Below are 1,153,433 nucleotides of genomic sequence, written 5' to 3'. Positions count from 1 at the left end.
AGGGCACCCTCCACCAGGCCCCCACACATGTCTCTCAGCACCCCCACCCCCACCAGTCAGGGGCACCTGCCAGCAGGCCCCCACACATGTCCCCCAGCCAACATGTCATCACAACTAGATCCCTGGGCCTTATGGGCAGCCTCCAAATGCCAAACACCCCCCGAGTATTGCATCCACCCACTTAGAAATGGCAATTACATGATACAACCCCAATGGCAAGTTTGTAAATGAACACATGTCCCTCACATACACACAATGGGTGTCAGTGAATGTCAAAACCCATATCATGATATGCATGAAACCAATGAGATGATACTACACATTGAAGTTTGAAGAAAAAATATGTATTAAAAGCAACATAAATTGAATCAAAAATAAACAAACGAAAATGGGAATTAAAAAAAAGAAAGCAGCATGTCCGTAAAATAATGTAAAACCACAAATCATAATCCAAAGGAAAGGTGTCCAAAGTCACAGTTCACAAAAGTAAATCCAATGGAAAATTAAAATCGAAAACCATTGCTCCATGGGTAAATCATAAAAAAAAATGTGAAAATCCAACAGTCAACTATATACAGATAAACAATCCAGGGTCCATGATCCCAACATAAGAAATGAAACCTATCTAATAACACTACCTAATAAAAAAAACTATATACAAAAATGTGGCCCATTGTCCAAAAGGTCCCAAAAAAATACAAAACCAAAGGAAACCTAACACTAACTACAGAACTATTTACAAGGGCAGCGGGCCAGTCTGACGGCTCACTTCGGGATGTTCCTGGCCAGGGCATCATCGAACTCCTGCTCAATGTCCCGGAGGCAGTCCTCCTCCATGGCCCCGAGGGTCCGCAGGGCTGTCAACATGTTCACCTCCAACTCCCTGCGGATTGCCTCGAGGCACTCGGCCCGCCTCAGGGCCCTCCGCATGGAGTTCTCTGCCCTGACCATCGTGAGCCGTGCCTCTTCCGCTCGCTGCCGCTCCGCATCTATGGCGTGGCCCAACCGCTGCCACACGGAAGACGCTTCCCGTCCTGGGTCCTCCTGCCCTCCGGCCGATGCCTGCCCCTCTGATGTCGAAGGCCCCGAGCCATCATGGCTCCCACCTCGTTGCTGCTGCTGCTGTGCATGTGCCCGTGCCCTGGCTCCTGCTGCCTGCACATCCTCCACCGGCTGGGGTGCAGTCGTTGATGTGGCCACCCCTGCTGGACGTCCGACTCCCGACTGTGGCAGGGATGCCTCCTCCACCAGCCTGGCCGCACCGTCAGAGGCAGCTCCACAGGGCACCCAGGTGACTAGTGGGTGGGAAGATGGCACGGAGGATGACTGGCGCATAGGGGGTTCAGTTGAGGAGGGGGTCTGAGCAAGCCCCATCAAACGGAGGAATCCGGCCTGGGTGACCTGTCCCAGTAGGCCGATGCGGTCAACGAGCCATTCGAGATGACGTGCAGTCTCCTCATGAAAAGACTGCAGGTCACCTCGCATGGCCCGTTGACGCAACACCACACCAGTCAGGACAGGCTCAACCCGGACCCGGATAGCCACGTCCGCAGGCAGAGGAAGGCCCATTGTTGTGAGCTCATCCCCTGCCTGAAAACGGGTCTGGACGTAGGCATCCCTGCTGGTGCAAGATGATGCAGTGACAGAATCAGGGACAGGATTGCACACAGGCACCTCCGTGGCGGCCTGTGCTGCCTCCTGTCCCTGGTCCTACACTGCACCACTAGCACCAGTGGAATCCCCACCTCCAGACCCCGTCTCTGTTGCTTGCACGGCCTCCTCCTCCACCAAACCCCCCACCAACCTGGATGACTCCGTGCCATCTTCCCCCGTTGGGCCCTGTGGGGTCCCAGCTGCCCCTTCTGCTGCCGAGGAGTCCAACTCTGACCTCCGCCTCTTGGATCACCCTCTAGCAGCTGCGGCCTGGGACGCGGCACCTGACTCCTCACTCCCCGACGAGATCACAACCTGGGAGGGGAGCAGGGCCTTGCGTCTCCGGCTGGCGGTGCGATCCCCGCCGCTGTGCTCCACAGCACCTTCTCCGCCCTCTTCATGAGTTGACGCAGCAGACAGGGAGAAATAAAACACAGGCATCAGGGCACTGTACAATGGACACATACACACATGACAGTTGTACATGAGTGGCATTGGCAAACCTCAGACATGGCATCACAATCGCCAACACACATGTCATTTCAACTTGCACACATGAGCCATACCACAGCCATATCACAACTGCCAGCACCATCCATACACATACAACAGCATGAGCAGGCAAAGGTGAGCCAGACATCACATGCAACACAGGGAGTGCACTACACATGTACACACACCACCACACTTGCATGCATGTGTACACATCTGCCAACTGTCGCAGTGTTCAGGTCGGCATCCATGTCACATCTGCCAATCAGGCTTCCACATCTCGCTGTCACATGCATCCATGTTGCATCACTGTTGCACCCTTGTCAAATACACACACATGCACATGTACACAGTGCTGATACATGCAGCTGAAAACAACATCCATGTGTGACATCACGAACATGCCTATTTACATACACATTCATCCAAACATGTGTGCCCACACAACTGCATTTGGCATTCAAGCCTACACACACAAGCACCATCCATGTCTCACACATGACAGCCCTCGCATGTGTTAGCCTCACGGCCCTGTACACCCCCACCCATACTTGGCCCCATACAAACACATGTGCAACCTGCACACTACTGGCACATCACCACACGCACAGCTTACAATCATGATGCATGTACACTTACTGCTCGACTCCAGACGGGTCTGCCTCTCAAGGACCTGGACGTGGAGCGCTGGGGATATGTGTTCCAGGACCCTCATCTGATCGTCCGACAAGTGGCCCCGGCGCCCCTTAGCATCCGCTGCCTTCAAGAGGCGCCGGGCCTTGTTGAGGGTCCTGGACCTGAAGTCCTCCCAGCGCTTCTTGACATGTTGGAAGTCGCGGACTGCCACCCCCTCCGCGTTGATGGCAGTCACGATGTCCGTCCAGATCCGAGTCCGTTCTTCCTTGTCGGCGCGCAAACTTCCGAAGAGGGGATCATACTGCCCCAGGACTTGCTCCACCAGGACACCAACTTAGGTGGCAGTGAAGCTGGTGCCCCTCTGCCTCTCTGGCTGGGGGTTGTCAGTGGTGCCAGATGTTGCAGTGCCCGACATGACAACCCCAGAGGCAGGAGTGGGTGGGCAACTGGGTCCTGGGGCTGGGCTGTGGAGCGATGGAATCCCAGTCGGGAGTCTTCGGTTCCAGCAGTGGTGGTCACAGCAACAGCACCCCTGGCTGATGTGCAGGCAGCAAATGGCAGGGCACGTGGGCAGCAGGCAATCAGGCAGCAGCAGATGGCAGGCGGGAGCGTGCTCGGGGATCTGGGGGGCAGTAATTCGGCCTTCTGGGCAGGAGCGTGGTCTTCCGTGTGCTTATGCGTGGCCAGCTTGATACAGAGTGATTTGGCATGTGAAAATCCAGCACGTCTGCGTGTAATTCGAGGAAAGGGCCTTAGCGCATAAGCGCATCAGCACACGTATGCAAATTCATTGGCCCAAAGGCCACCAGCGCGTATGCGCGTCTGTGACGTGCGTGCGCGGGCGTTTCCCTGTACATGGGTGCATGTTACACGTCCAATGACTGCACGTCAGAGTGTCAGCTCGTGTGATTGGAGGATGGGGCCTTAGCGCGTACACGCGGAAGTGACGCTGGACGTGTGGGCATCTTTAAAAGGTACGTGTAGAACGCCATTTCCTTGTACGTGCTTTTCGTGGAGAGTGAGTGGGTGAAATCTGTACTTCTTGTCGGTTGACACGCGATTTACTTCACGGCGTTCCAAGTTCGTACTCCCTGTTACCTCTGACAGCTTTTTCTCTTCTTGTCTTTTTCCTGGGCCTGTTTCCTCAAACAGCGTTCACTTCTCCTGTTGTCCTGTCTCCTTAGACAGCGTACAATTCTTCTTTTGGCGGGGGTGTTGCCAACGTGCACACGCGCATATTTTTCACGTGATATTTCCTGGCAGACGGTGAGTCGCGCACGTATTTGACATCTGTGCTTGCCCCGTGTGTTGCCTACCCCGTCAGAGGTCAGTCTAGGCGGCGTGTGACACGCATACGTTCATTTTTGTGTTTCTGGGTGCCACAGCCTAGTGCAGGTTTTTTTTTTCCACGCACGTGGTCTAGGAGGGGTTGCGTGCACATTATCTCCCTTTTTCGGGGTGCCTGTGCGTTGCGTGACCCGTCATCTTCCCCCAGGGGTCACATACAGTCTTGCTAGAGCCCTAGGGTACGAATTCCATCTAGTACCCTACCCCTTTGACCCCCAGTTGCCCAGGACAATAGTTTACTGCAACTCCCATGCGCACAACAACATCAGTGCCATGGTTGGGAGGTGAGCACGCGGTAAGGGTGGCAAAGGTGGGCGAGCCACAAGAGGTGGCCGTGGTGGATACGGTAGGGGACGTGGCCAGGACTTGCAGGGTGCCCCTAGCCCCCCATGTGTGGGTGACCAGTCAGGGACACCCATGCCCTCCTCCCCCCTGGTTGAGGGTAACGTGGCTGACACCATACCTCCTCAGCCCTTGTTGGACCAGACCATTGTGGCACCAGACCTTTTCCGGGGTGCCTGTGCGTTGCGTGACCCGTCATCTTCCCCCAGGGGTCACATACAGTCTTGCTAGAGCCCTAGGGTACGAATTCCATCTAGCACCCTACCCCTTTGACCCCCAATTGCCCAGGACAATAGTTTACTGCAACTCCCATACGCACAACAACATCAGTGCCATGGTTGGGAGGTGAGCACGCGGTAAGGGTGGCAAAGGTGGGCGAGCCACAAGAGGTGGCCGTGGTGGATACGGTAGGGGACGTGGCCAGGACTTGCAGGGTGCCCCTAGCCCCCATGTGTGGGTGACCAGTCAGGGACACCCATGCCCTCCTCCCCCCTGGTTGAGGGTAACGTGGCTGACACCATCCCTCCTCAGCCCTTGTTGGACCAGCCCATTGTGGCACCAGACCTGGCACAGGGTGACTCCATGGATGACTTCCAGATCAGCAGGTCTAGGCCATGTGGATCAGGGGCAGCTATGTCATCTGCTGCCCCGAGTAGGCAGGGTGGGGAGGCTGCAGGGGCAGCTGCGGCTCCATCCACTCCAGCTCTGAGTCTCCCAGCCAGGACAGTGTCAGTCCTAGTCCATCCTGCTGACGTTCCCCCTGACTACATCACACTTCCGCTAATGCCTGCACCAAGTCCCATGGTGAGTGTTCATTCCCACACTCCTAGTCCACAGTCCACCGGGGCTCCTGCCCCTAGTGTCCAGAGCGGCGTAGGACACTCAATATCACCACCACCTTCCAAGCGGAAGAGGAAGAGTGCTCTTCCAGTACAGGCTGATGCCCCATACACGGCTACACAGTCCGGCCCACCAAGGAAGCCCAGCTTCAATCAGGCCGAACTTACTGCACTTGTGGAGTATGTGTCCGCACATGACAGCGAAATGGTGATTACTGCAGGATGCAAGACCACACCTGCACAACGTCAGGCACACTGGCAGACCATTGCGGACATCATAAGTGCCCTTGGATTCGTGAGGCGCACAGCTAATGATTGCTACAAGCGCTGGAATGACCTTAAGCGCAGGGCAAAGAAAAAGCTGGCCTCAAGTCATGTCGCAACTCTAGTGACTGGAGGTGGGTCCCCGGCAGAGGACATAGAACTCACTCCACATAAGTATGTTGCTGGTACCTACGTCACAGAGGAACAGATCCAAGGCGTGGGAGACCTGCCAGATTACGAGGCATTGTCCGGTGAGTGCACATGCATGTGTGTGTCATCCATGTGCATGGTGTGTGTGTGAGGGCTTCTGATTAAGTGCCAGGTGAGAGGGTGTGTGCCTGAGTGGTTTGGGTCACCCATGTGCTTCATCCAATACATTCTGCGCACCAGGATTTGGGTGTTGCAGTATCCCTTCTGACAACAGTAGACATTCAGCCCAACCTCACGCCAGTTGCCCTTGAAGTGTCATCTTGCCACAACATAGTTGCATGTTATTCTGTGTCCATTCAGGCTGATTGTCTGCATTCCACCACTTTCACTAGGCATTTCTCAGTCCTATTGTCACATGTGTGACATGGCTAGGGTGCATGCCATCTGTGTGATGGCATGTGTCATGTATGTGTATTGGACATGCCAATCACAGGCCAATGTGTGATGGCACTGCTAGGCAGCATGCAGCAAATTTGTTGGTCTTCCATCTTGGTGTCATCAATGTGTGCCATTTGCCTCCCCTTCATACGCAGTGACAGTGCATGCATGGGAGGGTTATAGTCATGTGGGACATGTGTCAATGAAGTACTGTTTCTGTTGCTTCTCAGCCCGAATTGTGTTCCATGGTGCTAATGCCTGTTCCCATTTCCTTTCTTTCATGTCTTTGCATGGGATGACGCACTTGATACTGCTGGGGTTGTGGAGATGGTGCAGACCCAGGAGGGGTCTCAGGCCCGACCGGGCACCAGTGAGGGATGTGGTGTGGTTGGGTGAGAACCCACACTTGCTGCAGGCCGTCATCTCAAGGTGTGTCTCTGGGTGCACCTCCCCCGAGCTCTATTCAGGTGTCGATTCGGCTGATGAGACCTATGTGCCGTCGCAGGTAAGTGTTTCGGGGAGGGATTCTGTACTGTCCAACCCACCTGCACCACCCTCAATGGGGATGTCAGTGTTGGTAGGTCCGCCTTTGGTGGTTACGGATGCAGGGTCACACTCCGCTACATCTGATCCTGTTCCTGGGCCAGCAGATCAGAGGGGGAATGCAGTCCTGCAGCTTCAGGCAGTGCCGGCACAGCAAGGCGCAGTTCGCCTTGCCCCAGACAGGTGTGGTGCCCACCGATGCAGTGGCCGTACGCCACCTGGCAATACCGCATGGGAGCAATCCATATACGGTATGGCAAACCAACAGGCAGCATCAACTGAGATGATGGCTTAGGCCATGGATAGGGTGGCCACTTCCATTGTCCCCCAAGAAAGGCTAATTGAACAACTACAGCAGGCAACAGACTCCATTAGCCAGACACACAGGGAGGACATGTTGGCGTCCAACAGGGACAGGCGGGCGGCACTGGAGACTCTGCGGGAAGCCATTTCTATTGAGTCCCAGGGCCACAGGGAAGCCCTGAGGGTGGAACTCCGTTAGCTCAGGGCAACTCTGGTTGAGCTTGAGGCTTCAGCTAACACGAGGACAGAACAGCAGCTGGAGTGGCTCACACATACGCTCTCAGCTGAGATGCAGGCAACTAGGGAGGAGGTCCGGGCATCCCGTGAGTTGTTGCATGGGGACCTCCGCACAATTCTCCTCCAGAACCAGACCTTCCACACCCGCATGCTTGCTGCCATGGAGGACCAGACTAGGGCTTTGCGTGGGCTGCCTCCCATAGTGCCACCACCTCCTGATGCAGCTACAGAGGGTGAGGAGAGCAACAGCAGCGATTCTCCCACAATAGGGTAGCCGTGCAGGCCATGAGCTCATGGAGGTGTTTTTTCTTTCGCAAGATCCACACAGGTGGGTTTTGGTGTGCACCACGGACCTCCTGGGTGGCACAGTGTGTTGCCTTGTGTGGCTCCCATGGGCATACGCTGTATTGTGGCTGGGCACATGCAGACTTGTCCTGAATTTGGGTCAGATGCTTGGGTTTGTGTGACACACACCCCTCCTGCTTCCCGTTTCCATGGGCTTGCAAAGGGTGTGCCCAAGTGACATTGACTTACACGTTGGACTCCCATTTGATGTGTGGGCAGTCTGTAGTCAATACTGTGTATACATTCCTAGTGCATATTGTTGTTGTATTGTACACTGCATGGTGTATTGATATGTGCCTCTGCATCCATCTCATCCTTCGAATTTGCAGGTCCATTTCTCATGTCTTCACAAGGTGGTCTACTTTGGAACTGGAGTCCATGTTGTAAGCAGTGCACCTACACTTTTGCGTGGCGCTAACACTGTATAGTTGGAAGTGTTCGAAGTGCTGGCATTATCAGGTAGTGAGGCTACCAATTATTTAAGTCTGTACTGTCATGTTTATGGTAGGTTGGAGGTTGTGTAGGTGATTGGTATTATTGGTAAGTATTTGGTAATGTGTGTTGTTGGTCCTGCATTACTGTGAGCATTTCATGTGTGGCCAGTTTCCATTAGGGACACTATAGTTGGTGACACTTGGGTCATGTTGTGGGGATTAATTTGTTTGCTCTCACATTGCATGACATGCCATGGTGTGTTGTGTGGCCGTGCCGGGGAGGGGTTGGGTGACATGGCACTGTTCTCATGTTGTATTTTGCAAGTGGGTATTCATTTTTGCTGCATGGAAGTGTGCCTTTTGATGACACTGCATTGGTGGTGTTTGTGTAGGTAGGGATGCACACATTGTGACACTTCCAGATGAACAATCTCAGGCTGCTATGGTTCTGACAGTTGACTGTCCCTTAATTCATCAGAATTGTCAGATTGAGTCATCATTGATTGTCAGATGGTATGTGCCAGGGCTGTGTGCACTCTACAGGGGTGTGCTTTCTATGTGAAGTAATTAGCCACCAGCTGCGTACGGGCTGCCTCACCCCGTGCCCTTTCCCCTCCCATGCGCAGCGGGCGTGCATGTGGTTCGGGATGTGGGGGCACCACCATGTCCACAGCCAGGCCCCGGCGTGTTGCAACATTGTGCAGGACACATGCTGCCACTATGATCCTGCACACTACTGGGGGAGCGTATAACAGCTGCCCACCAGAACGGTCAAGGGAGCGAAAGAGTGACTTGAGCACTCTGAATGTGCGCTCCACTATGCCCCGTGTTGCAATATGGGCTGTGTTGTATCTTACCTCGGGAGGCGTGATGGGGTTCCGAATTGGCGTCATCATGTGTGTGCTCAGAGGGTAGGTACTGTCCCCTGGGGAGGTGGTGATGGGGATCATTAGTGGGGTATTGGCATTACTCTGTATCTGTCATGCATGCTTGTGCTGTGGCATTTCTACTCACCAAGCAGCCATGCATCGCCATGCCGCCCAGCTTCCATGTCCCGGTTTAGGGTTGACATCCTGTAAATGAAGCTGTCGTGGGTGGACCCTTGATAGTTGGCATATATTGAGGTGATGATTCCCTTGGCATCACATGCTACCTGGACGTTGATGGAATGCCAGTGCTTGCGGTTTCTATAGATGTGCTCAGATGCCCTGGGGGGACGTATAGCTACATGGGTGCAATCAATGGCACCTAGCACTTTGGGGAATTGTGCCACCCTGTAGAAATCCTGGCTGACAGCCAGCCTTTCTGCAGGTGTTCTGGGCAGGTATATGTGCCTGCGGATTGATGGGCGTGCAGTGATGATGTCCAACACCTGGTGTAGGCACCGTGACTGCGTGGCCTGTGACACCCCCCCCACTATGGCACTTGTCCGCTGAAATGATCCGGTAGCCAAGAAGTGCAGTACATTGAGGACCTTCTCCAGGGGGCTGAGTGCTTGGGAGCACAGGGTGGGTGATGTGAGGTCATCCTCCCACTCACTGACCAGGTCGAGTATTATGTGTGGTGGGAACCTGTACCTCCCATACATCTGGTCATCAGGCATACCAAATAGGCTGGTTCTGGGTGTGAAGATTCTGGCCCTGACTATCCTTCTCCTCCTCCTGCGGTATCCCACGGCCACTGCTGCTAGGAACGGTATATTCATCCTGGCGTCTGAGCTTGTTTGTTGTTTGCGCACTCTTTTATGCTGTGCGGGACGTGCGCCTGCTTCATGCTGGCGTACGTGTTTCAGGATTGGACCATTTATTTTTTGGCGCGTTGTAGGCGACCGTGTAAATCTTCCCGCCCACCCCAGGAATACACCTAACACGCTCTCACAGGCCCAGTCGCGTGTGGAACTTCACGCGCACACCGAAATACACGTACCCTGCAAATTTGCGTGTGAAACTTCACGCGCACCCCGAAATACACGTACCCAGGGCAATCGCGTGCGGAACTTCCCACGAACCCCGTAATACACGTAGCCTGCTGGCATCGTGTGTGGAAGTTCACGCAGACCCATAATACACGTACCCTGATGGTATCGCGTGTGAGACTACCCGCGCACCCCTGGAATACATGTACCCAGGCAAATCACACGGCTGGGGGGTGGGGGTGCTGGGAGACAGGAGTGGGGGCCTGCTGGCAGGTGCCTCTGACTGGTGGGGGGTGGGGGTGGGTGTGCAGGGAGACAGGAGTGGGGGCCTGGTGGAGGGTGCCCTGCACTGCTGGGGGGTGGGGGTGCAGGGAGACAGGAGTGGGGGCCTGCTGGCAGGTGCCCCTGAATAGTGGGGGGTGGGGGTGCAGGGAGACAGGAGTGGGGGCCTGGTGGAGGGTGCCCTGCACTGGTGGGGGGTGGGGGTGCAGGGAGACAGGAGTGGGGGCCTGCTGGCAGGTGCCCCTGACTTGTGGGGGGTGGTGGTGCAGGGAGACCGGAGTGGGGGCCTGCTGGCAGGTGCCCCTGACTGGTGGGGGGTGGGGGTGCAGGGAGACAGGAGTGGGGGCCTGCTGGTAGGTGCCCCTGACTGGTGGGGGGTGGGGGTGCAGGGAGACAGGAGTGGGGGCCTGGTGGAGGGTGCCCTGCACTGCTGGGGGGTGGGGGTGCAGGGAGACAGGAGTGGGGGCCTGCTGGCAGGTGCCCCTGACTGGTGGGGGGTGGGCGTGCAGGGAGACAGGAGTGGGGGCCTGCTGGCAGGTGCCACTGACTGGTGGGGGGGTCGGGGTGCAGGGAGACAGGAGTGGGGGCCTGCTGGCAGGTGCCCCTGACTGGTGGGGGGTGGGGGTGCAGGGAGACAGGAGTGGGGTGCCCTGCACTGCTGGGGGGTGGGGGTGCAGGGAGACAGGAGTGGGGGCCTGCTGGCAGGTGCCCCTGACTGGTGGGGGGTGGGGGTGCAGGGAGACAGGAGTGGGGGCCTGGTGGAGGGTGCCCTGCACTGGTGGGGGGTGGGGGTGCAGGGAGACAGGAGTGGGGGCCTGCTGGTAGGTGCCCCTGACTGGTGGGGGGTGGGGGTGGGGGTGCAGGGAGACAGGAGTGTGGGCCTGCTGGCAGGTGCCCCTGACTGGTGGGGGGTGGGGGTTCAGGGAGACAGGAGTGGGGGCCTGCTGGCAGGTGCCCCTGACTGGTGGGGGGTGGGGGTGCAGGGAGACAGGAGCGGGGGCCTGGCGGAGGGTACCCTGCACTGCTGAGGGGGTGGGGGTGCAGGGAGACAGGAGTGGGGGCATGGTGGGGGGTGCCCTGCACTGCTGGGGGGTGGGGGTGCAGGGAGACAGGAGTAGGGGCCTGCTGGCAGGTGCCCCTGACTGGTGGGGGTGGGGGTGCAGGTAGACAGGAGTGGGGGCCTGCTGGCAGGTGCCCCTGACTGGTGGGGGGTGGGGGTGCAGGGAGACAGGAGTGGGGGCCTGCTGGCAGGGGCCCTGCACTGCTGGGGGGTGGGGGTGCAGGGAGACAGGAGTGGGGGCATGCTGGCAGGTGCCCCTGACTGGTGGGGGTTGGGGGTGCAGGGAGACAGGAGTGGGGGCCTGGTGGAGGGTGCCCTGCACTGCTGGGGGGTGGGGGTGCAGGGAGACAGGAGTGGGGGCCTGCTGGCAGGTGCCCCTGACTAGTGGGGGGTAGGGGTGCAGGGAGACAGGAGTGGGGGCCTGCTGGAGGGTGCCCTGCACTGGTGGGGGGTGGGGGTGGGGGTGCAGAGAGACAGGAGTGGGGGCCTGCTGGCAGGCGCCCCTGACTGGTAGGTGTTGGGGGTGCAGGGAGACAGGAGTGGGGGCCTGCTGGCAGGTGCCCCTGACTGGTGGGGGGTGGGGGTGCAGGGAGACAGGAGTGGGGGCCTGGTGGAGGGTGCCCTGCACTGCTGGGGGGTGGGGGTGCAGGGAGACAGGAGTGGGGGCCTGGTGGAGGGTGCCCTGCACTGCTGGGGGGTGGGGGTGCAGGGAGACAGGAGTGGGGGCCTGCTGGCAGGTGCCCCTGACTGGTGTGGGGTGGGGGTGCAGGGAGACAAGAGTGGGGGGCCTGCTGGCAGGTGCCCCTAACTGGTGGGGGTGCTGGGAGACAGGAGTGGGGGCCTACTGGCAGGTGCTCCTGACTGGTGGGGGGTGGGGGAGCATGGAGGCAGGAGTGGGGGCCTGGTGGAGGGTGCCGTGCACTGGTGGGGGGTGGGGGTGCAGGGAGACAGGAGTGGGGGCCTGCTGGCAGGTGCCCCTGACTGGTGGGGGTGGGGGTGCAGGGAGACAGGAGTGGGCGCCTGCTGGCAGGTGCCCCTGACTGGTGGGGGGTGGGGGTGCAGGGAGACAGGAGTGGGGGCCTGCTGGCAGGTGCCCCTGACTGGTGGGGGGTGGGGGTGCAGGGAGACAGGAGTGGGGGCCTGCTGGCAGGTGCCCCTGACTGGTGGGGGGTGGGGGTGCAGGGAGACAGGAGTGGGGGCCTGGTGGAGGGTGCCCTGCACTATGGGGGGTGGGAGTGCAGGGAGACAGGAGTGGGGGCCTGGTGGAGGGTGCCCCTGACTGATGGGGGGTGCAGGGAGACAGGAGTGGGGGCCTGCTGGCAGGTGCCCCTGACTGGTGGGGGGTGGGGGTGCAGGGAGACAGGAGTGGGGGCCTGCTGGAAGGTGCCCCTGACTGGTGGGGGGTGGGGGTGCAGGGGGACATGGGTTGGACATGAGTGGGGCCTGGTGGAGGGTGCCCTGGACTGCTGGGGGGTGGGGGTGCAGGGAGACATGAGTTGGACATGAGTGGGGGCCTGGTGGAGGGTGCCCCTGGATGCTGGGGGGTGGGGGTGCTGGGAGACATGCGTTGGTGGGCAGTAGTGCAAGGTGACATGTGGGTTGGCTGGGGGGCATGGCCATGGTGGATGGGCTGCCTGCGGGACATGTGCAGGGGTGCAGGGTAGTCCCCTGTGGTGTGGGCCGCCTGCAGGGTCCGTGGAGGGTGTAGAGGGAACAGCTGGGAGGACCCACATGGCCAATTCACGTGTGGGACTCCCCGGCACCCCCGAAATACACGTAGGCTGCTGGATTCGCGTGTGGAATTTGCCGCGCACCCGGAGTACACGTACCCTGCTGAAATTGCGTGTGGAACTTCACGCGCACACCGAAATACACGTACCCTGCTAATTCGCGTGTGCAACTTCCCGCGCACACCGAAATACACGTACCCTGCTAATTCGCGTGTGAAACTTCCCGCGCACCCCGAAATACACGTACCCAGGGCAATCGCGTGTGGAACTTCCCGCGAACCCCGTAATACACGTACCCTGCTGGTATCGCATGTGAGACTAACAGCGCACCCCTGGAATAAACGTACCCAGGCAAATCGCATGGCTGGGGGGTGGGGGTGCTGGGAGACAGGAGTGGGGGCCTGGTGGAGGCTGCCCCTGACTGGTGGGGGGTGGGGGTGCAGGGGGACAGGAGTGGGGGCCTGGTGGAGGGTGCCCCTGGATGCAGGGGTGTGAGGGTGCAGGGGGACAGGAGTGGGGGCCTGGTGGAGGGTGCCCCTGGATGCAGGGGTTGGGGGTGCAGGGGGACAGGAGTGGGGGCCTGGTGGAGGGTGCCCCTGGATGCTGGGGGGTGGGGGTGCTGGGAGACATACGTTGGTGGGCAGTAGTGCAAGGTGACATGTGGGTTGGCTGCGGGGCATGGCCATGGTGGATGGGCTGCCTGCGGGACATGTGCAGGGGTGCAGGGTAGTCCCCTGTGGTGTGGGCCGCCTGCAGGGGCCGTGGAGGGTGTAGAGGGAACAGCTGGGAGGACTCACACGGCCAATTCACGTGTGGGACTCCCCGGCACCCCCGAAATACACGTAGGCTGCTGGATTCACGTGTGGAATTTGCCACGCAGCCGGAGTACACGTACTCTGCTGAAATTGCGTGTGGAACTTCATGCGCACACCGAAATACACGTACCCTGGTAATTCGCGTGGGAAACTTCACGCGCACCCCGGAATACACATGCCCAGGCCAATCGCGTGTGGAACTTCCCGCGAACCCCATAATACACGCACACGCTATTTTTCACACAGCGGGTGTCAGTGCTTGTCGGTACCCGTTTTGTCCTAGAGGGCCACTGTATGGACCATTCATCATAGCTGTATATGGGTGCTTTTAGTTAGCGCACATTTTGGCGCACATTTATTTCAGGTGCAGGGACGCTACCGCCTGCTTTCTTGTGGCATACTTTTTTGGCCCTGTGCGCGTCTTTCACTGTGCGCTGGTTTGCCCTATTCGATTCCAGGAATATGAGTTGTAGGCGAGCGTGTGGGCGTTCCACGCACTTGCCTCCTGTACTTCCCCCGTGACACCCATATTTCCCCATTCCGAGTGTTACACCCCGTGTTCCGCCTACTTTTGTGATGTGCCCCGCGCTATTTGTGATTTCGCAGCGGCCGTGGTGCACGCCGTTGGATGAACTGTGCGCCGGCGTGCGCCGCGCACTTTTTCAGCGCACATCCAAAATTTTTCTCGCGCACGGACTTCCATGAATCGATGTGCGCTGGTTTCCCTGCGATTTTCGCAGTTGCACTGCGAATTTCGCACTTTTACTGCGAATCGCACGTTTTGGCACCTCTGCGCCGGAATTTTCGGCGCACATTAATTCCATGAATCGGCCTGTGAATCGCCATCTGTTACTGATTAAAATTGTGTGTGCTGTACATGACCTTTAAAATGGAACATTACTGACATTAGTCATGGGACAATTTTAGCAACTACATCCTGGTTTCCTGTCCCAGAGGCCCAAATATGGGCATTTGCTGTATCCTCTCTGCTAACTGAACCAGCTGAATGCGTCATCCACATTCCTCCCTTGACTGTTACCTTGCTCCCACATAGTACACTGTCAAGATTACAGATATGGACTCCAGACACCATGTCCTTGATTACTGAACTCTTACTGAGCTACCATGAGGTAATTCTTTCTTCATTTCAACATGGGTTAACAGAAATACACTTATTTAAATGCCCAGCACCCCCCTGACCTACGCAAATTTACCTAAAACTTGGAACATGCGCTACTTTGGATTTAGAATCTTTGATAATATATCATAACATTTACTACTTGACACATTCTCTACTACACATAACTTTCTGACTCCATAAACATGAATCGGTTTTAAAGCGCTTTGCTGCAAAGCACTATAATTCTTATGTCTACAACATATAGAATAAATGATCACCCCACCAATTATCTACGTTTGTTTTGAGGGGGAGTGGGTCTATCTCCACTATATTGAGTTTGAGGGGATGAGAATAGTCATTCCTTTATAGACTTGTGCAATGACAACATGCCATTAGGTATCAGGAATTTATAGGACTCTCATGCTCACAAGAAGATGAATACTGCATACCTCCCATAGGGGTCATCAGCTCCCCTTGATATCCATCTACTCCCATGTGAGCCTCCCTCATGTTACCACCCCCAGGGTTAGGATCAGGTAGCGGCTGCCTTTCCCTGGCCACATGGGAGGCGATCCTATGCTGGGATTCAGTGACGATGAGCTGGGGTTCAGTGATGAGTCTGCAAGATTCATCACATACCCTTCCCTAAAGACTGAGCCTGCCATTGCAGGTTCTTTCTATTGACCTGTTCAAGTAGCTTCCCCCATATATAAAGGATTTTTTAGGGTTTCCCAGTCCCAAACAGGGTCTCTTGAGGAAAGTCCTCCCTTTTCCCCCCATGAATTGACTGGGCTTTCTGCTTCTTTTTAAAAAAAAATGTATTTGTGTTTGATTTAAAAAAAACTTTTACAAAATTAGTATTTTTACAGCATCGCATAATACATCATATAACTATTATTTTACATTGCCACATCATACATCATAAAAAATGTTATTTACAGTTAAAACTATTTACATTTAATCTAAGAAAACAAGTACTTGTCCTGAAAATGAATTTCCTCAAGAGGCTTTGATCAAGCAGCCTTCAGGTAAGTATTACTTTATACAGAATTTCTACCAATGTTCTCAACAGTGCTCATATCTTTCCAACTCCTCTTCAATTACCGTCAGAAAACTTACAAGTTCAAATATCAAGGGAGTGTACGTTCCCACTATCATCCTGTTCCATAGGAATTCAAGTGCTTCAGCAAAATCCACGTTTACAAATTTCATCAAATAATTTGTTCTAGCATCGATAAAGTGAGTGCGTTCAAGTACCAGATGTTTAAGTGTCTCTTTCGATGCGACACACCCAGGAAATCGTCATTAGATGGGTTATCCCAATACTTAGTACGTTCCCTGGTGTGGTATTGATTTAATCTGAATCGCATTTATGATATGCGTGCCCAGTTGTAGGGAAACATTGCTATGTATGTGCCCCACAAGTCCCGCTTTTGTGTGAACATTGCATACTCCGTATATGTTGAATAACACTTCATAGCATCCAATGTGCGACTCCAATCGAGTTCAAATAATTTTTTCTTCACATACACTGGTCTTTGACATAAATCATAGGTAGTCATTTGAATTTCAGCCAAAACATTCTTCATTCTTTTTTCGAAATTGTGTACAAGAGCATTTAGTACCCCCATTTATAATTATGTAGAGATCATGATAGAGGGAATTTCTCGGGGGAACAAGCATCTTTGCATAATTAGTTAGTTCACACCATTCTTTTCTGCATGAAAGTGATATTAACTTAAATGTGTGTCTAATTATGCAGTTTGGGATGGCCAAGGAGAGTCACAGTGCAGATTTCAATAGGAAGCCTTGTATCACATCCAGGTTTTTTCGTAATTCATAGAGGCATATATTGAGGGCATACAATATCACTGGCTCAACTTTCAAATTTAAGAACAGAAGCAATGGTTGCAGAGAGAATTTACAGGACTTATTGTTAATAAATTTAATTTTACTCAGAAGAGGCCTGGTTTTAATCTTGAGTCTTTTAGTCCAGAGCTCGATAGATGACAGCTTTGAAACAGTATACCCTACATATATCATCTCATTTCCTGGAGCAATATGGATTTCATTTAGTTTCCAGCTATACCGCTTATTTCTCTTTGTTGTACTAAATACCATCATTACAGTTTTTGCTGGATTTGGTCTCAAAACAATTCAAGTTTTGCTTAAAGACCTGATGATGTAGAGTCAAACAAGATGATATCATCAGCGAAGGCCAACCAAGGTAGCCTTAGCTGACTATATCTTACTGCAATTACCCTTGGATCCAACCACAGTTCGTCGATGCCACTTAAATACAAGTTAAACAGCAGCCTGGCTAGGTTGCATCCTTGCTTGACCCCCAAATGGGTGAGCCCTGGTTTAGTGAGTGCACCTTCCATTGTGAGTCTGACAATATATGAAGTGTCAATGTGCAATTGTATTACCCAATATATCAGATGTCGAGGAATACCAAGAGCAAGCATTTTCCTCCACAACAAATTGCGTATAACAGAATCAAATGCATTGGTCATGTTGATACTGGCGATGTATACTGGGCATACTCCTTTTATTTTTGATCCCACTAATATATGTGCTACAATAGTGGCATTCAATGTGGTACTGGTGTGCCCTTTCTGAAACCTATTTGATGTTTAGAATAGATTTCATGTATGGAGATATATTTCTCTAGCTCAAACAACAATAAGATTGCAAAAATGTTTGCAGCACTATCAATTAGTGAAATTGGACGGTAGTTCTCAGGTTTTCCTGTATCACCCTTTTTAAAAATGTGCACTATGATAGAAGTCACCCAAGAGTTTGGTATTTTTGATGTACGCATGATGTGATCAAATTTTATTTTTAGTATGGTGGCCCATAATTCTGGATTAGCCTTGTAGGCGGGCGGAATCCCATCAGGTCCAGCTGCCTTGAGTTGTTCAATTGTCCAATTGCCCATTCAATGTCTTGTAATGACCAGTGGATTATTTTTTCTCCCATATCTATCTTAATGTCAAAGGTACAATTCAGAAAGCGTGCAGGCATACAACATTTGTTTGTTATATGAAGTTCCTAATCTTCAGCAGAGATTATGTTTAAAATAGTTTTATTAGGCATCAGATTAGATTGTTTTAGGGTTGCCCGTATACCTCTTGAATCATGTTGACAAAGTGCTCTTATAAGATCATGATTTTCTTGATTATACATCATCATTTTTATGCCTTTCATTTTGTTCTTGAAGTCCTGCATAATAGTATGTTTTTTTTTACCAAGAATGATGATATTATTAAATTCTCAATTTCAAAAGACAGAGTGCGCGATTTCTTAGTCATTTTGCGAGCATAACTTTACAGTCAAAGCGCTTGTTCGGCAATATTTGATGTTTCTTCTGATTCACGATTCATTCTTGTAATGAACTGTTTACAATAGTAGGCATGTTCATTTCTTTATGAGCGTAACTTAATCCTAAAACCGATATCAAGTCCTGAAATTTCGTGAATTTACCCTCAACTAATTTTGCTAATTTATTAGTAACATCCTTGTTCCACCTAAGGGATATATTTGGACGATCACTTTCAGTTAACTGCAGCAACTCATCAACAATATAAAGGGAATACTGCATATCAATACACAATTCAATTGGCGCATGATCACTATGTGTGATCGTGTGTATAATCACTGGGTTGATGAGTTGTGTCATTGAATATGACGCACAAAAGTAATCAATCTATAACGTCAATGTTCCTCTAGACCAAGTATGTTTTGGGCCTATGTCAGCGAACTTGATAAAACACATACCCAAGTCTTCCATGAATTGTACCCTTTGCTGCCCTGTCGTGCAAAGTATACTTGATACATCATCATCACATCCCATTGTACAATCTAAGCAGTTCGAATGAAAGTCTCCTTCTAGGATAATGTCAGCATAATACTCACTTGCAAGTGCAGTTTCGAGACAGTGGTCAACTTCTTCATACATTTCACCTATGTTCAATTTTTGTGGATTGCAATAGAGGTTAACCAACAGGAGGGGGTTATTTTTGCTAGCTTCAAGGGTAATACCAACTGCAATTACATAGTTTGATACATATACGAGCTTTGAAGTGCATTCAATACTATTGTTAATTGCAATTGCAATTCCTCCTGTTGGTCTTCCCCCTTAGCTTTAAGTGCATGCAATGAGTATGTACAGTATCTGTGAATTGCAAGCTCATCAACCTTCATGGTTTCCTGGAGTAAAAGTACTCTTGGCTGTTCTAGAGGCATGAACTGTGATAGCCATTTTGGGATATTGTTAAAACCACAGGAGTTCCAGCTTATAACTCAATTGCTGCTAATTTGAAGATTTAACGCTCTTATTATTGAATATTGCTTTCAACATTGGTTCAATCCATGTTAACTCATTATTTTTTGATGCAATAGACATCAGCTGTGATATACACAATTTCTCATCAAGCGAGTGTCATGATGCCTACCCCCGGACTTCCGGATCAAGTCCATCAGTCCAGAGGGCAGACATCCAGCCCCTTATTGGAACCCACAAAGCCTCGGTTAGGGGCTCTATGGATTCAGTCCTGGCGCCGTAGGCGCCAGGCTCATACAGTTAAACTTACCTCATGCACACCATGCTGCAAGGAACTCAAGCATTGGCCTTTGTGAGGCCAGGGAAGGACTACTTTTCTTCAGGGACTATTTTTTACTTGGGTGTGGTGCTTGGAAGCTATTCAAACCACGCCCGAATAGCAGAACACGCTTTGCGTTATTCTGCATTCAGCAGCGTAACGCTCACCGTGCCTACAGCCAGCATCCTGTTACCTGCCACACCCGCTCCACATCCGGACCGCATCCTGGGAAGAAGGGAAGAAGAAGAAAAGGTTAGAGCAAGAACCTACCTTCTAATCTTCATCGGCTCCTGAATCCACCACATCCCTGCACAAGGAAAAAGACTTTGAAAAAATAAACGCGTTGCACCGCTAGCAGCTGTGCCGCGCCATACGTACCAGTCTTCACAGCATCTACACGATCCGGCGCAGCTTACATCTCTTCGTAGCTGCATTCTCGGCACCTGGAGGAAGACAAGAAAAAACAAGGTGAGCCGAGAGCCAACATAGACAATCTTGGTTACCGCCAGGCACTTACTTGATTTGCCGCCCAAGGGATAATTCTTCGGCATCCAGCATCTTCTTACGCCGCACCTGTAAAAGGACAAAAGGACTTGGTTAGAGACATTTAGCATCATTATTTTCTACCGGACAGTGCTGGGTAATGCAGACTCTTACCTTAGCGCGACCTGCTGCCAATTAGGATAATTCCTTTTGGACCGAGCTGCAAGATAAATAAAGGAAAAGGGAAATGAGTGAATAGCAGACATTGGAACTCTAAACACTATGGGCCTCATTATGACCCTGGCCGTATGGAGTGAACGACGCCGTAAAAGGTCCCGGCGCCGTTCACTCCGTACCGCCGCATTACGAGGTCCCCTTGCGGGACCCAGGAAGCAACGCATGGGAAAACCAGGCGTGCTTACCGGGTCCCGCGAGGGGAAGAGGGAGCAAACAACGGACCATCTCCTAATGGCCCGTTGTTTGCTCCCTCTCCCATTCCCATTCAGCCCCATGGGGGCTGAAATGGGAATGGGGAAGGACCGTGTCCGGGTCCTTGGAGGGAGGAATTACCGGGCCTTCCGAACTCGGAATGGCGCGGTAAGTCCTCATTCCGAGGACCCGGACCCCGACGCGATTTCGGCGGCAGCCATGCCGCCAATTGCAGCATGGTTACCGTCGAACTCGTAATGAGGGCCTATATAATTACGGCTCCACGCCACATTCCCCAGAACCGAACCCTATTTTGTCTGGAACTCACCCTATTCCTTCGATCCAGTAGAGTAACTGGCATTCTACGCGCCCCTGCAATCAGCGCAGGAGGGAGAGCTCATCATTTCAAGCACTAAGGAGAGGACATAAAGAGAATATCGGAGATGTTCAGTGGGAACAAATTGGGTGCAGGTATCCTCGCAATCCATGGATGGCTAACTCCCTTCTATTGTTTTCAGGAAACTACTCTTACGGGTCAAGCAAACAAAACTAGGAGGGCCAGTCCAGTCAGCCATCTCCGCCGTACGGGTCACGCTGGTGGAGACCACTGCTGTTCAGTCCCGTTCTACGCCCCTGCGGGAACCAGGTGAGCGTAACAGAACGTGAATCCTTAATACAAATTCCCACCTGGGCGTTATGGAGACCTCAGAAACTGACCAACTAGCCCAGTTACTGGGAGAACTCAGGGCTGAAGTGCATTCCGCCCGCCAAGAAACCAATGCTCTCCGGAGAGAGCTGATTGTGTCTAAGGAACGCACTGACGATCTTGCTAGGCAACTATTGCAAAACCAAGCTGGGCAAACATCCCTACCTGGACTCGGGCGTACCCCAACTCACGCTCAAACAAGTAACCCTGTGCAAGTACTTTTACCAGGAAATATTCCCTTAGCACCACCTGAACGCTTTGCAGGGGACCCAAAAAGGTTTGCTGTGTTTATGAACCAGTGCCGCTTGCATTTTCTATGTAAACCTGGAGCCTTTCCGAATCACCAAGCAAAGGTAGCCTTTGTTTTATCTTATCTCAGCGGTAGTGCAGCAGATTGGTGAATTCCACTAGTCAATCAGGATAACCCTCTTCTTCGGGATTTCCAGGGTTTTCAATTAAGCATGGAAAGACTGTTTGCCCGACACTCACAAGGACAAGCCCTGGATAACGAACCGTTGTCTCTACATCAGGGCAATCAGGATCTGTTGACCTACATCGCAACCTTCAATAGGTTGGTGGTGGAAACCGGATGGCCAGAGGCAAAGCGGATTACGTTATTTCATCGAGGACTTTGAGGTGAGCTCAAAGACGTTTTAGCACAAGTGGTGAATCCACCTCAGGAGTGCTCTGAATATATAGATATGGTGGTCCAGTTAGATCACAGACTTCAGAATAGAAAGAATGATCGAGCTAAATTCGATTATCGGGTATTTGTTAAGCCCAAGGATAATGTTACCCCCAAGGGAACAGATGCATCAGAACCTATGCAGATCGGGGGGTTAAGGGACCTCTGACTCAAAAGGAAAGAGAAAGGAGACGGCAATTACAACTGTGCCTGTACTGTGGGTCTTCGGGACACTTCCTACGGGATTGCCCAGTAAAACCACCCAAGAAGGTGGTAGGAGCTGCTGACAAAAGCCTCATGGAGTCTGACTCGGGAAACGACCACGCCGACAAGCGTAGAGGTCCGCTTGCCGAGCATGAAGAAGGACGCTCAGACCTTGCATCTCATCATACCAATGGTCCTTATTGATCCTAGGCAGCCATCTCGTATGCACGCAGTAAGAGCATACATTGATAGCGGAGCCATAGGAAACTATATGGACCACGAATTGGCCTCAAGGATGAACCTACCTCTTTGCAAAAAGATCGCAACAGAGGTCATCACAACTGTCGATAGAACTGAAATTGCCTCTGGACCAGTAACTCATTCCACTACAGAGATGACGCTGTTGGGTCAAGATGGGCATCGAGAAAGTATTGTGTTTGACTTAATCAAGGCTCCATAGTTCCAAATAATTCTGGGAATGCCATGGTTGGAAACGCATAATCCTTGAATTGAATGGCGAGAAAAGAGAATGACCTTCCCGGATTGTGTGGACACTTGTTATCCAAAAAAAACTTTGAACAAAAGCCTGGCCTCAGTCACGGATTCAACTACTCAGTTACCTCAGGAATACCTAGACTTTCAGGATCTTTTTCAGAAGGATCAAGCAAATACGCTACCACCTCACAGATCATACGATTGTCAGATCGATCTCATACCCGGTGCCCAAGTTCCATGCAGTAGAATTTACGCGCTTACAGAACCCGAAAACCTTCACCTTTGACAATATTTGGATCAATATCTTGCCAATGGTTTTATTCGCCCATCCAAGTCCCCAGCAGCCTCAGCATTATTCTTCGTGCCAAAAAAAGAAGGTGACCTTAGAACATGTATAGATTTTCGCGCTTTAAACCAAATTACGGTAAAAACCGATACCCGCTGCCTCTTATCCCGGAACTACTGGACCAAGTAAAGGATGCTGGTATCTATACTAAGTTAGACCTCTGAGGGGCATATCACCTGGTACGTGTAAGAAAAGGCGATGAATGGAAGACCACCTTTCGCACCAAGTACGGATTGTTCGAGTATCAAGTGATGCCTTTCGGGCTGTGCAATGCACTGGCAGCCTTCCAGTATTTTATGAACGATGTCCTTCGAGAACACATTGACGTCTGCGTCGTTGTTTATATAGATGACATCCTAGTGTACTCTTCCTCTGAATCAGACCATGTTAAGCACGTTCGTGCAGTCCTTGAAAAACGACACCAGCAAAAGCTATATGCGAAATTAGAAAAATGCACTTTTCACTCTACAGAAGTGGAATTCCTTGGATTTATCCTGACCCCAAATGGAGTTCAAATGGACTCTCGAAAAGTGGACGCCATTCTTAAGTGACCTTCACCCACCTCGGTTAAAGAAGTACAAAGCATGCTTGGATTTGCTAATTTCTACCACAGATTTATCCCTGACTTCTCACATATTGTACATCCCATCACAGCACTCTTGCGAAAGAACAAACGCTTTTCATGGAGAGAAGAAGCAGAAAGGGCCTTCCAGGATCTAAAACAAAAATTCACGTCTGCACCTGTCTTAAGGCACCCACGTCCCGAGCTTCCATACGTTGTTGAAACAGATGCGTCCAGTTTAGCCATGGGGGCTGTTCTTTCCCAGAGGGATCCTGAAACTGGCCAACTTCATCCAGTAGCATTCTGGTCAAGAAAATTTTCGGCACCCGGATTAAACTATGTAGTTACCGACAAGAACTATTGGCTATCAAGTCTGCATTCAAGGCCTGGCGGCATTATCTTCTCGGTGCTAGGCATGGAAAGACTGTTTGACCGACACTCACAAGGACAAGCCCTGGATAACAAACGTTTGTCCCTACGTCAGGGCAATCAGGATCTGTTGACCTACATCGCAACCTTCAATAGGTTGGTGGTGGAAACCGGATGGCCAGAGGCAAAGCGGATTACGTTATTTCATCGAGGACTTCGAGGTGAGCTCAAAGGTTTTTAGCACAAGTGGTGAATCCACCTCAGGAGTGCTCTGAATATATAGATCTGGTGGTCCAGGTAGATCACAGACTTCAGAATAAAAAGACTGATCGTGCTAAATCCGAGAATCGGGTATTTGTTAAGCCCAAGGATAATGTTACCCCCAACGGAACAGATGCATCAGAACCTATGCAGATCGGGGGGGTTAAGGGACCTCTGACTCAAAAGGAAAGAGAAAGGAGACGGCAATTACAACTGTGCCTGTACTGTGGATCTTCGGGACACTTCCTACGGGATTGCCCAGTAAAACCACCCAAGAAGGTGGTAGGAGCTGCTGACAAAAGCCTCATGGAGTCTGACTCGGGAAACAACCACGCCCGACAAGCATAGAGGTCCGCTTGCCGAGCATGAAAAAGGACGCTCAGACCTTGCATCTCATCATACCAATGGTCCTTATTGATCCTAGGCAGCCATCTCGTATGCACGCAGTAAGAGCATACATTGATAGCGGAGCCATAGGAAACTATATCGACCACGAATTGGCCTCAAGGATGAACCTACCTCTTTGGAAAAAGATCGCAACAGAGGTCATCACAACTGTCGATAGAACTGAAATTGCCTCTGGACCAGTAACTCATTCCACTACAGAGATGACGCTGTTGGGTCAAGATGGGCATCGAGAAAGTATTGTGTTTGACTTAATCAAGGCCCCACAGTTCCAAATAATTCTGGGAATGCCATGGTTGGAAACGCATAATCCTTGTATTGAATGGCGAGAAAAGAGAATTACCTTCCCGGATTGTGTGCACACTTGTTATCCAAAAAAAACTTTGAACAAAAGCCTGGCCTCAGTCACGGATTCAACTACTCAGTTACCTCAGGAATACCTAGACTTTCAGGATGTTTTTCAGAAGGATCAAGCAAATACGCTACCACCTCACAGATCATACGATTGTCAAATCGATCTCATACCCGGTGCCCAAGTTCCATGCAGTAGAATTTACGCCCTTACAGAACCCGAAAACCTTCACCTTCGACAATATTTGGATCAATATCTTGCCAATGGTTTTATTCGCCCATCCAAGTCCCCAGCAGCCTCAGCATTATTCTTTGTGCCAAAAAAAGAAGGTGACCTTAGAACGTGTATAGATTATCGCGCTTTAAACCAAATTACGGTAAAAAAACGATACCCGCTGCCTCTTATCCCGGAACTACTTGACCAAGTAAAGGATACTCGTATCTATACTAAGTTAGACCTCCGAGGGGCATATCACCTGGTACGTGTAAGAAAAGGCGATGAATGGAAGACCGCCTTTTGCACCAAGTACGATTGTTCGAGTATCAAGTGATGCCTTTCGGGCTGTGCAATGCACCGGCAGCCTTCCAGTATTTTATGAACGATGTCCTTCGAGAACTCATTGACGTCTGCGTCGTTGTTTATATAGATGACATCCTAGTGTACTCTTCCTCTGAATCAGACCATGTTAAGCACATTCGTGCAGTCCTTGAAAAATGACGCCAGCATAAGCTATATGCGAAATTGGAAAAATGCACTTTTCACTCTACAGAAGTGGAATTCCTTGGATTTATCCTGACCCCAAATGGAGTTCGAATGGACTCTCGAAAAGTGGACGCCATCCTTAAGTGGCCTTCACCCACCTCGGTTAAAGAAGTACAAAGCATGCTTGGATTTGATAATTTCTACCGCAGATTTATCCCTGACTTCTCATATATTGTACATCCCATCACAGCACTCTTGCGAAAGAACAAATGCTTTTCATGGACAGAAGAAGCAGAAAGGGCCTTCCAGGATCTAAAACAAAAATTCACGTCTGCACCTGTCTTAAGGTACCCACGTCCTGAGCTTCCATACGTTGTTGAAACAGATGCGTCCAGTTTAGCCATGGGGGCTGTTCTTTCCCAGAGGGATCCTGAAACTGGCCAACTTCATCAAGAACATTTTCGGCACCCAAATTAAACTATGCAGTTACCGACAAAGAACTATTGGCTATCAAGTCTGCATTCAAGGCCTGGCGGCATTATCTTCTCAGTGCTAGGCATACCATCACTGTAATCACCGATCACAGAAATTTGCAATATTTAAAGACAGCCAGAGCCCAATCTTCACGTCAACTTAGATAGGCCTTATTCTTTGCGGAATTTGACTTTGTGATTACTTATCGACCAGGTTGTAAAAATGGTAAAACAGATGCCTTATCTCGTATTGGAATGGGAGAAGCATATTCCATCCCTGAACCAGTGCCTATCATTTCGGAGAAAAGAATCCTGGGCATAACAACTCTACAAACCTTGGAAGACATCCATTTAAAGGTCCAACAACTTTTCGATCAGGCAGTCTTACAGGACTGGTCAAACAAAGGCCAGGATTATTCAGTTAACGATCATCTACCGTACTATCAAGGTCGTCTATTTCTACCAAACAAAGAATTACAAGAATTAGTTATTTCCAATTACCATGATGCTCTAATTGAAGGACACCTTGGAATCGCAAAGACAGAAGCCAAGATTAAAAGACAATTTTGGTGACCAACTTGGTGAAAAGACGTGAAAACATTTGTGATGTCCTGTGGTATTTGCGCCCAAAACAAGACCTTGAAGAAGAAACCAGCTGGCCTGTTACAACCTTTGGACATTCTACCCACACCATGGCACACCTTATCTTTAGACTTTATCACTGATCTCCCTTTGTGTAACGGATTTAACACCATCCTCGTCATAGTGGACCTTTTTTCCAAGATGGCTCATTTTATTCCTCTGAAAGGGCTACCTACAGCCTCGACCTTGGCCAAGGAATTTCTTGAAAATATAGTTCGAATACACGGATTTCCTTCTGTATTGGTCTCCGACTGAGGTAGCCAGTTTATTTCACAGTTCTGGAGAAAATGCTGTCAATTGGCCCAAATCGACGTGAAGCTGTCAACCAGCCATCATCCCCAGACCGATGGTCAGACGGAGAGGACCAATCAAACTCTTGAACAATACCTACGTTGTATGTTACATCAAACCGAAAACAACTGGAAGGAAATCTTATGGCTAGCTGAATATGCATATAACAACTCTTTGCATTCAGGAACCGGACAAAGTCCCTTTTATATCATATATGGGCGTCACCCTCAGACCTCCGAACTTGACTCACCTCAACACTTAGAAATGCCTGCAGTGAATCATCTACACGCTGCTATTACACAAGCCTTTGAAAGAGCAACAGAACATTTGAGACAAGCTAAAGAAAGATACAAGAAAACTGCAGATCAACATAGAAGTGAAGCCGCGCATTATCAGATTGGAGACCAAGTTTGGTTGGCTACGAAACACATACCTTTAAAGGGAACTCGGACCTTTAACCCTAGATACTTGGGACCTTATACTATTAAAGCCATTATCAACCCAGTGGCCGTTAAGTTGAACTTACCTCCAACTATGCGTATTCACCCCGTCTTTCATGTTTCACTCCTGAAACCAGTACAACCTGGAACACGACTTTCTGGACTATAAAATGGTCAAATCAAGACTTTTTTACTTAGTCGACTGGAAGGGTTACGAGCCACAAGAAAGGTCATGGGAGCCTAGCGATCACGTTCATGCACCCCGGTTGGTGAAGAAATTCCATCGGAGTTTCCCAGATAAGCCAGGACCAGAGAGAAGGACAACCTTAGGAGGAGCCTTGGGGGGGGAGTGCTGTCATGATGCCTACCGCCGGACTTCCGGATCAAGTCCATCAGTTCAGAGGGCAGACATCCAGCCCCTTATTGGAACCCACAAAGCCCCGGTTAGGGGCTCTATGGATTCAGTCCTGGCGCCATAGGCGCCAGGCTCATACAGTTAAACTTACCTCATGCAGACCATGCCGCAAGGAACTCAAGCATTGGCCTTTGTGAGGCCAGGGAAGGACTACTTTTCTTCTGGGACTATTTTTTACTTGGGTCTGGTGCTTGGAACTATTTACTTGGGACTACTTTGGAAGATATTTAAACCACGCACGAAGAGCAGAACACGCTTTGCGTTATACTGCATTCAGCAGCGTAACGCTCACCGTGTCTACAGCCAGTATCCTGTTACCTGCCACGCCCGCTCCGAATCTGGACCGCATCCTGGGAAGAAGGGAAGAAGAAGAAAAGGTTAGAGCAAGAACCTATCTTCTAATCTTCATCGGCTCCTGAATCCACCGCATCCCTGCACAAGGAAAAAGACTTTGAAAAAATAAACGTGTTGCACCGCTAGCAGTTGCGCCGCGCCATACTTACCAGTCTTCACACCATCTACACGATCCGGTGCAGCTTACATCTCTTCGTAGCTGCATTCTCGGCCCCTAGAGGAAGACAAGAAAAAACAAGGTGAGCCGAGAGCCAACAAAGACAATCTTGGTTACCGCCAGGCACTTACTTGATTTGCCGCCCGAGGTATAATTCTTCGGCATCCAGCATCTTCTTACGCCACACCTGTAAAAAGGACAAAAGCACTTGGTTAGAGACATTTAGCATCATTGTTTTCTACTGGACAGTGCTGGGTAATACAGACTCTTACCTTAGAGCGACCTGCTGCCAATCAGGAGAATTCCTTTTCGACCAAGCTGAAAGATAAATAAAGGAAAAGGGAAATGAGTGAATAGCAGACATTGGAACTCTAAAGACTATATAATTACGGCTCCACGCCACATTCCCCAGAGCCCTATTTCGTCTGGAACTCACCCTATTCCTTCGATCCAATGGAGTAACTGGCATTCTACGCGCCCCTGCAATCAGTGCAGGATGGAGAGCTCATAATTTCAAGCACTAAGGTGAGGACATAAAGAGAATATCGGAGGTGTTCAGTGGGAACGAATTGGGTGCAGGTATCCTCGCAATCCATGGATGGCTAACTCTCTACTATTGTTTTCAGGAAACTACTCTTACGGGTCAAGCAAACAAAACTAGGATGGCCTGTCAAGTCAGCCATCACCGCCCTACGAGTCATGCTGGTGGAGACCACTGCTGTTGAGTCCCGTTCGACGCCCCTGCGGGAACCAGGTGAGCGTAACAGCGAGTTACCTTGAGATCCCCTATTAGGCTCAGAATCAGTACCACTGCCTGGTAGGGTATAATTCAAAAACACTTGTGCATTAGATGCGTCATTAAAAGTATGTAATTTGAAACCCAAATCAAGCAGTTCGGATCGATAAGCCCAAATAAATTTCAGAATGCTCACACGAGCACCAGCCAGAGTTTCTGTGTTACCCTCAAGACCAATCATGTTAGTTGAGCTACGTTTACTGTCACCTTGATCATCAAGATGACTGTAAGTGTAGCTATTACCTCCGGAGGCATTCGTAGACTGAGGATCAGGACCCGATACTACTATTTGGGTCGTAGTCTTAGATGGTAGTACATGACTACTTTTCACACCAATAGGAATAAATTGCCTTTTCTCATTGTTAATTATATTCCCTTTTTAACTCGAGTTCTTTAATCAGTACTTTACTTGTGATCAAACCATTTTCAAAAGAGTAAATCGGAGATCCTATCTGGTCGGAAGACTGACCACTCATAAAAGATATACATATCTGAGCCCGCTGAGCTTGCTGGCAATAGCGAGGTACGTGATTATCAATAGAAAGCCCCATTTGATCACTCCAGTCAGCTGTATCTTCCTCATCGGTGGGTTTATTTGGGATAAATAAACCATTCACTATTAAGTTTTTGGTAAGCATATGAGATCCATTTGTCTGGATACTCTTACGTGGATCTTCATTACATTCTAGTTCAGACATTTCACAGCACTCGAATTTCATGAATTTTCCAAAACCAGTCATTGTAGTAATCTCTGATATAACTCCTTCAGAGCAAACCATGCCATTGCCCTTTACAATGCCTATGGTTTGTGGTACAGTTAATACTGTAGTATTTTGCTAAGGTGGGAAATTGTAACAAGTTTGTTGCTGGGGCTGCACACCAGTTCTCTGAGCCACACACATTGCAGCGGTACCAGGATTGAGTTCCGAGGTTTTACCTGAACCACTTACAATAATAAAGTTATTCGGAGCTATGGATGTACTATTAGGATTTTTAAATACCTCTCCAGAACACTTTTGCGCATATGTGCACTCTTTTTTGTTTAATATGGCTGTACTTCCATTAGCCTGATTACTAGGCTTATTACATGATTGGGAAGAAAGTTGCACAATACAGGACTTCGGTGCAATGGACGTGCGCTTTCTTCCTTGCTGAAGTAGTTATTCAAATGCATCTGTTTCTTCTCTATTTCTATAGGAGATTTCTTTTCGGGGATTGGAACAGTTGTTTTATTAGAACTGTGGTTATACCCTGCTTCACTCCAAGTACTTACCTTTTCTGAGGTGAAAGTTAGTATATCACTGTCCAAATTGTGCCTCAAGACATCCTGACTTTCTACACAAAGGTGGTCTACATCTATTAAGTCATCATCGAGAGTTCTGGTAGAGTTATTTTTTTCTTTACTCTTTTGCATTTCTCTGTTAGTCTCTTCATTTATTTGTGTAGGTTTTTTTTTGATAGTTCATTGGCTGCTTTACATTTTTTTTTCTGCTTTTTTAATCGCATGACTTTGAAGTTTCTTCGTGCGACGTGACATAAATACTGCCTTCTCAGAGTTTAGATTTTCAACTTCCTCTACTGCCTCCATCTGTTCTATTATTTTTATCAGGACAGTTGGACTATCTAATGAACCATTTGCATCGTGCGTGTTTATAGGTGTATATTCTACCTTGTTGTGGTGCATGGTAGTGCGAATATCTTGCAGCATGTGTTTCATTTCTGCCATGTCACTTGCTATAGTAAGCTAAGCACAATCACTGGGTCCAGAGTACTGTGTGGTTTTATCTTCACGAGTAGAGGTTTGCATTAGTATTGGAGTGATTGTTTCCTTTCCCATGATATTACATGTCTCCCTTCCAATAACAAATCCTTCAAGCCTATGTATTTTCGCAAGGATCTCATTCATGGATGCTTTGATCATCCTGATCTCATAGTGCGTATAGACCTTTATATAACAGGTCTAGAATGCGTATTATGACCGGAAATGTCTGAGGAGTATCAGATGTAACTGGTGATGACATATTTGTATTTACATCCACACCTTCAAATGTAATTCCCCTTTCATTCCAAGTACCTGTAAGTGGATTTGACAGATTCAAATTGGAGTTCCCCAAACCAAAACCACTCTTCTCAATTGATAGTTGGAGTTCCTCATTGAAATTATCAGGAGGGAGTATATTATCACGACCAAAGCATTCTTTGCCAATTACAAAGGTTGGTGGAGCGCTTATCCTAGGGTATTTGGAAGAATCAGTGCAGTTTACTCGTGAGACTAAAGGCGTAGGCATACCTATAGAAAGCCTCACACGTTTATTCAGTTCCATCATTTTATCAACACCATTCATTGATAGTTCTTTTATGGAATCCTTAACTCGAGTAGACGTATTGGTTGTGTTTACTGAAACGTCCTGAAGTGGCTCATAGCAGTGGGCGGCATCTGCATTCATGATAGCTGCTCCCTGTTGTGAGCGTGAGTGGGAATTCTCTTCCCATTCCCCACATAACGCATACGACATTTCATGAGATTTACTTATATTAAGTTCAGACTGATATACCTGCACAGAGTGAGCAGTCACCTCTGATTCAGACCCCTCTCCCTTGTTGTTATTAGTAAGCACAGGTATAGCAGAGGGAGAGTCTTGCACATCACCCACCTCTCCTTCTATACTCTCAATGGCTATGCAAGTATCTAAAGCAACTATTTCCTCAGTACTTATTTCAGGATATGTGCTCTTCCCAGCACACACTGTTTCATCAACATTACAATTGCTACTAGGATAGGAAGACGCAGGTGTCCCAACACATTTACCACTTCGAAGCCCACTTGCCATTTTAATGGGAGTGGGCACACGTAGTGATAATTTTGTAGGTATTTTGGAGTGGAGGAACACTATATGCTTACCAGATTAAAAGGAAGTAAGGACATACACAATACACAGTCTCCAGCCTCCAGCCCTCCGCCCTAACAGCCAAACAGTCACTTGCTGTCACTTCCTCGGTGTGCGCGTGGGTGCGTGTGCTCCAGGTGTTTTATGGGAGCTGGCACGCGTCACAAACAATGAAGGGGGCGTGGCCAATAATTAAAATCTGGGGAAACAAATCAAAACAGTGCCTCAGTGAATGTCTAGACACGCATTAGTGCAAAACAAATTATTAAATGAGTGCGAGTCCGCTCAGCGCGATTCCGCTCTGCGCAAGTCCGCTCAGCCGCAAGGAGAAGAAAAAATAAATTACTTAATTTCCTCCAAATTCACTCGCGGCGGGTTTCGTCCCGTGAGTGCAGCACGCCCTGCCTCTTGCCGACATAACAATCCTCCAGACCCAGTCCCAGGGCAGACGCTGTATCACCACAACTTCCAGTTCTCACAAGTCCCACAGCACGGACAGCCAAACAGTCACTTGCTGTCACTTCCTGGGTGCGCTCTAAAGATTACTTGGGCCACTTGAAGGACCCATTGATAAAAATTGGGAACTTCACTACCCAAAATGAATTGAGTCGGTAGATCAGATACTACTGTTACTAATAACAATACCTTCTTTCCCAATATGGTAACATGACGCTGGGTTAATCGGTGTCCTTTTGTTAGACCATGAACACAATCTACAGTTCTCTGTCCCGTGGGTTTCCAATCTTGAGGAAGAAGATCTGCTGTTATGGCATATTCTCTACTTCCTGTATTCAATTGGGCCCAAACTGTTTTCCCCTGTATTATCACCGGAATTCGATACTGACTCTTCTCCCCTGTACAAAGCATAACACCAGGGTTTTCAAATGCATTGCTTTTCTGGAGGATCTGTTCACAATGCATGGGGCACTGATGGGAAACATGTTTGATACTCCCACAAATAAAACATCCAATATCTTTTGGAGGGAGATTCCCAAAGAATCTAGGTTCCGCCCAAGAAGAATCTAATTTCTCAAGATATTAGGCTTCAGAGTTTTGGTCTTTTGGTTTTAGGGATTGTTGGAATGTTCCCTCTAAATGATTTGCCGTGTTGAGAGATCTATCCCTTTGTCTCAAAAGATGACGTTGGTATATGTGGTACTCAGTTTCTTTAGCCAGCAACCATTTTTTCCCGAGACATTATTCTTTTAATAACATCACGGTATAGCTGATTTCCAAGATGTCTTTAAGTCATCAAAGTCTAAATCATTAGCATCTTGATGGCCACACCCTCTGGAATTTGATAAGGCCTTTTTAAAACATGTTAACATATTGGAAGATGTATCTCCCTTTTCACTAGGAAATTTCAAATTAGCTTCCTCTTCCATATGATTAGAGTAAACATGTTCTGCACATAATTCTTAGGTTTATCATTGCTCCATGTCTCCCACACAACATCATATACCAATATTCATACCCTATCATCCTTATGCATTTTACAAGGGTCTTGGGAAGTGTTTAGGAATATAAGCTTACATTCTTTTCCAAGAGATAAGAGGGCATATTTTCAGTCTTTTCTCTTTAGATGGCATACTGTAGGTGGATACATTAACATGGTATTCTGTCTTTAATTGTAGGAAAATTAGGGGTTTGTTCTTTCCTGGGATTACATAATCCTGAGGACAGAAAAGATTATATAAATTGCCCTCTACAGACTTCCTAACGGAACAAATGGCTCGTATAGGCAGTTTTTGAAAAATCACACCTAAATTAATGCGGGAAGACCAATAATTCCAATAATCTTCCCTCAATATTCCCATTCCCCTGATGGCAAAAGGGTCTGAGGTTACTTCTTCCCCAGTTATAGAAGTGATAGAGCCATGGTCTAGTGTTTGAGCATATGATCTGTCAAAGGAGAGAGTATGCCCCTACCATTCTTCCTCTGACCTAACATATTTGGGGTTAGTGTCAACCATATTCATGTGGGATCCCCAGTTTGTTTCAGCTGACTCCAATACCACTCTGGACACCATATTTGAGGGGTCAGAAATGCGATACGGACACAAAGGTATAGTTTTCACAATGTTTGCCATTTGTTAAATGAAAAGGGGTGAGATAAACACCTATCTTGCCCTATCCTAACAAGAATTTCCCTACCTAGCAAACTAAAACTAAAGAAGGATGACCAAGTGCCCAAAGGGTCTCTGACACTGACACCAATAATGCAACAAAAATATACAAGGAATACAAAACAGTGCACACTTTCACTGGATCAATTCAAGAATACCTTAGAAATGTTCTGATTCAATGAAGTTCTGTTCAATTCAACACAAAACATATTTTCCCTCCACTGCGTCCTTCCACTTGATAACGTAAATGTCTCTTTCACAAACACTTATTCAAAACTCATAGCAATTGCTGTCTTCCACAATACCCTTCAGAGTAAGGCAAATGTCTTTCTCATAAAACACAAGTTCATAAACCAAGGCAATTGTTCTCCTCAGGATGTAAAGCAATTACAAGCATATCACACTTCTTCCAATAGAATAATTTTGTCAGGAGAGCACAGCAACTACCTTTGGTGATTCAACAGTTTGTCAAAATGATAATAGAGTTAACAAGTTCTTTCCACTACACCTTCTTGCCACATTCACACTTCTTTCAAACATCTTCTTTCCTGGTATAGTCACCTGCCAGGATTAACTACTACTGATACCTTTCCTGGTCTATACTTCTGTCATGAAGAAAACTCCTACACTACAATTGTTCTTAGTGGCAATATTTGTTCCACGATTCTCCACACAAGTATCCTGTGTGAGGAGGGGTGAATAATGGCTGCCTCTTTTTATATTCTCTTGACTCTTGGTAATGTGGGTTACAGGTTTCCCCAAACTGGAAACTCAAGAAAGGAGAATTGTGCCAAGGTTGCCTCTTGACTGCTTCTTGATAGCCCTTTGGCTGTTGGAAATGCGGGTTACAGGTTTCCCCAAGTTGGTATTCCATAAAACTGCAATTGTGCCCTTGTTGCATTTGCACTGCTTCTTTACAGCCTCTTGGCTGTTGGCAATGCGGTTTACAGGTTTCCCCAAGTTGGTATCCCATAAAAGGGCAATTCCACCCTTGTTGCCTTTGTGCTGCGTCTTTACAGCCTCTTGGCTGTTGGAAATGCGGGTTACATGTTTCCCCAAGTTGGCATCCCATAAAAGGGGAATTGCGCCCCATGTCGCCTCTTTATTTTATTTAATCGGTATTCAAAAATATTGGTTCCTGCCAAATGTCCTTTGATGACGTTCTTCCTTCTGCAGCAATCGCAGAGCTCCAGACTGCTTCTGCCTCTGATACTCCTTCTGCATCTTTCCTCAGCTGTAGCTCATTCTTGAGTTTAAATGTCCCACTCAGGTGCTTTGGTCTATAACAATTAAACCGCACATTCTGTTGAATAGCACTTCTGATCTTTACTTAAACTCTGAGTCCCTCTTCCTCGTCCCAGTACCACGTGCATTATGGATACTGAAGTCCATAATGGTTTTGGTCCTTTGATATTTAGTTAGTTTTGATTGTTTTATGAACTGAGATTTGTCAGAGTTAGGGGATGTTATGTAAAAGGTTTGTTAATTAACATTGGGGTTAGGACCTCTACCTAAGACAGAATCAAGGCAATTAGGGGATGTCATATTTAGGGTTTCCTGTTTTAGCGGTGTCACTACTTGGGTTTCGTTACATAAAGTATGCTGAGACTAAAGAAAAGTTGCAGGCGGTTCTTTATTTTATTACTTAATGGTTATTTATAAGTAGTCCAACATTCTGATATCCGAGCAGTGGTTACCTAACCCCCTGCCCAGTGCTTGTCACTATTTTCAAAGTTCTGGCACAGACTGCACTGGTTATGAACAAAACCCACGGTGGCGGCGTTCCGCTTAAGAGTTCACTGCTTTTCTCTACCCACAACCCACCTTTCTCTTCAGCAGGCTCACCTGCTCTCTCAGTGGCGGCGTTCCGCGTGGTACTTACCCCTGGCTCCCCAGCATCCCTGGGTCTTCCGCTGTCACCTCTTCTGGCCATTAGTTGCGAGTTGCGCGTCGTTACCTGGCTCGTACTGCACTGCGTCTTCCGCACTGTGACCTGCAGTCGCCTCCATCCCTCGTGGTATGACTTCCCCCTCCTGGCGGGCCTCTTCCTCCTTTTAAAGACAAAGACAGAGCAAACTCATTCACCCAACTGTGCCTCTCTCGACATCCGCATCCAGGCTCACTCCTGACAGTCCGTCATTCTTGTAACGGTCTCACACACCCTGATTAACCCCTTCCTGCCCTTCGTGCCGCAGATTGTGCTCCCTCGGTTTTCACCATCAATTCCTCACAAGTGGTTCTTTTTTACTTCCTGGGCTAATTTTCCAATGTTTTAAAAAAAATTGCAGAATCTGTGTTTATCAGTGATTTTCCATGTGCCCCCTTGAAATGAAAAAAATTGCAGCGAACAGTTTTTTCCAGTGTAAACACACAAATATTCTTTGATTAGTTAATTGCGTGCATAAGTAGGATATCGGAGTGAGGCGGAGTGTTTCATGTGTTGGGAGTGCTGTGGAAATTTGCTTGCAGTCTATCCTCCCCTTCTACTGCTTTGCTGTGACGTTCCCAAAATTGTTAAAACACTGTCTCAGACACGGAGCGTTGCGGAGTGAGACAGAGTGTTTTGTGTGTTGCGTGTGGACGGTGAGGATGGTTAGGAGAGCGACTACCGCCACTTTTGCAAGATCTCGGAGTGGTATGGTAAGTCTGCAAGAGTAAAATAAAAAATGTTTTAAAACTGTTTACATAGAATAACCATGCTGAAGACAGTGAAGGCACCTAATGTGATCTCCATCCCCTGCATAAGGCACATTTACTCATCCCAAGACTCAACTTTAGATTTTAGCCAGCAATTTTTGCGGGGAGAGGGAGGTCCAATAGCCCCAAACCCCACATACCCGAAGGCAGACCAAACGTTCTGCCGAAGGAAAGGATAACATTAAAAATACACAAAAAGATTTTCCGGAGGCCACCAGGGGGCGCGCAGGCAATGGCTGCCTGAACGTGCTGCTCTCCCGGAAGCCAGGCGTCTAGAGGGAATTGAGCCCCCCCCCGAAACCCCCCCAGCGGGCCCAACATGGCGAACGGGACGAGTGAACCCTCGGGGCGCCCCGCGGGAGAAAGAGCGCAGCCCGACGACCCCGGGGTTCCCGAGAAAGGCCCCAGCGGAAGAAGACGCGGCCTGAACACGTGAACGCGTCCGAACGGGCTCCGCACCAGAGGCCCCCTCGCCGCGACGAGAAGCCGGAGGTTCAGCGAGCCCGGCAGCGGCTCGGGAGACGGGCTCCCCCCCTCCCCCCCAACGCCCGGACCAGAGAAGCGGCGGAACAGCGCCCCGGCCTGGGAGACCGTCCCGGAGCGCTCGCGGCTGGATCCGCTCGAGCGGAGCGGACCGGCGCTTGGACGCCTCCGCCCTCACCGGGAGTCCCCTGGGCGGGCTGCCGCGGCCCTCGGGGTCCCGAAGGAGGGGGGTGAGGAGAACGAGCGGTAGCGACGCAGGGAGACCCGGGCCGGCCCCCCCCACTGGCACGGGTGGGGATATCTCTCTGCACTCCCGGATAATCGCGGGGAGGACCCCCGGAACACATCGACTCCACCCAGGGGGGTCCAGTCTTGGGCACCCTGCCCCCCCTACGGACAGAAGAACTCGGGGTAGTCGGGGTGTGAGGCCCCCACCCGCTGTTGGTGGGGCGTGTGCCCGCCCCCCCCAAATCACAAGAGCCCTCGGGCTGAGCGCCGGGGCCGTGGTGCCCTCCACTCCCGCCGGCCCAGGCCACACGCGACACCCTTCTACGGGGCGGCCAGAAGAAACCCCGGATCACTGCGGCAGACATCGAGCGGGGTGTGAGGCCCCCACCCAGGAACAGGTGGGGCGTGTGCCCGCCCCCCCCCAGAAAAGACTAACCCCCAGGAAACAGCCAAGACCCATCTGTGTCACGGAGGGAGATCGAGTACTGACCCGGAGCGGGCGGGGGTCGATACTGCTAGGTGCAGGTAACTAACAGATGAACTGGCGAGAAGCCCTACAGGAATACCGTTTCCTGGAGACCCCCAGAGGCAACATGAGCACAAACCCCAGGGAAACTATGGCCCAACAGGAAGATGTCGTTGGCAGCAATGGAATGAGGCTTCGCCTCGATTTTGCAGGAAATCAGGGACATGCGTTCCGATATAGCCCAGAAGTTTGAAAAAAATGGACCAGAGGGTGGACAAGGTCGAAGATAGACTATTACAAGTGGAGGCCAACCAATCATCAACAGCAGCCCAGGACATACAACTATGTATGAGGCTGGAGGCCCTGGAGAAGAGAGACGAGGAAAGGGCCCGACAGATGGACGACTTTGAAAACAGAGAGAGGCGGAACAACCTCAGAATTTTCGGAGTGCCTGAAGCGGAGGGGGAAACGGAGAGGGACGTCATTCGAATAGTGAAGGACATCATCACCCTCCTATTCGCAGAGGAGATGACAACCGAGCCCACATTCGACAGGGTGCATAGGGCAGGGGGCAGAGCGGGGGCCCCCCGGTCAATCTTGGTCTGGTTCCACTATTACTCGGAGAAGACAAAGGTGCTGGAGGAGGCCCGAAAGACCAGAGAAATCACCTACAACAATGCTCAGGTCTCAATATACCAGGATCTTTCCTCCTACACGCTGGCCAAGCGCAGACTGTGCCGACCCCTCACGCTACTATTCAAAGAAAAGGGCGTGCGTTATAGATGGGGCTACCCCTTCTCCCTGAACTTTGAATACATGGGCCAACGCTCAACCCTGATCACGGAAGAAGACATCCGGAGAGCTATTCAAGAGTACACAGTGGATCCGCATCCCCGGAGGGGTCCAGTGGGACCAGAGAACCTCAGAACGAACAGCCCCGGCCCGTCCGGAGAGAGGAGAAGGCGCACCGGCGCAAGGAAATTTCGGAAAATGAACACCCCATCTCCAGCAAAAGCGGGAGGACGAAATTACTCCGAGGACTGAGAACGGGGGTGACCCACCGAATCCGGGACGGATATGCGCAGATTCAGAGAGTCTACCACTACTACCGTCCCCATGAACAGCAAGTACAGGGGACACATGGTCGGGTTACGGCCGGGGGGGAATATTGGGGGCTCGAGGGGATGAGCTTTATGTGTGAAATGCCTGGCCGAGGTGGGCAGGCTGGTGGTTCGGCCAAAAGCCAGCAATGGCAGAACTAATTGGCTGGACGCCGGGGAGGGGGGTGGGGGTGTATTCGGGAGTTGGGGTTGTTCAGACATGGTTTGGACACGGGGGGCAGTTGGGGTGTTTTAGGCTCACCGGGGGGGAGGGGAAGGGAACAAAGGGGACCACAAAGTAGAACCAAGGGAGCACGCGAAGAAAAGAGATACGAGGGTAATGACCGAGAGGGAGGGAATCTGGGACTATGGCTGATAGTCTACCTGCCCTGGGAGTGGGCTCCCTCAATGTACGGGGCTTAAACATGCCCACAAAGAGATCCCTGGTGTGTAGAGAGTTCAGAAGGGCCAACCTCGACATCCTCTTCTTGCAGGAAACCCACTGGCCACGGGGGAAGGAACCCAAAATCCGGGGAGGAGGTATTGGGGAGGTCTTCAGTGCATCCCACAAAAATAAAAAGAGAGTGGTGGCCATCTTGGTAGCGAGGAACGTGGGGCTCGAGAAAGAGGCCGTGCTGAAGGACCCAGGGGGTCGCTACCGATGGTGCGGGGATCCCTGCAGGGCGCCCCACTTACCCTAGCCGTTGTCTACGGCCCAAATGAAGGCCAAATCCAGTTCTGGGAGGAGGTGAGGGACAAACTCAAAGGCTTTGTCCATGGGACGGTGGTGGTGGGGGGGACTTTAACATGGTCCTGGACCCAACCCGGGACAGGAAACGAGCTGGTCCCCAGGCCCCCAGGGCACCCGATGAGATCATGGCACGGGGCTTCCAGAGGGTAAACTCGGAGCTGGGCCTGGTGGACACGGTCCCGACCCCTAGAACGGACACCCCCTTATTCACTTACTACTCATCCGTGCACACATAATTTTCCCGGATAGATTATGTCCTGGTGGACGAGACCTTGTACCCATTTGTCACTGGCCATAGGGTTGACCCAGTCCCCTGGTCTGATCACGACCTGGTCCAAGTCACCATAGCAAGAGGGGGCCTTAATGAACACAGGGGAAGATGGAAGTGTAACGATTCCCTCCTGAAGGACGAGGTCCTAGCCCAGGAGGTCCTTGACGCCATTACAGAATTCTTTGAACTTAATGACAACGGTGAGGTGCGAACACACACCCTGTGGGACGCTTTTAAGGCAACCCTGCGGGGAGTCCTGATCCAATTGGGAGCCCGGAGGAAAAGAGAAAGGGAAGCCCAGGAGCGGCATCTGAGGGGAAAAAGCGCCCAACTCCAACCGGGAGGCCCCCCTACGGAGCCCCTAAACCAGGACCGGGTGGCCGCCCTGGACGACTACAGGCTCCAACTAAAAGACCTCCTCCTCCACAAAACAGAGAGAAACCTCCACCTGGTTAAACAAAAGTATTACGAAAAAGGGGACAGGGCGGACAGGATCCTAGCTTGGAGGCTGAGGGAGGTACAGAGGAGTAGAATGGTGAAGGCAGTGAAGAACGAGGTGGGAGAGCTGGGACATGAGACTGCTCACATTGGAGAAGCCTTCCGCCGATACTACGAAAGGCTATACTCGTCCGAATACAGGGGAGACGGGGGGGAGATCGAGGAATTCCTAAACTCCATACAGGTCCCGTCTTTGTCTAGGGAGATGGCGGAGGGGTTGGAGGGTCCGGTGACCGAGGAGGAGGTGGAACAATCGATCAGTGGCATGAAGGTGGGCACTTCCCCGGGCGAAGATGGCTACTCAGTCTACTTTTACAAAAGGTTTCGGTCGGCCCTCGCCCCCCACCTGGTCAGGGTGTTCAATGCGGTTCTGGAGGGGGGCCCTCTCCCGGACTCCATGATGGAGGCAATCATCGTAGTGCTCCCCAAGGACGGTGGAGACCCCTTGGAGTGCTCCTCCTACCGCCCGATCTCCCTGCTGAATATTGATGTTAAGATCCTGGCCAAGGTCATCGGGAGCCGGGTGGAGGGGGTCCTACCGAAGCTGGTCCACGGTGACCAGGTGGGGTTTGTTAGGGGGAGACAGGGCTCAGATAATATTCGCAAGACCATAGACTTGTTTCACTACGCTCAGGTGTCGGACCTAGACGCAAGCGTCCTTTCCCTGGACTCAGAAAAGGCATTCGACAGGGTCGAGTGGAGGTTCATGGAACTCACCCTTCAGAAGATGGGCTTCGGGACACACATCAGGGACTGGGTGGCCGCATTATACAGGGCCCCAAAGGCCAGAGTCCAAGTGAATGGTAGATTGTCGGACCCACTCCCCCTATCACGAGGAACAAGACAGGGATGCCCACTCTCCCCGTTGATCTATGTCCTAACTATGGAACCCCTGGCAATAGCAATCAGATCACACCCAGACATCAGGGGGATCAGGAGAGGCGATGTAGAATTCAAGCTCACCCTGTTTGCAGACGACATCCTGGCCTATCTGGTGGACCCAAAATCCTCACTCCCCCCCCTCCTGTCCCTGTTGTCCGCATTTGGGCGCTTCTCAGGCCTAAAGATCAACACATCTAAATCAGTCCTCCTCCCCATGAGAACTCGGGACCCAGGCCTAGACTCCCGGGACAGCCTGGGGGGAATAGCGGTGGGGAAGACCTCAATCCGATACCTGGGGATCTTTCTGACCAGGGACCTGTCCAATCTCGCCCCCGCCAACTATGACCCCGTTATGTCACAGGTCACCTCCGATTTAAGGAGATGGGGCTCCATGATCCTGTCCTGGTACGGCCGCATGACGGCAGTGAAAATGAATATACTCCCGCGCTTACTATACCTCTTCACCGCTCTCCCTACCAGCGTCCCCGACCAAACATTCAGGGTCCTCCAGAACACGGTGCGCGAGTTTGTATGGCAGGGCAGGACCACGAGAACCGCGAAGGCCATTCTTATCTTACCTAGAGAGGAGGGGGGGTTCGGCTGCCTGACTTCCACCTTTACTTCCGCGCCGCCCAATAGCGCGTCCTCCTGGAACACATGAGGGAAGGGATGGGCACATACTGGTTGTACCTGGAGGACATGGATGCGCACCCACTCAAGGTACGCGACCTCCTATGGGCCCCACCCAAATTCATCCCGAACAGGCTCAAATCCCACCCAACACTGGGAGTTCTCTGGGCAATCTGGAGGGAGGGCCCCCAAACGGCACATCTGACATCATGGCCGTCTCCGATGTCATCCCTTTGGGGTCACCCACTTAGACTGGGAAACAGGGGGTTCCGTAATGGACAGTCCTGGTCAGATTCAGGGATGGAATGGGCAGGCCAACTGTTTAAAGAGGGCGAATTCCTACCATACGAAGACTTGAGGGTCGCCCTCGGCCCGGAGTCAATCTCCATATTCGAGTACCTCCGCCTGAAGGGTATCCTGTGCGATCAATCATGGGACCAGAGTCTAAAGAGACAGATGACCCCCTTTGAGAAACTACTCGATACTGCAACCTCCAGGAAGGGGGCGGTTTCTGCAATGTACAAAATCCTTAACACGGTTGACCTGGGGAGAAGGAGGGGGTTCCGCACTTTTTGGAACGACCTGGCCGGGGAAGAAATTTCGGAGGACTCCTGGTCGAGGATATTTAAAATAGCATTTCACGGGAACCTGTTCACAGCGGACATGGAGCACAACTTCAAAATCCTACAGGGGTGGCATAGAGACCCCGTCAAACTGTCAAAAATGTTCACGGGAACATCTCCCGCCTTCCCGAGGGGATGTGACCAGGCAGGCACGAGGGGCCACATGTGGTGGCACTGTCCGAAAGCGCAAACATACTGGGAGAGGGTAAGGGGTTGGATCGCTGAAGTCACGGAGGAACTGCTTCCCCATAATCCCCTGACAGTGCTGCTGGGCCTTCCCCCAGAGGACACGGAGGTATACAGATACCCGAGAATGTGGGAAACAATGCTGAGTGCCGGGAGGGTGGCCTTGGCCCAGAAATGGAAGAGCAGGGAGACGCCCGCAAAGGCGGACTGGCTACACAAGGTGAAAAACATGTTCTTGATGGACAAATTAACAGCGATGATGAACAATGACATGAACTCTTTCCAGACTAACTGGTACGGGGGACAGCAGATCTGGGGATGGGAGGTCCACTGATGCTCGGGGAGGGAACGTGGATGGAAAAGGGCGCCCAGGGCCCTGGGGACAGCGGATGACATGCAGCCAAACACGCAGTTGAAATTCTTGCTCTTTCCCGAACTCCGGTCACACAAAGTTTGCAACGCGTCTCCCTGTGAAGGGGGTTCTACTGGATCCAAGTTAATGGGGGGGAGGGTTTGTCTTTTTGGGAGGATGTGGGGGGGAGGGGCTCTTTTTCTTTCCTTTTTTTTTTGGCTGGTGACATGTTTATTCCATGGTAAAGCTTCCAGCCTGTTTGTTGTATTACGAAAATGTTAATAAAATAAAGTCTAAAAAAAAAAAATACACAAAAAAAAACCTATTGACGTGTGCGGCCCCAGCGTCAAGAAGTCATGGGACACAGTCAGACTTGCATATGGATATAAAAGATCTACAAGACGTGCTGATGTGGAAAGAGGACACAAACAAAGGTCTGGAATGTGGTGGCCATGTTTGATCACGGAAAAACTCTTTAAAGCCAACAAGGGAGGAACAGGAAATCTAACACTACAGCTTAAGGAAATAAAAGAGAAAAAGAACGTCCAAGATGAACTTAACTGATGCTGACATTTTAGAAGTTAAAAATCCTGAGTTCATTGAGACACAAGTATTGGATAATCCTACTCCCTTAGGCGACATTCTGTCCACTCCCTTCAACAAGTTGACGAATCTAAGCCTGGTACCCGCAGATAACTCTTTACTCCAGCCAGAACAGAAGAGGCATCTTTCCCTACGAGCAATACAGGAATCCAGCCAGAAGGCAAACCATCGCCTGCAGCACACAGAATGGCATGATACATACATGAAAGACTTGCTGGGAAAGAAACTATACTGATCAAATGACAAAGATCCTAAGCATCCTTAAATGGTTGGAAGAGAAGATTCGCTGACAAGGCACAGTCCAGTACAAGGAGAGAATAACTCGGGTGGAGACAAATCATTGAGTAAGGGCTTGTTTAACAACGAATACCTAGGAAAGGCCCAGATGTCTTCCACAACTTTAAATCGAAAATCAACCTACAGAGATTCCACAGGCATGGAAGAAATTAGATCTGCTCCTTCTTCTAGAACCTTGGATGATTCAGTCTTCTCACCTAAGAAACATCAGGATTGTTTAAATCCATTAACAGCATCAACCTTAAATACTCAAAACAGTTTGATGTCAGCCTTAATGATATCTCTTGCACATTTTCTAAAATTATATGTGGCAATGCAGGAGAGTTTTAAAGATTAGGCTACGCTTCTGGCAAAGGTCAATTCGAAGGTAATTTATATTGCGGCCTTTATTACCTCACTTTAGACAAGGGTTTGTCAAGTGGCTGCAGCGCAAACCAAGTACAAAGGAACATGCAGCTGGCATTGGAGGCGGAACGCCAAGACAAAAAATGTACCCTAACATTGTTGATGAAAATGGCACAGGAAAAAAAAGTCCATCACTTCAACCACCACATACCTTAACCACACAGGCTTCGCTGAGCGAATCGCAACCAACAAATATGAAAGGGAAGAAGATGGTGGAGGGTGAAACGTACCTAAAAGCCAATAGTCAGATCGCGATAGCAGAAAATATGCAGATAAGGCCCATGAGTGAAGGAATTGAAGAAACATCCCAAGATAAAAGCTTGCAAAAGGAGTCACTAACGAAAGGGCCAATGGGGGGGATACAGGAAGTGCCATCCTCAACAACAAGGACAAACCTGAAGAAGACACAAGGCTCGCCTCTGCCACCGGCAGTCCTGTCGTTCTCAATTTTTAAGAAAATTAACCTGGTTAATGAGAAAAAGCCTAACTTCACAGAGCCCAAAAATACAAAAAACCTCCTGTCGACTAAAAAAAGGAAGTCAAATGCGGCAAAGCACTTTGTAAGAAACATTACAACACTACCAGCCCTGAATGTAAGGCACTCGAGAGAGAGCTCCCGTGAACAAGACTGAAATCAGAGGAAAGTAAGGACTGCCTACAAGAATCGTACCCCCATGACATCAGCTGTTATCAGGAGTAAAACAGTTTGGGAGACGAGGATGTAGAGTTACTGGATCTTTTAACATACACAAATGATGACAAGGAGGAGGAGGCAAATATACACTGGCCTTCTAACTCTGGAACAGAAAAGAGCTTGTATCCATCAGAACAAGAATTAGGAGCATGACAGCCTGGAGACGAATAAAACAATATGTGAGGAACTCTGTGGGTCTCCCTTCCCCATGTTTCGACACAGGATAAGATGGGAGCTTGGAGCACAGTACGGTCTTGGGCCTCTCCAGCAGGAGACAACAGTTTCAATGACAGTTCTTAGGACACACTCTCGGGTTTGTCTAGCATAAGATAACAGTTTGGCTTTAACCCGTAAGCTTTCCGTAATCAGGGCCATCGACGGCCAAGTCTCATTTCACTTAAAAAGTCTCTTGTCTTGGAGGACCTGACATGTTCAAACAACAAAAACAAAAGTTCCTCTAAAATATGAAAGCGTGTTTCCAAAGTTCAACATGGGTGATGGTTTCACCCCTGGGTCACCCTCTTCTGGGCTGACCCTTTTTCGTATCGTATTTTACAATTCCGATAGGGTGATGGCTTCAACCCTGGTTCCCCCTCTTCTGGGCTGACCCTTCTCAATTACAATCCACAGTATAGATAGGGTGATGGTTTCACCCTTGGGTCACCCTCCTCCGGGCTGACCTTAATCCACAGATTTATATATCAGTTTTCTTCTTGTCTTGGATGACAGCTTCACCCCTGGATCTCCCTTCGCCAGGCTCGGACCGCTCTTGATTGTCAGTACTTGGGTGTTATCTTCACCCCTGGATCTCCCTCTGCCGGGCTCAGACCCCTCTTGACTGCTAGTACTTGGGCGATACCTTAATCTCTGGCATCCTTCAGTTGGGTTCACACTTGCCATTTCTTCAATTTCTACTTCTTTTATTGGGTTTTTAATAACTTTTCACCCATGGTTCCCCATCCTCCGGGCTTCAACCCCTCTCGATTCTTAGACTCCCTTCACACCTTCGGGTTTACTGTGGCTCTCTATCAGGATGATAGTAGTTCACCCCGCTTCATCTTCATTGTTCACTTTATGTATCTTTTATACGGTTCAAAGGTTTCGGAATTCACTTCCCCTTCTTTCACAGTGCTTGTAGATCAAAGTCTTTTGATTGTACAAGGATTTTGCTTGGTCCTCTGTATGACCACTCTGACCTATTTCGCTAGCCTTTCCACAGCCTTCTGGTTCTTGAAATTTTTCTCATATGGGGCTCTACCAGAGTCTCTCGAGTTAGCACCCACATGGTGCCGCTTTCCCTCTATAACTAGTCTCCCCTTGACACTTCATTTTAGACAGTTCATTCAAAGTTCAATAGCTTTGTTTCGAAGCTTGCCACTGCTGCGATTGTCACTGAACACAGCCCGGTTATTATCGGTTCTCCCCTTGACTCACCGGCTGTGATGAACCTCTTGGCTTTTGGGCTTCTCTGGAGTCAAGGCCGGAACCACGGGCGCGTGAGCTTCCCTCGCACCTGCTTATCGGTATAAGCTTGCCTCATGTACCGTTCACATCTGCTGCAGGACACTTGTGATATTTTTCACGATCTTAGGCTTTCCTCTACAAATTTTTCGCAGGTCTGGAACAAAAAGGGCAAGGTCACTTCTCTCCTCGCCACCCTCTCGATTCCTGCCGCCTTTCTCCTTCTATTGAACTGCCGCGTGGTAGCTATCTCGTCGTGCTGTCTGCTGTACTCGCCTCGCTCGTAGTGTGCTTTCTTGCTCCACCTTTTATCCCTGTGGGGAAAGGGAAGGGCTGTCAGGTGTGTGCGGTTGTCGCCAGTAATTAACGGACTCTGCGTGACCCCTGAGTTGGGACATTGTCAGGTAAACAGTTTCCTCATTAGTCAGTATTCGTATTGGAAAAAGAGGGTTTTAGAGCTTTCGAATGTCTTACGGGATAGGATGGGGAAGGTTTGTGAAATGGACGAAAATTACCTGGATGTACAACAGAACATAGGGGCTGATGGGAAGTGTAATCATGGGTCACATTTGACTAGGAGTTTAGAAAGGGGCAATCAGAGGGACAGGATTGGTAGGGTTTGCGGGATAAACAGGAATAAGTGGGATTTTGTGAATTGTAGTATTCTTTCTGAACTGGTTGAGAGTGCAGGGAATAATAATCAGAGGGACAGGAAGAAGAATGATTGGGAGTATTCTGATAGGGAACAGGAAAGGGAGGATTCACAGAAAGATCATTTCTGAATACAACGGGGTGTGTAATATATTTAGCAGAGGTGGAGGGGATGGTGTACTCAAGAAAGGGAAGTTTATCAGCTGGAAGAGAGGTTGATTTACTATAACCTATAAAAGCCTCTGGGATCTTGTCCTCCTCGTCCGTTTCTCTGGTACAACACTGCGTCTCACCTCGGGTATTCCCCCGAAAATAACCCCGGGTTCCCCTATCCAAGTGATCCTCTGCCACTGTTCCACCCCGAGGAACTGGATCCAGCAGCGATGGCAGTGTCATGGCCACCTGAATAAGAGATTCCCAAGTTCTTACTGGGAGAATACCCTCAGGTTTCTCACAAATAGCAATATGGAATTTTAAATGTGATACCAGTGAAAACACTTTTGAGAGAGAGGAAAAAGTATGAAAGAGAAAGAGCGATAAAGAGAGGAAGAATACCGGTGACCATGCAGTACAACTCTAACGCCGCTTCCCTCGGGAGGATCGATTGATCCTCAACCGCTTGAATGTGATGAACTTCTTCCAACATATCCCCCTACTAAGGTTCATTAAATCAGAAGATAGAAAAATAGTTGAATTCCCAAGGGAATCAGTCAAGGATTGAATAATTCTACATCTTAGAATGCAAATGGTAAAGGCGTCCTTACTAGATCTTGCATATTTACTGCTGCCAATTAACAGACTGGTTCAAGGACGAAAAGCCTAGAGACCGGGATGACACTTATCGGAGGAAAGAACCTATGGACCATTATTTGGCGGAAATGATATTATCGGGCCCGCCAGCAGGAAGGAACACAGTTAATAAGAGAACAGAAAAAACGGACAATGTAGCGGAAAAGACGAGAGAGCCACATAATACCATAAAGTGGAGCCAAAAGGGCTTGCTTAACGTATCCTTTAAAACTAACGGGAAGAAGATTGAATGTGAAGTCAGAGAAACAGATGGCAAACCCTATATAGAATCACAGAAAATCACAAATGAGTTACGAACACCATTTCCATGCATAGTCATTAACAACGAAAGAAGGCATCGATCCTAGGTTGCTGGAATACCAGGGGGTATAGACACTAACCATCTGACAAGGATATCTGTATAGGGAATATGGACATTATATGCCTTCCAGAGATGGGGCTGAGAAAATCCCCTAGTCTAGACGGCTGTATCTCTTACCTAAACCCAGCCTATAGTAGTGGGAAGGGTAGACCTGCAGCAGGCCTCCTAACACTAATAAAGAACAGAACTGGTATGGAGGTAGTTAAGGTCAGAAATCCCAACCCCATTTTGCAGATGGTATACGTGACGATAAAGGATGGTGAAGACAAACAACTTAAATGGGGGCTATTAATTAACATTTATTGGAACCCCTTGGTGATTAAAGCAGATGCCCTGATGAGGGAGATAACTGAAACCCTAGACTTTTTTGACAGAGTACATAAGGACACATTTGTGATATTGGGAGGGGATTTAAATATTCCATGTATTGATGAATTAGGGGGAATAATTAATGAAGAAGTACATCCTAGTAGATGAACACAACGAGCTGCAACATGGCTTACGACAATGTATTCTAAAAACCTTAATTTGCTTATTGGGCAAATCAAGGGAGATAAGCCGTCCAGGCGACCTGGTCAAACGGAACTCAATCCTTGATCCTAAATCATATGTTTGTCTCTTTAAATATATCAGGTGAGACCCATCTAATGGAGCTTATACCAAAACAAAGTAGCGATCATGCCCTTTTGAGGCTATCATGGGGGGAAAAACCACAGGAGTGAGAAAAGATGGGAAAGCAGGGTGGAAGTCACCACCACAAGAACCCGATTAAGATTGAGACCTCAAGATATTACCATCTTGCTGGAATATTTTGACAAACAGTGGGAGCAACTAGCGGACATAAATTATGCTCCCTTGTTGTTGGAATTTTCCAGACCGGTAAAAGTAGGAAGAGCTCAGCAGCCACCCCATAATCCCGTAAGTGATGGAAAGATTAAAGAGGGGAAAAAAACTCCTTAATAAAGTCCTGAAACTGATAGGGAAGTTGGCAACAATGAACTGCTTCAATCTACTGAAAAAAAGAATATCTAGATATAGGAACTGGAAGTGAGGCTATAAAGCGGAACTAATTCAAAAATATGCAGAAGCGATGCTTAGGGCCTAGCGAAGAAAGATATTAAACAGATCTGGCAATGGCTAAATAGACTCACCACCTCAAATCCATCTGTTTTAATTAATTTGGTGACAGAAGAGGCATGCTACAACTTCTATGAAGAACTTTATGGACTGGAATCTTGCCTTCTGATGGAAGTCAAGATCGATGTGAACTTGCCTTGGACGCTTCCTATGGACATACTCGATCTAGAAATCTTAATAAAGAAAGCTAATGCAATGGATGCACCGGGTCAGGATCGACTGACAAATTCGATGATAAAGAAGCTTAGAGAGGCGTGGATGCCATTCATTTTTTAATTCTTTCCTCAGGTTATGAGATCAGGAAAAATCCTGAACTCATGGAGACTGGCTATTATTGTCCTTATCTTTAAGAAGTGCGATAGGACCGATCCTTCGTACTACCGGCCTATCGCTCTTCTGGACGTTTTGGGAAAACTCTTTGCGGCTCTGCTGCTAAAACCATTAAGGAAATGGGTAGAAGAGACTAAAAGCTCAGACCCATGTCAATCTGGGTTTATCCCAGGAGGTGGAACAGAGCTAAACCTATTTTTGATAAATATCATGAAAGGCAAGCTCTAACAAAACAACGAAAATCTATCTCACTTTCATAGATGTGAGAAAAGCATTTGACATGATAAATAGGACATTATTATGGGCACAAATGGGGCCTGGAATTGCCAGAAGGAGATACTGGAACACATAAGAGCCCTCTATTCCACACCTTGAGTTCAAAGTAGAGTGAATGATCCAGAAACGTTAACAAAAGAAATACCCCAGAGGGCGCTAGTGACCCAAGAAAGTTGGTGGCTCCCCTGTGAGCTCCCGCACGGCCCAACACAATCCTAATTAATCCTGTCATCTCCCGTGGAATACCGCTTCTAAACTGCAGCATACGTTGCCACAAAAGCCTTAGGCATCAATCAGGCAGACATTCGGCAGTCCTTGGAGCCCCGCGCAGCCGAAATCCCGACCGACACACCCGGGTGGTGAGGGAGACCCAGAGGCCCGCTGGCGCCCGTCTGCCTGCGCCGGACCTGTCGGCGAGGTGTCAGCGGCCGCGGCAAAGAACAGCAGTGGGAGCGACTCCGAACGGCCCCTGGCAGGTCGAGAACACCCGGGCACCATCGCCGACTACAGCGAGAGCCGGCTCTGAAGTGCGCTGCCTGGCTGAAGGAGGAGAGTGGGGATTGGATAGGTCCCGCAAACACAGTCTCCTGAAGCTCCGCGGCAGACTGAGGCCCGTGAGAGGAGCTGAAGCCGGCGAAACAACACTGTTGCCCCCTCCTGATTAGGAGCAGTGCGGCGCCGCCTGGGAGGATCCCGACTGACACACCCAGGTGGTGAGGGAGACCCGGAGGCCACCCCCGACGCGGCCTGTCACTGTTGGCCGCGCTGCGCCCCATTCCAGTGGCGGCTCACGACAGGCCTGCCTGGTTCAAGGGAGAGAAATCGGCAGAGCCCCCTCGCCCGCGCCCTGCATCACACCGAAGGCGCAGTCCCGCCCAGATACCGGGGCCTCGGCCGAGCACAACAGAGGTGGGGGAGGCCCACGAGTAGCTGCGGGAGAGTGATGGATCATTCAGGTACGGTGCCTGCAGCGCGGGGGGGGCGAGTCCAGCACCCCAGGGACACTGACCGTCAGGCTGAGGGGTCGGGCCCACCCGGGTGTCCCCCCTCCCGTGGTTCGCCGCAAGAGACACTGCATTTGCGGCAGGAAGTCTGTGGCAGACGGCACTAGCACATACAGCGGCTGGCCCAGCCTTCTTCAGCCACCACAAACCAGCACAGTATGCCTGTTCCCACGCAATTTTGAACAACTCAAAACCCCGAGAGGTGCATCACACAGCCACGCCAGGCTAGTCATCAACACCGAAAACCCCATAGTGGCACACGCCCCTCGACCAAACAGCAAGGTTACCTAGAACCGACGCCCGGCGCCACTACCTCAGTCCACCAGTCTGTCGAACCAGCAGAACAACATCCACAAAACGCACGCAAGCACGCAATGGGGAAATCCGACAAGTCGCAACACAAATTGAACTTTGAAGAGGGCACTTCGTCCAAACAACCAAGATATAATTGCGTACCAGAATCCCCACCGCAGATATCTGGCCAAGAAGAGTGCGAATCACACACGCTCGACATTAGAGCACTGCTCCTAGAATTGAAAAATGGAATCAGCAGCCTGGATAGCAAATTGGACGACCTCCCATCCAAGGTAGACCAGGTGCAACATAGGCTAGACAACCACAGCGAGCGATTGGATGGAGCAGAGCAAAGAATATCCAACCTCGACGACAGAATGACATCCCTCACCACTAGAGTGGCAACTCTTGAAGCCCAGATGAAAACAGCCAATGCATGGAATGAAGACCTCGAAGGGTGCTCGAGGAGGAACAACATCAGGATAGTCGGGGTAAGGGAGAAACAACTTCAAGTCAAAATGGAGGACCACGTCGAGGAGATGTGCAAGTCCCTCTTCGGTCCAGAAGCATTCTCGCATTTATTTGTCATCGAAAGGGCCCATAGAATACCGGCATCAAAATCCATCGTCGGTACGCCCCCTCGACCAATAATTGCAAAACTCCTCAACTATAAGGACAGAGATGCGATCCTACGAATGGCCAGGGAGAAAGGCGAGCTACAACACGACGGCGACACGGTTCACTTCTACCCCGACTTCTCGACAGCCGTCCAGGCCCAAAGAAGGTCCTTCACCAACATCAAAAAAAGACTCTGATCCAATCAAATCCCTTATTCAATGCTTTTTCCCGCTCGCCTAAGAATACAACACCACAGAAGGACACCGTTTTTTCAAACACCAGAAGAAGCACACACATATCTGGATCAATGCGGCTGCGGTCCACCAGAGAACAACCAACCGCATACACAGAGAGAACGGGCCCAACGGAATCCACCATAGGCAACTACAGTCAACAGAACACCGTATTTACTGAAAGAATATTCCACCGGTACACCCCACAAGGGTTTACACACCCCATGCCCGTGCGACTTGGGAGGATCCTAGCGCCCCCCAGCACAGCAATGTTCAAGACCACCAGTTTCACGTTATTAAGTTGGGTCTACATGACAAGCGAGTTGGGGTTTGCTCGTGAAGAAAGGGAGGGGGATTACACCAGTTGGGAGTTAACAAGTTGCATCAAGTTCGAGGCTACCCACATGCTTTGCCTACGAGGAGACCATGCAACACTCTGCACCCCCCCGCCACCAAACACCGCCTCCACCTTTTGATGGCAAATCACCCAAAACTGCTGGTGCAAAAAAATCAAAAGAGAGCACCTTTACCGTAGCCACGTGGAATATCAAAGGAGGTAACCAGCCGGCCAAAGTGAGAAAATTAATGACTCAATACCTACGTTGTCACAAGATCGACATAACTCTTATTCAGGAGACCCACCTATCCCCGACCACCGAACGTCCTTGGGCAAAGGACTGGGGCTGCCACCGATACTTCGCTTCATTCTCGTCGTATGCTAGAGGGGTGGCTATCCTGACCAATAAAATGATTAACTTCAAATTAATCTCAGAAAGGAGAGACACAGAGGGCAGATCGCTACTGATACACGGAACAATAGATGGTGAAGACACCACCCTGGTAAATTCCTACGGACCAAACACCGAAAGCCCCAACAACTTCGAATGGGTAATGACCCAACTAAACTCTGTGGGGCTCTCCACGATCCTATGGGGTGGAGACCTCAACACTACGCTCAATTCCTCTAAAGATAAATCGCATACATCATCAGCAACCCCTTCCAAAGCAAGCATGCAAATTAGGGAAATCTGCAGAGCCTACCACCTCGTCGACATCTGGAGAAACAAACACCCCGACACCAGAGACTTCACCTTCCACTTCTGGGTACATAAAACCAGCTCAAGAATAGACTACCTCTTGGTGTCCGCACATAGCCGTCTGCAATGGGGGGAGTGCAACATCCAACCACGTGCACTATCGGATCACTCCATGGTGTCTCTGGAGTGTACCAACGCACAGGCAAGCAAACCTACTCTGCATTGGAGATTCAAACCCAGAGCGCTACAGGACACCGTCTTTGCAGACGAGCTCCGATCAGAATTAACATCCTTCTTAGACGTCAACCAAGGTTAAGTGACTTCGGCCAGGACTCTGTGGGAGTCCATGAAGTGCTTCACCAGGGGAGTCTGTATGGCAAAAGAATACAGAATTTTAAAACTGATACTAAGAGAACTGTATAATAGCGAAACTCGCCTCAAAGACATCGAAAGCTCCCTCTTGGTGAGCAACAACCCACAGGTCCTCGCTGAAATCAAAAAGGAGCTGGAGACATTCAGGAGACATTCAGGAACACAGCCGAGAGGGAGGTGAAATTCCTCGACCGCCACTGAAAAATCCGCCAATACAGTGAAGGGCAACAACCCGCAGCCCTCCTGGCGAGACTCATAGCAGCTGACAGAAAACCTACGTCAATTGAGTCAGTGACTGATAACTCTGGCAACACCGTCCACTCCGCAACCGAAATTGTCGAGACATTCTGCCATTTTTATCAGGACCTGTATGACTCAAGCTACTCCGTAAGCCCGGACGAGCTAACACAATACCTAAACACAGTGTAGCTCTTCTGGGTCGACTCGGAGCCCAGAGAACTTTTGAACGCCCCCATCACCACCTACGAGATCCTCGAGGCCATCAAGGAGCTACCCCACACAAAAGCATCTGGTCCAGACGGCTTGACCGGCAAATTTTATAAATTCTTCGCTGAGCTGCTCGCCCCGCTACTCCTCCAAGTGTATGAGGAAGCCCTGACCAACGACCAACTGCCACCAACCCTGTACATGGCCAACATTATACTCTTGCACAAATCTGGCAAGGACCCAACCCACTGCGGCTCCTTCAGGCCCATATCTTTGATAAATCTTGACAACAAAATCTACGCAAACATTCTAACAAAGCGACTATTGCCCCTCATGCCCGCCATTGTACTGGTCAATCACGCAGGCTTCATCCCTGGAAGAAACACCTCGTTCGGGATAAGACGAATGTTTGGAGCAATGGAAGCACTCGACGCGGAGAGCCAAGCGGTGGCGGTTCTACTTGATGCCGAAAAGGCATTCGACTCGGTCCAATGGCCCTTTCTCTTTACGGTTCTCGAGAGGATGGGCCTAGGCAAACGTTTCATACACCTGATCTCACTACTTTACAAAAAGACAACATCCAACATCACACTAGGAGGCCTGCGATCAGCTGACATTCACCTCCGAAGGGGGACCAGACAAGGCTGTCATCTCTCCGCACTGCTATTCGCTCTCATAATGGAACCATTGGCTTCTGACCTGCGCCTACACCTCCTCCACAGAGGCCTCTCATTCGGGCCCCACAGGATGATCATCTCCTTGTACGCAGACGACGTCGCCCTGTTCCTCCAGAATGCTGAGGAGAACCTGAACCCCGTGATGAGAGCAGTTATTCAATTCGGACACTTTTCAGGACTAAGAATTAACAACACAAAAATCTGTCATCTTCCCACTCACGCCGCGAGCATCGAATTCACAGACGACTTTGGCTTCCAATGGCAACGCTCAAATGTGAGACATCTAGGCATTCACATGTCCAGACTGAACGAAGACACTGTACGTGATAATTACGAGGCCACACGCGCCTCTATCCAACTCCGGATCGACAGGTGGAAGTCGCTGCCGCTGACCCTCTGGGGCAGAGTTTCACTGGTAAAAATGATCATTCTGCCAAAGCTACTGTACCTATTTGTGAATATCCCTTTGCTGCTCCCCCAGAAGCTCCTGCAACGCATTAAAATCATGGTCCTTGACCTCAACTGGGTTGGCAAGGTGGCGAGAGTTGCATACACCACATTGACTCTACCAACGCGGCAGGGGGGTGTGGCCCTTCCGGACCTGGAACGCTACTACTGGGCCACCCAAGCACAATTTTTGAGCCACTGGTACGCAACACAGTTTATAAGGCCTCATGTACAAATCGAGAGGGCACTCGCATCTCCACACCTCCTTCGTGCCATAATTTTCATTCACTTCTGAACCGGCCAACGTTCAATGAACCCCGTCACCACCACCTACTCAATATGGAGAAAGATAGCTAAGAAACAATGTCACAATAGGAACACACCTCGATATAGACCCTAAAACGGTGATGCTGGGCTTGACTCCATCGCTGCCGGATACGGTCAGGAAACTGACAGAGGTATTACTCATCCTAGCGCGGGGAAGAGTCGCATGCACCTGGGGCAGAGGCCCCCCCCCCCCAAGCTCCCAACTCTGGCTTAAAGACATCACATACTGTCAACACGTAGAGACAGACTTCTTAAAGACTCTACTGCTACACTCACGCCCCCCAGACATTTGGGGGCCATAAATTGCGTTCCTGTTGTCAATGATAGACACATCCGACTCACAGCCACCATCCTCGTCACGGAGTCCAGTCACCAGCTTACTACACGACGACACGGCCACCAAGGCGGCACCCCACAAATAACTGTCCAAGTTTAAAGACTATGCTAATTCAAGGGGTGAGGGAGGGTGGGGGGGGGAGGGAACGGGTTTCAAGTTTTGGTCAGCTCATGGTCTCACTGTTTGTTATGTTGAAAATACCAATAAAGAAAGTTTTTTTAAAAAATTTTTAAAAAATACCCACATATCTAGGATTAAAACAGGGATGCCCCCTTGCCCCCACCTTATTTGACCTGGCTCTAGCATATCTAAGAGCAAACAGGGAGCAGACTAATATCTTCTCCCCCTCAGACAAATGGCCTTAAATGATCGCGAATTGTATATCCACACAATTTAGTCCTGATGGACCAAACTCTCATAGGCCTGCAGAAAGCACTAACTGAGCTAAACAAAATATATGGAATGGAATGGCTTAGAAATACACGTGGCCAAAACGAACAACCTAGTCTACTCCTCAAGGAAGAGTAGACAGAAACAAACCTTTAAATGTTACCTAGGCAACCAGGTCTTATCCCAGGTCACTTCCGTAATGTACCTTGGTGTACGAATACATTCGAGCTTGGCAGATATTCTGCGCCAGAAAGACCTGAAAACAAAAGTAAACGCCCTCAAGGCCCATTGCTGATTGATTTATAAGAAATACTGCAGATTTTCCATTTTACCGATATTGTCCTTTTATAAAAACAAAGGTTGTGGCATGCCTGACCTATGGAGCAGAGGCTTGCATATTTACTCCATGGAAAATCTGGGGTAAACTAGAGGCATTCTTTTGGAGAAAGATACTGAGACTACCTCAAAACGTTCCAATACCTGTGATCAGATACAAACTTGATATCGATCTACGCCAACTCGGTCCGGAAATTGCTATAATTATTTAGAAAATGTATTTTGGAACCAAAGCCTGTGCCTTACCTAATTTTAACACCAAACAAAACTTGGGATATAACAAGCTCCTAGATCAATAGGTGAAAACATGTCTAGCCCTAGTGGACTCCTTGGGCACATGTCTGGACACTCTTCTAACAAATCCGTGATAAGTCAAAAGACTTTCAAAAGAAGCTGACTGGATCAGGACTATGAAGGTCAGAGGATCATACCTTCGTTAAATCCATTTGAAGAATAAAATGAAGGCTTATGACTCCTTGCCTAAATACCTGAAACAATTTCCATTTGAATGGCATAGACAGCAATTCATGAGATTTTGTTTCAACATCTTACCGACAAGACAAATGTGAAACTATTTGGACAAGTCCCGGATTCTAAATGTAGATTCTGTGCCTTGGAGAAAAACCTTGAAACATTGAAACACATTTTGTTCTGTTTTGCCCGTGATTAACTGAGATGCGCACTACATACATTGGCACGTTCATTAAAGATAGAAGTGTGGGGAAGCAGAAGCTATTTGATCTTGGATTGTAGCGGGAGAAACCCATCCGTTGGTATTTGCAATTATTCACTTTCTGAAAGAAAGTTTAGGATTGACAAAGAAGAGATCATACTAAATTGGAGAAGGGGGGGACGGTGGAAAAGAGTGTTTTAATTGTCACTGATGATGTGGTTGCCTCTTTGAGACATTTTAAGACGTTATTGGAATTTAGGAGGGTTCTTGTTATTTTTTTCTGGCTAAAACGTAGAGGTTATTAATAAACCATGCATTTTAATGAAAACAAAACAATAAAAACAAGTAGGATATCTCTCATGGCAGGCTGCAAGAATAACATTTGCCCAGGTTTGAGAGGTTAACTTTAAAATGTGTGCTTTGCAGCGCCCGCCTTACACTCTGTGTTTGCTGGAGCCCTTCCCACACTCACTTCCTGTGGGGTATACAGAAGTGTTATCACCTTATTGCCTTTAACACCAGTTCCACTGCACCAGAATCTGGGTCTCAGGTCAGTGTTCTTCTTTCCCTCTGTAGGCATTCTTGGAGACCAGCAACTATATAGTCGCTACTTCTGGGACTGGTTCTTTCAATCGCTTTAATATGGGCAAGTTGGAGTTTGAAAAAAGACACTACTGCCCAAGAAAATAGGCGCACACATTGTGAGGTCCTTCTTTGTATCGAGAACCCTTTATACCGCTGTTGTAAACTTAGATGCTGTAGATTCAAATCATTTCACTATGGTGCAGAAGTTAGAAAAGGTATTATGTTCTCCCTGCACTCCACAAAGCAACAAGAAGGATGAACATGACACATACCCGATATAAGATTTTTTTGTAATTTATTATGAGCAGCTCAATCTGCTCTGGTCCATGATGGCAATAATGAAGGCTACAGGGTTACCATTACACTTACCTATAAACTTATAATAATAATAAAGGTCTTTAATGTACCACTGTACATGGTTCACCTGAGCATAAAGGTGACTTTATATCATGCTTCTATTTTACAATTACACATGCATTAGTCTGGGTACACCCTACGTTGTTGACAACATGCCTAAAAAGAAATGTTTTCTCAATTTGTTGGACTCCAGACTGCCCCAATGAATAAGCCCCCAAGACCAGCAATCCTAAATAATCGTTAGCAACTGACCTAAAAGAAGTAAATCTGCTGTTATATCGCTAATGAATACAATTCAAAATGAGGTTATTTGGTATTGCTCCTTATTCTGATCCATCTAAAAGACTAACTGCACCTCCCATCTCCCTTGTCTGTAATGTAGTTACCGGTCCTCCAGCATCGGCTCTTCCTCCGGCATCTTCTCTGGGCCTCATGTTGCTAGCCCCTCTCTGCAGGCACAGGTATTGGCACTGCTTTAAGTGGGATAAGAAATTGAGGGGGAGCTGTAACAAGAGTGTGTGGCATAAGTGGTACGCATGGCATGAAGGGTGCTGGGTGAGACCTAAAGGGGGGTAGGTGGTTTTGGCTCCAAAAAGACATAATGGGAACCCGAAGACTGTATTTTGTATAGTGTATATACGTGTGTGCAAGAGACTGCGAACAAGGCATCAGTGTGCTGTTTAAAACCCAATAACACAGATTAGCAAAATGAAACCCAGTACTTCTGAACCTGCAAGAGCATGAGACTGGCATATCACTATCATCAAACTTATCACAGGGGCCTCTGCTCTATAATGCTGAGGAAGGCTATCAGACCTGATCACGGCAGGACCCTCCCATCCCACCACAGCTTTGAATACAGAACACATTAATGTACTACCTACATATGTACACACAGGTGCTGTGGAAATTCTGCATCCAAACCCCTAACGGGTTCCCTCTGCAGTAAAACCCACAACTTACAGACAGCCCCATGGGTAAAGGATAGAGCGCACAAGACCCTACTACATAAATGGGTGTGGCAAAAATCACGAAACACAACATCCCCATGGACTCCTTCTTTCGGAAGCACACAATAAATCAAACAATCAGTAGATGACACTCAAATAAACGCAAGGTTTTGTGTGAGCAATCAAAGCCTGGATTGTTCACTGCTGCTTTCTCTGGTACTAAAATATGTCTATCACTGCTATTGGTAGTTACCTGTGGCAGAGGGGGCTTAAAGTACACTTAGTTTCTCCAGAGCAGGCTCTCAGCTTCACTTCATCAGCGGCCAGGGGCTCATTTTGCCATGAAAGACACAAGCCACCAGCACTCTCTGTTTACAGGTGCTATATGCCAAGCACCTAGAGGTCCCACTTAATGGTGGACACTATATACAAAAATAGCATTAGGATAATTGTAGCATCCATTCACACCCAACAGTCAGATGATTCTAAAAGTCACAATAGTGCAGTAAACTAATAAAATACTCTGACCCTGGTGCCTGGTGTGCTGCAATGGCTAAAATACTTGATTGTGTGACTAAAAGAGCAGGTTCCTATACTGCCCACCTTACCAAAAAACTCTGTCTCTTCCCTCTCTCCCTTCGCTCTTGAAATGTGGAGTCATTTCAAATCAGGATTAACATTAAAGTTTAGCTCTGAAGGCATCAATATAACTTAGTGCGCATTGTGAGAAACCAGAAGGTGTCTCACCCACTAGCCCCTGAGGATCTGTCATCCAGGTGGACAGGACACGGCCATCACTTTTGGATCCAGTTCCTGGGGGTGGACCAGTGCCGGAGGACCACCAGGATGAGGGGTCTTCGGGAGTGAGACGCCGGATGGTGAGATGCGGTATCTCCTTCCCTGTAACACCTTTACCCAATCCTACTAGGTAGGATATTTAGGAACTCTAACCCCCCACCCCCTTTTACAACACAAACACTATCTCACAGACAGCCCGCTATGAGAGAAAACAGACTAACACCCGAGCAGTATACCTGACGTGTCCCAATACAATGGTCAGGCAATTACTGACCATCACACACACCTGACTTCCATTAAGCTTCCCCACGCAGATAAAAGGCGAAGCATGAGAGCACACTATGAGCGATGCAAAGCACACTTGGAAACACCAGTTTCAGGACAGAAGCTGAATGAGAGAGGAAAGACGGCAAAACAGAAGGGGATCGCAAGGAGGGAAGTTCCCTTGACCTTTCGACAAGGAAACTTTACTTCCCCAACACCTTGAGAATAGAAAGCGTAAGACCAGGAAACCAGGCGAAAGAATCCTGCATTGTGTGTCGGAGGTACCCAGAGCCCTCCTGCATCAATACTCAAGGCATGGAGAAGCGCCAGCCGCTGTAGTACTGTCCTTGGCTCCAATGGCACAGAGAATTTGGCACAGAAGGCCCTTACGTGGAGGTTTTTGAATCTGAAACAGGATCCTCGTGCTAGAGAAGCCAGAGACTGTGCTAAGTTTGAGTGTGCCGCCTTGTCCTGTGCAGAAAATGTGGGGAAGGAAAGCCAATGGCTTGAATATCCTGACATATCATTTCTTGAACACTTTTCTTTTGCATAACATTGTTTCCCACACTATTTGTATTTAGAAGTAAGGATTGGCAATAGGTGTATTAGTATAGGCCCTTTTATTTTGACAGACTCGACTAGGACTGTGTCATTATTATTTGATGGTCGTAGCTTGTTCCCATGTTTAGATTTAGGATTAGATAGGCATTTTTCAATCCCAATTGAAGTTCAATAAACACCTTTGAACTGTGATCACTTGTGTCTGCCTTACTGTTTGATGCCATGCTTTCCTTACAGCATCTTGGCTGTCTGAACAAATGACAACAGTGTCCTATTACCCACATAAATTACAGGGCAGCTTTTTGTTTGATGACAGCAAAAGAAAGTGCACCACGCTTTAAAGCTACTTTTTACAATGTAAAACAACATGGAGGCTACGAATTCAGTCTTGCAGTCTACAAATATTCAAATTCCACATTACTCCCATCAAGAAAGAGTTCTGCGAAACCAGAACAGGAATTAAATAGCAAGCTACCTTTATTCTCCTTCAGTGATTTGACAACTAAGGGGAAAGCAATCCTGATCGCTTGCCTGTTTTCCTCACACACTTTAAATCACTACACAAACCATACAACACCACAACATAAAAGCGCTTCATGCATCTGAAAACCCTTGGCAATCTGCAAACAGAAAGCCCACTAGTTCACCTTATATGAGCTTTGCACTGGGGGTCCTTCTCCCTGCAGGAGCAATAGTCATCACACACACTGTATCTCGAGCAGACCCAGAGCATCTCTTAGGCAGATAGTGCTGTAGTACACGAGACCCGAGAATGCTATAACAAGGCACAGATCTGGCTACCAGAATGCTAAAACAATGAAAGGTGCATAGTCTGGAAAAGAGCGACAAAGGTGGGTGGGGTCTCTAGGACCATCCTAAAGAAACCAAAAGACTCAAAGCAACAGAAAAAACATAGGTTTATTGTTCAACACAGCATGTTGCTTGCACCCCTCCTATTGCGGTCACACAGCATTCACATATCAATTTCAATGCTGTGTTCCCATCCATTAATAACTGCCTGTTTTAAATGCTTTCAATGTAAACAGAGCCTATCCTTCTTTGCTCTAGAAACACAAAAGGCACAAAACAGGCCATTAGCAGCACCCGCTGTGAGCACCGAATTCAGTGCTGTTTCCAGCCGCCTGCTGCATTCATGACAGAAGGGGTTCAGAGGAGGTGGTAGGTGGGGTGGCAATTACTCTGCTGTTCGTTGCTAAAGTGCAGGCGCCGTATCTGCTGTTTAAGGACTGCTTGAGCACCCACTTATGTTGAGCAAGTGTCCAATTTTTCTTTAAGTGGTGTGGGACAGCCAAGCTCTGCCCAGTAAGTCCTACTCTACTGCCACCAGGCTGCCCTCCCACACATGTTCTGTAACCAGGTTTCTTAATCCGAGCTTCAAGGGGGAACGGATGTTGTAAACTGATTTACCTGATCTGAGAGGTTGAAAGGATATTTTTTCCATGGCTGAAAGAATAGCTCATCAACAATGCAGTCTGCCTTGGATGCACAATGCAGAGCAACACAACACTGTTTTGAATCCCACTACAGAACTTTGGGGATTAATTCATTAAAAAAAATATCTGGTGTTTTTCAGAGTGTCCTGAAGAAGAAAAATACAATTTCGGGGGACTTTTTGCAGAGTTTCCCATTATTTACCAAAAATCAGAAACCCTACTCATATTTAATTTGTGAACTCCCAAGGTACAAACCTTAGTCTGTTTAGATGACTTTTCACAGCATGTTCTTTGTGTTGTTTCATGGGAGGGACTTGTGCAATGACAGCATGCTATTAGGTATTTGGGAATTATAGGACCCTCATCCTCACAAGAAGATGAATATTGTGTCCCTCCCAAAGGAGTCACCACTTCTCCTTGACAGCCATCTCCTCCCATGTGATCCTCCCTCATGTTACCACCTCTAGAGTGAGGATCAAGTAGGGTTGCCTTCCCCTGGCCACATGGGTGAAGATCCTAGGCAGTGGTTCAGTGATGGCTTCGCAGGATTCGTCACAATTATCAACCTATGTAAGAGTCAATCACTTAGAAATAAAAAGAAACTAAATTCTTGCCCTTCAGCAATATAAAAATAACTTTAGATGGTCTTTTGGAGAGGCCTATGTTGATGACATTTTTCCCAATATACTTATAGGGTGGTGTGTTAGTTGATATTAAGGTAAGATGGGGACCTCACACCTCTGTGTATTGTAGAAAGGTCTGAAATTGAGGTATTTAATCAGATTGCTGAGTAAAATACATAAAGTGTGACTTAATTGATTTAGGCTATCCCAGGACGAGGCTGTAAAGATATAGAGAAAAGTATTACATTCAATTACCTTTTTTTGTAAATTGGTCTTTTTAGGATTAGCCAGTGCTTGGTCCCATGGACAAACTGGGAGGGACATACTCATGTAACCCCTGCACCAAGGTCTATACAGCACAAGCAAGACAAGCTTTTCTATATGGGGCTGAGATATGGGGTTACAGTAATTGCACAGATGTATGCATTATTGAGAATTCATTTTTAAAGAGACTTTTGGGCCTTGTTACATCTCATTATGGCTGCTGGTCATGGTGGCAATGTGGCCACATTCGATACGCTGGTGTGTTAGGGTATTCCAACTTGGCTGCCGGGAAGCACCGGTCCTGTACAGCGAGCCTGCCCGCTCCTGCTAATGGGTGGACTCCTCCCACCAGTGATCATGTGACTACTTATATTCTGCCTGTTCCTGTTTCCCGGCGCGTTGCTACTCTTGTACTAGATGCTCCGTAGGTTTTGCTTCCTAGGGAAACTAACCTACCTATGATATGATATGATATGGCATTTATAATGCTCCAATATACAAGTGTTTCAAGGCGCGATGAGGCAAGGGAGGGGAAACAGAGGGAAGACAGAGACAGCGATCGTACTAGGCCTGGTGACATTGAGATAGTGCAAGTGCAGGGGAGGGGGAAGGGGAACAGTGCGGGGAAAGGGGAGGGGGATCAGTGCAATGCATAGGATAACAGTAAAAATAAAGACAATAATACAATAAATCAGACAATGAGTAAAAGTGCGGCGGCAATTGCGAGGGTAAGTGCAGACATCAGGGGTCAAGTACTAGTAGGGGCTGTAGGGATACAGGAACAGTCCCCGAGTGCAAGGGTTGCCAGGGAGGCAGTGCAGGTGTGAAACTGGCGGGGAGGGGACTTGGGCCCGAGATCAGAGGGTAGCCATGCAACCAGTGCAGTTTAGATACAGCCAAGAGATCAACACGGAAGAGAAGGCGAGCAAGCAGAAGCAAAGAGGAAGGTCTTGAGGTGCTTCCGGAACCGGAGATGGTTCTCCTCAAGTTTCAGAGAGGCAGGGAGGCTGTTCCAGAGGGAGGGCCCTGAGGGGGTTGGAGACGGAGGAACGAAGAGCTTGAGACGGGAGATATTTAGGAAGAGAGAGTTGAAGGTATTGAGGTCCCAGGCCCCAGAAGGCCTTGTGGACAATGCAGAGGGTTTTGAACTTAATCCTCACTGCAACTGGGAGCCAATGCAGAGATTTCATTCCTGGAAAGATACGATCCCTGGGCTTGAGGCCGAGGACAAATCTTGCAGTCCTGTTTTGGATGAGTTGCAGAGAGCAGAGAGTAGAGGCAGGCAGATTTAGAAAGAGGCTGTTGCAGTAGTCCAGCCTAGAGAGAACCAGAGCTCTGGAGACAATGAGCTTCTGGGATAAGGTGAGCTGTTAATGTGACTTCTTAGAGACGTCAGAGATGTGAGGAGAGAAGGAAAGCATGGAGTCGAAGATGACCCTAAGGTTTTTAGCCTCACGGTTGGGAGCAGGAAGAGGGTAAGGTGAGTCGATGAGGAGAATCTCGGTCTTACTGGCATTAAGGCAGGGATCATTGGCGGCACACCACTCCTGGATGGCGGACAGACAGTCAGAGATGAGAGAAGGAGAAGAGGTGGCGGAAGGGAGCCTGAAAATGAGTTGAGTGTCATCCACATAGCACTGAAAGTTGGGGCAGAGAGCGGCAATGCAGTGGGCAAAAAGGGCCAGGTATTGGTTGAACAGCCAGGGACAGAGGTTAGACCCCTGGGGAACAAACACCACATGTAGAAATAGAGATAGAGGAGAGGAAGGACCCAGGTTGGACCTGGGAGGGTCGATCGGAGAGGAAAGAAGTCAGCCAAGCCAGAGCCTGATCGGTGATACCCAGGTTATCACGCAGACGGTTGAGCAGGATGGCATGGTTGACCGTGTCAAAGGCAGAGGAGATATCAAGTAAGATGAGGACACAGAGGGTGTTGGAATCAAGGCTGGAGAGCAGGTCTTCATGGATGTTGAGGAGAGCACTTCTGTTCCTTTTATGCTTACATTTCTCTCCTGTTACAGATCAGCCAACTCTGCGGTTACGTAGCTCCTGGTTCTCAGGCTTACCCACTGTCCCATCAGGTCTGCCCGTACCGCATCTCCAACACGAAGTCCAATTCAGCTTTCCGTCATTCTTGAAATGCAGGAAATTAAGAACACAGTAGGGATAAGCTCAGAGTTCAAATGTATCTCGGCCTTGACCATACAGAAGAGCTAACCCCTCTGTCTCTACAGGGATTTCACGAAAGGAGCTTTGCCCCTTCCGCCGATGACTACGCAGTCAGTGTAGAAATGCCAATCTTCTGCGACACATGTAGTCCAGTAAGTCTACCGGGGGGTGGGGGGACAAGTAATTGATCGGATTCAAGAAACTTCCTCTTTCCTACTTATCATGTGCCTCTCTATAACACACCATTCTTTGGGAAAGATGTCCAGGTCCACCTATGCCTCAGCTACAGACTGAATAAGGACTTGCATATACAGTCTCAGGTGCAATCCACTTCCTCTTTTCATATTCTGTCCCATTTCTTCTCCACATCCCTACTTACCCTCTCCCTTGTTTTCGACAGAAGATAGCAGCATATCTACCTTTGGAAGGGTCCAGCCCAGTAATCTCCAGTCCGTGGGTCTGAAAATCGAAGAGCTACCACAACCTTCGCTCTCAAATCCGGCACAGGGTTTTTTCCCCCAAGAGGGCTTCCTTGGGGATTTTGCTCCTCTCCGATTCCTGTCTGAATCAGGCGGAGGGTTGTAAAGTTCACAGGGGGTTTTCCTGTCATCAAGGAATTGCCATCTGCTCAGGTTAGTGGCAAACTGCATATTCCAACCTAATTTGTCACAGATAGCGACGCCTAAGCAAACGCCTTGGAACAGCAGCTGCAGCAGCTCATGGCTGCCATGCAATCCTTGTCTCATGAGGTATACAACCTCAAACAGGATAATACACATCTTAGAAAACAGATAGCATGGGCCAAACCCGAGTTACCTCCCTCCTCATTACCCACCGGCAAAAATGACGGTAGTCCACACAAGCTCAAAGAGTTTTTGGACAATTGTACTGTGCAGTTCACATTTAAGGCTAAATACTTCCCTACAGACAAAGACATGGTCGGGTTTCTGGTTTCCCATCTTACAGGTGCTGCCCTGGCATGGGCCACCCCTTTAGTGATTACCGGTAATACTATCCTTGACTCTGATCCAGCATTCGTCAACAGTCTCAAATCGATGTTTAGTCGACAGAAGATCTCTATCTCATCTCAGGAAAGGCTCCTAGATCTAAGACAAGGCAACCAAGATCTCATGACTTATGTCACGAGATTGAAGCAACTGTCTTCTGAAACTGTGTGGCCCAACGATACCTTGTTAACCTTGTTCCGCAAAGGATTAACTGAGGAATTAAAAGACGAGATTTCTGGAGTTCTTCCCAGACCGGCTAACTTAGTCGGCATGATCACTGTAACGATGCAAATGGATTATCGTCTTCAGGAACGTTAGATGGAACGGAGAAAGGGACGATCATCTAGAACCCGCTCCGAAACCCCTTACATTCCACCAAAACTGGTCCTTACAGAACAACCAATGCAGCTGGGAACGGATAGGGGACCACTCATATCCGAAGAGCGAGACTGTAGATGTATGCAAGGTATATGAATGTACTGCGGTTCATCCACCCATATTGTCAGAGACTGTCCTGGGGCCCCCCCAAGACGATCTGAAAGAAGGAAGTCGGGAAACTCTCCAGCCGAGCCGTAAGGGGAACCGCGGCTTTGGTGTGTCAAGAGGGTTCCTCAGACTTGCCTATTGTCACAAGTCTCTCCCCTTTTCACCTGTTTTTGTTGTTTGCTTGAGACCTTCTTTGGTGACTTCTTTCGCACGGTCCGGGATTTGTATAGACCCGTGCGCTGATCTTCGGATTCCAGCGTGAAGATGGCAATCCAACTCCAGGATACGTTCAGATGTCCAGGACGGAGACCAGGAAGACGCAATGTCCGAGCTCGGAGACACGGAACGATGTGACCCGAGCGTGGGTGAAAATCCAGGAAGTTCAAAGGTAAGTTTTGAGGAAGGAAAGGAAGGAAGGTGGATTCAAGGAACCGGGAAACAGGATGCAGATGAAAGCCCCCAGCGAACTCCAGCAACACACGTCCAACTACAGCAAGCGGTAGCGTTGAGACACGCAGAGCCGCAGGGGCGTGTCTGTTTAGTAGAGCACAGAACGAGGAGCGCAAAGACTGGCAAACAGCGTTCCGTGTCCGGCGGCCATGTTGGAAGGATTACTGTATTCAATCCGCTATGTAAAAAAAGAGAGGGGTACCTGTATTTAACATCCCTAGTTCTACAGGTCATTCAATCAGAAAACAACAGAGAGAATGAACTAGTGCACAAAGCAAGGATGACGGGATACACACCCAATTTTTAAGCTTGGTTTAAATTCCCAAGACTTTTTATTTTATTCAAAAAAGTATAAATCTAAAACAAGTATTAAACATTCAGTAAAACATTGTGGCTCGTTCTGGAATGATCTGGCGGGAGAGGAGATTTCAGAGAACTCCTGGTCCAGAATATTCAAAATTGCTTTCCATGGGAACCTATTCACCGCTGATATGGAACACAACTTCAAGGTACTGCAGGGGTGGAATAGGGACCCAGTGAAATTATCTAAGATGTTCGCGGCGGTGTCCCCATTATGCCCGAGGGGATGTGGTCAAGCAGGCTCCAAGAGCCATATGTGGTGGCACTGTCCAAAGGCTCAAGTGTACTGGGGGTTAGTGAGGGACTGGATGGCGGAAGTGATAGAGGAACTCTTACCTCTAAATCCCCTGATGATGCTACTGGGCCTCCTCCCGGAGGAAACGGAAGTTCACCGATACCCAAGGATGTGGGAGACAATGTTGCGGGCGGGTAGAGTAGCCCTCGCACAAAAATGGAAAAGCCTGGAGCCCCCTTCCAAGGAAGATTGGATGAAAAAGGTAAAAAACATGTTTGTGATCGACAAACTGACTGCCATGGTGAACAATGACACTGGCTCATTCCTCACGAACTGGTACGGAGTACAACAATCCTGGGGATGGGAGGTCCATTGAATCCTGGGTGGGGAACTCAGACTCAACGGGGCGAATCAGACTGAGAGCTGTGCTACAAAGGACAGGGATGCCCGGTACCCGGGGCAAGGCGGCTTCAGGCCTATCGGAGTTACGGGCACTAGCTGCATCACATCCGAAGAGAGGGAGAGTACGTTAAGAGTCTCCCGGAACAACAGACTTGGTTTGGACACGGGGTCGGGGGGTTGGCACAAGTTGGGGTGGTGGGGGAGGGGGGTTTGGGAACGTTTAAATACTGTTTTGTAAACCTGAATAAAAATGGAAGTTTAAAAAAAAAACATTGTGGCTCAATCTTTTTACTCATTCACATTCATACTGTCATCATCAACCTCTCAAACACAATTCATGCTTTGAAAACTGGTCTATACATAAAAGAACAGTCATATAGCTGTTGCATTTTTGTACAATTACAATTCATAAGGAGAAATCCCCATCACTTGGGGGTACCAAAAAAGTCTGTGTTATGTTGTTCCCACAGATTCTCACGTCGACAGGTGTTTCAGTTGCTCTCAGCGAGCATCATTAATAGTGCTGTCTTTGTATGGCAACCTTCTTCAGGACAAACAACCAATTTTCTGACACATGTATTAGCTTGAGCCACACCATCTATAAAAAATACATAAAGAACTAAATCAATATTTTGTGTTCCCATCACCCCTGTTAGAGTTATTCAGTAGCATATTAATATGGTGGATGGTATGCTCCATAAATTGAGAGCCATCTAACTCACCTCCTATCCAATGGACACAGGAGGTGCAAAATGAGGTGTTTCCAATTCAGCACATCTCAATTGAAATCTCGTGGATTAATGTCCTCTGATCTGTTGGGTTCAAGGCAATTATGTGTTACCAACTAAATCACCCATTATACTTGAACGCAAAACTTTAAAAAATTTGCAATAATGCATGTGCCTATAAGAAAATGGGGACCAAATTTTAAAAAACAACAAAATGGCATTTATCACTTACTCAGAGCAGGAATAGCCACGTATCCCAATGTCAATCTGATTTTTTCAATACGGAAGATACAGTCAGGTTGGAGTTCTGTATCAAAGGACAACTTCCTTCCTTGATCACCTTTCTGTGGTATAAGATGAGGTTAAATCTAGCTTGTGCATCAATCTGCAAGAGTATACAAATTGGATGGTTTAGTTATTTGTGTGCACTCAGTATATCTAACAACCGTGAAAGTTTTCCTTTCACTTAAAATTCTTTTATTTGGCAAGAAGTCCCTCTCTCTTTTTTAGCTTATACAGATTCCCCATTGTTCGGGATAATATCGCAACACTCAATTGACGTTGTTTCACTCAAATTTCACTGCCCATATATATTGAGCAGAGTAATTCCTGTTCTCTCCTGCCTATTGCTTCCCCATGATTATATATGCGACAGTCATATTGTTCACTGTAGCAGAAAATCAAAATGCTGCATTCAGCAGTGCTCACCTCTCATCTTCCGTCTGTGGTCTCCTTCACTCGATACACCACGGCGTCTGTAGTGTCAACACACAGCGTTGCGGTCACTTTGTATCTTATACGCAACTCCTCGCGTTAATGATACTAGAAAGAGGACTATTGAGTTCCATCATATGCTGGCGCTCATATAGCTACTCACATAGTGATAAGGCTCCCTTATTTCAACAGGGTATTAAATACACTCACCTTTACTTCTCTTTAATGCGCCCTGCCCAATATCGATCAGAACCTGGTTTTCCAATGGTTCTTTAATTATTCGTCAGACATAAAAATATATCAGAGTCTGATGTTAACCATGGAAAAAGAAAGAGGACTGTTTGATGAGTCTGCCGGAGGTATACATGGCGACTTACTCAATTCACTCCAAATGGACAGGCCAAATGTTTTAAAGCACAGCCCAAGGTATCAGTGCAAAAACCATTTATAAGTTGCCAAAATACCTCCCCAATGGGCATGTTTCTAGCCGCATTACGAATAAGGTATGGCTCTGCTCAAAATCGCAGCATACAGTGATACATCCACAAATGGTGAAGATGTGATACTTGTCACCTATTCGGTGAAATTGAGATAGACTGTTCTTCTATACTAGTGAAACAGCTCTACACTTGTCTCACATGTCTTTGATTGTTGTCACATATTGGCAACCAAATGGTTCCATTCGACAGCAGGTTAAGCCCTCGTTTAACACTGTCGAGGGTATGTATCCAACGTTGTTCTTTCTGGTGTAGAAGGGTAGCCATGTCTCCACCTCTCTTAGAGGGCCTTAGTGCTTGTAGTATAAACCATGTTAGGTCTGTGTCTTTATGCCCGTATTTGCTAAAATGCTCTAAAAGGGGTTTGTCTCCTACCCTTGTCTACTACCCTATTTCGTATGCAAGACCTATGTTCTGAAATTCGCTGTCGTGCTTCCCTGATAGTTTTCCCTACATATAGTAGGTCACACGGACATCTGATTATGTAAATGACATTCTTAGTTTTACAATTAGTATGTGTTTTAAGTTGCCATTTAACTTGTCTGTATTCAAACTTAGTTCTCACTTCTGCTAAAGAGCAGGCGACACATCCTCCACATTTTTGGTGGCCAATCACAGGCGGCAACCCCCATTGGTTTAATACTGTTTGGGTATTTTTTGGCTCCACATATGTGTGTACTAGCTTTTGTCCAAGGTTTTGGTGTCTTTTAAAAGCAAACATAGGTCTCTTGTATAGGGTCCCATATTGTTTAACTAGGTGCCAGTTGTGATTCACTATGTTTTTGATCTCGTTACTTACAGGATTGTAGGTTGTGACACAGACCAATCGCTCTTCTTTTTCTTTAGGCTGGTGGGTGAGACACAAATCTCGGCTGGTGTTTTTTGCCCTTTTGAGGTTGTTCTTTACCAGTCGTGTTGGATAACCTCTCTCCAGAAGTCTTTCTTGCAATTGCTTTGAGTGTTTCATGAATTCTTGATTAGTACTGCAATTACGGCGCACCCGTAAAAATTATCCATATGGCAAATTGTACCGTAGACCTGCAGGATGAAAGCTGGAATAGTGCAACAAAGTGTTGCGGTCAGTTGGCTTTCTGTATAGTGTAGTCTCAAGCTTAATGCCAACTTTATTGATGATTAAATCCAAAAAACTCACCTCCACCAGACTTGATTCCATAGTGAACTTGATGTGAGTATCCTGCCTATTTAGCCACTGATGGAACATTTGTAAGGATTCAGCGGTTCCTGTCCATGTGATAAAAATGTTATCGATATACCGAAGCCAACCCGTCAAATGTTGACATAGTTCTGGGATGGCTTGTAGTGCGTTTAGATGTACTGATATGAATTTATCTTGGTAATCTGCCATATATAAGTTCGCCACATCCGGGGCAAAGGTAGCCCCCATGCTAACACCTCTGCATTGCTTGTATAGCTGTTGTTTATATAAGAAGAAATTCTCAGTCATCGCCAGTCTAGCGCATTCTAGTATGAATGCTGTTGGTGGTTCCTGTGGTGTGGCCCGAGTATTCAGATATTTCCCCAAAACCCCCAAGCATTCAAGCTGGGGTATCGCTGTATACAGTGATTCAACATCCATTGTGGTGAGAATCATTCCAGGAGGACAATTGATTTCTTGTGTAATTGTTATCATTTCCGTTGAATCCTTGACGTAGCTTAACATCCGTTCAACAGTGGTTTGAGAAAAAATTCTACATACACCGATAGTGGCTCAAGTAGAGAATTTATTGGCGAAACAATCGCCCGTCCGGGTGGGTTCGTTTTGTCTTAATGAATTTTAGGCAGGATGTAAAATGCTGCCGTTCTTGGATGAGTTTTATTCAAAAAGCGTCTCTCTCTCCTTCGCTAATCCATTCTTCAAGGATAGCATGATCAGTTAGGCTTTTTATTTCTTCTTTTAATCTTATAGTGGGATCTTGACTTAAAATTTTGTAAGAATTTGTGTCTCCCAAGAGTCTCAGACATTCTTGGTCGTAATTGGTGGTTTGCATAATCACTATCCCACTCCCCTTATCTGCAGACTTGATGGTAATACCGTCTGTCTCAGACAATTTTTTAGACTGTTTCTGTCTGCTCTGGTCAAATTGTCTGGTTTGAAGTTTTTCTTTTTTATGGCTGCCTTGACTTCTTTAGTAACTTTGTTTTTGAAAGCCAAAATCTCTGGAGGGTAGGCATATGGGGGAGGATTAAATGTAGATTTATTTTTGAGACCCGTCCTGTTTGGTATATCCACATTGGTACTTACTGTTCCTCGTTCGGCCCTATCTTGATTTGGCAAGAAAATCTCGAAATAATGTTTCAATTGTATATTTAGAAAGAAGCGATGTAGCTCTAATTCGATGGTAAAGGGATCTGCTTTTGTAGTGGGAACAAAGGATAAGTTTTGACAGGATTTTTAATTTCTTTGTGCCTGAGAACCATGGTGGATAAGTTGATGATAGGTATTTGATCTTGGTTACCTACTGATTTTGATACCACTGTCGTGTCTCATTCCGCGTCCCCGATTGTATCGTCCCTGATTTTGTCTTGGGCGGCCTCTCTGATTGCCTCGGTGAAAACCCCTCTGCTGCTGTCCTCTTCCTCCTGGGTTAGTTATTCCCAGATAGTTCAACGGCGGGTCTGAGCCGCTTGATGAACCAGAAGTAGTAGAGAAAGAGACAAACCTGTTGTTTCTTTTGTAGTTGGTTGTTCCTACCTGAGTAGTGAAAAAACCTTCCTTAAGATATGGGTAGGTTCTCTCTTCCCAGTAGTTTGCCACATCTTTCTGAAATTTAAAGATTTTGCGATCAAGATTAATTTTCTTGAATTTTAAAATTTCTTGTTCTAAATCTTCTAGTTGTTTTTTTGCGTCCTGGATGGTTTGGCTTTCCAAGAAAGCTTTCTCCAAAACAGCCAGTTCATCTCCTTGTTTCTTAGCTTCCTCTTCTGCCGTTTCGATTATGAGAATAATCCAGTCCTGAGAACATTTGTTGCCAACCCCACTGAAGTTCTTTCAATCCCCTATGTGTCAGGGACCACGAAGTCCAGAAAGGACGTAGGCGACAGTTCATGACGCCTATACTCTCACAGAACGCTGGTGTCCCAGATCACTCTATGGTTAGCATCCTCCTACATCCAGAACGTTCCAGCCCTTGTTGATTGCGGGGCGGCGGCAATGTTTTAGATGATCAATGGGCCACAAGCAAAGAATTCAGAAGAATACCAAAGACCGTGTCCATACCCATTCAGGGTGTGGACATTAGCCCTTTAGTTTCTGGGCCTATCAAAGAACAAACTTTGCCTCCTGTTTGTTGAATATCCCCCCATTCAGAGGTGATATGTTTTGGTTTGATCAAGGCGGCTCACTTTCCCATCATTCTTGGCTTACCATGGTTGCGTTTACACAATCCGTACATTAATTGTACAGCAGGAACTTTATTTCTGGGATCCGAGTATTGTGTTACTAAGTGTCTGGTCAACCATTCAGTTGGTGTCCATACCTCTCTTTCAGACCCTCCTACAGAAGGAGTTACTATGGTCAGCTATGTGAGCAACATTCCAGATTGTTACAACCAGTTTGCACAGGTATTTTCCCCTCCACAATATTCTTTGCTTGCTCCACATTGCTGGGACGATTGTCATATTAAACTTCTTCCCGATCAACCCATTCCGTTTGGACGGATGTATATGTTATCCCAGAAAGAAAAATCAGTTCTTAAGGAATATTTGCAGACTAACCTATGGAATGGGCTAATAGCAGAATCTACCTCACCAGCAAGGGCATCTTTATTCTTTATCCCTAGAAAGGATACTGAGGAACTTCGCCCCTGCATCGACTACAGGGGATTGAACAAAATTACTTTTGCAGATAAATATCCCATCCCATTAATCCCAGACATCCTTGAAGCTGTCTCCGGTGCAACCATTTATACAAAATTATACCTAAGAGGAGCTTACCACCTCATTCGTATAGCCCCAGGAGACAAATGGAAAACAGCTTTTCAAACACCCTTTGGCCATTATGAGTACCATGTGATGCCCTTCAGCCTTTCTAATGCCCCAGCAATATTCCAATGCTTTATGGACCATGTGTTTGCAAATGTGTTACTGCATTTTGTAGTGATCTACCTGGATGACATTCTGATTTTCTCTGCGAATCAAAGCGAACACATACAACATGTCAAATTACTCCTGGAACATTCACAAACTAATCAATTGTACTGCAAGGCAGAGAAATGTGAACTCTATTGTTCCCATATTACTTATTTAGGGTTTGTATTGTCCCGATAAGGTATCTTGATGGATCCGTGAAAGCTATCTGCTGTGGTAGATTGGCCATCTCCTTCCAACATCAAGGAAATCCAGAGGTTTGTTGGGTTTGCAAACTTTTATAGGAAGTTTATAACTAATTTCTCTGAAGTCATTCTCCCTCTGACCCGACTCCTTAAAAAGGGGATACCCATTGTTTGGGATTCTCAAGTTCAGAAAGCATTTGATCACTTGAAGAGCTTATTCACATCTGCCCCCATCCTAGTTACCCCTCACCAACAAAGACAATTCATCTTGGAAACTGATGCATTGCACTATGCCTTAGGTGATGTGTTATTGCAAGAAACCACATATGGTACCGAATCTCCTGTGGGTTACCTGTTCAAGACTTTTGCTCCTTCAGAGATCAACTATTCCGTCCTTGAGAAGGAGTTGCTGGCGATCAAAAGTTCATTCGAAGAATGGAGACATCTGTTGCTCGGTTCCCAGTATCCAATCGAAGTCCGAACCGATCATCAAAACCTCAAGGTTCTTCAGTTCGCACAAACCACGAACAGCCGTCAAGCCCGTTGGGCCAATTTCTTCTCTCCCTACAACATTCTGTTCACCTTTTTACCTGGTCGACAGAACCTTCGAACTGATGCCCTTTCATGCAAAGACCATCTCACTACCAGATTTCGCACGGAACCTATCTTTCCAAATGCCGTATTCATTCATGTAGTTACAGACTTTCTGCAACAAATCAAATAGGCCAGGTTGGAGCATCAGGACTTTTGCATGAAACATACTCAAATGCACAAACTCTCCCGGGAACGAGGCATCTACTTCTATGACCAAAGGGTACTGATTCCGTCAAGAGAACTACAGAAAGCTGTCATGCACATGTGTCATGATTCACGTGCAGCTGGTCATCGAGGAGTAGACACCATCCTTGATCTAGGCCAGATACACTTCTGGTGGCCATCCTTGCCGACAGATGCCCGGGATTATGTTTTGGCTTGTTCCACATGTCTGCAGTCCAAGACTTCACATCAATTTCCCCTTGACTTACTCACATGCATGCCCATCCCCAAGAGGCCTTGGCAGGTTATATCAACTGATTTCATTGTGGACTTACCCCCTTCAAACGGCCGCACAGCCATTATGGTCACTATAGATTACTTCTCCAAAATGGCCAATTTTTCTTCTATCTCTGGGGTTCAATCTGCAGCTCAAATGTCCCAGGTTTTAATTTCAGAAATCTTTTCCCATCATGGGTTGCCGGACACAATTGTGTCTGACAAACGTCCACAGTACTAACCTCTGGAAACAATTGGGCGCCCTTCTTCACATCCAACGTGCTTTAAGTTCTAGGTTCCAGCCGCAGACCAATGGTCAGGCTGAGCGGTTGAACCTAACTTTAGAAGGTTATCTGCAGTGTTTTGTCTCAGCTTCCCAAGATGACTGGGTTGAACTGTTGCCCCTTGCTGAGTTTGCTTATAATAATGCTACCCACTATGCTCTGCGGACCAGCCCTTTCTTCTGTACCATCCTTCTTTCCTCCCTACTGTTGTTCCTTCTTCCACTCGTTTCCTGGGAGTAGATGCCCTGGTCGCAGACATCCATCATGGACATCAAGGGGATCTTCGGGTCTTGCAGGATGCCCAAGACTGTGTCAAACTCTACGCCAACAGGAGAAGGAGACCTGGACATGCTCTAGCAGTGGGAGATTTGGTTTGGTTGTGTTCCAATACTTACCTCGTCATCTAGTTCCTTTCAAATTGTCTCTGAGATTTTTTGGTCCCTTTCCGATTCCGCAATTATTTGGTGAGGCAGCTGTTCGCCTTCAACTCTGTCCGTCTTGGTGGAGAATCCATCCGGTTTTTCACCTGTCTCAGATCAAGTTGGATGTTTCAGATCGGTTTTTGAGGCGTCCTTCTGTCCACCCTCCTCCAGTGGTCACTCCCTTGGGGGATGAATTCGAGGTCTCAGGGATCTGTGATTCCCGGTACTTTAGGGGTTGGTTGCAGTTCCTTGTGGACTGGAAGGGTTACACACCGGCCGATCATTCTTGGGAGCCTGCTTCTGGGGTAAATGCACGCGCTTGATCAGGCGCTTCCATCGTCACCACCCTGGTAAACCAGGTTGCCTGCCTCTGAGGGGGTGCATACTGTTACATCTCATTATGGCTGCTGGTCATAGTGGCGACGTGGCTGAATTCGATACGCTGGTGCGTTATGGTATTCCAACATGGCTGCCAGGAAGCACCGGTCCTGTACAGCGAGCCTGCCCGCTCCTGCCAATGGGTGGACTACACCCACCAGTGATCATGTGGTGACTTATATTCTGCCTGTTCCTGTTTCCTGGCGCATCGCTACTCTTGTACTAGACGCTCCGTAAATTTCGCTTCCTAGGGAAACTAACCTACCTATCACTTGTGTTCCTTCTACGCTTACCTTTCTCTACTGTTATAGATCAGCCAACTCTGCGGTTAGGTCCGCTCCTAGTTCTCAGACATACCCACTCTCCCTTCACATCTGCCAGTTCCGCGTCTTCAACACGGAAGTCCAATTCAGCTTTCCGTCATTCTTGACTCGCGGGAAATTAAGAAAACGGTAGGGATAAGTCTCAGAGTTCAAATCTATCTCGACCTTGACCATACAGATGAGCTAACCCCTCTGTCTCTACTGGGATTTCCCGAAAGGAGCTTTGCCCCTTCCGCCGACGAGCATGCAGTAAGTGCGGAAACGGCAATCTTCCACGACACGTGTAATCCACTAAGTCTACTAGGGGGAGGGAGGAGCAGGTATTTAATCAGATTCAGGAAACTTCCTCTTTCCTACTTGTTATCTGCCTCTCTAGAACACACCATTCTTTGGGAAAGATGACCAGGTTCACATACGCCTCAGCTACAGATTGAATAAGGACTCACATATACAGTCTCAGGTGCAATCTACTTCCTCTCTTCATATTCTGTCCCATGTCTTCTCCACATCCCTACTTACCCTCTCCCTTGTTTCCGACAGAAGATAGTAGCATCTCTACCTTTGGAAGAGTCCAGTCCAGTAATCTCCAGTCCGTGGGTCCGGATCGAAGAGCTACCACAACATTCACTCTCAAATCCGGCACAGGTATTTTTCCCCCAGAGGGTTTCCCTGGGGATTTTGCTCCTCTCCGATTCCTGTCTGAATCAGGCGGAGGGTTGTAAAGTTCACAGGCGGGTTTTCCTGTCATCATGGAATTGCCATCTGCTCAGGTTAGTGGCAAACTGCATATTCCAACCTAATTTTTCACAGGCCTACCCTTTAGTACATCAGCAATCCTATTACATGAGGAGCTTGGCCTCCAGTACCTGAAATATATTGTGGCATTTAGACCACTAGAATATTGGTCTAGACTCGGCAGTACCCCTGAATTGCATATGTTTAGAGACTCAGCCCTTGATGTGCTTAATCAAAAGGTGGTTCGTCATTACCCTGGCTCTCATATGTAAAAACATGCAATGTATTATAGGGTGTGCTGACCTTTGGGCCTATCCTAGTAATATGGATAAAGCCTTAATAAAAAGGCTCAGAAATCGTTACTGGGACAAATGTAAAACCGACACGATTGTTCAAATCACTGTCTCAGAGAATCTAAGTATCTATTGGGCTCATAAACTAAATCCAGGATATGAAAAGTACTTTGATGAAATGAAACCAAGATTGATGCGTTCTCTTTATGTCAAACTAATGTTGGGGACATTACCAGTCGCCAAGTTACTCAACAAATGCAACAGTAATAAATCAAACCAATGTCCTTTCTGTCAAACCAGAATTGAGTCACTGGAACACTTTCTTCTGGCTTGTCCACTCCATGATGTTTATCGTAGATTGTATTCGAAGCATAGGCTTCTATTATATGACATAAGATCAACAGCAGATGCTTTTTCCTTTTGTAAAATGACTGATAATGTTGTCTCACTTTATGCTGTTACAAGGTTTGGTTAAACTGCTTGGCTTAGGAGGAATACAATTGTAAACAAAGCCTCTTGAAAGGAAACAGTAAGGATGCATTACCTGCCAGTAGAGCATTGTTTAATATTCACATTCTATTGCTGATGGAAAATATGTAGTCTTTTTTATGTTTGAAATGTTACTTTTAATCTATCAATTGTATGATGATGGTTCTATACATTGTAGTTGTGCCTTTTGTATTCTCTGTATGCCCAATGACACTTGTCGAATAAAGGCAATGATGATACTCTTATAATAGTCTTATTATAGACTAGTGCTCCTGGGGCCTGTCTAAATCATGAAAAGAATAGATGTATTTGTGAAAATGAATAAAAGCACAGCTGGGGAAACATTAGTTTTGTGCACCTAAATATTGATGGTGTAAATGTTCAAGAAACAAAGTTTCTGCACATCTATAATAATTATATTGACAAAACTGTTCCAGCAAACTATCTGGAAAACCCTCTTTCCATCCTTAAGAGATGCATGAAATTAAGGTTTGGTCAAACTGAATTGACAGGAAATAAGCATGGCACTGGATTTCAATGGAAAACAAGTTATGTGTCTGCAGCAGTGCTGCAATACAAACATTAAATCTCTATGAATTTGGTTGTTTAGGGGCAAATGCAAGAAGAATGATGCAATGTGCAGAATATCTCAAATGACTGAAATAAAAGACCATTGTAATGCTTTAAAACTGTTATTACAGTGAGAGGGCATTGGAAATATTCAAGATTTTATAGACTTTTTGGGCAACAGGATAAAATGTTTCACTACCTTTTTATTAATGATTTAAATAATAGTGCGTGATCAGTGGGAGGAACCTGAGGGCGTCCTCACTTATTTTCCCTCAGAATCCTCCTCTCAGGTGGCGAGGGAAAGGACATCAATTTTGGACCCCGACCCAGGGGGTGTATATGTCAGGGAGGATCATCAGGGAGGGAACTTGGTAAGTGGGGAAGAGGACGTCCTTAGGTGAGACATGGTATCCCCCATTCCCTTTTCAAAATCAATCTTCTGTCCCAACCGCCTTTGTAGGATACAATCAGCCTTTCCCCCTTTCTCCCCTACAAAATGTCCCCCAGAAATACTACTTTAACACTGAGATGAGGAAGAGACCAACTACGAGGACAATACCTCATTTATATATTGCAAAACTACCCAAACACCACTTTGGTACCGAGACGAAGAAGAGGGCTATGGAAGAGTTCGGATGGAACAGCCAGGTATGACCCTTTAACTATGGCCAGTCAATTGAACTAAATGACCCTCACCTGTGGTCACTTATAAAGCCCAACGGGTATAAAAACGGGGGCTGTGCACAAGAGGCGGAGAGAAACAGCAGGCTGGAGTTGGAGCTGGTGCGGGACAGAGGCGGAACAGAGAGACAAGAGCAGGAGACATGGGTGCTGGAAGCCGTGTCGAGCAGGGACAAGAGACGCCGGGGCGGGCTCAGAGAAGGTCTGGAAGGCATGCACACGCTCTGTGTCGGGCACAAGCAGCAGGAGCTGTGGGGCGCCGAAGACTGGTCCCCGTGAACCTCCAGGAGAGCAAGCAGTGCTCTCTCCGTTCTCTGTGAGGAAAGAGTGGAGCAAGCAGAAGCTGAGCGCTGAACGAGGAAAGACACAAAACCGACGGGAGCTGCCGCATGAAGCCGGTGAGTGTAAACGGGGAACACTCATACCAGGGCGCTCCGAGAACATGAAGAAAGCATTTCTTGAATATTAAATAAACTGGACATTCTCGTAAGCTCTTTTGAATGTTGAAACAAATGCCTTTGAAGCTTGAACAAACTGGAAATAGTTTCCATGCTGAAACAGATGAATTTTGAATACAGAACGAACTGAAAGACCTTACAAGCATTTCTAAATGCCATACAGAACCAGATCAAGTTCTGAACATTTCTGAATATAATGAAGCAATTCTGAATGCCCCGCAGAGTCAAAGCAAGTCATAAACATATTTGAATGGAATGAAAGCTAGGTGGTACAAGTGACAAATACCACAAAGTGAATTGGTTGAATACAAGTGTTAGCAAAGCCAATAGAGTCCCAAGAAGGGTATGAGAGGAGAAACAAGTATTGACACAAGTAAAGTGTTCCAGGAATTGCAGGTTAAGAAGAAACCTGTGTTGGCAAGAGCCACAACAGTGCAGAAAGTGTAAGAAAGTGAATGGTGGCTATTCGAGCCACAGTAAATTGTTGGAAATGTATAATACTGATGAAAGGAACAATCTTCACTGCCAAGGGAAAGCAGTGGACATTTGTTGATTAAAGGTAGATGAGAAAGGGTTGCGTGACCTGTAACGGGTGGCATTTGTGTTTCGACAGCTGTGCCTAGAAGGAGTGGCTATTTTGGAAAAAGCCAACAAAAGTAACTATAAGGGAGATTGTGTGTTGCCACGGTTACTCAAGTGATTTTGGAGTTAAGAGACATACATTTGTTGGCAAACTAGTATAAAGTACTGATAACAAGAGAGTTGGGAAGTGTTCCAAAGAACTGTGTTGGTTTTGAAGAGCTGGAAGATTTGAACTCTTGGGGCGGGAAACCCGATACTTTGTGTACTGTATTGAACCTGGGGAAGGGGAAGTTGATTACAAGCCAAGAGCTAGAAGAAGTCCAGAACTTTATTTTGAACAGTTTTTATTTTGCTGCTGACATCCTTACACATTATATGCAGTTAATTGTGAGGGCAAGTATACGTTTTGGACACAGACTGACTTTTTATTTCGACTTCCTGATGCAGACTATCCTTAGTTTTCTCTAGGTAGTGTGAGAAACCTGAAGGTGTCTCCCTAACTAGTCCCCTGGGATCTGCCATCCAGGTGGCTAGGACATGGCCACTGCTATTGGATCCAGTTCTTGGGGGTGGACCAGTGAGGGAGGATCACCTGTATGGGGGTTCCTTGGGGAGTGGAAGCGAGACACCGAAGGGTGAGATGCAGTATCCCCCTCCTTATAATCCCTTTTCCCAAGCCTACCACGTAGGATACTCAAACACTCTACCCCTCCCCTTTTCTGATACAAATACTTTCATACACCACCAAAGACAACAGACTTACATTAAAGCCGTTTACCTGACATGTCTCAACACAAGGGTCAGGCAGAGTCAGGCAATTGACCCAAACCACACACACTTAACTGCCCTTTCCCTTCACCACAAGGATAAAAGGTGGAGCACGAGAGCACAGGACGAGCAAGGCAGATTGCACAACGACTCAGCTATCCAAGGGCTATACCTAACCATTTAGCTTTCAGAAAATCTTTGAAGACCCTGCGATTCTAACCTTGCATCCTTTAATTGGTATTCCTCCCTCTCTCCTTCCTAGCGCCAAGATACCTCTGGTGACCATGCGCTTTAAACGTTTACATAAAATAACATAACAAGTACGACAGTTCAAGAAGAGTAGAAAGACCACTAGAGACCTGAAAGGGTGACAAGGAGAGAAGCGACCTTGGCCTTTCCAACCCAAGTCCGCGAAACCTCCAGAGAAGGAATCGTAAGTGGTCAAAGTGGTCATACAGGGGTCTAGTAAAATCCTCTGTACTGTCGAAAGTCTTTGACCGGCAGAACATTGTAAAGTTAAGGGAAGTGAATCCTGCATCGTGACAAAGCAGAAGAGATTGTGTGTTGAGCAGAAATTGGCAAGAGTGAACCCGACGGAGGGATGCCGATTGAAAGGGACAAACCCTAAAATCCTGATGAACAGTGTGTTGACAAAGGTGAACCTGACACAGGGATGTCCACAGTGAACTGTTATGTTTAAAAAGACAGTAAGATTCCTGTAAGTAACAGGTGAACGCATTTGTGAAAAGCCGTAGTGAACCCGACGGAGGGAGGCAAACAGTAGTGCAAGAGGGATCTGTGCCCAGAAGAGGGGGATCCAAGGGTGAAAAGCTGTCACCCAACGTGCATTGGAAAGGAACTTTTGTTTGTTAAATTGAATAGATCAAGTCCCTGAAGGCAGGAGACATTTTACAGAAAAGAGACTTGACCATTGACGGTCCTGATAGCTGAAAATGGAACTGTTGTCTTGTGCTGGGAAAGCTCGAGAGTGTGCTGTGCTCAGAAGTCCCATCTTGTCCTGTGCTCAAAACATGGGGAAGGGAGACTCTGGCTATTATATCCTGACTTATTATTTGTGAACACTTCTTTCTTTCTTTTGAACCATATCCCACACTCTTTTGTATTTAGCGTAAGGATTGGCAATAGGTTTTTCTTCGTATAGGACCCTTTTTTGACAAGACACCACTAGGACTGCCTTATTATTATTTGATGGTCATAGCTTGCTCCCATCTTAGATTAAGGTTTAGATTAGGCGTTTTCCAACCTACCTATACAGACTAATAAACACCCTTGAACTGTGATCACTTGTGTATGTCTATTCTTAATTACACACCTTCCTTACAGTAGGGAAATCACACCTTAGCATAGGGCAAGTTAGGCCTTAATCCATCCTGACATTTGAGTTAATAAAACTCTGGGTTGAAACTAGAACATGTTGTCTGTGTTTGTCTCATGATGCCTTCACTTCAGCTGCATGTTATATCTATTCTACTGTAAAGATGTTGAGAGAAAATGTAATAAATCAATCATTTTTTTAAAGTAAGTAATTCCTTATCCTTTGAGAGTCTGCTGCGTGTGCTAAAAACAAAAATGTAAACTCTGAGACATTTATTGACAATGTGTCCAATGCTTAGATCTATGTATGGCAAAAGCTATGGCAAATATGTATCACATCTGGATAATATGCAAACTGATCAATTTTGGGCATTTTTGTATTCAGGGGATGTGAGTGTTCTTAATGTTGTTGCATATCATATATGGCAAATATTGGTCGACAGGTATCTTAAGTAATTTTAACTGAAGCTTTTACTGTATTATGGCAATTTTGGATTATTTCTTCAATGTAATTATGGGTGGTCAGTGATAATGTCGAATGCAATAATGTCGACAGTCAAAATGTCGAAAAAAAATGTCGAAAAAAAATGTCGAAAGAAATAATGTAGAAAAGCAATAATGTCGAATTTTTCTCTACATTTTTTCTAATTTTTAGAAAAAAAATATATATATATATAATTTAAAAGTGTTGAATATGAGGGGTGAGAGGGTGGTGAGGAGGTGGCAGGGGGGTGTTTGGTGAGGGGGGTTGGGGGGAACCCCCCTATTAAATGATATTTTCCTTGTTTATTTATTTATCGAATAAATATATAATTAAAATGTGTTGAGTATGAGGGGTGAGAGGGTGGTGGGGGGGTGGAGGGTGGCAGGGCGTGTTGGGTGAGGGGGGTTGGGGGGACTCTTCTTGTTTATGTATTTATTGATAGTGCTAAATAACATTTTTTTTCGACATTTTTTTTTCTAAAAATTGACTCTTGTCATTATAAGTATAGGTTTTCGACATTATTGTTTTCGACATTTTTTTTCGACATTTTTGTAAATCGACATTTTTTTTCTCGAAATTATCACTATAAACCGTAATTATGTGGCTTATTGTATATATTCTCTATGAAATGTTGCTATCAGGTTATCTTTTTTATATTCTCACATTTATTGTATTTTCTAGTTTTAATTATTGATGCAATTCAAGTGTAAAGGTTTTTCTATAACCAACACACTTAATTAAAAAAAGAAGTATGGAAATAAGGGAGGGGAAGATATGAGAATCTAGCAGGGGGATTGGAGAAACAAGATGAGTTGGTGAGGGTGCTATGAGTGGGTGGTAACACCAGATGGAGTTAGGGATGTGTGTGTGTGGATGGGGCATGGAAAGGGAGGTGCAAGTATGGATGGATGATGTGTTGTACTTGGGACCAAAGATGGAAAGGGGATGAGGAAGAGACCAACGATTGGCCTGAAGATAAAGCTTGAGTGGTATTGATATGGAGAATTTGTTTTGAAGATTTAAGTGAATACATGAAGCCGTACAATAATTGGTGAAATGAGATTAGGCAGATTTTCACTTCAGTTTGTTTCAGTTCGTTTTCACTCACCTTCTTTCATTTACCCACGAGCCGCGAACATCTTCTGTTCAAGGCTAAGGGTGGTGTGGGGGGTACTATAGACATGCAGCTTATGGAACCTCAGGCTTGCAAGCACTAGCCTCCAGAAGTGGTCATATCCAGCCCATGTCTTGGTCTACAATGCTGCAGTTTCCAGGTGGCAAGGCATTTATACCTGTAACGTGTCACAATGGAGATTAGCTCACACATAATTATGACATCACTTCAGTGTAAAAGTCACTATGCTGAATCAGTGGAAAGAAGTCATAGTTTCAGGGGGCTTGTCCTATGTAAATTACAAAATCGCCTACCCATGAACCGGACTAAAATACTGTGTGATGTAAAACATGTATCAGAAATTCCCGTTTATGTTTTGGCTGGTATATGGACCAGTCAACAATTAGTAACAATTTTTAATACATGTCTAGAGGGGCTCAAGGATCAATTGGACCAAGAACCGTATTCCAAGGATTGCTTGCTGTGTGTATCCTGCCGCATGGCATCCAGTTATGCCTGCCATGTAAGAACACACACATCAATCAATGCTGTAGAATGCAGAGAGCAGAAACACTCAATTCCTTGAGTGTGTGTGTTTGCTCGGACATGCTTTCACAGTGTGGGGAAAACAACAGATGACTTGAGACATATGATTGTTTAACATACAAGGCAAGGCCCTAGGGTTGGAGTAAGAGCGAAAGACAAGGTTGAGGATGCAGGGTGCACAGAATATGTGCAGGGAATGCGCATAGCACTTAATATCTGTCTTTGTAAGACATGTGCTGCAAGTCCAAATGTTCCACAACAGTTCATGATCAGGATGTATTCCCCCTGGAAGTTTAAGAAAGCCTCCCACAGTTCTAATGGGTATTGGTTCTTCCACCTTTGTACATGTTGTTCGTGAACCCCAGGCCACAGGGCAGTTTGCTGTTTCTGGCAAAGGCTGGCCTTTCTGGGGTGTGGTCGATGGCTTGTCAATGTCTGTCCTTGGGGTTGATTTTCAGGATGACTTATTGCTCCCCTGCAAAGGCAATGTCACCATGTGCTAGTCGCTGGCCCATATCAATCACAAGACTCTTTTGCGGGGGATAGTCACATCTGAACCCATCACAGGCTCTGCTCTCTCCAGAGCTCCTCTACCACAGGCTCCGTTTCCCAGGAAATCCTCTTGGATTGGGTCCACAGTGAGCAGTCGGGTACACAGTCACATGGAGCCTTCCAAAGTTGAGCCTTTTCTTTTTTTTAAATTGTTTTTATTGGCATTTCAAAAATTATAATAACAAACATCCCCGCCCCCCCATGCTGACCCCCTGCTGTGCAGCTGGAACATATGTTCGGTGTAGCACAATCCATCTGTCATACTTGGCCATTTATGTCTATAACCAAAATGCGCAGTTTCTGGGGGCAATACATTACATTCAAGTTTTCATGTAGAAAATTTAGCACCACATCCCAGACTTTGGTAAACGCAGTACGATCTCCTTGCAAGGAGTATGTCATCCATTCTAAAGCTACAAAGTTCCATATTTTAGCAAACCAGTCAGAGATATGAGGTGGGTCCCTTTTCTTCCAGTTCTGAGCAATTACTGACAGTGCAGCTAGTTGCATTATTACATCCGCCTTCTGATTTGCTTTCAGACTTCGTCGTCTGAAATTCTCTCCCATCGTAACCAACAGACATGATTGCATGGAGGGCAGTGTTTGAATAGAGAATATTTCACACGTGCTTGTTCACTTCTCCCCAATACCATGCCAATCTCAGACAATGAAACCAAACATGATCCCAATTCCCACTGATCCGCATTCCCTCCAGCATTTATCGGAAATGGTAGGTTGTGACCAAGACGGGCTCGAGTGTAATGCCATTGCACCATAAGTTTATACCACAATTCTCTGATTTGGATTGACCTTGTGAGTTTAGGTACTGTTCTCCACAGGGTTCCCCATTCCTGGTCCGGACCAGCCCACCCCCCCCCCGGGCCGAATGTTACTTGCCAGTGTTTTTTATAACTGATCACCTCGTTAGGAGTCCCAACCCCCAACAACTTATGAAATGGAGTTAGCTACCTTACAGCCGCTGCCTTTATAGAGGGTCCAGAATCCAGTGTCTCACCTGAAAGTATTGAAACGTAGCCAACACCTTAGTGAATATTTTGGAGTCAATATTGATTAACGCAATTGGGCGATAGGACCCACAGATAGTTGGGTCATTGCATGGTTTGGAGAATAAGAATATTTTCGCCTCTGCAATAGTAGGGAAAATGTTACTTGTGTATGTAAAGGAGTTATACAGTTTAGCTGATATGGGGGCCAAAATACTGCAATATGTCTTGTAAAACCTTGTCGGATTTCCATCTGGATGGGGCGACCTCTTAAGCGGGAGTTCCCGAATAATCCTGATCACTTCATCCTGAGCAACTAGTTCTTCAAGGTCCTGGCTGTCTTCTAACGTAAGCCAGGGGAGAGAGATCGATTCTAATTATTCTATTTGAAGATGGGAACCCGGTATATCGGATTTGTATAGGTTGGCATAAAACGATTGAAATCGCTTATGCATACCACTAGTTTACGAAGCTCCCTTGCCCGAGGGCAGCCTTATCTGTTGTATGATCCTGGATGCCGCCTTTTGACGAAGCTTGGATGCCAGGAGGCGATCCATTTTATTGGCCTTTATAAAGTACTTCTGTTTAAGAAATCATAGGGTTTTCTCTGCTTTCTTGACAAGATAAAGATTTAGTCTGGCGGCCGCTGATCTGTATGCCTTCTGCTTCTCGGGGCCCATTTTAGTTCCTATCTTTTTCAGTATTTGGGATAATTCCTCCTACGGGTCTACTTCCAAAGCCATATGCTGTTTTTGCCTGTTGGCTTCAACAGTTATAAGGAAGCCCCTCATAGTGGCTTTAAACGCATCCCAGGTTGTATTCAGCAAGGTCTCCCCCTCCAAAATTTAGATCAAAATATTCTCTAAAATGTTCTTCGATCTCCTCCCTAACCGCTTGGTCTTGCAGTAGTGTTAACATAAATCTCCAAGACCAAAGCCTTGGTTTATCCTTTGCAATCGTCATCGCTATTGTTATTGGGGCATGGTCTGACAAGGTGATTGCGTGTGTTGTGACTTGCGCGATTGCTTCCAGGAGTGGGGTGGAAATCCAAGCGTAGTCTATGTGGAAAAAGGACTGGTGCACATGAGAATCGAAGGTATATCCCCTTTCGTCCCCCTTAACAGTAAGCCATATATCTACTAAATACAAATCAGCTAATGTCTGTTGTAGCCCCCTCGAGGGAGTGGGTTGGGACCCACTGAATCACTCTGCTTCGATCCCTCGCAGGATCCAATGGCAGATTAAAGTCCCCCCATATCAATAGTTCCCCATCCCTAAATGACCCTAGCAGACCCATTACATGTTTCAGGAAACCTTCCTGGCCTGTGTTCAGGGCGTATATTGAAGCCACTGTTAGTTTTATAGTTGACCGTTTTAAAACTGCAAACACATATCTACCTTCCTTATGAAGTTTAGTGTGAATGATTTGGGCATCACACCCCTCCCTGATTGCAATCAATACTCCAGCGGCTTTACCTTCTTCACATGCCTGTATTATTTTCAGGCATTGGTGCCACAAAATCCGGTTGGTGACGCCTCAAGAAGGTCTCCAACTTCCTACACTTCTGCAGCATATTAAGCCCCCTTACATTCCATGTCAAACACTTGAACTTCCCTGTACGCCTTAGGGTTGATAAATACTGGCACAGTTCTAATAACAAACATTAATATTCTGCTGCACAACAGGGATACCCCCCTCCTCTAACTATGTTTCCCACTCTCTTCCCCAACTAACCTTTAACTTGCCCACCAACATCTCCCCTATCCTACCACCCCCTGTCCCCCAAAGAGTTCCCTGGTGTAATCACAATTCCTAAGAAGTTCCGGGAAAGACTCACCCGGCTGCGATTCATCTTTTATCCCAGGGCAAAGTGCGGGAAGTCCTAGCTCCCCCATCTGTTACTGAAAACAGTTAGATTCCAGGATGTCGCGCTCCATCTTGCTGCCAGATGGAGATGCTCCTGTCAGTTCTTGCGTCGTCCACAGACAGTTTCTCGGCTGACTCAATCTTTTGTCACCTTTATGGTTATGGTTTGGGGTTCGGGCCTCAGTCGAGTTCGCCAATCATCTTTTTGAGGACCCCTTTGATTCCTTTTGTGCTGGATGCCAGTTAACCATTCCCCAACCCTGGGTTTCAAATTGCACGTCGCTGCGTTCAGTAGGGCTTCTTCTCTAGGGTTCCCCATGGTATCTTCTTTGATATGTGGCATAGCCATTCCTGACTCCCTACATGTTATGCTTTGTTGCCTGCCGTTCAGGGTGAAAAGTAGTCCAAAAGAAAATGTCCATCTGTATTTTATACCCCGGGACTGGAGGGTTCTTACAACTTCATGCATGTCACGTTGTTTTTGAGGAGTCACATTGGAGAAGTACTGGATAGCGGAATTTCCGCCCCATTATATGTGATTGTCGGTAAAGCTCCTTGAGTATTAGTTATTTTTGTGAGTACAGTGCGCATGCTGCTAAAACGGTCACGGCGTTGTGCCTGGTTCCAGTCTCTTTGGTCTGACCCTATGAACTCTATCCAGCAGAATATCTATAGATTACTCTCCTGCAGTAAGATAAGTAAATATCCTGATGACCACTTCTTTCAACTCTGAGTCTCGGACAGATTCCGGAAGGTTTCTGATCCGAAAATTGGATTGTCGAGATCGGTTTTCAAGGTCCTCATATTGTATTTCTATATTGTGCGTTATTCTGGAAAGTTCTTCTAATGCTGTATCCGATAGCTTACTGACCTCTGTGAGGAGTTGAATTGCATGTTAATTCGAGTCCACCCTTTCTGCTAAGGAAGCAATTTCTTTGGTAACCTCACCAAGTGACTCTCTGATGTCAGTAGTAAATGCTGAAAACTGTGACTGGAAATTAGAGGTGAACCGCTCTGGAAAATCTTTAAACCATTTGGTGAAATCTTCCTTGGATGCTGCCATGTCGGGCGTTGCGTGCTGCTGTACAGGAGAGGATTGCAATTTTGACATAGTCGTGGTCTCTGGGGAGCTTTTTTTTTTTGCCCAAAGCTTCTCCAGGGACTTGTGTTGTTTCTGCTAAAACTGAGGTTTTGCAGTTTGACTTTGCTTCCCTCTGTTGCCAGACATATGCCACGTGAATTGCACCAGGGCTCCGTCTTGAAACCAATCCCCGCCTAGGAAAATATAAAGTGACAAAATGTGCACATGGAGTAATGCAGCCTGAAGTCTACCTTTGATGCACTATAGTATTTGTGCCCCTGCTCCTGTAGATATTGTGTGTAGTTGTCCGCGTGAACACCACCCTTTCTTGTTCCTTATCGAGAGTTGCACAGCCTCCTGCTCATCAGTGCTTTATGCCTTATGTAATAGGAACCGGCCAGTGGAGGATGTCCAATTGGTAGTGTTTATCTCCACCCGCTCACCAGAGGGGATACTGAGTGATTTCAGCTCTGGGCTGCCCTAAACAATTAAAGGCATGGTCCAGTAAAAAATGTTATTGTCCCTACGGGTCGGCCATGTTTTTTTAAGCCTAAGTGGCTCGATTTTAGAAAACTTTCCTATGGACCTTACCCGAGTTTTCGTCCATTAAACGCACGCGAAAACAGGCACCAGGGAGCTGCCATTTTGTGATAATCCTATCACTTGCCGCATCGCCCTGGCTGACCTGCTTCTGCGGCACTAAATCAAATCCCCCACCCCTGAGCCTGTCATCAGCAGACTCGTGCTGCCCATTTCCCAACGCCAAACCACGTCTCGTGTCAACAATCGCTGCGCCTCAGCTAATGACGTGTTGCCATGGAAATGGCAGGACGCCTCTTTCCTCAATAAGTATAAACAGACCATTTCCCAACACACAGCAGCAGATTTTCGATTCCATTCCTCTCTCTGTGTTACTTTGAGTATTTTGTGACTCGTTTCTGTGCTCTGGTCAGCTACCTTCGCCGCTTGTAACCCGTGTGAACACCTGTACCATCTCTGTAAATTATTTTACTTTGTTTACGACACAATGGCTACAATAATGCCCTACATGTACGAGCCCGAGTATACCGAGGAGGAACTACTGGAAAGGGGAGCACGTGAAAACGATGGGGATTCAGACGGCAGTTGGGAGGACGATTCAACAGATGAAGAGCCTGGGCCTAGTCGCATGGACGGCGTCTCCACCTGGTGCACATGCAATCGGTGCGCGCTAATGCCAACCGAGGACGAGAACTGCTGCTGCCGAGAAAACTTGGGATGCCTGGCCTACATTTCGGAAGGCGAGCCACGACCGTAATGCATCACCGAGCTGCCAGACTTCAGGGCAGCCTGCCTCACACGGGCCGTGTTGAGAATAATGATGGTGTTTATGCACGAACTTCGCACAACTGTTCGTCCTCGTAATCCGAGTAACGAGTAAGTATACTCTGCTTGTCATGCCACTCCTATTTCATGTTCTTCCACTACTGAAACTTGAGGAGAACCACCTCCGGTTCCAGAAGCACCTCAAAACCTTCCTCTTTGCCTCCGCTTACTCTCCCCCTCTCCCCTGCTAATACTACTGGAACTGCACTGAATCTGCAACTGGGCCACTCACCGTTCTCGGCCCAGCCACTCTACCCTGCACTGCCTCCACGGCAACCCCTGCACTACGGGACTGTGTCTGTATCCATACAGCCCCCCTTCCCAGCATTTGTCTGCACTTACCTCGCACTTGCCACCAGCTGGCCCTTGTTATTTATCCTGTATGCTGTATGCTAATAACCCTGTACTGCACTTTCCCCTCTCCCTTTCCCCCATGCACTTTTCCCTTCCCCTTTACTCTTGCACTTGCGCGATCTGAATGACACCTGGCCTAGTAAGATCGTTGTCTGTCTCCCCTTGTTCCCCCCCTGCCTCGTCGCGCCTTGAAACACCTGTGTATAGGCGCGTTACAAATGCCTTATCATATCATATCATATCCAAAATTATATATTCATATCATAGTAACGCATGAAAGTCGTTCAATGGTGTGCATTGTCTAGATAGCATTTGTCCGTGCAGAATGCCATTAGTTACAAGAATTGTCATTGACAACAAACGTTTATTAAACTTATCTTGGTCATTTAAAAACAGTTTGTTTCATTCCTTTTCACAGGTGGTACAGGCTGGTGGCCTATCGTTCCTTTACATGGTGGCTCCACGGGAGGCTTGGACACCGCGTTCGAAGAGTGATACCCGCCTGTGCCGTTCGTGCCATAAGAGAAACGTTCCTGAGTGACAGCGGTCAGTACAGGGGATTTTCTCTCGCTGTGCTGCAACCTGACCTGTATAATCTTTAAAGTCTTGTATTTTTGTGTCATGAAAATAAGATAAAAAATAAAACACCATATATATTTTAACAACGGTTGTTTCGATTTTTTAAATGAATCAAGTGTGTCTCCATTCAAGGATGGACGTCAGACATCTGTGCTCCGAATGGGTGAAGGTCTGGTCGCTGTGAAGCAGGGTGGTCACTATCTATCTAAGCTAACATAACATATTCTCGATAATGCATGCACTAAATAACACTTGTTCAAAGTCTTTCAGTAGGTTATGTCTCTATAAAGGTCACACATATATCTATACTAACAATTACCATTGGATTATACAGGCCTTAGGTTAAGGGTCTTGACCACTATAATACACCGGATGAAGTGTGGGTCTGTGCTCACAAGAATCTCCGGTATGTGGCATTTGTTATTGATAAGCAACAATATACTATCAAAGGCAGTTCGCACCCGTGGATGAGCGCTGGCATGTGGGGCTGTCTGGGGCGCGAACGGCCAAGGTGCCAAACAACATGTACACTTCAAAAGGTATCCCACGCCAAGGGGCCATCGCTCACATGGCCTCCTCAGACCCCGTGTCTCCAGCCAGGCCTCCCCTCGAAGCAGGCCGCCCCCCTGCAATCCACAATAGTGTGTCTCCATTCAGCAGTCTTCCTGTGCCTTATCTGCATGCCCCAGACCCCTCCATCCCACCCACCCTCTATCAAAGGAGGTTCGCGCCAGTGGATGCGCGCTGTCAGGGGCGCGAAAGGCCAAGGTGCCAAACTACATGTACACTTCAAAAGCTATCCCACGCCAAGGGGCCATCGGTCACATGGCCTCCTCAGACCCCGTGTCTCCAGCCAGGCCTCCCCTTGAAGCAGGCCGCCCCCCTGCAATCCACATAAGTGTGTCTCCATTCAACAGTCTTCCTGTGCCTTATCTGCACGCCCCAGGCCCATCCATCCCACCCCCTCTATCAAAGGCGGTTCGCACCTGGGGATGAGCGCTGGCATGGGGGCTGTCACGGGTGCAAACGGCCAAGGTGCCAAACAGCATGTACACTACAAAAGGTATCCCACACCCAGGGGCCATTGCTCACATGGCCTCCTCAGACCCCGTGTCTCCAGCCAGGCCTCCCCTTTAAGCAGGTCACCCCCCTGCAATCCACACAAGTGTGTCTCCATACAGCAGTCTTCCTGTGCCTTATCTGCGTGCCCCAGGCCCCTCCATCCCACCAACCCTCTATCAAAGGCGGTCCGCACCAGTGGATGCGCGCTGTCAGGGGCGCGAAAGGCCAAGGTGCCAAACTACATGTACACTTCAAAAGGTATCCCACGCCAAGGGGCCATCGGTCACATGGCCTCCTCAGACCCTGTGTCTCCAGCCAGGCCTCCCCTTGAAGCAGGCCGCCCCCCTGCAATCCACATAAGTGTGTCTCCATTCAGCAGTCTTCCTGTGCCTTATCTGCACGCCGCAGGCCCATCCATCCCACCCCCTCTATCAAAGGCGGTTCGCACCCGGGGATGAGCACTGGCATGGGGGGCTGTCACGGGGCAAACGGCCAAGGTGCCAAACAGCATGTACACTTCAAAAGGTATCCCACGCCCAGGGGGCATCGGTCACATGGCCTCCGCAGACCCCGTGTCTCCAGCCAGGCCTCCCCTTGAAGCAGGCCGCCCCCCTGCAATCCACATAAGTGTGTCTCCATTCAGCAGTCTTCCTGTGCCTTATCTGCACGCCCCAGGCCCATCCATCCCACCCCCTCTATCAAAGGCGGTTCGCACCCGGGGATGAGCGCTGGCATGGGGGGCTGTCACGGGCGCAAACGGCCAAGGTGCCAAACAGCATGTACACTTCAAAAGGTATCCCACGCCCAGGGGCCATCGCTCACATGGCCTCCTCAGACCCCGTGTCTCCAGCCAGGCCTCCCCTTCAAGCAGGCCGCACCCCTAAGACCACGACATACATACGTCATTCATTCACAAACACACCCCTGTTTCTAATACTTTATAAACCACTTGATATGTCTCATGAGAACATCTTTGTGCTTTGAAAGTCAACTCCCGAACGTGCTACCTGGCAACCACTGAGATCTACGCTAATCTGCTCGTCGTGGTGCTATCCGTGAACTTCTGTGACCGCTTAGAGCAAACCCATCAGTGTGCTACCCGTGGCCACCCACCTATTCTCCTGCAACATACTGCTCTGCTTGCTGAATCCAACTGTTTGTTGGTCAAGGTAAGGCCATGTATCCTAGTCATATTTCGCAGATTTTTAAATTTCTATCTATTTGCAAGTAGAGTACACAATAGTGCTGTGTTCATTGCTCTCATTGCTATTGACTTGAGTTTCCATTGCTATGCTATCAATAGATCTATTTATTTTCATCTTTGTCTATTGTCATCGAATTGCATCCTTCGGGGGTCCAGTCTATAATGTAAGCATGTTTCCTTCTCGTGCAAGACAGAACATCCAAGGGACGAGTCACATGTTCAGATTTTAGTCACATCTTTTATACATTTCTGCAACTTATGCAAATACTAAGCCACACATAATGAACTGGTATAGTTCCTGCGACCAAAACAAACCTTGCATTGATCATTGTATGATTAATTTACTTTTGTATCAAATCTTTATTCATGAAGATTGTATAATAATGTCGATATTTACTTTTCAGATTTAACAACAATGCCTGCCTGTTCGATTAGCGGTTGCCCTTCGAAGACTCATGCGAAATCTGAAGGCACTACAATGCATGTATTCCCGAAAACTGTTGTTCGAATAAGAGAATGGGTCAGACATTGCGGATATCCACTGGATGAGCTGGAAAGTAGAGTCCAACAAGTCTTACAGGACAAGAGGGGTGATCGATACCGCATCTGCAGCCGGCACTTTTCCTTGGACATGTACACAACATCTTGGGTAACAAAGAAGAATAAATGGCGAACGACACGGAAATTGCTCTAAAACGCTATTCCCACTCTATTCGTCCACATTCCGCCACCGATGAGTCAAGTGTCCGGATTTAGCTTTATGCCTTGCGGTAGTGTGTAGGTAGCCGAATGGATTAATTGATATTGTAGGTGTTCTATCCCTTGTAATAATTTCGATATTGATATGAGTGTATAGCTTTTTGAATAATGACATTTATCAATATATTCTTTTTCGATTTCATAACCCACAAACGAAATGTATATATATGGGAACAGGGAACTGTATTGAGCATTTTTCAAGTATTTTGTCGCCTTACATGGCTATTTTTAATATTGGCATTTCATTATCAATCATTAATTTACCTTTACAACTTCTTGACTATCCCTTGAATCTGAAGCAAGAACATTGTACATCCTTGACGTGGTCGCAGTTATCAACCACTTCTACCGCGTATCAAGTAATCTTACTAGGCTAATCCGCTACAGACTTGTTTTATGCATGTCAAGTAATAGTTTTATTCTATCGTGTAATTATTTTACCGAATGTTTGGTTAGTGCTTTCCAATTGATATACACCTTAGTTATCGTCCACTGGTGTTTGTTTTCAGTTATAATTAGTGTTATCCATACTAATGCAAGTACTGTCTTTCAGGGAGATGCTGAAGCGTCTGCCACATCTACAACATTTCTAGATGTTCTTCACCAGCAGGAGGTATGGATACTGACAGCTCCATCGAGCGTCATCATCAGAGCTGGAATTCTTGTCATTTGATTGTTCTACACAATGTTTCATTCATGGTTAGCCATTGATATGTACCTGTGCTGTCGACCCCAGGTGTGTGTTATGTTTTCACTATTGTAATCCTCACTAATACAAGTACTATGTTTCAGGCAGTTGATGGAGCGTCAACCCCTGCAATTGATGCAGAGCCTGACATTCAAGTAATTCCAGGGGAAGTGGAAGCGGGACCATGCATATACGAATCTGCGCAACAGCTTTCGGAAGTGTGCACTACATTTGCAACATCCATAGATATTCTTCAGCAGCACGAGGTATGGATACTGACAGCTACATCATGCGTGATCATATAACGTGATTCCATTTGCTATACTTTCTTCCCTATTAACGCAAGTGCTGTGTTTCAGGGAGACGACGGAGCTTCCACTACAATCACAACATCCCATTTTAGATGCTGCAGATGTAAATAAATCGGAGAAATAACTCGATGAAATGTGATCATATTTAGATTTTCCTTGATTCTTTTAGACAATGCATAATTTGCGGTTATCTCTTTATTTGTACCTGTGCGTTCGACCCCAAGTGTGTGTTATGTTTCCAATATTGAAAAACGTACTAATGCAAGTACTGTGTTTCAGGGAGACGACGGAGCTTCCACTACAATCACAAAATCCCATTTTGATGATGCCGATGTAAAGGAATCGGAGAAATAAGTCGATGAAATCTGCATATTTATATTTTCCTTGATTGTTTTAGACAATGCATCATTTGTGGTTATCTCTTTATATGTACCTGTGCCGTCGACCCCAAGTGTGTGTTATGTTTCCAATATTGAAAACCATACTAATGCAAGTACTGTATTTCAGGGAGATGCTGATGCCTCCTCTCCAATACAACCATTCATGGCAGTCCATGCAGAGCCAGAGGTATGGATACTGACAGTTCCATCAAAATAGATCATCACAGGTCGAATACTTGTCGTTTGATTGTTGCACACAATGTTTAAATCGTGTTTGGCTATTGAGATGTACCTGTGTGTTCGTCCTCACGTGTGTTTTATGCTAACAATATTTTGATACATAGTAATGAAAGTACTATGTTTCAGGGAGACGATGGAGCCTCATTCCGTGCTGTCTATGCGGATACAGAAAATATAGCCGTTGCAGCGCAAGAGGAAGGTAGGACATGCAGAAACGAATCGGAGCTACAGCGTGCAGATGTTGAAGGTCGAGTCAAAAAAGTTGCAAAGAAAAAAAAACAAAAAAAGGTTAGTTACAAAGAGTTCATAACTTTAAAAAAATGTTTGTGCTGGGGACTATTTTATATTTTTTTCCAGTCAATTGGACTACACTTTATCTTGTGTTTAAACTGAACATCCCTTTTCCAATCTCTCCTCTAGTTACCCGTGGGTGTCAGAACTATACATACACAGACAGTGAAGCGAATGAGAGATGTTGCTTGCCAGACCATGTACACTATGGAGGAACTATTAATTGAGACGAGGCGTGTTCAGGCTCGAGATGCTCAAATCCAATGGCCAGAACATGAATTAACTGTGTTTGGAGAATACAGCAAAGTTGCATTGGACCATTGCTACAGTGCGACCGCACCACCACAAGAAGATGATATTGAATGTATTGAAGATAGCTCTGAAGTAGTTGCAGATCAATTCACACAATCTACACCCGCCAAAAAATTGCCACCCAAAAACATGTCGACATTGTTGTGTTCTCCCATCAATGTTGAAGTAGCAGATGTCGAAATGACAGAGAATGAACCAGCCACAGCATCCATAGACGCATCAGAACTTGATAGCAGCGATATTACTTTCCAATGTGTTGAAATCTCCGCAACGTCACAGGCCGAAACAACGTTGACGCAGGATGACAGTCTAATGAAAGAGAGCAAATACATTGTATTCGACAGTTGTTTGATGGAAATTATAAGTATGCTGAAATGTGGGCATTCAGTTAGAGGGAAAGTATGTGGGAAGCCATTGATTAATGTAACTCGTCAAATAAAAGGCAGTAACGTCAAAATAAATGCCGCCTGTCGATTAAATCATGGTCTGCACAAACAATGCTGGGGAAAATGCCAGCAGGCAATCTACTGTGTGCAGCTGCATCATTTTTTAGTGGCTCCAGTTTTAGAAAGTTAGAGGCTTTCTTTCAGTTTGTGGGACTCCATTTCATTTCTAAATCGCTGTACTACATATACCAACGTGATTATCTGTTTACGGCCATTAGTGATGCTTGGAAAATTGAACAATTGTCTCTAGCAAGTACATTCGAAAGGAAACGTTTCAGGCTAGCCGACGATGGACAGTGCGACAGCCCTGGATTTTCTGCCAAGTACTGAACCTACCACTTTCTGGACATGGATAGTAAGAAAATTGTGAGTCGGTGGTCGTGCAGGTAACACAATGTACATCCTCAGTGGCCATGGAGAAACTAGGATTTATAAAATCAGTGGAATATCTACAATTAAGGGGCATGCACATCGACCTCATAGCACAGACAGACATGTTTCAATTGCCAAGACAATGAGAGAGCAGTTCCCGCTTATTAATCATCAATTTGACGTATGGCATCTTGCTAAATCAATCAGTAAGAAAATCTCGGCTGCAGGGAAAAAAAAGGTTTTGAAAGTATTTTGCAGTGGTCCCAGTCTATCACCAACCATCTTTGGTGGAGCTCAAAAAATTGTGAAGGGTCAGTGGAAATACTACTTGAAAAATGGCGGTCACTGATGCACCACTGTACCAACGTTCACCGCTGGTCAGAAAACCTACATTTCCACCAATGTGAACATGACCCTTTGTCCCCAGAGGAGGCAAGGAAGAAGAAGTGGTTGATTCCATCTTCACCGACACACAAAGCCATTGAGAAGATTGTTTTCGACAAAACTCTATCAAGAGATTTGAGAGGACTGACAGAATTCTGTCGCACAGGAGATTTGGAGGTGTTCCACAATATGTGCCTAAATTACAGGCCAAAGCGCTTGCATTTTAGCTTTCGGGGCATGAAACATCGCACTCTACTAGCGGTCTTGGCCCATAACAGCAATGTCGGACGTGAACAATCTAGGACTAGGGGTAAAGTAAGGATGCCTCGCTACAATAAGGTGTTTTCAAACAAAGTAAGCAATGGGTGATCAAACCAGTCTATGAGGAAATGCAGTTCGACTTTGTGAAAGGCCTTATTGTTGCTGTGTTAGAGAAGCACAGATATGGAATTTTGGACGTTTCTGTGCAGAGCAGTGATCCATTGCCACCGAACATTGCAACTGTGCCATGTCCACCCGAAGCACAGCTGGTTGTGAAGTACAAATCCCGGTTTAAATAATTGCAATACGATTGTCTTTTTGTAAATAAATGTTATTGTACAGTGTACCTGTAACCCTAACCCCTACCTTCACCATCATGGGTGGCGAACAAGCTGGGTGTCATCTTTGAATTCTCTCTATTCACCTCATATATGTGTATGTATATATTTTTCTCATGTCTCATCTCATGTAAATGTAAATTCTGCGCACTGTTGCGCACTGTTAACGGAGGGGAGGCTTGCGTATTGCAAATAATAAACAAACAATAAATCTCACTTTTAACTGAACTCCTCTGGTACTTTATACTTTCCCTGACCTTCTGCCAAAGATTAAATGTCTCCATAGTTATGATTCTTTGGGTGTGCAAAGCTCGCAGACAACGGGGACAAACTTGGGGGCCTTAGAACGCGCCAAGCGGGCCATGGCATTTGGGAGAGAAGCCAGTTCGTATTTGCACATTGTGACGCACTACATAGAGGGATTCTAAACTTCAAGTTCTCACAGATGCCTTTACTACGGGATGTTGCAAATAAAGAATGCGAAGGACAGCGGCTTTGATTTTCAGTTCGCGCCCAGAAGAGGCCCACAAGTCGCACTGGAAGTATAAGGGTCTATTGTTTTTTTACCTTGAGACAGGGACCATGCCGAAAGAACTTCATTTGAAGGGGGTGCGCAATAACGTAAGAGACGATAAGGCAGAAAATTCAGAAACTAGACCGAGTTTCATTTTAGTTCAGTATTCGAACAATCGTTGTCAAGAACACGGTCGGATTTACAAACTGCATTACGCAGAGACACAATGGAAATTTCAAATATAATGTGAGTAAATCTTTAGACGCTTTTATACCGGAATGAAGAATTAATTAATGGATGCATGAATAAATGAATTAATGAAGCGCTAGGAAAAGCAAGGAAAACATGTTCGTAGTGGGCACATGGGCATGCAGGTCCACAGGTCTCACCGATCTCGGTCCTTGGCCCAGCCACTTTTCCCTGCACTGCCTACCTGCACTACGGGACTGTCTCTGTATCCTTCAGCCCCTTCTCCCGGCATTTACCTTGCACTTGCCACCAGCTGGCCCTATTATTTATCATGTATTCTACTAACCATGTACAGCACTTTTACCCCCATCTCCCCTTCCCCTTGTGTGATCTGAAAGACACCTGGCCTAGTAGGATCGTTGTCTGTCTGCCCTTGTTCCTCCCCTGCCTCGTCGCGCCTTGAAACACTTGTGTATAGGCGCGTTACAAATGCCATATCATATATCATATCTTTCCACACGCATGTAGACAAACTGTCGTTTCTCATTGTGTGTTGGCCTCGATTTATTTCGTTACTTTTCGCATTGATTTTAGAGCCGAACATACTCCATTGAACTATCCTTGCAAGCAAATAGTTTCTGATCGGCCGTAATTAATAAAATAATTTTTTTGTTTTCATAACAGGTATTTGATCCCGTTCTGCTACTGTGATCGGTTTCAGACACTGGCAGATGGTTTTTTCAACAGACACCTGCAGCTTCGTGTGAACAACTGGAGCACACTGACAATTTTATGGGACGATCGCCAAGGGCCCACATGCCCTTAGGCTGTACTAGTGGCTAGAAGCAACATATCAACCTTTACGATGGACTAGTGCCTAGTTGATGGAACAGCCTTGCGGTTCACCGTGCTTCCAAAGTGCTTCTTTTAACGAAAATCAACACCCTGTGTACCATAAAGGAACAACGCGTGACTCAATATAAACTTATCCGGATTTGCGGATACAGATAAAAGAAAATAAATGGCTTTCGGAGTTCATATGGCAATTGCTGAATATTCTCTAAACATTTAATGTCAAATAAATGTACTTTACCAAATGTACTGTGTTGCTGTTTGATTTTAAAGTACAGTTTCATATTCCGAATTGTGGCGCGCTGTGTTGTGAGATGGTCTGTGTTGGTTTCCGGGTTCTGTGTGGAGTCGCATAGAAGACGACTGGGCACGTTTGCCTACGCAGCACAGTAACGTCACGGAGAGAGGCGGGGAATATGAATGTTTTGATAATGTCAGGCTCAGGGGCGGGGGATTTGAGTTAGTGCCACAGAAGCAGGTCAGCCAGGGCGATGCGGCAAGTGATAGGATTATCACAAAATGGCGGCTCCCTGGTGCCTGTTTTCGCGTGCTTTTAATGGACGAAAACTTGGGTAAGGTCCATAGGAAAGTTTTCTAAAATCGAGCCACTTAGGCTTAAAAAAACATGGCCGACCCGTAGGGACAATAAAAAATTTGACTGGACCATGTCTTTAAATGCAAGTTATCTGCGCCTCGTGCAGTGTAGGGCGTTTCCCTATTGATTTACAGCTACCAGCGCCTGTGTTTAAATGTACAACGCAGACCGCTGACGCATGCCTTTTTTATGCTTTCCTACCACTGGATAGCTGCAGCAAAGCTCATCTCCTTTTTGAGCATTGTTATCTATGTGCCCCCATGCGCTCCAAACTCCTTTTGTTTTCAACTCGCTTCCAAAGGGGGAATCCACTTCTTCCAAACTTTGAGTGCCACTTGTGCAAGGTTTCACAGACTCCATCAAAACACCTGCTCTGAATTGCAGCCCTACGGCATTACTACATAATCCGCTTCCTAGGGTGTGGTCAAGTCCTTGAATGTCCATGCAATCGTTCAGCAGCCGGCAGCACCACACTGGTGGAAGGCTGCAGACACCTCCCACCGTTGTCTCACAGGGCCGAGGAAGTCCTGCTGCTATTTGCTTCTGGACGAGCTGAGAAAGTGAAGGACAGAGTGCAAGCTCACACGTCCTCTCTATACAGTGGCCATCTTGGAATGTCAAATTTGAGCTTTTTAACATCCCCCGACTCCTCTTCCCCCCTGGTATTCTTCCCTCCTACCGCTGCTCAATGTTTTTCACCTCTTCCTTTGCCTTCCTGGTATCTTTCTCCCACATCCTCCCGATGATCACTCCCTCTTCCTTCTACTGACTCCTTTTTCTTCACTGCTTACGTGACTCTTCCCACTGCCACCACATCCTTTTCGCCTTTTGCAACCTCCTTATACACTCCTTACTTCTGAGCATCTCCTGGATCTCAGTTCTTCTTAAGTCCCCCTCCATCTTAATTCCTCTCTGCACCTCCTTCTTCTTAACTCCTTTCTCTGCATTCTCTTACTTCCTCAAAGCACCAACCTCCTGCTTCCTCTTGCTCTCCAGTCTTCAACCCCCTCTAAACATCTGGCTTCTCCAAACACCTGCACTACATCTTTGATTTCACCAGCTTATATGGGCCCATGTGCCCTCCCTCTGGACCAGATTTATTATAATTGTGTGCCGCTGGAACCCACAATTGTTTCTGGCATGCGATTGGCAGATTACAAGCCGAGCCTACAAGATGTTTGCTTTTGCACTCCGACCCAGGCGTCCAACATCCAGTTGTGCATATATGCAGCTCAACCGTACCTGGTGCTGGTAACTTCACTTACACTTGCCCTGGTTTGCAGCAGGTGGCTCTCGCTCCACGGCTAGCGTGCCCCGGTGTCCGCACTGCATTAATCTTGGCATCACCCTCTACCAGCAGAGAATGCGCAGGGACCATCAGTCATGGCTGGTCCGTCATGGGGCATGCTCCATTCATGGCATCCTCGTGTTGCTCACATGAGCCACATTTTCACCCATTCTCAGCAAGTATCAGGGACGCCCGGCCTATGAATGTCTCAACCCTCCCATTATGTTCGCTCTTGTTTGCGCCTGCTCCCAGTTTAAGGTTCCAAGTAGTTCTACTCGTCCTCCTCCCCTGCCGGCTTCCTGCTGATCCTTCTATTCTCCCTTAATTTTCCACCCATTGGTTTGTTCCTCTCTTAGCGAGTTGTCTTATGCCTGCCTTACCTGTGTTATGGCGCTGGTCACTCCCTGCTGCACTGGCCCCTCGCATTCTGGCTGCATCGTGTCAGCTGTTCAGCCAATCACTTACCAGTACAGACTCCAGCACCATGTGTCAGCGCTCTACACTGTCTCTGCATCACGTAAAGCTGGGGTGCCGCCCCTTTCTACAGAGAGACTGAACCATATCCCCTCTGCATACTCCGGTCTCGGGAGGATTGCTCAGCACGACATGCTCGCCTTGGAAGCAAGACAACATGGAGCAACATGGGTTCGATCCCCGGGTCCGCACTTAGATACCTCTGGGTATTAAGCGTGTTATAAATAACCAATCATATCATACATTTGCTTCTGTGATCGGAGTGCCGAGTTGGACTTCTGCATCACCGGTCATCCTGTTTGGGCACTAAATGCCGACATTGTGTACTTACCCAGATCACCTCCCAGCGGGATCTCAGTTACACATCCACATGCCATGTTCCCCGCCATATCCATGACACAGCACTGTCTTCAAAAAGCCAAAGCATTGTCTACCTCATCAATCTACACTCTTCACTGACGCTCTGACTCCCTCAGGCACATCATCTGGCAATGAGGATGCCAATCACAGCACATCATGGGTCACCAGGCGGCAACGCTGAAGGATCACCACCACCTCAACCCAGGACTCCACCATCAAAGTTGCCAAGGAGGTTAAAACCCTAGGCGTCTACCTCGACTCCACTCTGTCACTTAAGAAACAAGTAAATGCCACTGCCTCAACAACAGCTTATACCAATAAACTGATTAATGTCTGCAAACCATATTTGTCCTCCAACAGTTGCATCACGTTAGCCAGGGCACTGGTCTTATCGAAGATGGACTATTTTAATACTCTTTTCCTAGGCTCCACAGAACGGAATCTCAATAGACTTCAGGTCCTTCAAAATAATGCCCTGAGATCAGCATTAAACATGCCCCGGACTAACCACATCTCAACTATCACCCATTGGCTCCCCGTGCGTGACAGAATCTCGCTCCACACTCTAGTTATTACTCATTAGTGTTTGTCAAACACTGCCCCTAAATATCTGGCAGACAAATTCTCTAGAAACCAACCCACCAGACCTACTAGATCCTTCTATTCGCACTGCCTCAATATCCCGAACTACAAACTAAGAAATGCTGGAGGATTAAGCTTCCCAGTTCTGGCCGCCAAATATTGGAACTCTCTCCCTCTTACTATCAGAGCTGAACCATCTGTCTGGTCTTTCAGAGCTAAAGTAAAAAATAAAATGGCTCTTTAACAAAAAAAACTCTAAAAGGCCTCAGGTTATTCACCCTAACACCTGTCACAATGTATTATTGTATTCTTTGGTGCTGTCAACAAAGATGTAACCGCCAGTGACAATTCTATGCTCTTATATGTATTATTATATAACTCGACTAACCTGCAACCTTTTGTCAACAAGCCTGCCTTTCCTATGTATTCTATTTGTATGTTTCTGTAACTCCTTCATAAACTCACGCACTCAGTTACCTCAGGGTTAGGTGCCCTCTATGAATAATAAACTAAACAGCAGATGAGGGTGGTCTGGAAACTGGAGGCACGACAGACCAGAGCACTGAGGAGCCCCTGCTCTTCAACCCCATGGGCCCAATCAGCCTCTAAAATCCCCCCTTCCCCAGTGTGAGGGATATTGAAAGGCGCCTCACCAGGATGAGCAATGGCAGGATGCACTCGCATCGCTGGTGCAGCAGCACCTTCAGGAGGCCCAGCTCATGCAGGAGAGTGTGCAGGCCAGTGACAGACGTAATGCATGTGGACTTGGTCAATGCACATATTCCACTGTCCAGATGTCATGGAGGGTAAGGGAGGGCAACAACGTGATGTCTTCCATTGCGGAAACAATGCCCATGTTGCTCCAAGCCTTCCTTTCCTGGACCGAGGGCCCATGGCATTACCACCCGCTCCATCTACAAGCACAACAATAGGTAGTTCTGTGCAGAGCAGCCCAAGGTGGCGTTCCATGCAGCTGTCCCACCATGCACACAGCCGCCCACCAGAGTCTAAAAGGGGACGCAAGTAGGCCATGAACGCATACGTGCCCTGTCTGTGACTCATGCTAATGTAGATAGCAAAACATGACAGGAGTTGGCCAGAGAAAGTTGGGGAGTGGGAGTAGGGAGGGATAGTTGGGGAGGGGGAGTGGGGAGGTATAGTTGGGGAGGGGAAGTGGGGAGGGATAGTTTGGGAGGGGCAGTGGGGAGGGATAGGTGGGGTGTATAGTATTGGGAGTTAAGTCATTTCACATTTGTATATATTTTCTTATCACAAAATATAGTTGGTTTTGAAAAAAAATAATGAATGGACATTTACTTTTCATTGTGAATGATTTGATTTATGTGCAGTGCCCAGTGCACATTGGCCTAGCTGGCCTGTGCCGCGTGTGTGACAGGTGATTAGAAGTAATGCTGTATAAGTTCATCTTGTGCGACACGTCTATCCATGCCATCACAGCGCTGTGCAATTCCCAGCTCATCATCACTGTTGTCCTCAGCCTCTGATGGGTGCATGTCCATGTCGGGGGACATGGGGACGTTGCGCCTGATACACATGTTCTACAACATGGCACAGGCAAGCACTATGTTGCCCACCTTTTGCAGGGCTGTACATTAGTGCTCCCCCCGATCTGTACGTACATGTGCATGGTTGTATGCCTGCTCGTGGATGTTGTGTGGATGCCTCACGGGCGTCACAAACCATGGCATCAGGGGATAACCAGCATCACCTGCACGGGAGCAACATAAAGTGTACAATGTCATACTTCTGTCTATATCATGTTGGCACAGGCTGTATAGTGTGCATTTGAGTAGACAAGAATGCACATGCAAAAAACAGTTTAGCTAGCATATGCCTTATTTCGGATACCAGAAATGAACTTTGTCAGTATGCGTGTTGGGTGTCTGGCGTGCATTGGCATTCACATGGTCCATTCACAGACAACATGACCTCCCACCATTTTAGTACAACTGACACAAATGGAAGTGCTGTCAATGTCATTTGTATGTTACCAACAAATTATAAATATGTCCATGTACTAGGGTACATTTTGATTTCTAATGAGATGCATGTGTGATTGTGTGGTTCTAACAGGCAGGGACATGCCCCATTGGTGTGCAGACAAATGGTGTTATGGTCTTCCGTGTCTGTGCATCAGGAGTTGTGAGTTTTCTTGACTGTATTTGTGCTTCTTGCTGCCACTTTGGTGTGGTGCATTCTGGTACATGTAGTTTTTTTGTTCATTGCTGTACGGAATTGATGTTATCATGCATGCATTTTTAAATAATAATAAATAATTGAGACACGCCTGTCAAGGCCTTACACTCAGGCATGCTATTACTGTGTTGCACCTTGAGTAACACCTGTACACTTCCACGTTTGATGCACTCACAACACAAAGTAGGTTTGTCTCCCCTTACCTTTTGTTACTTTACTTGTAGTATTGTTGCAATTGCTGATCCTTGCTCTTATTAATGGTCTACCTTCCCCTTTCACCTTCCTATCCACACACTGTGCACTTTCATGGTGTTTTAGTAATTGTATGAGCACATAGAAGTAGGAGGAATAATGGATTGATGCATACACTGTGCACAGCCACTGGTGATGGGTGGTATACATGCCCATAATGCAACAGTGCGCATGCCCTTGTAGTTAGACTCACCCAGCAGCCAGGTGAGCTATGGTCTTTTCTGCCCCCTGACTCCAATTTAACAGTGCACATACCCTTCTAGTTAGACTCACCCAGCAGCCAGGTACACTGTCCACCGTGACGTGCCATGTACCGATGCAGCGCAGAGTCGTGGGTAGAACCGGGAAATCTTGCACGGCAATAAGTGGCGGGCATCACACACCATCTGCACGTTCAGTGAATGATAACATTTTCAAGTTGCGGTACACTGCCTCCACAGCATGCCTGGCCACCAGCTCCACATGTGTGCAGTCCAAAGCACTGATGACGTTAGGCATGCCTGCAAGGCTATTTTTGTGCCATTAACCTGGTCAGCAGTCCTGGGTAGGCTGATGTGGTCTTGAACGTGACACAGGAGTGTATCAATGACCTGGACACAGGACACGTGAAAAAACAGGGTTGTGAGATGCCATTCAGCTCATCAACAGTGTTATGGAATGTGCCTGTGGCTAGGAAATGTAGCACTGACACTACCTTCAGCAAGGGGGGGATGGCTATGTGGATATTTATGAGGCTGATCAGGTCGTCATGGATCATGTCCACTATTGTAGTGATGGTGTCCTTGTCTAGCCAGTACAGGGTGTGGATCTGGCCTTGGCTCAGGTTAAAAGGTGTGGCCCTTAAGCATGGAATTGGTGGCTGTCTGCGTGGTGCAACCTGCTGGACATTGGGGTTTTGCTGACCCATGATGGCCCTCCTTCTCCTCAAGTGCCTCCGCTGCATCCTCTGCCTCCCTGCATCTTCAAGTAATAGGCCTGCAGGCATAGCCTTCAGCTCCAGTACTGCTACTGCTAGCATTGTGGTGTTATAAGGCGTGTAGGAGTGGTCCTTTTGTCCTGTAGCACTGCTCAGTGGGACCACATGTGCTGATTGTGTGCACCTGTGGCATGTTCCTACACACCTAAATCTACTTAACGCCTGGGCCGCAATTGCTAGTGTTTCTGGCATCGTTGTCACGTTGCTACTGGCAGCTCCATGATGGTAATTGCGTATCTGTGCAGCTCGGAATGTGCATTTACTAACGCCATGCTGGTATCTCAGGCACGGCTGCCGCATCTCTCTACAGATTCCAGCAACAGTGTTGCCGGACACAGTGGGTCACTTGCGGTGCCCGTGTTACCGGCATCGCTACTCAGACTAAGCCGGTCCGGAAAAAAGTTCCGGTACGGAACTAACAGCAACGCTATTTCTGGAACGGCATACTTGTAATGAGGCCCAATGTCTTATGTACTGAATGCAGGTCATCCACCGTAGGGTGTGAAGCAGCACGTAAGGGTTCTTTGCTTTGCCAGGAAAGAGCAGAAGAAGTTGGATAAGGTATACATGCAGGTGAGCATAAAGTGAATTGAAATAGTGGCACATGTGTGTTTTTGCGAAAAGAGGGACGAAATTAAGGGGTCATTAGGAAGCCGCAGCCCACGTCAAAGGCTGCGCTTAGCGTATTAATTTTCATTTTGGTGCCCATTGTCACAGGTTGGATGTCTGTTGAAGGTTCACAGGACATGTTCTATAGTATTGAGGTGGTTCCTAACAACCCCGTCGAGCGAGGATGAAGATGAACTTTGGCCACTTTGCCAGGAAAAAATGCGCAGTCAGGTGAAGGGGTGGGCAAAGAAGTTGCTGCGGGTTGAGCAGGCACCACCCACCCAGCCCTTGGTCATCCAAGCACAGATTTGCCCCCCCGCCCATGACCGATAACCCCCATGCCAAGCATGGCACCCCCAAGGCACAACCAGTGAAAAGGAAGCACCAACCCAGGGATAAGAAATTGGCTTTACCACAAGCAGGTAACGAGCTGGTACGACTAGCACCGTTACAGATGGCAGAGATACCCGCCACACGTGGCAGTACTTTGAATGGGACAGGTGCGGCTGCTTTGGCAACAGCACCGCAACCAGCGCAAGGGGCTGCAGGGTGCGCAGCTCTTGTACTCCCTACTGGCACTGTGTTAGAAACTGGAAGATCTGGTATAGCATTAGAAGAAATGCTGAGGAGGATCAGGAGTGGTGCGGCACGTCCCCCACAGTTGACCCCGACCTGGTGGCAAGAAGAGTTTAGGAGGGTCCATCGGGACTGTCTGTGAACAAGGGAGTGGTAATGGCACCAGCTGCCCCGATTTATAGTGCCTTCCCCACACCTAGCCAAGGGGCAAAGGAGGTGCCTGGCACACCTGATCTGGGCCTGCATAGCAAAATCTGATGGAAGAAGGGGGTGCAAGAGTAGGGGTCACAATACACCAAAGAAAGCAATACTTTGTATCGAAAGGCAGCCAAGCACTGGGACATCCTAAAATGAGACAAAGACTTGAATCCTGTTTTTACTGACAAGCCCAAGTTTAGATTCACGCAAGCACCAACCATTAGAAAAAAACTATGTCCGTCCTTTTTAAACACTAAAACACTAAAACACTAAAACAGAAATGCAGATACAAAGCTGGCTAAAAAGCAAAGGTGGCTTTTATAAATGTGGGCATTGTAATCAATGCAAATATGCTTGGGACAAATGTAAAATCTTTAGAGATCAGTTCGGTAACGAAATCAATATCCGAGATCACATTCATTGTAAAACATCCTATGTTGTTTATATAATTCAATGTGTTTGTGGGAAGAATTCTGTTGGCAGTACTATCAGACAGTTGTGCATACGCATCAGGGAGCATTTGTTAAGTTTGAAGAACACAGAGCCAAAGACACCACTGGCCATACATTGCCAAAGCCAACACCAGATGGATAATATGGAAGATTTAAGATTTTTGGGTCTCATGAAAGCTAAATAAGGAAAGAGAGGTGGTCATTTAGAATTGTTACTACGGAAAATGGAAGCCAAACTAATTTGTCTTTTACGGTCTACAGAACATGGACTCAATTCAGACCATGAGATGTATGTATTTCTATGATTGCAATATACTGAATACATACTATGGTGTTTTATGAAATCATTGGGGGCAACATGTCGTTTACAACATAACACCAACGGTGTGACCTAAGGGTCACACTCTCTTTAATAGCTGTAGGCTTTCTTTTCACCCGTCAATAATTGTACTATAGTTCAGCAAGAATTATTATCACAATTACTTAAAATTGAGCCTCATATAAATTAGATTGGCCCTCAAAGAGTGTATCACAAAAGCTAAGTCTAATTTGTATTCATACTTTCAGATAGTCTTATTACATTATCAAACTAGGTACTTGTACCAGGGCTTTTAGACTGCAGCTGTATACAACAATAATTACAATGCAGACACGAGATTCGACTTGGTTAAGAGTCAGATTCAAAATGAACTATAAGTGATGCCGCTAGTATCAAAACAGAGAAGAAACGGAATGGACGGTTTAATCGATGCTGATGTGAGGCTACTCTAGGGATTGACCATTACTTAATGGGTGAGTTGAATTAATCTCTACATTACACTTTTTGTAGCCTGACAATAGAAAATGGCAGTGAATGTACATTTTTGATATGTTTAGGATACTGGGATCTAACCCTAAAAACATTCCTGACTGCAATAGAAGAGATGTCGTGCCACAACTGAAATAATGAGCAGAATTCGAGGTGGGTGAAATGTATTATTATTGATACGACCTCATATACAGAGAAGTACACACTTAATACTACAATTAATAATAATACATTCTTGAATACAGATATTGAAGATTAAGACATAGGATAAGGGTAAGAAAAGCAACAATGTTGTGGCCAATATACAGGGGAGCACATTTTGGGTGCCTCGCACAATTTGGATTCTAGCATGCCTTTTTCTTTACCAAACCAACACCAATAGGTTATGATGATTTAGGAATTAGTAACAACCGAATATTGGTAGAAGGTTGCACCAAACGCATGTACCCCAATGATGGCTTATGGACCACGTCATTTAACAATTAATCACAATAAGGTATAGAATAAGATAACGAATTTTAAGAACTGTGTGAGAATATATGTCAATTCCATATGCATAGTTAATTGGAAATGCTTTTTCTCTTGCCCGGCGCCGTCATTGCCGTGGATGCTTACACTTCCCAACCTTCAACAACCTGTGTGGTAGGTTTTGGAAAATGTGCTTTCTCTCTATATGATGCTAATCATGATTTGTTTTCATTGTATCTTCCATGTTGATATTATTTATAATGATAATGATCATCAATGTGCTTATGGTTTAATATGGTTTCTATGGATACAAATAGCCTTGAGAACGACCGCAGAGGTCGAAACACGTGTCGGCTATACCATTGTTGTTCTGCACGACAAGAATATAAAGAAAACAACACTTTGATTCCAATGTGTGGACTTTAATTGTTACTAAATAGAATATTATGGATGTGGATTATTAGTTCCAAGCGCGGTGATAGCCTTGCAACATACAAATAATTATTTCCAAATTTAGATTCTTGGCAAGTGGAGGAATCCAGACTACAGTATCTTGTAAAGGTTTGTGCAGACACCCATGTGGCAGCTGCACAAATATCCCTTATTGGAACTTCCCTTTGAAGACCTGACTAAGCTGCGACACCCCTGGTTGAATGAGCCCTTATATGTTCAGGAGAGTCTTTACCGGCCAATTTGTAACATTCTGCAATTGTTAAAATAATCCACCTAGAGATGGTTTGTTTGGTGATGGCTAGGCCCAATTTATGACCTGTGTAACCCACAAACAATTGATCAGTTTGTCTCAGTTTAGCAAATCTGCTAATGTAAAAACTCAAAGCACGCTTTGGGTCTATTCTGTGCAGCCTTTCTTCCTCTTACCCCAGATGTGGGGGAGGGTAAAAGGGTGGCAAGGTTATTTTCTGAGTGATGTGAAATTCAGAAACAACCTTGGGGAGGAAGTTAGGCTTCACCTTTAATACCCCTCTGTCCTTGTGGAAGACAGTATGAGGAGGCTTGCAGGATAAAGCCTTTAACTCACTCACCCTTCAGGCAGATGTTATTGCCACTAAAAAGGCTGTTTTGAGGGTAAGAAGTCTTAATTGGCACAAATGAAGAGGCTCAAAGGGAGTACCCATTAAAAAGTTTAAAACTAAATGTAGATCCCACAGGGGGACTTTGAAAGGAGTTGGGGGATAAACATTAGTTAACCCCTTCAAGAATTGTACTACCAGAGGTATTTTAAAGTAGGAGACTTCCTTAGCAGTGTGCTTGAAGATGGAAAGTGCTGCTATGTAACCTTTGATGGTACCAATCTAGAGCCCCAGATTTTCTAAATGCAACAGAAAAGATAACATCATCAGTGTATTGCATGAAAAAGGGTCAACATTCTTATCTCTACACCAGCTGCCAAATGTATTGCAATGGCAGGGGTATAAGGATTTAGTTGCTGGCCTTCTGGCCAAAAGCAAAACCCCCATTACGTCGTCCGGGAGGTCCCAATCTTTGTATTTCAGCCTCTCAGAAACCATTCGTGAAGGCTCAGAGTCCTGACATCCGGATGGAGAACCCGACCGTCCTCTCACGAGAGAAAACCCTCTCTTTGTGGAAGACGAATCGGAGGGCAGAATGACATGTCCAGAAAGTCACATTATCACGTTCTCTAGGCCCAAACCCGGGCAATTAGGATCGTAGTTTTCCTGAACTTCTTCATTACGTGAGGAATGATGGGGACTGGAGGAAATGCGTATAGGAGAGGAAATTCCCAGTCTACCACAAACGCGTCTCCCAGAGCTCCTCTCGGGGGAAATTCCCTTGAGCAGTATAGTTTGCACTTCCGGTTGGCATTGGTCGCGAACAGATCCACTTGGGGTATTCCCTAAAGGGTGAAGAACTCTTCAAGCACTTCCTGAGCTAGTTCCCACTCGTGAGAGACTCTGCTCTGCCTGCTCAGAGTGTCCGCCGTCGTGTCCTTCTCTGCGGCTAGGTGAAATGCTGACAGAGAGATTCCTTCTTGTATTGCCCAGAACCAGAGCTGCATTGCCTCTCTGCACAGTGGTAGGGACCCTACACCTCCTTTCTTGTTGAGGTAGTACATGGCCACTGTGTTGTCTGTCATTATCAGGACATTCTTTCCCCGTACAGATGGCAGGAAGGCTTCAGCGCTAGTCTGATTGCCGTCAGATCTCAAAGTTTGATATGTAGTTTGGACTCTGATGGAGACCAACGACCGCTTATGGTCAAATCGTTGGTATTGGCTCCCCACCCCATGAGTGAGGCGTCCGTCACTACTGTTATCTCCGGCCATGGTTGCCAAAAGGTTCTCCTATCAAGAGGTTTTCCCGACAGGCCGACCACTGAAGGTCCAGTGAGACTCTGTTTGGGATTTGTAGGAGATCTGACATCTTTACCGAGAACTGTGACCACTGGATCCTGAGAGCCCATTGAAGAGATCTCATTCTCAGGCGAGCCTCTGGCACCAGAAAAATCCAGGATGCCATCAGGCCGAGCAACCTCAGAAAATCGATGGTCGGAAGATGTTGGGCATTTTAGAATTTTGTCACCATCTGCAGAATGTCTTGAGCCCTCACCTCTGGTGGCGAGGCTTTTCCCAGGGATGCACCCAGGACTGCTCCAATAAATTGGAGTCTTTGTGATGGTATCATATGGGACTTCTTGAAGTTGAGGGAGAAGCCCAGCCTGTGGAAGGAGTGGCAAGCATAACTTAGATGATCTAGGGCTTGTTCTAGGAAATTTGCCCAGATCAACCAATCGTTTAGGTAGAACTAGACGTGAATCCCCCTCTCCTGAGACTCGCTGCCACAACCGCCATTAACTTGGTGAAAACCCTTGTGCAAAGGTTAGCCCAAATGGCTGAACCCGAAACTGAGAGTTGCCAATGGTGAACCTCAGGTACTTTCTGTGCAGCTTGTGATGGATTGGCACATGAAAGCAAGCATCCTGAAGTTCCAATGATACCAACCAATCCTGAAGCTGGAGGGCCTGAAGGATCTGAGAAAGGGTTACCATCTTGAACTTGTCCTTCCTGAGGAACTTGTTCAAGTCTCTTAATTCCAAGATGGGTCTCATTCCTCTGCCTTTTTTCGGAATTAGAAGATATGGGGAGTACCAACCCTTGTTCCTCTCTGCTACAGGTACTGGTTCTATAGCACCTTTATCTAGCAGGGTTACAATCTCCTACGTAAGGAACCTGTAACCTTGAAAGAGTTGTCCCCCGGTAGATGACTCTGAGGTGTTTGTAGGAAAGGCAGGCAGTAACCTTGGGCAGCTGTCTCCAATGCCCAAGCATCTTAAGTAATAGCCTGCCATTCTGTCAGATGCTGTGTTAACCTTCTGTCGTGGCTGCAAATGTCTATGGAACTCTCCCGTGACCCCTCCTCAACTGACTCTCCAGATGAAGTGTTCCGTGTCTGTCTCCTTCGTGAAGTCGTCTTCTTGGTCTTCTTTACCTTCACCCTCTTGTTGTGTAGGTAAGGTCGGGCTCCGCTGGAGGCCACCTTGGCAGGATACAAGTTCCTAACCAAAGGGGACCCCCAGAAAGCCCGCCTCAGATTCAGGGAAAAAGCTTCTTCAGCACCAAAAAACCCTGATTGACTCTGGCAGCTCTGGAGGACAACACCACGTTAACCCAGGTAAGACGTGAGGCAGGCGGAGACTTGTGACAGTAACTTTGAAATCGGATAATGTCCCAGATGGAATCCGCTGTGAGTATAATGTTGGTAAGTAGAATAGAAGGCAATGAAAGAATTAAAAGGGTAGGAACAGCAAGCATGAAAATGCCAGAATGGCTACAGAGCGTGCAGGAGCACAGTAACAGGAGGAAGTACACGGTACACTCGGAAGACCACCGTGAGGATTGTGGAGACTTAAGTTGGGATAGCTGATTCAAACCCCAGTAAACCGGAGAGAGAGAGAGGGCAGCTAGGAGAATGGTTGGAAGAGAGCGGAAGCAGCACTCCGAGCGGTGGGCGAGGAGCACCGAGAGGGAGCTGTGGCGAAAGAGAGCAGCCGCGCGGAAGGAAGGCGAAAAACTCTTGCTACTGGAAGGACGGCGAACGGTAAGAAACACTGAACGGCAACACAAGCGGAGGAGCGATACAACGCACAGGACGCCAGCTTCTGTGTGTTGTTATAGAAAGGCCATGAGGCGGCGGCCATCTTGGTGGAAGGCTAGAACGCGCCTGACGCTTCTAAAAGGCTATCAAGCCTTACGATAAGCAAAAGCCCATCAATGCCATACCTTCCAGTGCCGGGACATGACAGTATGACCCTTCCCCCCCGGTTTGCCGGGATGTCTTCTATGGAAGATCTGCAAAAGTCGGGTGCATGAAGGTGGTGTCTTGGTTCCCATGTCCGTTCAGACACGGAATACCCTTTCCAATGTACCAGGTATTGTAAAGTACCTCGGTGGTATCTGGAATCCACGATATGAGATACCTCATATTCAGCCGGTCCCGATGGTGATGGAATCTTCTGTCGAACTCTGGCCCTGTAATATGGATCTGGAACAAATGGTTTCAGCAGAGAGGTATGGAAATCCAGATGAAAGAGCCCTCTGTATAACCAGTTGATTGCACAAGGAGGCCCAGAACCGAGAGGTAAATTGTGACCCTCTATCCGAGAGCACGGTTCTGGGTAGTCCGTGGAGTCGAACTATCTCTCGAAGAAAGACAGCTGCCATTTCTGGAGCAGTGGGAACACCGGTGAGAGCTGTGAAATGAGCATTCCTACTAAAGGAGTCCACTGTAACCATGATGGCACAGTGACCTTCCGACAGGGGGAGATCCACAATAAAATCAGTAGAAACGTGCTCCCAGGGCTGTGAGGGAATTGAAGGTTGCTGCAACTGACCCAAAGGTTTGCCTGACTGAGACTTGCTGGCAGCACAAACCGGACAGGAGGAAATGTATCGTCGTACATCTTGTGACAGAGTCGGCCACCATAAAAGTCTCTTTACCAATTCCACCATGTTCCTTAAGCCCTTATGACCTGTCAGAGGTGACTCATGGCACCACATAAGTACCTATGTCCGTAGATTGGAAGATCTCCCGTGAGAATCCTGCCCCCGCTCTCCCTGTGAGCGAACGCCAGGGAGGAGGAAGGCACAACCCCCAGGGAAACCCTCCTGGGGAAAGAAAACCTGGGTAGCAGCAAAGCTTCAGGCTAATCGGTAGGAAGTGGATGCAGTTCCTTAGAAGAGCTGGTATTCAAGGAGGATGAGCATTCTTTCTACGAAGGAGAGACAGAACAGATAAGTGCAAGGGATAGAAGGGTTAAGAAGTACAGGGTAAGCAGACTACCGGGAGGGTAACTTACAATGAATCCTAAATGGAACCCACTGGATTGCGTGGTTATTCTCTGAAACTCGATGGAGACAGAGAAATGATTCCTGCACAGCTTGATCGGTAGCGGTGCTAAATTTAAAGGAAAGAATATCCAAGAAATAAATGCTTGCTGAGAAACAGATGAATGGAGGATAGAGGGAGATAAATACAACACTCACTGTAAGGGACGGAACTTCTCTCAAAGAAACAACTGGAGGAGCGGTAGTCTCGGAATCCAGAATTGGCCAAAGTGTAAGTGGAGCGCCGATAAAGGCAGTAGCGACGCATTTGCTTGAAGCTCTTCCTTCCTTATCAGGTATCACGTAATCTGCCACGGACGTTGCTGGCGAACGTGAAACAACTAGACTGCTGCTTCCAGTAGGAGATGCTCTCGCGTCGGCAGTCTTAACAGTAATGTTTCCCACTGTACTTCCTAATCTTTTCCTTTGCCACCATGACCAACGGTGGTAATTTGTAACAGTATGTCCCCTCCTCAGGGGAGGTGAACCCGGCTTTCCCGGGTGAAGTCGGAAAAACCTTCTCACCAATTTGGGGGCATGAACCCCCAAAGCTGCTTCCCACGTCCTTTCAGGCGGCGAATAACCTTTCCAGTCAATTAGGAATTGAAGACGGCCTTGCCAATATCTTGAGTCACAGATATTGGCTACTTCATATTCAGGTCCGGCTTCTGTGCTCACCGGCGGAGGGCGAGTGTTAGTTGTCCGTAAAAAGCGGTCTTCAACAGATAACTTGATCTGGGAGACATGAAACACAGGATGAATTTGAGACGAGGATGGAGATAATTCTAGCCGAACCGCTGATGATCCCACTAGAGTCATAATCTTAAATGGGCTAAAATATTTGGGAGATAACTTGGAAGGAACCAAATGTCTGGGAAGGAACCGAGAAGCCAGCCAGACCAGCTCCCCCTCTTTAAGTGCAGGCATTTCCCGGCGAGGATGGTCTGTGTACCGTTTAGCTCGGTCCTGGGCTGACTTAAGAGATAGACGAGCAAGCTGATGACATTTTTGAATGCCATTGTCCAGTTTTGCCTCCCTCTCTTCCCCACTCTCCTCACCAGATCGGTAATCCTCCAATTCTTCCGTATTGAGATGCCGACGTGAGCAGAAATCTCTCTTCGTGGTTGAAGATACTTGTCTACCACGAGAGGAAGCCACAGTGAATGCTTGAAATAAGCAGTCCTGGGACTCCTCTCCCATAGTAGGCGACAAGGGAAAAAGCCTTGATGGCAGAAAAAACCCTTGAAAGGAACGAAGCCAAACCGGAGTCTTCCAAGGAGATAGAATGGAACGTCGTCTGTGGTTGCAGGAGAGTAGGTATCCGGCTACTGCGGATTGGAGGAGGTAGGCGGCGGCTGATGATGGCAGAAACAAGGCAGAAAGCGCCTCGCAAGAATGAGTAGTGAGAGAGACTCAAGCCGGCGGCGAGAGAGAGAGAGCCGCGAAAGCTGAAAGAAAGTGAAGCAAAGGAGAGAAGAGAGAGAGAGAGAGAGAGAGAGAGGAAGAAGCCTCGCTCGGAACTAGGAGAGGCGAAGGGAAAAGCACGGACCAAGCCGCGATAAGGGAAATACTAGCGTTCTCACCCAAAGCAGGAAACAAAACCCTATGGGGTTGCAACGCCGCGATCGCCGGGAGTGAGAGACTGAAATACCTCCCGGCGACCGCCATGTTGCCGGAGAACTAGACCGCGGCTGCACGTAAGTGAAAGCAACGTGCTGGAACTACGGTCTGCGCCGGAGCCTCCAATGCGGAAGTACCCGCCAATCGGCCCGGCTGCGTACGACAGTATGCCCCCTCACAAAGCGAACCCCCCCAGGCTTACCCGGAAAACACTGATGAAACCCAGTCAACAACCGGGGGGCATGAATGTGGGAGACTGGTTCCCAAGAGTCCTCTGACTCCGGGTAACCCTTCCACGAGACCAAGTATTCCAATCGTCCCCTGTAGTATCTGGAGTCACGAATGGCCGAAACTTCGTATTCCTTCGTACTTCCAGAACCTTGGACTTGCAAACGGGGAAGAGATCTTAGGTGAGGATCCGGAACAAAAGGTTTGAGAAGGGAGGAGTGAAAAAGAGGATGAATGCGACTGAGAGCGGGAGGCAATTTCAATCTGAAAGCGACAGGGTTGAACTTAGATAGGATAGAAAAAGGTCCCAAAAAGCGAGGAGAAAGTTTGGAAGGGTGAACCCATCGAGGCAGAAATTTAGTAGAGAGCCACACCTTGTCTCCCTCCTTCCAATCGGGACAGTCCTGCCTACGTTTATCCGCCTGTTCCTTGTTCCAGCTTCTGCTCCTTTCGAGACTGAACTCTGCAATCCTATGCGCCTCCGCAATGGACTGAAGCACTGCTTCCGCAGTGGGAGAGTTCGTAGGAGCTTAAATCACGGGAAAAATGGTTCGAGGATGCACTCCATATGTGCAAAAAAAAGGAGTAAAACCTATCGCGGAATGTGTAGAATTGTTATACGTAAATTCTGCGGTGGGTAACAACGACACCCAGTTGTCTTGGTGTCGGTTGGTATAACATCTCAGATATTGCTCCAAGGTGGCATTCAGTCGTTCTGTCTGGCCATTCGACTGAGGGTGGAAACCAGATGATAGTGCTCTCTCCATGCCCACTCTAGTACACAAAGCCTTCCAGAAGTTTGAGATGAACGGACTACCTCGATCGGAAATGATCTTGTCAGGCAAGCCATGTAGTCGAAAAACGTCTCGTTGAAGGTCTCCGCCATCTGAGTGGCGGTAGGTAAGCCAGGTAGCGGGGAAAAATGTGCCAATTTCGTGAAAGTATCTATCGTCACCATAATGCAAGTGCAGGATTCGGACTTTGGTAGATCCACAATGAAATCGGTAGAGATGAGACCCCAACGGAGTGTAGGCATCTCGGGTTGGGTCAGCAGACCTAAGGGCTTTCCCGATGAATATTTAGCTCTGGCACATATTGGACAGGCCTTGATGTAATCCTTACCTCTCCTTTCAATTCAGGCCAGAAGAACCTTCTTGCGATAAGTTCAGAAGTGTTCTGCACTCCTCTATGACCCGAGGTAAGTGGATCATGGCCCAAATGAATGATCTTCTTACGCCAAGGGCCTTCTGGAATGTATAGTCAGTTCTCGTAAAACACTAAACCTTCCTTCTCGGTATATTTTCCTCCTCGTAGCTTAGAAAGTTTCATCCTTTCGGAAGCCAACGCGGTCTTCACTTCTTGAAAGAAAACGTTGACCAGTCCCAGGATCTTGTTTCTTCTGAACATAGTTTCTCGAGAATGAGGGGTATAGTCTCCAGGAACCTCCTTCCTTGATAAGGCATCTGTGACTTTATTCGAGGAACCGGGTAGATAGGTAATATGAAAGTCGTATTGGGCGAAAAAATAAGCCCATCGGACTTGCCTTGAATTAACACACTCCATGTTTTGTAATGCCTTGAGATTCTTATGGTCTGTCCTAATGAGAAAAGGATGACGCGCACCCATCAGTAAATGTCGCCAATCCTCACAGGCCAGCTTCATGGCGAGTAGTTCCTTCTCTAAAACCGAATAGTTAAGTTGGCTGGGAGACAAAGTCTTTGAGAGATAGGCTACTGGATGTTCCATACCATCGTAGGTTTGTAAAAGAACTGCCCCTATAGCCAAGGCAGAGGCATCAGTCTCCACGATGAACTGTCGGTTTTGATCCGGATGTCGAAGAATCGGAGCGGAACAGAACAATCTTTTTAAGTCCCTAAAACCCTGTTCAGCTTCGGGTAACCATAGGAAAGGCCCTGAATCTTTCCTTAAGAGTCGCGTAATGGGAAGTACTATCTCTGAGAAGTTTGGAATGAACCTCCTGTAGAAATTTGCGAGACCCAGAAATCTTTGTACCTCCTTTACACTGTCCAGGGAGGACCAATCGAGTAATGCAGCGACCTTGCCTGAATCCATGGAAATTCCTTCTTCCGAGAGAACGTATCCGAGGTAGTGAACAGAGAGGACTGCAAAAACGCACTTCTCGGGTTTGACCAGAATTTTATAACGTTGTAGACGCTCCAGCACTTGAGTCACATGAATGATATGGGATTCCAAATCGGATGAGTAAATCAAAATATCGTCCAAGTAGATGATGACAGTAACCAGTAACAGATCGGAAAATAAACGATCCATGAATCGCTGAAAAATGGCCGGGGCATTCACTAATCCGAACGGCATTACTTTGTATTCGTATAATCCGAACGGGGTGCGAAAGGCTGTCTTCCATTCATCTCCCTTGGCAATGCGGAGCAAATGGTATGCGTTCCGAAGGTCCAGTTTAGTAAAAATACGGGCCCCCTGTACGGCCTCTATGATCTCAGATATGAGCGGCATGGGATAGCGGTCTCTGATTGTAACCTTATTTAGTCCTCTGTAATCAATGCAAGGACGCAAATCGGTGGAGTCCCTCTTTCTTATGAAAAACAATGACGCTCCTGCCGGAGACTTGGAAGGTTGAATAAGGCTGTTTTGCAAATTGGTATCCAAGTAGTTCCTTAATACCTGTCTCTCGGTCTGGGTTAAGGAAAACATCCTGCCGAAAGGAACTAAAGCATTAGGTTCCAGCTCTAAAGAGCAATTTTCAGGCCTATGTGGGGGTAGATCCGCAGGTATAGTCTCCTTGAAGACCTCCTGGTAGGGTAAACAATAATGCGGTAATATGTGAACCCCCACATGATCACTTGTTAACACCGTCGAAGTAAGGGACTCCCCATGGAATGGTCCTGAGAGGCAATGTTGTCTGCAGTACAGAGATGAAAAACTCAACTGGTTGCTAGTCCAGTTTACCTGAGGGTTGCGTTTGCGAAGCCAGGTAACTCCTAAAATTATAAGAAAGTGCGCTGCTCGAATGATGTCGAATTTGAGCACTTCTCTATGTTGGAAGATGGTAACTCCTAGTTCTTCCGTGGTATGGGTTATCAGACCCAACGAGAGGGGAGATCCGTCCACACCCTCTACCTTTTGATCCTCTTTGTGGGCTACTCTGTGAAGGCCCACCTTCTCTGCCCAAAGAGTGTCCACAAAGTTTCCGGCCGCCCCACAATCCAGGAGGGCTAGTGCATCTATAGACCTTCCCCGGGATTCAATTCGTACAGGAATAACCATCAACCTGGAATCCTCCAAAGTGTTGGGAGCTGAAATGGAGAGAGAAACATAGGGACTAAATGGGTTGCAAGTTGATCCTCGGAACCAAGTCCCCACTGGCACCGAGGAAGTTCGTTTCCCTGTGACCTGGTTGGAACCACCTGACAATCTTTGAGCTGGTGCTGCTCAGACCCACAATAGGCACACAGTCCCCTTTCCTTTCTCCTTCTTCGCTCAGCAAATGAAAGTGGACCCCTGGTAGCTCTGATCTGCATTGGCTCTTCGAGGGAGTGGGAGGAGGCGTGAGAAGAGGACGTAGAAGTATTGGATGTATGAGGGCTTGTTGATACACAATGTTTGCGGAGTTCTGCTCGGCGTTCTTGAAGACGATATTCAATGTGCAATGTGGAGGATAGCAGATCAGCAAAAGTCGGTGGGCGAGAGGACCGGGCAAGCTCGTCCTTAATCTCTTCTCTTAGGCCCCTCCTGAAGATGGTGTACTGGGCTTGTTCCGGCCAACCTGCTCCTGTCGCCAGAGTCTTGAATCGGGTTATATAGGTTAGAACATCTGAGGACCCTTGCCGCACTTCCAACAAATCCTCACATGCAGTGAAGGTTAGTTCCGGTCTCTCAAATGTCTGTTGCAGCAAGGCTTGAAACCCGGCAAAGTCATGTAATATGGGGTTAGCACTGATCACCAATGGCGTGGCCCAAGAAAGGGCGTTACCAGTCATATTTGAGATCAAAAAGCCTACCTTGGATTGATCGGTGGCAAAGGAACGAGGCCGAAATGTAAAGTACACTACACAAGCCTCCATGAATTCTTTTATCTTCTTTGGTGAACCATCAAACTTCCCCGAAGGAAGCGACATTATCGGTAGTTCAGCAGGCGAAACCTCCCGAGTCGTGGCAAGTTGGCGTAGAACCACGTTTTCAGCTTTAACCGTCTGTAATTCTTGTGACAGGCCCTGAACCGCCTTCCAGAGTTCCTGGATCTGTTCTTCGGCTGACATTGTGTTCTCTTGGCGTTGCAAACTGTCCAGTTTTGTCTCCCTCTCTTCCCCACTCTCCTCACCAGATCGGTAATCCTCCAATTCTTCCGTATTGAGATGCCGACGTGAGCAGAAATCTCTCTTCGTGGTTGAAGATACTTGTCTACCACGAGAGGAAGCCACAGTGAATGCTTGAAACAAGCAGTCCTGGGACTCCTTGTCATGATGCCTACCTCCAAGGAGCCAGGTCTGACCCAGCAACCCCAGAGGCAGGCATAATTTCCCCCAGGGGAGTGCCAGCGGGCCCAAGCTGGGGCCCTTTGGACGCAGTCCTGGCGCCTTAGGCGCCAGGCTCATGTTGGACCCCTGTCCTGGCGCCTTAGGCGCCAGGCTCATAAAGCTAGACATGTGTTCAAGTGTTTTAATGTGCACTTACCTGATGCAGACCATGCTGCTACATCCAGGCCCTCTTGAGGCCTGAATGGAACTACTTTACCTGTGGGACTACTTTCCACCCGGGTGTGGTCGGGGAAGGATACATACCTGATCAGTGGAAGGATACACACTTGGAACTTCTTCCAAAGCTATTTAAACCACACCCGATCAGCAACTCACGCTTCGCGTTGTTCTGCTCCTCGCAGCTGGACGCTCACCGTGTCAGCTCCTGCATCGGGACCTCAGCCACGCCTGTCAGTATCCTGGGTCACCTGCAAAGGGAGACAAAAGACCTTACCTGCTAAATCAGCACCACAGAGACATCACACCGACGATCCTGAAAAGGAAGACATCATTTTTAAAAGCATTTCGCTACGATCGCTGCAGCGCTGCATTTCACTCACCTATCCTGGACGCCTCCATCTTCAGCAGCGATCATCCGGATCCACAGCCACTTCCCAGAGCCTAGAGAGAAAAGACAAGAACAAGGTGAGAGAAGGAAAGGAATAGGAAAAGCTCAGTTTCCTTCTAAGACTTAGCTGTTGGGTCATTCCCATTTCATTTCGGGTCTTGCCGCTTCCAGGCATTTTCCGGACCCCGGCCCCTATGGGGAAAAAAGACAAAGACATTGAATGAGCGAATGCAAAGACATTACCCGAGCGCTCATCCAGAACTTACCTGTCATTTACTGGAACTGCACGTTTCACTTCGGGTCGGCGCCATATCTCCGGCATTCCGAACCCCGGCCCCTAAGGGGAAAAAGACATAAGCATTAGCGCTTGCTGCAACAAGACTATGAACATTATTATAAAGCTTGGACTTTTGAACTTGCAGCAGAACTTTTACAGCGCCTTACCTGAATAGTCAAGCTTACCTGAACTCCCATCAATCCTCAATCCAGTGAAGTAACTGGGTTTCAACACACCCCTGCATCAGAAGCAGGATGGAGAGCCCATCCTTCATGACCCTAAGGTGAGACTTCACGGGGAATCGTGGAAGGGTATCGTGGAGGGTTGGAAGAGAGTGGGAGGCTTGAGCATAACTCAGTCAGGAGGTAATACTCCCTTTTCACGCACAGGGGAATATTCCTGCGAGCCAGAGAAGCCAGAGTAGAGGGGCCCTTCTTGTCCATCTTCAGAGTCCTGCGCTTCACCATTGAAGAAGCACCAGCACTCGAAGCCAGACCTGCGCCTCCGTGGGAATCAGGTGAGCGTTACACTCCTCTCCCATAATAGGCGACAAGGGAAAAAGCCTTGATGGCAGAAAAAACCCTTGAAAGGAACAAAGCCAAACCGGAGTCTTCCAAGGAGATAGAATGGAATGTCGTCTGTGGTTGCAGGAGAGTAGGTATCAGGCTACTGCGGATTGTAGGAGGTAGGCGGCGGCTGATGATGGCAGAAACAAGGCAGAAAGCGCCTCGCAAGAATGAGTAGTGAGAGAGACTCGAGCCGGCGGCGAGAGAGAGAGAGCTGCAAAAGCTGAAAGAAAGTGAAGCAAAGGAGAGAAGAGAGAGAGAGAGAGAGAGAGAGAGAGAGAGAGAGGAAGAAGCCTCGCTCGGAACTAGGAAAGGCGAAGGGAAAAGCACGGACCAAGCCGCGATAAGGGAAATACTAGCGTTCTCACCCAAAGCAGGAAACAAAACCCTATGGGGGTTGCAACGCAGCGATCGCCGGGAGTGAGAGACTGAAATACCTCCCGGCGACCGCCATGTTGCCGGAGAACTAGACCGCGGCTGCACGTAAGTGAAAGCAACGTGCTGGAACTACGGTCTGCGCCGGAGCCTCCAATGTGGAAGTACCCGCCAATCGGCCCGGCTGCGTACGACAGCCATAGATGAGACTGTCCACTCCCGGACATTGAGAAGAAGGGGGAGTGATTGAGGGTAGGAAAGATGGGTGATATCCACAGGAGCAATAAAAGGGGGTAGTCTTTAATGCTGAGTGATGGGCATTATTATATGCAAATTCTGCCAGCGAGAGCAACTCCAACCAATCATCTTGGGCTGCAGATACAAAACACCGTAGATACCCCTCCAGAGTTTGATTCAGGCGCTCTGTCTCTCCGTTGGTCTGCGGGTGATAGCCTGAACTGAGTGACCTCTTAATTCCCAACTCGAGACACATTTCTTTCCAGAATGGAGAGGTGTATTGAGGACCTCTATCTGACACAATAGTGTCGGGAAGGCCATGTCGGGAAAAGATCTCAGCCAGAAACACCTTAGACATTTGCGCGGCCCCAGGAAGCTTGGTTAGCGTTGTAAAGTGAGCCAATTTGGTAAAGTAATCCATAGTCACCATAATAGTGGTATATTGAGAAGAAGCAGGAAGATCGACTATAAAATCTGTAGAAATCACCTTCCAAGGTTTGTCAGGGATAGGCATACGGGATAATAGACCGTAAGGTGGAACCCAAGGGTTTTTGGACTACTGACATACTACACATGCAGGTACATAGTCACGCACATCAGTCTTTAGTGTTGGCCACCAAAAATGATGTGTGATCAATTCTAATGTGTTTTAATACCCCCAATGTCCCGCAGCTCTAGAGTCATGACACATATGTAGAACCTCTTTTTGAAGAGGAGCGGTAGGGATTAAGACTTGTTACTTGTGGAAATAGCAACCCTGAGTCAAGGTAAGTGGGTGAGAGACTGCGAGGTCTTCACGTAACTGTATATTCTGAGACGTTTCTTGCTTCAGAGCATGGAGAAAGTCAGTCACCATGGCCACAAACGTAGCTCTTGGGAATAAAGGTTCTGGGGTGAATCTGTGGGAATCCTTGCGAGAGAGCAGATCTGCCCTTAGATTTTGATTCCCCGGTAGCAAGGTAAATTCAATTCTGAAAGGCAGGAAAAAATGGGCCCATCGTGCTTGTCGACTGTTAGTAGTGTAGGCTTGCTGTAGAACTTTGAGATTTTGGTGATCCGTTCGGACCTCCACCGGAAAGGTTGTACCCAATAAGAGATGTCTCCACTCCTCAAAGGCTCTTTTTATAGCTAACAGTTCTTTTTCGAGGACTGAATAATTCTCTTCAGAAGGGCTAAAAGTCTTCGACAGGTAAGCCACTGGTTTTTCGTCTCCTTGATCGTTCTTTTCGAGTAGTACAGCACCCAAAGCATGATGTGAGGCATCAGTCTCTACCACAAAAGGTCGGGCTTGGTCTGGAGTGGACAGGAGCTCCGCAGAAGTGAAAATAAGTTTTAATTTATCAAATGCCTCTTGTGCCCTTTCATCCCAACTAAATGAGACTCCCTTTTTTAGCAATCTGGTAAATAGTAGAACAGTTTCTGAAAAACAGGGAATGAATTTGCGATAGAAATTTGTGGAGCCCAAAAATCGCTGGATCTCTTTAACTGATGTTGGAGGTGGCCAGTCTAAAATGGATGATACCTTCCTTGGATCCATGGATATTCCTTGAGTTGGCAATATGAACCCCAAATAAGTGACTTGCTCTTAATGGAATTCACACTTTTCAGCCTTGCAATACAATTGGTTTTCCTGAAGACGAGCCAGAACTAGATTGACATGTCGGATGTGCTCTTCCTTGTTCTTGGAGAAAACCAAAATATCATCAAGATAAACTATAACAAAATGGAGGAGGATGTCGGAAAATAAATGGTCCATAAATCGTTGAAAAATAGCCAGTGCATTAACCAGGCCGAATGGCATGACATGATATTCGTAGTGTCCGAATGGGGTTCGGAATGCAGTCTTCCATTCATCTCCTGGAGCAATTCTGATGAGGTGATAACCACCTTGTAGATCCAGCTTAGTATAGAAGGAAGCTCCCTGAACCGCTTCTAAAATGTCAGGGAACAATGGCATTGGGTATTTGTCAGGAATGGTAATTCTATTAAGGCCCCGGTAGTCAATACACGGTCTTAGTTCCTCTGAGTCCTTCTTCGGAATAGAAAATAGTGAGGCTCCTGCTGGAGAGTTAGATTCGGTGATCAGACCGTTCTGATTATTTTTTTGAAGGTATTCCTTAAGGGGGGTCTTTTCTCTCTGAGACAGCACATACATACGACCAAATGGGATTGGCTGATCAGGAAGAATGTTAATGTGACAGTCATCTCTTCGATGCGGAGGCAGAGTAGGGAATTTCGGGAGTCGAAAACACTGCTAGATATGGGTGATGGCAATCAGGAATTTTCTTAATATGACGGATAGATGGAATTTTCTGAAATTGTTTTGTCTCCGAAGGAATATGTACTCCCACAGAAGCCTGAGACAGACAATGGGTGACACAGTATTCAGAACCTAAAAAGAGAGTTCCGGCGGTCCAATTGATAAACGGATTATGAGTCCTTAACCAGGGAGAGCTGAAATTACAGGAAATGGGCGGTTCTAATTAGGTCAAACTCTAGAATTTCCTTGTGTGCCACGATTAAACATGTTAAAGGACGAGTTTGTTCTCGAATTGGTCCTGAGCTTAAAGGAGTTCCATCAACCCCCTGAATAGGAGTGGTTATTGGCTTGGTTACCCTGGCAATACCCTTCTTTGATGCCCACTCATCATCCAGAAAGTTTCCCGCAGCCCTTCAATCAATAAGCGCAGGAATGCCCTTTAAGACCAAATTTTGGGAGGACTATTGTCAAAGAAATCACCACCATGGGCTGTTCAACAAGTTCAGTGTCTAGAGAAGATTCATTCATAGTTGGGGAACTCTGTCTGAATACGCCTACCGTGGTTCCCCCTATGGTAGGGACTTGGTGTTTCCCAATACCTGGGAAAGTGCCCAACGAGGTGGAAACACTGGACAGTCTCTTAGAATGTACAAGGAAGAACCACAATACATACATAGTCCTAAAGTCTACCGCCTCTCTCTCTCGCTGCTGGATAGCGGGCCCCTCATGGAACCTATTTGCATGGGCTCTTCTGTAGATACCGGCTTAGTATTTTTGGGGAGAAATTCTGTATGAGACCGGAGTCCCTTCCCCTTCTTCCTTTCATAATGCCGTTCCTGTAGCCGGTAATCGATCTGCATAGTAAGGGTGATCATGTCTGCCAGGTTGGCTGGTCGAGGAACCTTCGAGACCTCATCTTTGAGTTCTTCAGAAAGGCCTTGTCGAAATAAAGTAATAAGTCCACCATCGGCCCATCCGGTTTCAGAGGACAATTGTTTGAAAAGGGTAATATATGCCATAAGATCCTTCGAACCCTGTTTTAAATCAAGTAGCTTCTCTTGGATGGTTACATATATCTCTTTTAGGCTAAACATGGATTTGGTAAAGGCTGGGTAAGAGTCAAGGACAGCATTACCCCGAGGTAACTAAAGGGGTAGCCCATGCTAACGCTCGACCGGATAAATGCGAAATCAGAAATCCTACCTTATCTTTATCTGTTGGAAAGAATCAGGGCTTGAAAGTAAATTGGATCATGCAGCTATCAAGAAACTCCTTCAATTTGTGGGGGTCACCATCAAATTTACCAGTCTGTAACGTTGATGGGGGAGATTCTGTAAAAGCACGGGCTACCTGTTGTTTTAACTGTGCGTTGTCTTGTTTTAAGGTTTGCATTTCTAAGGACATAGACTGCATAGCAGCCATGAGTTGTTGCATCTGTTGCTCCATTGTAAATTGCTGTCCGCCCTGGCAAATTCCACGAGCAATGGCGTCGCTATCTGTTATCTGGTTTAGAATAAAACTGTATCACTAACCTGGGCAGACTGCAGTTCCCAATGAAGACAGCCAGCAAGAGATTGGAAGATCTCCCGTGAGAATCCTGCACCCCCCTCACCCATGAGCGAACATCAGGGAGGAGGAAGGCACAACCCCCAGGGAAACCCTCCTGGGGAAAAAAAAACCTGGGTAGCAGCAAAGCTTCGGGCTGGTCGGTAGGAAGTAGATGCAGTTCCTTAAAAGAGCTAGTATTCAAGGAGGACGAGCGTTCTTTCTACGAACGAACAGGTAAGTGCAAGGATAGAAGGGTAAAGAAGTACAGGGTAAGCAGACTACCGGGAGGGTAACTTACAATGAATCCTAAATGGAACCCAATGGATTGCGTGGTTATTCTCTGAAACTCGATGGAGACAGAGAAATGATTCCTGCACAGCTTGATCGGTAGCGGTGCTAAATTTAAAGGAAAGAATATCCAAGAAATAAATGCTTGCTGAGAAACAGATGAATGGAGGATAGAGGGAGATAAATACAACACTCACTGTCAGGGACGGAACTTCTCTCAAAGAAACAAATGGAGGAGCGGAAGTCTTGGAACCCAGAATTGGCCAAAGTGTAAGTGGAGCACTGATAAAGGCAGTAGCAACGCATTTGCTTGAAGCTCTTCCTTCCTTATCAGGTATCACGTGATCTGCCACGGACGTTGCTGGCGAACGTGAAACAACTAGACCGCTGCTTCCAGTAGGAGATGCTCTCGCGTCGGCAGTCTTAACAGTAACGTTTCCCACTGTACTTCCTAATCTTTTCCTTTGCCACCATGACCAACGGTGGTAATGTCTAACAACACCCACCTGGCGTGGCGAGCGTTGACACATTCCATCTGTTGGAGTACCCAAAGGTTTCTATGGTCAGTTCTGATGGTAAAAGGCTCTAGAGATCCTTGAAGTAGATGCCTCCATTCCTCACAGGCTTTTTTAATGGCCAATAGTTCTTTTCCAAAACCGAGTAATTCCTTTCACTGGGTGTCAGTGACCTGGAATAGTAGGCAATTGGATTTTCTGTGTTTTGGAGCAGGGCGGCCCCTATTGCACCATCAGAGGCGTCCGTCTCCAAAATAAAAGGACGCATCTGATCCGGTTGGACCAAAATGGGAGCTGACGTAAATAACTTCTTGAGATGTTGGAAGGCTTGGATCGTCGAAGAATCCATGTGAAACTTGACACCTTTCTTCAGTAAGGCAGACCCAAAAACCTCTGGACCTCCTTGACACTCTTAGCTTCAGGCCATCGCAAGATTGCTTCTACCTTCCCAGGATCCATCCGGATACCTTCGCTGGACAAAATAAATCCTAGATATGAAACAGATTCAGCATGGAATTGACACTTTTCAGGCTTCACAAAGAGTTGGTTCTCTTGAAGGCGTCTCAGTACCTCTTTCACAACCTGAGTCTGTTCTGTAGGATCCGCAGAAAATATAAGGATGTCATCGAGGTATACAACGACAGACGGAAATAAAAGGTCTGAGAAGATCTTGTCCATATACCTCTGAAAGATTGCTGGTGCATTGACCAGGCTGAATGGCATCACTCGGTATTCGAAGAGACCTAGGGGGGTCCTAAAGGCGGTCTTCCATTCATCACCCTCCTTAATACTAAGGAGGTGGTAAGCCCCCCTAAGGTCCAGCTTCGTGAATATAGTAGAACCTTGTACTGCCTGTAGGATATCTCTGATCAACGGCATGGGATACCTGCCCCGGAGGGTAATTCTATTGAGACCTCTATAGTCGATGCAAGGTCTCAGTTCCGAGGTTCCCCTCTTTGGATGAAGAATAGTGAGGCTCCACCGGATGATCGGGATTCACAAATGAGGCCATTTTCAAGGTTTTCCTCGAGGTACTCCTTGAGAGCCTTCCTTTCAGGAAGGGATAGAGGAAACATCCTTCCGAAGGGTACTACTGCTCCCTCCTGCAACTCAATAGTGCAATCTTCGGGTCTGTGGGGTGGTAACAAGCCAGGAACCTTATCCTCAAACACTGCTGCAAAGGATTGATAGATTAGAGGAATACTCGATACCACCTTGGACGTTCGCGTGCTGCCCTGTCCCACCTGTTCTTCTTGTGAAGATTGACTGAAGCAATTCTCCTGACAAAACCCAGATACAAAGCTTAAAGTGTTGAGGGACCAGTCTATGCGAGGATTGTGTCTCCTAAGCCAGGGTATTCCCAGGATTATGGGAAAGTGAGCAGCTCTTATGACATCTTTCTTCGGGAGTGAGGGAGCCACGAGTACAAGCATGGGGTCCTCAGATGTAAGTTCTGTCTTGACTACTTTCTTAGATGAAGGAGGGGGGTCATGCAGGGGAGAGTATCCTCTTTGCCGCTTCTTCTCCATGCGTCTCTCATTTAGGCGGAATTCAATTTGCAGAGTCAGGGTTATCAGTTCCTGGAATGAACCAGGTCTGGGTACTCGTGCAAGGTCATCCTTGAGATCCTCATGAAGTCCCCTTCTAAAGATGGTCTGTTGTGCCGAATCTGGCCAACCAGAATTGGTAGCCAACTTCTAGAATTTGGAGACATAAGTTTGGACGTCAGAACCCCCTTGTCTGACATTGAGCATGGCTTCGTAAGAAGCAAAAACCACCTCAGGTCGGTCAAATCTTGCTTGGAATTGCTGTGAGAACTGGTCGAAATTCAGTAATGCTGGGTCGTTATTGGTGACCAACGGAGTGGCCCAGGCCAACGCATTCCCAACCATATTGGAAATGAGGAATCCCACCTTAGTCTTATCAGTCTCAAAGGCCTTCAGTCTGAATGTGAAATATACCTTACAGGCATCCATAAATTCCTTCCAAGACCTGGGATTCCCATCATACTTGCCAAATGACAACGGCATGGGAGGTAGATCACTTCTCTCCTCACTACGCGCGGCCACTTGCTGTCTCAAAGTAGTGTTCTCAGCCTGCATGTTCTGCATCTGTACTGTTAGACCTTGAATGGCTGCCACCAGTTCCTGATATTGTTCCAGGGAAGCCATAGAGGATTGTGGTTATTGTATACTGTAGTGGCTGCAAATGTCTATGGAACTCTCCCGTGACCCCTCCTCACCTGACTCTCCAGATGAAGTGTTCCGTGTCTGTCTCCTTCGTGAAGTCGTCTTCTTGGTCTTCTTCTTTACCTTGACCCTCTTGTCGTGTAGGTAAGGTCGGGCTCAGCTGGAGGCCACCTTGGCAGGATACAAGTTCCTAACCAAAGGGGACCCCCAGAAAGGCTGCCTCAGATTCAGGGAAAAAGCTTCTTCGGCACCAAAAAACCCTGATTGACTCTGGCAGCTCCGGAGGACAACACCACGTTGAGTCAGGTAAAACGTGAGGCAGGCGGAGATTTGTCACAGTAACTTTGAAATCGGATAATGTCCCAGATGCAATCAGCCGTGAGTATAATGTTGGTAAGTAGAATAGAAGGCAATGAAAGAATGAAAAGGGTAGGAACAGCAAGCGTGAAAATGCCAGAATAGCTACAGACCATGCAGGAGCACAGTAACAGGAGGAAGTACACGGTACACTCGGAAGAGCACCGTGAGGAGTGTGGAGACTTAAGTTGGGATAGCTGATCCAAACCCCAGTAAACCGGAGAGAGAGAGAGAGAGAGAGAGAGAGAGAGAGAGAGGGCATCTAAGAGAATGGTTGGAAGAGAGCGGAAGCAGCACTCCGAGCGGCGGGCGAGGAGCACCGAGAGGGAGCTGCGGCGAAAGAGAGCAGACGAGCGGAAGGAAGGCCGAAAAACTCTCGCTACTGGAAGGACGGCGAATGGTAAGAAACACAGAACGCCAACAGTAGTGAAGGAGCGATACAAAGCACAGGACGCCAGCTTCTGTGCGTTGTTATAGAAACGCTGTGAGGCGGCGGCCATCTTGGTGGAAGGCTAGAACTCGCCCGACACTTCTAAAAGGCCATCAAGCCTTACGATAAGCAAAAGCCCATCGATGCCGTACCTTCCAGGGCCAATTAACAAGGGGGGGTCCTGGGAGTCCCTCTGCCAGACATTAGTCCTGGTTACGGGAGACTTACCCAGAGTCTTTAGCTCACTATCTTTCACAGAGAAGAAATATCCCAAACATATCAGTCCTTGTCGTCCTGCCCTGGGGCAGTCCAGCACTGAAATGCTAGGCAATTCTCCTCTGAACAAGAGTACCAACAGAAACCCCAGACACGTGTTTCAGTCTGGTTGGACCTCATCAGTAGGGTGGATCTGTGCCTCTCTAAGAATAGTGAGCAAGGGGTCCACGTCTGGATTCCCCTAGTAACTTAGGGTGAGACCCAAAGTTACTTAAATATGCAAATTAACAAGGGGGGGTCCTGGGAGTCCCTCTGCCAGACATTAGTCCTGGTTACGGGAGACTTACCCAGAGTTTTTAGCTCACTATCTTTCACAGAGAAGAAATATCCCAAACATATCAGTCCTTGTCCTGCCCTGGGGCAGTCCAGCACTGAAATGCTAGGCAATTCTCCTCTGAACAAGAGTACCAACAGAAACCCCAGACACGTGTTTCGGTCTGGTTGGACCTCATCAGTAGGGTGGATCTGTGCCTCTCTAAGAATAGTGAGCAAGGGGTCCACGTCTGGATTCCCCTAGTAACTTAGGGTGAGACCCAAAGTTACTTAAATATGCAAATTAACAAGGGGGGGTCCTGGGAGTCCCTCTGCCAGACATTAGTCCTGGTTACGGGAGACTTACCCAGAGTCTTTAGCTCACTATCTTTCACAGAGAAGAAATATCCCAAACATATCAGTCCTTGTCCTGCCCTGGGGCAGTCCAGCACTGAAATGCTAGGCAATTCTCCTCTGAACAAGAGTACCAACAGAAACCCCAGACACGTGTTTCGGTCTGGTTGGACCTCATCAGTAGGGTGGATCTGTGCCTCTCTAAGAATAGTGAGCAAGGGGTCCACGTCTGGATTCCCCTAGTAACTTAGGGTGAGACCCAAAGTTACTTAAATATGCAAATTAACAAGGGGGGGTCCTGGGAGTCCCTCTGCCAGACATTAGTCCTGGTTACGGGAGACTTACCCAGAGTCTTTAGCTCACTATCTTTCACAGAGAAGAAATATCCCAAACATATCAGTCCTTGTCCTGCCCTGGGGCAGTCCAGCACTGAAATGCTAGGCAATTCTCCTCTGAACAAGAGTACCAACAGAAACCCCAGACACGTGTTTCCAGGGGCCGGCACATGACACCTGCTTCCTACTGCTGTATTATGATGTAAGACCTCAGAAAGGTTTTGGGGCGGCTGACGCAGAGGCTGAGGGTAAAGCAGCCCCTGCTGTTGCGGTCTTAGTACCTCCACCCTGTCCACCATGGGGGAATCATCTTTGACCTCTTTGAGCTGGCTGTCCTCTGCCTTTTCTGAATGTGGAATAATAGCGAAAGTACCTACCCCTCCACGGCGTATCTTTGAGGCGGTTTGGAGTTTGTCTTATTGCAGCTCCAAGGGATTTGGCTGCCACCTTGGAAGTTTGCACCTGCTCTAAATTCTCCTCAGCTTTACTCCCAAATAGATGTGTGCCATCAAAGAGCAAGTTGAGAAATCTGGACTGTACGTCTGGGGCAAATCCTGACTTCCGCAACCATGCAAATCTGCAGATTACCATACTAGCCGCCATGGCTCTGCTGATGCTGTCAACAGCGTCGAGACCGGTCTGGAGGGATTCTCACATAAAGTCCTTTCCATCCTTGATAAGGTTCAAGAAACCGCCCCGTTCCTCCCCTTTGGGGATGTGGTCAGCCGCCATTGAAACGCAGTCCCAAAGGGTATGGGGAAACCTTGCCATTGTGCATGTCGTGCATGTGGCATTAGCAGATTTTAACACCATATTACCGGCCGAGAAAACCTTCTTGGCCATAGCATCATATTTTTTGTCATCCCTATCTTGTGGGATTGTGGGATATGCATTTTGTCTGCCAGAAGAGGTTGCAGCCTGTAGCACCAGGCTTTCTGGTGTTGGATGCTTTGAAATGTATAGAGGGTCGGAAGCTGATGGTCTATATTTATCTGTTAACTTTTTGTTAACTGCTGGGACAACCTCAGGTGTTTCCCAGTTGGAAGATACCCTCTTGTGTAGTGCTTTATGAAATGGGACAATAAGGTATTCCTGTGGTCCTTTGTCGAGTATGTCTGTTAAATCATCCTTCTTGAAAACAGGTGTGGGTCTAGACCATCCCATGTACTCCATCACTCTAGTCATAAGCTGTCTATAATTGCCTTCAGAATGATCTCCTGGATCAGCTCTACCGAATTCAACTTCAGGGGAAGTGTCAATGCCACATGCCACATGCAGAGAGTCCTGCAGATTTTGTATCCAGGATTCTTCTGACACAAGTTCTTCTGGAACAGAAGGTGTCCCATATTCAAGTCCAAAAGGTCTTTCCTCATCAAATGAATGTTCTGCATCCTCATAGATTGAGGAGAGGGTTTTGAAATAGTCTGAACAAGGTTGAGGTGTGTAAATCCTCTCAAAGGTGGAAGAAGGCGCTATAGACGTCATAATTGGAGCCGAAATTGACAAAATCGTCAATGATGACGTCAACGGCTTTGACAAAATTGGCAACGGCCTCGACTTCTCTGAAGTCGTTGATGGCATTGACACCAATGTCGACGTCTTCGATGAAAGCAGCGAAGATACTGTTGTGTACGGCGTCGAGGAGGTCGACACACATGAGGCGTCGATGGTTCCTCCTTGGATGAGGGCACCAAGGGCATCGACAACACACTCTTCAGCTTTGCCGTATGGGTCGATAGTGATGACTTCTTGTGCGTCACAGAGGCTTTCTCTCGACTCGAGGGATTATCACGCTCTTGAGGAGTTTCCACAGCCGAGGTCAAGGACTCACAGCTCCTCCACTTCCCTGGTGTTTCGTCTGGGGTATCGCCGCTAGGTGTCTTTGAGGGGGGCAAGGCCCCCTTCGCAAACACCTTTAACATACTCTTTCTGAATTCTTCCCACTGTGCCGGTGTACTGCGTTTCGAGGGGCAAATGACCCTCTCGGGTGAACTAGACTAAGAAGTGGACAGCGACCTATGGCACCTTTTCTTATCATGCCTCGAAGACGAGGAATGATGCGATCCACTTCGAGAACGTAATCAGGAGTGTTTGGGTTTCTTATGAGGAGACAAAGACCTCGATTCATCTGATGATTTGCGTTTGGACGGGGTAATGGATTTCTGAGGCTTACCTCTCTTCAGCTTCCTTCTGCGCTCCCTCAAGGCCTTAGCTGTCAACAACATGCAGTCGCATTCAGAACACGGGTGCTCTGCCTCTAGGCACCACAGACAGACCCTGTGTGGGTCCATCATGGACATCTTAACCCCGCAGTCGCAGCAATTTTTAAAACCGGACAGAGGAGTAGATGGCTCAGATGAGGAGGCCATCTCGTCGAGTACTTGAAGGAATTTCACAGAAAATTCGAAGAAATTCAATGAATACACGGAACCGAGCGTTACGTTAACGAAGCTGAGAAGTGCGGAAAAACGGAACTGAGCAACGGACTGGGATTTTTCCGAGGCAGCACGCTGGATATTAGAAAATATCAAAGATAAGGAATACGTGGGAGGACACAATCATTTGAAATATGGCTCGACAGGTTGGATTGATTATGATGGCTTTGGTTCCCGAAATGACTTGGGACCAGAAGGACATGAAGGGTTGGGCTTCCTTCATGGGGTTAGAGAATGGGCCAGCAGGTTATCGAGTGATGCCCACAAAGGTTATAGAAAGTCTTGGTATGGTAAGTATGAGTACAACCAGAAGTCAAATGGGCCGCCCTTTCACCATGGCCACCAGGGACAGGGGCGGGGAGACAAGAGCAGGGACACAACAATGCTAGCATGGGACAGGGGGCAAGACCATCTGAAGGTCAAAAAGCAGGGGGCTACCAATGCCATTCTTTTAACAAAGGTAACTGCACATGGGGGACGAAGTGCAGGCATCCCCATGAGTGCACAAAATGCGGCGGTAGCCACCCAGTGACGAAATGCATCAAATCTGAAGGTGGCAGAGGGGCTGGGGCCAGCGCAAGGAAACTCAGTAGTGGTCTACAGGACAAGGATCCGTCTCCTGTGGGCCTACAGGTTTTACAGGAGCACTTGAATGATTATCCCAAGCGGTACGAGAGGGATTTACTGTTTGGGGGATTTATGGAGGGGTTTCAAATCCGCTACAAGGGGCACTTGACTGTCCATGGGGCAAAATACCTACGTTCCACTATGGAGCAGCCCTTGGTTGTGGGAAATAACATTTTGAAATAGATGGAGTCTGGGAGGGTTGCTGGTCCCTTTCCCCACCACCCCCTGCACAATTTCATAGTATCGCCTCTAGGTAGCGTACCCAAAAAGGAACCAGGAAAGTTTAGGTTAATTCATCATTTGTCATATCCCAGAGGCGAGTCAGTGAATGACTGGCTCAGTCCAGAGCACTGCTCGGTACACTCTGCTTCTTTTGATCAGGCCATGGTTTTGGTAGCCGGCATGCGCAGGAAGGCACTTCTGGCCAAAGTAGACATTGAGTCGGCCTTCCGCTTATTGCCAGTACACCCAGACAGTTTTCATTTACTGGATTTCCAATGGGAGGGCAGCTTTTACGTGGATAAATGTATGCCGATGGGTTGCTCGGTGTCTTGTGCACTATTCAAGGCTTTTAGCACCTTTCTGGAATGGGCAGCCCGCAGGGAGGAACATAGGGGTGCCATCATCCACTACTTAGATGAGTTTATGTTTGCTGGCAGGGATGGTTCCGATGACGGCACCCACACGCTGTCTTCCTTTCAAAACTTGATTAACGGAATGGGCATACCATTGGCTCCAGAGAAGACTTAGGGCCTGTGCAAGGTTTTAACCTTCTTGGGCATAGAAATTGATACCGGCAAGGGCACCTGCAGGTTGCCAAAGGAGAAAATCAAGGGGCTGGTAGCAGAAATTGTGAACAATTTGGCTAAGGAAAGAACCACCCTAGAGAAAATTCAGCAACTTTTGAGAAAGCTTAACTTTTCCGCCAAGGTAATCCCATCCGACAGGGTGTCTGCACGCAAGTTGGCTAGGGCAACTGCAGGGGTCTCCCATAAACATCACCACATTCGCCTCAGCGCAGGTCTAAAAGATTACTTGAAAATGTGGCTCTCATTCCTAGAAAGATTCAATGGGGTTCAGATTTGGAGGACGCCCTTGGAGACGAGTGTTGAGTTGCAAATGCATTCAGACGCATCGGACAGTGAAGGATTTGGCGTTATCTTTGGACAGGAGTGGTGTGCTCAGAGGTGGCCGTAGCAATGGCACAAAAGGAGTAGGACAAGGAATATCATGGTGTTGGAGTTGTTTCCCATTGTGGTGGCACTCATGTTATGGCCAAAGGAATTAAGTAATAAAAGGGTGCGTTTCTGGTCTGGCAACAAAGCCGTGGTGCAAGCCATTTATCTACAGTCTGCCTCTTGCGCTGCTGTGCTCAGCCTGCTGAGAAAATTGGTTGAGGTTTGCTTTTACAGTAATATTGAGTTTAGGCCCCACATGTGCAGGTCACTGTGGATGTTGCTGCTGACACTCTTTCTCGATTTCAGTGGACAAAGTTTCGGAAGGCCCATCCGGCAGCCAAGCTGAGAGGAGCACAGTTTCAGAAAGAGTGGTGGCAGTTGGTAGGGGGACAGGGTGCTCTGCGAATTGGGGGAGCGATTGCTCACACCAGGCATCAGGACCAGGTATCAGCAGAGCTACGGTAAGTTCCTGACGGTAACAGTGACATTGCAGTGCAATAATTGCACTTTGGAGGAACAGGTCAGCACATTTGTGGTGTGTGCCCATAATGTAGGAAAGACTAAATGCTGGGCAACAGCTCACCTAGCGGCAAAGCCGACCCCACAAAAGGATTTTTGGTACACACAGCATTGAAGGGCTGGTGCAGGATGGAGCCTCCCAAACTGGACATGTGCAAACCCATTGAATTCGAATTACTTGTGAAGTTGCTGGCCGCCTTGCCCCTAGTGGGTTTCAATGCATACAAACTGGCCTATTAAGACTAGCTTTTGCATGCACGTTTTTTGGTGCTTTTAGGATTAGTGAGTTGGTCTCGGCCGCAAGAAATGACACGTCAGGTAGGGCCATTGCTTTGGGGGACGTTTTCTTCTTCAGCGGGAGCAGGAGTGAAGGGGTCATGATTAAGTTGAGGAAATGCAAAACGGATCAGTTGTGTAAGGGTACAAGTATAGAGATGCATGGGTCCCCGCTGAGACAGCTGCCCGGTACACCACTTGAGGATCTTCTTAACAAATAGGAGCAAAAGGGGGGGGCCCACTTCTAATGGATGCAGATGCCACCCCCTCACCGCGTTTCAATTCAGGAAGGCCCTGTCTGCAACCCTGGGAGCACTGGGCATCCACGGCACAGGTTGGTCCCTGCACAGTATCAGGATTGGAGCAGCCACCATAGCGTTTCTACAAGGGATGTTGACACCGGCTATCATGAGGGTGGGCAGATGATAATCTGGCCGGTATAGACTGTATGTACGGCCCCAAGCGGGCCCCGCGCCGTTTGGAAATTGGATGGGGACCGCGAGAGCAAGCACCCACCTTAGGGCACGCAGGTCTGAAGTTTGTCAGGGGGTGCGTGGGGGAATAAGGTGCAGGAAGAAAGCATTTTGATGACACTTATGATTTGTACCAACAGATGATGCGGTTTGGATGATTGGTCATTCCTTTATAGCACGGGCAGAGAAGAAGGCCCAGCTGTGGAGTGGGCCTCAATTTGGGATTTCAAGGGACAAAGGTGATATGGTTGTGTACCCCTGGCATGAGGTGGCACTCCTTGTTACCCGCAATACATTGGCAGCTGCAATGGAGGCCCGCACCTAGAATGCTGGTCTTCCATCTGGGCAGTAATGACCTTGCCAAGTTGGGTCAGGGTCGCTTGCTGACCCAGATACAGGTGGCCCTGCATATCATGGCTCAGGAGCAACCGGGCACTGACATATTTTGGTCTGAGATTGCCCCGGGGCAGCTCTGGCATGGCGCCCTTTGCCAGGAAGGGATGGACAAATCTAGCAGCTGCTTGAATAGGAGCATAGAGAAATTTGCTAAAGCTGACGGTCTTGGTTTCATTGGACATTGCTGTTTGAATTGGCTTCCATCGCCTTTTGCTGCAGACAGAGTACATCTGTCTGACAAGGGAATGGGTGTCTTCCTCACGGCAATACAAGTGTCATTAAGGCGAGCTGGCAGCAGATAGAGGTATTGGCGAGTATGTCCTAAAGGTTTGGGGGCATTGAGGGCAGCGGGGAAACCATCCCCAAAGCATGGCGGAGTGTCGGGCGGTCCTAGCCAGAGATGAGTTTTGACGCTGCAGCTTCAGTCGTGAGCGTTTCAGGATTGGCCGGGCTCAAGCCAAATCCAAGTGACCGGCACTGACTCCCCTCCAGGGCAGTTGAGGCTACAGCATGTGATGTCAGTGGTACCAAGAATGTTTACTGACTGGCAGTACAGAACCAGAAGCGTATGCCCGCTTATGGCCAAATGCAAACAGGGAAAGACACGGGTCATCCTGGATATGTATATGACTTTATTATGTGGCTGGGTCCCCCCTATTTTGAGTTGCTACAAATAAACTGTGACCTTGTGTTTCCAAATACTTTACAATGGTTTCTGTGGTTTATTATAAATGAAATAATATGCTGTTATGCTATGTCCACAAAGAGGGGAAGGGGTGGTAAATGGGTGAATCGCCCCGCTATGTGGCGGGCAGCTTTTCAACAGTTAGCATACCTGATGGGCATATTCTGTAAATACAGTGGTGCAACGCTTCTGAGGTGTGCCATGGACTATGGGATTCTTTCTTTGTTTACCGCTCACAGCAATCTTTGTTTTCAAGCCCTCAAAGGCGTGGTGTTGTAGGGCGACTGCGGGCAACGAGCCTTTGAGCCCTACAGTCGTTTTGATCACCTTGTTTACCAACAGGTGCTGTTTTTTGTATTTTACTACCGGCTGCGTGTTGCCGCTTAGGTTTGGCCCTGTGTGAGTCTCTAAATGTTGAGCCTTGCTAATTCCTGCCTGTGCATTTAGGCGAACTGAAGTTATGCTGACGCACAACTCACATAAAGTTAAAGATATGGGGGCTTTACTAAGAAGTAAAACAAACCAAGAACAAGGGGAACCTGATTCCATTCAAATTGTTGATTTGGTATTGGATTTGTGTGAGGCGGTTGATGAAGCAACAATCTGCGCTCGCTAGCTTATGCTGTTCACAAAGCTGAAGAGGCAATTGCGGGGTTGTGGGGGTAGTGGGTTACACACAACAGTGCCCAATATCAGGTTCTGTGGCATGGAGGAAGGTTCCCCCTGTGTAGTAAAGAAGACTTTGGTCTTGTTCGCAGTGGTAGACTTGAATGGCAAGGATACTTGTAAAGTACAACTACCCTTGGCAGTTTTACCTTCCGGTGTGTCCTCTTAAAGTATAGTGGATCTTTCAAGCTCTACCCCCAACCATTTTTGCAGCACTCATGTGGAAATTAACGAAGCAGTCTTGGTGTCCGATGTTTCGATATTAGCCCCAGTTCTTTCACATGAATTGAGGAAGCAAGTTTGCCTCTTCTTGGATTTTAAATTGAACCAGTGGACAATCCCAGGTTCTCTTACCGAGGCTGAAGATCTGACTGAAATTCTTCTGCATCGGCCTATCCAACCTGTATTACAACATGACCCACTGCACCTTTTGTCAGGTCAATTTATTGTTGATCCCTTGGTCTGTGAAGATCGGAGTGGTTTAATCAAGGGTAAAATGCATGATGTACCTGCTATTGAAGAGAAAGTGGGCCAGCCAGAGTTGGGTGCCTCGCACAAGAGGAGTTTTATGGAAAATGGCTAGGAGGCCACATCAAGAGATTAATTGGCGTTTCTAGTGTTGTCTCCTTTATTGGACACAATGAACAGAAGGTATGACATCTTAAATGTTTAAATGAGGGCGGTACCTTTGAAATTGAAAGAATTATGTGCCAAGATCCATTTTATTGAACGTTGTAGTACAGTATCAAATATGGCTCAGAAAAATATTGAACCGAGGGACAGGGCAACTACACCAGTTGTTGAACTGCAGAGAAAGTTTGAAAACAAGTCTTGCTGAGTGTGGAGAGCGTAAATGTCCCTTGGAAGTTATTGACTGGTTGTCTGCCCCTGGGCCAGGTGACAGTATTCTGTCTATTGAGAGTACTTCCTTTTTAAATTAGAGAGTACTGTGGCACAAGTTCCTGTATGTATAGACTTGCTCCCATCAGTTTCTTTGCTGGGCACAATGTCTCCAACAGCAAAGGGAGCCGTTGACGTACCACTGGTAAATAGCAGTATGATAGTGTTACCAGCTGTAGTAAAATCATCAGTATTAATCCTGACAAAGGGTACAAAATTAGAAAAAAATCAAAAGAAATCGAAAAATTGTAAAGCCCCACGTAAACAAAAGAACAATGGGTCTAGGCAGTTTTTGCGCAAACTAAGGCTAAAGGTTGACGAAACAGTCGGGAATCAGGTTGCCCTGATGGAAACTGTAAAATCCTCCTTGACTTCAAATTAAACCCAGCAAATTATGGAGAATGCTAAGTTGGCTAGCCGGCCGAAATCCCATGGTACATTTGGACAATATATGGTTCCTGTAGGGGGAAAGGTGATCTCCTGGACTAGAGTAACATCTCAGTACATCCAAGTTCTGGCACTCTTGGCAGAGATGGGGTGACTGATGCCAAAGAAGATGTAAACTGGGTAAGAGTCAGCACTGGTAAGTGCCGGAGCCTGAACAATGTTCACCTTATCTCAAAGCCAATGAGTGTGTTATTCCCCACTACCCCTTGCTTTAAACAGAGGGAAGTCCCTGCAAAGGTTTACCCTATGTTTAGAACATTGGAGGAAAAGAGAATGGTAACCAAAGAGTCCCCACAGCACAGGGGTAACCCTGTTGTTAAAACTATTTTGCACGCTCAGGACAGAAACAGAGAACCTAGAAGTCCTCAGTTGAATAAGGGAAAGAGGGAGTAAAAAATATGGGATTGAAGGGGAAAGCAAGGAGGGAGGAGGACCCAAACTGTTTATACTTGGGACGTCTCTTTGAAAAACGATGTAAAAGCCCCCTGAATCGCAAATATATCCTCCATCCTGTTTGAAGTCCCAAGTTTGCGGCTAGTGAATTCCAGCGATATTCAACAGGTTGATTTTGTTTACGATGATTATGTTGATCTAGTTAAAATCAGTCTGCGTACACAGATAATTAAGAATGTAATTGTAGCAGAATCTGAAGCACTACTCTCTTTGGGTTATATAGTGTTTCAACATCTGGACCTAGAGCCCCCAAATTCTCCAATTCTGCGTTCGAGAGTAAAATTTGCTGAGAAGGAACCTGTTACACAGCTTATGATAAGGTTGCCAAATGGCAGAGTCTTTAAATGAAGGGAACAAAGTAAAATGTTCTGAGTTAAAAAGAGAGATCATCTATGACTAGCCTAGCATCGTAGACTCCTTACATAGAACAACAAAGGATTCTGAGCAGAACGCATGAGCCCTTATTGTGCATATACTATCTTGGAATTCTAGGGGATTTGTTAACATTTTTAAAAATAAGGATGTATTACAATCATTTAACATTATATGTTTACAGGAAACCCTCATGTTGAAAATACCTATAATGGAGGGTTATGAAGTGTACGCTATCCGAGCCAAGTGTAGTTCAAAGGGCAGGCCTTATGGTGAGCCGTTAACAGCCGTGAAGTGTAACCATGGGTTTTTCGGGAGACATTTCGAAACCCCAAGGTCTGGCATTTTGGTTACACTTCTGACGTGGAAAGATTAGGCATCAAATATGAGCCAAAAATGTTTATTGTTTAACATGCATTTTAAACCAGGTAGTGTTTCCACACACAAGTTCTTAGCTGAATTTTCATTTCTTATGCTTGGCAAACCCCGGAAGGACGAGCCTACACTATAGTCGCACGGGACTTTAACTCTGAATGTCTGAATGATGAATGGTATCATAAGGCAGACAGGCTGGGTGCTTCAAGTAAAAATAGAGCTAACGGCCACCTGATCAGGTATGAAATGGCAGCATGGGACTTGGTTCCCCTGACTGGTGCAACCCAGGGCGATATACCCACGAATTTTTCATGGCATAAAAATAGGTGGAGATCGATCCTGGATTGCATATTCGTATCAACTTAAAGGAGGCGTCTTGGAGATCAAACGATCTGCCTACAGTGAACGTTCTATGGTAATATATGTGCCCCCAATAATGTATCCTTGAATTTTAATGTTACGGTTAACCCAGGGATTCCAGTGTGAGATGGGGCCACAAAATTGCATCATCATTTAATAGAGTAATTGAGTTTCAGTTTAATAGTACCGGAAAGGCTTTATGTGAGCCCTTGAATTTTGAGCCTATGATTCGTTCTACGTTAGGCTTGCTAACATCTTCAAGATCTCTGTTAAAAGGGATTTCTACCACTTCACATAGGCATACTTTTGAGTCCTAAAAATGAACTACCCTCGAAAATAAGTGCTTTACAAAAAATAAGCCCATTGGCAACGGTTATGATATGCAATCTGAAATCCAGGTTTAAGAATTGGCTTTAAGGACGTAAATTAATAATGCTGATAAATGATGCTGAAAGGATGCTGTGCTGCATCTCTGGGACTGCTTTGGATAGATTCTGGAGCTTGATTAAGTAAGCAGGAACTGATTCTTATATGCAAACGCATTCATTATCAGAATACATCTGGATGACCCACTTCAATTAACTGTATACCGTTGAAGAAGTGGGTCAAGTTACTGCCTTTAGTAGTCATACTTGGCACAGAGCCATGAATTGGGAATTGGACGATATAACTAAATTAATCAAGGGTAGTAAAAAAATCAAACATGTCAGGGCCTGACAGGCTCTCAGCAATGACTCAATGGGCCTCATTACGAGTATGGCGGTAGCCATGCCGGTAAAAGCCGCATGGCTACCTCCATACCGGGTACCAGGTCCGGGTCCCACAAAAGGGGACTTACCGGGCCATTCCGACCTTGGAGGGCCCGGTAAATCCCTTTTGCGGGACCCGGTACATCCCCAATCCCATTTGAGCCCCGATAGGGCTCAATGGGAATAGGAAGGATGCTAACAACAGGCCTGTTAATGACGGGCCTGCACGTTGTTAGTATTCTGGACTGCTTGAGAGACCCGCTAAGGACGTCTGGCCTAACCAGGCGTTCCTTAGCGGGTCCCGCTGCAGTCCCCGTAATAGGGCAGCCCGTAATGAACGGTGCCGGTCCCGTACCGGCACCATTGATTACAGGACCGCCAGGGTCCTAATGAGGCCCAATGACTTTGAAATCTGATGTGCCCCTTTGGGCAAAAATCCTTTCAGCTCTGTTCAGTAACATTCTGCTAACTCAACTGATTCCACCCTCATGCAAGCTGTCAGTAGTGATTTTGGTATTTAAGGGAGGGGATAGATTCTCCCCTCTGAATTACAGATCAATTTCACTACTGGACGCCTCAAATAAAAGCTTCGCTAAAATGTTATTGCACGATCTCCAAATTTGGGATACAAATACTGATAATCTTGACCCATACCAGGCAGGGTTCATGAAGGGAGTGGGGACAGGTCTAAAAAGCTTTGTAGTTTCCCTCTTAGATACATAAGTGAGGGGCCAGAAGAGCCCTTGTTATCTTGTTTTCTTATGGACAAGTAAAACATTTGATTGTGTTAATCGTGCAATCTTATGGAAGGAGATGCTTGTGTGTGGATGTCCAGCCCCCCTAATTGGTATTCTTGCAGCTCTTCATAGGGAGACAAAAATAATGGTGAGGTTTGAATCCAAGGGAAATTGCTTGCAGTGGATCGACACAAATAGGGGACTCTGCCAAGTTTGTGTCCTAGCCCCATTCTTATTTAATTTTTACATCAAGGATATGGGTTCCTGCTGGGACTCATTTTGCACCAATCCCCATATTTAGGCCATATTAAAATTCAGAATTTGAACTACACGGACAGTACTATAATTTTGGATAGGACCCCGATTACGATGGGCTCCAGGGGATATATACGTGCTTATCTGTTGGAACTAGAGCTCAACTTAAATATCCCAAAATCGAAAATTCAGATTTTAAATGCACAACATTCCAAATGGAAACATTTTAAATGCAGTATTGCAAATCAAATATTTGCGGTCGTCAACAGGTTCAAATATCTGGGGAGTTTATTTATTCTTGTAAATCAAGATTAGCAGCATATAATGAAAAAAGAGCAATATTTGTAGCATCTGGAGCACAATTTATTAAATTTGATCATAAGTTTGGTAGATTTTCAGCTGTGCTAATGATCAAATTATACAGACAAAAAAGACTGCCTAAATAAATTTTTGGCGCCAAGCATGCCATTGGGGAAATTCTGTGGTCTAGTTGGAGGCACTGCTATGGAGAAAGGTGGTGAGCCTCCCAAATTCAGTGTCAATGGCTGGAATTAGGCATGAACTTGGTCTGGTACCACTGGGGATGTTTGTATACTGGAGGCCACTGAAAACATACAAATCAATTTTGCTGCCTCCTCAGGCTTCGTTAATCTGGGAAAGGATTTGGTCAAGGGGTCACGTAAGCCTCTTTTAAAGTGGAAAAGCAAGTGTGAAGATCTGTTGAACATGATAGAGTTCTCTTCTGAGGAGCTTAGCATGAACCCAAATAAAGTCAAACAAACTGTATAGACACAAATGGAACAAGTTGAGGGACATCCTAATGGAGTACTGATGTTTTAACCATCATTTTAAATAGAGCATAAACATTTTTAGTATTTTGGTACCTTATTTGAAAAAACATCCATCAAAGACTTGGATCCATAGTTTTAAGATTAAAGTTGAATCTTTTACCAACATTGGACTTCCTAGGTATGAGACAGAAGGCTTCTATGGCTCACAGATGATGTTGTTACTGTGGTCAACATATGGAGAAGCTTAGACATTTATGCATTGAGTGCGCTGCCCGTATGGATTGACAAACCTAAGTAGTTTTTTATACTGTCTTGAGGATTTTAATCTTGATCAGTTTTGGTGTGCGCATTTTAAATACAAATGAAATTTCTTTATTAATTGAAATTTTAGATTTTGTAAAAATTGTATGGGTGGATTTGCAAGAGCTTTTGTATTGTGTAGTGATTTTAGATTTCTCTGTTAGATTGGGGCTGAACTGTCTTTTATAATTGTGTGACTGTGTGCTTCTTTTCTATGACTTGTGTATTTGTGATATGTGTGAAGGGTTCTGTTGTGTAACCAAAACACACAATCAATAAATAAAAAACAAATGCACAGAATAGGGGACAGAAACAGAAAATAAGCATTTGATAGACAACATTACATTTTGTTTCACTATAAATAAACACTCATCAAAAGCGCATGCAAAATACCACTGCACTCGGGGAAGAATTATTCAGCCTCCATGTATTCAAAACAAGATAGTTTATTTACAAAAGAACAGAACAATCTTATTGGACTTTCAAATGGCTTGTATCCCCCTACATATTTCTCATCAATATCCAGCTTCAGCTATTTCTGAATTCTTTTTTTGGCAGAGGGCGCTGTGCGTCGATGCAGTCATCTCGATGTCCCTCGAGGTCCTCATTCTCGAGGAGGATGTCATCGAAGGCATATATAGCACAAGCAGCGCCCGTTGGCTGCAGTTCCGTTTATCCGAGTATGCTTACGCTTCGAGAACTACAGCACGCTTCAGTATTTCCTTCGTGAAATATACGAAAATGTCCTGGTCACCTGGATGACAGATACCCTGGGACTAGCCAAGGAGACACCTTCAGGTTTCTCACAGACTGCATTTCTATGTCGACAGTGCAAATTCCCGCAGGGGAGGAAAGAGACGGTTTCTTGGACATTGTTAGGGATGGCAAGGAAGCCATGTGTGAGTCTCTTCAGTCGGGTCTGGATTCTGCTGACAGCATCAGAAGAGCCATGGCGGCAAATACCATAATTTGCAGATTTGCATGGTTAAGGAAGTCTAGATTTGCACCGCATGTGCCATCTAGACTCCTTAACATGCCTTTTGACGGTTCTCACCTTTTTGGCAGAAAGCCTTGAGAAGCTGCAGACCTTGATGGCGGCAGCCAAATCTTTGGGTGCTGCTATTAGGCAGCCTCAGCTTTTTTTTTCACCCAAGTGGACCTTCTTGGAGGGTTAGATCTTTTTGCTACTACTCCTCATTTGGAAGAGCGAGAGGAATGGCTGGTCAAAGAGGCCAAAGAAGATTCCCTCGTGGTGGACGAGGGAGAGATGCAAAGGCCGCACAAGAAGGGGCATCTTTACCAACAGCCACTGCTTCAGCCACCTCAAAACCTCTCTGAAGTCTTGAATCATGGAACCTCAGAGGGAGGCAGACTGTCTCAGCATCTGAAATAATGGCAAGACATTATTTTGGGTGCTTGTGCATTAGAAACCCTAGTCCAAGGTTACTGCCTTCCCTTGATTAAGAGACCTCAGAACCATCCACCGGGGAGCCATTCTTTGAAAGATCCAGATCCGCTCCTTGTGCAGAAAATGTAGCACTTGCTAGAGAAAGGTGCTATAGAGCCAGTACCTATAGTGGAGAGGAACAAAGTATGGTACTCTCTGTATTTCCTAATCCCCAAGAAAGAGAGAGGACTGAGACTCATCTTGGACTTGAGATACTTGAACAAGTTCCTCAGGAAAGACAAGTTCAAGATGATCACACTTTCTTAGATCCTTCAGGCCCTTCAACTCCAGGATTGGATGGTGTCATTGGACCTTCAGGATCCTTATTTCCATGTGCCAATACATGTCAAGCACAGGAAGTACCCAAGGTTCACCGTTGGCGGTTTTCATTATCAGTTTCAGGTTCTGCTATTCTGGTTGACCTCTGCCCTGAGGGTTTTCACTAAACTGATGGCAGTGGTGGCAGCAAGTCTCAGGAGAGAGAGGGATTCACATCTACCCCTAGCTGGATGATTGGCTGATAAGGGAACGTTCTCCCGAACAAGTCCTGGATCATCTCAACGTTACCTGCCACTCTTTCACAGATTGGGCTTCTCCCTCAATTACAAGAAGTCCCATATGACACCATCTCAAAAGCTCCAGTCCATTGGGGCTGTGCTGGATACATCATTGGGAAAGAGCTTGCCAACCGAGGTGAGGGCACAAGACATTCTGCAGATGGTCTCCAAGTTTCAGAGTGCCCAGCGTCCCACAGCCTTTGATTTGTTGAGGTTGCTTGGCCTCATGGCATCCTGCATTTTCCTGGTGCCAGAGGCTCGCCTGAGAATAAGATCCCTTGAATAGGCACTCAGGACACAATGGTCTCAATTCTCAGGCAACATGTCAGACCTACTTCAGGTTCCAAGCAGGGTCGCACAGGATCTCCTGTGGTGGGCCTGCGAGGACAACATTCGGAAGGGAGAACCCTTTTGGCAACCATGGCGGATATAACAGTAGTGACGGACGCCTCACACACAGAGTGGGGAGCCCACGCCAACGATCTGACAATCAGCGGTCGGTCCCCATCGGAGTCCAAACTACACATCAATCTTTTGGAGCTTAGAGCAATCAGACTTGCGCTGAAGGCTTCACTGCCCACTGTTCGGGGAAATATGTCCTGATAATGACGGACAACACAGTGGCCATGTACTACCTCAACTAGAGAGGTGGTGTAGGGTCACAACCTCTGTGCAGGGAGGCAATGCAGCTCTGGTCTGGTCAATTCAAGAAGGAATCTCCCTGTCGTCCATTTACCTAGCCAACGAGGAGAACACAGCGGTGGACACTCTGAGCAGGCAGACTACAGTCTCCCACGAGTGGGAACCAGCGCAGGAAGTCCTTCAAGAGATCTTCACCCTTTGGGGAACCCCTCAAGTGGACCTGTTCGCGACCACTGTCAACAGGAAGTGCAAACTGCACTGCGCCAGGGAATTTCCCCCAAGAGGAGTTCTAGGATACGTGTTTGTGGTGGGCTGGGAATTTCCACTCCTGTATGCGGTTCCTCCAGTCCCAGTCATTCCTCACGTGATCAGGAGGTTAAGAAAGTTTAGGAAACACATGATCCTAATTGCCCTGGATTGGGCCAGGAGGACGTGGTACCCAGACCTTCTGCAGATGTCCATCTGCCCTCCAATATGTCTTCCACAAAGAGAGGATCTTCTCTTGCGAGAGGGGGGTCAGGTTCTCCATCTAGAGGTCAAGACACACAGTCTTCACGCATGATTTCTGAGAGGTTGATATACAAGGATTGAGACCTCCTGGATGACGTAATGGAGAATTTGCTTTCGACCAGAAGGCCAGCAATGAAGTCCTTGTCCCGCTGCCGTTGGAACACATTCTGCAACGGGTGCATGGACAAGAATGTAGACCCTTTGATATGCAAAACACCAGAGGTGCTATCCTTTCTACTGTACCTAGACAATCTGGGGCTCTGGGTTGGCGACATTAAAGGTTATTTGGTGGCGCTATCCATCTCCAAGTGCTATTCTGAGGTAACTTCACATTTTAAGATACCTTTGGTGATACAATTTCTGAAGGGACCCACTAATGTGTTCCCTCCATCTCCTTTTCAGATTCCTGTTTATGACCTCAATCTGGTGTTACCATTTCTCATGTGTGCACCATTTGAACCACTCCATTCATGTCCCTTAAGATTACTAACATTCAAGACCATCTTGTTGGTAGCACTAACTTCAGTCCGTAGCGTGAGTGAGATGCAGGCACTATCATCTAAAGCACCCTTACCAGTATTCAAAAAGGACAAGGTCGTCCTGAGGGTTAAGCCTTCATTTCTGCCTAAGATCATTTCAGATTTTCATGTAGGACAAAAGATTGTGTTACACACTTTATATCCTCCACCTCATCCTGGCAAGGAGGAAGAAAGGTTGCACAGATTAGATCCACGTAGAGATCTAAGCTTCTACATTTCTAGATTGTCCAAACTTCGTCTGGATGATCAACTATTTATAGGTTATACAGGTCACAAACTGGGTCAGGCTGTAACAAAGCAGACCTTATCCAGATGGTTTATTCTAGCAATTTCAGAATGCTACAGGCTGGTGGGCAAAGATCCTCCAGAAGGCTTGAGGGCCCATTCCACCAGGGCATGGCTACATCTGCTCTGCAAAGAGGAGTTCCTATTAAAAACATATGTGAGCCAGCTACGTGGTCTACAAAACACACTTTCATGAAGCATTACTGCCTTGATTCTTCCCTAAATCAGGATGGGAGCTTTGGAAAAGCTGTCCTCCATTCAGTTCATGGAAACCATTGATACCTAAATTCTTACTCCCTCCACTAAAACAAACACTGCTTTGAGAGTCTATCAAAGATGAGGAATACGTGGGAGGACACAATCCATTCGAAGAACAAGTTACTTACCTCTTGTAACATTCTTTTTCGACTGGATGTTCCTCTCACATATTCCTCATCACCCTCTCAGCCTACCCCACAGTAGAATTTCCCATGCTATTACAGCTTTCGCTCCTTCAGAGCCTAGTATGGTCAAACCTGTGTTGATGCGGGTAGTTCTACTGGGGAATGGCACAAAAACACAGAACTGAAGCCAACGGGCACTGCACGTGCTATATATGCCTTTGATGATGACATCCTCGAGACGGAGGGCCTCGTGGGACATCAAGTCGACTGCATCGACGCACAGCACACTCTGCCGAAAGAATTTTTCAGAAGCAGCTGAAGCTGGATATTGATATCAAAGATGGGGGAATGCGTGTAACATCCAGTCGAAAGAACGTTACCAGTGGTAAATAACTTGTTCTTTTTACACGAATCACAGCTCTCATGAACATCTTGCATTTCATTGAATCTCATGATCATAATCACAAACTAAGTGAAACACACTACAAACTCTGCATTTCATGACCTTTTAGCTAGAGGCACATTTCTTCCTTCTCTGGGGACCAAGCTCAACACAATAATTATCCTTCGTGGCACATGCACCAATGAAACCAATTCCACACTAGGACCAATATCTTTGCCAATAGTATCAAGCACCTTTGATTCACACAAACTGTTTGTCAGTCATCTATGAAAGGCTGCTTCTAAGACTATTCAAAAGCATCTAATATACTCTCTTAATAAGATGCAAAAACAAGAAATATGAAATAAATGAGCACACACGTTAAATGCATACTTCAGCAATTTTCTGTGCATAGGTACATTCAATTGTCTAATAGCATTTGGCTAGGCAAACCAAAATGTATGGGACCCAGAGACCATCCATCTCCATTTCCCTTTGGCTCAGCTTGGAGGGGATATTTATAAGGTATATCCGTGGGGGTCCCCACTATGGAAATACCACCTTATGGCTCATCAGATCCTCACTGCCCCATCCAGCAGGCCCACGTTATTCATCTACTTCGCGCATACCTAAAACAATTTCTTCAGCTTATTGTAAACAATGCCTAACTGGCTGAATAGATCAACAACGGCACTAAGCCCGCTGAATATAAACTATCTACCTAGACTGTTATCGTTCTGTACTTTAAGCCAAGGGCAAATTCTTTCTTCGTGCCATGTGAACTAAAGTTCAAAACCCTCTGCATTGTCCACAAGGCCTTCTGGGGCCTGGGTCCTAAATACCTTCAACTCTCTCTTCCCAAATATCTTCCTCCCCGAGCCCTTCGCTCATCCGCCTCCAACTCCCTCATGGTCAGCCGCTTCTCGAAGAAATGAGCTGGGGGTAGATCTCTCTCCGCGGCAGGGGCCTACCTCTGGAACAGCCTTCCTGCCTCCCTGAAACTTGAGGAGAACCACCTCCGGTTCCGGAAGCACCTCAAAACCTTCCTCTTTGCTTCTGCTTTCTCTCTCCCTCTCCCCTGCTGAACAGCTAATTAATTCTTCACTAAACTGCACTGATCCTGCAACTGGACCACTCTAAACTGCCTTCGGTCCTGGTCCCAGTCTCTGATCCCCTGGAACCCCTCTGCACTACGGGACTGTCTCTGTATCCCTACAGCCCCCCCCCCTTCCCCAGCACTTGTTCTGCACTTACCTTGCACTTGCCACTAGCTGGCCCTTTTTTATTTATTACTTACGCCACTTACCTTTACTGCACTTCCCCCCCTCCCCTTCCCCTTGCACTTTTCCCCCCTCCCCCACCCCTGCACTTGCGCGATCCGAATGACACCTGGCCTAGTAGGATCGTTTGTTTTGTCTCCCCTTGTTCCTCCCCTCCCTGCCTCGTCGCGCCTTGAAACACCTGTGTATAGGCGCGTTACAAATACCATATCATATCATATCATATCATAACTACTATGGCAAAATCCAAACACGGCCCATTTTACAATTTGCAGTTTGAAATGGCTCACTTACTAAGCCGTTCTCTACAATAATATAGGACTGTCTCGCTACACACTAATGTAACTACGCATTTGAGTCTAACTGTACAAACAATGAACATGGTGGTGTTCTCGAAAAAGTCGATTGGTGCAGACATCTTCCAAGTTAGGAATTGTGGGGACAGCACTTGAATGTTGTTCTCATAAGCTTTTTTATGATATAAACTCAAAAAGATTATGAAAGGAATCATAATGTAAATAGGTATTAAGATGGATTTTTAAGTTCTTGCCGCCTGGTGGACAGATTTTAGGAGGCCACCTTAGTTATAGTGAACAGGGACTCTGGAAGTTTAGCCAAATCCAATCAAGGTAAGCGTGGAGAGTGGTCAAGCTAAGTTACGGGAGAGGTGTGTATAGTCAGGGGCCCACACAGTGAAATACACAATGATTATACTTAAAAAAGTAAGTACAAAACGACTCCATGTATTATAGGCCCAATCCACACCTTTGCTAGACCAGCTTTTATCGAATGGCTTTTTTTATTCTCCATCATGTTGCCGTGTATTTCTTATTCCTCCCCCCACAGTGCTTCCCTCAGTCCCTGGCACTACCCTTCATTCCCTCTCATGCTATAATTTCTTCTATCCTGTACTGTCATTCCTCATTCCTTCCTTCCCTGCTAAATATAAAATACAATAAACTACAAATGCCAAAACTATTGGCATTACCAATGCTTCTTTTTTTAACCAGAGAGCTGTTCTGAAATGCGACCGGGGAAATAAGGGAGGTACTTTATATGTACAAATCACTGTGATGAATGCACTAACCAAAGGTTATCAGACAAGTATAGGCTATAGCATACAACAAAAGTCACCCTAACAATAGACAAGCCAGTTCAAACCTCACTGAAATCAAAGGGTAGCCCTGATTAGCAGTTTCTGGACGTGCCGAAAAGGTGGCGTACCAACGCACGACGTACCGTGGATCAGGCTTCCGTCTATGCAGACTGACGAGGAAGGCAGGGAATTGGTAGGAGGATCCCACCCTTCCTCCCTCCCCCCCACTCCCATAGCTCCCTTTATCAACACCACTGCGCCAGATACAGCCAGTAAACAGGACAATTTTATTTTACGGTTTCCAATGAAAGAAAAACTTTCAGTTTTATCAGTAAAATCTAAATCTGAAAAGCTTTACTATGCATGTTTTATAATGTTTTTATCTATGAATGTATGGCTTATGTTCAGTAACGAAATTCAAATCGTTATATACATACTAATAAAAACCTGCCTCAGCCTTGCCAACACAGTTCAATGTTCTGTAAGAACCTTCAGGAACAGAGCACCAAATGCTTCCAGAGTGCAAAATCCTGTGGTTCTCTGATAGGGTCTATGATTGATAGAAGGAACATGAAACAGATGGGACAGCCCTCTGCCATCTTTGTAAGTGACGTGACTCTGGCCTGAGAGAAACACAATGGAGACACCACCGATAACCTAATACTTGAGATTATTGGTGCTCTGACGTGGGCCGTCACCATTGTCAGGTGACGACTCACGTGTGTGTGTCGAATAAAAGGAGGCTCTGCCCAGGCAGGGATTCCATAGTAACTGTTGGCGGTCTCCGATGGGCCGCCTCCGTGAGCCCCTCACCCCCTGTGGTAATGAGACACAGAGACGGAGATGTTGTCGGTGTGGGCTCCCCGGTGAACTGACGTCACCAGGAGCCGCCCCGTTTATTTAAACTGGCACGCGACGGAGTTGACGTCACTCCGTCGCGTGCGTACCCTTAAAGGGGCAACGCCACACTCCTCCTTTTCCATAACAACAAATTGGAAATAGGAGTACTTAACTAGCACACATCTATGACACATATCACTCTATAAGTTTCAACAAAAACCCCCATTTATTGACAGCCACCCCGGATCCCCCGTGTGTACCTGTCATGGCCTGACCATTAGTCCCCGGTCAGCCTCCCAGCTCAGTCCGTAACATAGTCACTGAGACGGGCAGGTTTCCCACGCCCTGATCTCAGGGGGTACCTCCTGCCACCGTGCCTGGCTGGTGTTCCTGGACTGGGTCCGCCTCGAGCCGGCGGTTCCACTACGGCGCGTTCTCCCCCACCTTCATCCAGAGCGCCTTCACTTTCTCGGTTGTCCGGGTTGTCCACTCTGGGGTCACCAATCTTCCTGAAGAACGACGCATTCCTGGTTACCGATGAAGTTCCATCCGATGTAGTCACCATTGACCCCTTGACGGCTACCACGTCCAGGGGGGCGGGTTCATACGTGAGAGACAGTTTTCCATGAGGGTGACGATTTCTTACCAGCACCTCATCCCCCAGCGCGATGTGTGGGGGTCTGAGCCCCCTCCGGATGTTCTCCATCTGTGTCCTGACCTGTCTGTCCTCTTCCACCTGCTCATTGTCGATGACGGCGGGGTCTCTGTCCCCCACCTCCGGTATGACATCTCTCGGGCACCGCTGGAATAGTGCTTCTGCCGGAGCCACCCCCGTAGACGAATGAGGGGTGGTGCGGTACCCTCGTAGGAATACGTACAGAGCCCTCTGCAAACACTCCCCTTTTCCATGGGCAATGCGGAACACCTTGTTGAGGGTGCTCATCATTCGCTCGGCCTCCCCGTTGGCACGGGGCCACAGCGGGGTGACCCGCCGGTGTTGAATTCCATACTCTTTCATGAGCTCTGCGAAACTCTCCCCCTGGAATGGGGCTCCGTTGTCCGAGCACAGCACAGAGGGGAGGCCATGAGTGGCAAAGATCTTCTCCAGCGCCACCACCACGTTCTCAAACGCCACTGAGTCTATAAACTCAACTTCCGGGTACCTCGACCACTCGTCTACCACCACTAGAAAATGCGTGCCTCTGGATGTAGACCCAGAGTCGGCGTGCACCACTTCCCATGGTCGAGTCCCGCGGGGCATTGCTTCAATGGACGGTTCCTTCTGGGCCGGGGCCGCCGCCTGACACCACACACAAGAGGCCACGAACGCCTCCACCTTCCGCTCCAACTCAGGAAACCACACCTTCTGACGGAGGCAAGCTTTGGTTTTGGGGGCCCCTTGATGACCTTGGTGCGCCAGCGCGATGACCTGTGCCACTTTGGCCTGGGGCACTACGATCCTTTCCCCTCTTAGCAGTAGCCCCGACTCGGAGAATGTTAGTTCCTCTCTCACTCTCCACAACTGCTCGAGAGTGACCCTGGCCTCACATGTTCTTCGCTCCACCGCCTCCAGCACTGTCTTCCAGGCACCCTTCTGCATGGCCTCCTTCAGGATGGAGAAACACTCGTCGCCTTTCGAAGCCGCCTCAAGTTCCTCCACCTGCATGGAGTTGGGTGTCGCAGTCTCTATGACCAGGCAGACGTGTTCGTCGGCTTCCTCCGCCGACGCCGACACCTGCGAGTCGTTCCTGGGGTGTCGAGATAGGTAGTCCGCCGCATTGTTGGCACCGGGACGATAGCTCAATGACACCCCATACTCCAGCAGGGCGAGCATCCAACGCTCAATCCTCAATGGCGGGCGAGATGACGAGCCCGCCATGATCGGCAACAGCGGCTTGTGGTCAGTGACCACGGTCACGGGACGCCCCAGAATGTAGAGGCGGAAGTGCCGACAGCCCCACAGCACCGCCAGGGCCTCCCTCTCGATTTGAGAGTAACGTTGCTCAGTGTCAGACAGGGCCTTGCTGGCGTATGCTATTGGCCGGACCTCCTGGTCTTTTCCCACTTGCGTGAGCACTGCCCCTAGCCCATATGGGCTGGCGTCCACCACGATCTCCGTCTGCAGGCTCGGGTCAAAGAATGCCATGGTGTCATGCGCCGCTAACGCCCCTCGAATATCGTCAAATGCCGCCAGTTCCAGAGGGCCCCACTGCCAGGTGGTGTCCTTCTTGGTGAGCGACCTCAGGGGCTCAGAGCGGGATGCGAGATTTCTGATGAAACGGCCGCAGTAAGTGACCATCCCCAGAAAACTCCTCACCTCCGCGACATTTTCGGGCGGGCGCACCTCCTTGATGTCTCTCACTTTGCGGGGATCTGGTGACACCCCATCCGCCTTGAATACGAACCCAAAGAATTCGATCTCCGTCTTCAGAAATTCGCACTTGTCCTTGTGTAAAGTGAGGCCCAGCAGACGTAGCCGTTCAAAAGTCTTGGACAGGCGTGACAGATGCTCCGTTTCCGATTTGGCGTACACTAGGATATCATCGCTGATATTAAGGACGCCCTCCAGATCCGCCAGTGCACCTCTTATTATGTTTTGAAAGACCTCCGCTGCCGAGGACACCCCAAAGCTTAGTCTTTTATATCGATAGAGACCCCGATGTGTGGTAAAGGTAGTAATGTACCTGGACTCGGGGTGCAAGACCACCTGATGATAGCCCGATCTCAGGTCGAGCTTAGAGAAAAACCTTGCACCCTGCAGCTCCGCAATAATGTCATCGATGGTGGGGGTGAGGTGTCGCTCCCTCTTTATGGCCTTATTAGGCAGCCGCATGTCCACACAAATTCTCACAGCATCGGGTTGCTTGGGCTTGCGGGCGATGACAATGGGGGACACCCAGGGGGTGGGTCCTTCAACCTTTTCGATTATGTCCAACCCCACGAGGTTGTCAAGTTCACGATCCACCAGATCCCTGAGATGGAAAGGGACCCGTCGGTGCTTCAGCGCCACTGGTTGTATGGATTCATCGATATGGAGCCGGACCGGCTCACCCACCAGCTGTCCAATGCCCTCAAACAGGGATCCATGTTTGGCCAGGAGGACCTGGATGTCCTCTAAGTATACTGCGTATGCGAACGTGACAATACCCAGTGCCTCCGCCGCGGCACAGCAGAGCAGGGTGTTGTCGCTCACCGGTGTAACGTAGAATCGAGCCTGTATGTGTGAGTCCCCATACTGCACACCGGCCACGAATACACCGTCTAGAGGCAAAGGCCAGTCCCCGCCGAAGGTGAATATGCGTGCCCTCGGCGCAGCCAGCGCAGGCGGGGCCAGCATGGTCTTGTAATGCTGGCGGGCCATTACATTTACAGATGCGCCAGTGTCCACTAGCATCGGCACAGAGTCTCCATTAACCAGCACGTTACACCTGGGTTGTCTTTTGGAGCGGGACTTGAGCACGCTCACACTGGACACGAAAAACACGTTCTCCTCATCCTCGTCCTCCTCCTCCTCCTCCTCCTGAGGGGCTCCTTCGTCACCTTGGTCCACCTGGGCAACGTTGGAGGCCCTCTGGGGCCCGAAGAAGCCGGCTCGAACTGGTCCCCTCGGCACAATTTTGGGGGCGGCAGACTTACACATTCTGGCGAAATGGTCAGGGCCTCCGCATCTGCCACACTTGACTCCCATTGCCGGGCACTCCGCGGGGTGCGGGAGATCATAGCCACACTTCGGGCAGGAGACATTCGACCCCTGCGCGCGCTGGCTCTGATTGTTCATGGGGCGCCTTAACCCGCGGCCTCTTCCGACCGCACAGATCTCTTCCACCTTGGCTGGGCGAATACCCGCTTCCATCCTGGTTGCCCGCAGTTCAGAGACCTCGTGGCACCTCCCCAGTTCTAGGATGCGAGGGAGGGTGATGCCCGGCTCTCGCAGGATCTGGCGTCTCAGTTTCCCAGAGCTGCACCCCTGAATGAGTTGGTTCCTAATCATGACCTCGGGGTCATTCCAGGCACACGGTGCTGCCAGACGCCGCAGCCGCCCAAAGAATACATCCAGAGTCTCATCATCTTTTTGGCGAGCCGTTCCCATAAGAAAACGTTCATAGTCCGCATTGGCCATTGGCAGAAAATGATTATGGAGTGCCTCCTTTGCCGCAGCAAACGATCCGTCCACCGGCTGCAGGGACATAAATACCTCATGCACCGCCGGACCAGCAGAGTACAGGAGGGTGGCCAGCTTGCCGTCGTCCGTTGTTTCCATTGTGACCCTGAAATACATCTCCAGCCTATCCATCCACATCTTCCACCTCTGTCCCAGGCCCGATGGAGCACCCGAGATATCAAACTCAGGCATTGGCTGTAGGGACCCCGGTGGTTTCGGCGGAGGGGCAGGTGGAAGCACAGGCGGTACCGGACCCACAACAGCAGGAGCAGCAGCAGCAGCAGCATCCTGGTTCATGGTGGAAAGCGCACAGGCACCCCACAAGATTGGCAAGAAAGGGGCCGCAACTCACCACCAGCCGTGATCTTCGTGAAGGTGTCACTCCAGCCAGCATGCAGACAATGATGTGTCCAAAAATTGAGTAGAGGAAGAGACAGACTCCTAGTGCAACAGCAGGCTCCCCATGGAGTCTCCCTGCCTCTGCTCGACAATAATAGTGAAAATTGTCAAAATTTCCTCACGAAATTGACATGTGCTGTGTTCAGCGACCATCCGCCGCTGAAGTTTCCAAAAATTAAGCCCGGATGGCTCACCGACGCTTCGTTATGAAGCCGTGAGTCTCCGAGGCCTGTTCATCAAAATGGCCGCCGGCCGCGTGCGTCGCTTCCTTCTCTGCGGTCGGAGTTCGTCGCGCGCTCACATACGATCACCTGCGCTGCGGCGGAACTCCCCCGCGTGTCCCAGGAAGCGATCCCGGTCTCGTCGCCACTGTTGGCGGTCTCCGATGGGCCGCCTCTGTGAGCCCCCCACCCCCTGTGGTAATGAGACACAGAGACGGAGATGCTGTCGGTGTGGGCTCCCCGGTGAACTGACGTCACCAGGAGCCGCCCCGTTTATTTAAACTGGCACGCGACGGAGTTGACGTCACTCCGTCGCGTGCGTACCCTTAAAGGGGCAACGCCACAGTAACGGCACATGCCTATGTGTCGTTTTTGTGCTCTCCGAGCACATTACAACTGGCAACGAGATGGGGTCTGGTCCACCACCCCACCCGACGACGTCCAATGGTGTGCAGGAGCCAACTGAGGTGGCAGGGAGACCCGCTGCAGAGGGGGGTGGCAACATGAGCGAGCAGAGCAGGCGCACCAGGGGGTGCAGCTACAGACACTTGCTACACCACAGGCGGCGCTGGTGAAGTGAGGACTGTGGTGTACTCCAAGGAAAAAAATTAATGAAAATAATAAAACAACACAGGGAGAATCAGGAAAGGTGACATTCGGATACCCAATACTTCCCCAACCAGCGTGGGAAGCCAGTGACCTCAAGATCCCCACAGATCATACCAGGGGCAGGCAACAGGCTGTTGGTGTGGCTCTACCGGTAAGGACTCACCTGGGGTGCACAAACATTGTAACTAGCGGCCCTACTTGGGTGCTCGTGCAGCTACAAGAAGGAGGTCAGGCACAGTGCCCACCAGTCCAGAACCGGTTGACACCAACAGAGCCAGCCAATCATAGATGGTGACTGTTAGGATGATGGAGCGCCCACACCCCAAGCTACCCCGGGGGCAAGCATGCGCAGGGACAGGTCCAGAAGTGCAGGGAGGACGCAAAGAACACAGAGGGACGTCGCAGGTTCCCCAGTCCCAGAATTTGATGTCACAGGAGCACCAGTGACACTAGCGCCCAGGTGGGACTTGTGGGTTGAGAGACTGGAAATGTTTTTCGTCATGTCTGGGGAGGATGATGACCAGAAAATAAAGGCATTGCTCCTTTTCTACGCAGGGAGTGAGATGCATCAGGTATTCAAATCCCTACGACCAGGTGACAATTCCTATGTGGAAGCGAAAGCTACACTCCAGGCCTTCTTTAGACCACTGGTCAATCGTGACTACAAAAGGCTCTGGCTGCGGCAGGCACACCCGGACCCGACTGAGTCATTAGACCCATACCATGCGTGGCTGCGGCACCTGGCGATGTCCTGCTGGCTCAACAATGAAATCATCTTGCGCTGCGCAGATGGAAGAGACCTTGAAACCAGGCTGGGTCGAGACAGCCGGTGCCACGGCAAGTGGGACACCAAAGTCGAGGGGACGATGATCACGTGGAGCAAAAAGGCCAGGTGGGCCAGTGGTGAGAAAACGGCATGTGACAACCGCGGGGGTCCAACACCCCATGTGCAAGAATGCCCGGCAAAGGGGCATTTCTGCTAAGGTGCAGAAAGCCCAACCATTTTGCAAGGATGTGCATGGACGGCCAGGATTCCTCCGTAGTAACAGCACAAGTTTCTGTGTCCCTCATGTGATCTGCGAGCACATAACAATTGGGAATGAGAGTAGAGAGAAGGCATACAGGCTAGGGCCTCTTCACATTTGATATAATGCCGTTCTGGTTGAAGCCCATGGGGTCATTCAGTGAATTGCGCTAAATCCGGTAGCTGGGTATTTCCTATGCATATTTAGCAGATCTACTGGGAAGGATTTACATTTCCTTTCTATTAGTACAAACACCCGCCCACCCAAGGGCAAGTCACTTTGGTGCCTCAAATTGCACAAATGCCAATCTCGTAGAAATCCTTAAACCTAGGAGGTTCCCAGCCTAGCATTGGATGCAATATTCAAGCAAATAGTGCCAGAGATCAATTACAATGTCACTGGTACTGGGACTGGTGGTCTCGGTGACTCCGACCTCAAATGATATAACCTATTCACGTGTGAATGCACTGAAACTATTTCCAACCAAGAAGCCTCCCAAGATCTCCAGAGAGTTTATAAGCAGTCCCTCACATTCTCAATTTCTCAACCATTTTCTCCTTTTCAAAAATTACCACTCAGCACCCCGGCATTAAAGGCTAGTATTCCTCTGTGCATCCAAATCTAGGGTTCATCAAAGATGGACTTCTCATTCATCAACTCATGTGGCCAAGCCAACATGTTAGCTTTGCGTTTTCAGACAAAGTCACCTCTTCCTAGTATAACCAACCCACCCTCAGATAATGGAATTAAGACACCAAAAGAGTTTGATAATGAAGGGGCCTGAGAAACATTGCCTGAATCAAGCAAAGTAACGCCCCTTATCCCGAAGATCCCCCGCATCCATCTGAAATGTTGCATAGTCTCTGGTCTATCCGTGCCAGGGCACCCTCAGCATGCCCGTCTTCATATCTATTGTGTCAGAGTCTTAAAGACAGGTTTAAAAAATATATAAAACTAATCAATGCATGCCGTATGATATACACAGCCGCATTTTGAAATGATCCTACGTGACACAATCAATCGTTCCCTCTGAATTCATACCTACTATTTTATACCTTTCTCTTTTAAATGGGTAGAAGACAGGTTTGGACTCACAATTGCCTGTGGTGTTCTTTACTGAAGGAGCACCATTTGCCCGGTGACCATGTCTGCCCTATTTTCTCTCACTGGTCTAATTGCGGGATCTGTTTTTGTAAGGGTCTAAAGGTGCCCCTAAAGCTGGCACTGGATGCACTATGACCTTAGCTTTGCAAAGGAACATGCACTCCACCAGCAACACATAATGGATCGTCATTTCTAGGTATGCATTACAGAACAGCATTGTTTATGCAGCATTGCCAAATTCACTAGTGGCCATATCTGAGACTATGCAGTTAATTTGTAAGAAAATGCCCCAGTGCTCCCATTGAATTGTACCTTCTTTGCATTGCCCGGTTGACAAATTGCACCATGGTACCTAATCATACCAGAGAAGGCGTTCAATGGCATCCCTAACACAAAGGCCTCATTTGCCTCTCCATGAGTTGCCCAACCAGGGCCAATAGGCATTCTTGACAATATTGCAGGCCTTTGTTCACCGCGCTATGGAGTCACTTACCTCGTTGGTCATGAAAGCCAGCACTTTAGCATCAATTTCAAGCAATGGGAGTATAAAGGATAGAATGGATGAATAAGTTATTCATTGTTAATGCATCAAACATATCTCCCCAACGCACATACAAGGTCAGCTCTATTGGCTTTCACTCTAATCTTCCTAGCCTTAAAGCCTAATTTGGTCTGCTAAGCAGGGATAATAAATAAATAAATAAATAAATAAATAAATAAATAGGAATTATATTCTCTGCACTTCCAGATCTGAATCCAGGACAAAAAAGTCGCCTAACAACTCAGTACATAAAATGACAATAAAATGACACTGGAAGGGGTATTCACCTTTGGACTTTCTCAAGCTTAAACTTCACATCACATCCTCGGCAACCGCCTAGGGTGGTGTTGTTTTTACACCAATGACTTTCCCATTGATATTTCACCGGTCCTGTATATTCCAATGGATATTTCTGGGCATCTCATTGTTTAATGGTTCTCTATGGCTCATGCCATCCTACAGGGAGGTCATTTCACCAAAAAATCCAGGGGTAGCAGAAGTGACATTGCACGACCTTTGACCTCTAACGACATAACAGAAAGGGAATTCATTTGACCACACCCCAAAGGGACATCACAGTGAGCGATGGAACACGACCTTTAACCCCTTGAAAAAACAGTGGCATCACATAGCATTGTTCCTAAGCACACTACGAACATTGTTCCTAAGTACACTACGAAAAATATGGTTACGATATCACTGTAATGTGATATACATTTCATACAAAAATGGATCACCATATGTATCGTTAATATCAGTGTGTATAGGCCCACATTACCAAATTACTGTGAATGCAGGCAGATGTCCAAGGCAAAACGATAATGATGTGTTATTATATAGCACTTACGCTTCAGCACTTTGTATAGAACAACTATATATATAATATCAGCCAACCTATGTTAGTAATCGTTTATCAACCTCAGAAGGATGAAAGGATTCAAACCTGCAACCTGCAGATCACACACATCGCAGCGGCGAGCGTTCAACCGACTGAGCCATCTTACCAGCTATAGCTATCTTACCGGCTATAGTAAAATGAGCAATTACATGTCTGAATGTTCTCAAAGTCAGAAAGCAAATTACACTCTGTAGTGGATACCATTAAACTGATAACTTAGATTTAACAGCAGGACAGTTCTTCTGCAGGTCTGGTGCAAAGTTGGCCACATGTCAAGCCTGTGTGGATCTACTTTTCAGGCTTCAGAGGTTGGTCAAATACATACTATTGGGAGAGTTCATAACTGTGTATTAAAGAACTTAGAGTAGCGCAGGCAAAGCAGCACACTCACACAGCATCCCGTACTCTGGGCCCTCGTTACCTCCTACATGCAAACAAACATCCTGAACAGCATGCCATGGAGATAGGAAAGATAGACACATTACAACAAAGCCTTAATTGTGGCACAATTAAATCAAGGGCCACTTTATATGTGCTATGGTCAAACATTTCTACACTGTTACACAAGCGTTTAGGTACAAGGATTTTGTCAAGTGACAGAGGGCACCGAGATGGAATGTCTGTGATGATCGGAACAGAGACAACAGTAGAAGATAAATGCTATAACTGCAACTTTCGAAAAGCAAAATGCATAGTTCGAAATGCTTATTCTACTCTAAATGCTTTTTGGAACTTTTTGTCTGCATTGTGAATTTGAGGTGTTTAACAACAGACTAAACCAGTGACTCGCCCCATGAAGTGTGCCTGAAATAAACCTTTGATGATTCTCACAATTATTGTATAGAATTCCAGAAGGATAAATGATTTGTTATTCCAATTCAATCTTATTTAGGGTCACTGCTCGAAGTGTTACATTTGTGGAACCCCCTGTTTTTTTAAGGAGCCTGAACAAGAAAGCCACCCTCTCCAGAAACAAAGAGCCACATGGCACTGGTGACACAGCCCAGGAGCTTCAATAAAAAAAAGAATGTAAAAAAAAGAAAAAAATATGTTCTCTTTTTTTTATTTTTTAGGGGTAGCCAGGGAGACCTCAGGGGTCGCTGGTGCGACCCCTGGCGACCCCCAAATGACATCCCTGCTATCCTATAGACAAATATTTTCTAATGCACCCATCACACTAAAGTTTAAAATAAATGTGGAAAAAAAGCATTTGTCAGCACTCACAAGAAACCTGCTGTATCTTGTGAGGGAAACATTGTAAGCTATGGGTTCCTTTCCATGAGCAGTCATTGCAGGGAGGTTGCCGTGTGTCAATGAAGGTGGAGCCCTAATTTCATTCACCTGGTCTGCCATACTCAAGCTGGGCTATGCGGCAAAGCCGTGGCGAATAGTGGGCAAGAGCAGTCATTGCAGGGAGGCTGCCATGTGTGTCACAAGAGTGGGAGCCCACATTTCATTCATCTGTTCTGCCGTACTTAAGCTGGGCTCTGCACGAAGCTGTGTGGAAGAGTGGGCAAGAGCAGTCATTGCAGGGACGCTGCCGCTTGGGTCACTGGAAGAGGAGCCAACATGTCATTCACCTGTTCTGCCATACTTAAGTGCAAAGCGCGGGCAAGAGAAGTCAATGAAGGGAAGCTGCCATCTGTGTCACTGGAGAAGGAGCCCAAATTGAATTCATCTGTTCTGTCACATTTAAGCAGGGCTCTATGGCGAAGTCGTGGCAAAGAGCAGACAAGAGCAGTCATTGCAGTCGGTACTGCTGGTCTGCTCATGCTATTGTGTTTTATGGTGTATTACTTGCTGCCGTCAATTACTGAGAGCACACTGACTTGCCCTGTATTACCGTACGTATGCACTGCTGTGTACTGTGCACTTATTGTGCCTTGTGGTATCCCGGTTCGAACAGTCTGGATAACGTGGCGTTTCTTCCATGTTTGGCTTTTGGATCAGCCCTGCATTGACTATCACTGCCATGTGCCTCTGGCAACTTGCACCTCTTGGTGTTTCGGTGTGCCCGCTGCGCCCGGCAGGGTCATGCCAGTTGAGCACAGCAGCCACGGCAGGCAAACACGTAGTTTGCCGGCCAGAAACAAGGCTGCCAGTGAGCTTACCAGCACCGTTGGTTCTGGACCGACAAATTTAGAATGAGGCCCAAAGTCTCTTCTTTCAGAGGGCCTGATGCAACAAACACAGTTCCTTTACTTCCAGGATTCTCCTTTGCACACTTCTCTCAGGTGATTTATTGTTCACCTTGGATCCACCTCCGCCAGGCTCAGATCCACTTTGACACAAAGTTAGAATATTCACATATACACCATTTTCATAGGATTTCCACACATCCAATTTTTCGGGTGATTCACGGTTCACCCCGGATTCCCTTCTGCCAGACTCATATCAGTTCTAACACAAAATCTTCAAACAGTCTCCCTCTGTCCGGCTCGGACCAATTTATCTATTGTAACACAAAATTGCTTTAACAGAAAGCTTTCAATTGATCTACCTCTGTCGGGCTCTGACCAACTTTCTCTAATCTGTCATGAACTTTCTTTACTGTTGAAGACCTTCGATTGTGCACAGTATTTGGCTTGACCCGTTGCAGGACCACTACGATTTCACAGTTCACAATTTTACACTCTCAGTTGGATACTGGATCACAATCCTTTGCCCATCTTTTGCTTTTGTCAACTGTCAACTGTACACCTTACAGAGACCTTTGATTGAGCATGTACGCAGTGCCGGGCCACTCTGTGAAGGTATCGTATATTTTGGTTTCAAAGTTCAATAACTCATCTGCAGTTCAACTTTATTTGCGTCGGTTATCACACGCGTTTCATACAATGTTCGTTCCAGCACTCACCATACAATGTTGCTCCTTGCAACCTTGGCTTCAACACAGACCGGTCTTGTATCTGTCTCCCCAACCCACCGGCTGTGTTGATTTCACAGACACTGCTTTGTTGTTGGAGCCAAGGACAGTACCACAGCAGCTGCCGATTCTCCCCGCCTTGATTATCGACACGGGAGGACCCGCGTACCTCCAACACACAATGCAGGATTCCTCAGCCTGGTTTCCTTGTCCTATGCTTTCTACTCTCGAGGCTTCATCCGAGTAACAGTTCCTTGTCGAGAAGGTCAAGGGAACTTCCGTCCTCGCAATCCCCTTTGGTTTTGCCGTCTTTCTCCTCATGTTAAACTGCCATCTTGGAACTGCTGTTTTGTGTGCTTTGGCTCACTCAGAGTGTGCTCTCGTGCTCTGCTTTTTATCTGTGTCGGGAAGTGTAATGGAAGTCAGGTGTGCATGGTGGTCAGTAATTGCCTGACCAATTTATTGGGACCCGTCAGGTATATGGCTCGGGTGTCCATCCTTTTTCTCACATAGAGGGCTGTCCATGAGAAAGTGTTTGTGTTGTGAAAGGTGGGGGGGGGGGGGAATTCCTAAGTATGCTACCTGGTCGGATGGGGTAAAGGTGCTACAGGGAAGGGGATACCGCATCACCATCTGGTGTCCTACTCCCACTCCCCAAAGACCCCTCACCCAGGTGATCCTCCCGCACTAGTCCACCCCCAGCGACTGGATCCAAAAGCGATGGCCGTGTCCTGGCCACCTGGATGACAGATCTCTGGGGACTATGGGGTGAGACACCTTCTTGTTTCTCACAGTACCTCCAGCACCTCGTTTGAGCATTGCGTCCTGCAGAGCGAATCCAGGTCTACTGTTGTTTAGATGGCAAGAAGTCATAAGATATTTAAGACACTAAGATACCAGGAGGGGAGAGATTACTATCACGATTTGGTCCGAGGACCCAACGACCCTACACTATCTGTATTTATATACGATTTTAGGCTATGCTTGTATTGTTTATTATTTTAACGCAGTCTATTAATATTTTCATTTTTTAAATATTTGTATTATCTAGTTTTATTGTACTACTGGCATGTTGCATGTAGCCACTTTAGCGATTTATTGTTTTCAGCTTACCTTTAGGGGAGGCATATTCATAGTATTATTGGTAAAAAGTGGCAGTGGGTGTGTTGATGTAGCCTGGCAGCTTGGTAATAGGTGTAATAGCAGGTAAATTATGTTCAAGCGAAAGGCAACGTCATAGATTGTACCTGCCCAATGCCCAAAGAGGAGTGCACATTTGACCTCCCCCATTAATGAGGTCAATTTGCTGATTGAAGAAATAGGAGTAATTGTGGACGAAATTGATCAGGGGGTGACCCGACTGGAGTGAAAGAAAAGGCACCCAGAGATGGCAGAAGGGGAGGGGTAGGGCCAGATGGGTCACAAGGGGAAATTATATCAACGTAAGCTTTCTTTTTCTAATGCTAAAGGAAATTAACAAATGGGCATGTACTAAACCCACATTTTCTGATTGTGATCCTGTGGCTGACCCACAATTTGACCATCAATCAGCAGGGTCTGTGTAATTATACTTAACCAATTGAAGTTCATCCCATGGTAGGCAGATTCTCTGCCCTCTGGTAACACTGAAGCAGGTTGCAATAAAGTACCTGGGGGGCATGCTGTAAATCCAACCCAGCCGCCACCATCGCCACTTATTTTCATTAACAAATCGTTTTCCACTTCCAATTGTTTTTTTAACATTACAGACAAATACTAATGTGTTTGAAAGAGAGATCCCCCCAACACAGCCAGTAAGTGATGGTCAAAGAGCAAATGCTGGTAGACAGCCCGTGGACCATTGTAATATGGTTGATGCTATTGTCAGAACTGTCAATGGGCAAAATTAGAACTTGCAACTTTGAAAACTTTAGTGCTAGAGCTGAAAGCAGAGAATTGAGGCAGAAGCTATTTGAGTCCAAACCAGCTTCCCCAAATTGGCTGAGGTCCAATGGGGCAACCCCTTCATCTCCAGGTATTGATCTGAATGCTGAAAATAAGGTGCTTGAATATCATGTTAAAAATCACTTGCAACCTGTTGATAGTAACACTAATCCTCTTTGTGTGCCTAGTCTAGCAGTCCCTACTAATTCCAGTCAGGGAAGTGGTTCTAAAGGTGCTCCTTCTAATGTTAAAAGGCAAATAGTGGCAACTAACGGCCTGAAAATGCCATGAGGGCATTAGTGGATAATAAAGTTTATTTAACCAATGTGCCTAAGCTGCAGAAGGGATGTTAGGAAGATAATGTTAGTGTGTACACTAACATTTAGTGAGTAAACTATCAGGATTGGATTTGAACTCGAGACAGAGGAGGGCGGGAATCATCTGGAGCTGCAGGACTTCGCTCTGGATTGGAAGATCCATACACTGAGTTTGAATCACGTAAAAGTTGAATAATGAGGAATTAAGCAAAATGCAGAAAGCATCTGATTTTGATGAGAAGATCGAAAGATAAGTGATTTTTCTTATTGAGAAACTGAAAGATCAGAGGAGTTCGCTTGTGAACCAATTTGTCTATCAATATTTGGGAGAGACTACGTGGGAGTTCCTTCGAGTACATGAAAACATAATTTTCCTTGCTTTAAGAAAAGCTGCAACAATTTCTAAGTGTTCTCAAATGAGGATTATGGACACAATGCAGCAAATGAAAACATTACAAATGTTGAGCAAGTGTGAATTGTGAACTGGTCATTTGAAGGCTAAAAGGAAACAGTGTTCTCAGCATTATAACATTTCTCCCTCACCTTGTAGACACTTACTTGAATTCAGAAGTCCTAAACATTGCATCAGTTACTATTTTGCATTATTATGAAACTAGCTCTGTGTTGTGCACGCCTGGAGCCACACCTTTAGGCACCTTATGCCTATCCTTGCTCCTGCATGCTCGCTGGCTATATCTCACTGGCTTCCTGCCTACGGACCATGCTTTACTGGCCTCCATTGTGTTATTGACTTGCCCTTCACTGTGTTGCCTTTTACCTTAATCCGTATGATGGTCTTTTCCACCTGCACTTCGCAATCGCCTCTCCTTCATTATATTGGCTGTAACTTGTTACTGATGTATAGTTCGGATCTATGTGCATTTTGCTATTGCAGCTGTGCTTAAAGTTGGCCATTTCCCTCTTCTCTGGGAAATTCAAATCTGCTTATTTTAATTGTGCTGACCCGGTTTAATTTTAATGCTTTTACATTTTTTGTGAGAATCCAAATCTGCTTATTTCAATTGTGCTGACCCAGTTTAATTTTAATGCTTTTACATTTTTTGTGAGAATCCAAATCTGCTTATTTTAATTGTGCTGGCCCGGACACATTTTTATGCTCTTTTCATTTGACTGGGAATTTCAAATCTGCTTACTTTAATTGTGGTGGCTCTGTTAAATTTTTATGCTCTTTCAATTTTTCAGTGAAATTCAAATACGCTTGTTTTACAAATGTGTTATCCTGCTGTATGTTGCATCCTAGGCCTCTTCCTTTCACACTTTGTTTGATTCTTGCAATGATGTGTGTATTTGGGTCATGCTCTGCAGTTCTCCCCTCTCTGCCCACTGCCTTCCCTCCCCTTTCTCCCCAATGGTGCTCTCTATGTCCGCTACCTTCTAAAAATTGCTATTCTATCACCTATCCTATCCCTCTGTCTAAGTCTGGAAGGAAAAAGTTCAAGAAGGACCTCCTGGTCTACAACACGGGCCTCACCAACGCTGCCACCTTTGTCAATGCTTCTTCCAGACAGACTGTCACTGACATCCTCTTTGTCGTTCCTTCTCCGGACCTTTGGATTCCCCACATGGTCTCTGCGCTCTCCCCTTTCTCGCTTCTCCCATTAATGGTGGCACCCACTGGGAGGTACTGTTGGCACCCTTCCTGTCCTCAAGGGGCATTATTAATGTTTACTTAAATGGCACTGTCATGGCCCAGGGCTCTCAGCCCAAACGCCTCCTTCTTGATAGGCGTCTCCCGTCTCTCATCAACTTCCTCCCCTCTCCTGAGAATCCTCCTTCTGTCTTCCCTCCGGCTCCTCTGCCACCACCAACGGGTGTACCCCACTCCTGTACCCCTCCTCAGAAGACCTTCAAAAGTGGCAACCTGCTCCACTTATCTAACCTCAACTCTTGCTCTGCCGTCAAACACTCCTCTGACATCTGACATCTCCTTGAGGACCTCGACCTAGATGTCCTGGCTCTCACCTAGACATGGCTCACTGCCAGCTCTGTCACGAGTTTTGACACTCCCCCTGACATCCGGAACAGGAGTTCTAGGGACAATTGAGAGCCCTGTTATTGAAGGGTGCCATGGAAGAGGTACCTCCCAGAGGATTGGGCTGGTATTCCTGGTACCCAAGAAAGGAAGAGGACTGCGTCCCATCTTGTACCTCTGGGGGGGATGTAGGAGGGGGGTGCGGGGGTCTGGTGCCTTGAATAAGTACCCGAGGACAGACAAATTCAAAGTGGTGATGCTCGGAGAGATTCTCCATGCTCTACAGTCAGCAGATCAAGTTTTGTTTCACCTCAAGAACACTTACTTGCTACTGCACAGGCTGGGCTTCTCACTTAAGCTTTTAATCTTTGTAGAGGCTCCAGTTCTTTTGGAGCAGTCCTTGGACCTTCTGTAAGGTAAGGCTTTCCTTCCCGAGGAGTGGGTCACCAGTTTCAGGCAGATAGTTGATCTGGTCCAGAGCCACGCCAGTGTTCCAGCGGTCCCGTCCCTCTGCCTTATGGGCATCATGGCGCCTGCATCTTTCTGGTGCCAGAGGCCAGGCTGACAATGTGTTCTCTGCAGTGGCTACTAAGGAGTCGGTGGTCTCAGTACTATGGTTCCCTGGAGGACGTTCTCAGGGTGTCAAGGTCAGTGGTCTACCATCTTTCTTGGTGGGCCAGCAGGGACACCATTGTGGTGGGGAACTTTTCTGGCCTCAGGCAGGGTGATCACAGATGTCATTGAAGGGTTGGGTCTCTCACTGAGTGGGTGAGCAGCCTTTGGTTAGCTATGTAGCCGTTGACACATTAATCGGCTGGAGCTCCAAGCTAGCACTGAAAGCTGTTGCACGCACCCTCGGTGGAAACTCATCCTGATTATAATTAACACAGTGGACATTACCTGAACAAGCAGGGAGGTGTTCGTTCACTGCTCCTGTTTGTGCAGGAAATGTAGCTATGGGTCTGGTTACTGGAGAACCAGATCTAGCCCAGCAGTGCATCTGGCAGGGACCGAGAACAGACTGGCGAATGCTCTGAGCAGGGGCAGGGTAGGGGTTCAGACCATGATCTTGTTTGCCCCAGATTGGGAGAGACCATGGTACGCAGAACTTCTGCACTTGGCCTCTCCAGCAGGGACCTCCTTTCCCAGTCGGAAGGTTGGGTACTCCACCAAAACCCAGAGTCCCTCAATGTACTTGCTTGAGGGAATGAGGTATGACTGGGACCTCTCAAGAGGTGCTTGAGCTGTTGCTGGCTGCATGCAGACCGTCTACAAGATCTCTGTATGCATGCAGATGGAGATGATTTGAGGTGTGGTGTAGAGCGCAAGATCAATCCCATCTCTTGACCCACTACTGTAGTGATGGAGTTCCTTCTGCCCATAGCCTCATCATGCCTTCAGGAGGCCACAGTCAAGAGGATATTTGGCAGCGTTGTGTTCAAACGGCCCGACTCATTTTTTTTTTTGTGAGGGTTTAAAAAACATTTTTTTACTGTCCCGATTATGGGCCAATTTCTGAAAGGGCTTGTGAATACGTTTATGCCCATTCCTTTAGTTCTGGATTGGCACCTTAACTTGGTCTCTTCTTTTCTTATGGCCTCTCCATTTGAGATTGTTCACGCTGAAAACTGCAGTTTTGGTGGCAATCCAGCAGCCAGAAGGGTCGGTGAGCTGTAGGTCTCCCATTCTTTAAGGAGAAGGTAGTGCATCCTGGGTTTCTGCCCATGGTAGTGTTTCACATCTTCCAGGCCATAGGCTTGCCTGTGTTTTTTACCCTCCTCGCCACCCCTTCATGGAAGGGGAGAGGTTCCCCAGGTTGGACCCCAAGAGGGCCCTTTTGTAGCTTTCTCCCTGTCACAGAAAGATTGGCTGTCACTAAACAATCCCTGCTGCTTAACATTCTGTATAGAGAAGCTTTAGCCGCAAGCAGGGAAGAATCTGCCATCGGGCATCCTTGCCACTACAAAGGGGAGTGCCAGTTAAAGAATTGCCGGGCTGCGACTTGGTCCACGTTGCACACTTTTACCAGGCGTTATTGTTTGTATGTCATGTGGGGCTTATGGTCTTTGGAAGAGCAGGGCTTGAGAATTTTCTGGTATAGGGTCTTTCATCCTGCTGCCAGACTACGTACTGCTTTGGGAGTCTACCTGGCAAGCAATCTGTGGAAGAAAAGAAATATATTGAAGGAGAAATTACTTACCGGTAATATTCTTTCTATGGATGCTTTGCCCGCAGATTCCTCATCACCCTTCCATCCACCCCCGCTATGAAAGTGGCTGTATTCTGTGGGGAACAGCAGATTTCTAATTGTTTGGCTTCTTGCCGTTCAGAAGTGATTCTTTACACCTTCTAACAGTCCCGTTCCTCCAACAAAAAACAACACAATTTTGTATTCCACTTTTTTATAAACGTTTTGGTTGTTTTCCAGTCGGTCTTCCTCTGCAGTGGCTGAGCTGGTGGTGGTGGGAGGGGGAGGGGGTGAATGAGGTACATCGGCATAGTGACACAGTATATGTACGACGACTGACGTCGCATCTAGATTTGAAGACCCGCGCATCGAGTCAGAATGGATCGACTGTAGAGTCGAAATGCACGTAGCCCACTGTCAAAATCTTCCGAGCAGCTGACGCTGGAAGGGATATCGATCTGATGAGGAATCTGTGTGAGAAGAATCCATAGAAAGAACATTACAGGTATGTAATAGCTCCTTTTCTTCAATAGCTTCACCCCTTTCTTTAAACTCATTACTTGGGCCTCACATGTTTCACCTACAAAGACAATACTCCAGTCAAATACAAACTGAGGGTCATATGATGTGCAGGGGATTCAGCAAGGTGTGCTGGGTTAAGCTTGTTCCAGGCCTAACCTTGACTGAGTACTTGGAGACTTCTCAAACCTGGCTGAGTTAAATGGGTTTGCACTATGGAGGATTCGCCGATTAGCATTAGCCAATGTATTGCACTTGGAGGAATTTGAGGGCGTGGCTAGTGTGTTGAGCTTGGAGGGGTTGTGCGGGTGGCCAGTGTATTGCACTTAGTAGAACTGGAGGGTACTATTTAGTCGCAGCTTGAGGGTACTATCGAGTTGCAGCTGGATGAGCTCCGAGGACATAATTCAAAGAACTTTAAGAGTTGCCATGTACTAACCGCCCTGCTCCTTTCCAGCATACTTTCCAAGTACTATACATGCCCTGTAGGCTAGTCAAACAACACACAAACGCAAACCAACCCAACTAACAGTTGCATACAAAAATCCCAGACACTGGGCCTCATTACGACCCTGGCGGAGAACCATGGTGCAATTTGCACCATGGTCCATGGCGCAGAGCTGCCAACTCCGCCATGGGGGTTGGCGGACTTACCGCCCCATTCCGACCTTGGCGGGGCGGTAAGTCCCCAATCCCCATTTACCCTTCCCCATTCCCATTTTTGCCCCATAGGGTATAATGGGAGTGGGGAAGGCGTTAATTACGCCACCGTAAATTACGGTGGCGTAATTAACGACAAGTCCCGTAGCGCCATGGATTTTTCCGCCTGCAAAAAGCAGGCGTAAAAATCACCATGGCGCTACGGGAACTCGTAGTCGGGCGGAAAGGTACGCCATGGGTTACGCCGGCGTAAACCCCTTTCCGCCAGGGTCGTAATGAGGGCCACTGGCTCTTACGCTAACAGATACAACAAGCCAGTAAGTATGACCAACTACCAACCAAACTACACATGAAACACACAAGCATATACTGAAAATAGCAAGCATTCACATAAAACTAACAACCCATATACTGGGTCTTACCCTTACAACAAGCCAGTGGACACAATGGATCATCCGCAGGCCAACAGACACCCGTTTCTCCTGGTTCTGTATCTATTGTATCACTCTTCTCCCTCACTAACCCTCCCCATCCTCTTGTAGAGCCACATGAGCGCCTGGAGACCTCCCCAATGGTAACAGTGCAGGGTATAAGACCAACTAACATAACATACTGCATGACAAGCTGATCTGCCAAGCAAGCCTGAGAAGTTGCTCAGTAACTCTGGATAAACCACTACCCTCTGTGCTGCAGTAACAGCCTTTCATGGTGTGTACTGCATACCTGAATTGAGAACTTCATGAAGGTGACCTTATCGCATGGTTTTGCTAGTAATGGAAGTTCACTGGCTGGATCTAATCTAGTGGACAGGAATGCCGAAGCACTCTAGGCAGATCGGCAGGCGTGGAGGTTTGTTTTGATGCCAGTTTGCCTTTTAATTGGAGGAATCAACCAAGGACTGCACAATGCAAGTGTCCAATGTAAATGTTCGCAATTGTGGGTAAAGAAAATATGGAAGAAATTAAAGCTATAACAAACCAGCATTAGCAATGCCAACAGTTTGGGCTTTTATGTAGGCATGGGAAAGGCACTTGTCAGTCACAGCCGTAGTGGTATTAACTGGCCATTGATGGTAGCAGGTTCAAAATCATGCGAGTACCCGGGCATCTAATAGCAATGACTGGCAAATGCCTAATACTTGTGCAAAAGCCAAACTTATTGGCTTTGCCAGTGCTTGTTTAACAGTACTACAGTGAAGGACATGCTGAGTGTTTATCTGGTGACATTTTTATTACACCAGTGGCGGGTTTAAAACTCCAAATAAGTAACACACTCTCGGAAGACTGCTTTGGAAAAAAACACTTGTGCAAAGTTTGATAGCAAGGCTTGAATAAGGCAAGTTCAGAGTTCCCATGAGGAGGTATTTTGGGCGGGGAGGGGTCAGGAACTGGGTGGAAATGGCCGTAGGCATTAGCATGGTAGTCAATGGTTGGGCACATGACCAAACACCAAGAGGCTGTGTCCCTCCTCGTATGCCATTCCTTCATATCTATGCAATGGTTTCGGCTTCTAGGTGTCACAAGAGACACCCAATAGCCCAAACTAAAATGATTACCAAGTGTATTACACAGTGCCTAACTTCCACTCCCTGGGTAAGAATTAGATTTACCAAACGGGTGGAATGGATGAAGTAGATGGAACATGTGAATGGGAGGAACAGATGAAATGTGGGGATGAAAGTGGTGAAATGGAGAGAACGGATGAAGTAGGTGGATGAACGGATAATGTATGTGGATGAATGGATGAAGTGGGTGGAACGGGTGAAGTGGGTGAAACGAAAAAGTTTGTGGACGAAACGGTTGAAGTTGGTAGAACCGATGAAGTAGGTGGATGAACGGATGAAGTATGTGGATGGAACGGGCGATGTGGTTGGAACAGATGAAGTGGGTGGAACCCGTGAAGTGGGTGGACCCAGTGAAGTGGGTAGAACGGGTGAAGTGGATGGAACATGTGAAGTGGGTGGAACGGATGAAGTGTGTGGATGAAACCGGGAGAAGTGGATGGAACGGATGAAGTAGGTGGATGAACGGATAATGTATGTAGATGAACGGATGACGTATGTGGATGGAACGGGTGAAACAGGGTGTATGGGATGGGTCAAGTATGTGGATAAATGACGCATAGAGAACTGATAACGTGGGTCAAACGAATGAAATGAGCAGACCGGATGATGAAGGGATAACAGGCATAGATCGGACTAAGTGCACTGATCAGAAGGAATTCATAGAACTGAGCGAACTGATAGTGCACATAGAACTGAGCGAGTACATGCAACAGATGGAATGCACGGTACAGATAGAGGGCACGGAATGGACACTGTACAAAAAATTATTAGAGTGCATGGAACGATACGAAGTGCATAAAACGATTAGAATGCATAAAACGGTTGGAATGCATAAAATGATTGGAGTGCATAAAATGGTTGGAGTGCATAAATCTGAGTGAATAGAACGGTTTGGAGTGGATGGAACGATTTGGAGTGCATAGAACGGATTGGAGTGCATGGAACGAATTGTCATGCATGGAACGGTTTGGAGTGCATGGAACTTTGAGAGAGCATGGAACTGTTTGGAGTGCTTGAAACGGTCGTAATGCATGGAACAGTTGGAGTGCATAGAACTATTGGAGTGTGCTCGATCTCAAGCACCTAAGGTAAAGCACCATATCACATCTCCATGCTTACTCTCTTCCTTACACCACCACTCAACTAGAACACAGCGATACTATGACACCATTCGGTATAGCTGTTCTTATACCATCATTTGCCTCATACTTCCCATCATCCTAACTAAACACAGCTGGTTACACACCCACCAGCCTAGACGTTCTCCTCAGGCCTAACGCAGCCAGAATCGGTCTGGATAACAACCTGCCAGAACAAACACATTCTCTTGATCTTGATCAACCACCACACCTACCGCTAAGAAGCAGCTATCACACGAATGCCAAACCAGATGCACACATATCCGGTGCTCAATCGCGCCTTATGACTCTCTCCTCTCTCTACTGACTTGAACTTCGGTTCCTGAGGGCGTTCAACCTACCAGCGCCTTGAGATCATACCAATGGTACATAAGGCGCTATATAAATGCAAAGTAACATAACATAACATAATTCTCCTCCCTGAGGGTAACAAGATCCACTCTAAACCTAAGTCTAACCGGCCCGGGGGCAGAATGGCCCTGATCTTCCCAAAGTGGATCCCCGTTACCATCATACCCACTCAGGCCTACACCTCTTTCAAATGTCTTTCCTGCAGACTTGCCGTCTCTGCTGGCCTCTCTCTAACTATGGCCGCCATCTATAGGCCCCCTGTCCAGGTCTCCCACTTACTCTCTGAAGGGGCTGACCTCACCTCTTCTCTCCTGACCTCCTCCAAGCTTCTCCTATGAGATTTTCATCTCGACCCCCCCTAATACGGTCTCTAGGCACTTCTGCACCCTCTGTGACTCTCACTCTATTCTTCACTCCGGTCCAACGCACTCTGCCGGATACACCTTGGATGCTCATCTCCTCAGACTTCCCCATCTCCAACCCTCTCATTACTCCTCTCTCCTAGTCTGATCATGCTCTCCTGTCCTCTCACCCAGACCTCCTTGGACCCCCGGCTAAGCCTCCGCCTGCACTGCCAGCTTCCTTCTCCTTCATTCGACCGATGATGCAAGTGTCAGTTGCTGCTTTTGCCGCCACCTTCACTCCCCCTCCTACTCCTGCCACTGACTCTCACCCTGATACAGCCCTGGCTAACCTTCAACTCTCCATTTCCAACACTCTGGACATCCTTGCCCCTGCCATGAGGATCTGCATGAAACTTTCATCTAGGTGCAACTCCTGGTACACTCCGACCTGGCCACTCTGAAACGCAAGTGCAAAGCGGCTGAGCAGAAGTGGCACATCCTCTGACAAACTGGCCTGCCGCCTGCTCCAAAGGCAATACAGACTCTCCATCTGTACTAAGAAGCAAGCCTATATCCAAGCCTGCATCTCCACGGCCTCGAACAACAAAGCAGAACTTTTCCAAATCTGCAAGGAACTCGCCAACCCTATTGCTGTCTCCACCGCTCCCCTGCCCTCCCTGGCCCTTTGTACTTCTCTGGCCTCTCATTTGCCCAAATCTCAGGACATCCTCTCCTCTACTCCACACCCTTCTCCCACACCTTCTCTCAGGCATCCTTTGCCCTCCCATTTCCCCCACCCACTCCCCTCTTTTTCTCCCATAACACCTGATGAGGTTTCTAGACGAGTCTGCTCTATGAAAGTCTCATCCAAACAGGTACTCCCTTGCTCCTCCAGAACTATCAAGGACATTGTCTCCCTTGCTCCAGCCTTGAATCTTTCCCTGCACTACTTTGAGCTCCCCATCGTAAAAAAAGCCCCCTGCCAACCCTTCCTGCCCGACTAACTACCGCCCTATCTCCATTATCCCCTTCTTGGGCTAACACTTGGAGAAGCTGGCCATCTTCCAGCTTATCCACCGCTCTGAATCTGTTGGTTGTCTCTAAGACCACCATTCTGGTTTCAGAGCTGCTAGAGGCATGGAAACTGCTCTCCTGAACTCCCGTGAAGACTTGTTCACTAACCTCGATTCCAGCACTCCTTCGGTTCTCATCCTTCTTGACCTTTCCTCTGCCTTCAACACGGTCAATCGTGCCACCCTGATAAATCGACTCCGTAACACCCTTGGCATCATTGACCTGGCTCTGGATTGATTGCCCTTCTTCCTCTCTGACATACCTTCCACGGTGCAACTGGGCCCTTTTCTCTCCACCATCTCACTCTCCACCTGTGGTGTCCCTCGGGGCTCTATCCTTTCGCCCTGGCTCTTCAATATCTACCTGGCCCCTCTAGCCCATCTGATCTCCACCTTCTCTCCTAACTTCCAGTGTTATGCAGATGACACACAGCTCTCCTTCAAGCTACCCTTTTCTGCCGCCTCCTCTTCCTAGCTCATTCCTGAATGCTTCTCTGCTATTCAGGCATGGTGCACTACCAATGAACTCTGCCTAAATGCCAGTAAGACGGAGATCCTTCTAATTGGGGTCCCTGCTCCCTCTTTCCCTCCCACATGCTGGCCACCCTCCATGGGCCCCTCCCCTCACCTTCCTGTGAAACTAAAAACCGTATTGCCATCTTCGACTCCTCTCGCTCCTTCTCCCCTCACATCTCAGACCTTGCCGAGCAGGCCCACTTTCAGCTGCACCTCTTCAGAGGCATTCTCCCTTCCCTCACCTTCCCCCAGAAACTCAATGTCTCCAGAGCTCTGGTTCTTTCCAGGTTGGACTAGTGCAATAGCCTTTTCCTCAATCTGCCTAACTCCGCCCTTCGCCCCCTTCAACTAATCCACAATAAGACTGCAAGACTTATCCTTAGCCTGAAGCCCAGAGACTGCATCTCTCCAGCCCATAAGTCTGTCCACTGGCTCCCTGTTGCTGCAAGGATTAAGTTCAAGACCCTCTGCATCAACCACCAGGCTTTCTGGAGCTGGGACCCCCACTTCACCCAACTCTCTCTCCTGAAATACCTCCCTGCTAGAGCCCTTCGGTCGTCTAGCTCTAACTCTCTGTAGATCAGATGCTTTTCCAAGCAGAGAGTGGGGGTAGATCTCTCTCCTCTGCAGTTGCCTTGCTCTGGAATGGCCTCCCTGTCCCTCTCAGACTTGAGCTGCATTTCCTTAAGTTCCGGAAGCTCCTCAAACCCTTACTTTTCTCTTCTTCCTTTCCTCTCCCCAGCTAATTTCCTCCTCTGCCCTAGAATGGCAGCTTGGTTCCTTCAGTCATACAGGATGCCAGCCCCCCCCCCCTTTGTCCAGTCTACCCCCTGCACTTGGGTTCCTCTAAACCATCCCCCCCCACCACCTGCTTATCTTGTACTTGCCCTTATGGCCCCCTGCCTGCACTTGACTGTGCTGGCTTTGGAGCCATTCCAGGCCGCTACCTCGCACTTAGCTTGTGGTCTCCCCTCCCCTGCTTTCTCTGCTTCCCCTAGCCCTGTCTACCTGGCCTCCCCTGGCACTCTGCTTCTCATTTGTCCTTCTGCCCTGTTCCTGCACTCCTCCCCACCCCCAACTTCCCTCACCCCAGCACTTCTCGCTATTGCACTTGCATGATTCTAATGTCACCAAGCCTATTAAGATTGCTACCTTTTGTTTTCCCCTCTTCCTCCACCCTCTTGCCTTGTTGTGCCTCGAAACACTTGTCTATAGGCACATTATAAATAGCCAATAAATTAATAAATAATGTCCATTCATTGGATACGACATAAATAAACCATGTCTTTCATGGATCAAAGTCGATATTATTGATGTTTGTCGCATTTGCCCAGAACCTGGAAAGGGTTTAGACTACATTAAAATAACCTTGGCTAATGGCTTTCTTAAATTAGAGCTTCTATCAATAGCCAAAGCAATCGCCAGCCTGCAAATTGAATTGATGGAAAGACCAAAGCCCCATGTGTCCACGGTTCATGACATGGTAAGTCCAACATTGGCTACATCTCAAGGCACTCGGTTGTCCGCCAACTTGTCCTGATATTCTTCGCCCCCCCCCCCGTCCCCTGCCCTAGAGGTTTAGACAGAGGAATTGAGTTGGATAGCAATGTTTGTATGAATAGGGAGCTGAAAGTGGCTTCATGGAATATTGCAGGTTTACTCAGACAACTGGATGATCCAGATTGGGTAGAATTTGTGAGAAGCTTTGATATATTATCCTTCCAAGACAACTGGACCACTACCAATCACACGTTGGAGGCATATTCATCATTTAAGAATCCTGCTCTCAGATCTGCAAGTGTGGTGGGGCGTCCAAGTGGTGGGCTATGCACATGGATCAGCAGTGCAATGAATGCCCAGGTTACCTCTGTGGAAACGTATTGTTCGTATCTACAGTGCTTACTTATTGACTTAAACTTTGGAACTAACATTTGTATTTACAACAGGGCATATGGTAGTAGAGGCATGGATAGGCTGAATAGGTTGGAAGGATGATGACAGAATGTGTGCGTGAGTGTAGATGTAAACCAAGGATAATACTGATGGGGGATATGACTCTTCAGTTTCAACCCAGAGATGAGTTACCAGAATTCATTGAAAATGAGAATGCCAAATGGGAACTAACGAAATGTACTGATCCTACAAAGAAGTCTGTATATAAATACTCTTTTCAAACAGCCGAGTTATTTTATAGAGTTGGTTTACGAGCATGTAATGGGCGCTTGATGCCAGATGTGTCCCTGTCTGCGTCATTTCCCTGTGTGGTCAAGAATAGTCATATTGATTATGTCATGGTAATTTTGGATTCCTGAAGTACAGTAAAATCCTTTAAAGTTCATATGAGAAGTTAAAGCAATCACAAATTGTTTTATCTGACCCTCTCTGCTTATAGACTTAGTAATATTGAACCTGCTATACTCTTAATTTGTCCATCAAACAGGCGTAAGCTAAGATGGGAGGAGTCACCTTTTGAAAGCAACCTGACATTGGCCTATCATCAAGCACACCCTGTATTTGAAGTTGTGATGGAGGTGGGTTCTACGAGCGATAATGTTTTACTTGACTCCGCTCCTTTAATTTAATCTATTTTTGCTACATTTCTTACAAAACCATCTAGAGTGCTCAAAGGTTTGCCAACCCGTACAGAGAGGTGGTTTGACTCGGAATGTAGGGTAGCAAAGTCCAAGTTGGTGGGTGCACTTAAAAATAGAGAGGCTGGGGTACAAAAGGTAATTCAAAGCCGAAGGAAAGAATATAAATCGATCATATTCAGGAAAAAAAAGTGCCATTATAGCAATCTTTGGAATTCTCTTAGAAACTCCCTTTGGAATAAAAATGCCAAGGAATTCTTGAGAATAGTTACTAAGGGAAGCGGCTCAGGCCAAAACCCAGTGCAAACAGCCATCCCAGAAAGAACCTGGTCTGATCATTTTTCCAACCTGTATCAGAAAAACATCATGATTTTATAAATACTGATGGCACTTTATATAATCTTGTGGCAAGGGGTCTTGATGAACCACCAATGAAAATTACCCTTGCTGAGATGGCTGAGTTGGTAGGAAGTCAGGCAAAAGGGAAAGTTCCTAGTCCCGAATTTATGCCAGCAGATCTGTATAAAAGTGAGCCAGCTATCTGTGTACCCTATTTGTGTAGGCTTTTTATTATGATTCTCCGATCTAGTTTAAAACCCTTATCCTGGAACTTAGCAGAAATTGTACCAATATATAAAAAGGGTGACCAAGGAGCACCTGGTGACTACAGGCCAATCTCTTTCTTGGACACCAGCAGTAAGATTATTGGGAACATTTTACAAGTAAAACCCGACGGATGGGTTCAGGAGCAGGAGCCCTTGAGCCACCTGAAGAAGGTTTTAATAGGGGTGTGTGTACTTTGGAACCGATTTTGAGACTTAGCCTAATGATACATAAATATGTGGGTATTATATTAACCTTTACCTTCTTTTTGTGAACTTAAAAGCAGTGTACGATAGTATCCTGAAGAGAGCATTGTGGCAAGCATTATATGCGAAAGGTGAGCCAATGCCCCAGTTGAAAGCCATTATGGATCTCTATGTGGATTCATCGGCTTGAGTGAGATGGGACTGGGGGAAGCCCACTCACATCTTTGGGGTAGAAAAGGGTGTAAGGCAAGATTGCACACTTGCCCTCCTGTTCTTTAATCTATTTTTTCGAATTGTTAGAGGAGTTTCCGATGGATATATCAGTTGCCCCATTGTTAGCAGGAGAAAACAAAATAGGAATTCTGTTCTTTGCAGATGATAACATGGCACGCACCCCAATAGGGCTGTGGAAGCAGGTATCCCACTTTGTTAAATCTTGTTGTTCTAATAAAAGTCATGAGGTGCGGTAGAAATCGGAGACGCTGGACACGCCTCGATACTGTTATCAAAGGGGGAAGGGATAGAAGAGGGCTGTCACTTCGACTACTTGGGAGTATGAATTTCCACTGATGACTCATGGAAGAAACAGGTGTCAAGAGTTATTGTGGGGTTGGGGAGAACGTGTAATGGAATCCTGACTCTCGCTAACAGAGCCAGCTATAACAAGGTAGCACCAGCAATGTAAATCTACAGGGCACAGGTTCTAGCAAGGGACCTGTATGGTTCAGAAGTACGGGGTTCAGCAAAGTCAAATGCGCTGTTGATAAGGGAAAAAAACTTTCTGAAAAGGTTAGTACAGGTTCCTGTTAGTACACTGAATATTCCTTTGCATATGGAAATAGGCCATTTATGCATCTTAAATCAAATATTCTATTTTGGATCTGCATTTGGTCCAGCGAGTTCCATATGAAGAGAAGCATTGCAAGATGTTTTATCATTTAAAAAGGCGAGTTCTCTCATGAGGTTCTCCCTTATAAGGAAACCTCTTAATAAATTGAACCTGGGAGAGTTGTGGAATATACCTGAAACCATTAATGCTGCTACCAAGCACCTTGCTGTTGATGCCTAGACTGAATATACCTGGGGATAATAGGCTACATAATGCCTACAATTATCTATTATGAGATATGATTATTTTACAAAAGAGGATTTTGCTATGGAAGGCTATCTGTCCCTTATTGAAGATCCGCTGAAGCGAACCTTGTTAGTGAAGACGTAGCTAGGAAACTTACGTCTAGCTGTGGTGAAGGCTAACTGGGATAACAAGAACTCTCATTTGTCCTTTTTGTACTCTCTCTCGAGGGAATCTTTATCACATTTCCGCTCATTTGCCCACTATATGATGATATAAGGAAAAGGAATCTAAAAGCCTGTTTATAGAATAGGGGGCCCACAACACTGACTGCAGCAGAAAACGTATGTAAAGGTGCTAGAACAGTGGATGTTATTTTTGCAGTCTACCTTTTTAGCAAGTGCTTGAAGAAGAGCATTTACATGAATATAACTGTATAGCTACATTTTTGTTTGATCTTTAAGATCAGTGCAATATGTTCTGTATTTTGTGCACGTTGGTGTGTATTTTAACATGTGCTAGGGCCCTGCTGGATCATTTTAAATGGTTTAAACTAATCTTTTAATGTATTTTGCTTGTGAAAAGTATCATTGAATTTGTTTACAACTTTTATGACAATTGTTCTGCCGAAAAAGTTGTTATGATGCTTTCAGCAATCAAAACTGACCCTCCCAAGTGCATCAACAACTAGGATGTTCACATCAGTCCAGCTTCTTTCAGGCTACCATCAGCCCCAGGAGGTGAAACAGCCCTCCAGCACCACTCCGACACTTTTACTCCCATCTTTCTTGTGCATTAAAACACAACACACTCTTGCTCCTCACACACATCTGCCAAGGCAGCAGACAAACCAAAAATCGCAGTATGCCCTACCAATGGCTACCCCTTAGATGGTGCCAGCACCTATCCCAAACTTCCCACTTTAGGCCTTAATGCTAAGTGGGGAGCTGACCAGCACTGCAACTGTCGTGTCCTGAGACAGTAACATATGCAGCAACAAGCAAGAATCCTGCCTTCCTCAGTTCTGCACCCCCAACTACATACACTAAGCAGACTGTGTCCCTCAGAGACTCTGCTAACATCTTTCTCACACCTATACGTTCTTAGAGCCTTTAGCACACACAAACCAACGTCACTTCAACAAGCCTACCTGAACACAGTAACACTGTGACATTGGTCACATGCCAGACCCACGATCAACACTGCAACCACACATAACTCTGCTAGACCCCTTTAGTTAACATTCTTGATGAGGGCCTCTACAGATACATGCACTGTATTTGTTGACTCAAACACGAAAGCCGCCTTTCCACTCACACTTTCTCCCAGAATCTGGCCCCGGGAGCAACAAATCCTGAACTTCCACCACTCCTATGACACACCACAGCACTCACCTTAGGTTTATAGTGATCTGGTCGAAAACAAAAATGTCGAAAGTCAAAATGTCGAAACAAAAATGTCGAAAAAATTTTCTTTTTCAATATGTTTTTTTTCGAAATGGGGGAATTCCCCCAACCCCCCTTTTTTCTATTTTTTTTATTTTACCCATTTTTTTTACTTACCGAAAATCAACATTTTTGTCATTTGACTTTTTCTTTTTTAGACATTTTGACTGACCACCCTCACCTCAATATCTAAGTGAAAGTCTTTGGCTACCTCAATCCTCCCTGCTACCACCACACCCTTGAGTACCATCCATTAACTCATGTAGAAAAAAGAAGGGTCCATACATGTCTTTTTAACTTTTATTTTATTGTGCCTTTACAGTTTTTTTGCAGTCAATAACATCACTTTCCTCCAGCAGGAGGCTGCATAGAGCTGAGCTTCTCCCAGGGTTTCTGGAGGGAAATGTATTGCACACAGAAAGAATACCAAACAATGCCTTTGGGTGAAATGTGTGCGCGAGCATGGAGATCTCACACCTGGAAGCACAATCTCAATACTGGGAATTCTATATGGCTCTTTCAACTTTAACACTGAAACCTTGCTCCTGTGGTCATCTGGGCTTTCAGATATCTGCTCGGATATTGGAATCAATCATAGGGTACATTCAACAAAGAGCCCAGCTAAACAGGAGGGACTTGAGGCTGTTGCTGGCCTGGGAGAGATCTATTTCCGGGCTTGGAGAGAGAGCATGGTACATAGTTTTGAGGCCCTTCACTGGGTAAAGTGAGAGCCCACTGTAGGATGAGAGATTTGCCAAAAGCATTGTGAACTGCATGTTTCGTTGACAAGAACGCTTTTTGCAGGCTGATATTTATCACAGAACTAGTTGAGTGACATTTGGTTACAGGAAAGACCCTGCAAATGTTCTGGAAGATTGTTGCAATGCTGGGGAAATTCTGCAAAGAAGTGGAATCCGATTTTACAAAGCCTGGACAGGATTGATGGGGGCCCTTAGGAAGGCAAGGAGCCCATGACAGGACCAGAAAGAATTTCACATAGACGTGCTGCAATGCTGGAAGCGGATCTGCTGCAAAGCCTTACTTCGAAGTACCTCCATTAAAAGATCACTGAAGGCAAGTTGAAAATCATTCATAGAGTAAGGAAAGGAGGTGTCCCAGGATCTGTCCCATGGTCAAGGCAAAAAAAGTTGCTGTTAGTTTGTTACAGAGCTAGGACAGAATATCAAAAACTGAGTAGTCTTCTGCAGGACTGGGAGGGCTCAAGGAAACGTGAGATAAAAACTGGTGGGGCGGGTACTATCATGGTGGGCTCATGATGAAAAGGGTACTATCCAAAATCAGGTGAGAGGCTGGGACAGACCGTATACGCTGCACAGTTCACGACTGAGAGGAATTGATGTTAAATTTGCAATGGGCACATTTAAAAACACGGGAGTATGATGCATTAAAGGGTTCTGATCTTCATGTCTTCCTGAATATACAAGGTAATGCTTTATCAGCGCACAGAATGCATGCCTTCTTGTGAATGGAAGAAGCACATCGCACTGGAAGGGAAGCCTCAGCCCCAACTGTGCATGAGGGAAACTGCCATGTTCCTAACTGCACCTTCTTTTTCACGAGGGGATATCTGAAGTTGAATGCTATGGCATGTCCAAACTTACCAGCCAACATGATGTGTGAAGCATCATAACTAAGCGCCTGCTCTGGTGCAGGAGCAGTAACATACTGATTACTTTGTTAATGACCATTTTCCTCTTAGCTAACCTATATTTAATAATGAAAGTTCCTGTGTAACTACCAAAATGAATTTCTGACATTTGTTGATGAGCTCATCTTAAGTACTTTGTTTCAGCTATTGAGTGCCTTGCGCCCTTCTCATACATTTTGTACAGCGATTTTCATATTTAGGAGATGAAAACTAAACATGGCATCCTAACCAGCACTAACAGACACGCGTTTACGTGGAACTAGGTCTTCATTTCCCACCCACTACACCTCACTTGATGCAACCCAGTATTACAGCTCCTTTTTCGTTACTACGTCACACTGGCAGCTCAGACCTGGTTTTCCACTCTCTTCCCATATCCGTAGCAGAGTTCTTGTAAATACGCGGTTTACTACCAACCTTTAAGTAATATTTTTGGCTATTATGCCTTCGGGGCATGACATTACAGTTAATGTGGTAAATGCCATAGTGTTTGCACCAGTCAAGCGTTTAGTTTCTCAGAATTATTTTGAAGTTCCTGTCTTCTGTGAGGTTTACTGCCATCACCACTCTTGTCTTGCCATCGATTTTTGGAACCAAATCTTTGGATTATCTATAAGTATGTCAAATATTTTTGACCCAGCGATAATGTACCTTGTGTTGGGATTTTGCTGCTGAACCTATTTTAAAAAAAAATGTGTTTATTTATAAAGCGCACCAAGTGGTGGGAACAGCCGGGTAGAGCAATGCAGTCTTATGACAAAGTCAAGAGTCAGTTGAAGAGTGGGTTTTTAGATTCTTCCTGAAGGAGTTGTAGAACGGTTCATTGCGCAGGTGCACTGGTAACTCATTCCAGAGCATGGCAGCCTGGATAGGAAAACGGGAGCCACCTGCCCTTTTCTGGTTGAATATCAGGGTGAGGAGGCAATGCTTAGAGGTCTTGTAGAGGACTATCTTGAGTTTGCTAACAAGGTACGGCGCAGCATTGTTAGAAAGGCAATGGTGGGTGATGGAGAGGATATTGAAGTTGACCCTGTGTTTGACTGGGAGCCAGTGGGTGGCTTTTCTCGCCTCCGAGATGTGTTCACTCTTACCAATGTCAAGGGCTGCTCTCAGGGCATTATTCTGAATCGTTTGAAGCTTACTCCGGTTTTTTCCAGATTTAGCGCTAAACAAGGAGTTACAATAGTCTAATTTCTAGCAGATGAGGACCTGTGCGACTTCTAGACGGTTCTTTGAGGTGAGGAAGGGTTTGCTGGCTTTGATAAGTTTGGACGCATAGCCTGATGTGGCAGCAATGTGACTGACTTGGCGAGACACGTTTAGTGAGGAGTCCAAGTATACTCCAAGGGTTTTCATGGAAGTGGCCACTAGAATGTTGTGACCGTCAGTGATAAAGGATTTGTAGGCAGGGTGCAGTTTGGCAAGGCGACCCGGTGGGCCGTCAAGGAGTCTCTCCGTCTTCTTGCCATTCAGGCAGAGCCTATGTGAGGCCATCCATAATTGGACTGTTTTATAGATGGTGTACACTGTGCTGGCGTCTTGGGTATAGCAGCCAGAGAGGGGGATCTGTATCTGTCTGTCATCGGCATAATTTGTGTATGAGATGCCTAACGAGTCTAAATGATCAAAGAGTGGTTTGGTGTATATATTATATAGGGTGAGGGAGACACAGGAACCTTACAGCACTCCACAGGGGGTTGGTGTGGGGTATGCAGCGGCGTCATCTACGAAGACCACAGAGGTTCTGTTTGCGAGGAAGGATGCAATCCACTTGGTCACAGCTGGTGAGAAATGGGCTGAGGATATGAAGTGGTGACATAAAATGAGACTGTCGACCAGTCCGAATGCTGCCCATAGTTCTAGGAGGGAGAGGTTGCCTTGGTCAATGGCTTAGTCTAGCTGGTTTTGAGGTCTAGAAGGGCAGTTTCAGTGCCATGATTGGGGCGAAAGCCTGATTGACGAGTGCCTAGGATGTGGTGTGCTTCCAGAAATTCTTAAATATGTAGACAGGCGACTCTGTCAATGATTTTCAAGAGGAGTGGGACGGTGGAAATGGGCCGGTAATTGGCAGGAATGGCTGGGTCAAGGGAATGCTTTTTAGAACCTATGAGACCCACGATTATTTGAGGGTGGGTGTCACAGAACAGGACACAAAGGAGGTGTTTATTATGGCAGTGATGAGGGGGAGTAGAGGTTCTATGCAGTCTTTTACAATGGAGGCTGGGCAGTGAGAGGGTTTTAGGCCCATGATAATTGTACTAAGAGTAGAGACGCATATGGGCTTGAACTCAAAGGGTTGGAATCGGGCGGCACGTGCAAGAGGTGGGCTACAGTATGGGGCTGGAGTTATTGTTGTGTCTACACCAAAGGTGGCACGTTTAGTGGCAATCTTGGTTTGCAGAGAAGCAATTTTGTTGGTAATAGTGTCTTGGATTGTATTGCACGAGGTGTTGTCTTTGATAATGGTGGAGGGTGGGAGAATAGGGGTTTCAGTTCTCTGAGGATTGCAAATAGTTCTCAGGTATCGCAAGGCGGGTTTGGTGATTCTGTCATTGTAAGCATTGGCTTTGGTGGCATGTATGGATTCTCTGCACTGGCGTAAGGTGGAGTGTAAGTGGGCTTTGTTGGTTTGAGAGGGGTCTTTTCACCATGCTCAGCTGCCCTTTTATTGGTGCAGGAAATTCTAAGTTCAGGTGTGAACCAGGAGTTTAGGTGTTTGGTGTTTTTAAGTTTTCGGGCTTTAAGAGGAGCCAGGTAGTCGAGAGCGTTGGTGAGCATTTACCTTTCATTTTCCTTCATCTATGGTCACTTAACCACTGTTGAGATCCGCAGCACATTATCCGCGTCGGTCCAATTTTGCTGGTATCTAGTAAAAATGTTGATAACAAATGTCCCAGTGTCCTAATCTCAACACAAATGTTCCCTGAAATAACCACAACATGCACTATATATATAAAATCGGAGGCTTGTGGATCTGCTTAGATCACATGCTATGCATAGGCCGACATCTAGTGGTAGCCTTGGCGTATTACATTTTTTTTTCGAAACTCTAAAAGAGACGTTCGACAGGGTGTGCCAGTAATACCATCCCAAGTGTGACGTCAACTGTACCCATGGTTGTTCACGAGTCAATGTCCCTCAGATTGTTTTTTTCCGCCATCATAGTCGCTGAGTTCCTTCTTCTGGCTGTCGCCATTACTTAAACAAAGTTTAAAGTTAGACTTTCTTTCTGTCATTTCGACAACCGTACACTGTAAACTCTCCGGTAACTGCTTTCAAGGACAAGACCATTCATCGACGACAACGATTCCTGTCTTGACGAACTTTGTCTGCGACCTACCTAGGCCCCAATGGGCCACGGTCCTGTACAGTAGGGAGAGTGAGGTAGGTGGGGAGGTCATAATCCATCTCACTTAGAAAAAGCATATTCCCCTATTTATTCTGCCAGGCTGCCATCTTTCCATTCAATGGAAAATACGCCAGTTAAATTCTGTCCTTGCTGTAACAGGAGGTTTCCCTGGAAGGATTCACACAGGGTTTGTAACCTTCGCCTCACTAGGGATCACTCCGAAAAACAGTGCAAGTGCTGAAGACTGTTTCCGCCAAAAACTTTAAAGGACCAGAACAATAAACGTTGGGCCCACCAGGCCATGCAGGCCAAGATGGACGTTGAGGGAGCCTCCAGCGATGGCAGCATCAGCATCTTAAGTGATGCCGAGAGCAATCAGGCCTTGATGAATTCCCTCGTGCGAGCCCCCGACTCCAACAGGCAGGCTGGCGGTTCTGCTACGGAGGCGACACCCAGTGGCTCGGGCCCTTCCACTGCACGCCACACTAAACACATCCCCCATGGCCGACAGTCGACCACGTCATCGACCGATAAGCCACACGTAGTGTGGAAGGGAAGGTCAGAACAATTCCTGTCCTCTGGACCATCGCAATCGCGATCACCACATGACAGACGCGAAGTCTGTTACCGACACCGCAAGCAAATCAGGCAAGTCCTCGGGTTCCGGCGAACATGCATAGAAAGACATGTTGACGGCCCCTGCAAAAAATTCCAAAATTAGTGAACTCATTAAAAAACACATCTCTGACACCCTCCTCAAAGCAAAGACGTTGAAAAACTCAAAATGTTCACCGCCCCTACCCTCAACATCGCAGGGTTCAAAGGATAGGGAATACTCTGTCCCTAGGACATGCTTTCAGGGGCAATTAACCATACAACTTCTACAACTATAAACAAACACCCACCCGCCCCCCCCCCTGCTCGGGCTCTGCTGCTTTGTAGGTGCTCTCTCCCCTCCTGTGGGTGCACTCTTTGCAGCTTGGTGCCTTAAAACTGGCATCACCAATACTGTCCTTCTGCGGGGTCGCATCTGTTGATCTTGGCAGCATGCTATCAGAGACTGTGAGCTCCTATATCTAAATACCTGCTGGTTTGAGTCTCTGAACTGAACTGTCACTCAACGGTCCGGTGCGCTTCTTTCACGGGTTATCAGGGGGGTCCTGTTGTCCCGCTCTTCCCTCTCTCTCAATTGCAGGTGTCATGATGCCTACCCCCGGAGCACCAGGCCAGGCCCAGCACCCCCGGGAGCAGGCATCACGCCCCCGGGTAAAAGCCCAGCGGCCCTTTATAGGGGCTCTTTGGACTCTGTCCTGGCGCCGTTGGCGCCAGGCTCATGTTGGACATCAGTCCTGGCGCTTTAGGCGCCAGGCTCATAAGGGGAAGTGTTTGGTGCACTTACCTGAAGCAGACCATGCTCCACACTCACCTGATGCAGACCATGCTGCATGAAGAACCAAGCCAAATAAGGCTTAGGAGGGACTATTTTTCTGAAGGAACTATTTTGTTACTTGGGTGGGGCTGTGGAAGAATACTCACCTGGAACTTCATCCAAAGCTATTTAAGCCACGCCCAGACAGCCACACGTGCTTCGCGTTGTTCTGCATCCCAGCAGCTGAACGCTCACCGTGTCTGCTCCTGCACCTGGACTCCAGCCACACCCGCCTCGAAACTGGAACACCTGTAAGGGAATAAGAGAAGAGAAAGGTGAAAACCAAGAACTTATTCAACCTTCTTACCTGCATCCGGAATCTTCACGCCAGCATTCCTGAAGGAAGACTTCCATTTAAAAGCACTGCGTTGCTCGCTGCAGCGCTGCACTTCACTCACCTGTTTCCGAGACGCCGCCCAGCTCCATCGCGGCTCTCAGCACCGGTCACCACATCTCTGCACCTAGGGGAGAGAAGAAGAGACAAAAGGTGAGCAAGGGAACACAAGAGGAAAGCCGAATTTTCAGCCATATTACTTACCGGCTTTTCTTGGTGAACCATTCCACATCTCGGGTCGGCGCCGCATCTTTGGCAGGTACCGCACCCCGGCCCCTATGGGGAAAGGACAAAAGACATTACTGGGGAATTATAAAGACATTTAGAGGGGTCGCCCTCATCACTAACTCACCTGATTTTACCACCGGCAATTTAACCCCTCAACGCTTCGCCTTTGTTCTGCACCTGAAATAAAGGACAGAAAAAAACAACATGAAAGGAGGCTCACACTTGAACTTTTGCATCTTCATACTTACGGCGTATCGCTCAGAAAAGTCAAGTGGATGTGCCAGCGCCATTCTGAAAACCAGTGAAGTAACTGGACGAACGTGCGCCCCTGCACCAGAAGCAGGATGGAGAGTTCATCCTTCCAAACCAGGATATTCCTACGGGCCAGACAAGCAAGATTTGGGGGTCCTGTTCAATCGGTGGTCCGAATTCTGCGCATCACGCTTGAAGAGGCCACAGCAACCCAGACCAGACCAGCGCCTCCGTGGGAGCCAGGTGAGCGTTACAGCAGGATCCCTTGCTGGTCGATCCATTCTTGAGCCTCTGTCGTGGTCTCGAAGAAGTATGTCCTGCCATTGTGAAGCACTTTGAATTTGGCCGTGTACAACAGCATGAACTGTACCCTGGCGACCCTGAGGTGTTCTTTTGTTGGCCAAAATTGTGCTCTGCGCTTTTGCACTTGCTCCATGTAATCTGGATACGTAGTTATTCTGGCAGCATTCTTTGTTATGACTCCACCCTCTCTCGAAAATGGCAAGAACTTTTCTCTGTCTGTAAAGTTCATGATCTTTGCTATCATGGGTTTTGGGGGCCGTAGGTTCTCTATGTATCCTGTGGAGTCCCTGCCTTCTTCGCCCTCCGGCAGCCCCACTATGCGCACATTGTTGCACCTGGCCCTTCCTTCTGCATCCTCTGCCTTCTGTTCAAGGGTACGTATTCGGTCCAACGCCCCCGCCATTTGGCTCTGGGTGGCGGTTATGTTCGCTGTGTTACTCTGCACCTGCTGTTCTGCCGTGCCGACCCTTTCTGATAGGTTCCTTACATCTTGCCGTAGGAGTCCCACATCCACTCTCACTGCATTCATTTTAAATTCAAGTGATGTTTTCAGGGCCGATTTGGCCTCCAGGACTCAACCCTCTTCTTTCCCCTTCTCAGCATGTACAGTGTCTGTTATGCTGGAACCAGCTTCTGGCCCCGCCGCCTGGGGCGCTTTGGTTTTTTCGGGCAAACGCCTCCATGCTTATTTGTTTTCCCTTTCCCCCTTTCTGCTTTTCCGACATGTCTGTGCTGGGGGTGCCTTGTCTTTTGCGTCGGGGCCCCAGTCTTGCTTCCTCCCTGCCGCCGCTGTGTGTCCGGTTGGTGCCCCGGCACTGTTTCTGTTCACTGATGCCTCCCCATGTGCCGTGGCTTCGTGCTGCTGTGACACTCCGAGCTTCATGTACGGACAGGGCCCTGTTGGTGGTGGGCAGCCGTGATGTGGCGCCTGCGATTTTGAGTCAACTCACTTCTGCTCGCCTGTCCCGGGTCCAGCTGCCCTTTTTTAGCGTATACTGTGATGCTCTGATCTGTTAGGCTAGTCCTCTACTTATGTGGGCCTTTATCAGGGCGTGCTGCTCGTCTGTGTCTGTGATGCCAGGTTCGCCCTTTTCCCGACAGCCAATGCATAATTTTGTTCTGGTGAGCTGTGGCCTCTCAGGTAGGTTTGTTTGCCTTATAAGGGTAGTCCACCCTGTCTGCTGGTGTGGGCCCCTGATTGCGTGTCAAATGCTGTGCGACTGGATTCTCTGGGTCCACTTGCCTCTGTCTTGGCCCTCCTGCTGCTGTCTAGTTGTCCAGCCTCACTCCTGTCCTCCCTGTTGGTCCGTGCTTTTTATCTGCATCTCCGATGCCAGGCTCTCTCTTTTTCTGCTTGCGGATACGTGGGCATGGGCCCGTGGACTGTGGCCTCCCACGTAATGTGCATTTATTGCCTTGCAACACTGATCTGCCTTATCTGCTGGTGTGGACCCCTGACTGTGTATCAATTGCCCAATAGCCATAGTTTCTGGGTCCTCTTGTCACAGTATCAGCCTTGTTGCTGCCATCTAGCTGTCAAGCCTCCTTTATTCATCCCCCTTATATGTTTGTCTTGGCCGGTTTGGGGGGCCACTCCGTCATAAGGGGCTGCTTGTTGCGGTCCATGGGTTTTTTGCTTCCCCTGTGTGCGGGATACCACCCGGTGCCCCAGTGGTTCGTGCTGCTAGTATGCAGGGCCCTGGCATTCTCCGTTCATTCCCCGGCTCTTCTCACCTGGTTTTGGTTGCATGCTGGTACAGCCTCCAGTCCCCTCCAGGCGAACCACTGCACACTGTGATGCGTCCGCTCACACTTCACGTGGGGTGCAGTCTCGCCGATCGATTCTCCACTGCTCACTGCGCCCGCCGTTTTTCAGATAGCGGTTGCCGTCGGCAATTGGCCCCGTTCTGCTACGCTGGCCTGTGTAAGCCTTGTCTGCCTCCTTCTGGCTACTTGTTGCGCCGTGGTTTGCCACCACTCCGGGCCTCCTCTGTAAGCCCTTGGATCGTCTCTGTGCCGTCCCAAGTGTCCTCTTCCCCGGGGGGTGTTAGTTCAGATGGTTCCCGTGGAGGCCCACCAACAGTTTATGCTTACTGTCTGTGGTCGCTCGGCCCGGGGAATTCTCCCCTGTCCTCCGCCACCGCTTCAGTGCGTGGTCGCGCACTGTCAGTTCTGAAGGGTCTTCCTGCTGGATCGTCTCTCCGTTTGATGCGCTTGGAGAGCCAGCCCGTACAGGTCTCTGGTCGTTCCGGCGGCTGAATCCCCATTGGCCCGGCTCCCCTGAGCTGCTCAGCGTCGTTCTCCGCCTCTCGGTGTTGTCGCGGGATCTCCGGGGCACCTCCAGGTCTCGCACCTTTCCAGTATTCCGGCTCAGGGGCCTCTGCTCTCCGCTCCTCGCTCTCCCCTCTTGCGGCTCTGGTATTGTAGCCTCTGCCTCTGGCGTTCCCTGCTCAGCCTCCTTCGCTGCTGGTCCCCCTTCCCACCCTTGTATGTCTCTTCGGGGGCCCAGTCGCTCTGTGTGTGTTCTGGTGCCGTCCCGAGCTGCCAGCCTCCCGGTTCTCTCTCTCTTCCTGTGTAGGGGACCCAGTGTCTCTGTTGGTATATCTCAGAGTCGGCGTCAGGCTTTGGGCCTTTGAATGCTTTCCCCACTTCTGTGGCACAGCTCCCAGGGCTGCTTCCGCTAGGGCTCAATGGTTCGTTTTTGTGTCTGCCATTTTGCATGGCGGCGCAGGTCTTGCTTCGGGGTCTACCTTGGTCTCCCCTCCTCCGGGTCCGCTTCACCGTTTCCCCAGCAGTGCCTCAGTCCTTCAGGCACCTCACCCTCAAGTTTCCCGGTGTGCCGACCTGTATTTTACCAGCTTTTCGTATCCGTTTTTCGGATCATGCAGGAGCTCATAAGCACTGCGTCTCTATCGCATGGCCGCCAAGCAACGCTCCGACCTATACTATTATGACACTCAAGGTTCCCTAGAGTCTGACTCATTAGCAGACCAAGGAGACATGGAAGGTACAGATCAATACTATGACGATGAAGATGATGATGTATACATCATCCAATCCCCAGAACATACTGACCAACCAGCGGCTGAGTCCCCTGTGGACAACCAGCTGCAGTATAATGATCTTCTTTTAAAGGCTGCAGGGGACTTTAAAATTGATATCCTGGAGGCACAAGTCGATAAAGACTCCGTAGAGGACATCCTCAGGGATAAGAGATCTGCAGCACAGTTCATTCCACTGCTCCAATCTGTCCAAAGGCGCAGTCAGCCTTCTGCCCCCAATCTGACAAGGGCAGTCAGCCCACGCATTGAGAAAATGTTTAGACCAGCCCCATCAGACCCATTGTACATTAGCGGGCAGCTAAAACCATACTCTCTAGTAGTGACCACAACAAGGAAGAGAGCGGGCAGACCTTTAGAGTCTGCCGAATCCCCTCCTGACAAGCAGATCAAAAAGATGTACACCCTAGGCAGGAAAGTAGCTTCCTCGGCTGCTTACCAAGTGAGAAGAGCCAACAACACTACGCTACTGTCGAGTGATAATTGCCCCAAGTGGGATGAGATCTCACAGCAGATAGACTCAGCCCCAGAACCCTTAAAGACACAGTACTTACAAACATTTGCTTAAGATTGAAAAGTAGCAAGCTGTATCCTTAGAAATAATCCAGACGCAGCAGTCAATGCAGGGCAGGTTGTTGTGGAGGGTACCCTTATCAAACGCCATGCAAGTCAATCGGGTTTCAAGCTGGAGACCCAAGCCACCCTTTTGAATTTGCCTATTGAGCCTAACGCATTATTTGGTAAAGCGGTCAAGGACGCACTAAAAAGTGCTAAGGAGGAATATGACACCCTCAAATCCCCGGGACAACTCACAAACAAACCCTTTGAGCAGAGAGGAAGTTCTAATAAACGACATTTTAGAGGACAGAACTCCCAGCGGTCCTCCAACTGCAACAAGGGCGGGCAGAGTTCCTCCCGGGGTTCCTCAAAGGGGCAGTCCTCTCAACAAAATGTTCAAAGGGGCCACAGAAGGTCCAGAGGTAGAGGCAGATCCTCCTCCTCAAGAGGAGGCTCCACCCCACCTAAGCGATGACCACCCGCTATAGGTCCCCTCCCATGCCTCACCAGTAGGTCGTCGCATTTCTCATTTTACCCACGCATGGGAGGGGAACCACGTGAGACAAGTGGGTAGCTTCCACTGTGGCAGGAGGCTATTGCATAGAACCAATACAAACACCAGCTAATCACCCGCCAAGACAAAGACAAACTATGCAGGAAGAACAGCGCATCCTGCTAGAAGAGGTCAATCGTCCCAGCTAACCAGGTAAACAAGGGTATCTATTCAATGTACTTCCCTTGTGCCAAAGAAAGGCCTAACAATGTGTCCTGTCCTAGACATGCGCCCTGCAAACACCTATGTCAAGCCACAAAGATTACGCATGACAACGCTACAAGAGGTAATCCCACTGCTGAAACAGGGGGACTATATGGCAACTTTGGACATGAAAGATGCATACTTTCATATTTCAGTGTTCCCAGTGCACAGAAGATTCTTGCACTTCAAAATAGCGAATCAACACTACCAATTCAAGGTGCTACCCTTCGGCATAGCTTCCGCTACAAGGGTTTTCACTAAGGTACTAGCGGTAGTGGCAGCGCACCTACACAGAGAATCAACCCCATTGCACCCTTAGCTGGACGACTGGATGATAACAGGGGAACCTCCTCAAATTTTCAAGCAAAATACCCAAAGAACAATCAATCTTCTGTTTCAATTGAGATTCTCAATCAACTAGAAAAAATCAAGTTCTGTTCCAAGAAAAAACAAACAGTTCTTAGGAGCTATCAAAAAGACATGAGAGGGGCTAGTCTTCCCATCAAACGAAAGAGTGCAAAGATACTGCTGCAAATACCTCAGTATCTAGCCAGTCACCAAATAACCGTACGCAAAGCAATGAGCTTGCTCGGGATGATGGCTTCATGCATTTACCTGGTCCTGCACGCACGGTTGCGCATGCACCCAATGCAAGAGTGGTTAGCGAAACAGTGGTCTCAGGTAAGCAGTCAGAGGGACGATCTAGAGGCTGTTTTGCTAACCCTAATTAAAGCGCTACGCTGTTGGACAAAGAAAAATCTGTTAAAAGGAAAACCATTTCACAACCCTACAGTGCAAGAGATTGTTACAACAGACGCATCATCCACCGGGTGGGGAGCCCATTACCTTCACCACACAGCGCATGACCTGTGGACGCAGATCACAGCCCAGAATCACATAAACCTTTTAGAGCTGCAAGCCGTGCTCAAGGCCCTACAAACTTTTTAAGAGCATCTAACAGGTCAAACAGTACAAGTCCTCACAGACAGCACCAATGCCATGTTTTACATAAACAAGCAGGGAGGCACAAACTCTCCAAGTCTGTCCAGGCTAGCCCAACAAATTTGAAAGTGTACACTCAAGTGGAACATGTTCCTAGTGTCTCAACACGCTCCAGGCGAACTCAATTCTCTAGCAGACTTGCTAAGCAGAGATCCCCTACCCGAAGAACACGAGCGGCAGCTCAGCAGAGACACTTTAAACAATATCTTTTCCCTCTGGGGCTATCCTCCTTTGGACTTGTTCGCCACAAGCCTAAACACACAATGCCCAAACTTCGCATCCATGTTTCCCCAACCCAGATCCAAAGGGAACGCCCTGTGGATGAGATGGTCAGGGAAATTTGCTTATGCCTTCTTCCCAGCACCGCTCCTAAGCAGGATAGTGCACAAAATGCACCATGAACAAGTTACTCTAATCCTGGTTGCTGATATGTGGGCAAGACAATCTTGGTTTCTGCATCTGTGCAAACTGGTGATGTGCGATCCAATCAAACTCCTGTGCCCCTTCAACATGTCCACCCAACACGGTCGGACAACGTTACATCCTCAATCTATGAACTTGGCAGCTTGGCTCCTGAAGTCATAGAGTTTGATCATTTAAAAAAACCTCAAAGGTGTATGGATATCGTCAAAGAGGGGCGTAAACGAAACACCAAACACTGTTACTTTAACAAATGGAAAAGATTTGTAATATGGTGCCAGTCAAAAAGTGTAAACCCAATTGAATGTACTCCATCACAAATTCTTCATTACATGCTCCATTTACTAGACTCTGGCCTAGTATTCAACTCCATTAAAGTTCGCCTAGCTGATCTAGACACGCACACTGCTTCTCAAAACAAGGTGTCCTGGTGGAAAGCCCCCGTCATTAAGGCATTCATGGAGGGAGTAAAAAGGCTTTCCCCCCCTCACCCCCCATTTCAAACCTGCCTCCAGGCTGGGATCTAAATGTGGTACTCACAAAGCTCATATGTCCTCCCTTTGAGCCTATGCACAAATCCAGCCTTAAACACCTAACATACAAGATGGCTTTTTTGGTGCCCATCACCTCGTTAAGAACAGTCAGCAAACTGCAAGCTTTGTCAGTGCAAGACCCTTTCTTTGTGATCCAAAAAGACAAATTGGTATTAATAACACACCCTAGGTTTTTACCTAGTTCATTTCCAAGTTCCAAGTCAATCAGACCATTGAGCTACTGGCTTTCTTTCAAAACCCAACAAGCTCAGCTGAGAAAAAACTGGAATCATTAGATGTAAGGAGGGCGGTCCTCTACTATGTAGACAAGACAAAACTGCTAAGAAAAACAGACCAACTTTTTGTCTCCATAGCACCTGGCAGGGAAGGAGACCACATTTCCAAAAACGCCATTTCCAGATGGATATTGAAATACATACAGCTCTGCTACTCCCTATCAAACAAAACTCTGCCTTTCACAGCAAGAGCTCACTCTGCCAGGGGTACAGGAGCTACTTTGGCTTTTATTGCAAACGTTCTGCTGAACACCATTTGCAAAGGAGTGACACAGAGTTCCATATATACTTTTAATCAGCTTTACTGCATTGACACACATTCTAAAGCAGATTCTCAGGTGGGACAAGTGGTGCTAAAACGTCTATTTGCCACTGGACCTTCTCACAACCCACCACCTTCTCCAAACACTGCTCGCTAATCTATGTCCCATATGTCTCTGTTGCTAAGGCAACTTCATTGGCTTCCCGTTGCATATCGGATCCTGTTTAAGACCATTTGCATCGTACATCGGGCCTTTTACGGCCTTGGGGCAGAATATTTGCAAGATAAATTCCTGCACTATGTGCCCACTTGCTCTCTGCGATCCCAGTCGGCTCTTCTGGTAGTGGACCCCGGTTTAAAGTATCTCGATCGGGAGGGGGCGAGACATTTTGGTGGCAGCCGCTAAAGCTTCGAACAACCTTCCCCATGCTTTACGGGGGGACTGCTGACCATTTTGTCTTTCTGCAGCTACTGAAAATGACCTTATTTTAGAATCAGACAAATCATTAAAATATCCTTTCCAAGTCATCGTTGCCATGATGCCTTCGGGTGTACGTGCGCTCAATACATTTTGTTAAGATAACGTGACATAATCTATGCATAGCATGTGATCTAAGCAGATTCCACAAGCAGCAGAAGGGACACATTACTCATCCTAATCGTATTTCTGATGCTTGTACCTGCTTACATTCACATGCGCCCACCCTTCCTCCCCTTGGAGTAGAAGGTGCATAGATGTTTTTTCTGGGCTTTATCTGATACATAATCTGCTTTACTGCTACACCTGTACTCACGCTACATTTCATGCAACCTCATGTCAGAAACAAAACAATCTGAGGGACCTCGACCTCGAGGGACCTACATGGGTACAGTAGACGTCACACTAGGGATAGTATTACTGGCACGCCCTGTCGACTTCCCTTTTCGAGTTTCAAAAACAACAACTGCAATACTCTGAAGCTTCCACTAGATATCGGCCTATGCATAGCATGTGAATCTAAGCAGATACAAGAATCCGAAATACGATTACGGTGAGTAATGTATCACATATATATATATATATATATATATATATATATATATACATATAGACACAGCACTGACATGAAAAGCATTGGCGAAACCAACTAACAAGCACCTGGCTTCCAAATATGCTGATCAACCAAGTACAGTGATGTGTTGCATACTACTTAATTGGAATTTTTTCTAGGCCTGGCTTTAGAATAGTGTATTTCACCAGTCCTAGAAGACTTAGGGAGTGCTTAATTGTGGTATCAGTCAATTAATTTCAAGTGAATAATATGGTATTGAGGTACAAAGTAGTGAATGTTGCGATTAATGCTGAGATATTGTGTTGACATTAGAGTATGTGAAGATTATGTTCCACAACGATTCTTATTAATGAATGTATCATGTGGTACAGTATCAAAATGCTTTAACACAGGTCTACACATTACCCACAACTAACCCCATCAGACTAATTCTGCAAACCAAAGGAGGATTCTGTAACATTTCGTAACCATTTCCTGACATCATTGGCCTTCTGCAAGACTAATTCAAATTTAGCATCTTGTGCTAAATCTGTATGCATGCAAATTATTTCACTCAATGCATGCTGGTAAAACATGTCCACCTACAGCTGGCAAATGCCCAAATCGAAGATGTAACTGTTAACACGCTGAAGATCTTAAGCGAGAAACCTTAACTCATATTGTCTTGCGCTGACAAAAATTAGTTTACTGGGAAAAATAAGTTGCGGTGGTCTTAAAATTCTTAGCAAAAGGAGGATAATGCCTGACCAGGACAGCTGTACTCAACAGACCCATTTCTGGCCATCTCAGATCAGATTAAGCACAATGCATGCTATGTTTCAATGATCCCAGTGATCCGTTTGATGTTCTTCTCTCCAATCTAGCTTTGGTTCTTCAAAGTAGTTTTGTGTTCAATATCATTCTCCAGTTTACTTTGGGACTTTAGTTTACACATACTCCTCTGATGTGATCGCCCTCTATTCTGCTGTAGATCTTCCCTGCTGTTTTAGCTTCCCTGCTGTACTTCTTCACTCCTTTGAACCCAGTTTTGTTCTGGAACAAAGACAAATGGGTCAGTTTCAGACCTGCAGTTACTGTTTTTCGAGCTCCGTTTTACCACTACTGAACTATCACAAGCTGGTTTTCATCTGACATTAGGTCAATGTACTCTTCCCCCGCCAGTTACATCATGTCTACTGCGATTGTTAGTGGAAAGATATATGGTGGAATGCACTTTATGAACCAATGTTGTTAATGCATGTAAGGGTGGAGGCTGTGTTGCCCTTGTGATACACATTTCGTTTTCCTATCATGGATGCATAGAACATTGATTTATTTTTTAAATGAACTTCTTTGCAATTGTCCTTCATTTTTTCTGTATGGAAATGCTATTTTCTGGTTGATCTACGGTTGTGGTGGGCTAAATATTTTGAAATGCACTTTATGGATCTAGATATTTGTGATACTAATGGGAAAATGCATGTCGCTTCATGACTTACTGTTATGTTCCTATACTGTTGCTGCTACAAAGCATATATATTGGCTGAAAAGGATTGAAGGGATTTCATGGGATTTGAGATTACTACCTATAACATGTGAAATCTACAATCATTAGCAATGCCAACATTAAACTTATTTCAAACACTAACTTTCCATTACAAATCAATCCTTAGCTCGCACTCGACCACTACCCCAAAAGCCTCACTTAAACTATAGTGCTCATGTAAGCTACAAATATTTGAAGCAAATGTTGGGAAGTAGTGATTTCACTGATAGCTTTGATTTGTAGAGTGATTGACTATTTAAAGTAGAGTGAGTTTGCATTAACCTAAAAGTTTTCATTTCCAAAGTTTGTAGACTATACTTTTTAAAGTTAGTAATATTAACTAAATGCAAAATCTTTTTTCTCTTCTGCTACTTTCCTTTTTATTAAAGTGTGTAATGTTCTTAGTATTTCCAATATTTCTGAATTTGTCCATTGTGGTTTGTTTCCAGAATATGCATTAAAATGTCTATAATTGGTATTCGTAAGTGTTAGAGTTCATTCTGTGTGTTCTGTGCATCCCTGTATTGAGTGTTGTGTCTGATTAGTCACACTAGTGAAGGCAGTGTAAGCACATTGTGGCAACAAGGAATGAAGAGACTGGGCAAGTGGTGCTGTAGTAGTTGCTATAGACCTTTATTAAAAGAGAACCAAAAAAGAAAGGCACTGTCCAAGGTCATAAATGCTCCTTCTCTATCTCTGTCACTACAACAAAACACCATAAAGTCCAGATACTGTTTGCAATCCAGGAGAATGACCCCCCCTTCTCCTGGATGTAAAGCGTCCAAACGCCTCTCGTTTGTTCAAAGCAAAAGTTCAATCAAAGTTCGGGTTCTCCTAACCCAACAGAAATTCAAAATAGTCACACAGTTCTTGTGGGGATGGGGGGCGTGGCTAGCAGCCATGCAGCGAGGTTGACTATCTGTGCAGCTCCTGCATGATCCTGTACATCGATACTTGTACTAGCCCGATTTCACACCAAATCACATGAAAAAACGGGGTCTGTTGCTGTGTGGACCGGTGCCGCATGCAGGTTGACTCCGAAACACGATGCACGTAGATCGGAGTGGATGAAGATTATTGCGAGAAGGCCCAAGATGGTGAATGCTGTGTCTCGATGAGGATCAACGACTCTATTGACAAGCGATTGGAGTGACGGAGTGGACCAGGAGGCAGTAAAGTGGGCATGATGCAATCCATGTGGTGGAGAGCCTGGGAGCAGTGCGTGAAAGCTTGAGGTGAAAGTCGGACGAGGGCGCCTGCCTGCTCGCTTCAGTGAAGGGAAAACGAGCTGCAATGGCCTACTTAGCTGGACATGACCTGGGCGATCCAAGGACGCCTGATAGTAGTGTGCGCAAGGTGTTTGGACTGCGTCAGTTCTGTACACCGAGGTGTAGTGGGAACGCCCTGAGGATGAGACAAGAACACAGAAGCTCTGGGGCTGGAGGAGCGGTACTAACAGCCTCACTGTGAGGTGGTGAATACAGGTTGGGAACAGACCAAGCGGGCCAGTTGACCCAGGCCACTGAGGGTCGTACTCCACACAAGACACCCCGAGACGAAGCGCACAATACCCGGATGAGGTAGCCACTCGCAAGGTGTGAGCGCTGGAGGGGACGGTGCAGCACTAAGAGGAATACAAGGAAAAGTCCTTCCGGCAAGTTGAACATCATCAGGGTTACGCTGTTGTGATGCCGACACTAAGTTGGCGCAGTCTTCGAATCCAGATGCCTGATAAGAGTCAGAAGGGGAAGGCCAGACAGACTGGTATAGAAGCCTACGTGCGCAAAGAGGAAAATAACGCAGTGCAGTGGGGTAACCCTGAGGAAATGGCTTGATGAACGCAGGTGAACCTGCAAGAAGAAGGCCCTATCCTGGCGGCAATAGCCGCACTGAAGACGTCATTAAAGCATAAAATTGATGCGGTTATAGTGGATGTCGCTCTGGACATACGTGCATCGGCGGACCACCTGGGTACTGCAGAGCCAACATTGCAGCACAATATAACCAACATCGCCAGCACCCAGGCCCGGGTGGTTGGCATACTTGAGCGAGTGAAGATCCTGGAACACCGAGTGGAAGACGTAGAGGGAAGAGCACGCAGGAACAATGGCCCTCATTACAACTCAGGCGTTAAGGGTTAACGCCGTCGTTAACCCTTAACGCCTGATTCCAATTTTAACGGCTGCTTTTAGCAGGCGTTAAAATCCATGGCGCTAAACCGCCTTGGTGCTAATTACGGCACCGTAATTTACGGTGCCGTAATTAGCGCCTTCCCCACTCCCATTATGCCCTATGGGGCAAAAATGGGAATGGGGAAGGGTAAATGGGAAATGGGGATTTACCGCCCCACTCACCTTGGAATGGGGCGGTAAATCCGCCATCCACCATGGTGTAAACTATGTTTACACCAACTTTTGGTGGTAAAGTTGGTGTACTTACCGCCTGGGTAGTAATGACCTCCAATGTCAGAATATTAGGGCTCCCGGAGGGAGAGGAGGGCAGAGATAATATGGCAGGCTCCTGCAGGAAGTGGGCCTGGGCCCACTGACCCAGGGGTTCACTATTGAGAGAGCACACAGATCTCTGAGGAGGAAGCCTCCACTGGGTGCCCCTCCGAGGCCAATCATAGCAAAGATCATGAACTACATGGTCAGGGAAAGGATTTTGGCCTTCTTTAGAAAAGGAAGAACCATAACGAGGATCTTCGGAGCTGGCGATCTATCAAGACTACACTGCGCTAGTCCAATGGTGCATAGCAATGTTTGTGCTCACCAAGGAGCACTTAAAACGAGCAAACATGCGCTACTTGTTGATTTATCTGGCCCAATTGAAAGTCTTGCATAATGGATGCAGAGGCACACTCCTGTATGGACATGCAGGGGATACCGCAGCTCCCGAAAAGGGACAATAATTCATCCTAGCGTGGTGGCAGGGGAGCGACCTTTGGTTTTGATTCACCCTAAGGTCCTGCTGTAAAGGCTGGGAGTACAAACGGCTGGGGCGAGGGGAAGATTGTGGTTGGGGCCCATAGGGACAAGGGGGCGGAAGGGGTGGAAGTGCAAGAAGTTCAGGTGTTAGCAGATATGCGAAACCATAGAAACTGGGTGTTCGGAGAGGAGTGCATAATGGGGAAAGGTAACAGAGGTTGGGAATGGCAAGGGGGGATGCATACAAGGGAAGAGCTCTTCGGCAGACTGCTAGTGTGATGAGAATCCAAGTGCCGGTATGTGTGCAGCTATGGCAGGGCCTAGGGGAGTGAGCATAGTCATCTGGAATGCGAGAGGCCTCAATAACTATGTTAAGAGACTTCAAGTACATACCTACCTGGCTAGGAAGGGTATTCAAATAGCACTATTGCATGAAACATACCTGACCTGCAGGCAGACGGGTCACGCTGGCTAGAGAGTGGGGAGGCAAGCTATATGGCTCACCTTTCTTGGCATATACAATGGGGGTCCCTGTCTGGATTGCTCCGACAGCCCCCTTCCAACTGCTGGAGTTTAAAAAGGAGGGTGAGAGACAGATCAGACACAAACACACGAAACTGGCACCACCGGCCAAGATTCCCGGCAGCCTGCTGCGGGATTTGAGACTGGTGGACATATGGAGAGTGGGGCACAGGAAAGATGCAGGGCTACTCGCACTTCTCGCCATCTCACTCGGTGCACACGTGGATAGATTACATGTTCACAGGGGAAGAAAGGCTGGGTGACTTTGTGCACATAGGATATGTGGCCAGAACACTATCGGACCATGCCCTGCTGATAGCAACATGGCAAACGTGGCCTGAGACCCTGGTTACCTACTTGGCACCTCAGGGCAGAAGCTCTGCAAGATGACTGTTTAATGACTATCTGAGGGACTAGAAAGGGGAGTACTTTAGTATTAACATAGATAGTGTGGTAAAGATGAGCACAGTATTGGATGCATTTAAGGTGGTCACATTGGGGAAAGGCAATTGGGAAAATGGGAGGCCTGAGAGCAGATATATTAAAAACCCTGGGATACAGTGAGAATAAGATAGCAACTGTGCCCTTTTTTAGCGTATACCGTGATGCTCTGATCTGTTAGGCTAGGCCTCTACTTATGTGGGCCTTTATCAGGGCGTGCTCCTCGTCTGTGTCTTTGATGCCAGGTTCGCCCTTTTCCCGCCAGCCGATGTGTAATTTTGTTCTGGTGGGCTGTGGCCTCTCAGGTAGGTTTATTTGCCTTACAAGGGTAGTCCGCCCTGTCTGCTGGTGTGGGCCCCTATTTGCGTGTCAAATGCTTTTTGACTGGATTCTCTGGGTCCACTTGCCTCTGTCTTGGCCCTCCTGCTGCTGTCTAGTTGTCCAGCCTCACTCCTGTCCTCCCTGTTGGTCCGTGCTTTTTATCGCGTCTCTGATGCCAGGCTCTCTCTTTTTCTGCTTGCGGATACGTGGGCATGGGCCCGTGGACTGTGGCCTCCCACGTAATGTGCATTTATTGCCTTGCAACGCTGATCCCCTTTATCTGCTGGTGTGGACCCCTGACTGTGTATCAATTGCCCAATAGCCATAGTTTCTGGGTCCTCTTGTCACAGTATCAGCCTTGTTGCTGCCATCTAGCTGTCAAGCCTCCTTTATTCATCCCCCTTATATGTTTGTCTTGGCCGGTTTGGGGGGCCACTCCGTCATAAGGGGCCGCTTGTTGCGGTCCATGGGTTTTTTGCTTCCCCCGTGTGCGGGATACCGCCCTGTGCCCCAGTGGTTCGTGCTGCTAGTGTGCAGGGCCCTGGCGTTCTCCGTTCATTCCCCGGCTCGTCTCACCTGGTTTTGGTTGCATGCTGGTCCGGCCTCCAGTCCCCTCCAGGCGAACCACTGCACACTGTGATGCGTCCACTCACACTTCGCGCGGGGTGCTGTCTCGCCGATCGATTCTCTACTGCTATCTGCGCCCGGCATTTCTCCGATAGTGGTTGCAGTCGGCAATTGGCCCTGTTGGGCTGTGCTGGCCCGTGTAAGCCTTGTCCGCCTCCTTCTGACTACTTGTTGCGCCGTGGTTTGCCACCACTCCGGGCCTCCTCTGTAAGCCCTCAGATTGTCTCTGTGCCGTCCCAAGTGTCCTCTACCCCGGGGGCCGTTAGTTCAGATGGTTCCCGTGGAGGCCCACCAACAGTTTATACTTAATGTCTGTGGTCGCTCGGCCCGGGAATTCTCCCCTGTCCTCCGCCACCGCTTCAGTGCGTGGTCGCGCACCGTCAGTTCTGAAGGGTCTTCCTGCTGGATCGTCTCTCTGTTTGATGCGCTTGGGGGGCCAGCCCGTACAGGTCTCTGGTCGTTCCGGCGGCTGGGTCCCCGTTGGCCTGGCTCCCCCGAGCTGCTCAGCATCGCTCTCCGCCTCTCGGTGTTGTCGCAGGATCTCCGGGGCGCCTCCAGGTCTCGCACCTTTCCAGTATTCCGGCTCAGAGGCCTCTGCTCTCTGCTCCTCGCTCTCCCCTCTTGCGGCTCTGGTATTGTAGCCTCTGCCTCCGGGCATTCCCCGATCAGCCTCCTTCGCTGCTGGTCCCCCTTCCCACCCTTGTATGTCTCTTCGGGGGCCCAGTCGCTCTGGTGTGTGTTCTGATGCCGTCCCGAGCTGCCAGCCTCCCGGTTCTCTCTCTCTTCCTGCGTAGGGGACCCAGTGTCTCCGTTGGTATATCTCTCAGAGTCGGCGTCAGGCTTTGGGCCTTTGAATGCTTTCCCCACTTCTGCGGCGCCGCACCCAGGGCTGCTTCCGCTAGGGCTCAATGGTTCGTTGTTGTGTCTGCCATTTTGCATGGCGGCGCAGGTCTCGCTTCGGGGTCTCCCCTGGTCTCCCCGTCCTCCGGGTCCGCTTCACCGTTTCCCCAGCAGTGCCTCAGTCCTTCAGGCACCTCACCCTCAAGTTTCCTGGTATAACGACCTGTATTTTATCAGCTTTTCGTATCCGTTTGTCGGATCATGCAGGAGCTCATAAGCACTGCGTCTCTATCGCATGGCCGCCAAGCCACGCTCCGTCCTATACTATTATGACACTCAAGGTTCCCTAGACTCTGGCTCATTAGCAGACCAAGGAGACATGGAAGGTACAGATCAATACTATGACGATGAAGATGATGATGTATACATCATCCAATCCCCAGAACATACTGACCAACCAGTGGCTAAGTCCCCTGTGGACAACCAGCTGCAGTATATAATGATCTTCTTTTAAAGGCTGCAGAGGACTTTAAAATTGATACCCTGGAGGCACAAGTCGATAAAGACTCTGTAGAGGACATCCTCGGGGATAAGAGATCTGCATCACAGTTCATTCCACTGCTCCACTCAGTCCAAAGGCGCATTCAGCCTTCTCTACTTACCCCCAATCTGACAAGGGCAGTCAGCCCACGCATTGAGAAAATGTTTAGACCAGACCCATCAGACTAATTGTACATTAGCGGGCAGCTAAAACCATACTCTCTAGTAGTGACCACAACAAGGAAGAGAGCGGGCAGACCTTTAGAGTCTGCTGAAGCCCCTCCTGACAAGCAGATCAAAAAGATGTACACCTTAGGCAGGAAAGTAGCTTCCTCGGCTGCTTAGTAAGTGAGAAGAGCCAACAACACTACGCTTCTGTCGAGTGATAATTGCCCCAAGTGGGATGAGATCTCACAGCAGATAGACTCAGCCCCAGAACCCCTAAAGACACAGTACTTACAAACATTTGCTTAAGATTGAAAAGTAGCAAGCTGTATCCTTAGAAATAATCCAGACGCAGCAGTCAATGCAGGTCAGGTTGTTGTGGGGGGTACCCTCATCAAACGCCATGCATGTCAATCGGTTTTCAAGCTGGAGACTCAAGCCACCCTTTTGAATTTGCCTATTGAGCCTAACGCATTATTTGGTAAAGCGGTCAAGGACGCACTAAACAGTGCTGAGGAGGAATATGATACCCTCAAATTCCTGGGACAACTCACAAACAAACCCTTTGAGCAGAGAGGAAGTTCTAATAAATGACATTTTAGAGGACAGAACTCCCAGCGGTCCTCCAACTGCAACAAGGGCGGGCAGAGTTCCTCCTGGGGTTCCTCACAGGGGCAGTCCTCTCAACAAAATGTTCAAAGGGGCCACAGAAGTTCCAGAGGTAGAGGCAGATCCTCTTCCTCAAGAGGAGGCTCCACCCCACCTAAGCGATGACCACCCGCTATAGGTCCCCTCCCATGCCTATCCAGTAGGAGGTCGCATTTCTCATTTTACCCACGCATGGGAGGGGATCACGTGAGACAAGTGGGTAGCTTCCACTGTGGCAGGAGGCTAGAACCAATACAAACACCAGCCAACCACCCGCCAAGACAAAGACAAACTATGCAGGAAGAACAATGCATCCTGCTAGAAGAGGTCAATCGCCCCAGCTAACCAGGTAAACAAGGGTATCTATTCAATGTACTTCCCTTGTGCCAAAGAAAGGCCTAACAATGTGCCCTGTCCTAGACATGCACCCTGCAAACACCTATGTCAATCCACAAATATTACGCATGACAACGCTACAAGAGGTAATCCCACTGCTGAAACAGGGGGACTATATGGCAACCTTGTTCCCAGTACACAGAAGATTCTTGCACTTCAAAATAGCGAATCAACACTACCAATTCAAGGTGCTACCCTTCGGCATAGCCTACGCTACAAGGGTTTTCACCAAGGTACTAGCGGTAGTGGCAGCGCACCTACGCAGAGAATCAATCCCAGTGTACCCTTAGCTGGATGACTGGATGATAACAGGGGAACCTCCTCAAATTTACAGGCAAAATACCCAAAGAACAATCAATCTTCTGTTCCAATTGAGATTCTCAATCAACAAGAAAAGAAGTTCTTAGGAGCTATCAAAAAGACATGAGAGGGGCTAGTCTTCCCGTCAAACGAAAGGGTGCAAACATACTACTACAAATACCTCAGTATCTAGCCGGTCACCAAATAACCATACGCAAAGCAATGAGCTTGCTCGGGATGATGGCTTCATGCATTTACCTGGTCCTGCACACACGGTTGCGCATGCACCCAATGCAGGAGTGGTTAGCGAAACAGTTGTCTCAGGCAAGCAGTCAGTGGGACGATCTAGAGGCTGTTTTGCTAACCCTAATTAAAGCGCTATGCTGGTGGACAAAGACAAATCTGTTCAAAGGAAAACCATTTCACAACCCTACAGTGCAGGCGATTGTTACAACAGACGCATCACTCACCGGGTGGGAGCCCATTACCTTCACCACACAGTGCATGACCTTTGGACGCAGATCACAGCCCAGAATCACATAAACCTTTTGGAGCTGCAAGCCGTGCTCAAGGCCCTACAAACTTTATAAGAGCATCTAACAGGCCAAACAGTGCAAGTCCTCACAGACAGCCCCAATGCCATGTTTTACATAAACAAGCAGGGAGGCACACACTCTCCAAGTCTGTCCAGGCTAGCCCAACACATTTGGAAGTGGGCACCCAAGTGGAACATGTTCTTAGTGTCTCAACACGTTCCAGGCGAACTCAATTCTCTAGCAGACTTGCTAAGCAGAGATCCCCTACCCGAAGAACACGAGCGGCAGCTCAGCAGAGACATTTTAAACAATATCTTTTCCCTCTGGGGCTATCCTCCTTTGGAATTGTTCGCCACAAGCCTAAACACACAATGCCCAAACTTTGCATCCATGTTTCCCCAACCCAGATCCAAAGGAACGCCCTGTGGATGAGATGGTCAGGGAAATGTGCTTATGCCTTTCCCCCAGCACCGCTCCTAAGCAGGATAGTGCACAAAACGCACAATGAACAAGTTACTCTAATCCTGGTTGCTGATATGTGGGCGAGACAACCTTGGTTTCTGCATCTGTGCAAACTGGCGATGTGCGATCCAATCAAACTCCTGGGCCCCTTCAACATGTCCACCCAACACGGTCGGACAACGTTACATCCTCAATCTATGAACTTGGCAGTTTGGCTCTTGAAGTCATAGAGTTTGATCATTTAAAACAACCTCAAAGGTGTATGGATATCGTCAAAGAGGGGCGTAAATGAAACACCAAACACTGTTACTTTAACAAATGGAAAAGATTTGTAATATGGTGCCAATCAAAAAGTGTAAACCCTATTGAATGTACTCCATTACAAATTCTTCATTACATGCTCCATTTACTAGACTCTGGGCTAGTATTGAACTCCATCAAAGTTCGCCTAGCTGATCTAGACACGTACACTGCTTCTCAAAACAAGGTGTCCTGGTGGAAAGCCCCTGTCATTAAGGCATTCATGGAGGGAGTAAAAAGGCTTTACTCCCCCCCCTCCCATTTCAAACCTGCCTCCAGGCTGGGATCTAAATGTGGTACTCACAAAGCTCACACTCACAAAGCTCACAGGTGCTCCCTTTGAGCCTATGCACAAATCCAGCCTTAAACACCTAACATACAAGATGGCTTTTTTGGTGCCCAACACCTCCATAAGAACAGTCAGCAAACTGCAAGCTTTGTCAGTGCAAGACCCTTTCTTTGTGATCCACAAAGACAAATTGGTATTAGGAACACACCCTAGGTTTTCACCTAACTTCATTTCCAAGTTCCAAGTCAATCAGACCATTGAGCTACCGACATTCTTTCAAAACCCAAAAAGGTCAGCTGAGGACAAAACTGGAATCATAAGATGTAAGGAGGGCGGTCCTCTACTATGTAGACAAGACAAAACTGCTAAGAAAAACAGACCAACTTTTTGTCTCCATAGCACCTGGCAGAGAAGGAGACCACATTTCCAAAAACGCCATTTCCAGATGGATATTGAAATACATAGAGCTCTGCTACTCCCTATCAAACAAAAATATGGCCTTCACACCAAGAGCTCACTCTGCCAGGGGTATAGGAGCTACTTTGGTTTTTATTGCAAACGTTCTGCTGAACACCATTTGCAAAGCAGCTACATGGAGTTCCATATATACTTTTGATCAGCTTTACTGCATCGACACACATTCTAAAGCAGATTCTCAGGTGGGACAAGTGGTGCTAAAACGTCTATTTGCCGCTGGACCTGCTCATTATTGAAAGGTGGCTTAATGCCTGAGTGGGGGAAAAAATTACATAGCATTGCCCGTCAACCCGAATGAACAAAGTTACCTGATTGTAGAAGGTTGAGTAATGTAAATACAATGTTCAACGTCCCTAAGAAAGTAAGGGATGAAGTATAAAATCGATGCCGAAGTTGGTTTCAAAAAGTGAAGGTGCACCTTTAAATAATGAGCATTCATGTAATATGATTATATTGTTCTGGTATTCCAGAGAATTAGTTATCACTTGTGCTTTATGTAACAAAAACCGAATGTGGTTGAAAAAACATTAGCACTGTTAATGTTGAAATTTCAGAAAGTGACTTCCTATGTATTGAACGATAGACATAAGCAGGTCGAGTAGGATGATGATCAGCATTTTTTCAATGGTCATTGCTTACAATTATGTGTTCTTACATTTATTCCTAGAGTGATCCTGTCACTTTCGTGGATGAACAGACTTACATGGACTCCACCTCAGCTCCGTCATTTAGGGCTTCCTATTTAGAACTGTTGCAAGTCACTTTTGGACTTTGCCCTTATCACACTCGATCCCGTGATAACAAGTAAGAGTTTGAACTTTCTTATGTGTCACACTGTTTATGTCATTTGTTTGTCTTTTGTTTCTAAACAACTGTTTTGAGATAACATTGACCTGTCTACACGGTCTCTCATGGAAAACTAAGGAGTCTGCTTAACATTAGAATAGCCTGTCAGAAAGAGAAAATGTCAATGTTTAAATGCTCTGTTTAGACCAAACGTACATCTTGTGTGCAGCAATATATTTTTAATGCATTTGGTAACTATATATATATATATATATATATATATATATATATATATATATATATATATATATATTTAGATTCATGATGCCAGTATCAAACTACCCATAAGGCCTACTGTGAAGAAATCACCTGTCCTGAAGATGGCCATGACACTGACTTTTGTATGGACACTTGAGAAAATGTCCCATCTAAATATTGGCCGAAACATGTCGACACCCCAGATCTTAATAAATGTCTAATGATAGGCGTTTTTGAAATATTTTTCATTAGGATTATAGGGTGCATTAATTTACCCTGCCTGTTTTTCCTTTAGTTTGATTTTTCCTTTTTTCCTTAGCCTTATTTGTTGTGTGGTTGATACATTGAGTTCACTTTTGCCCTTGTATCGTTTTACCTTTTAGATGTATCAATGTGTCTTGTTTTAATCTTTTTTACATACTATTTGATCTCACATATGCTGATTTTTTGGGCTAATGTGTTCTTTGTAATTTTCCATGTTAATTGTGTTACGTAGACTTGTGTGTGTGCTTTTCAAACTCGCCCACAGGATCGTAGTAGTGAGGGGTAATCAATTTTCTAGGTTTGCCCCTTGGCAGGCCTGCGGATCTAAGGTGATGGTTACTAGCCGGGTCTGCTGTATGGTATAAAGCGCTTAAGGGCATGCATGAAGGGAATGAGAAAATCAAGGCATGGAATGCTCTGGTACAGAATATGTTCAACCCAGGTGAAGATGAGACTTAGATGCTGTATGTTCCAGGGGAGGTTGATGCAGGAGTTGGGAGGTAGTGACGCAATGGGGGAACATGAAGTTTGGTGGACAGGAATTGTTGTGGGAGGTGATTGACCTGCCGGAAGTGGAAAATGGAGGATGGTCGACTACCCCCCTGGGGAAACTCCTGAATTGATAAATGCCTGTATCACTGGAATGACAAGGTGAAGCTGGTCTGTATTTTTTTGTTTGTTGAATAAAATAAAATAAAAAATGTAAAACATTTCTTGTGGGTCTAGGAGAATTACTCTCTTCTCCTAGCTGGTTCCCCAATGTCTTTCACAGTTCTTAATAAGGTTTGCAGTTCCCTTATGGCGGCTTTCGCAATCTCTGGGTTTTTCACATCTCTTGCTTCGTCCCCCAATGAGACGATGAAACCGCTCCTGAAGTCCCTCTTGACTTTCCACTATCACCCTCTTGTGGATTTGGCCTGGGAACTGGATCACAAAATGAATTACGATTTTCTCTATTTCTTTATGATTTAAAGTCTCAAAGGATTCTTGGTTCTCTTATTTCTTTTCCCAGTGAAAAGAAAATGGCAACGACAACTGTTTTTCTTCTTAGCTTGAGAAAGGCAAAGTTAAGGTCATCAGCTGAAAAGAAGAGACTCTTGGCAGGATCTGGTGTTGACCAATCAGCAATCGGTAAGTAACTGCCTGATGATAGAGGATTATTGGGGTTTGGCTCGATGGGCAGCCCTAGGTGATTCTGTGGTGTGTCCAGGATCTATATCGATGATTACCCTCCTGAGAACTCTGTTCTCATCAATAATGCTCCAGAAGACCCGATGACGGGTTTCAGTTTCTTCGGATTGTACTTGAGAAGGTAACCCCTTGAATATGCTTCAAAGGGTGTCTGGTCTCCGAAAGCCATAGTGACAGACTTTAATCCCAACGGCCAAGGTGAGGGTCAGCTTGATTACTTTACTTCTCTTAGTCTTTGTGTGTTCAGTAACAGTTCTTCACACCCTCCTGATGGCACCCTCTGAGGTTCTCTTAAGTTTCCCTTGGCTCTCTTTCTGACTTATAATTCCCATTCCCTGGTACTTGGTGTCGGGAGTTTGCACCGGTGCGTCCTGGGTTTTTGTGATGGTCTATCGCCTTGTTCCACTCTTGTCACTGCTCGCCTCATGGGCCCTGTACTGCTGGATGTTGGGAAGCGGACCAGGGACTTGATCTTCCTTTCCTGTATAGAATACCCAGCCACCACCTCAGGTCTATGAAAGTGGATCTGTGAATGGGTAGGATCAGTAGTTTCGGTGTAGTTGTTTGGCCACCCAGTCCACCCACTACAAGCCATGCCATCACAATCCAATAGCCGTCTCTCTATAGGGCTGACAATCGGCCGACTAGTATGATGCTTTGCAAGCGCCTCAGAGACAATATACTTCTAGGTAACTGGCCACCAAGTTTCATCTAAAAAATATTTGGCGTTTTGACTCCATGAGGGATGCCTATTCCAGTCTTTGTTTGTGCTCTCTCCATGGCCAACAACACATCGGCCTGCGAGACGTCCTTGTGAGTTCCTTTGAATCACACCCTCCATGTCTCTAGGTTGAGCTTCGCGAGCCTGCCTCCAGGTTTTCGATCTTTCACTGGTTCTTGGTTTCTTCCTCTGTCTCAATTGTTCTCTGCATCTCGTTTTCTCTCTCCAGTTCCGGTACTCTTTTTGATATGCTCTCTGGCACTCTACTTGGTACCTTTCCCCCCTTTCTTTGTTTCTGACACCCTTATATAGTAGAGCCTGCCCTTATTTAACATCCATTCCATTGACTACAGCTGTTTCGGTACTTTTCCCGGTCGCTTGCATCATTCTCGAGTGCTTCTTCGTCTTAGTACCTAAAACATCAGGATGGTTCGATGTTTCAAAATAACACATGGTTTTGGACATGAGCATAGACCCATAAGGTTTGGGTACTATCGTCAGCCTACCGGGCTGGGGTTTAAAGGGGGTGTGTCCTCCCAATAGCATCCTTATCACCAGGAGAGGAGTCTCTCTCCATGAGATCCTCCCACATGTAACCAACCCTACGGGGACTATTGGTTAGCAGCCTCACCTCCCTAACCACATAGAGAGGAATTCTACACTGGGGAGAAGTGATGCCATCTGAAGGCTTGTCACAACATTCAAGTTCTGTATCTGTATTTGTTCATACTCCATGTTACTAAATATTAGTGACATTTATATATATGTTCAAATTAATTCAGTTGGTGGTCTTAAATGTGTGTTAGTACATGCAATATCCATATGTGTTTGTGCATGTGTGCATTTGTGTGTGTTTTGCACATGCATTATTCAGATTATTTTTTGTTTACTCAGACCAACAGCTTAGGGCAGAATTCTATATACTTTAAAAGTTTTACAAAGTGAATATCTCGGGTTTGAATGATCCAATTTTTTAAATGTTTGTTGTCTGCCCTAGTTCCACTTAGGGCTAGATAAAATCACAAATAATTTCAAGATATTGTTCAGAAAACATTTTTGTTGGGGGTGGGCTCTATAATCAACTAAATGCAAAGTCAATATTTTGACATACCTTGTTTTTTTACATGAAGTCACTCATCCAAATGTTTTAAAACTATCAAATCTAATGTTGTCAAATATTTCTTTTGCCAAATTTGGTGAACAGTTATAGATGACAGTTTACATTTTCCTTGTAAACAGTCATGAATCTTAACGTTTATGCTATTATGACAACACCATTTTATCTATATCCATCTATATCATCGGGCAGCATTTGTGTAAGCAGTGTGAGACATATGAATCATTGACTTTTGCAAACTTTCTATTGCTAGTAACTTTCGGTTTGCCGGTGTATCTGATTGAAAGTTTCAAAAAACATTGCCTGGCACGCAACCACCCTTAAACTGCAACATCTGGGGCAAATTTGTCTAACAGTTAAAAAGTAAGGTTGTTTTGGACCAAAACCATTACTTTTACATAAAGAAAATGTGCATCCTTTGAACAGAGATGCAGAGTAAAAACCAGTGAATGGATTTGGGCCAAATAAACAAGTTGGGCACAGAGCAGTGCAGATATTCCTTCTTAATATAAATCCATGCAGTAGTTTCTTTACAATTTAAAGGAAGAGTGGTCCATGCCCCAATAAAAAGCTTTTCTATTTCTATCATGGTGCATTAAAGCACTGAAGCTTTTCAGAATTGTTTTTCTTGAAGTAAGACGTTCCCATCATAGTCCCATGGGAACAGAAAAAACAGAAGTGCTCCAAATGTTATTTGGGGGAGGAAAAGGGGTGGTTTCACACCAGGGTCTAGGTGGGGACGGTGAAAGAAGACCAAATGATGAGTAGTACACTTTGGGGAAGGCAAGAGAGGCCTTTTCCAGTCAGATCGTTTTTCGTCTTATGTGGGAACCCTGAGCGAGATGGCTTCACCAACAGAAGTGTATAACGGGAAGAGTGAAAGATGGTATTGGGGCAGGGGCTGGGAGCAGGCTGATTTTGCAGGAGATGTGGAGAGAGCGAAAAAGGAGCGAAAAGGAGGGAGGGTGTGTATATCTAGAGCAATAGGGGGAAATTAAATGTTTCTGTAGGAAATTCTATGGGGATGATTTTGTGGGAATGAAAGAGGGACAAAAAAAGGGACACACTGGCAAATGGGTTAGTCTTTTACCCCAATTGGTGAAAAATGGCAGTGGACATGGCCAGTGGGACATGGGTATTTACTACTAAAGGGGATATAGGGCACCGTCTTTTAGCTTAATTGTTGCTAAGTGGGCAGTAGCCATGGTCAGTGGGTCACAGACTTTCACTCTAGTGGGGGGAAAAGGGGACACTGGCCATGCCAAGGGGCTATGGTTATTTACTAATATAGGGGTGTTAAGATGTAGCATAATAAAACCGTTGATAACCAGGGAAAACACTTTATTTGCAACGTAGTTACGGTGACCTAATTGATCACAACAAAACCCATGAAATACAGCAGGTGTTGGGAGTGACAACAACTTTAACACTGTGTCCCTCCAGTTGCTTAGACCATGACTACATACATTATATCAATGGTTGGATCAGAATCACTTCCAAAACCTGCTGCATTTCATTGTTTTTTCTGTGATCAATTGTGTAGCAGCTAAGGTTTTTCCACCAAATTAATATGTATATATGGAAACGTTTATGCACTGGAAACCCTGCTTTGGAATAATGTTGAACTTTGCTACTGATATGTATTCATTTTGGTACTTTTGCTATATTATTGTTTTATGAAGTTTTTTGTGTTATGGTTTACAAATGCATTGATTGTGATGTGTTATAGATATGTTCATGCATTATTGTAATTATTTTTTAAAAGCTTGAAAGCAATAAATATCTATTTTGCTCTGTTTTTTCGCTCTCTCTTTTCAAGCAGTGTGTTAAGATCAGGAACGGAGCACTAACTCTGAAGAGTGCCTTGAAATCTGGCAGGGGCTTTTGCTTTAGAAAAAGGGTGCATCTCACTAGCCCTAGTACTTTATGAAGGGGTGGTGGCATGTGAGCTCATCTGTGGAAGGATGACGAGCTTTCCTATCAGGGAACAACAGGACAGCAACCTCCAACACGGGGTTGGTTTTGAAGGCAGGCATTTCCTATGTACACAATCTCCCATTCTCTTTACATAATGTATGCAGTCCTTTTTAGACACAGCCCATACAATTTCACCATGCAGTGGCCATTAGGAATGCCATGCTTTTGAATCTCTAGTTTGATTAGGCAGTGGATTGTGAACTCGATTGGGTAGTCACAGCAAGTTTCCTTTTCTGATTAGTCAAAGCCCAGTGTCTTCTATAGTCTGATCACCCATGCCCCAAAATACTTTAAACCATTGGCTACCCATGCAGGGATCTCTTTACCGATTGGCATGGGCCTGTTACACCTAGAGAAGTCCCACCTCTAGGATTATTTTGATATGACTGCATGATTTTACTGGTAATAAAACTTCTCTGTTGTGAGTGATCAGGCCTAGGGAGCTCTCTTGTGTGCAAGGTCGACGATGTAGTTCTCGTTTCTGATTGTCCGGGAGGTAGATAAGGAGCAAGTGCAGGGTGGACATTTGAAAACCATCCAGCACCAGCAGAAAATAAATAAATAAATAAATAATGTTTACAGTTACTTCTGTGTTGTTCAGAGACCTTTAACAGTTACAGACCGCCGGCGATCCAAGAGCAGCAGAGGTCAAAGGATGCTCTGGCACACTGCAGTGATGGGATTATCCAATTGGTGGGATGACATGAACGCCGGCGGTTGTATCGGGAGCGCACAGTGTAATGGCCGGTGGCGTGGGCTGAGAGGTCGTGATCTGAGCAATTTCTTTGCCCATCAGTTTGGGAGCAGTAAGCGCAGCTCCTCATCACTCAGCTGGTTTATTTCGATAATGTGATTCAGCTGTTGCTGGTACCGCTCTTGGTCCCGCATGAAATGGGGTATCCGTGGATTCTCTAGAACAGCAAACTTCTTCAGATGATCCACATCTTCATATGAGACCTAAGGTGGGAAAAGAAGAAACACTCAAAACACTTAGCACAAAGACAGCACAAAGAGATAACTCAAATCCACTACAGGTGGACAATATCTCAAACATTCCAGAGACAGCTTTAGGGAGTTTAAAAACACTCACAGGTGACGAAAGAGAAGATTTTAGAGAACAGAAGAAATTAAGAGGATCATAAGCAAACTGAACGGAAACCGAGGGAAAGTGGTTAAAGACTGAAAGTGCTACACAGAAACAGTAGGAGCAGATACTCATTCACAATCACACAAAGAGGGAACCAAAAGAACAATAAAAAAAACAGAGAAATTCACTGAACCTTAACATTATGACGTGTAGGGAGAAATTAACTTTTTTAAACTAGAAAATCGAATTTTAGGAAGATTGGAGAGAAAGTGGAGGTCAATAGAGGATAATAACATATTTGATTAGATCGTGACACAGCGAGGAGCTGGGGAATATTGCACTGAATGTCATTAAAGATTGGAGATAGTGTGTCATGTTCCGTAATGGAGAGTCTGACAACAATGGCTACAGTAATATTGATTGTATAGTATTAAAGTTAGGGACTTTGTGACGTGTAGAGGACCCATTAGAAGGTATGACAATGATGAGGATCGAGCAGTACTAAAACAACTCAATGACTGTTGTTGAAATCAGAGCACTAAAATGGGCATAACAATGTTTGAGAAAGATAACCTGAAGCGAGATTATCTAACATTTGCAAAAGTGATTAAAAAAAGTGAACAAATGAACCGAGCACCAGTTTTGCTGCTTGAGGCAATATGCAATGGAGCAAACAGGCTTTGTGCCAATCAGTATTACCTGAAGAAAAACAATGTTGTACTGAGTTAGCTTTGTGACATGAAAGGAAATGTGTTTAAAACCACGGTTGCAGCTATGAGTACCAGGGGTGGAGATTCAATACACAGCCTTTCGTGCAGCTTTAATTCAGGACATACTGTACAGCTTTAATACGGGGACAGTATTAATAAAGGTTGTGCAGTCAGAGTTTAATGCAGGGCAGGTGCTGCAATTGTAATAAAAGATCTGCGTCATTATAGAGTCTGGGGTGCAACTTTACAATGTCTGCAGTGCAGCTTTAATACAGGTCTTGCAAGAGTAGATTTTTAGAGTGTCTGTTGCCCCTCATTTGTTACGGTTTGCATATGTGAAGTAAATATATTTTCATAGATTCTGTAGTACAAATGTATCAGATTGTGACAGATCATTAATTATGGATTCAAATAAAGCAACAGGAAAAGGTATCCACAATGAATAGCGGGCAAGGGAGAGGGATCCTGAGGATGCTTCACCCTATAATGCCATTTGGTTTAAAGCCATCCCTGTGTGGGGCAGCATCATGAAAATCCTATACCGTTTCAATGATGGCCTATTTTTCTATGCGCAACTTCATCAAAGTAACTGATATACAATGGAAATGTATATATAGAATAATTTTAACTTTTTGTTCTAGATTACGGAATGAGGTTGATCTTAGTGACCAATGAATTATAATAATGTATGGTGAGAAACCAAAGGGTCTCTCACCTACTAGTCCCTGGGGATCTCTCTCTCAGGTGGCCATGGCATGGCCATCGCCTTTCAAATCAGACCCTGGGGGTGGACCAGTGTGGGAAGATCACCGGGGTGAGGGCTCTTCGGGGAGTGGGGGGTGAGGCGACCAATGGTGAGATGCGGTATTCCCCCTTTCCTCCCCCTTTCCCGTACCCATGACCCCTTCTATTTCATAGGACTCTCTGATGTTGCAACTCCCCCAGCCCCCTTTTCTACACAAACACTGAGCCGAGGAAGAGGGCGTCTGAGAGTAACAAGGCTAACCCTTACATATCTCATTGGACATGTCCCGCTAATCGGGTCAGGCAAAGTGTGGCAGTTGACTTTAATCACATACATCTGATACCCATTAGCTCTCCCCACATGGATAAAAGTCAGAACATAGAGACACACCCTGAGCAAGGTGGACATGAGAAGCAGCAGAACCTCCGGGCGAAGGCCAATCTACTGAAGCAGAGCGACGGATAGAGGATGAGAACCAATGGTAAAGGAGCCCAGGAGCTCTCTGCAGGAGGTTTTTTCCTCCAAAAAACCTTAAGGGATACGCGGAGAAGGTTGAATCCCACACAAGAAGACTGTATTATGTTTCAAAGGTGCCTGCGACCTTTCCGGATGAACGACAGAGTTGGGGTGGTGAGGCCAAGGCTGTGGTATTGACCTTGGCTCGTGAGTTAAAACGGCAAAGGCAAGGAAGGAATGCACACAGCCGGTGAGTTGGCAAGCGAGATGAAAGACCGGTGTGTGTTAAGGAAAGATTGAAGTGGCAACAATATATCTTACAATTGAAGGCTTCACGCGTGTGGATGAGACACAAAGAAAGGCAGACCTGTGGTGAACTTTAAATTACTGATAACTGTAAAGCCAGTGATAGAGAGTAGCGGAGTGGTCCGGCGAAAGGAAGTAGCCAACTCTAAAGTCTCAGCAAAAGGTGAGATGTTTTTGTTGTAAAGCTAACGAAGTGAATGAACTTTAAAAAGCGTGATGATCAAGATTGACCACAGCAAAAGGGGAAGTGGGAAGTGAATATTGAACTCTTGTGCTTATGATATTGAACTACATGACCAAGAAACACTGGGGCAAATAACAAAAGTGACTTTAACATGTAAGGCCAGGCGGGCCTCAATCCACGTTTTGAACTGCTTTGTTTTGAGAACCTGAGCCAGAGTGTGTCATCCTGTCTATGGGGACCTTCTTACTACGTGCTGTCCAACGTGGGAAGGAGAGCTGACTCAGCCACTTTGATTCTTTATAGTCTAACACTGATTTTCCCTTGCATACATACTTCCCTTTGCACAATTTTTGTATAAGAGAAAGGGCAGGCATTAGGTTTTGTTAGTATAGGCCATTTTGATTTGACACGAGACTGACCGAGACTGTGTTTTCTTTATTATTTGATGGTAGAGACTACTCCCAACTTAGCTATAGGGCAAAGTAGGTGTTTTTCCAAACCTCGAGAATTGAATAAAGGTTTTACAAATTGTACATTTTGTGGCAGTGTCATACTTGTGATACCATGCCTCCCTTACATATGGTGTCAGAGTGGGATATGACTCAATTGAGACAAATTGGGGGAATTCCAGAAACTTAATCACAGAGCCTCAGACCCCTCTACCGCCACAAAATAATCCATAGGTTTTGATATTTGCAGCGGTAGAGAAGCCACTATCCTTCCCGGTAATAGAGAGACGATTCCCACAGACTTAGTTCTAATATCCCCTGCAGGTTTTTATATAAGATTGGCCTCAAAATCTGGCCTAGCCTGGAAATTTGATCTGTTTGTCCTAGCAGGTGTTAGAGACCCAGACCTTCGGGGAGACATAAATGTTCTCTTAGAGAACCATGGCGAGATCCCATTTGAAATATGTCCCGGGGACCAAATTGCACAGGGAATTCTTGAGAAAGCTCTATATCCCCGTTTTGAGGAAGAAATTGAACCAGAGGAAACAGAGAGGTAACTTAGGCTTTGGAGAGGGAGATGAGGTACGTACCAGTGAGGAAAAAAGGAAGAGAAACCTATCATGCTTCCCCACCTAGCCTTCGCCCAGCAAAATGTTCCAGTACTCGGAGAGGCTTTCTTACAACTAATTCCTGAAGGAAGAAGGACAAGAAAAGGGGAGTCCCTTTTTCTTTCTGAAACAAGGATTACTATATAGAAGGGGAAACCTCCAGGGAAAGCTTAAGTAAAACTCATAGTTTTACAAAGGTAGCGGGCGCCCCTCTCTCGCAAGAACAGACATGATAACCTGTTCAGTGGTTATTAACCACTTGAGAGTTCGCAGCCACTGCTTTTACTCACTGTGCCTTTCACAGATGGGAAATATCCATTTGCATATCAGTCCTTGTCCTGCCCAGGGGCAGTCCAGCACCGAAATACAATGGCAATTCCAATCTGAACGAGAGTACCACCAGCAACCCCATACACGTGTTTCACCCGTGTTGGGGATCATCAGTGAGGTGAAGCTGATGCCTCTCTAAGCACAGTGAGAGGGAGACCACGTCTGGTTGCCCACAGGAGACCTAGGGTTACCAATCCCAGGTTCCTTTACAAATAGTTTTACAAAGTTAGCGGGCGCCCCTCTCTCGCAAGAACAGACATGATAACCTGTTCAGTGGTTATTAACCACTTGAGAGTTCGCAGCCACTGCTTTTACTCGCTGTGCCTTTCACAGATGGGAAATATCCATTTGCATATCAGTCCTTGTCCTGCCCAGGGGCAGTCCAGCACCGAAATACAATGGCAATTCCAATCTGAACGAGAGTACCACCAGCAACCCCATACACGTGTTTCACCCTTGTTGGGGATCATCAGTGAGGTGAAGCTGATGCCTCTCTAAGCACAGTGAGAGGGAGACCACGTCTGGTTGCCCCCAGGAGACCTAGGGTTACCAATCCCAGGTTCCTTAACAAATAGTTTTACAAAGGTAGCGGGCGCCCCTCTCTCGCAAGAACAGACATGATAACCTGTTCAGTGGTTATTAACCACTTGAGAGTTCGCAGCCACTGCTTTTACTCACTGTGCCTTTCACAGATGGGAAATATCCATTTGCATATCAGTCCTTGTCCTGCCCAGGGGCAGTCCAGCACCGAAATACAATGGCAATTCCAATCTGAACGAGAGTACCACCAGCAACCCCATACACGTGTTTCACCCTTGTTGGGGATCATCAGTGAGGTGAAGCTGATGCCTCTCTAAGCACAGTGAGAGGGAGACCACGTCTGGTTGCCCCCAGGAGACCTAGGGTTACCAATCCCAGGTTCCTTAACAAATAGTTTTACAAAGGTAGCGGGCGCCCCTCTCTCGCAAGAACAGACATGATAACCTGTTCAGTGGTTATTAACCACTTGAGAGTTCGCAGCCACTGCTTTTACTCACTGTGCCTTTCACAGATGGGAAATATCCATTTGCATATCAGTCCTTGTCCTGCCCAGGGGCAGTCCAGCACCGAAATACAATGGCAATTCCAATCTGAACGAGAGTACCACCAGCAACCCCATACACGTGTTTCACCCTTGTTGGGGATCATCAGTGAGGTGAAGCTGATGCCTCTCTAAGCACAGTGAGAGGGAGACCATGTCTGGTTGCCCCCAGGAGACCTAGGGTTACCAATCCCAGGTTCCTTAACAAATAGTTTTACAAAGGTAGCGGGCGCCCCTCTCTCGCAAGAACAGACATGATAACCTGTTCAGTGGTTATTAACCACTTGAGAGTTCGCAGCCACTGCTTTTACTCACTGTGCCTTTCACAGATGGGAAATATCCATTTGCATATCAGTCCTTGTCCTGCCCAGGGGCAGTCCAGCACCGAAATACAATGGCAATTCCAATCTGAACGAGAGTACCACCAGCAACCCCATACACCTGTTTCACCCTTGTTGGGGATCATCAGTGAGGTGAAGCTGATGCCTCTCTAAGCACAGTGAGAGGGAGACCACGTCTGGTTGCCCCCAGGAGACCTAGGGTTACCAATCCCAGGTTCCTTAACAAATAGTTTTACAAAGGTAGCGGGCGCCCCTCTCTCGCAAGAACAGACATGATAACCTGTTCAGTGGTTATTAACCACTTGAGAGTTCGCAGCCACTGCTTTTACTCACTGTGCCTTTCACAGATGGGAAATATCCATTTGCATATCAGTCCTTGTCCTGCCCAGGGGCAGTCCAGCACCGAAATACAATGGCAATTCCAATCTGAAAGAGAGTACCACCAGCAACCCCATACACGTGTTTCACCCTTGTTGGGGATCATCAGTGAGGTGAAGCTGATGCCTCTCTAAGCACAGTGAGAGGGAGACCACGTCTGGTTGCCCCCAGGAGACCTAGGGTTACCAATCCCAGGTTCCTTAACAAATAGTTTTACAAAGGTAGCGGGCAGGACAAAGACTGATATGCAAATGGATATTTCCCATCTGTGAAAGGCACAGTGAGTAAAAGCAGTGGCTGCGAACTCTCAAGTGGTTAATAACCACTGAACAGGTTATCATGTCTGTTCTTGCGAGAGAGGGGCGCCCGCTACCTTTGTAAAACTATTTTTTAAGGAACCTGGGATTGGTAACCCTAGGTCTCCTGGGGGCAACCAGACGTGGTCTCCCTCTCACTGTGCTTAGAGCGGCATCAGCTTCACCTCACTGATGATCCCCAACAAGGGTGAAACACGTGTATGGGGTTGCTGGTGGTACGCTCGTTCAGATTGGAATTGCCATTGTATTTCGGTGCTGGACTGCCCCTGGGCAGGACAAAGACTGATATGCAAATGGATATTTCCCATCTGTGAAAGGCACAGTGAGTAAAAGCAGTGGCTGCGAACTCTCAAGTGGTTAATAACCACTGAACAGGTTATCATGTCTGTTCTTGCGAGAGAGGGGCGCCCGCTACCTTTGTAAAACTATTTTTTAAGGAACCTGGGATTGGTAACCCTAGGTCTCCTGGGGGCAACCAGACGTGGTCTCCCTCTCACTGTGCTTAGAGAGGCATCAGCTTCACCTCACTGATGATCCCCAACAAGGGTGAAACACGTGTATGGGGTTGCTGGTGGTACTCTCGTTCAGATTGGAATTGCCATTGTATTTCGGTGCTGGACTGCCCCTGGGCAGGCCAAAGACTGATATGCAAATGGATATTTCCCATCTGTGAAAGGCACAGTGAGTAAAAGCAGTGGCTGCGAACTCTCAAGTGGTTAATAACCACTGAACAGGTTATCATGTCTGTTCTTGCGAGAGAGGGGCGCCCGCTACCTTTGTAAAACTATTTTTTAAGGAACCTGGGATTGGTAACCCTAGGTCTCCTGGGGGCAACCAGACGTGGTCTCCCTCTCACTGTGCTTAGAGAGGCATCAGCTTCACCTCACTGATGATCCCCAACAAGGGTGAAACACATGCATGGGGTTGCTGGTGGTACTCTCGTTCAGATTGGAATTGCCATTGTATTTCGGTGCTGGACTGCCCCTGGGCAGGACAAAGACTGATATGCAAATGGATATTTCCCATCTGTGAAAGGCACAGTGAGTAAAAGCAGTGGCTGCGAACTCTCAAGTGGTTAATAACCACTGAACAGGTTATCATGTCTGTTCTTGCGAGAGAGGGGCGCCCGCTACCTTTGTAAAACTATTTTTTAAGGAACTTGGGATTGGTAACCCTAGGTCTCCTGGGGGCAACCAGACGTGGTCTCCCTCTCACTGTGCTTAGAGAGGCATCAGCTTCACCTCACTGATGATCCCCAACAAGGGTGAAACACGTGTATGGGGTTGCTGGTGGTACTCTCGTTCAGATTGGAATTGCCATTGTATTTCGGTGCTGGACTGCCCCTGGGCAGGACAAAGACTGATATGCAAATGGATATTTCCCATCTGTGAAAGGCACAGTGAGTAAAAGCAGTGGCTGCGAACTCTCAAGTGGTTAATAACCACTGAACAGGTTATCATGTCTGTTCTTGCGAGAGAGGGGCGCCCGCTACCTTTGTAAAACTATTTTTTAAGGAACCTGGGATTGGTAACCCTAGGTCTCCTGGGGGCAACCAGACGTGGTCTCCCTCTCACTGTGCTTAGAGAGGCATCAGCTTCACCTCACTGATGATCCCCAACAAGGGTGAAACACGTGTATGGGGTTGCTGGTGGTACTCTCGTTCAGATTGAAATTGCCATTGTATTTCGGTGCTGGACTGCCCCTGGGCAGGACAAAGACTGATATGCAAATGGATATTTCCCATCTGTGAAAGGCACAGTGAGTAAAAGCAGTGGCTGCGAACTCTCAAGTGGTTAATAACCACTGAACAGGTTATCATGTCTGTTCTTGCGAGAGAGGGGCGCCCGCTACCTTTGTAAAACTATTTTTTAAGGAACCTGGGATTGGTAACCCTAGGTCTCCTGGGGGCAACCAGACGTGGTCTCCCTCTCACTGTGCTTAGAGAGGCATCAGCTTCACCTCACTGATGATCCCCAACAAGGGTGAAACACGTGTATGGGGTTGCTGGTGATACTCTCGTTCAGATTGGAATTGCCATTGTATTTCGGTGCTGGACTGCCCCTGGGCAGGACAAAGACTGATATGCAAATGGATATTTCCCATCTGTGAAAGGCACAGTGAGTAAAAGCAGTAGCTGCGAACTCTCAAGTGGTTAATAACCACTGAACAGGTTATCATGTCTGTTCTTGCGAGAGAGGGGCGCCCGCTACCTTTGTAAAACTATTTTTTAAGGAACCTGGGATTGGTAACTCTAGGTCTCCTGGGGGCAACCAGACGTGGTCTCCCTCTCACTGTGCTTAGAGAGGCATCAGCTTCACCTCACTGATGATCCCCAACAAGGGTGAAACACGTGTATGGGGTTGCTGGTGGTACTCTCGTTCAGATTGGAATTGCCATTGTATTTCGGTGCTGGACTGCCCCTGGGCAGGACAAAGACTGATATGCAAATGGATATTTCCCATCTGTGAAAGGCACAGTGAGTAAAAGCAGTGGCTGCGAACTCTCAAGTGGTTAATAACCACTGAACAGGTTATCATGTCTGTTCTTGCGAGAGAGGGGCGCCCGCTACCTTTGTAAAACTATTTTTTAAGGAACCCGGGATTGGTAACCCTAGGTCTCCTGGGGGCAACCAGACGTGGTCTCCCTCTCACTGTGCTTAGAGAGGCATCAGCTTCACCTCACTGATGATTCCCAACAAGGGTGAAACACGTGTATGGGGTTGCTGGTGGTACTCTCGTTCAGATTGGAATTGCCATTGTATTTCGGTGCTGGACTGCCCCTGGGCAGGACAAAGACTGATATGCAAATGGATATTTCCCATCTGTGAAAGGCACAGTGAGTAAAAGCAGTGGCTGCGAACTCTCAAGTGGTTAATAACCACTGAACAGGTTATCATGTCTGTTCTTGCGAGAGAGGGGCGCCCGCTACCTTTGTAAAACTATTTTTTAAGGAACCTGGGATTGGTAACCCTAGGTCTCCTGGGGGCAACCAGACGTGGTCTCCCTCTCACTGTGCTTAGAGAGGCATCAGCTTCACCTCACTGATGATCCCCAACAAGGGTGAAACACGTGTATGGGGTTGCTGGTGGTACTCTCATTCAGATTGGAATTGCCATTGTATTTCGGTGCTGGACTGCCCCTGGGCAGGACAAAGACTGATATGCAAATGGATATTTCCCATCTGTGAAAGGCACAGTGAGTAAAAGCAGTGGCTGCAAACTCTCAAGTGGTTAATAACCACTGAACAGGTTATCATGTCTGTTCTTGCGAGAGAGGGGCGCCCGCTACCTTTGTAAAATTAAGTAAAACTCAATTAGTAATACCCAAAACCCATCGTAAGAATCGGGCTAGAGATTGCACACTCATTTGACAAGGGGACACTTAGGACTATCTAAAAGCCAAGCTCATATCAGTGGGAAATTCTATTGGCCGGGTATCCATGCTGACATAAAGAACTTTATTCAGACATGTGAGATATGCCAAAAGCCGCTCACATATTCCCCTACCTACCCCTCTAAACCCATTACTGATAATAGAAGTCCCGTTCTCTAGAATCGGGATGGATATCATTGGCCTATAGGAAAACTTTGAATCCAGGTAGTAAATATGTTCTCGTAATCGTTGAGTACGCTACCCGGTACCCAGAAGCCTTCCCCACATGAAAACAACACAGCCCAGCAAATTTTAAAACACCTGTTGCCTTTTTTTTCTAGGGTTGGTTTCCCTAAGGAAATTCTAACAAATCAGGGATCTAACTTCATGAGTAAGCTTATGGGTGAAGTTAAGGAATTACTACACATTACCACCACCTTAAGAACCTCAGTTTACCACCCCCAAACAGACGGATTGGTAGAGAGATTTAATAAGACCCTCAAAATAATTCTGAGAAAGTTAGTAGATGAGGATGGGAAGGACTGGGATCGTAGGATCCCGTGGCCCCGATTTGCAGTAAGAAAGACCCCTCAGGCATCCACTGGCTTCTCCCCTTTCGAGTTACTCTGTGGAAGAGAGCCAAGAGATGTCTTAGACATGTTCTGCGAGACCTGGGAAGAAAGAGATGAGGCGCCAATCTCCCTCTCACAAACAGCTACCCGATTACGAGAGCACATGAGACTCGTCCAGAGTCCAGTCCACACGCATATGGAGAAAGCTCAAGCCCAACAAAAATGTATCTACAACAAGAAGGTAAATCTAAGATCATTTTCAGTAGGGCAGAAAGTGTTAGTCCTCGTACTTACCTCTGAAAATAAACTGGTCTCAAAGTAGCACAGGCGCAATAAGGTACTAGAGCAAACAGGAACCTGAAAGGAGGATAACACAGGGGCAATGTTTTGCTCTTGGAAGCAAGACCATACAGAGCAACAGGAGGTTTGAATCCCGGATCTGCGTTTAGAAACCTAACTCGGGTATTAAGCGCGTTATAAAAAAAATTAAATTAAATATATAAACCTGTACCTATAAAACAGCCCAACTCGATAGAAGGCAAAACACCCATCTCTACCACGCAAATCTCCTGAAAGAGTGGAAAGAAAATCTTTCTGCTACTACCTTTTCTATATTGTCTTTTTTTGATACCAGAGGAGATAGACTACTCTGAACTTATTCCTCAAGAACTATCTAAACATAAGCAAGAGAATTTGAACTACCTTATTACGGCATTCCCCAATGTATTCTGTGAAAAACCAGGGAGAGTACATGGTACATACCACTATATCAGAACCCCAAAAGGGAAAGTGGTCCATTTGAAGCCATACAGACTACCAGAAGCATGAAAACAGGTATTAATTGAAGAGGTTAAAAAAATGTTAAAGCAAACATCATCGAACCCTCTTCGAGTACATGGTCCTCCCCTGTTGTGATGGTAACTAAACCTGATCACTCTTGGAGGTTTTGCATAGGCTTTAGGCAGATCAATGCCATCTCCGCCTTCGATGCCTATCCTATGCCACATATCAATTTAATAGATAAACTTGGAAATGCCAAATTCTTGTCAACCCTAGATTTAACCAAGGGATATTGGCAGGTCCCTGTGCATGGACTTGATAAGGAAAAGACAGCGTTCTCGACACCAATAGGACTATTCCAATTCAAAGTCCCCCCTTTTGGATTGCATGGGGCCTCAGCAACTTTCCAACGACTCATGGATAGGATATTACAGCCCTATTCAGATTTCTGTGGGGCCTATATTGACGACAGTCATTTATAGTAAGACTTGAGAAGACCATCTTTTCCATATGTCCACTATTATGAGAACCCACAGAGAGACCGGTTTAACTGCCAATCCATAAAAATGTAAGCTAGCTCAGTCAGCAATGAAATACCTAGGCTTCTTTGTAGGGAATGGCAGTGTCCAGACCCAAAAAGAAAAGGTGAAAGCCGTCCTAGATGCTCCCACACCCAAGACAAACAGAGACCTCAGGGCATTCCTAGGATTGATTGGATATTATCATAGGTTTATCCTAAATGTTTCAGCTAGAACATCCAGACTGACAGACAAGCTATGAAATGCAGAACCACAGAAAATGTGTTGGACTGATGAGGACGATGCTTGTTACACCTGAAACAAACCTTATGCCAAAATCCAATATTAAAAGTAGGTGTGCTGCTGTGTAATCCGCGATTGCTTTTCAATTTACCTGCAACCTTGCCCAGGACCCTTGAGTCTCTCTTCTGTGTTTATTGGAGGAGGTGGAGGCGGAGGCAGCGGCAACACAGGCCTATAAAACATCAGCTGGGCACGGAGTGCAGCGGGGTGCTGCTGTGTGTTCCATGATTGCTGTGGACTACTTTTCAATTTACCTGCAAACTTGCCCAGGACCCCCGAGTCTCTCTTCTGTGTTTATTGGTGGAGGTGGAGGCAGCAGCAGCAAAGGCCTATGAAACATCTGCTGGTTGCAGAGCGCAGCGGTGTGCTGCTGTGTGTTCTGTTTTCCCCGGGGGCCCAGCAGAGGAGGCTGCCTTTGAACCGCATGCAGGTTTGTGGCCTCCCATTTCTACGTTTTTGGGTTCAAACAATCAGTCCATTAAACTGGGGGTGCCTTTGTTATGAACATTTAACCCTGCTATTAAGCTAAGAACAGTTACGCTCTGCGTACCCGCTCCATTCCTCCGTGCTTGCACCCTTTGCCGAGGCAACCCACAACAAGCTCTACTAGGCCGGAATGACGACTGGCTCTAGGGAGGCTGTTTTCAGCCCGAGTAATCAAACTGGGGTTTCTTTAGCAATTCCATCAAAGCACATCCAAATAGCCTCCTCTTTTTCTCTGTGCTCCCAGCCCTGAAATCAGTTTGCTTTCATGCAAGTACTGCCTCCTCCCCCCCTGAAATTACCCTTTGGATGCCATCTACTTGATAAAGCTGAATGCCTTCAGTCAGCGCCTCCCAGCCTATCTACAGTTCTTCAAACACCTCAAGTCTTCTATTTTGGCAGGTCTCAGAGGTCTCAGGAACCTTCTTTTTAGCTCCACAACGGCAGCGACATTGGTCGCGGTGGAACCTGCATGGAATTTCATGAGCAAAGTCAAGATTTCTCATGATACCCGCTGTGGATCAGGTTTGGGAGGAGCCTACTATCGAAGAGTTAGTTGAGGCTCCCCATCTTCCCCCTTTAGACAAAAAAGCAGACTCATTCTTAGCTGTGATGAATATGAGTATTGACATTCCAAGGGAAATTACAAACTTGGAGCTGGGACATGGAAACAAGGAGAAAAAACTCCAGCTTCCTGCACACCAAATGCTCTTGGGCGAAAGTGACATGGAAAAGGGCTCTGCAGCGACTGCTGTTACTCTATAGTGTTTAAAGCAGCAAACAAAGTGTGCTGCCAAGAAAATTCCACAGCTGCCTGCAGAAACTACCCTTGCCACCATTGACCACGATTCACAGGGCTTACTGCAAATCCACATTCTGACCAGTTTTCATTCTTACACTCTTTCATGTGATCTACTATCAGAACCTCTGCGGGCTCAAACTAACTCTCTTAGGGAAAAGGCTTTTGGATTACTTATTGCAAGCCCAGCAGAGCCCCCACAAGGCACTGAGACAAGAGGGTTCTGGATGTCTAGGATGTGGGTGGAGGTGGGTGTCAACCAGGTCTCGGTGATGAAGGTGGCGTCAAGGTTGTCTGTAGTGATGAGGTTGGTGATGTCTCCTGCATGGGTGAAAGCTGAGAGGATGTTGGTGAAAATCAACCTCTGAGTTGCGGACAGTGAGGGGGTGCTGATGGGCTGGGGGCTGATCTGGGTGAGCTTGCTGCATTGCAGAGTCCATGCCTTAGAGGAGGAGCAATGTCATTGACTTTGGCATTGCCTGGTGATTGTGGGGATGGAGGGAGAAAACACATGTCAACGCATATTTTCCAGTTGTCTGAGCAGGGGTTCCGGCCCTGGGTCCTTCTGGTCCAAACAGGAATTGCCCTTTTGTTCATGTGCCCTTCACTTCAGACGCCTGAGGTAGGGACACCCTTGATCTAAGAGTTAAGAGTAGAAAGGAAGGGGCAGGGCTAAGAAGGTGGGTGGGGCTTATGCAGGTGACCTAGATCCACTTGCATCTGCTCACCAACTGTGACATCGTACAGAGGGGACGTGGGAATAGAAAAGGGTATACAGCCCTGTTGCTAAGAGGTGGAGATTGGAAATCACAAAGAGTGAACTGTATGTTCCTGGCAGTCAAAAGGTACTTGCCTTGAGTTAACCACTAGATCACATATGAGACTTGATTAATTCCATACTTGCCAATCTCTGGTGAACATAGGACAACGAGGAAAGATGGATACACAGAGCACATCCAGTCAAGATAAAGTTGACCCCTTTAAGAAGCTTCCCTGAATTTCTCAATAACCCCTAAAACCCAAAGCAGAGTAATCCCAAGTCCTTGAGGCACTTTTGAGCCACGGTGTCCCTACTATTAGCTCATGTTACACCCGGATTCTGTCGGTTAAAAAGTCATGAAAGACCCCCTATCGTTTTGTCCAAGACATTAGAACCGTGAATGCAGCAGTCATTAAATTCTGGTACCAAACCCTGCGACAATACTGTCCTGCAGTCCTCCAGTCCACCAAATGCTATACACACTTTACAGTAGTAAATCTATGTTCAGCTATCTTCTCTGTCCCGATATACAAAGACAGTCAATAACTTTTGGCATTTTCACATCAAGAAATGCAGTAGACCTTCACCCCTTTTCCCCCAAGGATACACTGCCCTTTTCACCCAACAGTAGAAGAAAGATTTAGATGATACAAAGTTCCTTAGGAGATCTGTCCTTGTTCAGTTTGTGGACGACTTATTGACTGCTTCACCATCATGTGAGGCTTGCAAACAGAAAAGGGACACAAGGCCTCCAAAATTAAATTACAATTATGTAGGCAAACAGTGCATTACTTGGGACATGACATACCTCATGTGCTCCGATTGATGCCTCCTTATAGAAAGAAAGCTGTGCACAAGATCCGGAAACCTCAGACTGTAGCACAGATGAGGGCATTTTTGGGTATAGTCGGGTACTGCCGACAATGGATCCTAGGGTATGCCGAGACAGTTAAGCCCCTAAAGCAATATACCCAAAAAAATACTATAGAGCACTTACAATAGACACCAGAGGCTAAAGAGGCATTTGCCAGAATATAAAAGTCTGGGTAGTGCCCTGCATTTAGACTCCCTGATTACAAGAAAGGGTTTACACTGTACTGTCATGAGAAGAATGGGTTCTCCTTAGCTATCATGACTCACAAACAAACTATATCACAAAACAATAGTTTATTACAGCAAAGATTGGACCCAACTGCAGCAGGCATGCTGCGTTGCTTAATGTCATATTGTGCTGGGGTTTCCCCTCAAAGTTGCAGTGCCCCATTCAGTCATTTCTCTGTTAGTAAAAATCAAAATGCAGCACACGTCTGTCTCCTGTGTGAGTAAGTATGGGATCCTTCTCTTAAATATCTCCAATGATACCTTAACCAGATTGTATAGTATTGAACCCTATCCCTATTGATGTAGAACCACAAAACACTGAACCACTCCACAGTATTGTACACATAACAGATTCCGTTCTAACTCCTTGAACTGATTTGACTGATACACCCCGATCTGACCTAGTTTGTTGATGGTTCCTGTTATACAGATCAGAATGGGAAAATGGTTTCAGGGTATGCAGTGGTGAACCTGGGGAGGTGGTTGAGAGTAGGAAGCTACCCCAGGTCACTTCAGCCCACGTGGCTGAAACTAAAGCACTAACAAAAGCATGCAGCCTGGCTGCACAATGGCCAGTTGACAGGGTTCACACAAAAAGACTGATATAATTGTTTGAATGCGTGATTTGGCCGAACTTTGCCGATTGAAAATGCCGAATGGCAGATAAGTTCAACCAAACCAAGCATTCAGTGCTGGGGGCCGTGGGGGTGCCCCCACACCCTTGCTCACTATATTGTGAGCATGGGTTGCAGGGGTGTCCCCCGCAGTCATCCCACAAAAAAATAAAAAATGTTTTTAAAAAAGAGTGGTGGGCGTGTCCCCCTCGGCTGTCCTGAAAAAAAGGTCCTTTCTCCCTCGAACATTTGTAACTCGTTCTTTCGATTCCAATCCCAGTTGACATCTGTACAGACTCCTGCTAGGTCTCTGGGGTGGCACACGGCTTTGGTCAGCTCTGGAATCTTTGGTCCCCCATTAAAAAAAGTCACCATGTCAAGGCCCTTCTGGAAGCTACTGTGCTACCTGAAAAGATATCCATTATCAAATTTCCCAAATACCAGCCCTTATATGATGAGTGTCAGGAGTCAAGGGCCACCGAAGGGACCGGTGCGCAGACTGCTGGGGGAGTGGCATCTGCCTTGGTGCTTGTATCACTGCAGTGCATTCTGTTTAACAAGAGTCTGCGTGTCACATCACACCGGAGGCATCACCGATGACATCAGCATGCACATAGACAGAGCTAGTGGCTTTATGCATTTAGCGCACCACTGTGTCCGCCGTTGCGCTCCTCAATGTTGTTTTGGTGTAAGTGGGGTTTCTAAGGTCCTTTCCTCCTTGGTTTCTCATTCGACTCTTTGACCTTGGACTCCTCTTTCTACACTCCCTGTTATGTTATCTGAATTTGTAAAGCGCAGCTGTCGCCCCGATGGCATCATGGTACTGGCAGATGATATATATAACACAGGTAGCAGGTGTGACTAACTAAAGAAAATTTGAAAATAAATGTTTTAATTTGACGATGGAACACAAAATGGTCTTCAATGGAATTAATAGAAAATGGAATTGTATTCCAGAGGATGGATGCTGCAATGGAGAAAGCAAGGCCACCTACTTTAGTGCAGCGGAACTGAGGAGCCTGGATGCAACAGGTATTCGCAGAATGGAGAGATCTGGCGGGAACATAAGGGAGAATTTGCCCTGAAGAAATTCCACGATGTGACCATAAAAGGCATAGTGAACAATGCAGAGGGTCTTAAATTAGATTCTGCCAGCCATAAGGATCCAATGTAGGACACCTACAATGGGAGAAATGTGTGCACAATGCGAGGAACCAGAGGCCACTCTAGCGGTTGCTGAATTCTGATGGACTTGAAGCTGGTCAAGCAAATACACAGGCTGAGCGAGAGAGAGAGAACTGCAGTAGTCAAGATGAACAAATATCACAGATACGACAACAGGTGCATGGAGACAGAGGTATTGAAAAGAGAGGAGCTTACATAAGACTGTTTAAAATGGCCAATCCGACAGACCCAGCTATTTTGAGCCTCCATAGAAAGAGAGGCGGTGATCTTAACACCCAGGTCTTTTCACAATGGTCACAGGGGAAGGAAACTGACCAAGTGAGGGGATTGGGGGGGCAGGGGGGGAATCTGAGGTCCAAAGAGAAGAAATAGTAGGAGGCCCTGCTCTCAGTACCTTGGTTTTTTTCACCATTAAGCTTGAGCCAGTTAAGGAACATCCAGCTGCCCATTGACTCACAGCAAGAGCGGAGACTGGTAGCGTTTCGGATTGTCGAAGATCAAGACGGACCACAATTTATGTGTCGTCCACATATGTGTAGCATTGGAAACCGATAGATTGGATCAATTTAGCCAAAGCCGGAAAATAAACCTTACATAAGATGGGGAAAAGAGCCGAACCCTGGGAGACACCACAAGTGACTAGGGCAGAGGCCGACTGGAAAGGGGGAAGAGAGAGAGATTGAGAGCGATCCATAAGAAAAGAGTGAAACCAAGACAGGACCTGTCTGGAAATGCTGGCCCCAGCCAGATGGCTGAGCAGGATGGTGTGATGGATGGTATCAAATGTTTATTTTATTTATTTATAACATTTTTGTAACGCCGAATGGTATCGCAGCGTTTGGAACAATAGCAGAAACATAGGGTTAAGAGAAGAGACAGGCAGACGTGCTTTAGCGATGGAATGAACAGTATTAGTTGTACTTATCAAACAGCCAGGTTTTTACACATTTTTTAAAGTGTTGTATGATTGTTCATTTCTGAGGTTGGGTGGAAGCGAGTTGCAAAGGGTGGGAGCAGTGACACACAAACTGGCGCCTCCAGTTCTTTTGCCCTTGAAGCATGGGGTGGTCAGCTAGATGATGGAGCTGGATCTTAGAGAGCACAGGGGCCGATTTTGCGTGATGCAGTCGTTGAGGTAGAGTGGCGCATCCTTGTAGATGCACTGGTGAGAAATAGTCAAGGTTTTAATGTCAACACAAGCTTTGCTAGGTAGCCAGTGGGCTTCACGTCTGGATGCTGAGATATGGTCAGATCGTTTTAAACTCAGAATGGCCCACAGAGCTTTGCTTTGCAGCAGTTGTAGTTTGTTCAAATTGGAGGTGGAGGTGCCCATCAGGAGCATGTAACAGTAGTCAGGTTTTGTGAGGATAGGTGCTTGTGCCAGTGTGAGGCAGTTGCTGGGAGAGAGGAGTTGCCTACTTAGGGAGATGAGTCCAGCTGCATAGGCCATGGCAGAGGCTGAGCCATTAATGTGCCCATTCATGGTAAGCGTCACATCCAAATGGACCCCCAATGTTTTGGCTTGTTTCAGGACCTGGATGTGTGTGCCATCAATGCAGAGAGTGGCGAAGGCAGGATCCAGGTTTTTTAGTTGATAAGGGGAACCAACAATGAGCTCAGCATTGTCGTCATTTAGACAAAGGTTATGGAAAGCCATACAGTTTTGGATAGTGCTATATACTAGATTGATTGCAACAGTGTCCTGGGTGTAGTCACCAGAGATGGGGATGAGTATTTGGGTATCATCTGCAAAGTTTGTGAAGATGACTTCCAGTGAGTCGAGGAAGTCGAATAAAGGCTTTGTGCATTTATTGTAGAGTGTGGGTGATCAACAGGAACTTTGTGGGACACCTAATAGAGCTGGAATAGGGTCAGCAGCTGCCTACCCAATGAATACTCAAGTGGTTCGACCACTAAGGAACGATTTAATCCAGGAGGTAGCTTCATCTGAGAACTGGAAGTGCTGACTAAGGTGTTGGCAAAGGGTGTCATGATCCACCAAGTCAAAGGCGGCTAAGATATCTAATTGGAGGAGGATAGCTAGGTTGCTGGACTCAATGATGTTATCCATTTGTATTTTTCGGTCCAGTAGTGCTGTTTCCGTGCTATGTTTTGGAAGAAAATGGATTTCCTCTTTTCGAGCAGGTGATTTTGCTCTATGAACTGTTGAACTTGTGTGTAGGCTAGGCGATCAAGTATTTCGAGCAGGAACCGGACTGTTGTGATGGGGCGGTAGTCTGTGGGAATGGCAGGATCGAGTGAGTTTTTTTTGTTAAGTGTGGTGATCCAAGCAGCTTTGATACCAGAGGGTATGTTGCTGATCTGGATGGAGGATTTAGGCAAATCAGTAATGATGGGAGCTAGGGTGGGCCCATAGAGTGTTACACTCACGAAGCGCTGGTCTCTTTGGTCCATTCGGAGTGGAATCTTCAAGATGGTGGATCGCAGTACGAACGGTTCTGCTATCACCGTTCCAGTCCTCTCACGTTTGCCAGAGGTACCGGCGTACCGCTCACGTGACTCCTCATAGGACACGGAGACTTCCAGCTTTTCGCGTCGCTACTGTTCTAGCGGATGCTCTGTGAGTTCGCAACTAGGCAATCTCAATCATCAGCAGAAACCTTACCTCTGACCATTACTAACCCCTCTTCTCTTAACTTTCCAGATTCTCTACTCAGCATTTTTTGCAGACACAAACCCCCCGGATTCATCTTGCGTCTCATTCTGAAACGCCGCCTTTGAGTTCTCGAGCTACTGTTTTCCGGGTAATAATAAAAACTCCCGTCCAAGTCCCTTTCTGAATCTTTCTTCGAATATTGTAGGATCTGATTCCACGGGCTTACTCACCTTTACTTCCTTCTGACAGACTTGTGTTCCAGTCACCCTCTCTGTGTCCCGTATTCTCGGCTTCTTTCCTGGTATTTCCAATCCGGCTGGTTAAGAGGTCAGGGGAATTAGTCTCTTTCCTGTTTTCCCCATTTCCCTTTCTGTACTTCTGCTATTCATCACTTCGCTTCTCATTTCTTCCCTCTCCAGAAGAAGTCTTCCGATACTCAACGCCACGATCGAATTGGCGACATCAGCCTCCGAACCACACTCCAATCTTCGGATCCTGCGCTCGACCAGGGTTTTCTTCCCCAGAGGGTTTCCCTGACTGGCGCGTACCTTTCGCTCTGGGTTTTCCTACCGGGTAAGAGGCTGGCGCGTTCGTCGGGGAGATTCTTGATTACAGCATTTGCTTACCGTTGAACTTATCAGTCTGCTCAGGTAAGACCTCCAAACCTATTTAATCGGGGGTTCCTTAAAGATCCATTGAACCTAGTCTAAGGGTCCAGTATTCAGTAACAGTTAGCGATGCCCGAAATAAGGCTACGGCAGTCTGATATTCAATGGAACAGCAAATGCAACAACTTATTGCCGCCATGCAAACAATGTCCCTAGAGATGCAGGCTCTCAAACAGGATAATGCTCAATTATGACAACAGGTTACTCGTGCCTTCTCAGACTCTCCCCCAGTAAGTTTGAATACAGGCAAGTTTGACGGAGATCCACACAAACTTAAGGAGTTTCTTGATAGCTGCACTGTGCAGTTTACCTTTAAGTCCCGCTTCTTCCCCACGGACAAAGATAAGGTTGGCTTTGTGATTTCACATTTGGCCGGACCTGCTTTGGCCTGGGCTACACCTTTAGTGACCTCTAATAATGTGATCTTGCACTCTTATTCTGCCTTCACCAACAGTTTGAAATCAATGTTCAGTAGACAAGAGATCTCAGTGTCCACGCAAGAAAGACTGTTAGATCTTAGACAAGGCAACAAAGACCTGCTTACCTATATCACACTCTTCAAACAGCTTTCCTCTGAGTTAGGATGGCCAGACGATGGGTTGCTCACCTTATTCCGACGAGGACTTTCGGACGAATTAAAGGATGAGGTAGCTAAGGTTCTGCATCCGGCAAATCTAGCGGATACGATAACACTCATCATGCAAATCGATTACCGCTTACATGAACGTTCTTATGAAAAGAAGAAGACTAGAGGCATACGATCCCAACTCGATTATCCCTCCGTAACAAATAAACCTATAGCTTCTGACGAGCCTATGCAAATAGGAACAGTGAGAGGACCACTTTTGGCAGCAGAGAAAGAGAGAAGAAAGAGTTTGGGACTATGCATGTATTGCGGAGCCTCATCTCATAAATTACGAGATTGTCCTTTAGTTCCTCCCCGACGCACTCCAGCTAAGGGGTCGGGAAACTTCAAAGCCCTACCGCAGGGGGAACAACGGTAGGGGTGCAAGATTCTGATTCCCCAAAGAGAATCCCTGTAAATGTGGACTCGATGGCAACTACTCAAAATATGGTTATTATTTCTGTTACTCTCGTTTTACACTCTCAGATGGTACAGAACGTACCTGCTCTGATAGACTGCGGAGCTGGAGGGCATTTCATTGATGATCAATGGGCCAATAAACAAGGTATTAACTGCATACCCAAAGCGATTTTCACTCCTATCCAAGGAGTTGACGGACATCCACTAAGTTCCGGTCCTATCCGAGAACAGACAGAACCTGTTGTCTGTCAAATTGCCTCACATAAAGAGACCATGGGCCTCATTACGAGTCCGGCGGTAACCACGGCGGTAAAACCGCCTGGTTACCGCCGGACTCGTATTACCATTCCGCCTCCGTGATTCCCGGAATTACCGGGGCATTACAACCCCGGTTTTCCGGGAATCACGGAGGCGGAATGGTGTAAATCCCCATTCCCATTGAGTCCTATGGGACTCAATGGGAATCGGGATCATGGAAACACCGGCAGCATCTCGTAATGCTGCCGGTGTTTCCTCGTCCGCCTGCATGCGGGAGGTGTTAAACCCGCCAGGTCAGACCTGGCGGGAACATCACCTCCCGCCTGCAGGGGTCGGGATCAGGCGGTCCGGAAACAACGGTGGCGGCGGGTTTACCGCCACCGTTATTTCTGGACCGCCAGGGTCGTAATGAGGCCCCATAACTTTCGATCTAATCAAGGCAGCCCATTTCCCCATTATATTGGGTCTTCCCTGGTGAAGGAGGCATAACCCCTTTATAAATTGGACAGCAGGTACTCTCTTCCTCGGCTCGGAATACTGTGTCAGCCATTGTTTAGCCAAGGAATCAGTTGGCATCTACATTCCAACTGAAAACTCGATCCCTTCACCAGTATCCTCAATAAACAACTTGGAGATTGTTCCGGAATACTATTCTAAGTATCAGTCTGTCTTCTCCAATCCCCAGTTCCCTACTCTACCACCTCATAGAAGAGATGACTGTCACATTGAACTTCTTCCTGACAAACCCATCCCGTTTGGGAGAATGTACGTCATTTCCCAACAAGAAAAGGTAGTCCTTAAAGAATATCTCCAAACCAATTTAAGGAACAGGCTCATTACTGAGTCGGTTTCCCCGGCCGGAGCCTCTCTCTTCTTCATCCCAAAGAAGGAGACTAATGAACTTCCACCTTGTATCGACTACAGGGGTCTTAACAAGATCACAGTGGCAGACAAATATCCTATGCCATTAATCCCCGACATCCTGGAGGCAGTTCGAGGAGCTTCCTTTTATACTAAGCTGGACCTTCGCGGAGCTTACCATCTCATCCGTATTGCCCCTGGAGACGAATGGAAGACAGCATTTCGAACCCCATTTGGGCATTTTGAATATCACGTCATGCCTTTTGGATTGGTGAACGCACCTGACGTGTTCCAGCGTTTCATGGACCATCTATTCGCAGATATTCTATTCCATTTTGTAATCATCTACTTAGACAACATCTTAGTATACTCCTACTCTCAAGAACACCTGATACATGTAAAAACTGTTCTCGAACGACTGCAGTCAAATCAGCTTTACTGTAAAGCATCTAAATGCGAATTTCACCAAAGACAGGTAACCTATCTCGGGTTTGTGATGTCAGCCCAAGGCATTTCCATGGATCCAAAAAAGATCTCCGCTGTGGTTCAATGGCCTATCCCTTCTAACGTTAAGGAGATCCAACGTTTTCTAGGTTTCGCTAATTTTTACAGGAAATTCATCCCTAACTTTTCGGATATCATTCTGCCCCTTACTCGACTGTTGAAGAAGGGAATTCCGTTTGTATGGGATAAATCCACTGAATCCGCATTTCAGACTCTTAAATCCTTGTTCACTTCTGCATCCTGTTTGATAACCCCCGACCAGAATAAACAGTTTTTTGTGGAAACTGATGCATCTCATCATGCTCTAGGCGCGGTATTACTTCAACAAACCGACCAAGGAGATGAAAGACCAGTTGCATATCTTTCTAAAACCTTCAATGCCTCTGAACAAAACTATTCAGTGCTCGAAAAAGAATTGCTGGCTATAAAAAGGGCGTTTGAAGAGTGGAGACACTTGTTACTTGGTTCACCCTTTCCTGTAGTGGTACGTACAGATCATCAAAATCTCAGGGTCCTACAGAATGCACATACAACCAATAGTCGACAAGCACGTTGGGCGTATTTCTTCCTTCCATTCCGGATCGAATTCACCATACTTCCAGGAAAACAAAATCAGAGGGTGGATGCTCTCTCTCGTAAGGACGCTCCAGTCTCTCAATTCAGCACTGAACAATTGTTTCCCAAAGCGAAATTCATCGCTGTCATCACCGACTTCTTAAGTGAATTGAGGACTGCATCGGTCTCTAACCTAGACACCTGCAAAAAGATAGCCAGTACTTACCATCTTAGCCAGAACAATTCTTTTTTCTTTCAAAAATCACAAGTTTTTATCCCTACTTCAGAGCTGCAGCATGAAGTATTACGAATGTGTCACGACTCTCGGGCTGCTGGGCATCGAGGCGTTCAAGGCACTTTAGACCTAGTGCTAAGATATTTTTGGTGGCCAGAAGTCCGCAATGATGTACAGGATTATGTAGCAGCCTGCATCGTTTGTTCCCAATCCAAGAATCCCAGGACCCCACCTTTGGGGCTGCTCACCCGGATGCCGATTCCAGAGAAACCTTGGCAAGTGATCTCTACCGATTTTATAGTAGATCTTCCTCCCTCACACAACAAGACCGCCATAATGGTCACCATAGATTATCTTACGAAATTGGGACATTTTACTCCCTTGAACAAACTGCCAGGGGCTGGGGAAATGTCTAAGATTTTTCTTTCGGAAATCTTCTCCAGACATGGCCTACCGGACACAGTGGTCTCCGATAGGGGCCCTCAATACACCTCCAAGTTTTGGGAAAGGGTTTGCCAATTCTTGGGAATCAAGCGGGCTCACAGCTCGGGGTACCACCCACAGACAAACTGACAGACGGAACGCCTTAACCAAACCTTGGAGACCTATCTACGGTGTTTCGTATCAGCAGCCCAAGACAATTGGTTGGACTTGTTGCCCTTAGCCGAATTTGCATACAACAATGCCCTTCATACTGCCCTTCATACTAGCCCTTTCCATTGTACTTATGGATTTCATCCGTCCTTTGTTCCTTCTGTCACCTTATCCCCTTCTAACTGTCCAGGAGTGGATGGCCTCATTGCCGAAATACAAGAAGGACATTAATTGGCTAAAGTCTCTTTACGAACGGCTCAAGATAGGGCCAAACGGACTTCTGATAAACATCGCCAAGACATCCCACCATTAAGCCCGGGAGATACTGTTTGGTTGGCCTCTCGCTTTCTTCCCCGGCACTTGGTTCCTTCTAAGCTATCCCCTGGTTCTTCGGTCCCTTCAAGATCCTGTCGATGGTCGGTTCTGTGGCAGTCAAGCTCGATTTGCGCTCGTCATGATCCCGGATCCATCCTGTTTTTCACCTCTCCCGGATTCGGTTGACAGTACCGGACCGATTTCACCGGTCAGACTGTACCCCTCCTCCTCCTATCTCTACCGATGCTGGCCCAGAATATGAAGTCGCCAGTATCTGTGACTCCCGTTATCGGAGGGGGAAACTACAGTTCTTGGTGGACTGGAAGGGGTACTCCCCTGCAGAAAGAACTTGGGAGCTAGCCTCAGGAGTTCATTCTCCACATCTGTTCTGACGTTTCTTTAGGTTACATCCTGGGAAGCCAGGTTCGCCCCCCAGGAGAAGGGGGCATACTGTTACACTCACGAAGCGCTGGTCTCTTTGGTCCAGAAGCCGGCTCTGTGGCTCCATTCGGAGTGGAATCTTCAAGATGGTGGATCGCAGTACGAACGGTTCTGCTATCACCGTTCCAGTCCTCTCACTTTCGCCAGAGGTACGGCGTACCTCTCACGTGACTCCTCATAGGACACAGAGACTTCCAGCTCTTTGCGTCGCTACTGTTCTAGCGGATGCTGTGAGTTCGCAACTAGGCAATCTCAATCATCAGCAGAAACCTTACCTCTGACCATTACTAACCCCTCTTCTCTTAACTTTCCAGATTCTCTACTCAGCATTTTTTGCAGACACAAACCCCCCGGATTCATCTTGCGTCTCATTCTGAAATGCCGCCTTTGAGTTCTCGAGCTACTGTTTTCCGGGTAATAATAAAAACTCCCGTCCAAGTCCCTTTCTGAATCTTTCTTCGAGTATTGTAGGATCTGATTCCACGGGCTTACTCACCTTTACTTCCTTCTGACAGACTTGTGTTCCAGTCACCCTCTCTGTGTCCCGTATTCTCGGCTTCTCTACTGGTATTTCCAATCCGGCTGGTTAAGAGGTCAGGGGAATTAATCTCTTTCCTGTTTTCTCCATTTCCCTTTCTGTACTTCTGCTATTCATCACTTCGCTTCTCATTTCTTCCCTCTCCAGAAGAAGTCTTCCGATACTCAACGCCACGATCGAATTGGCGACATCAGCCTGCGAACCACACTCCAATCTTCGGATCCTACGCTCGACCAGGGTTTTCTTCCCCAGAGGGTTTCCCTGACTGGCGCATACCTCTCGCTCTGGGTTTTCCTACCGGGTAAGAGGCTGGCGCTTTGGTCGGGGAGATTCTTGATTACAGCATTTGCTTCCCGTTGAACTTATCAGTCTGCTCAGGTAAGACCTCCAAACCTATTTAATCAAGGTTTCTTAAAGATCCATTGAACCTAGTCTAAGGATCCAGTATAAAGTAACATAGAGCTTCAATATGTGTGCAGGCATTGGTCGCATTTGCAGTTCAAGAGTTTTAACGTCAAAATGGTTTTGAGAGCAGGTTGTTGCGAGACTTGGGAGAGTGAAAATTTGGGGATAGATGGAGTAGGGGCTACCCTGGGATGATCAGGTAGCTCAAATGTGGGGGTTTTGGCTGCAAGCAAGGCTTTTTGGCTCCTATTTTTGTGTGAAGAGTCTCTATTTTGTGTGACAAGGCATTTTGTATGGTAGTACACCAAGCCTTGTCTGAGCGAGTAGTGCTAGCACTGGGTATGGGGGTTTTCGAGTGCTCTCAAGATGCAAAAAAGCTCTTTGGTGTTAGAGCCTGCATTGGAGATTCTGGCATTGTAGGTGTTAGCTTTGAGGGCGACTACTGCTTTCTTGTAAGCAAGGGCAGCGGTGGCGAGATCTGTGCAGTTATTTGGCGGGAGGTGCCTTTTACATAAGTGCTCAAGAGCCTTTTTGTTTTTTCGTAACAAGACTAGTTCCTCTGAGGACCAGGTGTTATTAGGTTTATGGGGTTTAGGTATTTTGGTTTTGTATGGGGCATGTAGGTCCAGTGTGTGGAGCAAACATGCATTGTAGTGGTTTGCCAGGTCTTGTGGGTTCCTGTTAGGTGGCTTGTGGTATAAGCTGAGGGACCGCTGGAGAGTGGGCTTAAGTACCTCTTGTGTCAATTTGCAGGTGTTGTGCACTCAAATCGGCTTCTGCACACGTGCGTGGGAAGGGAGGGGATTGGCGAGAGAGAGACTAAAGTGGATGAGAAAGTGATCGGACTATGGTACTGTATTAATGGACGAGATATCGAAGGTTGCATTAGCCATGAGGATCCAGTCCAGGCTGCGTCCTTTGGAGTGGGTGGGCGAGTCAATCATTTGGGTAAGGTTCAGTCAATGAGTTTGGTCCTTGGTTTCATGAGTGGAGTGACCAGGAGAAGGATGTCAAGGGCTGGGTGGCTAGGTCCATTTGGTTGTCTGCAGATCATGAGTATGTTGCACGTGGTTTGGAGATTGGTGGAAAGATTGTGCAGCAGCATTTTTATTTTTTTTTACTTTTACTTTTGTAGGCAGAGGTAAATAGCATACACATACACCAGAGCAGCCAGAGATGACAAGATACATATTCAACTGAGTACAGTGGTACATATGGACGATGATTGCGATGAGTTGTCCACAGAAGAGGGTGTGTCCAGGCCGTTGAGATAGCTGTTAAAGTTGGTCCAGATATTTTTGGGCCGGAAGGATACTGGGGTCCTCCTCCTCGCAGTTCTGCGACCAGGTTAATAAATTCAGCCATTTCTGGAATGTGGGGGGCGGGGAGCACTTCCAGCTCTGCAATACATACTTCTTATCAATTATACAGCTCACATTTAAGAAGCTAGCAACACTTCTGAACACTTCTGGCTCTCTCGGCCACCCACACCCCAAACAGTACACCCAGCGGGTCAGGCTCAATAACAGTGTCACAGATTTCTGATAAGAGTTTTCAAGATCTCATCTCAAAAGGCGGCCAGCCTCAGACAGTCCCAGAACATGTGCAAATGGCCCACACCCTCTGCACCGCAGCAAGGGCAGAGTCGTGGGTCAGAGCGAACAAACCTGGAGACCCTGCGCGGGGTGTAGTATAGCCTGTTCAATAATTTATACTGAATGGTGCGATAGCGAAAGTTCAGAGAGACTTTATTAGTGTGGGAGCACATTTTCCCCCACAGCTGGTCCGTGAGTTCTAACTCCAGTTCGGATGCCCAGTCATCCCGGGCCCTAGAGGGCTGTGGTGGGGTAATAGTTAGGAGGAGTTTGTATAATGAGGATACCACCCCCCGGCACCCCCCGAGTTGGCGATGTAGGAAATCCCAGGGGAGTCAGGGGGTTGATTGGGAAACTCAGGCCAAGCACTACGGAAGGCAGCTTGGAGTCTGTAGAATTGTAAAAGCAGCTTTATCGAGCAGCAGACGTTCATCGCGGCACGCCCGGCTTCAGATACACTGTGCACGGGACAACAGCCGGCATAGATGTACCCATGAGAACACGCTTTTGGCGGTTCCATGAAGGGTGACGAGAGATAAAATCCCCCAATAGAAATAAAGGAAATTTCAAGACAGTGGACTTGATCACTCGGAGCTAAGCTACAAACTAGTAGGGAGACCACCCTGGCTCGTGACATAGAGAACACCATTGGGCAGTAATAGTGCCCACACGGGACTTAGAGGAAGTAGCCCGATCGGAAAGAAATTGAAGATCTAGTAAAAGAAAGATTGTACATTACGGCAAACCGTTAAGGGTGTGAAAACCAGAATATGAACAAAAACCTAAGTGCCCTGAAGACAGCACCAGCAGGATTTGCAATAGGGATTACTTGCCTTGCCTATTCTTAAAAGATATATTTCCATGCTGGTCCTAGAAACACATTTCTATAAAAGTGTTGGCACAGTCCGTTTGGCCCAGAGAAATTGGGAAGGGCTTAAATAAGAGCGGGGTCTTTTCTATAAAAGAGAATACACCCCAATAAGGCATAGAAAAGGTTTTTTTAAGCATATAGTTCTATGCTGTTAGTCGCAATGAAGAAAGATGTACACACAAAATTGATTGTTGAATTGATGTTTGGAACATTTTTAACGTTGTATATTGGAATTGTCAAATTGGTATGATAAATATTAAAATATGTGTATTTTCTGATAATTAAATGGTGAAGTGCCCTTTTGTTTGGGTTTAAGAATGCAAAAAATTAAGTACATATACATCTAAGTTGACTCACTCTGTCCGGCAAGGGAAGGAAGCTGATTAGTGGGATTTCTTGTAATTGGAATTGTAAAAGCTCCAGCGGTGACCCCGAATGGCCCGGCTTCCAGGTCTGCGGTGTAATGAATTGCCCGTCCAGGGACCCCTGACGGGTGCTTCTGAAGAGAGGGAACAGAGCAGACGTTTGGGAATTGACACGGACCCTGGCAACCGGGGAGGTGTATAGCAATTTAATGTATGCAATCATCCTGGGCCCTATGCCCATGATCTCAAGGACGAGCCACATGTACCTCCAGGACACCATGTCGAAGGCCTTCTGAGCATCCAGGGTGACTGCAACTGCAGTCACACCCTGATCGATTTGTGCCATGACGTTTAGAAGCCTTCTGATATTGTGGGACGTGGATCTCCCGGGCACGAAGCCTAACTGGTCATTGTGCACCATATATGACATGACAGGTAAGAAGCGGTTAGCGATCACCTTAGCAAAGATTTTAATATCCAAATTTATTAGTGACAGGGGCCGGTAGGATCCGCATTCATCGCTAGGCTTACCAGGCTTGAGCAGGACCGTAAGGACAGTCTCACGTAATGTCGGGGGAAGTGAATCTAGCCGGAGTGACTAATTCCACACCCCAAGCAGTTCGGGGGCCAATATGGCCACATGCTCCTGATAAAATTCAGCTGTTAGCCCTTCGGGGCCCAGTGCCTTTCCTTTAGGGAGACTAGATATAGCCTCCACTATCTCATCCAATGCAGTAGGGGAGTCTAATTGGTCCCTCGTTGCGGGGGAGATACAGGTGGTGGGTATCTGCTCCAAGAGCTCCCGCATCTGGGAGTCACTATGTTCGGGGTGCTGAGAGTATAATTCCGAGTAGAAGCCTGTGAAGACTTCAAGGATTTACTGGTCGGACCACTGTATTGCCCCCCCGACTGTCTTTGACACAGGTAATTTGAGATTGGCCCCACTCCCCCCTCGCCAACGCGGCCAGCGTTTTGCCGGGTATGTCACCCTCGCCGTATTTCCACGCAGCCTGTGGACGGCTAAAGTACTGGACTTCCCTGGTGGCTTGATCATTAAAGACTTTGAGTTCTTCACTGATCTGGGAGAGGACACTCGGGTCGATCGAGGATGGGTGGGCCCGTTCCAAGTCCCGTAGTTTAGTTTTGGTGCGGGACAGAGTGGCTCTAATAGTTTTGAGGACTCCCAATTCTCTAGAAATGGACGCACCCTTGATGAAGGCCTTGAAAGCATCCCAGCGGACCCCCAGGGTGGTGGACAGGGGCGTGTTGTGTTCAAAATGGGACTGTATGTCAGCGAGGATGTCTGCCTTAAATAAAATGTCCTGCAGAGCCGACGATTTTAATCGCCATGTGTTGATGGTAGGGGCAGGTATTCCCAGTTCCAGGGTTATCAAAATCGGTGAGTGGTCAGACAGTGTGCGCGCGAGTATCCGTGTTTCCACTACCCTGCCCAGCATAGGACCGGACATTAGAAACATGTCGATCCTGGAGGAACTATCGTGCACTGAAGAGTAGTAAGTAAACTCTTGCGTTTGCGGCTGTAGTACCCTCCATGCATCGTGAATGTCAAGTGTCGTGTTGTGGGTCAGCAGTCTACGCGTCGCGACATACAGGGGCCTAGGGGCCGTGCCAGTCCTATCTATTGCGGTGTCCAGTATAAAGTTCATATCCCCACCCCAGATAATCTGCACCCCCATGTATCCTAGCAGTATGGATACAACCCGGCCGACAAAGTCGGGAGAGTCAATATTAGGGCCGTAGGTATTCACCAGAAAATAATCCCTGTTGGCTATGGCACAATGCAATACAGTGTATCTCCCCTCGGGGTCAATATAGCTCTTGTGGAGAACAAACTTAAGTGATTCATGGATCATCGTTGACACCCCTCTGGCGAGCGAGGAATATGAGGTGAAATATCTGTGTGAACCCCATGTTGGCGCTATACTTTGGGTCAGAAGGCCCGTTGAATGTGTCTCCTGCAGGAGTAGTATTTTACAACCTTGTCGGTTGGCATACGCCATGATTTTGCGAGCCTTGGTGTAATTGCTCAGGCCCCGCACATTCCCGGACATCACTGTTACAGGCATTTCAATGATCTAGGTAACATCCCACCACCACCGTCGTAAAGTGAATCCAGGGCAAAGGCCGCCCCACAGGGGCCCCCCGATGCACTGTGGTCTGCTGATCCACCTCTGCCTTTTTCCATAACACCCATCAAACCCCCACCACCCCTGCCCGCACCACCCCATCCAAGCAGGCAGTGTCCCCCCCTACCCCCACCAATTAATACCAAAACGTCCCACGAAAAAGGGGACAACAGGCAGTTCCCAATGTGGGTCCGCAATCCCAATGGCCCAACGTGAGCCAACACCCAACTTTAAATTAACAAGATTAAACATTGCAATCGCAGTGGGGTGCGCTGTTGCCGTGTGGTGGACACTTGGAAGAATAGGAATGGCAATAGGTTACCAGCGGTACCTTGAACAACACATATGCATACAAATCACACTCGGCACATGTGGCCGGGCCCGAGTGAGTAAGAAAAAGGGATAAAGCTGACAGGAGTGAGAGGCTTGCTGCGCCGTGCATTCCGTGTCCAGGCCTGCAGATACAGGTGGAGCAGCAATCAAACAAGTGGAACATTCAGTAGTTGCAGGCCGGATTGCACGGCGGTGATGCATAGGTGGTCAACACAGATATTTAATGCGTGTATACTGGTGAGCCCATAAGGCTAAATTACTATCAGCACATGAAGGAACAAGCAATGATAAACAAATAGCTGAGATACGAAGTGGCCTGAGTTCAGTCATCAACCATAGGATTGCCATTGGGATTAGGCAGTGGTATCTGTGACTGTATAAATTTGACCGCCTCTTCAGGCACCGTAAAAAAGAACAGCTTTTCTTTGAAAGTAATTTTGAGCCTGGCTGAAAAAAGGATGGCATATGGGACATTGCGCTCCCGTAGTAGTTTCTTGACTCCGAGGAATTGACGTCCCTCCTGCAGCACCCTGACGGAGAAGTCAGGGTATATCCGAATGGTGTTTGAGTCGAGGCGTAATTCGCCCTTCTCGCGTGACAGGCGTAGGATGAGGTCCTGGTCTCTATAGTTGAGAATCCTGGCAATGATGGGTCTGGGGAAATCGCCCAGCCTGGGACGCGGGGACAGGGCCCGATGAGCCCGCTCGACTGTAAAGAAAGGGGACAGTGCAGGGTTCCCCAATAGGTCTTTAAGCAGATTTTCGACTGCCAGCTCCATGCGCCCCTTGAGGGCATTTTCGGGGACCCCAATTATGCATAGGTTTTTCCTATGCGAGCGGGATTCAAGGTCATCGCACTTTGACTTCACCACCGTCATGTCGTGGGTCAAGGTGGCCACAGCATCCTGCAAGGTGTGAAGTTGATCTTCGTTAGCACCAATTCTGTTTTCCGCCTCAGTTATCCTTGTTCCCGCCTGGTCGACTCGGGATTTAAGGGAAGCGACGTTGGCATTGATGTTGTCCAATTTTTCATGGAACGAGGTTACGTTTTTGCCCATCGACTCCATCATGGCAGTGAGATCTGGGGCCGTTGCTCCAGGGGGGAGCTCAGATTCAGGATCGTCCTGGGCGGGTGTTGCAGCGCCCCGGTTTCCGCACGGGGCCACCTTTGCAAAATTGTCCATGGCGCCCACCTTGTTCGTCCCCTTGTATTTGTTGGGCATCGAACGTGTGATGGGGGGTGACCCGTCAGGCCCGATGTAATGTGAGGCGCAGTGATGTAGTGGTGAGACGCACTTTCCAGTCGCTGCAGGTCGCTTAGGTCGAGCGGGGGTAGAGATGGGCTGCGACACCTCTTCCTGACAATAGTAGACAGCAAGGCCACCCAGCGTGGAAAGTGCAAGGGTTGGAGGGAACCACCTTAGGGTGCTGCCAGCGTGAAATTAGACCAAGTAGGTTAGGCAGGATGGCCGTTGTCGAGTAGAGTGTTGCCAGCGTGTGACCGAGAGTGGTGATGTCTAGGACCGAGTCCGCGGCCACCCGCATGTACCAGGTGTGCACCGAGCCTGGGTTCAGGCGTCAGGGCTCCAGCATGATATAGTGCCCTCCAGGGCGGCTCGTAGTTTATGTGAGGAAGCGTGGCAGTTGGAGCCCCCAGTTCATTGTAGTCCAGCCAGAAGGAGCTGGTGGCGCAGTGAGCCCGTGCGTGCCCCTGTCCCCAGTGACTACATGGGCCCAAGGAGTGGGCCACAGGGTAGGCGGCGCGGGCGGGCTGGTTGGGGAGACACCCGCAGCTGTGGGAAGCGTGCCGGGGCAGGGACGCAGAGAATTCCAATGGGGGTGAGCCTCATCCCAGCCCAGCTCCTAACCTGGACCGTGGGTGTAGGGCGCTACCCGCGGGAAGTTGCCCAGGGTCTCGCAGGTGTCAGTAGGCAGTCCGCCGGATCCAGCGCCCACTCCAGGGCCCCAGGCGCGGCCAGCCGGTGGAGCTCCCCCGCTGAAATGACTCCGGCCCTCTCGAGTGGCAGAGCGGGCCGCGATGTCGAGGCGGGGAGGCGGGGTAGATGCAGGCACCAGCCCGGGCGTCGCTCCGGTCCTCCGGAGTTTCACGGTGTGGGGCGGGGGGCCCCAGCGCACAGAGAGGGCCGGGGGGCACACATGTTGCCTCCCACCAGCGTCAGCGACCGCAGGCGTCGTCATCACGCACCGCAGTCAAGTGGCGGGGAGCTTACACGGAGGCGGGCCAAAAACTGCAACACGGGACAGCGGGGCTCCCAGAGCCCTATTCGGGTCGAAAAAACAGCGGGATGTGCAGCCCGATGTTGGATTCAATCAGGGCCAGCAAAGTGCTGCGAGAATGATGCTTTCCGCTGATGATGCCAAATTATAGGTCCCAACCACACGGAGCTCCACGGCTAGGCGGCCATTTTCGGGCTGCTCAACAGCACCCCCCCACCCCCCCGTCCAGCAGCATTTAAAATCCTGGTGTAGTCGGTACCAGGGAGGATCTGATATGTAGGGAGGTTTTGGCTACGAGGGCTACTCCACCTCCTATAGTGTTGAGGCGGCCTACCCTGTGGACAGTACAGTGTAGATGGATAGCTAGGTTTAGGAGTGGGCCAGAGGCGTCATGAAGAAAAGATTCTGTAGTTGATAGAATATCAAGGTGTTGTTCACGAATAAGGTTGAGGGCATTATTAACAGGTTCTCTCCCAGGGAGCGAACATTGATTACCGCACCATTTAGGGCCTGTGCCTGCTTGACTGAGCAGGTAGGTGTGGGAGCCTGTTGCTCATCACTGGTGAGTGGAAGGATGGCAGCACTGGTGCAAGAGCTGAGTCTTGCTAATCTGGTGGCCCCTAAGGAGGGGAAGAGAAAGATTGTTATGGGTGAGTGACTGGGAGGAAGTTCTGATCCTGGGCCTAAGAGGACGAATTCATCCTGTACATGCCTGGGTGAATCCTGTTCTGTGAGAGGGTTGTCAAGTGACAAATGTCTGGCTAGTGGGATGCATAGTTGGCGATCCTATGAGTGCTGAGGGGTCAATGAGTTGTGTATGCGTGTCAGTGATGGATAAGGATGCAGACCCAGAGTGTGTCAGGTCGTGTCTGTATCACAGGTAGAAGCTAGAGACTCAGTATGCTCAATGGTGTTTGGGGTTCTTTCCTAATGTATGGGTGGAGTGTGAGACACCAGAAGGTGTCTCACCCACTAATCCCCAGGGATCTGTCATCCTGGTGGCCAGGAGACAGCCATTGTTTTTGGAAACGGGACACAGGATAGAGAGATGCGATATCCCCTTCCCTGTAACACCTTTACCCCATCCTACCAAGTAGGATATTTGGGAATTCTACCCCACCCCCTTTACAACACGAACACTTTCACACGGACAGCCCACTATGAGGGAAAACAGACTAGTACCCGAGCCGTATACCTGACATGTTTCAATACAATGATCAGGTCCGGTCAGGCAATTACTGACCATCAAAACTGGGGAAGAACGGTGGGCACCACGAGTTTTTATCTTGTTTGTATATTCATTATAGTCAATGTTTAAACGTGTTGCATATTGTTTTAGCCTGGAGCAGCCAGCCCAAAAATGGTCTTATAGCACAAAGACCATATAAATATGAACCAACGAGAAAAATAAGGTGACTGCACCTTACTAACCATTACACACACCTGACTTCCAATAAGCTTCCCCACATGGATAAAAGGTGGAGCACGAGAGCACACTCTGAGCGAGGCAAAGCACACGAGGAAACAGCAGTTCCCAGATGGCAGTTTGACGAGAGAAGACTGCAAAACAGAAGGAGGTAAGTTCCCTAGAGCTCTTTAGACAAGAAACTGTTACTTTCCTGAAACCTTGAGAATAGAAAGCGTAAGATCAGGAAACCAGGCTGAAGAATCCTGCATTGTGTGTCGGAGGTACGCAGGGCCCTCCCGCATCAATAATTGAGGCGGGGAGAAGCACCAGCCGCCGCGGTACTGTCCTTGGCTCCAAGAACAAAGCAGCATCAGTGAAATCAACACAGCCGGCGAGTCGGGGAGACCGATACAAGACCGGTCCTGTGTTGAAGCCAGGGTTGCAAGAAGCAACATTGTATGGCGAGCTCTGGAACGAACATTGTTAAAACACGTGTGATAAAGGAGGCAGGTAAAGTTGAACTGCTGATGAGTGACTGAAATTTTAAAGCAAGATACAATACCTTTGATAGAGTGATCCGGCAGCGCTTTCGTGCTCAGTCAAAAGTCTCTGTAAGGTATCCAGTTGAGGATTGGCAAAGTGAAAGTGAGAAAGAGATCATATCAAGAAGAGAGCGAGTAATTGTGAATCGACGGGTTGAGCAAAATCCAGTGCCCAATCAAAAGCCTTAGATTTTTTAAGTAAAGAAAGCTTGGGAAAGTAGATGAAGTTGGTCTGAACCCAGCAGAGGGAGATCACTTGAAAGATGTGTGTTAAAGTGGGTCTGAGCCCGGCAGAGGGGGACCCGGGGTGAACCGAAAATCACCCAAGAAGTTGTACATGTGAAATTCTAAGAAGAAAGGAACTCTGATGTTTGTCGTGTTGCATCAAGCCCTCCGAAATAAGAGACTTTGAATGGCAAAGAGACTTTGGCACAGGAGTCCCTGATGTTGAGGTTTCGAACTGTATCCTCATACCAGAGAAGCCAAAGAGTGTGCTAAACTTGAGTGTGCTGCCTTGTCCCGTGCTGAAAATGTGGGGAGGGAAGCCAACGACTTGGAATATCCTGGCATATAATTTCTTGAAAACTTTTCTCTTGCATAACATTGTTTCCCACACTATTTGTATTTAGAAGTAAGGATTGGCAATAGGTTTATTAGTACAGGCCCTTTTATTCTGACAGACTCGACTAGGAGTGTGTTATTATTTGATGGTCATAGCTTGCTCCCATCTTTAGATTTAGGATTAGATAGGCGTTTTCAAACCCAATTGAAGTTCAATAAACAACCTTGAATTGTGATTGCTTGTGTCTGTTTTACTGAATGATACCATGCCTTCCTTACAGGAGTTCGCAATAGGAGTGGGTGGGGGTGAAGCATCATGGGTGCACATGTGCGTGCTGGGTGGGCATCTCATAGCACAATGAGTCATTTGAGTAAAGTGTGGTACTACTGGGCATAACATTAGATGTGTCAAGTTCTTTCCCGAGATTGTGCTTGTGTTTAAATTTGTCTGGTGTAACTGGGTGCCGCCATCGTGATACAGCTTAGGAACATGTAGGACGGGAGAGGGAGGTGGGTTAGCAGCGCAGCAGTCTGGGTAGAGGGGGGGTGAGCAGGTTGCAGGGCTGTGGGAGTTCTGTTGGTGATCTGTGAGATTGCGTGGTGCATAGCTCTGAATGAGTCCTGCCTATTGAGTACTAAGGGCAGGAATGGAGTAGGGCGTGGGAGGTTCGTGGAGCCGGCGTGTTGGTGGAGTGCCATGGATTTGTGATAGTTGTGGGTAGGCTGTTGTTGGCTGTGTGCTTGGGCTAGAGTGGCAATAAGGCGATGATCATGTGTGATATTGTTGCTTAGCGGACAGTGATAATCCTAGTCGCATAGTGCCAACTTGATAAGGAGGCCGTAGAGATTGCTGCTCTTAGGTTTCAAAGGCGCCATGGAGGTATGGGTGTGTGATGCGATGCTGTTGCTAAGGAAAAGTGTGCTTGGAGCAGGCACAAGGATCGCCTGATTTTGTAGAGTGGTTCGGGTCATACACCGGCAATGTTCTGCATGCATGGCACAGCTCAGCATGGGTAGAAAACGCATTGGTGGAGGGAGATGGGTAAAGATTGCGGTAGCCCAGCTGAAGAAGGACATGCAAACACATTTCTGTGAAGAGTAGTGACTCTTCTTAACTAGACATAGGGGGTCATTACGACCCTGGCGTTAAGGGTTTAACGGCGCCGTAAAAGGTGTTGGCGCCGTTAAACCCTTAACGCCTGATTACGAGGTCCCTTTGGGGGACCCGACCTTAACGGTTTTACCAGCCGCTAAAGTAGGGTGCCGCAAAGGGACCTTGGTGCTAATTACGGTACCGCAATTTGCGGTACCGTACTTAGCGCATTCCCCAGTCCCATTGAGCCCTATGGGGCGAAAATGGGAATGGGGAAGGGCCATGGTGGAATGGGGAAATACCGCCCCGCCAACCTTGGAATGGGGCGGTATTTCCCCATTCCACCATGGCGGACTCGTTACAACACCGGCACCAACCATGGTGCTAATAGCGCCATGGTTTAGCGACGGGGTTGTAATGAGGGCCATAGTGTTAGGGGCATTTCTTGTGGCATGGCAGCTGGATCTTGTGGACATAAACAAGCAATGGTCACAGGGTCGGCTGCAGACATTATTGAGGGCAGAGAGCGGCAACCATGGCACGACAGGGCAAGACAGGGGTTTCAGTAAATGGCCTTAAAAGTTGGGCTTTAAAGGGGGCTGGTGTCGCCAGCCGGCTCCCTGCAGGAAGCAGCTTTTCTGAGGCAGCTGATCAATTGCAAGACAGCAAGGGCGGGTTTCCGAATCCATGCTCATCGGATGGCCTTGTTATTTCAATGCAGATGTTGCTGAAAAATCTAAGAGAATCAGAGCGACCACACCACCACTGTTGGACAGCCTGGCCAGGTCATCAACCATGGAGAAAAGCACCGAAGCTGTGCCACGACCAGGATGGAAACCAGATTGAATGGGGTCAAAGAAAGAAGTGCGTTTGAGAAAGGAAGAAAGGGAGTAATAAGACCTTCAAGTAATGTCATAGAAAACTGAAGCAATAAAACAGGTTGATAATTGGCAGGAGAGGAAGGGTCAAATGAGGGTTTATTTAAGCAGGGGTATGCCCAGGACATGTTTGATCAATGGAAAAATAGAACCAGAAGGAAAAGATCGATTGACTGCTGACGCCAGGAGCGAAGCCATGCCAGTCGCCATAGATTTAAGAACCGAGATAGGAATAGGGTCTAGTGGCTAGGCAGACTTAAGGCAATTAATAACCAGAAGAATGTTGGTGGTACTGAAGGCGGGGGAAACAGACCAAACAGAGAGGCTGTGCGCACTCCTTGACACATTGAAGACCAGACTGGTGGGCAGAGATATTGCGATGGATATGCAAAATTATATCGATGAAAAAGGAGGACAAAGAGTCGCAGAGTGCCTGCGAAGGAGAAGTAGAACTGGGAGGGTGGCAGGATAAAAGGCACTGCACCACTTTAAAGAGCTCTTTAGATTAAGAGCCATTTGTATACAATTGGTGAAATAGTCACATTTGACTGTTAAAATGGCTTTGTGATAATGGGAAGTGGCAGTCTGATACAAGAATTTAGCAAGCGGACAACAACTCTGGCGCCATTGCTTTCCGCCTGTCGGCCAAGAAGACAGTAATCAGCCAGTTGGGGAGTAAATCAGGGTTGAGAGGGATAAGAGGGATGAGATCGTTCAGGGAGATAAACCCAGGGTTTAAGGAGCTTCAAACGAGAAGAATGATTAATGACACTCAAAAAGGCTAAAGACAGGAGTTCAAAATCCACATTGGGGTCTGAAGATAGGGAGTGACAGGAAGTCTCAATAGAGGCCAGGAGTTCCGGAATTGAAACACTCCGCCACTGTCGGCCCATATAACGAGGACGGGAGGGAGCAGAGACAGTGGTGGGGAGGGTCATGGAAAACGAGATAATTAAATGGTCAGTACAAAGCACTTGAATGGAAGGGTAGACTTTAGCCAAAATGGCAGGAGCAAAGAGAATGTCAAGTGTATTCCCATAAATATGGGTAGATTCAGACACGAGCTGCCATAGCAGAGTAGAAAGAAGTGACAAGAGCAGTGGACAGGTGAATGGAATGAGAATTAAAATCACCAGCAATAATCAAATTCAGGAATCGTAATTTAAGATTAGAAGTAAACTAAAGAAACGCAGAGAAAAAAGAAAAATCGGGGTGCGGGGGGGGGGGGGGGGGTGTAATAAACAATAAAAACGTAATAGGTCAAGGATGCAGACAAAGAGATCCTAACAAGCATGGACTCCATCTGGAGGTTATGGGGGAGCGGTAGAAGAGTATAGGTGTATTTGGGGTCAAAGATCAAGGCAAGACCACCTCCAGGCTGCACCGATTTCCTATCCAGATGGATGATACTATAGGAGGGAGGGGGTGCATGAACAAACAACTCTTGTACCCAGGTTTCTGTAACACAGCAAAGGTCAGGGGTGTGTTCACTCTAAGATCATGACATTCTAAATAATGCGCCACTAATGAGCAGGCATTAAAAAGAAAACAATGTACCTGATTGACATCAGGTGCACTGCATACAACTGGGGGCAGTGGCAAGGAACGGTGGAGGCCAGCTGGGAATTTCAGGTGGGGAGGAGCATAATCCAGCAGGGTATTGCGCTCATATTTTCTAAAAGTGAAGTTTAAAACTAATGGACAGGACCATGGCCTGGCTGAGGCCCAGATGTGCCCAGATGAGCGAAACTTGAGCGCGACTTTGGAGCCTTGCCACTGCACCAGTCCGTTGCGTTTCTTTGGCTGAGTGTGAAGATAGGGATACATGGTATCACTATGAACCAATCAGCATTCAGCTGAGGCTCAACCAGGAAGAAAGACTCCACGTCCAAGCGTGCGTGTCAGGCGAATCTGGCGGAATGAACATGACTTCTCGCCCGCTGTCGGATGAGGCCAGGCACCCACTGCCGACAAGTCAGCGTACAAGGAAAGTAATATTAAATTAAAACAAAGAAAAACAAGTAATAGTTAAAATAATAAAAAAAGTGGGCAGTAACAAGCATAAGCAACAACATCCAGTCACACGCCAGGATTGGAAGGTTTCCAGTCCTTAAAAGGAAAGGAAAGATCAAACGAAGGCACAAACAGGCACCAGGCCAATCTTGTGAATAATCCGACTTCAAAGTCTACAGAAGGAGAATGAAGCCGGAAAGGCGAGTCTGTGACCCAAATCGTACATCTGATCTGGTTGTCGCCCGGCTTTTTGGTTTTGACCTGAGACTGCCTTTGGATTTGCCTGCTGGGTTCTCCCTGTCCACACGGATTTCTACGGCTTGTGGACTTTGGTATGGTTTTTGGACTTTGCTTTCTGGATCTTCCTTGGGCTTGTCACCAAGATTGTGTTCTTTCACTTTGTTTGTTCGCTACAATTAGCTCTGAATGTTCTGGGATTCTATTCTCTGAGACTGCCTGTTGTTCTTGGCTATCTATACTCAGTGGTTGCCACTTCCTCCTGCTCTCGTGCTCTGCACCCCTGTGCCTTGGTGGTCTCTTCTATAAAGAGGTTTTTTTCTCCTATACAGGTATGCTTAGAATTAGCCTGTACGGGAAAGGGGGAGAGGTCTTGTGCCATGACGTTCTAATTTGGCCTTTTTTCTTTTCAGGTTCCTGGAGAGGGATGTGTGGCAACCCTCCCTGACCTTTCGGTTCACCTAATCACACCAGCACCTTCTGTTGCAAGGAGGTCAGGTGGCCAGGAAGGTTTTGGTCCTGCCTGAGAGACAACCTCAGTCTTGCATGACAGATTGAAGAGCCATTGCCCTAACTCAGGAACAAGGTGGAACCCGCTAAGTGTCAACATGACAATAGCCCATGCACAACCCCTTGCCACCAGATACAGACTTTGGCAACGTCCTTGTTGCCGCAACTGTTGCTGCACCTTCTTTGCCACAAGGAGCATCGGTGCCTTTGGGAAGTAACCCATTTGCACCTAGTGGGCCTCCTATGGCTTCTCAGTTTGGCCTTTCACCTCCCTTTTCTTTGGCTCCGCCTGAGGGTTTTTTGGGAGACCCTAAGATGTTTTGCATATTCATCAAACAGTGCAAACTGTACTTTTTGTTTAAACTCTCTGCCTTTCGCGACGCCACAGCAAAGGCGGCCTTCATTTTATCGTACTTGGGCGGGGTCACCGTTATGTGGGCTAATCCGCTGCTTGAAGTTAATTAACCCATATTGTACAACTTTGAAGCCTTTGCGGGTGATATGTCACTTGTATGTCAGACCAGGTATAAGGCCCAGACACTTTTGGAATTCCTTGAATTGACCCATGGGAGAAGTATACTCGAGTGTGCTGCACAATTCAACAAGCTGGCTGCAGAGAGCCAATGGACAGAGGTTACTAAGAATGCCTCTCTGTTTTACTGAGGTCTCAATAATGCACTCAAAGACACCCTGGCCATGGTGCCTACTGTACCCAGTACCTATGCAGGGCTCCTGCAACTGGTATTACAGTTGAGCGCTCTTCAAACCGAAGGAAAGGTGAGCATCGTCTACCTGGTTTCTCCTCTCCTTCAAAGAATTCAATGCATATTGGCAGGATCCATCCTCATCTTGCCCGAGGGAAAGCGAAAGGAGGAGATGTACCAACCTTCGTATTGTGGAAAGTTGGGGCACCTCATCTGTGAATGCCCACGGCGGTCAAAAAAGAAGTCTGAAAACTCCCTGGCTTGCCCATAGAAAAGGCCACTTGGGAGAGCCCCTTTGGCCTGTTAGTACCCTGTCTCGCACTGCAGAGTATATGCGCTGCGGCTGACTCTTTCTGTCCCTGGAACAGATCTCCTACACACCACAGTATTGTTAGACTCTAGCGCAATCAGTAATTATATAGCTTTCATGTTCACCAGGAAACACCATATCCTAACAACGGCCAAAGACGCCCGGAACCAGAGCAATAAGTTGAATATCTCAATATATCAATAACTTTGATAATAAGATGGTGGAACAATTGCCGCCCCACAGACCTTATGACTGTCGTGTAGACTTGGTGGATGGGGCTACCCAACAACTGGATTAACTGCTTGATAACCGCTGAGGATAAGGTCTTCAAAGAATGCATCTCTTCTGCTCTCTGCACAGGTTTTATTCAGACTTCAAGGTCCCCAGCTGCCTCCTCGTTTTTTTGTGCCGAAACGAGAAGGGGACGTAATCAAGAACCGTCACCATATGCCTCTAATCGCTGTCTTGTTGGAGCAATCCTGTCCAGCAGCAGTCTTCACCAAGTTCGACCTCAGAGGCACTTTCCACCATGTGAGGATAAGGGACGAGTGGAAGACTGTCTTCCGAACCAAGTATGTGCATTTCGAATACTTAGTAATGTCTTTTGGTCTTTGCAATTTTCCTGCCTCCTTTCAGCATTCTATGAATTATGTGTTTCGGGATACGCTTAACAGGTCTGTCATGGTGTACCTTGATGACATCATGGTCTTTTCCCCTTCCATGTCTGAACATATAACCCACGTGAGAACCATGTTACAGAGATTATGGGACCAGCCCCTGTTTGCCAAATCAGAGAAATTCCTGTTTCATTTGTCCCAGGTAGAGTCTTCGGTTATGTCATCGTCAACAGCAGGTATTTATAAGAGTTCCTCCAAGATTCAGGTAGCTCTACAATAGCCAGACCTTATAAAACTTCCTAGGATTCACCAATTTTTACCAGCGTTTTATCCAGGACTTTTCTTCTATTACATTACCCTGGACTACCCTCACTAAACCCACAATGCCTGTTCAGTAGTGTGAGGAAGCTCAGAAGCCTTTCAAACAGTTGAAGGCAGCTTTTACATTGGCGCCTGTGCTGCGACACCCCAACACTGAAGCCCACTTTGAGAAGAAGTGAATGCCTCTGCAAATGCGTTTGGAGCAGTGTTGGTCCAAACAAGCCCAGCCGCGATGAGGCTGCATCCTATAGCATACTCAAGGGAATGTATGCCCACTGAGGAAGCTTATACCATGACAGAAAAGGAGCTGTGGCAATCAGGTTGGAATTCATGGACTTGCGTCACCACCTTCTGGAGCAATGCATAAGGTAGTGATGTTCACTGACCACAGGAGCCTGCAGGCTTTAGCAACGTCGACCTGTACCAATGCAAGATTGTCCCATTGGCATCAGTTTTCTGTCACGTTCGATTTTGAAATAAAGTATAGATCAGGCAATGAGAATGGTAAAGCCAATGCCTTCTCATGAAGCACTCTACCCTCGAAGCAAGCAACCAAGCGCTCCAGTTGTGCCACAACACCTGCTTCAGTGGACACCCAGGACAGGTTAAAAATAGGGATCTCCGCCTTAGAGAGTATTGGTTGCCTACACTGGCTAGTAACATGAAGGACTATAATCACCCAATGTGCTACGTGTGCTCAGGGTAAGACACTCGGAGGTTGGCCCATGTATTCCCTGCAGTTGATGTTGATGCCAGTTCCCCACCACAAACTATGGATCCTTATTTCTATAAGAACTTCATTCATTGTAGAACTGCTGGTTGTGGAGTACATGTCCACGATTCGGGTGGTAGTCAACACACTCTCGAAGATGGAACATTTCATCCCCTGTAAAGAATTACCCGCTGCTCCAGGGCTGGCAGAGATATTCTTACGTCACGTCTACCATCTTCATTGCTTACCAACTGGTGTCATCTGGGACAGAGGTTCTCAGTTCCCCTCAAGTTTCTGGAAAGAACTCATGAGTGCCTAGTCTTCTCCTTACCACAAACAGACGGCCAGGCAAACGGAGAGAACAAATTATTCTCTGGAACAATAGCTCTGTTTGTGTCTGCAGTACCAGGACTCCCGGCTTTCTTTACTCCATATGGCAGAATTTCCCTATAACAATAACATGCACTCTGCCACAGGGGTTTCCCCATTTTTTGCTGAATATGGAGTACATCCCCGGATGCTGCCCCCTAGACAACCTCGAATCACACACTGTACCTGCGGTGACACACTGTCTTCAATACCACTACGACATACATCTTAGCATTCAGGAACATATGTTAAAGGCCCAATGCAGACCAAGCTCTATGCTGACTGACGCAGAAAGCCCTCACCGGTCTATGATGTAGGAGATCAAGGGTGGTTGTCTACAAAATACCTGACCCTTCTTGGTACCCGTAAATTATTGACCAGGTTTGTGGATCCTTATGCTATTGAACACATCATTAACCCGGTCTCGATCCGCTTGACTCTACCTAAGCAATGGAGGACACATCCTGTTTTTCAAATGTCCCACTTGTTTATCCACGTGCCCTAGACCAGTTCTTATGGCTGGTTGGAAATCTGAATTTGAGGTGCAGGGCATTCTGGACTCAAAGTACTTAAGGGGTACATGATATTATCTGCCAGACTTGAAGGGTCCGATTATAGATCCTGGCAACTCACCTCTGATGTCCAATGCACCTTTCCTGGTCACCCGGTTCCATCAGCTTTGCTCCTTGCAACCACACCTTGGGCAGTCTGTGGAGGGGGTACTGCCAGGAGACAAGGCCGGCCGGAGGGACAGGCGCGCAAACTGCCAGGTGAGTAGCATCTGCCCTGGCACTTATACTGCCACATTGCAAGCCATACTCAGTTCCCTGGACGTGAGCACGCATGCAGACGGAGCCGGCAGTGTTATGCATTTAGGGCACAGCTCACCGCCGCCATGTTCTTCGATGTTGTTCTTGCATTTTTCTGGTCATTTCCTCCTTGATTCCTCGTCTGGCTCTTCGACCCTGGACTGCTCTATCTATGCCCCCTAGATTCTGCTCTTGCTCATTGCGTGGATTGCTTCTTGGTTTTGATCTTCAACTCTCTTCGGATTTGCCGGTTGGATTCTCCCTGCCTACATGGATTTCTTACGGCTCTTGGACTGTGTACTGGTTTTTGGACATTGCTTTTTGGATCTTCCTTGGTCTTGTCACCCAGATTGTTTGATTTTCCTTTTTTTTGTTCTCTCAGGGATTGCTCTGGGACACTGTTCTCTGGGTCTCCTTGCTGTTCTTGGCTAGCTCTACTCTGTAGTCACTGCCACCGCCTCTCATGCTCCATGCCCCTCTGCCTTGGTGGACTCTTCTCCAAAGGATTTTTTTCCACACTGCAGGTATGCTGGGCATTAGCCTTTAAAGGAATGGGGAGAGTAACCGATGGCAACCCTCTCCGACCTTTTGGTTCACCTAATCACCCCCACCATCTTCTGTCTCAGGGAGGTCAGATGGGCAGGAAGTTCTTGTTCCCGCCTGAGAGTCTTGAATGACAATGACATTAGAGGCAGAAATGAGTTTTCAGAACTGCCAATCAAGCAGCCATTTTAGTCTCAGAAGATGAATATGTCATTTGTTTTAAAACCAGTCCAGTCCCCTCCCTATACCAAACTTTTAAGGATTTGGCTCTTATGTAAAAATAAAAACACCCCAGCCATTGAAAAATACATTTGGGTATGAAAAGACTGTCAAATATATCATGGCCAAGCTCATGTAGGATGAGAAGAAATGGTTATGAATCTGAAGCAAATATGGTTTGTGCCAGAGTTCTCAAGAATGACAAATGAATATTGTAAGTGTTGCGTCAATTGCCTCCAATGTGGGAACAAGTGGAACTGTCCCCCAGGGAGCACACTCTTCCCCCATGTGACCCAGTTGTAGGTCTGCAGATTGATTTCGTCCAGTTCCCTTGCTATAATGATTGGCAATACATTTTGGTTATTCCAGATGTGTACTGTAGGTAGGTGGAAGCCTACCCCTGTAGGAAGGCAAATGCTGTGACAGTTGTAAAAAATACATCTGAGAGATTTTGTACCCAGATTTAGAGTGCCGGTCAGCATCAACAGTGATCAGGGTACTCATTTTAAGAATAGTGTGAATTAATCACTGTTGACCACTTTGAACATACAGCACAATTTGCACTGCCCCCGCCATCCCCAATCAGCAGGGGCAGTGGATAGGCGTCACTGAATAATCCAAAGTAAATTGGTCAAACTTTGTCAAGAGACTGGATTGAAGTGGCCGAAGCCTTAACTCTTGTGCTATTCAATATCAAAAGCACACTGACCAGAAAGAATGCCCTTAGCCCCATGAGGTGTTTGGCAGACTAATGTGAATGCCCTGTACCCACCTGTAAAAGCTGTTGATGATAACTTGCACTTGACTGATGACAGATTACTGGGGAATGTGATGACCCTAAACTCAGTTCTGTCTCAAACCAGATTAAGGCACCCTGCCAAGGGCGCCTCTTGCACCCGGAGAGTCTCTGAAACCAGGTGACTGATTCTTGTGAAGGTACACCAGAGAAAGTTGCCTTTGGCTCCAAGATGGAAGAGCCCTCTTCAAATACTGTTGGTATCCAATTTTGCAGTGCAACTCCGGTAGTATGCAAACTGGGTCCATGTGATGATGAATTGTCCTCTGATCTTAAATGTCAATTGCAAACATTTCTTTGAGTTAATGCAGTCATACAATCTCAAAAACATGATAACATCATAAGTAAAGAATTGGCCATGGCACAAAAGGCGTTTTGTGGTCCATTAGCAGCAGGGAAGGATCTGTGATATGTATGTGGCATGGGAGAGCAGGGTGAATATGGGGTTAGGTTTTCTTCGAAGGCCTGCTATATGCCCTCCAAGATGTTGTTCCATACCCATGTGAAATTCTCCCAAATTGGTTCACCGACAAGGACTTCCTTCGGGCTTTGAATACAGAACAGTCCCCAAATGCAATCCCTACTCCTAATAATTAGATAGCTAATGTAGAACAGGTTGCATAAACCGGCACCTGAAATATATCCTGAACCATTGCCTTTTCCCGATTTGACCCTTTATTGCTATTATGTCTTACATACTAGATCGGGAAGAAAAAAGTCCTGAACACGGTGTTCTGGTATCCTTTTCAAAAAAATACTACAGTGATGGTGAGGGAGCATGTGCAGACTGGTAATGATAGCAGAGCCACACATGTTGTGCCTCTACCCCATAGTTTTCATATAGTACCAGTAACAGGAGGGTGCAAGATAGAGGATCAATGTGTAGTGCTAGGAAAGGCGTATAACAATTCTGTTTAACTTTAATGCTATTTGAATCCTAAAAACAGTACAGCGGTGAACAGGTTCTGTTCGAATATGACGCATGCTTTATGTCAGTATAACAATGACTTAGATAACCAACCCTTATACATTATTTGGCATCACCGACTTTAGAAGTGAGGAACTACTGAATGCATAGACAGTCTCTCTAGTAGGATGCTATTAACAAGATGGGAAGGTCTGAATTCCGGTATGTTGTTTTGAATGCCATTCTAGCCACATTGGTTTTTACTGTCTCTCTCTCTCTGTTTCAAGTCACTACCGATCCCCAACTGCAGTGAGGGAGCAGTGATCTGCCCATAGCAACATAGAGAGGATATACCCAGAGGAAACCAGAAGGGAAGTAGCCAATAGAATCTGGGATGGGGCCAATACAGCTGTTGCAGTGTGTGGGCGGGGTCTATAAGGGACAACATTAGAAGTCTGTTTAGGTTGCCTAGAACAAGCAACGGGTCTCATCTCTGGGGCAAAGCTCTCCAATACTAATGCCAATCCTGGGGAACTCCATGTTATCAGGACACCAAGCAAACTCACACGAGACACCCTAATCCAGTTGATCTGTGGAGTGGTAACACCAGGATGAGAAATGCAGTGAGTGACAGATTGCATGTAAAGACGTACAAGACTACTTGAACTCAGAGCTAACAAGCAGCCATGAAGATGTGCAACATAAGATCTGGCTGAGAATCCTGGGAAAGGACTTTGGTATACCAAACGACATGTGGCCCTGACAAGACCCCTGGCAGTAATGCAGCTGGTCCTGTGGACTCTGAGAATGCACCTTCACTGCTAAGAGGGGAATCAGAGCTATTTGGTACCCCACCAGCAAGGTCATACCAGGCCCGTGGGCCAGATGCAATTGGGACTGGTTAAACCACAGAAAAGTGTGGGAAGTGCGCAGGACTAACAGTGCCACAAGATGCCCGGCTCGTGCATAGGAATTGGCTCAACTTGGACGTTTTTGCCCCTTCAACCACACCAGTTGCAATGCATTAATAAGCTAGCAGAAGGACAGGTGGTCTTAGTAGGTAACAGAATATGTTGAGATGGGGAAGCTACTGGAATGTCATTGACATGTAGAGTGCTGTTTCATGGTGTAGACAAGTGTGTCAAATTAGTGGGCATGCCGACTACAGATTTGCATTTCATTATACCGAGAAAAACTAAACAGTTCAATGCGTATAGGCCAGCATTATAGAGAAGGTTGGTTCATATTCAGATAGAATTCTTAAAAGGATGGCTCAAGGTGGTACCAGGAAGGTTTGAGGAGCTAGAAAACATGATACTGGAAGTTAGAAAGATTACCAATACTTAAAGAAGCTTGCAGGTGTTAGAGGTAACATTTAATGAAGAAAAGTCATTTGAAGTAGAGCATCACTGGGCTACTTTATTTACTCCTAGTGATATCATGTGTGCTATTAATAATAAGTGTGTGAGCAGCCCTACATCACCTCGACTGTGTGAATAACTGTGCTCTTCTCATATCATCTCGATAAGAGAATACATATTCATAAATGCTAACCATAACAGTGAGAGCATTATTAATGTGTTCTATTTAGGAGCATACAAGCACTATATTGTAAGTGCAAACACGTGTTGGTTTAGTGATAAAACGATGTAGGGAAGATATTGGTAGCATCTAATGTTTATCATACACACAAGGGTTATATGCATTGACATATAGATTACCCTCGAGGTCGACCCATGACGATATGGCTGTCCAACGGTAAGCCTGTCAAGTGCTCCTTGCACTAAAGCGCAGGGATCCAGCTTTCTCCAGAGCCTTGGCTTTGATTACAGCACAATTCTCTGCCGCAGCCCCAGGTGGATATTTAGGCCACCTTTGGGGAGTTGCTTAGGCTCTGGCACGCAGGGCCTGAAGTACATCATAACATGTTGTCCCTCGGTGTTTAAGGTGGGCAGAATTAAGACTAAACTATGCTAACACATTGTAACAGCTTTAAGCTGGAAAGGACGAAAGAATCAACTCACTATCGGAAATGGTTACATTTTAGTAAAATCACGAGGTCTCCATCAGGTTGACCTATGGAAACAACAAGCAGTTACTTAACGTGATTACGGCTCTCCACCAGTAAACATTGAGTTAGCGGTCAATCTAGTTTCCAAAGATCTCTCAGAAATAAGAGACCAATTTGGTACAGAACGTAATCTCTTAAAATAAGAACACCTACATGTCATACTTCATCCATACATTTGGGAAGACTTGCTTCTTTTAAAAATAGACATGTCTAAAGTTTAACCCACTCCCAGCCACTCTTCTACTGCAGGTATTACTTAATTTGATATCCTTGCCAGTTCAGTAGCACCAGTCTTATTCACAACCCTTGTTTTTTGAGAAGGTGAAAACTGCCATACATTGGTAGGGTGACACCAGCCAGCACCCCCACACTGAAAAGTGTTTCAGTACCACTAGAAGGGGCCATCGCCGATAACACGCTCAATCAATGCATCTACAAACACAATTCATGCATTGGCTTACACAACTGCTGAGAATAAAAAGAATCATCATAGGGTCAGAATAGACTTGTAAGAGGAGACAGTGCGAAGGTTTTAGCCAAAGCGCTTAAAAACGTAACATCTGTTTCTCGTTAGGAGGCCTTTTTAAATAAACAAAAAATAAACCAATTATAAAATACATCTATTGCGCACTGAGATTAGGACCAAGTACCAATTGATCAAATTAATTAATCAACTATACTAGTGAATGGAGGTTTATTGATGGGAGTACACACTTTAGCAATGGATAACAGACAGCGCCATCTAGTGACTAAAAAAGAACAGTCCCCTGTGTACCACTCTACGAAAGAGTGCATCACCAAAGACGGGCAAAAAAAAAACATTAGTCTACCTGCCGCTGCCTGACGGACTCTGTGCTCTATTTCTTGAAATGCCCTTGTGGAGAAATGTACGTTGGGAATGAAAAGAGGATTCAAATAGCGCTTGATAGAATATATAAGTGAGATTCGAACTATTTCTCTGAAACCGAACATCAAGACACATTTCACGAGAGTATAATCACACCGACACCGCGGCCCAAATGGCAGTGGAGGTATTGGATATCAGATCATTAAAAACATCTCCAGTGGAAACTTGATCGAAAACAGAGAACTTTCTCGCATACGTTTTCCTTTTTAAGCACTGAAACTTGAACGAGTCTTGCATGAGAATGGTTATATTTGGAAGTTCTGTTATATGCTCATCAGACCCGACATTGACCCCTTGTTCGCTAAACTTTGTAGTATACATCCTAGATACAGAATCTTTCTTTATGTCAAATGTATTTCACATACATATGTTAATTGTGGCAGGCGATACACAACGAATTCAATTGTGATCGTATGCTTATTTTGATTTTTTCTTGCACTGGACGAGACATGCTGGCATGTTGCGCAAACAGGACACGTGTGCATGTTGAGAACTGGAAAGGACTCTTAAAGATGGAATACACCGGTTTAAAAATATCAAGGGAAAGCACGGATTCTTCATTAAGAGAATGCGTTCAGGGGCGTAGGAGACACATACAATCTGGGGGGGACAGGGGACATCTTGGGGTCTTTGCTTTATTTATTTATTGTGTTTCAGTCAAAGAACTCGACTTTTCACAAAATTAGAATTAAAATAGAAGTACGTACTAAATTACAAATATTACTCTATGAAACAAGAAAAAAGAAGAAAAGAAAACAGAAGAAAATTAAAGGATGCAGCAGCAAAGAACATGTCTTTGTATGTTGCATTTCTGGATTCATCATCTGACTATGAGCTCATGGTAAGAGAGAGGAAATAACAATTACTTCCAGTGGGCCACAGCTAGGAGCCAGCTTGTTAAGAGGCAGATCACCTGTAAGTGGACTCCTGCCAAATAAAGGAGTTGCAGCCTTTTCTACCAACTGCAAGTTGCTACTTTTTTGTGTGGGGCCAGGAGACATGTGTGTCTCCTGGAATGGAAGGATGGGGGTTTCAAAGAAAGAGGAAATATTGTTTGTACCTCTGAGTAAGCCCTGTTATGGGAGTAGAGGGACCAGGTGTGTGGGGTTGCTGCTTTGACTGTACTCCGGGGGGGGGGGGGGGTTACAGCAACCAAGGAGGATGAGCGATCGCAAGCCCACCCCCTTATAAGCACTCCAGAGGTCCGCAGCTGGATGTGTCGGACACGGGGGATGCCTAGCAGGTGGGGTGTATGTGGTCCCAGGGGGTTGCCAGAGGGGCAGCCCGCTATGTGGGCTGCCCCTCTAGCGCCCCTGCGAGGGCTGGGCCAGCCTCTCACGAGGAGTCTGGTCCCTCTTATTCCATCTCATGCTGGCTTCAGAGCCTAGCCTTACTTTGCCTTTGTTATTCTGAATGCAGAGCTGGACTCTGTTCCTTTCTCGTTTAACATTTGCTGCAAAGCCCAATCTATTTGATTCTCTCATATGTTACTAGGACGGCAGAGCATGGATCCTCTGCCCTGTTACATTATTCAAAGAGCCCCTCTTGCCTTTCTTTGCCTCTCCCTGGTCTCACTGCTTACTTGCTTAATACATACCTCCTTGCTTGAACACTCAACATATTCTCCCTAACACAGCAATGGCAGCTGCAGTTTGTCTTAACTTCTATTTGTTCCGTATCTTGAATTGGCCTCTTATTTCCGCTTTTCTGTCTGCAAGGGAAAGGCATTTGCCAGTCACTGCCATGATGGTTTTACCTGGCCATAAGAGGGCAACAGCTAGCCAATATTGGAAGAACATGGGCATATTATGCCAGAGGCTGGCAACTGCCTTCCTTATGTCTACACAAGAGACAACTCTTGCCTTTGTTTCTAACAGTAATTCAGTAGATGAAGAAACGCGAGACCACACATATTGCTTAAAAATGAAGGGGATGATGTCACACTTGGTTAAAGCATTTAGATCACGCCAGGAGCTAATTTCCAGCTGCAATTAAGCGATTACCTTTTAGACTTCTGGCTTTAAATAATGTTAGTATCACCTGGAAAGCACAGAGGTTGCTCAACAGGGTTCCTGGAGCACAGGGGGTACCCTACTCGTGAGCATGGATGATTGGAGGGCATTCTTGCCCTGGTTTGGAGCCTGGCCCCTACAGCCATGATGGGGGAAGAGGCCTATTACATTTGGTTGTACGCAGTGGCGCCCCCAAACATTTTTCATAGGGGTGGCCTCACTTGAAGTCTTGGGGTGGCACACCCAAACAAACATACATAAATGAATGGGCCAGTGGGGGGGCCCGTGCTTTTATAAGGGTGGCCGTGGCCCCCCTTGGCCACCCCTTAGAGGCGCCCGTGGTTGTACGTACCCTTTGAGGGTGGGCAGACATTGCCTCCTGCTTTAGCCCACTAACAGCTCTGCTTTGCAACTTTATCACACATACCTGTCAGGTGGCATGTAACTCAATGCTACTAATGTTATCAGCCTCAGAATTCTGGAATCCTTTGCCACATCAACTAGGGTACAGGCTTGCTACCTGAGACTTACCCATGTCTGAGTCGGCATCTGTTTCCCTGTGGGGAAGACACACGCAGAAAGAGCAGGGCACAGTGCCCTTGTAGGTTTTTCACACTTCTTCCTCAGGGTGGGCACAATTCACTCCGCAGAGAAAGTGGCACATGCTGGGCAACATTCTCCCACTTTGACAATTTCACCCAAAGAGCGAAATTGGCCATTTGAAATACCTCTGTCGACTTATTATTGCGCAATCCACACTGATGGGTTTAAGCACCTGCTTAACGCGAGATGGCAATTAAGGGCATTTGCCAACGCACTCAAGAACACAGGACACCCTCTTACCAGCGACATGCCATGCTCATTCATTCTGATCACAAATTGCTATTTATCTGAGGTCATGTAAATGTATTTATTTATTTATTACATGTGTAGCATCACGCAAAACCCCCAAGCATCAAGGCGCAAAGTAAACTGCATGGAGTGGACCACTTCCATTGGCGCACGTTTTTACTTTTCCGCCACAAAATGGAAGATTTTAGCGTAAAATGCAGGTGAAATCCCATTGCTTTTCCACTTTGGAAGAGTGTAAATACCTTGTGCAATTAGCGATTGCTGTCAGAATTGACGATGGCTTCCTCTGGACTCCGCCCGCTTTTACCAGGTTTAATTTCCAAGCAGATCCCAGAGGAATCCCTTTCCTTATTTCCAGCATGAGAATCCATGCTGGCAGTAATGCCGCATTTGTCTGGTGGAGCGGGAAACACAGGGGGGTCCTGGTATGTCAACTCGGCTCCCGAACTCCACCCAGAAAATGCACGAAAATCTGGCCAATTAGAAAAAGCAACAAACGAATGAGCAAGGTCAGGTCGATCTCTGCTGAAGAGTAACCACTGCTACACCCTGAGTGCTGAGTGGGTAACCCCTTGTGTGGGTGGTGACAGAATTCTCATGAAACTGCTCTTCTGCACAAAAGGGTTTTATTTTGAAGTGCAGTGGTGTAGTAATACACTGGTATTTTTCAAAAACATAGGACAATCACATTTGAGGACATACAAAGTGTAGTACCTAAGTACGAATGATCAAGTAGTCAATATTTGAGACATCGGGCCTCATTACGACCCAGGCGCTAATGGGTTAACGGCGCCTTAAAAGGCTGCGGCGCCGTTAACCTATTAGCGCCTAATTACGAGGTCCCTTTGCAGGACCCGACCTTAACGGCTGGTGTAGTAGCCATTAAAGTAGGGAGCCGCAAAGGGACCTTGGTGCTCATTACGGTGCCGCAATTGCGGCACCGTACTTAGCGCCTTCCCTATTCCCATTAAGCCCTATGGGGCAAAAATGGGGAAGGGCCATGGAGGAAGGGGGAATTACCGCCCGCCAACCTTGTAATAGGGTGGTAATTCCCCCTTTCTCCATGGCGGAGTCGGTAACTTACCGGCATGGACCATGGTGCTAATAGCACCATGGTCTTCCGCCAGGGTCGTAATGAGGCCCATCTACTTGTACAGTTTGTTCATTCTCTATAGGTTCCTTGGGAAGGAAGCTTAGAGAATTCAGTGGAATCAGACAGCTGTGGGCACAATCAAGAGTTGAACAACAACATATAATACATGTCAACACAACAGTGTTTCAGCAATTTTGCGTGGAGCTAGGTGAGCTCTAGTGGTGTAGGCCTTCATCAGGACAGGAGTGTCTTTACGAGTGGCGAGTCCTATGTGGTTTGTAGGAGTGAAACAGACAAAGAACGTGTCAGGATGTACGTGGTCAGCAAAAGATCTAGCAGAGAGAAGTTATGAATACTATGTAAGGCGGATGCCAGAGCTTACCGAATCCGAGGAGCTTAGTGGCTCATATTCAGAGGTGGAAGGATCCACTTCTCTAGGATGCAGTCGTCATCTTGTCAACAGGCGCGGTCACGCCTCTCAGGGGATAAGGAGGTAGGATTACTAAATGGCACCCCAAGGGTGCGGTTCCTCTCTAGCCCATAATTAGTGTGTGACTAGGGAGGTGGTGGTGTAGGTCTTAACAGATTTGGTGAGAGTAGACCTAGTGGTGGTCCCACTAAACGTGGAGTGCACTTAAATGGGATAAAAAGGGCTTCTGTGGACTCACAAATGCCATTTATCAAGTGCACGGAGAAATTAGTGCAAATCTGTATTTAATACAATGTGATTAAAAAGAGTGCCCCTTCTAAATGGTCCTGGATTCCGTGATCTATGTGGGCTGTGCAAGTTCTGGATTACGGTGCCACAACACGTATCATGCAGCCTACGGTGTAGGTGGCACAAAGGGCTATGGGCGTTTAAATGTGCAGAGTCATACTGTGAGGGTAGGCCTACCAGTTTCTGTGCATAAAGCCGCGTGCAGTAGAGCTTACCTATTGCCAGTACATTCAGCTGCCAAGATGGTTGAAGCAGTAGTGTGTTGTCTCGGATGTCGTGGATGCAAGTGTGTAGAATGCAGGCTAGGGCCATGTTAAAGAACAAGGGCCCTGTAGTGGGGTGACTACCTAGATGCCTGTTTGGAGTTGATGCAGGGAGTCAGTCGGGCCAAAATGCAAGTCATGCAAGGTGTGGCGCAGGATGATGTCGTCAGCCCCTGTCAATCCCATTGGGTGTCTGGGGCTAGGGACGTGTTGAAGAACAAGGGCCCTGTGGTGGGGTGACTACCTAGATGCCTGTTTAGAGTTAATGCAGGCAGTCAGTAGGGCCAAAATGCAAGTCATGCAGGTGTGGCGCATGATTATGTCAGCCACTGTCAATCCCTTTGGGTGTCAGCTGTCATGTAGTATAGAATCAGGCCTGTGTTACTTCATTCCCACATGTTGTTCATGACAGGTATATGACATCAATGGTGTATATCAATTTACAGATGTAATTACTTTAAAAAGAAAAGATTTGACACAAAATCAACAGACAAATTGTTACACAGCGCAAATTCTTGTTTTTAGTAAATGGAAAGGATCTGTACGAAAGTCTGGCCAGATGCAAGGTGGATGTGGTTTCTCAGAGAGCATCTGCAGCCATATTGTATAAAACACATTGCTGTAGACGGGTGTTCTGTCATAAGACATACATACTGTCGCCATATTTTACAGGAAATGCTTCCACTCTACAGTTATGTTCAAACCCTCTTTGACAGTTCGTAGTTTGTGGACCCATTTCTGTTCTGGTCTGGTCAGGGTTTTGTCAATGTCTCCACCTTTACGGGTGGTGTTCACTTTCTGTAAGACACACCACTTTATATCCATGTTGGTGTGGTTCTTCTTAACATAGTCTTCCACTAGTGGTTTGTCCGGTACCTTGTTTTTTTATACAACATCAAAAAGTCACTGGTCCATACGTTTCTTGAAACTCCAAAACAACCCAATACTCTATGGAACTTACCACCTGTCCAAGGACATTACCGATGTGGCAAATGCATGGCCTGTCAGTTCACCGAGACAACCAAAGTATTCACACACAAAGAGATCTCGTGGACCTTACAGGATCACACGAACTGTAATACCAAACAAGTTATTTACACCATTGAATGCCCATGTGGACTTCTATATGTTGGGAAAACCATGAGAGCTGTGAAGACCCGAATTGGCGAGCACCGGTCTTGTATAAAAAACAAGGTGGTTACTCTTCAGCAGAGATCAACATGACCTTGCTAATTCGTTTGTTGATATTATTGTACCGAACTGGGCAGAGCAAGGCAGTAACCAGGTACCCTTCCGAATACCAATTAGAAAAAGCAACAGTAATAGTGTTTTCCACCACTTTTTCTGAACCAATTCACCTGGAAAATGCTGTGTTGTATCGGAAGCTGAATGCATTCACTCTGCCTATTATCCCACCGGAAGATTAAGCCAGGAAGTGAAAACAAGTGTTACATATTCCTGCGCACAATCTGCATTTGGAGCATTAACTAACTGAGCTACCTTACAAATGATATCTCCTCTGGGCTTTACCGTCTTAACCCATTAACTGCCATGGGTATTTCCCCCCAGTGCCAGTGTGGTTCAGTGGGTGGCCAGAGTGAAATGTTTGAAAATTGTGTTTTTTTTCCACCAAATTTCCGAGACATTTCCCTCTGCCCACCCACCGAAACACGCAGCCAACAACAGATGTCCTACCTTCCCACGTTCCCACAGGTGCCCCAACGAAAACAGTACCTCACATGGGTGGATGCACCTTCCTCGGCGCAAAGGGAAAAGGCTAACCCACTGATAACCCCAAGCCTTTCTGCAAAGCAGATTAGCAAATATGTCCTGCATGATAAGACATGTATGCCAGAAGCTGCAAGTTCAGATACAAAAGACAAAACAGTGTCAATAGAAGCATGCCTGGGATTAAGCTCTTTGGCCAGACACCAATGACAAAAACAGAGCCACTTGCTTGTGTTTTGAGCTCTTGTAAAGGGCTTTCGTGCCACTTGAATAATACGCATGTTGTCCTCGGAGAGGTTAACTGTGCTAATGATCGGAACTCAGGCACCATGCCGCCAACCTCAACGATTGTGGGGAGGGGTGTCACGAATGGTGGTTGCTCAGGTGACGAAGGTCGGGAATCTGCAGTAACCTGATCGGAGAGGACAATGACAGGTGCTGCAGTTCCTGCAGTTCCGAAAACCAGAACCTGGCTGGCCTCCAAGGAGCTCTGAATAGAAGAGTGCAGTTGGATGCACTCCTGAGTTTCCCAAGTGACCGATGAATCAGTGGCAAAGAAGGAAAGGCATAAGCTTTCATGTTGTCCCACGGGATCTCGAGGACATCCCCCAATGAAGACACTCTGAGCCCATCCCTGGAAGCATAAAGAGGAAGTTTCCTGTTTGATGATGTCGCAAAGAGATTCACTGTTGGAGTACCCCATTGCTGGAAGATCTTGGTGAGAACACCAGTGTTCATCTCGTACTCGTAACTCGCAGCTGATTGGCAGCTGAGGGAGTCTGCCGCCACATTGATGTGACCCGGAATGTGCACAGTTTGGAGCCAGATAGTGTTGGATAGCCCAATTCCAAATTTGGATGGCAAGGTCCACCAGGAGGGGAGACTTGGTGGCCCCCACACCTCCCTGTTTGTTGTTGTAGAAAGTCGCTACGGAATTGTCTGTGCAAATTCGAACCACGATGTTGGTGATGGAGGGTTGAAAAGCCTTAAGCACCAGAAAAATTGCCAGGAGTTTCAGGTCATTAATATGGAACTGCCTGTCTTGAGGCATTCACAAATCGTACACCTCAAGGTGACGCAGGGTCGCTCCCCACCGCAGAAGGGAGGAGTCAGTAGTAACCGTTACTTGTGGGCAAGGCTCCTGGAAGGAGGTCTCCACTGAAAGGTTGCTGGCTGATTACCTCCATTGAAGATCCGCCGTCATGCAGGATGGAATTGGAATCATCTTGGAATTAGGTTCCGTAGCCTGGGACCAGCAGCTCCGAAGAGCAATCTGAGTGTGCCTCATTTTCAGGCGTGCATGAGGAAGAGCTAGCACGCAAGAGGCCATGAGGCCCAGGAGTCTCTGGAACCACCAAGCCGACATGTGAGAGGATTGTAGGAAGAGCCCGCATGTGGCCGAAAGGTCCGCTATCCTGTCCTCCGTCAGGAACACTCTGATACTGACGGTATCCCAACAGAAAACCAGAAAGATCCGGTCTTCAGCGACCATCATCAATGATTTCTGCCAGTTCACCGACAGCCCAAGATGAACAGGAGCTGAAGGAGTGACTGAAGATTGGCCGCAGCGGCCTGTGGGCAAGGACTGCGCAGGCGCCAATCGTCCAAGAATGGATATATATGAATCTCCTGCAGTGTAAAGACACGTGGTGCCGAGCTGAGACCAAACGGAAGCACGCGATACTGGAAGTGTTCCGTTCCCATGGAGAACCGCAGATATTTTCAATGCGGGCTCCAGATTAGAATATGCATGTATGCATCCTGAAGGTCTACCACGCTGAGCCAATCGCCCTTCCGGAGAGAGGACTTTTTCTGGCAAGGCATAATCATCTTGAATTTCTCTTGGAGTAGAAAGAGATGGAACTTGGATAGGGGGAGGATAGTGTGCAGGCTAGCCTGGTTGGGTTTGGGCACTGTAAACAGACGGGAGTCATAGCCCTCCCCTTGCTCCCTCAAGGGAACAAGTTCCACTGCTCTGAGGCCTAGAAGTATCTGAACCTCGGCTCTGAGGGATGGCGACCCAGTCTGCTGGAGAGGAGGGTGAGGGGGTGTGGTAGGGGGGAGGGGCACACGGAAGCCTGTCCGAGCGACTGACAAAACCCTGTTAATGTTAACCGTTAAACTGTTACTGTTCACTTCTCAATACAATAGTAATCATACATTTGTAGAAGCAAATACGATCTCACCTTGGCAGACAGCTGGATATCAGATGGAAGAGCCAATGCCACAAGTGAAAGCTCCCCCAACCCACCTGTCCCTCCTTACCCAGAGGTAGAAAACCCGGGGGGAAAGGACACGACCGTCAGGGAAACCCTCTGGGGAAGAAAACCCTGGACAAGTCCGAGAACCGATAAATAGATAACCGTGCCGATGAATCTCCCCAATGCCTGGAGTGGTACTGGATGCGGGAAGGCTTCCTCTAGTAACAGAGAAACAAAGGGGTTGAAAAAGATATCTTTTAAGAGTGAAAGGGGAATGGGGCTAAATAATAGTGCAATAAGGAAAGGAGTCCCTCACCTCCTAGCGCAGCATTAATAAGAACCAGGGGGCTGATACTAGCGTCCCGGAAACTGGAGCCCCTAGGAAACAGAATCCCTGAAACGGACAGAGGGTAAGTAAGGATGACTTTTGGGAGAAGTATTTCCCCAATGATCGCAGGGAGGAACTCACTCTTAGCTGGTATAAGGAGAGGAGCAATGCCAGGAGGGACGAGCTGGTCTAGCGGGATGAAAGGGAATGCGGTAGTCTGGAGAGAACCCGCAGAAAAGACCTGAATTGAACAGAAGCACAGAGTTAGAGATACAAGGTAAGAGGAAAAGTCTAGGAAAGAATGCTAACACTATGAGCACCTAGAAGCGAACTCACGGAGCGCCTGCAACAACAGTAGCGACGCAAAGGAAACCCGAACTCTGTTCCGTATAAGAAATCATGTGAGCGATCGTCGGCGTCTCTGGCGGACGTGCAGAGACTGAACCGTTGCACTCCACCCAGGTAGTACAGCGGTCCTTCATCTTGGATATACCCAATCTGATCGATCCGCATAAGTGGCTACGGTGCCAAAGGGACCAACGGCCAATGTGTTTAACACTATGCCCCCTTCTCCTGGGGGGCGACCCCGGCTTCCCCGGATGTAGCCGGAAGAAACTTTGTACCAACCGGGGTGCGTGCACCCCAGAAGCAGGTTCCCAGGTCCTTTCAGCAGGAGAATACCCTTTCCAATCTACGAGGAATTGCAATTGACCCCTGCAATAATGTGAATCACAGATGCTGGCTACCTCGAATTCAGGACCTGTGTCAGTCGAGACAGGGGGTGGCGGAGCCTTATGTAACCAATGAAAACGGTCTTGTACTACCAATTTGATCTGTGATAGATGGAACACAGGATGTATATGTGACCATGAAGAGGATAGTGTGAGTTTAACGGCTGCTGAGCCCACCAGGGATACCACTTTAAAAGGTCTGAAAAATCTAGGAGAAAGTTTAGATGGAACCAAATGAAGGGCTAGGAACCGGGATGCCAACCAAACTGAATCACCCACTGTTAGGGCCGGAGCGTCCCGGCGATGACGATCTGCATACCTCTTCACCCGGTCCTGAGCTGCTTGCAGTGACAGTCTGGCGAACCTATGACCTTCTTGTATGTCTGAGATAAGGGTATCCACCCCCGGACAGTTCGAAGGAGAAGTAGTGACTGAGGGAACAAATGAAAGGTGATAGCCATACGAACAATGAAAGGGACTGGTTTGCAGGGCAGAGTGTTTGGCATTATTATAGGCAAACTCCGCAAATGGTAATAATTCCACCCAATCGTCTTGAGCAGCCGACGCAAACCATCGCAAGTAACCCTCCGGGGTTTGAGTCATGCGTTCAGTTTGCCCTTTAGTCTGGGGATGGTATCCTGAACTGAGGGCCCGTTTAATCCCTAAAGTATGACAAACCTTTTGCCAGAAGAGTGAAGTGTATTGAGAGCCCCTGTCCGATACTATAGTATCTCGGAGGCCGTGTCGGGAAAAGATTTCTGAGAGAAAAATCTTGGCCATTTGTGCAGCTCCAGGCAGTTTGAGTAAAGGTGTAAAATGAGCCAATTTAGTGAAATAGTCTATAGTTGTCAGGTTGGAGTGACATATTCTTTACATACAGTATCATATACCCACTTACATTGGGTCAAGGGAGACACATATTTAGTATAGAAAGGTTTTAGGAAGTTATTATGGGTTATATTTTTTATACAGCCAATTTTGCCCTTAACCTTCATTGCAGTCTATGGAGATTGCCCCAAGCCAAGATGGAGGTTCTCAGTCTAAATTCTGATTGGCTGGAGATTGTTTATAGGGAGGACAATGAACATTCTAAACTGCCTTTCATCGTCCTTGCCCAGCTGAGAGGTCGTGTGCCTTGTTGCTCCTGCTGCTTAATTTCGTCAAAGGTGACAAGTTCCTAGCGGTTGAGCGGAAGATCTGAAAGTATAACAGGAGTCATGTTTGGAGTTTGGTGGAGACACAGGACAGGAGTCAGAAACTTCCATTTATTCTGAGAAAAGAAGTTTTCAAGTCTCATTCAAGATAAGTGACTATCCTGATTTGTTGAACTTGTAAAAAGGTTAAATTTATCTAAGGGATTGAAATCAAATCTGTATCTAAAAAGATTTAAGCGCGTACGTTTGTTTTTATCGCTACATGCCAAATCAAACTAGCGCGAGAGTTTTTTGTCCGTTACTTTTCGCCCGCGCGTGTGTCTCGGCGCGTGAGAGTGAAGCGCGAGCGCGTACTTTGGACTCACGTTTACTGTTCGTTTACACAAGGGTTTTTTCTGCGTGATAATATAAGCGCGTGTGTATGTTGCGCGTGTACGTATTTATTCGTGATTTGGACATTAGCGCGAGTGCGTTTTACCCGCGAATTGAGTCGTCAGCGCGTGTACGTGTTTCCCGCGACTTGGAGGAAAGCGCGTGTAATTTTTATCGTGTCTTGGATTTTAGCGCGGGTGCGTTTTACCCGCGAATTGAATCGTCTGCGCGTGTGCGTGTTTCCCGCGACTTGGAGGAAAGCGCGTGTAATTTTTATTGCGTCTTGGATTTCAGCGCGAGTGCGTTTTACCCGCGAATTGAATAGTCAGCGCGTGTGCGTGTCTCCCGCGACTTGGAGGAAAGCGTGTGAAATTTATATCGCGTCTTGGACTTTAGCGCAAGTGTGTTTTTACGCGTGTGCGTATTTCCCGCGATTTGGAGAATAGGCGCGTGATTTTTTTTCCTTCCCGCGGTTTCTGGCTTTCCACGTGAAGATTCCAGCGCAAGTTAAATTCGTTCCTGAGAAAAAGACTCTCTACAAAGAAAATATTAAAAACCAATACAAGAACTTAAAAGAACTTCATAAATCTTACTTGAAGACCTTGTTCAAGAATCTTTGATTTGAGCAGACTAACTACAAAGTTAATTTACATTCATGGACCTACTGAGAAGGCTGAATTATCTATAAAATTCTGGTCCACAAGTAAGGAAGTCTTGTCTGCTTTTCACTTCTCTGGGCATTCTGAAGAGAAGAACCAGGTATGGTTTTTAAACTATTTTGATTAAGGATTTAGAGTTTAAGGTTAGTATAGTAACCCATGAGTAATGAGGAATATTGCATGTTTATGTTTTAACTACAGGTGAAGAACCAGCGAGTTTATAGCTTCCAGCCTGGTGTTTGTTTCTTTGTCCCTTCCACCTTTCCCCTGAAAGTGAGGTAAACTGAGTAGTTATTTATGTCAACTCAGAGTGCCACATTTTGGGTGGATTGTCGGGGGTTCAGCAGCTTCTGCAGACACCAGGTTCTCAGCATGACAGTATGAAAGGCCAATTATAAAAAAAAGTGTCTGCCCGAGCTGTTATGAACCCCGACGAGACAAACATGGAGGCATTGGGAGTAATGGTTAGGGAAATGAGAGAAGAGTTACGGGTGGCTCATCAAGAGTATTCAAGTCTTTGTCAAAGAATGGATGAGTTAAATTTAAAGGTAACACAAATACAAGAAAGAGAAGGTGAAGTTGCAGGAAACCCACCTGAATTGGTAAGAGTAGGAGAAGAACAAGAACCTAGGCTTCCCAGGGGGGCAGAGAGAGGTTTAGGAACTTTAGTTATGCCTGTTCCTTTGGCAGCCCCAGAACGTTTCTTAGGAGATTATAGAAAGTTTCAAATCTTTCAGACTCAGTGTGAATTGCATTTTCTAAGTCGTCCAGAGTTGTTTTCCACAGATGCTTCAAAGGTAACATTCATCTTATCATATTTATCTGGAGAAGCTTCTGCGTGGGGAAGTCTTTTGGTTAGTCAAAAGAATCTGGCTTTGAATAATTATTCCCTTTTCCAGACAGAATTTAAGAAAATGTTTGATAAGAGACAGTTATCTTTAGAGGTTGATGGACAATTACTGGAACTGCGCCAGGGAGGAAAGGAGTTGATTTCTTATATCACTCAATTTAGAACTTTAATTTTAGAAAGTAAATGGCCAGATGAGAAGAGGGCTTCCTTATTTTATAGGGGCTTAAAGGATGAGTCAAAAGATGCTCTGGCTGGAGTTTTGGAGCGACCAAATACTTTGGAAGCCTTAATTGATTTGGTGTTACAGTTGGATTTTCGTTTAACAGAAAGACGTTCTGAGCGTAGACGTACTCAGGGAGAGGTTAGGTTTCAGGGAAGAATGGAGAGGCCTAAAGTTGAGGTGGTGAACAGAGAAGTGAAGTCAAAGATAATTGACCATCAGAGCCGGGTGAGAGGTCCATTGTCCAAGGAAGAGAAGGCAAGAAGAAGGGAGAATAATTTGTGCTTATACTGTGGTAGGAGTGGTCATTTTCTTGAAACCTGTCCTTTTACCCCAAAGAAGATCTCCAAATCTTCAGGCAGAGTACAACAAGTGGCAAACACAATACAGACAGCGGTTCCTCACATAACGGTGAACGTATCCTTGATGTTTGAAAAGGTATTCTTAGGTTCTGGGCCAATTATTATTGATTCAGGAGCTACGGGTAATTTTATGGATAGAGGATTGGCTAAAACTCTAGGTGTTCCTATTGTTGCTAAGAAAGAAATGGAGCAGGTCAGAGCAGTTGATGGGACATCTCTTTCTTCAGGTCCAATCACTCATAATACAGAGTTACTTGAGATGGAGATGACTGGAGGTCATAAAGAAAATATCTCTTTTGAGTTAATTGACGCTCCAATCTTGAAAATTATTTTGGGTATGCCCTGGCTTACACTTCATAATCCCAGAATTGATTGGAGTGCAAGAATTGTATCCTTAGAATCAACCTTTTGTCAGGAACATTGTCTTTCAGGAAAAACTTTTGAAGAGAAAGGAAAAGTTGTGAATTCCGTTTCATTCTCGCTTGCAGAAAGAGGGGCAATAGGTTTTGACATTGGAGCGGTTGTGGGTGAACTTCCAAGTTGTTATCAGGATTTTTGGGATGTTTTTGATGAAAAGGAAGCTGGTGAGTTGCCTCCTCATAGGCCTTTTGACTGCAAGATAGAGTTGGAGCCTGCAGCTCTTTTACCAAGCAGTAGGGTTTATGCCTTAACTGAAAAAGAGAATGATTATTTGAAAGAATATTTAAAGGAAAATTTGGCTAAGGGATTTATTCGGCACTCTCAATCGCTGGCAGCCTCGCCATTGTTCTTTGTGCCTAAAGCTGATGGTTCTCTCAGAACTTGTATAGATTACAGGGCAGTAAATAGAATGACAGTGAAAAATCGGTATCCTCTCCCTCTCATTTCAGAAATGTTAAATCAAATCCAAGGTGCAACCATATTTTCTAAGTTGGATTTACGTGGAGCATATCATCTTGTAAGGGTCCAAGAGGGGGATGAGTGGAAGACGGCATTTAAGACCAGATTTGGCCTGTACGAGTACCAAGTGATGCCTTTTGGTCTTTGCAATGCCCCAGCGGCTTTTCAATTTTTTATCGATGAGGTTCTTCAGGAATTTCTTGATGTTTTTGTTATCGTCTATATTGACGACATTTTGATTTTTTCACAGAATTTGGAGAAACACAAAATTCACGTTCGACAGGTCTTGAGGAAATTGAGAGAGAATAATCTTTACGCTAAATTGGAGAAGAGTCAGTTCCATACGGATTCGGTAGAATTTTTAGGATTTGTGATTACTCCTTGTGGTCTGGAAATGAATCCAAAAAAGGTGGAAGCCGTTCGTGATTGGCCTACTCCAACTAAGGTGAAGGAGATCCAGAGCTTTTTGGGATTTGCCAATTTTTACCGAAGATTCATTGAAGGCTTTTCCAGTTTAGTAGCTCCAATTACTCGACTTTTAAGAAAAGGAGTTCCATTTGTTTGGGAAGCTAAGGCTGATGAGGCTTTTCATATTTTGAAGGAGAAATTCATTACCTCTCCTATTTTGATTCATCCTGATACTTCCAAACCATTTTTTGTAGAGGCTGATGCTTCCAATGTGGCAATGGGAGCAGTGTTGTCTCAGAGGCATAATGTTACAGGACAATTGCATCCAGTGGCTTACTTTTCTAAGAGATTTTCACCTGCAGAGGAAAATTACACCATTTCAGACCGAGAGCTTCTAGCTATTAAAGCAGCATTTGAAGAATGGCGACATTTTTTAAAAGGAGCACGTCACACAGTGACTGTATTAACTGACCACCGAAATTTACTCTTTTTGAAGACAGCAAAAACTCTGACACCTCGACAACTTAGGTGGTCATTATTTTTTGCGGATTATGACTTTATAGTTACTTTTAAGCCAGGTAATCAAAATAAAAAGGCAGATGCTCTGTCACGGCAGTTTCCAGAAAGTGAGGTTAAGTCGGTTTGTGAGTCTCTTCCATTGATCGCTCCAGAACGTTTTGTTCTTGCTGGGGTTGAAAAGGAGAACGAAATCTTCAAGAAAGTAAGGGAATCCATTTCTGAGACGCAACTTGAAGATTGGGTTCGTTTGGATCCAGCTCGCAAAATTAAAGATGGTTTACCTTATTTACATGACAGACTCTACTTACCATCAATTGAACTTAGAGAAAAAATGTTGAAGGAGTGTTACGAATCAGTCTTGGCAGGACATCCAGGGTATCGGAAGACTCTTGAGTTGATCAGAAGACATTTTTGGTGGGAACGAATTCGACAAGATACCCTCAATTTTGTTAAGACCTGTGAAATTTTGTGCTAGATCTAAGAATCTCATCGGAAAGCCTTCTGGGTTATTGGAGCCGTTACCAGTTCCACCACGGCCTTGGTACTCAGTGTCTTTAGATTTCATCACGGATCTTCCACAAGATAAAGGTTGTACTTCGGTATTGGTTGTAGTTGATTTACTCACCAAAGAAGCACATTTCATTCCAATGAAGGGAGAGGTTACCGCTGATAGTTTAGCTCATAGTTTCTTGCAAGAAGTGGTAAGATTACATGGAATTCCCAGTCAGGTCATCTCAGACAGAGGTTCTCAATTTATTTCTAAGTTTTGGAGAGCTTTTTGTGAGAGATTGGGAGTGGAGGTATGTTTATCATCAGGTTACCATCCAGAAACCAATGGGCAGGTAGAAAGGATAAATCAGGAGTTGGAAAAATATTTGAGGTGTTATCTGCAAACAGGTGAAGAGTGGGTAGATTTGTTGTGGGTTGCAGAATTCGCATATAACAACTGTAGTAAGGATGCCACCTCTATGTCTCCGTTTTATTTGGGAAAAGGTTTTCATCCTCGTTTTCTTAGTATTGAGATTTATAATGATTCTAGAAACCCAGAAGTCGAAAGGAGACTAGAAGTTATGAAAAGAAATTTGGAAAAGGCAGAAGGGGTGTTGGTGGAGAGTAAACAAAAATACAAAGAGTTTGCTGACCGTAAAAGGAAGATTAGTCCTCAATATAGCGAGGGAGATTTGGTGTGGTTATCAACCAAGTTTTTGAGAATTAAAGGAAGAAATAAGTTTTGTCCTCGGTTTGTAGGACCGTTTGTTGTTGAAAAGGTGATTAATCCAGTGGCTGTTCGTCTTAAATTACCCAGTCATATGAAAACTCATCCAACTTTCCATGTTAGTTTATTAAAACCTGTGGTTAAAGGAACTAGATTAACACCTACTCCTTCGGCAGTGGTGATTGAGGAAGATGCTTCCGAAGAATTTCTGGTTAAAAGAATTCTGGACTCTAGAAGAGTAAGAGGAAAGCTACAGTATCTCATTGATTGGGAGGGCTTTGGTCCTGAAGAGCGCACTTGGGAGAAAGCTAGTGATGTACATGCTCCTCGTTTGGTAGAAAGATTCCATAAAAAATTTCCATTGAAGAGTGGCCCAGGGACTGGGCGTTAGGAGGGGGGGTACTGTCAGGTTGGAGTGACATATTCTTTACATACAGTATCATATACCCACTTACATTGGGTCAAGGGAGACACATATTTAGTATAGAAAGGTTTTAGGAAGTTATTATGGGTTATATTTTTTATACAGCCAATTTTGCCCTTAACCCTCATTGCAGTCTATGGAGATTGCCCCAAGCCAAGATGGAGGTTCTCAGTCTAAATTCTGATTGGCTGGATATTGTTTATAGGGAGGACAATGAACATTCTAAACTGCCTTTCATCGTCCTTGCCCAGCTGAGAGGTCGTGTGCCTTGTTGCTCCTGCTTAACTTTGTCAAAGGTGACAAGTTCCTAGCGGTTGAGCGGAAGATCTGAAAGTATAACAGGAGTCATGTTTGGAGTTTGGTGGAGACACAGGACAGGAGTCAGAAACTTCGATTTATTCTGAGAAAAGAAGTTTTCAAGTCTCATTCAAGATAAGTGACTATCCTGATTTGTTGAACTTGTAAAAAGGTTATATTTATCTAAGGGATTGAAATCAAATCTGTATCTAAAAAGATTTAAGCGCGTACGTTTGTTTTTATCGCTACATGCCAAAACAAACTAGCGCGAGAGTTTTTTGTCCGTTACTTTTCGCCCGCGCATGTGTCTCTGCGCGTGAGAGTGAAGCGCGAGCGCGTACTTTGGACTCACGTTTACTGTTCGTTTACACAAGGGTTTTTTCTGCGTGATGATATAAGCGCGTGTGTATGTTGCGCGTGTACGTATTTATTCGTGATTTGGACATTAGCGCGAGTGCGTTTTACCCGCGAATTGAGTCGTCAGCGCGTGTACGTGTTTCCCGCGACTTGGAGGAAAGCGCGTGTAATTTTTATCGTGTCTTGGATTTTAGCGCGGGTGCGTTTTACCCGCGAATTGAATCGTCTGCGCGTGTGCGTGTTTCCCGCGACTTGGAGGAAAGCGCGTGTAATTTTTATTGCGTCTTGGATTTCAGCGCGAGTGCGTTTTACCCGCGAATTGAATTGTCAGCGCGTGTGCGTGTCTCCCGTGACTTGGAGGAAAGCGTGTGAAATTTATATCGCGTCTTGGACTTTAGCGCGAGTGTGTTTTTACGCGTGTGCGTATTTCCCGCGATTTGGAGAATAGGCGCGTGATTTTTTTTCCTTCCCGCGGTTTCTGGCTTTCCACGTGAAGATTCCAGCGCAAGTTAAATTCGTTCCTGAGAAAAAGACCCTCTACAAAGAAAATATTAAAAACCAATACAAGAACTTAAAAGAACTTCATAAATCTTACTTGAAGACCTTGTTCAAGAATCTTTGATTTGAGCAGACTAACTACAAAGTTAATTTACATTCATGGACTTACTGAGAAGGCTGAATTATCTATAAGATTCTGGTCCACAAGTAAGGAAGTCTTGTCTGCTTTTCACTTCTCTGGGCATTCTGAAGAGAAGAACCAGGTATGGTTTTTAAACTATTTTGATTAAGGATTTAGAGTTTAAGGTTAGTATAGTAACCCATGAGTAATGAGGAATATTGCATGTTTATGATTTAACTACAGGTGAAGAACCAGCGAGTTGATAGCTTCCAGCCTGGTGTTTGTTTCTTTGTCCCTTCCCCCTTTCCCCTGAAAGTGAGGTAAACTGAGTAGTTATTTATGTCAACTCAGAGTGCCACATTTTGGGTGGATTGTCGGGGGTTCAGCAGCTTCTGCAGACACCAGGTTCTCAGCATGACAATAGTGACCATTATGGTGGTTTTGTTACCAGAAGGGGGAAGATCAACTATAAAATCTGTAGAGATATTTTGCCAAGGTTTTTCCGGAATAGGCATCCGTGTTAATAATCCCAAGGGTGGTACTCGTGGAATCTTGGATTGTGAACACATGGCACATGCTGCAACATAGTCTTGAACATCTGATCTGATATTTGGCCACCAGAAAGGACGTTGAATTAGCTTCAAAGTAGATTGAAACCCTCGATGGCCTACTGATCGGCAGTCGTGGCCTATGCGTAATACTTCTTGCTGTAACACTGTTGTTGGAACAAAGACCTGAGGGCCGTAAAAAAAATATTCGTTTTCCTGGATAAGATGATGGGTAGAATCGATTCTTTCGCAAAGTAGTTTGTTTAATGTGGTGGCAGATTTTAGCTCTTGTAGGAAATCAGCAACTATGGTGATAAAGCTTGCATTGGGAAACAATCTTTCTGGACAAAATCGAGTGGTAGGTGAATCTTTACGGGAAAAGGCATCCGCCCTTAAGGTGTGTTTTCCAGGAAGGAAAGTGAATGTTATCCGAAACGGAAGGAAAAAATATGCCCAGCGAGCTTGTCGACTGTTGTTAGTATGCGCAAGTTGCAGTAATCTAAGATTTTGATGGTCTGTGCGGACTTCCACTGGGAATGGCGATCCCAATAACAAATGCCTCCATTCTTCGAAAGCTCTTTTTATAGCTAGCAGCTCTTTCTCAAGAACTGAATAGTTCTGTTCCGAAGCATTGAAGGTTTTTGAAAGATACGCCACTGGTCTTTCATCTCCCTGGTCCAAGAGTTGTAGTAACACCGTGCCTAACGCGTGTTGGGAAGCATCTGTCTCCACGATAAATTGCCTGGACTGGTTGGGAGTAGTCAAGATGGAAACAGATGTAAACATTGTCTTCAGGGTCTGGAATGCTTTTTGTGCTGGTTCATCCCAGGAGTAGGGAACCCCTAACGCGTGTTGGGAAGCATCTGTCTCCACGATAAATTGCCTGGACTGGTTGGGAGTAGTCAAGAAGGAAGCAGATGTAAACATTGTCTTCAGGGTCTGGAATGCTTTTTGTGCTGGTTCATCCCAGGAGTAGGGAACCCCTTTTTTCAGGAGTCGGGTCATGGGTAAAATGATCTCAGAGAAGCAGGGAATGAAATTCCTACACAAATTTGCGAACCCCAAGAATCGTTGGATTTCTTTTATACTAGATGGAGCAGGCCATTCTAATACGGCTGATACTTTTTTGGGATCCATGGATATGCCTTGAGCTGACAAGACAAACCCTAGATAAGTCACTTGATTTTGGTGAAATTCACACTTAGATGCTTTACAGTATAAGTGGTTGGACTGGAGGCGTTCAAGAACGATGTTCACATGGCAAATGTTAGCAGAATAAACTAGAATATCGTCTAGGTAGATGATGACGAAATGGAACAGAATGTCCTCAAACAGATGGTCCATAAACCGTTGGAAAACCGCTGGTGAATTTACCAATCCAAACGGCATTACCTGGTATTCATAATGACCAAACGGCATCCTAAAGGCTGTTTTCCACTCATCCCCTGGGGCGATACGAATGAGATGATATGCCCCTCGGAGATCCAGTTTAGTATAGAACGCAGCTCCCTGTACTGCTTCGAGGATGTCAGGTAGTAATGGCATAGCATACTTGTCTGCTATGGTGATCCTATTAAGGCCCCGACAATCAATGCATGGTCTGAGTTCATCAGAGTCTTTCTTAGGAATGAAAAAGAGAGAAGCGCCCGCTGGGGAAACAGATTCTGTAAAGAGTCAATTATGGAGATTGGATTGGAGGTATTCCTTTAGAGCAGCCTCTTCTCGCTGAGAAAGAACATAAATCCGTCTGAAAGGAATAGGTTGGTCTGGAAGTAGATCAATATGACAGTCATCTCTCCTGTGTGGAGGTAGAGTTGGAAATTCAGGTGTTGCGAATACTGATTGACATTTCCTATGGGATTCAGGAATGATTTCTAGCTGGTTAATGGTGGACACAGTTGGAGAGTTGGAAATTGCTGTTGGAATATGGATGCCTACTGACTCATGGGATAGGCAATGGTGTACACAATATTCAGATCCTAGAAAGAGTCCCAGCTGTCCAGTTTATAAAGGGGTTATGAAACCTTAACCAAGGAAGACCCAGAATTACCGGAAAGTGGGCAGCTTTTATGTGGTCAAAAACTAAGCTCTCCTTGTGCGCCGCAATCATGCAAGTGACTGGTTCAGTCTGTTCTCGTATGGGACCTGAGCTCAAAGGACTTCCGTCTACTCCCTGGATTGGAGTAACAATTGTCTTAGATATACGGGCTATCCCATGTTCCGTGGCCCATTTACCATCTAGGAAATTTCCTGCGGCTCCGCAATCAATTAACGCGGGCATCCCTTGTAGAACCTGGTCTGCTAACATGATAGTCAAAGATACAATAACCATGGTCTGAGTGGTGGCAGAGGTCTCTAGGGTCAAGCTCATTCGATGTGGGGAACCTGATTGATAAACTCCTACCGCTGTTCCCCCTACGGTAGGGTTTTGGAGTTTCCTGAACCTGCCACCTGAGTACAACCACGCAGGAACAATAGGGCAACTGTCAGGTACTGTCAGGTTGGAGTGACATTCTTTTACATACAGTATCATATACTCATTTACATTGGGTCAGGGGAGACACATATTTAGTATAGAAAGGTTTTGGGAATTTATTATGGGTTATATTTTAAAACAGCCAATTTTGCCCTTAACCTTCCTTGCAGTCTATGGAAAATGCCCCAAGCCAAGATGGAGGTTCTCAGTCTAAATTCTAATTGGATGGAGATTGTTTATAGGGAGGACAGTGAACATTCTAAACTGCCTTTCAACGTCTTTGCCCAGCTGAGAGGTTGTGTGCTATGCTGCTCCTGCTTAACTTGTTCAGGGGTGTCAGGTTTCAAGCAGTCGAGCGGCATCTTTGAAAATATAACAGGAGTCGTGTAAGGAGTTTGTGGATACACAGGACAGGAGTGAGAAATTTCCAATTTTCTGAGAAATGAAGTTTTCAAGACTCAATCACAAGATAAGTGACTTTCCATGTTTTGATGAACTTTGTAAAAAAGTTATATTAATTTTAAAGGATTGAAATCGCAAGCCTGTATCTAAAAACTGAAGCGTGTGGTTTGTTTTCTTTCCTACGTATCATTTCTAACTAGCGCATGAATTTTCCGTTACCTTGAACCTGCGCGTGTGACTCTGCGCGTGAGAGTGAAGCGCGAGCGTGAACTTTTGACTCGCGTTTACTGTTCATATACGCGAGGGTAGTGCTACGTAAGTTCGCGTGTGTATTTTATTACACGCTTCGAATCTGCGCGTGCGCAAGAACAAATCTACGCGGAGCTTCCGCGCGAGCTCTCAGAAGTGTCACGTGATAAAATAAAAGCGCGTGTGCTTTTTACCGTGATTTGGTTTTTGTGCGTGTGCGTATTTTTTCGTGGGTTGAACTTTAGCGCGAGTGTGTTTAACTCGCGTCTTGGACTTTAGCGCGTGTGCGTATTTCCCGCGACCTGGATTAAAGCGCGTGTGTTTTTTCCCGCAGTTTGGATTTTCAGCGCGTGTGCGTATTTCCCGCGACCTGGATTAAAGAGCGTGTGTTTTATCCCGCGGTTTGGATTTTCAGCGCGTGTGCGTATTTCCCGCGTCTTGGATTAAAGCGCGTGTGTTTACCCTGCGGTTGGGATTTTCAGCGCATATGCGTTTTACCCGCGGTTTGGATTTTTAGCGCGTGTGCTGGATTTTTCCACGTGAAGATTTCATCGCAAGTTTAAAAATCGTTCAAGAGTAAAAGACACCCTAAAAGAAAATATAAAAATAATGACAAGAACTTCCTTAAACTTATTTAAAGAACTTTAGACTTTGTTCAAGAATCTTGAGGTAGAGAAGACAAACTACAAAGTTAAATATTACATTCATGGACCTGCTGAGAAGGCTGAAGGATCTTACTACAAAGTTAAATATTACATTCATGGACCTGTTGAGAAGGCTGAATGATCTTTAAGATTCTGGTCAACAAGTAAGGAAGTCTTGTCTGCTTATCACTTCTCTGGGCATTCTGAAGAGAAGTACCAGGTATGGTTTTTGACTATTTTGGTAAAGGATATAGAGTTTTAAGGTTAGTATAGTAACCCATTGAGTAATGAGGTGTATTATATGTTTATGTTTTTTTACTACAGGTGAAGAACCAGCTAGTTGATAGGTTCCAGCCTGGTGTTTGTTAATTTGTCCCTTCCCCCTTTAAGTGTTGTAAACTGAGCGGTTATATATATTATCAGCTCAGAGTGCCACATTTTGGGTGGATTGTCGGGGGGTTCAGCAGCTTCCGCAGACACCAGGATCTCAGCCTGACAGAATGAAAGGCCAATAAAAAAGTGTCTGCCCAAGCTGTCATGAACCCCGACGAGACAGCCATGGAGGCATTGGGAGTAATGGTTAGGGAAAGGAGAGAAGAGTTACGGGTGGCTCATCAGGAATATTCAAGTCTTTGTCAAAGAATGGATGAGTTAAATTTAAAGGTAACTCAAATACAAGAAAGAGAAGTTGAAGTTTCGGAAGGTGCAGGAAACCCACCTGAGTTGGTGAGAGTAGGAGAAGAACAAGAACCTAGACTTCCTAGAGGGGCAGTGGGAGGTTTAGGAACTTTAGTTATGCCTGTTTCTTTGGCCGCTCCCGAACGTTTTTTTAGGAGATTCAAGAAAGTTTCAAATTTTTCAGACTCAGTGTGAATGGCATTTTATAAGTCGTCCAGAGTTGTTTTCCACAGATGCTTCTAAGGTAACATTCACCTTATCATATTTATCTGGAGAAGCTTCTGCGTGGGGAAGTCTTTTGGTGAGTCAAACGAGTTTGGCTTTGAATAATTATTCCCTTTTCCAGACCGAATTTAAGAAAATGTTTGATAAGAGACAGTTATCTTTAGAGGTTGATGGAGAATTACTGGAATTGCGCCAGGGAGGAAAGGAGTTGATTTCTTATATCACTCAATTTAGAACTTTAATTTTAGAAAGTAGATGGCCAGAGGAGAAAAGGGCTTCCTTATTTTATAGGGGCTTAAAGGATGAGTTAAAAGATGCTCTAGCTGGAGTTTTGGAGCGACCAAATACTTTAGATGCCTTAATTGATTTGGTAGTTCAGTTGGATTTTCATTTAACAGAAAGAAGTTTAGAGCATAGACGTTCTCAGGGAGAAGTTAGGTTTCCAGGAAAAATGGAGAGGCCTAGGGTTGAGGTGGTGAACAGAGAAGTGAAGTCAAAGATAATTGACCAGCAGAGTCGGGTGAGAGGTCTGTTGTCCAAGGAAGAGAAGGCAAGAAGAAGGGAGAATAATTTGTGTTTATACTGTGGTAGGAGTAGCCATTTTCTTGAAAACTGTCCTTTTACCCCCAAGAAGATCTCCAAATCTTCAGGCAGAGTACAACAAGTGACTAACACAATACAGACAGCGGTTCCTCACATAACTGTGAACGTATCCTTGATGTTTGAAAAAGTAATTTTAGGTTCTGGGCCAATAATTATTGATTCAGGAGCTACGGGTAATTTCATGGATAGGGGATTGGCAAGAACTCTAGGTGTTCATTTAGTTGCAAAGAAAGAAGTGGAGCAGGTCAGGGCACATCTCTTTCTTCAGGTCCAATCACTCATAATACAGAGTTACTTGTGATGGAGATGACTGGAGGTCATAAAGAAAATATCTCTTTTGAGTTAATTGATGCGCCAATCTTGAAAATTATTTTGGGTATGCCCTGGCTTACTCTTCATAATCCAAGAATTGATTGGAGTGCAAGAATTGTATCCTTAGAATCAACCGATTGTCTGGAACATTGTTTTTCAGGAAAATCTCTTGAAGAGAAAGAAAAAGTTGTGAATTCTGTTTCATTTTCGCTTGCAGAAAGAGGGGCAATAGGTTTTGACATTGGAGCAGTTGTGGGTGAACTTCCTACTTGTTATCAGGATTTTTGGGACGTGTTTGATGAAAAGGAAGCTGGAGAGTTGCCTCCTCATAGACCTTTTGATTGCAAGATAGAGTTGGAGCCTGGAGCTATTTTACCTAGCAGTAGGGTTTATGCCTTGACAGAAAAAGAGAATGATTATTTGAAAGAATATTTAAAAGAAAATTTGGCTAAGGGATTTATTTGGCACTCTCAATCGCCGGCAGCCTCACCATTGTTCTTTGTGCCAAAAGCTGATGGTTCTCTCAGAACTTGTATAGATTACAGGGCAGTAAATAGAATGACAGTGAAAAATCGGTATACTCTCCCTCTCATTTCAGAAATGTTAAATCAAATCCAAGGTGCTACCATATTTTCTAAGTTGGATTTACGTGGAGCTTATCATCTTGTAAGGGTCCAAGAGGCGGATGAGTGGAAGACGGCATTTAAGACCAGATTTGGCCTGTACGAGTACCAAGTGATGCCTTTCGGTCTTTGCAATGCCCCAGCGGCTTTTCAATTTTTTATCGATGAGGTTCTTTGGGAATTTCTTGATGTTTTTGTTATCATTTATATTGACGACATTTTTATTTTTTCCCAGAATTTGGAGAAACATAAAATTCACGTTCGACAGGTCTTAAGAAAATTGAGAGAGAATAATCTTTACGCTAAATTGGAGAAGAGTCAGTTCCATACGGATTCGGTGGAATTTTTAGGATTTGTGATCACTCCTTGTGGCCTGGAAATGAATCCAAAAAAGGTGGAAGCGGTTCGTGATTGGCCTACTCCAACTAAGGTGAAGGAGATCCAGAGCTTTTTGGGATTTGCCAATTTTTACCGAAGATTCATTGAAGGCTTCTCCAGTTTAGTAGCTCCAATTACTCGACTTTTAAAAAAAAGGAGTTCCATTTGTTTGGGAAGCTAAGGCTGATGAGGCTTTTCAAATTTTGAAGGAGAAATTCATTACCTCTCCTATCTTGATTCATCCTGATACTTCCAAACCATTTTTTGTAGAGGCTGATGCTTCCGATGTGGCAATGGGAGCAGTGTTGTCTCAGAGGCATAATGTTACAGGACAATTGCATCCAGTGGCCTACTTTTCTAAGAGATTTTCACCTGCGGAAGAAAATGACACTATTTCAGACCGAGAGCTTCTTGCTATCAAAGCAGCATTTGAAGAATGGTGACATTTTTTAAAAGGAGCACGTCACACTGTGACAGTATTAACGGACCACCGAAATTTACTTTTTTTGAAGACAACAAAAACTCTGAACCCTCGACAACTTAGGTGGTCCTTATTATTTGCGGATTATGACTTTATAGTTACTTTTAAGCCAGGTAATCAAAATAAAAAAGCAGATGCTCTGTCACAGCAGTTTCCAGAAAATGAGGTTAAGTCGGTCTGTGAGCCACTTCCATTGATCGCTCCAGAACGTTTTGTTCTTGCTGGGATTGAAAAGGAGAACGAAATCTTCAAGAAAGTACGGGAATCCATCTCTGAGACACAACTTGAAGATTGGGTTCGTTTGGATCCAGCTCGCAATTAAAGATGGTTTACCTTATCTAGATAACAGACTCTATTTACCATCAATTGAACTTAGAGAAAAAATGTTGAAGGAGTGTCACGAATCAGTTTTGGCAGGACATCCAGGGTATCGGAAGACTCTTGAGTTGGTCAGAAGAAAATTTTGGTGGGAAAAAATTTGACAAGATACCCTTAATTTTGTTAAGACCTGTGAAGTTTGTGCTAGATCTAAGAATCTCATCGGAAAGCCTTCTGGGTTATTGGAGCCGTTACCAGTTCCACCGCGGCCTTGGTACTCAGTGTCCTTAGATTTCATCACGGATCTTCCACAAGATAAAGGGTGTACATCGGTATTGGTAGTAGTTGATTTACTCACTAAAGAAGCACATTTCATTCCAATGAAGGGAGGGGTTACCGCTGATAGATTAGCTCACAGTTTCTTGCAAGAAGTGGTAAGATTACATGGAATTCCCAGTCAGGTCATCTCAGATAGAGGGTCTCAATTTATTTCTAAGTTTTGGAGAGCTTTTTGTAAGAGATTGGGAGTTGAGGTATGTCTATCATCAGGTTACCATCCCGAAACCAATGGGCAGGTAGAAAGGATAAATCAGGAGTTGGAAAAATATTTGAGGTGTTATCTGCAGACAGGTGAAGAGTGGGTAGATTTGTTGTGGGTTGCAGAATTCGCATATAACAACTGTAGTAAGGATGCCACCTCTATGTCTCCGTTTAATTTGGGACGAGGTTTTCATCCTCGTTTTCTTAGTATTGAGATCCATAATGATTCAGGAAACCCAGAAGTAGAAAAGAGACTAGACGTCATGAAAAGAAATTTGGAAAAGGCAAAAGGGGTGTTGGTGGAGAGTAAACAAAGATACAAAGGGTTTGCTGACCTTAAAAGAAAGATTAGTCCTCAATATAGTGAGGGAGATTTGGTGTGGTTATCAACCAGGTTTTTGAGAATTAAAGGAAGAAATAAGTTTTGCCCTCATTTCGTAGGACCGTTTGTTGTCGAAAAGGTGATAAATCCTGTGGCTGTTCGTCTTAGATTACCCAGACATATGAAAACTCATCCAACTTTTCATGTTAGTTTATTAAAACCTGTGGTTAAAGGAACTAGATTGACACCTACTCCTTCAGCGGTTGTGATTGAGGAAGATGCTTCAGAAGAATTTCTGGTTAAGAGAATTCTGGACTCTAGAAGAATAAGAGGAAAGCTACAGTATCTCATTGATTGGGAGGGTTTTGGTCCTGAAGAGCGCACTTGGGAGAAAGCAAGTGATGTGCATGCTCCTCGTTTGGTTGAAAGATTCCATAAAAAATTTCCATTGAAAAGTGGCCCAGGGACTGGGCGTTAGGAGGGGGGTACTGTCAGGTACTGTCAGGTTGGAGTGACATTCTTTTACATACAGTATCATATACTCATTTACATTGGGTCAGGGGAGACACATATTTAGTATAGAAAGGTTTTGGGAAATTATTATGGGTTATATTTTAAAACAGCCAATTTTGCCCTTAACCTTCCTTGCAGTCTATGGAAAATGCCCCAAGCCAAGATGGAGGTTCTCAGTCTAAATTCTAATTGGCTGGAGATTGTTTATAGGGAGGACAGTGAACATTCTAAACTGCCTTTCATCATCTTTGTCCAGCTGAGAGGTCGTGTGCTATGCTGCTCCTGCTTAACTTGTTCAGGGGTGTCAAGTTTCAAGCAGTCGAGCGGCATCTTTGAAAATATAACAGGAGTCGTGTAAGGAGTTCGTGGATACACAGGACAGGAGTGAGAAATTTCCAATTTTCTGAGAAAAGAAGTTTTCAAGACTCAATCACAAGATAAGTGACTTTCCATGTTTTGATGAACTTTGTAAAAAGGTTATATTAATTTTAAAGGATTGAAATCGCAAACCTGTATCTAAAAACTGAAGCGCGTACGTTTGTTTTCTTTCCTACGTATGATTTCTAACTAGCGCGTGATTTTTCCGTTACCTTGAACCTGCGCGTGTGACTCTGCGCGTGAGAGTGAAGCGCAAGCGTGAACTTTTGACTCGCGTTTACTGTTCATATACGCGAGGGTAGTGCTACGTAAGTTCGCGTGTGTATTTTATTACGCATTTCGAATCTGCGCGTGCGCAAGAATAAATCTACGTGGAGCTTCCGCGCGAGCTCTCAGAAGTGTCACGTGATAAAATAAAAGCGCCTGTGCTTTTTCCCGCGATTTGGTTTTTGCGCGTGTGCGTATTTTTTCGTGGGTTGAACTTTAGCGTGAGTGTGTTTAACTCACGTTTTGGACTTTAGCGCGTGTGTGTATTTCCCGTGACCTGGATTAAAGCGCGTGTGCTTTTTTCCCGCGGTTTGGATTTTCAGCGCGTGTGCGTATTTCTCGCGACCTGGATTAAAGCGCGTGTGTTTTATCCCGCAGTTTGGATTTTCAGCCCGTGTGCGTATTTCCCGCGTCTTGGATTAAAGCGCGTGTGTTTACCCTGCGGTTGGGATTTTCAGCGCGTATGCGTTTTACCCACGGTTTGGATTTTTAGCGCGTGTGCTGGATTTTTCCACGTGAAGATTTCATCGCAAGTTTAAAAATCGTTCAAGAGTAAAAGACACCCTAAAAGAAAATATAAAAATAATTACAAGAACTTCCTTAAACTTATTTAAAGAACTTTAGACTTTGTTCAAGAATCTTGAGGTAGAGAAGACGAACTACAAAGTTAAATATTACATTCATGGACCTGCTGAGAAGGCTGAATGATCTTACTACAAAGTTAAATATTACATTCATGGACCTGTTGAGAAGGCTGAATGATCTTTAAGATTCTGGTCAACAAGTAAGGAAGTCTTGTCTGCTTATCACTTCTCTGGGCATTCTGAAGAGAAGTACCAGGTATGGTTTTTTGACTATTTTGGTAAAGGATATAGAGTTTTAAGGTTAGTATAGTAACCCATTGAGTAATGAGGTGTATTATATGTTTATGTTTTTTTACTACAGGTGAAGAACCAGCTAGTTGATAGCTTCCAGCCTGGTGTTTGTTAATTTGTCCCTTCCCCCTAGAAGTGAGGTAAACTGAGCGGTTATATATATTATCAGCTCAGAGTGCCACATTTTGGGTGGATTGTCGGGGGTTCAGCAGCTTCCGCAGACACCAGGATCTCAGCCTGACAGAAATCGCGCAATATGTGGGAAGAGGATCCACAATACATGCACAGGCCCAGTGATTTTCGTCTCTCTCTCTCATTAGCGGACAGGGCTCCTCTCACTGATCCTATCTGCATAGGTTCTTCAGCTAGGACTTGTTTACTGGGTATTGGAGGATGTTCGATATGCAGTCGAATACCTTTATTTTTCCTTCTTTCATGAGATCGTTCTTGAATTCGATATTCTATCTGCATGGTAAGGGTAATCATGTCGGCTAGATTAGCGGGACGAGGGACTTTAGAGACTTCAACTTTGAGCTCGTCAGACAGCCCTCGTCTAAACAAAGTAAGAAGTCCATCATCTGGCCAACCCGTCTCGGAGGACAACTGCTTGAATTGTGTAATGTATGTCAAAAGATCCTTACTGCCTTGTTTAAGATCGAGAAGTCTCTCTTGGGTTGCTACGGAAATCTCTTGTCTGCTAAACATTGACTTTAAACTATTTGTAAAGGCTGGGTAGGAATCTAGAATAGCATTGTTTGATGTCACTAATGGGGTAGCCCAGGCCAAAGCGGGTCAAGATAGATGGGATATCACAAAACCCACTTTATCCTTATCAGTTGGAAAAAAGCGGGATTTAAATGTGAACTGAACGGTGCAACTGTCTAGAAACTCCTTGAGTTTATGTGGGTCACCGTCAAACTTGCCCGTTTGTAATGTAGATGGGGGTGATTCTGAAAATGCCCGGGCAACTTGTTGTCACAGTTGGGCATTATCCTGTTTGAGAAACTGGATTTCCAATGACATCGATTGCATAGCAGCCAGGAGCTGCTGCATTTGCTGTTCCATGGTATCATTGTCTGCCAATTCTTTACTGGCGTCGCTAACTGTTAATGTTAACAGTAATGGTTAACTGTTAATGGTAAACTGTTACTGTTCACTTCTCAATACGATAGTAACCATACATTTGTAGAAGCAAATACGATCTCACCTTGGCAGACAGCTGGATGGATGGAAGAGCCAATGCCGTAACTGAAAGCTCCCCCAACTGACCTGTCCCTCCCTACCCAGAGGTAGAAAACCCAGGGGGAAAGGACACGACTGTCGGGGAAACCCTCTGGGGAAGAAAACCCTGGACGAGTCTGAGTACCGATGAATGGATAACCGTGCCAATGAATCTCCCCAATGCCTGGAGTGGCACTGGATGCGGGAAGGTTTCCTCTAGTAATAGAGAAACAAAGGGGTTGAAAAAGATATCTTTTAAGAGTGAAGGGGGAATGGGGCTAAATAATAGTGCAATAAGGAAAGGAGTCCCTCACCTCCTAGCGCGGCGTTAATAAGAATCAGGGGGTTGATAGCAGCGTTCCGGAAACTGGAACCCCTAGGAAACAGAATCCCTGAAACGGACACAGGGTAAGTAAGGATGACTTTTGGGAGAAGTATTTCCCCAATGATCGCAGGAAGGAACTCACTCTTAGCTGGTATAAGGAGAGGAGCATTGCCTGAAGGGACGGAGCTGGACTAGCGGGATGAAAGGGAATGCGGTAGTCTGGAGTGAGCAGTCGAGGAGATTGGGTGAAAGGGAGAACCCGCAGAAAAGACCTGAATTGAACAGAAGCACAGAGTTAGAGATACAAGTTAAGAGGAAAAGTCTAGGAAAGAATGCTAACACTATGAGCACCTAGAAGCGAACTCACGGAGTGCCTGCAACAACAGTAGCGACGTGAAGGAAACCCAAACTCTGTTCCATATAAGGAATCACGTGAGCGATCCTCGGCGTCTCTGGCGGGCGTGCAGAGACTGAACCGTTGCTCTCTTCCCAGGTAGAACAGCGGCCCTCCATCTTGGATTAACCCAATCTGATCGATCCGCATAAGCGGCTACAGTGCCAAAGGGAACAACGGCCAATGTGTGTAACAAACCCATCAGTCTTCTGTGATGGTCTGCCACGCCTCCAGATGAGACAAAATTCGTCCTCCCACCAGAGTCTTGTGCGACCGATGGAAAATATCATTTAGATGTTTTATCGGCAGAGAGACCACCAGTTGCTGAAGAGGAGGCTGTTGGCTGAGAGAAGAAATGGCTACCTTGCTCCAGCCATTTATGGCGAGGTCTGCCAGCTGGAGCCTCTGATCGGCATGCACGGCAGTCATGAAAGCCTCTGAAACCAGAGAAGGATCTTGTGTGAGACCCCGACCTCTGAGTATAAGGTGCCTTTGCTGGAGTTTTCACAAGGACCTACAATGGGCCTCATTATAAGCTTGCCGGTCCGTTAACAATGGTACCAGCAAACTACCAGGTCTGCTCAGGGGTGCCATTCCGCCCGCCAGGTCTGACGTGGCGGGTGTACCGGCACCCACAAGTAGCCCATGTCGGATGCACCGGCACCATTCATGAATGGTTCCGGTGCATCCAGCCTCCCCATTCCCATTGAGTCCAGTGGGACTCATATGGGAATGGGGAGCAATATTTTCCGGCGCCAGGGAATGGGCAATTACCGGGTCCACTGGGGCCTTAATGTCCCAGTAATTGTCCGTTCCCGGGCACTGGAAAAAAAATGATTCCAACACGGCTACCACTGGCCTCATAATGAGGCCCAATGACTTGGCAGTTTGAGATCAAGCACCTTGTCCTGAACTTACATCAAAAACTTTGTAGCATGCAGCCACGCTTGGAGGGAGATGTCTACTCCGACCATAAGGCCTCGATCTGAAGTGTCTAGGTGATGGGCCGCAGCCTCAAGTAGATCCTGTGCCTGAACTCTGGCGACAGATAAGCTGCCCTTGAAGTCTTTGAGCCTACCAGGAGGAATGAATTCCTGAAACTTGGCTAGCTCCTTCCACAGTTTGACATTGGCAGCCGTCAGGATAAGCTCAGTATTAGCCTGACGCAGCTGCAGAGCCAAATTGGAAAAAACCTTTTTCCGATTGGCTCAAAAAGCTTGTCCTCCTTGGAGAGGATCTGAGACGCTGCGGTGGAGGATGTAGAGGCCGGCTACGACTGGAGCATAGCTGCCGCCACCACCGCTGAAGTAGGGAGCGGGCATGACGACAAGGATATGTGCTCAGACGCGTGAAGCTTGTAGCGAGCATCAATTTTCTTGCTTAGGTGCTGCTGGGAATGAGGTTTTTCCCAGACCTTACGGGTCTGGGCCTGGACGTCCTTATGAAGGAACAGGTCGGTTCGCTCCTGTGTCTACAAAGTGAAGGCTTCAGAAAATACCCTGTCTTGTGGAGCTGGGGCCACGGGTATTAGAATGTCTAGCAGTGCCATCATATCCAGCACCCGGTCGTGAAAGGCTCTAATAAAATCGGGGCAGGTCATCGCCATCCTGGTCCGCCTGTTCCTCATACAATGAGGCAGGAGCAGAAGTCTGATGCGGCAGTGGAGTCCGAGCACGCCAATCCATTGGAAGGCGGAGCAGGTTTTTATTATCCACAAAACGTGGAAAAGGCTGCTCTGCCCCAGAAAAAGGTCCCTCAGCACCAGCCGTGGTGAACCTTAGTATAAGAGAGGTAGTGAAGATGGCCGCCATGGAGCACAGGGGTTGGACCGCCATTTTGTCAATGCCTGAGGCTAACTGTGTCACAGGTGTGAGTGAGGCCGTGATCACCACTGGGGAGTCAGGGGTCTTATGTGCCATATTAGCTTTGTGACAAGGAACCTCGGTAGAACTGGTGCTAGCAGATCTAGAGTGTTTCTGAGACACCTTAGGGACTCCTGCTGAATCAGCCCCAAGCGAGGGAACCTCGGCGGAGCCGGTACTAGAAGACTTATGGTGCTTGACCGGCTTCTTTGTCCCCTCAGCAGGATTGGTTTCACCACAGGTCTGAGTGTGGAAAGGCTTAGAGTCACCTGCTGAAGCCAGAACACTCAAATGTGGCCCCTCAATCTTGTTGGTCATAGATATAGCCCCAAAAAGGGGGACCTCAGGAGTAACTCTGGTATGTTTAGTCACCTTGAGAGGGACATCGAGCCGATACTCGGTACACTTAATTCCAGAAGTGGAAACCTTGGGGCTCACCCGGGTGACAACAGCCCCAGAAGTACTGGGCCTAGCTTTAGCCCCACAAAGGGGAACCTCGGAAGACCTGGTTTTGGCAGCACCTTTGCAGGGGTCCTCGGAGCAAGCGACAGAGCACCGGTTGATCCCTTTCAGGACACCTCATGGAGATCCCTGGTAATAGAGCCACTTGAACCCCTCCCTGCCCCAGAAAACCCTGGAAAGGTGCCCCCTGGCCAGGGTCCCCTGAAAGGGAATAAACTTGCCGGCCGTTTCCTTTTTTCTTCAATGAACAGCTGTAAATGTGGTGGAGGAACCTGTTGAAACACCTCCTCCCACCTGACAAGCCGACGGTGGAGTGCCCGGGCGGAGAGGGAGTGGCAGTAAAAGCACAAGTCCCAATGGTGTTCCAGGCCTAAGCAGTCCAGGCAAAGAGAGTGGGGATACGTCCTTGCAAAACGACGTTTGCACAATGAACAGGACATGAATCCCAGGCGCTTCAGCATAGACGGAGGAAAGATGACCGTTGAACCGGAGCAGGAATGAAGGACAAGGAAACAAAAGAAACATATTCCCTGTGATGCAAGTGTGTCCAACCGCGACTGCGAGGAGAAAAGGACTGAAGGGCAATGCGCGGTGTGGAGCTCAGGAAGGCGGGGCTACGGTCACGTGCAGTGACCCATCGTAAAAATAAAAGAAGGACAAACGAGTGCATTTTTTGATGCTATTAAAAAGTGCTTGGGTCTCGTCCCGAAGGACGGAATGAACCCACAAGTGTGGAGGTAAGGGGACGGGACGTAGGAGTATATCAAAGTCTGACAATTACACTAAAGAAAGGGTGGCTCAATTAACTTGCTGGTCAGAGGATGTTAAGAAGTGAGCAGAGTGCCATCTCCCTAGGACTCAGATTGCCAAGAAGAGTGGTAGGTGCTACACCGCTGACACTGTGTAAAATATTAGGAACCCCTTGAGAAGACCAGTATCCCAATAGTTGGCCCTTGAGACAATTAAGCAATAATACCTGGTTCAAAGATCTGCACTGTGTGGTAAGCCCTTAGAACTGGGTGATTATTGAATTAGTATTATCATCCTGGGTGATGCCAACCAGCAGTTATTTTGTGTAAAACAACAGGCCACGGCGAGCATGTCACCCTTGGTTTTAGACACACACAAGTGTGTTTAAAAAACGGATGCTCAGCATGGCTTTGTGAGGAGCGCCACTTCAGTTGTCAGTGGTAGGCTACAGGGGGTGGTGTGGTGAGCTGCGGCACCGCTCCCACAATTCTAAAGGTACCTACCCTCTGTGACAACACCCGCGTGGTAGTAATGCTTAGTTCTGGTTTGATGCCCCTAGGACCAGTACTCCTTACACATCCTTATCCTAACAAAGTAAATAACGGTTTGTGCTTTTCACTTGTGTGTGTTCTGTTAATCCTAGCGAGGCGACTGCCCAGGAGGTCCCCTTCATAATCACCTAAGCTCAATTTTTGCTCCCCACACCGGCCGTATGCCAAAACCTTTGTCACCAATGCTTAAGGTTTATTTGTTTTACACTTGATCAAGCTATTCACCATTGAAACAACCAACTCTAAGCATAAGGGCCATATCTCCTACTCTGTTCCTGCCCAGGTAACAAAACAGCGATTGTGACACTGTGCTGTTAAGACGTCCTTGGGCTGTTAACGATAGGGATATATTATCAGCTTGTTCTTCACCATCAAGGACATCGAACTCAGTGTTACTCTTATTGTCTCACGAGGTACATTGCGGACCAGTCCTGTTAGTGACTCAGCTTCCCAACTAACCAAGACTGGAGGGATTTAAGCAGGTGTAGGATCTTCATGAGAGGTTAATATCAGTGCCCAGCCAGTGCCTGAGGTAGGGATGTCCATTTAAGGGATGTCCATTTAATTGCTGTCAGATCCCTTCTTACCCTACTGAGTTTTGAACACTGTTGGAGCTGAGAGATGGAAGACGCGCATGTCATTGTTTATTCCAATTATTTTATTTATTGGTGTTTTATAAAGTGCCAACTGGGGATCCTGTTGCTGTGTAGCTCTGCAACTGAAAGGAGGGTGAAAGGAGATGTGAAACCGAAAACGGAGACAATCATTCACAGCCTTGGAAAACTGTAGATCAGATAAGTGCTTGGGGAAGGAAAGTGGGAGAACTGCCAGAATAGAGTGCAAATACATAACACATTAAGTGCAAGAATCCAATACATGATACGTGCAGCGAGAGGGAAATGCATTCCTCGTTAAGAGCCATGTGTGGAGAAGCAGCGAGTTATAACATCAATTGAACGTGTGTGTCTCTCAGCAAAATATGTAGGACTAATTATTCAAAGAACCAAGGAAAGTAGTCACACGGACCAAGCAACAGTTTAAATGTGTAAACAATCGACTCTTATAGGTGACGGAGAGAGTGGGCTTGGTCTGTAATAATAATTATATATTAATATTTTATTAGTATTATACACACAATTGCATAAAAATAAACAAAAAATGTATCCTAAAATGTACACAACCATATAAAAATTCTAAAAGCAATCCAATTTGATATTGCATGAATAAACAATGTGTTGTCTATGTATAGGGAGTATTTTCTTATATGAATAACCCTAAACAAGTGGGTGCTAGATTACCTTCATCATAACTAGCCAACTACCCATATTGTACCTATGTTTCATATGGGTAGTGGCTATATTTCTCTATGACTGTCAATTCAATGCTACCTCAAGCACATAGATGTTAATAGCAAAATTACTGACTATCATAAAGTGCTAAAACAGTGCATAAATTCTGACAAAAAAAGTGCTGACTGTCTCGTCTTCCTCAGTACACAAACACCGCAAACCAATGTTTAACAATATATATACAAAAACATGTATAAAGTTGGAATCATGTCCTGGCTTGTTCTTGTTTGAATGTTCAATTGATTTTCCTCTTTAATCAAATTCGAACCATGTATTCTTGTTACATCCAATATGAGCGTGGGGGTCAACAAACAGATATTGTGTAATTTATCTCCATTCGTGTATTGTGGAAGCATCATGTTCTTATCAAGTCGCCCAAATGATGTAGCTACCAATAGGGCTCAATAGCGGATAGTTTAATTTCTGTGTTGATGAATATCAATAGTAAAAACACGGACAAACCTTTCAATTGTTTTAGAAAGCCGTAACGAGATGCAGAGGAGTGTTGGACATATCCAAATAGTGCATGACTATGTATTCAGACAGCAACCAAACGTTATATTGAGAAATATCAACTAGAAGAGAGCTTGCATTAGTTTAGGCCTCGAGGGCTGGAATTCTGATGGATTTTCAGGACATCCCTCATTAATATTCATGAAAAAGATGTGCATACATTGCATGCAAATCTATCTTGGGTCAGGAGGCTCAAGGACAACGCGCTCGTCTTGGAAGCAAACCAACGAGGAGCAACACAGTTTCGATCCCTGTTTCCGCGCTTAGAAACCCCTGGGTATTAAGCGCGTTATAAATGACCAATTAAAATGATAATTATGGGCACAAAAATATAATTATAATCTCATGAATATTAATGAGGAGTATCCTAAACATCTGACATGTTTCCGGCCCTGGAGTTGGACAACCCTGCATTAGGGGTTGAAGGGTGCACGCTGGTTCCCCACATAGATCACCTGACCAGTAATATCCTTGGCTGTATGTTCTTGTGATCTTGCACTCTTCATGGTGGCAGTCCAGGGGTTAATGGTTTAGTATCATTGGTACAAGGAATTGATCATGGCATCCTTTCAGGGAACCTGTAATCCCACTCATATTCTTTAGTAATTCGACCTCGTTGGGGGTGTGGGGATGTCAGAAGTCTGGCTCTCCTTGTTGGGGCATAAATCACCTTGGTGCAGCCTCTCCTTAGTTCAGACCTCCAGGTGTGTGCTTGATTTTGGAGATGAAGGGTGCATTCTGGTTCACAGCTCAAATCAGCTTCCCAGTGAAGTTCAGCATTTTTAGGGAGGATGTCCAGGCGTTGATGGACAGGACCAGCTCTTTTGGGCAGGGACAGACTGATATACACATGGAAATGTCTTCTTTAGTTTGGCAGAAGTGGGATAAAATGTGATTGTAGGCCATCTTGGGGTGGGCACATTCCCACAGAACAGGCTATTGTAGCTGTGTTTGGTCTCAGAAAAGGGGCTCCCACATTTTAGACCAATAAATAAATACCTAACCGGGAATGCGGATCTAGTTAACTGGCAAATCTCCAGGCCAAATGAACCAGAACTGTTTATGTGATCGCAGACTCAAGAAACTCAAACCAGGATCCAAAACTGGTCATAAAATGTTTCAAATGGTAACAGGCAAAACATAAATGGAAAGGTGGAAATTCTGAAAGGTATGGGGGAAAAACAACAAAAAAAAATAATGATTAATAGAAATTGATATGTAAAATATACAAAGTAACAAATATTATAGCTAACAGATTAGTATCAAATGAGTGAATTAATGCCAAGAACATGCCTTCATCAACCAACATACAGTAAACAATAATACCCAGAATGACCAAACCAGATCCCCAATTACCCACAAAAGTCAGGCATTGAACTACCTTTTATCCCATGAATCCCCCAAGTCACTGTGGTGGCTACACAAATGCAAGCATTAGAAATGCCTATCAACCCCTGCCCTGCTGACTGCTTCAAAAAATGCATTGAAACACTGACGCTGGATATCGCAAAGCACCTGAATTTCTCAATTTTACAAGATCAAGTTCCCATGGGCTTCAAGCATGTTATCACAAGTATTCTCAAAAAGCTAACTAAAGACCCTTTTCAGCTATTTAACTACCATCCCATTTCCAACCTCCACTATTCAAGAAAAATCCTGGAATGGGAGAGCAATTGACAACTCCAGTGGAATCCCACAATCTCATCCACAATTGGCAATCAGTACTCAGACCAGTCAGGGAAACAAACTGAAATCACAGACATGCAAGACCATGTCATCCGTGCCCTAGACAAGGATAGTTTGGCTGCACTCATGCTACTGGCCCTCTTTGTAGCCTATGATATGGTAGACCATCTTGAATGACTTGAACATCGTGTGGGGAGAGGTTTAAGGAATGTCCTGAAATTGATTCTTTCCTTTCTATTTGAGCATTGTTAAATGGTGACAAAAAGCCAGGCTTAATCTTTAACTAAATTCATAAAATGCAGTGTATCCAAAGGCTTAAACCTCTTACCACTACATAACAAAGGCATATGTTGGCATACGTGATAGGGCAAGATCCCTTCTATTACCAAATCTATGTAGACTTCACACAAACTCACCTTAAAACAGGACAAAAACCTGGCAATATCACTGATGCCTGACTCACATATTAGAGTGGATGAAACAATACTTTACTGAATTCTCTAATAATGTTTTTCTTGCCTCCTAGCATGGTAACCACTATATTTCTATGTCATGGAATGTGCGCTCTAAGGGTCTGTGAGATCATGAAGAAAGAGGCCAGTGAACAAGGAGGTGTTGTGGGATCTTTAATAAACTTCAACTGAATTCTTATTGTCAGCCTTCAACAATTTGTGATGAAAGGATCTTCACCACAAAATGCATCAGGACAATTGCAGGACCTGCCTTAGATGAGACTTCAACACCAACCCACTTAAGACCTCTCTAGCACTACAATAAGAGTCTTAGCTCTAGGTGCACCATCAGGCATATACCAGGTAAAGCATTCACACTAAGTGCCAGCACAGTTAGATGAAGGATAAGAAGCAATGTGCTAAGATGAACATCCTTCTCTACAGGAACCGGGTCAACAGTTTCTCTGCACATCCCTAAATCGCCATGGTTAAGTCCTGCTTGAGGGCTGAGACACGCAACCACATTGGAAGAAAACGAGTGCTCACACCTGACCAACAGAGCCCCCTGTCGCGAAACAGAGGGAAGTACCCATGCATGCCATGTGTGCCACACGCCAAACAGGTGTTGAATAGCTACACAATACAATAACAAGTAACTGAGAAAATGAAGAAGAGAATCAGTACAGCAGTGACTGGAGGTCAGATTGTTCACTGTAGAAGCTCACAGACAGTACAGTGATAGACAACAAAAAATACATCAGTAGCAAGCAGGATAGTGAGAGAAAGTAAAACAATAAAAGGAAAAAAGGACAAGTAAGTGATTCCAAGACACAGAGGGTCCATACATGCATCCAATTCCACACATCTCTGATGTTATGAGTGAAGAAATGTTCACATGTATTCAAATAGACTCTGCAGAGGAAATACAGAAAACTCGGGTGCTTCCCCCTGTGCCCACCCGCTCCATTAAAGCATGTAACAATCAAAGCCACTCCAAAATTCCCCCAGAAGCCAGAGAAACGCCTTTTAGCCTGGAGGAGGTGGAAACAGGAATTTGACACAAATCATGAAGCCATCGACGAAGACTGACTACTGGAATAACAAAAACAATATTCCTGTACATTCTTGGTTCAGAGGGATACAGCGTATGTACGCACCTTTCACCATCTTTCACCAGCATTGAAAGCATGAAAAGACGAAGGCTTGAACATGTTCGAAGAATTAGTGGCTCGCAAGGACAAGTAATATCGACGAAGGAACAAGTTACTTACCTGTAACTGTTGTTCTCCAGCATGGGTCTGGCATGGATTCACATGCTCATGAATATTCCCCGTCGTCAGGCTGGGAATCCTCGGTAAAGAAAAAACCAGTATCAGTTTCGTTTCTGATCTGTCTTTCGTAGTAATAACCAATCACTGGTCTCTGCGTCATACTGACCACAGCCAATGACTGCCCTCTACCTAAGCACCGCCTCTGGCAGCCATCTTCAGATTTGGAAGCACGTGAAGTGGCAGTATGACCAAGTGAAGAGCCGCAGAGGGGTAGGCGGGAGGGTTCGCATGTGAATCCATGCCAGACCCATGCTGGAGAACAACAGTTACAGGTAAGTAACTTGTTCCTTCTCCAGCATGGGGTCTGGCATGGATTCACATGCTCATGAATAAAGAATACATAGCAGTACACACATGCACAACCACGGGAGGTGGCAAAGGCTCAACATTAAGCATCACATCAACTCAACATTAAGCATCTTACCTCCTCACCAGGCTCACCTCAGGCGAACAGGTTGCGCAGCACTGCTTGGCCGACCCTGGACTCCTCCCTGGAATCCCGGTCGACGCAGTAGAATTTCGTGAAGGTGTGCGTCGACCTCCACGTAGCAGCCCTGCATATGTCCAGCAGGGGCACACCAGATAGGAACGCCGTGGTAGCTGCGATCGCTCTGGTGGAATGGGCTCTCGGACGGCCAGGCAGCGGTCGGTTTGCCAACCGGTGACAGCACATGATACAGCCGGAGAGCCATCTGGAGATGGAAGCCTTCGAGAGAGCCTTCCCCTGATTGACAGGTCCAAAGTTCACAAAGAGTTGTGACGTCTTCCGAAAACCCTTCGTGCGGTCCACGTAGAACTTCAGCGCTCTAGCTACATCCAGCGAGTGCAAAGTCCTCTCAGCCGGCGACGAAGGCGACGGGAAGAACACAGGTAACACCAAGGGTTCGTTGAGATGGAAGTCCGACGGTACCTTGGGCATGAAGGAGGGGTGCGTCCTGAGCACTACCCTCGTGTCGTGGAAAGTCAAGTACGGGGCCTTGCAGGAAAGGGCCTGGATCTCTCCCACTCGTCGTGCGGAGGTGATGGCCACAAGAAAAGCTGTTTTCCACGATAGAAACTTCAACGGGGCCGAGTGCAGAGGCTCGAACGGAGGTCCCATGAGCTTGGTCAGCACCACGTTGAGCTCCCACGCCGGGGCCGGAGCCTTCACCGGCGGGAACGATCTGAACAGTCCCTTCATGAACTCTTTCACCAGACGATGAGACCACAAGGACGTCCGGCCCGTGGTTCTGGTGTATCGGGAGATCGCAGCAAGATGAATCTTGATGGACGCATGTGCCAGACCAGCTTTGGCCAGCGTCAGCAGGTACGGCAGTACTTGGGGAGCCGTAATCCGTAGAGGGTTGATCTTCTGTGCGTGGCACCAGACAGAGAACCTCTTCCATTTGTGTCCGTAGCATTTAAGAGTCGAGGACGCCCTGGCCTTTGCAAGAACCTCTCTGCAATCGGCCGGTATGTCGTATCCTCCAAACTCTAGTGCTGCAGGAGCCAGGCCTGCAAGTTCAGCGACTTCGGGTCGTGGTGGAGGATGGCGCCTCCTTCCCTGGAGAGTAGATCCGCGTCCGCCGGCAGCTTGATCGGCGGGGACGCTGACAAGTCCAGAAGGTCCGGGAACCATATCTGCCTCGGCCACGCAGGTGCGACGAGGATCATCCTGCACCGTGACCTCTTGAGCTGGTTGACGAGCCGGATTAGCAGAGGCAAGGGAGGGAACGCGTAGAGGAACAGGCCCTCCCAGGGGAACGAGAAAGCATCGCCCATGCTCCTCGTCTGGGGAAACCTGCTGGCGAACCTCCGGCACTTGGTGTTCGTCGCCGTCGCGAACAGGTCGATCTGGGGTGTGCCCCACCGTCGGAAGAGGCGATCCACCAGATCCTGCCGTAGTTTCCACTCGTGGCACGAGCGCAGCTCCCTGCTGAGTGAGTCGGCGATGGTGTTTTTTATCCCTGCCAGATGAAACGGCACCAGAAAAATCCCTTGGGCGACGGCCCAATGCCACAGGTCCTGCGCCTCCTTGGACAGCGCTGGGGACCTGGTTCCGCCCTGTTTCCTGATGTAAAACATGGTGGTGGTGTTGTCGGTGAAGATCCTCACCACCTTGCCCTTGAGGGACGGAAGGAAGGACCTGAGGGCCCAAAACACTGCACGGAGCTCCAGGACGTTGATATGTAGGGACTTCTCCGTCGGGAGCCAGAGTCCCCTTGCGTGCAGATTTTCGGTGTGCGCTCCCCACCCTTCCAGGGAGGCATCCGTGGTCACAGTCTCCTGGTGGGCTGGGGTCTGGAAGTCCATGCCCGCCGTCAGATGCGCGCGGGTGCCCCACCACCGTATCGCTCGTCGGAAACTCTCGTCGAGCTTGATCCTTTCCTCGAAGCTGCCCGTCGTCTGGATCCAGCGCGCATCCAGGAATTCTTGCAACGGGCGCATCCGGAGTCTGCACATGGGAATGAGGTAGATGCAGGAAGACATCATCCCGAGGAGGGACTTGATGGACCTCACTTTGGCCGCGTCGGCCACCAACATCCGTTGCACCTTGCCCAAGATGGTCCTGGTCCTCTCCTCCGACGGGGAGGCCAGAAGGGACACTGTGTCGAGCCTCGCTCCCAGAAACAGTGCGACTTGCGCGGGCACCAGGTGGGATTTGGCGTAGTTCACAGAGAATCCCAGGTCCGTGAGGAGTTGGACGGTCCTTGCCGTGTGGACCACGGCGAGCTCCCTCGTCTTGGCGCGGATGAGCCAGTCGTCCAGGTAGGGGTAGACGTGGATCCCCTCGCGGCGCAGCTGCGCCGCCACCGGTGCAAGGCACTTGGTGAATACCCTGGGTGCCGACCGTAGTCCGAAGGGAAGGGCTTTGAACTGGTAATGACGCCCTTGGACCACGAATCTGAGGAATTTGCGGTGCCCCTTTAGGATGGGAATGTGGAAGTAGGCATCCTCCAAATCCAACGACGATAGGAAGTCTCCTTCCTCCAGCTGACCCAGGACGTGCTGGAGGGTGACCATCCGGAACTTCTGCGCCTTGATGAACTTGTTCAGACGTCGCAGGTCCAGGATGGGGCGCCATCCTCCCGTCTTCTTCTTCACGAGGAAGTATCTCGAGTAGACTCCGGAGCCCCGAAGCCTCTTTGGGACGAGTTCGATGGCGCCCTTTCTGAGCATCGCCTTTACCTCCAGGAGAAGTTGAGGGACGTGAAGTTCTTTCCTGGCCACGGGGGGGGACGCGCGGGCACCTTCTTTGAAACTCGAGCGCGTGGCCCCGGGCCAGGGCGTCCAGCACCCAACGGTCGGTGGAGATGGACTCCCACACGCTGACGAAGCCCGCCAGCCGGCCTCCCACCGGGGTGCTTCGGTGGGGGCCCGACCCCACGGCCGGTTCAATCCTGCTTGGACGCGGCCTTGCCGCCTTGACCTCCTTGGCGACGATGGCGGGGTCCGCTAGACTTGCCTCGTCCTCTGTAGGCCTCTTGCGACGACGAGCGGGCCGCTTGACGGTAGGAAGCGAAACCGCCGCCGGAACCTTTGGAGGCGCCCTTGCCTCCGCCGCTCCGAAAGGGCGTCCGTCGTTGCAGGACTCCAAGGGCCCGGGCCGTCTCAGTATCCGCCTTGATGGCCTGAAGGGAATCGTCCACTGTCTTCCCAAACAGGTTGTTCCTGTCGAAGGGCATGTCCAGGACTCTGGTCTGGACGTCCTGTCGGAAGTCCGTAGCTTTGAGCCATCCACGACGTCGAAGGCAAACACCGTTGCCCAGCTGGCGGAATCCAGTGTCGGCGATGTCCGTCGCCACGGTGATGGCGTGGTCCGAGGCCACCTCACCTTCCTGCAGGATCTCAAGGGCCTCCGCCCTCTTGTCGTCCGGCAGAAAATCCAGCAGGGGAGCCATCTTGTACCAGAGCTCCCTGTCGTAGCGGGCCACGATAGCCAAGGCGTTGGCCGCTTTAATCGTCGTCGCTGCCGACGAGATGACTCTACGCCCCATAGTATCCAATTTCTTTCCCTCGCCGTCCGGCGGGGAAGTCGATGTGGAGGCCGCACCCCCCCCCGCTTTCTTCCTGGCTGCCGCGGAGACGACGGAGTCCGGGGTAGGCTGCGCCCGGAGGCATAGGGGGGCCGTGTCCGGGACCCGGTACTTTTTCTCGTACCGGTCTCTTCTAGCTGGCGTCGTGGAAGGGTTCTTGAGGAGGGAAAGGCCCTCATCCCAAATGTCGTCCAACAGAGGCACTGCGAGGACCGTCTTCCTCTTGGCCTCGCGCCGCTGATAAAGGAAGCCTTCCTTTTTCTTCTCCTCAGGGCAGAGTTGGAAAAGCTCGGAAGCCCTGGAGATCATGGAGTGGAAAGATCCGATCTCGTCGGGCGGAGAAGCCCTGGTGGGAGGCGACGACGGAAAATCCTCGTCGTATGCCTCGTCGTCCGTACCCGTCGCTGCCGTGTCAGTCCCCGTATCATCCCCTCGGGTGGACGGGGAGGAGGGCTGGAAGGGGCGCGACGGTTGAAAAGGAGGTGGTGGATGGATCCTTCTTTTCTTGGTAGGGGGAACACCAGAAGGTCCCGGTTCTGGATCCCCCGACGGGAGAGGTTCCTCCGTCGGTAACGGTAGCCTCGTCCTTATCTCGGAGCATAAGGACTGTATGGCCAACAAAATGGCCGCCGAGTTGTCTTGCGGCGCTGGCAGAGGGGAATCCGACGGGCGAGCAGGGGCCCCGTCGGTATCCTCGACGATGTCGTCGTCGTCACCTGCGTCGGGGTCCATTCCGACGGGCTGGCCTTCTTCCACGCCTAGGCCGTGGCTTAAGACCTCGATCAGCTCCTCTTCTGAGGTTGAAGCCGACTCTACGACGACGCCCTGCCCCCCCTTCTTCTTCCCCACGGAGGGTTTCACGGGGGTCCTATCGATGGGCACAAAGGAAGACTCCCTCCGAGGAGGCAGGGAGATTCTGGGCCCTGAGGTCGCCACCACTGGTGCAGCCACCACAGGCTGAGCCAGGGCCGCCGCGACCGTTTCGATAGAGGGCTTGGTCGGATGGATCAAGGCCTTCACCACCTTAGGTGCGCTCACCGCCTTATCCTTGAGGGAGGGGGCACTGCCACGCTCCTCCTCTGCCTTAGAGCTCGACCGGGGCCTCTCCAGGAGCTTCGCCGGGTGCTCGGCCTTCCTCTTACCCGACCCAGAGCGTTGGCTCGTGGTTGATGGTGCCGGGGAGGGTGCGCCCTGCCTGGCGCCCGTAGAGCCCGACCGTTCGGCGCTCCCGGTGCCAGCGGACTCGCGGTGCTTGGCCTTATGTTGGGCCCCCGTCGCCGGGGCGCCCTCAAAGGTCTTAGAAGACCGCTCGGATTTCTTCTTCTTCTCGCCAGACGGGCTCTTACCCTCCAGCCAGTTGGCGAGACGTTGATGGCGGTCCTTCATGGTCCGTTCCGACATGTTGCCGCAAAACGCACAGTCCTTCTCCACGTGCGTCTTGTCCTCATGAAGGCAGTAAAGGCAGAAAGAGTGTTCGTCCTCCTTGAAGACGTTCTGCAGCTGGCATCCAGGGCAGACCCTGAACAGCTTTCCGGGCGTCGAGCTTCCCTTCTCCTGGGCCATCTCCGAGACAGGGCCTGAGAAGCTTCTGGAGTCCTCCGAAGTGTAGCTCGACGAAATCTTCACCCTTGAGGGGCACAGATGAATCCGACACGGGTCCCCGTTGATCGGATGTAGGATCGGTGGAGCTTGAGGCTCTTTTGACCGAAAGAATCAAAGTTTTTTGTAAAAGCGCGAAAAAATAGCACTAACGCTCGAGAGCAATAGCACGAGGATCCCAACACATGAACGTGCGGTAAAAATCTGAAGATGGCTGCCAGAGGCGGTGCTTAGGTAGAGGGCAGTCATTGGCTGTGGTCAGTATGACGCAGAGACCAGTGATTGGTTATTACTACGAAAGACAGATCAGAAACGAAACTGATACTGGTTTTTTCTTTACCGAGGATTCCCAGCCTGACGACGGGGAATATTCATGAGCATGTGAATCCATGCCAGACCCCATGCTGGAGAAAGGATACTGTCCCCTCTGGAGAGACACACGTTATAGATGTGAGAACAAATGCTGATGGAGGCCATAGTTGAGTACCAATCAGCATTAAGGCTCGTAGCAGCAAACTGCCCACACAAGCAAGGCCCAACCAGAAAAGACTGTAGCTTGAACCAAGAGGTGGTATGCATTGAGAAAAGCATATAAAGATCCACAAACAACTGCAAGAAGCTCAACCAAGAAAAGAGGGGTGTGAAGTCAAAGGTGTGAGTAAATGTGACAATACAAAACTGACAGCACACATCTAGAAACAACATACACTGCTTTAGATGTTGAGACAATGATTATATGGCCTGTCAGGAACCCAGGCTGTGGCCCTGTGCCTGTCCAGGTGCCACATATGTCCCTTGTGCCGGAGCCACCACCACCGGGAACAGCGGCGCCAGCAGCAAGGGCACCACGAAGAAGAAAAAGAAAACCTGTCTGGGACTAGCTGTCCCAGGCAGGCATTGCGGCAGAACGGTGGCCATTTTGGGGCATCGCCCAAAGGAACCACACATGCGTCAGGCGCACAGTGAACAGCTTGCGCTCAAGATATTGACCTGATCGGTCGCACCCGGCCAAAGCTCCAAGGACCTAGAGGAGGCCTGTGCAGGGCCACACCCCTCCATAGACCCGGTTAGGCACTGCTCCACAACAGATAAATTGGTACAGCAGAAGGGACAGCTTGCATGCTCAAGCCTGAGGGTTGGAAATTAGGGGAGGTGGGACTTTGCCTGTTTTCTGTGCTTAACTAGTGCTCATAGGATGGCGTGCTACAGAGAATCAGAGCATGGCATGGTACAGGGGAAATATACAATAACGCTCACAGGGAGAGGAGTGGGAACGAACTATGACCCATTGCTGGCATATGCCCTTATTTTACAGAGGCATCAGCATCAAAGGCATGGAGTTCGCTGAAGGACCTCACATGGACCACTGAAGGGACTAAAGCTAAGTGGCTCTTACTTTTATGACAAACTAACCTCACAGCTTTGCACAAATGCAATGTTTGCTAAAACATGTACCCAATTCATGTCGCCAATACATGAAGGAAGGGTATTTGGAATTGTTGCTGTGTGCGAGTGAGTCTGTATTTGGGAGCTACGCTGTAGTGTATTGGGTTGTGCAGGCACAAAGGAGTCATGTGTGTTCCACAAAGGTATTGTGTATGTTCGATGTGTTATGTTGCATCAGCAGCAGTCATCAGGAGTGCTAGGGAGCCGAGGAGCATCTTACCCTACTATCTCCTACCTATCCACAACATCTCCTAACCCTCTTCTGCAAACCCTGTTTACCCTATAAATCCCCAAACCCATCCATAACAACGTACCCTAACCCTATTGACCCACAGGAGTTTGTCGTACCCCGTGTATTCACGATCACGGGTGCCAAAACCTCTAAGGGGAGGCAGGAGTTTGTGCTACCCCTGTGCAAGATGGCTGCAGCAGCTTCCGACAGACCCTGTCAAATGCTCAAGCCCACGTAGTGAAGGCTCTGCATGAGCTCCGGGAGGAGCTCACCACCACGAGACAGGATTATGCCTCTCTGGCTACACGGATACACGTACTGACGTCACAAGCTACACCACTACCCCCACGGGCCCCTCTCCTGGTGCCCACACCAGTGCCTGTTCAAGTCACTATAGAAACCCCCCCCATACCTTTGGCCCCTCCCAAGCGTTACCTTGAGGATTGTCAGAAATACCTAACCTTTATCACCTAATGTCAATTACACTTTTTGACAAAACCAGTGACTTTTTCGTGCCACACAAGCTAGAACAGTCTTTGTGATTTCCTACTTGGAAAGGCAGGCCACTTCATTCAAGAATGTCCTAGAAAATTCCAGGGAAACCATTTGGGAAATGCATGTGCTTAACAGCTATAATGGAAGGGCTGCTGTGCAAACTGACTGGCGGACCCCTACCTCAAAGCTTAGCCAACACAACACAGTGCATCATTCCCCATGTAACCATACCAGGAGAACTCCAGTTCGAGAAGAAGAAAATACTGGTGTTGCTGATGGTAGACTCTGGTGGCACAGGTACTTTTATTGATAATGTCTATGCAATCAGAATACGAATACCAGTCAAGTGGAAGGAAAGGGAGGAGCCGGTCAAGGCCAAAGATGGTTTGCCTCTGACCCCAGGAGACATAAAGCAACACACCATGGAGGAGATGTTGTACTGCGCTCAGGGTCACGTCTATACCATGGCTAAGTAAACATAACCTGACCATAGATTGAACCAACAGAGCAGTGCAGTTTCAGTCAGAACAATGTGTGAAGAACTGCAGAGGCGGGGGGAGGGGTCACAAGACCCAAGGCCATCACCAGCCCTGTGTCGGTCAGCAAGTGCACACTCGGTGAGCAGTGAAAACACTGAATTGCCCCCCGCATACAAGGATAATAGGGATGTCTTCAGTAAGGAAGCAGCAGAATCCCTACCACCCCACAGGACCTTCAATTGTCAGATTGACCTAGAACCTGGTGCTGCTTTGCCCTGCTTCAGATCTAAGCGCTCACCGAAGCCGAAAATAAATACTTAAAGGAGTATATCAAGAGAGAACCCATGCAAGAACATTTTCATCAGACACTCGTCCTCCCTAATATCATCCTCATTGTTTTTGGTGCCCCAGAAGACCAGAGGCCTAAGAACTTGCATTGATTACCTCAGGGTCAACCGTATCTCATAAAAAATCACTACCCATTGCCGTGGATCGCAGTTCTCCTAGATCAGGTCTAAAATTCCTTACTCTACTTTACACTAAGTTGGACCTCCGAGAAGCCTACCATCTGGTGCGGATGAGTGAAGAAGATGAATGCAAGACTGTGTTTTGGATTCAGTTCGGTTTATACAATACCAGGTCATGCCAGTTGGGCTGTGTAATGCCCCCGCAGCCATGCAGCACTTCCTTGAGGAGGTCCTCAGGGGGTATCTGGATGTGTTCGCGATTTAATACATTGACAGCATCCTCATCTACTCCCAGAGCCTGGAGGAACATAACCACCATGTCCGAGCGTTACTTCACCCTCTAAGAGAACACAAGCTATTTGCGAAACAAGAGACATGTGAGTTTCATCAGACCACTTTGACATTTTTAGGTTTTACCCTGTCCCCGTCAGGCGTTCACATGGATGAGAAGAAAATCCAAGTAATCTTGGAATGGCCAGCCTTGAGAACAGTTAAGGACGTACAAGCCCTGTTAGGATTTGCCAACTTCTACCAGTGATTTATCGATGGATTTGCAAAAATCGCCATGCCCATCGCCAAGCTCCTAAAGAAAGGTACGAAGTTCCAAAGGGATGAAACAGCTGACACCAGCTTCAAGGCTCTAAAAAATGTCTTTAGCACAGCCCCAGTATTTTTGCACCCAGATTCGTTGCAGCCATTTTTAATGGAGAGAGATGCGTCCAGTTATGCAATTGGTGCAATACTATCTGAAAAGGACCAAGCAGGCCAGCTCCACCCGGTGACTTATGGTTCCAGGAAATTATCCCCCACCCAACAGAACTACACGATAGCCGATCGGGATCTGCTAGCCATCAAGGTATTGTTAGATGAACGCCAGCAGTATCTATTGGGTGCCCATCATACAATCACAGTACTAACAAACCACTGAAATTTGCAGTTCCTAAAGTCAGTAAGAACCCTGAGTCCAAGACAGTTACGCTAGGCTACATAGCATCAAAGATCTGCTGAGCCGATGAGGTGGGGTGAGGCATTGGAGGAGGCCTTAAGAATGGGAGAGGCGGTAAGGCCATCTGAGTCGACCCCAACGGTGACCACACCCCGATGGCTGCACCTTTTGTGGATGCCCACAGAGAGGCAGGACCCCATGAAGACACTCCCAGAGAGGCACTGGAGGGACAGGAGGGCATGTTCCTCATGTGTGAAGGGGGTGGGGGTGGCTGTAGACGATTGGCACCCTGTTGGAGGGTTCTGCTGTAGACAATTGGGAGGTCTGTCAGGAGGAGGATCAGGGGGAGGACCAACGGGCTGAGGTGCTGCAGCAGGTGGTGGGCCCATGTTAAGAGGGAGGAGGTGGGTAGCAGAGTAAGAGGTGGTGGCAGAGCCTCTTCCTGCTCCTGCCATGGTGGAGGACAGCTTTATCAAGGAGGAGCCAAAGGGAGTGTGATCTCAACCCTGCAGGGTTCTGGGTGTAAAAGTATTTTGCCCTGCCACTAGGGGAGACAGTCAGGGTGGAGGAGCCTTAAGTCTTCAGTTTGGTGGAGGACTGTGGGAAGAAGATCATGCAGAGGCAGGAGGTAAAGGGTAAGGGTGCACCCTAGGAATGGTAGCAATGATGAAATATGTGTGCTAATGTTAAAGGAATGTGAACTATGCCTGTCTGCTTCAGAAAGGCCACTAGTGGCCTTGCAGCCACCACCGCCCCGCCATCGGTGGTGGGGAGGATGGACAGGGTCTTAGCATGCCCTGGTGTGCAGCAAGGTGGGGACATTGAGCAAGCCATGCCAAAACCCCTGCCTATCCAGCCTGCCCAATTGGCACCAGTGGAACAGACAACTGTAGCTAGTGACAGGCCACTGTTGCCTGCACCACCCAACAAACAGTACGGGGTGGTGCATGCTGCAGCACACATCTTCGAGCAGGACGCCTCAACTACATCATTGCGCATGGAGGGACCTACTGCCTTCATTGTGGGGGCTCCGTTAGCCAGGGGAACTGGACTGTGCAGTGGATCCAGGCAACATGAAGATACATAATACGCTCCACCACCTTCCCTTCCGGTAGGGCGTTGTGCTTTGGGGGGAATGAGGCAGAAATGGGCCAGGTACTAGCCTCAGAGGGTGGCGCTCTCCCCCAGCCCTCTTACTGCTAGAGTCGCAGATGTTTCTTGGAGAACTAGATAATTTAATGAAATGCTCTAAGGGCAAGCCCAAGACCTTTAGTGGGCAGCTGGGCTATGTGAAAGAGTCAGAGAATCTTAAGTAGAAGGTAGAACCAGAGAGTCTTTGAGTGACTCCACACCCCACCAAGGTAGAAGAGGATAGGAAAGGTATCAATCAGACTCTCTGGCCATGATCTTTCAAGAAAGACTTTAACCATTTAAGTGCTTAGTCTGAAATGTTTGCTTAGACTGTGAGGCAAGGTAAGAGTGGCCCCGAAGTATCAAGGAACATTAGGTTACCATTACACGCTGTGGCGTAAGCGCTGGTAACAGTTTAGTGTTCCTCCAAGAGGGCAGCACCTTCTACGGAGACCAGCTGATAACGCTTATATGCCCGAAAGGATGCAGATCAACATTAGTAGTTGGTAAGACAATCCAAATCGATGTCTCTTCTAGGTTCTCTGTTTTTTGCCCCTCTGCCCCATTTCATGCCCTTCCGCTCTTCATTTCCTCGTCCTTGTTTTTGCCCTTGTTCGCTCTTTCAGTTACCCTTCTCCTTATCTGGTTCACCCATTGGATTGCTTGAAGATGTTCCTCTCATTCTCCATGAATACTTTTTCTGCCAACACAAGCCAAGTACCTGGGAGGTTTTATTCCCCTGAGGGTTTCCTCCTATAAACTGAATGTGTTCCCTGTTGGGGCTTGGTCCCCTGCCTGTTGCTACCCAGGAAGCAGGGTGGCACTCTACAGGGACAGAACCTATCTCTTCGATAAGAAGATACTGGCCAAGTCACAGGTAAGTCCAAAGACTGATCGCGATCCTGACAGTTTACGGCACCCAAATTCCCCACCAACCATAGATCAAACGCAGGGATTGTTAGAAGCTCTTCAGAAGTTGACTACTGAAGTGCAAGAACTGAGATTAGAGAACCTAACCTTGCAGCAAGCCGTAACAGCCAGAGGGACTATTCTGTTGGAGGATGCAGAAGCGTGAGCACTGGTTACAAGTATGATGGAAAACCCAAAAAATTAAAAGAGCTTCTACATCATTGCATCATACAGTTTACCTTTCACTGCCATCAATTTCTGAAGTCGGTTATATGGTAACCAGTTTGATAGGCAATGCCCTGGCATGGAATACTCCTCTGGTCGCTGCTAACAATATGTTTTGGACAACTACGCTATGTTTGTGGCCATTTCAAGGGGTTGTTAGCAGTGAGAGGCACTTACCATCTGTTGAAAATACGGGCCAGGGATGAGTGGAAGATTACATTTCGAACTTCGTTTGAACTCTACGAATACAGGGTGATGCTTTTTGGGTTGGCCAATGCGCTCACAGTAGTCCAACATTTTGTGCACTGCATAGTCGCAGACCTCCTCTTCTGCTCTGTAATCGTCTATCTAGACGACATTCTGTTTTTTTCAAGAGAGAAAAGGAACACACAGATCATATATGGGAAGTTTTTAAACATCTTTGAGATGATTGAATTAATGCCTAATTGGAGAAACGCCTCTTCAACGTTACTTCAGTTGCTTATCTGGGGTACATCTTCTCTTCCAAAGGTACATAAATTGATCCAAGAAAAATAGAAACTATTGTGCAGTGACCCTCCCAGTCTTCGCTTGCACAAGTAAAGCAGTTCCTTGGCCTCACCAATTTCTATAAGAAATTCAAACCAAATGTTTTGCGATGGATCCAACCCCATACCATCTTACTAAAGAAAACTAGGTTTGCATGGTCCCACGTGGCTGAAGAGATATTTCAAGATTTAAAGACAAGCTCCCATCCTATGTTAACAGAACATTACAAAACCCTTCATTATTTTAATTTAATTATAGTTGGTTATTTATAACGTGCTTAATACCGAGGTTTCTAAGCACAGACCCGGGGATCGAACCAGTGTTGCTCCACGTCTGCTTGCTTCCAAGGTGAGTGCATTGGCCCTGGGCTATCTTCCCAGCTTCATGATAGAAGCAGAAACATCAGATGAAGCCATTTGAGACATTCTGCTCCAATGCTCCTTTCAGCTCCTAGCTCTCCTACATTGGAACTCAATACCTCTCTCTACCCACTCCATCCCCATCTTTTCCTCCTTCTGTGCTTCCTTGAAATCTCTTCTACTCCATTCCCCACCCTGCAACCTCTCTTTCTCTCTCCCCCATGTCTCCTTCTACTTACCTCTCCCTACCTACTTCTTTTCCTCTTACACTCACCTGTCGTTAAAGGCCAATTGCTCTACACACAGTTTTGTTGGTTTGACTCATGATTTATAAATTGCTTCTACTGTTATAATCTTCTATGTATCTTGTTGTTACAATGTGAAGCGCTTTGGAGTAAAGCGCTATTTAAACACAATAAATACAAATACAAAAATACAAGCTGGAACATCCAATTACCTATTATTCAAGAACATCCACTTTCAGGGAAAGGAATTATTTTGTTTTGTAAAGGGAGCTTTTGGCACTAAAATTGGCCGGCCAAGATGGAGACATCGCCTCTTGGGCGCTAGACACCCTGTAGAGTTCCGGACTGATCACAAGAACCTAAAAACACTACAAAATGTTGAACGTAAGAGCAGTAGACAAGCCTGTTGGGCCTACGTTTTTGCCCAGGGTGGCTTCTTTTTTACTTACAGACCTGGCTCCAAGAACCTGGTTGCTGATGCCTGATCTTGGAAAGAAAAGAGGGCTCTGATGATGAACAGCCAGAACACCTACTTGCAGAAAAGAGGTCTATTTTTTTAATTCAAGACAATTTTTTGGCAAGTTCTGCAAGCCAGGCAAGACTACAGGAACACTACCTCTGTAGGGCGGTCCATACATAGAGGCATGAAGGAACATCAGGGTCTGTTCTTCATGGACAATCGGCTATATGCCCCTTCAGCCAATCTTCAGAAGCAAGTGCTCCAGTTGTGTCACAACAAGCCAGCTGCTGGACATAGGGGACGACAGAACACCCTGCATATAGTTGCCCTGAACGTCTGGTAGCTCACTTGGCATTAGGATGTCTTAGATTATGTATATTCATGTGCTGTCTGTGCAGCAAGTAAACCTTCTCACCAACCGACCATTGGGGGTTTCTTCTGTTACCTGTCCGTTCGAGACCATGGTTATCCATATCTACAGATTTTATCGTGCATCTTCCCTTATCACAGAATAAGACTGCCATAATGGTAACGGTCGATTGCTTCACGAAGATGGTCCATGATTCTGCCTTGCCCAAAGTTCCACCAGCCCCTGAGATGGCCCATGTCTTTATTCAAGAGATCTTCTGCCTTCATGGTCTCCCCCAGGACATAACCTCTGACCGGGAATCCCAATACATATCCGTGTTCTGGAAACACCTCTGCAAGGCCTTGCATATTGAAAGGAATCTATGTATGGGATACTATCTCCAATTAAACGGACTGACGGAACGTGTCAACCAGGTACTAGAACAGTTCCTTCATTGTTTTGCTACCACTTCTGCAAATAACTAGGCTACTTTTTTGCAGATTGCGGAATTTGCTTAAAGAAACTCCATGCAGTCGTCAATTCAAACCACACCATTCTTTGCATCCTATGGTTATCATCTACAAGCATTTCCATTGCAGTTTACACCAGAAACATGCATGCCATTTACAGACAGCCTGATTAAAACCTTAAATGAGGGCACAAGATTGACACAGTACATCTGGCAAAGGCTCAAGACCTAATGAAGTTATTTGCTGACTCCAGAATCTCCCCTTGATGTGGGTGACCAGGTATGGCTAGCCTCTAAATATCTACCCCGACATTTAATGCCGTCCAAGCTGGCTCTGTCAACCAACCACTGGAGCTGAGATGTTAAAATGCTTCAGAATTTTTGATGGCCATGTCTCCCAGCTACAGAAAATGTAGAACCGTGGGATCAAGTGAGGACTTCTTATGAAATTAGGTAAAAACTGACCGTTTCAGAGAATTGGGAACTGTTCGTTTGTATAAGGATTGATTAATAAAGCTAGTGATACGAATAACTATGACATTTAACAGCCAAACCTGGAAGGGCATCCTTAGTTTGACAAGTAGGACGTAGAGCTTCCAGCAGTGGCAGAATGCCAGATGAAGATATTGGTTAAACCTTGAAGAGTCGAAAAGGCATAGGTGACAGTTCATATACCAGTCGTTCAAAATGTTGAAACTGCTCTCAGAGGAAAAGAGAATTTTGTTTTCAAATATGAAAAAAGGCCCAGTGAAGAACCACAGTGTTCTAGGATATGTCTTTGGTAAGCAGAAAATGTAAACGAGGGACTGGGTTGGTGTAAAGCAATATGGGTGCCGCAGCATGCTTGGCCTCTAGGGTGACAGAACACAATCCCTGTGCAGGCTCTCTAGATCGGCTAATGATAAAAAATAAAGCAGAAGGGGTTCCTGCATTTATATTATCAATTTAAGAATAATTTGATTAAACATTTATTTTTAAAATGTGTTGCGTGATCCTAATGGACCAGCAAGAATATTGTAGCAGTTATAAAGATGATGAAGATTCCATGATGAAGAACACACATGTTTAGAGCAGTGTTCTAATTCTGAACCACTGACACAATCACTGACTGAATCAAAACACTGGCTATTGCACACAAATGCATCCATGGTTTGGCACCTACCTAGCTCAAAGGATCACAAAAAAAACACCCTCTAGTCCTTCCTGGTCTGCCTACGCTAATCGCCTCATTGTTCCTCACACACGAAGAGTGTGAGCCGGTGGCTCCAGTTTCCCTACCTTGGCTGCAACTCACTGGAACACCCTCCCTGCCCAACTCAGGATGATCGAATCCCACACAACCTTCCGTAAAGCCTTGAAGACTAAGCTCTTTGTTTGACTCCCTCCCTCTATATCCAACACTTGAATCTGTATTGCTTACTGCACCTGACATGTAACCCATTGTAAACTATGTAACTGTATTAATCCATTGTACTGGGCCGCTATCTTGTAACCCTTAAGGAAGCCTGCATACATATTCTTCTCAGCGCCTCTATGCCCGTGGGTTGTAGCGCGCTATACAAATGCTAAAATAACACAAATATTCATGATTTATGAGGAGTGGAGAGGTGAAAAAGGTTTCATGTCACTGACAACATGGTACAGGAGCCAACACCAAGCTTACATATTTGAGGATGCTGAAAGAGATACCAGTAGGAGGCCTAACAGTCTAACAGTTCGATGCTATCTTATGGGAATAATAACCCTGAATGAAAATGAAATAGTAAAATGGGGGCATATACACACATTTTACACTGAAAGTAATGTAAAGATTAAATATAGAAAGTAAAAACAACAATGTATTTGACTATTTTGCTAAAGAAACAGATTCTGTGAAAATGTATGGATTTGTTTTTTTAAATGTTTTTGATTGCCTCCTACTGGTATCTCTTTCAGCATCCTCAAATATGTAAGCTTGGTGTTGGCTCCTGTACCATGTTGTCAGCGACATGAAACTTTTTTCACCTCTCCACTCCTCATAAATCATTTGTCAGATAAGTACTTAGGGGCTGAGTTGGACAGACGTGTGTGTCATGGAGAGGGTGTTGAATAAGATTCACAAACAAATCTTATTCAACACCCTCTCCATGACACACACGTCTGTCCAACTCAGCCCCTAAGTACTTATCTGACAAATTCACCAAAAACCAATCCAACAGACCCACTCGCTCAGCCCACTCGCATCTACTCACCATACCCAAATTCAAACGACAGAAAGCAGGGGGTTGCAGGTTCCCAGTGATAGCTGCCAAACATTGGAACTCCCTTCCGGCACCACTAAGGTCTGAATCCTCCTATTGGTCCTTCCACAAAAGCTTGAAAACCTGGCTATTCACTCAAGAGCTGCTAAAGTAGTTTCATTCACAACCTTACCTGAATCCTTTACAGAATTGTTAACGATACCCATCACAAGAACCGTTTATGCATGTATATATCAATGAGATCTGTTATGTATGCATGTATGTACTGTACGTATTTTAAGCTGTACTGGTAAAACCAGCACCCATATGGATCCGGGCTAGGCACGCTTTACAAATGTCAAAATAAATCAATAAATAAAATGGGGGAATGCCTGCCATGCATCCAAACACAATTTCTGCATGCCTATGCCCTAATCACCTACTTTAAACTATACTTATAACAGGCAGGAGATCATTTCATGTTGATCCATTTTATGACTGTTTTATTAAACATCAAGTTATGACATTTTCGATGTCTTGATTTTTACTTTAATAATTTTCAGTAACAGCTACTTCTACAGCTTCATTTTTTAGTTTTCTTCATTTTTGCAGATTTCTTTTTTTTTACTATGTCCTGGTTTAAAAGGGTGGTATAATGCAATATTTAGTTGTTGCTTGGAGTATTGTATTGGTGGTATTGAATTATTGAAGTGCCCTACTGACTGCCATAGCAGGGATGGACTGGCATAAATGGGTATCCTATTGGATGGCGTTACATGAAAAGGCCAGGTGTACTAAAGCATTCAAAAAATTGCGTTATCGGGAAAGACTCTTCCAACATCATTCTGTATAATTATATCAGACTATAAGGAAAGATTGACAGTATCACATTTGAATGTAGGTGCAAACTACAGTATCAAGATGTCCAGATGGTAATACAAGGTGGCATTAAGTGGAGATTTCATGTTGCAAACAAATGTAATTCATAATAATAAATCAGAAGGGGGATCCTCGCCAAAGCATCTGGTTGAACAATATCATACAGAATGCTTGCATAAAACGAGTTACCTTTCCCAGTGCTACAAGCATTGGAAAGTCGATGGTCTGCCGGTTCCTCAGGAGTCGAAGAATGCCATCCATGTACACCTGGTCCTTACTGAAGCATCCTGGAAAATGGGAAGGTTGAAGTCATGAGGCACTAACTTCTCTCCTCATATCATATTCTCAAAATTCTTTCATTTCACCAATACATGTACTGCTGTCTCTTACTCCTCCCACAAATGTCATTCCTCTCCACCCCAACTTTACTATGAACCCATCTATTTACACACTTGTACTACTGATTCCTTGCCTCTGAGATGACATTTGTTTTGGCTTGTGTGCAGCACTGCGATAACACACCTCCAAGACTACCTTCAGCGATTTGGTTCCTTACCAATGTGCACTTGCTGCTTATAGCACTGAATCAATGGCACACATAACCAGCAATGTGACTCGTCATTCATTACTAACATTTAGCACTGGGACTTTCCACTGTACAAAGCACTCTAATTGTCCCCTCAGACACACTAAGAAGTTCCCTTTTCTTGAACCTTCTCATTTGTTTCCTAAGAGGTTTACCTCTGCAATCTCTTTCACGGAAGTTGGCTAAAGGAATCACAGGTCATTTTGGAATTAGGGATGTTTCTATCTACAGAAAATTGAATAGTGTGGATATTCACGGTAATGGCAGCAAGGTGCATATTTGTTGGGGCATTCCTTGGACAACCTTAATTAAGTGAGTGCATCAAGTCCCTCAAAGGATAATGGATTTTACCAAGGCAGGTTCAGAATGTTAGGATGTGCAGAAAAAGACGATTCAGAAAATGTGGGTTAACTGGAGAACGCTGCCCAACAAACACAAGAAGGAACCCTAGACATTTGTAAAGTCCCCACTCTCTCTTAATGCTCTTTCACTCCATGAGCACATCTACGACTACTACTCTTTGCTATTTGTTCATACCCAGAAGTATTATTTGCGCCTCTTTTCTGATCCAGCAGTTCCGAACCAATACTTATAAAGCACCCACTTATTACTCCCATCTAACCCTATCTTACCTGGCTGTGCAGTGTCCGTCTGACCTCTTTTTGCCCGTACACAGTATTCCCAGCGCACCTTGGGGTCCGAGACAAACTGCTGCAGGTCTCGGAAGAGCTGGCAGAAAGGTAGGTAGGCAGCCCGGCATACAGTGTAGTACAGCAGCGCTGCACGCCATAGGAAGGGGTTCTTGCGGAACAGGACACTGTGCAAACTGGCTAGACCCTCCTCCGTTGGGTTGGCAGTCTTCAGTCCATACTTGCGGCGTCCTTCTGAGTTATGCCATGGCTGTCGGGCATTGTTCACACCACGAATGTAATGAGTTCCTGGGTAGCACAAGCGGACAGGTAAGCACAATGATAAGAAGCCAGAAAGAAAATAGTACTCAAAATATCGTCATGCATTATTAACCTAACGTATGGGTTTACAAGTGTTACCAAAGCTTTATGATTAACATGGACATTCTGACCATTTCCCTTTCCGTCAAAATGTCTATTATTAGTATCTTTAGGCTTGCAAAATATGAGCCTAATCATCCACAAATATCAAGATTATATTAAAATTAGAAAACAATTTTATCCTTTCATACATTCCCTTCGCTCGCTAGGTGTCCTCCTTTACACTAGCCTAATCTCATCTTAGTATCCAAGCAATAATCGTCAAATCAGACCAATCAGTCCCTCAAACCTGTAGGACAAAGTAGCAATAAACCTCAACGTGCCCCTCCCTACTATTCCCATTCCGCCCACCCAAAGTCTAACTACAATCCAACAGCATCAATGCTCTCGGCTGAGGGTGTTCTGTTTAATTGTTGTAGGAAACCATCAAAAACTCCAAGAATGCGCCCCAAATGGCAAACAATCTGAAAATGTGGTCATGTAACATGTTATCTTCTCATTAAATAGGAGGCCCCATATTCTAGTTAGCCAAAAATGTATTGTGGATTCCCACTGGGATTTCCACTTAGAGGCGGTCTTTGTTCTCTCCATTAACAATGCTTTGATTGGATGTGCATCAACCCTGGCAGCAGGGGAGTAAGTACAGCCTGCATTTATATACAGGGGGCAGACTGACAGTGAGGTAGTTCAATTACAGGGATAGTATGAATAAGTGACATCATCTCATCCCAATAATGCTTTCATTTCGGGCATGACCCCGAGATATGGAGAAAGGTGCTAGCACCACCATCTCCCTTGCCAACATAAACCTGGCATGCCCTTTGCAACGTGTCTGGTAAGATTAGGTGTTAGATATCCTCAATACAATTGTATAGGCTCTTCTATGTTTTCCATGCTGTCAAGAGGATGTTATAATCCTTGTCCATATACTTTCCCAGTCCCCCCATTTCAAATCGCTTTGTAAATCCTTGTGCCAGGTGGAATGTATACAAGGGGGACCTTTTATCAATGTATGACAGCAGACACTGCAACGTTATCGAAATCAGCACCTTTAAAGATGATGATGTGACAATTATCTTTGAGAAGCCCGTAAGAGCACGATTGCCACCCTCCATATATATGTTAAATAACGCCAAGTGCCTCAAGCTGGTAGTAATGGAGACATTCCTCTTCCACAACCCTAAAGGTTTCTTTGCAAGTCTAGAAGATCACATTTTTCCATCTTGAAAGAGGGGAGAAAGGAATTCACATCCGCTTACTCTACTTCTGGTAATCCTGCCCCTTATATGCCAGTGAGAAGAACAAGTTACTTCTTACCTGGTAACGTTCTTTCGATGGGATGTTCCTCCAATGTATTCCTTATCTTTGATAGATCATCTCCCAGCTTGTTGGCCTCGGAACATTTTTTCAGTAGAGGGCGCTGCGGTCGACGTCCCTCCAGCCGATGTCCCTCGACAGCCTCTGTATCGGCGCCGACGTCATCACGTGCATAAAAAGACTTGCGCAGCGTCCGTTGCTCAGTTCCGTTTTGACGTGAACAGTTGTTTTACATGAATTGGTTATTGACCTTGAAGGAGCGTAAGCTGCAACCACAAGGGAAGTATTACTGCGTGGATGGATGGGAGGGGCGATAAGGAATACATCGGAGGAATATCCCATCAAAAGAACGTTACCAGGTAAGAAGTAACTTGTTCTTCGAAGGGATTGTGTCCTCTGACGTATTCCTTATCTTTGATAGACTCCCATAGCAGTGGTGTGTAATTGGAGGTGGGAGTAAAACGCCATGTTTCCTTTTAGGAATGAACAGAATGTAATACAGCTTTGCCAAACCTAGTCTCTTGACTAGACGAGGAATCCAGGTTGTAAAATCTTGTGAAGGTATGTGCGGACGACCATGTGGTAGCCGCACAAATGTCACGAACCGGAACCCCTCTTTGGAGGGCCGAGGAGGCTGCGATACCCCTGGTTGAATGAGCCCTAAGATTTTGAGGGGGCTCTTTCCCTGCTAGTTTGTAACATTCCAGAATGGCCAAAATAATCCATCTGGAAATGGTTTGTTTTGTTATTGGTAGTCCCAATTTGTGTCCTGCGTAACCTACGAACAGTTGGTCTGCTTGCCTAATCCTATCAAGTCTGCTGATGTAATAGCTTAAAGCCTGTCTTGGGCCCAGTCTATGTAGCCTTTCTTCCTCTTTCCCCAGATGGGGAGGCGGATAGAACGAAGGTAAGGTAATTTTCTGAGTGATGTGGAATTCAGAAACCACCTTTGGGAGGAAATTAGGCTTCACCTGTAGGACAACTTTGTCTTTATGAAAAATTGAATGAGGGGGTTTACAAAGATAGAGCTTGTAATTCGCTCACCCTTCTAGCAGATGTTAAAGCCACTAATAAGACAGTTTTAATGGTGAGAAATCTTAGCGAACAAGAGTGGAGTGGTTCGAAAGGAGTACCCATCAGGAAATTTAAGACACAATTTAAGTCCCATAAAGGAACCTGGGCCGGTCTTGGAGGGTAGACATTAGTTAATCCCTTTAGAAATTGTATTACTAAGGGTAATTTGAAATACGATGGCTCCTCTGCAGTGCGCTTGAAGATCGATAGCGCTGCCAGATAGCCCTTGATAGTGCCAACTTGAAGGCCTGAATTTGCCAAGTAGAGTAGAAAGGATAACATCGTTGGTGTACCACATGAAAAGGGGTCGATATTCTCTTCTCTACACCAGCTGAAAAATTTGTTCCAACAGCAGCGGTATAAAGACTTTGTTGCTGGCCTTCTGGCCGAAAGCAACACCTCCATGACATCATCAGGGAGGTCCCAATCCTTGTATCTCAACCTTTCAGAAGCCAGGCATGAAGGTTTAGGGTTCTGATGTCTGGATGCAGAACCTGACCTCCCTTCTGTGAGAGAAGATTCTCCTTGAGTGGAAGACGAATTGGAGGGCAGATGGACATGTCCAGAAGGTCCGGGTACCAGGTTCTCCTGGCCCAGTCTGGGTCAATTAGGATCATGGTCCTCCGGAATCTTCTCAACCTCCTGATCATTTGAGGAATGACAGGGACTGGTGGAAACACGTACAGGAGTGGAAACTCCCAGATCACTACGAACGCGTCCCCTAGAGCTCCTCTCGGGGGAAATTCCCTTGAACAAAACAGATCGCACTTCCTGTTGGTACTGGTGGCGAACAGATCCACTTGAGGGGTTCCCCAAAGGGCGAAGATCTCCTGAAGGACTTCCTGAGCTAGTTCCCACTCGTGGGAGACTGTGCTCTGCCTGCTCAGAGCGTCCGCCGTCATGTTCTTCTCTCCGGCTAGGTGAACTGCCGATAGAGAGATTCCTTCTTGAATTGCCCAAAACCAGAGCTGCATCGCCTCTCTGCACAGTGGCAGTGATCCTACGCCTCCTCTTTTGTTGAGGTAGTGCATGGCCACTGTGTTGTCCGTCATTATCAGGACATTTTTCCCCTGTACAGATGGCAGAAAAGCTTTCAGCTCTAGTCTGATTGCTCTCAGCTCTAACAGGTTGATATGTAGTCTGGACTCCGATGGAGACCAACGACCGCTGATGGTCAAGTCGTTGGTATGAGCTCCCCACCCCGTGAGTGAGGCATCTGTAACTACTATTATCTCCGGCCATGGTTGCCAAAACAGTTCTCCCTTCAAGATGTTTTTCTGACAGGCCCACCACTGAAGGTCTCGAGCCACCTTGTCCGGAACCTGAAGGAGGTCTGTCATTCTCCCTGAGAATTGCGACCACTGAGTTCTCAGTGCCCACTGAAGAGATCTCATTCTCAGGCAAGCCTCTGGCCCAAGGAAGATGCAGGATGCCATGAGGCCTAGCAACCTCAAAAAGTCGAAGGCTGGGAGACGTTGGACATTTTGAAACTTGGTGACCATCTGCAGAATATCGGTCCTGGAAGTGTCCAGGACCGCTCCGATGAACTGGAGTCTCTGTGATGGTATCATCTGTGACTTCTTTAAATTGAGGGAGAAGCCCAGTTTGTGAAGGAAGTGGCAGACATAATCTAGCTGGATCTGAGCTTGTTCCGGAGATACGGCTCTGATCAGCCAATTGCCCAGGTAGGGGTAGACATGAATCCCTTCCCTCCTTAGACTTGCAGCCACTACCGACATTAGCTTGGTGAAGACCCTCGGGGCGGAGGTCAGCCCAAATGGCAGAACTCGAAATTGATAATGAGAGCCACCAATTGCGAACCTCAGGTATTTCCTGTGTTTGAGATGGATTGGCACATGGAAATAAGCATCCTGGAGGTCCAGAGATACCAGCCATTCCTGGAGCTGGAGGGCCTGAAGGATCTGAGAGAGTTACCATCTTGAACTTGTCCTTCCTGAGGAACTTGTTCAATTCTCCTAAGTCCGAGATAGGTCTCAGTCCTCCGTCTTTCTTCGGTATGAGAAAGGAGGGGGAGTACCAGCCCTTGTTCCTCTCCGCTACAGGTACCGGTTCTATGGCACCTTTCTCTAGCAGGTCTACAATTTCCTGCAAGAGGAGCGGATCTGGAACTTTCAGAGAGCTGTTCCCCGGTGGATGACTCTGAGGGATGTGTAGAAAAGGCAGGCAGTAACCTTGGGCGAATGTCTCCAATGCCCAAGCATCTGATGTAATAGCCTGCCATTCCGTCAGATGTTGAGTTAACCTGCCCCCTACTGGTGTCTTGTGAGGAGAGTCCTCAGAGCGGTTTGGAGGCGGCTGAAGCAGATGCCGAGGGTAAAGAGGCACCTGCTGCTGCTGCGACTTTTGTATTTTTACCCCGTCCACCTCGGGTGAATTTTTTCTGACCCCTTTGAACCAGCTGTCCTCTGCCTCTTCCGAATGCGGAATAGAAGCGAAAGGACTTACCTCTCCAAGAGGTTCCTGAGGGGCGATATGGTATCTGACGGATTGCAGCTCCCAGGGATTTTGCTGCTGCCTTTGATATTTGTAGTTTTTCTAAACTGTCATCCGCCTTCTTACCAAACAAAGAAGAGCCGTCAAAGGGCATATTCAAAAGACTGCTTTGCACATCTGGAGCAAAAGCAGACTTTCGCAACCAAGCAAATCTCCGGGTTGTTGTACTTGCCGCCATGGCCCTGCTGATGCTGTCAGCAGAATCGATGCGAGTTTGAAGGGATTCGCACATAGCGTCTTTACCAACCTTGATGATGTTTAGGAACGCTTCCCTTTCTTCTCCCTCCGGGAGGCAGTTAGCCGCTGATGAAGCACACTCCCAAAGTGTGTGGCTGAACCTTGCGAGCGTACAAGTAGCATTGATGGATTTCAGCACCATGCTACATGCAGAAAATACTTTTTGGGCCATAGAGCCATATCTCTTATCATCCATGTAGGGTAAGCCGATTTACTAACTGCTGAAGTAGCTGCCTGAACAACCAGATTCTCCTGAGTTGGGTGTTTGGATAAATATTCAGGGTCAGCAGAAGACACCCTATATTTAGCTGATAATTTTTTGTTAACCGCCGGGATTACCTCAGGTGTTTCCCAGTTTTCCAACATTCTCCTTTGTAATGCCGCATGAAATGGCACCACAGGATCCTCCTGTGGACCTTTGACCAAGATGTCTGTGAGGTCGTCCTGCTGAAAAGCAGGTGAGGGTGTGGACCACCTCATAAACTCTATTATCCTTGCCATCAAGGTTCTATCAACCTTCAAGGTTCTATAAGGGGTTTCAGCATGTTCCCCTGGGTCTGGTCTGGCAAATTCCACTTCTGGGGAAGTGTCCAGCCCACTTGCTTCCTGTAAGGATTCTTGGAGGTCTTTCAACCTACCTTCCTCAGAGGTAAATTCCTCTGATACAGGAGTTGCAGATCCCTGCAACTCAAAAGGTCTTTCCTGATCCGAATCCTCCCCTTCTTCATAAATAGATGATAAGACTCTGGAGTGATCAGGTCTTGAAAATGGTATAAATCCCATTTCCAGAGCAGAAGGGGCCAGATTTGTCATGATTGGCTGAGAAAACATCGACGTCGTCGACGCGGACGTTAAAGGCTTCGAAGCCATCGAAAAAGGTGTCGAGAAAAGTGGTAGAGGCCTCGATGAACTCGAGAGAATTGGAATTCTACTCGAGGTTGTCGACGACATTCTCGTGATCGAGGCCCTGGGTTTGTCCACTGGCTGTGAGGTGGCCGTGGGTTTGTCCTTTCTCGGCGTCGACGACGGCGTCAAATCGACTGACCTGTGCGTCGAAGAACCCTTCGATAACGGCGTCGAAGACGCCAACCTATGCGTCGAAGGGATCTTCGACGACGGCGTCGAAGACGCGACTTTGCCTTTACTCGACGGTTTGTGACGCTCTCGAGTGGCTTCTTTCGCCGGGTGCTGCGACTCGTGGCGTTTTGATTTTTTGGGTTTTTCACCCAGGGTATCACCCTCAGCAGTCTTCGAGGGGGTCGAGGCTGCTTTCTCGAAGACGCTCAGCATCTTTTTCCTGAATTCCTCCCACTCAGCCTGAGAGCTATGTTTTGTGGGGCAGGAGACCCTTTTTGGGGAGATGGAAGAAGAGGACGATGAGGAAGGGGATCTTCGACGTCTCTTTTTTGAATGCTTAGATCTCGAAGAGTGATGGGAACTGCTTTGAGACCTAGAACGAGAATGTCTTTTGTGATGGCGAGGAGACGAATGTCTCGACTCTGCCAAGGAAACTTTCGAAGAAGTTTTAACTGCCTTACCTCTCTCGAGCTTCCCCTTACGCTCCTTCAAGGCTTTCGCCGCCATGGACATGCAGTCCTCGCACTCCGAACAATGGTGCTCGATTCCCAGGCACCACAAACAGATCCTGTGAGGATCCGTCAACGACATTTTCTTTCCAGTCTCGAAATTTTTTTAAAGCCGGACCGTGGAGTCGTCGGTTCAGGTGAGGAAGCCATCGAGTACGAGTCAGTATTCACGAGGAATAATGAAGTATATTTGACTGAAGAACTGAGCAACGATATTCCGAGGCCTCACGAAGCGCGGAAAAACGGAACTGAGCAACAGACGTTGCGCAAGTCTATTTATACGCGTGATGACGTCAGCGCCGATACGGAGGCTGTCGAGGGACATCGGCTCGAGGGACGTCGACGCACAGCGCCCTCTACTGAAACATTTTTTTCGAGGCCAGCAAGCTGGGAGATGATCGATCAAAGAAAAGGAATACGTCGGAGGACACAATCCCTTCGAAGAACAAGTTACTTACCAACTGGTAACGTTCTTGCGAGTGGATGTTCCTCCAATGTGTTCCACATCTTTGACATGTAATGTCCACAGCTGTGCTGCTTCGGAAATTTTTCAGAAGAGGGCGTCCTGCATCGATGGCGTTGGGACTATGTCCCTCGAGGGCTTCCGCCAAGGGTGACGCCATCGGATGTTATAAGTAGGACGCATGGCGCCCATAGCCTCAGTTCATGTTTTTCCCCCACACAACGTTTGCCTTTACCACACACCAAGCCTCCATGACTGCACATTGCCTTGTGGGAGTGCAAGCTGCAATACCATAGCAGGGCAGGCTGGGAGGGCGGTGTGGAATACGTTGGAGGAACATCCAGTCGAAATAACGTTACCAGTTGGTAAGTAACTTGTTCTTTGAATGGATTGTGTCCCCCAACGTATTCCACATCTTTGACAGACTCCCAAAGCAGTATCAGTGAGAATTTGGATATAGCCAATCAGATGGCAGAATAAAGCACCGCTTTACCAAAGGCCAAATCTGGCCCATGGAGAGCATCCAGGGAGTAGTGCTTGACAAAGGTATGGATGGAAGACCATATCGCGGCTTCACAAATATTTTTGACAGGAACTCCCCATTGCAGGGCTGTGGAAGTAGCCACGCCCCTGGTGGAGTGAGCCCGCAACCCCTCAGGAGGTCTTTGCCAGCCAATCTGTAGCATTCAGGAATGGCGAGAATAATCCACCTGGACAAGGTCTGTTTAGTAACAGCCTGGCCCAATCGTATTCCAGTGTAACCCACAAAAAGCTGGTCGTCCACTCTGAGCCTGGACATCCTAGAAATGTAAAAGCTTAAAGCTCTCCTAGGGTCCAACCTATGGAGCATCGCCTCTTCCTTACCAGGATGAGGAGGATAAAAAGCAGGAAGAACCACCTTCTGGCTCAAATGAAACTCAGACACTACCTTAGGTAAGAAGGAAGGACGTACCCTCAGTACAACCCTGTCCCGGTGGAACACAGTAAAGGGTGGTTTAGACGAAAGTGCCTGCAACTCGCTCACTCTGCGAGCAGATGCAACTGCAACAAAGAAAACTGTCTTGAAGGTCAACAACCTCAAAGGACAAGAGTGCAAGGGTTCAAATGGAGCACCCATTAAGAACTTCAAGAAAAGATTTTGATCCCAGACTGGCACCTGAAAAGGGGACGGCGGGAACACATTCGTAAGCCCTTTGAGAAACTGGGTAATCAAAGGAATGTTAAAGTAAGAACATTCTTCAGACGAGCGCTTGAAAATAGACAGCTCCACCAGGTAACCTTTAATGGTACCCACTTGCAGCCCCTTGTGGGCCAACGAAAGCAGGAAAGAAAGAACCATCGGAATGGAACACTGAAAAGGATCAACATTGCATTCCCGGCACCAGTCTCAGAACTTATGCCAACGGCAACAGTACAGGGATTTGGTCGCCGGCCGCCGGTCCAAAAGCAACACCTCCATCACGTCATCCGGGAGGTCCCAATCCTTATATCTCACCTTTTCAGAAACCAAGCGTGAAGGTTGAGTCCTGACCTCTGGATGGAGAACCTGACCCCCCTCCCGCGAGAGAAGATCCTCCCGGTGTGGAAGACGGCGTGGAGGACAGATGGACATTTCCAGAAGGTCCGGGTAACACGCCATCCTGGCCCAATCTGGGGCAATGAGGATCATGTGAGACCCGAACCACCGCAACCTCCGTAGAACTTGAGGAATGACGGGGACGGGAGGGAACGCGTACAGCAGTGGGAAGGACCAATCAAGGACAAACTGTCAACCTTGGCTGTTGGTAATACTTGTATTTCCCAGATACCCTCCTCCTCCTCCTCCTCACCTGTTAGGGTATCTTCTTGACTCGCAGGACTCAACGATCTTCAGGCTCTGTAGTCCTTTTGTTTCCTGATTCGTGGTTTGCTCCTCTCTCGAATGGAAGCCAGAGTGAGGGCTATAGCAGTGAGCTCTCACAATGCCCTCCCTCAAGCCCAAGGGAAAATTGGGGAAAAAGCCAAGCTTGGCTATAAAAAACCCCAAAGATGTGCAAGTGGTTTCCTCCTGGAATGTGGGCTCTGTGATGTCTGAGGACCTTAAGGAGAAGAAACGGAGGACCTGAGATGATAAAGGAAAAGAAACTGCTCAGGAAATAGTATAAAGTAAATATGCAACAGATCAGAAATGAAGGGAGGAAAACTGGAGAGTGGAAGATGAAGGGGTGAAAACAGGAAAGGGAAAGCAGGGAAGCGAATGAAAGGCAGTCCGGGGGGCGGAATCCAAAACAACAGTGAGCAGAAAGGAGCAAGCAAACACAGGGAGCGAAGCAACCCGAGCGGAGCGGAACGAGCCACAGAGAAAGGCTGGAATCAAGAAGTAAACAAAGAATAATAGAAAATGCGCAAGCAAGAAAAAGAGAGCGTATGGCAATAGAAGGCAGCTAAGCGTCAGACAGGCTGACGAAGCGGTTGCAACGCGACGTGGACAGGAAGAGGCGTGGCTATAAAGCCCTTGTCCCGTCACGTGAAAAGACTAGACTGCTAAAGTGGAAGACGTGAAGGAGCTATCGTCTTCCCAGGCAGAAATGTGGCCCCATGCTCCAGGAACCAAAGTGTCGCATAACAGTATGCCCCCCCCCAGCCACTGCCCCCCAGGTTTACCTTGGTGTGTGCGATGAAATCGCCTGAGGAGAATTGGAGCCTGAATATGTGATAAAGGCTCCCAAGAATCCTCTGAACTGGGTTACCCCTTCCAATGCACAAGGTATTCCAATCTACCCTGTCTGTAGAGGGAGTCTCGCAATAGGGAGACCTCATATTCCTCCTGTACAGACACAGGGGTTGGTACTGCCGCTGGTTTGATGGAACATGACAACGTGGCATCCTTCAACATAGAGTGAAAAACAGGGTGCACCGACTCAAACTGGGAGGTAGTCCGTGACGGAATGCTACAGGATTAATCTTAGCAGTAATGGGAAATGGCCCTATGTATCGCGGGGATAATTTGGATAGATGTACCCATCGGGGCAAGAATTTTGTGGAAAGCCATACCTCGGAGCCCATCTTCCAATCCGGAACCTCCTGGCGATGCCTGTCTGCATAAGTTTTAGTAGTGTGTAGGCTATCCGCGAGACTAAGTTTGGCCGCTTTATGTGCTTCTTGGATCCGAGACAGACTGTCTTCCACTGCTGGAAAAGATGTATCAATTGTAGAAATAGGTAGTATTGAACGAGGATGTAAACCATATGTACAACAAAACTGAGACATACCAGTCGCTGAATGTGTGGCATTATTGTATGCAAATTCTGCTGTTGGCAATAAGGACACCCAATTGTCCTGTTCTGTGTTGATTTAACAGCAAAGGTATTGCTCTAGGGTACTATTCAGTCTCTCCGTTTGCCCATTCGTCTGTGGATGGTAACCTGAAGATAAAGCACGTTCTATACCCAAGTTCTGACAGAGGTATTTCCAAAGAAATATATTGACTCCCCCTATCGAAGGTTATTTTGTCAGGAAGACCATGGATCCTGAAGATATCTTTTTTGCGAATGTCTCTGCCATTTCTCATGCAGTAGGCAAACCCGGAAGTGGTGAAAAAATTTACCATCTTGGAAAAGGAATCTATGGTTACCATAATGCATGTAGACCCTTTAGAAAGAGATAACTCCACTATAAAATCCGTGGAGATATCCCTCCAAGGGGAGTTCGGAACTTCATTTGGTTCCAACAATCCAACAGGTTTGGCGGTACTGTATTTGCTTTGATGACATGTGTTGCAAGTTCTCACATAGTTTCTGACATCAGCTGATAAGCCGGGCCAATAGTAAATCTGCTGCACTAAGTCTAGTGTCGCCTTTTGGCCTCTTTGTCCAGCTGTTTTGTGACCATGACACCAGAATAAAGCCTTGTTGCGGAGTCCAGTAGAGGGAAGGAACAAACGTCCTTTATGAAACAATAGACCGTTTTATTTTTAACATACTCTTCGATATTGGATCGAATCTTGAGAGTGACTATCTCCTCTTTGACCTGCAAAAAGAGGTGACGTTGTTGATTATTACATTTCTATGACACATCCTTTCTTGTGGGATGGACCTTGGTTTCATCTCACTTGTCTTTCTCGAGAGAGCATCAGCAATGGTGTTTTGGCTTCCTGGAATATATACGATATGAAAATCATACTGGGCAAAACAATGTGCCCAACGTGCTTGGCATGAATTTATGCACTACATATGCTGTAATACTTGTACGTTTTTATGATCTGTCCGGATGGTAAAAGGATGCATACCTCCTTGCAGTAAATGTCTCCATTCGGTACACGCCATCTTCATGGCAAAGAGTTCCCGTTCAATCATCGAGTAATTCCGTTGATTTTCATTAAGTGTCTTAGATAGGTAAGCAACAGGATGTTCTCTTCTGTTGTGCTCCTGTAGGAGAACGGCCCGATGGCTGCAGCAGAAGCATTTGTCCTCACAATGAAAGGTCTTGTTTGATCTGGATGCTGCAGGACGGGTGCGCTGCAAAAGAGATGTTTCAAACCTTTAAAACTTTCTTCTGCTTCTTGGGTCCACTGAAATGGCCCAGAGGATTTTTTTAATAATCGGGTAATAGGCAGTACAGTTTCTGAAAATCCGACAATAAACCGCCTATAAAAGTTTGCTAAGTTCAAAAAACCTTTTTACCTCTTTCACGGAGGTCGGGGCTGGCCATCGGATATTCGCCTCTATCTTCTTTTCATCCATCTGTACCCCTTGTGAAGACAAAATAAAGCCCAAATAAGGGACAGAGGAGGCACAAAATACACATTTTTCTTTTTTAGCCAGGAGTCTGTTATTTTTAAGGTGTTCCAAAACTTGAGAGAGATGTTCTAGATGTTCTTGCCTAGTACGTGAAAATACTAATATATCATCGAGATATATCACTACAGATACAAACAGGAGGTCTGAGAAAATGCGGTCCATAAACTGTTGAAATATGGCTGGTGCATTAACCAAGCCAAACGGCATTACATGGTATTCATAAAGACCAAAAGGGGTCCTGAATGCCTGCTTCCACTCATCCCCCGATCGTACTCTGAGTAAGTGGTAAGCACTGCGTAGATCTAGCTTAGTAAACACAGTGGCTCCTTGCACTGCCTCCAGAATATCCGGAATGAGAGGCATGGGATAACGATCCCTAATGGTGACCTTGTTAAGGCCAAGGGGAGGTCCTCCTCCTCCCCCTCACCTGTTAGGGTATCTTCTTGACTCGCAGGACTCAACGATCTTCGGGCTCTGTAGTCCTTTTCATTCCTGATTCGTGGTTTGCTCCTCTCTTGAATGGAAGCCAGAGTGAGGGCTATAGCAGTGAGCTCTCACAATGCCTTCGTCAAGCCCAAGGGAAAATTGGGGAAAAAGCCAAGCTTGGCTACAAAAAATCCCAAAGCTGTGCAAGTGGTTTCCTCCTGGAATGTGGGCTCTGTGATGTCTGAGGACGTATGCAGAATTGCAGAATAGCAGGAACCTTAAGGAGAAGAAACGGAGGACCTGAGATGATAAAGGAAAACGAACTTGTCATGCCTGCGCCATGGGTGCATTCATTGGCGATCAATATGGACTAATTATTATTCATTTATCTGCGGAGAACTCTTGGATCAACCGTTGTTCACTTTTTGGACCTTGTTTCCCATTTGCGACACTTTTGTGCTTTTCTATTTTTTCCAACAAACTACACTTACCAAAATGCACTTGGCTATAACTATCTATTCCTGGCCATTCCTATTTGTCATCTTCGGAACTACAATCCCCAGAAGCCCAAGGGATCAGCTCTGCTTCCACCAGCTCAGGAACAGAGAGGGAGGAGGCAGATTGTATGCAGGTGTGCTGATCCAGGTGCAACCAATTAGCCTGCCTCTGTGCTGGGCTGGGCGGTATAAAAGCTGCTGCCTGCAGGGGCTCAGTCTCTTGCATTTAGAGTGCTTCCGGCACCTTTTTGCTTCAAGCTACGGATCTTTGTATGCGGTTCCTCCTTACTCCTACTTGGGATCCAGTGACCTGCCGGGCTCTCTGCTTTGTAGCCGATCACGCTCTGCTGCTTCCCAGTCTCCACCTTTGCCCTTCCGGGCTTCTGCCTTGCAGCCGATCACGCTCTGCTGCTACCTTCTGTCCTTGTCTTCCAGGCTCCTGCCTTGCAGCCGATCACGCTCTGCTGCTTCCCAGCCTCCGCCTTTGCCCTTCCGGGCATCTGCCTTGCAGCCGATCACGCTCCGCTGCTTCCTTTCCGCCATTGTCTTCCAGGCTCCTGCCTTGCAGCCGATCACGCTCCGCTGCCTTCAACCTACAGCCTTCGTCCGCTGGGTTCTCAGCCTAGCAGCCCTCTAGAGTACTCTGCAGCCTTCTACAGTCAGCAGTCCTGCTCCTCTGAGATTACTCCTTGCTGCCCGGTCCTTCTGGCTCCTTGCCGCGCAGCCTGCTTCTCTCCGCTGCCCTAAGCCCTTTCCCTCTGGGCTCCCTTCTTTAAGCCCTGCTCCTTTGGGCTTGCTCATTGCTTTCCTGCTCCTCTGAGCTCTCAACCTTGTACCCTACAGTCCTCTGCAATCCACAACAGTTTACCAACATTATTTACTTTCAGTTATTGCAGTCCCCCTGTTTCCTGACTGCTGCTCCCTTGCTTTCTTACTTGTTTTCAACCCTCTGTTCTTTATCCCAATCCAATCCAGTTATACAACTTTCCCTTCATTTCCTTCTGCTAGTTTGCTATCGACTTCCTTTTTCCTGGATTTGTCTGTTAGTGCCTTCTCTTGTTCTGTTTGTAGACCCCTTGTACAGAACTTGTCTGTTGCTTTCCGTCAGGCAACTTCTGCCCTTTCCCTTGTCTCGTTTCTGTGTTACAGACACCCATAGCTGTTGTTCCAAGCCATGAGCAATCAGCGTGGGCCTCTGGTAAAGCAAACTGTGCAGAAGGCTAGAGTTTTTCCTAAGGTCCGTGGAATACTCTTTTCCTATATCTGCATACACCCCTAGAGGGAATCCATTCTGTTGTACCTTATTTCCACTTACCTACTCTTCGTTCTCATTACTTTTAGCTGTGTGTGTACTTATCTGTCCACCACAAACACCCAAAACCCTTCCTGGGTGTCCTGCGCCACTCTTTATAGAGTGCCATCCGTGACAAAACTGCTCAGGAAATAGTATAAAGTAAATATGCAACAGATCAGAAAGGAAGGGAGGAAAACTGGAGAGTGGAAGATGAAGGGGTGAAAACAGGAAAGGGAAAGCAGGGAAGCGAGTGAAAGGCAGTCTGGGAGGCGGACTCCAAAACAACAGTGAGCAGAAAGGAGCAAGCAAACACAGGGAGCGAAGCAAGCCGAGCGGAGCTGAACGAGCCGCAGAGAAAGGCTGGAATCGAGAAGTAAACAAAGAATAATAGAAAATGCGCAAGCAAGAAAAAGAGAGGGTATGGCAACAGAAGGCAGCTAAGCATCAGACAGGCTGGCGAAGCGGTTGCAACGCGACGCGGACAGGAAGGGGTGTGGCTATAAAGCCCTTGTCCTGTTGCGTGAAAAGTCTAGACCGCTAAAGTGGAAGACGTGAAGGAGCTATCTTCTTCCCATCTTCCCAGGTGAAAATGCGGCCAGATGCGCCAGGAACCAAAGCGGCGCATAACACAAACGCATCCCCTAAAGCTCCTCTCGGAGGAAATTCCCTTGAGCAATATGCCTTGCACTTCTGGTACAAAATGTTGCAAACAGATGCACTTGAGGGGTTCCCCAAAGGGCAAAGATCTCTTGAACGACTTCCTGAGCTAGCTCCCACTAGTGGGAGACCATGACCTGCCTACTCAGAGCGTCCGCCGCTACATTCTCGTCGCCCGCCAGATGAACTGCCGAGAGAGAGATGCTGCGCTATATTGCCCAGAACCAGAGCTTCATTGCCTCTCTGCACAGCGGTAGCGACCCAACACCCCCCTTCTTGTTGAGGTAATGCATGGCCACCATGTTGTCTGTCATGATCAGGACACATTTCCTGCATACAGAGGGCAGAAAAGCATAGAATATATTCGCTAAGCGTTACAAAAAGGAAATGGCTGGCATCTACAAAATGGACTCCCAATGGTCACATTCAGGTTTCACGGTTTGCAATGTTTGTCACGTGATGCGATTTACTTCTGGCCAACATACTATTCATATCATTCGGGCTATGCATATGCATTTATGGTATAACACCCCTTCTCCTGGCACTTCTCCCCTTCCCTCTCCCTGCACTTCTGCAATCTCAATGCCACCGGGCCCAGTAAGATCGCTGTCTTGTCCCCTTCCCCTGCCTCATCGTGCCTTGAAACACTTGTGTATAGGTGCGCTATAAATAAAATATCATATCATATCATAGGTCCTCTCCCAAAATCTGTACTGAAAAATTCTTTTATTCGACTCAGTTACAGAGCGGACTCATCTTGTTTTTGGTGCCACCCCCATTCAATCTCCAGCCTGTAATGGCTGATCCTGTACTACATCAGTCCTGTCTGTAAACATGTGAATGCACACAAACTCAAAGGTTTAACAGTGAATGGGTTCTATGTCATTCCATCACCAGGGTTTTTTTCTCTGAGTTTTTTACAGCCGATTTATGGCTGAAAAAAACTCGAACTTTTTTTTTTATTGGGGCTGTTGGGTTTCCTGCACAAAACCCCATACCAGTTTTTTTCTACCTATTCACCACACCTGCCTAACCCTTATATCACTTTACTCCATTCCCCATTTTCTTCCATTTGTGTTTTCGGCCACAAATCGGCAGTAAAATAACTCTGCGAAAAAGCCCTAGCGATCAATGAACGTCATACCCCGTGAATGTGCATCTCTTCCTTGATGGAATGTCTCAATAATATTGAAAAGTGATTGGTGTGGTTGTTAGACGTCTTTCAAATGTGTGCCATGCTACCAAAAGCAAGGTGACAAGCGGAAGAAACATAAAAGTCACATAAGCAAGGAAGAAAGGGTTTGGCAGGTATTTAAAACATCTCACTATTAGGAGGATAAACAGAATACTCACAACCCACAGGTACAGCTTTATAACACAGCTTTATTTACACAGCAGGGAAGGTTGGATGAATGCCTAGAGGAGTAGTAGTAAGATAACATAACAAAATAGAATCACCAACTTGGCATTACTATAGCAAATAGGGAACAGGGTGGATGAACTAAAATATTAGTGGGGAATGGTGTTATCACCGGATCCATTTCTATCAAAGTTCTTCAGCCCTTATCTTAAGAATCTGTCAAACCCTTGTTTAGGCACTTGGTATGAGGGTGGGCTAACTCAGTACATAGTACTACGAAGCATCTGTTGGGAGAATGCAGGAACATTGAGATGATGTGCAAGCCCCTGCTAGCCTGTGAAATCCACTGTATGACATCTGTCTTTGAAACATCTACATAATCATGCAATGGGTCGGTGGCCATCATAGGAAGGGGCGATCCAATGTGTACCACCATGGTGACCATATTAGAGCATGCTGCCTCGTTTAACCACCTGGACTACGAGTGCACGCTGATCAACTCAGCTGCCCAGGGGGGCCAAGGCCCTTCAGTTGCTTCCTCGCCTCGCTCAATTGATCAGCTGGAACACCTGCAGCTCTAGTCACCTTTTTCAAGGCAGGAGGCCTTTTTGACAATTTGGACCAGTATTCAATAGTGGCACTCCAGGAGACTTGGCTTACTATGCCGGTGGTGGTGGTAGGCAGCATTTTATCAACAAATGAGACACCCAGGTCCCTAGCAGACGCCCTAAGGGCGGGTTATTGCTGGCCACTAAGAATTTTCTCAGAATGGTAGAACTACCGACTAATAGCCCTAATATTCTAATGGCCATGATCTCTGTGCCTTATGATGGCGATTGCAGGGAACTCATTATCATCAACCTGTATGACCCTCCTTACATGCGCCCTCATGCTGACGTTCTAGCCGAAAATGAGACTCCAATTGGCAACCTGTGCCCCCGTTCCTCCCGTATTATCTGTGGTGACTTCAACTCTCGGATTCCAGGCCTTCCTAACCAAGCCTTTGCTTTCAGACCCCCTCCTTCATGTCCAGTGGAGGACGGCCCACTTACCCGCTCATGTGAGAGGGGTTTGCATTGCTGCATTCCTAAAGCTAATCTATGATTAATGGTGCCAATCCATTGGATTATCCCCCCCCCCAACTCTGTTTTGTAATTGCTGCAGCAGCATTTTGGACTATGGCTTTATTGCCATTGATCCTTCCTTCGTGGCTGACATGGTAGTCTCTCCTTGTTTTCAGGGCGGCCAATCCTCCCTTGTGATGTCCCTAAATATGGTTGAGCCTCCCCTGGCCCTGGAGCCAACTGGGAGACTGAAGGTCAATTCTACACTAAATCGTATCTCATAGAGTGAGCAAAGACTGGAAGTGGCCTCTCTAATACTATGGGCTGCCTTGGCCTCTTTCGTTAACCGCTCCACTCCTGGGCCTTGTGGTGTTACTAGTATCTGCCCGCCAATTCTGGAACACAGCCTTAGATGAACATTGTGAGTGCAATCTGTCGGATGCTACTGAATCAGCATGGGTCGAGCATGTGACTAAAGCGCTGGGGAGTGATTCCTCCATTGTGAATGACTGCGATCGTCTTACACGTATTGCTCTGCAGATATCACCAAGCTTATTGAGCTCCCGGGCCCGATGGTATTTGTAGTGACGTTCTCAAAAAAGACCCCACCTGCCGGGGCTCTGCACTTAATTGCCTCTTCCATTGGATCGGAGAGTCTCAACTATTGCCACCTTCATGGAGAAACAGCATCACTGTTCCTATTTGAAAAAAGGGGTATCGATCTTTAGCTGGAAATTATCGCCTCCTTGTGATGCTTGATTCCTCCTGCAAAATGTTCTCTCACATGCTTCTCTCTTATCTTTGGACTTGGGCCGCGGAGTCCAAGCTCATTCCTTTCAACTTTCAACTAGACCGGTTTTCAGCGAGGCCTGAGCAGGACCACCAACTGCCTCGTGCTCCAGTCCATCATCCAACAGGCCTGGCTTACTCAACAGTGTTCTGTCTACACTGCATTCATTGATTACAGCGCTGCTTTCAACTCCATAAACGGCAATATGCTTTGGCAGAAGCTTTCCTCTTGGAATATTCCACCTGGCCTTCTGTCAATCATTATATCACTTCATACCGAAACCAGGCTAAAGGTCTGGCTAGACCAGTATGGTACTACCACCACTTGGATCCCAACGTTCCAAGGCCTGAAGAAGGTCTGTATTCTTGCTCCCCTTTTGTACATCCAATATCTGGCAGACATGGGCCTGGCCCTGATCAATTCCATCGCCATTCCCCCTAAATTGGGGGACCTCCTGCTTCAATGGCTGGGCAATGCCAATATCATCCTGCTTGACCTCACTCCTGCGGGCCTCCAGGCCTCCCTTGACACTCTGAGGAATTACTCCGATTGCCTGGATCTTGTTGTCAATATAAAAAAGACCAAGATCAGGGTATTTCATCCTCCCGGCCGCCATAAGATCACAATCCCCTGGCACCTGGAAGGAGTTAGATTGGAGGTGGTAAACGTTTACCAATACCTTGGAATCCATTTTGATGAGGACCTTTGTGGCGACTTTCATCTCGCCCAAGATAAAATAAGGCGTTCCCAGGTGGTTGGAACCCTGGGAAAAAATGGCTTGCTCGGGTGGTGGCTACTCCCTTGGCATATTGTCCCAGCTATACATAGCTATGGTTAGCTCTATTATCATATATGGTGCCACAGAATGGCATCTCGGCAACAAGAAAGGGTGTCAAGACTTGAATCCTACATCTTAAAGAGGTTGTTTCACTTACCCAGACCTCTACCGGTTGAATCCATCCTTCTGGAATTTGGCATCTTTTGCTATAAGGCAAGACTTCAGCTCCATCTTCTAAGTTTATACTGGCGACTGGTCAATGCAGAGTTTGGCTCCTTAAATTGTATGATCCTCAAAGCTGCTTGATCTAAGGCTGCGTATATGCCTCACAGTGCTTCCAACGCACGCTTTTGACGGCAAGCAGATGGTTGAACATGCTTCCAACTGCCTGCGAGTGCTGACCTTACCCCGGGTTCAAAGCTGCTACGAGTACGGTGGTACACGCCAGCTACCGTGAACAGTACTCAGCAATCCTGGTGACTAGGGTGAACAGCAGCCTCTTCACCGAATATATCGTCAAGCGGGTGGCCCCCCCAAATTATGTTGCCCAATTTGGAGTACCTTGAAGTTAAATTCAATTCTTTTAAAACCTTGGAGGTGATGGCCGCCTGGTCTAACATTTCTAGACCTGTCCGCGCGTGCCGCCTTTGTGGCTCTGTTTCCATTGAACCTGCCAAACATTTGCTGGTCCATTGTGTGACTCTAGACATGCTACGACTCTCAACCCAGATAGCAGCAGATCTGGAATCTTCAGCAATATGGGATTTACATTTGGGGGAAATCATGAACCCTGTGTGGTGTTCTTCACTATTTTTTGGAAAAAGGTTACATGCATGCTGGAGAATTTACTTACTACAGTAAGTTATTAACGTGTTTAATTGTGATACCATTGAATTGGACCACCTTTATAATTGATTTTTTAAAAAAAAATACTGTTGGTTTTCTCTGTTCTTATGTGTTAAAAAGCAGTTTTTGTTGCTGTATAACACAGGTCAATAAAAATATATATATATAATTAAAAAAAAGATAGCCATCCGCGTTTAGTTGCTCCCCGGTAATAGGGAGTAAAGTCATGACAGACTGTCCCACTTTCTCTTGATTTGGCTTATTTGGCTTTGCCAACTCCTACTTCTTAGCTCCTTCTGTGCGGCATGACCACCTCCTGTCCTCTCACTCTCCGGCTTCTCTTATTGCTACAAAATCAACTCTCTGAAATATTGTCTTAATTCCCACACAGCCTAGTTACTGCCTTCTTTTATATGGAAGCACTAGCACTAATCAATCTATGAAGATTTCTGATTGGTGGGTACATTGTCCCCTTTAGCCTGGGGTAGGATGACTGGTATATGGTAAAGGGTTCCCACATGCGGCCATGTGTTTAAACTTTCTGAATACTCACATCCATGTAATATGCCTTTCCTTTATCCCGTGTTCATTAATTGCTGGACTGTGCTTTGAGGACTAGCAAACAAAAGTACGAATTTCAATGACTACTTGTGCGATATGGCTTTGAGTGACAAAGGCTTCAAGAGGGTCTGACGTCAGATGCTAGCTCAACCTCCTTCAACGATCATTCTGTTCCTCGCATACCCCTAGTGTTTCCCCAGGGATTTTTCCACCCACTGACCTTGGGGACCCCTTTCATTGCCATTTGTCTACCATGTTTTTAGAAGTTTCGTACCCCTCAGCAAAGCCGGCACCGAGAGTGATGTGCAGCTCTGTGGCACTGTGCCAAGTTTCTGATATTGTTAGAGCTCTAAATAATCCAGTGCTGCATGGTTTTTTTTGGGGGGATCCTGTACCCCTACCCTTTATGAGGGAAGGGGCTGGGTTTTTCCTCCATTGTTGTCTCTAGCCCACCCCCACTTCTAAAAGGAATACATCCAAATACCTGTAACAGAGAGGTCCTAAGGTAATCTTTGGTCTCTCCCTCCATTCCCCAAGAAAGGGTAGTCAGACCTTAAGAATGCTCTTCTCTTCTGTCGTTACGGTACAATGCTAGGAACAATTGGGACCACTTGTCTCAGTTCCCAAGAAGGTCACAGGGGCTAGTATGCCTGACATACTACACTGTGGGCTTCTGGATGGTGTGGGCTGAGTCGGGGTTGAAGTGTTCAGGTGCACTCTACATAGAAAGTGGCAGAGGAGAGACCCTGGGGTATCCCATAAATACTACCTCCACAGGACACTTTACATACCAGGCAGCTTTCCTCATCCTCCCCATTGGCCTTGCCACATTCCTTCCCCATTTATGACAGGCCGCTGTGATGAATTGCAGGCATTCTTCCCTTCTCCTGAAGGAGGAGTCCCTCCTGTGAGGCTTGGGAGGTGAGCCTGCTACGCAATACCCTCATTAGGAGTGGAGTGTGAGGTGTCAGAAATGTGAGGTGGACAACTTTGTGAAGATCTTTCAAAAGATGGCATTTTATAAACTCAAAACAAGGATTTCCCTGCCTAAAATAAACTAAAGGGAACACTGTAACAAAAGGTTTCTGTCCGTCATACTTGTACATACAACAATTCAGTCACGCAATATATGGCAAAGCTAAATATAACAGATTCACAATCAGATATTCGACTCTCCTTATAATCTGGGTGAATTCGCATTCCCCAGATTCAAGCAGGATTATGTTCAACAGTTCCAAAAAGATAAGTAAATCCTGTCTTGTAACAAAGTTCCAATTCAGTTCCTTTGGTTCCAACTTGACAACAAAAGTTCCAACCCACTTCTGTTTGTTTCAACTTGACAAAAATTCCACAGTGGTTTTCCTCCTTCCAATAGTGACCAAGAACTTGGAGTAAATTCTTCTCTTCTTGTGAGAATATTTCTGCAACAGTTCATAAACACTTATTTCAGCAATTGTATATGATTCGGCAATAATTCACATACTTGCTTCAATGTCAGGATGATTCATCAACAACTCATAAAACATTTGTTGTGGTTCTGCTCATTCTTCTTCTAGATTATTAACCACACCACAATACCTCAGCGACTTCCACCTGGTCCACTCACCTGCCAGGCCTACTACCACAAGGTCCTCTGCTCTGGTGTGCTCTCCTGCCAGAACAAAGAAATCTACTACAAAGTCTTCTGACCTGGTGTACTCTCTTGCCAGGCCCAAATAAACAACTGACTGCAAGTACTTCCTTGGTAAAGGTTAACTGCCAACAAATTAGCAATGACTCTTGCTTCTCAACATCAAGTTCAAAATGTATAACTTCACAGAAAATAAGAGTTTGTTACACATTTGTGATTGCCATATGCAATGCAGGTTATACTGCACTCCCTCGGAACACCTTCTGCCAGAAGGGCAGAACCACCTCTGCTTTGACCAAATATTGACAATGATTTTATTCTCTCCCTTTCATTTCTTTGGTTTTGATAATGTTGGATTATCCCAATTACTCTTCTGAGCATCTTTATATATGGGCAATGTGTTTTACAAACATTGAGACTGCCATTTCTTGACTTTGGCAATGCTTGTTCTCTTCCACTTGCTTTGTTATAGTTCTCTTTTGGCTTTGGCAATAGTTGTTTAAATTGGTTTCTTGTCGTATTGCCTCCGCATGTTGTTGGCCTCTAGTCCAACCCACATACATATAATCACACCCTTCTGGTCTGGTGATTACATTCATATTATTCCACTTACTCTTTTTACAGCCAGCTTGTTTTTTCAAAATAATGTTAAGTCTGCTTTAGTTCAGTTCGGTATTCAAAATTACATTTCTGTTTGATCTTCACTCTGCTTGTATGGCTCTTAAGGTTTAGGCACCCGGTCGGGGGCGTGGCTAACTAGCCATGAAGTAGGACGTCTCTCTTGGAAGCTCTTGGCGATCCGTAATTGACCCTTGCATAAAACATGCATATTGCTACTTGAAAACCCTATCAACCGATGAGAAAGCGTTGGAAAGTGGACTGCAGGGATCCTGGAAACTACGAGTGCGAGACACTGAAGGATCCGGAGATATTCGTGTCGGGAGCCGTGGCACAACTATCAACAAAGGAAACAAAATACGGACCCGGACATCAGAGGGCTCACCCACAACATTGTATTAAACAAGAAGCTTTGTCCTATTCAGTGAAACGCGCCCGTGACACACGAAAGTGGGTAAACGCCTCGCTGCGGCGGCAGCAGAAGCAGAGTGCACTCAGTGATTTCGGTGCCTCAGGAGAATGGGGGCCGCGGAGGAGAGCGGCCGCCCAATGTGCCCGAGGATCCTGCAAAGGAAAGAGCGCGGCAGAAGCAGTTGTCTGATGGTGCACCGGATGACAGACATACGCGGTGGAAATTAGTCCCTGAATAGATATTTTGTAGCACCGAATAGTACAGACCCTTTGTTGTGGACATTGGAACACGTATGTGTTTACAACCTCATTGACATAATGAAATAAAGAAGAAATACATAAGACGTAAGCTGTTCACTGCAAATCCTGATAATATCAAGCTCTGCCCTTGCAACCGCACTCAGATTACCAAAGCATCCCTGATGGACAGAGGAAAATAGAGCGGACTGCTGTGTTAATGCGCGAGAAGACAGGGACAGAGTGAGCCACACATGTATGGGCTAGACTGAAAGCAAAGTGCAGCGCTCGTTAAGCAGCAAGAACACGCAGAAGAGCAGAGCGCTGAGGTGTGGAGCGGAGTGGTGCTGCCTGCAGTGTCGGAATGTAAGAAGACCGGGGTGGTGTGGGCTGCAATCGCATGTGCCGAACTGAAAGCGCAGGGCAGCGCTCCATAAGCCGAGGAACAGAGCAAAGGGGGGTGGCCTGCTGTGGTGGAGCGTGAGTGGCCAGGAAGGAGCAGGCCATACACACACAGGCTAAGCAGGAAGCAGATAGCAGTGCCCCACAAAGAGCAAAAATGTGCAACAGTACACACTGGGGAAAGGTGCCTGAATGGATGGTGATGCAGGCTCCGTTGGCACCATTGGGGAGAAGAGCGCTGCATAAGGGAAATAAAAGTGGAATGCAACGTACAACCAATGACATTGGAATGCGTGGAAAACGCTCCTCCAACCTAACAAACTGAGCGGCAGAGGCAGTGCTGCACACTGTCATTAGAAGACAAGCAATAACATAGACGGCACCCCCCTGCACCAGGATCTGGACTGTGTCGTGGTACGGCTGGACAGGGGTTCCCTCAGAGGAGTAGCAGTGCGGCTCTGCAAAAAACTGCGAGCGCACGGATACGCTTGCATAACTTAAGTTGGGGCGGAAGCACCTCATAGTGGTGGGGAGCACCCACAAGCACGGAGGACGCCGCGCTCTGAGATAAACCACCATGAGGCCCCTAAGACACAAAGAGATGGCAGCTAAAGCACCCAAAACCAAAGGGAAACAACCCTCCATTGAGGAATTTGCCAGAACAGCACAAGCATCGGAAGCAAGTAGTGGGGGACGCCAGGGCACTGGTGCCTCGGAGAAGATGGCACCCCATGACCAACAAGTACTCGCTGCTATTGCTGAACTGAAAACATGGCTTGAAAACAAGATGGACACAGCACTATCAGACTTGAGGACAGCGCTCAAGTTCAAAATTGACGCAGTGAGTGTGGACGTTAGCCTGCTACGGCAAGATGTAAGGGCACTATCGGAACGCACAGGAGTACTGGAAAAGGAGGTGGAGGGCAACACGTCCATGGGAACTACTAATACAAAAGATATCCACGTGTTGCAACAACAAGTGCGCAACCTACAGACCAGAGCAGAAGAAGCAGAAGGACGGGCTCGGAGAAATAACTTGCGCATAATAGGACTCCCAGAAGGAGAGGAGGGTACCGACCTGGCGAATTATGTGGAAAATATGCTGTTACAGGAGATTATGGGTGGAGTGCTGAGCCAAGGGTTTGCAGTGGAGAGGGCGCACAGGTCCCTGTCAAGGAGACCGCCGCCAGGAGCCCCACCAAGTCCCATCATCGCCAAGATCTTGAACTACAAGGACAGGGAGAAGGTCCTAGAGCCCTTTCGCAAAGGGGGAACAATAAAAAGAGCATCGGCGACCATCACCGCATACCCAAACTACACACTTCTGGTGCAAAGGCAGCGCTTGAGCTATGTCGCAGTAAAAAGGAGGATGCGTGAAGCCGGCTACAGATACATGTTGCTGTATCCAGCAAAAATGAAGGTGCTTTTGAGGAATAAAGCTCTGTTTTTTGAGACACCAGAGGACGTGACCGCATGGCTGGACACACGGAATTGCCAGACGGGAGAGGACAGCCAGAAGAAGAACGAGGGCACGGAGTAACATAGATACGAGCATGCGCGGAACTCTGACACTGAAGGCCTTATGTGGGATATGTACGGCATACACGCGGACATTGGGACTGGATTATAATTGTTTGAGGCATGGAATCTTTGCATTATAGAAGGCTTTCTTCCAGGAGACTCAATACCAACCCCCCATGTAGTAGACGCACCTTCACCCCAGTAATTAGACCAATTAGGTTATTAGTAACATCGTATCCCCCTGCTGGGTCCTGAGTATCGGCTAGGCCGCAGAAAGGAACTAGATGTGGGGTAGCCTGAGATCCAGGGATGGGGCTGGGCAATTTGTTTGGAGAGTTTGAGACGGGTGGGGCGGGGCGGATGGGGAGTTGGGGGTATGGGGTGGGAGGGGAGGGAATCGAGGGATTTGGAGTGTTAATAGTTAGAAGGGTGTTGGGGGGGTTGAGGGAGGGAATGGGAGGAAGGCTGGGGAAGTTGATTTGGGGAAGCGGGGGAGGGGAACAAGCTTATATTTGTGCACAGCAGTAAGATGGTGGAAGGGTAAAGTTGGTCAGAAGCGCGTCAAGATATGGACAAGCGATGGGGGACCTTAAGACAGTAACCTGGAATGTCAGGGGACTCAATAGTTATCTGAAAAGGAACAAGGTCATGTTGTACCTGAGGAGACAAAAAATAGATATAGCTTTGCTGCAGGAAACCTACCTTACAAAAGAAAAACAAGAAGTGATAAGCAGAAAATGAAAAGGGACCGTTATAGGGGCAACGTGCTCGGCATATGCCAGAGGAGTAATTACTTGGAAAGCGCCACATGCACCCTTTCAGTTATTGCAGCACACAGTAGAAGCAGACGGGAGAATGGTGGGGATACGAGGGATGGTGGAAAACAGGGAGTTGTGCATTATAAACACGTATGCCCCAAATCAAGATACAGTGGCATATTTTAAGGCCCTATATGGAAAAATTAGCCTGTATCTGGGAGGCGCCATTATCTGGGGGGGGAGACTTTAACTGCACGCTGGACCCCTGGGTGGATAGGTCAGATAACAAGCAAGATAGGCCCACCCCTGCAGCCAAAATGCTGCGGACCCTACTAGGTGACTTTAAGCTAGAAGACGCATGGAGACTGCACCACCCCAACGATAGGCATTATTCGCACTACTCTGCTCCACATTCCCTGTATACTAGATTAGATTATATGTTTGTCAATTCTGAACTTATCGGGGAGATAGCGAGCTTGGAATATAAAGCAAGGATGTTATCAGACCACTCACCGTTGTTCCTGAAGTGGCAACACCAGCACCCCAGACCCAAGATTCCAACGTGGCGGCTGAGAGCTGAAGCATTAAAAGATACAGAGCTCAGGGAGGGGCTGACGGAGGAGATAATTGAATATTTGGAGAAAAATACCAGTAGCGTAGATTCGGAGAGAACCCTGTGGGAGGCATTCAAAGTAGTGGTAAGGGGGGCAGTGATATCAAAATCCAAAGGGCTCCAAGGGGACATAGTAAAAGAGCTGAAAAAAAACGGAATGTAAACTAGAAGCAATAATGAACAAAAGGGATGCCACCCGAGAAGACGCAGAAACCATGAGTCAATTGCAACAAGAATGTGGAGGACACTGGGAGAGACTATGTAACCTAAATTACAAGAAGTACATAGAAAGACAACATGCTGGAGGAGATAAGCCGGGAAGGCTGCTGGCATGGCTATACAAGCAAGAGAGGCCGAGACCTATGATAAGAGAGATAATAGAAGAGAGTGGTCAAATACTAGATAGCCAAGAGAGTGTAAACAAGGGATTCCAGAAATTCTACCAACACTTATACGCAGATGCAGGTGGAGTGGATGAGAGATGAGAGATATTGGAAGACATTGGGTTACCTAAATTGAGTATAGAAGAGAAAGAGACACTGGAAGCCCCCATTACATTAGAGGAGTTAGAATTAGTGATTAGACAGTTGCCCACTGGCAAAGCCCCTGGAACAGATGGGCTCCCTAGCGAGTTCTATAAAACGTATAAGTCGGAGGTATTCCCCACCGTTATTAGCGATGCTAAATGAAGCGTTTGATGTTGGGAGATTACCAGAATCATTGAGAGAAGCAACAATTATCCCACTTCTCAAGCCAAATAGGTCTAGTACAGATTGCAGGTCATACAGACCGCTATCCATGCTGAAACAAGATAGCAAAATACTCACGGCAGTGCTGGCAAATAGGCTTGGACAGGTTATAAACAAACTGATACATCATGATCAGACAGGCAATGTTCTGGGTAGAAGTATAGCCGATAATCACAGACGGCTTCACCGCATCCTTGAACAGACAGAAAGAGATGCAAACGAAGTAGCAATAGTCTTGCTTGATGCAGTGAAGGCCTTTGACTGATGGCGGCCTTGAAGGAATATGGTATGGGGCCCGGGTATCGCAGATGGGTGATGCTATTGTATAGCTCGCCGATGGCGAGAGTCAAGACGGGAGCGATCATCTTGGATAAATGGCAACTCAGTAGGGGCACCAGACAGGGCTGCCATGGTTCCCGATGCTGTATATTCTCGCATTGAAGCCCCTAGCGATATACCAGAGGCAACAATACAAATAAATAGGAGTCCAGACTAGAGAGGGGCCACACCTCATATCACTATACACGGACATGCTGCTTTACCTGAAGTATCCAGAAGAAAACTTGCATTATATCCTAGAAGTGATGGAACGATTTGCGACATTCTCCGGCATAGCGGTTAACCCCAGGAAGTCGAGCATATTCCCCCTGGGAATATACAAGGGCATTGCACAAGATAAACTGCCAGAATTACAAATACCTTGGGAGATTAGCACATTTCGATACTTGGGGATAGATATTTATCATGAGGTGGAAGAAGAACATAAATATAACACAGTAGCTAATATTGAAAACAGCATGAAGTTCTGGGCTAAACTCCCCTTAGCTATGAAGGGAAGAGTGGCATTGCTGAAAATGGTTGTCTTGCCTAGACTATTGCACTTTTTTGTAAAAATCCCATACTTGCCACCCAAACGTTTTTTTGGTAAACTACATAGTTTATGTAGAGGTTTTATCTGGCATAACTCCAGAAACAGAGTTGCTTTATGGAAACTACAAAACGCGTACGAGAGAGGGGGAATAAAATTGCCTAACTTTGAGATATACCATTTGGCAGGGCAGCTACAATATGTAGCCAAGTGGCTAACTGAAGAGACTACAGCAGAGTCCAGACTGCTGAGGGCCGAATGTGCACCCTTCTTTCTAAAAGAACTAATATGGCTGCCAAGGTCAGAGCTGAAAGGGCGACCGAAACTGTTAGAACTGAGGTGGAAAACGTGGCATAAGGCATGGAGAACCCAACACTGTGCTCCCCCAAGTGCTGCTAGTAGCACTGAGGGGACTAGACGAACAACTAAGGAAAACAATACGTAGGCATTGGGAACCTGCGGGCATAGCAACACTGGGGGATGTGTGGCAGGAAGGGAGAGCACTGGAATTCACAACATTAATGGAGGATACCGGAGTACACCCTGGGCAATATATTATCCACACCAGATTGGTAAGGCAGATAAAAGCCTCGTGGTCAGAAGTAGTACTAGAAGACCAACCAGACTCGGTCATAGAAACTATGTATGACTTCTGGGAGGGAGGGCATGAGGTGTCTCGGATATATGAACTATTAATGTCCAGGGTGGGGAAGGAGGTGACCCAGCTGAGACGAGAGTGGGAGGAGGATGCAGGAGATCCCATGCAAGACGGACAATGGGAAAGAGCACAGGGATACCATAAGAAAGTGTCCAGAAATGCTAGATTACAACAGATCCAGCTATGTGTAACCCACAGAGAATACATGACCCCTCGAAAGATAGCTCAATTTCAAAACACAGATCCACAAATGTGCCCCAAATGCGGAGAAGTGAATGCGGGGATGACACACATGTTTTGGGCATGCCCAGAGATTCGGAAATTCTGGGGAGAGGTTACCCACCGCCTCACCGAGAAAGGTATTAAACTAGATGTAGAATCAGTGTGGACATGTATTGTGGGAGGATTCACTAGACCGTGTAAAATGAAGCATATATGTAAACTTAAATATTTGGCTTACATCCTGGCCAAACGTAGAATAGCCATGGGGTGGAAAGCAAGCCAGAGACCTTGGTTAGAGGTGTGATGGCATGACCTACTAAAATGGGCAGAAGCGGAAACAGCAGCTTGGTATGATGCAGCCTATAAAGGGGAAGACGAAGAAGTGGGAGCGCTGATGGCCTGGAGACAGCTAACAACTACACTAACTGAGCCTGCGCGCGACAGCTTAATCGAACATGACATCACTAGGAGCATTGATGAGGAGGTGCCCCAGGAGGAATAAGGTTAAAGGTGCAACAAATAAGCTTGAGTTAAGGGGGGGAGGGAAAGGGATGACAGTGACAAACATAAGCTAATGTATATGATGTTCGAATAAGTAATATTTTCACTGCCGAGCGTGCTGCGATGTTGTGTTTATTATGAAAGAAAGAATTTAATAAAAATGGTTTAAAAAAAAATAAAAAAGATGTAGGCACCCGGTCTTGGCAAGCGAGCGATTACGCAGCGCTCCGGGGTCACAATCTTTTAGTGAACTCACAGGGTCCGGCGTGAGCATTCATTCGCCACCCTGCCTCCAGGTCCTTTGCTGCTGCTTTCCTTTGCAGCCTGGAATCGTCTGCTTCACTGCTTACTGCGACTTGCACCAGTCACTAGAGGAGCTCTCCTTGCTCCGACGGTTCACTGATATTCGCCTGCCACCGGAGCCCGACTGACATGGGGAAAGCTTTCAAATGCTCTGCTTCCTGCTGCACTACCTCTGCATTCACAGTCTGGAACAGCAAAGACCTTCTCAGGACCGATATCCAGTCAATCCACTACGATGGACCCAGAGTCTCTGCTCTGATTCTGCTGCCTAATGGAGGTATTACAACTACTCCACCTTATACTACTGCTCCTCTTCTTGGCCTGCACCTGAGGGGGCCTTTTATGCCTCTCAGTCTCCCTCAGGCATGGGTCATTACCACTAATAGGATTCACCTTGCAGTCTTGGGCCTCTGCTGTCCTCTTCTTCATCCCAGTACTTTGGGAATTGTGGGAGATGGGAATCCACAACATACAAATCAGTTTTTCTAACAGGTTTGATTTTACAATATGGTAACTGAAGGGACCGCCCAGGTAGTGGGAGGACTAAGGGCTAACAAGCTATGAAACATTATGGCGTCCTGCCACTCATATTTCGTACAATACTCTAATTCATGTAAGTTTTGTACTAGTTTCTTAAGTTAATCAGATAGAGGGGCATGTATCGATCTGCCCGTACTATCCCTCAAAGAGGCGGCCATGCATTCGCTGATTCAATCATGCAAAGACATATTACAGTTCCTTTGAAACTTTATCAGCATTTATTAATTGGCTGATCTACTATTTTTCATTCTTTTCATTTTCAATTTACATATACAATAAATACAAACAGTGCAATGTGATTAACAAACAAAAACCTGTCTCAAATAGACAATATGCAAAACAGAAAGTAGTCTATAACACCACCCTTATTCATGTAGAGATGGTGTGACAACCAATATCACATTTCTTAAAAAGCAACTTCTAGTCCAATGCCAGAGCTACTGTCAAAAGATGTGCTGAATATGTATCCTTTATCTTGACCTCATTAGAGTCAAAAGCAGAGGTGAAAGGAGGAGAGTGTGAAAAACAGTTCCACAGGGAAATGAGAGTAAGTGTCATATATCAGAAACATAAGAGAAGGAGGAGGTGCTTGAGGAAAAGGAAAGAAAAGAAGTGCAAAGAAGCATTGAGAAAAGGGAGATGGGGAAGAGAGAAGGCAGATAGAGGCAGTGGAGGAACAACAATAAGGGGAAAGAGGAGTTTGACGAGAGTGTGGTCTCGTCAAGAAAGGAGGAGACAGGCAAAGGAGGGAATGAGGGAGGGAAGCACTTAATCTGATTGAGAAGGATGTGCTTTGAATGTTTCCGGCTGCCTAAACCGAAGTTATGATTAACAACCCTGAACCCAGCATAAACCTGCTAGGGACCCAAGCTGCCTCATGTTTGACCCGGCACCACTGCAAAGAGGACAGGAAGCAGACACGCTTACTAAAATTAGTCAAACACTTGCAACACCCTCACAAAAGTCTGAGGATTCTTTCTGCCCATGTGAAGGAACAAGTTACTTAGCTGTAACCATTGTTCTCCAGCATGGGTCTGGCATGCATTCACATGCTCATGAATATTTCCTGTTGTCAGGCTGGGAATCATCGTTAAAAAGAAAACAGTTTCACTTTCACTTTAAAACTGTATTTCTGCTCTAAACCAATCACTGTCCTCTGGGTCATACTGCCCCCATCCAATGACAGTTCTCTCCCGAAGCCCCTCCTCTGGCAGCCATCTTCAGATTTGGTAGCACGTAAAGTGGCAGTATGACCAAGAAGAGCTGCAGAGGAGACGGGACGGAGGGAGGGTTCGCTTGTGAATCCATGCCAGACCCATGCCGGAGAACAACAGTTACAGCTAAGTAACTTGTTCCTTCTCCAGCATGGGGTCTGGCATGGATTCACATGCTCATGAATAACGAATACAGAGCAGTACAACATTACACAACCACGGGAGGTGGCAAGGCCCAACAGAAGCAATTAACCTCTGGAACAGGCTCACCTCAAGCGAACAGGTTGCGTAGCACTGCTTGGCTGACTCTGGACTCCTCTCTGGAAGCCCTGTCGATGCAGTAGAACCTTGTGAAAGTGTGCGTGGACCTCTATGTAGCAGCCTTGCAGATGTCCAGCAGGGTCACACCAAGTAGCAACGCTGTCGTCGCAGCGATCGTTCTAGTGGAGTGGGCTCTCGGACAGCCAGGCAGCGGTTGGTACGCCAACTGAGGACAGTGCATGATGCAGCCGGAGAGCCACCTTGAGATGAAAGCCTTAGACACAGCCTTCTGATGGTTCGCAGAAACAAAATTCATGAACAGCTGTGAAGTCTTTCGGAAACCCTTTGTGTGTGCCACGTAGAACTTCAGGGCACGAGCAACGTCCAATGAGTGCAAGGTCCTTTCAGCAGTGAAAAAGGTTTCAGTACAAAAACGGGCAACATCAAAGGTTCATTGAGGTGGAATTCCGACTGAACCATCGGCATGAAAGAGGGGTGCGTCCGCAGCACCACCCTCGATTCGTGGAAAGTCAGGTATGGCTGCTTGCAGGATAGGGCATGTATATCACCCATCCTCCTGGCAGAGGTAATGGCCACCAGGAAAGCCGTTTTCCACAAAAGGAACTTGAGAGGGGCCTGATGCATAGGCTCGAAAAGGGACCTCCATGAGCCTCATCAGCACCACGTTGAGTTCCCATGCTGGGGTAGGAGCCTTCACCGGCAGGAAAGAACAAAAAAGTCCTTTTGAGAAATTCTTTGATGAGTCGATGAGACCACAGTGAAGATCTTCCTGGAGACCTGGTGTAGTGGGAGATAGCCACCAGATGTACCTTGATCGAGGCGTGCAACAGTTCGGTCTTGGCCAAGGATAGCAAATATGGAAGAATCTGCGCGGCTGTGACCCTCACAGGGGTAATCTTCTGCGACCGGCACCACGTAGCGAAACGCTTCCACTTGTGACTATAGCACTTCAAAGTCAATGATGCCTTGGCCTTGGCGACGACCTCCCTGCAGTCCGCAGGCAACACATATCCTCCAAACACTAGGGCTGCATGAGCTAAGCCCTCAGGTTGAGCAATCCTGGGTCGTGATTCAGGAGTGCGCCTCCTTTCCTGGTGAGAAGATCTAGGACCACTGGTAGCTTGATCAGAGGAGACGCTGACAGGTTGAGAAGGCCCGGATACCAAATCTTCCTCGGCCACCCCTGGGCGATGAGTATCATCCTGCACTGACACCGAGTGTATTGATGACTCGTAGCAGGAGAGGCAATGGAGGAAACATCCCTTCCCACAGGAAGGAGAACGCATACCCCAGGCTCGTCAGTTGGTGGAATCTGCTGTCAAACCTCCCAGTTGGAGTTTGCTACAGTCACAAACAGATTGATCTGGGGCCTGCCCCACTTTGCGAAGATGCGGTCCACCCGGTGCTGCCAAAGTTCCCACTGATGGCAGGCGCGCAATTCTCTGATGAGGGAATCCACATTGGTGTTCTTGACTACCGCTAGGTGGAGAGGGATGAACATTTTTTGTCCAACGGCCCAGCTTCATAAGTCCTGCGCTTCCCTGGAGAGCACCGGAGATCAAGTGCCCCATTGTTTGCTGATGTAGAACATTGTGGTGGTATTGTCCGTGAAGATCCTTACCACCTTGCCCTTCAGAGACGGAAGGAATGACTTGAGGGTCCAGAACACTACCCGTTACTCCAGGATGTTGATATGGAGATCCTTCTCCTTCGGCAGCCACAGGCCTCTGGTGTGCAGACGTCCGGGGTGGGCTCCCCAGCCTTCTAGGAAGGCTTCTGTGGTGACCGTTTTCTGGAATGGAGGGTTTTGAAACTCCGTGCCCCACCACCTTATAGCCCAATGGAACTCGTTGTCCAGAGTAATCTTGTCTGTGACGTTTCCGGACACTTCTGAAGAGGTTGCATCTGTAACCTGCAGAGCCGGATTAGGTAGATGCAGGCCATCATGCTGCGTATTGACTTGATGGTCCGCACCGTGGCCGTCTTCATCGACAACAGCCGCTGCACCTTCCCCTGAATGGCGGCTACCCTCTCCTCCGAGGGTGATGCTAGGCAAGACACTGTATTGACTTCAACTATGGGAGATCCCAGGGCACATTTCTTTGCGCAGCAAGGGGGTAATCCCTGGGTGGTACACTTTAATAATCAAAAAAACCCTCCTAGACTGCTAGTGTATAGTACAACTTTCGTTTCAATTTACCCAGTTCTTTCACAACTAGTTATGTCCATTTCAATATGTTTAATATCCATTTAAAACATTTTTACAATTCTATAGTTCAGATATCAATGCATATTTCTAAAAACGATTATATATTTAAAACCTTAAAATAAAATAATAATAAATAATAAAATAAATAATCTTAAGTGCATTGTGCTTTCTAAAGTGTCTTCATGAAAAAGTGCTTCTAATTCTCTTCACCTCTACTCATGCAAATCTTACATTTAAATCACAGATATATTAGATAAATCTATTTAGCATAAAAAAATTGCCCAACATGTTTAATTCCACTATCTGTGAGTTTGAATCTAGGGAACTTCTTCAGGGCCTTGATATTTGCTTCTACTCGGCTATGATATCTGAAAACCTTAGTAGCCTCTATACTTGATATTTCCATATTATTAAGGCTACTTCTGTGTGCTACTGGGAGCTGCACATTCTTTTTCATGGTGCTGTTGCACTTTCGTACTATTACTCATGTAGGATTTACCTACTGTAATCTTTCGTATCACCTACTGAGATTTTTTGTATTGCTTTGTTTACTTCCTCTGTAGGACTAAACCTGTCATTATTTCCAACTAGGTTTCTTGTTACATATTTGTAACGTCTGCATTTTGGCGTCTTAAGCTACTTTGCTGTGTGCCTTTTCTGACTCTCTGTGGGTAAAACATATGAAAACAATCATTGTGTGTTCTATGTAGTTCCTTATACCTCTTGTACCACTTAGTACATTGTTTAGAAGGAGAAATTACATTCCCATAATGTTCTTTCTATGGATTCTTCTCCCGCAGATTCCTCATCTGATAAATAGATATTCCTTCCAGCTTTGCTGCTTCGGAACATTTTCAACAGAGGGTGGATCTCGACCAGGCCATCGACCATCGATCTGTCTTGCTTGGCGTCTGGTCGTCGGCTTTGGACATGACGTCAGGCGTCCTATAAGTACTACGTCACTATGCCCCAGCCTCAGTTCCCCCTTTTTTCCAGAGCACCACACACTGCATAGGAAAACAGAGAGAACAAATGGGCTAATGAGCCCTTAAAGTAATATATACCTCCGAAGGAGGACCACTTGAAAAAAGAACACTAAAAGGTAGTGTTTGAAAAATGTTTATTTTAAGACTGTGGCAGGAAGACAGAAAACGGACACAGAGGACCATCACCAAGTCAACGTGAAATACAAAGATGCGCACCAACCACCGACTTTCTGAGCGGGGATGGATGGGAGGGGAGATGAGGAATCTGCGGGAGAAGAATCTGTAGAAAGAACATTATGGTAAGGTAATTTCTCCTTCAATGGATTGCTTTTGTCCCGCAGATTTCTCATCTGATAGACTCCCAAAGCAGTAATGAAGGAGGCGGGCAGAAAGTTATACCAAAAGATTTTGCAGTACTGCCCTGCCAAAGCGTGCATCAGAAGCACAAGCCACATTCAGGCTACAGTGCTTTGCAAAGGTGTGCAAAGATGACCATGTCGATTCGCAGCATGACAAATTTCCCGGACAGGGACCCCCCGCTGCAATGCGGTGGATGCAAAGACCCCTCTTGTGGAATGGGCCCTGATGCCTGCTGGTAATTCTTTCCCAGCGGCCTGGTAACATTCATCAATGCAGAGAATTATCCAACACAATAAGGTCTGCGTCGTTATGGGAAGGCCCTTACGGGCTAAGGAAAAAGCCACAAAGAGCTGGTCAGCTCTCCTGAAATGACCTATTCTGCTCACATATTACCTCAACGTCCTCTTAGGATCTTGACGATGGAACCGTTCCTCCTGCTTAGAACGATGAGGAGGAGGATAGAAGACCGGAAGGTCTATGGACTGTGACAAGTGAAATTCTGATACAACCTTGGGAAGGAAGCAAGGCCTTGCCCTGTGTGAAACCTTCTCCTAGAAAAAGCAAAGGAAGGGTGGCTTACAGCATAAAGCCTGTAGCTCACTCACCCGCCTAGCGGATGTAATAGCCACCAAGAAGGCGGTTTTCAATGAGAGAAGCCATAAAGAACAAGAGTGCATAGGCTCAAAAGCCGCCATTAGAAATGTAAGAACCAGATTAAGATCCCAATCTGGGACAACAAAGGGAGTTGGCGTAAACTTATTTACAAGGCCTTTCAGGAACTGTGAAGCATTACCGGGATCGTAAAAAACAAACCTTGACCGGGGATCTCCTGAACACAGACAAGGCCACCAAATATCCTTTGACTGTGTTGACCTGAAGGCCTGCAGAGGCCAATGACAGAAGGAACTCCATCACTGTAGTGGTGGGGCAAGAAATGGGGTCAATCACGCGTTCCCTGCACCACGCCTCAAATCTTCTCCATCTGCATGCATACAAAGATCTTGTAGATGGTCTGCGTACAGCCAGCAACACCTCAGATACTTCCTCGGAGAGGTCCCAGTTATCATATCTTATCCTCTCAGGAGCCACGTATGTAGACTGAGGGATTCTGGGGTCGGGTGCAGTATCTGGCCTTCCGAATGGGTTAGGAGATCCAGACGCCGAGGCAACCAGTGAGGTGAACAGATGGCCAGATCCAAGAGGTCGGAGTACCACGTTATCCTCGCCCAGTTCGGGGAGATCCAGATCATGGTCGCTCAAAACCTCTCCAACCTCAAGAGAACCCATGGAATTACGGGAATCCGAGGAAATGCGTAAAGGAGAGAGAAGGTCCAATCCACCAGAAACGTGTCCCCCTGTGCACCGTTTGCTGGGCATTCCCTCAAGCAGAATAGTTTGCATTTCCTGTTGGACTCCGTTGCGAACAGATCCACTGCTCGGGTACCCCAGAGAGTGAAGACCTCCTCTAGGACTTCCTGGCACACTTCCCACTCGTGTGAGACAGTGCTCTGCCTGCTCAGAGCATCCGCCAAGTTGTTCTCTGTCCCCGTTAGATGAACTGCCGAGACAGAGATCTTGTTCTCCAGCAACCAGAACCAAAGCATCATCGCCTCTGTGCAGAGGGGGCGGGTGTGCACACCACCTTGTTTGTTGAAGTAGTGCATCGCCACTGTGCTTTTCCCACAGAGAAGGGGTGAATGCTTTCAGGGCTAGCCTGATAACTCGCAACTCCAGCCTGTTGATGTGACACCTGGCTTCCATCATTGATCAGAGGCTGCCCACCTGCAGATCCTCGCAGTTAGCGCCCCAATCCTTCAAGGACGCATACGTGACCACTCGGGTCTGAGGCCAAGGATGCCAGAAGGGTTCTCTGCTAAAAGACTGTTGCACGCTGCCCACCAGGTCAGGTCGTTGACCACGGATGCGGACACTCTGAGGAGATCCGAGAGAGTGCTGAGGTACTGAGACCACTGATCCCTCAATAACCATTGAAGGGATCTCATGCGCAATCTGGCCTCTGGCACAAGAGAAATGCAGGAAGCCATGAGGCCTAGAAGACGATGGTAGAGTGGCATTGTTCTGGAATAAGTTCACCATTTGTGTCAAGCTGACTGCTCTCTCCTCGGGAGGGAAGGCCTTCCCCACCCAGGTATCTAGGACTGCTCCGATGAACTGGAGCAGTTGGACTGGTGTCATGTGGGATTTCATTAAGTTTAAAGAGAAGCCCAGCCTGTGCAACATCAAGCAGGTGTTCTGCAGATGGGTCAAGACCTGCACTACAGACTTCTCTCAGCCCAGCCAGTCGTCCAGATATGGGAATACGTGGACTCTGGATCTCCTGAGGTGAGTGTCACAGAGTTCCCCCTTCTCACCTGAGACCGATCCTTGCTGGATTCTGTGGGCGGTGTCTTCTTGCGGACAGACCTGGACTTGAAATAGGCAGAGTGAGTCTCTTCCGACTCCAGCGTGCGTTTAAGATTCCGGGATGCAGCAATCTGGGGATCTGGGAAACGAAGAAGATGTGCTAATGGCGCACGAGTCCAGGAAGCAGGAGGAAAAGGGAAAGGGGCAAGGAATGGAAGTAGAAAAGCTAGGAACCAGGAAAGCAATACTGCGAACTACGGAGCACACGTCTGATCGCTACTTGGCAATAACATTGAGACGCGCGGAGCCGCGGGGGTGCGGTCTATTAGTAGAATACGTTACGTCCAACGTATAGACCGCAGAAGGCGTGTCACGCTGGACGGCCATGTTGGGAGTGTCAGGGAATGCAAGGCCCATTGCAATAAGGACCAGGTAGACCAAAAGGGGCGCGTCCTGTGGGTCATGACAGCATGCCTCCTCCGAAAATCTGTTCCTCCAGGTTTGCCTGGGTGTATGAGGTGGTATCTTCTGAGCAGTCGAGGGGTATTCAGATTAGAAAGTGGTTCCCAAGTTCTTTCACTGGGGGGATATCCTTTCCATTCAACCAGATATTGAAGCTGACCCCGTTTATACCTGGAGTCGCATATCCGGGACACTTCATATTCCAGTTGATTGTCCACCACCACGGGAGTGGGTCTGCAGGATTTCCGGGAGGATTGAATGTAAGGTTTGAATAAGGAGGTGTGAAAAACTGGGTGAATCTTTTTCCAGGATTCTGGTAACTTGAGCCGGTATGAGACTGGGTTTATTATTTCCTTGATGGAAAATGGACCTTAATACCGGGAGGCCAATTTGTTTGGCCGTGGATGTCGGGGTAGTAATGTCGAGGACAACCAGACTTGATCTCCAACTGAATAAGAAGGCCCGGGTCTTCTTTCGGAATCCGCATATCTCTTGGTGTGTGTTCTGGCCTTCTCTAAGTGCTCTTTGGTCTCCTTATGTATGTTGATGAGTGTTTCAATCCAGGAGTCGACAGTAGGTACCGGTGTGGGTTGTGGAAGAACAGAGGGCAGAACTGATGGATGGAATCCTTGGCTGCAATAAAAGGGACTGGTCTTAACTGCTGAATGATCGGAATTGTTATAGGCAAATTCAGCCACGGGTATCGGGAGCTACCAGTCATCCTGAACCTTAGTAGCAAAACATCGAAGATATTGTTCCAGAGTCTGATTAGCACGTTCTGTGGCCCCGTTGGTTTGAGGGTGATAACCTGATGAAAGAGCGCGTTGGATTCCTAATATTTGACAGAGGTGTTTCCAGAATTGTGAGACCTATTGAGGTCCTCGATCGGAAATTATCTTGGAAGGAAGTCCATGAAGACGGAATATGTGCTCCAGGAAGATTCCAGCCTGTTCAGATGAGGATGGTAGCTTATTGAGGGGTTTGAAATGAGCCATATGAGTGAACAAGTCAATGGTGACCATGATGGTGGTATACCCTCTGGAAGGCGGTAATTCCACAATGAAGTCTGTAGCGATAAATTCCCATGGCCTTGTTGGCAGTGCGGGTTGTAGCAGAAGACCCGCCGGCCTCTTGTTGTCATGTTTATTCTGACTACAGATTGCACAGGCTCGGACGTATAGTTGTACATCAGTCTTCATTTTAGGCCACCAAATTGTCTTTGTATGAGGTGGAGGGTGTTGGTGATGCCACGATGTCCGGAGTGAAGGGTATCATGACAGAGGTTTATTATTCTTTGTTGTCATTTTTGTGTAGGAATGAGCAGAGCGTTGTCCTTGAACAAATATCCTTCCTTGACTCTCAGGTTCCATTGATTCTTTCTTGAAATATTCTTCCAGAGTTCAGAGGATTGGTTTTGTACTTGGATTTCTTCCAGGAGGTTGACTGTTGGGCTACAAAAATCATGTGGGGAAACATCTTAGGATAGGCCTTATCTTCGGTAGTTTCGTAGTCAGGCCGTCTAGATAAGGCGTCAGCAATCAAGTTTTGTGATCCAGGAACATGAGTGATGTGGAACTTGTACTGCAAAGAAGAAGGCCCAACGAGCCTGACGACCGTTCCGACACTCTAATGACTGTAGAATTTGAAGATTTCGGTGGTCCTTGCGGACCTGGACTGGATATCTTGCTCCCAGGAGTAGATGTCACCACTCACTGAAGGCTTGGCGGATGGCTAAAAGTTCTTTCTCCAGGACGGAGTGGTGTGTCTCACTGGGAGTCAGGGTTTATGAAAGGTAAGCAATGGGGTGTTCTAGTTTATCCTCAAATTCTTGCTTCACCACTGCTCCAATGGCATAGTTAGAGACATCCGTTTCCACAAGGAATGGTCGATCAATGTCGGGTTGGGCCAGAATGGGAGCTTGAGTAAATCTTGTCTTCAAGAGTTGGAATGCCTTATCTTGCGGAATAGACCAGACAAAGGATGTGTCTTTCTTCAGGAGAGCAACAATCGGTTGAACAATCTCAGAGAAGGTGGGTATAAACTTCCGGTAGAAATTGGCAAGCCCCAGGAAGGACTGAACTTGTTTCACGGACGTGGGAGCAGGCCAGGATAATATAGCCTTTACCTTTGAAGGGTCCATGCCAATTCCCTCTGGAGTAAGGATAAATCCTAGGTAATGAACAGAAGTAACGTGAAACAGACATTTCTCGGGTTTGGCCAAGAGTTTATGTTCACAGAGTCGTTGTAGTACTGCCTTTACGTGCTCTTCATGCTTTAGAAGGTCCTTGGAGTAGATCAAAATGTCGTCCAGGTAGATGATGACGAAGAGGAATAGCATGTCTGAGAACACCCTGTCCATAAAACGTTGAAAGACTGCAGGGGCATTAGCTAATCCAAAGGGCATGACCAGATATTCGAAGTGACCAAAGGGTGTTCTGAATGCTGTATTCCATTCATCTCCTTCCCGGATACGAATCAAATGATAGGCACCCCGGAGGTCCAGTTTCGTGAAAATCACAGCGCCTCTGACCACTTCCAGGATATCCGAGATTAAGGGTAAAGGGTACCAGTCCTTGAGGGTGCATTGATTTAATCCACAATAATCGAGGCAGGGTCTGAGTTCCTTAGTGTCCTTCTTAGGAACAAAGAACAATGAAGCTCCGGCTTGAGATTTTGAAGGTCTTATGGTGCCATTCTCAAGGTTGGTATCCAAGTATTCTCGGAGGGCCTTTTTCTCAGGTTCGGAAAGGATGAACATCCTGCCAAAAGGAATCATTGCTGAGGGATCCGTGTCTATGGCGCAGTCTTCAGGTCTATGAGGGGGTAAGGCCTGGACTATGGCAGTTGAGAACACATCAACAAAACCCTGATAGGCCTTAGGAACCTGCACGATATTGGAAACCATGAGAGGTACTTGATGTCTATTGGTGGTTCTTTGGAGGGGGTCAAGTAGGGATCCAGGATTAGACAGTGAGACATACAAAACTCTGAGCCGAGGAATAGTGATCCTGCTGTCCAATTGATATACGGATTGTGTTTCTGTAACCAGGGCATGCCCAGTATCATGGGGTAATGAGCTGACTTAATAATGTCGAATTGAATCCGCTCTTGGTGGTGGTTAATTGAAAGCTGGATCTCTTTGGTCTGCAGGCTTATGGGCCCCGAAGTGAGGGGTCTTCCATCGATTGCTTCCCACCGGCTGCATGATGCTTCCTGTTTCGTATGGGATGTGGTGACTAAAAACCCAATCTTGATCAATTAATATTCCCATAGCCCCGCAGTCCACCAAGGCCAAAACAGGATAAGTCTTATTCCTGGAGGTTGATAGGAAGGCCTGTAGTATCACTAAATTGTTTTGTCCAGGAGAGTTCAAGGATGGAATTGATGTGGAGCAAACATCTCTCTCCCGAAGCCCTGCTCCAGCTGGGATCGGGAGTTGGCGTTTCCTGAACGCCGTGGAGGGGCCAGAGGGCATTCTCTAACCAAGTGTTTGTCTGAGGCACAATACATGCACAACCCCGTATTAATCCTTCTCATCCTTTCTTGCGGGGATATGGGTCCACCGAAGGCTCCTATCTGCATGGGTTCCGGTTCGGTGACTGATCCAGGATTTGTGTCAGATTTGGAGGTACTCTCAAAGGACACTTGGAGGGTTTCCCCTAGATTTTTTCTTCTCTGCCTTCCTTTCCTGGATGCGAAAGTCTATTTGCATGGCAAGGTCCATAACAGCCTGGAATGAGTTTGGTCGGGCCACTCTGGCTAACTCATCTTTAATCTCCTCATGTAGTCCTCTCCTGAAAAGGGTAAAACTTGCCTCCGGAGACCAATCAGCTTCCTTGACCAATTGCTTGAAGCGGGTTACATACGTGAGCACATCCTGGGATCCCTGCTGAAAGTCTAAGAGGCGTTCCTGGGCACTAAAGACCTGCTCAGAGGGATCAAACATGGTCTTTAGGGCCCGTATGAAACCATCGTAGTCATCTAGGAGAGCGTTGCCGGAGTTAACTAGGGGTGTAGCCCAGGTTAAAGCATTTCCGGAAAGGTGAGAGATTATGAACCCCACCTTAGCCCTGGGAGTGGAAAAGTAATAGGGCTTAAATGTAAAGTGAACCAAATATGAGTCCAGGAATCCACAAAGGGTTTTTACCGACCCATCGTATTTGTTAACAATGCCGCCTAGTAACACACTTTCTTTTGCGGCTGAATCACGGGATAGAACTAATTGCTTGAGAGCAGCGTTTTCCGCCTTTAAATTCGGCACCTCGTTGTTTAATTCTTGCATACCTCGCATCAGGTCCTGGACAGCCGCTTCCATGTCGACTTCGAGTGCGGTCGGTAGGCGTCTCAAACTGTCACGGAGTTCCCCCCTTCTCACCTGAGACCGATCCTTGCTGGACTCCATGGGCGGTGTCTTCTTGCGGACAGACCTGGACTTGAAATAGGCTGAGTGAGTCTCTTCCGACTCCAGCGTGCGTTTAAGATTCCGGGTTGCAGCAATCCGGGGATCCGGGAAACGAAGAAGATGTGCTAATGGTGCACGAGTCCAGGAAGCAAGAGGAAAAGGGAAAGGGGCAAGGAATGGAAGTAGAAAAGCTAGGAACCAGGAAAGCAATACTGCGAACTATGGAGCACACGTCTGATCGCTGCTTGGCAATAGCATTGAGACGCACGGAGCCGCAGGGGTGCGGTCTATTAGTAGAATACGTTACGTCCAACGTATAGACCACGGAAGGCTTGTCACGCTGGTCATTTTGGGAGTGTCAGGGAATGCAAGGCCCGTTGCGATAAGGACCAGGAAGACCAAAAGGGGCGTGTCCTGTGGGTCATGACAGTGAGTCGCAACTACCGCCATGAGCTTTGTGAAGACCCTTGGGCGGAGTTAAGATCAAAGTGAAGCACCTTGAACTGTGCTTTCAATGAATCTGCACATGGAAATATGCGTCCTGTAGGTCTATGGACACCAGTCAGTCCTGCTGTTCTAGAGCTTCGAGAATCTCTTTGAACGTCACCATCCTGAATTTGCCTTTCCTCAAGAACTTATTCAAGGCCCTGAGGTCCAGAATGGAACAGAGACCTCCTCCCTTTTTGGGTACCAGGAAATACCAACCCGATCATCTCTGTTCGGGAGGTACCTCTTCCACTGCACCCTTCAGCAACAGGGCTCTCAGTTCTTCCTGGAGCTCCTGTCCCGGTTGTATTGGAGGTGGGGCTGGTCTGTCCAGTGGTTTTCTTAGAAAAGGCAGACAATAACCCCATTGAATGAGCTGTAGAGCTCAGGCATCAGAAGTAATTCCCTGCCACTGGAGCAAATGCTTCGTCAACCGTCCTCCAACCAGTGCACTGAGAGGGGAAATCAAAGCAGCTTCGGAGGCTGGGTCGCCCTCGCCACTGGCGCTGCATGTTGACCTCTAGAACAACTGTCTCCCCTTCCTCCTCCAAATCCCAGTCCAACCCCTCCTCCTCCTCACCTGGATCCTGTTGGAGTACCAAGGTCTTCTTCCTTGCCTTCTTCCATAGGTCTCCTCCTTTTTTTTTGTAGAGGTATGGTCTGCCACGAGAGGAAGCCACAGCGGACCGTGTAGGAAGCACAGCCCACAGGACCCGCTCCCGGAACAGACCTTAAAGGGGAAAAAAGCCTGAGGCTAAAAAAAAACCCTATTGTAATCCAATGAGGATGGGGGCTCTGGAGAGATCTAATCCAGAGAGCAGATGTTGAAGGTTGGCTGAAAACCAGACTGCCGGAAGAGAACTGGCACAGGGCGCGGGAAAGGTCTCCAGGAGGATGGGGCAACTTCAGAGGACGACCCAAGGCTAGATGCCGGATCAGGACTCAGCAGGAGGCAAGGAGGAGACAAGAAGGCTTGAAGGGCTGTGGAAAAGGGAAGAGAAGGAGAAGCCAAGCCCACAGGATGGGAAGGAAGAACGAAGGGAGAAGGCACTGGAAAAAGGGGGCGAAGGAAGCTGAAGGAAGCAGGTAGATGAGTGGGAGTACCACAGAGAAAAAAGGAACAGTAGCGTACATTCACCAGCCGAGCGGTACGAACAGCGGTTGCAACACGCAAGTTGTCGGGAAAGCAAGAAGTTTAAACCTCCCGACGGCTGCACGCTCCAACAACTAGACAGCTAGCACGCGTCGGGATCGCAGCGTGTCGGAACACTAATGGCGCCTTAGACGCCAGCGATTCCAGACACTCCGCGAGACCTGGCGCATGACAAGAAGCCACTCTGCCCCTAGAAACAAACGCTTCTACACTTGCCTGGCCATGGGAGCTGCGCTCTTCTGCCATAAGGAGCCTATCTCCTGTAGCTTCATGCCCTAGAGGCGAAGCTAAAAGCAGGTTTGGCCGGCTGCAGAGCTTGGCCTAAGGATTTGGCTGCGAGTTTTGATTCCTTGAATTTTTCTAAGGCATCGTCGGCCGAAAAGAAGATCGCTCTTGAAGGGCATGTCCAAAGGTTTTACTTAGACGTTCAAGTAGGCCTGCCTTCTCAATGTAATGGCCGAAGCCATAGATCGGCCCACACAGTCGGCGATGTCCAGGCCCGTTCACAGCGACTGCTTGGCAACTTCCTTCCCATCCTCCACTAGCTGTAGGAAGCCCTTGCGTATCTCTCCTTCTGGGACATACTGGGCAGCATTTTCCACTGTTGTCCATTAACCGAAGGAGTATTTGGTAAAACTGCATGCCACATGTGTAGCTTTGAGGGCCACGCTACATGAGGTGAATGCCTTCTTTGCCAAGGCATCTGCTTTTTTTGCTTCTCTGTCTGGGGGCAGAGTGGATGTAGAAGATGCAGGTCTAGAAGAGGCCGTAGCAGCCTGCATAACAAACCCCTCCGGGGAAGGGTGAGAGGAGAGGTATGAGGGGTCTCCTCTGGCCGGTCTGTACTCCCGGAAATGGTGGAGCTGACGGGAGGAATGGAACATGGGTTTTGCAACATAGCGCTGTAAAAGGATCAGCAATAGCATGTTACGTTCAGAGGCCAGACCTTCCTCTAGGATGTCAGTAAGGTCATAACCTTGTGCAGACATTAGTCCCAGGGTGTCAATAACCCTTTCTACCAGAGCCCTGTATTGAGATACATTGTGAAGATAGGGCTGGGACAGCTGAAACTCGAGGTCAGGCGATGTGACCAGACAACTGGCGTTAACTGTGCTATAACTAGCTACAACTAGCTAGTTGTAGCTAGTTATAGCAGCTTGTTCTAGTCGTCAAAATAGTCGACCCCTCCAGATCCCATGGACATCAGATCAACATCTTGGTCATCAGTGTCGTGGTAGCCAAAGATACCTGTCATGGTCTCAAAAAATTCAGACCGGGCTGTGGTGTAAAGACTTTCTCAGCAACCGTCGACGTCAAGGGCTTGTTTTTTGGCACCGCCAGGGTGGATGCCGGTGTCGACCGAGATCGAGATGCCGTAGCGTCAACATCCTTGGACACACAGGGGTAATCCGGCTTCCAATGCATTTCTTACGACTTTGAAAGATTTATCAGCATCGACATAGTCGGTACCGGGGAACTAGAGGGGTCAGGTACACTGAGTGCCGCTCTTGGCTCCGAGGCAATGCGTGGTAGTGGGGGCCTGTAAGGAACACATGGTGGCAACAGTAAAGACAGAGACAAGTGATCACAGTTCAAGGGTGTTCATCGAAAATGCTGACTGCAGCATGCTGCTTAAACATTGCAAGCACCGATGATTTGAAATCCTTCCACTCCTGGCTTACCTTGTTCTGTCGACAACTCAGAATCCCGACGATGGTGGTGGCGCCTTTTCTTTTTTCGGGACGAGGAAGAGTGGCTACTCGAGTGGGATCTTTTCTTCCTTCAGTGGTGTTTCTCGGGGGGTATGCCCCTCGGTTTTGACCTCAGGGGACCGAACCATCAACCGCGCCAGAGATTTTGAGGGCAGTCGACCCAGTGCAAGTTCAGCAGCTCGGTCGTGAAGGGATTTCGGTTGCATTTTGGCGCACGAGAGACACCAGATAGTCCCATGACCCGTGCCGAGGCACCAGAGACACAGCTCGTGTGGGTCAGTGAGGGACATCTTGGTGCCACAATCGGAACACCGTTTGAAACCTGACACCTGCGCGACTGACTTCTCGCGTCAAGGGATTCAAAGTTGTATGACAAAAATGTTGAAAGAGTCGAAGCTCTGTGCTCCCAAGCAGCATGTTAGTGTGCAGAAAAAAGGAAATGAGGTTGGGGCGTAGTGACGAGTACTTATACGACGCCTGACGTCACGTTCGGAGCCGACGACCAGACGCCGATCAAGATGGATCGATGGCCGATGACCAGGTAAAGGTCCACTACGCCCCCTATCAAAAAATATCTGAAGCAGCGAAGCTGTAAGGAATATCTAAATATCAGATGAGGAATCTGCGGGAGAAAAGCAATCCATTGAAACTTACATCCGTTCTCTTGATGCTTGTGTATAGTTGGTCTTGGTCTAGTCTTTACAGCCTGCTTAATTATTGACTCTGTGTAGGAAATGAGATATAACTCATTTGTATATGCTATAAATATCATCATTCAACCTAACATAGTCAATACTGTACATTTCTATTCTAATTTGAATTACTCGTTATTCTGGTAGCTCTGTATAGGTTTAGTGTGATCTGTGTTACCAGTCTGTAATTGCTAGGAGTGGGCTTCATGGTATTCAAATCCTCATTGTCCACTTCTTGTCCGGGTTTCCCCTCAAATGTCTATCTGGGACAAAGTTCTATATCACTTCGATATTCTGAATAACGCGGACATAGTCTCTCGCAGTGACTTTATTCGTCACATGTTAAGGTTCGCCTTCTTGATATTTAGTGTAGTAGCTGTAAAGTACGTCTTGCGCTTTCCGTTCTACCGGTCTCCTGTTCCGAAGGATCTTCTAGAGCGTATTATTACCATACGTCGCTTTGTCACGTGTCCGGGGGAGGTACACTAGTTTGTTGGTTCTCTAATGTGGACGCCATCTTTAAATTGTTCCTTCCTACCTTAACTGTATAGACCGACAGCGTAGTCAGTGGTTGTAATATTGTTTACTGCATTGTGTACAATACGATTCTCCCCTATTATCCACCTCTTATCTTAGAATTCTTTTTGCTTCAATTATCATCTTCAGGTAGTTTCACGGATTATATTTGCATAACTGAGATGGTCATTCTGCCCTCGATGTATTTTGATTCGATAAATCTCCCGCAGGGCTGGGCCATTTGTCTAGCCTCTGTTCATGGGCTTACTCATGGATGGTTTATAGTCCATCTTCTTTTTCTAATCTGCTTCTGCTAGAGTCTGAACTGGGGTTGTCATGGGTACTATTGGGCAAGTCGGAGATGGTTTCAGTTGTTACAGCATTAAGCAAATATGACCCTGATACTTATTACATTCTCTTGTTAGTTAAAATGTCTTATTCTCTCAATGCATTCTAATCTAGTTTGCACCAGGTATACAGGTCTCCATATTCAGAATAAATATATTGTTGGACTTATCAGAGTCAGGAGCCCCATTGTGCGGCCCTATTTCCATTTTGTCCTATAATTTAATTTCGTTCCATTCAATATTTCCGATCAGCCCTGTCTGGTCGCATTTGGTCAGGAAAATTAGTTCTTGCTCTTTCTAAAATAGGTGGTCTTTGTCAGCCCTAGTATTTTTACTTCTTGTTATTCTGTATAACACTATCCATTTTATTTCTTCACAGGTGTGTCCTATTCTGAGAAAATGATCGACCATCTGTGCTTTTTTATATTATTTCGATTGCACTGATCAATGTTTTGATTTTTCTTATAGTTTTGCCTATGTATAACATTGGGCACGTGCACCAAATGGCATATATTACCATTTCTGTGTTGCAATTTATTAATGCTGTTTGTTTCCACTTGGTCTTCAAACCTATATTGACCTCCTTAGTTTTGGCAGTGGTGGAACAACTTGTACAATTCCGCAGGGTACATGTCCTCTAGTATTTTCCATACCCAATATTTCAGTGAGGATTTGTTGTTTCTGAACTTTTGGCCGGATATCATTTCTCATGATCAACTTCTTTTAAATGCCATCATAGGGGGTCCCAGAGGGATTTTGCTTGCTGGCATGATTCTCCAGTTCTTTTTGATCGATTTAGTAATCTCATTTCACCTATCTGAGTAGGTACAAATGAATACCATTTTGTCAATGTTTTTTCTTTCTTTATTGCTCCTATATTCCAGTAATGCTTCCCTTTTGTTGGTCTTGGCTCTTTTACAGGATTTCTTCACTAGAGTTTTGGGATATCATCTTTTTATCAATTTGCATTTGAGAAGTTCTGCTTCTTCTTCATTGTCGATTTTAGCCGTGCTGTTCCTTTTTATCCTCAAAAACTGTGCAAACGGGAGGTTGTCTCTAGTGTGCTTTGGGTGGAAACTCTTGTAATTAGATATTAGATCGGCGAACTGTTATGATTCATCGCGAATTGCAAACATTTATCCTGGTTGTTAGCCATGTTCCAATTTCTTCCACTTTGCTCCCTTCCCAAATTAAGAATACATCATCAATGTACATTTTCCATGTTTTAAATCTGTTTTTGAAAGGGTTTAGGCTTGTGTAGTAGCAGATAAATGCTTGAGTTATGACAACCAATATGTCACAGAACGGTTATCAAAAACCTTGCTATTTGGAGAAAGCACAGATCCTACAAATGCCTCAAATCTGACAAATTGGGATGGGCTTTACCAAATGAAAAAAGGATTATTAAGAACGGAACTGCACGGTTCAATCCTTTTAGAATATCTAAGGAATGGTACACTCCCACAAGGGCTGATAATACATAACTAACCAAGGCTGTTCCTGCATAACAAAGAATTCAGACGATAATGGAGCTATGTCGCAAACAAAAGCAGACATGAATGGATAATCCTAATTATAGATACAGCTAATGGAATGACAGATAAAATACTGATAGAACTGACCAAATTAGAAGGCGAAATCAAGAAAAAGGTCCCACTAGACATATTTTAAAAACGCCCAAAAGAAATTAAAACAGAAATGGTAGAATATTTTTTTGAAAATTTTACTAGCATTTTGTTACAAGAGCGTAAGGCACTTGAAGAAAAAGAGGAACATTTACGAAATAATCACTCGCCTAACTGTGCATTCGTTAGCCCGCCACCCCCGTCCCACCCATCACCCTCAGCATGCTACCCTTACAACCCCAAAACCACTTTCAAAGGCGATTGTGAGCTCCTTTGTCCATTAGCCCTAGGGCTAAGCACCATATTTTCAAAAAACGGTAACCATAATTCTCCAATTTTGACCCTGGACTCATTGAGAATGTGTGTCAGGTATTCCATCTCATAGATCGTCCTGACCTTCCCTAGCCATTCCCTTTCCGTGGGGGCTTTATTACGCTTCCAGAACTGTGCCACACACCATCTGGCTGCCACCAGAAGGGTAGAGGTCATGTGGTTTCCCTGCTCTTCTTCCCCACCCTCCTCCCATACGCCGAACAAGAGCCCCCATGGGGATAAGATACGCGTGATTCCATCAACCTCTTTTATCCAGGGGAGGACCTCCCTCCAGTAAGTCTGCATATGGGCACAATCCCACCACATGAGGTAGTAGCTTGGGGGTGGGGGCTCGACATTTCCAGCACTTGGATACATTTTAGCCAGGCGGATCAGGGGGAGATGCCAGCGGTGCAAGATCTTAACAGCCTGCATTCTGAACTGGAGGGAGAACATGGATTGGGAAAACCTTCTACACATGGTGGCCCACAGTTCATCCGATGTCTTTCTGCAGGTCCCCGGCCCATCTCTCACTAGCTTTTGGCACCTGCGGGGGCTGTACTTTCAGAAACACTTTGTAGATGCTTGCTATGCTGTTACGCTCACCAAGTATTCACTGGGATGCCACCCAGCCCTGGTTGGATGATTTGCACTCTCAAACCCTCTCCCGGTCCCTTGGTAAGGCCTCTGGTTAAAAATGGGTCTGCAATATAGGAGATCTGGTTTCAATACCAGATTGTCTTTATGTTTTCCACACCTCCCTTGGCCTCAACTCCTTCCTCCCCCTTTGGCCCTCTCCTCACCTAAATATTGTAAAAGGTAGATTCTCCGTCCTGCTCCTCATGGCAGGGGCATGTATATGTGGGGGGGCGAGCAGCGACCAAGTTACTTCAATGGTGCAAGTCCCCCTGTGGGAATCCAGGCCTGCTGCGACTCCGTAGGTTTGCTGCTGTACAGTCTTTATATGCAGTTCTTATGTTCCTCTTAATTCGAATAATGTCTTGCTTCTTTCCTTTTAGGTATGGAAAGGTATTTTGGTGTTTTCATGCAGTTTGAAGATGAGCATGGGCCGGTAGGCGAAAGCGCGGTGTGCGTGATGCTGTCCGGTGAGTAATGCACGATGCGCAGCGCGGTTTCGCCTTTTATATTGCTAACCTGTGTCTTTTCTCTCCTTGCAGGTTGCGAGGTTCCTCGCCGAGCGCCGTAATGTTCCAGCAATGATACTGACCAGGAGATGACTAACCAGGTAAGAATTGTGTGGCTTTCTTCATTCGGGAGGAAACGTGAGTAAACGCTTACTAATGCTGTCTTTCTTTCTCCTCTTTCCAGGTTACGGTATTCCATGATGCATGCGGTGCCGGATGATGGAGTTTGTACCTTCAGGTGTCAGCGATGGATTGAAGACAGTATACTGTTCCAGGTAAGTTTCGTAGTGTTCTTTCTCTCTCTGCAGGTCCTTGGTTTCAGGTAAGCTGGCATCAAAGAACTGGACACGGTGAGCGTTACGCTGCCCACAGCAGAATAACGCAAAGCATGTTCTGCTGTTTGGGTGCGGTTTAAATAGTCTCAGGTAAAGTAGTCCAGGTAAAATAGTCCCAAAGTAGTCCAGGTAAAGTAGTCCCAGGCCTGCCACACCCAAAAGACTAGACCGCATAGCTCAGTTCCTTGTAACTGAGCTATGTGTGTGCCTCCATGTTGGCTGAACCCCCCCCCCACAAGTTAAATAATCCCAAGTAAATAGTCCCATTCTAATGTTGGTCTTCATGATGGTTATGTGCCTGGCGCCAAAGGCGCCAGGACTGACACCAAGAGAGTCTTGGATGAGGTTTTAAGGCCTTTGACCTGGCCCTAACTGAAAGGCTCCTCGCCAGTGAGGGCCAGGGGCAAGGGTCATGACATATGCTGCCCTTCGTGTCTCCCCCTTGTAACAGCAGAGATTCAAAAGAGGAGACCTCCCGTCTCAAGTTGTGCCACCAATGGGGGCGCATAAGTGCTCCCTTCAATTGCAGATAGAAGAAAGGGGAGAGCTGGCCAATATGTAAGAGTTCCTCCAGGATTCCCATAGACAGAAATTCTCCCCCACTCACATCTGTCCTGCTCTAAGCCCCGTCTCATACCATTCCTGAAATTGCTGTGGGTCTGCTATGAGATTCCTTAACGGGGGGGGGGCCTAGATACAACTGAGGGAGGAGGGCCAGGTCGTGATCCACCTCGTTTCACACTCCTCCCTCCAAATTGACCACAATAATTCCAACATAGGATGACAGAGGACTCTACCTGGTATCTCCCTTTGCAGGACCCACAGCCATTCACCCAGGGTCACTGTTGCAAGGATTGAGTTGTGTATTGAAACCCATTGCTTCACTGATTGCGATTCCATTTGGTCGACTAACACCTGCAGCTGGGTTGCCCTATAGTATGTCCCCAGGTCCTGTACACCCCGACACCCTATCCTCCCTTGGTAGGATGAGGGTCCCATATGCTATCCTGAGCCTCTTGCCCGCCCATAATAATTTCAGAACTCTATGTTTAACCATATCTAGGAAGGGCACAGGGAATACCACTGGGAACATCTGGAATAGGAAAACAAATTTGGGAAGGATGACCATTTTGATAGAGTTGAGTCTCGCCATCCAGGACAGGTTAAGCCTAGTCCATCGGTCAAGGTCCCCCTTTACTTTTACCCATAACGGGGGGAAGTTCCTGTCAAATAGGTTGCTAAGGTCTTCCGGGATCTCCACCCCTAAGTAGCGGAACCCATCCCCCTGCACATGGAACCCAAGTTCTTTCATGTATTCCCCAATCTAGGTTTCTCGAGCCCTATTGGGTATGCCACGGGTTTACCAAAGTTCACCTTGAAACCCGACAGTCATCCATATACCTCAAGCTTTTCCAACAGGGCCGGGAGGGAGGCCTGGGGGTGGGACATGTATAAGAGGGCATCATCAACGAATAGGCTTAGCTTATATTCTGCCATCCCCACCCGAATCCCTCGAATTTGATCATCAGTCCTGACATCTATTGCCCATGGTTCCATGACAGAGCGGCAAAAGGGGATACCCTTGTCTGGTTCCCCTTCCCAGTCCAAATGGACGCAACTCTTCACTGGGGCTGGAGTACAGGGCCGCTATCCAACTCTCCCATTTCTTTCCCATCCCAATCGATGCCAACACCCCTTTCAGAAACGACCATCTTATGCAGTCAAAAGCCTTTTCAGCATCTAAGGACAACATCAGAGCTTCCTTTTCTTTAACCATGGGTGAGTGCAGCACATGTAGGGTCTTGCGTAGATTGTCCGCCCCCTACTGATTCTTAAAAAAGCCTGACTGGTTCGGATGGACCAATCCAGGGAGAACCCTCTCGAAGATCTTGCATCTACATTTAAAAGCGAGATTGGTCTGTATGCCTGACAGTGCATGTGGTCCTTACCTGTCTTGGGTATGACCACTATTCTGGCTTCCAAGAAGGTGGGGGGAACAGTGCCTATTTCGCTAGAGGCGTTAAAACCCCTAGCCAGTGGAGTGGCGGCAACTCCTGGAATTGTTTAAAGAAATCTGTGGTGTACCCGTCCTCCCCCGGTGCTTTACCTGCCTTCAGTCTGTCGATAGCGTCCACTACTTCTTTAGCCGTGACTTTGGCCTCCAGGGACACTAATTCCCCAGAAGTAAGCTTTGGGATTGCTAAACTATCCAGGCACGTCCAGATCGCCTGGTCCCCTGGCTCTGGCGCCCTCCTGTATAGCTCCTCATAATACTCGGCAGAACACCCGGGTATTCCACCTAGTGCGCCAACCATATCTCCCCCTTTGTCTCGGATCCTCTCCACCCTTCTGTCCCCTCAGCACTCCCTAACCCTGTTCGCCAGCAGAGATCCCACCCGGTCTCCCCCCTCAAAATACTGTTGTATCGTATATCTCAATTTCTTCAAAACCTCCCCCATGAGTGTGAAGTGTAGGGCCTGCCTTTTGTCTCGGATGAGATTGAGCAAATCAGTCCTGTCCCCCTCTCCTCCACTCAGCTGTGCCCCGAGTCCCCAGATTTCTTACCGTAGCTTACTCTCAATGAATCTCCTCTCCCTTTTCCTCCAGGCCCCCTCCACTATTAACATTCCCTGTATTGTGGCCTTGGCGGCTTACCACACGTTGTTGGGGTGTACCTGCCCTGTATCATTGACCTCGAAGGATTGAATTTCATTCCCCAGGTACTCCCTAAAAACCGGGTCCCGGAAAAGAACATTCATTGCAGCGCCACCCCCAGGCTATCCCTTCTTTTTGTTTCAAACTGCCAAGATGCCATCACAATTTCATGGTCTGACCATGTCACCATTTCTGCTGAGGGGGATGTGATGTCCTCCGCTTGTTCCCTGGGGATTAATAATAGGTCTATCCTGGTGTAGTTAGAGTGGGGGGGAGAAGAAGGTATATCATCCCGCCTGGAGGTGAGAAGCCCTCGACACGTCCGCCCAGGAGTGGTCTTCGAGGAGGGCCATGAATTCTGTATTCTCCTTTCTCACCTGCTTCAATGCTCCCCCTCTTGCTGACCACCAGTCGAGTCCCGGATCCTGCACCAGATTGAAATCGCCCCCAACAAGAATGTGTCCCTCACCCCATTCCTCCAGTGTGGCAAAGACCATCCTAAGAAAGTGAATCTGGCCTACGTTGGGTAAGTACACCGTGGCCAAAGTAAACAGGACACCATCCACTTGGCCCTTGAGTGCCAGGAATCTCCCTCCAAAGCCCCTCTTAATTTGTGGCCCCTCCATGGAAAAGGATCTTGCCATAACAATTCCTACTCCTTCCTTTTTACGATCCCTGTTGGAAGCCCAGAACATGTGTCCCACTGCCCCTTTCCGCAGGGGACGCTCCATCCCTTGTTTAAAATGTGTTTCCTGCCAGAAAAGAACTGATAGCTTGAGGGACGGGAACATGTTGTAGGTCAGGGACCTCTTATTTGGTGAGTTCAGTCCCTTGAGGGTGAGGGTCGCGACCTTCAAATCAACCATATCCATGTCTGGGAAAATCATCTGTGCCCAGGGTCGTTGTCCTCTCGTGCATCACAGAAGACGCTAAATTGTGCATGCCCATCCCCCCAACCCCGTCCCCTGCCCCCACCCTCCCTCCCCTGGGTCCCTCCCTAACCCCCCACAACAAACCCTGAACAATAGGGCATGAAGCCCAACTAGGTAGAGACACCTGGATTTCGGCAGGTCACCAGGTTATGCAGAGATTAACGGTCGGCCAGGCCATCATTTCACCCACTGAGCAAGCCCATTTCCGGCGGGGCACTGACTCAATCACCCCTCCTATCTCCAACAAGTTGCTTTCAAAGTCGCCGTGAGTGCCGAACCCTTGGCTTCCTTGATCGTCTAGAGCTGCTGTCTCTTTTGATCCCCCTCGGCTGAGAGAATGCACTTTTGAATCGCTCCCTCAGCTGTCGCTGACTCGCTTTCCGGTTGCACCTCCTCACTCTATAGTTCTTTTAGCAGGTTGTCAGCGTCCTCACCTTGATGCAGAACATAATTTTCACCCTTGAGTTCAAACATGAGGGCGAAGGGGAAGTGCCAACGGAACCTTACGCCGTTGTCTTGGAGCCATTTCGTTAGGGGCCTACATTTGCCTTGTTGATCCAGAGTGTAGACGCATAGATCTTGAAAAATCGTGATCTGTGCTCCTTCCCACTCGATTGTGCCACTCACCCTTGCCTTCTGTAGGATCTCCTCCTTGTCAGTGTAGTAGTGGCACTTCGCGACCACCGAGCGCGGTCCATCACTGGGCCCTGCACCCCTATGGATCCTGTCAAATGTAATGTCTCTCTATGGGGAGGCCCCCAGCAGGTCCCGCACTAGACCCAGTATGGACTTTTCAAGCTCCTGTGGTGTCTATCTCTCGGGCAAGGAGCCCCCAAACACACAGATTATTCCTCCTCTCTCTTTTTTCGATATCGTCAACTTTGGACCTCACCTCTCGGTCACGATGCTCAAGTTCCTTCAGTTGCATTTCTACCTCCAGATCGCCTATGTCTGCGACACAGTGAGAGTGCTCCAAAGCCTCAACTCACTAGATGTGTCTTGTGGGACTTGTGAGGATCCCTCCCGTCTTCTTGGGGGGGTCCTCTTGTCTTAGCCTTTGCCAGGTCCAAGTGAGGTTACCCCCCCAGCTATCTGCTTCGGCTTTCCCCGTCAATGGAATGGTGCTATGGGAGAGGTGTCTTCCACCTCACCTGGTCTAATTTGTCTCCCCCTCCTTATAACGGTGCTGGCACTTCCTCACGTGAACTTTTATTTGGGGGGTCGGTGGGGGGACCTCAGCAGTGCGCAAATGGGCCTTCTCCTCACGTTTCTTTTGGTGCCTGGGTTTTCGTGTTGGGGAGGGGCCACCTCCCGGTATCTATAACAGTGCCGGCGCACCACGCAATAATATATCTGCAGCAGGAAGGAGGGCTGAGTACCCTGCGGTGTTGCGCATGCGGGTCTCGCCCTCTCCCCACTTCTTCAGAGCTGCGGCGTACTGGTGGGGGAGGGGCTCCCGCCCACAATCTCCCAATCTGCAAAACAGTGCTGGCACTTCCTCGCTGCTGCTTCTGTGCTTATGGGAGCTTTAGTGGAGGTGGGGGGGCACCTTACTTGGGGGGGTGCTGGCGGCCAGTGGGTCTTGCCTGCTCACCAGTCTCTGCGGGATCCGTTGCTGCATGCTTCCTTTCTCACTCGGCCGCGCTCAAGGGGTTAGTCTTGGAACTTTAGAGTCTGGCTGAACGTGGAGCTCCACACTCACGCGGCCATCCTAAGCCACGCCCCCTGGTGTTCTCCGAAATGGTGGAATTTAAAGACAACAAAAGAAAGATTTAGAAGAATGAAGAAAGATTTGACAAACTTTAGCCATAAGAAAGCATTTCATTACTCCTAGGAAGATTATAAATATCATGGAGAAAAATGCAAGCAAATACAAACAAGAAACTGAGTAAGATTCGGCAACACGTCCTACAGTTCGACAGAAGATAGCTCAAGAGACTAAAATTGTTATCTAGAGTAAAATAACAGATACAGAGGAAGAAACTATAGAGGGAACTATAACAATCGAAGACCTAGAGGACAAAGAGGTAGAGGAGGAAGAGGCCAAGATGGAAGATCTTTTTTAGACCAGGACCGCAGAGAATGGGAGATGGAACCAAGAATAACAAGGAGCCACCAAACCTTGCAGTGAACTTATCCCAACACCCTTACAACAACAGAAAATACAACACTGAACAAAGGGCTAGGATTTGTCACCACAACAAACACAACCGTTTTAAATTCAGGGCGGAATTCAAACAGTTTATGAGGAAAATACATCTTCGGCAATACTTTTAAAATGAAACATATGAGTCTACACCTAACGAATCAGGATTAAGACATCCCTCAGAATTTACACTGCCATCGCACAGCCAGAGTACAGAAGATAAAGTTTTTAAAAAAGAGTTCTGGGAAACCTGGTAAAAATTGAGAAAATAAAAAGGTATTTCAAAATATCTCAAGAAAGGAAAGACAAGCAATAACTAATTTAGCAAACAACGAGAAAAGTATCCTACGAAGAGCCGATAAAGGAGGCAGAATAGTGATTCTAGACAAAGAAAACTACATAACAGAATGTAAAGCGCAATTTGATGACCATACCTGTTATGAGAAGGTACAGACCCCAAGAAAACAATACAAAGTATAATTTAAAAAAAATCAAAGTACAAAGTAGAAAAAGCTTTAGAGGATGGCTCTGCAAACAAGAGGCAACCTTCTTGGTGAATGCAACACCTAGTGTACCTCTATTCTACATGTTACCCAAAATACATAAGAGTCTAACTAATCCACCAGGAAGACCAATTGTTTCAGGAATCAACTCTGTCTTAGAACCTCTATCCAAATTTGCAGATGTATACCTCAGACCACACGCAACACAAATTAAGTCACATGTGCAAGATACCATGGCCATAATCAAAGAAGTAGATGGTATGCCATACGACCGGAGCAAAGAAACCCTACTCAGTCTAGACATTGTATCATTATACACTACGATTGCCCAGGCAAAGGCTTTCCAAATGGTAGAAGAACTATTACATTTGAAACGTATACTGAATGAAACTCCAAACTCGTTCATAATCTGGTGTCTAGAAATGACGCTGACTGAAAATGATGTTCCTACATACACTCTACAGACAAACTCACGGAACTGCAATGGGGGCAACAGTAGCACCAAGTCTAGCAAATGTATATGTAGAAACTCAAGAGGAGAACAAAACTTTCACTTTCCTAAACGCTTTCAAAAACATAATCAAAACACTGAAAAGGTACATTGATGATGTATTCTTAATTTAGGAAGGGCGCGAAAGTGAAAGAAATAACCAATTTTGTGAAATAGCCCAACAACCAGGATACATGTTTCCAATTCCCAATGAATCATAACAGTTTGCAGATCTACTATCTAGACATTACCATCTATGCGAACATTGAAAAGAAACAATTGGCGGTCAAACCGTATCACAAAAAAAACAGATAGAAACGCCTTATTGAATTACGAGAGTTTCCACCCAAAGCACACTAGAGAAAACCTCCCGTTTGGACAGTTTTTGAGGATAAAAAGGAACAGCACGGCTTAAATTGACTATGAAGAAGCAGAACTTCTCAAATACAAATTGATAAAAAGAGTATATCCCAAACCTCTAGTGAAAAAATCCTGTCAAAGAGCCAAGACCCACAACAAGGAAGCAACACTGGAATATAAGAGCAATAAAGAAAGACATTTTTTTGACAAAATGGTATTCGTGAGTACCTACTCAGATAGATCAAATGAGATTACTAAATCTATCAAAAACAACTGGAGAATCATGCAAGCGAGCAAAATCCCTCTGGGACCTCCTATGATGGCATTTAAAAGAAGTTGAAACATAAAAGACCAGATCATGAGAAATGATATCCAGCTAGAATTACAGAAGCAACAAAGCCTCACTGAAATATGGGGTATGGAAAATACTAGAGGACATGTACCCTGCACGAATTGTAAAAGTTGTTCCACCAATGCTAAAACTAAGGAGATCGATATAGGTTTGAAGATAAAGTGGAAACAAACAGCGTTAACGAATTGCAACACAGAAATGGTACTATATGCCATTTGGTGCCCGTGCCCAATGTTATACATAGGCAAGACTAAATCACGGATCATTGAACATAAGAGTTGCATTTGAAATAAAATAAAATAAAAGAAGCATCGATGGTAGATAATTTCCTCAGAGTAGGACACACCTGTGAAGAAATAAAATGGACAAAGTTATACAGAATAACAAGAAGTAAAGGCACTAGTGCTGACAAAGACCACCTATTTAAGAAAGAGCAAGAACTAATTTTCCTGACCAAATGCGACCAGACAGGGCTGAACGAAAATATTGAATGGAACTAAATCAAATTAAAGGACATAATGGAACTAGGACAGCACAATGGGGCAGCTGACTCTGATAATTCCGACAATAGATCTATTCTGAATATGGAGACCTGTAGACCAGGTGCAAACTAGATTAGAATGCATTGAGGGAATAAAACATTTTAACTAACAGGAGAATGTAATAAGTATCAGGATCGTATTTGCTTAACGCTGTAACATAATGGGTTAACAACTGAAACCATTTCTGTCCTGACCAATAGTAACCATGACAATGCCAGTTCAGACACTAGCAGAAGCAGATCAGAAAAAGATGGACTATAAACCATCTATGAATAAGTCCATGAACGGAACCTAGCCAAACGTCCCAGCCCTGCAGGAGAAGTATTGTATCAAAATACATCGAGGGCATAATTACCATCTCAATTATGCAAATATAATCCGTGAAACTACCTGAAGATATTAATCGAATCAAAAAACAGTTCTAAGAAAAGAAGTGGATAATAGGGGAGAATCGTGTGGTACAAAATCCAGTAAACAATATTACAACCATTGACTCCTCTGTCAGTCTATACAGTAAAGGTAGGAAGAAACAATTTAAAGATGGTGTCCACATTAGACAACCAACAAACTAGTGTACCTCCCCCATACACGTGACAAAGCGACGTAGGGCAATAATACGCTTTCGAAGATCCTTCGGAACAGGCGACCAGTAGAACGAGAAGCGCGTGACGTACATTACAGCTACTACACTAAATATCAAGTAGGTGAACCTTAACCAGTGATGAATAAAGTTACTGCGAGAGACTATGGGGCCTCATTACGAGTCCGGCGGTAAAACCGCCTGGTTACCGCCGGACTTGTATTACCATTCCGCCTCTGTGACTCCCGGAAATACCAGGGCATTACGACCCTGGTGTCCCGGGAATTCCGGAGGCGGATTCGATAAATCCCCATTGAGTCCCACAGGACTCAATGGGAATGGGGAAGTGGAAACACGGCACCATCTCGTGATGGTGCTGGTGTTTCCACGTCTGCCTGCAGGCGGGCGGTGTTAAACCCACCAGGTCAGACCTGGCGGGAACATCACCTCCCGCCTGCAGGAGTTGGGATCGGGCGGTCCGGAATTAACAGTGGCAGCGGGTTTACCGGGTTTACCGCCACTGTTATTTCCGGACCGCCCGACCTGTAATGAGGCCCCATGTCTACGTTATTCAGAATATCGAAGTAATATAGAACCAGATAGACATTCGAGGGATATCATGAAGCCTGCTCCTAGCAATTACAGACCGGCAACACAGATTACACTAAACCTATACAGAGCTACCAGAATAACGAGTAAGTCAAATTAGAATAAACATTTACAATATTGACTATGTTAGGTTGAATGATGATATTTAAAGCATATACACATGAGTGAATAATTAAGCAGACTGTAAAGACTATACCAAAACCAACTATACACAAGCATCAAGAAAACAGATGTAAGTTTCTAAACAACGTACTAAGCGATACAAGAGGTATAAGGAATGATGGAGAACACACAATGATTGTATTCATATGTTTTACCCACAGAGAGTCAGGAAAGGCGCACAGCAAAGTAGGTGAAGAAGACGCCGAAATGCAGACGTTTCTAATATGTAACAAGAAAGCTAGTTGTAAATAATGATAGGTTTAGTCCTACAAAGGAAGTAAACAAAGCAATACAAAAGATTGCAGTAGGTGAATCCTACAAGAGTATAGTACAAGCGTGCAACAGCACCATGAAAAAGAATGTGCGGCTCCCAGTAGCACAGAGAAGTAGCCTTAATAATATGAAATATAAAATATTGAGGCTACTAAGGTTTTCAGATATCGTAGCCGAGTAGAAGCAAATTTCAAGCCCCTGAAAAAGTTCCCTAGATTAAAACGCAAAGATAGTGGAATGAAATGTCGGGCAATATTTTACTGTTAAACAGATTTATACAATAGATTTGTGATTTAAATTTAAGATTTGCACTAGCAGAGGTGAAGAGAATTAGCAGCACCTTATCACAAAGACACTTTAGAAAGCACAATGCACTCAAGATTGGTTTTATGTTAAGGTTTTAAATGTATAATCGTTTTAAGAAATATGCATTGATATCTGAACTATAGAATTGTAAAAATGTCTTAAATGAATATTAAACATATTGAAATGAACATAACTAATTGTGAAAGAACTGGGTAAATTGAAAGGAAAGTTGTACTATACACTAGCAGTCCAGGAGTGTTTTTTGGATTATTAATTGAGCCTGGCCCCCAGGAACAGCACGTTCTGCGATGGTGTCAAGCAGGACTTTGGATAATTGATGGAGAATCCCAGATCCGTCAGCAGCTTGATGGCCGCCTCTGTGTGTCCGACGGCCAACTCTCGCAAGTGGGCCGGATGAGCCAGTCCTTGAGGTACGGGTATACATGAATCCCCTGTCGACACATATGGGCCGCCACCAGTGCCAGGCACTTCGTGCACACTCTAGGGGCCGACTTCAAGCCAAAGGGTAGGGCTTTGAATTGGTAGTGCTGTCCCTGCACTACGAAGCGTGGAAACATCTGGTGTGTCCTGTGAATGGGGATGTTGAAGTAGGCGTCCTATAGGTCCAGAAATGTCAAGAAATCCCCTCTTTCCAGTTGGCCAAGCACGTGCTGCAACGTGACCATCCTGAATTTCTGAGACTTGAGGTACTTTGTTCAGACGCTGCAGGTTTAGAATGGGCCGCCAGCCCCAGTTTTCTTTCTTACCAAGAAGTATATGGAATAGACTCCGGAGCCCTGGAGTCGCTGGGGAACCAGCGCTATCGCCCCTTTTCATAGCATGGCTCATACTTCTTGAAAGAGCTGAGGGATGTGCTTCTCCTGACGGCCACTGTAGCGATCCGCAGACACCTGTGCTGAAATTCCAGGGTATGTCCTTGGGCCAGAGCGTCCAGCACCCATCTGTAGCTGGTGATATTTTCCCACTCGCTGACAAACCTCGTCAGCCGGCCTCCCACCGGGGTGCACGGGCAGGGGCCCGACGTCTTGGCTGGTCCAGGCTCGCTTCTGCGCTTGCGCCCTTTCAAAGACCTGCCCAACTGTCCTTTGGAGGAGTGAAAGGAACAGCAGAGCTGCTGGAGGGTTCCCAGGTAACAGGTTGCGTCTGTATCTGCGCTGATGGCCTGTAGGGAGCGTCAACGACCTTCCCGAAAAGGTTATCTCTGTCGAAAGGCATGTCCAGTACCTTCGTTTGGACCTCCTGGCGCACATTTGTGGTCTTCATCCAGCCTTGGCGACAAAGGCAGACAGCGTTTCCCATCTGCCGGAACTCTGTGTCAGCAACATCCAGCGCCACTATGATGGCGTGATCCGACACTGACTCTCCCTCCTGGAAGAGGGTGATCGCCTCCATCCTCTTGTCGTCCGGGAGGAACTCCAAAATCGGATTCTGCTTGCACCACAACTCCCTGTCGTACCTGGCTAGGATCGCCAGTGCGTTGGCCGCCTTGATGGTGGATGCCGCAGTGTAAATCACCTTCCTCCCCATGGCGTCCATGTTCTTACCCTCACTGTCCGGAGGGACCGAAGACGAGTTAGATGAGCCTTTCCTCACAGTGCCAAAACCACAGACTCTGGCAATGGTCGAGACCTCAGGCACTGGGTGGGGGTTCCGGCACCCAGTACTTCTTCTCCAGCCTATCCCGCTTAGCTGGATCCGTGCAAGTGTTCTTCAAGAGGGCCAGGCCACCCTCCCACTCATGGTCCAGGAGGGGCGCCACCATGATAGTCTTCCTCTTGGCCTCTGGTACAGGAAAACCTCCTTCCTGTTTTCTTCAGGCACAAGCTGGAACAGCTCAGAGTCTCTGGTGATCATGGAATTGAATGACCCCACCTCGTCCGGTGGGGACGCCCTAGGCTGCGGGGACCCACTCCGGCGATATCATCGCCGTCGTCCATCGTCATTGCCGTATCCGTCCCCGTGTCTGGTTCTGCTGGGGGAGAGGGTGTCCGACACGGATGTGGCGGCTGAAATCGGGGCGTCGGATGGCGCTTCCTCTTCTTCGTCAGCGGTTGGTCAGAGGTCTGGAGGACCGTTGGAACAGGCCCCTGAGGCATCCTCATATGGATCTCTGATACCAAGGTGTGAAGGGTTGATGGGATGTCCAGAGACACATCCCGCTGCGGAAATGGCATGATCGGGAAACTAGGCCATCGTCACCATCGTCCTCCTCCTCTTCCACATCCTCATTGACAGGTTGTAGGGACTCCAGGTCCTCGTCGTCCTTGAACAAAATTTCCATGGCTTGGGTCACGGCCTGGGACTGATCCAGGGTCTCCCTGCCCCCCCCTTTTTTTGCACCCTGAGGTGCTGGAATCGGGTCATGCCGGCAGACCTTGTCAAAGTCACCACGGCGGCCTTGCTCCTCAGAGGGAGTGATACCTTCAGCGCTTTGGGGGCTACCTTCTCTGGGTCAGCCCCTTTAGCTTTCGAGAGAACAGCCGCCACCAGCTCTATCGTTGATGAACACTTTTCCTGTGCCGCCCGGGACTTCTTGGGCAGCTCGGCCTTCTTCTTCTCCATCCGCAGCTTCTCTGGCTTATCCCACAGTTTAGATGGGTTGGACAACTTTCTCTTTGAGGAGGAGCTTGATTGCCGGCTGGCAATGAAGGAGGAAGTTGATGTCGATCGTGCCCTGTCTGTCGTGGGACCCGCTTCCGCGGCGACCCAGGTGGACCCGTACTTGTGGTGTTTGGCCTTATCTTGGGCCCCCATGGATGAGGCGCTGTCACGGGACTTAGAATCCTGCTCCTCGGACCGACCGGCCTTGGGTGAGGCATGCCTCTGCTCGGAGCACGGACCAGAGGCCCTGGTGTTCAGCCACGCCGCCAGTTTAGTGTGCTTGCTTGTCTTTTGTCTTCTTCTTGGAGAAGCTGCAGCATATCTCACAATCTGCTTCCTTGTGGTCCGGATGCAGGCAGTAGAGGCATTTCAGGTACATGTCCTCCACAAACACATTTCGAAGCCTGCACTTGGTGCAGGACTTGAAGAGGGGCCTTCCTTCTTCTCTGTAATGGTCGGAGAGCGTGAAATAGGCCCGATGGCCTTCTGGAAACTTTGATGATCTTCACCCTAAAGGCGCGCTGAACTTCACAGATCTGAATGGCAAGATCCACAAGAGGAGGAGACATGGTCCCCCCTGCTTGTTGATATAGAACATGGACACTACATTGTGCGTGCATACACGGACCACCTTGTTGACAATACCTCGTTTGAACGCTTTCAGCGCCAGGAATATAGCCAGAAACTCCAGATAATTTATATGAAGCGACCAGAGATCTGAAACTTGAAGATGATCCAGCGTCGCACCCCAACCCAGAAGGGAGGAGTCCGTTGTGACAGTCAATTGCGGGCAAGGGTCCTGGAAGGGAGCGCCCACCGACAGATTGCGGATAGACGACCACCACAAAAGGTCCGTCCTCATGAACAATGGAACCAGTATCATTTTGGAATCTGGATCCACTGCCTGAAGCCATGAGCTCCAAAGAGCCATCTGCGTCCGCCTCATCTTGAGACGAGCAAGAGGAAGAGCAAGCATGCACGAAGCCATGAGGCCCAGAAGCCTCTGAAACCACCAGGCCGACATGCTCTCCGACTGCATAAACACCTGACACGTGGCAGACAGATCCGCCATTCTGTCCCCAGTCAGGTATACCTTGCAATCGATCGTGTTCCGATGAAAACCCAGGAAAATCAAGTCCTGAGAGACCTTCATGGAGCATTTCTGCCAGTTCACTGACAGCCCAAGGTGGAACAGGAGCTGGAGGAGAGACTGAAGGTTGCCCAGGGCTTTCAGTGGACAGGGACCATGTAGCAGCCAGTCGTCCAAATACGGATACACATGGACACCCTGAAGCCGAAGATAAGCTGCGATGACCGGCATCATCTTCGTAAAGACACGTGGTGCCAAGCTGAGACCAAAAGGGAGCACACGGAACTGGAAATGCTCCTCCCCCATGGAAACCCGTAGGTACTTCCGATGCGAGCTCCAAATGAGGATATACATATAAGCATCCTGAAGGTCCACCACGCTGAGCCAGTCGTCCTTCTGAAGAGAGGACCTTATCTGGTTGGGGGTGATCATCTTGAATTTCTCTTGGGGAAGAGAAAGGTTGAACTGGGAAAGGTCTAGGATGGTGCGCAGGCCAGCCTGGTTGGGTTTGGGCACCGTGAACAGACGGGAGTAGATGCCCTCCCCTCGCTCCTCTAGGGGAACGGGTTCCACCGCCTTGAGAGCCAGAAGCTTCTGGACTTCGGCTCTGAGGGAGGGCATCCCCGACTGCTGGAAGGGTGGGGTAGGCGGAATGGAAAAGGGGCAAGCGGAAGCCCGCCCAAGCTACTGACAAGACCCACCGGTCCTCGTGATGGTCTGCCATGCCTCCCAGTGAGACACAATGAGCCCTCCCACCGGGGTCTCGTGCGAGCGCCAAAAACCCTCATTTAGCGGGTTTCTCAGAGGCGGGACCCCCAGATCCTGAGGAGGAGGTTGAGGACCAAGAGAAAAACAGGCCTCGCTGTTGACGCTGGTGGTAATTTCCAGCCGGAGGATCGACTCTCTGTGTTTTCCGATCTAGAAACCCCCGAAAACCAGAGGAAGACAGAGGCTGCAAATGCATTCTCTGAGCCCTAAAAGGTGGTTTTACCAGAACGGACAAAGACTTGGCCGTCTGAGTGCTTTCGTTTGTTATAGTCAGCACTAAGTCCGTTGACGAATAGAACAGTTCTCTGCCGTCAAAAGGCAGGTCCAGAACTTTATCCTGCACCTCCTTGGAAAACTTTGTGGCGTGAAACCAAGCCTGAAGAGACGTGTCCACGCCAAGCATGAGGCCCGAGCCGAGGTGTCGACATGATGCACAGCAGCCTCAAGCATATCCTGCGCCAGGACTCTGGCATCTGACAAGCCCACATTAAAAACATCCAGCTCATCCGCAGGAATGAACTCCTCAAATTCCGACAGACCTTTCCACATTTTCATATTTGCCCCCGCTAAAATGAGCTCTGCGTTCGCCTGGCGCAACTACAGAGCCGAATTAGCAAAGATCTTCCTCCCCAAAGAGTCAAGCAACTTGTCCTCTTTGGCCAGAACCTGAGCTGCCGCTGTATATGACGCTGAAGCTGGTCTGGATTGAAGAGTGGCAACCGCCACCACTGTGGAGGAAGGAAGCGGGCAAGACGCTAAGGCTACCTCTTCCGAAGTATGAAGCCTATAACGAACGTCAATCTTTTTGTTAACATGCAGTCCAGAGTGTGGCTTATCCCAGACTTTGCGGACCTCGGCCAAAATGTCCTTCTGAAAGTACAAGCCGGTGCACTCCTGAGAAGACAAGGTGAACACCCCCAAAAGCACCCCTTCTTGCAGAGGTGGTGCCTCAGATACTGGAACATCCAGAAGAGTCATTAAGTCCAGTAGCCGGTCATGGAACGCCCTAGCAGAGCAGGGCTGGTACTCGCCTTCCTGATCCCCTTGATCGTCATCCAATGCGTCCGGATAGACCTGTGTCACGTCTGGCTCTGCCGAAGACTTGTCTAATGGAGACAAGGGCGGCGGAGGTGGAAGGGCCGGAGGTGGGCCAACTGGTAGAGGTGGGACAGTTGCCGGAACAACCGGTGCTGTGACGGGAACCGTCGGAAAGGAACTGGCCCCTGGAGGGCAGATTTCCTTAAAAAGACCTCTGAAATATTCCTTCATGGGGTCGGAATGCATTAGCTTCTGAGATTTTCCAAAGAAGGCATCCTCTGCCGAAGGCTTATACATTGTGGCAGGAGGAAGCCTCTCATGAGCGGAATAGCTCCAGGGCTGCAAAGCCTCTCATGAGCGGAATAGCTCCAGGGCTGCAAAGGAGAGGGTTGCCAAGAGGGACCCTCACCAGCCGGGTTGACGTAGATCAATGGCGCAGACGCCGCAGGGAGCGAGACTGAGTGTTGTAATGGCATCCGAGCATTCCAGTCATAAACTAGACGAAACGGTGCACCGGAAAAACGCTGTTCACCCAAAAAGATGCACCCAGCACCAAACGCCGATGGCGTAGGTGTAAGGGAAGAGTCCAAAATGGCCATTGCAGTTCGCGCGGGAACAGGCGACATTTTGTCAATGCCTGAGGAGAACTGCGTCACATGTGTGAGTGAGGCAGGGATCTCCACAGACCGGTCAGGGGTCTTGACTTTAGCCTTGACACAAGGAACCTCGGCAGAGCCGGTACTGTGTGACCTAGGATGTTTCTGAGACATACTAGTAGCTAAATTAGCCTCTGAAAGAGGAACCTCGACAATGCCAGTAACAAAGGAATTACGGTCAGCGACCTCACTCTGTGCCCCCTCTACAGAACCGGTATCCTCACTAGAGCAGGACCGATGAGGAACCCACCTCACCGACAAGACCTCAACAGGCCTCTCAGTTCTGTCAGTCACCTTAGCCTCCAATAGAGGAACCTCGGACCAGAGTCCGGTAACAGCTCCCCCACAAGGGGCCTCGAACCTTGGTTTGGTACAGAAAACCACAATAGCGGCCTTGGGATGCGCCCCGGTGTCTGTATGGGAAGCTCCAGACAAGGAGACCTCGAAGCAAGCTCCAGTACTCACCGCCTCAGTAGAACTAGGCCGTTGAATAACCCCCACAGCAGGGGGCTCGGATTGCAATCCGGTGTGAGTAGGCCCCTTACTGAGGCCCTCGGAAAAAACTCAGGTACTTTTCCTAGGCCTAGAAGGCACCTCAGAGGAAACCCCAGTGACAGAGCTTTTAAAGCCTGTCACTGGGGAGACCCCGGGAAGGAGTCCCCCGATAGGGGTGCCCTTAAAAACTAAAGTTCTTACCGGGCATCTCTTCTTCTCGTCGATGAAACTCTGAAAATGTGGAGGAGGAACACGCTGGAACACCTCCTCCCACCGTTCCAGACTACATTCTAAGCGCTTTCAGTTCCCAGCAATTCGGCGTACTTTCCCTTTAAGAAAAGTCTTCAGTGGAAAGCCAGGACACCAAGATTGGCGGTTGCCATGGCAACGATGGCATCCCTTACGTTTGGGTAAGATGCGTAAGGTCACGTGTATTCGTCCTCATCAGCCCTTCCGGCGCTCAGCTCTTCGCTTCTGAACAAACTTCCGACTGTTGTTTTTTGGTCATTGTTGTTTCTTGTTGCCAACCTCTGCTTCGTATCTACGTTTTGCCTTTGCCTGCTCCTTGGATTTTGATTTGCTTTTCTAGGAATTTTGACCTGGACTGACTTCGACCTACTATTTGGATTTCCCTTGTTTGGTTTGACGCTTGCATCGCACAAGCTTAAAAAGGTATTCTGTGCGCTATCCGTGGGAAAGAAGTTTTCCTTTTCACCTGTCTACAACTCCAGTGAGGACGCGAACGCGCGCTCCGTGGGAAATAACTTTTCTCTTCACCTTTCTACACTTCCATTGAGGACGCGAATGCGCGCAACGTGGGAAGACATTTTCCTTTCATTGTTTCTGTACTAAAACTATAGTGAGAACGCAAGCAACATGGATGGGAAAGGCATTTTTCCTCATCCATATTCTCTCTCCGCTATCTGGATTCCACGGTAAGCACAATTCTAAGGGGTTCTGGAGCTCAGGGGATCTTGAGCCCGAGGCTAATCCTGTTCTTGCTTCTACTGTTAGTTTTTGACCAACCACCTGCCGGTGCATTCAGAGTTATTGTTACGAGGAACCTGCGCATATTTCACAGGTCTGTATTGTTTTGGTCTGATCTTTAGTGTAGACTCAGTAAAGTTATTTTTGTTAGCGTGTACATTGTTTCCTTACAGCTTGGTGATTTGTGGGATCCATCCATCCATCTTTCAATCAATAGATCCCTCTGCATGTTTATCTAAGCATTCAGTGGGTCACACAGTTAGGAAGAATGTATAACTTCACTACGTGTCCAGATTACACATGGAAGCTTTGACTGGCACTGACAAGCATGCACGGTTACGCTGGGCCTATCGATTCTGCAAGGCAGGACCACGTCAGATGCGTGGTGGGTGGAGGAATCCCAGAGTCTGCTGAACATTGCCAGAGCCAGGAATGGAGAGAGCCTGACACCGGATGTCCCCTGGAACAGAAGACCGAACTCCCTGAGACATGCTGCACCCATGCTCCCGAGCCAAGACAAGCACTCACTGCAAGAGAGCCAGCGACCTCAGAGGCACAGCTCCGCAGCCACCAGATTCAATGAGCAGCGTTCCAACACTCGGGCACAAGGCCGGTATGGAGAAAGGGGAGGAGGGATGTGAAACTCTGAAGCATTCCATGAGTTGGTGAGAACACCAGCCAACAAGACCGAATCGCCCATGAGAGGCTGAAAGACACAGGACCCCAGGAGGAGGTTATAGCATTGCAGGAAATGCATGCCCAACAAGTCCGAATAGCCCACGAGAGGCTGAGAGATACAGAATCCCTGGAGGGGGTGAAATATTGCACCAAATGCACAGCCCAAGAGGCTGAATAGCCGACAGAGGCTGAGAGCCACAGAACCCCTGGAGGGGGTAAGAACATTGCATACAACGCACAGCCGATGAGGCCGACTATCCCATGAGGGGCTAAGGAAACCTGTTCCCCGGAGGGGGTGACAGCATTACAAACTTCACACAGAAAACAAGGCCAAGCAGTCTACAAGGGACCCCTTGAGGGGTGGGGACAATGTACTATGCCAGAACCAGTTAGGCTGCATAGCACACACAGGGCTAACAGCGAGACAAGAAAGAGTGAGATGTCCTTGAGGGAGCAGCAGAAGACATCCGGGAGGTTCAACACCCAAGTGACTGAATTACAGGAACACATTTTGCAATTAAGAGACTGAAATTTGCGAGCTTAGCAGAACCTTGCCACGACCAGACGCCGAGCAAGGTGGACCGATGGCGGATGACCAGGTAAAGGTCCGCTATGCCCCCTATCAAAAAATATCTGAAGCAGCGAAGCTGTAAGGAATATCTATCTATCAGATGAGGAATCTGCGGGAGAAAAGCAATCCATTGAAACTTACATCCGTTCTCTTGATGCTTGTGTATAGTTGGTCTTGGTCTAGTCTTTACAGCCTGCTTAATTATTGACTCTGTGTAGGAAATGAGATATAACTCATTTGTATATGCTATAAATATCATCATTCAACCTAACATAGTCAATACTGTACATTTCTATTCTAATTTGAATTACTCGTTATTCTGGTAGCTCTGTATAGGTTTAGTGTGATCTGTGTTACCAGTCTGTAATTGCTAGGAGCTGGCTTCATGGTATTCAAATCCTCATTGTCCACTTCTTGTCCGGGTTTCCCCTCAAATGTCTATCTGGGACAAAGTTCTATATTACTTCGATATTCTGAATAACGCGGACATAGTCTCTCGCAGTGACTTTATTCGTCACGTGTTAAGGTTCACCTTCTTGATATTTAGTGTAGTAGCTGTAAAGTACGTCTTGCGCTTTCCGTTCTACCAGTCTCCTGTTCCGAAGGATCTTCTAGAGCGTATTATTGCCATACGTCGCTTTGTCACGTGTCCGGGGGAGGTACACTAGTTTGTTGGTTCTCTAATGTGGACGCCATCTTTAAATTGTTCCTTCCTACCTTAACTGTATAGACCGACAGCGTAGTCAGTGGTTGTAATATTGTTTACTGCATTGTGTACAATGCGATTCTCCCCTATTATCCACCTCTTATCTTAGAACTCTTTTTTGATTCAATTATCATCTTCAGGTAGTTTCACGGATTATATTTGCATAATTGAGATGGTCATTCTGCCCTCGATGTATTTTGATTCGATAAATCTCCCGCAGGGCTGGGCCATTTGTCTAGCCTCTGTTCATGGGCTTACTCATGGATGGTTTATAGTCCATCTTCTTTTTCTGATCTGCTTCTGCTAGAGTCTGAACTGGGGTTGTCATGGGTACTATTGATCAAGTCGGAGATGGTTTCAGTTGTTACAGCATTAAGCAAATATGGCCCTGATACTTATTACATTCTCTTGTTAGTTAAAATGTCTTATTCTCTCAATGCATTCTAATCTAGTTTGCACCAGGTATACAGGTCTCCATATTCAGAATAAATATATTGTTGGACTTATCAGAGTCAGGAGCCCCATTGTGCTGTCCTATTTCCATTTTGTCCTATAATTTAATTTCGTTCCATTCAATATTTCCGATCAGCCCTGTCTGGTCGCATTTGGTCAGGAAAATGAGTTCTTGCTCTTTCTAAAATAGGTGGTCTTTGTCAGCCCTAGTATTTTTACTTCTTGTTATTCTGTATAACACTATCCATTTTATTTCTTCACAGGTGTGTCCTATTCTGAGAAAATGATCGACCATCTGTGCTTTTTTATTTTATTTCGATTGCACTGAACAATGCTTTGATTTTTCTTATAGTTTTACCTATGTATAACATTGGGCACGGGCACCAAATGGCATATATTACCATTTCTGTGTTGCAATTTATTAATGCTGTTTGTTTCCACTTGGTCTTCAAACCTATATTGACCTCCTTAGTTTTGGCAGTGGTGGAACAACTTGTACAATTCCGCAGGGTACATGTCCTCTAGTATTTTCCATACCCAATATTTCAGTGAGGATTTGTTGTTTCTGAACTTTTGGCCGGATATCATTTCTCATGATCGACTTCTTTTAAATGCCATCATAGGGGGTCCCAGAGGGATTTTGCTTGCTGGCATGATTCTCCAGTTCTTTCTGATCGATTTAGTAATCTCATTTGACCTATCTGAGTAGGTACAAACGAATACCATTTTGTCAATGTTTTTTCTTTCTTTATTGCTCCTATATTCCAGTATTGTTTCCCTTTTGTTGTTCTAGGCTCTTTTACAGGATTTCTTCACTAGAGTTTTGGGATATCATCTTTTTATCAATTTGCATTTGAGAAGTTCTGCTTCTTCATCATTGTCGATTTTAGCTGTGCTGTTCCTTTTTATCCTCAAAAACTGTGCAAACGGGAGGTTGTCTCTAGTGTGCTTTGGGTGGAAACTCTCGTAATTAGATATTAGATTGGCAAACTGTTATGATTCATCGCGAATTGCAAACATTTATCCTGGTTGTTAGCCATTTTCCAATTTCTTCCACTTTGCTCCCTTCCCAAATTAAGAATACATCATCAATGTACATTTTCCATGTTTTGAATCTGTTTTTGAAATGGTTTAGGCTTGTGTAGTAGCAGATAAATGCTTGAGTTATGTCACAGAACGGTTATCAAAAACCTTGCTATTTGGAGAATGCCTCAAATCTGACAAATTGGGATGGGCTTTACCAAATGAAAAAAGGATTATTAAGAACGGAACTGCATGCTTTAATCCTTTTAGAATATCTAAGAAACGGTACACTCCCACAAGGGCTGATAATACATAACTAACAAAGGCTGTTCCTGCATAACAAATAATTCAGACGATAATGGAGCTATGTCGCAAACAAAAGCAGACTTGACTGGATAATCCTAATTATAGATACAGCTAATGGAATGACAGATAAAATACTGATAGAACTGACCAAATTAGAAGACGAAATCAAGAAAATGGTCCCACTAGACATATTTAAAAAACGCCTAACAGAAATTAAAACAGAAATGGTAGAATATTTTTTTGAAAATTTTACTAGCATTTTGTTACAAGAGTGTAAGGCACTTGAAGAAAAAGAGGAACAACATTTACAAAATAATCACTCGCCTAACTGCGCATTCGTTAGCCCACCACCCCCGTCCCACCCTTCACCATCAGTATGCTACCCTTACAACCCCAAAACCAGTTTCAAAGGAGATTGTGAGCTCCTTTGTCCATTAGCCCTAGGGCTAAGCACCATATTTTCAAAAAACGGTAACCATAATTCTCCAATTTTGACCCTGGTCTCATTGAGAATGTGTGTCAGGTATTCCATCTCATAGATCGTCCTGACCTTCCCTAGCCATTCCCTTTCCGTGGGGGCTTGATCCCGCTTCCAGAACTGTGCCACACACCATCTGGCTGCCACCAGAAGGGTAGAAGTCATGTGGTTTCCCTGCTCTTCTTCCCCACCCTCCTCCCATACGCCGAACAAGAGCTCCCATGGGGATAAGTTACGCGTGATTCCATCAACCTCTTAAATCCAGGAGAGGACCTCCCTCCAGTAAGTCTGCATATGGGCACAATCCCACCACATGAGGTAGTAGTTTGGGGGTGGGGGCTCGACATTTCCAGCACTTGGATACATTTTAGCCAGGCGGATCAGGGGGAGATGCCAGTGGTGCAAGATCTTAACAGCCTGCATTCTGAACTGGAGGGAGAACATGGATTGGGAAACCCTTCTACACATGGTGGCCCACAGTTCATCCGATGTCTTTCTGCAGGTCCTCGGCCCATCTCTCACTAGCTTTTGGCACCTGCGGGGGCTGTACTTTCAGAAACACTTTGTAGATGCTTGCTATGCTGTTACGCTCACCAAGTATTCACTGGGATGCCACCCAGCCCTGGTTGGATGATTTGCACTCTCGAACCCTCTCCCGGTCCCTTGGTAAGGCCTCTGGTTAAAAATGGGTCTGCAATATAGGAGATCTGGTTTCAATACCAGATTGTCTTTATGTTTTCCACACCTCCCTTGGCCTCAACTCCTTCCTCCCCCTTTGGCCCTCTCCTCACCTTAATATTGTAAAAGGTGGATTCTCCGTCCTGCTCCTCGTGGCAGGGGCATGTATATGTGGGGGGGCGAGCAGCGACCAAGTTACTTCAATGGTGCAAGCCCCCCTGTGGGAATCCAGGCCTGCTGCGACTCCATAGGTTTGCTGCTTTACAGTCTTTATATGCAGTTCTTATGTTCCTCTTAATTCGAATAATGTCTTGCTTCTTTCCTTTTAGGTATGGAAAGGTATTTTGGTGTTTTCATGCAGTTTGAAGATGAGCATGGGCCGGTAGTCGAAAGCGCGGTGTGCGTGATGCTGTTCGGTGAGTAATGCACGATGCTAACCTGTGTCTTTTCTCTCCTTGCAGGATGCGAGGTTCCTCGCCGAGCGCCGTAATGTCCCAGCAATGATACTGACCAGGAGATAACTAACCAGGTAAGAATTGTGTGGCTTTCTTCATTCGGGAGGAAACGTGAGTAAACGCTTACTAATGCTGTCTTTCTTTCTCCTCTTTCCAGGTTATGGTATTCCATGATGCACGCGGTGCCGGATGACGGAGTTTGTACCTTCAGGTGAGTGGAACGGAAGTCAGTGATGGATTGAAGACAGTATACTGTTCCAAGTAAGTTTCGTAGTGTTCTTTCTCTCTCTGCAGGTCCTTGGTTTCAGGTAAGCTGGCATCAAAGAACTGGACACAGTGAGCGTTACGCTGCCCACAGCAGAATAACGCAAAGCATGTTCTGCTGTTTGGGTGCGGTTTAAATAGTCTCAGGTAAAGTAGTCCCAGGCCGCCACACCCAAAAGACTAGACCGCATAGCTCAGTTCCTTGTAACTGAGCTGTGTGTGTGCCTCTATGTTGGCTGAACCCCCCCCCCCCAAGTTAAATAATCCCAAGTAAATATTCCCATTCTAATGTTGGTCTTCATGATGGTTATGTGCCTGGCGCCAAAGGCGCCAGGACTGACACCAAGAGAGTCTTGGATGAGGTTTTAAGGCCTTTGACCTGGCCCTAACTGGAAGACTGACTTGCCAGTGAGGGCCAGGGGCAAGGGTCATGACATATGCTGCCCTTCGTGTCTCCCCCTTGTAACAGCAGAGATTCAAAAGAGGAGAGCTCCCGTCTCAAGTTGTGCCACCAATGGGGGCGCATAAGTGCTCCCTTCAATTGCAGATATAAGAAAGGGGAGAGCTGGCCAATATGTAAGAGTTCCTCCAGGATTCCCATAGACAGAAATTCTCCCCCACTCACATCTGTCCCGCTCTAAGCCCCGTCTCATACCATTCCTGAAATTGCTGTGGGTCTGCTATGAGATTCCTTAACGGGGGGGCCTAGATACAACTGAGGGAGGAGGGCCAGGTCGTGATCCACCTCGTTTCGCACTCCTCCCTCCAAATTGACCACAATAATTCCAACATAGGATGACAGAGGACTCTACCTGGTATCTCCCTTTGCAGGATCCAGAGCCATTCACCCAGGGTTACTGTTGCAAGGATTGAGTTGTGCATTGAAACCCATTGCTTCACTGATTGCGATTCCATTTGGTCGACTAACACCTGCAGCTGGGTTGCCCTATAGTATGTCCCCAGGTCCTGTAGACCCCGACCCCCTATCCTCCCTTGGTAGGATGAGGGTCCCATATGCTATCCTGAGCCTCTTGCCCGCCCATAATAATTTCAGAACTCTATGTTTAACCATATCTAGGAAGGGCACAGGGAATACCACTGGGAACATCTGGAATAGGAAAACAAATTTGGGAAGGATGACCATTTTGATAGAGTTGAGTCTCACCATCCAGGACAGGTTAAGCCTAGTTTATCGGTCAAGGTCCCCCTTTACTTTTACCCATAACGGGGGGAAGTTCCTGTCAAATAGGTTGCTAAGGGCTTCCAGGATCTCCACCCCTAAGTAGCGGAACCCATCCCCCTGCACACAGAACCCAAGTTCTTTCATGTATTCCCCAATCTGGGTTTCTCGAGCCCTATTGGGTATGCCACGGGTTTACCAAAGTTCACCTTGAAACCCGACAGTCATCCATATACCTCGAGCTTTTCCAACAGGGCCGGGAGGGAGGCCTGGGGGTGGGACATGTATAAGAGGGCATCATCAACGAATAGGCTTAGCTTATATTCTGCCATCCCCACCAGAATCCCTCGAATTCGATCATCAGTCCTGACATCTATTGCCCATGGTTCCATGACTACGGTGTATAAGAGCGGCAAAAGGGGATACCCTTGTCTGGTTCGCCTTCCCAGTCCAAACGGACGCAACTCTTCACTGGGGCTGGAGTACAGGGCCGCTATCCAACTCTCCCATTTCTCTCCCATCCCAATCGATGCCAACACCCCTTTCAGAAAAGACCAGCTTATGCAGTCAAAAGCCTTTTCAGCATCTAAGGACAACATCAGAGCTTCCTTTTCTTTAACCATGGGTGAGTGCAGCACATGTAGGGTCTTGCGTAGATTGTCCGCTCCCTACCGATTCTTAAAAAAGCCTGTCTGGTTCGGATGGACCAATCCGGGGAGAACCCTCTTGAAGATCTTGCATCTACATTTAAAAGCGAGATGGGTCTGTATGCCTGACAGTGCGTGTGGTCCTTACCTGGCTTGGGTATGACCACTATTCTGGCTTCCAAGAAGGTAGGGGGAACAGTGCTTATTTCGCTAGAGGCGTTAAAACCCCTAGCCAGTGGAGTTGCCGGCAACTCCTGGAATTGTTTAAAGAAATCTGTGGTGTACCCGTCCTCCCCTGGTGCTTTACCTGCCTTCAGTCTGTCCATAGCGTCCACTACCTCTTTAGCCGTGACTTTGGCCTCCAGGGACGCTAATTCCCCAGAAGTAAGCTTTGGGATTGCTAAACTATCCAGGCACGTCCAGATCGCCTGGTCCCCTGGCTCTGGCGCCCTCCTGTATAGCTCCTCATAATACTCGGCGGAACACCCGGGTATTCCGCCTAGTGGGCCAACCATATCTCCCCCTTTGTCTCGGATCCTCTCCACCCTTCTGTCCCCTCAGCACTCCCGAACCCTGTTCGCCAGCAGAGATCCCACCCGGTCTCCCCCCTCAAAATACTGTTGTATAGTATATCTCAATTTCTTCAAAACCTCCCCCATGAGTGTGATGTGTAGGGCCTGCCTTTTGTCTCGGATGAGATTGAGCAAATCAGTCCTGTCCCCCTCTCCTCCACTCAGCTGTGCCCTGAGTCCCCAGATTTCTTCCCGTAGCTTACTCTCAATGAATCTCCTCTCCCTTTTCCTCCAGGCCCCCTCCACTATTAACATTCCCTGTATTGTGGCCTTGGCGGCTTACCACACGTTGTTAGGGTGTACCTGCCCTGTATCATTGACCTTGAAGGATTGAATTTCATTCCCCAGGTACTCCCTAAAAACCGGGTCCCGAAAAAGAACATTCATTGCAGCGCCACCCCAGCCTATACCTTCTTTTTGTTTCAAACTGCCAAGATGCCATCACAATTTCATGGTCTGACCATGTCACCATTTCCGCTGAGGGGGATGTGATGTCCTCCGCTTGTTCCCTGGGGATTAATAATAGGTCTATTCTGGTGTAGGTAGAGTGGGGGGGAGAAGAAGGTATATCCTCCCGCCTGGAGGTGAGAAGCCCTCAACACGTCCACCCAGGTGTGGTCTTCGAGGAGGGCCATGAATTCTGTATTCTCCTTTCCCACCTGCTTCAATGCTCCCCCTCTTGCTGACCACCAGTGGAGTCCCAGATCCTGCACCAGATTGAAATCGCCCCCAACTAGAATGTGTCCCTCACCCCATTCCTCCAGTGTGGCAAAGACCATCCTAAGAAAGTGAATCTGGCCTACGTTGGGTAAGTACACTGTGGCCAAAGTAAACAGGACACCATCCACTTGGCCCTTGAGTGCCAGGAATCTCCCTCCAAAGCCCCTCTTAATTTGTGGCCCCTTCATGCAAAAGGATCTTGCCATAACAATTCCTACTCCTTCCTTTTTACGATCCCTGTTGGAAGCCCAGAACATGTGTCCCACTGCCCCTTTCCGCAGGGGACGCTCCATCCCTTGTTTAAAATGTGTTTCTTGCCAGAATAGAACTGATAGCTTGAGGGACGGGAACATATTGTAGGTCAGGGACCTCTTATTTGGTGAGTTCAGTCCCTTGAGGGTGAGGGTCGCGACCTTCAAATCAACCATATCCCTGTCTGGGAAAATCATCTGTGCCCAGGGTCCTCTCGTGCATCACAGAAGACACTAAATTGTGCATGCCGATCCCCCCAACCCCGTCCCCTGCCCCCACCCTCCCTCCCCTGGGTCCCTCCCTAACCCCCCACAACAATCCCACCCAGAAAACCCTGAACAATAGGGCATGAAGCCCAACTAGGTAGAGACACCTGGATTTCGGCAGGTCACCAGGTTATGCAGAGATTAACGGTCGGCCAGGCCATCATTTCCCCCACTGAGCAAGCCCATTTCCAGCAGGGCACTGACTCAATCACCCCTCCTATCTCCAACAAGTTGCTTTCAAAGTCGCGGTGAGTGCCGAACCCTTGGCTTCCTTGATCGTCTAGAGCTGCTGTCTCTTTTGATCCCCCTCGGCTGAGAGAATGCACTTTTGAATCGCTCCCTCAGCTGTCGCTAACTCGCTTTCCGGTTGCACCTCCTCACTCTGTAGTTCTTTTAGCAGGTTGTCAGCGTCCTCACCTTGATGCAGAACATAATTTTCACCCTTGAGTTCAAACATGAGGGCGAAGGGGAAGTGCCAACGGTACCTTACTCCCTTGTCTTGAAGCCATTTCGTTAGGGGCCTACATTTGCCTTGTTGATCCAGAGTGTAGACGCATAGATCGTGAAAAATCCTGATCTGTGCTCCTTCCCACTCGATTGTGCCACTCACCCTTGCCTTCTGTAGGATCTCCTCCTTGTCGGTGTAGTAGTGTCACTTCGCGACCACCGAGCGCGGTCCATCACTGGGCCCTGCACCCCTATGGACCCTGTCAAATGTAATGTCTCTCTATGGGGAGGCCCCCAGCAGGTCCCGCTCTAGACCCAATATGGACTCTTCAAGCTCCTGTGGTGTCTATCTCTCGGCCAGGAGCCCCCAAACACATAGATTATTCCTCCTCTCTCTTTTTTCGATATCGTCAACTTTGGACCTCACCTCTCGGTCACAATGCTCAAGTTCCTTCAGTTGCATTTCTACCTCCAGATCGCCTATGTCTGCGACACAGTGAGAGTGCTCCAAAGCCTCAACTCACCAGATGTGTCTTGTGGGACTTGTGAGGATCCCTCCCGTCTTCTTGGGGGGGTCCTCTTGTCTTAGCCTTTGCCAGGTCCAAGTGAGGCTACCCCCCAGCTATCTGCTTTGGCTTTCCCCATCAATGGAATGGTGCTAGGGGAGAGGTGTCTTCCACTTCACCTGGTCTAATTTGTCTCCCCCTCCTTATAACGGTGCTTGCACTTCCTCACGTGAACTTTTATTTGGGGGGTCTGTGGGGGGGCCTCAGCAGTGCGCAAATGGGCCTTCTCCTCCCGTTTCTTTTGGTGGCTTGGTTTTCGTGTTGGGGGAGGGGCCACCTCCCGGTATCTATAACAGTGCCGGCGCACCACACAATAATATATCTGCAGCAGGAAGGAGGGCTGAGTACCCTGCGGTGTTGCGCATGCAGGTCTCGCCCTCTCCCCACTTCTTCAGAGCTGCGGCGTACTGGTGGGGAAGGAGCTCCCGCCCACAATCTCGCAATCTGCAAAACAGTGCTGGCACTTCCTCGCTGCTGCTTCTGTGCTTATGGGAGCTTTGGTGGAGGTGGGGAGGGCACCTTACTTGGGAGGGGGTGCTGGTGGCCAGTGGGTCTCGCCTGCTCACCAGTCTCTGCGGGATCCGTTGCTGCATGCTTCTTTTCTCACTCGGCCGCGCTCAAGGGGTTAGTCTTGGAACTTTAGAGTCTGGCTGAACGTGGAGCTCCACACTCACGCGGCCATCCTAAGCCACGCCCCCTGGTGGTCTCCGAAATGGTGGAATTTAAAGACAACAAAAGAAAGATTTAGAAGAATGAAGAAAGATTTGACAAACTTTAGCCATGAGAAAGCATTTCATTATTCCTAGGAATATTATAAATATAATGGAGAAAAATGCAAGCAAATACAAACAAGAAACTGAGTAAGATTCGGCAACACGTCCTACAGTTCGACAGAAGATAGCTCAAGAGACTAAAATTGTTATCAAGAGTAAAATAACAGATACAGAGGAAGAAACTATAGAGGCAACTATAACAATCGAAGACCTAGAGGACAAAGAGGTAGAGGAGGAAGAGGCCAAGATGGAAGATCTTTTTTAGACCAGGACCGCAGAGAATGGGAGATGGAACCAAGAATAACAAGGAGCCACCAAACCTTGTAGTGAACTTATCCCAACACCCTTACAACAACAGAAAATACAACACTGAACAAAGGGCTAGGATTTGTCACCACAACAAACACAACCGTTTTAAATTCAGGGTGGAATTCAAACAGTTTATGAGGAAAATACATCTTCGGCAATACTTTTAAAATGAAACATATGAGTCTACACCTAATGAATCAGGATTAAGACATCCCTCAGAATTTACACTGCCATCGCACAGCCAGAGTACAGAAGCTATAGTTTTTAAAAAAGAGTTCTGGGAAAATTGGTAAAAATTGAGAAAATAAAAAGGTATTTCAAAATATCTCAAGAAAGGAAAGACAAGCAATAACTAATTTAGCAAACAACGAGAAAAGTATCCTACGAAGAGCCGATAAAGGAGGCGGAATAGTGATTATAGACAAAGAAAACTACATAACAGAATGTAAAGCGCAATTTGATGACCATACCTGTTATGAGAAGTAAGGTATAGACCCCAAGAAAACAATACAAAGTATAATTTTTTAAAAAATCAAAGTACAAAATAGAAAAAGGATGGCTCTGCAAACAAGAGGCAACCTTCTTGGTGAATGCAACACCTAGTGTACCTCTATTCTGCATGTTACCCAAAATACATAAGAGTCTAACTAATCCACCAGGAAGACCAATTGTTTCAGGAATCAACTCTGTCTTAGAACCTCCATCCAAATTTGCAGATGTATACCTCAGACCGTACGCAACTCAAATTAAGTCACATGTGCAAAATACCATGGCCATAATCAAAGAAGTAGATGGTATGCCATACGACCCGAGCAAAGAAACCCTACTCAGTCTAGACATTGTATCATTATACACTACGATTGCCCAGGCAAAGGCTTTCCAAATGGTAGAAGAACTATTACATTTGAAACGTACACCGAATGAAACTCCAAACTTGTTCATAATCCGGTGTCTAGAAATGACCCTGACTGAAAATGATGCTCCTACATACATTCTACAGACAAACTCACGGAACCGCAATGGGAGCAACAGTAGCACCAAGTCTAGCAAATGTATATGTAGAAATTCAAGAGGAGAACAAAACTTTCACTTTCCTAAACCCTTTCAAAAACATAATCAAAACACTGAAAAGGTACATTGATGATGTATTCTTAATTTAGGAAGGGCGCGAAAGTGAAAGAAATAACCAATTTTGTGAAATAGCCCAACAACCAGGATAAATGTTTCCAATTCCCAATGAATCATAACAGTTTGCAGACCTACTATCTAGACATTACCACCTATGCGAACATTGAAAAACAATTGGCGGTCAAACAGTATCACAAAAAAACAGATAGAAACGCCTTATTGAATTACGAGAGTTTCCACCCAAAGCACACTAGAGAAAACCTCACGTTTGGACAGTTTTTGAGGATAAAAAGGAACAGCATGGCAATTGACTATGAAGAAGCAGACCTTCTCAAATACAAATTGATAAAAAGAGTATATCCCAAACCTCTAGTGAAAAAATCCTGTCAAAGAGCCAAGACCCACAACAAGGAAGCAACACTGGAATATAAGAGCAATAAAGAAAGACATTTTTCTGACAAAATGGTATACGTGCGTACCTACTCAGATAGGTCAAATGAGATTACTAAATCTATCAAAAACAACTGGAGAATCATGCAAGCAAGCAAAATCCCTCTGGGACCTCCTATGATGGCATTTAAAAGAAGTTGAAACATAAAAGACCAGATCATGAGAAATGATATCCAGCCATAATTACAGAAGCAATAAAGCCTCACTGAAATATGGGGTATGGAAAATACTAGAGGACATGTAACCTGCACGAATTGTAAAAGTTGTTCCATCAATGCCAAAACTAAGGAGATCGATATAGGTTTAAAGATGAAGTAGAAACAAACAGCGTTAACGAATTGCAACACAGAAATGGTACTATATGCCATTTGGTGCCCGTGCCCAATGTTATACATAGGCAAGACTAAATCACGGATCATTGAACATAAGAGTTGCATTTGAAATAAAATAAAATAAAAGAAGCATCAATGGTAGATAATTTCCTCAGAGTAGGACACACCTGTGAAGAAATAAAATGGACAGTGTTATACAGAATAACAAGAAGTAAAGGCACTAGTGCTGACAAAGACCACCTATTTAAGAAAGAGCAAGAACTAATTTTCCTGACCAAATGTGACCAGACAGGGCTGAACGAAAATATTGAATGGAACTAAATTAAATTAAAGGACAAAATGGAACTAGGACAGCACAATGGAGCAGCTGACTCTGATAATTCCAACAATAGATCTATTCTGAATATGGAGACCTGTAGACCTGGTGCAAACTAGATTAGAATGCATTGGGGGAATAAAACATTTTAACTAACAGGAGAATGTAATAAGTATCAGGATCGTATTTGCTTAACGCTGTAACATAATGGGTTAACAACTGAAACCATTTCTGTCCTGACCAATAGTAACCATGACAATGCCAGTTCAGACACTAGCAGAAGCAGATCAGAAAAAGAAGATGGACAATAAACCATCCATGAATAAGTCCATGAACGGAACCTAGACAAACGGGCGAGCCCTGCAGGAGAAGTATTGTATCAAAATACATCGAGGGCATAATTACCATCTCAATTATGCAAATATAATCCGTGAAACTACCTGAAGATATTAATCGAATCAAAAAACTGTTCTAAGAAAAGAAGTGGATAATAGGGGAGAATCGTGTGGAACAAAATCCAGTAAACAATATTACAACCATTGACTCCTCTGTCAGTCTATACAGTAAAGGTAGGAAGAAACAATTTAAAGATGGTGTCCACATTAGACAACCAACAAACTAGTGTACCTCCCCCAGACACGTGACAAAGCGACGTAGGGCAATAATACGCTTTCGAAGATCCTTCGGAACAGGAGACCGGTAGAACGAGAAGCGCGTGACGTACTTTACAGCTACTACACTAAATATCAAGTAGGTGAACCTTAACCAGTGACGAATAAAGTTACTGCGAGAGACTATGGGGCCTCATTACGAGTCCGGCGGTAACAGAGGCGGTAAAACCGCCTGGTTACCGCCGGACTCGTATTACCATTCCGCCTCCGTGACTCCCGGAAATACCAGGGCATTACGACTCTGGTGTCCCGGGAATTCCGGAGGCGGAATTCGGTAAATCCCCATTCCCATTGAGTCCCATAGGACTCAATGGGAATGGGGAAGTGGAAACACGGCACCATCTCGTGATGGTGCTGGTGTTTCCACGTCCGCCTGCAGGCGGGCGGTGTTAAACCCACCAGGTCAGACCTGGCGGGAACATCACCTCCCGCCTGCAGGAGTTGGGATCGGGCGGTCCGGAATTAACAGTGGCAGCGGGTTTACCGCCACTGTTATTTCCGGACCGCCCGACCTGTAATGAGGCCCCATGTCTGCGTTATTCAGAATATCGAAGTAATATAGAACCAGATAGAGATTCGAGGGAAACCCGGACAAGGAAGTGGACAATGAGGATTTGAATATCATGAAGCCTGCTCCTAGCAATTACAGACCGTCAACACAGATTACACTAAACCTATACAGAGCTACCAGAATAACGAGTAAGTCAAATTAGAATAAAAATTTACAATATTGACTATGTTAGGTTGAATGATGATATTTAAAGCATATACAAATGAGTGAATAATTAAGCAGACTGTAAAGACTATACCAAAACCAACTATACACAAGCATCAAGAAAACAGATGTAAGTTTCTAAACAACGTACTAAGCGATACAAGAGGTATAAGGAATGATGGAGAACACACAATGATTGTATTCATATGTTTTACCCACAAAGAGTCAGAAAAGGCGCACAGCAAAGTAGGTGAAGAAGACGCCGAAATGCAGACGTTTCTAATATGTAACAAGAAAGCTAGTTGTAAATAATGATAGGTTTAGTCCTACAAAGGAAGTAAACAAAGCAATAAAAAAGATTGCAGTAGGTGAATCCTACAAGAGTATAGTACAAGCGTGCAAGAGCACCATGAAAAAGAATGTGCGGCTCCCAGTAGCACAGAGAAGTAGCTTTAATAATATGAAATATAAAATATTGAGGCTACTAAGATTTTCAGATATCGTAGCCAAGTAGAAGCAAATTTCAAGCCCCTGAAAAAGTTCCGTAGATTAAAACGCAAAGATAGTGGAATGAAATGTCGGGCAATATTTTAATGTTAAACCGATTTATACAATAGATTTGTGATTTAAATTTAAGATTTGCACTAGCAGAGGTGAAGAGAATTAGAAGCACTTTATCACAAAGACACTTTAGCCAGTCCTCGAGGTAAGGGTATACATTAATCCCCCGTCGACACATATGGGCCGCCACCAGTGCCAGGCACTTCGTGCACACTCTAGGGGCCGACTTCAAGCCAAAGGGTAGGGCTTTGAATTGGTAGTGCTGTCCCTGCACTACGAAGCATGGAAACATCTGGTGTGTCCTGTGAATGGGGACGTAGAAGTAGGCGTCCTATAGGTCCAGAAATGTCAAGAAATCCCCTCTTTCCAGTTGGCCAAGCATGTGCTGCAACGTGACCATCCTGAATTTCTGAGACTTGAGGTACATTGTTCAGACGCTGCAGGTTTAGAATGGACCGCCAGCCCCAGTTTTCTTTCTTACCAAGAAGTATATGGAATAGACTCCGGAGCCCTGGAGTCGCTGGGAAACCAGCGCTATCGCCCCTTTTCATAGCATGGCTCATACTTCTTCAAAGAGCTGAGGGATGTGCTTCTCCTGACAGCCACTGTAGCGATCCGCAGACACCTGTGCTGAAATTCCAGGGTATGTCCTTGGGCCAGAGCGTCCAGCACCCATCTGTAGCTGGTGATATTTTCCCACTCGCTGACAAACCTCGTCAGCCGGCCTCCCACCGGGGTGCACGGGCAGGGGCCCGACGTCTTGGCTGGTTCAGGCTTGCTTCTGCGCTTGCGCCCTTTCAAAGACCTGCCCAACTGTCCTTTGGAGGAGTGAAAGGAACAGCAGAGCTGCTGGAGGGTTCCCAGGTAACAGGTTGTCTCCGTATCTGCGCTGATGGCCTGTAGGGAGCGTCAACGACCTTCCCGAAAACGTTATCTCTGTCGAAAGGCATGTCCATTACCTTCCTTTGGACCTCGTGGCGGACATTCGTGGCCTTCATCCAGCCTTGGCGACAAAGGCAGACAGCGTTTCCCATCTGCCGGAACCCTGTGTCGGCAACATCCAGTGCCACTATGATGGCGTGATCCGACACTGCCTCTCCCTTCTGGAAGAGGGTGATTGCCTCCATCCTCTTGTCGTCCGGGAGGAACTCCAAAATCGGATTCTGCTTGCACCACAACTCCCTGTCGTACCTGGCTAGGATCGCCAGTGCATTGGCCGCCTTGATGGTGGATGCTGCAGTGTAAATCACCTTCCTCCCCATGGCGTCCATGTTCTTACCCTCACTGTCCGGAGGGACTGAAGATGGCGAGGACGAGTTAGATGAGCGTTTCCTCACAGTGCCAAAACCACAGACTCCGGCAATGGTCGAGACCTCAGGCACTGGGTGGGGGTTCCGGCACCCAGTACTTCTTCTCCAGCCTATCCCGCTTAGCTGGATCCGTGCAAGTGTTCTTCAAGAGGGCTAGGCCACCCTCCCACTCATGGTCCAGGAGGGGCGCCACCATGATAGTCTTCCTCTTGGCATCTGGTACAGGAAAACCTCCTTCCTGTTTTCTTCAGGCACAAGCTGGAACAGCTCAGAGACTCTGGTGATCATGGAATCGAACGACCCCACCTCGTCCGGTGGGGACGCCCTAGGCTGCGGGGACCCACTCCGGCGATATCATCGCCGTCGTCCATCGTCATTGCCGTATCCGTCCCCGTGTCTGGTTCTGCTGGGGGAGAGGGCGTCCAACGCGGATGTGGCGGCTGAAATCGGGGCGTCGGATGGCGCTTCCTCTTCTTCGTCAGCGGTTGGTCGGAGGTCTGAATGACCGTTGGAACAGGCCCCTGAGGCATCCTCATATGGATCTCTGACACCAAAGTGTGAAGGGTTGATAGGATGTCAAGAGACACATCCCTCTGCGGAAATGGCGTAATCGGGAAACTAGGCCATCGTCACCATCGTCCTCCTCCTCTTCCACATCCTCATTGACAGGTTGTAGGGACTCCAGGTCCTCGTCGTCCGTGAACAAAATTTCCATGGCTTGGGTCACGGCCTGGGACTGATCCAGGGCCTCCCTGCCCCCCGCTCTTTTTTGCACCCTGAGGTACTGGAATCGGGTCATGCCGGCAGACCTTGTCAAAGTCACCACGGCGGCCTTGCTCCTCAGAGGGAGTGATACCTTCAGCGCTGTGGGGGCTACCTTCTCTGGGTCAGTCCCTTTAGCTTTCGAGAGAACAGCCGCCACCAGCTCTATCGTTGATGAACACTTTTCCTGTGCCGCCCGGGACTTCTTGGGCAGCGCGGCCTTCTTCTTCTCCGTCCGCGGCTTCTCTGGCTTATCCCACAGTTTAGATGAGTTGGACAACTTTCTCTTTGAGGAAAAGCTTGATTGCCGGCTGGCAATGAAGGCGGAAGTTGATGTCGATCGCGCCCTGTCTGTCGTGGGACCCGCTTCCGCGACGACGCAGGTGGACCCGGACTTGTGGTGTTTGGCCTTATCTTGGGCCCCCATGGATGAGGCGCTGTCACGGGACTTAGAATCCCGCTCCTCAGACCGACAGGCCTTGGGTGAGGCATGCCTCTACTCGGAGCACGGGGCAGAGGCTCTGGTGTTCAGCCACGCCGCCAGTCTAGTGTGCCTGTCTTTTGTCTTCTTCTTGGAGAAGCTGAAGAATATCTCGCAATCTGCTTCCTTGTGGTCCGGACGCAGGCAGTAGAGGCATTTCAGGTGCATGTCCTCCACAAACACATTTCGAAGCCTGCACTTGGTGCAGGACTTGAAGAGGGGCCTTCCTTCTTCTCCGTAATCGTCGCAGAGCGTGAAATAGGCCCGATGGCCTTCTGGAAACTTTGACGATCTTCACCCTTAAGGCGTGCTGAACTTCACAGATCTGAATGGCAAGATCCACAAGAGGAGGAGACATGGTACCCCCCTGCTTGTTGATATAGAACATGGACACTGCATTGTGCGTGCGTACACGGACCACCTTGTTGACAATACCTCGTTTGAACGCTTTCAGCACCAGGAATATAGCCAGAAACTCCAGATAATTTATATGAAGCGACCAGAGATCTGAAACTTGAAGATGATCCAGCGTCGCACCCCAACCCAGAAGGGAGGAGTCCGTTGTGACAGTCAATTGCGGGCAAGGGTCCTGGAAGGGAGCGCCCACCGACAGATTGCGGATAGACGACAACCACAAGAGGTCTGTCCTCATGAACAATGGAACCAGTATCATTTTGGAATCTGGATCCACTGCCTGAAGCCATGAGCTCCGAAGAGCCATCTGCGTCCGCCTCATCTTGAGACGAGCAAGAGGAAGAGCAAGCATGCACGAAGCCATGAGGCCCAGAAGCCTCTGAAACCACCAGGCCGACATGCTCTCCGACTGCATAAACACCTGACACGTGGCAGACAGATCCGCCATTCTGTCCCCACTCAGGTATACCTTGCAATCGATCGTGTTCCGATGAAAACCCAGGAAAATCAAGTCCTGAGAGACCGTCATGGAGGATTTCTGCCAGTTCACTGACAGCCCAAGGTAGAACAGGAGCTGGAGGAGAGACTGAAGGTTGCCCAAGGCTTTCAGTGGACAGGGATCATGCAGCAGCCAGTCGTCCAAATACGGATACACATGGACACCATGAAGCCGAAGATAAGCTGCTATGACCGGCATCATCTTCGTAAAGACAGGTGGTGCCAAGCTGAGACCAAAAGGGAGCACACGGAACTGGAAATGCTCCTCCCCCATGGAAACCCGTAGGTACTTCCGATGCGGGCTCCAAATGAGGATATGCATATAAGCATCCTGAAGGTCTACCACGCTGAGCTAGTCGCCCTTCTGAAGGGAGGACTTTATCTGGTTGGGGGTGATCATCTTGAATTTCTCTTGGGGAAGAGAAAGGTTGAACTGGGAAAGGTCTAGGATGGTGCGCAGGCCAGCCTGGTTGGGTTTGGGCACTGTGAGCAGACAGGAGTAGATGCCCTCCCCTCGCTCCTCTAGGGGAACGGGTTGCACCGCCTTGAGATCCAGAAGCTTCTGGACTTCGGCTCTGAGGGAGGGCGTCCCCGACTGCTGGAAGGGTGGGGTAGGGGGAATGGAAAAGGGGCAAGCGGAAGCCCGCCCAAGCTACTGACAAGACCAACCGGTCCTCGTGATGGTCTGCCATGCCTCCCAGTGAGACACAATGCACCCTCCCACCGGGGTCTCGTGCGAGCGCCAAAAACCCTCATTTAGCAGGTTTCTCAGAGGCGGGACCCCCAGATCCTGAGGAGGAGGTTGAGGACCAAGAGAAAAACCGGCGTCGCAGTTTACGCCGGTGGTAATTTCCAGCCGGAGGATCGACTCTCTGTGTTTTCCGATCTAGAAACCCCCGAAAACCAGAGGAAGACAGAGGCTGCAAAGGCGTTCTCTGAGCCCTAAAAGGTGGTTTTACCAGAACGAACAAAGACTTGGACGTCTGAGTGCTGTCCTTTGTTATAGTCAGCACTACGTCCGTTGACGAATGGAACAGTTCTCTGCCGTCAAAAGGCAGGTCTAGAACTTTATCCTGCACCTCCTTGGAAAACTTTGTGGCGTGAAGCCAAGCCTGACGAGATGTGTCCACGGCAAGCATGAGGCCCGAGCCGAGGTGTCGACATGATGCGCAGCAGCCTCAAGCATATCCTGCGCCAGGACTCTGGCATCTGACAAGCCCACATTAAAAACATCCAGCTTATCCGCAGGAATGAACTCCTCAAATTCCGACAGACCTTTCCACATTTTCATATTTGCCCCCGCTAAAATGAGCTCTGTGTTCGCCTGGCGCAACTAGAGAGACGAATTAGCAAAGATCTTCCTCCCCAAAGAGTCAAGCAACTTGTCCTCTTTGGCCAGAACCTGAGCCGCCGCTGTATATCACGCTGAAGCTGGTCTGGATTGAAGAGTGGCAACCGCCACCACTGTGGAGGAAGGAAACGGGCAAGACGCTAAGGCTACCTCTTCCGAAGTATGAAGCCTATAACGAGCGTCAATCTTTTTGTTAACATGCAGTCCAGAGTGTGGCTTATCCCAGACTTTGCGGACCTCGGCCAAAATGTCCTTCTGAAAGAACAAGCCGGTGCACTCCTGAGGAGACAAGGTGAACACCCCCAAAAGCACCCCTTCTTGCAGAGGTGGTGCCTCAAATACTGGAACATCCAGAAGAGTCATTAAGTCCAGTAGCTGGTCATGGAACGCCCTAGCAGAGCAGGGCTGGTACTCGCCTTCCTGATCCCCTTGATCGTCATCCAACGCATCCGGATAGACCTGTGTCACGTCTGGCTCTGCCGAAGACTTGTCTAATGGAGACAAGGGCGGCGGAGGTGGAAGGGCCGGAGGTGGGCCAACTGGTAGAGGTGGGACAGTTGCCGGAACAACCGGTGCTGTGACGGGAACCGTCGGAAAGGAACTGCCCCCTGGAGGGCAGATTTCCTTAAAAAGACCTCTGAAATATTCCTTCATGGGGTCGGAATGCATTAGCTTCTGAAATTTTCCAAAGAAGGCATCCTCTGCCGAAGGCTTATACATTGTGGCAGGAGAAAGCCTCTCATGAGCAGAATAGCTCCAGGGCTGCAAAGGAGAGGGTTGCCAAGAGGGGCCCTCACCAGCCGGGTTGACGTAGATCAATGGTGGAGACGCCGCAGGGAGCGAGACCGAGTGTTGTAATGGCATCCGAGCATTCCAGTCATAAACTAGATGAAACGGTGCACCGGAAAAACGCTGTTCACCCAAAAAGATGCACCCAGCACCAAACGCCGATGGCGTAGGTGTAAGGGAAGAGTCCAAAATGGCCATTGCAGTTCGCGCGGGAACAGGCGACATTTTGTCAACGCCTGAGGAGAACTGCGTCACATGTGTGAGTGAGGCAGGGATCTCCACAGACCGGTTAGGGGTCTTGACTTTAGCCTTGACACAAGGAACCTCGGCAGAGCCGGTACTGTGTGACCTAGGATGTTTCTGAGACATACTAGTAGCTAAATTAGCCTCTGAAAGAGGAACCTCGACAATGCCGGTAACAGAGGAATTACGGTCAGCGACCTCACTCTGTGCCCCCTCTACAGAACCGGTATCCTCACTAGAGCAGGACCGATGATGAACCCACCTCACCGACAGGACCTTAACAGGCCTCTCAGTTCTGTCGGTCACCTTAGCCTCCAATAGAGGAACCCCGTACCCGAGTCCGGTAACAGCTCCCCCACAAGGGGCCTCGAACCTTGGTTTGGTACAGAAAACCACAATAGCGGCCTTGGGATGCGCCCCGGTGTCTGTATGGGAAGCTCCAGACAAGGAGACCTCGAAGCAAGCTCCAGTACTCACCGCCTCAGTAGAACTAGGCCGTTGAATAACCCCCACAGCAGGGGCTCGGATTGCAATCCGGTGTGAGTAGGCCCCTTACTGAGGCCCTCGGAAAAAACTCAGGTACTTTTCCTAGGCCTAGAAGGCACCTCAGAGGAAACCCCAGTGACAGAGCTTTTAAAGCCTGTCACTGGGGAGACCCCGGGAAGGAGTCCCCCGATCGGGGTGCCCTTAAAAACTAAAGTTCTTACTGGGCATCTCTTCTTCTCGTCGATGAAACTCTGAAAATGTGGAGGAGGAACACGCTGCAACACCTCCTCCCACCGTTCCAGACTACATTCTAAGCGCTTTCAGTTCCCAGAAATTCGGCGTACTTTCCCTTTAAGAAAAGTCTTCAGTGGAAAGCCAGGACACCAAGACTGGCGGTTGCCATGGCAACGGTGGCATCCCTTACATTTGGGTAAGCTGCGTAAGGTCACGTGTATTCGTCCTCATCAGCCCTTCCGGCGCTCAGCTCTTCGCTTCTGAATAAACTTCCGACTGTTGTTTTTTGGTCATTGTTGTTTCTTGTTGCCAACCTCTGCTTAGTATCTACGTTTTGCCTTTGCCTGCCCCTTGGATTTTGATTAGCTTTTCTAGGAATTTTGCACTGGACTGACTTCGACCTACTATTTGGATTTCCCTTGTTTGGTTTGACGCTTGCATCGCACAAGCTTAAAAAGGTATTCTGTGGCGTACCTTCCATTTATGATATCTTGGTTACGGCTCTATCGCTCTTCCTTTCCTTACCTGAGCGGGGTTTCATCATTCCTTCTGCCTTTACCCACTTGGTTACCCAGGTGTTCTGTCCAGCCTTACCTTTTAGCTCTAACGCTGCAACTCCAGTGAGGATGCGATTGCGCGATCCGTGGGAAAGAAGTTTTCCTTTTCACCCGTCTACAACTCCAGTGAGGACGCGAACGCACGCTCCGTGGGAAATAACTTTTTCTCTTCACCTTTCTACACTTCCATTGAGGACGCGAATGCGCGCAACGTGGGAAGACATTTTCCTTTCATTGTTTCTGTACTAAAACTATAGTGAGAACGCAAGCAACATGGATGGGAAAGACATTTTTCCTCATCCATATTCTCTCTACGCTATCTGGATTCCACAGTAAGCACAATTCTAAGGGGTTCTGGAGCTCAGGGGATCTTGAGCCCGAGGCTAATCCTGTTCTTGCTTCTACTGTTCGTTTTTGACCAACCACCTGCCGGTAAATTCAGAGTTATTGTTACGAGGAACCTGCGCATATTTCACAGGTCTGTATTGTTTTGGTCTGATCTTTAGTATAGACTCAGTAAAGTTATTTTTGTTAACGTGTACATTGTTTCCTTACAGCTTGGTGATTTGTGGGATCCATCCATCCATCTTTCAATCAATAGATCCCTCTGCATGTTTATTTAAGCATTCAGTAGGTCACACAGTTAGGAAGAATTTATAACTTCACTACGGGTCCAGATTACATGTGGAAGCTTTGACTGGCACTAACAAGCATGCCCTGTTATGCTGGGCCTATCGATTCTGAAGGCAGGACCACGTCAGATGCGTGGTGGGTGGAGGAATCCCAGAGTCTGCTGAACATTGCCAGAGCCAGGAATGTAGAGAGCCTGACAACCGGATGTCCCCTGGAACAGAAGACCGAACTCCCTGAGACATGCTGCACCCTTGCTCCCGAGCCAAGACAAGCACTCACTGCAAGAGAGCCAACGACCTCAGAGGCACAACTCCGCAGCCACCAGATTCAATGAGCAGCGTTCCAACACTCAGGCACAAGGCCGGTATGGAGAAAGGGGAGGAGGGATGTGAAACTCTGAAGCATTCCATGAGTTGGTGAGAACACCAGCCAACAAGACCGAATCGCCCATGAGAGGCTGAAAGACACAGGACCCCAGGAGGAGGTTATAGCATTGCAGGAAATGCATGGCCAACAAGTCCGAATAGCCCACGAGAGGCTGAGAGATACAGAATCCCTGGAGGGGGTGAAAATATTGCACCAAATGCACAGCCCAAGAGGCTGAATAGCAGGACAGAGGCTGAGAGCCACAGAACCCCTGGAGGGGGTAAGAACATTGCATACAACGCACGCCGACGAGACCGACTATCCCATGAGGGGCTAAGGAAACCTGTTCCCCGGAGGGGGTGACAGCATTACAAACTTCACACAGAAAACGAGGCCAAACAGTCTATAAGGGACCCCTTGAGGGGTTGAGGACAATGTACTATACCAGAACCAGTTAGGCTGCATAGCACACACAGGGCTAACAGCGAGACAAGAAAGAGTGAGATGTCCTTGAGGGAGCAGCAAAAGACATCCGGGAGGTTCAACACCCAAGTGACTGAATTACAGGAACACATTTTGCAATTAAGAGACTGAAATTTGCGAGCTTAGCAGAACCTTGCCAAGGGGCGGGGGGCAAGAGTCCTCTTTTACAGAGTGTTGTGAGAAACACAGAACTGATTTTTTAACTGTATCTACAGGATGAGGACTGAACCAAGAATGAGAAAGATCTGAAAGTGCAAGTGGATGGGGTTCAAGCGCCAGCCATCCCAGGACAAGCGGAGGGTAGAATACTTCCATAGGCCTTTTTTGTGTTCCGTTGTTGTTTGTGATAGGGCAGGCAGTAGGATTGAACAGGTTTGGGACAGAGTGCAAATGTTATTTTTAAAAGACATCCTGACAAGCACCATTTGTTTTATGTTTTAGAGTAGGGAACCACCATCACTAGAAGTAGCCATAGAATAGGCATTTCTTTCCTTTAATAAACTTGAAGTCATTGAAATATGTCTTTGTGGCTGTATCCTATGTCTGACTTCTCAAAGGGCTGGTGTAGATAGGCCCTGTTGGGTGCCCAATCGGGAGAGTTGATATTAAGGAGGATTCTGGTTTGGTTATGTTGATTCTGCTCAAATGATTATCCCTCTTTACTTGCAAAACAATTGCTTCAGGGATAGACCAAAACATTAACTCCACAACTTCTTTGTGGGTCCCAAGGAAGGTGTAAACTTCACAACTCCTACATGTACGCTCAAATTGGGTTATAACCAGCACAAGCCCCTTGAATGTCTTGTAATTACAGTTTTAGTGGCAATCTGACAATATTGGTGGTGTGACAAATCTTAGAGTATTGTAACTGCTTCCATGGGGGAAGCCCCTTTCAATGAGGCCAGGGAGGGTGGTGAGGCCATTACCCGATAGTTCCCCTGGGGGTGGTGCTCAGAAGGTGGATCTCATTGGGAGGGAGACCCTCCATGGGACCAGTGACGATAGCCTTGGCAGAAAGCGGTATTCACCCCCTCCATTGTTGTCCCCATTGTCCTTAAAACACACTCAGCGCCCTCCGGTCCCCAAAACTTTTATGTGTTTCAGTAGAGTAGAGGGTTTCATAACATGTACTGGAATGAGGAAGAGAGGTGTACCCAGGTAAAATACAAATCACCACGGACACAAGGAAGATGGACCAAGGAGGCGAAAGTCCGCCGTGGACCCAACACACATGGTGCAGCTTTCAAGAGCCAGCCTCAATCATAAAAAGGGAAGAATGACTCACTAGAGCATCAAGCTAGCCTTGGAGGAGCAAGGAAAGAGATATTGGTGCCGTGGTGAGGTACCCAAAGGCTGGAAGCCAAGACACTGTCAGGGAGAGAAGTGACTCTCCAAGAGGTCCAAGCAACAAGAACCTGGCCGGTGGCAGAGAGAAGGGACGCCCAACCGGCAAAAGCAAACCGAGAACGAAAATACACACAGCCCCTGACATGAGGGGGGAGTCTAATGCTGCAGAGCCACCGGGGACAGAACACTGAGTGCGGCAGCAACACAGAAGCCCGGCTCTGCCACCACGAGAGACCCGAGACAGTACCAAGACTTCCCGAAGGTAGGGAACAGTCAGACCGGCTATAGAAGCACAAAGGGAGCTAAATGAATTAAAGAGGTACATAAATACATCCCGAGGAGCCAAAGACGATAATAGAGGAATTATTCAATTTGATACAAACTTTGTGAATCACATAAATACATCCCGAGGAGCTAAAGGGGATAACAGAGGAAGTATACAATTTGATACAGCCTATGTTGAACAGTACCTGGCAGGAGAGCACACCAGGTCTGTTCAAGTGGGCATCAGGTGAAACAGGGACAGGTGTTCACAGAAACAGGTGATCAGGGTCTGGGACCCCTGGAAAGCGAGGGGCATCCCGCCAGTGCACACAAACGTCTGGCACCCATTTAGAACCAGGCAAAGCCCGCCAGAGGAGCATCTAAGGGTCGAGCACCCGCATCAGTACAAAGACGAATATAATCAGTGGGCTGGAGCTCATAGTAAATCGGGGAGACCCAGAGAACGTATAAAAGGATACCCAACTCAGAGAAAAGAGAAACAAATGGCAGAACAAACCAGCAAGACCCAGAAACAGTCCAGAGGAGAAGAGGCACTAGAGATCAGAACAATGGGTCGGGAACCCTTTGTCCCAGAGAGAAATATATTTTGGAACTCCATATGTAATCAAGTCTGGCAGGATAGTGAACCAGACTTGATACCATATTTGTGATCCCAAGAAAGTGTGTTTTGGGAAAAGGAAGATCACAGTCAAGTCTGGCAGGATAGTGAACCAGACCTGATACCATATGTGTGACCTGTAGACACTTGGAGATTGTATTTTGTGAATAAAAAATGCTACAGTCAAACCTGGCAAAATGTTGAACCAGAATTGATAACACATTGGTGACCTAAAGATATGTTCGACATTGGGTTTCTTTTGTAAGGAGTAAAGTCTACAGCAGGTCTGGCAGGCTAGTGCACCAGACCTGATAGAATATTTGTGAACTGAAGCATGGGCAGAGGAAGAAGTTCCCTCCAGAGGCTTGGGAACTGTGTTGAGTATTTGTTGGAATGAACATTCAAGAAGTGACTTTGAAGTTAAAGATTATATATTTTTTTTAAATCAGCCTTGGAGTCTATATCCAGAATGCGTGAGGCGGCTTTCTGGATCAAAAAGACACCCAGTTTTCTTTAGTTAGTTTAGAGTGCAAGGGACAGAAATATGTTTGGACATAGACTGGTGGACATTTTACTTTACGGACATCCTGACAGAGTCCTTTGTATATTTGTTGAGGTAGGGCAACCCCTCATAGCAATAGGGCAAGATAGGTTTTTCTTTTTCTTTCACTTTTATAAATACAAGTATTTGCCAACAAACATACCACTACCGTGTCAGACTTGTACTTCTGCACCCTTACAGTGGTAAAACTCAGTTTTGATCTGGGAGATAATGTTTTGGTAGTCTTGAATCCTGAAGTAAAGTCACACCAAGGTAATCCAAGGTAGTATTTTTAATGTCCAAATGTTCAAAGCTGGTAAAGATATTCAATTATCTGCACAATCCAAACTAATGATTTCTTATGTTTCCTTTGTTGTTGCTTTCCAAACTACAACTGTGGGTGAGAAGCAGGGAGAAGAAAGAAGACCAGAGGGCTGCAGATGTCTAAAGAATACAGATGAAGCCCAGAGGTCTGTGGAAAAAGTAACTGCTACGTTAGTCATTCGAAGTCTCAAAACATCTGCAAGTAAGCACATGGAAGCATGGGCCATTTATTCAGGGGATTCAAGATGGCTGCCACACTCAAGTGGTATTATCAATGAGTGTATGACTTGCACACAGTGCTGCTGCTGCCTGGAAGGACTTCTAATGGATATGTTCTACCCAACCCCGCACTGAAAGGGAGTCTGCAGATTTCATGCATTATAATCCCTCCCCTAATGGTCATGGCAATGTCCCTAGGTGGATTCAATTGGAACTCCCTACCCTTTCTAGCTACAAAACGGCACCATGATTTAGGGAGTATTGGTTTCTTTAGCACTGTGGGTTCAATGGTCATACATGACATACTGCCAGTGCGCTTCAGATAAGAATTTGAAGTGGGAGTATTTTACTGCCTATTTTTTAAAGTTGGGAGTAAAATGAATTTTAAGGGAGTAACAATGTAAATCCTATCCCCAATGGGAGTATTTTATAAGCAAGTAATAATGTTGTAACTGGAAAAATATAAGAAATGTTTTTGTAATAATTACTTCTTTGTACCTGGTTATTCATACACATAAAAAAATACAGATTTACGTCTTTCAATCAGGCAGTAGTGATAGTAGTTTCTTCTTGTAGTACTATGTGCACGACTGGCCCAAACATATCCATGGAGCTGTGTGGGTGAAAACAGGAGTTTAAGGTTGTACGTGTCGGTTTCCTATTGTTTGTTGGGATATTTGTACTCCCTATTTTTATTTTCTGGGTGTATTTGCCTATTTTTAGGGAGTAAAAGTGTCTGGTACTCCCCTTATCTGAAGGGCCCCATGCTGCCATGAAATATGCACATGAATACACTTAGCCAGTATCTCACTAATCCTTCTGGTTCATTCAATGGTCACTACGAAGGCCACCTTCCAGGAAATGCATTATTTGACCACAAAAAATGCCACAAAAAGGCTCCACTCCCATACTGAAGAAGAGCATCTGATTCATATACTTCTATAAAAGCCTTGATCATTGGACAGTAAAAAAGGTTTTCTGAGACAGCTATCTCCCGCAAATGGCAATACCTTCCAGAAAAACTACCATGAAGGAAAAATGTGGGCCAGAGTTTTCCAAACCAGGAAGATACAGCAATACTGTTTATTCTCAGTACATCATGGAGTTTGACAACATAGGTAGTACCTCTCCCATTTGAAAGCACTGGCTGTTCTGGTGGAAGGTTTTCTCTCCTCTTCTAGGATGCTCATGTAGCCTTGATGAAGATACACATGGCTGGGGGACACTGCAGAGCGGGCATCATGGCGGTCGCGTAGTGAAAGAGCTTTGCAACGCACTGCATAATCCTACGATACCCACTGTGCGGCAGGGTATTTACAGTTGTCCTGCTTTGCCCCGTGAGAGATCTGTTGTGGCCTCGGAACCTGGGGCCGGCCCAGGAGGTGAGGCCGGGTGGGAGCCGTGTGCTGTGGAGGAGCAGCCTGATAATCTGCGTTGCGGTGGCCCGGGCGCCTGGGGGTCACTGGGCAGCGAAACTGGCACACCATTAGCAACCACCCCCTGGCTATGGGAGGTGCTTGGCCCTCTCTGCCACAGAAACCTGTGCTCCTGGGTACTGTGATGAATCCTGCGGAATCATCACCAAACCCCAGCCTAAAGTCTCCTCCCATGTGGCGTAGGGGAGGCAGCCGCTACCTGATCCTAACCCCAGGGCCTGCTATCAGAAAGGAGGATCACATGGGAGGAGACAACTGTCAGGGGGAAGTGGTGACTCCTTTAGAAGAGATGCAGTATTCATTTCCTGAGGATGAGAGTCTGATAATTCCTAAATACTATTGCATGCTGTCAATGCACAAGTCCCTCTCATAAGGAAACCCAAAAGGTCTTTTAAGGAAAGTCACTTAAACAGAATAAAATGTACACCTTGGGAGTTCCTAAAACTAATGTGATGTCCTTGAATAACCAGGATTATGTTTTGTGTGGTAGTCTTGAACCTAATGTTAAGTCGCACATCAAACCTGTAACACTTCCTAAATCTGCTAACATCCAATTCAACAGTAATGAAGAAATTAATGCACCTAAAAGACTTAAACCCATTATGGACTTCAGGATCCATAATGTTTGTGTTACTGAGACGAGGACGAAGCCCCGGGAGTCAATGAGGATTATAAATGCCATTCAAGGAAACCTGCAGTCTAGTTGTTTTGATACGAAGCACCTGAGTGAGACCTTTAAAAATGAAGATGAGAATCAACTGTCAAGAGGTGGCAGGAGAGGTTACACTCTCCCAGTGCGCGGCATGGGATCAGAGAGTGCGCAAAGGGACTGGAGTGCAGGAAGGCAAGAAACCGGTGTGTGCGAAGAAAACAGGAGACCTGGGAAGCCTTGCTCAGGGAGAAGCGGAGGCTTCCAATGAGACCCAGATGGCATCCAAACCTGGAGAGGTCCCCGCGATGCAGAGACACTGATGGAAAGTGCTGCTGTACCGAGCCACCCAAGAGAAAAACACCAAAGCCACGCAGAACTACCGGTGTGCTTCAGAGAAGTTCCAGGGCACCGGTGCATGTAGTAGCATTGTCGGCTAACATAATTAAGTTACAGGGAGACCAAGGGCCATGGGTAATAAGAAGGGAGAGGCCACCAGAAGTAAATGAACGCTTGAATATAATCCTTTAGTGGTGAATTACAAGAAGGCATAAAGGGTGCAATTTTCCTCTCTTGAGAAGTCCCATATTGCCAACAGCCAAGAGGCTGCTTGAAAGAAGTGGAAGTGCAAGAAAGGGAAATGTGTAACCTACATTGCCAACAGCCAAGAGGCTGCTTGAAAGATGTGGAAGTGCAAGAAAGGGAAATGTGTAACCTACATTTCGAACAGCCAAGAGGCTATTTGAAAGTGGAAGTGCAAGAAGGTAATAATTTTCCATTGGTGAATAGTGCACTTGGGGAACCTTGTAACCCACAACAACCAAGAGGTTGTCGAGAAGGAACAAGAAGGCAAAAGAGAAAGCTCTCCTTTTATGAGATGCCTAATTGGGGAGACCTGTAAGCCATATTGCCACCAAGGAAATCAACTGTAGATATAGGAGCTTTTCTTCCTGGCAGGGGAGTGAACCAGGAAAGGGACCTTTTAAAGTTAGTCCTGGCAGCCGAGTGGACCAGGAAAGAACCAGGTGATTGAATAACATATGTTGGTGATAAAAAGATGCTGAAGAAGAGACACTGAACAAGTATTGTTTTACCAAAGATATTGGTCGAGCTATCCTTACTAAAGCATTCCAATGAAAGAATAATTGTGATTGCTTATTTATTTTAGAAGTCTGAGAAAAACATTGTGTGGAAAATAACGACTTCTTTGGAGTTACTTATGAAGTCTGAGAAAGATTGTGGAGAAGTAGAGTTACTTTTGAAGACTGAGAAAGACATAGTGTGGAACAGAACTATTGCTTTGGGTTATTGAACCAAGAGGTTGCAGAAACAACATTTTCTTTATCAAGAGGATAGATTCAATGACTAGAAAATATATGTTGTGTTGAACTGAACAGACCTTTGTTAAACCAGAACTTGTTTAAAATGATTCCTGAAGGAATCCTGGGCAAAGGGATTCAGTCCTGGTCACAAGGAGTGTTTTCTACCATTGATGAGTTTAATGTTTTATCATGTTTCTGTTGAACTGAAAGCAGCTAAACATGTCCTTATTTATTTTGTTGTATGTATAAGTATGAGAGTCACTGTTGGACACTAGGTCATGCTTCTTTAGTTTTTAGTTGGCTAGGCAGGGACACTCTTGTTAGGATAGGGAAAGATAGGCCTTTATCTTACCCTATTTTACTTTAATAAAATGGCAAAGTTTGAGAACACTATCCCTCCGTGTCTGTCTTGCATTTCTGACCTCTCACAGTACACTCTAAATGATGGGGCTGCTGCAGCTGGGAACTCGCAGGGATCATAGCGGCCTCCTCCTCCTGGAAGAGACGAGGGCCCTACCTCACTGATCTGGAAGAGTGAAGCGTGGGCACGGCGTACAGTGCTGATCGTTCAGCGATGCTCCCCTCCGCTTTGGTTCAGTGGGGGCATTGGTGACGGCGTGCGAGAGGGACGGAGGACACCTGTCTGCCCACACCCATACAACGCTGGAATTTTATTTTCTGGTACACTGAGGAGATGCATAATTTGAGGGGCACAGGACTCATCTGCTGTTGCAGTGCTGGTGGACTGACATGGTGCTGCTGTGGCTGCTGATATTGTGCCTATCATTGTCCGCAATGGGAACAAAAAGCAGGGCAGCTTAGATGCCTTTACAAAATCGGTGCCCAGGCCCTGTATGGAGACGGAACCAGAAGCGTTTGGCCTGGGGGTCAGGGGTGAGGGGGTCCGGCATTGGAGGAGGGGCCCTCAACATGAACTAACTGTATCAACGTATCCGTGAGCAGTTTACATCTCTCGACACCAATCTGAGCGCATCGATGACAAAATTGGAGGGGAGGCTGCGCGCATCACAAGGCTGAAGAGAGAATTGGAAGGGCAGAAGATGATATTGTGGAGATGCACTCAACCATCTCTTCACTACACAATGAGCTGAAAGGGGTGCAATCTAAGTGTGAGGACCTTGAATCGCGCTCACAGTGCAACAACGTTTGAATTGTGGGGATCTCGGAAATTGCGTTCCAGGTTAAGATGAAATGTTTTCTGAAGGAGCTATTGAAGAAGATTATGGACTGCCCTGATCCGGTACCACAGTTCCCGGTAGAGTGAGCACACCGCTCCCTGGCACCAAAATCTGAGCCGGGTACTCCCACTCCCCCGTTGCCTATAATTGCTTGCATCTTGAATTTAGGATAGGGATTTGCTGCTAAGACTGGTTAGGGAAAAGGGCGAGCTGCGATACGAGACAAGCAGAATCTTGTTATACCCAAGCTTCTCCATCATATCCTAAAATGAGCGCAAGACTTTCCTGGGTGTGAAGAAACTACTCAGGGAGTGGCATTTTAAGTAAGCTATGTTATTCCCAGCAAAATTGCGCTTTCAATTTCAGGAACAAACCTTCTTTACTGTCCCGGAGGAAGCAGTCACATTTATTGAACGCCACATTCTGCTGCCTGGCACTGGTCGACTGGCAGGTTGGTCCAACAATGATTATAGTGCTCTTTGTTCTGAATGTGTATAAAGCTAGTATAAGACTTATTTCCGGCCGCATGGATTCAGTTGGGAATCCTACTGATTAACAGTGCGTTGGTGGACTCTTGTAAGCACCGCCCTGGCTGCGAGGTCACAGTAGAGTGTTCTGTTGTGGGATTGGAATGTTTTGGGGATGCATCACATATGTTCAATCACTTGGCTATTTGATTGCTGGATTTTGGGTTCATGGTGTACTCTGCCCACGGGCACGAGAGGGCTGCAAAATGAGCTGCATGTTGGGAATGAGTAATAGGGGAGCACTGAAATTGTCCAATATGGGGATTTTGAGCTGCAACCTTAGGGGACTGAATAAGCCCATCAAGGCACGAAAGTTGCTTGCGTATACAGAGAGGCGTGGAGCTCAGGTGCTTTTGCTGCAGGAAATGCATGCTACTAGAGGAGTACATGAGCTGTTTGCCAAGAGATGGGGGTCACATCGGTACTATGCAGATTACTCCACACAGGCAAGGGGAGTGCTTACACTGTTTCATAGGTCCCTGCGTTTTCAGTGCCTCTTGATTGTATGTGACCCATAGGGGATATATGTCATTGTAAACTGTAGATTGAATTATACAGTGCTCCTTGTGGTAAATGTGTATGAGCCCAATATAGATTCTGGAATTTTACAACTAGATCATTCGGAAATGTTATAAGCTACCTGACGCCCCGTTGGTATTGGGCAGGGACATTAACACAATCCTTGACGTACAACTAGACTGCTCTAGCACGACACACAGCTGCCTCACAAATTCCACCTGAACGATTCTGGAGGGTATGGCTGATAGGGTTGGGTGGATGCCTGGAGCTGTATGCACAGTTCTGAGCGCAAGTTTACCCTCTACTCGTCATTCCACAATATGATGTCACGCATCGATTATTGGGTGATCTCCCGGATCCTTTTGGCACTGGACATGTACATTTTCGAACCACTCACTGCTTAAGCTTGTAGTGGGATTGGGGATTGATATATCTGCTAAACTGCGGGGGCAATTTTAGCCTGAGACCCTGCTGCATGTATCTTTTGAGACTGGTCTCAAATAAAATATGCCTATGTTCAAGAATACCAATCGAGGGTCAGTGTCTACAGTGGGGTCTCTGTGGCAGGCATTCAAAGCATATAACCGATGGATGGCCATGGGCACAGAGTTCGGGGTTCTCCTTGTTATCTGCAGGGATCTCACAGAAACAGAAGCAAACCTGACGGCTTTAGAACAGCAGCACGCCTGTCTATAGGATGCTGACACAGCAGCAGCCATAAAGAAAGAGCTTTATAAGCTTTGAGCGAGTGCAGAGAGAGAAACTAAGTCCTTCTCGGTGCCTGTGATGGCCAGACGGTATGGGGAGGTGAATAGGCCTGCTAGACCACTGGCAAAGCTGATGCGATCTGAGGTTTTTAACGACACCAATTTAATAGTCAGGAATGAATCTAGGGCGAACCTGCATGGAACATACAGCGATATTGGAGGCCTTCCTGCAATTCTAAAGAACCTAAGTTGCGGCGCAGCCTGAGAAGTCCACTGCAGAGAACTGGTATTTCAGGATGGTTGACATCGCTTTTGGCGTCTGATGCGGTGCAGAGGTTGGACGATACATTTACTCTGGGAGAGATTGTTGCAGCCGTAGACTTGCTGCCTAATAGCAAAGCACGTGGGTCAGATGTTATAGGGGCTGAATTTTACAAGAAATATAAGCAGATCTGGGGACCATGCCTATTACAGCTGTGGAAGGAGTCGCTTGGGTGGGGTCTCTCCAATCAACCCAGAGGGAACCCGTAATAATGCTACTGCTTAATTTGGGGAAGCCACCAGATGACAAGGGATTCGCCCACTTTCATTATTGGTTGTGGAAATGAAAATATCTGCACAGGTTCTGGCCTCACGCCTCCTGACATAAATGCCCTGTCTGATCCATTCTTACCAATCTGGCTTCATACCTGGGCGGTCCACGTCCCTAACTGTAAGAACCTGTTTAATGTAATGGCACAAGTTAGCCCTGAAGCCTCGGTCTCGGCGTGGGTTTGGAGTTCCTGTTAGATGTAATAGAGCACTATGGGTTTGGCCCTTATATAATAATATTGTTGGTCAAACTGCTGTATAGTCAACCGACGGCCAGGGTGCGACCTGGTGGTGGACTATGCCAGGCACTTCGCACGGTAGAGGCACCAGGCAGGGCTGTCCTTTGTCTCACCTGCTTTTTGTGCTGGTCATCAATCCTATGGTGGGTCTGCTAAGACATAAAAACGGACATAGGGGGATTAGATTGAGAGGCCTGTCGGACAGCCTCCCTATCCGCTGATTATTTTCTCATAATCGTCGTGAGGTATCCAACAGCTAACCTGAAGCCAGACGATTATGGAAGATGTGGTCAGGTTTGGTGAATATTCTGGGTTTGTCATAAATGGGGCTTAGTCTGAGATCTTTACCTTCACAGACAGTACAACATGTCCAGCATGTCCTGACACAGGATTGGATCTTAAGTGGGCCCCCCAAGGGATAACATACCTGGGGATCAAAGTGTCCAGGGATAAAGACTCCTTATGTGCACAGAATTTAGGGTTGTATCTAGAAGTTTTCCATGCTAAACAGTGCGAGGGGGCGAAACTGCCCGTTCCTCAAAATGGTAGTGCTACCAAAATGACTATACTATTTTTTAACTCTCCACTTAGCATTGCAAAAATCATTCTTTAAAGACCTGGCCACACTGGCGACCCGCTTCTTGTGGGATCCAGGAGGGGTACGATTGAAGATAGTGGAAATGGCTAGGCCATACTCACAGGAGGGTATACAGGTGCCAGATTTTGAGCTTTATTATCTAGTGGCCCAGGTCAGCTTTGTCACTGTGGGGAGCGCAGCACGTATATATGCATGTCAAGATTGAGAGAAAGGCAGCCAGCACTATGAGGTTGCAAGCAGCCTTGCTTAGCACGAGGTACACTGATCCATGCCCCCTTGACCCTCTGGGGCTACACTTCGAGCATGGTGTAGAGTTCTTTAACAGCTGGATATAGTCATGGGGCACCCATCTGAGGCATGCTAGATATGGGGCCTAAGTTAGACGGGGACATAAGTCTGGCCTGGTCGCAGAGGGGCTATGAGCAACTGGGAAATCTGTATGTAGATGGAAAGTACTTGATGATTCAAGAGCTTCAGGAAGCTGTGGGCAACAGTCCTTTGGTGGCAATGCAGTACATACAACTTAAGGCAGCTCTGGCCTCTAAGTGAAGAATCTTGACAGACAAACCCGCCTCACAGAAATGTGTGGATTTTGTGTACACAGCACTCCCAAGCCGTAGATTTATAACAATTGTTTACGCACATGTCGATTCGGAAACTAAAGATTTGTCAATCAGGGCTGGGAGGGGGGGGTGGCCTCGCAGCATGGGCAGAGATATTGATGATGACACTTTAAAATGCTGCACAAACTGCACTATGCACCAGCAACACTGTGCAAATTCAGCAAGGACGCAGCAGGAACTGCCTGAGAAGTAGGTCTACTGATGCAAACCACTTCCACATGTTTTGGGCATGTCCAAAGCTTTCTCCATACTGGCTAGATATTTGTGCTAAATTGTCCATGATGGTAGTCTTGGAGGTCCCTATTCATTCCTGCTGGGCCTTAGTGGGTTGCTACTGTAAGAGGGATAGTGTGAAAAGAAAATGTCTTAATATTGTATTCCTGTTGGCCAATAGGGCCATATTGCTGCGCTGAAAAAGTAGCGTGCCACCAACTATGAAGATCTGGTTGGCGGTGCTGACCTGGGTCAATGCAAATGAGGAGTTGTATATTTCACTCCAGCCTGCCCTGGGCAGGCCCAAGGACATATAGGATTCCTCTGCGCTTATTTGCTCATACATAGTAGCCTTATTAGTGATGCTGAGGAAGCGCTGCCAACATTATGTATGAATATCTATATTGTGTTAAACAGCTTGTTTGTTTGGAAAACTGCACGCTATAATTTAATGCATTGAAGAGACTCTGGAAATGTATATTCTGTTATGTGCATCCATGACCACGATGTCTGTTATGGCAAGTAAGTCAAGTTCAGCAGCTGTAAAGGATAACACAGTGGTTCTTCCTGGATAGGAGATCCAGTTTCTGTGGCAGCATCCTAAAGACTGAATAGTACCATTGGCGAGGTGATGCTTTGACTATTGAGATCATTGTTACACTGTATTGTTTAAGAATCACCTTTGGGGGGCAAAAGAAATGGTTGAAAGCATAAATAAAAGGGCCTGTTCAGTTCATCAAAAAAGCATCCCCTTTACATTTCAGCCCTAGGTATCAATGTTTCGACATTACTTGGTAATGCAAAAACATCTACATCTTGCTTGTATGCTTCATTGATCAAAGACCTTTCTAAGAACTTCATCACTTGGAACCCACTCATGGTCTTCTAAGCTGTCCCCGTTACATTTCTTGCTAGCAGCCAGCACCAGATCATTTGTGCTCACGTGTGCGGTTTCCAGGTTTGTTGAGAGAATACATTGTAGCCATATTTTCTGTTTGTAGGAGTATCAAAGAGGACTTTATTGAAACAGCAAAGTACTGAGGTCTAGATGAATACCTCCCCTCCATCCCCTATTGTTCCAGCACAGTGACACATAAGACTACTCTCCCTCTGACCAGGTTGCCTATGTCATTGTGCTCTATGTCACCGCCCCAGGATTCCATCAATGCATCCGTCACCAAGCTCTGTTGCTTCTGGAACAGGACTCTGATCATGATTCTTGCTCTGGTATTACCATTTCAGAGATTGTGTGGCTGGTGTGACAAATCTGAGAAAGTGGTCACTGACTCTCTGTAGGGAAGCTTCTCCTATGTGGACAGGGAATGGCAGAAGCTTCCTTACTCTGACCCTGGAGGTGGTTATCTGTGGGAGGACCACTTGGGTGAAGGCCAACACCACAGAGGTAGGGAACCCATAGTGCAAAATAACCTGAATACCTTAACACCTCATGACAGCCATACACCTGTACAACATACCTATATGGCCTATTGCAGCATAGAGGAAGAGAACTAAGGGTTTTCCAGCCAAACACCATGTTTGCCTTTCACTCCTCAAACATGTTCTGAGGCGAGGAAGAAAAAAGGATTAGTGAAAATGACCAGAGGCGGGAAGCCAACGCTGCGCTCTAGTCTTCTGAAACTTTCAACTTCTACCAGGAGAGCAAGCTGTGGGGAAAGATGCAGAGGCTTTCCCGAATGGCGTATCAAGAAACCGAGAAGAAGAGAGCCAGCTGAGAGACGGCTGAGTGTGTGGAAGAGTGGAAGGCTGTCAGTAATCCATGGGAGCACCGACAAAGACGCTAGAAAGCAGAGAAGTTTAAGCTGCAGCACGGAGGTGAGTACAAATGGCGCGAGGAAAAGCTGTGCTGTAAACGATGTGCCGCCTGCTCGCCGGGAACAACTGAAGCAGCCCGGACTAGGAGAAAACAGAATGAAGACAACCTGGCTAACCGAATGAACACTGAGTCAGCGGACCAAACAAGAAGTCACCAGGAAGCCACGAGCACCGCTAGAGATGCCCGTTAAGCCCAGAGAGACGGAGTGGGTTACCGGGGTCGGCTGAGAGTGGTTGTTGGATCACATTTAGAGCGCGAGAGGAAGTTATTGAAAATAACAGACAAACTGATGCAGATGAGGAAAGCATTGACAATAACAAACAAAATGATGTAAACAAGAATATTGTGAAAGAAGGGTTGGTGTTCCAGTATTCTGGGGAAGAGAATAAAGTGTATATGAATATTTGTGAATGCGAGATGAAAGCGCATGGAACTGATATAAATACATGCAAGGTTGAAAATAGGTCAGAGACCCAGCCCTTGAAAAGGGTAGACAAAGTAAATATTATAAAGGGGTCAGTGACTCAATTGCAGACATATTTTGTGACCTGAATAAGAGAGAGAGAACCAGAACCAGCTTGCACAAATTATATTGAGCTTAGAGTGTGAGGGTCAGTTTAGGATTCTTGGACACAGGACGGAGGACTCTCTTTTGTTTAACATCCTGACAGACGTTCCTTACTTTTGTTGAGGCAGGAAAACCCCTCTTAGGATTAGGGAGAGATAGGATTTTCTTCAATCCTTTAAATTATTTTCTGGAAATAAAAGTCTATACCAATCACTGAAAATGCCTATGTGTGTGAGTCTTACTCTTGGTCCCTTACACTGGCAATATGATAGCAATCTTCTGAAGACATTCCTTAGGGGGGTTCATGTTCAGGCAGTCATGGCATATGAACTTGTATAAGGCCAGGGATCAGAGCAGATGAGATAGATGCTCTGCTGAAAGGTCATCTTCAAGAAGTGGCATTTTTATCAAATAGAACATATCTTCTTCACCAAAGGATGCACTCCTCATTTTCGTTTTAAGAGAGTTGTCCTTGTTTTCTTTGCACATTTTAAGTAACTTTGTGTGTCACACTACGTTACCAGGGGAATACAGACGTGGACTCCTTGCTCACTATTCTTAGAGAGGCACAGCTCCACCCTACTGATGAGGTCCAACCAGACCGAAACACGTGTCTGGGGTTGCTGTTGGTACTCTTGTTCAGAGAATTGCCTAGCATTTCGGTGCTGGACTGCCCCAGGGCAGGACAAAAACTGATATCCTTTGGATATTTCTCCTTTGTGAAAGATAGTGATTTAAAGAATTTGGGTAAGGCCCTTGTAATCAGGACTAATGTCTGGCAGAGGTACTCCCAGGACCCCCCTTGTTGTTTTGCTTTAGCGTTAAAGCCATGAAAGAAAGAAATGGAAGTCATTTTTACAAGTAGCTGTAAAACTAACTGTATTTTGTAAAGCTCAACATATTTCTTGGCACCAAACTGTAAATACTAATGTACTTTTGTGATGAGACAGACACTTAAGCTATTGCCTTGAAAATAAGTAAAGCACTTAAGTGCACGGAAAGTACATTTAGTTGTTTAAACTCTATGTTTGTTTTCAGACAAGAAATCAGGGCACGCAGCCCAGGCTAGAGGAAGGGTCAATGGTGCGTTCTGAGGCGTCGCGCTCAACAGGAGAAGCGACGTGACTTCAGAGACGAGTTGCCTAGTAACCCAGACGCGGCCCGCTTCTGTTGAAGGACGCATGTTCACCCTTTTGATAGTAGCACACAATTGGAATAAACTGAAATGAAAGTTTTCAAGGAGTAAAAAGGAAAGAAGTTTACAAGTAGTTTAAAGTTAAGAAAGTAAAAGCAAGATAACCAAGAAGTTAAAGGAGTGACAGAGAGACTACAAAGACTCATTCAAACATGTTAGTCAGCAGTTCAAAGCAGGGAGAACATTGAAAAGTATTTCTTTTGGGAACTTTACAAGAAATAGAGAAGAAAACCAAGAACAAGAAAACAAGAGACATTGTTGTAGAGGTTAACCAGAAGAACTAGGTCTGCCTACCTTCCAGAGCAATAGGAAGACAATCAGGTAAATTTGAATGGGAAATGTATTAAAAGGGGGCTCTAGTGAAAACTAAAAGGAACTGTAGGTATAGCTAACCAGTAGGGATCCGCCAGAAGAGTAGAGCCATAGGAACTCCAGTGCAGTGACAGGAAAAGAGAGTAGCTGCAGAGATCTGACTGTTTGTTTTGTTGTCCCATTCCCCTTTCCCCTCCCCCCAAACTTTCAAGCCAGAAGTGAGTTTCAAACCTCCTCTGACCTGACGGTAGGGTAGGGGTTAATGGACTAATCTTCAATTCCTGCAGGACGGAGGGCTGGGGCCCCCCAGGGGCGGGCCTTTGGTTCCACTTATTCTACATAAGCCAGGGGAGTCCTTAAATGGATTGTGCCACCTGTACCTTTTAGAGTACTGCAAACTAAGAAAGATGATGAGGGCAGGATGGTGCTGGTTCATGGCTTCCTAGAGAACAGAGAAATATGCATAATCAATACATATGCCCCCAACGACGACACCACTGCCTTCTTTAACTCCTTGTACCCTAGAATGTCTCCTTATAGAGGAGGTTTATGGATCTGGGGCAGGTATTTCAATTGTACACTTAAACCGGCCATAGATAGGTCAGACACTAAGCATATGAGCCCTGACCCGCCTGCCAGGGCCCCAAGTCTCTTGGTACAACACCACTGATGAGTTGACATCTGGAAGTCTCTTGACGTGGGTACCCAAGGATATTCATACTACTCTGCCCCTCACGCGGTACATACACGCATTGACTACATATTCACCAGCAAAGAGACTCACAATGAACTTATAGAAGCGGACTATCAAGTCAGAGTCCTCTCAGACCGTGCCCCAATCCTGGTCACATGGCTAAGAACATCCTGTAGACCACCGATTCCTGCATGGAGATTGAGGGCAGAAGCATTACAGGATGATACCTTTAGGGAACATATTATAGACGTGATAACTGACTACTTTGAAACTAACACTGGTAGCATCATGAAATTTAGCACACTGTGGGATGCTTTTAAAACTGTGAATAGAGGTGAGGCAATAGATTATATGGGTGGTATTCGGAGAGATTTCATGCACACCCTCTCCAAGTCAGAAGCTGAACTTGAAGCTGCAGAACGCAGCAACATGCTTGAAGGGGCAGTGGCTATAGACCTCAGAGTAGAAACAGAGGTGTATTTCTTAGTGCAACAGGCTTGACAAGTTTGACTTTGTCAAATATACTGAGAAGCTACATCAAGGAGGTGATAAACCGGGGCGATTGCAAGCATGGTTGTGCCAAAACAAAGAGAAAAGGGAAATGATAGTCGCTATAAGCGATGAGTGCAGAGCCATTTGTCTAGCCCAGAACAAAATCAACAACACTTTCTTTAGATACCATGGCTCCATGTACTGCCCTGATGACTGCAGTGATGAGGCAGACCTCGAGGAGGCCTTGTCCCAGATCAAATTGCCTCACCTAGATAGGTAACTTGCCGACACCCTCCATGCCCCACTTTCAGTAGAACTGAAGTCCACCTTCATGTCCCTACCTTTGGGCAAAACACCTGGAGCAGGCGCATTACCCAGTAAATTCTATAAGGAATTTGTGGAAGAGCTTTCGCCTAGACTCTTGGAGATGCTGCAGGAGGCAGATGAAGTGGGCTTCCTTCCCCAAGCTTGAGGGAGTCCATTATTATACCCAAACTCAAACCTTGGGCTTCCTCACCCCAAGCTTGAGGGAGTCCATTATTATACCCATACTCAAACATAACAAACCCGCAATTGAGTGTGGCTCCAACAGGCCTTTATCAATGGCCAATCAGGATTGTAAAATCCTCACTGCCCTCCTTGCAAACAGACTTAAAAATGTAATGAGTGTGATACACTCAGATCAGACTGGCTATGTTCCAGGGAGGAACACCTCCTGGAACCTGCAAAGGATGCCGCATATTATTGACAGGACCATGACTCTCGAGAATCCATATGCAATAGCCTCGCTGGACGCCATCAAATTGTTCGACTCAGTCAGATGGGTCTGGCTCTTTGGCACCTTAAAGCAGTTTGGCATTCGGAAGGCATTTCTGAAACAGGTGAAGCTGGGCTATACCAAGCCCATGGCCAGAGTGAAGACTGGCAGGCATATCTCTGCAGGGTGGGAACTTAAATAAGGTACCAAGCGGGGATGTCCGCTGTCTCCAATGGTATTTATTCTTGCCCTGGAACCTCTTGCTGTTTTCCTGAGGGCAGAATATGCTGATGCTGGCATCATTATAGATGGGGCGACGCATGTGGTGTCATTGTACGCCGATGGCATGTTTTATATACAGCATCCAGAGGTCCATCTACAGTTCATATTGGATGCCTTGGATCACTGTTACGCTCACCTGGCTCCCACTGGGGCGTCGATCTGAACTGGCCAGCTGTTGTTTCCACCAGTGAGACGCGTAGTGCCGAGTTGATGGACTGGACTGGCCCACCCAGCTTCGTTTGTTTGACTCGTAGGAATATCCTTCTGTAATGAAGAAAGGGAATTAACCACCTGTGGAGTTTGAGCGCTAACCCCACCTTCCCCTCTCCCGTTGTTCTTCCCACAGGTCACTTTTGGATTCCCTCTATGCTCTCACCTGATGGTTTGGAAAGATGAGCTCTCCATCCTGCTTCGAGCGCAGGGGCGCGTAGATGACCAGTTTCTTCACTGGCGTGGAGGAGTTGGGAGTTCCAGAACAGTATTGACTCAAAGAATGCCGGCGAGACGCCGTAAGTCTGTAGTTCGTAAGAGTTCAAAACACATCTGACCTTCACTCTGTCCAATTCCTTTAAGGCTGCTGTATTGCCCTTATGAAGAGTTCCACGTGGCAACTGGTAAGATGCAGGTAAGGGTTTATATTATCCGGCTCAGTTCGATAAAATGGTGTCAATGCATAACATGTGGCTTTTCCCCCATTCAGGCGCTGATGTGGTATGAGGTCTTGTGGATTGATGCCTCCAGTGGTAAAAACCAGGTAAGTCTATTTGGAATAAATTGGTTTTCCCTTATTGCGCCTTGCTGTTCTGTTGTTTCCCCATAGGGGCCGGGGCACGGCGGAGATGCAGCGGAGGTTGCGCCGACCCGAAATGAGGTAAGTACCCCCTGTGGTAAATCAGGTAAGTCTTGGGGGGTAGCTTGTACAGTCTTAGAGTATCCCTTGGCTCACCTTGCTGTTTTTGTCTCCTTAGGTGTCGGAGAGCGGCCGCGAGATGGAGAAGAGCGTGATGGAATGCTGAAGTGCTGCAAGGCAGGTGAGTACAGCGTGGCGCTGCAGGATGCGAAGTAAGGCCTTTTTAAAGACTTCTCTCCAGCTCCGTGGCGTGATGAATCAGGATTCAGGTAAGGATTAAAGGTAAAACTCCTGTTCTGACCTTTCCTCCTTCTTTCTTCTTGTTTCCAGGAGCTCCGGACTCGAGGTGGGCGTGGCTGAAGACTAGAAGCTGCTGCAGGCACGGTGAGCGTTACGCTGCTGATAGCAGAATGACGCGAAGCATGTGCTGCTGTCCGGGCGTGGTTTAAATAGCCTTGGAAGTAGTCCCAGGTGAGTATTCTTCCACAGCCCCGAGTAAAAAGTAGTCCCTTAGGTAAAATAGTCCCTCCTAAGCCTCATTTGGCTTGTGGCTTCTTGCAGCATGGTCTGCATCAGGTAAGTCTGCAGCATGGTCTGCATCAGGTAGGTTTTCTACTATGAGCCTGGCGCCCATGGCGCCAGGACTGACTCTATTCTTATGAGCCTGGCGCCATAGGCGCCAGGACTGCACCCAAACAGCCCCTAGCTGGGGTTTTTGGGCTTGCTCTAAATGGCATGATGCCTGCTTCTGGGGTTGCTGGGCCTGGTCTGGTTTCCCGGGGGCAGGCATCATGACAATCACTTTGCTGAGCTCTAAGGCATAACTATTAATTGCAATAAATCCAGGCTGTTCCCACTTGCAGGACTGAGTGAATTGAACTGAAATGGGCCACTAACACTTTCCAATACCTTGGATTAAATATCTGGCATGATTTCCAGACTCCACATTAATGCAATATGCAGACGGCCCTCCATAAAGCGTAGGAATCTATTGACATCTGGAAGAAACTCCCTCTGTCGATGGTGGGCAGGGTAGACCTCCTGAAAATGGTTGTCCTCCCTCGCCGCTATACCACTTTGTGAAAGGTCCCTTCAGCGTACCCAAGAGGTTCTTTAACAGAATGGACCTCACTACTAGGGGATTCCTAGGGGGTGGGACCAGGAATAGAATAGCATTGAGCACGTTTCACAACATCTACAGAAAGGGGGGATCAGAATACCTAATTTTGAACTATATTACCTCGCAGCGCAAGTACATTATATTGCGGGATGGTTGGCGGACAACCCGCCATTGGCCATGATGCTCTTGCAGCACTCGGTACAACGATATTACTTAAAAGAGGTACTGTGGATACCCAATGCCCAAATCACCCAGGTGCTACATCTCTTAGCACTGGGCAAGATGCATTGGCGTAGGGTTTGGAAGCTCTTAGGTATCTGTACTCCCAACATATACCACGGGTTGGTGTATTGTCTAAGCACCCGGGCTGTGTACAGAGACTTAGACAATACTGGGAGGAAAATGGGGTGGCCACGCTAAAAAACCTACTTCAAGACATAAAGTAGACTGACTTTGCCGCACTTTGTGAACGGTTCGGCATACATAGGAGCCCATTTTTATTGAACATGATTCTGATACAGGAAATAGAAAACAGATGGTCCGGATTTCATAGTGGCATGGAGAGCGACCAAGTACTAGAGACAATATATGATATGTCGGCCATGTGGTCTCCAGACTCTACGAGCTATCACTAAACCTTAGGGTACGGGCCAAGTGGGAAGTGGACCTGGACAGGATGTTCTCGGACGCAGAGTTTGTGCAGATACTGCTTTACACAATATAAATCAAGGAACTCCAGGTTTCAAGTTAAGCAGCTCTATGTCACGCACAGGGCATCCATGACCCCCTATAAGATATCCCAGTTCTGAGGAGCAGACAGACCGGGCTGTCCAAGTTGCGCAGATTATGAAGCAAACATTCTCCGCATGGTTTGGACCTGCCCTGTGATAAAGCAGTTCTGGTTGTTCGGGATTGCGAACAGGGCAGCCAGAGGTGGCATAGCCATACATGACTGCCCCCCCCCCCGCCAAGAATTCTTACTGGGTTGTTCCCACGCAAGCGAGGAGCTGCGCAGCTCACAAAAATGAAAGACCTAATTTGAGTCCTAGCTAAGCACAGAATTGCAATGGCCTGGAAGTTGGCAGTAGGCCCTAGCATTGATGCATGGTGGAATTTAGTTTAGTTTCTTTATTTATACCGCGCGCCGAACCCTAAGGTAACTGGGTGCCGGAGATTTAGAGGCGGTTACAGCAGAGTAAATACATACAGGCAGAAAATAGACATACAAGATAATGGCAGTAAGTGCAGATGACCGGGTTACATGGTGGTCGATAGGCAGACACAGGATAAGTACATTAGTTGGTGAGTCAGACCGAGGTGGAGATCTTGTTGGAGAGGCAGGCCTTCGTTTTTGCTTTAAAGGTTCAGAAGGAGGGTTCTGCTCTAAGGTTCAGTGGTATGGCATTCCATTGTTTGGCGGCTAGGACCGGGAAGCTGGATCCGCCTGCTTTTATTAGTGAGAATTTGGGGATGGAAAGACAGTGAGAGTACAGCGTTCTGGCTGGTCTGGTTGAGGTGTGTTTGTTGAACTTGTCTGCCAAGTATTTGGGGGCTTTGTTAGATAGGCATTTGTGGACAATGACAAGGGCTCCAATGTGCATATGCATGACTCCATCTTTTGCGTGGGAGACAAAAATGATGTGAGTGAGAAGGGAAGGATCATAGTGCATGACTTTTCGAGGTGGTTAGCCAATAACCTAGAAGTCCTTCCAGTCCATCGATCATGGCTATAATTGTTTGCTGACATTTCAGCAACATATATAATGTGGTCTGAAAGCATACATATTTTTATCACCTCCAGGAGATTTTTGTCTCAGGGGAGAAACTCTACAAACTGTTGGACTGATTCCCAGAGCGGCGCATCATACATCCAAAGTAATGCAGAAGAGCTTGCTCCTCTTAATGTAGAAGCAGGCATAGTGCAGATCAGTTTACAAAGTAAATCCACCACCTGCTTCCTTCCTAAGGTAGAGTCAAAGAAGATTCCAGTGACTATTATTTGAAATCTCAACTAGATTTGTGTGACCCAAAGTGTAAAAATGTGTCCATAATTATTTCCAGCAAAGGATGCAGCAGTTCCTTGGGTTGTAGAGTCTCAGTCATTAGTTGATGCCTGTGTAAAGGAGATGGATTTTGCTATGTGAAGAAAATTTGACAGCAAGATATGTGCTCGCTTCAGACACAGGTTAAAAATGTACTTTGTAAGTTTGAGTCCGCTCCGGGCTAACTCAGTCCTTCATCTTTCTGTAGTTGATAAATGGAGTATCAATAAATTGGATAAAAACAACACCTAGCATATTGCAGTGCTTAGATGTATCGGGAATCCAACAAGAAGCAATATATTTATAAAAGATGTGATTATGTTCAGTTTCAAAGCAGTTCTGTGAGTGATATCTGCAAACGTAAGAAGAAAGCCCTCGAGTGAAATCTTTGACAGAATGTAATCTGGAGATCTCTTTCCAGCATTGGGTCCCTCGAAGGTGTGGGTGTCCTTTGTGGTGGGGTTTGTTCTCAAAGAGTCTTTGATTTTGTGGGAAATGAAGTGGGAGTGGAAGGACGTGGTGACCCTTGGATAGGTGCACACCTACGAGATGCAGTATGCTCTTCCAGAGCCCCCAGACCATCTCCGTTTGTTTTTGGGCCCAATGTTGAAGAAAATGGAGCTTAACATCAGAGACCTCTACAGCAAGAATGCAGACTGAAATTCTCAATATCCCATGGATTTGGGACTTGCCAAAGAAACCTCACAGGAATGGGAGTCCATCATGCTAAGCCCTTCAATCTCTGTGGACAGAAAGATGCAGACAGAGAGTCTGTCTCAAAAGACATCTTCAACATCACATTAAGCCTCACAGTTCCCTCTCCTGTAAGAGTTTCTTGTGCCAAACTCCAGGCTCTTGCATAGTGTGATAATTGTGAAGACACTGAATACATACATCAGTACAACCGTTTCAAGATTCTTTCTCTCGACAAGAGTGACACTTAACAAACAATGCCCCCAAACCAGCCTGTGCCCTTATAGCAGGAGCAAGTGTCATCTTTTAGGGAAGAAAGTTACTTCAGAGGTACTCTTAGAGCTTCCCAGGGCCACTCTTCACTACCACCAGGAAGACTCAGTGCCACCACACAGGGAAAGCGCCAGAGAATCAAACCTTTCAAGCAGCAGGGTAAACACGCAAATTCTGTTCTCCTGTAATTTATCACTTGAGTGGTCAGACAGCTGGGCAAAACACTATGACCTGCTACAAAAATGTGCCTTTCCTTCCTGAGCTCGACACTCCACCCGACACGGACAGTGGAGTAGAATAACAAAAACCTCATCTGATGGAACAAGTAGCAAGGGATGGCCATGACTGTGATTAGTTGCAAGCCGCGTTGCTGACCAGGCCCTTCCACTTAATGCCAAGGAGGCAGCCTGCAGATTCATGACCTTAGCTACTGCTCTGAACAGCCCAATCAGAGAACGGACAATGGGAATATTCTCCTCGGAGACAAGGTGGGAAGCACTGACACCGGAGACAATTACAGAGAAGTGAAATGGACACAATCCCAAGGCAGGTGGAGTATGGAATCCGAAAAACACCAACCTGAAGTCTCATTAGATAAACTAATCAAGTCCACTATAAAATTCTCCAGTTTGTTGCAGAAAGAGTATCGGGCCGTGTTACAGACTCAAAGTCAGCAGGTCAGCAAGAGAGCCGAGTCTGAGGTGGGAGAATATCAAAGCTTTACAAAGACTCAAAGCAAGGGGGAAGACATGTTTGCTGGTAGTAGTGTGTCGAAGGTAAGCAAGTGGATAGGAAATGTGGGCTGGGCACTCTATCCCAAAGACTGAGCTTCGAGCCAAGAAGCAATCTAGGCACTGTAACACTTGGATGGTGTGTTAGAGACTCACAACAAGGGCAGGTGGTATTTTAGAAAGGCAGCTGTGCCATTTGAGTAAACCCTAACCCAAGGGTTTTAATACAGCTAAATCTTTTGAATTTTAGCTAGGAAACCCCTAGTCTCTATAGTTCATCCTACCCAGCCTGTGATCCTTTTCATACAATTTGTTGACTGCATCTCTGATTAGTGTGTTCTGTGGATCCTTTGTCACATACACCATTTTTCCTCAACTGGAGATGATGGAGAGAAGGGATTTCAAAACAGCACTTCTGGGCATTTTGGGGGCATCAACTGACATTCAAAAATAGATCAGGTTTTAAAGAATATGCCACATGGGTATTTATAAACATGTTCATTCATTAAACATGAAAAATATGTTTTTTCTCTGGAAAGGTGAAGATCTCACACACAGGTGGAGATGATAGCTTGATGATGCTGTGCTTGCACATTTGATAATGTATTAGAACTTCCACGTTAAGTTATTGGGGTATGACTGTGTGATGAAATCATACTTGGAGCAAACATTAAATGGGGAATGGGGAGCTTCGAAGCCAAAGGAAGCCGCAAGCTATGTGGTGCAACACATGGAGGTGATATATCCCTCAGGAGCCCCCTGTTATTTACCACTTTATAAACAGATATCTAGCATACAACATCAGGTCATACTTACCACGAGGAGTGTGGGAAAAAGCCCACTGGTATTACAATCTGTGGAACAATATTAAGGGGACAACATCCAGAGAAAATCTGCTCTGTGGAAAGTTTACCATTAGCACAACTAAAGCGGGAAATGTGTCCGGGCCCTGTTTGTGAGTACACATGCAGAGCAGGATTCAGCATCTTCAGTGCACAAGCCCAGAGATGGATTGTGCAACAGAACCCAATGAGAAACATGTATCAGTGAGAAAAAGAATGCAGCTCAACAGAGTGGAGGCACAAAGAGAATGCCTGAATCGCAAAAGGGAAGAGAGTGGGGCTGCTTGAGGCGAGGGAGCAGGGGAACTGCATGCAAAAAGGAGCCCCAAGACTCTGCAGTGGCCAGAAATGGCAACTGCTATGCGTGGGACAGAGAAAGAATCAAAACCCAAAGTGGAGGCGAAGGGCAGACACATTGTGAGGAGGTTGTGGAAATGTGGAGGGCGGATGGGGGGGCCGCAGGACATTGGGACTTGAAGGCAAGATTATGGAACAAAACACGGATTGCAGAAAGGTCAGAGATCTGTTCTTGGAGCATATTGAGAGAATGAACCAAAAGGAGAATGTTTCCATTTTGTCAATAGCTGTTGAAAGTTGACATGCAAAGTTATAATAAAGAGAAGCTGATATAAATTCAGAAGTTAAACTGGGTATCCTGCACACAGCAACCAACAGTGCAAGTTACCTAAGCAAATGATGAGAAGTTCTACATACAGAGGGAAAGTTTGTAGAGCATATGAGTTCCTTTGTTAAGTCAAGCTGAGAAGCACTGCATGCATGTCACAGCAGGGATAGGTCCTAAAGGAGTGTTTGTAAGACTTAATAGTGAAAGGCCGAGTACAGGTACTGGTAGAGAGCTTTCCTAGACATATACAATTTTTTTTTAGAGTCTAGTTGAGAGATTATGAATACAGGAACCGGGGAGAAAGTTAATAACATGCACAAACAAAATGGAGAATCCCTGAATCCATGAATATAGTATGTACTTATGACACATAAATCAAAGCGGTCCTTGTGTTATATACCTTAAGTAACCCCTTTCCTAAAACCATCATGAATGCCTCCCACCATCATGTCTATGCATGGTGGACAGTGTTTACAGGAATCCCTATGGAATTAAAAGTATGCAGATTTTAGCATCTCTGCCGACATGAAAATTCAATGCGGGCACAGATGAAAGTTGATTTGCTGCATGGAAGGGCTAGAGGAAGTGAAGGTGGTCTTTATGCTCCAACTCCACTTCTCTGTTCATAAGAATTCATGAGAAAAGCATGGATCATAATTTACTGGCAGAGACATTAGGAAGTCAAGGAAATTCCTATTAATTTTACGTATTTAGGGATTTTACATTCATAGAGGAGGATCTATCAGGATCTAACCTATTTAGGGATTTCACATTCATAGAGGATTTATCAGAGAAAGTCTATGTCACCACGACTGACCTCTTGCTTGATGAAAGTATTCAGACATTAAAATAGGTAATGCAGTGACACACTATGTAAACCTTGTTGATTTTCTTTCACGCTTGGTGCTACTGATGCAATAATCAGTATTGATTCCATCAGTGTGTAAATAACAAAATGTGAATACAAATAATGGAATATTTACAATAGACCTTTTCATGACTTAAAATGTTTTAGTGGGATTCTTTGATGGTGGCCAGCGGAGGAGGACATGTGTGAGCGTCTCTCCCCACTAGGCCGTAACCTCAGCAAGATAATAAAACAACGTGAAGTCCTATACCGCTCCCCACCAGAACGATATAATAATTGCAGTAGAAGGCCTGTATCCGATATCGAGAAGGTGGAATGAACGGATTGAGCAGAGAAGCGGACCACAAGGAAACTCGATAACGGAGAGGCAGAGTGAGACAGCGGCACAGACGACTCCTCAAAACCCCCCGGCTAGACAAGAATCCACCATCAAACAGCTGTGGAGTGCCAACATGTCCACACACTTGCGAAGCGGGGACCAGGGCAAAAACCACAAACTCCGGAAACACGACCAGTTCCGACAATGGTGGCAAGACATGCAAACATGGTTCAAGGAGTTTTAAGAACAGTTTATGTCCTCCTTCAACAATCAATTTGAAACACTAAAGGAGGAAATGAAACAATCAGTGCAGGAATTGAGAGTGGATGTCGCAAAACTGGAAGAAAGGACAGACACGCTGGAAAAAGTGGTATAAAACATTACAAAGCAGGGAAACCCTGGAACATCTGGCACGCCTCACACACAATTTAGAAATCCAATGAGGATCTGGAAAACCGCTCCCGCAGATCCAACATTAGATTTAAAAACATGCTGGGAACAGTGGAGGATAAAGATCTAAAGGGGGCTGTCCAAAAAGTCTTCCCTGACATCCTGGCAAACAACGGGCAAGAAGAGATCCAAGCGGATCGAGTACATCGCATAGGCCCACGGAGAACAGGAGACCCAGTCGCATGCCCAAGAGATGTTTTGGTAGTTTTGTCTTCATATCCCCAGAAAGAACACATTTTAAGAAAAGCGAGGACGGCCGGGCAATTTCAGATGAACGGCATGGGAATTCAACTCTAACAGGATCTAACCCAATTCACACTACAAAAGAGGAGAGGGATGGGCCCAATGGTGAAAAGTCTGGCGTCAAAACAAATTAGATATAAATGGACATTCCCGTTTGGTTTATTATTCAATTGGGAAGGAAAACAACACAGAATTACTACGTGTGAAGAGGGACTGCAGATTCTGAATATACAAGATGAGGATGAGGATTTGGCAGAGAAGCAACATAGAGGAGACTGAGGGCGCAGAAGTCCATGGGAATGGAAAACATTCCAGCAAAAAGGGAAAACAGCAATACAAAGTGGCCGAAAGTAACAAAGTCATTTGATGGGAGTGGTAACAGGACACAAGCAAAACTCAGCAGGGACATTGGCTGCAATGGTACGATGAGGGAAGACGGTATCACATTTATGGTAGCATGTGGCCCATGGGAGGAGTAGAACGGGGGAAGCCTCTCCGAGTCTTTAGTGGGGTTTAGGAATCCCCACAATGATATCTTTAGGAATGTTGAGGGCCAGGCGCAATGGACACTGCATCCGAGCAGCCATAGGATCCTGGGCCCTCCTCAGGGAATTTGCAGGGATAGGGAGGAAATCACAGAGTTGGGGGTATGTTGGTGAAAATTGGGAGGGGGTGGGGGTTGGGTCTGATGCGGGGGATGCCAGAAGGAAAAAGGAGGAATAAGGATCCAGAAGAAGGTGGGAGTACAGGTGGGGAAATTAATTCTCATGTTTAATTTATGGGGACTAAATACCCCTGTAAAAAGAAAAAAGCTTCAAAACTTCCTGCACAGGGAAAAATGTGATATGCTCATGCTCCAGGAAACCCATGTCAATAAAAAAAATTATGGGAAATTGCGAATTAGAGGGTTCTCCCAACTATATCAGGCAAGCGCAGGTGCAAAGAAGGCAGGTGTACTAATTGCATTTCTCCAAAAGTTGAGAATACAAATACAAAACTCGTTGGCTGATAAAGAGGGGAGGTTTATATTTTTGAACATGACCCTAGAGGATAACACACTAACGCTAGTGTCAATACATGCTCCGAATGCGGGTCAGGATGGGTTCATGAGAGACATCGTTGCGAAGTTAGAAAACTGCACCAAAGGAGACATAATAATGGCAGGAGACCGTAACATGGCATGGCAACCCAAGCTTGATAGGAGCGGTAGCTCAGCACAGGGAACAAGGGCCCCCTCAAAGATGTTATGTTGGAAAATACATATGCTAACTTTCCATGATGTGTGGAGAGAGTTAAAAGGCCAGCAACACGGGTTCACCCATTACTCCAATGTACACTATACAAAGTCCAGGATAGACTGTAAATGGGAATCAACAGGTTTAATGGAGAAAGTAATCGGGAAAGTAGGATCAATCTGTCTAACAGATCACACCCCACTTTGGATGGACATATCCCTGAGAAATACAAAAACAGGGCTCTGGCAGTGAAAACTTCTGTTAGACCTCTTATATGATCCTATACAAGCAACCATAATCAGAGAAAAGATCGAACAGTATTTTAGGTTACACGATTCGGAAAAGATCTGACAAGAAACAACATGGAAAGCTTTTAAGGCACTCATAAGGGGACATTTGATAGCACTTAAAGTGACGAAAGATCAACAAAGGCATCAATGGGGAAGAGAATTAGAAGGGAAGCTATGGGACATTCAGGGAGAAATAGTAAAGAACCCCATTAACAGGTTAAGAAGAGCACTGAGACATGTCCAGGGACAATTAGATGCCATCAGAACGAAATGGGCGGAGAAAAGCCTTCTCTATTTAAAAATTGGTATTATATGAAAGCTAATACAGCGGACAGACATCTGGCCAGACAATTGCGGGACAAACAACGTACACAAATAATTACAAAAATACAAAACAAATTTGGGCTAATAAAGACATAGAAGAAACCTTTAGAGAATATTACCAAACTATATAAACATCAGATAACCCTTCGGGACAGGATCAGGAAGATTATCTGGCAAGGTTAACATTCCCACAGATATCGAGGGAAGAGAAGATTTTCTTAGATGAAGAAATAAGGATAGAAGTAAAAAAAGCAATATTAGAATTACCTCTGAACAAAGGCCCGTGTCCAGATGGATTCACAGCAATCTTCTATAGGAAATATTGCGATATAATCGCGCCAATCCTTACAAATTTATTTAACACGTTCAAGGATAAAGGAAACAATCCCCCATCAATGAACGAGGAAAAACTGTTGGTTTTCCACAAACAGGGTAAAGACCTATCCCTTCCGGGATACTACAGGCCGATAGCATTAATTCACTTAGATGCAAAGCTGTACACCAAAATCATAGCAAATAGACACATCCATTTGCTCCCCAAACTAATGAGTCAGGATCAATCGGGCTTTATATCAACTAGTCATACCTTCGATACACGCGTAGAATAATCCACCTGATAGAGAAAATTGGGGAAAAGCAAATTCCAGCAATATTAGTCTCGCTGGATGCAGAAAAAGCATTCAACCGGGTAGAATGGTCTCTTCCATTCCGCACTTTAGAACACATGGGATTTGGTGAGCATTTTTCTTCAAATGGTGCGAGCTAACTACAAAACACCGGGAATATACATTGTCCTGAATGGAATTGTAACGGATAGGGTAACATTGGGACGGGATACAAAACAAGGATGCCCCCTATCGCTGTTGCTTTATGCAATCTATTTAGAAGCCCTACTAATTAAAATTCGGGACTCAGAGCATCTTATGGGTATTGAAATGGCAGGAGAATCTCATAAAGTGGTAGCCTATGTGAACTACATGTTAATATGACCGACAGACCCCGAGCAGTCACTCACAGGGCTTATACAGGAATTGGAGGTTTATAGAGAAATATCAGATTTGAAAATCAATAAGAAGAAATAGGAAATTCTGGTTCTCGCGGGAGATCACACAGTAATAAATAGGCTAGCCACAAATATGCGATTAAAGAAAGCAGAAAAAGGGATTACATATTTAGGTATAACTCTCACAAAAAAGATAGAACAATTATACGGAGCAAACTACCCACAATTACTGACAATTATAATACTATTTCCAGGCATTGCCGATTAGAGTGCCAAAGATATACTTTAAGTCCCTTAATAAGGCTCTTTAGTCATATATTTGGAAAAAGAGACCCCCCCAAACTCCAGAGTAGCAAGGACAATGCTAACAGCACCAAAATACAAGGGGGGCCAGGCCCTTCCACATTTTCACAGATACTACGAGGTGGCACAGCTATGGGTCATAAGAGTAGTAAGCAGAAGTGACAAACAAAATATGGGATGGACAGGATAGAGTGATACCAACGAGCTTCTCTGAATTGCTGTGGCAAAAAATGACACAGACACCCGGATCTTAAGATTAGCAAAGCGATGGGGGTGGGGGTGGATGTATGGGATAAGGCAATAAAAAAGGGGTACTTACGGCGGCACCAGCTCCATTTAGCCCGATGTTTGGGAACCCTAATTTTCAGCCTAGGATGGAAAATGGGGCATTTAAGAAATGGGAGGAAGCCGGTTGTTTAAAGATTAGTGACATGTATCAGGGTCCAACAATTCGAGCCTTCGAAGAATGCATAAATGTTCTTGGCCAGACAGGGAAGATAGGTTTAAATATGAACAATTGAAACATTGGCCGACTACCCCAATCATTAAATGGGCCGCGGCGTGACCATTAACGTCATTTGAGACCTATATAACGACCCATTAAGGCTCAAAGAAACTTATTTCAGACATCTATAGATTTCTAAATGATCAGGATGAAGAAATTCAATAGAATTACATGAAAAAATTGAAAAAGACATTAGGGGAAACAATCCGTAGGAATCAGTGGGAATATCTCTGGGGGGTTATCCCAAAGCTAACCCGAGTCATACAGGGAAGAGAAATCTGGATACAAATCCTCTTACAATGGCACTATATGCCAGTGAGGTTGCATGTAATCTAACCACAAGTATCAGATGCTGGAGGGGATGCAAGCAACTGGGGAATTGGAAACATATTTGATGGGATTGCCCGGTACTACAGATTTTATGGGACGGAGTCAAAAACCAAATGCTTGGGATGTTTCAGGGGATTGGACAGGTGAGGGAAAAGATATGGCTGTGTGGAATGTGGGACCCCAATACAAAAGGGCTGACAAAAATACAGAAATAGGGTTCATGATTTTATTAATAGCCGCCTGGCTAGTGATCGCGCAAAGATGGAAACAGCAAACACCACTCACTCTTTATGACTGGTTACAGAAAGTGTGGTCATTCGTATCTATGGAATAGGTTACCTACAAGATTCAGGGAGACCAAGAGAGATTTAAGAGAGACTGTGGGTCAGTACTGTCCTTCCTACAGAGTGACTATATGGTACAATGGTGCCCACATAAGATCAAGAAAACATTGGGATGTGAGGAAATATACTTCTGGTAGCGGGAGGGATAACGGGGTGAGGGGATCTTCATTGTTTTAAATGTTATGACGATGTATCACAATAAGAAAACTAATAAAAAATATAATTTTAAAAAATGATTTAGTGGGTTAATTTGTGGCTTTTGATTATGCACTTTTGTAGTTTTTAGGGTGCCTCATCCAGCTAATTGTCATGATGCATAATCACTCCTGGTATACTCAACCAAATGATGTAACTTCACAGTGCTTTGAAACATGCAGCCGATTGTTCTTTCTTGTAAGTGTTCAAAAAGGACAAGCTGTGACACATTTGCTTACTGGTACTTAATGCCTAGTGTAAGGAAGGCATGGTATCAAACAGTAAAACAGACACAAGTGACCACAGTTTAAGGGTGTTTATTTAACTTTCAAATGGGTTGATAAAACGCCTATCTAATCCGAAAGCTAAAGATGGGAGCAAGCTACGACCATCAAATAATAATAACCCGGTCCTAGCAGAGTCTTGTCCAAATAAAAGGGCCCATACTAATAAACCTTATTTCTAAATTCAAATAGTGTGGGAAACAATGTTATTTCAAAGAAAAGTGTTCAAGAAATGATATGTCAGGCTACTTGAGCCATTGGCTGCCCTTCCCAACGTTTTCAGCACGGGACAAGGCGGCACACTCGAGTTTAGCACATACTCTGGATTTTCCAGCACGAGGATGTAGTTCAAAATCTTGGTACCAGGGCCTTCTGTGCCAAAGTATATTTGCCATTCAAAGTCTACTACTACAGAGGGCCTGATGCGACAAGCAAACATTAGAGTTCCTTTCTTCTCGCTTGCACAAATTCTCTGGTGAGTTACTATTCATCCGGGTCCCCCTCCGCCGGGCTCAGACCCACTTCTCTGAGGATTTTCACATTCACAGGTTCGCAATTGTTCTCCCTCGTTCAGGCTCGGACCACGGGTCCCCCTCATTTGGGCTCAGACCCCTTTTCCACAATATTCACGATTGGTCCCCCTCGTTCGGCTCGGTCCACTTTAGCACAATGTTCACAATGGATCTGCCTCATTCGGGCTTGGATCCCTTTAATTTCACAGTTCAAGAAAGTTCCTTTATTTCCTTCTTAGTTTCTAATATCTAGGCCTTTCGAAAACACACAGTATCTTTTCCCCAGTCCTGTGCGGGACCCCCTTGATACCCTGGCTGTAGCTTGTGTGTCCATTATTTTTAGTTTCACTTTTGGACCACAAGTCCCATAAGGCTTTGTTCTTACCTCTTTCTCTTTGTATTCAGGCACTTTAAACCTCCAGTTCCAGAATGCACTGCTTCTGCACCCTTTTTATACTGTTCTTTCTCTTACTTGGCTTTCAGCAATCTTGCTCTCACATGCCCTTTCCTTGGTGGCAATGTACTTCACATATAGGTACCAAAAGGTACCTGGGTCCACTGAGCTTTGCCCATTTACTGGCTGGTGTGTGGCACTGTAACAATTTCCTTCCTTCAGTCTTGGGATCAAAGCCGACTCTCACGGCCCCTCTGACACTTGGGCTCCCTTTACCCCAGGCAAATGAGCACTTGTTCACACAATGTCTGTGGCAAGTTCTTTGCCTGGTTCCAGCTCTCGGGAGGCACGACTCCCTTGCCGTGCTGCAACCTTTCTCGCTCAGTGGATTGGCAATCTGGCAGGCCGTTCTCTTCGCTTCTGCTCCAGCAGTCCTCTGCCTTGCAGTCTCCTCAGTGTGAAACAGGTTCCCAGCTCGCTCACTGTGCTGTTTAGAACTGCACCTTTTATACTTTGCATATTGGTTAAGTGAAGTCAGGTGTAGATGATTGAAATTAATTGCCTGACTTCATTAAGGTGGCAACATGGCCGTCCTCCATAGGAAGTTGTTCCCTGTTGATCGCTATGGGAAATATTCCTTCCTCTTATCTTACTCTTCTTCGTCCCAGTGATTGGGGAGGGGAATATGGGGTATGAAGGTAAGTAACCGCTGACTAAAGAGGAGAGGGTTCTGGCATGAGTAGGTGAAAAGGGGGAATCGCGAGTCTCAAGCCTGGGTACTTTCCTCCCATTTCCCTGCTCTTTGTCAGTATCTGAGGTATTGCGGGACAGGTAGTTAGTTCTCAGAGAGTTTGTATACTCCTTTATAGTTTCTGACTGAGATGGGAGGAATAGGGATGGTGATTGGTAAAAAGGGGGAGTAAACAGGAGAATACCATTAGGTTTCACACACTAGAAAGTCTGGCAGCGATGCTCTAAGCAGGACGGTTCAAGGATATAATTAATAGATCATAGTAACTTTTGGGGCACAGCTTTCAATGGCATTGAAGGGACACTGGAAATGTGTGTGTAGTGAAGTACTGGCACACTCGGAGCTGCAAATGCAATTGTCTGGTTATTCAAACATTGGCTTTCAAATGCGCTTTTGTATGGCCGTAGGTTATATCTTGGACGGTTAGCAGGCGCAGGAGTCAATCTTCAACCTAAATTCAGTTGTGCAGGTATCATTGGAATGAGAAAATGACAGGGGTATTTTTTTTTTTAAACTGTAGTTTTTATTGCCATTTTTAGATACAACAAACACAGTCAAGAGATCAACAAAACGAAACAAGAGAAAAAAAGAGAGAAAAATAAAAAGCAACCCCCTGCCCCCCCCCAACCCTGCCCACCCCCCTACCCTGTGTCCAGAACCCTGTATTTGCCTTGGGAGAATTTCAATGTTTAGTCTTTCGTCTGTACCATGGAGATGATGTGATTTGTGGCCTATCATCTGTTGGTTAGATGCCGCTTTTCCCCAGGTTGTGGGTTCCCTGGCGTATCATCTCACCTTTCGGGGTCAATCCCGGCTCGTCAGGCCGGAGGCCTGGCGTCAAAATCAGTGAACGTCCCAACCCCAAGACTGCTGCGCACCGTACCAGTTTGTGAGGAAAGTGCTACTTTCTTTGTTCACCATCGCAGTCGGTTTGTCCATCAAGAACATATTTTTCACTTTTAGCAGCCAGTCCTCTTTGGGGGGGGCTCGGGGCTTTTCCACTTCTGGGCAAGGGCCACTCTGCCCGCCCTCAGCATGGTTTCCCACATCCTAGGGTATCGATATAGCTCTGTTTCCTCCGGGGGGAGACCCAGCAACATTGTTAAGGGATTTAGTGGCAAACGTTCTTCTATTACTTCCGCCATCCAATTCAGCACTGAACCCCAGTAGTCCTGAACTTTCGGGCAGAGCCACCACATGTGGCCTCTGGTGCCAGTCTGTCCGCATCCTCTCGGGCACCTATGCGAGACCCCCGTGAACATCCTCGACAACTTCGCGGGGTCCCTGTGCCACCCCTGTAACACCTTAAAGTTATGCTCCATGTCCGAGGTAAACAAATTTCCGTGAAATGCTATCTTGAAGATTCTGGCCCAGGAGTCCTCGGAGATCTCTTCCCCTGCTAGGTTGTTCCAAAACATACGAAAGTTCCTTCTGCCTTGAGGGTCGTAGGTGTTTAAGATTTTGTACATGCTGGACACCGCCCCCTTCCTTGAGGTCGCCAGGTCGAGGAGTTTCTCGAAGGAGGTCAGCTGCCTCCTCAGGTTCGGGCCCCATGTCGGGTTGCAGAGGATGCCCTTCAGGCGGAGGTATTCGAAGATGGATAGCGAGTCTCTTCCGAGAGCGTCCCTCAGGTCCTCGTAGGTTAGGAATTGCCCTTCTCTGAACAACTGCCCCACCCATTCCATTCCCTTGTCCGACCATTCCTGAGAGTGCCGGAACCCTCTGCCTCCCAATCTGAGGGGGTGGCCCCAGAGAGAGGTCATCGGGACAGCCAGGAGGTGAGGTGAGCAGTCCGGGGGCCCTCTCTCCAGATGTCCCAGAGGACTCCCAGGGTCGGGTGGGACCTTAAGCGGAATCGACCTGCGAGGGGCCAACAAGAGGTCTCGGACCTTCAGGGGATGGGCATCCATATCTTCCAAGTATGACCAATACGTCCCCATTCCCTCTTTCATATGCTCCAATAGGACGCACAGTTGGGTGGCACAAAAGTAGAGGTGAAAGTCCGGGAGCCCAGATCCCCCCTCCTCCCTAGGCAGAGTCAAGGTAGTCCTTCCTATTCTCTGGGTTTTCCCCTGCCACACAAAGTCTCGAACCCCCTTTTGTAGCTCTCTAAAAGTCTGAGCTGTGATGTTGGTTGGGAGTGCCGTGAAAAGGTAGAGAAGCCGTGGTAGTATATTCATTTTTACTGCAGTCATTCGGCCATACCACGACAGGATCATCTTGTCCCATCTCCTCAAATCTGATTTCATCTCTGCCATCGTGGGGTCATAGTTAGCAGCGCTCAATTTCGATATATCTCTGGTGAGGAGTACCCCCAGGTACCGTACAGCGGCCTTCTCCACTTTAATCCCGTGAAACCAGTCTAGAGGGTCGAGCCCCGGGTCTATTGTCCTCATAGGGAGCAAGACAGATTTCGCGGCGTTGATCTTCAGACCTGAGAAGCGACCGAACGAGGCCACCAGCGCCAGGAAGGGGGAAGTGATGCTACAGGGTCCACTAGATAGGCCAAGATGTCATCCGCAAACAGGGAAAGTTTGAATTCAACATCGCCCCTTCTGATCCCCCTGATGTCTGGGTGAGCTCTAATCGCTATTGCCAATGCCTCCATCGTGAGGACATATATCAGGGGGGAGAGAGGGCAGCCCTGCCTTGTCCCTCGGGAGAGGGGGAATGGTTCGGACAGCCTCCCGTTCACCTGAACCCTTGCCTTGGGGGCCCTAATGTGAGGCCCAAAGCCCATCCTCTGGAAGAGGAGACCCAGGTATCGCCACTCGACCCTGTCGAAGGCCTTCTCCGAGTCTAGGGAGAGGACACATGCATTTAGCCCCGACGTTTGGGCAAAGTGGAGCAGGTCTATTGTTTTGCGTATATTGTCCGACCCTTGCCTTCCCGTAATAAAGCCCACTTGGTCGCCATGGATTAGCTTCGGCATAATTCCCTCCATCCGCCTCCCCACCACCTTGGCCAGGATCTTGACATCAATATTTAACAGAGATATGGGACGATAAGAGGAGCATTCCACGGGGTCCCCCCTTCCTTGGGCAGAACTGCTATTATGGCCACCATCATGGACTCGGGGAGGATGCCATCCTCCAGTACAGCGTTGAAGACTCTCGCCAAGAACGGGGCCAGGGTGGAGGGGAATCTTTTATAGAAATAGACGGAGAAGCCGTCGTCCCGGGGAAGGTTCCCACCTTCATCCCACCTATCACCTTGTCAATCTCATCCTCAGTCACCGGGCCCTCCAACCCCTCTGCCATCTCCCGCGAAAGGGATGGGATCTGTATGGAGTTCAGGAAATCCTCTATCTGGGTATCATCCCTGTCATACTCCGAGGAGTAGAGGGTTTTGTAGTATTGGCGGAAGGCCTCTCCAATATGAGAGGAGTCACGGCCGAGATGCCCCTGGGTATCCCTCACCTCCTTCACCCTTCTGCTTCTCTGGACCTCCCTTAGCTTCCAGGCTAGGATCTTATCCGCTTTGTCCCCCTTCTCATAGTATTTTTGTTTTACCATTAGGAGGCTCCTCTCAGTTTTGTGTAGGAGCAGCCCTTTCAGTTGGAGCCTGTAGTCCTCCAGTGTGGCCACACGGTCATGCTCTAAAGCCTGGTCCGGGGATCCCCCCGGCTGGAGACAGGCTATTTTACCCCGCAGGGCTTACTCCTGGGCCTCCCTCTCCCTCTTCTTCATGGAGCCTATTTTTATGAGGACTCCTCGTAGGGTTGCCTTAAAGGCGTCCCAGAGTGTGTGCATGGCCACCTCTCAGTTATCATTAAACTCAAAGAACTCCACTATGGAGTCAAGGATCTCCTGGGCGAGTACCTCATCTCTTAACAGGGCATCATTGCATTTCCAGCGCCCTCTATGTTCTTCACGCCAACCCATCGTTAAGGTGACTTGGACCATGTCATGGTCCGATCAGGGGACAGGGTCTATCCTATAGCCCGCTACATATGGAGTGAGGACCTCGTCCACCAAGATGTGGTCTATTCTTGAAAACGAGTTATGAATGGCTGAGTGGTAGGTAAAGGAGGGGGTCCCCAATCTGGGAGTTGGGATCGTATCCAACAGTCCTAGGTCCCCATTAACACTCTGAAAGTTCTGCGCCATGGCTTCATCCGCGGATCTGAGGTGCTGGGGGCCAACCCGTCTTCTGTCTATAGTTGGGGCTAGGACCATATTAAAATCTCCCCCAACCACCAGTGGGCCCTGCGCGAACAACCTCCGCTTGTCCCCTACCTCCTCCCAGAATTGGGCCTGACCTTCATTAGGACTATAGACTACTGCTAGAGTCAAGGGGGAGCCCTGTAGGGAACCCCGCACCATCAGGTACCGACCCTCGGGGTCCCTCTGGATGGCCTCCTTCTCGAAGTCCATGTCCCTTGCCACCAATATGGCCACCCCCCCTTTTTTAGCCTTGTGGGAGGCGTGAAAGACCTCCCCAATTCCTCCCCCTCGCATTCTAGGCACTTTCCCCTTTGCCCAGTGTGTCTCCTGCAAAAAGAGCAGGTCGAGTTTCGCCCTCCTAAACTCCCTATGAACCAGGGACCTCTTTGTGGGGGTGTTCAGCCCCTGCACATTAAGGGTACCCACACCCAGGGCCGGATGGGCATCAGCCATGATCTATGTTTTCCTCTCTATTAGCCAATGTCATCGCATCATTACTCCCTTCTTGCTCCCCTTGTTTCACCTTGTGGACACTTTTGGAATGTTCCCCCAACTGCCCCCCAAACCCTTTCCCCAACAAACAAACCCCAAATAGTTTGTACTCCCCCTCCCCACACCCCGGTGTCCAGCCAGTTAGTTCCGCCATTGCTGGCATTTGGCCGGACCACCAGCCTACCCTCCTCGGCTAGGCAATCAGTACAGTGCTCGTGTCCTTGAGCCCCCCTTCCCCCCACTGCTTCATCCCTTCAGTTGACCCTGTTATACTTGCTGTTCAAGGGGACTCTGTATTCTGAGAAACCTCAGGAACTTCCATTTCCGACCCGCTGCGGGTCGGGGCGTCACCACCGTCAGCCCTCCGAGTCGACGTGTTCGCCTTCCAATGCGGGAGGCGGGGTGTTCAATTTTTTGAATTTTCTCGAACTGGTTTTCTTTCTTCTGGCACCCGGCTGGCTAGGGCCGCCCCTTCCAAGGGCCTCCGGACCCACTGGGCCCCTCCGGTGGGTGGATTCCACCACGTAATCCCGGATGGCTCCCCTTATGTCTTCTTCTGTAATCAGCATTGTCCGTTGGCCCATGTATTCGAAGGCCAGGGAGAAGGGGTACCCCCACCTGTATCGCACTCCCTTTTCCTTTAGTAACTGCGTTAGGGGACGGCACATCCTGCGCTTGGCCAGGGTGTATGCAGAAAGGTCCTGATAAATGGTGATCTGAGCGCTGTTATAAGTCACCACCCCTGCCTTCCTTGCTTCCTCGAGCACCTTAGTCTTTTCCAAGTAGTAGTGGAACCGGGCCAGGACTGACCGGGGGCCCCCTGCCCTGCCTCCTGCTCTGTGCACTCGGTCGAACATGAGCTCTGTGGTCATCTCTTCTGAAAACAAGAGTGTGATAATGTCTCTCACCACTCGGATCAAGTCTCTCTCTGTTTCGCCCTCCGTTTCAGGGATCCCAAAAAATCTAAGGTTATTTCTCCTTTCCCTGTTTTCATAGTCATCCATCTGTCTAGCCCTTTCCTCGTCCCTCCTCTCCAGGGCTGCAAGCCTCATCTCAGGTTGCACCCCCTGGGCTGCCGTTGATGACTGGTTGGTTTCCACTTGCAGGAGTCTGTCCTCGACCTTGTCCACCCTTTGGTCGATCTTTTCGAATTTCTGGGCGATGTCCGAACGCATGTCCCTGATTTCCTGTAGGATAGAGGCGAAGACCCTCTCCATCGCTGTCGTGGACTGCATTGAGGCCTCTGGCTGTGCCATGTCCCCAGCATCAGTGGAGCCGCTAACCGTACTCTCTGTTCCCTTAAAGCGATATGCCTGCAGCACCGCTTGCCAGCTCATGCGGTCTTCCACTGTGCCCACTGCGGGGACCTCTGCGGTCCGGTGGCTATAGGGAGTCTCCTTGAGGTCCCGGCTTGAGGTCCCCAGGCTGTGTCGTCCCGGGGTAACCGGCGGGAGGCTGGTGTCTTTCTGTGGGGGGGGGGCAGCTCCCAGGCGGGCACATGCCCCACCAGTGCCGGATGGAGGCCTCACACCTGGGTTCCTTCTAGATGTCGGCGTTCCTCTTCAAGGGGGGAGGGGGTGACCGTCCGCGCCAATCCACTGTCGCCGTCTGAGGTCGCGTTCCCCCTCCAGGGGGGTGTCAGGCGGGCACACGCCCTGGGGATGGGCCCAGAGGCCACCACCTGCAAAAGTCCGGTGCGGGCTAACTATGCCCCTCTGCGTGTCCTTAATGTGGGTGCAGGCTGCAGCGATTCTGGGATCGCTCGAGAGAGGGGGGGTTGCGTTTACGCTCCGGCGGTTATTGTGCTCTGGGGGTGAGTTTCCACGGGACCCAGTAGCTTTTTTTATTTTTATTTTTTTATATATTTGGGGGGGGGGCGTGGGGTTGTGCGGCCCCCCCACGCGCCCTGACCCCGCTCTCCCGCTCCGAGGGGGGGGGGCGGTCCTGGAACCTCCTAAATCAGGCCCTGGTTGCCGTGGCCGAGACGGCTTGCTCAATGTGCTCGCTGGGGCCCGCCCCGCCGGGGACTCGTCACGGCCCGGGGGGAGGGGGGGTGGTGAAAGCCAGAATCCCCCGCCGGGTCCGCTGTCCCGAAATCCTGAGGGCCCCCCGCGAGGGCGGGGGGCGGATGGGCGCTGGGGGGCGGACTCGCCGGCAAAAGGCTCTCCCGTGGGCCGCTTCTCCTCCCCTGGCACCGATGCGCTCTTCGCCGCTCCCTGAGCTCAAGTTCCGTTCTTTTTGGCAGGGGCTAAACGGGGGGCTCACCAGCTCAGGTCGGGCGAGTGAATCCGCCTGGGAGGTCCGGGGGGGGGGGCTCAATCCCCGTCAATGGCCCAGCCTCAGCGGGAGCACGGCGCTCAAGCAGCCATCACCTGTGCGCCCCCTGGTGGCCTCCGACAGGCATATTTTAATGTTTTAGACATAATAATACCAAATAATATTTCAGTGTACTTTTGGTACGAACCAGGAATACAATTAAGAGAAATTGACAGGCCTTATACATTAATGAATTATCCAACCGCTGCAGAACAGGCAATATGTGATCTGAGATCTAAGATATAGTCAAGTGTGTTGCACTAACAACATGATACACCCATGAGAGTTGAGGTATACAATACATTGGAAAATATTACTTTGAAACCATGAGCTAATAGAGAATTAAGTGGTTTTATCAGGTGGAGGCCAAAGTAGAAACTTTTTACTGAGCTGTCTTACTCAAACCGAGGGAAAAGAGCTATAGCAAACCCTTGCGGTGGTCTATTTAGCTATTCCCATTCACTGCAGCACTCAATATGACCAATTTGAAAATGTAAAATTCTGGATTGGCTTACTGCATTGACTGTAGCTTTAAGTACTTACTTATCCCAGTAGTGGGGTCTGCCCTGCGGGAACAAACCGGGTTATGGAAGGGGGAGGCAATCTGAGTAGGATTCCCCTTTTCAGTAGATTAGCACTCAAAAGGCAAGCGTTCCCTGAACCATCGTCTCTGTGTCTCCCAACCTTGGGAACAGGTGGTCACCTCAAGAAACACGTTCTTGCCTCTGTCCCATTCTCTACGAGTTGACTGTTTGCCTTCTACCTGTAGAGCTTTAATCTATGGAACAGTTTCACGCACCCATCCCCATCTTGGCTAGCAACAACCCTCCCCTCCTAAATGCTGGACAGCTCCTGACCTATCTCGTGGCGCAGCATTCCCTCCAACCAGTACTGGCGAGCTCCCGACAGGTTAATGGTCAAAGTGGGGCGACTGTTCTCAATCATCATCACAGCCTGAGATAGAAGATCCTCCGTGAGTTGCACTACAATCTGCCAAAGGAGGAGAGAGAGAACATAAATACACATCACACCACCGCCGCCGCAGAGGTTAAGATAGCATCATTAGAGGTAAGACATACAATCTGCCTAAATAACAACATAGAATAAGAAAACCTAGATAGACAATAGCAACTTGCAGCGAAAGTAACATGCTGCACAAGAAAAAGGATGAAATACAACAATTAACATACTCTCCAAAGCAAAACATTAGGATGCACTAGGTTTTGTACAGCCATAGTGGATCAAGAGTTTTGTGCAATCTGAGGATGAGGGGGATAAGGCATTCACGGGATGGGAATCTATGTTGGGCTTATTTTAAGAAATCCAATCCAAGAGAATATTGCAATGTTAGCTGTCCCATGTAGTGGATCAGCACTCCTGGAAGATTTACTAAGCACAGATATTGCAGTATGCTCACTTTATATATGATCCTTCGACAAGTCCTCCTCTAGGTCTCTCAAAATACACTACCAAAGAGAGACCAATACACCTCAGCGGGTGTTCCCTGTAGAGCGACCAAAATAAGAAGCAGTACCTCCCCAACACAGTCTTCCTTCAGCATGTACTTTCGAATACTTGTCCAGATTTGGCACTTGTTCAGTCGGCTACCTCCAGTGGCTACTTCGAAGCTCTCATAGGTCCCATACTTGTCAAGAACTGCATGCAGAATACGGATGGCCTGTGAGGACAAGACATGGTGATTCGACTGGGTAAAAACCTGCGAATGAACCAAACAATCAAAGGTGCAAACAGTCATGGCTACATGCATTACATCCATCTTGGACAATATCAGTGTGCCACATTCCTGATTTAGTTCATGATGAAAATATAGTTTTTCTATTAATATAACAATCAAATCTTTATAAAAATATGTGTGAGTGTGTGTATGAGAGAGAGATGGAGAGGTCAGAGGGGAGCGGGTGAGATGCACATGGTAACTATACACATAACAATTGCATTGTATTATGATCCTTGCCCTCAACAGCACATGTTCTGCTCCTTCCCAGTGAACTTCTGTCACAGTAGAAAGCCCCTATGCATAGCTGCTCCACGGAAAAGGATTAAACAAGGATATCAGGGTTTAGAGCAGGCACTATGTTTTTGGAAAAAGAGCAAGCTGGACTGAAAATGGAAGGGTGTTGAAATGTTGATGGCGGTAACATGAGCTGCAGCAAGGCGGGCAAGCCTACAAAATGCACACCAAGAGCTACCCAAGAGCAATTGCACACAAAAGAAAACTGGACTGTACAAATAGTCCAAAATCAAAACCATCCAACTGTTCAAAGTGTTTAATGAACTTACTGAACCGACCAAGTGACTAATATCATTCATTGTCCATCCCAAAAACATGCAGAAAAAGAAAAGGGCCAAATTATTGGTATGTGGGTAGTAGTAAAACATTCGGTAATTTCCATTACCAGATCTTTTACTCCCTGCTGCATTACGCACCAAATACTGCATGCAAACCTAGCGGATGGACAGCGTCGAAAGCGAACACATGTGGTATCTGTGGACGTCTGCAGAGCCATACCATTAAAGAATGACGTCTACTGATACTGCATAAAACATATGTGAAAGGCCTGCTAATAACCGGCCAGCAATCATTACTCAGGATACAAAGCCCATTCTACAACCACTCCCAACACAAAAACCACTAGGCAGGCTGGAGGACCACTGCCACTGTGCCTGGTTGAGGTATACATACAGATTGATGGCCATAGGAATGCAGGCATCATGCAACAGAGGGCACTACATACTAGGAGGAGAATCTGCAGGCCCCCAGTACCCTGGCCCAGGCTGTCCCCATGGGGCATAATGGATTTCACACATTATGCAAACAGCTTTGGCAGGTCCCCCATTATGTACCATACTCGCACCCATCACCCATCTCCTGAAGTTGGTTGCAGTCCTCTATTTCCTAGCCGCTGGCAGCTTCCAAAATACTGTTGGTATGGTCAAATGAATGGCAGAGCTTACATTTTCTAAAGTCTTTAAAAAGGTCTCGATAGACCTATTAATCATGCCACAGCACACATAGGGCTGCAAAGGACCCCCAAGCAATCAACCAAAATCAAATTACATTTTTACGACATTGCCCAATTCCCCAATATCCCTGGCGCCCTGGACTGCACACGTATGGAATTGGTGCCACCCAACGGCATCAAGAAATGATACCATAACAGGACACATAAGCACACAGTGAACTTGCAAATGGCCTGTAACGTTGCCGTAACCTTTACACACTGTTGTGCACCATATACAGGATCGGCAAACGGCACAACAGCACCCTACCAGCTTACATGGCCATGCACAGAGGACAAATGACATGGCTGTTAGATAAGCAAACATTAGAAAGTACTGAGGAGAAAGGGGTGATCCACAGGGAAGTGTTGAACAGCGGGATTACCAGTAAGTCTGACTAGGGGTGATGTGGGGGTACCCTGCAATAACAAGAGCTACACATCATAGCATTTACTAACTGTACATTGTAACATGACATGAACTATCAGCATGCTAACCCTGACATGCCATGCTCTCAATACAGATGATGTAGGCTATCCACTCCTGCCATGGCTGATGACTCCATGGCTTGATAACTCCATAACATAACCCCAGAGGGCAGAGGTGAAGAGATACAATTCTGTGCACATATGCACAAAGGCCATCATTGAGTGAGCCCTTGGCATGTTAAAAGCCAGGTTCAGATGCCTACAGAGGACTGCTGATACCCTCATGTATAATCCTCAGAAGGGTAATCATATCGTTGTCTGTTGCATTCTGCAAGACTTGTGCATTTGCCGCAATGTTCCCCTGCCCTCACACTGTTGTCATACAACCTGACAGTGATGACGATGATGGGGATCCAGTTGCATGGCCAGATTGGGACGTCAGAGAAGGGCCGATTATGAGGTATTGTGTAGTACAGCAGTCCTCTGACAGAAAGCATGGGGCCGTCCACACCACCAATGGACATTGAAGTGTATGACGATATTTGTCACCTATGATGACAGTGCAGTAGTAGCGGCACTAATGTGCTTGTACATGTATATTGCACTTCAATATTGCCACTGTCAGAAATAAGTCAGACCATAAAGGTTCACAAGCTTTGAAGTGGAATAAAAAAAACATGTTTAAAACTTTTCAAGGCTTTATTCACCAAATAACATCATCCATGTGTGCACCCCTCAACTCCCCAGCTCTTGCACCCCAACAAACCCCTCTTCCACCCCAGCAACCCCCTTTACATCCCAACAACCCCACTACCTTTTCTGCCCAAACAACCACCCCTTCCAACCCAACGACCACCGTCCCTCTTCCACCCAAACTCCCACACAACCCAACATAATTCATGTCACATGACACAGTGCCACAACAGCGCCAGGGCCTGTTGTCATTGCCTGGCGGGCTGGCAGGAGGATGCTGTAATAGTCTATGAGAGCACCGTAGTGGGCTTGTTATGGTGACCTCCTCTGTTGTGACAAAGGTAGATGGATGGTCAGCGGGTGTAATAGGGTCCTCTCCAGCGTCTCCGGGATTCCCGACAGAAGGGTGAATCCCTGTGTGAATGCCTCAGTGCTCTCTGGCATTCACTGGCATCCATGAGGCTCTCTACACTACAAGCCAAACGTGCGCGTTCCTGACCTGTTTATTTGGCATGTGCTGCTATTACTGTACGGATCTCCCTGAATACTGCCAGATGCTCTATGGAGAGTGCCTCGTGTCGTTAGATTTGGGACTCCGTCTCACGTATGGGGAGGAGGTTGAGGGTCTGGTGTTGAATCTCCATGAATGAATCAGGCGCACCGGATGTTGGACCTGCAAAGGGCCTGCTGGCAGGTTCGGTCATGTGGCACTATATGCCTGCCCGTGGCAGGGTTCGTGGTGTCCGGCTGCACTGAGCGAATCATGGGACCACTGTGTCTCGACACTGTCTCCATCATCAGTCACCCATCCTATCTGCATCCACAGGGTGAATTGCAATTATGTCTGTGGGGGGATTAGTTGCAGTACTGCCTCACGGACCTGCTGTGGCTGAGCCAGAGTTGCTGTAGGGATTGGCTCTTTGCTCTGCTGGGGTCTCTCAGAACCTGCAATAGGTGTCTCAGATGTTGTTGCCTGTAGGGTTGGTTGGGCAGCTCTGATGGCTTCTGCAGTGGTCTGGCGTTTTTGGACTGGTCATGTGTCCCTTTGGGGTGATGGTGTCTTGCCTCTATATTTCTGGGCTGTTGTTGACATGGGTGCAAATGTATTTGTCATGGTCTTTCTTCCGGTGGACCCTTTGCTGTCTGCAGTGGGTACAAACGAGGGACCTGTAGCTGCGGTGCCTTTAGTTTATGTGCCTGAAAATCCAGCCTCGGCATAGGAGGAGGCCTCTGTGGATGTAAATCAGTGACATTCAGTTACTTGTGCTTTTAGAGGTTAGTGTATGGGCACATGTCATGATTTACATTACAGGTCTGCATGAGTACAGTGGCTGTTAAAGGGTGCGACACATGTTGGGAGGTTCATTTGGGTACATGTGATGTGTAGGGTGGTTGGTACACATGTTTCATGAGACATATGGGTGGTATGTGAAGGCAAGCGTCCCCAACCAGCACGATCCTCCCCGCAATGAGAGACAATGATGGACTCTCCCAGGATGGGAATAAGGCCAAGACAAGTGCGGGTGAGCGTAAATGGGAGTTTATCAATCAGAATAGGGCATGCAAAGAACTCTGCAAACTCCGAGAGCGCTCTGTCTGACAATAGCAAAGACAGGCGTATATATTTACAAAAAAGACGTCAAAACCTACACCCTATAGGGGGCACAAGTTCAATGGGATTTGGTGGCGACGACCAGCTATAGGTGTTGCTGTGATGTGGTTGGTCTTGGCTGGAGGACGTCACTGGTCAGCCTAGTGGGTTGGGCTGGGCCTGGCGGGTCAGCTGGGTTCATCCGGGCGATGTTGTTGTGCCACTGTGGCCAGTGTCAGAGATGAATGTTTTTTCCTGACTTCTTTGCCCTATTCCATGCACACCGCAGTCATTCAGTCATTTGCAATATTATCTTCTTTAGTAAATCTTCCAATAGGTTATTCTACAGGTTAATGCAACACAGGAGGAATGCACCTTGAGAGGGGTTTGATGGCGATTCATCAGTACATGGTTACCAGTGTCCTGTTGACCGGGTACCCATAGGTCGTGGGGCTGGGTCTCAGGGCATGGGACAGGCGGTACATGTCCTCCTGTCTTGTTAGAAGTCGTTATGAATGTGTTGCTGTAATGTTGCCATAATATTGGGTGTCCTAATCTTACAGGGGCCATTAACCTAAGGTGATCGGGTGGGTTGTGGGGCTTAAGAGAGGGCGCCTCTGGATTTGTGTTTTCAGGCGGAGGTTTACTGCTGGGCTGTAAATAATACAGGTGGCGGGCCGTGGCCTTGGGTGCTGCAGAGGGAACTACAAATCTTTGAAGCGGCTCCATCCTAGTTGGGGGAGGTGGAGCAGCGCGGCGCGGGCCTCTGCTCTCTCGTCTGGCAGGCTTCGCAGGGAGGGAGGGATGGGGAATGGCCTTGCATATACTTCAAAGGTATCTTCCTCGTGTGTTGCCGATTTCAGGTGAAAGCATCATAAACATTCAAATAATATACAATACTAATTGAGTCATTCCAAAGCTCACATTTTAACTTTGCTAATGCCTCTCAAATATAGCCAGTCCGAGCACATTATTTGTACACTATGTTTTAACAACTACAACATTTTGTTATATGCATATACATTTGCAGTAAGTGAGGTAGTAGTGAGGTTGGTGGAGCGCATAGAAACGACTTGCCATCGTACGTGACGGTAGTGGCACATAAGGGGCTTGGACATACACACATGAAGGGTGCATTCTCGCATGCCCTTTACATGAGCCCTTAATATGGTTGCATTTGTCTTTCTCTGCACTCTAGCAGCATTAGTTTGGTTATGGCGCGGGACCGTGGGGTGTAAACTTTTCAATGATACGCATAACAAATAATCCCCCGGGACGCTTTCACTATTTGTACATAACTGCAGTGGTGTGGGTGCTTCATTGCTAAAGCCATATGAACATGCATTCTGCCATATCTATACATTTTACAGGTTTTTTAGTCAAAGAGGTTTGTGGAGAAAATGCGTCCATCGCAAGTAGTTTTGTCATTAGTATTTGGGAACTTTTGCTTTTATCTGAGGGCCATTTTACAGTTCTCTTTCCACCCAGGCTCTGCTGGCCGGGTCATGCTGGGAGCAGCGATACACTGCGGAAGGTGAAATGTTACAGTGTTGGTATCTTACACTAGCTCATGTCCGTCTTGTTCGTGGGAACGGGCTCACAGCGGATCTGCCAGGGAGCTGCGGCCACAGGGATAATTGAAACTCTCCAAAGGTGGGGGCTGCGCTGCAGTGTGCCGAGCTCACACCATCTTTATTAGACAAAATGGTTTCTGAGGCCTAGCTAAATTCAATATGTTTGGGCAATGTCTTCAGCAGGTGAGGCATCCACCACCTGGGCCCTGGTGGTAAGGAGGGGACGACTGATGAGCCATGGCCCTCACCGGGGGAGGGGATGTAGGCGAGGGGGGTCTTTTGGACCAATCCTCCCCTACATTTCCCCCCTTTCGTTACTTAAGCAACACATTCTTTAAATCCTCCAATCTCCTGCACTCTTCCTCGTCAATTATTGCGTCATCCCATGCAGGTGTGCCTTTTATGGGCATCCATGCTCTGCACACCCCCCTCAAGCTCTCACCTCTCCTAGCATATTCATCTGGGGTACAAGTCAGGTATATACATCCGCTCTCTCCTTCCAAGTCTACCCATACCTCCTTGTACCATTCTAGTATACGGGGCTCTCTAATGGTAGTATGCCACAATTTATCTACTATATCCTTGTTGTGATACCTAGGCACTAGCTGATATCTTGGTGTGTCATCTGTTCCTGTTTGTACCTGCACTTCCTGCATGGCTTGTATTGTACCACGGGTGTTGCCCATTGTCACCATCATCATTGCACCATTCGGTACTGCGTTAGCACAACATCGAAGACCCACCTGGCACAGGCAAAAAATAAAGAGGAGGAACACCACAGCCGGCATCAAAAATTTCACTGTCATTCCCAGCCATGATGGAACCCAGGAGAAAATATTGTCGAACCAAGTGCTTTCTTCCGCTCCACCTTCCATTCTCATTCTTTCTCCTAGGTATGTACTGCTTCGATCACATGGGACAGGGAGCCATTTTCTGCGTCTTCGGAAGGTATGAAAGTGCAGCAGGCACTTCCGATTTTTCGGCAAACACCTCCATCCATCGCTGTCAACAGGTCCAAGACATACCTGTTTTGCATGGTCATCAGCCGTAATGCTCTTAGTTCCACTTTTATTACGTTGAACCCTTCTTCAGTGTCATTTGCCAGCTGGATCAGCTCCCAACGTGTTATTTGGAGCCATTTTGCGTTTGCTCGTGCCTGGATACTTGGGTTGAGTGAGGCGAAGAATGTTTCTGCAGAGCTGAATAATCGATACCTGTCTGGGATCTGTGCCAGCAATTCTGACGATGCCTTTGATATGTAGTTCGATGCTCGTCTGTTTCGGGACAGCACCTCTTCCTTGTTCCCGGAAGACAGGACATAGATTTGTGACTCTGCAGTTGGCTGGGCCGCACTCTGTTGGGTGTTTTCTTGCGTCCTTTTGCTCCCATCAATGTGGCTTTCCGGGATTACCATTAGTGCTGAGTGCAGAGTGGCCATCGAGCAGCTGCCACTCCATGATTGTGGGAGGTGCAGGTATGCCTGGTTGCCACATACCCAATACGTGTCCATCAGGGCCGCTGTCCCTTTTCTTAAATCTGGGATGGTGAGGGTCTTGTTACAGTTCTTGTTTGTCCCCATGGAGGCTTTCCCCTCTCCTTTAAAACACAGTTCATAGTCTATTTCCTTCTGCAGCTTGAAGGGTTTTTCAATGGCTGTTACCCAAGTTAGTTTTGAAATGTGTTCCTTCCATACTGGTGTGCACGTTTCTTCTATCCATTGCAATTTCTCTGGTGCCACACCCCTCAGCGCTTCAGCCTTACACATTACTTCTTCGTCCTTCCACTTGTTGTCTGAAAAAAGTGTCCCTTGTATTATAAAAAATGGTTCTTCCAGACATACCACTCCTACTGTCTTTGGATAGCAGGTTTTCTCGTTCTGCAGCATTCTAAAAGTAACTTCATGTGCCTGGAAGGTGTTCCTAATTCTGCACAACGTGAGATGAAGGAGACATTGGGCATCTACAATAGGCAACTCTTTGGGTAACAATACTTTGGGCGTGCCTGAAGCATGGGGAATGAGGGAGCAGACATAACAGCTCTCATTTGTTGTTTGTTTAGCTGTTGCACTCATATCCGCATACCATTTATTTGTCTGGTGGGGGTGTTGCGGGTCTTCCATTTTATCTAGTCCTAACCCATAATACTCATCATACTTCCTCCTCCCCGCCTCCCTTTTTCGTCTGTTATTTCTGTTCCTAATGTACTTCCCGGCTTCATGGGCGATGGACAAAGTGGGCCCCCCTTTCTCCTTCCCGCCCACCTTTGCCCAATCATCATATAATATTTCATGTGTTGCTGTCATTTTTTCATTTTCTTCCTTTATGTTATCTGACAGTGTGTTTTTGGCTATGGGGGCAGGCTGGCTGGTGGGGGTGTTATACAACCAGGATATGGCGGAGGGGTTTCGATCATTTAAACTGCGGGCATTGTAATTAGATATTTTTGGCGGAGACACTGTGTTGTTTTGCATTTCTCCCTGCAGCCCTTCATTTCTCGAGATGACAGCATTGGATGGTGTGGTATAATATCCCCATACAAGTTTAGTTCTGTCCCATACCAAAAAATCACCTTCTTTAGTATTTACGCTTGCTGTTGCATTAGTCAAATTAGTGCCGTTAATCCCTCCCTCCTCGTTCATCTCGATAGAGATGAACGCTATGAACCAATACGTAACCAGGCCAAACATTATTGTAAAAAACAATGTAATGCACACAGATAATCCACACTCATACGAATATCTGCATCTCTCAGCTAACAATTCTCTACATCTAATAAATCTATCCGTTGCAGGCTGCCTGTTAGATGCCATGGTAGCTCCTGTTTGAGATATAAAAGTGCATTAAGTGCATGAATGTAAACATTTTGTTGGCACTACCAGTGCCAGTATATATTGAAAGGGAGTGGAAGTGGGTAGGGCAGTAGGGTTGGGGATGCACAGACAAGGGAGTAGACACTACATATTTTCATCACATTATTATTTACATATAAGTTCACACATTTTCTTATTTTATTTTTTTTTAAATACCCTTAAATGCAATTATACTTGTCAACAACTTTCTCAATCAGGTGCATTTCCGCCACACACAAGTTCATATTCACTCATTATTTTCATTTGCATTGTTTGCTGTTGTCTGCGCCCCCTCATCCACCTCTTCCTGCACATTATTATATGCTCTTCGTACATCCGTCAGATGTATCCAATATTTTAGGCCCTTCACTTTTGCAGCCGTAGGCGTGCAATACCACTTCGTATGGGCCATGGAACCGTGGTGCATTCCACCGGCGCACAAAGCTCCGGACATAAATCAATTCACCCGGCATCAGTTGTACCTGTGCTTCAGGCTCCGTAACTGACCCTGTTGTGTTCCCCTCTTCTCTCGTGAAGGGTGGTGAAAGCTGCTTTGATATTGCACGCACTGCCCTTGTTAATTTCTTCAAGTAGTCTGTGAACTCATCTCCCAATATCGCAGCGCTTCTGTGTGCATCTGAGTGTTCGCACAGTGGGGAGTGTGCTGTGTGCATTCGTCTCCCAGTCACGATTTCGTGCAGGGACAAATGGTGGTCCTTGCTTGGCTGATTTCTCAGCTCAAACAGTGCAAGGAGTAAACAGTAAATCCAGTTCTTTTTTAATGAAAAGCATAGTTTCGATAATCTTCCTTTTAACAGGCCGTTAATTTTTTCTACCACGCCATTACTTTGAGGATGATAAATCGAGCACAACTTATGCTTTATTCCCAATAGCGTCGTTACTTCCTTGAAGAGTTCATTTACAAAGTGAGTGCCGTTGTCTGAGCGAATCACGTCACAAATTCCCCAGCGCGGAAATACTTCTCTCACTAGGAACTTCGCAGCGCTTTTAGCATCAGGTCGTGCACATGGGCCTGCTTCCACCCACCTTGAAAATGGGCACACAACCACAATCATGTAACGTGCCCCATTACACCTTTCTCCCATGTCCGCGTAGTCAATATGTAGCTCTCTGAATGGCCCAATCGGTTTTGGAATTGTTCCCCTTAGTGTACGTAATGTCATTCCTGAACTGCATATCTGGCATGTTGTGCACTCCAATGTCAATCTAGATAAGTGCTCCTGAAGACAGGGCACAAACCACTCTTCCTGTATCTCTGCTGCAATGTGTTGTTTCGTGTTGTGTGCTGGGAAGTGTAGTTGTTGAAACGCTATTTCTAATAATTTTACTGGCATTACCACTTTTCCTGAGTTATTTTGTCGCCACAGTAAGTCTGTTGCTGATTGGCTGCACCCTCGTTTCACCCACATCACCTTTTCATCTGCACTTGCTCCTTCCTGTAATTCTAGTATTTGTGGTATAGGCATCGTATTGTATCCATCTGGAAGCCCCTCGTTTGTCTTGTGCTGCAGCATGTACTCACCTGCTTCACATTTCTCAAAGTATGAGGCTTCTTTGGCGGCCGCGTCCGCTGCCGCGTTTCCCAAAGACACAACGTCTGTGTTGGACGTATGTGCTTGGCACTTCACTATTGCTACCATTGTGGGATCTCGTAGGGCTTCAATTAACTCCTTCAGTAATTCTGCATGTTGCACTGGAGTCCCATCTGCTCGTCGAAACCCCCTCCGCCCCCATCTGGCCAGACCTCCATGTACTGTTGTCGTCATATAAGCTGAATCTGTGTAAATTGTCACCGCGCACCCTTTAGCTGCGTGTAATGCTTCTATTAGGGCAATGAGTTCTGCTGCTTGTGCTGAGAAATGTGATGGAAGGCGGTACTGCACTAGTGTTTCATACTCACCGTCTTCTAATCTCACCACTGCCATACCCACATGTTTTTCTCCTGTGTCCACGTCAATTGATGCTGATCCATCTACAAAGTACACTTCCCCCTCGCTCAGGGCATTCTTGCACACCACTGTGTCCTCCCCTCTTTCTCCTGTGTAAGTTGCACAATCGTGTTCCTGCATGTCCTCTAGTGTGCACGCTTCTGTAATGAATGTTGCTGGATTCACTGTCCTGCATCGCACCACATGGATATTGGCGCTGGACAATATTATTTCATAGGCGGTTGCCCGTTGTGTGGTCAGTGGACTCTTTGACCTCTCGAGTATTGAAAATAATGAATGCTCCACAAACAATGTCACAGGGCATCCCATTATTGTGGCACTTTTCTCAATTGCGAACGCGGCTGCAGCGAGCGATTGCTCGCACGTGAAATGTCCTTGCATCACAGCATCCAAAGTGCCACTATAGTAAGCCAATGGTTTGTGTCCTAGGGACGTCTTTGTGTCAGTACAGCTGTCATGAGTGTCCCCTTGCAGTGTGAGAACAGGTAAAATTTGCGTCCATAATCAGGATTTGCGAGCACTGGAGCGCTCGAAATCAACTCTTTTAATGATTTGAATGAGGCGCTCATTTCTTCTGACCATTCTATTTTCTTGTTCTCCTGTTGGGCCTCCTTGAGCGCTTGCAGCAAGGGTCTCGTGTATGCTGCATAATCTAATATTCATGCACGGCAATAGTTAAACATTCCCAAGAATTTCTGCATCTCCTTCACTGTTGTGGGTTCTCTTACTGATCTTATTGCTTCTACCATGTCGGGGATTATTCTTTTTCCATCTTTTGATATTAGCTGTCCCAAGTATAGAACTTCTGTAAGACAATATTGTAGCTTTTCCTTGTCTACTTTGTACCCCTTATTAGCCAACAGGGTCAGGAGTGTTATCGAATCTTTTCGGCATGTTTCTTCATCCTGTGCACAGATGAGTAAATCGTCTACGTACTGAATAATTGTACTCGCAACTGATACGTTTCCTAAGTCTTCATGTAGTATGCGGTTGAATATGCTCGGGCTCTCACAGTATCCCTGTGGTAATCTACAATGTTCATATCTCTTCCCCCCTAGTGTAAATGCTGTCAGGTATCTGCTCTCTTCAGCCAAGGGGATGGAGAAAAATGCGTTTTTCAAATCGACCACTGTGAAATGTGATGCCGTTTTTGGGATGCTGCATAATATTGATGCAGGGTCTGGACCAAAGGGAACTCTTTCTGTATTACATCATTTAGGGGGCGTAAATCCTGGATCATCCTCCAAGACCCTCCCTTTGCTTTTTTAATTGGGTAAATGCATGTGTTACATGGGGAGTTTGAAGGCACTATTATCCCTTGTGCTAGTAGTGCATTTATTGTCTCTTTTATCCCTTCTTCAGCTTCACGGGACAATGGATATTGTTTCACTCGGGGTAGAATCACTCCTTGTTTGAGCTTTATTATCACTGGTTGTACTCCATGCAACAACCCTACGTCATGGGGGCCTGTTGTCCACAAATTATTTGGTACTAGCCTCATGTCATCATCGAAGAATGACGGTGGTGCTCCCACCACTGCCATCAGCTGGACAGGAATCTCTCTAGCCTGAATCAAAATGTCACAGGGCATTGCTATTTCCATTACTATTTCACCATCCCCTTCCAAATCTGAAAAGAGATCCTCATCCGTTAAGTCTCTCGGGGCAATATTGGCATTGGTACACAGTACTGTACGCCACTCACATCCTTCTATATCCATTCCAATCACAGAGATCCTTTTTGCAGATACCTGTACAGCGTGCAGGTTTAATGATACCACTGATCCTGGTGCTATGTCAGGGTGCACTATTGGGCGGAAGAGGAACTCTGCCGGTATTCTCCAATCCATTCTTTTTAGCTCAGGAACTATGAGGTCCAGCATCTTTAGTCCTTCAATAAACATTCTCTCGTCCACTGGCAAACCACGTATTTCTGGTGCGGTTGTGTGAGCCTGTACTACCAGCATTACGCGTAATGGGCATATTCCTGGTGTTGAACACACTATACCTCTCTCAGTGAATGATATCGTCATGTTGAGTTTGCTAAGAAGATCCCTCCCTAGTAAATTTATTGGTGAATGTTCATAATACAGTAAGGGTGTTTTTACAGTTTTACCCCCTACCGTTACATCCAATGCTTCTGTATAAGGAACTTCAATTACAGCCCCAGAGAACCCCTGCGTCTCTAACTTCCGGTTAGATAACGGGAACCGGCCCTCCCTAATACATGATTTCTCCGCTCCCGAATCCACCATGAATATGAACTGCTTGTCTCCTATCTGCGCCCCTACCAATGGTTCCTCTGCTGCATCGTAGGTGGTAGATAGAACTGCACACGCAAGTGTTCTCTGTGGGCTGTCTTATGCGGGGTGTCTCATTGCCCCCCCTTGGTTGAACACACTCCCTGAAACCACTGACACGCCACTATAGGGGGCTGGTGCTGGGGCTCCGTTTGCTGTTGTCGCTAAAGGGTTGCCTGGCGTGTAGTGCATAGTGTCATTGTTTTGTGGGTGATTCTGTGTTCTGTATTGGTGTCCCTGTTGTTGCTCATTGTACCCCTGCCCTGGGTTCCTTTGTTGTTGTCCCATTGGGAGACCATATGGGCTCCCCGGATGGGGATGGCCATAGTGTTCTACCGCTGGAAATCCGCTGTTTGGTCTGCTTCTGCACTTCCTAGAGTAATGTCCCCACCCCCCGCAGTTCCAACAACTCCCTTGCGCACCTCTGGGACCCTGCCATCCACTTCCTCCCATTCCCCTGTACCCTTGTCCACCTCCTCTTCGGCCCCTGTACCCACCTCGTCCCACTGCGGACCTCCGCCCTGCTCCTGCTCGTTCCACTGCCGCTGTCCTGCTCCTGCCCAATTAGTTGCCATCCTTCCTTGTATTGCTACCAGCCCCTCCTCTTCCTCATCTCCCTCCCTGTTGTGTGGGAGCGCGGCTACTGCTGCTGCGACCTTCACCAACTTTGTTTGTACTAGTTTTGCTTCGTCTGCCAATCTTCTCTGCGCCACCTCCTTCTCCCTCTCTTTTATTCGCTTACAGTGGTGCACTATTATGCTCTGCATCTCAGGCCATCCTTTCGCTTCAATACCTGCAATCTTGTCGAGCGCCTTTTGCACCTCTTTTGGGAGCCCCCTCTTTATAATGGAGTAAAATAACGATGTCGATTGATACCAGGGCGTGCCCGTTTCTGCTCTCCACATCTCTTGGACCCGAAAAATGTAATCCATAGCATCTTCCCCGCCATTCATTGTACACTGCATTACTGACTGCAAGTCTGGGGTATCTGGAAACGTTTCCCGCAAAGCATCCCACACCCTTGCACGCACTGTGTTAAAGGAGGCACCATCATGGTGATCGCAGTCTAATGTTACTCCCGGGAAACCAGCCTTGACCCATACTCTGTCAGCCTGATCCCCCCACTGCTGATACGAGCAAGCTCTTCACATCCCCTATTGCTAGGGGTACCCCAGCTGTGTGTTTCTCAAAGGCATATATCCACTTGCTCGCCCCTCCTGATAACGGGGGCAATAACTTTAGTAAGTTGGCCTTATCCATCTGAGCCCAGGGTATGTAATTCGGCCTCCCTCCTCCCCTATGTATTAGCGGGAGCTGCAACTTTCCCTTCGTCGTAGTATCTGTACTCCCCTTCATTCCCGATTTTCCTAATGATGCCATTTTCCCCACCCGGTTCCTTAATCGCCCCGTCCACTCATCATCCAGTGTCCTCATTGAGCATGCACCATCCAACCCTTCGCTTCCCCCTCCCATTGCCATACTTAACCTTTTGCTTTCTTCCAAATCATCCCTTATATCACATAGTAGTTCCTCCCTGTCTCCTATAGGCCTCTCTTCATTATCAGTACATCCCTCTCTTGCCTCTAGTTCAATTATTCGGGTTGGTTCTTCCTGTATTCTGAACAGTATCTTGCCTTTTTTCCACCCTTCTTCAAATGTTCTACTCTCGCTCTGCGCTCTAGACGCATGCTCTGATCTGGCTGCATTAAGTGCAGTCCGCTCACATATGCTTTTTATCCTCGAGAGTTCATCTTTGGCTATAGAGAGCCTTGATTCTAGATCGTCTGTTAGTTTTTCTATGTCCACCCTTGGTGTGCTCACCTGAGCTCGCTCCCTATGACTCTTGTATGGAGGGGGTGCTGTTGGCCCTTGGGTTGTGATAGTTGTCGGAGGGGGCACATAAGTAGGGTCACTGTATCCCTCTGCGGGCACTGGCTTGTTTAGTATTGGGTACAACCTGGTTACTTCTATCGGTGGCTCTTCCTCTGGCACTACCTTATCATCTTTTTGTATCATTAGTGGATTATCAGTGATAGATGGTAGATCAGGATCTAATTCCCTTGCCTTAGGCGGTGGTATCTCTTCAAACAGTCTCCAGAGGTCTAATATTTCTCTCCTATTATGCAACTGCTTCCCCTTGTATTTCAAACAAATGCATGTGGCTACCATATCTAGGACACTCTTGTCAAATGAACCGCCTTCGGGCCATATCTGAGGAAACCCCTCCCCCTTCAACTCTGTGATCCATTGGTCATGATATTTCTTAATTCGCTCTGCGTATCCAGGTAGGTTCTTGCAAATATGTGATAAGGGTGTTTCTGCCCCCATACTTTGTGCCCTCCTGGTGCTTATGTATCTCTATGTATCTCGATATCTCAAAATAAACGTGTCACCATGTGAGTCCGCGTATTTTATGTCTTACTGAATCGTGGGGACCTTCGTGTTCCTCCCTCCGCCTGCACACCATAAGAATGGCTGCGCACAGCCTCTATTCTATTCTCTTTGGGGGGGCACGTACAAGAGCAAACCGTCAGTAATCTCAACAATGTTACCCCACAAAACAAAAAGGTACACGCTCACTTCACCACATCACTCTTGTCTTTATGATACTTTGTCTGGTCCCACTTACCATGACCATTCAATGGCTATACATTTCTGACCACTTTTACACCACCATCATGCCAAATTATGTCCTGACACATACGATGTTCACACACCCCTATCTAGCACACTATTCACAGTTCAGGTTGTCCTCCCTTTCCTCCCTAGCCGGCTGTCCCTGTCCATCTTATTCAGTTATATATATATATATATATATATATATATATATATATATATATATATATATATATATATGAGTTTGCTCCTCAATTTTAGAGTAAAACTCTCGTTCTCTTTAGTTTGTCTCTTTGGTTTTGTACTAACCCACTTTTATTTTTCCCGTAAACCTAAAGAAAAGAATAGAAAGAATAGCAGTCACTAATATATTCTCCGTGTCTCCCTTTGCCAGACACCTTTATCTCATTTTCTACTTCTTCATATATTCACAGTACTAGTCAAGATAGCACTATGTGGTGCTGCCTTCCACCCCCTCTCGGAGCTAGGTTCCCGTCACTTTTATCTTTTATTCACCTCTTAATCCTAATGGCCATATGCAAAGAAAAAGCAAAGAAAGTTAAAGATGGTCCTTAGTAGACCCGCCGTGCCCCTTTTTACCCCGCCTCGTTCCCCGTCCTAAATCTCCTCCTCTACTCCCTTTATGATCGCTCGCACTCAATACTCACGTGCCCGTCTTGAACCGAGAGTCTCCGAAACTGGGTCCGTCCAGGCAGTGCTGCCGTACGCTCAACAGTCAGCCCCGGCTCCGGCGAGCGGTACTCAAAGGGGATTTTTCAACAGGGATCCTGTACCCTCTCTGTTGAGTGCGCACTTCTGAGCGTACCGGTCGCCGTTGGCGGGCAGCCTCCCGGAGCCGGCGCACCGTGCGTATCCCTTTTCGACCAGAGATTTTCGTGCCAAAGGGGACGGTAGGGATATGTTGGGAGAAAATAATAATCACGCTTTCCGGGTCACCACTGAAGGCAAGCGTCCCCAACCAGCACGATCCTCCCCGCAATGAGAGACAATGATGGACTCTCCCAGGATGGGAATAAGGCCAAGACAAGTGCGGGTGAGCGCAAATGGGAGTTTATCAATCAGAATAGGGCATGCAAAGAACTCTGCAAACTACGAGAGTGCTCTGTCTGACAATAGCAAAGACAGGCGTATATATTTACAAAAAACGTCATCAAAACCTACACCCTATAGGGGGCACAAGTTCAATGGGATTGGGTGGCGACAACTAGCTATAGGTGTTGCTGTTATGTGGTTGGTCTTGGCTGGAGGACGTCACTGGTTAGCCTCGTGGGTTGGGCTGGGCCTGGCGGGTCAGCTGGGTTCATCCGGGCGGTGTTGTTGTGCCACTGTGGCCAGTGTCAGAGATGAATGTCTTTTCCTGACTTCTTTGCCCTAGGCCATGCACACCACAGTCATTCAGTCATTTGCAATATTATCTTCTTTAGTAAATCTTCCAATAGGTTATTCTACAGGTTAATGCAACACAGGAGGAATGCACCTTGAAAGGGGTTTGATGGCGATTCATCAGTACATGGTTACCAGTGTCCTGTTGACCGGGTACCATAGGTCGTGGGGCTGGGTCTCAGGGCATGGGACAGGCGGTACATGTCCTCCTGTCTTGTTAGAAGTCGTTATGAATGTGTTGCTGTAATGTTGCCATAATATTGGGTGTCCTAATCTTACAGGGGCCATTAACCTAAGGTGATCCGGTGGGTTGTGGGGCTTAAGAGAGGGCGCCTCTGGATTTGTGTTTTCAGGCGGAGGTTTACTGCTGGGCTGTATATAATACAGGTGGCGGGCCGTGGCCTTGGGTGCTGCAGAGGGAACTACAAATCTTTGAAGCGGCTCCAGCCTAGTTGAGGGAGGTGGAGCAGCGCGGCACGGGCCTCTGCTCTCTCGTCTGGCAGGCTTTGCAGGGAGGGAGGGGGAATGGCCTTGCATATACTTCACAAAGGTATCTTCCTCGTGTGTTGCCGATTTTAGGTGAAAGCATCATAAACATTCAAATAATATACAATACTAATTGAGTCATTCCAAAGCTCACATTTTAACTTTGCTAATGCCTCTCAAATATAGCCAGTCCGAGCACATTATTTGTACACTATGTTTTAACAACTACAACCTTTTGTTATATGCATATACATTTGCAGTAAGTGAGGTAGTAGTGAGGTTGGTGGAGCGCATAGAAACGACTCGCCATCGTACGTGACGGTAGTGGCACATAAGGGGCTTGGACATACACACATGAAGGGTGCATTCTCGCGCACCCTTTACATGAGCCCTTAATATGGTTGCATTTGTCTTTCTCTGCACTCTAGCAGCATTAGTTCGGTTATGGCGCGGGACCGTGGGGTGTAAACTTTTCAATGATACGCATAACAAATAATCTCCCAGGACGCTTTCACTATTTGTACATAACTGCAGTGGTGTGGGTGCTTCATTGCTAATGCCATATGAATGTGCATTCTGCCATATCTATACATTTTACAGGTTTTTTAGTCAAAGAGGTTTGTGGAGAAAATGCGTCCATCGCAGGTAGTTTTGTCATTAGTATTTGGGAACTTTTGCTTTTATCTGAGGGCCATTTTACAGTTCTCTTTCCACCCAGGCTCTGCTGACCGGGTCATGCTGGGAGCAGCGATACACTGCGGAAGGTGAAATGTTACAGTGTTGGTATCTTACACTAGCTCATGTCTGTCTTGTTCGTGGGAACGGGCTCACAGCGGATCTGCCAGGGAGCTGCGGCCACAGGGATAATTGAAACTCTCCAAAGGTGGGGGCTGCGCTGCAGTGCGCCGAGCTCACACCATCTTTATTAGACAAAATGGTTTCTGAGGCCTAGCTAAATTCAGTATGTTTGGGCAATGTCTTGAGCAGGTGAGCCATCCACCACCTGGGCCCTGGTGGTAAGGAGGGGACGACTGATGAGCCATGGCCCTCACCGGGGGAGCGGATGTAGGCGAGCGGGGTCTTTTGGACCAATCCTCCCCTACATATGCTGTGGGGACACATGCCCCTGCATGTTGGCTCCTTTCCACAGGGGATGGGACCTTTCTGGACAGGCTTGGTTGGTCTGTCGCCTGTATATCAGGGATCTGGGTAGGATGTTTCTGACAGTGGGACTTGTGCTATGTGGTAATATTATCGAACCCTGTCCTTCCCTTCGATTGTGCCTCCCGTTTTCTGTGCATTGGGGTTCGGTTACACACACATTACACGTCGTTCTCAGAGAAGGTGTGCTCAGCAGAAGCTACTTGGGTTTCTGCGCAAACCACTGCATCCCCTGTACTTGTGATCCCAGTTATGTCAACCACAGTTGCAGCCTTTCCCTCCCATGGGTGCATATATGGGTTGGGTACTGTACCCTCTCCAGTAGGGTGGCAATCCAGCTCATGTTCAGAGAGGAAATGCAGTCACGGTGAGCTTCAGGTCATACCCAGCACTTCTTTATGTCTTTGGTGGATCTGACACTACCTGCACCTTATTGCAAACCAGGTCCCACAGTTGTGCCATTTTGGCTATGGCTGTTTTTGTCATTAAATTGTCCACCAGCTGTGAGGTTGTTATCACGGAAGGAGACATAGACAACCGATTCAAAGTTGAACTAACATTTCTTAAAGAAAACGTCAGGATGAAGTAAGGCCTAACTTGCCCTATTCTAAGGTGGGATTTCCCTACCTAAATAAAATAAGGAATGTCGATGTCCGTAAGTTAAACCTAAAAGTCTGTCTGTGTCTAAATCCTATACGTGCTCTCCCAACTAATAGAAAACGATCTGTAGGGACATTAACGATAACTCAAATAGTGTTCCAAACAAACAGTTCTGAGCTACTTTCAGCTTTAGCTTATTCGTCAGCTTTCTTTCCCAAATGTTAATAATTTCACCACAAAGTTCAGTTTCTTCTCCTTTGAGCATTAAATGAAATACAGTTCTATAAAAGGTGCAGATGCCCTTCCCCAAGTTCAACACAGTTCCAGGACACCAAAGCTTAATGTTAATATCAAACAAAGTCTCTTGAAGCTTTTGTCTTTAAGCTGAGCTTGCATAACTCAGGGTTCCCTTCCCCAAGTCTGATGATTGTCAATATTTGGTTTTCTGCTAACACTTCAGCAAGCTTACTTGTTGACATAAAGAAGTTCTCTGGTCAATGTGTAGTTTCAGACCCCACGGTCCACCCATTACAGGTCACACAACCAGGAACTTTCAGGTTTCTTTCAAAGTTCAAGATTTCATTCAACAAACTGTTTTTTAAAGTGCAGCTTCACAACTTTACCACCTTTGTTTCTTTCCTTCAGTTTACTATAGGAGTTGCTTTCATATAATTCAATATCGCTTTGTTTCTGTATTCCGATAAAGGTCAGCTGACATATTTCACTGAATGCAGTATTCAGTAATGGTGGCTTTTGTTCAGTTCATTCAGTCTGGTATTAACCATAAGTTCCTTTCACTTATTTAATTCAATTGGATTTTCATTAGAAGCAATGTAGTTGGTTTCATTCCATACGTTAAGTTATTTTCACTTGTTTCATTGAGTTTGGTATTCAATATAAGTAACATTGTTTGTTTCATTCAAAGCGCTAGGTTACTTTTGCTTATTTCATTCAGATTGGCATTTATTATAAGTAACGTGTTTTTTTTTCCTTCAGTGCGCTAAGTTACTTTCTTTCCTTTCATTCAGTTCTGCATTCAATATAAGTAATGCAGTTTGCTTAATTCAATTAATCGTTCGGTTACTTCTACTTAATTCATTCAGTTCAGTATTCAATATAAGTAACATAATTTGCTTGCTTGTTCGGTCTCCTTCGAGCGCCCTGGGTATTTTAAGTGTCCCAGACACTTACCCAGCATCAACAGCTCCTTCTTTCTTCCCCAGCATCAACAGCGCCTTCTTTCTTCTTTCATCTTCCGAGGGTGTGAGAAACCTGAAGGTGTCTCACCCGCTAGACCCCATGGACCTGTCATCCAGGTGGCCAGGACACGGCCATCGCTTTTGGATCCAGTTCCTGGGGGTGGACCAGTGCGGGAGGATCACCTGAGTGAGGGGTCCTCAGGGAGTGGAAGTGGGACACTGGACGGCGAGACGCAGTATCCCGTTCCCTGTAACACCTTTATCCCATCCTACCAGATAGGATACTTAGGAACTTTGCCCTCTGCCCCCTTTCCAACACAAACACTTTCTCACAGACAGCTCATTGTGAGAGAAAACGGGCTAACAACCGAGCCGTACACCTGACATGTCCCAATACAATGGTCAGGCAGGGTCAGACAATTACTGATCATTACACACACCTGATTTGCATCACACTTCCTCACACAGATAAAAGGCAGAGCACGAAAGCACACTCTGAGCAAGGCAAAGCACATGAGGAAGCAGCAGTTCCAAGATGGCAGTTTAAGACAAGGCGAAAGACGGCAAGACCGAAGAGGTTTGCAAGGAGGGAAGTGCCCTTGTCCTTTTCAGCAAAAGACTGTTGCTTTCATGAATCTTCGAGAATAAGAAACATAAGATCAGGAATCAAAGCTGAAGAAACCTGCATTGTGTGTCAGAGGTACCCGGGGCTCTCCCACATCGATAGTCAAGGCAGGGAGAATCATTTGCAGCCGTGGTACTGTCCTTGGTTCCTACAACAAAGCCGCACCAGTGAAGGAAGCACAGCCGGTGAGTTGGGGAGGCTGATACCAGATCGGTCTGTGTTGAAGCCAAGGTTGCACGCAGCAACATTGTATAGTGAAAACTGAAGAGAACAGTACATGAAACATATGTGGCAAGCAACGCGAACATAATTAAACAGCAGATGAGTGATTAAACTGTGAAGCCAAGATACGATTCCGTAGACAAGAGTGGTCCGGCACCCCGTGGGTGCTAATTCGAAAGTCTCTGTTAGTTATCCAACTGCGAGGTGGCAATTGTTATGAGAAAAGGAATTGTGAAATCGAGATGGTCCTGCCACGTATCAAGCAAAACCCCAGGCACATTTGAAAGTCTTTGATAGAAAGTATATAAAGAGAGTACTGAAGTTGGTCCAAGCCCGGGGGAGGGAGATCAGCTAAGAGCTTTTTGTTAAAGCAAGTTTGTGTTAAGACTTTACGTGTTGAAATTGAAATGGATCCGAACCCGACTGAGGGTGACTAATTGTGTTAAAAAGGATCTAAGCACGGCTGAGGGGGATGCTGGGTGAACCGTGAGTCACCAGAGAAAGAATATTGCACAAACATTGTATTAAGAGGATCTGAGCCTGGATGAGGGGGATCCAAGTGAGGGGGATCCAAGTTGAAGAACATTGTGTTAAAAGGATCTGAGCCCAGCTAAGGGTGAATAGTGAATCGTCCGAGATGGAGTACTTGTGAAAATCTGAAAGAGGAAAATAACTTTTCGTTCATGAGTCACATCAGGCCCTCTGAATGAAGAGACTTTGAAAGACAAAGAGACTTGGGCACAGAAGGCCCTGATGCTAATGATTGAACTGTATCCTCATGCTAGAGAAGCCAGAGACTGTGCTAAGCTCAAGTGAACTGCATTATCCCGTGTTGATGCTTGTGGTCTCGTGCAGAAGGGATGTGACCTAGCAGTTTGGGCTGGACTGCCCCTTTTGGGGTGAGACCAAGCCTGATTTGCATATGGTCTTTCCCCTTCTCTAAGGCTTGGCAGGCGAAGAACGATGGTCTGGAGGGTGCCCAGAGCAATGCCAGTGGTAAACCTTCCAGCCATCACCTCTTTGTTTTTGCTTTGTCACCCCGAGTGGGAAGGGTATGCCCAGACGTGGGTCCTGTGCCTGCTGAGCCTAGAGACCCAAGCTACTCCTCACTGATGAGGCCCAACAAGGCCGAAACATGTTTGGGGATGCTTGTGGTCTCGTGCAGAAGGGATGTGACCTAGCAGTTCGGGCTGGACTGCCCCTTTTGGGGTGGGACCAAGCCTGATTTGCATATGGTCTTTCCCCTTCTGTAAGGCTTGGCAGGCGAAGAACGATGGTCTGGAGGGTGCCCAGAGCAATGCCAGTGGTAAACCTTCCAGCCATCACCTCTTTGTTTTTGCTTTGTCACCCCGAGTGGGGCGGGTATGCCCAGACGTGCGTCCCATGCCTGCTGGGCCTAGAGACCCAAGCTACTCCTCACTGATGAGGCCCAACAAGGCCGAAACATGTTTGGGGATGCTTGTGGTCTCGTGCAGAAGGGATGTGACCTAGCAGTTCGGGCTGGACTGCCCCTTTTGGGGTGGGACCAAGCCTGATTTGCATATGGTCTTTCCCCTTCTGTAAGGCTTCGCAGGCGAAGAACGATGGTCTGGAGGGTGCCCAGAGCAATGCCAGTGGTAAACCTTCCAGCCATCACCTCTTTGTTTTTGCTTTGTCACCACGAGTGGGGCGGGTATGCCCAGACATGCGTCCCGTGCCTGCTGGGCCTAAAGACCCAAGCTACTCCTCACTGATGAGGCCCAACAAGGCCGAAACATGTTTGGGGATGCTTGTGGTCTCGTGCAGAAGGGATGTGACCTAGCAGTTCGGGCTGGACTGCCCCTTTTGGGGTGGGACCAAGCCTGATTTGCATATGGTCTTTCTCCTTCTGTAAGGCTTGGCAGGCGAAGAACGATGGTCTGGAGGGTGCCCAGAGCAATGCCAGTGGTAAACCTTCCAGCCATCACCTCTTTGTTTTTGCTTTGTCACCCCGACTGGGACGGGTATGCCCAGACGTGGGTCCCGTGCCTGCTGGGCCTAGAGACCCACGCTACTCCTCACTGATGAGGCCCAACAAGGCCGAAACATGTTTGGGGATGCTTGTGGTCTCGTGCAGAAGGGATGTGACCTAGCAGTTCGGGCTGGACTGCCCCTTTTGGGGTGGGACCAAGCCTGATTTGCATATGGTCTTTCCCCTTCTGTAAGGCTTGGCAGGCGAAGAACGATGGTCTGGAGGGTGCCCAGAGCAATGCCAGTGGTAAACCTTCCAGCCATCACCTCTTTGTTTTTGCTTTGTCACCCCGAGTGGGGCGGGTATGCCCAGACGTGCGTCCCGTGCCTGCTGGGCCTAGAGACCCAAGCTACTCCTCACTTATGTGGCCCAACAAGGCCGAAACATGTTTGGGGATGCTTGTGGTCTCGTGCAGAAGGGATGTGACCTAGCAGTTCGGGCTGGACTGCCCCTTTTGGGGTGGGACCAAGCCTGATTTGCATATAGACTGTCCCCTTCTGTAAGGCTTTGCAGGCGAAGAACGATGGTCTGGAGGGTGCCCAGAGCAATGCCAGTGGTAAACCTTCCAGCCATTACCTCTTTGTTTTTGCTTTGTCACCATGAGTGGGGCGGGTATGCCCAGACGTGCGTCCCGTGCCTGCTGGGCCTAGAGACCCAAGCTACTCCTCACTGATGAGGCCCAACAAGGCCGAAACATGTTTGGGGATGCTTGTGGTCTCGTGCAGAAGGGATGTGACCTACCAGTTCGGGCTGGACTGCCCCTTTTGGGGTGGGACCAAGCCTGATTTGCATGGTGTCCGGTCAAATGGTCGAAAATAAAAGATCGAATGACCATTTGATCGAAAGTCAAATGATCAGAAAAAAAAATGGTCGCATTTTTTTATTTATTTATTGTTTTAGTTTTGTCTGGTAAAAAAAAATTAATATAGAAAAGGGAGTTTGGGGGCGGAACCCCCACATAAAAAAAAAAAAATATATATATATATATATATATATTCGACCATTTTTTCGACCATTTGACTCTCAATCAAATGGCATTCGATCATTTGGTTTTCGACCAAATGACCTGCAACCGATTTGCATATGGTCTTTCCCCTTCTGTAATGGCTTGGCAGGCGAAGAACAATGGTCTGGAGGGTGCCCAGAGCAATGCCAGTGGTTAAGATTCATTCTAAACCTTCCAGCAATCACCTCTTTGTTTTTGAGAACGTAGATATTTCCTGGACATGCTCTGGGAGACCTGGGAAGAAAGAAGTGGCACCCATTCCCCTTTCCCAAACCGCTACCAGATTGCGAGAGCATATGAAACTTGTTCGAAATTTGGTCTATACTCATATGGAAGAAGCCCAACCACAACAAAAGTCCACATATGACAAAAAGGTAAGCCCAAGATCATTTTCCGTAGGACAAAAAGAATTGGTCCTTTTGCCTACCTCCGAAAACAAACTTGTCTCTAAGTGGCATGGGCCATATGAAATATTGGAACAAACAGGAACCTGTACTTATAAGGTATCACAACCTGACAGGAAACATAAGACCCATCTATACCACGTAAATCTCTTAAAAGAGTTGAAGGAAAACCCTTCTGTCACCAATGCCACAATACTATCTTGTTTGGTACCAGAAGAAATAGATAACCTTGAATTAATTCCTCAAGAGCTATCTTATCAAACAGAAGATTTAAATGATTTAGTTATATTATTTCCCAATGTATTCTCAGAGAAACCAGGAAGAGTGAAAGGCACTTATCACTACATTAGAACATCCAAGGGAAAAGTGATCCATCTGAAACCATACAGACTCCTGCAAGCCCGTAAACAGATAGTGGTTGAGGAAGTAAATAAAATGTTAAAAGCTAATATTATCGAACCCTCTTCAAGCCCATGGTCCTCCCCTATAATCTTGGTCACAAAACCTGACCATTCCTGGAGGTTTTGCATAGACTTCCGACCAAGTTAATCCCATCTCCGATTTCGATGCCTATCCCATGCCACGCATCGACGACCTGATTGATAAACTCAGAAACGCCACTTTTCTATCAACCCTAGACTTAACCAAGGGGTACTGGCAGGTCACAGTGCATGGACCTGATAAGGAAAAGACAGCTTTCTCAATGCCCCTGAGACTGTTCCAGTTCAAAGTCCTCCCTTTTGGCTTACACAGGACTCCCGCCACTTTCTAATGACTTATGGACAGAATATTACAGCCCTACACTGTGGAGCTTATATTGCCGATATAGTAATTTATAGTTAGGGTTTGTTTTAGGGTGCTATTTTTCTTTTCTTCGGGGGTGTTTTTCCAGTGTTTAAAAAAATCAGAATCAGAGTTTGTGTTTTCCTGTGTGCCCCATTTAAAACAATTGCGCATAATTGTTTTTTACCAGTGTAAACCCACACATATTCTTTTATTGTTTCACTAGTGTGCAGCAAACTGCAGGTTTTCATTGACACAATTGGACCACTATATATCTTAAGCCAACGTCTCCCTCTAGCAGTCACAACAGGTGAAGCTATACAAATTGGCACTGTCTCTATAAATCCTAAGAAGTATATCCAAACCGCAGTATGAACCGCATGGATACAGCAGCACACTGAAATGGCAACAAGACAGATAACTTTATAGGTTAACAAGGTGCAACGTGCTTTGGCTAGACAACCTTTTTTCAGTATCTCCTTCTCTGATGTCACATCCTTGGTATGTTTTCATGAAGTTACCAGATTGATTAAATACCGGATTTCTCATAAAAACACAGATGTAACATATACGCGGACTTGTAATTATGAGAGTGGGTCACATGTAGAGTCTGGTTGGGAAAATGTTTCTGATAGCACTCCCTCTTTACAGATGAGTAGCTGAGGGTTACTGTCAATGTGTTAAAATGGGCCCATATCCCTCGCCCCACTCATATTAAAGTTCAGATTACATTTGGCTCGACTTGGCCTGAGGCCTGACTGTTAATCATCCTCCATTCCTCCACCTCAACAGCTTTTATCCTTCTTGGTCTCCTCTTCTCTTTCCTCGCTCCCCTAATGTCCCTTCCAACTCCCCAAGTGTTTAGATATAACCCATCCATGAGGTCTCCTCACCTCTCTCCAATTCTTCCTGTCCTCTTTCACAAACTGTCTGACCGCATCCCATTTAGTCTCATATTCCTTTACTCCCCCTCTTCTCTCTTGCCTTTTCTTCCCTCCGTTTGGTCTTTATTTTCTCATCCCATCATCTTTTCTCTCTGCCTTTGGTTTCGAATCTGTCTCCTTGCTCCTTCAACATATCTTGCTTCGATTCCACTACCACCCCAAAGCGCTTCAATCCCGCCATTTGTGTCAGCAGAAAAAAGGGGCCATGCCCAGGTGGAAAGAGGTCTCGAACACTGATGTGAGGAAGGAAACGCTCCCCTGTGTCGACCTACATCCCTCACTGGATTGCAGGGGTGGTGGTGATGAGAAAACAGGCACAAACTGAAGGCATGGCCCACCTGGTAAGGGGCATGAATCCAGTATTTGTTTACATTCTTTAAAGCACCTGTAGCCGCCCGGGGTGGAGGCCTCCAAGCACTCCTGCACATTGTAATCATGCTTAATCGGCCAATAAGAATTCAGCTGTCACCAGTTGATTTCAAAGTGACACCACCATCAGCAGAACATTTTCAAAACCCACCAGCTCACCAAAGCAAGCTATAGTAGATGTAATCACAGCTAAAAAACGTGGGGCCTACTAAGAGACACAACAGTGCAATTCATGACCCACTGAGAAATGCCGCTCAGGGTGAAGTACATGATTAAGCCATAAGTAGGGCAATTCATGGGGGATTGAGAAACACTTCTGGTTCAGTTCATGGCCATTTAATACCCACCCAGGGGGATACAATGCCTACTTCGAGACATAGATAGGACAAAAAACAAAGGGAATTTGCTAGTCATACTCATAAACAAATTCCTAGATTAAGATGTATTCTGTGTTTTCCCTGTGATAAAATCCACGATTCATATATGAGGTTTAGAATGAACCAGCTTCACACGCTAGAACGTATTCAACACTGGATTAAAAGAGATTCAACCTCTTGTAGATTCTGCGTGAACGATCAGCAGACTGAAACATTAAACATCTGGTAATATACGGTCCTTTCTTTGAAGATTGTAGGATAGCCCATTTGGGTGCTATTAATGTTGGTCTTACGTCCTTGGCCGGGGAATTCTTATGGCAAAAGTGTATGATGAATCCAAATAACTCTTTTATGTTTAAACTCTGTAGTTTTATTTCAATAATTCAACTGCAGTTGCAGAGACTATTGGCCCCAGAGACTGTTGAGGTTGATCCTGATGCTAAAGAGTTGGATTAGTTGAATGATTCCTGATAAGGAGACAAACACTTATTTGCCTTTGCATAGCCGGAGTTAGATCATTTGACTGAATTGTGATGTGGTGAGGTAACTATCATGCAAATTGTCCTTTTTTTTCCTTTGCAATGAAATTATTGTTATGCGATTTTGTTTGTAAATAGCACAATTAATATTCTTATATTTATGATAGAGGTGTATATTGAGGGCAGAAAACGAATATGTTTTTTTCCCTTCTGCTTTTTTATTCTTTTTTACTATGTAACAAGATTGAAGTTGTAATAACTGTGTAAAATGTTTTTTTACACTAAATTGCACAATACTAATAAAAAAAAATGACAGATCACTGCAAGCGACTTCAGCTTTTCAGGACAACGTTGTAGGAAACAAACCACAAGCAAACCCTCATCAGCTACAGACGAGTGACCATAAACTAGGAATAATGCGGACTCACATCAAATCTGAAGCCCAGAGTTGAATGGGTTTGATTTGTTAACAGCGCGCAAGTATGACCTAAGAAGAAGAAGCCGAGGAGCATGATCTCATACAATGCATGGCTCACAAAGATATTAGGGTTATCTGTATGTTTTGGTTTTCGTCTCATCAAAACATTAAGGACATATAAAAAGTCTGCAACCTGTGGCAGGAAAGTATCTTACTTTTGTGTGTTCTTGTGAGACATGACAATAAAGTATGTTAAATAATGATGTTTTGTCCAGGTTGGAGTGATGTGCAACTACTTTAGTTGCAGCTCTCAAGTTGCCCTCAGGTTAGCAGCAAGGCTTTCACTAAGTCCTGTCTTTGAATGTTGTTACTTTCTAGTCGTTGTAGTTTTACAATGCTCAAAATGCAGTACTACTACAAGTACCAGACTGGCAACTGGTGCCTAGGGTAAGTTAAATAAGGGCAGATAGCGAGCAGACTTTGGTGAGGGAAAGCAGAGGACGGCTCCTAAACATTGTGTGCTGCATGCCCCTCATCCTGAAGGTGATCTGTTTTGCGCGATTCAGGCGCATGCACTAGATAGCCAGAGAGAGGGAGGGGGCTACTCACTGTCTAGGACTCGGTCTTGTCGCGATTGAAAAACGTACATTTATAGTGTGAGATGCAGGTGACTGACTGTGCTGCTCGCTCTTGCTTGGCAGTTCATTCCTCCTGCCCTTATCCTTCATCTGGTAACGACTCGTGAGCTGAACATCCACACCCTGAACAACCACATCCTGGGTCAGGGCCTCCTGCTCTGAGGCTGCTGGTGCACGCAGCACCATTCTGGGCTGGCCCTGGCCCTCAGGTCAAACTTAATTGGCTGCAGCAGCCAATGAACTGCAACTATTGTGTTACTATAGTGACACACTGTGCTGTTTGCAGATAAAACAATATATACGGGGCTTGCGCCCCGACAGCCATCTAAAGCAACAGTTCACACACACAAGGAAAAAACTAGCATAGAAGGGACGCACCCCTATGCCTGGGATGCCCACGCTCAGTGGTCAGGCCCAGCCAAGCAGGAATTAATTAATTATATATTTAATATCACGGCTGTGGAGTACAATTTATTTGCAGTCAAACAGTGTCACTTAGTGTGCACAATGCATCCACACTATGGTCTCTGCAACCTGCCTCGATTATCGTGTCCCAGGCCCATTTCCCTGCTGACCGTGCATTGAATCCTCCAAGTGAGTGTTCAGTGCTGCAAACAAAGTAGCTCTTTGCATGCATTTCGTTAAGCAAACTATAGACATGCTAATTAAATGTAACTCCAGGCGCAGCTACACAGAAGCTGCCATCCAGGAAGAATACTGTTTAGAGGAGCTGGTAGGATGGCTAAGGGGCAGCGTGTTTGTCTTTGATTCAAGGCACCACAGAGCAACACAGGTTCAATCCTGCTTATGTACAATTCATTTAATCAAATAATTGGTATTTTTCAGGGCCCCCCAAAGAATCAAAAACCAATTCCAGAGGTTTTCGGACCAGAAACCCTATTTATAGTAAAACCTGGGAAGACCATCTTTTTCATTTCTTTACTATTATGAGAGTCCTCCGAGAAGCCGGCCTCACTGCCAATCCTTCCAAATACAGGCTGGCCCAATCAGCAGTGAAATACCTCATCTTTTTTGTAGGGAATGGTAGTGTCCAACCTCAACTTGAGAAAGTGAAGGCCGTCCTAGATAACCCTACGCCTCAAACGAAAAGGGACCTCAGAGCATTCTTAAGGTTAATTGGTTATTACTGTAGGTTTATCCCTAACTTCTTGGACAGGACAGCTAGGCTAACAGACAAATTAAAGAACGCCGAACCCACGAAAATTCAACCTCAAACAAACCCTGTGCCAGAACCCGATCCTAAAGGTAGTAGATTTCTGCAAGGAGTTTATATTACAGGCAGACGCCTCCCTTACAGGGCTAGGAGCCGTCTTGTCACAAATATGCGATCGATTGGAACATCCCATCTTATTTACTAGTCACAAACTCTTCCCACGTGAAAGAAATTACTCTTTGCTGGAATTAGAGGCCCTTGCCATCAAGGAGGACATTACTCACCTTAGATACTACCTTCTAGGAAAGAAGTTAACACTTGTCACGGATCATTCTCTACCAGTGTGGATCAGCCAGCAGAAAGATTCTAACCCTCGAGTCATGCAATGGTTCTTAGACCTCCAACTGTACTGTTTCACTGTGGAGCACCAAAAATGCAAAGACCAAGAGAGCGTGGATTTCCTTTCTTGGTTCCCTTGTGAAAGAGATGCGGCTACATAGCATAGGGGCAGGGTATGTGTCCCCAGGGGTTTGTCATCCAGGTGGCCAGGACAAGGTCATTGCTTTTGGATCCAGTTCCTGAGGAGGATCAGCTGGATGAGGTGTCCTCGGGGAGTGGAAGTGGAACATCGGACGGCAAGACGCGGTAACCCGTTCCCTGTTACATTTTCACCCCATCCTATCCAACACAAACACTTTCTCACGGACAGCTCACTGTGAGAGAAAATGGACTATAACCCAAGCCGTATACCTGACATGTCCCAATACAATTGGCAGTCAGGGTCAGGGAATTACCTATTACACAAACCTGACTTCCATCACACTTCCCCACACGGATAAAAGGCAGAGCATGGAAGCACACTCTGAGAAAGGCAAAGCACACAAGGAAGTAGCAGTTCCAAGATGGCAGTTTAATACAAGGTGAAAGACAGCAAGACCGAAGAGGGTTGCAAGGAGGGAAGTGCCCTTGACCTTTTCAGCAAAAGACTGTTACTTTCATGAACCTTCGAGAATAAGAAACGTAAGAGCTGGAATCAAAGCAGAAGAAACCTGCATTGTGTGTCAGAGGTTCCCGGGGCTCTCTGCGTCGATAGTCAAGACAGGGAAAATCGTTTGCCGCTGTGGTACTGTCCTTGGCTCCTACAACAAAGCAGCGCCAGTGAGTTCGGGAGACTGATACCAGATTGGTCTGTGTTGAAGCCAAGGTTGCAAGCGGCAACATTGTATAGTGAAAACTGAAGTACAAGAGGTGCTCAAAAGTTCAACAGGAGAGTGAAGGCCTTATAAGAGTCAGGAGGAGGGGAGGCAGAGGACAATGGAGGGAGAAAAAACAGCGAAGTATAGACTACCTCTAGAAGAGTAAAAGCCGGGGAGTGCGCATGCGCGAGCGACGTATGCGCTGCTAAAACCAACGGCTCCCGGCGGCCGCTGCTAATATCCTGCATATTTTCCACTTTACGTGGACTAATCGTGCCTCAACCGCCCACCAGCGGTGGCGGCCCCATCAGAGCTGCTGACGCCGCACTCCGGAGAGAAACCGGGAAGGGGGACACCAGAACCAGCCCGCGGACCGCCGACGGACGACAGGCGACCGTCGCGGCGCGGGCGGAAGAGGAGGACCGCCCCTCCCCCCCGGAGGCGCTGAGTTCGCTAGCTCCCAGGCGAGATTGTCGCTCGGTACGCGACCCCGCGGCGCTCTCCGGGGGCCATTGAGCGGCTGAGGAGGGTCCCCCCCCCCCCACCTCCTCCACCCTCGAGACAACAGGGGCTTACACACTACGGGAGCAACGCATCTGGAGAGGCTTTGCGGCCTGGGCTCTGCAGCACCAGCCTTACCCGCTGGACCTCTGCCCCTCCCCCTCACCAGCAAGACTGAGACCCAGGGTCGAGCGGCAGCAGGAGCCGTGAGCTGCGCTCCCCTGTTGAGGAAGACACGCTGCAACCAGAGGCACCCACGACAGGTACAAGGGAGCGGGGGGCGGACGCTTTGCTTGTTTTTCTCCCCTGCGACCCCTTTCTGCAACCAGCCTGCTGCAGAACCCACAGTACACAGGTGTGCCACAGACCAGCACCAGACCCAGAGCGCTGCTACGACCTACGTGTCCGCGGTGGACCCCAAAACTCCGCGTGAACAGTGGAACAGCCCTGCCTCTCTCTTGGGACCACCTACCTCACACCCCGAAGCGCAGCACTCCCGGTGGAACACGGGCACAGTCCCACGCACTTTGGCCGCTCGGTACGCCCGAGATAGACAAGTGCCAGCATCACGCCGCCTGGTGAGGCCGAGCGACGACACCGCGAACACCCCAAACGTGACCTTGGCCGCGATTCACTGTGCGCATCCCGCCCCGAGGAGGAACAGCTAGACCCCTACTACACAGAACCCAATCGCGACATGGGAAAGGAGAAAACCAGGAGGCAAACGCTACAGAGCAAGATGGATCTCTACACCGTGGGGGCCCCTCCCCAACGCGAGCCCCAACCTCTAGAAGAAGAAGGTAACCCTGGAGAACTCAGAGACCCTCCTGTCTCCTTATCAGACCTCATGAAAGCGATTGGGGACTCGAGGACGTCCTTGGAACTTAAAATGGGCGGCTTATCCTCGGAGGTGTCCCTTATACGCCAAGACCTCCGCAACTTGTCGACCAGAGTGGGCGAAGCAGAACAGAGGGTGTCCAGCAATGAAGATGCGATCCACCGCATGGAACAGCAGCTCACTGCGATTGCCCAAAAGGTGACCCAACTAGAAAACCGCGCCGAAGACAGTGAAGGGAGGGCGCGACGCAATAATCTCAGGATCCTCGGTATACCGGAGAAAGAGGAAGGCCCCTGCGCAGAACTCTTCCTGGAAGATTGGCTCACTCATATCTTCGCCCCGAAGAAGCTATCCAAATTCTTCTCGGTGGAAAGGGCACACAGAGTCCCCACCGGCCGGCCTATACCGGGCGCCCCACCCAGAACAATGATTGCACGCCTACTGAATTATCGCGACCGGGATGCGATCCTACAAATGGCGAGGGCCATGGGCCCGATCACATACAACGGCTACAAGGTTGGCTTCTACCCCGACTACACGAAAGAAGTCCAAAAAGCCCGCCAATCTTTTGACTCCGTTAAGAGGAAGCTCCAGTCACTATCCATCAAATATGCCCTCTTCTTCCCGGCATTGCTAAAAGTCCAGTATGAGGGCGCTACACACCTGTTCTACAACCCCAAAGATGCATGGGACTGGCTTGAAACTCATGTCCTCACGGAACCCAACGGGAGACGTGGGCCATCGGGCCCACCCACGCAGCGACCCCGACCTGGGAGACCCTCGCCCCCTCGCTCCCCGTCTGCAGCGGATGACGAAGCGTCAAGGACCCCGGCGGGAAAAGGATGAATACCCTGTACTGAAGGGCCCGAACTGCAGATTGGTAGAGTGGAAATGCTCACTTAGCGGCCGCCGCCCCCTAAGACCAAACGCGCGCTACCACACCCGGGTTATCCCGAAGAAGTTCATAAAGTTATAGGTTTAATGTTTGGGCGACAGGTGCTCCCAGTTGGGGGGGAAGTACAGGGTGGGGGGGAGTTCAAAGTTCATAAAGAAAGCGAATCAAGAAACAAGAAGATACGACACATAGAAGCATTGGCAAGGGAACCAAGTATTGGCTATGGGCAAGACCACAGACACGATCATCATCCAGGCAGGAGATATACCAACACGAGAAGACCTTCGGGCATCCCCCCCGAAGGTATAGCCTTGCACAAATCTCGAGCGTATAGGACTACCATTGATCCTCCCAGATGTCCAGATAAGCGCCCCACGCAGAGAGAATGAACTCCAACAAGGTGACCGTGCTCTCCTGGAACGTCAATGGCCTCGGCTCCAGCATAAAGCGAAGACTGGTGCTCCAGTACCTTAACCGTCATTCACCTGATATTGCCCTACTAAACGAAACACACTTGCTAGGCACGAGCACTAACTTCTTCAAAAAATCCAACTACTCTCACACCTACCAGGCTGGATTCACAACAGGAGCTAGGGGCACGATGATCCTGGTTCACAAGCGAGTCCCCCTGCAGGTCAGGAAGGTTAAGATCGACCCCCGGGGCCGATATGTTATGATACTGGCCGACATCTGGGGCGAGAAATGGGGCCTCGCTGCAGTTTACGCCCCCCCCTCACAGACGAAAGAGCTACTCTCCGAGCTACAGAGCCGGCTGCTTGAGGATGTGGCCGATGTATGGGTGATCGGCGGGGACTTTAATGAAGTGATGAACACTGCAATCGACAGATCTCACAGGAGGTCAGGCTCCTGTCCTGCCCCCACACCACTTGCCATGTTCGCCGAAGCTCTGGGTATGACAGATGCATGGCGCGCGCTCCACAACAACGAGGCTGGGTTCTCCTTCTTCTCAGGTGTCCACAAGTCATTCTCCCGAATCGATTATGCCTTCGTCCCCCGCAATGTAAGTCACAGGCTCCTTGACGCTGACTTCCTCGCAAGAGGTATTTCTGACCACTCTCCGCTCCTACTGTCTATGAAGAACTCCTGTCGTGGTCCGGATCGTAATTGGCGCCTGAACACATACCACCTACGTCTCCCCGAAATAGCGGAGGAACTGGAGAAGAAGACAACAGAATACTTCGAAAACAACGAAGGATCAGTGGACTGCCCAATCTCGCTCTGGGAGGCATATAAGACTGTCCTCCGCGGGGAAGTTATCTCGGAAGTTTCAGCCTACCAACGAAGACGAATCCAAAAGATCAAAGAGGCAGAAGCGCGCGTCCTGGAGTGCGAACAACAAACCCTGGAACACTCCACCCAAGAAGCTAAGGAAGATTTGGTCACCGCACAAGTGGCCCTTAGCAACCTGGCTCTAGACAATGCACGGACAGCCCATCAATTGGTCCGGAGCCAAATCTATGAACGAGGTGACAAGGCGAATAAGACACTGGCCTGGCTGGAACGGCGCGAGCAGACCAAGGGACATGTGCGGGCAATTGAATCCCCAGACGGAACGCTCCTCACAGACGACTCGGACATTGTCGCAGCATTCGCCGCCTACTATGAGAAACTCTACACTCCACCGGCCGAGCACCTGCCTCCCGAACCCACATGCTACCTTGACCGGTTTGAGATCCCGAAGCTCTCTCAGCGCCAAACAGACCTCCTGAACGCCGATATCACTGTAACTGAGGTACAAGAGGCGCTCGCACAGCTCCAACCTGGGAAGACCCCGGGTCCCAACGGGTTCCCTACAGAAACATGGAAATGCCTAGGCGGTTCACTGCCCGCCCACATGCACCGTATGTTTCTACGCAGCAAAGAGCTGGGGGCACTCCCCCCGGACCTCAGGAAAGCATGCATAGTCGTCATACATAAGCCCGGGAAACCCCCGGAGGAATGTGCCTCCTATCGCCCAATATCCTTGATCAACGGCGAAGCCAAGGTCCTTGCAAGAACACTAGCCAACAGACTGCTGCGGGTTATTGAGACCCTGGTTCACCCCGACCAATGCGGATTTATGCCCAACAAATCCACCCGCATGAACCTGCGCAGAGTTCAGTTGGCGCTGAGTAGAGCCAAGGAAATATCGGCCCCACTGGCCCTCCTGGCAGTGGACTTTGAAAAAGCATTTGATTCTGTGGACTGGGAGGCCTTGTGGGCAATCATGACTCGAATGAACCTGGGGCAAACATTCATATCGTGGGTTAAACTCCTGTATGCACACCCAGAGGCCACGGTAAGGGTGAACGGTAGGTCTTCTCGATCATTTCCCTTGGGTCGGGGCACGAGACAGGGGTGCCCTCTCTCCCCGCTGCTTTTTCTATTGGCCATAGAACCTCTCGCAATTGAGCTTAGGACCAACACTACTTGGACAGGGTTCGCCTGGCCGGGGGGGGGAGAGGACCGACTATCCCTCTACGCGGACGACCTCCTCATATACCTAAGTAACCCACGTACTTCCTGCCCGATCGTCTCCCGCATCCTCAGAGAATACCAGCGCTTCGCAGGCCTCAAAGTAAATGAAACCAAAACCATTTACTTCCCGATCCAGGGAGGGGAGTCTGCGATCCCTGAAACCTGCCCATATCATGTCTCCATTAGAGAACTCAAATACCTGGGCATAAGACTCGACCCGTCACTGGGGGGGTTCCTACAACTCAATCTACAACCAATAATTGACCGATTCATTAGGGACACCTCCCACTGGCAATCACTCCCATTATCACTACTGGGCAGAGCGGCACTATTCAAAATGCTGACCCTCCCCAGACTACTGTATGTACTTCAAAACGCCCCCCATATAATCCCCCGAGACACCTTCGCACTCATTGACAGACGCCTTCGCACACTGCTGTGGGGAGGGAAACAATCCAGGATCGCCCTGGAGACGCTGCAGCGATCAGTATGGGAGGGAGGCATCGGTCTACCATGCATTCGCACCTATTATCTTGCAGCCCAGATTGGGGTGGTAAATGACTGGATACATGCAGACCCCACACTCCCCCACATCCGTCTTGAAATGGAGAGCATGACCCCACTAACCCCACTACAGACCCTGTACGCCACCCACGACCAACCCCCGTTGTTACCCAAAATGACACGTCACATTTGCCGGGCCTGGCGAGATGCGCACAAACTGATAGGCTGGAAAGGTAAACCAACACTATCTCAACCCCTATGGCACAACGCACTCCTCCCAGAAATAGTAAAGATGGGCCCCTTCGGTCACTGGTGCGCGAAAGGGATACATACACTAGCACATGTGATACAAGAAGGCCACCTCCTTGACTTTGAGACCATGCAAGAGCGCTTCGACCTCGCACCTATGGACCGGTTTCGACATGCGCAAATGACCCACGCCATCCGCACCCAATTCCCTGACACGACGACCATACCCCCCTGTACTCCCATTGAGACTAACATCCTTCCGCAACGCATTGCCTCCAAGGTCACCTCCACGCTCTATCAAGCCCTTAACTCCTTCGGGGCGACGCAGCTGGACGGGCTCAAAGAAAAATGGGAAAGGGATACAGGTCACATGGAACCACAGGACTGGGCTGAGGCATTAATGTCCCCTAGAGAAATAGGTATTGATTCTAAACTCAGGCTTATACAACTGAGGATCCTCCACCGCACATACTATTCACGCACTGCCATGGTCAGATGGGGTGGACTAGATGATGGGACATGCCTCAGATGCAAAACAGAACCGGCCACCTTTTACCATATGTTATGGGAATGCCGAGTCTTACAGGTCTTCTGGGAGAGCTGTACCAACACGATTTCTGCCACCCTGGCGACACCAATCCCCAGAGACCCCAAAATGATGCTGTTGGGAATCCGAGGTGAAGTGGATCTCTCAAAACATGATAGAATATTTCTGGCACTGGCACTTGGGGCAGTCAAAAGATTGATCGCGGCTAGCTGGGGCTCTGCCGACCCCCTATCGGTGAACCGATGGGGCAATGAGTTGGACAGATGCGCGGCCCTGGAGCGACGGATTTATAATGCACGAGGGTGCCCCCGCAAATTCCAGAAAATATGGGGTAAATGGCTGGACGCTAACTGAAATGTACCGAAAGAAATAGAAATGTACTATTGTTAACATTGGTCACCTACCATACCCAACGAATGTCTGATGGCTCTCGGCCCCACTGGGTTCCCTCGGCCTCTTTGAAAACTGCCTTACTGTCATGATCTGTTGTATGCCTTTGACCCATGCCTGTTTTGTTGTTGTGTTATTAAAACGTAATAAACAGAATTATTAGAAGAGTAAAAGCCATAGAGGGTAGGCGGCGGAAGGAAGGTTAATCAGAGGAGAGGTGAATAAGCAGGAACTGAGAAAAATTTGGCTGGTGGGAAGTTCTCTAAAGGCATAAGAAGATTGTCGGACAGAAAGAATGTTGTGGATTCAAGACAGCATATGAGCACAGTGAGTTTAACAGTTTACAAGCTACTTTCAGGCATACATGTGTACCAACATGTTTCGCTAAACATATGTGAACCACTTACACGCTAAACTAGTAGCCATTACCATTAGGTTAAACATGTTACAGACACACACACTGGCTATACATATGTGATACATTTTGAAAGTGCTGTTAGTTTAAATGCATTCACTGTCATACATGATTGGGGCCTGTAAATTGACACTACTCTGCATTGCTGTTTTTACAACATGACACAAATCGTGCAAGGTTGGTTTAATAAACATGAGTTATTCAGTCAAAAGAATACAGTCCAAACTTAGCGCAGCACTGAATAGGGTCTGTGAAAGGCAGATGGCTTCCATGTTCAGTTACCGTACACTCTGTAACTAAAATTAATGTTTACATGTCCTAGAATACTGTCAATAAATGCTGCAATCACTTGGATAATTTAATATGACACCATTTTACGAATAAGTTAAAGAGTAATTCTGCGTTTTAACTATTTTGTAAAGTCAATTGCACAGCAACATATAGACAAAAGACTAGACTGTGCAATGTTCAAATGAATCACTCAACCTAAAAGGCGAGAAACACTGGGGAGAAAATGGACTTCTGGTGCAAGGATATTACAAAGAATTAAAATAAATGTTATTAAACATATCACAATCAACATATAAAATCACTTGAACAACACACATCATAGATAAAAACATTATCCATAGGTAGAGAGCAAAGGATACATGAAAAATAGAAACAAAGAATTCGATGAAGCATGAATAGGAAACCCTTTTTGCACTACATAAGTGGGTGTTCACCTCCAAATCAAAACTGTTTTGCAAAAGCAAATCTAACAACTTCAGTCAATACCCCAATCATATTGTTCGGACCCCATGTTCAAATGAAACAATTATTGTATTTGTGAGAAACCCGACGTTGTTCTCCCACCTACTTCCTCGGGATCTTCCATTCAGGTGGGCAGGGAAGGGCCATCGCTTTAAGATCCCGACCCTGGGGGTGGACAAGCGAGGGAGGATCCTCTAAGTGGAAGGTCACGAGGGATTGGGAGGAGGATATCAAAGGACGACATATGGTATTCCCCCACTCCCAATAATACCCCATCCAACTCTCCCTCAGCCTTCATGGGGTATTTTCAATCTCACCATATCTCCCCCTCCCCATTTCCAACAAATACTGAGATGAGGAGGAAGCAATTAAGAGCAGTAAAGATTACCCATAGAAATAACATAGGGAAAGTATGGGAAACCTACTATAGAAAGAACTCAAGTTGTCCCACTAATAGAGTCAGGCAGGGTTAAGCATTTTACAATGACCACTTGACTGTTTTACCACATATAAAAAGGTGTGATTTTTCATAATGAAGGGAGCGAGCTGGGGATGCTATCCTGACCTGAGGAGCCGAGGAGCAGAGAGCAGCAGAAGTGAAATCTTGGAGGAGAACGGCGTACCAAGACGCTGGCCCGGTGTTTGAGAGGGGCTGCAGCGTGGCTAGGGAGCCATACCTCTAAGGAGTCAGAGTAAGGCAGCCTGTATCTTGCTAGTGGCATTTGGGAAACAGTGCGTTCCCTTGGGATGTGTGCCACTCCCAAGGCTGTCTGAGGGGAAGCTGGTGAGACCATGACCTCAACCACATGTATCCAGAGGGACCAGTTGTCAATGCAACGCTGCCCCGTGCGTGTGAGAGAGAAACTCAGGGGGCATGTGTCTGATTGAAGCGGAGCATGAGAAAGACACTGTTAAAGCATGGAGCGGAAATTAAGAAAAAGTGTACGAAAGACAGAAAGTGTAAGAAATAAGTAAAAGAAGAGAAAGAGAAAGTAGGAAGTTGCGCGAGAGGCACAGAAGAAAAGTAAAGTGAAAGAAAAGCATTTTCAAGAGTGCAAACCGTTCAAAGTGTGCACGGTAAAGAGAGGACGTGTGCTGCAGGAAGCATGGGAAAGAAACAGACAGTTGCAGGAGTGCACGTTAAAGGAAAAGAAAGTATGTGAGGTGTGCAGATGCAAGAGTGCACATAAAAGGAAAAGAAAGTATGTGAGGTGTGAAAGAGGCACGATAAGAAAGAAAAGGAAAGGTGCAAGTGTGCACGAAGCAGAAGCCAAGGAAACGAGAAAGGGGTGCAGGAAGCACCTGAAGGTGACCGGTTTAAAAGTAAGAACAAGGAATATAAAGAGAGGGGTTACAGGTCGAAGTGGAGTGGTCATGCCTAGGAGGAGCAAAGAACCAGGTGGTTTTGAAAGCATCTGACTGTACCCCCAAGTGAAGTATGTGTGAAAGAACTGTGTATCAAAGGAAAGGTACATCCTGACAGGTTGAACTTATGTATGAAACCAAAAAGTGGCATAACCTTGGGGAAGGGAACCCTGAGGGCCTTAGCAAAGTGGAATTGAAGGAAAAGCTAAGTACATCCTGACAGAACAGAATTTGTGTTGAAAACTGAGAGGGGCCTGAGCTTGGGGAAGGGAACCCCCGAGAGGCATAACCAAGTTGGAGATCTATTGTTTCGTAGTGTTGAAAGGATTTGAGCTTGGGGAAGGGAACCCTGAGAAGCTTCCAAAGGAACTGTATTATATTTATTTTGTGGTGTTGTGAACTTGGACAAGTTGAAGCTTGGGGAAGGGAATCCCCAAGGAACCAAAGACACTAAAGGTACTGGAGAAGATTGCAAGAGATCTGTGGAGAAAGTTTTACGAACAGCCCTTTTGATAGAACTCATTTTTGTGACATTGACCAAACTACCCCTGGTGAGAGACCGCCTGAAACAAACCTTGGTGTCCGATTTTCTGTTGAACCACTATTTTTCAGTTTTTTTAAAACTTGCCATCACATTTATGAGTGAGTGCAAGCATAGGTTTAGACACAGGCAGATTTATTTTGGACTATCGGACCTCGACAGCCTTTCGAAACATCAGTTAAGGGAACCATCCCTTTAGATTAAGGGCCAGTCCGGCATTGCACCAACCCAGGAACTTTAGTAAATAAAGGTTTTGAAACTACCATGTTTGAGTCTGTGTCTCTCTTGATACCATGCCTGTCTCACATTTTCTTCTTTCAGCTCACAATGTCAATAATTTGGTTGTTTACATCACTCTCCATGTAACGTATAGGCAGTAAACTACCAACAAATTATGGGAGATTAAGATTATACACTAGGACGTCACAATGTCAATCACTTCCGTTGCTTCCATAACAAGTCATTCGAAATGTGATATTAGACAAGCTTGAGTCAACCCTATAAAGTAAGCTAGAGGCTTTGTGTATAGTAAGCTGTAAAAGGCAGAAGTTCCTGAACTCCTGATGAGCAGACTGCATGCAGAGCAGAGATGAAAGAGAACTGACTGGATTGGGTAAAATGATACAAGCATCTATTCGAATATATTTTCCACAGGAGAAGAAATCCTAATTCTAGTCCTAAATTGTTGCACATTTCAAAATCCCTGCTCCTTCTTACACATATAAAGCACAAGTAGGTGGAGATGAAAACATAATGAGAAGAAATTATACCTTTTGCACCACGCATGCAAAGAAAACTGTTAAATCAAAGAATCCAGCCATTCATACACATCATATAAACTTACACACTTACTGGAAAGTAAACCTCTTCACACATTTTGCACATAGGCAATATGGGGGAGGGTAAACTGGCAAATACGTGCAAAATGTATGCAACTGGGGACATGGGGAAGTATAGATAATGGAAAAGGATAGAATTTTGATTTTGGGGATAGAAGCTGTGGTCTATACTTCTGTTAGGTTGTAGAAGCTGAGATACACACCGCCTTTCTTCATGAAAGGACTATGTCCTTGATAAGAGTCATTGGGAAGGGGTGCTGCAGGCACTATCTCAGGAACAGTACATCAATTTCTGTGCTAGTTTCTGCCAGGAGCCTTCACAACAAACAAGTTTCTGTGGGTATGGATTGGTGGCTGTGCCATGTACAATTGTGCATTGTATCATAGTGTTTCACAAGTATACTTCTGAATGTGATTTCTTGCCATTATTCCACCAATCATTACCCTCAAGGCTTAAAATATCAATTAGATCATCAAGGCACTTCTTCCATGTTGTCAGAATGATACAGCTTGTGGGACTTGTTTCTCAGTTGATGCTCCACTATGCATTCATTCACCGATTTAAAGACTAATAGACAGTAGTTCATAAAAGATACTTTATCCTGCTAAAGGCTGCACATAAACTCGGGCCTTGAACTGAATGGCAGCCTCCAATCCTATGGTTCCTGGAGTTGATTTTTGAATAACCTAGGCTTCAAAGTTATGGCTCCAACTTAATTATAACCTCAGTGAGAACCTGGAGTTCTGTCGGAAAATGTTTGCTTTTGTTGCCTCCCAAGATCTTGTGATGCTGCATGTATATGTCGGTTTACTGCACACAGATGTACACGTGACTTATCTTGGCTGGAGTGTGGTGCTATATTTCCTGTGATAGTAATTTTACTTGCTCTTTGCAGAAAAAAAATGGTCTGCATTGCCTGCTGAGACTTCAATAATTAAAGCTGACACTAGCAAATAGACCAGAGAAGACCACAGATACTGCAAAAAGACAACAAAGAGAATCTCTCTAAAACTGAGCTTAGCACCCTAAAACAACTCCAGAACGAAGAAAATATTATAATAAAGGAGGCGGAGAAGGGTGGGAATATCGTTATGGACAAGGTTGACTATATTAAAATGGCAGAAAATCTCCTCAAGACACCAGGCAGCTACGAAAACCTTGGCAATAACCCACAACAAAAAAGTCTGGCAGAACACCAAGAACTATTGAAGCATTACCAAACAAAAGGACTCATCACGGATGAGGAACATGAATTCCTCAGAACAGACTTTCCGATCATGCCTACCCTTTACTTTTTGCCAAAAATACATAAACAATTTGATCAAATCCCGGAAGGACGACCATTATGAGTGGAATAGGAGGTCTAACAGAAACATTTGCAAGATATATTAACAACGTCATCCAACCACTAGTCATCGGGATACCAACATACCTCAGAGACTCCATGCATACCTTGGCCATACTCTCACAAATACAATGGGAACCCAACTTTTTGCTGGCCACACTAGATGTCAATGCCTTATATACATCCATCGACCACGACCTGGCTATCACAAGCCTGGGGTATCTACTAACCAATGAATCAGCATCTCACTTCGAACAAGCTGAAATGATGAACGAATTTCTCAAATTGTCATTGACTAACAAGATATTCATCTTCAACGGCGAATACTATACGCAAACAAGGGGAATTGCAATGGGAGCTGGCTACGCTCCGCATTGGCCAACTGCTTTATGCACGCATACGAACAAAAACATGCCATGCGAGAAACAAGATTTACGAACCTAATCGTTCAATGGTCACGCTACAATGTCATCCTCATATGGAAAGGGACACCGGATGAACTAGGCCAGTATGGTGACTACCTCAACCAAAATAAATATGGAATAGAATTGACCAGTCATACGAGCACAGACTAAATTGATTTTTGGGACCTAAGAATTACAATCCAGGAAAATAAAATCATCACAAGAACCTTCCGGAAACCCACAGAGGTTAACTCAGTACTACATGCAAGTAGCTGTCACCGGAAAAGTGTAATTCAAAATATCCCACAAGGCGAATACATTAGAGCCAAAAGGAACTGCAACACACAAGAACTCTTTGACAAAGAAGGTGGGCTTCTCGGCCTAAGATTCACGAACAGAGGCTATTCCGGTAAAAACCTCATAGAAGCCAAACAAAAAACATGGCTATACCAAGAGAAACACTACTCATCCCAAAAAAGAAAAGCACAATCACAGAGACATCAATCAGATTTGTGACTAGATCCAACATGGACAGCTACAAAATCCAAAGAATACTAGCCAAACACTGGAACTTACTATTGATGGACGAGCATTTTAGACCTTTCTTAAAACCATATCCGAGCCGGTCTTTCAGCAGAGCCCCGACATTACGCAACATATTGAGTCCATCTTTTCTATCCCAGAAAAATATCAAGGCAAAAGACTGGCTCAGCATTCAGACAACAATTGGATTCACTAAATGCGGCACATGCTCGATGTGCAAATATGCAACACAAACCAAATGTACAACCTTTAGAAGCGGTCCACCGTTCAAAATCACAGAACACCTGAATTGGAAAATCAAATATGTAATTTATGCCTTAATATGTGTATGTGACTAAATCTACATAGGGAGCACTATCCAGGAGGTCCGGATCAGAATAAGAGAACACTTGAACAGTATCTATTCACAGGACCCGAAATTGCCCCTGGCGAATCACTGGCAGAAAAATCACCAAATGGAGGACAAGAGCCAAATACGATTTATTGGCTTACGAACAGTAAAGATGGGAGCAAGAGGAGGAAACAGAATGCTCAAACTACGACAGGAAGAAGCAAGAATCGCCTGTCGCTGTAGATGTGTCAAAAATGGTTTAAACAGTGAACATGATTATAATGTATTCCTGTGATGGTCAGCCTCTTACCTTCCCTTCCTCCCACCAGCACTCACCTATGCTAAACGCCAAACGCATGGCCATCAGACTATTCACAGTCAGTATGAGCCAGTCACCACCCTGAAATCCATGGATCACCCATGAAGGGCCAACCAGCCCAAGGACCAGATACCCAGCCTTGTCCCCCAGGGACAAGTGAGGACTTCTGCCCTACCTCACAACCCTAGAACACCAGTGTAGGTATCCCACGTAGGGACACTAGAGCTCTCGTCTCCCCCAGCACACCAAGACAAAAGTGTAGATCCCCATAGGGCCACACGGCCACTGCGACACTACCCGCGGGAGCAGTTCCCCACCTCCCATTAATTGCCTCAACAGTTTCCCAGCACACCACCCCCATTGCATCTGGGATGGTCCCACCATCCCAGTCCCCAACCTCGACCCACACCATCGGGCCCACCGGTTCATACACACCGGGACCACACATCCCAGCACCTTGCGGCACCCACGTACGCAGGCGCAAGCATTACAATGGCAAACTCATGATAAGCATGTGCAAGGGAGATTGACGCATCAGTCACCTCCCACACATGCGCATGAATGTCCCAACCACTGCTCAACAAATTGCAAGCTCTACTGCAAATTGCCAACTGCAATCAGAGAAGCCCAACACTCCCAGCCAATGGACCACCCCTCTGGTCCCCACGGTCAATGCATGGGATCATCCGACTAACCAGGGACCACATATCCCAGCAGCACCTTGCAGCACAATATGCACAAGCGCCAGCACCAGAATTGGTCTAACAGTGTGCATGTGCAACAGTGACACACTGGTCACCCTCCGCACATGCGCATCTATGCCCCAACAGTCTGTATAAACAACCCGGAAGCGCCATAGCCTCGGACAGCTGAACGCAGACATCTGCAACATAGATTCCAGGTAAGCCCAGACGGACCACCCCCCTGGTCCCCACGGACGCAATTATGTAGGAGTAACCCACTCCCCTCACTCATTGTATTTTAGTCGCGCACCAAGTCTTTTCCCTGCCACCACTTGGTGCACATTGCCAATACTAGTTCGCAAGCACACGCGGTTTTGACCCAACCACTCAAACCGCATAGCCGATCCACCTCCACACAACTCGCGGCCCAACACAGGGCCATGGCACAACTGTGACCCAACATAGACCAATATGGGCCCAACGGAGCCAGTTTCCCCATGTGGAACGGCTCGAACACACAAGCCAGCCACCCAACGGCGGCACCAGCAGCCACCAATGAATTCTGCAAATCATGCTATATCGGGCACAACTACGTGCCACCACGAGACTTACAAGCCAGACCACCGTTATTATGGAAACAACATTCCATAAACATGGCCTAGGCACTGCACCAAGGGAGCGGCAAAACCGCAATAAGGCTCACCCCACCTCAACCACTTAACCCCATAACTTACCTTTTCTATTACAGGGCCCAACCAGAGCCACTGTATACACAGAATAATCTAAGCCTAACCAGAACCCCACAGGGGGGCGCCGGACCATCCAATCACAGCTAAGGATTACCTAGTCCCAACCACAACACAATTCGCACTTCCCTGTGGATCTCTTGCTGACCTTTGCCTCTTCCCTCTCTCCCCCTCTCTGTTTTTCTTCCCTCCTCCAACATGATGGACCAAATATGTGTAATTATGTAAATGCTGGTAATCAATTAACATACACCCCACTTTCTCACCTTACACCATGCACCATGCACAAATGAAATGCATAACATGTCATTTGAACGACACACAAAAACACTAATTGTCACAAAATATGAGTTTGAACCTGTATCAGCCTTGAGAAGGGCCTACGGGTCGAAACACGTGTCAGCTGACCACTTGGGGACATAAGAACCCGACTGTACCCACGAAGGGCGTTTATGATCTAAGAAAATAAACAAACCATGATTCAAAGAAGCACTCAAACGCAAAAAACTGTATGGAAAATACATTTTTCAGATAATTAACAAGGCAAGGTGTCCAGGTTCCTCCCCTTTCACTAGCAAATAGTAACAACAAGAAAGAATCATGCGTATTTCTGGTCATTTTTAATCCATTTTGCATGAGGACATTTGACAACAAAACGCAAACAATAAACATTGACATCATTTTCACAGCTGAGCATGAAGGCTCTTTGAATGTGTCCCAAGAATTCCGATACCGTACACAAAGGTTTGACTGCAAAAAACTAGCAATTTATTCTCTTTCAGGAGATGTGCAGGATAATTTTACCGCTGGCAATGAACATTTAAGTTGATGAATCTTTGTCTAAGTAATCGTATAGAGACAGAACTAGCTTATTATTAAAAAAGGTTTGTCTTCTGTAGAAACTCATCATTATTGAAGGAAAACTGTTGCTGTAAAAGCCATGTTGCTTGAGTGACAACACTACCTAAAAGGAGCATGGCCTGCTGTTACAGGCATCGCTATTCACTGGATTTACTAGCATAGAAAACTGCTAAACGGGGCAATTCCAGACAGTCCCAGTGTTCTCCGTCCTTTGCAGTATACAAATATATAAAAATATATTTGCAGAAACCAACAATTTGGTCAACTTCATAAGAATGAAAGAAACTGGGAACGTGGACCACCTCGCAAGCAGGCACCCTCACCCGCTGCATGCAGCAAAAAAGGTGTCAAAATGCCATCTCAAGGGACAAAAAAGCCAACTCCTCCCAAAGTAGTGACAAAGTGGACACAACCCACTAAGCACCATTCAAGATGTAGCATCATCTAATCCGTGAATCTAGATGCTAAACCCATCCCTTCCAGTCTTCTGCAATGAGCTTCAAGACTTTTTCACCATCGAAATCTACAACCTAAAACTCGAGATCACTTAACATGCCTCTTCAGGACATTCATCCTGCTCTCACCCTTCAACATTGTTTTTTCATGATAGATTCTTTTACGAGCACTTAAATCCTGCGCGCCATTCAATGTATTACCCCGACTTCCTTGCAGAGCTTCCAACACACCAACTAACATGTATTTTCGCTGTGCAAATCCTCTTACATTGCTCAGAAAAAAGGTTCTTACCTTAGTAGGAAAAACATACTTTTAAAGAGGGCTTTTATTTTGGCTTGAGCGATGTCGCTTTGAGAGTTAAAAACATTTCGCAGGTCGTCAAAATAAAAAGTAAGCCAGTGAGAACTGTTTTTTCTACATCTACCCCCAAACCATGCAATTAATATGTGTGTGTGTGTGTGTTTTAATCAGTCACTATTAATGTTAGTTTATTTTTAGTTGCACATAATTGATAACAACAAAAATTATAATGTAACTCTTTTGATCAGCCAACCGACTCTGTAGCTTCCAAGAATAACAAATTGGTTTATATTCGTAAAGTGTTTATTGTCACATGTAGGTTTAGCCAATACTTTTCATGTGTGTGTGTTCTTAATAACCAAAATTCATTAAAACATTCATCAATGCTTTGTTATTGTCAACAATTACCTTAACCTTTTATCACTTCTCACTAAAATCAACATGCATTGGTTTCAGAATCCAACAGTTTGTAATTCTGCTAATTTGAATCCATGTTAAACATTCCTGCTTGTTTCATCTTGGTTCAATAAAATCACAATATTAACTGGGGGTCTTAAAAGCAACGTTCCATCTTCACTTTGCCAATCCTAAAAATGAACATCCCTAAGCGCTCATAATTGCTTCTAAACAAAGTATATCTCAAAATCATTTAATAGAAGCTCATTAAAAAGTGAACGCTAGTCTGTGTTCTGTTCCGTGTGTAGTGGTGCCTATCTCTTGTAATTCATATTATCTATGGCCTAAATCTTCTCACACAAAACTGCTATTCTTTTAAACTTGCTGTTTTAACACAAAGAGTATATAAAATCTTTCTGTAATCCTTCAAAGATGCTACCTGCCCTACTTTGGACTGCGGCACAAATATCAACCTAATTCCTCTATTCCAAAAGTGAACAAAATCTATCCTACTTTTCACTCAGACAAAACAGTAATCGAATTCCCTTAATTCAGATTCAGGATAAATAGACTCAAATGCTAGGCCTCTTGTCTTTTGCAATAGAAAGGATCTTACAAAAGCATGTACGGTTTAACATGGCATAACAATAAGGCGGACTGGATCCCTTCCAGATCTTTTCACTGCCAGCTTCTAATCAGTCGTTCCTGCTGTCATTGTCCCCCATTATCCATTATGTTGAATGTGCCCGTACCAAGCGTCAAAAGATTCACTGCCATGTTCCTTCTCTTAGAATCTAGCTCAACATTTATACACTTCATCTTAATTTTATCTAAGTTTCTGTGTGCTTCCTGGATATCAACTATCATATCCAGCATGTTTTAAAAAATAAAAGCAGGTTTAACCAGGCTTGGTTCAAAATGGACATCATTTTAGCATAGGGTAGTTCTGACATTGTGAAGCCTGCATGGGTCTTTTATCTGTACTACGCAATGCAAAATATCTAACATGCATCTGTGGCACTGCTATGTGAGGCTAATCTCATGCCCTAGATGTTTTGACCCAGAGTTTGTTTTGGCTAATTCAACTAGCCACGGCTGGATCCTTCTCAGGTGAAAGCTCCAAGCATTTCCAAATGACCACAAATGTGTTCTCTGCTGCATTTGTAGAAATAGGCCAGAAAGGCGTACATAAAAAGGAAAGGAACCTTGCATCCATCCATGTGATAACGAGTACCACTGATGGAAGATCTTCAGAACAATGATACCTGAAAGATGTTCTCCTATACACTCCAAAGTAATTGAAGAACCCATTGCAAAACCCCTCGTATACCTTTTAAAACGCGCAGAAGTGACTGATGTGTGCCTAACGGAGAAGTGTCCTGAAGACGGGCCCAAGAAAGTGTACATTGCAGAGTTAGTCAACAGTAGACTTCAACGCTTGGACCCAGAAACACGATAAAAGCACCCAGTGTTGACACATTCAGTATTGAACAAAACGAGAGAGGGCAAACAGTGATATGTGTTTGTAATAACATCCCCCACTCCTCAATACTAACCTCACTTCCTTCCTGTGCACAAGTAATGCATATGTGTATAAAGGGTTGGGACGATGCAGTTTGGATATAGAGTTGCTTTACAATCTAAATCTGTATTTTATATGTTTTTATTGATCATTTTTTGTGTTTTGTATAGAGATTAAAATATGAAATATTTTTGAAATACCCTGTGTACGTCTAAAATATATATGACAGCTCTAACGGACCTGGTGGAGTGGGCTAAGCACAGTCTGAATGTATGAAGAGTGGCTAGCCGTAGTGGGGAATTGTGTTTGCTAATATGTGTTTTGGTGCTCATCCACATGGCCTCCAAAAAATGAGGACCCCCTGTGTTGCTCATTTGTAGTATCGCCACTCCACTACAGCTCACATTGACCCCTCTTGAGATGAGCCTGGCTACTCAACAGGCTACCAAAACTGTGTAGTACAAGCTTATACCAAAGGTTGGGTTTCCTATACCTGTAGTCAGAGTTGTTTGTAGTGTTTCCAGAGGGTACTGCATACATACTTTGCCTAACAACGCTACTAGTTGTCCCCAAAATGAGGCAGAGGACGTCATCACATTGGCTCCCAGTTAAGGAAAGAATTACATTCAAGACTCTTACCTTAACCCATAAATGCCTTAGCCTTTCTACCCCCTCTTACCTATCCGAAGCCATCAACAGACACACCTCTGCGCGCCCCAAAAGAGCACAACACGCTAACCAACTGCGCATCCCACCCAATAAATGAGCCAAAGCAGGGGGTATAGGCTTTCCCTGCCTAGCCCCCAAACTGTGGAACGACTTACCCAACAACCTTCGAGTGGAATCCTCCCTCTCTACCTTCCGCAAAAGTCTCAAACCACACTTTTCAATTGATACTGCCTCGCCTTCCTCCTACGCTCCCCCCGTATTGACTGGAACTAAGTATGCATAACAAAACAGACAGTCTGTAATTAAGTCTGTTCATTTAATGTATCTGTCTGACTGTTATGATCATTGTAACCTGATATGTTCACTGTAACAGCGCCACAATGCCTCCGGGCTGCTGTGCGCTATATAAATGCTAATAAATAATATTGTACAACAATTATCCACATCTTATGCATGTAATGTTTCTAATCGCTACATTTAAGCTCTGCACACTTGCATTTGCCCTACACAGTCCATGACGCTATCAGTGCTAGCCCTGTGTTTACATGCAGTGAAGTTCTAAGTGCTTCTAAACACATTGCAGCACTGTGTGAGTGCCAATGTACCAATCCAGCTGTTCAAATAAGCATTGTTACTCCATCTATGCCTTGCATGTTAGTTCACAGATATGTGTTTCTCTGCCTTTTAAAACTCCACTCTGGTATCATGTGCCGATCCTGCAGATCATAGGTGTTTAGATTGTGCATATATGATGACATATATGTGTTTCACTTACACCTAAAATGTACCCATGTGTTCTGAAGGGGCATGTAGGGGGGCTTACATGGCTTGCACTACTGCAATAGAACCAGATACACACCGGAATTGTCTCTCGTCAATGACAAAGGGACAGAGCCACAAAGCCTGAAGCATGGGGTCATCACTACACTTGTAAAGAAGTCTTCTCTGGACACAATCAGCATAGCCATGGAGGAAAGAAGTGTCCTTGTCTAACAGCAAACTCAGAAGGGGATGATATTGTACCTGGTAAATTAAGATGTCTACTTAATCAGACCTCCTTACTTAGCTGACTGAAGAACCATGTGACGAGCCTCTTAGGTTATGCTGGATTCATCATCTGGTAAGGGAAGGAGTGTACATACATCTCCAGATAGGATAATGGTATTGCTATTGTGTTAATGTGAGAAGCCTACAAATGCAGCCCTTTAGACAAAGCCTGCATTGTTACTTCAAAATTAACGAGTTTGTGGAAATAATATTATCATTGTTAACTCTTTTAATGTGAATTCGCATACTCACCCCGCAGATGAAGCTGCAATGTTTACCACATTGTTTAAAGAGTCTACAGGGTCATCCCTAAGAGTCCAGCTATTGTTTCCTGGCTAAATTGGGAAGCTGAAGACTCTAGTCTGAGGATTTGCCTGCATTATTATCTGGTTAATTGACGAATCTGACAAATCAGCCCTGAGAGAATGTTGCTATGGTTACCTCATAAATAAAGAGTTTTCAGATTTGCACTAGAGAGGATGTTGATGTCGTTGCTGCATTACGTGGAATAAGTGGTCCACAGATTCCTGTTGTAGGAGATGGCTTGCACTGTAGTCAATTAAAACATATGCAAACCTACCCTGGAGAGAATGCGATCGTTGACACAGAATAAATGAGGACATGTTATGCCACACCCCTGATAGGAGTCTAAATATTACCATCCATCCCCGTTGCACCCCTCTGTTGTCTTCTTCCAATCCTGCCAAGAGGATGCTAACACCTATGCTTGTTTAATTAAGGAGCCCACAGACTCTCCCAGAAAGCTGGCCTGGCTAAGGGGTTTGCAGACTCCCCACTGAGAACATACAGTTTAGTTAATAGCAGGGAGGAGGCTATAATCTTTACCTGGTTTATGAACTGCTCCGACGCTTGGCTGTATTTTGTCAACACTCCGGTTGGGACAGGGTCTTGGTAATGAAACTGAGGGTTGTACGTGTAGTTGGACTGGAAGAACTTGTCCCTCTCCTGATCCACATTGGTGGGTCTCAGAGCGACTAGAAGACAGGGACTCTTGGTGTTGCTTCGCACCTCAAGGCTGGTGGATTTAGCAATATGAGGAAGGGAAGCAGAGCTACGCATCCGCCCACCTCCACCCCCTCCGCTGCTGCTGGTGTCAACGGTGCAGGTGCTCTCACTGCGGCGCATCCAGGTGCAGTGTCCCATATACCCAGGGCACCCAGGGGGCTTTAAGACATCAGACTTCAACGCTGAGGATTTTGTACTCTTGGCGTGAGTCGATATTTTTACTCCACTGGGAGGGGCTGAAGAGGTGGTGGTGCGGGAGGGGGGCGCAGCAGTGAGGGCGCTATGCATCCTTGGTCCATTCTGCTCGGGTCGTTTCTTTTTCCCAGACAGCTCCTTGTCAGAGGCAGAGGCCAAACTCGGCATGCTTGGACTTCTTCTGTGTGACTGGGAGGCTGAGCCCAGCACCATTCTCTGGGGTGGGGAAAAGTCTCACAGAACGGAAGAAGGTTGCAGCAATCCAGTATGCCTCCTCCCCTGGGTCACCTGCCAACAAAAAAGGACAGAAACATTGTGAAACATCAACATTTTAATCTGCCGATCCCATGCAGTACAATGAAACACTCCCTCCACCTATAATATGGCAGCTCTAGAAGACAATAAGCTTCTACCATTGCCAACAGAAATTCATTCTTCTAATGCATTTGGGATTTAAACAACAATCAGAGATGCTCAAGAGAAGACACACTTTTCTCAAGAGCAGCGACGACAAGCATAACCCTGGTGAAGAGCGGCAAGTAGGCCTCATTTTAACCACGATGCCACACACTATAGATCAGATAAAGAAATCTACAGTATTCCTTAAAAAAGCAAACAAACATCCCATTGTGGTAGGCCGCACAAAAGACTCACATAATACACACTTGTTTGTAAAAGGGCTGTTTTGTAGTGAGGCAAGTATGAGCTTACAAAACATTACACATTTAGATCTATCACCGTACACAATAATAAAGTGCATACTGCGTCACTAGAACTGTACGTCCCAAGCACTAAATATCCAATCCACTCACACCATGGCATCAAGGTCACAACACTCCTTGCCCCCCTCATCCCTCAGACCTCTTTGTCAGGCCTTCCAGATACTTTACACTTTCTCAGAGGTCCCTTTCTTTGCGGGTACTGGACTAGACAATCATTTAAAACATGAACCTCATTTTGCTCCCAGAATCCTAATATTTACCAAAATGCATAGGGTCAGTGAATCTTAGTTCTAAATGATGCTCTCTAATCAGTATCAGCCACAATTGCTAAAAACATGGATGTAATACATGTTTTTAAATACAGAGTTGAACACTGAATAAAACAACTGCATGAGGGGGAAAACAAAAGAACATTTGCTTCTCCTTCTCTGTGCGCACATTATTGAAATCACACGGGCGTGTTAATCAGGACAAAACACGCGGGACAAAGTATGTGCTGATCATATTTATCTCTCAATGTTCTAATTAAATTATACAATCAGTGTACATCGCGATTGACAGAATAAGGCACTTGCAGCTGGGGAGAGTCTGTCTTCTATTTCTCTTGGACTAGGATGTACCGCATCTAACAAAGCCACACAGGGAATCTCTCGCTGCAGCACAGGACTTGGAGGAGGTGGATGCCTGGATGATACGTTACTTCTTCGGCCCAGTATACTACACCATATGATGGGTGTCTGACCCAGACAGACCCTTGTTTCCCAAGATTAAAAAAAACCTTGTTTTCCTTTACTTAAGTAGCTCCGCCCTACCCGGAGGGCGGGCTATATATACCTTGCCTGACCCCTACTCATACTGTTTTTTTGAATGTCTGCCGACATACCTGCTTGAGGATGACGCCACCCCGAACCCCCAGCCCCCAATCCCCCAAACGTCCCCCACCTCGCCTGGAATCAGGTGGCTTCAATAACACCAGCTTCTTTTGTATCTGTAGCAGGGGGCCGGTTTGGGCTTGCACACTGTGGTTTGCAATTACTGTGCAGCCATGCCCGCTATTAGGGCAAGGAATGTCTTAAATGCAGCGGGTATATTCAGGGGTAGAGAGGTTTCTCAACGCATGATGGCTCAGTGGTTTGGTCTTGGGCCATTCCCTTGAGAAGAGGTGTGTTCGAGACCGATTAATCAGAGGGGTTCGTGGCATTAGGTTGAGCTGGAAACTTGTTCACGGTTTTTAACTGTTTAAATGTGCGGAAAGAGAAATATGTTCTCGGCTTTATGCAGTTCTGTTTCCCACAGCAAGACATATCTGTGCTGCAAAGCTTGCCTCGGGTGATAAACAGGTGCCACTAATTATGTGTTTTTTATACAGGTGGTTTGGGAGGTATGTTCTATGGCTTGTTTTTTCGAGTTTAGCAAATTCCCCTTGCATTTCTTTCTGGAAACCCTCAAAAAATGCTTATATTGCTCCTTTGCATTCCTCAATAGGAACTCTCAAAAATGCTTATACTCCTCCCTTACATTCCTCAATAGGAACCTCTCAAAAATACTTATATTGCTGCCTTAACTTTCCCACGAGGAATTCTCAAAAAATGCAAATTATTCATTTGATTTAAATAGCACGTGTGCTTCTAAAATATATATTTTCAAAAGAATTAGATTGTTACTTTTGGCTTTGCATACTTGTTCATAGCCAGGCCTTCAGATGCTGGTTTGGGTGTTTCATCTTCCTCTGGTAGGACTTCAGATAATCTGGGCATCTCTCCTCTGCTCTGCATGCCTGGCATCTTTGGGGAAGCGCCATGTCCTTTTCTTAGGTTCTTCTGGGGATACACTCTAATCTGATCTGTTGGCCCCTTTATATACTGCTCTTTGGAGCTCCTTAAATGTAATCTCCAATGTCTTTTGCTGAGGCTTACATTTCTTACTCGGTCACTGACGTAGTTGCCATATCTTTGTTTACCTATTTGGTCATTTTTTGTTTATAAAAAATGTCCCTATATAATTGGTTCTTACATTACCTCATCAGACTCCTGCCGCTATTTCAGTGTACTGTCTCTCGTTGGAAATCTTGATTTGATAAAACGTCCCTACATTAAATGGGTGCTGACTGGGGCTTATTACTTCATTGGGCGCTTGACGTTAGTCAAGTACCCTGTCTCCTGTTATGTAAAATGAAACAAGTTGTCTCTATGATAATTACAGCCTTGTCCCTTTTCTATCTTTCTAGATCCTAGTCATATATTCCATTTTACTGCCCTAACTGGTTAATGAGATTAGAGGTTGGACTTTTCAGAATCTGGGTTTTTCTTGACTGTGCGTCAGCAAGATTGCAAAATAATCTTTGGGCTTTACATTGCTAAATGCAAACACGATGGCTTTATTTGCCTACTATTCTTTTCTCCTTGAATCAAACATTAATATATGTATTGTGACAAAATGCGTGAGACTAGGGAAGTGAGCTTGCTTCGCAAAACATCCTCCGTTGGGGTCGAGGTGTCAGGTTTCCCTAATTCCCATTCTGTCAGTTTTCTCTAATCCCTTTTCCATATCCATAGTTCAGCATAAATGTGTGAGAATATATTTATTTATTTAGTAATTGGTATTTAGTGTGTTTGAGGTGAGCTAGGGCTTAACTGGAAGTTTCAGAGTGTCGACAATCTCCCAAGCCAAGATGGAGGTTCACATTCAGTTCCCTGATTGGCTGTGGAATGTCTAGGGTCAGTTGCATGACTCTCTCCACTGCCTTTCATTGTCGACAGCCCAGCTGATTGGTTCAGGCAATCGGGAGCTCCAGTTTAAGGAAGGCCTTTGCTGGTTAAGGTGAAATTAGGAGAGCAGAGAAAGGTCTCTAGTAGCAGACTTCAAAAAATAAAACCTAAAAAAAGTGAAAAGGAGAATTTAGAATTTATTTGTAACCTTTTAAAGACTGCCAATAAGAAAACACAAATTCTGTAACCAATCTCTGAGGCGCTGAATTTTAGTGTTTATTTGTGTTTCAGAATGTTATAAAGTTAAAATTGGTTTTTGCACTGTCCAATTTTGTGAAAGGCAGCTAGTATATTTTACCGTTCAATATCTGTGGGGGTCGATTTTTCAGACAGAAACCAGGCGCTCTTCATTCTATTGCTAAGAAACGGTAGAGCGTTCAGGTGTTACGCTCACCGGGCTCCCACAGGGGCGTCGGTCGGACCCGGACAGCTGCGGTCTCCACCCACGTGATGCGTAGTGCAGCGATGACTGACTGGATCTGCCCTCCTAATCTTGTCTGCTTAACCCGTAGAAATATTCTCCTGCAAGTGGAGAGATGGATTTAGCCACTTGTGGATTCAAGTGATGGCACTCCCACGGTCCTCCCCAACTAATCACCTCCGAAATGCCCTCACAGCAATCTCACTTTATATTCTTGAAAGATGAGCTCTCCATCCTGCGTGGATTTACAGGGGCGCGTCGATTCCAGTTACTTCACTGGTTTGAAGGCTCAGGAGAGTTCTGGAGAGTATTGACTCTGAGATTCCTGGTGAGGACCAGTAAGTATTAAGTTCATAGAGTTCAATATGTCCGATGTTCACTCTTGTTCCCCCCTTCCTTCCTTGTCTTGCAGCTGGTTCGTGAAAAGATGCTCTTGTGGCAGCTGGTGGCGCTCAGGTAAGAGTCTGTATTACTCGGCGCTGTCCGGTAAATGTTGCACGTGGAAAACGTGTTGTTTTGTCTCTCTTTACAGATGCAGCACGTGAAAATATGGAGAGTCACAAAAGGATGCCTCCGGTGGTAAATCAGGTAAGTCTATGGTGGTAAGAATTATATTTGTTGGTTCCCTCGGCTCACCTTGTGGTTTTCTTTTGTCTCCTAGGTGCCGAAGTTCGGCGAAGAAATGATGGAGGCAGCGCCGTCCCGATGGATGCTGTGAAGACTGGTGAGTATGGCGCGGCGCTGCAGCAATGATGTTCTTTACAGGTCCGGAGACGAGATGGATCCAGAATCAGGTGTGGAATAGAATAAGTTTGCTTTCTAACCTTGTCCCTTTCTTTCCTCTTTGTTTTAGGAGCTCTGGATTCGAGGCGGGCGTGGCAGAAGACTGGATGCAGGCTGCAGGCACGGTGAGCGTTACGCTGCTGGATGCAGAATAACGCGAAGCGTGTGTTGCTGGTCGGGAGCGGTTTAAATAGCCTCAAAGGTAGTCCCAGGTAAGAAGTCCCTAGAACCACACCCGAGTAAAAAAATAGTCCCTGTAGAAAAATAGTCCCTTTCAGGCTTCATGTTGGATTGGAGGCATTTGCAGCATGGTCTGCCTGAGGTAAGTAATGACTATGAGCCTGACGCCTTAGGCGCCAGGACTGATCTCTACTATGAGCCTGGTGCCTAAGGCGCCAGGACTGAACCCAGATAGCCCCTAGCCGGGGCTGCTGAGGTTTTACTAAATGTCTAGATGCCTGCTCCCGGGGCTGATGGGCTTGGTCCGGATGCCTGGGGGTAGGCATCATGACAGCATTCCCCCCCCAAGGCCCCTCCTAAAGTTGTTCTTCCCCTGGGCCCTGGTTTGTCTGGGAAGTTCCGATGGAATCTTTTCACCAACCGAGGTGCATGGACTTGGTCACTAGGTTCCCATGACTTTCCTTGTGGTCCGTAGCCCTTCCAATCGATTAAATAAAAAAGTTTTGATTTAACCATCTTGGAGTCCAGGATATTTTTTACCTCGAATTCAGGTTCTCCATCTATCAAGATGGGGTCGGGTGGTTTGGTTAATCTTGTTCCTGGTTGAACTGGTTTTAAAAGTGAAACATGAAAGACAGGATGAATGCGCATATTAGAGGGTAATTCCAATTTGACGGCTACCGGGTTGATAATGGCCTTAATAGTGTATGGTCCCAAATATCTAGGGTTAAAAGACCGAGTTCCCTTCAGAGGTATGTGTTTTGTAGCCAGCCAAACTTGATCCCCAATCTGGTATTGTGGAGTTTCAATTCTATGTTGATCAGCATTTTTCTTATATTTCTCTTTTGCTTGTTTCAAATGTTCTGTTGCCTCTTTAAAAGGCTTGTGTAATAGTAGAATGCAAATGACTAACTGCAGGCATTTCTAAATGCTAAGTCGAATCTAGTTCTGAGGTTCGAGGGTGAGGCCCATATATGGTATAAAAGGGGCTTTGTCCGGTTCCTGAATGTACAGAGTTATTGTATGCATACTCGGAAATCCATAAAATATCTTTCCAATTACTTTCGGGCTGGTGTAGCATGCAACGTAGGTACTGTTCAAGGGTCTGGTTGGTCCTCTCCGTCTGACCATCGGTCTGGGGATGGTGACTGGTTGATAACCTCACGTCGATTTGCACCAGTTGACAACATTTCTTCCAAAAATGTGAAATGAATTGACTACCTCGGTCAGAGACCAATACGGAAGGAAATCTGTGTATTCGAACAATGTTTTCGAGGAACTCCTTGGCCAGAATTGAAGCAGAAGGTAATCCCTTTAGAGGAATAAAGTGGGCCATCTTGGAAAAAAGATCCACAATAACTAGAATGGTGTTAAATCCATTACATGTAGGTAGATCTGTAATAAAGTCTAACGATAAGGTGTGCCATGGTGTAGGTGGAATATCCAAAGGTTGTAAGAGGCCAGCTGGATTTTTCTTCTGACTTTTGTTTTGGGCGCTAACGCCACAAGACATTACAAATGACTTTACGTCTTTTTGCCAGGTGGGCCACCAGAATTGTCTCTTAATTTTAGCTTCAATTTTTGCGATACCTGGGTGTCCTTCCATCAGGGTGTCATGATAATTGGAGATGACTAGTTCTTGTAGTTCCTTGTGTGGTAGAAATAGTCGCCCTCGATAATAAGGTAGGTCCTTGATGACTGAGTAGTCCGGGCCTTTCTTCACCCAGTCCTGCAGGGCTGTTGGATCGAAGAGTTGTTGGATCTTCACTTGAATATCCTCTAGTGTCTGTAGAGTGGTTATGCCAAGAATTCTTTGTTCTGAAATTATAGGCACCGGTTCCGGGTTTGCATATGCTTCTCTCATCCCTATTCGGGATAAGGCATCTGCCTTGCCATTTTTACAACCTGGTCGATAAGTGATCACGAAATCGAACTCGGCAAAGAACAATGCCCATCGAAGTTGACGCGACGATTGTGCCTTGGCTGTTTTTAAATACTGCAAGTTCCGGTGATCGGTGATTACCGTAATGGTATGCCTGGTACCGAGAAGATAATGCCGCCAAGCCTTGAAGGCGGATTTGATGGATAATAATTCATTATCGGTAACCGCATAGTTTAACTCGGGTGCCGAGAACTTTCTGGACCAAAATGCTACTGGGTGAAGTTGACCGGTTTCAGGATCCTTCTGGGACAGGACAGCTCCCATGGCTAAACTGGATGCATCAGTTTCAACTATGTATGGAGTTCGGGGCGTGGATGCTTTAAGACAGGTGCAGACGTGAATTTCGCTTTCAGCTCTTGGAAGGCCTTTTCAGCTTCTTCGGTCCACAAGAAGCGTTTGTTTTTTCGCAAAGGTGCTGTGATAGGGTGTACAACATGTGAGAAATCCGGAATGAATCTGCAGTAGAAATTAGCAAATCCGAGCATGCTTTGTACCACTTTAACTGAACTGGGTGATGGCCACTTGAGGATTGCGTCCACCTTTCGAGAGTCCATTCGGATTCCTTTTGGAGTCAGGATAAATCCAAGGAATTCAACTTCCGTAGCATGAAAAACGCATTTTTCCAATTTTGCATATAACTTGTGCTGGCGTAGTTTCTCAAGGACTGCACGAACGTGCTTCACATGGTCTGATTCTGAAAAGGAGTACACTAGAATATCGTCTATGTATACAACAACGCAGATGTCAATGAGTTCACAAAGGACATCGTTCATAAAATACTGGAAGGCTGCTGGTGCATTGCACAACCCGAAAGGGCATCACCTGGTATTCGAATAACCCGTAATTAGTGCGAAAAGCAGTCTTCCATTCGTCGCCTTTCTTTACACGTACCAGATGATATGCCCCTCGGAGATCTAATTTAGTGTAGATGCAAGCGTCCTTTACTTGGTCTAGTAATTCGGGGATCAGAGGCAATGGGTATCGGTTCTTAACCGTGATCTGATATAATGCGCGGTAGTCTATGCACGTTCTGAGGTCACCTTCCTTTTTAGGCACGAAGAACAAAGCTGAAGATGCAGGGGACTTGGATGGACGAATGAAGCCATTAGCAAGGTATTGGTCCAAGTATTGTCGTAGATGAAGGTTTTCGGGTTCCGTAAAGGGCGTAGATCCTACTACATGGAGGTTGTGCAGCGGGTATGAGATCGATTTGACAATCGTATGATATGTGAGGTGGTAGGGTGTTTGCCTGTTCCTTTTGGAAAACATCCTGGAATTCTTGATATTCCTGAGCTAACTGCATGACTGGAGTAGCGACTGTGACCAGGCCTTGGTTCAAGGGTTTTTTCGGGTAACAAGTATGTGCACAATCCGGGAAGGTTATTCTCTTCTCTCGCCAATCAATACAAGGATTATGTGTTTCCAACCAAGGTATCCCCAGTATTATTTGGAACTGCGGGGCTTTGATTAAATCAAACACAATAGTCTCTCGATGGCCATCCTGACCCAATAGTGTCATCTCTGCAGTGGAATGAGTTACAGGCCCAGAGGCAATTTCAGTTCCATCGACTGTGGTGATGACATCCGAAGTGGTCTTTTTGCAGAGAGATAGATTCATCCTAGAAGCCAACTCGTGGTCCACATAGTTTCCTATGGCCCCGCTATCAATGTATGCCCTCACTGCATGCATTCGTGATGGCTGCCTTGGATCTATAAGGACCATTGGTATGATGAAGTGCGAGGTCTGAGTATCCTTCTTCAAGCTCGGCAAGCGGACCTCTACGCTTGTCGGGCGTGGTCGTTTCCCGAATCAGGCTCTGTTTGATTTTTATCAGCAACTCCGACTACTTTTTTTAGATGTTTTTATAGGGCAATCCCGTAGAAAATGTCCTGAGGCCCCACAGTACAGACACAATTGCATCTGCCGTCTTCTTTCTCTTTCCTTTTGAGTTAAGGGTCCCTTGACCACCCCGATCTGCATCTGTTCTGATACATCTGCTCCTTTGAGGGTAACATTGGGTTTAACCAATACCCGACTCTCGAACTTAGCTCGATCAGCCTTTCTATTCTGAAGTCGGTGGTCTAACTGGACCACTAAGTCTATATATTCTGCACAATCCTGAGGTGGGTTCACAACTTGGGCCAAAACGTCTTTGAGTTCACCCCGAAGTCCACGATGAAATAATGTAATTCGTTTTACCTCTGGCCATCCGGTTTCCACCACTAACCTATTGAAAGTGGCGATATAGGTTAGTAGATCCTGGTTACCTTGTCGTAATGATAAAAGTTCGTTATCCAGGGCCTGTCCAGGGCCTGTCCCTGTGAATGTCTGGCAAATAGTTTTTCCATGCTCAATTGAAAACCTTGAAAATCCCGAAGAAGAGGGTCATCCTGGTTAACTAATGGAATTGACCAATCTCCTGTGCTGCCACTAAGATATGATAGTACAAAGGCTACTTTGGTTTGGTCGTTTGGAAAAGCTCCAGGTCTGCATAAAAAGTGCAAGCGGCATTGGTTCATAAACACGGCAAACTTTTTTGGGTCCCCAGCAAAACGTTCGGGTGGAGCTAAAGGAATGCTCCCTGGTAGAACCACTTGCACAGGATTGCTCGATGAAACAGGAGTTGGACTCCCCCCAAGTCCAGGTAATGGTGTTTGCCCAGTTTGGTTTTGCAGTAATTGTCTAGCAAGATCATCAGTGCGCTCCTTTGACACAATCAGTTCTCTCCTGAGGGCATTAGTCTCTTGGCGCACGGAGTGCACTTCTGCCCTAAGTTCCCCTAACAATAGGGCTAGTTGGTCAGTTTCTGAGGTTTCCATAACGCGCAGGTGGGGATTTGTAGATAGGCTTCGCGTTCTGTTCCACTCACCTGGCTCCCACAGGGGCGTCGGTCGGACCCGGACAGCTGCGGTCTCCACCCACGTGATGCGTAGTGCAGCGATGACTGACTGGATCTGCCCTCCTAATCTTGTCTGCTTAACCCGTAGAAATATTCTCCTGCAAGTGGAGAGATGGATTTAGCCACTTGTGGATTCAAGTGATGGCACCCCCACAGTCCTCCCCAACTAATCACCTCCGAAATGCCCTCACAGCAATCTCACCTTATATTCTTGAAAGATGAGCTCTCCATCCTTCCTGGATTTACAGGGGCGTGTCAATTCCAGTTACTTCACTGGTTTGAAGGCTCGGGAGAGTTCTGGAGAGTATTGACTCTGAGATTCCTGGTGAGGACCAGTAAGTATTAAGTTCATAGAGTTCAATATGTCCGATGTTCACTCTTGTTCCTCCCTTCCTTCCTTGTCTTGCAGCTGGCTCGTGAAAAGATGCTCTTGTGGCAGCTGGTGGCGCTCAGGTAAGAGTCTGTATTACCCAGCGCTGTCCGGTAAATGTTGCACGTGGAAAACGTGTTGTTTTGTCTCTCTTTACAGATGCAGCACGTGAAAATATGGAGAGTCACAAAAGGTTGCCTCCGGTGGTAAATCAGGTAAGTCTATGGTGGTAAGAATTATATTTGTTGGTTCCCTCGGCTCACCTGGTTTTCTTTTGTCTCCTAGGTGCCGAAGTTCGGCGAAGAAATGATGGAGGCAGCGCCGACCCGATGGATGCTGTGAAGACTGGTGAGTATGGCGCGGCGCTGCAGCAATGATGTTCTTTACAGGTCCGGAGACGAGATGGATCCAGAATCAGGTGTAGAATAGAATAAATTCGCTTTCTAACCTTGTCCCTTTCTTTCCTCTTTGTTTTTAGGAGCTCCGGATTCGAGGCGGGCGTGGCAGAAGACTGGATGCAGGCTGCAGGCACAGTGAGCGTTACGCTGCTGGATGCAGAATAACGTGAAGCGTGTGTTGCTGGTCGGGCGTGGTTTAAATAGCCTCAAAAGTAGTCCCAGGTAAGAAGTCCCTAGAACCACACCCGAGTAAAAAATAGTCCCTTTCAGGCTTCATGTTGGATTGGAGTCATTTGCAGCATGGTCTGCCTGTGGTAAGTAATGACTATGAGCCTGACGCCTTAGGCGCCAGGACTGATTTCCACTATGAGCCTGGCGCCTAAGGCGCCAGGACTGAACCCAGATAGCCCCTAGCCGGGGCTGCTGAGGTTTTACTAAATGTCTAGATGCCTGCTCCCGGGGCTGATGGGCTTGGTCCGGATGCCTGGGGGTAGGCATCATGACATCAGGTTCTCTTGGCAAGAAAGCTTTCCATTCATTCTGAGTACAGCGTAGCCACGCAGTTTGCGTCGGTTGTGTGATGCTGTCACACGGACATATTCTTCATAGTTTTGTTGTTTATTTTTTTCTCATTAAGTCGGGGGGCGCTGCATCTCTCCCGGTGAGCAGGGAGAGAAGAAGCAGTGCACAGCGGATGTGTGCGATTTATTTGCGGCAAAATTTCCTGCGACGGTAATGTCTGCATTTAAAAGTTCTGTTTTTTTTTTTCTTTTTGGGTCAGCTGCGGGGGTGTCCCCCGCAAACCCCACTTACTATATTGTAAAGTATGGTGAGCATGGTGTTGCAGGGGACACCCCTGCAGCCTGCCTTTATTTATTTCTTTATTATTATTTTTTACCGACCCCCCTAAAACATACATATCACCAAAGGTTCGAACCTTTAGTAGTTAGAACTTTTGGTGGTATGCTTTTTAGGTCTTATGGTGAGGATGGTAATTTTAACTCGGTAATTTCATCCTATACTGTGTAACGTCGACTTGTGCCTCATTCCGATTGAGGCAGGTGGTGCGTGGGAAGCGCAGAAACAGTGACCAGCTGCTGAACTACAGTTTCAACAGCTCAGGCAGCAGTAACGGTGAGCATTCAGGGAACATTCATTTTCAGCTGCACCCAATGCTTTATACAGCTGAAAATAAAACACAGCAATTTGATTGGTACTGAGAGACGAATTTAGAGCTAAAAAAACATTTCTGATGGTCAAAAAATAAGCTTTACATTGCTACAACGCAGTTACAAAAGGAACATTTATTGTGCTTTAGTTTTCTGGAAATAGAGCAGGAAGGAAGCAAAGGGAAAGCTTTCTAGCATCTACAAAGAAGAATTAAAAGGTCCCATGCTAAACCTCCTTTGGGCGTACTGCAGAGGAGAATCAGGTACTGAGTATGAAATTGCATGACGAGTATTTATGAAGCAACATAGCAAGGCATACATTGTTTTTCCAAAATTGATTAGAAGAGTTTGACAATTAACAATTTCTTGAGTAGCAAACATTTAATTAGCAATGTTGTACTAATATTTTTAATGTCACCAGAAGTTGTTTGCACACAAGACATAACATAAGCAACAATACAGCAGTTTTGTGTACTGCTGAAGACAGACATTAGTGAAATGGGCCAGTCATTGCAAATTCTTTAAAATTCCACTAGACCTGCAGGTCGAGTATCTTAGTTTATCTACTTGACCTAAGCGAAATGCACTCGACCAATGGCAACGGATGACAACACGTTTAAATGTGCTTTCTGTAAAATGGTGCGGGTCACCACAGCCCTACTTTATGTTTGGGACACTGCTCCCACCCAAAGGCCAGCCATGCACAGTGAAACCTTTATTTGACATTTACTGCAAACAAAGTAAATGTTAAATAAACGTTTCAAACATCCCCTGCAAATGGTGCTCGCACTTCATAAAATCTACTAAACTATGCAAGTGTGTGAAAAAGACTTTACAAGCCCTAGATGAGTGTTGGTAAAATGTAAAAGTTTAGTTGCATGAATGGACACAAATAAATAGATGGGAGTCGTTTCTTACCTGTAACTCCATTCCTCCATCGTTGGTATCTTTCATAGATTCACATGCTGTGAATATGCCCCGTTGTCAGGCTGGGAATCTCCGGTTACTTATATTTAATTCCTTTCTTAGGGAAACACTTTGACACCTTAGTACCCTATCCACATCGTTGTGGGTGCTTTTGGTCCCTACCAATAGGACGTTGAGTGTATAGCTCCACCCCAGCAGCTTCCCCTCAGATTTTAACCACTTTTGCTGGTGGATTATCACATACAGAGGCTGTTTGCCTGGAGGGGAATGCTGGAGGGTGCATGTGAATCTATGAAAGATACCAACGCTGGAGAAATGAAGTTAATGGTAAGAATCTACTCTCTTCTCCAGCACTGGATCTTTCATAGATTGACTTAATTTTGTAGCAGTATACATTTCAGGGGGAGAAAAACAGGCAAACGGATATCAGAAAAAACTGCATTTTATGCCTGTGCAAGAAATATACATACATAACGATAACCCCGGAAACTGCACGGCTTACCTTACTGGAACAGCAGTTGAAGGACTGCTCGCCCCATTTGTGCATCCTCTGCGTGCTGTTGCTGCAGGCAGTAGTGCCTTGTGAAAGTGTGGGGCACTGCCCACGTTGCTGCCTGGCAAATGTCTTTGATGGGCACTCCAGACCAGAGAGCTGCCGAGGCCACCACGGCTCTTGTGGAATGTGCCCTGGCTGTAGTCTGAAGTGGCCTGTTGGCCTTTGTATGGCAGAAGGAAATAGTAGAGGATATGTATCTTGTGATACCCTGCTTTGTGATAGCTTTCCCTTTGTTTGAGAGTCCGAAAGCGATAAAGAGCTGTCTTGCTGCTCTGAAGGATTTGGTCCGGCCCAGGTAATATTTCAACACCCTTTTCACATTGTAAGGAAGGCATGCTATCAAAGCAAGACAAACACAAGTGATGACAGTTCAAGGGTGTTTATTAAACTGTAAAAATGGGTGAGATTAACGCCTAAAGTAAACCAAAATCTGAGATGGGAGCAAGCTACGACCATCAAACAATAATAATACAGTCCTAGTGGAGTCTAGTAAAATAAAAAGGGCCCATACTAAGAAAAACGTATTGTCAATCCTTACTGCTATGCTACAAAATAGTGTGGGATAATGTTCATAAAGAAAGAAGTGTTCTTAAAATGATGAGTCAGGATGTTATGGCCGGGGTCTCCCTTCCCCGCGTTTGAAGCACGGAACAAGGCAGGACTCTCGAGCACAGCACACTTCTGGGCTTCTCCGGTACGAGTTTACAGTTCCTTTTTACAATATAAGGGCTTTCTGTCCCCAAGTCTCTTTTATGCAAAGTCTCTTGCTTCAGTGGGCCTGATGTATCACAAACAACAAACAAAAGCTCCTTCTACTAATCTTCATGTCGGGTGATTACTCTTCACCTGAGGATCCCCCTCAGCTGGGCTCCGATCCCCTTCACAATGTCAGCCTCACTCAAATTGGGCTTAGACCAACAGCTCACTGTGGACATCCCTCAATCAGGTACACGTTTGTCACCACAATGCAGTTCACTTAACTTTTCAATTCTTTCTGAACGTGTCAAAGACTTTCAACTGTACAAGGGGATTTGACTCGACCCTTGTATGACCACTTTGACATCTCTCGCTGGCAGGGCCTCTTGGTTCTTGTAGTTTTCTCAACTTGACATATCTTCCTTGTTCACGAGCGGGGTATTCGTTAGAGTCTTTCAAGTGAGCCCCCACGTGGCCCTGGACCACTATAACCCTAATATCTCGCTTGTTCACAAAATACCTTTGTCTATTTTCTTTACTTTTATGCAAATGTTGCCACCGCAACTTTGAGCTTAACACAGTCCGGTCCACTATCAGTTGTCTCCGACTCACCGGCTGTGCTGAACTCGTTGGCTTTTCTTCCACTGGATTCAAGGACGGTACCATGGCAGCAAGCACTTTTCCCCGCCCTGGCCATCAGTGCAGGAGGGCCTGTGTACCGTTGACATCTGCCAAACCAATCGCCAGCTGCAATTCCCAGTCTTATTCTTTTATCGAAGACTTTGCGGCTCTGGGTTGAAAAGGGCAAGGGCAATTCCCTCCTTGTAGTCCTTTCGGTTCCACTGAATTTCTCCTCCATTTGAACTGCCGTCCCGGAATGGCTGCTTCCTCGTGCATTCGGCCTTGTTGAAAGTATGCTCTCGTGCTCCACCTTTTATCCCTCTGGGGAAGTGAAAGGGCCATCAGGTGTGTGTAGTTATCGGCAATTGCCTGACTCTGCCTGACCCTTTTGTTGGGACATGTCAGGTAAACGGCTCTGGTGTTAGTCCATTGTACTTCGTAATGTGAGAAAGTGTTCGTGTAGGAAAAGGGGGGGGGCAGAGTTTCTAAATATCCTACAGGGTAGGATGGGGAAAAGGTGTCATAAGGAAGGGGGTACCGCATCTCATCCTTCGGTGTCCCACTTCCACTCCCTGAAGAACCCCCATCAAGGTGATCCTCCTGCACTGGTCCACCCCCAGGAACTGGATCCAATAGAGATGGCCGTGTCATGGCCACATGGATGACAGATCCCCGGGGACTAGCGGGTGAGACACCTTTATGTTTCTCACAACGTGCAGGGAGTGCAATGTTCTCTCTGCTAGGGTGTTGGCGTTTTGGAAGAAGATAGGAAACGTGATAGTTGTGTTTTTGTGGAACTCAGATGGCACTTTTGGAATAAAATGGGGATTGGTGGAGAGGATCACCTTGTCCCTTGCAAACCTAAGGTATGGAGGGTCCACCACTAATGCTTGTAACTCTGAGACACGTCTGGAGGATGTAATAGCGACTAGGAAGGCCAATTTCAAAGTCACAAACTTGATGTGCGCAGAAGAGAGAGGCTCAAAGGGGACTTTCATGAGGCTGGCTAGGACCAGGTTTAGCCTCTAAACCGGCGGTATCCTTCTCTTTGGGGGAAAGGAGCGGAAGAGACCCTTTAGAAAATGTTTGAGCAGTATGTTGCTGCAGAGGGGTGGTCTCCCTCTCTTCTGGTGAACCTGGAGACAGCTGCCAGGTGTACCTTTATGGAGGAAATAGCTAGGCCTTCTTTCGCTAGCTTCAGTAAGTATGGAAGCATCTGTTGCGGTTGTATAGTCAGTGGTTGCAGATTGGACTGCTGCGAACACCATGTCCAAAACCATGTGCAAAACCTTTCCACTTTTGGTTGTACGAGCTTCTCCCTGGTTGCGAAGGTAAAAGATTGTGGTGGTATTGTCTGTGAGAATCCGCACTACTGAGTTTTGAATCAGCGGAAGGAAGGATTTTAGGGCCCAATGGACCGCTAGCAGCTCTGGGATATTGTTGTGCAGGGCAGATTCTTCAGGAGTCCAGAGGCCTTTTATCTGGTGTTGGCCCAGGTGGTTCTAGGTCAAATGTTCGAATGCAAAGGATCGAATGACCAAAGGGTCGAATCAAAAGGACTGAAAACCAAAGGGTCGAATTTTGTTATTTGTTTTTTTTTGGGGGGGGTGTCCCTCCCCAAACCCCTGGTTTTGGTGCAAAAACCTTTTTTTTTTTTACTATAAGAAAACCAAACAAAAAAATATTCAACCCTTTGGTTTTCAGTCCTATTACCTCGACCCTTTGGTCATTCGATCCTTTTGGTGTCAAACCTTTGACCGGACACTGGCCCAGGTGGGCTCCCCATTCCGCCAAGGAGGCATTGGTCACGATCGTGAACTGGTGGGTTGGTTCGAGCAGTGGCATCCCTTTTGAGATGATGTTGCGCACTGTCCACCATTTCAGTGATCTTGAGTGTGTAGGCGTGATGGTGATTTTGTCTCCCCAGGAACCTTGGGCTTGTGACCATCTTCTTGCCAGGAACTGTTATAACGGTTGCATGTGTAGCCTGCAATGGGGTATTAATGGAATGCAAGACGGCATAGTTCCGAGCAGCGCCATGTATCTGCACACTGGGAGGAGTTTGTTTGGGGTGAATAAGCGTGACAGAGACATTAACCTGTGCACTCTGTCGGCTAAGGGTTTGACTAGGCCTTGAGCCGTGGAGAAATGTGCACCCAGGAATACCAAGCTTTTGGATGGCATTATGCATGATTTGGTGTAGTTGATTGTAAATCCTAACTGTTACAGTAGAGTCTATGTCTGCACCAGTGAAGTTGCTGTTTCTTGGTTTGTTGGAGCACTGACCAACCACTGTGGAGGAGGGGGTCTGGGTGGGGATCGAGGCCTGTGTGCTGAACGTGGACTTTTGGCGTGGTCTCGGGATGAGTGCCCCTGATCCCCTTATTGAACAGTTTGGGCCTGTTGAACTGGCGCTATTTGGTCACCCTTCTGTTGAGGGACTGCCTGAGGTTGAGGCAGAGGTAGCCTGGCATTCAGTTGTCCCAACAAACCTTGCAAAGTTGACAGTACTTGCAGGGATAGAAGAAACTGTGGGTTTATTCGTGGATACGCTGGTCTCGCACCCACTGATCCTGAGGGTGTTGCAGGAGGACCCCTGAGGGGTGTGGCTTGCTGTCTTACTGGTATTCTTTCCCCTGTTAATAGGACTGCATTCTTCGGAGTCTGAATCTGTAACTCCTGGCAAATCCTCCCCTGACGTGATCTCATGTTGCAGAATTTCATCAGGCATGATTTCTGTGTATTTTATGGGTGATACTCCTAGAGGGAGTTCACTTGGTTCTGTAGGGTCCTCTGTTGAGGTTCTAAGGATTCCTTTAGCACAGGAGGGCAGGCTTTTTCCCTGCAGCTGTGTGATAGTCTGGTCAGGATGTTCTGTGGTTGAAACCACGGGAAAAGCTGTTGACAGGTAGCAGTGTACTGTTTTAGAGTACTCGCCTGATATTTTCTCATTGCTTGGCAATTTTCGTTTTTTCATCATCGACAAGTGGACCGCCAACGAGTGATGCCCTGATTTCGTCATCGAGAAGCAGGCCGTCGATGATTCCTGTCCGGAAGAGGACCTATGTCCCTCTCTGGGAGAATGGGATTCCGACGACGAGCTGTGTTTTTTCTTTGTCGACGAAGGAGTTTTTCATGGACGACTTGTCCTTATGTTTGTATTTCATCGGTGAGGTTGCTTTCGACGATGAGCAGGAAGCAGACATCCTCATCAGTCGCAAGCCCTTGCTTGTGTGAGACTAGACCATGATCCAGTTTTGGTCATCGTCGCTATCGTCGACGGTTTCTCTGCGAGGCTTCTGTTTTTTCACAGGTCGTTCTTCTGTCCAGGATTTATGGATGGATGGTGACTGCTTTTCAGAGGGAGTGGGTGGTAGCTCTCCCAGTCTTTGAAGAGCCTGCCTCCGATGCAGGGTAAGACCCCTCGTTGAACCAGCAGATTAAACAACACTTTCTGTCCTTGAGGGTTTTTTGAGAGAAACCCTGACAGATCTTGCAGTCCTCCGACCAGTGATTTGGGTACAGGCAGCATATACGGCCTAGATGTCTGTCCCCTTCATAGACATTTCTTAGGCCGCATGTCCCACAGGCTCTAAACAAGGATTATTTTTCATCTGATGGTTCCCATATACGTTGTCGACCCCGTCGAAGTGTCATAGCTTGTTCCAAATTCACTGTTTTATTGAACATTTTATTTTCTAAGGTTGAAGAAGATTTCTCTGTGAAGAGAAGAACACAAGGATTTCTACCAGCTAAGAAGACAGTTGAAATCTAAGGGGAAGCTGCTGGAGCGGAGCTATACACTCAACGTCCTATTGGTAGGGACCAAAAGCACCCACAACGAGTGGGGGGGACCCTAAAGGTGTCAAAGTTTTTTCCTTAGGAAAGGAATTAAATATATGTAACTGGGGATTCCCAGCCTGACGACAGGGAAAATTCACAGCATGTGAATCTATGAAAGATCCAATGCTGGAGAAATAATAAAATAAGCTCTGAAAACAGTTTGGCTAGTTCTCTCCCGCAGATGCTAATATATAATGCAATCATAATCTCAGAGCAAAGCGAGCTCTGTAGGCTAACAGTGTATTACAGTGGGGTAGATCTGTGGATGTATAGACTGGATGGAACTTTTGATCACTACTTTGTTTAAACCTTAGCTTTGTGTATTGATTATGTAAGAGGAAAGAAAGACACTAAGTAGCGTGAATGGCGTTGCAAGCAGAGAACTAGGCACACTTCATGGAATATTGTAGTTTGCGGCGATCATACATATCAAGGAGTATGGGATTTGCTCATGGGTTGAGCACCAGTTGCAAGATGTATGCAACCAGCAAGTTACAGAACTGGTTTGCCATCAAATATATTTGGCCATGTGATAATGTACATTTTCAAAAGTGTTCACACTTGTCAGTATGATGCATCTTCCCCAACATAATGAAATATAGTCGACAGAGATTTAGATACACTAACCTACACTTTACTGTAAAGCATGGAGACAAAGCAGTGTTTTACAGTAGCAATACTCTAATTATGTATTATGTAACAACTTAAATGTTTAGGAATGGAATTGCAAGACAATCTTTAAAAAAAATGTAAAGTTGACACATACTGGTCTTTGCCAGACATGTTATAGTTAACTTAATAAAAGTACCATCCTGATTACTTCTGCTTTGCAATTATGTGAAAAAGAAAACAAAGTTCTTGCCTAGCACTCCCACACAGGTCTTTGGCACTCAAGCATGGAGCAGAGGATTACTGCTGCACTCTCTCTACATTAGCCCCTTTAACCTTCCAGTGAACAGCGCGTGTATAGGCGCGTTATAAATAACATATCATATCAGAGAAAAGACGATGGAGAGAGCCCCGAAGGTAAGAGGAATGCAGGGTGAGCTGTGCTTTCATTGAACAGGGTAACTTAAATAGCTAGCTTTGCTACACATGTGCCAATTTTATTAGTAAACCTACAGAATTGCATAGCAAACTGCTATGCGACATTGCTTATTTTATGCATTGCATAGGGAAGTTGATGTTAACCAAATGTGCTGTTCCTTCTGTTCTCTTCTGCAGATTCCCATGTGATAGCTGAGAGGAATCTGACCTTTTTAATTTTATCCACTTCCTCTTTTCCCCCGGGGGTGTTCCGTGCTCAGCTGTGTATTCTTTTCAGTTGAGTGCATCACGCTGTAGAGGGTTTGCCGGGGTTTAGCAGCTTCTGCGGACGTCAGAACAAGACTCAGCCTGACACGAGGCAAGTGGTACCTTAAAGGCAGAGACTCCCCCTTTGGGGACAAGGACTCACATACCTATGAGGAACTCCAAAAAGGATACCCCGTTTTAAAACCCTTGGAAACATCATGCCAAGATTTTTATACACAGCGAACAGCCATCTGTTACTGTCAGGAAGAAGCAGTCCATGTCCCTTTAAATGGAGGGTTCCATTTAATTGAGACGAAGAAGCTGATCCAAAAGGAGATACCGCAATGAGCGGAGAGAGAGAGAGAGAGACGTGAACGTCAGCCTGGGAAGTCTCATGGCAACATAGCATCAGAGAGGGGCGAGAACTCTGAGATGGAGGAAACCAGCGAGTTTTGAAAGTACTCACAGCCCGCAAACAGAACGGGAATGTGCTCTGACCTGGGAACCGGAAAGAGAGAAAGAGCGAGTGGTGGCATGACCACGGAAATCCTGTGGTGGATCGTTGGCCCCAAAATGATGTCAAAACCACTACGTGGTTGAAGCGCCTACCATCCTGACATCTGAAGAATCGGAGTCCCGTCGAGGAGAGTTTGGAGGACAGTAAATTGAAGGAGGCAAAGAAGCCATGCAGGCCGAGAGCACAGCAAATGCCGAACGCAGAGAGAACCCAGTGACGGTATTCCCGAGAAGAACAGTTAAAGGGGAAAAAGGGAGACTGGTGAGGCAACCAAGAAATTATTATGGGACTATTCATACTCGTCCCAGTCAAGTTAATGAAAATATAACTTGGGAAGCAAGAAATCATACTCGTCTGTGTCAAGTTAAAGAATTTATACCTTGGGAAACAGGAGAATTGAAGGATGGGAGTGTTATACCAAAAAAGTAATCACATAGCTGAATGATACGTATAATTTGTTGGCCAGAAGCAAATCGCATCATGTTGCAAACATCGCAATCCGAGAAACCTGAATGTAACAATAGGGAGTCCATTTTGTGAAATGCCGGCCATTTCCTTTTCTGTAACGCTTTGCAAATGTATTCTATGCTTTAGATCCGTTCACGGTGCGAGGCCACGGCTTGAACTCTGAAATGCTAACGCAGACAGGTGTGCAGAAATACATTGTTTTCCCTCTCACAAAGTCCTTGAAGCCGTGCAGAAGCCGCGCCTAATCAGTAGTCCAGGGTGCTGGTTTGTCTTGCAAACACTGTTGTAAAAGGCAGTTAAACATGAATTATATTCTTCTAGTGGTGCTCCTTCATGAAGGATGGTATTTTCTGCTTCAGAACTGTCTGACCCTTAGCTCATGAGCTGTAGCAAACAGATAAGTAGTATGGAATGTTGCTCTGCTAAGAACAAGATATCCTTACCGAGCCAGAGCTCCATGTTCCTCATAACAGGAAACTGTCTCTGCAGTCTTTGCTAGAATAACTAATGTTTAGACTGAATGAAGACTTGTCATAACGTGTTATAATTGTCAATCACTGAACCTTAGCCTGTATGACATGTATTAGGGCAGGCAGAACAGCATTAGCAAAAGATGATGTATGATGTATATATATTTGCTGCTTGAGCGCTGTTCACTCTCTCTTGCATATCACAGTGTCTGGGAACACACAGCGGGAGGCGTTGAGACCCAGTCGGCCGACTGAAATACTCTGAATAAAACCAAACTTGTTTGGAAAATGAACCTCGCGACTGACGTGTCATTGGGTATATGGTTATTGTGCCTTATTTCCATGTATTGTCTTTTATGGCCTAGCAGGAGTGAAAGAAACATGAGAACCCTAAAGATTAAAAGAGAGCCAAGAAGCACACGTGAAACACCTGGAGAGAAAGGTGAGGTGATTCATATATCTAAGGACAGAGACTATAAAGAGAAAGAATATAATGGCTCCAGTATAAGAGAAGAGCAACTAAAGAAAGAGTTGTAAAGGCTGGATATCATAACCCTGGGAGAAGGGAACATTACGCCTTTATAATAAATGGAGAAAGGGGAGAAAGAAGCGCACAGAGAAGACAAAGCGAGATATAAGGTCAAAGAGATCTGAGTCGAAGAAGAAACAAAAGTCTAACAAGATTCTGAAAGAGTTACATGAACTGATTAAAGCAATCACAGAAGACTATTTAAAGATCATTTATTAAGTAGAATAAAGAAGTTTGCCTGAAGCAAAGCCCGGTAAAAGAGAGTCATTCTCCTGCCTTTAGTTATTAAGAATAGTGGTAGGGTCAGTTAGGACTGTGGACAGATTCTTTTTGGATATTCACAGATGACTGACAAGCACCTTAGTTAATTAGGTAGGGAACACCCCATAGTGTAGGGAAAGTTAGGCCTTATTCTTATTCTTTAATAAAGACCATTCTGAAATGTTCTCAAAGAGCCACGTCCTTCCTTTGACCCGCCTCAGTATCGGACTAATATTCTTAATAAGCAAGCTCTTTCTAAGCGTTTAAAAAAGATATATATTTGTGTGGATAGAATGAAGAAGCTTTTATGGCCTTGTGTTGGCACTTCTGTAAGGATATATGTGTCAATAGTGAATGGATAAGCTATTTGAGGCCTTGTGGCCTTCGGTTAGTGCTTCTATAATGACATAGTAGTGTAGTAAGCCATACACTCAACAGTACGTGTCTACATAAACTCTATTGTTCTAAACTGGCTTGTGCCAATGTATATGTGAAAGTATGCATACCGGGTGTTACATGCATGCTGCACACAAATCTAATCACCCAGATGTTCACATATACCTCTGTGTATGGTTCAAATGCTGTATCTTGAGGTTTCAAAACATTATGTATATCATAGAAATAGCCGAATATGTGACAAAAGGTTAAAGAAACAGCCAGAACCCCATGGAACCAAACCTATGGACAAGATTTACCCAGACAGTCAAGTACCAACCAGGCCATACCCATGGCACTAGTGATTTCTGCAGAGAACCACAGCGTCTCGCCACACAATCTTTTGCCTCCTGCAAGCTAAGGAAAAGCATGTTATTGGGAGGCCAATGCAACTTTACATTTTGACCTTTCAACAATAGAGCATTCAAACCATATTGCATTAGGAACAACCCAGGCAACAGGATACCCTCGTAAACAGGGATATATCAAACCCCATCTCTGTTAAACCAATAGCTCTTGGTCTTCGCAGGCAGACTCTGCCCCCAAGAGTGTTATGACTGGACCTCTATGTACACATAGATGGTGACAGTTAGCGTAGGTGGACTGCGGGTGGTACGTTGCTAGTTCTACCACATTTAAAAAAAAAAGTCCCTTTATTAACCTGGGGCGAGTGGCACTTCAACCCCTGAATTACACTATTGTCAGCAACTGGCAACAAATAAAGCATGCCGACAATATGCAGGAGCACAGCTTCACAGGCACTCAACTGGGACCACTTTAAGGATGTCCATAACATGCAGGTTCACAGCACCAAGATACATGGTTACTGAGTCCACTTTAAGCATCTGCAGGAGACCAGTTCAACTTGCATTAGTATCCATTCAGGATATTTCCACACCACACTTTAGGGGCCGGAAAAGCCGCACTTGGGAGCACCAGGGGCCACATCTGCCTGGTCCATTGATGGTGGGGCCAGACCACAGGGCTTGGAGGTCTCCCCAGGCAGGTGTACTTCAATCTGCTCCAGCGGAGGGGGCACAAGCACTCACATGGAGCTGCAACCCTTTAGTGTTATTCAGCTTCTCCTTTCCATCATTTTTTCTTTTTACAGTCACCGCCTGGCCCGGGGATGCAAGGGTTGCAAGCAACAGCATGGTAGGTTCAGGCATGCACAGTGACTGGCCTGGGCCCGCTCCTAAATGGTGAGTGCAGGCGGCTATGCATTTTCTTTCATGTACTTTACATTGCTCCGACCTGGAGCATGCAGCCAGCAACCCTTGTATTTTAAATTTGGACATTTAAAAAAAAGACATCACAGCCATTGAGCCCAGGATCTTCAGAGGGCCATTCGTATTTTACTCGCATGACATAGCACTTTATTACTTTCACCACCAGGCGGCCCGTGATATGTAGGCGGTGGCACCGCGGGCATCTATGTCACCTCAAGTCCCTCTTTTATTTTTACTGTTAAAGCTCCGGAACTCAAAACCGTTTCATTGTCAATGCTGGCGGAGCACCGGCATGAAGCACTTTACTTATTCATATGGCTCACACGGAGTACAGCATTTTCTTTCATGCTCCGAAGTGGAGCGTGTGAAAACTCACCGCCAAACGGGCCTGGGATCATCCTTTCTTTGCTGCGACCCGGAGCACACAGTTAACCGCAGCGGCCCTGGCTCTGCAGGGGGTCCATTCATTATTTTTCAGTGCTTCATTTTTTTCACCGCCGGGCAGCCCAGGATTCGGCGGGGATGCAGGCTTGAGGGCACCGGGCCTTCTTTTCCTGCCCGGTGGGAGATTTCTTAATTTGTCGGCATCACACTCTGCACCTTCCCACCGTTCTTTCTTCAGCAGGCGACCAACAGCCCGCGGGTTTCTTCTCGTTGTCATGTTATGGCTGACCTCGGGGCACCGAGTACAGACACGCTCTTGCTGGGGGCACCCAGCTGACACGCACACGTTGCAGGGATCACCCTGTGGGACCGTGGTCACATGGTCAGATCATGGCCTGGGGGCACCAAGGCCAGTGCACGCAACCAGAATTGCCCAGCAGGGGCCCTGGGACACGGACGCAGAGTTGCCCTGCATGGGCTCTGCTAGACTCAGTGGGGGACAACAGGGACAGCGCTGCCCAGCAGGGGCACTGTCTGGTTGCAGGGTCCTGCGGGGCAGGCCCTCTGCCTGCTACGCAGCGCCAGCATCGCACTGCAGGAATAACAACACAGCAGGCAGGAGTCAGTTGGTATCCACTCATGAGCAGAAAACCGCTCATCCCTTTTATTGTCACATGGGCACAGCACGTGACATTAGCACAAGCCCTGGGGGGGACTCATTATTTTAAAGGGGGTGGCACACCACAAAGATCAGACAGGAGCAGGCACTATCATTGTGGTGTGGCCGAAAGCCCAAACTTGCACCTGTCAACCTCCAAGAATGGACATGATTGGGCCCATCCAGAGTGGAGTGTCAGCAGGCACAGAACCCACAGAAAATGAAGCATGGAAAATTAAAACATCCATCGATTTACCAATAATTAGTAACGCATGCTACCAACAGCAATCTGCCTCACCCAGCAGAAAATATCACTGCACATGAACGTTTGGGCCCGCCCACAAGGACCCACAGTCCAATGCCCATTGCGCCAGCTAGCAGAACAAACATCATTGCACAATCTGTTCAAACAAGATAGACATTTTTTTTTAAAAAAATGAAGGCCAGGTACCAACAAAGCCTCAATCGCATTTAAATGTGGCCTTTTCCACACAATGGACAGCTCAGCCTGCCAATGGACAGCTCAGCCTGCCAGTTTGAGTTTCGCCATGGCAATGTGCGGTCTTGAAGCTGCACTCTCGCTAGTGGTAAACACTGAGTCACTGGTTCGCCCTAACCCAAAAATAGTCGAATACACAATGCTTCGATCCATATTGTCAGTCAGTAGACTTGTTACCTTGTATTTCCTGCTTCCTCATGCACATGGAGTATTCCACTTTTTCTCACTGAGAATAAACATTCAATGGCGAGTAGTACATTTTAAAAGATGGATTGATATGGGGAAGTTGAGCTCCCAATATCAAGGGGGTAATTGGACTGACCACAAGGGGTGTTCTTTCGCTTCTATGTGATAATTTCGCTTTTTGTAGGTTGCCCAACAAAAAGACTTGTTTTAAGCCGATTTTGGGCAGCCTATGGGAAACGAAAACCCACATTGCCTCACCCCCACCCACATTCACCACCCTCCCCTGATGGGATTTGTTCAAAATGTGTGGGTTTCACCCCCCCGAACCACCTGCCCTCAGCACCCCCCACCCCTGCACACTTCCCGAAAATAAACAAGCACATACACAAACAAGCAACACACACACAAACTCACACGCAACACACAACCTTGCCCGTTCATCGTCGCGCTCGCTTTAGGGTCCTGCCGTGCCTGTTTAGCCTCTGCGCACACTCGTGTGCGTCGCAGGGGATGACAGTTCGATTTAGAAAGGCGGTCTTCCTAAATCGTTTTTTTCCCCAATTCTGTTTTTGTAAAAAGGTGTATGCACCTAATACCGTTCTGGTTCTGTGTGATAATTACGCTTTTCCTAGGTCGCCCAGTTTTAGAAAGACCGCTCTGTGCGGTCACAGAGCGGTCTTTCTAAAATGTTTTTTTTCTATTCAATTTTTGTAAAAAGGTCTATTCACCCAATACCGGTTCTATGTGATAATTTCTCTTTTTGTAGGTCGCCAAGTTTCTATAGTACTTATCAACACTTACCAGGTGTGTCTCTAATCAATGAATATATTTCACAAATTGAACAAATCCACCTATCTAATGCCACAAGAGTGTGACAAATGCAAGATCAAGCGCAGTCTGTGAGGCTAGCAACTTTTTAAGTTACAAGTTTCTATAGTATCCTGCCTTTCTAGAGAAGACATCTGCAACATTCAACGATCGGCCAATAAGGGTGCAGGTGCCTACAGGTTTGGTCACAATAAGGGTGCAGGTGCCTACAGGTTTGGTGACGGAATTACATCCTGATATTTCTGTTCTACGACTGCTCTCTGGTGCACTTTGGACATGTATTTATAAGACTGCTTTCTTTTTGTTTAGTTGGGATATCATTCCCTGCTTCTGGCAATTATTCAGGGTCTCCTCGCACTGTTTCTAAGGTCATATGCCTCTGTTTAGTGTCATCCTCGTGGACCATGTGGCGGCATGCTATGTTTGCATCTAGTGGATTGTCTAAAGAGTGCCAGGCCACAGAGGTGTTTCTGTTTATCGGTTCCCAAGATAAGTATTATTACTTCTGTTAGTGAGGTTCATGGTTTGTTCCTATGGGCTGGAACTATGGTTCAGTCTCAGGTTTGTCACTGATTATAATTTATGGATCACTATATCTCCTATTTCTCACAACAGTGTCACTATGGAGTAAGATCAGCATTTCCACACTTTTTCTGCAGGGTTTTTCGGGTGCCTAGTATGCTCCCTTCGTGTGGGTGTTTTTTTAACCTGAGAATTTAAACTAGAAATGACTGCCACTGTGTGACTGGGACATTTAAACACTACCTTCCATGTCTTCAGGCAATGGGTTTGGATTGCTGTATTTGGTAACTGCTGCTCTCCGTTTGGTGCCCAGCGTGGTTATGGTGTCCCCCGGTAAGATGCTGTCAGCTCTGATACAACTTCATTTTTATTCTATGACTATTCTTCTCAATGCTTGTCTCGTGCATCCTAGGGCAGTATACTTCGGACTGGGCAGTTGGTTCGCATGTTCTATTTTTCTTCCTACTATTATGGGTTTAGGTAATGCCTATTTCGATATCCCACATGATTTCTTTCCTTCTAATTTGATCTGGTCTTGTTCCGTAGGGGCATGGAATGATTGATTCATTGGGTATTTCATACGTCTAGCTTTGCTGTAGCTGTATGACTCTCTGTTATTCTTGGCATACATTGAGTGTTTCGTCTTTTCCTTGTGTGGTGGTCTATGATCTACAGTTGCAGAGAATTCAATTATTTTCTGGTTAACAGTCTCTTTGGGGGTATGGCCAGATAGGCAGCCCAATCTTGTGTTTTCTTCCATTTTCTGGAGAAAGTAAGGTGAGAACGATCTGCGGCCTGGGCTATAGTTTAATTTAGCAACAGTAATTGGGGTTCCTATTTTAGCTGGGGCCCTCTTTCCAATTGTCTTGTGGGTGGGGTGGTTGAGTATTAATCCCTGTTAGTTGGAAGTGTCTTCCTGCAGGGCCTCTGTGACTGCAATACCTGCTCGTGTCATCTCCCTTGGCATCTGCCTTACTGCTTCCCAGCTGGGTTTCTGGTCATACTTTTCTGGTGTTCCCCCTGGCAGACCGTAGCCAGATTCTACCTTTTGTCAATACTAAGGCTGTTTCCTCGGTGAAGGTTGGTGGGACAGCAATATATTCTTATACCACAGGTTTGTTCTCATAGCAGTTATTGACATAGTGAGTTCTCTGGGAGTTCCATTTTGTTTGGCAGTTCTTCAGACCAACCTGTTTGTAGAGGACTACTGTTCGATCTTACTGGAGTAGTTATGCGTTAACATTTCTGAGGTGATTGGTCCTCTTAGTTCAAGTTCAGTCTTCTACATCTTCATATGGTATAGGACTGGGGCAAGGAAGATGAGGCAGGGTAATGCCCGGATTACTTACTGATAATCTACATTACTCCACGTCCTCATCTACCTTGTCATAGTCGGCTTCCCTCCCTCTCTGGGACTCGGGCCTTGAACTAAGATAGGGCTTAGGACATACTGGATATGGAGGGGTCAGAGCAGGCCCACGGAGCCCGCCCTCCAGGTATGGGTGGATCTATGTAGGGGAAGGAAAAAAATGTTTTATTTAAGTCTGGTAAACAAGGATCTGTCTGAGGTTGACACACCTCATACGGTATGGAACTGGGATGAGAAAGATGAGGACTTCACTTAATGAAGATTACAGGAAAGTAATCGGGGCATCTACCACCGCAACAAAATGAAACCGCTTCTCCCTTACCACCATCCTTCTGAAGAATCTCTTCAAACATTGCCCCAAAACAACTTTACCACAGTACATAGAAACTGAAGAAGAGTGTTCTTCTGAGTGTCATCTTTTTTCACTAACACTAAGGGGGATGCCTGAGAGGAGCATAGAGCCACAGACGGCCGGAACAGATCATAGGGGAGGGTCTGATAAGAACTGTGCCAACAACTCCAGTGCTGCGAGAAACATGGAAATAGAGGCATAATATTCCTCAAAAAGGACTAACCCACATAAAAAAGGACTAACCCACATAGGCATTACTCCTCTTCAATGCTCAATCAACCTTTTTGGTACACCTGATCCAGTGCAAACTAGTGTACAGCCTAGTCTGCACTTTCTGTACATATTTGTAAATAATGTATTTTCTGTTTACATAAATATTGTTAATCTGCGCGGTCCCCATTTTCTGTCCATGCGCTGCCCTTCATCATCCTGTTTCTGTATCATCCACTGACATCACTTGTGAAAAGCACCAGGAACGGAACTGCTCGAACTACATGAACGCTTGTGCAGCGCTTCCTGTGGAGTCGCTATATTCCTCTTCAAATAAGTAATGGTGCCGAGCCAGGGTGATTAGAGTAGAGTCAGCCTTCAGGAATACTGGAAAATGGATCACATTTTTCCAGCAAGTAATTTCTCTATTATTATTTATTTAGTGTTCTAGTTCAAGAAGAACTTATCACACCAAGTAAAAATCACTCATAGTTTAATCTCATAACAGGACAGTACACAAAAATGCTATGTTTCAATGTAACAAATCCAAATGGTCACATAAATGTCTATATACTTTAAAACACCTTACTCTGTTCCCACATTTGTTTAAAATCTTGTTTATAGAACAATATTTTGTACATCCGTGAGTTGCCATAAAGTCAATGCAAGTAAGTACTGGTTTTCTCGGTAGCATGGAAACATTGATTTATCAATGTCCTTCCATTCTTTAATTAGACAGTTCCTTGTGACTTTATGCAAAAAGTAAGCACCCAGCCAGTGAAGTTTAAAACCTTCTAAAATTATCTTCCACGGCCAAAAAAAGGGAGCACATTACTGATTGTCTGCTCATATGCTAAAGAAGTTCAGAAAACTGCTTGTACTGCACTAATTTGCCTCCCACCTCTGGCTATGTAGAGCCCCTGTAGGAGTGATCTTCCCTCCATTGGTGCATGGAAGCTCTCCCTTCTTTCAAGGTCTGAGCCACTGGGCTCCGAAGTGCCAAGGACAAGTATGCTTGTCCTTTTTACATAGACTTGCATAATAGCCTGGCATTCAAGGGGTTAAATGGTTTAACTTCTATTGACAAAATAAATCAGCTGGCACAGTAATGGAACCTTCACCAAAGGAGATTTGTGGGATGCATATGATACGTCCACAATAATGTTGTGTCCATTACTTTACTTTATATTATTTATTAGGCGCTACCAAAGTGGCCCGGGGGTATATGGGCACCGAAGAAGCAAAAACAGGGTTAGGATCGGAGTGAGGAGGGTCAAATATACCCAAACCAGGGATTTATTCAAACAGGTGAGTTTTAAGCAATTTTTTAAAAACTCTCCAGGGACGCACAATTTCTTAATTCAACTTGCAGAGCGTTCCACTTATGGGGAGCCGCCACCCAGAAAGCACCTTTTTTTACTAGTTCCAAGGACACTTTAGGTATATGCAACAATTTAAGACTATTTGAGCGTAAGGCGCAAGATTCAGTTTTATTTTTAAGTCTACAGGCTATACTCAGGAAAAAGCCCTGCCAATACTTTATGGGTAATGGTGAGAAGCCTAAAGTCTATCCTAGAAGCAATAGGCAGCCAGTGCAGACTTCTTCACACCTCTGACACATGCTCATATTTACGCAACCCCATGATCGCTCTGATGGTGCTGTTTTGCACAGTTTTAAGTTTGGCTGGTTCCCTCTTGCCAATCCCCACCAAAAGAGAACTGCAATAGTCAATGCTGGAGGAAATAATGGACAGTGCCACTGTTTCACATCCCTTTTGAGAGAGATAAGGGCGAATGTGGGACAGGAGCCGTATATAGTAGGCCGATGCTGATACTAAGCTATTGACTTATGCTGTCATATTGAGTGTCTGGTCGAATACCGCCCAATATTTTTCTTTTTTCTTTTGTGGCAATATTGTGATAATCGTGCTAAGAATTCGTAGATTCCATTCAAGCCAATAGGAAACCTGGACCAGCTGGGTTGCTTGTGAGAATGAAGGAAATCCCCAGTGGCCCTCGCCCCCCACTCCATTCCACAGGGTGGAGGGAACAGAACCCCCAGGGAAACCGTCTGGGGAAGGAAACCCAGATGGAGTGCTGTCTTCTAGTGGTTGTTGGACGGTTGTCATATTCTGGATGGGAGGAGAAGTTCTGAAGACTCTTCTTCTTCTGCAACCAGGCCTACCCAGTGCCTACCCTATGTGCAATAGAGAGAGAAGGGGTTAAGGTCTGCCTGGATAGGCGATAAGGCTGCCTGTATAGGCGATAAGGAGGAATATGAAGAGGAAAAGTAGATGACCCTGGAGTGGACATGACTGTAATGTCCATGGCGGCTTGTCCCGTTCTGCTATGCAATGGATCCGTACTGAAGAGGCCGGAGTTGTGGAGCTGCAGTTCCAGTAATAGAAGTTTAGTAACAGAAGCAGGTAAAGTGAGAGAGAAAAATAGAGAAATAGAGAAACCTACCTCGGCGCAGCCAAGTCGAGCGGATCGGGATAGCAGGTAGTTGCAGTTTGTAATGTTGCTGTCTGCCGAGGACATGAAGCGGAAGACAGGGTTGATGCCATAATGAGTATAGACTTGTGAAGCTAAGGAGACTGAGGAAAGCAGTATGGAATCTTTCTCATATTCATCAGCGGAATGAGACATTGAGAATCATCCGCGTAATTGGAGAAGCGTATCCTTTTTTCTCCAATAATTCAAAGGCGCCGTAAAAATGTTATAAAGGATGGGTGACACAGAAGCTCCCTGCGGGACCCCATAGCACATTGGAGCCAGGCCAGCTTCCGCTTGCTGGCTACACACCCGCATGGTCCTATAACTTGGGAAAGACTGCATCTACTCCTTTGCTTGCTCACTAAAGTTGGCGACCTCCTGCAGTCGAGATAAAAGAAAAGGATGATCTACTAAGTCAAAAGCGGATGATAAATCCAAAGACATCAGCAGCATGGTTTCCCCCTCGTTAATGTTGGACATCATATTCGACTTTAGCTCAAATAAGGCTGATTCTGTGCTATTGCCTGGTCTAAAACCCGACTGACCGCCATTCAGGATAGAGTGATCCTTTAGATGATGCAAAAGTTGTTCGTAGGTCACTATATCCATCATTTTCAATAGAAAAGGTGAATTAGATATTGGCCGGTAGTTGGTGGCGACTTTAGGGTCCTGTCCTTTTTTTTTTAACAAGGGGATAATCCAGTCAGCCTTGTGGGCACCCGTCCTTCTTTAAAGGACGAGTTAACAATTCTCGTGATGGAACTAATCAAAAGCTCCGAACAGGCTTTAAAGGCAGTGGCTGGAAATTTGCTAAATGCTGCAGTGTTTCTGCCTAAATCTGCTTTCCCATGGGGAGCCCGAGAGCCCCAAATGGGAAAGCAGATTTAGGCAGAAACACAACGCGGTTGTTTTCTGCAATGCTAAATGCTTCAGTGTTTCTGCCTAAATCTGCTTTCCCATTTGGGGCTCTCGGGCTCCACGTGGGTAGCATTGCAGAGCCTGAGAAACTTAGAAAGAAAAACCGCAGCGTTTTCAAACACATTAACGTTGTATTTATGTTTGCGGTCGCTTCAAAAGCTACCTCAAACATAAATACAACGTTTTTAAAGCTGCGGTTTTATTTCTAAGTTTTCCGGGCTCCTCCAGCCCGGAAAACTTAGAAAAAAACCTGCAGCTAGTGCTCATTTTAAAAAAAAAATAAATAGCACTTACCGAGATGCAGCTGCAGCTTTCCTGCCTGTAGTCTCCGGTCCGCGTCCTCCGAGTCCCGGCACCAATTAAGGAAAAGCCACGCAGTGATAGCTTTTGTTTACTACAGCTGGCTGGCTTTTCCTTCATTAGTGCCGCCAAAGCCAGCAGAGGCGGGCATCCATTTCACAAAATGGATGCGCCCATGTGCTTACTTTTTCAATTTTTGAGCTTGAATTGCTCAAAATTTTACATAGGAATTTCTTTTTTAAAAGTGCGAGTATATTTGTTTTATTATTGCCCATCTTTTTGGGCAATAACATTTTTTGGGCGAACCATTCCTTTAAGTTTAGCCAGAATGGTGCGAAGCTCATCTTCAGTTATATTCCTAAAATCAAATTTCGGAATACTCTGAGACGTTGAAGTCTCTTCCTTTGCGATGTTTTTGGCGGGCATACAGGGCACGTTCATTTTGTTCTTTTCAATAGCGGTTTTTATCTTTTCTGTTTTATTTTCCATGGCCTTTTGAATATGGGCACACTACTCCTGGTCTTACAAATAGATTTCTGAAATTTAATATCAGGTTTCTCCAGCGCCTTAAGAATAGTGAAAATCACTTTGGAGTCGTATTGGGCCTCCTCAATGCGCAATTCATAGGAGTTTTTTTTAGCTTTAAAGACAGCTAGTTTAAAGATTCTGGCAGACTGCTGATAGGATAGCTTATCCTACTCTGTTTTAGATCTTTTCCACTGATAAAACTTCTTCCTCTTTTCATAATCTGAAAACCAGATATTTTTGGGGTGAGAGGTCACCTTCCTATTTTTTTGAGGTGCTAATGTGTTTGTAGCTTCATCCAATGCATTAACATTCTCCGAAGGTATGGGGTCCTTCTGTAGTGGGGGGCGGATCCACTCTTTCAATGACTCGGGAGTAATCCTCTTCAGATTTCTGGACATGTGCCACATTTGTTTTGCTAGGGCCTTTTTTCAACTTATGTCTAGACTTGTACTAAACTCGATGAAAAAATTATCGGACCATGGGCATGCAGAAATAACCGGCTTACTAACATTAATGTTATGTGAAAAAACCCAATCCAAGATATGGCCTTTACTATGTGTGGGTTCATCAATATGTTGATTAAAGCCCAAGTCCACCATGAACCTAACCAATTCCCCAGCTGCTAGGTCTTTAGAATTGTCCTTCCAGAGATTAAAATCCTTCATTATGAGCTATTTTGCAGCACCCTTCATCTGTCGCAGCGCCAGGGTGTTCAAATAAGAAACAACCTGGGTCAAGAGGGAGGTTCAGTAAATGCAGTGAGCCAAAGGTGACCACTCCGGCGCAACTCCGCTCCCTACTGCCCGCTCCACTTCCTGCACCAGATGCCTGGTTATCTGCAAACCCACAGAGGCCCTTAACACATGGCACTCCCAGAGCAACAGCTCTGCCTATGTTCTAGTGTCATGTGCCGGTGTCCGACCCTTTCCCCCCCCAAAGAGGGTGGGGGAATAAGCTCTCCGACCACCAAGAAGCAGACGTCGCTGACTCCTACAACAAGGGCCAGACATGGCCAGAAGAAAGAATACTATGTCGATGTAACAAAGGAAGGAAAACACAGGAAATCACCATCACATTGTAGAAAGAGGATCCACACCTCAAGAGAAGTAAGGCACATCACCAAGCCCAGCCATTCTCAAACACGGGTGACAACAATGCACATCTCACCTGATCACAAGCACAGGGAGGCGGTGCACATCCCCAAGGGGCTCTGAAAATGCATAGGGCATCATTCCTACAGAAGACGTCCCTGTTTGAACTGGGCCCTATGTCCGACCACAGCTTGAGGTGTACCAACTGGATAGAAGACTTTATCAATGCTGTCAGAGACAAGGACACCTTTGATATGGCACACATTTCATGAATCTGGCTGGGAGAGAAATAAGGTCAGTGGTCAAACCATTCTAACCAGCTGATAAAGCATCATACGCAACGCTGCCCTTCAACAACAAATTTGTGGTGCAGCACAACTGAGACTATGCAAGTTTCACGTTTAACCAGTGCACCCAGAGCTCCCAGGAAACGATGAATGAGTACGTCCTCAGAATACAGAAGCAAGTGAGACACTGTAATTTTGACACATTTTCTGATGAAGAAGCGATCAGACTTAGGATCATAGAAGGCTGCATGTCCTCCACCTTCTGAAAGCACCTACTTAAGAAGCCCCTGCCGCTCTCAGAATTCCTTGACTTAACCAGAGTATATGAACGCGTATATTTGCAAGCTGCAGTGATGGAAGCACCCAAAACAGCAGCGACCATAGCAGCTACCAGTGCAGTTTCCCATATCTACACAGGGGACCGTGTCCAGTGACGACGCAAACATGCAGCAAATGTGGACGTGTGGGTCACTACCAAACAGTATGCAGAAACGGATGCCCGTCCCCCACACAAATGACAGATATGAGCCAGGCAAAACAGATAAAGTTCTGATATATCACCAGTAAAGACCCTCAATATTCTCTGCAAGATATGGAATTTGAGGCGTTGTCGCTTCAAGAACCTTGTGACGAATATGTGTGTCTGATGACGGAAGACAGATGAAAAATTATCTCTGAAAATGATGTTGACCATACAAGGTCAGGAGGTGCAATTCATCATCGACACAGGAGCTACCGTGAACATGATGGATGAAAGGCAATTCCGCAACCTCAACATCCCTCTCAAACTATATCCGTCTTTAGCTCGCATTTTCCAATGGGGGCTACTGTCCTGCTTCTGTCTGTGGGTCGGTTCTCTTACAAGATACGTCAACAAAATGCTGCAGTGCTAGCTACGTTTCACATACTCCAACTCAGTTTATGCTTGCTGTGTTTCAAGATGGCCAAACGCCTTGGCTTCAATGTACAAAATGCCCATCCAATCTGCAATTATTAACAGGTTTAGTGGCTCTGAAAGGCCTTCCAATCAAATTACACAGCAACGATGCCATACTACCAGTGATGCAACACGCAAGACGAGTAGGGTTCCACCTCCAACACAAGGTAACTGAGGAGCTACACCACCTCCTTAAAGATGACATTATCGAGCCAGCGACATGTCCTACATAATGGGTGTCCCCGGTGGCTTTGGTACTGCAAAAAGGGGGGGGGGCATATCAGGCTTGGCGCTGCCATGCGTATTCCAAACGTGGCAATTCAAGGAGAACCTCATCCAGGCCCACACATTGAGAACATGATTATTAGACTAAACAGTGCAACCAAATTCACTAAAGTAGACCTCAATCAAGGGTCTCTATAGCTCTTCCTCCATCCAAACGCCCGACCCTTTTTTGCGACTCATAATGGATCGTACTGCTAAAGCGCCTCAATTTTGGAATCTCATCAGCTGCTGAAATTGTCCATGTTACAATAAGAACGATTTTGTTCCCATTTCCCCAATCGTTTAACTATAGTGATGACATTTTGATCTTTGGCCACACCCAAGAAAAACATGATCACACAGTGCTGCTGTACCAAGCGTTAATGGACTCTGGACTTACACTCAATTTGGACAAATGTACAGTGAACGAGGAATAACTCTACATTTCTTTCTAGTAAGGGAATGATCTTGATCCCATCAAATTCCAGACCATCCAGCAGCTCCCGCCTGTGTCACGCATGGCTGAATTGCGGTCCATCCTAAGGATGGCTGGCTACTGCCCCCGCTACATTGCAGACTACGTGAGTACAACACAACCGCTGTGACAGCTCCTGAAACAGGATGTCGCTTTGCAATCGTCACGCCAATGCCAGAAGGCATTTGAAGACATCAAACATGCGTTGACTGATGTACACCATCTAGCTTATTTTGGCTTGATGAAAGACAGTTTTGGTAGCTGTAGATGCCAGCCATGTGGGATTATGCACCATCCTGGCACAGGTTGACTGGGACCGCTCCCAAGAGAAGATGATTATTTCCTATGTCAGCAGAACATTGTCTACTACCGAGGCAGCATACCTGCAACCAGAAAAAGAGAGCCTTGCGGTTGTCTGGGCATGCAAGCATTCTACCACTTTTGTAGTTTGGAAATCCCTGCGTCTGTATGCTTTCCCACATTGAAAGTTGGGACATGTGTCTGCAGTAGTATGACTACGACATCATGCATTGCCCAGGGAAACACCTTGATGCAGCAGACTACATCTCAAAGAACCCAATTGGCCCTTGTAGTCACTTGGTGCTGAACATGGGAGAAGTGTACAACAACTATGTGGCTGACAATGCATTGCAGCCAGCACTGTCAGTGAAGGACATCTCAGAGGCATCTAGGCATGACCCCATGATCTAAACTGCTGTCTCCTTAACCAAAAAACAACAAGTGGAGGAACTACCAGCGTCACATGGCGGTCCTGTCTGACATTGATGAGGTAAACCTGTGCGGCCTGAAGGTAGCCATTTCAATTGACTCACTCCTCCTTCGTGGTACTCTGTTGCTAATTCAGGGTGAGGTTGAGAGAGACCATTTTTGAGCAGGCTTATGAGGGCCACCGGGGAGTGGTTAACACAAAGAAACTGTTACAACACTGCACATGCTTTCCCCAAATTGATGAGATGGTCCAGGAAATCACCAGACAGTGTGAGGCATGCCAAATGACTGCCAGAGCAAACATGCCAACTCTGATGGCAGTGATGGATGTCCCAAAAACCATATGGCACACAGTGGCCGTTGACGTTCATGGGCCAATTCAGGATGGCATATACATATTGGTCCTGATTGATGAATGATATAATATAATATGGCATTTATAACGCGCCTATGCACAAGTGTTTCAAGGCGCAACCAGGCAAGGGAGGCGAACATAGGGAAGACAGACAACGATCTTACTAGGCCGAGTGACATTGAGATCGCGCAAGTGCAGGGGAGGGTGGGGGAGGGGAAAAGTGCGAGGGGGAAGGAGGAGGGGAAGTATAGTACATAAAATAAACAAATAAATAAAAACAATAAATACGTGCAGCCAGATGGTGGGAAGTACAAGGGTAAGTGCTGGTAGGGGGCTGTAGGGTTACAGAAACAACCCAAGAGTGCCAGGGTTGCCTGGGGGGCAGTTCAGGTGTGCAAGCAGCCAGGGGACCTGGGCCCGAGAACAGAGGGTAGCCAGGTGACCAGTGCAGTTTCAGTTCAGCCAGGAGTTCAGCAGGGGAGAGGAGGAGAGAAAGCAGAAGCAAAGAGGAAGGTCTTGAGGTGCTTCCGGAACCGGAGAGGGTTCTCCTCAATTCTCAGAGAGGCAGGAAGGCTGTTCCAGAGGGAGGCCCCAGCCGAAGAAAGATCTACCACCAACCTGTTGCTTGGAGAAGCGAATGACCCTGAGGGAGTTGGAGGCGGATGAGCAAAGAGCTCGAGAAGGAAGATATTTAGGAAGAGAGAGTTGAAGGTATTGAGGCCCCAGAAGGCCTTGCGGACAATGCAGAGGGTTTTGAACTTAATCCTTGCAGACACTGGGAGCCAGCGCAGAGATTTCAGTCCTGGAGAGATACGATCCCTGGGCTTGAGGCCAAGGACAAATCTTGCAGTCCTGTTTTGGATGAGTTGCAGAGTGCAGAGAGTAGAGGCAGGCAGATTTAGAAAGAGGTTGTTGCAGTAGTCCAGCCTAGAGAGAACCAGAGCTCTGGAGACTGTGAGCTTCTGGGGGAAGGAGAGGAAGGGAAGAAAACCTATGAGGAGGTGCAGCTGGTAGTGTGACTTCCTAGAGACGTCAGAGATGTGAGGCGAGAAGGACAGTACAGAGTCGAAGATGACCCCGAGGTTTTTAGCCTCGCAGGTGGGAGCAGGAAGAGGGCCAAGAGAGGCCAGCCAGAGAGTATCAGGAAAGGAGGGAGTGGGTGTGCCGATGAGGGGAATCTCAGTCTTACTGGCTTTAAGGCAAAGATCATTGGCGGCACAACACTCCTGGATAGCAGACAGAGAGTCAAAGATGAGAGGTGATGAGGTGGCTGAAGGGAGCCTGAAAATGAGCTGGGTGTCATCCGCATAGCACTGAAAGTTTGGGCAGAGAGCGGCAATGCGGTGGGCAAGAAGTGCCAGGCATTGGTTGAACAGCCAGGAAGAGAGGTTAGACCCCTGGGAACACCACAGGCAGAGATAGAGGAGAGGAAGGACCCAAGTTGGACCTGGGAGGGTCGATCGGAGAGGAAAGAAGTCAGCCTAGCCAGGGCCTGACCGGTGATACCCAGGTTATCACGGAGATGGTTGAGCAGGATGGCGTGGTTGACTGTGTCAAAGGCAGAAGAGATCAATTAAGATGAGGATACAGGGTTGTTGGAATCAAGGTTGGAGAGCAGGTCTTCACAGATGTTCAGGAGAGCAGTTTCTGTGCTTCTGGCAACTCTGAAGCCAGACTAATGGTTGTGGACACAACCAACAGATTCAGTGTGAAGATTAATCTGGGGGATGGCCAGCTTTTCCAGGCGTTTGTCAAGGAAAGGAGTGATGGAGATTGGGTGATAGTTAGCCGGGCAGAACGGGTCGGCAGAGGGTTTCTTAAGAAGAGAGTGCACAATGGGGTGCTTGAGGGGGGGAAGGGAAGACTCCAGTGGCTAAGGAGTGGTTGCAGAAGTCAGTCAGAGCAGGAGATAGGGTGTCAATGTGGTCCTTGATGGTTTTGGAGGGACAGGGGTGAACCTGTCTTGACAAGACTTTCATAGATCGGACTTGTCTAGAAACCTCGTCTAGGGAGGACAGCGGAAAGGCAGAGAAGGAGGGAGGAGAGATGGCCGAAGAAGGGCCAGAGGAGGAGCAGGGAGTAGAGGGAGGAGGGGGAGTTTTAGAGATGAAATGAGAACCCAGGGCCTGGGAGGGGACAGGAGAGGTAGAGAGTGCAGCAGGATTGTCCAGTTCCTTGCAGATTTTAAAGAGTTTGGCCGAGTTGTTAGATGCCGCAGACACGCGGGCTTGGATGTGAGCTCTCTTCTTGGTGCGGACAGAGAGCTGGTATTGCCTTTGGAGTAGGCGAGGATGTATCGGAAGCACGCCATTTCCTCTCAATCACCTTGCACTTGTGTTTGAGGGTGACGAGGTCTGAGTCGTACCATGTGTAGCACTTGGCTTTGGGCTTCAAGCAAATCCTCATGACGGGGGCAAGAACATCAAGAGTATAAGAGCATGGAAAGGGCTGTGTCAGGGTGTGAGTCAGCCAAAGGGGGGGGAGGGTGAGAAAGTGGTGGATAAAGCCTCAACTAACACAAGCTTCATGGGTCGGATAACGAGAAGGTGGGTGGCAGTGCTGGAGGTGGCTTGGCCTGAGGGGTAGAGAAGTTGAGCTGGGAGGAAAGGAGAAAGTGATCACTCCAGGAGAGAGGAGTGGTGATAGGGATAGAAAGGGGAAGGTCTGAAGAGATCGGAACATCCAGAGTATGCCCTGCAGAGTGAGTCAGGCCAGAGGGGAGACTAGAAAGTAAGAGAGAGTCGCAGAGGTCGTGAAAGAGTCCAGAGGTCGGACAAGAAGCATCCAGGTGGATGATAAAGTCTCCAAGAAGGAAGAGTTGAGTGGATGAGACCAGGAGGGAAGAGGAGAGGTCTGCTGTCATACACCGGCCATGGAAGTTCTGGAGTCGGTGGAGGTTGTAGCGCTTGACTGGAATAGAACCACGCTACGCAGTCTAGACTTCTCCTAACATGGCATCCGCTTCTATTTCAGCGGTCATTTCCAGATACTACGCGCGTTGTATTCGTCTTTGGAGACCTCCGCTACGCTAGTGCTTCGTTCCAGTTGTGCCAGCCCTTTTGCTCCTCTCCTGATATTCCTTAGCTCTGCCTTTTCGGGTATCTCTCTGGATCTCTATCCGCTCTGCTCTTTTCTTGTTTACTCTTTCCTTTCTGGTTAGGTTTTCTCGCTCTGGTTGTTGTACTTCGTTTTCATTCTATCCTTTCCTTTTCCGCTCTACGCGGCTTGGCTGTTTTTCCTACCGCGCTCGGGTGGTACGCCTTCCTTTTATGCCCTTCCTTTTATTGTCATGATTCCTGCCCCTCATGTCCCCAGCCCTCCAAGATGTCAGGCTGGAGCCAGGCCACGATCACCTACATGGCCCTCAAGGGCCTCTCCATCCCTCCAAAGACCCACTTGGAGTCAGACTTGGCGCTTGTGGCACCAGACTCACTCACTCCCATAGGATAACATTGGGGATTGGACTTGTAGTGCATTGATGGGGATAAGATGGATGCCCCCACACATGTCGGTTCCCAGAACTGCATGTGCGGTCTAGTCTTTTGGGTGTGGTTCAGCCCAGAGACACCTGGGATACCCAGAGACTATTTAAGCCACACCCAGGCTGAGAAACATGCTTTGCGTTTTCTGCACCTGCAGCGTGACACTCACCGTGTTCGGATCGGTCTGCAGTAGGCCTGCATCTTTCTTCTGCACTCAGCTCCTGCAAGAACAAGAACACCGTTAGGAACAGCCTTACCTTGCGGTGCTTCTGCCCATCATTCATCGCTCCTTCTGTTCTGCGGGCATCTTCGGCAGTGTCATTCCCATCCCGGCACGCCGCTTCCTAAGGAAAAGGGAAAAGAACAGAAAAAAGGCATTAGTAATCATTCTGCAATCTTCGCTTGTTTTTAAATACTGTACAAGCTTCAAATGCTTACCTGAATCCTAGCCGCTCTGGGGGAACTCTGTCTCCGGAACTTCTCATCCATCTGCAAGAGGGAAAAGACACTCCAGGTTAGCGTGGAAACATCTAGAGGCGCTGCATACCGCGCTTATCCACCGCATTTGTTCTTCATAACCGGCATCCACGCTGAAAACGTCGCGGCACCTAAAAGACACAGAAAAAGAAATCCGTTCAATGCAAATACGAAAGGGGTGCATCGCGCATCACGCTCTCACTCACCTTCAGCGCTCCTCATCTCAGCAGCACGCCGCCATCCCCGGACGCCGGCCATCATCTAAGGAAGGAAAGGAACGAAGTTGGAGAACTGTTCAAAAGACTCATTATACTTACCTGTCGGACTCTTGCCAGTGAAGTAACTAGGCAACAACAAGCCTGCATCAATCAACGCGCCCCTGCGCTGAAAGGACGGAGAGCACACTATCCAAGAAAACAAGGTGAGCTGTGGATCAAAGGGAAGGGTTGGACCCCGGGGAAGAAGGGGTTCAAGCACACAGAGACAATAGGGAGTTAAACTCTACCAATCCTGTGTTTCAGGCCCAGTCTCCAATCGAATAGCCTCCAGAGAAGGGTTCGAGGACGTAAGAGGTCAGAACAGGCTGAGTGACGTCCCTGTGGATACCAGGTGAGCGTTACAGGTGTTTACTTCCGTATCTATTTTTCTACTTCAACTCTTACCTTCATCCGGGAGTCCTGCTTATCAGGGCTTTTGCTGCTGTTCCCAGTAACCCTTTCTCTGGTCTGTCGTCTTCTGTTCTACCGCCGATCTCCAGGTGGATTCTTTCTCTTTGCCTCACCTTTGACTGCTCCTCCTACCGTCCACTGTTTTTCCTGCCTTTCCTTGCATTTTCACTCTATTTGTTTCGGTTTCCTCTTGCTTCTGTTCGTCTATCTTGCATTAAATTTCCTAACTGGCGTTCGCCGGTCTGTTTTCTTACCGCTCTGTCATCCCTCACTTCCTTGCTTGGCGGCTGATCTCTTTCTTCTTAGCAAGGTGTTAGACAAGATTGCAGCTCTGTGGAATTACTGGTTTCCTTTCCAATGGGTTCCACCTTGTTGATTCTCAGTTCCCTTCAAGCCCTGAAGGATTGTTGCCACTCCCTAATCAAATACCAAACTCTATTGATCAAGCTATGGGCTGCTCCGGAACATTCTACTTTTCCATAACAAGAAGGACCTTCTACCAGCTCTACGGTCACGTTCAGCCATACTTCTCTAACAGGGTTTTTTCTGCCTTCAAGGTTTTTTCCCTGGAATTTTTGGAAGCTTGCTCCTCGGGGTGCCCCGTGGCCTAGTTTCCTTGACGGGTCACGCTGGCCTTCGAGGGAGCTCGCCCCATTTACACCAGAAGAAAGAGATGAAACTCAAAGACTCTAAGACGACTCGGAGAAAGAAAGACTCTGAGACTTACGAAAGCACCATTGAAGATTTAGGTGAGGAGGGGGAACGGGAAGGATTATCAAGTCTTGACATCCGCCCATAGAGAGGAAGGAGGAGATCTGATAGGTGGCCGATAGATGGTAGCAACAGTAAGGGAAAGGCCAGGAAAGAGAGCCTGCAGAAGAGGCATTCAAAAGAGGAGTAGGCCTGCGTAGGAATGACAGAGGCAGTGATCCACTCGGGGAAGATCAGGGCTACACCCCCTCCGGAGTGGTTGGATCTGCGCGCAGAGGCGATTTTGTAGCCATCAGGGAGGAGTGTGTCAAGGCTCGTGACAGAGCTAGCCGTGAACCATGTCCCATTGAAACCAAGGACATCAAGGTCAAGTTCTTTCAGGAGACGGCAGATGTCAGTGTTTGACAGCAGAGCAAGAGTTGAGAGTGGCAATATGGAGAAGGTTGCCGGCCTTGAAAGACTTCCGGGGAGGGGTACAAATCAGAGGTAAGCCCTGCAGAGGTGTAGAATAGGCGAAGGGGTGGGGGGCAGAAGAGGAAGGAGGAGAGGGCAAGGAAGCCAAGGAGGAGACAGTAGGGGGAGGCAGGGACGTTGTATGGGGGAAGAGAGGGGACAGCAGGAGAGGAAAGGAAATTGATGAGGCGCAGGATGAATCTATCAAAGAGGAGAAGGTTGGCCTGAGGGCCTTGGACCAAGACGGTACCATTCAGGAGGTACTGAATACTCGAGAATCACGATTACAAGATTGAAACAGTCAACAAACTTCAAAAGCAAGGCAAAGCCCCTTGACAAAGTGTTCAGTGAGTGGCATGAGGAGTCAGAAATGCGAGGCAGACAACTTGAAGAAGGTTTTCCACAAGAAGCCATTTTAATAACTTAAAAGGGTGTGATAAATGCCTCGCTTTCCCCAATGTAACGTGGGTTTTCCGGCCTATGAAACTAAGACTAAAGGAAAACACTCTTAATACATAAGGATATCTGTCCCTCACACATATACAACAAAACATACAACAAAAGCATTTCAGACAGTCACATGGCTGTTCAAGGTCAACAAAAATAATAATTAGGACCACATTTTCTTGTAACCAGGGTCGGATCCCCTTCCCCAGGTTTTAAAGCAGGAGTTCCAAATGAAAGTTTCAATGAATAAAGTCCACTACAATAATCAAGTTCCACTTACTTAACATACACAAAGGTTTCTCCCAATAGCCAGGTTCTGTTTTCAACACAACGTTCATTCACTTCTAGAGGGTTTCACTTGGCGTCTTGATTGTCTTAGCATCAAACAAAGTTCATCATTCTTCCAATTAATATTTTAATACGATTTCTCTTTTCTGGATAAAGACCACTACTACACACTTCTTTATATACAACACATTTTCATCAGGATGGTTTTACCACAGTTCATCAAACATACTGGTGGCATTGCCAATTTCTTTCCACCCCAACCTTTCACCACAATTGAGTACTTCAATGTGTTCTTCCTGGTTCACTAACCTGCCAGAACTACCACTAACAAACCCTTTCCTGGTGTACTCACCTGCCAGGATGAACCACCTAACACTACTACAAGTACTCTGCAGTGAGGGTTAATTCAAAATATCATTAAAGTCTTTTGACTTTCAACAACAATAATATTCACAACTTCTCCACAAGGATGCAACATCCATTGATGCCGTTTGTTCCACTGTTTAATTGGCCACATATACTGCAGGTTATATTCCTCTCCCCCTTTCCACTCTTCACAAGGAGGGCCACTTCCCTGCCATCATTGATCTTTCACTATCACACCTGAGAACTGTTGATAATGTCTTTTATTCAAATTTCTCTCTCCAAGAAAGAGGTCTTCCCCCTTTCTTCCAAGTACCCTTCTTTGGCTGAGGCAATGCTGGTTATTATCTGGTATCTATCTTATAAATTGCCCCCTCTTTGGCAAAGCTTGTTACAGTTCTGATTTGATATTACACCTGCTTTGCTTTGCCAATGGTGTTTATACTGGGGTTTTAATATTGCCCCCTCTGATCTTGGGAAATAGTAATCACAGTCTCTCAAATATTTTTCTTCTTTTATTGGGGTAGTGACAGTTAAACACTTTCTCTTTTTGTTTCCTTTTCACATAACCTTTAGGCCAAAAACACTTCTTTTTATTAGTTCGGTATTCAAAAGAATGGCAATTCTTAGCAGTTTACAACGGAGAGCCCTGGCGTCACCTGTCGGAGGATAACTCACTGGGCTTTCCCTCCACGTCCGTGTCTCTTGCTTCCTCTGCTTCTTCTGCTCTGCTCTTCGGTTTGGGAGCTTCTGAGAACTCTGGTTGTGGTCCTATGACTGGCACGACCCTGCGCAGAAGTCTTCGTTACTCCTCTCATGACCCAGTCCTCACCAGCCACAGGAGGCAGACCAAAGTACAGATGGCGCCTCTCTCCCACTGGTAACCTGCAAAAGCAGCACTTCCCGTTGCGCGACCTCTGCAACGGCTCTCTCAGCACCATTAACCGCCAAAGGCACAGTGGTGGTCCCGGCGTCTTCTTTCTACCCCTGCTGCATACACAGCCACAGATAACGTCTTCTACTAGTACTACTGCCATTCCTCCTCATCTGCACCTGAGGGGGATTTAAGCAGGCAGGATTTCCCACTCAGGTGTGGATTGTTCAGAACACTAGACTGTGTATTGCAGTTCTGTGCCTCTGAGCTTCTCTTCCCCGTCCCAGTACCTATGGCATTATGGGACTTGAAGTCACCAACATTCTGATTATTCTTTTTATCACAGGTTTCTGTTTTAGTTTTTCTTATCTCACTCTGTAAAACATACCTCTTAAAGATATTAATGGTTGTTTCTTGTTTTAACAGTTTAAAACAAAGGAATTCTCAAAAGGGAGGGTATTGATGTTCCGATTATTACATTGACCATAATGACTTTCATTATCAACATTTTGGATACCTTTAGGAAAGGGAGTTTGACTGACGGGTTTTAGCACAGGCAGGAGAGGGGGGAAGGAGGAGGTGAAGATAAAGTCTTGAGGAGATTCCAGAACTTGTGGAAATCCGACTCAAGACAGAGAGGTAAGGGGAGGCTGTTCCAGAGGAGGGAGCCAGCCGAGGAAAGATCGGCCACCAGCTCGCTGCTTAGAAAAGCACATGATACGCAGAGAGTTGGAGCCGGAGGAGGGTAAAGATCGGGAGGGAGAGTATTTAGTGAGAGCAAGTTGGAGATAGAGTGGTCCTCGGCCCCAGTCAGCCTTATGGATGACGTAGAGATATTTTAATTTGATCCTTGCAGCAACTGGGAGCCAGTGGAGAGATTTTAGGGCTGCAGAGATACAGTCCCTGGGCTTGAGGCCAACGATAAATCTGACAGCCCTATTCTGGATACGCTGGAGGGGGCGGGGAGAGGAAGAGGGTAGATTAAGGAAGAGGTTGTTGCAGTAGTCGAGCCTATTGAGTACCAGAGCTTTAGAGACATTGAGCTTCTTGGGAAAAGTAAGAATGGGAAGAATACCTCTGAGGAGGTAGAGTTGAAAATGAGCTTTATTGGAAAGGTCCAGGATGTGAGGGAGGAAGGAGAGAGAGGAGTCGAAGATTACTCCAAGGTTTCTGGCTTAAGATGAAGGGGGAGAGCCCATAGAGGATGGCCAGAGTCTCCATGACAAAGACGAGGAGATCCGAGTGAGAGACACAAGGAAGAAGGTGTCCACAAAGGAGTATACTGACCAACAATAGAAAGTGGCTGAGAAAGACTTTGATATTGGAGATGAGATCAATGTGCAATGGACACGAGGGAGAAAGACAGTTTCTAGATACATGCCAGAAATAACAACAGTGACAGCAAAGGTCTATGATCACAGCCCCAACGGAAGATCGAGAAGTGACCAGGAACGTGTCACAGTTTAGGGATTTCAGAAGATCTGAGGAGGAAGAAAGAAGTACATCTTGTCCACTGATGCCATCAGGAGAGATGAGAACCCTGACAGAAGAGGAAGAAAGCAAGATTCACAAACAAGAACAACATGTGGTGCAAGAAAGATCAGGCTGAGTAATACGGAGACCTCATTGATGGGCAGAAGAGATATAGATGTCCAGCCTCATTACGAGGTTGGAAGTAACCCGCCGGTGCGACTAGCGGGTTTGCGCCAACCCCGTAACACTGAGTCTGGCGCCTGACTTCCGTTTAAAAAAATAAAAAAGTATGGTGCCCTTTGCAGCATATTTTCTGTAAAGCAAATGGGTAAAAAACACATATTGGGCATAAAGCGAAACTATATTTGTAGGTTAACGCATGAAAACCCCCAATAGATGCCAAGTCACCGACAGTGTACAAGAGCATTTTACAACACATTTTGATGATACCTTTGCCCACAATATATGCCAATACAAAATACAATGTTTGCGCTGGTTGTGACCTTACGTGACCATGCTGGCTGCACCAATAAATGCCAGCATTCCCACATAAGAACATACTCGTGTTTACCTTGCCCATAATTCCAGTAATACTGTAAGAAAATATGTCATGCTGGCTCTGTCAATAAATGCTGGTATCCCCATGTAAGAACATACTGATGTTGGCTTTACCAGTAATAAATACCATGCCACGGAAAGAAAAAATGCCAAGATTTGCTGCACCAATGTAAACATGTAGGCTTCACCGCAACTAAATTCAGAGCCACTAATGTTGGGGGAACCTATGATAGCTCTTCTAATCTAACTGCTGCAGCTCAAAACATAGCACCCTACTTCCATCCAGACTATTGCAACCCTATTCCTTCCAAAATACCGTCCTTTAACACACTGGTATCGATAACCTGATGCCCTCATTCCATTAGTCTGCGACTATGACATGTAGTGCTGGATCCTCGGTGCTCCTGGTACCTTTATACAGCTCAACCTGACCATATAGCATGCATTACTAAATTCCATACAGTATCAAGCCCCATAGCGAGTCCTCCTCGTTACCCTTTGATGCCACAACCACTAGAACCCAACACATAGAAATGTGACCTTCACAACACTCGTTCTTTAGTTTGTCATGCCCTCTTCCGACCTGGACTTATTGTCCATACACAGAAACCCTGCCATATCCCTTAACCCCAATTTGGATCATGACTCGCCCAAGATATTCTTGGAAGCTATTCTATTATCAACATTGATAGAACTTCAGGTAGAGGGGTTGAGTCAGTGCTTAATTTGTGGAGGGGCACTCATTTCTGAGTCCCAGCACTTATTTCTGAGACCAGCTTAATAATATTGTGGTGTTTTGCAACCCTGTAAATTGTAACTGACAGCCAGTCCTAATAATAAAACAATCAACAACAGTGAGCACTGGCCCAGATCTCTGCATCCTAGGCTGGCTCATTGTTATTCACGAACAGGATGACCCAGGTTGACAGGGCAGAGCAATAGGAGTTGGAAGGTGATAATGCTGGCCATTCTAGCACGCTTTTCCACTCACTCTGCATTATGTTGCTGCACATTTTCTACTTTAATAACCAGCAGTGTGCCAATATCAAAGGTTGTGACATTTTAACCATGACAATGGGCCTCATTACGACCCTGGCGGCCGCGGTATGAAAGGTGCCGGTAAGGTACCAGCACCGTTCATACCGGACCACCACATTACGAGTTTGCTCGCGGGTGGTGGTATCCACATCTGGTCTGCCCAGAGGTGCATACCGGCACCCACGAGCAAACCAGGATGCTAACAGCGGACCCGTCATTAGGATGTTGTTAGCATCCTCCCCATTCCCATGAGCCCTATGGGGGCTCAAATGGGAATGGGGACGTACCGGGTCTCGAAAACAGGAATTAGCGGGCCCGCAAAAGTCGGAATGGCCCAGTAAGCCCCTTTTTTCGGGACCCGGACCTGGACCCGAGTTTAGAGGTAGCCATGCCGGTAATGACGGCATGGCTACCTCCAAACTCGTAATGAGGCCCAATGACTGCTTCTACCTCACACATTCATCTTCTCCTACCATACTGTCCTCCAGAGTCTAACAAAGTAGTCTTACGTCCTGCCCCCTTTTATCCATACTCTTGCGATGTCCTCCGGAACCGGGGACAGGTCGGAGCATGTAGCAAGGCAGCCTAATAAAAAAATGTATTTTGCACATGCATGCTACTGTGTGCTATACAGTACCCCCCCCACGCACCACTTCGGACGGGTACGGAGCATTGAGTGGCAACTGAGCCTGCGTTGCTCAGTTAAATTGAAATTAACCTCCAGAGTGTGGGGTCAAAAATGTGAGGAGGATAACTTGGTAAATATTTTTCATAAGATGCCATTTTATTAACTTAAAAGGGTTTGACAAACGCCCCACTATCCCTACCCTGAAGAGTATTTCCCTCCCTATCAAAATAAACTAAAGGAAACACTAACAAAAGGAATCAGTCCCTCATACTTATACATACATCAAACTCATAAAGAGAATATATGGCAATTCAAAGATAACAGAAATAAAAGTTATATCCAACATAAAACTGATAACAATAATCAATTTAACCTGGGTTAGTTTCCCTCCTGCAGATTCAAAGCATGATTTTCAATCACAAGTTTAAAATAGGAAAGCTCAATTTTGTAACAAAGTTTCTGATTATACATTTCTTCTGGCTCCAGAAGTCTTCCACTTGGACTTTAACCAATAATTCAGTTAGAAAAGTCTTTCCGAGGAAGGCCACCATTGGGCACATGGAAGGTAGCTAGCTGCTACGCAAGCTCCCTCCCCACCTGAAGGAAGTAAAGGGGCACTGAGCCCCTTTTTCCCCCACCAAAGTCGCTTTTGGTGCTTGCCCCCCGAGCCCGCGGCATCCACGACATTCTACAAAGAGGCCCCGGCGCAGCTGTGAGGCACTGCAGAGGAGGCCGCTCAGAAGGGAGGCAGCTGGGAGCAGACCTGGAGGTCCTGCAACCTCTACACAAATGGGTCCACAGACAGCGAGGTCAGTCAAAGCAGGGTAAAGAACTAATGCCGGACTGGCACATCTGGCCATTTTGGGGCATCTAGCTAGTGGAGCCCGAGGTGCCCGTGAGCCCACAAAGTAGGGGGACGCATATTGGGGAAGCCCGGGCCGGGGAAGAGTCTCAGCAGGCCCCACTCACCTCCAAAAACATCTCGGGGTGCGACGCCAGAAGGAAAAAGGGAGCCCTCCCAGGACGTGGGGGGGTGACGAGTAGCCGACGCTGCCGGGCTCAGTTGCTGACATAATTGGAGGTCCGATGCTGGAAGAGTTATTAGCGTCGACCAGGGTATCCTGGAACCTGGCAGTGTGGAGGTGAGCTTTGGGGAAAGACCCCATAGGGCCCAGGTGGACATTGAGGGAAGTTGGTATAAGGTGTAGAGTGCCTGCCAATGGTTCGAGCTAGGGAGCGAGAAGGCCTGAGTAGACTCCCATGAGTAAGACATTGCCCGGCTGTGGGGAGTTCTAGAGCAATCCCGAGGGCCTTCACGAACTCTGGGAGCATCCCCGGGAGGTGTCCTCCACAGGCGCTCCTGGCAAACATTGGGTTAAGCACAGGGCCCGGGATATAGACAGCAGTTTACCATAAAAGAGGGACCACAACATAGAGAGGCACCCAGGATCGAGTCAGCAGAGGAGAGAAAACACAAGTCAAGCTGGTGGAGTTCTATTGGGGTTCGGGGGGCCCAGCTATAGATGCCCTGGAGGGCAGAGTTGAAGAAATTTCGAGTCCAGCCTGCCGAGGGGGATGTTAATCCATCGGATCCCACCCGGAGTGTGATGCAAAAAACCTGGGCTTTCCTTCCCCCACAGTCCGAGCAACGGGGGGGGAGGTCCTTATACCTTACAAGGTGAAACCACTATTTGAGGAAGAAGAGGGATCCAACGTGCTCGCCATTGCACCGGGGCTTGCCTGGGGCCAGGAGGTTTGAGAACCTGGACCACCTCACCGGGCACGGGCGCACAGAGAAGAACCAAAGTCTGGCAACATCTAGAGAATCACCAAGTGGGAGTTGTACATGAGACTCTGCTATAGGCTGAGAAGGTTCTATCCAGGCTGCAGACATTGATGGCCTGGAGGCTTGCCCTACTGAACCTCCAATTACAACCCTACTTGGGCAGCAGTGTGAACGTTGGCCCAGCCCGGGAAGCAACTATGGCGGACTACCCAGCCGCAACCCGAAAGGACATTGTCGCGCTAATGGAGGAGATCAAGGGAATCCGCACGGTATAAGATAAAAGACTAGATAAAACGAATCAAAGGATGGTCACTCTAGGCACAATGGAAGCACAAATAGACATGAGAATTTCAGAACTGGAGTGCAGGGTGGCCGAGATTCAATTGAAAATGGATGACTTCGAAAATAGCGAGCGAAGAAACAACCCCAGTTTGTTGGGGTTCCAGAAAAGGAGGTAGAATCCGAGTGTGACATCAATCGGTGCATGATGGAGGTCCTGAGGCTTCTATTTGGCTCGGACCTCCCCGGCAACCCAACCATTGATAGGGCCCACTGCACTGGAGGAGGCGCTAGAGCCCGAGAACAATCCTGGCGAGATTTCATTACTATTCTGAAAAAGTGAAGATTCTGGAAAGGGCCAGAAAGGTGGGCCCTCTTGATTATGGCTCTGCCAAAATAACTATTTTCCAGGACTTGTCGGCCTTCACGTTAGCTAGGAGAAGGCCCCCTCACAAAATGGCTAAACGAAAAGGAGGTAAGATACTGCTGGGGGTTCCCCTTCTGACTTTCTTTTGAACATTAGGGCTACTCCTACAAACTAGTGACAGAAGATGATATCCAACAGGTCTCAGGGGAACTAATGGAGGACCCTGGACCCCGTCAGCGGAACTGAAAGCTTGCAGGAGAAGGGTCTGCAGATCACAGCCCACGGCCGGATAGACCCAGGATCCCAAGAGCTTGTAAATGCAAGAAACTCAACACTCCCCCATGGGGGAAGCAGAACAATGACCGGACCCCCACAAGCATTATACTTGGCTGTGTACAGAGTTGGGGGGAGACGGCGAGGTCACTTTGGAGAAGTCATTGTGCAGATTCATGGCTCTGTTAGCAGGGTCTTGACTGAACAATAAACAAAAGGAAGAGGAGATGAGGTGAGGGATGTTTAATGTTTAATTCAGGGAGACTCAGGGAAGCAAGAGCTGGGTCCTATGTTCGGGAGGAGCGCTGGTGATTTGATTCTGTCTCAGGCGATGTATCGGAGTGGGATCGGATGCCGGGGGCAGAGGGGGGAGTTTAAAGTTGTGAGTATATGTACTTTTTTTGTTAGGGGGTTGTTGGGCCATACCGTGTTTTCAGCAGGACCAAGCGTTTACTTCAATACAATGGAAAGGTCTCTGTAGCGGGAGGAGGTTTGTGATAGCATGGCTAAGGGCAGACTATGGCAATGGGTAATGTTGTAATCGGCTTGCTCAATGTACTTGGTCTTAATTCCCCAAGTAAAAGGTTGTTGGTTCTTTGAGAATTTAAGAGGGCGGGATTGGACTTGCTATGCCTGCAGGAAGCTCACTGGGTAAGGGATAAGGAACTGCATTTCAGATCCAGGGAAGTTGGGGAAATATATACGGCCTAAGGCACGTAAAAGAAAAAGGGGGTGGCAATGCTAGTCTTGGCCAGCTTGGGATTTCAGGCAGACAGTGTCCTGTCAGATGTGAACGGGTGCTATGTTTTTGTCAAGGGGAATATTAACAGCACCCGGACTACCTTGGGCTTAATCTATGCTACGAATACGGGTCAATGTGACTTCTGGGAGGGGGTGAGAGATCAGTTGATCGTATTTGTGGAGAGCCGTCTAATTGTAGGAGGCGACTAACATGGTGCTTGACCCTTAGAAAGATCGCAAATGGTTGGGCAAGTTTGGTGAGACACAGAGTAGTGAGGAGGATTTGCGACCCTTGCTGTGGTGGATTCACTCTCTTACCCCAACAGAAGGAGAAAGGCTGTTTACCTATTTTCTCGGTAGTCCACAATTGATATTCAAGGATTGATCCAATTCTAGTTGACTTACATCTAAAGGCTCAGGTCCTAGAGTCCCATAATGCCCCAATCCTGTGGTTGGATCATGACTTGGTGAAGGTGGTATTGGAGATAGATCACACCCATGGGAACCTGGAGGTGTAACGACTTCCTCTTGAAGGATAAGGAAATGTCACAAGAGCTATTGAACGCAATCAAAGAGTATTTCACTGTTAATGACATGGAAGAAGTGGGGCTGCAATCCCTGTGGGAAGGGTTCAAAGCCACAATCAGGGGTGCCCTGATGATAGGCTCTTGGAAGAAGAAAGAGGGTGAAACAGAAGGCAACACTTTGTCGAAAGATAGAGTGAACTTTGTCGATATAAAGCACAATTCAATAGTGAGCCTCCTTATACATCTAATGAAGGTTGTTATTGAGAGCAGCAGCTTACTAGTTCTGGAAGGTAACGCGCCTGGATGAATGATGATTACTACCATTATATTCTATTGGGGTTTCCTATGAACCCATGAACATTTGAGAATACAACAACAGTAATAACTAAACCAGAACAGTGAGAATTTGTAGTTTTTATGCAGGTGCATCATTGCGCATAGGCAAAACTACAATATGACATCATCACGCGATTGCATGATCACGCGTATAAACAAAAGTTGGCCATTTTGTATTATCACATTTCTTGCGAATACGGAGTGAAGACACAGACATTGACACTTGTTGGAAAGGTAATGGAAAGGTTTAATTAACTGGATACATTGATATCCTATAATATTATATCTAAGATAGACCTAGAAATATACTGGGATCTTACATTTAGTTTCTCATTTAAATCTACAGGGGCAACGCTTTTGAACATTACAACTACTTTAATGACCACAACATTTAATTAATTGGTCCAAGACCCTTTATGTTAAAACAAGGTTAAGAACAACTTATGTTTTACCACTACTTAAAACAACATCTTGATCTCTATTAACAGTGAAAGGGAGATTAGCTCCCTAGTGACAATGATAAATTCTTTATATTTACAGGTGCTACCGAATATACAAAGGTGCCTTAACATAGGGCCTCCAAGTATTGGCGAGTTGGACAATACAAGACCACTCGGCACTTTTCAAGTGGAGGATACTCCTTATACTTCACAGGTAACTTTCTTAATTTAGAAGGGGACCTTAGAATCCCAATTGTGTACTAGATTGTCTCAGCTAAATGACAATTGAGGACATTAGAAATAACAAGCGCTTCTTTTATTCAGGGTAGATAGCTTTTACATTTCTGTTTGGTTCTTAATTTGTTTAGGTAGAATTACATACCAGCACAGAAGGAACAATTAGGAGAAAGGAATTTTAGAACAATTTACCAAGAGAAATATCCAGGTGATTATGAAATATGGATGTATGACAGACTACTGATATTAGAGGATTATAAAACATACTAAACATGAATAATTGACTATTCATTGTAGATATGGAAATGAACCACAAAATTGGGTAGACAACTCCTGAAGAAGGGGGAGAACTAACCCCGAAACGTGTAGAGAAACACATGAGGATTGAACACAGCACATCATTTTTTCCATCTAGGTATATGTGAAAATTGTTCATAATCGGTTGTGAAAATGTTTCTATCTGTGATTAGTATAATAGAAGTCATTTTTGAAAGTGCAAGGTTGAATCAATGGCTGTAAGTTGTTAACTTGACCTAATTGTATGATATGAATTCATGCATTGAAAAATTGAGTATGATCTCTGGTGAACTAATAGTTATGAAACAATAAGGAGTAAAAAATAATTGATTTTATAAAAAAAAGTTGGAGTACGAATGACATTATTGAATACAATCTATTAAATATTAAATACTTGATTGTTTATACAATACCAATATGGTGTGTGGGGGACGGGAGAGTTCCACAAGATCGTGGACCTCTGCTGTGATTACATTAGTTAGTACAACCCAGTGTCAGGATTGGTTTTCTTCCCGGTACCCCATTACCTATCTGAAAATAATTAAGACTATCCTAATATTAGGTGTGCACTAGGCCAAATAGAACACTCACAGAGATGGTCAGATATGGGCCTTGAGAGGGTCGGCCAATTATTTAAAAATTGGATTTTCCTACACCTGGATTCGATTAGGGAGGTTTTGGGAAAAAGACACAATTTTGGTCTTCGAGTACATTCGGGGTGAAAGGCATACTCACCAATCCGAAATGAGAAAACTGTCTGGCAAGGGACCTTAGTGCTTTTGAAAAAACCCTAAACACAGCCAACACTAGAAAGGGCATTCTATTCAAACTATATAAGGCTATGAACTTTCTGCATCACTGGCAGAGGGACAAACATTTCAGAGATACTGGATAACCCTGGCGGTATGTGGGGGGGGGGGATATCAGAGTGGGCAAAAATGTACACTGTCACGTTCCATGGCAATTTGTTTAGCTCCACAATGGAGCATAACTACAAGATGTTAATGGGATGGCATACAGACCCTTGAGGCCATCTAGAATGTTCCCGGGAGTCTCTCCTCTATGTCCCAGGAGATGTGAGGAGGTGTGCTCGCTTTCACACATGTGGTGCCACTGCCCCAAGGTTAAGGTGTTTTGAAAGGAACTGCTGAGCTGGATGAAAGATATTGGGATTCAGCTAGAGCTAGATCACTTGCAGATTCTTCTGGGAATTCCTGCAAAAGATAGGAATGAGCATAGGCTTCCAAGAATGTGGGAGGCGATGCCAAGAGAGGGTCGGCTGGCCATCGCCCAAGGTTGGAAGAATGAAAACCTCCCATCTAAGGAGATTTGGGAACAGAAAGTGCACGCCATGATGGTTATGGACAGACTGACGGCTATGGTGAACGATAAGCTGGAGGCATTTACATAAGATTGGTTTTCGCTTTTATAAGGGAAGGGAACGGAATGACCGAAACTTCAGATGGCTGTAAGCGGGAGCACAGACACATGGGTGGTTTAGAAGCTTAGGGGGGGGGGGGGGCGGGTGACGTATCGAAGTTGCCTTTACGAAACATTGTGCGCCAGAGACACCTAATAGAAGGTTCCTGCAACACATGCTTTCATTTTTTTTTTTCATTTGAAATCCTTTATTTACTAAGGTTCCTTGGTTGGTCTAATGCCTGACTGGCCTTAGCTCCAAAGGGATAATTCCCTCAACGGTGGAGTCCCAAGTTGAGTCCAGTCTGCTTCAGTCCGCTTCTGGACGTGCAGGCGGCAACTCTGATGGAATCTGTCACCGGTCCCCTGACTCGCAATAAATCATTACAACAAAGGCGGAGGGGAAACATGACCCTGACTTGCGATCTTCAAGTTAAGGTAATTGCATTTTCTGAACCAGTAAAAGTGAGCAGCTTGTTGTCCTCTGTGGCTCTGTTTGAAATGGTGCCCTCAGTACCTTCCCTGGGCTCACTTGTGGTGGCGAGTCTAAATGTTGAAAACATGAAATCTCATTGTAAATTGCCTCTTTTAACTGTAGACTCTGAAGCTTGTGAAACATTGCGCCGTATTAAAGGAAATGCTAATTGTCCGTTTGAAGTTAGAACTGATGCCACCCAGCTCCCTTCTTTTTTTTTTTTTAAACATAGGTTTATTAGCATTTTGTAAACCAAACAAAACCAAACAATCAACGTGCCAAGAAACAACGAATAAAACCAAACCCAACCACCCTCCCCTTCCCTTACTCCCCCCTGTCCCCCTATCCATCGGTTGGTAATACATATATCCCCCCCCAAAACAAGGCCATACAGGTGAGCACATATGTCCTATAAACAGTCATGGCATATCTCCTCAGGGATCCGGCTCTAACCAAACAGTCTCTCTCATGGGCCCGAGACCTCTTGCGGACCTATAATATCCAACAGAGTCATTGCTCTGGGACACCATCTCCTGGTTTCGCCACCACCCAGAAATGCAAGCAAAGTAGACCAATCTGTGGCGGACTTCATCTGGGCACCCTGCAGGGAGTGGGTGAGCCATTCCATAGACAGTACTGACCAAATTTTAGGAATCCACTCATGTTCCTGATGGGGTACTTTCGCTTTCCACCTGCGGGCGATGACCATTATTGCCGACATCATCATTAAGACATATATTTTGCAAAGAGAAGCAATAGGAATAGCCTCCAGGGTTTCATACATACAAAGGATGTCCAGACGCCTACTACTCCCTCCCACTTCCCCCAGCACCCGCGATATGGCTTGGTGTATATAGCCCCAATATATTCCCAGTTTCGGGCACTCCCACCAAATGTGCGCCCAGGATCCCACCCTCCCACATTCCCTCCAGCACATCTGAGAGTGATTCGGAAACAGCCTATGTAATTTAACCAGGGTCAAGTGCCATTGAAACATGAACTTTAGCCAGGTCTCCCGGACCTGTATAGACCTAGTAAGCTTTGGAATCTGGGTCCACAATCTCTGCCACTCTTGGTTCACTATGCTTTTACCCACCGCCAGTTCTCACTGCTTCATGTAGGGTCGGGTGGGGACAACTTCCCCTTCCTTAATATACTTGTATATATTAGCCATCAGGCCTGAGTCACCAGAATGTGTATCCAAGTATTTTTCAAAAGGGGTCAGTGGACGAGATCCAGCAGTTTTCATGGATGGGTGTGACAACCAGTGACGCAGTTGCATATACCCATATCTGTCTCTCGTCCAAGTCAAAGTCTACCTTGCAGCGCTCAAAATCTTTAACCTTCCCATCTACAAACATATCCCGCACCATCCTGCACCCGCCTTGATACCACTTCCCAAACGTGATCATATCTGTGCCCGGGGTAAATTGAGGGTTTCCCCAGAGCGGGGTGTAAGGGGACGGGAAAGTGGTAATCTGAGCCTCTTTCACTGCGGTGTCCCAGGCTTGCCCTAATGTCGTAGTGATTTTACTGGCGTACATCTGGGGGGTTCTATCCTCCCTCGGTTTCCATAAGATCCCTTCCAAGTGGCCCGCCACCACTGCCTTATCCATCGGCCTCCAAGGTTTGTCCCTGTCGTCCCTCTGCCAATCTCTAAGTATCCTAATTTGCACAGCTTTATAGTAGTTCCTAAAGTCTGGTACACCCATACCCCCCCGAGAGGTAAGTGTTTTCATGAGAGCTACAGAGAGTCGCGGCCGTTTATGACTCCAAATGAAGCGGCTGGTCCCCTTTGTAGGGACTTGAAAAAGTATCGCGGGATGTCAATCGGCAGAGCTGCGAACAGGTAGAGTAACTGCGGTAAAACCGCCATTTTTAGAGCATTCACCCGCCCCAGCCACGAGAGTGAGAGTGGGCCCCAATCTATTAGCTTCGATTTAACCTTTTCCAGCAAAGGTGGGAGATTGGCCTAGTACAACCCTTCCAGGGTTTTAGCCAATCGCACTCCCAAATACTTAATGTTATCGCTAGCCCATCTAAATTCGTATGTATCTCTAATCAGCTGTTCAGTAGACCTAGGGAGCCCAAGGCTGAGAATTTCTGATTTATTGGCGTTTACCCTCAACCCGGCAGCCTGTCCAAACTGGGCGAGTTCCTCACTAAGCCCCCGCAGGGTCCGTTCAGGAGAAGTCAGCGAGAAAAGGAGATCGTCTGCGAAAGCAGCCACTTTATGCTCCTGCCCCCAAATGGAATGCCCGATATCGAGGCAGTTCCCCTCACGGCAGATAGGAACGGTTCTAGATGCAAGGCTTATAACAATGGGGAGAGAGGGCACCCCTGTTTAGTGCCCCGTTCCATTGTCACCGGCTCGGAAACCAGACCGTTAACCAACAAACGGAGAGTCGGAGCTTGATAATGGGCCCTAATCCTGTCCAAGAATCTGGGTCCAAATCCCATCTTTTCCATCGTGGCGAAGAGGAAACTCCACTCCACCCGATCAAAGGCCTTTTCGGCGTCAATTGCCAGAAGGAGGGCAGGAACCCTCTCCCGATGTGCTTTTTCAATCAGATGGGATATCCTCCTTACATTATCAGTCGTTTGTCTGCCCTTAATGAAACCCGCCTGATTGGACCCAACAATTCGGGGCAAGATCGAGTCCAACCTGGCAGCGAGGACCTTAGCATGTATTTTAGCGTCGACGTTAATCAACGCGATCGGCCGATAAGAACCACACGTCTCAGGGTCTTTCCCCTTCTTGTGAATAAGGATAACTTTCGCTTCCTCCATAGATCTAAGTATAGTTTTAGCTGGGCCCATGTGATTAAACAACCTTGTCAGGTGCGGAATTAGAGCCTCCTTATGCAATTTATTATAGAATTCGGCCACAAAGCCATCAGGCCCCGAAGCCTTGTTCACTGCTAACGAGGCAATAGCTTTCCTGACCTCGTCTGATGTTATATCATCTTCTAGCCTTTCCCTGTCCTCGGCGGTTATCCCCATTAGTGTAACCCGATCTAAATAGGCCTTTTGGGTCGCTGGGTCCAGATTACCTGATGTGTACAGATTAGTGTAAAATCTACAAAATTCCCTTTGTATTTCGTGGGTTTGTGTATGTACCAGGTCTCCCTCTCCCCTAATTCTAAAGATGGTTTTGTCTTTCTGTTCCTTCCTTAGCATCTTCGCCAAGAGGCGGTTAGACCTATTAGCCTTAACATAGTATTTCTGACGCAAGCGTAGGAGACTACGTTCCGCTGCTCGCGTTTGGATGAGATTGATTTGTCCCCTGAGAGCCCGGACCTCTCGTTCAGCCGACCTCATATGTTTCACCGCCATCTGGGACATCGTCTATTTAAGCTTACGCCCCAGATTATCCTCCTGAAGCCGCAGCTCTCGTTCCCTCCTAACCTTAATCGCTACGATCTTCCCCCAAACCGTGGCCTTGAGGGCATCCCACCAAACCTGGGGCGACGTGTCTTCCCACCTGTTATAGGCGGCAAACTCCTCCAGGGCTTGCTCTATTTCCTTAACCAATACCACATCTCGGAACAGTTGGGTGGGATAACACCATCTCCACAGAGCCTTTGATCCCCGCGACCTAGCAACAGACAGGGTAATTGGAGCATGATCTGAGAATGACATAGCCCCTAGATTGTTATCCGTTAAGGAGCCGAGTAAGTGGGAGGACAGCCATATATAATCTATTCGGGACTGGGTTTTGTGCGCATATGAGTAAAAAGTAAACCCTGGCGTATCCCCCTTGGTTTCCCTCCATGCATCAATTAGGGCTACTCTCCCATTTTTCTCCTGAGATCTCCCGATGGCCCCGCCTGCTGTCCCCATGTGACCCTGCTCCTGTCTGTCTCGGGATTCCCTGCTATGTTAAAGTCTCCCGTTAATATGATGTTACCTCTGGCAAAATTGCCAAGACGAGTTAGGGACTTTTGGATAAAGGAGTCCTGGCCATTATTAGGTGCATATATTGTTGCAATTGTGAGAAGTTCGCCTCTGCCCTCCAACAGGATCGCCAGATACCTGCCTTGTTCATCTTTCTTTGTGGCTTTAATTTCCATATCTAGCCCGTCCCTCAGCGCTATTATGACTCCTCCTTTCTTACTCGGTTGGGTAGCCTGAAATAACCTTTTATACCCCCAGATTTTGATTCTGAATGCATCCCTAGAGTGAATATGGGTCTCCTGGAGTGTGGCTATATGTGGGTGCTCCCCGCGGAGGTATCTCTCCGCTTTTATCCTCTTAAGAGGAGAATTCAAGCCATTGACATTTAAGGACAGTATTTTAAGTTGATCCATGCTCACCCATTGATAGAATCCCTATAGGTGAACCGAGAGATCTGATAGGGAGATGACCCCGCACTTCTAAGTATTGGAGATGACCTATGGGTCAGCGCACCTACCTTATATCCCAACCTATGGACCAGTCCACCCCACCCTCCCCACCCCATCCCCTCCCCACCCCATTCCCTCCCCCCCATTCCCTCTCCCCCCCACCGGGTGGATCTAGCTGGCACCCAGCCCCCCTCGGTAACAAAACCCGAGAGCCAGATCCCAAATATAACCCGGTTCGTCTCCACGCAGGAACTCCCATTCCCATTCCAAGAAGCCAATACGTCATCTCCTTGCCTTAGCCTCCCGCCCCTTTTTAGCGTCTCCCGCCACTTCCATTTCAACATGCACAGCATTTCCTCTAAATTTAAGCCCTCCCCAGGGTCATGAACTAAGAATTTGTTCGTGCACAATAACCAAGCTAATTGTCTTTCCTTTCAGGATGATCTTCTCGGCTTGATGCCGGGGTGCGAGTTTGCAAGCTGTCGGCCTTCTGCTTTCGTTCCTTCCTAGATTTCCTCGACCCCACTTCTTACCATTCCCAAGGCTTGCGGGGTGCCCCTTGTCCACTCGGGGACGCTTGAGGCAGGGCTGTATTGTCCTCCAGGCCTAATAAGGCTAGACCCTGCTCGGGTGTCGTGATTTTGTGAGTTTTCCCTTGCCATATGAAGTAGAGAGCAAATGGATGGAGCCATCTATATCTGATTTGATTTGACTCAGGTGGACCAGAACTGGGGCCATGCTCCTTCTCCTGATCAGAGTGGCTTGGGAGAGATCTTGGAACAATTGAATTTCTACTCCATTGTGGGAGATACGGCCCGCCTTTCTGGCCGATTGCAGGACCCTCTCTTTCTGCGCGTAATTATGGAAAGCCACCAGGACGTCACGCGCTCTCGCTCCCGGTTCCTGGCGTTTCGGCCTGACTCTGTGAATCCTGTCAAAGCTGAGCTCGGTATTCTGTTTTCCCTGTAGCAGCTCTTCAAAAATTGCCCTTATCGTATCAGCTAACTCTTGATCCTGGACCGACTCTGGCAAGGATTTAACACGTTTATTAGATCGTCTGGATCTGTTCTCCAGATCCTCGGCCCTCAGTTCTAGATTATGCGTGGCCGTGGCCAGGGTTTCTAGAAGCTCGTCCGCCTTCCTCGCATCCTCTGACAGCTCTTGAATGGCCCTCTCATTCGTATCCACTCTCTCGTCTATTTTATTGAGGTCTCTTTTGATCTCCTGTAAACCTTCAGCCAGATCTTGCCTCAACGCATCCATTTGTTTCTGGCCAGCTTCTGTGATTTTCTTTACTATCTCTCCAAGGAGGGTCTTAAGCGTCGAGCTGGTGATGGGCAAGTCCTGCGGGTCCTGACTAACAGCCATCTCCCCTTCAGAGGACCCTTTCTTAGAGGCCCCGGGTGTCTGCTCGTCCGAATCCCTTGCCCAGAGCTGGGCAAGAGGCCCTTCTTGAGCTTTTTTAGCCATCCTGGAGGGGCCCGGAGGGTCCTTATTCTTGTTTCTAGACATGCCTCTGAAGTGGAGTCTGCCTCTGCCGGTTGCCAAAGTGCTTATTACAGCGCAATGTTCCGCGTAGTCCGCTGTTTCACGGGGCCGCCACCAGGGCAGCGAAGACGCCTCAGTAGCAGAAAGCTGGCGGGTGGGACAGAGACTTCTTCACTGTATTGGGTGGCCCCGGGGGGTCAGCCCCTCCAAAAAATTAATGATCGGGCATCAATTGGGTTTGCACTGGGCCCTCCAGAACACCAGCACTAGTCGTTGCTGGCCCCCCCAAAAGGCCCCTCCAGCTCCCCTTCCAGAATCCCCGTGCCCAGTCCGTGGGGATTAACTTTAGTATAGGGCGCCGGGTTACAAAACAGGTCCTCCTGGGGGATCTTCCTCCCGCCTACCAGTAAACATCCAAGATGGCCCCTCAGCAGGCACCGGGGACACACTCCTGGCAGTGAGTCAGTCCCCCGCTCTCCCCAACTTACTTGTACTACCCGCACCGGGCGGGCGCAGCACCTCTCCCGGCAGGAGCACCCGCACCAGCACACCGGACCCAAAGCACCTCCACCCTACTGTGGGACTTCCAGCGCCTGTGGACCTGTCCTTACGGTTGTACCTTCACGGGGGCAGGCCTGCACTACGTCCCAGCAGGCCTCCCCTCGCCTCGCAGGAGAACTCGCCTTGGCGCTCTGCACCACGTCCAGGGCCCAGTGTCTACGCAGCCTCCTGTCAGCTGCGGCACTGAAAACCTCCGGAGTCAAGAGCGTCTCAGGGAGGTACCGCACCTCTCCTCCACCCACCACCCAAGAGCGGCCAACCCGGCTCCAGCCCCCGGTGATGGGGCGAGTCCTGGGGCCACCCGAGTCCTCCTCGAGCAGCGAGCTTCTACGCTCAGTCGCGGCCGCCGCACCACCGCAGGAGTCGCGCGTCCATCGCTGAGATTCTCCGGGCTCCCGCGCACAGCAAACGGCAGCTCCTCCAGGGCAAACTTTAGGGGCCCCGCAACTCCTGCGCTCCTGCACCGGGTCCCGGGGAGGGCAATTACCAAGAATCAAGAGCTTTTTGGTGCTGGGCTGCACATTCGGGATGGGAGCTCCAGGCAGCGCGTCCTCCCTGTCACTCCGCCATCTTGGAACTGACAAGCTTTCATTTTGAATTAACCGTTGGGGAGGTGGTAGGGGTTGGTGGGGGGAGCTTCAGGGAGTTAGTACATGCATGGTTAGAAGAGTTCATTCCCGGTTTAGAAGGAACTTACTGCAGATTTCTTAAGGTTCGACACACATTTGGGGTACCTTAGCACCTAGGCTGGGTTTTTGTTTTAGGGGATGGGTGGATCAGGGGGGGGGGGGACTTAAGCTGGTATAATGGTTTCCAATTCTGGTTATATGTGCCTTGTTGTTTTTGTTTTTGAATAAATGTCAATACGAAGAAAAGTCTTTCCACTTGTTTGTTCAACACACACTTCTCCAATTCTTGTCTTTCAACAACAAAGTTTGTCAGGATGATTCCCCAACAATTCATGAAACACAATTCTTCTTCACAAATCCTTCAACCACTAAATTCTTCTGTCTCAACTCCTTTAACCACAATGCAGTATTTCAATGATTTCTTCCTGCTCCACTAACCTGCCAGGACTTCCACTAAAAGGTCCCTATCTTGGTATACTCGCTTGCCCGGACAAAAGCTCCTAACACTACTACAATTACTCTGTGGTAAGGTCTACTGCACATCTTGAAGAAAGACTTTCAACCACATAAACATTCACAACTTCTTTTAGGAAAACATATTACACATTGGTGCTGTTGGTTCCACTCTTGGTTTTGCCAGAGGCAATGCAGGTTATGCTCCTCTACTCCTGAATACTCTATACCAGGAGGGCCCTTCTCCTGCCACTTCTGTTTTTCCCACTTTCACATAAAAAAACTGCTGATGTTTCCTTCTTACACTTGATTTGGTTTGGCTTGGGCAATGCTTATTGTTATTTTGCTTAACTATTGCCTCTTCCTCATTCGGGCAACAACAGTTTCAATCTGCTTGCAACAATGTTCTCTTGTCATTCAGCCAACATGATTTATAAACTCTGTAAAGTATTTCCCCCTTTGTTACTTTGGCATTGATGTGTGCAATTAGCTCGCTTTTGTTTAGCACCTTCTTTATTTGGGTAAACGTGCTGACTTTTACAACAATGATTGTAATCTTTCTCTTCTTGAAAATTCACAAAGTTCATATTCTGCCAACATGCTTTCTTTAAATTAGTTTGGTATTGAAAACACCTGTTAATTGTCAGCGGTCGCATACGGAGCGTACCGGGATTTCCATTCACTGGTAAACTCACCGGCATTTGCTCACGCGTCAGTACGTACCGCTGCCACTGCTTGCTCTGCTTCTTCTGCCTCTGTCTGCACGGCAGGCTGCATCTTAGTTCCTGCAGTGCAGCAGACGCCGAACAGGAAAGGAGCTTCCCTCTCTCCTAGTGTATACCAGTGTTCGCCTGTCACTGGGACAATGCACGCCAGCAGGACAGCCCCTCTCTCCAGGGGGAAAGCTTGCTGCAATGCTGTTTCCCACTGCACAACCTCTACAATTTAGGTCATTAACCTGGGAAACATTCTCAGGACCGATACCTGCTTCACAAATAGCAGCAGTTCCGGCGTCTCCCTTCTTCTTCCACTTCTGCTTCTCCTGCAACTGCAACTTTACTCTAATTTATTCATTTATATAGTGCACCACTGACCCGGAGGCTTAAAGGCGCATACAAAAACATAACATTCACCCATAGGACCAAAGCCCCGGCAATTAAGCAAGGGGTCAGCAACATCAAAACAGAAGGAAAAGGGAGCAGTGCTTAATAACACAGATAGGGGCTAGTTATCTAAACAGTATGTTTGTTTGTTTGTTTATTTATTTGTTAATGCGCGCCAAACCCTTAGGTAGACGGGCGCAACAGTACAGGAATTCTCGAAGCTTAGTTACAGGCAGGTACATACATGTGAGTACAACACAATATAATACAATGCGATATAATACAGTGTATAATACAAATTATGATACAAGATATAGCTGATCAAGGTGCAAATCAGGATCCGACTGGGCCTTACAGAGTGTACATACAGTGTACATACATATGGATGCAGTGTCTAATACAGGATCTAGCTGATCAGGTGCAAATCGGGTATCAGCTCTGAACATAGTATAAGTATAGGGTGATGGTGGGGTGTCAGAGACGGGACGAGGAGGTTATAGGTCATTGGTGCGGAGCCAATTGATAGCATTGTGTCTAAATGTGATGTACGGTAGTGGGCGTCTGAGGTCACTAGGGAGGGAGTTCCAGGATTGCGCAGCTTTGACTGGGAAACTGGTTCCTCCGGCCGCAGTCAGCTTGAATCGAGGGCTTTCGAGCATGAATGAATTGGCAAATCTGGTGGGCCGGGTCATAGTTCTCCTCGAGATTTTATCCGGTAGGTACGAGGGAGCTAGGTTGTTTAGGCATTTGGATGTGATGGAGATGGTTTTTAGGAAGATTCTGGGCCTCATGACGACCCTTGCGGTCCGGAAATAACGGTGGCGGTAAACCCGCCGCCACCGTTGTTTCCGGACCGCCTGATCCCGACCCCTGCAGGCGGGAGGTGATGTTCCCGCCAGGTCTGACCTGGCGGGTTTAACACCGCCCGCCTGCAGGCGGACGAGGAAACACCGGCAGCATTACAAGATGCTGCCGGTGTTTCCATGATCCCGATTCCCATTGAGTCCCATAGGACTCAATGGGAATGGGGTTTTTACACCATTCCGCCTCCGTGATTCCCGGAAAGCCGGGGTTGTGATGCCCCGGTAATTCCGGGAATCACGGAGGCGGAATGGTAATACGAGTCCGGCGTTAACCAGGCGGTTTTACCGCCTCGGTTAACGCCGGACTCGTAATGAGGCCCTCTGTCTTTTATTTTTAGCCAATGGGTCTCTTTCCTGAATTTCGTGATGTGGTCTCTATTTGGGATATTCAGCGCTGCTCTTAGGGCATTGTTTTGCAGTCATTGTAGTTTGTCAGTGACATATTCAGGGCCGGTTTTTGCATAAGGCAGTGCAGGCGGCTGCCTGACGTGCCAGCCTCTTGGGGGGGCGCCGAGAGGATCAACACACAAACATGCTTTTGCATCATTTAATTTTAAAAAGTATTACGTACACCGTGTACAGCGGTAATGTTATATATTTTGTTTTTAAAGTGTTACTCGAATTTGAAATTAGACTCAGTCTGAGAGCACTGTCTGACTCACTGCAAGATGCCTAGGCAGGGATGACATTTGGGGGTTGCTCCCTAACAAAGCCTGACTTGCCCTTTGCGACACCCCTAACATATTGGAAAAGACAGACGTAAAAACAGAAGCTCCGTTTTTGCGTCCGTGCTTTTCAATATAGGTGTCAGCTTAGTGTCTGTGCCGCTGCGGCGGGCGCCACTTGGTCTCCTCCTTCTTTGAGGAGATCTGTACCTTGCAACCATGAAAAGTTACAGGTCTTGAAAGCACGGGTGAAGGAGCCGAGGGCGTGGTTCTAAATGACATTGGGTGTTTACTTCCTCCTTCAGTTCACATACAAGGAAACACCTTGCCAAACATGAAAGCTGGTTCAGAACATACATCCAGTCTTATTTTTCCTGTGACACTTATTGCAGAGGAAGCCTTTGCTTGCAGTCAGCAGAGGAGGCAGAGCCAAACCCCCTTAGATCTCTGCCGACTGCCGTGCCTTTCACCACACTGGCATTTCCTTCAAGTGCTTGCCGAAGTGGAGGGGAGGTCCTTCCCATGCCGGCCGGACTGTGTGGTAAGCTGCAAGGTTCCACCTCAGGTATGCCACAGCAACAGGGCATTGAGCGGTACAATTGGAACCTGTGTCAACACACCGAGCATAGCGACTACAAGAAGATGAGTGATTGAGTGGGTCATAACAAGCAAAGCAATACTAATGAGAAAAGGCCCTGGCAGACATCAGACTCCAAGGTGATGCTGTCGTCTTGTCTGTCACTGCAAGGACACTGCTAAGAACACCGTAAACACTACACGTTTAAGCATGGGCAGTATAAAATGCATACCACCTATGTGCTAATTTGATTTGCAGTGTATTCCCAGGCTAGTGTGACCTAGACTGAATGGGCGAACCGCCCTTGCAATGACTTCGTCTAATCAGTCACTAATAAAGGCAATTTGTTTGATAAGTCCAGAAACCTTCACAGAATTATCAAGGCCATCTATGCGCTTACAGCTTCTGCATTGAGTCTAAATAGACCTCGGATGCCGGGCTTGGGCACATGGTCGCGGGGGCTTGTTTTTATAAACATACTGAATGCTGTGGCGTGGAAAGAGGAACCGTTTCACTGAAGCCAGAGGACCTCACGTGCCTGTCAGATCTGGCATTTGTGGCTGCAGCCTCTCGCAGTGAAGCCACAGCCCAGGAGCTTGCAACTCAGGTAGAATGCATGTCGCGTTCACCATGCATTTGATGTTTAGTACATAGAAGAAACAAATTGGCTTTTATTTTATTTTTTGAACAGTTGAGAAATTCTGTCAGCAGCACCATGGTACCTAAAACATTCCCTTCCATTTATCTTCACGGCCTCAGTGAAAGCTCGGATCACAATGAAAACAAGCATTGGCAAAGCCAATCTTTTTTTTCTGGCACATGCCAAGTGCTATTCCACATGCTCTCGTAATGCCATTGTGTGCCTGGCACAATCACCATACCTTAAGCATGAATGGCGTCAGGGCCTTTCAACTTTTTCAAACGAAAGGGGCCTCGAGCCTCAGGGGGTCCCCCAACAACTGGCTCCCCATGTTGCCAGTCACCAGTCTTGTAACATTGCAATATGTTTATTTCACTATTTTTGTTCTATGATTTAAAATATGCACTTTACGGCACTCATTACATGCTGCATTTCCTCTTCTCCTGGGATATACAGAAATGTTATCACCTCATTGCCTTCTAGCACTGGTTCCGCCACATCAAGAGAGTTTATAGAAGGGTTTATAGCTCTTCAGTGGGCATTTTGTTTTTAAGCTCCCTGGCAGCAGTGTCAAGAAAAGTTACTTTTTGAACACATGGGGCTCATTACAAGTATGGTGGAGCAGTAAAAAATTGGTGGTAATGGAATTACTGCCACTTTTCCCACACCACCATACTACGAGTATGGCCCTGGAGTGGGGGATATACCTCCAGCATCATGCCAGAGGTAAATCCTCCCACTTTCTGCTGAAAAGCAGCAACATCAGTGGAATTACTGCAGTGGTAATTCCACTGGTGGTAATTCCACCAAAAATGCCTCATAAAGTCCAAAGGGGGATTAACTCTCCCAACACCACTTGTAATTTGGCAGTAATTTTGCTGGACCAAGTGGCAGTAACAGTAATTCCGTTGGGCGGTATTGCGGTATAGGATTTACCACTGCAATACCACCAAACTCACAATGAGACCCATAATACAGGTAACATTCTAAGACTGTCACCTAGTATCTAAAGTATGCATTTTCTATTGAATTTGTATTTCCTTCTAGTTATTTATCGAATGCCCTATTTACAACATTTGCAACATACAATTTTTGTTATTGTCATTTTTGGGGTAGGGAGCGCCAATGATGCTTCTCGCCTGGGGTGCAATCTGGTGTAAGACCGGCCCTGGACATATTTGTTGGCTCCAGAGTACAGGGTGTTGTAGTAATCTAATCTGGACATGATTAGAGCGTTGGCCAAGGTGTTACAACTGGCCCTGTGGAGGAATGGTCTGGCAGCCCGGATTAGCTTGCACGTGTAAGCTGTTGTGGAGGCGAGGGAGCTAGCTTGCTTTTTAAGGGTGAGGGAGGAGTCTAGATAGAAGCCTAGTGTTTTTACTACAGGCATAACTGTAATGATATTGTTATCAATGTTAAAAGATACATAGTTTGGGGATAATTTATTTAGGTTAGTGTCGGATCCGAGGAGCAGTATCTCAGTTTTATCGTCATTCAGGCAGAGGCCGTGGGTCGCCATCCATGCCTGAACGAGGATGTATATCTTGTTCACCAATGCCAGGTCCGTTTCATAGTTGTCCGAAAGGGGTATGAGGATCTGGGTGTCATCTGCATAATTTGTGTAGGTGACGCCCAGTCTATCCAACTTATCGAACAGTGGCTTGGTGAAGATGTTATACATGGTGGGTGAGATACAGGATCCTGTGGGACTCCACATGTTATTTGGATCGGATCAGCGCAGGTTGAGGTTGAGAAGACTCATCGTTCGATTAGCTAGAAAGGATTGGACCCATGCTATGGCTTCCCCAGTGAAATTGGCAGCGAGCCTGAGGTGGTTGCATAGAACTGCGTGGTCCACCAGATCGAAGGCTGCAGATAGGTCCAGTAGAAGTAGCAATGCCATTTTTCCGCTGTCCTTCAGCTCCGCAATTTTAGTCTTGAGGTCTAGCAGGGCTGTTTTGGTACCATGGAGGGGACGGAAACCTGATTGTCGAGAACCTAGCAGGTGGTTGGCTTCCAGGTAGTCCTGGATTTGTAAGTAGGCAATGGTCTTCAGCTTCTTTCTGCAAACTACTGTGGATGTTAGCTCCCTGAGATCAGGCGGGATGGCATTCCATGCCCTGTGGGCAGCCACTGAGAAGGCACAATTCTTCACCTGTATCAACTTATAGGTGGGCATTTTAAGTTGGTTGGTGTTGTTTGATCGGAGAGTATGAGTACTTGATTTGGCCACTAGTGCTTCACTCATGTATAGTGGACTGCACCCTATCAAACATTTTTGTACAATAAGCAAGAGTCGAAACTCAATTCTCGCCTCTATAGGGAGCCAATGCAGGCTCCACCTTACCTCAGAAACATGATCTCTCCTGTTGAGACCGGTGATCACTCTCACCGCACTATTCTGAATGGTCCGAAGCTTATTGCACTCCGATTTCGCTATGACCACCAGCAAACTGCTGCAGTAGTCAATTTTTGAACCAATTATAGCTCTTGCTACAGTCTCGCAATTATCACTGGAAATGTAAGGACGTAACTGTACCAGTAGCTTGATATAATATGCAGTGGATGAGACTAGGCTACTCACATGGGCTTGCATATTTAATTTTTTATCAAAGTATACGCCCAATGTTTTGAATTTGTCTTTAGTTTTAATATTTCATCCAGAAATGTTAATATGGGCATACTCTGTTCCCATTTTACGTAGTTTTGCCTCTGTGCCAATCACCATTAACTCTGTTTTTATCCGCGTTGATTGCCAGGCCATTGTTGGCCATCCAAGATTGGATCAGTCCATAGATCTGATTGATGGTTTTTACATCCACTTGGCAGTTACCAGTGAAAGGGATGACACATTGCATGTCATCCGTGTAATTTGTAAAGTCCACCTTATTTTCTTCCTATAAGGTGAGGAAGTGCACAGTAAAAATATTGTACAGAAAGGGTGATGGCCACACCCCCGGAGGCAAACCGTGAGTCAAAAGCACTGGTTCAGCTTCTGCTGACTCTACACCAGAAGTTACTCAGAAAGCACTCTATCCAGAGGGCAGCGTTATCTGAGAAACTAGCCACCTCCTTCAACCTGGAAACCAACAAGGTGTGTTCCACCAGGCCAAAGGTGGCAGAAAAGTCCAGCAGCATCAGCATAGCCGTCTGCCCCTTGTCGGTAAACTGTAACAGTATGGACTTCAGATCAAGAAAAGCTGTTTCAGTGCCATGATTTTCTCTGAAGCCCGAATGCCACTTATTCAGAATCCTGTTAGCCGTCATGTGTGTCATAACTTGCGTGTATGCTACACGATCCAGGATCTTCATTAAAAATGGTGTGTTAGTAATAGGACGATAGTTCAAGGGTGTCAATGGGCATAGCTAGGTTTTTTAAGCAGGGCGTAATCCAGGCATTCTTGATACCAAAGGAACATGGTTTTCACTAAACGATGCGTTTACAAATTTACACAACGTTCCTATGAGTAGAAGAGAGCACGTTTTTATCACCATTGCAGGGCAAATATCCCCTTTGCATGATGTAGGTTTTACGATTTTTTATAATCAGAGTCAATTCAGATTCCAAAATAGATTTAAATAGAACAGTTTTTCCGGCGCCAAAGGTATGTCTATTGCAGCCCTTGAACTCTCTATAATCAAGTTAATGGTTTTCTTAGCAATTCAATGTTACGTTTCATCTGATTGAGCTTTCCAAACATTGCTTTCTGTATAGGTGCACACCAGGCAGCATCCTTAGGAATAATGCCTCACCTATTCTGACAAAGATGTTCTAATTCTTTCAGAATTTTGAAAAGTTCTTTAGGGCTCTGATTGAGCTTTATCAATCCTATCATCAAAGACAGTTTTTTTTGCTGTTGCGACTGCTTCTTTACATTTATTAGGTGCCCTCTTATAAGCTTCCTGATCAGGCTCATCCTATGAGGACTTGCATGTATGAGGCTCTTAATTTTAGAGCTCTTCGGGGTTTGTAGACCCGGAGTGAACCAAGCATTAGACAGTCTCTCCATCAACCATCTTAGTTCTCAATGGTGCTAGAGTGTTAATGGCCACCTGCATGGTTTGCTGGAAGGCATCAAGGATGCCATCAGCCAGTACCAAATGATTAACTTTCTCAGCCAATGATTCGAGCCATGGTCCCAAAGCCTCTGGAGTCAGTTTCTTCCTCGATTTATTAATAGTTTTTTCCACTTCCCTTTTCTTCGCAATCTTGTCACCTACAATTGAAAAATGTATTAAAAAAGTGATCCGACCATGGGCATGGGTCGATCAGCAGCTCAGTGATATCAATATTCTGTGAGGACACCCAATCCAAGGTATTCCTTTTAATGTGCGTAGGCACTTCAACAAGTTGTTTAAAACCCATGACCAACAGAGCATCCTCAATCTGTCTGGCATGTGGATCATTTGTGTTGGCCAACCAAAGATTAAGGGGGTCATTACAACCCTGGCGATAGGGGGTTAACAGAGCCGGTAGAGCTGCCGGCCCCATTAACCCCCTATCGCCTCATTACGAGGTCCGCTTGTGAGACCCACTAAGAACGCCTGGTTAACCAGACGTTCTTAGCAGGTTCAGTGAGCGGTCCAGCATACTAACAACGGGCCCGTTGTTAGCATGCTCCCCCTTCCCATTGAGCCCTATAGGGGCTCGAATGGGAATGGGGATGGGTTCGCTAAATGGGGAAAAACCGGGCCCTCCAAGGTTGGAATGACCCAGTATTTTCCCATTCAGAGAACCCGGACCCGGTACCCGGAATGGGGCTAGCCATGCTGCAAATAGCGGCATGGGTACCTCCAATGTTGTAATGACCCCCTAAGTTTTCCCAGGACCCAGGCCTTGGTATTAGGTTTAAGGATAGGGGTAAGGAGTTGCAAAGTTGAGCTTGAAATCCTGGCATAGAAGATTGCGGCCTTTAAACCAGGATCCAGTTGTATGTTGTTTCGGCATTGGCTCTTATTTTTACATGTAATAGTTCACTGCCCTCAATATGTCCCTCTTCCTCATCCCAATATGTACATTGTGGGACTTTAAGTCCCCAATGTTCTGGTTCCTTCTTTCTTTCAAACCACAAACTTCAACATTATTAAATGTACTCAGTCTATTAAATGAATCATTAGGGAAGAGTGTTAGAGGAGTTGATGTCTGATTCAGATTTAAGGGATGGTTATATTAACCAGAAGTCTGGATTTTAATATTCCGATTCCCACATATATTATTTCTCTGGTAACCAGAGGAGTTTTCCCTACCCATAATGTGGCCATCATTGTGAAAGGAAGTCTGATTCCGACAACAAGCCATTACATTTTTTATGTATTGCAGAAATGTCCCTTTCTGCCGAAGACAAATACTGGTTCTCTATTAACGGAATCTTGTTGTTCTCTTGGGGGCCTTCTCCTCACGGGTGATCCATCCGGCTAATACCACCCTCAGGGTTGGAGTCAGGTAGCAGCTGCCTTCCCTTCACCACCTGGGAACACACTTTATTTAGGTAGGGATTGTGTGAGGATTCAACAGGATTCATCACAGCCACATTCCTCTGTGGACCCGCACACCCTTTGTCTATTTTGTTTGGGGAAGTCACACGTGTTGCGTGCTTTCCGATTGTGTGCCTCATTTTACCTCCATTCACTACTGCGCACGTACGAGCGTTGGGAGGCCACTTTCGGCAAAGACCTCGCAAACGCGCAGCACATTTTAATCACGTCAAGGAATAAGGTAAGTGGAAAGTCATTATTTACACTGGCACCACGTGCCAGTTATTCTCAAAAAGGTGTTACTCAGCAAGGGAGGGGTCCAAGTGACCTTCTCTCACTGGCAATCGCGGGGCATACCGGGTTTGGTTCCAAGAGGGACTCTTGCGACAGCCTGCACTGCAAGGTGCTACCCTGCGGGAAGGCAGGAAACACCTTATAAAACACAAGCAAGTGCACCACAACCTATGCGGCTGAGTGAGGATGCTTTCGGGAGGGCTAACAAACCTAACAGGGAAATCTTCCCTGGATTACGCTGTGCAAAACACACAGGAGGGTGGAAACACCTATCCTCCGTACTTGGGGTGAGGATACACTCTGTGTGGGCACAAGGACAGAACACCAAGAAAGAGAGGGGATGAAACCCTGGTGCAAGAGCACACACAGTGCCATGATTAGGGAAGACAACCCAGATAACACAGGTCACCACGTGAGAGTGGCCAACATGGGAGAACCCTGCAAAAAAAACATATCTGCTGCCTTGGGTAAACCATGCAGGGCAGTCAGACACAGATAGCTTTCTGTGTGACAGAGGCACATACAAGGAGTTCATCCGTGCAAACACATGGGACATAGCAAAAGAGCTATAATCACGCAGGAGGCACAGCACAGGCCTTTTGGGCCATGTGTCTTCTGGACAATCTCCTCACGGGATACATATTTGGGTCAACAACCCTGGCAAGTGGGCTTTCACTTGCACGTTGAGGGCTATACCACACAAGCCCTCATGTGGCCAGTGGGGTGGGTTAAAGGACACTTCCCGGTGAAGGGGAGGAATCATTAATGACGCATTTTAAAAACTGCCTGCAAGGCCCAAACATGAGGGGATATTTTAAGGAACTGACAAAGCAAATAACACTCACTCCAGTGGTAATATCGATGCCCACACCAGACGTGAATGTGCCCTTACAGACATCAACATTACAAACCACATCAGGGCTGCCATGCTGACAGATACCACATTGCCACAAACCTCAACTGGACAAACAGTCACTCAGGGGGCGAAAGTCGCGCCAGCTTAGGCTGAGGAGAATGAAGACTAACAAGAAGAAACGTCCTTGTCCCTTAGAATGTTTCATGATAAGGTTAGGGACGTAGTACAATTTTTACAATTTCCCATACCAGATACACCTCCTGTGGTGTCGGGGTTACTCTCGGAAGTGCTAAGTAGACAAGCCGAGAGAGCTGGTATCCCAATGCAACAAGATATTGTGGCAGAAGCCAGAAAGGTCTAGGAGAAGCTGCATAATATCAACCCCACTGTGCACTCTGCAGTGGTATCCGCAGCACTGGCACAGGGAAAATCACCTACCGGAGCTTTCTCAACATCTATAACTCCTTTAAGAAAAAAGGAAAAGGCGCTGTATGCCCTGGGAAAGAAGTATGCCTAAACTGCGCACTCCACCTTAGACAAGCAAACGCAGACGCTATCCTTGCAGCGTGCAACAGCAAGCTGTGGTGTGGGATGGAGGAGTTTGCAGAGGACTTACTGCCTGAAAGAACAAGTTACTTACCCCAGGTAACGTTCTTTCGATTGGATGTTTCTCCCATGTATTCCTCATTTTATGATAATTATCCTTCCAGCTTCAGTTGTTTTGGAATTGTTTTTGACAGGGGGCGCTGTGTGCCCTCTCATCGTGTCAATGTCCCTCAAGGGCCTCTCTTCGACTGTCGACGTCATCATCAGTATAAGTAGTGCATGCAGCGCCCGTTGGCTTCAGTTCTTTTATTCCCCTCTTGAAGAGGAATTACCAAGCGTACCATAGACCGTAGCCTCCAAGAAAGCGTAAAGTGTAAAAACACATAAATTGTACGGCAGCGTAGGCTGGGAGGGGCGAAGAGGAATACGTGGGAGGAACATCCAATCAAAAGAACGTTACTAGGTGTAAGAAACTTGTTCTTCGATTGGATTGTGTCCCACAACGTATTCCTCATCTTATGATAGACTCCCAAAGAAGTAATAAATTGGTGGTGGGGGTATGAATTATATTTTGATTTAACTGTTGTCATCGACAATGAAAAACCTCTTTTGCAAATTCTCCTTCCTGACTGGAAGATGAATCCAGGCAGTAATGTTTCACAAACATGTGAATGGACGACCAAGTGACCGCTGAACAAATGTTTTTGATTGGGACACCTCTCTGAACGGCAGCAGAAGTTACCATGCCCCTTATGGAATGCGCTCTCAAGCCGTTCGGCAGGTCTTTGCCCGCTAACCTGTAACATTCCCCAATAGCCAGGATGATCCATCTGGATAGGGTCTGTTTTGTAACAGCTAAACCCAATTTAGGGCCTGTATAGCCAATGAATAGTTGGTCATTTTGATGTAATTTAGCCATTGTTTACCCCTATTTGGGTCAATCCTATGTAATCTTTCCTCCTCCTTTCCAGGATGAGGAGGTGGATAGAAAGTTGGTTAAAATAATCTTTTGCGACAAGTGGAAGTCAGAGACTACTTTGGTAGAAAAGAAGGTTTCACCCTGAGAACAACCTTGTCTTTATAGAAAACCGTATGTGGGGGTTTACAGAAAAGTGCCTGCAACTCGCTTACTCTGTGGGCTGACGTTATTGTGATTAGCAAAACAGTTTGCAAGATTAACAGCCTTAATAGACACGAGTGTATAGGCTCAAAAGGAATGCATGTTAGAAATATTAAAACCAGGTTAAGATCCCATATAGGGACTTTGAATGGAATTGGTGGAAATACATTAGTAAGACCCTTTAGGAATTGAACAATCAGAGGGATTTTAAAATATGAATCCTCCTCTGAAGAGCGCTTGTAAATAGATAGCGTCACCAGATAACCTTTAATTGTTCAAATCTGGAGCCCCAGATTTGCCAAATGTAACAAAAAAGAAAGCACCATAGGTGTGTCACATAAAAAGGGATGCACATTCTTATCCCTGCACCACCTGCTGAACTTGCTCCAATGTCAGCAGTACAAAGATTTTGTTGCTGGCATTCTGGCCAAAAGCAAGATCTCCATTACATCATCCGGGAGGTCCCAATCCTTGTATCTCACCCTCTCAGAAACCATACGTGAAAGTTGAGAGTCTGGACCTCTGAATGGAGAACCCAACCCTTCTTTCGTGAGAAAAGGTCTTCTCTTTGTGGAAGACGCACTGGAGGGCAGATGGACATGTCCAGAAGGTCCGGGTACCACGTCCTCCTGGCCCAATCCGGGGCAATTAGGATCTTGAATTTCCCAAACTTTCTCAACCTCATGATCACATGAGGAATGGCGGGGACTGGAGGAAACACGTACACGAGTGGAAATTCCCAGTCCACTACGAACGCGTCCCCTAGAGCTCCTCTTGGGGGAAATTCCCTCGAGCAAAACAGTTTGCACTTCCGGTTGACACTGGTCGCAAACAGATCCACTTGAGGGGTTCCCCAAAGGGTGAAGATCTCTTGAAGGACTTCCTGAGCTTGTTCCCACGCGTGGGAGACTGATCTGCCTGCTCACAGTGTCCGCCGCTGTGTTCTCTCCGGCTAGGTGAACTGCCGATAGGTTGATGTGTGGTTTGGACTCTGATGGAGACCAACGACCACTGATTGTCAGGTCGTTGGCATGGGCTCCCCACCCAGTGAGTGAGGCGTCCGTCACTACAGTTACCTTCGACCATGACTGCCAAACAGATTCTCCCTTGAGAATGTTGTCCTTCCAAGCCCACCACAGAAGGTCCTGAGACACGCTGCCTGGAACTTTCAAGTGGCCTGACACTTTGCCTGAGAATTAGGACCATTGAGTCCTGAGAGCCCATTGGAGGGGTCTCATTCTGAGGCGAGCCTCTTGCACCAAAAAAATGCAGGATGCCATGAGACTGAGCAACCTCAAAAAAATCGAAGGCCGGAAGATGCTGGGCACTCTGGAATTTGGTGACCATCTGCAGAATATGTAGAGCTCTCACCTCGGGTGGCAAGGCTTTCCTAGAGGAAGTATTGGAGTATTTGAGATGGTATCATGTAGGACTTCTTGTAATTGATATAGAAGCCCAGTCTGTGGAGCGAGTGGCAGATTACACAGAGATGTTCCCGGGCTTGTTCAGGTGAATGTGCCCTGATCAGCATATCGTCCAGGTAGGGCAGACGTGAATCCTCCTCGCCTGAGACTTGCTGCCACCACCGTCATCAACTTGGACAAAACCCTCGGGCGGAGTTCATCCCGAATGGCAGAGCTCGAAACTGATAAACTGAAAATGAGAACTGAGAACCTCAGGTACTTTCTGTGCTTGTGATTAATAGGCACTGGAAGTAAGCAACCTGAAGGTCCAATGACACCATCCAGTCTTGGAGTTCGAGAGCCTGAAGGATTTGGGAAAGGGTAACCATCTTGAACTTGTCCACCCAGAGGAACTTGTTCAAGTTTCTGGGTCTCAATCCTCTGTCCTTTTTGGAAATTAGAAAGTATAGGGAGTACCAACTCTTGTTCCTTTCCGCTACAGGTACTGGTTCTATAGCACCTTTCTCTAGCAGGGTCAACATTTCCTGCACAAGGAGCAGATTCAGAACTTTGAAAGAGTTGTTCCCCGGTGGATTATACGGTGGCCTTTTTTGAAATGGAAGGCAGTAACATTGGGGTACAGTTTCCAGTGCCCAAGCATCTGAAGTAATGCCCCGCCATTCTTTCAGATGCCGAGTAAGTCTGCCTCCCACCGGGGTCTGGCCTCAGAGTGGTTTTGAGGTGGCTGAAGCGGTGACTGAGGGTCAAGCTGCTGCTGCTTGGGTTGGTTTAGCACCTCTCCCTCGTCCACCAGAAGGGAATCTTCTCTGACTTCTTTGACCGGCTTGTCCTCTTCCTCTTCCAATTAAATGAAAAGGACTTACACCTCCAAGAAGATTGAGGTCTGCAGCTTTTTCAAAAACTCATCAGCCTTGCTGTCAAACAGCACTGAGCCGTCAAAGGGCATATTGAGGAGTCTAGACTGCACATCTGGTGCAAATCCGGACTTCCTCAACCACGCAAATCTGCGTAACAATGTGCTAGTTGCCAAGGATCTGCTGATGCTGTCGGCAGTATCCAGACGTGACTGGAGACATTCACCCATTGCCTCCTTACCATCCTTGATAATTGCCAGGAAGCTGTCTCTTCACCTTCCGGGATGTGGTCAGCTGCCATAGCTAAGCAGTCCCAGAGGGTAAACATAAACCTCATGGAAGCAGCCTGCTGAGCACGGAGACCCCTGGGCTCACAGAAAAAAGGTGACATCCCAAGGGCTTTTGGCGGAGGGTGCACAGCGGGGGATGACCGAACCCAGCGCTCCCCAGCAACAAGTTGGCCTTAACACCCCACGTGGGAGCGAGGTGCTGGCCGAAGGCGGGCCTGCAGGATCCCCAGGGCGCAACACCCCCCTCGACCCACGACCTTCACAAGTGCCCCCCAGAGACGAAAATCGCAGCACCCAGGTCCGGATCCCCAGACAGAGAGCGGGACCCGACAGCATCAGAGGCGTCCCTCAACAAAAGGAGCTGGCGCTGCACGGCTGGTGTAGGGGGAAAAAAAAAAGAAGGCACCCATAGCCCGGCTTTGCCCCGAAGACACGCAGTGTCACGGAAGACACGCAGTATGAACCCCCTGCACTCCCTGTGCCTGACCAACGGGGGAAAGAAGCGCACACCATGAAGAGGGCAACACACAGAGAAAGAAGGAGAAATACATTGGAACCGCCCCCACCTCACCCCCCTCTGAAGTGCCCTGGGCAGTGAGGAGACCCGCCGAGCCAGTCTGCAATCCAACAAGCCACAAACCCTCGGGATGTCACCTTCTTTCTGTGAGCCCAGGGGTCTCCGTGCTCAGCAGTCTGCTTCCGTGAGGGGGTCCTCTTGGGTCACTGTTAGTTTGCTCAAGGACCTGAAGGTGGGCAGTTGCGCCCGCCATTGCTGTGGCAAAAGAGCTGCAGCAGAGTATGCGGCGGGCAGAAGACAAAAAAAATAAAACAAGTGAAGAAGCAAGAGGTGAGAGGCGCCCAGCGTTTCCCATAGTGACACAGCGAGGTGGGAACACTTATCAAGAGGGAGGGAGAGCTCCTCAGTAATTAGCCAGAGTTGCCGCCAGAAAGAAGGAGAAATACATTGGAAACGCCCCCACCTCACCCCCCTCTGAAGTGCCCTGGGCAGTGAGGAGACCCGTCGAGCCGGTCTGCAATCCAACAAGCCACAAACCCTCGGGATGTCACCTTCTTTCTGTGAGCCCAGGGGTCTCCGTGCTCAGCAGTCTGCTTCCATGAGGGGGTCCTCTTGGGTCACTGTTAGTTTGCTCAGGGACCTGAAGGTGGGTAGTTGCGCCCTGCCTTTGCTGTGGCAGAAGAGCTGCAGCAGACTACGCTGTCGGGTCCGGGTCCCGCTCTCTATCCGGGGATCCGGACCTGGATGCTACGGTTTTCGTCTCTGGGTGGCACTTGTGAAGGTCGTAGGTCCAGGGGTGTGTTGCGCCCTGTGGATCCTGCAGGTCCACGCTCGACCAGCACCTCGCTCCCACATGGGGATCAAGGCTAACTTGTTGCTGGGGAGCGCTGGGTTCGCCCGCGGCTCTTTCTTATTAGAGCCTCGGATGGCTCAGCTCTCATCCCCCGCTGTGCGCCCTCCGCCACAAACCCCTCGGGATGTCACCTTCTTTCTGTGAGCCCAGGGATCTCCATGCTCAGCAGGCTTCTTCCATGAGGGGGTCCTCCTGGGTCACTGTTAGTTTGCTCAGGGACCTGAAGGTGGGCAGTTGCGCCCGCCATTGCTGTGGCAAAAAGAGCTGCAGCAGACTATGCGGCGGGCAGAAGACAAAAAAAATAAAACAAGTGAAGAAGCAAGAAGTAAGAGGTGAGAGGCGCCCAGCGTTTCCCATAGTGACACAGCGAGGTGGGAACACTTACCAAGAGGGAGGGAGAGCTCCTCAGTAATTAGCCAGAGTTGCCGCCACGCCCCGCGATGCTCTGAGAGGGTATGGCAGAGGGCAGCTAGGGGCTAATAAAAGTGCCAGTTAGTCCTAAGGAAGGCAGAGGGACCTTCAGCTGGGGGGAAGAAAAAGCGATCACGCACTCGGGGCAAAGAGAAACCTAACCTCACCAGCAACCCTCTTCCATAAACAAGCAAAGAGTGATCTCAGGATGCCAGATTCGATCTAAAGAGAGACTGCGCACTGCAGGACCCAGGGGCTTAACTGGCTTCCCCGACTAGAGCCAAAAACAGTGCACATGAAAGAGCAGTCCCCCGGAGGCGCCACAAGAGGGTGGTGAGGACCCCCTCTCACCAACAGAAGAAGAGACCCGCCCCAGCAACAGGAGCAACAGACATAAGACCCCCCCTCAAGAGCTCAATCTGCGCTTCCAAAGCTGCTAGAGCTGCCGCATCCACAGGAAAGCCTACCAAGTGATAACCATGGAAAGTAGATCAGGAAGGCCAGGGGAGGCCCCCAGCTCCAGGGCCCCAAAGGGAAAAGTGGTAGTAAATGACAAGCTCTCAAAAGAATTTGGCCTGACAAGAGGGACCAGACAGGGGTGCCCCCTGTCACCGCTCCTCTATGCTCTGTCTATTGAACCCCTGGTCAAAGTAATTAGTAACGAAAACGCCATTAAGGGAATTGTAATTGGGGACATAGAATACAAAGTAGCTATGTTTGCAGATGATATACTCCTCTACCTAGCAGAGCCACAGACTGCCATACCTAAAGTGCTACAGACCATTCAGGAATTTGGAAAATGGGCCGGTTTAAATGTAAATGCAGAAAAATCGATACTCTCCCGATACAAGGCACTCCACCACCTAGAAGCCAGAAGTTCAACAACAAAGGGGATCCCAACCACATATCAGAGCCTAATATACCTAGGAATTAAATCACCAGAAGAGCTATATGAGGCAAATCTCCTGCCGCTACAAATAGCAAAAGACCTGGAGAGATGGACTAAGTTAACAATATCATGGCTAGGCCATCTCAACGCCATAAAAATGGTAATACTCCCCAAGCGGTTATAACAGTACCAGATGTTACCCATCGCCATCCGAGATCTCACTTTACAGACATAAAGATCATGCTCCTTAAATTTCTTTGGCAGGGGAAAAAACATTGGATAGCCTATAAAACACTTATCCAACGGAAAGAGGAAGGTGGAACAGGTCTCCCTGACCTACACACGTGTTACAGAGCATCCCAGCTGAGAGCCCTGGTTCCACATTTGAGAGTGGACAAACAAAAACAATGGGTCACCATCGAAAACCACCTAATGCGCCCGGTAACTTTGGGAGAACGGCTCTGGGCCCCAAAGAAGGCTTTCCTCAGCAGTGTAATCAGTCATTTTGCGATGGGATACCTTCTGCAGCTGTGGTGGAACAAAGGGGAAATGAGGGAACTCACGACTTGGCCGTCCCCCCTGAGCCACATATGGGCACCCCCCATAAGGAATGAAATTCAGGATCCCCAGCGCTACCACAGATGGTATGAACCGGGTCTAGAAAAAGAGTGAGACAATTTATCAAGGCTAATGGATGTATAGCCATCCAGGACCTGGAAGCGGGACTCCAGATCAGACCCCTGGAAGTGTTCATTTATTTGCAACTAAAAGGAGCGTTATCAGTCTAGAAATGGAAGGATAAAATTCAGAGGGACCTTACCTCAATGGAAAAAATCTTAAGTGAATCCCTCACGACCAAGGGCCTCATCTCTCAACTGTATAAATCCCTACTGGGCCCAAAAGGAAACAATGTAGATGCCCTGAGAAGCAGATGGGAAAAGGACCTGGGATCAAGGATCACTGATCAGCTGTGGTCTCAAATGTGCAAATCTGCGCACAAAACATGCATCTCCCTGCAGTAGAAACTCAATGGGATAACATTTTTGCAGAGATGGCAGTGTGACCCCAAAAGGCTATCCAAAATATACGATCAAGCAAGTCCCCAATGTTGGAGACGATGCAGTGCCCAGGTGGACTACTGGCATATGTGGTGGTCCTGCCGAAAACCCAAGCATACTGGAAAGAGGTCTTGACCTGGATCCATAAAGTTGAAGGGATCACCAGAAAGTGTGACCCCAGGCTGGTGCTAATCGGCCTGGAGGAACAAAAAAACGGTGGAAGCGCGCCTCCTATATGACACACTTCCTACTTCTAGCCACGAGGGTCTGAATCACCATCAATTGGAAATCGCAAACCCTCCCTTCAGAGTCAACCTGGGCTCGGAAAGCGCGAGAACTGTATGAGATGGAGAGCATCACAGGGGTCCTCCATGAAATTACCCCAAGCAGAGAAATTGAGTGGATATCCTTCCTTGACGCCTATACGTGAAATGAGATGACACTGATAAAATGCTGCCCCAAAAGAACACCTGTAATCTATCGACCTTGAGAGCCGAACTAATGTCTTGTTTTTGTCCCAAGGGGGATAGGGAGGGATGGGGAGTTGAAGTTTAACAAATATGTTTATGAAAAATCGTTTTCTTTTCAAAGCTTGAGCAAATGTGTATATGTGTGTGATGCACGCGAAAATGTGAAATAAAGTAAATTCTTAATAAAGGAAATTTTTAAAAAAGCCTATCACCTTGCTCATCAGCTTCCTATGTGAGGAATCGGCATGGTCAGTAGGATCTGGTTTACCAAATTCCAGTTCGGGAGAGTTATCTAACCCACTGGCTGATTGAAGGTTATCATACAAGTCTTTTAACCTAGACTCTTCTGAAATAGACTTCTTATGCTTTTTCGAAGGAACTGGATTCCTGACTTGTCAAAGCACAAAACGATGTCTCGTCGGATCAAGATTTTTCTCAATGCTGTATTGGCTTATGGCTAGGTTTCGAAGACTTTTTCTTCGACCTCTCTTTGTCGTCCTGATGCAGATCGACAGGGTCATGGGCTTTCTGCTTGTCCTTTGAGGGGGTAAGGCCGCATTCTCAAAGACCTTAAGCATTTCATTACGAAATACGTCCCATTTTGCTGGGGAGTGTTACTTAGTTGGACATTTGATTACCTGGCCTGAGGAATCACTAGAGGTCGAAGGTGACCTATGATGCTGTTTCTTGGACTTCTTCAAAGAAGAAAAAGAATAGCACTATCGACTTCTCGATCAAGATCTTTTAGATCTTTTCCGTCGAGGAGAATCTCTCGACTCGTCAGACTTCCTTTTTGGGCTCTTCGAAGGAGACTTTGAAGGCAACCTACCTACTGACAATTTACCTTCACGTTTCCCCAGAGCCTTTTTGGCCATTGGTTGACAGGATTTACAGTCAGCGGTACGGCGACCGGTACTAAGACACCACAGACATATGCGGTGTGAGTCAGTGATCGACATCTTCGATCCTCAGTCTTGGCACTTCTTGAAGCCCGTCTTAGGCGTTGATGGAGCCAACGGGGGAAGACATTTTCGATGATCGAAAATAGCTGATGAAGTTTAGTGAAGAACCAAAGCGCGCCGTCATTCTTCGAAGAATTAGCTCAGAAAAACAGAACTGAAGCCAACGGGTGCTGCGTGTGCTACTTATACTGATGATGATGTTGACAGTCGAACAGAGGCCCTCGAGGGACAAAGACTCAACGAGACGGCACACAGCACCCCCTGTTAAAAACAAATTCCGAAGCAGCTGAAGCTGGAAGTATAATCATCATAAGATGAGGAATACGTGGTAGGACACAATACATTCGAAAGGAGCACTTTTTGGGGCATCTTTGAGATGACAAAGTAGTAGCCAGAGATATGCCGCAGACGGTGGTGATCCACAATGACACTACTTCGAGAGGCATGTGCCAGGGGATCGATCTGCATAGAGGGGCATGGCTGAAAAGCACAAAGCTACTTAATGACATACAGGAAAAGGTGCAGGCCTTGCCCTTCGATGGAATAATCCTTCTCCCTCCAACCAATGGTGAAGAGTTGGCAAAGGAAAAGGCTCAAAGCCTCACAGCAAAAAGCCTGTCTGCAAGTTCCAAGCCTGCACAGAAGATGGGTACATTAGTGTATCACCAGAAACACACTAGTAGCAATTTCAGAGGATTTCTCTGCCAAAGGCAGGGACAGAAGGGGCCAAGCCTTAGGGCGACCCCACTAAGAAAAAAATGAGGGCACAAACAATGCTGTAAAACCTGAGGGTGTTCTCACTAGAAATTCCCCGGGGTCCTTTGTTCAGGTGGCCGGGGAAGGGCCATCGCACTTGGGGGCGGACAAGTGAGAGAGGATCACTTGGGCAGGGGGTCCTTGGGAACTGTAGGAAGAACGTCCTCGGGAGAGACATGGTATCCCCTTCCTTTCAACACACCCCTACTCTATGTGTGTGGCCTACTGTCATCAGAGTCCCGTCCTACCCCAAGCTTTTCCCTTACAGAAAAGAAGACTTAGACCATCTCTAAACACTAGTGCAGACTTCATCTCCCCTTCCTTAAAACCCTTTTTTAGCAACCGTAAATTCATAACCCCTATTCTGAAAAAAATCTACAACATCTTTATTCCTCTTCTATAGGACAGTACAATTCCCATAATCCCATTCCCCTATTGAAATACCCAAGGACTGAGCCGAGGAAGAGAAGGACTAAGAGTTTGAGGATTACCAAGGAAAGAACCCTTAGGAAACTGAATACAGACTATCATACCTTGACAGTAGGCTGTGCTACTAATGGTGTCAGGCGAGGTCAGGCAAACTCCACCCTGAACCAACACCTGCAACCTGTTAACATCTCCCAGGTGTATAAAGGAAGGCTGCTGAGCAAGAAAGGGCAGTTGCTTTTGGGACACCAGGAGGGAGGCTGCAAGGCTCAGTCCGGCAGAGGATCCCTACCAGAAGCCCAAGCCCTCAGAGAAAGCAGTGACCCGAAAGCAGTGGACCAGACCCAGCCCTGGTCCAGGGAGGCTGCACAGCTGAGACCAGCAGAGGATCCATAAGTGCTGGCAGTCTGTGAGCCCGAAGAAGGCAAGGTAAGGCAAGGAGGGGAGCCACAGAGCAGAGAGCAGAACCCCAGATCCTTTTCAGCCCAAGGCTGACTGTTGGAGGGACGGGTGTGGAGCAGAGCAGGAGCTCCTGGCAAGGACAGCTAGGCAGAAGCGGTGGAAGCGTAGTGTGAACGCTTCCAACCTCTTTCCCCCCTGCAATGAACTGTGTGTGTTCTCCTGCCACGGGTGCCTGGAGGCTGCCCGGCTCCCTCCTGGGTGAACGACAGATTTGGGGAGGAGCAAGGCCAGCACCAGAGGCCCCGGCCTAAGGCAAAGATTGATAAGAAGGAAGGGCAAGAGAACCAGTGAGTTCTCGTGTAAAATGGGAGAGCCTGGTTCGTGACATTTCAAGCAATTAACATAACAAGTGACTGTTGCATTGTGGAACCTGTATTTGTAGGAAACCACGACAAAGAAAGAGAAAGAATCCTGTATATAAAGTGTTGTCAAAGTAACAGAGTGGACAGGGCGAAGATAAAGTAGAATTATCGAAAGTATCTGACGAATGTGATAAGGTGTCTAATCTGAAGTGTTGAAACCAAGACAGACTTGAGCCTTACTGAGGGAAGCCTGAGTAAAAGTTAAACTACTGATGAATGCTTGAACTGTGAAAGGAAAGATACAATACCACTGACAGAGTGGTCCGGCACTGCGTTTATGCTCAATCGAAGGTCTGTGTAAGGTATCCAGTTGAGAAGTGGCGAAGTGAAAGTTAAAGAGTTGTAAGGAGAAAAAGTTTGTGAATCTAAGTGGTCCTACAACGGGTTAAGCAAAATCCTACTCACAGTCGAAAGTCCTTGATTTTTGATTCAGAAAAGGAAAGTTTGGAAAATGAGATAAAATGGTCCAAGCCCGATCGAGGGAGACCAATTGAGAACATTGTGTTAAAGTGGGTCTGAGCCCGGCAGAGGGGGACCCAGGGTGAACAGTAAATCACCCGAGAAATCTTACATGTGAAAATCCTGAGAAAGAAGGGATGTTAATGTTTGTTGCATCCTGCCCTCTGTAATAAAAGACTTTGAATGGCAAAGAGACTTTGGCTCAGAGGGCCCTGATATTGAAGTTTTGAACTGCATCCTCATGCTAGAGAAGCCAGAGTATGTGCTAAGCTCGAGTGTGCCGCCTTGTCCCATGCTGATAACGCGGGGAAAGGAAGCCAATGGCTCAACTATCCTGACATATCATTTCTTGAACACTTTTCTTTTGCATAACATTGCTTCCCAAACCATTTGTATTTAGAAATAAGCATTGGCAATACGTTTATTAGTATAGGCCCTTTTATTTTGACAAGACTCTACTAGGACTGCATTATTATTATTTGATGGTCGTAGCTTGCTCCCATTTTTAGATTTAGGATTAGATAGGTGTTTTACCAACCCATTTGGAAGTTCAATAAACACCCTTGAAACTTGCATCCCTGTGTCGTTTCCTCACTTGTGATACCATGGGTTCCAAAGAAGTTGCCACAGACAGACAAGCCTAAAGTTTGACACCCCAGTGGCCCAGGAGCATACAACGCTGTAGGTGGAAGGATTTCCCTCCATTTACCAGCTTGGAGGGCCCTAACTTCAGACAACGGACCTTGTAAGTAGTGCGTTCAGGCTATCGCCTTCCAATTCCTTCATCCCCTCTCACCTTCCCTCTCCCTCTTCCCCAACAATTTTTATCTAACCTGTTAGAAGTTTTACTTAAGCTCAAGAAGTTGGATGCCATGTAGATGGTTCTCTTGGGGAGTCTGTTGCAGGGATACTTTTCACGCTCGCAGAAACGGACAGGGTGGGGTGGAGAACTGTTCTGGATTTATCAAAGTTCAACGTTTACCTCCTTATGGAAATGGTGAATACTGGAAAGGTCCAGACAGCTTTGCTGGAAGGGGGCTGGTTTTGTGCCTTGGATCTTCAGGATGCATACATGTACATACCAATTTGATAACTGCACCAGAAATTCCTTCGATTTTCATTACAAGGAACTCACTACCAGTACAAAGTACTTCCAATTGGTCTGAATTCAGCATCAAAGGTTTTAACTAAAGTGATGGATGCCTATATGTCGCACCTTCGCTTACAGGGAGTACACATCTACCCCTATTTGGAAGAGGCTCAAGGTCTTAGCAGTTGAAGCCTTCAATCTCACTGGTCATGCAACAGGCATATGCGCTGAGCCTGACACTGAATCTGGGGAAATCATTTATGACTCCAACACAGAGATTGAAGTCCAAAGGAATCATCTGGGGCTGCAAACAGGGGAGAGTTCATCTGCCATCAGACAAGCTGGAGAGCCTCATAAAACTATGCAACAAATTTAGCAGGACACATCATTACCAGCAAGAAAATGTCAGCAACTCCTAGACCTACTGGCATCATACATTCTCATGATACCTTTGGCCAGGTTGCACATGAGACTTTTACAACTTCATCTAAAAATGTATTGGCGTCAAGACACCCAGCCGCAGTCAGAGGAGATTGGTGTTCCAGTTTCCCTGCATGCGGATCTTCTATGGTTGATGACAGAGGGGAACCTCATTGCTGGTGTACTGTTCACGCCACCACCGTCTACGGAGGGACTGGGGACAGATTGTGGATTGTTGGATATGTAAAAACCCTCGGAGTGTTCTTTGATACACATTTGACCTTTCAGAAACACGTGGCCTATCTAAAATCATCATGTGCCTTTCTTACACACCTCCTTTGGCAAATACGTCTTAATCTATCCGAAGTTAACAGAGCATTAATCGCAGCAGCTAATGCAAATACTAAATTAAACTACTGTAATAGTCTCTTTATTCATACTACCAAATCCAACATCAAGAGCCTTCAAACAATCCAAAATGGAGCAGTTCAGGCTGTTTGTGGACTGACTCGTCAATCACATATCACAGAACATCGTAAAAGATTACATTGGCTCTCCACAGAGCAACGACTGACCTTTAAGGGGCTAGTTATAGTCTTTAAATGTTTATTAGGTGATGCTCCAGAATATCTTAAAGTCAGATTAAAAATGGCCACACCTAAACGTAGTTTACGTTCTAATAACCAGATGATCACGAAAAAACTAGGCGGAGCAAGTTTTGCAGGCTGGGGCCCAAAAAATTGGAATATGATCCCAATTCATCTGAAAAAATGTGCAACTCTACAGCAGTTCAGAAAGTGTTTGAAGACGTTTCTGTTTGAAGGATAAAACTGATTTCTGCCACTTAAACTCCTGCATCTTTTTATGACATTGCCTGTCATTTGATTCAAAATGACCTCCTAATCCCCTTATCTGAACTTATTTGTTTCTTGTTGTCTTTGTCTATGTGAGCGTCCTGAGACCTGTGGGTGAGAGTTGCGCTATATAAAAAACTACTTAGTTAGTTAGATCCTTCCTTAGCGGGATGGGGAGCAGTTCTCAGGAACTGGGAAATCCACGATCTTTGGGGAGTCGAAGATCAGAAGCAACACATAAATTACCTAGAATTGAAGGCTATTTTTATGAGTATGAAGGCTTTCCTACCAGAATTGGTGGGGAGGAAGATACTTATCTACACAGTCAATACTACAGCAATGTTTTATTTAAACAAGCGAGGGGGTACGCACTTCCGGTGTTAGGATGCAGGTGCAACAGCCTAATCGTGGAGCTGCGAGGGTGAAGCTGCGGAAATTCTATTTGCATGAAGATTTGGTCATTTCTAGTGTCAGTGTTTCTTTCATTTGTCGCAGCATTTCGGGGCATTTACAAATTGGATTTAGTTTTACCACATTCTAGAAAGCACTAGGCTACCGAGTATATGCTGGAATGATGGGCAGCAAAGATATTGTTACTGATTTCCATTAGCATAAGGGCCTCTTGCCACATTAGTCAGACCCCTGCCATTTTGAACTACGCCCTGTCGAGTGAGTAGATTTCTGTTATTTGGGGCACCTAGCTGCAGTACTGAGCTATCTGTCCTTTCATTTAATTAAACCTTATTCCTGCGCCCCCCCAGCGAGTGTTCAGCATGCCATGGTCCTTGGAGGAAGGGTGAGGGGAAGCACACGTATTAGCTACTGTTGCAGGGCCTATCTGTTCTCAGGAGCTTTGAGTGAAATGTAGAATAACGGTTTGTGTTCTTGACTATAGATAAGTACAATAGTTGTGAAGGACATATTTTAGTGTGAACGAAGCCTTGAGTGGAGAAACTGCCAAAACATCAAACTAGATCGTGGTTATACTGACCCCTACAGAGTGTTGGGGCAACTGGATCTGCAATAGAATTGCTCGGTAGTATGAATAAATATGAGAAATGAATTTTCAAAGAGTGGAGCCTCAGTTATGTTTTTTATGAAGCCACCTGGTTCCCAAGAGATGGCCAGAACAATGCTTTCCAGGGACAGCAACACGTTTCCAAAAGGGAGTTGCAAAAAGTGTTGCAGAGTAAACTGTTACAAGGCCTGGGAACTGTCTGGATTTTCAAATTGGGTTAGCTCATGGGAGAGAACATTACTGTACCTAATTTGCTGACTTCACTGTTCACACTCACTACATGATTGGGTTGTTTCGGTGGGACTGCACATCAGTGAGGGTATGCTATTTTTAGTAAATGTTACATGCATAACTTTAACCATTCAGGATGGAGTATTTTTGGCTGCCTGCACAATTAGGTCATTTGAAGGGGGATGCACTTAGGATGGTCACGGGTAATTTACAAACCAATGGAGAGCGCTAATGTAAACTGTGTTTAGATTTCTATATAGCTGGGTGCCAATAGGGAAGGTGGAATTAACATGTACTTGATACTTGTAAGGTATTCAAATGTTGTGGTTTTTGTCTTTAAATACTGTAAATTAATATGGGCGGGTGGAGTGTGTTTTCAGGTTTCAGTTCTAAGGAGCTGACTGACCCTCCTTTGTGTAATTTACATGCATTAAAGCAGTTTTGTTTTTCTTTGCAAATCGTGCACTCCGTTATTGCTTCCTTGCATTGATTTTTTTCGATCGGTTTTTGGGCCTACCGTACATCGGAAACTATGCCTTTTGGTAATAGAAATCTGGAATTGGTGTTTGGAGCACAAAATACTGGCAGTGGCTTCATACATTGCAGGAGAGGAGAACATCAAGGGATTCGATCAGCCGTCTAACTCATACTCTGCACGAGTGGGAGATCAACGACAAGGCATGGCAGGCAACTTTTCATGCCTGGGGACTGCCTTTAGTGGACCTCTTTGCAGCACATGCAAACAAGAAGTGCGTGCTGTACGCCTCTTGGAAGGGAAAGGGCCAAATTCACTGGGAGATGCGTTTTTACTGCCCTGCGAAGGACAGTTTCAATGTCTTCCCTCCCACCCCACTGACCATGTTCTGCACAAGTTGAAGCGATAAACAGCGTGCAACATGCTAGTGGTGGCCCTACATTGGCCAATAAGGTTTTGGTTCTAGGACCTACAAAGCCTAAAAGATCAGGGCCCATGGATGGGGCCAATCTGGCAAAACATGCTCCAATAACAGAAAGGAAAGGTGCTTCACCTCATTCATCTTCTCCAACTATGCTATTCTCCAGAGTCCAAGAAAGAATTTAAGGAAGCCTTTCTTGATCTTTCATTGCCCTTGCTAAAACCGTCTAGCAAAATGATAATTCTTGGTAATTTCCAGCTAAGCTTTTCAGATGCCTCCGACTGTGCGCCCCTAGACTTATTGCCAGTAATTAGGAATCTCGGTTTCAAACAAAATATTTCCTTAGCCATGCAGGTTAAAAGTCGTACCTCAGCCGGGATTCGATCGCAAACAAAGTCGACTGCTCCAACTAACTTTGCATCCTATCAACATCGTAGTTCCTAAAACTGACTGTCAAAAATGTGCTATCAAACAAGAATCTTCTCAGCCATTGCAGGAAAAGTGATATGTGCTCAAATGAGGCTGCAAATGAGCAGCAGACCAGACTCAATATCCTTAATGTAAAAGTCTAGCCTCACGACCTAGCCAGATGCTAAAAAACATTGATCACTTCTGTAATGGTCTCAGTGACCGACAAAAACCCTAAGCACCTCAGAGGCTCAGGCAAAATATGGTATGGCAAAAAGATACCCTATAATTCAAAGTTTGGACTCTTGATAGAAAATGGCAGAACAAAACGGACCTACAGTCACACTTTAAAGCTTAAATCCATTTGGAGAGATATAAATTGCCAATTTTAGATGCAAATAATTACAACAAAAATCGCCTAGAAGACAGAATTCACAAAGATGTTTTTGAAACTTTTTGTGCAACTAAGCACTCTTAATCACTGCTTCTTATGCCTTGGGCCTTCAAAAGCATGGTGATACAAGTTACAGCATTCTTCACAAATAAAATAGTAGGGATTCTGAAAACAATTTAAAAACAAAATCAGTATCCCCGAAACCTTCAATACCAGGCAAACCAAGATGGACTCTGAAACATTGCAATCGCATCTTAGATTTAATTCCATCTTATCACCATGAATGATGTCTGTTCAATAGTAAAAACGCTAACCACAACCTCAGGCCCAGGAGACCCCTGCCCCTCTGGAGTGATAAAAACTCACCTTGAAATTCTAGCACCTCGTATTGTAAATATTGTCTTTCAAGGAAGGCCTAATAGCAGACTCACACAAAAGAACATGGGTCAATCTTTTAAAAAACGACTTTTCTCGATCCACTTTATGCAGCAACTAGCTACTATTGTTAAAAAATAAAGGATACACCAGCTTCTATGAGTTGAAGGGCTTTATTGAGGAAAATTAAATTGTTAGGGGCCTTTCAATCAGGCTTTCGACCAAAGCAGAGCACGTAACATGCATTACATGACGTCAAGGAGAATGTATTACAGTTAATTGAAATGGACGGGTCAGGCATCCTTATGCTGCTTGAGTTATCAATAGCTTTTGGCATGATCCACCACCAGACCTTAATAGATAAACTTACTATGGGACTGGGGCTTGACCTCACCTCATCAAATGGTTCACTCCTTTATTCGTAATGGGCACATCTCTGCCAGAAAAGCACCCTATCCTTTTTCTCCCCGCTCAGCTGTGGCATAGCACAGGGTTCTTGCAGTTCAAAAATGTTATTTAATATATACATGAACCCTCAGCACGAAGTTTTAGAAAGAAACTGGCGTGATGTTTACAACTACACAGATGACACCAAGTTATTGTTAAAACGAGAAGGAAATCCTGAGGAAAACCTCAAGCGTACCCAGGTAATTTTTAATGTACTTGCGATGTGGATGAAAGAAACTCAGTCAAAAATCTAATTTCTTCTTTTATACACAGATCATTTCAAATCCAGTGCTATAATCTACTAACTTCTACTTAAACATCCCTACTGCCCAGAAACAAATACAAAAATCAGAGAAAGTGAAATCTCTTGCTTTTTATTTGTTGGCACTTGCACGTGGTCTATGCTTCAACACAATAACACTATCATTACCTCATCCTCGTTCTATAGGAAGTTGTTAAAACATATACGCACTTTCTATCGGAAAGTGAATTGCACCACTTTTGCTTGTGCAATCATTGAGGCCTAACTAGATCATTGCAATATGCTACTCGTGGGAGCACATAAGAAGATTTTTAAACGGCTCTAGGTTATCTTTAATACCATAGTGTGCTTTGTCACAAATACTAACCGGTGGGCACATATTTCGTCCTTTCTTCAATAAATATCAATGGTTACCATGACATTCAAATTTAAATTCACGGCGTTGACCTTAATGCTCAAAATCCTCTTTGGCGATTCCAAGATGGCGGCCGTTGACGGAGGATGCGCCTGACCATCTCTCCTTCCAGAGCCGCAGCACTTAGCCCATCAACAGAGCGTATCGTGCGATGATCCCGCTTATGAAGGCACATCAGCGGGACGACAGCAGAGCTGCCCCCCCGCGAGAATGAGAAGATCGGGCCGCAGGTGGGGCGCCCGCAGTAGCAAGAGCCAGCGCACCCCGGAGGAGCAAGAACAGTGGCCCGCAGTGCGCAGTGCACCCGCACTGAGAAGCAGCTGGGTGTGCGTTGTGCGCAGAGGCGGGCCCCCCAGAAGGTGGCCGGAGCTGAGTCTGGGTGGATTCCTTCCCCCAGCACCGCTGGAGAGCCGCGGGGCGGCAGTACATACAGCGGCGCCCCGGTCGGAAGTCGGTCGGGGGCCATTGCGGGTCCCGGGGAGCTCCCATAACATCAAGGAGGCAAGGGGAAGTGGAGTCCCGACGACGACGCGTAGGAGGGCGGAAGAGCGCAGTTAAGCACAGGTGCGCTCTAATCGGGGACTGGGGAGCCCTGGACATCGCAGAAGCTGGGCGGAGGCCTGGGGGGGGAGAGATAAGCCAGAGAGGCAGCTCTCCTGCAGAGCGGGTGAGCCTGCATCCAACACCGCCGCGGGAACCGGAGTCGGGGCACCCCCCCCGGCAGACAGGCCTGTAAAGATCCGCACCACACACAACATTGGCCATAGGTGGTTAAAAACGCCGGGACCTGACGCACCACTCAGAGGGGAACAGTCTCCATAAGCCTGGGAGCAGCCTGCGGTCCACCCACCTCCACGTAGAAGGTGAGGCGAGATACACTCAACGGGCCACGGAGGAGGGAGGGGACCCACTCTATCTGATCCCCGCGAGGTCAGTCCTCCCTTTGGAGTAGGTGGTGCCACGAAATTCCCCCCGGTCCACAACAAGAACCCCCTCTGGCCTCTCAGATCAAACCTACTGAACCCCTTTGGCTCACCATCATCAGGCCCAGCAAGGAGCATAAATGTCCAAGACCTGGGCCAGGTCCTCGACGCAGCCTTCCCTGCCGAGGAGCCAGGGAAGGAATTTAAAGCAGCTTTGAGGGACGCAAGACGGCCTCACAACCACACCGGAGGATTTCCCCCAACTAGGCCCCATCTCAACCCGAGGAAGGACGGAAGGAAGCACAATGAGTAAAGAGGACATGCAAACGTGTTTTAAAGAACTTTAATCGCAACTACTCACATCTGTCCAAGAGCAATTTAAACTCCTTCAGGGAGAGATGGTGCAATCAATCCAGGAAATCAGACAGGATGTCACCAAATTGGGGGAGCGAACTGATACAGTGGAAAGAAAACCACAGCAAATAGAGGAAGACTCCCAAAAAATCTAAAGAGACACTAGATAGGGTTGCCCAGACTACCATGTACCTAGAACAGCAATGCGAGGACCTTGAAAATAGATCAAGGAGATCCTGAAGTCGACGGTCACGCAACTGTTCATTGAGATACTAGCAGAAGAAGTAGACCCAGAGATTGGGATCGACCGAATCCACAAAGTGGGCCCAAAAAGAGGGGCCGAACCGGGGATGAGACCCAGGGATGTGTTGGTGGCCATAACGTCATATACCCAGAAAGAGCAGATACCGAGGAAGGCCAGACAGACCCCCCCCACGATAAAAGTGAAAGGCCAGGAAGTACAATTATACCAGGATTTGGCCCAATCTACCCTACTCAAGAGACGGCTGATGGGCCCGGTGGTCCGCCACCTGTCTACGGCCCAGGTGAAAGACAGGTGGACTTTCCCGTTCGGTCTCCTGTTTACATGGGAGGGAGTCCAACACCGGATTACTACCTGTGAAGAGGGAGAAACGATATTGGGCATAACGAGTGGAGGAGATGGGGCACACCGGAAACCACAGAGGAGGCTCAAGGGGCCGACCCAGCAGGAGGGATGGGAGACGATACATAAGAAAGGAAGAGTAAGAAAAGCCAGGTAGACCCGGGGGCACTCCAGGCACTCCTTGAACCTGGAATAAACCAAGGACAGCTGATGCACTGCAATTTGGAGAAGAGGAAAGCGTTGGACACACCCAATAGACAAAATAGCAGGCCGAGGAGAGGAACCAGAAGGAATCCAATGGAATCTCTAGTGGGGTTTAGGACTCCCCACGATGTGTTTATGAGGGAAAATGTGAGCCGGGAGCACCGGACATTCCATCCCAGGGCACGTGGCAACCCGGCCCTGACCTCAAGAGTTTTGTTGAGGAGGGTGGGAATGAGGGGGGTTTACAAGTTAGAGGCCACGAGACGAGCAGGGAAAAGAGGCAGCCGCAACAAATCTACCAACCAGTCTTGCAATGAACACAACAAATAGGATCCCGGTGATAGTGCTCTCGCAGAATGTAAGAGGCATGAACACCCCCATGAAAAGGGCCAAATTGGATAGACAGGCTTGGAAGCAGAAAGCGAACATTCTACTGTATCAGGAAACGCATATAAAGAAAAGTGATAAAACCTGTTTGAAGATAAAAGGGGCGAAGCATGTCTTTCAGTCAAATGCAGAGGGGAAGAGGGCAGGGGTCCTGGTGGCCATAAAGGACACTCTGAAAGCACAGATCCATGACCACAGATCCAACAAGGAGGGAGGTATATCTTCCTGAATATTACGGTAGAGGGGAGGCGCCTCACCCTGGCGTCGGTCTACGCCCCCAATGTGGCCCAAGAAGCGTTCCTTAAGGACATGTTGGCATCTCTTGAAAAATTTGCGACAGGAGAAATCCTATTGGGAAGAGACCTGAACCTGGCTTGGAACCCCACCCAGGACAGGACGGGTAGAACCAACAAAAGAGCGAAGGCCCCCTCGGAGGCATTAAAAAAGACATTTGACTCCCTCTCCCTATCAGACGCTTGGCGAGTAAAACATGGGGACAGGCGGGGCTTTACGCATTACTCCCATGTCCACAACTCTCTATCGAGAATAGACTATATATGGGTCTCCACGGCCCTGTTAGGCACAATTAGAGAGGTGGAAACAGGCCCCATCGTCCTCTCCGATCATGCTCCAATAATTTTGTTCATGGCACTCAAAACCAGAGGGGATAGAGTGTGGACTTGGCGATTTCCCTCAGAGCTCCTGCAGGACCCAGTGCTGGCGGAAGAAATTCAAGAGAAGATCGACACGTATTTCAACGAAAATGACACGGGGGAGACCCCGCAAGACACTGTGTGGGATGCCTTCAAGAGAGTTCTGCGGGGTGAATTAATAGCCATGAAATCCAAGAGAGATAAACAACTAGCACAATGGGAGAGGGACCTGGAATCACAATTGCGTGACGCGCAGAGGGAGGCAGCGGCTAACCCCAGCAGGGCCAAAAGGCGGGCCATGCAGCACATCCAGGGCCAGCTGGAACGTCTCCATACCCGAAAAGTGGGCCACGCGCTCATGAGAACGAAACATAGATATTACATCCTTGCCAACAAAGCGGACGCCCTACTCACCCGACAGCTCCTGGAGGTGGCCAGGGAGCGATCCATTCTGGCGCTGGTGGACCCATCTGGTGCCCGGAAAACAACCAACGACAAAATGGGTGAGATTATGAGATCCTTTTATCAGGACCTGTACACCACCTGTATTCCAAAAGAGGAGGACCAAGAATTATACCTTCAGAAAGTACCCCTCCCACAACTGTCTGAGGAAGCCCGGGAAGCACTATACTTGGACATATCACAAGCCATCCAACAACTCCCCAGGAATAGGGCACCGGGCCCGGATGGGTTTACTGAAGCCTTCTACAAGAGATTTCGACATGTCCTGGCCCACAGGCTTACAAGACTGTTTAACACCTTCAAATCCCTTCAAATCACCTTCAAATTCCAGGGTAATATTACAGCGTCAATGAACGAGGCAAAATTAGTGCTCTTCCTGAAGCCGGACAAAGATCCCACCCTCCCAGGTTCATATAGACCGATTGCACTAATCAATCTGGATGCAAAGCTTTTTACTAAAGTTCTAGCAAATAGGCTAACGGTGCACTTGTCCTCTCTGGTGGATGCGGACCAGTCGGGTTTCGTCCCCACAAGGCAAGCAGCGGATAACAGCAGGAGAGTGTGCCACATAATTGAAAAGGCCGAATGCACGGACATTGAGGCCATATTAGTCGCCTTAGACGCTAAAAAAGCATTCGACCAAGTTGAATGGTCACAACTCTTTCATACAATGGCGCACATGGGCTTTGGGGACTCCTTCATGGGGATGTTAAAAGCAAACTATAAAATTCCCACTTTAAGAATCACAGTTAACAGCTTCCTGTCCAAAACTGTGGTGCAGATGAGAGGCACGAAGCAGGGGTGCCCGTTATCCCCCCTTCTGTACACCCTGTTTCTTGAGCCTCTCCTGGCAAGGATACGACAACAGCACCTAATAAAGGGAGTGCAGATGGGCGGGGTGGAACACAAAGCCACGGCTTTCGCCGACGATATGCTGTTGGCTTTGACTCAACCGGCCAGATCCCTCCCCACACTGTTGAGCGAGTTGGAGGCTTGTGGAGCCATCTCAGGCCTTAAAATAAACAAAAACAAGTCAGGAGGTACTGAACCTATTGGCCGACCCCGTGATTATTTCAAACCTGGCCCAGGAGCAGGGACTGAAGCTGGCACGAGACAAGATAACCTATCTCGGAGTCAAACTCGCCTCCAAAACGAATCAGCTGTACACTGGAAATTATCCGGATTTGCTCAACCACCTCCAAATATTGCTGACCAGATGGACACCACTATCTACCTCGTGGTGCGGGCGCATCTCGGTGGTGAAGATGACGATTCTCCCTAAAGTCTTGTACTACTTCCAAGCCCTTCCAATCAGGCTCCCCAGGTCCTTCTTTCGCTCTCTAAACAAGATGGCATCCGCATACGTGTGGCAGCGTAAGAGACCGAGGGTGGCAATGGCCACATTGACAGCAGCAGTTAAAGAAGGGGGCCTGGCCTTCCCACACTTCAGGAGATACTACGAAGCGGTGCAGATGCGAGTCATCAAAGAGTGGGTGGCAGATTACCCGCAGACCAAATGGGCAATGCAGGACATAGCCGTGGCTGGGGGTCCGCTCTCGAACCTCTTGTGGTCTCACAAAAGGTACAGACACGCGGACACGCGAATAAGCAAAATACTGAGCGCTCCTCTTGACGCATGGGACTCGGCAACAAAGAGGGGAAACTTGACGACACACCCTTCTCCATTTACACCGCTTTTCCACAACCCCGATTTTCCACCAGGGAAGGACCTGAGGGCCTTCAAGCCCTGGAAACAGGCAGGCTGCACCAGAATCGGCAATATGTACAAAGGCAGTTCAATTAGGACGTTTGAAGACTGTGTACAAGAACTGGGAGTGGCCAGGACGGAGAGATAACAATATGTTCAATTGTGTCACTGGCTATCCCACCCCGATCAACGAAGAGGTGGGAACGAGAGACCTTATGCAATTTGAGACCTACATGATAACAGATCCAGGTATGCGCGGGTTGATATCCAACCTTTACGCACATCTGAATTCGCAAGGGGAAGAAATGAGCTGGTTGTACATGAAGAGGTGGGAGGGAATGCTCGGGATGGAAATTCCACAGTCCCACTGGGAAGGGACATGGCGAAGTGTCGCCACTCTGACGTGATCCATCCACCTGAGGAAAATGTGGCAAAAAGTTCTGCTGCAATGGCACTTAACCCTGAAGAGACTGAAAGACATGTATCCTAACACGGACGGTTTTTGCTGGCGTGGATATCGTCAGGGAGGCGACTGGAAACATATCTGGAGAGCCTGCCCGAGCATCACCTCCTTCTGGAATGAGGTCAAGGCACAAGCTGGGAAATTGGTTCAGGGGTCTGAACGGCTTGGGGACAATGTATGGTTGGCTGGCATATGGGACCCCACACAGAAAACATACTCCAAGCGTCAACGGAGGGTGATCATGGTTCTGGTAGTGGCAGCTTAGCTGGTCATAGCCCAGGACTAGAAACAGCAGAAGCCCCCGACACAACTCCAATGGCTAAGAAAGGTATGGCACTTTATAATTATGGAATGGATGTCATGCAAACTGCAGGGAGCCACCGAGAACTTTCATTTGGACTGGGGCCCGGTTCTCCAATATCTTCGGAGTGACTATATGCTCCAGTGGTGTCCTCTCGATCTGTATTGAAGCTTAACTCATTGTTCTTTGCATAAGACTGGTAACAATGTTGAGTCGTCTTGTGTCCAAGAGAATCACGGAGAGGGTGGAGGGGGTGAGGAAGAGGTGTTCTTGATGTACGTTAAAATCAATAAAAATATCATTAAAAAAAAATAATCTTTTTGGCACACCTTTGATAACTTTAAAGACGTACACACCGGCTAGGAAATTAAGGTCAGCAAACACATTCTTAGCCACTGTTCCTCATTTCAAACACCAGAATACCTTGGGACGATCCTTCAAAGTATTAGGCCCAACACTCTGGAATGTCTTACCACCTTTGCTTGCTTTCCAGAAGAAATTAAGGACATTCCTATTTCACTAAAGAATTTCCTTCTCTTCTAGCTGCACATCATTAGTTAACTTTGAGAATGCACTTAGATAACCTAGTGGTTTTGTGAGCGTGGACACAAAACAACTCTCAATCAATCAATCAATCAATTCATGGTTTTGGCATGTAATATATTTTCTCATGGAAGCAGTGATGTAACAAAAAATGAAGCAGCACCCCTGCAAGTCCTCCTGAGGTGCAACCCCCATACTCCTCGAGACGTGGACCCTTTGCTCACTGTGCTTAGAGAGGCGCAGCTTCACTTCACTGAGGAGGCCCAACATAGAACAGGTTATTTGAACCGTGTTCGTTCTCAGTAGAGGGGCTCCCAGAATGTATAATATTTGTAGGATGCCTGAGGTCACAACATATGCCAGCATTGCCAGTGTAAATCATTTCATGAAGCCGAGTCCATAATAAACGCCAGCATTCAGAGTGCAAAGTGCATTGATTTTGTGGCCAATATGCTGTAATTCATCTTTATTAACATTCTCAAATACTCAAAGTTAATGTGACATATGCAGGTTTGTATGGTTTCAGTTGGCCTGGGGAGCCAAAAGCAGCACCTGATAGCTGCTGGTTTCAAGCTAAAAAGGCTCTCCTAGGCTAAACAGCTCCCAGCAATTTTGTTCCCTGCACAAACACTATAAACCAGCATTGTCACTATCAATTATTGACACAATACATGCAGCCCCATGCGGCCAAGCACATGGACGCATTGTGCATACTCCCACATTACCCACCCCACACACAAACATCAATCACACAATAAATCAGAAGCAAGGACATGTGAAGACTAACTCCACCAGTGAAGCAAGGAAAGAATCATAAGACTGGCCTACACTGTTTACGCCCCCCATACTCTGGAATCTCCACCCCATCAACACCAGACATGGACCCTCGCTTTTACATTTCTGAACTGAGCTCAAGAACCTCCTATTCAAGGAATGTCTTATCCTTAACGCCTATGTGCACAGACCCTTCATTGTCCACATAACCAGAGACTGGGTGATCAGCACCCCGGTTTGCTCCCCCTGGTTACTTGTAGATCCTGTGTGATGCCAAATTGTCCACGCTCCCCCTCACCCATTGTTAGCTATCCGCTTACTTGTATTGATCCCTTGCGTTCTGCTTCTCTCAAGGTGCATTTTCCCCTATAACTTGTAAAGTGCTCCGTTAGTTTCCGAAGCTAGGTCCATGCTCAAGAAATATCCTAACAATAATTTAAAAAATTATGAGACACTGAAAACATGTAAGACCTGATGTGCTAATGCCCCCCCCCCCGGCGAGGGGCTTACTGCCATCTGTACCCCGGCCTGTTAGACTGGGGTACTAATGGGTTTTTTCTTTTCGGGTTGCGAGATGTGCCGCGTTTCGCAGCAGAAAAAAAAAGGCTGCCGCAGACTGGGAAGCGTAGTCCATTCTCCCTTTCAGTGGTGGCCATAGTAAACAAACAAAATGGCCGCTATGGAATGGGAGAAGGGACTACGTTTAGTCCTTCTCCCATTCCATGGCTGCCATTACAGTAAATGATAAAAAAGGTAAATAAGCAAAATGGCCACCATGGCAGAGGGAGAAGGGACTGTGTGTAGTCCCTGCTCCCTTTCCATGGTGGCCCTAAAAACAAAAAAAGGGAAGACCGGCACGAGGGACACGTCGCAACGTGTGCAGGCGTACCATATGGTAAGGCTCGCAAATGCACCAATCCGTGCGTTTGTTTCATTTTTTTTAAACACTCGCTGTGTACTTATTTTCTATCATGACCTTTCACTGGAACTTTACCTTCAATTTGATATAAGTCTGCATCTGTCGATGAACTCACATTATATGAATAACCCCACAGAGTTATGTTTTTTTTCTGTGACAAAATGGCCTTGAAAATGGGTTCGCAGCATGGAACGTTTCTGCCAAGCCATATCAAACTGGTCAAAGTATGATATGGTCAAATTATGCCAAAGCAGATCAAAGTATGATATTTTCTGCATCATTCATCTTGTACCATTTAAACACTAGCTGGCTGGCTGGTCAGTATGCCCCGGGGTACCCAGCAGCTGTGGGCAGACTCACCGGTGCCTTCCAGCGTCTCCAATGCTGCTCGTGCCTCTGTGGTTTGATTCCTCCACCTGCTTTCCAGTTTGTAGTGTGTGGACGTTCTTCCAGCTTCCACGCTAGCTCTCCCTCTCGGCCTGGACTGGAGAACGCTGTTGCGTCGAGCGGCCCCATCTCCAGGAGCTCCGGTGCGTCTGCCAGCTGCTGAACAGCCCTTCTTGCTCGCACGCTGTCCCCCGGTTTTTCTTCATTTTGCCAGCTTCCCCAGTATGCCTCGTGTTCCTGAGCCTCAGCATGGGGGTTAACGTCTCCTCCTGCATTGCTCGACTTAACAGTGCGGTTGCCATCTTCAAATGTCCCGTGCATTGAAGTCCTGGAAAATCAACTAACCAGCATATTGTACTTCGAGCACCTGCCACTTTGCATAAACTCCCTCATCCTCCTAGTCGTCGCCTCAGTACCGGAGTGATTATGGGCGTTGGAGTCCATGGATGCCATTGGAATTTTAACTCTTAAATGGCTTTTAAACCAAATAAACTTGAGCAAGACATAAGTGGTAATTTTTTCAAGAAAAAAGAACTGCATACCGAAAAAAAATCTGAAATGAACCACTGATGATCAAAAAATTGAAATTGTTGAGTCTTACAGATATTTGCGGGTGAATCTAGATCAGAGTTTATCCTGGAAACAGAAATGGATAGACATCAAATCTAGATTTATGAACATCACTATGACGTTAAGTCATTTTATTGGAAGGCAAGCAGGGATCTCCATCAAGACGATATTGCTATTATAGGAGGCAAAAATAGTGTCATGTCTTTTGTATGGAGTTGAGATCTGGGGTACAAAACTAATGCTTGAATTGAATAGATGTGAGGGTAAAATCTTAAAAATTCTACTTCGAATGCCGAAAGCCTTATCCAGTGAATACATTATTTTAGAATGTAATTAGATGTAGATTTGTGATGTCATGGAATAATGGACTGCCATGTTTTATGCAAAGCTATGTCTTCTAACTAATGGGACATTGATGGTTGGTATGATTAAAGCATTCAACATAATATAATCTAACAAGGTACTATGTACACTTATCTACCTATCATAAATGGGCGAAAGAGAATGCAAATAGCTGGTTGACATATTCAAAGGCCAAAGTAAAACATTTGCTGAAAAGAGATACAGAGTAATGGGCAAGAGAGAGACATAATACACTTAGCGATTAAAAGTAACAGTGGGATGTTCTTACAGCATAGAGAACATCTTGGGAACTCTGATTTACTTGAATGCATATCCTGATGCTAATACAATCCGACTTTATCTAATTTTTAAGTTCGACATGTCTAAATGTCTTGAAATGATGGGGGAAAGATTGGGCATACTGAGAAAGGATAGATGGTGTGGATTATGTGGGACGCTTAACATTGAGACAGCGAGACATCTTGTATGTGAATGCGAAAGCCTCAGTACTATTAGACTAAAATATGTTAAAGCATACGATAATAGCTGTGATTTAAACAATGTGAATGAGATTTGGGAGGAACTTTTACAAGGTCATGATCTTAACATAATTTATCACATGATGAATTTTTAGGAGTACTGTATGGCAATTCTTAAACAACTATCTGAGGATATTTTTTACTAAGTTTTATAGTTTTGTATTAATGTAGTTTCATTGTGATCTTTTTATCGTGTATATTAATCTTCTGTTTTCTTATAGGATGATTATTTGTAATGTGTATTTTTATGATAATTTTAGAATGTTATATGTAAAGTCTAATTTGGCTAAAGGCATATTAGTCTAAATAAATAAAAATATTTTTTCTCAGGGATTTCACATAAAGGCACATTAGAAACAAAAGGTGATATGTGTGGGTTGTCTGTGTATGGGCCAAAGGTTAGGGACTGTCCAGAACAGTGTAAAGAAAAAGTTGCATGACTTCCTCCTACAGGGCGAACCGTTAGCTGACAATAGGCCATTAAGTTCTTGGGTGTCAGATAGTCTTCCTCATGGGTAAGGGGGGAATACTGTGCCTCATCCAATGAAGTGGGGGGATAGACTCGGGAGGATAGCTCAGGGGCAATGTGCTCGCCTTGGAAGCAAGACGTCACAGAACAACACAGGTTTGATCCCCGGGTCCACGCTTAGAAACCTCTGGGTATTAAGCGTGTTATAAATAACATATCATATCAAGTCATGACATCTCCCCGGTAGTTGCCTCCTCCCATGTGATCCTCCCTGATAAAGCCAGTCCCCAAAGTCAGGATCAGGTAGCGGCTGCCTTCCCCTGGCCACATGTGAGGAGAGTCTGACCAGAGAATCTGTGATGACTTCATTGAATTTATCACAAAATGCAGTTGACTATTCTGGGGCATCAAACAGAAAGGACTCTGGGGGTACTGAGACCCTCAAAACTTTGTTTCAGCACCAGAAATGCACTAAAGGCTGGAATATCTCGCTATGTGGAAACCAACATATGACGGTGGAAAGTCTACAACTCTCATAGCACAGGCATTAATGCCGTACTCATTAAATACGCTCCCTACATTCCCAAAACTGTGGCCTTACCAGGAGTAGCCCGGGTCTCTGTTCTTGCATTAGCTTTATTTTTCCTAAAATTCAACCCTGGCAATAAGAACAACGCACATGCGGCTCACCATAATAATTGCACAGTGCACTGCCATTTAGGTCTCTGTTGCCACCAAAGAAGTAGAATAAGCAGGCTGTCTGCAAATGAGAGATCCTTGTGAAACATACAAAAAGATGTCAGGGTGCAATGAAGAGGAACACACAGAAGTGCTTTGAGAGGGTTTTCTGAATAATACAGAATTTAGGATGCTTGTTGGGAGTTATGTGAATTACTTATGAATCAATATGGAATGCTGGACGTTGTGGGGATGTGATTAGTATGCGGCTTGCTCATTAAAAATATCAAAAAACCATTTTAAAAGATGTAGGGTAAGTATCACTGAAAAGGGGTAACAGCATAGAGTTTCAATGTGTTAGTACTTTATGCAACATCAGATGCCATCCATCTAGCTTTCAACCAATCCATACTTGACACCAATATTCTGACGGCATTGCGTTGTTTTGCCGACATGTGTTTTCTCAAGTAATTGTTACCGAAAAACTCATACTAATATATAGGGTGGGGGGTAAGGGGTTAGTATGGGTGGGGAGGGTGTTGGGCTAGGGATAGAGATAATAGTATTAGGGAGAGAGGGCACCAACCTTTTCTTTTTAAGTTTCTGTTTTTTCAAAGCAATTTCTTTGAAAACAATTACTTCAAAAAAACTGTTGTCGGCAAAGGGACATGGAACCATTCTGACTTGGAAGGGCTACATTAACAATGTTTTCCTCTTGTGAAGGTATAATGTACAAATCAAAGCTTTTCATCATTTGATTTGTTTTTCTATGTCTTTTTATTGGGTTTTCTAACTAACTATACACAGAGATCTGAACAATTAACTACTATTTTCTCTGCTCTTACCTAGCAGAATGACATAGCATGCAATCTATAGCTAGCAACTAAAGTACAAACTCCTTTATCTATGTACACCACATGCAGGTTTAAGAACGGCTAGATGTAGGACGATAAGGCGATATACCACAAGTGTTCAAATCCATATCGAGTTTAGGGGGACCAATCTGCGTTCAGGGGACCCAATCTGCGTTCGGAGACAAAGTCACGCGGTAGTACTGGACTCCAGGCACAAGTCCAAGAACATCCTTATCCGCCTTCCCTTTCACCGGATCTCTCGCTGTACAAATGTTTTCAGGATTAGATCGAGTCTCAGGATGCCTGGGAATGGCCAGCACCACACTAGTGCGACGCATCTTTTGTCTTTAATGTGGTAACCAGCCTTACTGCTTTCCTAACAATCACCGAGGATCTGCGAGAGGAGACTCCACATTGTCCGCAAGACCTCTCCTTTATTCATCACAGGAATACCCACAATTGTCCAATTAGTTGCCCTGCTTGCTTTTTACCGCCTCCCAGCCCTGTTCTGTGCAACAATTATTGAGCAATTCACCCAATTTAGAATACCCTTGACTGTTGGCTTGGACCTTATGCACTCTTCTAACCCACTTGCTAAATTCTGCGATCTTCGCACAAACGCACTGCTGTAAACCTCAAGCACATGGCTTCTAGCTTACTATCCATAATATTCATCTTTATATCAAGGGTGTCTCTGGGTGTCTTTGTCTTTTTATGCAAAGCCTCAGTGGGGCTATCAAGGCCCTTTCAACCTTTGTAAATTCTGATGCCTCCGCAGCTGGTGGCTTATCCATAGCATTTTGGACTTTCAGTTTGTGATTCACTCTGTGGTGCACAGAGTTCTAAATCCTTATGTGGCAATGCAGCATTTTTCTTTCCCATAGTGGCTGAACTCCTGTACAGAGCGACCCTATGCTGGCTATGGCTTCTCCTGCTGTTGGTACACAGGCCATGGTCACTCTTACGCTGCAAGGTCCCTTCTCCGCCACACAGCATAGTACCAGCCACATGGAGCTCTATACTACTTTACAAAAATTAGGTTGGTCACAATCTAAAGGCTACATGACCGCACAGAGTTCTAAATGCTTATGTGGCAATGCAGCATTTTTCTTTCCCATAGTGGCTGAACTCCTGTATAGAGCGACCCTATGCTGGCTATGGCTTCTCCTGCTGTTGGTACACAGGCCATGGTCACTCTTACGCTGCAAGGTCCCTTCTCCGCCACACAGCATATTACCAGCCACATGGAGCTCTATGCTAGTTTACAAAAATGAGGTCCGTCACAATCTAGAGGCTACATGACAGGGTTGTGGGGATGATGGGAACTGAGCCTCGGAGGAGCTATACAGGGGTTTCTCCACCCCATCCTTAGTCTTGTTTGCAGGCAATTCCCTACACCACACAGAACTCACTTAACCAAGACGCCTATAAGAGGGTGTTACAGAACACATAAGGAGCAAGCTGCTTGTGTACTCACATTCACTGCACAGTTATGATCATGTTTTCATAGCCATGACCTAGCACACACCGCGCATGGGTATTACGTAGAGTCTTGCTCACCTCAAATAGCAGGGGTCCACATTTATGATGACGAAATCAGAAGTGAAAAAAATTGCAGTTAGGAGACCCGTGCCCCCTCCACACCGCCACCCCCCCCCAATTAGGGAATAATAAAGTTACTCATGTAGTGACTACCTTACTCCTAGTCCATAGTCCCCTTTCCTCCATACTTGTGGGACATTCCATCCTTCGGACGGGACCGGAGCACTATTGTAAAAAGCATCAAAACATTTTGAATGTTTCTCCTTCTTTTATTTTAACGTGGGGTACTGCACATGGCCGTAACCCCGCCCTCCTGAGCTATGCCCTGCGCATCGCCCTCATTCCTTGTCTATCGCAAGGTCTGAGACCCTTTAAGCAATAATAGAGCATACTTTTTAGAGGGGACGCGGGCGGGTGTATGGAGGAAAGGGGCCTATGGACTAGGAGTAAGGTAGTCACTACGGTGAGTAACTTTATTATACTCCTACGTCCCATCCCCTTTCCTTCATATTTGTGGGAGATTCCCAAACACGCACCACAGCTAGTTTGGGTGGATGGAAAAAAAAAACGTACTGAAATAAATTCTTAAGGACAGCCTGGCCAAACTAGGCATCAGCCCTGGAGCTCAGGTCCAAGCAGTAGGGTTTACAAAAAGCTGATGGGGAAGCCCACGTAGCCGCTTTGACGATGGTTTTCCAAGTACCATACTTTTGGAAGGCAAAAGCAGCCGCTTTGCCATGTACAAGATGGGCATAGATGCCTTCTGGAGGTTGAAGGCCCTGGATGGTATAGACTTCTGAAATGCAAGTGGCAATCCATCGGGAGATGTTTGCCTTGGAAGCCGGTTTCACTTTCGGGTCCCCGAATGTGACAAAGAGTTGTGAGGAGTCCACTCGTTCTGTCGAGATAAAACTTTAATGCTCGCCTTACGTCCAGGTTGTGTAAGACTCTCTTGGCATCCAATGCTGGGTTAGGAAAAAAAGACAGGTAAGGAGATCGATTGGTTCAAATGAAAATCGGCAACCACCTTAGGCAGGAAAGAAGGACGAGTGCGGAGCACAACCTTATCCTTATAGAAGGTGAGGAACGGATGTTCCACCGAAAGAGCCTGGAGCTTACTTACTCGCCTTACCGATGTCACTGCGATCAGAAAGGCGACATTCCACGAAAGGTATTTGAGATCGGCAGTGGCCATAGGTTCAAATGGTTTATGGCATAACGCAGTGAGTACCACATTCAAATCCCACTTGGGGTGAGGAGTACGTACCGGCCGAAAAAGATGCAGAAGACCCACAAAATGCCTTTTAATGACTGGATTAGTCAAAGAAAAGGAACAGCTGTCATTGGATAGGTAGGCCGCAATGGCAGATAAGTAGGTTCTGCAAGACGAGACATGAATGCCCGAAGCTGCGAGGTGAGACACGAATGAAAGAACACTGTCCACCGTAGCGTGCCTGGGGTCAAGCCGTTTAGCTAAGCAGCAGTGGCAAAAACGGAGCCACTTGCTCCTATATTGAGCCCTCATAGATGGTTTTCTGGCTGCTTGCATAATGCGCATATTGTCCTCAGACAGACTGAACTGTGCTAAAGATCTGAATTCAGGCACCAGGCCGCCAAGCTGAACGATTGTGAGGAGGGGTGCCACATCTGGTGATCACACTGGTGAAGCAAGTAGGGAATCAACGGCAATCTGATCTGAGGAAGAATCGACAGATGCTGAAGTTCCGAAAACCAGAATCTGGCTGATCACCAAGGAGGAGAGTGCAATTCAATGCATTCTGGAGCTTGCAGCGAGACCGATAAATCAGAAGCAGCGGAGGGAAAGCATAAGCCTTCATGTTGTGCCATGGAATCTCGAGAGCGTCTACCAAGGAGGACACCCTGAGACCATCTCTGGAAGCATACAGAGGAAGTTTCTTGTTTGTAGAAGTCGCAAAGAGGTTCACTTCTGGAGTGCCCCATTGGTGAAAAATGGTGGAGAGAACATCTGTGTTCAATTCCCACTCGTAACTGGCTGCCGACTGGTGGCGGAGTGAGTCGGCAGTTACATTGATGTGACCCGGAATTTGTACAGCCAGGAGCCAAATGTTGTGCTGGATGGCCCATTCCCAAATCTGTATGGCTAGGTCCACAAGGAGGGGTAACTTGGTGCCACCCTGCTTGTTGATGTAAAACATCGCCACAGAATTGTCTGTGCGAATACGGACTACCTTGTTCGTGATCGGCGGTTAAAAAACTTTGAGCGCTAGAAAAACAGCCAGGAGTTCCAGATAATTGTTATGAAACTGCCTGTCCTGAGGTGTCCAAAGGTTGAATACTTCGAGGTGACACAGTGTCGGGCCCCACCCCAGAAGGGAGGAGTCCGTGGTAACCGTCACTTGTGGGCAGGGCTCCTGGAAGGAGGCCCCCACTGAAAGTTTGTCGGTTGAAGACCACCATTGTAGATCCACCGTCATGCAGAACGGAACTGGGATCATCTTTGAATCCGGGTCCGACACTTGAGACCAAGAGCTCCGAAGAGCAAGCTGAGTATGCCTCATCTTCAAACGTGCAAGAGGAAGGGCTAACACGCAAGAAGCCATGAGGCCCAGAAGTCTCTGGAACCACCAAGATGTCATGTGCGAAGACTGGAAGAAGAGCTGACACGTGGCTGATGGATCAGCAATCCTGTCCGCCGTTAGGAACACCTTGGTATTGACTGTATTCCAACGGAAACCCAGGAAAACCAGGTCTTGAGAGACCGTCATGGAAGATTTCCACCAGTTCACCGACAGCCCAAAGTGGAACAGGAGCTGGAGGAGAGACTGGAGATTGTTCAGTGCTGTCTGTGGGCAAGGACTGAGCAGGAGCCAATCGTCAAAATATGGATATACATGAACCCCCTGCAGTCTGAGGAAAGCTGCGATGACCGACATCATCTTCGTAAAGACACGCAGCGCCGAGCTGAGACCAAAAGGGAGCACACAGAATTCGAGGTGTTTCCCTCCCAGGGAGAACTACGGGTATTTCAGATGCGGCCTCCATATCAGTATGTGCATGTACGCATCCTGAAGGTCCACAACACTGAGCCAGCCCAGTCGCCCTTCCAAAGAGAGGACTTTATTTGGCAAGGCGTGATCATCTTGAATTTCTCTTGGGGAAGAGAAAGATTGAACTGGGAAAGATCGAGGATAGAGCGTAGGCCAGCCTGGTTGGGTTTGGGCACTGTGAACCGACGTGAGTAGAAGCCCTCCCCTTGCTCCCCAAGGGGAATAGGCTCCACCGCTCTGAGGTCTAGAAGTTTCTGTACCTCGGCTCTGAGGGAGGGTAACCCGATCTGTTGGAAGGGAGGGTGAAGGGTGGAGTAGGGCAGAGGGGCAAGCGAAAGCCCGCCCGAGCGATGGACAAAACCCACCAGTCTTCGCTGATGGTCTGCCACGCCTCCAGATGAGCCGAGATTCGTCCTCCCACCAGAGTCTCGTGTGACTGACAAAAATACCATTTGGATGATTTGTCGGCAGGGAGACTACCTATCCCTGGAGAAGAGGCTGATGGCCAAGAGAAAAACCGACCACCTTGCTGCTGTTGCTTTCGGCGGGTCCCGCAAACCGGAGCTTCAGATCGGCGCGCACAGCAATCCAGAAAACCCCTGAACCCAGAGAAGGACTGAGTGTGGGACCCTGAGTATAAGGGGACTTAGCTGGAGCTTTCGCCAGGACCGATAAAGATTTGGCGGTTTGGGTACTCGCTTTTGTCTTCGTGAGTTCCTCGTCTGTAGAAGAATGAAACAATTCCTTGCCATCAAAAGGAAGGTCCAGTACTTTGTCTTGCACTTCCTTTGAGAACTTCGTTGCGTGGAGCCACGCCTGGCAGGAGGGGACAACCCCGACCATAATGCCTCGAGCCGAGGTATCTACATGGTCTGCCACCGCTTTCAGTAGATCCTGTCCCAACACTCTGGCGTCCGCCAAACCGGCTTTAAAGTCATCGAGCCTCTCCGCAGGAATACACTCATGGAAGTCGGCTAACTCAGTGTTCACTTAACGAAGTTGGAGCGTCGAATTAGCAAAGACTTTCTTGCCCAAGGCGTCCAGAAGTCTATCCTCTTTGGATAGGATTTGGGCCGCTGCCATTGAAGATGCAGAGGCCAGCTTGGACTGGAGGGTGGCCGCTGCCACCACCATTGAGGAAGGGAGCGGACAAGACGATAAGGCGATCTCCTCAGAGGCATGAAGCTTGTATCGAGCGTCAATTCTCTTCTTGAGGTGTAGCCCGGTGTGGGGTTTATCCCACACTGGAGGAACAGACCGGTCCACTCCTGAGTTGACAGGGTAAAGGCCACAGAAAGCACCCCCTCCTGAGAAGTGGGGCCTAAGGTACTGGAATATCAAGGAGGGCCATAATTTCCAGGACCCGGTCATGGAATGCTCTCACAGAGCGGGGCTGCTCATCGTTATCTGAATCCGTTTGAGGCTCATCCAGCAAAGCATGAACAGAAGCCTGGTCCGTCACGTGCACCGCCTCAGGTTTTTAAGTGTTATCCCTTTCTGCCGCTGTCTTCTCTATAGGGGTCAATGGGGGCACAGGAGGGAGTGGCGGAGGAGGTCCAACAGGAAGCGGTGGAGGAGGTGGCACCATTAGGGCCTGCATAAGAACAGCCGGGACAGAAGGCGGACCGGAGGTTCAGGGTACATTTCCCTGAAAAGACCTTTGAAATACGCCTTCATGGGGTCAGAGTGCATGAGCATTTGAAACTTCCCAAAAAACGCATCCTCAGCCAAAGGTTTTGGTACTGGAACAGGCAGAGGCCACTCTAGAGGGGCATAACCCCATGAACACAAGGAGGATGGTTGCTAGGAGGGTCCACCACCAGCCGGATCCACATAGATCAGTGGTGCGGAAGCATGAGGGAGCGAGACAGGATGAGGCTGCGGTGCCTGAGCATGCCAGTCGTAAGAAGGGCAGAACAGGTTTTTGTTGTCCACATAGCATGGAAGAGGCTGCACAGCCCGAAAAGGAATTCTCCCAGCACCAGACGGCGTGAACGTTGGTATAAGAGAGGAGTCCACAGGGGTTGGGCCGCCATTTTGTCGACACCGGAGGAGAGCTGCGCCACATGTGGAGATGAGGCCCTTGTCTCCTCAGGGGAGTCAGGGGACTTAAGTAACACCTTAGCCTTGACACAAGGATCTTTGGCAGAGCCTGTACTGGGGGGTCTCAGATGCTTACTGAACATCTTAGTAACTGCCCCAGAATTAGCCTCCAGTAGAGGAACCTTGGTAGAACCGGTAGTGGAGGGAATATGGTCCGTGACCACCCTCTTTGCCCGCTCGACAGAACCAGTACCACCATGAGCCTGAGTGTGGAACGGTTGAGGGACGTACCTCACTGACAAGACCTTCAAAGAGGATCTCTTGGTTCTGCCGGTGCTGACTTTAGCCTCAAGAAGAGGAACCTCGGGTTTTAACCCGGGACGTATAGCTCCCTCAAGAAGGGCCTCAAGCCGTAACTTGGTATGGAAAGCTCCAGAAACGGAGACCTCAGGGTGTACCGCGGTACCAGTGTGGAAGGCTCCAGAAATTGAGACCTCAGGGTGAACCCCGGTATCCAGAGCCACAGACGAACTGGGCTGAACCATAGCACCTAAAAGGTGAACCTCGGAACGGTGTCCGGTTTTGGCAGGTCCGCTGCAGGTACCCTCGGAAAACACTCCGGTGTGTCTATAAGGCCCTTGAGGCACCTCAGGGGAACCCTTGGTGACAGAGCTAGACGAGCCCCTCCCAGACCTGGAACACCCCGGGAAGGAGTCCCATGGCTGGGGCATGGCCGGGGCACCCTAAAAGGTAAAGAACTTACCGGGCGTTTCTTTTCACCCATGAAAAGCTGGAAATGTGGTGGAGGAATGCGCTGAAACACGTCCTCCCACCGAAGAAGACGACGTTGGAGTACCCGGACAGAAAAGGGAGTCGCAGTAGAAGCACGAATCCCAGCGATGTTCCGGGCTTAGACACTCCAAGCAGAGAGAGTGGGGATCTGCCCTCGCAAAACAACGTACGCATGAAAAACGGGATACGAACACCAGGCGCTCCGGCATAGACAGACTAGATGACCGAGGAACCAGAGCAGGAAGGAAGGACAAAGGGAATAAAAATAAAAATTCCCAGTGTTGCTAGTGCATCCAGCCCCGACCGCGCAGAGAAAGGGACTTGAGGGCAATGCAGCGCTCAGGAGGGCGGGGTTGCGGCCACGTGCGGTACCCCGCATAAAAATAAAAGGACAAAAATGCAATGCTTTTTACAAAAGTGCATTGGTTCCATCCCGAAGGACGGAATGTCCCACAAGTATGGAGGAAAGGGGACGGGACGTAGGAGTATGGGCCAACAATATTTAAAATGTTGAACTGCTGCTTGAGCACTTTTGTGAGTGATTCATAGCCCAATGCAGCCCAATGTAAATCAGCTTGAAGATTGTAGGAAGGTTGTAGTTTGTTCATGGATTAACCATGGAGCTCGTTTCCCCTCAACTGTCCATCTTGCCCTACTTTCCTCCGATCTTCCCTTTATTTGCTCCCCCTCCTCTTTTTCCTCCTCCTCTCGACCTCATCCTTGTTTCTCTTCCTATCATCTTCACTGTGTATCTCTTTATTTGTTCTTTAAGTGTGCTGAAAAAGACACCACTTTTGAATACCGGAGCAAGAATAAAGGGCCAACAACCCTTGAATGGAGGAGAAATCGTCTGCCGAGTCCAGACTCAGGTGTGGGTATGCGGCGCAGACCAGTGGCGCTGGCTGCAGCACGGAAGGATGCTGACAACCGAGGGAGACGCTGTCTGCCAGACAAGGAAGTGCACAGGGCCTAAGAAGCAGAGGCAGCGCAAAGCGAACCGGACCTGGAGGCAAGAACACAGAGGATGAGGTGGGCCCGGAACCCACAAACAGACGCCAAGTGCAGGGACGAATAAAGGACTGCGTCTTCCGCCCTGAGACAGAGAGCCAACAAGAGAGAGAGAAAGAGAGACAAGATGAGTGGAACATGAAGAATGATAGCATCCAACGAGGAAGAGCGGCAAGCCGTGGAGAACGCTGCTGCTGATTACAGAGCAGGTACACGGGTTGCCCAGGTCAGGGAGAGGAGAAGAGAGAAGGTGCGAGGAAGAGAGAAGGACTACCATAGACCCATCCAAGAGACACAGGGACCTAAGAGAAGAGAGAGCACAAGACCTGGAGAAGGATTACGGGAGCCCGAGAAACCAGGGGAGCATAAACCTCAAGAAGGGTCAAAGGGACCGAGAAAACTAAGGGAGCCAGAAGCAGAGATGGGCCATAGGAACCCTAATAAACTGAATGATATCTTGGGTCTGGAGACACCAAAGAAGCCACAGGCACACGATAAGCGGAGTGAAAAGCAGATATCACAGGAGCACAGAGGCACCCAATAGTTGGCCAAAGTGCAGAGATCGACCAAGCTGGTGGAAAGGTATCGGGGAAATATCCCTCCACCTAAAGGTTATTCCAGGAACTCAAGTCTTTTTTGTAAAACTGCTATTTACTTCTAATCATTGGATCCAGACCCAGGAGCGATTCCTGGGACAATCAGAGCTATCTTTGTGAAGAACCAAAAGTGCAGGTCACTCAACCCATTTTCCTTTTACATTTTGCTAGGTAGTAGGACCAGTTTAGTGGATAGGTTTGGACCAAGAACTATTTATCTTTTTGACTGTAGGCGAGCACCTTAATTTAGTTTTGTTAGGAAGGAAACTCCCTTTTAGAAGTAGGGTCAGTAAGGGGTTTTCTTTTCTTTTAAATAAAACTACCGTCAAACATGTCCTCTGATTCAAGTCCTCCTTCTGGCTTGCCACAGCTGACACTCGAAGAGTGTGCCACGCTGTGACTCTGCTGACCTACCTTGTTCTAGCTCCGGTCACCAACTTTGATTCATTTTTGTGGCAGCTGGTGTTCTTGTGGGTTTTGGAAAGCTGAGACTCCAGTCCTGCATACACAAGTGGGCTTTTAGATTGTGGGCATGTTTGGGTCCACATGTGCATGTTTCAGGCCACGTAAGCATGGCCTCACATGGGCTATTTACGGTGGTGTGAGCAGTGTTCACAGACAAGTGCCTTTTCTAGAACCAGGCGTCTCCTTTATTGTAAGGTCTAAGGAGGTCTGCTGTGGAGGCTCTGCAGGCCGCATGGTCCTCTTGCCCAACCCTGTTAGGTTCCCATTAACATAGAATCTTTTCATATCTCCCAGGAATGTCAGTGCCATCCATGATGGCAAACAAATGCGGCTATGGATTAACTAGGGCGCATTGGGTTGTGCCATTTACCTCCTCTAGCTCAGAGGGTCACCCCAACCTCATCACCTAGCCTCCAGATTTTGAATTCATCACACAGACCACATCCTTTCTGTGCCTGGCTTTCCCAGCATTCAACTCTTCCATAGCTACCTCTGATACTGAAGTAAGAGGAGTAATTGAATGGAGCCTCAAAACATTGCAGCCATCATTGAGTCCGTTCATCTATGCCCCAACATCTTCATCACTGGACTGATGAGTTAGAACCACCAAAATCTCCATTTTAACCTCACGTGAGATCAACACATAATTCCCTTTTTAGATCTCTACGTTATTGTGCGTGGTGACGGTCTGCACATACAAAAATGTATTGGAAGCATGTAGATACATTTTTAAAATGTCCATTTACAAGTTCCATCCTCAAGTTTAAAACCTAATCTACCATATGAGCAATTGGGGCATTTTTAAATATCTGCATTAAATGTTCTATGAAAATGTTGCAAATGTAATCAACAGACTGGGGATTGGAGGCCATTCCAAAATAAAGTCTTGAAGTATGCATATGAAAAAAGCACCCAACACAAACTGAGAAGTATTTGCCACAAAATGTCAAAAGGTCCTGCATAATCGTCTCCTTTTTGAGCCCAGTGAACAACATGATATAATGTAATTAACAAAAAACTGGCACATTATCAGAGAGAAAGATTTTAGAAAGCAGACCAGTGTATGCATTTAAATGTAATGTAACATTACACAATCCTTTATAAAGACATAACTAGAAAAACAAGCTCCACCAAATATTACTACCGTATGGCATTGCCTTCAGTAGTCGATCAAGCATCACAAAAAAGTGGATATTGCATAGCATGCTCTTAACTGTCCCAATGTAAGACTTTGCCTATAATGGCAACCATGTATGAAGAAAATCCATATTAGGAATCAACAAAGGACGGGAAAGTCAGTAAGCGCCAATGGTGGATATTTTGTGAAGTAAGGGGAATTGCACATAAAGAGAATGTATGATTTGTGAGCAGAGGCCTATCTTTCTGTTCCTGATTAGGATGGGATCAAAGTAAATGTCAAGTGTCTATGAGCATCTCATAAGGATTAGGACAAATAGCCCCACCCTACTGATGAGGTCCAACCAGACCGAAACACGTGTCTGGGATTGCTGTTGGTACTCTTGTTCAGAAGACAATTGCCTAGCATTTCGGTGCTGGACTGCCCCAGGGCAGGACAAAAAATGATATGTTTTGGATATTTCTCCTCTGTGAAAGATAGTGAGCTAAAGACTCTGGGTAAGGCTCTCGTTCCCGCCGTGCGGTAGTGGTGCTATACAAGGAGTAATGACACCCTTGTTGATTAAAAGCACCTGGGCAACCAGCAGACCAAATGAGGGCGGTGGCAGAAGTTGGAAGAACGAGCACCAGACACGCAACAGCTCCTCAGCATGTGGTCCGCCACAGAGGCCCTAGAGCAGGGACGGCAGTGCGTGCGCCCACAGCATCAGGCCGTTGGCGGGCGACGTGCTGGTCTGCGCCGCATCAGGAGGCCGAATGCAGTAAGGAGGAGCGCTCCGACTGGGGAGAAGCCGCTCGAGCATCCAGCAAAAGCGGGAGAAAGGCGGCCCACAATGCACAGCGTAGGAAAGCCCAGAGAAAGACGTGCACCCTGGAGAGGCCATGACAGTGCAGGTACATGTAGGGAAAGAAGAGTAACCAAAGCAGCCATCTTCCAAAGCCCTCCTATCAGTAAAAGAATAAATCAAAAGAGCCTCCTTTCGCATCCAGGGGAGACAGGAGATACGCCAGCCTTAATAGCAGCACTACCGCACGGCGGGAATCATTCCAATTCTGCAGGGAGGACACCTGAGTAGCAAGGTATTGGGAGGTCCACTGTCAACGGCCAGGCATCCATCGGGAGGACCTGTGGCCCAGAGTGAGGGCTCCCCTGCGCACGCCAAACCAAACGACAAACTCTGTGGAGCCATGTGGACATCGAGAGGGCGACAGAGCCAAGGTGCCAGAGGCAACCCCCGAGGGCTGGAGCCTGCTTAAGGTATGGAAGGTTACGGTCAAGTGCACAGCCACGGGGCAGTGCCACCGAGAGCACAGCCCTAAAAGAAATTGCTTAACCCCACACTGCACGTCTGACAGCAGAGCATCCTACCGCACAAGAGGAGTATCCACAAAGGAGCCGTGAAACAGTAAATCAGGAACTCACCACCACACAGCTAGCCCTTCTGCCGCAGCAGCCAAGCTGGAGCCCAGCACAAGAGAAGCCCTGCAGTCATTCCCGGCAATGAGCATGAGCCCTTGACAAAAGCAGACATACGCCTCTTGCTAGACGAAATCAGGTTGATGAAGAGTAGCATCTTGGCAACCATAACTGAACTCCAGACAAGAATTATAATATGGAGGACAAACTGGAGGCGTTATAAAACAATTAACAATCTGCAGCAGTAGCCGCAATGAAAGTGGAAAGCCGCTTTTTCGACCTAGAACAAAGTAATGCAGACTTGGCAGCGAAGGTAGACAACCTCGAAAATGGGGAGAGGCGCACTAACATACGGATCATGGGCCTGAAGGAGGCGATGGGGAGACACCGCAAATGGTAGAACGGCAGGTCAAAACGCTCATAAATTCCCTCTTTGAAGAACCGCCAACACCTGCAATAGAATTCAACAGGATATACAGAGGAGGGGGTCCTCCAAACAACATGTGGTCAGTCGTAGCAAAATGTCAACATTACAAGCAAAAGGCAGAAATTGTTCTAAAGGCAAAAGGATGGGACAAGATTGATTTTGATGGGGTAGAGTGTCCGCAGATTTCAAGACCTGTCTGCAACGACTCTGCTGAAAAGGCGAGACTGCAAACAGTTGACAACATGACTACAAGATCAGGGCATAAGTTATCGATGGGCGATCCCATTCTCGCTCAACTTCAAAAATCAAGGGGAAGATTACATCGTGAACACAGGAGACAAAGCGTCTAACGTCTTCTAGCGGCTGAAAGGGGAAGACAGGGGATCGGTGCTCGGCGAGATTAGAAACACACAGGAGCCAAAGGAAACAAGTCGAGGCCCAGCAGGAGGCTCAAGGAAAATGTGTAGGTTTAACACTCCTTGAGGATTAGTTGGCTGTACAGTTGCGCCACACAACAGGAGCAAGTCAACCGCAAGTTAAGGAAGGTTGACAATTGTCTGTGCATGTCCCGGGACACATGTCAGAGGCCACGCTGAACTCTTCTTCCTCCAGGTTTACATCTGCCAACCACTGTGTCCTTTTGTATCTTGTTCAGTGTTCTGCTGTGGTCCACCCTGCTCTAGGTACTCTTTTTTAGCTACTGCTCTGTTCTTGTTGCCGTGGTAACCTGATTGTTATCGGACTGCCTTGTTTCTGCCACTCTTCCATTTGAGCTCTTGTCTCCTTAGTAAATTGTCTACTATTGTCTCGTCCCTCTGTCTCGTCTGCTTGCACCCTTCCTTGTGTCCTCCCCTAGTGTCCTCCCCACCTTCCTCCTCCACCCCCTCTTCATCTCTCCTCTTCCCCCACCTACTCTATGGCGCTCTCTGTTTCTCCTATCTTTTCTAACTGCTTCTCTATCGACTATCCTGCTCTCCTTACTAAGTATGGTAGGAAGATGTTCAAAAAGGTTATCCTGGTCTCCAACCCAGGCCTCCATATCGCTGACACCTATACCAGTGCTTCCCCCAGACAGACCCTCACCGACATACTCTTTGTCATTCCCTCGCCAGACCTATGGACTTTTCATATGATCCCTGTGCTCTCACCTTTCTCTTCTTCTCCCATCAACAGTGGCACCCGGTGGGAGGCCCTCCTGGCCCCCTTCCACTCCTCTAAGGTCATCATTAATATTTACCTGAACGGGACTGCCTTAATCCAAGGCCCTCATGCCAACTTTCTCCTCTTTGATACACGCTTCCCGTGCCTCATCATCTTTCTTTCTTCTCCTGCTGTCCCTTCTCTCCCTTCCTCTGCTTCCTTGCCTTCCCCCTCGGTCTCCTCCTTGGCTACCTTGCCCTCCCCTCCTCCCTCTTCTGACCCCACTCGGGCTCCTTCTAAACCTCCACAGGGCGTATCTTTGATTTGTACATCCCCCCCAGAAGTCTTTCAAAGATGTCAACCTTCTCCATATTGCCACTCTCAACTCTCGGTCAGCTGTCAAACACTCCTCTGACATCTGCCGCCTCCTGGAAGAACTTGACTTTGATGTCCTCGGTCTCACCGAGACATGGTTCACGGGCAGCTCTGTCACAAGCTTTGACACTCTCCTCCCTGATGGCTACAAGATCCTCTCTGCGCCCAGAACCAACTGTTCCGGAGGGGGTGTAGCCCTGATCTTCCCGGAGTGTATTCCTGCCTCTGTCATTCTTACGCAGGACTACTCCTCTTTCAAATGCCTTATCTGCAGGCTTTCTCTCTCTCCTGGTCACTCTCTTACCATGGCTACTATCGGCCACCTGGTCAGATCACCTCCTTCCTCTCCGAGTGGGCGGACCTCTCCGCCTCCCTCCTGGCCTAGACCAGTCAACTCCTCCTTCTTGGAGACTTTAACATCCACCTGGATGCTTCCTCTCCATCTTCTGGACTCTTTTGCGACCTTCTATTCTCCCCTCTGGCCCGACTCACTCTGCAGGGCACACTCTGCATGTTCTGATCTCCTCAGCCCTCCCCCTCTCTAGCTCTCTCAGACTCCGCTCTCCTGGAGAGATCACTTTCCCCTTTCCTCCCATCTCTCCCTCTCTATCATTCAGGCCAAGCAGACTCCTGCACTGCCACCTACCTTCTCGGTCGTCCAACCTATGAAGCGTGTGTCAGTTGAGGCTTTTGCCGCCACTTTCTCTCCCCCTCCTCCTCTAGCTAACTCACAATCTGACACAGCCCTCTCCATGCTCAACTCTGCAATCTTTGATACTCTTGATGTTCTTGCCCTTGTCATGAGGATCCGCTTGAAGCACAAAGCCAAGTGCAACCCGTGGTACCACTCAGAGCTCGTCACCCTTAAACGCTAGTGCAGGGTGGCTGAGAGGGAATGACTAGCTTCTTGTGCATCCTCTGACAAACTGGCCTGCCGCCTACTCCAAAGGCAATACCGGCTCTCTGTCCCCACCAAGAAGAGAGCCCACATCCAAGCCCATGTCTCTGCGGCATCTAACAACTCGACCGAACTCTTCAAAATCGGCAAAGAGCTGGCAAATCCTGCTGCAGTCTCTACCTCTCCTGTCCGCTCCCAAGCCCTCTGCACAGCGCTGGCTTCTCATTTCATCTCTAAAACTCAGGACATCCTGTCCACTCTCTCGTCCTCTCCTCCTCCTCCCTCTACTCTCTGCTCTACCTCTGGCTCCCCTTTGGCCACCTCTGTTTCCTCCTTCTCTGCCATTCCTCCTTTCTCGCCTGACAAGGTTTCTAGACAAGTCCGATCTATGAATGTCTTGTCAAAACAGGTTCTTCCCTGTTCTTCCAAAATCATCAAGGACCACATTGACACCCTTGCTCCTGCCCTGGCTGGCTTCTGCAACCACTCCTTCGCCACTGGAGCCTTCCCTTCCCCCCCCGAAGCACTCTCTTGTGCACCCTCTTCTCAAGAAACCCTTAGCCGACTAACTATCGCCCGATCTACATTACTCCTTTTCTGGGCAAACTCCTGGAAAAGCTGTCCATCTCCCAGCTTAATCTTCATACTGAATCTGTTGGTTGTCTCCATGACCATCAGTCTGGCTTTAGAGCAGCCAGAAGCACAGAAACTGCTCTCCTGAACATCTTTGAAGATCTGCTCTCTAACCTCGATTCTAAACTCCCCTCTGTCGTCATCTTACTCAATCTCTCTTCTGCCCTTGACATGGTTCACCATGCCATCCTGCTCAATCGTCTCCATGATAACCTGGGTATCACTGATCAGGCCCTTTCCTGTCTGACCTCTTTCCTCTCCAATCGACCCTCGCAGGTCCAACTCAGGTCCTTCCTTTCCTCTATCTCACTCTCTACCTGCGGTGTTCCCCAAGGGTCTAACCTCTCTACCTGGCTGTTCAACCAATACCTGCCACCTCTTTCCCACTCCATTGCAGCTCTCTGCTCTAACTTTCAGTGCTAATCGGATGACACTCAGCTTGTTTTCAGGCTCCCTTCTGCTCCCTCCTCTCCTTCTCTCATCTCCGACTGTCGGTCTGCTATCCAGGAGTGGTGTGCCGCCAACATTCTCTGCCTTAATGTCAGTAAGACAGAGATTCTCCTCATCGGCATACCTGCACCCTCCTTTCCTGTCACTTTCTGGCCAGCCTCCCTTGGCCCTCTTCCTGCTCCCACCTGTGAGGCTAAGAACCTCTGGGTCATCTTCAACTCCACATTCTCCTTTTCTCCTCACATCTCCGACGTCACTAAGAAGTCAAACTACCAACTGCACCTCCTCAGAGGTATTCTTCCTTCCCCCAGAAGATCACTGTCTCCAGAGCTCTGGTTCTCTCTAGGCTGGACTACTGCAACAGCCTCTTTCTAAACCTGCCTGCTTCTACTCTCCGCCTTCTGCAACTCATCCAGAACAGGACTGCGAGACTTGTCCTTGGCCTCAAGCCCAGGAATTGTATCTCTCCAGCACTGAAATCTCTGCATTGGCCCCCAGTGGCTTCAAGGATTAAGTTCAAGTCCCTCTGCATTGTTTACAAGGTCTTCTGGGGCCTCAATACCTCCAACTCTGTTTGCAAATACCTCCCTACACGAGCTCTTTGCTCCTCCGACTCCAACTCCCTCAGGGTCAGTCGCTTCTCCAAGTAACAAGTTGGTGGTAGATCTCTTTCTTCGGGCTGGGCCTCCCTCTGGAACAGCCTCCCTGCCTCTCTGAAACTTGAGGAGTACCATCTCTGGTTCCGGAAGCGCCTCAAGGCCTTCCTCTTTGCTTCTGCCTTCTCTCTTCCTCTCCCCTGCTGATTTCCTGCCTGAAACTCCACTGGTCACGGGTATACCCTCCCATCTCGGGCCCAGGTCCCTGCCCGCCCAGTTGCACACCTGCACTGCCCCTCAGCATCCCTTGCAATTGGGGCAGTATCTGTAACTCTACAGTCCCCCAACCTTGCACTTTGGTCACTTGCTGTCTGCGCTTACCCTTGCACCTGCCACCCGTTGGCCGCACTTCTTGTTATCATGTGATCCCATGTACAGCAAATCTCCTGTCCCCTTTCCCCTCACACTTTTCCCAACCCTTTCCCCTGCACTTGCACAATCTCAATGTCATATGGCCTACTGGAATCGATGTCTCTGTCCTCCCTTTGTCCCTCCTCCCTTGCCTCATCGCGCTTTGAAACCCTTGTGTATTCGGGAGTTATAAAGTTCCCTGAAGGAGGTCGCTGCCGCTGGGAAGGCACGAAGGAGACGCAGAGAAAGCCAAATCGCAGAACAGAAAAAACCTGCATTGTGTTTCAAGGACGTCCGCGACCCTTCCGGGTGAACGACAAAGTTGAGGAGGTGAGGCCAAGCCTGTGCTATTAACCTAGACTCGTGCATCAAAGCCACAAAGACAAGAAAGGAATGCGCACAACCGGTGAGTTAGTGAAAGACATGAAAGGCCGGTTTGTGTCAAGGAAAGATTGAAGCCGCAAGTGTATCTCACAAGTGAAGGTTGCACACCTGCTGATGAGACGCGAAAGAAAAGCTAACCAGTGATGAACTTTTTAAGTGGCTGATAACTGTGAAGCCAGTGATACAGAGTAACAAAGTGGTCCGGCGAAAGGAAGTAGCTCACTCGAATGTCTCTGCGAAATGAGAAATGTTTGGTTATGAAACGACAAAGTGAATGAAGTCTGAAACGTGAAATCGTCAAGATTAACCCCAGCAAAAGGGGAAGTGAAAAGGTTAAGGCTTGAAGACAAAGATTTATTTTGAATTTTTGAGCTTATGGTACTGAACTACCAAGACCAAGAGACACTGGGGCAAATAACGTAAGAGTGTGAGATGAAGAGAAAGTCGAAGTGGTCCTGCAGAGGAAAAAGGTCAGAGCCCAACTGAGGGAGACCGGAAGTGTGATAAATTAGAGGAAGGGAACCCCTAAAGAATGTGAATTAAGCTTGGGGAAGGGAACCCCTGCAAGTGCTGTGATTGCTAGGTCAGAGCCCAACTGAGTGAGATCTACGCTGAATCAGGTACTTTGTGGTTGAAAGGTCTGAGCCCAACCAAGGGAGACCTATGTGAACTTTTTTGCTTTGAGAGGTCTGAGCCCGACCGAGGGAGACCTGCATGAACTTTTGTTGAACTGTGAAGTAACTTTTGAAAGCAGGAATTAGTGACTTTAATGTGCAGACCAGGCGGGCCTCGATCCACATTTTGAACTGCCTTTCTTTTGAGAACCTGAGCCAGAGTGTGTCATTCTATCTACGGGGGCCGCTGTACTCCGTGTTGTTCAATGTGGGGAGGAGAGCTGACTCAGCCATCTTGATCCTTTATGTTATTACACTGATTTTGCTTTGCATACATATACACACTTTTTGTATAAGAGATAGGGCAAGCATTAGTTTTTTTTTAGCATAGACTGATTTGACAAAGACTGACTAGGACTGTGTTTACTTTATTGTTCGATGGTAGCGACTACTCCCATCATAGCTATAGGGCAAAGCAGGAGTGTTTCCCAACCCCAAAAATTGAATAAAGGTTTTAAAATGGTATCTCTTGTGTCAGTGTCATACATGTGATACCATGCCTCCCTTACTTATGGTGGTAGAAGTGGGATACGACTCAATTGAGACAAATTGGGGGACCCTAAAATTCCAGAAACTTAGTCACAGAACGTCAGACCTCTCTACCGCCACGAAATAATCCATAGGCTTTGATATTTGTAGCAGCAGATATGCCACTATCCCACCCGGGAAAGAGGGATGATTCCCGCTGACTTAGTCCTAATACTGCCTGCAGGTTGTTATATGAGATTGGCCCCAAAATCTGGCCTAGCCTGGAAATTTGGTCTAGATGTCCTAGCAGGGGTTATAGATACAGACTTTCGGGGAGACATAAAAGTTCTCTTACAGAACCATGGCGAGACCCTGTTTGATATACGCCCTGGGAACAAAATTGCACAGGGAATTCTTGAGAAAGTTCTATTTTCCCATTTTGAGAAACAAAATGAACCAGAGGAAACAGAGAGGTAACTTAGGCTTTGGGGAGGCCAATGAGATACGTACCACGAAGCAAAAAGGGAAGAGTAACCTACCATCCTTCCCGACCTAGCCTTCGCTCAGCGAAACGATACAGTACTCGCAGAGGCTTTCTTACAATTGGTCCCTGAAGGAGAAGGACAAGAAAAGGGAATCTTCTTTTTCTTCCTGAAACAGGGATTACTATATAGAAGGAAAACCTCCAGGGAAGGCCTAAGTAAGACTCAATTAGTAATACTCAAAACCCATTGCAAGATCGCGCTAGAGATTGCACGCTCATTCGACAGGGGGGCACTTGGGACAATCTAAAACCCAAGCTCACATCAGTGGGAAATTCTATTGGCCCGGTATCCATGCTGACATAAAGATGTTCATTCTACATGTAACCAGCTCACATATTCCCCTACCGGCTCCTCTAAACCCATTACCGATAATAGAAGTCCCTTTCTCCCAAATTGGGATGTATATTATTGGACCATTGGAAACTTCTAAACTGGGAAATATATATGTTCACATAATTGTTGATTACGCTACCCGATACCCAGAAGCCTTCCCCGATAATAGAAGTCCCTTTCTCCCAAATTGGGATGTATATTATTGGACCATTGGAAACTTCTAAACTGGGCAATAGATATGTTCTCATAATTGTTGATTAGGCTACCCGATACCAAGAAGCCTTCCCCATGCGGAACAACACAACCCCGCAAATTTTAAAACATTTGTTGCCATTTTTTTCTAGGGTTGGTTTCCCCAAGGAAAATCGAACGGATCAGGGATCCAATTTCATGGGTAAGCTCATGGGTAAAGTTAAGGAATTACTAAACATTACCACCTTAAGAACCTCAGTTTACCATCCCCAAATGGACAAATTTGTAGAGATATTTAATAAGACCCTCAAAATGATTATGAGAATGTTAGTAGACGAGGATGGTAAGGACTGGGATCATATGATCCCGTGGGCCCCATTTGCAGTGAGAAGGAACCCATAGGCGTCCACCGGTTTTTCTCCTTTCGAGTTACTCTACGGTAGAGAACCAAGAGATGTCTTAGACATGCTCCGGGAGACCTGGGAAAAACGAGAAGAGGCGCCAATCCCGCTCTCTCAGACAGCTACCCAATTATAAGAGCACATGAAACTCAAGCCCAACACAAATTTACCTATGACAAGAAGGTAAATCCAAGGTCATTTTCAGTGGGACAGAAAGTGTTAGTCCTTTTACCTACCTCTGAAAGTAAACTTGTATCAAAGTGGAACAGGCCCTATGAGGTACTAGAACAAACAGGAGCCTGTACCTATTAAATAGCTCAACTCGATAGAAGGCAAAAGACCCACCTCTACCACGTAAATCTCCCGAAAGAGTGGAAAGAAAATCCTTCCGCTACTACCTCCTCTATATTGTCTTGTTTGGTACCTGAAGAGATAGACAACTCTGAACTTATTCCTCAAAGACCTTATTAGTGCATATCCCAATGTATATTGAGAAAAACCAAGGAGAGTACATGGTACTTACCATTATATCAGAACTCCAAAGGGGAAAGTGGTCCATTTGAAGCCATACAGACTCCCAGAAGCACAAAAGCAGATAGTGATTGATGAGGTTAAAAAAAATGTTAAAGGCAAACATCATTGAGCCCTCTTCAAGTCCATGGTCCTCCCTTTATTGTGTTGGTGACTAAACCTGACTGTAGGCAGGCCAACGCCATCTCCACCTTCAATGCCTATCCTATGCCACGCATCAATGCTTTTATAGATAAACCTGGAAATGCCACATCCTTTTCGACCCTAGATTTAACCAAAGGATATTGGCAGGTCCTTGTACAACGACCTGATAAGGAAAAAAATGCTTTTTCAACACCAATAGGGCTATTCCAATTCAAAGTCCTCCCCTTTAGATTGCATGGGGCCCCAGCAACTTTCCAACAACTTATGAACGGGATATAACAGCCTTATTCCTATTTCTGTGGGGCCTATATTGACGACATAGTCATTTATAGTAAGACTTGGGAAGACCATCTTTTTACTATAATGAGAACCCTCCAAGAGGCCGGCTTAGCTGCCAACCCAACCAAAATGTAAGCTCGCTCAGTCAGCAGTTAAATAACTAGGCTTCTTTGTAGGGAATGGCAGTGTCCAGCCCCAGAGGGTAAAAGTGAAAGCCATCCTAGATGCTCCCACACCCAAGACCAAGAGAGATCTCAGAGCATTCCTAGGATTGATAGGATATTATCGTAGGTTTATCACACATTTTTTAGATAGAACAGCCAGACTTGACAGACAAACTAAGAAATGCAGACCCCCAGAAAATGTGTTGGACTGATGAGGACGATGCTTTTTACAATAATCTGAAACAGACCTATTCCAAAATCCAATGTTAAAAGTAGTAGACTTCTCAAATGAACGTGTTACAGACTGATGCCTCCCTCACAGGGTTAGGAGGAGTATTATTGCAAATACATGATAGATTAGTTCACCCCATCACCCCATCCGATTCACTAGTCATAAACCTTTCCCCCCGAGAGAATAACTACTCTGTGTTGGAACTGGAAGCCCTTGCCATCAAATGGGCAATTGTCCATCTTATATACTACTTTCTAGGTAGAAAATTCACACTCATCACTGGCCACTCAACTTTGGTATGGATAAGTCAACGAAAGGACTCTAACCCTCGAGTCATGCGATGGTTCTTAGACCTGCAACCCTACTGTTTCAGTATGGAACACTGAAAAGGTAAAGAACAGGGGAACGTTGATTTCCTTTCCCAGTTTCCCTGTGAAACATATGTGGCTACAAAGCATAGGGGAAGGGTATGTGAGAAACCAAAGGGTGTCTCACCTACTAGGCCCCGGGCACCTCTCTCTCAGCTGGCCAGGGCACTGACATTGCCTTTGGATCCAGACCCTGGTGTGGACCAGTGCGGGAGGATGGACACTTTACAACATGAACACTTTCTCACAGACAGCCCACTATGAGAGAAAACAGACTAACACCTGAGCCGTATACCTGAAGTGTCCCAATACAATGATCAGACAATTACTGACCATCACAACCACCTGACTTCCATTACACTTCCCCACATGGATGAAAGGTGGAGCACAAGAGCACACTCAGAGCGAGGCATGGAACACAAGGAAACAGCAGTTCCAAGATGGCAGTTTAACGAGAGAAGACGGCAAGACAGAAGGGGGGTTGCAAGAAGGGCCGTTCCCTTGACCTTTCCGACAAGGAACCATAACATTCCAGAGTCCTCGAGAATAGAAAGCCTAGGACCAGGAAACCAGGCTGAAGAATCCTGCATAGTGTCTCGGAGGTACCCGGGAGCCTCCGGCGTCAATATCAAGTCGGGGAGAATCCACAGCCGCTGTTGTACTGACCTTGGCTCCAAGAACAAAGCAAAGCCACAGCCAAATGAACACAGCCGGGGAGTTAGGGCAACTGATACAAAACTGGTCTGTGTTGAAGCCAAGGTTGCAAGCTGCAACATTGAATGGCGAACGCTGGAACAAACATTGTTTGAAACGCGCGTGATAACCGACGCAAGTAAAGTTGAACTGCAGATGAGTGATTGAACTTTGAAACCAAGATACAATACCTTTGACAGAGTGGTCTGGCAGAGAGTGTGTGCTCCATCGAAGGTCTCTGTAAGTTATCCAGCTGCTAGGTGGCAAAATTGAAAGACAACGAATAATTGTGAATCGAAGTGGTCCTGCGATGAGTCAAGCAAACTCCTGCGCACAATCAAAAGTCTACGATGTTGATACAGTAAAGAAAGTGTATGGCAAAGTAGATAAAGTTGGTCCGAGTCCGGCAGAGCGAGATCAATTGAAAGCTTTGTATTAAAGTAGAGAAATTGGTCCGAGCCTGGTGGAGGGAGACTGATTGAAGATTTTGTGTCAAAGTGGATCTGAGCCCGGCAGAGGGGGATCCTAGGTGAATAGTAAATCACCTAAGACAATTTTTTACATGTGAAATACTAAAAAATGAGGAAATGTATTATTTGTTTGTCGCATCAGGCCCTCTGAAAGAAGAGACTTTGAATTGCAAAGAGACTTTGGTAAAGGCTATGACGTTAAGGTTTTGAACTGCACCCTCGTGCTTGAGAAACCAGAGACTGTGCTAAGCTCGAGTGTGCCGCCTTATCCCGTGCTGAAAACGTGGGGAAGGGAAGCCAACATCTTGAATATCCTGACATATTATTTCTTGAACACTTTTCTTTTGCATAACATTATTTGCCGCTTAGCTGCTCTGTTCTTTAGGCATTGGCAGGTGCCTTGGAGACGAACAGCGACGTCTCTGTGTGCAGGGAGTTCCGTTGTCATGACTTCCACACAGAACTTAAGTCATATGATCACATCAGCTGGTTGCTCCTGCAGGTTACGCCCTCAACGGAAGCGTAAAAGCGGCGCCAGGCCAGGGAGCGCTGCTTCTGATTGTAGTTAGCTTGTCTACTACACTGAATCCGTGTGTCCGTCTTTCCAGTTACATTCTGACCCTGCATTCTCTTCACGGACCTCTTTTGCCCTGCGATTTTGTACCAATTGACCCACGGATGCCGACCTTCGCCTGTACAACAGACTTCCTTTGCTTTATCCCAGGTACCTGCATGATTACCGTGTTGCCAACACCGCTTCCCATACAGACCTCATTTGTCTCCTGTTACTGGGCGAACGTTGTACTAACCAGCGCTCCCGCGTAGCATTCCGTTATCTTCCACTAGAGCCTCGCACAAGTTCCCGTAACGTAACGCTGCTCAGAACCTACCCGCATTCCCTCTAAAATTCCATGTAGGACTTAATTCCTCCTGCCTCCGTGTAGCCTTCGGTTACTTCCTGCCAAAGGGGTGCACAAGCACCTTTCATTCATTTACACGCTGCACTGAACTTACCTGCACCCGCGCTGAACTGTACAACTGTTCTTGAGCTTGTAATCCGGACCCAGTGCACTGAAGAGACGCTCTGCTGCAGCCGTGCACCATCCCGGATCTAGTATGTCCCTCGTGCCACCTGGGTTAAGTAAACCTACTAACTCTTTTTTTGTTTTATCCTGTTTCGTTGTTGTTCACTATTCGAAGCGCCTTCTGCTACCATCATTGTTGAACCCTTTGTCCACGCCTTCATATGAATCGGTAAGAGCTCTGTTATTCCGCCTGCTATCCCAAACAGTAGAATAGCACCTAGCATACCTAGATTGCCTTGTTAATATGGTTATCTTGTTGTTCCTTAGGAACCTGTGTTCAGACAGTCCTTCCTTCCAGCTTACTTCCAAGCAGGGAAACAAGTGGTTATCAGTGTTTGATTGAGTAGTCAGGGATCAATTCCTTAACACCACTTCACCTGTTTCTTTTCCCCTTTCAGCCTGGTACCGTGGCAGTGTTTGCTCCCCGCTCTTTTATTTGATCTACCCCTCTTTCTGTTCTCACAGCAGAGGGGCGTATCATAGAAAAGAGTTCCCTCAAGTAAGGAGGCCTGGGTTTAGGGAAACCCAGGCTCGTCTATCAAGGCTGACAACCAAGAAAATCGCTCATCGCACCTCTCCATCTGTAAATCGTGTTGGTGGGTAACGCCTTCACACAGTGCTGGCCATCACTGCCCGATTCTTGCCTACGCAAACAGCATTAACTAATTTATGTCGGACTACTTCACAATAAAGTTTTGAAGGACCCAAAGCACAGCAGCTTGACTACTGCGACTCAACAGAAGGGGCACATTACACTGGTTCTCGGAGCACTCCACTGGCTAGCAATCTAGAAAAAAGATCCAGTTCAATGCCCAGTGGAACGCCCCCAGAGTGCTTGAAGGCCATGGAGCGAAAGTCCTCAAATAAGAAATAAAAAAAACTGAAACCTAAGATTAAGAAACAACATACTCTTAGAAACACAAAGATTATGCAGAGAAAGACATGGAGGCTTTGCATTTTCCATTATGGTGGCCAAAGATTGGAACATGCTACCAAGGGAAATCCACACTCTACAGGACCACCCACAATTCAGGAAAAGTCTAGAAATCTCGCTCTTCAATGCGTAATAAGGTTAACAAATCACCATCAAGCATCAGAATGGACAATTCTAAGTTGTTCAACTATCACGTGCCAGAGGTTAAGATTTATTCTAAACCTTCCAACCATCACCTCTTTTGTTTTGCTATTGTCACCCGAGTGGGACGGGTATGGCCAGACATGGTCCTGTGCCTGCTGGGCCTAGAGGCCCAAGCTACTCCTCACAGATGATGCCCAACAAGGCTGAAACATGTCTGGGGATGCATGTGGTTTCGTGCAGAATGGATGTGACCTAGCAGTTTGGGCTGGACTACCCCTTTGGGAATGGGACCAAGTCTGATTTGCATATTGTCTTTCCCCTTTTGTAATGGCTTGGCAGGTGAAGAACACTGGTCAGGAGGGTTTCCCAGAGCAATGCCAGAGGTTAAGATTTATTCTAAACCTTCCAACCATCACCTCTTTTGTTTTGCTATTGTCACCCCGAGTGGGACGGGTATGTCCAGACGTGGGTCCCGTGCCTGCTGGGCCTAGAGACCCAAGCTACTCCTCACTGATGACCCCCAACAAGGCTTAAACATGGCTTGGCAGGTGAAGAACGATGGTCTGGAAGGTTGTCCAGCGCAATGCCAGAGGTTAAGATGTATTCTAAACCTTCTAACCATCACCTCCTTTGTTTTGCAACTATCATGTGCAGACACAACATACAGGCTCCCGATCGTTCACCTTAAACACAACACAGAGCACTCTGGAAAATCTAACAACTGGAAGAGAACACTCCCTGGCTTCTGGAATATATACACCTCAGCACAGGATATCTTCATGCATCAACCACTAAAGTCAAACATTTCTCACCATAATGCAACCTGCAGCAAAACCAATAATCTGAAAGCACTATAGAAACTGTCAGAGTTTTCAGGTATAAAGGACCAGTTACAGTACACAAGATAGGGGATGTTTTGTTAAGAGTAGATGCTAAAGGAAGAGGGAGTTTGGGGAGGTGTTTGCCATTTTGTTTTCCTTAACCACAGCTAATCAGGACTCCCAAGCCAAGATGGCAGAACCTTGAAACGAAGACTGATTGGCTGTAAGGGCAGGAACAATCAACTTGGAATGTTGAGAAGAGATACTAACTGTTCCTGAGTCAGGTTGTGTCATTTTAAGCTCCCCTACAGTTAGGCCCCAAAAGCAGGGTCGCACTGGGACAAGGGAGCAAAAAGAAAAAAGTGGCCCACAACAAAAAGAAAAGTCACACATACCTGTGCTGTGAATTTCAGCGATTTGTGACTTTTCAAAGCACACTATTTGGAAATATGATGAGGTGTGGTGTTGCTCACATGTGTGGTTATTGCATATCATATTTCGAGCGAAAATTGGGATAGAACATTTTTAAAATGAATGTTGTTGCTTTAAAAGATGAAAACAACATAACCCTATAATTAATACTTCCAAGAAACATAATTCAGGCAAGTCTTTTTTCATGTAATTTATACACATTTGTGTTTAACTGCTTCTTAAAATATTTGTAGGTTCTTGACTACCAAATAGATGTTAATCTATTCACAGGAGCTGGTATTCAGTCTTGTCTGTTGCCAAAAGAGGAGATTATAAGAAACTGGAATTCCGAAGAGATGGGTTGTGTACGTGAGTGTGTGATTTTTAAAATGTTTCACCTCTTAACTTAAACATTGAATAGAATTTTCTATATGCAAGAATTCATACCAGTCCTAAGGGAAGGTACATTCTTTTTGAGTCGTTTCATATACAAACTTTAGAATTAAAACAGTTAGATAAGAGCAACTTCCAAGCATCACTTATTAGAAAGCTCATAGATCATCAAATGATCCTACTTTGGAGCTGTAGTGTGTTCAATTCTGCAAACTTTAAAAATTATATCAGTAATCTGTGCTGAGGAACACATTTGTGGCAAGCCCATCACCAAGCCAGAAAATTCAAGAAAATGGCATTTAAATCCTGCAACACAATATTCAGTAACTCACAGAAGTGATATTATATAGGGTCTTGTAGCAGTAAGAAAATATAACTATACCATTGGACTCAAAGCTGACCACGATTGTAACCTTTGCTTCCTCTGTAAAAGAAAAAAACATCAATGGTATATTTTATTCCAAATCCATGGTAGTCAGAAGCTTGAGCCATCCTACTCTGCAGCCCCTAGAAGTAGCAGCCCAGCCAGAACCTTAGGTGAATCACATTTGGAGGGTTAAGGGGCAGCCTGTCTCACAACAATCAAGTGGTTCTCATTTGGAGGGTCCTGATGCACAAAGCCCTGAGGCAGCTCTCATTTTGGGAAACCTCAGATTACACCAATGCTTTCAAGTAACTCTTATCTAGCCCTCATTTGGACAGTTCTGAGTGGCTTACCTCATGCCCATCATTTGAATGGTCCTGTGCCAACATACCTCCTACTTTTTAACTGTCCCTCATTTGGAGACAGCATATCTCATACATAACTCTCAAGTGACTTTCAGTTAGAAGATGCAGATCCAGCCCGTCTTACAGCCTTCAACTGACCCTCATTTGGATAGTCCTGTGATGGCATTTGGATAGTACATAAGTGGCATACACAATGCACCTTTCTGGAAAGTTGCAGGGCAGCCTATTCACAGTCTTCACGTGGCCTCCATTTGGAGTGTTCTGAGGCAGCCTATACCATACCTTTCAGTGACAACCATTTGGAAGGTCCAGAGGCAAAGTGTCTCTTTCCCTCTAATTGACCCTCATGGGAAGCATTCTGAGGGAGCATACCACAAGCATATTCCTACGCTAGCTCTAGCCCTGAAGGGACCTTCATTTAGAGGGGTCTGAGTTAGCCCTCCTCATTCATAAACCTCACGTGAGCTGGAAGGTCAAAGGATAGCCTACCTCATAACTGCCAAGTTATGTTATGCTACTTGGTATGTGTAAAGAGATAAAAATGCCATGAATGTACTCATGTAGTGCTTAGTGATTATTCTGTAGGGCATTGCGGCAGCTAATTTGGTGTACTGTAGCCCATGGTCAGGAACATTGCATGCATTGCATTCAGAGTGACAGCTGACCCTCATTTGGTGGGTGCTGAGTTAGCACACACACACTAACCTCAGGCGATAGATAACCTTCTTTGGTGTGTCAGATCTGCAACATGCAATACTGTGTCATTCCATTTAAGTTGTGACTGAAAAACATTACTCCAGCCTAATGCCTTAAACGCATGAGGACTGTCGTTACTTATTCTGGTATGGGTTTGTTTTTGTTGCATCAATTCAGGCTAGCAAGAAGCAGTGCTTCACTATCCACGTTGACTCAGATGCATGTTCCATTAATGGCACATTCTGTGAATGTTCATTGATTCCTTGGTTATTCTTTGAATTTTAGGACATGCAGTCATGAAATCTCCAAATCTCAGAATGGAAATAGACAATATTGGACAACTTGGATTGGATGAAATTACTTGGTGCACGTGTATGATACGTTGAGTTTGAACATTGAAAGGAAGCGCCCCCAATTCAGCACGATCCTCCCCGCAATGAGAGACAATAAGGGACTCTCCCGTAGTGGGAATAAGACCAAGACAGAGTGCGGGTGAGCGTAAGTGGGAGTTTATCCAAGGATAAGGCATGCAAAGAACTCTGCAACCTACGAGAGCGCTCTGTCTGACAATAGCAAAGACAGGCGTATTTCTAATACAGAAAACGTCATCAACACCTAAACACTATAGGGGGCACAAGTTAATTGGGATTGGGTATCGTCGACTAACTATAGGTGTTGCTGCAGCATGGTTGGTCTTGGCAAGACGACGTCACTGGTCAGCCTCGTGGGTTGGGTTGGGCCTGGCAGGCCGGCTTGAGGTCATCCGTGCGGTGTTGGTGCGCTGGGGCAGCCTGTGACAATGATGAATACCTTTCCTGTCTTAGTTGCCCTAGGCCATGCACACTGCAGTTATTCAGAAAATGACATTTACGTTCACTAATAAATTGTTCCGTAGCTTATCTTATAAAATAAACGCAACACATGAGGAATGCACCTCGTGAGAGGTCTGGTGGTTGTTGGTTGGGGTGAGATTTACCTGAGTCTTATTGACCGGTATTTTAGGTCGCGGGACGGGGCTCTGGGACCTGGGCCGAGTGATACATGTCTGTCTGCTGCGTTAGAAGTTATTATATAGATGGGTCTCTGTGTCTTGTCCCAATGATGGGGGTCGTCCTTACACGGGGTCAGGATTCTTGGGGGGGTTCGTGGGGATTTATGAGAGGGTGCTGGTAGATCAGTGGGTTCATCCGTGGGTTTATTACCGTGCTGTAAATAACACAGGTGGCGGGCTGTGGCCTTGGTTGCGGCGCCGGGGCCTCTGACTCTCTGAAGTAACGCCAGCTTGGTTGGGGGAGGTGAGGGAGCGCAGCACAAGTCTTAGCTTTTTTATCTGGCAGGCTTGGTGGGGTGGGAGAGGGAATGACCTTGCATATACTCACAAAGGTATTTTCCTCGTGCGTTGCTGATCAGTGAATGCAGAAGTTTTATACTGTTCTGCCTCATTTTAACGTTATTCAGACACACATATACATATATATATATTTCATTTTCGTTACACATTTCTTTAATACAGTCGGTTCCAGTACCTTTTCATTACCTAACATTATGTTCACTACATTGTGTGCGTATTGTATGTACATTAGACGTTATACGAGGGATATCTAGGTTATGGCCTACAGAGATTGATGCTCGCCGCTTTGGGTGATTCAGAAAACATATATGAGTTCAAGTTTCTACATACTATTGAAAAACACTTTTACAGATAGAGGTTACACGTTTGGTCAACATCTTTCTCCGTGGTTATAGCAGCATTAGTCCAGACCTGGAGGGATATCATATAACGTTACATTTTTATGGTTCGTTCACATTTTAAACAGAGGTAGTTCATTAACACCAATACTTGAACTATTTTCTACCTTCTTCAGATAGTGATGCTTCAGCTTTTTTCCCCGTTGCCCCGGCCTTGCGGTCTGGGTCATACGGGGTGCAATATCACATTGTTACTAATATAATGTTGCCGTGTTGGCATCTCGGGTTTAGCTCATCTCCGACTTTCTCATGGGAACGCGCTCGCAGCGGATCTGCCAGGGCTGCTGAGGCGGCAGAGATGCATGAAAGGCCCTCCAAAGGTGGGGGCCTCGTTACAGTGTGCTGAACTCACACCATGTTTGCTGTGCACGATGGCGTCTAGGCCTAACTTAAGTTTCGGTAAATGCAAAGACAGGGTGCGTGTGGGCAATGTCGTCGGCGGGTGAACCCCCCTCCACCTGGGCCCGGGTGGCATGAGGGTGCTCCCACCGAGCCATGGTCCTCACCTGGGGAGGGAGCTGTAGGTGAGGAGGGCCTCGTGGCCATTCCTCCCCTACATTTCCCCCCTTTCGTTACTTAAAGTAACGAATTTCTTTAGCTCTTCTAATCTTCTACATTCTTGTTCTTCTAACACTGCACCATCCCATGCAGGGGTTCCTTTTATAGGCATCCATGCTCTGCACACCCCCCTTAAGCTCTCACCTCTCCTAGCATACTCGTCTGGTGTACATGTCAAATATATACAGTCGCCGGTCTCTTCCAGATCTACCCAGACCTCCTCATACCATTCCAGTTCTACGTCTCGTGGTTCTTTAATCGTGGTGTGCCATAGCTTATCTACTATGTACTTGTCACGGCACATAGGCACTAACTGGTACCTGGGGGTGTTGTCTGTTCCTGTCTGCACGTGTACTTCTTGTGTTGCTTTAATTGTACCACCGGAGTTGCCCATTGTAACCATCATCATTGCACCGTTAGGGACTGCATTAGCACAACATCGGAGGCCCACCTGGCACAGGCAGAACATCACAAGGATGATCACCACTATTGGTATCAGGAACTTCATTGTCACTCCAAGCCATGAGGGAACCCAGGAGAAGATATTGTCGAACCACGAGCTATCCTCAGCTCCACCTTCCATTTTCATCTTCTCGCCCAGGTTATGTACTGCTTCAATAACGTGGGACAGGGACCCATTTTCTGCGTCTTCAGAAGGTACGAACGTGCAGCACGCACTTCCTATTTTTCGGCAAACACCTCCATCGATAGCTGTCAACAGGTCTAGAACATACCTGTTCTGCATGGTCATTAGTCGCAGAGCTCGTAGTTCCACCTTTATTATGTTGAACCCTTCTTCAGTGTCATTGGCCAACTGGATCAGTTCCCACCGTGTGATCTGGAGCCATTTTGCATTTGCTCTTGCTTGGACACTGGACACTAGTGAAGCAAAGAATGTTTCCACGGAGCTGAACAGGCGATACTTGTCTGGGATCTGTGCCAATAAATCAGATGATGCTTGTGATATGTAGTTCGAGGCTCGCTTGTTTCTTGAGAGCTTTTCTTCCTTCCCCCCGGAGGACAGGACATAAAGGTGCGCTTGTGTAGTTGGAGAAGCTGCATTCTGGTTCAAGCCTCCTTTCATCATGTTACTTCTGTCAATATGGCTTTCTGGAATCACCATTAGTGTCGAGTGCAAGGTGGCCATTGAGCAGCTACCACTCCATGATTGGGGAAGGTGCAGGTACGCCTGGTTTCCGCATACCCAGTAGGTGTCCATTAATGCTGCTGTCCCTTTTTTCATATCCGGGATGGTGAGAGTTTTGTTACAGTTCGTGTTCGTTCCCATTGCCATTTTTCCTTCTCCCTTGAAACATAGTTCGTTTTGTATTTCACTTTGTAGCTTGAAGGGTTTCTCCATCGCTGTTACCCATGTTAGTTTAGGGATGTGTTCTTTCCATATTGGCAAGCACGTTCTTTCCATCCACCGCAACTTGTCCGGTTGGACACCTTTCAGCGCTTCTGCCTTGCACAGCACTTCTTCGTCTTTCCATTTGTTTTCGGAAAACAGTGTCCCTTGTATTGCAAAGAAAGGTTCTTTAAGGCAGATCACTCCAGACGCTTGCGAATAGCACGTTTTGTTGTTCTGTACCATTCTGAAAGAGACATCGTGTGCTTGGAAAGTGTTCTTTATTCTACACAGCGTGAGATGAAGGAGACATTGGGCATCCACAATGGGCAATTCTCGTGGCAACAATACTTTAGGTGTTCCTGATGCATGGGGGATAAGTGAGCAGACATAACAGCTCTCATTGGTTGTTTGTTTAGCTGTTGTGCTCATATCTGCATACCATTTATTTGCTTGGTGAGGGTGTCGTGGGTCTTCCATTTTGTCTAACCCTAGCCCATAATACTCATCATACCCTTTTCCACCAGTCTCTCTTCTCCGCCTACTTTTCTCCCTTCTTCTGTACCTTCTCGTTATAGGAGGTGAAGAACCAGGCCCCCCTTCCTCCCTCCCACCCCCCTTTTCTAATTCTTCATATAGGGGCGTGTGTTCTGCCATCATAATCACTTTTCCATCCTCATTAATAAACAAGAGATCGTTGTTTGAAATTGGGGCGGGAGGGATCGTGTGGTTGTTGTATGTTCCAGGTTGAGACATTGTGTCATTATCTACATTTTTGGTTCTCCATTGTGAGAGGACAGCAGTGGGTGGTGTAGTATAGTATCCCCACACAAAGTGTGCTCCATCCCAGATCAAGAAATCACCTTCTTTGATACCTACAGTCGGAATTGTTTTCGTTCCAGGAGCAAGGGTGGTGTTGTTCCCCCCTCCCCCCTCGTTCATCTCGGTAGAGATGAACGCTATAATCCAGTGTAACACCAGACAAAACATTGAGATGAAGAACACGATAGCACACATTGATAAACCACATTCAAATGAATATGTTAATCTAGCCACTAACATTTCTCTAAATCTAACATATCTATTAGTTGCAGGCTGCCCATTCGATGCCATGATAAATCCTGTTTGAGACACAAAAGTTCATTAAATACAAACATGTAAGCATTTCCACATTGTAACGTTTCGGTGATAAAATATAGGGTTGGGTGAGGAAGGGGGTTTGTTGACAGACAAGGTAGCTTTCAGTCAATATTATTTGTAACTTACTATATATATATATAAATAATAAAAAAAAAAACATGACATTTCTAAAAACAACAATAATAAAAAACATCTTAAATAGTACAGGAAGGGGAGAAAAAAAAAAGAACCCCACGCAAAACTTTCAAAAATTGTAAAAAGAAAATTTACATATACATGTGTACATGTTTTAGTCCAGGACATTTGTTGCGCGCTAATTGTGTTCACTGTTCATCTCATGAAGCACACGAAATTCAAATCATTCATTCCGCACAACTTCATCGTCCGCTGTTGCCTGTGCCTCATCCTGCACCTCACTCTCCGCAGCGCTGTAAGCTTTACGTACATCTGTCAAATGCACCCAATATCGCAGGCCCTTAACCTTTACTGCCGTAGGCGTGCAAAACACTACCTCATAGGGGCCATGGAAGCGTGGTGCGTTCCACCTCCGCACAAAACTTCTAACATATATAAGGTCCCCAGGCATTAGCTGTAGTGGTTTTTCAGGCAAACCGTTTGGTTCAGTCGCGTTCCCCTCCTCTCTTGTCGAGGGGGGGGCTAGTTGCTTTGAAATTACGCGCGCTGCCCTTGTCAATTTTCGCAGGTATTCTGTGAACTCCTCCCCCAATATGGCTGCGCTTCTGTGTGCATCAGAACGCTCACGGAGAGGCGAATGCGCTGTGTGCATTCTTCTTCCCGTGACGATCTCGTGCGGGGACAAATGGTGATCCTTACTTGGCTGGTTTCGTAGCTCAAACAAGGCCAAAGGCAGGCAGTACATCCAAGTCTTTTTAAGGGAAAAACAAAGTTTTGATAATCTGCTTTTTAATAGGCCGTTTATCTTTTCTACGACGCCATTACTTTGAGGATGATAAATCGAACATAATTTGTGCTTTATTCCCAATAATGTAGTCACTTCTTTAAAGAGTTCATTAACAAAATGCGTCCCGTTATCTGAGCGAATAACGTCGCAAATTCCCCAGCGCGGAAACACTTCCCGCACTAGGAACTTCGCGGCGCCCTTCGCGTCAGGGCGGGCACAAGGGCCTGCCTCCACCCACCTCGAAAATGGACATACAACCACAATCATGTATCGAGCCCCGTTACACCTTTCTCCCATGTCTACATAATCAATGTGGAGCTCTCTGAATGGGCCACTTGGTTTTGGTATCGTACCCCTTAGTGTACGCAATGTCATACCTGAGTTGTAAATTTGACATGTCGTGCATTCTAGAGCTAACCTTGTGACATGTTCCTGGAGGCAAGGTGTAAACCAATCTTCTTGTATCTCTGCCATTATGTGTTTCTTTGTGTTGTGTGCAGGAAAGTGTAGTTGTTGAAATGCTATTTCTAACAGCGTGATTGGCATTACCACTTTTCCTGAACTCTCTTGTCGCCACAATAAATCAGTCGGTGATTTGCTGCATCCTCTCTTAGTCCACAGCAATTTTTCCTCTGCACTAGCTCCCTCTTGCAGCTCTATGATCTCCTGTGTGGACATCATGTTGTATCCTGTGGGGACTTCTTGGCTTGCTGTGTGGTGCAACATGTACTCTCCTATTTCACCTTTTTGTAGATATGAAGCTGCTTTGGCAGCGGCGTCTGCTGCCGCGTTCCCCAAAGATACAAAATCTGTATTGGTGGTATGAGCTTGACATTTTACGATGGCCACTGCCGTGGGGTCTTGCAGGGCCTCAATCAGTTCTTTCAATAATTCTGCATGCTGGACTGGCGTTCCGTCTGCTCGTCGGAACCCTCTCCGCCCCCACCGGGCCAACCCACCGTGAACTGTTGTTGTCATGTATGCTGAGTCTGTATATATGGTCACTGCGCACCCCTTGGCGGCATGCAATGCTTCTATTAGCGCTATTAGTTCTGCTGCTTGCGCTGAATAGTGTGATGGGAGGCGGTGTTGTACTAGTATCTCATATTCATCTTCCTCTAATCGTACCACTGCCATACCCACATGCTTTTCTCCTGTCTCCATGTCTATTGATGCTGACCCGTCCACAAAATACACCTCACCCTCGGTCAGGGCATTTTCAAAAATCACTTGATCCTTACTTTCGTCACCTATGTACGTGGCGCAGTTGTGGTTTTGCATGTCCTCTATGGTGCATGCCTCTGTGATGAATGTGGCTGGGTTCACTGTTTTACATCTTACTATATGGATGTTAGCGCTGGACAGTATTATCTCATATGCTGTGGCGCGTTGTGTTGTCAATGTGCTCTTTGTTCGCTCTAATATTGCAAAAAGTGAGTGTTCCACGAACAGTGTCACCGGGCAGCCCATTACTATCGTGGCACTTTTTTCAATTGCGAACGCGGCTGCAGCTAGGGATTGCTCGCACGCGAAATGACCTTGCATTACTGCGTCTAGGGTGCCGCTATAGTAAGCGAGTGGTTTGTGCCCTAAAGATGTTTTCTGTGTCAGTACTGCTGTCATCAATGTTCCTTTGCAGTGTGAAAATAAGAAGAATTCGCGCCCATAATCTGGGTTTGCTAGTACTGGAGCGCTTGATATCAGCTCTTTTAGTGAGTTAAATGCTGTGTTCATCACCTCTGTCCATTCTATGTGTTTGTGTTCCTGTTGTGCTTCTTTCAGTGCCTGTAGCAAGGGCCTTGTGTACGCTGCATAGTCCAATATCCATGCTCGGCAATAGTTACACATACCCAGAAATTTCTGCATCTCTTTTACTGTTTTGGGCTCCCCAATTGTTCTAATCGCCTGTGCCCTGTCTGGTATAATTCGCTTGCCATCCTTTGATATCAACTGACCCAAGTATAGGACCTCCGTCAGACAGTATTGTAACTTCCCCTTGTCCACCTTGTACCCCTTATTTGCCAATAATGTCAATAGTGTTATCGAGTCCTGTCTGCATTCTTCCTCAGCCTGTGCACAAACCAATAAATCATCAACGTACTGAATCACTGTGCTTTCTACAGACAAATTCCCCAGATCTTCATGTAGTACCCTGTTAAATATGCTTGGGCTTTCGCAATATCCTTGTGGTAGTCTGCAGTGTTCGAACCTCCTTCCTCCCAATGTAAATGCTGTCAAGTACCTGCTCTCTTCTGCCAAGGGAATCGAAAAGAATGCATTTTTTAAGTCAATTACTGTGAAGTGTGATGCTATTTTTGGAATGTTGCACAGTATTGTCGCCGGGTTCGGGACTAAAGGGAACTCCTTCATTACCACATCGTTCAATGGGCGTAAATCTTGTATCATCCTCCATGAACCCCCCTTCGCTTTTTTGATTGGGTAAATGCATGTGTTGCATGGGGAGTTTGAGGGCACTATTATACCCTGTGCTAGCAGTGCTTCTATTGTCTCTCTGATCCCTTCTTCTGCTTCTCGCGACAGTGGATATTGTTTCACCCGGGGCAGTATTGCTCCTTGTTTTACTTTTATCACCACAGGCTGAACTTCATGTAGCAACCCTACATCGTGGGGGCCATTAGTCCATAAGTTAGCGGGTACTGAACTCATGTCTTCATCAAAAAATGTATGCGGTGCTCCTACTACCGCCATTAATTCAACTTTAGTTTGTCTGGCTGTAACTACGATGTCGCAGGGCATTGCCAGTTCCATCACTACTTCACCATCTCCCTCAGTGTCAGAAAATAGCTCCTCGTCCGAGAGCTCTCTCAGGGGGATATTTGCATTTGTACACAATACTGTCCGCCACTCACACCCTTCCATGTCAATACCAATCACGCATATTCTGTTTGCTGATACATGTATTGCATGCAAATCCAATGATAGTACTTCCCCAAGAGCAGTGTCAGGGCTTGCTATGGGACGAAAAAGGAATTCTGCTGGTATTCTCCACTCCACCCTTTTTAGTTCTGGTACTATGAGAGCCAATGTTCTCATGCCTTCAACAAACATCTCCTCATTTCTTGGTACCCCTCTGATCTCTTTTATTGTTGTGTGGCCGTGTATTACTGCTAATATACGGAGGGGGCATATGCCTGGCGTTGAACATACGATGCCGCTCCCTGTGAATGATATGGTCATGTTTAGTTTGCTCAAGAGATCTCTCCCCAGTAAGTTGATGGGAGAGTTTTCATAGTACAGTAAGGGTGCTTTCACTGTTTTACCCCCCACTGTCACATCCAATACCTCTGTGTAAGGAACTTCAATTACAGCCCCAGAGAACCCCTGCGTCTCTAACGTTCTATTAGATAACGGGAACCGGCCCTCTCTAATGCATGATTTCTCCGCTCCCGAATCCACCATGAATATGAATTGCTTGTCTCCTATCTGCGCTCCTATCAATGGTTCCTCTGATGCATTGTGGGTCGTAGACAGTACTGGACACGCAAGTGCTCTCTGTGGGCTGTCCTATGCGGGGTGTCTCATTGCCCCCCCTTGATCGAAAATATTCCCCGAAACTACTGACACTCCACTGTAAGGTGCGGGGGCTGGTGCCCCATTAGCTCCTGTGGCGAAAGTATTACCAGGCGTGTAGTGTACATTGTCATTATTCTGTGGGCTGGTTTGTGTTCGGTATTGATGTCCGTGTAGTTGTGCGTTACTCCTTTGTACTACATTGTCTGGTTGCTGGTATTGTCCCATGGGGAGGCCGTAGGGGCTTCCTGGATGGGGGTGTCCGTACTGTTCTATCTCTTGGAAACCGTTGTTTTGTCTGCTCCTACATTCCCTTGAGTAATGCCCCCATCTCCCACAATTCCAACAGCTCCCCTGTGGACCTCTGGGACCCTGCCACCCATTTCCTCCCATTCCTCCATACCCTTGTCCTCCTCTTCGCCCCCTGTACCCACCTCTTCCTCCTCTTGGGGCCCACTCTTGCCACGTTGGACCTCCGTTCTGCTCCTGCTCTGTCCACTGTCGTTGCCCTTGTCCTGCCCAATTCGCTGCTATTCTTCCTTGTATTGCTATTTGCCCCTCCTCTCCTTCCTCTCCCTCCCGTATGAGTGGGAGTCCCGCTACCGCTGCTGCGACCTTCACCAATTTTGATTGCACCAACTTCGCCTCGTCCGCCAACCTTTTCTGTGCTATTTCCCTCTCTCTTTCTTTGATCCTTTTACAATGGTGTACTATTATGCTTTGGATCTCCGGCCAGCCTTTTGCCTCAACACCTGCTATTTTATCTAGTGCCTTTTGCACTTCCTTTGGGAGCCCTCTTTTAATGATGAAGTAAAATAGAGACGTGGATTGGTGCCAGGGCGTACCCGTTTCCGCTCTCCACATCTCCTGCACCCGGAGAATGTAATCCATAGCGTCCTCCCCATCATTCATGGTACATTGCATTACTGACTGCAGATCAGGGGTATCTGGGAAAGTTTCCCGCAGTGCGTCCCACACCCTTGCTCGCACGGTGTTAAAAGAAGCCCCATCATGGCGATCACACTCCAAAGTTACAGCTGGAAAACCCGCTTTAGCCCACACTCTGTCTGCCTGATCCCCTACTGAGGACACTAGTAGGCTTTTCACATCGCCTACTGCCAGCGGTATACCCGCGGTATGTTTTTCAAATGCATATATCCACTTGCTTGCCCCTCCTGACAGCTGTGGTAGTAATTTCATTAAGTTAGCCTTGTCCATCTGAGCCCACGGTATATAGTTCGGCCTCCCACCTCCCCTGTGGAGTAATGGTAGTTGTAATTTCCCTTTTGCCGTTGCAGCTTCCTTTTCCTTGGTCACTGCTGACTCTAATGACGCCATCTTCCCCACCCTATTTCTTAGTCGTCCTATCCATTCATCCTCTATAGTCCCCAGTGAACATGCCCCATCTAGCTCCTCGCCTTCTCCTCCTACTGCCATGCTCAATCTATCACTCTCATCCCCCCCTCCTCTGACATCACATAACAAATCCTCTCTGATCCCTCTCTCTCTCGAGACATCACCAATGCTTCCTTCTGCTGTCCCTACTTCTATTATCCTGGTCGGTTCTTCCTCAATTCTGAACAGTATTTCCCCCTTTTTCCATCCTTCCTCAATTTGTCTACTTTCGCTCGACGCTCTAGACGTGCGTCCAGATTGTGTGGGGGCGCACGCTGTGCGTTCACATATGTCTTTTATTCTTGAGAGCTCATCTCGTGCCACTGTAAGCCTCGACTCTAAGTCACTCGTTAACTTCTCTATGTCCACTCTCTGTGTGCCTCCCTGGGTGTGCTCTCTAGTGTTTTCGTATGGTGGGGGTGCAGTTGGTCTTTGTGGCGTGCTGGTTGAAGGGGGAGGCACATAAATCGGGTCGCTATATCCTGTTGCAGGGGCTGGTTTAGGTAATATTGGGTACAACATAACCACTTCCGCAGGCTGTTCTGTACTTAACTGTTCCTTTTCCTCTCGCGGGATCATTAGTGGATTGTCTGTGGTGGAGGGTAAATCAATATTTGGTGCTGGGGCTTTGGGTGGGGGTACTTCCTCAAACAATCTCCAGAGATCTAATATCTCCTTCCTAGTCTGCCATTTTTTCCCCTTATACTTGAGGCGAATACAGGTACATACCATATCGAGAACGCTTTTGTCAAAAGACCCTCCTTCTGGCCAAATCTGGGGCAACCCCTCCCCTTTCAATTCTGTTAACCATTGATCATGATATTTATTTATGCGTTCAGCATATCCCGGCAAGCTCTTACAAATGTGTGACAAGGGAGTTTCAGCCCCCATCCTCTAAATCGTCAGCGCTACCGCGTTCGCCTTCGTAACTTTTAAATAGGTGTAAATATGCGTACGTATACCTTTATGGCACAGACAAGAGCGGACCTCTCAAAATTGTCACCCACTGTAATTCAGTGCACAAATCTCTTCTCACTCACCATATCTCATCTCTTTCTCATTCTCAGGCACACTTATGTGATTTCACTGGCAATCGATCTAGTACTGGTTATGTCCACACTCTTTGGCACCACCTCACGGCCACCTGTTCGTCTCTAACACTCGTACGGTGCGCGCACCCTTCACAATGCTTTCCACTCACACTCTTTGTCTTTCTCCTCCCTTTCCTCCCTAGCCAGCTGTCCCTGTTTCCCTACTAAGGTTACTGTGTTCACGTCTGTACGTGCCACTACTGAGTCCCCACTTTTTAAGATGTTCTAACTACTTCATACCCTTCTCATTTTCACCCCCTACCCCGTGGAAATGGAAAAAAAAGAAATAGAGAGAGAGAGAGCACAATCACTAAAAAATATTCCCGGTGTCTCCTTTTGCTAGACACCAATAACTTATTTCTCACTTCTTCATATATTCCCAGTACTAATTTAGATAGTACTATGCGGCGCCGCCTTCCACCCCCTCTCGGAGCTAGGTTTCCGTCACTTCTACCACGTCACTTATTTCTTACTCCTAATGGCCATATGCAAAAGAAAGAATAAAGAAAATTTCAAGACCCGTCTGTAGTAGACCCCCGATATTCTTCTCCTCTACCTGTCCCCGTTCTGTTATTCCCAATTCCCTTTCTTTTCCCCTTGACGATCACTCGCACTCGGTACTCACGTGCCCGTCTTGAACCGATACTCTCCGAAACTGGGTCCGTCCAGGCGGCGTCACCGGTAACTCAACGGTCAGCCCCTGGCTCCGGCGAGCGGCACTCAAAGGGGATTTTTTTCCAATCGGGATCCCGTACCCTTTCTCATTGAGTGCGCACTTCTTATTGTGCCGGTCGCCGTTGGCGGGCGGCCTCCCGGAGACGGCTCACCGTGCGTATCCCTTCTCGACCGGAGATTCTCGTGCCACAAGGGGGTCGTTTAAGAAGGAGTTAGGAAAAATAGTTTGGAGATATCACGCTATCGGGGTCACCACTGAAAGGAAGCGCCCCCAATTCAGCACGATCCTCCCCGCAATGAGAGACAATAAGGGACTCTCCCGTAGTGGGAATAAGACCAAGACAGAGTGCGGGTGAGCGTAAGTGGGAGTTTATCCAAGGATAAGGCATGCAAAGAACTCTGCAACCTACGAGAGCGCTCTGTCTGACAATAGCAAAGACAGGCGTATTTCTAATACAGAAAACGTCATCAACACCTAAACACTATAGGGGGCACAAGTTAATTGGGATTGGGTATCGTCGACTAACTATAGGTGTTGCTGCAGCATGGTTGGTCTTGGCAAGACGACGTCACTGGTCAGCCTCGTGGGTTGGGTTGGGCCTGGCAGGCCGGCTTGAGGTCATCCGTGCGGTGTTGGTGCGCTGGGGCAGCCTGTGACAATGATGAATACCTTTCCTGTCTTAGTTGCCCTAGGCCATGCACACTGCAGTTATTCAGAAAATGACATTTACGTTCACTAATAAATTGTTCCGTAGCTTATCTTATAAAATAAACGCAACACATGAGGAATGCACCTCGTGAGAGGTCTGGTGGTTGTTGGTTGGGGTGAGATTTACCTGAGTCTTATTGACCGGTATTTTAGGTCGCGGGACGGGGCTCTGGGACCTGGGCCGAGTGATACATGTCTGTCTGCTGCGTTAGAAGTTATTATATAGATGGGTCTCTGTGTCTTGTCCCAATGATGGGGGTCGTCCTTACACGGGGTCAGGATTCTTGGGGGGGTTCGTGGGGATTTATGAGAGGGTGCTGGTAGATCAGTGGGTTCATCCGTGGGTTTATTACCGTGCTGTAAATAACACAGGTGGCGGGCTGTGGCCTTGGTTGCGGCGCCGGGGCCTCTGACTCTCTGAAGTAACGCCAGCTTGGTTGGGGGAGGTGAGGGAGCGCAGCACAAGTCTTAGCTTTTTTATCTGGCAGGCTTGGTGGGGTGGGAGAGGGAATGACCTTGCATATACTCACAAAGGTATTTTCCTCGTGCGTTGCTGATCAGTGAATGCAGAAGTTTTATACTGTTCTGCCTCATTTTAACGTTATTCAGACACACATATACATATATATATATTTCATTTTCGTTACACATTTCTTTAATACAGTCGGTTCCAGTACCTTTTCATTACCTAACATTATGTTCACTACATTGTGTGCGTATTGTATGTACATTAGACGTTATACGAGGGATATCTAGGTTATGGCCTACAGAGATTGATGCTCGCCGCTTTGGGTGATTCAGAAAACATATATGAGTTCAAGTTTCTACATACTATTGAAAAACACTTTTACAGATAGAGGTTACACGTTTGGTCAACATCTTTCTCCGTGGTTATAGCAGCATTAGTCCAGACCTGGAGGGATATCATATAACGTTACATTTTTATGGTTCGTTCACATTTTAAACAGAGGTAGTTCATTAACACCAATACTTGAACTATTTTCTACCTTCTTCAGATAGTGATGCTTCAGCTTTTTTCCCCGTTGCCCCGGCCTTGCGGTCTGGGTCATACGGGGTGCAATATCACATTGTTACTAATATAATGTTGCCGTGTTGGCATCTCGGGTTTAGCTCATCTCCGACTTTCTCATGGGAACGCGCTCGCAGCGGATCTGCCAGGGCTGCTGAGGCGGCAGAGATGCATGAAAGGCCCTCCAAAGGTGGGGGCCTCGTTACAGTGTGCTGAACTCACACCATGTTTGCTGTGCACGATGGCGTCTAGGCCTAACTTAAGTTTCGGTAAATGCAAAGACAGGGTGCGTGTGGGCAATGTCGTCGGCGGGTGAACCCCCCTCCACCTGGGCCCGGGTGGCATGAGGGTGCTCCCACCGAGCCATGGTCCTCACCTGGGGAGGGAGCTGTAGGTGAGGAGGGCCTCGTGGCCATTCCTCCCCTACAACATCAATTCCCCAATGTGCGGCTTATTAAAAAGTAAGATTCATGTTTGTTTGTAGTGCTCACTTAGGCAAAGGCAAGGCAGTGTAACGTTTCCAGATTGCCAGATTCCATTATCTTTTATTTTTTATTTTTATTTTATTGGTTTCTTACAAACCTTTAAAATGGTTACAAACAAATACAGAACACAACACATAAGAAAAACGTCATCCTTTAGGAATCCCTTAGGAAACCCCTCCCAAATTCTCTTTTGATCAGACGATTCACTGTCCTCATTACTCATCGACCCGCATTCAGGCGGTTTTCAATTAACATTAGAAAACGAGTCAATGGTAATATCAATTTCATGTCCAATCCTTGAAACATATTGGCCCACCAATCGTCGGCACAACGGGAGGGGTAATTTAGGCCCCAAGGCCCCAGGTGAATTGTTCTTTCTGATCGAAGAGACGTGCAGAATAGCACCAAGTGTTTAAGGGTTTCCTTATCTTTAGTGCATAGTCTATACCTTAAGTTTGAAACTTTGTTGGTTTTCCATGACGCCAACCGATCTTTAGTTTTAAATACGTTTAAACGCAGCATCATGAACACTCTTCGAGCCTGTGAATCTGGAAACAAATTGATGTAGCGTTGGGGAGTGTTAAAAGGCCGTATTTCGAGCTGCGCGTCCTTCATCATTTTAGCTGTAGCTCGTTGTGAGCAAGTTTGCTCCCAATCCGCGCGCCAGATTTTCAGTTTGGCAGCGTTTGGATCATTATGCAGCATATCCAGACTAATTCCATATTCACTCAGGATCTCTTCGCATCTTTTAGACCATAATGACACCATGCTATTGTTTGTTGGCGTCGGATCATAAAAGATGTCAAATTGTGGTATATGCTCGCGCTGGCGAGTTTTCCGAAACAAACTCACCAGAGCCCAGCATACCCTAGCATGTAGCGAAATCTGCGACAATTCATATCTCACACATGATGTTGAGATTCCTCTGGGGAGAGACAGGACCTTAGACCAAAAACAATGTTCCAGCGATGCCCATTATCAGTAAGACCGCATTTGCATGGTAAACACAAAACCTCTGCCTCGGTTGGACATTACTGCAGAGTAGGAAACGTAGCCCGGTGCCGACTGGTGACTTTGAGAGGGGGTGGTGTGCATTGTGGAGGACGGATTTGCGGGTGCAGGGGATTCAGGGATGATGGGGGGCGGGGGAGCGATGTGTTTCAAACTGCAATTTACGGCCCAATTTCAAGCAAATGTAATATAAAATGTATTGGATGACCTGCGAATGATAGTACATTATTGTGAGATGTGCAAGTGTGATGCTGCATTTCAAAGCAACGTGTTTTGAAAATTGATGTTTAGGGGCCCTCTTGCTGACAGCAGGGTAGCTCCGTCTGCATATGTTAGCAAGAAATTACATTGATATGGTGTAGTTTAAGGTTTTCAAATGGAAAAAGGAAACTGGAAATGGTAAATGTGTTTTGACACCAAAAGCAGCTTCATTTGGTGCAATGTTGTATCCCAGCTGCACTTTTCACAGAATCAATATATCACGCATGGAATCGGAGGGATGAATTCAGTTCAGCAGAGGTAAAGGGCAGCCGCTGTAGAAGAGAATTGTGTGGTGGCACATACGTGTTAATGGAGAACATTATTACTAAAGAACATTACAATGGTTGATTTGCCAGGCTTTATCGTTAAGGTTATCACCAGATGAGGTGTTTGCCTCTGCACAGCAGAACAAAGAAAAGCCAGAAGATAGGTCAAAATGACAACTTATAAACTGCTATAAGATAAGCTTTCTTTTTCTTAATGAGTCACCAAGGCCCCAGGTTTGCATGTGGGAGGGGGCATTTCAATTGCAACGGCTGAGGACATAACTCTGGGTATTAATATGGAGAGTGAATGATATGATAGGTTATTTATAACGCGCTTTATACCCTGAGGTTTCTAAGCGCGGACCTGGGGATCGAACCTGTGTTGCTCCGCTTCCAAGGCGATCACGTCGCCGCTGAGCTATCCTCCCGAGACATAGGATGGACCTTGTAGAGGTCAATACAAAACAGAAGACCTTACAAAATATGAATAACCTGTCCATGTGCACCATGGCCGTGACTGGTGTGGGCAGGAAACCTGGCCCTCACCCCCTCCAACTTGCACCTGCTTACTTCTCCCTGCCTAAACCTCAGACCGCTTTACTTCGGGTGTGCAGGAAAAAGAGGCCAGCAGAGGGACGAGAGAGTGAGACAGGGAAAGAGGGAAACAGACCGAGAAACAGATAGACAGAGAGGCAGACAGAGCGAGAGAAGTGAGTGGGAGACGGAGAGACAGAGAGAGGGAGGACAGAGAGAATGATGAATAGCGAGACAAAATAAATAGTCCATACATTGAAAGTACTATGATTAAGCAGATAGCATGTGCAATGTCGTATGCATGAATGCCAGCTGGAGGGCACCAGAAACTGCACAGCCCACTCTCTGGTCAAAAGCCCATATGTCCCACCCCTCTTTAGGTGAGCCAGTGTCACTGCTCTAAAGATCACCTCATGGCTAATCTTCCCTGCAACCCAGTGCCCGTGTGAGCTGAGCAATGACTGAACCATCATACTGATTCTGAGGCCGAGGTCTGCCCCATGAAACCTCGGACTCAATAGGGATGGATTCCATCCAATAGGTTAGGTAGGTTTCAGACTCACTAATTAGTAAAGCCTTTAAACACAATGGCCCTCATTACGACCCTGGCGGAATTCGAAAAACGATGGCGGAAATGCAATACCGCCATCGAATACCGCCCGTTGCGATTATGACCCGTCACCGTAAAGTACGATGCCATTAGCGACACCGTAGTGAACGCCAACGCTAACTGCACCAAGTACGCGCACGCGCGCCTTGCAAAACCATAATTTCCGCCATGGCGCAACGGTACGCGAATGCTGACCCCAGCGGACATTCACATAACGCCATCAAGCATGGCGGAAAGTACCATTCCGCCATGGCGAGATCTACGGCATCGCGAACCAACCGTAAATGGCCCTACTGAGTGCCTGTACTCCACTCCCTGGCCACATTGCACAACTCCTCGTAGGCGCAATGTAGTCACACCATGCAACCAGTGAAATGTACAAGTCACCCATGCATGCCAACGAACAAATGCATGCAGGGGCTCCAAGTGCCCTGTGAGTGGCCATCCACATTTGGCAAGACACCATTGCCGTACTGATGCAGCACAGGCATCTGAAGGTGCAAGTACACCAAAATGAACTGAAAATCCCATCAGACAAAACAACAACAGTCCCCCATCGCATGCCACCAGTGTAAATCATCATTCAAAGCAGTAACCTGAGGGAGACCGCACCAGCCCTGTACACTTGCCAGTTGTCAAACCAACCATCAGAACAAGCACGTACCACACAACTGTACTCAGAAGCCGGAACCCAATGCAGATCACCTCACAATACAATGCGCCACAAATCGGAATATGCCACATTACTAGCAAAGAATAACGCTACACGGTTAATATCTGAATTTAAATTTAATGCACATCAAAATCACCAAGCCCATACAGCCATTTGAACATAAACTCCCAAATGATTAGCATTACTGTGGGCTGCATCCGCAATAAATGACCAGCTTCCCCTTGTGTGACGCCCTGTACCTTCATGGCACACAGGGGCTACATCAACGTACAAAAAGGCAACATGGAAGCGCCTAGGACCGCAGGGCCGTCCCATGAAGTAGGCACTAGTCCAGCTGGAAGGTAGGTATGTTGCTCCTAGCCACTAGTACTGCGTAAGGACATGTGGCCCATTGGCGATCGTCCCATAAGACCGTAATGGTGCTCCACTGATTAACCCGAAGCTGCAGGTGTCGACTGTAGAAGCCATCTGCAGGAGTGGCGTACAGATGGCAGCGGCAGAAGGGGAGGAGATACCTGTCACCCAAATGAAAAAGAAAATGGTATGGGCATCCGAACTTCATACGTATAACTCACTTCATGCAACACACTAAACCTACAACCATATGCATGCTAGCCCACCCAAAAGGATCAATTCCACCCAAAATTCACTTGCGAATCATAACGACATAAATCGAGGTGAATACACTATTACAAACGAGTGTCTGTGTGCATGCGCCTGTCAGAACAGGATCCATCAGATGGGATTATCAACGTGCATAGACACAAGTGATTGAAGGCGCGTCGAGACAGGGAGGGTTCAACAAGGGCAGACAGACGATGGTCCCACTATGGCAGCTTTGCATCACATAGCGCAGGGGAAGGGGATAGATTCCAAATAGCCATGTACATGGCAGACTCCCAATTAAATCATCTGTCCATGCATCCATTCATCATTCCCTCATCCCGGTATGAAAACGCCTGAATATCTACTCACATGACATTAGAAATTTCCATTGAGTCTGTGCGTAATGCAGTCTGCAAAATCCACTGTGCTCCTGCCCGGATTTCCAGTGTAGTGAAGTTACATGTATTTGGGAACGTCCTGCCTTATCGTCCACTACGCTATTGCGCATCCCATTCAATTCATATCAATCATTGCATTCTCGTCATGGGCCCTGTCCCAAGGACATTCAACAATAGAACGTTATATTCCCAGTCAGACCTGTGGGCGTCTCCACGCCGCTAGTTGAAACCCGAAAGCGCTGTCCTTCGAATTCCTAATTTGCAACATCACGTCGATAAGGCATCTGTGAACGCTTATATTCACAAATTCATCTATGTAGTGCGGCTGTGTGTGAAAATGGTAACTGGCCTCAATCACTAATGGGACTCCCCGCCCGTCGGTGAACGTCGGTACAGTGCTGCATGAGGGTCCACCGTTGATCGAGTACTACATTCCACTGACCCTTCACAAGTCTGCTCGCGAATGCAAATATAGCATGTGGAACAATGGGACCATAGCAGAATTAACAAATAAACCAATATGTCACTGCCATCGGGATTAAAAACATGAATGTAAATGCAAGATGCCATGCGTCGAATTGCAGCGTTGTGTGCGGGACGTGCTCGCACGAAAGGCATTGCAGCTGACACAGGTGGAATGAATCACCACAGGTGAAGGCTATACAGCCTGAAAACACATAAATTGCACCCCCAACCCCCTCCCCCAACCACACCCACTCCAGAATGCTACCGGCAGGACTAGCGATGTTGGGCCTGGGGGACCTGATTGCACTGCAAGTACTCCAACTCCAAGAAGAAGACGAACGCCAACTACTACAACAACCGGCCGCACAGAGGAGACGCAGGAGGAGGAGGAGGAGGAGGAGGGCAAGGCAGGGCCAGCAAGCCCCACCAGCACAGCCACTACCACCACGCAGGCAGCCCGCAATCCCACGCCTCCGAGCTAATCCGTTCAACCTCACAGCTGAGCAGATCCACACCCTCTACCGTTTGGACCGGGACACCATAGCCGCCATTGTCAACATGACACACGCTGACCTTGTCAGCATGATAGATAGCCCAACCGCCATCCCACCCCTACTGAAGGTGGTGTCTGTACTCCACTTCCTGGCCACAGGCACCTACCAGCACACAGTCGGACAGTTGCATGGCATTTCACAGCCACTATTTTCACGGACACTATTCCAAGTGCTTGATGCCCTCCTGAAGCACTCAGACGACTACATCACTTTACCACGCTCGGAGCAGGAGATTACAAACACAAAAGTGGGATTCCATGCACTTGGCGGCATACCGGGTTGCATTGGTGCCATCGACTGCACCCATGTGGAATTGGTTGTCCCACATGCCATGGAGGTCCAGTACCGCAACCGGAAACAATATCATTCTATCAATGTACAAATGGTGTGTGACTCCAACAGGATCTTTACACATTGTTGTGCCCGATTTCCAGGATCAACCCATGATTCTATGGTCTTGCGGAACTCTACAATACCACGCTACATGGAGCGACACGCAGGGCACCGATCCTGGCTACTCGGTGAGTCTCATTTAATGCATGAGTATGTGGGGTAGGTGATGCGTGAATGACCTGGCAGGAAGGGGGGGGGGTGCGTACGTAGCAATGACATTCCACAAACATCCTTTGTTGTCCACATACAGGTGATGCCGGGTATCCACTGAAGAGATGGCTCCTTACACCAATCCGGAACCCACAGGACCAGCATGAGGAGGACTACAACCATGCCCACTCACGTACCCGTGTGGTCATAGAACAGGCATTCGGCCTACTGAAGGCTCGTTTCCGCTGCCTCAGCAGGTCTGGCGGGGCACTCCTGTACCGCCATGAGAAGGTTGCAAAGATGGTCATGGCATGTGTCATGCTACACAACATGTGCGTACGTAGGAATGTGGCCATGCCCCCCGACGCAGAACTGCAAGCACCTGAAGATGGTCATGATGAGGGCGGGGATGTGGCAGCACCTCAAGGAGGCCGCGAGGCACAGGAGGCCCGTGAGATTCGTCAGAATATCATAGATGCATGCTTCTAGCACTCACGCCTGGTGGCTGTTACATGGACACGGGACTTGTGGCACTGTGTGTGTCTGGGACATGCACAATGTGGACTGTACGCCAAGATAGGCCTCGTACACAAAGATCAATGTCCACACATCTCATTGGATGATTGTGAAGAATTGTATTGCAGATGTGAAATGACATTACACACCCAATCGACCCGCCACCCAATGAAGCCCAACACACCCCCTACACCCTCCCACCTCCCCCCGAACACCAGTGTCCAAAGACGCTCATTGTCAGTGGGCAGACGCTATTGCAAGCCCCCTCTCCGGGTATCAGGGGCACCCCTGCCTGTAGAGCGCCGGGTCCTCCCAGATCTACGTTGGGGGCTGCCCTGGACGGAACTTGCAACGGATGATGTCTCTGCCTGCTCACGTCCATGCATGTCCCTAAGGGTTTGTGAGAGCTCAGTGAGCACACGGCGCACAGCGGCAAGTTCACCACATACGTCTTTGGACGTCGCATGCAGTTCCCCCCTCAGGCTCTCGGTGCTTCTCTCCATTTCTCCCCTCAGGCTCTCGGTACTTCTCTCCATTTGTCCCCTCAGGCTCTCGGTACTTCGCTCCATTTGTCCCCTCAGGCTCTCGGTACATCGCTCCATTTCTGCCCTAAGTGTCTCAGTAGATGTTTCAATGGCTGCCTTAGAACCCCCACATTCAGCAGCATGCTCCTTGAGGAGCGTGGCCAGTTGCTGCTGTAGCACGATCATCTGCTCGAGGGACTGTTGCCTCTGCTGGCCCATGCCCATTTGCGGTGGTGTCACAGAGGGGCTGGACGCCTCATGTTGCCTTGCCACAGGCCTTGTGGGGGTTTGCCAGTCGTCGTCTTGTGGGTGCCCCTGCGTGGTTTCCTCATGGTGTACGGGATGATACAAACAGGGGGATTGAGACAGGTCATGGATGGGTCCTACATCGACAGCACCGTTTTCTGTGTCGGAGCATGCTGGCATGAATGCAGTGTCACCTATGGTGCTGCTGCCACCAGAAGCAGTGCCTTCTGTGGCATCCATTGGGGGGACCTGTGGTGCTGCTGTTGTGGACATGCTGGCTGCTGGGGTGCCTGTTGGAGTCCCCTCCAGTGTGCTGCCACTTGATTTGTGCTGCTGCCGTGTCTTGATCCGTGCAGCTGAGGTGGAGGGTCTTTGGCCGTTGGTCTTGGCCCTCTTTGCAGGTGTGCTGGTAGGGGTGTCCTGGAGCTCGTCGTTTGAATCGGACCCTGTGGTGGAGTAGAGGAGGGCGAGCGTTATTTATGGGTCTGTGGTAATTGTAATGGCATTGTATCACATGCATTGGGGTGGTACCTGAGGGTGATTTGGGTCAGGGCCTTGGAGGTGGTCTCATTTTTGTGTGGATTGGGGATGCAGTTGTTTTGCAGTCTGCAGTTAGGGTGTGCATGCTGCACATGTGGAGTGTGTTTTTGGGATTTTTAATTATTTATGTATTTGATCTGACTTTTAAAGGGCGCTGTCATGGCAATGTATGTGGTCGTTCTCCTGGACATGTGTTTCTATTGCACTATGGGGACACATGGTACTTCACATGGTTGGTAATTGTGGATTTAGCATAGTTTTATTTGGCCCACCTACCTGATTCTTCGGATGTCTGCACTCCTTTCTCCATCCCTCCGACTCCCTCTATGCTCTCCATTCCAATGGTGGAGGCACAGATTTCTTCCCAGGGGGTCAACTTGATGGGTGATTCCGATCCTCCCCCGGTAGCTGTGGCAATGTTCCGGTTGGCAGAGAGTATGCTCCGGACACGTATCCGTAGGTCGTCCCATCGCTTTCTGCATTGCTGTGGGTTGCGGGGTGCGGTCCCCACCGCACTTACCCGCTGTGCCACCAGGGCCCATATGGCCTTCTTGTTCGCAAGTGCCGTCCTCGTCATTTGCGTCGAGAAGACGACGGCAGCATTCTCCTGGAGGGTCTCTGTGAGCACGGTGAGTTCCTCATGGGAGAAGTGGACCTGCCGCTTGCGATCGCACGCTTTTTTAGCAACTTTTCCCATATTTATTTTTTTATATGGGGTGGCTAACGGGTTGGGATGTGTCTCAGGGTCGGAGTTTTAATGGTTGTGTGGGGATTCTGTTTTATAGGTGTACGGTGTGCTGTTTCCCGTTCCGGCCCCATGTTTTTACTTCCGTTTCCGTATATTTACGGTGACCCTAGTTTGCGCTGGCCGCTCATTACGGTGACCGCTGAGATGGGTGGCGGAATTGCACCTAGGGCGGCATACGACGGCGGTAAGGGGCGTTTTGGGGTCATTTCCGCCGTCGCGGACTTTGCACTTCCGCCATGGCATGATGCTCGTGCCCGATGGGTCGGAATCAGCCGCACTTTACTCCATCGTGCAGTGGCGGAAACGCTGTTTACGCTATGGCGGTCATGTCAGTTACTTTCCGCCAGGGTCGTAATGAGGGCCAATGACAACACTGAACTGATAGAGGTCTCTCGGTCTGTAAAACTCTGTGGCCAGCGCACGCACCTGCTACTTATTCAAATTGTTTAAATGCTTATTTTTATTTTGAAGTAAAGTAAGTTTATAACCAACTTAAGTACATAAAACTAAAATTGCATGCACAGATTCGCATGTTCCATGCTTTATTCGTCCTTTGTCATTGAAATAATAAAAACTATGAAGTTAACTATAACAGAGTGCAATGTGAATTATGAAATATTGACTCCTTTTTCATCGCGGGCTTCAATGGATCACTCTCTTGCTCAGTCACTCAGAAACTAAATCAGACCCGCAGTGGCAGTAGCACAGCGAACATTCGGAAAACACACACGAGCCGATGCTACCTAGAAAGGCACTGGCATGTGTTCCTGCAGAACCGGAAAACGCCTCTCCCTCGATAGGGTCAGTGGCAGACTGACATCAGAGCAGTAGCTTTCACCCATGTGCTGGGTCAGCAGTGCTTTCCTGGAGCATGGAGGTGGTCTGGGCAAAGAGGGTAATGGGGGCCCACCACATGATCGAAAAGGGCTGGAAAAGCATCGAACATTGTGAAGTGAGCATGCTGCTGCTGCGTGTGAAGAGAGCAAGCACACCTCCAAAACTCCCTCGCCCTCATGGGAGTACGTGTAGAGCCCCCACCCCATTCAGGAAGAACAATACGTATTATCGACACTAACAAACTTACTAGTTTAGCTTTGTTTGTTCACTCTCTGCAATATGGTCAGGCCTCCCCGCAATGTCTGCCCGTGCTGCTGACGGAGCACGTGTGACCAACGCTGCTGGCGAGGACGTTAAGCGCCTGGCGTAACAAACTCTCTCGGGGTTGGCAGGGCTTGCGCATATTAATAAGCCGGGCCCTGTGTCAAAAGTATTTGCATCACCCAACCTCTGTGCTGGCACTCCTGCGAGCTACGCTCATTGCACTAACTACATGTTTGTGTAATGTGCAGCGTGCATCATTTAATTTCGGCCCAAAAACGACGGGAAAAAATAGCCCAGGTTCTTATTGAGCTCGTTTGGGCATGGGCTGAAAGCCCATGACTCAATCCGAGCGTGCCCCAAAAGGATCAAAACTCATGAAGTAATCTAAAACAGCAGCAGAAGACGACTGAGGCAGCGGTAGAAGAAAGAAGTTCGAGATTCATTCAGCTGCAACTTCTCACGTGGGAGGGCAGCTTAATGGGAAAAGTGCTTTAGGAGTAAAGGTTACTTGAAAGGGACTGAAATAATATAGTCTTGTACAAAGGTTTTATTCATTGCTACAGACTACTCAAACTATGCGTTTAAAGTAAAGGCCAAACAAGCAGCAGCCTCATTTCCCCAGCATTAAGTGCGCTATTGCAACATGGCACAATTAGCCCCAGCCTCCAGGTAGAGGTAAATTGACACAGGTGGCAGAAATGAAGCCACAGGTGATTCCACTCCAGATGGCTACATAAGACACACCCCTTCCACAAACACTGTTTCCAACACCATGCTGCCTCTAGCCACTGTAAACAGGGACATGCAGCTGCTCATGCAGCGCCTGGAAGCACAGATGTAGGACAACCAGGCCAGGGCACAGGGAGTAAGTGGGAGTGGAGGGGGGCATGAGGGGACAGAGTGCCCAAGCAAGGCGTACACCGATCCCCAGGGTCGGGCCTCACCCTGGACCCTCACTGAGAGCCAGTTGGTGACCCTGTACCGCCTCAACGGGGAGACCATAACTGAGCTGCTCACCACAATATAGGAGGACATAGGAAGCAGGATTAACATCTGGACAGCTGTGCCCCCACTGCTGAAACTAGCGTCCATCCTACAATTCCTCAGAACTGGCACCTTCCAGCACTCTGTGGCATGATGCACGGCATGGCACAACCCATATTTTGTGCAGTGTTGACCCAGGTGCTGTAAGCCCTCCTGCGGCAAGCACAACACCACATCTCACTGCCTACCACCCCAGCACAGGTCAATGCCATGAAGGCGCAGTTCTATGCCGCTGCCCAAATGCCAAATGTGATCGCAGCCCTGGACTGTACCCATGTTGCGTTGGTGACCCCCCAGGCCCACGAAGCAGTGTACCGTAACCGGAAGCACTACCACTCCCTGAACGTGCCTGTGACCTGCGACCCCAACCTGTACATCACCCACTGCTGTGCCTGCTACCCTGGTTCCACACACTGCCAGGATACATGGAGAGGCACAAAGGACAATGGATGTGTATAGTGGGTGAAGAAAATTGTCTGCACACATGCGCTGCAAAGCACCTGACCAAATGGGGGAAGGTGGGTGCGAATAACTACACAAAGCATCGCATGACAAGCAAATGCAATGGTCATACCTGACCACCTCCCCCACCAACATCACAGTACAGCCCAGGGAGCATGCACATGCCAGACATAACTGGACCGAGAAGCTGATGAACACATATAGTAGCATCTCCAAACACAAACATGACTACAGGTACCACAATGCAACATGCACAATACAAAGCAATGCAAACACATTGCCACTTCGCATCAAACAACATCAACCCTGCCAGTACCACAGCCATGTACCATTGGGTGCCCAGCCCGCAATGCCGACCCACTGGCACCAGAAGCCTAGGGAGGGCCGATAGGAAACCCAGCTTGCCACATGCACAAGAGCAATACACTGCCACAAGACAGCCACCATGTCTGCTGCACATGTCACTGACAGACACCTTACGTAACATCTGCTGCAAGGGAACAGGGTGCATGTGAAGTAAAAACAATGCACAATACGAGTGACACAGCATGCGCAGACATTGTGCAGACACATGCCACGCAATGAAACCCCATATCCATACACATGATGTCCATTGCCCTGCTACTGTCCAAGGCCACCCCCACATTACACTGTGACTAATGGCTGTGCCTCCCCCCATGCAGGTGACTCTGGATACCCACAGCTGCCCTGGCTAATGACCCCTGTGCATGAATCCACAAACACTGCAGCATATTGCCTACAACCACACTCACAGCAGGACCCGTGTGTCTATTGAGCGTACCTTCAGCCTCCTGAAGGCACGTTTCCGCTGCCTCAACTGTGCCAGTGGAGCCCTGATGTACACTCCTGAGAAAGTGGGTAGAATTGTGCTTGTGTGTGCATGCTGCACAACATCTGCCAAATGAGAAATGTTCTTCCCCCTGACATGGACATGCCAAGCCCAGAGGATGAGGAGGTAGTGCCTGTGGCAGAGGCAACTGCACGCATTGCCAGAAATGACATGAGGGATGGGAGACTATCTCACCAGGGACTGACAATTTCTTCTGACACATTCACATGGCACAAGTCAAGCACAACTGTGTGACAGTCCCCTCTATTAAAAAACACGACAATGATACAATCAAAAATGTTCTCGCATTAATGAAGTTCAACAGTTTTAATGAAATAATGTGCACTTACTATTCCCCCTCCCCATCCCACCACCAACTCACCAGCACACTATCCCCCCCAGCACGGCCACTCAGGGAAAAATGTGTCTCAATGTCAATTCCGTGGTCTCTTTCCCCCATGCCAGACACTAGTGATCTGGGACCCAGTTAGTGCTCACACTGGAACCTGGGTGTGCTTAGCTCCGACCCCTCAGTGGGTGTTGTGGAACTTGAGGGTATCGACCCTGGCCACCGGTGCTGCAGTGTGACCTTGGTGCTCTGACAGATGGCCTCTGCAAGGGCTAATCCCCCTTCTGCCCATACACAGTCAGGGTGGCAGTACTGGCAGCTGTCTCTGCCCGGTTCCTGCACATTGCTCTCACAATTCTGCTGGTGGCCACTTGCAGGCAATTGCAGATTGCCTGGAGGTGTTCTGAATGGGTGTGACCAATGGCCTCTATCTTCCATTGCCGCCTACCCATCTCATCCAGCCTCTATATGATGGTGTTGCTTGTTGTTGTATGCTGAATGGGAAGGGAGCTGTGCACAGGCTCAGGGCTAAAGGGCGGTGGGTCATAGGAAGTCGTGTCCACATCCGGGTCAGGTGTATGGACACGCTGGCAGCAGTGAGGTCTCTCTGTGGTTTGTGGCCCTTCATTAGGCTGTGACACTAGGCTGATGTCCTCCTGTGACTCGATGGTGGACCTGCCAGGAGGTGTGGCCTCTTGTGTCGGACACTGCAGCCGCAAGAGTGGGTGCAGTGGGCTTGAAGGTGCTCCTGGTAGCCTGTGGTGTTGACGTAGGGCCTCTGGTGCCACCTGCAGGCTTTGCCTTGCTGGGTCGAGGTGTTTCACGGCAGTCCATGCGCCTAAGCGTAGCTTATGTGTGCCTTTGTGGGCTGGTGTTGGTGGCTGACCTTCAGGGCCTGGAGGCGCTACTCCCTGATGGGTCTGTCCCCTCGTCCTCCTCCAATGCTTCTGGTGACACGCAAGTGCCTGTCGGGGACATAGGAAATGTTGTCAGGTATGGTTCTTAAACGTGTGTTGGCATGCAAGACACATTTGCTATGGTATAGAGTGGGACCCCCCCCCCACATTTGGGCAGATGGGCATGGTTGGTCAGGGGACATTGCATGCGGGCACAGCATTGTGGGGATGGTTGCAGCCATGTGTAAGTGACACATGGCCAGGTGGCCTTTGGCCTGTGTGTGAGGTGGGCAAGGGGGGTCCATGCTGGGGCTGCTGATGTATGGCATGCATGCTTATGGTCCTTGATGCCCCCCCAAACCCTCTGAACACCTTGTGGGAATGGGTGTGGTGGCTTCATCTATGGCCCTGCCATGGCTCTATGGGGCACTGCGGTGCAGCCAGCAGTGTTGCGCTGTGGTGTACAGTGATTGGCTAGCTGCACCCATGTCGTGTAGGGGGACATGTACTTCCATGAGGCTCGTCTGCCATACCAACATGGGGCAGGCCAACTAGGCCCGCAACATGTTGGTGTGACTGCTACACAATATCGTGGTTACTAACGCACCACATTCCCGCTGGCACAGGATGCACCAGCAAAGGTGTGGTGTGCATGGCATTTGGATTGGTCACTTGTGACGTCTTCCCACTGCTATAAGGCTCAAGGGTGCCCTGGGTGCCATGCCCCATGGCTGCTGTGGAGGGTGGCTGATGTGGCACCCTGCCACTTCACCCTGGTTGGCCTGCCCAACTGCTGTGTCTGCTGACATGTGTCCCTGTCCACTGGGGCGTATTGTGCTAGGCAGCCATTTGTTCATGGACTTGTGCTGTGTGTGGGGATTGGAGGGTTGACTCACCTCCTGCCTCTTGGCACCTGCCTCCGCACCTACAACTCCCTCAATGCCCTCCATGTCAAGGACGGTGCTGCACTTCTCTTCCCAGGCAGTCAGGACCACTGGTTCTACAGTTCCACCTCCAGTTGCCAGGGATTCCTAGCGGTGTTGGGACAGGAGTCCTTGTACCCTGACCCAGAGGTCATTCAGCCGCTTTCTGCAGTCCTCGGCATCACACAGTCCTCGGCACACCGCAGTCACCTTCTGGCTGATGGCATGCTAGATGGCAGTCCTGCACTGGCCCAATGTCTTCCTCTGCCTGCTGCCGTACAGTTCGTCCCAGTGAGGACCACCAGTTCTCCCTTGCTGAATTTGGGCTTGCGTACTCTATTTTCAGGCACCTTGCCTTGGGTCCTCTCCTATGACATGTTTGCTGACTTTCAGGTCCGGATGAGGCAGGAAGTTGGCGATTTTGGTTGAATTGAGTTTTTAAAGAAGTCTGCTGCAATGCTTCCCGTTCCGGCGATGACACAATTTCCACTGGCGCTAATTGCGCCAGGGATGGCGACGGTAGCACAATATTTTGTCGGAAAGCCTTTTTCCGTGCAGTTTCCGCCAGGCGGTACTAGCGTTACCGCCTGGATGGAGTGCACATTCACGCCAGGTTGTTATGCGGCGCAAATACAACACATGCCCCCGCAGTAACGCTAATTCACCTGACTTGTGATGAGGCCCATTACCTCTTAGGGGCTAGGTAACTGTTACTGCACTGACTGACCATAGACAACTACTCTTCTTGAAGTCTGTAAGAACCTTGTCTCCTCAGCAATTGCATTGGTTGTTATTTTCTGCCGATTATGACATTTGTGGTCACCTTCAAACTGGGTTGCCAGAATGGTAAAGCGGCTGCCTTGTCCAGACAGTTTCCTGGATGCAAGAAGGAGTTGGAGAATAAGGAAGAGCCAATCATTGCCGAAGAAGGATTCATTTCTGCAACGACCCAAGAAAGGAATCAGTACATGAAAGGATTCTGCAGGAAATGTCCGAAGAGGAGTTACAGATTTGGCTTTGTTTTGATCCTGATCGTTACAGTGAAGATGGACTTCCTTGCCAGAAAGGGAACCTATATCTTCAACAGTAGAACTTCGTACAAGCATTATAGGTGACTGTCATGAATCCAAGCTAGTCATCCACCTAGGTTTTAGAAAGACCATAGAATTAGTGAGTAGGAATTGTTGATGGGAAGGGTTTAGGCAAGATGTTTTTTAATTTTAAAAAACCTGTGAAATGTGTGCCCATTCAAAGTCCAGAGGGGGGGGGGACCTTCTGGCTTACTCATGCCTTTGCCGGTTCCGCCAAGCCTGTGGCATACAATTTCAATGGCTTTTATCGTGGACCTTCCAAGGGATCAAGGTTGTTCCTCGGTCTTGGTGGTAGTAGACTTGTTGATTAAAGCCACCCATTTTATACCTATGAAGGAAGAGATTATATCAAAGAATCTTGCCATGGTATTTTTTACAATAAGTGGTTAAGTTGCACCGGTTGCCCACACGGGGATCACAGTTTGTTTCAAAATTCTGGAGAGCTTTCTGCACTGACTTGGAGATTGAGGTGCAATTATATTCTGGGTATCATCCGCAGACTAATGCTCAGACTGAGCAAATAAATCAGGAATTGAAGAAGTATTTGAGTTTTTTTTTGCATGAAGGGAACAGTTGGATGGATCCATCATGGTTAGCCGAGTTTAGCTACAACAACTCTGTTAAGGACTCCACTACTCTTTCGCCCTTTTTTATGTAACCATGGGTTTCACTCTAGCTTTCTGAAGAAAGTAGTTCCAAGCATGAGTTCTAATCCTGAGGTGGAGGATAGATTACATTGTTTGTGAAAAGGTTTGGTTGAGGCACAGACAGCTCTTCTGAGCTTCATGCACCCCAGTTGGTAAAAGCTTTTCACATAAGGAACCCGCACAAACCATGCCCTGAGACACGGCTTTGTGGGGGTGGGCTGTCAGGGTTTTCAGGTATAAAGGACCAGTTACAGTACACAAGATAGGGGGATGTTTTGTCAAGAGTAGATGCTAAAGGGAGAGGGAGTTGGGTAAGGTGTTTGCCATTTTGTTTTCCTTAACCACAGCTAATCAGGACTCCCAAGCCAAGATGGCAGAACCTTGAAATGAAGGCTGATTGGCTGTAGGGGCAGGACCATCAACTTGGAATGTTGAGAAGAAATACTGCTTTTCATCAGAGGTTTTCCAGAGTAAAGTTGTGTAATTTTAAGCTCCCCTGCAGTTAGGCCCAAAAGGGTCAAAACTCATGAAGTAATCTGAAGCAGCAGTAGAAGAAAAGAGTAAGAGAGAGAAGATTGGAGCAGCAGTAGAAGAAGTTAGAGATTAATTCAGCTGGAACTTCTCATAGGTGGGAGCGCATCTTAATGGGAAAAGTGCTTTAGGAGTAAAGGTTACTTGAAAGGGACTGAAATAATATAAATTTGTACAAAGGTTTTATTATTTGCAACACACTGTTTGAACTACGTGTTTAAAGTAAAGAGGAAACAGGCAGCAGTCTCAATTCCCCAGCATATGCGTGCTATTGCAAGGATTGGCGAGGATAGTAGTGCATGGGACAAACTATGAATGTTATTGTAAATATAGTTTTAAGGAGCAGCAGAAAACACAAAACCTAAGAAGACTGAATACACCAGAAACAATGTGCTCAGGAGACACAGCTACCTGAGGCCTTCTTAGTTAGTTAAGAATAATTAGTTAGGATTTTAATGTGGATCTCTGTTTGCTTTACCAAGACTTGAGAAGCAAGTTCAAGGACAACAGAAGAGAACTGTCAATTTTTCATTCAGCTTCTGGCTTGTTAGGTGTGACAGGTAAGGGAGGGAACTGAAGGGATACCATTAAAGTAGAGCATTTACTTCTGGGGAAAAGAAGGTGTTCTAATTGCGACATATCATCCCACTGCAGATTGCTGAAACCAGAGCCAGCGTGTGACGCATCTGTTTTTTATTTTATCCACTACCCTTTTCCCTCCCCTGGGGTTCCTCACCCAACAGTTAATTCACGGTAGGTTGGGTTGGAAGCACCTGGAGGGGGTCTATGGGATCAGCAGCTCCAGCGGAAGAGGCAAGACCAAACCTGACAGTATCCTCAAGAACTCCCCCGCCTTTTGACTAACCCTCAATCTCTCTCCACCCTACTCACTGCACACAAATGTAAAAAAGCCTCTCACACACAGTGTTTAAATAAGGCTCTCTCTCCAAACCTCAAACATCACAAAATTACACCTCTAACCACAAAATACACAGCTCCTGGCTAACACACGGCTACACTATGAGCACAAGGACACACCTCTGGACACAAAACCATTGAAGCATCCTACATTTGACCACTAGAAAGCATACGCACGCGCAGAGTACGTTTGATCTGTTAGCTCGGTACAAAGCACTGAAATCTTGCCTTTGCATCTTCTCCCAACTAATCAAACCCTTCTACTCTCGTCCAGATTTGCCAGAGCACCTGGAGACTATGCAAATGGCAGTTGAGCACAGTCCACACCCTAATAATATAGCATAGCACAGTCAACATGATTGTTTTTACGATGGCAATGCTGGCATAGGCATCATGAAGTATGTTTTATAAGACAATGCTGCTATATTGCTGATATAATGAAAATGTTCCTGTATGCTCTTGATGACATTGCATCTACAGATATTTTTCATGTGTTGCCCTCCAAACGACAATTGTATACTCAATGTTTTACAAAAAGCAGCAAGCTCCCGCACACTGCCCTTGATTGGTTATGCTTCCCTCGCTACTCTAGGTTTCTCATACTCCAGTGGTAAATATTTCTGCCCTTCCAATGAAAGAATTCACCAGACACCACTGACCATGAATCACCCAGTAAGCAGGAACTACATATGGGGTACAAGGAGTTAAGGTTGTGGCTCTACAAATGTTTTGGCTCTGAGTCCCAAGATCACTCACCATTGGCAATGTTGCCTAGGGCTGACAAGAGTAGTACTTGAAAATATCTGGGGAGCCAAGGTTTGCACTTCCATAGTGGGCCATAAATGATACTTCCTCATGAGATGCAAACAGTAACTTTGTGTCAATTATCTATGACCCACTATGGTTTAAATGTGTTCTAGGTGTGCAGCTATGCTCCGTTATACCCATTTCAAAACGCATGGTTAATGCCATGCACTAGTTGGCCTGAGGAGTGAAAAGCAGCTCCTGGATCCAATTGGTATCAGGCTAACCAGGCTCTAGGCTGCAAGCTGCAGCCAAAAAGGCTCCCAGCTTTCAGCAATTTGAAAACCTGTACTATCTGGGAAATTAATCCAAATGTACAATAGGATTTTTGAAGTTAATGGAAAGGGACCATACCATCTTGCACTAGACAGTCAGTACTACATACTAATCGGGGCACACTCCTCGCACACAAAAAATGTGTCTGTCGAACAAAACAGTGAAAGGGCACCAACCTGGAATGTGAATTTACACAATAGAGGGAAATCTACCACCAATCTTGTTTTGCCTCTTTAAATATGGATGACGGATGAGACAGTTACTGTTTACACCATACCAAGGAGGACAAGGACTGAAGAGCCTGCATGAATGATATTTCTCCAAGGTAGGCACGTTACTTTTCAAACATGAATAGACTTTTGTAGTCAAATAAAATGGGTCTATTTGTCAGCACTCCCACTATGACCCGAAGTCTAACACTAGTGCAGTGCTAGTGCAGTGCGGTCTTGCCTTTTCAATGTGACAGCCACAGAGAAAGCAGGTGTTTGGCCATACTGAGGGAGGACGCAACCTGTGGGAAATGCTATATGACAAACATTTCATGAGGTGGTCACGTTACATGTGCTCTGTGATGAGGATCTTTGTAGTCAAATATCATACTCGGTACTAATTTCAACAACTCCCCACCCCTCATGTCTTTTCAGAAGAGTACTAATGCACTAGTCAGGAAGATGTTTAAGTTGAAAACAGTCGTAACATGAAGAGGAATCAGACACCATCTCATTAGAAAAGCGCATTCATAATAAGGTACCTCTTGTCTCCGCCCACTTTTTTCAGATCTTTAACAGGCATAAAGACTTCTTATTTAGGTGCTGTGGTAGGGCAGGAGACAGACACGTTTTGGTATTCTTATGGTGTTTTTATTTAAATAATATGTGAAAAGGCCTCCTTATCCCTAATCTATGGATTTCCCTACCTAACACAAGGGTGCTCGTCGTCTGTCGTGAAGCCCAAATCAAATAGTCTGTGCACCATCCACAGCTAAGCTAAACTGACCCTACCACTAAGGGACGAGTAGGAGTAGCCTCGTACTGTATTTCACTCTCTTGGCTCTTTTTCCTATTACTAGGACGAGTATGCGGAGTCCTGTGATATATTTCTGTCATGCCTGTGCCACTGGCACACACATTGACAACCATCACGGACTATTTGGAACTCATTATCTTCATAATACTCTTTGAACAACCCCTATTCACACTTTGGTCCTTAATTTCCATTTGCACAACTTTGGTACTTTCTTATTTAATTCAGCTAAATACATGTACCATAATGCACCTTGCTACAGTTATCAATTCCTGGCTATTCCCATTCATCAGTATTGGAAGCACAATCCCCAGAAGCCCGAGCGATCAGTGCTGCTTCCACCTTCTCAGGACCAGAGAGAGAGGAGGCAGATTGCCTTCAGGTGTGCTGCTCCAGGTGCTGCCAATTAGCCTGCCTCAGTACAGGGCAGGGCTGTATTTAAGCAGCTGCCTGCAGGAGCTCAGTCTCTTGCATTAAGAGTTCCCCCAGCACCTTTTTGCCTTGAGCCACGATTTGAATGCTGTTCTTGTTGCCGTATTATCATGCTTCTGATTCCAGCGCTCCTTGCTGCCCTGCTCCGCTGTGCTCCCTGCCTTGCAGCCTGTTACACTCTTCTGCCTGCATCCCTGGTCCTCTGGGCTCCCTGCCTCGCTGCCCTGCTCCTGTGGGCTCGCTCCTTGCTGCCCTGCTCCTCTGGGCTCCCTGCCTCGCTGCCCTGCTCCTGTGGGCTTGCTCTTTGCTGCCCTGCTCCTCTGGGCTCCCTGCCTCGCTGCCCTGCTCTTGTGGGCTCGCTCCTTGCTGCCCTGCTCCTCTGGGCTCCCTGCCTTGCAGCCTGCTACACTCTTCTGCTTTCAGCCATGTTCCTCTGGGCTCCCTGCCTCGCTGCACTGCTCCTGTGGGCTTGCGCCTTGCTGCCCTGCTCCTCTGGGCTCCCTGCCTTGCAGCCTGCTACACTCTTCTGCCTTCGGCCCTGCTCCTGTGGGCTCGCGCCTTCAGCCCTGGTCCTCTGGGCTCCCTGCCTCGCTGCCCTGCTCCTGTGGGCTCATTCCTTGCTGACCTGCTCCTCTGGACTCCCTGCCTTGCAGCCTACTACAGTCCTCTGCAGTCCACAACCGTCTGCCTGCACCTTATGCCATCCGTTACTGCAGCCCTGCTTCCTTGTTTGCAGCCCCCGTGTTTCCTAGCTACTGCTCCCTTACTCTCTTCCTTGTTTGTAACCCCCTGTTCTTGATCCCGGTCCTTCTCTTCCTTGAGTCTTTGGTCCTCCCTTAAGTTATCCATTTCAGTTATACTGTTTCTGTACAGACACCCACAGATGTTGTTCCCAGCCATGAGCATACAGAGTGGGCTCCTGTAATAGCAATCTGTGCAGAAGGCTGGAGTTTCCAAAGGTCCGTGGAACACTCTTTCCCATTTCTGCATACACCCCAAGAGGGAATCCAGTTTGTATGTACCTTTGTATTCTCTGCCCCTTTTTGTTCACAGCTACTGTTACCTATTCTTCTTTCTTGTTGAGCTTCCTGCTGTGTGTGCTTATCTGTCACCTTACATCAGCACAGCCACCCAAAACCTACCTGGGTGCCCGGTGCCACTCTTGACAGAGTGCCATCCTTGACAATTTCACTCTCTTGGGCTTTTCTCGCACTCTCTTGTTTAGTTTCTGTATCACTTGGACGAGTAGTATTAGTCTCGTACTTTATTTCACTCCTTTGGCACTTCTGGTATCACTGCGACGAGTATGTTGAGTCCCGTGAGGTATTTCACTCTCTTGGGTCTTTCTCGTACTCTCTTGCTTTGTTTCCGTAGCAGAGGGATGAGTAGGAAGAGTCCTGTGATATCTTTCACCCTCTCCGTTCCATCTTGTATCACTGGGATGGCTATTATGGGTTCTGTGATATATGTTCCTTCTCGTACCACTGGGACAAGTATGATGGGTTGCATGATAAATCTCACCCTCGCCGTTCCTTCTCGTATCACTGGGGCGAGTATGATCGGTCCTGTGGTATATTTCACTCTTCTTAGTATTTGCCAATTCACCAGGATGACTATGATGCTAGTTATTCCTGTGTCCCCGTCTGGTTCTCCCGCCTTGCCTGTTACCTTGTTTCCCATGGGTTGGCATTACTGGGCCTGCCTGCAGGACAGGGACCTCACTTCGCTCCATCAGGACAGCTTCTACTTGCACTCTGTGTCTCTCGGCTTCTTCTCTGCAGTTCCCACAGGGCCAGCATTACAGTGGTCTCAGCATCGTTGCTAGACTGCAAAGTCTTATGGTTCAAGCCACCACTCAAAACTGGGTCACTCTCTTGGGGTTCTCTTCTCCTGCCTTCAGCTTCCTTGGTGCTTCTCACACACAGCAGCTGGTTGCTTCCTCCACATGGAGGATCACCCAGTCTTGATCAGCTTCCAACAAGCTACTGATTTGAAACTCCCGAGTTTTAGTTCTCACGGTTAGTGGTCCTTCTTTCCTTGTTATGGTACATTGCTGGGTCCTCCCTAGCTGAGAACTATAGTGCTTTCTCCTTTCTAGTTCAGCTCTCTTCATTACTCACTGATTTCTCCTCGTCTCGGTATTGTTGGTTTCTAACCACTGGGCAATCGATATTACTTGTTCATTCTTCTTCACAGTGGTTTTACCAGCCATTTCTTCAGGTATGATTTCTGATCTGATATCACAGTAGCAAACAGTGGCTTATCTGCTGAGTCTTTCTTAAACCTTGATGTTACTGTTGGTCCAAGAGAAAGGGCCTTAGAGAGTTCCTCTGCGGAACATGAGACCTTTTCCCCAAGAGGGCAGTCTCACACTGTGAGGTCCCGTTTACTGCCACCCCTAGGGGGAATGTTGCGTAGAGGGTTCATCTTGCTAGCCTCACGAGGAAAGGCTTCCCCCTGGGGAGAAGTGACTGAATCCCGCGATTAGTCACAGTGCCCTAAAGACAGGCAAAGGAATAAGAGAGCAAACTACATTTCCTCATCTTATAATTGATAAACTTCCCAACAAATGTATGTCCAGCATCCCCTTTTTCTACCTGCCACTACTTCTGCCTTCTCTGTTATAGTTTTATTTTAATAATTGACCATTTAATATTGGCCCTGAGAGTAATGGACTCAGAACTACGATAAAAGCTTATGTATATGGGTCTACCTTTTAAGTGAACGGACAATCCAGGTATAATAGATGCTTCCTTTTTTCCTGGTGTCTTGAGTTGGAGACTGTCACACCACTGGAATGAGGGTGCCAAAGTTGGTGGGAGATTTGCCTTCGCCAGGAAAATACAGGGCATTGTCAATTAAAACGAGCAGTCCTGAGAGGGAGCCAAGGATCAGACCCTGTGGTGGGTTAAATATTTAAAGCAGTATTTTACTTTTTAATGAGGTGACTGGTACCGGCGAGAAATAGAAATACTATTTCTAACAGGATGTAGGGAAGTCAAAAAATTCCCACAATCTCACCTTCCCGTGCTAACGTAATTTAACAAGTGTTCATAAAAAACAATGTAAAGATGTTGTCCCTAAATATATGTTTTTCTGTAGGTCCTGGGGAAATCTAAAATAAAAGTGCATTAATATGTGTACAATTATAATTAGGGTTCAGTAGGCAAAGGTATGCCACCCCATCAGTTCCCCACACTACAGGGCTTGTTCAATGTGTATTTACATATTTTTAAAGCCCCCCCCCAGTACTAGTTAATAATAGTATGGGGTAAGGGGCCAGAGAGACTGCAAACTCGATACTGTAGTGTTATTGGAGTGTCCCTCTGTCATATTCCTGAAGAGGGGTATTTTCAGGAGCACAGGTAAGTTCTCGGTAAGTCCTTTAAGTATTACAGTTCAGAAAGAGTGACTATGTACAGGGTACCACCGGTGCCCACCACCCAGGTGACTGACTTCCAACTGTCCTGGGTGGAACACTCTGTGAGCTACATTCTCTCAGTGGCATCAGACAAATGCGGAGCTCACAGGCACTCAGCATCACAGGAGAGGTAAAGGGTGTAAGAAAGATATGCCATATCTCCCTTCCTTATATTTGCACAGTATAGAGTACATGAACCATTCCCTATCCTTATGTATGGTGAGCAGGTGTTCCAGCACTAGTCCCTTTCCGGCCCAAACAGGGAGCAGCTGTCTGCTGCTTTTGGCCTTCAGCTACAGACACCTAGGGGAGACTGAATAAGGGAGTCAGTGTGTCACATATCCATCTGGGAGCCAAAGAAATTGGCTTTATTCATTTCATGGGTGTTTCGGTTCATCCATACCTGAAATAAATCAGGTCTGATAAATCCATCAGAAATGTGGCTGGTGGTTCCGTCAAAGTATCAAGAATTCATTAAAATGCTGCTTTGTACAAATATGACAAGTCTGTCTCCAGGGCATCATACATTTATGTCCAGAATGTCTATTTTTATCGGGGGATTTTATAGAACACAGACCTGTCCCCAAAGAGCAGAGGAGTGTTTCTCATAGCACAATGAAGTTGGGTTACATACAAAGCTGTTCAGGTTACTGATGTATGTGCTGTTATTTACAGAATAACAAGATGTTACAATGGTTGCGGGAGATGGACACATTGGATGCAGGATATGAAAAGGCCCCAGCTCACCTATGGCTGTTAGTCCAAGGGTACCTCTCAGCGTGAATAGAAGTGGTTTCATGCATCTGCTTTCATCCGGTGGACTGGATGTATCGTCTTCTATCCTGCTGGAACCTCTCTTCTCTGGATCACAATATATTTGTATCTGTTCAATACAGCAAAATCATAGGGAACTTGAACGGAAGCTGAGTCCAGTCCATCTGGCTTCAAAGGTGGTATTCAGTCAGGAATCTCTATTGGTGATGGCCACAAATGCCAGCAAGAAGGGTCTGGGAGTGATGCTGGGCTTCCTCATGGTTCAACTGAGGTTGTCCATGGACAAGGATAATCACTAATCCAGCTGGCGGGAGTTGGCAGCAATATTCAGAAGGCTCCCACCCTTTGCATCCAAGATCAGCGGGCATTGCGTTCTGGTCCAGATGGACAATCAAATTGTGATGGCATAGAAGAACACAAATAGAGTGACCAGATTAACATCTCTAAACCACTCAGCTGAAGGCATTCAAGTCTGGTCCCAGGCTCACCTTCAGCCCTTTGTGTCCTTTTGGCAGATCGATTGAGCCAGGTTTTACTGTTGCTGGTGGATCTTTGGTCGTTCAAGAGATCACACAGAGGATAGATGTCCTTAGCTTAAAAAAAATGTATTAAAGAGTATGTGCTTTATCGGTCACCTGATCTAGAGGTGGTTGGAGGCATTGGTGAAAAGAGACTCTGCCTTCAAGTGGCAAGGGACTTTTTCAGTTCCTCTCCTAGACCAATTCCTGTAAACGATATGGCAGGACACTGCTGCTGTGACGTTGGCAGCATCCGATTTCCCCAGAATAAAGTGGGTCACACTCCTTCAGAGTTCGTCAAGGTCAGTCTCCTAGAAACTGCACCATCTCATTCACAACGTTGATATCCTGCCTTCTGGATCAGACATTTTGTTCCTCTTGGAGCTGGCCTGGAACTTGAGTGCTTAGGGTTAGAATGACAAGGGTGATCTAACGAATTGGCAGTATAGACTCAAAACTATTGTCAGCCCTCCAAAAATATGATATTCTTGCCATTGGTCATCTATCTATAAATGTTTTCCCTCCATGAATATTTACCCAGAGTCATGTGCGCCAATAAATATCTTGATGGAAATTGTTCCAATTAAGACTGTCATTTGAGATCTTGTGGATCCAGCCCTCAACTGTCAAGTCCTACGTAGTGTCGGTGATAGAGTGAAACACACATTGGAGGTGTAAGGATATTTAACTATCTTTACTGAGCACACATCAGGAAATATATTTAAGCATGTAACATGATGGCAAAGTGGTGAGTGGTACAAGGGAAGTGGGAACAATCCGTCAGCTTCCAATGCTTTCTCTTGAGTCCTTACGGCATATTGCTATTTGTGTATTAGTATTGAAACACTTGTGTATGGGCGCGTTACAAATGCCATATCATATCATAGCACCTAGCTGGTGTCCTGCACGCTCCATGGAATTTTGCATCTGATGAAGAAGTGAGGTGTAAGGCAAGGCCTGCTTTACGAACAACAAAACATCACCAATGGACCAGTCCATAAAGTTCACAGTCTAAGGGCCTCCCTTTTCTCTCACAGCCTGAATGGCAACAGTATACTTCTGAAGAGTTTGGACTTTCCAAAAAGAGTTCTGCTATGGGGCCTTATTGTTAGTTTATGCCAATTGTCTTGAGCAAAAGCCATGTCATCATTCAGTTCTTCAGGGTCAGTAGTCTCAATTCTTCTTCCCTCAGTCTCTCCCAAGATATTCTGGGTGCCATTGAGACATCTTTGCATTGAACTACCTTGGTCCCACCCATTCTCTAGAATCCACGTGCTCACTTTTCAGGATATAGCTTTTTCCAGTCTTTAACATGTTTACCCATTGCCTGAATCATTTGAACAGAGATACCTGTTTGAAATTCAATCTTATCTTCGCCTAGTCTCCTGGGTGTACCTCAATTCTTCATGGCATGCCCCTTATCATGATGCAGTTTTTGCTTCAGTTGGCTTCTCTTTACACAACACTGTATGCCTTTCATGGACACATCCAAATCTTTTCTGGCTTACAGTATCCAGGGAGGAATAAAGCCAGAATGAGCTCTCATCGCCATCATCAGCTGGAATGTTGATTATTACAGTGCAAGGAATACCCTCAAATGCTGACATGTTCATATATGGGATATAGGTATTGGCCCGGGCAGTACCCGAGAGAACAAGAATAGAGTGGATGACACCTTCCGATTTTGTTTTTCACCCTGTAGTTACACCAGAAATAATGCCGGGGACAGTGATTTCCCTCGATCTGCAGGGGGTGCAAGTGTCAGCAAAACACATTGTAGCAATTGGCCTGGACACGCAGGGGTGTGAATGGAGAACAGTATTGTTCAATGTATCCAAGCAATCCATCAAGGACACTGACAGATGAAGATCTGTTCACTGACAACGACACTGATGGGAAAATAATGCTAGAAATCTGTATGCCCTGTGAAATAATGATTCAGAAAAGAGGAGTGGCAAATCCCCTCATGGCCGCTGTCAGTGCACCACCATCTTTCTGTGACACAGACTTGCAACACGTGCCACCATATTTGTGGACCACAAATCCCCATGACGTAGGGTTACTGAGAGAAGTGACCCCAGTGAGAATAAAACTAAAACCAGGTGCAGTACTCCTAAGAGTGAAGCAATACCTGTTGTCACGAGAAGCAGAGGAAGGGATACGAGCTACAATACATGTCTTGCTACAGCGGGGTATCATTGTCCCCTCCAACTCACCACGTAATACTGCGATTTAGCCGATCAAAAAAGCAATGGGAGGGGCATGGCGTATGATCCAGGACCTTCGACCTCTTAATGATATTGTCCAAAAAGAGTTCCCTCCTGTCCCAAATCTGGTGTCCATTTTGTGCAGCATTCCAAAAGATGCCACCTATTTTACAGTGGTGGATCTAAAGAACGCCTTCGCTCTGTACCTCTCGACGCAGAGTCACAATACCTAACTGCCTTCACGATAGGGGGGGGGAGAGATATGAACACCACCGAGTGCCCCAAAGATACTGTGAGAGTCCAAGTATCATTCACAGAATACTTCATGAAGATCTTGGCAATATTACGGTACAGAGCACGATCATTCAATACGTGGATGATCTCCTAGTGTGTAGCACAGGAGAAGATCAATGCAGAAAAGATTCCATTACTCTACTGACCCTTTCGGCCCACAAGCGGTACAAAGTAGATCAAAGCAAATTACAGTACTGCCTGGCTGAGGTGCTGTATCTAAACCAATTGATTTCAAAAGATGGTAAAAGGATAATACCTGACAGAGCAGCAGTGGTGCGCGCCACGGGAACGCTGCATACTGTAAAAGACATGCAAAAGTTTCTCGGCATCTGTAATTATTGTTGTGCATGGATTCTGGATTATGTGGCGTACACAAGGCCATTACTGGATGGTTTTGAAGAGGCACAGAAGGAAAAGACCCCAGTAAAGTAGACACCCGAAATGCACACAGCTTTTACAGCCCTGAAGGAGCTCATCGGCACCGCCCCCGTCCTAGCAACCCGATTATGAGTGGGAATTTTACTTATTTTCGCACTCCAATGGAACACTCATGACCGCAGTGCTGACACAAAAAACATTGTTAGGACACAAACCCCTAGCATACTACAGCAGTACACTTGATTCAGAAATGCAAGGACATTTTGCATGCAAACAATCTCTCGCAGCAGCAGCATTAGAGAAAAGGGCCACAATTGTAATGGGTTGCCCCGTCACATTGTATGTTGAGCACTCTTTGTTTGCCATTCTTCAACGATCAAAGTCTACACTCACCACCCAAAGAGCATCAGCATACAAGATTATTATCTCCAGCCCCAACGTCCACGTGGTGCGATGTAAGACAGTAAACCTAGCAACATTTATCACAGAGCCATGCACAGTACAAGATATGCAAGAACATGATTGTGCCAGATATGAAGGGGAAGGGGGTGACATCTCAAAAGCAAGAGAAAATGCACTAGAGGAGGGTGAGGTATATTTTGTGGACGGGTCAGCCTCAATATGTCCAGAGACAGGTGGAAATCATGTTGGGGCAGCAGTGGTGCGATTGGAGGACGGAGAATACGAGGTAACTGTACACAAATGTTTACCAATGCACTACTACGCCCAAGCAGTAGAGTTATTTGCCCTCATAGAAGCACTACACGCAGCAAAGGGATGTATGGTAACAATCTATTCGGACTCAGCATATGTAACCACCATGGTACATGCTGGTCTATCGCATTGGAGAAGGAGAGGGTTCAGGAGAGCAGACGGGCCCCCGGTACAACACGCAGCATTAATTAACTTGTTGATCACAGCGCTAGCAGTACCCTCAGTAATAGCATTGGTGAAGTGCCAAGCACACACAAATAACAGTGATGAAATATCACTTGGAAATGCAGTGGCGGATACTGCAGCCAAACATGCAGCATATTTCCCAAAAAAACAAACAGAATGTGTCTTAAAAGAGAAAGAACAACAACCAACAGAGGGGGGATATAATGCCCTACTGATAGCACAACTAATAGAGATATAAAGAAGAGCACTGCCACAAGAACAAGAATTATGGACGAAAAGAGGGTGCACCCAATCGCCCACTGATCTCCTATGGAGACAAGATAGCACAGGAAAGGCAGTAATGCCTGTAAAACTATTCATGATAGCATTTCAACAATTGCATTTCCCGGCCCACACCTCCAAACAACATATTGCTGCTGATATTCAAGAAGATTGGTTCGTACTGAATCTCCAGGAATATCCCACTAAAATGTCTATTGAATGTACCACCTGCCAGATATTGAACTCAGGGATGACATTCAGAACAATACTGTGCCACACCCAGTGGGTCCATTTTGTGAACTGCATAATGATTATGCAGACATGGGAGAAAGATGTAATGGAGCAAGATACTTGATTGTGGTGGTGTGTCCTTTTTCACGCTGGGTGGAAGCAGGACCATGTGCCCACCCAGATGCAAAATGTGCAGCAAAATTCCTGGAGAGGGAAGTGTTCCCGCGTTAGGGAATATGTGACACCATAAGATTACATTTTGTAAACAATCTTTTTAAAGAAGTAACAATATTATTTGGCATAACACACAAAATGTGCTCCATTTATCACCTGCAAGCTAACGGGGTGGTAAAACAAATAAATGGCCTTCTCAAAAGCAGATTGTCAAAACTGTGTCATACATTGAAAAAGAATTGTGTCTACTGCTTGCCTGTGGCCCTCTTCCAGCTGTGCATACAACCCAGTAAGGACCACCACCTGTCCCCCCATGAAAATGTGACGGGTAGGAGGACAAAACCACGGTTTTCCGTTGAATTGGTTTATGTGCGCAGCTTTGTGAGGAGATGGAACTCACCAAGGTTCCATGGGCCATATGAAGTGATCTACTGTACTCCCTTAGCAGTAAAGGTGAAAGGGTTTAAGTATTGGGTGCACCTGTCAGACGTCAGGAAAGCACACAACAGCATAGCAGCAGACACACTGCAGGAAAATAAAAGAGATGTGGCAGTGCAGTAAAATAGCAAAACCATAAACGTAGCAGACAACATTAAAAGAAGTGATATTTAAAAAAGATATAGATAAAAAGAGAAATAGGCATAGGTCAAATGAGAGCATAACATGAAATTGTATTTTTGCTTTGATGTGTCTTTTTGCAGGTCTTTTTATTTTTTGTCAGTTCATTAATCCCCGACGCCTTTTTTGTTTTTGTTTTGTTTCTGAAGGTGACACAATGGTGGAAACGACACCTCTGGCACCTGGGATACCTCAGATAGATAGCAGTAGGAGTAGAAGAAGTGCAACAAGGGCCTACAGTTATGAATGTGGGCTCTATTTCGTAGCCATAACGTTTAGTGTTGTGATGTTAGAACTAATGATTTTTTGGGGAATATCTTTTATCATGAATGATAAAAGCCAAGGGGGGGAAACGGAGGAAACATAATTTAAAAAGGGGGACACTTGTTATGAGACGGAATCAAGTTAATGTGGAACAATACAATGCTCCCCCATGCTGCTAAAAATATAACGGAAATAGCCTCAGAAACAGAAAGTAATGCATTTAATGACAATATGAATGTATTTTATGAAGATGAACAATCAGTGACATTATCAGAGCTCACCTCACAACCGAACAATACAACTACTTCATGGTTGGCCCAAATGGACAATGTGATCCCCACAATTATGTATCACGATCTGTTAAGTACTCCTTATTGGCAACAAACAATTGACCCCATTGGTCTGGTAAAATCGAAATGATTCCCTCTGTACTGCCCTGTGTTGTTCAATGCACGAATAATATTGTGTACCTCAAACAAATTGTGCAGAAGGTCTTTGGGATGGAAAAACACCCGGAAACAATATAGTAGCAACAAAAGGCAAACGAGGCAATATAAATATGATGCATACAATAGGTTGGGGTTGCACAAAATGGAAGACATTCGCCATCCAGGGCAGTCAAACAAATGGTACTTTGACATGAGTGCCATGGGGCGACAGGCAACAAATGGTAGTTGTTACATCTGCTCCCTGATACCTCACGCATCAGGGACACCTAAGGTTTTAATATCTCAAGAAACTCCCATTCTGGAAACACAATGTCCAATTCATATTGCACTATGTAGGATAAAGGGCACTTTCCAGGCACACGCAATACGTATGAACCTTCTCCCACCTGACTTCAGAATTTGTAAAAAAAAGGATGGCACCTGCAAAATGCTTCAAAATACCTTTCTTGGCAATAGAAGGAACAAGATTTGCAGAAAACAAATGGCAGCAGTCAACATACATGTGCAAGGCAGAAGGGCTGTGTGGTTTGTCCGACAACAGACGGAAATGGATGAATGGCACGTGTGCACAAATTTGGATTGAACATGTTTCCAAACTAACGTGGGTCACCACTCTGGAAAAGCCAATACAGCTAAACCATGAACAAAAATATGAACTTCGCTTCCGTACAAAAGAGATGTACCCATGGGCACTAACACACAGTGCAACAGAACTCTTGTCATTGCTGATATAAAAAAAAGGAACGGCGGCTCTCCCATGTACCAGTACTGGGTATGGGGCAATCAGGCATACATGCATCTTCCCCTTCATGGAATTGTGACTGTGCTCTGGCAACGCTACACTCCGCACTGCTGGTGGTCCCAGAGAAACATATAGCAGGCAACACGAACTGTCACAAGAACACCATCAGGAAGATGAAATATCACTGCTTGTGAATGTGCTGACAGAAAACAAGCTATAAGAATGAGTGTCACGAAAGAAGAGAGCATCGAACTACATCTCTAAAGACTCTTCTTAGCTCCTAGCACAGATTCCTGTAGAGTACAAACTGTTCAATTCAGCTGAGACATTCTTTGCATCACTAATCCCCAGTATCCAGGCCCGTGCAAATGCCAAATGGCTTCAAATAGTGCGCTGGGAGCTCAAACAACCGGCAAATAACACTGAGGAGGGGTTCAATATTATCAAGGTGGAGTTACGACCACTAAGACTAATGACAATGCAGAACCGGTACGTGCTCGACCTTCTCACAGCCATGGAAGGAGGTGTTTGCCGAAAAATCGGGAGCGCATGTTGCACGTTCATACCTCCGTCTGATGCCGAGAATGGGACACTCTCACTTGTCATAAAGGCAGTGCATGATCTAGGAGTACGGATGAAAAAAGAAGGTGGCGTGCAACCAACAGACTGGTTCACCTCTGCATTTGAGTGGGTTCCATCGTGGCTTGGGACTGTGATGAAGATGCTGATCCCTATCATTGTGTTCCTCTTGCTGATCTTTTGTGTGTGCCAAATAGGTATCCGATGTTGTGACAAGACGATTCCTAATAGTGCAATGATGATGGTGACGGCTAGAGGTCCTTAGGTTATGCAAGATTCACAAGTACAAACTGGGGAGAACAATGAGCCCATATTTAGCATGGTGGCCATATACAATACTGGGGACATAATTGACAACCTTTATCATACTACCACAAAAGAGCCACAAGATCTGGAAAATCACAGGGAGGAGTGGGTGGATTTAGATGGGGATGGAGATTGTATCTATATGTCCTGTACTCCAGAGGAATATGCTCGTCGGGGGGAAAGCCTAAGGAATGTCTGTAGAGCGTGGATACCAATAAAGTGTACCCCAGCGTGGGATGAAGCTGAAAGAGTGGCAGAGGAACGTAGAAGGGATGGAACTAAATATTTGTCACATTAGAAGTAACAAAAGGGGGGAATGTTGGGGGAGAGGCGGTGCATCCCGCCCGCTGCACCATTCCTGCACCAGGTAAAAGTAGTGTAAGCTAAGGGGGAAGACATCGCCACCCTTCCTGTACTTATTTGCATCTCCCATTTGTGATAGAAGCACATAAGCACCACGTTAAAGCCCATAGTCTGCACTCCATTTTGTGTCTTTTCAAACGCCATCTTTTCTAGGCCCTCTGTCCCTCTGCCGTAATGGCCACTCTCCCTCTCCCAGCGCTGCACACAACTAGCCTCAACCACCTCCACCCACTGCAAGCTCAGCGCAACTCTTGTTTTCAGGGAAACGCAGCCATCCATTTGTTGCCATTAGCAAGTATCAAGTGCTGACAAGATGCGCTTATCCTGAACGGGAGACCAAGGTCTGCTCCAGTCTCAGCACCCCATCCATCTCTGTGGACCGACTTGCCCTCTCCGCCCCCTCCATGCCAAGCCACTCTCCATTGAACCCATGCCCCCCACCCCTTTTGAATGCATCTGGTCACCTGACCCTTCCCTTGGATTCTAACATCTACCTAATTTACAGTGGTCATATATTCTGTTAACACAAACATCTATCCCCAGTGTGGGTTCAAGGTGGTGAGGCCCCAGAGACCACAAATTAGAGATCGAGATCAGAGCAGGCCTCTGCACCTGAGCCCATCCATCTCTATTACCCCGCCTGTGCACCTCGACCCCCACCCACTCGGACCACTACCCCCTAGCTCGGACTCCACAATTCCTTTCATAGAGATACCTATCTGACCTGGCCTCACCCTGACCACACCAGAACCCCCTTCGAGTCCTAAACCTGTGTAGCAATATATTTTCCAGAACCTACACATATCCCCTGATACCAGAAAGACAGATGGCAAATCCAATCTTTGGGTGGGCACCTGAATGCAGGACATGAAGTCATCAAAAGCATTGTGGAGGATAAGGGTTGGAATGCCAATAAACTAGCCTATGTGGCCCAAGAACCTCCATTCATACAAGATTTTATGTGCACCATTATTCTCATATTATCAGTTCCTGTAGTTTAGTTTAGTTAGATAGATGTGTATCTTGTGCCCTGACCTTCACCGCGAAAATGAGCCCAGCCGACCCACGTGCTACGGGAACGACACCAGAGCACCAGCCAATCCAATCAGGCCATCTTGTTTGGAATTGACTTTATCATTCTGTTTCTCCAATTATTATCCAGACTTGTGTACCTATAGCCCCTCGTCATTAGTGATGCATTTTCTCCTTATAATGTGCTACTCATGTATTTTTTGGCAGATCGCTCTCGGGCAGCAGAGTTCTTTGCTTGCATTTATTTACTTATATAAAGTTTGGTTAACTTGCAATTACTCTCCTGGTCTCATTCCCTAGTGGGGTGTGCACTTTATTCTGTCTTTTGGGACACGTGCACGATAAGGTGCCAGCCTTCACTGTGTAGGCCATCAGCCTACAGGCTATTATTACTTCCATTACTTCCAGCACTGTGCGTTTAGGGCCCTTGTTAGATGTAGCTGCTAACTGGAATGTTCCTTTCATAAAGCTATTCACCTTTTCCCCTGCCTAATGGCTTGTGGGCGCTAAAGGGCCACCGTAACATGTTTTTAATTAAACTCTTCCCAAAAAGCCACAATCACATGTAAAACCAGCTGTACCATGTTGCCAGCAACTAGTCCTCTCTTCTCATGATATCTCTCACATCAATTGCTGTTGTTGTCATATCTGGAAGAAAGTGAAATGTTATCCACTTTAACAGGTAGTCTACCATTACTAGGCTTTAGTAGCTGTAAGGTCCCATCAAACTAAGCGAGCATATTGACTTGAAGTCCACTTTATCTCATGCTGCCTCCGGGGTCTCTATGCACTATAGTGGAGTCTGCATGGTGTGCAACAATGCATCACATTTATCCCTAAATCATCAATCGTTTAGAGACAGGGTATGCTTCCCTCATAGGACTTTTCTATACAGTTGGGAAAATAGAGAATCCATGATTCGACCAGAGCCAAAGTCTAGCCAGAGGGGGCTGGCTTCGCTCTAAGAACCAAACATGAGCCGAGTCGGCAAAAGAATGGCCATTTCTTTTTTTTTTCTTTTTTATTAAAATGGTTTGGTTTGAATCTCAAACCTTTCATTTCTTTCCATTTGTCTGATAAACATACATAAAAATGTGGTTATAGAGTTTGTAGGAATTTTCTATCTATAAAAAAGCAGTCCATTAGTTTTATAAGCCTCCTCTCTCAGTCTCAGTTTCACTTTGCTGGTTTATTATGTCTGTAGCAATGTTGCACCAGAATTGAACTATGGTAGTTACTACTTTTCTGTTGTTCCCTAGCAAAATGTGTGACCATCTTTTGCTGGCCTCTAACTCCATCGTTGGCTTGAGGTACATATTGCTAAATAGCTTTCATTTTTCAGATAGCGCAGCACATTCCATTATCACATGATAAATGGTTTCAACAGTGTCTGTGTCTTGACAGAATCTACACATCTGTTCATTTTTTGGCATCTGCCTCCTTTGACCCATTACCTCACGTGTAGGAAGTAGATTTAGCCATAGTCTCATAAACATATCATGGATCCTTCGATCTGGAAACAATTTTAGGTAGTTTGGCAATTGGTTTATGGCTCTTATGTCATTTTGTAGGAGAGATCAACAGGCTGATTCATGGAATTAATGTGCGCCGAAAATTCCCGCGCAGAGGGGCCAAAACGTGCGATTCGCAGTAAAAGTGCGAAAATCGCAGTGCAACTGCGAAAATCGCAGGGAAACCAGCGCACATCGATTCATGGAAGTCCGTGCGCGAAAAAAAAATTGGATGTGCGCTGAAAAAGTGCGCGGCGCACGCCGGCGCACAGGTCATCCAACGGCGTGCACCACGGCCGCTGCGAAATCGCACATAGCACGGCGCACATCACAAAAGTAGGCGGAACACGGGGCGTAACACTCAGAATGGGGAACAACGTGTGAAAATATGGGCGTCACGGGGGAAGTACAGGAGGCAAGTGCACGGAACGCCAATACGCTCGCCTACAGCTCGTATTCATGGAATCGAATAGGGCAAACCAGCGCACGGTCAAAGACGCACACAGGGCCAAACACGTACGCCACAAGAAAGCAGGCGGTAGCGTCCCTGCGCCTGAAATAAATGTGCGCCAAAATGTGCGCTAACAAAAAGCACCCATTTACAGCTATGATGAATGATCCATACAGTGGCCCGCTAGGACAAATGAGGTGCAAAGGGGTACCGACAAACACAGACACCCGCTGTGTGAAAAATAGCGCGTGCGTGTATTACGGGGTTCGCGGGAAGTTCCACACGCGATTGGCCTGGGCACGTGTATTGTGGGGTGCGCCGGAAGTTCCACACACGATTCCATCAGGGTACGTGTATTATGGGTCCACGTGAACTTCCACACGCGATACCAGCAGGGTACGTGTATTCCAGGGGTGCGCGGGTAGTCTCACACGCGATTCCATCAGGGTACGTGTATTATGGCTCCGCGTGAACTTCCACACGCGATACCAGCAGGGTACGTGTATTTCGGGGTGCGCGTGAAGTTCCACACGCAATTTCAGCAGGGTACGTGTACTCCGGGTGCGTGGAAAATTCCACACGCGAATCCAGCAGCCTACGTGTATTTCGGGGGTGCCGGGGAGTCCGACACGTGAATTGGCCGTGTGGGTCCTTCCAGCTGTTCCCTCTACACCCTCCACGGCCCCTGCAGGCGGCCCACACCACAGGGGACTACCCTGCACATGTCCCGCAGGCAGTCCATCCACCATGGCCATGCCCCCCAGCCAACCCACATGTCACCTTGCACTACTGCCCACCAACGCATGTCTCCCAGCACCCCCACCCCCCAGCACTGTAGGACACCCTCCACCAGGCCACCACTCCTGTCCCCCTGCACCCCCACCCCCCTGCATCCAGGGGCACCCTCCACCAGGCCCCCACTCATGTCCCCCTGCACCCCCACCCCCCAGCACTGTAGGGCACCCTCCACCAGGCCCCCACTCATGTCCCCCTGAACTCCCACCCCCCTGCATCCAGGGGCACCCTCCACCAGGCCCCCACTCATGTCCCCCGGCACCCCCACCCCCCAGCACTGTAGGGTACCCTCCACCAGGCCCCCACTCCTGTCCCCCTGCACCCCCACCCCCCTGCATCCAGGGGCACCCTCCACCAGGCCCACACTCCTGTCCCCCTGCACCCCCACCCCCCAGCACTGTAGGGCACCCTCCACCAGGCCCCCACTCCTGTCCCCCTGCACCCCCACCCCCCAGCACTGTGGGGCACCCTCCACCAGGCCCCCACTCCTGTCCCCCTGCACCCCCACCCCCCTGCATCCAGGGGCACCCTCCACCAGGCCCCCACTCCTGTCCCCCTGCACCCCCACCCCCCTGCATCCAGGGGCACCCTCCACCAGGCCCCCACTCCTGTCTCCCTGCACCCCCACCCCCCAGCTGTGCGATTTGCCTGGGTACGTGTATTCCAGGGGTGCGCGGGTAGTCTCACACGCGATTCCATCAGGGTACGTGTATTATGGGTCCGCATGAACTTCCACACGCGATACCAGCAGGGTACGTGTATTTCGGGGTGCGCGGGAAGTTCCACATGCGAATTTGCAGGGTACGTGTATTTCGGTGTGCGCGTGAAGTTCCACACGCGACTGGGCCTGTGAGAGTGGGGTACGTGTATTCCAGGGGTGGGCGGGAATATTTACTCGCGACTGGGCCTGGGAGAGTGTGTTATGTGTATTCCTGGGGTGGGCGGGAAGATTTACACGGTCGCCTACAACATGCCAAAAAATAAAAGGTCCAATCCTGAAACACGTACGCCAGCATGAAGCAGGCGCAAGTCCCGCGCAGCATAAAAGAGTGCGCAAACAACAAACAAGCTCAGACGCCAGGATGAATATACCGTTCCTAGCAGCAGTGGCCGTGGGATACCGCAGGAGGAGGAGAAGGATAGTCAGGGCCAGAATCTTCACACCCAGAACCAGCCTATTTGGTATGCCTGATGACCAGGTGTATGGGAGGTACAGGTTTCCACCACACATTATACTCGACCTGGTCAGTGAGTGGGAGGATGACCTCACATCACCCACCCTGTGCTCCCAAGCACTCAGCCCCCTGGAGAAGGTCCTCAATGAACTGCACTTCTTGGCTACCGGATCACTTCAGTGCACAAGTGCCATAGTCGGGGGGGTATCACAGGCCACGCAGTCACGGTGCCTACACCAGGTGTTGGCCATCATCACTGCACGCCCATCAGTCCGCAGGCACATATACCTGCCCAGAACACCTGCAGAAAGGCAGGCTGTCAGCTAGGATTTCTACAGGGTGGCACAATTCCCCAAAGTGCTAGGTGCCATTGATTGCACCCATGTGGCTCTACGTCCCCCCAGGGCATCTGAGCACATCTATAGAAACCGCAAGCACTGGCATTCCATCATCGTCCAGGTAGTATGTGATGCCAAGGGAATCATCACCTAAGTATATGCCAACTATCCAGGGTCCATCCACGACAGCTTCATTTACAGGATGTCAACCCTAAACCGGGACATGGAAGCTGGGCGGCATGGCGATGCATGGCTGCTTGGTGAGTAGAAATGCCACAGCACATGCATGCATGACAGATACAGAGTAATGCCAATACCCCACTAATGATCCCCATCACCACCTCCCCAGGGGACAGTGCCTACCCTCTGAGCACACACATGATGATGCCAATTCGGAACCCCATCACGCCTCCCGAGGTAAGATACAACACAGCCCATATTGCAACACGGGGCATAGTGGTGCGCACATTCGGAGTGCTCAAGTCACGCTCCCTTGACCGTTCTGGTGGGCAGCTGTTATACACTCCCCCAGTAGTGTGCAGGATCATAGTGGCAGCATGTGTCCTGCACAATGTTGCAACACGCCGGGGCCTGGCTGTGGACATGGTGGTGCCCCCACATCCCCAACCACATGCACGCCCGCTGCGCATGGGAGGGGAAAGGGCACGGGGTGAGGCAGCCTGTACGCAGCTGGTGGCTAATTACTTCACATAGAAAGCACACCCCTGTGGAGTGCACACAGCCCTGGCACATACCATCTGACAATCAATGATGACTCAATCTGACAATTCTGATGAATTAAGGGACAGTCAACTGTCAGAACCATAGCAGCCTGAGATTATTCACCTGGAAGTGTCACAATATGTGCATCCCTACCTACACAAACACCACCAATGCAGTGTCATCAAAAGACACACTTCCATGCAGCAAAAATGAATACCCACTTGCAAAATACAACATGAGAACGGTGCCATGTCACCCAACCCCTCCCCGGCATGGCCACCCAACACACCATGGCATGTCATGCAATGTGAGAGCAAACAAATTAATCCCCACAACATGCCCCAAGTGTCACCAACTACAGTGTCCCTAATGGAAACTGGCCACACATGAAATGCTCACAGTAATGCAGGACCAACAACACACATTACCAAATACTTACCAATAATGCCAATCACCTACACAACCTCCAACCTACCATAAACATGACAGTACGGACTTAAAAAATTGGTAGCCTCACTACCTGATAATGCCAGCACTTCGAACACTTCCAACTATACAGTGTTAGCGCCACGCAAGAGTGTAGGTGCACTGCTTACAACATGGACTCCAGTTCCAAAGTAGACCGCCTTGTGAAGACATGAGAAATGGACCTGCAAATTAGGAGGATGAGATGGATGCAGAGGCACATATCAATACACCATGCAGTGTACAATACAACTACAATATGCACTAGGAATGTATACACAGTATTGACTACAGACTGCCCACACATCATATGGGAGTCCAACGTCACCGTGTAAGTCAATGTCACTTGGGCACACCCTTTGCAAGCCCATGGAAACGGGAAGCAGGAGGGGTGTGCGTCACACAAACCCAAGCATCTGACCCAAATTCAGGACAAGCCTGCATGTGCCCAGCCACAATACAGCGTATGCCCACAGGAGCCACACAAGGCAACACACTGTAAAAAAAATCAAGATTCAAAAATCAAAAAAAAAAAAAGGTCATAAATGGGCCCGGATGGTGGGGGAAGCCACCCAGGAGATCCGAGGACAGGGTGCACACCAAAACCCGCCTGTGTGGATCTTGCGGAAAAAAAACACCTCCATGGGCTCATGGCCTGCACGGCTACCCTATTGTGGGAGAATCGCTGCTGTCGCTCTCCTCACCCTCTGCAGCTGCATCAGGAGGTGGTGGCACTATGGGAGGCAGCCCACGCAAAGCCCTAGTCTGGTCTTCCATGGCAGCAAGCATGCGGGTGTGTAAGGTCTGGTTCTGGAGGATAATTGTGCGTAGGTCCCCATGCAACAACTCACGGGATGCCCGGACCTCCGCCCTAGTTGCCTGCATCTCAGCTGAGAGCATACGTGTGAGCCGCTCCAGCTGCTGTTCTGTCCTTGTGTTAGCTGAAGCCTCAAGCTCAACCAGAGTTGCCCTGAGCTGACGGAGTTCCACCCTCAGGGCTTCCCTGTGGCCCTGGGACTCAATAGAAATGACTTCCCGCAGAGTCTCCAGTGCCGCCCGCCTGTCCCTGTTGGACGCCAACATGTCCTCCCTGTGTGACTGGCTAATGGAGTCTGTTGCCTACTGTAGTTGTTCAATTAGCCTTTCTTGGGGGACAATGGAAGTGGCCACCCTATCCATGGCCTGAGCCATCATCTCAGTTGATGCTGCCTGTTGGTTTGCCATACCGTATATGGATTGCTCCCATGCGGTATTGCCAGGTGGCGTACGGCCACCGCGTCGGCGGGCACCACACCTGTCTGGGGCAAGGCGAACTGCGCCTTGCTGTGCCGGCACTGTCTGAGGCTGCAGGACTGCATTCCCCCTCTGATCTGCTGGCCCAGGAACAGGATCAGATGTAGCGGAGTGTGACCCTGCATCCGTAACCACCAAAGGCGGACCTACCAACACTGACATCCCCATTGAAGGTTCTACCCCTGGTGCAGGTGGGTTGGACAATACAGAATCCCTCCCAGAAACACTTACCTGCAACGGCACATAGGTCTCATCATCCGAATCGACACCTGAATAGAGCTTGGGGGAGGTGCACCCAGAGACACCCCTTGAGATGACGGCCTGCAGCAAGTGTGGGTTCTCACCCACCACCACACCACCACGTCCCTCACTGGTGCCCGGTCGGGCCTGAGACCCCTCCTGGGTCTGCACCATCTCCACAACCCCAGCAGTATCAAGTGAGTCATCCCCTGCAAAGACATGAAAGAAAAGAAATGGGAACAGGCATTAGCAACATGGAACACAATTAGGGCTGAGAAGCAACAGAAACAGTACTTCATTGACACATGTACCACATGACTATAACCCTCCCATGCATGCACTGTCACTGCGTATGAAGTGGAGGCAAATGGCACACATTGATGACACCAAGATGGAAGACCAACAAATTTGCTGCATGCTGCCTAGCAGTGCCATCACACATTGGCCTGTGATTGGCATGTCCAATACACATACATGACACATGCCATCACTCAGATGGCATGTACCCTAGCCATGTCACACATGTGACAATAGAACTGAGAAATGCCTAGTTAAAGTGGTGTAATGCAGACAATCAGCCTGAATGAACACAGAATAACATGCAACTATGTTGTGGCAAGATGACAATTCAAGGGCAACTGGTGTGAGGTTGGGCTGAATGTCTACTGTTGCCAGAAGGGATAATGCAACACCCAAATCCTGGTGCGCAGAATGTATTGGATGAAGCACATGGGTGACCCAAACCACTCAGGCACACACCCCCTCACCTGGCACTCAATCAGAAGCACTCACACACACACACCATGCACATGGATGACACTCACTGGACAATGCCTCGTAATCTGGCAGGTCTCCCACGCCTTGGATCTGTTCCTCCGTGACGTAGGTCCCAGCAACATACTCATGTGGAGTGAGTTCTATGTCCTCTGCCGGAGACCCACCTCCAGTCACTAGAGTTGCGGCATGACTTGAGGCCAGCTTTTTCTTTGCCCTGCGCTTAAGGTCATTCCAGCGCTTGTAGCAATCATTAGCTGTGCGCCTCACGAATCCAAGGGCACTTATGAGTTCCGCAATGGTCTGCCAGTGTGCCTGACGTTGTGCAGGTGTGGTCTTGCATCCTGCAGTAATCACCATTTCGCTGTCATGTGCGGACACATACTCCACAAGTGCATCAAGTTCGACCTGATTGAAGCTGGGCTTCCTTGATGGGCCGGACTGTGTAGCTGTGTCTGGGGCATCAGCCTGTACTGGACGAGCACTCTTCCTCTTCCGCTTGGAAGGTGGTGGTGATACTGAGTGTCCTACGCCGCTCTGGACACTAGGGGCAGGAGCCCCGGTGGACTGTGGAATAGGAGTGTGGGAATGAACACTCACCATGAGACTTGGTGCAGGCATTAGCTGAAGTGTGATGTATTCAGGGGGAACGTCAGCAGGATGGACTAGGACTGACACTGTCCTGGCTGGGACACTCAGAGCTGGGGTGGATGGAGCCGCAGCTCCCCCTGCAGCCTCCCCACCCTGCCTACTCGGGGCAGCAGATGACATAGCTGCCCCTGATCCACGTGGGCTGGTGACACCAACGTGCACCGCCACACTTGGCCTAGACCTGCTGACCTGGAAGTCAGCCATGGAGTCAGCCAGTGCCAGGTCTGGAGCCACAATGGGCTGGTCCAACAAGGGCTGAGCAGAGATGGTGTCAGCCACGTTACCCTCAACCAGGGGGCGGGGGGCATGGGTGTCCCTGACTGTTCACCCACACATGGGGGGCTAGGGGCACCCTACAAGTCCTGGCCACGTCCCCTACTGTATCCACCACGGCCACCTCTTGTGGCTCGCCCACCTTTGCCACCCTTACCGCGTGCTCGCCTCCCAACCATGGCACTGATGTTGTTGTGCGTATGGGAGTTGCAGTAAACTATTGTCCTGGGCAATTGGGGGTCAAAGGGGTAGGGTACTAGATGGAATTCGTACCCTAGTGCTCTAGCAAGGCTGTATGTGACCCCTGGGGGAAGATGACGGGTCACGCAACGCACAGGTACCCCGAAAAAGGGAGATAATGTGCACGCAAACCCCTCCTAGACCACGTGGTGGAAAAAAAAACCTGCACTACGCTGTGGCACCCAGAAACACAAAAATGAACGTATGCGTGTCACACGCAGCCTAGACTGACCTCTGAAGGGGTAGGCAACACACAGGGCAAGCACAGATGTCAAATACGTGCACGACTCACCATCTGCCAGGAAAAATCGCGTGAAAAATATGCGCGTGTGCGCGTTGGCAACACCCCCGCCAAAAGAAGAATTGTACGCTGTCTGAGGAGACAGGACAACAGGAGACGTGAACGCTGTTTGAGGAAACAGGCCCAGGAAAAATACAAGAAGACAAAAAGCTGTCAGAGGTAACAGGGAGTACGAACTTGGAACGCCGTGAAGTAAATCGCGTGTGAACCGACAAGAAGTACAGATTTCACCCACTCGCTCTCCACGAAAAGCACATACAAGGAAATGGCGTTCTACACGTACCTTTTAAACATGCCCACACGTCCAGCGTCACTTCCGCGTGTACGCGCTAAGGCCCCATCCTCCAATTACACGAGCTGACACTCTGACGTGCAGTCATTGGACGTGTAACATGCACCAGTGTACAGGGAAACGCCTGCGCACGCACGTCACAGACGCGCATACGCGCTGGTGGCCTTTGGGCCAATGAATTCACGTATGTGTGCTGACGCGCTTACGCGCTAAGGCCCTTTCCTCGAATTACACGCAGACGTGCTGGATTTTCACGTGCCAAATCACTCCGTATCAAGCTGGCCACGCGTAAGGACACGGAAGACCACGCTCCTGCCCAGAAGGCCGAATTACTGCCCCCAGAGCCCCGAGCACGCTCCCACCTGCCATCTGCTGCTGCCTGATTGCCTGCTGCCCACGTGCCCTGCCATTTGCTGCCTGCACATCAGCCAGGGGTGCTGTTGCTGTGACCACCCCTGCTGGAACCGAAGACTCCCGACTGGGATTCCATCACTCCACAGCCCAGCCCCAGGACCCATTTGCCCACCCACTCCTGCCTCTGGGGTTGTCATGTCGGGCACTGCAACATCTGGCACCACTGACAACCCCCGGCCAGAGAGGCAGAGGGGCACCAGCTTCACTGCCACCGAAGTTGGTGTCCTGGTGGAGCAAGTCCTGGGGCAGTATGATGCCCTCTTCGGAAGTTTGCGCGCCGACAAGGAAGGACGGACTCGGATCTGGACGGACATCGTGACTGCCATCAACGCGGAGGGGGTGGCAGTCCGCGACTTCCAACATGTCAAGAAGCGCTGGGAGGACTTCAGGTCCAGGACCCTCAACAAGGCCCGGCACCTCTTGAAGGCAGCGGAGGCTAAGGGGCGCCGGGCCACTTGTTGGACGATCAGATGAGGGTCCTGGAACGCATATCCCCCGCGCTCCACGTCCTTGAGAGGCAGACCCGTCTGGAGTCGAGCGGTAAGTGTACATGCATCATGATTGTAAGCTGTGCGTGTGGTGATGTGCCAGTAGTGTGCAGGTTGCACATGTGTTTGTATGGGGCCAAGTATGGGTGGGGGTGTACAGGGCCGTGAGGCTAACACATGCAAGGGCTGTCATGTGTGAGACATGGATGGTGCTTGTGTGTGTAGGCTTGCATGCCAAATGCAGTTGTGTGGGCACACATGTTTGGATGAATGTGTATGTAAGTAGGCATGTTCGTGATGTCGCACATGGATGTTGTTTTCAGCTGCATGTATCAGCACTGTGTACATGTGCATGTGTGTGTATTTGACAAGGGTGCAACAGTGATGCGACATGGATGCATGTGACAGCGGGATGTGGAAGCCTGATTGGCAGATGTGACATGGATGCCAATCTGAACACAGCGACAGTTGGCAGAGGTGTACACATGCATGCAAGTGTGGTGGTGTGTGTACATGTGTAGTGCACTCCCTGTGTTGCATGTGATGTCTGGCTCACCTTTGCCTGCTCATGCTGTTGTATGTGTATGGATGGTGCTGGCAGTTGCGATATGGCTGTGGTATGGCTCATGTGTGCAAGTTGAAATGACATGTATGTTGGCGATTGTGATGCCATGTCTGAGGTTTGCCAATGCCACTCATGTACAACTGTCATGTGTGTATGTGTCCATTGTACAGTGCCCTGATGCCTGTGTTTTACTTCTCCCTGTCTGCAGCGTCAACTGATGAAGAGGGCGGAGAAGGTGCTGTGGAGCACAGCGGCGGGGATCGCACCGCCAGCCGGAGACGCAAGGCCCGGCTCCCCTCCCAGGTTGTGATCTCGTCAGGGAGTGAGGATTCCGGTGCCGCGTCCCAGGCCGCAGCTGCCGGGGGGAGGTCCAAGAGGCAGAGGTCCGAGTTGGACTCCTCGGCAGCAGAAGGGGCAGCTCGGACCCCACAGGGCCCAACGGGGGAAGATGGCACGGAGTCATCCAGGTTGGTGGGGGGTTTGGTGGAGGAGGAGGCCGTGCAAGCAACAGAGACGGGGTCTGGAGGTGGGGATTCCACTGGTGCTAGTGGTGCAGTGCAGGACCAGGGACAGGAGGCAGCACAGGCCGCCGCGGAGGTGCCTGTGTGCAATCCTGTCCCTGATCCTGTCACTGCATCATCTTGCACCAGCAGGGATGCCTACGTCCAGACCCGTTTTCAGGCAGGGGATGAGCTCACAACAACTGGCCTTCCTCTGCCTGCGGACGTGGCTATCCGGGTCCGGGTTGAGCCTGTCCTGACTGGTGTGGCGTTGCGTCAACGGGCCATGCGAGGTGACCTGCAGTCTTTTCATGAGGAGACTGCACGTCATCTCGAATAGCTCGTTGACCGCGTCGGCCTACTGGGACAGGTCACCCAGGCCGGATGCCTCCGTTTGACGGGGCTTGCTCAGACCCCCTCCTCAACTGAACCCCCTATGCGCCAGTCATCCTCCGTGCCATCTTCCCACCCATCAGTCACCTGGGTGCCCTGTGGAGCTGCCTCTGACGGTGCGGCCAGGCTGGTGGAGGAGGCATCCTTGCCACAGTCGGGAGTCGGACGTCCAACAGGGGTGGCCACATCAACGACTGCACCCCAGCCGGTGAAGGATGTGCAGGCAGCAGGAGCCAGGGCACGGGCAGAGGCGCAGCAGCAGCAACGAGGTGGGAGCCATGATGGCTCGGGGCCTTGGACATCGGAGGGGCAGGCATCGGCCGGAGGGCAGGAGGACCCAGGATGGGAAGTGTCTTCCGTGTGGCAGCGGTTGGGCCATGCCATAGATGCGGAGCGGCAGCGGGCGGAAGAGGCACGGCTCACGATGGTCAGGGCGGAGAACTCCACGCGGAGGGCCCTGAGGCAGGCCGAGTGCCTCCAGGCAATCTGCAGGGAGTTGGAGGTGAACATGTCGACGGCCCTGCGGACCCTCGGGGCCATGGAGGAGGACCGCCTCCGGGACATTGAGCAGGAGTTTGATGATGCCCTGGCCCGGAACATCCCGAAGTGAGCCGTCGGACTGGCCCGCTGCCCTTGTAAATAGTTCTGTAGTTAGTGTTAGGTTTCCTTTGGTTTTGCATTTTTTTTGACCTTTTGGGCAATGGGCCACATTTTTGTATATAGTTTTTTTTATTAGGTAGTGTTATTAGATAGGTTTCATTTCATCTGTTGGGATCATGGACCCTGGATTGTTTATCTGTATATAGTTGACTGTTGGATTTTCTATTTTTTTTTAATGATTTACCCATGGAGCAATGGTTTTCGATTTTAATTTTCCATTGGATTTACTTTTGTGAACTGTGACTTTGGACACCTTTCCTTTGGATTATGATTTATGGTTTTACATTATTTTACGGACATGCTGCTTTCTTTTTTTTAATTCCCATTTTCGTTTGTTTATTTTTGATTCAATTTATGTTGCTTTTAATACATATTTTTTCTTCAAACTTCAATGTGTAGTATCATCTCATTGGTTTCATGCATATCATGATATGGGTTTCGACATTCACTGACACCCATTGTGTGTATGTGAGGGACATGTGTTCATTTACAAACTTGCCATTGGGGTTGTATCATGTAATTGCCATTTCTAAGTGGGTGGATGCAATACTCGGGTGGGTGTTTGGCATTTGGAGGCTGCCCATAAGGCCCAGGGATCTAGATTGTGATGACATGTTGGCTGGGGGACATGTGTGGGGGCCTGCTGGCAAGTGCCCCTGACTGGTGGGGGGTGGGGGTCAGGGGGACATGAGTGGGGGCCTGGTGGAGGGTGGCCCACAGTGCTGGGGGGTGGGGGTGCTGCGCGACATGAGTTGGACATGAGTGGGGGCCTGGTGGAGGGTGCCCCACAGTGCTGGGGGGTGGGGGTGCTGGGAGACATGAGTTGGACATGAGTGGGGGCCTGGTGGAGGGTGCTCCACAGTGCTGGGGGGTGGGGGTGCAGGGGGACATGAGTTGGACATGTGTGGGGGCCTGGTGGAGGGTGCCCCATAGTGCTGGGGGGTGGGGGTGCAGGGGGACATGAGTTGGACATGAGTGGGGGCCTGGTGGAGGGTGCCCCACAGTGCTGGGGGGTGGGGGTGCAGGGGGACATGAGTTGGACATGAGTGGGGGTCTGGTGGAGGGTGCCCCACAGTGCTGGGGGGTGGGGGTGCTGGGAGACATGAGTGGGGGCCTGGTGGAGGGTGGCCCACAGTGCTGGGGGGTGGGGGTGCTGGGAGACATGAGTGGGGGCCTGGTGGAGGGTCCCCCACAGTGCTGGGGGGGTGGGGGTGCTGGGAGACATGAGTGGGGGCCTGGTGGAGGGTGGGCCACAGTGCTGGGGGTGCTGGGAGACATGAGTGGGCGCCTGGTGGAGGGTGGACCACAGTGCTGGGGGGTGGGGGTGCTGGCAGACATGAGTTGGACACGAGTAGGGGCCTGGTGGAGGGTGGCCCACAGTGCTGGGGGGTGGGGGTGCAGGGGGACATGAGTGGGGGCCTGTTGGAGGGTGCCCCTGGATGCTGGGGGTGGGGGTGCAGGGGGGCATGCGTTGGTGGGCAGTAGTGCAAGGTGACATGTGGGTTGGCTGGGGGGCATGGGCATGGTGGATGGGCTGCCTGCGGGACATGTGCAGGGTAGTCCCCTGTGGTGTGTACAAGTGTACGAGTGAACAGCTGGGAGGACCCACACGGCCGATTCACGTGTAGGACTGCCCGGCACCCCCGGAATACACGTAGGCTGCTGGATTCGCGTGTGGAATTTCCATTGCACCTTGGAATACACGTACCCTGCTGAAATCGCGTGTGAAACTTCACGCGCAACCCAAAATACACGCACCACGATCAATCGCGTGTGGAACTTTCCGCGCACCCCGAAATACACGTGCCCAAGGCAATCGCGTGTGGAACTTCCCGCGCACCTCGGAATACACGTACCCTGCTGAATTCGCGTGTGGAACTTCCCGCACACCCCGAAATACACGTGCCCAGGGCAATCGCGTGTGGTACTTCCCGCGCACCTTGGCATACACGTACCCTGCTGAAATCGCGTGTGGAACTTCCCGCGCACCCCAAAATACACGTGCCCAGGGCAATCGCGTGTGGAACTTCCCGCGCACCTTGGAATACACGTACCCTGCTGAATTTGCGTGTGGAACTTTCCCGCGCACCACGAAATACATGTGCCCAGGGCAATCGCGTGTGGTACTTCCCGCGCACCTTGGAATACACGTACCCTGCTGAATTTGCGTGTGAACTTCCCGCGCACCCCGAAATACACGTGCCCAGGGCAATCGCGTGTGGTACTTCCTGCGCACCTTGGAATACACGTACCCTGCTGAAATTGCGTGTGGAACTTCCCGTGCACCCCGAAATACACGTACCCAGGGCAATCGCATGTGGAACTTCCCGCGAACCCCGTAATACACGTACCCTGCTGATATCGCGTGTGGAAGTTCACGCGGACCCATAATACACGTACCCTGCTGATATCGCGTGTGGAAGTTCACGCGGACCCATAATACACATACCCTGATGAATTTGCGTTTCAGACTACACGCGCAACCCTGATATACACGTACACAGGCAAATCGCACTGCTGGGGGCTGGGGGGGTGGTAGAAAGGAGTGGGGGCCTGGTGGAGGGTGCCCCTGGATGCTGGGGGGTGGGGGTGCTGGGAGACATGAGTGTGGGCCTGGTGGAGGGTGCCCCAGTGCTGGGGGGTGGGGGTGCAGGGGGACATGAGTTGGACATGTGTGGGGGCCTGCTGGCAGGTGCCACACAGTGCTGGGGGGTGAGGGTACTGGGAGACATGCGTTGTTGATCAGTAGTGCAAGGTGACATGTGGCTTGGCCGGGGGGGCATGGCCATGGTGGATGGGCTGCCTGCGGGACATGAGCAGGGGTGCAGGGTAGTCCCCTGTGGTGTGGGCTGGCTGCAGGGGCCGTGGAGGGTGTAGAGGGAACACCTGGGAGAACCCACACGGCCAATTCATGTGTAGTGTTCCCCGCGCACTCCTGAAATACACGTGCCCTGATGGAATCGCGTGTGATACTTCCCGCGCACCCCTGAAATACACGTACCCTGCTGATTTTGCGTGTGATACTTCCCGCGCACCCCTGGAATACACGTGCCCTGATGGAATTGCATGTGAAACTTCCCGCAAACCACTGAAATACACGTTCCCCGCTTGGCGTTTGCTGTTTGGCAGCCCTGTGAACTGGTCCAGGGTTAGCGCAGCCCTTTGCGATGAATTGGGAATTTTGATGGCTTTTCCTTGCGCGAGGGCGTTCTTGGGGGCGTAACTGGCGCTGCTGCAGGGTCTCTGCGCCACTCTGCGCCACGGCTGGTTTTGGAGGCTGAAATCCATGAATACGCTGTGCGATGAAATGGATTTTATCGCACGCGGCTGGCACAGTGTATCGCACGGGGACACTGTGCGCCAGCCGCGTGCGCCACTTTTGTGCGAAATTCTATGAATTACCCTGCAAGTTTATATCGGCTTTTGGTTTCCTTCGTGAGAATTCAGTAATTTCTTTGCTTTTTGGGGTTTTTGGATCAACATGTCCATGGATATCTCTGCTGCTATCCTTTTTATGTCAATGTGTTTTTTCCATGTCATTAGGGCAGTTGCATTGGTCGTTATTTGTTTTGTGCAAGATCTCTAGTGCAGGAATTTGTTCGCCGTCGTTCAGTTTTCAGTAGAGGTCTAACTGTTTCCATATAACAATGGAATGAAGTGACTGTAAGCCAAGTTCATGTCTGATACGAGGCATTGATGTTGAAGGCGGTAAGGATAGAACTTTCCTCCAGAAAATTCCCTCTAGCTTAGGCCAGGTGTTGGGATCGATGTTGATTAACGACTCCGCTCTTTAGGTCATTATAGCTGTCACCTTCTGCTTGTAGAATAGTAGAGGCTTGAGGGAGAATTTGCCGAATTTCCTGTGTAGGACAAGACCTTGGTGTGCTAGCGAGTGTGCCGTTGCTTTAAGGTGATCTGCCCAGTCGTCTTCTGTTGCCGATTCGTTTATCCATATTCCTAGGTATTTGAAGGTATCTACTTGGACCAGCTTTTCTTTATTGAGGAAGAAGGAATGTTTATTTTTCCGTTTTCCACATTCATGGATTATGGTCATGATTTTAGTTTTTGCTAGGTTTATTTGTAGTTGATTTTGCTCCATGTAGGTTTGAAGATTGTTCAGAGCAATTTGGAGGCCTCAAAGTGTTTGTGCTAAGAGGACGATATGATCAGCATATAACATGCAGTGCAGCGTTGTTGCGTTCAATTTTGGTGGGTTAGATGATGGTGTGTAGATCTTATTTTCCAAGTCGAAGGTGAATAGATTATATAAGGCTGCTGCCAGTGGGCACCCTTGCTTAAGGCCATGCCATGTCTGGATAGGCTTTGTTACATGACCAGCTTTTGATATTGGATCTATGTGATCACTGAGACCACACATAATTGCGACGGCCGAAAATGCCAACTTTTATTTTTAATTAAACCCTCTTTGCACTACATAAATATGACCCCCCGCAGACCCCCATATTACTATAATATCCCATACCCCCCCCACATATATAAGTGGTGCAAGGGGGGTATTAAAAAAAATAATAATAAAGTCGGCATTTTCAGCCGTCGCAATTTTCAGGTCCACATTTTAGTACGATTCCTTGATATTCCTATCTGGACATTAGTACATGAGTAAAACAGTATGATCGGTTCCAGTATGTCAGCTGGGCAGCCCCACTCTGTCAACTTACTCCATAGGATGTTTCTGTTTATTCTATCAAATGCTAAGTGCAGATCTATGAACACGGCGTACACCTGCGTGTTTGTCTTTATTGCCTCCTGTTTGATCAAATTTAGAAGGAATAAGTTGACAATCGTTCCGACATTCTTTACAAAACCTGTTTGTCTGGGTGCTTGTCTTTTAGCTGTTGCCGCCCATTTATTCAGTTTATTGAGGAGTATGTTAGCAAATAGTTTCCCCAGGGGGTCAAGGAGGGCAGTTGGACAATAATTGCTAGGTTCTTTGGTTGGGCCTTGTTTATATATAGGTATTAATATTGCATGTTGCCATGAAGTTGGAATTAAGTTTGTCCGATCTATGAGTTCAAAGATTTTCGCGCACAGAGCTCCCCAAATTTCCGGATTGTTTTTAATCATGTAGTTTGATAGCCCGTCAGGGTCTAGGGCACGAGAGATATTAAGATGTTGAATTGCACTTGTTAAATCGTCTGAGTCCCACTTAATCGACCATTTTTCTTTTTGGCATGTGTTCCCCCACACTATTTCCATTTAGTCTTTTCTTGTATAGTTCTTTAAAGTACGAGGTCCATGAAGCATCTTGTACGTCCGATATCATCTTATCTTGACGAGGTGAAGGGGGATTGAGCAAATTCCATAGGTTCCTGGTATTATTGGATTTTAGTGCTCTTAGCATCGTTTTGCCATCATTCTGGCCCAGAGTCATTTTTGTTGTCTTAATCCAATTTTTGTTCGTTTATTTATATAGCGCGCCAAACCCAGGGGTATATGAGAGCTTAAGTGAAAAATGACGGTTACATGATACAGGTTATACATTTGAAATACAGTTTATACAATTAAGATACAAGTGATTGTCAGTGGTGCATGGGAATGGGCAATAATATGTGAGACATGACAAGGAAAGAAGAAAGCGTTACATACATGTAACAGGAGTAGGAGTGTGGATATGTAAGGTGTTGTCAGATAAGTAAAGTTAGTTTTTGTTGAGTAGCCATGTGATAACGTAACTTCTGAATTTTTCAAATGTTTGAATGGTCTTGATGTCCTGTGGGAGTGTATTCCATAGTTGGGCGGCTAGAACTGGGAAGCTAGTTCCAAGCTCTTTTAAAGTTATACCTAGGCACCAGCAGGCAAGAGGTGTTAGAAGATCTTGTGGTTCTGGCTGATGATTTCCATATGAATTTGTCCGTGAGATATGGTGGGGTCAGTGGTTTAACGCTTTGTGGGTGAGGCAGAGGGTCTTTAAGTCAATTTTCTCTCGTATGGAGAGCCACTTACAATGCTTTCCAGTTGCCGAGATGTGCTCTCTTCGGGGAATGTTTAATGCTGCTCTAAGCGTATTGTTTTGTAGAATCTGCAATTTGTTAATTATAGATTTGTTGGCACCTAAGTATAGGCCTTTGCAATAGTCCAGTTTGGACTGTATAAGTGCTTTGGCCAGTGTGAGGCAGCTATTGGAGGACAATAAGGGTCTGCATGCCCTAATTAGCTTGCCGATGTAGGCGGTGGCTGAGGCAGTCATGTTGACCTGTTTGGTTAGGTTAGAGTTGGCATCGAGGTAAAAGCCTAGGGTTTTTACATTTTTGGCAATAGGTATATTGTTCCCATCAATGAGGATACTTGTATAGTTGGGACCGAGTTCCAGAAGGCTGTTGGGTAAGCCGACTAAGAGAAGCTCGGTCTTGTCATCATTCAGGCAGAGGCCATGTGTGGCCATCCATGCCTGAATGATGGTATAGACTTCGTTGATCCGGCAGACATCTGGGTCATAGGTGCCTGATAAGGTTAGGAGTATCTGGGTGTCATAATTGGTGTAGGTGACACCCAGACGGTCCAGTTTGTCGAATAGTGGATTTGTAAAGATATTGTACAAAGTTGGCGATACGCAGGGGCCTTGTGGGACTCCACATGTGATGGGGATTGGGTCAGCCGCAGCAGTAAGTGAAAAGACACGCATAGTTCTATTCGCCAGGAAGGATTTAATCCACGTGACAGCAAAGTTTGAGAAGTGTGCTGCCGATGACAAGTGATCACATAATATTTTATGGTCAACCAGGTCAAAGGCTGCCGATAGGTCTAAGAGAAGTAGGATGGCAACTCTGCCATTATCTTTTAATTCGTCAATCTGGATTTTGAGGTCAACAAGGGCAGTTTCCGTTCCGTGTTGGGGTCTGAAGCCAGATTGATGAGTTCCAAGTTTCTAGATTGCAAGTATGCAACCCTGTCTAAGATTTTCAGTAGCAAAGGGACTGTAGTGATCGGTCTATAGTTAGTGGGTATAGCCGGATCTAATGTTTGTTTCTTAAGTAATGGGAGGACCCAGGACTGCTTCAAGTTACTTGGGACTGAGTTGCTGGCAAATGAGGAGTTTATTAATTTAGTGATGAAAGGGGCTAAGTCTCTAGCTGCATCTTTTATGATCTGAGCAACTGTCGCCTTTACAATTAGATGGTTTCAGTGATGCTATGATTTTTTGAACCTCAGGCATGGATACATTGTTGAATTTGAAGCCTATGTTAATGTGTGCAGTATAGGACGAAGTCGGACTTGTTAGATTGCCAGAGGTAAATTGGTGTCTTTTTTCAGCTATTTCGGTCTGGAGCCCCGTAATTTAGTTAGAGAGAGCATTTTGGATGCTAGTGCACCAGGGTTTATCCTTGGTGCAGGTATCTGCAGGTGGTTGGGGTTTTCTAACTCTCTTAAGATGTTAAATAATTCTTTAGTGCTGGATCCTGCTTGGTTTATTCTGTCGTTGAAGGTTTCTTTTTTGGTGCGGATCATCTCATTTTTGTAAGTGGCAGTGATGTTAGTTAGGTTGACTTTGTTTTCAGGGGAAGGGGTCATTTTCCAAAGTGTTTCCAGTTTTCTTTTTTCTGTGCGCAGTAGTTTAAGTTCAGGAGTGAACCAAGAGTTCAGATGTGGTCTAGGTTTACCTTTGCGCAGTTTAAACAGGGCAATGGTGTCTATAGCTTTGGTCATGGAGTTATTGTAAATGTCGACCAATAGATTCGGGTCATTAGTGGCAGGCAGTGCATGGAGTATGGGGTCTACCAGGGGTATTATAGCCTCCGTTGTAATATTGTGTTTGTTCCTAATGAGTGAAGGTGGCACAATAGCAGGCTTTTTCAACTCTTGGTTGTTGACATTGATTTATAGGGATATGAGGTAATGATCAGACCACACGAGTGGTGAGGAGTCCTTTAGGGTGATGTTGCAGTTAAGGTCTGCTACCCAGTCAAGTATCCTACCCTTCTCGTGGGTAGGTTTGGTGCTTATTTGTATGAAACCTTGTTCTTATAGTGTGTTGGCTACGGAGGTGGCAGGTAGGTCATTGGGGTCATTATAGCCAAGGTTGAAATCACCTAGAATAATGTTTTGCGCCATGGGTTTGGTGGTGTCAGCTACTAGCAACGTAATATCTTCTTCGAAAGATCCAGGAGGACCTGGAGGCCTGTATATTAGGTGAATAGTAATAGTATTTTTAGGATACGTTTGGAACTTAACTGAGAGGAGTTCAGAAGATGTCAGGGGAGAAGCGGTAGCCAATCTCATGTCTATGCTGGATTTAAAGATAATGGCCGTTCCTCCTCCTCGAGCATTGGGTCTGTCAGCTCTAAGGATGGAGTAGTTGTCGGGGACAGCTAAGGTGAGAGACGGGCCAGCTGCGTTGTGCAGCCACGTTTTTGTCACAGCAAGGAAGTCAAGGTTATTCGCCAATATGATGTCTGCAATCTCAGTTGCGTGGGCAACAAGGGACCTGCCATTTAGTAGTGCCCCTTTTAAGGGCTGCTTCTGTGTACCCTTCTGGGTTTGGCTAGGCTGTAGTCAGCTAAACTCTTTATTGTGTTAGTGTAGGACTTTTTGCGCATGTGTTTGTGATTGGTGAATTCTGTGAGCAGTTTACTGGTGGTCAAGGAGTGTAGTGTAGGTAGGAATGAGGTGGTCTTGATTCTGGAATCCCAATTAGTGGAATTTAGTGCCGGTAGGAAGAGCGTGGGCAGAATCGTAGGGTTGGGGGGGGGTGTTAGAGCTTAGGAGAGCCCTGGGGAAGGGGTCCCTGAGGTATGCCATCTTATCGTGGTTAAATAGTCTAATTTCAGGCCATATGGAGGTGAGTATAAGCGGAAGGATGCGAAGTATGCTGATCATGGTGTGTCAACTATCTGTTGCATGTATTGCTTGTGTAGAATATTTATCGTAATTACCATTACAGTAGTGATAACAGAGTTAGGCTAGTGCAATGGTCCACAGTAATAATAGTTAAAGCAGCCAGGATAACGAATGGGCTGGTTCAAAAACAAAGAGAATAGCAGAATAGGCTAGTACAAAAAGAAAAAGAATTGGGGATAACGCAGAAGTATGGCACGATAGGCTCTAGGCTGTATGCTGCACAGATGCAAAACATTTAAAGCTAATGGCAGGTTCAGTATGGTGCAATAGGCTCTAGGCAGTATGCTGCACAGATGCTAAACATTTAAAGCTATTTGCAGGTTCAGTATGGTGCAATAGGCTCTAGGCAGTATGCTGCACAGATGCAAAACATTTAAAGTTAATGGCAGGTTCAGTATGGTGCAATAGGCACGGGGCAGTATGCTGCACAGATGCAAAACATTTAAAGCTAATGGCAGGTTCACTTTGGTGCAATAGGCTCTAGGCAGTATGCTGCACAGATGCAAAACATGTAAAGCTAATGGCAGGTTCAGTATGGTGCAATAGGCTCTAGGCAGTCTTTTCATTTTGTTCTTTGTATTTCTGGTTCTTTCCTTTTTAGTCTTTGTATTTTTGTTTTGCAAGTTTCATCATGTGATGGTTTTCTGGAGTAGGGTGTTTCGTTCGTTTTTTAAAGGTCTTACGTAGCTCTCTGTTTTTTTCAGCGATCTGGATGTTATACGTATTGGCATGATGTTGTTGAGTCAAGCTCCTTTCACTTGGCTCCTTTCTATATTTGGTAAGTAGCCATTCGTAATTCAGCTTCCGGTGATCATCCATACTTGCTGTCTCGAAGATTTCTGGAAGAGTTGCCAAGTGCCGCTGTGGGATCTTCAGCCGAACCATTATTGGGCTCCATCGATGGTAGATGTATTCTCTCGTTGGGTGTGGTGTTCTGCGTCCAAGTTCTTAACATAATGTAATGATCGCTGTTATTCGAATGAATGTTTCCTTTTGCCTGTATGTTCTTAAGTATACTTTTCGAGGAGTATATATAGTCATTTATTGCCGTGCTATTTCCGCGTGCCCATGTAGGAGGGCAGGCCAGTATTTGGATTTAGGGCATCTAGGAGGACCAGATTTCTGTTGGCGACTTCAAAGCATCACTTCTGCGCAAGGGGTTCAAGTTTATGATCTTCCATTTGGATTCCTTCTTGGTTATATAGGTGAATATTGAGGTCCCAGCAAAGTATGAGGTCCATCAGGGGATATTTCTGGTAGGCATTGTCTATAGTTGTGAATACAGAATCTATGAGTGCTTCTTCCTGTATTTTTGCGGGATTCCAGTATATAGGGCGATGCTCTAGTTGTATTATTAGGCTTTCTCAGTTATATTTAATATTGAAATGATTGTGAATTGGGCCCATGAATTTATGTTAGTTGATTCAATTATCTCCAAGTTCTCAACGGTTTTGATTAGTGTAAGTAGGCCAGAAGAGGGACGACTTTTGGCTTTCCATATTGCAGGGTTCATGTAAGTAGAAAAACCTTCACATATCGGTTGGCAGTTGATCCAGGTTTCTTGCAAGCATATGATTTGGAATTTGCAGAAGTCGTTTTTTTCCATCTGGAATAGATGGAATGGGCCACGTGTATTCCAGGAGCAAATTGTGATTGTTTTATTTTCGATCTTTATTCTTTGTTAATGGGATGGGGATGTGCTGTGGTTTTCTTTAATTGTGGTATCTTGCATATCTCTTCAGAAAGGCTGTTTGGTTTCGCCGGTGGATTGATTGTTTTGGGGATATCCAATGTTCGGATTCTCGTATCTATCGTTCCATCTGTCTGGGTGATGGATCTCCGAGTAGTGACTGGTATCGCTACTAATTGGTGTCCAGTTGGATATATCCCCTGTCGCCGAGCTATCAACGCTCGGCCGTGTCTGCGTCAGGTCTGCTCCGATTTCAATTATTGTGATGTAAAATCCTAATAGCTGGAATTGTGGCTTGTTTGCTTCCATAAGTTGTGCTGTCTTGAGGGAGGCACAGTCTATCCATATTTTGTCAAGCCTCTGGCTTTCAATAAATTCAATGAGGAGTATATCCTCGGATTTGATTGCTTTGAGCTCAGGTATGGCGTGTAGAAGCCAAGGGGTGTTTGAGAGTGAGCCTATGGCGGCAATTATGTCTTCGTGGGTCTATGAATAAAGGAAGTTTCAGTGAATGTTTAGGATCAGGCGACATCTCTTCTCACCTGCTTCTGTGGAGAGTGTCCCTATTTGCGGCTTGCCGTTTGTGGTGAGCTGTTTCTTTCTCGTGTTTTTCCTTTGGATTCAATAGGGAGCGGTCAAGGTTGAGGCTTAGGTCAGAGTCTGAAATGTCTTCACATGTCAGGTTAACGGTTATCTGATGATCTGTTAGTCCTTGTTTGTATATATCTAGGACAATTATAGAGGATTTATTCAATTGGGTTTCTTGTTGTTCGGAAGTTGAAGTTTCCTCACGAGAGTATGTTGACAGATTCTTCAGAGCCTCTGAGATTGCTTCATCCGCTTTATTTAGTTTCTGCTGTGTGGTAGACGTGATTTTCCATTCGCAACTGTCGGTGTGTTACTCTTTGTCAGTTTCTTTGTTTGTTCTATGTTAATTTTTTTTGGTTCGTTATTGTATGGTTCGAGATCATGGTTAAGTTTCTAAGAAACGCTCTTGATTCTTTTTGCTGTTTTTTGGTTAGAGCTTTTTTTTAGGTTTCTTTTTGTTGTTTTGTTTGGGTGATGGATCCCTGGTGGGTGAAGATTTTGTAGGGTTCTGACGTCTTCTTATGTTGAGCCAGTTTATTCTGTGTGTCTATTTCTCTCTGTGTCAACAGTGTTGTCATGGCTTGTATCGTGGGAACTTCCCTATCTAGGTCAATTAGATGGCCTTCTGGTATACCATTTGTTTCTGTCGTTTGCCTCTTGTCTTGTTCAGGTTGTGTCGTTTCTTCAGTTGTTTTCTGTGGTTGTGATGTGTGATCCTTGGTTGATTGTTGAGGTCAGGCATTCATCATGGCAATAAGATCGGCTCTATCGTTCCTTGCAATGTCTGCAAGACGTCATTGTCATGTGACACTTGCTTCAGCCTCTAAAATCCATATGCATCGTTGTTTATTTGTTTTGCATGTATTAGGGCTAATAGGGTTGCTTGATCTTTGATTGCCTCGATGTTTGATTCATGCATTTTCATGAAGGGGATCATTGTCTGTGTGGTAACGGCTATCAAGATATTCTGTAGATCTAGCATAGTTGTAGGAATTGCTTCAGGTTGACATTGTTATCTTCACAATGGCATTTGTTGTTCTCAATATCCATTTCAGAATCGTTTGGGAAGGAGGGATTGGTGTGCCCGTTTGTAGTTCCCTGTGTACTGTGCTATTCTTGGGTCTGGTTTTTATAGTGGGTGGCTTTTCTATATTTTTTGTTTCAGGTTTGTTGAATGCCTTTTCCTGTTTTTTTCATGTGTTTCCATGAGAGACTCAATTTCTGTGAGGTCCAACGAGAGTCTCTCAAGTCGATTCGTTGTCGATGGAAAGGGACTAAAGGTGTACAGATCAGATCTTGCACGTTCGTAGTGCGTTTTCCATTTCTCTTTTGCAATTTTGGCTTTGTCTCTTTGCGATGGGGTTGATAGTGAAGCTGGATTTAAACCATCATGGTTCCCGGTTGTTAGGACAGTTTTTCCCAGCCTTTGTGAAGTAGGGTAGCCATTTGGCAAGTCGTGGGGTGAGGCAATGTGTGCCTCAGCTGCTTTCGAGGATGTGGAGGTCTGTATGTATATTGGCACATGCCTGAGTCTGCGTTGGGAAATTTAGTTTCGTCGTCCTTTCTTTGATGGTTCATTCCCGACCCCCCACTCCTCCCTAGTGGGCTGTTCCACAATCTTCAGTGGTGCTGGTTCATATGTGTCCATAGTCAGTATCTGCAACTGGCTCTTTTGTCCAGGGGGTAGCCCCTCTAGGTTCGGTAGTTGGATGTCTTCAATTGTTCCAGGATCTGCGTTTAGAATGTTAATGGAGCTTTCTCCTATGGTGGGTGTTGCTGCCTTTGGGTGCAGGTTCAAGGTTGTCAGCATCAGTTTTTGTAGACGGGGGAGTGTTTCCAGCTTTATCTTTCATCTCTAGGTGCTCCATGACAACTTGAGTGGCAATGGGTGTCTTTATATAGCTAGACATACTGTTCACTATGTGCGTTCTCATTTCGGGTGTTGGGAGATTCTTCCGTATGCATGCTGGCTTTTTAATGTTTGTCAGTGCCTTTAGGGTAGAGATTAGATGGAATAGTGGGTGGGCATGACTTTTATTTGGAACGTTGTCGCGTAAGGGGGCCCATCGGTATCACCAATGTTATTTTCTTACTATGGGCCTCATTACGAGTCGCCCGGTATGGAGCCACCGTTGTTTCCATACCGGGTGATCTCGAGTCCTGCAGGCGGAGGTGTCATTCCCGCCAGGTCTGACCTGGCGGGTTTAACACCGCCCGCCTGCATGCGGACGTGGAAACACCGGCACCATCACAAGATGGTGCCGGTGTTTCCATGGTTCCCATTCCCATTGAGTCCTATGGGACTCAATGGGAATGGGGATTTACTGAATTCCGCCTCCGGAATTCCCGGGTCACCGGGGTTGTAATGTCCTGGTAATTCCAGGAATCACGGAGGCGGAATGGTAATACGAGTACGGCGGTAACCGAGCCGGAAAAACCGGCAGGTTACCACTGGACTCGTAATGAGGCCCTATGTCTTGCTTGAATGCAAGCGTAGCAATCTGGTCTTCGCCTGGCAGGAGAGGTCGCAGGGCTCTGTCTCGTTGCGATATTGGAGAGACACACTGGTCAAAGGCAGGTGCCCGCAGTCCCAGATGAGTCACAGGAGTTTTGGCAGAAAACAACAATCTGTTCAGCACGCCGGTCAAAGGCGCAGGGCCCACAGTTCAGGCGTGCTAGGGTCAACCAGAAGAAGCTCACAGGAGGGTAAGGTGTACAAAAATGGGAAGGATGGAGGAGGAGCGCAGCAGGGGGAGTGTGTGAGGGAATCACAGTTAAGAGATGAGCTTACTTGATGCAGTGTGATGTCATCTAGTAGGAGTGTTCTCCGGTATCCGTTTGGGGTCGTAAGCAATTTCGGGTTTGTTCCAGGGGGTGTAGATGGACACTCCACTCCACGCACCTCCAGCACAACTGCAAAACAGCAGACAGGTAAGCATTAGCCCTTGCCTCCGCGTTCGGGCTTCTCGGCCATGTAAATATTGAATGGAATTGTTTTGAACATCATTTACTTTGTAAAGCTGATAGACAGGGGTGGAGCTTAATGCCACTTAGCCTCTATCGTGTTCACAAACATCAGCCTAACTTTTGCATTATGTACTCTCATTTACTAATGTCCTGGCGTGTTAAATTTCTCTCAAGGCCCTGCCCTACAATTTCCGAGGCCCTGTGCTGCAAAAGACCTGCTCCCTCATATTTACACATGCATTGACACCATGAGAACGAGACGTTATAAAAAAGACATTACAAGGAGTCTCAGTCTTTGTTACTTGAAGACCTCATGAGCAAAGAGAGGGACACAGCTGTGTGGCGTACAATATTTGAACGTTCTTGATTTTTACATAAGGAGCAACATTAGAATAAACCACGACTGAGGCATTTTCTAATAGCATAAGCTACGAAGTGACTAACTTCTAGGGCCTTCCAGTTTTGGCCAGGACGGCACAGTAAGATTAAATGATTTGCGCTCATGATCACACACTTTTGATTAAGTGGTGAAATTGGGATGTGAGCCCTTTCTGAAATGTAGGTATTTAACCACATAACTTCCCAGCTTTAGTTATTACACATCCGTTAGGGTTTCAAGAACTAACATGATACATTTTATTGAAAAGCCTTGAAACGTATGCAAATTATATAAAAAACGAACCTGACAATGTATAAATGCTATAGAAATGTGATTTTAAAAAAATCAACATTATAGCTTTATTTTCCCCTTCCTGAATGGAAGATTAAAGTAGCAGTGTGCAAAGTAATGCACACCCAAATAATATCCTTTGGATTTTAAAACGGTCCTCAGGACTTAGAACACACTAAAGAAAAACCATGATGTCACCTGTGTAAAGGCATTATTTCACACAAATGGCAGCTTTGTGCACCCATTTTGAATCCCTCACAATTGGCCAGGAGGATATCTCAAGGGCAACACGTTTGTCTTCAAAGCAAGAAAAAAAAGAGAAACACAGGTCTGAATCCCTGTCCCGTGCTTAGAGACTGATTTCCAGTATTAAGCGTGTTATGAAAGATTAAATCAATTTATTGATACCCATTTGGGGACAAAAGTCACCCTTCAATCGCCCCCTCACTGCTGTGTTTGCAGCCATCTACCACTAATCACTCCTATTTCAATGCTCTGCCAACATCAAGCATTGTGTTAGGAAGCTATTTTGCAGACATACAGGGGAGTAGCTGTGCCACTCTATGCTTGAAATGCAAGGGAAACAAGCATTGGCAATTCCAACAGTGTGGGCTTTTGAGTAGGCATGGGAAAGGCACTTGCAAGGCAGACTTTTCACAGAAGCACTGGCACTGTTAGCAACAGAGCATTCCATGACAGTGTTCCAGCTAGGTACAATGGATTTCTGGGGCACATAGGTGTGACTTTTTAGCAGCACCCCCCCTCCACTCAAACTGATGAGCTTCAAAGACAAATCCATGGCAACACAGGGCTAGTGCCTGATAGTTGGTTGTGGGCTGAAAAAAATGCCCTTATTTGGAAGGCAATGCTGGCCCATTTGGGGCAAAAGACTGTTATGAATTAATAAACTTTAAGACTTTTATTTCTGCAACCGGAAAATGCAGGAATGCAAAAGTTTAAATGTAATATTTGTGGCATTAAAACAAGATATTGTGGCTTTCCCTAGCATGTATGGGACACAAACGGCAGAAAAATGTAATTCATGGGAAAAGTGTACATGGTATAACTTTGAAATTTAATGCAAACATGCTCTGTGATAATAGGTACACATATATAAAATTGTAAACATTTAAGTGAAATATTTCACACCAAAGATTGCAAAGGATTATTAGAAGGGTTAAATGATTCCGTATAAACTTGTGAGTTGGAATGCCATGCTCTGTGTGAAATATGTAATCTGCCTATGTGATTTTGAAAAGTGCCACAACTGTAAAAAGGTGCATTTTTGTGTCATAACTGATTTTGGCAAAAGTGACTGTGGGATGGCTCTGTACCTCATAAAAACACACCCCATAAAACGGAGTCCCCTCCTTCAATCCAATCTGCTTCTAGGGAGGAGGCGACATACATAGGCTGACCTATCCGATTCTTAGAGGTAAGTCTAGCTTAGGTCTGCCCCCAGAGTAATTCCTGTGATGTCACCCGCCTTATAAAAAGGTAGAAGCTCACAGACACACACGTTCTTCTAAATTTTCCAGCTCTTGCGTATCCAGACATTCCATATTCATCCTGCAAGATTCCAGATTCCACTGCCAGGCCAGAACACAGTTGACCCTATACAGGCAGGACCACTGATCCAGAAAACCCCCACTAAAATTCCCAATAACTCAGGGAGAAAGGGGAAAGATGGCTGAATCCTCATTGGGATTATACAGTACTACCTGCTTGCCCTGCTACTCGCTTTATCCAGCTGATGTGTCACTGTGCCGTGACCAGACCTTTGCACAGCTGTTTTCTAGGAGAGCACGCTGCTGTGACCAGTGACCAGGTATTGCCTCGCTGTCCAGAAACTCGGTCCGCTGTCCAAAATACCCCATTCAAGTGCTTGTTGTGAGTATTTCCCTTCCCCAACAATCACAAACTGCATTATTCGCTCTGTTACCTTGTATGATGTCCAATCCCATAGAAATCCCATAACTGCCTTTTGAGAAATCCTGAAAATTATCAGAATCCTGTGTGCATCCCGTCATTGATTTCCAAGTGTTAGTGCCATTCTTCCACTCATTTCTGTCCTTGTGTAAGTCCTTAGTACTATTTTGATTAAATACATTAATTCTCCCTAAAAGATGCACACAGCGAGAAGGGGTTACAACTGCAGATTAACCTTCTTATTCACGGGTGGCGTTTCTCTTTTCTAGTCACTAAAATCTAGTTTAAGTGAAACTTGTCCTTTCCTTTCCGAACCGATTTTCCTTGTCCACTGCTTTCATTTTTAAAACCGAATTTCTTTTCTTGTTAAGAATCTCATCCAATCATTCATTTAGAGTTCCCTTTTCACTTTCATATTATCCCTGTGATGTGCATTTGTCCCTCAGCATAAAAACCACATTCCGATTTTGTCTATTTCATCCGTTTTTCAAACAGTTTAGACATTTTTTAAACCTGTGTAAATTAGCAAATTCAATTTCAATGGGTGTGATTCGGCTGCACTGTGTTTTTCACTGTCAAGTGGATTTTCTGAATTGTATGCCCGTTGTTGGGACATTGCTTGTAGTCTGCTAGTGTTCTTACATCTGGGATAGTGCTATACTCATATGTACCTCATTTATTCAACCCCACATGCAAAACAAATATTTACTAATTATGAGTGCTATTTTGTGCAATTGCAAAGGTTTTTAAATCCGATTTTGCCCCCCATTTCGTAGGATTTCACTTCTGTTTACTGCCTAGTATACCTAGCTTCTTGCTACTCCTTGCTACCCACCCAAAATTCGGTTAGTAAGGGTTTGAGGGAGTATTGCAGGGGGAAATCTTAACTGTGGTGCTATCTACCCGAAAAGCAATCTTGCCCTCAGTCACTTGTGCTTTGTGTATGTTACATTAGAAGGTCAAATTAAGTGTATTCTATCATTTTACAGTGTTATTATCACCCCACTGGTGATTGCTGCCCAATATTAAATTTGTGTGATTTCATTTGAATTTAAAATAAATAAATATTGTATTACCACCCACAGGCCTGGTTCATGGTCCATTGTGACCCGGGGTATTTGTAAAAGCGTGTGTGAGACAGGTTGGGTGCCAGTTCAATCTGAATTCTTAGGAAATAAAGTAAAAGTGTTTTAATTGTGCGCTGCATCCTAGGCTACTGGCAAGAGTCCTGGTCGGGTGTGTGATGCCCGATTAGAATCCTTAACAATGCCCGTTGCACACCTTGGCAATGACAGGTATAACTTGGAAAGGAGCGATAGGTTTGTCACCTCTAAACACCATATGCTCAGTTACCGACAGTTCAGCAGCTATCTGCCTATTCGGCTGAAGTACATGCTGTAGGTATTGATGATCGTACCAACCCTCAGTCACTGGTCACACTTTTTGCAGGGCAACGTCAAACAGTTCAATGTATCTGTCCACTCCCTTTCACAAAGTATACCTTCTTTCTCTGTTGACATATTCCAGGGATGGCCCCAAACTCATATTTGAAGAACATTGTGGGCTGTTCCTCCATCCTGCAACATGATCAATGGTGAAAGTATATTATTGTAGCTTGACAGTAACCATTCCCAATCTTTATATCGATAACCTGGAGCCCCAGGACTGAGCATGGTTATTCGGGGCTTACGGTCAGTCAACAGATAAAACCTGTGCCCTCAAATGTATGTTCTGGAGTAAGCTATTGCATAGGCCCAAACTAACATGTTCCACAAGTTAGCAAAATAGTTATATTTAGATACAGACAATGGGCCTCATTACGAGTTAGGCGGGCGGTACCGCCCAACTATAGGTTTTGCAGAAAGTTGGAGGATTCACCTCCATCTATGTCCTGTAGGTAAATCTGCCACCTTTCTGCCATATTTCTGCAGAATTACCGCCAGTAGAATTACCACCACAGTAATTGCACCTGAAATCCCCCATGGAGTCCTATAGACTCCGAACTAATGGGGACTAACACCGCCAACACACTTGTAATACGGTGGTAGTAGCGCAGGACCAAGTGGTGGTAACGGTATGTCTGTTGGGCTATATTGCAGTGGATTTACTACCGGAATACCACCCAACTCATAATGCGCCCCATTGTCTTAGAATGGGTTGTCCAACTCCAGGCCTCAATGGCTGGAAGCATGTTGGATTTTCAGGCTACCACTCATTAATATTCATGAGATAAATGTATGCACATTTTATCTCCTGAATATTCAGGAGGGATATCCTGAAAACCTGTCGGGATTCTAGCCCTTCAGGCCTGGAGTTGGACAAGGCATATTGTGTTAACTATGTACCAAATCATATTGGAAATGGCATTTTCTAGATCATGTCATCTTGATTGGTGGTCGACTGCAAACACGTGTATGGTTTTCTAATAGAAATTATGAACAAATTTTGCGTAATGATCAGAAAGTCCTCTAACCAATTTCAGTTTGCTCTACGGGTTGGAGAAAAAGGTGCTCCCCAGGTACCATAATGGGTTTTTCATACATTTTCATTATTCCTTCCGCAGGCAAATGTCTGCCCACTGCAATCTGTGCAGAATGGTCTGCAGCACCTTGCTGTGACTCACATCATCTTCTACACAGAGCAAGATATCCTCCTGGAAGTTTGACACTTTTCTGACATCTCGCAACACCAAGTCCATTATTCTCTGAAACACTGATGTGGCTGAACAAAGCCCAAATGGCTTATGTGCATACTTTATACATCATATTGGATAATGAAAATGGAGCCCAGCATGACATGAAAAAAACATTTAAAACATAAAAGTTTTTTTTCCCTTTTGATTGGAGGAAATGGGCAGGGGCGGCTCACATGGTCGGACTGGACCATAAAACTGTCTCAGGCACCAATGAAAAAGTGGCTCGCAGTTGCAAATGGATATTCATTCCTTTAGTCAGAGACTGTTTGAATAGTACCCATGGGGGTGTTATTTGTTAAAATGTAAGCAAACATTTATTCAGCAACAATGGTCAAAACTACTAGCGTCATAGTGAAGTAACTCATCACACTGGTCCACCTTGGCCAAAAAAGTAGCCAATTTTGACTGCCCTACACTAGCAATTTGCTTTTTTGGTACGGGCATCGCCCTATTGCACTATAGGCCAGTCCGAGCCTAGCGGCTCATCCATAATGGGAGAGGGGGAATCCACCCAGTGGCCCCCTCACCTATTATGGTGGAGCAGAGGAGCCAGCCCAGTGAAACACTGAGCATGCCCTCAGCTGCTTTTTCCAGCTGAGTCAGTGCTCCTGGGCTGGCTGAATGGTCAAATGTAACACTGTTTCCCTTTGACAGTTCAGTTCCCTAGCCGCACATGCTCACTGGCGAGTTTTGCTTCTCCAACCTTGCATAGCTCATTGAAAATGCTGGCTGTGGCACTGCGGAGCACCTGCGCCTTCTCGCACATACGGACAGAGCAACCTGGGGCAGGCCATTTCAACACCCACGCGCAGGCCCCTGCAGAAGCTATGTTCATTTATTTGTTATTTAAATATGTGTATGGATGCGTGTATGCTTGTGTTATGAGTGAGTGTATGGTGATGGGTGCTCGTATGAATGATAGAGTGATTGCTGTGTGAATGTGTGTGTGTTTGTTTTGGTCCGTTGAACTGATTTTAGCGAGTTAGGGGCAGAGGGGGGGAGGGTTGTACAACAAAGGCATTTTAAAAATGCCTTTGTTGCACAATCCCCCTACCCACCTGCCAAAATCAGCTCTCATTCTAAGGAGCTGTGGAGCCCAGGGGACAGGGATGGTATTTTTTTTACTTGATATCTATCATAGATGTCCAGTCAAAAATACCATGCTTTCCCCCTTGGGCCCCTAGTGCCAATTGCAAACTGTTTGGCTTTTTACCTATTTTCTTTTTAAGTATACTTTAAAATGCAACATTTTAACCCATTATTTCAAAATAATTCAAGGGTGTAAAACCCCCCACGAACACCCATTGAATGGTTTGGGCTCCCTCGCTGCGCTCGGTTGCTATGGCATTTTTGGTGAAAATATTTATGCCCCTCCACTTAAAAAATTCACCAGTTCCCACTGGCCCTTGGACTGTGTTGGGAACGGGGTGAGGGGAACCCAGGGACTGTGGTGGCAGCAGGATGGGCAGGAGCACTGGGATAGTGGTGGGAGCAGGGTGGGGAGAGCCCAGGGTCTGTGATGGGGTGGGAAGAGCCCAGGGACTGGGTAGGAGTGGGATGAGGGAGCCCAGCGACTGATGGGAGTAGGTGGGGAAGCCCAGAGACTATACTGGGAGTAGGGTGCAGTGTCTGCGCACAATAGTTCATAGCCATTTCTACATACTATCCATTTTGCATTTTTGGGGGGGCCCGGCCTGCCCAAATTTTGTTCAGGCCAATGCCAAAGAATGTTGAAGACCACTGCTTTAACCAGAGATGTGTATTTAGCTGGGGCGAGTCTCAGCAGAAAGAGGGAAGGAGGGTGATATGTGCACGGGAAGCCACCCTGACATCATAATGCTGTGTGAAGGTGGAGTCAATGCAGGTCGTGTAGCCTGCGACTTTTGAAGAGGCAGAGAAACACAGTGGGAGACCTCAGAGTCCCGGTGTATGCAACTACAAAGGAACCAGTATGAGAAATAACAGAGGGAAGAAATACCTGGTAGTGGTGTGACACCCTTGCACAGTGGTGGGCAGGACGCTCGTGCAACAGCGCAGAGGCTACTGAGACGGGAAGCCTGAACAACTTCCGATCGCCAGCCTCTGGCAGGCACCTGGCAAGGAACCGAGAATGGGAATGCGAACAGTGAGAAGAGCGAGAAGCAGTACCGGAGCATGAGCCGAGCCCTGCAACCTTTGCACAACAGGGAATCATATTCGTGAAGAAACTTGTCCCAGTCCTAAATATGAACACATATTATAAATATAAAATTAAATGACTGAAACTGTAAAAACCAGAGAAAGCAAATAAACAATCTGGTTGGGGAAGACCGGTGTAATTTGAAGAGAGACACATGTCCCATTCCTAAGGACAAGATAGCATTGAAGAAAGAAGTTTGCAAGGAAATTGAGCAATATATAAAAGAGATTTAACCAACCCAGGTGCGGAGCCAACACAGACTGGGAACTAAAACCCTGGGAGGAAGGGCATCCACCCTACATCTGCAGAGTTGAAGGCTGGAGCAAGTACAACCCAGAAACACCTAACGAGAAAAGGGAGATAAAGCTTGCCAGTGAACAAGATAAAAGAACAGACAGCCTCAAGAGAGATTCCTTGGCAATGAAAGCCTAAAAAGGAATCAAGGCAAACATCATTTAGGAAAGCCTGAGCAAAGAGACTGGGAAGAACATATATTTGATGACAAGAGTGTGAGGACCTGAAGAAGGAAAAGTACTCCAAAGATAGGGCCACAGAAAGAACGACACCAGTTGATGAGACACTATCAACGGAGATCAAGCTAAGAATTATATGAGCCAAAAAGAAACATGTATATAAAAAGACTATCCAAGAAGAAAAGAAGGGGTATGGTCAGATAGAGTTCGTTTGGACGGAGGACATGTTTACTTTGGACTTACTGACATCTGACAAGCACCTTTAGTGCCATTAGATAGGTAGGGTAATCCCTTTAGCAATAGGGAGAGATAGGCATAATTCTTATAATTTTTTTTTAAAAGAGAGTACAGAATGTCCTCAATGTGTCTGACTCCTTCCTAGCCACCACAGTAGCCATTAAAAAATACACATAAGAGTGTAGGCTGTCAGTAATAATTTATTTGTTAAGGGTGCCATGGTCGAAGCAGAACCTCAGTTTGTTGGAGCTCGACTTCTTTATCAGGGCTACAGGGAAAAGCCCTTTTGTTTAGCATTAACAACTCCTCTGGTCACTTCTCTCTCACAAAGTAAGTCCTTGAGATCGTGCTTGGCTATTGCAAATACTGGAATGACTATGTCTGACTACTAATGCTTCACTGTGCATCTGCATTTTGTGAACAACTTTCTTCAAACACCCTAAACCTCACTTGTGCTGGTCCACTATGTTTCCCAGGTTTAAGTCTCCAAGAAGCACACTGGCTCAGTTGATGATGCAGTCTTTGTAGATGTATATGTCCACACGTGACCTCCAAAAACCTTAAATTCGAAGTTCACTTTTTTCACATGAACATCCTCTTTACCTGTCATTGCCTTGTACTGATCAAAGAGGATTACTGCGCGATTCAAGCTGCAGTCTGCTATTGTCTGATCTCATTTCTGTCGATTCTCAGCAAGCACACACTGCAATTAGTCCCTAAACTCGTTTTCCCAACGACCTTTCCATCAATATTTATGATTGGTATCGACACAGTCCCTTCCCTGTCAACTCCTTTGTCGATCGTTTTCACACTTCTGCACTATTGATTCAGGCAGACTGTGGCAAAGTGATTGTGCACGCACCCTGGCACAGTCGGTGCACTAACTTTTTCTCGCAAATCAATTATGATCACTGCTGGGGAGGAAACATGCCTTTCTATAAAAACCTCTTCTTGCTTCCCATTTTGCAGAACATTGCGTTGATTTTGTCAGCCTGCGCACTTCTGGCAGTTTCTTTCTTGCAAACAGCCGCTTCTCGACTAGGACTCCAGTCTGACTGTTTCTGGGAGTTGGTCACTGTTGGTATCAACCAGAAGTTGTTTTAGATCATGGAACCAGTCAAACCCTTTAAGTCACATGCATTACCTAGTTCACCAAGGCTCGCTGTGTAATAGTTTGCAGATGTGTGCATGCTTTCAGTTCGGGAATAAAAACATTTGCAAGATTACATTCTTTTTGTCGGCGAAGCACTTGCTCAGCCTCCTCTTGCCCCCTTTCCTACTTGTGTCCATGGCTTATCCATTCAACATAGGCCCTTTCAAACCAGCAAAATATATTCTGCCCATTTATCTGCATCATCTTTTTCCTTCAAGGTGCAAACTCTGTTCCCCCTCAAAGCTTCAAAAAATTCTGGTTCAAGGGCCACCAGGGGATGGGAGTTTTCCCTGGGCTTCTCAAACATGGAGACGGTGCTGTGGCTCTTGAATCCTTGTGGGGTGTTGCATACCTTACGCAGAGTAGTTCCCGTTTGCTGGACGGCAGGGTAGGTGAAGGTGTGAGATAGAAAGTCAAGAGGCTGAAATATACAGCTCATCATCACTCACCAGCCCTGAAGGAGTGGGCTTCCTGCATACCCTGGAGCAGTCAAAAGTGTGCATCCTGATAGTGGAGAAAGGCGTCATCATTAATACCTGATTAATTTGGGACTAGCACACATACAGCATGCCCCATTTTATTGTGTTGCTCATCCAGTCCTGCTTTCACATGGCATTAGGGGATACGTAGTGTTGGATTTATTATGGTGAAATCAAGAACTACAAGAACCAGAATTCAGAGTAAAAACCTGGACTGGAAAATCATCCCACGAATGTAATAGGGTATGCATAGCCTAGTTCACCAACTGCTCAAGACCACCAATGATATTATGCAAAACAAAGGGGGGTCTGGGAATCTCTCTACCAGCACGAACACAGCCCAATGACCTTAGTTCAACTCAGTTCCACGAGGATGCCTGAACCGTGCTTACCAGCTGTTTGAGTCCAATACATTTGTGTTACTTCTTGCTTAGTGTACGCTCCTTATTGATAACATTTTCTTTCCTGGACTATTTCTTCAAAAGGTCCTCTAGTACATTGTGGCGGACCCAGCGAACCCTCGGCGAGCGGAGGGTATTCTTGCTGCACTCCTGTGAGTGCGAGGTAGACAGGCTGACACCAGTTCGAAATGCATTAACGAGAAGGCCCTGCAGATTCCGAGTTTGCAAAGGTCGGCATGGTCCCAAGCACCTCCCGAGCTCAGGGGGAGGTGCAGGCCGTGGGGGAAAACTCTGTGCAGAGTACTTAAGGATCTCCAGAGCAGGTGAGTGTACCCTTGCGTTCCATGCATGAATGTGCAGCGCTTTGTATGCGTGCACGCAGCGGGGCTTTATGGTGTATAGGACGCATTATACAGGGGCAGGGCGATCGGCCGTATTAGTCATAGATAATTCAGATATTAGTTCCACCCCTCCAATAGGGTGAGGGTGTGTGGCGGGAATATCTGTAGTAGAACAAGTGAGTGCGTAGACAGTGGCAGACTTCCATTAGATGGTGTGGTGTGTGGTGCAAGCAAATGCATAGTTGAGTCATTTTTCTTTTTTGGGGAGTGGGAGAAGAGATTGTTGAGGTAAGCGCTGATCATTGTGGAGGAGCACGTGCAGCAAATTAAAAATATTGTAGTTTATTTTGTTGGCCGAGATGGAAGGGCTGGCACAGAGTGTTGCTGTAAATAGTAGTGCTTATGGATTGTTAAAGTAGTATGGTGGCCTGAGGAGGAGGGACCAGGTATTTGTATAGTAAAATACATCAGTTGTTAGATAGATTTATGTGGGCCTGCGGAGAGCGCCATTGTGTATTATGTTGTGTGATTGTTGTTAGATTTAAGGTTTGAATGGGAGGAGTGATGGAGTGGGTATGAGGTAAGTGGAATGGATAGTATGTGTTTGGGAGGAATGGAGTGTTGAGTGAGGGTATGTGGGTTTGTGTAATGGTCATGTTTTGTTAGAAGATTTGAGACTTGTACAAGTACAGCAATTGTGAGTGAACAAGCGCGGGAAGATGGGGTTTAGTGGGTTTATGGATACGGCCCTGGACCACTTGTGTACTAAATGACCCCAATATTGAGACAAAATCTTAAAATATCACTTTCAATGGGTGCAGGCCACCGCAGGGCAGGAGAAGGAACGTTCGATACTGACATAATAGAAAACATGTTTTCTTATTTATTGGCAACATATAAAGGCACCAAATTGAGGGGGCGTGACTTGTCGCGATGCCATGAGAAGCCACTGGTGTGAGCTACCAAGCAAGATCCTGTAATAGATATGCTATACTCATGTTCCATTGATAATTTTGCAATAATACAATGTCACAGGGTGCATAGAGTGGATCGCTGGACTGTGGTGCTGATTTGAGCCTGCTACTGTGAGTTATTTTGAGTGTGACTCCCGGCAGACAATGCTGCGTATGCCTTGGAGTAAGGAGCAGTGACAGCGTGGGCGATTCTGAGCAGATTGCCATTATTGGAATTGAGTCCCCTGGAGTGGGAACTATGATGGTGACAGTGGACTGACTGCTGCTGAGGTGTTGGTGGGATCCCATGCTACACTACACTGATGAGGGTTGCAATCAGATCTATGTCCGTGCTTGGCTCGGAAAGCTTGCTGCTTGGATGATCGTACAGTCGGGTTGAGACACTGCTTGGAATTTCCGGATTTGACTGTGCTGCCCTCTGGGGGCACAACGTGGCTAGAACTCTGTGACCCCCCCTCCGGGACACTGCTGCATTGGTGGAGCTGCTGTGGGGCAACTGTGAGAAGAGGGCCTCTTGGTGCTACGCTGAGCCTGCCATTCTGCTGGGTTGGGCGTGTATAATAAAGATGCTGCAGGTCATTACTACGGCACACTGGAGGAAGACAGTGGAGGCGCTGGATAGTGGCTGTACGTTTCTAAGGTATATTGACGAGTGATCGGGTGGCTGGCACCTGGGATATTGCGGTGGGTTGTGGCCACTTGAGCCTACCTGTACTTGCCTGGATGCCGAGGATCTGCATGCAATGCTGGCTAACAGTGGTAATTCGGAATGTTGCTTATTGGGTTTAGGAGATCGCTGGATCAACTGTTTGGCTCCTAACCTCCCGGTGGGGAACTGCATTGCTACATACTGGCTGGCTGTCATCGTCTTGCTTGTGTCCTCGCTGGGTGGCGGGAACAATTAGCGTGAGTGGAGGATATTAGTAGGAGTGTGGTGACTGGCTAATGCGCCCTAGTTCCTCTTGCACGAGAAGCCCAATAGCAGTGTCATATTGCGCTGTTGTTGATGTACTCACTTACCTGACTTCATGCCATTTTGATACTCTATCAGCTAACTACAGATTCCGTGGCGCCCATGGCTGCCCTACACCTCATTACAAATCAGTGCTGATAGAGGCTGCGTCCACGGGAGTACAGGGAGGTGTTGTACGAAGATCTCTATACCCTTATCATGCCAGGTGCCAAACGAAAGGGCTCCCAAAAGCAGACCATTATGGATACATTTGGCCCTATAACCACTCTGAGCGATCCTTCTTGTGCTCCTGGCGATATGCAGCAGAAGGATGAAAAGCAAGTGTCGGAACAGGAAGATAAGGTCCTAGCTGCTATTGCAGCACTGTGCACTTCTATTGAAAGTAAGATAGAGGAGGTCAAAATAGACTTTAGCCTATTGCGTCATGATGTTAGATCCTTATCCTCTAGAGTTGCAGACAACGAAGAAAAACTCTGGAAGGTGAAAACTGGCACTGACACTTTGAAAACCACGGTACAGGATCCGGTGAGCAGAAATAGAATACTGGGACAACGGGCCGATGATGCTGAGGGCAGGTCCTGCCGCAACAATGTGCATATAATGGGTCTCCACGAAGGAGAAGAAGGCCCGGACCCAACATTGTATATTGAACACCTCTTACTGCAAGAAAAAGGTCCTGGGAACCTGTTCCAGGGATTTACTGTGTAAAGGGCGCATAGATTATTGGCCAGACGTCTGGCTACAGGTGGGTGCCCCGCCTCGTCCGACCATCGCACAAATCCTTAACTTCCGAGATCAGGAGGTTATCCTTAGACTCGCCAGGGAAGGGGGTGTAATCAAGCATGGAATTTCTCAGCTTGCTATCTACCCAGACTATACCCTGCTGGTGCAAAAGAAAAGGAAAATGTTTGTTCCAACTAAAGAGAGGCTCCACAGCCTGGGACTTAAGTACATATTGCTTTATCCAGTGAAACTTTGGCAAGGCATTATTTTTTTGAATACCCCAACGAGGCAAACCGGTGGATGGATGGCAGCGGCATGGCCTTCAGTCCGGAGAAGAGACCAAGTTTGTGGACATTGGTACTATATTGATGCGATGCAACACTGCTTGGGAGCCTACGTTGAGATCTCCCACTGGATACTTTGTTTGCTTAGTAAGTCCTAGGAGGCCAATACCCCGAGGCGAATAAGCCTCTAGTGGAGCCTAACGCGAAGGCTTCCACTATAGCTGCAGACCCTGGGTGCATTAATGCTTTTGAGGGCGGGAAGACTTGAACGGAATCCCCCTGTTGAGCCATATGTGTGCAATGTTTGTTTTGGTCTATTTCGTTATGGGTCTCAGTGGTTATTTCAGTACATGTTTGTACATGCAGGATGAGGGTAGAGGGGAATTGCTGAGAGGTACGAGTGGGTGTGATGTAGGGCGGGAGGAGAGAGATATGTTGAGCGGTAGGGAGGACAGGGGTATGAATGCACTGGCATTGCTGTTGATGTTTGGTTGCATCCAGTGTATGAGTGAGGGGGGTGTTAGTGCGACGTGGGAGTGCTGTTCGCCCGGGATTATGGGATGATGGCATCATTTAGGATTGTGTCCTGGAACGTCCAGGGAATGTCCTCATATTTACGCCGACTCCGGATTGTTTCGTACCTACGCAGAAAACAGATCTCCATAGCACTACTACAGGAGAACCATCTGTTCGATGAGGATCTCACGAAAATCATCTCTAAGTGGGGACGAGCGTGCTATGGCTCCCAATATTTAAGATATTCAAGATATGCTAAGGGAGTTATGGTATGGGTGGCTGGATGAGTACTGTTTAAACTAGTTGGGCTGGAAAGGGATGACCAGGGAAGACTGTTGATAGTGCAGGGCTTTGTTGAGCAAAGGGAGATTTGCATTGTGAACACTTATGCCCCTAACCATGATACCTCAGTTTACTTCCACGCTCTGTATGGCAAACAGACCCCAATTAGAGATTTGTTTTTGGATATGGAGGTGGGGGTGCTTCAATTGCATGCGGAACCCCATATTGGATAGGTCTGATAGGTTTCCAGTACCCTCCCCAACTGCCAAGTCCTTGTGTACTCTGTTGCGAGGCCTGTCCTTAGTGGATGTCTGGCGAGCTATCACTGGTGACAGACACAGCTATTCCTATTACTTTCCCCCCGCACATACTAGAATTTACTACTTTTTTCCCCAGGGAAGAGCACCTGGCTGAATTTGTGAGTGCTGACTACATTGGTAGGACTATCCCTGACCATTCACCTGGCTTTTCAACCAATACCTCGCAACTCTCAACCACTGAATTGCCATTTGCTGCTCAAATTTCCAGTGCTATGCTGACAACACTCACCTCTTTTTCAGGCTTCCCTCGGCCCCCTCTTCTTCTCTCATCTCTGCCTAACTGCCATTCAAGATTGGTGTGCCGCAAGCGATCTTTGTCTAAATGCCAACAAGACTGAGATCCTCCTCATCGGTACACCTTCACCATCCTTTCCCCTCACTCTCTGGTCAGCCTCCCTTGGCCCTCCTACTACCCCTACCTGCGAGGCTAAGAACCTCAGGGTCATCTTTGACTCCACACTTTCCTTCTCCTCCCATATCTCTGATGTCTCTAAAAAGTCAAACTTCCTACTGCACCTCATCAGAGGTACTCTGCCTTTCCTGTCCTTTCCCCAGAAGCTCACTGTCTCCCAAGCTCTGGTTCTCTCTAGGTTGGACTACTGTAACAGCCTCTTTCTAAATCTACCTGCCTCCACTCTGAGACCTTCAAATTAATCCAGAAAAGGACTGCAAGACTTGTCCTTGGCCTCAAGCCCTAGGATCGTATCTCTCTAGCTCTGAAATCCCTTCATTGGCTCTCAGTGGATGCAAGGATTACATTTAAAACCCTCTGCATTGTCCAAAAGGCTTTCTGGGGCCTGGGTCCAAAATACCTTCAACTATCCCTCCGTAAATACCTCCCCTCTGGAGCTCTTCGCTCCTCTACCTCTAACTCCCTCAGGATCAGTTGTTTTTCGAAGAAACAAGCTGGGGGTAGATCTCTGTCTTCGGCTGGGGCCTCCCTTTGGAACAGCCTCCCTGCCACTCTAAAACTTGAGGAGAACCATCTCTGGTTCAGGAAGCACCTCAAGACCCTCTTCTTTGCTTCAGCCTTTGCCCCCCTTCTCCCCAGCTGATCTGTTTTCTCTCACGGCACTGTGCACCTGGCCACCCTCTGTCCTCTGGGCCCAGGTACCTGCTCACCCTGCCACCCTCCTGCACTGCCTCCGGGCCACCCCTTGCACTGGGGTCTGTATCTGTACCCATACAGTCCCCCACTCGCTTTTCTTCTGCACTTATCAGATATACCCTGTCTGCTAAACCCAGCACTTGCCACTTGCTGGCTGCACTTCCACTGTTTATCACCTTTATTTCTTTATTTCATTTATTTGTTTATTATTATCGGTTTCTCCTCTGTTCCGCACTTTCCACTTCTCCCCCCTTCCATGCACTTTTCCCCTTTTCTCTTTCCTATGCACGTGCGCATTCTCAATGTCACTAGGCCTAGTAAGATCGTTGTTTTTGTTCTCCCCTGTTCCCCTCCCTTGCCTTGTCGCACTCTGAAACACTTGTGTATGAGCACGATATGAATAAAATATGAATAAAATTCAATCAGAGATGACTGCAGAGCAACCTGTAGATCCCAATTGGCTATCAATGATGTGTTCAGTGAACTCTATCGAGCCCTCTACAGTACTGATGCTGCAGCAGACACTGTGGAAATCCAATGCACTTTAGCGCAGCTTGACCTGCCTAAAGTCACAATGGAAATGTCAGCGGCTTGGGGCGCAGCCATATCAGAGATAGAGCAATGAAATGTCATACTATCTCTGCAGTCTGGCAAAACACGGGGTGGGGATGGATTAACCAGCTGAATACTGCAAGTATTACGTTGACGCATTGGTGCCGGTACTGCTTTGTGTATTTGAAGAGGCATATGAATTGGGTTCCCTGCCTCCTAGTATGACTGAATCTGTGATAGTCCCAGTCTTGAACCCTGGGAAGTTACACTATTTGTGTGACTCACACAGACCATGGTCAATGCTAAACCAAGATGTGAAGATACGGACTACTCTGCTCGCCCAGAGAGTGAAGTGACCAAACAGGGTTAATCCCAGGCAGGAGCACGTTGTCTAATCTGCACAGACTCCATTACGTTATTGATAAATCTAAGTACCACAATACCCCCTAGGCAGTGATTTCATTAGGCGCAATTAAGGCGTTTGATTTGGTGTATTGGCAGTGGATGGCCACTGCTTTTGGAGGGCTTTGGTCTTGGCCCTGGATTCTCTTGGCGGATTATATTGATCTATAATACACCTGTGGCTAGAGTGTGCACTGGTAAATATATGCCGAAGGCCTGGGGAATTGGCAGAGGCACTACGCTGGGTTGCCCTGTATCACCAATGCTCTATGCACTTGCATTAGAACCGCTGGTGATATATTTACACTCCGAGTTCTCGGAAGCTGGCATGCTGATAGATGAAAACGTCATTTGGTGTCGCTCTATGTGGATGATTGCCTCTTGTATGTAAATTACCCTGCATGATATTGGAGGTGTCAGACAACTTCGGTAAGCTCACAGTTATCACCTTCAGTAAGGAGAAATCCTGTAACTTTCTGCTTGCTGGGCTTTGTACGATGGGACTGGGAGACCTGCCACAGTTGGGACTCAGGCTTCTGGATCGGTTGCCCCTCTCATTAATGGGAAGGGCTGCTTTGATTAAGATGGTGGTACTCCCACAACAGCTTTATTTCTTCGCTAATGTTGCATACATGATTCTGTGTTCCTTTTTTAGGGCACTGGATTCTCTTGTGAAGGGATTCCTTTAGGCAGGAGGTGTCACAGAACAGTGCTCCCCACATTGCAACTCCAGCACGTGGATGGCGGGATCCAGTTACCCTGGTTTGAGTTGTATTACTTGGTGGCTCAGACACAGCATGTAGCGAAATGGTTGGCAGACGAAGAATCGCTGGACTCCTCGCTTATTCAGGGTGCAATACGGCCAGTATTCCCAAAAGAGTCTTTATGGATAGCAGAGGGTTGTCTGGCAGACACTCCGCGAATGTTAGATTTAGGGAGGAAAATATGGGGCAGGATAGAGATGCTATTGAAGGTGGGACAGGCATACTCTGCAGAGGTCAAATGGTCGACAGACAAATGTCCACACAATTTGGTCGACAGGTCAAATTTATTTTTATTTATATATATATTTTTTAGGTTTTCGTTTAGGGAAAAAAGGGGGTTTTTAGCAAAAAAAAGGGGGTTGAGGAGGACCCCCCCCCAAAAAAAAATGTGAAAAAACAAAAAAATAAAATTCGACCATTTGACCTGTCGACCTTTTGGTGTCGACCATTTGTCCTGTCGACCATTTATATTCTACCAAATGACCTAGAACCTTCTGCAGATATACCTCTGGCGGCTACGCTATGTCAAAACAGAAGTGAATTATCCTTATTTCGGAGGTGGGGCGGAGGCGGTGGGTCTCGCTACCTGGGGGGATGTTTTCAAGGATGGCGTCTTCAGACACTTTAATGATGTGGTGAATGAATATGGAATTCAGAAGGGGCATTTCTTAGGATATGTACAGCTCACCAATTTTGCTAAAAAACAATGGCCTGGGTGGCCTCGGTGGCCTGAGGAACCTAAGATTGAGGTTATATTGTACGAAGATGAGGATGGGTGGAAGCCAGTGATGCACCTCTAACAGTCTTTGATTTCTAGAGCGAGTACCAGAGTGATGAGGGTGAAGGACAAAGGGGAAAAGGATTTGGGATGTGCGATGGAAGGTAGGCAGTGGGAATCAGCACTGTTAATTATATACAAAAAGGTTTCAAGATATGCGAGATTCCTCCTGGTAGAGCTGAATGTTTTTATAGAACATATATGACACCCCAGAAAGTGGCAAGCTTTAATAAACAGACATCTCCTGGATGCCCATGGCGCGGGGGTGAACCAGCGGACTTTGGGCACATGTTTTTGCGGTGTCGTAGAGTTTGTTCCTTTTGGTTACAAATCCATTTTGCACTAGAAAAGGCTGGGGTACTCAGATATGATTGGACCTTGCCAGAGTGTTTGCTTGGCACCTACTCTCGGTCAGACAAAATTAAGCATATAGTTAAGGCTATGGACCTGGTTTGTGTCCTCGCGAAACTTGCCATGTCATGGAAAAATAGCTCTGGCCCATGTTACGTTGCTTGGTGGAGAGATTGGCTGCGATGGTCTGTTGCTGAGACGATTGGATGGTGTAGAGCCTTAAGAAGTGGTATGGCGGAACCCACGATTAGTTTAGAGTCTTGGAAGGCCCTATTGCATGCTATGCTCTCGCGCTCTGATGATAAACCCCCATGAGAGCGTTACAGTTTCTGCATGCATGTTAGTGTGCTGGGCTGGTGTCCTCCTGTTAATTTTTCTCATTTCCTTTATACCTGATGTTAAGTTGTAGACTTACTGGTGCTTTCTTTGCCCTGTCCTCTTAATGCACTAATCTGGTCAATTCGGTTTATTGTTTTGATCTCCTTATATTTCATGGTAAGATATGGACCTACCCGTACCCTTTTTGCCCTGCTTGTTGTTTTGGTTTTGTTTTACTATTAATGTTTTTGTTTGCTCAATTTATAAAATAAAATATATAAAAAAAGAATAAAGGCGCCGAATTGAAGAGTATATTCTGGGCCAATGGAAGTTACATGACGAGAGAAAGGAGGAACCTGCCAAAGAAGTGGGGAAGGGTAGTGACATGGCGGTGGCGCCCACTGCACCACTCACTCCCTATGGACTGTACCCTATGCTATAGCCTGCAGCGGGTACACAAACCCACGATGGGTGTCCCCAAGTAGAAACAAGAAAGAAACAGGGAAGGGAAAGCCAGAGGCTAGAACCACTACTACCGAGAGAGCAATGGTAACACTTAGCCGACATAGAAAAAAAGTGTGTAGCGGCAGTTAGAAACTGTGTTCAAAGCAGCAGAGGATGAGATAGAGGGCGGTCCAGAAAAAGGTGGAGGAGCAAGGGGTGGCTGGTATGCCAGGGGGATGGACGTCGGGAAAAATGATGTTTAAATTAGATAAAAAGACTCCGGAGGAGGAGCAAGAGGGCTCTGGGAGGTCCGAAGTGGACCCCGAGGGCACTGATAGGATCGACGGAGCAGGGCCTGACAAAGGGGGGATGTGGGACAAAGGTGAATTGGATGAAGACACAGAAAAGGAAAGGAAGGAAGAGAGAAGGATGAGGAGAGAAAGAGAAAGGGACAAAGAAAGGGAGCTAGATTGGGGCAGCAGTAAGGACTGGCTCCAGACCCTCTGAAGCAAGCCCGGAAGCATGGCAGTAGCCAGTGCTGCGAATGGCGGGGTGGCCCACGCACCATGAGCAGAGCTGCCCCTGTTAAGGAAAGGCAGGGGAGGAGCTCAGTACATGCCATGGCAGAGCATGGAACAGAGATAATTTGGTGTATAGCTTTCCATCCCTCTCAGCGAGGGCAGGCAAATGGATATACGCTCTCAAGAAAGAGACAGTAGGAATTACCCTGGTGTTTGGTGATATGAAGAGCCAGTTCACAGCCTTATTAGGGGAAAGAGGAGACAAAATATGGAAACAGGCAGGATATGATTGAGTTAGATTAAGTATGACGGTGCACCTTTCAATAACTGTTGCACACACGTGTGGAAAGTATTGAGGACTATGTACCCAGACACATCAGACAAGTAGGCCATTATGGCATGCAAAATGAAACTAGATGAAGACCCCACAGACTACATACAACAGATACAGGAAATGTGGACATTAGAGACAACAATCATGGGCTGTGAATATACCAATATGTTATCACATATTGCTGCAGGGCCTCTCCACGGATGTGCAGACATTCCTAGAGAAGGCGGTTGGGATTGAGGCAAAGGAGTGGCCAGAGATACAGACAAACATAGTACACTTTTGTAAAAGGAAATAGGAACAGGAGAAAGGCATGGCATATAATACAGTAAAGGCAGAGGCGAAATTGGTGCAAAAGAAATAGCAAAAATATCCATGGAACGGGTTGTATTTACCAACATTCTCCTACGGCAGCTTGAGGTAGTCCCTGTCCGACAAGGGGTTTTTTCCACGGGGGCGTGCCACAGGGAGGAGTGTATCCACAAACAACAAGGAGGGGGGTATCCCCAACAGGGAGTATATCAACAGCAAGAGTATTATCAACAAGGGGGTATTACCCGCTGGTGGGATACTACTGCACAGCAAATCGACCAACCGGCTTGAATCCCAACTCGTCTGCAAAGAGAGGAACTGCAAACGATCCTTCTCTAGTCATGCACCCACCCTCTGGAACTCGATCCCGGTGTTGGCTCGGAATGCACCCACAAATCACCAATTTTGCAAATCTCTCAAAACATGGCTCTTTCAACAACACCTGACCAAGGACTAATTCCAATTGACACACATACTGACATACAGACCTCACAGTACTGTGCTTCTGTTAAAAGATGGCAGTCCAAATGCTGGCTACCCACACTCTGTACAGTGCTCCGCTGCTTTCGAGCTATGTACACACTTTAAAAAATAAAAATAAATAAAATACCAACAGGGGAGAGGTTATCCACAGAGAGGGAGGTGGTATAGATATGGAGGGGCAGGACCCAGATTTGGAGGACAATGTTTTACATGTGGGCTGAGGGGACACTTTGCACGGATGTGCCCACACGGACAAGAGAAGCAATATTGCCATAGGGTATCCCAGGTGTATGTTCAACCCATTAAGCCCCATATGCAGCCCATGCAGCCACAAATGCAACCCATACAACAGTAGATGCAGCCACTTCAAGCATGGATGCCACCAAAGCAGTTGCAGGTGCCCTTACACAGACAGTCCAACATGCAAGACAAGGAATGACCCAGACACCACAGGCAAACACACAGCAGCAAGAAACAGTGCCACTGAATGTCTTACAGGCCCAAGCACAAATATACATGCCAGGGGACAGCACATTGCTGGCTCAAAACACAGTACAACACTATACAAAAGTGACAGTACTTGGAGGTAACCTGTTCCCAGTGGTCGAAGTGGGTAGGAGCGGTTGGGAACTGTGCACCTCTACTTTCTTTTTTAAAGTTGGACTGTTCCTATACTTCTATTTTAAAAGAAAACCATTTCGGAATGGTTTAGTTTTAAAATAAAAGTGTAGGAAGAAGTTGAAACGTGCATTTCAGTGCACTGCACAGCAGAGAACATTCCTTTAAACAGCAGGTGCGTTTGGGTGGTTTGGATTGTGCGTGGGCGGGGATGTGGCAATGGGATTCGCGGCGAGTGGGGGCAGGCTAACAGGAAACACAGTTCCACACTTCTTTTTCATACACTTCGACCACTGCCCATTCCCATTTACAGGGCATGGTCCAAATCCCCAATAGGCCAGCCCACAGAGGATACGTGTGTGCCCAATCCTTTCAATAACTGACCCCTGATGCGAACCTGAGATAGCAGAGAAGATTGAACAAAAAGATGCATCTTTTTTGGTCAATGCAGGAGCCACCAAATCCTGCATTAAGGAGGGTGATTTGTCCTTGTCGGATAAAGTAATTGACACACGGATCCTATCTCAGAAGAATTGCCACTCACAATTTGCACAGGATATTGGCATATATTGGCAGAGTCAGCATGGACATGTTTTCATGTAGTATAATTACTGGCATTATGGGCAAAACACACGGGGTATGTTCTTATGTAGAAAAATTGGCATATGTTGGTACAGCCAGCATGGACATGTATGGGTACAGTCAGCATTAAAAAAATGTGTTTGACAATGGCAGGTTACTGGCATATAGTAGGCAATGGCATCATGAAAATGCATTGGAAAAGAATCCTTTGCAATGTTGGCGACTTGGCATCTTATGAATTTTTTCCATTTGATGTCAAGCTGCCAACAGCGCACAGGAGACTTTTGAAGCACATTTTTCTGTTGCCCTTCACAGGGTTTAAAATGAAGGTCCGATGAGCAGCAGCTAAAACCAGGTATCAGGTGTCAGGTATCACCCAATAACCAGGAGCTAACGCTGTGCAACCTGGAATGATTACTTAGCACTCTATAAATGTAACTTTCAGTGACGCAAACTTAATTTTTGGCCATTATGTATGATCATTATGTTTAAATATGCCCTAATCCTTTCTTAATAACATCCTCAACCACTCACAGTTAATATCACATATGCTTGTCTGTAAGACACCAGTTGGCCATCGGAGCCAAAAGTGGGTCCTAGAAGCTGTTGGTTTAAAACCAACCAGGCTCTCTTAGGGTAGAAACAGGAGCTAAATATGATATGATAAGTCAATTATAACCTGCCTGTACACAAGTGTTTCTATGCGTGACAAGACAAGGAGAGAGAAACAGAAGGAGGACAGAACAACGATCTTACTAGGCCTTGTGTCATTCGAATCGCGCAAGTGCAGGGAAGAGGGAGGGGAGAAATGCCAGAGGGGGCGGGCGGGGAGAAGTGCAGGTAACTCAATAAGTGCTGCCAAAGGATGGCTCATAAGTGCAGAGAGAAAGGACTGTAGGGTTGCAGATACAGACCCTTAAATGCAGGAAGAGCCTGGAGACATTGCGAGGGAAACTGGACACCGAGAGTTCAGTGGGTGGCCACGTGATCAATGCGCGGATCAGTCAAGGACATCAGCAGACGCAAATACTTCTGACCCCCAGGACACTCAGTCAAGAGCATCAAGGGGGCGCCGAGAGGCGGGGGCTGGGACAGGCGGTAGTTCGCCTTGGTAGCTCTGCTTTCATGATTTTTTCCATGTCTTATCCCAAAAAATGATTACGGTTGTAAACTGTGAGGCCTTTTACCCAATTTGTAACAGAAAGTGTGCTGTAAAATGCATCATTTTTACCCATTATTTTAAAAAAAAGGTCCATGGGGAGTACCCTGCTGCCCACAAATCCTCTTGTTGGCTCAGGATCCCTCGCTACGGTCGGCAGCTCCTGCCTATTACCCGGAAATGTTTAGGCACCAGTAAAAAAAATGCACCACTGATAAAATGTCTCCTTGCCTCAGGCACAAAGTAACTAGTTGGTAGCCTATGCACTACATGCCAACATTATCCATTCCGCTTGGAAGATGCTAGTACAATCTTTGGATTGTGGAACGTGGAGTCCTGGATTTCAACATTATAACCCTAAAATTGAGTCCCAGAATGCAAAGTTAACTCCGGGATCCCCGAATGGAGTAAAGTCAGCATGTATTGCTATTTCACTTCTCCGCTTATACATTGTAGATAACCATTCCCTGCTCTATGTCTACAATGATTGGGCCACGTGCTCCAGGAGGAAAGCTATTAATTTTCAATAATTTTCTCCCGCCTCAGGTGCACAAATGTAACCCCTCCTCTACATAACTCCTCCCATGTTCTCTTAACCCCGCCCCTCATGCACCAGCGCCTGCCCAGGGATTGTGATTGGAGGGTTGTGGTTGAACCTTTCCCTGATACACCCGGACGGTTTCACGGCACATCGCGCATTTCAGTAACCGAGGTCTCGTACTCACCCTTCTCCTCTTGCAGCGGCGCAGGACGCGCACCACCGCGTCAGTGTGATGTCATCACGCTGTCAGACTTTCCAGCTTTTACTCCGCCTACCTACATCAGGTGTGTGGAATCCCCTCACAGAAGCCCCGACTATTGAAGGGGCAACGTAGCACAGTCTTGCCCCTCAGTGCGCACGCGCCTAGATGTTGTTGCGGTCTGTCTGTTTTTCAGTAAGGGGGGGGAGTAAGGACAATCAGCTCACAATGCATCGGGTGACATAGCCGCTCAGGTGACGCACTGGGCGCGACTGTAGACCGGGAACAAAACCGCGTGCAACCCCCTCCTCTTTCTCCAATGACGCTTCGCATATTATTATGCTAGATACAGTTAATTATTAAGGAAGGCTAAATTTAATGCCACTTACATCAGCACGTTTCACTCGCTGTTTGGTATCTGTATGTTCCTTATCTGTTCCATTGATGGATAACAAAGCGAGTTGCCAAATTAACGCATCACCACTGGCAGTTCTCGACAATTTGGAAAGGTGCAGCACGAAGGCGGGTGCCAGTGCTTTAAGTGTGGTGAGAAATCTGGGGAGTTGTAACGAGGGGTGTGGCCTGATGTGTGCTGTGCAAGGTATGTGTGGTGGCTTAATGATCGCAGGACACTGGTAATTTAGTGAGTTTTATTTGCAGCAATCGCACAATGGGATACTCGCTGTGTGGAGCATAGAGTCGTCAGGGCACCAACGCAGTTATGTTCACTGCCTTGGGATTATGTCCGCTGGGATTGTCTCTCAAGTAATTGGGGCAACGAACAGCACCTGGGGATGGGCCATGGAATTACGCCAGCTTCCTTAATGTTTCCAGGTTGCAGCTGGGGAATGGAGGCAGCAGGAGTGTGTCCTTGATCGCTCCGTTCTGTCCTGGGTGGTACGGCCTGGGGCGGCAGAAATGATACGCAGACACAGTGCTGTTGGTGTCTGGAGCGGGAACTGCCTTTTGGCGGGCTCTCCCCTCCTTTTATTTGCTCGTCCACGTGACCCTTGTCACCTGGACATCACATCCCTTTTCAACTTTTGATGAACGAAACAAACGCAGTAAACATAAGAGAACAAACACATGGGAGCAGTGGGGACAGGGTTGTCCTTGACTGTGGTGGAGCTTGTCTTGTTATTCAGCCTCCCTTGCACACGTAAATGCCGTTCATTACATAACCTTGCAGTCTAGTTGACGGCACTAGTTGTTTTCAGAGTGAGTAGTGTTCCCCTCGCTCTCGGTGTGGAGTTTGTGGTATGGCCGTGTTCTCTCCTTTCTGATTGGGGCCCTTCCGAGTTTGGTCCTCATCTGGCCTCTCGCTCGCCATGGGGGCTGGCTTCATGTGAGGGCCGTGCTCCTGTGGGGCTAGGGTTCAAGTTCACTTCTTCCTATAGAGTTGATGGGATCCTTTGGTAGTGTGTGACATTCCTAGTCACTGTTTCCTGCCCTCTGGTGGCCGAGGCGATGCCATGTTCTCGGCGAGATATCATCCACGGTGCAGGTTCATAGGGGAGGGCCATCTTCCCTTGAATCCTGGTCTTCACGAGTACTGTCTCTCCTACTTGGAGCTCGTTAGGGGTTGCTCTTCTGACTTCGTCTTCCTTGGCGTTGTTTGTGCCTTCTGGTTTCCACCTCTTCTAGGTCCACCAGTGGAGGCTTCCAGGAGTGGTGTAGGGGTAGGCTTCCCTGGATGGGGACACCGAACCTCATGGCTGCTGGACTGACGCGTATTGTTGAGTGGAGAGTCAGCCGATGGGCTCGGAGGAACCTGTAGAGCTCTGGGAGCCATGGTGGACCTTTGTCTTTGGCAATTCTCACTGTTTTGTTAATTGATGCCACAAACCCCTCAGAGTCTCCGTTGGCCTATGGCCAATACAGGGTGATGTGGTGGTGGCGTATTCCTAGACTGTCTATGAAAGTTCTGAATCCTTTGCTCGTGAATGGTGGTCCGTTGTCGCTCCGGATCGAGGATGGGATGCCATGCGTCGCAAACATTTTTTCAGTTGCAGTGGTGACTGATGTGGCGTCTGTTGAGGCGACAGGTTTGACATCCGGATATGTGGTGTGTTCATCGATCGCTACGAGAGGGTACATTTCGTTCGCAATCGTGCAGAAGTCGATACTTATGGTGTCCCACCTGCGGTCACTCCGGGAGTCACACTCCATGGGTTCCGGTGGTCCTGGTCGGCGTGTGGATAAGCACGCGGTGCAGGCTTCTACGAGTGCTATGACTTTGCGTTGCATGTGAGGTAGGCATATGCAGGACTTGAGGAATGCTTGCGTTTTCACTATACCCTGGTGTCCCTCGTGTGCCAGTCTGAGGGCTCTCTCGTGAAGGGAGGCAGGCAGCACGATTCAGTGTTCTTTTAGGATTAGGCCATCTAGTGAAATGGATAGCTCGTGGTGTATACCAAAAAAGTGCCTGTATCAGTTCTTGAGCTGGGGCTGTTTTCCGTGCGACTGCTGTCAAAAATGTTTTCCATTCGCCTGATAGGATTGCTGTCTTTGCAAGTTACAGACATGGATCCTTGTCCGTCTCGATTTGGATCTCTTCGATCTTCATGATCTTGGGCCTGGCACATGCAATGATCTGGCATACCTGTTCTTTTGTCACTTTTGCGGCTTCATGTTCTGTGGTGGTGATCAGTTGAGGGTGACGTGACAGGAAGTCCGCTGGATTGTCGGCACCTGCTCGGTACTGGACGTCCAAGTCAAATTGTTGTAGCTGAAGTAGCCAGTGCTCGATCCTGGCTGGAGGGATGAGCGGCTTATGGTCTGTCATCCCTTTTGCTGGGTGTCCCAAGATGTACATGTGGAAGTGTTTGCACCCCCAGATGATTGCTAATGCCTCTTTTTCAATGTGGTCGTAGTTTCTTTCTGATGGTGTGAGCACCCTGCTCATGAACGCGATGGTGAAGACTGTCCCTTCTTTGTCCCTCTGCGTCAGAACCGCCCCTAACTCCACAGGGCTTGCATCCGAGCAGTTCCGTCGTGCGGGTTATGTCAAAGAAAGCCACAGTGGCATCACTGGTGAGGGAGTCCTTGATCTTCTTTAATGCCGGTTCTTGTTCGATGCCCCATTGCCAGGGGGCTTTGGCTTTCGTGAGTTCTCGTAGGGGGGCGGCAGTGGTGGCTGTGTCCGGATTGAAACAACCACAATAAGTGGCCATGCCTAGAAAGCTCAGAATCTCGGTTGCTGTGGTTGGGGCCTGCACGTTCTTGATGTCGTTGACTTTGCCAGTGTCTGGTGATACGCCATGCTCGTTGAAAACATAGCCAGAGAAACTTGGCAATCATTTTCCAAATACGCACTTCTGCTTGTGGAGCATGAGCCCTGAGTCTTCTAGTCGTTAAAGGGTGGCTGCAAGTCGTTTGATGTGTTCGGCTTCCGTTTTGCCATAGACCAGGATATCGTTGCTGACGTTTGTCACTCCTGGTAGGTCTTGTAGGACTTTCCGTATCTCGTGTTGAAATACCTCCGCCGCAAAGGAGATTCTGAAGTTGAGGCAGCGGTAGCATTGGAGGCCCAGGTGTGAGGAAAACGTGGTGATGTAGCGAGATTACCTTGCAAGGCGGATCTGGTGGTAGCCTGATAGGAGATCAAACTTGCTGAAGATGGTCGCGCCAATCAGATCAACAATCAATTCATCTATTGTTGGCGTGATGTGTTTCTCCCGCCCTATTGCAGCATTGGGGAGCCGCATGTCAATACATATTGCTTTGGTTTGGCTGTGACTACCATTGGCGAGACCCACTGGGTGGGCCTTGATATTTTCTCAATGATCCTGAGGTCTTCAAGTTTACTGAGCTCTGCCTCTACTGCGACCCTCATGTGGAATGGTACCCTTCTGTGTCGTACAGCCCATGGCTCGATGGTGGGGTCAATGTGAAGTTTCACTGACCTGCCCTTGAGACAGCTGATTCCTGTGAAGAGGCTGTTGTGCTTCGCCAGCAATGTCTTCCGATTTGATTGCGAGGTTGAACTGGATAACCTCCAGCCGTTCTGCTGTTGTGCAGCTGAGTAGGGTCTCTATCCCTCCGTCTACAACATGGATGCAGGTTTTGCAGCTGACTCCTCGGTGAGAGTGTGTTGTCTTGAAGTAACCAGCCACAGTGATAGGCTTTTTGCAGCTGTAGGCATAGAGCAGGACTGAACCCGCCGGAGAGTAGGTTTGGATTCGAGTTTGCTGGATATGGAGGACGGCATGACATTCACGGTGGCCCCTGTGTCGATCATCATAGTTACTGGGACCTCTCCAACTAATATGGTGCATCGCCGTAACCGGGTCCCGCTGGGCTGATTTCCCTGTCCGGGTTTTACTGCCGAGATCATGTGTATCTTCTACCTTCTATGGTTGTTGGGCCTGTCATCGTGGTTTGGGGATTGTTCCCTGCTGGATCGCTCTTCATCGCTGCTGAATCTGTCGGTGTTCTCACTGTCAATGGCACGGCGCGTCCACCTTTGCGTTGCGTGACCTGCCTAGCTGTCTTTTTTTGTTGGCGGTCGGGTCGCTCTGGACAACCTAGACGGGATCTGCGGGGTCCCGCATCGTTCCTGTGGTGCGGGGTGTACTCCCGGGGTGAATAGTCTTTGGGTTGCTTGGAGCTCAGGCATACCGTTGCATAGTGGTTGATTTTTCCACATTTATGGCACGTGGTGGCTGGCTTCTGCTGTGCTGCCCTCCACACCATATGCAGTCCTTTGGCCGGGTGGTGGGCTGGCTTTGTCAGGGTTTCTGTTGTCGTAGGGCATTGATTGTCGAAGCGTTGTTCTTCGTTAGCTCAGTGTCCAGTGGCAGGCGGCTTATTATTTGCATGTCCGTCTGTCCTCTCTCGTAGTCGTCCCATGGACAGGATGGTGAAGGTCTGTTTCTGAGAGAATGGCGCGTCTGCGTTTTTCAGAGACAGGCCATGTATAACTTGTTGTCTCACCGAGAACTCTTCGTTTGGGAAGTCGCAGGCCAGGGCCATTTCTCTCAGGCGGCTGTGGAAGTCATCTATCCTTTCCTGCGGGCGTTGTCTGGCCTGGCTCATTTTTAAAACTCTCCAAGTCGGGGCTGACCTTCGGCTTGATTTTTCTTGTGAGTACATCTTTCGCGGTCTCATAATCCTCAGACGTGCCTCGGTTTGGTAGGGTGTTGAATATGCAGAGTGCCATCATGCCTAGGTTGAGCATGAGGAATGCTCTCTTCTTTTCTCCACTGTTAATTTCGCGTGTGAGGAGGCATAATTCGAATTGTTGCATCCATAGCTTCCATCGGAGGCCAGTGCGTGGTCCAAAGGGTTGAGAGGGCTGCATTAATGTTCCTTGCGTGGTGTCTAGCCACATGCTAGAGTCTGGGTTATGGCAATGTAGCCTTTGTGGCGTTCTGATGTAGTCCGTCATGTTGTGGTGGGCTTGGGTTCGTTGTTGCTGTGCTCTTGTGTGCCAGAGCGTTGGTGGTGTCCTCGTTGTTAAGGGAGTGCAGATACTGTGGCCTGATGGTTGTGGAACATCCCTGGACTGTGGGCCTTTTGCCTGTAGGGCTGGAGCTGGTGTGTTATTTCTGGCGTGCTGATTAATGGTAATTTTGGCGATCACTAGGGTTTTGTAGCGGTCTGCCCTTCCTTAGGGTTGTCCTTCTGTGAGCTGCTGGGCTGGTGTGCATGGGATTAAGCTGTCCTGTGTTTCTTTTTCACTTCCCCTTTTCTTGGCTGCGTGAGTTGCAGGTCACGCTTGTCTGGTTGCTGGCTGTGTGACGCAGGGTATATGCGTGGGTCCTGTGCACATGTTCTGCCGCTGCTGCGCGTGGCACACTTACTGTAAGGTCTGGCAGGCGTGCAGCTACACACACCAAAAGTGTCTGGTCGTCCGTAATGTAACCGCGCGATGACTTTGTTTTCATTTGTTCACCTCTGCAGCTCTCACAGGCTTCCGCTCTGTTGGCGCGAGTGACTCAGCGAGCCTCGGGCAACATGGGGGCACCGAAGACAGATTGCCTGCTCTTCGTTTGTGTGGGGCTGTGTTGCATGGGTCTTATAGATCCCGCCTTGTCGCCAGTGTGAGGTACGGCCTGGGGGAGCCAGGCCGTTGTGCTGGGTACGGGCGCAGCTCGCGGCGGAAATGATACGCAGACACAGTACTGTTGGTGTCTGGAGTGGGAACTGCCTTTTGGTGGGCTCGCCTCGCCTTTTATTGGCTCATCCACGCGACCCTTGTCACGTGGACATCACACCTTCCTCCGGGTGTGCTTCCCGCACGAATCCAGGGGGAGTTCTCGTTGGATCGATTCCCCACAGTATGGAGCAAAAAAAAGTTACATTTTCTTTTATACCAGAACCTATCTGCACACATTAACAATTAACTAACACAATGGAATAAGTCTTATGCTATTTTGAAACGTCCAAAACAGTAGGAAGATAGATTGAAACCTTCATTTGCACCCCTCATGGTGTGTGGTCACACGACCTTGAACGTCGTTCCATCAGGTTTTGGTATGGAGCAGCTGTAGCTCTGAAATTACAGGGCACTTTTTTCGATCTCTATTGTGTTGCTACACTCCCATCACTCGCAGGATAGCTCCAGTGGTCGAAGTGTTAATGATGTTCCCTCAGTCCGCCTTCTTTTCTGCCCTCTCAAACGCACCGTCATCTCCCCTACCCCCACATTCAAACCCCATACTTGGATTATTCCTTTCCTCCACTCCACAACACTGAAAACAGTGAAGGAACATGCATTTGAATGACCACCATTAGTGTGTCGACCCCCACAGCATGCATTTTTATGCAGCCTCCCCTTCCATTCCTTAAAGTACATGTCCATGACTATAGGCACACACCCCCATCCTATTCCCTGCAAACTCTGGAGCGCCTACAGCAATTCTAACACACCAGTGTCACATCGTACTGTGCTACTATGTAGGTGCTAGAATTCTTTGTTTTATTCAATAGACTGCTTGGCACATAAAGCCCGTTCCCAAAAATATCCCCGATGAGCTGGGCATTTTGGGAACAGGCTTTATGTGGGGCTGGGAGTCCAAAAACATACTTTTGAAAATTGTGAACTTTGTGAGAGGGGTCTGAGCCCGGCAGAGGGAAAACCCTGTGAACTTTGTGAGAAGTGACTGAGCCTGGCAGATGGAGATGCTTGTGAACTTTGTGAGAAGGGTCTGAGCCTGGCAGAGGGAGACCCCTGTGAACTTTCCAGGAGGTGTCCGAGCCCGGTAGGGGGAGACCTTGTGGAGTTTTGTGAGAGAAACTGGCACCAGAGATAGAGGTCCGGTGCCATGTGGACGCTCATTTGAAGGTCTCTGGCTGGTGCCCCCTCTCCCGAACCATGAGAAACCACAAGAACGAAGAGGCCTTGGGGGAGGCTGGCGTGAGGTGTCAAGGTGGTCATATGAGGGTCAAACCAAACCCCTTCTACAGTCGAAGTCTTTGACACGTTGTGGAGGCAGACGTGAACCCAACTGAGGGATGCCTGCGAAATTGGGATGAACCCTATCACACCCGAGAATATTGTGAAGAATTAACTTTGTGAAGTCTGGGGGCTTTAGAGAAAGCCTGACTCAGGGCTGAGGCCCGGACTTGGGTAAAGGGAAGAACGTAAGGGGTCTGGAATGACTTCGTTTAACTGTGGCAAATGTGAACCTGACGTAAGGGAACCCCCACTTTCTGATAAGATTTAGAAATTGTGATCTGTGGAAAGTGTGAACCTCACTGAAGGAATTGTGAAACTGGCGTTTATGCCCAGCTGAGGGGAATGCTGTGCGAACTGTGATATTGTGAAGCATGCACTTGCCATAGAATAACAGTGAGCCGTGATCGTCCTTCGGAAGCCACTGTTTAAATTGCCAAGTACTTTCAGAGGCTAACATTGAGAGAAGGATCTGAGCCCAGCTGAGGGGGATCCAAGGGTGAAGAGTAATCATCTGAAGTGAAGATAACAGAAGGAACTTTCGTTTTGTTGTTAATGGCGAATCAGGCCCTCTGAAGCAAGAGACTTTGCATGAAAGAGACTTGGGCACAGAAAGTCCTCGTATTGAGAAAACAAACTGTAACCTTGTGCCGGAGAGGCCCAGGAGTGTGCTGTGCTCAAGAGTCCTGCCTTCTCCCGTGCTAAAAACGTGGGGAAGGTAGATCCCAGCCATAACATCCTGACTTATCATTTTGTGAACACTTCTTTTCTTTTGAACATTATTCCACACTCTTTTGTAGCATAGCGGTAAGGATTGGCAATAGTTCTTTTTCAGTATAGGCCCTCTTTATTTTACTAGACTCCACAAGGACTGTATTATTTTTTGATGGCCGTAGCTTGCTCCCATCTTAGATTTAGGTTTAGATTAGGTGTTTATTTCGCCCATTTTCACAGTTTAATAAGCACCCTTGAACTGTGATCACTTGTCTCTGTTTTACCTTGAGACCATGCCTTCCTTACACTAAGCACCAAGGTTGAAGGGTGCAATGTGAAACAGATGTCACCACACAAACTCAGTGAATGGAATGTGTTGCTCAGCAGCGGTGACCCACACTGTTGAGACGCAGTATAAAGTTCATGGTGGCAACACACTGATTTTATAGTAACAATGACATCAAGACTAATGTAAAGGGAGAAGGTGAAGGAGGACCATGAACAGGCACTGCAGCTTTTAAACAGAAATAACTGAATAACATTACAACCTTAATACTGTTGCTGGTACATTCAAGTGTCATTTTCAAGACAGAACACCACCTCTTCCGATTTCTGCAGCATCCCCCCTTTGAACCTATTGTTATCACTATGAACCTTCCTTACCATTAGGTCAGACTCATTGAACTTGAAATGTGATCCCAAGTTTCTTCCTACGGTTTTATCTAAATTACATGCCTCACAGAATGTGAGTTTTCCTGCTTTCTTCCAGGACCCCAACAATACAGGAGAAGAAGCGTTGCATACCATTTAATGTCAGAAAAGCAGTTCTGGAGTACCTTCTCAGAACGGATGCTGTTAGGAAATCGACATTCTTTTGGTAACTTTTGGGACTGTCGGGGGAGGCAGAAAAGCCACGGTTTTGACAATTAGCAGATGGATTCGGACAGTCATCCAGGTGGTGTCTGAAGCACTTCCCATACCTTCCTAGATGCACGGTTGTTTCACCAGGGGTCTAGCTTCCTCATAGACTGATGCTCAAGGGGTCTCAATGCAGTAGATTTGCAGAGCAGCCACCTGGGCAGACACAAATAGATTATTAAAACACTACAGGTTGAATGTTGACAACCCCAAGGATGGCTCCTTTGGGGTAGGGGTACTCGTGGCTGGAATGGGGTGTGTGTTGTCTGTTGATTAAAAAAGTTGGAGGGTTGCAGCAACACTGGTTAATGGGTGTTTGGCCTCTTTGGTCCGTTCCATAGCATGGTGCTTGGGTAAACCTCACAATGTAAGTTTTGGGATGAGGAAGAGGGATGTGGAGGTAGTGACCCTGTTATTTATTGTAATGTTTCATTACTCCTAGTCCTACTCTTCTTCCTCCCAGTACTGACTTCCCTCTGAACCCACCTTGGGTGCGGAGGTGCCATGATCCAGCTTGCAGGGATTGTTGGAAAAGGTGGGTTGGGGGCTAGGGGTGATATACCTCCTGTAAGACGGGAAAAAAAGGGTTCCTGTTGGGGAGGCAAAGCCTCATGACTTAAGTACTCTTCTGATGAGGAAGAGTTTGACTATGATTTATGAAGATTACCAGTAAGTAATCGGTATCGAACCAGTCAGAGGATTTGGGTGGTGATGATGTTCCCCAGAAGGAATTTGTTTAAATAATGGGTTGAAATGGTGTATTTATATCACGAAAAAATTCTTATTGATGGATGCGAGGTCGCAAACATTACACATGAACATTGTACAATTAGTGAATAACATTTTAATGAGGCCCGTGCCCACAATATATGCCAGAATTACCACTGTGAAGCACATGTTCATGGGGACTATGTCCATGGTATATACTAGCATTAGCCTATAAAACAGTTTTTCATACTGTCTGTGACCAGATATATGCCAGTACTGCCACTCTATAACATTTTCATGATGGTGCTTAAAATACATGCCAGCACTGCCACTGTGAAGCACATGTTCATGGTACGTATGTGTATAATATATGCAAGCATTGCCTGTAAAAGATATTTTCATGTTGGCTGTGACCGAAAATATATGCCACTATTTACAATGGAAAACCCTTTCAACACATGTCAGCACTGCAATTGTAAAGCAGCAGTAAAAATATAAAGTTGCAAGCTATTAGCATGGAATAAAAAGTCACTTGCCCCTCTGTTCTCCAAATACAAAGAGCCCACCATTTCTTACTCGTCAAGAGTCAGTTATCACTAGCCAATGGCTAGTGGCAAGTGCAAATTTTGAGGTCCGCTGTAAAGCACATGTTCTCACCAACAGTGTCTATGATATATGCCAGATTTGCAACGTAAAACGCATGCCCAAACCTATGCAAGTATGCCTCTGTAAATCCCATCTATGGGCATGTCCCGGTATTCATGTTGTCAGTGTGGCACCTCCCAACATTCCCTCACACTCAAATACTCTTTCAAACTCTCTTTTTTCTTTTTTAAAACGTACATTTTTACACACCAAGACACAACGGGGGGGGGACAAAAAGAGGGGAGCAGCTGCGCCCCTCAATGCCCTGGATCCACCACAGTTCCACCAACTGGTTTTCTATGTCCACTTTAAGAAGAAAAGAAACACTCCTCCCACAGAAGTTCCAAGTGACTTCTGTTGCTAGTTCATATGATATGTCTATCTACAACAAATCTCATGTGAACCTGACTGCTACTGTGGTTGGAGTGTATTTGAGGTGTCAGTGGGTCATCAAAAGGGAGGCCAAGACAATCCGCTACAAATTGTGGTCATTTAATTTGTGCCCTTACATAACATATTCTGATTAAGGATTACTTAACATAACATTGCATAACTGTGAGGAATAAGGGCTGGAAGCGCAAGGGAGTGACAAGCTTTGCCTTCTGAAACGCGCACGGCGCATATGGAGGTGAGACTACAGTTCCCATCAGCCCTAGGGAGTATGTAGTCCAGGACATGGGCGCATTGTCACGTGCGCATTGCCAGCTGCAGTGATTTTGGGCAGCATAAAGGAACAACGGTGGGTGTGGTTGGTGTTTGGTGCAGTATGGCAGTGCACTGCAGGAATCCATGGACGGCGAAGCTCTGACATGCTGACCTCTGAGGCGGCCAGCGGTTGATCCCGGCGTTCTACTTTCCCGCCAAGAAGTCCCGCAGGGCTCTCGGAGCTCAGATAAGTGCTTGCTTCATTGCGGGGTGGGGGCTAAATTCATGAAGTACGTTCACCTGCATTGAGTATTTATGATGGCAATCTACTACGGCAAAAGTCTGGGTTGGCATCCATAATCAGCTGGGGAGAAAACCACAGAATTGTTATGTCGGCAGTATTGCTAATAACGAGTGCTGCTAACTCGTGATTATAAGACTAAATGGTTTAGCTTTCATGTGAATCAAATTCCGTTCCCTCTCCCTGGATCAGGATTACAGAGAAGAGAAGTTTATGTATCTATGTATTGCTTAAAGGCATGGTCTAGTAAAAAATGTTATTGTCCCTATGGGTCGGCCATGTTTTTTTAAGCCTAAGTGGCTTGATTTTAGAAAACTTTCCTATGGACCTTACCCGAGTTTTCGTCCATTAAACGCACGCGAAAACAGGCACCAGGGAGCTGCCATTTGCCGCATCGCCCTGGCTGACCTGCTTCTGCGGCACTAAATCAAATCCCTGACCCCTGAGCCTGACATTATCAAAACATTCATATTCCCCGCCTCTCTCCGTGACGTTTCTGTGCTGCGTAGGCAAACGCACCCAGTCGTCTTCTACGCGACTCCACACAGAACCCGGAAACCAACACAGACCATCTCACAACACAGCGCGCCACAATTCGGAATATGAAACTGTACTTTAAAATCAAACAGCAACACGGTACATTTGGTAAAGTACATTTATTTGACATTAAATGTTTAGAGAATATTCAGCAATTGCCATATGAACTCCGAAAGCCATTTATTTTCTTTTATCTGTATCCGCAAATCCATAAAAGTTTCTATTGAGTCACGCGCTGTTCCTTTATGGTACACAGGGTGTTGGTTTTCGTTAAAAGAAGCACTTTGGAAGCACGGTGAACCGCAAGGCTGTTCCATCAACTAGGCACTAGTCCATCGTAATGGTTGATATGTTGCTTCTAGCCACCAGTACAGCGTAAGGGCATGTGGGCCCTTGGCGATCGTCCCATAAAATTGTCAGTGTGCTCCAGTTGTTCACACGAAGCTACAGGTGTCTGTTGAAAAAACCATCTGCCGGTGTCTCAAACTGATGACAGTAGCAGAACGGGATCAAATACCTGTTATGAAAACAAAAAAATTATTTTATTTATTACGGCCGATCAGAAACTATTTGCTTGCAAGGATAGTTCAATGGAGTATGTTCGGCTCTAAAATCAATGTGAAAAGTAACGAAATAAATCGAGGCCAACACACAATGAGAAACAACAGTTTGTCTACATGCGTGTGGAATGATATGATATATGATATGGCATTTGTAACGCGCCTATACACAAGTGTTTCAAGGCGCGACGAGGCAGGGGGGGGAACAAGGGCAGACAGACAACGATCCTACTAGGCCAGGTGTCTTTCAGATCGCGCAAGGGGAAAGGGAGAGGGGGGCAAAAGTGCTGTACATGGTTAGTAGAATACAAGATAAATAATAGGGCCAGCTGGTGGCAAGTGCAAGGTAAATGCCGGGAGAAGGGGCTGAAGGATACAGAGACAGTCCCGTAGTGCAGGTAGGCAGTGCAGGGAAAAGTGGCTGGGCCAAGGACCGAGATCGGTGAGACCTGTGGACCTGCATGCCCATGTGCCCACTACGAACACGTTTTCCTTGCTTTTCCTAGCTCCTCATTCATTCATTTATTCATGCATCCATTCATTAATTCTTCATTCCGGTATAAAAGCATCTAAATATTTACTCACATTATATTTGAAATTTCCATTGTGTCTCTGCGTAATGCAGTCTGTAAATCCGACCATGCTCTTGACAACGATTTTTCGTATACTGAACTAAAATGAAACTCGGTCTAGTTTCTGAATTTTCTGCCTTATCGTCTCTTACGTTATTGCGCACCCCCTTCAAATGAAGTTCTTTCGGCATGGTCCCTGTCTCAAGGTCAAAAAACAATAGAACCTTATACTTCCAGTGCGACTTGTGGGCCTCTTCTGGGCGCGAGCTGAAAATCAAAGCCGCTGTCCTTCGCATTCTTTATTTGCAACATCCCGTAGTAAAGGCATCTGTGAGAACTTGAAGTTTAGAATACCTCTATGTAGTGCGCCACAATGTGCAAATGCGAACTGGCTTCTCTCCCAAATGCCACGGCCCGCTTGGCGCGTTCTAAGGCCCCCAATTTTGTCCCCGTTGTCTGCGAGCTTTGCAGCCCCAAAGAATCATAACTATGGAGACATTTAATTTTTGGCGGAAGGTCAGGGAAAGTATAAAGTACCACAGGAGTTGAGTTAAAAGTCAGATTTATTGTTTGTTTGTTTGTTTTATTATTTGCAATACGCAAGCCTCCCCTCCGTTAACAGTGCGCAGCATTTACATTTACATGAGATGAGACATGAGAAAAATATATACATACACATATATGAGGTGAATAGAGAGAATTCAAAGATGACACCCAGCTTGTTCGCCACCCATGATGGTGAAGGTAGGGGTTAGGGTTACAGGTACACTGTACAATAACATTTATTTACAAAAAGACAATCGTATTGCAATTATTTAAACCGGGATTTGTACTTCACAACCAGCTGTGCTTCGGGTGGACATGGCACAGTTGCAATGTTCGGTGGCAATGGATCACTGCTCTGCACAGAAACGTCCAAAATTCCATATCTGTGCTTCTCTAACACAGCAACAATAAGGCCTTTCACAAAGTCGAACTGCATTTCATCATAGACTGGTTTGATCACCCACTGCTTACTTCGTTTTGAAAATACCTTAGTGTAGCAAGGCATCCTTACTTTACCCCTAGTCCTAGATTGTTCACGTCCGACATTGCTGTTATGGGCCAAGACCGCTAGTAGAGGGCGATGTTTCATGCCCCGAAAGCTAAAATGCAAGCGCTTTGGCCTGTACTTTAGGCACATATTGTGGAACACCTCCAAACCTCCTGTGTGACAGAATTCTGTCAGTCCTCTCAAATCTCTTGATAGAGTTTTGTTGAAAACAATCTTCTCAATGGCTTTGTGTGTCGGTGAAGATGGAATCAACCACTTCTTCTTCCTTGCCTCCTCTGGGGACAAAGGGTAATGTTCACATTGGTTGAAATGTAGGTTTTCTGACCAGCGGTGAACGTTGGTACAGTGGTGCATCAGTGACCGCCATTTTTCAAGTAGTATTTCCACTGACCCTTCACAAGTTTTTGAGCTCCACCAAAGATGGTTGGTGATAGACTGGGACCACTGCAAAATACTTTCAAAACCTTTTTTTTTTCCTGCAGCCGAGATTTTCTTACTGATTGATTTAGCAAGATGCCATACGTCAAATTGATGATTAATAAGCGGGAACTGCTCTCTCATTGTCTTGGCAATTGAAACGTGTCTGTCTGTGGCTATGAGGTCGATGTGCATTTCCCTTGATTGTAGATATTCCACTGATTTTATAAATCCTAGTTTCTCCATGGCCACTGAGGATGTACATTGTGTTACCTGCACGACCACCGAACTCACAGTTTTCTTACTATCCATGTCCTGAAAGTGGTAGGTGCAGTACTTGGCAGAAAATCCAGGACTGTCGCACTGTCCATCGCTGGCTAGCCTGAAACGTTTCCCTTCGAATGTACTTGCTAGAGACAATTGTTAAATTTTCCAAGCATCACTAATGGCCGGAAACCGATAATCACGTTGGTATATGTAGTACAGCGATTTACAAATGAAATGGAGTCCCACAAACTGAAAGAAAGCCTCTAACTTTCTAAAACTGGAGCCACTAAAAAGTGATGCAGCTGCACACAGTAGATTGCCTGCTGGCATTTTCCCCAGCATCGTTTGTGCAGACCATGAGAACATATGATTTAATCTACACGCGGCATTTATTTTGACGTTACTGCCTTTTATTTGACGAGTCCCATTAATCAATGGCTTCCCACATACTTTTCCTCTAACGGAATGCACACATTTCAGCATACTTATAATATGCATCAAACAACTGTCGAATACAATGTATTTGCTCTCTCATTAGACTGTCATCCTGCGTCAACGTTGTTTCGGCCTGTGACGTTGCGGGGATTTCAACACATTGGAAAGTAATATCGCTGATATCAAGTTCTGATGCGTCTATGGATGCTGCGGCTGGTTCATTCTCTGTCATTTCGACATCTGTTACTTCAACATTGATGGGAGAACACAACAATGTCGGCAGGTTTTTGGGTGGCAATTTTTTGGCGGGTGTAGATTGTGTGAATTGATCTGCAACTACTTCAGAGCTATCTTCAATACATTCAATATCATCTTCTTGTGGTGGTGCGGTCGCACTGTAGCAATGGTCCAATGCAACTTTGCTGTATTCTCCAAACACAGTTAATTCATGTTCTGGCCATTGGACATGAGCATCTCGAGCCTGAACACGCCTCGCCTCAATTAATAGTTCCTCCATAGTGTACATGGTCTGGCAAGCAACATCTCTCATTCGCTTCACTGTCTGTGTATGTATAGTTCTGACACCCACGGGTAACTAGAGGAGAGATTGGAAAAGGGATGTTCAGTTTAAACACAAGATAAAGTGTAGTCCAAATGACTGGAAAAACATAAAATAGTCCCCAGCACAAACATTGTTTTTAAAGTTATGAACTGTTTGTAACTAACCTTTTTTTGGTTTTTTTTCTTTGCAACTTTTTTGACTCGACCTTCAACATCTGCACGCTGTAGCTCCGATTCGTTTCCGCATGTCCTCCCTTCCTCTTGCGCTGCAACGACTATATTTTCTGTATCAGCATAGACCGCACAGAATGAGGCTCCATCGTCTCCCTGAAGCATAGTACTTTCATTACTATGTATCAAAATATTGTTAGCATAAAACACACGTGAGGACGAACACACAGGTACATCTCAATAGTCAAACACGATTTAAACATTGTGTGCAACAATCAAACGACAAGTATTCGACCTGTGATGATCCATTTCGATGGAACTGTCATTATCCATACCTCTGGCGCTGCATGGACTGCCATGAATGGTTGTATTGGAGAGGAGGCATCAGCATCTCCCTGAAACACAGTACTTGCATTAGTATGGTTCTCAAGATTGTAAACATAACACACACTTGGGGTCGACGGCACAGGTACATATAAAGAGATAACCACAAATGATGCATTGTCTAAAACAATCAAGGAAAATATAAATATGCAGATTTCATCTACTTATTTCTCCGATTCCTTTACATCTGCATCATCAAAATGGGATGTTGTGATTGTAGTGGAAGCTCTGTCGTCTCCCTGAAACACAGTACTTGCATTAGTATGGTTTTCAATATTGGAAACTTAACACACACTTGGGGTCGAACGCACAGGTACATATAAAGAGATAACCACAAATGATGCATTGTCTAAAAGAATCAAGGAAAATCTAAATATGAATACATTTCATCGACTTATTTCTCCGATTTATTTACATCTGCATCATCTAAATGGGATGTTGTGATTGTAGTGGAAGCTCCGTCGTCTCCCTGAAACACAGCACTTGAGTTAATAGGGAAGAAAGTATAGCAAATGGAATCACGTTATATGACCACGCATGATGGAGCTGTCAGTATCCCTACCTCGTGCTGCTGAAGAATATCTATGGATGTTGCAAATGTAGTGCGCACTTCCGAAAGCTGTTGCGCCGATTCGTATATGCATGGTCCCGCTTCCACTTCCCCTGGAATTACTTGAATGTCAGGCTCCGCATCAAGTGCAGAGGTTGACGCTCCATCAACTGCCTGAAACATAGTACTTGCATTAGTGAGGATTACAATAGTGAAAACATAACACACACCTGGGGTCGACAGCACAGGTACATATCAACGGCTAACCACGAATGAAACATTGTGTAGAACAATCAAACGACAAGAATTCCAGCTCTGATGATGACGCTCGATGGAGTTGTCAGTATCCATACCTCCTGCTGGTGAAGAACATCTAGAAATGTTGTAGATGTGGCGGACGCTTCAGCATCTCCCTGAAAGACAGTACTTGCATTAGTATGGATAACACTAATTATAACTGAAAACAAACACCAGTGGACGATAACTAAGGTGTATATCAATTGGAAAGCACTAACCAAACATTCGCTAAAATAATTACACGATAGAATAAAACTATTACTTGACATGCATAAAACAAGTCTGTAGCGGATTAGCCTAGTAAGATTACCTGATACGCACTAGAAGTGGTTGATAACTGCGACCACGTCAAGGATGTAGAATGTTCTTGCTTCAGATTCAAGGGATAGTCAAGAAGTTGTAAAGGTAAATTAATGATTGATAATGAAATGCCAATATTAAAAATAGCCATGTAAGGCAACAGAATACTTGAAAAATGCTCAATACAGCATAGTTCCCTGTTCCCATATATATACATTTTGTTTGTGGGTTATGAAATCGAAAAAGAATATATTGATAAATGCCATTATTCAAAAAGCTATACACTCATATCAATATCGAAATTATTACGAGGGATAGAACACCTACAATATCAATTAATCCATTCGGCTACCTACACACTACCGCAAGGCCTAAAGCTAAATCCGGACACTTGACTCACCGGTGGCGGAATGTAGACGAATAGAGTGGGAATAGCGTTTTCGAGCAATTTCCGTGTCGTTCGCCGTTTATTCTTCTTTGTTACCCAAGATGTTGTGTACATGTCCAAGGAAAAGTGCCGGCTGCAGATGCGGTATCGATCACCCCTCTTGTCCTGTAAGACTTGTTGGACTCTACTTTCCAGCTCATCCAGTGGATATCCGCAATGTCTGACCCATTCTCTTATTCGATCAACAGTTTTCGGGAATACATGCATTGTAGTGCCTTCAGATTTCGCATGGGTCTTCGAAGGGCAACCGCTAATCGAACAGGCAGGCATTGTTGATAAATCTGAAAAGTAAATATCGACATTATTATACAATCTTCATGAATAAAGATTTGATACAAAAGTAAATGAATCATACAATGATCAATGCAAGGTTTGTTTTGGTCGCAGGAACTATACCAGTTCATTATGTGCGGCTTAGTATTTGCATAAGTTGCAGAAATGTATAAATGATGTGACTAAAATCTGAACATGTGACTCGTCCCTTGGATGTTCTGTCTTGCACGAGAAGGAAACATGCTTACATTATAGACTGGACCCCCGAAGGATGCAATTCGATGACAATAGACACAGATGAAAATAAATAGATCTATTGATAGCATAGCAATGGAAACTCAAGTCAATAGCAATGAGACCAATGAACATAGCACTATTGTGTACTCTACTCGCAAATAGATAGAAATTTAAAAATCTGCGAAATATGACTAGGATACATGGCCTTACCTTGACCAACAAACAGTTGGATTCAGCAAGCAGAACAGTATGTTGCAGGAGAATAGGTGGGTGGCCACAGGTAGCACACTGATGGGTTTGCTCTAAGCGCTCACAGAAGTTCACGGATAGCACGACGACGAGCAGATTAGTGTAGATCTCAGTGGTTGCCAGGTAGCACGTTCAGGAGTTGACTTGCAAAGCACAAAGATGTTCTCATGAGACATATCAAGTGGTTTATAAAGTATTAGAAACAGGGGTGTGTTTGTGAATGAATGACGTATGTATGTCGTGGTATTAGGGGGCGGCCTGCTTGAAGGGGAGGCCTGGCTGGAGACATGGGGTCTGAGGAGGCCATGTGACCGATGGCCCCTTGGCGTGGGATACCTTTTGAAGTGTACATGTAGTTTGGCACCTTGGCCTTTCGCGCCCCTGACAGCGCGCATCCACTGGTGCGAACCGCCTTTGATAGAGGGTGGGTGGGATGGAGGGGCCTGGGGCGTGCAGATAAGGCACAGGAAGACTGCTGAATGGAGACACACTTATGTGGATTGCAGGGGGGCTGCCTGCTTGAAGGGGAGGCCTGGCTGGAGACACAGGGTCTGAGGAGGCCATGTGACCGATGGCCCCTTGGCGTGGGGTACCTTTTGAAGTGTACATGTTGTTTGGCACTTTAGCCGTTCGCGCCCCAGACAGCCCCACATGCCAGCGCTCATCCACGGGTGCGAACTGCCTTTGATAGTATATCGTTGCTTATCAATAACAAATGCCACATACCGGAGATTCTTGTGAGCACAGACCCACACTTCAACCAGTGTATTATAGTGGTCAAGACCCTTAACCTAAGGCCTGTATAATCCAATGGTAATTGTTAGTATAGATATATGTGTGACTTTTATAGAGACATAACCTACTGAAAGACTTTGAACAAGTGTTATTTAGTGCATGCATTATCGAGAATATTTTATGTTAGCTTAGATAGATAATGACCACCCTGCTTCACAGCGACCAGACCTTCACCCATTCGGAGCACAGATGTCTGACGTCCATCCTTGAATGGAGACACACTTGATTCATTTAAAAAATCGAAACAACCGTTGTTAAAATATATGTGGTGTTTTATTTTGTATCTTATTTTCATGACACAAAAATACAAGACTTTAAAGATTATACAGGTCAGGTTGCAGCACAGCGAGAGAAAATCCCCTGTACTGACCGCTGTCACTCGGGAACGTTTCTCTTATGGCATCAACGGCACAGGCGGGTATCACTCTTCGAACGCGGTGTCCAAGCCTCCCGTGGAGCCACCATGTAAAGGAACGATAGGCCACTAGCCTGTACCATCTGTGAAAAGGAATGAAACAAACTGTTTTTAAATTACCAAGATAAGTTTAATAAACGTTTGTTGTCAATGACAATTCTTGTAACTAATGGCATTCTGCACGGACAAATGCTATCTAGACAATGCACACTATTGAACGACTTTCATGCATTACTATGATATGAATATTTAATTTTGGATATAGTAGAAGAACATGAAATAGGAGTGGCATGACAAGCAGAGTCTACTTACTCGTTACTCGGATTACGAGGACGAACAGTTGCGCGAAGTTCGTGCATAAGCACCATCATTATTCTCAACACGGCCCGTGTGAGGCAGGCTGCCCTGAAGTCTGGCAGCTCGGTGATGCATTGCGGTCGTGGCTCGCCTTCCGAAATGTAGGCCAGGCATCCCGAGTTTTCTCGGCAGCAGCAGTTCTTGTCCTCGGTTGGCATTATCTCGCACTGATTGCATGTGCACCAGGTGGAGACGCTGTCCATGCGACTAGGCCCAGGCTCTTCATCTGTTGAATCGTCCTCCCAACTGCCGTCCGAATCCCCATCGTTTTCGCGTCCTTCCCTTTCCAGTAGTTTCTCCTCGGTATACTCGGGCTCGTACATGTAGGGCATTATTGTAGCCATTGTGTGGTAAACAAAGTAAAATAATTTACAGAGATGGTACAGGTGTTCACACGGGCAACAAGCGGCGAAGGTAGCTGACCAGAGCACAGAAACGAGTCACAGAATACTGAAAGTAACACAGAGAGAGGAATGGAATCGAAAATCTGCTGCTGTGTGTTGGGAAATGGTCTGTTTATACTTATTGAGGAAAGAGGCGTCCTGCCATTTCCATGACGACACGTCATTAGCTGAGGCGCAGCGATTGTTGACACGAGACGTGCTTTGGCGTTGGGAAATAGGCGGTACGAGTCTGCTGATGTCAGGCTCAGGGGCGGGGGATTTGATTTAGTGCCGCAGAAGCAGGTCAGCCAGGACGATGCGGCAAGTGATAGGATTATCACAAAATGGCCGCTCCCTGGTGCCTGTTTTCGCGTGCGTTTAATGGACTTAAACTCGGGTAAGGTCCATAGGAAAGGTTTCTAAAATCGAGCCACTTAGGCTTAAAAAAACATGGCCGACCCGTAGGGACAATAACATTTTTTACTAGACCATGCCTTTAAAGCTTGCCTCCATGGGCCATGTGTTTTGTGCTTCATACATGGGAGATATCCCATTGTCCTGTGTTCATTCCGCTTGCTACAACATGTGTGTGTTATGAGACTCTGTTTGTTCATGCGTCATGTTCACACGTATTAAGGTGTGTTTATGTACGGTCTAGTTCTGTGCAGTAGATTACTCAGGTGTCTGGAGACGGGTATCAGATAGGGAGGGCTTTTTCCCTGGTGCTTCCCCCTCACCTATCCAATTTAGGATTGCCCTAACCCTTTTTCTGGTGTTCCTAACTTCCCCCCCACCCCATCCACAACCTCTCCCTAACTCCTCCCCCCCCCCACTGGCTGCCACGTGGTGTCCTGTGTACTACTTCAGGCACCTGTGCCAACCACGGTGGGAGGGTCGAATTCATTCGGCTTCTGTGGTTCGGGGGAGAGTGTTGATTTCTCTCCTCCATTATTGTGTGTTTTTGACAATAACCGCTGTAGAAGGATTGATTTGCATGGATACAAACACATACATGTACTTCCTTAGATGTTTCAAAGGTCTGTTGTTATTGGATCAGCTGTAGGGCAAGGTATGGCAACGATAACCACCTCTGAGTTGTTCTTCCTCCCACCCTAACTGATACACATCACAACACATTATTCAAATACCAACCACTCCAAAGCGCATGTCTCCAGACTAAAGTTCTACAAGTGCCACACCACCCCACCACAGTTGCCCACGTGTTTTAACACCCTTATGACAGGCAACACAGACAACCACTCAAACAATTCCCATTACCAACCTAGAGCACTCATTAACCACTGTCCCACATTGGGGCCTACATTTCCAGATTGTATACACTGCAATAAAACAAACCTGTTCTGTTCCTTCTACTTCAGCATTCCTACCCATTGCACCTTTTGCCCTTGCAAATGCCAAGTGCCAAAAGACCAGGAAATTGACACAGTTGTGCTTCACAAGACCTAATAACATATTTTCAGGGATATTAGTTTTCACAATTATATTCTATTACTTTCACAATTGTTCGAGTGGGGCAGAGCGTTGTCCAACCCAATCTATTCCGGTGACTGGTAGTAGCAGAGGAGGAAATTAAATCGGTAGTTCGCTCAAAAATTGTATTGTTTAAGAAGATTGCCCGTGATAAAAAATATATATGAAAATTATTTTTACAAAAATTTCCTATGTAAAATATTTTGCAAATGGGCCTCAAGTCCTGAATTCTAAACACTAACAGGCATCCATTTTGTGAAATGAACAAGCTTCCTGAGTTTATGTTAACTCTGCTCTCACAGCAGTAATCAAGCAAAAGCCCCTACTGGGAGCTTTTGCTTATTGCTTCCGGAGAGCAGAGAATGCTGTCAGCATTGTTTGCAGTGTGCTCCTGGCAGGGATTGACAAATTCCCAATATACAGCTCCAGAGGAGGCTCCCAAGAAAATCGGCCGCTGGACTGCTGAGCACTGTACCTCGCTCCCAAAGCCGTCCAGCGGACGCCCGCGATGGCTGCAGGGCCCTGCCTGCTGCTGCTGCTCTGAGCTGGGAGGAGTATGACATGCAGCTGATGTATAGGGCTGGATCTCCTGTTGCCGTTGGCTCAGCTTTGGATTTTGGTTATGTACCTGCAGGGAGCTGTGGCACCAACACAAACTATGAGCCTTGGGGCATCGGGATGCTGTTTGACCTCGTCAAGTGGTTCTAGTCCATGGCGCAGCCAAATCCTTTCCCTCGGGATAAGTGTGAACTAAAGGACAAGTGTTGCATACATAGGACTTTTCGTATAGTGAATGTTGACGGCAGACCCCGTCTGTTGTTTAAGATGTATCAAACACTGTCTTGAAACCTGTGGTCCCCTGCATGCATGTCCTCTGCCACTGAGCTACCTCCCCTTGCGCTAGTGGGACTATTCATGTAGAGGTGCTGCACCGTATGAAATAGTGCATTCCTTTAATGTCCCCAGTGCCATGCCTTACTGCGCACATTCTTGTTGCCAAATAAATATGATGAAATGGAGTGGAACTTTGGTATGTTTTTAAACTAGGGGCATCCTGGCCTGTTAATGGGTGCTCTCCAGCTTGGGGTCTGGCATGGATTCATATGCTCGTGAATATTCCCCCTTGTCAGGCTGGGAATCCTCAGTAAAAAGGAAAAACAGTTTCACCTTCACTTTAAAACTGTATTCCTCCTAATCATTGTCCTCTGGGTCATACTCCCCCCATCCAATGACAGTCCTCTTCCTAATCCCGGCCTCTGGCAGCCATCTTCAGATTTTTACTGCAGTGTTGGCAGTCCTCGAGTTGCTTGCCGAGCTATTTGAACGTTCTTTCACTTTTTCGATGAGTAAAGTACAATCTTTGTTCCAAAGAGCCTGTGTGCTCTGTTCCTCATCTGCCGGCAACGGAAATACATTGTCTGCAAAGCTCCGTGCACCTTAAGGGCGAAGATTTATTGAAGTTTCTAGAAGGCCATCTTGCACCTACGTCACGCCCTATGACCATGACGGAGGAGAAGGAGAAGGAGAAGGGAAGGTCCCTCTTCAGGCCCTGCACCAAATGCGGGCTACGGAATGTGTTTGTGGAACACAAGCACCTACAATGCCCCTACTGCCTACACCCGGACCATAAGGAGGTAGAGTGTGAAATATGCCTTGGTTTCGCTAAGAAAACAATGATAGACAGGCATATTAGGCTGGCGGCATGGTTTGACTCGAACAAGGCCTCTTCCCTGAGCAGAGTCATGCCTTGTTCCGGTCCAAAGAGTCGTCTTCTAAGTACCCCATCCACGGGGGTCCAAAATTAGGCCAAGATCTGCAAGTCTTGAGTCCACCGGGTTCGCCACTGATCAGCCTGTGCCTAAAAATAGGAAGCATTATCTGACGCCCCCTTATCAACCTCCTCCTTCACGTCGGGCCCCAACTCCCCCAGCGGACCCGGAGACGGGTATTGGAATGTTACAGCCACGAGTACTGACAGAGATGAAGGCTTCGTCCCGATGGACAATGAATTGCCACATTTGGATGCTCCTCATAGAGTTTCCCCACCGGACGAGTTCCACTCTGTGATCACCAGGGCATCCAAACTATTCCAGCTGGTGACCAAGGATACCAAGAAGGAGGGCTCCTTGTATCAAAGGAGAGAGGCCAAAAGGAAGATGATCATGGCAGTGGCCCTTTCTAGACGATATGTGAGATGAGGGCCTGTCCCTCATGAAGAATCCTTGCGCGGCTCCAGCCAAGTGGGATAGGCTGGAGAAGAAGTATAGGGTGCCAGACTCTGCACCCAAGTGCCTGAGGTTGCAACCATCACCGGACTCAGTGGTGTCGGTGGCAGCAAGGAAATGGTCGGCTAACCCGGCCTCATCATTGTCAGTCCCTGCGGACAGGGAGGGGAAAAAGGATGGTCGCCATGGGGAAGAAAGTGATCTACCCAGCGGCATCCACAATCAAGGTAGTGTCACGACCCGTGCCCAAAACCCCCTCTGGCAAACCCATTGGCCAGGTGGTGTCAGGACTCTGGCCTCTAGAGCCTGGCATCCTCTTCAAAAGCCCTCATGGGGCCAGTCCTGGAACCTGTGGCACCAGGCTCATACACCATGAAAAACAATGTGCTTGGGAACTACTTTATTGTATTGTCAGCCAACATGGAGGCATCCACATAGCTTGGTTCCTAAGAACCAAGCTATGCGGTCTAGTGTTTTGGGTGTGGCAGGCCTGGAACTACTTTCCCTGGTACTACTTTACCTGGGCTATATAAACCACACCCTGACTGCAGAACATGCTTTGTGTTACTTTGCAGCTTGCAACGTGACGCTCACTGTGTCCAGCTATTCCCTCGAACCTCGGAGAAGCAGAACCTGCAAGGAGACAAAAGGAACATCATTAGCAGCAGCATCTTACCTGCTACTGAGAACAGCTTTCTCGAATCTGCACGCCTCCCGGACAGAACGACCTGAAAGAGGAAAATAGAGGCAACATTAAAGAAAGCTGTAGAGACATTTACAAATTACGAACTGCTCAAAAGGCTTACCTGGCTGGTCGCCTCTCGGCTGGCACCACTCCGGACATTCCACTCACGCTGAAGAACACCGTGACCTACAAGGAAGGAAAACACAGGTTAGCAAAGGCAAGACTTTGCAGTGCTGCGCATAGCGCTTACTTACCGCATCATAGCGCTCTTAATGCGCCATCATTTACCAGCGGGGCTCAACCAAGCCAGTTCGCTGCGCTGAAGCTCCGCAAACCTAAGGGAGAAAAAAGAGACGTTTTAAACAAAGAAAGGCATGCAAGATAGCAACAAAACTAAAGAACAGCAATAAGACCTACCTGAACAATATCAAACGGGCCGGCGTCAGTGAAGTAACTGGGCTGCACACGCCCATGAAAGACAACGCGCCCCTGCAAGAAGGCAGGACGGAGAGCACTCCTAATTCTACCACAAGGCAGAACCTTCCCTGCAGACCACATCAGGGCAAAGCTGAGAAGCATACCAGCGAGTAACCCAGCTGGGTGGCGTCCCTGTGGATACCAGGTGAGCGTAACAGGTGGCCAACGCCTTAGCGATCCCAGCCAGGTATGACAGGGAATTGTGGTACAAGCTAGGACCGATCCTGGAGTTCCTCCCCGATAATAAGATGGAAGCCCTCGCCCTCTTTCAAGAAGCGGAAATGGCATCGGCCATGCCATCACAGTGGCAGGGGATGTCACTGACATAGGTTTCTGGCAAATGGGGAAGGTGTCTGCCTTCGTCGGTGGGGATGAATGGAGGCCACTAACTTCCGTCAGGAGGTCCAAGCGAAGGTGCTGGACATGCCCTTCGAGTTTGGGAAGGGGGGTGACGAGTCCCTCCAGGCCATCAAAACAGATACGGAGACAGCACGTTCCCTTGGCACTCTTCAGCAGCACCGCTCGTCTTTTCACTCCTCCCGGGGAAAATCGAGCAGGTCATTAAAGCGTTTCTCCACGTCTTACAGTCAGCCTTCCCGCTCCTCAACACAAGAAGCCTGCAGGGCCGCTCCCAGGCCTACAGTAGCAGAGGACAGCATCGCCGTCCCTTGGAGGGCAGGATGCCGGTGCCCAAGCAAGCCTGAACCGGCCAATATGTCGGGGCCCTCACTCCTGCACCCCGGTGGGAGGCTCGCTGACTAGGTTTGTCATCAAGTAAAAGAAGATCACCACCGACAGACGTGTGCTGGGTACTGGATGCTCTCGCCCAGGTGTACACATTGGAGTTCCAACACAGGTGTCCTCGTATTCCACTGGTTCCCCGACAGGAGCAGCACATACCTCAGCTCCTGGAAGAGGTACGAGCCATGTTACAAAAAGTGGCAATAGAGCGTGTTCCCCAACGGCTCCAGGGCTTCGGACGGAGTATATTCCAGATACTTTCTGGTCAGAAAGAAGACAGGGGGCGGGAGGCCCATCCTGGACCTATGCCATCTGAACAAATGCTTAAAATCACAAAAACTCAGGATGGCCACGTTGCAACAGGAAAGAGGGGATTTATTGATGTTGTTGGACCTGGAGGATGCCCATTTACAAATCCCCATTCACAAGAAACATCGAAAATGTCTACATTTCGTGGTGCAGGCCCAGCACTACCAGTTCAAGGCCCTACCATTCGGCATGAAGTCGTCCCCAAGAGTGTTCACAAAATGCCTGCCACCAGTGGTGCCTCATCTGCCTCTGCAGGGCATACACGAATACCCATACCTGCACAATTGGCTTAGACGCAGCTCGCTGGAGCTGTCCGACGAACACACAAAGATATCCGTCCAACTATTGACCGATCTGGGATTCTCTGTCAACTATCCGAAGTCCTGCTTAACTCCATCTCAGAACACGCTGTTTCTCATTGCCAGACTCATCACAGTGATTTGCTTGGCACCGCCCTCGGAGGAGAGGCTAGCAGCCATTCAAGGAAAGGTGCAGCGGCGGTCGTCGGTGAAGACTGCTATGGTGCGGGCCATCAAGTCATTAATGGGCATGATGTCGTCCTGCATCTACCTCATCAGGAGACGGTCACCACAGACCCCACCCTGGAAGGTTGGGGGGTGCACACCGGATGTCTGAACGCCAGAGGTCTGTGGTTGCCAAAGGAGAAAAATCTGCACATCAACATCCTGGAGCTACGGCAGTGTTCTGAGCCCTCAATTCATTTCTACCATCTCTAAAAGGCAAGGTGGTGAGGATCTTCACAGACAACACCACTACCATGTTCTACATCAGGAAGTCAGGGGGCACTCGATCCCCAGCGCTCTCCAAGGATGCAGAGGGCTTGTGGCACTGGGCTGTCGGACAAGGGATGTTCACCATCGCAGACGCCCTCAGCAGGGAAGTGGGCTCGAGTGGGAACTTCATCAGGATCAGGTGGACTGCCTGTTTGTGGAATGGGGCAGACTTCATATCACCATGGCAGCACACTCCAAATGCCAGGAGTTTGCCAGCAGATTCCACCAGCCGAGGAGTCTGGGGAATGCGTTCTCCTTCTTGTGGGACAGGCTGTTTCAGTACGCATCCCCCCCATTCCCGCTCTTGCTACGTGTCATCAACACACTCATTGTCGATGCAAGATGATACTCATTGCCCCGCCGTGGCCATGGCAGATTTGGTATCTGGATATTCTCTGCATATAAGCGTCGCCTCCAGTCAAGTTGCCGGTGTTTCCGGATCTGCTCACCAGAGAAGGAGGCGCAATCCTTCATCACGACCCAGGATCCCTGAACCTGAAGGCTTGGCTCCTGCAGCCTTAGAGTTTGGAAGTTATGAGTTGCCAGCGGACTGCACGGAAGTCCTCGCCAAGGCCAGGACATAGTCGACTCTGAAGTGCTACGGCCATAAGTGGAAGGGTTTTGCTACATGGTGCTGATCGCAGACGATTATCCCTCTGAGGGTCACGGTTCCACAGATTCCTCCATACTTGCTGTCCTTGGCAAAAGCTGGGCTGGCTCATGCATCCATCAAGGTACATCTGGCGGCCATCTCTCGCTAAACCAGATCCCCAGGGAAATCTGAGCTGTGGTCCCACAGACTCATCAAGTAGTTTCTCAAAGGACTTTTCCGATCCTTCCCGCCGGTGAAGGTTCCTGCCCCGGCGTGGGAACTCAATGTGGTTCTAACAAGGCTCATGGAGACCCACTTCGAACCTATGCATCAGGCCCCTCTCAAGTTTCTCTTGTGGAAGAGAGCTTTCCTTGTGGCCATCACCTCTGCCAGACATGTGGGTGAGATGCAGGCCCTGTCCTGCAAGCAACCATACCTGACTTTCCACAAATCAAGGGTGGTACTGCGTACACACCCCTCTTTCATTCCAAAGGTTCTGATGGAATTCCTCCTCAACAAGCCTTTGGTGTTGCCTGCTTTCTTCCCGAAACCTTCGTTGCCGGCAGAGAGTGCCTTGCACTTGCTGGACATTGCTCATGCCTTGAAGTACTATGTGACATGCACAAAGGGTTTTCGGAAGACTTCTCAATTGTTAGTGAACTATGGTCCTGTGAACCATGGAAAGGCCTTGTCCAAGGCTTCCATTTCGAGGTGGCTCTCTGGCTGCATCATGCACTGTCATCGGTTGGTGACCCGACTGCTGCTGTGCCGTCTGATGGCCCACTCCACTACAGCGATCGCTGCAACAACAGCGTTCCTTTCTGTTGTGCACCTGCTGGACATCTGCAGGGCTGCTACTTGGTCCACGCACACCTTCATGCAGTTCTACTGCATCAACAGGGATTCCAGGGAGGAGTCCAGAGTCAGCCAAGCAGTGCTACGCAACCTGTTAGCTTGAGGTGAGTCTGTTCCAGAGGTAAGTGTTAATTGCTTCTGTTGAGCCTTGCCACCTCCTGTGGTTGTGTAATGTTGTACTGCTGTGTATTCATTATTCATACTGGAGAAGGTTTAAGTTACTTACCTGTAACTATTGTTCTCCTGCATTGGCCTGGTATAGATTCACATGCAAACCCTTCCTCCAGCCCCTCTGCGGCTCTTCTTAGTCATACTGCCACTTTACGTGCTTACCAAATCTGAAGATGGGTACCAGAGGACAGGGCTTAGGGAAAGGACTGTTATTGCATGGGGGCAGTATGACCCAGAGGACAGTGATTGGTTTAGAGGAGAAATATAGTTTTAAAGTGAAACTGTTTTTTTTTTTTTACCGAGGCTTCCCACCTTGACGACGGGGAATATTCATGAGCATGTGAATCCATGCCAGACCGATGCTGGAGAACAATAGTTACAAGTAAGTAACTTAAACCTTACTCCTCCCTTTCCAATTTTTAAGCAGCACCTGCACGCACCTCTATCACAGAGGGCTCTGGGCTTCGGTGCGACTGAGTGTGCCAAATACGGCTGTCTCATCTGTTCATTCCGTGTTCCACCGGGTCAGCCGCACTGCATTTCTCACAGCATAATGCTCATTTCTCCACAAGCTGTATGCATTTTCACACAGAGTATCCCCAACAGCAATACTGTGGGCCTGATTCATGGAACATTTTCCTATGGGATTGCGCCATTATAAAACGCTTCCATGAATCAGGCCTTAAGTCTCTCCACACATTGCATGACTTACCACACACACCTTGCATGTGGGCTAGAGGTAGTCCTCTCCAGCATGCAGGTCTGCGCAATGAAAGCAAGGGCCGGGCGGGCCCTTGCTTCCATCGCTTCAGGCTTCCATTGTAGCCTGACAGCATTCTCTGCTCTCCGGCAGCAATAAGCAACAGCTCCCAGTAGGGGGCTTTTGTTTGATTACTACTGCAAGAGCAGAGTTAACTGGAACGCAGGAGGCTAGTTCATTTGAGAAAATGGATGCCTCATAGTCAGGACCATCATTTGCAGAAAAGTGTACATAGGAACTTTTTGTAAAAATTATTTGAATATATATTTTTGATCATGGACAATCTTTATAAACAATAACATTTTTGAGCCAACTACCCCTGTAATGTTGGTTTTGATGCAGACAGTCCATTGCATTATTCATGATTTATTTGTGTATTTATATTGCGCCGAAAGCCCACAGGCATCAGGGTGCACACTTATAGACACAGACTTACAAGTAAAACGGGACATCTTTCCTACCTAGCTAATGTGACCTAAACTCTGTAAACTCATATTTGTTTTCAACGCTTTCCTGAATGTTCGGTAGTTCTTCTCTTGTCTAAGTTGCACTGGTAGGCTATTCTATTTCTGGGCTGCTTTCACAGGGACAGCCCGGCCTAGACTGTTGGACCTTTTCGATGTCGGGCAGTTGATAGAAGTATACTGGAGCCTGCCCAAAAAAACATCTGTGTCCATAGTCATGGTTTTAAACTGAATCCTGTCATCCACTGTCAGCCAGTGTAGAGCTCTTCTGTCCTCTGCGATGTGGTCTCTCCTTGCTTTTTTCCTTATTATTGTTACAGTTCTGTTTTGGAAGGTCTGACACCTTGTTATGCATCCTTTACTTGCACTGATCAGAAGTGCATTGCCATAGTCGAGTCTAGATAGAATTGTGGCTCTTGCTATGGTTGCATGTTGCCCTCACTCAGATATGGTCTGATGGATTCGAGTAGCCGTAGATAATATTGGCAGTTTTTGGTGAGATATGTAACCTGTGCATCTGCACCCATTGACGCTTCCAGGAATATTCCCAGTGTTTTCCCTTCTCTGCCACAATGATAGGGGAGTCTTTGATTGTTAATAGTCTTGTATTCTTGACTTAGCTTGGCTCGAGTTTGAGGGGAGCCGAAGATCATCAGCTCTGTTTTGTTCCCATTTAGGCACATCCAGTTCCTTTCCATCCAGGCTTCAATGATGTTATATGGGGATGCTACCTTGGTACAGTCACTGGCATAGCATCGGCTCAGCTCCACCACTAACTGGGTGTCGTCCGCATAGTTCGTAAAATAAACTCTGATGTTATCGAGTACTATGCAGAGACACCTCAGGTAGAGGTTGAACAGCAGTGGTGATAGGCTTGAGCCCTGGGGTATGCCACAATAAATGGGTGTTTCGCTAGAGAATGTGTCCCCCCCCCCCCCCAGTGAATTTTGGATTTCCTGACTGATAGAAATGATGCAACCCATCTGGTTGCTTCCGTGGAACAATTGCCAACGTTTTCCAGAGCCCATTGTAACTGTTGGTGATCTAAAAGGTCAAATGCAGAGCTTAGGTCTAACAGTACCAGCAGGCCAGTTTTACCTTTGACCATAATGCTCAACATCTGGGTTTGTAGATCCACCATCGCTGTCTCTGTGCTGTGCGCTGCCCTGAATCCTGACTGTTGTCTATATAGTATATCCTTAGCTTCTACAAATGTTTTGAATTGTGCTGTGGCTACCTTATCTCAAATCTTTTGCAGGAAGTTGCAGTCAGTTATTGGCCGGAGTTTGCACAGGTCTTTCTGGTCCAAGCCAGGTTTATTTGCCAATGGTGTGATCGGGTATCTTCCCATCTCTAAAGGATGCATTCACCATCCTAGTGAACAAGGGGGCAAACATTTTCCTGTTGTCCAGTATCATTTTTGGCGGGAGCAAGTTCTCTGCGCATGAGGTGGGTTTCATGGATGCTAATATTCCTTCCATTTCCTCTGTTGTAATGGGGTTAAACTTGACTTTCCTGATTGTTTCGTGGGATGGCTGGTCTAACAGGGCCTGTTTGGTCCTGTGTAATGGCTTGTGATATTTTTATTGCCTCTCTTGCTATTTTTATTTTGTTAGAGAAGGATTCCTGTACCTTTACACAGTCCTCCTGTGAGGGTTGGAAGGGTGGAGCCAGAGCCTTAGGTTTTTCTATCGATTTTAGAATTTCAAACAATTTTCTTGTCGAATTGGCTTCTGTGGAAATTTGGCCATTGTCATTATAGAAGCCTTTCTTTGCTTCAACAATGCTTTTTTTATAGCATCTATCTATGTCCTTCCAATTGTCCCTGTTATACTTTGAAGGTTTGTGTAGCCAACTGCTTTCCCTTCTCCTCTTTTCTCTTTTCAACTGAGTCAGTTTGGTGTTGAACCATTTTTGGTGGCCATTGTTTTCCCTGACTAATTTGCTCTTGATGGGTGCCAACAGGTCTATTAGTTCATGTACCTGTGAATTGTAGGTATGAACTATTTCTTCACAGGTATCTCCCTCAGTGGTATCTGAAAAGATTTTATTTTGGAACAGTTGTAATTGCGCTGAGGGGATTTTCTTGAAATGTCTACTCTGTGACTGTTTTTCCTCATTATTTCTTATCAGCTGGGATTCAGGTAACGCTAGCGCAAAGTAAACTTTAAAGTGGTCGGACCATATACATGGCATGGTCCCTTCCATCCGGGTCTCGAGATTACGTGTAATCACCCAGTCTAATAGATTGCCGTTAGGTGTGGTTGGCTCTGAATTAATCACCTTAAAATATCGATGTTATTCAATCCTTTTTCTAAGTTTATTGCTTCCTTATCTTTGGTGTTCCCTCTCCATCTATTGAAATCTCCCATCCATAATGTGGCTGTTTGGGCCCTTCAGGTTGTTTAGCTGTTGAGTGATTTCTTCATTGAAATCCGACGTCAGAGATGGGGGTCTGTAGGGGTGTGTTTTAGATGTAAGACTTCGCAGCCCTGACATTGTATTGTGGATAGGAACATGTGGATGGCATTTCTGACTATGACTGCCCCCCCTCCCCACTTGTCCTTGTTCCCTGTTCTTATGAAAAATGGTGTAGTCCACCAGGCATAGCTTTTTCTATTGTGGGGCCACTTGGTTCTCTGATGTCCTGACTGGCTGGTGAGAATATATATCCTCCTGTCCAATCAAGTGATCTGGAACTGACTCAGGCCCACTGCTACAAAAACACAATTTTAAACGACTGCTAGCAGAGGAACATGTGTGAACACCATTTTGTCTCCTAGTACCTTAAATCTGCTCCATTGCAATGGAGGCCTTTTACGAATCACTTTTAGAGAGTTTGAATGTTACCAAACCAGACACAGGGAAATGACCTTATTTGCCCAGGATCACACGCTTTGAAGTAGTGAAGCCAAGATTCAAACCTGCTCTGCAACCTAGGCACTTGGCTGTACACCTTTGGAGCTCTAGTTGATACACATATTTAAGTTGTGGCTTTCAAGCTCTACAATAATACTGTGTTATAGAGAATATTTACAAAGTACTGTGATGAATCCTACGGAATCCTCACAAAGCCTCTGCCTAAAGTCTCCTCCCAGGTTGCTAGGTAAAGGCAGATGCTTTCTGATCCTGACCTTGGGGGTGGTCTACTGCGGGAGCATCACCTGGGAGGAGAAAGGGCCCAGGGGAATAAGAGGACTCAGCTGGGTGAGACGCAGCATTTGTCTTCCTCTAGGGAGGGCATCTCCTCAATAGCAAACTATGTAATGGCTTTTTGTCATAACAATCTTTTTGTTCCCTAAGTTGAACATCTTAATATTGGTAAAAACAATCATTAACCCAAGGCATTGAGAGAAATGAAAATCCTTCTAAAACCCTGGAGACTTATAGAGCTAGGAGCTCCCCTAACTCCAAAAGGTACCGTGAAAAGTCTTGCAATAAAAACAATTCAAACTCTAAAGAACTTTATTCCTCTATACAATCTAGTTTTGTGGTTGATCCTTATGTTATTCCTTTAAAGAATATAATGGGGAATGCAAATGAGTTCGAGACTAAAAATCAAGTTAGAAAACTCATTTTTGCTTTAGGCACATCAAGTCCCATAATTCCTGAAAGTACTGTGACGAAGAAAGGGCTAAAGAGGAACAAAACTGCAAAGTGCAGCTTGTTAATGGGAATGACCCATACCTGAGGGACACTGGAAGGCTTAAAAGGCCCTCTCCACTGCAGGCCATTAGTGAGCAGGAAGAGCAGTGTAAGCGGCAGAATCGAAACTGGAGGAGGGAGAAGACGCCCGTACCACTGTCGAGCAGAGAGCCGTAGCTGGTCCTGAGAGGGTCTTTGTCTCCAGAAGCCTTAATTGCAGAGGTTGTGCAGTTGGAAGCTTGAGAGAGGGAAGCTTGCTCATTGAAGACCTGTTTTGCAGAGACTGCGCAGTGGCAAGCGAAGTTTGGAAAGCTTCCCCCATAAGGCTGTCTCCGGTGGCTGGCGACTACCAGAGAGCCTCCGCAGCAAAGGGAGTTCTGTGTACAAGTGGCGGCAGATTGCTGGGTCGCTTTGAGCCGATGAAGCAAAGTACCTGTGAGCAGCGAGGGAATCGGACGCGTGAACCTTAAACAGTGAGTTCTCCAGATGATAGTGACACCGGAGCACTCCAGGACCACTCGCTTGCTCAATACAGGTGTTTTCAGATTAGAAAACACTTGCTGTGTGTGTAATTTATACCGATGGCAATTTTGAATACCGAACTATCAGAACCAGAGAAAAAATTGTTTTTGCTAAACCAAATGACTGTCTCTAAGCATGCAAGTTTATTTAGAAGCCAGCAACAAGATGGGGCAATACTACTAGAAACTAATGCAGACAACCATTACCAAAGCCAAAAGAAAGAAAAAGCAAGGCAATTTAAAACCAACCGATATTGCCAAAGGCAGGAGGGAACTAATGAAAGTTCCAAGGGTTGTAAAGCTTTTTGCCCATATTTGAAGAAGTACTTAACAAAAGCTGGTATAAACTCACATTGCTAAAGCCAAGGAAGAAGCAGAATAAAACCATATCCTTGTCAGTATTTTCACACACTAGCAAGGGAATTCCTTTGGGGAGGGGGGTGGAACAGGATAGCACTGAACACATTTCAGAGGGATTATGAATGGGGGCAGGCTGAATCAGGCTACCAGACTTTAAACATTACTACTTGGCAGAACAACTCCAATTTGTGGTACAGTGGCTGGGGGATGACCCATCGATAGACACATTGCTTTTCCAGCCCGCAATGTGACGATAGTATTTGAGGGAGCTCTTATGGATAGACAAAGCTTTGATCAAGCCACTCCCCACCATGGTCAAACTGGGCCGGACCCTATGGAGGAGAGCATGGAAAATGCATGGGACACGAGACCCCTGCTATAAGCAAATTCCCTTTGCGGGATTAGTCGACGCCCACATAGAGTCCCTAGCAACATACCGTGCACAGTGGGAGGACGTGGGAGTGGCACAGATTGGGGACTTGTAGAAAGATGGGCAATGGGTAGAATTCCACACTCTGATGGAAGAGCAAAACATTCACAGGGGACAATTTATACTATACAATTGTATAGCTCGGAGGATCAAGAAGAGATGGAAGACATTACCTGAGGGCGAAGATAACGAGGGGGAGCTGGACATGTGGTACGACGTGTCGGAAGAGGGGCACACAGTATCCAGACTCTATGAACATCTCCTCCATAGCAGTAATGGCAAGGTGTTGCAGGCAAGAGCCAGATGGGAAGAGGAACTTCAAAAAACTTTCACGGATGAAGAATGGCACAGGACGCTCCGGAATGCAAAGAAAGTCTACAGGAATGCGAGATTCAAGCAACTGCAGCTCTACCTCATACACAGGGCATACCTCACACCCAAGAGATTGTCCACCATGGGAAGCAAACAAACACGTAGTGACCCACCCTGTGCGGCGGAGAAGGTGGACATGTAACACATGTTCTGGTCCTGTCCGGTAATAACTAACTTCTGGGACACTTTAAAGGCTAGGGCGGCGGCAGGAGGGATCCAAATGCAGGCATGGTCGCCGGAGTCTTATCTCCTTGGGCTGTTCCCGAGGGGGGATAAAAAGAGAACGCACCTGGCAAAGATGAAAAACTTGATGTGTATACTTGAAAAGCGCTGCATAGCGATGGCATGGAACACAGGTATGGGGCCGTCAATAGAACTGTGGTGGGCGGATGTGAAGAAATGGATGATAGCGAGACAGCGGTGTTGACCAGAGCGCTGCAGAGGGGTGAGGGAGAAAGGGGGGCCAAGATCCTAGCATGGAACTCCCTCATACAAGATCTGTTTATAAGAACGGAAGGGCACAGCACAACAGACCCTAGTGGGCCAGAAGAAGTTTGAGCTATTGGCGGCACAGCAGTAATGGGACTCTTAGCAGGGAAGGACACCAGAGGCAGATGGAAAGTCGGATGAAACCTGTCTCGAGCGGTATGGACTATAAAAGATAGATAACACTGGGGTCAGACACAGAGGGAGCCAAGCCAGCGTGTCAAGATGATGGACGACACAGTGTAGAATCCAACACGCAGTGCCAGTTGTAGTGTGATGTTTGTTGATGTTTTGGCTGTGATGTGTTGGAAAAATAGAGTTTAAAAAAAAATCCTTGTCAGTATTTGGTTAATGCCGCATTGGGCAAACAAGAGTCTGCCCTTCTGGAAAACGTTGTTCAGAAGGAGAGGAGCCTAACTTGCAGAGGTTTTGAAAAGTGCAAAAGAGTACTAACGAGCTTACCTTCTCTGAAGTATTGTTGAAAGTCTAATGTTGTAAAGTATTTATTTTTATTTTTTATTTGTATATGGTTTAATTAAACCTTTACAAAATTTAAAACAGTTGGTAAAATTCAAATAAAATCTACAAAATGATAAAAAGAGTTTTTTGACATCTAAAAGCACATGAGAAGTTACAATATTATAGTACAAACACTGTCATCTAGGTAGTAATAGTGACATCACAATTTCCATTGCATATTCAGATGATGTTCAGAGAATTTTGCAGACATCTTTCAAAAAAAAATCTAACAACCGCATTCTTCAAAGGTATACCAGAGCCATGCATCATTTCCCACCATAGAGTTTGTTAGCACTCGATCTATTGAATTTACAAATTTAGCAAAGTATTTGATTTGTCACTCCCTTGTTGGAAAAAACGTAAAGAAACAAGTTATGGGTGCTGAGTGCGTGTGAAAGTGCGCTGTGAAGGTGTTGTCAAGTAATGAACACTGCAGAGCTGTTGTAAGCTGATCTTAACCACAGAGGCCTTTGTTTATAAGTTACTGTTCCGGCAGGGGAGTATACACGAACAGCGAACCTTTGAAGTAGTATGCCTGGCATTCGAGTAAACTAGGTGTGATTGAAGTAGTAGGCCTGGCATGGAAATAAACAAGGTAGAAGTTGATGAAGTGCTGTGAAGTGGTTTTCACAACTTATCCTGACAAACTTTCATTATTGAAGTAAGAACTGTATACAACTGCTGCAGAAGTGTTATATATCTTTAGAAATAATAGGTTGTTGGAAAAGCATCCTGACAAAGACAATTTATGTTACTACTGATGTACTAAGGAAATCTTATTTGTTTATGGGAAGAGTACACTGAATCTTACTGTTACAAGAGGAAGAGAAAGAACCTTTTGTTGAACCACTGGAGTGTTGGAACTATTTGTTGTCAAGTTGGAGTCATAAAGAACTTAGTTAGAACTTTGTTACAACCAGGATTTCCTTATTCCTTTTTGGAACAGTGGGGCAGAATCCTGCATGAATCTGTGGAAGGGGAATTCACCCAGATTCCAAGGAGAAACTGTTGTCATATTGTGAACTTTACTGCTACATTTTTGTTGCCTTTGAACTGCCATGCATGGCCTTGTTGAGTTACTGTATGTATAAGTGTGAGGGACAGATCCTTTTAGAGTGTTTCCTTTAGTTTATTTTATGCAGGGAAATCCTTGTCAGGGTAGGCATAGTGAGGTGTTTATCCAACCTTTTTAATAAAATGGCATTTATTGGAAAAACCTTCACAAAGTTGTCCGCCTCACATTTCTGACCCCTCACAGTACACAAAGCATAACCTAAAGCAACCTAAAAATGTATACATCCTTATAGAAATATATAAAGCCAACAGTGAATGGAAAATATAAAGTCCATGAATACAAAGTATTGCAAGCATTAAAAGTCTTCTTCGTCTTACACCACTATAACAACATTTAGACACATAACCGAATTGCATATAGTAATTGTTTAGAACAAACATGCAACTTGTGGCTATGCACATTGCAAATAAAATATGAATGTTCACACAAATTGTAGCCTTTTTGTGTCATGATAGCAGACATCATGGAAACACACTAAGCTTTACAAAATGTGTTTACTGTGTGATTCACTTGAATTGTCTTGGAAGAAGGCAAAGACTTGCTAGGTAACTGGCACGCTCCTGCAACCAGGCAGCCTGTTAATCTCCCACCTGGGAGAGCAGGAAGCTGTCGCTTTTAACATCATTCAGCACTACATGCGCAGAGGCTTGCCCATACCCACCTACCTCCCATGATGCAGCCAATGGCTTAATACTCTGCTGAGAGGCTTTTTAATAAGTAACCCACCCAAATTAGCATTTCTTTGTGAAACTAATCATGCTGAAACAGTGTGATAACGTCTGCATAGCACTGGTTTTTGAGAATGCAGGGTTTAGCATTTATGGTGGATTGAACGTTTTTTGTCCGTCTTAATCAAAAGGGCCAGAGATAACAAGCAGGGGTGGGACACCAAAGTAAATAGCTAAAGGAAGTGGTAATATGAGGGGTGTGGGGGGGGGAATTGACATTCGTTTATGCTATTTTAGCAGGTGACTAGGCTCATTTTCTTGTTTGTTGGATGTTTTAGGGCAATCAGATGAGTGACTCCATGCTTTCGGAACAACACTAGGGTTTCTTTTGAAAATCATTGTTTCCTGAGATGTTGATCCAGGTGAAACAAGAGACAACAAATCCCAGAATATATTGATATGTTGCACAAAATCCCAGTACTGGAAACACGTGTCTGGTGACATGGAGTCACCTTGTAAAACTATGCTCTTTACTGGGGCAAAAACCGTTCGAGTAAGTATGGCAAAAAGCAGGGGAGTTGCTAGGTCTGGAAAAGACCCGGGGCTAAGCTGATGTCGGAACTGTTGGGACTGGGGGCTGGCTAGTCTTTTGGCTGTAGCTCCTGAGATTCTATCCGGGGCTACAACCAAAAGATCAGGGGCTATAGCCCCCCTAGCCGCCCCTAGCAACGCCCCTGGCAAAAAGCAATATTTGTACACATTATGTATGTTGCTAAGTAGCCAGGACTTGGAATTCTTTTTTAAAATGTACGTGTAGCGGTAGAAAACAAAATTATTGTGGCAACAATTAATGACAAAGCCAACAGTTTTGACATACGTCAACAGTTTTGACAAACGTCTAGTGAAAAGGTTTTCTTTCTTGCCAATGTAGGTATTGAGATCACATGCCAATGTACATTCACGATGTGCCTAGCATTACTATTTCTATTACATGTTTTATCATTATTCAGTAAAGAACTTGCATCATTGGCAGGTATTTACACACATTGCCAGCTTTTGCCATCTGAAAGACTCAAGACCCTGCTCTTTTCCTCTTGGTTGATGTTGCGTTCCTGCCTGTTGCTGTCTCCCACTTTTCACTGCCTAGCGCCTTAATGCCCTCGTTGGTGAATGCTGCGCTCTATAAATGTACATGACATAATGACAGCAACTAGTGCAATTTACTAGACATTTCAACGTGTTGGCATTGTATTTGCATCACCGTGATGAACTCAATTTCAGCCTATTGGGCAGTGATTGGCGCCTATTGTTTTTAGATTAAATGAAGCACAATGAATGCAGCATCCAAATAGACTCTCTCAGAGGCTGACCTGAGTGATAGTTAAAGTAAAGAAAAGGGTTTGAGTCATTGGATTGCGCTCTTCCAAATAAATCTCGTGAAACTTAAGGTTGATTAAATTTTTAATCAGGAGATAAAAATAAAAGAATTCAAATGAATGGTCAGTTGATAATCACTCAGTCTTAAATGGAACAACATAAAGATAATCAAGGGATGTTGATTTCCCAACCTCTGTAGGTTGCACCATACAACTAGGTTTAGACTTCACTAATTGTTGGTGTGTTTTAATTGTGATTCTGTCCTCAAATAGCAATGAGTTCATAAAAGGTCTTCAAAGATTAACCAAGTTCTGTAAAAGGTTCTGTCCTTGTTTAGGACTATGTTCGTGAAAATCATTGAGAGTAAAACTCTGTCCGTGAAAATTCTTAAACCTCGACACGTGTTTCCCCACTCTGCGGTTTGAGTGGTTCTGCAAGAGGTAAAGTTGATGGTGTTGTCTAGGCTTGAAGAGATTTGAGTGATCTGACTGAGTTGTCCAGGGCCCAGGGTAGTGAGGAGAGTCCGTCAGATGAGACACAGTATGTCTCCTCTGATAGGGAGACTCTTAACATTGTGCCAAAAGAGGTTATGGCTTATTGTCATTTTAATGACTGTCAACCATATATTAAACCTAAGGAAGTGAACCCTAAGGTTGCAACAACAAAGCATACTTTACCAAAAGAAAGACTCTTTTGGTTTTCTAAAGTTAAATGCCCTGCTCAATTCCAAGGGTACACTACCAAGGATGGCGGAAATGTTGTCTTCTCTAAACAATCTTCCTATATAAAAGTTAAGACACACAGCCCCTCTATTAAAATCACTAAGGGAATTCAATCTTTAGAAAAACTTAACTTTAAAGAAACAAACTACATGTCCCAGAATCCCCGCGGGTCTGAGACTAGGAAGAGGGCTGAAGAAGCATGTAGATGTAGTAGTCACGCAATTAGGCCTAATAGTCATTGCAGGAGTCAGGCAATTGAAATTAATGGCTCACACCTGAAGCAAATTGCTAAACCTGTGAGGCATAAATGGCCCCAGTAGGAAAGGAGTGAAAGAAGAAGCTGGAGTAGGTGTTACAAGGCTGGCAGTAGTAGCAGTAGAGGAGAAGCACAAGGCTGTCAATTCACGAGGAATTGGGAGCACAGAAGGGACGCTGGAACATGGAGACAGCAGATTGTACCTGCATGTTCTGAGAGGGTCCTGTGTACTCAAAACCGTTATTGCTGTGGCTGCACAAGGGAAGACGTGCTGAGAGTGAAGTTTTCCCCGTAAGCGATGAGTTACTGTGATTGTTATGTTATGTTAAAGGATATTTACACCGCGCACTATCACCACCTGAGTGGTCCCCTGGCGGATCTGAAAAGCAAGAGGGTAAGGTAACTTAGTAGGGATGAGCGGGGGAAAAAGCACAAGAGAGCTGTGATGTGCTGTTGGCAGCTTCAGTTCGGTTTACACCATTCGCTGTGTGTGGTTTGTTTCATTGTTGCAGTGTAGTGAAGTGCGTGTGGTTTGTTGTGCTGTATAGGTATGGTTGTGTTTTGTTTAGAGTTTGTGAGGTGTAAGCAGAGGGATGAGTTTTTTAGTGGGGTTGATTAGTGGTGGTTCTTTATTGTACCCGCTCAGTTTTGGTCACCTGTAGGCAAATGTCCCTGCTGGTGTCGTGCATAGTGATGTGCTAGGGGGTCCTCCCGCCTATATTCTGTGCAGAGTTGTTGTCACACATGGGTCTGTGGCCATGCCGCAACCTCAGAAAGCATCCAAGAGCGGACAACGATCCCGCGGCAAATTTCAGTCCGGCAGCTCTTTCATGTGGAGTAAATGGAGATTGCCTTGGAGATTGACAACTGAGGCATTCCTCTTGAGTCATGTGAGGAACCGGCGTACGCTGAGATGGCCTGCTCACGCTCTGTCTCCGCCCTCACAGGAAGTTAACTAGTCGTCCCTTCCTGTGCTCCGGTGCTTCTATTTGAAGTTTGTGTTCATACCCGTTTCTCCAACGAACTACTTTTTGTCCTTGTTTGGAACTTTTCTGTGGATATCCCGCTTTGATTCCTGCTTCGTTTGTGGACCTGACCGTGCCTCTCGATTTTGCAAAGATTCGCCTTTCTGGTAACGGACCTTGGAATGCCTCGACCTGTTCATTCACACCGTTTCCATTACGACGCTTACCTGTGTAGGATTCCTCTCCTACTCTAGCTCTCGGCTCTCCAAGCTCTGATTCCCGTCCATCCGCGGCAGGAGTTCAGCGTTGCCTTTTGACATCTTCGGGGCTCCGCTGATCTTCTGCAGCTTCAGTTCTTCCTGCTGCGGTAAGTCCACAGAGTCATTTTTGGGAACCAATTGTATATTCATATTACTGCTACCATTCAATCTTCTCCCTCATACCAGTGCTCCTGAACTACCAGTACCATAACGACTTGCAATAATCACTTACCTTGGATTACTTTTTTCATACTAATTTCTACTGACAGTGTATCGAACTTTCTCCATTAAAGGACTGCAACAATCATTGGAATTACAAGTGCACCTTGAACGCTCTGCTGCTTAGTGCACCATCCCATAAGCAGTGCGTCCCTTGTGCCACCCGGGGTGGTTTTCTACACTAACCTTCCTGTTTGTTGTTTTCTCCCGCCATTGTTACCTTCTGGGTCTTCTTTCTCCTTCATATTCTGGTGGTAAGAATTGAACCCTGACTGGGGGTGGGGCGGTGTTAGATCTCTTCCTGCCTATCTAGTGTTCATTACCAATTGTCTCTTTAGGTTCGGGAATCCTGTCTTTAGCAAGATAATAACAAGGTACTTGTTCCTCTCTATAGTGAGATTGCCTGTGTTTATTGGTGTTCAGGCCATTAACGCTTGTTGTTTCTTTTTCAACATTGGTATAAGCAGTGCGTGTGTTCCCCGCTCTTATGTGGGATCAACTCCTCTGTCTGTCTTTTATCAACAGCAGAGGAGTGTATCGTAAAAAAGAGTTCCCTCAAGTCGAGGAGGCTTGTATTCTGGGAGATGGTTTCGAATCAGGCTCGCTGTTGAAATCGGCTCTGTGGCTCTTCGTCTACTCCGAGACGACTTCGCCCCTAGCAGTATAGGTGCGTGAGTAACAGAAATAGAAGCCGACAATGTCTACGGATCCTGCTGAGGCTCTGGCACAAATTGTGCAAATGGTCTCAGACTAAGGACCGATATGGCAAATGCACAAGAGGCACTCCCGACAGCGCATTGACCCTATTCAGTCTCTAGTCACCACCTCCGCTGCACAAAGAGCCGATTCGGCCGCGGCTTCTGGCTCGGGTTTTCCAGCACCCAGAAAGGACCCTGCTCCCGTGGTAATGTCCACTACTCAGTTTCCCCTAGCCGCACCAGAGCGGTTCACGGGTGACCCTAAAACCTACCGCACCTTTGTTAACCAATGCAGACTGCATTTCTTCTGCCGTCCCGACTCTTTTCCCACATCAACCACGAAGGCGCCGTTTGTGTTGTCTCACCTTAGCGGAACCGCTGCAGCTTGGGCCAATCCATTACTGGAAGCCAACAGTAACGTACTGTATGATTGTGATGCTCTTCTGGCCATGATGAGCAAGGTTTTCTATACCAGGTACACCACTCAGGCATCCGATTTGGAGTTACTAAAACACAAACAGGTATCAGGTATTAATATCGGCACATATATGGTCGCCGTAAATATTATCGCCGGGAAAATGTCGTGGCAATATTATTTGGGTGACCATATATGTGGCGATAGGGGCAAAAAAAAAGAAATGACATTATTACACGGAACCCACAAACAAGGCAACACCTCACTCCTCAATTATTTGGCTCGCTTCAATCAGATAGCCGCTGAAACGGACTGGCCCGAGGAAAAGAAAGCAGCGGTTTTCTACCAGGGTTTATCTGAAGAAAGACACTGTATCCACAGTGCCGATTGTCCCTACCAACTTTCCGGAACTGTTGGATATGGTGCTACAAATAGACGCACAGCGTTCGGAAAGACAGGGAGAAAAGAAACCTGCATTCTTTCCGATTGCTGTTGAGTCAGCTGCGTCTTCTGCACCCGCAGCAGAACCTATGCAGATAGGAGTTGTCAGGGGTCCGCTAACACCAGCACAAAGGGAGTACAGCAGGACACAAAATCTCTGTATGTACTGTGGCGCGTCCGATCACCTGTTGCCCGACTGTCCTAAGAAACCCAAAAGGAAAGCGGGAAACACCAGATCCCGAATGTAGACAGAGTCCCCTACGTCAGGAAAGGTCTTTTCGGACTCGCCCATGGATGGTCCGTCCATGCTTTTTCAACTCCCAGACGTTTTCACTGCAAAGACCGGAGTTCCTTTTAAATCCATGGCAATTCTGGACTCGGGTGCCACCTGCAACTACATTGACAAGCATTATGCTACCCAGGTTGAATTTCCTCAACACTTAAGGAACATCCAGAAACCGTCAATGCCGTAGACGGCTCCACCTTGGTGTCCGGCTTGGTCACTCATCAAACCGAAACCCTGGTTATGTGTATCGATGAAGGCCATACCGAAGAAATCAACTTTGATATTATCATGCCCCCTGCTTACAAAGTGATCTTGGGAATCCAGTGGTTGCAATATCACAATCCTGTCATAGATTTGGCAGGTCGGACTATTCAGTTCCCTTCTGCAACATGTAACGCACATTGTATGGCCACACATACCGTGGTACCTTCGAGTCCCAGCTCAGTGCTAGTGTCCATCTCTTGCCGCATAGGGGCAGTCTCCAGTGCTTCCATGGTCCATGTTCCCTCAGAGTATTCTGATTATCGTGATGTTTTTGACAAAGGCAGGGCAGAGACTTTGCCGCTTCATCGTCTTTACGATTGTCCAATCGATTTGGTACCAGGTTCCAAAGTTCCAACTGTCAGCGTTTACTCTTTGAATCTAAAAGAAGACAAGGTACTGAAGGAGTACATTGATAAAGCGTTAGCAATGGGTTTCATCTGCCCTTCCAAGTCTCCGGCGGCATCTCCCCTCTTCTTTGTCCCAAAGAAGGAAGGAGATCTCAGGCCATGCATTGATTACAGGGCACTCAACACTGTAAAGGTAAAAAACCAATTCCCCCTGCTCTTGATATCGGTTCCGCTCGATCAGCTGGGTTCATCACAGATATTTACCAAATTGGATCTGAGGGGGGTGTACAATTTGGTACGAATAAGAGAAGGTGATGAGTGGAAAACCGCGTTTAAAACTGGTTATGGTCTCTATGAATATATGGTAATGCCATTCGGCCTGTGCAACGCCCGAGCCGCTTGAACGACCTGTTGCATGGTGTTCTGGACCAATTTGTGGTTGTCTATTTAGATGACATTCTGGTCTATTCCCGCTCCCTACAGGAGCATATTGGACATGTTCGTACTGTGTTACAGTGTCCATGGGAAAACATTCTCTTTGCAAAGGCTGAAAAGTGCGTTTTTCACGCTTCAGAGGTTGAATTCCTTGGTTATGATCTCACCAAAAATGGCGTTTATATGAACAAAACCAAAGTGAAGCCTATTGTGGACTTGCCTGCCCCAAATTCAGTAAAATCTCTGCAGTCCTTTCTGGGGTTCGCTAATTTTTACAGGCGGTTCATTCACGGGTTCTCTGCCATTTCATCTCCTTTGACTGCTCTGACCGGTTCCAAGAAAACCTTCCTATGGGCTCTGGAAGCACAGACAGCTTTCAAAACATTGAAAACCACCTTCACGGGGGGGGGGGGGGGCGCTGTTGCGCTTACAGAAAATGGCCGCTTAGTCGAGAGCTCCGTCCTGGGAGGCGCATTCCTCTTTGAATTTGTCACGGTGCCTCACCGAATCAGGCACCAACTTCTGGTACTGACTCCTGGGTACCCTGGCGAGGTCCTGTCCGACCCTCGCGCAATAGCTCAGCTCCGTTGCGGAACCACAGCCCGTGGAAGACGTGACCGGGAGGCTACATTGCCCCGACCCGCCTCTCCCTTCCAGAGAGGTCTGCCTACGAGCCCGTGGATCTGGGGCCTGCAGTGGGGGAGGGCCACTGTCCTCGAGCTGTGTCGGCCTCCCCCCCTCACCGTCTGCTTTGTCCTGCGGTGGTCGCTGGCCACCAGGTCTACACCCACGCTGGCATATACGTCGGGGCTCAGCGACCTGACCCGAACAGAGAGTGGACTGCTCTGCTGCCCCTCCTGGGTGGCGTGCCGTAATGCAGACCCTGCTCCGGAACTGGACCCGTTGGAGCCTGAGCTCGTGGCTCACCCGTGAGGCACCCCTGCCTCCAGCGGGCACGATGAGTCCACGAGGCCTCTTGGGCCCCCAGCATTTCTCCTGCAGCGATGCATCCCCCTGCTTTCACTGCCCCCCCACTCCAGGAGTACGGCCAGCTTCTCCCGCCTTCCCCGCAGACTGTTACTCACCACTCCGGATATTCCGGGATCCTTGGGACGTGCCTGGGGAGGGACGAGACCCCGGACTACAACTAAAAACACTGAATGCGATGTGGGGGGAGGCGCGGGAACTTCAATACAGCCCCATCCCGAACGTTGCTCGCCCCTGCACTCTGATGCCACCCCGGTTTGGCCCTGTACTCCATAACCCTTGTGGATTCTCCCCAGGAGCACGCCATTTGATCCCGAGGCGGCCACGTGGGGATCACTGTTGCGGGGCTGTGCATCCTGGCCCCCCCTGCTCACATGTAGCATTCAGAGTCCAGGTGCCCATAGCCCAACGAGATAGCAAGGGTGGCAACCTGTATGATTCCCCAAATATGGGATTTGTCTGTCTCTGATGTGACTGCCTCCCGGTTGATAAACTCAGGGCGCTCTGCCTGAACCTCAGCAATCTACAATACTTGCACCAAGATACTCAAGCATCTCGCTGCCCTGAAATACTACTTGCTTCTCCCCCACTGCGGACCATAGTCCTATTGTCTACGATCTCCACTCAGGACTACTGAGACCGGGCGGCGGTGGGTGCGGGTCCCGGCGCCCTCTGGCATAGCCCTCTGAGCCCCTCCATCTCAGGCACATCACGCAAACCACGGGCTCTCACAGAGGCACGTCATCTAAACTACTGGAAATACCCAGCTATCCCCGGACCTACAGAGAGGCTGCTAGTGCATTCTACTGGTGTCCTTGGTGGTCACCTCTCTCCTGACGCATGGAGCACTGACTGCTCACTCTCTTCCTCCTACTGGGTAACCTCTCCGCATTGCTCCTGGACATCATAAGCCTCCCTCTCGCCCCATTCAGGTGCCCCTGGTTTAACATCACTGTGACGTACGCGCTTTTTTTGGCTACTCACCACCTGCTCCTTTTAATCGTCAATCAGGAACTTTGACAGCAGCTTTTCCTAGAGCGTCAACTTACCAAACACCTACTACATCTACTTCGCTACCGGCTTGGATCACCCATCCATCTCCTGGTGGGAGACACGCACCCGAGGGCCTGTGGCCCCTCCGCCTACTGGCGGACCGTACTACTACAACAGTCACTTCCTGCGACGCACCTCGGGCACCGGACCGGCTTCTCAGCTCTCCACCTCTGATCCTACTCCCTCTTGTATAGCTTTGATCCTCCACTTGGTGAGCCCAGGCCAGTGGGATCGTCCCCTACTGGCACCATGACCAAAGGAGCGGGGAAAAACAGTGCTCCATCAACATGTTTGCAAAAACTCTGTCGATCAGCCGAGGGGGCACCGGAACAGGTGCCAACTAAACCAACAACCTCTGACTCTACCGACTCCCAGAGCATGATGGAATTTATCCGTGAGGGCTTCACCACACTCCACTCCAAGCTCGATGATATGAATGGTACCATATCCTCCATCAAGGCCCACATTGAGAGGACCGACGCCCGGGTAGCGGAGATCGAGACGAGGGTGAGCGCCACCGAAGACGACCTGGGCTCCCTTCGTGGGGAGGTCTCCTCGCTCTGCAGCCGAGTCCTTGTGGTCGAGAAGAAGAATGAGGACCTTGAATCCCGCTCGAGGCAGAATAACCTTTGCATTATCGGTGTTCCTGAAGATGGCGTCATGAGCTGATGGAGGACTATGTCGAGCGCACACTGCTGACACTCCTTGACTCTCCAAAACTCTCCCCGCAGTTCGCCATAGAGAGGGCCCACCGCGCCCTAACAGCTAAACGTAAAGCAGGCGCACCTCCACGACCCATCATAGCCAGGGTCCTGAATTTCTGTGATCGAGATGCCCTCCTCAGGGCTGCAAGAGCGAAGGGCGAACTGCTCTTGGGAGGTGCCAGAATTCACCTATACCCCGATTTTTCAGTGACTGTTCAACGTGAGCGCAAGACCTTCTTGGCGGTAAAGAAGAGACTGAGAGACCAGGGAGTTAAATACTCCATGCTATACCCCGCTAAGATCAGAATTGAACACTCTAACCAGGTGTTTTTCTTCACAATCCCAGAGGAGGCCTCCAGGTTAATTGATGAGCACTTCCCTGGTTAAACCTCTCTTTACACCACTTATTTACGACTGCTAAGTCGCTCTGTTAAAGGGTTACTAAAACCAGTTGCCTTCCTGTTCCAGTAGCCTGGGAGACTACTCGTCCCAACCATGAACAAATTGGTTCACCATTGTGCGACCGTGCCGTGCCCATTCGTACAAAGTCCTATCCAAGTTACGCATGACGTCATCGTTAGGCACCATGCTTATGCTTAAATTGCCCCCCAGTCTGGAGCATTGCCAACAGGCCGGTTCACAGGCCCCCCCGGCGTTGATGCCATTGGTTTGGATTTGGTTAATCGGATATGGGGTTATCATTCCTCTGTTTGGGGGAGGGATGTGGGAGGGGGTGGGTTATATTGGTTGTTATGTTATAAAAGGCTTGGTGTCCACAGAGGAGGTTGAGTATGAGGCAGTATTGGACCGATGGTATTGCAGTGCTGCTCGACCGGTCCATTGGCCACCGGGGTCACCACTCCCACAAGTGCTGATTTTTAACGAATACCTCTACACTGTTGACCGAGGATAACTTAACTTTTATGAGTTGGAATGTGCGGGGACTGGGTAACTACAAGAAAATGAGACAATTGCAGCTTCAGGCTGTGCCACGACCTTATCCCCTTCTAGGGGTCATGGGCCCTTAAGGACCTCATTTGGCTCGCCTCTGATGCCCTGGAGCCAGTCTTGGCGTTGCTGGCATAGGAGACGCTTGCAGGAACGGGGTTTCAATGAGCATTGGACCAGCATGGCCGCCCCCAGGTGGAATACAGGAGAACTGCATCCTGCGGTCTAGCTTCCAGGGTGGGGCTCGCCCCAAAGACACCTGGGAGACCGCCTTGCTATTTAAACCACGCCTGTCTTGAGGCACGCGCTTCGCGTTAATCTGCTTTAGCAGCGTGACGCTCATCTGGTCCTGTCCAGCATACCTCCGGCTTCGTCGACATCCAAGGCCCGAATCTTCTCCATCCTTACCTGCATCTCTGCATCCGTCGGCTAGACGGTGTCCTCCGGCTTCGTCGATGTCCAAGCCCAGTCTCTTCTTCATCCTTACCTGCATCTCTGCATCCGTTGGCTAGACGGTGTCCTCCGGCTTCGTCGACTTCCAAGACCAGTCTCGTCTTCATCGTTCTCTGCACAGCTGCATCCACCGCCTGGGCAGTACCCTCTCCTCCCGGATTTTCGAGGACAATTCACCTCCGGGCCGCCCTGGCCTGCAAGATAAAGCAAATCACAGGTTAGCCATTTGCAAGGACGCTTCCGCGCCGCTTGGCGTTCACTTACCTGTTCCGACTCGCCTTCGGCTACTTTGCAGCATCATCACCTGCAGCGATAGTAAGAAGGGTAATACCAGCGAATTTAACACGGCAAAACCCCCACCCAAAGACATTGTTCCACCAATCAAGACTCACCTGAATACTTACCTGGATAGGAGTTGCAGCCGGCCTGAACTCCGGCCCTCGCCAGTGAAGTAACTCGGCAATCAACCCGGGTGGAGGGTCTCGAAGAAGGAGTAGTTTCTAAATCGCTCCTCCTATCTTCCAGTGTTACCTCTACCGATTCCAGGGGCAGGCGAAGGGTTCCAAAGAACTTCCCGGTTATCGAGAGGCGCCCCTGTGGAGACACAAGGTGAGCGTTACAGAACGCGAAGCCCTAATTTAATAATCCACCTGGGCGTCTAGGATGTAAACTTCAGAAACAGATCAGCTAGCGCAGTTGTTGGGACAGTTGCGTGCGGAAGTCCATTCCACGCGGCAGGAGACCAACGCGTTACGAAGGGAACTGATTGTCGCCAAAGAGAGGGTGGCAGCTTCTTCATTCCCAGGCAGGACAGGCTCCCTTGCCCGGATTGGGTCCATCCACCTCAGCCACCGTCAGTAATCCAGTTCAAATCAATCTCCCTGGAACCGTGCCACTAGCTCCTCCTGAGCGCTTTGCGGGAGATCCCCGGCAGTTCGCCACTTTTATGAACCAATGCCGCCTCCACTTTCTGTGCCGACCGGGGGCCTTCCCTACGGACCAAGCACGTGTTGCCTTTGTACTATCTTACCTCAGTGGGAGTGCAGCGGATTGGTCTGTGCTGTTCATCAGTCGAGATGACCCGCTGCTGCGAGACTTTGATGGATTTCAACGGGAGCTGGAGAAACTCTTCGCTCGACGCCACCATGGGCAGGCTCTAGACAACGAACTCCTATCACTCCGTCAGGGGAGTCAGGACTTGCTAACCTATATCGCTACGTTCAATCTGCTGGTGGTCGAGGCTGACTGGCCGGAGGATAAACAAACTACCTTGTTTCATCGTAGTCTTCGTAGAGAGCTAAAGGACGTCTTGGCCCAAGTGGTGGACCCGCCCCAGAATTGTGCTGAATTCATCAGTCTGGTGGTACAACTGGATCGTCGCCTACAGGATAGGAAGAGTGACCGTGGAGATCGGATTCGCATCCCTTGTTCTTACGTCCCAAGGAATATTCCTCGCGGGGCCCTGAGGGAACCAGTGAACCCATGCAGATAGGAGGTGCCAGACCTCCGTTAACCAAGGCCGAGAGGGAGAAAAGAAGGGAGATGCAGTTGAGTCTCTACTGTGGCAAAGCAGGCCACTTCTTGAAGGAATGCCCGGTTAAGCCCCCCAGACGAGCACTCGGTGCCACCGATAAGGGAACTCTGGAAGAGGAATCGGGAAGCGACCAAGCCCGGCAATTGTAGGGGTCCAATTGTCAAGCAGAGAAACCCAGCTTCAGACCTCCCATTTTACGCTACCGGTGATCTTAATTCCCCACTAGCAGTCAACCAAAATGCATTCACCGGAAGCTTACCTCGACAGCGGGGCAGTGGGGAACTATATCGATCAGGGCCTTGCAGTAAAGATGGGCCTAGCCCTGTGCTCCAAACCAACTGCAGAGACTGTTACCACGGTTGATGGCACCGAGATTGCTTCAGGCCCCATCTCAGAGTGCACCACTGAACTTTCCCTTCTGTGCGAAGATGGGCATCGTGAAATCATAGCCTTTGATTTAATTAAGGCGCCCCAATTCCGGCTGATCCTGGCAATGCCTTGGTTAGTGGCTCACAATCCTCGAATTGACTGGCGAGCTCGGGAACTAGTTTTCGCCCATAGCTGTATGCATACATGTTACCCAAAGGGACGGAAGGCCAAACTCGCAAGTGCACCGGGTCGAGAGGGACTGGCTCACACCCTTGGAGGAGTCGTGAACCTGCCTGCTCATTACCAAGACTTCCATGACATTTTCCAGAAGTAACAGGCAAACACGTTGCCTCCCCATAGACCTTATGATTGCCAAATCGACCTGCTGCCCGTAGCCCAGATTCCGTGTGGGCGCATTTATGATCTTAACGCATATTTGAAGCAATACCTGGCCAATGGCTTCATCCGCCCATCCAAGTCTGCAGCCGCGGCGCCGTTATTCTTCGTACCAAAAAAGGAAGGTGAACTGAGAACATGCATCGATGATCGTGCATTGAACCAAGTGACTGTCAAAAACCGCTATCCTTTGCCCTTGATTCCAGAGCTACTGGACCAGGTTAATGAAGCCCAGATTTACACAAAGTTGGACCTAAGAAGGGCCTATCATCTGGTGCGCATCAGAGAAGGGGACGAGTGGAAGACAGCCTTTCGTATGAAGTACGGCCTATTCGAGTACCAAGTAATGCCGTTTGGCCTCTGCAACGCCCCAGCCGCGTTCCAATACTTCATGTATGAAGTCCTCCGAGAGTTCATTGATGTCTGTGCTCTTGTGTACATTGATGACATCCTGGTGTATTCCACGTCCGAGCAGGAGCATATAGGGCACGTGCGGGCGGTCCTGACTAAGCTTCGCGAGCACCACCAACTGGAAAAGTGCTCGTTCCATGTTACGGAAGTGGAGTTCCTGGGCTTCGTTCTTTCCCCCCAAGGCATTCGAATGGATGCACATAAGGTGGACGCAGTCCTCAATTGGCCAGCCCCTACCTCAATCAAGGGAGTCCAAAGCATGCTGGGGTTTGCGAACTTCTATCGTCGCTTCATCCCAGATTTTTCTCAGATCGTGCACCCAATCACCTCGTTGCTCAGAAAATGCAACAAGACTTTTACCTGGACCGAAGAAGCGGAAAAGGCCTTCCAAGAACTCAAGACAAGGTTCACCTCGGCCCCCATTTTACGTCATCTGCGTCCAGAGCTCCCCTACGTGGTGGAAACTGATGCCTCCAGTCTGGCCATGGGGGCGGTTTTGTCCCAAAGGGATCCGTTAACTGGTCGGCTACACCCAGTAGCCTTTTGGTCGCGCAAGTTCACGCTGGCCGAACTCAACTACGCAATTACCGATAAGGAGTTATTGGCCATAAAGGCGGCTTTCAAGGCCTGGCGGCACTACCTACTGGGGCCCGGCACACCATCACGGTGATAACGGACCACAGGACCAGTATATTTGCTGACCTTCTAACTTCCCACGATGATAATCCTCTCCCTCTGAAGGGTCCTAGTCACCCCCCACTAGCACCCCACTAACACAGCCATACTCCTGATCACTGCAGTCAGCCCAGTATTTGATTGCTGCTCCTAGCCTAATAGGTGATTATTGCATTTAGACCAATATTTGATTGCTACATCTAGCCCAGTATTTGATTGCTGCTTCTAGCCTAATAGTGGATTCTTGCATTTAGACCAATATTTGATTGCTGCACTTAGACCAATATTTGATTGCTGCATTTAGACCAATATTTGATTGCTGCATTTAGACCAATAGTGGATTGTTGCATTTAGACCAATATTTGATTGCTGCATTTAGACCAATATTTGATTGCTGCATTTAGACCAATATTTGATTGCTGCATCTAACCTTAATATCTGAGCGTACTACTTGATGGTTGTTCTTAGCCTACTTTGCCTAGTATCTAATTGCTGCATCTAGTCCATCTTCCCTACACATAGCCTCCCCTGCCATTGCTAATATTCGATCAATACAGGGAACAACAGGCCCTAGCTTAACCAGGAGTAACACTATGTACTCTTACATGCCTAACCTAGCCCTCCGAGTATCATTCGCTAATCTGACAATTATACTCATTAACACTGCCTACATCACCATGCTAACCTTCCAGCCTCTCGAGGACCCAGGAGTCCACATACAGTCAATGCTCACAACCCCTTGCAACCTTGCACAGAGGAACCATAGACTCCGGGCTCGACTTCCTAAAATAATCGAACCCATTAATAAATACAACATTAACCTGGACCACCTTCGTCCGAAACTACCTCTACCTCTAGAAACTACCGGCCCCCCCAGCCGTAAACCTCATCCTAAAAGAAATAAGCCTACTGCCAAACTGCCACCTATAGTACCACCAGAACCTGACCTAAAAGCTGCTTTAATTAATGTGAGATCGTTAGTCGCCCATGCGACAGACATAACGGACGTTATCCGGGAAAATGACCTTGACTTCATCGCCATTACGGAATCGTGGCTCCACGATGCAGCAGGTCCTGCACTTACACTAGCAGTCCCAGACAACTATACGATCCTCAGAGCTGACAGACCAGATGCACGTGGTGGAGGAATAGCGATTATCTCCAAAACGAATCTATCCATGAGAATCACCTCCACACCCAACCTTAAATCTTGTGAGTTTCTTTCCATCAAACTACCCACTGCCAATTCGCAAACATTAAACATCCATCTCCTCTACAAACCCCCAGGCCCTATCAGCTACTTTAATGAAGAAATCACGACTGTTATCTCTGAGAAGCTAAAAAACTCCTCACAAACTTTAGTGCTAGGAGACTTCAACCTAGGTTACAATGATATCAATGATCACCAGGCCACTGCCGTAGCCAATACCTTAGCAGAACTAGGTTTCAGCGCAGAAGGTGAATACTCCCACCCATGCCAAAGGGAGAACTCTCGATTGGATCGCCAGTCACAATTGTAAGCCCTCCATAATAGCGATTGCCCCCCAAATATGGACGGACCACCATCTAATCTCTTTCACTATCAACACTAAAAGACCCATAGCTCTAACAACCCCCCTAGCCGTACCCACTTTAACTAGAAATAAGAAAAATATCACAGCAGATAATATCTTGACCCATATCCTACCTAAACTTAACTCTTTACCAGAATACACTGATCCAGACCTAGTGGAGGAATTCAATAATGCCATGACCATCGCTCTTGACAGCGTTGCTCCGCTTAAACTTAGGAATAGTAAACCAAGAAAGCACCTAAACGTTTGGTTTACTCCCCACCTAAAAAACCTAAGAGTACAAAAAAGAAAATGCCAAACAATATGGAACTTACATCCTACCGCTGAAAACAAATACAATCTAACAAACATCTCTAAGCAATACAAAAAGGACATCATCTTGGCCAAACAAGAAACATATAACAATAGGATTACCCAAGCCAATTCCAGCATTAAGGAGCTCTTCTCCATCCTAAAAGAACTGGAAACGCCTATCGCTGTACAGGATGACTCTATCAAAGATAAAACCTGGTGCACAGACATACAGCTGGCTCTCACTACTAAAGTGTCCAACCTCCAAACTAAAATTGCCCTAAAGAAAGCCTCATTACCAGCCAAAACCCAAACCCCCGGGGACAAAATCCTTACACCCAAACCTAATGAATGCACCCAATTCAGCTTCTCTAAGGTCTCAGTGACTGAAGTAGAGAAAACTATTCTGGCTCTCAAACCATCTAATTGCAAACGTGACCAATGCTCAGCACAATTGATCAAGGACGCTGCTAGAGATCTAGCTCCCTTTATCACAAAACTCATCAATGCCTCCTTTACCAGAGGCACCATTCCACGCAACCTAAAGGAATCCTGGGTACTCCCCCTATTGAAAAAACAAACACTGGACCCTAACATCCCCACAAACTACAGGCCCATCACCACAGTGCCCTTCTTACTAAAAATACTAGACAAGGTATCTTACACCCAAACTCAGAATTTCCTTGAGGTGAACCAGCTCCTTGGCGTCCGCCAATCCGGCTTCCGACCCTTACATGGCACAGAGACTGCCCTTATTGATTTGAAGGCCCAAATAGACTCACTCAGAGATGAGGGCAAAGTAGCTCTCCTCCTCCTACTAGACCTCTCAGCCGCCTTTGACCTGGTGGACCATACAGTCCTATGCAATCACCTGGACTCGGCGGCCCACTTCTCAGGGGAGGCAATAGTCTGGATACAATCATTCCTCAGTGACAGGACCATGAGGGTGTTCTCCCCTTCAGCGGCAGCAGACCCGATACCCATCACCTGCGGAGAGCCCCAGGGATCCTGCGTGTCGCCAACACTTTACAACATCTTCACGAAGCCACTCTTTGACGATCTTGACAATCTGGGTATCACCTACACTAACTATGCGGATGATACCCAGATTCTCCTAACACTTACCGGGGATTATGGGGAAGATCTGGCTTTGGTGAACAGAGTCTATAGCATCGTTCAAGCATGGATGGCCAACCACAGCCTCTGCTTGAACGATGACAAAACAGAGCTCATCATCCTGGGCACTACAGCCCGCATCTCTAAACTCAACCGAAACTATTCTGCATTTATCATCGATGGGAACACTATTAAGGTCGCTAAAGAAGTAAAAACTCTAGGTTTTTACCTTGACGCGACTCTCTCCTTTACCAGACAGGTGAATTCACAGGCCTCATCCACGGCCTATACATGCAAATTAATACGAGCCGGTAAACAATTCTTATCAGAAGACAGCTGTCTTATCCTAGATAGAGCCCACATCTTATCAAAATTAGACTATTGCAACTCCCTCTTCATAGGGACTTCCAAACAAATAATCAACAGAATACAAGTGCTCCAAAACAATGCACTCAGAGCGGCCCTAAGCATCTTGAGAAGAGCACATATTTCTGAAATAAGACGCAAACACAAATGGCTCTCTACCCAAGAAAAAATCAACCTTAAAACTGCATCCCTCATCCATAAATGCTTAAACAACAAAGCCCCCCACTACCTTATAGAACGATTTACTAGAAAAAACCCTACTAGACTCACTAGAACAGTCAGCCCTAATTCCCTTTTAGTGCCCAGATTTAAACTAACCACAATCGGAGGTTACAGCTTCCCTGTCAAGGAACTCCCTACCCCAGGCACTTGGATCTGACCTAACATTCAACAAATTCAGAACAAACACTATAAAATGGCTTACCGAAAATGCCATATAACTGGCACTCTCCCACCTACCACTATATGCATTGCACCTGTTATAGACTGACCTGTTACTATGCAAATGTTAGCTATAAATTGATTGCGTGACTGCATATTTTTTGTATTGTACATGTCTCACCCTGTGGAGCCAAGAATTTCCTGTTTTCTGTCATATGTTGTAACCGTAACCTTTCTGCATCTAAGTTGTAAACCTCCTTGTCTTATGCGCCCTGCTACTCGAGGGTCCGGCGCGCACAGTAAATAAATAAACAAACAAACAGGAACCTCCAATACTTGAAAGGGGCAAAGGCCCAATCTTCACGGCAGCTGCGTTGGGCTCTATTCTTCGCAGAATACGACTTTGTAATACCATATCAACCTGGTGTCAAGAACGGCAAAGCGGACGCTCTCTCCTGCATGGGCACAGACAAGTTGGCACACACGCCGCCTGATCCAGTGGCTATCATACCGGAGAATCGGATCCTGGGCATTACTACTACTATGATCCAGAGTGAACTTCTATATGAAATCCAACAGGTTCTCACCCAGGAGCAGCTACAAGAGTGGGCCTCCAGAGGAAAGCACTACAGTGTCAAGAACCAACTGCCATATTATCGTGAACGGTTATTCGTCCCGGTGAAGGAATTACAAGAGCAGGTCATCTACGGGTATCATGATTCCCTTATGGAAGGCCATCCAGGAATCGCCAAGACTCTAGCCAAAATCAAAAGGAACTACTGGTGGCCCACCTGGCGGAAGGATGTGATCGAATTTGTGGCTTCGTGTGGAGTGTGCACCCAAAACAAGTCCAGCAAGCAAAGACCAGCCGGACTCCTTCAGCCCCTGGCCATCCCACCAGCCCTGTGACACACATTGTCGCTGGATTTCATCACCAACCTTCCCCCGTGTCAAGGCTTCGATACCATCTTGGTGATTGTGTACTTATTTTCCAAAATGGCCCACTTCGTCCCCTTTAAGGGACTCCCAACTGTCTCCGGTCTCGCCAAAGTCTTCTTGGAACAAGTCGTGCGCCTGCATGGATTTCCGTCGGTCTTAGTATCTGATCGGGGAACTCAGTTCGTGTCCAGCTTCTGGAAAAAGTGCTGCTCCTTGGCCCAGATAGACATCCGTCTATCCACCAGTCACCACCCTCAAACCGACGGCCAGACCGAGAGGACAAATCAGACTCTTTGAGCAGTAGCTGCGCTGCATGCTTCACCAGGGAGAAGGGGATTGGAGAGAGTTCCTATGGATCGAGGAGTACGCATATAATAACTCGTTAAACAGCAGCACGGGGCAAACCTCATTCTTCACGATCTACGGTCGGCACCCACGGACTTCCGAACTAGACATCCCTACTACCATGGAAATGCCGGCAGTCCAGACTCTGCATACGACCATCACCCAAGCTTTCGCCAAGGCTCAGGAATATCTACGACAAGCCAAGGTACGCCAGAAGAAGTGCACGGACCAGCATTGTTCAGAAGCTCCTGTCTATCAGGTGGGAGACATGGTGTGGCTTGTCTCCAAGCACGCACCAGTCAAGGGAAAGCAAACATTTCGTCCACGGTTGTTGGGACCGTACCCAGTGGAAGCTATCATTAATCCAGCAGCGGTGAGGCTGTCGTTACCAGCCAACATGCGTATACACCCAGTTTTCCATGTGTCTCTCCTGAAACTCTTCAAACCGGGAACCCATGTAACAGCCCCACCTGACCCGATCATCATCCAAGGAGAACCCGAGTACGAGGTAAAAGACATCCTGGACTCCACAGATGTAGGGTCGAAGCTTTACTACCTGGTGGACTGGAAGGGGTATGGACATCAGGATAGGACGTGGGAGCCTAGTGAGCATGTTCATGCCCCTCGTTTGCTCCAATGCTTACATCGGACATTTCCCTCTAAACCCGGACCTGGCCGGAGAACTACCCTGAGAGGGGCCTTAGGGGGGAGTGCTGTCACTGCCTTATCCCCTTCTAGGGGTCACGGGCCCTTAAGGACCTCATTTGGCTCGCCTCGGATGCCCTGGAGCCAGTCTTGGCGTTGCTGGCATAGGAGACGCTTGCAGGAACGGGGTTTCAATGAGCATTGAACCAGCATGGCCGCCCCCAGGTGGAATACAGGAGAACTGCATCCTGCGGTCTAGCTTCCAGGGTGGGGCTCGCCCCAAAGACACCTGGGAGACCGCCTTGCTATTTAATCCACGCCCGGCTTGAGGCACGCACTTCGCGTTAATCTGCTTTAGCAGCGTGACGCTCATCTGGTCCTGTCCAGCATACCTCCGGCTTCGTCGACATCCAAGGCCCGAATCTTCTCCATCCTTACCTGCATCTCTGCGTCCGTCGGCTAGACGGTGTCCTCCGGCTTCGTCGACGTCCAAGACCAGTCTCTTCTTCATCCTTACCTGCATCTCTGCATCCGTCGGCTAGACGGTATCCTCTGACTTCGTCGACTTCCAAGACCAGTCTCGTCTTCATCCTTCCCTGCACAGCTGCATCCACCGCCTGGGCAGTACCCTCTCCTCCTGGATTTTCGAGGACAATTCACCTCCGGGCCGCCCTGGCCTGCAGGATAAAGCAAATCACAGGTTAGCCATTTGCAAGGACGCTTCCGCGCCGCTTGGCGTTCACTTACCTGTTCGGACTCGCCTTCGGCTACTTCGCAGCATCATCACCTGCAGCGATAGTAAGAAGGTTACTACCGGCGAATTCATCACGGCAAAACCCCCACCCAAAGACATTGTTCCACCAATCAAGACTCACCTGAATACTTATCTGGATAGGAGTTGCAGCCGGCCTGAACTCCGGCCCTCGCCAGTGAAGTAACTCAGCGATACTGTGCCACATCGACGCGCCCCTGCCCAGCGTGGCAGGACGGAGAGCGCATCTTTACATTATACAAGGTGAGAGCCGTCACTGGGGGACAACTACAGGAGGAACCCAGGTGGAGGGTCTCGAAGAAGGAGTAGTTTCTAAATCGCCACTCCTGTCTTCCAGTGTTACCTCTACCGATTCCAGGGGCAGGCGAAGGGTTCCGAAGGACTTCCCGGTTATCGAGAAGCGCCCCCGTGGAGACACAAGGTGAGCGTTACAGGCTGAACGTCTCGGGAAACAAAATCCTCTTTCTGCAAAAAACGCATGCTTGTTCTGAACACTGTGAAAAGTTTGCCAGAATGTGGGGCCCCCAAAGATCCTTTACTAATTACTGTACCCAAAGCCGTGGGGTTATGACCCTTATTCACAAGAGCCTTAAGTTTGATTCCATATCTTCACAGATCGACCCCCAGGGCAGATATGTGTTACTCCATGGTACCCTGCAGAATAAGGAGGTGGTTCTACTAAATGTCTACGGCCCCAACATTGATGATCCAGAGCTTTATTTACACCTCACATCCCTCCTAGACAGCTTCCTTCTAATACCAATCCTCTGGGAAGGTGACTTTAATACAATATTCGACGTGGACCTGGATAGATCCGGCTCCAGACCCCGCCAACTTTGCAAAGCAGCCTATACTACATTGTCATCTCTTCCCCGACTTGCACTCGTGGACGCATGGAGGCTTCTCTATCCCGACTCCCGCTCCTACTCCTTCTACTCCTCGGTACATGATTCCTATTCCCAAATCGATAGATGGCTAGTGTCTGACATACTGATAAGTGACTTGTCTAATGATCCTTCCCAGAACCCTCTCTGACCATTCACCAGTGACTATTACCCTTTGCTGGGGCCCAGACCGCGATCGGATTAGACACTGGAGAATGAAACCTCACTCTCTCCTTGACCCTGTCTTTAGCTCCGAATTGGAAACGGCCATTGAAGAGTTCTTTGAAATAAACACTGACTCGGTATCTTCGCAGGCCACCCTCTGGGAATCTTTTAAAGCTTATATCAGGGGCATTGCACTTTCCAAGGAAAATGGCATCCTCCGAACAATTCAACAAGCGAGGCCACACTGTCGACCCTGGAAGCCCAATGCTCGCTACACCAAACCCCTGAAACCCTAGCATCCATAGGCGTGGAACTATACACGTTTCGCTCTTTGGTGGACCGTAAGCTGAAAATTCTTGGACAGCCCTGGCCTAGCTAGGAAACTATGGTGAGAGTGAACGTCCAGGCCGCTTTCCGGCTAGGCTTCTCCGTCGCGAGCTCGGTGCCCCACACATCTCTGGAGTGGAAAGACCTGATGGCTCCCTAGCCACCTCACCGCAAGATATCAACTCAGAATTCCTTTCCTTTTATGAATCCCTATATACCAACGCAGACGGTGCCCTGACATCAGAGATTGACTCCTACCTAGACAGCCACCCCCTCTCGATCCTCTCCCCCGAAACCATCGGCTCTCTCGAGACTCCATTTACCCCTGAGGAATTTTCAGACGCCATAGACTCACTCTCTTCAGGGAACTCCCCAGGCTCAGATGGCATCCCAATTGAATTTTACAAACGTTACAAACCGCTCCTACTTCCCCGCCTAATAGCCCTCTGGGAGGAATCAGTGGAGGTAGGCAAATTTCCCCTTTTTCTCTGTGAAGCCACAATAACTGTCTTACTTAAACCTGGCAAACCCCCCACACAATGCGGCTCGTACCGTCCACTTTCGCTCATTAACTGCATGTTAAAATCTACGGCAAACTATTAGTCCTACGCCTGGCCCCCTAAATGCCGCACATTATTCATCCTGACCAATCAGGCTTTATTCCGGGGCGCTCCACCTCCCTGAACCTGAGGCGCCTCTTCAACATAATGAGTAGGATCAACCCAAATGTTCATGAGGTAGCCGCCACACTCGATATGCAAAAAGCGTTCGACTCTGTGTCGTGGAGGTACCTCTGGCGGGTTCTTGAAAAATGCAAATTCGGCCCCTGTTTTCTCTCCTGGGTTAGACTGCTATACTCCGACCCAGTTGCCAGGGTCCCCTTTTCCGAATTGCTAGAGGGATGAGGCAGGGCTGCCCATTCTCTCCCCTGATCTTCGCCATAGCGATGGAACCATTTGCGGACATGTTACGCCAATCCCATGCACACAGAGGCTTGCGAACTGCTGGCCAGTCGGATATAGTGTCCCTATATGCTGATGATGCCCTTCTCTTCATCCGCTCCCCTTCCACCAATTTAGCTCCGATACTGGAAGACATCCGTTTTGGGCGCATCTCCGGACTCAAAGTGAATTGCTCTAAATCCACCCTCTTCCCGCTCACAGACTGCACACGTCCCCCCCTGACAGTCTGGGATTTGCATGGGCTCAGTCAAAATTTACCTATCTCGGAATAGAAGTAGCTTGCCACTTTGAATTGGTCTTTGAAGAAAACTATCAAAAATATCTTACGAACCTTGCAACAAAGACACTAGGCTGGAGTAGATTTCCGATCTCTCTTGCAGGCAGGATAGGGATACTAAAGATGATAGTATTGCCCCAGCTCTTGTACAGTTTCACCAACATCCCCCAGTGGCCAGGTGAAGGGTTCTTTCGAACATTAACTCACATGATTAACGCCTTTTTGTGGCACTCAGGCGCGGTCCGACTTAAACTCAGGACCTTGGCCACCCCTATGGAGGGTGGTGGCTTCGGTGCTCCTGACTTCTTCAGATACTGGCTGGTAGCGCAAGTCCAATTCACTTCACATTGGTTCAACACATTGGACCCCCCTCCACATGTCAGGCTTGAAAAGTTGACGATTAGCAACCGGGACATTCGCTCCCTAGTTATTAAACCCATGCCGACAGTGCTGGACTCACTGGACCCGGTAGCTTGCACGTCCCTGGCCCTAACTAAGACATGGAAATTACTAGGTATTGCCCACCCCTTCCATGGTAACCTCCCATGGTAACCACAGGGCAACTTCATAGAATGGCCAGACCTCCCATTGTCCCTGAGGCGGAAACCTTCTATATGGCTCCAGTACTCATCCCTCCGGAAAATCCTTAAACGCAAATACCCCATTTTCCCAGCGATACCACCAGATGATCCTGCAATTGTGGAGCTAGCCTCCCCCACGCCCACGAGGGGTAAAGTAACCAGACTCTATACCAAGGTCCAAACCAAATCTACCCCTGTATTCACCAAATTGAGGCACACGTGGGAGGACGACCTTGGGATGGAGATGACCGACGAACGTTGGGCCCATATGTGCGCAAGCGTATCCTTCAACTCCCGCTTCAAGCTAATTCAGTTTAAGGTACTCCATAGATAACACTACACCCCGAACAGACTTCATCACATGTTTAATGACCTCTTCCCAAGTTGTCCTAGGTGTGGCTATGATAACGCTGACTATATTCGCATGATCTGGTCCTGCCCCCACCTCGCCCAGTTCTGGAGTTTGGTGTGCTCTACCATGTCACTATTCTTGTACACCCTATCACTCCACCCCCAAAGAGTTGTCTTTTCCACGACTTCCCCGAACTCTGCCGAGACTCCAAAAAACTGGCCAGCCTCTGCATGCTACTCGCAGTACGGTCCATTTTACTTTGGTGGCTTCGTCCTACACCAACCAACTCACGCGCAGTGGCTCAGGGTGTTCACATGGGCCTCAGACACTGAAGAATCCTGGGCTCTGCTACAGCCAACTCACTCAAAACCCAGAGACATTTGGCTCAAATTTCGATCATATATGTCCTCCATGGATACTGCCTCAGACACTGCATCTTCAGCTCCCTCCCCCCATCCTCCCCGTTCTCCCTCGTGAACTGCTGTCTCTCCAGCCCTGCACCCACTCTTTATGTACTCACTTTGTGCATAATCAAGTTGTAAGATGACTCTGTGTACCTGTATTACCTGCACTGCTTCTGAATTGTACCTGCCTTGTATGTTGCTCACCTGTTCCTGTGCTGCCAAGCTAAATAAATAAAAGTTTTTTTAAAAAAAGCCTTCACTACAGCACCAGTGCTAAAACATCCTGATCTCGAAAAGCCATTTTGTGTGGAAGCCGACGCATCTGGTTTTGCTATCGGGGCTGTTCTCTCACAAATATGTCCTCAATCCGGGGAAAACCATCTGGTGGCTTACTTCTCTCGTAAGCGGTCTCTGTATGAAAAGAATGATACCATAATGGAAAGAGAACTACTGGCCATCAGAGATTCATTTGCTGAGTGGGGACATCATCTGTTGGGATCTCGCCATTCTGTCACGGTGTATTCAGACCATGGCGGTCTACTGGCTTTTCAATCCATGAAGTGTCTCACTGCCAGATTGGCCCGTTGGCACCTTTTTTTCTATCAGTACTGTTTTTCCATAACCTACCGTCCAGCTAGAGCACAGGCCTCGACGGATGCTCTTTCATGACTGCATTCCAGTGAGGGTTTTCCCCATCCTGACCCTCTTCCGTTGTTATCAGCTAAAGTGATCTGTGCTTGTTCTGTTCAGCCTCATATGAGAAAGCACATAGAAGACTGGGTTTCGTCCCATCCAGAGCAAGTGGCAGATCTAAACCTGGATGTGGTCGGAGGTCTTCCCTATATCCAAGCGCAGTTCATTCCACCTGGTCAACCACGTGCTTGGGCGCTACAGTGGTCTCATGACTCAGTAGTGACGGCTCATCCAGGGCAACAGAAAACACTTGAGACCTTGCGACGCTGGGCATGGTGGCCCTCTATGTCCCGTGATGTCATCGAACACTTAGCTATTTGTGCCCAGAGCAAAGCTTCTCGGGCTAAGCCCATGGGTTTGCTATAGCCTTTACCGGTCCCGTATAAACCACGGAAAATGATATCTATGGATTTCATTGTGGAACTTCCAGATGTCAAGGGGCTCAACACTATCTGCGTGATTGTAGGCTATTTTACGAAATACGTCATTTTCATACCATGTGCTGGTTTGCCCTCAGCACCTAAACTAGCTGAACTCTTTCTGTCTCATCTCATTCGGAGATTCGGTTTACCAGCTATCATTGTCACTGACCGTGGCACCCAGTTTACCTCGTGGTTCTGGAATGCTCTTACGAATGCATTAGCTATCGATGACCGTTTTTCTTCTTCCTACCACCCACAAATGCACAGTCAGACAGAGAGGATCAATGCAACATTAGAACAATACTTACGCTGTTTATGTCTCCAATTTCAACAGACCTGGTTGTCGGTGTTGTTCGAGGCAGAATTTGCCTATAACAATTCCTTGCACACCTCTACGGGGATTTCACAATTTTTTGCCTAATACGGTTTTCATCCTAGGTCCTTGCCTTTGGATCCGACCTTACCATTGAACAACCCGGTGGCAACAGCCTGTGGACGGGACATGGAACAGGTACACCGGGATGCCCATTCTCACCTGTTACGGGCCCAGGTTTGGTCCAAGAAGCATGCGGACGCACACAGATCTCTGGCGCCGCAATATCAGGTTGGGGCTAGAGTCTGGCTGTCGACCCGCCATCTGCACATTCCTGGTAGGCGTGCTTTGTTGCCACCTTTTGTGGGTCCTTACGTCGTGTAATCAGTCATCAACCCTCCAGCTGTCAAACTCTCCCTGCCAGTATCCTGGTGGATACATCCGATGTTTCACATCTCATTGGTCAAACCCTGTTTGCCCAACACGCGCCTGATGGCGCATCCCGCTCCTGTCGGCGAGGAAGAGTATATTGTTTCATGCATCGTGGACCATAGGATTTTGAGAGGGAAAGATTACTATCTTGTGGATTGGAAGGGGTACGGTCCAGAGGACAGGACTTGGGGAAACATTGGCCCATATCCATGCCCCCCCTCCTCTTGTGTACCTTTCATGTTTCCCTCGGGTTCCCGGCGCCTTTGGGGGCAGATGCTGTCACGCACGGGTCTGTGACCACGCCGCAACCTCAGAAAGCATCCAAGAGCGGACAATGATCCCACAGCAGGTTTCAGTCCGGCAGCTCTTTCATGTGGAGTAAATGGAGGTTGCCGTGGAGATTGACTACTAAGGCATTCCTCTCGAGTCAAGTGAGGAACCGGCGTACGCTGAGACGGCCTGCTCACGCTCTGTCTACGCCCTCACAGGAGGTTAAATAGTCGTCCCTTCCTGTGCTCCGATGCTTCTATCTGAAGTTTGTGTTCATATCTGTTTCTCCGATGAACTACTTTTCATCCTTGTTTGTAACTTTTCTATGGATATCCGGCTTTGATTCCTGCTTCGTTTGTGGACCTGACCTTGCCTCTCGATTTTGCAAAGATTCGCCTTTCTGGTAACGGACCTCGGACTGCCTCGACCTGTTGATTCACACCGTTTCCATTACGACGCTTACCTGTGTAGGATTCCTCTCCTACTCCAGCCCTTTCCCCTACAAGCTCTGATTCCCGTCCATCCGTGGCATACGGCTGGAGTTCAGTGTTGCCTTTTGACATCTTCGGCGCTCTGCTGATTTTCTGCACCTTCAGTCATTTTTGGGAACCAATTGTATATTCATATTACTGCTACCATTCAACCTTCTCCCTCATACCAGTGCTCCTGAACTACCGGTACCATAACGCCTTGCAATAACTACTTACCTTGGATTACTTTTTCATACTAATTTCTACTGTCAGTGTATCAAACTTTCTCCATTAAAGGACTGCAACAATCATTGGAATTACAAGTGCACCTTGAACGCTCTGCTGATTAGTGCACCATACCGTAACCCAGTGCGTCCCTTGTGCCACCCGGGGTAGTTTCCTACACTAACCTTCCTGGTTGTTGTTTTCTCCCGCCGTTGTTACCTTCTGGTTCTTCTTTGTCCTTCATATTCTGGTGGTAAGAATTGAACCCTGACTGGGGGTGGGGCGGTGTTAGATCTCTTCCTGCCTATCTAGTGTTCATTACCAATTGTCTTTTTAGGTTCGGGAATCCTGTCTTTAGCAAGATAATAACAAGGTACTTGTTCCTCTCTATAGTGAGATTGCCTGTGTTTATTGGTGTTCAGGCCATTAACGCTTGTTGTTTCTTTTTCAGCATTGGTATAAGTGGTGCGTTTGTTCCCCGCTCTTTTGTAGGATCAACTCCTATGTCTGTATTTTATGAACAGCAGAGGAGTGTATCGTAAAAAAAGAGTACCCTCCTCAAGTTGAGGAGGCTTATATTCTGAGAGATCGTTTCGAATTAGGCTCGCTGTTGAAATCGGCTCTGTGGCTCTTCGTCTACTCTGAGACGACATCGCCCCTAGCAGTATAGGTGCGGTGAGTAACAGTTGTGGGTTGTTAGTAGGACTATTAATTGTTGATGCCTCCTCCACCCCCCCATGTTTAGACTAATGGGTGTCTGCACTGCTTTGTCCCTTGGTCTATCCTGGTGTGTAGCCACCATCGCCTCCCTCAGCCCCTTATTGGGGGAGGGACCTCTTTTCTGTGCCCTTGAGCTCCCTGGGTCTGTGGTTTATCTGTTCGGTCGCCACTCTTTCTCCTTCAATTCTAATGCCCTCTGTCTGTGATTCAACTTGGGACATTCCTATCTTTCTCCTAAGTTTCCGTTAAGGCCATCTAGGGGAACCGCTGCATCTAGGTCACCCTCCAATTTGGAGGTCTTTCTACTTCCCTGCACTTTGTTGTGGCCTGGTCTAGTCCCCCATCTTGCCATTTGTGTGTTCATTCTGTGTGGTGTGGGTGTTGCTCATTAATTTTCGTCCGGTTCTGAGTTGAAGAGCCAGGTTTTTAGAAGTATTCTGAATTTTAGATGGTCCTTCATGTTTTGTATTTCTCTTGGGAGGGAGTTCCATATTTTTGCGGCTAGGCAAGAGAATGCTGATCCACCAAGTTTTTTTCTTGTGTATGGGTTAGGTTCTAGACGGATGTCGTTGCTGGATCTGAGTGTTCTGTCAGCTGGTAAATGGTGATTTCTTTTGTAAGAATTCTCCTTGGCCGTGGATTGCCCTGTGAGTTCTGCACATTGTTTTGAATGTGATTCGCTTTTTTGACTGGCAGTCAATGCTGCATCTTTAGCGCTGGAGTGATGTGGCCTCTTCATGAGAGTTTGAGGAGAAGTCTGGCTGCTACGTTCTGTATATGTTGCAGTTTCTTCAGCAGATAATCTGGCATTCCGAGGTATAGACTGTCGGTGTAGTCTATTCTGGACATGTTGAGGGAGCTGATGGCCAGTGTTTTGTGTGTGAAGGAGAGGAATGTTAGAATATTTTTAATCGTGTACAGGCGGGAGAAGCATTTCTTGATAATTGTGTTTACTTCTGGTTCTAGTGTAAGCTCATTGTCCATTAGGATTCCAAGGTTTTTGACTATTTTGGATGGCGTGGTTGCTTTTACTAGCTCTGTGGGCCATAGGATGTATTGGTTGTTTCCCTGGTTTTTGGATATAATCCTGATTTCTGTCTTGCCCGGGTTAACTTTGAGGCTGTTTGTGTTCATCCATTCATATAGTTCTTTGAGACAGTCTACTAGCGTTGCGTTCTCCTCTTGTACATCTTTGATTCTGTAGAGGATTTGGGTGTCATCTGCGTAGTTGTAGCAGATGAGGCTGTGCCTTTTCATGAGGTTGATTAGTGGAGTCATGTAGATGTTAAAGAGGAATGGGGGTACGGAGTATCCTTGTGGTACTCCACGACTGGTGTCCCGTTGCACGGATTTGAATGGTTTTATCCATACTGTTTCTGTTCTTTCAGATAGGAAACATTTCACCGAGATCAGCGCTGTATCGATGGTCCTGATTTCCTCCCGTCTCTTGATGAGTATGTTGTGGCTGAATGTGTCGAACGCTGCAGAGAGGTCGAGTAGTATCAGTGCTGAGTTTGTGTTGGAATCTGCATTGGTCTTTAGGTCATCCCAGAAGTGCTGTCTCTGTCCCTCTCATGGGTCTGAAGCCGGTTTGTGCCTGGTCCAATAGTTGGTGGTTTTCTACATGCTCCAGTGTTTGTTCGTAGACATAGGTCTCTAGCAGTTTTGCTGGACAGGGAATGTTTGATATCAGTCTGTAGCTGGAGAGGTCATCCACATCGTCCATTGTATGCTTGAGGAGTGGTTTGTATGCAGATTTGAAAGCCTTCGGTGTTCTACCCATTGAGAGCGATTGCTTGAAGAGGTTTCTAGGGCATTCTAATGTCCGTGCCCTGTGAAAGGATTGTTTTATAGATGTTTGGTGGGCAGGGATCCATCCGGGAGCCTGCTTTGTTGCCATGTTTCACCAGCTTCAGGAATCTCTCTCCTGATATTTGGGTGAAGCTTTGCAGTTTGCTCTGAGGTTCCAGGGTAGGTGGGGCATGGTGCACGGTCTGGTTGATTGCTCTGCTTTCTATGATCCGATGTATGTCTTTGATTTTATTTTTTCTGCAAGGTCATTGCACAGGTGTGAAGGTACCTGTGTGGTGTTGCATCCAGGTGGATTTCTCATCTCATTTACGATGTTGAATAGGTCTTTCTGGGTGTTGGTGGCTTTTGTAATTCGGTTGTCCTAGTATTTCTTTTTGGCTTGGAGAATTTCCTTTTTGTATGCTCAGATTTGTTTTCGATAGTTTATTCTTTTTGCCTGGTCATAGTTTTTCCTTAATTCTAGTTCATGTTTCCGGTTAGTTTTTTTCATTGTATTGAAGTGGGGTGTACACCATCTTGCCACAGCTTTCTTTTGAGAGGGGATGAAGGGTTTTTCTGGGGAGATGCTGTCTATTGTTTCAGCGATTCCTTTCTGGATTAGGTCTGCTTTTTCTTCTAGTTCGGTTCCATCCAGGTTTTTCGTCGATGGTTTCGAGTTGGTCTTTTAAGTTACTACTTTTGATGGTATTCTAGCTTTTCCAGATTGCGGGGAGTTTTGGGGCTGTTTGTGTGCTTTAGCTGGTAGTTGGATCAAGAACGGTATGATGAGGTGGTTGCGCCATAGTATTTGTATTGGTGGTGCAGTTGAGATCAGTTTTTTGTTAGCGAAGATTGCGTTGAGTGCGTCCTGCTGTGTGTATGTCGCATCTTTAACCATCTGGCGTAGTTTCATTGTCTCCAGCTGCTTGATTAGTAATTTGAGTGAGTGTGCGTTCTCTTCTTCAAACCAAATGTATCTGGTGATCGTGTTTGATGGCCAGGTTTGTGATGGCTTCTATGAAGGTGTCTACGAAGGTTGCGTCGTAGGTCGGTGGTTATCAATGAGTATGAATATGAGGTTTGTTTTTGAGTTCGCTGTCAGGTAAAGGACGAGGGATTTGCAGTCTCTGATGTTCAGAGGATCATCTGTTTTTATTTTCAGGTGTTCTTTGTAGGTTATTGCATGTCCTCCTCTTCTTTTTCCTTTTCTGTTTACCTGTGCATTTGAAGTTGTTGGGTAGACAACTGTGTAGTGTGACTTTGTAGTTGTCATCTAACCAGGTTTCTGTGACAAATATGATGTCTATTCCACCGTCGTAGAGTAGATCGTAGATCTCTGTAGCATGTTTGGACATTGATCTTGCGTTGGTTAGATTGCAGTGTATGTTTTTAACAGTGCTTTGTTTTGTTCTTGGTTTCGTCTTATGGTGGTCTTGTTGGCGGGTTTCCTTGTTACTCTCAGGATGTGAGGTGTGTGCAGTGGGGTCTGTTTCGTCATTGAGTAGATCAGCTAGGTTTCGTATTGGGTTCCTCACTTCTACTGGTTCCTCTTCTGTAGCTCATTGCTGTTGGTGCCCTAGAGTTTTGGTGATATGTGGAGTGAGGGTGTTGTTTTTGCTCTTGTTCCTTCAGGATGTTTTTGGTCTTTTCCTGTGCGGTCCTGGTATCTTGCTGGAGTGTATAGCATCATTTGGGTTTGTGAATTGTTCTGGTGGGTGATCTGTCGCTAGTTATGGTCTTAGGTATAAAGATTGGTCCCTTCTTTTAGAGTTTCTTCTATTTTCTGTCATGCTTATGGGTGTGTGTTCCGTTGTTGTGTCTGTGTATATTGGCGTGGTGCCATAGTGTTGTTCCATTTGATTTATTCTTTCTCCTAGTTTTCTCTGGCATCGTCCCGTTCTGTGTCATGGCATATTTTGGTCCTTTGGAGTCTTCTAGTTTAATGAGTATGTGTTATTGTGTTTGGGTCGCAGATGCCCTTGCCCGGCATCAACACTTTCCTGAGTTTTGTTTGGGTTGTACTTGTCCTTCAGCATCTTTGTGGTTTTTAGGGGCCTGTGGTTATGGACGAGGGGGCTTCTTACGGTTTGATTGTTAGTAGATTGGGTAGGGAAGGGAAAGGCAGATGTGGATGGTGCTTCCTGGGTGCGTGCCTTAGGTGTCTGTATCCTTTGGGCTGTCTATGTGAATCTACATTCCTTGGTTGATTCGACTGTTGTCAATTTGTGGCTGCCTCTCTTTCATGCTAACTATCCTAGCTACCCCTAGATTCTGATCATTGTGGAGGTGGTGGAGCACCTAAGGTTGCAGTCCCTTACTATATGGAGACTTAGTTTGGCCTGTGTCTTACTCGGAGCACAGCTGTAACGCTAGAGTGCAGCTCGGGCTGGACCCAGCATCTGCGATGGAGCACCGGTATCAGGTATAAAATCGCAGCAAAAATGTTGCTGGTAAAATAAATCACGGTTTGACCCGGTAAAGGTGTACCCCATTATACCATTTAAGGGGAGCGGGGGTTGCAGGGGTGTCCCCCGCTCCTCTTAAATGGTATAATGGATACGGGGTTGCAGGGGTATCCCCCGCATCCTTTACATGATTGTGGCCGCAAAACCACAGCAGGTCCAGATGTTGGATATTGCTAACTAATACAATTGGCCTAAATGCCAGCTATGACTAACACACTTGGCCTAAATTCCAGATATGGCTAAGTCAGGGCTGCCCACTTGCCCCTCTTTTATTTATTATTTTTCTATCTGATGTTATACCATCCACAACTGGGTTGGATTATTTTTCCCCTTCTTTGAATGGGGTGCTCTATCCTTCACTGCTCTATGCAGATGACGCAGTAGTACTAGATCTGACTCATAAGGGGCTGGCTAGTAGTTTGGCCTATACATCTAAGTATTTTATAAACAATGGTCTAAAATTGAATTTAAATAAAACTAAGATCGTTTTTTCGTTTAAAACATGAAAATAGACATCTGTGAGGCCAAAATGGCCACCAGCAGGAGAGCAATGAGCAATGTAATTGCAGCTCTCCTGTCCCCATCTCTTCTTAATCCTGAAATAAACGCAGAAATTCCCTCCCCTGAATAAGAGAAAATGGAGTTGGAACAAGGTATAATGATAGCGGAGGTACCCAGGGCTATAATATCACTCCCCACTAATAAATCACCAGGCCGAACGGCTTTTCGGCTTACTTTTATGAAGCATTTAAGGAACAATTGCTCCCACATCTGCTCTCAATGTTCAATAACTTTGAGGCAGTAGGAAGAATCACCCCTACGATGGAAGTGGCTACAGTGGTGCTGCTTCCAAAACCAGGAAAGGACCTAGCAAGTTGTACATCGTATAGACCCATTGCATTAATCAACTCTGATGCAAAAATGGTCACAAAAATATTAGCTTCCGGTTAGATTGGCTCCTTCCGAGACTCATTAGCACTGACCAATCAGGGTTTATAAGGGGCAGACAAACTAGGAGAATAATACATCTAATCGAGAAGGTCAATATAAAGAAAGTCCCAGCCTTATTGATCGCTCTCAACGCTGAAAAAGCGTTTCAGAGTAGAGTGGCAGTTCCTGTTTCAGAATATGCCAAAAATGGTATTTGAGTCCAAATTTATGTCAAAAATAAAAGCTGACTATACAAACCCAACCCTGCGATTATTGATTAATGGGCAACTTTCGGGTGCTGTAAGGGTTTCAAGAGGCACTAAACAGGGGTGCCCTCTGTCTCCTCTACTTTTGTACTTCACCTAGAACCACTAATGGCTACAATAAGGGAGTCAACTGGCATAGTAGGACTTCCATTTGGGGGTCGCATACATAAGGTAGCTGCATTCGCGGATGACCTGTTATTAATACTTAAGGAACCGGAAAGATCGATAAGGGTGTTTGGTGGGGAACTGAGTAAATTTGAGAAGGTAGCAGGATTAAAAATAAATATTCATAAAGCAGAGATACTAAACGGTTTGGGGTCGAAGATTCGAATACAAAGGTTCGAATAACAATACTTTCGAAACAAAAGGACTGAAAAAAAAAATCGAATGCACTTTTTTGTGTTGCCCAAAAACCATTATTTTTACCTATACCAACACCAAAAAAAAAATTACATAAAAAAAAAAAGGCATCCGGTCTTTTTTTTCCGGTCCTTTTTGACTCGTATGTATTGCATTCGATCCTTTTGTTTTCGAATTAATGACCGGGCACCATACTAAAACTGATGGTTTCCATGGGGGAGGAATAGGAACTTAAAAAAAAAGTCCTTCAGGTACGCTTGGGCCGCCAAGGATATAAGATACCTAGGGGTTAATATTACAAAAGAAATTGATTTATTATACACAGCAAACTATCCCCACCTAGTGAAGTCGGGGATTCATGTTGTCTTGGATTCATGTTTTGAAGATTGTCATTTTACTGAAATTATATTTCTTCACAGCATTGCCAATAAAGGTACCCAAGTCCTTCTTTCCAGCCATTCAGAGACACTCAGGCAAATTCATATGAACAACAAGAAACCCAGGGTAGTACGAACAGTAATGATGATGCCAAGAAATAGGGGTGCGATGTGAGATCCATATGTCAGGGCATATTACTTGGTGGCACAGACAAGGGTGCTTAGGGACTGGGTAAAAGACGACAGGCAGACGGTCTAGAGACATATGGACAACACCATAGCGGGGGATGACCTTGAGGAGGTGCTGTAGAAACCCAAAAGGGATAGACCAGGTAACATGTACTGCAGCAAGACTAGAGCCCTAGTGGGAGATTCTTGGGATGAAGTCGCAAACAGAGCAGGATTCACAACACTCCCATCACCATTCACCCCACTATCTTATAATCCTCAATTCTCCCCTGGAGTGAGTGGGTATGCATTTAATGAGTGGGAAAAGGGCAGATTTCTTAAACTACGGGATATGTTTGAGGAAGGGGAGATTAAGTCCTTTAACCAGTGCAAAGTAGATTTCTTGGTGACAGAGGGGGGGCGGAGATTTCAATATGCACAATTAAGACACTGGGTGCTACACCCAACGATTAAGGAAGCAGCAACTAGACCCCTAGTTTGAAAAACTGCTTATATCAGACTCCGGGGACCAACATATGGTGGGCACAATTTACAAATACATCAAACATAATAAGGTGGAAAGCCATAGGCGTTATATGAAGCAATGGGAAGATTCAGTTGGGGCACTGATAGATGAGAAGGAATGGGCTCAGCAATGGGTAAATATACCCAAACTCAAAAGGTCAATTCAAGTGCAAGAGATTTGGATGTAGTTAATGTTCCAGTGGCATCACAGCCAGGTGCAACTCCACAAGTATTTTCCGGGGATATCCCAGAAATATTGGAGGGAATGTGGGGCACTAGGGACGTGGGAGCACATTTGGTGGGAGTGCACACACACTACACGGTTCTGGGACAATATAGAAGGGGCCATTGAAGAAATTCTGGGGGTGAAAGGAAAGGGAAATGGAGTTTTGGCCATCTTGGGGGTAGGAAGACCACTCAGAGACTTGGCATCAAAAGCACAGGGAAAGGTGTATGGGATATTGATGATGGTGGGGGGATTGGCCATTGCACAAAACTGGAAGAAAAAAAGCAGCTGAGGGAACAAGAATGGATGGAAAACTTGTGGCACTTAGCAGCACTGCTGGAGTGGGTGCCTTATTCAGGAGATTCTGGGGGCTTTTTTGCTGACTGAGACCTGGTGCTAAAATTCTTAAGCAAGGACGCCAGAGGATTGGTGCCGAAGGAAGGTCAAACTCCTGGGATTGCGTTAATAAAAGGGTTCACTCATTGGGAAGGGAAGAGGGGGAGGGACAGAGACATGCGTAGTAGGAAGGTGAAAGAAGAATATATGAACTATGGACGATTTAACATCAAAGGAACAGAGAATTTCAGTGGAAGGGGATTGGGAAGAGGGGTGGGGGCAAGAGTGGTTCCAGGGAGGGGGGAGTTGGGGAAAAGTGTACTTGTTTGAAAAATATACAACAGAATTCACAAACCGCTACCCTTAAATGTTGCACAGTTTGTTGGAAACAAATACATAAACTAGAGAGAGTTTTTTTTTGCCATCTTCATGAACAGATAACAAAAGAAGGATGAATCGGGTGTAGCAAAAAAGTAGCACATTTATTTGATACAAAACATACTTAAAAACAGACCGGTTGGCCACACACAAGTTATACTAAAACATGTAAAACATTTCAAGTATTTAGACAGAATCCACCTTAATGGTGTTTGAGCAGTCTTTTCTTTTTCCTGTTCTGTATTCGTCATATACACAGAAACAAGGTGATGTTAGTAGCCAAAAAAGAGTGACTTTTACAAATGTAATTAGGTATGGAAAAATCCTCTCATCATAGTGTCGACAGGGTAAATCTGTTTCCAGCCTTGCTAATTTCCACATTTTCAACCTTTCTGGTTGTTCGCAATATGGGCAACAGGGCAAGGCTTTCTTCAAGACAAATGCCCCATACCAGTAAACACTTGGTATTGGCACCGAATTCTTAGTTTGTAAATGCTGCGCATATATATCTAAAAACCAAAACACATACATAAAACTCAATTAGATAAACCTCAATTAGAAAAAAACTCATTTAGAAAAATCAAGACTTTTGCCCGTCATATTTTCTCTAATATATTGCACTCTCTTTGTTTAATTTGTTCACCCAACATAATGATTTTTAGATGCACATTAATCAGAATGTTTTAATTTTAATACATTGTTTTAGAGTTTCTTTGCTTTCAAAACTACAGCAAAAATCCTTCTGATTATTTAATAAATGAACCTCTTTCTACATAGTTTCTATTACACAGCGGTCATCCACTTCTAATTACTAAGTTGTTACACTTTTTACATAGTGTATCTATCTCAATGTTGTTTCGTGTACCATGCATATATTTCATAACTATCAAGGTACCTTAATGCTGGTGTGTTCGTCTCGGGTGTTCTTGAATGGGTACCAAATGTTCCCGTGATTGGGTCATCCTTATAAATGAGAGGGCGGAGGAAGAAGGAAAAAAACAACAGGAAGAACTCGATGTACCAGAGAAAAAAATCAAGGATGATTTACCAATTCCAGACATAAAAACTGCATTAGAGAAAATGAATGAGGAAATGGTTAAATTCAGGACCTTTACATTAGACAAAAAAACTGGAAGCTGAAAAAAGATATAGCAAACTATAGAGAAGAGAAAACATAACCGTATTTGGACCCTGGGTTCTACCAGCAACTCAACACAAACCAAGCTAATTGGAAAGGGCAATCTTATACGAGGCCCCAAAACAACAAAAGGTTTTGACGTTTTTCAAACTCCTCTAATAGCAGCGATTCGGATTCCACCACAAATGGCGCTAATACAAACCGTGGTGGTCCACCACAGAAAGGTCTGTTTTTTCAGCGGCATGGCAATTGGGGAAATCACGCAATGCTCACACGCCAATGGTTACCACTTCCTCAGAATTGGTGAATCCAATCTTTAACTTGAGACATTCTGTCCGCTGCAGAAAGAGCTCTCCTTTCCAAGGGATTGTCTTTTGTTCCCAGTCTCCAAAACGGACTTGTTTCAGACAGAAATTTAGATGAGGAATTTTTTCAGAGTCATAAGACTAAAATACTTCTTCCATGATTAAGCCATCCTTTGTGCTTCGTGTATCAGGTGGAGTGTTTTCCTCATCGTATCGGCCCCCTGTCTCCCCATTATGAAGCCGACTTGGTCGGAATGTATTAGTCGTGGTAGGTGTGTTTCTAGTCGGGCTGCAATAATTTGTGCGTATATTTTGGCATCAATATTGAGGAGTGAGATGGGTCGGTAAGATCCGCAGTGTTTTGGATTTCTGCCTTTTTTTGGAATTACTGCGAGAAGGGCCTGTGGAAAGGATGGGGGCGCTTGGCCCGTTTCAAAGATGTCATTGAACAGGGTCACCAAAAAGGGGGTGAGGAGTGTGGAGAACGTTTTATAGAAACCGGGCATAAACCCATCCTCCCCTGGGGCCTTCCCTGTCTTTAAGCGCTTAATGGCATCCATAACTTCCTCCTCCTTGACTGGCGTTTCTAAGGATTCAGCTTCCGTGCGTGTCAATGCGGTATGTATAAATATTCCCTAATGGGGGGGGGGTCACTAGTGTACAAGTCCTCATAGAAGAAGGCAAATGCTTTCTGTATTCCGTCTGGGGAGGACTCTATTGTATCTAGGAGGGTACCATCTGTCCTCTCTATTTAGTTGAACCATCTTTCTGCTTTCTGGGCTCAGAGCCGGGCCGCAGGAGGGCATCTGCTTTGTCACCCTTTTCATAATATTTTTGCTTTAAATATTGTAGGGTTTGGGCTATTTTCTGCCATGTTCAGCTTTTCCCTGATATTTTTCTCCAGCAGGGCACGTTCCCTTTTTTTCCGAGCCCTTTCTCTAATGAGGACACCTCTCCATGTAGCCTTAGCTGCCTCCCATATGGACACCTTCCCCACCTCTGCTGTGTCGTTAGTAATGAAGAATTGTCTGCTCTCGTTTTCAAAGTCTTCTCTGAAGACTGTATCTGACCATAACGATTCGTTGCATCTCTATTTGGTGCTCCGGGGGGCGAGACCATTCCAGCCTATGTCCACTAGGACCATATAATGATCTGACCATGCAACGGAATGTATGATCGCAGCTTGTAATATTCGTAGCAGGCCTTCGGAGAGGAAGATGTGTTATGAGGGATGGAGTGGAAAGTGAAGCCGCTGTCTATTGGGTGTAGGTGGCACCAGCTGTCAGTGAGGCCGTACAGGGTAAGAGTTGCTTTTATTTCCGCCTCCTCCTGCGACTGCGGTGGGTTATGTGTGTCCATTTCCGTTGCCTATCCAGGGAGCTATTCATCCATGTGTTGAAGTCACCCTCAAGAACTGTGTGTCATTGTGCTATATTAAACACTTTCTCTGCAGTTTTGTGGAGGAATCTTTTTTGCCCCTCGTTAGGTGCATAAACTGTGGCAAGGGTGACAGTTGTGTCATGGATATTTCCCACGACTACCATAGCTCTTCCTTTCGTGTCGGCCCAGGACTTGAGGACCATTATGCAGAGGTCTTTTCGAATTAGGATCCCCACCCCCGCTTTTTTTAAGATTCCAGAGCTCCAGAAGGAGTGACCTACGTTATTGCTCGGTATTGCTCTCTCTTCTCCTCTTTGATAACGTGTTTCCTGGAGAAACAGAATATTGATATTGGACCGCCTAAATTCCCAGGCCACCATGGACCATTTTGTTGGAGAGTTTAGGTCCTTCCCATTAAGTGTGCATATGCGCAACGTGTCATTTCTGAGTGTAGGTGACATCGTGAACATTGGGTACATACTTAGATATGATATGATATGACATGGTATTTGTAACGCTCCTATACACAAGTGTTTCAAGGCGCGACGAGGCAGGGAGGGAGGGAAACAAGGGGAAGACAGACAAACGATCCTACTAGGCCAGGTGTCATTCAGATCGCGCAAGTGCAGAGGTAAGGGGAAAAGGAGGAAGTGCAGGGGGAGGAGGTGGGGGGGAAGTGCAGTACAAGGTAAGTAGCGTAAAAAATAATAAATAATAAATAATAAATAAAAAGGGCCAGCTGGTGGCAAGTGCGAGGTAAGTGCAGAGCAAGTGCTGGGAAGGGGGCTGTAGGGATACAGTGACAGTCCCACAGTGCAGGGGGAGCCAGGGAGGCAGTGCAAGTGGAGAGTGGCTGGGCCCTGGACCGAGGTTGCTGAGAGTGGCCCAGATGCAGGTTTAGTGCTGAATTCAGTGGGGAGTTAAGCAGGATTAGCAGGGGAGAGGGAGAGAGAAGGCAGAAGCGAAGAGGAAGGTTTTGAGGTGCTTCCGGAACCGGAGATGGTTCTCCTCAAGTTTCAGGGAGGCAGGAAGGCTGTTCCAGAGGGAGGCCCCTGCTGCGGAGAGAGATCTACCCCCAGCTCGTTGCTTCGAGAAGCGGCTGACCATGAGGGAGTTGGAGACGGATGAGCGAAGGGCTCGTGAAGGAAGATATTTAGGAAGAGAGTTGAAGGTATTTAGGTCCCAGGCCCCAGAAGGCCTTGTGGACAATGCAGAGGGTTTTGAACTTAATCCTCGCAGCCACTGGGAGCCAGTGAAGAGATTTCAGTCCTGGAGAGATACGGTCCCTGGGCTTGAGGCCAAGGACAAGTCTCGCAGTTCTGTTCTGGATAAGTTGCAGAGGGCGGAGAGTGGAGGCAGGCAGATTAAGATAGAGGCTGTTACAGTAGTCCAGCCTAGAGAGAACCAGGGCTCGGGAGACAGTGAGCTTCTGGGGGAAGGAGAGGAAGGGAAGAATACCTCTGAGGAGGTGCAGCTGGTAGTGTGACTTCTTAGAGACGTCAGATATATGAGGAGAGAAGGAGAGTGTGGAGTCGAAGATGACCCCGAGGTTTTTAGCCTTGCAGGTAGGGGCAGGAAGGGGGCCAAGGGAGGCCGGCCAGAGAGCTGCAGGGAAGGAGGGAGTGGGTGTGCCGATGAGTAGAATCTCAGTCTTACTGGCATTGAGGCAGAGGTCATTGGCGGCACACCATTCCTGGATAGCAGACAGACAGTCGGAGATGAGGGAAGGAGAGGAGGAGGCCGAGGGTAGGCTGAAAATGAGCTGGGTATCGTCTGCATAGCACTGGAAGTAGGTGCAGAGAGCGGCGATGCGGTGGGCAAGGAGTGCCAGATACTGGTTGAAAAGCCAGGGAGAGAGGTTGGATCCCTGGGGGACACCACAGGTGGAGAAAAAGATGTCAGAGAGGAAGGAGCCCATTTGGACCTGGGAGGGTCGACCGGAGAGGAAAGAAGTCAGCCAGGCCAGAGCCTGACCAGTGATACCCAGGTTATCACGGAGACAGTTGAGCAGGATGGCATGGTTGACAGTGTCAAAGGCAGAGGAGAGATCGAGCAGAATGAGAACACAGGGAGTGTTGGAATCGAGGTTCAGGAGCAGGTCCTCACGGATGTTCAGGAGAGCAGTTTCCGTGCTTCTGGCCGCTCTGAAGCCGGATTGATGGTCATGAAGATTACCAACAGATTCAGCATGGAGGTTAAGCTGGGAGATGGCCAGTTTCTCCAGGAGCTTACCCAGGAAGGGAGTAATGGAGATTGGGCAATAATTGGCCGGGCAGGAGGGGTCGGCAGAGGGTTTCTTGAGGAGGGGGTGCACAAGGGAGTGCTTGAGGGGGGATGGGAAGACTCCAGAGGCGAATGAGTGGTTGCAAAAGTCAGCCAGGGCAGGAGCCAGGGAGTCGATGTGGTCCTTGATGGTTTTGGAGGAACAGGGGTGAACCTGTTTAGACGAGGCTTTCATAGAACGGACTGTTCTGGAAACCTCATCAGCAGAAAAAGGTGGAAAAGCAGAGAAGGAGGGTGGAGGGGCGGCTGCAAGAGAGCAAGAGGAAGAGCCGGGAAGAGAGGGAGGGAGGAGAGAGGAGGAGAGCGAGGACAGGATTTTAGGTGACAAATATGCCTGCTTTAGTGCCTCTTTTGTGTTATGTAGCCGTATACTTAGTTCCCTGTTATTGGGATGAGTTATGGTCGACCTTAAGCGGGTCGATAGTTGACCCGTCTGCTCCACGGCCAGCTTATTCGAAGATCTATTTCCTTTTCCCCTTCTTCCCCACCCCTCCTTTCCGTGAATTCTAACTCGTCCCCTTGTCCCTCCCTCCCCTCCCCCCATGTGACGTCCGATCCGGCTGGGTTAACATCACCCAGTTGCTCTCGGACCACCAGTGGAAACCGCAAGCGGGCGGTCCTGCTTTTCTTACAACCAAATTAACATTAAGCCCCCAACATTTTGCTTGCGTCTTAAAAGACCTACATCTAGTATGAACTTAACCCTGGTTTCAATTATCGTGTTGGCGGTTGCCCCGCATCGGGTCTCCGTCAACACACTCTGAAAATCGCCATTATGACCGGGTAAATCTCAGACCTCGACCCTTCCAACGCCTATAATATCTCAGGTTTTCACCTGGCACTTGATGGTTGATTGTTGGGCACTGGTCTACAGTGTCCGGCTACGATCTTACCCTAGTCCTGGCTTCAGGTGCTTGGTGTTTAGGTAGGCTGAGTGGCTTGGAGGGGTAGTCAGTGCTCCATGTCAAGGGAAGCGTTCATTCTCCTGAACGTTCTGGATCCCTGCATCTTCTTTCGTCGCAGTCCCTTAATGCGCCATTCCCTGTCTTCCCCTGGGGGTGCTCCCTCCTCCCGGGTGCCTAGTAGGTCTGCTGTGCAGCTGGAAATGTCCCTCTCTGAGATAGGTTTCATCATAGATCCTTCCCATTCGAAGGTGAGCGAGAACGGGTAGCCCCAGCGGCACCGTATTTCTTTGCCTTAAAGCATTTTGGTGATCGGTAGACACTTTCTCTTCATCGCCAGTGTGAGGGAGGATAGATCTTGGTAAATGCTTGTCTCCTCCAATGCCAAATGTGGTGTGTGTCTGGCTTTCTCTAAGACGCAAGCTTTGTCCGCATAATTGTGAAATCGAGCTAGCACTGTTCTCGGGCTGCCTGGTTTGATGCCAGCTCTGTGGATGCGGTCAATTTTGGGTTCATCCACCGAGTCATCCTTAAAGAGTAGCTTCAGTATGGCATGTAGAGTTTTTTTTAGTTCAAGTTCGGTTTCGCCTTTCTCCGGGATATCAAACACACATATGTTGTTGCAGCGTTCTCTATTTTGAAGATCATCAATCTTTAAGCAGATTTCTTTTTCCTTGTTTTCGATCTCTGTGAGTCGGCAGTCCATTTGGGTCTCCAGAGTGTTTAGGGAGGTTTGGTTATGTTCAACTTCTTCCAGCCTCTCCTTGAGAGCCGTGTAGCGGGGGAAGCCTGTATGTCGTGAGCTGCCCCCCAATGTCCATATACTTCAGAGTAAGGATGAGGGTGGTATCTCCCGTAGCAGGCGACTGTTTGCTTGCGGCGATCTATCGCGGAGCACACTTCCCGATCTTCACATATAGTTCTCTGATCGGGACGGTGATAGTGTATGTGTGCAGGGGGTCACTTTTTAGCCAATGGGTATGCCTGATGGCTCCAGACTGATTCCAGGATCGCAAGCCGTTAGCTTTTATCTAGATTCTCCACACCTGTTCACTTTGGGTTTTCCGGGTGAACATGGACCATGTATGATGGCGTGTGAGGTTCGGTACCCCATGAAGGGTTCCCGTAGGTATGGGTTGGCCAGGATAGGGAGAGTACTGGAGGTCTGAGGAGGGCACACGCCCTGCACCACAGAGGCCCAACCCTCAGTTACACAGTGTAGCGTTAGATGTTGAGATCCCCTCTGGGTTCGAGTCCTGAATGTCTAATGGATTAATAATGATGGAATTGCCTGTAATCCGTGTTATTAGGTGACCTGTTGCAATCCATTAGAGTCAGTTGGACGCCTCATAAGTCTCCCCCGTGGTCTTCTCAACCGTCCCCATCACATGGACTCCTGCCCCAGCATCGTTATGGGCAGTTATGTTTCACGTGGTTTCAGGAATCGGGGTGCAGGGGGCCGATACCTGGACTCCGGTGGCTTCTTACAGGGCCCTTTCGCCTCCAGGTTCGTAGTGGAGGTGACTTGGACGCAGGTCTGGGTACGCGTCAGGCAGCTCCAATAGTCCTGTTCTGTTACCTTACAGGTCGCAGCGTAGTTGCATGTCCCCTCCGATGGGCCCCAGCAATGAAGTGCGTCAATTCGGATGTCCCGCAAGTACGTCCAGTTGAGAGGGGCCATTGGTGTGTGGCTGTAAGGTGGTGGAGCTGCCTTCTATCTGCGCTCCTCAGACAGCCCGTATTAGGACACGGGAACCGCACGAAAATACACGTTGTGCGCTTAGGCCTGCTGCGTAGGTGGGTGCCAGGACTTCTGATGTGGATATCTCTGTGGAGGAAGCTCCGATTTACGTTGGATTTTTTCCCTGGAGGGTCCTGACTCCTTACAACATCAGAATCCAGTAGTTGCCAGGTCAGGGGGGGGTCTCGTGGTAGGGGCTCAGTCCACGTTTCGGGACCCTTGTGTGGAGGTCACACGAAGGAGATTTCCATTTGTGTGCCCTCTGGTGGCCAGTCGAAAAACCATTTTAAGGCTAATAACATCAGGCATGTTGTAGAGGCTATGAATTTGGCTTTGTCATGCATAGATGTGCATTTTCCAAACGACCTATGTAAATATGTTGTTGAAGCTTTTAAACGTTTGGTGAGAGTATTTTAATTGTGTTTTGAAATATGATGATTTTGTGTGAAATTTGATTTACTGTCAATGGTCAAAACCGAAATAAAGTATATTACTTACTAAGTAAAACACTTGGCCTAAATTCCAGATATGGCTAACTAACAAAATTGGCCCAGATGTTGGATATGGCTAACTAACACAATTGGCCTAAATGCCAGATATGGCTAACTGACACAATTGGCCTAAATGCCAGATACGGCTAACTAACACAATAGGCCTAAATGCCAGATATGGTTAAGTAACACAATTGGCCCAAATGCCAGATATAGCTAACATGCAACCGTGGGCTATGTGCAGCTTTTAGGTAATAAGATAGGTCGGACAGTTTAATGGGGAGCAGTAATGGCTTGTCTCCCTGCCTGAACCTCACTTGCAGAGCCGTGACCATGCTGGAGCTTGAGGCCAGAAGGAGAAGGCAAGTCAAGGGACTGGGGAGTAAAGTAGACCCCCAATCAACATGGCTGGATCGGAGACACCCGTGCTGGAGAAGGGTGTGGGTCCCAAGTAAACCTAAAGTAGTAGCAGAAGTCTGGAAATAGAAGCAACCCGTAACTGCATTGTTCCTGGAGCCAGTCAGTGAAACTCGACTTTCAGGTTCATGCAGCAGGCCCCGCCAGTAACTGTAACCAGCTCTAAAGTAACTTGCGTATACTTAAAAGCAAATAAAAGTTGTTTGTTGCTCTGAAACCAATTCTTAACAATGGAAATGTAGCACGTGCACTAATTGTGAAAGTCCTAGTGTTCGCTTGAGGAGTAAAGAAAATGTCATCCATTGCTGAACATTCTTTCTGTTACCGGAGTGGTCGTGTGTCCTTAGTTGAAAAGGGAATGCTTGTTAAAACCATTCCGGAAACTAATATTGACTTCTTACATGAATAACAAGTGAATATAGCAACAAAGGAAAGTCGCATGTGGCGAATTGTGTTTCCCGAGAGAAGTACGAAATCATCTCTGTGATATTATATGGGGAATGCTATTTCCCTTTGAAGACTGAAACTTGTAGGATCCTGAATTGTCCTTCTTTATTTCAAGAAGCTGTTAAACTGACAAGGAGAACAAGTATTACCCAAGCCAAGAGGAGAACCCTTTCCATAGCAAAATAAGTCCTGTTTAAACCCATCCACCTAATCTGTGAAGTTGCTAACGATCTAGTTGTCTCTGATACAAGTGTTGGCTTGTTACTTGAAGTTGAAAAAGTGGCACTACAGCTTCTGGGTAGTTACATGAACAGAGAAGGTGTGAGTAAAGCTGGGAAGGGAACTGGATGCTTTTAAATAACATTATGAAAATAGCAGGTAATGCAGAAGACTGTTGAAGCTTAGAGGAAGACAGTGATGGGGCAGAGAGAGGCAGGTTGTATTTGTGGCAGTGAGACAGACTGAAGAGGCAAAGAGGTTGCCCCTTTTTTTTAAAGAATTTATAGAAAGGAAGGGTGCCATGCCTGCCTGTAGAGGTCACAGTGTCTTGTCCTTAAATGCCTAAATGATCTAAAGTACAAATTAGAAGTAGGACTATCTTAACTGTGGTGGTGTATAACGTTGTCAGTTGAAGACACAGTGAAGTGTTATGAAGAAGTGGCATACTTTGGGGCAAGAGTGACTGTTATGATGGTAAGCATAGTAGAAGGGTGGTTGTTGAAAGGGAAGCAACAACCTAAAGCGAAGCATCCTGACAAATGTACCAAATGTACTGCAGAAGTCCTAATCAATTGTAAAGTTGCAGATGAAGAAGTTCTATATCTATTCCTGAAACTGTGGCAAATAATCTTGTAGTGAAGATCCATGATTAACATTAGTGCTATTTTCTTGGCTGGAATTGGAAGGGGATCTTTTCAACTGAAACCAGAGATTTGCTACGAGTAGATTTTGTTTGATGAACTTTTGTTTTGATTTGGTTCTAATAAGTACTGGTTCAAGACTTGACTTTTCTTTTCCTTTGAACATTTGGAGAACAAATAAGAACTGGCTCAAGACTTTCCTTTTCTGATGAACATTGTGAGGCTGACTTTAGAACTGGGGAAGGGATCTACCCAGAACAAGTGAAGGTCATCCACATATTGTTAAATGATTGTTTATTATCTTGTGTTGCCTTATTTTGAATGTTGGTTGTTTATAGTGAGGGCCAGTTTACCCATGTTAGAGATTGTTCCCCCTTTAGAATAGGCAGAGAATTCCCTGATAGAGTAGTGCAAGCAAGGCTTTATTTGCAAACTTTAACTTTAATAAAATGTCTAATTTTGAGGAAACTACAATCAGTTGTCCACCTCGCATTACTGACCCCTCACAACGCCCAGCACCTCACCCCATTAGGCAGCTGTTGCCATCACATGCCTAAGTACTCATGCCATTTTCTAAATATTGCCCTCCTATACTCAGGTACAGGAACCGCATACCAGGTTTCCCATGACATGATCATGCACTCACACCATTTGGCAAGTATTGTTATACTTTGTCTAAGTATTCGGATCATATGGCAACATGACTTCTTCACCTCATAGCCTACCTACTTCTCATCTCTGATCTTCCTCTATATTGCTTTGAAGTAGTTTCAAGGCATTCTTTATAATATAGCTAGCAACTGCCTTCTTTTTCACCACCCCCTAACTCTTTCCCTTTATTTCATACCCATCTTCCATTCTTCCGATGGAGCATTTGGAATGGCCTCTGAGCCCTGTGTCCACCAGCTGAAAAGAATTTTAGGCTCTTGCTACACTTATAATTGAGAACACAACAAACAAAAACACAAGATAGAATTAATTCCTGTTTATAACATTGTTATATATGTTCTCTACTTATTATTTTGAAGTACAAGTCCATAAAACGGTATTCAAATTGCAATGATTAAATTATTTTGGAGAGGGACTGCAGCGCGGGGTAGCAGTAGAGGAGCATTGTACTCTGGCGTTTCGGGCTGGGTGCAATATTGTCCAGAAACTGCCCTTCCTGCAACCTTTCAGGCGGAAATGCCCAATCACTGTTTCACTCATCTAAATATTCCCATGAAGTCTTAACTAGGAAATGGAATGATAAGGTGCCTGTTGTATTCATACCACATCACTGCACAGGGTGGGACATGAAATAAACAGCGTGATGTCTGACTCCCTCGTGGAGGACGGCAGTTCCGTGCCAACACCGAACCTAGCTGGCAGTGTATTGTTGCAGCGCTCCTTCAGCCCACTATCACTCTAAGCCCACACAGACATCCACGCACGGGCTGCAGCTAACAGGAGCTTGATGCTCCATACAACAGGGCGGCAACACTCACTCGATCTCGCTTCCAAGCTGAAGCCCCTCCTGTCCGGAGGCTGCAGGAGCAGCCCACCTTCCTCCCCAGCCCAGCTGATCCATCGAGGTAAGCCACAAGGCTTTCCCCTGCAAGAAGTATCCCTGCACGGAGCGCCGCTTTTTCACCAGCACCAAATGCTAAATAGCGCATTATCAGATTGAACGCATCTGATGCCTTCTGCACTGCTTGGCCTGCAGATGTTCTCTGCTTATGTTCCCCGACCTCTGCACCTGTAATTGTATTTTCGGAGGTAAAAACACCTCTAAAATGGCCGCCGCGTTTTCACCAGCAAGTCCGCCTCCCCTGGAGACCAGCACCAACGCCTGATTGGCCAGTGGAGCCTCATAGCCTATCAGGAGGCACTGGCAGGCGTGAGCCGGCCCCCAAGGAAGGCAAACAAGAAAGGCTCCTGACCCGAGCCTGACCACAGCCGTACACGCCGTCTGCCAGCTACTATGCCCCAAATCCGCCAACATGTACTAACGATTTCCTGCATCTGCAAACTGCGCTCAGGCCACTAAGGTAAACCTTATAGGCGAAAGTCTAACATATCTATCTGAGTTCCTACGCTGTCCTGCATGAGCTGCCCGCTTGTAAGCAGACTAATCTTACAATCTCAATTATACTCCTCCACCCATGGGCAGGCGACCCGCGTCTCTGCTATCGTGTCACTTCACACTGAACTGCTACTCCAATGCATTACATGCAGTGCCTCAGGGCATGTTCAGACATCCTTTTGACCCATGTTGTGCCCTCTGGTCGCTACTTGCCTCATGCTGTGCCTGGTGTCGTGCCCCATGGTCGCCTTTAGACCATATTTAACCTATGCTGAGACCCATGTTGTGCCCTTTGGTCGCTATTTGCCTCATGTTGTGCCTGGTGTCATGTTGTGCCTGGTGGCGTGCCCTATGGTCGCCTTAGACCACATTTAATCTATGCTGAAGACCTGTGGGTGTGAGACCTATGTTGTGCCCTCTGGTCGCTACTTGCCTCATGTTGTGCCTGTGCTGTGTTCTTGGTCGCCATTAGACCTCATTTAACCTATGCTGAGACCCATGTTGTGCCCTTTGGTCGCTACATGCCTCATGTTGTGCCTTGTGTTGTGCCCTCTGGTCGCTACTTGCCTCATGTTGTGCCTGTGCTATGTTCTTAGTCGCCATTAGACCACATTTAACCTATGCTGAAGACCTATGTTGCGCCTTTGCTCGCCATTAGACCACATCTGACCTATGCTGAGCCCTCTGTTGTGCCCTATGGTCGCCAATAGACCACATTTAACCTATGCTGAAGACCTATGTCGTGCCCTTGTTCGTCACTACACCACATCCGACCTATGCTGAGCCCTGTGTTGCGCCCTATGGTCGCCATTAGACTACATTCTCCTGCCACTGGAACTGGAAGGATGCTATACCCATCACTACTCCTCTGTATCATGGCCACAGTCACACAGGTTGCCCCTAGCAGTCAAGATCACATCGATCAGTCACTAACACCTACCTCAAACTTTTGCCAACTCACCACTAACGCTATGCAACCTATTCTCTCTACACTCTGCAAGGCCCAAGTAACAACACACTATGCCTCCCTACCTTGCACCACACCCAATAGAAACAACAGACTCCGCGCAAGACTAGCCAAACTACACAAACCACTGAGAAGAGCCCTTCCAGCCTCCAACCTCAAAAATAATTACAAACCCAGCCCACGATTGCCCAGACAATCCAAATGGCCGACTCAAACTTCTACCTTGAATGCGAACACACTCCAGCTTAATAACTTCCAACCTAAAGTTTGCCCCACTGTAGACGAACGCATGCAAGCCAAAACTCCGGAAGCCCCTCCTCTCAAGGGAGCGCTCCTTAATGCTAGATCCCTAGTCGCTCACGCTACGGATATTGCCGATTTAATTACGGAAGGGAACCTGGATTATCTTGCAATTACGGAAACCTGGCTCCATAATGCAGCAGGACCTGCCCTCATGCTAGCTGTCCCTGATGGCTACACCATAATCAGACAAGACCGTGATAATGCACGAGGTGGTGGCACTGCTATTATTTCTAAAACGGCTCTCGGTCTCAGACTAGCCCCCACCCAGCCTCTACAATCATGTGAAACCCTCTCGGCCAAAATTCAGATAAACAATTCGCAATCTATTACTATACACCTTATATACAGACCACCTGGCCCTCTTGGTACCTTTGAGGAAGACCTGCATAATATAATTATGAACAACCTGAAACCTACCACACAACTACTTATATTAGGTGACTTCAACTTAGGATTCAACGATCAAACGGACAAAAATGCCACAGAAATAGCCAACACATTCAAAGCACTAGGCCTCACCCAAAAAGTCACTACTCCTACACACCTTAAAGGGAGAATATTGGACTGGGTAGCGGACCTTAACTGCTCTGCCTCTATTACTTCCATCCTGCCTTTAGCTTGGACAGACCATTCTCTGATCACCTTTCATTTATCCACCATCAGACCCACTCCACTGGCTCCTCCACAAGCACCACCATGCCCAACCAGAACGAATAAAAGCATTACGGTAGAAAAAATCATCCCCGCCATACTGCCCACGCTCAACGCACTGCCTGATAATCTCGACCCCAGCAGCCTAGTTCAGGAATTTAACAATATCATGCTCACCACATTGGATAAAATTGCTCCTATCAAACTCAGACCGAGCAAACCCATAGCCCACCTAAACAAATGGTTCACCCCACAACTCAAAGACCTTCGCACCTTAAAGAATAAAACTGAAACAAAGTGGAGACTCTGCCCCTCTAGTGAGAATAAAGCTAAACTAACTGCACTCTCCTCACATTACAAAAAGGCAATCTGCCAAGCAAAACGTAACTCCTACGACAAACGTATTGCTAACTCAAGCTCAAGCATGAAAGAACTCTTCTGCATTATCAAAGAACTTGAGTCCCCTATTGCTATCCCAGATGTCTGCATCAAGGACAAATCCTGGTGTACAGACATACAACAAGCCTTAGCGCATAAAATTGACACACTTCAAAATAAAATTCAACTAAAAAAGGAGACCCTAAACTTACTGCACTCGCCTAACACTCCCCAGCCCAACGAGCCACCACCAGCACACAACACTACATTCCACTTCTCCAAAATGTCAATCTTAGAGGTAGAAAAAATTATCCTATCTTTGAAGCCCTCAAACTGCAAAGGCGATATCTGCCCTGCACAGCTAATAAAAGATGCCGCTAGAGAACTCTCGCCATTTATAACAAAACTGATAAATGCCTCATTTGCTACAGGTACGATACCTGCCAACCTCAAGCATTCCTGGGTGCTACCACTCCTCAAAAAACAGACACTTGATCCCCTCATTCCTACAAACTACCGGCCTATTACCACAGTCCCATTCCTATTAAAAATATTGGATAAAGCCGCCCACACTCAAATTCAGAAGCACTTAGAAGTGCACAAACTCCTGGGCAACAGACAATCTGGCTTCCGGCCACTGCACGGAACAGAGACTGCCTTAATTGACCTCAAGTCCCAAATAGACGAGCTGAGAGACAAAGGAAGGACAGTACTCCTGCTCCTGCTCGACCTCTCCGCTGCATTCGACCTGGTCAGCCATAAGGTCTTATGTCGGCACCTTGACTCTGCAGCTCACTTCTCAACGGACGCTATCAAGTGGATCGAGTCCTTCCTGAGTGAGAGGACCATGAGAGTCTTCTCCCCCTCAGCATCGGCCGATCCTACACCCATCCTATGCGGTGTCCCCCAAGGATCCTGCGTCTCGCCTACCCTCTACAACATCTTCACCAAGCCACTGTTCGACAATCTGGACCAGCTGGGTATCACCTACACTAATTACGCAGATGATACTCAGATTCTCCTACCACTTTCTGGGGATTACGGTACGGACATGGGCCTGGTGAACAAGGTTTACCTTATCATCCAAGCATCGATGGCCACTCACGGCCTATGCTTGAACGATGATAAAACTGAACTAATAATACTGGGTTCGCAGGCCAATATCAAAAAATTAGGTCAAGAATATTCATCTTTCAATATTGACGGCAATACCATTAAAGTCTCCAAGGAAGTAAAAACCCTGGGATTTTACTTGGATTCCACACTATCCTTTGACAAGCAGGTCAAATCCCTTACCTCGGCAACGGCTTACACATACAAACTTCTCAGAGCTGGTAAACCGTTCCTCTCTGACAATAGTTGTCTGATCCTGGCTAGAGCTCTCATACTCTCTAGAATCGACTATTGCAATGCCCTCTACATTGGGGCTAACAAATCTACCATTCAAAAGCTCCAAACGTTACAGAATAACGCTTTAAGAGCAGCCCTTGGCATAAACAAGAAAACCCACATTTCTGCCTTGAGTCGCCAACACAAATGGCTCTCCACGTCCAATAAAATACTTCTAAAAACACTCTCCTTGACGCATAAAGCCTTGAACAATGCGGCCCCTTGTTACCTTATAGACAAACTTCAGAGAAGAACCTCTCTCAGACCTACTAGAAGTGGGAACACCAATTGCCTGATTATCCCCAAATACAAACTTACTACTATCGGGGGTAATGGCTTCACCACTCTTCAGAAAAAACCTAATAAAACACATCACTGCCTCCAACCCTTAGCCTCCCATCTCCCTGAGGACATTGTCCTGCAATTAAGAAACAGTATATCCGGCTATATTCTTTCCTTTGTAAATATTGTAAATGACAAATATTGCAGCATGTGTATATGTAACCTATTGCTCATATTGTATATATCCTGTAGTCATGCAAAATTGTTTATCCTTTGATATGTTAATTCTGTAACCTATGTATATGTAACTATGTAAGCCTTGCATCTCCTTGCCGTTGCGCCCTTTTACTTACGAGTCTGGTGCGCTTAATAAATGAACAAACAAACAAACAAACAAACAGCATCGAACAGTCCGTTTCACTCCAGAACTTTGCCTGAAGCAGCTCCACAGGAGTAATAAGTGGGAACACATACCCAACCACTCTGATTATGATATAGCAATTATAACGCGCCGACACACGTGTTTCAAGGCGCGATGAGGCAAGGGAGGGAGAACAAAGGGAAAGACAGACAACGATCCTACTAGGCCAATTGTCATTCAGATCGCAAAGTGCATGGGAAGGGGGAAAGGGAAAGTGTGAGGGGGAAGGGAGAGGGGAAAGTGCAGTACATGGGATAGTAGAATAAATAAGATAAATAAAAACGGCCAGCTGGTGGCAAGTGCAAGGTAAGTGCAGACATACGTGCTGGTAGGGGGACTGTAGGGAAACAGAAAACAGTCCCCAAGTGCAGGGGTTGCCAGGGAGGCAGTGCCGGTGGGCAACAGGCGGGGCCTGGGCCCGAGCTCAGAAAGGGTGGCCAGGTAACCAGTGCAGTTTCTGTCAGGAATTCAGCTGGGGAGATGGGGAGAGAAAGCAGAAGCAAAGAGGAAGGTTTTGAGGTGTTTCCGGAACCAGAGATGGTTCTCCTCAAGTTTCAAGGAGGCAGGAAGGCTGTTCCAAAGGGAGGACCCTGCCGAAGAGAGAGATCTACCACCAGCTTGTTGCTTGGAGAAGCGACTGACCGTAGGGGAGTTGGAGGCGGAAGAGCGAAGAGCTCGAGAAGGAAGATATTTTGGAAGAGAGAGTTGAAGGTATTGCAGCCCCAGGCCCCAGAGGCCTTGCGAAAATGCAGAGGGTTTTTAACTTAATCCTCGCAGCCACTGGGAGCCAGTGCAGAGATTTCAGTCTTGGAGAGATACGATCCCTGGGCTTGAGGCCAAGGACAAGTCTCACAGTCCTGTTCTGGATAAGTTGCAGAGGGCGGAGAGTAGAGGCAGGCAGATTTAGATAGAGGCTGTTACAATAGTCCAGCCTAGAGAGAACCAGGGCTTTGGAGACAGTGAGCTTCTGGGGGAAGGAGAGGAAAGAAAGAATACCTCTCAGGAGGTGCAGCTGGTAGTGTGACTTCTTAGAGATGCCAGAGATGTGAGGAGAGAAGGAGTGTGTGGAGTCGAAGATGACCCTGAGGTTTTTTGCCTTGCAGGTGAGAGCAGGAAGAGGGCCAAGAGAGGCCGGCCAGAGAGTTGCAGGGAAGGAGGTAGTGGGTATGCCGATGAGTAGAATCTCAGTGTTACTGGCATTAAGGCAGAGGTCATTGGCGGCACACCACTCCTGGATGGCAGATAGACAGTCAGAGATGAGGGAAGGAGAGGAGAAGGCTGAGGGTAGCCTGAAAATGAGCTGGGCATCATCCGCATAGCACTGAACGTTGGGGCAGAGATAGCAGCGATGCGGTAGGCAGGAGTGCCAGTTATTGGTTGAACAGCCAGGGAGAGAGGTTAGATCCCTGGGGGATACCACAGGTAGAGAAAAAGATATCGGAGATGAAGGACCAAAGTTGGACCTGGGAGGGTCGGTCGGAGAGGAAGGAAGTCAGCCATGCCAGAGCCTGGCCAGTGATACCCAGGTTATTATGGAGACGGTTGAGCAGGATGGCCTGGCTGCCAGTGTCAAAGGCAGAAGAGAGATCAAGCAAGGGTGTTAGAGTCAAGGTTGGAGAGCAGGTCTTCACGGATGTTCAAGAGAGCAGTTTCTGTGCTTCTGGCAGCTCTGAAGCCAGACTGATGGTCATGAACACAACCAACAGATTCAGTGTGGAGATTAAGCTGGGAGATGGCCAGTTTCTCCAGGAGCTTGCCCAGGAAGGGAGTGATGGAGATTGGGTGATAGTTAGCCAGGCAGAGGGGTCGGCAGAGGGTTTCCTAAGAAGAGGGTGCACAAGGGAGTGCTTCAGGGGGGATGGTAAGACTCCAGTAGCGAAGGAGTGATTGCAGAAATCAGCCAGGGCAGGAGCCAGGGAGTCGACGTGGTCCTTGATGGTTTTGGAGGAACAGGGGTGAACCTGTTTTGATGAGACTTTCATAGATCGGACTTGTCTAGAAACCTTGTCTGCAGAGAAAAGGGGAAAGGCAAAGTAGGAGGGAGTGGGGGTGGCTGCAGAAGGGCCAGACGGAGAGCAGGGAATAGAGGGAGGGAGGCGATAGGAGGAGGGTGAGGACAGGATGTCCTGAGTTCTTGAAATGAAGCGAGAAGCCAGTGCTGTGCAGAGGGCCTGGGAAGGGACAGAAGAGGTAGAGACTGCTGCGGGATTGGCCAGTTCCTTGCAGATTTTAAAGAGTTCAGCCGAGTTGTTAGATGCCACAGAGATGCGGGCTTGGATATGAGCTCTCTTCTTAGTGAGGATGGAGAGCCGGTTTTGCCTTTGCAGCAGGCGGCAGGTCAGTTTGTCAGAGGATGAACTTGAAGCACGCCATTTCCTCTTGGCCGCCATGCACTTGCGTTTTAGGATGACAAGGTCTGAGTCATACCAGGTGTTACACTTGGCTTTGGACTTCAAGTGGATACTCATGACAGGGACAAGGATATCAAGAGTATCAGATATAGAAGAGTGGAGCGTGGAGAGGGCTGTGTCCGTGTGAGAGTCAGCCAAAGGGGGTACAGGGGGAGAGAAGGTGGTGTTGAAAGCCTCAGCTGACACGCGCTTCATGGGTGAGATGACCAAGAAGGTGGGTGGCAGTGATAAGAGAAAATGGAGTAAGATTTCCCACATCCGTGATCTCGAAGATGTCGCCACGCCAGGCCCATCCACACCAGTCAGGCTGGAACTAGCATTCAGCTCCAAACACCTAGCACATAGGCAGGGTAGCCTGGGAATGGTGATGACCCTGTTTGACCCATACATGGATCCATCGTCAATTTGGACCAGATGGACACTGTGGACCCAGAAATTAGAGATTGCCATGGATTGTAGGGATGTGGCCACGCCGATGAAGATTTAATCCCACTTACTGCTGAACGTGGGAGATGACGCACTCCATATGTTCAACTCACTACCAAGTGGACATGATGCAGATGAGGCAGCAAAAGGCACCCCCAGCAAACCATTTTATGCCTGAATTTAACCCAGACTACAAAGTATTCAATTTTTGTACAATTGTACAGAATGAAACGGAGAGACTCAAACGACTCAAACGATATCATACACAACTGCGTTGGTGTCATGTCCCGGACCTACCATGGCCGGTGGCCTGTTTCCTGGCATCCCTACTCGCAATGGCGTCTGGGACCCGGAAGAGTCTTAGGAAGTTTTTCCGGCTACGGTCCTTCGATTGACAGTCATCGCCAAGAGAGCTATTACACACCAAGGCAGCCCACATGAAAACAACCCTGCAGAAACTCCCACTCACAACAGTGCCGACGATTGTGTTGATCACCAACTGGCCACAACCAAGAGCGACTGAAATGGAGATGAGCCAAGCAACCACGTGGCGCCCAAGGATACCAGGCACGAATGGCTGCAGTTGGTGTGGGTGGCAGACAGCGCCATTGTGAACGAAACTGGCCAGCACAGGGTACCGCATACAGTGCATGCGGCTGCCTTGATTACAATCCCAAGGCATGCTGGTCATCAGGTACAACAGCGGGCCAATGGCCACCAGACCCGAGGACGGTACCAAAGAAAAAGAAGCAGGCCAAATCACGGCAAGTCAAGGCTGAAAATAACTCCTCGCCAGCCGAATCTTAAGACGATGATGACAGAACAATGGCAGCAATTGAAGCCATCGTCCTGTCACCATCGTCTTAATGTTCGGCCGACGAGGAGTTGTTCTCGGCCTTGACTTGCTGTGGTTTGGCCTGCTTCTTTTTCTTTGGTACGTTCTCGGGGCTGGTGGCCGTTGGTCGACACTAGAGCCTCGGTAAGCATCATGCCCCTTGAGACACTACAACATGGAAATATCGTTACCGCCGGGTCGTGTGCGGTATCAGCGCAGTATCACAATCTGGCGTGAACGTGCCCATGACCCCAGCAGTAAAGTAAGGCATTATTCCCCGAACTTCATATTTTCTCTCCACACCTGAATAAGGGAGCAAGCCACAGGTTACATTCTGGCCTTATTTTATTGAACTGTGTAGGATAAGCCAAATCCTTACCTGAACTTCACTTCGTCAGCTACCACAAGGAACTCTTCGCTGGGGTCAAGCTGCAAACAGCAAGGAATCGGACAAGAGTGAAAGTCAGACATGTGAACTCTTACGAACTACATACTTTTCGGAGTCAATATTGTTCTGGAACTCACCAATTCCTTCGAGCCAGTGAAGCAACTGGTTATCAACGCGCCCCTGCGCTCAATGCAGGATGGAGAGCTCATCTTTTCAAACCATCAGGTGAGACTATAAGAGGGGACATCAAAGGTGATCTGTGGGGGGAACAGCAGGGGTGGGGGGATTTACGCTCAACTCCACGGGTGGTTAATTCCCTTTCTCCATTTGCAGAAGAATATTCCTACGGGCCAAGCAAACGAAGCTAGGTGGGCCAGTCCAGTCCGTCATCTCGGCCCTACGCGTCACATTGGTGGAGACTGCAGCTGTCCAGTTCAGACTGACGCCTCTGTGGGAGCCAGGTGAGCGTACCAGTGGGGAAGGGAAAGGGCTGTCAGGTGTGTGTGTGCCTCTGGTTAATTGCCTGACTTTCCCTGACCCTTGTAAAGGCACATGTCCCATAAACAGCTCTGGTGTTCGTCCGTTCTCTTGCGTTTTGTGTGAAAGTGTTTGTGTCGGAAAAAGTGGGGGGGGGGGGGTAGTTCTTGAATGTCCTACGTGGTAGGATGGGGAAAAGGTGTCAAAAGAAGGGGGATACCGCGTCTCACCCGTCCGTGTCCCACTCCCACTCCCTGAGGGTTCCCCCATCCAGGGGATCCTCCCTCACTGGTCCACCCCCAGGAACTGGATCCAATAGTGATGGCCATGTCCTTGCCACCTGGATGACAAATCACTGGGGCTTAGCCAGGGAGACACCTTCAGGTTTCTCGCGTATCCTTCCCCTTTGTGAGGTGGATATGCCTGTTCTTAGGTCAGGTCTTTTGTGGTCAAGACCGGGCAGAGTACAGGGATGAGAGATGTCCATGAACACTTGAATATTCCTCTGATTGGTTTTAGTAGGTATAGGTAGAGTGGTTTTATCACTCTATGTACAATACCCCATGAACTGGGTTTCAAGGTTCGTCGTGGGTTTTGTTGCTTCTGGGTTTTCTGAGTCCCATACGGGTGAGTTTTGGGAATCCTAGGTCTCTTGCCAGGATCGCTGGGGTAGAAAATCTCTGAAGGGAGTTGGAGACTCCTGTAAGGGAATAGAGAAGATGAGGATGTCTTGTCCCAGAATAATGTTTTCAGGGAGCCCTGGAATGATGGCTGATGGTACTTTACAGGATTCACCCCGGATTTCAATGTGTACTGGAATTTTCGAATATACTTCAGTGTCTCCATGTACACAAGTTACTCGGACCAAGGCCTCGTGGTCTAGGTCTTTAGTTGTAACTAGACCGGCCTGTATAGCGGTCTGCTTACTACCCAAGTCGATTAGGGCCCTTAACTGTTCCCCATTTACCCAAGCCTTTTCATATATGAACTAGGTAGGGGTTTGACATAAACAGATACTAACAGTTTCTAACTCTTCCTCAGCTTCCTCCCACTCTTCACCCTTCAGACAGCCTATTTCCATCAGTTTGTCTTTTATATTCTTTGGACAGTGTCTAGCTAGATGTACTGTTTCTCTACAGGAAAAAAAGATCAGAGGAGATGTTTACTTCCTTTTATTTCCTCTCGTCTACTTTTATCTTTAGGCTTCTGATCAGTTTTCCTCATCTCAATTCTCTCTCGAGGCATCCCTTCCTTGGGATTATACGCTCCCCCTTGTTCATCTATTCCTTGGAGTTGAGGCCGATGGACGGGTTTATGATCTTTTCAGTCTTCCCATCGATGGGCTAGGTGGAAATGCTTAGCCGCATTCCAGTGGTTTTGCGCAGTTTCAATGGCTATGGCTAGAGTAGGTTGATTTCTTAAAAAGGGGGTAGGTAGTTGGTAAATTGTTCCAAGGTAATCCTCTCCATCAGTTCATCTAGATTTTTATTATTCGTCCATAGGGCCATCGTGTTTTTAACCCGTTCGGCCATTTCTAAAGGAGTTTCTCCAGGGTTTAACCTGATGGCTCATAGTTTCTGCTGATACAAATTGCAGGTTTGTCCTATTCTTTTCAATAGGCCTTCCTTGATGGATAGGAAGGAGGCTCCCTGTGCAAGGTTGAGCAGCTGATAGGAATTTTGGTAAATTGCAGGGGTTGCGGGGGCCCCTGTTACACCAGTGAGGGGACTGTGATATATTGGTTTTTAACTCTGATGGTCCCGCTCCTGATGAAGACAGAATACCCTGAAAAAAAAGGGCTCAGAGGGAGGGGGTTCAGAGCATTGGGTCTGATGAAAGAGAAGACTCGTTGAATTTTTAGAATTATTCGGTCCCACGGTTGTATGTTATAATATGATAGAGGAAGGGTATCTAGTAGGACTTGAGTCTTGAAGAATTGATTTTGTTGACTAGATGGAATAAGTAATTGGGAGGACAATACCTCTTTCAACATGGATACGCTGTCAGAATCTAGGGGATCAACTATTAATGTTCCCCTTATGTGGTTACCCCAAAAGATTGATCAATATTACCACCAAGAGAGCCACATTCACAAATAGAGACAGTCTTTTAACACCAAGACCAGAACGAAACACACCCGAAAATGAAAGACTTACATGTGTAATTACCCACGGGCCAAATACTTTTGACTTTAAGAAAGTCATTAGAAAATATTGGCCCATTGTTAGACTACAATTAGTCGATGAACCCATACCCAGATTCGCCTTTAAAAGAGCGAAGAACATCAGGGAGTATGTGGTTCACTCATCCTTTACCAAAACCGTACCACAAACAGATCTTTGGAACTTACGCAAAGTGACTGGACACTATCCCTGTGGGTCATGCACAGTATGTAAATTCACCAGAAAACTACGAACATTCATGATTGGCACCAAACAATGGGTCCTGAATAATCTGACCAACTGCAAGACTAATCAAGCAATATATTGCATCGAATGCCCTTGTGGGCTTCGATATGTGGGACAAACCACACGGAGCGTAGGTACCCGAATCTCTGAGCATCGCTCGAGAATCCGGTGCAAGAATACCACTTCTCCACTAGTCTCTCATTTTTTGGACAACCACCACACACCCGATGACATTCTTTGGTGGGTTTTAGACCGGATAAACTCTGGTCAGAACATACAGACAAGATTACTGGAACTTGAAAAGAGATGGATTTACAGATTGGACTCCTTGGAACACGGACTCAACGAACAATCTCCTTTTTAATATTTAATATTCCATTTCCCTGTCTACTTTTTAATATTAGACACCCCAGGCCAGACCACAGCTTCGTATTAATTCGCCAAACGGGACAAACAGGTCTTTCAGACCACACTATGCAACAGTTCTCTAGCCACAGCGGCTCTCTACCCTTTCTACTCACGCCTCTCGCAGGCCCAGGTTCTCTGCACACGGGCAAAGAATCCTTCTCTGCTGCGCATGGAGCCTGCAGACAACTGGAACAAACATTCAATCACTTGTTTCCCGGGCTGCAAGCAATTTTGACAACCAGCGCCGGCCCAGCCATATGACACTCTTCCCGACCTCCGACCTTACCATTGGTCCGACACAGTGCACACACCCTTCGTTACTCGACCAGGCTTGGCTTCCCATTGGATATCTTATTTCATGGAGGCTTTTTCCCCTCCCCGTCGAAGCCTGACGCACAGTCCGGTTGCCCAGACAACCACAACCTAGCCTCAACTTCCCAGCCACAGCCTGCATTCGAGCTGCCGGCACCCGCGAGGCTTGACGTGCAGGGACGACTCTGCCCTCCCCAACTTCATGTCAATACCACCAGACCTGACACATCCTGTTTACCAAGCACAGGTAACAACGTGGGCCCTATTACGCTTTTCTATTTTCGGCCCCATTTATTCAAAAAGTTTTGATATCTCATTTCCTCCTTTGGTTCATTGTCTCGTCCTCCAACACAGCCACGCGCCCAGGGATCACCACTTCAAGACGCACCGCGAGAGGGTGCTCCCAGGCGGACATTTGTTTTTCCGGGTTCTGCTCCCCCAGACCTTCTGTCTTCCCAACGACAGATTGCCTTGACAAGACACCCTTGCAGGTAATCCTTCACATACCTTCCATGTCCCCTAGGGCAGGACAACCCGTATCACTTTAGATTAGGTCTGATGCTTTTCCTTTTTTCTATTTTTTTTCTCCAATATAGGCATATTTCTGTTCTAAATCTCAGCCGAACCTTCAGACCTATGACAAGAATCTATGAACCTCACGAATATCCTGGAAACTGTAGGGATTCAATATAAATACCTATTCTCATGTGTTCTACAGAGACACACCTTACCATAACAATAACCTTCCAGAATTACTCTCATTTGATCGAAGCCTTGGCGGTGAGTGCCTGTTTTACCATGTCCGGTCTCCCTCTCTCTCTCTCCTCTCTCTCTTTTCTCCTCTCCCTTCTCCTCCCCCTCTCCTCCCCCCCCTTGTGTGCCGCCGGACCGACAGATCTGTACGGAGACCCTTGCACTGCATTACCGAAGGGGACCCAATACCATTATCTTGTTATGTTTTCAGGAGAGGTTGGTCCATCAGCATTGTCTGAGGACTCCCGACCTTTATAAACATTTAGACTTGGTAACGTGAGACACAAGGCAGACAAGACTAATGTCTTTTGCTCTGCCCATATTCTAGCATGATACTCTAGCCTGCATGCAGATTTTTGATGTATAAGTTGTTACCCTCCACTTGTTCCTACAACTCTGTATAACACTTTTACATCCTGTTCTTTTCTCTTCATTTTACTGGCTCTCCTCCTTTTTTCACAATTACAGGGTCCTGCTATTTATTGCCCTGATGAAGGCAGAGTATTCTCTCCAGAGACGCAGATCATTATTCTTTTGAAGTCTGTACCGCCGAAACGCATTGTTAACCAGAGGGGGATACAAGATCTATCACAATACTGTGTCATCTAGGATCTTTTCTCATTTGCAACCACCAACCGAAGGACAAGGATACTTTTTCCACAAAGCTCCTTTCATGTCAATCTGTCTCCTTACTTCATCCCCCTGATGCGTAGGCAGACCCAATCCCAATATATAATAACCTTTTGATTTTGGGATACAAAAATAACTAATTCATTTGTTTTATTAAAATTGCACAACAATAAGGAGCCTTTGTTTTCCTTATGATCAACTAGTAAGAACACAGTTTATCAGTAACAAAATTGTCTTTTCAATTCTATATTTTTACTTGTTAAGACTTTATGTGTAATCCAAAAAGTGACGAAGAACAAATTTATGTTAATGTTCCCCACTAAGTGTTCTCATTTTTCTACACCAAATAATTGTATGTACCATTTATATCACTGATTTTATATGTTTGTACATGTTAGATTTCACCATGTATGTTATTCTTGGTTTTTTTGACATAAAGCTTTTACTTTGCATTTTCCATAATGCTTATGCCTCATTTGTGAAGGAATGACTTCTACTTCTACCGCATGCAATATGTATAAATTACACTAGTTATACAGGTTTTGGACCAGATAAGCAATTATAATTCATTTATACCTTACACGGGCCAACCTTCTGATACACCATGACTTCGTTTTGTTGTAACACAATTATTAGCATGGGTTTTACATTTTTGGCATTTGAATCATATGCTACTGCTGACACCTTATATAAGGAACTTGTGGTGGCAACAGTAAAGATAGACACAAGTGATCACAGTTCAAGGGTGTTTATTAAACTGTTTGCAGGTTGGAAAAATGCCTAATCTAAACTTAAATCTAATTTGAGAGCAAGCATGGACCAAAAATAAGTCAGTCCTAGTGGCGTTGTGTCAAAATAAAAGGGCCTATACTAAGAAAAACCTATTGCCAATCCTTCCAACTAAGACAGAAAGGGGCGTGGGATAGTTTTCAAGAAAAGAAAGAAGTGTTCACAAATTGTCACGATGCCCGCTCCCGGGGAGCCGGCTCAGGCCCTGCGTCCCCGAAAGCGGACATCAAGTCCCCGGGGAAGGTCCCAGCAACCCCTTATAGGGGCCCTTTGGACAGCGTCCTGGCGCCTATGGCGCCAGGCTCATAGAAAACGTCAGTCCTGGCGCCATAGGTGCCAGGCTCATTATGAAAGTGTTTGGGTGCACTTACCTGATGCAGACCATGCTGCAGAACCCCGGCCTCCTTGAGGCCTGAAAGGAACTACTTTACCTGTGGGACTCATTTACCACCCGGGCGTGGTCGGGGAAGGATACATACCTGATTGGAGGAAGGACACATTCTAGGAACTTCTTCCAAGGCTATTTAAACCACACCCGATCAGCCACACGTGCTTCGCGTTGTTCTGCATCTAGCAGCTGGACGCTCACCGTGTCTGCTCCTGCATCTTGACTTCTGCCACACCTGCCAGCATCCTGAATCACCTGCAAAGGAAGGGAACAAGAGAACAGAAGAAGCAAAAGGCCTCACCTGCTAAATCTGCATCCTAGAGACATTTCGCCGACAATCCTGAAAAGAAGACATTTATTTTTAAAAGCACATCGCATCGATCGCTGCAGCGCCGCATTCTACTCACCTTTACAGGGCGCCTCCATGTTCAGCAGCGACCATCCGGATTCGCAGTCGCGCCCCTGCGCCTCGGGAGAAAAAGACAAGAACAAAGGTGAGAGAAAGAAGGGAAAAGGGAAGCTAAAACTCCATGTCAAGACTTACCTGTTGGGTCATTCCCTTTTCATTTCGGGTCCGCGCCGCATCCAGGCATTTTCGGACCCCGGCCCCTAAGGGGAAAAAGACATCAGCGTTAATGAGTGAATGAAAAGACATTACCAAAACACTCATTAAAGACTTACCTGATTTCCACAAGGATTTCATCCCTCACCTCGGGTCGGTGCCTGTTCCCCGGCATTCCGTACCCCGGCCCCTATGGGGAAAAAGACACTAGCATTAGAACATTAATGCATGGACACAAGGGGAACCACTTATAGAAAAACTTACCTGGAAGCCAAGCAAGTTTGGTTCTCACCCATCCGAAAATCCAGTGACGTAACTGGATACCAACGCGCCCCTGCATCAGAAGCAGGATGGAGAGCTCGTCCTTCCAGACCCTAAGAAGGATACTTCTGCGAGTCAGACAAGCCAGATCTGGGGCCCGGTCCAGTCCGTCTTCCGAACCCTGCGCATCACCTTAGACGAGGTCACAGCAGCACGAACAAGGCCAGCGCCCCCGTGGGAGTCAGGTGAGCATTACACAAATAATATGTCAGGATGCGGTAGCCTGGGTCTCCCTTCCCCACGTTTTAAGCACGGGGTAAGGCAAAATCTTGGATCACAGTACACTCTCGAGCTTCCCCAGCACAAGACGACAGTTCCGCTTCAGCTATCAGGTTCTTCGATGGCCAAGTTTCCTTTACCAAAAGTCTCTTGCCTTCGAGGGCCTGATGTTTACGACAAATACAAAGTTCCTTCTTCCGGGCGCTGACCCTTCACAAATCCTGTTCCACAAATCAAACACCAGTGGTGTCTCTTAATGGACTTTGGGTGATGGCTTCACTCCTGGACCTCCCTGGTTCGGGCTCGGACCCCTCTCCACTGTTGGCCTCCCTCCGCTGGGTTCACTATGGGTTCACTATGGCCTTCAACAAAATCTTCCTCTATCGTTTTCATACAATGTCTTTTCAACAGTTCACTGTGAACCTCCCTTTCTCGGGTTCACTTGATCAGGGTGATAATGGCTCACTCCGGGGTCCCCCTCTTCTGGGCGCAGACCCCTCTCAAATTCCTGCCTCCCTTCAGCAGGTTTACTATCGCTTTTCTTGTTCATGATTTTCAATGTCTTTATAAATAGTTCTAGTGGACATTCCTCTGCCGAGTTCACCTTTGTCAACACACAGTTTCTTGGGACTTTAAACTTTACCCCCTTTTCATCAGCCTCCCTCCACCGGGTTCACTACAGCTAACTTTACATTCACATTTGCTTTCAATGTCTGTGGGATTCAATTTACTTGCTTTTTCACAATGTGGGATTCACTTCCCTTGCTTTCTCTACAGTTGTTAGGTTCAAGGCTTTTGATTGTACAGGGATTTTACAAGACCTCCTGTATGACCACTTTGACCTGTCTTGGTGGCTATCCTACGGCCTTCTGGTATCTGTAGTTTTACTCAACCTGGGATCGACTAGAGTCTCTGGAGTTATCACCCATGTGGTGCCGGTACCCTCTGCAGCTGGTCTTTCCTTAACACTTTATAGTTCTTTGAACTCTTCTCAATATGCCACTTTTGTGAGTCTCATTTAACACACAGTTCGGTTCTTATCAGCTTTCCCTTCGACTCACCGGCTGTGATGAACCGCTTGGCTTTCCTTGTATCTAGCGTCAAGGCCGAAACCACAGTAGCAGGAGTTTCCCTCGCTCCTATCTATTAGCGTAGGCACGCTTGGTGTACTGTGGGCAGCTGCTGCAACACACTTGGGCTATTGTCGTTGGTCTTATGATTCCTTCTGCGGAGGTTTTGTGGGTCTGCGTCGAAACGGGCAAGGTAGTGTTGCTCCTTGTTAGCCTCTCGATATTCGCCGCCTTTCTCCTCCTCTTGAACTGCCGGGCCTGGATAGCTGTCTCATCATGCAGTCTGCCTTGCTTGTACTGTGCTTTCTTGCTCCGCCTTTTATCCCCATGGGGAAGGGAAAGAGCCGTCAGGTGTGTGGGACTCTGTTTAATTGCCTGAGTTTGCCTGGCCCTTACAATGGCACATGTCAGGTAAACGGCTCTGGTGTTAGTCCGTTCCCTTGCATGTTGTGTGAAAGTGTTTGTGTCGGAAAGGGGGGGGGGGTTAGGCTTCTTGAATGTCCTATGTGGTAGGATGGGGAAAATGTGTCAAAAGAAGGGAGATACCACGTCTCACCCATCAGTGACCCACTCCCACTCGCACTCCCCTAGAACCACCCTCCATCCAGGTGATCCTCCCTCACTGGTTCACCCCCAGGAATTGGATTCAATAGCGATGGCTGTGTCCTGGCCACCTGGATGACCAGGGTTTTGCCAGGGAGACACCTTCAGGTTTCTCACACACCACACCAACAGGGGACTCCCAGCAGAGCACGCTGAGGCATCAGTCCCTGCATTATCTGCGCTCCAGATCACCAGGTGCTGGGGGGTGGAGGCCACAGACATAGTCAATGAAGTGACACCAATTGCCCTGAGTGACCATGCCATGGCGTTGGTGGTGGGAGGGGGGAGCGAGGATGGTGTGCTGGGGAGTTGGTGAGGCAGGGGAGAGTGGGAATAGTGTGCTGGGGAGTTGGTCAGAGGGGGATAGTATGCTGGGGGAGGAGGTATAGGCTGCTGCAGAGTTGGTAGGGGGGATTGTTTGGGCACTAAATTCAATTAAAACTGTGAAAATTGATCAATGCGCGGACATTCATGATTGCGTCTTAGTCTTGTTTATTGATTGGGTGGTGTCACAAAGTGGTGCATGGCTTGTGCCATGTGAAAGTGTCAAAAGAAATTGTCTATCAGTCCCTGCCATGCAGTTCTCCAATCCCTCACATCATCTAAGACGTTGCCTGGTCTGGCACAGGCACTGCGTCATCATCCTCTGGGGGTGGCATGTCCACGTCAGAGGGTAGGGGTACATTCTGCCTTATACCAATGTTGTGCAACATAGCACACAAAAGCACTATCTTCTCTACTTTTTCAGGTACATACATAAGGGCTCCACCTGTGCGATCTTGGCAGCGAAATCGTGCCTTCAGGAGTGCAAAGGTCCACTCAATGCACGCACGGGTCCTGCTGTGTGTGTGGTTGTATGCCATGTCGTGCAGTGTTCGTGGATCACACACAGGGGTCATCAGCCAGGCCAGTTGCGGGTATCCACAGTCATTTGCATGGGGAGAGGCACCCACATCAGTAACTGTGCAATGTGTGTTTGTGGACTAACATTTTGAATCAGGGAAATGGACATCATGTGAATGCATATGGGGCTTCATCACTTGGCATGTGCCTGTACAATTTCTGTGCATACTGTGCCACTGGTATCATGCATTCTTTGACCTTCACATGCACCCTGTTACGTTGGTTATGTGTCTGTTGGTGACGTGCTCCTGTAGGCAGTCTTGGCCCTTTGTATTGCTCTCTTGCTTGTGGCATGCAGGGATACCCATTAGACTTCCATACTCTTCTGGGGGTAGTTGGGCAACATTGCAGGGTGGGTGTACAGGGGTACATGGCTGTGGCACTGGCAGGCCTGCAGTTGGCTGATGCAATGTTGGCATTTGTTTGTTATTGCTGTTGATCATGCATGATGCATTGTGTTGCGGGTGAATGAAGAGCGAGCCCTTTAAGGAAAAGAGAGCATGACTGGGTGGGAGGGAGCGGGGGGAGGGAGGAGTGTGGATGGGGAGGGGCCAGGGAGGAGAGAGTCATTCATGTAGGAGATAGAATAAAGTTAAGTTGGAACCGACGTTGGCTCTGTGTGCTCTATTAAAGTTACATCCCAAGGCCCAAAGGGGGGGCCAACAACTGGCGACAAGGCCATCGTGTCCTGCGGTGCGCAGCAGGTAGGGCCGTGCGCCCAGCAGGGAAGAGCAGGAGGAGTAGGCAGCACCGTCTACAGCAGAGGTGGGTCGCTGTGCCCAGCAGTAACGAGAAGGGCCGAAGGTACATGTGCCCAGTGGTAGAACAGCCAAGCCCTACAGCCCAGCGACTCATAAAGAGAGACTAGGAGGAGGGCCACGTATATGCACCCGGGAGACACCCAGTGGATGGGACGCCAGGAATAGTGCCGCCCGCGCCAAAGCGAGAACGTGCAAGGAAGAGAAGAGCCCAGATGCTCGAGTGTGCCCATCAGCCTGCACCGCAGCGAGAGCACACAGAGGAGCGAGGAGCCCAGAGACCTGTGTTGTAACAAGGAGGAGCCAGGAGAGCAGTGGAAGACTGCCATGAGCGGACAACGTGGGAGCCCAGCAGCCCGTAAGAGAGTACAGAGAAGCCCGGCTAAGAGGAGAGGACCGCAGCGGCCCAGACGGGGAGGCACCAGGCACCGGTAAGAAGCCCCATGCCCCTCCCCCACCACCGCTAGCTGAAGGCAGCGAAAGCACACAGCCCTGCACTGCGCACCTGAGCCGCACGCCCGACACGCTTGTGTGAGCGTAAGAAGAAGGCCATAGCACGGAGGACATCCCGTCGCAAAACAGAGACCCCTCCACCACACTGCCTAGCAGAGCCGCCAGCCCGCAGGCCTACATGAGCAAGGCCACTCAAAACACAGTACATGAACCACGTGGCACGATAGAAGCTCCCCACCATGCAAGGCAACAGCGTTGCCAACCGTCAAGCCCAAAAAGGGACAACCATAAGCAAACTATGAGGGGCACCAAGTGTGAGGACATAGTAAGCCAATACGCATCATAAGCCACCACAAAGAAAAGGCGTGTGCCCTAATTGAATACTGCCAACAACCCCATCAGTGTCAAGATCACACCTGAGCCTACACCATTCACCCTGAGACCACCGGCCGCAAAGCCGCAAGCTAACCGGCCACACAACACCACCCAGGACCACGAGAGGAGGAGCGGGGCTAACCAGGAAAGACCATCTCCACCCCCACAGAAAGCCCTTGGAGCAAGAAACAAGGCCCAGACGACCACGCGAGGCACCATCATATACCCCTCGCACCATGACTGACCAGGCACAAGTGGCTGCCGATGCAGGGGCACAACCCCTATCTAACTTGGGTCCCACATTCCATGCCAGACTCATGAGACGCCTCAACCCATTTATCCTCAAACCGCATCATGACCAGGGACAAAGGTGGGAGGAATGGGTTGAAGAGTTTGAAGACTTTGTAGGTGCCATAGGGAGAGTCAAGACCCACCCAACAAGATCAACATATTCACAAACATAGCGGGAAGAGAAATAAAAAACATAATAAGGACAATACCGGGACAAGAAAGGAACACATACCAGCGCTTTCTAGCTGCCATCAATAGCGATTACGAGCGCTACGCTTTCAACCAGTGCGCCCAACTAGCCCATGAATCCATTGGCAAATTTTTCATCTGCCTACAAAGGAAAATCCTGAAATGTGACTTTGCCAATTTCAACAATGATGAGGCGATACGGTTGCGAATCATCGAAGTGTGCATCTCATCCCTATTCAGGAAGCACCTCCTGAAGAAACCACTTTCCCTGCAAGAAATCCTTGACCTAGCATGTGTCAGTTGATGTTCAAGCTGCAGCCATCGAAAACCCGAAAAAAGGAGACCGGATCGCAGCCTTGACACTGTACCCAAGATAGCCTGGCCCCCCAGGAAGGCAACATTTTAGAGGCCCACAATAACGGCCACAGAGCGAAAAACAATGCTACAGATGTGGGTTTGAGTACCCCCAGAGAGGTCCCTGTACAGCGATTGACCAAAGCAGTATGCACTGCGGCCAAGAAAACCCCTTCCAGGCCATGTGCAGGGAGAAGCTTCCTAACACAGGATCATACCGACCACCACCAGCACAAGCCCCTGGACGGCACCCAGAACCTACAAGGGAGCCTTATGACTGGCGCCCAGTACCACTGAGCTGGCATCTACTGTAATATCTGTTTCCCACATGGGGTCAAAGTAGGCTAGTTTGCGGCTGGTAAATCAGTTCAGTCTATATGGTCTGGAATGCTTCTCTGCACTCGGCACTCCACTAACATGGCATGTCTTTCTTGAGCAATTCCCATAGCGGATCTGTGAGCATGGCGTAGTTGGGGAGGTATCGGGCAAAGTATCCTGCCATGCCCAGGAATGACCTGAGTTCAGAAATGTCCGTCGGTGGGGCTAAATTCACTATTGCGCTTATCTTGTCCGGGTCGGCTGTCATCACCTTGTCTGAGAAGATGTGCCCGAATTTCAGACTGGGCTTGTTAATGTCGCACTTGGCCCCATTTCGGGTGAGGCCCGCCATTTGTAGGATCTCACAGACCTGCAAAACCGCTGTGTCATGTTGGTCCTGGGATGTGCCGAACACCAAGATATCATCGCTGCAGTTGAAAGCAGCCACCACTGGTGAGATCAGTCAGCGCTTGGAATATTTCCGCTGCAGATGGTAGTCCAAAATGTAGTCGCTTGTAGTGGAAGAGCCCCTTGTGTGTCGAGAAGGTTGTGATGGGCTTGAAGTCACAGTGGATAACCAGCTGATGATAACCCTGGTTGAGGTCAAGCGTCGAGAAACGCACAACCTGCTTCAGTCTAATGATCGTGTTCTCTATGCTGGCGCCGGGATGCCTTTCGCTCTGGATCGCCGTGTCTGGTATGCGCATGTCCACGCAGAGTCACAGTCATCCATTATCCTTTGCCACCACCAGCAACAGTGACACCGATGGTGTCGGGCCACTCACTCTCTCAATTATATTGTTGTCGACGAGTAGTTGTAGCTCTCTGGATACTTGCGCTTGTAGGTGGAATACAACTCTGCGTGGATGTTGGGGCACCAGGGTTACTGTCATGTCTACGTGGAGTGTTATAACTGAATCCTTGAGCATGTCCACACCCTCAAACAGTGCCAGAAATTTGTTTGTATCTGCTGGATTGTCATCTCTTGGTTCGTTATCAGGTTCACCTTGTTCTATCTTGCTGGGACCCCCTTCGCCACCTCTGATTGGTCATAGTGGATGTCGATGAGGGCGAGGGCTCTTGCAGTGCGGGGACTCAGTGGGCATCTGCCAGTGGCGGGACTCTGTATTACATGTATGGTTGCAGATACTATGTGCCCCTTGTGGTGTAGGTCACATCGGAATGTCCTGTTGACGGGAGCAGGTGTGCGGCACCCCATTGGAATATCCTCATCTGAGAGGGAGTACGCGGGTGGAGGTTGCCAATCATCTTATAGAGGTTTGCATTCATCACATTGATGGTGGCCCCAGTGTCTACAATGAACTGATGGTTGAGCCCCTCTGTCTGGATGGTCACTCTTGGTGCTGTGCCATCATCGGCCTCTGCACTGATTAGTTGCACATATTTGCTGCAATATCGATCAGTATGGACGTAGTCTTCCTGAGCATATGCACCCTCTTCTTGCTTCGCTGGGGGATTCTCATATGGGTCTCTCATATAACTCGGGTCCTATGTTTCTTGGTGGTGTGTACATTGCTCCATGGAGTTGTGTGGGTACTCTTGCTCCACATGGTAATGTGGTGGCATCTGCAGGGTGAGGTGCTCCATTGCTCTGAACAACCTAGTCTGGGTTTGCGATGGTGGTATGGGCCTCCCTGGAGGTGAGCTCTGGATGTTTTGTTCAGGATATATATATCCTGTTGTTGAATCCTCTGGTCTGTTCTTGGCGTTCCACTGGTCCTCCTGGCGTGAGGTTCCTGTAGTTTGGGAGAGTCCGTCTATTTTCCGTGCACATCACCTGGAAGTGATTTTCCCGGCCACACCTCATACACATTTGCCCTAAGGCTGGGCACTGTCCTAAGTGGAGAAATTCAAATCCATACCTGTAGTATTGCTTGTCCCCTTGCTATCTTTGATATGGACCACCTTGTCCTATCTACTTGGACCGCCTTGGCTCCTGAAACCCCCTTTTGGCGTTGTTTGTATTGCGGACACAGTGTCTGCTTTCGTGCAAGACATGGCACCCCCTCCCCTTTTCAGCACTGGATTAGAATCCCTCGATATTCATGGTACATTATTATCCCAGTACTCCTCTGTTCCAATTCAACCCTTTTAAAAGGGAAAAACCTCGTAGATGGACAGAGTCTATGTTCAAAGGGAAAACTCATTTTGTTCCACCTCCCTTGAAAAGACGAGGTAATTATATCAAAGTGAAACACAACAGAGAAAATCAGCTCCCTCTCAACAAAATATAGGTCCTCCTTATTTCCTCGAGACCCAATATAACTTAGCCACCATTTCCCCAAGGACACTACAACTCCCATGATCTGCATCCCCTCTATGCTGACAGAAATACTGAGACGATGAGGAAGATAAGGACTGAGGCTAGAAAGACCATCTCTAGCACTTTGCAATGGCCCTGTCCCATTAATGAGGCCAGGCAGGGTCAGGCACTCAGTCTTAATCACACACACCTGCTATACATTAACCATCACACTGACGATAAAAGGATGTCCGGTCAAAGGGTCAAATACATTGTTTCGAAATTCAATAGTTTCGAAACAAAAGGACCAAAAAAAAAATCGAATGCCTTTTAATAAATGTCTTTTTAATTTTTGGCTTTCGTATAGGAAAAAAAACTGGTTTTTACCCTAAAAACGGGGGTTTGGCAGGGCACCCCCCAAAAAAAACATGCATTCGATTTTTTTTTTCCGGTCCTTTTGGCTCTAAACTATTGCATTTGAAACAATTGCATTCAACCCTTTCACCATAAACGGATAAAAGGTGTAGCGCACAGACACACTTTCAGCCAGGTGATGTACAAACAGGGCAGGTCAGCCAGGGCTGTGGGGAACCCGGCTACAGATAACGGAAGGCCAAGGAGATGTTTGACTGCAAGAGAGAGCAAGAGGAAGCCAGGCGAGAGATCAATGTTTCTAAAGAAGCCGAAGAGCTGAAGAGAATATTCTTTTGATGTGCTTGAAAGTTGCCAGCTTCCCTCACCTGACAACAGGATTGTTGGAGAGGAACAGAAGGGCCGATGGACGAGGCCTGACCTTGAAAGGACAAGAAGGAAAAGACGCTAAAGCCGAACACAGCCGGTGAGTTCTTGAATGTAGCGAGAGCCCCGTTTGTGAAAGGCGTGTGTCACAACAGTAACAAACAAGGTTACTCATTTGAAGTAAAAGCAAGAAGAGAAAGAGGCGATTGTTCTGAAGCAACATAAGTTAGCAGAGTGGTCCTGCAAAACATAGCTTAATGCGGAAAGTCTCTGAATTGAAAAGTATCTGGAGTATTTATGAACTTTAAAGTGAACGCAATGAAACTAAATCAAAGTGGGAGGTTGCAAGAAAGTGAACTGTGATCCTGAAAAGCTTAAGTATTTCTGAACTTTAATGTGCTTGTGAGAAAAGCAAAGACAGGCGGAAGGTTGCCAGAAATGTCACAACCTTATCCCCACCAAGGGTTCACGGGGCCCTAAGGACCTTATTCGGGTCCCCTCGGATGCCTTGGAGCCAGTCCTGGTGTTGTTGGCATAGGAGACGCTTGCTGGGACGGGTTTCTATGGACAGAGGACAAGCATGGCCGCCCCCATGCGGAATACGGGGGAACTGCATTCTGCGGTCTAGCCTTCAGGGTGGGGTGGGGCCCGCCCCAAAGACACCTGGGATACCGCCTTGCTATTTAAACCACGCCCGACTAAGGGCACGCGCTTCGCATTATTCTGCCTTGCAGCATGACGCTCATCAGATCCTGCCCTGCCATCCTTACCTGCTCTGCAGCATCCATCGGCTTCAAACTCATCCAAGGCAAGAACCATCACCATCCTTAACTGCTCAGCAGCATCCATCTGCTTTGAAGTCATCCAAGACAAGAATCATCGCCATCCTTACCAGCTCCACTGGTCGCTCGGAAGGCCAACATCTTCAAGACATCTTTCATCCCGTCGGATTCCCGGGGAAAATTCTTCTCCTGGTTGTCGCGACCTACAGAACAAAACAAAACCCCCAGGTTAGCCTCTTGCTAAGACGCTCCCAGCGCTGCTTGGCGTTCTTCTCACCTATTCGAACCGGGCTTCGGCTTCTCGCCACCTGCAACAAGAAGCGAGAAAGACATTATTGCAAATTCAACTAAAGACTTTGCTTGCATCTAAAAGACATTGCTTTCGCCTGAAAGACTTACCTGAAAGAAGGAGTTGCAGCCGGTCTGAACTCCGGTCCTCGCCAGTGAAGAAACTCGGCGGAACGGTGCCACCTTTTGACGCGCCCCTGCCCAGCGCGGCAGGACGGAGAGCGCACCTTTAGAGAAAACAAGGTGCGAGACATTCTCTGGGGAACTGCAAGGGGAACTTGGGAGGTGGGTTGCAAGGAAAGAACCGAAGCTTATCTCCCCCTCCTATCTTCTAGAGTTGCTCCTCGATTATCCAGATTCCAGGACAGGCAAAGGGTTCCCAAGAACATCCCAGCTATTCGAGAGGCGCCCCCGTGGACTAACAAGGTGAGCGTTACAGAAAGGGAAACTACAATACCCGAAAGGCATTTCACGAGACAGGCTCGAGCCCGGCAGAGGGAAGCCTACAGTGGAATTGGGTTGGTCAAAGTGGTCATGCAGATGTCTAGCAAAAACCTCTGCAGTTTTAAAAGTCTTCGACTGATGTGTTGAACTGAACAGACTTGAGCCTGACTGAGGGAAGTCTGATGATGTGTTTTGTGTAAAAGCGTGGGGAAGAGAACCCCAAGAGAAAGGACAGGCCTGAGCCCGGCAGAGGGAAGCCTGTAATTGAACTGTGGTATTTAAGACTGGTTCGATCCCTGCAGAGGGAAGCCTATAATTGAGCTGTCTACCTGATTTGTGTAAAAACTTGGGGATGGGAACCCCAAGAAAGAGGAGGCTCGAGTCTGACAGAGGGAAGCCTTCATTGTAAAATGTGAAACTTGAGAAAGACTTACAGACTGTGATATTTTAAAAAAAGGACACACTCGAGCCCGACTGAGGGAAGTCTGATTGTGAAAGGAGGAGGAGACCTGGACTTGGGTGAGAGAAACCATAGGGATCTAATTGAACTGTAAGCTGTTGAAAGACCTGACACACGCTCCTAAGACATACCTGCAAGCCAATGGGTGGCACCTTGAAAGAACTGTGTCGCTCACCTATCCTTACCACAAATCCAGAGACCCTGTGCTTTGAATGTGGGGAATGGAGATGTAGCCAGTTCATAGAAGCGATTCTGACATATATTTTTGAAACACTATTTTCCTTTGCAAACATCCCTTTTCACATGTGTATATTGAGAGCGAGGGCAAGGTTAGATTTCTTTAGTATAGGCCCCTTTTTGTTTTGCTAAGACTGACTAGGACTGTTTTCTCTTAGTTGATGGTCGAGATTACTCCCGTCTTAGCTATAGGGCCCGCCAGGAAGACTCCAACCCCTTTCTGAAGGTATAAATAAAGGTTTTTGCAATGTACATCACTTGTGTCTGTCTAACTGTTGATACCGTGCCTTTCTCACACCACCCTTCCAACACTGTTTCTCCCATTAGGATGTGTTATCTCCTTGTTTTCTTTTTGTTTTTTTAAAATTATACTTTAATGTGTTTAAGTCAAAGACTTTACACATGAAACAAAAAAAAAATATATTACAAAATATGCAATACAAAAGAAATTTGTAAATTGTATACATCATAAAACATACTTCATCAAATTAGTCCATAGATGGCCCTAACAGCTCCATTCTGGGTGGTCTGTAAACGACACAGGTTTGCATGTGATGTACCAATAAGCAAGCTGTTACAGTAATCCAACCGAGAGTTGACTAATGCAGTGGCCATCAGGGGTCTGTTTTTTATGGTGAGGTCTGATTTGGTGGAGTAACGTATTCACATAACTGCATGAGGATCAAATTTGTGAGACTTGTTTCATCGACAATTCGGAGATGAGGGTGACACCCAGAGTTTTCACAGATTTTCTGACAGGGATCAGGTTACTGGAGATGGAAAAGTGGGAATACAGAGTGTAGAGTTTCTTTAGGCGAGGGCCAGAGGCAATAATGAGAAGCTCTGTCTTCTCATTATTTAATGCAAGAGAATTCAGTGTCATCCAGGATAGATTTCCATGTAGACCCTTTTCAAGGCAGTGGCATCTACTGAGTGTGTCCCAGTTGATTCGAATAGTATCTGGGTATCATCTGCATAGTTGGCATATTTGACACCCAGTCCATCGAGGAGGTTGAGTAGTGGCCTAATATAGGTATTAAATAAGGTTGGACATAGGCAGGATCCCTGTGGTACTCCACATGTGAAGGAGATAGGGGATGGCTAAGCATTGTCGACCGCCAGATGCTTTGGTGCCCAGAAAAGACATGATCCTTTGGTAATCCTTCTCTGAACAGTTGATGATGTTTTTCAACCTTTCTTGGAGTAGGTTGTGATCAATGAGATCAAATGCTGCGAAGAGATTCAACAGCAATAGTCATGCTGGGTGGCCCTGTTCTATGATACTTGTGATGTTGGATTTAAGATCTACTAGTGCCGTCTCTGTTCCATGATGGGCTCTGAAACCAGATTGGTGGGTGCTTAAGATTTGATTCTCTTCAATTCACCTCTGCAGCTGCAGATATACCACTCTGTCAATGATTTTTCAGAAGTAGGGAACATTGGTTGTTGGCTGATAGTTCTTGGCTAATGCTGGATCAAGAGTGTTTTTTCTTTAATAGGGGGGTTATCCAGGCATCTTTCAGAGAAGAAGGCATAGTGCCATCCCTGAAGGACATATTGATCATCTTGGTTATCCATGGAATGAGAACATCCAAAGAATCTTTCAAGATGTCGGTGGGTTAAGAGTCCCCTAGGCATGAAGTGGACTTAACGTTTGTGGCTATGTCAAGAACCTCTGTTTCTGGGCAGCTGTGAAATTCCAATGTTGGGATTAATGGATAAGTGTTATCCGGAGTGGTGATGTTAGCAATATTCAGACTTTTGTTAGATGTTAAGCCGGCCTGTTGATTAGCAATGGTCAGTTGGTGGCCGGAGGTTTTGGTCAAAAATTCATTTTGTATGGTCTGACACCAAGCAGAGTCGTTGGTGATCGGTGGAAATGTGGAAGTATGGCTCTCGAATTCTTTAAGAATTTTATTTTGTTAATTGGAACTAGATTTGGCATTTTCGATGCACACCTTGTATATTTTTGTTTTTGCTTCTATGATGGTATTTCTGAAGGCATGTACACATCTGCCTAGAGTGAGAGGGCCATGGTTCTTAGGCCACTCTCGTTCTAGTGTTCTTCTCATTTTTCTTGTTTTTAAGAAACTGGATTCTTTTGTGGTTTCTGGTTTTATTTTCTTTGTTCTTTTCGCGGCTAGAGGGTCGATGGTTGCTTTAATGGCCAGGGAAAGATGAGACACAAGGTCAGAGGTTTTCTCAAATGTTTTTACAGTATTCAGCTTAGAGGATAATAGGGTGGAGAGGTGAGCTGATGAGAAATTTTTAAGATTTCTACATTTTATCTCCATCCTTATGTTACTGTCTAGTCTAGGTGGAGCGGTGGATAATAGTATGTTCATATTGACCAAAACATGGCCAGACCATGGACAAGGGTGGGTGTCTGTGGCTGTGCTATTGTTTGGAATGTTAGGTTCACTATCCTGAGGTAGCAGACGAGGTCTTTCTGAGGACAGTGAGTCAATCCCAGTCTCTGTCTGACCTCTGGGGATAAAACAGAAGGTTGTGCAGATATGGGGAAACACCCGAATGGCGGGAGAAAAAACCCAGAAGAGTGACTGGATCTTTTCATGCTGCTCAGAAGGTGTAGACTGATGAGAAGACGCTGTTTCCTTAGATTCAGTGCAGGAGTGTTAGAGTCCGTGGCAAGTAGCAAAGGCACAGTTTGCACAGACTGTAGGCAATGGATGGCGAGGAGCGCTGAGGATGGAGGGGGCAACCATGACAGAGACCCGTTGCAGTGCACTTGTGGTGGACTGCAACGAGGGCATGGAATTGTGCTGTAGATCAGAAAGTCGAGGAGCGACAATAGGGAGAACAAAGAAGTAAGAGAAAGTCCCTCAGGTACAGGCTTGTGAAAAGACATTGAGAAGAGGTTGTGTTGGAAGGACATATAACCAGGACCCCAGGAGAGGGAGGTGGTTAAAGGCTTAGAAAGGTCCCGGGCAAGACCTTTGAGTGGCCTCCTGTCTGTGTACGGCTTTGGATAATGCTTTCGGGCTAGCTCTAGCGTGACACTAACTACAGAATCAAACGCTAGGCTCCAGCAGGATTTGAGCCCTTTCAGAAGAAGGAATCCCTGCCATCATCTAGGAATCCCTGCCATCACCTAGGATTCCCTGCCATCACCTAGGAATCCCTGCCATCACCTAGGAATCCCTGCCATCACAAGAACATCGCCAAGGAGGGTAGGAACACCAGAGTCTTTACTTACAGACTGAATAGGAAAGATCGTAAGAAACATGCTTTCCTAGGAATTCTTTATGCTTTAATTGTGGCACTGGGCACCTATCCCGGCATGTACATTGGTTTGTTAAAGCCACCGGGAAAGACCAGAACCAAGCCCTAACAAGAACTGCAGGAACTTTTACTTTAGACCTTTGGAAATCTTCATGAGAGACGCTGGCACATACTTAAATGCATGGCCATCCTGACCATGATTGGGTTACTGTATTCACATTCTTAGCCCTGATGGCATTGTTTTGATTTGTCCTCATCAAAATCCCAATAAAGAGGTGTTGAACCTGTGACAGGTAGTTTTCCAAATAAAGCTAGCTTTGGCTGTGATCGCCAACTCATAATGACGGCCTGTGGGGTGTCGTACCTGTGTGGTCATCCACCACATGGCCTAGATAGACAGCCTGCTTCTAGGCTTCAGCTGTGTGTATAATCTCCTCATACCTTACAGGCATGTCCAGTTTACTCCACCACCAGAATGCATGCTTGGTCTACCTTTGCTGTTTGCACAAGGACCAGACTGCCCCCCTGTGCACTAGCCTCATTCTGACCAGAATTGTGATGAGGTATTCGCTTGAGAAGCATTTCCCTTCAAATGACTTGTTTTCATAGTTATTTTCCGTACTAAAAAAGCTTGATGGAGGCAGTGTCTCTCTAACGTCCGGACTACCAGAGGTAAAGGAGAGCGGCCTATCTGTGTATCTAGTGGTAAGCTTTAGTAAGCACCCCACATACTCACTATTTGACGTCTTCCCGGAAGGCGCTGAAAACCTTGGCATGCAGCTATCGACTTGTGCTTGTTCTGTGAGAGCTGTTCGCCCCTTGGGGTGGTTAAAGTTGCAGAGTGTCTGTATTGTGACAAAATCGCAAGTTGTAGTAGCGAGAGGAAAGGGTTTCCAATATCTCCCCCAATACGCAGACACAATGAAATGACACATTACACTTGTTCTGCGAGAGAAAAATAATTTATTTTTAAAGCTTTTAAAGTTTTCTTCTTCGATGAGAGGTCTCGGGACAGGAGTATGGTCCTTTGGTCATAATCAGTATGTTTCTCACAGCCACCAGGATCAATATAGCTCCATGGGTGGATGCATGCCATTGTCCAACAAACACACTCCGGTCCTTGGAATGCTGAGGGTGGAGAGGAAAGGGGGAGCAGAATAGAACTAATGAAAAAAAGAATGCATTCACAGCCCAGGGGGCCCATGCATTAAAGAGCACATACATACCATGGCGCCAAGCCCTATATTTCCAGAAGATCCACATAACGGGCATGTGGAGGAGGGCGAGGGGGGGGGGGGAATGAAGACTCTTCAACATGCCAGAAACAGCCCCGGGAGAAAGGTGAGTTGGCTCTCAATATGAGAGGTAGCCATCTTACAGGAATGATCCCAAAACGTGAACCACCACGAGCATCCAGAAGTATCATCTTTCTATCGCGGGTCTTGCATTTCACACAGCGTACACTGACACCCTTCCATCTGCTTCGCACAAGAGACATTTGGCCTTCAAAATGCAGCATTTACAATAAAAACATTAGGGACACGTTGAAGAAAGTCTGCAGCAATATATGCATGGATTAATTGGGTCATGATGTCTATCAGAACAGCTTATATAACAGACATTTTACCCCCATCCAGTTTATAACTACGAAGAGCTTTCGAGCTACAGTATCGCATGTTTAACGTGTGCTTTTAATCATCTGCTAATCGGTGTTTTGTGGGATAGGTTAGCATGCCCCAAATAAAGAGTGTGAGGCTTGGACTTTATTTACTGGGACACAAAAACGCACTTGGCTCTCGTGATGGCCCCACTTGGAGACTAGCTGCGCCCCTGCAGATTCCTGTATGGCACCTGCTGGGGTTCACGGAAACTCCCCTCTCCTGGCATCCTCCCCATTCAGCACACCAAGGCGCCAGGAGTAGAGTAACCGGCCACCCAAAGACCAACAACATAGGAGGCAGGTTCTCAGGGTGGTCAAGATTTCAGCTGGGGAAACAGAGCGTCTGATGGGGGAAACTGGATCAATTGAAGGATGGGGGGGATCTGTGAAAGGGGGGGTTCTGCAGGAGGGGCGGGGTTAAGGTTAATGGGGCTAAGTGCAGACTACAGCATGCAGATATAGTTCATCTGGGCCATTCATTTTGGGAAATATCACACTCCATGGTGGGCGGGGAGGTGTCATTTGCAAGCTTTGTCTGTGGTAGCCCAATGCAGTCAATAGCCGGACGGGCACAGCTGTGTCATTGGCTGATCTGTGCCATTGGCTGAGGTGTGCCATTGGCTGAGGTGTGCCATTGGCTGAGGTCTGTCATTGGCTGAGCCTTGCCATTGCCTGAGGTGTGTCACTGACAGAGGGTTGGGATTGTAGAAGGATGGTGTCAGTGGTGGAGCTCTCGCAGAGACGTTGTTTGGGGGTCGCCTGTGTCTTCCTTGCTACCCCTCAAAAATCTTTTCTTTAAACAATTCTTATTTACTTTTATTTGTTTAAATGTTTGTTTAATGAAAGCTCCTGGGCTGTGGCCAGCTCCATGTGGCTCTTTGTTTCTGGAGTGGCTGGCTTTCTTGTTCAGGCCTCTTAAAACAAACAGGGGGTTCCAAATGATGTAACACTTTGAGCAGTGACCCTAGATAAGAAAAATAGGAATAGCAAATAATTTGTCTTTCTGGAAGTCTATACAAGAATTTCTGGACTCATTAAAGGTTTATTTCAGGCACACTTCAGGGGGTGAGCCACCGATTTAGCCCGTTCTTAAACACCTCAAATTCACAATGCAAACAAAAACTTCCACAAAGCATTTACTGTAGAGTAAGCCTGCATTTCCGACTATGGGCCTAATTCACCGAACGTTTTCCAATAGGGTTTTGCCATTATAAAACACTTCTGTGAATTAGGCCCTATTTATTTTGATTTTCACAAGTTGCAGTTATAGCATGTTTTTTCCTGCCGTTGTCTCTGTTACGCTCATCACAAGACATTCCATCTCGGTGTCCTTGGTCACTTGACCAAATCCTTATGCCTAAAAGCTTGTGTAACAGTGTAGAAATGTTTGACCATAGCACATAAAGTGCCCCTTGATTTAATTGCAACACAATTAATGCTTTGTTGTAATGTGTCTATCTTTCCTATCTCCATGGCATGCTGTTCAGGATTTTTGTTTGCATGTAAGAGGTACCGAGTGCCCAGAGTACGGGATGCTGTGTGAGTGCGCTGCTTTGCCTGCGCTACTCTCAATTCTTTAACACATAGTTATGATCCCTCCCAATGGTATGTATTTTGCCAACCTTTGAAGCCTGAAAAGTAGATCCATACAAGCTTGACATGTGGCCAATTTTGCACCAGACCTGCAGATGAAGTGCCCTGCTCTTAAATTTCAGTTATGGTTTAATGGTATCCACTACAGAGTGTTATTTGCTTTATGACTTTGAGAATATTCAGACATGTAATTGCTCATTTTACTATAGCTGGTAAAATAGCTCAGTGGGTTGACCGCTCGCAGCTCCAATGTGTGTGTATGATCTGTCAGTTGCAGAATCCCGGCAAGGCCAACTCAGCCTTTCATCCTTCTGAGGTTGATAAATGAGTACCAACACAGGTTGGGTGATATTGTATGTATATTTGTTCTATATAAAGCGCTTAAGTGTCAGTGCTATATAATAACACATCATTATCATTTGGCCTTTGACGTCTGCTTGCATTCACAGCCATTTGGTGATATGGGCCTATACACACTGATATTAACGATACACATGGTGATAATGTTTGTATGAAATGTATATCACATTATAGTGATATCGTAACCGTATTTTTCGTAGTGTACTTAGGAACAATGCTATGTGATGCGACTTCCTGTTTTGTCAAGGGTCGAAAGCTCGTGTTCCATCGCTTCCTGTGATGTCACTTCGGGATGGGGTCAAATGACATCACTTCCTGTGATGCCATTAGATGTCAAGGGCCATGTGATGTCACGTCCACTACCCCTGGCCTTTTGGTGAAATGACGTCCCTGAGCTCTCGTCAACTAGGGGTGTGCTTGGTGTAAAGTTGTATCAATGACAGAGGCAGGAAGGGCTGTATCAGTGGTGTACGGACTGGCTGCAGGAGGACAGTAACAGAACTGGGTCTGTCGCAGGGCTATTGTGGTGGCAAGCCCATGACAGAAGTAGGACTATCTTGGTGGCAGAGCGGTCTTATTAGCCGGGCTGGCAGCAGAATGTCAATGGCAGTGCTGCATTGGTTGTAGTGTTGGGTCAGGCAGGGACAGGGCTATCTTAGTGGAAGAGCTATGTTAGTGTCATGGCTGGCGGCATTGAGAAAAAGGCTATGCTATCTTAGTGGGAAGGTTCATGCTTCCAATCGGTTGTGCTGCAATTAAGTTCATTATAAAACTTCAAAAATAAAATAAATAACGAGTTGTCCTATTGGCTAGTGGTGAGGGTCTATTAGCGACAGGGCTGCCTTTTGTGTATGGGTGATGGGTCAGGCACACTTTCCTGTGCGCAGACAAGAAGATAGCAGCGGAGCAGGCACCAGGATGTGGGTGAAGATGGGCTCATAGTGCCCAGGTGGGGACCGTGGGTTCTGGTGCATCATCTCCAGCACCAGGTTGCGCACATCCCGGGACACGTCTCCTCGAATCTCCAGCAAGGCCGAGATGTGATCATCGCTGCAACGGAAATGGCACACGTGAGAACATTCATGCATGGCGGGATGCGACAGACGAAGGGGGGTGCAAACGAGGGGCGAAGAGCGATGAGGTGTGTGGTGGTACAGAAGAAAAAAGCTTTATAGGGCAAATAGGGGATACACAGCGAGCACGTGCCTCTAATGGGCTTCCATGGCCGGGTCAGAGGCAGTCACATGTCAGACAACCCGGAAGTGACAGACTCTGCACATGGATTTATGAAGCAATATGATGGTCCCAGGTTTACCGCTGATGTTTTCATCCCCAAATTGTTTCAATATTACATTTTCACATTTTTTAATTTTAGAGCAGTAGTTCAATCTGTGGGGACACCTCCAGCAGCCCCTATTAAGCCTCAACCCCACATCTACCCCTAAAAACGCTATTCCCCTTCGCCAAACTTACTATCTGTTGCTATGTTTACATTTTATGTTTTAGATGAATTTCTTGGCAATGCAAATGCTGCATGGAGAAATGTGTCAGGTGAATATTCTGCAATGACAGCGCACCTAAAGAAGGGAAGAGTGATTGACGAAACGTGCTGGCATGTAGGCATGATGTAAACAATTGTTTAAAAGTACAACATTCTGCAATCAATACATGGAATTGAATTAAACCTGTTTGAAGATTGAATTAATCACAAATGCTTCAGCGATTGAGTATGGTTTGCACATAGCTTCATAAATCCACGTGGGATCTTGGAAAGTGTTTTTGAGAATTTGTGCAGTTTGAATCCCAGAACCCCAATATCTAGCGTGTAGCCAGAGGGTTATAATTATTAATCATTGTGACTGATTCTGCCCAAGGCTGCAAAAGTCTTAGAGTCACTGGCCTATCAAGCACTCAGCCAAGTACCTGATTGGCCAAAGCCAGTATGTCTAGGCCAATGGAAGGGTGAGGTAAAAGGAAAAGAGCGGAATAGAAAGTATGTGAAAGAGGGCAGAGGCGAGCGAGAGTGTGTCAGGAGGAAGGTCAGAGTACAAAAATAAAAGGGTGAAAGAGAAAGCAATACATGTGCAAAAGCGACCTTGATGGACAAAGTCAATGGTAAAAACACTGAGGAATAACCTGATATCTGGGTACTTGGCAGTGAACCCTGACACCTCCAGGCTCAGCAGGCTGGGGTCTTGCAGGCGGATCAACTCCTGGATGCCCAGAATGACGCTGTTGCATTGTTCTGTTTTCAGAAGACCCTGATGACGTGAGGGAGTGAGAAATATAAGTGCTCCCAAAAATGATAATCTATCTGAACACTTTCAGGAAACAACAAGCTTCCCTGGCTACTCACCCCAGTAGTGGCCTGACCTCCTTTCTGTCACTGACTGTACAATCCTGATCTTTCTTCCCAACAGTTGACCAGAAATGTATATTTTTCTCTAGCACTGACCAGGATCCTGACCTCTTCTTTTCAGACTGCGCATCATCCCTGCCCCCTGATCTCATGCCTCTCGCTCCATGCTACTGATCATCAGCTATGGCCTCTCCACCTGAGCCCGATTAGGCATCTGGGACTCTCTTCCTGGCACAGACCATTCCTGGAAATGCTCTGCTACTGACGGTCCTTGACCTCTCTCGCTGGCACAGACCATTGATGAACTCTCTCACTGAAAATGTCCACTTTCCACCACTCTCCCATTTCATGGACCATCACTAAACACTCCTCTTGCATTGACCTCTCCCCGACCTTTCTCCCTAGCACTGAACGACGAGCTTAGCCTGAACTCTTTCCTTGGCACTGACCACTGACCCCGCTCTCTCTTCTAGCATGAGCCCCTACCTCCAGCCTCACTTTTTGTACTAATCATGACCTCTGCTCTCCCTTCTCGCACTCTGGCGTCTCTACTAACCAGATTTTTATCATTCATATAATACCGGCCCCTGCTCACCACTCTAAGGAAGAGTTCCTCCAGCTGCTGTGCCTCCTGAGACATGTGATCAGCCACCTGCCCCCTCTCTTCCTGGTTCTTGCACTGCAGTCTCTTCTGCATGAACCCACGTATGTACTCGATGACCACCATGCGCTCACTTTCTGAAAGCAGGAACTGGAAAAAGCATTTTCAAGTTACAGGAGCACCAATTAAACAAAATAACCCAAGAAAGAGCCCTAAGCCCACTGCAATGACAAGGATCTTCTCCTACAGCTCTTTGGCCTTCCTCACATCTAATATAGGGCATTGATTCAATACTGACTCACAGGTCCTGCAGGTGGTTCACAGAGAGCAATAAATACCCAATGGGCAGTGGTTCCTTCAAGTCGTCCATAGAGGACACAGCTTGCTCCATAAAAGGCCTTCATTCCTGTATACTATCGCTAAAGGGCCATAAGGACTGATAAAGCTCACAGTTTCTGGTAGATATTTGAAAGAGGTCATTATGTCTTTTCACGTGACTTAAGGTTCTCATCTGTAGTGTTCAGGTGTAACACACATGTTTGTGTCAGTTGCAGATTGAACCCCTCCCTGTCGCCCAGTGGAGGCTCTCACCTTGAAGGCTGGGTCCCTGGTCTGAGAGAAGTGCTTGCAGTAGCGCTCCGTCACGCTGCACACCCTGTCGATGATCTGGAACCCTGAGAGCCAGTGGCGTGAGGGGAGCTGCAGGAAGAGAGGCTAGAACCAAGCAGATGCAAGTTACAAGGTGAGAAAGGGAACCACTCACTGCAGCAAATGTCTGGGGTGCCAGGGGGAACATCATCAAACAACCTTTTCATTTTCATTGCATATAACAAAATGTAAGTGACACAGAAACATGGCCAGACTTGCTCAAGTGTCCCTGCTATTAGCCCTGTCCCTTATCACTGTCACTGCCCGCCCTGCTTCAAGACCACGTGTGCCATTTCTAGTCCTAAAACACTATCAACTGGCACATCCACCCCAACAAATACCCCCTTCCCAGTGTCCCTCCTCTTGTTCAATGGCATCATCTCAACCAACCGATTCAGCCAAATGCAGCCAGAGATTTGCAGAAAACCCATTCCAGAGGCAGCCCTCATCCATGTGTCCTGCATCATCACATCTACTAATTACAGCAGCACCTCCTCAACTCTCACCTTGCTCGCCTCCTTAGCTTCCTTCAATGCAGCGGATCACATTGTCCTGTTGGCCACGCTGTCTGACCTGATTATCCATGGCTCTGCCCTCTCTTAGGTCTCCTCCAATATGTCTGGTTGATCCTACTTCTTATCACGTGGAACCTAGACTTCCATCGCACCCCAACCACCATCTGAATCCCTCAACGCTCAATAATTGTCCTACCCCCGTCTGATTATAGGCCAGTGCCCCTAGAACCATACTGCTTATTTTCTCTTCTCTTACCACATCGCTACCAACAACACTCCACTTGTTCTTCCACTCCTCCCTGTCAATTCTACAAATCTGAATGATTGACTGCCATTTAGCAATCCAGCATTGGTTGACCCTTCCCTGACTGATAACCTGTCAAAATCAAAACCACTTGCCTTCCCTGCTCCAAATCACATAATACATCATTTCATTTGCCCCAGGCACCATCACACCCACTCATTCTGCCCTCGGCCTAATATTTCTTGTTGAGAGGACAATAAACGTTTCCTCTTTCATCAATAGATGAATATTTCAGTTTATATAAAGTTACTTTATGCAGTACAATGAATTTTCAGAACCACATCTGTGGGAGGAACAGGGATGAATGGGGTCATTGACTTTTAGGTCTAGCCAAACTCTATGAAGGTACGCTGGACTGAGCAGCAAGGTAAAAGCGCTATATAAACTTAATAAACATAAACTTCAAGAGATATGGGAGTAGTGTAATAGTGCAGTTAACCACACTCGGAGCACCCAAGTAAGTCAAGCAACACAGAGTGCAAAAATACTATTTAAAATACGTTTAATCTCGAAGCAGGTAAAGTAAAAAGTAAGTGGCACACATATATATATATATGTATACATATATGATACATTACTCACCTTAATCGTATTTCTGATGCTTGTATCTGCATAGATTCACATGCTATGCATAGTCTGACAACTAGTGGAAGCTGCAGAGTATTACAGTTGTTTTTGAAACTCGAAAAGGGACGTCAACAGGGTGTGCCAGTAATACTATCCCTAGTGTGACGTCTACTGTAAAGCATTACTTTCCCAGTAATCATCTTTCTGTGGTTTGTATCTGCTTAGAATTACATGCCTTGCATAGGCCGTCATCTAGTGGTTAGTGCAGAGTAACAAATCTTGTTTTTCTTTTTTGAATTCGGAAAGGGGGCATTGATGAGGCATTGACAGGGGCATTCCTGTCGTATTATCCCTACTCTACATGGACATGTACCAATGATCCCTCACATGTCAATGTCCTCAGATTGTTTGTTTTTCTGGTTTGAGGTTAGTGCATGAGGTTTTAAGGTTTTAAACATGATTTTTACTGTACATTCTCACTGTGCCTTTGTTCCTAAGAGGGGAAGATGGGTGGGCGCATGTGATTCTAAGCAGATACAAACAAAGGAATTTTTTTTTATTTGAGTTCTGGTTTTACAAAAACCTTTCACAAGCAAACAATACAAATTACACACAGCTGCAATAAAAGAATTACATACAACGTGGACTCAGTAATACAAATAAATTCTATGGTTATCAAAATCCCATTAAGCAAACAAGCTAAAATGGCAATATTATTGCTTAACATTAGACATCATTATCTAAAATCATGTTTACTAAGTTTGGATTACAGCCAATTTCAATGTTGTGAAGTTACCAGAAGACATTCTATGCCAAAACCAATCAGATGATGTTAAGTAACCACAGAATTAATAAAGGGATTTAGCAATAATAAATAGCATTGTAGGGTACCCGGACACCCTCCTAACAGGTGCCTCCAGGATTCTACTACTATTCTACTACAATTCTTCACCCTAATCTGATATTCACAGTTTATCCACTCAACAAAATATTAAGTTGAAATCTTCGAAATATTTCTCTAAGCTACAGGCATGGACATTTTAGTAGGTAACCAGGTAGTAGTGCCAATTTGTTTATCTCCTCATATAATAGCTTGTAAAGCTTATAGTTGACCAGTGTAACGTGAGTGTTTATCTAGTCAAGTTCACAGAACGTTGGTTTAACCTGTGTAAGACGATCAATAACATACAGAGAATCAAAATTTACATCTGCTAGCAAGGCATTGCATGTGGCAGTAAGTGCTTTAAGCCAGGTTGCCAGACCTACAACAAGTGTGTAGATCGACAAAAAGTGTGTTTTGGGAGAAAAGAAAATCTTAGAGTACAGTGAAAGCAGATTCCACTAAATTTGGGATTTTAAAGAATTTAAGCCTAGTTCAAAGTGTACAGCCAAGACGGGGATGCAATTCATTAATCGTAGGACGGTCCTCCACAACAGGCCCTCAAGTTTCAATACGTATGTCCAATTTGACATATGCCAGTCATATGACATAGTTCCAGTCCATATCGGTTAAACTAGGGATTGCTTTGCTGTAATAGAATTTTTACTTACGATCTCAAGGAAAAACAATCTCTTGTGAACTTGTTTCATTTGCGCTGTACAAAGGAGTGTTTTTTTACAGAAGAAGGCATGTAACCACTGGGGAACGTTCCTATCATAGATTTGAAACCCCAGATACGTATGTTGTTTAACTTGATAGATTTTCTGCTCCTCAATGCATCAAGTATATGGAGGTGACTTCTTCGAGCTTGAGAGGTGGATGATATTTGTTTTCTGAATATTTAGCTCAAGCTCGTTCTTGATTAAGTACGTTTGTAATGAGACCAAGGCTCGTTGGAGACCACTGGGTGTGTAATCAAACATAATAATGCAGCACAGAAAGACGATTACTGGGTAAGTAAGTAATGTTTATCTTCTGAGACATGCTTTGCATAGACTAGCAAGCAGTACCTGGTGGTGGGAGAGCTGAAGGGTATGAACACCTTAACACCTAATAGCGCGGCCTTCCCTATGGCCTCTTGGCACTTGTAGTTTCCTTTAACTCTAATTTTCAACATAGTCTCTTTGTTCAGGAGAGGGGTACCAGCCAGAGACCTTTCGACTGAGAGCCTAGATAATACTGGACCACTCTGACTCTGGTACCCAGTTTGTTCACAAACAACCTTTGTCTACTTTATCTTCTTACGGCTGCCACTGCTACCTTGAGCCTAACACAAGCTGGTCTACTATCAGGTGCTCCGACACACCGGCTGTGTTGAACTCGCTCTGTTCTTTTTTCTGCTGGAGTCAAGGATGGTACCTCAATGGCCACCACGTCTCCTCCCTGGCTATCCGTGCGGGAGGGTGCCATGTACCGCTGACATCTGTCACACCTCCTGCCAGCTGCGATTCCCGGTCTTACGCATCTTTCTCGCCAGAGGCTTTGCTGATCTGGGTTGAAAAGGGTAAGGGCAACTCCTTCCTTGACGTCCTTTCAGGTCTCAATGCCTTTCTCCTCCATTTAAACTGCCGTCCTTGAATGGCTGCTTCCTCGTGCGTTCGGCCTTGCTCGGATTGTGCTTGTGTGCTCCACCTTTTATCCCAATGAGCAAAGGGTGGTGAGGTGTGTGTAGTTGTCCGTAATTGCCTGACTCTGCCTCTGTTGGGACATGTCAGGCAAACTGTTTCAGCATTGGTCCGTTGTCGATCATGCTGTGGGAAAGTGTTTGTTTTAGAAAATGGGTGGGGGGGGGGATGGAGTTTCTGAGTATCCTACCAGGCAAGATGGGGAAAAGGTGTCATAAGGAAGGGGATACCACGTCTCACCCTTCGGCATTCCACTCCCTGAGCACTCCTCATCCAGGTGATCCTCCCTCACTAGTCCACGCCCATGAACTGGATCCAATGGCGATGCCCGTGTCCTGGCTACCTGGATGACAGATCCCTGAGGACTAGTAAGTGAGACACCTTCAGGTTTCTCACAGTACATTCCATAATAAACCTCATAGGACAAGTGAACCCTCTGGAGTCAAACCAGAGGGTGGTTACCAGAACCCCCCTTCCAAAGAACCTTTGGCAAATGTGTGGTTTGTGGGTCTGGTGACCATGTGATAGGAAATTCCAGATCCCATCTGTCCCCTTAGCCTTCACCCAAGAGAAAGAGAAGCTCCAATGACCGGTGCAAACTTTCAAGCCAGAGTCTCTTTAGTGTCCCTGGGTCTGTGGGAACAACAGAATATAGATGTCTATGACAGCATCCCTTATAACACCAAAGAATATAATAAGGACAGTGTACTTTTAAATGGCCAGAATACTCCTGCAATCAGAGATACTGGGGCTAGAATTACAGTGGTAGATGAATGTTTTTTCAAACCTGAGGATGTAGGTAAGGCACCCAGAAGGCCCACTAAGCTTGTTGGAGGCAGTGGTTTAATGGGGGCCCCATGCCATGGTACTGAGATGGGGCCCTGTAGCCGCCCCCAACAACATTGCTGCTCCGTGCTCCTCTCTATTAGGGTCCCGGCCAGGTGCCTCTCTATGGCTGCTGTGTCTACCGCTGCCAAGGCAAACGCACCATAAAGGTGGAGGGAGGGTTGAAGGTGGGCGGCAGACACCGAAGCAGCAGGTTGAGGAGCAGGCAGGGCTGCCACCTGCCTTGCACATTGCTGCATGCGTGTGCAGCATAGGCAAAAAGGTAAGCCCTGCCCCCCGCCCTGCCCGAACCCAGCAGCACCCTGACATCTAACCTGAATGACGGAAGAGCCAGTCAATGCTGCCTGCTGCCCGTGCCCCTTTGTTGCAGGACAGGCACACCACGACGGACGGACTTATGGAAACAAAATACAGCCTGTCACATTGGTGAGTCTCTGTGCCAGTGGTCACAAACACTCCCCAAAAACTGCCAGAAGACGAGAGACTCATTTGCAGCATATCAGGTCTTCCATCTCCAGTCCCAATATAACAATCAGCAAGCAGAGTTTGAAATGCCTAATGTCGGAAATGACCTGAAGAACTAGTATGTCTGGCCATGTTAGGTCTCCCACTGCATGCTTGTGAAAAGAGTTTTACCACCAGCCACGCAATCACAGATTTCCAAAATGTATGTCATTCATTCGACAAGAGCAATGGAGCTTGCAAAATGTATGGTGTGCGTTTTGGAGTTCCAAAGTTTCATCCCTGCAATGACCCGTCTCCCAGTACCAGAACTTCTTTGTTTTGCCAATATGGAGTACCAGTACACAGTACACTAGGCGTCCAGTAACAAGCAACAGCCATGCCATGAAACTGTGCTGCTGTTACAATGCAACACAACTGTTAGCGGTCACCGTATGCCGCCCGCCCCGTGAGCCCCCACACTCCGGGACACAGACACGCGGACATGGTGTTGCTGGTGCGGGCTCCCCGGTGGCTGTGAGGCCGCTGGGAACGCCTCGTTTATTTATACAGGCATGCGACAGAGTGAGACGTCACACCGTCGCGTGAGTGCCCTTAAACAGCCAGCGCCACACTCCTCTTTTTCCATAACAACAAACAACTGAAAAGGAAGACCTAAATATCAAACATCACAGCACACAATGTCAAAATGTCCCCCGAAGCCCCTTTAATGATACCCACCCTGGGTCCCCAGGTGGCATCATACTCCACAGGCTCCAGGATCTTGGCAACATGACAACCATCACTTAGTCCATGACAGTCTGTAAAACGGGCAGGTTTCCCTCGCCCTGTCCTCAGGGGGTACCTCCTGCCTGTCTCTCTGGTCGGTGTTCCTTCGCCATGCACGTCGTGGGTCCGCCTCCTTGGTCTGGCACCTCCTCCAGGTCCATGGCCGCCATAGTCTCTGCCTTGGGCTCACCCAGTCTCTTAAAGAAACTGGCATTCCTGGTGACAGATGCCGTTCCATCGGACGTGGTCACCATTGACCCCTTGACCGCCACCACGTCCAACGGAGCCGGCTCATAGGTGAGGGAGAGCTTGCCCAGAGGGTGACAGTTTCTCACCAGAACTTCATCCACCGGGGCGAGTCTTGGTGGTCTTAAACCCCTCTGGGCTTTCTCCATCTCTGTCCGTGCCCTTCTTTCCTCTTCCACCCGCTCATTGTTGATGACCGCAGGTTCTCGCTCCCCCACCTCCGGTATTATGTCCCTCGGGCAACGCTGGAACAATGCCTCCGCTGGCGCCACCCCGTGGATGAGTGCGGGTGGCCCTGTACCCCCGTAGGAACACATATAGTGCCCTTTGTAAGCACTTGCCTTTGCCTTGTGCAATCCGGAACACTTTGTTCAGCGTGCGCATCATCCGCTCCGCGTCTCCGTTCTCTCAGGCCACAGCGGAGTGACTTTCCTATGGTGGATGCCATACCCTTTCATGAGTCCAGCAAAACTCTCGCCCTGGAATGGGGCACGGTTATCGGAGCATAGTACCTTGGGCAGTCCATGGGTGGTGAAGATTTTCTCCAACGCTACCATCACTCTTTCAAATGCCACCGACTCCATGAATTCTACCTCCGGATATCGGGACCACTCATTGACAACCACCAGGAAGTGGGTGCCCCTGGTCATAGACCCAAAGTCTGCGTGGACCACTTCCCACGGCCTTGTGCCTCTGGGCATGGTTTCGATGGTTGGCTCACGCAGCACCGGTGAGGCTGCCTGGCACCACACACAGGATGCCACAAATTCCTCCACTCTCCTTTCTATATCAGGGAACCACACTTTCTGCCGGAGGCAGGCCTTCATCTTGGGCACACCTTGGTGTGCAAGGGCGATGATTTGTTGCACCTTGGCTTGTGGGATCACTGTTCTGTCCCCTCTTAGCAGCAGTCCAAAAATGCCAGTTCCTCTCGGACCCGCCAGAGTTGTTCCAGGGCCACTTTTGTGTTCTCCGGGCCAGGGACTCCATCACCGTCCTCCAGGCTCCGTGTTCCATGGCCACCTTCAGGTTCCCGAAAAACTCATCTGCCAGCGAGGCCTGTTCCAGTTCTTCTACCAGCACCAAATTTGGCGTGGCCGCCTCAACCACCAGCCGTATATGCTCATCGACCTCCTCTGCGCACGTGGATGGCTGATCACCCCCTCTCGGGTGCCTGGAGAGATAGTCTGCAGCGTTGTTTCTGACCGGGCGGTAGACCAGCGACACAGCCTATTCCAGGAGCGCCAGCATCCATCGGTCTATCCTCACAGGAGGTTTGGAAGATGAGCCCGCTAGGATGGGAATTAGGGAAGGGCTTATGGTCCGTGACCACCGTCACCGGCCTCCCTAGGACATACAGTCGGAAATGTCTGCAGCCCCTCAGCACAGCCAGCGCCTCCTGCTCAATTTGCGAATAACACTGCTCAGTCTCCGAAAGTGCTTTGCTGGTATACGCTATCGGGCAGACTTCTTGGTCAGCCTCCACTTGAGTGAGGACCGCTCCAAGGCCAAAGGGGCTGGCATCCATGATGATCTCCGTCTGTAATGCTCGATCAAAAAATGCCATAGTGTCCTCTGCAGTGAGGGCGCCCTTGATGTCATCGAAGGCAGCTTGTTCCAGTGGCCCCCACTGCCAGGTGACGTCCTTCCTTGTTAGTGTCCCCAGTGGCTCAGAACGGGATGCCAGGTTCCGAATGAACCGGCCACAGTACGTGACCATGCCCAAGAAGCTCCTCACCTCAGCCACGTTCTCTGGCAGCCTGGCCTCCTGAGTGTCTCTCACCTTGCGCGGATGAGGGGACACTTCATCCGCCTTGAAGACAAAGCCGAAAAATTCTATGGTGGTCTTAAGAAATTCGCACTTGTCCCTGTGCAGTGTGAGTCCCAAAGAGCGCAGGCGTTGAAATGTTGTTGCCAGATGGGCCAGATGTTCCGCCTTCGACCTCGCAAACACCAGGATATCATCGCTGATATTAAGCACCCCTTCCAGGTCTGCAAGGGCCCCTCTGATGATATTTTGAAACACCTCCGCCGCTGACAACACCCCAAAGCTGAGCCTTTTGTATCTATACAGCCCCCAGTGAGTAGTGAAAGTTGTGATATATTGTGACTTGGGGTGGAGCACCACCTGATGGTACCCGGCCCTGAGGTCCAGTTTGGAAAATAACCTAGCACCCTGTAGCTCTGTTATAATGTCATCAATTGTGGAGGTTAGGTGTCTTTCCTGCTTTATCGCCTTATTGGGCCGGCGTATGTCCACACAAATTCTCACCGAATCAGGCTGTTTGGGTTTCCGGGCAATCACAATCGGGGAGACCCATGGGGTGGGGCCCTCCACCTTCTCGATAATGTCCAGCTTGATAAGGGTATCTAGTCCCTGATCCACCAGGTCTCTGAGGTGGAATGGCACTCACCAATGTTTGAGTGCCTCTAGCTGGATAGATTCGTCAATGGGTAGCACCATCTGTCCTATGCCCTCAAACAGAGGTGAGTGTTTGCTCAACAGCACCTGGATGTCATCCACGTACACCGAGTACGCAAAAGTCACGATGCCTAGAGCCTCTACCTCATCACAGCACAGTAAGGTGTTGTTACTCACTGGTTGAACCATACTTCACATCTGCAATGAATGCACCGTCCAGCGGGATTGGTTGTCCCCCCCCCCCGAACGTGAAGATGCACACCTTCGGTGTGGATAGGCAAGGTGGGGATTGCATGGTGTCATAATGTTCCCTGGCCATTACGTTGACAGATGCGCCAGTGTCCACAAGCATCGGTACAGAGTCCCCATTCACCTGTCGCTTGGATTTGGACCGCAGGACACCCACACTGGAAACGAAGAATACGATTTCTTCTTCTTCTACCCCTTCGTCACCTTCCGGACCATTTCCATCGTCCCCTTGGTCCACCTGAGCCACATTTGACGATTGCAGTTGGTGGAAGAAACCCGCCTGGACCGGCCCTCTTGGAACGATAGTCGGTGTCACGGCCTTGCACATGCGGCTGTAGTGATCAGCACCTCCACAGCGGCCACAGGTCCTTCCAATGGCCGGGCACTCTGTAGGATGTGGGAGGTCATACTTCAGAGTTGACTGATGACTGCCCTCTTATCCCTTGGTTGCCTGCTGGGCGTCTAAACCCTCGGCCTCTGCCGATGGCGTAGATGTCCTCCACCTTGCTGGGGCGCACTCCTGCCACCATTCGGGTCGCCCGCAGCTCAGAGACCTCATAGCACCTCCCCAATTCCAGGATGCGGGGTAGGGTGATGCCCGGCTCCCTCAGGATCTGGCGGCGCAACTTGCCAGACACACACCCCTGGGTGAGTTGGTTCCTTATCATCGTATCAGGGACATTCCAGGCACAGGGGACCGCCAGTCTGCGCAGTCTCCCGTAAAATACGTCCAGTGTATCATCGTACTTTTGGCGGGCTCCGCCCATGAGGAATCGTTCGTAATCGGCATTTGCCAAGGGTAGAAAATGATTGTGGAGAGCGTCCTTGGCTGCCGAATATGAACCATTTGCCAGTTGGAGGGACAGGAATACCTCATGTACCGCAGGGCCAGCACAGTACAAGAGCGTGGCCAATTTACTTTCATCACTAGTCTCCATGGTGGCTGTAAAGTACATTTCTAACCTGTCCATCCACATTTTCCACCTTGGCCCCAGATTTGATGGTGCGCCTGAGATATCAAACTCAGGCATTGGCTGCAGGGCGCCAGTTGGTTTTAGCAGTGGTCTTGGTGGTAATGCTGGCAGTGGCTGTTGGCCCACTACTGGAGGGGATTGCTGTTGGTCAGCAGCTGCAGCTTGGCCGGCGTCCATGATGGTGAGCGCACAGGCACCCCTGATGTACAGATGGGCCTATGCAGGCCTTAGGTGATTGACAGGCACCAGATGTGGCCAGTAGCTTCCAGGATCAGGATCCCCCACAGTCACAATGTCCCTCAGTATGGCAGGGCAGATGCCAGGCAGTTCAGAGGTCTCAAAAATTGAGCAGGGTGGGCCCAGGGTGTGCACACAACAGCAGGCCTTCCCTGGCTCCACACCCAACACTCGATAAAAAACAGTGAAAATGCGAAAAATTCACTTCAAGAAACCCATTCAGTGCATCCTGTGGCTGTCCGCCACAAGAGTAGCCAAAAATTATGCCTGAATGGCTCACTGTCGCTTCAAACGAAGCCGCGACCTCCCAGGGCCTATTGTCACAGATGGGCGCCGACCGCATGGATCTTTCCCCTCTCCGTGGCATGTTTCATGAAGTGCGCTTCACATCCAACCATTTGCGCACCGATTAAAGTCACCGCCTTTTCCGGTTACTATTTCCAACTCGTCGCCACCGTTAGCGGTCACCGTATGCCGCCTGGCCCGTGAGCCCTCACACCCCTGGACACAGACACGCGGACACAGTGCTGCTGGTGCGGGATCCCCGGTGGTTCTGAGGCCGCCAGGAATGCCCCGTTTATATATACAGGCACGCGACGGAGTGAGACGTCACACCGGTGCGTGCGCACCCTTAAAGGGCCAGCGCCACAACAACGCTCCCACAGCCATCACCGTGGGAAGCATGCCGGCCACACTTCCCCTCTGCCCCCTGCCCCAAGGTCCCAGTATTTGACTTCTCACCCAATTAACAAAATAAAAGGCAAGCTCAGCATCCACCTGCTATGCCTTGCACGCGTGCTCCCCTGGCCTGCTGCCCTGCACATGTGTGTCCTGGACCTCTAATAAGACGCTCTCCACCTGCAGCATTTAACTTCCTGGTAGGGTATGAATGGAGCCAGGCAAGTAACTAGCCCTACATGTACTTCTGTCTTGCAGAGAACACTTTCATCACATTTACTGATGAAAAATCTTCAATGGAAATGGACAGGATGAGTATGTTTGCTGCCCACGTGTCATCCTCCATCTTACAGAAGGGCCTGCAGCATGATATGTTAAGTGCCCACGTTCAGGCTTGAATTAAAAATCTATCCTACAGCAATAGAGAGAGAGAAGGAAAGTGAGAGAAATGGAACAAGACAGGGTAAGGGAGGAACAAAAAGAACGAAAGAGAGTGTGAACATTAGGAGAACAAGGGAGCGAAAGAATGTGAGACACGGAGCACACAGAAGGACACACCAGAGACACCTAGAGAGGGACACAAATAGTGAGACAACGAGAAGGGCATAGATACTCAGTGTGCTGCAGATGCAGAGGGGTACTCAAGAGCAGTGCGGGAAATAGAGCCACAGACAGAAAGGGACAGGCATTTTGGTGCTGCCAGTCTAGTCATTTCTTACTGTGGCATGACTATTATTAACTGGGCATCTCCGATAAAGCAGTCCTGCTAAGTCTAATTACCTGGCTAGACTGGCATTTGGGTGCTGCCAATCTAGGTATGTCTTTATGTGGCATGGCATGCTTTGCTGTAACATGTTTATTACGTGTCTAGACTTACAACATTGTGCAGCCAGTTAGACATGTTTTCATTGCGACATGGCATTTTTAATAGCAAAGCATTAAAACAATTAAAGCATTAATGTTCCTGTGCACTGTTGGTGACATGCATGTATTGGACTTTTGGATTGGTTACCCTTGCGAAGGCATCATGAAGTAGACATAGACAACAGGTTAAGGTTTGGTTCACAAACGTTTTATTAACTTAAAAGGCAGGATGGTGTAAGGCCTAACTTGCCCTATGCTAAGGTGGGATTTCCTTACCTAAAGAAAACGTAGTATAGTCTGTGTCAGGAGGTCCAAATGAAATGTCTGTCTGTGTCGAAAACCTATACTTGCCCTCACCACTAACTTTATACAATCTTTAGGGATGTCAGCAACAAAATGAGCAGTGTTCAAAATAAAGTTCAGAGCTTCTTCCAGATCTTGGCTTGTAATCAGCTTCCCCTTCACCAAGTTCAAAACAGTTCACAAGGCCCTGTGCTTCCATTCCCCAAGAATTTAAATCTTCCAGCTTTTCAACAAAAGAAAACAAATCAGTTCTTTGGGACACTTACCGGCTCTTGGAATATTGGCCCTTTTCATTAGTTCACATAGGCAGTTTTGTTTCTTGACTTCAAAATCACACAAGCTTCTTTATAGGGCCCTCGGTCTGGACGCAGTTGTCAGACCACACGGTCCCCCCATTACAGGCCATACAACCAATACCCCTTCATGACTGCTTTCCATCAACAACGTGCCACTGCTCCCATTTGAAAGTGATGCTTGCTTTATTTGCCTGTGTCACACTCTCCTGACAATGTACAGTGGCCTGGTTGGCCACCATGCACTTTCTTATATTTGTCTAGCTTTTGCCAATGCAGGTTGATATGATGAGTCATTTACAACGCGCCTGTACATAAGTGTTTCTAGGTACGACAAGACAAGAGAGGGAGGACAGAGGGAAGACAAGACAAGAGATCTTTCTAGGCCTTGTGGCATTCAGATCCTGCAAGTGTGGGGCAACGGAAGGGGGAGTGCAATCATGCAGTAAAGCTCTGAGTAAGTGCGCGGCCAGTGCCGGGAGAGGGAACAGGGAGTGCAATCAGGGCAGCATTGCTCTGAGTAAGTGCAGCCAGGGCAGCGCGGCTCTGGGTAAGTGCAAGGAGGCAGGGGACCTTTGGGATTACAGTTACAGTCCCCTAAAAGCGTGGTAGTGTTGGAAGCAGTGCAGGGGAGACTGATCATGGAGGGGCCTGGTACCCAGTGAGACTCTGATGGTGGACAAGCAACCAGTCCTCGCAGCAGACAGGTATGTCAGCAAGGGAGGGAGAGAGAGAAAACAGAGGAGGAAAAGAAGGTCTTGAGCTGCTTCCGGAACTTCCGGTGATCAGGTTCAATTTTTAGAGTGGCAGGGAGGCCGTTCCAGAGGGAGACTCCTGTAGTGGGGAGAGATCTACCCCCCACTCTCCGCCTGGAGAAGCGTCTGACCCTGAGCAGTTGGAGGTAGTTGAGGGAAGGGCTCGAGAAGGAAAGTATTTTGGAAGAGAGAGAGTTGGATGTAGTGCGGGCCTCGGCCCCAGAAAGCCTTGCGGACGATGCAGAGGGTCTTGAACTTGATCCTTGCAGCCACCGGGAGCCAGTGGAGAGATTTCAGGGCTGGAGAGGTACGGCCCCTGGGCTTGAGGGCAAGGATAAGTCTTGTAGTGCTGTTCTGGATTAGTTGCTGAGTGCAGAGAGTAGAGGCAGGCAGATTGAGAAAGAGGCTGTTGCAGTAATCCAGCCTAGAGAGAACCAGGGCTCTGGAGACAATGAGTCTCTGTGGGAAAGTGAGAAAAGGAAGAATACCCCTGAGGCGGTGCCGCTGGTAGTGGGCCTTCTTGACAAGGTTTGCGATGTGAGGAGACAAGGAGAGAGTGGAGTCGAAGATGACACCAAGGCTTTGTGCCTAAAAGGAAGGCAAAGTAAGAGGGTCCAGGGGGGAGTCCAGAGTGAGAGAGGGAAAGCGGGAGCAGGGGTCCCAATGAGAGGGATCTCCATTTTACTGGCATTAAGGCAGAGATTGTTGGAGGCACACCAATCCTGAATCACGGATAGACAGTCAGGAATGAGCGAGAGAGGAGAGGAGACTGAGGGGAGCCTGAAGGAGAGCTGAGTGTCATCTGCATAACACTGAAAGTTAGAGAAGGTAGAGATCAAGTGGGCCCTAGGGGCCAGGTAGACATTGAAGAGCCAGGGTGAGAGGGTAGAGCCCTGGTGAGCACTGCATATGGAGAGAGAAGTGGTGGAGAGAAAGGACCCAAGTTGATCTCTTTTGGCTGTTGCCATTGCTTGTTTTTTTTTTAAAACAGTGCAATTCCTTGAATTCTGTTGGCTTTAGCCAATACTTGGCTTCTCAGATAATACAGTTCATGGTTTAAGCCCAATTCACCACCTTCCTTTCACTCCGTTCAATATTCACGAGTGCTCAAAACTTGCGTTCACTCTGTTCAGTATTCTAAAAGTACTTATTATGGCTATCGTTGCGTTCGGTATTCAAAAGTACTTATAATGTTTCTCATTTCATTTGGTATTCAAAAGTACATGTAATTGCTTTGTTCGGTATTCAAAAATACTTCAGAATTCATATGGCTCAACCGATCCGGCACTGTGCCCCCTTCTCCAGGTAGACTCACCGGTCTCTTTGTACGGCGGTTCTGCAAGTCTCTGCCTGCCAGGGTTCAGTTTCTCACTGAGGTGGCTCGCCTTGGTGGTGTGCTGGCATTCAGCGGCCTTGCTTTTCCCACTGGCAGGCTGTCAGTTGAACAGAGACTTCCCCGCGGGTCCTCTGGCTCTCGTCTGCTTCACTCCAACAGCCCAGCCTGGACATCCGTCTCACTCTGCGTCCTCCTTCCGCTGCCCCAGCTCTGCACTCCTCAGGATTCCTGCAATCCTCTTGCATACGCGCATGCCTTTAAAAGTTCCTGCCATTCTGATTGGACAAACAAGGACTAAACTGCTCACTGCTGAAGTGGTAGCCCTGCCCTACTTTTGCTTTTCTCCTCCTCGTCTCAGTACCCGGTTGAGGCATATATGTGTATACATTATTAGAATGAGGATGTATGGCTCTAGTTAGTCTCTTCCATGTCTCAGTAAAGTACTGTTGATTCTTGGGGAATGTTTTAGGGGAAAGACAGGGAAAGGGCTGACAATAGCCTATGAAGCTTATGGGATGGAGGTGTCATTATGAAAAGAAATTGAGGGATACCATGTCTCACCTAAGGATTTCCTCTCCCCACTCCCCAGGTTCCCTCCACCCGGGTGATCCTCCCTCACATATCCACCCCCAGGGTCAGGGTCCAAAAGTGATGACCTTTCCCTGGCCACCCGAGAGAAGGATTCAGGGGGAGAAGAAGTGAGGATGCCCTCAGGTTCCACACACCCTACGAGACAATTGCAAACGCTCTGGCTTTTTAGCCCATTTTTTGCAGAAAGTGTGCTGTATAATGCATTAAAACACCTATTTATATCTTTCTCCTAGTGGCGTGTGCAGCATGCCCATGCATAGGCATGATCATGTGTATTGGGCAAGCATGGTAGTCTAGGCTGGCCCAGAGTGTGGCACGACTTGTGATTTGTTGCGGAGCTGGAGGGAGGCTGGGGGGGGGGGGTAGAATGGTACCCTCAGCATGGCTCGCAGGGGCGCCCCCAGATTTTGTGCTACTCCACTGGCAGGAAGCCCTCTCCAAATGTGCCCAATAATGCCAGCAACCATTAAGTGCAATGTATGACTGTCAGGACACCTGTCAGTGTTCAGTCTGAAGTGCCTGGTAGGGTACTCCTGAGAAATGATCTGAAGACTCTGGGTGTAGTCTCCAGCACACACAAGCTCCCTACTAAGACGAAAAAGGGAGCTAATCCGAAAGGCCAAGGAGGCAACATTAAGAGACCTCCCCACTGAGACCAAGGAGAAATCCAGTGTCTCCAGTGAGAAGCAAAGCCTTCCACCCACATCTTCCAAAAAAAAGAATTATGCCAAGGATAAATTCAGTGTCTCCAAAGGAAAGATGAGCCCAAGCCCAAACCTTCCAATGGAAAAGGAGCTTCTGTGAAAGAAAAGCTCCAGGTCACCCCAGTGATCTCACCCCCGGCTGATGCTGAGTTGGTGGAAATGCACCTATGGGTGAAACAGAAGTGGAGGAGATTCACCCCTGTCTAGAGGATATGTATCCTATAGGCCATCCTGAGCTGCAGACTTTGCTTGCAGAAGGTGGACCCTCTAGGGAAGACTTTAGCATGGCACAAAGAGAGTGTCCCTCTTTTGAAGGCCTGCACCAACAGGCAGCTTTCCAACTTGAAGGGCAAGAGCCAGGGAAGCATAGACTCTACTGGGAGGATGGTCTCCTCTACAGTGAGCCTATGGAGTCTACTCCAGGAAACCTTAGGAGACTGGGGGTACCCCAGGAAGTAAGACTACATGTTCTGCAATTAACCCATGAGGTCCCCCTGGCTGGTCATTTGAGTACAAAAAGAACCAAAGAGAGACTCTCATTATACTTCTACTGGCACAAGATGGGGGCAGAAGTAGATACACATTGCAGAAGCTGCCACACTTGCAAATTGTCTGGCAAAAGTGGTGCCTCCCCCAGTTGTGGGAACTCTTTTTGAGAGAGTAGGGATTGACATTGTTGGTCCCCTCCACCCTCCAATCTCCTCAGGCAACTGGTTATACTGGTTGTAGTGGACCATGCCACTAGATACCATGAGGGCATACCTATGAGAACTGTCACAGCTCAGGCAGTTGCCAAGGCCCTTTTTGGTATTTCTGCCAGGGTAGGTTTTTCTAAGGAGGTAGTTTATCTGGTGGACCTGGGCAACCACAAGGAGGCCTCTAGGGTCTTTCATACTAAGAACGGAGATAGTAGCTTTGCGTCTAGCTTATCATCAAGAAGAAGAGGAGGGTGAGCTTCTCCCTCATCTTCTAAAAGTACACACTTCAGATGGGTCTGTAGAAGTACATACAACTCTCTTGTAACCTGGGACTGCAACAACAACAGGAGTGCAAAGCTTTGTTAAGTCAGTTTGCCCCTCTGTTTTCACTGACATCAAGCCTGACACTTTGGGGTCAGCATGATATTGACACTGGTGACAGTGTCCCTGTGAAAAGCAGGGGCTATAGGATGTCAGACAATGTGAGGAATCATATTAAAGTAGAGGTCAACAAAACACTTGACCCTGGAGTCATTGAAAACTCCACAAGTACATGGGTTAGTCCAGTTGTACTAATACCAAAAGCAGGGACCAAAGAAAAAGGTTTGTGTGGACTATAGGGCTTTGTCCTTCCATTGCCAAGGACAGATAGACTGGTGGATAAACTTGGATCAGCTACTCAGTACATTTGACTTGACCTCTGGCTATTGGCAAATAGCCATGACACACCATGCCAAGAAAAAACTGCTTTTTTTACCCAAGAAGGCCCGTATCAATATAAGGTCATGCCTTTCGGACTGAAAAATGCACCTGCCACTTTCAGGGGATGGTGAATCATGTTCTGAATGGGATAGAGAACCTCTACCTACTTGGATGGCATTTCAGTGTTCAGCCCCAGTTGGGAAGAACATCTTCTACATCTAGAACAAGTGTTGTAGGTTATCCAACAGGTCAATCTGAATATAAAGGCAAGCAAATGTCAAGTTGGTCAGAGTAAAGTGGTCTACCTTGTACATAAGGTAGGAGGGGGTGATATAAAGACCTTACGCCGCAAAATACAGGCTGTACAAGACTGGGCCACCACCACTACTCAGAAACATGTGAGAGCCTTCTTAGCCCTCACAGAATACTACAGGAATGTTATAGATGGTTATAGCATGCCCTCTAAATACCATATCTTCTCCAAAATAATTGCAGAGGGTGAAGTGGACTGAAGAATCTAAGAACACATTTCGGGGGCTGAAAGATGTCCTCTGCAAAGCTCCAGTGAGGAGAGCTCCAGATTACACTTAATCCTTGTTAGTGCAGACTGATGCCTCCAATGTGGGAAATGGGGCAGTCTTGAGACAAATGGATGATAAAGGCAGGGAGCACCCCATCTTATTTATCGGTAGAAAATTAAAAGATAGAGAAAAGAGTTGGGCAACAATTGAACAAGAATGTTTGGTCATTGTGTGGGCATTGAAGTTTAGACCATACTTGTATGGATCTACTTTCAGAATTCAAACTGACCACCAACCTCTAAAATGGGTAATGCAGATGAAGGGGTAGAATCCAAAACTGCTTAGGTGGTCCATGAGCCTCCAAGGCTATGACTTTACCATTGAGCATCGGTCCTTACATGCTGTTGGAATCTCCATTAAGTATGACCGACTGGAACCAGAGATCCATCCAGGAGTGGATTAGATCCTCTGGTCCCTTTAACGGGGGGACAGGTTTTAGAGAGAATGTTCATATGTATGCCAAATCCCCTCTATCTGTGAGAACCCCAGCACTTTCTGCTGGACTCTTGGACCTTTTTCTTGTTCTCCTGAATAAGGGGAGCCTTTTTGCCCCCATTCCTTTATTTTTCTCTGATTATGGGGACCCTTGTTCATTCTGTTTTTTTTGTTGCTTTCCTCCCTATTTTTAATGCATATGTAATTTACTTATGCAGCATGCATTACTTTTTGTGCAGTGTTGCTGGCAGCCCTTTGGGCTTTCTTGTGTATATACTTTTATTTTCCTTGTGGGAACTAATGTTCCCAGGGATAGTGGGCCACATTTTATCCTTCTTACCTTTTCTTTTGCAAGATCAGCACACACTACCTTATGTGGAGTGCTGAGGGGCTACACTGTATCCCCTTTCTCACTGCTCCTGTAATATTTCTGTTAGAGTGACAAGCATATCTGAATGGCTGGCGGCAGTGAACGTGTTCTTCTGACTTTAGTGTCATTTTTACTCACAGGCTATCTTCACAGCTGCGGTTATATGGAGAGGGGTCACCATTGACCCAAAAGGGTGACTTAATTCATTTATTTTGCCATTTCTTGTGTATTTGTCCTTTTTCAGTTGTTCTTCTGCTTTCTCGGGTGGGGAAGGTCCTGGTTTGACTTTTGTCTTTGGTGGGAATCCTTTGTGAAGCCCACCGAGGCTCCAGTGTATCTGCGAGGACAGGAAGTAGGGGAGGAGTCCGAAACCCTGCTGTTCTTTGTCTTCTGGGATGCCTGCCTGGAACTAGTTTTAACTGGGAAGCTGGCTGTCCTTTAAGGACAGCCCCCCCAAAGTTTGAATGTAGCATGAGTGTTGATTGGCTAGGTTCCTGGATAAAAGGGGAGGATCCTGAGGCTGAAGACAAGCCGACCACTGGGACAAGAGAACCAAAGAAAAAGATGACCAGAGATGCCTGCAGCCCCTTCCAGAAACCCGAGAAGCCTGCCGAAGTACCGCTACTGTCCGGACCTTGTTTTCAAATCGATAGGGAAGCTGCGAAGAGGACATCTTGCTTCCTTGGGTTGGTGGGCATAATCAGTCCTAAAACCACCTTCAATTCAAGCCATCCCACGATGTGCTGCAACCTTTCTGGGATGCAAACCGCCAATACTCTGGGACCTCAAGCCTGTTTGAAATGTATAGTCTTGACATGAACAAACCCTCCCAAAACTTTGGTGGACTCCTTCTGGACCTCCAGTGCCAAGAACCCGCTCCTCAAAGTCCTCTCACCAGGTGAAGGACCGAGCAAGCGAGGTGAATCTTTTGGACGAGAACCGTTCTTTATTGGAGTCTGTAAAAAGGCACAAAACCAATGACCGACATTGGAGCATGAAGAATCCTTTGCTGGGAGTGCTTTCTCTTGACTGCTGCTGCAACATTCCTTCCAGAGTCCCTCTTTTCGTCACTACGACCAAGGAACAGGAGACCGGGTCCACCACTGCTACATCAGGAATGCATTCATCACTCCTCAGGTACTGTGGGTCTCATGGTAATACTTACCTTCAGTCATTCTGTCGCTCCTTTGTTGTTGGAGTGCTGATTCCAGTGTTTGGGTGTTCACCCATACCGTTTGCCCAGGCCTAACGCTTGTGTGGCTACAGGGACCCTTTCCCAAACCTTTTTGGCCAACAAAATCCCTAAACTTACTTGTAACTGAAGAATACTCTGGAACTTTGCCTTTTCTGCATCTGTGCTTTACCTGCTCTGCCGCCAATCTGACTTTGAAGAACTCATACCTAGCTAGGGATGGACTGCTAAAGCCTAAGGCCTCTGAAATGTAATATAAGTCTTTAAAAGTACTGACCTTCTATTGTTGGTGTTGCTTAACATTTTCATTACTTCAACAGAACATTTTCTGAGTTGCTATAACAAGTGGTTTTACTTATCTTTGAACTGTGTTGAATTAACTGTACAAGTATGACCTTATGGTTGAAATATTGCATTGGTTTTCTATTGTGTTTATTAGTTTGAAATAATACTTACCTGAGAATTAACTTTACATTGTGTGTATGAAATAAATAACTATTTTGATATAACTACAAGTGTGTAAGTGTTTATTTGGGCCTATGTATATTCTAAGTTCTTTGTACTTACCTACAACTCACATCTCCCTCCTAAAATAAGCCAGGCTGCTCTGCCATACAACCAATACCTTGAGTGGTGCAGGCCTATACTATGTGGTTAAGCCCCCGTTCCAAGGGCTGGAAAGGGGGTTAATTGTATTTATTTATTTATTACATTTATATAGCACACCTAACCCTGAAGCATCTGGGCGCTTGTACTTAAGAATATGGTAACAGGTTTGAATACAATCTTGGGCAGCATGAAATTGGTTACATCCAGTTACTTTCAAACTTTGATCAAAGGAAATTGCTTGGGGAGTACGTTCCATCCAGTTACTTTGGCTTAGTCATAATCTTGTACATAATTGCATCATACAAGTGTGCTTAAAGATTTGGTTGCATCCAGTTACATTTGGCTTAGTCTTAGTCAGGTACATACTTTCGGCTTCGTCTTAACCTTGGAGCATACGAAATTGGTTACCTCCTGCTAGTGTCAGGCTGGGCCAGGCTTAGAATTCATGGACTTGGTCACTCCTTCCAGAGGTATGTGTTCGTGTGATGCTGATAGTGTGGGTAGGTGGTTTCTGGGTCCCATTTGGGCAGCTCGCTCCATCAGGTGATGCTGAGTGTGGAGAGTATGATATGATATGATATGATATTTTATTTATATTGCACTCGTACACAGGTGTTTCAGAGCGCCACCAGGCAAAGGGAGGGGAACAGGGGAGAAACAAAAACAACGATCTTACTAGGCACAGGGATATTGAGAACGTGCAAGTGCAGGGAAAGGGAAAAGGTGGAAAGTGCATGGAATGGGAGAGAAATTGGAAAGTGCAGAGAATAGGAGATAACAAAATGAATAAAAAGTCAAATAAATAAATAAATACAGGTGATAGGTATTGCAGCCGGTAAGTGCTGCAAGTGATTCAAAATGGTGCAGTACGCACCACTCGTGGTCTTGCAAGACGCGTTCATATCACCAATGCTAGTAGGGAGCTCCACTTGCTCCCGGTGAAACATTGCGTTACGCTCAAGGTCGTAACGCTGAGTCACAAGTGCCTGAATCACGTGGCCCCCTCATATCTCATTGATCGCGCTAAGGTCTATCAACCAAGCCGCCCTTTTAAGTCCTCTGACCAGGCAAGACTCCACCAACCCAAATTCAGGCTCAGAGGGTTTGGTGGCAATATGTTCAATGGCCCGGCTCCATTATCCTGGAATGCTATCCCTCCTGATCTAAGAAAGATACAAATCTTGACTGACTTCAAAAAAAGGATCACGACCCATCTCTTTAACCTTGCTCTGTAACTGATTGCTCTGCTACCCTCTTTCTGGACCATGATTTTCGTTGTCAGTCCTGTTTTGTCTTATGTGCGCCCTGAGACCTGCAGATGTGTGGCTCGTTAATTTAAATACATAATTATCTATCCACAAAGGAATTCACCTTTGGCATCAGTTTCATTTCTCAATATTCACCTACTGAACTCAATCCTGATATATATATATATAGATATATATATATATATATATCTCTCTCTCTCTCTTGGTGTGGTCTGGTTTTCACAATACAGCCTTCTTTGCAAGAGTGTGCTTACTTCTTTTTCTTTGATCTCTCTCCCTGAAGTTACCAGCAGTCTGGACAGCCTGACCAGTCTCCTTTCCATGAGCAGTTTGGCCGGCACTGGGACACAGAACACCTAGGCAGTATGGGTTGTCCTTTGTGTCTCGGGTCTGGTTCTCTCTTGCTTCCATGTGCTGCTGCTTTTCTGCCACCTCGCTGGCTGCTGCACGACTTCCTCCTCACTGACACCACAAATACTGCATCGCTTCTCTGGCTTTCTATTTCTTGGCCCTGCTTGCGGGGGGCACGTCCCCATTGATATTACACAAATGCTTGACTTCTATCAGACTCTGAGTGTTCAATGGGGGGACTTTATTACACAAGGTAAATATTCTTTTTAATTGCTTTTATTGGCAAAGAATCCATGATAAAACGAGTTATTATTGAAAATAACCATCCTGTGAATGAAAGGAGCTTGGTGGTTTTAAAAGACAAAACGCTATCATCCGCTGCAGGAATCCTGTGCCTTGCACAAAATCTCTCATCACAGCTGCACACAGTCCCATTTTTAGAATAACTGGTTGTTCGTTTCAATGAGACCTGACTTTTTCAGGGGGACACAACACGCACTCTCCAAGGAGGGCGACAAGTTATTTCATCTCCACACCCTTGTCTTCCCTTTGGGGGTTGTGTGTACATGCCTAATAGTCTAACAAATCCACCTATGGTTATAGATGTTGTAAATAAATGTTTATTTATTCTAGACGTTCTTTTGCAGTTAGTCATGTATGTACATCATATGGTTTAGGTAGTGAGAGCTACATGAGTAGCAAAGGGGTGTGGTTCCCCCTTTGCAATTGTGCTCCTCCTCTTGCCTATCTGTCCTATCTCATGTTGCTGTACTAGAACATGAGTGGCACACTCACCCACTGGGGTACACACTATGATGATAGTCCTCATACCGAAAACCCCAGGCGGCACCATTTATATATCAAGCACCACTTTAGAGACAGGTCATTTCATCTATTGTAATCACCAATCCCAGAAAGGCCAGTTAGGGAGGATTGTCCTTTGTGATCCTAAGTCACATTAAAATGAGTGAAACGATATTCTTCATAAGCTAAAGGAACAAGGGAGTGCATCAGCTAGAAGAAGGAAGCAAGCTAAACAGAAATCAAGGAGGTAATGATGAATGCAATGCCCATGGGTAAGGAAGAGGATCTTGTAGCCTTAAAGAACAGGTGAACAATTGATTACGCAGGAAGAGGACTGTGGGAGAGTTCTCCATTGGTAGCCGGACAGAGATGGACATTCACCACAATCTCTTGAATGTAAGCTGCTGTCATGAAGATACGCTTAAAACTCACCTGAGCGCCTTGCTCAAAATGTTTCTAGGCGGGTCGGATTTCACCTATAAAGCAACTGGAACAATGTGAAAGGGTAGTAGGACTCTGGTGAAAACTGGACGACCAGAAGGACCAGCAGAATATTGTGGAGGATCAGAAGAAGGACACAGAGGCTTTGGCGACATTTTAAGCTTCATTCTAAAGTAATATAAGGCATAACTCTCCCTATATCTATGCAGGGTTCCCTACCTATTTTATTAACTAAGGTGCACGTGAGTCAGGATGAATGTCCACAAACAGGTATGTCCACTGTCCACATCTAATCTATCTGACCCCATCACTAATGTAATTAACTAAGGACAGGAGAATGACTCCTTTCTTCTGGTTACTGTGTTTTGTCACAGGGTTTTCTATATTATTTCGTTCCATTCAATAGACCATACGCAAATAGTATTTTGTTATCTTTTAAATTTAGTTCTGTAACTCTTGTAGGCGACTGATATATTTCCTCCTCTCTTTCCTGTCGGGTTCTAGTTTCTCTTACACAAAAAGTCTCTAGTCATACTCTGGATTAAGTTCTGTAACTCTTGTAGGGGACTGATAGTTTTCCTATCCCCTTTTATGCAAACAATCTTACTTTTGTATAAGTTCCTTCTCTCTTTCTTGTTAGGTTCTAGCCTCTCTTTCCAGAGTGCTGTTTCATGTATGAACTTTGTCTTTCTGGTCTCCTGGGTGTTTGTTTCTCAAATGCCTTTGTTTATTATATTCTCTTTCTCATCTTCAGGACCTGGGAAGACTTTTCCTAAAACAACAAGTTTTCAACTCTACTCCTCTTCCACTTTGGTTATCTCATGTAGTTCTGTTTTTCATTAACATGATTCTCATTCCTCTGCTTTTTTCCAATACTTTTCCCTATTATATTCTATTTCTCATCTTCAGGACTTGGGATTACTTTTCCCTTTATCCAAGGCAATGAGTTTTCAACTCTGCTCCTCTCCCACATTGTGTTTTTCATGTATCTCTGTCTTTCATGAACCCGGCCCTCATTCCTTGGCTCATTTCCAATATGTTTCTCATTAGTACTGGGACAGGTATTATTTAAGTTTTAATTAGTCCTCTTAACTGTCTGGTAATCCCGTTCCCCATACTACTTTCTATTCTGAGGGGTAACATCACCAGCACTAGTAAGGTCTTGGACTCTCTTTCTGCTTATTGTTGGCTCACTTGTTGCAACAACTCATTCACGTGCATTTCGTTCTCGTCTTCCAATATGGAACTTGCATTGTATCTCGGCTCGGGAGTGTTTTTCTCCCATCGCCATTGGCGATGTTCTGTGGGCAGACTGCCCACCACCATTGCTGTGTCGTCATGACACCACCAAACTCTCTCTTCAATCGCGATGTGCTTTCTTCTGCTTTCATAAATTGGTCTCCCAGTATCTTTGGGTCCGCGTTGGAGCTCGACTAGCTTACACTGGTTCTGTCTTCACACAGGGATGATCGCCCGTCATCAATAAGGAAAAAGAGTTCAGGAGGACCAAGCTGAACCTCAGCGCAATGTAAAGATACATTTAAAAAATAAAATGTAAACACCCTTAGCACCTACCTGTAAACTACACCGGTGCTAAGAGATGAGGGACGGAGCGAGGTAAGGAAGGAGGAGCGGGATAGGGAAGGGAATGCTATCCAGCATCACTCACGCTGCTCTGAACATAGGCTTATACCAGAGAATACAGCCTCGTTCTGAGCTTCCTGATTGGCCAGCATCCCCTCCCAGGGTGCTGATAAAACATATGAAGGGGTGAAAATAAAAGTCTCTTCACATATGATCAAAGAACATGTCTTACAAGGAAGTAAACTACATGTATAAGCACAAGAACACTTTATGAATACGCCAGGGACACAAGAGCTTTCCTTTGGAATGTTATTTTTGTAAAAGTGGCTATAGGATTATTGCCTGTGTTTTTGATTGTTGCATGTGTATTATGGTGCATACTGGTTATGCTTACTGGTTATGCATAACAATGCAGATACAGCATAATACGGCATAGGAAACGCACCATTGACCATGCTGGCCAGATAAACTGATCTCTGGTTCTGTGTGTGCCATACACGCTCTACCCCTATAATCCCTGGCTCAGTTATACCACAGTTTTACATAGAGCTTTTCTGTATCCCATGGGCTTTTAGTTCCCAGCACTGACAGTATAATGTATGCACCTGCCTGTCTCCAGGCAATGATCTATTTTGGCCCCACTGGCGCAGTACCTGTAGCTCTATCAGTAGCTCATCCACAAGCAAGCGACAAGCCTTCTTCTGTGTCCGGTCTAATGCAGCGTGAAGGGAGGAAGAAGATTTTGCAAATGACGGCACTGCTGCCTCATCCTGCTGCAAGAAAGAGATGGAGGAGCTGGAAGAGAAAGAAAGGACATCAAGAGACGGGCACATGGAGATGTGGTTAGTCAAGCATGAAGCTGTGAGCTAAACACAATGGAGAAGTTCTAATTGCATGGAATATTGTAAAACTTAGCAACAGACTGCCGCGCCAATGGTGAAGGCTAGTACCGGATGAACCTTTTCACAACAAACTCAAATCACTCAAACTTTGAGTGATTCCTCAAGGGTGAACCTCTGACAAACATTTCAAAAAGTTTGTCCAAACTTCGACCACATGCGCTAAAGGGGGAAACATGGTTGCAACTCGTTTTCAATATCAGGCTGCCTTCACAGAGACAGAATGTCATTGCTTGGGGCAGGATTGGGATATTTAGGGAAGGCTTGGTAAAATGAAGTTCATTTAGAGAAGTTGTAAGAAGAAGGATAGTTGGAGGTACTGAGTGACTGGGACCAAATCATAGAGTGAGATTTAGGGTTGGATTTGCTTGTGAAGCGCTGTGTGCCAAATTCAGTGATTTGGAGTGGTTGAAGTACACAATTACCATCACCAAAGATTTGGGAAGGTGGGTGACACACCATTCAACACACATCCCTTGAAGCAAGTGGAACAGAGATGTGCCATCGGTTGACATCTGGGAGGAGGAGCAGGAGGAGCCAGGAAACGTTGCGGATAGCTTTTGGGAGACGCATCCTCACTTCATTTTGATGGATGGGAGCAGCAGAGATCTGTGGAGGGTGGGGGCGGGGCGACACATATTTGTACACATTTGGAACAACTTATTGGCTTCCAAACAAGCAAGTGAAAGGGGGAGACCGTAGTCATTTCTCCCCTGCAGCAGCACTTACTGTGTAAACCGGCAAGGCTAGCATTGCCTATGGTCAATTGAAGGTATAAGCCAACTGAGGTGCCACATCCTCTAGCACAATTCACTCTGGGATACATGTGCAAAGAGAAGCAAATTCACTGCAACAATGGACATCCACCTAGACCGACAGAGGAGGTTGCACTTTCAGTTCAACCCACTATCCCAGGGGCAGAAGTGGAAGATGTGGAAATCTTCTCAACCAAAGATCAGGGAAGAACAACATGTGGTGTACTTGGGTGGAGAGTAGACATTCTGGGTCTCTATCTTTGCTCCTTCATTCACTGGGTGAGACAGTAACAATTATGAGATAGAAGTTAATCGAGACATAGATTATGCTCCATCAGAGTATGTGTAAGAACAAGAGTTACTGTTGGAAAGCAGAGAGACTGACGAGGAAGAGGAGAATGACACCACTGATGCACTCCACATGTATGCAATCTCTTTGAGATAGAGGCTTCGAGTCACAGTTCAGAAAGCACATCACATCAGTTCATAGCATCCACCACACCACCAACACCATCACCTCCAGGCCCATCGCACTGACATTAACTCAGTCTGTGTACTAGCCAACTATGAAATTCAAACGTGTGGCAGTACTTTACAGTGAATGAACAGCAGCCAACGGCCTGATTCATGGAAGCGTTTTATAATGGCGCAATCCCATAGGGAAACGTTCTGTGAATCAGGCCCCAAATGTGTCCACTTGCAAACTCTGTCAGAAAATGGTGTCCCAAGGGAAGGCAGGGCAGAACTTGAGTTGCACATTAATGCAGCCCCATATACAGCGGCATCATGCACAAACAAGGGAAGAAGTCAAAAGATGTGAGGTGCATCTCACCCCATACCATCAGACTAGCAGCATACTTCCACCACTCCGCAGAATTAGCCATGAAAAAACTTCACCTGTATCAGTGGTTAAGAGTAGGACACAAGGCCCTACTCCCTGCAATCAGTGCAATATAGCAGTGATCCCCCATTGTGTCAGGGGAATGTTAGAACATGGTCAGAAATGTTAAATGTTAAAGGTATTTGTACCGCGCACCGTCACCAACGGAAATGGTCCCCAGGCGCTCTGGCGGATCTGCAAATGATAAGGTGGGATGGGTTAGTAAGGTGAAGAGGGAGTAGGATAGTGAAAGGAGTGGTGTTCTGTTGGCAGCTTCAGCTCGGTATACACCAGATACTGAGCTTTGGTGCGGGCATTGGATCGGTGTCAGTCCGCGTGTGCTGTTGTTCCGGCTTATGTGTTGTTGCAGTGTTGTGAAGTGCGTGTGGCTTGCTGTGCGAGAGATGGTTGTGTGAGTTTTTTGAGTGAGATAAGTATGCAGAGTTTGGGGTTATATTGGTTAGTAGGTTCCATGACCTCTAGCATGCTAACATTCACAGTTCTATCCAAGTGTGGCACCTGTCGGCCCCCCCAACTCTATCTGGATGTGGCACAGGCCAATGCCCAGGATTCCCTCCAACCTGACAGCCTGCACAGGTACCGAGCAAGGCAAATCCAGCAAGGATCGCAGAATCTTCACCTGAATGCAGCCGAGCTAGCCTCTAGAGAGGCAGCCCCTCTGTTAGAGGGCTACAGTAAAGGAAATAACAGGGCTGATGGCCCTGGACCATTGCACTGTGAGTCGAGGTCTGGGGATGGGGCTATAGAGGGTCCAGGGTTATCTTGGGAGCATGCGCAGGATCTACCTACGCTACCTATGTCGGGCATTCCGAGGGTGGTAGCCCAAATTATGAGGACCACGACAGTTTGGTCTTGGACTCCTCGCTAGCATGTGAGGGGGACAAAGTGTGGCTGGAATCCCTACTTGAAGTTAAAACCCCTCCAGTTGATTTTGAAATCCCTACGGGGGCTAAAGGATGGGGTCCTTAATACCCTAGCAATCATGGATGACTCTATTAGAGCAATCTCACTAAAGCTATGTGATTTGGCTAAAGGTGGGGGGGAAAGGGTGGCTGTTGTCGGGTCCACCTTTGCACTTCCACATTGTGTGAGTCAATAAAGGGTGGACACTCTTCTAGTTGTGACATGGTTGTGGAAGTGCAAAGTAGGCAACCACGTGTTGCTGTCATAGTGGAAGTGGAAGAAGGGTTAGCTGCCAAAAAAGTGGGGAGTGGGCCCTTACATAGTCTAGAAAGGGACATTGACATTGAGGAGACAGTATCTTTAAAAGGGCAAGGGTATTTGACAATTTTAAACTTACCACCTGAAGCAGTTCCGTATGTGGGGATCATTACTGGTCTGCCTGGGCTACCCAAGGGCAGTTTTGAATCAACACTCTCCTTAATTAATAAGGTGTTGCACTGGATCAATTCTAACCTGATGGGGCCCAAGACAGATCTTGCCATCATTCGGGTATGGCTAGAAGAGTGGGCTGGGTTGGTAGCAGGCCTAAAAACTTGTTAGGTGACTGTGTAGTGATGAACTTCTCAGATTCAACCATGGCCAATTATCTCTTAAGTACCAACCTAGCTCTAGGCCTCAAACCAAATGGAAACAGACTTTTAAGTAAGCTTCTCCCTCTAGACTATTTCTATATGAGGTTAGGGGGGCAGGAGGCATGGGGCCAGTCTTATGGTAGTAGGGTGGGGGGGGGCATGTGGGGAAAGGAAATATTCCAGCCCGTTTGGTATCAGATTGTGAATTAGTGGGCGGTTGGAGTAGGATCCCCATGAAGAGAGGGTATACCACTGTCATAGAAAAGGACCCTTCGGGTCCTTTGGTTTTGGCCAATCAATTTGATATCCTAATATCGTGTGAAGATTTGGATTGACAGCTGGCTATCCCAGGGTGTCGCCAAACCTCGGCTATTAGTTTGGGAGAGCAGCCGATAGTCCTCACTCCAACCTGTAGCCTTCAGGCAAATAGGCCCGTAGAGTTTCGTTTGCTTTCATGGAACATTGCAGGCTCAACAAGGAAGTTGAATTTTGGACCTGTGGTTGAGTTACTTCAAGCCAACGAAGTGGTCCTCCTACAGGAAACATGGGCAATGGATACCCCGCAAATAGATGGTTTTACCTCCTATGGAATTCCGGCTAAGAAAAAACCGAGGGGTAAATGTTATGGGGGTTTGTGTATTTTGATGAAGTCCTCCATAGATTGTAGGATTAAGGTGTTTGACACTGGTATGGATTTTCTGCAGGTGGTCCTTCTATCCACAGCAAAGGAGGAATCGATCTGCATTATTTACTTTTATAATAGTCCACATATTTTGGAGGCGGACAGACAGAATCTCTCAAGTCCCATGACAGGCAGAGCCTGCTCGATGATAACCTGGCTGTAATGTTGCCAATAGATCTCTTGCCCTACTCTTTGGTGGAAACCATGGGATTACAGTGCTTTATGGGAGAAGCCTCACAAAGCAATGCCGGAATTGTTCAATATGGATACAGTGAGACAGGCACTACTACAGTGGGGCAAACCTTCCACTTCACCATGTGCATGTGGGGGTGTCCAGTCAAAGGATCGAAAACAAAAGGATAGAATACAATAGTTTCGAGTCAAAAGGACTGAAAAAAAAGGTCAAATGGCTTTTTTTAAATGTATTTTTTTTTGGTTTGCGTATAGGAAAAAAACGTGGTTTTTACACCAAAAATGGGGGTTTGAAAATAAAATAATAATAATAATTTTTCGGTCTTTTTGACTCGAAACTATTGTATTCGATCCTTTTGTTTTAGATCCTTTCACCTACAACCGCATGTGGGCCAGTGGTCGGAGCATGCATGACATGTCTGTTACAGCACACCCAGTGGCCTTTCCTTCCTGCAGCAGCAAAGCGGCTTCTGTGAGGGGTCAGGAATGAGACACAGACACAGGGGATTTCTGGTTTTGGCCATAGACTTTTATTAAACACAAAAGGGTTGGAAAATTCCTCTCTGTCCCTGCTCTAAGAGGTATTCCCTACCTAAAGAAAAATGAATGGGTCTGTCCAAAGGAAACTGTCCTGTGTCCAAAGTACTATTCTGACACTCACATTCTAAAATGTAACTCTACGGTGAAAAGGGCATTGTCTTTGGTCTGGAAAAGTGTTCAAATGTTCGAAAAGGAAAATATGCAATTTCAACATAAAAGTTCCAAAAGTTTGTCATTCCAAGAGGGACTCCTTTCCCCTGGAATTCTCTTCACTCACTTGATATCTTTCTTTGAGTTCTTTGAGTCTTTCATAAATCAAAGACAACTGGTATACACAATATCTTGGCTAGTAATCTGAACTTTGATAGATTACCTGGAGTGCTCTTCTGCCAGGCTCCTTTCCCTCTTTGATATATTTCAACACAATGTATGATGCAAAATAACTTCCACACAGTTTATGCTTACTTCCTGATATATCCTGGTCAGGACTCCCTCATGTAATGTACTTTGTATGCTCTCTGACTTGACTTTGCCTGGTACACTCTCCTGCCAGGACTTTCTTTCATATCACTTGAATCTGCCTGGACTTCTCCTACCAGGTCTTTTCTCATATACTTGCAGCTTCGGTCTGCCTGGTTTACTCTTCTGCCAGGACCCTTCAATATGCGTACTGTGCACACGTGCAAGTCTCTTACGTTCATTCTGGTCTGTTCCTTTAAGGAATATTGTATCTTTCGTTCCTTCTCACTGATTTTGTTTACTTCTGTTTGGCTTCAATACCGTTGCCAAATGCCCTGGCGTCCCCGCTTCCATTAGGTGGACTCATCTGTCAATCATCCCACTTTGCACTAAACAGTAGGGGTAGCAAAGGTACAGAATAGAGCAAGGAATTTTCCCAAAGCCCTTATTCTTCCTAAGTAGATGATTAAAGGAGGGACGAAAACCTCAGGGAAACCGTCTGGGGAAGAAAACTCTGGGTCTTCAACATCGTGGGGTTGGTTGCAAGAAGATTCATCCATGACTTCTAGAGAGCTGTTTCGATATCAGCCTGTTCCTGTAGGATGTGAGGGATGGAGATCGCTTAGCATTCATTTACAGGGTATGACCTGGGCTTTATGTTGTAAGGGGTTCACAAGAAATACCTCAGTGAGAGCTGGAATCCATCTTCAAAGTTGCAGAGTGCCTGGGAGTTCTTTACTCTCTGCGCGGTTCGTGAGGGGATCATCTGGGTAATGATGCCGACTGCTGTGTCATAGAGTCTGAAGCAGGTTAGCCAGGAGAAAAGGTTAGCACGGAAAGCAGACAGATCAAAGTAAAGTTAATAAGGAAGGACAGAAGAGGACGCAAGCAAATTTTGGAATACAGTAGTAACGCAAGGTTGCCATGGAGACCAGCCTTCTTGTAGAGTACCGTGGAATCAATCAGTGATGCCGTTCCTTCATGCAGCACTAGACCTGTACATTGCGCAGCAGGCGCCATCTTGAGAGGAGCGACCCTTACAGAATAACCTTGCCACCAACAATGCCACAATGAAGGATATGGAAGATGAAATGTAACATCATCGGCTCTCTGTGGCAGGGATAGCTTCTCACGCCGTAGACCTGCAGAAACTTCTCAGTGTCCTGCTTCCTTTCTCTGTGTTCTCTCACTCTGCCTCGCAGCTTCTGGGCTTCCCACGGCTTTCGCTTGCCCGCTCGGCGTTCCTCTGGGCTTAAGCGGTGCAGGAGCTGCTTTCCGGTGCAACCGAATGCCAGGAGGCCGTCTGTTAGGGTAGTTTTCCTAAAGTCCACTTGGAGGTAAGATTCTATAAAACTATCCCTTGGCATACAGGTACCCAACCCTTAGTATAAGTCTGGACTACGCAAAGGATTGGTAGAATGGCAGAACAGCCAGGCTTATCTCGAGAGGAGGATGTGAGCTGTAGGTAAGTACAATGAACCCAGTCAATACAATAGTTTAAAGAAACTCTTACACACTGAAAGTTATAATAAAATATACCTTTTATATGCACAAGGCAGGTAAGTAAATACTCTTTTAGACTAACCAATACACATAAGAAATATCAACAATACTTAAGGTGACTACTTCAATAGTAGTAGCTCATGTGTACAATTGTTACAGAAAATGACACTGACAGTTCTACTGTATAACTTTGAGTGCTGCGCACCTTCATTTGTAACAAGTAAATTAAAGTTTAATTAATTTATAAAGTCACACAGACAAAATCTGTAGGAAGGAAAGGAAGGGTAATTCAACACTATTGGCAGTAAGATATTTCTCAGCAAAACTTTTAATTACTTCTAATGCTTTGGCAGATCAATCCCTAACTATCTAAGAGTTCATCAAAGTCAGTGTAGGAGTGGAACAAAAGTCTTATGAAGCAACAGAAAAGACAAAGATCCTCAGGATACTTTAGTCACTTAAATAAAATACTATAGTTAGATAACACAATGTATAGGGACCCTGCAAAGGACTCCCTAAAATAGCACAAGCTATTAAGCCTGGGCCAGAGGTATGCATAGACAGCCAAACACCTTGTAACACACTGCAGTCACACTGGAGTGACTATTCAGCTTGAGGTAAGTTCTACCTTGAGCCCCAAAGTACCTTAGGTTAGATTAAGCAAATGCAGCTGGATTCTTTTCTGTGCAGCAGCAACGGACCCCGTCTCCTGATTCCTCTGTCTAGTGACAAAAAGAACGACTCTGAATGGGATGTCACAGCAGCAGTTGTGAGAAAGGAGCTTCAGCAAGTATTTCTTCGGTCTCTAACATCGGGGTGCCGTTATCGCACCTTTTATCAGCTCCAACAAAGGACGGTTATTGCCCGGTCGATCTTCCTTGGTTCTTCAGTCCTGTACTCTGGTGAGGGGACTTGGATGAGTGGGACTGTGCCTCTGGAGGTCCAACTGGAGCTCACCAAAGTTCTGGGCGGATTTGTCCACGCAAAGATGATGCACTGCAAATGGTTCGGAGATCCCTTGGTATTCGCGGTTTGCAGCCTTGGAAGGTCACAGCACCACAGTGGATGGCTCGATCTGCAGTTCGTCTTTAGTCACTTAAATAAAATACTATAGTTAGATAACACAATGTATAGGGACCCTGCAAAGGACTCCCTAAAATAGCACAAGCTATTAAGCCTGGGCCAGAGGTATGCATAGACAGCCAAACACCTTGTAACACACTGCAGTCACACTGGAGTGACTATTCAGCTTGAGGTAAGTTCTACCTTGAGCCCCAAAGTACCTTAGGTTAGATTAAGCAAATGCAGCTGGATTCTTTTCTGTGCAGCAGCAACGGACCCCGTCTCCTGATTCCTCACCAAAGTTCTGGGCGGATTTGTCCACGCAAAGATGATGCACTGCAAATGGTTCGGAGATCCCCTGGTATTCGCGGTTTGCAGCCTTGGAAGGTCACAGCACCACAGTGGATGGCTCGATCTGCAGTTCGTCTTGGGGCTGGTTGCCAAAGCCAAAGGCACAGAATTGTCCTCTTCGGAGCTCCTTTGTTAATAAGAAAACGGGGTCAGGACAGCAGTGGTCGCTTCATGGTTATTGGAAGTGTCTGCAGGCATCTCTGGCCGCCGCCAGCTTTGGATCTTCTGTTCCAGTGGTCGACTTGCCTTCTGCCTCAAGAACCTCACCTTTTAATCTGATTCCCCATTTACTCTTATGCAAACTCTCCAGCAGTTTACAGAAAGGGGCAGTGGCAGTCCAATCAGGACAGTCATTCCCCCAGTGAGAACTGGTTCTATTCAGGCACTCTGGCAGACAAAGGACAGGGGAGTGTAAAACTCCTCCCCTGCTTCCTGCCTTCACAGACACACTGGAGCCTAAGCGGGGCACCGAAAGGTTCTCGCCAAAGGCAAAACTCACATTCAGACCTCTCCCCTCCCAGAATGGCAGAAGGGCTAACAAAGGACAACCACACATGAAATGGCGAAAAAAGAAAGGAGCCACCATGTTAAAATGTAGGTCACTCTTTGGTGCATAACGGGGGATGTGGATACAGTGTGTGGTAAGAAATAGCACCAAAGTTCATAAAACACGTCCACTGCCACTAGCCATAACCATAGGGTTGTCACTGTGACCAAAAGGAGCAGAGAGAAGGGGGATAATAGGTATCCCCTTAGCACTCCACATACGGTGGTGTGTGCTAATCTCTCATTGGTTAAAGTTTTAGGAAAGATACAAAGTATTCCGCTATCCTTAAGAACAGTCGTTTTTAAGGATAGTCAAAGACTATCACAGGAGAAGCCAAAGGGATCCCAGCAACACAGCACATAGGGTGCTGTGGGCTGCAAAAGTGTAACATAGGTACCTTTAAGAGATATGGAGGAAAGCAAGACTCCATAGAATAAGGTGAAACAAAAGAACAGAGTTCCCAAAAGTCAGAGCAAATAAGAATGGATGAGAAGAAAAAAGGCTCCCCTCATTCAGGAGGGAAAGAAAAACGTCCAGACGTCCAGCAAAAAGTGTTGGGGGTCTCACTAGGAGAGGGATTAAGCATATGACCGATAAATCTCCCCAACACTGTCCTCACTTGGGCATTCACGTGCCGTACTGTTCTCTGCAACCTGCCTGTCTCGGTTTCTCTTGTGAGGCGGTCGGCTCCCTGGACCTTGCATCCACCCAGCAGTCCCTCAGTGTCAAGACGTGAGTACCACGTAGACTAAATATACCTCTGTCCCCAAGTACCAGTCAGAGAGAATGATTCACTCGCTGACCGATCTTTGAGGCCCTAGGTGGCTGGAACAACAGAACCGGGTCCCCAGGTAGCTGCAGAGGAAGGATAATTCAGGTTAACAGAATGCAATAAACAGAAACAGGCTATAACCTAATAGGAGCTACACCTACCACTTGGAAGCTGGAGACAGGTCTTGTAGTAGAAGGAAGGATGAAACCCCCGTGGCAGGGTAAAGAGCCCTCTACTACTGTGGTGCAGATGTAGGTGGAAGTAAAGCCAGCCCCTGGGACAACAGTGTCCAGATGTCCTTGTGATTGAATCAAGCAGTCCAAAACCAGAAAACGTGGAGAAGACAAAATCAATCCAAAAGGTAGTTCCAAGGTCTAAAGCACAGGTTTGTAGTAAGGCAAAGAGACGTGAGCAAGGTCAAGACAAATCCAAAAGCAATGTCCAAGAATCAGTTCCATGGTCAGAAACACAGGGAATCCAAATAGAAAAAGCAGCATGAGTTGCAATCAGGAAGCCAAAAGCAGAATCCAGTAATGTAGCCGAGGTCCAGTAACCCAGGTAATCCAAATGAAGCAAAACAGCAAGAAGTAGAACTCTACGTGCCAGTCGGGAGACACAGCTGAGAAGCAGTGAAACTCTGCGCTGAGCATTGTTTTATGCTGTTGCTAAGGTAACCAGTCACGTGACCCCTAACACGACACGTGACCAGCCGTGACTGCAGCTTCCGGTCTATCCCCCAAGAGCCATGGCAACCGCCAACGCGGGCGCATGCACATTGGCTGTTTCTCTCTCCTTCGGGAGCCATTCTACCGGGCAGAGGAAGTGAGGGGCATAGAAGGACGGCGTGAACTCCGAACAGCGGGGTACGCCCGTGATTGATTCATGACACTCGGCTGGTACCGAGAGGACACAACTTCTCCAGTCAGCCTCTTCATGTCAGTGGGCTAAGTGATTTAAATGTCCCGCCGCCCGTCATATGCTTACAACAACTAGAGTGCATCTTGCATTCCTGGTCTTCATTGATCTGTATTAGTCGTCTCGCCTTCATCGTTGCAGTATTTTGATTGTTACGAAAAGAGAAGTCATTTCTTGATCATTTGTAGGTAGAGTTTGAAAAAGTATTCTTAGTAGTCTTGGAAGGCAGGTTAGCTTTTGAATAACTTGGAACAAATGGTCACTGAGTTCCCCGAGGAGTGATCTTCACTACTCCCTGTCTCTTCCTCGTCTCAGTGGCTAGTACATTCTCCCTAAGGGGAGTTTGGGAATTAGGCACACCAACTTTACACAAAGATGGGCAATGGGAGTGGCAACATGCCATTAAGGCATGGGGAATGGAACGGGTAGCCTCAAAAAGAAAAGGGGAATACCATGTCTTGTCCGATGATGTCAAGACACTCCCCTGTGGGTTGCCTCCCGCATGTGGTCCTCCCTCATATAGCCACCCCAGGGTCAGGATCAGGTAGTGGCTGCCGTCCCATGGCCCCATGGGGAAGAGCCACCACTGGGAAAGGATTGATGACACCATCGGATTCATCACAGTTCCTAGAGTAATTCAAAGGGACAATAGGTATATGCAGTTAGGCAACAGGCAATGTTGTGCAAGAATGTTTTTCAGGGCAGAGGCCACATTGGAGTTGACATCTGGGAGAAGGTGGAGGAGATGGAAGCACAGTGGATAAGGAACTGTATTTTGCATTGGGTTTGTTACTGCGGACAAAGGATCAAATGGTCTTGCCACCTTATATATTGGTTCGACTACACACATTTCCGGCTTTGTGCATAACTTACACCTCATGGACACATGCTTTATCAGCAAGTGTGAGGCTTTTAATTGGTTGCTGTGGCCCAGAAGATCAGTTCCGATTTCAGCGAGCTTATCATGCCAAAAGTGAGAGTTTTTCTCCAATTTGCTTTTTCTTTTGTTTTTACTTTGAAACATAAGCCACCTTTAGTGGGATATTGCATATACACGTTGTGCCCATCCTCTTTTTCCCTAGCAACATTAAAAACGTGCACAAGACAGTCAACCATGTTTCACAATCTTTGTGTGCCTCGAAATGGTCAGCACTGGGAAAAGCAGAATGGTCCCAATTCGCATTCCTGCTACATCCCAATCCACATACCAGCTACATGATGTCTGTTGCTGGGCAGATACTGAGCAGATGGATGTTCATGATTGGACAGTGTGGGAATCCAGAAGAAAGAGTTGTACTAAGTAGTGCCATGGCCCAAGGTTGTTAATTCAAAATAAAAATAAAACACCTATCTTGCCCTATCACTAAGAGGGATGTTCCATGCCTAATAAACTAAAAGTAAGAGTGCTCGTCCAAGTCCAAAAGAAAATAGTCCTTTTTTCCAAATCCTAATAACTAACTGGCCCTACTCCTTAGGAAAACGTAACAAAAAGAAGGAGTCAAGTGCAATGGCCTCTGTCGTTGGCTTCTGCCTGGCCCAACACTTGGTTCCCTTTTCCAAGAAGGTTTAAAGGTTCTCAAGTTCTGTATTTCTTTACACAAAGTTTGTCAGTTTCTTGCAGCGCAGTCCTCAGACTCTCTGCAGGTTCTGTACGACAAGTTTACGTTTTTCCACAGATTACATATGGCTCCTTTACTCAGGAAAAACAAGTATTCCTTAAAACAATTCCATAATTTTTTATTTGGTGCTTGACAGTGTCAATGGGCCTCATTATAAGTGTGGCGGTCCGGAAACAAGGGTGCCAGTAACAGGTCTGACCCTGTCGGGCGCAGCGGCCCCGGTAGGCAGACTCATCACCGAAGCACTGGCACTGTTAATAACGGTGCTTGTGTATCTATGAACCCATTCCCATGGAGTCCTATGGGACTTCACAGGAATTGGGTGTAACATTTTCCGGCACCTAGCTTCCCGGTGTGCCAGGACTTGTTATGTCCCAGTGGCACCGGGAAGCTAGGTGCCGGTAAAATGTTACGAGTCCAGTGGCAACCCATCGGAAGCACCGGCAGGGTTACCGCCGGTCTTGTAATGAGGCCCCTTGTCTTGTTAAACACTAGAACCCCCATGTTCTTCCCCATCCCAGTTCTGTTCACTATGTTTCGGAGTTCCAGGACTCCCCAAAGTCCTCTGGCCATCTGTCAGGCTTGCTTTAGCAGGACCTTATTAGGGCATCTGCATGTTTGGTTTTTCAGGGCTCCTGTAACCCTTGTCACTTTTCCAGCTTTGTGTTTTAATGTCTCTCGGTTTTCACAGGGCTCCCCAAAGCCCTCTGGCCCTCGGATAGGTTTCCTTTATCAGGGCCTTGGTAGGATATCTGTCCGTTCGGGTTTTCTGGGCTCCTGTAACGCTTGTGGCTTCCCAGCCTTGCATATTAATGCCTCTCGGTTTTCCAGGGCTCTCCAAATACCTCTGGCCCTCTAATAGTTTTGCTATAGCAGGGCCTCTGTGGGGGTCTGTCTGTTTGGGTTTTCTTGGCTCCTGTAATCCTGTGGCCTTTCCAGCCTCTGATATTAATGTATCTCGGGTTTCCAGGGCTCCCCAAAGCCCTCAGGCCCCCTGATAGGTTTGCTTTAGCAGGCCCTAAATAGGGTGTAGGCCTGTTCTAGTTTTCTTGGCTCCTGCAACCCGTGCGGCTTCTCCAGCCCCTGGTATCACAGTTCATCCCACTCAACGGCATTACCTATTTGGAAGTGTTCACTTCCCTTCCGCTCCTGTGCGACAGCTAACACACTTCTCATGTGGAGATTGGGGATCCGGCTTCTCCAATGCAGTCTGGTCTCGGCATCAGTTAATGTGCCCCATATCCACCATGCCTTCCATGTGGTCACGCCACAAGGCAAGACCGAGGCTTCACTGACTCTGTCTGTCTCTGTCTTAGCTTCTTAGTCAGTCTGGATGCCAGCCTTACGGCATCTGGCTAGATATTTGCTCACTCTATGCCACCACCGGCTCCATGGTCTATTGTGTCTCCACCCTCCAGGACATCTCCACGCCAAAGGCTCACCTCTGCATAGGATTCTCTCTCTCTGATTCAAAGTTCCTTGTGGTTTTATGTACGTCATCAGAAACAAAAGGGGTGTGTCTGTCCTCTTTGTCTATTGACTTCGGGAGCGATGCAAGCCAAAGAATATATCGATACCCAAGTACCAAAAAGTCCTAGTCTGTCAGGGTATTGGCAAGACTGGCAAGTGTTTCATTGGGACCCTTCTGTATCTCCCCAAGGGGAACATGCTCGATTTCCTGGGGTTCACCGCTATGCCAGAGAGGGTGGCAATATGCTCCATCACCTCCAAGACATATTGCAAGTTTTCCTTTGGGAAGCGCAGGTATAGCAGGATATTGTCCGCATACAACGAAGTGAGGTGCGTCCCTCCCTTTGTGGGGATACCGATCTCCCCATACTGTTGTCTGAGGTAGATAGCCAGCGGCTCCAGAGCAAGGATATACAACATGGGCGACCAGGGGCAGCCCTGTCTCGTGCCCCTGCTGAGCTGCCATTTGTCTGAGATCATGGCGCCGGTTTTAACCCTGGCGATCGGGAAGCTATAAATCATTCTAACCCACCTCAGGTACCCTGGCCCCACGCCGTATTCCCTCAGCGCCGCCATCAGCCACGGCCACCTCACCGAATCGAACGCCTTAATCGCATCCAACGAGACTATCGCCATTTCGACCGGGTCTTTTTCCGTTTGCTCAATTATGTGGTGGAGTCTCCTGTGATTGTCCGTTTCCCTATGATGCATTTAAGCCTGTTTGCCAACACGGCCGTAAGGATCTTGCTGTCCTGGTTGAGCATGGACAAGGGTCAGTAAGATCCGCAGTCCAAGCTTGGCTTGCCTGGTTTTAAGAGCAGGATTATTACCGCCTCCCTAAGAGACTCCAGCAGCCTCCCTTGTTCAAACGCCTCGTTTAACATGGTGAGCAGCGGGCGGAGCACCTCCTGCTTGTACGTCTTGTAAAATTCACTTGTGAGCCCGTCTGACCCAGGGGCCTTACACGTGGGTAGGTGCTGTAACACCATCTCCAATTCTTCAAGGGTGATTGGGGCATCTAAATCCTCCCGCTCTTGGTCATTAAGCTTAGGCAATCCTATGTCCTCCAGGGTTTCCTGAGTCTCTTGCCCCGTCTCCTCCCCCGTATCCTCATATAGCGCCTGTAGAATCTGAGAAACCCCTCATTGACCCCTTCTTGGGTATCCCAGGTCTGGCCATCTTCATCCTTTATCTCCCTGATCACTGAGCGCGACGTTTCATTCTTGTATAGCCACGCCAGCAGCCTGCCCGGTTTATCTCCCCCTGCATGTTGCCTTTCAATGTATTTTTTGTAATTTAGCTTGCAGAGCCTGTGCCAGTGCCCACTGCAAGCCTGCTGGAGTAGGGCTACCCTCGCCGTATCTTCCTGTGAGGTACCCACCTTCTGTATTATTTCTTCCAGCTCCCTCTCTTTCTCCTGTAGCTCCCGCTCTATGCCCCCTTGGAGCCCTCTAGACTTAGATATGGCCGCACCCCGTACTACCACTTTGAACGCTTCCCATAGGGTACCCTCCGACTGCACACTACCAGTGTTGATGTCAAAATACTCGGTAATAGCCTCCCATAGGTCCTCTCGGAATCCCGAGTCCTGCAAAGCCTCAGCTCTGAGTTTCCACGTCGGAATTCTCGCCCTGGGGGGCCAATGCCTCCACTCCGCCACCAAGGGGGAGTGGTCCGAAAGCACTCTGGCCTTATACTCCGAACCTGTCATCTCCCCAGCTATCCCCGAGGACACAAACATATAGTCCAGTCTAGTGTATAAGTTGTGGGGGGGCAGAGTAGTGCGAGTACTGCCTGTCCCCCGGGTGCAGCAGTCTCCATATGTCTTCTAGATCAAAATCCCACAGGAGGGCCAATAGTGCCTTAGCCGCAGCGGTGGTTCTCTCAAGTTTCTTATCAGACCTGTCCATCCTGGGGTCTAATGTGCAGTTGAAATCGCCTCCCCAGATGGTTGCGCTGCCCATTAGGGGGCTAATCTTATCATATAGGGCCCTGTAATAGGCCCCTATGTCTTGGTTGGGTGCATATGTGTTCACAATGCTCACCTCCCTATTCTCCAGCATCCCCCGCACCACTAGCATTCTTCCGTCTGGGTCTGGCGTGGATTGAACAGCTGGAATGGTACATGAGGTGCTACCCACGTGACCACCTCCCTTGCGTACGCTGAATATGTGGCTCCTGTGGTGGTCCCCCTCCACCTTCTCTTAACTAACTCTAGTTTATCTCTGGTAAGGTGGGTCTCCTGTAGTAATGCTATGTCAACTTTCAGCCTTCTCAGCTACATCATCACTTTATTCCTTTTCAGGTAACTGTTGAGACCTCTTACATTCCAAGTTACAATCCTGAGACTATCCATAGCCATGTGAAGTATGTACCGCCTCCCCCCTCCCCGGGTCACCGATCCAGTCCTGATCAGCATGAAATTGGGCTCGTTCCCCTCCCTCCCCCAACTTGGGCTCCCCAATTAGACCACCCCCCTCACCCCACTCAACTATTCCCCACTGCACACTTCTGTCATGATGCCTACCCCCGGGCATCAGGACCAAGCCCATCAGCTCCGGAAGCAGGCATCCAGACACTTATTAAAGCACCAACAGCCCCGGCTGGGGGCTGTTTGGGTTCAGTCCTGGTGCCTTAGGCACCAGGCTCATCATAGAAATCAGTCCTGGCGCCATAGGCGCCAGGCTCATAGACTTTACTTACCTGATGCAGACCATGCTGCTAGTGAGTCCAAGCCAACGTGAGGCCTGGATGGGACTATTTTATTACAGGGACTATTTTTTACTCGGGCGTGGTTCTAGGGAACTTCTTACCTGGAACTATTTTGGAGGCTATTTAAACCACGCCCGAACAACAGCACACGCTTTGCGTTATTCTGCATCCAGCAGCGTAACGCTCACCGTGCCTGCAGTCTGCATCCAGTCTTCTGCCACGCCCGCCTCGAATCTGGAGCTCCTAAAACAAAGAGGAAAGAAAAGGACAAGGTTAGAAAACAAACTATTTTCGAATTCCTCACCTGATTCCGGATCCATCTCACCTCCGGACCTGGAAAGAACATCATTTCTGTACGCGTCGCATCTCCAGCTGCAGCGCCGCGCCATACTCACCAATCCTCGCAGCATCTTTCGATTCGGCGCAGCCTCCATCATTTCTTCGCCGAACTCCGGCACCTGAGGGACAAAAGAAAACAACAAGGTGAGCCTAGAAAACCAACAAATATAACTCTTATCACCATAAACTTACCTGATTTACCACCGGAGGCATTATTCTATAACTCTCCACATCTTCATGTGCTGCCCCTACAAAGAGAGAGAAAACAACACGTTAAACACGTGCAACATTTACCGGACAGCGTCGGGTAATACAGACTCTTACCTGAGCTCCACCAGCTGCTACGAGAGCATCTTCTGACGATCTCAGCTGCAAGACAAGGAAGGGGGGGGAAAGATTGAAGCATCGGACATATTGAACTCTATGAACTTGATACTTACTGGACCTTGCCAGGAACCTCAGAGTCAATACTCTCCGGAACTCTCCCACACCTTCAAACCAGTAAAGTAACTGGCATCAACGCACCCCTGCAATCCATGCAGGATGGAGAGCTCATCTTACAAGAATATAAGGTGAGATTGCTGAGAGGGCACTTCGGAGGTGATTAGTTGGGAGGACTGTGGGGGGTGCCATCACTTGAATCCACGGGTGGCTAAATCCATCTCTGCACTTGCAGGAGAATACTTCTACGGGTCATGCAGACAAGATTAGGAGGGCCAGACAAGTCAGTCATCTCTGCACTACGCATCACGTTGGTGGAGACCGCAGCCGTCCGGATCCGACAAACGCCCCTGTGGGAGCCAGGTGAGCGTAACAACTTCCCCTTCCTTCCCGCCCCCCAACCGCGCCCAAACTAATGCCCAGCTCCATCCCTGGATCTCAGGCTTCCCCGTGTTTGGTCTCACCTCGAAATGCCGAGGTCGGGAACCCGGCAGGGTGTCACCAATATTTTGGTGACCTAACTAATGTCCTAACTATTGGGGTTAAGAGTGCTTCCTGCTTGTCTCCTGTTAATTACTATGATACATTGTGCATCCTCCATATCACAATAGAATGTGTTGCCCCTGAGAATCAACACATCTCTACACTGTATTATAATCAAGTCCCAGAGTCACAATATGTACAGCACCTCGGTCCCGAGATCGGGCATCACTTGTCCGTATCATCCTACTTCCGGCCGTCTGCTCCCTCCGGGCAATTTTGGCCATCCAATCATTCTGTCGCATCCTCCGGACTCTCAAAGAACAGAGCTTTGGCTTTGTGGATCACTTTCAGCCTAGCTGGATACATCAACATGTATTGCATCCCCGCCTCTCGCAATCTCTTCTTCACTGTCCCATAGTTCAGCCTCTGCACCTGGAGTGTATAGTCGGGATATGCCGAGATGGTCGCAGAAGTCCTTTGTATGGTGCCCCCCTTCCTGAAATATTCCAGTATCTTCTCTCTGTTCAAAATCTTGGCGATGATCGGCCTCGGGGGGGATCCCAGGGGGGGTTTCCTTGTGAGCGCTATGTGTGCTCGCTCCACCGCGAAGCCTTGCGTGAAGACTCCAGCTCCTATCTCCTGCAACAACATGTTTTCAACATAGTCCGTCGGGTTAGGGCCTTCTTCCCCCTCCGGAAGGCCCACTATGCGCACATTATTCCTTCGAGCGTGCCCATCGGCCTCCTCTGCTCTGTTCTCCAGGTTGCTCACCTGCTGCTTCAGGATGTGGATCTCCAAGGCGTGTGAGGTCCAGGCTGTCGTGTTTATGGTCACTTCTTTCTCCAGCTCATCAGTGTGTTCCGCCATTTTCCGCACGTCCAGCCTGATCAAGTTGACCTCCTCCTGTACTGTGCCAATTTTGAGCTCCAGCGCTGCCTTAAGTTCGGCAGTGGCTGCCTCTAGCTTGCTTTCCCACGTTGCCTTAAGGTCTGCAATTGCTTCTAGGATCTGCCGGTCGACGCGCGTCGGAGTGGTGACATCAGGTGGAATCTTGTCCTTAGGTCTCGCCCCCTCCGCCTGTTGCGGGGTCTTGGTGAAGTCTTCCATTGTGGGCAGCTTCCCCTTGGATTTGGGAAGTTTGGATGTCATCCTGCCGTCTGGCATTCCCCCAGTTTAAGGCGAGGCCTGCTAGCCCCTAGCCACGGTGCCGTAGATCAGAGAGGCCCGCAATCTCCCTAACGAGTCGCCGGGCTAGCCATATATTGGGGGCCCGCTGTTAGCCTCTGCTGCCTTCCAGTCTCAGGCAGATACTACCACCTTATTTACAGCCACTTCCTGGGCCCCGGGGAGTTTCCTATGTCTACTGCGTCGGGTCCACAGAGTGCTTGTGCTCCGCCGGGTCTGTGGAGCGCACATGCACTCCCGTTTTCGCTGGCCGTCTGTATCAACAACTGAGGCGGCCACTCCTCTGAGTTCCGCAGCAGCACAGCTCGGTCTCTTCATGTTGTCATTTGGGCCGCTTTCCCAGATGACAAGGGGCGCTTCCCCTAAGGCGCGCAGCTAGCCCTCCTTCTCAGTCTTCCCGTTCCTTTGTTCGGCGAGCACGCACGGCTGCCATCTTTGATTCCGAGCACCGTCCTCCACCGCCAGCACAATTTCCGCGGTAGCCGTTCTAATACTTGATGGATTCTGAGCGGAGTGCCATCATTCGATGCAGCTAGCGTTCCCACCGACTCTGGTCTATCTCAGGTAGCGAATGTTCAGGATTAAGGTGCCCATGCACCCAAGGATCATTCCGGATCGGCAGGAGATGGTCAGAAGTGCGTTTTACGCCATGGCTGCCTGGCCACGCCCCCATGAATAACAGTTAAGAGTAGCTTTAGGCCTTAACTTTAGAAGTCCAACCCTAGCTGGGGAATGAGAGTCTCAAAAGTCACATAGAGGCGCTGGGGGACCAGTGACACGTGGGCAGCAGATCAAAGGAAGGCAGACGCAGTCAAAGTTATATGTTCTCAGAATATGCTTTTCGTAGCAGCTCAGTAATGGAAGTTGTTTCAAAGGATACACGGGGGCTAGGTAGGCCACCTGAAAGATTTCAACCTCAAGGACGGATGTCTTGAGGCCTGGGAGAACACGGTTGGGTCGTTCACCCTAACGTGACTCAAGAGGCTGCGGAGGAGCATGGAGCACACAGCAATGACTCAGGTAAACACCTGAGAGGGAGACAGTACCTTCTTTAGTGAAGAACAACAATGTCACCAGTGAGTTCTCAAGTTAAGACGACAGCAGCTCTGGTTTGGCTCGCTAGCTTTGGCGGCTGTTGGAAGAACATTTGGTGGGAGCAGATGGTCAGACTCGGTCACAGGGATGCCCATTAGACGATCTTCACAGCACCAGGTTGTGGAGGCTCGACACAGGCTTCGTAGCAGCTATGGTTGTCAACCGGCAGACCTTCTTCATTCACTCGGTCCATGATTCAGCAAAGGAGACTTCTATGATCGGGATGGAGTCTCAGTAGACTGAGGCAGATGCCGACGAATTTGCAACCAGGTCCCAGGGTATTCAGAGATTGTGGGCCTTGAACATTGCAGCTTGTCATTGGATGGCTCAAACTGTAGCTGGTCTTGAGATTGATTATGCCCACCAGTCCAAGCGAGGAAGTCATCCAGTCTGGCTGTTCGCTGTTGCACAGAAGAGAGGGCTGGAGCTGCAGCGGTTACTCAGTCAGCTCTGGCGGTCGCTGGTGTTAGCTGCATGCATCCTTCTTCTTTCTTCTTCTTTGGAATGGATCTTCCAGTGGCCGACTCTGGTTTCTGCATCAAGACTCTCACCTTGTATACAGGAACCCAGCCAATCAGAATGTATGCTACATTCAAACTTGGGGCGGTGGCTTTCCCAGAGGAACAGCCAGGCTCCCAGTCAGAACTGGCTCCAAGCAGACATACTGGAGGACAAAGAGCTGTGTCTTCCCAGATTCCTGTCCTCCCAGACACACTGGCGCCTCCAGTGGGCTTTCCCATGGAAAATCGGGCAAAGACAAAAGACAGATCAGGTGCTCCTGCACATAGGTCAGCAGAAGAAGGCTCATCGGGAGTTGGTGAAAAAAGAAGACAGGCACCATTTGAGGTCAATGGTGACCCCATGTGTCCCTTACCACAGCTGCGAATACAGCCTGCGATGTAAGTTTCACAAAATCGGTAGAAAACCATCCGCTGCCACCAGCCACTCAGATAAACCTGTCACTGTAACTAGAAAGCTACAGGTACAGGAGAAGCGAGGAAAAAGGATACCATATGTCCCCTCAGGCCTCCACATAAGGTGGGGTGTACTGATCTCACCAAAGAAAAGCTTAGGCAGGATACAAAGTATCCCCCTATCCAGGTAACATCATGTTAGCACAGGACAATAAAAAAGAACCAAAGAGGGAAGCTCAAGGAGCTTCCAGCAACACTGCACACAAGGTGCTGCTGTCTGCAATAGTAAAATACAGATGCCACAAAAAGATGGAGGAAAACAGACTCCATCAAGAATAACCAATAAGGGTTCCCAGAGTCACAGAAAAAGAATGAGTGAGGAAAAAGATTCCCACTCACTCAGGGGACTCAGGCAAAAATCCAATAGTCTAGCAAAAAGTGCTGGAGGACTCAAATGTGGAGAATTAGACACAAGATGAACATTCTACCGAACATGGGCGTATAGTCCAAAACCTATAACTACCCTTACTTGATAGTGGGTGGTGGATTTCTGGGTGGTGGATTTCTGGACCGGAATTTCTTTCTGGGGATCACATAGTGAACTATAATTGGGGATTACCCCCTTGCTTTTGGGAAACTGATTTTCTATTGAAAGTGTATTTGAACTCTTTAAAACTTACCTGTTGGCAATAGTCAAGTGTTTTTTTGCAGAGGAACATTTGGTCTTCCGAAATCCATATGCAGCTGCTAACCTGGAAACGATTTCACTGGTGCAGATCTATCTGCCTTGGGAAGGCTTTTGAAGCTTTTTAAGTAATATCTTATAATTATATGGTATTTGGTTTGTATTTGATTAACCCCCCCCCACCCTTTTTACGGTAGTAGTAGTAGTGCTTGTGCTTTGCATCAGTGTATAAAATTGCATGTAATTTTAAAATGTTGTCTAGTCTTTTTTGGGCTAACTTCAGAGAGAGAGAGAGAGAGAGAGAGAGAGAGTGTGTGTGTGTATGTGTGTGGTGTTTATTCTAACAAATGGTATATTTGTATACTTCTGTGCGGACCTCTAATACTTGAGAAACTCCAGTTGTTGTTAATGGTACCTTTAACCTCTACACCAACGCCCCCCCCCCCAGTCTCCTAGGTCTAAGCCTTATATATTCTATAGTCATATCTGCCCAACCTGCACTTAGTCCACATGGCCTGTCTTTATCTGTAAACCTTGCAGTAACTGCCTGTAATTGGATAGTGGTAAGTCTGCACTCTCATCCTACTTAGCCCATGCAGTCTTTCCCTGCTGCCGGGCTTCACAAGGTAACACACCTCAGTTGGAGACAGTTGTTGACTGTTGTGAGTAGATAAGGGATGTAATGCTTGCTCGTGGATGGGTCTCGGTCATGCTCCTTCCCATACTCCACCAAGGCATCTCGCAATCTGCAAAAGGTAAATCGGAGAAAAGGAGAACCTTCACATCAGAATCATTGCCCTTGTATTTGGATTTGCATGTTCTTGAAGTTATAAAGCACTTTTGCTAAAGAGCTGTACAATTTAAATATAACCGTACAAACAGTATGTAATGATAAGAACAAGAAAAATACAAAAAAGAACAGAGGAAATCAGTTAAAGATTGAAGAGAGAAGATGGACTTTGAGGCGAGTGCGGGTGAGATGCAAAGTGTGAGTACAGTGGTTAGCTAGAGGGAGGGAGTTCTAAAGTTTGGGTGCAAGAAGTGAAAAAGAGTGGAAACAAGAAGCACAAGGAGGAGAAGGAACAGCATGGAGCAATTGGGATTGTGAGCCTAAGTGCAGAATGGGTGTATATTGAAATAAGAGAAGAAAGATAGGAAGGAGTGAGACCATGGAAACACTTAAACACATTGACAAGAAAGTAAAATATGACAGAGGAGTTAAAAGAAAGAAAAGAAATGGACAGAAGAGATGGGATAGTAGACATGGGCGGGAAGAGAAAGAATACAAGTGGAATAGCAGTGTTATAAATAGAACAAAGTGGTGTGGAATGGGAGCGAGGAAGTCCAACAGAGCAGAACAACAGTCGATACGAGAAAGAATTAGTTAAACAACGAGAAGTCTAGTAGCAGAAAAAGATAAAAAGGGGTGAGCATTACAGATATTATAAAGATGGAAACAAGAGATCTGAGCAGGGTTAGACATGTTAGAAGAGAAGTAAAGTGAGGGTTTGAAGATGATACCTACATTTTTACCAGAAGTTGAAAAGGTAAGTTAGGGGAAAAAGCAAAGACGGTGGAGGAAGAGAGGGTGGTCGAGTATTAGTGGGGAAAAAAAAGACTTGGTTTTAGTCGAGTTGATATACGGAAAGTGGAAGGTCATCCATGATTGGATAGCAGAGAGGCAGCTAGAGACCGTAAAATGGAGAGGATCAGAGATAGATGAAAAAGAGAAGAAGATCTGAGTGTCATAAGCATAGAAGCAGTAGGATAGATTGAAAGAAGAAATTAGATCAGATAACCCAATGGTACATCAGAGAAGAGAAAAGGAGAGGGCCAAGACCTGAACCTTGAGGGACTCCATGGTGCAAGCGGCTGAGGGAGGAAGTAGAACAAGTCCAGGAAATCAGGTAGGAGCGGTCCCACAAGTAAGAATTAAACCATGTACGGACTAAACCAGAACACCAGAGAGAAGAGAGTGAAGGCAGAAGGAGAGAATGATTAATAGTGTTGAATGCCACAGACAGGTCTAGAAGAATGAGTATGGAAGATTGCTTAGAGTGACGTGCAGAAAGAAGAGGGTTGGTGACCTAGAGAGGAGGGGTTTCAGTAGAGTGAGCGGGTACTGAAAGTAGATAGAAGAGAAGGTAGAAGTGAATGTGAATTTAAGTGGGAAGATACCTATAATTAGGCAGCACACTTTAGGAATTTGAATAGAAAAGGAAGAAGAGAGATGTGTTGAAAATGTACCGGAATGATTGAATTGAATGGTGGCTTAAATAGCCCTTGGATGTTAGACCACCAGAGAGGGGCCTGGCTCCAACCATTGAACCAAATAGATATTTCTGCACATATGCTTTCCTGAGCAAACCTCATTGTAAAATAAATACAGATAACACACCTCAAAATACGCATACATTGGACAGCAGTGAAACTGGGGGGTATTACGGTCACATACTCAATGTTGGTTGTTGACATTTCGTCCAGTCCTGACTTTAGCACTAGCCCTTAGCATTCTTCCATTTGTAGGCCCATATTTGTAAAAGGTAGAAAGAAAAACCGGAAGTTCTAAAGTCCACGTGATGTTAGCTAGAACGTCTGAAGTTTGCCTTAGATGATTTTGGGCAATTGTGAGGGAGTAAAATGTAATTTAGTGACATCTTACGTACCAAACGTTGTGGAAGTACGAAGAGATGGTAAACAGTAGGAGAAAAGGGCATGTAAGATTGGAGGGCAAGAGTGGCAATCCTACCTCTTTCTATGACTCAAGACTGTGGAACGACGTCCCTCTCTCGATCAGACTTGCACAAGCCTACAGTTTTAAAAAATTACTAAAAACACATCTGCTCCCTCTATGTCTCGTGATGACAGCAAGCTGCCAGCTCACTCACAATAGTTGATTATTTATTTGACTAGGTGACCTTGCAAGACTGTCTCAGTCCAAGTACTAAGAGCAATGGTTCTTCCTTGCTTCCCCATCTTTACTCTGACATTGGTGTCTAGTTTTCGGTCCCCACCCAGATCCCAGCCGTCACTCACTGCACTGTTTTGTGAAAGAGATGCTGAGTGTTCCCCACCCACATTGACACTACCTATTGGTCTAATGTATTCCCCTGTAATGATGTAAAAATACGCACAGTCACCCACCTTGGAATTGTGTCCTTACTATAAAAGTAACCACAATAAAAAACAATTCGATCTTGAGTTCCGCCTTATAGGAATTTGAGACAGAGAGTCTGGGTAATGGGCCCTCTGTTGCAGCCTGCCTGCAGACCAGCACCCTTGTCGCATAATTCAAAGAGGATGCCCTAATGGTAAGAGTATATAGACTGGGTGGGATGACCTGGATACCATAGTCAACAGGAAAGGTATGCATCCAGAAAAACACCTACAAGGTTTAAGAAGTTGGAGCTGGGCTGAAAGTCAGAATTCAAACATGGAAAGTAGTGTAATCAGGGCAGTTGTGAGCTACACCTGATCTATCTATGGGGTTTTCCTGACAGTAAGAAAGCAGAAATAGACTGGAGAAATACCAGTTCTGGGTTTCGAGACAGAGTATCCCAGGACAGACAAAGTATAAAACAAAATAATACAAGAAAGCGATTAAGGCATAGCCGCATCCTCCCCATGCATGTGTTTAATAAAACGTACCCATATTTCTTTTAATAACAGTAGGAGTGTGCCTTGGGGGAGGGACATAACGTGGTCATTTCAAAAAGAAGGAGGTGCTTCTGGGATAGTGAAGCTCACAGAGGGGAGGATAGGTGTAGTGCAGTTTCAAACACAGGGAAATGTGTCACGAGGAACTAGGTATCATGAAAGGAGAATCAGAGGGTGGTAGCAGCAACAAGTAAGCGGGCAGGAATGAAAGGTAATTTAAGGTAAGACAGGGAAGCATCACATGAAAGAACAGACAATACTATTCAAATGATAAAGCAAGACAGAATTGAAGAGCTAGAAGGATGGTGAAGCAAGAGAGGGGCAGAGAAGGTAAGGGCAATAAAGCAAGCAAGAGCCGGAGAAAGATGGAGCAATGGCCCAGGAAGCTGGAGCTGCATGGGTAACTGATTGATGTACCTGCTCAGAAAGGATTCAAACTCTTGCACTGCCATCGAGACCATCTTTTGCCGCAGAGAGTCTGAAATAATGGCGGCCACTCTAACATTTTCGTCCAGGATCTGTGAGCGAGGAGGGGGAGACATAATTGAACTTGGATATCCAAAAGATGCCATGCAGCATTTTAGCTTATCACAGACTATTTTCCCACCACACTATGAATGTTGTAATAATCTTCTTGACATTGCCACCCAGGAATTGCAAGCTGAGAGGAGAATATGTATATCAAAGTATTATTCCAGCCCCCAGAGTGCAGTTCCAAAATTTGTGAAATGAGCGGCATAATAAAACCTGGCCTTCTCTAACCGACATTTTACAAGGAGGAGTATGGTGTTAGCCAGATGAAAAGGGCACTTTTCAAAGAAAGCAAATGAGTAGGAAGCGATCCTGGAAAGATGATACCTTTATTTCACACGTTTTCTTTTGCAAGCTTCCAGGGTGACATGGCTATCTTTTTCAGATAGTTAAACAATGCATGAAGAAGGGTTCTACAATGTCTTAACATTAGTCTGCTATCCTTTATTAGGAAAGATCATATTTTGATTTGCGAGTTTTTAGGATCTGGTGATTCAGGAATTGCTCTTAGAAGAGTCTAAATGCATACTTGAGACTATCAAATCCAAACATGTCATAGTCTAACAAGGATATCATCATTTGACAAGTGTTAGCTTTCTTTTTTTTAACTTTATTTAAAACATAGGCAAACCTTACATGCTAGTACAAAAAGCGCTTACAAGACGTTTTGTACAATCTCGCGTTATGGGTCCTATGACAGACTGTGCATACGGAGCCAATAAAGTATTAGCTTTCTAAGGATATCCCTTTGAAGTCTGCTTGATTGACAAACTACCAAACCATCCAAAAAAAAGCGGCCAGGCACTTAACATCAAACCGCAGGACCATGTTTATCACAAAGTCATCATGCCAAGGGGCATAAACACATACAGGACTCCATGATGAAACCCAATGGAAGCCTTCCCTACTCAGACTCTTAGCATATCAGGTGGGCCACATGTTTGCCTTTCAAGCTGCAGAATGATGGAATGCTCTGTGTTTCAGGCTTTGGGGGATAAGAAAGCCTGATTTCTTTCTGAAGACCTCTTAAGACTCACTTATTCATCATGCACAAGTAAAAATTGCCTGCCTCCTTTCCCACTCCCCCCTTTCTTTTTCCCCTCTTCCTTACACAGCTCTGTACTAGCTAACCAGCGACACCATTTACCATAGTCTACCACGCATCACATTTCTGCTTTCTGATGTCGACTGTGTTTGGATGGGTGCTAGGTTTTCCCACACCCCTTTGGTGAGGGATGTGAAGAAACCAATCCTTAGGGGGGACCAGAGTGTTCACCATGTTAGACCAACATTCTTGCAATGTGTAATGTAGCAGAGCAGTCAGGCTTTACTCTTAGGAGGGGCTGGGATTGCACCACACTACAAGTAGTCCCATACACATACAGTAAACAACAACACACACATAATATACTGTTAAATATACATACTTAAATTTAGTATTGAATTAAGGTAAACTGGACACTGTCAAATAAGTACTAGTAAACATATGGCAGCAACATTAACTGTAAAAACACAAAATTAGGGATAGGTCCTAGTTTCTACCTCTCTCAGTGAAACACACTATAACGGGACTAACATAACAGGAAAATACTAGACCTATATAGTTCTTGGAAAGAAGGGTGGGAAATGGAAAAGACACAATGGGAGACAGGCCCAGAGGTCCAACAGACAACACGAAAGATTAGAAAGACAATACTGGGCATAAGTAAGTCACAGTTCACCCTATACGAACTGATAGAAACACTGGAACCTAAAGTGGTTACTGTGAAACTATGAGTTCTGTTAAAATGGATTTTCAGAAACGCCCCGTGGGACGGTTCTGAGAGGCCACCCTAGTCAGTGAACAGGGTAATTGACACTTGGGTCTAATCAAACTCGATTAAGGCAAGTGTGGACCACGCAGCAAGGCAGACTTCAGGAGATATTGGGATGGTATAATAGTACAGTTAAACACACATAGAACAACAAAATAGGTCAAGCAATTCAGGAGTACAATTCAGGAGCATAAATGCTATGTTATTAGGCCTTTAACTCTAAGCAGCTAAAGAAAAACGAAAGTATGTAAACGTAAGTATGTATCACGAAAACACTCTATAAATAGATACGCACAGCTGGTGATCGCAAAGTGAGAACACCTACATTTGACACTTAAAACAGTAAAAGCATGTAAAAATAATTGAAGCAGGTGAAACTTTGAGCAGTAAAGATAAAAGAATGAAATAAAATACTAAACCATATATTGTGTCTTATCAACCTAATGCTCCCTATGACTTAAGCAGTCCTTACCTATGAGGTAAGGAGGCCTAGTGCCTGTAAAAGAGTCAATGTACCTGTATAGGGAGTTGGGAATCTTAAATGTTGCCCTGAACAAGCTTAGGCAAAGCCAACAGATGAGTTCAGTTCCAGATGTAAAGCACTATAGGAGTTGAAAGTAAGTAAACCAGTGTTTGGAGTACTCTCCCAATCCCACCACACGAGGGGTTGCCCTGGGGGGAATCCTTGGCCAAACCTCCACTGATCACGGCCACACAAGGGATAATTAGGGAGTGGCCCTTACACCCAGTGAACCCTATAGTAGGAGGAGGGTGTGAAAGCAGGTATGCAAGGTTGCACCCTAAACTACAATTTCCTGAGTGACCACCTCTGCCATAATCAGAATTGCTGGGGCCACTTACTTCTGTCATTGGTCCTATTGCAGAGGTACAGGGTACGTGGGTAAAGTGTCTGGGATTGTTTTCAGGATTTGGTCTCACTAGACCATGATTCTGCTCTCCGTTGGATGGTTCTGAAGTTCTTCCAGCAAGATGGCCCAAGGACCTCATTACAGCAGCCACTGGAAGGTCCCACAATGATAGGAGTCCCCCAAGACATGACTGAGATGGGCAGGAGTAACGTTCCTCCCAATCAGGGAGCAGCAAGCAAGGATTGTAGCGATGAAGACTCCACTAAAGTAAGACCATTCTTCATGCAGAAGAGCGGCTACATCAGGAGGAATGGTCGACTTGCAGAGCCCAACATGCCAACTGAGGGCAGTGTGTGATGCATCAGAAAGGCCTTGTGTGAAGCTGGACAGGCCACAGGGAAGTCCCAAGACACTTCTGATGGGTTCTGGTTGCAAGCTTCTCGTGCAGGGGTCCAAACTGGTTGGTTCCGCCAGCACCTATGGAGGCCTTCTTGGATTGTTGCACTAGAGGAAGGGCTTTACCAGCACTTGGCTTGGGAAAGCTGGTAATCCTCAGTGGCAGTTTAGGGATCTTCAGCACAGTGTCCTCTTCCTCATGGTCTTGGCTCAGTTGATGATCACAGGAATGGCTGCAGGATTCCTCTTTTTATCCCATCCAACCAATGGTAAAGATCTGCACCATTCAAACGAGCATGGGCTGTCCGATCATGGACAGCCTCTTGCCCCACATCTGCCAAGCAACAGACATCACCTGGCTGGAATGTGGATTGGGACATGACAATCCTATTCCCCATAACCGGCCAGGATGCACATATCTCAGCTTTGTCTGGGATATCCAAGCTGGAGACTGCAAACGTGATTGCCATGTATGGCATTTCTGGACCTGCAAGAGCAGGAAGAAGGCCAAGAAATAAGATGACCAAAGCAAAGGGTGAAAACCATTTGGCAAGGCCATTCTGTGTATATGGTACTGACAAAAATACAATGCTTGGGAGACCTAGAACCTGATAGACTTTATTTTGAAATGTTTGTTTTTCTTTTGTTCTTGGGTCAATAAATCAAATTGGTGGCTTTACAAGGTCCACTCAAAATTGTACTGTTAAGAGTTGTTCCTTGAATTCCTTCTCTGTTCATGGGGACTATTTTGCCTCCGTTGTCAGCTGCTTTTACTATTATGTCTTGATTCTGCTATAATTCATCAAGTGCCTTTTTTCATGATAGGAGAGATTGTTTTTGGTTTTGTGTTTCTCATTGTTGAGATGGATCTGTCTTAAATCCTCCATTACAGCTTTGTTTAAGAGGGTTATACCATTGTCATGTGGTAAGTTTGGAATTAATTTAGATTTGGGTCTAATGTTGCTTTCTTCAACAACGTCAGTGTTGTTTTTCTGTTCTTCAGTGTATTGCTCCAAGGTGTATTCATCTTCTACCCCTTCTAGATTAAATAATGTTGCGGTATTTTTGGCTACGTTGATCTGTATTTTAGATATTGGCTCTTGAGGATCTTCTCTCCAGTCAAACTCTTGTTTAATTGAAAGCAGTCATAGTTGTTCACGGGACTGAAAGTGAGACCGTTGTTTAAAGCTGAAATTAGATGTTTAGATGGAATGATACTTGATAGGTTGAAGACTAAATCTTCCTGCTGTATTGATCATTGTTTTTCCGTGATCTGGTCATGATTCCTGTAGTGTTTTTTTCCTGTGTTTCCTTTGTCTTTAACTCTTCCCTCTTTTGTGTTGTGAAACATGGTGGTTAATGTATTTAGACTTTTGGTTGATTTGTTCACTGATTTGCAATTGCTTGTTGATGTGTTGGTTAATCTAGTGATTTGCTTGTTCCTTCTTAATTCCACTACAAAAGGACTGTCTGGTTCCTGCATTGTGTCTTTTAGGGCTGATTGATTTTTTAGAAAGTGCCTTTCTTGTTCTGTGTCACTACTGTCTGTTTCACTGGCTGATTCTATTTCCGAAGACAGCGGTGTGGAATGGTAGGTTCTTATTATGTATTGTGAGTATTGGTTGTTTTCAGACATTTTAAGTCATGCTTTTTTTGGAAGGTGAAAATCTTTTTCTTTTTATAATCAATTTAATCTCTAATTAATTTTTTCTATTTCTTAAGCTTAAGTTCTGTCGTACATTTCTGCAGTATGTCATCCAGAATGTGCTGATTCTTGTATGTGATTTCCGGTGGGTTTATAGCTATTATTTCTTCTTTGGTTTGTCTGATTACTTCCACTGTTAGTTCATGTACCTTTTCAGATTGGTGGATTAGGCTTTCCATCATCTCTTGGGATGTTCGGATTAATATTTGTCCCAATCATTGAGGGCTATTGTGTCGTCCTCCTCAAAAGTTCGGAAATGCAGATTCTCCCTACTGAAAGGTACGTCTTTAGTGTGTTGTTCTCCCACCATTTTGGCAATTCTTTTTTGGAGAGGTCTCTAGTTTCTCAAACTATTTTTTGAGAGTTGGTGATGGTGATGATGGACTTGCTGATGGTTCATTCAGCGTATGTCTATGTTTTGGGAATAATTTCTCAGATTCTGCATCGCTAGATCCAAATTCTGTTGGCATCTTGGTTGATATTCAAGATTTGTTGTCTTGATGCTATCATAAAGGTATTAATTATGCAGCCAATGGATAACTGTTAAGACATTTGTATTGGAAGAACTTGACAGCAGATGTTTGTTATCCTGTGACACTAAATAAAAATCAATCTTCTTAGGGTGGTCTTTTCGCTTGTTCTGTTAAGATGGATTTTCAGAAACGCCCCGTGGGACGGTTCTAAGAGGCCACCCTAGTCAGTGAACAGGGTAATTGACACTTGGGTCTAATCAAACTCTATTAAGGCAAATGTGGACCACGCAGCAAGGCAGACTTCAGGAGATATTGGGATGGTATAATAGTACAGTTAAACACACATAGAACAATCTTCTTAGGGTGGTCTTTTCACTTGTCTCTACACAAAATTATATTGTGTCTGCCCAACAGGGTGAATGCACTGAAAATAATACAATGTTTGGGAGACGTATGACCTCATTACATGTTTTGCGGTATTCTGGCAGTAAATCCACCAGAATACGCTAAACAGAATTACCATCACCATTACCGCCACTTGATCCTGTGGATTTACCACAGGATTACGAGTGGTGGTAGGCAGTGTAAATACCCATTTCATGGAGTCCATAGGACTCCACTGGGGATTTTTGGTGGAATTACCATGAAGCTGGAGGTAGCTCCTCCACTTTACCCCCAAAAATCGGCAGAATTACGGTTCAGCAATTCCGCTGGTGGTAATTAAGCCAAACTTGAAGGTGGGAAAAATGAAGGTAACAGAGTTACCTCCACTTTTTTCCACACTGCCAAACTCGTAATGAGGCCCTTAGCGCCTGGCAAACTTGCTTTTATTGTTGTTTTCCTTTTGTTCTTGGGGCAATAAATCACATTGATTGCTTTAAAAGGTTCACTCAAAATTTTACTCTGAAGAGTTGTTCCTTGAATTCCTTGTACATTGTCCTTGTTTCCAATCATTCATTTAGTTTGATGTGTCATATGATGTATATATAGTCCTCTCATTTGTTTTCATAAAAACATCTAATTGGTATCTGATATTGTTTAGGATCTCTATTGCTTAATAACTGTACACGTTGACGTGTTTCACCACTGAAAGTGGCTCTTAGGAGGATTTTGGAAGTACTAGGACATCGAAATGAAAATAAGACAGTGTTCTAGTGAACGTAAGTCCTTGATATTATTTTGTATGTCACAAGTAAAAAGGGTCAAAACCTTTTGGATCAATGGTCTGTCTTACGACTTACCTCTCTATCTGTTGAAGCTAGTCCTCATGTTCCTTTTTGTGGGTTATTTACAACAGTACAGAAAAACTTGATTTATCTTGTGTAATTGGAGTTTCTGGCTTAAAGCAGATTTTATTCTGAATGCTACTTCTAGAAATGCTGAAATAGGCTAATGTCCACTGGGAGTCCTTGCAGTAAATAATCTGAGAAAAAAGATGATGTATAATGAGTTCATTACCTTCTCTCTGTAATGCAGTTTGAAAAAAACTCTGGATACAATGATGCAGGCAGCGTTCGTCTGCTATCCAGGTCTTCCAATCTGAGTATATGGTACGCAAAATGTATTATGCTGTAAAAGAAAAGTGTTCGCGGGTACCCAGAAAAGATCTGCTGCCATCAGCCTATCCTGGAAACATCAAAAAGGTAACAAAACATTACTAAGGAAAAGAAAATTAGATATATAGTACCCCTGCAGCAATTCAATGTAAGGTGATGTGAATGGTCAGGAATGAAACTCAGACAGAGGTGATTCATGGTTGTGGCCATGGACTTTTATTTAATAAAGATGGGTGTGGAAAATACCTATCTGTCCCTGCTCTAAGAGGTATTCTCCCTACCTGAATCAAATATAATGGGTTGGTCATTTGTCAGGATGTCCAAAGCAAACTGTCCTGTGTCCAAAGTACTATTCTGACCCTCACATTCTAAAAAATCAACTATAAGGAAAAAATGGAAATGTCTTTGGCCTTAGAAGGTATACACATGTTCGGAAAGGAAAATGCTTAACTCCAATGCAAACGTTCCAGGAGGATAAAGTTCACAGTTCCAGAGAGTGGTTCACTTCCCCTGGATTTCTCTTCACTCAGCTTTATGCTGGTATCTCAAGTTCCTTTAGATTGTAATATAATTAACATACAAAGTAGCTTGGCTGACAGTCTGATTCTTGATAGGCTACCTGGTGTACCCTCCTGCCAGGTTTCTTCTTACTCCTTGATAGGTCTCAATCACACTCTTGGGTTGCTTTCTGGTGTATCCTTATCAGGTTTCTCTCATGTAGTTTATTTTATAGATTGCCCAATTTGTTTTTACCCAGTATACTCTCCTGCCGGGATTCTCTCATATGCAAACACTTCTGCATCTTGGGTGTGCCTGGTATATTCTCCTGCCAGGCCTTTTTTTTAAAAATGCAAACACTTGTTCTCTTATACAAAACACTTATGATTTGAAATGCCTAGGAATGTTCTCCTGCCAGGGCTTTCTCATATGCGCTTTGTGCACACTTTCAAACTTCTTATACTTATTTTGCTCTGTTTTTTAAGAAATATGGCACTTCAAGTTCCTTCACATTTGCTTGATTTACTTCTGTTTGCTTTTGGTCCTGTTGCTGAAATGCACCAATGTTCCCTCTTCCCTCGGGTGGACTCACCTGTTTGCTGTACCGGGAATGGCTTTTCCCGTGGTGAACCTGCAGCAGCTGTTTGGTGTTCTGCTTCCTTCTTTCGGGCTCGCCTCCTCTGCTTGATGGTTCCTGACCTTCCTGCTGCTTTTGGTTGCCTATTCCGTGCTCCCCTGGGCTCCAACAGCGCAGATACTGCTCTTCGGTAGAGCTGCACGCCAGTAGGGCATCCTTCCTTCTTTGGCGTTCCCGCAATGTACCAATCTCTGCAGTCTGCCTCCTTCAGTTTCTCTCCTGAGCCAGTTGACTCCACGGACCTCGCATTCTCCCAGCAGTCTCTCGTTCAGCACCGAGAGGACTCGACCACTCCGGTCATCTCATTCCTGTCTGCTGGCTTTTCAATTTAAATGTCCTGCTGTCCAATATGCGCTCGCAACAACTAGATTGTGGCTTACATTTATTTTTTTATTTTATTTGTAATGCACATCGACAAAGCCAGTAGGCATAAGAGCCCATGGACAGACAGATAAGAAATAACAAATCAGGACAAAAGGCAGGGCAAGTGTGAGCAAGAAATCTAGCAGAAAAGGAGTGTCTTAAGTGCCTGTTTGAATTTCAGAAAGCTGCTATGAGCCCTCAGGTCAGGCAGAAGATCATTCCATAGCCTGGGGGCTGTGTTGGCGAAGGAGTTCTGTGCAACCATGGCCAGTCTTGCCTTGGGGATGAGCAGAATATTCAAGTTGTTTGATCTCAGGACTCTTCTCTCTGGCAACTGGACCACTTTCTGAGCGAGATATCTGGGGACATTTCTGTGGAGGCATTGATGTGTAATACAGTGTGTCCGAAAGATCACTCTCTTTTCCACTGGAAGCCAGTGGAGACCTTGTCTGGCAGCAGAAACATGGTCTGATCATTTGAGACCCTCCACCACTCTCACTGCGTTATTTCGAATGACCTGGAGTCTTGCCAGTTCCCCTTTTCCAATGCCCTGAAGAAGGCTGGAGCAGCAGTCAATGCGGGCCCCAATAACTGCTCTTGAAATTGCCGCACAGTTGGATCTGCTAAGAAAAGGCCTAATCTGGGCCAACAATTTCAGGTAGTAGCCTGTACCGGATACCAGGCCCCTGATATGCGCTTTCATGGAAAGCTCCTGATCCAATAACACCCCCAGGGTCTTCACTTTATTGACTGTGTTAATTTTGCAACCTACAATGTCAAAGGCTTGATATTCATCCCAAGTTTCCTTGTCTGGCCAGCAGTGCCAGCTATTATCAGCTCAGTCTTCTTGGCGTTTACCGCTAACCCATTATCCTTCATCCAGGATTTGATGAGACCAAACACATGGTTAACAGAGATGTTATCTTTGGTGTAGTCCCCAGTAAGGCGAATCAGACACTGAGTATCGTCAGCATAGTTGGCATACTGGGTGCCCTCCCTATCCAACATGTTAAAGAGGGGAGTGGTAAAGATGTTAAACAAAGTGGGGGAGATACATGCCCCCTGTGTCACCCCGCAGGTCGCCAAATAACTCTCGGCCATGGCCTTGTTACAGAAAACCTTGGCCATACGGCCCAGGAGGAATGATTTCACCCATTTAGCCACATTAGGGGAATAAAATGAGGTGCCACTGAGTTTCTGAATCACTATGCCATGGTCTACTACATCAAAAGCAAATGACAAATCTAGTAGCATGAGCATAACTGTACTGCCTTCCTCAAAGTGCTGCAAGATGTTAGATTTAAGATCCAATAGGGTGGCCGCGGTGCCATGTGATTTACGGAAACATTACTGTTTATGACCAAGAAGACTGTGCGTTTCCAGAAAGCCCTGAATCTGAATATATGCCACCCTATCCAGCATGTTGAGTCGAAAAGGGATGTTTGTAATGGGGCGATAGTTCTCCAGCAGAGCTGGGTCAAGGGATGATTTCTTCAGAAGTGGGCAGATCTATGCCTGTTTAATAGACCCCGGTACATTGTCTTCTTGAAAGGAGCAGTTGACAAACTTGTTTTTTATATGCAATAACTAAGCTGCACATGCTTTAACCGTTACTGCTGGGCAGATATCTCCCTTGCATGTAGTAGGCTTAGACTAGCCAGAATGGCCACCAATTCCGTTTGCTACCTCCTTAAAACAGAACGGTGCAGCAATATGTGGGGGGAGATCATAGGGTATAGGGTCTTGCAAAGAGTCCAAGATTGAATAGTTAGTAGAGGTGTTTGCTCTGATTTTTTGAGTTTTTCCCCTTATTGCCTCCCGAATACTAGTGCACCAGTTAGTATCTTTCACAACTTCTGTTGTGATGGAACATGGGGTCTCAAGCTCCTTAACAATCCTAAACAGTTCCCTAGTATAAGAGGGAGCTTCAGTAATACTGTTATCATATAACTTTCTTTTTGCTTTGTAGATGGCAGTCGTGTACTGTTTGGCCGCATTAGAGTAGTCCAATTCACTGGCCATGGATGGCTAATTTTTCCAGTTTTGGAAGGCTTTCTTCTTGTGGTACCTCAGCTTCTGAATCTCATCAGAGAATACCATATCTCTTCCTTTGATGTCATGACATTCCGAATCTATGTAATGACTGCGCCGCCTGTAATTCTACAGATGAGAATTTCAGCTACAATTACACGCGGCATAGTGATCAGATAGATCACTTTCGCCCGCATGCATCCGAACCCGCAATCCTCAAAACCGCACCCCCCCACTTCCCTTTACTGCGGCACACTTCTGTGTGCGCTGCCGACATCCTTGTACCCCTGAGGCATCAGTTCCTCCCACTTCCATTAGGCGTTGCTACGCTGCAGGGTCCTTTTTTAAAGTTTATTTTTAATATTGTCTCCTGGTTACCGAAATGGTAAGCTGAGAACACCCCTGCAATCCCCGACTTCTGTTACTGCATCCAAGGAGAGCGGAGGACACCCCTGCAACCACCGCGCTGCATGGGTGCAGTAATGGAGGTCAGGATCTTTGGACCACGCTCACACGCAGTTTTAGTAATGTTTTGTACGATTCTGACATTCCCCTGTGGGTTACCTCCCTCATATAGCCGCCCCCGGGGTCAGGATCAGGTAGTGGCTGCTGTCTCCATGCCACATGGGGGGAAGCCGCCACTGGGAAAGGAGTGATGACATAATCAGATTCATCACAGTGATATGTGCTACAGTAAAACAATACAGGAATATTGCACAGAGGACTTAGTCCCCTGGCACTGGTAATCATAAGGGCTGAAGAGTACCCTCAAAGCAGGTGAGCAGAGCAAGGAAAGTAAAGCAAACAGACATTACTTATCTCCCAGAGTCAGGATACGTTTCAAGCCATAGCAAATAACTAAGGGTTACATTGATGTCAGAAAAAGAAACGTTGAAAATAGAAACATCTTTCCTAACAAGTTCCCATGGTACAGAATGGACTGTAATTATTTATTACACTACAATCTAAAATAAATCACTGGTACAAACTAAAATTGCAGTTTCTTTTTTAGAAGCTCCAGGAACCCATGGGGGACGTAAGTACCTGTTTAAGTCACTTTTCAAGAGTTTCAAAAGCTTTCAAAGTTCTTCCCACGGACATGAACGGGACATATCCCACTGGCCTGCCTCAGCTACGGGGAAACGTTAGATATGTTTTGCTTTTATCCCACACATTCAACAAGAGAGGCAATCAGTCAGGAAGGAGTCGAAAGCAACGCCGTAAGAAAAGCATTTGTGCAGAGTTCAACAACGAGCATGCCAGAAAAAAATGGTTGCAGAAGGAACACTCGGGTCCACCAAAAATGGTTGCAGACAATTGACATCAGTGGTAGAAGGGGAGGAGCTGAAAAACACATTACTCCAGGATCTACGGGACCCCTGAGCAAAGAACCAACAATGGAATAAGGGCCACAGGACATGGAGGCAGATACTCACAGCACTGGCTGCTCTAATTCAGCACAGGAATGGTGGGTGTACATGTGAGTTTGGGTGTTAGCTGAGAAATCTGGGTAGGTGTCACTCAAACCCACAACTCAGCATGTACACAGAAGAGGAAAGCAAACAGTGTGACATGAACACATTAGAACTCAGCAAGGTTCAAAGATCATCCCAGGAGAGCAGAGCCAATCAGCAAGGAAAACGTCTCACAATTGAGTCAATGGCAGGAGGTGACCTAAGAGGTTCCACGAGGGAGCTGAGCCAAGCAGCAGTAAGTCTTGTGGATTTCTAAGTCAGGAAGAACACGAGACATCCTCTACCTCAGGCGCTTGGGCCAAAGGGAGTTACAAAAGGATCCATCAACTGAAGGCAAGGAAGAGTCCATCAAGTAGTAGTAGTAGTAATAAATATTTATCAAGCACAATCTTCACCAGTGCCAAACCAGTTTCAAGCGCAATACCAACAAACTACAGAACCTCACATAAAACAGAAACAACAGAGATAACATTAATCAGAGTGCCCAAAGGATCATGGCCTTTGTTTTAGAAAACAAACATAAAAGGAAAACAGGTGCTGTTTAAATCATGACCTAAAATACTGGCACGTGGAGCATTTTTGGATGGAAATTGGCAATTTCCAAAGGCAACCATCCAAAGTACATAATTTGTTGCCGTAATGAGTGCTGGTAAATTTTCCCACCACCAGAAAATCCTTAGTGCTTGATCTCAAGGTCGCCATAGGAATATATCTCTGCATCATGTTAGATAGATACTCAGGAGCATGTCCATTAAGAATTTCCCAAATCTGAAGAAAAACCTGAGCTTGAATTTGATCTTCTACTGTCAGCTGTCCCAAAGATAGATGGGCTTGGGAAATGTGGTAGAACTATTTCAACGGAGAGATCACACGCACTGCATGATTTTGAACAGCTTGAAGCTTATACTGTGATTTCTTGGAAACACCTAAATATAGAGACATATACTACTGGACTCTTGAAAGGGTCACTGCCTGAAGTAGAATCCCAAGATGTTTACTAGCCAGCAAAGTATTACACCCACTGATATTAAACAAGTGATAGTGTGCACATTTAACAACTGCATCCACCTGTTAGGCAAACACAGCTGGCTATCAAACGAGACCCCATGTTCATGACTACTTCCATGGCTGATGGAAAAATTCCAAGATTAGAAATCCAATGAAAGGGGAGGGGGACCTTGCCGGTCAGCCAACAAGCAACCCATCTGCCTTATCTCTATTTAGGCGCAAGCAATTGTTCTGCATTTACACCTCCACAATCCTCGGACAACCCCCAACCACTCTAGCACCACTAGATCCCAGTGAAGGTCAAAATTTGTTTGAGACACATTTGCCCAATTCTTTTTATTTTACACCTTTCATCGCAGAAAATGTGGGGGAGACCCATGCAATCCCCCAAATACCCGCCTCTCCCACATTCATATATACTTTAACCTAACCTCCATCTACTTTTGCAGCAAAATTTGTAAAAATAAACAAATGGGCCTCGGACAAATGGGCCTGCAAACAAATGGGCTAATACCGCTTTATCAGCCCAAGACTGACATGCCCCAATGCTAAAATCACAAGAATGTTAGCTATACCACACTGATGAGCCCCAATGAGGGTGAAACCCATATGTGGTTGTTGCAACATTGAGAACTGTAGGTCTGTCCAGCACCTCATCTGGCCTCCTCTGTGCTTGGCAAATATCTTCCTCGAATAAGAAATTCAGAGTAATGTTGATATGCATATTCAGTATAAGATGATATTTTCCATTCACTGTTGTACTACTCACAATGTGGATTTTGCAGTCCCTTATGAGATCTTCACTTCCCAAGAGCTGATGACTGGGTTAGGCCAGGCTTTCTCATGTGCACCCCGCTTCTTCTGCTGGTGGGTTACACTGCTGCTGCCTTTCTTGTTCCGAGTCCTAGACTCCAAACCTTGAAATTGGCAATACTGTGAGTCTTGTCTAACGGCCACCATAGTCTCTCCTTTCCTACCTGACATAGGCCTCATTCTCGTCACATCGCATCTACTGTGATACTGATTTCCATCTATAAATGCTGTATCTCGACCTTTAAGATGATCCAGGAGGCACTTTAGCAAATGCTGATGTGAGTAAGGCATGGTATCGAGCATTAGACACAGGCACCATGGATACAAGTTTCAAAAACCTTTATTTGCAAATTTGATTAGGATGGTAGAATTCCTAACTGGCCCTAACTCTAAAATGGGAGGAATCTCGACCATTAAACAGTAACAAATACATCGAAGTCAGTGTGTTCAAAAATAAAAAGGCCTATACTAAGAAAACCTAACCTTCCCCTCCTTCTCAAGATAACAACTGTGTTGAGCAGAGACGTTTTTATGAGAGGGCAAAAGGGGCACTTGGCCAGGGCCCACACCTTGGAGGGGGCCCCACAAGGCTAGCTGATATGAAGAAGTAAGATTCCATTGTTCAGCAGTCTTAAATAGAACATGTCAGGATATTTTATGGGGTGCTGCTGAGGCTCTAAACCCACTGGGCCTCATTAGGACCCTTGCGGAATGGGTTTAACGGCGCCAGTAAAGGTGCCTGCGCCATTAAACCCATTCCGCCCTATTATGAGGTCCCCTAGCGGGACCCGCAAGGGGACAAGGGAGCTAACAGCGAATGGGAATGGTCCGGGTTTCCTGAATGGGGAAATACCGGGCCCTCCAAAGTCGGAATGGCCCGGTATTTCCCCATTCTGGGACCACGGACCCGGACCCGAGTTTGGAGGCAGCCATGCCCTTCTTAAGGGCATGGCTGCCTCCAAACTCCTAAGGAGACCCATTGCCTTTCTGTTTTGGCAAGTGCATTCTGCCTTGATCAATTCATCATGTATTGCTTTCTGTATTCACTGTGGTGTACTTAGTTTGTGTGTTCCTTATGGCACAACTCTGTAGCATTCTTTCCTTCCTGTGGGAATGATGTTGATCACGTGCAATAGGCATTGGTGAAATGCATATTAATAAATTGAGTGCCACAATGGTTCCGAAGTGAGCTCAGTATGTGATGCGCCCATTGCAGAGATATGTGTTCATATGCAAAATTAGAATATCACATTCCAGCAAGGCTGGCTGAGCCTTTCCTATGTCTGAAGTTTATAAACCTGCCTGCATATGTATTTGGTTTTGCATAACAACATCTGCTATTATCAGCAATGTACCTGTACCAAATAGGGGTTGCTATCAAAACTAACATATCATCCATATGGTGAAGGTCTAGAAATTGGTTTGTTCAAATAGGGTGTTGTAAAACCTAGGTAATTGGCTCCAACGATGGCATAAACTGTTAGTCCAAGAGGTGAATAAGTATCCAAATTCAAGACTATGGAACGAAGCGTTCACGTTTGTATCCTGGATTTGCCAGTAGACGATACAGTGATCCTGGTCAAATCATCTAATATATCTTACATTACCCTGCTGTCTTCTGTGAGGCTTGCCTTCTTGCATGCTGCTGGTATCGTTTAGCACATTACTTGATCTTTCTTCTTATATAGAGCATTTGGTTGGAAGGGTTGGTAGACAGAAAAGAGCAGACCATATGTTGCAGGCAAGCATAGTTTAAGGTCTGCTTGTTTGACACAAAATACGGTTTGCTTTTTGGTAAAAGTCAAAGGTTTTTATGCACGTTTATAAATGAAAATGTCACAAGCCATTGTTTTGGAAGTATTTAAAGCTTTAAAATACAAAAGACAAACCAAGATTAAATTTGTTAAATCACATTGATTGGTATGCTGGTTCTAATAAACTACCCTTGATGATGGAGAGAATGAAGTTAGAATCATTCCTATTTTGCATAACACCCTTCTATAATATTTTGTTTAAAAATGGTCATGTGAATTTGTGTACTCTCCAAGTCCGTTTTTTAATAAAATGAGATTGTTTTAGTTCATGGTAAGACTGGGCTACATTGTGCAGCCAGTTTGACATGTTTTCATTTTGGCATGGCATTTTATTTTTAATGGCAAAGCAGATTCCACAAGCCTCAGCAGAAATATATATATATATATAAATATCTATATCTATATATATATCTATATATATATCTATATATATCTATATATATATATATATACATATATATATATATATATACATATATATATATATATATATATATATATATAGATATATATATTTCTGAGGCTTGTGGAATCTGCTTTGCCATTAAAAATAAAATATATATATATATATATATATATATATATATATATATAATTCTCTGTGTCCCAAATGTAAGGGAATGCATAGTTGTTCACTTTTGTAATGTGTCTACACTTTAAAGCCCAAGTTGATTGATCTGTGAAGTAACATTTGAACTGGCAACAATGCCATAGGATTCAAGATTGCAATTTCAACTAAGGTTTGATACACTTATCTTCTTCATTTAAATACATTTTGTATCTTTCTCTTCCACAGGTGGTACAGGCTGGTGGCCTATCGTTCGTTTACATGGTGGCTTCATGGGAGGCTTGGACACCGCGTTCGACAAGTAATACCCACCTGTGTCGTTGGTGCCATTAGAGACACATTCCTCAGTGACAGCGGTCAGTACAGGTGATTTTCCCACACTGTGCTGCAACCCTAAGTATATAATGTGTTGTACATTTGTGCCATCAACATCAGCAAAAAAATAAAATACAACTGAACTTTTATGAATGGTTGTTTCAATTTCTCTGTGAATCGAGGACACGTTCACTTGTCTTGGTAAGGCTGACTGGGTGGGAACGGCCGAGGTGCCAAACACCAGGTACACTTCAAAGGTATCTTCCGCGCAGGGGACATTGTACACATGGCCTAGCCAGACATATGGTCTCCTTGCAGGCTCCCCTGAAGCAGGCTGTGCCCCTGCAATCCACATAATTGTGTCTCCATTCAGCAGTGTTCCGGCCCTTTCCTGCATGCCTCTTGGCCGTCCACCCCCCCTACCCTATCAAAGGCAGTTCGCACCTTTGGCCGTGCCCTCCCGAGGAGGCTGGCAGGATGGGAATGGCCAAGGTGCCAAACACTGTGTACACTTCAAAGGTATCTTCCGCTCAGGGGCCTATGTACACATGGCCTAGCCAGACCCAGTGTCTCCATGCAGGCTCAGGCCGTGCCCCTGCAATCCACATAAGTGTGTCTCTCCAATCTTTAGTGTTCCGGCCCTTTCCTGCATGCCTCTTGGCCGTCCATCCCCCCACCCTATCAATGGCAGTTCGCACCTGTGGCCGTGCCGTCGCGAGGAGGCTGGCAGGATGGGAACGGCCAAGGTGCCAAACACCATGTACACTTCAAAGGTGTCTTCCGCGCAGGGGCCATTGTACACATGGCCTCCCCAGACCCTGTGTCTCCAGGCATGCTCCTCTGAAGCAGACCGTGCCCCTGCAATCTACATAAGTGTGTCTCCATTCAGCAGTGTTCCGGCCCTTTCCTGCATGCCTCTTGGCCGTCCATCCCCCCTACCCTTTCAATGGCTGTTCGCACCTGTGGCCGTGCCCTCCCGAGGAGGCTAGCAGAATGGGAACGGCCAAGGTGCTAAACACTATGTACACTTCAAAGGTATCTTCCACGCAGGGGCCATTGTACACATGGCCTAGCCAGACCCAGTGTCTCCGTGCAGACTCCCCTGAAGCATGCTGTGCCCCTGCAATCCACATAAGTGTGTCTCCAATCAGCAGTGTTCCGTCCCTTTCCTGCATGCCTCTTGGTCATCCACCTCCCCCACCCTATCAATGGCATTTCGCATCTGTGGCCATGCCCTCCCAAAGAGGCTCTCAGGGTGGGAACGGCCGATGTGCCAAATACCATGTACATTTCAAAGGTATCTTCCGCGCAGGGGCCATTGTATACATGGCCTAGCCAGACCAAGTGTCTCCATGCAGACTCCCCTGAAGCAGGCCGCGCCCCTGCTATCCAAATAAGACCACGCCATAAACACGTCACTCATTCACATACGCACCCTTTTTTCTAATTCTTTTTAAACCCCATGATATTTATCGTGAGAACATCTGTGAGCACTGCAAATCAAACTCGTGATCGTGCTACCTGAGAACATCTGTGACCACTGAAAGTCAGCTTGTCATCGTGCTACCTGCGAATATCTCTGAGCAATGGAAGTCAACTCGTGATCGCGCTACCTGTTCTCCTGCTACTAACTACCCTGCCTGCTGAATCTAATTGTTTGTTGGTCAAGGTAAGGGCAGGTCACCTAATCATCTCTTCTTGATCTCTAAATTTCTATCTATTTCGAACTAATGTACCCAGTGGTGTAATGTTCATTCATCTCATTGCCATTACCATTGACTTCTGTTTGATTTGTTCTGTTCTCGATGTATAGCAATTGTCATCAATGTTAATTGGGATAGGATTGCATCCTTCGCGGAACGTGTCTATAAGCATGTTTCCTTTTGATGCATGATAGTACATTCAAGGGACGAGTAACAGGTTACGATTTGCGTCCCATCAATTGTGTATGAAAGTTAACCTAGAATACAGTCAGCTACGCTACACAGGTTTTGCTTCTCTGACCAAAACAAACATTGCATAGAAAAATGTATGATGTAATTCAATCTTTCTCACGCAGTCATGCAAAATTATTTTTTAACGATGTGGACTTTTTTAAAACATATTTTTCAACAATGCCTGCTTGCATGGTTTACGGTTGCCGTTCTAAGAGCCATACCAAACATAAAGGCACAATAATGCATATATTCCCGAGGAATATAGATATAATAAGAGAATGGGTCAGATATTGCGGATTTGTGCCAAAAGAGCTTGAACGTAGAGCCCAGGATGTCTTGGGGGACTTGAGGGGTGATCGATTCCGCATCTGCAGCCTGCACTTTGCCACAAATATGTACGACAGTACACAAAGAAGCATCCACTCAGAACGTCTAGTAAATTGCTTCCAATTGCAATTCCAACTCTATTCATGCACACGCTGCCTCAGGTGAGTCACTGTTCATGATTTAGCTGTAGGCCTTGGGGCACTGAATAGGTAACTGCAAGGACGGATTGGTGCTTTAGGTGTAAATGTTTCTTACTAAACTTTGCATATTTACCAGATTGTATTGCTCGATAACTATACCCCATTTTGCTAGACATCTGTCCCTGGTTTTAGGGGCATCCAGCCCTCCAGATAAGGAGCGTATTGGTGCATTTTACGCATTCAAATAATGTAAATATGCCACATTTTATTTTTATTTTCGTACCATTTATGCAGGCTGGCCACAGTACTCTGTTGAGAATTCCCCTATTCTTTCATTCCACTAGATGGCGCTGGAACACATATTAAGCAAATGCTAGCTTTCATTTCCTCCTTCTACAGCGACCAGAGCGGCTGGAACAATGCGTTCCTCTTCACATCCCGATGCCCTGCATTAACATCTGTAGGTAAGCCCCCTTCTGGGCTCTATGTTCCGGTGCACGATGGCGCCACAGTTGACTTTGTGACTCTGGCTAAATTGAACTCTGAGGTGTGGCATCTGCTTCATGTTATGATTGTGTACTTTTTGAGAATTTTGGCAGAGTCGTGTGTCTGCTGATGTGCTTTTATGTGTGCTGGCCTCACTGACCCCACGAGGCATGGCCATTCCAAGATGGCAGTTTCCTTCCATCAGCGCCGGTGTGCTTTTGTTTTCAACGCTGGGTGCCTGTGATTGGGCATGGCCTCTTACAACTGGGCCAATGAGGAGGCCGGCAGGCTTGGCCTGCCCTCCTCACAAGGCCCACTCGGACACTCGTGGCCCTGTCTACCCCTGTCCACCAAGGTACGCTGCTATGCCGCCCCGTAAGCGCCTGTGTGCCCCCACTGCCCCTTGAATGTGCCTGTGTGCCCCCACTGCCCCTCGAATGTGTCTGTGTTCCCCCTCTGCCCCCATTAAGTGTGTCTGTGTGCCCCCACTTCCCCTCAAATGTGTCTGTGTTCCCCCTCTGCCCCCGTAAGTGTGTGTGTGCCCCCACTGCCCCTCGAATGTGTCTGTGTTCCCCCTCTGCCCCGTAAGTGTCTGTGTGCCCCCACTGCCCCCGTAAGTGTCTGTGTGCCCTCACTGCCCCTCGAATGTGCCTGTGTGCCCCCACTGCCCCTCGGATGTGCCTGTGTGCCCCCACTACTCCTTGAATGTGTCTGTGTGCCCCCACTGCCCCTCGAATGTGTCTGTGTTCCCCCACTGCCCCTCGAATGTGTCTGTGTTCTCCCTCTGCCCCTGAATGTGTCTGTGTGTCCCCACTGCCCCCCAGTGTGGCTGTGTGCCCCCTGTCCCCCCCGTGTGCCTGTGTGCGCCCTCTGCCCCTCAAATGCATCTGTGTTCCCCCTCTGCCCCTGAATGCGTCTGTGTTCCCCCTCTGCCCCTCGAATGTGTCTGTGTGCCCCCACTGCCCCTTGAATGTGCCTGTGTGTCCCCACTGCCCCTCGAATGTGTCTGTGTTCTCCCTCTGTCCCCGTTAAGTATGTCTGTGTGCCCCCACTGCCCCTTGAATGTGTCTGTGTTCCCCCTCTGCCCCCGTAAGTGTGTGTGTGCCCCCACTGCCCCTCGAATGTGTCTGTGTTCCCCCTCTGCCCCGTAAGTGTCTGTGTGCCCCCACTGCCCCCGTAAGTGTCTGTGTGCCCTCACTGCCCCTCGAATGTGCCTGTGTGCCCCCACTGCCCCTCGGATGTGCCTGTGTGCCCCCACTACTCCTTGAATGTGTCTGTGTGCCCCCACTGCCCCTCGAATGTGTCTGTGTTCCCCCACTGCCCCTCGAATGTGTCTGTGTTCTCCCTCTGCCCCTGAATGTGTCTGTGTGCCCCCACTGCCCCGTAAGTGTCTGTGTGCCCCCACTCCCCCTCGAATGTGCCTGTGTGCCCCCACTACCCCTAGAATGACATGTCTGTGTCCCCCCACTGCCCCTCGAATGTATCTGTGTGCCCCCACGCCCCCCAGTGTGCCTGTGTGCCCCCTCTGCCCCCAGTGTGTCTGTGTGCCCCCTCTGCCCCTCGAATGTGTCTGTGTCCCCCCACTGCCCCTCGAATGTGTCTGTGTGACCCCACTGCCCCCCCAGTGTGCCTGTGTGCCCCCTCTACCCCCAGTGTGCCTGTGTGCCCTCTCTGCCCCCCAGTGTGCCTGTGTGCCCCCTCTGCCCCTTGAAAGTGTCTATGTTCCCCCTCTGCCCCTCAAATGTGCGCGTGTCCCCCCACTGCCCCTCGAATGTGTCTGTGTGCCCCCACGGCCCCCCAGTGTGCCTGTGTGCCCCCTCTGCCCCCAGTGTGTCTGTGTGCCCCCTCTGCCCCTCAAATGTGTCTGTGTCCCCCCACTGCCCCTCGAATGTGTCTGTGTGCCCCCACTGCCCCCCAGTGTGCCTGTGTGCCCCCTCTACCCCCAGTGTGCCTGTGTGCTCTCTCTGCCCCCCAGTGTGCCTGTGTGCCCCCTCTGCCCCTTGAAAGCATCTATGTTCCCCCTCTGCCCCTCACATGCGTCTGTGTGCCCCCACTGCCCCTTGAATGTGCCTGTGTGCCCCCACTGCCCCCCCAGTGTGTCTGTGTTCCCCCTCTGCCCCCAAATGTGTCAGTGTGCCCCCACTGGCCCTTGAATGTGTCTGTGTGCCTCCACTGCCCCTCGAATGTGTCTGTGCTCCCACTCTGCCCCCGTAAGTGTGTGTGTGTGCCCCCACTGCCCCTTGAATGTGTCTGTGTGCCCCCACTGCCCCCGTAAGTGTCTGTGTGCCCCCACTGCCCCTCGAATGAGCCTGTGTGCCCCCACTGCCCCTCGAATGTGTCGGTGTTCCTCCTCTCCCCCCTAGTGTGCCTGTTTGGCCCCTCTGCCCCCGAATTGTCTGTGTGCCCCCTCTGCCCCCCTAGTGTGCCTGTGTGCCCCCACTGCCCCTCAAATGTGTCTGTTCTCCTCTGCCCCCCAGTGTGCCTGTGTGCCCCCACTGCCCCTCGAATGAGTCTGTGTTCCCCCTCTGCCCCCGAATAATTGTGTCTGTGGGCCCCCTCTGCCCCCCTAGTGTGCCTGTGTGCCCCCACTGCCCCCCCAGTGTGTCTGTGTTCCCCCTCTGCCCCCAAATGTGTCAGTGTCCCCCCTACGCCCCCCCAGTGTGTCTGTGTTCCCCCTCTGCCCCCGAGTGTGTCTGTGTTCCCCCTCTGCCCCTCGGGTGTGTCTGTGTGCCACCTCTGCTCCCCCGGTGTGCCTGTCTGCACCTACTGCCCCCCTAGTGTGTCTGTGTGCCCCCTCTGGCCCCTTTTTCCCTCAGGGCACCCTCCTCTCCACCCTTCCCTTCTTACAGTCCCCTCTTCTCCCCTTCCCCCCTTTTCTCTTAAAGTCCACCTCTCACCCCCCCTTGCCCTCCATGATGTTTCCCTTTCCCCCTCGCCCCCTTCCTGCCTTGCATCCTTTCCCCTCTCCTCCCCCCTCATCTCTCCGCCCCTCCCTTCTGTAATCTCCGGCACTACCCCAATTGCTGTCAGGCATAGTAAATTGTAGTCGCCTGTCTTTTTGCAGCCTCTCCCCCTGCCCCCCTCCTCTGTAACATTGAAGCTGCACTGGAGTAGTCGCATTACAATGAGTAATGTAGTTAGATGCCCCTACACAAGTAAGTTTGCCACTTCTCCACCGTCTCTGAAGTTGGTGCCCCTCCCAACATTTGAAGGGTTAGCCCCGCCTAAATTTTAGCCTAGGTGCACCCCTGGATGTGCGCACTTGCATTTTGTTAGGCAGAGAGGCGAGGGAAGCCTTTCCCCGAAGCTGGCAGTGTTAACGTTTTACTGTATTTGTTCAGAATAATGTACTTGGAACAAACGCAGTAAAACTTTAAAGCTGTTACTTTCAAGAAAGACTTCCATCAACTCTCTGCATATTGCGCTTTAAAATATACTATTCGATAGTATGTGTTGGATACGTTTTACTCTCTTGCAGAGGAGAAAACACATTTTTACTCTCTTGATATTGCATTTACTCTCTAATTTGAAAAAGCATGCGTAAAATACTCCCACCTCAAAATCTTATCTGGAGCACTGGGGGCATCATAGAAAATAATTTATGAACACAGAAAACTATGCTATAGTGCTCTTTGAAATAAGCACACTCTTTTCATAATCGGTTGCTTCACATGTCAATTTTTTGTAGGTGAGTATATCCACTGCAGCACACACTATCGGTAGTGACGACATCACTGACACATCCAGTATAACAATGTTGAGCTATACAGACTTATTGTAGTTCATATTCTTGAGAGTTGGATCTTCCCACATAGCTAATGCAAATCTAATTTTGCTTTTACCACTTCGTGACAATGCACTGAAAATGAAGGAGCAAGATTCTGCATCCATTTCTTTCCTGGAGTCAACAACAACTTTGAGTGCCTATCAGGTAGTTTTATTTCGCTATTCAATTACGGAAATGTAATATGCATGGAATTTTAGATAATATGAAATAGTTTACATATCCTGTCGTTTGTTTATATAATGTTTCATTTATGAGTTTTTATTGATATGTACTATTGACTAAATCCGATTGTGTCTGTTCAATTTCACTGTTTTCATCCATACTCAAACAAGTACTGTGTTACAGGGGGATGCTTCGACTACAATTACATCATCCTTCGGAGCTGGTTCGAGCATGAGGTATGCATACTGACAGTTCCGTTGAATGAAAGAAAGTATATCCTACATCTGATACTATTAGACAGTGGGCCTCATTACGACCCAGGCGGTAAGTTACCGCCTGGGCCGTGACTTTACCACCATGGCGTAAACTACGTTTACGCCATGGTGGTTGGCGGACTTACCGCCCCATTCCGAGGTTGGCGGGGCGGTAAGTCCCCATTAACCCATTTACCCTTCCCCATTCCCATTTTTGCCCCATAGGGCATAATGGGAGTGGGGAAGGCGTTAATTACGCCACCGTAAATTACGGTGGCGTAATTAACAACATGGTCCCTTAGCGCCATGGATTTTAACACCTGCTAAAAGCAGGTGTTAAATCCGCCATGGCGCTAAGGGACCTCGTACTCAGGCGGTAAGGGTCGGCGCTGTTTACGCCGCCGTAAACCCCTTACCGCCTGGGTCCTAATGAGGCCCAGTGACATTATTATAAATGAGCATCTTTTCAAACTTTTACCATTTCAGTTCTAACGTTACAATTCCTGCCCTAATGCCGAATACAATGCAATGCACAATGCTTGAGTGCAACATTACAAACAGTGGGTTTATTTTGACTAAATGACGTACACATTTTATGAGGGTATGTATGCAAGCAATATGTGATTTAAAAAACGATTTACTTTTTTTTAATGAATATTCTATTCAAGGGATGTATACAAGGTCGGGAATTAGAAGAGGAGGCACATGGATCAGAGGTGGCAGACCAGCTTGCTGGTGCAGTCATTACAGTCAAGAACACGGTTTCACAGAAAATCAAGAAAGCAAGGTTAACTAACAAACAATTTTGTTTACAAAAAGTGGTTTGGGCTGGTGTTATCTTCATAACATGTTTTTCTTTTTATTCTAAAGTGCTATATACTGTATTTTGGATTTACATTGAATATGTTTTTACAACCCATCTCCTAGAGGCCCCGAAGAAAACGAAGTATGAAGACACAGACAACAAAGGAGACCAAAGATGCTGCTTGCCAAACAGATTTCACCATGGAGCAACTGTCATGCTCCGTCCCTGGAAACGCTGGCATCAGTGGAGACTGGGAGGTATTGTTCACTCCAAACCGACTTCAGCGGTCTAGTCTTCCCCTAAAATGGCTGTCGTGGTAATATAGGCGGTCACTTCCGGATACGCTTCGCGTTGTATCCGCCTTGGACCCTCGCTGATTGTACTACTGCTGAGTACTAGCGCTCTGTTCCGGTTATTCTTAGCCTTACTCTTTTCTCGTTATACTCTATTATTCTCTCTTTCTTTCTTGGTTCCTGCTGTTACGCTTCTTGCCTTTCTCTGTCTGTATCTTTTGTACTGTTTGCCGTACTAGCTGTACTCTGCTAATTTAGTTTTCCCTTCTCCTGGGCTCTAGGTAACTCCTCTCGTTTTGTTTCTCTCTCTGTTTCCACTCCACCTTTTCGGTTCTCACGCTGCACCCTGTTCAGCTTGGTTCCTTATTAGTCGGTGCAGTTCTTACCTTGTTTAGTCTGTCTTCTGTCTTCTGCTTTCTACTTTTTCGGCTTTCCTTCTGCCTTGGTTGTGGATCACTCGCTCGGTTCCGACTTTCCGGTTATTCTGTTTCTACCTTTGTATCTTCTGTCTTTCGTTGTGGAACTCTTTGCTTTCACTCTCTGGTGATTCATACTGTACTTCCTCCGTGACTTCAGACTGTCCTTTCCTGGGTTTAACTCTCCTGTCACTGTTTGTTTGTTGCATACTCCCTCTTCTACAACCTCGAAAACGGGGTCGTCCTGTACTATTTACAATCTTCCGTTTGCCATCAGGAAGGTGCTACCCTTATTTGGAGCACAGGAAATCTTACCTTTGATTGGACTACTGCTGCTGGTTGTGTTGGTGGATGAGAGATTTACTACTTCAGTTAAAAGGAAGTTATAACCTCAAGACATCCTCTCTTCTGGCAAGCCGGAACTCTCATCTTACACAGTGTTTTTCTGCCGTATCAGGCTTTTTCCCTGGACATTTTGGGAGCATGCTCCTTGGGGTTCATCTTGCAGGTCACGGTGGCCTCCGAGGGAGTTTGCCTTTATTTGCACAATAAAAAGGAAAAGAAACTAAAGGAAACCGAGAAGAACCGAAAGAAGAAGGTATCTGAAAACACCATAGACTCTTTTGATGACTCAGGTGAGGAGAGGGATCGGGGAGGTACCGCAGACTCTGACAGCAACTACTATTTGAGGCGCGGCATAGTCCAATCAATAAGCAGACTCGAGATGCTTATGCCCAATGGCCAGAACATGAATTTAATGTATCTGGCGAAGCAAGCAAAGTGCTTTTGGACCATTGCTACAATGTGAGAACTTGACAAGATGAAGAAGAAACTGAATATAAGGAAGATGCTTTTGAATTACTCAGTGACCACTTCACACAATCTATACCAGCAAAAAAAGGGCCACCCAATAAACAATCTACATTGATGGTTTCTCCAATTCATTTGCAAATAACACAAGCTGAAATAACAGACGCTGAAGCCTCAACGAAATTGACTGAGGAAATAGCCAAAGATTTTGACTTCAGTGTGTTATGTCTGGCTGATATGTCCACCACAGTTGAGTCACAAACCACATTCATGCAGGACGATAGTCTAATAAAGGAGCACAAATACATAGTATTCGACAGCTGCCTGTTAAAGATTATACTGATGCTGAAATGTGTCCATCCAGTGTGGGGGGGAGGAATGCGGGCAGTCATTGGTGAATGTGACTCGTGTATCACAAGGCACAAACCTGAAAATCCAAGCCACCTGTGCCCTGCTCCATGCTACATTTTCATGGTCAGCTCAACCGATGCTGGGCAAAGTGCCCGCTGGAAATCTACTGTGTGCAGGAGCTTTACTTTTCAGTGGCTCTACTTTTTCTAAGTTGTCCAGTTTCTGTCAATTTGTGGGACTCCAGTTCCTTTCTAAAACACAGTACTACAAATATCAACGAGAATATTTATTCCCTGCTATTAGTGAAGCTTGGAAAATTGAACAAATGTCAATTGAAAGGACATTCTCTGACAAACGGTTCAGGCTAGCTGGCGATGCAGTGTGACAGCCCCAGATTTTCAGCAAAGTACTGCCGATACCACTTTCAGGGCATGGAAACTGTGATTTTGGTGGTCGTGCAGGTGTTCGAATGTAAATCCTCAGTGGCCATGGAGAAACATGGTTTTATAAAACCCTGGAAGATCTCCAATCGAGGGGAATGCAACTAGACCTCATAGCCACCGACAGACATGTTTCAATAGCCAAGGCCATGCAAGAGCAGTTTCCAAACATTCACCATCAATTTGTTGTATGGCACGTTGCCAAATCAATCAATAAAATAAAAAAGGTTCTGAAAATATTTTACAGTGGTCCCAGTCTTTCAGCAACCATCTTTGGTGGAGGTCCAAAACATGTGATGGGTCTGTGGAAATTCGACTTGAAAAATGGCACTCATTGATGCACCACTGTTCCAACGTTCACTCAAAGAACCAACATTTTCACCAATGTGCCCATGTACCTTTATCGAAGGAGCAGGAACGCAAGAAGAAGTGGTTGGTTCCATCTTCACCTCCACACAAAGCTCTTGAGAAGATCGTGTTTGATAAAACTCTATCAAGAGATTTGAAGGGACTCACAGAATTCTGTCACACGGGAGATTTGGAGGTGTTCCACAATATGTGCCTAAAGTACAGGCCCAAGAGATTGCATTTCGGCATAGACGGGATGCAATATCAGACATTACTAACGGTCTTAGCGCATAACGAGAACGTTGGGAGAGAACAATCGAGGACTGCAGGAAACTTTGGGATGCTTCATTACACAATGGCCTTCACGAAAAGAAGCAAAAAATGGGTGGTCAAGCCAATATACCAGGAAATGGAATTCGATTTTGTGAAAGATATCACTTTGACTGTGCTGGACATACATACTCATGGTATAGCTCATGATTTTGTTCCTAGTGCACATACATTGCCACAAAACATTGCAAATGTGCCCTGTCCACCGAAAGCAGACCTCATGGAACAATTCACTTCCCAGTTCAAATGATTAGCAACTATTTATTTGTTCAACAATGTTTAGATAGAAGTGTGTTTTGGAGGATGCCATACAGTGTAACGCTGTGCTTTCACACTTCCCGCTTTTGTCAAGCTCTTGTGGGTCCTTCATTGATTGGGGGAGTGCCAGATGGATATCAGCATGAAAGCAACTTTGGGGTTCTACAGTTACCTTACCATGCGCGTTTCCAAATAGCTGAATAAATACGCGTCCCACAAAGGAATGAAACTTGGCACGCAAGAACTACTGACTGTAAGCAAAACAACGCATCAAAGGGGGTTGTTGGTGAGAAATAGGTGCATTCTGACCTATATTTTTATGGGGGCATGTGTTAGGGGTCGTTGCTATTGGATGCCTTATCAGAGGGGCCGATCTATGATTTGCGGGCCTCAAAGTCTTACGATTTCAAATGCAGTGGGGATAGGTGTCAGTGTTACCAAAATATATGACCACTCTTGATTAGGTATATGGGAGGTGAAGTTGAGGTGGACTGGGGTTAGGGTCTGGGGATCAGATGGGTTCAAAGGGAACAGGGGTCATGGTTTCAGGGGACCGTGGCCTGGCAGGAGGGGGTTGTAGATGGCATGAGTCAGTGAGCAGAGACGGATTGTGCACTAGGGTTGGAACAGGGCTTGCTCTGACATTCTCGTACAAGCACATTTTGTCAAGGCTCGAGACTTGCTACTTGCAAAAATGATTAGTTGATTTGCTTTGAGAACAGGAGACAGGCTGAGCTGACAGGTGTTGTGTGCTTGCTTTGCGATGCGCTGGGAGAGTGAGCATTTCAGCAGAGGGACACTAAAAATAAGGCATTTGGAAGTAAACTAACTGTAACTGTTTTCATAAAAAAAGTAAATCACTAGAAGTTTCATGTAGTGGTGGATGCCCGCAAACAATTTGTTTGTTTTTCCAAAATATTTCAGATGCCACTGTGGTCTGCAAGGCTATTCGCTCACATTTGACGTGAAGGTCACAGCGTTTGAATGTTGCTTGTGAGCTGTGCACACCCACGCATCCTACACAGTATACAGTTCGATTGTTTTTCGTCCTTGGAAGAAAGGGAGGATTCCGAATGGAATGAATGAAGGAGGTGTGTAATACTGTCAAATATGATAAGGTTCACCATCCCAAAACTGGACAAAGGAACATGTAATTTCATTTTAGGAAAATTTGTTGATCTGTACAGAGTCTCTGCGTTACACCAAGAGAATGGAAATGCCAAATATTATGTAAGTTTTACTGTAGACGATTTTCTAGACGAACGAGTCAAGGTTTCATTATCTGAACGGTATTGCTGGCTTACATTGTAATGGCTTGTTTGTGACAGATTGCAACGACACGCAAAAACAACCTGTGTGTACTTGTCTTTGTCCGGTACAAATGGGCAGTCCAGCACCAAAATGCACATAGTCCACATCTGGGGTCCCGCAGGTTCCGGCAAATTCGACGCTAATATTCAGTTAAAATGCTGTCTATGTGTTCTTCAAATTCTTCCGTCAACTTCTGCATCCCATTGCGAGCTAAACATACTCCATAGCACTAACCTCTCAAGCACATCGTAGACTCCAACTTTCCGCGATGTTTTCTCTGTTTTTCCATTGTTTCACGTTTGTGATTATCATTAGTTTTCACATGGTGCAGAATTAATGAGTAAATTGATGAATTAGAATAAAGAATGGCCACTGAGATACATTTCTGTTATGTTTTCTACACAGCTACATCCTGCCTTTCTGCGAATGTCATTGATTCCACATACCAATTGATGGCTTTGTGGCCCAGCAGCGGCAGATACACTTAAATGGTTGGATTACAATGATGCTATTTTGGGACGATCGCCGCGGGCCGATATGCCCTTTCGCAGTACCAGCGATAAGGAGCAACTTGACATCGTTCACGGTGGCATAGCGCCAAGCTGATGCCGAAGCCTTGCAATTCACAGTGCATCCAATGCGCTTTTTTTACCCAAAAGGAACACTGTGTGACTCACAATAAACATTTGTGGATCGAGAACAAAGAAAGAATTTACCAATGTGGTTGAATATGGAAATCGCCGGATGTTCTCGGAGCGTTTATTGTGAAATAAAAGCACATTATGAATTGCAGAGCATTGCGGGTTCCTTTAAAAATAATGTTTTGTATTCAAAATTGAGACATGCTGTGTTGTGAGAGGATTTGTGTTGATAATCCGGGTTCTGCGTCAACTGACGTCAACAAGTAGGTGATGAAGGGGTGCATTTGACTACGCTGCCCAGTAACGTCATGGAGGCAGAGAATATCGCTAGGAATGGTGGTCAGCCTCGGGAGCGGGAGATATGATTTAGTGCCGCCAGGGCAGTTCACCGTAGGGCGATGCGGCAACGGATAAGATTAGCACAAGATGGCCGCGCCCTGCTGCCTGATTTCGCATGTGTAAAAGTGAGGAAAACTACAGTAAGATACATAAGAAATTTTTGCACAATCAATCAAGGTATGTTTAAAAACACATGCCCAAACGCTCAGGACAATGATATTTTTGAGCAGACTATTACTTTAACTATGAAGAGGCACACAGAGCGAGTGTATGTGTACAGTATAGGAAAGACCCCCCCCACCCCTCCCACCATGTCACCATCTGAAATCTGGGAACCCCAAGAATGAATGGTGGCAAAAGAATCAAGACTGACATGAACAGAAATTCGAGAAAGAGAAAACGGAGGTCTGCTAGCTGAGACACGGGACTACAGAACAGAACAAGAACTGGCCATGGTGGTGTCGTTAGAGGATGTAAAACGCTATGGTCTAAATTGCTCAGAGTAGCATTGGGCTCTGAGCCACAGGAGGTCTTTAAAGGCAGAGGAGTGCACTAGTTACTAAAATACTGAGAAAGATGCACAGATGAGGGGGAAAAGGGCCTGAAAGGAATCCTACATCTCTCTAGTATATTCTTATTTCTTGAGCACTGCAAAGCGGTAAGAGCTCTAAACAAAAGGGAAAAGTGTGCCTTGGAAAGGCTGCGGTTAGGAATTGCCTGAAATTGGCTGATACCAACTCCATGAACCCGAATAAGGAATCAATGAGATAATGTTATGTTAGATGACGTACAATGTACACACTATGGAATGAATCATTTGTGAACACATTCAAATCTAGTAAAGTAGCTGAGTGGGCAACGCCGGGTAACCGACAAATAAGTTGAGCACATTTGAGAATCTAATAAAATGGTAAACGTAAGGTACACAGGATCGGGATAGTTGATTTTCAGAGGAGCAGAATACAGAACAGGAAAACAAATGTGGAGAGAGTTAGTCATTAAGATGTGGTTGGTGTGACATTGGCTTTAGTTGAATGTTCATGGCACAGTTTTGTTAAGAAAATAGAAGTCACAACTCCTGGCAGGGAACTTTAAATGAAGAGGATCAGAGGATGAGGCACAGACTGGCTAAGAAGCCATCCAGAGAGTGTGCCTACCCAGAAGCTACTGAGGGACAGACAGACTAAATACTGCACGCCGGCTGCTAAACAGGCATACTCTGGATGAGGAAGTTAAACATCCTGTTAATGTGAAAACAATTTGGTACGAAAATGCAGAGGAGCCAGGTTTGAAAGTTTAATACATCAGCAAATAGGGGTCTTACTAAAATAGCTGAACGTGGATCTCAGCATGATGTATTCATTGAATGTAAAGAGTCTTTCATAGTGGGCTCCCAGTGTAATGACTTTTCCACAGGTTGGCAAATTAGAGAAAGCTTTTTTGATTAGAGATAAATTCAGGCCCTTAATGCCTCTCTCTCTAAAGATGGATGCAGACCCTCAATCACACAAAACGCATGGCACTGACAGACTTAATTGACCTCCTACCTATGCTCCAGTGTGGGAAATCCTCTGTACTCTCCAGAGAACACTGGGGTAAGTTGAGGCTTCTCGGCAGGAAAATATGAGCTGTCAGACTTCAGAGTAGGCATAGGGGATACACCCCAGCATGCAGCCCACTCTTGAGACAATAGGCCCCTGTCTGATGAAGACATCTTAATGATGAGCAGTCCTAACTCTCTATGCTAACTCCATCCATTTCTTTTGAAGACCTCTCTCCTGACGTGGCTGATTCCTACATCCTCTCCTAACACCAAGTTGAACATTGACAGCCTCATTGATAAACACATGGACACGCTCAAATGTTCTTACATCCTGCCTTTCAGGCAAGCCCTATGGATTTACTAAGCAAATGCATGTATATATGTTATTGAAAAGGAGTGGTTAAGTGTACAATCTTCTATTGGGAGTTGTGCAGAAATGAGGGAGCCCAGCGACTGAGAATGAGCATAACCAAATAACCTGTTCTATGGGATGGCCTTCAACCATGTTTTGGCTGAGCGTATTTGTCACAGAGGAGAACTATTCATGTGCATATCATTTTGGTCCCATCCTTAAGAAAAGCCCAGTGCCGAGATGCTAGATAATTCTCCTCTGAATAAGAGTACCAACAGCATCCCAGACACACACTTCTACCTTGCTAGGCATCAACAGTGAGATGAAGCTGTGCCTCTCTAAGTACAGTGAGCAAGGGCTCCACATCTGAATTACCTTTAGCAATTTAGAATTAAACCCCAGGTTTTTAAAAATATGCAAAAATGTGGGAGCCCTTAAACGAGAATGAATGCAGCCATATAAGCTGTTCTATGGGATGTTTCGACTCTGGAGGATCTACAACCACGTTTTAGCAGCACCTTGTACAGAGGAGAAATATTCATGTGCATATCAGTTTGGTCCCACCCTTAAGAAAAGGCCAGTGCCGAGATGCTAGACAATTCTCCTCTGGCTAAGAGTACCAACAGCATCCCAGACACACGCTTCTACCTTGCTAGGCATCATCAGTGAGATGAAGCTGTGCCTCTCTAAGTACAGTGAGCAAGGGCTCCACATCTGAATTACCTTTAGCAATTTAGAATTAAACCCCAGGTTTTTCAAAATATGCAAAAAAGGGGGAGCCCTTAAACGAGAATGAATGCAGCCATATAAGCTGTTCTATGGGATGTTTCGACTCTGGAGGATCTACAACCATGTTTTAGCAGCACCTTGTACAGAGGAGAAATATTAATTTCACATCAGTTTGGTCCAGCTGGAGAGGTGGTTTAGATAGCCAAAGGGAGATTTGGTTGGGGTGTTCAGGAAAGGTCTCTGTGATTACGAGGTGCTCATGTTGCTCACACCGTATTGCTAAACTGGGGGTGGCGGCAAGCTGGGCGCCTTGTTGCAAATTCATAGGTATCAGAGTGTAATTAATTATGGTTGGGATATGTTACTTTAGTGTTTCTGTTGGTCTAGAAATTGACACATATTAGCTTGCATGCGTGCAGAAAGATAAAATGTTAAACCCACCAAATGTAAAAACATGCATATACAATAATACAAATACATGGGGAATTCATGATTCTCACAAATGAATCATAAACACGGTAGTCGGGGGTGTGGCTATCCACCATGCAGTGAGGCTGTCTATTCCGATCAGCTCCCGCATAATCCTTAAAACATACTTGATAAAGTCCTCATTTACCTGCCTAATTGCAGGATCAGACATCTGAAGCTGCAGGGACCTGAACCGCACACACGCTGTGTGTGATCCTAATGGACAAAGGAGAACAGAGCCGTGGAGAAGCCAGCAGCGAAATCCATCATGGCGGCCACGGCTGCCTGGTGAGCTGTGCGCAGCACCTGATGTCGAGGCCGTGGCCCGATGGGAGTGAGGTGCAGCGCCTGCAGCTTCGCACAGACACACAGCCAGAAGATCCTGTTGTGTGGACCCAGAGCAGGAGTGCAGAACGAGGCACCTGCCACCTGGGTCCTAACCGGAGCAGGACACAGATGCCTGGGAAGCAGGGCTCACACCGCCCTACATTGGAACTGCACAGCCTGCCGAGTGGGGGCCCGCCATGAGCGAGTGGACCACTGAGGTGGCCCTCCTCAGAGACCGGAGGGGACTTTGATGAGCATCCAAGCTGGGCACTGGAGGACACCCGGGGGGGAGTGAACCCCTGCTGCATGCCCACGAGCCCGCGGGCTGGTTCCTGAGAAAGGAGGGAAGTGGACACTGGAAGGCACACAGCACCAGTACCCTGCATGACCCAGGAGGGCACTGCATCGATCTGGCTGGCGCTCAGTCAGCAAGGCACATGTGGGAGGCCCGAACCACAGCACTGCTAAGGAAGGAGTTGATGTGCTCCTCTGTGCACCTGGAGAGGAGCAACACATGTAGGTGAGAAGCCGGGCAGTGGGACCATTACATTGTAGGAGCGCAGCCCGCCCGGAGTACACAGGGTGATCCCGGGAGCACTGACAAGTCTTGGAGGGCAACATACACCGAAGGAGCCACCTGCACTGCCCAAACTGAGGCCCGGAGCCAGAGGGGGGAGCCACTAACCAGCAGAGAGGGGCGAGGGACAGCAAAAAGCCCATATTGTAGGCTGGGAAGTGGAGCCTGCGCTGTGCCATCTTGAAAGGGCCTGGGAAGACTCCCCACTAACCATAGAGGTCGCCTTCACTGCCAGGTGGACCCGGAAGTGCTCCATCAAACTCCTGGGACTGGGGGCAGGCCGCACTGACCAACCATGATAATAACGCCTACCATGCAAGAACACAGACTCCAGATGCCTGATAGGGACCGCAAAGGGAAGGCAAGACAAACGGTAATGGAAGCTTATGCGAGCAAGGGAGGGGACGACGCAAAACAACCTGAGAACCCAGTGAACATGACCATGACGCTGCAAGTGACGCATCAGGAAGAGGGCCCTATCCTGACAGCAATAATGGCTTTTTCGATGGCGTTGGAGCACAAAATTGATGCAGTCATGGTGGACGTTGGCCTGCTGCGCCAGTATGTGCATGCCCTGTCGGATCACCTGGACACTGTGGAAATAAGGGTGCAAGATAACACTGCCAACATCACTACCACTCAAGCCCTGGTAGCGGATGTGCTTGCACGAGTAAAAATCCTGGAACACTGAGCAGAAGATGCAGAGGGCAGGACAAAAAGGAACAATGTTAGGATACTCTGTCTCCCTGAAGGGGAAGAGGGCAGGGACCCCACATCCTACATAGAGAACAGGCTCCTGCAGGAGGTCTGCCCGGTCACCATCATGCAAGGATTGACCATCTGGAGAGCACACAGGTCATTGGCAAAGAGACTCCCAGAGACCGATAATAGCGAGGATCATGAACTACAAAGACAGGGAAAGGATCCTTGCCTTCTCTAGAGAGGGGTGTACTATCACTAGAGGATTTTCAAAAATTGGCAATTCACCCTGATTATATTGCATTGGTCCAAAGGCGCAGGGCGATGTTTGGCCCAGCCAAGGAACATTTACACTGGGCAAACATGCGATACATGCTAATCTATCTGTAAAAATGGAGGTACTGCAAAATGCAAGGTTGCTCTTCTTTGACAGCACTGGGGAAGCACAATCCTGGATGGACTTGCAGGAAATACTGCCGCTCCTGGGCATCGGCCATGCCAACCCGTAGCAAGAGACACGGGCGACGATCGTTTACTCAGCCTTCAGATGGTTTGCTTCTGGCATGGCTGGAAGAAGGAGGACGTGAGATTCTGGAAGCGAACTGCGGGAGCGGGCAGAACTAGTGCACAGGGTCAGCTAAGATGCCCAAGAGACTGCTGCCAGTAAGGAATGCTTCACGCCTAGGACACCATTTAAGATGCCGTGTTCAAGGCATCGAGCTGCTGCACGTTACCTGAGAGGGTGGAGACGGGTATGGGAGATGCGGCTGGGCCTGAGCGGGCAAAGCACTGCTGGGCTATTGCTTAAAGTTCAAAGTTACTGTTGGGAGGTTTTTGAAGTTGTTATACACCGAAGGGAAGGCGGGCCTGAACTAGTGCCTAGACTTGTGGGATGCCTTTTGGGAACAAACACGACCTTCGGAGGCTGGGCGGCTGGAAGGGGAAGCACATCGCTGTCATGGCAGGAGGGAAATGTTGGGTTATGTGACAGGTTGCAATATGACAATCACGGTTGCGACAGACAATATGCAGTTGTGTACCAATTAGTTGTGTGGGATCGATCTGCTGAGTGTGCGCTCGTTACCACTCTCAAATTAGATATGAGCAATTCACTATAAGAGATAGTAAGGGTGGCAGCGAGTATCGACTCCCCTCAAACTTCCCACAAAGTTTGATATGTATGAACATACGAATTATATATGGGAAGACTGCTCACGCTTTATGCACCCCAAACAATTTATTTTGAAAAGTTCTCTAATATTCGCTGTATATCACTAAATACATCATTTTTGTTGAAAGGTAAGTATTTATTCTTCAAACTGTGGACAGCCGACAGGTGTTTCGACCACTTGGTCGTTCTCAAGGCCTATTCCTTCATATGGCATTTGCTTGTCTACTTTCAGTGCACTGTGAGGTCTCAGATAGTTTTCAAGCAGTGAAAGTGATATGAGTTATCACTTCCTAAATGAAGTGTTACTTCGAAGTTCAGATCCCATTGTCAGTATGAATCAAATTTAGGTTATGACATAATCCGAAGTCTTTGTTTTCACCCGCGTTGGGAGGCATCAACATTTGGGGTGAAAGTAGCAACTGAGAGAGGGGATTCATCCCATTGATTTTGAGCATCTGCTTAAGGTTCTGCTATTTGAAAGCTGACTACTGACTTTGGATTAAGTTTGAGTAAATTCAAATTTCGCGGTCAGTACAGCTGTAGAACATAGCCATGGTTTTTATGGTCTGGTAAGTATCATAGATAGCAGATGTGATATCCTGATGCCTGAGAGCGTGACAGGAGGAGTTTCGTTATTTATTTTGGTCAGTAGTAAAACACGGGGTAAGCCAGTGCCTAAGGCTATTCAGGAGTTTCAATTGTGCAATGAAGTGGGAGTTTTTTAGATTGGAACGTTTCAATGGAAAAGTGACCCAGGGGAATGAGATAGCATTACTAACTCAAAGAGAAATCATTCACCCAGCTTTCCTCATATCGCGGGGAACATTCCTGTGATCCATGTGCAAATCAAGAGTTAGGATTTAAATGGCCTACGCCAGTTATTGCTGGTAATTAATTATGTTTCAATACCAATGTTTACCCATGTGCTGATGTCATGGCCTACTACGGACGAATCCTAAGAAGAGGTGTGTTATGAATAGGATCTAAAGATGACTATTAAAATAAAACTGGCCAATGAAAATGTATGAGTTGGGAAAAGATGTGATTTCTTTCCATTCATGTTTGGGGGTGGATTGCAATAAAGTATTTGGGAGTGTTTTGACTGTTGCAAAACTGTATAAAAGATGTGAACTGATGTGGTTTGTTGAGACTTGGGTTTGTTTGGTCCTGCAACACCATCTAACTGCTCCCTAGAGAATTGTACAAAACACTTGCTTTATGTACAACCGTGTACTCACTTCTTAAGTGGTGGGTCTGTTTAGGTTAAGGTGATTAAAGGCCCATCCGCACAGTTCTATGTTTTAGTGTTCCCGAGAAAGTATTTTCTGTTAGTTTGGCCGCTGACCAACCCATTAGTCTTTGAATTAGGGAGGGAAGGTCCTGATGGCAAAAGACTGTACACTGGGGAGGAATTCTCTACAGTCCACAGGCATTATAAAGATTTCCCGATCCCAGAAATATACCAGAAAGACCAATGCATGAAGACCTAACGAGAACTAAGCAGAACATGGCTAAGAGTAAGGAGAAGGACATACGGCAGAGCCATAAACCTCCCTCCAAACATTATGCTAGGTCAACATGTCCATTACCAAGGCTAGAGCTTGGAGAGGTATTCCAAATCAAAGCTCTAGCAACAGTAACATATAAGGTAATGCAAATGGTAAACCAGCTGGGAGTGTGCCCAGAACAAGATGCAAGTGAGAAATAGAAATTCCTTTGCAAGACATTAAACTTTAACATAGAAAACATAAGAAAACAAACATCAACTTAGAAAAAAATATGCCCTGTCCTCCGGCTATGTGCATAACGGATGAATAACTTCAGTCTTTTCAGATACTCCTTCCATACAGATACTTGGGAGAATAGCTGCAGATTAACATGTTAGACTTTGGAATTCAAGATGAATCATTTACTGCTGCCCAAGGGAAAGTGTGTGACAGAGAGAGAGGCAGACAGAATTAGCTCAGAAATATCCATTCAAATACTGCCCAGGCCAGACGAACCGCACAATTTGAAGGAAAACATGCAAACAGAAGCCTTGCCATCTCCATGATTATTTATATATGCTTGATATGAGAAACCTGACAGTGTTCTCCCACCTACTCCCCCGTGATCTTCCATTCAGTTGGCATGGGAAGGGCCATTGTTTTTGGATCCCAACCCTGGGGTGGACGCGGGGGATTGAGGGTAGAATACCCATGGGCGAGAAATGGTATTCCCCCTTTCATAATTGTACCCCATCCCACTCTCCCTCAACCTTAATGGGGTATTTCCAATCACACTCCATCTAACCCCTCCCCATTTCCAAGAAGTACTGGGACGAGGAAGAAGCAATCAGGAGCAATGTGGATTACTTATGAAAAAAAACATTAAATAAAAAAGGGTTTAGACTACTAGCAAACTAGCAGTGAATTTTTCCATTAATAGAGTCAGGCACTCTATTATAATCATTCACACCTGACTCCACTTGACTCCACTGAGGACTATAACAGGTGTGGTTCTGCACAAGTGAAAGAGCAAGCTAGGGATGCTGACTAGACCAGAGGAGCCAAGGAGCAGGGAGCTGCCGGAAGAAAAGCCTGGAGGATCCAGAAGGAGAACGGTGTGCCGAGACGTTGCCCCGGTGTTTGTGAGGGACTGCAGCATGGCTAGGGAGTAGTGTCACCAGGGAGCTGAAGCGAGGCAGCCTGTATCCTGCTGGCAGTTTTAAGTTAAGTGCTTGTTCCGTTGGGACGCGTGTCGGTCCCAAGTGTGTCTGAGGGGCAGGTGGTGAGACCCTGACCTCGACCCAATGCATCCAGGAAAGACCGCTCACCAGCGCTACGCTACTGGGTGAGTTTTGAACAAGTGAGAGAGAGAAACTCAAAAGCGTGCGGTTGGCCGGAGTGGAAAGGGAGAAAGAAAAGATTTAGCAAAGCAGCACAGAGCTTAAAGGGAGTGACAGCATAAGAAGACAGACAGAAAGTAATGAAGAAGGAACAAGGAAAGTGGAAGGAAGGAGAAAGCAACATTCAGAATAAAGACATTTAAAGGCACCAGCGGCGCAGAAATAAAGTGGTGGGTCTGTTTAGGTTAAGTCCAAAGTAAAGATATTTAAAGAGATATACAAGTGAGAAAAGGGTGCAAACGGCACAAAAGGAGGAAACCAGTACCCGAGTGAAAGAAGTGTGCAAGAGGCACAATAAGGAAAAGGATGGGTGCAATTGCGCATGATAAAGTGAAAGAAACACAGGGATAAAAAGGGATACAGGAAGCACCCGAAGAGGTTTAAAGGAAAACAAGTACAAGAAAGAAAGAGAGGGGCAAAAGATCAGAGTGTTTGCGCTTAGGAGGAGCAAAGAGCCTTGCGTTTTCGAAAGTCTCTGATTCTACCTCATGAAAGGATTGTATGTGAAAGAAACTGTATATAAGAGAAAGGAACATCCTAATCCTAAAGCTGAATACTTATTTTTGAAACAGAGACACGTAGGCTTGGAGAAGGGAACCCTGAGAAGCCTAAGACGAATTGTGTTTTATTTTGTTTTGGGTTGAACTTTGTAAAGAGGTGGCTAGGCTTAGAGAAGGGAACCCTAAGAGGCCCACTAAAGACATGGTTGAACTTTGTGAAGATAGACCTAGACTTGGGGAAGGGAACCCTGAGAGGCCTAACAGGAACTGTGTCTTTTTGTTTGGAACTGGAAAGATCGAAGACCAGATCCCCCCGCCCCTTGCCGAGAGGGAAATATACCCTCCAGCTGCAAACCTGAGGCAGGCATCAGTCTGTGGCAGGTGGAGCCTGATACATATTGTCTGAAAAGCGCTCATAGCAGAGGGGGGAGCCCCAGGCCAGGACCACATAGGGCCTAACACAGCAACAGAAAACACTTTGCAGCCAAAACAAACCCTGATTCAAGGGAGCATTTATGCTGCATTCTGGACTGGGACCCAAAGAAACAAGAGAGAACTGTAGTGAAACCAACCCTGGACCCAATGAAGGTTCAACAAACAAGATTACATTGACCTTGGAGGCCCAGAGACACCTCCTAACTAGAAACCAAGAGGAACAATCTGGACTGAAGAAACTCAACCGAATCAAGCAACTATAAGAGCCCAAGAAAGGGTGGACGAGCCGACTAAGAGCAGAGAGACATGGAAAGTGGCCAGACTGTGAGCAGGAGCTCTGACAGCCTTTCTTTAGGACCTCTGTGAAATGTGCTTGCATACAAATGCATACAGATGGACCTTTTTTTAATAATAGGTGTGTACCATTTTGTGGGCCCTCGTTGGAGCTTTCAGTTGATTAAAGTATAGGAGCCTTGGTTCAGGACTGCTTAAGAATAGGTTATCATATCTGTCAGCCATCCTTTTGGGATCTTTTGTTTTGAACTAGGAACCTCATCCAGAGACCAGAATTGAATCATTGTAGGACACTGATGGGGGAGGATGGGCAAACCCTTTACTCATTTCATTTGGTTATCCAGACCCTTTCACCCTAGTATTTAGCGTGTTGTGTTCTTAGAGCAAGTAAGTATTTGTCCCAACCCTACCCAGACCACTGTGTGGTTAAAAATGATATGTTGCACTTAAAGCACTAGAGCATTTCTCTGCTCGTCCTACTACACAAATGACAGCATAATAGTGGTTTTGATTTTGGTGGTTCAATGAAGCTGGCTACACAGAGTGTGCATTTTATGAATCTTCATATCATTAATGAAGTTGCTTATAAGTGTAGCTTACCTGCATAATGATTACTGGCATTGTGGACTGGTAAAACTCCTCGTGGTCTGTTTCGGGCTCCTCCTCTCTGAACCAGTCACTAAATTCCACTTCTAGGGTTTTCTGCAACCATTCAACCATATCAGCCTGTTGACCAAAAGATAGAAAGTAAGATAAAAGTATAAGCAATAATACAGCAATCACAGCATACTTATAACCCAACAATCACAGGTCTCCTGTAATCTACATGGCCCAATCAGTGCATTTCACCAACTGCAGTCCATTTAGCAGCACTGATCATAGGCCACCTGGTAGGCACCACTCACAGTTCAGTAAGAGGCTATACTGTACAGCCTATGCTGTAGCTACCAATCATAGCTCAGAAGGCCACCACCAACCACAACCGATCTGGAAGATACCAAACACAGCCCAGTTGGAATCCACCTATAACAGCTCAGGTGGATGCCGCCTACCACAAGCTCTCTGTAAGAGACAAACCAAAGTCCACCTGAAAGCTATCCCTCCCATATTTCCTTTGCTTGCGCTCCACCTCCAGTCCCCTTGTAGAGCTGTCTTATCTGTCTTTCGAAAGCCCTCATGAACTTTCTAGCAAAATATATAGGCCCTAGGTGTTTTTTCCTTCCTCGCATGTTATTGGTTCTACCCACAAGTATCTTTGAGTAGTAGCACAAACGTTTGCTCTTTCACAACTGTAGACCTTTGGACTGTTTTATTGTTTTAAGAAAGTAATTTAGGACTAAATGGTATGTACTGTATGTTAGGGAGAATTTTCATTTCTGTGCTAATTCCCTTCAAACCTAGAGACCCCCAGCTCTTTTGCTGGACTTCAAACTTTTTAAAACTTTTTTTAACCCTGGAGTGAGTGAGACATTTTTCTCTAAGGTTTAAATACCTTTTCTTGGGTGAACTACAGTTCCCAAGAACAGTGAAGTGAAATTGACTTTACTTTCCTTTTCTCTTTGTGGGTCTAGCACCCACCATCTTATGTGGAGTGCTGGGGGTTACTTAGTAGCCCCTTATCCTACATTGTCGTGTAACATTTTTATGTTATCCTCACTACTATAAATGGATGGTGGTAGTGGTTTACTTTTTCCTACCATTGTGCTATTTTAACGCAGGCTGAACTCACTCAGCTGCAGCACAGCAGCCATGGGTGACCATTTTGTCAAAAATTGTCCATGACTTCTTTTTTAGCTATTTTCTGTATGTGTGGTCTTTTTTGGGTTTTACTCTGTGCATTGAGATAGGTTTGAGCGCTTTGTTTGTCTTGCCTTTGGTGGGCCTCAGCCCTGAAGCCCGCCCCTGGCTCCAGTGTGTCTGGATGGACAGGATGTGAGGGAGGGTCTCGAAACTCCCCTGTCCTTTGTCTCTAGGAATGCCTGCATGAAACTAGTCCCGATTGGGTGGCTGGCTGTCCAGAAGGACAGCCACCCTGCTCTGTGATTGACAGCCTAGGCTGTGCATGAATGGGAGAAACCTGCTTAAAAGGCGAAGGTTTTAGGACTACAGACAGAGTCGACCACTGGGAGAAACACCCGACGAAGAAACCGTGAACGAAGCTTGCTGCAACCTCCAGGACCTTTGAATTGCCTGGTGAAGCCCTGCTGACCTCCTTTTTCATCTCGACAGAGAAGCTTCCGAACAGAACGATTTCTCCCTTTGGGTTAGTGGGACCAACTAACCCTGAGACGAACTCCACTGGACCACCATCCCTGACTTGCTGTGTTTCTCTGTTGCTGAGAGAACCCAATGGCCGGGGTCGAGTGTCCGTAGTCGAGTGCAATGTCTGCCGCAGAACGAATCGGGCTAGAAGCTCCAGGAGCCTCCTAAGGACCCTCCTGAAGCAGTACTTCCAGATCCAGAGTCCCCTTCCCAGAGTGCAGGACCGAGGGAGTGAAGGAAGTCCAACCGGTGTCCGTGATCCGCATCTGAAACCGCAAATTGCAGCTGAACCGAAAAGAGCCCATAGCTGCTGGTGACCTCCCGAGTACTGCCGCAGGAGCCTTCCAGACATCCTCCATCTTGTCCCCACAACTGAGGTTCAGGAACCAGGGTCTGCACTGCTGTAGCAAGACGGAATCCAGCTGAAACACTCTTCTTCTAACCAGAGGTACTGTTTAGGCTTGGGGTACTTACCTTATTGCCTTTAGCTGTGCTTTTCTCACTGGGGAATTGTATTGGCTTACCGTTTTTTCAAGTTGATTTCAACTCCCTTCTCACAGGCTTAACAGCTTGTGACCCTCTAACTTTGTGCAAGACCTTTGTCTAAGAAGTGTATCAGATCCATAGACTGTTTCCAAATGACTTTGGCTGTCCTGGCTCCCTAAAGGCACTCTTCTAAATCCATTGACTTTGATACTGTTTATCCCTCATAGGTGGTAGCTTGTTGTATACTTGTACTGCTGGGAAAGGCTTATCTAGACTTCATTGGAGGATTCAGTTCTCCTCACAACTACTGAGAAATTGTTCTAATCTTTTTACTTCCCCAGCCCTTTCCTTTCTGCAACTCAGAGTCTACAAAAGTGCATTGGTGTGATATACAAATGCAAATACTATCCTTATGATTGGCGTCACCTCAGGGTGTAGGAGTAGTGTATGAAGCATATCCAGAAATTATCCACTGGCTTTATGTGACACTGAAAAGTAATTTTAAAGTGTATTTGAATTGTTATTGCCTTTTTAAAGAATGCTTATTTAAAACTGACGTTAAATAAATAAATAACTATTCATAACTGAAACCTTGAGTGTAAGTGTTACTTGACTACTTGTATTTACAGATTCCAACTGTACAGCTCTACTGCTCACATTTACCTCTGTTGAGATAAGCCTGGCTGCTCAGTCACATTACCACCTTGTGTACTACAGACCTATACTAAAAGGTGGGTTACCTAATACCAAGCAGATAAGTGTTGTGTAATCTCACACAGTGTGACTGCACCAATTCTTACCTAACACTGTAGGATCCCTATATGACATTAGAGGATATGGTCAGAGTCCGCCCTGTGGACTAAGAAAGAGAAATCATCTATGACTATTTAAGGCGGATGCATGGTCTAACACCCTGCCCCACGTGCTCACAGCCACAACACTTTAGAAATAATCCCTTTGCACTTCAGAAAGATCAACTCGGTTTGGTCATGCGACAGCTCGTGGGTCATGCCTGGCCCTTTATTGTAGACTGAATTGTGCTTTTGTCTGCTGCATGTTGTGAGGACTGAAAGAATACGCCCGGGCACCATTATAAATGATGTGGCCCACAAACGGGCAACGCTTTTCATTCTAGTTTGCCACAAACTTTCTGAGCAGTATGTGGGGGCATTTTCTGGTAAACTCTATGGCCAATAGAGCATTTTAAGGCACATTGGGCCTCATCATGAGTAGGGCCTTAGCCCTTAAATGTGTCAGTAACGCTTTTACCGCCGCATTTAAGGGTTGGCCCAATCATGAGTCGGGCAGTAAGCATGAGTTTTACCTCCAGCTTTTTGCTGGAGGTAAAAATGTCCCCTTACCACCTGTTTTTGGCAATATTACCACCAACGCAATTACCCCAATGGAAACATATTGCTCTGCCGTTACTCGTGATCCGGCTCTAATAGTGCCTGACAGAGTAGCGGTAACGCTATTTGCGTTGGCGGTATGATATAAGTAATTTGTAACATGCCTGTACACAAGTGTTTCTAAGTGCGACAAGACAAGGAAGGGAGGACAGGAGGACAAAACAATGATTTTACTAGGCCTTGTCAATTCAGATCAAGCAAGTTCGGGAGGAAGTGAGAGAGAGAAGTACCAGGGGGAGGGGAGAGTGCAAAGTAACTAGTGCAGCCGGGAGGTGGCTCATACATGCAGAGAGTCAGGGGACTGTAGGGTTGCAGATACAGTCCCCTAAGTGGTTGGGAGGCCTGGAAGCAGTGCAAGGGCAACCGGTCGTCCAGGAGCCTGAACCCATAAGTTCAGTGGGTGGACAGGTAACCAGTATGATCAGCAGACAGGGACATCAGCAAGGGAGAGGGAGAGAGAAACCGGAAGTGAAAGGGAAGGTTTTGAGTTGCTTCCGGAGCCTTAGGTGGTCCTTTCTCAAGTTTGAGAGAGGCAGGGAGGCTGTTCCTGAGGGAGGCCCCAGCCCAGTACAGAGATCTACCCCCCACTTACTCTCTGCCTGGGGAAGCTTCTGACCCTCTGAGAGTTGGAGGTGGATGAGCAGAGGGCTCAAGAAGGAACATGCTTAGGAAGAGAACGTTGGATGTAGTGTGGTCCACGGAGATAGAAAGCCTTGTGGATGATGCAAAGGGTCTTCAAATTGAGCAACAGGGAGCCAGTTGAGAGATTTCAGGACTGGATAGATACGATCCCTTGGCTTGAGGCCAACGACAAGTCTCGCAGTCCTGTTCTGGATAAGTTGTAGAGGGTGAAAAGTAGAGACAGGCAGATTTAGAAAGAGGCTGTTGCAGTAGTCCAGCCTAGAGAGGACCAGGGCTCTGGAGACAGTGAGCTTCTGAGGAAAAATGGGAAAAGGAAGAATACCTCTGAGGAGATGCAGCTGATAGTGTGACTTCCTAGAGACATCATAGATGTGAGAAGAGAAGGAGGCTGTGAGTCAACTCTATCAGTGGACATACAGTCAATTTCAGGTGGGAGTACCATGTCTGGCGCACCCACTTTGGTGCAATGAGAATCATGGATAAGTGTTTCTGGTGCAATTTGTGGCTCACTCTGTTCAAGAGTGGTGTTGGGGAAAAAGCATGAGCAAATATCCCTGACCAATTGATCCATAGGGCATTCCCTAGGGACCCCCTCTGTGGGTATCTGGAGGCCTAATTAGGTTATCTTGCATTTTCTGATATTGTGAAACAGTCTATTGCTGGGGGCTGTCATGATCTCTGCTTCCAAAAGATCAGGACTTGCCCGACTCCCTTGGAAGCAGACCCATAACCCCGGTTCCGAGTGCCAGTCAGTCCCAATTGGGACCTTTTGGACCCTGTCCTGGCGCAAGTGGCACCAGGCTCATCAAGATGCCCAGTCCCAGCGCTGGAAGCGCCGGGCTCATAATGCTTGGGTGGACTTACCTGCAGCAGACCATGCTGCTTACTTACCTGCCAGTTGAACCCCTGATCCTCTTCTGTTTGGGACTACTTTTCCTGTTGGGTGGGGCAGGAGCCACTCCCTAGGTTCAGAACACTGGAACTCTTCTGGAAAGCAGGAACTCTTTTCTTACCTAGGCGTGGCTGTGGAAGGAGACACCTAAGCACTACAGGAGGCTATTTAAACCACACCCAATGGATGAATCTTGCTTTGCGTTATTCTGCATTCTCTGCAGCAGAACGCTCATCGTGTCTTCTGCTTCTGATCCTGGGCCTAAGGGAACAAAGGCTTACCATCCTGTAATCCAGTCTTCAGCAGCACCTGTAAAGACAAAGAAAGAACAGGTTAGCACTACGGTCTTCAGTGGCAGCGCATCTCTTACCTGGTCCATCGGTTGTCACCAACGCCTCGCGCTGCATTCCGGCATCTGAAAGACAAAGGCTTACCTACTCTTCGCATGCTCCGGAGGTCTTCGCACTGCATTCCGGCATCTGAAAGACAAAAGCTTACCAGCTCTTCGCACGCTCCAGAGGCCTTCGGCGCTGCATCCCGCATCTGAAAGACAAAAGAAGGTGCGTATAAAGACATTGGGCAACTTTATTACTCACGTGCCATTACTCCTTCCCACGCCAAATCCAGTGGGTATTCCAGCACCCTTCAGCTTCTCTAAAGCTCCGAACTTGTACCTGCAAGAAGGGACAGTTAATGCGCATCGTGAAGCAGGCTACAAGCGCTTACTTACGTGCTTCCAGGCGCTTCTATTCCTCACGCGGGTTCGATCCTCAACTCTCATCAGCCCGTCATCCGCCATCGCCAGAACCCTGCAAAACAAGAGATATCATTACAAAAGACTTTTAAGACATTTGAAGTGCCCAGAACTTACCGTTCGTGCAGTTAACGACGGACAGCAGTCCTCTGAGGTCAAGAGGCCTGCACCCTTATCCAGTGAAGAAACTGGTTACGGCACCCTGCCCCGAGGCAGATGGAGAGCTCGGCGTTCACTTACCTAAGACATCTTACTCTTCGAGTCAGACATACAGTGCACAGAGGTCCATCCCAAAGAGCCAACCGTGTGTTACACATTACCTTTGAAGATACAGCATTCACCCAGTCAAGACCGGTGCCTCTACGGGAATCAGGTGAGCGTTACAGAACGCAAAGCCAATCGCAAAACTCCCACCCAGGCGCTATGGAAACCTCGGATACCGACCAGCTAGCCCAGTTACTTGGGGAACTAAGAGCAGAAGTGCATGCAGCCCGTCAGGAAACAAATGCTCTAAGAAGGGAACTGATTATTTCCAAGGAGCGAACAGACGATCTCGCTAGACAATTGCTACAGTCACAAGCCGGACAAACTCCGTTACCCGCATCAGGGGCAAATCTTCCTTCAACACCTCTACGAACCCAGTGCAGATCAACCTACCTGGGAATGTACCTCTGGCTCCGCCCGAACGATTTTCTTGTGACCCAAAGAGGTTTGCAGTATTTATTAATCAGTGCCGGTTGCACTTCTTATGCCGGCCAGCAGCCTTTCCAACTGATCAAACTAAGGTAGCTTTCGTGCTTTCGTACCTTAGTGGCAATGCGGCAGACTGGTCGATCCCTCTAGTTAATCAAGATGATCCGGTTCTCCATGATTTTCAAGCTTTTCAGCTCAGTATGGAAAAACTGTTTGCAAGACATTCACAGGGGCAGGCCTTGGACAATGAGCTCCTTTCATTGCGACAGGGTAATCAAGACCTTTTGGCTTATATTGCGTCTTTCAACAGACTGATAGTGGAAACTCGATGGCCTGAGGACAAAAGAATTACACTGTTTTATAGAGGTCTACGTGGAGAGCTCAAAGATGTGTTAGCCCAAGTAGTGAATCCCCCGCAAGACTGTTCAGACTATATTGACTTAGTCGTTCAAATTGACCACAGACTGCAGAACAGGAAGGCTGATCGTTCCAAGTTTGATGCTCGAGTATTTTCCAAACCACCAACTCCTACCAAAGGAGTAGACTCCGGGGAACCCATGCAAATAGGGGGCCTGAAAGGACCACTAACACAAAAGGAGCGGGAAAGGAGAAAACAGCTGCAATTATGCCTTTATTGCGGAAACTCGGGGCACTTTCTTCGAGACTGTCTGGTGAAACCAGCCAAGAAGGCAGTAGGAGCTGCAGTTACCAGGGTCACAAACTCTGAGCAGGGAAACGACCTCGCCCGACAAGAATAGAGGTCCTCTTGCCGAGCGTTAAAACCAGTTCCGTGACCTAGCATTTCGTGATACCTATGGTCCTCATTAGCCCTGAACATCCGGATCGATTACATGCGATTGAAGCTTACGTCGACAGCGGTGCCATCGGCAATTATGTGGATCATGAAATGGTTTTGAGGATGAATCTGACTCTTTGTCCAAAGGCTGTAAAGGACGTCATTACTATGGTGGATGGTACGGAGATAGCCTCCGGACCAGTAACGCATACCACCCAAGAGGTGACGCTAGTAAGTCAAGATGGACACCATGAGAAGATCGTGTTCGATGTGATCAAGGCCCCTCAGTTCCAGATTATTCTAGGAATTCTTTGGTTAGAGAAGCACAATCCTCAGATCGATTGGCGAGCAAGAACGGTTCAGTTTCCAGAATGTGCCTCTACTTGTCACCCTCGACCTGGTGTTGCACTGGCAGCAATTTCCTCGGAGGCTCCCCAGTTACCTCCTGAATACCTAGAATTCCAAGATGTTTTCCGGAAGGATCAGGCTAACTCTCTACCTCCTCATAGGTCTTATGACTGCCAGATAGACCTGATACCTGGATCTACTCCTCCTTGTAGTAGAATTTATGCCCTCACCGAGCCTGAGAATCTTCACCTCCGACAATACCTGGATCAATACCTTGCGAATGGGTTTATTCGTCCTTCCAAGTCCCCTGCTTCCTCAGCTTTGTTCTTCGTTCCAAAAAAAGAAGGGGACCTTAGAACTTGTATAGATTATCGCGCCCTGAACCAGATCACCGTTAAGAATAGATATCCGTTACCTTTGATCCCTGAACTCCTGGACCAAGTCAGAAAAGCATGCATATATACAAAGCTGGATCTTAGAGGAGCCTACCACTTGGTACGAGTAAAAGAGGGCGATGAATGGAAGACGGCCTTCCGCACCAAGTATGGGCTATTTGAATATCAGGTCATGCCCTTCGGACTTTGCAATGCCCCGGCCGCCTTTCAATATTTTATGAACGATGTCCTCAGAGAGCTCATAGATGTGTGTGTTGTTGTTTACATTGACGACATCCTCGTTTATTCTTCATCGGAAACTGAACATCGGAAACACGTGAAAATGGTCCTCGAGAGATTGCGTCAACACAAACTTTTCGCTAAGTTGGAAAAATGTGTTTTCAACGTGACTGAAGTTGAATTCTTGGGATTCATATTATCACCTAGCGGAGTGTGTATGGATTCAAAGAAGGTCGATGCAATTCTCAAATGGCCATCGCCATCCTCCGTAAAAGGTGTTCAAAGCATGTTAGGCTTCGCTAACTTTTACCGCAGGTTTATCCCCGAATTCTCTCGAATAGTCCAGCCCATCACCGCCTTGTTAAAGAAAAACAAACGTTTTGAATGGTCTACCGAGGCGGAACAAGCTTTCCAGAATTTGAAGACTAGATTTATCTCTGCACCGATCTTAAAACATCCTCGCCCAGAACTCCCCTACATCGTTGAAACTGATGCTTCGAGCCTTGCCATGGGGGCAGTTCTATCACAAAAGGATCCAGTAACCAATCAGTTGCATCCCATGGCATTTTGGTCCCGCAAATTCTCGCCTCCTGAAATCAATTACACTATTACTGATAAGGAACTTCTAGCTATCAAGTCCGCCTTTAAGGCTTGGCGGCATTATCTTCTGGGGGCCCGACACACCGTTACTGTGATTACAGATCACCGAAACCTGCAATATTTGAAAACCGCAAAAGCTCAATCCTCTAGGCAACTCCGTTGGGCACTATTCTTTGCCGAGTTTGACTTCATAATTACCTATCGACCTGGTACAAAAAACGGTAAAGCTGATGCCCTTTCTCGGATGGGAGTGGAAGAACATTTGATCAATCCTAAACCTGTACCTATCATTCCCGAACAAAGAATTCTAGGTGTAATCGCCACACAATCCATAGAGGAAGTTAAGGATAAAGCCAGGCTACTGGTAACTCCAGCAGACATACAGAATTGGCATCTGCAGGGAAAGGACTTTACGGTGAAGGACAACCTATTATATTTCCAAGAACGGTTATACCTGCCCAGCACAGATTTACAGAAAAAGGTAATCTCTTGTTATCACGATTCTTTAATGGAAGGACATCCCGGTATGACCAAGACCTCGGAAAAGATCAAGCGCTACTTCTGGTGGCCGTCTTGGAAAAAAGATATCAGAGACTTTATAATGTCCTGCGGAGTATGCGCCCAAAACAAGAGTCAAAAGGAAAAACCAGCCGGCCTCTTACGCCCTATTGACATCCCGCCTCGCCCTTGGCATACGCTTTCTATGGACTTCATCACCGATCTACCTCCATGCTCCGGATACAATACGATCCTAGTAATCGTGGACCTATTCTCCAAGATGGCGCATTTCATTCCACTCAAAGGCTTACCAACAGCAGCAACTCTGGCCCGAGAATTTCTCGAAAACATCGTCCGACTGCACGGTTTTCCTTCGGTTCTAATTTCAGATCGAGGTAGTCAATTTATTTCTCATTTTTGGCGAAGTTGCTGTCGGTCGGCTCAAATTGATGTGAGACTATCGACCAGCCACCACCCTCAAACCGACGGACAAACCGAGAGGACCAATCAAACTCTGGAACAGTATTTGCGCTGCATGCTATAACACACTGAAAAAACTTGGAAAGATATCCTTTGGATAGCCGAATATGCCTACAATAACTCTGTCCACTCGGGAACTGGGAAGACCCCGTTTTTTCTTTTATACGGTAGTCACCCTCGAACCTCAGAGTTGGATCCACTCCAAGATCTTGGAACACCAGCAGTAGACCACCTGCATTCTACAATCACCCAAGCCTTTAAGGAAGCCGTTTCTCACCTTCAAAGGGCTAAAGAACAATACAAGAAAGGAGCAGACCAACATCGGAAGGAAGCCCCCCAACATCAAGTAGGAGATCAAGTCTGGTTATCCACCAAATATCTACCTCTAAAAGGACCACGCACATTCAACCCAAGATACCTTGGTCCCTATTCCATCACTACCATAGTAAATCCAGTAGCGGTCAAGTTGGACTTGCCCCCTCACATGAAGATACATCCGGTCTTCCACGTCTCTCTATTAAAACCCGTGCAACCTCAAACCCGACTAACTACATCTCCAAAACCTATTCTAGTTGATGGAGAACTCGAGTTTGAAGTCAAAAGCATCCTGGATTCCAAGATCTCCAAATCTAAACTATTTTACCTGATTGACTGGAAAGGCTACGGTCCCCAAGAAAGATCCTGGGAACCTGCAGAATATGTCCATGCGCCTCGTCTAATCAAAGGATTTCATCGAACATTTCCTAACAAGCCCAAACCCCTGGAGAAGCCCGGTTTGGGAGGGGCCTTGAGGGGGGGTGCTGTCATGATCTCTGCTTCCAAAAGATCAGGACTTGCCCGACTCCCTTGGAAGCAGACCCATAACCCCGGTTCCGAGTGCCAGCCAGTCCCAATTGGGACCTTTTGGACCCTGTCCTGGCGCCAGTGGCACCAGGCTCATAAAGATGCCCAGTCCCGGCGCTGGAAGCGCCGGGCTCATAATGCTTGGGTGGACTTACCTGCAGCAGACCATGCTGCTTACTTACCTGCCAGTTGAACCCCTGATCCTCTTCTGTTTGGGACTACTTTTCCTGTTGGGTGGGGCAGGAGCCACTCCCTAGGTTCAGAACACTGGAACTCTTCTGGAAAGCAGGAACTCTTTTCTTACCTAGGCGTGGCTGTGGAAGGAGACACCTAAGCACTACAGGAGGCTATTTAAACCACACCCGATGGATGAATCTTGCTTTGCGTTATTATGCATTCTCTGCAGCAGAACGCTCATCGTGTCTTCTGCTTCTGATCCTGGGCCTAAGGGAACAAAGGCTTACCATCCTGGAATCCAGTCTTCAGCAGCACCAGTAAAGACAAAGAAAGAACAGGTTAGCACTACGGTCTTCAGTGGCAGCGCATCTCTTACCTGGTCCATCGGTTGTCACCAACGCCTCGCGCTGCATTCCGGCATCTGAAAGACAAAGGCTTACCTACTCTTCGCATGCTCCGGAGGTCTTCGCACTGCATTCCGGCATCTGAAAGACAAAAGCTTACCAGCTCTTCGCACGCTCCGGAGGCCTTCGGCGCTGCATCCCGCATTTGAAAGACAAAAGAAGGTGCGTTTAAAGACATTGGGCAACTTTATTACTCACGTGCCATTACTCCTTCCCACGCCGAATCCAGTGGGTATTCCAGCACCCTTCAGCTTCTCTAAAGCTCCGAACTTGTACCTGCAAGAAGGGACAGTTAGTGCGCATCGTGAAGCAGGCTACAAGCGCTTACTTACGTGCTTCCAGGCACTTCTATTCCTCACGCGGGTTCGATCCTCAACTCTCATCAGCCCGCCATCCGCCATCGCCGGAACCCTGCAAAACAAGAGATATCATTACAAAAGACTTTTAAGACATTTGAAGTGCCCAGAACTTACCGTTCGTGCAGTTAACGACGGACAGCAGTCCTCTGAGGTCAAGAGGTCTGCACCCTTATCCAGTGAAGAAACTGGTTACGGCACCCTGCCCCGAGGCAGATGGAGAGCTCGGCGTTCACTTACCTAAGACATCTTACTCTTCGAGTCAGACATACAGTGCACAGAGGTCCAGCCCAAAGAGCCAACCGTGTGTTACACATCACCTTTGAAGATACAGCATTCACCCAGTCAAGACCGGCGCCTCTGCGGGAATCAGGTGAGCGTTACAGGGGCCTCCATAAAGTGAAAATGTGCTTGAGCACGTCTGCAGGTAATTCCACCTTGTGCTCCAAGGGTTAAGCTATGCTTAAATGTCTTCTAGACAATTGTGCTCCTCTGGAACGTGTTGTCCTTAGAGATGTATTCCTGTGTGGAGACACCACTTCCAAATCTTCTGAGCGAGTACGGACAACCTCGGGGAGTTTGTTCCGCCCTGTTTGTTGATGTAAAACATGGCTGTTGTGCTGTCTGTTGTAATTAGCACATTATTCCCCATCAGCTATTGTTGGAAAGCATGCAGCGCTCTGTATACTGCTAGATGTTCTAGAACACATATGTGTTATTGTGCTAGTGGAAGAGACCATGTTCACTGCGCCATAAAGTGTAGCCAAGGGGCTCCCCATCCTGTTAGTTATGCATCCGTTGTGATCGTGAGGTAACTTGGTTGGTTGACAATTGTTATCCCTTTTAACATGTTTTCTTTTGTCCTCCATTTAAAAGCCAACACTGGTGTGTGAGAAACTTCCAGTAGATTGTCCCAATCCACCTCTGCTTTAAATCACTGTTTTGATAACCACTCTTGTACTGGATGCATGTTTAGCCTGGCGTGTGGCACGATAAAGATATAAGATGCCATCATGCCGAGCAGACACACCAACTTTTTGACTATTATCTGGCAACCGGACACGTAACAGGAGACCTGTTTCAACAGGTTTTGAAAGCTCTCATTGGAAGTGAACACTAGAGTTGCTTCTGTGTCAATAACAGCCCTTAGACATTGTCTTTGTTGGCTGGGAACTAGACTGGATTTCTTCTCGGTGATTGACAACTGCTCCTCGTTATCAGGCATCACCAAGACAGCAGGAGCTATCATTGGGTTAGGAGAAGCTAGAACATAACGTGTTACGAACTTCCACATGAGATGTGAACAAGAACTTTGTGCCAATTATATAAGGAACCGTTATGCTTAAAATGTTTTCTAGATATGTGCCATATCACAAAGGTACATGTGTACAGAACCACTTGTCATGGGAAGTCAAATGTAGCTCCTGGTACCTGTTGGTGTCAAGCTAACCAAGCTTCTCTAGGCTACAAGCCGGAGCTGAACAGATTCCAGCCCCTACCAATTTCAAAAACATGGTGGAAAAATATCTGCTGCCACCAGTTCATCCTGGGCACACTGCAATTGTAAAAACAAAGTTCCAAAGAAAGAAAATGTTATAAGTATACAAAGTATTCTAACTGCACTTCACTTTACGGTGATGTGTGCAGCTTAAAAAATATAAGACATCCACTAAGGGAGGCATGGTCTCCAAAACTGATAGTCGTATTGGAGGAAAGAATCAAAAAACGACAATCTTTAATAGCACTAACAGACTGGGGACAGGGAGATCAAATACACCCCAGGATGGGATTCATGTTTATACATTCTGGACAGCCCAGCAGCATTAATATGTTGAGGGCCTGGCCTATGCTCATTACTATACTCAATACGTATGGACCTCCTGAGCAACTTCAGAGTCTCCCCCTTCATGTTCATTAGCCACTTTAGGGGCTTATTATCAGTTTGTATGGTGCCATGAATTGCAAAGGGGTAGGACCTCAGCTTACACAATGACAAAATACTCCTTTTCCACTGTGGCCCACCTTAACTCCATGTCCTTAAGCTGTCCTTATTCTGACAGCTGATAAAACATATAAGGCATTCTATGTTTGTTATGAAACAGAGAGGACCGCTCTTATTCCAGTGTCATAGGCATCAAATGGTACAGTAAAGAGTCTCTGGTAGTCAGATGCGATAAGCACAGCTGCCTGGCATAGGGAATACTCTAAGCCCTGAAAGGCACATAACCTTCTGCAGGAAGGTCTGGAAAAGTGCCTACTTGCTTCTAGATAGTAGGGGTCTCCCAGTTTTGTACAACCCGTGCTTTGCAGGATAGAGGCTGAATCTTGTCTCGTGTGCAGGGTAGGACATTGAACCTTGCCCAATCTGGCATTTAGTGGCCTTTATGGTCAGGTGAGCCTGTTGAAGTGCCTGCAAAAAAATCAAATGTGTTTAGCATGTTCTGCCCAAGTACGGCTTAAGACTCCAATGCCATCAATATATTTCATGCAGAAATCATCTAACCCCTTCAGGACATGTTAAACCAACCTTTGAAAAGTGGCATGTGCATTTGTGAACCCAAAGGTCATTACCCTGCACTGGTTAAGACATTAGAGTGTGTAAAATACAATGTTCTCCTTGCCATTTGCAGCTAGGAAACGTTGCCAATTTCCTGCATTGAGATCAAAAGTACTGAGATACTTGCACAGCACCCAGTTTATCCATTAACTCATGAGTTCATGGAACGGGTGAGCTGTGAGCCACTGTTATGGTGACAACATTAAGAGCTCAATTGCCCACACAGAACCTCAAATCTGTGGTGTCTGCTTTTGGCACCAGAACCACTGCACTGGACCATGGATTATTAGAGGGCTCTATCACCCGTAGGCCCAAATTCCTAGTGACCTCTGACTTGTTGTGTGATCTTACCTTGTCTGACATTCTGTAACTGCTACTTTTGGTAGGCACGCTATCCTCAGTGTCTGTGTCATGGTGTCAGTTCTGGAGTAAGTGCAAACACGGGGAAATATTACCTAAGCAAAGTTTGCACCTCACCTTGCTGTTGCAGAGTCAGTTGAAGGGACAACTTGACACCCTCAATGGAGCGATCTGAAGGACTGCCTTGGTTCAGATAATTTCTCTGCCTCCCTATCTGAAGCCAATAGCAGGACTCCCATTCCTCTTGGGCGCAAAGATTTCAACCGATTCGCATGGAACACCTCAGGAGGCAGTTTGGGTCTTCCCAGGTGCACTAAATAGTTTACCTCATGGTAGGGATCTATCCACTTATCCTGTAAGGCTCTATGCCACGAAGGGTCCATGTTCAGGATTTATTGGCCTGGAGTAAAATTCACAATAAAAGCTTTTTGGTCAAACCACTCTTTAAACAGTGCTTATCCAGCCGTCAACATGGCATCCTCTTTCTCAGTCCCAGAATACACTCTACCACATTTATATATAGGGGGTCTCCCACCCTTCCTTTACTATGGTCAAAGTGCCCCTTACTGGGTGACCAAAAGGGGCTGAACCCCTTCCTGATGCACCTCTTTGTAGGCAAACAATAAGCATGGTAGCAGAAGATCCCAATTCCTTCTCCGGGGCTCTTCAAGAGATCCAATCATGCTTTTGAGGGTCCTGTTGAATCTTTAAACCAGCACATTGGTCTATGGATGGTAGGCGGGTGAGAATGTACAAGACAGCCCATACTCCTTCCACATTGCCTTCATATAATTAGACATAGAAATTAGTGCCGCTGTCGGACACAACATCTTAGGGAAGCCAACCCTAGTAAAGATGCTGAATCATGCTCTTGCAAACAACTTGGCAGTTACTTTTTTTTAGTGTGATGACTTAAGGATATCTGGTGGCCAAGTCAACAACCAACAGGCTACACCTTCTGCCAGCAGATGTGGGCAAATCTATTGGACAAACAATATCAATCCCTAACCTCTCAATGGTACTACCACTAAAGGAAGTGATACCAATGGAAAATGGATATTTGCTCCACTTTTGCCAGACAACTGACAAGTAGAACAACTTCTGCAGCAGTTTTCTACTTGAACCCCCATCTGAGGCCAGTAGAAATATATGGAGAACCTCTCCCTAGTCCTCTTGGTCCCAAGATGACCTGCTAGGTGGACTTCATGCGCCAAGACTGCAGGAGGAAGAGTCTCACAGACTGAGGGACCACCAACCTCCTATGGCCTCCTGCTGTGACCTTTATGGGTTCACAACATGGTAATCCATCTTGCCAGTAGACTGTATGTTGCCCTGGGGGGTATCAGGTAATATCCCTATATATATGATCGCTGTATATAATGTCACCGGGAAAAGGTTGTGGCGACATTATATAGGTGACCATATATATAGGGACCGGGGCAGGCAGGGGTTGTGGGGGTGTCCCCCGCATGTTCCATGTAATAATGTCCCCACAAAAAACGGCAATTTTCCCACAATTTCTTTGCATGGGGATATTTTTGAGGGGACATTATTACATGGAACCCCTGGGAGATCACCCTCCAACTGGGAACAGCCTTGTCTCCTTTGGCCTTCCAGAGATGGACACTCTTTCTGACCTTGACTGAGTTCTTACCTAGAAGGTTCTGTAAGTAAACTCTGTTATGGGTGGATCATGAGGATTGAGTATCTTAGGCAACCCCTCTTCATCATCAGGTTCAGGTGCTTGGTTAGGTACCTCAACCTCAGTTGTAGATACTTTAGGGGAGGTACTCTTCTTCCCTTTTTAGGAACCTTTGACTATTCAGCTTTGGGTTACCCCTTTAGCTCAGACTACCCCCTAGGCTTCGCTGAGGTAGCCTTCTTTGTTTGAGACCTTGTGCACAGCCATTCTGCTTTATCACCCACAAAGCCTGGTGTTTCAGATCATTTCCCACAGGACCTCTACCTGAGAATGCATCTGAACATTTACAGGAATCCTAATTTTTAGGAACCTTTGACTTTTCAGCTTTGGGTTACCCCTTTAGCTCAGGCTACCCCCTAGGCTTCGCTGGGGTAGCCTTCTTTGTTTGAGACCTTGTGCACAGTCATTCTGCCTTATCACCCACAAAGCCTGGTGTTTCAGATCATTTCCCACAGGACCTCTACCTGAGAATGCATCTGAACATTTACAGGAATCCTAACCACTCCATTTACTGCCAGAGTGACAGACATTACTGGGAATCTTTGAGGGTCCATTAGTTAATTTGTTGGGTCCCAGTGGAGCTCTGTCCAGAGCCTCTGGGTTTACCAAAGGGGAATCCTTCATAATTAGACTCCAATGTCTCTGGTAGCAGTGGCATCTGTACCATCTACCAGTAGACAATCCTTAAAAAAATACTTAGTATTGTCAGAGTTGGCTGCATATGCATCAGCAACTTTCTGTTCCCAGGACCCCATGAACACTAGAGTAACGTCTGCTGCAACACCTCTGGGGCAAGGAATCAGAAGTGAAGGATGCCCCTGTGTGTATATCTAACTCATAAGGGAAAGCCAGATTCACAGAGTGGACCTCTAAAACCTAACCCTTCACTCTTGGGTCCCCCATCACATGGTCTTTAGCTACACACGGAACACAAGCTCCTGAAGATCTATGCATGTAGGGAGGATTCCTGTAGCCAGATTCTTGCTTGGGATGGTGAGTCCTATTGTTTGTGGACCGTATTGGACATATTTCAACCCAATTCCTTCCGCTGGACTTTCTCTGTCCCTTTCTGTCTTCACCAAACTCAAAAGAGGCCCTTCTCTGGTCAAAACTTAATCAAGAACGAAAATGTCCATAGTTCCACCAGTTCAATGGTCTGTGTTAAGATGGATTTCCAAATTCTACACTGCGGCGGATTTTGGGTGGCCAACCTATTATGGTGAACAGAAAAGACATTGAAGTCTAGCCAAACCCAATAAAGGTAGTTAGCAGAGCAGCAAGGATTATACTCAGGAGTGTGAGTGGTCTAGCGCTGCAATGAGACACGCATAGAGCACTCCAATACCTCCAGTTAGACAGAGAAGTATACAAATATACAATTATTTATTAGGCCTTTAAGATACACCCTAGGCAATGAAAACCTCAGTAAGTATTATTACACAACTACTACCAACTACATACGTACATCCACCATCGCAGGGTTCTGACCAGAACCCCACACTTTACCCTTGAGACAGTTAAGCAATAATTAGCATAATCTTAAGCAACACTTTCAGTAACTGTGTGTATGGTAAAGCAAGTGAAGAGTTATTGCACTGATAGTCTTAGGGGCTGATCAGTTTCCACAGGAAAGTAAATCTGTGGGTGTCCCATAGACTTCAATTGGAGAAAAACAGCAAAAAGAAAATCTTTCCTAACATTACAGCATTTGGACACAAACCAAAAAGATATCTTTCTATTGGACATTATGATCAAATAATAAAGCACCAACTTTAAAGCACTAAAAAATAAATGGCATCGTCTCTTAAACCAATGCTCAGCCCAACAGTATAGCCTATTACTGGATAGCATGCACAGGAAATGAAGCACCAACTTTAAAGCACGTTGACCGCTTTTGTCTAAAGGTACTGCTTCTAGCACTTCGATTTCCTATGACATCACTGTGAAGTCTACGAGAAGTGTTGTCAGCACAAGAGCCTCGTTTGTCAGGGTCTCGCTTGCTTACTTACTATGTTGTGACTTTGGACTGTTAGGTTCTCAGTGGATATTGGACCAGATCAAAGTAAATACTGAAATTGTTGTAAGCATAATTAAAATCGTGGCTATATTTCGTACCAGAGCGACTGTGTCTCCTTTCAAAATAATAGGCCCTGATGGCTTGCCCTTTGTTTCTCAGTTTTTTTAAAAACCATCCCACAACAGCTCGGTTGTCCCACTTTTCCAGGCTCACCTTAACTTGGTGGACATATTTCCTTTGCAGCTGCTCTGTTACTTCTGGGGCTAGAAGGGGGCCGAGAAGAGCAAGGTCCACATCAGGGCGAAGATCAGGGTGACCCATCATCTCCTCGCTGCATGAAGAATCCAGCAGAAAAGCAGGTCAGAAAAAACAGATCCAACAGGACAGTTTGAAAGTATCCGAGATTCAGTCATCCCCATTGCAAGAGATCTATTAGGAGAAAACTGCATCAACACATTAAACAAACGCGCCTCCATGCTATCAGCCACATATACGAATCCCCCTCTATGGAAAAAGCCCCATTTAATTGAACCATGAGAAAATATACTTGGATGCAGCTCTCTCCTAAGGTCTGGCCTTTGATTTCATCCTTTTGGACACCATCCATTTCAGTACAGTAGTATCCTGATCGAACACCAGGAGCTCCAGTATCAACAGTGTGGTTCCAACAAAGGGGACATGATGCTGTTAACCCTGCAAGGTGCTGGCTACTGAAATACCTTTTCCCCCTTTACCTTCACTCAGTGCCCATCTGCTGTGGTCCCCGTGCCACAGCCCAAGATGGTCATCCTCATTGTGTGAATCCTGCGTCCATCACTTTGCAGCTCTGGCAACACTGCTGCTTTCACCAATTCTCCTTTTGACACTGGCCATCCACCATCACCAAAGTGATTTGTGATCTTGCGAGCAGGCCTCGTTTGGCATATTTTAAGCCAACAGCTGTGCCCCAACGACACCCAACTGTGGGGAACATGGTGGACACCCCTTAGTAGGGTAGACAGTTGACACAGATTATTCAGGGAGTGGATGCCTGCAAAACAACTCAGGACACATCTATATATATGTTTTCTCCGATCTGAACATCTATCTATCTATTGGCTTTATAAAATGATATGGTCCTGTTTGCTCCCCAGAGTCTGATGACCATGTGAGTTCTTCTCCCACCTTCCACTCCCTCTTACCCTTGAACAAAACCCTTCAATCTTTCCTTAAAGGTGCCACCATCACGTAGTCGAGGCACATACACCCTCTTTGTCCATAAATGCTGCTGAACTCATGTTGTCAAACTCTATGTGTGCGATACTCACTTCATCTCCCCCAAGGAAAGGGCAGCGCAGCAGATTTCTCCTGGGTTCCGCTATCCGGTCATTGCATCGACAACTAAAGCATCACCAGCCATACCATCTAAAAAAAGCATCTAAAAAAAAGGGTTTAGTTTAATAAAAATGGGGTTTGAGGTTAAAAAAAGAGGGGTTGGGGGATCCCCCATAAAAAAAAATGACTGTCGATGGAATGACTATAAACCCTGGGTTTCATTTGATAATGTCGCCGTGAAAAAGTCGCCAGGTAGGCAACTTTCTTTTCCTGACCCTTAAACTTCTTTCCCAAAATATTCTAGGAGGGGTATAATTATACATTATGACCTCCAATCCCAGAATATTTGGGGAAAGTGTTTGATTGTCTGGAGGGTGAATTTGTAGGGAAATGTTGGCACCTGGCAGCCATTTTCACGGCAACATTATCACTGGATACGTTCCCCTGCTGGTGCCAAGGACAACAAACCGCTACAATTAGAAGGTAAAACTAGGTCCTGCTGGAGATGACGATCCCACCCAAGGTTAGACAATACAACTGGGAGACCTTGTATGAGGCGTGCAAAAATATGATCTCTGTGGAGACGGCTGAAGCTCGAGTTTTGGGGAACTTTGTTACAAATGCGTGAATGATGGAGAAAGACATGTTGTGCTTGACAAGACCAACCCAGCAGAGGGTCCTTTGCGATAGACTTCCTTTGTCTGAAAACATGTACAGGTAGCATCTCGCCAGTGTGAGAGTAGATGTAATGCAGGCAAACAGCACAACCTAAATGTGGGACGGGCGGTCTGTTCACAACATGAAACTTTAGCTTCATCACATGTAGGAGCTCAGGCTACCCGATGGTCTGCCAGGATGCTCTTCACTCCTTCATCTTTAGTGCTCTGGGAGACCGGCCTGGCAAGTGCTAAGATTAATGGCCACACTTGCTGTCTGGAGACTGAGTTCCACTGGGAGTGATCGACCGATAGGACACAGATGAACTGGCTCATTCTTTCTTATCTTTCTGTAACAGCAGAAGATCCAACAGGATCAGTCAGGACCATCTGAGCAGGTAAGCTCCATATGAAGGGCAGTGAACTCTGGTTATTTGGCATTACATCCAGCAAAGGAAGGAACAGGATGCATGTATGCGTACTGTAATCATACATCAGTGACATGCGCTTGATTTGGGCTGGCGCACAGTCTTTAATGGGGATGTGTAATCTTATGGTAAAGGTCCGGGTGGAGAGCTATTTTTAAAATCTTCAAAAGTAGTTCTAGATATTACATCTGTACATTCCTTTTTTATTAGTTCAAACCCAACAGAGTTAGTAACAAACCCCTCAGTGTTCCCCATTTCCAATTCTCAACCATGGCTGGTTGCTGTGTTGCTGCATGTTAGGAAAGATTTTTCATTTTGCAACTTTCCCTCCACAGTTTCATATGGAACCCCATTCTTGTTGCTCTGATTTTATCCTGCCCTGACCTTTTGAAGGGAAGTAAAGAATTCAGCTGCAGTTCCCTCCAGCTTATTGTTATGGGGAAACTGATCAGTCCTTCAGACTATCAGTAAGAGGAAACTATGTTTCCCTTTTAATTTCTTCTACTTTTTAACATTGCACACAGCACCTTCCAGTGCAGTGTCATGCCTTTGCATCACCCTACCTTTTTACACATAGGATTTTTGGTTGCTTTCATTCGTGTTTAAAGAGAAGCTGGTAGCAGCAGATACATTTTTACAGTTTTTACATTCTTTTCGTTGTGCACATTCTTGTTTACCTCGTATGGCAACTTGGCTAGTGTCCTAAAATGGCCTTGTTCTTTAGCTATTGTGTAGTTCGGCCTTTTTCCGGCCCTCTCAGGTCAGGAAAGTCCTTATAAGGTCATGCCCTGCCCGGAAGAGCTGCTGCTTTATCGGGCTATTGAGCCTTTCTTTGTGTGTGGCTGCCGAAGGAGGTTGGAACTGTCTAGTTCTAGTCCACATCCTTGGCGCCTGAACGTCTGGGTGAGGAACAAACATGAAAGCAGTACTTGTCCCAGATTCGACAACTACTGGCTGTTTGAATGGTGCAGATCCTTAACGTTGGTGGGTTTAGACTTGCTTCGCACTGGAAGTTTGCATCTGCAGCCATTTATTCAGATCATCATTGGAGTCAGGAATCCCTTGAGGAAGAGCAGTCTGCTGAAGATCTCAAGATGACTCCTGAACTGGCCCAGCATCCCTTCCTGTAGTCAGCCCGATGGAGGCCTGCTCCTCTGCCTGATCCCCGAAGACCCTGAGCAATGCTTCAGCCATTGGACTAGTGGAACCAACTAGTCTCTATGCCTTCTCGAGGATCCAGCCCTTCAGAGCCTTTAGCAGTGTCCCTCGACGGCCTGGTGGACTGACCTGCTCTCTCGTGGGCTACCTCGCTTTGAAGCATCGCCGTTCCACATTCAAGTCTGGGACTTCGGTGGTCACCAGCTTGTGCCACTAGTAGCCTTCTCCCTGAATTTCAGCTTTCCTGTGAAGTGCCCTAAGAGGTCTGCATTGGTGGATTCTGCATTTGTTCCCTGAAAAGGATTGCATCTTGCTTTTCCATTCAACTAGAATAATCCCGTAACCTGCAACTCCTGGGCACCTCTCACTGGCACAAACAGCGGAGGATCGGGCCCCCAGCAAACCCCATATTATGATCCACTAAGTCATCTGGGAAAATCAGAGTCAAGGGGTTAAGTAAACACCAGTGTGCCTGTCCTCCGTATCAAAACATTGGGAACAAGTTCCTTTGTCTCCTCATTCCATTCTACTCACCTTTTGTCATCGAAATTAGGTTGGGTATCCTGCCCCTGGGCTAGCATTGGGTCTGGAAGAAAGGAAAACTCGTACCTCCCTTTGGTGATATAGTTGTAGAACTTTACAACTCACAGCATCTTTTGTCACCTGTTCACAAACCAAAATTGCAGCCTTGCTCTGAAGCATTTGTGCTTCTGTAGTGTAAGGGTCACACAACCCACAAGCAGAAGTCAGATGCACATGCGTTCTGCCTATTGAATCCTTCCTACAGAGACACCATTCTGGGGAGAAACAATGAGGCTCCTGTGACTTTCCTGTCTGAAGCAGATGCACATGCTTTCTGCCTCCTGATACAGAGACCCCATCCTTGCCTGAGTCAGAAGAATAGGAAACGTTGGACCCTGAAGTGGCAGTGGTCTTTGGCCTACGGGGCTCTCCTGAACTGCAAGGACTGATTGCACAAGGCAACACTGAAAGGGAAGAGTTTCAGAGGGGGCCGGGGGAGCGTCCCTCTCTCAAAGGACTGCAACAGCGGTTCCCTCCCAGTCTAAAGTGGTAACCCAGGAAAACACAAGATCCATTAGGGAGGCATGCTCCTTTACAAAGAGCACATGGACGATGAGCCTGGGGCCTGCAAGAAGCTGTTGGTTCCTCCCTTACTCTACTGTGGCTCAGACGTTGACATTGAGAGGACCCCTGGGAGTGAAGCAAACCCTGGAGAGGCTCTCTCTTCATTTCTACCAGCCCATGTAAGAGCATGCTGCAGGCCTTGCATCACTTTCCAACTGTCTGTCAAAGTTGAAAGGACGACTGCAGTCATTTCTAGTGGTAGGGACTCTGTTTGAGAAAGTAGCAATTGATATTCTTTGTCCCAGTGACCCTCCAACCTCCCCAGGCAACTTGTTCATTTTGGTAATGTCAACCATGCAACCAGGTTCGCAGAGGCAGTGCCAATGAGTACTGTCACTGCAGGAGCAGCAGAGCTAAAGACCTCATCAGGATCTTTTCCTGAGTAGGTTTCCCTCAAGGAAGTCGTTTTTAGCAAGGGAGCCATCTATTCTTCTTCTTTTGACCACTCTGCTGCCTTCGATACTGTTGACCATTCTGACCTTCTTGCTACATTATCTCTCCTTGGCATCAGACATAAGGCCCTCACTTGGTTTGCATCATACCTTGTCCCCAGACACTTTGAGGTGTTTTGAAACAGCTTAAGCTCCCCACTCACTCCTTACTGTTGGAGCTCCCCAAAGGTCTGTTCTTGGCCCACTTCTCTTCACTTTCTATATTTCAGCTCTTGGCACCCTGTCCTCCCCTTATGAATTTTCCTATTAACTAACACTCAGATCTTCTTCTCCTTTCACTCCCTATCTGACAAGCTGTTGTAAAAAATGTCACACTGCCTCTGCGCCATCAAACATTGGATGATGTCTCACTCGCTCGTGCTCAACTCCACTAAGTCTGAAGGTCACTACTTTTCAACTTTTCACACTCGTCCTCTCTTCTCTCCTGACTACCTTCCTTACTCTGCTTCCACTGGTAACCTTGGTGTCATCGTCAACCATTGACACAACTTCTCTCTCTTCATCTCCGGATCTGCCAGCGCAGCCAGGCTGAACCTCCTCAATATCAGAAAAATATGTGATCATCTCATCTTCCTTTCAGTAAAGCTAAACAGCTCATCACCTCCTTAGTCCTTTCTAGATCTGACGACTGTGCCAGTCACCTCTATGGCCTTCCCTTTCAGCTCTGGATAAAGTTTTCAACTTTGCAGTTTGCACACTTTTTAATCTTTCTCGCTTTTCCTCTGCCTCCTCTGCCCGTCGCCAAATTGGCTGGCTATCTATAAAACAAAGAGCTAAGTATAAACTTCTCATGATCTTTCAAACTATCCATGCACTCGCCCCACCCTACCTATCTGCTCATTTCACTCCCTACTCGCTCATTTTGATCATCCGCGACTCACCCCCCTACCACCACTTAAACCCTCTGTACTCCCTCTCGATTCCTCTCTCTCTCCTTGCTCACCTACTTGGGAATGCTCTTCCTCTCTCTCTGTACTACTCCAACTCTACCACTATTTAAATCCAAACTCAAAGGCCTCCTTCTTTCTGAAGAACCTGTTTCGTAGCACTCTGCATTACGGCATCACCCTGCTTTCCTCTCTCCCTACCCTTCACAGACCACCGTAGAGCACTTTTTCAGTCACCCCACCATCCTTAATTCAACACTTCCTTCACCATCCGTTTCCTATGTCATTCTATCCTGCCTTCATCTCTGGTTTATGTTTCCACCTTCTCCTGAAACATCTAGTCTTCTAGTCACATTCTATCACCCTAAGGTAGAAGACCAATGTCCACAGCTTTATAAACAATGGTACATTTTGTACACGTTTTTGTGCCAAAAATGCATTACTTTCCTTATGATTTTTATTAATAAATTAAAAAACAAAAATTCATGTATTCCTACATGAAAACTATGTGGACAGAGTGTTGAGTAACCTGTACTTTCTACACTGCCTACCAGCTGCAAATCAATAGGTTAGTAGAAAGGCTCAACAATATTTGAAAGAGTATGATGGATACCTGTGAGCAGCTATTGAGGATGAAAGGCATTTTCCTCCTCCCACGCCTACTGATTACCTTCAGGGAGGCACCACAAGAAAGAGTGTGCCACAGCACATTGGAACTCCTCTTTAGCTTAGTCCACAAAGGTTGGGGAGATACTCCCACATGTCCAATCAAAGATGTGGTGGTCTATGCGCTTGGTCTCAGTAGGAAAATGGCACATGATCTTAAAGAGAAAGGACAATCTGAGGAAATGTCAGGCATTGGTCAAGCATTGGTATGACCAAAACATCTCTCAGACTAGTTTCCAGGAAGGACAATTAAGTCCTGATCATGGAGCCCACAACAGCAAGTGGATTGGACCATATACTGTCATCAGACAGCAAAGGGAGGTCAACTATGTGATTGACATGTGAATCCCAAAAGAACCACCACAAGTGTTCCATGTCAATATGCTCAAACCCTACCTGAGGTATGAGGTGGTGTCATAACTGCCCCTAGTCTCTGCCAGGTAGAAGGTAACGAGGGTAACGAGGGAGCTTCTCCACGATCTCCTTGAAGAGAGTGCCGCAGATAGCGCAGTGGCATGAATAACTCTCTCTCCACATGACTCCAAGGCAACACAAAGCCTGTAAGGCTTTACTATAACAGTATATTCTGTGTTCGCCATCACCCCAGATCTAACACTGTGGTGTAACCAAGACATAGCGAGTGTGACATGTAAGGGTGCAGAAGGAGAGAGATGAGACACAGGTGGCCTATTTGATTGGGCTAAAAACTTTTATTCAGGGTACAATGAAAGGGAAAAGGGTTGGGGAAGGCCTGGCTGTCCCTAACCACTAAGAGATTTTGCCCTACCTGAAAACTAAAACTAAGGATGGTCAGAAGTCCAACATAAAAGTCCACCATCTCGTCTAACCTAACTCTGTCCCTGATACTTAAAAGAAGAAAAAGAAGGTGCTTAGGGTTTTTGTCTTCTTTAGCCGACAGTTCCAATGTTAACAAACAGAAAGTTCCCAACCTTGTTCCAATAAAAGTTCAAAAAGGGCAGACATTGCAGACATCGTGGGGGCGTTTGCCCAATTTCTACAAGGCATTATATAGTCCAGAAAGGCCCTTGACAGAGGGGACAGGCATGCTTGACTTGGTGGCTCTGCCACATCTTACTGCACAGTAGGCATTGTGTATGGAGGCAGATATCTCTGAAGAAGAGATTTCCACAGCACTCACGCAGCATCAGACGGGTAAAACTCTGGGACCCACCCGCTTCTCAGTGGAAGTGTAGACTGTTACATGGTCTCTTTGTGCAATGTATGAGGAATGGGTATCTCCCGAAACCAGGCCAGCCACTTTAGAAATGTGCCTCTTACAGGCCAATATCATTGAATCAACAGGGAATGCAATGGTAATTGGTTCCCTGACTCACCCGGACCAATACATGTTCATGCCTTCTAGATCCACATGCATGAACCTCCGTAGGGTACAATTCGCCATAAGTCAGGCCGCTGAGATAATGGCTCTTCCTGCAATAGACTTTTTAAAGGCATTTGACTCTGTGAGTTGGGATGCACACCGCATGGGGTTCGGGGAGAACTTCTTGTCCTGGGTCTGTTTGCTTTACAATTCTCCTAAAGCATCGATTAGAGTAAATGGTATCTCCTATTATACCTTTCCCCTTGGACGGGGAATGCAGCAGGGGTGCCCCCTTTCCCCTTTGTTGTTCACACTGGCTATAGAGCCTCTTCCGATCGAACTCAAAGCAAGCCCGGAGAGTGCGGGATTCAAATGTCCCGGGGTGGGCGGTAACAGGATCTCACTCTACACAGGGGATCTCTTGATTTATATGAGTGACCCCTCAGTTTCGTGTCCGGTCGTGCATGGTATACTAACAGAATACCAAGGCTTTAGTGGGCTTAAAATAAATGGGCAAAAGTCAGTCCTTTTTGCGTTGCAGGGTGGTGAGGATGCGATCCTGCAGAACTGCCAGTACATGGTTGTGGTCTCGGGTTTCAAATATTTGGGTATTTACCTGGGTCCCTGCCTCTCAGATTTCCTCAGGCTCAACCTCTCCCCTGTAGTGGACAAATTCACGCTAGACACAACGCACTGGCAATCTCTCCCATTTACCTAACTGGGCAAGGTGGCTCTCTTCAAAATGTTGACTCTTCCCAAGTTTCTCTATGTGTTGGAAAACGCCTAACTCCCAGTTCCCAGGAAAGTTTTTACTACCATTAAGGGATCCCTACAAGGGTTACTGTTGGGAGGGAAGCAGCGCCGGGTGGCCATGAAGATAATGCAGAGCTCGGTATAGGATGGGGAATAGACCTGCCCAATCTCCAAAGGTACTATTGGGCTGCTCAACTAGGGACAGTGAATGACTGGCTACACAGGGATCCGAGTCTCCCCCACATTGTGATTGAGCTGGGATGGATGAAGGGGAGGCCACCTAGACAAGTACTATATGGGGTTGGAGGAGAAGGAAGGGCCCTTCCGAAGATGATACGGCACACGTGTCAGATATGGGCAGACGCACACCAGGACATTGGACGGGGCAGCCCATCTGGCATAACGCACACCTGCCTGAATTGCTTGAGATGGGGCACTTCGGTAGCTGGGAAGCAAAAGGGAGACTTGCCCTAGTAGATGTGATACATGAAGGCAGACTCTGCCAGTTCGGAACGTGACAGGGAAAGTACAGCTTGCCGGGTAGGAAACAGTATAGGTATGTGCAATTGGCTCACGCCATGGGAGACCAGTTGCCCTCCCTGCAGGAGATCCTGAAGTGGACACCCCTGAGGCTAAACTTCTCCCCAAAGATATCCCTTCCATGGTAACCGCCACGCTGTACCAATTGATAACCACGCTCAGCCCTAAGGAACTGACCCGCCTGAATGATAGATGGGAGTGGGATGTTGGGCCTCTGGAACCAGCAGAATGGGGTGAGGATCTCATATTTCCAAGGGAGGTAGGGATATTGTTATGACTGCCTTTCAGTCATTAAATTGATAAAAGGATACACAGTCATGGTGAAGGAGTCTTCAGTAGATTTATTCCTGTTACATAGACCATCAGTTGTAAACAGGATCATAAGGAGATTAAGAGCAATCAGGACAAGAGTCCACTGGCTCCCACCACCCAGGCTAGCATTTCAACTGCCTGGCCTGGAACATCTCCAACCACAAACATTCCATCCTCACCATTCCACGCTCACAGCATACATTCCACAGATGGCATCAGTCCAAGCACACCTCACACACACAGGAAGGAAGACCAACCTAACACCTCCTTCCTTTACAGCAAACAAACATACACCAACATACAAGAAGGAAGACCACATTACGTTGAAGCACCCCTATAAGAGCACTGGTGCCAAGTCCAACGGCCCCCCATACCTGGGTATCCACCCTTCCTCAGCCCTGGATGCCTACCAGGGCACCAACACTTTCTCAGCCCTGGGTGCTTCTCCTTGCCCACCAGGGCACCAACACTTTCTCAGCCCTGGGTGCCACTCTTTTTTCTCCAGGCAGCCTTTTTTGTTCCTGCCTGGACACAGGCAGCTCATTCTCTCTTCTCTTCTCCTATACTCTTCCTATACTCCTGGACAGCCTCTTTTGTCACTCTAGCTTCTGCCCAGGGGTCCCTTGGGCCAGGCTGCCTCACACAGCCCTCGGTGGTGGGCACTACACAGACAATGGGGGGGAGCGGGCCCTCCCTCTGATCCAGCAGTCACTATAGTTCCTCTTGGCTGCACCCCCCGCAGCAGTGTCTCCTCTCTCCTCTCTCAAAACACAAGACAGGTACCTGCTCACTTGTTGCACTCTCCAGGGTCCTCCTGAAGACCATACCTCGTTGCCACTTGTTATGACTGCCTCTCTGTCATTGGGTTCTTAAAAAAAAGGATACCCTGGATACGCTGATAGATTCTTCAGTAAGTTTATTCCATTACATAGTTCATCGGTTGTCAACAGGTCCATTAGGAGATAAGAGGAAATCAGGACAACAGCCCACTGGCTCCCACCACCCAGGCTAACATCTCAACTGCCTTTGCTGGAACCCACTCATCCACAAACATTCCACACTCACCATTCCAAACTCACAGCATACATTCCACAGATGACATCGGGCGGTCCAAGCACACCTCATACAAGCAGGAAGGAAGGCCAATCCTAACAGATAGCAGCCAGACTTTGGTTGACACAATATAAGATACTCCATCAGGTGTATTATTCTTGAACAGCACTGCCTCAGTGGGGCATTGCAAGGAATGATGTATGTCTGAGAGGTGGGAGAGAGGGGGGCACCTTTTACCACATGCTGTGGGACTGCACACAAATCCACGTTTTCTGGGTGAAGTGTATACGCAGATTATCCACAGTAATGGGCGCTCAAGTGTCTCTCGACCAGACGTTAACGCTGTTAGGGATCTGGGGAGAAGTAGGATTTACAAAATATGAGAAAATATTTTTGCCTGTAACAATGGGGTTGGCCAAGAAGGTTATTGCAACACAGTGGGGCTCCGCAGAGCGCCTAACACTAAGCCAACGGACTGCTGTTGTGGGACGATGTTTGTCCCTTGAGGGAAGGGTTTATAAGGCGAGGGGCTGCCCCTCAAAATTCCTGAAGGTATGGGGGAAGTGGTTGGGGGAGGGCTGAGGGAAAATTGCATTCTGCTTTTGCCGTTATCCTGGACCTTTATGATACTGCGCTGGCACCCATTGAGACCCTCTTTTACCCATTATGTTACTGATTATTATGTTATCCTGTGGGTGTTGTTGAATCAAAACTTTTCTGTTATGTTTCTTCAAAACCAATAAAAGTTTAAGATAAAAAATAATTCCCACAATATGTTATAGTTCAACTGGCTGGTATATTCCTACGGGGTCTTCCCTTCCCCAATAATGTTTACAGATAGTTCAAAAGAATGTTTAGCACAGTTATACAGTTTTGTAGGAGTCTAGGTTTTTCCCTTCCCCAAGAAGGTTTTACTGCAGTTGGAAAGAAAACTTGGCAAAAACAAAGAATGTTACCTTGTGGACACCCAGGGTGATCCCTTCCCCTTTGTGTATTTCAGCAACAGCTCCACAAGGGGATGTATTCCTGCTTGTCTGTTCACACACACAGTGGGGTCTCTCTTCCCCTAGTGTGTTCCTCTGCACCATTCTCTCTCTTTCTAGCTTCCAGATCACTCTCTACTGGGTTGGTGTTTCTCTTTATCAGTGTGTTCAATTCTGGTTGCCCAGGCCTTCCTGGGATAGTTGTGGGTCCTTAATTGTATCTGTCCTGGTCTTCCCCAGGCAGGTGGTGGCCTTCCACCCTGACTTCCTTGGTCCTAGGCTTCCCCTGGGTAATGGTGGGTCCCAGACCCTTGGCGACAGTACTCTGACTGGCTTCTCTTGCTCCCAGGCTTCCCCTGTGTAATGGTGGCTCCCCCAGATCCTTGATTGCAGTGCTCTGCCTGGCTTCTCTTGCTCCCAGGCTTCCCCTGTGTAATGGTGGGTCCCCCCAGATCATTGATTGCAGTGCTCTGCCTGGCTTCTCTTCCTCCCAGGCTTCCCCTGGGTATTGGTGGGTCCCAGGCCCTTGGGGGCAGGTCTCCGCTTGGCTTCTCTTGCTCCCAGGCTTCTCCTGTGTAATGGTGGGTCCCAGACCATAGTTGGCGGTACTCCACCTGGCTTCTCTTCTTGGTGCAATGGCCTTGGGCGTCGGCTGATGTATCCTTCCGTCTCTGCGGTGGGAAGCAGCAAACTTGCACGTGGCCCAGCCAGTCTCTGCCTTGTGGGTGTCCTGCCGACTGCAGGACACTAAGGGACCACACCACTGCTTATCTTGGGTGTTCATGGTCAGATACTTCCACGCAATTCCTCTGTGGAAGGACTGACACTCCCCGGGTCTGCCTCCTGCAGTGGACCCAGGGCCCCAGCTTGCCTTCTGGGTTGGGCGGCTGTTCAGTCTTTCCTGGAGCTTCTTTGGAGGCAACTGGTAATACTGCTCCTATTCTACAACAGGTCAGATTCTTTCCTCCAGGCTCCTTGTTGGAAGGACTGACCTTTCCGGGGTCTGCACAGTAGCAGCAGATTCAGGCCCCCAGGTTCCCTTCTTAGCTGGGTGATGGTGCAGTCTTTCCTTGAGCTCGAAGTAGGTAAGGACCCCTGTTGGTCCTTCTGGGGTCCTCCTGGTTTCTGGCTCAGAACAGCCTCTCCATCATCAGCAGCAGCATATCCTCCTGGCTCCAGAGTCCTGCAGGGTGTGACTGAACCACACTTCCTGGTTTCCTTCCTATGTTTCTACTGGGAGGGAAGCAATAGGAAACCAGCAACCACTAGAATGCTTAGAGTGGTTCCTGGAGGTAATCTTCATTCCTCGCTATTTCCCCCTCATGCCAGTACTTACAAGGTAATTTTCACGAGGGCAGGTCGTCTTCTTCCTCGTGCCAATTTAGAGATGAGGAAGGGGAAGGTTGGAGAAAGTATATAGGAATATCAGAGGAAAGAGGAGTCTTGGTCATAAGCGAAGAGGGAGGAAAAGGAAATGAAGTTGAGTGGGGATGTCTCATCTGGCGAATCTACCCCACTCGCATGAGGGTCGTCTCCCCTCATGTAATCCTCCCTCCTATAGCCGCCCCCAGGGCGAGGATCAGGTAGCGGCTGCCTCACCCTGGCCCGATGAGGGGAGGTTTTCCCTAGGAAAGTAGTGAGGACATCACCTACTGTCACAGATACTATGCTGAATAGGATCGGGGGTCTCCTTCTAGGAGGGTGCAATGTATGAACCTCGTGCCTGTACTTGGTCCTTTTCTTCCAGCCTTATCATTCCCTCTTGCTGGTGGCTGGAGGTGTATTTCTCCTTAAGGGGTCAGAGTTCTTATAATGCCTGAACCTTGTCCCTAGTGCTGTTCTAATCTTCATTACTTCGAATGTTGTATTGCGGACGTCCTTTATAGTCAGGGGCTTTTCACTTTAAAGCGACAGATGTATGTGGTTATTGCTATACCCCTCGTCACACACACGGGTGAATAACCCTATTCCTCTGACAAATGAGAGCGTACACACACACATGCGCACGAGCTAGTGTATGAGACTCTCCCACTGCCCTGCGGTGCGCACACATTCCTCATCCACGGAGCCTGTCTGTTTTCTGCTCACCCATGCTCACACCAGCCTGGAGTAAACATTCATCATTCAATCCTGCGGATGCTTAGAGGGGCACCCACTGCCTTACATTCTTCTGCTGGCTCGAGGGAACTATAGGGTCTGGCTACATGGGTGTCACATTTAGTGATAGTGGGGGAGAATACCTGGGGGTAACATCCCCTCCTAGCACTGTCTTGGGGTACACATTCACTATTTGTATAGGAGAACTTTACCTTTCCACTGCTAGCAGTGACTGATCACCTTTTCTTTTCCATGTATGTTTTCAGACACTTCATGCCACACACAGGGTCCAGTATCTGGCTGGGGACATGGGTGACTACTGCTCCTATCACTGGCCTTGAGGTATACAATCATTACCTAATCTTGCATGAGCAAAAGACTGAATGTCTATTCCCAACCCTCACATGTTCATGCTACTCTTCGCGAAGCAATTATTATGTTATTTAAGGGGATAGAGGTGGGGCAGTTAGAAGACACTCCCCTTTTGCCCTGGAAGCAATGGTCCTGTAGCTCCCATTCATCATCCTTTTTTGGGTGGTTGTGTCTACCTCTCCCCTGCTAACATCTGCCTGGGCGGTTGTAATTCTGCTATTGGGGGAGGAGTTTGGGATTGCTGCCTTACTGTTTGTGTGTGGAGCAGAGAGGCTCTATTCATTACCCTAACTTCTACGCTCATTTTCTTGGGGTAGAAATGCATGAATTATTTTTGAGACAATCCTTAACCAGAATACGCATGCATACTGTTTGTTGGAGGGTCAGGGAACTGGAGATAAGTGTTGTTAAGTGTTTCTCAGTACCCTCTTAAAATAATGCTCTATATATATTCCCCCTAGCTTGATGGCAGAGGGGGTAATGGGAGGGTTGGATACATATGCACGGTTAATTGTAGGAGTATTTCGAATCCCTTTACTTAAATCACTGACCTGGGGTACACATTCAGCGTCCAGTTCAGCAGAGCAAATGTCTCGCTCTTCTCCAGCTCCCAAGTAAGTATATTCTGCAGGTGGGCCACCACACTCTTGTGATACATAGCCACGCATTCCTGGACTATGTGGTAGTGTGGAGGGCAGCACTGTGCCATCAAGTGTCTCACCACATTCAGCTCATCCAGAATGTTGTTCTGTAAAGCCGCCAGGTGTCTCGCCAGGCCGTGGCTCCTGATGTCCAGCTGGGTAGCCCTAAAACGTGCTTCTATAGATTCCTGGATTACCCGAAAGAAGGCCTGTCGCCATGCTTTGGGCCGCCCAGGTGGCAGGAATCGGTGAGGGCTGCTGCTCTCCAGTAAAGTACTGTCTATTTGCTCCTCCCTTTCAATGATGCGTACAGCAGAGACAAAGAGCGTGGGGTCCTTCCGTACTAGTGTTGTCCCACACACCACTACATCCCACAGTTCCTGGGCCAGCTCCTCGCTCAGCTCCTGCACACCCGCAAAATAAGAGAGCACAGCCTCTTGGTCCTGGGGGCTGAGGGGGCCGGTGCTGGCACGGTGGATCTGTCGGAGGATGTCATCACGCCAACATTCCAGTTCCATGAGCCTGGTGTGAGACTCCAGGAGGTGGCGGCCATCAATGAGATGTTGAGTCTCTGCTACAGCTTCTGGCACTGTGGAAAGAGCAGAGGCCATGAAAATCAACATGATGTGGAGGTATTAGCCAAATTGGCCTTTTACAATTGACCTTTTGTCCTAATTGACCTAATAATAGTGGTCCTAATTGACCTTCTACACAATTGACCTTTACCTTTATTTTACTTTTTATATATATGTGTCGGGTGGGTTTGGGGTAATAAATAATATAATGGGATTGGGTAAGGGGTTGCGGGGGGTTTTGGATTGAGTGGAGGGTTTTCCCCGCATATATGTCCTAATTGACCTTCATTTCATGATCAATTGTGAAAAGGTCAATTGTCCTGCGATCAATTGTGAAAAGGTCAATTTGTATACATCCGTTGTGGATGTTAGAAAGGAAGTGATGCAGATGGACTTTGACAGAGGAGTAAAGGGGGAAAAGACAGAGGAGGGCGGGATAATGGTAGAGGAAAACAGAGAAAGATCACGGAGAGCAGGTTAGAGGGAAGCAAAATAACAGCAATCAACAGTTAAGGTTAGTAGGAAATGAATAGGAAGAAATAAACTTACAATGTCATAAGGAAGGTGCAAAATCGAAGTAGGGATGTCAACATGTGCTGGATTTGCTGCCAGAATTTGTAGAAAGATACATACTCCCATCAGGGAAATGCTTGTTGAGTGTTGCCAAATATTCTTAGGGAGTCATTCACGAATAGGACCTTTGATGAGAAGTACTCCTACAAACTGGAAATTCCACCATTGTCTGACATAAAGAAACCAAGGTCAATAGCAGGTGATCAAGATCAGGGTTGAGTGTTCTTCAATACCGGGAGGATAGCTGAGTTGCAGCGCGTTTGTCTTGGAAGCAAAACAACGCAGAACAACAAAGGTTCGAATCCTAGAGACTGGTCTCCCATTAATGTCGTCTTACCTGGGAAATACATTTTGAGTGGCACCAAACAAAACAGGGCATACCTGGAAACACAGGTATCGAGAAGAAGACTGCGGTGAAGATGCCCAGATGGAGAGAAAGATCACAAGGTAGACAGCTAGAGAATGTGAGCTTCAGAAAAATCGGGAAAGGTAGAGGAAAGTAACAAGGAGCACAGACGCTGAGACAAACAGTATGTGAGCGGAAGATTTGGAGAGTGATGGGTACAAAAGGAAGCGTGATTTCGAAAGATTGAGGGAGCGAGGGGCGCATTAAAGGATAGAGGCTCCTACTCACATGAGAAGACGTGCGGTAGTTTAGAAATCACGGCACTCAGCTGGGCATGCTCAGATACCAGATCTCGCAGCGACTCTAGTCTGCAGAGGCATTCATCCTTGGGGTCCCAACCCTGTCGCACCTCAGTGAGGGACTGGCGCGCACTCCGCACATCTTCCAGGGCCAATTGTAGTTGTTTCACTCCCATGCCAACGCCCTCCAAATAGGACTGGACCACAGACTATGGAAGACATCACATAATAAGGAACACTGGTGTGAGGTAGCCTTTCCCAGCTCCCCAATCCATGCACCCACACATATCCATGCTTCCCTCGTGCCCCTACAGCGCAATGCCACACTTCTAGCACTATAGAGACAACATTAGCTGAAAAGAAATATAGCAGAGGAAGTGGAGAATTAAGAGGTGGCATTCCCATTATGAAATTCCACAGGATTTGTAGCACATGTGGAGAAAGATTATTGACCATACAGACACAAACATGGGTTGCTATCACCCTGGAACATAGAATTCTGGGAGAAATCGGGGTTAACTCGGTGGGATTTTCCCCCCGCGATTTCTCACTTTCTATTACCAAGATGTATCTTCTGTTCTGTTGTTGCATTCTGTTCCTGACTGTTTAAGATACTTAGTATGTTTTTTTTTATAAACTGTTAAAAAAAAATAGAATTCTGGAAGGAAGAATTGAAGATCTAAGTGAATGAGAAAAGTTAAATAGCAGAATCAGTAACTAGATTTAGTAGGTGTTTTCCCGCCAGTACCATGTGGAAGTACATCTTGAACAATATCCCTAGCTAATAATATGAGGCTAGGGGATCGGGATGCATCAGTGGGGCGTTTCCCTTGGGAATAGCAAATTATGAAAAAGGACTACAAGAATAAAAGAAAACATAACATAAGGAACAAACAGGAAGGGGTGTAAGGAGAAAAACAAAAATGCAAAAGAGCTAAACGAAGAAACCAAGAAAACAGTAAAAAAAAAAAGGGGGGGGGGGAATGCACTCAATACAAAGTGGGAATTATTGCAAAAAATGATCGTTGTTGAAGACCCCTGACTGAACACTGACCATGGGGACATGTAGGGGTGTGACCAAGGGGACGGAGCACCTGCTCGAGCTAGCGGGTGATTTTCCCATATGAGGTATGGGGATGATTCCCCCAATAACGCCACTTCGTCCCCACCATTTGGATCGCTAAATTAAATCACCTGGGGTTGGTGTAAGGAAGTCCATAGGTTCAAGAGGACCATTTAATCAACATGAAAACAATCGCAGACACTGTCCTTTTAAGGCATGGGGTAGGTTGGACTACAACTCCCATGAGTCTTCACCGCTGACTAGACTGGGCAGGGCTGATGGGAGTTGCAGTCCAAAACATATGGATAAGTCAAGCCGGGAAAATGGATGTGGTTAGTTAACACGAAGAGGTGGTTGTTGGTGAGGAGCAGAGGGTGGTTGGTGAACATCAGGAGGAGGTGGCTGGAGATCAAGATCAGAAGGTGGTAGCAGGAGACATGCACGCTAGTGGGTGGGTTGCGAGCCAACACAAGAACAAATAAGAGGAAACACTTGGGCCAAGGTCGGGGTTACTGGAAAGCCTCAATCTTTATAGGCTGTGTCCATTGTTGGGACCAAGAACAAGCCTGAAGCTGAGAAGGAGCAGAGTGGTGAGGAGAGGAAAGATTTGTACCCCGGTGATGCAAGAAGATTATAGGTCCCTCTTGAACACATCTGAGAGGCGTGGGGAGATGCCCTCACCCACTTGGCAATCCCTAAGCATTGGAGAAAAGCTGGAACTGTATCTACACTTCATGGAGGAGAGAGAGCGACCATGACCAGCAGAGTTTATGGTCTGTTTTGTATCTTTCCCAGCATGGTCGCCTGAAGGAGACAGTGCTCCTTTTATTCCTGGCATAGATTTTCCAGGTCCTCATTTCCTTCCAGTAATAGGGATTCCAGGTGCTCCTTGGCTTTCCTGCTTGTTATAGTAAATTCAAGTTCTCCTTCTTTGCGATCGGTCTTTCCAATCTCGTCCCTAACTTGTTTGAAAATGAAGATACCACCTTGCAGCCTAGGTTTTCCTTTCTCTTCTTCTCTCCTTCAAGAGGGGGACTGTTGCACCTTGTAAGTTTTGGCACCCCAAAGGAGGGATATGGGGATTCCTTCATGTCTTCTTCCCCAGCCTTGCTTTCAGGTACACTAATAGCCCTTTCACTCTTAGGTGTGAGACAGACTTAAACAGATCAGACTGGCTCGGGTGAAGGGTATCCGCAGATGGAAGTCACGATTCAGCAACTGACCTTGGAGAGAGAGGAGGGACATGAACACAGATCATTTTCTGCATCATGACAGCAAGCTTACATGTTCCTCGTGGCGGCTGAAACAGCAAACGAACAGTGACAAACATCCAGAGAAGACAATCAGCACTACTGCCAGTGCAGAGGAGTCATGCAGAATCCGAGGGATGCCACCACAGGGCCACAAGGCTGCAAGATGGTAGACCCCACTTTTAAACTCTCTGCCCGCAGAGCTGCAGACTGGCAATCAACAATGGGATGGGGTAGAACATGCACCTCTCATCCCGTCCCACGGCAAGGTCAACAAGCAGTCTCAGGTGACTCCATTGCATTACGTAGAGTCCCAATAAAGAACAGGACATAAATATAAAAGGACGCAGGCGTTATGCAAGGGTGTGGGCGTCTAGAGCCAAGACAGCAGCACAGAGTCCTGAGGAGAGTGGAGGAAGGAGGAAAGTGAAGGGAAAGAAAGAAGGAAATACCAGGAGAGAGGAGGAAGCTGGACAGAAACAAGGTGTTGGAGATGGGGCAGAGGAGCCTGAGAAGGAGGCTAGAGGAGAGCAAGAGAAGAAGGAAGGAGGAAGCCATTGAAGAAGGGTTGAAGACCGAGAAAAGTGGTGGAGGAGGACAGAGAAGTTCAGTGAAAGTCACGAGAATTTGCTAAGTCCGCAAGGGCCAATAACTGGGAAAGTATCTTAGAGTTATGAGGCTAAACCAGTGGAGCCGATCCATAGAACAGTCGGGGAAGCAGAACTAGTTGAGAGCCTTGTAGACCTGGGCAGGTAGGCTGGTAGACCCATGCACAACTTAGAAGGAGAAGTGAGAGTAGCCACTGATTTGTTGGGAGGCCTACTTTTCAAACTGGTGGGACCAACAAATCTACTTTAGAAATTAAACAGAGCGCGTTTGTGAAACCAAACTAGGGAAGATAACCTGAAACAAATCAGACGCAAGTTGAATACTGCCAGGCTTTCTGGATGCCATAGCCTTGTTTCTTGGTCAGAGCGCAACAATCTACCACAGAAACGATAGAGGGATCTCCTCATTGTGAGTAGAAAGTAAGGGTCATAGACAGGATCCTTATTGAGACTAAACCTAAGACACTCGTAGATAATCTGAGCCAAGAGAGAGAGAGGCAATTGCTGAGGTAAACAAGTCATGGAAACCAGAACCCTGTCAGCTCATTGAGGACTGGAGCTCAGAAGAGAAAAGTCATACCCAGATTCTGAAACGGATTCGATCAGCAGCAGATAACTCATCCAACTGCATTGCCCTTGACTGAGGAGCTCATAATGACTGCCGCCTTCAAATCGAACCAGGACAAACGAAGAAGAAATCATCTGTCAAGGGAAAGCCAAGTAACCCCCCTGCGGAAGGGCCTCTATATGCTAGGAACACCCATGTTGGGTTTCAAGAACACTGCAACCCTGAAAACTCTGAAGGACTGTGCATGATACCTTTGGGGATGGTTTACCCTAACCATGGCCCAAAATAAGTTGAGACATGTTGAATCTAAGGCTATGATCATATAAAGAGCCCCTCTCTGGACTTTGTGAACATTCCAATCACCTGTGGTTGGTTATCCCTGAACCCCCACACTCTTAGAGGGAATTGACATGACTACAAGTCACCCTACGTTTTGGACCAAATGAAAGACTTTTGTAAAACCCGTATGTGAGTCTTGGGCCCTTCCACGATCCCTTGGTTTGTGACAAGGGAACCTCTTAACCCGATTTCATTGTACTGACACCATGGCTCCCCAGCTTCTTCCCCAGGACTTTGCCATTCTGTAGGACATAAGGTAAGGAACGACTGTGACGTAGAATAAACAGGTACGAAGAAGCTGCATATCCAGGTATTCTCATTGAAGGGTGTGGGGAGATGACAAGTAGAATAGTTGTAGTGAACCATGCTTCTAGATGAAGTATACGCAGTACCAACCATACATCACTGCAGCCACCTATTAGAGGACCTGAAACATTCAAACTCTGTGTGTCTATCCATACATGCAGAGCCACCCCTCCCACAGTCATGACCACACCCTGGTTTGGATGTTGATTAGGGTGTTTCGGACTCCCTGACCAGTCCAAACCAGTTAAAGGCTATTTCTTCAGCTCTGGCCAGAGCCCTTAAAGTGCATGACCATGTATGGGCATTATCCACTCCTGCCTGAGAGGACCACAGTCAACAAAGACTGGGCCTCATTATAACCCTGGCGGTAGCCGTGCCTGTAAAAAAGGCACGGCTGCCACCGGAGTTGCATTTTTTCCGGCACCCGCGAATGGGCAATTACCGGGTCATGCCAGGTTTGCCGGACCCGGTAATAGCCCATTTGCGGGTGCCGGTAATAAGGGACTCCCCATCCCGCCCCGTAGGGCTCAATCGGAATGGGGGGGGCGGTAGCACCGGTACAGTTAATAACGGTACCGGTGTTACCATCATGTTCTGCTCGCGAGTGCCGGTCCGCCTGCCAGGTCTGACCTGGCAGGCAGATGGGCACCTGCGAGCAGGACTTGTAGAATTGTGGTGCGGTAGCGACAGTGCCGGTAGCTTACCGGCACCGTTGTTACCGTACCGCCAGGGTATAATGAGGCCCAGCGAGCCAAAAAGACATGGCTTAAACAACACAAGCGTATCCTTTTTGGCCACTGTGGTGGTAAAATGGCTCCCGCACGGTAAAAACGGAATGGTGCACCCAAAACAATAAAAATAGCGTACCTTTTGCCACCAATGCATCTATGACCGCAAGTATCGGAAACATTAATTAATATAAAGCACAAATGCAAGAAGGAACACGTTTCCCCTGCAGTGCTGTCCATAAGGAAGGTGAGAGTGCTACACAATAGACTTAAATCGGGGCAGTACCCCCGTAATGGTGGCCTGAAGAACTCACAAGACCCCAAACCTATAGGAGTTCAGAAAGGGAGTGAGTTTAAAAAACACCCTCATTCTCTAAATATAGGTCATGATTTGTCGCTAGCAAACAGCATCCAACTTGCTTCTGAAGGCCCTCAATTATAATTATAATTGTTCTTGTATAACGCGCTTAATACCAGCGAGCGGTTTCTAAGGGCGGGGTCGGCATTCGAACCTGTGTTGCACTGCATTGTCTTGCTTGCAAGAAGGACACGTTGCCCCGTGCTATCCTTCGACAGATAAGGGAAATACGGTGCAGGCTACTAAAGGGTTTTGTCCAGAATCATACATTCTGCTTCAAGTGGGAGAGCTGAGCATAGAAATTGGGAAGGTTGTACTTCTTCAGTAAGGTGCCAGCATCAGCAGACAGAATTAGGTTGCTTAATATATGCACTATGAAAAACAAACAAGGCTTGTGGAGATATGCCCTGCATGCACCTGAGTGAAGCACACGACGTGGGTCCTGCTCTGTGGTACGTTTCTTACGTTCATACAGTTTCACTTTGCCTGTTTCTAGGATCTCCCAAGATTAGAGAACAGTGACTCGTGGGGAAGTAAAGTGTTTTCCCGGGATTATGCAATGTATCAGAGGAATGATTAGAACTCAAGTCACGCGAGACCACAGTTGCCATTTAGCCTTCATCTTCTCCCAAGAAGTAAAGGCTTGCTAGCTTCTTCTGGAGAAAACCGTGTATTTCCCAACAGATGTCTGTCTTTGAAAGGTTGGTATATCTGTGGTAGACACTGACAGTGAATTGCCTGAAGGTGCCCCATGTCTACCAGCTGTTCTATGCGCTTAGCCGGACCCTTATGATCACCAATCCCCTTCCCCCTCCCCCGCTGTGAGAATCCATTCCACTGATTCGCGTTTGCCGAGTGGGGGCCTTCTCATGCAAGGGCGATTCTATTTCTCTGATTCATTCGCCCTGCCACTACTGCAAACATGTTCCCTCTCCATGCGCTCTTCTCCTTCCACCTTTAATGGGGGGCCTCCATACCTCCCCTTCATCCCCTCACCGTGATCGCAGTCTCTTGTTATTTTTGTACCAGTGGGCATTTAACCTCCTTTACTTTACTTTATTGCATTTGTACTGCACAGCAATGAACCCGTGGGCATGATGGCGCGGACGAGACTAGACAACAAGAAACATATAAGCGCAGAAAGAGCTAGGGGAGAGAACCGAGGAATCAACTGGGCTTTATTCAAAGAGCCATGTTTTTAACTTTCTTTTGAAGGCCTCAAGAGTCGGTTCCAATCTAAGGTTCAGGGGAAGGCGATTCCAGGCAATAGGGGCTGCTGTGGCAAATGCACCCCTTTCGACTTTCAAAGATTTACTTTTAGGGATTAAGAGCATATTAGTATCCTGAGACCTGAGAACACGAGGAGAACACTTAGCGCTTTTTACGCTTACTATGGCTCTCGCCAGTGTTTCGGCGTTGGCCTGAGAAATCATAGGTCTAAGGTGAGTGAAGAGTTTAAGATAGTAAGCTGCCCCTGATACAACACTTCCCACGTGAGCATTCATAGAGAGGTTTTGATCAAGAAACACCCCTAACGACTTAACTTTTTTAAGTGTGTCTAGTTTGACTTCGCCAAGCTGAATTTTGCTATACCTGGGGTCAAGTTTTAAGATCTGATTAGGGGATCCCACAACTATGAGCTCCTTTTTAGTTCTGTTAAGCGCCAGTCCATTTTGCACCATCCAATTTTCGATACAGGTGTAGACTTTGTTTATGCGCTCCTCATCTTGTGTGTGGTCTCCCGTAAGGGGAATGATACATTGGGTATCATCTGCAAAATTAGTGAACCCGATATTTTCATGCACCAACATAGAGAAAAAGGGGACAGTAAAGATGTTATAAGATGTTCCTGCATACTCTCTGCACCCTGTCGCAGCCCCCACATTGGGTTTCCTTGCCAATGCACACCTTCCACCCAAAAAAAACCAGACCTCCCTTTGCCTGCCCTTTGCGCCCTCTCACACGCATCTTGCCCTGCCACCATACACCTGTCTCCATCTTGCCCCTGACCCAGTTGCCCTCCGGTGAATGTAGCTGTGGCCACTTGAGCATTCTCCCTGCTCAGATATTCTCCTAGTCAGCATCAGGTGCAGGGGATTCACTGAGTTTGGCATCAGGTAAGGAAAGTAACCCCCTACCTGCATTTCTATATGGTCCAGTCAGTCCTTGCCTAAAAGGTGAAGAAAGTGGTTTGTGGTCATTACAGGGGTCATTAGCACACTTCTAGGCTTGAGGAGCAGTGCTGGAAGCGGCCTCAGTTCGGTTCGTTTTGTGCTAGAGGTGCGGCTTGACATGTTTCCTCGCTGTCCAGAGGTGCATTCCTGAGCTTGTACATCGTTGTGATCATTGTGGTGCGAGGTCAGAGAGCGGAGCGAGGAGGTGCAGCGGAGAAACAGAGTCCTCTGCCCCCAGAGCTGAGCCTGGGTGGTTTTGTGAGGCTCGTGAGGCTGTTAGGCCGTGAGGTTGTGGCCGTGGCAACGCAGTTGCAGTGCTGAGCCCTATCGCGGTGCTGGAGTGGGGGCAGCGTACAGTGCTCCGGTGTCCAGCTGATGCCCACCCGTGTTCCAGCAGTGGTCCAGGGGATAAGCTAGAGAAGTCTAGTTATCAGGGGTGTTGTGCTTAGTGCCGTGTGTTTAAGTGATGGTTATACACGGTAGCACTTGACTTGACTCACCATGAATGGTGACTGGTGAGTGAATTTAATTCTACGCTCCATTACTTCGTCTGCACAGCTCTTATAGCCTCTATATGTGGACGTGATCTACAAGACTGTTAAGTGACGCAGAAGTGGTGGAGAAAGTAGTCTGTAGTGGACTGTGGTCAGAGTGGGGGAGTTTGTGGAAGCTTTAATGCTGTAAGTTACTTGAACTCTAGGGTAAGAGGGCGCCATCTGTACAACATATTTACATAAGCATTGTAAGCTTATTGGTCTTGTATGTCGACAGCTTTGGCACCTAAGTCTCCACTACCACCAGTCTGGCTTCAGAGCAGCCAGAGGCACGGAACCTGTCTCCTGAACACCTGTTCTCAAACCTTGACTCTAACTCCCCTTCCATTCTCACCCTCCTCGATCTGTCTTCTGCCTTTGACACAGTCAATCATTCCACCCTCATAAATTGGCTCCGTTATATTCTGGGCATTACGGACTTGGCACTGGATTGGTTGACCTCCTTCCTTTTGAATCGGCTCTCTGAAGTACAACTGGGCACTTTTTCCTCCTCCAGCTCACTCTCTACTTGCGGCATCTGTCAAGGCTCTATCCTCTCGCCGTGGCTTTTCAACATTTACCCTGCCCCTCTGACCCACTTGATCTCCACTTTCTCCCCTCAGCTCCAGTGTTATGCTGATGCCACACAGCTCTCCTTTAAGCGCCCCTCCTCTACCTCTTCATCTTCCTCTCTCATTCCCGACTGTCTGACTGCTATTCAGGCATGGTGTGCTGCCAACAATATCTGCCTTAATGTCAGTACGACTGTGATCCTTCTCATTGGGACTCCTGCCTCATCCTTCCCTCCTACTCTCTGGCCGCCCTCCTTGGGCCTCCTCCCCTCATCTTTGTGTGAGGCAAAAAACCTTGGTGTCATCTTCCACCTCTCTCCTCATATTGCTGACCTTGCCAAAAAGGCCCTTTTACAGCTTCACCTTCTCAGAGGCATTCTCCCTTTCCTCACCTTCCCCCAGAAACTCAATGTCTCCAGAGTTCTGGTTCTCTCCAGACTGGATTACTGCAACAGCCTCTTCTTTAATCTGCCTCTTTCCTCGCTCTGCACTCTTCAATTAATCCAGAACAGGACTACAAGATGTATCCTTGGCCTCACGCCCAGGTACCTCATCTGTTCAGCCCTAAGAACTCTCCACTGGCTCCCAGTGGCTGAAAATATCAAATTCAAGACCCCCTGCATCATCCACAAGGCTTTCTGGGGCTTGGAACCACGCTACATCCAACTTTCTCTCATTAAATAGCTCCCCGCTAGAGTCCTTCGGTCCTCCAGCTTAAACTCCCTGCAGATCAGACGTTTCTCTAGGCAGAGAGTGGGGGGTGGGAGGTAGATCTCTTTCATCGGCAGGAACTTCCCTCTGGAATGGCCTCCCTGCCACACTCCGACTTGAGCAGGATCTTCTTAAGTTCCAGAAGCTTCTCAAGACCTTCCTTTTCTCCTCCTCCCTTGTTGATCTCCACCTGCCATTGCAACTGGTTGCCTGTGTCTCCTATGAGTCTTACTGAGGCCAGGCCCTCCCTTAAACAGCCTTCCCCCTTCACCCCTTACCAGCACTTGCCCCGGGTGCCCTTCCCTGACCAGCCTAGTACTTCTGGTCCACCCTTGTCCTTGCACTTAGCTTACACCTACCCTTTGTTTCCCTGGCAGTTGCCCTCCTGGGCTCCCGCTAGCACTTGGTCAGCCCATGGGGCCCCCTCGGACGACACTTCCTCCTCTTCTCCCTTTCAAAGCCCTCCACCCTATTCCCCACCCCCCGCTCTTCTTGTTACTGCACTTGTACGATCTGAATGTCATAAGGCCTAGTAGGACTGTTATTGTTGTTTTTCTACCCTGCACCCCCTCTTTGGTCTTGTTGCACCTGGAAACACTTTCTGTTGTATAGGCGCCATACAAATGTCCAATAAATAAATAAATAAAATACAATCTTCAAAGCTGAATGGCTTTTCATTTCTGGTGATTTATTTGCCTTTTTGCTGTTCTGCCTACCTGCGAATTGACTTCTACACAATTTAAGTCCCAGCTTTCCTTGGCAGTGACTGCAGGGATTGGGCTGCCCCTTTGAACCGCTTTCAGCTTCTGGGACATAAATTTAGAGCGACACTCTGAAGCAGCACTATAACAGAGCAACAGCGACGCACGTGTCATGCGCAAAGCGTGTCACCATCACGCCACAGCACGGCAGCCGAACAAGTGTGTGTCGGCTCTCATACAATGGAGGTGATGATGGAGCCTTCATTCGTGGATATGGCAGGTATGGAATCTTCATCATCCTTACAAACGACTACTTCATGTACCAAGCATTCCTATGAATTACGCAATCTTAAAAATTCTTCATGTAGATATGGTGAAAGTGATGTTTATGGTAATTGTAATGATATTACAACTGTTCAATCATGTAATGCAAAGTACTGTGACGAGGAAGAAGACCAAGGAGTTAATAGGGAGGAAATGTGAGCTTGAGAACAATGTTCAGCCTAGTTGTAACATCAGCTGCCTGTGACATTTAAATGCCCAAATCACCTGCAACTGAGAGAACAGGAAGAGAAACGGCAACATGAACGTGGATGGAGAAAGATGGCAGGTTGCAGACTAACAAAGCAGGAAGCATGACTGGCGGCAGAGGAAATCCCATGAAGAATTGTGGGAAGAGAAGCACCCCAGTAGTCAGCTCTTGGCATTTGGGTCATTTGGAGCAGAGCTTCGGTCTAGAGAAAGCAGGGGGAGAACAGCGCAGCCGTGTGTGGAGACACAGTCCTGGAATGCAGCACCGGTCTTGCCAGCGAAGGCTGGAAGAGCCGACGCAGAGACCCAGGATGTCTCTCCCACTGGAGGGGAGCCACCCCCTTGCGAGCATCTCTCAATTGCTGCACAAAGAGCTGGAAAATCAGCCTTATAGTGAAGGAGGCCCCAGGACATGCGTACATGCTGATAAGCATGAGAAATGTACTTTTGAATGCCGACATTATAGAAATAAATGGAAAAGGCGAATGTGGTGTAATTCTCCTGACATGAGATGTCAGTTGGGGGAAACCTGGGACCAGCATTGCCTAAGCCAAGAGACATTGCCAAAAGAACAACAGGGGCAACTATGGTGCAATTCTCCTGATTTAAGAGGTCAGTTGGAAGATACTTGGAACAGCATTACCAAGAATCAAGAGAGATTGTTGAAAGGAAGAACTTGAAAAAAGCCTCAGATATTGAATGTCGGTTTTGGGGAAATTGGTAACAGTTGAAGTCAACAAAAGTGTGCTAGTGAAAAAGCACAGTTGTGTGATAATTAAGGAGAAAGTGAATGTTGCGAGAAGCCTGATAAGGAAATGAGGTAGTGAAACCTTTTTGGACAAGGATACCTGGCAGGAGAGTACACCAGGGGATCTCAGTGAACGAAAAGGGGGATATTCCTGGCAGGAGAGCAAGCCAGGATATCAGGAGTTTACAGTTGATGAGTTTCCTGGCAGGAGATTCTACTGGGAAACCTACTTTGAATTGGTATGTGGAAAAGAGATTAGTTCATCTTAAATTCTTGTTTCCTTTAAACATGTTGTCAACCAGAAACTTTAAAAAGATGTGTTTGCTATACCTGAATCTCTGTTCTGGAAAAGGCATTTGTTTTGCCATCCTGAGAAGTAGTAAAGACTTTCATTTACCTTATTCAGACCAACAGTGTGGAAAAGATACTGTATTTTGCCATTCTGAAAGATCAGGAGAGACTTCCTCTTTTCCATATCTGTCTCATGGAAAGAACATTTGTTTTGTCATCTTGAGGAGAGTATTGGGGGAAAAATAGACATTTGTAATGCCTTTAAGAGACTGGTTATGACACAGAATATTGTGAATAGTTTGCCTGAATTAATACAGGGGAAGTGAGCCAACCTTTGAATAAAATAAGTTTTTTGTTGAACTTGTATGTTTTAGTTATTGCACTTTTCTGTTGAGTTAAGATTTACCTTGCACAATTTGCTTGTACGTATTAGTGTAAGGGTCAGATTGAGTTTGGAGACAAGGTCATCCTTTTTTGGTTTTAGTTGCATAGAAAGGGACACTCTTGTTAGGATAGGGAAAGTTAGGCCTTTAGCCAAACACCTTTCTATTTATAAAATGTCAAATATTGAGAATGATATCTCTTTGTGTCCACCTCTCGTTTCTGACCCCTCACAAACATCTACATTGATTTAGCTCATTTCTACACATTCTCACTTTGTCAGAAAAGAGAACAGAAGTGCACGATGTAAAGAGATTTTCCAAGGCTTCCAAGATGTGGTTAAGTTGGAGAATTCGGGGACCAGAGTCACTAATCTAACCATTTGACTGCACCTAAGAAGAAAACCATCTCCGGTTTCGGAAGCACTTCAAGACCTTCCTCTTTGCTTCTGCCTTTGCTCCTCCTCTCCCCTGCTGATCTGCTCTGTCTCGGCATCGTGCAGCTGGTTACCCTATAACTTTCGGGCCCAGGTACCTGCTCACCCTGCCACCCACCTTCACTGCCTCCTGGCAATCCCTTGCACTGGGGTCTGTATCTGTAACCCTACAGGACAACCCCTCCCCTTTTTCTGCACTTATCAGACACACCCTGTCTGTTGCCTTAAACCTAGCACTTGCCATTTGCTGGCTGCACTATACTACTGTTTGTTGCTTTTTATTATTTATTATCTATTTGTATTCCTTTGCTCAGCACTTTCCACTTCTCCCCCCTCCCATGCACTTCCCCTTTCGTTCTCCAATGCACTTGCGCATTCTCAATGTCACTAAGCCTAGTAAGATCGTTGTTTTGTTCTACTTTGTTCCCCTCCCTTGCCTCGTCGTGCTCTGAAACACTTGTGTTCAAGCGCAATACAAATAAAATATCAATATCAATTTATATCCTAATTGCTCATGAAGTATTGAATTACCAGCAGTGTAAAGATTAAGTGACTAAAAACAATTTTGTCTCAAGCAAACCTTACTGTTTGTGTGGAGTACAAGATAATTTCTTGGACGACCGTACCTCCAAAAGAACAATAGGGGTGGAAGCAGTCGTATGATTGCCTGAAAAGTCACAGATTTTGCCTAAGCAGGATTTGCTTTCCTGTACAAACCAGTGAGCTGGTGCCAAACAGTGATCATCAGTGAGTGAGAGCAAGTTGAATACATCTGAGAGCACAAGGGGGTTGGTTTTTATAAAACAATGACTTGGTTTTTATATAGTGCCAGCATGTGGAATCATGCAGTTTAATAACAGTACACCCATGGAGAATATGGGCTGTAATCATACTCCAAATGTACATACCTCAATGGAGCACACAAAGCAAATCTTTTTCCAACAAGCATTAACTCTGAAGGATTTAAGTTCCTATTATTCATTAATTTATATACACGGTTACAAAGTCATGCTAGAATAATGTAAGACTGACTCCTGAAGAACACAGATACAAAGATATAAGCGCCAAACTTTCCCTCTTTGACACAGGAGTTACAAACATACACATTCCATGACAAAGGTGAACTGGATGCAGTAACTAGCTTCCAGGGTTACTAAGTGGTGTAGAGGCTGAATAATGACACATACGCAGAGCAGAGGAACTTAGATTCCAGACTCATGCAAACATGAACACCAAGTCTTCCAGAAGAAGGGAGGGAAAATCTAGGCCAGCCCATAGTCCTCATGAGGCCTAAAATGGCAGCTGACCTTCCTCTGCCCTCCGGCCAGCCCCCTTGCAAACCACATCACCCTCTGCCAAGAGCAAATTACAAGCAAGCATAGCCCACATCACACAGGTGTCCTCAATTCCAGGGAGCCCCACAAAAGGGGATGAGAGACCTTGTTATATAATGCAGCTAGCTCAGCCTGAAGGTGTGGACTGGGGTTGGAGGAAAGACTTTGAGAACTGCGAGGAGAGCAGGAGCACTACGCTAGAGGGTGGAGGGAGAGTCTGAAGTAGGAAGATGTGATCAGGAATGAATGCCAAGTGGAGGAGGCTGGAGGAGGAGAAGGAGGAGAAGGACACATCAATGGGAGGAGGGCTGTTAGAGACTGGAGGAGGTTGGAGCAGGAGAAGGGTACCATCAAAGCAAGAAGAGTTGTTATAGATTGGAGAAGTTTGAGAAAGCGAGTTACCAGCAGGGGGGAGACAAGTTGATAGGGAGATGAGGTAGCAAGCCAGCAGAAATATATGGACAGTTGGGGAAAAGCTGAAAGAGATCAAATCAGGAGGTGCGATGGGGCATCCCCCTCTGGTGGAGGAGAGTGGTAAAGAAGTTGAGGACAAGTTAAATTTCTTCACAGCAAAACACTGTTGGATGCTTGGAGGAGAACTGAAAGTCTTTACCTGAAGAAAGAGTTAGCGGGGCGGGAGATAAAACTATAAGATCTTAGAAGGGGGAGGAGAGCAGATTCCTCCATATAGAAAGACTAAAGAGGTTCTGGTAGGCCAACCTGGCCCAGGGCAGAAATTAGAACTGGTGAGAGAATATTGGGGACAGTGCAACTTCACAGGGATCAGGGGGATGTTGTAGATGGTGGCCACAGAGTGGATTCCTGGGACCTAGAGTGCCAATGCAGGGAGCTGACCCTCAGACAGGGACCTCCTGGAGTTTTATCCTGAGACTTCAACCACTAGAGCCCGAACAGAGATGCTGCCTTTGCTTTCATCGCTTAGAAAAGGTCTTCAGGCCCTATCCCAGTCCCCAAAACGTGTTGGCTGCAGAGGATGAGAGCAAAGTGTGCTATCAACAAGAGTTCAAGAAGCCTGTGAAACCCTCAACCTGAAGGCAAAGACCAGGCTCATTTTCCAGATGTCTACCAAGGACATGGACACACCCAAGAACTTTGTCAGAGACTCTATGATACATTTTGACTTTCTTTAATAGAACATACTTGCATCTGTTCCTTTGCTAAGCAACACACACATGCACCTAGTTAGGGACACTCACCTTAGGATAGGGACAGATAGGCCTTTATCCAACCCTTTTATTTCGATAAAGATGCCCACTTTGTGTCTGCCTCTCATTTCTGACCCCTCACAGTTCTGAGAAGCTAACTTAGTCATTGAACAAGGTTACATGCACTTTGTTTAGCCAAACCCTCACAGGTAGCAAAGGCAGAGCAGTAAGGCACACTTCAGGAAGTATGGGGCTGGTGTGTAAGTACAGTTGACAACAGTCAACATCAACAAACCAGACATGTGTTTTGGCCTATGGGGTAATCCAGACATGGACCCCCTTGTTCACTTCACTGTGCCTTAGAGAGGCTCAGCTTCACCTCACTGACGAGGCCCAACAGAGCTGAAAAACAAGCCTGAGGTTGCCTATGGTACTCTTGTTCAGGGGAGAATGTACAATAATTTTAGTGCTGGACTGCCCTTGTGGGTGTGACAAATCTAGGGAATTTCGTCCCTTCTCCCCAAGGGGGAGCCTCCCCTTTGAGGCTAGGGAGGTGAGCCTGCTGCGCAAGACCCTCCCTTGGGATCTGGGCAAGTGGCACCTCACTTTGGGGACAAGGATTCATGTTCCTCTGAGGAACTCCCTAAGCCATTCCCGTTATGGCATACATGGGACGAACCGATGTGCAAAACACAGCAAACGTTCGAAGATTGGCTGAATATGAACATAAAGTATGCAATTATACTCAAGAGAAAGAATCTGTCACTTTAAGAAGAAACCCCAATTGGCTGCAACAAGGAGGCTGAAAATAGAGGCCCTGCAGAACAAGGAGGAACAAGAGAGGTGTGTATGCCAGCAGGGGAGGCCTGCTGGAAACGCAGCACCTGATGGAAGCAGAGCAGAGTTAAGGAGCCCGCGAAGTTCAGAACTGCTTTACTCAGAACTGCTTTACTCTAGAGAGAGAGAGAGAGAGAGAGAGAGAGAGGGAGAGAGAGAGAGAGAGAGAGAGAGAGAGAGAGAGAGAGAGAGAGAGAGACGCTGAAGCAGCAGCTTATGCAGGCGGAAAGTAGCCGAGGAGAAGAAAACCCTGTTTCCGGTGGTGGCACGACCACAGATCCTTTGTGATGGGCAGGATGCATCATCAACAGCTCCAACACCATCCAGCTGAGAGTGCAGCGACTTGTCCGGTTATCAGAAGCGATACTGGGACGCCCAGAAGAGCGAGAGAAGCATGCTGCCAAGCACAAACCAGCGAACAAGTGGGAGGAATGAAATTATCCCGAGTGACTGCAGTCCCCAGAGATGTTCCGCTCTATTGATAGAGATAATGGGAAGAACGGAGGACCGGGAGGCCGCAAGGAAATTCGTTATAATTTGAAAGGAACTCGTCCCAGTGAAATTGATGAAACTCAAAGCATCGAAATTGATGAACTTGAATTATAATGGTCTGAGAATGAGACTCCTGACTGGTCATTAAAACTGGGATAAAGTTACCATGGGATGAGGGGATGCAGAAAAGTCCAGGTGTAGCTTATATGAGAGAAAATAATATGAAATAAAGGCAAGAGAAGCATATGAGATAAAAGAAACAGAAAAGGTACAACACCTAGGAGAGTATATCTCACCAAAATACAGTAGGCCAAACAGCCTGGAGCCAAGAACAGACCAAAGTCCAAGAAAGGACTTATGAAGGACAGCGGCACACTGTGACAAACTTGTCACCCCCAAACACAACACTCCTACCACCAATACCCCACTGATGCCTACATCGTTCACAGAGGCACACTGTAACAATCTATTGTCCTCCCGTCACCCTGAATGCCCTCATCCCTCTGGGCCCCTCTCCCACTGCTCAGACATTCGTTCCACTGAGACCACGAATAACGAGACCAGCCAATCACACTGGACCATGAAAATGAACACTGCAGTCGAACTCCATCCAAGCTCACGGTACGTATACCTTACATCATGTCTGTGGCCACAGGCCACATGCACGGCCACCCATCCATGCTCCTTACAATACAGCTATGGCTATGCTATTCCGGTCTAGCAGCACACATAGCCGTCCACACTGAACCCCCTGAAGTACCTCAACACCTCTGCCATTAGTATACAGTGACAACCAACAAAAAACAATTTGGTCTAGCTGGGTAGACATGTAATCTTCAGCACTATAACTCTATCCTAAACCACCAACAGCACCCACCCACATGCCTGACCTCCGCACTGTGGCCATACAAATGGGGAAATGGTGCTATATAAATGACGAATACAATACATAACTTTACCTTTTTGAGTTTTGTTGTATGAACAAGTGAGAGGGACAGAATCCTTTTTGTTAGAGTGCTTCCTTTATTTTATTTTAGGAAGGGAAACCCTCATCAGTATAGAGATAGTGAGGCATTTTTTCAAACCCCTTTTGAGTTTAATAAAATGTAATCTTTTGAAAAACCTTCACAAAGTTGTCGGCCTCACATTTCTGACGCCTCACAGTGGTAAATGGAACAGTTACCAGGGGAAATACATGGTTGGACTTACATAGATTAAGGGCAATCAACATTAGACAGGCAGGCAGGCGGTACGGTCAGCTGTGTTAAGGATATGACCATGATGGACAAAGTGCTAGAGTGGAGGCAGAGAAAATGAGGGACAGAGGAAGGTTAGAGGTAATGAAAAAATGTTACCTTGAAGGCAAATCAGATATAGGCTAAGAGGGTAACTCAGAGGCGAGGAGGTAGGCTTTTAGTTTGGTTTTGAACAAATCAGTGTGGACTGTTTCTCGGATGTCCGGGGGAAATCAATGCAAGTGGAGCAAGAAGAGAGAAAGAGCGACCCACAGACAGGGTGAGGTGCCAGAAGGGTAGTCGAGGAGGTGGAGCGGAGATTACAAGAAGGCTTGCAGAGTTGGTTTGAAAGGGATAGGTACTGTGGTGCCTTACCATGTATAGATGTGTGAACCAGGAGAAGAAATTAAATTCTGGCCCTGTTTTGCATTGTCAGTCATCCGGCCTGGTGATGGTAGGAGGAAGTAGATGTGAAGTGAGGGAGTTCCAAGAGAGTCATTTAGCTAAGTTAATGATCTTAACTGAAGCCCAAACCACCAGAACCAGATTCAAACAGCAAAAAGCATGAGGATGTAGCTTCCTGGTGATTGCAGCCAAACATTGGAACGCCATGCCCCCTGCATTGAGATCAGACCCATCCCTCTGGTCTTTCAGAAGAAGTTGCGACCCACAAATGACGTCCCTGAGGGGAAGAGAGGAGAGAGAATATTTGGCTGGGAAGAAGAGCACCTCAGTTTTGGTTTAACATCAGAGAGTGCAAAGCCATTTAATATTTAATGGCAGAGAGACAGTTGGACATTTTGATAGAGCAATCAGAGGAGAGTTCAGGAAAAGAGAAGATGTGGGTGTCGTCCATGAAGAGTTTCTACAAGACCCAAAGGAGGCGATTAGTGCCCCAAGAGCAGAGGTGAAGGGGTGTAAAGCTGAAAGGGCCCAAAACATACCTTGTGAAACACCAACAGTTAGAGAGAGTTGTTGTTCCAGGAGACAGCAAATTGGTAAGGTAAGTAAACAAAAGTATGGGTACAGTTACCTACCCCTCCAACAATCGCATACAAAAAAGGGTAGTGCTATATAATCCTCAGGGGCGAGGGAGACTTGGAAACACATATGTATACTCCAAACACTTACTCCCATTTTCTAGGTGACCACCCTACCGCACTCAGAAGCGAATGGCACATTTTCTTCTCTCACTGAGTCCTTCAATAGGAATCCAGAGGTTGCAGGTGCAGTGTTTGAAGATAATGAAAGGATTGGGTCTGGCTACCCAGCAGTGTTTCTGGGCCACAAGTTAATGTTTCTGGGTCCCATGTTGAGGATATTTACAGTCCCAAGCTCCAGCTCGTGACAGCATCCAAGCAGTGAATAGGCAGCCCACAGAATGGCCCTGGGACACTTCTGACTGTCACTCATGGAAGCCTTCTGGTACAGGGCACAGAACCAGTTGTTCTCACCAGTCCAAGGGAAAAAGGCACAAGCAAGGGTCTTTTCTGGTCACAGAAAGAGCATCCTGGCTTCACCAGGAGTTCACTTGGCTAATGCTGGTTGTTTGTAGCAACAGTCTTCCAGGTCATCAGTGCAGGCTCCTCTTATTATGAATATTCGATCCATTGGGAAACCAATGGCAAGGATCTGCACCATTCTAACAGGTAAGGCTGTCCAATCATAGATAGTCACAAACCCCATTTCTGCCCAGCAACAGACCCTTTCTGGTATAGATGTGGATTAGGATCAGACAGTACCAAACCCAGCCCTGTCCAGATCAGCCACAAAAAGGCACTAGCCCGGGACTCCAAGCCGGATTGCGTAAATTACATACCCGTATATGTGTTTGCTGACCTGCGAGGGCATGAAGACGGGCGAAAAACAAGATGGCCAAAGGACAGGAATTAGACCATAGGAAATAGCCATTTTGAGTATATGGTACTCAAAATGACTTTACACAGTAAAGGATTATAGTGCATGGGAGTCCACCAAAAAAGAGAAACATTGGTTCACTGCCACCTGACCACCTTAGGCACATCAAAAAGGCATAAATTAAGTTGCCAAACAAAAGTGAAAAAGGGATACAAAGTACTAACTCCTGCAGCACTCAACTAAGGTGGTCCATGCTACATGAAAACAAAACAGAAAGCATGACTGAGAGAAAGCATCCCTGTGCACTAGTAGCATTAGGGGATCACTTCTTTCCCCAAAATAAATTAGCTGTGGAGTTAAGTAAAGTTAAAAAAAGGCTTTACGTACCTCCAAAGGTCAGGTAACGGTTCAAGACAAAGCTGTTGGGTTTCCATTGACATCAATGGTGGGAAAATGCAAAAATAAACCTCTTCCCTAAAAGCAACCTACCAGGAGGAGTGAACTGGTTTAAAGAAAAAGTAAATACTTTTGATTATCACACAAAAATTGGAAGGTACACTCAATATATCGTTAAAAAGATATGCTTAATATAGTAAAGTTGTGCATAGGATTTAACTACAAACTTTACAATTACACTTTTAACATGACATGAAGGATATGGATACAAATACAGAAAAAGTTTTCATGGGACCATAGGATGATCAAACTTTTCACAGTAGACCATCTCCTTTGCACCACACTATCTATCTTAAAATCCCAAAGAGCTAGCTTAAATAGCTTAAATAGGAGTGCTCCTAGGCTTTTAGAAAATAGGTTCACAATAGACCAACTCGACACACAGGCCTTAGAAACATAATTATCCCCAAAGCCTCTATATTAAGTATAAAGGATAATAGGAAACAATGGACCAATATTATCCTAAGGAGGTAAATAAACGGTCTGCACACAGAGAGTGAAGGCAGTTATGATAATAGAAGACTCCAGGAGGGATCAGAGGATTCACTAGAAACAGTCCAACAATACAGTTGTATCGACCAAAGTCCCAAACAGAAGAAGGTCGTGGTACAGTTCTGGCTGAGCTAGCTCAGCACGGGGCTCCTACAACCATCGACAAACAGAACAAACCTTCACAGGTGAGTGGAAGGATCCCCAAATGGAGATTCTGATGAAGCAAGACAGCCTAAGAGGTCCCCTGATGAACCTTAAGAGTAGACCCCGTGTGGCAGCAGCCAGGATGGTCCAGGTCTGACAGAGAGCAAGATCTGAAGCAGATGGCCGATCCCGGGGCAGCAGACCTGGGTGCACAGCTGAGGTCAGAGGGACCTCATAGGAAGTGCAGGCAGTTAAATGGTGACTCAATGATAGCAGATCCTCAAAGTTCACCGGTCAGAGGAAGTGCTGTAGGCCGCGCCTCCTGGCACGTAGTCACCACATCAGGAGGCCATTACAAGCAGCCTGCTGCACAGAGGAATTATTCAGTAAAGAGTTCAGCAAAGTAAACAGCCATGCTGGGATGACAGGCACGTGGGTGCAGTGGGCAGTTCTGGTGGTCAAGCAGTACAGTTGGGCCCTGAGAAGGGAAGAACCACAAATAAGGATGCAGTTGTCCGACTAGATCAACGGTAAAGAGCACCAGACATGGTCCCTTCTGGTTGGTAGAGAGGTCGAGCTTTACCATTGCATTTTCGGAGTTCCAAAAGGTACTGGTACTGAGCTTCCATTTTTGCCCTCAGGTCATTTGTCTCTCTTTGATGTCTCACAATCAAATGCCACCAGTTAAAGTTCCAATCATACAAAGAAAGACCAAACACTGGGGGCCAGCCCACCAGTGCTGGACTCCACAGAAACATTTATGTGCATCATCCAAGGAAAACCTAGGCGATACAGATTTTAGAGAAATCCCAGGCAACCAGACCCTGCACACCACTCCAAGTAAACCCAGACTTTCATTTGTGAGCTTCTGGCTGGAGTTCATATCAGGAAAAGGAGCCTACTTGGTCACTCCTGTTCTCCATCCGATCACACACAAGAGCAACAAAGCGCAGTTGCCTGATTACTAGATTTCACAACACTAGAGGGTGTATTTCGGAAGCCACCAGAAGTAAATAGGCTTAATGTGATCCAAAATGGCTATAGCTTGTGCAGCCACGCTGACCCTCAGAGACTAGGGAGCAGTTAGCGGCAGCCGCCACCTTTGGGATGCATACAAATCCCCATAGGCCCACATACTAGAAGAGCTGTGCTCACCATACACCTGTTGTGTCCCCAGTGAGAACTTGGCCAGTTTCCCTGGGTAAAAATCATCAGGTCGCCATTAAAGACAAGCAAAGGTCAGAGGGGTCTATCAAGAAAATTCCTAAAAGAGGACTTTATTCCTTGCAACCTGTCTCACTGTCAGACAATGACAGGAGAATCACATTCTGGAACTACTTGATCCATTCTGCTGGAGGAATGCAAGTGCCACGAAATTCTACACCCTCCCTCTGAAGGAATTCATTCCTATTCTCTGGAACAACGTTTAATATCTTGAGATTGACTGTAAACCCCAGTTTATTAAGGACAATTATAGTATGTGAGTCTGGCCCTTGTCAGACATTTTCTTTTCTTAACAGTGTGGTGAAGTGTCCCAGTCATAATCCAAATGGCTGACAAAGCTTAAGTCCCTAGGAGGAAATTGCTGCTTGATGTCAAGCACCAAAGCCATAAGCGGTGACAGTGAGGCTTTGCAGGAGGAATTCCGAGAAAACACAGATTGTGTTAAAGATGATGAGGAGTGGCACAGTGGCAGGACGTTGGATAGAGAGGGGAGCACTTATGTGTGTTGTGCAGTAACCCAGCAGGGGTACAGCACATAAGAACCACAGCACCCCAAAAGTGAGAAGAGGGCCTGATAGCCCTAGGTAGGAAGAGGAAGCGAGAGGGAGAAGGCACAATATACAAGTATGACTACAAGACAAAATTCACATCATATCCTGGAACCAAGAGTGAACATTCCGAAGCTTAATAGACTTATTGAACTTTGTTGGAGGGAAAATAAACCCACAGGGTATCCTCAAAGCATGCGTGAAGGGTTCCAAGTGCATAACAGCTAAACGTGAACAATGTGACAGAGGGAAAACACATGAATTAGCCTGGGACCTGGAGCGAAAGTTCCAAAGAAGAGCAACAGTCCAAGTGAACTCTGGGCTGACAGAAAGACCAACGTGCACTATAGCCTGACCCTAGAGGGAAGGGCCACAGGCGCGTACCAGATGCAGCCAATCATTGCGGGAGAGAGATGAGCCACACCACTTCCTGGAACCAGTAGTCACGATTACCAAGGGCAACAATCCGAATTAATTTTGTATGAGGGAATGGAAACTTACAGTGCATCCTGAAGAAGGTTCACAGGTGAGCATGTAATCTAGTTAAACATTGTGGCAAAGGAAATGAATGCCTGCACTGTCTCCTGTAACCAGAAGGGATGGTTGCCAAGTGCAGCAGTCTGTTGAAACCTGTCTGGATGACAAAGGACCCCCATTCTGTATCCTGTAATTGGGGTTCTCAAGAGCACAACAGTGCAAAGGGAACTTTGCAAGAGAGAGAAAGTGAGAACACTTGCTTTGCATCCTGGAAACTGGGGAGAAGGTGCTCATGCATGTAACACTTCGAATTGACAAGTTGAACAGTGGTATAGGAATATCAGACCACATGGCATATTCTGGAATTGGAGTGAAGGCTTCCAAGGCCTCCACAGCTGGGACTGATCATTTAAAGAAAGGGAGTGATGACATGCCAGAGACTGGAACCTGTTGCGGAGGTTCACAAGACAAATAGTGCACATGGCGTACATCGAAATATGAAAATGTGCATCTTTCAGATCTTGTGTTGTCCTGAAACCTCAAAGCAATGACATCTTGTAGTTTCGTCCTTTTGTATGCTTGCGTGTTTACCCATCTGTCCCAAGGTTGTAAATCTAGGAGGGAGTGTAGTACTCTGTCTTGTTCGAGAATGAAGAAGTACACTGAATGGACTACCTTTGCCTCTTTCTTCAGATACTTCTCATGTAATCCCCTTTTCCAGGAAAGATGTTATCTCCCCTGCGTGTGTGTGGAGACTCTGGGTGAATCTTTGGATGTGTGTTGATGGCATGTCTTTTGGTTTTTTAATCAACTCTAATCAGTAGGTTTGTTGATTGGTAGCTAGCGCTTACTTATGTCATATCTGACATCAGAGTTAGCTATTCTATTACTCTATGCTGCTGATATAGATACTTTGCGCCCTATTAATGATAATGTTTTACCTTCTCTATTAAGGGGTGCATAAGGGGAAGATAATGAGATAGCAAAATAAGTCTGGTATTGGCTGGGCACTCTCTATGGCATGATACTAACCGCATCCCAGAGTTAGCTATTCTATTACTCTATGCTGCTGACATAGATACTTTGCACCCTATTACTTATATTTTTTTACTTTCTCTGTCAAGGGGTGCATAAGGGGAAGATATTGAGATAGCAAAGGCATTCTGGTATTGGCTGGTCACATCTATGGCATGATACTAACTGCGTCCCAGAGTTAGCTATTCTATTACTCTATGCTGCTGATACAGATACTTTGCGCCCTATTAATGATAATGTTTTACCTTCTCTATTAAGGGGTGCATAAGGGGAAGATAATGAGATAGCAAAAGAAGTCTGGTATTGGCTGGGCACTCTCTATGGCATGATACTAACTGCATCCCAGAGTTAGCTATTCTATTACTCTATGCTGCTGACATAGATACTTTGCACCCTATTACTTATATTTTTTTACTTTCTCTGTCAAGGGGTGCATAAGGGGAAGATATTGAGATAGCAAAGGCATTCTGGTATTGGCTGGTCACATCTATGGCATGATACTAACCGCATCCCAGAGTTAGCTATTCTATTACTCTATGCTGCTGACATAGATACTTTGCACCCTATTACTTATATTTTTTTACTTTCTCTGTCAAGGGGTGCATAAGGGGAAGATATTGAGATAGCAAAGGCATTCTGGTATTGGCTGGTCACATCTATGGCATGATACTAACTGCGTCCCAGAGTTAGCTATTCTATTACGCTATGCTGCTGATATAGATGATTGATATTGAGATAGCAAAGGCATTCTGGTATTGGCTGGCCACTCTCTATGGCATGATACTAACCGCGTCCCAGAGTTAGCTATTCTATTATGCTATGCTGCTGATATAGATGATTGATATTGAGATAGCAAAGGCATTCTGGTATTGGCTGGCCACTCTCTATGGCATGATACTAACCGCGTCCCAGAGTTAGCTATTCTATTATGCTATGCTGCTGATATAGATGATTGATATTGAGATAGCAAAGGCATTCTGGTATTGGCTGGCCACTCTCTATGGCATGATACTAACCGCGTCCCAGAGTTAGCTATTCTATTATGCTATGCTGCTGATATAGATGATTGATATTGAGATAGCAAAGGCATTCTGGTATTGGCTGGCCACTCTCTATGGCATGATACTAACCGCGTCCCAGAGTTAGCTATTCTATTATGCTATGCTGCTGATATAGATGATTGATATTGAGATAGCAAAGGCATTCTGGTATATGGTTACTGCCGGGCAGGATTATCTTTCTTTTTACTCTGGTGTTTACTGAGCTGAATGGTGGCAGTGTAATTACGGAAAGCTTTCTTTCTTTATATATCTTGTTCTGTTTGTGACATACGTAGTAGTTGTAGTTCTGCTCAATGTGAATCCTTTAGTTCAAATTCTTAATGAAATATGAAAGTCAAATGGTGGTTTTCCGTCAAGTGAAAAATATTTATTTTATACAAAGAGGTGGCAAATAGCCACCAGAATATTCTTCATGAGGAAGAAATTGCCATTAATCATTCTATCCGTAGACTTCTATTGTGCCAATGCATTTCGGAATATAACATCCTTCATCGGGGCAAGTCTAAAAGGTGATTTTCAAATGCAATCATATCAACCATTTCGTAGTTATTACAAAATTAAACAAATTTCCATATTTTGAACAACACAAATATATCAACATTAACAGTCATCATCCAAATAATTGAAAAAGTAAAACAACACATACCGGGCCACGTAATGAGCCGGAACAGAAGGTAGATCCAAAAAAAATAAATAAGAAAAACAAATCAATATGCAGGTAGATCAAGACATCTTGCAACTAAAAATGGAGGTAATCGGGTCTTTACCTGATTTCGGTGAGTAATGGCGGAAACTATTTTCCGGAGTGCAAGCTGCTTCCACCGAGTGCGGAGAGCAGGTGCTGTAAACGGTAAGAGAAAAACTCTATAAAAGACTTATTCTAGGTGTGCCTAATCACTAATAGTAAACTCGGGTGGTAGCTTACCCTATGTGGAGAACGAAGCGGAGGAGTTCTCCCTGTGCCTACTGAAAGCAGACTGTCTTCGTTGCATCGGCGCGTTGCCGAGCAACCTGGATTTTGTAGGACACGTGATTGAAGGCTGAGTGCCTTCCTTGTTTAGACACGTTGCCGAGCAACCCGGCATGTGATCACGGCTCCATGACAATAGGCACGAGCCGTGACCAATGTCAGGAAACTGTTCGATGAATAGCCTACAATCAAAATTGCTTACTAAGTGGCCCTCCTGGGGTAGAGGCGAAAAAAGTCAACACCTTAAAAGCGGAATACGTGGATTGTAGTCCATAGACATAGAAAAAATACTAAGAAAAATTACTGAAAACTACAATAATGGGCGTTCCTAACTAGGATGGATGGAGCCTAGGGATCAGCTCAAAGGCTGTGCTATATATGGAAACAAGTGTCTACATGCCGCTAGTGGTGTCGTCTAGACAGACGGCACCTTGGGTCCTGGAAGAGCTCCAGGATGCGCAGCATGGAGAACATTTAATTCATGTAAATCATTACTTTTTCAAATACATTCAAGTATTGGTGTCAATTTAAACCAAACAATGTTAGATATCACAAACAAAAACAATTGGAGAGAACAATCAGGTAAAACACAATTAAAGTGAACGCAATTAGAGAAAACAGTGGTAGTTGATCTCCTCGTTTAACCCATCGGGTGCCAGACTTCCCAGTTTGTCGATCCAATACGTCTCTCTGCGATTCAAGCGTTGGCCTAAATCTTCGTGAGGGCTATTTTTGGTAAGTTCTTCCAAAATCACAAATCTTATTTGTGACACATTATGTCCATTGGAGATCCAATGCCGAGCCACGGCTGAATTAATGTTTGCATTACGAATGCATGACCGATGCTCTCCCCATCTCAACTTGGCTGTTCGTGTCGACTGTCCTACATAGAATTTCCCACAAGGGCATTTAATACCATAAATAATATTGCTACTGTCACATGTGGCAAAAGTCTTGAGCAAAATCTTCTGCCCCGTCCTTGGATGGTTAATGGAGTTTCCTTTTATAACAAAATCACAGTTAACACACTGTAAACATGGAAAAGTCCCAGTCCGCTGTGTCATTGGTTTTCTCGCTGTTGGTTTTGTTTGTACCAGCTCATCTCTTAAATTCCTACTTCGTTGGTATGCAAAGATTGGTTTTTCACTAAAGATATCTTGAACTCGGGTATCATTTTTGAAAATCTCCCAATGTTTCATAATAGTTTTCTTAATCTTTATGCTTTGTGTAGAGAACTTAGATACGAATACCGGTGACTTCAATTCTCTTTTTCTTTTGGAATTCTGTTCTAATAAAAGAGTCTCCCGAGGTAAAGCATCAACTCTATCTGATGCCTGATCAAGTTCATCCTGCTTGTATCCCCGAGCCAGAAATTTCTCTTTCATTTCCATCTGTTGTGTCCTGTAATCTTCAGGATCACTGACTATTTTCTTGACTCTCAGTAGTTGGCTGTATGGCAGGTTCTTCAGTAAACTCGGCTGGTGGAAGCTGAGGCGGTGCAGGAGATTGTTTCGATCTGTCGTTTTCCGAAATAGTGAAGTGCTGTAGCATGCAGATTTCTTGTGAACTTGTACATCAAGGAATGTTATGATTTCGTATGAGAACTCTCTGGTGAACTGTACCCTCTGGTCGATATTGTTCAGATACATGAAGAAAGTTTCAAAAGACTCTTTTGTACCTTTCCAAATCCCAAAGATATCATCTATGTATCTCGTCCATAGACGAATGTCATTCTTCCATTCCTGTTTGTTTAATACATGGTCAGTTTCAAATTTGTGCATGAAGCTGTTGGCATATGAGGGTGCCATAGTAGCTCCCATCGAGGTCCCTGCTACCTGTAGAAAAAATTGATTTCCATACTGAAAATAGGAGTTCTCAGCAATAAATTGTAATAATGCCAGTATAAATTCTTTTTGGGCACGTATCTCAGGTGCTTTCAGTAGCAACCATTCTACTGCTTCCATCCCCAGATCATGGGGTATGGAGGTGTATAAACTTTTCACGTCTATAGTGAACATCAGATCTTCAGGCGCAGGTGTCAATAAGTTCAGTTTCTGCAGGAAGTGGGTGGTATCCCTTGTGTAAGTGCTAGTCTTTTGTATCAAGGGCTGTAGGAAAAAATCTATATAAACTCCTAAGGGTTGGTTAATGCTCTCTATCCCTGCAACGATTGGTCTACCAGGTGGTTTCATGGCGTCTTTATGGATCTTCGGTAATGTATAAAAGTTGGGGATCCTTGGGTGTTCATTCAAGAGAAATTTCTGTGTATGCTCGTTAATCCAATCCAATTCAAATGCCTTCGTTAGGAGGCTCTTCAGATTCTGCTTGATCGAGAGGGTGGGGTCATGATCCAAACTCGCGTATGTGGTCTGGTCTTGAAGCTGTCTTTTACATTCAGCGTCATAGTCACAAGAATTCTGAATAACCAGAGCTCCTCCCTTATCCGCAGGGCGAAAGGTAATGCTCTTGTCACTAAATAGATCTCTAATCAATCTCATCTCGTGTGGTTTCAAATTCCTGTATGGAGGATTTCTGTAGCTTATACGTTCGAGGTCCCGGGTAACTAATCTCTGAAATATTTCTATGGATGGTACTGTAATTGGTGGAACAAATCCGCTTTTAACTCTAAATTCTTGAAAATCTGGAATCTCAGTCGGATTCTCATGGGTCTCTAGTTCATTGAAGAAGACTTTTAGTTTGAGTTTGCGAACAAACTTATAAAGTTCTATCTTTGTGTCAAACAAGGTGGTACCGTAAGTCGGTACAAAGCTTAGACCTTTCTGTAGAGTCTCCTCTTCTGCCTTGTTGAGTCTCCTATCTGAAATGTTAACCACTAACTTTTCTTGTGTTGTAATCTCGTTAAGGGTTTGTTTCTTGCGTTGCCTCCTCCCCCTGCGGGTTCTTTTCGACAAAGCCTAAAAAAGATACAGCGGGTGGGGCTCGCGTTGAAGGGCTTGTTGTCTGTGCTAGGTTCTCTATGTTTTGTTCTGCTGGAATATCGAACTCTCTTTGGGCTTCTGAATCGGAACTGGAGGTGTTGTCGGATGTGTATTTAAATGGTTCCTTCGGTGTAGCTTGGCTGTATTTGTCCATCCAGGTATATACCTCGTCATTAATGTAATCATAGGTATCTCTTCTAAATTTCTTAATCTTCTTTTGCTCCAATTCAGACTTGTAGTCCTCAAGTTTAGTATTGACCTCTAGTAGTATGTTATCATAATCTTCTTTTCCAAGTGTATCAACTAATTCTTTCTCTATTTCCTCAATTTCCGTCCTCAGGGTTGTTAAATTCTTTGATAACTCTTGGATAGTTAGCAAGATCAGATCCAATGAACATTTATTGAGTATAGATTCCCACCTTCGGACAAATTCTCTGCTCTCTTTGCACAAAGTCGGTCGGAGCTGTATACGAAGCCCCCTTGGGATGCGTTGGTTTTTGAAATATCTTCCAAGGGTTATTGCGTGTAATTTCCTGTTTATCTCCTTACGTATAAGATACTCTAATTGTTTGATCCGTTTGGCCGGATCTTTTGGTGTAGTACCATGTGCACCAATTGACGTTTCGCTAATAAGTTCAAGAATGGCTGATGCTTCCTCAGTCGAGAAACCTAAAGTTTCTGCGCATTTACTAGATAAACCTTCGATGTCCTCAAATGACATATTCAATGTATAAGGTAATCTCCTTTGTAATTGTGTGCCGCCACTGCTGTGTGTCTCCCAATGGAGGGAAGGAAAAGAAGCAGGAAGCAAATTTGAGTGGGCACCACAGGGATTTCACGTCTTTCTGGTGTTAACAGAAGTCTCTACCGAGATTAATCTTTATTAGAAGGTTGAATCCTGTATACAGGAGCTGGCTGAATAAGACCTGGAGACACCCAGGCCCAAAATTACAACAAGGAGCAAAGATTAGGTGAAGACCCAACCATACAGCCGCTCTCTGGAGTCCCAAATTGGGTTCTATAGTAGTTGTAGTTCTGCTCAATGTGAATCCTTTAGTTCAAATTCTTAATGAAATATGAAAGTCAAATGGTGGTTTTCCGTCAAGTGAAAAATATTTATTTTATACAAAGAGGTGGCAAATAGCCACCAGAGTATTCTTCATGAGGAAGAAATTGCCATTAATCATTCTATCCGTAGACTTCTATTGTGCCAATGCATTTCGGAATATAACATCCTTCATCGGGGCAAGTCTAAAAGGTGATTTTCAAATGCAATCATATCAACCATTTCGTAGTTATTACAAAATTAATAATTTGAATTGGATTGGATTAACGAGCATACACAGAAATTTCTCTTGAATGAACACCCAAGGATCCCCAACTTTTATACATTACCGAAGATCCATAAAGACGCCATGAAACCACCTGGTAGACCAATCGTTGCAGGGATAGAGAGCATTAACCAACCCTTAGGAGTTTATATAGATTTTTTCCTACAGCCCTTGATACAAAAGACTAGCACTTACACAAGGGATACCACCCACTTCCTGCAGAAACTGAACTTATTGACACCTGCGCCTGAAGATCTGATGTTCACTATAGACGTGAAAAGTTTATACACCTCCATACCCCATGATCTGGGGATGGAAGCAGTAGAATGGTTGCTACTGAAAGCACCTGAGATACGTGCCCAAAAAGAATTTATACTGGCATTATTACAATTTATTGCTGAGAACTCCTATTTTCAGTATGGAAATCAATTTTTTCTACAGGTAGCAGGGACCTCGATGGGAGCTACTATGGCACCCTCATATGCCAACAGCTTCATGCACAAATTTGAAACTGACCATGTATTAAACAAACAGGAATGGAAGAATGACATTCGTCTATGGACGAGATACATAGATGATATCTTTGGGATTTGGAAAGGTACAAAAGAGTCTTTTGAAACTTTCTTCATGTATCTGAACAATATCGACCAGAGGGTACAGTTCACCAGAGAGTTCTCATACGAAATCATAACATTCCTTGATGTACAAGTTCACAAGAAATCTGCATGCTACAGCACTTCACTATTTCGGAAAACGACAGATCGAAACAATCTCCTGCACCGCCTCAGCTTCCACCAGCCGAGTTTACTGAAGAACCTGCCATACAGCCAACTACTGAGAGTCAAGAAAATAGTCAGTGATCCTGAAGATTACAGGACACAACAGATGGAAATGAAAGAGAAATTTCTGGCTCGGGGATACAAGCAGGATGAACTTGATCAGGCATCAGATAGAGTTGATGCTTTACCTCGGGAGACTCTTTTATTAGAACAGAATTCCAAAAGAAAAAGAGAATTGAAGTCACCGGTATTCGTATCTAAGTTCTCTACACAAAGCATAAAGATTAAGAAAACTATTATGAAACATTGGGAGATTTTCAAAAATGATACCCGAGTTCAAGATATCTTTAGTGAAAAACCAATCTTTGCATACCAACGAAGTAGGAATTTAAGAGATGAGCTGGTACAAACAAAACCAACAGCGAGAAAACCAATGACACAGCGGACTGGGACTTTTCCATGTTTACAGTGTGTTAACTGTGATTTTGTTATAAAAGGAAACTCCATTAACCATCCAAGGACGTGGCAGAAGATTTTGCTCAAGACTTTTGCCACATGTGACAGTAGCAATATTATTTATGGTATTAAATGCCCTTGTGGGAAATTCTATGTAGGACAGTCGACACGAACAGCCAAGTTGAGATGGGGAGAGCATCGGTCATGCATTCGTAATGCAAACATTAATTCAGCCGTGGCTCGGCATTGGATCTCCAATGGACATAATGTGTCACAAATAAGATTTGTGATTTTGGAAGTACTTACCAAAAATAGCCCTCACGAAGATTTAGGCCAACGCTTGAATCGCAGAGAGACGTATTGGATCGACAAACTGGGAAGTCTGGCACCCAATGGGTTAAACGAGGAGATCAACTACCACTGTTTTCTCTAATTGCGTTCACTTTAATTGTGTTTTACCTGATTGTTCTCTCCAATTGTTTTTGTTTGTGATATCTAACATTGTTTGGTTTAAATTGACACCAATACTTGAATGTATTTGAAAAAGTAATGATTTACATGAATTAAATGTTCTCCATGCTGCGCATCCTGGAGCTCTTCCAGGACCCAAGGTGCCGTCTGTCTAGACGACACCACTAGCGGCATGTAGACACTTGTTTCCATATATAGCACAGCCTTTGAGCTGATCCCTAGGCTCCATCCATCCTAGTTAGGAACGCCCATTATTGTGGTTTTCAGTAATTTTTCTTAGTATTTTTTCTATGTCTATGGACTACAATCCACGTATTCCGCTTTTAAGGTGTTGACTTTTTTCGCCTCTACCCCAGGAGGGCCACTTAGTAAGCAATTTTGATTGTAGGCTATTCATCGAACAGTTTCCTGACATTGGTCACGGCTCGTGCCTATTGTCATGGAGCCGTGATCACATGCCGGGTTGCTCGGCAACGTGTCTAAACAAGGAAGGCACTCAGCCTTCAATCACGTGTCCTACAAAATCCAGGTTGCTCGGCAACGCGCCGATGCAACGAAGACAGTCTGCTTTCAGTAGGCACAGGGAGAACTCCTCCGCTTCGTTCTCCACATAGGGTAAGCTACCACCCGAGTTTACTATTAGTGATTAGGCACACCTAGAATAAGTCTTTTATAGAGTTTTTCTCTTACCGTTTACAGCACCTGCTCTCCGCACTCGGTGGAAGCAGCTTGCACTCCGGAAAATAGTTTCCGCCATTACTCACCGAAATCAGGTAAAGACCCGATTACCTCCATTTTTAGTTACAAGATGTCTTGATCTACCTGCATATTGATTTGTTTTTCTTATTTATTTTTTTTGGATCTACCTTCTGTTCCGGCTCATTACGTGGCCCGGTATGTGTTGTTTTACTTTTTCAATTATTTGGATGATGACTGTTAATGTTGATATATTTGTGTTGTTCAAAATATGGAAATTTGTTTAATTTTGTAATAACTACGAAATGGTTGATATGATTGCATTTGAAAATCACCTTTTAGACTTGCCCCGATGAAGGATGTTATATTCCGAAATGCATTGGCACAATAGAAGTCTACGGATAGAATGATTAATGGCAATTTCTTCCTCATGAAGAATATTCTGGTGGCTATTTGCCACCTCTTTGTATAAAATAAATATTTTTCACTTGACGGAAAACCACCATTTGACTTTCATATTTCATTAAGAATTTGAACTAAAGGATTCACATTGAGCAGAACTACAACTACTATAGAACCCAATTTGGGACTCCAGAGAGCGGCTGTATGGTTGGGTCTTCACCTAATCTTTGCTCCTTGTTGTAATTTTGGGCCTGGGTGTCTCCAGGTCTTATTCAGCCAGCTCCTGTATACAGGATTCAACCTTCTAATAAAGATTAATCTCGGTAGAGACTTCTGTTAACACCAGAAAGACGTGAAATCCCCGTGGTGCCCACTCAAATTTGCTTCCTGTGACATACGTAGTGCCATAATTTAAACATTCCGGTCCAAAACCTGTCGCTGCATGCTGAACTGGCTGGCCGCTCTCCTTAGGACAGCAAAGTAAGTTGGTTGTTATTTTGTAAACAAAAGATAGGCTGCTGTTTTTCCTTTGGTGAGTCCATAATGGAATTCTACCATGCACTTTGCTGGTCATCCATTGAGACTTCCTCTTCTTATCGTGATTCTGTGTCTGCCTCATTTGCCTTCTAAGGAATAGGGTCTTGGAACCTGGGAATTTGGTATGGAATTGTCATGGGATCGGGATAAAGGGTCTTCTTACCTTCGTTATTGTTTTTTCCTTCATATGTTTGTTAAGGTTTTGCATGGCCTCCTGGAAAGCCTTTCTTTCCATATTATTTGACCTGAGTCTGGATCAACAGAGGCACTGGAAGTTTCCCCATCCTCATATTCCTGCATATAATGAGCCTCATTATAGGTATGCCGGTCCAGTAACAACGGTGCCGGTGAGCTACCGGCACCGTTGTTACTGGACCGGCATACTCCAAGTTCTGCGAGCGGGTGCCTTTTAGCCCACCAGGTCTGTCCTGGCCGGCGGAACTGTCACCGCTCGCAGACCTTGACGGTAGCACCGGCACCATTCATGAATGGTGCCGGTGCTACCGTCCTCCCCATTCCCATTGAGTCCAATGGGACTCGAATGGGAATGTGTATAATATTTTCTGGCACCCGGCAATGGGGAATTACCGGAACTGCCAGGGCTGCAATGCCTGGTAAGTCCCCATTGCCGGGTGCCGGTAAAAAAATGACTGCCAGCAGCCGTGCCATTTTTCCCGGCACAGCTACCGCCAGAGTCATAATGAGGCCCAAATCTCTTGTAAGTGCTTGGAAATGTTGGGTGTCAACAGATCGCCCTTAAAGGTCAGCATGAACTTTAAGTATGCTGACATTTTTCTGCTGGCCGTCGTTAAAAGGTTGGCGTAGTGAGAAAAAGTGGCAGTAATTCCGTTACTTTTCCCACACTGCCAAATTACAAGTTTGGCAGTTACCAAGTGGTAATTCCACTGCTTTATGGAGCAAAAATTGAGTAAATGGGCAGAACTATCACTCCCTACAGTGCCAAAGCAGACCCTGGAAATGGGCATGGGTGAAATGGGTCTGTGGAGAAATCACATAGATGTTTTCAGCCGAAAGGGGTTGACACAGGTTTTCCTCGCTGGCTCATTTGGGCTGGAATACCTATTTTTGTTTGGGTAGAATGTGATGACCCCTTTGCCTTTGTGTTTGCCTCCCCGTCTTTGGGGAAGGTGCTGCACTCCTGTGGGCTTTAAGCCAGGTTGCTGGGCTCGGGGCAGTTGTTGCCCCCTTTGTAGCCTTCCTTCGGGTCTCCATCCCCTGTTTCAGAGTCTTTATTCCAGTTCTCTGTATTAAGTGCCCAGTGAGTCATCAATGGACACCGAAGGTGCTAAACTAGTATTACCATGTGTGGCTGCAGCCTAATGGTTTTCCTTCCTGCAGCACAATGTTTTGGGATTGAAACTTCTGCAACAGGGGCAACGTGCTCGCCTTGGGAGCAAGACGACAGACAATGTGTGTGCCTAGTTTTTCCAGGTCAAATTGTCAAGACCCTGTTGAGGTTTGTCTTGCCATTGATAGGGTCTTTTCATTTGTGACTTGTTTTCCTTTTTTGTCTGTTCCATTGTAGGTTGCGTGCTTGTCCAATGCAACGAAGTCCTGTGTTGGCTGAGGCGAGATTAAACAAACCATGAAATGCACTATGTCCAAGCAGAATGCCACGTCCCAATGCCCAGTCGATGGAACAAGAGCGGGCAGTGGATGGGAGAGAATTAATAAGGACTCCTACGTGCATAGCAGAGCTTTGCCTCCGCTCAGCATTTTGAAGGTTATTTATTTCGCTCCCCTTCTGCAAAAGTTGGGGCTTCGTCAGCAAATACCACTGAAGACAGCCAGACGGGGGCATGGAGGGTAAATAAGGAAAGGAAGGATCTTTTTCTGCATTTTAATGCCTTAATGCACTAATGTTCGAGAGCAGTGGGATCTTGATGGATTACTGCTTGGAGTAGTTAAGAGCGTCTACTCGCGTCAGAACACATTAATACTGAGGGTAGAAAGAGAGCAATGGAAAGACCAGGGTTGTTTATGATGTGTCTCATTTGTGCACTTGATTACCTCGATCTATAGATCCTAACCTATTCTATTTCCTTTTGCTTCACAGCGAACCATAGCAGTGATGGCCTACAATACAGGGCGGCCTCCAATATCCATATACAAGCCTGGAAATAATTTACAGGCTAGGTGACACCACAATGGGCCTGTATTAACAAAATGACATCACAACTGCTCTGTAATCAGTTCTCACGCATCCGGCATGAGGCTTGAGCCAGCAAAGCGCAGAATTCCAGCTGCCACTGCAGCAGTTAACCAAAGCCATTACAAGCTTTTCAAATTCCTTGCTTGTTCGTTTTATGTGACCCTTTGCAGGCAGCGATTATTTGCCAAGGAACTATGTATGGTAGAATGTTTAATTTGCATGCTGCTGAGGTTTTGCACGTGTGAGCAGGAAGCTGCATGCTATTACTTATTTTAAAATACGAAAGGAAACGTTTTTTCAATGCTTTTTATCAAAATGTCTAACCTTTTTTTCTGCAACACATTCAAAGCTGCATATTATCTTTTTTAAGTCCAAATTCAACATTGATTATATGGATCAGCAAATGGAAAATCTCTTACATTAGCTAAAGCAAGAGGCAATGTAATGAAAGGGATGACAGTGTGTGGCCATGTATTAGAAGGAATAAAATACCCCCACCATATGTAAAACGGATTTTGCAAGTCACGTGACCTTATGAAGGAACTCGGCCTCGTTCCTCACGGAACTCTTTGGTGACTTGCATTATCCTTTTAACATAAGGTAAGGGGGTACTTTATTCAATATATTTTTTTTAAAAAAAGGATTGGTGCATAAGTGAGCCAAATACACATTTTAGAAGCATGATTTAGGCACTGCTCACTGTTGTTTTGCACCGCTAGGAATTGCAGCGCTAAATGAAAATGCAACAAAAAGGCGGTTGTCGCATGTATTCATAGAAAATGAACATGTAAATAGGGATGACCGAGTCCATTATTAAGTTGTAGGCGTCATGGGGAGGCACTTCCACTCAGGAGTGAATGTCACAAAGAAGGGAGTGGAGCTAAAATGGTCCCCGTACTGGGAATAAATGTACTGAATACCGCTGGTTGCTCTGCTTGTCAAATATTCTGCACACGTGATCTCTCCCTTTCCAATCCCGCGCGTTTGGGACCATGGTCTAGACGTTGCGGTACTCAATACACTTCCACTACACCTGATCAACTCTTTGGGATCTTTCACCGCGGGTTTGGGAACCAGCAATGCCACTGCAATGGATCACAATATACAACCCAGTGTAATAGAGTTGTGTTTGCTTTGTGATTACACTGTGATTTCCTTTTCTTTGTGTTTAAATAAAATCCTAGAAAACGTCACCACTTGAGCCTGGTGTTTTGTTCTTTGCACATGGCCTCCCCTACAAGCCTCTTCACGTTTCATAAAGGTCAAGGTATTGTGGGAGGATGCATATCTTGCTAGCTTCTGCCCCACTGGGATGCTGGCCCAACCCCCAATGCACACAACTTAAACCAGTAATGAATTCAGTGGACCCTTGTGGGACCTCCCTCTCATTTGGTGGACCTCTGAGGTACTGTCTACCTTTCTGTACCTGTATCTGTCACGCCACTTACTCAGAGACCGGGGTCCTCCATCCCTTCCCGGCTTGTTCCATCCTGGCGGGTCTACCCGCGCTTTCACGCCTGAGGTCCCGCTTACCCGGGTGCTTCCGGGTTTCATGGTCACGCTCTCCTGTGCATGCGCGGCCGACCGCGTTCTGCCCCCCACGCATGCGCTGTCCACTGGGCCCTCGGAGTGGCAGGAGCTTGCTCTCCAAGCCTCGTTCTGGGGACACCAGCACCTGGGAACGACACGGCTTGCGTTACAAGCCTCCCAGGTGCTGGTTGTCCTATAAAAGGAGAAAAATCAGTCTGTTAGTCGCATCTCAACGCGGTTGGTTACCTGATCGTGTCTTCGCTCCAGTTGTTCCTGTCAGCCCTGGTCCTGCTCCTGTCCTTGTTCCCTGCCTTGTGCTCCTGTTCCCTGGTGGCCCATTTTCCCCTTCCAGTTCCTTGGGGGGTTGGGGCTCCCTCCTGTTCCTTCTCCCTCTTCTGGCTCTTTAGCTGCCTTGGGTGGTCGCCTTCCTCTGCCTGGGTACTTGATTCTTGTCTTAGTGTTCAGGCTTCCTTGCCTCAGTGCCTCTGTCTGGTTCCTTACCTCGCCTGCCCTTTGCTCTGCCCGGTGGACCCTGGATCTTCTGCTACACCTGGCTACATCACTTTTCTGCCTTGAGGATTGCGGTTCAAAGGCGACCCCAATTTCCTGTCTTACGGCATACCAGATCCAACAACATCTACTTTTGGACTACGTATACATCAACGCTTCCCCTGCCAGTGCTTGGATCAGGGGAGGGCGCATCGGGGGAGAGCGCATCGTGACATTGGGAGCTGGTTCACCTTCAACCCGGTTTCATTCCTGGGTTGGAGTCGGGCCGGTTCTCTGCGTCATCACTTCACCAGTGTTTCAGCAGTCAGTTTGGCAGCCAATCCAAGATCTACAACCAGACAAACAGGTACGCAGCATCCTCGAGACATTTACCTTAACAGTAGCCAGGCATCAAACATGGTAGAAATGTGCCAGGGGTATTTACTGAACTCCTCCCTTTGTACCCACTTTTTGTCCCTTACCCTCTCTCATTCCCTCAACCAACAACAACCGTCACTCAGGAATGAGTAATATGACTTTTCAGGACCTTATTTCCCCACTGCAATTGCCTTCATATGGGAATGCAAGGATATGACCCAGCTGCGCTTACTTTACATCTTGGCATATGGAAGGCTGTAAGTACCCCAGTGCACCAACCTTCAGTCAGCAATGGCTTGCATGTTCCCTGTGGTATTTGCTCTAGCCTATCACAAACCTTGTGCACAAAACCTCACCGTTACTTGCCCTGTGGTCTGATCTTCATTTTGGAATTGGTGCAGTAAACCCCTGAGACACTTATTCCTCCACTGCACCCACCATCAACCTGAATGAATGTTCTGGCATCTCAGTGACCTTCCTTTGCCCTTTCTGAGCCTAGCATCACTGAACAATGAATGTAATGGCCTCTGCTGGACTTTCCCCACCACCTGCTTGAAATGAATGGACTTGACAGCTAGGGAACATATTTCCCACTTCGCCCCACCTTGAGGTAGCAATGGATGAAAACGAACCCCTGGGGTTGCGCTTTCCTTTTGCACCCAACTTCCCCCGCAATAAAAATTAAGCGGGAAACTCCCGTCTTCTCAGCACCTACCTTCAACCTAGACTGGATGGAATTATTGCGCTGCACCTCCCTCTTCCGGTAATGGCTGAGTCCCTCTAACTGGTCTGGTCGGTAAAACATTCCGGATGCCCATTTTAACGCTGCTCCGCGTGCCAGTTTCTCTGCTTTCTCCAGCTCGGGCCACTCATCACCTGTGAACAAGCACGAAGAAGTCAGCAAGGGGTGCATCCTACGTATTTGTATTTGTATTTGTATTTTATTTATTTGTATAGCGCACCAGGCCCAAGGGCATCCAGGTGCATATTTTAGCACAATAAAGGTACAACACAGTAATAGTTACAGTTAGCAGGAACAAAAGCACAGTGTACAGGAAATACAATAAAAGTAAGTTAACAATGTAAGGAGAGCGCTATATATACAGTAGCATTATACATAGTATACAATATAATATGCAGCAATATCTACAGTTAGCATGAAGCTTAAATACAATCGCTAGGTAGGTAGCGAGCTGAAAGGTCCTAAGTTGGAGGTGTTGAAAGGAGTTAGGCTTGTGTAGTAGATAACCAATGTTTGGTTTTTTGTTTGAATAGGGACGGAGAGTGTTCGGATCTGATAGTTAATGGAATCGAGTTCCATAATTTGGAGGCGAGGACTGGGAAGCTTGCACCCCCAGCTTTCTGCAGTTTGTATCTAGGGATGGTCAGGCAGTGTGCTTGTGCCGATCTGAGTAGCCGGATAGGTGAGTAATGAGAGAAGCGGAAGGCAAGATAGATGGGGGCCTGATCGTTAAGACATTTGTGTGTGAGGGTAAGAGATTTCAGAGAAATTATTTGTGTTAATGAGAGCCAGTGTAGACTTCTCCTTGTTTCGGAGATGTGTGAGGATCTGGCTATGTTGAGGGCAGCTCTAATGGCGTTATCTTGGGTAACCTGGAGTTTGTTAAGGTTACGCTGGTTAGTCCCTAGAAATAAGGCATTACAGTAGTCAAGTTTGGACATAACCAATGTCCTGGCCAAAATAGTGCAGCTCTGTGTGGTTAGGAAGGGGCGACATGCTGTGATAAGCTTACATGTGTAAGCGGATGCCGAGACAACAGCGCTAGTTTGTCTGTTAAGTGAGAAGGTGGAGTCAATGAGATTCCTTATGTTTTGGTGTCAGGGGAGACTTTAATGGAGTTGACGTCAATGTTGAAGGTTTTGAAGGAGGGGTCAAGTCTGTTCAGTCAGTGTTGGGAGCCCAGGATGAGGAGCTCTGTCTTGTCATCTTTGAGACAGAGCTCATGCTGGGCCATCCAGGCTTGGATGACTTGATAGATGTCGTTCAGGGCTTTTGAGTCCACTATGTAGTCACCTGTGATGGGAATGAGTATCTGGGTGTCATCATGGTAGTTAGTATAGGTGACACCCAGATAATCAAGTACATCAATGCCATGCCATGGTACTCGAGACAGTATTCAAGAAACTCACGGATTGCCAAATACCCTGGTAAAATTTATCTAGATCGGAAGAACGGCCAAAAACACCAAATGATTCGGCTTTTTCCCTACAGTAGGGGTTGGAGGTTACCTTGGAAACTTTGGAAGCCATTGTCAAGGGGAGGGAGCCGGTGTCCAGGAAGTGAACGCTAGTCACATGACCTGCTCTATTTTAGCTCCGGCTTGTCCAGGATTCAGTGCTTCTGATTGAGCTTTTCTGTGTTGTGGTTTTTTCGTATTCCTTCGTATTTCTGGCTAAACGTTTATTGACTTGCTTTTTGGATATTCCTTGCCTGTCTTGGTACCCTGAACTTCCTGGTTATTAGAATTCGGCTTACGTCCCTGGATTGTCTTTTGCCTGCTCCTTGGTCTTGACGCCGCCCGCCTGTGTTTTTTACCTTGGACTGTTTTTTGACTTGCTCATTGCCTGACCCTTTGTATTTTGGCACCCATACTGAAACATTGACCTTTTGTTAATCTTCCACTTAGTTCTATTTTTCTTGTTGATTTATGTACCTTCATACTGCGAACATAGTCAGCATCTGCTGCAATGTGGGGGTAGTTTTTCAGCCTCCGCTGCCCCGCAGGATCTGATCAGCCTCTGCTGCAATGTGGGAGTTGTTTTTCAGCCTCTGCTGCTCCGCGGGATTCAGTCAGCATCCGATGCGACGTGGGAGTAGTTTCCCAACCTCAGCTGCCCCGCGGGATTCTATCAGCATCCGCTGCAATGTGAGAGTTGTTTTCAGGCTCAGCTGCTGCGCGGGAATCAGACAGCATTAACTGAAACGTAGGGGGCGGACGCAGCCTCTGCTGCGACGTAGGAGTTTTTCATAGAACTACTCTGGTACGTTTACTGGGTGATTTTGTCTTCTATTCCTTAGTTCTGGTTCGGGTGGGTTTTTTATACAGTAACACAGGTTAGTGTACAGTATCTGGAGAAACCCACTAACTCAAAATGTTCTAGGTCCTCGTGAATTGTTACTCCATCATACCTTTTCTTTCGTCTTTTGTCATTTGCCTTTACTCATTCTGTATCACATACAGTATTACCATATCCAATTATTCTGTCTTCATTTGTGTTACAGGAGTTTTTCAAGACTACTGACTAGATTCCCATTCCTATATCGTGGTTTTGTCACCAGACTCACAAGTTAGTGTTATTATTTATCTTGTATGTTCATTCTATGGTCTTGATTCAAGATATTAATCTTATGTGTCTCTCTTTACAGCCACCAGGTGTCGAGGGAATCCAGTCTTTCAATTAATTGATTTCTCTGTATGTTTATTCATACATCCAGAGGGATACATTAGTTGGAAGAATTATTCTTCTACATTACGGGGTCAAGTTTATGAAGGAGAATTCTGACAATCGAACAGAGGTTTAGTGAAAACGCTATAGAGCGTTGGTGAGATGCAAGAACCTTGAGGCACCCCGCAAGGCACCAGTGTAGGCTCTGCCGAAGCAGTAGGCGAGAATACCCTCATCTGTCTGTTATCCAGGAAGGAACTGATCCATTTGGTGGCTTTATCAGAGAAGTGGGCCGCTGATTTCAAGTGACGACAGAGGATTTGATGGTTGACCAAATCTAATGCTGCCGATAAATCGAGGAGTAATAATAAGGCCATTTTACCATTGCAATTTAGGTCCTCAATTTGAGTTTTAAGATCTAATAAGGCTGTTTCCGTCCCGTGCTTAGTTCGGAAACCAGATTGTCTTGTGCTGAGAAGATTGTTGATTTCTAGATACTTCTGAATCTGTATATATGCTAACCTCTCCAAGACTTTCAATAAGAATGGGACCGTGGTGATAGGCCTGTAATTGGTGGGAATACTGGGTTCGTTCATCTCACCAAAACACCTTAAAACACCTCTTCAGTGCTCCTGTACATCACCCATTTACACAGCACGCTCAACTCCCAAGACCTGAAGGTAGACTAGAGGGTGTTCAGCATCAGAAAATGTCCAGCTCCCTATTGTGTGAGGCGGATCTTGCAGTGCTTGAAGAGCGGTATAGGCAGGGATACAAATACACATGGGGTTGAGAATGACTGCAAGGCTGACAATGGTTTTATAGATAAAGTTTTACAGCTCATGATTGACAAAAACAAAGGATGAAGGGGCTCTTTGCTAGTTTTCAGGGTGGTGTGGATTCAGGGTTGGGCTACCAATTACTTTGTCAGCAAGTGCTAAGTCGGTCAGGTGTGGTACGATATCGCTGTCACATGTAACACAGATACCTTTGTGGCTGTACAGTGTAAGGGAAGGCCCATGGCTGGAGTTGCTTTCCCATCCTGACTGAAGGGCACTCCTTTATCGAATAACATTGCATTTGACTGATGAATGTTTGGAATGCCGCTGAGGTGACATACAAGTGTGATCGGTTGGAGTGAAGGTCAGGATGGTCGAAGTAAGAAAGGATATAAAACAGTTGAGTTTGACAAGAGAGAGAGAATGGCGATTTGTTAAGGGCAGAATAGTCTGAGCTCTTTTATGTTTATTAATATAAAATGATTCAGGTTATTCGGTTTCTGAAAGGGAGGTCTGCTAATCAGACCTCCCTTTGACAAATGTTGGATGCCAAATTATAGTTCATCCATGTGCCTTCACTGAGACAGCCTCATGGTGCTCTCAGAACCAGCACTGCAGGGGCACAGGGCAGGTTGAAAGGTCAGATGTGCATGAAGTTCCTGCAGGCAGAGGTGGCTTTTTAATCTTCTGCACCTAATTTCAAATTTAACAATTGTATGCCTTAGTCATTCTGGTGGCATGCACATCTTTAAATATAAGCCATGCCTGGTTTGGACATGGTGACTACTAAGAGCACCTAACTATACAGTCACAGCAATTTGACATCACACTACAGTCAGCTCTGTGAGTAGGAGTGTGGCTATGACAGGGCCGATGTGTACCAGTGTTTGGCCTGGGTGTTTCTACTATAGCCATGTGACACAATATCCAGGCTGCTACCTTTCGCTCCTCCTACATGAAGGGCAATAACTTGCTCCAAGGGTCCAGGAATACGGTTTAGGAGGTCTCCTAGGAACTGATATCTCAAAGGCAGCACTGACAGAACAAAGCCCCAGCCCGGGCTCCGACCACAAGATTTGCTTTGAAGTTAACAGACATGGGAAGGGGATGGAGTACGTATAGCTAGAAGGGAGAGGTCGCTTGAACAGGGGTTACACCATATTGATTTCAGTTTGGCTCTCTAAAACATCTGGCCCCCACTGCCTCACCCCATTCCCTATAGAACAGACCACTTTGGGTATCATGTAAGAAGGCAAGTGTCACCTGTTAAAACATCAGGGATTTAACTTCTTGCAGGAGGCTTTCTTTGTACCAATCTCCTATGAATTTTGCCATTATAGGGAGAGAGGCACCCCATCATTCTTTGATTCAGCTGTGGACACTCATGACAATAAGAAGGATTCACTGGACCTCTGTTGAGAGTACAGACAATTCCAAAGTCCTCTGCCAGAGACGTGAAGACAGATGGTGTTCGGCAAGATTGGATGCAGTAATCCTGTGGTAGACTACACCAACCTTTTCCTCTTGGTAACCTATTGGTATAGGTCTGTACTACACAAGTTGGTAGAGTGACTGAGCAGCCAGACGTATTTCAAAGAGGGGTAAATGTGAGCTGTAGATAGGTAACACTGAGATTCACAAGTATCCAAATAACACTTACACTCAACGGTCAGTTTTAAATAAGCCTTTTTTTAAAAGGGCAATATGCAACAATCAAAATACACTTCATACCACTTTGTCAGATTTAGAATAAGCAAGCTGGAACTCATTAGAGATGCTGTCACTACATTTCCTACACCCTAGGGTGACTTCAATTACTAGGCAGTATTGGCATTTATACATCACTTTTTTGGTACTTAATACATTCTGAGGTTGTGAAAAAGGAAAAGGTCAGGGAAGGAAAGTTTAACAGATACTCAGAGCATGTGAATACTTTTCAATCTCCCAATGAAGTCTAGATTAGATATTTCCCAGCAATACAAGTTACACTTATGTACTACCTACGAAGGACAGTTAGAACCAAAGTCAATGGGTCAGAAATGTCCGCAGGGAGCCAGGACAGCCAAAGTCAATTTGAACAATGTCTGTGGAGCTGAGGCACTTCTTTAGATAGCACAAAGTCTTGCACAAAGTTTCTAGAGATTTTGTAGTAAAAGAATCACTGTTGGGCCACAATCTGTGAGGCTTGTGAAGGGCAGAGCTGAAATCAACTCTGCAAAAAGCAGTTACTGCAAGTCTCCAGTGAGAACAAGCAAGCTACAGACATAAGAGATCATTACCCCTTAGTCAAGACAGTACCTTAGGTTGGAAGAAAAGGATCCAGCTGGCTTCTGTTCTGGTTGCAGTCCTGCAGATCCTGGGTTCCTGGGCCTCAGTCATAAGGACAGGAGGGAGGACGTCTGGAGGACTCGTGCACTGCAGTTTGACGGTCAGTGGTGGCTACAGGCTCTTTCCAATTCAGCAGCACTTTGCAGTTTCAGCTACCGTTCAATAGCACCACTGTGGTTCTTGGACACTTGATGGGCTTACCTTACTTCTGGGGTCCAGCACTCTGGTGAGGTGGGTCAGGATTGACTCATCCTGCTTCAGGAGGGTCCTCAGGATCTTCCTGGAATTTGGGTCGAGCTTAATGACGATGCACTCGATTCTGGGTTTCCTGACCCCTGGCATTCGGTTCCAGCAGCAGCAAAGAAGTACAGCCAGCAGGGAGAGGTTTTCCAGCAAAGTTCGTCTTGGGGTTAGTTGGTCCCACCAACCCAAGGGAAGAAGTCGTCTGTTCTGGGCATCTCTAGTCGATATGAAATTGGAGGTTCGGCACTGCAGCAGGGCTTCACCGGACAGTTCAACGGTCCAGGAGGGTGCAGCAAGCTTCTCTTCCAGTTTCCTTCATCGGATGTTTCATCCAGTGGTCGACTCTACCCGCTGTTCAAGAGACTTCTCCTTTTATGCAGGTTTCTCCCATTCATGCATAGCCTAACTGTCACTTACACAGCAGGGTGGCTGTCCTAGAAGGACAGCCAGTCAATCAGCATTGGATGCATTCTGGCAACCAAGGAGACCAAGGACAGGGTGTTTTGGGCACCTCCCTCGCTTCCTGCCTTGCCAGACACACTGGAGCCAGAGGCGGGTTTCAGCACTGATGTCCGCCAAAGACAAAATTAACTAAAGGGTTAAACCTAGATTGGTGCACAGAATAAAACCCAAAAAAGACTTCACAAGCAAGAAATTTGCGAAAAAAGAAGACCGGGGCCATTTTGACAAAATGGGCACCCGTGGTGAATTACTGCAGCTGAGGATTCAGCCTGCGGTAAGCACGCACAATGGTAGAAAAATTAAACCACTGCCAACAGCCATAAAAAGTCATGAGGGTAACATAAAAAATGTTACATAAGTAGGAAAAGGGGCTACTAAGTAACCCCCCCAGTACTTCCACATAAGAAGGGATGTACTGGACCTACATAGGAAAAACAGGTAAGTAAAGTCAATTTCACTTTACTACTCTTGGGAACAGTATTTCATTGAAGAGTTGGTAGTTAAACCTTAAGAGAAATCCAAGGGAATTCTCTGTGGTACTGCACTGAAGGTACTGTGTGACACCATACAAAAGGTGATGCTTATGGAGTTTGTCAGACTCCAAATACAAAGAAACACAGTCCAAATCAGATCAAAAATATATGAGAGAGTGAGAAAAGGGTCTCACTCTCTCCAGGATAAAAATCAAAATGTCTAAAGTCCAGCAAAAGAGCTGGGGGTCTCTAAGGTTGAAGGGAATTAGCACAGAAATGAGAATTCTCCCTAACCGATGGCATCCAAGGAAGAGGATGCTCGGCTCCCTAACGATCCCCAGGGATAAGTGGTTGTGATAGTGCTGTGGATCAAGTTCTTTCTGATGCCTGTGCACTGGAGCCAGGATCTTGCTTAATGGAGATGAAGGATCCTCGGTTGATGCCAGTAAACCTCCTGGAGTAGAAGTGCTGAAGTAGGGACTCTCCTTGTCCGTAGAAACCCTGGACTGGGTCTCCCAGCAACCACAGACCCAAAGAAGTGGCTACTGGCTCTCCCTGCATCGCCAAACTGCCTCAGGGCTAGTTTTGGCACCTTCAATGTCATCCACGCTGCTACAAGTGAACTGCAGGAATCATTCTTGACCTCGAAGCTGGGCCACCTCTGCCCATCCAGGTTTGCTTGATGCCAAAGCACTCCCGTCTCTGAATCTGGTACCCGCTGAGTCTTCTAGCATCCCCCAACGTGACACCACCGCCTGGTCACCAACCCCATCAAGCTCCATGCTGATGCTGCTGCAGTGCCATGCCGATCCAGCTGAAGGCAAATCTCAACTTCTCCATCCCCGAGGCCACGAGTGTTACAGTGCCAATTACCTGACACTGCCTGCCATTTCCAGCATTTTCGACCCTCAAGCTGGCGCTGCTGCCTAACAGCACTGCATCATTGGGACCTGTCACCGCTGCACCTCGACTCTCCCATGGCTCGGTGCCAAAAGAGTCCAGACTCCTGGTTTGGTGCTGAAAAGCCTGGCTCGACGCTGTTGAGCCCCAAAGACAGGAACTAAGGTATTTGAAGTGGCTCTGGGCCACCTTTAAAGGTCCATGGTGACTTGTAAGCATCCTTTCTTTACCTTCTTAAGGTATAATCTTGAACATTGCCACTGGTGCAGACATTTTTTGCCTGAACACCCCTGCCTGTATTTAGAGAGTGTTGTTTATCATAAAGGTCTGTGAATCCTGTAGCAGGGTGGGTTTTTAATGCTTTTAATTGGTTGTTTAAATGTGATTGTTTGATTAAAGTCCCTATATTATATCGATCCTTGATTGGGCATTCTTATATTTTAGATTCAATGTATTGAAACTGTTTGAGTTGCTGCTATCAGCTCATACTCCTACTGAAGATAAAGCCTGCCCTCTGCCTGTGCTACCAAAAAAGGCAAAGGAGTGCTGTGCCTGTTTATCCATTGGGATTGAGATCACTGCTGGTTTACTAGAGACGAGGTCCCGAGTAGTCAGTTAAGCCACTACTCATCCTTTTCTCCTGCAGAGCAGTGGTCATTTCGTTGCAAAGAGAAACAGAGTGGGAGAGAGAGAAAGAGAAACACAGAGTCCCCAAGAGAGAAAGAGAAACAGAGTGTGAAAGAGAGAAAGAGAAAGAGAAACAGAGTGAAAGAAGCAGAGAGAGAAAGAAAGAGAGTGGGAAAGAAACAGAGAGTGAGAGGGGAGAAAGAGAAACAGAGAAAGAGAAACATAGAGTGGGATAAAATGAAAGAGAGAAAGAGAAATAGAGAGGGAGAGATAAACAGAGAAAGAGAATGAGAAACAGAGAGAGAAAGAGAACGAGAAACAGAGAGAAAGAGAAAGAGCTGAGGTAACAGGGATATAGCCCAGTCAGCCTGTGCTCCTGAGGAGGCATTTCAGAAGCTGGATATGGGCTACGTCAGCCCTTCCCAATGCAAAGACCCTGACGCATATGCCAAGAGTTGGCTCTGTAGCTCCTTAGGCAAGGGGCTCAGGGGAAGGAGATGGGAGAGGGGACATCATGCCAGCTGTGGCTAACAGTTTACAGAGCATGTTCAGTGTAATTGTGTAAGTACTTGGGGTAACTTTCTTTGGCTGTAGACTCCCACCCCTCCTGTGCTCTCAGTTACAGCCAGGACCATCACTTACTATATGTCCACTGAAAGTGCAAACACATGTTCAGGGTACCTTACGTTTTGTCCCAACCACAAGCAGTGTCCACTCTTATTTGTTAGTCATTAGGACACACCCCCAATAACAGAAGGCCATGAATGGCAGAGGATAGCAGCATTATTCATCACACCCCACATACCCAAGGGAGGTGCACATTTGGGAGATGGGAGGTATCCCTTTTGAGGCAGTGAATATAACTAGAGACAATGAAGTTAGATTGAACATTATGCAGACGGTTCCACATAGTAAGGGTGTGTATTTTAAATGTTTTTGATTTGATTTGACTGATTTGATTTAATTATTTATAAAGTGCATATCTCTGGGAACCAAGTAGGGAACATGCATCTGAGCGCAGCTGTTATAAAAAAACACCAACAACAGCTGAACAAGTCAGTTTTTAAACTTTTTGTAAAACTACTGTAAGAGTCTATTTGATGGAGTTCCAAAGGTAGATCATTCCATAGCCGAGGTCCTCTGGAAGAGAATTGTCTGTCACTCCAAGAAACTGATCTACAACAAGGTACAACCAGCAGATGTTGGTCAAGAGAGCGTATGTTCTGAGTGTTTTGGAGGCGCTGAATTTGGCATTTAGGAATACCCAAAAGTAGGGCATTGCAATAGTTCAGCTTTGAGTTGGATAATGCTCCTACCACAGGGCCATGATCTTTCTCCGTAAGAAAAGGAAAGATGGATTTCAACAATTTAAGTTGGAAATATATAGATTTGACAATGTGACCAATATGCATATTAAAAGACAAATCTGATTGCCAGATGTAACCCACATAATTGTGCTGGACTCAACACTGAAGTTCCTAAACTCTAACTCCGGAAAACTTAGTTCCTTCCAATTAGATTACAATTGGATGGAAACACCAAGAAAAGAGGGAAGTGGGACAAAAGGTAGAGTAGCAGCTAACCTTTTTATTGAGCCCAGGATAACAATTTCCGTTTTAGCTGGATTTAATTGAAGTTTGTTATCCAATATCCAATGTCTCTGCACAGACCACAACTCTATTGAGAGCTTCCCTGGGTTGGGTAAGTCGGACATAGATCTGGGTGTCGTCCGCATGGGAATTATATTGTAAATGAAACTGTGTAAAAATATCAAACAGGGGACGCATATAAATAATGAAGAGAATGGGAGACAATGAGGAACCCACAGTGAACCGGAAGGAAATCAGAAACAAAAGAACCCCGCTTGACACATTGAACAGGATCAGATAAAAAGGAAGCAAACCATCTAAGGGACTTGCTCGAGATCCGAGCCACTGAAGTCTGTATCCCCAGCAAGATATCAAGATCCACCTAATCAAAGGCTGCTGATAGGTCTAGGATAACCAGCATGCAGATATCACCCCATCAGCAACCCCCAAAATATCATCCCACGTTGTGGTCAGTGCAGACTCAGTCCCATGCCTGAGCCTGAAACCTGACTGAAAAGTATCAAGAATATTGTGTTCCTCAAGAAAGTTCTGCAACTGTCGAGTAACCACATTTTCCAGAATCTTACCGGGCCACAAAAGGCCTGCAACAGGTCAATAGGTGGCCAATATTTCATGGTCCAGAGTAGATTTCTTCAAAAGAGGCATGATGTAGGATTTCTTTAACTCCATTGGGACAAAACCTTGGGCAAGAGATGAATTAATTACAAAAGTTAACGGAACACTGAGAGCAGGAGCATGCTGTTTAGCCAAAGAGGCAGGAATAGGATCATATGTTAAGTTTGTTGGTTTCAGGGTTTTCAGCAATTCCTCAAGAAAAACTGAATCAACCGGAGAAAATGAAAAAGTACCAATTGATAGATCAGGCACAGATGATGTCTCACACACAGACGGGGCGAACAATTAGCAAGCATATTTATCACCAAAGTTGTATATTGGCCACTTTTTTACAGGTCTGAGGGATGCATGTATTGCTAATCGAAATAGCTCACATTTCCAATAATGCTTGTAATCTATAGGATAATTGCTCTTTTCAAATTACAGACAATGTTTGCTTTATTCATATTTGGATGACACAGGGTGGAGGGAGAGTTCCATTCTTTGACCTGGTTCACAAGATGCATTCAAGATTTGACCTAATACTAAAAAGTAGGGAGAGTTTTTATGACAATCTAAAAGCTGATTCAGGAGAGTGCAATATCAGATCTTTCCCCTCTTATGAACCAGCTGGTAACACAGGGATCCCGAGATCTTTTCACAATGTAAAACCTCAGAGCAGCAGCAAAGTATGATGGCACATTTAGGGAGATGTAGGGCATACACTAAGGCCTTCTTAATCACAAGGATTCCGTAAGGGTACTTGGGGCAGAATGGAAAGCCTTGAAATTGATAACAAGCCAAGGCAGTTAATGTAGTGAACTGGTATCTAGATAGTGGCTGACCAAGTGCAGATACAAAACAGGCAAATTGGAGAATCCCAAGGAAATGATTGAGTGTTAGGAAAGATTTCTCTTTTAGAACATTCCATCCACATTCGATGGAACCCCAAACATTCTGTTTTTGTTTTTTAACCTGTCCTGACTTTTTACAGGGAAGTGAAGCCTTCAGCTTCACTCTTCTGGCCTTTTGCTCATCTTGTTATGGGAAACTGATCAGTCCTTCAGACTATCAGTACTGGGAAACTAGATTTCCCTTTTGTCTTTTTACCTTTCTGGTAACTTTTTAACAGTACAAACTGCATCTTACAATGAAGTGGTGATACTTTTGTATCACCCTTGTCTTTTACACTTGGGATTTTGGTTACTTTTTTATGTGCCTAAAGACAAGCTGGTGGCAGCAATTACAATGTGTCAATGTTTGCATTATTTCTAGTGTGCACATTCACATATACCGCGTATGGCTACGAAGCCTGGCTAGTGCCCTAAAATGGCTGTGCCATAAATATTTTGCTTTTTCTTTGGCCATATTGTTGTTTGTATAGGATGTTACATGGTGCGCCCACGCGCATGCCACTTAAAATATCACATTAATATTCATAGGTAATATAGATTTTACTTTATTCCGAAAAAGAATGTTATTCATGAAATGAACAATTGCTATATCATAATCAGTCTCCTTATGTCCTATTTACAGCCTTGTCAACATTTTTTAAACTCTTTCAGCTTTACAATTTTACATACCCTTATAAACGTTTGCCTAAGGCAGCACATGTTTTGACCATTCAAGGTCCTTATCAAGGCTGTTAATTGGCAATAAAAGTACAAAGCCATATGAAAAACAAACAAATCTTTCTAGCATTATCCTCTATATCAAGAAAAGAGGCAAAACATAGGCACAATGGAAGGAAATTATGAAAAAGAAAAAACAAGAGTTAGTGATCATGTTCCTTAATCTAACATATTCAAAATAATATAAAATATACATGATCAATAACATTTATGCTTTATCTTCCCTCACCAAAGACAAGTAGTAAGTGGATTGTACATTCTCATTTCCAAAGTCAGGCATAACTTAAGAAAAGCACATTCTTTGTCCAGCACTGTATGATAAGAAACTCAAAATCCTGCATTGTAAAAACAAATGTACATGAATGTCCAACTATATATCACAAGATGGACGTGTCCATATTGTAAGGGATTTCAATCCAGCAAACACCCAGGTCTCGGCTAGCATTATAGCGTGCAATGAAACCCTTATTTATTTTTGTCTATAAATTCAATATTCTGAATGATATACCACTCATATCACACCTGTCTCAAAATACCCCCCAGGTCACACCGAACCAGGAATCAGGCTAGTTTGTAAAGGTAAAGTTTTATTTATTTTATTTAATATTCAAATCACACATAAGTTTAATATATATATATATATATATATATATATATGAGGCAGCAATCACCCAAAGGGTGACAACAAAATTCAAAAACTAAGCAAAGCAATTGAATTCACTTATAATGATGAAAAATAGAAAACACAGGAAAAAGAACAGTTTTGCTTTGTGCACAGATAGCGTTTAGGTTAAGATTCCCCCTGCAAAGTTTTGTTTAAATACAAATGAGAAATCCTACACCAATGTGAGTAACCAGCAGGTATTCAGGAAACAAAGACAAGGTCTAAGGTTTATAGGCAATCTTCCCTCCCCAAACAAGAGAGAAAAAACTTTTTGGGAAATGGACTCTTTTAAAATGACAGATGAAAAATGGCTTTGTGAAATACTGCAAAAGGTCAAAAATGCTTAAATGGAGAACAATTCTAAAGAAAGCAACTCTAAACAAGTCCTAACACACATGAAATATAATATAAACAACAATACACACTCCAGATCAGGATGGGATTGAAGAAGCACTTTGAAATAGGCAAAATACACATGTAACTTTGGCTACAATTGCAAATTCACAGGAACCTTGTACTATGCAATATTTGAGAAAAACAGGTCAAATACACTGTTCCGCAATGCGGTGTTTAGTTGTGGGTGTAGCTAAGGGTCTTAGGTATCAGTGAGAGTTGAAATGTGTTTCTATCTTTAAAAAAGAAGAAGTTATGGAGGTTTTAGTAGGAGGCATTTTTTGCAAAATAGGCGCGAAAATGGAAAACGACAGATAGGTTTTATACTATATTAATGACTATGAAAAAGAAGAGACCAAACATGAACCTTCACGGCTACGTGGCCAGAGCAATCATTCATGTGATGGGTCCTCAATTTCTTCTGGGATTTACTTTAGTTATTTGAAATCACTAAGGAGTTATGGTTTTGTAACACAGATGAGAGAAAAAAATCAGTGCAAGAAGGATTCTAACAATACTAGGGTTCTGAATTAAAGATGGGATGGGTTGAGATTGGGATAATACAATACAGATATGCTATGGGTTACTGTTCTTCCTGTTATACTTCCAGTCCTTTATAATTAAATTGGACCGTCAGCTCTGGTCATTGGGTGGATCAGGTCTACCGCCAGCAAGGCACCTCTGGAGGGATTTGATCAGCGGTGCGGTTCTGGTCAATTCTGGACTGCGCCTCAGACTGGATTTGAATGGGCCCTTCTGGTTACTGGACACGGGAGATAACTGGATGCAAGTTTCAGCGGGCAAGTCTTAATGGTAGCAAGCCAAGCTGAATCAGAATTATTCTTTTAAGTTCTGGAGGTTTGCAATTGGGTCGAGCTAGCAAGCTTTCAGCAATGCTAAATCTGGATTCTGCAAAGAAATCTGAATTTTCAAAGAGTTCTGGGGTCAGCTACAAGATGAAGAGTTCTGGATCAAGGCGCTGTGTGTAAATCTAGATGGGTTCTGGAAGCAGTGTGTTCTGGAAGCAGTGTGCCTATGTGTAGAGAAACCCCTATACTTATACATTGCAAAGTTTATGGCATGGGCAGAACTTCAAAACACACCCCCATGTCTGTGAGTGGCTACAGGCATGTGCTTTGTCTTGGTTGGCAGTTTGAACAGAGCTGTAATCATTATGACAGGATTTAGGAACTCCCACCTTGATTTTTACCAAAACATAACTCTTGCACACATGTACATTTCTAACATTATGTACCCTAATAAAATTGGACACATATATTTCATATTTGATTGTCTACATCCACATTCAATCCCCATCTTTGTGCGAGCTGTCTTTCTCATTCTACGGATTTTCATCAATTTTCACCATAACAGTTTGGATTAATCATTTCTAATTTGATACACCTCTGGGCGCTGATCAGTGGATCATGCACATACAATTTTAAGCTTGCAACATTAATAGTGTTGCCACAATCATGTTTTAGTGTATCTTTGGTTCCTTATGTTTTAAGAATTCCTACCAAATCTTCAACTGTCTAGCATGAGTTCAGATGTATAAGTTTGTATTTTTCACTTGTCTACTTATTTTGGCTTTCATGTTAAATGTCATAAAGTTCTGAGGCAAAAACAAGTAATTTATATTCAAAATCCAGGCCAGGTTTTTTTTCTTACTTCCAAAGTGAGCAAATGCCACTCCTTTGAAGATCACTGAGAAACCTCCTCCACATCCCGCCCCTCCTTTAGGAGGAAGGGTGTCCAGGCCTTCGTTTGTCCTTGGGTCAGCCAGGAGACGAATGTCTGAAGCTTTCTTTGTTTTCATTATGCGTGAACCATTAGCAGCCATTAAGCCTTCCTGTAGCAGCTGAGTGTTAAGCTGAAATGTGAATCTTCCCAGGCTGGGCTGTCACATCAAAATTAAATAGTTGATTCGCTCCAAACTGGGTTCCTATACATTAAAGTCTTTTCAGTTCACATATAAAATACAAGCACAGTTTATAAGGGATTTGGACATTTTAAAAGAATTAGCCCTTCACAAACCTGCTTAAAATAGACAGATTGTGCAATTTTAATCAGGAAACAGAAACACTTTTAAACTGGATTTGGCAGCTCATTTCCAGATTCAGCTGCCAGTCAGTGAGGCCTGGATTCCTCTGACTGCGTGGAACATCCATGATTTCAGCACACTTTCCTTTCAAAAATTCACTGGGGAAAATGACTGAATTTTTAAGGGCATTTTCGGATTCTGCCCTTCTGTGGCCTTGTTTCAGGTGACAGGTGACAGATGACAGATGACAGCAGTGATTCCTGTTTTTACACCAACTTTGCCTGTGTGTGTGGCAGGGTGTGCAGCTCTTTTGTGGTTTATGCACGGTGCGCAATTTTGCAGATTTAGTGCGCATGGGGGTTATCACCTCCATTTTTGGCAGTTTTCTTTCCCCATTGGCAAAGGGGTGCAGTGTGGCGCCTTGGTGTGGATAAAAATATTCCACAATATGATCCCAGACACACCCACAGAAAATATTTCACCTAATGGTATCTTTATTTTTAAACCGATTTGTGGATTTAAACAAACTTTAAATTTGATTTTATACTGATCCTTTATAATGGACTGATGCGTTGTATCCCGTCCAAATCTACAAGAGAAGTAAATACATCTCAATATTAGTGCATCCAAATGATGTTCTATTACTAATACCCATATTCAAATTTATATAGTGTTTCACCTTGAGTATTGTTGGCCATCAAATTGGTGTGTCACAAATCTCTTATTGAGAATTCCTGGTCTGTATTTACCTAAAATAAATATAGACTCCTCTGAGTAATAGTACTAAATGCTGGATTCACTCTATCACATTGATAATCCTAAAAGTCCATTGGCATGCTTACCTAAGATTAGTGAATGTCGGGGTGTCTGCATTTCTCGCTCGTGTGCACCATATTATTTCTTTATTTATATTCTGTTGATGACATCACACGTATGACATCATCCGCTCAGAGAATCACTGCAACTCACAATATTGAGAATAATCCCATGAATTCAATGAGGATAAACTAATGTGTCAACCGTATATTATCACGTATTCATCACTATGAAAAGAAATTCCTATGTGCATTGAGGATACCACATATCGCTCAGATCATATGGGGTTGATTATTAATGCATTTGCTTATCGCAGTTTATAATTTTCTTCATAACCTCTGTCAACGGTACCAGTTGGGTATGCTGATCCCGATTGGGGTTCAATATTGAAGAAACATGCTGGTGGCAGAGGATAATTATCTGATTCAATTCTACTCCTTGCACTTGTTAGATATGATTATCTCAATTCATATGCCCACCCTAAGTGACTATTATGACTCTCACGTGTTTATCTAAACTGGACAATTCTTCCTCACTATAACAAAGCTAAATACACGCCAAATTAGCATTATGGTCCAATTAAGAATGTGGACCACTCAATCCTATCAAACAGTCATTACTAAATAAGGTATTCTTCAACCATAAGTTACGTTTAGAGCACTGCATGGCGATTACCCCATGCATGCCTATTGATCAACATGGACACCTCATCAATTGAAATTCCATGCAGATATATCAATACAAACCTCTTGTTTAAAGCTAATTCCCTTACTTATATACATTGCACCATCTGATCATTATAGATACTTGAGATGAGTACCACTCAGTAGAAACTGTAATATCCTGTCATGGTATATTCATGCAGTAACCCGTCATGTCAAATTTAAAACATTTTCTACAAAAAAACATTAATTTCATGTTCCTTGTTCAAACCATTGTAAACTGTCTGTAATTGGCATATAAATCTTGATTCCATTTGCTGTAGTGTTAATTCTTGGTCACCACCTCTCTTGCCCCAGGTTGCCTTCTGTAGTCCATTGAATCTTGACATCCTTCTTATGACCCCCCTGATGGAATCTTTGCCAATGGTGATCAAGTGGCAATTTTGGATCCTGACTTCCCAACGTGGTCAAATGTTCTCAGATCTGGGTTTGCAGTTCACGAATTGTGCACCCAATATAGATTATCTTGCAAAAACAAATAATAACTGTGGCAGTCCAGGGGAAAAAGAAACTGCTCTGGCTTACAATTAGGAGACTCAGTGATAGAAGTGCAGAATGTGGCCTAGAGATTAGGTGCCTTTAATTAATGTATACAAACACTGGCGAAACGGGTGCCCCACGCCCCTTGAAAAAAACAAAAAAATTAAAACATTCATTTTTTAGTTACTCTGCCTTTCTAAAGAAATAATTTCTGTTACAGTGTAACAGAAATAATTTCTTTATGAAGGCAGAGTGACTCAATAAGAAACTATTTCTTTTTTAAGTCTGCGGGCTCCTCCCACCCCATGACATGGAAGCCTCTATGCTGGAGCCCTTCATGTCATAGGGTGGGAGAGCTCTATTACTTCAAAAAGAAATAGATTCTTTTTGAAGTCACTCTGCCTTCAAAAAGAAATTATTTCCATTATGGCTCGGTCCTTAACGGAACTAATTTCATTATGAAGTCGGAGTGGCTTCAAAAAGAAACCATATCTTTTTGAAGTAATAGGGCTCCCCTCAACGCCATGATGTGTGCCTGTGTGAGTGTATGGTGAAAAGGTGCACACTGAAATGTATAAGTGTATGCCAGTGTGAGTGTATGGTGAAAGGGGGTACTATTAAATGTATGGGTGGCTGGGTGAGCATGTCGAAAGGTGAAAGGTTGCATACTTAAATGTATGGGTCGCTGCATGGGTGTGCTTGGATGATGAAAGGGTGCACACTTGAATTTATAGGTGGCATCCTGTGTGAGTGTATGGTGAACTGGCGGTTCCCCAGCCCTTTAAGGTAAGTAGCAATACCCTGGAGATGGATGGGGATGCAGATTTTATTCGTACATCAATAATCGGAACGACTCAGGTAATTTGGTAAAAGGAAGACTGTTTTATTTTCAATGATCTAAAACAGGGAGTAAAACGAACATCAACGCACTAGCTCGATCCTCTTATTCAATGCATCTTATAAAAAACTGGGTTCTTATACCCAAAATTAGTCATCAGTAACGTTAACCTGCATACTGTCAACGTCATCCTACGTGGCAAACTACAAAAACCTATGCGCAGTAATGATAGCATGAGTCAGTGAATGGAAGTGATAGGGTACTTAACATCAGGTGGGGCAACTAAGCCCTCCCCTCAAAATGGCCACTATGAACGTCACTAAATGTATGACGTCCTATTGGCTACAGAAACTATAGGACCCTTAATTACGTGGTCCTCTATAATTGGTTGGCTTCTCACCTCCGTCAGTACTTTTCCACCTATGTCTAGCAGCAGGCAGGCTGAACACCCAGGTGCTGGTGAGCTTGTCTTAGTACCAGCTTCCCACCCATTAGCATATCAATTCATCATCACCTCAATGGTCTAGTGTCAATTAGGGCTCTGAAATTTGGCCTTGAGATTGTTTTAGCTCTGAGAAATTCAGGGAGTGAAGACACGGTCTGCATTTGTGCGTAGGTGTGACCATCTCGTTCGTTCCAACTTCATCCTTCCACGTGACTAGAGACCATGGAATCGAGCTTCTGGTGCATTTAAAATACAAATTCTTAATAGACCTCTGACGTCTTTTGTTTTTGTCCATGCCTTGTTCTTTCACACGGTTTGTATCCAATGTCAGTTTGCTCCAGTTTGATAAGACCTTGGCTTCTTGGCTCATCCAACCTTGCCTCTGGGATTCATTTTGTTAATGCAACTGAATTTAACAGCGACACACTAGAACGAGGCCTTCTCGTTATTGCTCAGCTCTGCTATAATGCATAGTGGAAACATCCATTCTTTACTGAATCACTTGCATATATGTATATATTGGCGCTTGCCGAAATCTACTCACTATAAAGCATAAGGCTAGCTTCATGATTACTTTGCTGCTTGCATTTCTTGCATCTGTACACGTGTAAACTAACTTGATATGTTCCTCAGTTCTGTGGCATAAGCTTCTTCACCTTGATCCCAAGATGTCACTTATCCTGGATATTTTCTTGATGCCTTATAGAATATCTTCATTCTGTGGTCTCTGCATCTCTTCTATACACATCAGCTTAACTCTGTTGTGACGTCACCATTGATCTTTGCTGCTTATCTGCTCTGTTTCTTCAAGAATCTTATTTAAACAACTATCATACTTCTTCGTGTGCAGGTATGGCTTTCTCAATGGGAATCTTGCTTCTAGGATTCTCTTAGGTATTGGTAATCTTACTGGTACTGCACAGAGTCCATACTCTGCCCTTTGTCGATTCAACTGCTCCGTGTATGTCTCATATTTCAGTATGAAGTCTATAAGCAGCATTGGTGATATAGGTGAAGTGGTTGAGGTGCGGGTACTTGGTTCCTCTGCAATGGTGAAAGGGTGCACACTTAAATGTATGGGTGGCTACCTGGGTGTGTGTGCCTGTATGGTGAAAGTGTGCACGCTTAAATATATGGGTGGCTGCTTGGGTGTGCCTGTATGGTGAAAGGTGCACACTTAAATGTATGGGTGGCTGCCTGGGTGTGCCTGTATGGTGAAAGGGCGCACACTTAAATGTATGGGTGGTTGACTGTGTGTGCCTGTATGGTGAAAGGGCGCACACTTAAATGTATGGGTGGTAGCCTGGGTGTGCCTGTATGGTGAAAGGGAACACACTTAGATGTATGGGTGGCTGGGTGCGCATGTGTGTGTATGTTGAATGGTGTGTGTGCTTGTGTTCAGGGGCACAACAAAACCTACATTTCAGAGGGTTAGGGGTGCTAACCCTTCAAGTGTTGGGAGAGGTGCTAACTTCACGTGTGTTGGGGAGGGACAAACTTATTTGTGTGGGGTATCTAACGTATTTATGCATTCTAATGAGACTATTCTAGTGCAGATTCAATGTTACAACCAGTTAACTCTCTCCTTTAAGTCTGAAAGCACCCACTTATGGACTGTTGTGAGAATGAGCGATCTCCTGTCCCCTCTCTACCCTTCCAATCACTTCCCTGGCAAACAAGTACTAAACAGACATCAAGATTTCAATTGCCTAAAGAATTATGCATTGGACTGCAGCTACTAACAGTGAAATGCTTTATGTTAGTAATTGTGGTGGGCCTTTCTTAACAGTGAAACCCAGGTACCGTTTAACATCTGTGTTCTGTTCTGTCCAGCAACGGCTCTGTAGGTCAGTCAGGTCAAGTCAACATAGCCCAAAATGTCAAGGGGGGTTGGGGTGGGGAGGAGGGCTGGAACCCAGCCAGCTTAATGGTGTTGCTGCACTACTTATGTTTAATCCCTTGTGTACTTATTGGTAATCTTCATTACTCATATCCCTATTCCTCCTCGTTCCAGTACTTGTGTATGAGGCACTTTGACTCATACACAAGTACTGGGATAAGGTAGAGGGACATGGAGTTAATGCCTGGCTTAGTTACCTGTAATCTACATTACTCTTAGTCCCACTCTTCCTCATCCCAGTATTTACCTATGAGACAAGGAGCCTCATACGTAAGCACAAGGACAAGGAAAAGGGATGTGGGAGAGGGGTTGTGTGGGGGGTGGGGTGGGATGGGGATTGTGTGATAAATCCTAATGGCCATCCATGTCCAGGCTAAGCAGGCTCACTATATGGTATTAGGGGCTAGAGAGGCATTTTGGTGAAGCCAGTCTAGTAATTTCTTAGTTTGACTTGACTTCTTTTTAACTGGGGATCTCTGATAAAGCAGTCCTGCTAAGTGTAATTACCAGGCTAGACTGGCATTTGCGTGCTTCCAGTCTAGCCGGTTCTTACTGCAGCATTGTATATTTTTCTGGGCATCGGTGATAAAATAACCAGGATAAGTGTTATTGCTTCGACTGGCATTTTGGTGCAACCAGTCTAGGTATGTCTAAATGTGGCCTGGCATGCTTTACTGTAATATGTTATTACGTGTCTAGACTGGTCTACATTGTGCAGCCAGTTGGGCATGTTGTCATTGTGGCATGGCATTTTTAATAGCAAAGCACTGCATTAATTAAAGCATTAATGTTCCTGTGCACTGTTGGTAACTTACATGTATTGGATTTTTAGATTTGTGTTACCCTATGAAACAATTGCAAACGCTCTGGCCTTTTGGCCAATTTTTCTCAGAAGGTTTGTTGTACAATGCATTAATTACATAAACCGAAAGAAGGTTTCAGGTTATGGTGAACCAATGTGCCCTATCTAATCCTCATGAAACTCAGAGAAATGCCTTCGAACAAACATAAGCATCGTCAAAGTCTCAAACTAATGTACATTGGTTCACCATTACCTAAGACCTTCTTTTGGTTTATGTAATAGATAGCGTCCCAGGAATGTCTAGCATCCAGTAGTGGGCTATGCCCGTATGAGAATAGAGTATAATGCATTAGAACACATATTTATATCTGTATCCTAATGCAGAGTGTGGCATACCCCTGCAGCAGCACGTTTTGCGCATGCGTGGTACTCTAGGCCAGCCTGTGTGGCACGACCTGTGATTTGTTACCGAGTTGGGGTGCTGGGGGCCCTCACCATGGCTCGCTTGGGGGGGGGGGCAAAATGTTGTGTTACGCCACTGGCTACTGCCCGGAATCCGGCTACCTCCAAACTCGCATCCGGGTCCGGCACCCGCGAATGGGCAATTACCGGGCTATTCCGGCCCAACTGGACCCGGTAATTGTCCTTTCGCGGGTGCCGGGCCCGGTACATCCCCATTCCCATTTGAGCCCCATAGGGCTCAATGCGAATGGGGACGTCAAATGCACCGGCACCATTTACAATGGTGCAGGTGCATCCGACTTGCTGTGCTCGCGGGTGCCGCACTGCCCACCAGGTCAGACCTGGCGGACTGACAGGCACCCGCGAGCACAGCTCGTAGTATGGCGGTACGGTAGCAACGGTGCCGGCAGCGCTACGACACCGTTGTTGCCTTACCGCCATACTTATAAGGAGGCCCATTACGTCCTATTTTCTTTTCCCTAAAGAGACCTTTTGTTACTTTTTAAATGTGTCCAGAACGGGTTGGTGGCAGTGAGCCAATTTTTACTCTTTGTCGGAAGCACTACTGTGCACCTTAGTTTTAACTGCCATAATGCCTTTTTGGGTACCATGGGGCCTCATTACGAGTTTGGCATGTTCTAGTATTAAATCTGCAGAAATAGTGCCATACGGAATTACCTTTACCGCCACTTGGTCAAGTGGATTTACTGTGGGATTACAAGTGGTGGTAGGGCGGTGTAATTGCCCATTTTTGGAGTCATTTGGACTCCATCAGGATTTTCTTGAATTATTACCGCTGGTAATTCTGCCGATTTTGCCAACTTTTGGTGGTAAGGTGGAGGATTTACTTCCAGGTTTTTTCTGGAGGTTTATCCTACACCTTACAACCAAACTCATAGTACAGCAGTGCGGAAACGCAGCTGCAATGGAATAACTGCTGCATTACTGCCGCTTTTGCCACACCACCGTACTCATAATGAGGCCCATGAAAATATCTGTGCTACATAGTTTAAGACCTCTTCTTGGATGCATCTTTTTGTTAGCGATCTCTCTGCCCGCTCAGCTCAGAAATAATCTTATTAAGGTATGTATCTTCATGGAATTCTTGCATGAAGGCTGCAAGTGTCCTTGCTAGTAGGTAAGACCAGTGCTAGCACAGAAGGTGCAGGAGGCTCTATCCAGCTTCCTCTACATTCCCAACAGAGGGATGCCTTGTTGCTGATTAGATAGGTGGTACCTGGCTGTCCACTATTGAAAGCACCTCCCTGTTTGAGGGGTGCAGTGCTTACTATTGGAGGGCTGGGGTCCACCTTAGCTTGTGTCAAGGATAAGGGGAGAGGATATGGTGCCCTTTTACAGAGGGGACCATGTGATAAATGTATCCAAATCTGAAGGAACAGCAGAAGGCTGTTGCTACCTCCAGCAAGGACCACCTCGAGAAGCACTGCCTTCTTGCCAACTACGGATATCTGACCCGGGTGCCTTGCTCTCTTAGACTGATGAGACCAACCAGTCCTACTTGCTGTTGTTCATCACGGACAATAGCTTGCCTGGTACTGAGGTTTGACAGCTGAGCTGCATGATGACCCTGTCCAGGGTTGAAACTGTTTCTCACATCTGTCATCCCTGAGGCGTCCCTGTGTCATGTGGTGTATAGCTTTGAGTCACATTCTCCCCACTGAAGAGTGCCTGCTGGTGCCTGACCCGACCGTCAGAAGGCACCTTGAACCCACAACAGGGAGCCCGCTACTATCCAATAAAAAGCCCATTTGTCCCAGTTGTGTGGTACCAAGCTCTGAGAACTGGCATTAGGGAATCCACTGACAATATTGCGTCATGGAGTGCCCTCCTGTCGGCGATGTTCTATTCGTTAGATAATATACTCCTGTGACTGTTGAGATGTTGTAGGAGCGAAAGGATGGGTATCCCCTAAACCGTGGACCAGGGGAACTATATATATCAAAAAATTAAACAAGAGGTCATACAGATTTATACAACAATTATTCAATAAGTAATTGACTCTGGTAGGTGTGGGGTTGATGAGAGGCTCTGTCAGGTAAACAATTGAATGAACATATTTTATTAGTTATATAAAAATCACGGTAGAGTAAAAAAAATGCATCCACACAATAACATCTTAAAATGTATATAAATGTATATAATTATCAAAAAGGTTCTAAAAAAAACTAAAAACGACCTATAGGACACTGCTAAATATAATTCATAACCCACTGTATATCTGAAGCAGTGTGTGATAGTCAATGTAAAGGTATTGCCAAAAAGTGCTTAGTCCTACTACGAGTAGATTATTACAAAGTATCATCATAACCGTAGTTTCGACGACAAAAGTGATCACATTCTGAACATCAGATGGCTATGCGTTTAATTGTCTGACTTATGGATATGCTCCAATCTGTTGTCTTTGGAAGATGAATAATTTTTATCATCTGCATACCCATGGGCAGCGCGAATGAAGCAATTACTTTCTGCGCCCCCAATGAACCCATCAAGCATTCTACTAGATCCAGATCGTCAATCAAAATTGAAATACACTATATTTGCCATTATGCAACCTATTGGTTTATTGTTATTCTGTATGCTAAAAATGTTGCGTGCTTCCTAAAGATTAACTGCCATGTTATTTGTGTGCCCTGATGAAGACGACTATCAGTTTTTCATTTTTTTGACTGAACTAGATCACTTTTGACATCAAAACTATGCTTATGGACTGGCCACCAGGGGGCGCACGGATGGATCCTCCCTCTGTGTGAGCTCCGACACCGTAGGTCCATAAGGCGGATTGAGCCCCCTCCTTGGGACCCCCCCCCCACGAACAAAATAGTGGAGCAGTAGTCGGAGGATCACCCCCCCATGCCGGCAAAAAATCCGATCCAAAACGGAGCTCGGAAGGCTGAGATAAGTGCCTTTCAACGCGTGCGACGTGTGACGGCCCCGCGGCGCTCCAGTTCCCTGGGCAGCAACGAGTGGCAGGCCTCGGACCTCCGGGACTGGTGGAGCCTCCTCTGCCTATCCCCCTGAGACAGCAGCTTTCTACCCGGGAGGGGCCAGCGGAGACGCCGACGCCACGGGTGCCCGCGCTGAAGGAGGCGACCACTGGGTCACGGGGCGAGCCCGCCTAAGGGAGAAAGGTACGCGGCCGTCCCCCCCCTCCCAACACCCCCTGTGAACAGTGATCACCCCGTGCCCCCCTTCACCCCAGCGGTCGCGGGAAGCTGGAGCTACGCGCCGCCTCTCCTCTCCTCGAGGAACCGCGTATCACGCGAGAGGCCCTGCGGGCGCGGCTCCAGACACCCGCCAGAGACTCACGCTCGGGGAGGAGTACGCGGAACGAAGAAGAGATCCGCCCACGGACCCATCCACCCCTCAACACTCACCTGACTGTGTGGAAACAGCGCAATCCCCCCAAATAAAGGAAAGGGGAGAGGGGAGAGGAAAGGAGATAATAAAACACATAGGCCTCAATCATTGGGGCCCCACATACCCACGATTGAATGGATACCCCACCTATAAGACACTGGGCATCAAGGCCATCAATGAGCATATGACCCTCCCCAACGCTTTCCCTTGATTCCTGCCACACCACGAAACACCCAGAAGCGCCGTCAAGGGCTGTCACCCTTATTGCACCGTTACCTCCACCAGCCTTCATCTGCTATTAACCCTGCAACAAGCACCCAAATCAGACGAAGACACCCTTTTGGGGGATACTCCCACCCAAGACGTTGCCGGATACACCACGCCCAGCGCTCGCCTCGCGGAATACCAACAAAGTGGATTGTCCCCTGTGCCTTGGACTTTCAACCTGCTAGGTGGGCACCCACGCTCCGACAAAGAGGGTAAGGCCCCCGACTACGGGGCGTGTGCCTCCTCTGATCTGGGACCCACCCCATGAGCGCAAAAAGTAGGCTCGCCAAATACACCTACGCCCCATCCTCCCTGAATCCTCGACAGAAAGCAACAATGTCAACAGACGCTGCGGAAGCTGGAGCCGCTGCCACCAAAGGGGACATTGCTGCATTGCTAAGTGAGATAAAGTCACTCGGAGCCAACCTAGGCGGTAAAATCGACAGGATCACCCAGAGAATGGACAATTTCGAGGAAAGGTTAGAAGGTGTAGAGAACAATCAGGCCTCGATTGACACCCTTGAAGCCCAAATGGACATGAGGATCCGTAACATCGAACGAAGGGAAGAGGAGATACACCTCAAAATGGATGATTTGGAAAACAGAGAGAGAAGGAGCAACCTCCGCTTTTTCGGAATTCCGGAATCCGAGGGGGAAACGGAGGACTCACTCAAAACCACAATACACAACATCATAAAGATCTTAATGGCAGACGAGGAGATAGATGAACCTAAAACGGAGCGGATACACAGGGCTGGTGGGCCCCCTGGTGGACCACGCTCTGTCCTAGCAAGGTTTCATCGGTATCAGGACAGGAATAGGATCCTGATGAAGGCCAGATCCGGGGACTCGCTTACACTGGGAGGTGCGCAAATCACCATCTTCCAGGACCTATCCTCACTTACACTGGCACTGAGGCGCCTCTGCAGCCCCCTGACGAAGTGGCTCAAGGAACAGGGCACAAGATACAGGTGGGGATATCCTTTCTCCCTCACATTTGAACACGGTAGCTCGAAGATTGTCCTTCGTTCAGAGCAAGAGATCAAGGACTGCATTGCGGACATCCTCGGAACGGCCCCTAGAGGAGGTGAAAGGGACGGGCATGAACAAGCGGTAATGCAATGGGAACTTCAGGGTCCTAGAAGTAGAAGAAAAAGAGTGAAAGGATCAAGGAAATTCATGCGACCAAACAATACGCCCGAAAATGGAAAATGAAAGAGAATCTCAAGAACCTTGCAAGCTAACTGACTGCAACCCACACCTGCAAATGTTCGGAAACGATCATCCATCGTCACAGAGGGAGGAGCTCACTTGCTGGACGACGACGCTCGGCCGCAAAACCCCCTCCTGAAGTAGGAGGGAAATGAGCTTCGGAAGAAAAGAGCCGGAGTGCACACGTATCGTTACACCTTTGTTTCCCCTTTTCTTAATGTTATTGTTGAATTAAAGTATGATGGGGGGTGGGGGGACTGGGGGATAAGGGGGCTCAATGGTATGTTATGGTAGTATATCCGAATCGGACCGTGATGTAACGGTCTCCACTGGTGGTCCAATACTGGACTGAACATTTCCACCAAGTCCGAATTGGACGCCGTCAAAGCGCCTAAAATGGCACACTTTCAGTTCTTGGGTTCACTTGAACACCATCAACTCAGGGAGAGGGGGGGGAGGGGGGGAAGGGAAAAGAGGAACTTGAGAACAGTAGCACCAACATCTGAACGAATTTGCTTTACCACCAAAGGCATGGGATGGAAGAATCAAACACCGGTCTGGCCACCTGAAGTGAGCGATCCTCTAAAAGTACCCAACAATGGCGACATCTGATGAACACATGGTGAGAGACTCACTCAGGGTCGGGACTATCAATGTGAAAGGCTTGAACTCCCCGACTAAAAGATCCTTGGTCCTTAGGGAATTTCGTAGATCCAATATTGACATACTCCTCCTGCAGGAGACCAAGTATGCTAGGGGCGAGGAGCGGAGCATCCTGGGGAAGCGAGGAGGCCTCGAGTTTTGGGGTTCGGGCCCACTCAGAAGAGGCGGTGTTGGAATTCTACTCAAGAAAGGAATCAACTTTGAAGTGGATAAAACATGGTCCGACGTCGGGGGCCGTGCCCTGCTCATAACGGGCAAAATAGCAAAATCTCAGGTGACTATTGCCACCGTATACGCACCCAACACTGGTCAGGTTGCATTCCTTGAGAAAACGATCCCTAAAATAATGCTAGAAGCCACAGGGCATATCATCCTGGGAGGAGACTTTAATCAATGGGCTGACCCGCACAAGGATTGGAAGCCAGGCAGACCTGAAGCGAGACAACAAAACAAGAGGGAGCCCACCGAATTGGCTGCAATGATGGCTCTATACGACATGAAGGACGTGTGGAGACTCATGCACCCCACCGAAAGCGGATATACCTTCTACTCAAACCCCCATCACACATTTACACGGATTGACTATATATATCTCTCAAGTGCTCTCACAACCGCGACACAGCAATCTGACATAGTCCCAATAACCTGGTCCGACCACGACATGGTTCTGACCGATATCAATTGGGCGGACCTACCTGTCAACGGAGGAAAGTGGCGATGTAACGAGTCTCTTTGGAAAGATCAGGTCTTCAAAACCACCATGGAGACCGAAATTGACGAATATTTTAAAATAAATAATAATGGGGAGGTCTCCAAACAAATGGTATGGGAGGCAGGGAAGGCCACATGGAGAGGCATTCTGATCCGAGAAGGGTCCTCCAAAAAAAGGGAGCGGAAGATTATAGAACATAGGCTACGGACCGAAATATGTCAATTGGAGGGTGGGATAAGGGAAGACCCAGAGGTAGACCCAGACAGAATGAAAATAGCCCAACAGAAAAGGGAAGAACTTAGGCTGTTAGAGCGCGACCAAGTAGTACGCAAACTGCAGTTTTTAAAACAGAAATTTTACGAAAAAGGAGACAAGGCCGATGCTCTATTAGCTGCCAGGCTCAGAGAACAAAGGACAGAGCGCAGGGTGACCAAAATACTGGATGACTCTGTCCCCCTTTCCCAGACCCCCCAGACTATCCCGGAATCCTTTGCCAATTTTTATGAGAAACTCTACACCTCCGAAATAACCCCTGGCCAGTTAGACATAACCGCTTACTTATCCCCGATCACTATGCCTACAATAACGCATGCTGACACCGAGCTCCTCGACTCCCCCATTAGTGAACAGGAGATCCATGATGCAATTAAAAGGTTAACGCTCGGCAAGTCCCCAGGGGAGGATGGTTACACTGCTGGGTTTTATAAAACTTTCAGCAACCAACTAACACCCTTCCTAACGGAACTATTTAATGAAATCATAGAAACAGGTGTGGCTCCAGCCTCCTTTAAAAGAGCACTTATAACAGTGATCCCCAAGGAAGGGAGAGACCCCAAGTGCTGTGGATCATACCGTCCCATTTCCCTCCTCAATCTCGACGCCAAAATCTATGCTCGGGTAATAGCTGCCAGACTGGAAACGCTAATGCCCCGCCTGATCCACCCGGACCAGGTCGGGTTTATACTGGGGAGACAGGGAGCTGATTCTATGCGCAAAACACTACACCTCATCCACACGGCCCATGACCTCCCTGGCGACCCTGTCCTACTATCAATTGATGCCGAGAAGGCCTTTGATAGAGTGGAGTGGGATTTTCTGGGAGCGGTCCTGCAGAAAGTGGGAATAGGCCCGAGAACTAGAAAGGGAATACGAGCATTATACACATCCCCCATGGCAGCGATATTCGTTAACGGGGAATACTCCAGGTGGTTCGAACTGCATCGCGGGACTAGACAGGGATGCCCCCTCTCCGCAATTCTGTTTGCACTCTCACTAGAACCCCTGGCACAAAAGATGAGAGCGGACCCTTTGATAGAGGGGATGCGGCTAGGGCCAACAGAGTACAAAGCCGCCCTCTATGCAGATGACATTCTCCTCCACATAACTAACCCCACAGAGTCCATCCCTCATGCCCTCAAATTAATGGATGAATATGGCCAATTCGCTGGGTTTAAGGTAAATAGGACCAAGTCCATTTTGTTCCCCCTTCAGGGAACCGCAGAAGTTAATGACGCCAAGTTCCTCCCGTTTGGCCTCAAGCTCGAACATGCCACACTACAATATCTGGGCATACAGATCACCAAAACCCTGGACGATCTTTTCAAAGCCAATTTTCCTCCGCTCCTCCAGCGATTCGCAGCCGACCTCAAAAAATGGGAGAAGCTCACGATCTCCTGGCTTGGACGAATCAATGCAGTTAAGATGGTATGCCTTCCCCGTTTCCTGTACCCATTCCAAATGCTACCGGTTGAGATACCCAAAGAGTTTTTTATTGAAACCAAAAAGATCATGGTAAGATTCATATGGCAGGGGAAGAAACCAAGAATCCCATACAACACACTAACGCTCCCCAAGGACAAGGGAGGAGTCGGGCTTCCTGACCTGAGAACCTACTACAAAGCTGCTCAGCTGCGTGTCCTGATCCCACACCTTAGAGACCATACTAACCTCCAATGGGTCCAAATGGACAATCATTATCTGTCTCCTGCCACAGTATCGGAATGGCTCTGGACCCCGCACAAAAGGGTTCAACGGAAAACCAAGGGCCACCCTATCCTAAGCACTATATGGAGTATTTGGCGCATAGGCAAAGAAATGCGCAAAATCACCACCTGGCCATCCCTGCTCAGCCACTTATGGTCGCCTGGCATAAACAACCATATACCTGATGTGGGCAGATTCCAAACATGGTACGAGGCAGGCCTGGAGAGAGTAGGACAGCTACAGAAAAAAGACGCGTTTATCACTTTACCAGATCTAACGGAAGCGCTGGGTATAGGCACCCTATCTACATTCCAGTACATCCAACTGAAAGGGGTCTTAACGAAGGCAGAATGGAGAGACAAACTAAACAGAGATCTCACCCCATTTGAGAAAATCCTGGACTCTAAATCCGAGATGAAAGGCCTCATATCCGCAATGTACCAAGAATTAATAGCGGCGGGAAACGGTTCAACGGAACCCCTGCGGAAGAGATGGGAAAAAGACTTTGGGGAAGAAATGCATTCCAACCTATGGGAAACAATGTGTAAGGCAGCCTCCAAAACGTCCATATCAAGTCAATACAAGCTTCATGCCATCAAACTGCTACACAGATGGCAATACGACCCCCTTAGACTTTCCAAAATGTCCCAAACAATGAGTCCAACATGTTGGAGGGAATGCAGAGAAATAGCCAATTACTGGCACATGTGGTGGGGCTGCCAACACATCAAAGTATTCTGGAACGAGGTCCTGGGGTGGATTAAAGAAATAGAAGGTATCCAAAGAGACCCCGATCCCTACCTAATACTGTTTGGCCTCGAAAAAGATGAAGATGAATGGACCAGAGTGAAAGGCTTGACCCCCTATTTACTGCTCGCAGCCAGGGCCCTCTTAGTGATTAAATGGAAATCAGCAAAGTCACCCGGTAAGAGGGAATGGATCGCCCTAGCCACAAACATCTATTTAATGGAGACAATAACCGCCTCCCTGCACGGCAAAGCCGCCCAATGCGAAGCTCTATGGATGGACTTTAAAAATAAATATCTCATAATAGACTCTGGGCTCCAAGCGGAGGAATCTATCGGACCCTGATGAAAGGGCAACACTCGACAGAAAACAATGGAAGAGACTCTGCAATAAGAAGCACCTGACCGACCACGCAATGGACCTCTGAATAAAACACTTTGGAAATCCCCATGCCTTCACAAACTTCAATGGATGTGTGCTCAATCAAGAAAGGGAGGGGGCAGGGGGGAGGGTAGGGTTCATTAGACTAAGATGGATATACTCTGAGGTACCCAATGTAACATATGCTGCATAACCATGCTTGTTCTTCTTTTAACAACAAATATATCTTCCTTGTTCTGCAAACATATGCTTACTATGGTGAAACACGTAACATGTATTCCATCTTGTTTGTTCCTTTGTTAAAACCAATAAAACCAAATTTAAAAAAAAAAAAACTATGCTTATGGTGATACCATGAAGGTCTCCTCCAAATAGGTTTCCCCCTCCTCCTCCAGAACCATTAAGGACCATATTGGCTCTCTTGCCTCTGCACATGCTGACTTCTGCAATCACTCTTTTGCTACTGGATCTTTCCCCTCCTCCCTCAAGCATTCCCTTGTGCGCCCCTCCCGAAAATACTTTCTGCAGACCTGACCTGTCCTGTCTTGCCAACTACCACCCCATGTATATCATCCCCTTTCTTGGGAAACTCTTGGAGAAGCTGGTCCTCCCCCAAATGACCCAGCACACTGAACTTGTTGTTTGCCTTCACGACCATCAATCTGGATTCTGAGCATCCAGAGGCACGGAAACCGCTCTTCTGAACACCCGTGAGAAACTGCTTGCTTCTCTTGATTCCAACTTTCCAGCTGTTCTCATTGTACTTGCTCTCTTCTCTGCATTTGATACGGTCAACCACTCCATCCCCATAAAACGGCTCTCCAATACCCTAGGTTTCTCAGAGCGGGCACTGGACTGGCTGGCCTCATTCCTCAGTGACCGTCTGTCCGAGGTTATTCTGGGTGCTTTCTCCTCCCCCACCGCTATCGCCACCTGTGGAGTCCCCCAGGGCTCCTACCTTTCTCCTTTGCTTTTTAACACCTATCTTGCTCCACTTGCACTCCTAATTTCCACCTTCTACCCTAACTTCCAGTGTTATGCAGACGACACATAACTCTTCTTCAAACTTCCTTCAGACCCTCTCCTTACTTCCTCCATCATTCCTGACTGCCTATCTGCCATCCAGTCCTGGTGTACTTCCAAGGATCTGTGCCTGAACACCAGCAAGACTGAGATCGTTCCTATTGGGACTCCTGCTCCCTCCTTCTTCCCCTGACTCTGGCCATCTTCTGTGGGCTCTCCCCCTTCTCCTTCATCTGAAGGCAGGAGCCTTGGAGTCATCTTTGGCTCCTCTCTATCCTTCCTGCCTCACATTCTGGACCTTGCTATGAAGGCCCACTTTCAACTCCATCTCCTTAAAGGAATTCATCCCTTTCTCACTTTCCCCCAGAAGCTCAATGTCTCCAGATCTCTGGTTCTCTCTAGGCTAGTCTACTGCAATAGCCTTTTCCTTAAACTACCCTCTTCTTCTTTGCGACCCTGCCAGCTAATCCATAGTCTGCAAGTCTTATCCTTGGCCTCAAGCCAAGGGGCTGCATCTCTCCAGCCGTAACAGCTCTCCACTGGCTCCCGGTTGTTGCAGAGATCAAATTCAAATCCCTATGCATCATCCACAAGGCTGCCTGGGGCCATGGAACACACTATCTACGATTTGCTCTCATTAAATACTCTCCCTTCAGATCTTTATACTCTTCCGGCACCAACTCTCTGGGTGTCAAGCGCTTCGCTAAACAGCGAGCTGGTGGCCGATCTCGTTCCTCAGCAGGCTCCCTCCTATATAGCTGTTCACCCCTTTAGCAGTTGTACACCTAGCACTTACCATCCTCCCACCCCCTCATCCCTTCTCTCTATCTCTGCACATGCACGTTCTGAATGCTCACAAGGGCTAGTAGGTCCGTCTCTACCTTTTATTGTTATATCGATTCTCATTATCATGTTCCCTCTCTGTTGCCCTGTGGGCACTTTGAAACACAATTTTTTTGATGTCTAAGCACCTTACAAAAGCACAATAAATAAAATAAATAAATAAATAAATATATTGCTTACGTGTCTTCCCAAATGAAAAGGATTAGGATGCAAAGTCTGACTGGACCAAGTGCCTAAGCTTGTGGTGTCTGGGTACAGGAGTACTGTCTGAGTCCCCATTATACACTGGACTGGAAGTCTGCGCTTTTCTTTATAGGAACCTTGACTTTGGAATAGTTAAATCTTATAATCATAATGATGCTCTTTCATGACAGACTTTGACTTTTGGACAGTTTATTGAGCCTATTGAGTTCTAAGGTTGAGCCAGAGGTGTGTGTTCGAGTTGCCCTAGCTTTTATTGTACAGCTAAGTTTACTCACCTGTCACACACCTGGGCACTAGCTAGATAAGGTCTGGACTTAAGTATTGTTGGAAGTGTTGTGTGTGCCTATAGAGTTATAAGGCCTGTAATGTGTGTGATAAAAACGTTCCTCCACTTTAGGTACTGTAATTATATAATCGGTTATTTATAACGCGCTTAATACCAAAGAGTTTTCTAAGCGTGGACCCGGCGATCGAACCTGTGTTGCTCTGCATCATCTTGCTCTTCCAAGAAGAGCATGTTGCCACTGAGCTATACTGCCCGTCAGTAACCTACTAGCAGTGTTTATGCTTATTTAACTTGTGTAAAATCCATTGTAGCATGCCAAACTGTGTTGGTAATTTGTATATTTTTCTTTGCTTAGATTGCAGTATTTTTGACTATAATGAAAGTGTGCTCTTAATAAATAATATATCTTCAAAATACAGTTGTGTGGGCATTCCAATACTTGTCAAATATATTGATGTTAATTTTACCTCACACCAAAACTCTGATGTCCTAAAACGCAGTTTGATTGCTCAGCCTTGTTGCCAACTGAGCTTTTGTGCCGGCCTTTAGTGTGAAAACCTTTTGCAGGTCCACTAATATGGCTTCCCAGAACCCCTCATCAGAGGGGGTCTGACAAAACTCCTCATTTTGGTGATAAGGGACGCTAGGAAGGGAAGGCCTACATTAATTACCATACTGGTAAATAATGGTAAATGTGAGAGTTTACTAACACACGGGGTTAAAGGAATGGTTCGCCCAAAAAATTTTCTTTCAAAAATAGATAGGCAATATAAAAAAAAATGATTGGCATTTTTTTTTGTTGTTGAAGTCCCTATGTAACATTTTGAGCAATTCAAGCTCAAAGATAGCACATGGGGGCATCCATTTTGCTTGAATTGCTCAACATTTTACATAGGGACTTCGAAAAAAAAAAATGCCAATCGTTTTTTTTTTTTATATTGCCTATCTATTTTTGAAATAACATTTTTTGGGCGAACCATTCCTTTAATGCTATAATGATGTGTTTTTCTGATTGTGCTTGCCAAACTTAAATAAAGTAAAAAAAAAAAATGTCTAAGTTGTGTCTGACTCCTTCCGACCTGCCACGCTACACAGGGACAGATCTTTGGTCTCTCTTGCTTTGTTTCTCTTCTCCTGTATCTACAGCTCTGTCCTTCTCCCATATCATTCTGTTCAAATCCGGAGATTATGTCAGTTGCTGATCCATTTCTGCGACCAGTAGTGTGTGCCGCCTGTCAGACCCGCTCATCCTGGTAGATGTTCCACTTCTAGGGTCTCCTAGAGGAGTGGGTTGCATACACCCCAGACCAAGTTCTTAATGGTCTTCCCTTTTTTCCTTAGCCACACTGCTCATTGACGATCCTGCCTCCCTTCCATGCGTTCTCACCGTTGAGAGCAACTTGATTATGTGAGAAACCTGACAGCACTCTCACATCTACTCCCCTATGGATCTTCTACTCAGGGCCATCGCTTTTGGATCCCGAACCTTGGGGTGGACAAGTGAGCGAGGATCACCTGGGTGGAAGGTCCTTGGGGATTGGGGAGAGGGTGCTGAATGGCGAGACATGGTATCCCCCTTCCCTCACACTGACTCATCCTTCCTTCCCTCAGCCTTCATGGGCTACTTTCACTCGTGCCCTATTTTTCCCTATGAGTACCTCCTAAGTACTGATAAGAGGAAGAGGCAGCTAGGCATAATGCACACTTCCTATTACAAACATCACTCTAGTGCTGGGACGAAGAAGAAGGCTATGAAGGTATTCAGTACTGAAGGTCAGGCATGTCGCATTGATTGGAATCATTATGGTCGGGCAAGTCAAACTAATGACTCCCACCTGAGACTCATTAATAGGGATCAGGTGTATAAAAGGAGGCAACACGAACACAAGAGGGAGAGGAGAAACTGCTGTGTTGGGACAAGATAAGGATGTCAAGACGCCGGCCACGATCCCAGAGAACCTGCAGGACAATCTTTGCAGGACCGGGAGCCTCTGAACTGGAAAGCAGGTAGCAGTAGCTGCCAAACAGCAGAGGGACACAGTAGACACCATCCGTGCCTAAACCTGGATGCAGCTGGAACTGCTGTGGTCGCCGAGGCCACAGCGAACGCATACCGCGTTCATTGCAGTGAAGCCGACATGTGCGGAGACGTGCCCGGCAAACTGGTGGTCTGCTTCCCAGCTACAGAGAAGAGGGGCGGGAGCAGAGCGAGCGGCCGCGGGGAGACGCGAAGAGCCGGTGAGTGTCATAGGACACAGGAAGATCGGAGCACTCCCAAGTAATGGTCCCTGAACACAAATGCATACAAACTTCATTGAATAACGAACCACAAGGAAATTGCTATTTGAGTAAAACCACACCATATTCAATACCAAACTGAATGGAAATTGCCATTTGATTAAGAGCGAGTTATATTAAATACTAAACAAACATTTGGAAGCCCTTAAGTGCCAAGGACGAGGTATCTTGTCCTTGGGATTACCTCCCTGTTGCCAAGGATGAGATAGCTCATTCTTGGCACTTAAGGGGTTAATGAAAGAGAAAATGTTAGAAGGCATTGCATGGTGAAATACCAAAATCACCAAAAAAGTCCTTGGCACTGGGGGGGGGGGACCCATGGCAGTTACAAGGTTAAACCAACATAGTGAATGTCAGATTATGTAGTAACAAGCATTGTGGGCAGAATTAAAACTTCTGGCAAAGTGAACAAATACCTGAGTATTTTATCTATAAATGTGAAAAGGAATTATAAATACAAGGCAGAGCAAAGATGGATGATGAAAAGTGCTACAGGTGTGAAAACAAGACCAGAGACTGGCACACAAAAGTACCACAACCAATAACAAAACTATAAGATTGAGAAAGGAGAGTTCAGGAAAAGTGAACCTAAACACAGGAGCCAGGCCAGGGGCAGAAGAACCTGTGTGGGGCTGAACAGCTCTGAAGGGGAACTTATAGTTGCACAACCTGTAAGGTGTGGACCGTACAGTCTGACGACTGCTCCTAGACCAAACAGTTCCCTACTGTGAAGATCACAGACATCCTGAATCAAGCCAAGCAGAAGTATAGGGATTCTGGTTGCCTGACCTGTGATGGGTGGACCATGTGGTTTGATAACTGCACCTAGACCAGGGAGCCCTAAATTATGACAAATAAAGGACAGTGTGAGTGAGCCAGTGAGAAATGTGAACTAATTGATAAAGCAAGCCAGAAGGCGGATCAAGTGAACCTGTTGTTTTCTTATATTGAACATTGAGCAAGAGATACTACATTGAAATCTTGGGGAAGGGAACCCTGAGAATCGAAGGAACTGAGAAGCGTTGTCTTGTGCGAGGGAACCTCAATCCCTTCTTCGCATGTGAACTGTGCTATATTGAAGATGGGGAAGGGAGCCTGAAGACCTCCTTTTTTGTGTGAACAGTACAACATTGAACTTGGGGAAGGGAACCCCAAGACTTGGCTGAACATTGGTGAGACAAACAGCTATTGGAACTATATTGAGCCTGGAATAGAACATGCAAGAAGAACTTAAGCTGAGAGCAGCTGAGACTTTACTTTTGAACTCTATTTTTGTTAAGAAGAACCCCACACACATTGTTTATTCTTAGATGTGAGGGCAAGCATAGGTTTTTGACACAGACAGAACCTTGATTTTAAATTAGACACAGACTTCCCTTAGTTTTCTTTAGGCAGGAGAAATCCCTACCTTAGTTATAGGGCAAGTTAGGCCTTACACCATCCTGACATTTCAATAAAGTTCTGTTGCCTGTGTCGTCTCTCTTGATACCATGCCTGTCTCACAATTCCCATCACAGCGGTTCTATCCCACAGGTAGGCTATTTGTCCATATTAGTGAGGTGCAGTCCTATTTGTGGGTCTGAATTGCCTTATCATTCCCTGAGCGACTTCTGGTAAGTCTTTCATAAAAAAATTAATTATGCTATCCTGATAGGATTATATTCCTTGCAGCCTTTTGTAAAATGAACTGTCTCTAGGAGCTTGTCTTAATGGAAGAGGAGCAAGGGAGTTCGGGAGTGTTGTGACCTGTTCAGTAACTTGCTGAAATAGGTGTTGTTTCAATTCCTTAAGAAAGTCTGTTAAAGGGATGGTCTAGTAAAAATTTTTATTTAAAAAATAGATAGGCCACATAAAAAAAAAATACTAGCATTCTCTGTGTTAAAACTTCCTATGTAAAATTTTGAGCTATTCAAGCTCAAAATTCGAAAAAGCAAGCACAGGGGCGCAGCCATTTTGTGAAATGGAGGCCCTCCTGTGCTGGCTTTTGCTTTTGCGGCACTAATGAAGGAAAAGCTAGCCAGCTGTAGTAAACAAAGGCTACCGCTGGGTGGCTTTCCCTTCATTAGTGCTGTAGGCGGAGGACGGGGACCGGAGACCAGAGCAGGAAAGCTGCAGCTGAATCTCGGTAAGTGCTATTTATTTTTTTTACAAAAAATAAGCACTAGCTGCGGTTTTCTTTCTAAGTTTTCCGGGTTGGAGGAGCCCGGAAAACTTAGAAATAAAACCGCAGCTTTAAAAACGTTGTATTTATGTTTGCGGTCGCTTTTGAAGCGACCGCAAACATAAATACAACGTTATTGTGTTGGAAAACGCTGCGGTTTTTCTTTCCAAGTTTCTCAGGCTCCTCCGGCTCGGACGAGCCTGAGAAACCTGGAAAGAAAAACCGCAGCGTTTTCCAACACAACCGCGTTGTGTCTGCCTGAATCTGCTTTACCATTTGGGGCTCTCGGGCTCCCGGGAGCCCGAGAGCCCCAAATGGAAAAGCAGATTCAGGCAGAAACAACGCGGCATTGCGGAAAACAACCGCGTTGTTTCTGCCTGAATCTGCTTTTCCATTTGGGGCTCTCGGGCTCCCCACGGGGAGCCCGAGAGCCCTAAATGAGAAAGCAGATTTAGGCAGAGAACGCAGCATTTAGCATTTCCCATTTGGGTCTCTCGGGCTCCCCATGGGAGCCCGAGAGCCCCAAATGGGAAATCAGCTGCAGGTAGAAACACTACGCGGCATGTAAACATAACCGCGTGTGTTTCTGCCTGCTGTGGCTTTCACTTTGGGTCTCCGGTGCTGGGAGCACCGGAGACCCAAAGTGATAGCCACAGCAGGCAGAAACACACGCGGTTGTGTTGGAAAACGCTGCGGTTTTTCTTTCCAAGTTTCTCAGGCTCCTCCGAGCCGGAGGAGCCTGAGAAACTTGGAAAGAAAAACCGCAGCGTTTTCCAACACAATAACGTTGTATTTATGTTTGCGGTCGCTTCAAAAGTGACCGCAAACATAAATACAACGTTTTTAAAGCTGCGGTTTTATTTCTAAGTTTTCCGGGCTCCTCCAGCCCGGAAAACTTAGAAAAAAAACTGCAGCTAGTGCTTATTTTTTGTAAAAAAAATAAATAGCACTTACCGAGATTCAGCTGCAGCTTTCCTGCTCTGGTCTCCGGTCCCCGTCCTCCGCCTACAGCACTAATGAAGGGAAAGCCACCCAGCGGTAGCCTTTGTTTACTACAGCTGGCTGGCTTTTCCTTCATTAGTGCCGCAAAAGCAAAAGCCAGCACAGGAGGGCCTCCATTTCACAAAATGGCTGCGCCCCTGTGCTTGCTTTTTCGAATTTTGAGCTTGAATAGCTCAAAATTTTACATAGGAAGTTTTAAAACGGAGAATGCTAGTATTTTTTTTTTTATGTGGCCTATCTATTTTTTAAATAACATTTTTTACTAGACCATCCCTTTAAGGAAGGTCTGCCCTGCAGAGAATAGCATTCTATGTCCTTGGCAAGTTCCATAGTGCACTGGCGGTGTCAGTAGAGGTGTACTGTTCAGTTCTATGTTCTCTCAGCAAATGTTATATTTTCGATGGGTTTTTCTCCAAATCTCTGTTTTACAAAAAACCCTTCGAAATGTATGTTTTTTTTTTATTTTGAGGGGTACGCCTGCAATCCCTCCCCCACCACTTCACCATCATTATTTTTAATATTACCTAACCCTAACCCCTTATATCCCTTTCCTCATCCCCCCGTATTTTTTCAATGGGTGTTTTCGATGAAAATGTTTCTGTGAAAAAAACATTGAAAAAATGACTGTCTTTGTAACATCTTAGGTTATGCCCTGCTTTCTTTCGAACGTAGGGCATAACTGGCGGCCACGGGTTCCTGATGCTAAAGCAGCCGCTTTTCACTCCTGAATTCTCCTCAGGGTTAACGGTCACTGAGTGGCTCATTATCGCTCTCAATGGTTTGGCTGGGGAACGGGGTTAATTCCAGGGATGTCATTTGGGGGTCACAGGGGTCGATGTTGTGACCCCTTACGGCTCCCTTGTGGACTCCCTTGCTAACCCTAAAAGAAAAGTGAAAAACAAATCCTTTTTTTTGTCCTTTATTTTTAAATGTAAGCTCCTGTGCTGTGGCCAGTGCCATGTGGCTTTGTTTCTGGAGTAGATGGCTTTCTTGTTCAGGCCTCTTTGAGCTGTGACCCTAAATAACAAGGAATAGGAACAACAAATAATGTGTCTTTCTGGAATTCTATACAATAATTGCTAGACTCATTGAAGGTTTATTTTAGGCACACTCCGGGGGGCGAGTCACTGATTTAGTCTGTTCTTAAACACCTCCACTCAGCCTTTCATCCTTCTGAGGTCGATAAATGAGTACCAACACAGGTTTAGTGATATTGTATGTATATTTTTTCTACATAAAGCACTTAAACGTAAGTGCTATATAATAACACATCATTTGGCCTTATACATCTGCTTGCATTCACAGTAATTTGGCAATATGGGCCTATACACGCTTATATTAACGATACATATGGTGATCCATTCTTGTATGAAATGTATATCACATTATAGTGTTATCATAACCATATTTTTTATAGTTTACTTATGAAGAATACTCTGTGAGGCCACTTTCTGTTTTGTCAAGGGGTGAAAGGTTGTGTTCCATCGCTTCCTGTGATGTCACTTTGGGGAGTGGGGGGTTCAAATGACATCACTTCCTGTGATGTCATCAGAAATGAAGGGTCATGTGATGTCAGTTCCGCTACCTCTGGTATTTTGGTGAAATGACGTCCCTGGTTAATTCTCCAACGATCAGCGGATAATAGACTGAGAGGTCTTCGACCCACTTTGGAAGAGAGTCTTTGTTTTTGATTTATTAAGCCATATCCATCTCCCGTCCACTGTGGGTGTAATGCACCAGCTGCTTCAAAGTGCCCAGAATATACAGATATGCACAGATCATGCTTCATTGTTGTCCTATACACGCGCGTGTCACCTTCACATGGGTGCAAACAAAAATGATGGACTGGATGGGCCTGCTTCAGTTTCCCTAACTCTGCTTCAATTTCCCTGACTCTACTTCAATTTCCCTGACTCTGCTTCAATTTCGCTGAGTCAAGAATCCAAGCACTTAGAGCTAGGCATGCTGCCAACTCTTGCTGCTATTAGAGGGTGGGCCAGATATTCTTTCACAAAACCATCTCAAACGGGAGACATATACAAGTCACCTTGCCACGGTCCATGGATCAAACTGAGGAGAATTTGTATTTCTGATACATTGCTGCATTTGCGGTTAGAGCTTTAGACGGCTCAGCAGCGGGAGGGTCAGGGGCAAATCATTTGTCTTGGAAACAGAGCAACACTGGTGCAAATCCGGTCCAGCGCGTAGAGACTGGTCTCGGTTATTATTAAGCTCGTAATTAAAGATTAATTAATTTAAGTATCATGCCTAAGGCCGAATCATTGTCAGTCCGCAAACTCCCACGTTCTATATAGAAATCTGGGGGGAGAACAAGCAGCACAAGACAAGAAGCCACAATGTGTGGGTCAACAACATTAGTGACTCATGTTTACAGCCCTCTTAGCCCTGTGATAACAGCTCCCCTCCTCCCCGCCCGCCCCCCACGCCCCCATTCGCTATTCTCTGTTGGGTTATTGTCGACACCAGGCGTCGGACTATTGTAACATTTGCACTGATGCTAAAAATTGACCAAAGGCACTTAGCACCGGTTCTGCAGCTTGTGCAGCAAGCACTGTTTTTTCCTAAAAGATATTTTCACTGTGGCAAAAATAAATCAACCTGCTTTTAGCATTAAGTGTGCTGAGTGGCATAAAAGGAAATAGATAATGTCTCAGGCAAACTTTCACCAAAGCCCCCCATCTTTCACAATGGCACAGGGTGATAACATTTGATTTTTGTTTCTTATTGCAGAAACAGAACAATTAAAAATCTATAGCAGAGACTGCGGCATTAATGCCGTTTCTTTAATGTTTTATTAGGTAGGGTAGTAGTAGTAGAAATCTTTATTTTGGAGATTACACATCATAAAAGAACACAGGACAATATACAGATCAGACAATCTTTCAGTAAATTAGAGCCCATCATAAATAGCACAGTAACATTAAGACAAGCAAAAAAGGTTTCCTAAAAGCATGATTAAAAACGGTTACAATCGCCTTAACCTCTACTATAAGGGTGCAACTTCTAATTATTTCCATTGCAGTTAAAGAGGATTTTCCACCAAGGCGAGACCAAATACGCTTTAGCCAATGGGATCTCTCGCTGGGACAGGCAGGGTACTAACAAAAGTGCCTTTCGTCCTAAACTGGGGCCAAACCCAGCCTGAGTTTTACAAATATAGTTTTCATTTTCGAGTTCAAGTGAAGATCCAAATATTGTTTAAATCGCAAGCATTTTTTAATCGAGAGCTAGGTAACCGCCCGCTTGGAGTCCATCATCCTCCCCCAGGCCCAATGATTAAATGAGGAGCTAACAGGGCCTTTATATCCTGAACCCATTTTAGCAGGATTTGATCATAGGTAAACAAGGCCAATATTAAGATGCATTGTTCGTACATATGCGAACCAAGCGAGCGATCGACCTCCAGCGGCATTTCCCCGTACGGTACAAGAGCCTCGGAGTTCCAGATCCTCATCCAGTATAACACAGGCAAGAGCATTATTAAATAGTTGATCTGGACTCGCCCTACTTCACATGCTACTTGCACAGAGGGAGCATTAATAGGTAAACCAAGTAATCTTTTAAAAAATTCATTCTCCGCCACGTGGATAGGTGCAGAATAAGCCCAGCCCCATAACTCTGCTCCATAGGTAACTGCAGATACCAATTGGATTGAGAATAGTTTTAGGGGTAACGAGATTGCCCCCCTCAATCACGAAACCATACTACCAATAAGGCCACACTGGTGTGCACCCGTCATAGCCCTCCTTGCCAACTGGTGCGCCCATTTTATTTTATTGGAGAAACCCAGGACAAATAATTATAAGAATCGATCATCTCCAATCATTGGTCAATCAGATAGAACTTCGAAACTCGACAAGCTTGATGCCGACAAGGGGCACAGACCATTGTCTTAGTTTTTGACTTATTGATACAAAGGCCTTTTATAGCACATCATTTCCCAAAGGTGTCAAGCTGATGTTGTAACACCACCAGTGTTTTAGCCGAAAGGGCAGCATCGTCTGCAAAGAGAAGTAGGCTCCATTTGTGTGAGCCCAAAGTAGGAGCATCCTTGGCCACTTTATGCACATCTGCAACAATGCCATTAATAAACAACAGAAAAAAAGAGGAGCCAACACACATCCCTGTCTTACACCAATCTCAATTTGTGACCTGATAAATAGTAACATCCGGGCCTGGAGGTGAAATCCAAAAGATGGAAGATGAACCCAGGGGAGCCTATCAGATTGCAAAGAACTGGGCTATAGGGGCCAACAAATCAGAAGAGGGAATCTGGACACTGCCCAAGATCACCCTGTGAAACAATTATATCGGATGTCGGAAATGCGGAAGGACCACCGGGCGTCAGAGAATCTAGGCATTTCCAATAGTACCTTGTAATGGAATTCACCATCGTAGGAAGCTGGTCCCATGTCTGTGACCCGCAGGGGCATGCATGTCCCATCAGGCCTCACTATTCCAGAACATCGCTTTGTCCCAGACTATCAGCTGCACGACTATTGGGAGGCCCGGCCATGGTGGACCCCCCATCCAGGACGTGGTCATGAACGAATCTGACTGGATGGTTTGGAATGAGATGAAGAAATAATGAAGACGTGTGCCGGTAGGCCTAGAGTCATACAGCATTGGTACAGATTCCATACGTAATTCTCACCCACCTCCCAACCCAGAAAAACAAACAGGCACTCGTTCCTGGACAGAGAGGGTCAAGTAGTGCAGCATAATAACCCACCGAACACAAAAGAGAACAGCCATTTGCCTTGCACTGTCACTTCACCTTCATATGTTTGATGGGTGGCTAGAATCCAACACCTCAGACTCATGCTCTACTCATTGAGCCATTAGGATCCCCTCAATACTGTCAGGGATTTTCCAAGCCAGAATAGGGCAAAGAGATGAAGCCGGCATCCACACAGTGTCCATAGCTGCACTGGTCACCTTACGTAAATTCCATGAGGGGCAACATTTGAAGCGTGTGAGACACAGACCTCCACTGTGTGCAGCACAACAAAACTCCCATGCTGAAACGGGTGATCTCAGATGTACAGAGTGTGCGACATCCATAGCTGATCACCATGGAGAGGCAGCTGGGATAGAACCCGTAACAAAATGAACAACCAGCTCATAGATGGTGTCCCAACACCTCTTGCTAGCGCCGCGGTTCACAACGGCAATGTGGAAGTGATGGGTAGCAACGCAAAAACACCACGCAGAGCAAACAAGTGCTCAGTGGCCGACATCCACCATCACCCAGGGGCAGTCTAGTCCGCCAGCCATGAATACATATTGAATCACAGGCCACATGGACCCTACATAATGGAAGAGAATCAAATCTGTACTAGGGTGGCATTAGCCAAATGCGCCACAGGCCATCGCATGATAGCTCTCGAGAGGGTAGCTCAGTGGCAACGTGCTCGCCTTGGAAGCGAGACAACACAAAGCAACATGGCGCTTAGAAACCTCTGGGTATTGAGCGTGTTATAAATAACCTATCATATCATGTAAGCCCAACAGTAATACCACAAATTCCGTGCACGGGTATATAAGTCATGACTTTCCAAGCATTTATATATGCAGATTGCGTGTGACTCACGAGGCCCTCAAGGCACACTAGTGCCCTATAAACGGGATCATGGGGAGCGTTTTGACTTGATTGCATCATCGCCCGGTGTGTCGAGCGAGATAGTTGAAACAATACCACTGTGGAGAGGGAAAGAAATGCCTACCGTTAGGACCAGGACTAGTCAGCCGGATCAACCCCCGATTCCCGTGCGCGCAGCATCATTACAAGTGTCTCTTTAGGCCTGTAAGTTCTTTGAAGACCCGCAACTACATGGCATTAACAGGAGGGGTTTTTACGGTACCTCACTCCCTTTTGGAAGTCCGTGTTGAACGGAGATTGGGGCACCAGGAGTTCCTCGTAGAGAGGACACAAAAAGTCTTTTTCACTTATTCATTTATGTACTGAACATGCCTCACCTCAATATGCACGATTCAGCGAAGCCCACAGCGAAGCCGACCGGCAAGGAAAAACACGCAAGAGTGCCGCCACTCTCAATGCTCAATCCGGAGGGTGGTCCACAAAGGCACCGCCTTCCCGCCTTCCATGGCCATGATGAACAACCGCATGACGTTCAGGCAGTACACCGAGGCTGGACCGCAACAGCGCCTCCTTATCCCGCTATGCACTCCCCATCCCCTTGCCCCAGTTCGCAACAGTGTAACCGTCCAGGATGGGGTGGGGATATAGCGCTGTTACTCACCAGATCCCACAACTTTGCCACTCTGGTTCATCCCGCCTACTGACACCGACCGCCAACTGCCCCGCGTCAGTGCTGCACAAGGTGTCTCTTCAGAGGCAGAAACAACAGAAAGTGGTTTTGGTGAGGCAGGGATTTATGCCCCAGGTATAAGGGTACAAGATCAAATTCGTCTTTTTTTTTCTTTTAGGCTATGGTAGAACCACGTGGCAATAATTCTTTCAAGATCATGTGTTAGAGGGGCTGGACCACTCATACCTGTTATCTGCCCCACGGCATATTACTTGAAGGGACCTGGTATCTCTAAAAGAGGAACATTGGCATTGGGTGGATGGATCCTGATTTTCAGGCAAGAGTATTTTGCCTGCGTCCAGGGAATTGGAACTTCATGCAGCTTTGTCACGGACCTTTAGGTGCCTGTTCTTGCAAGTATGGATGGGATGATTGCACATGGCTACCTGGACCTGTAAGTGGAATTACCACACTCTAGCCGGGCAGGTGTGCATCTGCGAAGCCCTCTACATTGAAAGAGTGGCACCTTTTCCCCTCTTTTCTACACTGTACCACAATCTTTTATTTGGATGGCTTGAACCAGAATTCCTTGGACGTGGTACACTTGATTAAAAAGGGGGTTGGAGCTCATCGACTGCTTTGTTGCAACTGCCTTTCTGAGGGCAGTAATTCAATTTCCGGGTCATGTCAGGATGGTCGCTAAGTGATCAATAACCAGACACACACATCAACAAAAGATCAAGTGATTTTTATTAGAAGAACGTGAACAAAATGTGGGCAAAATAATAAAAGGGAGAGAAGTAAGGTGTGGACACTTAACAGAATCAGATGGTCCAGAGAAAAGATCTAAAGTTTATTACAAGTATCTCCCCTGGATTGTCGTGCTGTCAGGTTTTGGGTAGCCCACACCTGCTTCTTCCCAGGAGTGCTTAGGGCGAGAACATGTCCCCGAGCTTAGGTCACTCGCACCGCACTTCTGCTCTTCTGACACAGTCTCGTTGGTTGGTAGAGCAGACCCAGGTTCAGGAGAAATGGGAAGAGAGAGCTTGCCGACCTGTTCTGCTTCTGTCTCCTCAGTCCTTCTGCACCCCTCTGAGTCCCACCCAACTCCTTTTCATGTCCCTCTGGGTTTCCCCTTCTTTACCCATATGGGCCCTGAAACCCCTCTCTGGTCCCTTATCCTTCTGACTTACTCCTGCGGTTTAGCCACCACTTCCTTACTTCCCACCTTCCACCATCAACTTCAGTTTCAGTCAGGGATTTTGTGCTCCTTCTCATCTCCAAGGCGTTTGGCACCCTGCTCTCCTCCAAGGATATGGGTCCCTGCTTACCTCCAAGAGTTATCGCACCCTTATCGCCACCAAGGGATATGGGGCCCTGCTCACCTATTTGGGATATGGGTCCCTTGGAATAAGCAGATGCCGCCTACTTCATGTAAGCGTGGTGGAATACTTCAGACCCTACTTCCCCAGAACCAACAAAAAAATAAAAAATCAGAAGGAATCGGTCTGACCTGATATTGACAAAAAAGCAGCAAAGGTAAATGTGTGTGCCCAAAGAGCAGGATCTAGGACTGGGTGGAAGCAGAGATGTCCAGTAGCATTGATAGCCACGTCTACAGTCATATTGCCTGAGCAGGAAAACCTGCCAATGTATTAGGAAAAAAATGGAACTGGATAAATTACCTACTCCATTCCTGAACCATCATCGCTTGGGCCTTGTGTCACTTTGCTTCCCTGCCCAGGCCCACAAGAAATATCCCACCACCCCCACGTTCTGCGCTCCTCTCACATGTACTATGCTTGATTAATCCCTGCCGAGCCCCACACGTGTACCTACCACTCTAATGTAGAGAAGCAGACATGTATGTCTGGACATCATTGATAGAACCCGCCCCCTAACCTCCGACATACTGGATGAAGGAGAAGAAGACACTGTGCATGACACCAGGTATCATTCCAATAATGCATTGGGTGTGTGAGAGATATTATGGAATTAGACAACCATACCGAATGTACAGTCGAACTGAAGTGGCAGCAGGATAATAGCAGAAGCCACTCAACATGGAAGAGCTGTAAAGAATATCTGACAGGTGCAAGGTCATATCATAAGGAGAAGATACGATGACGCACTGAAACGAGAAGAGGATACTTAAGGAATGAAGATGTAACTAAAGAAACAAGAGTAAGCCTACATACAAGTGAGAATAAGCCATATATACACAGACGATAAATTACCAGAGATGTAGGAAATGTAAATACGCAGAAATGCAAGGTTGATGAGTCACATAGAAGCTCGCTGCAGCAGAAAATATGACATGGGTAAATCGGCCATATTGAAAAGATGGATGTCGAAAAGCTTGAAGGAGAGAGACCAGGGCTGACAGATGCTGGGAGTGAATTTGTGCATGCACAAAGAATAGCTGTTGGCCAGAGATCAAGGATGCCACAGCAAGAAGCAAACTGCAGGGTACAAAGGGAGTCAACGAGGATAAGCAATATATGCAGGACATATTTCTCTTAGGTTAAGTAAATGAGGGAACATTTGTGAATGCCAAGCATTGAACAATTAAAGGTGCAGAAAAGCATATGTGAGACAGAGCAACAAAGTGTCCAGAGGCTGAAGAGGGTAATTACACTTGACTTCATTGAATGAAATAGTACTCAATAGAAAGGCGATATGGACAAAATCATGGTGTCTTCACACGTGGTGCAAGACCAGAAAACAAGGGCTATTCTTAAGCTTCAGACGAGGATAATGGTGTGCCTTTACTCCCCTTAAAGTTCCAGAGAAGAGAACATTCAGCAAGGTCAAGTACAAAGAAGAAGCCTTGGTTGAAGGCTTGGCTGATGAGAGATGGTAGACTAATTGGGGAAAGTGGGCAGTAGTCTGACATTGTTCTCTGCACCTAGGTTTGGTTTTGATTACGTGCTGCTAACAAGCTGAGTGTCCAAGGTTGGGAGAGAATGCCAACCAATTGTAAGGGCCTATGCAATGGTGAGCATACATTGTTGAACTGCTGAACGTCTGGAACATACGCCTCCTGCTTTCACCTTTACTTGTACACCCCATGCCCCTTTCCCTAATGAACTAGCACCTAGATATGTGAGGGTTCAGTGCGCCGCTACAAATGTAGAAATAAATAAATATTGTTGCATGGGCCAATCAGCTGTGGTTATGCTGCTATAATCTGTATTATACGTAGTTAGAGGAGGTTCAAGGTATGCCTGCCAGATAAGGGGCAGCCATTTATGTTACTAACACCTAAATGATATATAAGTAGATATGTTCCCCTAACCAATCCAGACACCCATTAGGTTTTATTATTTGGCACGTAGGATGACGTCATAGCTGACCCACATCGAGGTATAAAGCCTTTGTGTAGCTAAAATATGATTGAGAGTGTTTGGACTACGATTTGTTGTTTGCCAGGTTTCCCTACTTTATTGAGCTGATAATAAAGTAGTATTTGCCGTATTCTTTTGAGTCTGTCTGGTTATTTGGGTCAAAGATAATTTATTATGGTAATCCCATTCGGCGCATAAGAATGCTGAAAAGTGCTATTGCACACTTCCTCTTTCTCACTATAGCTGCTAAGCCTTTCTTGCATAACTTAGAGGGCGTTCTGTTGGGGATATTCTTCCCTGGACCTATGTTAAAACTTTGGGGGTGATCACCCAAATTCAGACAAGACTTGCTATATCCTTTGCATAAATCGAATTTCCAAACAGAGGTATATTAGAAGTAAGTGTGCCTACCTCACAGTTAAACAAACCTGGCTTACTACATTAGCAGGCATGAAATACACCTTTTAAACTGACATATCTCTAGGAGTGTTCTTAGGTAGTGAATCTATATGATAGGGGTTCCTAAGAAAGTCAAAGGTCAACCGGGTTCTTCGGTATCTGGTTTGGCAGGTCATACCCAAGGGGGACCTTAGGGCTGCTATAAACTAAATATCTTGTTGGAAGCAATAGGGGAGATGAACACGTTCCCGAATGACTGGTCAGGTAATGGTCCTGAAGCTGTGCAGTCACCTCAATGCTAAGTAAGAATAAAGGCCAATTTTAGAGATGGGGCTTTGCTTCCAAATTGCTCACCTGCCTTTAGGAAGGCAATCCGAGTGCTTAGATCCTCACAGAGTTCTGATGTTCCAGTAATGTAGCCAGGGTTTCCATGCTGATGTAAAGGGGCTGTTGGGGAGCCACTGGTGAGGCTACCGTGCAAAGAGGAGCAGACCTAGAGGGGCGTGTGTACCGTGCTGCTGCCCAACTCCACGGCGACACCCCTCCGGTGCCAGGAAAGCAGATGGTATCCTGCGAGGGCAGTTCAGGCAAGAGAAATGTTCTTTGTTGACTCTTCATCTAGGTAGCTGCCACAGTGCTGTGACGGTATTAGTTGCTGCCCTTTTGTGTCCCGCACTTGTGCCTCTTTGTGTCAGTTCCACACAGAGAAAAGGCAGCAAGGCGTTCCTGTGAGAAGGGGCGGCTCGATAACGTATGACTCAGATATGCCCACCAGGCCAAGAAAAGGGATCAGAAGTACTTCAGTTTCCTCTGGTCTCTTGAAGAAGTCTGGTGTCTGCAGAGGCTAGCTAGGCTGAGCTCTGCCATCAGAAGAGTTCTTGGAAGAGTGAAGGGCCAAGCCGACCTTTCTCATGATTCTTCTTTGGGTAGATGTTGTCTGTGCTTTGGGATTCATCCCCAGATTTGACCAGATAAGGATGCAAACCATCTTGCTATACAGACATTTGGAGGATATGGGATTAACTCAGATTCCAACCACATGATTTCATTCATTCAAACGTCTGGCAGTCATCCCATCACTAAGGGGCAGCGTCATGCAAATGCTATAATCTTCTTACCAGGCTTCCCCTCCAGGTTTGGATTCAGGCTTCACTCCAGGCAGCATTCACAAATAGGTTATATGGGGTTTTGGGACCTTCATCCCTTGCTCTACACGGGGCCCCAGGGTTGTTACCAGGTCTGGAAATGATCTGGGGCTACGCTAATGTCAGGGTTGTCGGGACTTGGGGCTATCTAGCCTTTTGGTTGTAGCCCCTGAGCTTCTATCTGGGGCTACAACCAAAAGACCCAAGAGTATAGCCCCCGCCCCCATCTCCCTCTAGCGATGCCTCTGGGCTCCACACCTGAGACCCTGAGATACAGTTTAGGACTTTAAACCTCACAACTTTGTGTGCTAGAGCATGCATGTGTGAGTGAATGTGTTCAGTGTGTGTCTGCATGTGTACATGAAGGACTAAGCAAGCGTATTTGTGAGAAAATGTGTGTGTGTATGGGTGTACATGCAGTATGGTATGCAAGTGGGAATCCCTGAAGGATTCCGGGCCTTCCCTTTGCATTACTCATGATCACGCATGTGTGTGTATGATCTCGCAGTGTGGTTAAGCACAGGGATTCTCCATTGCGATTCGGAGCTTTCATATCATGACTGATGAGGAGAGGGCTCATGAATTATACAAATGGTGTGTTCCCAAACCCGTCCCGGACTGCCCCTTCCACGCCCTCAGTGCATGCAAACACACGGACACCCACACATGCAGACACACATAAACACACACACGCAATTACAGCATCATATGTGCATTCATTCACACACTCACACAGTGCCACACTCCCACCCCAGTGGGTGATTGAGAAAGTGATTGGAGCAGGTGAATGCATTTGATGGGCGGATGAGTGGTCATGCCATGTTTTGAACGTAATACACACATATCACTAACATAGGCCATGGCCATCTTGGGTGTATCGTTCAGATGGATGCAGCAGCCGTGGTCTGTAGCCATAGACTGCAGGCTATGCTTGTTGGCAGTGCTAAATACAGTGCGTAACTAGAGGAATGTATGTGTACGGCCCATTTAGGGTTCATGTGAGTGTTCTTCGTTAGTGGAGGACTGCAGGGCATGTCACTGAGGTTCAGCAGACATTGGCCGCAGACCTGACAAGTGTGACACACTCATTTTAATGCACATTGCCGCATTCCAGAAAGCCAAGAAGAGCAAGCATTGGCAAAGCCAATCGTTTTGGCCTTTGTGGTGTAGACATGGGATAGACAGGAACTGCCATAATGGTACTACCTGGCCATAAAATGGCAACAGCTGGAAAATGGTGCCATTGCCTGGACATAGGATTGCCGTGCCAGGCAAATGCCTAATACCTATATACAAGCCAAAACAGTTGGCTTTATCAGTGCTGGTTTTTCAGAATTCAGTGCGAGGAACCGATATAAACCATGTGGCTGAAGATACACTTTGTAAGACATGTGTCTGCACCAGTAGTGCATATGCAGCTGCAGTTAGGCATTGCCTCTCGAAAACCGCTTACAAATAACACTTACAAGCTACCATTTTATATTACTGATTTATAGAGCTTGCTCAATAAGATCCCACGAGGATGTGTTTTGGGCGCGGGTAGAAGGGTGTATTGGGTGGTTATGGCTATAGACACTAACATGATCAGTCAATGGGTGGGTAAATAGCCAACAACATTCAGAGCTGTACTCAAATGCGATAGTTTCCGCATATGGGCAGCGCTTAAGCGCCACCTAGTCATTAAAACTAATGATATACACAGGAGAAGTGTCACAGAATAGACGATAAAAATGCTTTCACATATTTGTCATGATAAGGACAATAAGCGACGGGGCAGCAATATATTCCTGCTGCTAGGGCCCTCCCTGCTCCCTTCTCCTCCTACCCATAAATCCAGAAAACCAGCTGATCTCTGCTGTCCACCACTTTGTCTTGAGCTGTCAGCCCGTGGTGTAGCCAGGATTGTCTAACAAGTAGGGCCTGAAGCTAACGTAGTTATGTACACTGCAGTGACATGAACATCTGGAAATGCCCACACAGCGCTCCTGAGTGGGCATTTCCAGATGTTGTGTGGGCCTTACCCGCTCAGGCCCTGCCCTGTCTACGCCTCTGCTGTCAGCATCAGAGTGCTCCTGCCCACGCCCCTTGAAGAGTGGCCAAAATGTGTCACACAAAATACATGGAAATACATACATTTGCTTTCTGCACACATCGAAAGCCCACACATACACAACGCTGGCAGCTCTTAGTGTGTCTTTAAGTGGCACATGGATGCTGTTGAGAGGCAGTATCTTCATACTCCACTGAGGCAACACACAGGACACACAGGATTCAGAGTGAACAAATAGTCTATGGATCAGATTCTCCAAACTTTACTGGACACATTGATATTGCTATTTTATTTGTGTCGCGCGCGTACACAAGTGTTTCAGAGCGTGACAAGGGAGGGGAACAAGGGAGAACAGAAACAACAATCTTATTATGCCCGGTGACATTGACAACGCGCAAGTGCATGGGAGAGGGAAAGGGAAACGTGCATGGAGGAGGGGGGAGAACATGTGAAGAGATGCGCCACTTGCGCCCAAAAAAGGAGCAGCCTTTTTCACAGAAGATATCTGAAGGACCGCATTTTAGATGCGCTCATTGACATGCCCCCCATACACATTTACGCGAATAAGGGGGTGTTTCAAGGCATTTAAAATGTGCCTTAAAATGCCCTGAAATGGGGGTCATCCCATGCGCCTTTTGAAACTGGCGCAGGAGGAGACGCAAACCATGAGAGGGTCATTTTTGATTCTGTTGCAATTTCTTTTTCACTTCCATCTCCCAAACATGGATGGAAAGGCTTTTTTATCCACTGCCGTTTCACAAAGATGGGCCCTTCAACGGCCCGTCATAGTGAAATGCGCTCCCAGCAACCACATGGTTGTTGGGAGCCTGTCATACATTATTGCTGGAGTGCGCTCCCGACACTAATGTATGTAAGAGGGCTGGACAGAGCACCGTTGCACCATTGTGCAGCCCCTCCTAAAATGCCCAGGTCCCCTTTGAGAATAATGTGATCTCTAAGTTAGGCGCACAAGGTCATTGAGCTGACTGGGCTAAAGCCCCACCCCCAAATGTTAGCTGAGGGGTGGGGCATCCCTGTTCTTTAACAGTTCAAAGGATCAGGAACATACTTCTAGGCGCATTTTGTTTCTTCCAGGAAAATCTACTATCTGCTCGGTCGGATGATCAAGCACTGCCCGTTTCCCAGAGTCACAGCCCCCCTGAGACACACAGGCTGCCCCTGTCTCTGCAGCCAGTGCCGTAATGAACTTGACAACACGTTTCTTTTGTCATCAGCAGCATAGCCTTTCTTATGTATGATGGTGAAATTACAACTGAAAGACCACCAGTCACCTACCTTGCAAATCCGTGACAGTTAAAGCGATCAACACAATTAAGCACCCATTAAAAACGTGTTCACACCCATAACGTCTAATAGTAATAGCTTGATATGCTAAAAAGTAAAGGTTGCTTTGATGTCCTTAGTTGAATGTTCTTAGTGTTTTGGGCTGCCTCCGGTCCCCGGGGTGATGTGGGGGTGTCACCCCCAGTCTCCAACAGCCGCGGCTCTGAGGGCACTCCGGCCAAGCTGCACACTAGGCCACGACCACGTGGCAGGCCCACAACCCACAAAGGCACAGACACGAGTTGCCACTTCCTGGGGCTCTGCTGCTCTGCCCTCGCAGCACCAGCAGAGCCCCTTTTATTAGGTGAGCGTCATGACACAGTCATGATGCTCACGCCAGAACAAAACACTAGACCACCACACAACATCCCTCCTTTATCATAAACAAACAAAATTAAAGAAACCCACCGCAAACATCAACCACTCTACTGGATTCCATTTGGTGCCTTCTAGTCCACGCACCAACTAAGAGCTACTGAAAACTTAAACATTTTAACACTGCAAAACAAACAGGTGTGTTCCAGTCCGCACACCACGGGGCCTGACGACGGGCTCCTCCGACTCAGAAGATCCCGGGGTCAAACTGGCCACCGGCGCCGCTGCCGAACAAGAAGAATCTATTCTCTTCATATTCCTCCTCCCCCATATCATACGGCACCTCCCGGTCCCTTCCCCCACCTGGACCGCCACCACCTTGGCGGTCCTTCTCCCCTTTTCCACATTCCCCCCGATGTCCCCACCATGCTGGCTGGGGTTGGGGCTAGGCACACCCGTGCAAAGTGGTCTCCTTTCCCGCACCTTCCACAGATCTGTCCTATCGCCAGGCAGTCCTGCGGGTGTGGAAGATCCCACCCACACTGATTGCATATTGTGACATTGGGGTCTCTCCTTGGCCAGTCTTCCCTCCTCATCACTCTTCGTCCTGGCCACCTGCCGAGAGCGGCCACCTCCTCAACCTTCACTCGCTGCATGGGGACCTCCATCTTGAGGTGGTGTCTAGAGGAGTCCATGACCGAGGCTCGCACCTCTGCCAGTTCCTGGGCCCGGCCAAGCTCCAATATGCGATCGAGAGTCAGCGCTGGATCCCTCAGCACCTGCTTGCGCAGTTTGGAGGAACTGCAGCCATAGATGTTCTGCGCCCGGATCTCGTCCTCCTCTAAATTCCCCAGGGCACAGGACAGTGCAATGCCGCGCAGCTTCCCATGGAATGCATCGACGCTTTCCCCTTCCTCTTGCCTTGCGCACCTCATCCGGAACCTTTCATAGTCCCTGTTGACCATGGATCAAAAATATTTGTTTAGGGCTGCTATGGCTGCATCATAGGACTGATCCTGGGGCTGTAGTGTCTTGAACAGCCTCTGGACTGCGAATCCGGCTGAGTACAGGAGGGTAGGACATTTGGCTTTGTCCTTCATCTCCACTGCATCAAAGTATAGTTCTAGGTTCTCAACCCAGGCAGTCCACCGGGGGCCCAGGCTGGCAGGCGCACCCACAACATCAAAAGGGGTTATCGGTGCCAGTTGTCCGCGACAGGTCACTTCGTCGTCTGACATGCTTAGTGCTGGGCAGGATGTCAGATGTGGCCACTAGTGTGGAAAGTTACAGCGCCTCTGAGGGTTTGACCCCTCGTGGGGAGCTCTTTTGAAGGCACCCACCTGCTCCCGTGGCAGTTGCTACCTTTGATGATCGGGGTGCCAGACAAATGTGCCTTTGCTGAAAATATTCCCTGGAGTGAGCTCACCACTTCTTCTCCTTGAAGGCCACGCCCTTGGCACCCACCGGTAACTTCAACGGGGCCGCCCAGTTCCTCCTGCCCAGGGGCAAACAAGCACTCCAGGTGGAGCCACAACCCCTAGGGCCCAATCAGGTACAACTGCGGGGTTTAGATGACACCCCAGATGACACCCCTCTTTCTTTCTCTGGGCCACCACTGTCCAGGCCAGGCCACTTTCTGGCTGTTCTGCCGGCCTCGAGATGCACTTTTGGAACAAAACTCGTATTGTTTCCTTCCCGGCCCAGGTGTTGACAGGCCTTCTGTCACTGTGGCCCGGGCCTACTCAGGCTGGTCACCGCCGCAACCCGTGTAAGGTAATGTTCTCGCCCTCTCCGCGGGCGAGGTGGAGGATTGGCTCCACCCCTATCCTTTGTCGGCGGGGCTCGAGGGTACGCCCTTTCTCTCTCTTCCCCGTTGGTGCCTGAGGGGGCGGGCCAAGGACCTCTGCAGGCCACTCCTCCTCTTTGGGCCGCTTTGGAGGCCACCCGATCAACTTCCCACAGCAAGCCGAGGGAAAGAAAAGCAACGATGCTCGCTTCCCTCTTCATCTTCTCCCTTCGACTCGGGTGACAAAAGGCCTCGTGGCAGTCGCGGGCCCGACAGAGGGTTGGCTCCGCCCCCTCCTTTGTCCAAGGACAGACCAGACTCCTCCCCCCAGTCCGGACCACGCGGTCACCACCACCCGCCGGTGGACACTGCAAATGAAAAAGAAGTCAGCCACTCCAGCTGACACCAGGCGACCCGTGCCGATACACCGCACGAGGTCCCTGGGCCACCAGCAGCCCAGCTGTCACGCGGCTGCGGCCTCTTCTCCTCCACGCACGCGGCTTGATGCCGCTACAGTCCAGCTCCAGGCTTCACGGAGCCATACCCATGTGCTATGCACACCCAGGGCGCAAACCTCGTCGCCAGTGTTGTCGGCTGCCTCCGGTCCCCGGGTCAGCCCACCGATACAGCCGGGATCACCCGACAAGGAAGGACACGCCGGGGGCAGCCTGGCGAATCTTTGGTAGGGGAACACCCTAAGGCGCCCAGTGTCACCGGGCACAGGCTTCACGATGTGGGGGTGTCACCCCCAGTCTCTCCAGCAGCCGCGGCTCCGAGGGCACTCGGGCCACGCTGCACACTAGGCCACGACCATGTAGCAGGCCCACAACACACAAAGGCACAGACACGAGTTGCCATTTCCTGGGGCTCTGCTGCTCTGCCCTCGCAGCGCCAGCAGAGCCCCTTTTATTAGGTGAGCGTCATGACACAGTCATGACGCTCACGCCAGAACAAAACACTAGACCACCACACAACACTTAGCACCATGCATAACAACACGCTGGAGGTTTGTGACAAATCTCCAAACCTAAGTGAGTTTACGACACAACTTCTTTTATTGTGCGTCTGAAAGCGCTGAAAATAAAGTGGGTAAATAGATATTTTGCCTTTTTCATCTTATAGTTTTCTATTCAGGATGTGAAAAACAAAGGAACACAGATATTATTTTGGCCCAACATGCTGCTATAAGGGTTTACATGTCGTCATGATGCTTTACTATGCAATTCGTGTATTTTGCAAGTAAACTCTATAGGACAGTATTATTGAAGGCCTTGACACCCAAAACTTAAATATTTGTTCCAAGTAAAGCGTGGATGAAGGTGGCTGTGCCAAAATTGAGGAGTGGGTTAAAATCCCTACTTCACTGTTTAGCGAAGTGTGTGATCCTGGCCAAATAATGCAATATCACCCCGACTTCAACTCCAAAAATTGGGGTACTTGTAAGGGATTACGTTTACACCGTTACAATAGGACAGTTTTACCCTGGTGCACCTCCGCTAGTGGCTCCAATACTGTCACATAGAATTGCATTATTGCAGCACTGGCCCTTCCCCAGTCTCGTAACACTTGATTTGACAGGCAGACATAGGAGGTCATTACAGGGTTGGCGGTAGCCATGCCTGCACGGCTGCCACCAGAGTAATTTTTTTTACCGGCAGCCTGGAATGGGGATGTACCAGGGCATTCCAGCCCTGGCAGACCCGGTAATTCCCCTTCGCTGGGTGCCGGTAAACATTACTCCCCATTCCCATTTGAGTCCCATAGGACTCAATGGGAATGAGGAGGCCGGTAGCACCGGCACAATTAATAACGGTGCCGATGCTACCGTGTAGGTCTGCACGTGGGTGCCGTTCCGTCTGGCAGGTAAGACCTGCAAGGCAAGCGCAAGCAGACCTTGTAATTTGCCGGTCCGGTAACAACGGTACCAACAAACTTATTGGTACCATTGTTACCGGACCGGCAACCTTGTAATGAGGCCCATAGTCTCACTAGCCAGCCATTGCACCAGAGATTCTAGTATAGCGGACTAACTTTGGTAGAACCAACATTACATTTTCTCCCCTGTTGCTCCCAGCCACTGAAGTTGCTTGGGCCATCCAGAGTACTGCCCAGACTCTGCAATGTCCTGTTATGCTATGCTATTGAGTCATTCATTGCACACCATCTTCAATTTTCACACTTTCTAGGACCTTCAGGATCTGAAAGAAGTGGGTGTTTCAGACTTAAAGGAGGGAGTTAACTGATTGTAACATTGAAGTTGCACTATAATAGTCTCATTACAATGAGTAATGAAGTTAGATGCCCCTACACAAGTAAGTTTGCCACTCCTCCACATTCTCTGAAGTTAGCGCCTCTCCCAACATTTGAAGACTTATTCCCCACCTAAATGTTAGCCTAGTGTCAGTCCAGAAAGAGTAGATACCCCCTCAATCGTAAGGCAATATACTTTGTTGGCCGAAAACCAACCGCCTCATGTGTTTAGTATTAAAAAGGTGTAGCAAAAGCTTAACCACGGTGCGGCCACTTTAAGGTGACTGAAATCGACATTTTGTTTTCTTCTTGTTTTCTCTAACGTTGCCTTTTGCTTCATGTAAAACTGCTTTACAGAAATATTATTCTGCTTCACTGGTGCATAATGCAAGGCCGAGAGAGGCATGTTGAAACATAACGCAGTAACCCAGACAGAAATGCCCGGTCTCCTCCCTTACATATCCTTGGAGAGTGAGCAGCAAGCAAGGCATTCTAATCAGTACAGCAGGTGCCAGCTAGTCTCGGTAGCACAGTAGAAATACTAGGAGCGAACATTAAATGACTTGAATTATGCTCTTCTTTGCGGCCCCCCTTTTCCTGAGCCCGGTCGAGCCCTGGAGAGCAAGTTGACCCCCAGCACACAAATAGAAACTAGGAGATAGCAAGGCCTGGAATGTGTCTCTCCCTACGCACAGCTTGCTTGCAGAAACAGAAGCATTGTGCTCTTTAAAACAAAGACTTATGTCTGTGGGCTTACAAAATTGCAAACTGTTACTAAATGAATGTTTGAAGGTGTCATACTCGTCACCATTGTCAATCATCGTGCCTAGTTCAAAGGAAATGCAATAGGGGCGGTATAAGTTCTGACACTACTGATTACTTGATGCTTGTTTTGTATATGTGTAACTGTTGTACGAATTTCTCTCTCTTGCGTCCCCCGAGGTCTGGTAGACACACATCGCGGAGCGTGGGACCAGTTGGCCAACTGAGACTATTTGCTTTGCAATAAACCCTAGATTTTGGGAATACAACCTTGTGTCTGGCGTATCAGTTCGTGTGTGGTGATTGTGCCTTGTTTCCATACGCGAGGGTCCCTAAGGGGCCCCTTCACTAGGTGCACCCCTGGAAGTGCACACTGGCATTTTGTTAGGCAGAGAGGTGAGGAAAGCCTTTCTCCGAAACTGGTATGTTAAAGTTTTACTGTGTTTGTTCAGAAAAATGTACTTGAACAAACGCAGTAAAACTTTAAATCTACTCCTCTCAAGAAAGACTTCCATCGCCTCACTGCATATTGCACTTTAATTTATACTATTTGATAGTTGGTCCCCATACCGGTGGGGGGAGGGGGCTGGGGTAGAACAGTGCGGGCAGATCCTCAAGTTTACCCCGCCTATATTCTGAAGTGGCCACTCCCATCACCACTACCCCCGCCTGAAATGTAGGCTTCTTTGCGCCCCTGACCTAAGCATTTAAGCACTAAGCATAAATGAACCAAGAGCATTCTCTGTGCTCCTTTTTGAGAATCCGGCCCTTTGTATCCTGTGTATATGTTACACAGATAGCCACCAAAAAGTCAATAATTTTTGTTCAGGTTCATGCATGTGCCAGGTTAGCACTATGTGCTGTCCCCCACCCCTAGGGGCTAACAGAGGACACTCTTAGATCCCACACTTGAACGCACAGACCTGCCTTCAGAAGGCTTGGCACAACGCGCTGCATAGTCTTCTGAAAGCACTCTACTCATTGAAGCACTGGTGGCTCGCGTGTGCGATAACTCTGTTGAGCACTGCCCTAGGGCCAGGGGATTGCAAGAACACTACCAGCCAGATCTGGTTTGAAGCAGTGTTACTGCACCCACACATTTTTTGTATTTGTATTTGTTTTATTATTTATATAGTGCACCGAACCGTGAGGTAACTGGATGCTTGAGAGACTTATGAGTTACATACATGTGAGGCAATAAACAGTGACAGATACATAAAGCAAAAATGGTGATGTGAGAGAAGGGCCTCAACGACCGGTGGGGGGTGTCTGTACTTCCGCTCCCTATATGGTGGAGGAGAGGCACAGAAGACCCCAGCCAAGATTCTCTATTCGGTAGCAATGGTCGAGCAATCAAGGCCTAGCTTCTCAGGAGGTGATGCAGGCTGGTTCTTAAGTACAGTGTATCCCCCAAGCCCCCACAAAGGAATATCCACACTCTGTATTGATTAGAACACAGTCTATATATAATCAATATTTAAGGTTATGTACATTTATCATAATAACTCACTTTGTACTCCGGCAAAATCTACAATGGCAAATATATACAATCCTAAAGTGGTACCACCCTAGATCTCATTACAGTGCATTAACAATACTGTACAATGTCACACAGACCAATAGAGGGAAACCAGCAATAGAGAGAGGAGAGAAAATAAGATGGTTGAGCAATAGGCAGAATACTGGCCCCTACCACTAGGCACAGTTCTGTGTGGAGATCCCCCCACCTGGGCAACCTGTAAATAAAGATATAGCACAAGCCCAGTCCATATATTGCTCTGCACGTCTTATTCTCTCCTATAATGTTTTTACCCCCCCCAATGTACCTGGTGGAGTCGAGCTCCTCGAAGAGGCGTCGACAAACGTCGAGGAACTCGCTGTTCGGCGACGGGGAATCGACGGCCCTTCTTGAATGCCTTCCCTTTCAAGCGGGAGGCACGGGGCGTCGAACGTCCGTCGACAAACGAGGTAGAACGATGTCGATGAGGCGGCAGCTTCGTCCGAGCGGTGCTCGTCGGCGTCGGAGCGTCGGCGTCCTGCAAGGCGGAGGTGTGCGGGGCACCTCGATGACAATAGTTCTGGACCGCAAAGATTGTAGAGACGGAGGCCCAGTAAGGGCGTCGAGTCGTCCGAGTCTTTGAGGTCGTCGGGTGGTGGGAAACCCACCGGCAGGTTTCTCCTTGGCGCGTTGGTCGTCCTCGACTTTCTCCAGCAGGATAAGCGGTCGACGATGCGGTCGAGAGAGTCCTTCGATTGAATGTTCTTAGGCAAAGGAGCGGACGGCTCCAGTCGTCGGCGGCACGGCGTCAAGTGGTTCCCACGGCTGGGCAACACAACTTCGACGGGCCTCCAGCGGTTACACAAACCTGCGAACCCTGGTCGACGGCAATGGACTTCGACGGCGTCAATGTCCGGGTGCTTCACCTCGATCTCCTCAGCGGTCCCGTCTCGGGTCGACAGCCTTTCGAGGGTCTGTCTTCCAGGGCGCTTCGGCGAAGATGGAGCGGTGCTCGATGGTCCCTCGGAGCACGGGAAGAGGGCGCCTTACCAGGTCCTCTCTCGGGTCAGCCCTCGACGAATTCGTCAGCCTTCGGATCGGTCAAAGCAAATGCCACAGCAAGTCTTCTTCTTCCAGCTGGACGTCGAGGATCAGCAGTTCCAGTTACTCGTAGGGTGGAGACTCAGCTCCCTGGCTGCTTTAGGAGCACAATGGTCGCTTCTCAACCAAAGGTCCCTTCTGAACACTTTTCCAGTGGTGAGAGGTCCCCAGATATACTATCCTCTCTCTCATCCACGCTGCTGGCACACACTCAGCAGCCAATCATACTGCAGGGCATTCATGCATTCAGTCAGCCAATCAGGCACACAGTGCATTCAGGCCACACTCCTCCCTTCCAGACACTCACAACAGGGAATGTGGATTGGGACAAGGACCCAGCCATTCAACACTACACACTGCATTCAGGCCAGTTTCGGGCAGGGCTGTCTCAGTCTTTGTCTCTCATGCCAGAAACCAGACAACCACAACAAGGAGTGTATATTGGTCACACACTCCATTCACCCAGGTCCCACCCACAGGAGGTACCCACAACATACAGTCACTGGGAAGGCTCTAGTCAGTCTAGCTGGGCCTTCACAACAACACCATACATGGAACTTCCACCCAACAGCCAGTCAGGGGGAAGGGACAGAGGCAGGGCTTCCCAGGACTTTGGGAAAACAAGATAACAGGCCATAGAAAGCAAGAGGCCACAGGGGCCATCTTGTTTTCTATCAGGAATCAACTGATCCCAATGGCAGGGCCAGGGTATCCCAAAATGGAGGACACCCGGAGCACTTGTCAAATTCAGCACGGAGCTGCCACCAGCCCATACCCTGCTCTGGGGCCACCCACAGGTGCCCAAAAACATACACTAGGGGCACAGGGTTGTACCCCTACCCATGGGTGCCATAAGGGTATCCCATGGGTCTGTTCACCAAACCAAAAGAGAGAGCTGCACTGCCAGGAGTCCCACATGGACTCCGGGCAGAAAACATAACAGATCACACGGTAAAAACAGTAATAGGACAAGGTGTCAGAGGCCCTGCCCCTCAGATGCATTTCCAGCATCACAGGTGACCCTGGTTACAGTTGGGTCAGGCAAGCATTGGCAATTGTACAAAGTTATGACAAGAGGAGACCTAGGACAGTCGGCAATTGTGGGGTATCATAAAAGAAATACAGCATAGGAACAAGTACAGTAGTTGGTAAGGTAGAAGTGCTGTGAAATGTCCGCTGGGTGTGGCGGCTTATTATTGAGCACGTTTTTGATTTTGGCTTTGAATGTGAGGAAGGAGGGTTCCAGTCTGAGTTGGGTGGGGATGGAATTCCAACCTTTAGCAGCTTGGACAGAAAAACTAGCTCCTCCAGCTATCTTTAGGTTGTACCTTGGTACCACCAACTTGAGTGAATGAGTTGATCAGGTGGTACGTGATGCTTGATGTTTGCATATTTTGTTGGACAGGTATTTTGGGCTGTATTCGAGAGGCATTTTTGGGTTATAGCCAAGTTGCGTAATGTGATTTTGTCACAGATAGGCAACCAATTGACATTGTGTCTGGCCGTGGAGTTTCAGCTAAATCTGTGTAGGCTAAGTTCTGCTCTCAATGAATTATTCTGGAGTACATGTAGTCTGTTTAGGTTGATTTCGGGTGAGCCTAGGAAGTGTGTGACAGTAGTATAATTTGGACAAAGCAAGAGCCATTGCTAGAGTGAGACAACTGTTTGTTGATAAGTATGATTTGCAGCTGTAGATTAGTTTATTGGTGTAGGCTGTGGAAGATGCCAAAGTGCTGACTTGTTTTTTGAGGGATAGTGTTGCGTCAAGATAGACCCCCAGAGTTTTTATATCTTTGGATACTTTGATGTTGTTACCATCAATATCGAAAGATGAGTACCTTGAGTCGGGTTTATTCAATCGTGCCGGAGTGCCCACAATCATTAGCTCAGTCTTATCGTCGTTCAGACATAAGCTATTGGTGGCCATTGAAGCTTGGATTTCCAGGTATATGTCATTGAGTAATTTGGAGTCTTGGACGTAACATCCAGTGAGGAACATGAGGACTTGGGTGTCATCCACATAGTTGGTATAGATTACACCCAATTTGTGCAGATGATCAAATAACATCTTTGTAAATATGTTATATGGTGTGGGTGATACACATGAGCCTTGAAGGAGTCCACAGAGTGTGGGTATCGGGTGTGCTGAGGCTGAAGGGGAAAATACTCTGGTGGTACGATTTGAGAGGAAGGAATCGACCCACTCAGAGGCATTCATGGAAAATGCTGCAGCTGAGGTAAGGTATTGGTGAGGATTTGGTGGTCAATGAGGTCAAAGGCCACTGATAAGTCTAAGAGTAGGAGGATCGCTAGCTTACCACTGTCCTTCGCCTCATCCATTTGGATCTTTAGATCCAGGAGAGATGTCTCAGTGCCGTGTCTGGGCCTGAGGCCTGATTGTCTATGGCCTAGAAGTTCATTTTCCTCTAAATGCTTCTGAATTTGGATGTATGCCACTCGGTCTATGGGTTTTAGGAGGAACGGGATGGTGGTGACGGGTCTGTAGTTCCTGGGGATATTTGGATCAAGGTTGTTATTTTTAGAAGGGGCATCACCCAAGCTTGCTTGAGGTTGTTCGGTAGCTGGTCGGTCTAGAAGGTGGTGTTTATCAGGGTAGTGATGAATTGAGCAAAGGTTTTTGCACCTTCCTTAATGATGGAGGCTGGGCAGATGTCCCCTTGACAGTGAGAGGGTTTAATATGATGTCCTCTACTTCCTTTGGTGTGACTTGTGAGAATGTGAATGGGGCACAGTGTTGTGGGATATTGGTGGGGACCAATGATGGGTGGGAGGCGTTAGGGAGACTAGCCTTCTTAGATTCTATCTTATTTTGCAATAAGGTGATTTTGTCAGCAAGAGCTTGTTGAATTTTTGTACACCATTCAGCATCTTTAATACAGTCCTGAGAGGGAGGAGCTGGGGATTCCAGCTCTTTTAGGATACTAAATTGCTCCTTAGTACTAGATTTGGCATTGTGGATTCTCGAGTTGTAGACTTCTTTTTTTGTAGAGAGGATAGCGGCTTTGTAGATAGCAGAGGCTGACGTGAATGCGATTTTGTTAGTGGTGGTGGGCGATTTGCGCCAGGTGGATTCCACTGACCTTTTGGAGTTTCTAGGGAATTTTAGTTCTGGGGTAAACCACTTATTGAGGTGAGCGATGGGTTTGGCTTTTATAAGTTTAGGCAGTGCTGCAATATCTAGCGCTGATTTAAGCATGCTGTTATAAAGGTCTACCAATTTGTTTGGATCCAGACTCTTGAATTTAGATTAATCAAGAATGTTTTTAATGAGGGACTGGAGGCTGTCAATGGTAATATTACTGCAGTTTCTGGACAGGGATGGGGGGGCTAGGGAGGCCTTGTGCGGGCAAGCTTCTGGGATGGAGAACAGGATGAGGTGGTGATCTGACCAGGCTGCTGGATCATTTTGAAGTGATGTGATGGAACAGTTCAGGTTTGTTTGTTTGTTTGTTTTATTACTTGTATTGCGCACCAGACCCAGGGGTAACTGGGTGCATTTTTAAGACAATTTACAGCTTAGTTACAAATCACATGGTAAAAAGACAAAAAGCATGGGATATATATAGAATATACATAGGTAGGAGTACAGGTACACGTATTTACAGTCTTACTCAGACAGGCAGGGGCTACTGGGCAGTAGGTGTGTGCAAAAATGCAGCAGGTGGAAGGACATGTAGACTGGGTCTAGGCCAATTAGAGGTCTGTTATTTGTCTGCGTCGTTGATGCATGTAGTGAGGTTATGTCGGAAAGTCGGGTATGGTTGATCTGTCCTCAAGGTGTATGGTAGGGAGTTCCAAAGTTGAGCTGCTTTAACCTGAAAGCTGCAACCACCGACTCTGGACAGTTTGAATCTAGGTGTAAAGATGTTGTTTGAGTTGGCAGATCTGGTGAGTCTTGTTGGTTTAGTTCTCAAGAATCTTGCGGAGAGGTAGCATGGTGCAGCATTGTTTAGGCATTTGTAAACGAGTGAGGCTACTTTTAGATGGATTTTCTCCTGAGTGGAGAGCCAGTTATTGGCTCTTCTAAATTCGGTGATGTGGGCTCTCCTGGGAATACCTAGTGCTGTTCCAAGCGCATTATTCTGCAGGATTTGGATTCTTTTGATTACTTCCTTATTGGTGTCAACTTTTATGGCTATGGCGTCACCGACTTGACTCCACTCTTCCTCCCCCTCCTCCTCACCTGAGAGATGGTGGACACTGTCTTCAGGACTGATGGACCTTCGGGTTCTGTAATCCTTTTCCTTTCTTGTTTGGCGTCTGGGTCTCCCACGAGAGGAAGCCACAGTGGAGGCCAGACAAAGCACTCCACTGGGACTCCGTTCCCGGGAGGGACCAATTAGGGGAAAAAGCCGTAAGCGGCGGAAAAAAACCCCTGCTGATGGCACCGGAGTCCTCGTGGAAGCTGGGCTCCGATTGGAGATGGAAGGTCTGGAGGCTAGGAGCCACAATGAGAGTAGTACGGGTAAGGGAATAGTAGAGTAGTAGACCATGGGAAAGGAAAATAGGAGCGAGGAGCCGTGGAGAGGCACGGCTGAGAAGGAGGCACGGGAGGCGGGAGCAAAAATAGGGAAAAGGGCAACAAGAGGAGAAGGAACGAAAACTAGCGTTCACAACGGGCGGCAGGGAGGGGAACAGCTGACTGCGAGGTTGCAACGCGCTACGCTGACTGGGAGGCGGGGCTAAATAGGCCTGCGGAATCAAACAGAATCTCTAGACCGCGCGAACGTGTGTTGCAGCATACGTGTAGCGCTTCCCTGTATTTAGTTGAAACTTCGGCCACACACGCCAGGAAAGGATACGGCGTGTGACAGTATGCCCCCTCTTAAACTGGAGGCCCCCGGGTTTCCCTGGATGTGCTTTATAAAACCTCCTAAGGAGAATAGGTGCATGGATATGAGAAAGGGGCTACCAGGAATCTTCTGCACTGGAGTAACCTTTCCAATGAACCAGATATTCTACGCGGCCCCTGCGGTATCTGGAATCTCTAATATAGGAGATTTCGTATTCATCCTGGGTGGTCGCGGGAGCAGGGATAGGCATGGAACGAGCACATCGTGACTGATCTGCACTCCTCAGCAACGAAGCATGAAAAACAGGGTGAATCCGTTTCAATGTGGGAGGTAGGCTGAGACGAAATGCCACTGGGTTGACTCTAGCGGTGATAGGGAAAGGGCTGATAAAACGAGGAGACAACTTAGAGGGATGCAACCAGCGTGGGAGAAATTTGGTGGAAAGCCACACTTTGGAGCCCACCTTCCAATCCGGAACATCCTGACGGTGCCTGTCAGCTTGTAGTTTGTTTGTGCGACGGCTCTCTGACAAACTTAGCTTGGCTGTCTGTTGAGCTGCCTTTAGCCGAAACAACACCTCCTCCGCAAGGGGCAAGGAGGAGTGAACCGGAGAGCGGGGGAGAATAGATCGAGGATGGTAACCATAAGAGCAAAAAAAAGGTGACATCTTGATGGCGGAATGTATAGCATTATTGTATGCAAACTCTGCCGTGGGTAATAGCGAGAACCAATTGTCTTGCTCAGCATTGACATAAGCCCGTAGAAATTGCTCAAGAGTTGAGTTTAATCTCTCTGTTTGGCCGTTAGTTTGGGGGTGGTACCCCAATGATAGAGCCCTCTCAATGCCGAGATTCTGACACAGAGACTTCCAGAACCGAGACACAAATTGGCTCCCACGATCCGACAATATCTTATCCGGGAGAAAATGAAGCCGAAAAATGTCTTTAATGAAAACTCGAGCCATTGCCTCAGCCGTGGGCAGCCCAGGAAGTGCAGAAAAATGCGCCATTTTAGCAAATGATTCGATTGTTACTAGGATACATGAGCAGCCTTGAGACACCGGCAAGTCCACTATAAAGTCTGTGGTAATGTGACTCCAAGGTTGAGCGGGAACGTCGTCTTGTTGTAAGAGACCAACAGGCCTTTGGGAATAGCACAGGTCTGTACATACTGTTTGACATCCTTAGAAAGATGGGGCCAGTAAAAGGTCCTTTGAACTAGATCCAAAGTGCCTGTTATTCCTCTGTGACCTGCTGTCTCATGATCATGACACCACGACAGGACCTTCTTCTGTAGTTCCTGAGAAGGCACCCAGAGTTGATGTCCCTTAAAAAGTAAGCCATCCTTCTTAATAAGACCAACAGGTTCTGGATGACAAATCGTAGCGTCTTTGACTTGCTGAAGAAACGAGGAAAGAAAACCAATGATCTTGTTTCTTGGAAACATTCTTTTGAGTATGGTCGTAGGTAGTCGGGCACCATCGGTCTTCCTGGAAAGGGCATCCGCCAAAGTATTTTGGCTACCTGGTATGTAGGTAATCCGGAAATCGTATTGGGAGAAAAAAATGCACCCAACAAGCTTGCCTGGAGTTAATACAATCCATAGATTGTAAGACCCGTAGATTTTTATGATCCGTCCTTATGATAAAAGGATGGCTGCTTCCCTGAGGTAGGTGTCTCCATTCTTCACATGCCTTCTTCATAGCTAGGAGCTCCCTTTCTATGACTGAGTAATTACGCTGGCTTTCTGTGAGGGTCTTAGATAAGTAGGCCACCGGATGTTCCAGGCCTTCATGTTCTTGAAGAAGGACCGCCCCAACTGCGGCAGACGAAGCGTCAGTCTCAAGTATAAACTGTTTGGTTTGGTCGGGCTGCCGTAGGATGGGGGCACAACAGAACTGATCTTTGAGACGACAGAAGCTATCTTCTGCCCGCGGGTTCCAAGCAAAGGGCAGAGCGGATTTCTTTAGCAGACTGGTTATGGGCAGAACTATATCCGAAAACCCGGCAATAAAGCGCTGGTAGAAATTTGCTAAACCCAAAATTTGTTGCACTTCTTTCACAGACTTAGGGGCCGGCCACTGGAGAATAGCCTCCACCTTACTTCTGTCCATCTGTACCCCTTGGGGGGTAAGAATAAATCCTAGATAGGGGACTGAAGAGACACCAAAGAGACACTTTTCCCACTTGGCAAAAAGGTGATGTTCCTTGAGCCGGGTTAATACCTCTGTGAGATGTTTAATGTGATCCGACATGTTGTTAGAGAACACCAATATGTCGTCAAGGTATACAAGGACGTAGATGAACAGAAGGTCAGAGAAAATGCGATCCATAAACCTTTGGAATACCGCTGGTGCATTAACGAGCCCAAAGGGCATCACACGGTACTCAAAGAGTCCAAAAGGGGTTCTAAAAGCCGTCTTCCATTCATCTCCCTTCCTGATTCGGAGCAAATGGTAGGCATTTCGCAAATCTAATTTAGAAAACACTGAGGCCCCTTGTACTGCTGCCAATATATCGGGTATCAAAGGCATTGGGTAGCGGTCCTTCCTGGTTACTTTATTTAGACCTCTATAGTCTATGCAAGGTCGGAGATCCGAGGAATCTCTCTTAGGGATGAAAAACAGTGGGGCTCCTGCCGGTGACTTAGATGATTGGATAAGACCGTTGCAGAGATTGTCATTGAGATACGTTTGCAAAACTTCTTTCTCCCTATGGGATAATGCAAACATTCTGCCAAAGGGTACCAATGCATTGGGAGTCAGTTCTATGGCGCAATCTTCGGGCCTATGGGGGGGCAATTCCGAAGGAGAAGGGTCGGCAAAGACTGTATCAAAACTCTCTAGGATCTGAGTGACCGAGTGAACGCCCACAGTGGTGTTATGTTCCCTAGAGGATGTTTTCACGGTCTGATAGTTAACCCTCTGTAAACAATGTTTTTGGCAATAAGGAGAACTGAAATCCAGGCGATTGGAAGCCCAATCAATGTGGGGGTTATGTAGACGGAGCCAAGTAATTCCCAATATGAGAGGAAAATGAGCGGCTCTAATGATGTCAAACGATATGTTTTCCGTGTGTTGATGGATGGAGAGTAATAAAGGTTCCGTAGATTGAGTTATTAATCCGGAGCTCAAAGGTTTGCCGTCCACGCCTTCCACTTTCTGTTCTTCCTGGCGGTCAATGCGCCTGGCACCAATCCGATTAACCCACAGGGTGTCAGCAAAGTTTCCAGCGGCTCCACAATCGAGGAGAGCCAGTACCTCAATTTGGTTCTCCCCAATAGTGACTCGAACTGGAATCACCATAAGGCGAGAGTCTTCAGTAGAATTGGACGAGCCAATCGACATGGAAACATAGGGACTATGAAAGACCCCTCGACATCCCGTCCCTTCTAGAATCGAGGGCCTTCGTTTTCCGACTGCTTTTTGGACAATTCAGGACAGTTCTTTAATAAGTGCTGATCGGATCCACAGTAGGCACACAACCCAGGCTCTCTCCTTCTTTTCCTCTCCTCGGGAGTAAGAGAACGACGTGTAGCACCTATTTGCATCGGCGTCGAAATAATATGATCTGTGACTGCTCTGACCAACCTGTCTCTAAGGCCAGTTTTTTTAATGTTGAAATATAAGTAAGCACATCCGATTGTCCTTGCCGGATATCAAGTAGGTCCTCCCCTGCTGCCAGGACAAGTACAGGCCTCTCAAAGATACTCTTGAGTAAATTCAGGAAGGCCTTGTAGTCCTGAAGCACAGGGTCAGCGAGGGTCACTAAGGGAGTAGCCCAGGATAATGCGTTCCCCGACATGTTGGAAATCATAAAGCCCACGTTAGCATGGTCCGAGGCGTAGGTGCGGGCTCTGAACGTAAAGTATATTTTGCAGGCGTCCAAAAACTCTCTCAGCTTCTTCGGCGAGCCCTCGAATTTGCCTGAAGAACGTGCCAATGGGGGGTAAGTCAGTGGATGGTGGTTCCCGGGCTGTTACCATCTGCTTCAGCAGGGCATTCTCTGCCTGCATATTCTGCATTTCCAGAGAGAGGCGCTGGACTGCGGCTACCAGTTCCTGCACTTGTTCAGGGGTTGCCATAGTAGGTACCGGGCGTTGCAATCTGTCAACTTTTATGGCTATGGCGTCACTGACTTGACTCCACTCTTCCTCCCCCTCCTCCTCACCTGAGAGATGGTGGACACTGTCTTCAGGACTGATGGACCTTCGGGTTCTGTAATCCTTTTCCTTTCTTGTTTGGCGTCTGGGTCTCCCACGAGAGGAAGCCACAGTGGAGGCCAGACAAAGCACTCCACTGGGACTCCGTTCCCGGGAGGGACCAATTAGGGGAAAAAGCCGTAAGCAGCGGAAAAAAACCCCTGCTGATGGCACCGGAGTCCTCGTAGAAGCTGGGCTCCGATTGGAGATGGAAGGTCTGGAGGCTAGGAGCCACAATGAGAGTTGTACGGGTAAGGGAATAGTAGAGTACTAGACCATGGGAAAGTAAAAATTGGAGCGAGGAGCCGTGGAGAGGCACGGCTGAGAAGGAGGCACGGGAGGCAGGAGCAAAAATAGGGAAAAGGGCAACAAGAGGAGAAGGAACGAAAACTAGCGTTCACAAAGGGCGGCAGCGAGGGGAACAGCTGACTGCGAGGTTGCAACGCGCTACGCTGACTGGGAGGCGGGGCTAAATAGGCCCGCCGAACCAAACAGAAAGACTAGACCGCGCGAACGTGTGTTGCAGCATACGTGTAGCGCTTCCCTGTATTTAGTTGAAACTTCGGCCACACACGCCAGGAAAGGATACGGCGTGTGACAATTGGTCCCAATGTAGAGCGAGTTGCAGTAGTCCAGTTTCGATAACACGAGCGCTCTCGCAAGTGTGATACAACTGTTGTTGGATAGGAAGGGTTTGCCTGCTCTTATCAGTTTCCAGGTGTATGCGGTGGCCGAAGCCATCGCGTTGACCTGTTTGTTGAATGTGAGGGTGGAGTCCAGGTAGAAACCCAGAGTCTTTACTGCTTGAGCGGTGGTGATTTGGTTATTATCAATATTGAAAGAGGAATAGGTGGGGCCCAGTTTTTTGAGAGTAGAGGGTGTGCCCAGGATAATGATCTCGGTTTTGTCATCATTCAGGCATAGTCTGTGAGTTGCCATCCATGCCTGGATGATAAGATGCACCCTGTTCACCAAGGCCAAATCCTTGTCATAATCACCAGTAAGAGGTAGGAGAATCTGGGTATCATCTGCATAGTTAGTGTAGGTGATACCAAGAAGGTCCAGATCATCGAAAAGGGGCTTCGTGAAGATGTTGTAGAGTGTAGGAGAAACGCATGATCCCTGGGGCACACCGCATGTGATAGGGATGGAGTCTGCTGGCGCAGTGGTGGAGAAGACTCTCATGGTCCTATTGTTGAGGAATGATTGGATCCAATCAGTGGCTTCTTCCGAGAAGTGCGCGGCCGTGTCCAAATGCCTACAGAGGACCTTGTGGTCAATAAATCCAGAAGAAGGAGTAAGGCTGGTTTTCCTTCATCCCTTAGCTCATCAATTTGCGCTTTTAGGTCTAAGAGGGCTGTTTCGGTCCCGTGCTGTGGACGGAAGCCGGATTGCCGTACTCCTAGCAGGTTGTTGGATTCAAGGTGTTTTTGAATTTGTGAGTATGCCACTTTATCTATGATTTTTAGGAGGAATGGCACAGTGGTGATTGGGCGGTTGTTCGTGGGTATGGCTGGGTATAGCATCTGTTTTTTAAGCAGTGGGACTACCCAGGATTCTTTTAGGTTGCTAGGTATAGACCCTGTTGCGAATGAGGTGTTAATGAGTTTTGAGATAAAGGGAGCCAAGTCTCTGGGTGTGTCCTTTATTAGTTGGGCTGGACATTGGTCCCCCTGGCAGTTAGATGGTTTGAGTGATAGTATGATTTTTTCAGTCTCGATGATAGATACTTTGGAGAACGTGAAACGAGGGGTGTCAGTGCTATTTTTAGGAAGGGTACTAGTGATTTTGGTCTGAGTGTCCAGACTGAGTGAGGATATTTTCTTGGCAATTTTGGATTGAAGAGTTGCCACTTTGTTAGCTAGGGCTTGCTGAATATTAGTGCACCATAGTTTGCCTTTGACACAGTTGTTGGCACTGGGATAGGAGATTCTATTTCCTTTAGGATGATGAAGAGTTCCTTCATGCTGGAGTTGGCTTGGGCTAATCTAGTGTTGTAGGTTTCCCGTTTCGCTGACAGTATTTCCTTTTAGTAAAGGGTAAATATATCACTCAGAGCGCTTTTATTTTCTTCAGTAGGTTGTAGTTTCTATGCAACCTCGTGTTGTCTTTTTTTGGTGCAAAGTGTTTTCAGGTAGGGGGTGTACCAGGAGTTGAGGTGGGGTTTGGGTTTGCTTTGTCTCATTTTAAGTGGAGCAATTGAGTCCAATGCAGAGGACATGATTTTGTTATACTCATTCACTAGAGTTTCAGGGTCCAAGTTATCTGGTAGTGAATTAAGTGTAGGGAGGATGAGAGGAAGTAGGTTGTGTGGGGTGATGTTTTTCTTATTCCTTGTCGGGATGGACGGGGCTGGCTGTGCTAGGGTGGGAATAGGTCTATCTGTTTCTAGAGCAGATGTTGTAAGGTGGTGGTCTGTCCAAATTTGGGGGGGCGATTGATAGGATGGAGGCATTGCATTTGTAGTCTGCCACCCAGTAGAGTATTCTACCTTTGTTGTGGGTAGGGTGAAGTACTCTTTGTGAGAAGCCTAGTTCAGAGAGTAGGTTAGCCACTCTGCTTGCGTGTAGGTCGTTTTGGTCACTGAAACCCAGGTTAACATCCCCTAGAAGGATAACCTGTGATGAGTTTTTTAGGTTATGTGAAAGAATGGAGGAGATGTCCTCCTCAAAGGTTCCAATAGGGCCTGGAGGTCTATAAATCAGGTGGATGGTGAGGGTTTGTGAGTTGTTAATAACTAATTTAGCTGTTAAAGGTTTGCAGGATTTAGTGTTGTTACAAGGGGCTAGCCTGGCAGATAAGTTAGATTTGGCAATAAGGGCTATACCGCCTCTCTGAGCTTCGCTTCTGTCTGACCTTAGGATGGTGTAACCATTGGGGTTCGCTAACATGATAGCCGGTCCTGCAGCGGCATGAAGCCAGGATTCTGTAATGGCCAAAAAGTCAAGGTTTTCAGTTTGGGTGAGATCAGCAATATCGATGGCATGAGCAATCATAGATCTAGCGTTAATTAAAGCGCCTTTTAGGTGGGGGGTGGGTGGAGGTGTGCATGATTTTTCTTGGGTCGTGATAGGGGAGTATGTGCGTACATTCTGTGTCTTAGTGGTTAGGCTATGTGGTTTTTCTGTACTCTTATTAAGTGTGGATTTGCTACGGTTGGACAAGGTCAGTGTTCTAGCGCAAGGTTCATAGATTTTGGCAAGTCTAGCTCGGAGTCTAGCATTTCTGGATGCGGTGTTGCATGGATTGGACTCGAATGAGCAAGACTGTTGGTGTTCTTCAGAATGGTCATTATGACTCATCAATGGTTGGGGTTGTGTCTGTGTTGTAGTGTGAAAGGGAGCCATGAGTTGAAACGTAGTGTAGTCAATGGTAGGAAGTGGGGCAATCCTAAATTTGTAGACTAGGAGTGTTGTTAGTGTAAAAAAGGCTAATGTGTCTCGAAGTGTTTGCATCTTGTGGCGTTGCCGTAGTGAGATAGGTGACTCAGGCTAAGGCTGTGGTGCTATGTAGGTCAGCCTATCGGGTAAAGCACGTGCGAGTAGGCGCAAATGTCTCAGGTGTGGTGGGCAGCATCTAAGTATGAGATAGACGTGGGTGACTAAAATGCAATAGGGCGACACATATGTTCAGTGTGAGCAGTTGACTCAAACGCAGTAGGCAGCACCTGGGTTTGAAATAGTAGCAGTGCGACTAAAATGCTAAAATACAGTAGTGAAGCACATGGGATCAAATGACTGAAATGCAGTAGGCAACACCTAGGTTTGAGAAGGTAGCAGTGTGACTAAAATGCTAAAATACATTGGGGCAGCACATGGGAGCAAATGAATGAAATGCAGTAGGCAACACCTAGGTTTGAGAAGGTAGCAGTGCGACTAAAATGCTAAAATACATTGGGGCAGCACATGGGAGCAAATGAATGAAATGCAGTAGGCAACACCTAGGTTTGAGAAGGTAGCAGTGCGACTAAAATGCTAAAATACATTGGGGCAGCACATGGGAGCAAATGAATGAAATGCAGTAGGCAACATCTAAGTTTGAAATGGTAGCCATGCGACTAAAATGCTAAAATACATTGGGGCAACACATGGGAGCAAATGAATGAAATGCAGTAGGCAACACGTAGGTTTGAGAAGGTTGCAGTGCGACTAAAATGCTAAAACACATTAGGGTAGCACATGGGAGCAAGTGAATGAAATGCAGTAGGCAACACCTAGGTTTGAGAAGGTAGCAGTGCGACTAAAATGCTAAAATACATTGGGGCAGCACATGGGAGCAAGTGAATGAAATGCAGTAGGCAACACCTAGGTTTGAGAATGTAGCAGTGCGACTAAAATGCTAACATACATTGGGGTAGCACATAGGAGCAAATGACTGAGATGCAACAATCAACACCTGGGTTTAAATGATAACAGGTGAGTGAAACGCTGTGGGGCGGTGCGAGTGAGCAGTTGACTCAGAGGGAGCAGCTCTGCCGTCCGAGTAGTGCAGGATACACTAGGCTAAGTACGATTATGAACTCAATGGGCTAGGACACATGTCATGCAGTACGGATAGAGCCAGTTGTCAAAGTATCGCGGTATAGTCAATACGCGTGCACAACAAACAATCAGATCTTGGTACATAGCCGCAATACGGTAGTGCAGTGCAGAATTATTGGAATTGTTAATGGGCGTCCAGATGGTGTGGTTTCGAATGGGTCACACAAGTGTGAACAAATTGGGCGTGTGGGCCGGTGTTTCTGCGTGTTATTGGGGTGGGCCAGGCATTGAATATGGGGGTTGCAGCAATGTACCTATGTGCGCATCATATGGGCATCGGTCCAGGCGGTTACTACTCCTCAGCAGCTGGATGTTTCTTGTTCTGAGGCAGTACGGGCATAGTATTGGGCCCTGGGCTCTGAACGGCTCTAGATAGGCGCAGACAGGCCCTTAGGCTCGCCCTTCGGCTGTCGCCTCACGGTGATGCCGAGGGGTGGGTGAGGCAAGAGCCAGCCAATCAGAGGCTGCGGAAGGCAGCAAGCAGAAATGTGGATGTTCGGACGTCGTCAGGCAGGCGGCCATTAACCACGTTGGTTATAATGGCGTCTGCATGGATAAAGGGTGCATAAGCAGATTTGTGGAGCGGGTAGTGCACATCCACGGTTTTAGTGGATTTCTTGTGCATAAGCAGTAATTGTAGAGGCAGATTACTGCATGGTGGAATATCACCCCCACCTTACTCCCTAGAGGTGCGGGTTCACGGGCGGGACATCGCTTCTCAGTCGGGTTGTGGGGGAGGACTGAAGGCCCCTGCCTTCTCCTCCAGGCGCGGCGTCAGTGTACACGAATGTAGAGACCCAGTACCGTGTGCGGCCTTTAGAATGAGTAGATTATGTGACTCTATGTATAAAACATAGATGGGTGATCGAGTTATCCACCGCTAGGTCCAGAGCATCATTGGGGTCATGCAGGCCGAGGTTGAGGTCTCATAAAAGGATAGTTTGGGACCCGAGTTTGATGTTGGTAGACAATATGTTACAGATGTCTTCCTCGAATGAGGGAGAAGGTCCGGGGGGGCCGGAATATTAGGTGCATGAGTATTGTTTGAGTGGGTGAGAGTGTAAGTTTCACCGATAGGATCTCTGCAGAGTAGAAGCTTGTAGTGGGCAAGGCTCCGAGGGCCAGGTGAGTTTCTGTCAGTGCTAATAATGGTATAACCTTCTGGAAGGGCTAGGGGGAGTGCTGTGCCAGCTGCATGGTGTAACCAAGTTTCTGTAATAGCCAAAAAGTGAAGGCTATTGTAAGTAATGAGATCAGCAATCTCTGTGGCATGGGCTACGAGGGATCAAGCTAGCGGGGGGAGCTGGATTCTTTTGAGCTTGTGCTAGGTGACAGGTTGGTTGAATGGGAAGCGGCAGGGATGCTGCGTGACTCAGGTGGGCTGAGAGACTTTTTCAGCCTGGGTAAGGCATTGTGGTTTGGGAATCGTGAGCCTAGTCTTAGGTTCCTAGTGAGGACTGGAAGTGGGATAAGTGGTGTGGGCGGTGTTGCAAAACGCTGTAGCCATTCTATAGGGCTGAGTGTGGAGTTAGCGGCTGGAATCCTGGATGTAAAAGTGGGATGGTGGATGGCTGGCAGGAAATGTGTTGCAGTGATTGTGTGGACTAATGGTAGGATTGAGGCCATGGCCAATGTGATTCTATGGAATGAGGTCATTGTTGGGTCTACGGGTGCGGTGTCCTGATAGAGAATGGTGGACAAGAGAGGCTAGAATACTGGTAGTGATGCAGATCAGTGAGATCGCAGGGCAAGAGGTCTGGTTCTGCCTGTAGCCAGATGCAACAGAGTACCAGAATGTTTGAATATTTGATACCGCTTGGCGGTGGTTCTAGATAGTGCAGCGCAAGTGCAATGGGCACTTGGACGAGGCAGAATGGGTTGCCTGTCAGTGTAAGGGGAATAACCTGCGCTTTTCAGAAGACTGATACGTGAGTGAGCTTGAGGAGTGCAGCCCCCAATCTCTCATCAACTGACCTAGGTTCCAGAACCCTAGTGGTTCTGGAACACTCAGAACATAAAGGCTATGAACAGGAGAATGAATACAGACACATACAGTATAGTACCTGTCCAAAACTGGTCTATAGGTCCTGCAATTTACAAGCACCTCTTTGTTAGGGTGAGTATTCTGATTAAGCAAATCAGCAGAGTCTAAAGTCCATTATTCACGTAAAAGGGGTTCTTACTGACTCACTATAAGAAATGCTTCAATTTAAAATTGTAGACATTCATATGTTCCCATAATGCTCTTTGTTTTTATAAAAATCGCCAGGATTGGGTTCTATGAAGAGATACGGTGTTGCTATCTGGATTGGGGCCATGCCCCCTGCCCCCACAGCCCCGCCCCTCCAAGGATAAGCGGGTTCCCCCAGTAAATATTTTCCATTTTCAGCACTGTTGTCAACTTCATCGGCCCCTCCCGCAGTTCAGGTCAACGAGCCATAGTGGTCCTTAGGAGGCAGGGCAAATGGGGAGGGGGCTCTATTTAAGAGTAAACAAAGGAAGGGCAACATGAAGAGGGAGGGACCATTAATCCCTCATTAAAAAATAATTAAAAAAACAAAAAACAAAGCGTGTCTGTGAAGCTGCAAACATCCTTCACATAGTAAAGAAGGTGACGAGGAAGAGTGTTACTCGGTGTAATGAAGATTACCCCCTGTAATCAGGGCATTACTAAGAACAAACAAGTACTGAAAAATAACAAAAATCTCCAATGACTAAAATAAATATTTCAATACCAGCTGTCTCAACTTTTGATTTTCACCACAGGAGCGACATGTTTCTTATAGTGCACATAATGAATTGTTAAGTCTAGTGCTGTTAAAGTATTGCAATTTGCAACAACAATGTGTGCACAGTTAGTAAAAACATGCAATTGTTTTTTTACAGTATCCAAAGGAGCATACTGGTACATTGTTTTGTAGCATTGTTGGTGTTACTATCACAAAAGGGCAGAGACCTGCCAGAGGTCTAACATGTACATGCAGGCTGCACATGCTCTCTAGAGATCCACCTGTCTGCATAAAAAGGTCCCATCAGACCAACCCACTAGTTTAGGGAAGGCAAATATGGTTCACTTATCACTTCAACAGTTATCTGTAGGCCTACATGCAAAGTATTTGATCAATATAAGAATTCTGGGCAATGCTGCAGTGCCTCACAAAGCGAGGCAGGGTAACTGCTGTTACCAACAGCAGGCCCGGAGAGGGGCAGCACAACCTCTCCCCCCCTCTGCTCCTCTCCTCCCCCTCCAGTCGAAGAGACACGCAGTCTGTCCAGCACAATGCTGAGGAAGGGTGAGGTGTGAGCAATCACCTCACCCTTCCTTTATGTAACTAAGTGCTAAACCCGTAAGGAAACCAACAGGCAGGCAGGGATCAGGTTCAAAGACCTGCCCCCTCTGGGGGGCCAGATAGTCGGCTATCCGGCTGGGGGCTGGCACATAACAGCCCCCACTACTATACATATCAAAGACCCAGGGCTCCCCTGGGTCTTATAAATACAGAGCGGCATGCGCTGAGAAAACACAATTAGTTTGTGGACCCTGAACGGGGACCCAAACACACAGGAGGTGCACTGTTTACTCAGTGCCTTCCAAACCTTTGCTTCTTTAAGCCTCTTAAAAGTTTGTTGCATTTCGCTGCGTCTTTTTCCCTCTTTTTGAACATTGACCTGTTCAACCCGAGGAGAGCGAGCAACGAATATTGACTTTAGAAAACAAAGTCTCCTGGGAATAATCGCGGAAAGCAGCAAGAACAATTACCTGAACAGAGCGGAAGAAATCCTGCAGCGTGGCTCGGTGAGGCGGCGGCGTTTCCAAGCATACGTCTTCTTTACAAGGTAAGCTGCCACGCCGGGCCCCGTCGAGCACATTAGATACTTTGTTTTCCTACGCTAGTAGGTCCAAGTAAACATCCGCAGTCAGCCGCTCCCCCGGCAAGACGCGGGACACGCGCTGCCCGGCTATTCTTACACAAAGTAAGCACAAGAGAAGAAGGGGGAGAGCCCGGCCCGGGAAATCAACATTTCTAGTATGGATAGCCAGTCGCAGGGACACAGTTAGTGACTGTCAGGACTCATATGTGAAAGAGGGGGCATTTTTTCGCCAAAGCTCCAGCTCTAACATTTCTGAAGGGGTGGTTACAAATTGTTTTTCTTTATGACATCACCAGACACTTTCCCAGCACGGGAGACAGCAATTTGGGGCAGTACAACAGAAGGAGGGCGGCAAGTAGCACAGCAAGAGAGCGCTCTTTCTTTGACATCGGTACAGAGTCTGCTAACGCAGGTTCGAAATCTCGGCGGGGCCAAACTCAGCCTTTCATCCTTCCGTGGTCGATAAAATAAGCACCACAAACTGTGTTTAAAAATAAGCAGCGCTCAGATACCTGAGGGTTCATAGCACTATATAAAGGCCAAATTAGCTTAAAAACATCTATACAGACAGACAAGAACAGGAAGCTCAATATTTTGACAACGGTGCAGAATTTGCGGTCACAGCAAAGATCACTCATTTTTATCTTTCCAACCTAAACAGGTAAAAAGAAGACATGGGTCCCACACGAAAATCATGGGATGCCAACACACCAGCGCAGCCATAGAAGCAGCAGAGCATTACGGTTGGGCTTGGGTGAGGGAGAATATTTACGGCCTGCCAAGGGATGGGATAACCATGCCACCCACCTAAGATGACGTCACTACACATTCAAAGAGACAGAAAGTGACGGATGGCCCCAAAAAAGGTAACAAAAAGCTGGCAAAATTGTGCGAGAACATGTCTGAAATGCAACAGTTATTAGGGGAAATGAGGGAGAAACAATCACCTCAAACAGGGGAACAAGGGGCAGCAAACACCAACATACCTTTAGAACCTAACATAGTGGTGACCCCCCCACACCAGCAACTAGCCAAGCTATCCCAAAACCAGCCACCGCACAGCCACAAGTGCCAGCTGCACCAACAACTGCCCCTACTGTTGCACCAACAGCAACCACGGCAGACCCAACAGGGGCTCTGAAGGCATGGTCAACTCCCAATACAGTTGCAGTAGGGCAAACGGGGGAGAGCAACAACAATCCAACAGACATGGCAATGATCTGCAATGCCCAATTAGATTTAAAAATGAAATCTTTTCAGAATGAAATACTGAACAGATATAAAAGATGCCTTGCATGGAATATCGATATCACAATTAAAGAAGACATATGGGCCAAAGAATTCATAGAAATCTTTTAATTAATAGAAGCCCAATGCAAAGGAAAAGATGCTTTTAGAGACCCTAAAAAGATAGAAGAGAAAGCCATAGCCAGAAACGCACAGGTAGAACAGAACTGGGACAACTGGCTCCAAGCATTCGCCATGTTGGCAACAATCTATGAGGAGAAATTTCCCTATGATGGGAGAAAAATATGGGCCTACATGGATAAAATAAGGGAGGTGAAAGTCGCACAGAAAGGGAAGACCTGGCTAGCCTACGACATCAGATTTAGGAGAAGCATGTCAGAGAGGCCAGCCATAGAATGGGACGAGGTCCAAAACGATTTGTACATGTTAAATGCTGAACCCCCAGCGGAGGATGAGGCCTCCCTGAACCCCTCCAAAAATACCAAAAACACAGGTCCCAGAAATAGCGATAATGAAAAGCATAAAAAGGGAGAACAGCCTTTTCGTAAAAAACAGCCGTGGGCGGCTAAGTCCAATACCCAAAGGCAAAACAAAAACCATAGTTCAAAAGCCAAGACTCCGTGCAGGAATTTTGGGAAAACCAATGCTCTTGGGGTAAGAAATGCTGGTACAAACACACTTGCACAAACTGCAACAGTGATCGCGCAGCAAGCAACTGCACCAGACTGACAGCCAAAAACCCAAAAGACTAGTGCCAACCAGGTTTGTTCGACCACCCCTTTGACCCCAGGTAATACACCAATCAACCCAAACAATTTTAGAGATGCGCGATTGAACTACCCAGACAGAGAAACCAGCGAAAATATTTGGCAGCGTTTCTCCAAAGGTTTTTTCATACCATTTCAGGGCAAACGGTCACAGAACATCCCACGAACCTAAAATCAGCCAGGGATAATCCCCAAATAGTGAAAAGCAAAATCAAGAAAGAACTTTTTTTAGGCAGGATCGCTGGACCCTGGGACCGCATGCCCCTCAAAGAGTACAAAATATCACCGCTAGGACTGGTCCCAAATAAGAGCCAGGAAAAATGAGACTAATCCACCACCTATCTTACCCCAAAGGCCTATCTCTAAACGACGGCATTCCACACACGGAATCTGCAGTATCCTACACACACTTCCAAGAGGCGGTAAGACTCATACAGGAATGTGGCAGGAACGCCCTGATGGCCAAACTAGACATTGAATCCGCTTTCAGAGTATTGCCAGTCCACCCAGACTCCCAGCAATGGTTAGGTTTCACTTTTAACAACAGATTCTATGTAGACAGATGCCTCCCGATGGGGTGCGCAATATCCTGCGCCCTATTTGAGCAATTCAGCTCCTTTTTTCAATGGGCTTTTCAAAAACAGAGACCAGGGACCAAAGTAGTTCACTACTTAGATGATGTTATGGTTATGGGCCCAGCAAACTCAGTAGAATGCAACAGGGCCCTGAGAAAACTAGAAGAAAGGCCGCTCACTGGGGCATACCCCTAGCAAAAGAAAAAACGACCAAACCAGCCACCAACATAATTTTCCTGGGCATTGAAATTGACTCTGCACAAGGACTATGCAGGATCCCAAATACAAAAATCGCAGAACTCTTAGAGAAGACACAAGCCCTGATAACTAAAGACAAGGGCACAGTCAAAGAAATTCAATCGTTAGCAGGCAGTCTCAATTTCGCTGCCAGAATTATCCCTCAAGGGAGGATATTTTCCAGAAGCCTGGAACTGAAAATCAAATCATTTACCAAACCCCACCTACACATCCGACTAGGCACAGAGGTGAAACAAGACCTGGAAATTTGGAGGAATTTCTTAAAAAATGTCAACGGGACCTCGCTTTGGTGAACACCTTTGAATGCATGGACAAAAAGAGTCCTTTTCACCGATGCAGCCGGGAGCAAGGGGTTTGGAGCCATACTAGACACAGAGTGGGTGGCAGGACACTGGCCCGACTCATGGCAACAGGCAGGGTGGACAAAAAACATCACCCTCCTAGAAGTATTTCCCATCTGGCTAACATTACACATTTGGGGCAGGCAGCTCGCTAACACGGAACTCTTGGTATGGTGCAGTACTAGGCTCCATCAACAGAAGGTCTACCAAATGCCCTTTAGTGCTAAAGGTCCTACGAGCCATCACAGCAGTCACATAACAAGAAAACATTGTGATCAAAGCTAAGCACATTGCTGGGGCAGATAATAACATTGCAGATGCCTTATCTCGCTTTCAGTGGCCAAGATTCCGGGAGCTAGCGCCGCACGCCCAGGAACAGATGACGCCAATACCGGCGGAATGCTGGGAAATAATGGGAAAACAAAAATAACGGCATCAACGCCAGCGCCTGAGAGCTCAGGCCGGGATCCACAACATGAATCAGGCACCTCAAATACTGACCATATATGAGGTCAGAAACCAGCCGGGCACCTGAGACCTATGTTTAATGTCTCCTATTACTGTATTTCTATAAATGCTTTATGTTCTGCTGTAATTACTTAACGTTGTTACTAGAGAACCTATTGTTGAAATTATAATGGTTCATGTTCAGCTATAAGCACTTTAACATTATATTCTGTATTAAAACTTTGTTAACATTTTTTACACATGAGTAAGAAATATGTGTTTTTTACCGACAAGGTTAGTGTTTCTCACATTGGTTGCTTCAATTTCATGGGCACCTAAAAGGGTCTAAAAAAACAGCTTGCACCTAAATTAATGATGCAATTCTCGTAAACTACAGAGGGAAGGACAACCCCCTAGTCACAGACCTCAAATACGGGCGCCAATAATATAACGGCATCAACACCAGTGCCAGAGAGCCAAGGCCGGGATGTCCAACAAGAACCAGGCACCTCAAATACAGGTACCAATAATATAACGACATCAACGCCAGTGCCAGAGAGCCAAGGCCGGGATGTCCAACAAGAACCAGGCACCTCAAATACAGGTGCCAATAATATAACGACATCAACGCCAGTGCCAGAGAGCCGAGGCCGGGATGTCCAACATGAACCAGGCACCTCAAATACAGGTGCCAATAATATAACGACATCAACGCCAGTGCCAGAGAGCCTAGGCCGGGATGTCCAACAAGAACCAGGCACCTCAAATACGGGCGCCAATAATATAACAGCATCAACGGCAGTGCCAGAGAGCCAAGGCCGGGATGTCCAACAAGGACCAGGCATCTCAAATACAGGTGCCAATAATATAACGACATCAACGCCAGTGCCAGAGAGCCTACGCCGGGATGTCCAACATGAACCAGGCACCTCAAAGACAGGTGCCAACACCCCCCTTGGCTTCCTCACGGAAATGGCAGGGAAAGCACTGGCAAGCATGACCGCAGCTCAGTACAGTAAGTGCTTACAAACAGTTTTTAAAGCCACAGGCATAAAACACGCAGAGTTAATGACGATGAAAGACATTTTTAAAATGGCACATGAACAAGGCTTCAAGAGGGACTGGGCTAAAAGAAATTTAGTCGCAGTCTCATATTTTTCTGAAATTCGGGGTGATTCAGTCCCCACCCAAAGTCCCCTCATTGCCTATGCATTAAAAGGTTGGGGAAGAATAGAGGGCCCACAGGTAGCCAACGGCCGCCCCCTTGATTTCTGCAAACTGGTACAAATTACAAACCAGCTGGAAGCCATATGTTGGCATCCATATGAGAGCTTACTTTTCAGAACAGCCTTTTTCCTGGCATACTTCGGGGCCTTCCGGGTAAGTGAACTCATTGCTTCCAGCACCAAGGCCAGCAACGGGCTGGGCGTCATGGAAGTCAGGGTCAGACAGGAGAACATCAACATAGAAATACAACAATCAAAAACCGGGGCAAAAAGAACCCTCAACATTTGTTGTATCGATGAGGCAGTAAACTGCCCGGTATGTATCACCAACCTTTACTATGCGCAAAGACCCAAGGTTGGGGGGAGGTTTTTGATCCATAAGGATGCCTCGGCACTAAGCCACTACCAATTTAAAGGGGTGCTGATGAAAGCAATCAACAATGCTGGGTGGGACCCCAGCGGTTTCGGCACCCATTCCTTCCGAATAGGTGCCGCAACCTCAGCATGGCAGGGAAGCTTAGCCCCACAACAACTGAAAAGCATAGGGGGCTGGAAATCAGATTGTTACAAAAGATACATCAGACCGCAATTAATCTAGCCTGCCTTCCTCACCCTCCTTTTCTCCCCTCCCATACAGAATCACCAGGCGAAGGGAGAACCACGCTTCAATCAGCATGGATAGTCGGCCACTCTTTCATCTTCAGGACGGGGCGATGGGCAGAAGAGACCAAAGAAAGGCCACCGTTTACGAACACATTTCATCATGGTGGGGCTACAGAGGCCTGCGGTGGGCAGAAATCCATGAAACATTAGCAGAGCTGGTCGCATACAGAGAGCCGCCAGAATTTCTGATCATACACTTAGGTGGCAATGACCTAGTATCAGAGGGGAGGAGGCAGTTACTCGAGGACATGTGCGACTCCCTTGCAGGCATCGCACACAATTGGAGAGGAACGGAAATATACTTCTCAGCCATCCTACCTAGAAAGAAATGGCAAGGGGCCAACTGTTACAAATCTGTAGACATTTCCAGACGGAAAGTCAACAGGGGGCTAGAGGAATTCTGCACAGCAAGAGGACTGGGCTTCATAAAACACACAGCCATTACACTGGGTGATCCGGACCTTTTTCACAAAGACGGCACCCACTTATCAACCAAGGGCATGGGACATTTATTTCGAGAAATTACAGCAACTATAGCCTCCAGGGGTTGTAAATAGGAGATACTTTCGGGGGAACGCGGTCAGCCGTCAACCTGCCCACGTGTGGTGGCACGGGCCAAAGGGGGTAATCCCAAGACCCGGTGCCCAAAAGTATTGTTTATTATCTTATGATATGTGATTATTGTTATTGGCATAACCATATCTGTACAATAAAACCTACGGCCTTTTATTGCCAACACTTGACAAACAATGTGTGAGCCAAATTATTCTGGGTAAGGCTATGGGTTCAGCATAGTACAATGATGCATGCATATGGGTTCAGCAGTTATAAAGCCCACCAAAGCTAGTACTGTGGGGAAACCACTGCCCACTCTCTTCTCTTAAAATCACTACTTCATTAACACTCTTGTTCTTTACATTTATGGAGAAAAAGAATAACATGTTCGGTAAGTCTTGGAATGTTCAGTGCATCGCATTTTGCATTCTTGTGCACTTTACAAATGCCCAGAAATCAGCAAGATAAGAGCCTATAAACCAGGCATGTTTGATTAGTAAGCACCTGACATTGGACAACTTGAGATCTCCCTAACTGCCCAAGACTTAGACACCCACCCATAAGAGCCTTTATGATAAACCAACATGCGAGTATTCAGCGTTTGACAAAAGCATGAACCTATTTATAAGGTGGGGGGCACATCAAGCAAACCACATGAGCACTCTAGGAGAGCTGAGAGCCGGTCTTATGCTGTTCACGGTGTCTTCTGCAGCCCTCAATTAAGCTTCTGCCCATTAGAGGTGCATTTGTGGAAAAAAGACAGCGTGAATAATAAAGGACTTACTAACACTTGCAGAGCCTTCCTGATGGGTAATAAAGGATTTGGCGCCAGCTGCCTGTGGCAAGACCTGCTGGCACACTTCCTAACACTTGCAGAGCCTTCCTGATGGGTAATAAAGGATTTGGCGCCAGCTGCCTGTGGCAAGACCTGCTGGCACACTTCCTAACACTTGCAGAGCCTTCCTGATGGGTGATGGGTTTCGCGGAAGTAGCAGCTGGGAAGAACAGGCACACGCGCGGCAGCAACGCGGCCCTTCTCTCTTCACTGCGTAGCCTGTGCAGGATTTCTCGTCCAAATGTTCAGGATTTCCATGGGCGCAAAGGGACCTTCCCATCCAGCCACGGTTGGGCTGGGGACATAAAATTGGCTCGGGCACCAGTGAAAAAGAGGCCACCGTTGCAAATGGCGATTCGTTCCTTTAGTAACAGACTGTTTGAGTAGTATTCAAATGGGATTTTTGTGGGTAAAAATGGGTTGCAAATAAAGCATTTAAAAGAATAGTTTTTCAGTAACACTGGTCAAAATTACAAGCTGCACAATGAAGTAACTCAACAGACTGGCCCAATTAAGCCAAAATAACTGGCCCAATATGCTATGTTGGGCCTGAACTTTTGGAATTGCCCTATAGGCCAGTCTGATCCTGGATGAAGTCGAGGTGGGTCCTGTTGTCGGCCACAGGCTTAGCAGTGGATGTGACATCATGTGAGCTTTGATCCTGGTGACAACAGAGAAACCGATGCCATAGGATCCCTGTTCCTGATGATATCACAAGAGGTGACATCACGAAAATGTTTTCAAAAAACGTAATGTGCTAGTTTAATTTAAAAAAAATAGTACTAAAGCATTATCTTTGCTGTTGTCTCAATGCATAATGAGTGCAGTTGTGATATGCCGGAGGAACCCAGCAGGACCAGCATAGACCAGAAGCAACGCTTTCTTATGCCAGTACAGCCACATTTGGCAATTTACTGCCGTATTGTACCTGTTAAATCCTCAAATGCCAGGTATGTTTATAATATGGTACATACTGCCTCACTTGCCTGGCACTGACATGGTAAGCAGTCTCATATACATAAGTACTGTCATCTCATGCCCTGTATATTAATGATATGCAAGTTACACCCTGACAACCCCAAGTGCTGTGATCATATGCCAAATGACTTTATCATTCAAGATTAGACTGCACTCAATGGTTAAGGCGCCACAATGGAACTAACTCAGAATTGAAGTGGGTTGATGTCTCAACTCCGATCCAGCATTCGTGTTAACATGACGGCAATCTTTGTTCTGCAATGAATCCAATACATTTCTTCAAGGACCATGCATCTTTTATTCACATAAAATTTCCTTGACACTATGCTCAGCCACTGCTCTAGCAGACGTCAGTTCAGTGCCTAGATACATTTCGGGACTTCGTCAGATTGGACTTGAGTAGTTTCTGCACCGCCACACCTGTGCAACCAGCGACCCTGTTCCATTTGTTAATGGAATGGCTGAACACCACTTCAATCAAATTGAGTGTGAATAAAAGTTCAGAAATTATTGAAAAATATAATTTGTTGCCTTACATAGAAAGTTTCTGTATGATCGATCATGAGTGCTGCGTGGGATTTAAGACGCCAACCCACTTCACTTCTGAGATATGCCAAGTGTAGCCTTACGTGTCCATGTACTGTCATCAGCATATCTGCTTTTTAGAGAGGAAACTAGACCAAAGCACTTCTGGGTGACAGTAACTCAACAAGCAAAGGAAAATTGTGCTCTAAGAGATAAAAGGGTTTGCCCAGAATCACACATGTTCATCAACTGGAGGAGCTGAGATTTATGCCCAGGTGGCCTGTTTTACTTTCACCAATTTACCCAGCAGGACACATCTCCCATCATCCCAGCTTCAGTTTTATACGAACATACTAAGATGTCTTCATTGTCTTCTTTCATTAGCTGAACCAGTTGTCTATGTCTAATAAAGTGGCTTTGTGAAACACCAAACCACATTCGAAACCAATCTGAAAATATAAAAGGAATATTTGTCAAACCCTGTTGGGAAAACAAATATGATTTATTGTACAGCTAAAAGATCTGAAACTACAACTTTAGTGTTAAGCAGAACCTGACATGTATATCATGGAATACGAGGGTTTGTTCTGCCTTGTTGTCAGACTGAAACCTGTGTAGGTTCCTAAGGCCCTTTGCAGTTATTTTTCTCCAAGAAGTGTGGATAATGTCCCTGCCCGTTTTGGATGGGTGTGAAATATCTTTCCAGTCGGCTACCCAGGGAAAGAAGGGACACCCGTCATGGGGGCCGATTGTGGCAGTATAGGCTATGAAATCTTTAAGCTAATAAATCTGGTGAAAGGGGTGCTTGTTATGGGGTTAAACAAAACTGAGCAGGGTGTCTTTAGGTACATTCTCTTGGTGAATATTTATTGGCTTCCCGCAAACACAGATATTCTGGAGACCTTGGATGCGTTTTATGCTGTAGAATGGTCTCTAGATTATCCATGGAGACAGGTGATTGTGGTGGCAGATTTTAATGCCGACTGTCAATATGGATTAGACTCTTGTCAAGTTAGCATTGGAGGGCACTGTGGTAAAGAGGTGAGGAGAAAAAATACACAGGGTAACTAATGGAGGATTGGGGTTTAGGTATGCTGAATGAGCTGTTGGGAGACAATTGAAATTCCTCTTCAGTGATAGACTACATTTTTGTAAGTAAGATGTTGTTGGATCACTGCATTGATTTTAAGATTGTTGGCAATAAGACAAGTGACCACAGTATGTTAGTTGCGATAATTATGGGAAACTTGGAGGTCTACCCTAGGAGTGGGATGAGTTCCCTGCAAGTAAACGCTGTTCGAAATCGGCTAAAATGGCACAATACTAACATAAATAGATTAAATCTGATCCTGGCACAGATGCTTGTGCGATTCTCCTTTGAGTCTAAGATGAGTGTATGCTCCGCAAGGGCTATACATCTTCCAATTCAGCTAGCTATTGCTTCTTTAGACAAAGGCTTTGCCTCTGGAGGTCATGGTGTAACCCACACCTATAGGCTTGATTCCCATGTTCTGGGTCTTAAACAAGCCAGTCATAAAGCTATACGTGGGTTCAAAAAAACTCCAACCTTAAGGAGGAGGATAAGATTAAGCACATCAAGAAAGAACACAAAAGTTAAAGAAAGGTATGTTAGCCTATCAGCATCAATTATATCAACAGGATGGGCAGGCAATGTTGCCATAATTAGGGGGAGAAAAGAGGCCAGTTTTTAGTCTTTGGTCAACGCAGGGGAACTTAACCAGGTGGCAGTCCAATCCAGTCCTATTTCAAAAAATGTGTGGGCATTGCATTTTTGAAAACTATATTGAAAACAGGAGGGAGAGGTTGGCGGAGGTGATTTTCTGGCCCCTAATACATGGCATCTAGATTTATCCATAGAAGACACGAAAGAATGTCAGCTCCTCTCAGGTCGGGGGAACCAAATCACCTGTCAAATAAAATCAAATAAAATCCTTAAACAGGCTGCAAGTGTTTGGGCTAATATCATGTTAATTTTGTTTAAAGACATTTTGGGACCCATGTCCACTCCTCCTTCTTGGAAGACAGCCTTCATTATAACCATTTACAAAAAGGGAGATAAAATATCACTTAAAAACTTCCGACCTATTACCCTCATAGATGCAGATTCAAAGATATTTTCTGCATTGGTTTTAGAAAGTAGAGGATTGGATTTCTGAGAACTGTATCCTAGATAAACATAAACCAGATTTTGAAGAAAGATGGTTACAGATTGTGGGGGTTACCTAATGTCATGCATACAGAAATTAGCATGGGGAGATCAGCCATTGCCTACCTATGCTGTGTCAATTGATTTATCTATGGCATTTGATCTGGCTGACTGCTCCTTGTTGTGGGCCAAGCAAAAAAAGTAGGGTTTACCAATGGGCCTATTTAAAATATAGATTTATGTGCATGAATGAACATCGGTACAAGTGAGTCTTAATAATGAGGGAGCAATGTCCAAACCAACTGTAATAAGGATATTGGCAAATACCTGTGAAAGGCCTCATTTATACCTCCTAAAACGTGTGAGCTGGGTATGCCATGGTTGACATACGCAGATGATTTCATTCTGTTTCATTGTACGCCAGTAGGGCTGCAAAGTCTAATTCATGCTTTTGTGGTGTTTATTGAAGAAATACATTGAAGATAAATCCATACCAAACTGTGGTTATGCAATTCTGTAGAAAGGAAAAGAGAAATTATCTAACTTGGTTCATAAATGGTATTAGTCTGTCTTTTAAAGACAATATGATGTATTTAGGTTACCCAGTCCTGGCTCACCCCTCTAAGACATGTTATCAGAATGTTTTAAAGCAAAAAGCAGTGATGCTCACAGCACAAATGGCAAAGGTGTATGCAAAATATGGTAAATGTTCTATACTTCCGGTTTTCAAATTGTATAGTGGTAATGCGGTCCCAAAATGTATTTATGGACTGGAGATTCTACCCTTGTGGTTAGTGGAAGAGCTTGATCGCTTTGATGCTATTATTTGACAGAGTCTTGTACTTTATTCCTCAAAGTGTCTCCATTGCAATCGTCCCCCATGAGCTGGGTCTACAGACTTTACAGAGCACAGTCTGATGGAAAGAGTTGGTGGCTCTGTATTACCACGTTTTTAAGCTCCACTTTACATCTACTTTATGCAGAGTTTGGGAAATTGGGGAAAGCACACGCTAACGCACTGAGAGAGTTTGGTGAACACTGTACAAAGCTTTTAATAAAATTGGACGTGACATTGGAAACCCCCATCAAAGTGGAGGAAATTAACCGACAGAGAAACTAGACCTCGACAAGAGAAACGTTGGTCGACTCCCCATACACACACATTTAAATATATGTCATGAATAGGTGGGGACCATGGAAGGGTATTTGCGGAGGTTTCCAGACCGACCTTTCAGAAATGAGTTTATGCGCTTTAGGTTAAATGTGCTTTTAACAAATGAGAGTGTATGTATGTGAAACCACTTCCACCGGAGATGGCGTGTTCTTGATTCTGCAAGAAACTAAATACGAAACAAAATGTGCATCACTTGCTTTTGAAATGTCCTGTGTTACTACCTCTGCGGGTAATATACTTTGAGAATTTTGTTCTTAATTTAGCAAATGTTAGTTCTGAGAATCTGTGGTTGAACATGTTGAATGGGAACTCTGTGGCACTGAAACTTGCAGTAGTAAGGTTTTTACAGCTATTTGACCTAGGGTTTTTAGATATGAATTGTATTGATTAAATGGAGAAGAGCTGATACTTTTCTACAAAATAGGATTTTTAGTTTGTTGTCTAGCTGTCTATATTGATTAATTGTGTGATTTTAAATGGCTTTGTTTCTTCTTCTTTTGCTTTTGTGTTTGTGAAAGGTGTAGGGGAGGGTAGGTCAATAGGACCCCCCCTCCCAATGCATGTCCCATCCTGGTGAAGACTCATGACTCGTCGGCAGCCCACCGGCCCCCGGGCCCAGGCAGCAGGGCGGCTGCAGACCGACACGTGAGGCTGCACCACCACGTTATGTGGCAGAGCACAGACGCCATCTTGTATTAAGCCAACCCCATCTTGCTAGAAACGTGCAGATCTAACCCAGGTAGAGCAAACGTGCACACTGAAAGCTGCAGATTGACACCCACTCGACCGCACTCACAGAGGCCCACACTTCCCCCACCTCCCACTGCATGGCAGATCCGCTGAGGACTCGTTCTCACGAGCCACCAGACACGAACAAACAACAAAATAAAACACTGTAGCTGTTGACCTTCCGCAGTACATCATTGCCCCAGCCATGAACGGGAACATTAGGAAGTAACTGAGACCAGCCCAAAACCTGCAGGCCCTGACCCTGTACCAAGCCCCAAACGTTAGACGGCGTGGCGCCTCACACCTATACCTACCCCGAAAACTCTTGCAATGTGTAGAAGCCATTCATGTAATGTATGTCCTGTTGACTAACGTTCGCTGCTAATGTGAAGGAGAATGGGTAAAGAGCAAATATGCAACCGATATTGTTTATAATGTAGAGATGTACAAAGATTGGCTAGCTGATAACAATATGTAATAACATGTGTTGCCCTCTTTATACACACACCTGCCTAACACTACCTCATGTTCGTATGTCAACTATAGATGTGAATTGTTGTGCTAAAGGGTATGGTCCCCAGTTAGTATTCCTTCTAATGCAAATGCATACGAGTCCTTTTAGATACCCCATGTGTTGTTATTCGCCCCTCACCCACGGGACAGTATACCGCCTTGTGCAAGATGCTGCGCACAGAGATGCAAGGCCATTTCCCCCTCCTCCTGCCCAGGCCCTCTAGAGATAGCTGGTGTTCAAACAGCACAGCCTCGCCTCCCCTCCCGACCCTGCTGGACCCATTTCAAGCATCCGTCTCCCCCATGTCAGAGGCCGCCACAGCCTGACTCCATGACTTACGAGCTACCTGGTCCTAAATCCCACCGTCTCTCAGGCACCAGTCACATGCCCCCCACGGGCCAGTGGTATCTCCATCGACCCCAAGTTAATGACCCTAAAAAGGGGGGCGCCCACACGTGTACCAACAGATCGTAATACCATCCCTCACCTAAACTGCCAAGACAGGGTGGTCAAGCGACCCCTTCCATGCCCCTGACTATGCACATGAGACCAGATTGTTTGAACCTAAGGTATCCTCCAAACTGATGTATTGAGACACTTCAGATCGCATATCAATGTTCCTGTCCACATATTGATCTAAGGTCAGCGCTTACAAGAGTTGCAAACCAACGGAAAGCATAAAGTGTGACGAATGGGTGGGAATGTGTGGCCAAAAGGGCAAATGTTAGTTTAGTTATCAATCATCGTTACAAGGCATGTCCGGCCCGGCACTCCACCCCGATGAGCCCAGCTGACCTTCCACCCTACGTGGCGGAGCACCAACGTCCGCCAATCCTGGAGAAGCAACTGTATACAATGTATACCACCTAGCCATCACCACCCAATCCCTAAGACTATGTGCCCCCTAAAGCTTGTGTCATGCGTGACGTAGTTCTGTAATAAGTAGGACTGTCTTTGCCATTGTCAGACAGAGCGCTCTCGGAGTTTGCGAGTTTGCAGAGTCCTTTGCATGCCATATATTGATCTATATAAAGCTCTTTTCATCTCACCCGCACTTGGTCCTGGCCTCATTCCCCTTCTGGGGTGTGTCCTTTATTGCCTCTCACTAAGCAGGGTGCGTTTCTGGGGACGCTTACATTTAAAGGTTTATTCTAAACCATGTACAAATATAGAAATAATAATATGATTTATTGTGATGGAATGCAGGGTGGACATAGTTATTAGTGGCAACCCGTCAATTTATTCAGATATCTCTCCATACTTTTCTACATCATGCATAAAGATAATTTCCTAAATGTATAAAATTACAAAGTAATAAGTGATTTGCACAGTTTCCAATCATGTGTCACACAGAAGTCATACAATTTCACACTAAAGCAAACTGTGAGTATAGGGACACACATAACCATGCATGCACATAAAGCCACTATAGAACTTGTTTTGTTTCCTTATGCCAATGCAGACGACGTGCACTCCTTAAGGAATTACTGGTGGTGGCGGAGGCTACCACTGTAAAATCAGTCATCATTTTGAAAAGGCAAAGAGGAAGAAACACACTTAAGAGAGCCGAAACCAAAGTGAGCTATTTCATGCCAATGGTGTTTTTCACAGAGCAATAAATCACTCTTTGGCAAATGTGGAGGCAAATAGGGCAAGAGGAGCAGGGGTAGTGGCAGGCATACAAGGGAGGTTGGCAACAGTAGCAGCTGGATTCTCTGGCTATACCAAATTGGCATAGATGCTTGACCTGACTTTGCTATTTCCATCCAAAGTCAGGAAAAGGGACATGCTTCAGCTCCCTTGCATATTTGAGTCTGGTAGCTTGGACTCACAGTACTTACCTCTGTGTTGCCAGGAAACAGAATAGAAAGTAAGGAGTCTTGAGTCTATAACCTGAGGTATCACCACTTCCAGATGTGTGTTCTCCTAGTGCTGAAATTGGAGCCTTAGAATGTGTAGCCCCTAGGTAGGAGGGACTAACTAGTATCCCTATGTCTTTTTTCTCCGAGTACTTAGGGAACTGTGTGTGTTTGTATTTGTGTGTACCTGGCAGTGCTCTCCCTGTATCCAGTTGTGTAATGGCAAGCTCTCCCTTAGGGGAAGAGAAAAGGGACAGGGAGGGTATGTTTGTAAACACTGTGGGGTGAGTAAGGAGAACTGCTTGCATGAGACGTTTGCTCTGGCCCCCTTTTCCACCCACTTTATGACTTCTATCTAACTCTCGTGCCCAGTTTCTTTTCACTGCAAGCACCTAACCTGCCTCTAACCTCACCGCCCGCTTCTTTGCTCTCACCTCCCCATCCCACCTCTTGCACGTCAGTGCTTTGTAGCCACAAGAGAGTTATACTGTGTACTTTACAAGTCAGCTTCTACAAACGTACAAGCAGACATACTAAGTCAATGATCTGAGCAATCATCAGCTCAAGACCAACTCCCTCCACGTCCTGACTTCCAGAACTGAGCAATCACCAGTGCTATGAGCAGAATCTCTCCTGCAGAGTAAGTGATAACTGAAGAATTGCCAACTCTAGGCCTGATCCCTACCACCTATGATATGATAGTTTATTTATATAGCACCTATACACAATGTGTTACCGAGGCCTGAGTCTATACAATGGGTAATCCTCACCACAAGACCAATTTCCTAGTCCAGGGTCTATAGACTACCTCTCACAGGGAGCTGGTTCTGAATCCATCGACATGGCTGTACTCCCGTCAGCAACGGACCTCTTCCAGTGTGCGACGTGAGTTCCATCTACATGACCTAACTGATCACTGTCCCCTGATCCATTGTCTTCTTTTTACATAGTCCTGAATCTATCAACGGAGCTACCCCTGCCTAGAGATCCTCGCTCTCCCAGTGATCTCGTTTTCAGGCCCAGGACTGGGCTACCCTCACACCACACCGCTCCCAGTGATCCCGCCCTGATCCCCTCCCCCATACTGGAATAGCCTCACCTGCAGGCCCATTTGATCCCAGTCACTGCACTATCCTGGCCGCTTCATCCAGCCTCTGCCATCCTCACTCCCAGAACCAGCCTCTCCCAGTGCATAAGTGGGGCCTAACTGCAGGATCCCAGTTCTCAGCGCCTTCAGAGGCAATCTCTCGGCCACTGCTGGAAATAGAACAGAACTTCCCGCATAGCAGCCCCCAGTGAGACCACACCATTGAGGTTTGCAGGGGATCTTTGGTTTAGGCCCTCGTTCCATGCGAACCATTCATCACATACAGAAATAGGAGGAGGTCGAAGGCACATCACAGACTTGTGGCAATCCTGTGATGCAAGATCTGGCGTGCGTGCTACTTGTAAAGCCATTAGAGCTCCTTCATGCTGTTTCCAGTAAGCCTCCTATTCTCAGACTGCTCGTGTCTCTTGCTCCCAAGAGGAGGCTGGGGGCTCAGGATACTAGACCATGATGCACACATGGCGGGAGGCACGAGACAGCCAGGCCAACGACTAGAGAATGCTGCCCGACATCCTTTGCAGGCACTAAGGAGAAGGCAAGCGTGCTCTGTTCCTGCTCAAAACACAAAAGTGCTCCAAACATGGTCCAGTTTCAAGAGGGCTGCCAGTCCGATCCCAGTGCTTCATTTGTGGGGGTGTTTGCAGGGCTCAGGCCTGGCACTTATGTCTCCGACTCAGATTGAATATGAAGTGATGATAGACAGAGCATCCATCAACCCCAAGGAGCAGGTGCGAGCTGGTTTAACCCCAAATGTGGGGACAATGTGGGGAGCAGCAGTGGGGGGTTGCAGCAATGGTGGGGAGCTGCCGGCTGGCAGTGTCACAAGCGTGAAAGAAAATATTTGGGCCCTGGCACTTATTTGCCTGCAAATTAAGCACTGCCCGTGCCAGACAGAAACTCACTCCAAACCTAGTCAAAACCAGATTCAGACACAAGAGCACTCTAATACTGGTACAAAACTGGTCCACTCGCAAGATTGTTCTAGAACTGGGTGAAACCATGTCTAATCAGAGGAGTAAAATAACGTGCCTAAATCAAATCCAGTCACAAAACGGGCTCGAAATGAAATCTAATCACAAGTCTGCTCCAAATGTGGTTCAGTCAGACAGAAGAACATTCCAAAAGTTGTCCAAGGCTGCCCCAAAGACAAATGTGGTCCAAACCAGATCTGATCTCAAGATGACTCCCATATTGTGCGCCCAACCAAATCCAATCACAAGATTGCTCCATAAGTGGTATCACAGTCATCTAGAAACAAGTGCACTACAAAACTGATGCAGACAACCGAATGCTTCAAACCAGGCCAAGGGAACAAGGTCAAGAAACAAACGCTTGCAACATTTCATCCAGATACAAGGCACTCCAAACTTGTTTCCGTTCTAAAAGCACTGCACACATTAAAGTGTGCTACACGTGCTACAGTGACAAGAGCTCTCGCTACTTGGTCCACAAGGGCACTCCACACATGGTCCAAATGCCATGGTGTGCAATACCTGCGACATCTGGAATGGACACAAGTCAGCGCCACTCCATTGCCAAATACAAGAGCATTCCAAACTGGAGCATTCCAAAGCTGAGCCAGAAACAAAATGGATCCACACAGAAAAGCAGTATATCCCTTGTTGAGGTACTCCACGCCTACTGTAAGCAAAAGCGCTTAAAAACAGGTGTCCGCTTGTGTCTTGACCAACCCTGCAGCGCTCTTATGCCTGGAGCAGACGCAAGAATGCTCAACATTTGACTAAAACAACATTGTTTCATAAAAGGACCAGACACGTAAAAGCTCCAAGCCCAGCCCAGATGCATGAACGCTCCAAACCTAGTCAAGACACAAGCCCTTGCCACACACGCTACACACACCAACGCACTATACAGCTGGCTCAAGACAAAGAGCATACCACACCTGGTCCAGAGACATGGCCACTTCTTATCTGAGCCACACCCAAGAGTGTATTCTCCACCCCTGTAATCCAGAGCCTCATTTAAATAATATGGTCCGAATACAAAAGTGCCACAAACCTTGTCAATCCACAACAGCGCTCAGCTCCTGGTCCTGATGCAATGGCACCCCAAAACCTGGTGTAAACAAGATAACACTTTACGCTTCCCAGAAGAGTGTGGGGGGTGGAGGTGAAGAATGCTCAAACTTGGTCCAGACAAAGAGTTGGCCGTACCTGGTCTGGATACAAGAGAAGTTAATGCAGCGATACACCCTGGAGTGCTCTCTCTCTGGGTAAACAGGAGCCCTCCAAATTGGTCCAGACACAAGAAGGCCCCATGCTTGGTCCATCTATGCAAGCTTTTCACCCCTGGGCCAAACCCAGAGTGTTCCTCCTCTGGGACAAACAGTGTTCCCAACCTGCGCTAAATACAAGGCCTTTCCAAAACTGGTACAGATCTCTCAATACCTGATCCAGACACAAGAGGGGCCCACGCTTGGTCCATCTATGCAAGCTTTTCACCCTGGGCCAAACCCAGAGTGTTCTTCCTCTGGGACAAACGGTGTTCCCAGCCTGCGCTAAATACAAGAACTTTCCAAAACTGCTCCAGGCACAGAACTTTCAATACCTGGACCAGACACTATCTGGTCATTGCATCGACTGCCTAAACTGTCGAATGCCATACCATTGAAAAAAAAGCATTGAATGCATTTCATTTTTTTTAAATGGTAAAGGGTTTAGTTTAATTATAATGTGTCTTAAAGGTTACAAAAATGGGGCTTGGAGGGGAACCGCCTCATTACATTTTTTTAAAAATGCATTCAATGCTTTTTTTCGATGCATTTTTTTTCAATGGTATGGCATTCAACGGTTTGGCAGTCGATGCAATGACTAGGAACCGTCCAGACACAAGAGGGCCCCACGCTTGGTCCATCTATGCAAGCTTTTCACCCCTGGGCCAAACCCACAGTGTTCCTTCTCTGGGACACACAGGTGTCCCCAACCTGCGCTAAATACAAGGACTTTCCAAAACTGGTTCAGAGCTCCCAATACCTGATCCAGACACAAGAGGGCCCCACGGTTGGTCCAGCTATGCAAGCTTTTCACCCCTGGGCCAAACCCAGAGTGTTCCTCCTCTGGGACACACAGGTGTCCCCAACCTGCGCTAAAATCAAGGACTTTCCAAAACTGGTACAGATCTCTCAATACCTGATCCAGACACAAGAGGGGCCCCCTCTTGGTCCATCTATGCAAGCTTTTCACCCCTTGGCCCTGGGCCAATCCCAGAGTGTTCTTCCTCTGGGACAAACAGTGTTCCCAACTTGCGCTAAATACAAGAACTTTCCAAAACTGGCACAGAGCTCCCAATACCTGATCCAGACACAAGAGGGGCCCCCTCTTGGTCCATCTATGCAAGCTTTTCACCCCTGGGCCAAACCCAGAGTGTTCCTCCTCTGGGACAAACGGTGTTCCCAACCTGCGCTAAATACAAGGACTTTCCAAAACTGGTACAGAGCTCCCAATACCTGATCCAGACACAAGAGGGGCCCCCTCTTGGTCCATCTATGCAAGCTTTTCACCCCTGGGCCCTGGGCCAAACCCAGAGTGTTCCTTCTCTGGGACACACAGGTGTCCCCAACCGGCGCTAAAGACAAGGACTTTCCAAAACTGTTCCAGGCACAGAGCTCCAGATACCTGGTGCAGACACAAGAGGGCCCCACGCTTGGTCCATATATGCAAGCTTTTCACCCCTGCGCCAGACCCAGGAGGGCTCTCCCCTGGGTGCTCCAAACCTGGGCTAAATACAAGAACTTACCAAACCTGGTCCATCTTATTTCCTAGAGCAGTCCCCCCTCAACCCCCTCCCCCCCAATGGCAAGGAAGCACATCCCTTGACCTACAAGCTGGAGAGAAGACTAGAGTGTGGATCTCTCTCCCCCACTCCTAAAGACTGGAGGGGCTCCACCGCTGGCTACCTGGAGATTGAATAGGAGAACATCGTCTCTAGTCTGGGCTAGGGGAACACCAGAAACTCCCGTATGTGTGTGTTCTAGGGGAAATAGAAGAGCTGTGTCTCTCCCAGTGAGAGAGGAGACACCCTGTGCCGGTCCCTGTCAGGAAGGAAGGCTGAGAAGATGAAGACCCTGTGTGTCTCCATCCACGGGAAGAAGGATCAGAAAAAAAAACCTTTTGGGAAAGTAGATTATGCGGAAGACTCGCGTGTCTGTATACTGTAGCGGTTGGGAAGGAGAGAGACCACCCAGCCCATGTCTAACGCTGCGGAGGGGCATTGGAAACACTTTCCCTTCTGGGAAAGGGGAAAACAAAAGTCTTCTACAGCTGTCCCTTTGGAGAAGGATCATAATATAACCGTTCTGGGCAAGGAGACTTGCTGAGCCCCACACCCCCGTTTGGTAAGGTGCGCGATGGCGTTGAAACGTGACTATGTGAGTGGCCCCCAGTGACACAGCTCCCTCTGCCTCGGAGAGGTATAAAACGGCCCGTCTCACCTGCACCGCTGGCGTCCGGGCTCCCCTCTGCTGCGGACCCACGGCCAGGGCTCCCCTCTGCAGACATGCCGTCCCCCAGCTGCTCTCCGACCCCTGCTCGGACGACAGGCCCGGGGGATGGGCAGGGCGCAGACTGCGGCTTCCTCTGCTCGCACAGCACTCCAGCATGCTGCGGCCAGCCTCGCAGCAGCACAGGATGCTGGAAGAGGAAACCCAGAAAAGGGGGTGGGGGCGGCTGCAGGGAGCAGCGCCGCTGGCACAATGGCTTTGGGGAGGGGATCTATAAGGTGACAAGGGAAAGAGCAGACTAGGCTGAGGCGAGGAGGCGCACTTCTGGGAGGGGCGCCATTCTGGGGGAGGGAAGGGGGCAGTGCGACGATTTGGGTGTGACTACTGTGACAGCCGGGGACTCAGTTAAAGAATGGAGGTGGGCGTAGAGGGGCACGCAGAGGAAGAATGCCAAAGGGTGGCCAGGGATGGGGATATGCAGGGATGGGGATATTATGAGAGTAACGAGAGGCAATGGGGAGTGGAGAGGAATTGGGTGGCGGCTCAGAGGAACAAAGGGGAAGTCAAACACTGTATATTGGGAGAGTGGCCTCGGGGAAAGGCACAGGGGGACACAGAGGGAGAAGGCCAGAGGGGACAAGAGCAGTCAAATGGTAAACGAGGCCAGATAAAGGAATAAAGGGGTGAAGGATAAAGGGTTGAAGGACGAAAGAGAGTGTGACTGACTGTGGGTTAGGAGAGGGGAGGAGACTAGCTATAATAATAGGCAAAAGTGCAGGCGACAGGGCAAAGCATCAGGGCACAGAAAGAGGCAATGAGGGTATGTCTAGAAAAGGGAGTGGGGCAATGGAGAATGACAGACAGAAGGGGAAGGCAATGGAGCATGGCAGAGGGGCCAAGCAATAATGGCTAGACTGCTCCTCAAACTACCTCGAAGAGAACATATCACACCAGCGCTGAAAATGCTACACTGGTTACCAATAAAACAGCGAATCAAGTTCAAATCAACGTGCATCACGCACAGAGCAATCCACAGCTAAGGCGCGGAGTTCCTAGGAGAAAAAATAAACGTGCACCGCTCAACAAGGCCACTATGATCCAGTGGCGACATCCGTTTGGAACCAAAACCATACAACAAAAGAAATTAGAAGGATCCTCTTTCTCTGACCTGGTCCCAAAAACCTGGACCGAGCTACCAAAGAACATACATAACACAAGAGATCACCTCCTATTCAGAAAACAACACAAATCTTGGCTCTTCACCCCATAACTAGAAAGAGTGCCTATTGGGGCACATACACAGCTGAAACAATGCTGAGAGAGGAAACCGATCGTGCCTATCTCCCTAAGCTACCGCCAATCAACTAAAGTAAGGGAAGAACAATCCACGTCATATCAGCTTACTAATTGAAAGATAGATAAACTAGAATCATACCAAAGAATGATCACGCAGAGATCGGGATGGAAGGGTAAAGGTGGCATGTCAGTAACACCTTGGCCTACGAAGTAAACACAGGCAGCAATGGATCACCAGCAGGAAATAGATAGGAAAGGAGGGAGTGATTGTAAAAGTACAGCACTCATATCAGAATGGGGGACAATACACACCTCAACCTGGTACACAAAGGTCTGAAATAACACAGCTGGGAACTTGCCATGCATGCCATCACTTCTAACAATTACACGGACAGGAAAGAAAAAAAGAGAAAGCATATGCCTACTCCATAGGACAACCGGATATATAGAGCAAGAATTATAAGGACTAAGAGACATATAACCCACTAACACAAAAGCTCAAATTTCTGCATACTTAACACATAGAAAAATCCACACAACCACCCTCTCATACGGCAAACCGCACGCACTTCACCACACCGCAACAACAAACAAAAAGCACATAACTCGCACCAGCAGCACACAAGGACTCACATCAATCTGAAATTCACACCCAAGCTCAGCGCACAGTGAAAACCGAACTGAATCTGCCAAGAGGACATCACTTTTCTCACTTTCCGACTCCCTCTTCACCCGATTAATCCCCCCACACCCCCTGGCCTTCTTGTTTTCAGATCCGCCTGAGCGCCTGGGGACCAATTCCGTTGGTGACGGTGCGTGGTACAAATACCTTTAACATTTAACATCTGCACCTAGCATATCGAACATTGATCTAAAACTCTCTCTGTTTTTCTCTTTATCTCTCTCATTCTCTCACTCGCTCCCCCTCTCACTATATATCACTCTCTCTCTGTCTCTCTCTCTCTTTTGATAAGAGTCACGTTGTCAGGTGCACATTTATTAGAGCCACACCAGCTGTTGCTGACAGAAGCACGACCAGAGAAGGAACACAGATGTCTTGAAAGGGTGGGTGTTGTGTTTTTCTAATGGTTAAAAGTTGAATGAGGGCTGCAGCGACAGAGGCATCCCCAGAGGTGCGGATAGGCCTGGCATTTGGAGACCTACATTGTCATCTCCTGAGGGTGCATTGTCCCGACATGGGGAAGTGAGTAGGACATGGATAGGCTCTGTGGGACACGGGTGTGGGGGGCAGAGGTATCCTGACATACCTTTTAAGGCACCAGGACTCAGGGTTAACAACTATGTTTATTTTCTATTTTTGCGCATGTCTTTTTTTCACTGAGATTATTGGTAATTAAATCAAAAGATAATATAGAATAAGAACAAAACACATAAATGCAAGATGGACCTAATATCTCATACACAATCCAGCCAATTGCAACAAAGAACTGAACATCAGAAAGTGCAATTAACAGATAAAATATAAACAGTACATCTGTACACACTGTGCTTGAAGATGAAGAGTTCACAACACCATTGTCATTTTCGCTGCCCAGATCAATTCCCTGAATCAGAACTGTAACACAGGTGTAGAAGGATGCATCCAATGTGAGGCAGTATGTTTATGCGCAGTTAAAAGTGCCAGGCTATGAAGCGCATGTCGGATGCCTTTGATGGAGGAATTTGAAATCTAAAAGATGGTGTTCACTGTGGAGTGAAATATGCTTTGATTGCATACATATCGCAGCCCATAAATCAGCTTCAACTGCCATCAGCAGAGCTGTCTCCCAGATGCATATAGATATGTGTGGGGAGAATCGAACTGCATTGCATAGCCGTCATATACATCGTGGATATGGTATTCCATGTACTTGATGTTTCAGTGACGTATGTTACGATAATGCTGCCTACTGGGGATTTAGAGAAATTGGGGAATTACGTTCTGCCAATTCTCGAAACCCTGTTTTGGTGATGAGCTCATTTGTTTCATACAGTATCATCCAGAGTTGCGAGATTCTAATGAGATAAAAGATGGGGCGATATGCTTGAGGTTGGTCATTTAGCATGAAGTCTGGTACAGGCCCAAACTTTTATAGTCACAGTCCAATTCCTCTCTACGGGGCCTACAAGTACGGGTTCCAAGTTATTTGGGGCAGTTGCAGTCTTCTCAAGCTTTTCATGCTGCAAGCCTGCTGAAGAGGTATGCCACGATATGCCATGATGGAGTTGTGCCATAAGATAATATATTTCTGTATTTGGCTCACCTAGGCCTCACCATTCTAGTGTCAAAGTGAATATTTCCCAATTTAGATGAGGATGACCTCCAACCCATATCAGTCATATCAAATGGGAGTGCAACGTGGGGAAAAGGATGCTGATAGCTGCAGTGGGATTTTTGTGAACAGGTACAGATATTTTGGAAGTATCACCATTTTTATCAATGGAACTTTGGCATTAAGCAAAATTGGTAATTTAATCCAGCGGTCTACTTTATTTGGAGTATCCAATAGTAATGGAACAGAGCTAGTCTAATAAAGGGTAGAACTATCTCTAGCTACATTCATACCTAAGTAGAACACCGAATTCACCCACCACTGAAATCCCAACTCTTTTCTGCTCTGTGTTGTAGGGGCCGTAAGTAAGAATAGTGTAGATTTGCTCCAATTGATGCGCAACCCTGAGAGGTCAGCAAAGTCTTTCACATCTTCCACAACGCCATGCTCCCATGAAGCCCACACCTGAAGCATAGCTCTACTGGTGCATTGCAAAAAAACATTCAGGAATCACACCTTAAGTCAGACTGCTCACACCTACTGCTACTTCCATAGCCATCATCTGTGCTGCTAATATGACTGACCTCACATAAGCACACAGATAACTCCACAAAATGTTGCCCTTTCAAGATGCAGCAGATGCCACACCGCAGAAAAGGCTACAGACCGCCGCAAAAAAGGCTACAGACCGATAGGGTATTTCGTCTCAGGATCACCCTCTTTGGTTTGTCAGACCACGTGATCTTGAGCAGTATCGCTTCCCTGCTTATGCCATCATGGGCATGTTGCAGTAGGGTAACCTCCAAACAACCCCTGCACGTTCTCACGCCATCAGGCCACATTTTAAAATGTTGGCAGCTCTTCATTGCTTGGCACAGGTTCTTTCCAGAGCACTAGTGACCGAACAGCTGGAATATCAGAGCCCAGCCTGTCACGTAGCATACATTAGTTAGTGGCATGAGTAGTAGAGCGGGATACAACTCATCACACTTTAATTTTGACAGGGGGCCATGCCCCCTTTGTGTCCATAGCTCCACCCATTTTGATACAGGTTTGATATCCATTTGATATACATTTTATATCAACTTTATATCAAAATGATATTGTTTGATAAGCCCCCAAAATGTTTGATATCAATTTTATATCAATTTGATAAGTGGCACAATATTTTTGATAAGCCCCCCGATATTTGTTATATCAATTTTATATAAATGTAGATATCAATTTTATATAAAATGTATGTTAAAATTATATAAAATGGCTATCGACGGATATAGATTTCTGGAGCAGTCCCTGGCCATAGAGCCCAGGCACTTATCCATGAGTAAAGTGAGCTCTGAAGGCGAGGAGTATGAATCTAGGGTCCTGTGAAGTGACACGATTATGATGTCAGCAAATGGCCCTTCCCGTTGGCAGCGGCTATCCATATTTACGGCTATGGTATAGATTTGATAAAAATATATATAAAAATGCATATACAAATGAATATGTTTATTGTAAAAATTCATATACAAATTCATATAAAAATCAATATTTTTTATATACAAATTGATATAAAAAAGTACTTTAAAAAATGTGTAAAAATTAATATAGTATTCATATTTTATGTGTGTAAATAGTAGTTTATTGACTTTGTTACCAACATTAGTCCAACCAAGAACACATAAGTACAGCCAAATCAGATGTCACATACAATGTGGAACATTACACAGTATGCATAATACTTCTTGAAATGAAGAGAAGAGAAAAGAAAAAAAAAGATCAAACTGATCAAGAAACTTAGCACTTGCAGAATGTGACTCTGATGGCATTATTGCTTTCGCTAACCAAAAAAGAACCCCCCACCCCCACCTCATCAATCCCCCCACCTCATCAATCTTGCCACCCCAACAACCCTCCCCTCACATCTGGGAAAACAACATCTTTATTTCAAATATTATTCATTTCACAACACAATATTTTATTTGGATCAAGCCATGTTCAGTTCGAGGAAAAGAAAAACTGTTACACCCTTTTGTTCGACCAAGGCCCATATATCTAAATGGATAGTGTGGTAATTCATAAGTTGTTGGGTCACCTTTCGCATATTACAACGCTGCCTGCATGAGTGTGTCTATGTGTACAGTGTAATACTCCAGGAAGGGGAGCCATGTTATGTCAATATGAGAGTGTGTCTACAACAATGCGGCTGTAATGTTCTCCATCTGAAATATCTTGTGAGCTTTGCTCAACCATTCCTTCTTTGTGGGCAGCATATTGCGTTTCCAGCGAATTGTAAAACAGACTCTGGCCCCCAGAAGCAGATTTCTAGGAATACGTGACAACGCTGTGTTCATCCCCTCTGTGTCTGTCTCTACTCCAAATAATACCAATAATGGGGATAAGTTCCTATGGATTCCATCAATGGCTCGCATCCAACTCAAAATGTCCTTCAATATGTCTGAACTTTCTGATAGCTACACCACTGGTGCCAGTAATCACACATTTCGAGGAAACCTCACCAACAATGCAGATTACCACCAGGGTACATTTTTGCTAGTCTTTGAGGGGCTAGGTGCCATCACATTAGTAACCTCCCATTATGCATCTTGTACTGCATGGAGATAGAGGTGGACCATACTGCTCTGTATATCACTGCCCAAGTGTCTCTGTTATTTTGTAAGCCCAGCTTTGCATCCCATCTGGCTTGTGTGCCTGGCATCAGTAAATGACCCCTGTAAATTAAGAAGGTGTATAACTCTGCAATTAACCCCCTGGAGCCATGGAATTTTTCAGAGCGCATTCCAATGGGGTGAGCGATCGTCGGAGGCAGTCACACCAACGCGGGTCCAGTAATGCACCCCTCAATTGTAGGTATTGCGGTGGTGGAATACTGCTGCATTGCTGAGCTAATTTTGATTCATCTTTTGTCACAAAGGTGCTGATTTTCCACATCTGCCCTGCTCTTACCAGACCGCCCTCATACTGAGGCTGAAAGCGGATTGGATTAACCAACATATCTTTTATGGGAGGGGCCCAAATACAGCTAAGCAAAGACGGCCATGTTGTCACTCCCTGCATGCCCTGTGATGGTCACCAGAGAGACCACAAAACTGTGAGTACTGGGTGTTCACGGATTCTGCGAGGTATGGAATTCTCGGGGACCCATAAACATGGACACAGAGACAATGGGGAGAACATCCCATTTTCAAGGCCTACCCACTGCCTTTCTGTGTTTTTCCACAGGTTGTCTGAAAGTATGCGTAATTGTGATGCTCTGTAATATTCAAAGATATCTGGGTAACCCATAACGCCCTCATTCTTGGGCATTATGATCGTTTTGTATGGTATCCGAGGTTTCTGGTCTGCCCACAGAAACACTCAGTACTGATCACTTTACCTCTACGTGAAATGATTCCGGGATTACCACTGGAAGCGATTGGAAGAGAAATAACAACCTAGGTAGTATATCAATCTTAATAGTTGTGAATCTAGCGGTCCAGGAAAGTGCTATTTTAGTCCACCTATGCAAATCAGCCTTAATGTTTTCCCATAAGGGCAGGAAGTTAACGCGAAACAAGTTTGCTAATTCTTTTGTTATTACAACTCCCAAATACTTAATTCCATCGGTTTGCATTTTAAAGCCCCAATCTGCCACCAAATGTCCCGAAAGGGTAGAGTTTTGCATCAATGTGAGCGCTTCCGTTTTTTTCAAATTAGCGCAAAACCCTGATAGTGTACCATACTCTGCCAGAGTTGTGAAGAGGGATGGGATAGACAAGGAGTTCCCCCCTTCTCATCTGAGTCCGATCTTTGCTGGATTTCTTGGTCGATGCCTTCTTGCGGACGGATCGGGTCTTGAATAAGGCTGCACAATTCTCTTCCGACTCCAGCGTGCGTTCAAAGTTCCAGGATACAACGATGCAGGAATCCGGGAAATTAAGAAAGTGCACTACTCAGCAAACGAGTCCAGGAAGTAAGAAAGAAAGGAGAGGGACTAGGAATGAAGTTAGTAGGGACAGAATCAGGGAAGCAATACCGCGAGCTACGGAGCACCCATCTGGTCGCTACTTCGCAATAGCATTGAGATGCGCAGAGCCGCGGGGTGGCGTGGTCTATTAAAAGAACACGCTACGTCCAACGTATAGAGCGAGGAAGGTGTTTCACGCTGGACGGCCATGTTGGAAATACCAGGGACTGCAAGCCCCGTTGAGACAAGGACCAGGAAGTCCAAAAGGGGCGCGCTCTCTAGGTCATGGCAGCATGCCTCCTCCGAAAACCCGTTCCTCCTGGTTTGCCCGGGTGTATGAGGTGAAATTTTCTGAGCAGTCGAGGGGCCTTCAGATTAGAAAGTGGTTCCCAGGTTCTTTCACTAGGAGGATATCCCTTCCATTCAACCAGGTATTGAAGCTGACCCCGTTTATACCTGGAGTCGCATATTCGGGACACTTCATATTCCAGTTGGTTGTCAACCAGCAGAGGAGGGGGTCTGCAGGATTTCGGGAGGATTGGATGTAGGGTTTTAATAAGGATGTGTGAAAAACTGGGTGAATTTTCTTCCAGGAGTCTGGTAGTTTGATCCGGTATGAGACTGGATTTATAATTTCCTTGATGGGAAATGGACCATAGTACCGAGGGGCCAAATTGTTTGGCCGTAGATGTTGGGGTAGTAATTTCGAGGACAACCAGACTTGATCACCAATTGCATAAGAAGGCCGTGGTCTTCTTTTGGAATCCGCATACCTCTAGTCTGTGTACTGGCCTTCTCTAAGTTTCTTTGGCCTCCTGGTGTACTTTGATGAGGGTTTCGATCCAGGAGTCGACAGTAGGTACTGGTGTGGGATGAGGGAGAACAGAGGGTAGAACCGATGGATGGAAACCTTGGCTACAATAAAAGGGACTGGTCTTAAGTGCTGAATGATCGGAATTGTTGTAGGCGAATGTCATGATCTCTGCTTCCAAAAGATCAGGACTTGCCCGACTCCCTTGGAAGCAGACCCATAACCCCGGTTCCGAGTGCCAGCCAGTCCCAATTGGGACCTTTTGGACCCTGTCCTGGCGCCAGTGGCACCAGGCTCATAAAGATGCCCAGTCCCAGCGCTGGAAGCGCCAGGCTCATAATACTTGGGTGGACTTACCTGCAGCAGACCATGCTGCTTACTTACCTGCCAGTTGAACCCCTGATCCTCTTCTGTTTGGGACTACTTTTCCTGTTGGGTGGGGCAGGAGCCACTCCCTAGGTTCAGAACACTGGAACTCTTCTGGAAAGCAGGAACTCTTTTCTTACCTAGGCGTGGCTGTGGAAGGAGACACCTAAGCACTACAGGAGGCTATTTAAACCACACCCGATGGATGAATCTTGCTTTGTGTTATTCTGCATTCTCTGCAGCAGAACGCTCATCGTGTCTTCTGCTTCTGATCCTGGGCCTAAGGGAACAAAGGCTTATCATCCTGGAATCCAGTCTTCAGCAGCACCTGTAAAGACAAAGAAAGAACAGGTTAGCACTACGGTCTTCAGTGGCAGCGCATCTCTTACCTGGTCCATCGGCTGTCACCAACGCCTCGCGCTGCATTCCGGCATCTGAAAGACAAAGGCTTACCTACTCTTCGCATGCTCCGGAGGTCTTTGCACTGCATTCCGGCATCTGAAAGACAAAAGCTTACCAGCTCTTCGCACGCTCCGGAGGCCTTCGGCGCTGCATCCCGCATCTGAAAGACAAAAGAAGGTGCGTTTAAAGACATTGGGCAACTTTATTACTCACGTGCCATTACTCCTTCCCACGCCGAATCCAGTGGGTATTCCAGCACCCTTCAGCTTCTCTAAAGCTCCGAACTTGTACCTGCAAGATAAAAGGGACAGTTAGTGCGCATCGTGAAGCAGGCTACAAGCGCTTACTTACGTGCTTCCAGGCGCTTCTATTCCTCACGCGGGTTCGATCCTCAACTCTCATCAGCCCGCCATCCGCCATCGCCGGAACCCTGCAAAACAAGAGATATCATTACAAAAGACTTTTAAGACATTTGAAGTGCCCAGAACTTACCGTTCGTGCAGTTAACGACAGACAGCAGTCCTCTGAGGTCAAGAGGCCTGCACCCTTATCCAGTGAAGAAACTGGTTACGGCACCCTGCCCCGAGGCAGATGGAGAGCTCGGCGTTCACTTACCTAAGGTGAGGGCGTTAACCTTTGGGGTTCTACAGGAGAAGAGAAAGGGAAGAGGAGAGAGGCACCCAATAACCCCAGTTCATTAATCCCATATTTTCTATCTGCAGACATCTTACTCTTCAAGTCAGACATACAGTGCACAGAGGTCCAGCCCAAAGAGCCAACCGTGTGTTACACATCACCTTTGAAGATACTGCATTTACCCAGTCAAGACCGGCGCCTCTGCGGGAATCAGGTGAGCGTTACACAACACAAAGCCTACCGCAAAACTCCCACCCAGGCGCTATGGAAACCTCGGATACCGACCAGCTAGCCCAGTTACTTGGGGAACTAAGAGCAGAAGTGCATGCAGCCCGTCAGGAAACGAATGCTCTAAGAAGGGAACTGATTATTTCCAAGGAGCGAACAGACGATCTCGCTAGACAATTGCTACAGTCACAAGCCGGACAAACTCCGTTACCCGCATCAGGGGCAAATCTTCCTTCAACATCCTCTACGAACCCAGTGCAGATCAACCTACCTGGGAATGTACCTCTGGCTCCGCCCGAACGATTTTCTGGTGACCCAAAGAGGTTTGCAGTATTTATTAATCAGTGCCGGTTGCACTTCTTATGCCGGCCAGCAGCCTTTCCAACTGATCAAGCTAAGGTAGCTTTCGTGCTTTCGTACCTTAGTGGCAATGCGGCAGACTGGTCGATCCCTCTAGTTAATCAAGATGATCCGGTTCTCCATGATTTTCAAGCTTTTCAGCTCAGTATGGAAAAACTGTTTGCAAGACATTCACAGGGGCAGGCCTTGGACAATGAGCTCCTTTCATTGCGACAGGGTAATCAAGACCTTTTGGCTTATATTGCGTCTTTCAACAGACTGATAGTGGAAACTCGATGGCCTGAGGACAAAAGGATTACGCTGTTTTATAGAGGTCTACGTGGAGAGCTCAAAGATGTGTTAGCCCAAGTAGTGAATCCCCCGCAAGACTGTTCGGACTATATTGACTTAGTCGTTCAAATTGACCACAGACTGCAGAACAGGAAGGCCGATCGTTCCAAGTTTGATGCTCGAGTATTTTCCAAACCACCAACTCCTACCAAAGGAGTAGACTCCGGGGAACCCATGCAAATAGGGGGCCTGAAAGGACCACTAACACAAAAGGAGCGGGAAAGGAGAAAACAGCTGCAATTATGCCTCTATTGCGGAAACTCGGGGCACTTTCTTCGAGACTGTCCGGTGAAACCAGCCAAGAAGGCAGTAGAAGCTGCAGTTACCAGGGTCACAAACTCTGAGCAGGGAAACGACCTCGCCCGACAAGAATAGAGGTCCTCTTGCCGAGCGTTAAAACCAGTTCAGTGACCTCGCATTTCGTGATACCTATGGTCCTCATTAGCCCTGAACATCCGGATCGATTACATGCGATTGAAGCTTACGTCGACAGCGGTGCCATCGGCAATTATGTGGATCATGAAATGGTTTTGAGGATGAATCTGACTCTTTGTCCAAAGGCTGTAAAGGACGTCATTACTACGGTGGATGGTACGGAGATAGCCTCCGGACCAGTAACGCATACCACCCAAGAAGTGACGCTAGTAAGTCAAGATGGACACCATGAGAAGATCGTGTTCGATGTGATCAAGGCCCCTCAGTTCCAGATTATTCTAGGAATTCCTTGGTTAGAGAAGCACAATCCTCAGATCGATTGGCGAGCAAGAACGGTTCAGTTTCCAGAATGTGTCTCTACTTGTCACCCTCGACCTGGTGTTGCACTGGCAGCAATTTCCTCGGAGGCTCCCCAGTTACCTCCTGAATACCTAGAATTCCAAGATGTTTTCCGGAAGGATCAGGCTAACTCTCTACCTCCTCATAGGTCTTATGACTGCCAGATAGACCTGATACCTGGATCTACTCCTCCTTGTAGTAGAATTTATGCCCTCACCGAGCCTGAGAATCTTCACCTCCGACAATACCTGGATCAATACCTAGCGAATGGGTTTATTCGTCCTTCCAAGTCCCCTGCTTCCTCAGCTTTGTTGTTCGTTCCAAAAAAAGAAGGGGACCTTAGAACTTGTATAGATTATCGCGCCCTGAACCAGATCACCGTTAAGAATAGATATCCGTTACCTTTGATCCCTGAACTCCTGGACCAAGTCAGAAAAGCATGCATATATACAAAGCTGGATCTTAGAGGAGCCTACCACTTGGTACGAGTAAAAGAGGGCGATGAATGGAAGATGGCCTTCCGCACCAAGTATGGGCTATTTGAATATCAGGTCATGCCCTTCGGACTTTGCAATGCCCCGGCCGCCTTTCAATATTTTATGAACGATGTCCTCAGAGAGCTCATAGATGTGTGTGTTGTTGTTTACATTGACGACATCCTCGTTTATTCTTCATCGGAAACTGAACATCGGAAACACGTGAAAATGGTCCTCGAGAGATTGCGTCAACACAAACTTTTCGCTAAGTTGGAAAAATGTGTTTTCAACGTGACTGAAGTTGAATTCTTGGGATTCATATTATCACCTAGCGGAGTGCGTATGGATTCAAAGAAGGTCGATGCAATTCTCAAATGGCCATCGCCATCCTCCGTAAAAGGTATTCAAAGCATGTTAGGCTTCGCTAACTTTTACCGCAGGTTTATCCCCGAATTCTCTCGAATAGCCCAGCCCATCACCGCCTTGTTAAAGAAAAACAAACGTTTTGAATGGTCTACCGAGGCGGAACAAGCTTTCCAGAATTTGAAGACTAGATTTATCTCTGCACCGATCTTAAAACATCCTCGCCCAGAACTCCCCTACATCATTGAAACTGATGCTTCGAGCCTTGCCATGGGGGCAGTTCTATCACAAAAGGACCCAGTAACCAATCAGTTGCATCCCGTGGCATTTTGGTCCCGCAAATTCTCGCCTCCTGAAATCAATTACACTATTACTGATAAGGAACTTCTAGCTATCAAGTCCGCCTTTAAGGCTTGGCGGCATTATCTTCTGGGGGCCCGACACACCGTTACTGTGATTACAGATCACCGAAACCTGCAATATTTGAAAACCGCAAAAGCTCAATCCTCTAGGCAACTCCGTTGGGCACTATTCTTTGCCGAGTTTGACTTCATAATTACCTATCGACCTGGTACAAAAAACGGTAAAGCTGATGCCCTTTCTCGGATGGGAGTGGAAGAACATTTGATCAATCCTAAACCTGTACCTATCATTCCCGAACAAAGAAGTCTAGGTGTAATCGCCACACAATCCATAGAGGAAGTTAAGGATAAAGCCAGGCTACTGGTAACTCCAGCAGACATACAGAATTGGCATCTGCAGGGAAAGGACTTTACGGTGAAGGACAACCTATTATATTTCCAAGAACGGTTATACCTGCCCAGCACAGATTTACAGAAAAAGGTAATCTCTTGTTATCACGATTCTTTAATGGAAGGACATCCCGGTATGACCAAGACCTCGGAAAAGATCAAGCACTACTTCTGGTGGCCGTCTTGGAAAAAAGATATCAGAGACTTTATAATGTCCTGTGGAGTATGCGCCCAAAACAAGAGTCAAAAGGAAAAACCAGCCGGCCTCTTACGCCCTATTGACATCCCGCCTCGCCCTTGGCATACGCTTTCTATGGACTTCATCACCGATCTACCTCCATGCTCCGGATACAATACGATCCTAGTAATCGTGGACCTGTTTTCCAAGATGGCGCATTTCATTCCACTCAAAGGCTTACCAACAGCAGCAACTCTGGCCCGAGAATTTCTCGAAAACATCGTCCGACTGCACGGTTTTCCTTCAGTTCTAATTTCGGATCGAGGTAGTCAATTTATTTCTCATTTTTGGCGAAGTTGCTGTCGGTCGGCTCAAATTGATGTGAGACTTTCGACCAGCCACCACCCTCAAACCGACGGACAAACCGAGAGGACCAATCAAACTCTGGAACAGTATTTGCGCTGCATGCTACAACAAACTGAAAAAACTTGGAAATATATCCTTTGGATAGCCGAATATGCCTACAATAACTCTGTCCACTCGGGAACTGGGAAGACCCCGTTTTTTCTTGTATATGGTAGTCACCCTCGAACCTCGGAGTTGGATCCACTCCAAGATCTTGGAACACCAGCAGTAGACCACCTGCATTCTACAATCACCCAAGCCTTTAAGGAAGCCGTTTCTCACCTTCAAAGGGCTAAAGAACAATACAAGAAAGGAGCAGACCAACATCGGAAGAAATCCCCCCAATATCAAGTAGGAGATCAAGTCTGGTTATCCACCAAATATCTACCTCTAAAAGGACCACGCACATTCAACCCAAGATACCTTGGTCCCTATTCCATCATTCCCATAGTAAATCCAGTAGCGGTCAAGTTGGACTTGCCCCCTCACATGAAGATACATCCGGTCTTCCACGTCTCTCTATTAAAACCTGTGCAACCTCAAACCCGACTAACTACATCTCCAAAACCTATTCTAGTTGATGGAGAACTCGAGTTTGAAGTCAAAAGCATCCTGGATTCCAAGATCTCCAAATCTAAACTATTTTACCTGATTGACTGGAAAGGCTACGGTCCCCAAGAAAGATCCTGGGAACCTGCAGAATATGTCCACGCGCCTCGTCTAATCAAAAGATTTCATCGAACATTTCCTAACAAGCCCAAACCCCCGGAGAAGCCCGGTTTGGGAGGGGCCTTGAGGGGGGGTACTGTCATGATCTCTGCTTCCAAAAGATCAGGACTTGCCCGACTCCCTTGGAAGCAGACCCATAACCCCGGTTCCGAGTGCCAGCCAGTCCCAATTGGGACCTTTTGGACCCTGTCCTGGCGCCAGTGGCACCAGGCTCATAAAGATGCCCAGTCCCAGCGCTGGAAGCGCCAGGCTCATAATGCTTGGGTGGACTTACCTGCAGCAGACCATGCTGCTTACTTACCTGCCAGTTGAACCCCTGATCCTCTTCTGTTTGGGACTACTTTTCCTGTTGGGTGGGGCAGGAGCCACTCCCTAGGTTCAGAACACTGGAACTCTTCTGGAAAGCAGGAACTCTTTTCTTACCTAGGCGTGGCTGTGGAAGGAGACACCTAAGCACTACAGGAGGCTATTTAAACCACACCCGATGGATGAATCTTGCTTTGTGTTATTCTGCATTCTCTGCAGCAGATCGCTCATCGTGTCTTCTGCTTCTGATCCTGGGCCTAAGGGAACAAAGGCTTATCATCCTGGAATCCAGTCTTCAGCAGCACCTGTAAAGACAAAGAAAGAACAGGTTAGCACTACGGTCTTCAGTGGCAGCGCATCTCTTACCTGGTCCATCGGCTGTCACCAACGCCTCGCGCTGCATTCCGGCATCTGAAAGACAAAGGCTTACCTACTCTTCGCATGCTCCGGAGGTCTTCGCACTGCATTCCGGCATCTGAAAGACAAAAGCTTACCAGCTCTTCGCACGCTTCGGAGGCCTTCGGCGCTGCATCCCGCATCTGAAAGACAAAAGAAGGTGCGTTTAAAGACATTGGGCAACTTTATTACTCACGTGCCATTACTCCTTCCCACGCCGAATCCAGTGGGTATTCCAGCACCCTTCAGCTTCTCTAAAGCTCCGAACTTGTACCTGCAAGATAAAAGGGACAGTTAGTGCACATCGTGAAGCAGGCTACAAGCGCTTACTTACGTGCTTCCAGGCGCTTCTATTCCTCACGCGGGTTCGATCCTCAACTCTCATCAGCCCGCCATCCGCCATCGCCGGAACCCTGCAAAACAAGAGATATCATTACAAAAGACTTTTAAGACATTTGAAGTGCCCAGAACTTACCGTTCGTGCAGTTAACGACGGACAGCAGTCCTCTGAGGTCAAGAGGCCTGCACGCTTATCCAGTGAAGAAACTGGTTATGGCACCCTGCCCCGAGGCAGATGGAGAGCTCGGCGTTCACTTACCTAAGGTGAGGGCGTTAACCTTTGGGGTTCTACAGGAGAAGAGAAAGGGAAGAGGAGAGAGGCACCCAATAACCCCAGTTCATTAATCCCATATTTTCTATCTGCAGACATCTTACTCTTCAAGTCAGACATACAGTGCACAGAGGTCCAGCCCAAAGAGCCAACCGTGTGTTACACATCACCTTTGAAGATACGGCATTCACCAAGTCAAGACCGGCGCCTCTGCGGGAATCAGGTGAGTATTACAGCGAATTCAGCCACGGGTATCAGGAGCGACCAGTCATCCTGAACCTTGGTGGCGAAACATCGAAGATACTGTTCCAGGGTCTAATTAGCACGTACTGTGGCCCCGTTGGTTTGGGGATGATAACCTGATGAGAGGGCGCGTTGGATTCCCAAAATGCGACAGAGATGTTTCCAGAATTGTGAGACATATTGAGGTCCTCGATCAGATATGATCTTGGAAGGAAGTCCATGCAGACGGAATATGTGTTCCAGAAAGATTCCAGCAAGTTCGGACGAGGATGGTAGCTTACACAGGGGTGTAAAATGAGCCATATGAGTGAACAAGTCAATGGTAACCATGATGGTCGTGTATCCTCGGGAAGGTGGTAATTCCACAATGAAGTCTGTAGCAATGAATTCCCATGTCCTTGTTGGCAGTAGAAGACCCGCCGGTCTCGTTATCATGTTTGTTTTGACTACAGATAGCACAAGCTTGGATGTACTGCTGTATGTCGGTCTTCATTCCAGGCCACCAAAACTGTCTTTGTATGAGGCGGAGGGTGTTGGTTATGCCACGATGTCCGGAGTGAAGGGTATCATGACAGAGGTTTATTATTCTTTGTTGTAATTTCTGTGTGGGAATGACCAGTCCATTGTCCTTGAATAAATATCCTTCCTTGACTCTTAGATTCCATTGATTCTTCCTTGAAATATCCTTCCAGAGATCAGAGGATTGGGTTTGCACTCGAATTTCTTCCAGGAGATTGACTGCTTGAGCTACAAAGATCGTGTGGGGAAACATCTTAGGATAGGCCCTATCTTCAGTAGTTACATAGTCAGGACGTCAAAATAAGGCGTCAGCAATCAGGTTTTGTGATCCGGGAACATGAGTGATGTGGAACTGGTACTGGGCAAAGAAGTAGGCCCAACGCGCCTGACGACTGTTCCTACACTCCAATGACTGCAGAATTTGAAGATTCCGATGGTCCGTGCGGACCTGAACTGGATGTCTAGCACCCAGAAGTAGATGTCGCCATTCAGTGAAGGCTTGGCGGATGGCTAACAGGTCCTTTTCCAGGACAGAGTAGTGTGTCTCACTGGGAGTCAGGGTTCGTGAAAGGTAAGCAGTAGGGTGTTCCAGTTTATCCTCAAATTCCTGCTTCAACACTGCTCCTATGGCGTAGTTAGAGGCATCCGTTTCCACTAGGAATGGTCGATTTATGTCGGGTTGGGCTAAGATGGGGGCTTGCCTGAACTCTGCCTTTAAACGTTGGAATGCCTTATCTTGCGGTGTAGACCAGATAAAGGGGGTGTCTTTCTTCAAGAGAGCAACCATCGGCTGAACGATCTCGGAAAAGGTGAATATGAACTTCCGGTAGAAGTTGGCAAGCCCCAGGAAGGATTGAACTTGTTTCACAGACGTGGGAGCGGGCCATGCCAGTATGGCCTTTACCTTTGAAGGGTCCATACCAATTCCTTCTGGGCTAAGGATGAATCCTAGGTAGTGAACAGAAGTAACGTGAAACAAGCATTTTTCGGGTTTGGCTAAAAGTTTGTGTTCACAGAGTCGTTGTAATACTGCCTTTACATGTTCTTCATGCTTTAGAAGGTCCTTGGAAAAGATCAATATGTCGTCCAGATAGACAATGACGAAGAGGAATAACATGTCAGAGAACACCCTATACATGAAATTTTGAAAAACTGCGAGGGCATTAGCTAGTCCAAAGGGCATGACTAGATATTCATAGTGACCAAAGGGTGTTCTAAAGGCTGTTTTCCATTTGTCTCCTTCCCGGACACGGATCAAATGGTAGGCACCCCGGAGATCCAACTTCGTGAATATTACGGCACCTCTCACAGCTTCCAGGATATCCGAGATCAAGGGCAATGGGTACCGGTCTTTGGAGGTGCATTGATTTAAGCCACGATAGTCGAGGCAAGGTCTGAGTTCCTTGGTGTCCTTCTTGGGAACAAAGAACAACGAAGATCCCGCTGGCTGGAGATTTTGAAGGTCTTATGGTGCCATTTTCAAGGTTGGTATCCAGGTATTCTCAGAGGGCCTTTTTCTCAGGTTCGGAAAGGATGAACATTCTGCCGAAGGGAATCACTGCTGAAGGATCTGTATCTATGGCGCAGTCTTCAGGTCTGTGAGGAGATAAGGCCTGGACTATGGCAGTTGAAAATACATCAGCATAGCCCTGATAGGCCTCAGGGACTTGTATAATATTGGAAACCATGAGTGGTGTTTGCTGGTCTCATGGTGGTTCTTTAGGGGGCGCCAAGGGGGGATCCAAGAATAGACAGTGAGACTTACAAAACTCTGAGCCTAGGAATAGTGATCCTGCTGTCCAATTGATATACGGATTGTGTTTCTGTAACCAGGGCATACCCAATACCATGGGGTAATGAGCTGACTTAATGATGTCGAATCTAATCCGCTCTTGGTGATGGTTTATAGAAAGCTGGATCTCTTTAGTCTGCAGGCTTATGGGCCCTGAGGTGAGGGGTCTTCCGTCTATTACTTCCACTGGCTGCATAGTGCTTCGTGTCTCGTATGGAATGTGATGACTAATAACCCAATCTTGATCAATGAATATTCCCATAGCTCCGCAGTCTACCAACGCCAAAATGAAATAGGTCTTATTCTTGGAGGGCGATAGGAAGACCTGCAGTATCCCCAAATTGTTTTGTCCAGGAGAGTTCAAGGATGGAATTGATGTGGAGCAAACATCTCTCTTCCCAAGATCTGCTCCATCTAGGATCGGGAGCTGGCGTTTCCCGAACGCCGAGGGGGGGCTAGAGAACATTCCCTAACCAAGTGTTTATCTGAGGCACAATACATGCACAAACCCGTATGAATCCTTCTCATCCTTTCTTGCAGGGATATAGGTCCACGGAAAGGCTCCTATCTGCATGGGTTCTGGTTCAGTGACTGAGCCTGGGTTTGTGTCCGTCTTGGTGGTGCTCTCAAAGGACACTTTCTGATGCTTTCTTCTGGATTTCTTCTTCTCTGCCTTCCTTTCCTGGATATGAAGTCCATTAGTGCCTGGAATGAGTTTGGGCGAGCCACTCTGGCCAACTCATCCTTAATCTCCTCATTCAGTCCTCTCCTGAAAAAGGTAAAACTCGCCTCAGGAGACCAATCAGCTTCCTTGGCTAATTGCTTGAATAGGGTTTCGATGAGCATATCCTGGGATCCCTGCTGAAAGTCTAACAGGCGTTCCTGGGCACTATAGACCTGCTCTGGGTGGTCCAACATGGGTTTAAGGGCCTGTATGAACCCATCATAGTCATCTAGGAGAGCATCGCCGGAATTAACGAGGGGCGTAGCCCAGGTTAAGGCATTTCCTGAAAGGTGAGAAATTATGAAACCCACCTTAGCCTTGGGAGTCAAAAAGTAGTAGGGCTTAAAAGTAAAGTGGACCAAACATGAATCCAGGAATCCACGAAGGGTTTTTGCCGACCCATCGTATTTGTCAACTATGCCGCCCATCAACACACTTTCTTTTGTGGCAGAATCACGGGATAGAACTAATTGCTTGAGAGCGGCGTTTTCCGCCTTTAGATTCTGTACCTCCGTTGTTAGTTCTTGCATGCCACGCATCAGGTCCTGAACGGCCGCTTCCATGTACATATCGAGTTCGGTCGAGTGGCGTCTCAAACTGTCAAGCAGTTCCCCCCTTCTCACCTGAGTCCGATCTTTGCTGGATTTCTTGGTCGATGTCTTCTTGCAGACGGATCGGGTCTTGAATAAGGCTGCACGAGTCTCTTCCGACTCCAGCGTGCGTTCAAAGTTCCGGGATGCAACGATCCAGGAATCCGGGAAATTAAGAAAGTGCACTACTCAGCACACGAGTCCAGGAAGTAAGAAAGAAAGGAGAGGGAATAGGAATTAAGTTAGTAGGGACAGAATCAGGGAAGCAATACCGCGAGCTACGGAGACGGAGCACATGTCTGGTCGCTACTTCGCAATAGCATTGAGACGCGCGGAGCCGCGGGGGGCGTGGTCTATTAATACAACAAGCTACGTCCAATGTGTAGAGCGAGGAAGGTGTTTCACACTGGACGGCCATGTTGGGAGTACCAGGGAGTGCAAGCCTCGTTGAGACAAGGACCAGGAAGTCCAAAAGGGGCGCGTTCTGTAGTTCATGACACAATGTTGGTTGGGTTATATACACCAAAACGTCATCTGCAAATAATGCAAGTTTGTAGTCTTGCCCAAACTTTACTGACCCGTTTATCCGGACATTTGCACGAATAGCTTGTGCAAGTGGCTCCAGGACTAAGGCAAACAAAAGGGGCAACAGGGGGCAGTCCTGGCGCATGCCTCGAGTCAAAACAAAGGTCTCAGATGCAATACCATTAACCACAACTTTGGCTTGAGTGTTTCGATATAACGCCTAAGCACTAATTGTCCATTGTTGGCCCAACCCAGCACATTGCATAACTATGCACAAAAAGGCCTTTCGACCCTATCAAATGCCTTCTCTTTGTCAATCGACAGCAGAACAGGGCAATCATCGTAGTCATTAATGTAGGCTATCAGATGAAGGGTTTTGCAAATATTATCGGCACCTTGCCTGCCCTTAACATATCCAACCAGGTCAGTATGTACCAATTGGGGTAGAACCTGGGAAAGCTACTCGCGTAAATCTTGGCGTCTACATTTATTAGTAATATGGGATGATAAGAAGCGCATTCCTTGTCATCCTTACCCTCCTTCGGAATAACTATGATTCGAGGCTCTGTGAATGATGCACCGGCTTGACTTGTCTTTAACATTTTATTGAAGAGTTTCACTAAGAAGCTAAAGAGTTACTATATCCTTTATAAAAGGCTGGTGTGAAGCCATACTGCCCTGGTGCAGAGCCAGCTTTGAGCTTAGATATAGAATGCTGGACCTCTTCAATCATTATCGGGGCATTTAGAAGTAGTAGATAACCATTAGCCAGCGGAATGGGAGGAAGTTTCGATACATATTGCATCATTTTCTCTTCTGCACTCCCTCCTTCAGTATTGTGTAGGGAAGCATAAAATCGGGCAAAGGGTTTAGTGAACTCAACCGGTTTACTCGGCTCTTTTCCATTCTTATCTTTATGTACAGCCCTATCTGTTCTTTGGTTTTGCAGGCATGCGGTCAGCAGAGTATGGGCCTTGTTGCCCCTCTCACAAAATCTTTGTTTCAAAAACCAAAGCTGGATTAATGCTTTGTTGTGCCATATGTCACTCAATTCTTTCCAGAGCTTTCTGATATCTGTCAGAATTTCATCTTTAAGGGCAGTTTCAGTCTGAAGGAGCAATTCTTTCTGGATGATTTATTTTGTCAGTGCAGATTCCCTCAACAACCTGGTTCTATTCCTAAAAGCCCACTCGGGTATCTGAACTCCCCGGAATGTGGCTTTGGCCGCTTCCCATACTGTACCTAATGTGAGTTGTGAGAAACCTGAAGGTCTCTCACCCACTAGTCCCCGGGGATCTGTCATCCAGTTGGCCAGGACACGGCCATGGCTTTTAGATCCAATTCCTAGGGGTGGACCAGTGTGGGAGGATCACCTGGATGAGAGGTCTTTGGGGAGTGGAAGTGGGACACCTTAGGGTGAGATGTGGTATCCACTTCCTTGTAACACCTTTACAACATCCTACCAGGTAGGATACCTAGGAACTCAACCCCCCTTTCCCGACACAAATATTTTCTCATAGACAGTTCACCATGAGCATCAACGGACTAAAACCGGAGTCGTATACCTGACGTGTCCCAACACTACGGTCAGGCAAGGTCAGGCAATTATGGATCATTACACACA

At 47.0% G+C, this 1,153,433-nt stretch overlaps 2 protein-coding genes and 1 long non-coding RNA gene across 10 annotated transcripts; 1 reads left to right on the top strand and 2 right to left on the bottom strand.

The window, feature by feature from the left end:
- Nucleotides 1-218,002: 218,002 nt before the first annotated feature.
- On the bottom strand, nt 218,003-745,833 carry MATCAP1 (microtubule associated tyrosine carboxypeptidase 1). Of its 6 annotated transcripts, XM_069653938.1 has the most exons (9): nt 744,903-745,038; nt 720,650-720,771; nt 645,154-645,195; nt 513,496-514,158; nt 461,731-461,874; nt 461,054-461,186; nt 326,683-326,988; nt 325,654-325,751; nt 218,003-218,389 (listed from the first exon to the last, which is right to left on the bottom strand). In XM_069653938.1, the coding sequence occupies exons 4-9, from the start codon at nt 514,081-514,083 to the stop codon at nt 218,225-218,227; spliced, it is 1,434 nt and encodes a 477-aa protein (XP_069510039.1). In that variant the 5' UTR covers nt 514,084-514,158; nt 645,154-645,195; nt 720,650-720,771; nt 744,903-745,038; the 3' UTR covers nt 218,003-218,224. The 6 variants fall into 6 exon arrangements, with proteins under 6 accessions (XP_069510039.1, XP_069510058.1, XP_069510049.1 ...); XM_069653957.1 differs by lacking the exon at nt 645,154-645,195; XM_069653967.1 differs by lacking the exons at nt 218,003-218,389; nt 645,154-645,195 and adding an exon at nt 303,350-305,703.
- Nucleotides 744,898-935,274, top strand: LOC138582587 (uncharacterized). The gene is made up of 3 exons (XR_011305050.1): nt 744,898-745,002; nt 867,756-867,943; nt 935,056-935,274. It is a non-coding gene; the product is annotated as an uncharacterized lncRNA (long non-coding RNA).
- EXOC3L1 (exocyst complex component 3 like 1) lies at nt 861,932-1,132,257 on the bottom strand. Of its 3 annotated transcripts, none has more exons than XM_069653979.1 (13): nt 1,131,768-1,132,257; nt 1,032,565-1,032,725; nt 994,032-994,251; nt 992,160-992,838; nt 977,663-977,780; nt 959,160-959,285; nt 918,694-918,794; nt 915,255-915,365; nt 893,217-893,358; nt 867,793-867,915; nt 867,196-867,351; nt 866,378-866,502; nt 861,932-865,291 (listed from the first exon to the last, which is right to left on the bottom strand). In XM_069653979.1, the coding sequence occupies exons 1-13, from the start codon at nt 1,131,832-1,131,834 to the stop codon at nt 865,105-865,107; spliced, it is 2,316 nt and encodes a 771-aa protein (XP_069510080.1). In that variant the 5' UTR covers nt 1,131,835-1,132,257; the 3' UTR covers nt 861,932-865,104. The 3 variants fall into 3 exon arrangements, with proteins under 3 accessions (XP_069510080.1, XP_069510096.1, XP_069510088.1); XM_069653995.1 differs by lacking the exon at nt 1,131,768-1,132,257 and adding an exon at nt 1,030,901-1,031,175 and having other exon boundaries at nt 1,032,565-1,032,695; XM_069653987.1 differs by lacking the exon at nt 1,131,768-1,132,257 and adding an exon at nt 1,030,986-1,031,175 and having other exon boundaries at nt 1,032,565-1,032,695.
- Nucleotides 1,132,258-1,153,433: the final 21,176 nt, after the last annotated feature.

The sequence above is a fragment of the Ambystoma mexicanum genome, chromosome 1p, assembly GCF_040938575.1.
Source record: "Ambystoma mexicanum isolate Mex_15411 chromosome 1p, UKY_AmexF1_1, whole genome shotgun sequence".
Lineage (NCBI taxonomy): Eukaryota > Metazoa > Chordata > Amphibia > Caudata > Ambystomatidae > Ambystoma > Ambystoma mexicanum.
The sequence above is the reverse complement of the archived record's forward strand: the minus strand, read 5'-3'. Positions and strand labels throughout refer to the sequence as shown.

Excerpts from the sequence above, each read along its gene's own strand:
- MATCAP1 (XM_069653930.1), bottom strand. The coding sequence starts at position 650,964 with ATGGCATCGAATGGGCAGCCTGCAACTAATAGATATGTTAGATTTAGA.
- EXOC3L1 (XM_069653979.1), bottom strand. The coding sequence starts at position 1,131,834 with ATGTCTGCAGAGGGGAGCCCTGGCCGTGGGTCCGCAGCAGAGGGGAGC. Across the intron at positions 1,032,726-1,131,767 it reads CCCGGACGCCAGCGGTGCAG|GTGATGAGTGGCCCGAGCTG; the intron begins GTGAGACGGGCC and ends GCTTGTTCACAG. Across the intron at positions 992,839-994,031 it reads ACTACCGCACGTCTTCTCAT|TGCCAGAAGCTGTAGCAGAG; the intron begins GTGAGTAGGAGC and ends CTCTTTCCACAG.